We start from the raw sequence: 1,153,433 nt of genomic DNA on the forward strand, positions 1-1,153,433 counted from the left end.
AGTAATAAACAGGGCCACAGACCTTTATGTAAGGAGGGTAAATAAAAGCAAGAGAAAAAGGAAACCGATATGGTTTTCAAAGCAAGTGGCTGAGAAAATAAAGGCTAAAGAGTTAGCATTCCAGAAATACAAAAAATCTCAAGTAGAGGAACACGGGGAGGAATACCGGATGAAACTGAAAGAAGCCAAGAGAGAGGTACGTCTGGCGAAGGCGCAAGCGGAAGAACAAATGGCTAGAAATGTACGGAGGGGAGACAAAAACTTCTTCAGGCATATTAGTGAAAGGAGAAAGACAAAAAAGGGGATTGTGAGACTAAAAGATACAGCAAAACGCTATGTAGAAAATGATGAAGAAAAAGCCAATTTGCTAAATAGATACTTTTGTTCTGTTTTTACTGAAGAAAATCCTGGGGAAGGACCGAGAGGGACTGGCAAAAGTACACCTGAAAATGAAGTGGATAGAGCACCGTTCACAGAAGAGAGTGTGTATGAACAACTTGGAAAGCTAAAGGTGGACAAAGCCATGGGGCCGGACGGGATCCACCCCAGAATACTGAGGGAACTCAGAGAGGTTCTGGCGGGTCCTCTTAAAGATTTGTTTAATAAATCCTTGGAGACGGGAGAGGTTCCGAGGGATTGGAGAATGGCGGAGGTGGTCCCTCTTCACAAAAGTGGTGATAGGGAAGAAGCTGGAAACTACAGGCCGGTAAGCCTCACTTCGGTTATTGGAAAAGTAATGGAAGCCATGCTGAAGGAAAGGATAGTGAATTTCCTGGAAGCCAATAAGTTGCAAGATCCGAGACAACATGGTTTCACCAAAGGGAAGTCGTGCCAAACGAATCTCATTGAATTCTTTGACTGGGTGACAGGAGAATTAAATCAAGGACGTGCTATGGACGTCATCTACTTAGATTTCAGCAAGGCTTTTGACACGGTTCCCCACAGGAGGCTCTTGAATAAACTAGAAGGGCTGAAGATAGGACCCGAAGTGGTGAACTGGATTAGGAACTGGTTGACGGGCAGACGCCAGAGGGTGGTAGTGAATGGAGTTCGCTCGGAGGAGGGAAAGGTGAGTAGTGGAGTGCCTCAGGGATCGGTGCTGGGGCCCATTCTGTTCAATATATTTGTGAGTGACATTGCCGAAGGGTTACAAGGTAAAGTTTGCCTTTTTGCGGATGACACCAAGATTTGCAACAGAGTGGACACCCCGGAGGGAGTGGAAAACATGAAAAAAGATCTGAAGAAGCTGGAAAAATGGTCTAACGTTTGGCAATTAAAATTCAATGCGAAGAAATGCAAAGTGATGCATTCTACTTAGGGAGTAGAAATCCAAGGGAGGCGTATGTGTTAGGTGGGGAGAGCCTGATAGACACGGACGGGGAAAGAGATCTTGGGGTGATAGTATCTGAGGACCTGAAGGCGATGAAACAGTGCGACAAGGCGGTGGCCGTAGCGAGAAGGTTGCTAGGCTGTATAGAGAGAGATGTGACCAGCAGAAAAAAGGAGGTTTTAATGCCCCTGTATAAGACGTTGGTGAGGCCCCACCTGGAGTATTGTGTTCAGTTTTGGAGGCCGTACCTTGCGAAGGATGTTAAAAAAATGGAAGCGGTGCAAAGAAAAGCTACGAGGATGGTATGGGAGTTGCGTTCCAAGACGTATGAAGAGAGACTTGCTGACCTGAACATGTATACTCTGGAGGAAAGGAGGAACAGGGGTGATATGATACAGACGTTCAAATATTTGAAAGGTATTAATCCGCAAACAAATCTTTTCCGGAGATGGGAAGGCGGTAGAACGAGAGGACATGAAATGAGATTGAAGGGGGGCAGACTCAGGAAAGATGTCAGGAAGTATTTCTTCACGGAGAGGGTGGTGAACGCTTGGAATGCCCTCCCGCGGGAGGTGGTGGAGATGAAAACGGTAACGGAATTCAAACATGCGTGGGACAGGCATAAAGGAATCCTGTGCAGAAGGAATGGATCCACAGAAGCTTAGCTGAAATTGGGTGGTGGGGGGAAGAGGGGTTGGTGGTTGAGAGGCTAGGATGGGGGAGGGCAGACTTATACGGGGTCTGTGCCGGAGCCGGTGATGGGAGGCGGGACTGGTGGTTGGGAGGCGGGAAATACTGCTGGACAGACTTATACGGTCTGTGCCCTGAAAAAGACAGGTACAAATCAAGGTAAGGTATACACATATGAGTTTATCGTGGGCAGACTAGATGGACCGTGCAGGTCTTTTTCTGCCGTCATCTACTATGTTACTATGTATTGTTTGATTTGCATTAAAGAAGTTTTGGTTCAGGAGTTCTAAGTCTTCACAGTGAAGTTCTATACTCTGGTTAACTGCATGTTAATCTCCTGAGTAGACAGGGCCTATGAGGATACAGAGCAGGATGTCAGTGCTCCGCCCTCGACGCCATCACGTTTGATGCGAGGGTGGGGCAGACACTCATGGGGAAACTGGATATCTACACCACCACAAAGGGAGACGTTTCCGGATTGCAGGTGAGGCTTCAATAGAACGTAGACTGTTTGGACTTCTTTTCATTACATTTCATTACAGCATTAATTTTAATCTTGCTTGACAAGTTTTATTTCAGGTCTGCTTAAAGGAATCATGGACATATAATCACAACAGAAAGCATAATACTTTTTTTTATTGGTTTTAGTGAAATGTATATAGTACATAACAATAACCAAAAAATGACAACTTATGGAAATACAAATAGAGTAAGTTGTACCAAGGTATTATACAGGTTTAGTTATAATTATATTTTCAAAACATATATTTATTATCATTTATGTAGTTTCATAGGTATTGGATGCAAGATAGGAAGCATAATACTTTTTATCCTATCTTGCAACATATTTGCATTTAGTTGGTTTATGCTAGAAGCAAACAATAGTTTGATGCTTCTTACCCTATTTTTAAAAGAATTGCATTTATTCCATTCATTTTAGGAATATTTTAGGATAAGTTAGTTAAAGTATAGGTTCCACATACGCATTCAATATAACAACTTCCTCTTTTTCTGTCTAAGTACTTTACTTCTATTTATTTATTTATTTATTTATTGCACTTGTATCCCACATTTCCCACCTATTTGCAGGCTCAATATGGCTTACAGAGACCTGTTACAGCAACGCCATATCAGGTTTGAGAAAACAATTGGTGTTACAAAGAGGTAAAGGAACACAGGAGGATTTGGACAAGTCGTTATTGAAAAATACATTCTGCGCCATTTTGGTTAGGTGTTGTGTTGTAGTTGGTTAAGGGTTCTCGTACATAAGTACATAAGTAATGCCATACTGGGAAAAGACCAAGGGTCCATCGAGCCCAGCATCTTGTCCACGACAGCGGCCAATCCAGGCCAAGGGCACCTGGCAAGCTTCCCAAAAGTACAAACATTCTATACATGTTATTCCTGGGATTTTGGATTTTTCCAAGTCCGTTTAGTAGCGGTTTATGGACTTGTCCTTTAGGAAACCGTCCAACCCCTTCTTAAACTCTGCTAAGCTAACCACCTTCACCACATTTTCCGGCAATGAATTCCAGAGTTTAATTACACGTTGGGTGAAGAAAAATTTTCTCCGATTTGTTTTAAATTTACTACACTGTAGTTTAATCGTATGCCCCCTAGTCCTAGTATTTTTGGAAAGCGTGAACAGACGCTTCACATCCACCTGTTCCACTCCACTCATTATTTTATATACCTCTATCATGTCTCCCCTCAGCCGTCTCTTCTCCAAGCTGAATAGCCCTAGCCTCCTTAGTCTTTCTTCATAGGGAAGTCGTCCCATCCCCGCTATCATTTTAGTTGCCCTTCGCTGCACCTTTTCCAATTCTACTATATCTTTCTTGAGAAGCGGCGACCAGAATTGAACACAATACTCAAGGTGCGGTCGCACCATGGAGCGATACAACGGCATTATAACATCCTCACACCTGTTTTCCATACCTTTCCTAATAATACCCAACATTCTATTCGCTTTCCTAGCCGCAGTAGCACACTGAGCAGAAGGTTTCAGCGTGTTATCGACGACGACACCCAGATCCCTTTCTTGGTCCGTAACTCCTAACGTGGAACCTTGCATGACGTAGCTATAATTCGGGTTCTTTTTTCCCACATGCATCACCTTGCACTTGCTCACATTAAATGTCATCTGCCATTTAGCCGCCCAGTCTCCCAGTCTCGTAAGGTCCTCTTGTAATTTTTCACAATCCTGTCGCGGTAGGCTTTATTAAAGAGGTAGGTCTTCAGGGATTTGCGGAAGTCAGTCAATTCTTTGATCGTTCTTAGGTGATTTGGAGAGTTCCACATCTGCGTGCTTATATAAGAGAAGCTGGACGCGTGTGTTAGTTTGTATTTTAGTCCTTTGCAGCTGGGGAAGTGTAGGTTAAGAAAGGTGCGGGAAGATCTCTTAGCATTTCTGGGTGGGAGGTCTAGCATGTAGGTCGGGGCCTCTCCGTAAATGATTTTATGAACAATTGTGCAGATTTTGAATGTGACACGTTCTTTCAGTGGTAGCCAGTGCAGTTTCTTTCTTAGGGGTTTCACGCTTTCATATTTTGTTTTCCCAAATATGAGTCTGGCTGCAGTATTTTGGGCTGTTTGAAGTTTTTTGATGGTCTGTTCTTTACAGCCAGCGGAGAGTGCATTGCAATAGTCTAGGTGACTTAACACCAATGATTGCACCAGTTTCATGAAAATGGCCCTTGGGAAGAAAGGTTTCACTCTTTTGAGTTTCCACATGGCACTGAACATTTTTTTAGTTGTATTCTTCACATGGTTTTCAAGTGTGAGATTTCTATCAATGGTGACTCCCAGAATTTTCAAGTTGTCTGAGACGGGTAGGGTTTCGTTTGGGGTGGTTATGGTGTCGAATTTGTGTGTATTGTGTTGTGAGGTGATTATAAGGCATTGTGTTTTTTCTGCGTTGAGTTTCAGTTGAAATGCGTCCGCCCAGGAGTGCATGATTTGGAAGCTTTGGTTGATTTTGTTGGTAATTTCCTTTAGGTCGTGTTTGAATGGGATGTAGATCGTGACATCGTCTGCATACATGAACGGGTTGAGATGTTGGTTGTCTAATAGCTTGGAGCAAACAATTAAGCATTTAAACAATTCAACACACCCTTATCTTCTGCTAGAAAATATAGAATTCTGATTGTTATACATGAGCTTTTAGTTTTGATTTTATTTTGCATAAGTTGTTTTACATAAAAATAGAATACTTCAACCTATTACTATTTAACTTCCTCTTTTCTCCTTTCCACATAATCTCTATCTAAACAAGTTCAATTTTTTTGAGCATTAATTCTACATCTACCAATTACCCTTACACCTGCATAAATTTTTGATAAGCATTTAAACTTACCTTTTTATTTTAGAAGTAACATTGCATCTGCCAGGCATCCCAATGCTCACACCAGACACACCCAAAGGAGACTCAGACCAAGCACAGCAAACACAGGAAACTACCCTGTCAATTCCCCGCGTGTGGTTGACACCACAGAACTTAAAATTAACCCTTACCTAAGCCTTAAATTCAACATACTGTTGTTTAAGGTTTGATTTCCTTACATGACACAGGAATCAGTTACACGAACCAACAATTCCCTTCAGATTTTTGACTGGTCACTCATAGCTTTAGGACTTGTCTTCCTGCTTATGTTCCTTTTTTGTATTCTATTATTTGCTGTCTAGAATATTCTTTCTTTCCTACAGAATTAAAAGCAGATTACCGCTGTATGAACAGAGCCTACCGTGGCTCCGTTTCCCTTAGACTTTGACACTGATTACGATGGTACCATAGGCATGCTAAAGTTACTCCACAGTGATAACAATAATGACAAATCTTGAAATCCCTTGCTTTACTGTTTTCAAGTTTGCCCAAAGAAGCTAGCGTGCCTCCCGCCTCACAGTCAAAGTTTAAAACTTGTTTGGTAAGGACAGGTATTACCAAACCCCATTTTCTTCCTTTGGAGTTTTATAATTATAAAGGTACATGGGAATTACCCATATGTTGCTACCATTTTGCTCTGTGCCTTCAGCCTATTTTTAGTTACACCATTAGCAATCTTAAACACACAGACTCCCCTTACTAGTGTCTCTCATACTTACTATTCACCTCTTAGTACTCATGTGATTGTGTGGCCATGACGGGTAAAGTAAGGCCCAGAACTCTCAACCTGCTTAGGGATTCTAGGATGCCTGCAACCTAAGACAGCCTACCATCAGAGCACTAACCATGTCCTTTTTGAGCTTATGGTAATAAAGACCTAGCTCAAGATTTGATTTTGAGGTGAAAGCAAACACCTAGGTGCAGGACTAGGTCACTTGCAAGGAGCACTAGCCATTCCCATATTTAGTGAAGGTCTTACTTTCAAAGACCTTCAAGGGGGGAGATGTATATTAACATCATAGCTAAGAGCTTTGATTCAAGGCCTGACTTTGGTTTAGGATCTAAAATGAGAGAAAACCTTACAGGCCCATGACTCTAATCTGAACTCCAGTGTGACTGCAGAACTCATGATCTGTTGTGACACTCTCATGCAGCAGAATGAGGAACGGGCGTAGGTGGAAAAACAGAGAAACATGGTTTAGCAACATGGTGGTCACAGATGTTATGCAGTTGACAGAACAAGATAACTCCTCAGGAAAATGACCTAGCTTTCTAAGAAGAGCTAGTCCATTATTAGCTTTTCCAGTAAATACTAACCAACTCATTATAATAGCCAATCAGTGCTAACTATAATATTAGCATATATCCAATAAATGGGATTGTCAGATTACCTAAGTATGACCTGTTATGTTAATGAACGTATAGAAGTGATTGTATTTCCTATTTCTTGGGAGACAGTCACAGCCAGTACTTTTGTGCAAGCAGGGCTGCTCTCCCATGAGAAACTAATAAATTGTATCTGCATTGGCAAGAGTGGAGGAGTGGCCTAGTGGTTAGGGTGGTGGACTTTGGTCCTGGGGAACTGAGTTCAATTCCCGGCACAGGCAGCTCCTTGTGACTCTGGGCGAGTCACTTAACTCTCCATTGCCTGCCACATTGAGCCTGCCATGAGTGGGGAAAAAGTGCGGGGTACAAATGTAACAAAAAAAAAAGTAATGATAAAAGAATTGTCTTTCTTATAATGAATAAATCCTATTGCTTTATCATAAGTAGCCTTGGGTCTTTTATCTCTGCAAATTGGCTTTGGCTGGTAATTTGGGGTGGGGGCAAAAAAGACTCTAAATAAATCATTAGAGTCTCAGACCCAGAAGAACACCTATGTGTAGCTGTGTACTGTACTCTCATAAGCAATTAATTGTACATATGCTTGGAGAATAATAAAAGTATTTGATTGCTTATATATTCTTTGGAGTCTCAGATATAGCAGTAATTTTGTGTAGCAATGTTCCGTACTCCCAGTGGGATATCACTGATCTGCTAATTGTATTTCTACTTGGTAAGAAATAATTGCTTTCCTAACTGATGCAGCCTTGGGTGATTTATTTCTTCCTAGGTATTGTTGGGTGGACCACCATATTGAGAGGGATAAATTCACTCTAAAAAATACAACAGCCAGCTTCAAGATGACTAAACATTTCCCATTTCCTTCTTACCGAATCTACAGTTGTCCAGTACACACCAGATTTGTTTCTATGCTTGCAGTAAATTATCTTGTCTATAAATTGCTATCCTGAGCTGCAGCTATCAATCACTCATCTTTAGGTTTCAAATCACTTCTGTGTGGATTCTCTGGTGCACTGTGAGTCTCCCTTATGACTGAAGCCTTACCACACTCAGCACTTGTATACAGTTTCACTCCTGTATGGATTTTCTGGTGCTTTGTGAGGTACCCCTTCTCCCTGAAGCTTTTACCACACTCAGTACAAGGAAATGGTTTCACTCCAGTGTGGATTATCTGGTGTGTTGTAAGGTGACCCTTGTTCCTGAAGCTTTTACCACACTCAGCACATGCATATGGTTTCACCCCTGTGTGGATTTTCTGGTGTGTTGTGAGGTACCCTTTGTCTCTGAAGTTTTTACCACACTCACTACAAGTAAATGGTTTCACTCCTGTGTGAATTCTCTGGTGTGTTATGAGGTTTTTCTTATGTCTGAAGCTTTTACCACATTCAGTACATACAAACTGCTTCACTCCTGAGTGGATTCTCTGGTGTGTTGTGAGGTTTGCTTTATGATAAAAACTTTTACCACACTCAGTACATGTATATGATTTTACCCCTGTGTGAATTATCTGGTGCGTTGTGAGGTGCCCCTTGTTCCTGAAGCTTTTACCGCATGCAGCACATTTATATGGTTTCACCCCTGTGTGGATTTTCTGGTGTATTGTGAGGTACCCTTTGTCCCTAAAGCTTTTACCACACTCAGTACAAGTAAATGGTTTCACTCCTGTGTGGATTCTCTGGTGTGTTATAAGATTTTTCTTACGCCTAAAACTTTTGCCACACTCTGTACACATATAAGGTTTCACCCCTGTATGGATTTTTTGGTGTGTTGTGAGGTGCCCCTTGTCCCTGAAGCTTTTGCCACAGTCAGCACAAGTAAATGGTTTCTCTCCTGTGTGGATTCTCTGGTGCATTGTGAGGTATGCCTTAAGAATGAAGCTTTTACCACACTTCGTACATCTATACTGTTTCACTCCTATATGGATTCTCTGATGCACTGTGAGGTACACCTTATGACGGAAGGCTTTACCACATTTAGTACATATATACTGTTTTACGTCTGTCTTTTTTCTTTGGTGCTTTATAAGGTTTGCCTTATAACTGAAAGTTTTACCACACTCAGTGCACACATGCAGTTTCACTCCTGTGTGGATTTTCTGGTGCTTTGTCAGGTTTGCCTTTTGACTGAAACTTTTGCCACACTCTGTACATGCATATGGTTTTACTCCAGTATGGATTCGCTGGTGTTTTGTGAGGCTTTGCTTGTCCTTGAAGCTTTTACCACACTCAGTACAAGTAAATGGTTTCACTCCTGTGTGGAGTTGCTGGTGCTTTGTGAGGTACCCCTTTTGCCTGAAGCTTTTACCACAGTCAGCACATGTAAATAGTTTCACTTCTGTGTGGCTTCTCTGGTGCGTAGTGAGTCTTTGCTGCTCTCTGAAATTCTTAACACACTCAGTAATTGTAACTGGTTTCATACCTCTGTGGATTCCTTCCTGGCTGTCGTTCTCAGTGATTCTTTTACCGCACTCAGTTGATGCACCTAAAACAGGCCTCCCTACTGGATGGAATGCTGCAGTTTCTGTGAAATTTTCTTCCTGCTTGAAGTTTTTGTCAAAATTAGTACATGTTCTCTCATCAGTATTATTTTTCTGGTATTTTATCGTTCTTGCATTATTGATACAGCTTTTTCCATATTCAATACTTGTATACACTCTAGTTTCTCTATTATTTTTCTGGTGTTGTATTAGCTCTTTCTTCCTACTGAAACCGTTCCCACTCTCAGAGTATGTAAAATGTGTCTCTCTTAGACATGTTTTCATTTGTCCCTTCTTACTGAAGGTTTTCTCATTCTCTGTAGATGTAGCTGGTCTCCCTTCAGTGTCAGATTGATGCTGTGATTTCAGAATTACACAATCACGGTGAAATATCTCACCATCACATAAATGTGTTTGATCTTCCATCTGGTTTCTCTGCTCTTGCCCTGGGTAGGGGGTAGTACTGGTACTGTGCTCACGTAGAGCTGCGCCTCCAGTTGAATTTTTTTCTTTATTTTTTGAAATCCATTGATATTTTCTCTTTTCTTTCCAGTCAGAGCAGGAAAGTGTTCCTTCTTCTCGTTCTGATAAAAGCTTTTGGCCTTCAGGTTTCACACTGATCTTCCAGTGATGTGTCTCTGTATTATTGTTTCCAGGATCACCTTTTTCTAGATTAAAAAGAACGAGAACATTGGCCATTATTGGAGTTGAGCAGTTTAACAAGTTCAGCAATACAATAGCCCTTTGTAAATTAGCCACCCATGGAACAACTCCCCGGCATCAGTTCTAGAAGTCACTGGAAACGATACACTGTGCAAGTAGAAACAGAGAAAAACGTACACAGATAAAGACTTTCCGCCCGATACTCAGAGCTATTTAACCGGTTATTAGTTTGGCAGTGTCCTGTTATTTTTTTGTTTGAAAAGTTAAACAACTGTTATGTATTTAATAAGAAAAAGTAAACACTGGGCCTTCAGGAATGAGAAAAATGCAATCCTTTATTAATGATGAATACCCGACACGGGCCGTGTTTCGGCGTACAAACGCCTGCATCAGGGGTCTGAGGCTGCCCACCAACAAGCCCGCAGCTTTGCTTCTCCGCTCTCCCGTACCCCCGTCTCCCGTCTGTGACACACACAACTCGCTCGCTCTTTTCGAGGATGTATTTAATAAGAACATAAGAATAGCCATACTGGGTCAGACCATTGGCCCATTTAGCCCAGTATCCTGCTTCCAGCTGTGGCCAATCCAGGTCACAAGTACCTGGCAGAAACCCAATTAGTAGCAACATTCCATGCTACCGATCCCAGGGCAAGCTGTGGCTTCCCCCATTTGCACCTCAATAATAGGCTATGGACATTTCTTCCAGGAACTTGTCTAAACCTTTTTTAAGCCCAGATACACTAACTACCATTACCATATCCTCCAGCAACAAGTTCCAGAGCTTAAATTAATTTTATAAAATGTTATCACATCCCCTTCTCAGTCATCCTTTCCTAAAATTACCCCCTTAAATCACTAAGGGGGTGGTGGACTTTGGTCCTGAGGAACTGAGTTCAATTCCCGGCACAGGCAGCTCCTTGTGACTCTGGGCAAGTCACTTAACCCTCCATTGCCTGCCGCATTGAGCCTGCCATGAGTGGGAAAGCACGGGGTACAAATGTAACAAAAAAAAATAAAAATAAAATAATTATTTGTCTGGTGAGTAGTAAAGAGATACATCTTAACTCAATCTAGCCTCCCATTTCAGAGATTACTTTCATTCAGTGTTGTATGGATTTCTTTTCATTTCTTTATCTTATCTTTCAATCTGCCTTAAATCACACTGATCACACATTCATCAGACTACTACTACTACTTATCACTTCTATAGCGCTACAAGGCATACGCAGCGCTGTACACCATTCACAAAAAGAAAGTCCCTGCTCAAAGAGCTTACAATCTAAATAAGACAGGTAGACAGAACAACTAAGAGGCAAGGGAATAAAAAGGTGGGGATAAAACGACAGGGTTAGGAGTCAAAAGCAGTGGCAAAGAGGTGGGGTTTTAGTCTGGACTTGAAAACAGGGGCTAGACGTACAGGCTCGGGAAGTCAATTCCAGGCGTGAGGCGCAGCGAGATAAAAGGAACGGAGTCTGGAATTAGCAGTAGAGGAGAAGGGGACAGATAAGAGAGATTTATCAACAGAACGGAGTACCCGAGGGGGGGGCGTAGGGAGAGACAAGAGTGGAGAGGTACTGGGGAGCGGCAGAGTGAATGCACTTATAGGTCAATAAGAGAAGTTTGAATTGAATGCGGAAATGGATAGGGAGCCAGTGAAGTGACTTAAGAAGAGGGCTAATGTGAGCATAGCGACTTTGGCGGAAAATGAGTTGCGCAGCAGAGTTTTGAACTGATTGAAGAGGAGAGATATGGCTAAGTGGGAGGCTGGAGAGAAGCAGGTTGCAATAATCAAGGCGAGAGGTGATAAGAGTGTGGATAAGGGTTCTAGTTGAGTGTTCAGAGATGAAGGGACGGATTTTTGCTGATGTTATAGAGAAAGAAACGACAGGTTTTGGCAATCTGCTGAATGTGAGCAGAGAAGGAGAGAGAGGAGTCGAAGATGACCCCAAGGTTGCGAGCTGATGAGACAGGGAGAATGAGAGTGCCATCCACAGAAATACAGAAAGGAGGGAGAGGAGAGACAGGTTTAGGGGGAAAGATGAGAAGTTCGGTTTTGACCATGCTAAGTTTCAGATGACGTTGAGACATCCAGGCAGCGATATCAAATAGGCAGGCTGAAACATTGGTCTGGATGCTGGTTGAGATTTCGGGTGTACAGAGGTAGATCTGGGAGTCGTCAGCATAGAGATGGTATTGAAAGCCATGGGATGATATCAGAGAGCCAAGGGAAGGAAGTGTAGATGGAGAATAGGAGAGGACCGAGAACAGAACCCTGAGGTACACCGATTGGTAGAGGGATAGAAGTGGAAGAGGATCCACCAGAGTGTAAACCAAAGGTGCGAAGTGAGAGGTAGGAGGAGAACCAGGAAAGAACAGAGCCCTGGAAACCAAGTGAAGACAGTGTATCAAGGAGTAGGTTGTGATCAACAGTGTCAAAAGCGGCGGATAGATCGAGACAAATGCAACATGATTTCTTGAACATTTTAATGTGTATATAAGGCACAGGAAAAAAAAATCAAATTCTGTTGTCATCTCAGTAACAGTGAAAGAAACTCCTTCCATCACCAGATACTTTGTGAAGCAATACAACACTCTGCAAAAGGCCATTCAGAACCTGCCAAACCAAAACAGCACCAATACCCTGAACTCAAACAGCAGCCAATCCACCTCTCCTCCAGAATACAGATACTCCTAGTTCTCAGAGAACGAGTCTGTTCTCTTGAGGTCAGAGTAGCAGATGGAGGAGTTGAGGGAGACAGAGAGGTACATAGAGGAGGCCTACAGGGACCAGTCTGGAAGCTCCTGTGCTGCCTTGGAGGAGGGAGGTCTTCTAAAAGGACAGCATCACCCTGGTGCAGCTGGAAGTAATTCTGTAGTCAGGACAAGCACATCAAGTGATGCACCGAGGATGTGTCTCTAGGAGCTATTGCCCAAGAGGGAAGGGTTAGGATGGCTATTGTAGTTGGTGATTCGATTATTAGGTATGCAGATAGTTGGGTGGCTGGTGGACATGAGGATCGCATGGTCACTTGCCTGCCTGGTGCGATGGTGGCGGACCTCATGCATCACCTAGATAGGATTTTAGATAGTGCTCACCAAAGGAAACACCTCTGAGGACCTCTGTTGCAAAGCAAACTTGAGACCTACCCGGGTTGTTAAGGTAACCTACAAGGGAGGTCACTAAGTACGGGTACTGCTTGGTTCCAAAAAACTCCCAAAACACTCTGGAAGGCTGGAAGATCCGGACCGGACCAGCTTATCTTCTGGCATATGGGAACCGGTAAGCTATCAGTTCCCAGCACCCGCCAGGTTTTAACCACCGGGGGCCGAGGTGTCTGTAAGCAAGGAACCTGGGCACAACCGTGACAGTACCTCCCCCTTAAGGTCTCCCTGGACTTCTCGGGGGATCTGGATTTCCTTGGATCCTCTTGGTGGACTCGGCTGACCAGTTTAGGCGTGTCCCCAACATCCATAGCATTAGGTGCAGGACGTGAGATGGCCAGTTGAGGGCGAGGTGGGGCTTGGTCTATAGAGCTGGGTTGAATGTCCAGTGCTGGAGTAGAGCTACAGACCATGGTTTGCTGCGACCTAGTCCTCTGATTCTTAGATCTCTGGTTCTCTGGATTGTCCTGAAGCTTAGGGCCTGAGGTGGGCTTCTTACGTATGGTGCGGGACCACCGGCCCCAAGGCATCGTTTTAGAACGCCTGTTGGCTGAACCCTGGGGCCCGCGCATATTACCAAGTCCCGCTTGACACTGGCTGATTGGGGGTAATGCACATGCGCAGGTCATTCCCCTCGTAACAGTTGTAGAGTCCTGGGAGTCACTGATATCCGTCCATGCATCTGACTCCTGGTCCGGCTGTTCACCGACCACACTATCGGTGTCAGAGGATAAACAAAGTTTTTGGCACAACTCACCCCAGTCCACAATCTCACCCTTTCCCCAGTCCAGGACCGGATTGTGCCTCTGTAGCCAGGGAAGACCCAAAACAATGGGCTGTACTGCTGAGGGAAGGACATATAGAGAGATATCTTCCCTGTCATTGCCAATCTGTAAGCTCATGGGAACCGTTTGAGTGTTTACATATCCTTGAATGCTTCCATACACTGAAAAGAGCGGGACGGTCTTAGGTAGTTCTTGTGTGGGAATGTTAAGTTGTTGGACCAGAGACGCGGTTATAAAGCTTCCACCCGCCCCAGAGTCCAGAAAGACCTCAGTATGCTCCTGTCTGTGACCTAGGCCGAGTACCGCTGGCATTAAGAACTGGGTACGCAGAAGGTTAGAAGATTGGCTTATTACTGTGCCTGCAGTCAAACCTGGCCCTAAGGAACTGGGTGTCTGTGGACAGTAGACCGCGTAGTGTCCCGTCTCACCACAATACAATCAGAGATTGAAGGTCTGACGCCTGTTTTTCTTGAAACGTGAGAGGGGTATGACCTAATTACATGGGTTCTGCTGGTGGTTGCGGGGGAACCTCCCGCAGACGCGGAGTTGGTGGTAAAACTTGATGGCTCGGCGTCTTCATACCTATCTTGTCTATGGAACGCCGTTCTCGGCCACGCTCCTGGAATCGAATATCAATCATATTACAAATCTTGATTAGCTCATCCAACCTGGTGGGAAGTTCACGTCCAGCCAGCTCATCCTTAATTTGCGGTGCCAATCCCTGCCAAAAGGTCGCGATCAGACTTTCATTGTTCCAAGCTAATTCGGAAGCCAAGGTGCGGAACCTGATCGCATAGAGGCATATTTTCAAAGCACTTAGCCTCCCAAAGTTCCATAGAAACCTATGGAACTTAGCCTCCCAAAGTGCTTTGAAAATATGCCTCATAGTCACCCAGGGTCTGTGTTCCTTGCTTGAGTCTCAAGAGTGCACAAGTTGCAGAAGTAACCTTCCCAGGCTCTTCAAAAACTCGTTTAAATTGATCCAGGAACCCCTGGAGATCATGAAGCACCAGATCGTCCTTTTCCCAAAGAGAGAACACCCAAGTTAATGCTTGACTGGACAACAGAGACATAATGTAAGCTATCCGGGTTCTCTCAGTGGAGAAATCTTGGGCCTGGAGCTCAAAGATTATTTCACACTGGTTGAGAAAACCTCTACAGTCTTTGGGTTTGCCATCATATCTGGGTGCTGATTTCAGATGGACCCCTGGCGTGGCCAGAGCTCTGGTTGATGCGGGACCTGAACTTGAAGCATCCGCTGTAGCCTTTAGGGATGCCGACATAAGTCTCTCGAGCTGATCCATCCGTGCCCCCAGGGTGTGGAGGGCATTAGTATGCTCCTGCAGCGCCTGCATGATGACTGATCCCTCCGAGCTCATGGCCTTACAAACTGTCACGCTTCTTCCGGACTTCTAGGTAAGTGAGCCCTTGGGCCACTGCCAAGAGCGGCAGCAGCAGGAGGAATCACCCAAACACAGGCAAGGCAAAACGGAACTGGAACACAGTGGACCGGAGCAAGGCTTCACCTGCTCTTAGCTGCCCGTCACCAAGAGTTGAGCTCCAGGCTGCAAGCGGCCAGCAGGACTTACCGGATAGGACAAGAGAGAGGAACTGCAGGACACAGCAGCCGGCTGACAAACAGCAGGTCACACTAGAAACATGCTGGGGTCCCAAGTAGACAGCAGGCAGACGAATAGTCCAGAAACAAGCCGGGTCTGGGCAGGCAGCAGGCAGAAGAATAGTCCAGAAACAAGCCGGGTCTGGGCAGGCAGCAGGCAGAAGAATAGTCCAAAAACAAGCTGGGTCTGGGCAGGCAGCAGGCAGGAGAATAGTCCAGGAGACAAACAGTCAAAAGCACAAAAGGGAAAAAACAGCACAGACGCACTGCAACAACTCTCACCGAAGGAAACACCTGTGAGGACCTCTGTTGCAAGGCAAACTTGAGACCTACCCAGGTGGTTAATAAAAGGTAACCTACAAGGGAGGTCACTAAGTACGGGTACTGCTTGGTTCCAAAAAACTCCCAAAACACTCTGGAAGGCTGGAAGATCCGGACCGGACCAGCATATCTTCTGGCACATGGGAACCGGTAAGCCATCAGTTCCCAGCACCCGCCAGGTTTAACCACCGGGGGCCGAGGTATCTGTAAACAAGGAACCTGGGCACAACCGTGACAGCTCCGGAGTCTCAATGCGTGGATGAGGTGATGGTGAAGGGAGGAGGGTTTTAGATTTGTAAGGAACTGGGCAACATTTTGTGGAAGGGGGAGCCTATTCTGGAAGGATGGGCTCCACCTTAACCAGGGTGGGACCAGGCTGCTGGCATTGGCATTTAAAAAGGAGATAGAGCAGTTTTTAAACTAGAACTGGGGGAAAGCCGACAGTCGTTCACAAACGCACGGTACAGAATAAGGTATCTTTCAATGATATCACCTAAACAGGGAAGATAGGGTATCCCTACAGCGAGGTTGCAAAAGAGACCATAGTAGATCCGTGACCTAAAATAAAAATCAGACAAAAGATTGCAAATTAATACTGTCAAGTACTGAGCATAATGTAAATAGGAACAACAAACATAGTTTGAAATGTCTATATGCGAATGCCAGGAGCCTAAGAAATAAGATGGGAGAGTTAGAATATATTGCACTAAATGAAAAATTAGATATAATAGGCATCTCTGAGACCTGGTGGAAGGAGGATAGCCAGAGGGACACTGTCATACCAGGGTACAAATTATATCGCAGAGATAAGGTGGATCGAATTGGTGGAGGGGTAGCATTGTATGTTAAGGAGGGCCTTGAATCAAATAGATTGAAAATTCTGCAGGAAACAAAACACATCTTGGAATCCCTATGGATTGAAATTCCATGTGTAGGAGTCACGTGATGCTATGGACCGGAGTAGCTGCTGAGAGCTCTGCTCCATGCACCTCCAACAAATCCCGCTGATATATCAACTCCCAAACTGGCGAAATTGGATTTAAACGGAAGATAGCGACTCACCCTTGCCCCAGCGGTGAAAAATTGGTGCGGGGTAGCAAAATGGCAGCGAAATCCTTGCGAAAGGATAAAGAAAAAAGAAAAGCGCCAGAGGACAAGATGGCGGCGCCGCCCAGCCCGTCGACCTCGGCGGTTGGGTCAGCGTGGGCAGCGGAGATCGTGGGGGAGGTCACTGCGGCAATGGAGACTTATTTTGGACAGAAAGCTGCAGAGTCTGGACAGAAAACTGGAAGGGCTGCAAAGTAACATGCTGCGGCTGAGTCAGGACCTGACGGCGTTCCAACAACGAACCGGGGCCTTAGAAGATCAAGTTGCCGTAGTTGGGAAAACTACTCAAAGCTCCAGAAACTAGTGGCGGCGCAAGTGGAGAAGATAGAGGACCTTGAAAACCGGTCCCGTCGGAACAATCTCCGGTTTGTTGGCCTCCCAGAGGACTTGGCAGATAGAGACCTCCCCTCTTTCCTAGAGACATGGCTGACTAAGGAGCTAGGCCTGCCACAGGAAATGGGCCCCTTGATTACTAAAAGAGTATACTGTATAGGCGCGCAGAGGCCTGAAGCTACGCAACCAAGAGTAGTGATCTGTCGGCTACTTAACTTTGCCCAGAAAACTAGAATCATGCAGGATTTGAGAGGAGGAAAAGGAATAACCTATAGTAACCAAAAAATATTATGCTTCCAAGACTATTCCACGGTGGTGGTGGCGGGGCAGAGACGGAGCTTCTCACCGATCTGTTTTCAATTGGTGCAGCGGAAAATCAAATTCGCCCTGTTATACCCGGCGAAGCTGAAAGTCACCTATCAAGCAACCACTAAAACTTATTATATGGTTCAAGAAGCTCAGGATTTCATGAAACAACTTGTAAACAGATGAGATGAGTGACCTGTGGCAGACGACATCGGAGAGGGTGACAGACGGGTGGGGAACAGAATATACTAGAAGGAAGGAACCTAATTAACAGATCACGCGTGTCTGAGACAAAAGAAAATGCCAATGTGCACGGAATTTGAACTTGCCTTGCCACTGACCGGAGAGTTGCGTGGAAATAAGAACTCCTGACGCCGTAAGGGCTGAGTTGCAGACGCTGACCTGAGCTGACTTGGTTGACTTGAGACTTTAAGTTTAAATAAAGAGTTGGCAGAAGAGTAAACTTGAGCACGGTGATGTGGAGTCAGACATAAGTAAATTGATGCCCAGTTGATGGTCTGCTTAGAGGAAGCTGAAGAGATGTGGGTGTCGGACACTGCAACCATACAACTATGTTGACTGTCATTCTGGTTTGAAATTTTGTCTATAGGAATGTATATGAATGAAGCAGTGAGCAAATGATAGTGTGCATGGCAGAAGCACGAGTGGAAGATAGAACGTGCAGGGGGAGAGGTAAGCTTGACAAGGGAAAGGGGACTACAAAGACATAAATTTGGCGTAAAGAGTGTAAATGCACCGTGGGATAGACAGGTGAATGGGTTGGGTAGATGGAACTTTAATCCAAGAGCTTAACGTTAAAAAGAGGAGTGTGGTAGCCTTATTCGATAGTCAGGAGTTAGGCTCTTGGATGCACCACTGTTTGAATGTAAAGTTGGAACTCTAATATGTGCTATGACTGAGACATGGGTGACTGAGGAAGTGACCGGAATAGGCAATAGAACAAGTAAAGTGGAGTGGGGGTGGGCTGGTTATCAAAATAGGGCGGGAGTTAAAAAGAACCTGTACAAGATAGCGGGGATGTGGGAGGAGAGGCGTCAATTGTGACTTGTTCCTGGTGGTAGAGACACAAATAGAGGGATGATAAGAGGGACTAGGGGAGGGGAGGTAGAAGGTTGGGGAGGGTGGGCAGGGGGGACAGGGGAGGGACGAAAAGGAGGATATTGGATGGTACAATACAAATATCTAAAGATGCTTGTTGGGAGGGAGGGGGGAAGGAATTTTTCCGCTCATGTCAATGCTGGTAAGAATATACAGTGCTACAGGAGTCTGTAACTTTCCAGGTATTGGACCCCTGAATCCAAACTCCTGCACAGTAAAGTAAATTCTGACCTTTAAATTCCAAACTTCTCAACTTTCTGGCTAAAGGTGAGATACCTGATATTCTCTTTAATTTAATGCTTATTGCTTAATTAATTAATTTGCCCTGTGAAACCTTTTCTTTCTTTCTTTCTTTTCCTGCCAAGCTCTGATTGATAGAGAGAGAGGAGAGGCTGTTTAAACAGCATTGCATTCAATTGAGACTCAAAAGTTACATTTTACACTGCTGAAACTGCTATAATTATTGGGAATATTTAGATTTATATCACCAAGAGGAAAGTTATATTCTAAGACAATTTTAAAAGTTAAATCAATTGAAAATTCTTTGATCAGACTGTACCATTCTGGTCCCCATCTAGAGAATTGCCTTGATAACAACAGTAGTTAGCTGACACTTTGGGACTTATAATCCCACCCACCCTCCCCACATGCCACCCACCACAGGGTTTTCCACTCATATATAGACAAACCAAACCTCATAACCTTTACTCCTCAATCATACACAGGCAGTCTTGCAGACTGTTAACCCAACATAGTACACCTGTTCATACCCATTTCAACCAATCAGGATGACTTTTGTTCTCTGCAATAATTGTGGTGCTTTACTTTCAAGGCCAATCATCTGGAGACTTAAAGCTTGTCCTATCTGTCTTCAGCTATCTAGTTTACAACAAGAGCTCAGTAAAGTAATGCAAGAATTGTATGCAATTAAAGCAGCTTCTAGAACTACACAGAAAAATAACTTCTCACCACTGCCTCAAAGAATAAAACCACATAAGAACAGATGGTTCACAGTAGGCTCAGGCAGACTTCGTCAGGTGACACAGAAGCATCCACCCGCACAAGTGTTGCCACTAAAGAATTCTTTTGCTCCACTACAATACTTTGATGCTACTGAAAATAGAACTGAGGCAGAGGAAAAAGCAATAAAGTTGGAACAAAAAGACACGAAGGTACCCAAAGTAAAAACACACCCCCAAATCACTAATGTTGGCACACATACCAGGAAATATAGATGGAAAGCGATGGCCACAAATGCTCAAAGTCTAAGCAATAAAGTTCACGACCTTCAATACCTGATGTTGGAAGCAGACTTAGATGTAGTTGCAATCACAGAGACGTGGCTCAACGGTTCCCACGAATGGGATGCAAGCATACCAGGCTATAATCTATTTAGGAAGGATAGAGAGGGTCGTAAAGGTGGAGGAGTAGCTCTGTATGTGAGGAATGATATCACGGCGACTGAAATGACAGGGACCTGGGGAAAGGAAGAAGCGATATGGATCACCTTAAAAAGAGATGATAGAACCTCTGTCCACGTGGGTGTTGTCTATAGACCCCCGACACAATTAGAAGAACTAGATAAAGATCTGATCGCAGATATTCAAAAATTAGGAAAGAAAAAAGAGGTTCTGTTGATGGGAGATTTCAATCTGCCGGATGTAGATTGGAAGGTTCCATCTGCCAAATCGGAAAGAAGTAGAGAGATCGTGGATGCTTTCCAAAGTGCTCTGCTCAGACAAATAGTGACAGAACCCACGAGGGAGGGAGCAACGCTGGATCTGGTGCTCACAAATGGGGATAGTGTGTCAAATGTCCGAGTGGGTGCACACCTGGGAAGCAGTGACCATCAAACGGTTTGGTTTGATATGACGGCTGAAGTGAAGGGCAGCCACTCTAAACTCAAAGTCCTGGATTTCAAGCGTGCTGACTTTAGTAAAATGGGGGAATACCTGAGGAAGGAGCTGATGGGCTGGGAGGACGTACGAGAAGTGAAAGGACAGTGGTCCAGGATGAAAGAAGTAATAAATAGGGCCACAGACCTTTATGTAAGGAGAGTAAATAAAAGCAAGAGAAAAAGGAAACCGATATGGTTCTCCAAGCAAGTGGCTGACAAAATAAAGGCTAAAGAATTAGCGTTCCAGAAATATAGAAAATCTCAAGAACAAGAACACGGGGAGGAATACTGGATGAAACAGAAAAAAGCCAAGAGAGAGGTACGTCTGGCGAAGGCGCAAGCGGAAGAACAAATGGCTAGAAATGTAAGGAGGGGCGACAAAAATTTCTTCAGGTATATTAGTGAAAGGAGAATGACTAAAAAGGGAATTGTGAGACTAAAAGATACTGTGAACCGCTATGTAGATAATGATGAAGAAAAAGCCAATTTGCTAAATAGATACTTTTGTTCTGTTTTCACTGAAGAAAATCCTGGGGAAGGACCGCGAGGGACTGGCAAAAGTACACCTGAGAATGGAATGGATATAGCACCGTTCACGGAAGAGAGTGTGTATCAACAACTTGGAAAGCTAAAGGTGGACAAAGACATGGGACCGGACGCGATCCACCCCAGAATATTGAGGGAGCTCAGAGAGGTTCTGGCGGGTCCTCTTAAAGATTTATTTAATAAATCCTTGGAGACGGGAGAGGTTCCGAGGGATTGGAAAACGGCGGAGGTGGTCCCTCTTCACAAAAGTGGTGATAGGGAAGAAGCTGGAAACTACAGGCCGGTAAGCCTCACTTCGGTTATTGGAAAAGTAATGGAAGCGATGCTGAAGGAAAGAATAGTGAATTTCCTGGAAGCCAATAAGTTGCAAGATCCAAAACAACATGGTTTTACCAAAGGGAAATCGTGCCAAACTAATCTCATTGAATTCTTTGATTGGGTAACTGGAGAATTGAATCATCGACGTGCTATAGACGTAATCTACTTAGATTTTAGCAAAGCTTTTGACACGGTACCCCACAGGAGGCTCTTAAATAAACTCGATGGGCTAAAGATAGGTTCCGAAGTGGTGAACTGGATTAGGAACTGGTTGACGGACAGACGCCAGAGGGTGGTGGTAAATGGAGTTCGCTCGGAGGAGGGAAAGGTGAGTAGTGGAGTGCCTCAGGGATCGGTGCTGGGGCCGATTCTGTTCAATATATTTGTGAGTGAAATTGCCGAAGGGTTAGAAGGTAAAGTTTGCCTATTTACGGATGATACTAAGATTTGCAACAGAGTGGACACCCAGGAGGGAGTGGAAAGCATGAAAAAGGATCTGAGGAAGCTAGAAGAATGGTCTAAGGTTTGGCAATTAAAATTAAATGCGAAGAAATGCAAAGTGATGCATTTAGGGAGTAGAAACCCACGAGAGACTTATGTGTTAGGCGGTGAGAGTCTGATAGGTACTGAGGGGGAGAGGGATCTTGGGGTGATAGTATCCGAGGATCTGAAGGCGACAAAACAGTGTGACAAGGCGGTGGCCGTAGCGAGAAGGTTGCTAGGCTGTATAGAGAGAGGTGTGATCAGCAGAACAAAGGAAGTGTTGATGCCCCTGTACAAGTCGTTGGTGAGGCCCCACCTGGAGTACTGTGTTCAGTTTTGGAGGCCGTACCTTGCGAAGGATGTTAAAAAAATGGAAGCGGTGCAGAGAAAAGCTACGAGAATGGTATGGGATTTGCGTTCCAAGACATATGAAGAGAGACTTGCTGACCTGAACATGTATACCCTGGAGGAAAGGAGGAACAGGGGTGATATGATACAGACGTTCAAATATTTGAAAGGTATTAATCCGCAAACGAATCTTTTCCGGAGATGGTAAGGTGGTAGAACGAGAGGACATGAAATGAGATTGAAGGGGGGCAGACTCAGGAAAGATGTCAGGAAGTATTTTTTCACAGAGAGGGTGGTGGACACTTGGAATGCCCTCCCGCGGGAGGTGGTGGAGATGAAAACGGTAACGGAATTCAAACATGCGTGGGATATGCATAAAGGAATCCTGTGCAGTAGGATTGGATCCTCAGCAGCTTAGCCAAAATTGGGTGGTGGAGCAGGTGGGGGAAGAGGGGTTGGTGGTTGGGAGGTGAGGATAGTGGAGGGCAGACTTATACCGTCTGTGCCAGAGCCGGTCATGGGAGGCGGGAATGGTGGTTGGGAGGCGGGAAATACTGCTGGCCAGACTTGTACGGTCTATGCCCTGAAAAAGGCAGGTACAAATCAAGGTAAGGATACACATATGAGTTTATCTTGTTGGGCAGACTGGATGGACTGTGCAGATCTTTTTCTGCCGTCATCTACTATGTTACTAGTTACTATGTTACTATGTTAAGAGGGGGAGGCCATGGGCTGGGGTGGCACCCCCTTGAGAACAAAAGAATAGAACAGAAGATTAGATACCAAAACTCATCTTGCTATGCTTAAAATAATAACTTGGAATGTGGGAGGGATAGGCTCTCCTGTGAAGAGGTCTAAGATCTTACGGTATCTGCAGAGGATCCGGGCAGACGTGGCACTCCTACAGGAGACACATCTGAACTCGATTGAGCACGCTAAGCTTAAAAAATGGTGGGTGGGGTACTGCATTGAATCGCCTGCAAAGGGCAGGAACGGTGGAGTGGTGATTTTGATCCGGAAGGGGGTGGTTGGGCATATTAGCCACATTATCAAAGACCCGGAGGGACGATACATCTTCTGTAAGGTAGTAGTGGCCAGGAGACAAATCTTAGTGGGAAGTATCTAAGCATCGAACCAACTGGATAAACAGTTTTACCAACAACTGCTAGCACATCTAACGAAGGCAGAATCGGTCCCGATGATCCTGGGGGGAGATTTTAATATGGTATGGGACCCCCAGGTCGATAAATCACATGCTACTCCCACACCGCCTCGCTGGATGTCGAAGGGCCTCCCAAACCTTTGCTATCTTCTGGACCTCTTGGACGTTTGGAGGGTCCTTCACCCACAGGACAGAGACTACACACATATGTCTAGGGCTCATAACACACAATCTAGGATTGACTATCTGCTGGTGTCCCGCTTCCTAATGGGGGAAATGCAAGACACTCAGGCCCATATGCAATCTCGGACCATGCAGAGGTTTGGGTGACATGGAACCCGGGGGGGGGGGGGGGGAGTGGGCAGTGGACATTCCCTACCTACTTGGCTAATCACACTGGATTTCGGGAACACTTGCTGAAAAGTTGGGGGGAATGTAAACGCTTTAATGAGCACACCACATCGGACCCCACTGTGTTTTGGGAAGCAGCAAAAGCAGTGTTGAGGGGAGAGGTCATTAGTTATGTGAGTCAATTCAAAAAGACTAGAGACAGCGAAATACTGAGATTAGAGAAACAAGTTAGGATATTGAGGAAGGCACATGGGGAGAGGCCTACTGCACAACTGAAAACAGATCTGGTATCAGTCCAAGTGGCCTTAAACTCTCTCATACATGAGAGGGAGAAGAAATCACAGGATTATTAAGGGTTTCAACTGTATAGGCATGGCAGTAAGGGAGGGAAGATGTTAGCCAGACTGATAGCTCCGTAAGCAAGCCTCTAGAATTGTTATATCATTAAAAGATGAGACTGGTAAATTATGCCACACAGATAAGGAGATTCGAGACATATTTAAAACATTCTACCAGAGGTTGTACAAGGCAGAGGAAGACCCAGGCATCCCGAGTAGTGTGTACCTGGAGGGAGTGGGACATCCAGTCCTTTCAGATAAGGATTGGAAATATCTAAATTCCCCTATCACAGTAGACGAAGTTCATTGGGCAGTTGAAAATAGCCAATTGGGGAAAGCACCAGGACCAGATGGTATGAGAGTGGAATTTTACAAGCTGATGGGCGCAGAGATCGAAGCAGTACTGGTAGACGTTATCACTGGATGGGTGGAAAAAGGTCTGCTGCCTAGCTAGTTAAATAAGGCCCAGATCATTTTAATTCCCAAGCCCAAAAGGGATGCAACCTTACCAGAATCATATCGCCCAATATCGTTGTTGAATTGTGAAGTGAAACTATTTGCTAAATACTGGCTAAACGCTTGGGGAAGATACTACCAAAGTTAGTCCAAGAGGGACAAGTGGGGTTTGTTAAAGGCAGACCAATTTCAAAGAACTTAAGAAAAATCCTGGCAGCACTAGAGAAAATAGGAATGGAATTGGAGCCTGCACTCATGGTCAGCTTTGACGCAGAGAAGGCTTTCGATCGAGTGCACTGGGACTATCTGTTTGAGACACTGAAAGCCTACGGCTTTACAGGGTGGTTTGTAAGAGCGATTAAAACACTATATGCTAATCTGAAAGCAAGAATAGTAGTTAATGACAGTAGCTCAGAGGAGTTTGCAATAAGTAGGGGAACTAGGCAGGGGTGCCCACTCTCACCTTTATTATTTGCACTCTATTTGGACCCTCTGATTAGAGACATATGCTCAATGCCTGCAGTGAGGGGGGTACAGTTCAATAACCAAGAATTTAAGCTGGCAGCCTTTGCAGATGACCTTCTGGTTATGATTATGAACCTGGTAGTGTCCTTGCACGCCTTGCTGAAAATATTTCAAGAATTTGGAACCTACTCAGGGTTCAAATTAAACTTGGAAAAGTCTGAGGCTTTGGCCAGTAATGTCAATATAAACGAGGCATGGCAGGGGAGGTTCCCACTGAGATGGGCGATGGGCAAATTTCATTACCTTGGAATTCAGTTAACTCCCAGGACTGCAGATCTTTATTCTACTAACATACAATTATTGTTGGCCCAGACTAGGCAACAATTAGAGAGCTGGAATTTGCTGCAGTTGCCTTTAATAGGAAGAACAAGTTTAATCCGTATGGTGATCTTCCCCCGTTGGCTCTATGTCATACAGACTATTCCAGTATGTTTGCTACGCTAAGATCTTAATGCCTTTTATAAGTTAGTGGTGAAGTTCTGCTGGGCAAACAAAAAAGTGAAGATGAAATACCAGTGGATGCTGGGAGGTTGGGAGCATGGAGGACTGGGATTGCCGGACCTGCAGCGGTACAATATGGCTTGCTTGTTAAGGCACATTAGGGATTGGATTTTTGATACAAGCTACTATACACCACTTGACATAGAGAAGGCACTTTTTGAGCCTTTACGACCACAGACTTTACTGCAGCTAGAGAGCGTGCAGATCCCCGGGAAACATAGGCAAAATCTGTTGCTGCTTTCCCTGAGGAAGGCATGGCGATTTCTGTTGACTAGACTAGGTATAGGTAGGGGAGTAACAGAACTTATAACCATTAGGGGGAACCCTATGTTTGAGGCCGGGTTAGAAAACCCTATCTTCAGACGCTGGGAAGAGCGTGGAGTGAACTGCTTAGGAGACACTCTATGTGAGAATGGAAACCTTAAGACCCTGGAACAGATACTAGGGGCTGATACCATACAATGGGGAGACACATACGCATTTTGGCAGTTCAAACATTTTATTCAATCCCTGAATCGGGACCGCATTACTCAGCAGCTGGGTACTTCTTTGAGGAGATCTCAGAGACACAGCCATCTATCTCTGGTCTGCACAAGGCATTGTGGGCGAAAACAGATCACAAAAATTTTACACAGTTGAAGGAACATTGGGAAAAAGATTTAGGTATTAGCCTGGCAACATGGGATATTAACGGGCAACTGAAGGGGATATCAAAGACGATCAGCGGAACTCAGTACAGGGAGTGTGCCTTTCGCTTCATACATCGTGCTTACATGACCCAGGCTCAATTAGCAAAGTTTGGGGGGACACAGACCTCGGTATGTAGGCGATGTGGGAGAGCAGATAATTCCTTCTATCATGGTTTTTGGGGTTGTTGGAAAATTAAAGCATTCTGGGGGAAAGTAACTACTTACCTGTCAAAAATACTAGACCGTCAGATAGTGGGTACACCGAAGCAGTTGTTGCTGAATCTCCCGGGAGCGGATGGAGGGGTTGGGGGTTCCCTGCTACTTCGTAAATTTACTTTGTTAGGAAAAAAATGTAATTTGCAATATTGGACGACGGACACTGGGCCAGAATATTGGCACTGGAGGAATCTAATTCACCAGCTGATGATGTGGGAGGTGAAAGAAGCACAACGTGGGCCCAAGAGGAGAATTGCATTCTTAAAACTCTGGGGCACATATATAGACTCCCTGACCCCATAGGGGGAGAAGTTTAGTTCTGAACGCGCTGTAATGGTTGAACAAAGAACCTATAAATACCAGACATGAGTGGAGGAAGGGGGGGGGACGGGGGGTTTAAAGGTTAGAATAGGAATTATCGAGGAGGGAGAACTATTGAGGCAAGACTGTTGTCTGTGTGGGAAGGTAATGAATAATAATCAGTTCCATAAGTGTTGTTTCAACTGTCGGGTTGTTGGGTACCGTTGGGGGAGGACCTAAGAGTCCAGACCTTTTCCCTTTTTTTCGCTAAGGCATTCGACAGGTTGATATCCTAGTTTTGGGATTCTTACTAATTTTCTCCAGCACACATCAATAAATGTATGACTTATTGACTTTGACTTCATACAGGAGAGGTGAGTTTAGATGAATGAGAAAAAGAGAATAACTTGTCCAAGATTATGGATGGAATGTCATATTGCATGGTCAATACAATTGTTCAAACATATAATATACACCATGTACCACCAATATTAACAGCTAAAACATTTAATGAAAATGCAGGGATGGGAGGGAGGTGGAGAATTAAGGTAAGAAAGGAATTTGTTGAAAATAATTGAGCTACACACGTCTCGGTTTGAATTACTGTTTTGTTTATTCACTTGTTCAATAAAAATGTTTCAAACTGAAATTCCATGTGTAAAGGAGAAAAAGATAGTGATAGGAGTGTACTTCCGTCCACCTGGCCAAGATGAACACAAGGATGTAGAAATGTTATCGGAAATTTAGGGAGACTAACAAACTGAGCAACACGATAATAACGGGTGATTTCAATTAACCCGAGATTGACTGGGTAATTGTAACATCGGGGCACGCTAGGGAGGTAAAATTCCTTGACAAAATCAAGAATTGCTTTATGGAGCAGCTGGTGCAGGAGGTAATAGTGCTGGGGTCGCTTGATAGAACAAATATTGCCCTCGATATGAGGTGGTGACAGAGGCAAATCTTTAAAACGTAGTGAGAAGAGTTGGATACACAGACTCGGATCTCTGGAATCTAGGGGTCTTAATGTAGCAGTGGAATGGGCTGTTTTTCTTTAATAATTTGCTGTTAATTTTTTTCTTTTTCTTTCTTTTCTTCTCTTTGAAGTGCTAGTCAGTTGCGATATTTGGATGTTAGGTAGTTTTATTGTAGTCGTCAGTATGAGCAGCTTAGATTGGACTGGCCAGAAGCAGGACGTCATGCTGTTACTGATTGGTAATAGAGCATATATACACAGCATCATTGCTGACGTTTTGCAGTTAGCCTGGAAAGAAAATGGCTGACATCAGTTAAAGGTTTGTGCGAAGAGAGCCATGTTGGATACCAAACAGTGGACAAGTAAAAGAGTGTACTTGTTTTGTGGTTTGTTTTTGATTTGCAGCACTATATCCCTGATGAAGACTGAGGATGAAACGGGTCTTATTGGTACAGATCAGTGCGCTGCATGTCATATGAGATTTTATATAGAAAAGAAACATACAAATATTTTTTGGTTGAATAAGTGGTGTATAACTGATGTACTGATGTAAGAGTTTTTGCCAATGATAGACTGAGGTCTAGTGTGGACGGCCTCGAGAGAGCTTTAACTGAGCACTAAAGGAGCGTTCCACAGACTGGTCCACTAGGGTGCTGTATTACCACGGACCTCTGAGGCTTTTCCCTTTCTCTTCACACAAGTTGTTTGAGAATTCAGTTTGGTATCAGCTATATTATCCAGTTACTACTACTACTTATCATTTCTATAGCGCTACAAGACATACGCAGCGCTGTACATTTGAAAATGAAGAGACAGTCCCTTCTCGACAGAGCTTACAATCTAACTAGGCCAGACAAACAGGACAAATAAGAGATAAGGGAATTACTAAGGTGGGGATTATAAAATAAGGGTACTGAACAAGTGAGTAAGGGTTAGAAGTTAAAAGCAGCATCAAAAAGGTGGGCTTTTAGCCTAGAAAAATTCAGAAATGGAAAACAATAATATCAACCTCTCACAATATGCTGATATATCAACCTACGCGTTTATTGTACCTTCTGTATTATATACTAGACTTCTACAAATCTAAATTTTGTAACCGCCTTTTTAGCAATATGTAAGCCACATTGAACCTGCCATATGGTGGGAAAATGTGGGATACAAACGTAATAAATAAATAAATAAATAGATTTGAAGACGGCCAGAGATGGAGCTTGATGTGCCAGCTCAGGGAATCTATTCCAGGCATATGGTGCAGCAAGATAAAAGGAACGGAGTCTGGAGTTAGTGGTGGAGAAGAAGGGTGCAGATAAGAAAGATTTACCCAGTGAACGGAGTTCCCGGAGAGGAGTGTAGGGAGAGATGAGAGTGGAGAGGTACTGAGGAGCTGCAGAGTGAAGGCACTTGTAAGGCAATAAGAGGAGTTTGAACTGTATGCGAAAACAGATAGGGAGCCAATGAAGTGATTTGAGGAAAGGGCTAATATGAGCATAGCGACACTGGCGGTATATAAGTCATGTAGCAGAATTTTGAACAGATTGAAGAGGAGAGAGATGGCTAAATGGGAGACCGGTAAGAATCCAACTTACGGTTGGATATTTATTCTTGTACAATCTTTCACTTTCCTGTCCTTGTGGTCTGTAGCTTTTGATGTGGGCTGGTTCTGCTTGTTTTGCCCCTCTATTAATCTGGACTATACACTCACCCTAAACAAGTCTCAGCATGACAGCGTATTTAGCACATTTAAAAGAAATTGGAGGAAATTACTGTTCACTCGAAGCATAATTCAGCTTTGGAATTTGCCACCAGAGAATCCGATAAAATCAGTTAGCAGAGTTGGAGACACAGGAGCCAGCTCTGTGAGTGCCAGTGGGTGCTGAGCACTGCAAATATTGAGCAAGCTCCTTCACTGCGTTGTATTGTATCTGGCATCCCCAGTCATTTTGAAATGTTGGCAGCTATGCCTGGAGAAAATGTCCAAGGGTCATTCTTAATCAGACAGACCTGAGGAAAGCCACTGCATATCCCTGCCTGTAAACAGCACAGAATCTACCTATCTTTTGGGATCCTGCCAGGTACTTGTGACCTGGATTGGCCCCTGTTGGAAACAAGATACTGAGCTTGATGGACCTTTCAACCATAAGAGCCAACTTTTCAAAATTGTTGGGGGTGCTTAGTCCAATGGAAATAACCCCTCACTGGACACATACAAGGAATTTTCTCAATATTGGGAGTGCTCAAGCACCCACAGAACCCACAGAGTCGGCTCCTAATTCAACTGCTCCAGTTTGGTGGTTCTTAGGATTTTCTTTACACCATTTTTGTAATTCTTAGTTCAGGCCCTCTGTATGTTGTAATACCTCCCCTTTCTCTGTAGAATACCGATTATTACTCAGCTGTACAGTGTAATATCTGCTATTAGTACTAACCTGTGCATGAATGAGATACTTCTTTCCCTCCTGATTCCTTTGGATCCCAGCCATGTGGCTCTTCCTCTTGTTTAATCCACATTAATACTTCAGGATTGATGCTTTCATGGTCTGTGCCTAGGAATTACAAAGAAAATTGGAGTTTATTTTTCTGACATTCACAGAACAATACACAGCAGTAATTCTCAGGGTGCAGCATATACTGGAGGGAATTGAGGTTCTACTACAGTCATTTACCATAAAGAAGAGGTGGGATACAAATGCAACAAATAAATAAATATGGGGGTCGTTGTTACAAATGACCTTGAAGTGATCTAACCTTATAAAGGTGGGAGAGCAAATTTTGAAAGAGATATATAAATAACCAGCACAAAGAATAAGATGGTAGGAGTGGCCTAGTGGTTAGAGCACTGGTCTTGCAATCCAGAGGTGGCCGGTTCAACTCCCACTGCTGCTCCTTGTGATCTTCGGCAAGTCATTTAACCCTCCATTGCCTCAGGTACAAACTTAGATTGTGAGTCCTCCTAGGACAGAGAAATATCCAGAGTACCTGAATGTAACTCACCTTGAGCTACTACTGAAAAAGGTGTAAGCAAAATCTAAATAAATAAAATTAATTTCCCTACAAAGCATTGAGACCTCATCAGGAGTATTGAAATGTCAAGTAGTAGTATTGTGTTCCATCCAAACTACCCCTTCCAGCCTGGGGTGGCCAGTGGTGCTTAGGTGGTCAATATTCCATCCTCATTCTTCTTGATCTTTCCGCTGCTTTTGACACTGTCGATCACAGCATACTTCTCGATACCCTGTCCTCACTTGGATTCCAGGGCTCTGTCCTTTCCTGGTTCTCTTCCTACCTCTCCCTCCGCACCTTTAATGTTCACTCTGGTGGATCCTCTTCTACTTCTATCCCTCTGCCTGTCGGCGTACCTCAGGGTTCTGTTCTTGGTCCCCTCCTCTTTTCTATCTACGCTTCTTCCCTTGGTTCATTAATCTCATCCCATGGCTTTTCCTACCATCTCTATGCTGATGACTCCCAAATCTACCTTTGTACCCTGATATCTCACCTTGCATCCAAACCAAAGTTTCAGCGTGCTTGTCTGACATTGCTGTCTGGATGTCTCAACGCCACCTGAAATTAAATATGACCAAAACCGAGCTTCTCATTTTCCCCCCCAAACCCACCTCCCCGCTCCCCCCGTTTTCTATTTCTGTTGATGGCTCTCTCATTCTCCCTGTCTCCTCAGCTCGAAACCTTGGGGTCATCTTTGACTCTTCTCTCTCCTTCTCTGCTCATATCCAGCAGATTGCCAAGGCCTGTCGTTTCTTTCTTTACAACATCCGTAAAATCCGCTCCTTTCTTTCCGAGCACTCTACCAAAACCCTCATCCACACCCTTGTCACCTCTCGTTTAGACTACTGCAATCTGCTTCTTGCTGGCCTCCCACTTAGTCACCTCTCCCCTCTCCAGTCGGTTCAAAACTCTGCTGCCCGTCTCATCTTCCGCCAGGGTCGCTTTACTCATACTACCCCTCTCTTCAAGACCCTTCACTGGCTCCCTATCCGTTTTCGCATCCTGTTCAAACTTCTTCTACTAACCTACAAATGTACTCACTCTGCTGCTCCCCAGTATCTCTCCACACTCGTCCTTCCCTACACCCCTTCCCGTGCACTCCGCTCCATGGATAAATCCTTCTTATCTGCTCCCTTCTCCACTACTGCCAACTCCAGACTTCACGCCTTCTGTCTCGCTGCACCCTACGCCTGGAATAAACTTCCTGAGCCCCTACGTCTTGCCCCATCCTTGGCCACCTTTAAATCTAGACTGAAAGCCCACCTCTTTAACATTGCTTTTGACTCGTAACCACTTGTAACCACTCGCCTCCACCTACCCTCCTCTCTTCCTTCCCGTTCACATTAATTGATTTGATTTGCTTACTTTATTTATTTTTTGTCTATTAGATTGTAAGCTGTTTGAGCAGGGACTGTCTTTCTTCTATGTTTGTGCAGCGCTGCGTACGCCTTGTAGCGCTATAGAAATGCTAAATAGTAGTAGTAGTAGTAGGTGGGGGTAGTCACCCTCTGCTCCTACTTGGCCTTCAGTTGGGTCTCAAAATGGCGGTCTCACGGTACTACCACTAAGAGGCAAGGCATACTTCCATATAAGGAGATGGTTCTGGTTGTGGTTCTATACTGCTCCTTTGGACAGTTCATTGTGCAAAAGAATTTGCCTCTCTCTCCACATGACACTAAAATGTATAACAATCCAGGACGCAGATTCAGTAACAATTCTGAGGGAAAATGATGAGACAGCAACAAGAATAGTGAGTAGGACAGAAGGACTGGAAAAGAAACTGAACATACTCCAAAAGAGAATGGAGGAGACTGAGTCCCAAATCTAAGCCTTGGAGGAATTACACAGAATCAACCAAAAAGCGATCAAACGAATCAGAAGGGAAGTTTAGGCAGTCAAAGCAAATGACAGAGAGAACAGGGAAAGAAGATCCAGCAGATAAATCATTGGGGTCCTGGAGCTGCTGCATATGAAACTGAAAGAGCACAAAAGGAGCTCCAACCGAGACCCAGAACAATAACTTCAAAGCTACATCAGCAGTTTCAATACAGAAAATGGTCACTGAGCATATCACAAACATCAGCATTGAGAGAGTTAAAAAAGATGAGATCTTAAGCTCTGACTGAAGGTCTTTGCAGGAAATCATATTGTTGCTACTTTACCTATGGAGACTAATTTCAGTTTGTACTTGTCAAGATCTCATCTTGCAGTTATATAGTTGAAAAGAGGATATTTTGTTTTTCCAGCAAAGACTATCATTTTTAAGGAAAATAAGAAATTCTATAGCAGAGGCAGAAAAATATAGCGGAGTGAAGGAGTGGCCTAGTGGTTAGAACACCGAGCCTGTCATCCAGAGGTGGCCAGTTGAAATCCCGCTGCTGCTCCTTGTGATCTTGGGCAAGTCACTTAACCTTCCATTGCCTAAGTACAAACTTAGATTGTGAGCCCTCCGGGGACAGGGAAGTACCTGAATGTAACTCATCTTGAGTTACTACTGAAAAATGTGAGCAACTGAAGAGAAACTGAAAGACTGATCGGCATATGTTTTGCATAGGCTAATGAACTTGATACTATCTTTTCAACCCTGTTAAAGGCCGGAGGAGTCCAGGGGGAGTAGGGTGGGAATTTCCCAGGCTGGAAAGGACCCAGAAGGGGTGGAGAGGAGGATTCTGGGAATTCACCCTGACTCAGGAAGGGAGCCTTGACCTAACAGCCAGGGAGAGCTAGAGTAAGAGCCAGCTCTCTCCTTATTTGGAAGTGAGATGTCTCTTGGGGACATAAACAGATCTTTTGAAAATTACCGTGGACCCAACCTGGCTTGGCCTACATCTTCAGTAGGTGGCAGATCACTTTGGAAGTCTTGACCTTTGCTATCGCGTCTTCTGCTGCATTCTGACAGGCTTCTCACAGCAACACTGGTTTTGTGAGCCCTTGGACCACTGCCAAGGAGCGGCAGTGACAGGCAAAACCACACCCACACCAGTGGCAAGGCAGAGCAGGACTGCTAGACTTCACCTGCGCTTGACCACCGTTCCCCAGGAGTTGAGCCCCTGGGTGCAGGCGGCCGGCAGAACTTACAGGACAGGGCAGGAACTGGATACCAGCAGGGTACCCGCAGGGTCGAGAATACACAAGGGAGGCTAGGCAGAATACAAGACTAGGACCCTCAGACAAATACCACACTAGGCAGACAGGGTTGGAATCAACACAGAGGTGCCCGCAGGCACACAGACAAGACAAGGCTGAGGTGCAAGCAGCTGACCCACACAGCCAGGGAGCCGGACTAGGGCTGCAGCTCCCGTAGCTGAGAAACACAGAGAGTAAGACTATGGCTGAAACTCCAGTAGCTGAGAAACACAGAGAGTAGGGCTATGGCTGAAACTCCAGTAGCTGAGAAACATAGACAGAGAGCAGGACTTGGGCTGGAGCTCCAGTAGCTCAGAAACTCAGACAGAGAGGGAATACACTCAAGCTTGACAAGAGCAGGGTAATGGCTGGAAGCTCCAATGGCTGACAGACAGAGAGCAGAGCAATGGCTTGGAAGCTCCAGTGACTGACAAACACAGACAGAGAGCAGAGCAATGGCTGGAAGCTCCAGTGACTGACAAACACAGACAGAGAGCAGGGCTATGGCTGGAAGCTCCAGTGACTGACAAACACAGACAGAGAGCAGGGCTATGGCTGGAAGCTCCAGTGGCTAACAAACACAGACAGAGAGCAGGGCTATGGCTGGAGCTCCAGTAGATGAGAAATACAGGCAGGAATACAGACCAGAGGCAATACTAGGAGGTAAACAATAGAACCAAACCTAGCTACACACAGACTAACTAGAAACAAGCAAGAAACACAGACTAGAACTGGTCTAGTCAGAAGTGCACAGAGCACCCCAACATACCAGGGACCTTAGACGATGCAAAGGCAAGGCAGAGAGTTTCCAGAAAGCTAATAAGCCCATCAACAGCTGAGGCTCAAGCTGCAGCAATCACAAGGCAGCTACGGGTGCTGTGCAGGCTCAAACAAAACAAGCAAGTCTGGCAGCCCGGAAGATCTGGACCGGACGGAGCTGAAGTCTGGAACGGGTAGGGACAGCAAGACAGTCTGTGGCAGCCACCAGTTCTGGCCACCAGAGGGCGAGAGGAGCACAAACCAACGAAAAAATCACAAACGTGACAGAAAGTAATGCTGCCTGGGTTAAAAGAACCTAAAGACAGAGAAGGTAATGGACAGTGTGAAAGATGCCCCGACCTTTCTTCTTTTGTTCCTGAATCCTTTGTTATTGCTTTGAATTTGTTTAGCAATCATAGATGTTTATCTCTGTTTTCATTTATTTTTTAATCATTTTATATAGTATTATTTGGGTCAGTATTCAAAGCATTTAACCAGCCAGAAACGGCTCCTGGTTGGTTAAATCACCTGTTAGAAGCTTCCTGGCAGGAAACAGGAAGTATCTGCTATTGTGCCAGCAATGATTTTATCTGCTGTGTCCCCTGCCCCAATCACACTGTAATATGCCTTCTTTTACTGTCTATGGAAGTGGATGCAAGCAACTGGGTCCTAGATCTCTCAGGAGCATCAATAAACTTCACTGCTATGCTTCTACCTCCATTTCCATACCTACTCCTTTTAAACATTATGATTGGATCATAATAGTTCTTTTTTTTAATTTTATGACAAATGGCCAAGTGCAGAAAAAAATCAGCAGCAAAACAATACACAATAATATCACAGGGTAATCAGAACCAACAAATCCAAAAAGAACCAAAACAAGAATATCCCCTCCAAGCATTCCCAAAGGGGTACAGCACATATGTCTTACAACACGTTTCTGCCTCCTGCCATTGAACTTTTATTGCATTTGAAGCAAAACGAAACAAAACAAGCAACCCACATTCCTCTACACACAAACAGCCTTGTACACATTACAACATACAGACACTTGTCCGCCTTCCGCTCATACCCCCACTCAGTCCGCCAACCCCTCACCCTCCATCCCTGAGTGCCCAAATTGTAATCAACTAGGTACAGAATGTACTGTATATTCATCCAAGAATCTGTGCCAGAAAGCTACTTAACAGTGTTTATCAATATGAGACATATATTGGTATGTTTGAATTCAAAAAGAGCTAGTTCTTCCATATTGGCTAATATTGCTGCAACAGCGGTGATTCCTCAGAGACCCAGTAGGACAGGATCAGTTTTTTTACTCAGTAAAATCACATTAAAAATGAAGTGTCTGTGGGAAATAGAAAGACCCTGGACTGTCAAAGGATTCTGGGACTCCAAAAGCAAAGAACCATAGTCCTGCTCAAGTTTACGCTGAAGAATGGCGTCCAGTACTGGGAAGGCCTGATGCCAAAGAGGAAGGGAATCACATTCCAAAAATACGTGAACCAGGGCTCCTGAAGCATGTTTACACTTAATACATATCCCATCATCCCACAAGCTACTACTACTACTATTTAACATTTCTAAAGCGCTACCAGGGTTGCGCAGCGCTGTACAATTAACAACGAAGGACAGTCCCTGCTCAAAGGAGCTTACAATCTAAAGGACAAAACATGCAGTCAATCAAGATTGAGGCAGTCTAGATTTCCTGGATAGAGGTACAATGGTTAGGTGCCGAAAGCGACATTGAAGAGGTGGGCTTTGAGCAAGGATTTGAAGATGGGTAGGGAGGGGGCTTGGCGTACGGGCTCAGGGAGTTTATTCCAAGCATAGGGTGAGGCGAGGCAGAATGGGTGGAGTCTGGAGTTAGCGGTGGTGGAGAAGGGTACTGAGAGGAGGGATTTGTCCTGTGAGCGGAGGTTACGGGTAGGAGCGTAAGGGGAGATGAGGGTAGAGAGGTAGTGAGGGGCTGCAGATTGAGTGCATTTGTAGGTTAGTAGGAGAAGCTTGAACTGTATGCGGTACCTGATCGGAAGCCAGTGAAGTGACTTGAGGAGAGGGGTGATATGAGCATATCGGTCTAGGCGGAAGATAAGACGTGCAGCAGAGATCTGAACGGATTGAAGGGGGGATAGATGGTTACGTGGGAGGCCAGTGAGGAGTAGGTTGCAGTAGTCAAGGCGAGAGGTAATGAGAGAGTGGATGAGAGTTCGGGTGGTGTGCTCAGAGAGGAAAGGGCGAATTTTGCTGATGTTATAGAGAAAGAAGCGACAGGTCTTGGCAATCTGCTCGATATGCGCAGAGAAGGAGAGGGAGGAGTCGAAGATGCTCGCCCCCTTTTCCCTAGATAAATATGCTCTATGTAGAATTTTATATTGTATTTCCTGCAAGGGAACAGATTTAGTAAAGTCTTGCAGTATAACAAAAAGCTCCAAAAATTGTTGTTCAGTATACGTTTGTCCGAATTCCCTCTCCCAGCTTATATATCCCATTCAAGGGCAATTTAGCCTTTAAAGTTGTGTACCAAAAAGGCAGCCTATTAGAGGAAGCCGGCATCTGGTAGAGCAGATGATCTAGAGGTCCAGATTCCCACCTCGTGTTATACTGTCATGATAATGTCTTCCAGTAATGCCTAACTTGAAGATAGGTGAAAAAATGTTTATGAGGGAGATGACAGTGAGCCTGTAGTTGTGAAAAGGAGGGAAAAGAACCATCTCACAACTCCAGAACACTGGTCACTGACTTGCAACCCTCAGACACCCAATCCCTAAATACAGAATGCCCCCACCCCCACTGGAAAGTTCTCATTTCCCTCCAAAGTAAGAAAAGAAGAAACCTCCGGATTCCTACCCTGTTGTTTCCTCCACCATCGCCCCGCCCGGTGCAACAGATCTAAAAACCTAACCTTTTGCTGCAGTACTGGGTGCCCGCTGTCCTGTAAAAAATTAATAAGCCCAAAGGGCGCACTCCACCCAAGAACCCAACCAGGAGGGAAGACATTCTCCAACCCAGTAATAGCCTCATGCACCCACCTAAACAAGGTTGCCACATTATACAGTCGGATGTCAGGCTCGTTAAGCCCACCCTGGGACTTGTCCAGGGTCAATTTAGCCATTCCAATTCTGGAACACCCTCCATAAATAACCTAGAAATAACAGATCGAAATTTATGTTCAACCCTATGAGTCAGTCAAAGTGGCATGGTCTGCAAAGGGTAGAGAAGTTTGGGTACCATCACCATTTTTACGAACGCCATCCTTCCCATCAGTGAAAGAGGGAGATCATGCCATTTCTGACATAGATTATTAACCCTGTAGTGTCCAATGTTCCCGTAATAAGCCATATGGGAACAGATTGATGGGAACATTGGACAGTAAAGGGTTTTTAATGGTGTCCAAGTAACGTGTGACATTAGCATTATAGAGAACAGCAAACTTCCAAACAGGTCGAAAAAGTGACGGTCAAAGCCAGAAGGATGCTTGGGTGCACAATGAGAGGGATGACCAGCAGGAAAAAAGAGAGGTGATATTGCCATTGTATAAGTCTCTGATGAGGCCTCATTTAGAGTACTGTGTGCAGTTCTGGAGACCGCACCTACGAAAAGATATAAACAGGATGGAGTCGGTCCAGAGGGCGGCTACAAAATTAGTAAGTGGTCTTGAACACAAAAAATAGAGGGACAGGCTTATGAACTTCAACTTGTATATACTGGAAGACATGAGGGAGAGAGGAGACATGATAGAGACCTTTAAATATCTCAAAGGCATTAATGTACAAGAAGTGAGCCTTTTTCAACTGAAGGAGAGCTCTGGAATGAGGAGGCACATGATGAAGTTAAGAGGGAATAGGCTTAGGAGTAATCTAAGAAAGTATTTCACAGAAAGGGTGGTGGAAGTGTGGAATGGCCTCCCAGTGGAGGTTGTGGAGTCAAGGACTGTGTCAGAATTTAAAAAGGCATCTGATAAGCATGTGCAGCGCTGCATACGCCTTGTAGTGCTATAGAAATGCTAAATAGTAGTAGTAGTAGTAGTACTTAGGAAAAGGAAGAGTTAGGGGTTACAGAGGATGGGCAGACTGGATGGGCCATTTGGCCTTTATGTGCCGTCATGTTTCTATATTTCTAAATAAATTCCCAAGTACCTTACAGGTGCCAAGATAGGGGAGATGGCAAGAGCCCATTGCCAAGGGGCACTCGGGCCACCTGCAAGCACCAGTAATTCCGATTTAGCGCAGTTGACTTGCAGCCCAAAAAGTTGTCCATATTTTTGAACTATAGCTAGGGTGGTATCAAGGTACTTATTTGCTTGCTCTAAATATAATATCATCCGTGAATAAGCTGATTTTACATTCCAGCCCCCCAATCACTACTCCTCGAATAGCGACATCAGAACGAATCTTGATTGCCAAGGATTCTATCGCTAAAAGGAACAGAAAAGGGGACAGTGGGCATCCCTGGCGAGTTCCCCGATGTCAGGCAAAATTGGAGGAAAAGGCTCCCATTCACCGTCAATTGAGCAAGCGGATTACATAAGAACGTAAGAGTAGCCATACTGGGTAATGGTCCATCTAGCCCAGTATCCTGTTTTCCAAACAGGTGGCCAAGCCAGGTCACAAGTACCTGGAAGAAACCCAAATCATGGCAACATTCCATACTACCAATCCCAAGGCAAGCAGTTGCTTCCCATGTCTGTCTCAACAGCAGACTATGGACTTTTCCTCTAAGATTAGAATAGAGGGCCTGTATCCACCCCACTCAGACCAAACTGACTCAAAGCCCCAAATAATCCCACAATATGCTATCGAAAGCCTTCATATCAAGACCCATGACAGCAGCTGTTGCCCCCCCTCCCCCCATTCCCCCTGTGATCACGGAGTGCAGCCAAGACTTTCATTAAACTCATAGACGCATAACTTCCTGGCACAAAACCCACTTGTTGAGGATGCACCAGGGAAGGCAAATAAGCATTGAGACGCTGGGCCAATGTGGCAGCCGAGATCTTGACATCCTGATTCAGGAAGGATATAGGTCTATGGGGCCCACCTGCTCTGGGTCTTTCCCCAGCTTCGGCAGCAATACAACATTGGCCATATTCTCCTGAACCTGACTATCAAGAGCCAAGGCATTACACATAGATCCTAATGGGCCAGCCACTAGGTCCTGGAGAATATGATGGATCAAGCCCATCAGGTCCAGGTGCCTTGGTAAGCTGCAACTGTTTAATAGTCTCCAGGTGCTCCTCCTTATGAATTAGGGAGTTCAAGGCCCGGAGCTGCTCTTCCCCCAACTACGGCAGTGACAGGCCCTGAAAGAACCGAGTCATGGCATCCTGATCCAAATAGTGTAAGACATTGACCCAGACTCTATCTCCCACCTTACCCTCCTCTCTATCACCTGTCTCTACCTACCCATCCATCCTATTACTATGTTATACTTAATTTCCTACTTTACATAACAAAATTCTGTGTTACCTATTACTACGTAAGCCGCATTGAACCTGCTTTTAGTGGGAAAGTGCGGGATACAAATATAATAAATAAATAAATAATAAAAACAGCGAAGATGATTCAAAAAGTGGATGACGTTCCAGGTGAAAATAACTGTTTATTGAAGGATGAACAAGACGACACAGCTGTTTCGGCCTATGAGGCCTGCATCAGGAGTCTATTTACAAAACTTATGTGGTTTTGTAAATAGACTCCTGACGCAGGTCTCATAGGCCAAAACACAGCTGTGTCGAGTCTTGTTCATCCTTCAATAAACAGCTATTTTTATCTGGAGCGTCGGCCACTTTTTGAGTCATCTTCGCTGTTTTGTCTTATGCTATATACTGTTGCGGAGACTTGTTTCTTCTGTTTCACATCGATCCTGATCCAAATACCTCTTTCCTTACAAGGTCTTGTAAAACAGGACACGTTGCTCTACTATCTGATGCTCCTGAAAGTATGTATGTCCCTTAGAGTCTTTGATAGATGTGACCACTTGCTTCTTTTTGGGGGGTCTAACTAGATTAGCCAACAATTTCCCTGAACAGCCCCCCCCCCCTCATCTATTAAGCTTTTTAGCGCTAAAAATATAGTGTTTGCTCAGCCTTCTGGTGTAGAATGGTAACTATCTGCTTTCTAAGTTTCCCCAATTTTTCCCTGAGAAAAGTTCTGGATATGCCCTTTCCGTAACGAGAGAAGCACCTGGGTCAAAGCAAGCAGGGCTTTATCCCTCTCCCGCCTCTTATGCGCAGTATATGCCAATATATGTCCCCGTAGGACTGCTTTGGAGGCATTCCAAAAGACCACCACCCCAACATCTGGAGTATCATTACAGTGTAGGTAGTCTAACCATTTAGTTCTCAAGAAAACCTTAAAGTCAGGATCATGATACCAATGGGGCACCATTCTCCATGAGTAGGGGCCACTGCAGCATGATCAGAGACCTCCGGAGAAAGAATAGCAACATCCCGAAACTGGGAAAAAAGGTTGTGTGCCAGCAGGAAATAATTCAGCCGAGCATAAACATCATGCATGTGGGGATAAAACGTGAAGTCTGTATCAAAAGGATGAAGGATTCTCCATACATCCAAAAGATCTAAGTGGTGGCTCAAAAAATTTACCCCTTACACGGCAGCCAGAGGGCAGGGGAGGGGGAAGGACCTGACCACCTGGGTGTAGCACCCCAGGTGGGAAAACGGGGCCCCACTGGACCCACACCCCCAAAACATGATAAGGTACCAGCAATACAGGGCTACTCTTTTTTTTATTATTATTATTATTTATTTATTTTTTTAGTATCAAGCTTCCAAAGGATTAAAAAACAAAGCCCAAAGCACACAAAGCACCCCACGGAGCCTACCAGACTGGTCAGGCTGCACAGACTGCACTTCTCTACTGGAGACTGAGAAATACTGACTGGTTGGTGTTTTGCACAGGATAGATATTCAGTGTTCAAAGTCAGGTGTTCTTAGTCTCCCTCTGCTGGTAGGCATGCTTAACCCAAGCATCATGACCGGTCTGGAGGGTTGCTGAGAAAATCAGAATATACTTGAGGTGGATAGATGACTGTCAGCCTGCCTCTGCCTATCTGCCCATTCTCTACTGTTTGGGTTCCTTTTTGTCTCTGACTGGACTATGCATTGTGCATTGGCTCTAGAAGCACTGATCCTAAAAAAAAAACAGACACAGTAACTTTGTCTCTCTCTCAGAGCTCCGACTTTGTTCTTTCTTTCTTTCTCTCTGACTGTGCAATTTCTCTTGCTTATAGAGCCACCAAGCCTGGGAGTTTTTGAAAGCTCAGTTTTCTTTAACACTGAGACAACACAGCGCTGCACGTCTCTCCCTTAGATCCATGTTCTCTTTGAATGCTTTCTCTTTTGGTTTACCACTTTTTGACTTCAGTAAAGTAGCTTTCTGAAGTTAGCACATTTCCATCAGATTTTCTCTCTGAATCCCAGAAATAAAATAGTATTCGATTGCTCATGCAATTAGTATTCTACTGAGCTGCTGCTGCTGCTATCATCACACACGAAATTAGGCACACCGCCTTGGGTGAATTTCTTCAAAAAGTCAACAAACCAATCCTAATACATAAAGAAAGAAAGTGAGGCAGGGGTATGCTTATTTACCTTAGGGTTACCATATGGCTCCAGAAAAAGGAGGACGGATTGAGCCAGCCGGGTTTTACTTCCATTGCTTGGAAAGCAATGGAAGTAAAACTCGGCTGGCTCAATCCGTCCTCCTTTTTCTGGAGCCATATGGTAACCCTAATTTACCTGTTTGTCAAAAACTTTCAATATGTTTGGTAAATTGACTTATACTTCTTCCTTCTCCCCTCCCAAAGTGACTCTACCTTATCTAGCCCCACAGACCGTGCTGCTGCTGGAACTGAATGGTATGAATGAAGATTCAGCCTCGTTCTATCCCTCCATGGTCATGCTGTTCATATAAAGGAACATAAATTGAAAATTCCTTCATTTGTCATATTTTGCCATTAGTTTTAAATCAAAGTTATATCCCTAGTGCCAGTTTCACAAGTTGATTAAGAGGCTGATCAGCACGGTGCCATACTTTTGATTAAAGATGGTTTCAAAGCGATCTATTGCTGCCAGGTTCTGATTAAATAGTAACATAGTAGATGACGGCAGAAAAAGACCTGCATGGTCCATCCAGTCTGCCCAAGACAAACTCATATGTGTATACCTTACCTTGAATTGAATTTGTACCTGTCCTTTTCAGGGCACAGACCATATAAGTCTGCCCAGCAGTATTTCCCGCCTCCCAACCACCAGTCCCGCCTCCCATCACCGGCTCTGGTATAGACCATATAAGTCTGCCCTCCCCTATCCTCGCTTCCCAACCACCACCCCCCTCTTCCCCCCACCTGCTCCGCCACCTTCTCCCTATCCATAACTTCTTTCCTTCCAGATGACATGGTACCGCTAAGTGGGTCCCCCTCCCCCCCCCATCCCTTCAACCCCCCCCCCCCCAACCTTAGCGGGAGTTCTCCCCCCCCCCCCCCCCGGGATGATCACGTCAGATCTATTATAGCAACCTGGTAGAAGAGCTCCCTCAACAGCCGCTAGTACTACTGGAACATATAACATGGTAACACTTAAACAACATTTGTCTAAACAAGAATGATATAACCTTGTTTGTTCACACCATCGCCACTTTCTCGTGAGGTTGAAAGTGGTGTAAAGACCTTTACTCCAGCAAGAGTCTTGTGCTCCCCTTCCCCTTCCTTTTAACCCTGTTCAAGAACTGGACAAGGCTTTGTCTCTGATTTGAAAGGAAGAAAACTGGCAAGGCCCACAGGATGTTCTACTGTAAATGTTCCTCAATCCTGGGTCTGACACTGCCATCCTCAAATAGAAAAGCAGGGTTGAGACAGGTCATGATCATACTTGGAAGTTTCTGGACTGAAGGAGATACGGGAAAATGTCTCAAATTACTTTTATGAAATCAGCCCCTCTGTCTGCTAAAAATGCAGAGAATGCAATTCTTACCTAGTGAGATCAAGGTTTCATAATTCTCCTTCATCACCTCCCTGTAAAGCTCCTTCTGGCCTTCATCCAAATACCCCCACTGCTCCTTGGAGAAATAGACAGTGATATCCTCAAACGTCACTGGTACCTGAAACACAAACCAGAAACAAGCTCAGTGACATGTGGAGGAGCTCAGAATGCTTTAGAGTTCAACTTACGTTATTCTCTTAACAATATTTCATGGAAAAATTGACTCCAAGACCCTGGAAACTGAGGGGGTCCTTTTACTAAGCCGCGTAAGCGTCTACGTGCGCCAAAACGGAGTTACCGCCCGGCTACCGTGTGGCTCTTGCAGTAATTTCATTTTTTGGCGTTCATCTGGAAAATATTTTTTATTTTCAGCCGCATGTAGCGAACACGCGCCAAATGGCATCTAACGAGCATAGGTCATTACTGTCCAGTTACCACGTGAGTCTTTACCGCTAGGTCAATGACTGGCAGTAAGGTCTCAGGCCCAAAATGGATGCGCAGAAATTTTCATTTTGCCGCACATCCATTTTCAGCAAAAATTTTAAAAGGGCCTTTTTTACAGGCATGCTGAAAAATGGATCGGCCCAGCGCCTACACTACCGCAGGCCATTTTTCAGTGCGCCTTTGTAAAAGGACCCCTGAGAGATTTGTTTCCCTATGTGTGGCCCTAGATTGTTTCCTCTATGTACTCCAAGGTCTAGTCTAACTTTAGGTGAACACACTCATACCAGCTCTATGGGGTTAGCCTTACGTACTTACGCCTAAGCGAATATGCGCCTCTACCCTGTTAAAACTAGTATTCTGTTCCTCTACCTGACACTACCTCATCCACCACTATTCTCTCAGAATTCATAGCTCCATCTCCCTCACAACTGACAGAGATTTTTACAACTGTTCGTTCTACCATTGCGCCTCACGACCCAATGTCATCCATATTTATAAAGCGGTTTGGAGTCACTTTATTTCCTTTTCTTCATCTTCTGGTGGTGACCATGGCCAGAAGGATGCTAGGCTGCACAGAGAAGTATAACCAGAAGAAGAAAGGAGGTGCTGATGCCCCTGTACAAGTCGGTGAGGCCCCACTTGGAGTATTGTGTTCAGTTTTGGAGGTCTTATCTTGCTAAGGATATAAAAAGACAAAGAGGTTTAAAGAAAAGTGAAGAAAATGGTATGGGGTTTGAGTAGCAAGACGTATGAGGACAGACTTGATGACCTGAACATGTATACCCTAGAGAAACAGGGCTGATATGATACGCATGTTCAAATATTTGAAAGGTATTAATCTGCAAACAAACCTTTTCCAGAAACTGGAAGATGGTAGAACTAGAGGACTTGAATTGAGGGTGAAGGGGAGCTGACTCAGCGCTATAGAAATGCTAAGTAGTAGTAGTATAATGTAAGGAAGTATTTTTTCACTAAGAGGGTGGTAGATACCTGGAATGCCCTCCCACGGGAGGTAGTGGAGATGAAACCAGTAGTACAATTCAAAAATGTGTGGGATAAACACAAAGGAGTCCTATTTAGAAGGAATGGATTCAAAGAAGCTTAGCTGAGATTAGGTGGCAACAACGGTAACTGGGAAACAACGCCAGTGCTGGGCAGACGTCTACGGTCTGTGCCCTGATTGTGGCTGAATACATTTGGATGGGTTGGAGTCAAGCTTTTCAGGGGTTTCAATGACAACTTCAGATGTTTTAGAACAAGGATCGTGCCGGGGCAGACTTCTATGGTCTATGCCCTGAAAATGACAAGATCAGGTATACATACAAAAGTATCACATCATACCTTATGTAATGAGTTTACCTTGTTGGGCAAACTGGATGGACCATACAGGTCTTTATCTGCCGTCATCTACTATGTTACTAGTTACAACCTCAACCCTGGATAACGTGCCTCAGGTCTGGAAACAAGCCTTTATTACGCCAAAACAGAAAGCTAAAGCCTTGGGCTCTACAATAGTTACCAATTATCATCCTATTGACAAGCTTCCTTTTGTATCCAAATTGGCTGAACAAATTGTTCGCCTTCAACTCGAACAGCACCTAGACGAGCATCCAGTCTTCCATCCCCAAAAGACTGGGTTTAGGACATTTCAAAGTACAGAAACAGATCTTTTGGGTCTTATCATATGCATACCTGAATATTATGATAGGAATGAATCAATGGTCCTGATCTCATTGGACCTTACTATGGTTTTCAACACCATGGATGCCTATCTGAAATAGGTATTCAAGGCCCTGCTCTAACTCGGATGCAGTCGTTCCTACAGAACAGATCAAATCAAGAATCCACTTCTATGCCTCCCCTTGTGGAGTTCCGCAGGGCTCGGTTTTGGCTCCACTATCATTCAATATATTTCTTCTATGGCTGTTATTCTTTGTTGAGTCGCTTGGACTGAACATCTTCACTTATGTGGATGACATACAAATTCTTGCACAGATAGATCCTACCAATAACTCTTCTATTCAAGCCCTCAACACTAAATCAGATCAACTATGGGAAGTGCACCAGCACTATGTTCGCCCGTCCAAATTCCTCTTCACCCACTGGCTCTGTCACTATAGCAGGTCATTCCCTCTCCTTGGTATCAACGTTTAGGTGTCAGATAACGTCTTAACCTTTCGGCCCTGTATCTCCAAGATCACATGTACTTGCTTCTTCAAGTTGAAGATGCTTTACTCTGTTCATCAGTTATTCATCACCTCAGCGCTTCATGTTCTTATCCACTCGCTTGTACTTTGTGGACTTGACTATTGCACTTCAAATATTGTGTTCAAATCTGGTCGCCGCATCTCAAAAAGATATAGTGCAATTAGAAAAGGTGCAGAGAAGGGCGACGAAAATGATAATGGGGATGAGACGACTTCCCTATGAGGAAAGGCTAGGGCTCTTTAGCTTGGAGAAAAGGCGGCTGAGGGGAGATATGATAGAGGTTTACAAAATAATGAGTGGAGTGGAATGGGTAGGCGTGAATCGTTTGATAACTCTTTCCAAAAATACTAGGACTAGGGGGCATGTGATGAAGCTACAAAGTAGTAAATTTGAAAAGAATCAGAGAAACTTTCTTCACTCAATGTGTAATTAAACTCTGGAATTCGTTGCAGGAGAATGTGGTAAAGGTGGTTAGCTTAGCAGGGTTTAAAAAAGGTTTGGACAGCTTCCTAAAGGAAAAGTTCATAGACCATTATTAAAATGGACTTAGGGAAAATCCACTATTTCTGGGATAAGCAGTATAAAATGTTTAGTACTTTTTTGGGATCTTGCCAGGTATTTGTGACCTGGATTGGAAACAGGATGCTGGGCTTGATGGACCTTTGGTCTGTCCTAGAGAGTTGCACGGGGACAGAAATCCTACCCATCCCCGCCCGTCCCTGCTGGAATCTTACCCGTCCCCACCCATCCCCGCTGGAATCTTACCCATCCCCACCCATCCCCGCAAAAATTTAAACCATCCCAACCCGTCCCCACCCGTCCCCGCAAGAATTTAACCCATCCCCACCCATCCCCGTAAGAATTTAATAGTACATAAAAGAAAGTTCCAGTCAGCTCCCTTTCTGGATTTGAGCCACAGCACTGTAGGCAAGGAAGGAATGGAAGTTGGAACTTGGAACACTCTGGTGCGCACATGTAAGATTTGTCTCTGATTCACTGGCAGTGTGTGCTGAGAGGCCGCCACATGCACGCGCCAGTAGGTCAGGTGACATCTGATTCTCGTGCCTGTGTCAGAGGTGAGGTCTGTGCACCAGCCTGGGAGCAAAGAGGATTAATAGTAACATAGTAAGTGACAGCAAATAGACCTGAACGGTCCATCCACTCTGCCCAATAGTCACACTCATGATCAATTCATCATTAAATCAACGAGTGTGATATTATATACTTGATTATGGTCTTTCTTTCGTGTTTCTGGAACAAAGACCACAGGAGTCTATCTGGCCCCATCCTTATGTTCCAACTGCTGGAGTTTAGTACAGACAGAGAGGGTAATACAGTATACAATCAGAGAAACAAAAAAGAAAAAAGCAACACTGGGCCTTCAAGATTGGGACAACAGGAGTACTTTATTTAACCAAAAACCCGACACGGGCCGTGTTTCGGCGCCAAAAAGGCGCCTGCCTCAGGGGTCAAATTTGTAAATATAGCAATTGTTCGGAATAGAGGTTGTCAGTGCCTTTAAAAAAGCCTGAGTAACTTGCATTGATTTCGCTATGGCGCGAAGAAAGCGGGCTCCGACGAGGGAACCTTCTCCTGCTTAGTCCAAAGAGATAAATCTATTCCGAACAATTGCTATATTTACAAATTTGACCCCTGAGGCAGGCGCCTTTTTGGCGCCGAAACACGGCCCGTGTCGGGTTTTTGGTTAAATAAAGTACTCCTGTTGTCCCAATCTTGAAGGCCCAGTGTTGCTTTTTTCTTTTTTGTCCAACTGCTGGAGTTGCCATCAAAGCCCACTCCAGCCTATTCATGTTCTCATTTGTGGGACACAGACCGTAAAAGTCTGTCCAGCACTGTCCTCATGTTCCAGCCACTGAAGTTGCTGTCTAAGCCCTTTCCAGCCCATCCTACACCAGATTGCCATGTATGAGACACAGAACATACAAGTCTGCCAGGTATCAGCCCTAGTTCATCACAGCCAGAGTCGCCATCTAAGCGTCACTTGACACATCCACACACATGCAGCCATTTAAAGTTAGCTTTTATATAACTTCCATTTTCTAATTAGAGATCCTCTGTGTTTATCCCACGCCTTTTTGAATTCCGTCATCATTTGTGACTCTACCACCTCCTTAATGGAAGACTTTCCACATTTATGCTGTTAAAGCAAGGAAGAAGAGGAGGAGGAGACAGCACTCAAATAAATTGGTATTCGGTAGATGAGAGGCTGGTGCAGGTGCAGCTTACACTTCCACGGGAAGCCCACAGAACTGGTTCCATCCCCGCGGGAACCCCGCAGGAACTGCCTCCGTCCCCGCGGGAACCCTGCAGAACTGCTTCCATCCCCGTGGGAACCCCGCAGGAACTGCCTCCGTCCCCGCGGGAATCCCGCGGGTTCCGCGGGATTCCCGCGGGGACGGAAGCCGTGCAGCTCTCTAGTCTGTCCCAGTATGGCAATACTTATGTAGTGTTACAAGGTATTTGACAGAAAGATATTCAGCGCTTGCAACTGGTCCAGAATGCAACCATTCGCTTCTTGACTGGGGCAAAAAAATTTTGACCATGTTAAACCACTTCTCCATGATGAACACTGTCTACCCATCTCCTCTAGAACCTCATACAAGCTACTTCTCCTAGTTCGTAAGATTCTTCAATCTGGCCAACCCCACTACCTATCTGAACATTCAATCTCCTACTGCCATCCCAGGGTGCTCAACTCCTTGCAGAACCATCTACTGCATGTTCCCTCCCTCCCCCCCACACACACACCCCCGTCACGTTCTGTCCATCTTTCCTCCATATGTTCTCGAATATTTAGCATGATGGGTCCCCTCCTTTGGAACATGGTTCCCCTGGCCCTTCGTTTGGAATCCTCCCTGCCCACCTTTAAGGCCTGTCTTAAGGCCCATCTTTTTGCTATGGCCTTTGACTCCTGCCATGCTGGCAAATTGGACAACATTATAATAATGGGCGATTTCAATTATCCTAATATTGACTGGATAAATGTTACATAAGGGAGTGCTAGGGTGGTAAAATTTCTGGATGTAATAAATGACTGCTTTTTGGAGTAACTGGTCCAGGAACCAATGAGAGGGGGAGCTGCTACAGATCTCATCCTTAGTGGAATGCGGGGCATAGTATGAGAGGTAACTGTGTTGGATCTGCTGGGAATCAGTGATCATAACATGATCAAATTTGAACTGATATCTGGAGTTGAAGTCAGCAAGGAAATGTACTGTAGCAGCTTTTAATTTTCGAAAAGGCGACTGACATAATGAGGAAAATGGTTAAAAAGAAGCTGAAAGGATCGGCCGTAAAGATTAGGACTTTAAATCAGGCATGGATGTTGTTTAAAAATACCATTGTGGAAGCCCAGACTAGATGTATTCCAGGTATTAACAAAGGTGGAAAAAAGAGCAAACGACAGCCAGCGTGGTTAAAAAGTGAGGTGAAAGAGGCTATTAAAGCCAAAAGAACATACTTCAAAAAATGGAAAAAGGATCCAAATGAATAAGAAGCAACATAAGTACTCTCAAGCCAGATGCAAAGCATTGATTAAAAAGGGTAAATGTGAAGAAAACTTTGCCGCACAGACGAAAACTCATAGTAACACTTTTTCCAGGTATATCACAAACAGGAAGCTTGCGAGGGAATCTGTGAGACCGTTAGATCAGGAAGCAGCAAAAGGAGCACTCAGGGAGGACAAGGCCATATTTTTTGCTTCAGTCTTTATGGAAGAAGATGTGAGAGATCTATCTGTACCGGAAATGTTTTTCAGAGGTGACAATGCGGAGGAACTGAAAGAAATCTCGGTGAACTTGGAAGATGTAGTGAGCCAAACTGACAAGTTAACGAATGATAAATCACCTGGACCGGATGGTATACATGACAGGGTACTGAAAACTCAAATAAGAAATTGCTGATCTGCTGCTAGTGATCTGTAACCCGATGTTAAAATCGTCCATAGTACCTGAAGACTGGAGGGTGGCCAATGTGATGCTGATTTTTGTAAAGGATTCCAAGGGTGATCCAAGAAATGAGAGACTAGTAAGCCTGATTTCAGTGCCGGGCAAAATAGTGGAAACTATTATAAAGAATAAAATTACAGAACACATACACAAACATGGTTTAATGGCACAAAGTCAGCATGGATTCAGCCAAGGGAGGTCTTGCCTCACCTATTTGCTTCATTTTTTTAAAGTCATGAATAAACATGTGGATAAAGATGAATCAGTTGAAGTAGTGTATCTAGATTTTCAGAAAGCTTTTGACAAAGAACCTCACGAGAGACTACTGAGAAAATTAAGGAGTCATGGGATAGGAGGCAATGTCCTTTTGTGGATTAAGAATTAGTTACTGGACAGGAGTGGAGTGGAGTGGCCTAGTGGTTAGGGTGCTGGACTTTGGTCCTGGGTAACTGAGGAACTGAGTTCAATTCCCAGCACAGGCAGCTCCTTGTGACTCTGAGCAAGTCACTTAACCCTCCATAGCCTGCCATGAGTGGGAAAGTGCGGGGTACAAATGTAACAAAAAATAAAAAACCAGAGGGTAGGGTTAAATGGCCATTTTTCTAAATGGAGGAGGGTGAATAGTGAAGTGCCGCAGGGATCTGTACTGGGACCGATGACATTTAACATATTTATAAATTATCTGGAAATAGGAATGAGTGAGGTGATTAAATTTGCAGATGACACGAAACTATTCAAAGTTGTCAAAACAAATGCGGATTGTGAAAAATTTCAAAGAAGACCTTAGGAAACTAGAAGACTGGGCACCCAAATGGCAGATGAAATATAATGTAGGCAGATGCAAAGTGGTGCACATTGGGAAGAATAATCCGAATCATGGTTACCTGATGTTAGGGTCCACTTTAGGAGTCAGTACTCAAGAAAATGGTCTAGATGTCATTGTAGACAATACGCTGAAATCTTCTGCCCAGTGTGCAGCAGAGGTCAATAAAGCAAACAGGATGCTAGGAATTATTAGGAGAGGGATGCAAAATAGGACCAAAAATATTATAATGACTCTGTATTGCTCCATGGCGCAACCTCACCTTGAGCATCGTGTTCAATTTGGGTCACCGTATCTTAAAAAAGATATAGCAGAATTTAAAAAGGTTCAAACAAGAGCAACCAAAATGATAGAGGGGATGGAAATGCTCTCATACGAAGAAAGGCTAAAGAAGTTATGGATCTTTAGCCTGGAAAAGAGACGGATGAGGGGGGACAAGATTGAAGTCTACAAAATCCTGAGTGGTGTGGAGCGGGTAGAGGTGAATCGATTTTTCACTCATTCAAAAAGTACAAAGACCAGGGGATACTCAATGAAATTGCATGGAAATACTTTTAAAACGAATAGGAGGAAATATTTTTTCACTCAAAGAATAGTTAAGCTCTGGAACTCATTTCTGGAGAATGTGGTAACAGCGATTAACATATCTGGGTTTAAGAAAGATTTGGAAAAGTTCCCGGAGGAAAAGTCCATAGTCTTTTATTCAGATGGACATGGGGGAAGCCACTGCTTGCCCCAAGATTGGTAGCATAGGATATTATTACTAATTGGGTTTCTGCCAGGTACTTGTGCCCTGGATTGGCCACTGCTGGAAACAGGATACTGGGCTAGATGGACCATTGGCCTGACCCAGTATGGCTATTCTTATGCTCTTATGTAGAAGCAAGAGAGCTGGCGGATGCAGAAGGTACCGCATACAGTTCAAGCTTCTCCTACTAACCTACAAATACACTCGATATGCAGCCCCTCCTTACCTCTCTACCCTCATCTCCCCTTACGTTCCTACCCGTAACCTCCGCTCTCAAGACAAATCCCTCCTCAGTACCCTTCTCCACCACCGCCAACTCCAGGCTCCGCCCTTTCTGCCTCGCCTCTCCCTATGCTTGGAATAAACTTCCTGAGCCCATACGCCAAGCCCCCTCCCTGCCCATCTTCAAATCCTTGCTCAAAGCCCACCTCTTCAATGTCGCCTTCGGCACCTAACCACCTACCTCCTCTCTTCAGGAAATCTTGACTGCCCCAACTTGACATTTCGTCCTTTAGATTGTAAGCTCCTTCGAGCAGGGACTGTCCTTCTTTGTTAAACTGTATAGCGCTGCGTAACCCTAGTAGCGCTCTAGAAATGTTAAGTAGTAGTAGGATGCAGAAGGTGCAGGGAGAGGGGAAGCAGGAAGGAGGAAGGAAGTTAAATCTAAAGAGATCACAGGAAATAGAAACAGAGATTCATAAAATCAGAGAAGAATCAGGAAGAAGAGCCTGAGGAGCTACAGGGAATAAACAGCAGAACCTTCTTCTCTACAGCCCAAGGAATGGATTGAGCAATGCCAGACTAATTTCTTCTTCTGCTTGTGTATCAGAGGCTGCCTGGCATTGCCTGGCACTGCATCCCCTGCTGCCCACCTCCTGCCAGTCTCCTACCTGCTCAGCACAAAGCCCTGCAGCCATTCTCCTGCCCTGGCTCCCTCTTTGCTGGCTCAGGAGCAGCAGCCCTGTGAAGGGAGGGGAACCAGGAAGAAGAACTTTCTTTTATGTGTATCAGAGGTTGCATGACATTGCCTGGTGCTGCATCCCCTGCTGCCCACCTCCTGCCAGTCTCCTACCTGCTGAGCACAAAGCCCTGCAGCCATTCTCCTGCCCTGGCTCCCTCTTTGCTGGCTCAGGAGCAGCAGCCCTGTGAAGGGAGGGGAACCAGGAAGAAGAACTTTCTTTTTCGTCTGCTTGCTCCATGCACCATGTGTGTATCAGAGGTTGCATGACATTGCCTGGCACTGCATCCCCTGCTGCCCACCTCCTGCCAGTCTCCTACCTGCTCAGCACAAAGCCCTGCAGCCATTCTCCTGCCCTGGCTCCCTCTTTGCTGGCTCAGGAGCAGCAGCCCTGTGAAGGGAGGGGAACCAGGAAGAAGAACTTTCTTTTATGTGTATCAGAGGTTGCATGACATTGCCTGGTGCTGCATCCCCTGCTGCCCACCTCCTGCCAGTCTCCTACCTGCTGAGCACAAAGCCCTGCAGCCATTCTCCTGCCCTGGCTCCCTCTTTGCTGGCTCAGGAGCAGCAGCCCTGTGAAGGGAGGGGAACCAGGAAGAAGAACTTTCTTTTTCGTCTGCTTGCTCCATGCACCATGTGTGTATCAGAGGTTGCATGACATTGCCTGGCACTGCATCCCCTGCTGCCCACCTCCTGCCAGTCTCCTACCTGCTCAGCACAAAGCCCTGCAGCCATTCTCCTGCCCTGGCTCCCTCTTTGCTGGCTCAGGAGCAGCAGCCCTGTGAAGGGAGGGGAACCAGGAAGAAGAACTTTCTTTTATGTGTATCAGAGGTTGCATGACATTGCCTGGTGCTGCATCCCCTGCTGCCCACCTCCTGCCAGTCTCCTACCTGCTGAGCACAAAGCCCTGCAGCCATTCTCCTGCCCTGGCTCCCTCTTTGCTGGCTCAGGAGCAGCAGCCCTGTGAAGGGAGGGGAACCAGGAAGAAGAACTTTCTTTTTCGTCTGCTTGCTCCATGCACCATGTGTGTATCAGAGGTTGCATGACATTGCCTGGCACTGCATCCCCTGCTGCCCACCTCCTGCCAGTCTCCTACCTGCTGAGCACAAAGCCCTGCAGCCATTCTCCTGCCCTGGCTCCCTCTTTGCTGGCTCAGGAGCAGCAGCCCTGTGAAGGGAGGGGAACCAGGAAGAAGAACTTTCTTTTATGTGTATCAGAGGTTGCATGACATTGCCTGGTGCTGCATCCCCTGCTGCCCACCTCCTGCCAGTCTCCTACCTGCTGAGCACAAAGCCCTGCAGCCATTCTCCTGCCCTGGCTCCCTCTTTGCTGGCTCAGGAGCAGCAGCCCTGTGAAGGGAGGGGAACCAGGAAGAAGAACTTTCTTTTTCGTCTGCTTGCTCCATGCACCATGTGTGTATCAGAGGTTGCATGACATTGCCTGGCACTGCATCCCCTGCTGCCCACCTCCTGCCAGTCTCCTACCTGCTCAGCACAAAGCCCTGCAGCCATTCTCCTGCCCTGGCTCCCTCTTTGCTGGCTCAGGAGCAGCAGCCCTGTGAAGGGAGGGGAACCAGGAAGAAGAACTTTCTTTTATGTGTATCAGAGGTTGCATGACATTGCCTGGTGCTGCATCCCCTGCTGCCCACCTCCTGCCAGTCTCCTACCTGCTGAGCACAAAGCCCTGCAGCCATTCTCCTGCCCTGGCTCCCTCTTTGCTGGCTCAGGAGCAGCAGCCCTGTGAAGGGAGGGGAACCAGGAAGAAGAACTTTCTTTTTCGTCTGCTTGCTCCATGCACCATGTGTGTATCAGAGGTTGCATGACATTGCCTGGCACTGCATCCCCTGCTGCCCACCTCCTGCCAGTCTCCTACCTGCTGAGCACAAAGCCCTGCAGCCATTCTCCTGCCCTGGCTCCCTCTTTGCTGGCTCAGGAGCAGCAGCCCTGTGAAGGGAGGGGATCCAGGAAGAAGAACTTTCTTTTTCGTCTGCTTGCTCCATGCACCATGTGTGTATCAGAGGTTGCATGACATTGCCTGGCACTGCATCCCCTGCTGCCCACCTCCTGCCAGTCTCCTACCTGCTGAGCACAAAGCCCTGCAGCCATTCTCCTGCCCTGGCTCCCTCTTTGCTGGCTCAGGAGCAGCAGCCCTGTGAAGGAAGGGGAACCAGGAAGAAGAACTTTCCATGTCCCATGTGTGTATCAGAGGTTGCATGACATTGCCTGGCACTGCATCCCCTGCTGCCCACCTCCTGCCAGTCTCCTACCTGCTGAGCACAAAGCCCTGCAGCCATTCTCCTGCCCTGGCTCCCTCTTTGCTGGCTCAGGAGCAGCAGCCCTGTGAAGGGAGGGGAACCAGGAAGAAGAACTTTCTTTTTCGTCTGCTTGCTCCATGCACCATGTGTGTATCAGAGGTTGCATGACATTGCCTGGCACTGCATCCCCTGCTGCCCACCTCCTGCCAGTCTCCTACCTGCTGAGCACAAAGCCCTGCAGCCATTCTCCTGCCCTTCTCCACAGTGCAACTTCCAGCTCCAGCTCCCTCCCTCCTTCCCTTCCTGCACAGTTCTGCTGGGTCAATGCAAGGGCTCAGCTTCTTTATGACTTCAGACAGGGAGGGAGGGAGGGAGAGAGAGAGAGAAAGAGGAGGGATGGGAGGGCTGGGGAAGAAAGATCAGAAAGAAGAGAAGCAAAAGAGAGGGAAGAGGGAGGGAGGTCGGGGACAGCTGCCTCTGACTGCTGCCATCTACTGCACCCTCCCAACACTGACTGCAAAGGAGCTGATCCTCTACAGGTTATGACTATCCCAAACTCATTCCTGCTCTCAGAACTCTGTAGCTGCAGATCTCAGACGTTTAATTAAACCTCCTTGTCGCAAGCACTAATAAAGCCAACATCTTTTTATACATGAATAACCTTTGTTCTTCACTTTTAATCCCTGACATCATGTTACAAGGAGGTTCTTATGTGACTTATACAAAAATCCCAATTTTTACAGCAGGATTTCACATTCTGGATGACATTTTTCAACTCTTTGAACACAGAAACAGCACCAAAAAGGTCACAGTCCAACTCTACCACCTCTTCTCACCCTAGCACAGGCTTTAGGCATGTGTGGGTGTCTCACATTTGGGAGGATTCCCTCCTCCCAATTCAGTCTAACAGCTTTCTGTGACCTCATTGGATTTCAAAAAAAAGAACGTAAACTCACAATTCCCAAAAAGAACCTGGACTCACATGGGTCCTCAACCACTCAGCCCTCCCATCGGACCTAGGCTTGGTACTGATGGAGACTATTGACCATGCTAAACTTTCGTGCCTGGAACCTTGCTTCATACATGCAGCAGAGGGAAACTCCAGCGCCAGCACTGCCTCAGTGGGAGAGACCATTAACTCCAACATCTTTGAAAATGGACAGTGCTAACAGTGGCATAGTCTGGGGGGGCCTCAGGGGTCTGGGCCTCCTCACCTTCAGCTCAGGCCCCCATTGCCTTTGTGGCTGGCAGGGATGCCAAAGGTAGCTCATCCCAAAGTTGGAGATTTACCACCGCAATGCTGGAGACTTTAAACCAATAAGTGAGATTTCTTTCATGAGTCTTTGCCAAGTCTTAAACCAGCTCTAGCATATGTACATTCCAAAAACTGACATATTCTAATCAACAAACAGAAAATTAAAAAAAAATTCTACCTTTGTTGTCTAGTAATTTTACTTTTCTAATCATGAAATGAGATTGAAGGGGGGCAGACTCAAGAAAAATGTCAGTAAGTATTTTTTCACGGAGAGAATAGTGGATGCTTGGAATGCCCTCCCGCGGGAGGTGGTGGAAACGAAAACGGTAACGGAATTCAAACATGCGTGGGATAAACATAAAGGAATCCTGCTCAGAAGGAATGGATCCTAAGGAGCTTAGACGAGATTGGGTGGCAAAGCCGGTGGCGGGAGACGGAGATGGTGCTGGGCAGACTTATACGGTCTGTGCCAGAGCCGATGGTGGGAGGCGGGACTGGTGGTTTGGAGGCGGGGATAGTGCTGGGCAGACTTATACGGTCTGTGCCAGAACCGGTGGTGGGAGGCGGGGCTGGTGGTTGGGAGGCGGGGATAGTGCTGGGCAGACTTATATGGTCTGTGCCCGGAAAAGGACAGGTACAAATCAAGGTTAGGTATACACAAAAAGTAGCACATATGAGTTTATCTTGTTGGGCATACTGGATGGACCACGCGGGTCTTTTTCTGCCGTCATCTACTATGTTACTATGTTACTATGTTGGTCCCAGTCTCTGGTTTTTGCTTTCCTCTGCCTTCTCTTAACTGTCTTGCCAGGGTCTCTTAGTCCATTTGGCACGTCTTTTCTCTCTATGTTGTTATAAATAGCCCCCAGATAACCTGAGAACTTATACAAAAAGAACTTATGAAACAACAAGTCTTAATTAATGTATTCATTCAAAATACACCTTTGCAAAGATGGTTGCCTCTAGAAGCAAGAGGCACACCCCTCCTTAATGTTTACGGGCTTTATACCCTTTCTTTTTGGTTACATTAAGTATCTGCCCCTAAGTTTCTCATTGGATATTGATCACATTTACCAACCCCTAATACATCATCATTGTTGATTATCATATGACAGTCCTCTAAAAATTTTCCATCACCTTAGCAGCTGAGTCCCTATCCATTGTTAGTTCTGCTTGGTCTGCATTTTGGTATCTTTAAACCTTTATGTGAGAGCTTTGCATAGTTCAGCATGTCACATTCTACCTTCCCCTTTGTCCATAGTCTTACAGCTTCATGGTCTCATGCTTAGATACACTGTTGTTTCTACTCTTTGGGCTTCTTATAGAGACTGACACGGGGATGGGGAACCGCAGTAACCGCGAGGATGGAGACGGGGACAGAGCTTGCAGGGACGGGGATGGGGACAGAGCCCACAGGGACGGGGACAGGGGACAAACTTTGTCCCCATGTCATTTTCTACTTTGAAGCCTGTTAATGAACTGGACTGTTATTTATGTTTAAGTGATGCCTACAAAGATATTTTGATTTTTTGGAAAAACAAGCAAACATACTGGCCACAATTAGCAAAATTTGCACGGGGAGATCTTGTACATCCTGCTACCAGCAAATCTTCTAAGAAGACAACTTCTATTCTAGGAAGGACTGTGGAAGACAGGAGAGCTAGATTGAATCCTGAGATTGTTGATGATTTCTTATTTATCCACAGATTTAAAAAAACATAACAGTGCTTTATAGGGCATATTTCCCCCCTCTAGGGCATATAGAACGGGTTGTATTTTATACCCTTAGACATTTTAACAGTGTGAATTAGGATTCCTTGATGTAGTAGAAATCACCTATTGTTGGGGTTGGAAGGGTAGAGGGTGGTGGTGGGAAGGAGGGTTATTATAGCTGCTCATTGTTATTATTCTCTATTTGTAATTTATACACAACAGTTGCATAGCATATAGTTCCTTTTTATACTTTAATAAAAGGATTTAAATATAAAATCATAAGTGTTCGAGGCTTCTGCAGATGAGAACAGAACCTGCGGGGACGGGGCATGGATCTAGACAGGGCCTGCAGGGACGGAGACAGAACCTGCAGGGATGGGGTGGGGACGGAGACAGAACTCACGGGGTGGGGACGGAGACAAACTTTGTCCCCGTGTCATTCTCTAGCTTCTTACCCCTCCTCTCTTCTCTCTTCTCTTCTCTCTCTCTCTCTCTCTCCCTCTCTGTCTCAGCGCTTTTATCACTTTGCACACATTACTTTAAACTAACAGAGTCTTTTTTTGTTAATTATTTTAAAAAGCTATAATATGGTGGTTTCTGTTAGGAAGGGCCTAATTAAGTATAGTCCATCCCTAAAGAGTTCCTTTCTACCAGGGCATAAGCTATTTTTGTAATTATGTTAAATGAAAAAGCAATATATTTTGTGATAAACACAGTGACGGCCCTACCCTGAGGAGGCTGCTAGGGGGCGCTCTCCTACAAGGGATCTGGTAAATGCCATGATCTGGCCACTAGAGGGAGCCAAAGGGGATACACCAGTGTAGTGACCAGCTAGGGGGTGCTCATGTATAGGACCTGTCCTTCCCTAAAGAGGCCACCAGGGGAAACTCTCAGAGTAGAAGCTGGAAAGTTGGAGAGAGTTCTAGGTGTGGACCTTTCTGGAAGTAGGGGGAGAGGCCTAAAGAGGGGGGGGTGGATTATTGGTCACCCTATAAAAAGCACCCTCTAAGCTGAGAGAAGGGGGGGGGGGGGGGAAGAGAAGAGAGAGGGAGACCTGCAATGCCTGGAGCCTGAGGATTACAAGCAGGGAGAAAGTGAAGGAAGAAACCTGCTGAAGGCGAGCTCCTGGAAGGGTTAAGAGAAGGTTTCCTCAAAAACCTCAGAGGTACTTACCTGGCTGTGGACAGGATTTGGGACATTATGTATTGTGGGAAGTTAAAGTAACTAACAGCAGTGGGGTGGCGGATAGGTTGATAAAGTTGTGGAGAGTGAAGAAGGTTCTATCCAGGGGTGGAGGCTGTTAGACACTGAGACCCAGGTTCCCCACAGTCGATGGGCTCAGTGAGAGAACTTGTGATCAGGGTTGCCAAATAAAAAAAAAATTCCCACACAAAACCGCCCAAAACCCGCCCAAAAACCGCACACACCCCACCCCCGCCGTCATCAACCCCGCCCCTTCCGTTATCACCCCCACCCCCGCCGTCATCAACCCCGCCCCTTCTGTCATCACCCCCGTCCCTGCCGTCATCAGCCCCACCCCTTCTGTCATCACCCCCGCCGTAATCAGCCCCGCCCACACCACCATAGCCCCGCCCAATACGTCAGCAAACCCCGCCCAAAACGTCACAAACCCCCACCTCTGTCGCCATTAGCCCTACCCCCGCCGACCGAAAAACCGCCCCAAAACCCGCACAGAAAAAACAAAACGAGCCCAAAAAACCGCAACCACAATTGGGCGGGAAAACCGCCCATCTGGCAACCGTGCTTGTGATAGGTAACTAACGGCTGGAAAGAAGTGGGTTCCACAAGACTGCAGTATAGTCTAATAAATTGAATTTGCATTTTGATGACTGTCTCATTTGCATATATGTGAAGGCTGGAGAATCCTAGTTGAAGTTCCAGGAGAGTGTGAGGGGTCACGGCCCGTGGATCAGAGGGGTGACCGGGGCACACTGGACTGGACAGGGGAGGATTTCCAGTCGAAGGAAGGCATGCCCGAGCAGTCACCCTGAGTAAGGCAGGAGCCCCAGATATAGAGGTGGGTGCTTGCAAGTGACTGAGAGAAGGTCAGCCAAATATGGAGGAGTGTGTGTAAGGACATCCATCACGCATGGATATCCGTATTAGGCAGTGTACACTTTTCAAAGGTTATTCACTGACAAAACATGGTTCTCAGATAGGAACAACCGCAGAAACAAAAAAGGTCCAAAATTTCCACAAAAGTCCAACACAAAAAAAGAAACAGGTGGAAAAACAACTTCAAGAGATCAATCCAAGACAAGGGGTGAGATGCTCCAGAAAAACTTTATTAGGGACCCAACACGGTCCGTGTTTCGGTTTTTAAAAAAACCTTCATCAGGGGTCAATCAGTAGTTGCACAGAGGATATACTGACAGACAGAGGAGCTCATAAAATGTAGTCTCTTAAATAAAATAGAAAGTGTTGCCTCGTACCGACAGATTCAATATGAAATAGTATTGAATCTGTCGGTACGAGGCAACACTTTCTATTTTATTTAAGAGACTACATTTTATGAGCTCCTCTGTCTGTCAGTATATCCTCTGTGCAACTACTGATTGACCCCTGATGAAGGTTTTTTTAAAAACCGAAACACGGACCGTGTTGGGTCCCTAATAAAGTTTTTCTGGAGCATCTCACCCCTTGTCTTGGATTGATCTCTTGAAGTTGTTTTTCCACCTGTTTCTTTTTTTGTCTCAGATAGGAACCCAATTTTTGTGATGCAGAGAGCTTGTGCCTTGTGTGTCTGTGTTTAAAGCACAGGCACTTTCTTTCCCCCCCCCCCCTCCCCCCACCTGCCTCCCAGGACTCTCTAAGGGGCAGGCTGGAGAGATAAGTGTTTGTTTCCCCCCCACCACCTCCTGGGCTATCACAGGCTCCTGTAGCTACACATATAAGAGCTCCCTCAGCAGTGTAAGCATTCAAGGGTAATCAGTGATATGTGCACAGGCACGTTCATTAATAGAATCTATGTGCTAGAAAGGAAAAACATTCCCACATCCCTACAATACTGCACACAAATTGGAAGGACACACTTCCCCCCCAGCAAAAGGATCCCCCCCCCCCCCCCCGGATGCATTTTTACCTGTTGGGAGGGCCCGGATGCATTTTTACCTGCTGGGAGGGTGCCGCGCGCCTGTCTGCTTCGCTCGTTCCATGCTCCTTCTGCCCCGAAACAACCTGTTCCGGGGCAGAGGGAGCACGCAACGAGTGGAGCAGACAGGCGTGCACCCGGGGCGGACCGCCCCCCCCCCCCCCGGTATGCCACTGGACCTCGAGTCCCTCCGGCGGAGGTATCAGCACATCAAGAGGTACAGCCCTGACATCATTAGGGCAGAGAGACGGCGCCTCAGGGCTCGACGTAAGTATTATAAACAGGGTACCTGGACTCATTTGTAAATGTATGTATTTAATAATGCAAATGTCCTGTACAATATCAGTTTCCATGTGGCTAATAGGCAACTAGTAAGTCATAACACCTCTGTCCCAGATCAAGGCCTGAGGTTGCAGCTACCCTCCTGTGAGTGTAGCTGCAACTTCCAACTAACCTCCTCTGAGATGAATGAAATGACATGCCTCACTTCTGTAACCCCCTTTCTGGGGTGCATACTGTTTCATGGTCTTCCTGCCTGAGGTCCTACTCTTAGTGGATGTCATTGCCTCATATTAAAGTTATGTGCTCCCCCCCCCCCCCCCCCAAAAAAAAAAAAAAAAACACAAACCCAAAATGGTAAGCCAACCATAGTCACAAATCATAATGCAAACATACTGCTGAGCAATGAGTGTGGTCTGCCTGTGTACTCTGTGTCAGACCAGCATCCAGGGTTCCCTGTCATGTCATCTCATGCATCTCACACCCCATGGGTATAGCCCAGGGCTCACCATGCCTTTCCCCATCCCCCGCCTCAGAGCAGCCAGCTCCTGCACTATGCAAGCCATGTTGGATGTGCTGATCTCAAAGACAATCCTTTTTCATACACAGGGCACCAGCAGCAGCAGGAGGAGGCGGCCAAGGAGGCCCAGGAGGAGGAGGAGGGCGTGGTGGAGGAGGAAGTCATTCTGGAAGAGGAGAGGCCATGGAGGAGGAGGCCCCACCACCTCCAGCCCTCGCAGCACCATCCCCTTCCCCAGCCCCATCTCCCTCCCCTGCCCCTTCCCCAGCCCCACCCCCAGCCTCATCACCTGCCCCAGCACTGTGCCTCCTGCAGCAACTGGTTGATGGGCAAAACCGGTTGCTGAATACCCAAAATCAGTTGCTGCAGGGGGCAATGTGGCAGGCTAATGAGCAGCACCTTAGGGCAGTGAGCGTGCTGCTCATTAGCCTGCTGCACAGTGTTGCCAGGTGGGCGGTTTTACCGCCCAATTGGGCGGTTTTCCGCGCCCCGGGTTGCGGTTTTTTGGGCGGTTTTTTAGGCTTCCGGGCGGCTTTTTGGGCGGCTTTTTGATTTTTTTCGGCCGCGGGGGGCGGGGTTAGTGACGTTTTTGGGCGGGGTTAGTGATGTTTTGGGCGGGGCCGATGACGTGGGAGGCGGGGCCGATGACGTGGGAGGCGGGGCCGATGACGTGGGAGGCGGGGCCGATGACGTGGGAGGCGGGGCCGATGACGGGGAGGCGGGCCCGATGCCGTGGGAGGCGGGGCCGGTGACGGCGGGGGCGGGGCCGGTGACGCGGGGGTGGGGGTGTCAGGGGCGGGGTTTGTGTTTGGGCGGGTTTTGGGCTGGTTTCTGGCCCGGATTGGGCTGGAAAAAAAATTTCTACCTGGCAACCCTGCTGCTGCACATGGCCATTCAGAGAGGAGGACCACAGACTTCTGCTTTCTAGACCCCATTTCTTTTTGTCTAAATGGATTATCTCATGTCTGGCTTGGTGTTTTTAAGGCTACAAATGCAAGGATTTATGCTGCCCAACCTCAGAGCAATTTGGATAGCAAATGGTCTTCTATGCTTCTCGGTGGACCATTCCAGTAATACTATTGTAACTAAGGGGTTGAGAAAAGGAAGAAAGGAAATTAATATAGGTTATTTTACCTGGGGAGTCTGTCTGGGGGATTCCCAGTGGTTCTGGAGGCCAGTGAGGGATGAGGGCAATCCAGGGCGAGGAGCTGGGTCTCTGGAACAAGCCCGAACATTTCTGTTTGCTTCAGGCCCATTTTTTTTAAGAAGGAGGAGCGCCGTGAAGAGTGTCGGGGGAAAGAGACGCACGGTTGGCGTCAGGAGGAACAGCGCCGTTGTTTTCAATGTCTGGGGACGATTGGGGATGTCCCCGGACACGGAGAGATGGGGTCAGATCCGATCACGGGCGCCGAAGAGGAGAGCGGCGAGGAGAGAGGAGAGAAGAGGAGAATATGCGGGCACACTCCCGTAAGGTGCGTGCCACATGCACGAATCGGGGGCGTGTGCCGGACCGGAGCTCCGTTTAGGCCAAAGCCGGGGCCTAAACTGTCGGATGGAGCTCCGAGGGTTTTTTTGTTTTTTCGATTTTTGACTCCGTTTTCGGACTGGGACCAGCGGGACCGGAACCAACGGCAGGCGTTTGGTGAGGCGAAAATCCTGGACAAGGTAAGGGGTCTTTTGTCCCAGAATTTTAATTTATTTTATTAAAATTAAAAAATTTATTAAAAAGGCCTGTGCAGCCTTCTACATGGAATGTTGCTAGTGGAATTGCAACATTCCATGTAGAATCTCCAATACTAGCAACATTCCATGTAGAAGTCGGCCCTTGCAGATCACCAATGTGGCCGCGCAGGCTTCTGTTTCTGTGAGTCTGACGTCCTGCACATACGTGCAGGACGTCAGACTCACAGAAGCAGAAGCCTGCGCAGCCTTCTACATGGAATGTTGCTAGTGGAATTGCAACATTCCATGTAGAATCTCCAATACTAGCAACATTCCATGTAGAAGTCGGCCCTTGCAGATCACCAATGTGGCCGTGCAGGCTTCTGTTTCTGTGAATCTGACATCCTGCACGTACGTGCAGGACATCAGACTCACAGAAGCAGAAGCCTGCACAGACTTCTACATGGAACGTTGCTAGTGGAATAGCAACATTCCATGTAGAATCTCCAATAGTAGCAACATTCCATGTAGAAGTCGGCCCTTGCAGATCACCAATGTGGCCGCGCAGGCTTCTGTTTCTGTGAGTCTGACATCCTGCACGTACGTGCAGGACTTCAGACTCACAGAAGCAGAACCTGCGCAGCCTTCTACATGGAATGTTGCTAGTGGAATAGCAATGTTCCATGTAGAATCTCCAATAGTAGCAACATTCCTTGTAGAATCTCCAATAGTATCTATTTTATTACATTTGTAATACCCTGCACTTTCCCACTCATGGCAGGTTCAATGCGGCTTACATGGGGCAATGGAGGGTTAAGTGACTTGCCCAGAGTCACAAGGAGCTGCCTGTGCCTGAAGTGGGAATCAAACTCAGTTCCTCAGTTCCCCAGGACCAAAGTCCACCACCCTAACCACTAGGCCACTTCTCCACTGTTGCTACTATTTAAGATTCTACATGGAATGTTGCATTCCACTAGCAACATTCCTTGTAGAAGTCGGCCCTTGCAGATCACCAATGTGGCCGCGCAGGCTTCTGTTTCTGTGAGTCTGACGTCCTTCAGACTCACAGAAGCAGAAGCCTGCGCAGCCTTCTACATGGAATGTTGCTAGTGGAATTGCAACATTCCATGTAGAATCTCCAATAGTAGCAACATTCCATGTAGAAGTCGGCCCTTGCAGATCACCAATGTGGCCGTGCAGGCTTCTGTTTCTGTGAATCTGACATCCTGCACGTACGTGCAGGACATCAGACTCACAGAAGCAGAAGCCTGCACAGACTTCTACATGGAACGTTGCTAGTGGAATAGCAACATTCCATGTAGAATCTCCAATAGTAGCAACATTCCATGTAGAAGTCGGCCCTTGCAGATCACCAATGTGGCCGCGCAGGCTTCTGTTTCTGTGAGTCTGACATCCTGCACGTACGTGCAGGACTTCAGACTCACAGAAGCAGAACCTGCGCAGCCTTCTACATGGAATGTTGCTAGTGGAATAGCAATGTTCCATGTAGAATCTCCAATAGTAGCAACATTCCTTGTAGAATCTCCAATAGTATCTATTTTATTACATTTGTAATACCCTGCACTTTCCCACTCATGGCAGGTTCAATGCGGCTTACATGGGGCAATGGAGGGTTAAGTGACTTGCCCAGAGTCACAAGGAGCTGCCTGTGCCTGAAGTGGGAATCAAACTCAGTTCCTCAGTTCCCCAGGACCAAAGTCCACCACCCTAACCACTAGGCCACTTCTCCACTGTTGCTACTATTTAAGATTCTACATGGAATGTTGCATTCCACTAGCAACATTCCTTGTAGAAGTCGGCCCTTGCAGATCACCAATGTGGCCGCGCAGGCTTCTGTTTCTGTGAGTCTGACGTCCTTCAGACTCACAGAAGCAGAAGCCTGCGCAGCCTTCTACATGGAATGTTGCTAGTGGAATTGCAACATTCCATGTAGAATCTCCAATAGTAGCAACATTCCATGTAGAAGTCGGCCCTTGCAGATCACCAATGTGGCCGTGCAGGCTTCTGTTTCTGTGAATCTGACATCCTGCACGTACGTGCAGGACATCAGACTCACAGAAGCAGAAGCCTGCACAGACTTCTACATGGAACGTTGCTAGTGGAATAGCAACATTCCATGTAGAATCTCCAATAGTAGCAACATTCCATGTAGAAGTCGGCCCTTGCAGATCACCAATGTGGCCGCGCAGGCTTCTGTTTCTGTGAGTCTGACATCCTGCACGTACGTGCAGGACTTCAGACTCACAGAAGCAGAACCTGCGCAGCCTTCTACATGGAATGTTGCTAGTGGAATAGCAACATTCCATGTAGAATCTCCAATAGTATCTATTTTATTTTTGTTACATTTGTACCCTGCGCTTTCCCACTCATGGCAGGCTCAATGCGGCTTACATGGGGCAATGGAGGGTTAAGTGACTTGCCCAGAGTCACAAGGAGCTGCCTGAGCCTGAAGTGGGAATCAAACTCAGTTCCTCAGTTCCCCAGAACCAAAGTCCACCACCCTAACCACTAGGCCACTCACCAATAGAGGTCATTTGCCTCCTGAGACAGGCGCATATGGTGCCGAAACGTAGGACTGTTCAAAGTTGATTGATGGTTAACAAACATCCCTGTGTTGGAACTACATTGGTCTAGCCCCAATCTTTGTGTGTTCGTTGTCCTTTGTGTTCTTGGGGGGCTCTTTTGTTTTTTGTTCACATAAACCGCAATACACCATAAGGCGCCAAAGCAGTTTAGAATATAACAAATTACGATATCAAACATAAGATAAAACCTGACTAATTATAAAATTAACAGTACAGAATTTTTCCAATTATAACAATTAGCCAAAATCAGCCACATAAAACCAAGTATTCAGGGCTTTAGGAAACTACAAATAATTTTCCATTTTCCTCATATCCTCCAGCAACTCATTCCACAAACACAGACCAAAATAAGAAAAAGCCTGCTTTATGGTAGTTGTTAACCAACGACAAAGAAGGAAGTACTAATATAGTTCTCTGTGAAGATCGTGGAACATATCTGTTAATAAGAACAGCAAGATAACCAGGAACCTGGTTGGAGAGAGGATAGTAAGCTCAATGGATCTTGGTCGGACACAATATGGCAGCGGCGCCATGGGGACGAAGCATGAATTAAACAAATGCTGAGCCCACAATCACCTGGGATTTGATAGCTGGGGTGGGGGTACAAATATAAATATTTATTTATTGCACTTGCATCCCATATTTTCCCACCTATTTGCAGGCTCAGTGTGGCTTACAAAGGCCTGTTATACCAGGATGAAGAATACATTTGGTATTAAGGAAGTCAAGATCTCAGCGAAGTGAGATCTCAGCGAATTTAGAGATTCACGCTGTCCACAAAGCACCCGCTATTAAGATAAGTGTGGTGTTTATTTAACATGGATAATGGATAGTACTATTAGTAAAGTACAACTAATAAGTTAAACGTTTGAAAATAAAGTACAATTAATGAAATTTAAAACATTTCAAGTAATAGCGTTCTTTTTGTGCCAGTGATGAAAGTAGGGTCTTTTGGCCCGACACAGCTTCAACAGATCAATTCAAGACCTGGAAGCTTTTTGAGGCTTTTTCCGCTATTTTTGCATATTATTCAGGTGACTCAGGGGCGTATCTGGAATCCGGTGGTAGGGGGGGCCAGAGAGGGGGGGCACATTTTTGCCTCCCTCCCCCCGCCGCCGCCACATCTCTCCACCCCCCCCTCCGCCGTCAACCCTCCCCGCTGCTTACCTTTGCTGGCGGGGGGCCCCAACCCCCGCCAGCCGAGGTCCGACCCGAAGTCTTCATACTTCTTCTTCCTCCAACTCCTCCGTGGCCATGCTGCAAGTAACGCTGCTGATTTGTTGACGTTAGACTCCGAACTGGATTCAACAAATCAGCAGCGTTACTTGCAGCATGGCCACGGAGGAGTCAGAGGAAGACGAAATATGAAGACTTCGGGTCGGACCTCGGCTGGCGGGGGTTGGGGCCCCCCGCCAGCAAAGGTAAGCAGCGGGGGAGGGTTGACGGCGGGGAGGGGGGCCAGGGCGAAATCTGCGGGGGCCCAGGCCCCTGTGGCCCCACGCAGATACGCCCCTGGTGTCAGTAGTCATCTTGTGACAGCAGTTCTCTGTGTTTTTGTACATTGTTGAAGTCGATCTGCAACCGGACATATTTGGAGATTAGTTGATTCTATTAATTTGTATTTTAGTCCTTTACAGCTGGGGAAGTGTAGATTGAGGAATGTTTGGGAAGATTTTTTAGCATTTCTGGGTGGTAGATCCACTAGGTCTAGCATATAGCTCGGGGCTTCTCCACTAGTTGCTGATGCTGAAGACCATTGCTAGGCCTGCGTAGCATTTGGCAGGTGTTATTACTAAGGTGGGCTATTCATCGGACCAGTCAGGAGGTTTGTCTAATTCTGTGTGTACTTTATTGATAAGCATTCAATTCTGTAAGACTTTTATGTGAATTAAATGTACTTGAAAATTAGTTTTAATAGTGCCTAATGTGCTCTCTCTGTGTTAGTTTTTCTGCCACTTTGGTAGACACTTTTGGGGGTATCATATTCTATACAATGTTCTTGGGGTTTTTTGTTCCCCCCTCCCCCCATGTCCCTCTGAAGTCCAGGATCCATGCTACAACTTTTACTTCTGTCAGTGTGAGCAGAGTATTTTTATTTTATTTATTTATTTATTGCATTTGTATCCCACATTTTCCCACCTTTTTGCGGGTTCAGTGTGGCTTACAATATGAGATGAGTGATGGAAATACAGTTTGTTACAAATTGGTTATGGATTACATTGTGCAGAGTTATGCGAGACAATCGAGGTGTCGTTAAGGAATGTAACATTGGAACACAAACATTGAAACATTGGAAGGAGATAATGAGAGCTTAGAGGGCGATAATAAGGCATAAAGATATATGGTATGCATATTTCTGTGAGTAAGGGTATGAATGATGTGAGATTACGGGGGGTGGGAGTTCAGAAGTGGGTGTATGATGCATTAGTGAACAGTGAGTGCGGACTTTATGTGTTTTGGCTTTTTCCGTAAATTTTTTCAAAAAGATGGGTCTTCAATAATCTGCGGAAGGAAGCTTGCTCGTGGATCGTTCTTAAGTTGCGCAGCAGTGTATTCCAAAACTGCGTACTCATGTGAGAAAAGGTTGACGCGTGTAGCGTCTTGTATTTCAAGCCCTTGCAATTGGGGAAGTGGAGGTTGAGGAAGGTTCGGGATGATCTTTTGGCGTTTCTGGGTGGTAAGTCTATTAACTCAGACATGTAGGCTGGGGCTTCGCCGTGAATGATTTTGTGGACTAGTGTGCAAACTTTAAAAGTGACGCGTTCTTTGAGTGGAAGCCAGTGCAGTTTCTCTCGTAGTGGTTTTGCACTTTCATATTTTGGCTTTCCAAAGATGAGTCTGGCTGCCGTATTTTGGGCCGTTTGAAGTTTCCTCAGTGTTTGCTCTTTGCAGCCTGCATATAGTGAGTTGCAGTAATCCAGATGGCTGAGTACGAGGGATTGTACTAGGCTGCGAAAGACGGATCTTGGGAAGAATGGTCTTATCCTTTTCAGTTTCCACATGCAGTAGAACATCTTTTTAGTTGTGTTGTTTGCATGATTTTCGAGCGATAGATGGCGGTCGATAGTGACTCCTAGGATTTTTAGCGTTTCTGAGATTTGAAGGTTTAGGTTTGGTGTGTTTAAAGCGGTAAATTCCTTTGTGTTGTATTGGGAGGTGAGTATCAGGCATTGAGTTTTTTCTGCATTTAATTTCAGACGAAATGTATCTGCGCATGTGTTCATGATGTGTAGGCTTTGATTGATTTCGTTGGAGATTTCGTTGATGTCTTGTTTGAAAGGGATGTATATTGTCACATCATCAGCGTAGATATGCGGGTTGAGGTTATGGTTTGATAGGAGTTTTGCCAGAGGGATCATCATTAGGTTGAAAATGGTTGGTGAGAGAGGTGATCCTTGTGGTACTCCACATTCAGGTGTCCATGCCTTAGACGTGGTCGAATTTGATGTGACTTGGTACGAACGTTGGGTTAGGAACCCTTTGAACCAATTCAGGACATTTCCTCCAATGCCAAAGTATTCAAGTATGTGTAATAGGATTCCGTGGTCAACCATATCGAAGGCACTTGACATGTCAAACTGTAGGAGGAGTATGTTGTTGCCAGTCGCAATTATTTGTTTAAATTTAGTCATAAGGGTGACTAGTACTGTTTCTGTGCTATTATTCGATCGGAATCCTGATTGGGCATCATGCAGTATTGAGTGTTTGTTTAGATAGTTTGTGAGTTGTTTAGTTACCATTCCTTCGGTTATTTTGGTTATTAGTGGTATGGATGCTACTGGCCTGTAGTTGGTTAAGTCACTCGTGCTTTTCTTTGTATCTTTAGGAATTGGGGTGAGTAAGATTTTTCCTTTTTCTTTTGGGAAAAGTCCGTTTTGTAGCATGAAGTTCACATGGTTCGTTAGGTCTATTGTGAATTGTTGAGGAGCAAATTTCATGAGGTTATTTGGGCATGTGTCTAGTTTGCAGTGGGATTTGGCATATCTTTTGAGAGTTTCAGAGATGAGGTCTTCTGATAGTATTTCGAATTCGGTCCATGTTCTGTCTGCTGGGTGTGTTCCTTCTTCTGGATCCAGACAATCTAGAAGTGTGGCGTACTCAATAGGGCTCACGGGTATTTTGAGTCGTAGTTGTATAATTTTGTCCTTGAAGTATTTCGCAAGGTTGTCCACATCTGGTGTATTTTTGCCATTGTTTGTAACTGGTGTGGTGTCTAACAGTTTGTTCACAAAGTTGAAGAGTTTATGTGTGTCTTTGTAGTTTGGTCCTATTATTGTTTTGTAATGTAGTCTTTTGGTCTGTTTTATGGTGTATTTGTATTTTCTCCGAAGTAATTTCCAGGCGTTTAGTGTTTGTTCGTCTCTCTTTTTGTTCCATTCTCGTTCTAGTTTCCTGACTTGTGTTTTAATTTTTTTCAGCTCTTCGGTGAACCATGGGTTTGCTTTTTTCCTGCGTGATGTTCTGGTTTGGATTGGGGCGATTTTGTCTAATGTTGTTGTACATAGATCGTCCCATTCTTGGAGGAATTGGATGGTGTCAGCGTTTGTTGACCATTTGTCCTGGTAGATCTGTTGCCAGAATATTGTGGGGTCTATTTTTCCTCTCATTGTGTATGTTGTTCGCTCCTGTTTATTGATTGTGTTTATGTGTGTTTTTTGCCAGTAGAGGGAGACATTCGCTTTATGGTGGTCTGACCATAATGTAGGTGTCCATCTTGTGTCAGTGAGTATGATAGTTGAGTCTGGTTCGAGTTTGTTTGTTATGATATCAAGAGTGTGTCCTTTTTTTGTGTGTTGGTTGGGTGTTGGGTATTTGTAGATCCCATAGTTTTAGGAATTCTTTGCATTCTCGTGTGCTTGGTGAGGTGTCATCTTCTAGGTGTAGGTTGATGTCTCCTAGTATAAGGATGTTTGAGGCAGATACGCAGGAGTTCGAGATGAAATCCATGAGTTGTGCTTGGGAGTCTTGCCATTTTCCTGGTGGCCTGTAGAATAGGATTGTGTTAAGGTGTCCTATTAGGTTTGGATGATTAATTCTTGTCGATGCAATTTCAAGTTGTGGCGAGGTAGATTCACCCGTGATTGTGATGGTGAATTCGGGTTTGTAGATAATGGCTATTCCGCCTCCTCTTTTTTTTCCATTTCTTGTCCAATGGGTGATTTTGTATTCTGGTGGGCATGTTTCTAAGATGGATCCACCCCACAATCCAGAAACTGGTTTTCTTACTTCTCTTTTCTCCTTTATCAGGTGACGCAGCACTTTGTTGACACATATACAAATTATCCTGTAATGCAGATTCTTGGGTTGGTCTGGGACAGTGTGTACAGGATCAGCTCCTCTGGTGTCAGTGCTGGGAGGGTCCAGCAGATGGCAGCAGTCAGAGGTGGCTCTCCCTGACCTCCCTTCCTTCTCCCTCTCTCCTGCTTCTCTTCTCTCTGATCTGTCCCCAGACTTCTCCCCCTGAGTCCCTTCCCTTCCCTCTCTCTCTCTCAAGCCAGTAGGAGAGAAGCTGAGTGATTGCAGAGCCAGGACTAGAAATCGCACTGTGAAGAAGGGCAGGAGAATGGCTCTTGGGCTTTGTGCTCAGCAGGTAGGAGACTGGCAGGAGGTGGGCAGCAGGGGATGCAGTGCCAGGCAATGTCATGCAACCTCTGATACACACATGGTGCATGGAGCAAGCAGACGAAAAAGAAAGTTCTTCTTCCTGGTTCCCCTCCCTTCACAGGGCTGGAAATGGTGCTGTGGAGAAGGGCAGGAGAGTGGCTGCAGGGCTTTGTGCTCAGCAGGTAGGAGACTGGCAGGAGGTGGGCAGCAGGGGATGCAGTGCCAGGCAATGTCATGCAACCTCTGATACACACATGGTGCATGGAGCAAGCAGATGAAAAAGAAAGTTCTTCTTCCTGGTTCCCCTCCCTTCACAGGGCTGCTGCTCCTGAGCCAATGGTGCTGTGGAGAAGGGCAGGAGAATGGCTGCAGGGCTTTGTGCTCAGCAGGTAGGAGACTGGCAGGAGGTGGGCAGCAGGGGATGCAGTGCCAGGCAATGTCATGCAACCTCTGATACACACATGGTGCATGGAGCAAGCAGACAAAAAAGAAAGTTCTTCTTCCTGGTTCCCCTCCCCTCACGCAGCAGCTGCTCATCCTTTTCTCTGATCAGTCCCCAGACTTCCCTTTCTTTCCCAGTCTGTCTGAAGCTATTAGGGAGAAGCTGAGCAGCGCCCTGCAGTGAGCCAGCAAAGAGGGAGCAAGGGCTGGAAATGGTGCTGTGGAGAAGGGCAGGAGAATGGCTGCAGGGCTTTGTGCTGAGCAGGTAGGAGACTGGCAGGAGGTGGGCAGCAGGGGATGCAGTGCCAGGCAATGTCATGCAACCTCTGTTACACACATGGTGCATGGAAAGTTCTTCTTCCTGGTTCCTCTCCCTTCACAGGGGCTGGAAATGGTGCTGTGGAGAAGGGCAGGAGAATGGCTGCAGGGCTTTGTGCTGAGCAGGTAGGAGACTGGCAGGAGGTGGGCAGCAGGGGATGCAGTGCCAGGCAATGTCATGCAACCTCTGATACACACATGGTGCATGGAGCAAGCAGACGAAAAAGAAAGTTCTTCTTCCTGGTTCCCCTCCCTTCACAGGGCTGGAAATGGTGCTGTGGAGAAGGGCAGGAGAATGGCTGCAGGGCTTTGTGCTCAGCAGGTAGGAGACTGGCAGGAGGTGGGCAGCAGGGGATGCAGTGCCAGGCAATGTCATGCAACCTCTGATACACACATGGTGCATGGAGCAAGCAGACGAAAAAGAAAGTTCTTCTTCCTGGTTCCCCTCCCTTCACAGGGCTGGGAATGGTGCTGTGGAAAAGGGCAGGAGAATGGCTGCAGGGCTTTGTGCTGAGCAGGTAGGAGACTGGCAGGAGGTGGGCAGCAGGGGATGCAGTGCCAGGCAATGTCATGCAACCTCTGATACACACATGGTGCATGGAGCAAGCAGACGAAAAAGAAAGTTCTTCTTCCTGGTTCCCCTCCCTTCACAGGGGCAGGAAATGGTGCTGTGGAGAAGGGCAGGAGAATGGCTGCAGGGCTTTGTGCTCAGCAGGTAGGAGACTGGCAGGAGGTGGGCAGCAGGGGATGCAGTGCCAGGCAATGTCATGCAACCTCTGATACACACATGGTGCATGGAGCAAGCAGACGAAAAAGAAATGAGGTGGGCAGCAGGGGATGCAGTGCCAGGCAATGTCATGCAACCTCTGATACACACATGGTGCATAGAGCAAGCAGACGAAAAAGAAAGTTCTTCTTCCTGGTTCCCCTCCCTTCACAGAGCTGCTGCTCCTGAGCCAGCAAAGAGGGAGCCAGGGCAGGAGAATGGCTGCAGGGCTTTGTGCTCAGCAGGTAGGAGACTGGCAGGAGGTGGGCAGCAGTGGATGCAGTGCCAGGCAATGTCATGCAACCTCTGATACACACATGGTGCATGGAGCAAGCAGACGAAAAAGAAAGTTCTTCTTCCTGGTTCCCCTCCCTTCACAGGGGCTGGCAATGGTGCTGTGGAGAAGGGCAGGAGAATGGCTGCAGGGCTTTGTGCTCAGCAGGTAGGAGACTGGCAGGAGGTGGGCAGCAGGGGATGCAGTGCCAGGCAATGTCATGCAACCTCTGATACACACATGGTGCATGGAGCAAGCAGACGAAAAAGAAAGTTCTTCTTCCTGGTTCCCCTCCCTTCACAGGGCTGGAAATGGTGCTGTGGAGAAGGGCAGGAGAATGGCTGCAGGGCTTTGTGCTGAGCAGGTAGGAGACTGGCAGGAGGTGGGCAGCAGGGGATGCAGTGCCAGGCAATGTCATGCAACCTCTGATACACACATGGTGCATGGAGCAAGCAGACGAAAAAGAAAGTTCTTCCTGGTTCCCCTCCCTTCACAGGGCTGCTGCTCCTGAGCCGGGGCTGGAAATGGTGCTGTGGAGAAGGGCAGGAGAATGGCTGCAGGGCTTTGTGCTCAGCAGGTAGGAGACTGGAAGGAGGTGGGCAGCAGGGGATGCAGTGCCAGGCAATGCCAGGCAGCCTCTGATAAGCAAGCAGAAGAAAGGGAAATGGGACGTGATATACCGCCTTTCTGTGGTTTTTTTTTTTTTTGCAACTACATTCAAAGCGGTTTACATAGTATATTCAGGTACTTATTTGTACCAGGGGCAATGGAGGGTTAAGTGACTTGCCCCGAGTCATGAAGAAATGAGCCTGGCACTGCTCAATCCATTGCTGGGGATCCAGAAAACAAAGTTCTGCTCTTTATTCCCTGAGTTTCCTGGTTCTCTTTTGGCTTTATGACACTTTAAGTTTCTCTTTAGACTCACTTTCCATTCTCTCTTTCTTTAACTTCCCCTCTCCCTTGCCTAATATTTGGATTTCAGATCACAGCATAAATGTCTGAGAGGTTTTTGTCTTTCCATCAGGTTCTGCCTAAAGGTATCTGACACGACACCCTAGGCGCACCTTCTGATGTGAGCCCCCCACGCCCCCCCCCCCCAGAGCAGCTCTAGGCCCTCCCTCATCTAGCATACCCCCTTCCCTACGTTCCTGTCCCTTATGTTGTCCAAGATCTCTCTCCCTATTCCCCCCCCCCCCCATGGTGTCCAGCATCTCCCCATTCTCCTGCTAGGGGGAAGGGAAAGGGGGGAAAGGGAAATGGGACTTTCTGAGGATTTTGCAACTACATTTAAAGCGGTTTACATATATTCAGGTACTTATTTTGTACCAGGGGCAATGGAGGGTTAAGTGACTTGCCCACAGTCACAAGGAGCTGCAGTGGGAATTGAACTCAGTTCCCCAGGGTCAAAGTCCACTGCACTAACCACTAGGCTACTCCCCTGCCAGCGAAGGTATTTGCGAGGCGAGGGGGGGAGCGCGAAAAGGCGTGAGGCATTGGCGGGGGGGGGGGGGGGGGGGGGGAGGTGAGGCGAGGCCTGGTGAGGGTGGTGGCAGGACAGCACTCAAAATGTGCCCCCAGCCTCGGTCTCTGGCCCCCTCCCACCATAAGGTCTGGCTACGCCCCTGATAAAAACACTAAAGCACCACATTTTTCCTGTGCAGCATTCTTCCAGGGTTGTACTCACAAAGCCCTCTGAACACATACTCAAGGAGAAAAGGCTGGCTGGTATTTCAAGGCTTCCATGTGGTTCCTTTCCCAACCCAAGCAGAGCTGCCAAGTTGCCTAACTCCAGTAGGAAAACGTTTTGGCCAGTACCGGTTTTGAACTTGCTTCCCAAAAGCCGGTTCCATATTGCACCAGGACAGGGTTGCCTGAAATCCAGGACTAGCCAAAAGTTTCCCTCTCTGTCCAAATGTAGGCAGGAGAGTAAATTTTTACCCGCCATAAGTGAAAAGTTTTGTTGGCCCCAGAATTGAATATATCTAGCTTAAGGGCAGGGGTGGTTCCCATTCAAATGAACCTCTTAAAGGTAAAGATAGAGGGGTCAAGGCTGGTTGTGATTCTAATATTTGTGGCCCTCAAACTCCTGTACCTCTAAGGGCCTGGCAGGCATATTAAGAGAGAAATTGTATGCTGGGTGCCTGTTTCATAGAGAAACATAGGGACCTACTTCCTTTTATCAAATTCTAGCTTATTAACCAATGGATATGCACTTAGCCATGAGCAATTATACCAGCCATAGAGTTAGAATAAGTGTCTGCACCTAAGTTCATAGAAGAAATTAAATCTAGGGCCACATAATGGGGAAACAAAGCTGGCAGTTTCTGGGGAAGATGGGTGGGTCCTGGAGTCCTCTTTTCCATGATATGTTGGGAAAATAAAGTGGAGGAGCTCAAATGCATTCTGAGCTCCTCCACATGTTACAGACTTTGTTTCTGGTTTGTGTTTCAGGTGCCAGTGACGTTTGAGGATATCACCGTCTCTTTCTCCCAGGAGCAGTGGGGGTATTTGGATGACGGTCAGAAGGAACTTTACAGGGAAGTGATGAAGGAGAATTATGAGACCCTGATCTCACTAGGTAAGGATTGCATTATCTGTATTTTTTAGTAGACACAAGGGTTGATTTAATAGAAGTAACATAGTAACATAGTAGATGACGGCAGAAAAAGACCTGCACGATCCATCCAGTCTACCTAACAAGACAAACATATGTGTAAACCTTACCTTGATTTGTACCTGCCTTGTTCAGGGCACAGACCGTACAAGTCTGCGCAGCAGTACTTCCCGCCTCCCAACCACCAGTCCCACCTCCCACCACTGGCCCCGGCACAGACCGTACAAGTCTGCCCTCCACCATCCTCGCCTCCCAACCACCAACCCTCTTCCCCCCACCTGCTCCGCCACCCAATTTTGGCTAAGCTTCTGAGGATCGATTCCTTTATGCATATCCCACGCATGTTTGAATTCCGTTACCGTTTTCATCTCCACCACCTCCCGCGGGAGGGCATTCCAAGCATCCACCACCCTCTCCGTGAAAAATTTTCCTGTGCCTCCTTTAATCCAGAAACTTCCAATTATGACCCCAGCCTGTGTCAACCCTGTTCTCTGAGGATGGGCAGGGTTGAGGAACCTTTAGACTGTCCTGTGGGTCTTGCCGGTTTTCTTCCTTTTCTCTTTTAAGGGCCCTTTTACTAAAGGGTTGGCACAGGCAACAGGCACGCCATGCGCCAATCAAGAACTACCGCTGGGATACCACAGCAGCCTGGCAGTACTTCCCACCCTCAGCACGCGCCATTTCTGGTGTCACAAAAATATTTTCTATTTTTGTAGCACCGGTGTTACCCCGCGGCAATTGGTTCACTTACCGTACGGTAATTTCTTTTTGAGAAAAAAAAAGAAAGACTTTTACCCGCTACGGTAAATGGGGGCCTCAGCGCCTGTCAAGAACACGCACTGATGCTAGCACAGGCCCCCTTTTACTGAAGTTTAGTAAATGGACCACTTAGTTCTTGCAGCAGAGCTGAAAGCCAGAGGCAGAGAATCACAAATAGACAGGATCTGGAAGCAACAGATATGTTATGGTATTTATTTTCCGTCAACTTCCAGAAGGGTCAAAGCGGATTCCAAAATATTATAGTATAATACAACAGAAAAAAAAAATCTGAGATTTTTTAAACGTTAATTTTATTATATATTTTTTGATACAAATAGATGTTTCCTAAATAAATATGTTTTTAACTCCTTTAAAAGTTCAGATAAGAAAGTAACTTTTTCAATGCAGGTGGAAGAGCACATCGAATCAGAACTGTCTGATAGATGAAGGATTTCTCTAAAAATCCTGTACTGGGGGGAGGGGATTACAGCTCTGGGACATTGAAGAGTACCTGGGTCCCAGATGGCAAAAGGTGATAACCACAGATGTTTGAGGAGGGTTGGGAGGGGGTGACAGGGAATGGGACTTGATTAACCACCTTTCTGTGGTTTTTACAACTACATTCAAAGTGGTTTACATACTATATACAGGTACTTATTTGTACCTGGGGCAATGGAGGGTTAAGTGACTTGCTCAGAGTCACAGGGAGCTGCAATGGGAATTGAACCCAGTTCCCCAGGATCAAAGTCCACTGCACTAGCCATTAGGCTACTCCTAGGTGGGGTTGGAATATGGGAGGTTGGTTCTTGTTGGGGGGTTGTGGTTTAAAATGCTTTGTCAGATTTTAGTAACCTTTTGGGTTTTATTGATAGGTTTCCTAGTGTTTTCGTTGGTGTGATAATTCCTTACTGTATTCTTTTTGCAATAACAATCTATTGTTACAAAAAAAAAAAAAAAAGAATATAGGTGTTGCAATACTGGGACAGTCCGGAGGTCCATCAAGCCCGGTATACCGTTTACAACAATGGCCAATCCAGGTCACAAGTACCTGGCAAGATCCCAGAACAGTAAAACAGATGTTATGCTGCTTATTATAGAAATATGATACTGTTTAGATGTCAATGTATCTTGAATGGTTAACAATAAAAAGTTATTAAAAAAAAAAAAAAAAGAAATAGCAGTACATTTTCCTATGTTCATCTTAATAATGGCCTATGGACTTTTCTGTTAGAAAATTATCAAAACCCTGTTTTTTAAACCCTGCTAACTGCTTTTACCACATTCTCTGACAACAAATTCCAGAGTTTAATTTCACGTTGAGTGAAGAAATATTTTCTCTGGGTTGTTTTAAATTTACTACTCTGTAGCTTCTTGCATGCCCCTAGTCCTAATATTTTTGGAAAGCGTAAACAAGCGAATCTACCCATTTCACTCCACTCATTATTTTATAGACTTTGTGATTTATTTCCTCCCTTCCTTAGCCCTCACAGGGAGGGGAAAACACAAAAAATAATAAGAAAGAGGACTTAGGCTCAGTTAGGCGCAATCAGTTATTATCTTTATTGATATCTCACAGAGCCAAATACAAAAAATAGTTCTCTCCCTGGAGCAGGTTGTCAGTCAGCAGTGCACATCCTGAAAAACAAGGTCTGCTCAGCTCACACCTCTCCCTGTTATCACATAAATACTATCATAAGTTTCGCTTCTCCCAAATCGTGATTTCCCCTAAACTAGAATCAGAAAGTAGCCTATGCCATATATGGGTATATCAGTCTCTCCTGACGTTGTGGGCACATGCACCCTTAGTGGCTATTGGCTAATCAGTTATCTGTTCTGCGTGCACAGCGTGTAGTTAGTCACAGGTCAGAGAACAATACCTTTGTGTCCTCTCTCTGTCTCTCCCCACAAATGCAACATACTGGTAGGTTTCACTGTGTCCTCGGTCTCTTAGCAACTGCCAAGGTTACATCCATCTTATATGAAAAACATATTCATCTGCAAACAAATGTTATGAAGTGTCAGTTCTCAGCTCCTGAGAAAGCAATGATTGTTACACAAGATGCTGAGTTAGTATGCTAACATGTGAGCACCAAACTGAAAGTACAGGACTTAGGCCTAGCCCTTAGTAACAGGCCAAGCATAGGAAGGCATATACAACTTCTGTCATATCTGCCGTCTAGTGGAATTTCCAAAATATGCCATCAGCATAAGAGAAAAATTTTTGCTCCATATTCCTGGAAACCTTGATAGAAAAAAAGTTGTGTACATTAAATAACACCCCTGGTGAGTATGAGCCTAGCTTCTGAAACCAATGGTTACAGGTCTGAGTCAGTGCTACGAAAGTCTCTGAATCCAAATTGTAGTAGACTGAGACAATTATGTAATTACAAGAAGAACATAAGAATAACCATACTGGGTCAGACCAATGGCCCATCAAGCCCAGGATCCTGCTTCCAACAGTGGCCAATCCAGGTCACAAGTACCTGGCAGAAACACAATTAGTAGCAACAATTCATGCTACCAATCCCAGGGCAAGCAGTGGCTTCCCCCATGTCCATCTCATGCCCTCATTTCCTGTTTCCGCAAGGGCGGGACCAGAGGCAGAGCTGAGAGAGAAGGGAAGGCAGGCTGAAGCGCTGATCTGCTCGCCTTTCACTGCTGCCGCCGGACCATGAGGTAAGAACTTTTAAATTCTGGGCGGCATGCAGGAAGGTGAGGGGCAGGCAGAGGACTGGGAGAAGAGGGCGGGCAGCGCAGGTCGGGCTGCCACTTGGGGGAGAGAGAGGGCGGGAGGCGGGGGGCCTGGAACTCAGAGGGGAGGGGGGCCTGGAACTCGGAGGGAAGGGAGGGAGGGAGGGGGGCATGGAACTCAGAGCCTGTACGCGTTAATGATCGCCATGTCAAACTCAGAGTGGCCACGAGGCAGAAACCCGCGCCACAACTGGCCATTGACGTCCAGACTCCTGCGCCGCTCAAACTCCATTGTAACCAGCAGGGTGGCAGGAAGCGGGCGAGCGCAGAACTCGCACCACAACTCGCCTCCTAACGGTTCCCTTAAAAACATAATCGCCATTACATGATAACCTTGCTAGTGCCCGTTTCATTTGTGTGAGATACGGGCCTTTTTTACTAGTCTTCTTAATAAAGATCTAACCTGCTTTTCATCACAGGCAAACTTTAAATTTAATCAAAAGTGTAGCATTTTGTTCATCATTTGCTCATCTTTTGACACTGGCACTGGGGGTGTGCATTCGATTTAAAACTAATGACAAAATGCGACAAATGAGGGCATTTAAATAAATAGAATGAATGTGGGGCTGGAGCCACTTGGTTTCAGCAGCAGCACTGTATATGGGCTAGACATGATGAAGCCACTTTGATAGAGGAAGAAGAAAAAAACACAAGTCACTTCTGCAGTCATATTAAAAGTTCTTGACAAACAGCCAAACAAGCCTATCCCTGCCTCACTTGTACCAAATCCCATGACTAATGATGTCAGCAGCAGCTCAGTAGAAAACTGAATGCATGAATAATCCACCACTATTTCATCTCTGGGATTCAGAGAGAAAAATTGTTAGAAAAGAGATGGTCTCAGAAAGTTACTGAAGTCAAAAAGAGGTCATTTAAAAAGAGAAAGCATTCAAAGAGAACATAGGAATCTTAGGGAGACACAGGCAGCATTGTGCTGTCTACGTATCGCAGAGAAATGAGCTTTAAAACTTTCAGCCTTAGTGACTCTGTAAGCAAGAGACACTGCATAGTCATAGACAAATGGCAGAATTGGAGCTCTGAGACAGAGACAAAGCACTAGGTTAGTACTTTTAGAGCCAGAGGGACTGCATCATGTATAGTCAAGACAGCAAGAAAAGGAACTCAAACGTTTGGCTCCGTGGCATCAGGAGATGAGGCACCTAAGTCCCAACCACATTGAGGATTTAAAGACATGCAGGATAAATATAAAGGAATCCTGTGCAGAAGAAAGGGATCCTCAGGAGCTTAGCCTAGAATGGGTGGCAGAGCTGGTGGTTGGGAGGCGGGGCTAGTTTGGGCAGACATATACGGTCTGTGCTGGGGCTGGTGGTTGGGAGGCGGGACTAGTGCTGGGCAGACTTATACGGTCTGTGCCGGGGCTGGTGGTTGGGCGGCGGGGATAGTGCTGGGCAGACTTATACGGTCTGTGCCAGAGCTGGTGGTTGGGAGGCGGGGTTGGTGGTTGGGAGGCGGGGATAGGGCTGGCCAGACTTATATGGTCTGTGCACTGAAGAGGACAGTACAAATAAAAAAAAGTAGCACATATGAATTTATCTTCTTGGCCAGACTGGATGGACTGTGCAGGTCTTTTTCTGCCGTCATCTACTATGTTACTATGTAGGTAATTCTCTGAAAAAGGTGCCTACATTTAGATACCAGATATGCCAGATTTCCACCCCAGTGCCATTCAATAAATACGCACGTATCCTACATAGCAGGTAGTTTGAAGATGGACATACACATAGGCAGAGCGTGGGTGAGGTGCAAAGTTAAGTGTTCATAGTTATATGTGCATAAGTAAAGCTTTACTACATTAGGTGACTGACTATACGCCCATTCTGCACCTGGACTAGCTTGCAACACACTGTAACTTAGACCAGTTCCTTATATTTTTGATTTACTGTACAAAGAACTTGCCTTTTTTTATGATTTATCATTTTTATTGATTTTTCAAAACTTGAACAGGTTACATCTGTTAAGTAAAACACAGCCATAGGAAAAAAGAAAATAACAAAATTCTTTCAAATCAGGTAATAATCATAGCAAAATAAGTTAGGCTTTCTTAGACCCCAATTATGAGAGGGGGATAGGAATTAATGAAGATATATAAGCATATTTAATAAACATTGACAGAATTATGGCGCCGTACTTCTCATTATTTACTTTCTGTCTCTCTATCGCTGTTTCGAGTCAAGAAAAGATTTAAGCTGTTCAGGCATATAAAAAACATATTTTGTCTGACTTAACCTTACTATACATTTACAAGAATAGGATAAAAGAAAAGACCCTCCTAGCTCCAATGTCCTTGACCTCATAGAAAGAAACGTTTTTCGCCTTTGCTGAGTTGTCTTTGTTACGTCAGGATAAAGCCAAATTTTTTCTCCTCCAAAATTGTAATTAGCAGATTTAAAATAAAGTCTCATAATTGAATTCAAATCTTGCTCAAAAACAAAGGAAACGATCATTGTGGCTCTTTCGGTAACATTGTCAAGTGATTGTTCTAGAATTGCTGTAATATTGTCCACATCAATATCATTATTCACATTGTCTTTTCTTTCTCCATCTACTTTTTTCATTTTGTTCGGTATATAGTATATTTTATTTAGGGGGTGGTATAGCTTCTTGCGGATACTAATTTTCTTTTAGGAATCTAGTAAATAATTCTAGCGGAGTCACCCCCAAAAGTCTAGGAAAATTTAGTAGACAGAGATTTAATCTCCTATTGTAGTTCTCTATTTGTTCTATCTTTCTTCGAATATTCACATTATCCTTTGCCACAATTGCTTTAAACTCATGTGTTTGTTCCACCTTGTTTTGTAAATCAGATATCTTTAAGGAAAAATCTTGTTTAACCGATTTAACTGAGTCTTTCAATTCTTGAATTCTAGAGTTCAAAGCTTTTATCTCTCCTGAAGATTGTTGCAAGGTCTTGTCCATTTCTAGTAATTTCAGCCAAATCTTTTCAAGACTTGCCTCCGATTCTCTTCCCGCTGACGTGGATGCCATATGATCTTTAGGCCTCAGCGATATCTGTACCGAGCCGGGCACCCCGCAGGGTCCGCCAACAGACACACTTCTGGAGTCTGTTTGGTTTGCCTCTCGGCTCGCTATCGTCGCTGGACACGGAAGAATCGTAGAGATTGGCGGGGGGGGGGGGGGGGGGGGGAACAAAGATGTTTCACTTTCCAGTGGAGGAACCACTTCACCGGGTCCAACTGCTAAGGTATCCGCCCCGCTCACCGTTTCAGAAAGAACGGGAAAGAAGCAGTCCAGTCCTGGTCAAGTTGGCGTGGAAATCACGGTAGGCGGGGGTACTACCCGCAGCGTTCCTTTTCGCTTCGAATGTGGCATTTTTTAATAGAGGAAATCAAACTCCTGAACAAGACTTACTGGAGGAAACTTACAATGCGTCCGTTCTCGGCGCCATCTTGACTCGCCCCCCCCCCCCCTCAGAACTTGCCGTTAGTTTAGCCACGCATTTATTTATCCCAGCTGAGGTACCACGCATCTTGTCCCCATCTATATATCTGCACTTGGCCCCTCAGCTATATAGTAAGCTGTATTGTAGAAAAGCATTGTATCATAGCAGTGTTTTTTGAATATGCTAGTTGTGTGCTTATTAGATATTCCATCGCTATTATGCTTGCATCATATTGTTATTTGAATTTTGATGCAGTTCAATGTGTATATTGTTGGTCCTGTTTCATGGTAGTCCTATTATTAGGTCTCAATTTGCTGTGGTGAAGTTTTCCTCTTTCATTCTGTCTATATCTTTACGTGTTCGCTTTACTATTGTTATGCTGTTAACAAAATTGTAAGTTTGATGTTCAACTGTATCTACTGTACACCGCCTTGGATGAGTCTCTTCATAAAGGTGGTTAATAAATCTCAGTAAATAAAATAAAAATAAATATGTGCGTGTCTACCCTGTTACATTAGTTTTCTCTAGAGGACATAATTCAAGAATCCATGGGATAAGCACAGAGGATCCCTCTATAGAAAATCAAATTAAAACAAATGACCTGGTAGAGGATGTGAGCTTTGGTGGAAAACTACAGAGCAGATCAGTGGAAAATCAACATGAATTTTATTAATGAGATCATAAAAGAGCCCGACACAGGCCGTGTTTCGCCCAATAGGGCTGCATCAGGGGCTATAAAGAAATAAATAAAACATATAAATCATAAGACATAAATAGTTATAAATATGTACATTAAAGATTTAAAAAATTAATAAAATTAATAAAAAATATTTATAACCATTTATGTTTTATGATTTATATGTTTTATTTATTTCTTTATAGCCCCTGATGCAGCCCTATTGGGCGAAACACGGCCTGTGTTGGGCTCTTTTATGATCTCATTAATAAAATTCATGTTGATTTTCCACTGATCTGCTCTGTTGTTTTCCATCTTGGAGTTTGCAGATCGCCTGCCTTGTTGTTTTCGAGGGCATGAGCTTTGACAGCAGCTTCAGAGGTTGGGAAGTGACATCTGTGCTGGGCAGATTTCTATGGTCTGGGTCCCGTGAATGGAAAATCAGATCAGGATCAAGGCTGGAGTGGGCTTCTGTGGCCACTCCAGTAGTTGGGAAGTAGAATTGGCACTGGGAAAGAGGATGGGACTTGATCGAAATGGTTTACATATTATATACAAATACTTATTTTGTACCTGGGGCAATGGAGGGTTAAGTGACTTGCCCAGAGTCACAAGGAGCTGCAGTGGGAATGGAACCCGGTTCACCAGGATCAAAGCCCGCTGCACTATCCACACAACACTGGCAGGGAGACATTGTGATGTGATATGCATATACTCTCTAGTGTACCAAGGGCATGGCGGTGGGGGCGGTCCGCCTCGGGAACATGGAGCAGTCGCACGGCAGTCGACTCCGCCAGTTCCCTGACACCCTCTGACGTTACTTCCTGTTCCGGGGCAGGGGACCGGCGGAGCTGACAGCCACATGACTGCTCCATGCACCTCCAGGTGATGAGGCTGCTATGCTTTGAAGGAGGGGGAAGTGGGTGATGTGCTGAGAGGGGGGAGGGGATTGAATCACTGGGGGTGGCGTAGTGGCGACCCACCACTTAATCTCTGTCTAAGGATATGCTTATCTCTGTGTGAGGGGGAGGGGTAGAATCATAAAGTTGATAATAGCGAATAAATGATGCTAGTCAGCCATCGGGGAGGAAAAGTCGTTCTTAGGGTTGAAAGCAACAGTATGTTCCTAGATTTCCGACTTCCGTATTTAATTGTGAAGGAGTGAAACCTGTGCAGAGAGCCAGATGCAACTCTAAACACCTCATTGGGCAGACTGGATTGGCTGTGCAGGTCTTTATCCGCCAACACTTACAATGTTACTTTGTCGCAATGAGCCCCAGATCCCCCATCATGTGCTGCACCCTGAGAATTACTGCTGTGTATTGTTCTGTGAACGTAAAGGAAATAAACCTCCATTTTCTTTGTAATTCCTAGGCACAGACCACGGAAGCATCAATCCTGAAGTATTATCAAGGATTAAACAAGAGGAAGAGCCGCCTTTCTGGGATCCAGAGGATTCAGAAGATAGAGAAGTGACTCTCTTATACACAGGTGAGTGATAATAGAAAATACTGTGCAGAGGAATAAGAGATTTTAAACAGTACAGATGAGTGAGAATCATGCTCTACAGCGTAAGGGAACAAAATTGCAGAACGTATTCGGGGGATGGGGCCGGCATGGATTTAGTGAGGGGAAGTCTTGCCGCGCCAGTGTATTGCATTTCTTTGAAGGGGTGAGCAAACATGTGGATGGAGGGGAGCTGTCAGTGTTGTGTATCTGAATTTGGTGGTGGGGGGGGGGATTTGGCGGGGTGCCTTATGGGGGATGACAGGGAGGGTTAGGGAGTCGTGGGATGGGGGGTGGTGTGCTGTTGTGGATTGGAGGCTGGTTGGGGGATGGAGAACAGAGAGGGGGGTTGGATGGTCGGTATTCTCAGTGGAGAGGGGTGGATAGTGGGGTTCCCCAGGGGTCTGTGCTGGGACTGTTGCTTTTTGGCATGTTTGTGGATGATTGGAGATGGGAATGACTGGTGAGGTGATTAAATTTGTTGACAACATGAAGAAGTTGTTAAATCGTGAGAGGACTGAGAAAAATTACAAGAGGACCTTAAGAGACTGGGAGACTGGGCGTTCAAATGGCAGATGACGTTTAATGTGAGCAAGTGCAAAGTGATTATGCATGTGGGAAATAGGAACCCAAACTATAGCTACATAATGCAAGGTTCCACATTAGGAGTCACCGACCAGGAAAGGGATCTAGGTGTCATCGTTGATGATATGTTGAAAATCTCTGCTCAGTGTGCGGCGACGGCTAGGAAAGCAAATAGAATGTTAGGTGTTATTAAGAAAGGAATGGAAAACAAAAATGAGGACATTATAATGCCTTTGTATTGCTCCATGGTGTGCGACTGTACCTTGAATATTATGTTCAATTCTGGTCATCGCATCTCAAAAAAGATATAGTGGAATTAGAAAAGGTACAGAGAAGGGTGACAAAAATGATAGAGCGGATAAGATGAATTCCCTATGAGGAAAGGCTAAAGCGGCTAGGGCTTTTCAGCTTGAAGAAGAAATAACTGAGGGGAAATACGATAGAGGTCTATAAAATAATGAGTGGAATGGAACAGGTAGACGTGAATCAATTGTTTACTGTTTCCAAAAATACTAGGGCTAGGGGGCATGCAATGAAGCTACAAAGTAGTAAATTTAAAACGAATTGGAGAAAATATTTCTTCACTCAGCGTGTAATTAAACTCAGGAATTCGTTGCCAGAGAATGTGGTAAAAGCAATTAGCTTAGCGGGGTTTAATAAAGGTTTGGCTAGCTTCCTGAAAGAAAAGTTCATAAGCCATTATTAAGATGGGGAAAATCCACTGCTTATTTCTAGGATAAGCAGCATAAAGTGTATTGTACTGCTTTGGGATCTTGCCAGATACTTGTAACCTGGATTGGCCACTCTTGAAAACAGGATGCCAGGCTTGATGGATCTTCGGTCTGTCCCAGTATGGCAATACTTACGTACTTATGTAATTACAACATAGAGGTGAGTAATACTAACACTGTAAGAAATAGTAGGAGTTTTACAGAGCCTGGAATGATTTGGAGGCTAATCCCAGGAGTCTGTTCTGCCAGGTTACAGCTATTTATTGAGGTGAACACCAAACAGTGTCATGGAGGAGCAGCCCACTCCGATCACGTTTCACACTACAATTTCCCTTTCCATCTCCTTGAAATGTTTCACTTCATTCTCTTACACTGTCCAAGCTGCACTCACACTCTTCCTCTGATACTTCCCTGAGGAGATCTGCCAGGTACCTCCAAGTAACTTTGTGCACCTCAAGGAGAAGGACTTGGGGGCTGTATTGTCAGAGGAGGAGTTACAGGCAATATTTCTGGGAGCGAATAAGGCGTCTGTCTGCTAAGGTGCAGGAGAATAATTGGAAAGTCTTATGTAGATGGTCTACGACTCCTAAGCATTTAAATAGAATTGAGGTCTCACTTTCAAAGGCTTGTTGGGAGAGGAGGTGGCTAATTCACAAAGAGACACTGTATTACTTAACTTAAACTGTTCTCCTGCAATAATACCCAATGCTCATGTTCTTTTTTTAAATCTAGAAAAAGATGATCCCAGAAACAGTAATACACTGACCTATGACTGGAAGGTCAGTGAGAAGCCTGAAGAGGAAAAGAGGTTATCAGAAACAGAAGAAGAAGAAACCACTTCCTGTTGTGACTGGGGTGAAAAGGGAAAAGATCAGTCGACCTCAGAAAATAAACAAAATAATTCCACAGGTAGTTCAGCAGTGGACAAGCAGAGAAGCCAGATAAGTGAAAGCTCAGGTACTTTACACAAGAGGAAAGCATTCACAGAACACATAGAAGATCAGTCTGGTATGGAATCAGTCACTATTTCTACTAAATCTGAAAAAATCTGTTGTAGGAAGGCAGATCTCTCAAAATACCAGAAACTTCAGACACATCAGAGACAATCTAATTGTTACGACTGTAGTAAAAGCATCAGTAGGATGATGCACGTCACTGTGAGCCAGAGAATCCATACAGGAGTGCAAACATTTATGTGTCCTGACTGTGGGAAAAGTTTTAGGCAGAAATCACAGTTGACAAAGCACCAGCAAATCCACTCTGGATTGAAACCATTTACATGTATGGAATGTGGTAAAAACTTCAGTCGGAATGTACACCTCACTGTGCACCAAAGAATCCACACGGGAGTGAAACCATTTACATGTGCTGAGTGTGGTAAATGTTTCAGGCAGAAATCACAACTCACAAAGCATGTGCAAATCCACACTGGATTGAAACAGTTTGTATGTACAGAGTGTGATAAAGGATTTATTCACAAGTATAGCCTCATAGCACACCAGAGAACCCACACAGGCGTAAAACCATTTACATGCACTGAGTGTGGTAAAAGTTTTAGCATAAAAGGAAAACTCACTTCTCACTGGAAAATACACACAGGAGTGAAACCATTTACATGTACAGAGTGTGGTAAAAGTTTCAGTGAGAAGGCAAAAGCTGCCATGCACCAGAGACTCCATTCAGGATTGAAACCATATACATGTACAGAGTGTGGTAAATGCTTCAGTCAAAAATCGTATCTTACGATGCACCAAAGAATACACACAGGAGTGAAACCATTTACATGCTCTGAGTGCAGTAAAAGCTTTACTGAAAAGTCATCCCTCAACCGACACTGGAGAATCCATACAGGAGTGAAACCATTTACATGTCCTGAGTGCGGTAAAACCTTCAGTGTGAAGGGAAGACTCACTAAACACTGGAGAATACACATTGGATTAAAACCATTTACATGTAGTGAGTGTGGCAAAAGTTTCTCTCAGAGGTACAACCTTCTAGTCCATCAAAAAGTCCATTTGGAAATGAAACCATTTACACATATTGAGTCTGGTAAAAGTTTAAGTAATAAAGTATATACTTCCATATATAAAAACATGCAGTATGGGGCAAAACAATTTACATGTACAGAGTGTGATAAAAGTTTCAGTCTACAGTCACGCTTCAAAAGACACCAGAAAATCCACACTGGAGTGAAACCATTTACGTGTACTGAGTGTGGAAAAAGCTTCACTGGGAAAGGCAGCCTCACGGTCCATCAGAGAACACACACAGGAGAGAAACCATTTTTATGTGCTGAATGTGGTAAATGTTTTAGACAGAAGGCACACCTTACAATCCACATGAGAATCCACACAGGCCTAAAACCATTTATATGTACTGAATGTGGAAAGAGCTTTAGCCGTAACGCAGACCTCAGCATGCACCAGAGAATCCACACAGGAGTGAAACAATTCATATGTTCTGAATGCGGTAAAAGTTTCAGTCAGAAGTCAAGTCTTAGAGTACACAAGAGAATCCACTCTGGAGTGAAACCATTTACATGTACAGAATGTGATAAAAGCTTCCATCAGAAGATAAACCTCAGGAAACACCAAAGAGTGCACACAGAAGTGAAGCCAGTAATTAGCAGAACAGCTTTGTGTAATGATAGGCTTTTCAAACAACATCAAACTGGGTTTTCTCTGGACAAATGTGAAGACAACCTTTCTTATAGAAAAATTGAGCAAAGTTGAAAATATTCATCTGAGGATGATTGTGATAAAGTAACTTGAACAGGAAAGTATATATAGGTATCAAACATATAGATGGCGAGTGACCGAACTCACTCGCAAATGTGCAGTAAAGAACCTCTCTGTCCCGCCCCCGCATCAATACGTGATGACGGGGCGGGACAGAGAGGGTCTCTACTGCGCAAGGGGAGGGACGAAACCACTGTCGCTACCATTTTTCCCCCCCCCAAGGTCGCCGCCACCACTCCCCCCACCCAGAGTTGTCGCCGTCGCCGCCGCCACCCATCCTCCGCCCGGGCTGGGCCCTCACTCCGCTATAGAAACAGTGTCAAGGCAGCACACAGCTCAGCTGAGCTGCCGTCGACCTTCCTTCCCTGCCTGTGTCCTGCCCTCGCCCAAGAGGGTGGGACACAGGCAGAGAAGAAGGACGGCAGCTCATCTAAGCTGTGTGCTGCGTTCCCGCGCTGTTTCAATAGCGAAGCGAGGGCCCGGCCCGGGTGGAGGGGTGGCGGCGACTCCGGGGGGGCGGGGCCGGGGCCGTAGCGGTGACCTCGGAGGGGCAGCGGCGAGCTCGGCGGCAGGGGGGCCTTGCAGCGGCGAGGAGAAGGGGCCTTTCAACCCCCCCCCCCCCCCCGTCCTATACTAGCCTGTTTTTACGGGCTCAACGGCTAGTTTAGAAATGAAAGGAGGAGTGACAATCAAGCATAAGTCACTGAAAGAAAAGATCAGTGAAGATTAATTCAAGAGACTAAAATTGATGTTGAAGAGTGCATTAACACTGCAGAATCAGGTACAAACCATTAATCGATTGGCAATTTCCACAGTCTCAAACACTTTGGAACTGCACGCTGGCCTCGTAAATATTTTGAAAAACTGGATGTACAATCAAGAAAACTCCTTCATGTCTAGGAAGTAATTAATAAGAATCAAAGTATGTCAAAACTGTACATTCCCTAAACCAAAGGAGGAATGGGGCTAATAGGTATCATCTATTTCTATAAAGCTACTATCATAGACCTCTAGACTTACTTGACGGCATCAAAAGGTGTTGAAATATAAAAGTAAAGGTCTAGAATCCATCTCCATCATTAAACTTGGACAAACATTCTGGTGAATAGAGAGAATTCATAAGAATCTACCAGTATACACAGGGAAAGAACATAGTAACGTAGATGACGGCAGAAAAAGACCTGCACGGTCCATCCAGTCTGCCCAACAAGATAAACTTATATGTGCTACTTTTTGTGTATACCCAACCTTGATTTGTACCTGTCCTCTTCAGGGCACAGACCGTATAAGTCTGCCCAGCACTATCCAACAACAGATTTTGCAAAAGAAGAGGAAAAAATTATTCAAAGAATTAGATCAGTAAATGACAGAAAGGTTAAATTAGTGGTGAAAGCATAAGTACAGTGGCACATGAGTGGTTAAGGACCGGGGAACTGAAACCTAAGGATAAGCAATTAACAGCTGCAGCCTCGGACAGTGGATTACGGATGAGATGGTTCACAGCAAACATAGAACTGGTACCACAGACTTGCTGGCAATTTTTTGTTTTTTTCTATACAGACCCTCAGCCCAGCATCTCCCTGTTGCCATGGAAACAGTGATGTTCAGCATTACTGCAACAGAAATCCTGTAATTACTGGCAACCATAATATGATTTGCCTATCAGTGTTTTGCCAAATAACCACCAGACTTCAGATTTGCTGTTCTTTAGTTTATTGATGGGTTACTAAACATGTTTGGACTATATATTATCTGGTTTAACTTTACCTAATGGATAATGCGGTAGGCTGAAACCAGGCAAATCAAGATGCAAATCCCATTGCTGGTTCTTGAGATCTTGGACAAGTCACTTAGGGCTCCTTTTACCAAGCTGTGGCAAAAGGGGGCCTGCGCTGGCATCGGCACGTTTTTCACGTGCGCCGAGGCCCCCTTTTACTACTACTACTACTACTTAGCATTTCTATAGTGCTACTAGGGTTACGCAGCGCTGTACAAGTTAAAACATGGGGAAGGACAGTCCCTGCTCAAGAGAGCTTACAATCTAAAGGTAACAAACTATGTAGTCAGTGTAGTCAGTGTATCATGAATGGGGAAGGTGGTTAGGCGCCAAAAGCAAGGGAGAAGAGATGGGTTTTGAGTAAGGACTTCAAGATGGGCAGGGAGGGCGCATGGCGTATGGGCTCGGGGAGTCTGTTCCAGGCATAAGGTGATGCGAGGCAGAAGGGACGGAGTCTGGAGTTAGCGGTGGTGGAGAAGGGTACAGATAGGAGTGATTTGTCCTGAGAGCGGAGGTTACGGGTGGGGACATAGGGGGAGAGGAGGGTAGAGAGGTAATGGGGGGCTGCAGATTGAGTGCATTTGAAGGTCATTAGGAGAAGCTTGAACTGAATATGGTAGCGAATCGGGAGCCAGTGAAGCGACTTGAGGAGAGGGGTGATATGAGAGTATCGGTTCACGCGGTAGATAAGACGTGCAGCGGAATTTTGGACAGATTGAAGGGGGGATAGGTGGCTAAGCGGGAGACCAGCAAGGAGAAGGTTGCAATAGTCAAGACGAGAGGTAACGAGTGAGTGGACGAGGGTTCGGGTGGTCTGTTCAGAGAGGAATGGGCGGATTTTGCTAATATTATAGAGGAAGAAGCGACAGGTCTTAGCTGTCTGCTGGATATGGGCAGAGAAGGAGAGGGAGGAGTCGAAAATGGATATGGGCAGAGCGGGTAAAAGGGAAGTCTCTCCCTGCAGGAAATGGCCGTGCAGCAAGTAAAGCACTTGCCGTACGACCATTTTGGCGGGGGGAGCCCTTACCGCCACCCACTGAGGTAGCGGTAAGGGCTCCCATGCTAACCCGGCGGTAACTGGGCAGCACCCGGCACTGCCCGATTACCGCTGGATACACTCCTGCACGGCGCACTAGGGGTGGGAAGTACCGCCAGCCCTCTGCGGTATTTCCTGTTTAGTGAGCGGTAAGCCCGCGTTGGGCTTACTGCCGCTTAGTAAAAGGGGCCCTTAATCCTCCATTGTTTCAGGTACAAACTTACCCCCCTAAGCCGTGCGCTAATGCCAACACAGTCCATTCAAAGTGAACAGGCTGTGTCGGCACTAGCGTACCGGCAGCTGCTAGCGCGGTTTGCAGACAGGGAAGTTAGACTGTAAGCCCTCCAAGGGCAGGAAATGACTTACTCCACTTGACTGTAACTCACCTTGAGCTACTACTGAGAAAGGCATGAACTAAATCCAAAACCCAGTACTATACATATTGATAATACAAAGCTAAAGAAGTCACTCAGGATCTATAAAGCAATTCTACCATACCATAATAGTAGCAGTTTCCAGCAGTCACAACAAAAGGGCCTACCTTTGAAAAGCAGCACATAAACATTCTACATAGACTTTCAATGCTAACAGAATTTGGCCTCTGAAAGCTAATGAAAAAATGTATTGATACCCCTCTTTTTTTTGTTGTTTTAGTTTTGTTAATTTTTTATGTAGGGATTGTAGTATGTCGGGTTTTAAAATTAACATCTGCTATTTTATGTTTTGCACAGTACAGGGAGACATGCATTCCTATTTCTTCAATGCTGCGTTCGGCACCTAACCCTTACCGTTCAGTGAATCCAGACTGCCCCAATTTGACTGCCCCTATCGGACCGACCGTTCACTTGTCTGTTAGATTGTAAGCTCTTTGAGCAGGGACTGTCTCTCTTTGTTAAATTGTACAGCGCTGCGTAACCCTAGTAGTGCTCTAGAAATGTTAAGTAGTAGTAGTAGTATTTCTTTTTCTCTGGTGTTACACTGTTTGCAGAGTCTGGCTTCCTGGAGGTTCAGTTTAATTATGGGGCCCTTTTCCTAAGCTGTGGTAAAAAGTAGCCTGCGTTAGCTTAGGCGCGTGTGTTGGGCATGTGCTGGGCCAGTTTTTACCGCATCTACAAAAAAGAGCTTTCTTTTAATGGGACGGGAAAAGGACTTGCAGTAAAAATGAAATCAGCGCACGCCCAAAACCGGCCGGAGCCCTTAATGCCATCGATCTAGCGGTAAAGGCTCATGCGCTACACGCATGGTGACCGGTCAACGAGCGCCAAGTGCCGATTACTGCTGGAACTGGCTGTCATGTCCCCTACCTCAACGCAAGCGGTGTCCTCGGGATGCGCGGGGTCCCGTCGACCCACACACTTGATCGGCACAGCCCTGAGCTATGTGTGTGTAGTTCTTCTCTGGGTTTGTTTAGAGAGACGGTGGTTGCCAGCTCCTGCCCTTGATTGCTTTGCTTCCGTGCACCTGTGTCTGCTCTCTTTCTGCCTGGCTTCCCTTCCCTGTCAGCTGGGTGTGCTGGCTGAGTTCTAGTGGGAACATTCTTTGTTTTTCTTTTGCCTTCCCTTGCTTCTTTCCTATCGGTCTCCCGGTTTCCTCCTCCTTCTGCTCTTATCCTATGGCTGTGCTCCTTCTCCTTGCTGGTTCCTGCTGATGCCAGACCCCAGCACTTTATCAGCTGAGCTCTTCCTGGACTCCATGCTTCGGCTTCTACTCCAGTAGGTGATTTGTTTGCACTGTTGCTTTCTTTCTGCTGTTCCCTAGTTGCTGACCTCTGCCTGTATCGGGACTATTCTCTGTGCCTGCTGCCCACCTACTGACCCAGTGCTTCCCTGTCTACTTCTGGTGCCTATGCTCTTAAGTCCTGTCGGCCGCCTACACCTGGGGGCTCAACCTCCGGGGAACGGCAGTCATCGTTGGTGAAACTTCAGGTTTATCCAACCGCCGAGGCAGGACCTGGGTCCGCCTCTCTCCAGGAAACATCAGGGCTCTACTTGGCACAAGGACTCACAGCTCTGACACCGGCGCGTGTAGGAGGAAAGAAATAATTCATCTACGTGTTATGGGTGTGCGCCAAATCTGAAATTACTGCCAGGAGGGCGTTCTGGCATGGCAGTAGTCTCAGTTGGGTGCTCGCTGCACGCACGTGGAGCCTACCACAGCTTAGTAAAAGGGCCCCTGTGTCTACATGTTTCTATTTTTAGTTTGTGATTACTTAATCTATACTGGGTGAGGGTCTGCGTATGTGAAAGAGGCCAGATAATCTCTTTCTTCATGTCAGGACAATATACTGCCATTATAAGATTACACTTACAATTAGCACTTCCACCAAAGAGTTCTGTGCGGTTTACAAACAAGAATCTAGGCATTCCTAGGAAAATACATAATCAAACAAAATACTATCAATTACCTAAAGTAACAAATTTGCTAAAAAGATACATTTTAAATATTTTTCTAAATTGTTTATAAGTAGATGCTGGTAAAGAATTTCTCCAAAACGTAGGCTGATATGAGAACTGACCTGAGAGCGTCACTTTATTCATTACTTTCTTTGGATGCGGATAATGTGAAATCAGATATGATCTACCTGAAGCATCACAATTTCTAAGTGGTAAATCAGTAAAATTAAATTTTTAGGTTGGGGCTAACCCATGAAGAGTTAAGAAAGTTAACATACAGATTTTAAATATCGCACGTGCCTTAACTGGAAGCCAGTGACGTTTTAGAAGTAATCTGGTTACTCTTTTCAAATTTGGAAGACCTATAGATTAAACGTGCTGCTGTATTTGCAGTGTCTGGAGTGTTTTAAATATTGAATCCTTGTCTCCCATATAAACTGAGTTACAATAAGAACATAAGAAAAGTCATAATGGGTCAGACCAATCAATGGTCCATGTAGCCCAGTATCCTGTTTCCAGCCGTGGCCAATCCAGGTCACAACTATCTGGCAGAAAACCAAATTGCAGCAACATTCCATGCTACCAATCCCAGGTCAAGCAGTTGCTTCCCCATGTCTGTTTCAATAGCGGACTATGGACTTTTCCTCCAAGAACTTGTCCAAACCTTTTTTTAAACCCAGCTGCCGTTACCACATCCTCCAGCAGCGAGTTCCAGAGCTTAACTATTCTTTGCGTGAAAAAATATTTCCCCCTATTTGTTTTAAAAGTATTTCCCTGTATTCATGGAGTGTCTCCTAGTCTTTCTACTTTTTGAAAGAGTGAAAAACCGATTCACTTTTACCCATTCTACCTCACATGGGCAAGAACTATTGACTGAAATATAAGTTGAAAGCAGTGTTGGTCAAATTTAGATCTAATCCTTCACAATTTCCATAATAAACGAAACACTTTAGCCCGAAATTGTGTTCATCTGCGGTTCAAATGTGAGATAATTATCCAAGATAGCACCCAATATCTTGAGATTCTAAAGTAAAGGTAATACTTTGTCAAATTATTACAGGAAATCAGGTTCTTAGACCTACCTAGTATCAAAATTTCTGTATTTAGCTTCAATTTAAAATCCTTTGCCCACAGCTCAAGTAGATCTAGACCAGCTTTATTAACTGAATGGATTTCTAATAAAAATCTATTAAACGGAATGAAAATAGTGATATCAATTGCGTGAATGAAAGTACAAAATCCCATTTTAGATGGCTTTATCCCTAACGGCAACATCAGACCATAAAGCAATATGGGTGAATTATAGAACCCTATGTTGGGTGGTGGTGGTGGGGGGGGGGGGGGGGGGGGATTTCTGGGGTATTATGATTCAATTACTGGTCATTTAGGGGTTATCAGAACACAGGCCTCTGGCCTAATTTGGAAAAGGTTTTGCTTGAATTTGCTCTTTCCATGCTCTTTTTTATATGTTTATATTTGTAAACTTTAATAAAAATTATTGAAAGTAAACAATATGGGTGATATTGGTGAGTGGAAATCCGCCTAGGCGGAGGAGCGCTGAGATCCCCCCAACAGATACACAAAAACACACAAACAGTGGGAAATGGACCATGTAATCCAGGAACAGACAAGGAGACTTCAAAAACCTGAAGGAAGTTTATTATTTGGAGACTCAACACAGTACTGTGTTTCAGCCACAGGCCTGCCTCAGGAGTCTAAGTAACTATTCATAAAATACAGTTAAAACAAGGACAGAATAAATAGTCATAAAATATAATTAAAACAAAGTCAGGAACAAAAAAAAAACAAACAGTCTTGTGACGAAAATGAATGGTGAACCATACGTGATACAAAGTGTGCATTAAAACATATATAGGAATACGATAAGGGATGGATACAGCTGATCCAAGAGACCAAAGTATAAAGTGTACATACAAATATTGTGAAAAAAAGATAAAAGAAAAACATATATATAAAAATACATATATGAAACTATATATAAATCTATATATAACACAAAATAAACCTTTATAAAAAAAAAACTTCATGTGAGAATATCCAATGATAAGAGATCTATCTCATGAGCAGATTGAATAACACATTGGTCTAAAAAAGAGAAAATAGCAATGCTACATCCAATACATAGTATGGGAAACATCCAAAACAAGTGGACCCATTCGTTAGTTATGGATGAGTACACAGCGTATAGCAAACCTAATTACAGACAATGTAAAGTGCACATTTCACACAACACAGGCTAATGAAGAACTGAAGTTCTGAATGCAGAAGTGACAGCTAGACCCAAGTACATTTGCATTTCGCTTGTTAAAGTAAGCACGGAATATAAATGCTAGGCGACATATAATAGGTTCTCTTGAAAGAAGAATAATTATGAACTGAGAGGAGTAAAAGCTCCACATCAGGCACAATACATTTTAGGAAAAAGAAAGAAAGTAGGCCCATAAATCATTCAGGGGCCCTTTTCAGTGGCGTAGCTCCAGGTAGGCCTGGATGGGCACAGGCCCACCCAGCTGCAGCGCCACACTGCTCTCTTTCCCCCTTTCCTCTGTGGAGTCCCGGCATCTGCACTCCGTTTTTTGAACCCCTTCCCTCCCCGGCGTCGGTACAGGTGTCTTTGGTGCCTGCAGCGATTCATTCTTGCTGCTTGCGCTGGCCCCGCAGGCTTTCATCTGCCAAGTTCCGCCAGACAGAAAACAGGCCATAACGTCAGCGAGGGCGGGACATGGCAGATGGAAGCCTGTGGGGCCAGCGCAAGCAGCGAGAATGAATCTCTGCAGGCGCCGAGGACGCCTCTACTGACATCAGGGAGGGATGGAGTTCAGAGGCAAGAGCACAGATGTTGGGGTGCCGCACAGGAGAGGGAGAAGATATGGGGTAGGTGAAAAAAAAACCCTCTTATGTTCTTAAAAAATATCTTCGGGAAGATATTTGTGGTGTGTGGTTGGGGGGAGGGGGCACGTGCAAATGGAAGGACCCATCCAATTTACCTCTGGGCCCATCCAAAATACCGACTCTGGCTACGCCTCTGGTCCTTTTACTAAGCCGCAAAAGCTTCTATGCACTCCAAAATGGAGTTACTGCCCGGCAACCTCATAGCTCTTGCAATAATTTCATTTTTGGCGTGCGTCTGATATGCGTGGCCAAAAATTTTTTATTTCCAGACGTGCGTAGGTCATTACTGGCCGGTTACCATGTGAGACTTTACTACTAGGTCAATGGCTGGTGGTAAGGTCTCAGACCCAAAATGGACACACAGTAATTTTCATTTTGCCGCATGTCCATTTTGGGCAAAAAAATTAAACAGGCATTTTTTGCAGGTGCGCTGAAGATTCTGCATGCACCCAAAACACGTGTCTACGCTACTGCAGGCCATTTTTCAGCGCACCTTAGTAAAAGGACCCCTGAGGGCTTTACCACTCGCAATAACGGAAATACCCACCCCCACTGTTCCGTCATTTATTTAGTTTTGTAGCGCTGGACTGTACCCAGTAGTAATCAGTGCCTGGTTACTGCCAGGTTAGCTCGGGAGCCCTTGCCGCCACCTCAATGGGTAGCAGTAAGGGCTCCCCCCCCCAAAAAAAAATGGCTGCAAGGCAAGTGCTTTATTTGCCACCTGGCCATTTCCTGCAGGTGGTAAAAGGGGTCGTGAAACGGGACATGATCTGTACTGATAGTAAAGGATGCAGCTGTTATCCGAACCTGGGCACACGTCTACATTTACTGAACAAATTTGTGACAATTGAAGTCTATGTGGTGAGCACTCGACAAAAACCGGCACGGACTGCTACGGAGTAATTATGGAATGTGGGTGCACCTTGTTATTGATAAAGCAATACCGCCTAATAGCAGTGCTCCAGTCTACAAAAACTTAATGAAATACGCTGATCTTGTGGGATAGAAATTGAGGAAAAAAATGGAACTGTACCAGAAAAAACACTGTGACAAATTTAACAAGAGATAAATGAAAAATTCTGGTACTAAATAGTGAAGGAATTAAGTATTAAAGAAAACTGCCAACGTGAAACAATTAGACCAGAACTTGAGAACAGAAGAAAATGCAGCAAAGAAGAGTGTAGTGCATTACAAAACAGCCCTTTATCAGGGCCGCCGAGAGGGGGGGGGGGGGGCAAAATTCCCCGGGTTTTTCTGTCTCTCTCTCTCCTGCTCCTGACGGGACCCGGGTGTCACGGCCCGACAGGAGCAGGAAAGAGAAAACTCCAGTGCCAGGCCCCTTTGTAGGCTGGGCAGGACCCGGAGAAGCAGACGCAGCAGGCGGGCGGGGGGGCCCTGCCAGCAGAAGAGATATTCCTCCAGAGCTGCTCTTCTTCATAGTCTGCTGCATTGCCTTCAGTGGCTGATTTTCTCCTCAGGCTGCGACCTGAGAGAAAAAGCAGACCACAGGGGCAGGCCACACGGCAGAGAGAAGAGCAGCACTGGAGGAAGGTCTCTTCTGCTGGCAGGGCCTAGGGATCCCCACCAGCCAAGGTATTACAGTTGCGGCGGTGGCGATAGCGACAATCCTTGGGGAGGAGGAGGCGGCAGTGGCAGCGATGATCTTGTGGGGGGGCAGGCCCGGCGGCGATAGCCGTGCCTCGGGCCTGGCTCAGTCTCTTGGCAGACCTGCCCTTTATGCTCTAAAATGGAGGATCTGTTGTCAATGCAGCACAGGCATCCCTGACGAAGAATTTTGAAAAAGGGATTTCTGTTGGACATCTGGAACAGTTAGTGAAATAGCGATGGAATATGAATTAAGGTAAGTTTGCTCCTTTCTGCTCTTGAATATTCTAGTGCTTCTTGGTTTTTGTTTATGGACATTATTTATATACTAGGAAAAAATGCCCGTTTCTGAGCGCAATGAAACGGGCGCTAGCAAGGGGCTCCGTCCCTCCGAGCTACTTGCCTTGTTGGGGGCTGTGTGTGGGGAGGTTTTTTTTTTTTTTTGCTGCGCCTCCGTGGCCGTGCCTGTGGCGTTTCCGTTTCGGCCCTCGAGTGTCATAGCTCCGCCCTCGACGTCATGACGTTTTGACGCGAGGGCAGTGCAGACACTCCAGGGCACACCGGATATCTCGGGCGCCTCAACTTCCGTGGAGGCTTTAGAACGTTGGGGTTGCCTTTTATATAGAGAGATTTTTGATCACTGCGGATTTGGGGTTTTTTGTTTATACAGATTCCTATTGAATTTTTCATAATCCTGGTTCAATATAATGAAATATAATATGTAAAATAAGCATTTGATATAAAAAAGAAATAAATTAAGGGATACAAAATTGGGAGTATTAATGATTTATAGAGTTTTTAAGTGAACTGTTTTCGTCTAAACTCACTGAAATTAAGCTTGGCTGTGGTTACAGTGTATACTGAATTCTCCTTTGTTCCCTTTTTAACTAAAGTTTTACAGAATTGTGTAATTCTCTAGGTATCTGATATATCTTTCATGTTTTGGGATTGACTACTTTTGATTTTTGTTTGCATTTTTTGTCTCTCCCTTGGGGATTCTTTTTATTGTTGGTACTAAATAAAAAGTGACTTGCAAATCAGAAAATGGTATCGAAAGTGTTGTGGGGGGGGGGGGGGTGTGATAGATTAAGAAAAAAAGAAGTGCAATACAAGATGGGCAGCCATTTTGAAATTAAAAAAAAAATCTACCTGAAAACTTCTCTGCTATAGTGCCGTTATTTCGGTATATGGTGTAAAAATCAGTGAAAAGGTGTACTAGGAGAAAACCTTTAGTAGGTAAGATGTAAAAATAATACTATAAAAATATAATAATAATATAAAAGTTTTATGCTCCCGATAACTTACTCCCTGTTGCATCATATGAAAACTCAGACACCTAGCCAATTGAAGGAGAGTGTGTTGCTTGGACCTTTGCGAGAAGCATGGAGGGTGCTAGTGGGAAAACTGGGAGGCAACGCATTTACATCTGATCAGCTTTCCATTTGGGGTAATGGTGCTTTTAGACCGGGACTGGACAATCCTACCTTTCGGGTATGGGAGCAGAGGGGAATCTCCCTTCTGGAACATTTACTAACAGGGGGAGGATGAAATTTGAGATCATACATCGGGTGGGTCTCACTTGGAGTAACTGTTTGCGTACGCACAAATCAAACACTTTGTATCCACCCTGGATAGGTCTTTCTTGGGGAACCAGTTGGGATCCTGAGTTCGGGACTTCTTTCAGGGGGTGTCGGACCTGGGATTATCTGTATCAAAGCTCCACAAGGCCCTCATTGAGGGGGACTTTTCCTTCTTGAGAAATAGATGGGCAGAAGATTCAGGGTTCCCCTGGGGAGTTGGGATGTCGCTCCCACACTCCAGAGCATTCCCCTTTTGACTACAGATGTGAGACTAAGGGAATGTGGATATAGGGTGTTGCTTCGGGCATAGCTGGCCCATGTGGGAGAATCCAGGGAGCCAAATTGTTCCAAATGTGGGAATCCCCTTCACACCTTTCTTTCATGCTTTCTGGGAACGAGAAGATTTTTGTCTCGTTTGATGGACCGTGATCTATGTGGGACAATTTTTACTTGATACACCTAAAGCCTATAATCCCATGCCAAGACATGCTATCCTCTTAAGCCGTAAATTGAGCCTGGTGGCTCAGAAAGTTATCTTACAGTATTGGACATCACCAGACCCTCTGGCATATTGGCACTGGAGAAATCAGGTGCATCTGGCTACTTGGGAGGCTAGGGAAGGAAGAGGATGTAGGAAGTCCTTTTTGCTGATTTGGAATCTGTATCTCCAAATTTGAAGCCCTCGAGGGTGAAGCCTCATTGTTAATATCCTTTGACTGGCATACTTGGTATCATAACTTCTACTACTTCACTTAACTGGGGGGGGGGGGGGGGGGGGGGGAGATCACCGAGTCCGGGAGCTATCAGAACCCAGGCCCTGGGTTAGACACTATGTTTTGGGGGAAGTGTGGGTAAGGGAGGGGTTGGGTTGTTACTGGCACATAGTTCAGGCTAGTTGTTATGCTGTCCAGCTTATTTTCGAAAGAGAAAGACGCCCATGTTTCGACCCAAATCGGGAGATGGGCGTCTTTCTCCCCTGGGTGGCCAAATCGGTATAATCGAAAGTCGATTTTGGGCGTCTTCAACTGCACTCCGTCGTGGAAACGCCCAAAGTTGACGGGGGCGTGTCGGAGGCGTGGTGAAAGCGGGACTGGGGCGTGGTTATCGGCCGAACAGAAATGGGCGGCTTTCGCCAATAATGGAAAAAAAAATAGCCCTTTTTAGCGAGAATTTAGGGCCCTTTTTTTTTACCCTTTTTTTTTCACGAACAAGTCCCAAAAAAGTGCCCTAAATGACCAGATGACCACCGGAGGGAATCGGGGATGACCACCCCTGACTCCCCCAGTGGTCACTAACCCCCTCCCACCCAAAAAAAACAACTTTAAAAACTTTTTTTTCCAGCCTGTATGCCAGCCTCAAATGTCATACCCAGCTCCATCACAGCAGTATGCAAGTCCCTGGAGCAGTTGTTAGTGGGTGCAGTGGACTTCAACCAGGTGGACCCAGGCCCATCCCCCCCCTACATGTCAACACTTGTGGTGGTAAATGGGAGCGCTCCAAACCGCCCCCAAAACCCACTGTACCCACATCTAGGTGCCCCCCTTCAGCAATAAGTGCTATGGTAATGGTGTAGAGTTGTGGGCAGTGGGTTTTGGGGGGGATTTGGGGGGCTCAGCACCCAAGGGAAGGGAGCTATGGACTTCAAAGGTAGTTAACTTTTTTTTAATTGTTACAAGTGCCCCCTAGGGTGCTGGGTTGGTGTCCTGGCATGTGAGGGGGGACCAGTGCACTACGAAACCTGGCTCCTCCCAAGACCAAATGCCTTGGATTTGTTCGTTTTTGAGCTGGACGCCTTCGGTTTCCATTATCGCTGAAAAACGATACCGCCCAGCTCAAATCCGCACAAATCCGATGCATTTGGCTGGTACAAACCGTATTATCAGAAAAAAGATGGATGCCCATTTTTTTCAAAAATACGGTTTGTCCCGCCCCTTCACGTACCCGTTCTCGGAGATAGACACCCATGGAGATGGGCGTTCGCGTTCGATTATGCCCCTCTGTGTGTACTTTAGGGGTGGGGTAGTGGGGATGGGGGTATTGGTGGGGCTCAAAAACTGTACTTGATGACTTAGATTGTCTGTTGTATAAGCTTTTCTTGTTTATACTGCTTTGATTACCGTACTTCTGCTGTTTGTTTGTTTGTTTGTTTGTATCTATTCTTTACTTTGCGATTGCCATCAATAAAAAAATGTTGAAACATAAAATTTTTTTTTAAGTTGTGTATCCAAAAACAGGTACATAGTTCGGTGAGCCCTGTGGAACTCCACAGCTCGGTATCTAAGATGATGACATTCCATTCATCTTAACTTGGTAAGAATGGTTTATCAAAAAACCTTCAAACCACCTAAAGACCACTCCAGCTAGACCAATATGGGCTAATAGATCTAATAATATTGCATGGTTTCCAAACAACTCCCCCCCCCCCCCCCCCCCCACTCTAAAACCTGATTGACTTCTGTGCAAAATATCATGATTTTCCAAATAATTTGTCAGTTGTCTTGCCACAATTCCTTCCATTATTGTGGTCAACAATGATATAGAGGCTATAGGATGATCGTTAATTATAACATCCCATTTTAACACAGGGTTTTTTGGAATGGAGGTTAAAGTGATTTTACCCCCATCACTTGGGAATGAAGTCGGATGCCGATGCAGAGTAAGCAGGACCTTCCTGGGCTTTCCCCACTGCCTCCACACCAGTGCTGCCACTCCACTGTGGCCCAGATGCCGAAATCGCTGCTCAAACCCTGTACCATAAAAAAAAAACCACGGCCGCAGCAGCCAACAACGCCGGCTCCTCCTCTCACACAGCAGCACTCAGATGCCGCAGATGACGGCAAAGCTGTCACTGCCGCTGCCAGAACACCCTCCCCTCGCCCCAGATTACCACCCCAGCACCGCTGAGGTATATTTTTGTATTTAACCCCTTAGGGGTTACATTACCATTATTGACCAAAACAATGGAGGGACTAATAGCACAACTAATGGAGTATGTAACGCATTTCACAATCTTATATAACTCCCAATCAGGCTTCAGGCAAAACCTACAGTATTGAGACAGTGATAACTACCCTGATAACAAAATTCAGAATAATAATAAGCCAAGGTCAGCGCCTTCGATCTAGTAGACCACACAACACTAATGACATTACTCGACAACATAGGAATAGCAAAGGCAGTAGCGAACTGGTTCAACGTTTTTCTAAGATATAGATCCTATCTAGTAAATATGTTAAACCAGTTCTCAGCCTCCTGGACACCAGAATGTGGGGTACCTCGGGCCTCCCTGATATCACCTATGTTATTCAATATAATGATGGCCCCACTCGAGAAGGCACTGGAAAAACGGGATTCAACCCATTTATATATGCTGATGATGTTACCATATATATACCTTTCAACAATAATCTCACAGAGATATTGGACAAGAACAAAACTGGATTGGACCTCGTGGAAGATTGGACCATGGCCATCAAACTTAAACTAAACAGAGATAAAACCAAATTCTTGATTATATCCAGCCCACACAACCCCACCACCCATCAAAACTTCACAATCGAACAACAAACCTACCCAATTGAAACACAACTAAAAATCCTGGGTATTATTCTTGATAAATACCTGTCCCTTGAAGACCAGGTTCAGCAATCACATCAAAAAGTTTCAAAACTCTATAGAAACTGAGAAGGATAAGAAATTACTTCCCCAGACAATCATTCCATTTAATAGTACAAGTGTTGATACTGTCCCAACTAGATTATTGCAATGTAGCATATGTAGGGTGCAAAGAAAACATACTAAATTCACTGCAACCCGTCCAAAACATGGCAGCAAAACCAATATTCAAAAAGTCAAAATATGAAAGAGCAAAACTAGCACGATCATCTTCAAAATATTGTTTGGCATATCTCCTGATTACATGATAGACCTGATCACACTATCGCCAAGAAATGCAAACCCAGAAACAATGAGCTACCTAGTGCTCCAGCTGCCCATATACAAAAACATAATCTATAAATTCATCTACACAGCAGGATTTAACTAGGATCTAAATGGTGGTGGAACTCCATCCCCAAGGCCATAAGAAGAATCACTAACTACCTTCAGTTCAGAATGGACTTAAAGATCTACCTCTTCAAGAAATTCTATGGATAACCACGACTACTAGTGATGTTCCAAAACCATTTAGTAATGGAAACACAACCCACAACTTTGTAACATTGAAGCACCAATGTATTTGCTAACAACAGTCTGAATGTAAGCCACATTGAACAGAAACCTAGTTTTTGGATAATTGTGGGATACAAGATTGAATGAATGAATAAATAAAAGGAACCCTTAGTTCATCTCTAGAATTTGAAGACAGCACAGGCAATATGGCACAGAGATTTATTAAGAAAACATTTCTGCCAGAGGGCAAAACAGTCAGATGGAAATGCCCTGTTAAACAAAACTCAAAGAAATGACGTGATATGTCCTTTGAGCTTTACAAATCTGACCCACAATATCAAAAACATTTTGAAGAAAACCTGGTATATATTACAATCTTTACAGTGGTTTTCACATAAGAATGTCATTGTGGCATATAAGAGAGGGAGGAACCTCATGGAACTTATCAAATCATGGGCATTTTCTATTTAAGAAGAAATGGTTAACGTTGAGCATCACAGATGTGGTAATTCCACTATATTACTACAATAGAAACTGAGAAAATGATGGCAAATAAAGAAGCAAATTATTCCTTAGACTATTAGTTTTGATTATATGTAGTATAGCTTAAGGTTAGCTTAGCTTTTAGGGTGACCAAGTATTTTTTAAACTAAAGCCCATTGAGGGCTCTGATTTGCCATATCTTGTCATTGACTAAGTAGGAGAGGTGATATCAAACATTTATATACCCATGTTTCGTACCAATAAATATACAAAAGAGTTCCTCTTTGAATGACATAGCCTAATGGTTACTGAAGCAGACTTTGATCCTGGGGAACAGGGTTTGACTCCCACTGCAGCTCCTTATGACTCTGGCTAACGTCACTTAACCCTCCATTGCCCCAGGTACAAATAAGTACCTGTATATACTATGTAAACCGCTTTGAATGTAGTTGCAAAAACCACAGAAAGGAGGTATATCAAGTCCCAATTCCCTTTCCCTAATAAACAAAAGGACAACAAGTGCATAGGAAAATTATTTTATGAATATATTACATATAACACAGCAATTCAGCTAAGTTATAAAAATAGTTTTCTGTGCATATCAAGTTTATTAAAGTTTGATACCACCCATAAGACAGCTTTTGGAGCAGTTTACATTAGTACATAATTCCAAAGAGAGAAAAGAAATACATATCATATAACCTAGAAAGGAGAAAACTGGAGAAGGAATAGCAGCAATTTTCAAATCCAACTTCACTTTTGAACCCATCACAGAAAGCCTCACTCCGCAACTTGAAATTGCCTCTATAAAACTTCACAATCCATTACTTTGTGATCATATAACCTGCATTTTATTTTACAGACCCCCCTGTTACTGGACCCATAGCCACACCGCCTTCACGGACTTCATATCCAACTCGTGCATCAACAACCCTAATGTAATATTACCACGTGACTTAAACCTACATTTGGAGGACTCTAAATCAGTTCATACTCAAGATTGTCTTGACCTTTTTGACATGTCTGACCATATTTTACCTCCTCCACAACGTACTCATAAAAAGGGTCACTCGCTTGATGCAATTTCGTATAAAATTTCTGATGATCAAAATTTAATTATGTCTGATATTGTTTGGTCTCCTACTCCATGGGTCTCCTACTCCATGGTCCGACCATTACAAAGCTCTCTTAACCTTACAATGGCGAAAAAAGGATCAACCTAAATTACAAAACCTCAAAACGATTCTTACTAGAGGAAGGATTGATAATGATACTTTTTGGAAACATATCTATGCCAATAATTGGTCAACGTAACCCAATTCTGACCTCTTCCTTACAATCTGGGACAATAGGTGTAAAATGATCTTAGACGAAATTGCTCCACTATGTCCCAAAAAATTACGTACTCACAACCCATCACCCTGGTTCAATGATTTATTGAAAAAATTGAAGTCACAAGCCAGAAAACTTGAAAAGGCATGGTGTAAATCGAAAGATCATAGTAGCTTCAATGCCTGGAAGCAATCACAAAGAAATTACAAATATGCCATCAAACGTGCTAAAAGAGACTACTAAACCAAAATTTCAGTGTCTGGTGCAGATATAAAAAAACAATTTCAAACTATAAAAAACCTCCTAAATACTGATCCAGTAACTTCATCACCTACAAACCGTCCTTCCGCTGACCAATTAGCTAATTATTTCAACGACAAAATCATTAATCTTCGCAAGTTGATCTTCCAAGTCACTTTACTGTAGACAACTTTCTTGATGAACTGGACCCAAACCCAATTGAAGTACCAGAAGACCGATATTGGACCACTTTCACCCCTCTTACTAATGAAGAAGTCTCCAAGACCATCTCCAAACTCTCCAGGTCTTATTGCCAACTCGACCCTTGTCCTAACTACCTTCTGAAAAGTGCACCAGTAAGTTTCATCACTAACCTCACCACTCACTTAAATTTTCTACTCCAACGAGGCTCCTTCCCCAAAAGTCATGGAAATATATTACTAACACCAATACCTAAGAACTCCAAGAAACCTGCAAACGATATTACCAATTACCGGCCAATTGCCTCCATTCCCCTAATTACAAAACTGATGGAAAACAGAGTAACCTCCCAGCTTAATGAGTATATTGAAAAATTATCCATACTGCATGAATCACAGTCAGGCTTCCGTTCGGCCCACAGCATAGAAACAGTCCTCATTACCTTAATATCCAAATTTAAACAAGAAATAGCTATTGGGAACCATATCCTTCTTCTGCAATTCGACTTATCCAGTGCCTTTGACATGGTTGATCATACCATCCTGACCAAACTTTTGGACAAACTTGGAATAGGTGGCAACATCATTAATTGGATTAAGGGCTTCATCACTACAAGATCCTACCAAGTCATAGGACCTACAAACATGTCATCTCCATGGCTATCGGAATGTGGAATGCCACAAGGATCTCCACTTTCTCCAATACTTTTTAACCTAATGATGATTCCTCTGGCCAGAGCACTATCCAAATATGGCCTTAATCCCTTCATTTATGCTGACGACTTCACCATATTTATCCCTTTTAAAACTGACCTATCTGAAATCGCCGATAAAATAAACACAGGCATGACCACTTTAACCTCCTGGGCTGATGCTTTCAGGATGAAATTAAATAAAGAGAATACACAATGTTTAGTCTTATCTTCTCAACATTCTCCACTCATCCCAACTACCCTTAGCACCCCAGAGGTTAAACTTCCCATATCAGACAATTTGAAAATCCTTGGAGTAACGATTGATAGTCATTTATCATTTGAAAACCATGCTAAAGTCATCAACAAAAAGACATTTAACATAATGTGGATTTTAAAACGAGTGAAATCATATCTTCCCCTGGACACCTTCCGGAATCTAGTACAATCCACTGTACTCACACATGCAGATTACTGCAACAGTGTTTTTTTTAGGTTGTAAGTCCCTAATATTGAAAAAGCTCCAGACTTCCCAGAACACAGCAGCCAGACTAATTTTCGGCAAGTCAAGATTTGACAGCGCAACACCTCTTCGAGAGAAGCTTCACTGGCTCCCCATCAGAGAAAGAATTAACTTTAAAGTCCACACAATGATTTATAAGATATTACATGGAGAAGCCCCAACCTACATGAATCCCCTTATCGACCTCCCAACCAGGAACAGTTTGAAGTCTTCACGTACTTACCTTAATCTACACCTCCCCAACTGCAAAGGTGTTAAGTACAAATCCCTCTATGCATCCAATTTTTCCTTTTCAGGTAGCCAGCTTTGGAATGCTTTACCAAGACCTATCCATACTATTAACGGCCTTTTGCCCTTCAGGAAAGCACTGAAGACCCATCTCTTCAAGATAGCCTACCCTAACGATTCAACCTAACCAAAACTTGCTCACATGATTCTTATTGACATTTGTTTTTACATGGACCATGCTCCCATTATCCTTTTTACTACCCCATATCCATTCCTTTTTATCTTCCTACACCTACCTCCTATACGCTCAATTCCTTCTGCACCCAATCCCTCATGTATAATTTATTTATCCGTTAACCCCATTAATTTTGTGTTCATTACAAACTGTATATTCTTCTTACAAATTTGTAATTCTTTATATTGTTACTATGTAAGCCGCATTGAGCCTGCCATGTGTGGGAAAGCGCGGGGTACAAATTTAATAATAATAATAAGAAGAAGAACACAGTGATTCAACTAAGTTGTAGAACGTTTTCTATAAATATCCTTGGTAGTTCTCTAAAATAAGGTTAATCATAACCAATTTAGTTTATTTAATGCAAGTGGTATGGCGCTTTGTTAGCTAAGTAGCAATATCATGTTTTAATGCTTAAATCAATATATATTTCTGATATGATCATATGTGATATGTTTAAGTTACTATACATTTTATTGCCAGATTGCCTGATGCAGGCAATGCGTTGAAATGTTTCCGAGTCAGGTTCTTGACGATCTTTTGCAATAAAGTGGTTTGTTGATGCCATGCTGCTTTCTTGGCACTCCTATTGGTGTCCATTAGTAGACATTAGACTTGTCAGTATTGTGTCATAATCTAAGGAGATATTTCCTTACAAATAGGGTTGTGGATGTGTGGAATGACTTCCTAGCGGGAAGGTGGTGGAGAAAAAGACTGTATCTGAATTCAAGAAAGCATGAGACAAACATATGATGTCTAAGGGAGAGGAAGAGATAGCAGATAGTACAGATGGGCAGACGGGATAAGCCATATGGTCTTTTTCCATCATTTTCTGTGTAACCATGTACTTCCTCAATTGCTGATCTAATTCCTTGGAAGAGTTTTTTTCTCTTCCTTCACAAATTCTGCCCCTTTCTTCCCTTTTGGTACCAGTGGATTCTCCCACATTCCTTCCACTTGTTGGAATACTTGCTCAGGTTTAGTGATGGAGCCTGATTCTGAATGTTTGCTTCAAATACTCAGTCCCGCAATGTTGAAACAGAGACAAAACACAGCCACAATGAGGGGACATTTCAAATGTGGCAGCTGTAGTATTTGTAATATTACCAGGGAAGGAGCAGAATTCGTCAATCCAGTAGACCAAAAGACTTACTCTATAAGGTCTAGCACCAACTGCAGATCAGATTTTGTTCATATAATACAGTGCTCTTACAACAAGTTTTACGTGGGCAAAACCACACGAAGATTACACATCTGTATGACAGAACACAAGTCCTGCCTAAAAAGAAAGCAAATCGCGGGCACCCTTGACAGCACATTGTAATACAGTTAAACACTAATTTTCACAGTTTCACTGCTTTGCGATAGATCAAGTTAAGACCAGCAGCAGAGGGGGAGATAGAGGCAAACGTCTTTTACAATTAGAGCAATGCTGGATTTACAAGTTGCAGTCCCTTGAACCTCATGGGCTTAACACAATTATACAACGGGCAACCCTTTTTTGAGTAATTCAGCACCATGCCCCTTTAAAAACGTGGAAGGAAGATTACCCCTTTAAATTGCCAACCAATAGTGACCATCCTGAATTAAAGAGCATCCGCATAAAAGGACGCCATCTTTAAATGGGTTCTCGAAACCGCGGTGGAAAGAGACACTGTTCCAGAATGAGTAAGTCATTACAACAGACTGAGGCTTAATGATTATTTTGACGGTTTGAACAACATAGGGCGTTTTAACAATGTACTGCACAGCTTTACAGTATATTGAACAAATACGAGTTAGCCAATCTAATCTGATCTCATTTATCCTACAGATACTCAAATGATTTGAGAAGGCATAAGCATGAGGTTCGCCTTGATAAAGCTGACACAGCCAAGTTCCAGGAGAAAATTCCATAATCTGCTATTGAGACAGACATAGGGAAGGCCACTGCTCATCCCTGGGATCAGTAGCATGAATCTTGCTACTGTTTGGGATTCTGTTGGCCACTGTTGGAAACAGGATACTGGGCTAGATGGACCATGGACCATTGGTCTGACCCAGTATGGCTGCGCCCTATGCCTGGAATAGACTTCCTGAGCCCCTACGTCTTGCCCCATCCTTGACCATCTTTAAATCTAGATTGAAAGCTCACCTCTTTAACATTGCTTTTGACTCGTAACCACTTGTATCCACTCGCCTCCACCTACCCTCCTCTCCTCTTTCCTCTACACATTAATTGATTTGTTTGCTTTATTTTTTGTCTACTAGATTGTAAGCTCTTTGAGCAGGGACTGTCTTTCTTCTATGTTTCTGCAGCGCTGCATACGCTTTGTAGCGCTATAGAAATGCTAAATAGTAGTAGTAGTAGTATCATGTTATTTCACTCTTATGTTCTAATGTTATTTCTTATGGATTTTCTGGTGTCTTCTGAGATGTGACTTTTTACAGTAGCTTTTATCACACTCAATACATATAAATAGTTGTACTCCAGTGTGAATTCTGTAGTGGATTTTGAGGTGTACCTGTCGACTGAAACATTTACCACATTCATTACATGTAAATGGTTTAACTCCTGTATGCATTATCTGGTGTCTTGTGAGGTGTGCCTTCCGACTGTAGCTTTTCCTACATTCAGCACAGGCAAATGGTTTTTCTCCAGTGTGCACTGTTTGGTGTCTGTTGAGTTCTGCCTTTGAACTGAAGCTTTTACTACACTCAGAGCACTTAAATGGTTTTACTCCTGTGTGGATTCTTTGATGCACTGAGAGGTTTACTTTCTGACTGAAGCTTTTACCGCACTCAGTACATATAAATGGTTGTACTCCAGTATGGATTCTGTAGTGGATTGTGAGGTGTGCCTTCCGACTAAAGCATTTACCACATTCAACACATGTAAATGGTTTCACTCCTGTATGGATTCTTTCGTGTCTTTCGAGGTGTGCCTTCCGACTGTAGCTTTTACCACATTCAATACATGTAAATTGTTTCACTCCTATGTGAATTATCTGGTGCTTTGTGAGGTCTGACTTCTGGATGAAGCGTTTACTACACTCAGAACATGAAAATGGTTTCACCCCTGTGTGACTTCTCTGGTGCATTGTGAGGCTTGACTGCTGACTGTAGCTTTTACCACACTCCATACATGTGTGGGTTCTTTGGTGGGCTGTGAGACTGTCCTTCTCACTCACATTTTTGTGAGACTTACAAGATGTCAATGGTTTCACTGCTGCATGGGTTGTTCGGTGAATTGTGAGGTTTCTTTTATGATGGATGCTTTTACCACGATCGTAACAGCTTTTTAGTCTCTCCTTTTTCTGAATTTTCTGCTTTTCTGAAATGTTTGCCTTCCTATAAAAGATTTTTTCACATTTAGTGACAACAGACTGAGATTTTTTTTGTTCTATGAATGCTTTCCTGTGATTGAAGCTTTTCTTGCATTTTTTACCTGAAACTGGTCTTTGTCCTAAGTGGAAATTTGCATTTCTTGTGCAGTTTTCTTCTTGGTCGAAGTTTTTGTCACAATGAAGACCTGAAGGTATTCTTTCATCATTGTTGTTTTGCTGGTATTTTGTCATGTTTGCTTTATTGATAACGTTTTTTACATATTCTGTACCTGTACACATTCTAGTTTCTTTATCATTTTTCCGGAGTTCCATTAGCTCTTTCTTCCTACTGAACCCCTTTCCAAACTCAGACCGTGTAATATGTGTCTCTTTTATGCATGTTTTCTGTTCTCCCTTTTTATTGAAGGCTTTCCTACAATCTGTACATGCAGATGGTCTCTCTTCAGTATCACATCTCTGCTTTGAGTTAAGAGTTACACAATCACTGAAAAATATCTCACAAATATGACATAAACATCTTTGATCTCCCATTTGGTTTCTCTGCTCTTCCCTTGTATGTATGATAGTATTGGTACTGTGCTCACACAGAATTGAGTCTCCTATTAAAGTTTTTTGTTTATTTTCTGAAATCCATTCGTTTTCTCCCTTTTTCCCCCAGTCAAAACAGGAAGACGTTTCTTCTTTGTCTCTTTCTGATAATATATTTTCCCCTTCAGGCTTCCCACTGAGCTTCCAGTGATGTGCCTCTGTATTGCTGTTTCTAGGGTCATCCTTTTCTAGACAAAAAATAAAAAAGTGAACATTAGCCATTATTGTAGGAGAAAAACTGTTTAATGAGTTCAGTAATACAATATCCCTTTGTAAATGAGCCACCCCCTCCTTGCAGGGTATACAACATTCCCAAGCTATCACTACAAGCGTTGCAGACTGAATATACAATCACATTCATATCGATATATAAAAGAGGTTTGTTTTTTTTATTCTTTCCAGTTAGGCATAGGAAAAGCCTTGCTGAGCCAGGCCAATCTCCATCAAGTCCAGCATCTGATCTACTACTACTACTACTATTTAGCATTTCTATAGCGCTACAAGGCATACGCAGCGCTGCACAAACATAGACGAAAGACAGTCCCTGCTCAAAGAGCTTACAATCTAATAGACAAAAAATAAATAAAGTAAGCAAATCAAATCAATTAATGTGAACGGGAGGGAAGAGAGGAGGGTAAGTGGAGGCGAGTGGTTACAAGTGGTTACGAGTCAAAAGCAATGTTAAAGAGGTGGGCTTTCAGTCTAGATTTAAAGGTGGCCAAGGATGGGGCAAGACGCAGGGGCTCAGGAAGTTTATTCCAGGCGTAGGGTGCAGCGAGACATTGACCAGTCTGGGTCATAAGAGTTCAGCAGGTAACAAAAAGTAGATCTATTTCTCATGGCTCAGTTCCAGGGATGAGCAATGGCTCTTACAAGTGCTCCTGACTAAAACATTTTTATGGTTCTTTCCTCCAGAAACCTGTCCAAACCCCTTTTTAAATTGTATTTCTTATACTGTCTGCTACCTGTAAGCCATTGTTGTGTATTTAAGTACAGTAGGACTCACAGTCTCATTTGTTTATGCAGGTAGTCAGTCACCACTGGACCTGTCAAGCAATGGAAATTAGCCAGAGAGGCATGTATTACAGAATTAATGTGAACGATTAAAAGAGTCAAAGCACAGCACTGCTCCTGCAGACGCCGCGAGGTGATATGGCTGCCCTGTGAGTGCCGAAGGGAATTGGTTACAGGAGTGACAGCTTTGACGTGCCATTTTTTGAGTGTTAGATTTCTACTGGTTTAAAGTGCCGTTAACGTGGGTCATTAAGCAAGCTTACACAAGATCAAGCAAGCTCATATATTTTTATATGAAGACTAAGAAACATATTTTAAATTACAAAATAAAAATAAAGAATGAAAAGCTAATGATTTAGGGGTTCTTTTAGAAACACAGAAACATGACGGCAGATAACGGCCAAACGACCCATCCAGTCTGCCCATCTTCTGTAACCCCTAATTCTTCCTGTTCCTAAGCGATCCCACATGCTTATCCCATGCCTTTTTAAATTCTGGAACAGTCCTCGACTCTACCACCTCCACCGAGAGGCCATTCCATGTCTCCACCACCCTTTCTGTGAAATAATATTTCCTTAGGTTACTCCTAAGCCTATTCCCTCTTAACTTTGTCGTATGCCCCCTCATTCCAGAGCTCTCCTTCATTTGAAAAAGGCTCTCTTCCTGTACATAAATGCCCTTGAGATATTTAAACGTTTCTATCATGTCTCCTCTCTCCCTCCTCTCTTCCAGCATATACATATTGAGGTTCATAAGCCTGTCCCTATAATTTTTGCATTCAAGACTGCTTACTAATTTCGTAGCCGCCCTCTGGACCGAACTCCATCCTGTTTATATCTTTCTGTAGGTGCGGTCTCCAGAACTGCACGCAGTACTCCAAATGGGGCCTCACTAGAGACTTATACAACGGCACTATCACCTCCTTTTTCCTGCTGGTCATGCCTCTCTTTATGCTCCCAAGCATCCTTCTGGCTTTGACCATCGCTTTTTCTACCTGTTTGGAAGCTTTAAGGTCATCAGACACAAACACCCCCAAGTCCCGCTCTTCCTTCGTACACTGAAGCACTTCACCCCCTATACTTTACTGTGCCCTCGAATTTTTGCAACCCAAGTGCATGACCCTGCCTTTTATGGGATTAAACCTTAGTTGCCAAATATTGGTCCATTCCTCCAGCTTCGCTAGGTCCTTCCTCATGTCATTCACACCCTCCAGGGTGTCCACCCTGTTGCAGAGTTTAGTATCATCCGCAAAGAGACAAACCTTACCAGACAGCCCTTCCGCAATATCGCTCACAAAGACGTTAAAAAGAGCTGGCCCTGTGAGGAAGTGACGTCAGCGTTGAAAATGGTGGCTTGAAACGATAGCTCCCGAACCAGCAACCGCAAAGCTTTAATTATAGGCGCGATCTGCACCGCGCTGTAAGGCGAACCCCGAAGGAAAAGCGGTGTGAAAGCGGAGCGCAGGGGATGATGACATCTGGAAGCGCCAAAACAGCTGATTTGCAGGCATTTGCGTTTAAACGCAAAGACGCCAAGACGATGCAGCAGCAGGAAGAAAATGGCGCGAGTCAGAAGACCGACCACGAAGTCTCGGCTCTCCTAGAGGGCGGAGTGGCGGACGCACCACAACAAGAAGTCTGGGCAAAGCTCTGCAACTGGTTCCAGGAGATCCGCACAGATTTAAAAGACCTAAAAGAGGTACCCCAAGATATAGCTGCCTTAGGTGCGGAGCTTCGGGGAGAAATGGCCGAACTAGGCAGCCGCGTGGTGGAGTTGGAGGCGGGCCTAGAAGAAAATGTGGAGACGCTGCAGACACTAGAACAACGTGTGCAAGGCCAGAAGGCAGAGACTCAATACCTACTAGACAAAGTAGAAGATCTAGAGAATAGAAGCCGACGAGCTAACATTCGGGTGCGGGGCGTACCCGAATTACCGGATTATGTGAATTGCGAAGTGGTGGTACAACGCATAGCGGCCCAACTGCTCTTGGAGCCGGATAGCCCACTAGACACGGAATCCATACAGATTGAGAGAGCACATAGAGCGCTAGGCGGTCGCAAAAATAATGCGCCAAAAGACATAGTGGCCTGCTTTAAAGACTATAAAACAAAAGAAGCGGTGATGCGGAAAGCTAGGGCGGCTGAACCGATCGAGTGGGATAGCTATCCCATAGCAATTTATCATGATTTGTCATCCACTACCCTGAAGCGGCACAGCGAACTCAAACCCCTAACAAACCAACTGAGAGAAGCAGGGATTAAATATAAATGGCAGCATCCGTTCGCCTTGATGTTTTACAAAGAAGGCAAACAATGCAGAGTGGGGTCGATTGAGGAAGCACAAGACTATTTGGCGGCTCATGGATCAGATGAGGCTACTACAGCTCCGCAGAAAGCAGGTCAACCACGGAAAGAACGGCCGAAATGGCAGCGAGTGTCCCAAGGAAGGGGGAGACTGAGACGCCAACTATCAGATAAGCGGATGACCCCATCGGCGAGCATGGGATGACCATTTGACTATAGCCCTATGGGATGATTGCTGTTAACAAAAGACTGGAGTTGTTTCACACTGAGGTTAACTAGCCCTGTGGTGCAGAGTGATGGTATGCTGAAGGTTGCTGAGTTATTGACGTGATTTCCTCTTTAATGGACATGCCAATATTGGGTAAATTGGCATGTCAAACACAGATGTGGGGGACGGGAGGGGGGGGTTGGGAGGGGAAAGGAGGGGAGGGAGAGCAGCAAGCTGAAGAGTAGTAAATCACCGGGACCTGATGGTATTCATCCCAGAGTATTAATAGAACTAAAAAATGAACTTGCGGAGCTACTGTTAGAAATATGCAATCTGTCCCTAAAATCGAGTGTAGTACCGGAAGACTGGAGGGTAGCCAATGTTACTCCGATTTTTAAGAAGGGTTCCAGAGGAGATCCGGGAAATTATAGACCGGTGAGTCTGACGTCGGTGCCGGGCAAGATGGTGGAGGCTATTATTAAGAATAAAATTGCAGAGCATATACAAAAACATGGACTGATGAGACAAAGTCAGCACGGATTTAGTGAAGGGAAGTCTTGCCTCACCAATCTAATGCATTTTTTTGAGGGGGTAAGCAAACATGTGGACAATGGGGAGCCGGTTGATATTGTATATCTGGATTTTCAGAAGGCGTTTGACAAAGTGCCGCACGAAAGACTCCTGAAGAAATTGCAGAGTCATGGAATCGGAGGTAGGGTATTATTATGGATTAAGAACTGGTTGAAAGATAGGAAGCAGAGAGTAGGATTGCGTGGCCAGTATTCTCAGTGGAGGAGGGTAGTTAGTGGGGTCCCGCAGGGGTCTGTGCTGGGTCCGTTGCTTTTTAATGTATTTATAAATGACCTAGAGATGGGAATAACTAGTGAGGTAATTAAATTCGCCGATGACACAAAATTATTCAGGGTCGTCAAGTCGCAGGAGGAATGTGAACGATTACAGGAGGACCTTGCGAGACTGGGAGAATGGGCGTGCAAGTGGCAGATGAAGTTCAATGTTGACAAGTGCAAAGTGATGCATGTGGGTAAGAGGAACCCGAATTATAGCTACGTCTTGCAAGGTTCCGCGTTAGGAGTTACGGATCAAGAAAGGGATCTGGGTGTCGTCGTCGATAATACGCTGAAACCTTCTGCTCAGTGTGCTGCTGCGGCTAGGAAAGCGAATAGAATGTTGGGTGTTATTAGGAAGGGTATGGAGTCCAGGTGTGCGGATGTTATAATGCCGTTGTATCGCTCCATGGTGCGACCGCACCTGGAGTATTGTGTTCAGTACTGGTCTCCGTATCTCAAAAAAGATATAGTAGAATTGGAAAAGGTACAGCGAAGGGCGACGAAAATGATAGTGGGGATGGGATGACTTTCCTATGAAGAGAGGCTGAGAAGGCTAGGGCTTTTCAGCTTGGAGAAGAGACGGCTGAGGGGAGATATGATAGAAGTGTATAAAATAATGAGTGGAATGGATCGGGTGGATGTGAAGCGACTGTTCACGCTATCCAAAAATACTAGGACTAGAGGGCATGAGTTGAAGCTACAGTGTGGTAAATTTAAAACGAATCAGAGAAAATTTTTCTTCACCCAACGTGTAATTAGACTCTGGAATTCGTTGCCGGAGAACGTGGTACGGGCGGTTAGCTTGACGGAGTTTAAAAAGGGGTTAGATAGATTCCTAAAGGACAAGTCCATAGACCGCTATTAAATGGACTTGGAAAAATTCCGCATTTTTAGGTATAACTTGTCTGGAATGTTTTTACGTTTGGGGAGCGTGCCAGGTGCCCTTGACCTGGATTGGCCACTGTCGGTGACAGGATGCTGGGCTAGATGGACCTTTGGTCTTTCCCAGTATGGCACTACTTATGTACTTATGTACTTATGTACTAGGTGGTGGATATATAGGTGGGGAAAAAAATAGAATGCCATGTCGGTATGCACGTATGTGACGATGAATGTGCGAGGCCTAAACACCCCCCAGAAAAGAAGGCAGGTGTTCAGAGAGATGCTGCGTCTGAAAGCAGACGTGGTGTTTCTTCAAGAAACCCACTTAAAGCGAAGCCATGAACACTTGATGAAGCATAAAAGCTTTCCAATTATACAGTATGCGTCGAGTCTAGATGGCAAAAAGACGCGGGGGGTGATGGTGGCAATGTCTGGTGCTCACCCATGGTATATGCATAAAACAATAAGGGACAAATTAGGCAGATATGTATTGGTGGTGGCATCCCTATACAGTATGTTCTATACCTTGGTATGTGTATATGCTCCAAATGAGGGACAGGGAGAATTTTTGGAGGAATTGGAGGAACTCATGCAAAAACACATACAGGGACAGCTTATGGTGGGAGGTGACCTTAATCTCACGATGGACCCAGCAATAGATAATTTGGGGGGAAAGGTGACCTATGCCAAAAAGGATAGAGTGGCCCTTAAGGGGTGGATGATGAGATGGGGGCTAAAGGACCTTTGGAGAGAGAGACATGGGCCAGTAAAAGACTTTACATATTATTCACCAAAATATAATTCATATTCTAGGATAGACTACTGGCTAGGTGAGGAAGCAATAAGGGATAGAGTGCGTGATGTGGAAATTGAACCAAGAACTTGGTCGGATCACTCCCCGGTGGTTCTGACCATGAGGGTAGTAAACGCGCCTAAAAGACAGTGGCAATGGAGGATGAATGAAGCTCTCCTATTAGACCCGCAAAATATAAGTACCATAGAAAACGATATAACAGAATACCTTAAATTTAATGACACGGGGGAGGTACAGCCTATCAGCATATGGGAGGGGCTTAAAGCAGTACTTAGGGGACAGCTGATATCACTTCAGGCCCACTGTAATAAAATCAGGGCGGAGCGGGAAACCACTCTCAGGAGAGCAGTAGCAGATCTGGAAAAAGCCCATAAAACTGACCCGGCAGATAAGAAAAAGGCGGCAGAGCTGCACGAGCTTAGGGCGCAATTAAATGAACTACAGTTGTCAGAAATAGCAGCGCAAATGCAGCAAACACAGCAAGAATACTTTGAGTTTGGGAATAGGGCTAGCAGATTACTCGCTTTTAAGCTTAAAAAGAGTGCGCAACGGAATGTCATTACTGGCATAAAGGATTCTTTGGGAGAACACCACACTCAAACAGAAAAAATACAGGAAATATTTTGGGAATTTTACACCAGGTTGTATCAGTCAGAACAGACAGCATCTGAGAATGAGATAGCTCAGTATTTGAAGGAAGCTGACCTACCTAAAATGGCCTATGAGGAACTGGAAACACTGTCAGGTCCCATGACACTAGAAGATATAGAAAGGGCAATTGCAGATCTACCCAATAACAAAGCCCCGGGTCCAGATGGATTCCCTGTCAGGTTCTATAAAATGTATGCCAAATGGTTGGCCCCTGTGTTGCTGAGGGTGGTGACCTCCCTAGAAACGGCCAGAGAACTACCATACTCTTGGAGAATGGCAGAGATAGTACTGATCTTAAAACCTGGTAAGGACCCGCTTCATTGCGGATCGTACCGACCGATTTCGCTCCTAAATACTGATTATAAGATATTCACTAAAGTGCTGGCTAAGAGATTACAGGGGGTAATGCCACGCTTGGTGCATGAGGACCAAGCGGGCTTTATCGAGGGACGGCAGACATTTGATAATATTAGATGTCTGCTCCATATTATTCAACAAGCGAGGGAAGATGAAGCTCCAGTGATCGTGTTCTCGGTGGATGCAGAGAAAGCGTTTGACCGAGTAGAATGGCCATTTCTGTTTGCGGTCCTAAAACAGATAGGACTAGACGGAAGATTTCTGACTTGGCTTCGCCTGCTATAAGCTAACCCACTGGCAATGATTAAGATAAATGGTACACGTACCAAGCCGCTGTCTTTGAGCAGAGGTACACGACAGGGGTGTGCGGTCTCGCCACTGTTGTTTGCACTATCAATTGAGCCACTAGCCAGGATGGTTAGACGCCATCAACAGGTACGGGGAGTGGTCAGAGGTAGACGTGAGCACAAGATCATGCTGTTTGCAGATGATATCTTACTAACCCTTACACACCCAAGACAGTCACTGGAGCGGGCGATGGAGCTCATGGATCACTATGGGCGCATGGCAGGCTTTAAAATGAATGCAAACAAGTCAGAAATCTTAAACCTCACGACGCCTCCAGGCGAGATAGAACAAATACAGAGGGCTCACCCATTCGTTTGGGCAGAGAAATCCATCAGATATTTAGGAATCCAAATTACTAATCAGGTAGAGACAATGTTTCAAGCAAACTATCCCAGAAAGATAAAGGAGTTATTTGAAGAGTTAGATAGATGGGAAGGTCTAAACATATCATGGATGGGCAGAGTTCATGCAATAAAAATGATGATACTCCCCAAACTACTATACCTGTTCTTGGCCCTTCCAATACCAATTCCCCGCTCATTTTTCCAACAATTAAATAGGAAAATGTTTGCGTACATTTGGCGGAAGAGGCCGCCCAGGGTGCGCAGGTCGGTGATGTTCCAACTCCCGGCCATGGGAGGCATGGGTGTACCAAATTTCTATCTATATTATCAGGCTGCACAGTTGAGGATTTTAGCGGAATGGTACCCTGAAAATAATAAGAAATGGTTACACTGGGAGAGAGCATGGCTAGGAACCCGATACTTAGGAGCTATACTATGGGCCCCGGGGAAGGACCTCTGGGCAGCTATCAGACGGGCTCCGGTGGGGATAGGTCATCTCTTACACACCTGGTACCACATCCGAGCGCAGACATTCCCAGACAGGAAATATTTCCTACAAATGGCTATCTGTGGAGCTCCAGGATTCCCACTGGGAAAATCAGAGAGTGTGTATCAAAGGTGGGCTAAGCAGGGACTCCATAAAATAGATCAGATATGGGATAAGGGGACAATACGGGAATTTCAGGATCTGCAGGTGGAGTATGGATTGGAGGAGAAGGATTTGGTATACTATCATTGCTTGAGAAATTATATACACAGACGAGCGAGGGAAGAACTAGAGTTGGCTGAAACAGTGCTCGAGAGAGCAATCAGGGGGGGAGGAGGCAGGGGCGATGTGACTAGGCTTTATAGGGCCCTGCTGCTGCTCTCAACTCCGCAGGAATATTATGTGAGGAGATGGGAGTCGGTGCTCCAAACTAGCTTTACGGATGAGAACTGGCGGAGTGTGTATAGATATTTGTTAAAGCCATCTATAGCACAACCCCTAATTGAAAATGGATATAAGATACTGTACTGGTGGTACTACACGCCGGACAAACTCCAGAGAATTTACACACACATGTCTGCAGACTGTTGGAGAGGCTGTGGGATAAGAGGGACGTTTATGCATATTTGGTGGGAATGTCCAAAAGTCAAGGTGTATTGGGCACAGGTGCTGGAGATGGTTCATACAATGGTTAAGGTGATATACCCTAGTCAGGCAGGATATTGCTTATTACACCTTCGGCCCCCGAAAGTCAGGATACACTGGCATAAATTAGTGATCCAGTGTTTTGTAGCAGCTAAAATTATGCTAGCGAAGGCCTGGAAGCAGGTCGAACCACCAGGCATGCATATATACCAGATGTCCAAGTTGACAGCAATTAGAAAAGGCCATGTTAATTTGTTTCAGAAGATATGGCTCCCATACGAACAGAAGAGAGAAGTGCTTTTGTCACCACCATAGTGCGGGAGGGGGGGGGGGGGGGGAAGGTTGCTTTATCTGTAACTGTTTTGAATTGTATGAGAAAGCGTATGTCTGAGACTTGGCAAATGTTGTTGTTTTTTTTTCTGTTGAAATTGAAAAAGCAATAAAAATATTTGGAAAAAAAAAAAAAAAGAGCTGGCCCTAGGACCGATCCCTGCGGTACTCAACTGATAACATCCTTTTCTTCAGAGCACGCTCCATTTACTACTACCCTCTGTCTCCTACCATTCAACCAATTTTTAACCCAATCTGTTACTCTAGGCACTCAATTTATTTATCAGTCGCCTGTGCGGAACCGTGTCAAAGGCTTTGCTGAAATCCAAGTATACCACATCAAGCGCCCCTCCCACATCCAACTGTTTGGTCACCCAGTCGAAGAAGACAGCCAGATTCGTCTGACACGACCTGCCACTAGTGAAGCCATGCTGCCTCGGGTCCCGCATTCCATTTAGTTCAAGAAATCTCACAATCCTCCTCTTTAGAAGCGTTTCAATTAGCTTACTCACCACCGAGGATAACCCGAGCTAATCTTTTACTAAAGATTAGCTCGAGTTATCTGCAGCAGGGCCCATTGGATTAAAATTGTCACAACGACAATTTGATAATCACCCTAACTGGGTTACAATATTGTTCATACCACAGAATTGATCCAATGGAGGTTTTTTTCTGGACTGATGATCGATTCTGTGTACTGTGGTATGGACAATATTGTAACCCAGTTAGGGTGATTATCAAATTGTCATTGTAAGTAACAAACCACAGTCTACTGAGGTCCTTTTTCCTCCTTTGCTCCTTTTTCACGTTTTTAGCATGCGCTAAAATTGGGGGCGCGCTAAACGTTAGAGATGCCCATAGGAATGCCATCTTAGAAGCTGTCACAGGGAAAAAATCTGGAGACTACCTTGAAACAGCTATGAGCGAAACACGGATATTCGTGTTGGTGATATATAGTCGCCAATTTTGCTTGGGTGCTTAGATTGTAGCGGAAAAGCTGCACCAGTAAGCTGGAAAGCTAAGTACCCTCTTATTAAAACAGGTTCTTATTGTTAAACAAATCTTTAAAAATTCTTTAATGAAAAAAATTGAGAAATATATACAATATCGAGAATAAAGGCTGGACTAAAAGTGGAGGAGTGGCCTAGTGGTTAGGGTGGTGGACTTTGGTCCTGAGGAACTGAGTTCGATTCCCACTTCAGGCACAGGCAAGCTCCTTGTGACTCTGGGCAAGTCACTTAACCCTCCATTGCCCCATGTAAGCCGCATTGAGCCTGCCATGAGTGGGAAAGTGCAGGGTATTACAAATGTAATAAAATAGATACTATTGGAGATTCTACATGGAATGTTGCTACTATTGGAGATTCTACATGGAATGTTGCTATTCCTCTAGCAACATTCCATGTAGAAGGCTGCGCAGGCTTCTGCTTCTGTGAATCTGATGTCCTGCATGTATGTGCAGGACGTCAGACTCACAGAAACAGAAGCCTGCGCGGCCACATTGGTGATCTGCAAGGGCCGACTTCTACATGGAATGTTGCAAGTGGAATAGCAACATTCCATGTAGAATCGAATCTCAAATAGTAGCAACAGTGGAGGAGTGGCCTAGTGGTTAGGGTGGTGGACTTTGGTCCTGGGGAACTGAGTTTGATTCCCACTTCAGGCACAGGCAGCTCCTTGTGACTCTGGGCAAGTCACTTAACCCTCCATTGCCCCATGTAAGCTGCATTGAGCCTGCCATGAGTGGGAAAGCACAGGGTACAAATGTAACAAAAAAAAAAACATGGATTAATGACAAGTATGTGCCTCTCCTACTGAATGCCTGGCTCAAAGTTTTTAGCCAAATGGATGTGTGTACGTGTTTCTGATGAACCAATACATATACAGAAATCTGTTCATGATCTTACTGACGGTTAATGAATAAACCTGTAAAACTGTATTGAAAGAAGTTGAGCATATATGTGCGAGTGATTGATTGGCCCCCTTCATGCGACTGAATATGGAGTAGTGCATTAAGAATTATAGCAGACATTTAGCGCGCCTATAATTTTAGCGTACGCCAAAAACGTGAGCGAGCCTTAAGAAAAGACCCCCTGGGTAAACAAACTTGGGCTTCTGTGATTAGTATGATAATTATATTATATCTAATTTGCAAAATATTATTAAAAAATTATTTTTAAAAAGTTATACAAAAGTGCATATACGAGAGAGAATTTTGTCACACTGCTCTCTGGTTTTTAATTTATTTACTTCTGCCATGTCAGTGCTTAAGTCCAGTTGCACAGGACCATACCCTTTAGTCACCTTAGGGTTTTCAGTAGTATTATAAGTCTTCTTTCTTTTCCATAACCCACTTGGCTCCCCTTAGGCCTCGGGCACCCAGTCGAGGAATATTTTTGCTTGTATTACTTATGTTTAATCATTTTTATTATCAACAAATAAAAAGGCGTGAAATAAAACTTACAAACTAGATCAGCCATGTTGAATTTTACATTTAACAAGTAGCTTTACAATCCCAAACCCTAAACAGAGTAACTCCCCCCCTCTTGCTTGTATTACTTATAATTGGCAAGTTTGCAATCAGATGTCTAGTTTCATATTTAAAATAAGTAAGCTTCTACAATAAATTTATGATTGGCTAATGGGGTATCTCTTTCTGTGATCTTCAGTCCAAATTAGTTTATCTGGGGAACAACAACCAAGAGCATGGTGGTCTAGGTATATCAAACCTTAAGGCATATTATTTAGCTGCCCACATTAGACATATATGGGATTGGAAGTTGAATGTGGCTATCAAGCCATGTAGGCTAACTGAACAGTTTTGCTTAAAGAAAATACAAGATTATGGTTCTCCATGGGGCTCCTGGCAGACTTACTTCCACTTTAATAGATAAAGACTGGCATTCTTGGCATACACCTCTTGCATTGGTTTTAGGGGGAGCTAGACCAATATGGGATGCAAGTATAACAATTTGGGCAGCCAGAAGATTGCATACTGTAAATCATTTATTCTCTGCGGGTTATCTGAAGTCTTTTGAATTCTTACAGGAGTGCCAACTCAATAAGTCTGATTTCTATGCCTATTTACAGATTTGACACTCTCTATCCTCCAGCAAAATTTAGAGAGGTTACATCACGCAAGTTTTACACTCTAGAGGAACTATGGTCACAACCTGCATTGTCTAAAGGATTAAAATCTAATTTTTATAAGATGGTTAAACAGTATGGTTTTAAGAAATTGAAGTATATGTGCGTGGAGTTGCTGGAAACAGACTGGGAAGGTACTGTCAAATCTTCTAATTCCTTTTCTATTTCAGCTCATGTCAAAGAAAATAGTTTAAGGTTTCAACATTTTTTTTTACTGATGACAAAACATGGCAATGAAGGACAACAGGAGGCAGAAAACAACAACCAGAACTATACAAGAACTATATAACTGCTGCAAGACGAAGGATCACGTGATGTGTTGAGAGGAGCGGAAGCAGAGAAGCTCCTCTCTTAGGCCGAACCCTCCCCCGCATCGCTTATAAGTGCCGATTTGACCCCCAGTACCGAACGAGTGCGATAAGAAGGATCCGCGAGTGCATGGACCAATTTGTTACAAGATTGGAGCCTAAAATGCCACCGAAAACAGGGAAGAAAGAGGCGGACAAGCCCCGCATCTCAGATCCCAAGATGGCGGCGGGCGCTTCGCCGGATGGGCAGGCGGTGATGTTTTCCCCTCCGCAATTACAACAACTGGCGGAGGCTGTGAAGCTGGCCCTGCAACCAGATCTGCAGCAACTTTCAGGTCAGCTAGCGGCAGTGGAGAGCCTTTTGGCGGACACAACGAGGCGCACAGGGGAATTAGAGCAGCGAGTGTCAGCCGCCGAAGACGAACAGACCGGAAGGGCAGCAGAGCTCGAAGACTTGAAACGGACAGTGAGGAAGCAATCACAAATGCTGGATGACCTCGAGAATCGATCAAGAAGAGACAATCTCCGTATAATTGGCATTCCAGAAACAGTACCGGATCGCTTATTATCCAGTAGACTAGAAAAATGGCTGCAGACGGAATTTGCGCTGACGGACAGTATTGGAGCAGTATGCCTGGAGAGAGCCCATAGAGTCGGTAGGAGGAACAACACTGACCTGCGGCCTAGAGTGGTCATGGTGAAAGTTCATAACTTTGTTCATAAAGTGGAAATCTTGAGAGGAGCGAGAATGAAACGAGACTCGCTGACTTTTGAAGGAACGCCCGTTAAGATTTTCCAGGACTACTCCTTGGCCTTACAAGAGAGACGACGGGCCTATGGGAAAGTGTGCCAAAAACTAGCAGACTCCAGCCAAAAATTCATGCTAACATACCCGGCCACTCTGCGGATCAATCAACAGGGTAAATGGCATGCCTTTAATTCTCCAAAAGAAGCACAAGACTGGATGGCTGAGAACTTAAACCTTACTATGGATTCCAATAGCTATCAGAGCAAGCCCAAGTGAGGAGGAAGGAGGAAAAATAGAAAAGAAACTGGGGCCTGAGAGTTTGCCATTTTTCAATGAAGGTATGGGGGAATCAAAATATTGTAGAAGGGGGAGGGGGAGACCTCGCGTCATTGATCCCACTATTCTCTGATAGACATCTGAGGGGGATAGAATGGAGACTGGAGGGGAAATGAAGGGATTGGGAGGGGGGGAGAGGGATAGGGAAAGGGAAAGATTTGATAGTCAGAAGGGAAAGCAGATTAGAAGAATAAGGGAATCACTCCTGGTGTCCAGAGTAGGTCATGAAGATGAGATGAGCCCTTTGTTGCAAGGGGGGATCTGGGAAGGAATAGGCAATTATACACCCTTGGGCGAGGCTGGGCGCCCGAGGAGATCACAGATAAGAAGCGCTAGAGAGCACACAACAGCAAGAAAATCTTAATATTAGGTCTATAAGGTTCGCCTCCTGGAATGTAGGAGGTGTCTCCACCCCGATCAAGCGAACAAAAATTTTAGCAAGCCTTAGGCGACACAAGGTCGATATAGGTTGCATACAAGAGACCAGGCTCACGCTCGAGGAACACGATAAATTAAAGAGGCAGTGGGTAGGAGAGGTCCATGCTGTGTCGTCAGGGGATCGAAAAGCTGGAGTGGCAGTGTTAATTCGCAGGGGGCTAGCCACAAAGTCGCAGGTGATAGAAGCGGATCCAAATGGGCGTTACATTTTGATAAGGCTATGGGTACATCAAAGAGAATTGCTAGTATTGGGGGTGTATGGACCTAACACATTTGATCCGAAGTTTTACCCAAATTTGGTGCGGGTGTGCCTCTTACACGGGTCAGCTCACCTTTTAGTGCTGGGAGATTTTAATTTGGTTATGGATCCTGGTGAGGATTGCTCAAACCCAGGGGCAACTTCGAGAAGGGGACCCAAAGCGCACGCCCTTTCTTACTTTCAAAGAGCCCTTAACCTCATAGACACATGGCGATGTTTGCACCCAGGGGAACGCGATTACACCCATTTGTCACGGGCCCATGGAACATATTCTAGGCTAGATTATATCTTTATTACCCAACCGGCCTTCCCCTGGGTCCTGGCTTCCACGATTGGACCAGAGGAGATCACAGACCATTCGTTAGTCTGGATTGACATGGAGATGCCAAATTTTTACCAACAGGCCCGTAATTGGCGGTTCCCAGGCTATCTTTCACAAAATAAAGAATTCCGAGAATTTCTTAGACAAAAGTGGGAAGATTACCTTCAAAACAATAGAGAGCACATAGGACAACCTGAATTGTTATGGAGCGCTGCTAAGGCTGTTATAAGAGGTGAGATAATCGCTTATGTACACGCCAAAAATAAAAAACAGACAATCGCCATAGTAAGACTAGAACAAGATCTAAGAAAAGCAAAGGCCCAACATATTAGACAACCATCCGCAGAGACAAGAGAGCAGTTGAAAGCCATTCAAGTAACGCTTAACGCCTTAATACACGAGAGAGGGCAAAAATACCTAGCTTCCCAACAATATAAATTCCGTAGATATGGAAACAGATCAGGGAAAATGTTGGCACAATTATTCACGGCATGGGGCCCTCGCCGTCCAATATTGACACTTAAGGACGAGCGGGGACAAATCCAAAATAAGAGTGAAGAAATAGCCCAGATCCTCACCAGGTTCTTTGCTTCCTTATATACAGCAGGTAGAGATCCAGATGAAGAGCAGATTGAAAAATTCCTGGACGAGGTAGAGATGCCAAAATTGACTGAGGGGGAACAGGAGGAATTGGAAGCACCCTTAGAGGCCAAAGAAATACAGGAGGTAATAAAAACACTGCCCATGGGATCCGCACCTGGACCAGACGGGTTTCCTGCAGAATTTTATAGAGCACTACCCACCTCATTTATCCCGGTGATAAGTGCGTATTATGAACAGGCGATTGATAACGGCCGTCTACCAAAACATGAAAACACAGCATCCATTACACTGATTCAAAAACCCGGGAAACCAGCTGATCAGGCAGATTCTTACAGACCCATCTCCCTGATCAACGTAGACCTAAAGATGTTAGCGAAGATCCTCTCCAACCGACTAGCCAAGATACTACCAAGGGTAATAGGAGAGGAGCAAGTGGGGTTTGTTCGGTCTAGGCAGGCAGCTAGGAATGTTCGCAGACTTCTATTGGCTATGTCCACAGCTCAAATATCGGAAACACCAGCCTCTTTATATGCCTTGGACGCCGAGAAGGCATTTGATCAGGTGGGGTGGAGATATCTGTTCACAGTCCTGCGATATATGGGAGTCGGGGGTTGGTTTTATAACGCAATAACCACACTGTATACGGAGCCGAAAGCTTTAGTGTTAGTGAATGGAGTGAGCGCGCAGCTTTTTGAAATTGCCAGAGGCACTAGGCAGGGTTGCCCTATGTCCCCAGCCCTGTTCATATTATCCCTAGAACCCTTACTGAGGGCCTTAAAGAAAACAGACAGCATTCCTGGGGTTGGGGTGGGGAGCACAGTCATCAAGACACTAGCATTTGCGGACGACTTGCTGATTGCAACCACACGTCCAATAGACTCCCAAAAACATATGTTGCAGCTCATACAGGAATTTGGCGAACTCTCGGGATTCACCCTAAACATTAAGAAGTCCCTGGTCATGGAGGTCTACCCTGATAGGGCGCAGCCGGGAGTGGACGGACCTCTAACAAGGGCAGATGACAAGATAAGATACCTGGGCACCATCATTCCGAAGAACTTAGTGCGACTGTATCAGGAAAATGTGGAACCATTGTTTGAGATAACCCGCACCAGATTACGGCTCTGGGAGAACCTTCCATTATCTTTAATGGGCCGAATAGCAGCTTATAACATGCTGATTGCACCCAAATGGATGTACGCGTTTCAGACCCTACCACTTTTTCTCAAACAGTCAGATGAAAAACGTCTAAATAAACTTATACAAAGATTCCTGTGGAGAGGGCGCAAAGCCAGACTTTCAGTTGCAATATTGCAAATTCCACGAGAATTTGGTGGCCTGGGTCTACTAAGTATAAGATGCCTCACTGTGGCCAGTGGCATGCGCCATATCTCGGATTGGTATAGAGCAACCTCAGAATTTTCGGACACTCCGTTGGAGACGACCCTAACACAAGGAATACACTTCAGCTACCTGTTGCACGTGGGAGGAGGACCCGTTCCCCGGGTCTTGCAACAATCACATATATTACCAGTGGCGAGAGCAGTGTGGAGATGGGTGTGCAGATATCACCACTTCAAAAGTAGGGTCAGCCCTTTTCTGGCTATTTGTGATAATCCGGCATTTCCGCCAGGCACTATTCATGGAGCCTTTCACAGGTGGAAGGGTAAAGGCTTAGTGTACCTATATCAAGCTTTAACTGCAGACGGGCAACCGAGGTCATTTGAAGACTTGCAGGCACAATTTTCCCTCCAATCGATGGATCGTTTCCACTACTGGCAACTGAGACATTACATCAAAAGTCTACCATGGGAATGTCTTACGGAGGACGTGCAGGAGGAATTATCGTCAGCCTATTCCCTACAATCCCAGGAAAGAGTATCCCTGACAATGCACCATCGACACCTCAGAGATATGGTGGTGGAGCCTGATTATGAGACTTTATCAAAAAAATGGAACAAAGAATTGGACACAAACCTGACATCAAGAGCCATACAGGAATTTATATATAAGATACACAATTCATCCAAGATGGTCACTTACAGTGAAATGGAATACAGAATAGTAATGAGAACACACATCCCCCCAAGACGGGCGTTCCATATGGGAATCTCCCCAGATGGCGCTTGCCCCAAATGTGGAGCAGAGGGAGCGACACTCGGACACATGTTTTGGGTATGCCCTGATGTCCAAAGATTCTGGAACTCCCTCATACAATCGACATCAAAGATGTGGGGGGCAACCTGGAAGAGTGGACCCCAGACTTTGTTTGGGCGACAGAGATTGGTGTGTCCTGTCCCTAGGGGCTTCAAGAGTTTTACTCATAGGGCCACACTGGTGGGGAAAAAACTGATTCTCACTGAATGGATTACAAATAAAGAGCCAACATTACAGCAGTGGCGTTGCCTGATGATAGAATATATGAGATTTGAAAAGAAAATGGCAGACGGTGCAGGAGACCGGAAATTTACGGAGAAAGACTTCTATAGAATCTGGACACCATTCTGGCAGACTATTCCCTCAAAGGGCAGAGGACGCATCCTGAATATGTAAACTAGATGTTTGGACATGAGAGAGGAATTCCCTGAGAGTTTTCCCTGGGCGGGGGTGGGTAGGGAGGGAGATAGAAGAGGGAGGGGGGGAGGGATAGGGAGGGGGGATTTCTAGATTAGCAGAAAGGACAGCAACCTGCCAAGATGTATGTAACTTATGGCAAGATAAGGAATGGACTATAGTAATGTTAATAATGTTTTTATCTAGCTAATTTTCTCGTGTTCTAGGTAGTGGTAGGTGAGTTTCTCAACTAGATTAAGACGTTTAGGGGCAATGTATTTTTGTTCTGACTATTGAAACCTAATAAACAAATTGAAAAATAAAAAAAATAACTGCTGCAAGACTCATCCTGAGAGAGCAACGCTTTGCACATGCCGAACCCTTACGGTTCAAATTACACTGGCTGCCTGTTCAGGAGTGCATTGCCTTTAAACTCTGCTCCTTGACCCATAAAATTATCTATGGGTTTGCCCCGGAGTATATGCAGCCCTTGATCGACCTCCCGCCCAGGAATGCCAACCCTGCTGCTCGTTCCTTCCTCCACCTTCACTTCCCAAACTGTAAGGGTGTCAAGTACAAGAGGATCTTCGCCTCGTCTTTCCGCTATTGGAGTCCTAAGCACTGGAATGATCTCCCGCAACACCTTAAAACTCAAGCGGACCACGCCCTCTTCAAGAAGTTGTTGAAGACCTACTTCTTTGCCAAGACCTACTCCTCACTTTATACCGCTGCTTGATGCACCCTCCCTGGCTCCTATCCTGCTAGTTCACCCTGTTAGATGCTTCTCCCCCTGCATACTCCTTTTATATTCTTCTAAGTTTTCCTATTCTGTATTTTATTTAATGTTTGTAAGCCACATTGTGCCTGCATGAGTGGGAAAATGTGGGATATAAGTGAACAATAAATAAATAAATATAAGCAGCCATACAGAAAAACCTCAACAGCAAAAGCTAGTTATCATGTAAACGTACACTCCCTAATCCTCTCCCCCCAAACCGGATCTATGGTCTCGTGTTCTTATAGACCCAGACACCAGAAGAAACACAGCCTGAAATAAACACCGGGACACCTCTCTCACTGAACCCACCCTCCAGACTCATCCGCAAACCCAATTCCCTTTTTTTTGTTTTGTCAGACTCCCCCCAAATTTAATCCCCAAACAAAAGTACCGGTCTCATAGTTACAAATGCCTCAACAGTAAACTCCGACCTCTAGGGCTCAGTGTATAAGTAGTCCAGTAGAAAAGCTTGGTTCCGCCTACATAAGTACATAAGTAATGCCACACTGGGAAAAGACCATGGGTCCATCGAGCCCAGCATCCTGTCCACGACAGCGGCCAATCCAGGCCAAGGGCACCTGGCAAGCTTCCCAAACGTACAAACATTCTATACATGTTGTTCCCGGAATTGTGGATTTTTCCCAAGTCCATTTAGTAGCGGTTTATGGACTTGTCCTTTAGGAAACCGTCCAACCCCCTTTTAAACTCTGCCAAGCTAACTGCCTTCACCACGTTCTCCGGCAACGAATTCCAGAGTTTAATTACGCGTTGGGTGAAGAAAAATTTTCTCCAATTTGTTTTAAATTTACTACACTGTAGTTTCATCACATGCCCCCTAGTCCTAGTATTTTTGGAAAGCGTGAACAGACGCTTCACATCCACCTGTTCCACTCCACTCATTATTTTATATACCACTATCATGTCTCCCCTTAGCCGTCTCTTCTCCAAGCTGAAAAGCCCTAGCCTCCTTAGTCTTTCTTCATAGGGAAGTCGTCCCATCCCTGCTATCATTTTCGTCGCCATTCGCTGCACCTTTTCCAATTCTACTATATCTTTCTTGAGATGCGGCGACCAGAATGAACACAATACTCAAGGTGCGGTCGCACCATGGAACAATACAACGGCATTATAACATCCTCACACCTGTTTTCCATACCTTTCCTAATAATACCCAACATTCTATTCGCTTTCCGAGCCGCAGCAGCACACTGAGCAGAAGGCTTCAGCGTATTATCGACGATGACACCCAGATCCCTTTCTTGGTCCGTAACTCCTAATATGGAACCTTGCATGACGTAGCTACAATTCGGGTTCCTTTTTCCCACATGCATCACCCTGCACTCGCTCACATTAAACGTCATCTGCCATTTAGCCGCCCAGTCTCCCAAGATCCTTCTGCAGAGGGTGGCCAGATCCTTCACAGAGTCTCTGGCCACCTTCACCTCCCGCTGGGCCAGCTGATGTACTTCATTACGCCAATGCCACACCGATGGTGCTTCTGTGGAGGTCCAATATTGGAGAACACATTTACGAACCACAAGACCCAACATCCGAAACAATAAAACTTGACCCCTGGTGCCTGCCCAAAAAGCTCCTGGAATATCCAAAAGTAACTGTTCCACCTTGCCAACAGCAACCCCACCTAGATCAGAGGCCATGTATCACACAACAGAGGCCCAAAATTGTTGACTCTTAGGACAGTCACGAATGCCCCAAAGTACCAGCAGCCCCACCACATTTAATACAGAGCACCGACTGTGCTCTACCAGCATGGAAGAGTTGCACCTGTGAGAAATAAGCACGCTGAATCACCCTAAAATGATACTCTTGAAGCCAGGCCCCAGTCACCAGATGAGGAATAGCCCCAAATGGCACGCCCCTAAAACTGTCCCCAGCTCCTACACCCATCTGTCCAGAAGGCCCGACAAGTCCCTCTGTGGCCAATATGACCAAAGAGCTCTGTGCATGCTTCAAACGGACAGTTCCCCACAAGGAACAAGCTTGAAAGAACTCCTGTAATTTCGCTCCCATTCGGCGGCACAAGAAGCCAGCGCTAAGAGAAAGAATGTAGTGGCAATACCCAAAACGATTACCCCACCGAACACCAACCTTCCACTGGATGTCCTCAAACGACAGAAGTGTCCCTAAACGAAGGAGGCTCAAGACCGGAAAGCCATGTTATTTAACCCAAGTACATCCGCGTCACCCTCCTGTTGCTTCACCTGCGTAACAAATTAAGGTACATAATAGCATGCTGAAAACAACATCTTGTCAGGTTCAGTTAACATCAATATCTCCCTAAGATACTGTTTCAACAAAATTTCAGCTGACAACAGAGCACAAACTGGACAATTCCAAATCCAAATATTCCTATTCCTCATCTGATTTTCCATCAGCTATACCTGCCTGTGAAGACTCAACGAGTCTTTAATTCCAGAAGTACTAACAGACTGCAAAGTTGTTAATTGAGCTTCAGTGATGTTAAATGGGATACTGTCTTAGTGATCTTGACTTCAGTTTCCTCAAGATGTGAAACCACATTTTGTGAAAACTAACATAGCTGAGATACAGGTTTTTGGAGGAGTTCCTCTAAACCATACACTTTCTTCCAAATATCAACCAAAGTCACTTCTCCTTCAGGGCCTTTTAATATTTGGATGATAGCAGATAAAGACATATACGGTCCATCCAGTCTGCCCATCAAGATAAACTCATTACATATGAAATATCACATATCATATGTATACCTGATCTTGATTTGACCTTGCCATTTTCAGGACATAGAACGTAGAAGTCTGCCCGGCACTGTCCTTGTTCTAAAATTTCTGAAGTTGTTGTCTGTCACGAAACGCCTAGCCACCCACCTGGGGTTAATCGGCGGCCAATTAGGGGTCTATCTCCAGCACAGCTCAGGGCCACCTGTACCTGTTGCTTGTGCTCTACACTATCACCCTCCTCCCACCCTCCCCACAACCGCCTCTGGGCGAGTCTCCTGCTCTCAAATTATCCCCAGTGATTTCTAGGTTACTGGAGGCCACACTCCCAGTGGTCCCACAGTTCCCAGAAAGCACTCACAGACCCAACACACAAACCACTAGGACTCTTTATCAGTCCAGATGAAGAGGCAATAAACTGAAAATTGTTTATTGTCTTAAAAATGAACTAAAAATGTGCAATCAGCAAACAATAACAGGTAACTGAAATATGGATCAATTATAACACTAACTAAACATTTGTTTACTTTCTAGAAAGTACCTGGGAGATAAGGACATTATAGATGTTCACCAGTTATCAAAAATAACTCTTTTAGAGGGCTTCAGCAAACAGCTTTCTCTCTCTCTCTTCCAAATGAAAAGAGCTCCTAGGCCAATCAGAGCCCCCCAAAATAGCTGGTTACATCACTATAGGCATTTCCTTTACCTATGTGCTAACTAAAAAAAGGAACGATCATTCCTCTGTAATGGTTTTAAACAAACATGCAATACAATTTACAGGCTTAAAAACACGTTGTTCTGTCACATTGTCGAAGCCCTGTGTGGGTCACCACTTATTTCTAGACAAAGAAACACCAGACATGGAGTTGTAGCTAGGACAATGAAAGGATTAAGCTGCTATAAATTAAAAAGGCAGATATATATATTCTGTCTTTTCCAACATAAGGGCAGCAAGAAGGTCTTTTTCTGAAATGGGACTTTTTGCACCTGTTATCAGTTGGTGTGTTTTCTGACATGTTCCTGTTGGTAATAAGAAGCAGGTCACATCACAGACAAGCTACTGAAAGGTCATGGACCTGTGCAAAGTGTGTGCAAACAGAGACTGTGCAGTGATAGTGAAATGGAAACCAGCACAAACTGACACTGCTGTTAAGTGCAAATGTAATTATGAAGTAAAAGAAACTTAGGTAGGGAAATTTCAGTAACAGTTGTACACCTGTACCCCTTAGGTAGGGAAAGTCCAGTAACGGCTATACATCTGTGCCAGAAAAGTGTCATGTGATCATATATTTTAGCCAGCCCTTAACCTGTATAAATATGTATGATTTCTGCAGAAAGGTGGGTAGTTCCTTCTCTAGCCAAGGAATTGGTTAGCAGCAGGATACGTCACCTAACCTGAGTGCTTTGCTCTACCTCTTTTGTCTCTGTATTACTATCTATTTCTATTAAAGTAGAAAGATTTATTTTTCCTAGCAGCACATTACTGGCTTTGTTTCCCAATTACTGGTATTGCTACCTAATCTCCGCTAAGCTCCTTTGGATCCATTCCTTCTAAACAGGATTCCTTTGTGGTTATCCCACGCATTTTTTAATTCCCCAGCGGGATGGCATTCCAGTAGGGATCTTAACAGTCTGGTTTATTCTGTTTTAAGGATCCGTCCACGGCACGCTACTGATTTAACAAAATTAATCCTCCCATTAGGAGAGGATTTTTCACGAAGAGTAGGAGTACAATAACCTCCCCGCACAGGGACTGAACCATCATCATGGGAAGGAGTCAAGAGCACTGGACTTAGGGAGAGAATAGGTGGGGGCGGGGTGGGTCTATCCCCTGAGTTGAGTGAGACTCCCAAAACAGAACTCAACGATAATGCTGCAGGTGTCTTGTCTGGAAAGGAGGTGAGCCCTTAGGTCCTGCAAGGCCCCGAAGGACCTCAGAGGACAGCCGTGCAACCCCAAGTCTTCACCCGCGGCGACCGCCGTTCACCAGGGGTTGAGCCCCCAGCTGCAGGTGGCCAACGGGATTTCCGGAACCGCGGGGTTGACGAACTGACCCAGTACCGGGAGCGGGGAGGGCAGGTGGAAATCAGAGTAGTCCAATAACAGGCCAAGGGTCCAGACAGGCGGCTATCAGAGTCGTCCAAAAACAGGCAACAGGTCAGGGCAGGCAGCTCACAGCGTCGTCCAAAAACAGGCAACAGGTCAGGGCAGGCGGCTAGCAGAGTCGTCCAAAAACAGTCCAAAGATCAAACCAGGAGAGCAAGGGAACGTTCCGAAAACTAGAACACACAAAGACTGGCCTTGGGAAACAGAACCTGAAGCAACGTCCTGTTTCAGCCCCGCTCCTTAAATACCGTCAGCATTCAACCGCCCAGCCCCAGCCGACATGGCCGGCCAATTGGAACCCGGCTACTGAAGAAATCCCTCTGGTTGGTTCCGTCCGGCTTCCCAGGCGGGGCTACAGCACCAGCATCCCAATGGCATCCCAATCTGGTTCCTCTGAGCCGGAGCTTCGGGTTCCCGTGCCCGAATGTGGAGAAGACGCCGGCCATCGCATCTCGGCGCCATCCTCCCCGCTGGTGCAAGCACGGATACCATAGCCGGCGACTGAGAGCCCGGAAGCCGCGATCGCCAGCCCACGGGCTCGGCCCCGGACAGGGCGGCCATCGCCGCGGCGAGCCCCGGCTCTCGGCCGCAGCCTCAAGAAGGCCAGCCATCGCCGCACTGGACACCGGCTCGGCCCCGACTGCACCCGGAACAGGCGCCCATCCGGGAAACCGTCGGGTAAGCCCCTCTGGCTGCAGGTCCTTCCTCCCGGCTCCCCGCAGAGGAGCAGCTGGAGGGAGTGACGGATGTGACAGCAGGTGACTCTACAGAGACTGATTGTAAATGTCTGTCCATCGGACCAACAACCTGTTTCACTGTCAAAGAACTCACTCCTTTCCCCTTTTTTTTCTTCTTAACCATAGCTAAGAAGTTAGAGAATGAGGACCTGATAAAGATTAATCCTCAAAGTTAATAACTTCCAAGCTTCAAGCTTCTCAAGGCTTCGAAGGGGCTCCTTTGGGCTGCGCACCGCAGGAGTGGGTGCAGCTTGTACCTGAACACTGGCCCCTCCCGGTAACGCCACAGGGCCGACCGATGTCCTGGGGTAAGAGCAACAAACGAAGCTGGTCTTCCGGAGGCTTTCCCCGACAGTGCAGGCACCTTCCTATCTCCCCCACTGAACAGCATGTGCGGGTACAACTTGTACCCAAAGGCTGGCCCCTCCCGATGACATCACGGGTAGGGTTACCATATGGCTCCAGAAAAAGGAGGACAGATTGAGCCAGCCGGGTTTTACTTCCATTGCTTTCAATGGAAAGCAATTGCGCCAGCCAGGTTTTACTTCCATTGCTTTCAATGGAAAGCAATGGAAGTAAAACCCGGCTGGCTCAATCCGTCCTCCTTTTTCTGAAGCCATATGGTAACCCTAATCACGGGGCCGACCAGCAAACAAAGCTGGTCTTCTGGAGGCTCTCCCAGCAGTACAGGCGCCTTCTCTCTCTCTCTCTCTCCTACCTCCCCTGAATATGTTGTTTGACTAGAAAAGCTCAGAGCACTTAAGAAGAACAGACTAGATCCTTCTGAGCACACATGGGGGTTGTTACAGGGTTATACTGATCAGTAACCATGAGTATTTGATTGAAGTACGGGGGGAGGGGAGGAAGGGATGGGGGTGACTGTTGCTACTAGGGGTAATTACAGGGGGATTTATTAATGTTGCAACTTTACTTTTGGATGGGATGCTAATGCTGGATACATTTATTTATTTATTGCATTTGTATCCCACATTATCCCACCTCTTTGCAGGCTCAATGTGGCTTACAATGTGTCGTTGTTAGTAGATAGGAGATTAGGAGATAACAGTTAGTGTTACATAGAAAGTAGCATCATCGAAATTTAAACAAGTAAATATAAGTAGAAAACATTACTGATAATAGGTAAGGTGGAGACAGTGGCGTTCCTGGCCTGGATGGCACCCAGGGCGGAGCGCCGATGCGCCCCCCCCCCCCCCCCCCGGGTGAAGCGCGCCCCCCCTGCTAGATGACACCTCCCCCCCCTCCGGCGAAATGATACCCCCCCCGGGTGCACGCCGCTGGGGGGGGGGGGGTGCTGCGGCGCGTACCTGCTCCTCCAAGTTCGCTAAACTTCGTTCGTTCGCTGCAGCTCCCTCTGCCCCGGAACAGGAAGTAACCTGTTCCGGGGCAGAGGGAGCTGCAGCAGACGAACGAAGTTTAGCGAACTCGGAGGAGCAGGCGCGTGCCGCGGCACCCCCCAGCGGCGTGCACCCGGGGCGGACCGCCCCCACCTTGGTATGCCACTGGGTGGAGATGTCATAGAAAATAGCGTGATCGAAATTCAAACAAGTAGATATAAGCAAAAACATTGTTGATAATAGGTAAGGTTGCGATGTATTACATTTATAATATATTATTATTTAACAATTTCTTATATACATGGTATATCTCAATAAAAATTCAAGTTACAAAAAAGAATTACTCTCATGAATGTTGTAATACCTCCCCTTATTCTATAGAGTACAGATTATTCCTCACCTGTACTGTGTAATATTTGCTATTACTCTGCACAGTTTTTCCTACCTATGTATGAATGCTTAACTTCTATTTCTCCTGAATCCTTTGGATCCCGGTTATGCAGTTTTTCCTCTTGTTTAATCCTTGATAATACTTCAGGATTGATGCTTTCATGGTCTATACCTACGAATCACAAGAAAAAACCCCCAAAAAAACCAAAATCAGATTTATTTCCTTACATTCATAGAAAAATACACGGCAGTAATTCTCAGGGTGCAGCACATAATGGGGGAGGGGGAGGTTCTACTACTGTCATCCATCATAAAGCAGACGGAGCCAGGGGTCACTGTATCAAATGACCTTCAAATAATCAAACATTATTAAGAAAAGAAAGAGTTTTATAAATAATCACAAAGGAGGAGACCAAGAAAATGTGGCAGAAAGACACAGAAATATTTCCCATTGTTTTGGGTGCCACATTCTTATAGTTTATAGATAAGTACATAAGTAATGCCATACTGGGAAAAGACCAAGGGTCCATCAAGCCCAGCATCCTGTCCACAACTGCGGCCAATCCAGGCCAAGGGCACCTGGCAAGCTTCCCAAACGTACAAACATTCTATACATGTTATTCCCGGAATTGAGGATTTTTCCCAAGTCCATTTAGTAGCGGTTTATGGACTTGTCCTTTAGGAAACCGTCTAACCCCTTTTTAAACTCTGCCAAGCTAACCGCCTTCACCACGTTCTCCAGCAACAAATTCCAGAGTTTAATTACGCGTTGGGTGAAGAAAGATTTTCTCCAATTTGTTTTAAATTTACTACACTGTAGTTTCATCGCATGGCCCCTAGTCCTAGTATTTTTGGAAAGTGTGAACAGATGCTTCACATCCACCTGTTTCACTCCACTCATTATTTTATATACCTCTATCATGTCTCCCCTCAGCCATCTCTTCTCCAAGCTGAAAAGCCCTAGCCTCCTTAGTCTTTCTTCATAGGGAAGTCGTCCCATCCCCGCTATCATTTTAGTCGCTCTTCGCTGCACCTTTTCCAATTCTACTATATCTTTCTTGAGATTATTATTTATAATCTGCCCTTATCCAGGGGGGCGCACAATAGTACACACATTAAAAAAACACCAAAAAGAAACAAAAATACAACAACAGGGCAGTAAACAATAATATCACTGATACGATTAGCTGGAATAATACATCAACCTAAAAAAATAACAGAACAAAGTTAACTCAGACCCAACTCTCCAGGCACATGGTAAGCCAGACATAACAAGTGGCCCTTTAACTGACGTTTAAACACAGGCAATCGAGTTTGTTTCTTAAGTAACATATGTTTTAATTTCCCCTCTGCTAGACCTCTATCTGACTCCTTCACACGGGGGACTAATAGTACCTATTTCATATATCAGGTTCTGTATAGTTTCTCTAACCTCCATTGTCACCCAATCATAAGGGGGTCTGTTCTGGGGTGGCATTAGGAGCCGTAATTGAAAACTAATTCCCATAACTACTGCTTTCTGTTTTTCTAGATCTAGGTATATTCTGGACCATTTATGTTCCCACATAAATCTTATTAAACATCTGTCTAAGTTTCTGCAAAGACTGAGTGTCACTTGTATATGATCTACCTTGTAGGCTAAATGTTAGGTAAAGAGAAGACAGAATCTATAAAAATAAAGACAGAGATAGGTTTAGATAAATAGATACATTTATTTCTTACCCAAAGACAAGTCTTCAAATTGGTACAAATACAGACATCAGATTCTGGTTTCAACCGCACAGAGCTTCGCCGTCTGACAGAAGCGTTGGAGAGGAGTCCTCTACTAAGGCAAACGTCTCCCCTCTTTTATACACAAACCTCTCCATAGAAGTGAATGGTGAGGAACCTAGCTCCTAATATGTCTCAACTTCCTGAGATCATACTTTCCCATGCGATCTGCTATCTGATGTGCCCACCTCCTTCCGTTCTCAGCTACTGCTAATTATCAACATGTTTTGGGAAGCGTTGAGATAACAGTTTCACATCTTCCGGCTGCAATACTTTTCATACCTTTCTCATGAACTCTGTATTACCTCTGTATCATTGTATACCAAAACTAATAAGCTCCATTTTATTCATCTGATCTTTCATTACAGGTGCTATATTTGAATTAAAAATTGTACCAATTTGTGGCAGAACTCATTGTTCAGACCTGCTTTTTGCAGATTCTTCAAATATTACATCATTTACTTGTTGTTTGGCCTGGTCAGTACTTTTTCAGTTGTTTTTAGGCTGCATAGCTCTGGCCAGCAATATTCCAGTGGTAGCCTTAAAGCTAGGCCATATATTAACATTCCCCTCTTCACCCTATCCCATAGGGTGACACCAGGGTTAACGTACCTTGGTACCATCCATTCCAGAAGGTATTCTAGGAGGCCATCAAATTGTCTGCGTCTTAAGATCAACTGGTACAATTTTATTATTTTGCTTCAACCTTTAAGAATGCATGTTTTGTCTTAATCTTATCTATGTGATTATATATACATTACTATCAATCAAAAATTCTTTGGTTATATACTGATTATATCTTAATTATACATTTGCATAGATTTGCACACTTGATCATATCATCTTATATAGCTTTATATGGTTACATTCTATCCCCCCTGTGCTATTATCTGATTATACAGTTGCAGACATCTCTGTGTCTCTAACAGTTGCATAGCGATTGGTCCTTCTCAGAGAGAGATAGTCCAATGTGTTATCTCCTGTGGTGTTAGGAAGGAGATTTTCGTACAGGGCATATTGTCCTGCTGTGGTCCTTTTCATTATTGCGGTTTCAATTAAGCGTTCTACTAAGCCTCTAGCACAAGGGATTATGCAACATCCTACTAAAACAAAAATTGCCACCACTATGATTATTGTCGTGGCTGCTGAGATGATAAATGTTTTCCATTTACCAAAAGCTCTATCCATCCAACCTGTCCAGGATGTATCAACGCCAGAGTTCTCTGCCAATTCTTGCGACAGTGAGGTTAAGCCTTCTAAAGCTCTGGTAATTGATCCATCTGGAGCTGTATTGTTGGGGATAAAGGTGCAACACTGGGTACCTATCTTTTGGCACACCCCGCCATCCGCTGCTAGAAGCTGGTCAAGAACTAATCTATTTTCCAACGTCATCCGGCTAGTGGCGTCTAATTGTGTTGCAATTCCTTGAACTGCATCCCTAGTGTAGTTCACAATTCTCCAATTAAAACACATAGTAACATAGTAAATGACGGCAGAAAAAGACCTGCATGGTCCATCCAGTCTGCCCTACAAGATAAACTCATATGTGCTACTTTTTGGGTATACCTTACCTTGATTTGTACCTGTCCTTTTCAGGGCACAGACCGTATAAGTCTGCCCAGCACTATCCCCGCCTCTCAACCACCAGCCCCGCCTCCCACCACCGGCTCTGGCACTGACCGTATAAGTCTGCCCAGCACTATCCCCGCCTCCCGCCACCGGCTCTGCCACCCAATCTCGGCTAAGTCTCAAAGCCAACTTGTTCCATTCCAAGGGGCTTGCAATAGAAAAGGTCCCCTTTTTTGTCCGATCCAACCTCAGGCGGTACAAAGCTGGTACTGCCAAGTCAGATGCCCCAGCTGATCTGAAAGCAAGCAATGCCGTTTCACTTCTTGTTACAGATAAAAACAAGCAAGGCCGTCGAGAGGGGGGGCAGGGGGGACAAAATTCCCCGGGCCTCCAAGGGGGGTCTGGTGCTGGGGTCTCTCTCCTCCTGCTCCCAGGCCACCGGCGCTGCAGTCCCCGGTCTCACCTGCCTGCCCTCGGCTTCGTCAATAGCCCCCCTCCGTCTGCCACCAGGCCCCCTGCATTCAAATCGGGAGCGCCTCACCTCCGTGTGAAAGCAGCAGATCGCCTCCCTTCGGGCTTTCTCTCACTGGGTCCCGCCCTTGTCTGATGTAACTTCCTGTTTCCGCGAAGAGAGGCGATCTGCCGCTTTCACACGGAGGTGAGGCGCTGCCGATTTGAATGCAGGGGGCCCGGTGGTGGACGGACAGGGGCTGGGGGTGGGCGAGTGGAGACTGGGGACTCCGGCACCCTGAGAGCAGGAGAGGGAGGTGACAGTGGTAGCAATTGGGGGGGGCGACGGGGGCGGCCTTGCCCCGGGCCTAGCTCAGTCTCTCGGCAGCCCTGAAAAGAAGAGCACTGATATAACACACAATCAACAATAACCTGTATCTTATACAATGCACAGGTAACCAAGCACACCTGGATGAGTTTGCCTATACATGCTACTTCTTAAAAACTCCAGAAAGAACCTCATTTTGGCACAATGCAAGTACTATAGTGAGTGTTAGCAGTCAATCTGAGAGCCTAAAATCATACTCCGCATGCCCTGACTTGGGAGTGAAGGTCATTCCTGTCATGGTATGCGCAAAACCAGATATGCCAAGTCGCACGCATTTGGTGTGTGATACACACATCTGGGCTTCTTCTCCAGCTCACACACATAAATGGGGGAATCTCATGCATTGAAGATCTCTCTCTCTTCCTTTATAAGTACATAAGTACTGCCACACTGGGTCAGACCAAAGATCCATCAAGCCCAGCATCCTGTTTCCAACAGTGGCCAATCCAGGTCACAAATACCTGGCAAGATCCCAAAAAAGTTCAATACATTTTATGCTGCTTATCCCAGAAATAAGCAGTGGATTTTCCACAAGTCATTTTAATAATGGTCTATGGACTTTTCCTTTAGGAAGCCGTCCAAACCTTTCTTAAACCCTGCTAAGCTAACCACCTTTACCACATTATCTGGCAACGAATTCCAGAGATTAATTACGCGTTGAGTGAAGAAAAATTTTCTCCAATTTGTTTTAAATTTACTACTTTGTAGCTTCATCATATGCCCCCTAGTCCTAGTATTTTTTGAAAGCGTAAACAGACGCTTCACGTCTACCCATTCCACTCCACTCATTATTTTATAATCTCTATCATATCTCCCCTCAGCCGTCTTTTCTCCAAGCTGAAGAGCCCTAGACGCTTCAGCCTTTCCTCACAGGGAAGTCGTCCCATCCCCTTTATCATTTTCGTCGCCCTTCTCTGTACCTTTTCTAATTGAACTATATCTTTTTTGAGATGCGGCGACCAGAATTGAACACAATATTCAAGGTGAGGTTGCACCATGTACCGATACAAAGGCATTATAACGTCCTCATTTTTGTATTACATTCCTTTACTAATAATGCCTAACATTCTTTCTTAGCCGCCGCAGCACACTTTCCTGCCCATACTCCCACAGCTTGGCCAGGCATCTTACTCTCCTGGCTCCTGTAGTCTGCTGAACCTGCTTGACGCCACCAGAGGTAGTGCTGAACAGACGTGCTTCCGGCCAATGAGAGGCCTTTCTTCTGCCGCTCCTGCTTCCAGAGAGCGGAAATAGCGTCAGAGGAGGTGGGAGCGGCAGAAGACAGCCCCTCCATTGGCCAGAAGCAGCGTCTGTTCAGCGCTACCGGTGGTGGTGGCCTCAAGCAAGTTTAGCAGACAGCGGGAGCCAGGCAAGTGGGAGTTGCCAGCAGGGCTGATGGGGAGCAGGGGAAGGAAATGGAGAGAGTGTCAAGGAGAGTTGAGATGCCAGGATGGTGATTTTGGAGGGGGGGGGAGAAAGAGATACCAGGATGATGGTGGGAGGGAGAAAGAGATGTCAGGATATGAGGGGAGGAAGGAGAGAAAAAGAGAAAGAGATACAAGGGTGTGGAAGGGGAGGAGAGAGAGAACGAGATACTGGGATGGGGAGGGGGTGGAGAGAAAGAGATGCCAGGAAGGTGGGGGAAAAAGGAAGAGGGAGAAGTGCTGGACCTTCAAAGGGGAGACAGAACAGGAGCGGGAAGAGAAAGGAACACTTGCTGGACCCCTGGGAGGGGGGCAGAAGGAGGGAAGAGAAGGAGTGATGCTTGCCTGATGGGAGACAGGAGGGAGAGATACTAGTATGTTGGGGGAAGGGATGGGCATATGGACACAGAAGAGATATGCTGGATAGAGTAAAATAGGGACACAGAAGGGGGAGATGCTCAACATGGCAGCAAGATAGGGGCAAGGATACAGAGGTGATGCTGGGTAGGCTGGATAAAGTTACAGAGAGAAGATGGATGGCAGACATGGAGAGAACAGAAGTGCCAAACGGACAAGGAGACCCTGGCAAGACAGTTCAGAGAAGACAGAGGAAAGCAGAAACCAAAGACTGGGATCAACACCATTAAGTAAATTTACCAGACAACAAAGGTAGAAAAATAATTTTATTTTCTATTTATTGATTCGCATATGTCAGTTTTTCAAATCTACACTCTGGTTCACAAAATCATTTACGGAGAAGCCCCGATCTACATGTCAGACCTCATAGACCTACCACCCAGGAACACTAAAAGTTCAGCACGCACATTCCTGAATCTCCACTACTCTAGCTGCAAAGGACTAAAATACAAATTACCATATGCATCCAGCTTCTCCTACATAAGCACGCAGCTATGGAATGCATTATCACTCGTCGTGAAAAAAATGCACAACCTAACTAACTTTTGGAGATCACTGAAGACCAGCCTGTTCAACATGGCATACCACAACGATCCATCCTAATTACCAGACAACAAAATTCAAGCCTGAACTGGATAAAACCTAACTCTCTATACTCGATTACCAAGGTCTACTCTACCACGAATGAACTTTAACGTAGGAACAACCCCATCCCTGTGCACCTAAAGATCACTGCTTCTCTCTCTTTTCTGGCCACTGGGAGTTTCCAGTCTGTGCTAGCTGTGAACACGGGTCTCACCCAGCCTTCCATTTCTAACTGCCTCACCCAGTTCCTTAATGCCTTCCTTACCTACACCTCTCAGTACATCACCTTCCCCACCACCCCCCAGGCCCTGCAGAACAACATGGCTGACTTCTACGCCGTAGCTTGCTTCCCCTCGGTCATAGGTGCCATTGACTGCACACTTGTCGCACTCAGACCCCCCCACCCCCCCGGGCACAAGAGGCCACTTATAGAAACAGGAAAGCATTCCACTCACTCAATATGCAAGTTGTGTGTGACGCCCAGGGGGAGATTCTAGATGTGTGTGCCCGATACCCAGGTTCCACCCATGACGCCTATATATTGCAGCACTCAGGAATCTTCCGCAGGTTTGACTCCTAGGTAAGTGCAGCATGGATCTGCCCAAACTAGACCTCTTCCACAACCCACTATCCCCCCCCCCCCCCCACCTCCACAACCCACTATCCCCCCCCCCCCCCCCCCACCTCCACAAGGTACCCACTTCAAACAATACACACTCATCTTTCTCATCCTGCTTCTCTCCAAAGGTGACAGAGGCTACCCACAGCGGACTTGGCTCATGACCCCCATAGTGCACCCACGAAGAAGGTCAGAGGAGAACTACAACAGTAGACATCGGACCACCCGTGGCATCATCGAGCGCACCTTTGGACTACTTAAGAACAGGTTCCGATGTCTGGACCGTTCTGGAGGGGGAGCTTCTGTACAGCCCCCAAAAGGTGGCAAAGCTTTTCCTGGCCTGCTGCATGCTACATAATTTGGCAAAGCGCTGAAGACAGGCCCTCCCAGAACAGCCACCAGAGCAGCAGGCCCCAGATGAAGAGGATGAGGAGCCCCCTCCACCTCCCGCCCACAGAGCAGAGCAGGGTGCACACCAGCTGGGGGTCAGAGCCAGGCAAAGACTGATCGAGACAAGTTTTCTGTGAGAGTAAGTGCACATTTATTTATATCACACACAGTATTTAAACACCACCACCACCACCCCACCACCATCATCACCCTCTCTGTGCATATTCCCGTCCCTCCAACCCTCACCTCCCAGCATGTCCCATCACTTTCCCCGCCCCCTCCACTGGCCCCCGTCCCCTCCTACCCCTCCCACCGTGTTCCTTTGCAGCTAGTGCTGCAGGGCAACTCTGTTGAGAGTCCTCCTCTGATGAGCTCTCACTCTCCTCCTCTGTGTCCACAAGGCAGCCTGCTGCCTCGGCTGCCCTGTGGAAGTCCGGCCACTTTGTGCTCTGTGGCTTGCCCTGCAATCTGGGCACAGGACCCAGAAGGGGAGCTGGTGTGGTGCCTGCTGGACCAGTGGCTAGGGAGGCTGAGGATTCCAAACTCCACTTCTTAGCAGGTGGTTCATGTGCAGCGGTGGAAGTCGATGCCAGTTGGTGCTGCTGCAGGGCTGCATTAGGTGCTCTCAGGTCACAGCGTAGGCCCTCGATACTGTGCTCCAGCCGTCGGAGCTGCTGTATCACATCATGTTGGGCCTGTACCGCTTCCCGTTGCACCTGGAGCGCTTCCCGTTGGGCCTGGAGCACTTCCCGTTGCAGCTCCAATTTCTGGCACCGGTATTCTTCCATCTGCACATTCTGGCCCAGCAATTGTGTGGTGAGGCGCAGTAGCTGCCTCCTCTGGCTGGATGGCCTCTGCCGAGGAGGTGCCTCCCCTTCTGCATCTTCACTTTCTTGTTCAGTGCCACCATCAGCAAAGGCTGCGGGTGGTGGAGGGACAGCTGGCACTGCTGCTGCTGGGTCCTGTGGTTCCACCCCATGGTCCTGTGTGGTGTCTTGTGCAGGCCCACTGGTTTGCTGTTCTGTGTTCTGGGGCTGGTAGCCACTAGGGCCAGCTTCTTCCTCCGACTGGCTGTCATCACCTGCATAGCAAAAGGGGAGGCAGTGTGTTGGTCAAAATAATCCGCTTTTGTTTTTCAGCATTCATATACATAAGCCCCACAGGCAAAGACCCAGCAAAGAGATGGTGAGGAATGGGATTGTCAGGCAAGCCACAGATGTCATTGTACATGGTACAGAGCTGGAGACAAGGAGCGCCGTGTACTACAGAGACTGATGTGCAAGAGAGCCACACAGGCAGGTGGGTAGACATAGAACTGTGGAAGGAGTGCACAGGACACAGTGGCTACAGCACAGAGGTGTGGGAAGGAGAAATGCAGAGTTTGGTGATGGGGAAGGCCCCCAAAGCTGTGAAACAGTGCTAACCTACACACAGTTTATTTATTTTATTTAGTCTATTTTATATTTTACATAGATTATCTACATTGCTGGAAACCCTCCCCCTTCCCCCTCCCCCCTGCTACTCCTTGTGTCATGGTGTGTAATGAATAGTGATTTGCATTGCATGTGGTGTTCTCCCCCCTTTCCCTAGTGAGGAGCACCACACTGTCCCCCACTTGTGTAAAACAGACTGTAGTCCAGTACTACAGATACCCCAGCTTCCCCATTAGGTGAACCTACCTGAGCCCTCAGGCTGGGCTGATGTGTCAAGGGACCCAATGCCATGGATCCCCTCCTGGGGCAAGAGCCCATGGATGATGCGCTCAATGGGGGTGAGGTTAGTGGTGTCATCTGCTGGGGGGTTGGCACCAGCCTTCCTCCTCACATCTTGCCTCAGCCGGTGCCACTTTCGTTTGCAGTCTTCCACATCCCTGCCACAGTGGAAGACCGCATTGAGCCTGTCTCTAACTGCTTCCCATTCTCACTGCTTTGTTGTAGCAGCTAGCCTCTGGCCCGTGGGAGCAAGCAGCTGCATATGTCTCCTCTCTATTTCTTGAACCAGCCGTTCTATTTCTGGCGCGGTGAAATTACCCTTGCAGGTAGGGGCCTGCTTTGGTGCCATTCAGTGGCGTTCCTAGCGTGGATGGCACCCGGGGCGGATCGCCGATGCGCCCCCCCCCCCCCCCCCCGCCTGCAAAATTACACCTTCCCCCCTCCCCGGCGAAATGACACCCCCCCGGGTGCACGCCGCTGGGGGGGGGGTGGTGCTGCGGCACGCACCTGTGGGCTCCGACTTCGCGAACTTCGCTCGTTCGCTGCAGCTCCCTCTGCCCCAGAACAGGAAGTAACCTGTTCCGGGGCAGAGGGAGCTGCAGCGAACGAGCGAAGTTTGCAAAGTCGGAGCCCACAGGTGCGCCGCAGCACCCCCCAGCGGTGTGCACCAGGGGCGGACCACCCCCACCGCCCCCCCCCCCCTTGGTACGCCACTGGTGCCATTGGACCAATGCGATGCAAAGAATCGATAATACAGAGAAGAGTGGCTAAATACGCTCTCAGGGACGCCCATGTGAGAATGAGATGGGCGCTTCTCAGATGGGCAGCCTAATTTCGATTATTGACAAAATCCCTGGCCGGCCCCTGCTGCTTTGCCGAGTTGGCCGGCCTAATTTTGATTATGGGCAAACAAGATGGCCGGTAACCAAGATGGCCGGCCTAATTTCGATTATAGGTTGGGAACTATGGGCGGCCCCAGCTGCACTGTGTTTTGCCTGTCCTCATTTTGATTAAGGGTCATAATGATAAACGTCCGCAGCTGCTCTGCCCATTTGGAAGCTTGCATTTCCTTTACTGGCGCCTCTTTAAAATGGCTTTCTCTGTGCTTGCACTTTAGAGGTTTTTTTTTTTCCCCTGACATCACGCCTCAACCGGCCCACTTTCGTTTGCAGTCTTCCACATCACTGCCACAGTGGAAGAGCACTTGAGCCGGTCCCTTACTGCCTCCCATTCTCTCTGCTTCGTTGTAGCAGCCAGCCTCTGGCCCGTGGGAGCAAAGAGATGCCTGTGCCTCCTCTGCATTTCCTGAACCAGCAGGTCAATTTCAGGGTCGCTGAAATTACCCTTGCCGGTGGGTGTTTGCTTTGGTGCCATTGTACCAATCGATACAAAGATTCTTGTACCACAAGTTCAAGGTAAGCTCATACCTCTCAGCCACCTTTTCCCTTTCTGCTATGTAGGTGCTAAACAAACACTTCTTCCATCTTGCAGGACAGCTGGTCAAGAGGAATGCAAGAGACAGCAGTGGACTGTAATACACTGGACTCTTGAGAGCCATGATTGTTTCTACCCAATTCATTGTACACATGTCTTGTTCTCTATTGGATACATTCGGTTGTGGCTGCCTGTGGGGTGCGGGAGGGGAAGAGGCCCTGAGAATGGATGTGTGCATCCCTCATGGCCAAGGGCTCCCCATTCTGTCTCTGTTCTTTGCATTCATATCTTACCTCTACTTTCACCAGGTTCACGAGTATCCACAGCAGGTAGTTTTTCTCCCGCTTTCCACCTCATGTGTCTCCCCACTAGGTTCCATCCTTCTTTATGTGGTGAACCCCGGTCCCCTTTTATGAAGTGCCCACCCTTTCTCAAGGTTGTTGGGGGTGGGGGGGAGCATATATGCCCTGAATGTCTTTTCCACATTATTCAACACAGTCCTACAATCCTCCATAGTTATGGAACAACATTTGTAAATTCTATCCTGCAACCTATTTTCAAGGTGGCCACAGGTGCGTGCCTACCACGGCCTTGAGCCCTTAAGTCATGGTGAGGGAGAGGGATTCTGGTTACAGTTCCTGTTCTAAGCCTGGTGCCTTATATTATTATTATTATTTTATTTGTTGCATTTGTATCCCACATTTTCCCACTTTTTTGCAGGCTCAATGTGGCTTACAATACATCATGAATGGTGGGAAATATTAGAAAATAGACATTTAGTGTTACAGAAGAATCTTGGGTAGCATGATAATGAAAAAACATGTCATTAAAATAACAAGCAGATATTATAAGACAGTTCTAGCTATCTGTGGAGGAGCGGTATATGTTCATATTTGTTGATCTTTGTGGTATACTTTGTTAAAGAGGTGAATCTTCAGTAGTTTGCGGAAGTTGGTTATATCGTAGATCATTTTTAAATTGCGCGACAGCGCGTTCCATATCTGCGTGCTCAAGTAGATAAAGTTTGACGCATGCATTAGTTTGTATTTTAGACCTTTGCAGTTGGGGAAGTGCAGATTTAGGAATGTGCGGGATGATCTTTTAGCATTCCTGGGTGGTAGGTCTATCAGATCTGACATGTAGGCTGGTGCGTCTCCGTGAATGATTTTGTGAACTAGGGAGCATATTTTGAATGTTCTTTGAGTGGGAGCCAGTGTAGCTCTTCTCATAGGGGTTTAGCACTTTCGTATTTTGTTTTACCGAATATGAGTCTAGCTGCAGTGTTCGGGGCTGTCTGAAGTTTCCCCTAGCCTGTGCCCTTCTGTACCTGATGTATTATATTGCAATTGTGATGAAGTAAACGTCCATCTAATGCTTTTACCCTTGTTTTTCCTTCTCTCCTTACCATTGCTCATACCTTCATTGTGAAAAGATGACCCAGCTGTTTGTAGCTCCTTGCTGGCCCTCACCAATGTGGTTTGGGTGTAGGTAAGGATGTCTGGCGATCAGAGAGCAAACATCGTCTATGCGCTACCTATGGTTATCTGCAAGTTTGTACTTGGCAGATCACTAGTGCTAGACAACATACCTATTATTTACACAACTCTGTGCTGTGGGGCTGTAATGGTAAGGGGGGAGAGGCCGGATGGGCATTTGTGTTCCTCAACAGAAATGCCCACCCAGCCTCCTCCCCCTTACCATACAGCCATGCAGTTTGGAAGGAACAGGTGGCCTTCTGTATGGCCACAGTTATCACACATATATACCAAAGTTTCTCTGTGACAGGTCACCTGTCATGCAACCCAGATTGCTGCCTCCTCTCACATCAACCCCACCATTTGATAATAACACATGTAGTGCACAAACTACACACAGACCCTGGTCAGTGTCAAAAGTGTAACATTTGTATTGTAACAAATAAAAAAAACTATTTACAATCCCCCCCAAAACATTCCCCTCCCCTATCCCTCCCTCTCCAAATTGCTCCGCAGCACTTCAATGACCAGCAGCACGAGCCTGCTGTGGGTCTCCTGCCGCTCCCCCACAGAGTGCCGCAGTGCTGCCACCTCCTGCAGCAACTGGTTCACTACAGTCACCAGTTGCTGCCGGAGTTGCAGTACTGTGGCACTGTTGGCTGGAGCTGGTAGTAGATGCTCCTCCCTCTCCAGAGGAGGCATATCTTGCCATTCCTGGCCCTCCTCCTCCTCCTCCAGGGCTGCCTCCTGCTGCCGCCCTGTGTATGTAACAGGATTGTCTTTGAGATCAGCACATCCAATATGGCTTGCACAGTGCAGGAGCTGGCTGGCCTGAGGCGGGGGATGAGGAAAGGTGTGGTGAGCCCTGGGCTATACCCATGGGGTGTGAGATGCATGAGATGACATGACAGGGAACCCTGGATGCTGGTCTGACACAGAGTACACAGGCAGACCACACTCATTGCTCAGCAGTATGTTTGCATTATGATTTGTGACTATGGTTGGCTTACCATTTTGGGTTTGGGGTTTTTTTTTTTTTTTGGGGGGGGGGGGGGGGGGGAAGCACATAACTTTATGTAAGGCAATGACATCCACTAAGAGTAGGTCCTCAGGCAGGAATACCATGAAACAGTATCCACCCCAGAAAGGGGGATACAGAAGTGAGGCATGTCATCTCATTGATCTCAGAGGAGGTTAGTTGGAAGTTGCAGCCACACTCACGGGAGGGTAGCTGCAACCTCAGGCCTTGATCTGGGACAGAGGTGTTATGACTTACTAGTTGCCTATTAGCCACATGGAAACTGATATTGTACAGGACATTTGCATTATTAAATACATTTACAAATGAGTACAGGTGCCCTATTTATAATACTTATGCTGAGCCCTGAGGCGCCGTCTCACTGCCCTGATCATGTCAGGGTTGTGCCTCCTCACGCGGCGGAACCTCCGCCAGAGGGACTCGAGGTCCCTCCGAATGCCAAATCTTCTGCAAGATGTAAGTTTGTAAACCAGGAGTCAGGGGGTGGCCCTTCTTGCCTTCAGCACACAAATTCATTTGGAAATCAAATAGGAGAGACTCAGAACACTGATTGGGGGGGGGGGGGGGGGGGACATTTCATTAGTAGAGATGATGTCATTGAGGTGCACATGAGGACAGAGAGTATCATTTGTGTGCAGTATTGTAGGGATGTTTTTGCTTTCTAGTACATAGATTCTATTAATGAATGTGCCTGTGCACATATCACTGATTACCCTTGAATGGAGACTACAGGTTGTGCTTATACTGCTGAGGGAGCTCTTATATGTGTAGCTACAGGAGGGGGCCCTGATAGCCCAGGAGGGGGAGGAAACACTTACCTCTCCAACCTGTCCCTTATCTCACCCTAGGCTTGGATGCAGAGAGTCCTGGGGGGCAGGTGGTGGTGGTGGTGGTGGTGGGGGGAACAGAATACGCCTGTGCTTCAAGCACAGGTGTACCAACAGGAGATTCTCTCCGGCGGAGAAGTTCGGCTCTCTTCTCTTAGCCATGTTTCTCAGTAAATATCCGTTGGAAAGCGTGCAGCGCCTTATATGGACGCCCATGCATGATGGATGTCCTGACATGCACAGCGCCATATATGGATGGCCAATCCATATATGGACAGGTCAGTACGTGCACGTCTTGGCATCTATAATGGCTGCAAACATGGATGGTCGTGACGCATAGACATGCATGGACTGTCATCACACGTACAGGGCCTATGTGCGGAGTTTTCCTTATATGGATCATTATCAAGTGTGTGAACATCATATGTGTGTTCCTTATATTTCCCATAGCTGCATGTTCCACAAGTACAGTGCATGTAGTTGCGGACATCCAGGTACGGGGAAAATATACGGAACATTGAGAAGTATACAGTAACGCGTTTCTCACATAACTGCCGTATTTTTCCTATACTTTTTGCCGCCCCTGATTTGGCCGTGTTCAACCGTGATAATGGAATGTCTATGGCCGGCCATGTTATTTTCCGATTATGCCTGCCTGATTTTGGCCGGCTTCGTGAGGGCGCCCAACTTCAATTTTAGCTGACTGTCGATTATGCCCATCCATGTGAATCATTACCTTTATTGTAATACCACTTGTATCTCTCACTCCGGAAATGGCGATCGCCATGACGGAACAATGTAAGCCACATGGAGCCTGCAAATAGGTGGGAAAATGTGGGATACAAATGCAACAAATAAATAAATAAATAAATAAATAAATAAATAAATAAATAAATAAATAAATAAATATATATATATATATATATATATATATATATATATATATATATATATATATATATATGCTAGGCTGGTTTTAGACAAGGCAGGGGCCCGCAAGAAAAATCTCACTCATTGGCTTTAAATAATATCTCTCTAGAAATCACCGGTGAGATCTCATCAGGAGTGCTCTGTCCAGTTCTGGAGAAAAAGCTCCAGAAGGAGAAAGACAAATGACGTTCATACTGGAAACACTCGGAACGTGATGTGGAAATTTGATGATTCAGTATGACTTATGTACATCAGACTCAGTGCATAAACCCATCTTTCTGATAAACTGTCACCACAGACTGGTTTTAGAGTTACAGCCAGTCAAAAATGTAAATCAACCAAGCAGAAAACCATCTCGTGTCTAATTCCCCTCCTTCCCTAGACATCACCAGAACATCTGGACACAGGAAAAATAGAAACTGGCCTAAACAAACAAGAAAGGGTAAGAAGACCAGCAACAGCCAAAGCACAGAAAACTAAAGCAGGTCAGTAACATAAACCACAGGATAAAAGAATGAAACGTGACCTTTATTGGTTCCTCATTAGAAAGAAGATACTTGGCTTGATGGACCTTCGGTTATGTTCTTTTTGTCTGCTGGATTTTTTATTTCCTTTCTGTCTGCTGGATTTTGCTTCTCACATTCATTTGTCTTCTGGTGGGAAGATTTCTGAATTGAGTCACACATATGTCCTTTGATTCCAGTTCTGTTTGATCCACGCTCTACAATTTGGTGCCACAGTCCTAAGTCTGAGTGTGGTACTGGAAAGTCTTTTGTTGGAAACCATATTGCTGCTTCTAAACCCATGGAGGAGAGCTCCAGTTTGTACTTATAAAATGTAAAAGTCTCATCTTTTTTTCTCTTGTCTCAGCGCTGAGGTCTGTGATATGCTCAGTGACTAGATTCTGTAGGGAAATAGTTTGTTTTTATTCTAGTTGTATGATGTGTTCTTTCTCTGGAAAGTGAGGTAGCTTTGCACTTATGTCTCTGGGTCTTTTCTGAACTCTTTTGGTCTTGGTTAGAACTCCTTCTGTGCTCTTTTTCAGTTTCATATGCAGCAGCTCCAGAGTTTATGGGAAAGCATTCCAGTAGCTTCTCCCTGATGAAGAAACAAAGTTTGGAGTGGCCAACAACCCCTTTAGGATTCCATAGAGTTGTACATTGGATCATGTACTCTCTGTTTTCTCTGTCCTTTGCGCTTTTAGGGGCCCCTTTACTAAGTCGTGTAGGCGCCTACAACGCGTGTCAAAGTAGAACTACCACCTGGCTACCACATGCCCCAGGCAGTAATTCTAATTTTGACACATGTCCAAAACATGCAGCAGAAAATAATTTCCATTTTCTACCGCGTGGTGCTAACCAGGTGGTAATCGGCAGTGTACATGCGTTGATGACTACCACCTGGTTAATGCACGAGACCTTACCGCTAAGTTAATGGGTGGCAGTAACATAGTAGATGACGGCAGAGAAAGACCTGTACAGTCCATCCAGTCCGCCCACAAGACAAACTCATATGTGCTACTCTACGTGTATACCCGACCCCGACCTGTGCCATTTTCAGGGCACAGACCGTAGAAGTCTGCCCAGCACTAGCCCCGCCTCCCAACCATTAGCCCCGCCTCCCACCACCGGCTCTGCCACCCAATCTCCGCTAAGCTTCTGAGGATCCATTCCTTCTGAACAGGATTCCTTTATGTTTATCCCACGCATTTTTGAATTCCGTTACCGTTTTCATCTCCACCACCTCCCGCGGAAGGGCATTCCAAGTATCCACCACTCTCTCCGTGAAAAAATACTTCCTGACATTTTTCTTGAGTCTGCCCCCCTTCAATCTCATATCATGCCCTCTAGTTCTACCGCCTTCCCATTTATGGAAAAGGTTCGTTTGCGGATTAATACCTTTCTAATATTTGAACGTCTGTAGGCAGTAAGGTCTCAGGCCCAAAATGGACACGCGCTGATTTTTATTTTCCCATACGACCATTTTCAGCAAAAATTTTAAAAAGGTCTTTTTTGCAGGCACACTGAAAAATGGACCTGTGCGTGTCCAATACACATGCCCAACCCAGCGCAGGCCATTTTTCGGCACACCTTATGTTACGTTCCTCACCTGCAGTGCAGTCCGCCCGGGCGGTCTGTCTCCGGACATCATCCCGGTAGCGGTGGCCGGCCATGTCGGCGGTCAGGGTCGGCCATGGTCGCTTCGGTCTCATGGCCGGCCATTCTGAGTCTCGTGGCCGGCCATACCGACTCACCCCAGAAGGCCACGCAGACGTTTTCCCGGCTGTAGTGGCCGGCCATGTTTGCGGTTAGCTTCGGCTTTGTTTGCGGCAGCCTCGTGGACGGCCATCCCGATTCAGTCTGTAGGCCGGCCACACGGACGCTCAGTGTTTGTGGAGGTGGGGCTTCCTTCCGGCATGGTCCTTCGTCTCGTCTGTTGACGTGGGATTGGCCGCTTCTCGCTCTGCTCCTCCCCTCTCCAGCAGCCAGGATCGTTCTCCCAGCTGTTTGAGGTTACTGCCAATGAGGGGACTATTTAAGAACCACCGTCGCCTTCATACTTTGCTTCGGCTTCTATCGTTATAGAGGTTTGGTGCTTGGATTGAGCGTTTTGCTATCTACTTTGCTGTTTTGCCCTTGACTCTTGGATTGGACCTGACCACTCTCTGTTCTGCTGCCTGCCCTGACTCTTGGATTGGACCTGTCAACTCTCTGTTCTGCTGCCTGCCCTGACTCGTGGATTGGACCAGACTATTCTCTGTTCTGCTGCCTGCCTTGACTCTTGGATTAGACCTGACAACTCTCTGTTCTGCTGCCTGCCCTGACTCATGGATTGGACCTGACTATTCTCAGTTGTGCTGCCTGCCACGGCCGGCGGCTGTGCGACTCCGCTTGTATCCAGAACTCCTGGTGGCCACCTGCACCTGGGGGCTCAACTCCCGGGGAACGGTGGTCGCTTCCCAGGTGAAGCTAGGGGTTGTCCGGCTGCCTGACCGAGTACGGCGCTTCTCCTCAGTCCACCATGCTCTGTCAAGGCACAAGGGCTCACTACCGCAGTATAGCAGTCATCATAACAGTAAGCCGAAGCCATGAGCTCGCCGGACAAGACCGAGCTGTCCAATTTGGCTCAAGTTCTACAGCAGCAACAGGCTCAGCTGAATCGATTGTCCAGTGTGCTCCAGGATGTCTGCTCCCAGATGCCCGCTCTTCAGCAGCAGCATTCCGCCAGCGCTCCTGGCCCTAGGGCTGAGTCTCCTGCCCCGCGTCTGCAGCTCCCGGAACCACCCCATTTTGACGGGACCCCCTCCGGATGTCGGGGGTTCTTGAACCAGTGTCAAATGTTATTTGAACTATAACCTGGATCATTTCCTTCTGACAGAGTGAAAATCACCTACATCATCTCATTGCTCTCAGGACCTGCTCTAGCCTGGAATTCAGCAAAATCACTTTTTTATGCCAGCTTTTTTGTCACCATCTCTGTCTGAATCCCAGAGATAAAATGCTGCTGGATTGCTCATGCATTCAGTTTCCTGTTTAGCTGCTGCTGCTATCATCAGCCGTAGGATTTGATACAAGTGAGGCAGGGATAGGCTTGTTTAGCTGTTTATCAAAAAGGCTCAATATAACTGGGGAAGTGATTCACGCTTCTTTCTTCTCCCCCTTCCGAAGTGGTCCACTATGCCTAGCTCCTTGGACAGCACTGCTGATGAAAACGAATGGTACGAACAAGGATTCAGCTCATTTCAGACCTGTGATTATTTATTTATTTCAAAATTATACCTGCACTACCTACAGTTCCACAATTTAGTTAATTTAAAGGGACAAAAATTGAAAATGTCTTCATTTATCACACTTTGCTATTAACTTTAAATCCATTTCATATCCCTAGTACCAGGCAGCATCACAAGCTGAAAAGAGGTTGATGAACACAGTGCAACACACCTGACTGATTCAAAGGCTACTTAAAAATGATTTGTTGCCACCAGCCAGGTTCTGATTATTGCTTTCTTCTGTTCCTGACTTTCAGCCGTCCTCCAAGAAACAGAAGAGAATCTGTTTCTGATTTAAAGGGAGGAAATTCGTAAGGCACATAAAACTGTTCCTCAGTCCTGGCTCCAGGGTTCAGACAAGCACTGATAATACTTGAAAGTGTTTGGACTAGAGGAAATTCGGGAAAATGTCTTATATTACTTTTATCAAATTAGCTCTTAGATCTGCTAAAAATGCAGGTAATGCAATTCTTACCTAGGGAGATCAGGGTCTCATAATTCTCTTTCATCACCTCCTTGTAAAGCTCCTTCTGGCCTTCATCCAAATACTCCCACTGCTCCTGGGAGAAATAGACAGCGATGTCCTCAAACGTCACTGGCTCCTGAAACATAAACCAGGAACAGTAACATGTGGAGGAGCTCAGAACACATTTATTTGGTGATATCTATGTGTATTGGGAACCACAACATTTATGATTAATGGTATTACATTTTTAAATAGAGTTCAGCTGATTACACTTCTGCCATTGTATCATGGAAAAGAGGACGCCAAGACCCATGTCCTCCCCAAATTGCCAGACTTGTTCCTTAGAGGTGTGCATGACCAAAAACAAGTTTGATGTGTGCTCTCTCACCCTGACTTAGCTTGGACCCCTTTCTTTCCACTGCAGGTTCAACCTCCAGCTTTCTCTGCTTATTTTCCAGGGTGGGCATCTCCCAGCTTTTTCTCTTTGCCCCCTATTTCTTTCTTCCACCACCAACCCCTATCCCTACCTCTTTCTTCTGTCTATCCTTGTCCTTTGTGGATCTCTCTCTACCCTTTAGACTTCCCTCTGTGCCCAATGTCTTCCCCTGCCCGCCCCCCCCCCCCCCCCCCCATCCCCTGGATCACAGCCCTGACTTGTTCCGGCCTTTCTTGGCACACACCTTAAAGCTTGCTTTGATCCATCCTCCATGGCAGGTAGCCCTACTTGCTATAAGCACTGTATTCCAGGGTAGGGTATTCAGGGACTGTCTGTGCTGTCTCTCCTTCACCTCCCATGCACAATAGTACACAGTCTCTTTTTGAGTGGGGCGCAGGCTGAGCTGGACTAAATTATTACTACTACTACTACTATTTATCATTTCTAGAGCGCTATCAGGGTTACACAGCGCTGTACAAAAAAACAAAAACAAAGAAGGACAGTCCCTACTCAAAGGAGCTTACAATCTAAAGCACAAAAAAGGACAAAGAGTGCAGACAAACAAAAATTGGGACAGTCTAGATTTCTTGGGTAGAGGTACAATGGTTAGGTGCCAAAAGAAACATTGAAGAGGTGGGCTTTGAGTAGGGATTTGAAGATGGATAGGGAGGGGGCTTGGCGTATGGGCTCAGGGAGTTTATTCCAGGCATAGGGTGAGGCGAGGCAGAAGGGGTGAAGCCTGGAGTTGGCGGTGGTGGAGAAGGGTATTGAGAGGAGGGATTTGTCCTGTGATCGGAGGTTACGGGTAGGGGCGTAAGGGGAGATGAGGGTAGAGAGGTAGTGAGGGGCTGCAGATTGAGTGCATTTGTAGGTTAGTAGGAGAAGCTTGAATTGTATGCGGTACCTGATCGGAAGCCAGTGAAGTGACTTGAGGAGAGGGGTGATACGGTTTTGGCGGAAGATAAGGCATACAGCCGAGTTCTGAACGGATTGAAGGGGGGATAGATGGTTAAGTGGGAGGCCAGTGAGGAGTAGGTTGCAGTAGTCAAGGCGAGAGGTAATGAGAGAGTGGATGAGAGTGGATGACTAAATCCCGGTAGGTAGTGGGGTTTTAGGCCATTTCTTCTTTTTCTGTATTATAGTCCCAGGAAAAATGTGCTAACGCTCCAATGATGCTTTAAACTCAAATAACTTTACTGGTAAAACTCTAAACAGGCAAACACCAAAGAATCTTGTAGTAACACTCAAAAGAACTGCCATCCCCAAAAGTTGATATGCCATCAAAATCCTCATTTCTTCACTTATTTACAATGTCCAAGCAGTCCTTTCATCTCCTACACCCATCCCATCCGGCAGGACAATCAAAGGCTGTAGCTGGTCTGCTCACTGGCCAGGCAAGTGGCCCGCTGTGCTTTTTGCCAGCCGCCAGACCACACATCCCTGTCCATCCTTTCTTCACTCAGAAGTGTGGTACCACTCACCCACCTCTAACCCAGAACAGGTAACATAGTAGATGACAGCAGAAAAAGACCTGCATGGTCCATCCAGTCTGCCCAAGATAAACTCATATGTGTATACCTTACCTTGAATTTGTACCTTACCTTGAATTTGTACCTGTCTTTTTCAGGGCACAGACCGTATAAGTCTGCCCTCCCCTATCCTAGCCTCCCAACCACCAACCCCTCTTCCCCCCACCGCTCTTGGGTCCTCTTTCCCACTCCAGAACGCTCCTCTCAGTCTCTGCTCTTACAGCAAGAATTCCCATCATACATCAGCCCCTGGTTATTATACCGGACAGGATGTCCCCTCCCTGGGTTAGCCACCCCCACCAGACATCAAACATAGTAACATAGTAGATGACGGCAGAAACCACTCCTTCCCAATCCCATAGGGTTAGAGCCCCAGCCCACATAGATTTTAGTAATCCCCTGGAAGAACTTTACCAGTCTCTTCCCATTCACGTTCTCTGGGTGCAGTGACTCTGGGGAAACCACATGCAAATGTACCCAGTGCGAACAAGGGTAAGGAAACTCCTGCAGTGTCAATGTATATGCAGAGATTGGCCCGAATCTTTGAGCTGAAATATTTTTCGTATTAATGAAGCCGTTTGGAGACAGAAAGATTTAAACTTTCTTTTACTGAAATAGAAAATGTCAGACATTTATATAGTGATCTGAAATTCAAATATGAGACTGGGGATAGAAAAAGGAGAGGGGGAAGAGAGAGGAAGATGTGAAAGGTTTCAAGTTTATTGGAAGTTTGCTGTACCGCAAGACCGTCTATGCGATGTATACGACTAAAAGAAATATAGAACCAGAGGCTGAAGAGTGTACAAAGGACAGTAAGTACTAGAAATAGACGAGTGAAAAAGGTGGGGGGGGAACAGAGAAAGGAGGGACATGATATAATGATCTACAAAGGGAACCTAAAGAGATCACAAGAAACAGAAACTGAGGTCTCATAAAGCCAAAGGAGAACCAGGAAGTAGAGGCTGAGGAGGGGCTGCCTGGCACTGCATCCCCTGCTGCCCACCTCCTGCCAGTCTCCTACCTGCTGAGCACAAAGCCCTGCAGCCATTCTCCTGCCCTAGCTCCCTCTTTGCAGGCTCAGGAGCAGCAGCCCTGTGAAGGGAGGGGAACCAGGAAGAACTTTCTTTTTCCTCTGCTTGCTCCATGCACCATGTGTGTATCAGAGGTTGCATGACATTGCCTGGCACTGCATCCCCTGCTGCCCACCTCCTGCCAGTCTCCTACCTGCTGAGCACAAAGCCCTGCAGCCATTCTCCTGCCCTGGCTCCCTCTTTGCAGGCTCAGGAGCAGCAGCCCTGTGAAGGGAGGGGAACCAGGAAGAAGAACTTTCTTTTTTGTCTGCTTGCTCCATGCACCATGTGTGTATCAGAGGTTGCATGACATTGCCTGGCACTGCATCCCCTGCTGCCCACCTCCTGCCAGTCTCCTACCTGCTGAGCACAAAGCCCTGCAGCCATTCTCCTGCCCTTCTCCACAGCACCATTTCCAGCCCTGTGAAGGGAGGGGAACCAGGAAGAAGAACTTTCCATGCACCATGTGTGTATCAGAGGTTGCATGACATTGCCTGGCACTGCAACCCCTGCTGCCCACCTCCTGCCAGTCTCCTACCTGCTGAGCACAAAGCCCTGCAGCCATTCTCCTGCCCTTCTCCACAGCACCATTTCCAGCCCCTGTGAAGGGAGGGGAACCAGGAAGAAGAACTTTCCATGCACCATGTGTGTATCAGAGGTTGCATGACATTGCCTGGCACTGCATCCCCTGCTGCCCACCTCCTGCCAGTCTCCTACCTGCTGAGCACAAAGCCCTGCAGCCATTCTCCTGCCCTTCTCCACAGCACCATTTCCAGCCCCTGTGAAGGGAGGGGAACCAGGAAGAAGAACTTTCTTTTTCGTCTGCTTGCTCCATGCACCATGTGTGTATCAGAGGTTGCATGACATTGCCTGGCACTGCATCCCCTGCTGCCCACCTCCTGCCAGTCTCCTACCTGCTGAGCACAAAGCCCTGCAGCCATTCTCCTGCCCTGGCTCCCTCTTTGCAGGCTCAGGAGCAGCAGCCCTGTGAAGGGAGGGGAACCAGGAAGAAGAACTTTCTTTTTCGTCTGCTTGCTCCATGCACCATGTGTGTATCAGAGGTTGCATGACATTGCCTGGCACTGCATCCCCTGCTGCCCACCTCCTGCCAGTCTCCTACCTGCTGAGCACAAAGCCCTGCAGCCATTCTCCTGCCCTTCTCCACAGCACCATTTCCAGCCCTGTGAAGGGAGGGGAACCAGGAAGAAGAACTTTCCATGCACCATGTGTGTATCAGAGGTTGCATAACATTGCCTGGCACTGCAACCCCTGCTGCCCACCTCCTGCCAGTCTCCTACCTGCTGAGCACAAAGCCCTGCAGCCATTCTCCTGCCCTTCTCCACAGCACCATTTCCAGCCCCTGTGAAGGGAGGGGAACCAGGAAGAAGAACTTTCCATGCACCATGTGTGTATCAGAGGTTGCATGACATTGCCTGGCACTGCATCCCCTGCTGCCCACCTCCTGCCAGTCTCCTACCTGCTGAGCACAAAGCCCTGCAGCCATTCTCCTGCCCTTCTCCACAGCACCATTTCCAGCCCCTGTGAAGGGAGGGGAACCAGGAAGAAGAACTTTCCATGCACCATGTGTGTATCAGAGGTTGCATGACATTGCCTGGCACTGCATCCCCTGCTGCCCACCTCCTGCCAGTCTCCTACCTGCTGAGCATAAAGCCCTGCAGCCATTCTCCTGCCCTTCTCCATAGCAGGATTTCCAGCCCTTGCTTCCCAATCCTCCCTCATGCAGGTTTGCTTCTCTCCTAATGGCTTCTGACAGAGAGCAAGAGATAGGGGAAGTAAATAAGTCAGGGGACAGATCAGAGAGAAGCAGGAGGGAGGGAGGTTAGGGTAGAGTCGCTTCTGACTGCTGCCATCTACTGTACCCTCCAAGCATTGAAGCAGGGGAGCTGATCTCGTACACACTATCCCTGATGCTCAAAGCTTACCATACTAACAACGTCTGATTTAAACTGGTTCTAGCCAGTCTAGCGATCATGTTATTCAGCGTCTAATGCACAAAAGAGGTCTGCGTGGTTTTTACCGTTCGGGGTTGCATAATCCTATGCAAAGAGCTCATTAGTATTAAAATGAGCATTCCAAGCAATGCACAGATATTTCCGAACAGTGGCATAGCCAGAAGGCAAGTTTTGAATGAGCCACATGGGTGGGCACTTGAGAAACACCTGCCATCTGATGTACTCATGCCCTGTCCCTGCCCCTACCCCTACCGCACACCTACCCCCAACTTCAATGAGGGTAGCAGTGCTGACTTCAGTGGCTGCAGGCCATGTCAAGGGCTAGGGGAAGTACAAGAGCGTGCACTCTTGATGGTCCTCCAATACATATATGCTTCCCCCAAATATTCTGCATCCATAGAACCCCCTGGCCCTCTCCCAAGAGTGGATGCAGAGCAGAGCTGGGACACTTCCCTATAAAACTCACCATACAAAAATGTTTGTTTCTAGTGTTATCTCAGTAACAAGGCATATTGGATAGTTCAAAAATCTATCAAACAAAAAGTCACTCAGAACCTAGAGCAAATCTATCATGTCAGCACTAACATCCAAAACAGGGATCTAATTTATTTATTTATTGCACTTGTATCCCACATTTCCCCACCTATTTGCAGGCTCAATGTGGCTTACAAAGCCCTGTTATGGCATAGCCATGCCAGGGTAGAAATTACAGTTGGTGTTATAAATAAATCAAGAGAGCCAAAAAGAATTGGTCAAGCAGTAATAGAGAGATACATTCTGAGTAAAGGTGGATAGGTATAGTGTTATGATTGGTTATGTGTTCTTGTGGTAAGCTTTGTTAAAGAGATAGGTTTTCAGAGATTTGCGGAAGTTACTTAATTCATTGATCGCTTTCAAGTGGGTCGGAAGTGTGTTCCATATCTGCGTACTCAAATAGGAGAAGCTGGTCGCGTGAGTTAGTTTATATTTTAGTCCTTTACAGCTAGGGAAGTGTAGATTGAGGAAGGTGCGGGACGATCTTTTAGCATTTCTGAGTGGAAGATTCACTAGGTCTAGCAAGTATGTTGGGGCATCTCCGTAGATGATTTTATGGACAGTCGTGCAGATCTTGAACGCGATGCATTCTTTAAGTGGGAGCCAGTGCAGTTTCTTTCTTAAGGGTTTCGCACTTTCATATTTTGCTTTGCCAAATATGAGTCTGGCTGCGGTATTCTGGGCTGTTTGAAGTTTCTTGATGGTTTGTTCTTTGCAGCCAGCATAAAGTGTGTTGCAATAATCCAAGTGACTTAGCACCATTGACTGCACCAAGTTCCGAAAGATGGCTTTTGAGTTTCCACATGGAGTGGAACATTTTCTTGGTTGTATTCTTCACGTGAGTGTCAAGTGTGAGATTTCGGTCAATGGTAACTCCCAGAATTTTCAGGTTATTGGAAACGGGAAGGGAGAAGGTAGAGGTGGTTAAGGTGGTGAAGTTATTTGTATTGTGTTGTGAAGTGAGTATCAGACATTGTGTTTTTTCTCCGTTAAGTTTTAATTGAAATGCATCCGCCCAGGAGTGCGTGATTTGGAAGCTTTGGTTGATTTCTTTGGTGATTTCATTAAGATCATGTTTGAAAGGGAAGTAGATCGTAACATCGTCTGCATATATGTATGGGTTGAGACTTTGATTGTCTAGTAGCTTGGCTAGGGGTATCATCATTAGGTTAAAGAGTGTTGGTGAGAGGGGGGATCCCTGAGGAACTCCGCATTCAGGTGTCCATGGGTTTGATATCTCCGCGTTAGTTATTACTTGGTAAGCTCTTGTTGTCAGGAATCCTTTAAACCAGTTGAGAATGTTGCCTCCAATTCCAAAGTATTCTAGGATGTGTAGTAGTATTCCGTGGTTGACCACAGAATACATAGAAAAGTCATGCTACCAATACTTTGGTCACACAAACAGAATATAAAAGGCAAATACATAATAAGTGACCACAAACCATAAACAAATTAAATCGAAATCCCAAGACCTTGCATGTACAGCACCAGAGAACTAGAAAGAGATACATTTACTCCTACACTGTGCAAAATATAATAGCGCATGCCACAGATGGTGTTAGGGGTAACAACAGTGGTGTGCTGGAGCCGGCTCGTACCGGCTCGCAAGAGCCGGTTGTTAAATTTTTAAAGCTCTTGCGAGCCGGTTGTTGTTGCAGGCGAGCCGGCTCCCAAGGGCAGCGCAACCCGGCGGTAAGTGAGGTAAGCATGGCAGGAGGGTGCCACAAGCCATGCTTACCTCATCCCCCGCCACTCCGGGGGGTTTAAATTGTTGATTTACCAATTACCTCCGTCTCAGCAGATGCAGTCAAACCCCCTCTCTAGCCTTCACTTTGTTCCCGTCAGTGTCCCGCCTTCTTCTGATGTCATTTCCTCTTTCCGCGAGGGCGGGGCATTGACGGGAATGAAGTGAAGGCTAGAGACGGGCTTTCACTGCGGCTGCTGCGATGGAGGCAGGGGAGCAAGGAGAATCATTGTTGGGTTGGTATGGATGGCTGGAGGAGGGGCAGGGCAGCGGAGAGAATCGCTGGGTGGTATGGATGGCTGGAGGGGGGCAGGGGAGAGGAGAGAATCGCTGGGTGGGTATGGATGGCTGGAGGAGGGGCAGGGGAGCGGAGAGAATCGCTGGGTGGGTATGGATGGCTGGAGGAGGGGCAGGGCAGCGGAGAGAATCGCTGGGTGGGTATGGATGGCTGGAGGGGGGCAGGGGAGAGGAGAGAATCGCTGGGTTGGTATGGATGCCTGGAGGAGGGGCAGGGGAGCAGAGAGAATCGCTGGATGGGTATGGATGGCTGGAGGGGGGCAGGGAAGAGGAGAGTTGCTGGACATGGATGGAGGGGAGGGAAGAGTGAGGAATGAGATGAGGGAAAAGGAAGAGAGGAGAAAATCTGCACATGGATGAAGAAAATAGGCAAAAGCTGGATCCACTGGACAGTCAAGTCTCCGGAGGACCAGAAATTAAGAAGAAAGGAGGAATGGAAAGAAATAAATGGAAAGGAAGCCCTGGAAACGGAGTTAAGAGGACAGATAGCAGCAGAATCGGATACTGGGCCAGCACGATCAGAAAAACAAAGTCACCAGACAACAAAGGTAGAAAAAAAATCATTTTATTTTCATTATAGTGTTTGGAATATGTCCACTTTGAGAATTTACATCTGCTACATCTGCTGTCTTATTTTGCAATGTATAGCTTATCCCTTGTTCTATCCCCTTTCATCTCATCGACCCCTCCTCAAATGCTCACCTACCCTTACTCACACCTCTCCTACTCCCCTCACTCTTGCCCTTGCCCCTCCGACTCATCTACCCTTCCAATTGCTCACTTACCCTTGCTCATGCTTCTCCTACTCCCCTCATCCCTGCATTCCTATTTCTTTTATTACTCCGATAATACTCTACTTATTTCTCTCCACCAATACTTTGTAATCCCAATTACTATGTAAGCCGCATTGAACCTGCTTTGAGTGGGAAAGCGCAGGGTACAAATGTAATAAATAAATAAATAAATATGTCCACTTTGAGAATCAGGTGCTCAACATTAAAAGTTACTATTTATTTGCTTATTTATGGCATTTTATCCCACATTAAACATGAATTAGATTGGAACCTGGGATCATAAAATATTTTTTTTCCTGGAGCAATGCATTGCCCCCCCCCCCCAGGCTCTCTCCCAGGCTATAGCCAGCTCTGCAATTTGGGGGGGGGGTGCAGAGGTGGATATGGGGGCGCAGAGGTAGACCGGGGAGAGAGCCTGTTGTTAAACATTTACCAGCACACCACTGGGTAACAACTAGGGCAACTGCCCTTGGCCCCCTGGCCAGAGAGAACCACATGCCAATTGGAAGCTAAAGAAGGTGCAGCCTACTAGTAAGCTTTGGGGTCCACTTCCCAAATTACTGCCCTGGGCCCTGGCCATATCTAACACCAACTCTGGCAGGATATGCATTTCAAATCTGACATATTCTAATCACAAAATGGAAAAATAAAATTATTTTTTTTTGTATTTAAACAAGAATCTTTATTGAACAAGTAAGACAAAATGTACATACAGGCACAACAGTAAGCTCCCAAGCTCTAGTATATACTGTAAAACTTGGAACTTGTTTCTTCAATACTCATTCATTGAGTAATAAAACATTCAGTATTCTTGTTGTTTTACATATTTTTCTAACACTTCTTCCCCCTAAATAAACTGCAACAAAACATTTCCACGTTATTGGTCAAAATCCCCTCCAAATCCCCCTTCCCCTTACAGTGTCTAAGGTAACAACAGTGTCTAAGGTAACAACATATCAGATGTTTCTCTATAGCTCATTAAGTCTTCGGTATATCCAAAGGTTCCCAGATCTTAGTCCATTTCGACAACTGGTGTCTCTCTTTTGCCATCAGTCTTTCTCTCTCTGCAATGTTCCGCAATAAGGTCATCCATTGGACAACAGACGGGCTATTTTTTTGCTTCCATGAGTGAGCAATAAGCAATCTGCCCGCACATAAGCAATGTTTGATTAACACTTGACCAAAGTCATTCACCCCCAAGATAGTTTTATGAAACAGAAATACAGCAGGGTCATATGGTATCTCAACTCCCACCCAGTATCTAATCCGGGCTTGGACAGCTTTCCAGAAGGCTTTTACTTTGTAACATGTCCACCAAATATGGCCCAATGTACCACGCTGGCCACGTCTACGCCAACAAGTTGGGGAAGCTGTTCCAAACATATGATTTAACCTTATGGGGGTTAGATACCAACGGTATAGCACTTTTGTTAAATTTTCTTGAACATTGACAGCTGGAGATATGCGTACGGAACGCCTCTCCATTCTCTGCCATTCCTCTGCCGAGTAACTCACCCCTAATTCTTTCTCCCACAGCACCCTGTGCTTATGGCTAACATACAGGTTATCTTGCAAGTGCCCATAAATCAAAGTAATAAGGCCACGTGTCCCTTGTTCTCAAACACAGAGTTCTTCTAAAAAGGTCACGTCACCCATTAAATAGGCACGTCTGCCTTCTGATGACAAAAAATGAATCAATTGAGTGTAGGCATTTTGATCTGTTGAGGGTAACCTGTATGTATCTGCCAATTCCTGGAATGATATGAAGGTATCTTTATTAATCAACTGTCCCCAGAGATCTAACCCTTGCTTTTTCCATCTAGTGACAATTGAGCGTGTGCAGCCTAATGGGAATGCTAAATTACAAACAATAGGTGATAACCGAGAGCAATAGATTCGTTTTAAGCGTTCCATTTTATCCCAACATGACAAAGTGAACTCAATGATCGGGCTCACCTCCTCCCCCAAACAACGATGTTTAGGCGGCAACCAGAGTAAATGGCCTAATTTCAAAGGGCTATGTAGTATATATTGTTCCATCTTTACCCAAAGTTTGTGAGGGGCTTCTTGAAACCATTCCACTGCGGATTTAACCTGAGCCGCTCTATGATATAAGTCCACTCTAGGGATCCCTAAACCACCCTTGGTCTTACGGTCTGTATACATTATGGAGGGGTGGATTCTAGATTTGCCTCCTTTCCAGATGAACTTCTCCAATCGTTTCTGCAGGGAGTGAAGCACATGGTCACTAATAGGGAGTGGCAGGGCCTGGAAAAGATACAGTAATCGCGGTAATATATTCATTTTCACTGTGGCTATTCTCCCAAACCAAGATAAACCAAGGGGCTTCCATCTTTCCAAATCCTCCCTAATGTCTTTCAGTAACGGAGTATAGTTAGCCTCATTAATGTCCTGCAATTTAGCAGTAATGAAAACCCCCAAATATTTAAGACCCTTAGTTTATTTATTTTATTTTTATTTATTTGCATTTGTATCCCACATTTTCCCACCTATTTGCGGGCTCAGTGTGGCTTACAATACTTTGAGAATGATGGAAGTACAATTGGTTACAGTACGATTATGGATTACATTATGATGAGTTATAGAAGACAGAGTAAATACAGGATATAATTTGGGAATAGAACATCAGAAGATAACAGTGGTGAGTTGAGAGGGGGACAAACAATATCGAGGGAACATAAAAGTCTAACATTTTTATTTGTGGGTAGGGTTTTAAGAGTGGTGAGGATACGGGAGAAGAGACTTCAGGATAGAGTGTTTTGGTGCGTATCTATTAGTTTGTATGGACTTCATGTGTTTTGATCCTTGCCGTAGATTTTCTCAAAGAGATAAGTTTTCAGTAGTTTGCGGAAGTCGGTTAGTTTATAGATCGTTTTCAGATTGCGTGGTAGTGTATTCCAGAGTTGTGTGCTCATGTATGCAAAGGTCGATCCGTGCAATGCTTTGTATTTTATTCCTTTGAACTTAGGGAAATGGAGATTGAGGAAGGTTCGAGACGATCTTTAAGCGTTTCTGGGTGGTAGGTCTATTAAATCAGACATGTATGCAGGGGCTTCACCGTGAATGATTTTATGGACTAAGGTGCATACTTTGAAAGTGATGCGTTCCTTGAGTGGTAGCCAGTGTAGTTTCTCCCGTAAGGGTTTAGCACTTTCGTATTTTGGTTTTCCGAAGATGAGTCTGGCTGCTGTATTCTGGGCTGTTTGAAGTTTCCTCAGTATTTGTTCCTTGCATCCTGCTTATAATGAGTTGCAATAATCCAAGTGACTGAGTACGAGTGATTGCACTAGACTGCGGAAGACAGATCTTGGAAAGAATGGTCTAATTCTTTTCAGTTTCCACATGGAGTAGAACATTTTTTTTGTTGTGTTGTTCGCATGAGTCTCGAGTGTTAGGTGGCGGTCAATAGTGACTCCAAGGATTTTTACGGTTTCTGAGATTGGCAGATTTAGTTTAGGTGTGTTAATGGCGGTAAACTTATTCGTGTTGTATTGGGAGGTTAGTATGAGGCATTGAGTTTTTTCTGCATTCAGTTTCAGTCGGAATGCATCTGCCCAGGTGTTCATGATGTGTAGACTTTGGTTGATTTCGTTAGAGATTTCATTAATGTCTTTTTTGAATGGAATGTATATCGTTACATCATCAGCATATATGTATGGGTTAAGGTTCTGGTTTGATAGAAGTTTTGCCAGGGGGGGTCATCATTAGATTGAAAATAGTTGGAGAGAGGGGGGATCCTTGAGGTACTCCACAATCAGGTGTCCATGCAGCAGACGTAGTTGAGTTTGATGTGACTTGATATGAGCGTAAGGTTAAGAACCCCTTGAACCAGTTTAGGACATTGCCTCCGATGCCAAAATATTCGAGAATATGTAATAGGATTCCGTGATCTACCATATCAAAGGCACTTGACATGTCAAATTGTAAGAGGAGTATATTGGTGCCGGTTGCAATCATTTGTTTAAATTTGGTCATTAGGGTAATTAATACTGTTTCTGTGCTGTGATTTGACCGGAATCCTGATTGAGAGTCATGTAGTATGGAGAACTTGTTGAGGTAGTTTGTGAGTTGTTTGGTAACCATCCCTTCGGTTATTTTGGTTATTAGTGGTATAGATGCTACTGGTCTGTAGTTAGTTATTTCGCTTGTGTTTTTCTTTGAGTCCTTGGGTATTGGTGTGAGTAAAATGTTTCCTTTTTCTTTTGGGAAAAGTCCGTTTTGTAGCATGAAATTCATGTGGTTAGTTAGGTCTATTGTGAATTGTTGAGGAGAAGCCAATGTAGCACCTTCAACACTGGGGATGCACTTTCATATTTTCCCAGGCTGTAAATCAATCTTGCTGCTGTATTCTGCAGAAATTGAAGTTTTTGTAACAGTTTTTAGTAAGATCCCCAAATAGTTTGTTACAATAATCTAAGTATGGAATCAGGATTGCTTGTGCCACTGTTCTAAAGTTATCCTGGTGTAATTTAGATTGAATTGCTTTCAGCTCCCGTAATCACATTTTTCTTTTTTTTAAGATGAAGCCTTCATATGCAATTCAGAAGTTAAGCCTAACACCTTTGAGTGGTCCTCAATCATTAGTTTCTCACCTGTACCCAATTCCAATTTTATATCAATAATAATGTCCAGTATTATCAATGCAGTTTTTGTGTTTCTCGCGTTTTTCACTGTGTCCGATTTCCTTGCATCCAGCTTTTTATCTACTGAAAAGAAAAATGTTCCAGGTGATCGTAGCCTCTTCATTCTCCAGACTTCCCTTCAGCTCATGATCCATGTTCCTGTCTAGCACAACAGTTTTGTAAGGTTTATAAGCTGTACAACCTTTATTGTTCCTTTTTGTGTATAGAAATTTCTTAACATCAGAACTTTTTATCTAGCTACAAGATCTAGCACAGGCAGCTCCTTGTGACTCTGGGCAAGTCACTTAACCCTCCATCGCCTGCCACATTGAGCACTTAACCCTCCATCGCCTGCCGCATTGAGCCTGCCATGAGTGGGAAAGCGTGGGGTACAAATGTAACAAAAAAAAAAAAAGATAAGTAACAGTAGAATCTACACAGATGTCTGTTGTACCAGTTTTTTCTTTGCTTACTGTGAACCATCTCTTCCATAATCCTCTGTACTATGCTGCAATGTCAATCACCTGTTTTTGGGCTTCAGTTCACCTGTCCTTGACCATTAATTTGCTCAGTTTTGCTCAACTAATGGCTCCTGAAATAACATTTTCTATTTCCTGCTATAATTACATTTTCACTACTTGTATTTTTTTGTCATTCACTGGTCTAATTTTTAACAAGTTTTTCTCTTCTTCTGCAAATTCTGTTGGTTCCTTCCCTAGGGTTACAGATAGATTTCCACGCAGTCCTTCACACTCATCAAAACATAACAACATTTAATGATGGAGACAGATTCTGGACTTTTACTTTCATATTTCAACACCACCTTTTGTGGATTTGGATCAGATGATGTTGTTGCATAAGCCTGGAGACCTTTGAAAGTAGCTCTATAGATATAATCTATTTCTATCAGGCTCATTCCCCCTTCAGCTCAAGGAATGTAAATTCCTGGCATACACTTATTCTTATAAATGATCTTATGAGCACGGAGGAGTTTTCTTGTTTACACATCCAGTCTTTCAAGATCATTCAGATGCCCGACTACAATTCCAAAGCTGTAAGAGTGCAGAAAATGTCAGCTGATTAACGGCTTATATCTTATTGTGTGACATTAATGTACTCTCCTCAATCTAAATAATTGTATCCTTCTGTAATATTTTTTACTGATCTCTTATTTCAGGGATTTATGCTTAATTGTTGCTCCTTCTTCTATTTCTAAATATTTATAGACATTTCTTTTTGTCATCACTCAAAATAATGTTTTCAATTTTGCTCAATTTTCCTTTAAGGAAGGCTGTCTTGTCATGTTTCTGTAGACCAAAAGTCATCTTGATGTCATCTGAGAAGCTTGTTGTTTCACTAGTTTCCGGTTTCACTTGTGTGTATTCACTGGTGTTTTATGAGGTTTGTCATCTGATGGAAGCTTTTACCACACTTTGTATGTGCAAATAGTTTTAGTACTGTGTGGCTTCTCTGGAGCACTCAGAGGCTTTATGTCTCACTGAAAATTTCAATATACTCAGTACATACATTATTCATTCCTGTGTGGATTCTCTGGTGCAAGGTGAGGTTTGCCTTCCTACTGAAACTTTTACTACATTCCATACATGTATAGGGTTTCACTCCAGTGTGAGTTCTCTGGTGGGCTGTGAGGTTACCTTTCGTAGTGAAGCTCTTGCCACACTCAGCACATGTAAATGGTTTCACTCCTGTGTGGATTCTCTGGTGCATGTTAAGATATGCCTTCTGACTGAAACTTTTACTACACTCCATACACGTAAAGGGTTTCACTCCAGTATGGGTTCTCTGGTGGGCTGTGAGGTTGCCTCTTTTAGCAAAATTTTTGCCGCACTCAATACAGGTAAATGGTTTCTCTCCTGTGTGGATCCTCTGATGCACCGTAAGATATGCCTGCTGACTGAAACTTTTACTGCACTCCATACATGTATATGGTTTCACTCCTGTGTGGATTCTCTGGTGGGCTGTGAGGCTGCCTTTCTGTGTGAAGCTTTTGCCACAGGCAGTACAGAGAAATGGTTTCAGTCCTGTGTGAATTATCTGGTGCACTGTGAGGTGTGATTTTAGCTTAAAGTTTTTACCACATTCAATACATGTAAAAGGTTTTACTCCAATGTGGATTCTTTGGTGCATAGTGAGATAAGCTTGCTGACTGAAGCTTTTACCACACTTAGTACAGATAAATGGTTTCAATCCTTTGTGGGTTTTCTGGTGGACTAAAAGGATGTCCCTCTGAGTGAAGCTGCTACCACACTCAGTGCATGTATATAGTTTTACTCCAGTGTGGATTCTCTGGTGCATTGTAAAGTGTGATTTCTGACTAAAGCTTTTACCACAATCAGTACATGTAAGTGGTTTTATTCCAGTGTGAATGTTCTGATGATGCCTGGTGAGGCATGACTTTAGACTGAAACTTTTACCACACTCAATACATATAAAAGGCTTCACACCTGTGTGAGTTCTTTGGTGGATTGTGAGGCATGACTTCAGATTAAAGCCTTTACCACACTCTGTACACATAAATGGTTTTATTCCAATGTGGTTTTTCTGGTGCCTGATGAGGCACGACCTTCGACTGAGACTTTTACCACACTCAGTACATTTAAATTGTTGTACCTCAGGGTGGGTCTCAGTGAAGCTTTTGCCACACTCTCTATAACTGAATGGTTCCATTCCAGCATGGGTTGTTCTCTGGTGTACTGTGAGGCAAGACTTCTGATTAAAAGATTTACCACATTTTGTACATATAAAAGATTTTGCTTCAGAGTGAATTCTCTGGTGTAGTGTGAGGTATGATTTCTGAATGAAGCTTTTACCACATTTAGTACATACAAATGGTTTCACTCCCATGTGGATTTTCAGGTGCTTGGTAAGGTTTCCTTGCATAATGAATCTTTTACCACATTTATGACATACAAATGGTTTCTCTCCTGTATGGGTCCTCTGGTGCATGCTGAGGTATGCTTGGTGCCTAAAACTTTTATCACACTCAGTACATGTAAATGGTTTCATACCTTTATGGATTTTCTGATGGAGTAATAGGGCTCCCTTCAATGCAAAGCTTTTACCACACTGAATACAATTAAATGGTTTCACTTCTGTATGGATTCTCTGGTGCATGGTGAGGTATGCCTTCCTCCTGAAGCTTTTACCACATTCTATACATGTAAATGGTTTTACATCGGTGTGGATTTCCTTGTGCAATATAAGATTTCCCTTCCACGAAAAGCTTTTACCACAATCGGTACATATAAATGGTTTCTGTCCTGTATGGATTCTCTGGTGCATCGTAAGGTATGCCTTTTGCTTGAAGCTTCTACCACACTCAGTACAGGTAAATGGTTTCAATCTCATATGGGTTCTTTGGTGAACTGTGAGGCTGTCCTTTTGAGTGAAGCTTTTGCCACACTCAGTACATATAAATGGTTCTATGCCTGCATGGATTTTCTGGTGTAGTCTAAGCTTTACCTTCCGCCAAAAGCTTTTCCCACACTTAGTACAGGTAAATGGTTTCACTCCAGAATGCATTATTTTCTGCGGTTTGTGTATTCTCTTCTGACTGAGGCTTGTACGTGGGAATAATTTCACAGCTGAGCTTCCTGTTGCATTTTTTTGTTTATTGTGATTTTTTCCCTCTTCTGTGCCCCAGTCAGAACAGGAAAACATTTCCTCTTTGGATCTTTCTGATAACAACTTTTCACCTCTGGGCTTCTCTCTGACCTTCCACTGCTGTGTCGCTGTATTAGTGTTTCTGAGATCACCTTTTTGTAGATTAAAAAAAGAAGTTAATATTGAGCATTATTATAGAACAGTTTAACCAGTTCAGCAATACCACACCCCGTTGTAAAGTAGCCACTCCCTCGATACTGAGAATACAACATATTCAAGCTGATCAGTCCAAGGGATGCAACTATAATTTCTAATCATGTACAAGTTGATACTTTTAAAAAGTGTCTTTTTTGGTCTTTCCACCAAGCTAAGTCCAGCATCCTGGCTCCAACAGTAGCTAGTCTACATCACAAATGCCCACAAGATCCCAAAACATAACATTTATCATGGCTCAGTTCCAGGAATGAGTAATCACCCAAGTTTTCCTAACTGAAATGTTTTTACTGACTTTTCCTCCAGGGACTTGCCCAAACTGTTTTAGAACCCCCTTTATTAGCTACCTTGACCAACCTATTCTGGAACAGAACTGAGATACTTGTTTTTAGGAATGGCAAAAAGGTCTTTTGAAGGACTGCCCCTTTGAGCTACCTCTTTGTCCAAGAAGGACTTCGGTGGATGAAGGGCACGATTCAGCCTATCCACTAGGGAGATGTCTTTCTATGTAAGTCACTCTCAAGATTATTCCATAAGAAGCGGCCCAGTTCCAGATCCACATAAATAGCCAGGTTTTTAAATTTATTTATTTAGATTTTGCTCGCACCTTTTCAGTAGTGAGTTACATTCAGTTACACTGGGTATTTCCCTGTCCCTGGGTGGCTCACAATCTAAATTTTGTACCTAAGGCAATGGAGGGTTAAGTGACTTGCCCAAAATGACAAGCAGCAGCAGTGGGATTTGAACCTGGCACCTCTGAATGTCAAGGCTGGTGCTCTAACCACTAGGCTACTCCTCCATTTCTGTGCTACTCTTAAAAGAACCTTTCTAGAATTTGATTTCAATCTGCTGGTCATTAATTTCACAGAGCGTCCTCTTGTACAGCTTGAAAAGTTAAACAGCTGTTCTGTATATAATCATTCCACCCTACTCATGGTTTTATAAAATTCTATCAGATCAAGGCTCATTTTATTTGATTACCCACTTAGGGTCAGACCATCAAAGCGGTGTACAATTTAAAATACAGCATGAATGCAGCCTTAAAACAAACCACATTAAAACAACAAAGCAGAGCCAAGCATTACATAAAAACAGACAGTACTACTAGTGCCCAGCAGGCCTGGGGGAACTGACCACATGCTCCAAAAATGATCAAATCAGCTGGTGAATGTCTCCTGGAAAAAATAAGCCTTTAACAAAGTTTTAAACCTAGAGAGGCTGTCCACTGCTCACATAGTCAAAGGCAAAGTGTTCCACAAGGAGGGGCCTAAAACATTAAACACTGAGTTACGAAAAGTAAAGTACTCAAGGGCACCTCATGAGGTCCAGGAACCTCAACGCAACAATGATTTTGCTACTGAGAGAAAAACGTGATTTATACTAAATTGAATCCGCCAATCCCAAATACGAACTCCGAATTTGCCTGACACGTCTACATTATAAGTTATACATGCAAAGCCTATTCACTTATAATATTAATGCATTATATATTGGAAACATGGAGAGAGGTTCCATAAAGACAGTTCTACAATGGAGAACAGATATCAAGGCCGCTGGAATCCCAACATGATGGGGGACTACTGCTGGTTTTTGCAACGGGAAAATATGACCGGTCACAAACGCAAAAGCAGATGCCTGAAGCCCTTTTAACAGCACTGGGCCTTGCTGAAGTAAGACTTTTAAACTGGAATACGAGACTTTTTTGAAATTTTGTTATTCCATTACATTTTCATATACTGTTTACTACGAAAACTTTGATGTAGATCAGGTAATTGTTGGAGTAAAACTCGTTCTGTAAAAAATTATTCAATGCTTTCCTAGTGCTTAATTCATTTGGGTAAACTTATGCATAACAAAATTTCCTGACGTGTTACAACAATTCTGACTTCAGATTTGGAATACGCACACTGAATTTAGTATAGGACAAATGGGTTTTGCCCAGTAGCACACGAAAATTGTTTTTTTGTGGTGCTGTGATTGGTGCTGCTGACTAGACCGCAAAGACCTTGCCGGAACATAGGGAAGGAGCTGGGCGGACAGGTAAGATGGTGAACCACACTGCAATACTTTAAACATCAAAAGCAAAATGTTGGGGGTCACGTGATGTCATGCTAGGAGAGCAGACACAAGTGAGAGAGCTCCCGGGCCCAGATCGCATTAACCCACCCTCCAAGAGCAATATTCTGAGAGCCGAACCAATTTCTCAAAGGAAAAGGATTAGTGAGGCAGTGAAAAACAGCTTACTTTGAACCGAAGCCATGTCCGTGAAGTCACAACATCAATAAAAAGCGCCACATAACGATTCTAAAATGGCGGCAGGAGAAGACATCGGGAGTTCCTCTGTAAGCTCCGCATGGGTGGCTGAAGTGGTAGCAGAGGTCAAGAAGGCAATTGCAGACTCCTTGGATAAATGCTTGCAGGAGGTAGCGGACAAGCTGGATACAGTGGACGGGAAATTAGAATCTTTAAAAGGAGAATTTTCTACACATTGTCAGCGTGTCTCGGATCTTGACGACCAGGTGCTGCAGCCTTCGACCTTGACCAACACTTTACAAGGCAGGATGAAAGTATTGGAAGATAAGGTAGATGATATGGAGAATCCTTCTCGGAGGGGGAATCTGCGCTTGACCGGCCTCCCTGAAAGCATTGCAGAAGGGGAATTGAGGCAGTTCCTGGAATCTTGGCTGGTGTCTACTCTGGGCTTGCGGTTGGAGCTGGGCCCGCTCTGTATTGAGTAGGCACATCGGTTAGGCCCTAAGAGACAGGAGGAGACACGCCCACGGGTGTTAATATGTAAGATCTTAAACTTTGCTCACAAGACTGAAATCCTGCGGGCTATAAGATCTAAGGGCCCTGTTTCCTATGATAATAAAAAGGTGCTTTGCTTCCAAGACTTTTCAACTCGGGTAGCGGGCTTAAGACAGGCTTATGGCCTGGTTTGTGCTGAATTAAACCGCAGACACATACAATTTGCTTTGATATATCCAGCTCGACTGAAGATCTTTACGGAGGGATGACCCCAATTCTATGACTCGCCCGAAGCAGCTCAGGCCTTTGTGAAAGACTTGCCTACTTCTATGGATATGGCCTGATGGGAAATAATCACCATTTGCAAGCGGAATGCTGTATATGTACGTTTCTAGGATTGGACTTCGGTGATCTCGCCTTGCTACTTTAGGCCTCTCGCCATCAGAGGGGTTCAACAAGATCATCCTTTGGTTGCGAAATTCTGGTTCTTGGAGATAAATTACAGACGAAGAGACGGGCGGATTGGAGGACAAGGAATCTGGAATGGTCGCACAAAGAGCGCTGCCTATGTTGTTGTAATATGCTGCTTTTCTGTTCTGTGGACACACCTGCAATTTAACTAGCCGTGTTAAAGCCCCCAAATATTTACTGTTTTTTTTTTTTTCTGTAGCTGATGCTTTGATTTTGCTCTGCATGCCTAAAAACTTTCCGGAATTATTGAGTTGTTGGAACAAATTGATGTCTGGATTTGTTGACACAGCTGCTGCACTTGATGGTGCAATACGTTTTGTTCTTGTAATATGGTCTAGCATACTATGCAGATACTTGAACCACAACTCAAAGAGTACTGCCAGTTGCGGTTGCAGGAGGCATCAGGTGTGGGGTTTTTTTTTTTTTTTAATATAGTTCATGCTTTGACTTTGCTCTGTATGTAAAAATTTAACTGTACCCCGGTGTTGATGGGAAGAAATGCTGTTCGAATTGCGGATTCAGCTGTTGAACAAGATGGTGACGTGCACTTTTTTTTTTAAAGACGCTTCTGGGTTCAATGGAACTTTGCAGGAAAATGTAATGTTTCGTTATAAATGCTGGTTCAATTGTTGAAATATTATGGAGGGTGGGTTTGGGTATTCCGGGGGGTGGGGGGTTTCTCACGTGGGGCCTTGTCCAAGAGTTAATTGGACATTTTTTTATTTATGGGGTTTGAAGGGGTGGAAAAGGGGTATGGGAGAATGGTGTTTTGTGTGGGGGAGGGGGGGGGTTGTAAGGGGGGGGGGGGTTCTGTATGCGGATTTTATTTGTTTTTTGGGGGGGTGTCCTGGGAAGTCTTCTCTGCTCATATTCAACAGATTGCCAAAACCTGTCGTTTCTTTCTCTACAACATTAGCAAAATCCGTCCCTTCATCTCTGAGCACTCTGCCAGAACCCTTATCCACACTCTTATCACCTCTCGCCTTGATTATTGAAACCTTCTTCTCACCGGCCTCCCTCTTAGCCATCTCTCTCCTCTTCAATCAGTCCAAAACTCTGCTGCGCAACTCATTCGCCAAAGTCGCTATGCTCACATTAGCCCCCTCCTTAAGTCACTTCACTGGCTCCCTATCCGTTTCCGTATTCAGTTCAAGCTTCTCTTATTGACCTATAAGTGTATTCACTCTGCCACTCCCCAGTACCTCTCCACTCTCGTCTCTCCCTACGGCCCCCCTTGTGTACTCCGTTCTGTAGATAAATCTCTCTTATCCATCCCCTTCTCCTCTACTGCTAATTCTAGACTCCGTTCCTTTTATCTTGCTGCACCCCATGCCTGGAATAGACTTCCCGAGCCTGTGCGTCTGGCCCCGTCTTTGGCCGTTTTCAAGTCCAAACTTAAAGCCCACCTCTTTACCGCTGCTTTTTACTCCTAACCACTTCTCACCTGCCCTGTCCTTAACCTCACCTATTATTCCCTTGCCCTTAATTGTTCTGTTTACCTGTCTTATCTAGATTGTAAGCTCTTTGAGCAGGGACTGTCTTTTTGTGTTTGGTGTACAGTGCTGCGTATGCCTTGTAGCGCTATAGAAATGATAAATAGTAGTAGTAGTAGGACATGTGGAAGAGGCCCCATCAGTGGGCCGTAAGGCTGGTCTGCTGGTTCTCTTCCGGAAAGGCTTGGACCTGGTGACACATCAAACATGGAGAGACCCTCAAGGACGATTTTTGTTAGTGAAGGCTTCGGTAAACAAAAAACCCCTATTGCTTTGTAATGTATATGGACCAAATGTCTATGATCATAAGTGGGTGAAGTCCATAATACGTAAAGTTGCGGGAGTCGTAGACATACCCATCGTTATGGGGGGTGATTTCAATATGGTTCATGACACTGCTTTGGACAGATCTAAGGGATCTGGGGGGGCAGATGGGCTCGGCAACAAAGGGAATACCACAATTATGTTCTAGTCTTAACTTATTGAATGTTTGGAGAACCTTAAACCCGATGGACAGAGATTATACGCATTTATCGAGGGCGCACAGCTCACAATCCCGGATTGATTATTGGCTTTTGTCATCAGAGTTGTTTTCCTCTGTAGTCTCGGCTGGAATTGAAGTGTATAGTGTCTCCGATCATAGGCACCCAGTATAAGAGGCCACAGGATCAGGTCAGCTGTAGTTTCACGCGCCAACGCCGACGCCAGCCATCAGCCCATTTCCGCTCGCCTGGGGCTCACCGCTCAGGCCGGATCATGATAATTTGTTTCAGACCAACACGACCACGACGCCCGACAGACATGCCATCCCATTCAGCCAGCCCAGTTGAGTTCTGGCTGCCGGGGGCTCGCCGCTCGGGCTCCGCTCTCACACCGGCACGCCGCGCGGTCCTGCTGTACCTCTCTGCAATGCTTCTTCTTTCTTCGCCACCCTCGCCCTCAGGCAGCCAGTCAGCCTTCGCTACGAGCGCTCGCTCCCGTCCCGTCATTCATCATGTACTCCTGTTCTCCATAGGTGGGAGGGGCGGGGCCTTACGTAAGGAAGGCTGGTTATTGGTTAAGAAGAAGAAAAGAGAGTGTCTCATGTTCTCTCCCACTTCCTTCCAGAAATTGGCACATAGGGGCAGCGCACGTACGTTGGAGTTCAGGAGACACTGAGGTAGGTGCTGACTGACTCTGAAGCAGGTTTTAAAACAAGTAAACAAAGTAAAGTCAAAATAAAAATAAATATTTTGTTTCATGCAGATCTCTTTTGTTTAAAGCATAACTAAATGGGCTATAAGCCAAGCCCCTAATGCTTTTGGTTTTTCCTATATTGTTTGTGATGATGTCGATGACTTAGAATGTGATCTCAACTATTAGGCTTAGGCAGAAAGGTGCTGACTGACTTTGAAGGTTGTTGCAGCACCACCCTCCCCCCTCCGGAGCGCACCCCCCCCCCCCCCCACGGGAGTGCGTGTGTTGTCAGACAATTCTGGATGTAAGCCCCGATCCTGACCCCGCCTCTAACCCCTGGCCCCGCCCCTAGCCCCACCCCCTTTAGCCTTCCCAAACAGTTGGGCCACCGACCGCCTATGTCTCTGATCATGCTTGTGTTTGGTGTTTCGTTGATCTGAAGGGTCCCGATGATGCTCCGTATACTTGGCACTTTCCTCCTAAATTATACTGGGACACGGCCTTTCGAGAATTTTTGATGCAAAAATGGATAGATTATCAACTCCATAATGAGGTCTACAAAGATCAACCAATTATTTATTGGGAAGCGGCTAAGGCGGTGTTGCAAGGAGAGATAATGGCCTATTCTTCTTTCAAGCGTAAGGTGAGAGATAGAGAAATACTGCGCCTAGAAAAACAATTGGTGCAGGTGCGGCGTCAGTATGCAGGAACATCGACTGTGGGGTTAAAAAATTTGCTCATCGTGCTTCAATCCTCTCTCCAGGTGCTTCTTCATGAAAGGGCGGTGAAATCAATTCGGTATTATAAGTACTAAATATATCTTCATGGGAATAAAGCTGGGAAACTTATGTCGCATCTGATTAAGCAGTCTGGGGGTTCACGACCTATAGTTCAGATAGCTAGGGGAGATGGTACTAAATCGCAGAGGTACTATCAGAAGTTATATGCCCAACCGGAAGATACAGTGTTAGATGGGGAGATATATTTGAGTAGTTTGGATCTACCTCGATGGGGAGCACAGGCGTTAGCTCGGCTTAATGCTCCAATTGGGGAGGATGAAGTTGCCTTGGTGATCCACAGAGTGTCTTAGCGAAGACGCCAGGGCCTGATGGGTTCAGAGCTGAATTCTATAAACTATTATCCTCTTCGATTGTCCAACCTTACAGTCTTTTTTTTCTCAGTTTGTGTCTTCAGGGGAACTCCACAATCATTGCAGTTGGCTCAAATTATTTTGTTGCCGAAGCCGGTCGGGACCCTACGCAACCTTCCTCTTACAGACCGATATTCTCGTTGAACACGGAAACAAATTTTTTTGCAAAAATACTGTCAAATAGGCTAGCACAGGTATTTATTTATTTTTGTTACATTTTTCCCACTCATGGCAGTACTCAATGCAGCAGGCAATGGAGGGTTAAGTGACTTGCCCAGAGTCACAAGGAGCTGCCTGTGCCGGGAATCGAACTCAGTTCCCCAGGACCAAAGTCCACCACCCTAACCACTAGGCCACTCCTCCACTACCAGAAATAATTGCGGGGCCGCAAGTGGGATTTGTCCATGGCAGGGCTATAACTCAAAATATGCGAAAGCTTCTCCTCTCAATGGAACATGTAGAACGGATGGGCCAGCCTTCTCTGCTAGTTAGTTTCGATGCAGCGAAGGCATTTGATCGTATGATCTGGGATTTCTTTTTGCGGTACTGCAATGTTATGGGATATCAGGGTTTTTTGGAAGCGATTAAAGTTCTCTATAAGTCACCTAAGGCACGGCTCCAGGTTAATGCAGTGTTCTCCTCTGAATTTAAGATCTGTCGGGGTACGCGTCAAGGTTGCCATTGTCTCCCCTGCTCTTTGCTTTATCGTTGGATCTGTTGATTAGAGAAATCGGTATTAAAGGGGTTAGTATAGGCTCTCTGGAGTTTAAGCTCTCTGCATTCACAGATGATTTTGCTGGTACATATTGTTGATCCACAGACATCCCTGGAGGCGCTGGTGGAGACCTTCAGTGAATATGGTGATTTCGCGGGCTATAATTGATTTTAGACAAATTGTTGGCGATGCCCACTAAGTTGGAAACTAAGGATGAATGGGTGGGATCCTTTCCCTTGCAGTGGGAAGTTACTTCTTTCCGATACCTGGGCATTCACTTATCAAAAACTAAGGTGGCGCTCTATAAGATTAATATTTCCGTACTATTGGATTATACACGCGCGATGCTGACTAAATGGGCTCTTTTCCTTTGACAATTCATGGTAGGATCCAACTTTTTAACATGGTATTGTTTCCCAAGTGACTATATGTTCTCCAGCTCTTACCTCTTAAGTTACTGAAACGAGATTGGGGGTCTTACAGAGAATGCTGTCCTTACTTTTGCTGGGTGGGGAAAAAAACAAAGTTGTCTTTTAAATATTTAATTGGACCTTGGAGACCTGGCGGAATGGGCCTCCCAAATTTACATCTATATAATTATGTGTGTTTGCTCCGACACTTGGGAGATTGGATTTTAGAAGAGCAGAATTACACACTGCGTACTTATGAGGCAGCCTATTATTTTCCATGGCACGTTAATTCCCTTCTGCACTGTGCGACAAGCCTTCTACCACAAGAGGTTCGCTGCAGTGTAATACTTAGATCGTTGCGGCAGGTGTGGTGCTACTTCGTTCCAATTTTGGGTGGTCGTCCTGAAACTTTGGATCAGCTACCGATTATAGGTAATTTGCAATTCTCCCCAAGACAAGATAACGGGAGCTTTAAGCATTGGGCGAGGAAGGGTTATTCGTTGTTGCAACATGTGCTGGACGACCAAGGTAGAATGCTTTCCTTGAACACTATCAAGCTTATTTTCGAAAGAGAAGGGCGCCTATCTTTCGACACAAATCGGGAGATGGGCATTCTTCTCTCAGGGTCGCCCAAATCGGCATAATTGAAAGCCGATTTTGGGCGTCCCCAACTGCTTCCAACGACCAAAGTTCCCGTGGCGTGTTGGAGGCGTGTCGGAGGCGGGACTGGGGCGTGCCTAACAGATGGGTGTCCTCAAGCGATAATGGAAAAAAGAAGGGCGTCCCTGACAACACTTGGCCGACTTTACTTGGTCCTTTTTTATTTACGACCAAGCCACAAAATGTGCCTAATGACCAGATGACCACCGGAGGGAATCGGGGATGACCTTCCCTGACTCCCCCAGTGGTCACTAACCACCTCCCACCCTGAAAAAACAACTTCAAAAACTTTTGTCTTTTTTTAGAGTATGGGTGAAGGATGTCCTTCGCTATGCCTCCGTCCCTGTGATGGCAGTTGAGGATGTCCAAAATGTGGATATTTTCTGTGAGAAGGATGTCCATGCCTTTGCTATGCCTCTGACACCCCCTTTATTTATTTGGACTTTGAATCACAAGTAGCAGCAGTGGGATTTGAACCGGCCACCTCTGGATTGCAAGACCAGTGCTCTAACCACTAGGCCACTCCTCCACTCCACGCCCTTGAAATTTGGCCATCCCTGTTGGGGGGGGTGGCAGTGTGCAGGTCCCTGGGGAGAGGTATGTGTGTGTCAGCGGAGGCATAATGAAGGCGTGGACGTCCTTCTTTCAAACATTTTGGACGTCCTGAACTGCCCCCCCCCCCACAGGGACAGCCAAATTCAAGGGAGTGGAGTGGAGTGGAGGAGTTAACGCATGAGAACTTACTGCTAAGTGAATAGGTGGCGGTAAGGTCTCAGGCTCAAATGGACGAATGCCAATTTCATTTTGCCGCACGTTCATTTCGGCCAAAAAAAAGGCCTTTTTGCAGGCGAACTGAAAAATGGACATGTGAGCGTCCAATACATGCATCTACAACAGTGCAGGCCATTTTTCGGCGGACTTTAGTAGAAGGACCCCTATATGCAATACCCAAGTATAATAGTATAATTTAGTATATTAGATTTTATTTGCGTTCTTTTAGCAACTTTTTTAACAAACTGGATCATTGCTGAAAAACTCAATTTGCATTTAGTGTAATAGTAGTGGATTCTCTATATTTGTCTCAGTATATTGTTTTGATCCTTTAATTTGTATTGATTATTGTTGTATTTTCTTTTTATCTGTCATGCCTAGGTTTTTGCATATAACAGTGTTATTGTTCTGAACTCACATTTTTAAAAGGCGTTCGACAAGGTACCTCATGAAAGGCTACAGAGGAAATTGGAGGGTCATGGGATAGGAGGAAATGGCCTATTGTGGATTAAAAACTGGTTGAAGGATAGGAAACAGAGAGTGGGGTTAAATGGGCAGTATTCACATGGAGAAGGGTAGTTAGTGCGGTTACTCAGGGTCTGTGCTAGGACCGCTGCTTTTTATATATTTATAAATGATTTAGAGATGGGAGTAACCAGCGAGGTAATTAAATTTGCTGATGACACAAAGTTATTCAAAGTCATTAACTCGCGAGAGGATTGTGAAGAATTACAGAAGGACCTTACGAGACTGGGAGACTGGGCAGCTAAATGGCAGATGACGTTTAATGTGAGCAAGTGCAAGGTGATCCATGTGGGAAAAAAGAACCCGAATTATAGCTACGTCAAGCAAGGTTCCACGTTAGGAGTTACGGACCAAGAAAGGGATCTGGGTGTTGGCGTCTATAATACACTGAAACCTTCTGCTCAGTGTGCTGCTGCGGCTAGGAAAGCGAATAGAATGTTGGGTATTATTAGGAAAGGTATGGAAAACAGGTGTGAGGATGTTATAAGGCCGTTGTATCGCTCCATGGTACTACCGCACCTTGAGTATTGTGTTTCAATTCTGGTCGCCGCATCTCAAGAAGATATCGTAGAACTGGAAAAAGTGCAGCGAAGGGCGACTAAAATGATAGCGGGGATGGGACGACTTCCCTATGAAGAAAGACTAAGGAGGCTACGGCTTTTCAGCTTGGAGAAGAGACGGCTGAGGTTTGACATGATAGAGGTATATAAAATAATGAGTGGAATGGAACAGGTGGATGTGAAGCGTCTGTTCACGCTTTCCAAAAATACTAGGACTAGGGGGCATGCAATGAAACTGCAGTGTATAAATTTAAAACGAATCGGAAAAAAAGTTTCTTCACCCCAACGCATAATTAAACTCTGGAATTCGTTGCCGGAGAACGTGGTGAAGGGCAGTTAGCTTAGCAGAGTTTAAAAGGGTTAGACGGTTTCCTAAAGGACAAGGTCCATAAACCACTACTAAATGGACTTGGGAAAAATACACAATTCCAGGAATAACATGTATAGAATGTTTGTACGTTTGGAAAGCTTGCCAGGTGCCCTTGGCCTGGATTGGCCGCTGTCGTGGACAGGATGCTGGGCTCGATGGACCCTTGGTCTTTCCTTTTATTACTGTTTTTATAGCTTCCTTGGCTGCTTTATTGTATTTACTAGTAAAAAAGGCCCGTTTCTGACACAAATGAAACGGGCGCTAGCAAGGTTTTCCTCGAAATGTGTATGTTTGAGAGAGAGTGTGTTGAGAGATGGATGTGTGTCAGAGAGAGAGAGACAGAGACAGAGTGTGTGTGTGTGTTGTGTGAGAGAGAGAATGTGTGAGAGACAGAGTGTCTGTGTGTGTGTGAGACTGTGTGTGTGACAGAGAAATAGAGTGTGATAGACAGGGAGTGTGTCAGAGAGAGTGTATATGAGAGACAGTGAGTGAGTGAGTGTGAGCCCTCACCCCCCCTCCCCTCTCGCAGGGCCCCCCTCCCCACCCCCACCTCTCTGGTCTCAGGACCCCCTCCCCACCTCCCTCTCCCCTGCGTCCCCTCCGGCCATCCATGTCCAGCAACCCTCCTGTCCCCCTGCCCCCCTGCAGCCACCCATGTCCAGCAACTCTCCCCTCCCCCCCAGCTACCATCCCCTGCCCCCCCCGGCGCATCAAACCCCCTCGCCACCCGCAGCTGCTAGGAGCGGCTGCAGAGACTGCGTTTTAAGACTCGGGCATTTGCGAATGATTTGGGCTGGGTTAAAAAACATGTATGTTTTTTTTTCTTTTTGTAGCGTCCGCTGCTGCTCAACAGGAGAAGCAGCAGCAGCGGCCGGACAACGTTACCAGTGGCAGCTGTGAGTGGCGAGGGGGGGGGGGGGCATCAGAGGCTTCGGAGTAGGATTCAAATGATCTTTTTCTTTTCCTGTTCGGAGCTGCCTGTCAGGCGCCTGTGTCATGGCAGCAGGAGTTAAGTTGCTTCTGTCGCTTTCTTTCATGTTTTTTTTTTTTCCCTTCTCTTGTCTGTTGTGTCCAGGGGAGGTTCGGGAGGGCGGCAGTCTCGGTTGGGTTTTTGTCCTTTCTTTTTCTTAGCTTTTATTTTCCATTAACATTCGATGAAGCTGCCTGGGCCCGCACTGCTGTTGCTTGGGCTCTCTGGATGACGTCATCCGAGGCTTCAGTCCCAGGCACAGCCAATCAGAATGGAGGCACGGGCCCAAGCAGCTTCATGGAACGTTCATGGTGCAAATTATTATATAGGATTTTATTTGGATACCAGTAACTTTTAGTTTTATTTGTATAATATTAATCTTATTGTTATGACACTTCTATGTGTTTTTAATTATTTTAAATATCTGTACTTGTTTTTATGTCAGTGTATGACCCCTGAAGCAGACGGGCTAGTCCCATCAAAACCCGGCCTCATGTCGGGTCAAGTACACATTTGGTGCTGAATAAACCTTACTGCATTACATTTGGCTGTGCAGATTTCTTGGTCCACTCCTACTGAAGTTTCTGAAACACCTCACCAGAGCATCCCTGCTTATGCCGACTTTCCAGCCAAGCTATTTTACCCAACAGATCTCTCTCTCTCTCAAGTCAATTTGTTTCTATTTGGATTGTCCCCCCCCCCCCCCCATTTAATAAAACTCCTCTAATCACTGCCTCAGTCCCTCCCAACTGTCCCATCTCGGACAACCCCTATATCATTAAACTCTAAATATTCTAAGATATTTTTCTAATATCCTGCCCAACTTGGGCGTCTCGCAATAAGTTTTCAGTCATTCAAGTAGGTCCAAGATGGAACATGGTCCACACTGGAGTGTGATCAGACCAGGTCTGTGATTCTATTCCCGCATCTTGAATGTTGGACCAATAAGGGTCACCCAGAAGTAAATTGATATGAGAGTAGCTGTTATAGCTGGGGAATAAAAAGAATAATCTTACCTGCCAGATAACGCGAGGTCAAAGGCTTGCACAACCGTCAGCAACATTTGCATTAGGACTAGGAAGCCTATCCCAGGAGGGATCAAGAACCAAGTTACAATCTCCCCCCCCCCCCCTCCCAATGAGATGATGGCCCAAATCTTACCTGATAACTGTTCAACTGCTTCCAGAAGCCAACAGAAGTATCACGCGGGGCATATACATTAAGTACCATCAGCTTCTGATCCCCAAGGTCCCCCTTAAGCAATAGCATTCTCCCCTACTGATCTTTTTCCATGGTAGTGACCCTAAAAGGGAAGTCTTTATTAATTAAGATGGCAACACCAGCAATCTTCTTCACCCTGGAGCTAGAGCTGCAATAAATCCGAGAGAAGCATTTATCACAAAGTAAATGCTCAGCACTCTTAAGTAAATGAGTCTCCTGCATCAGGGCAATGTCACAATTCCGTCTCAATGTCACAGTTTATGAAAGGCAAGCACCTTGGGCTGCAGCGGAGTTGGTGCTACCCAGTCAACCCAAAGGTCACTGGGCCCCCACTGGCGGCAGGCAAGTCACCCAGGCTAACCGGGCAGTATCGACATTGTAAAGGGTCAGCCGCAAAGGTTAGGACTTTAAATCATGGACGTTGTTTAAAAATGCATCCATGGAAGCCCAGACCAGATTGTATTCCACGTATTAACAAAGGTGGAAAGAAAGCAAATGACAGCCAGCATTGTTACAGGTGAAGTGAAAGAGGCTATTAGAGCCAAACAGCATCCTTCAAAGAATGGAAAAAGGATCCAAATGAAGAAAATAAGAAGTAACATAAAGGAACCATTGAAATTAGATCCTTTCCAACCCTAGTAACACAGAACGAAGGATCCCGCCTTCATCCATACCCTTACTCTCTAGCCCTGATGGTTTGGTTCCTGACAACATAGATTTATGTTCCTTAAACCTTCCTGAAGCAGTCTCTAGGATACTGCTAGCCTCTAGGAAACGTTCTACACGAAAATGTTACCACTTAAAGTGGAAAAGATTTTCTCTTTGGTGTACAGCCAGAGCACTTGATCCTACAAAAGCTATCTACCTACCCTTATGGAGTACCTCCTCCACCTTTCAGATTCTGACCTCAAAATTAACTCAGTGAGAATATATTTGAGTGCTATCAATGCTTTTCGTTCTAAAGTTGATAATAATCCAGTGTCAGTACATCCTTTAAATAGCTATATAGTTTGTTTCACACCAAAACCTCCTATCAACAAACCGCCTCCAATGGCATGGGATCCGAATATCATCCTAACAGCTCTCATGAAACCTCCATTTGAACCACTTTGTTCCTGTCTCTGAAATTCCTTACATATAAAGGTAGTGTTATTAATAGCTCTTACTTCTGCTAGGAGAGTCAGAGAGCTCCAAGCCCTTGTGGCAGACCCACCTTACACCAGGTTCTACCACAACAGGGTTGTCCTCCAAACCTACCCCAAATTCCTTCCTAAAGTATTTCGGAATTCCATCTCAGTCCATTGTACTTCCTGTCTTCTTCCCTAAACTACACAATAATCCTGGAGAAGCAACACTGAATACCTTAGGCTGAAAGTGTGCTCTAGCATACTACCTAGATCGTACAAAACCTCATAGGAAGTTAATTTTGCCCGCTTGTCCTCAGAGAAAGCTAAGTTACTTACCTGTAGTAGGTGTTCTCCGAGGACAAGCAGGCATATATTGTCACATCCCTCCCGCCTCCCCTTGGAGTTATCTTCTTAACTTTAGCTGGTCCCTCGCTCGAGTGTCGGACAGGAAGGCACCCGCGCGTGCGTGGTGAGGGCACTGTTTCAAAGATTTAAAGTGACAGTGCATTTGACAGTGTCCGCACTGGAATCTGTGGATGACACCATTTGTAACAGAGAATATATGCCTGCTGTCCTCTGAGAACACCTGCTACAGGTTAGTAACTTAGCTTTAGCTTAGCAAGGTTTAAAAAAGTGTTGAATACTTTCCTAAGAGAAAAGTCCATAAGCCATTATTAAGAAGGACTTGGGGAAAATCCACTACTCATTTCTAGAATAAGCAGCATAAAATCTGTTTTACTCTTTTGAGATCCTGCCAGGTACTTGGACCTGGATTTGCTGCTGTTAGAAACAGGATACTGAACTCAATGGAACTTCAGTCTGTCCCAGTAAGGCAATGCTTATATTCTTATGCTCTTATATACTCTGTAAATATTACTCACCTATACTGTATAATGTCTGTTACTTTGTACGGAATTTGCTATTATTACTCACCCCTATATGACTGAGTAACTTCTCTCTCTCCCGACTCCTTTGGATCCCAGACACGAGGCTCTTCCTCTTGTTTAATCCTTGCTAATACTTCAGGATTGATGCTTTCATGGTCTGTGCCTAGGAATTACAAGGAAAATTGAGGTTTATTTCTATTACATTAACAGAATAATTCTCAGGGTACAGTACATGATGGCGGACGGGAAGGTTCTACTACTGTCATCCACCAAAAAGCAGAGGGATCTGGAGGTCATTGTATCAAATGACCTTGAAGTGCTCAAACATTATTAAGAAAGGAGGTCAGAAGTGAGTAAGAGAAATATAAACAACCATCATAAAAAAAATGGTAATATCGCTGTAGAAATCACAGGTGAGCCCTCACCAGGAGTACTGTGTCCAGTTTCTCCGGAAGGAGAAAGACAAATGGTGTTAATAGAACAAACACTTGGTGTAGAAATTTGTTGACTCAGGGGCTGATGCTCAAAAGTCCCCGATAAAAACAGTTTGCATTTAGATCCGTGGTAAACGTTACCGATTTTGAAATAGAGAGCAATGCTCAAAGAAAATTGAATGCAAATGAGATTCACCTAAATTTAGCAAGCAGCTCAGACGGGAAAGCGCCTAGCACAGAACAGTCTCTCAGTAAGTGTCCATATTTTTGCGAATGCCCAGGAATCCCACTGCAGGAGGAAGGTGGAGCCAGAATCAGGAGCACTGCAGGGGAAAGGAGACAGGGGGACAGTGGAACCAGCAGTACTTGCTGGTTCCACTGTCCCCCTGTCTCTTTCAGGGGCGTAGCCAGACAACAGATTTTGGTGGGCCTAGGCAAGAAGTGGGTGGGCACCAAGTGTTCTCCCCCCCCCCCCCCCCCCCCCCCCCCCCCCCCACAACCACCACCCAAAAAATATCTCAGCTGGTGAGAAAACACTTCTTTCCATCTTGGCAGTCTGCATCAGGCATGCCCTGAAAACTGAGCATGCACAGGTGACAGGATCAAGGAGAGTAGTGTTTTCATTACCATCAGGGGGTGGTCTTCAGCTGGTGGAGCCGGGGATCCCCACCAGCTACCACTAAACGTGTGCTACTGTTGGGTGGGCCTGAACCCTAAGTGGGTGGGCCCTGGCCCACCCAGGCCCACCTGTGGCAACACCACTGGTCTCTTTTCCCCTGCAGTGCTCTGATTCTGGCTCCACCTTCCTCCTGCAGCTTACTTACCTTCCCTCAGGCTGCCCCCAATGATTTCCTTGGGAATCTCCTCCTTGCTGAAAGCCCACCCCCCCAGCTGACATCATTGGGGCTTTTCCCCAGCTGATTGGTTATCTGCTTGTTTCTATATCAATCCTTCCCAGCTGACATCACAGGGGCTTCCTGCCCAAGCCATGCCTCTCTCCGCCTACCACGCCCTTTTGATGCCACCACAGGAAAGATCCACTTCAAAATACTTTTAACAAACTCTCAGCCGCTACCCCCAAAGGATAGGAAAGCCTATAATGCAAATATATTAAACAGAACTGGCTCCAGTACCGACTCCTGAGGCGCTCCACTACTCACCTTCCTTTCCTCTGAGCGGATTCCATTTACCACCACCCTCTGCTGAAGAGAAATTGATAAACACAGCGCCACACTTTGGTACTTCATTATGATCAATTGCTTTCAGGCCCTGATTACTTGTGCTCTGCGCCCCTGGCTTTCAGTCCTGCTCTAAAAATTGGAAGAGAATTTGCCTCACAGAAGAAAACTGATAAGACAAGATGGTCTAAAAGTTCCTTAATCCTGGCTCTAACACTGCCATCCTCAAACAGAGAGCAGGCTTGAGACAGACTGTGATCATACTTGGAAATTTCACGACTAGAATTACTTTTATAAAGTCAGCCCCTGTGTTGGCTAAAAATGCCGATAATGGTCCTTACCTAGTGAGATCAGGGTCTCATAATTCTCCTTCATCACCTCCCTGTAAAGCTCCTTCTGGCCTTCATCCAAATACTCCCACTGCTCCTGGGAGAAATAGACAGTGATATCCTCAAACGTCACTGGCTCCTGAAACACAAACCAGAAACAAACTTGGTGAAAGGAGGCGCTCAGAATGCATTATTATTCTCCTAACATTATATCATGGAAAAGAGGACTTCAGGATCCTTCTCCCCCAGAAATTGATCGCTTTTTCCCCCCCCATGTGTAGTCCTAGACCAGTGATTTTCAACCTTTTTTTTTTAATCTCGTGGCACATTTACAAGGTGCAAAAATCATCAAGGCACACCATCAGTTTTTTTTAAGGATATATATTTTATTTAACAAACGAGTATTAGGATTGTGTTTAAAGTTCAATAATTCAAACTTTAAACATTGTGTTATCTTTAAAGCCACAAATCACATGCATTCATAAACAACAATTTTAAAGGGAATGCCCCCCCCCCCCCTTATCTTGAAAACAATACGTCAGTGGGAACTAAATTCAGACCCTCACCATGTCGCGAAATAGAAATATGAAAGCAAAAACTGAACTGGTAACCCCCAAGAAGAAGCAAGTCAGAATGGTCAAAACTGCGGAGCACAACAAGGGTCCAGGCCCCCATCCAACATCCAGGCAACTCAGAAAAACCATTCTGCCATGAGGAACAGGGGCTAGAGCACTACTACTACTACTAACAAACATTTCTAAAGCGCTACTAGGGTTACGCAGCGCTGTACAATTCAAACATAGAAGGACAGTCCCTGCTCAAAGAGCTTACAATCTAAAAGACAAGAGAACAATCTAGAGGACGAGTGAACAGTTAATCTGATAGGGTGGATGGATTGGGGCATTTTATATTTCTCGAGCGGTTAGGTGCCGAAGGCAGCATTGAAGAGGTGAGTTTTAAGCAGAGATTTGAAGATGGGGAGGGAGGGGGCATGGCGTATGGGTAAAGGAAGATTATTCCAGGCATAGGGTGAGGCAAGGCAGAATGAGCGGAGCCTGGAGTTGGCAGTGGTGGAGCACCAAGAACATTTCAAGCCCCTGAATACTGTATAGCATAGAGGCCATGAAAAGGTGCAAACCATACATATTTCTAGTTTTGTTTGTTTTTTTTATATAAACTATTTTGCTTTTCTTGAGCTGGGAGCAGACTTAAGAGTTGCAAGAGAGTTATAAATGTGCTTTTTCTGGAAAATACCTTTCTAAGGCTGTGGTTTGACATTTTGGCCTGTGCTAACTTGTGATAAGTTGCTGGTCAGAAGCTAAGAGCCAGAGACTCCTATGACTAAGAACACCTGCTGTATCCAGATAAACAATCGGAAGGAGAAGTGAGTGGGTGTGGGCAAAACTATAGCCCTAGCACGAGGGTGGGGGTAGTAACTTGGTAACATACCCATTATCTAATGAAAACTTGTGCTTATATGCATGACAGGCCCTGACTGCCAATATAATAAGGGACTAAATAATAGAATTTGATTCATAACAGGAAACAGAATATTCTGGAAAGTTACATATTCATTAGGTGGGAAGGGTAATTATAATTAAGATAATGAAGAAAGGAAGAAAAAAGTATTTAAGAGGAAACAGAACTGAGGATGGAGAGCCTCAGTGTGGCCACTAGCAGGTGGACATATTGACAGCTCCCAGGGAAAACTACCGTATTTTTCGGACTATAAGACGCACTTTTTTCCCCCAAAATTTGGGAGGAAAATGGGGGGTGCGTCTTATAGTCCGAAGGTAGCGAGTTCGGGATCGCCCTCCCCTACTTACGTGACGCGATGTTCCCTGGTGGTCTAGTGACGTCGGGGCAGTAAAGAGCCCCCTCTTTCCTGCCCAGCGCGCTGCTCTCCGTCCTCCTGACTGGTTCCTGACGGTCTCGGCGAGATCCAAAATCTCGGTGGCCATTTTGAATCTCGCCGAGACCGTCAGGAACCAGTCAGGAGGACGGAGAGCAGCGCGCTGGGCAGGAAAGAGGGGGCTCTTTCCTGCCCCGACGTCACTAGACCACCAGGGAACATCGCGTCACGTAAGTAGGGGAGGGCGATCCCAAACTCGGACAAGACGCACAGGAGCACCTAGGTTTTAGAGGAGGGAAAAAGGAAAATTTTTTTTTTCCTATTTCCCTCCTCTAAAACCTAGGTGCGTCTTATGGTCCGGTGCGTCTTATGGTCCGAAAAATACGGTACATATTATACTGTATTGGGAGTTTATTTGTTACTATTTCAATAATTACTGATTGGCTTCTTTGACAATTTGAATAAACATTTATGATGTCTAATTCTTATTTAGTGCCCAGAGTTTTTCTTGCCTGGAATTCTGCCTGGGGGAGAAGGTTACTTTCTGTCTCACAGGCAAGACAGAAAGTGAACAATGTAATAATGTCAGCACCAGAACAGACTTTACTGAAATACTCCCGCTCTCAGACAGCATTTTGCATAATGAGGACTAGGGCATGCAGAGTGCTCTAGTCTAGGTCAATAATACTATTATTTCAGTATAGCACAGGGGTTCTCAATAGAGAATGACACGTGGACAAAGTTTGTCCCTGTCCCGTCCCCGTGGTTGTCTCCGTCCCCACCCCATCCCCGCAGGTTCTGTCTCTGTCCCCGTCCCATCCCCAAAGGCCCTGTCTCCATCCCATCCCCATGGGCTCTGTCCTCATCTGCAGAAGTCTCGAACACTTATGATTTTATATTTAAATCTTTTTATTAAAGTATAAAAAATACTTCCTCAGGAAAGATGTCAGGAAGTATTTCTTCACAGAGAGGGTGGTGAACGCTTGGAATGCCCTCCCGCGGGAGGTGGTGGAGATGAAAACGGTAACGGAATTCAAGCATGCGTGGGACAGGCATAAAGGAATCCTGTGCAGAAGGAATGGATCCACAGAAGCTTAGCTGAAATTGGGTGGCGGGGGGAAGAGGGGTTCGTGGTTGAGAGGCTAGGATGGGGGAGGGCAGACTTATACGGGGTCTGTGCCGGAGCCGGTGATGGGAGGCGGGACTGGTGGTTGGGAGGCGGGAAATACTGCTGCACAGACTTATACGGTCTGTGCCCTGAAAAAGACAGGTACAAATCAAGGTAAGGTATACACATATGAGTTTATCGTGGGCAGACTAGATGGACCGTGCAGGTCTTTTTCTGCCGTCATCTACTATGTATAAAAAAGGAACAATATGCTGGGCAACTGTTGTTTATAACTCACAAATAGAAAATAATAATAACAATGAGCAACTATAATAACCCCCACCACCACCACCACCACCCTCTACCCTTCCAACCCCATCAATAGCTGACTTCTACTATCCCAAGGAATCCTAATCCACTCTGTTAAAATATCCATTCTGTATGCCTTAGCAGGAGAGAAATATGCCCTATGAAGCACTGTTATGATTTTTTAATCTATGGATGACGTGGAGGGACATTTTCGATTTGGACGTCCTTGCAAAATGGCGAAATCTAGGGGTGGGGAAACCCGTATTTTGAAACAAGATGGACGTCCATCTTCCTTTCGAAAATACCGTCAGGGACGTTCAAATCCTTAAATTTCGCCGTCCCTAAATTTGAGCGTCCCTAGACATGGACGTTAACACCTGGAAACAAATACAAAGTAGCGAGGAGGGGCATAATCGAACGTCGCCGGCGATCTATTTTGGCGGTGGCGCTACAACTGGCCAGAACCATATTATTGAAAAAGATGGCCGGCCATCTTTTTTTTTTTTATAATACGGTTTAGCCCGGCCAAATGCCAGAGTTCGCCGGGTTTGAGATTGCCGGTTTAGTTCTTCAGCGATAATGGAAAAAAATGCCGGCGATCTCCAACCCGGCAACATCCAAGGCATTTGGTCATGGGAGGAGCCAGCATTTGTAGTGCACTGGTCCCCCTGACATACCAGGGCACCAACCAGGCACCCTAGGGGACACTGCAGTGGACTTCAAAAATTGGTCCCAGGTGCACAACTCCCTTACCTTGGGTGCTGAGCCCCCCAAATCCCCCCCAAAACCCACTCCCCACAACTCTACACCACTACCATAGTCCTTATGGGTGAAGGGGGGCACCTACATGTGGGTACAGTGGGTTTTGGGGGGGGTTTGAAGGGCTCAACACTTACCACCACAAGTGTAACAGGTAGGGGGGGATGGGCCTGGGTCCACCTGCCTGAAGTCCACTGCAACCAACATAAACTGTTCCAGGGACCTGCATACTGCTGTCAGGGTATGACATTTGAGGCTGGCATACAGGCTGGCAAAAAAAGTTTTTAGTTTTATTGTTTTAGTGTGGGAGGGGGTTGGTGACCACCGGGGTGTACGGGGAGATCATCCCCCATTCCCTCCGGTGGTCATCTGGTCAGTTCAGGCACCTTTTTGAGGCTTGGTCCTGAAAATAAAAGGACCAAGTAAAACCGGCGAAATACTGATTAATGCCGCTTTTTTTTCCATTATCCGCAAAAGCCGGCCATCTGGTAGCCACGCCCATGCCTGCCCATGTCCCGCCTTCACTTCGCCGCCGACACGCCCCCTTGAACTTTCGCCGGCTTGGCGACGGGAAAGCGGCGATGGTGTCAAAAAAGCAGCTTTCGATTATACTGATTTTGCTGCTTTTGCGAGATCACCGGCCATCTCCCGATTTATGTTGGTTAGATCGCCGGCAATCACTTTCGAAAATAAGCCTGATTGCCTTCAAAATCTGCACCCTGGTCCACAAGATTGTCTACAGTGAAGCCCCGGGATACATGACAGACTTGATCGACTTACCAGATAGAAACACACCAGAATCAACACGATCATATCTAAATCTGCACTACACAAGCTGCAAAGGGCTTCAATACAAATCAACTTACGCATCCAGCTTTTCCTACATAAGCACACAACTATGGAACACATTACCAAAAGCCTTGAAATCGACGTACGACCACCTAAACTTCCGGAAATCACTAAACACCAACCTGTTCAAAAAGGTATACCCCACCATTCCAACTTAAATGCCTGATCCCTGCAACACAACAAAACTAAAGTACGTAATGGACAAAACGCAACTCTTCCGATGTATGTTTCCCTAATGTGGCTGGGCCACAAGAACTTCATCTTACCACAACATCACTTTGTATTTGTTCTCACCGGAGTCTGCAAAGGCCTCTCCGGTACTATGTAAGCCACATTGAGCCTACAAATAGGTGGGGAAATGTGGGATACAAATGTAACAAATAAAAAATAAGTGTCTTGCCCAGGGTCACATGGAGCTGCAAATGGAATTGAACCTGGTTCTCCAGGATCTCAACCCACTGCTGAAAGGCAGCAGCAAGAATCAAATCCAGTTCCCCAGGTCCGCAATCTGCTGCACTAATCATTAGGCCACTTTCTTTACTGGAGCCCCAGGAACAGACTGAGCAGTGCAAGGCTCATTTCTTCTTCTGCTTGTGTATCAGAGGCAGCCTGGCGTTGCCTGGCACTGCATCCCCTGCTGCCCACCTCCTGCCAGTCTCCTACCTGCTGAGCACAAAGCCCTGCAGCCATTCTCCTGCCCTTCTCCACGTGAAGGGAGGGGAACCAGGAAGAAGAACTTTCCATGCACCATGTGTGTATCAGAGGTTGCATGACATTGCCTGGCACTGCATCCCCTGCTGCCCACCTCCTGCCAGTCTCCTACCTGCTCAGCACAAAGCCCTGCAGCCATTCTCCTGTCCTTCTCCACAGCACGATTCCCAGACCCTGCTCCCTCTTTGCTGGCTCAGGAGCAGCAGCCCTGTGAAGGGAGGGGAACCAGGAAGAAGAACTTTCTTTTACGTGTATCAGAGGTTGCATGACATTGCCTGGCACTGCATCCCCTGCTGCCCACCTCCTGCCAGTCTCCTACCTGCTGAGCACAAAGCCCTGCAGCCATTCTCCTGGCCTGGCTCCCTCTTTGCTGGCTCAGGAGCAGCAGCCCTGTGAAGGGAGGGGAACCAGGAAGAAGAACTTTCTTTTTCGTCTGCTGACTGCTTGCTCCATGCACCATGTGTGTATCAGAGGTTGCATGACATTGCCTGGCACAGCATCCCCTGCTGCCCACCTCCTGCCAGTCTCCTACCTGCTGAGCACAAAGCCCTGCAGCCATTCTCCTGCCCTTCTCCACGTGAAGGGAGGGGAACCAGGAAGAAGAACTTTCCATGCACCATGTGTGTATCAGAGGTTGCATGACATTGCCTGGCACTGCATCCCCTGCTGCCCGCCTCCTGCCAGTCTCCTACCTGCTGAGCACAAAGCCCTGCAGCCATTCTCCTGCCCTTCTCCACGTGAAGGGAGGGGAACCAGGAAGAAGAACTTTCCATGCACCATGTGTGTATCAGAGGTTGCATGACATTGCCTGGCACTGCATCCCCTGCTGCCCACCTCCTGCCAGTCTCCTACCTGCTGAGCACAAAGCCCTGCAGCCATTCTCCTGCCCTTCTGCACAGCACCATTTCCAGCCCTGGCTCCCTCTTTGCTGGCTCAGGAGCAGCAGCCCTGTGAAGGGAGGGGAACCAGGAAGAAGAACTTTCTTTTTCGTCTGCTTGCTCCATGCACCATGTGTGTATCAGAGGTTGCATGACATTGCCTGGCACTGCATCCCCTGCTGCCCAGCTCCTGTCAGTCTCCTACCTGCTGAGCACAAAGCTCTGCAGCCATTCTCCTGCCCTGGCTCCCTCCCTCTTTGCTGGCTCAGGAGCAGCAGCCCTGTGAAGGGAGGGGAACCAGGAAGAAGAACTTTCTTTTTTGTCTGCTTGCTCCATGCACCATGTGTGTATCAGAGGTTGCATGACATTGCCTGGCACTGCATCCCCTGCTGCCCACCTCCTGCCAGTCTCCTACCTGCTGAGCACAAAGCCCTGCAGCCATTCTCCTGCCCTTCTCCACGTGAAGGGAGGGGAACCAGGAAGAAGAACTTTCCATGCACCATGTGTGTATCAGAGGTTGCATGACATTGCCTGGCACTGCATCCCCTGCTGCCCACCTCCTGCCAGTCTCCTACCTGCTGAGCACAAAGCCCTGCAGCCATTCTCCTGCCCTGGCTTCCTCTTTGCTGGGTTAGTACAGGATTAGTTCACTCAGAGAAAGGGGAGGGAAGGGGGAAAGTCAGTAAGACATATCATCAGAGAGAAGAGAAGCGGGAGGGCCGGAGTTCTGGGAGAAACACTTCTGACTGCTGCCATCTACTGCACCCACCCAGTACTGATGGCAGAGGAGCTGATGCTGATCCTGTACACATTGTTGCAGATTCAAGCCTAGAGGCTCCACCTCTCCCGACAGCCGATTCAAGCAATGTTGCAGAATTTATTTATTTATTTATTTTACAGCACTTAGTTATATCCCACAATTTCCTGTTTGGAGTCTAGAATCCAACTCCACCCCTCCTAGGCCCGTTTTATTCTGTTCCAGGCTGCACTCTCATTCAGATTGCTTATAGTTTCAGGTTAATCTGCGTTATGCCCTCGCCATTGCAAAGCCCAATTGACCAATGTTTGTTGTTTTCATGAGCCTGGATGCTAGGAATTCCCTACTTGTGAGGTTAGGCCTGCTTGTCCTCAGAGAAAGCGAAGGTACTTACCTGTAGCAGGCTCCGAGGACAGCAGGCTTTATATTCTCACAAGCTCTCCCACCTCCCCTTTATTATTTTTCACGCAGGAAGGCACTTGCGCTTGAAAGCTCTTCTTACGCTTGTCATAAGATCCGGACCAGGCAACCTGGCCTGCGTTACCCACTTGTGAGAATATAAGGCCTGCTCTCGGAGAATACTTGCTACCAGGGGTGTAGCCAGACCTTGCCGGTAGGGGGGGGGTCCAGAGCCCGAGGTGGGGGGGCACAGTTTAGCCCGTCTCCCCCAGCCACCGATCCCCCCCCCCGCCGCTGCCAACCCCCCACCTCCGACCATCCCCTGGCACCTCCGCCTCCAGGTACCTTTGCTGGCGGGGGTCCCCAACCCCCGCCAGTCGAAGTCTTCTTCAGCGCCGGTCTCCGGCGTCTTTGCTGATGTTTCTGACTCCTGACATCCTGCATGCACGTCCTGCACAGGATGTGCATGCAGGACATCAGGACTGACAGAAACAGATCAGCGAAGGCGCCGGAGACCAGCGCTGAAGACTTCGGCTGATGGGGGTTGGGGACCCCTGCCAGCAAAGGTACCTGGTGGCGGCGGGAGGGGGTATCAAAAGTGGCGGGGGAGGGTCTGCGGCGGGGGTGTCGAAAGTAGAGGGGGCCAGGGTTAAATCTGTGGGAGCCCCACCTAGCTACACCCCTGCTTGCTACAGTAAGTACCTTCGCTTTCTCTGAGGACAGCAGGCCAAGTGTTCTCACATACCCTCCCACCTCCACTTGGAGTTGTATTCTTTAGCTATTTTACCTGAGGGACCCATACTCATGTATTGGGCGGGAATGCTCAATGGGAGGCTGCTAGAAATTTCTACAATCATCTTGCTAGTCAGTGTCCTTGGAGAACACCTGCTACAGATTTGTAACTTCACTATACCTCCTGTGGTGGCAGACTTGTTGGATTATTTGTAGTAAATAATTAGCAGATTTTTATACACACAGCTTCAGCTTTAGAAATGTTAATTTCTTTTCTTCATCTCTCTCATACACCCCAGAATAATTCACTGCTGAGTCACTTTAAAGTTGAAGTAACAAAACATCTGTTTACTCACAGTTTGTAGTTAGATTATATTCAGACAGGCTTATATATACATAATACTATACATTTGGATTATCAGCTCTTTCCATGTGCTTAGATGGTAATGGATGCTCACACCATAGATTCTCTCAGTTTAGGAGAGATCATGAGCTCCATGTGCTGTGCCTAACCCCCACAGGAAGTTGCATGGGTGTGACCTCTCTAAGTAATTCACATCAGAGGTCACAGAGTAATCACAGAGAAAAAATTGGTGACAGGCAATGCATGCAAAATACAATACATTATTCCAACAAACCCCTTCTCATGCATAACTGTCATGCAATTATTAATTCACACAAAGTCCAAGCTTTATACGCAGATTCTCAAAACGTTCTCTGGGTAACGGTTTGGTCATGATGTCAGCTGTCATTTCACTGGTGTGACAATAGTGTAGACTGATGACCCCTTCTTTCGCCAACTCTCGCACGTTGTGGTATTTCGTTGCGATGTGCTTGGTGCGTGACTGAACCTTGTCATTCTGTGACAGTCTGATGCAGCTCTGATTATCTTCCATTATCTGGATTGGTCTCTGTTCATCTATTCCAAAATCCAGCAAAAGTTTTTCAATCCACATCAGTTCTCTGCATGCTTCTGATACGGCCACATATTCAGCTTCTGTAGAAGACAGACTCACAATACTTTGTTTATGACTGGCCCAAGAAATTTGTACATTTCCATACATAAACACATATCCACTTGTGGATTTATAATCAGAATGATCCCCTGCCCAATCTGAATCACAGTAACATATTAGTTTTGGATTACTATTGGCTGAAATCTTTAATTTACAATCAATGGTACCTTTTAAATACCTTACCATCCTTTTAACTGCAGTCCAATCTGATTTGGTAGGTGAGCTGACCCTTCTGCTCAAAATTCCTACTGCATTTGCTATATCAGCCCTGTATGTGGTAGTCAGATATAAAAGCTTACCTATGGCTGATCTATATTGGATGTTATCTGGTAAAGGTTCTCTTACTGTTTCATCCTTCAGAAAATCAGTGATCATGGGAGTGCTTACAACTTGGGCATCTTGCATACCTAAACTTTCAATAAGCTCATTTATTTTCTGCTTCTGGCTTAGAAGATAAGAACCATCATTTTGTTTCTCAATTTCTATACCAAGATAGTATGACACATTACCAAGTTCTTTTATCTCAACATTCAGGTTTAAATATTTTACAATGTCCTTGTACTCTTGCTCACTTTCGCTTGCAATGAGCAGATCATCAACAAAAGCTAAAATGTATGCATATTGTCCATTTCTGCACCTAGTGTACAAGCATTTATCTGCTTCACCTTGCTTAAATCCTAAATTTGTCAATATTTCATGCAATTTGTCATTCCAACATTTTGCACTTTGCTTTAATCCATAAAGACCTTTGTTTAATTTACACACTAGCTGTCTTTGTTTTGTATTTATGAAACCTGTTGGCTGTTCCATGTACAAGTCTTCAGTTATATCTCCATGAAGAAATGCTGTTTTCACATCAATGTGGTTGACTTGCATGCCTTTTGAGACTGCAATGCTCAGAAGTGTTCTAATTGTCGTGTGTTTCACTACAGGTGCAAACACTTCATCAAAATCTTCTCCATATTTTTGAAGATATCCCTTTGCGACTAATCTGGCTTTATACCTTTCCACTTTTCCTTGTGCATTCCTTTTTAACTTGAATACCCATTTACATCCTATAGCTTTCTTGCCAGGAGGTAATTTTGTAAGAATCCAAGTCTTATTTTTATGCAATGCATCAATTTCTTCTTGTGCAGCTTTATGCCATTCAGCAGCTTCTTCTGCTGGCATTTTCTCAATCTCATCCCATGTTAAGGGCTCTTGAGCTTCTGCTGACTTTGTTAGGTAAGACAGTCTTGGGGGTGGAACACCTTTGTTTTCCCTGGATGAGCGTCTGACAACAGGTTGGTCTGACCTTTCCGCATCCTCTAAATCTGAGAGTCCTTCTCCAATTGATTCCCCTTCTCCAACTGTACTGTCTCCTGCGATGATCCTTTCTGTGTCTGCTTCCTCTGCCTGTTCCTCATTAGATACAGATGAGTTGCTTTCAGACATCTGCCTTGGTATGGCATTTATATACACTGGCATGTCTATTATGGTTCTAGTTTCATATTCTGGATGATAAGGCTCATCTGGGATAATCCAGCCTTTATCAACCCTTTTGTTTTCATCAAAATATGTAACATGTCTTATGCCAACAATGCCAGTTTTCAGATTCAAAATTCTATATCCTTTGTGTCCTGGAGCATAGCCAACTAAAATGCCCCTTTCTGTTGTGGAATCCAGCTTATGCCTTCTTTGCTTTGGTATATGAGCATATGCTGTACTTCCAAATGTTCTTATGTGTGACAGGTTTGGCATCCTACCATGCCATGTCTCATGTGGTGTGCGCTCAGCGCCTTTAGTTGGCATTCTGTTTTGTAGGTACACTGCTGTGAGAATGGCTTCCCCCCATAGTCTTTTAGGGAGATTGCTATCTGACAGCATACACCTGGTCATTTCCACAAGTGACCTAAATTTTCTCTCTGCAACAGAATTTTGCTCTGGTGTATAAGCTACTGTTGTGATATGCTGAATGCCTTCTTGTTCTAGAAATGTGCGCATGCTTTGTGAAGTGAACTCACCACCATTGTCGGTCTGAAGAACCTTTGGTTTTCTTTCAAATTTATTGCTCACCATGGCTACGTATTTCTTCAGCATGTCTGTGACTTGACTTTTTTTTTTCAGCAAATAGGCCACACAGTATCTAGAGAAATCATCCAAGAATATTAGCACAAATCTGTTATTTCCCAATGATGGGATATTAAACGGTCCACATAAGTCACTGTGTATTAAGTCCAGTACTTTATTACTCCTATTTCCTGTGTATGCAGGAAATGAGGGTCTCACACCTTTTTGTGTAACACAGTCTATGCATTTCTCCATTTTACCAGTATCTGCACGTATCTGAATGCCAGTGGCAAGTTGCTTACTGTAAAGATCCTGGATCACCTTAAAATCACGATGTCCCAGGCGGCGATGCCAGATTTCCAGACTACATTTACCATCATTCTTCCTTACTTGCGCCAGATGTGAGGCTTCACCTGAAATGCTCAGTTTATAAATATCATTATGCATAAAAGCTTCAGCATACACTTCATCATTTTTAGAGATTGTGCACTTACTGTTTTCAAAATGAATCACAAATCCCTTCTTATCTAATGTAGATACACTAAGCATATTGCAAACTGCTTGGGGAATATACAAGACATCACTTACAGGAATTTCTTTAACTTCATTAGACACTTTGCATTTTAAGAATCCAATGCCTTTTGCTTGGATCTTAGCAGTCCCTGCGTTTGCAGTATTAAGAATACCTTCTTCTGGACACATTTCCTGAAAGAAATCCTTACAATTGGTTAAATGGCATGTGCTCCCCGAATCCAAAATCCAAGTACTTTCATTTGAATTATTATTTACCATAGTCAAAGATTTTTCTGCCATTAGAAAGCTCTTATGTTTATTATTGTCCTTCATACATTTCCTGGTTGGAGAATTCTTTTGTTCCATTGGCTTAGGTGAGCTAGAGGGAGTGTTTTGTGTTTCCTTACACCATTTAGATACATGTCCCTCCTTTCCACATGAGTAGCAAATCAGCTTGCCCTTGGGTGGAGTTTTCCCATAGCTCCGCCTTCCTCTGTTCTTTGCCAAGAAATTTGTTTCATTTCTCTCTGACTGACTTTGAGAACACTTCTCCTCAGAATCATTAATTATGCATTCCTGCCTCAGTTTTGATGCTGCCTGTTCAAAAGATTGCCCTTCAATGGCTTCATTTACAGACCTAAAAACATCAAACTTCTTTGATAGTGAGGTAAAAAGAAATGCTCTTTTCAATGCATCACACATGGGAATTCCAGAAAGTTCTAACTTTTGAAATGAAGACATAAGATGCATAATGTGATCATTACACTTACTTTTATCCCTTAATTTGGTTTCATTCAACTCTGCCAACCAAATTGGTTGCTGTTTTGCATATGTAGTTGCATACATAGTTCTCAGTTTATATAAAATGTCCTTTGCTGCATCTTTTCCCTCCACTAATATGGCTTGTTTCTCTGAGAGAGCTTCCAAAAACATGCACTTCACATAATAGTTTGCATTGTCCCATTCAGCCATATTTTCAGCTGTTCTGTTTTGGTCTAAGCATATATTTAATTTCTTTGCTTGAAGGAGACATATGAATCTTAGTTCCCACTGCTGATAATTAAATTCAGTTAATTTAGGCACCTTGAGAGAGTAGAAAAATGGTGAATTTCCTCCCTCAGCCATTTTCTTAGCCTTCTGTCTGCTGTGTGGGGGGGAGAGAGAGACAGACTGAATCTTTCTTTTAAAACTTAAGAGAAAAAAGTGTGGCTTTTTTACTGCCTGGTAATATTTCTCCCTTTTTCAATTCCTGGCCTGGGCCCATAACCCTTTTTGTTGGATTATTTGTAGTAAATAATTAGCAGATTTTTATACACACAGCTTCAGCTTTAGAAATGTTAATTTCTTTTCTTCATCTCTCTCATACACCCCAGAATAATTCACTGCTGAGTCACTTTAAAGTTGAAGTAACAAAACATCTGTTTACTCACAGTTTGTAGTTAGATTATATTCAGACAGGCTTATATATACATAATACTATACATTTGGATTATCAGCTCTTTCCATGTGCTTAGATGGTAATGGATGCTCACACCATAGATTCTCTCAGCTTAGGAGAGATCATGAGCTCCATGTGCTGTGCCTAACCCCCACAGGAAGTTGCATGGGTGTGACCTCTCTAAGTAATTCACATCAGAGGTCACAGAGTAATCACAGAGAAAAAATTGGTGACAGGCAATGCATGCAAAATACAATACATTATTCCAACAAGACTTTCAGGATGTGTCGTATAATGCAGTGGTTCCCAAACCTGGTCCTGGAGGCACCCCAGCCAGTCAGGTTTTCAGGATATCCGCAATTAATATTCATGAGAGAGATTTGATGCACTAATGTAAAGTCTATGACTTTTCCCAGAGCAATTGAGGCTTAAAGGACTCTGTTTCATTTCAGCGTCAAGTCCCATGCAGTGGCGTAGCTGGGGGGGGGGGGGGGAATGCCAGGGGAGCGGCTGCTCCCCCAAATGGACTTCCAACAGCGCCTATTTTTTACACGACCTGCCACGTTTAAAACATGTGCTGGCACCGTCGGAAGTCCGCTCTCTACTCCCCCCCCCCCCCTGCCTTCAACCTAGTTACCCTTTGAACTTGCCTGACAGTGTATCACAAGTGTTACTGGCTTCAAAGAGAGAGTCCATTAGATCGTATTGCTTTAAGTGGAGATTTGCCATGTGATATGACAGAAGGGTCCCAGGCTCTTTTTCCTGTCGCACACAAAAACTTCTTTATTACCTTCTAATCTCCATTAGGGTTACCCTTGGTGCAACTGATGCTTATCATTAGCATATAGAAGTGAAACCCATCTCTATGTAGTCTTTTGTTTGACTTATGCAGGGCTTGATTCTTCTGAAGGATCCCATCAAGTTTCTCAACATGTCATAGGATCTTAAAGCGGTATTAACCCAGCTGATGCCCATTCACTTTGCTTATTAAACGGGGGGGGGGGGGGGGGGAGGTCCTAACTTCATCAGGCTGAATGAGTTTTCAGCTACCTTACACTAAATACTTCAAGACAGTGGCGTTGCTACATGGGGCCACGGGGGCCTGGGCCCCCGTAGATTTGGCCCTGGACCCCCTGCTGACGACCCTCTGGACCCCCCCTCCCGCCGCCAACCCTCCTCTGCTGCCATCGCTGTCGGCTACCTTTGCTGGCGGGGGACCCCAACCCCCGCCAGCCGAGGTCCTCTTCTTCCGGCGCAAGGCTTCGTTCTGTTTCTGTGAGTCTGACGTCCTGCACGTACAGAAACAGTCCTGTATGTACAGAAACTCACAGAAACAGAACGAAGCCTTGCAGATCAGTCAGGACGTGCAGGACATCAGACTCAGAAACAGAACGAAGCCTTACGCCGTAAGAAGAGGACCTCGGCTGGCGGGGGTTGGGGTCCCCCGCCAGCAAAGGTAGCTGACGGCGACGGGGGAGGGTTGGTGGCGGGAGTCAAAGTTGGTGGTTGTGGTGGTGGCGGCGGCGGGTCAAAAATGGCAGGGGGGGGTCGGCGGCGCCAGGGGGGATAAAATGTGCCCCCTCACCTCGGGCTCTGGACTCCCCTCCCGCCAAAGTCTGGTTACGCCCCTGCTTCAAGAACAGGGTGATTTTGCACAGTCATCCAAAGTTTATTCCTCAGGTGGTATCGGATTTCCAGTTCAACTAATATTTTTCCCAGGCATCACATCCACAAAAGTGAAAGCGCACTACACAAACAGACTAAATCCCTTAGAAAGTCCACTAAACTTTTTATTTCATTTATACTTCTAATATTTTTACACTAAATTCCAGAAAACACCTTTTCACAGGAAATGATCGAGTTGGCAGCACTTAGAAAACCAAAGAAAATCATTTTTTTTTTCCTCCACATTAGCTGGTTTGGGAGTATTCAAAGCAGAAGGAGACTGCAAATTTTGCACCTGTGTTTCTGAGTTACTTGTAGAAGATGTTCTCCATGGACAAGAAGATACAAGTTCTCACATACCAGTCCTCCTTCCCCAGAAGTTGTATCCTGCTCATGCTAAAGAGACTGAAATGGTTCCGCCTGATAGCAGCAGGTGGGAAGTAGTGTACATGCATGGTGAAGCAATTCTAAAGCTTCTGCTATATATAAAGCTGGAGAAGTGTCATAAGTGCATAAGTATTACCACACTGGGACAGACCAACGGTCCATCAAGCCCAGCATCCTGTTTCCAACAGTGGCCAATCCAGGTCACAAAAACCTGGCAAGATCCCAAAAAAGTTCAATATATTTTATGCTGCTTATCTCAGAAATAAGCAGTGGATTTTCCCGAAGTCAATTTAATAATGGTCTATGGACTTTTCCTTTAGGAAGCCGTCCAGACCTTTTTTAAACCCTGCTAAGCTAACCGCCTTTACCACATTCTCCGGCAACGAATTCCAGCATTTAATTACACCATACAGATTCCATCAATAGTGTCACACAAGCTGTGAAAGCTTGTATCCTTCTGTCAATGGAGAACACATGCTACAGATAAGTAACTTGGTGGTCCTTTTACAAAGGCGCGCTGAAAAATGGCTTGCGGTAGTGTAGGTGCGGGGTTTGGGTGCACACCGACCCATTTTTTAGCAGGCCTGTAAAAAAGGTCTCTTTTTTTTTGCTGAAAATGGAAGTGCAACAAAATCAAAATTGCCGCACGTCCATTTTGGGTCTTGGTGGTAATGACCTACATGCATCATAAAAACTATTTTTCAGACGCGTGTAGTGGAAGCGCCAAAATTTAAATTACCGCAAGGGCCACACAGTAACCGGGCGGTAACTCCAATTTGGCTTGTGTAGCGCCTATGTGGCTTAGTAAAAGGAGCCCTTGGTTTTATATACGTTTGGTAGGATACCTGCCCTTTTCAGAGCCCATGCATGTTTATGTTAATGTTTATTAAAATTTTTCTACACTACATATACCAAACCAGTGGATCTACGTGGTAAATAAAATCACAGAATAGAAGGAACGTCATCATAAAATAGGATAGAATAACAACCAATCAAATAAGGTCGCACAGAACACTCATCTAAAGATAGAGCTATCAACTGTCTACATCCAGATGTCCTCATTCACACACACCAAAATGCTGTCCACAACCACACATATAAAACAGTCAAATATCGAGCAGAGTGTTCCAGGTCAGACCCCCAGATAGGACTCCCAAGCAGAATTAGGATGTGCCATAATGAAATAGTGAGTTTTCAAACAAAGTGGAGGAGTGGCCTAGTGGTTAGGGTGGTGGACTTTGGTCCTGAGGAACTGAGTTCAATTCCCACTTCAAGCACAGGCAGTTCCTTGTGACTCTGGGCAAGTCACTTAACCCTCTATTGCCCCATGTAAGCCAAAAGCATGGGGTACAAATGTAACCACAACAACAAAAAAGCCCACCTTTTTGATGCAGCTTTTAACTCCTAACCCTTATTCACTTGTTCAGAACCCTTATTTTATCATCCTCACTTTAATATTCCCTTATCTCTTGTTTGTCCTGTTTGTCTGTCCTAATTAGATTGTAAACTCTGTCGATCAGGGACTGTCTCTTCATGTTCAAGTGTACAGCGCTGCGTACGTCTAGTAGCGCTTTAGAAATGATAAGTAGTAGTAGAAAAGACTACTCGGCCATTAAGTCACGATAAGTGACAGTAGCCTATTTTGTAGAACTGGCTGCAGCCACAGCAGCATTAGGAGGAAAATAAAATGGGCTACGCCACTACGGGCTATGCTAATTGGGGTAATTAGATTCTTCCCCCATCCTAAATCATCCTCCTTTATGTCCCAGTCTCTCTACCTCCTAGCTGGCAAGAGAGCAGCACTTCATGCTGTTGACTTCCTCCTCCATTGGTTTCTCTCTGCTGCCTGAATGTGACCTGCTGTCTAGGACCAGGAGACCACGCGTCCTCATGTGTTCAAATTTCAGGATGAAGCCAGAGGAGCAGGAGGCAGCAGCAGCAGCAGCAGATGGGGACATGAGGTGCTGCTTTCCTCCTGCTAGTGGGAAGGGAAATGGGACTTCATATACTGCCTTTCTGAGTTTTTTGCAACTACATTCAAAGCGGTTTACATATATTCAGGTACTTATTTTGTACCAGGAGCAATGGAGGGTTAAGTTGTAAAAAGGATGTAAAAAGAATTGAAGCGGTGCAAAGAAAAGCTACGAGAATGGTATGGGATTTGCGTTACAAGACGTATGAGGAGAGACTTGCTGAAGGAGGAAAGGAGAAACAGGGGTGATATGATACAGACGTTCAAATATTTGAAAGGTATTAATCCGCAAACGAACCTTTTCCGGAGATGGGAAGGTGGTAGAACGAGAGGACATGAAATGAGATTGAAGGGGGGCAAACTCAAGAAAAATGTCAGGAAGTATTTTTTCACGGAGAGAGTAGTGGATGCTTGGAATGCCCTCCCGCGGGAGGTGGTGGAAATGAAAACGGTAACGGAATTCAAACATGCGTGGGATAAGCATAAAGGAATCCTGTGCCGAAGGAATGGATCCTCAGGAGCTTAGTCAAGATCGGGAGGCGGGGCAGGTGGTTGGGAGGTGGGGATAGGGCTGGGCAGACTTATACGGTCTGTGCCAGAGCCGGTGGTGGGAAGCGGGACTGGTGGTTGGGAGGCGGGGATAGTGCTGGGCAGACTTATACGGTCTGTGCCAGAGCTGGTGGTGGGAGGCGGGGCTGGTGGTTGGGAGGCGAGGATAGTGCTGGGCAGACTTATACAGTCTGTGCCAGAGCCAGTGGTTGGGAGACGGGGCTGGTGGTTGGGAGGCGGGGATAGTGCTGGGCAGACTTATGCTCTGAAGAGCATAGGTACAAATCAAAGTAGGGTATACACAAAAAGTAGCACATATGAGTTATCTTGTTGGGCAGACTGGATGGACTGTGCAGGTCTTTTTCTGCCGTCATCTACTATGTTACTATGTAAGTGACTTGCCCAGAGTCACAAGGAGCTGCAGTGGGAATTGAACTGTGTTCCCCAGGATCAAAGTCTACTGCACTAACCACAAGGCCATTCCAGTTGCAGCTGCTGTATCACATTGAAAGCTTTCTAGTGGTAAACCAGTGAGAAGCGCTGTCCTCTTACTGTTACCTATAAGAGAAACTCTGTGAGTGATTTTTTTATTAGAATTTTTAAATGTTATGTACAAAGTAACTTAAGAAAATACAGCAAAAATCAAACAAGCAAACGAACCCCCCCTCCCCACACATATAATCAAATGTAGTCCACATCTAGGAGACACCTGGAGTTACCAACACTCCTTTTCTAAAGCAAACTCAACAGAAATTCCACAGGACTGAGAATTTACATCCAAACCCTAAATCACCTGAATGCACATCATTTAATACCAGATGAAGAAATTTTAGTTGAGAGAAAACTTTCTAAATGCACAAGATCCCAAAAAACATAACACTTGCTTTTATGTGTAACCAGCCACTTTCAGGGAAATGTATTTATTTTATTTTGCAGTATTTGTATCCCACATTTTCCCACCTCTTTGCAGGCTCAATGAGGCTTACATGATGCCGTAATGGCGATCGCCATTTCGGAATGAGAAGTACAGAATGTTATTACATTTGAAGTACAGAAAATAAAAATAAATTATAAGAAGTAGATATACAGTTCAATTCAGGCATTAAAGATCAAGGGTAAATGTAAAACATTCGACAGTTACGATGTGAATAAAGTAAGTAAATAAAAAGAGTTCAATGTTAACTTGTAGTAGTAAAGTTTTGATGTTTGGTCATTTATGAAGGATCCTTTTGGTAAGTCTCTTTGAACAAGTTAGTCTTTAGTAATTTACGAAAGTCTGTCAAAACGTGCATAGTTTCAAGTTTTATTTTAAAAAGAAAGTGCCTCTCACTGCCAAAACATTAGGCTTAAGCAGTAAGAAGGCCTTGAGGGGCATAATCGAACGCGAACGCCCATCTCCATGGGCGTCTATCTCCGAAACCGGGGACGTGGAGGGGCGGGACAGACCATATTTTCAGAAAAAATGGGCATCCATCTTTTTTTTCGATAATACGGTTTGTGCCGGGCAAATGCATCGGATTTGTGCGGATTTGAGCTGGGCGGTTTTGTTTTTCAGCGATAAAGGAAACCGAAGGTGCCCAGCTCAAAAACGAACAAATCCAAGGCATTGGGTCGTGGGAGGGGCCAGGATTCGTAGTGCACTGGTCCCCCTCACATGCCAGGGCACCCTAGGGGGCACTTGTAAAAAGTAAAAAAAAAAAAAATTAAATACCTCCCAAATCCATAGCTCCCTTCCTTTGGGTGCTGAGCCCCTCAAATCCCCCCCAAAACCCACTGCCCACAACTCTACACCATTACCATAGCCCTTATGGCTGAAGGAGGGCACCTACATGTGGGTACAGTGGGTTTTGGGGGCGGTTTGGAGGGCTCCCATTTACCACCACAAGTGTAACAGGTAGGGGGGGATGGGCCTGGGTCCACCTGGCTGACGTCCACTGCACCCACTAACAACTGCTCCAGGGACCTGCATACTGCTATGATGGAGCTGGGTATGGCATTTGAGGCTGGCATACAGGCTGGGAAAAAAAGTTGTTAAAGTTGTTTTTTTTTGTGGGAGGGGGTTAGTGACCACTGGTGGAGTCAGGGGTGGTCATCCCCGATTCCCTCCAGTGGTCATCTGGTCATTTAGGGCACTTTTTTGAGACTTGTTTGTGAAAAAAAAGGTTAAAAAAAAGTGACCCAAATTTGCGCTAAAAACGCCTTTCTTTTTTCGATTATCGGCTGAGGGCGCCCATCTCTCCTCGCCCGATAAACACGCCCCAGTCCCGCCTTCACCACGCCTCCAACACGTCCCCGTCAACTTTGGCTGTTTCCGCGACAGATTGCAGTTGAAGACGCCCAAAATTGGCTTTCCATTAAACTGATTTGGGCACCCACGGGAGAAAGACGCCCATCTCCCGATTTGGGTCGAAATATGGGCGTCTTTCTCTTTCGAAAATAAGGCGGCTTGTGTCTTAACTGAGTAGGCCTGGATACATCTGGAAACATAAGAACAGTTTGACCATAAAAAGGTAAATCTTTTGTTCAATATTACTGAAAGAAACCAACAAAGCGACCCTTTTTTCAATATTACCTTGAGAGAATTCCAAAAAATTTTGTGAGACCTAAACTATCAGGGGAATTTAAATTATCAAAATCTCCCTCCTGATTAATTGTCTTAGTCCCTCTAGGAATGTAGTACACATTTGTAACACTGGTCAGATCTGGTTTAAAGACATGTTTCTTTGAGAAAGGTTTTAATAATTAAAGATTTTATAGCAATAGGGCATAGTCGGGACTACATTTGAATAATTTTCTTATCTTTACAGGTTATCAATAGAAATCAAACAAAATAAAACATGGAAAAGAAAATAAGATGATACCTTTTTTATTGGACATAACTTAATACATTTCTTGATTAGCTTTCGAAGGTTGCCCTTCTTCCTCAGATCGGAAATAAGCAAATGTGCTAGCTGACAGTGTATATAAGTGAAAACATTCAAGCATTACTATGACAGTCTGACAGGGTGGGAGGATGGGGGTGGGCATGGGGACATCAAAGCATATCATTGATATTCTAACAGGATGGGTGTGGATAGGTGAGGGGTGGGGTGATCAACAGAGACATACAGCTTTATGGTTTATAATGGGCTAAGAACCCCAGATCCTTGTTAAGCCCTTTCTGTTGGGTGTTAAAATATTCAATCATTCTGACTTCAAAGGTCTTACGTTCTTGCAGTGGCGTACCTAGGGTAGTTGACACCCGGGGCCGGTCATTTTTTAACACCCCCCCTCTCCAAAATCTAGTACTAGGCATGCCGAGAATAGAAAACACTCAGGACCTATAGAGCAATTCTAGCATACCATAAGCAGTAATTTCTACGAGTCACACAAGGAAAAGGAAAGCATCTTAAACACTACAGTGAGCACTAGAACATCAATTCACCTACTGTAAAACAAAACCAGGCAGAATAAAACAGATCGTCCATCTTGCACAGTCAATGCCAACCGAAAGCCATGTCTTTTTCACAAACACAGATACACCCTAATCCACTATAGAATAAGCAATAATAAACTTTCTATTTAGACAAAAATTAAACTGAACCCCTAAGATGCCAGACTCTGCATACAATGCAACACCACAGAAACAGAAAATGTCCCCTAGTACTGTGCAAAACATAAAGACAGCAGATGTAAATTTGAAAAAAACTAACAAGTACCAATCACCACTTTACAAATTAACAAATAGAAATAAAACAAATCTAGAAAATAAAATAATACCATTTTATTGGACTAATACATTTAGCTTTCAGAGGCCAAAACATCCTTCCTCAGGTCAATACAGTATAGTGTTGTTACAATATCCTATCCGGACCTGAGGAAGGGGGTTTTGTTCTCCGAAAGTTAGCCAAAATGTATTAAAATTAGTCCAATAAAAAGATTACCTTATTTACATGTTCTATTATAAACATTAACACAGCTACAATACTACTTTATCCTAAAGCAAAAAAAATAAAAATATATATTTTATTTACAGTTTGTTGTCTCTGGTTTCTGCTTTCCTCATCTTCTTTTCACTGTCTTCCTTCCATCCAGCATCTGTCTTTCTTCTCTCTCTGCCATCCAGTGTCTGCCCTCTCTGCTGTCCCCTCCATCCAATGTCTGTCCTCTCTCCCATCTACATCTGCCCTCTATCTCTGCCCCTTCCATCCACCATCTGCCCCTGTCTGCCCTCTCTCTCTCCCCCTTCCATTCACTCTCTGCCCTTTCTATCGCTTCCATCCACTGTCTGCCCTTTCTCTCTGTCCGCTCAATCCACCATTTGCCCTCCCTCTCCCATCCATCTAGGGTCTGCCCTCCCTCTCACTCCCCCTTCCATCCAGGATCTGTCCCCTCTCTGCCCCTTTTTTTCCAGCCCCTAGTTCCAGCCCCACTATCCCACCAGTCCCCAGTTTCAGCCCCAGTCCTTGTCTCCCACCAGACCCGAGCTTTAGCCCCCAGCCACTTCTCCTTGTCCCCTTTTAGCCCCCAATTTCAACCCCAGCCCTTTTCTGTCACCAGTCCTGAGCTTCAGCCCCAGCTACTTCTCCCTGTCTCCTTTTCAGCCCCCAGTCCCCACAATTTCAGCCCCTGCTGCCTTTCAGCCCCCAGTCCCAGTACTAGCCCCCTTATCCCACCTACCCTCCTTCAGCCCCCAGTTTCAGCCACCTTCATCCACATGCCTTGCCCCCCTTTTCAGCCTGACCCATTCTCCCACCTGACCCAGGCATGCCCCATTTTCCATCATGACCCCTTCTCAGACCCCAGTTCCAGCCCCCTTCTCCCATTTGAGAGCCCCCTCCTCCCATCTGAGAACCCCTTCCCTCCTCCCATCTGAGAACCCCTCCCATCTCCCTTCTCCCATCTGAGAACCCCCAGAACACCCCTCTCCTCTCCCATTTGAGAACCTCCTCCCCACCCCAGTCCCCTTCTCCCATCTGGAAACCCCCTCCCCACTCCAGTCCCCTTCTCCCATCTGAAAACCCCCTCCCCATCTAAGAACCCCCAGAACACCCCTCTCCCATCTGAGAACCCCCTCCCCACCCCAGTCCCATTCTCCCATCTGGAAACCCCCTCCCCACTCCAGTCCCCTTCTCCCATCTGAAAACCCCCTCCCCATCTAAGAACCCCCAGAACACCCCTCTCCCATCTGAGAACCCCCTCCCCACCCCAGTCCCCTTCTCCCATATAAAACCCCCTCCCCTCCCCATGTGAGAACCCCTACAACACCCCTTCTTCCATCTGAGACCCCCCTCCCCCCCCCCACTCAGTCCCCTTCTCCCATATGAAAACCCCCTCCCCATGTGAGAACCCCCACAATATCCCTCTCCCATCTGAGGACCCCGACCCGACTCACCTGCTCCCACCCTACCTTTAAAAAAAATTATATTGAAGCGTCGTTGCAGGCAGCGCCTCACGTCTGCCCTGCAGAAGTAAATCTCTTCGCTTCGAAGTTCGTCGTCGTCGGGCCTCACTATGTCCCGCCCTCACGGAAATAGGAAGTTTCCTCAGAGGAGGGCGGGACATAGTGAGGCCCGATGACGACGAACTTCGAAGCGAAGAGATTTACTTCTGCAGGGCAGACGCGAGGCGTTGCCTGCAACGACGCTTAAAAATTTGTTTTTTAAAGGTAGGGTGGGAGCAGCGGGAGCAAAGCGGATCACCCCCCCCACCCACTGACACCCGGGGCGGACCGCCCCCACTGCCCCCCCCCCCGTTGGTACGCCACTGCGTTCTTGTATGGTTTTAAAGTTACCTTTCAGGATTCTCACTGTGAAGTCACTGGTACAGTGTCCTGGTCCTGTAAAATGTTGACCAACAGGTGTGGGAACCCTACTGGCACCAGCATTGTTCATGTGATGTCTATGTAAATTGAATCTTGTCTTAAGCATCTGGCCTGTTTCTCCAATATAGCATCCTTCGTTACATTGTTTACACTGAATGATGTATACCACATTGGAAGATGAGCAAGTGAAAGATCCCTTTATGTTGAATATCTTTCCTTTGTGGATGACTTTGGGGTCCTGTGAAATATTTTGGCCCATTATAAACCATAAAGCTGTATGTCTCTGTTGATCACCCCACCCCTCACCTATCCACACCCATCCTGTTAGAATATCAATGATATGCTTTGATGTCCCCATGCATACCTCCGACCCACCCCCATCCTCCCACCCTGTCAGACTGTCATAGTAATGCTTGAATGTTTTCACTTATATACACTGTCAGCTAACACATTTGCTTATTTCCGATCTGAGGAAGAAGGGCAACCTTCGAAAGCTAATCAAGAAATGTATTAAGTTATGTCCAATAAAAAAGGTATCATCTTATTTTCTTTTCCATGTTTTATTTTGTTTGATTTCTATTGATAACCTTAAGAGTGGACTAACACGGCTACCACACTCCTCTACTTATCTTTACAAAATGTAGTTCTTTATTTTTTATATATATATATTAAAATTGTGCATAATAAAATTGTAAACTGCATAGATGTATCACAATATGCAGTATATCAAATGTAAATAAAACTTGAAACGTTAGAGATGTCAATGTTGACTCTTCCCAAAGAGTAAGATTTACTACTACAATGAGTGAGATCAAAGGCCAAAGAGAGAGATTTTTAACTGTGGATTCTGAGTATAAATCTGGAAAGATCTGCACGTTGTTGTGCTTTCAGATAGCCATAAAATGATTTCTTAGCATTCTTTGGTTTTTATTTGTTCAATCCCATATTTAAAAACTCACTAAAAAGAAACCTGTAAGAAGGTAAGCAGACCCCCCCCCCCTTTTAATTTGTGTGCCCGTCCATACAGCAAATTCTTCTAAGGCTCTAGAGCAATACTCTGGGGACCCCCTGGCAGGAGTAGCAAGCTGAGAATCAGGGAAACCTTGTTCAAATCCCACTTCAGTTCCTTGTGATCCTGAGTAAGTCATTTAACCATCCATTGCCTTATGTACAAATGAAGGGCCCGGTTTACTAAGGTGCACTAGCGTTTTTAGCTCGTGTTAAAAATTAGCACGCGCTAACCATGTACTACTGCTACTACTACTTATCATTTCTATAGCGCTACTGTATAAGTCGTTGGTGAGGCCCCACCTGGAGTGTTCAGTTTTGGAGGCCGTATCTTGTTAAGGATGTAAAAAGAATTGAAGCGGTGTAAAGAAAAGCTATGAGAATGGTATGGGATTTGCGTTACAAGACGTATGAGGAGAGACTTGCTGAACTAAACATGTATACTCTGGAGGAAAGGAGAAACAGGGGTGATATGATACAGACGTTCAAATATTTGAAAGGTATTAATCCGCAAACGAATCTTTTCCGGAGATGGGAAGGTGGTAGAACAAGAGGACATGAAATGAGATTGAAGGGGGGCAGACTCAAGAAAAATGTCAGGAAGTATTTTTTCACGGAGAGAGTAATGGATGCTTGGAATGCCCTCCCGCGGGAGGTGGTGGAAATGAAAACGGTAACGGAATTCAAACATGCGTGGGATAAGCATAAAGGAATCCTGTGCCGAAGGAATGGATCCTCAGGAGCTTAGTCAAGATCGGGAGGCGGGGCTGGTGGTTGGGAGGCGGGGATAGTGCTGGGCAGACTTATACGGTCTGTGCCAGAGCAGGAGGTGGGAAGCAGGACTGGTGGTTGGGAGGCAGGGATAGTGCTGGGCAGACTTGTACAGTCTGTGCCAGAGCCGGTGGTTGGGAGGCGGGGATAGTGCTGGGCAGACTTATACGGTCTGTGCCCTGAAGAGCACAGGTACAAATCAAAGTAGGGTATACACAAAAAGTAGCAAATATGAGTTATCTTGTTGGGCAGACTGGATGGACCGTGCAGGTCTTTTTCTGCCGTCATCTACTATGTTACTATGTTACTACGAAGACGTATGCAGCGCTGTATACTTGAACATGAAGAGTCAGTCCCTGCTCGACAGAGCTTACAATCTAATTAGGCCAGACAAACAAGACAAATAAGAGATAAGGGAATTACTAAGGTGGGAATGATAAAACATGGGTACTGAACAAGTGAGTAAGGGTTAGGAGTTAAAAGCAGCATCAAAATGATTGGCTTTTAGGTTAGATTTGAAGACGGCCAGAGATGGAGCTTGACGTACCGGCTCGGTGGAGTCTATTCCAGCCATATGGTGCAGCAAGATAAAAGGAACGGAGTCTGGAGTTAGCGGTGGACTTCTAACTGTGTAAAAGCCCACAGGCAGGGCCGTGCCAATGCAGTAAGCGGGGTAAGCACCGCAGGGGGGCGCCCACCTCTGGAGGGCGACGCCGCGGTGCTTACCCTCGCCCCGCGCCGCCGAGGCCTTTAAATCTTTTACCTCGGTCGCAGCAGCGTCAGTGAAAGCGCTGCCGACCAGTGGTGTAGCAAGGGCGGGGCGGTGGGGGCGGCCCGCCCCGGGTGTCATCAGAATGGGGGGTGCCGCCGCTCCCGCTGCTCTTCTTCCTGGCACCCCCCCGCACCAGCCCTTTAAAAATAAATTGCCGACATGATAGCGAGCGCAGCACCTCGTGTGCAAGTAAAAGAAGCGGATCCGATCATCTCATTGGGCCTTCCCTCACTGTCCCGCCCTCCTCTGACGCAACTTCCTATTTCCTCTAGGGCAGGACAGTGAAGGAAGGCCCAATGAGATGATTGGACCGCTTCTTTTACTTGCACACGAGGTGCTGCGCTCGCTATCGCGTCGGCAATTTCTTTTTAAAGACCGGGTGGCAGGGAGAAGACGAGGCAGGGTGAGGGTGGGGGACAGATGGTGTGAAGGTGGGGGGGACTCGGATAGCAGAAGGGACTGGGTGGGAGACAGATGGGGTGAGGGGGACTCGGATGGGCAGAAGGGACTGGGTGGGAGACAGATGGGGTGAGGGGCACTTGGATAGCAGAAGGGACTGGGTGGGAGACAGATGGGGTGAGGGGGACTCGGATGGGCAGAAGGGACTGGGTGGGAGACAGATGGGGTGAGGGTGGGGGACGGTGTGAAGGTGGGGGGGACTCGGATAGCAGAAGGGACTGGGTGGGAGACAGATGGGGTGAGGGGGACTCGGATGGGCAGAAGGGACTGGGTGGGAGACAGATGGGGTGAGGGTGGGGGGCACTTGGATAACAGAAGGGACTGGGTGGGAGACAGATGGGGTGAGGGGGACTCGGATGGGCAGAAGGGACGGTGGGAGACAGATGGGGTGAGGGGCACTTGGATAGCAGAAGGGACTGGGTGGGAGACAGATGGGGTGAGGGGGACTCGGATGGGCAGAAGGGACTGGGTGGGAGACAGATGGGGTGAGGGTGGGGGGCACTTGGATAACAGAAGGGACTGGGTGGGAGACAGATGGGGTGAGGGGGACTCGGATGGGCAGAAGGGACTGGGTGGGAGACAGATGGGGTGAGGGTGGGGGGCACTTGGATAGCAGAAGGGACTGGGTGGGAGACAGATGGGGTGAGGGTGGGGGGCACTTGGATAGCAGAAGGGACTGGGTGGGAGACAGATGGGGTGAGGGGGACAGATGGGAGAAGGGGCATGGAGCTGGAACTGGGGTCTGAAAAGTGAGCAGGAGGGAGAATGGGGTCATGCCTGGGGCAGGGGTGGATGGGAGAATCAATGGATCTGGAACTAGGGGCAGCCGCAGGTGGGAACTGGGAGCCGAAAAGAGGGGGCAGTGAGAGAGGGGGGATAGATCCTGGATGGAATGGGGAGTGAGAGGGAGGGCAGACCCTGAATGGATGGGAGGGGGAAAGAGAGAGGGCAAATGGTGAATCGAAGGAGCAGAGAGAACGGGCAGACAGTGGATAGAAGGGAGTGAAAGAGCAGACAGTGGATGGAAGGGGGCAGAGATAGAGGGCAAATGCTAGAGGGAAAGGAGAGAGAGAGGGCAGATGGTGGATGGAAGGGGGAGAGAGAGATGGCAGACTGGGGCAGATGGTGGATGGAAGGGGCAGAAATAGAGGGCAGATGTGGATGGAAGGCACATTAGAGAGGGCAGACACTGGATGGCAGAGAGAGAGAGAGCGAAGACAGATGCCGGATGGAAGGAAGACAGTGAAAAGAAGATGAGGAAAGCAGAAACCAAAGACAACAAACTGTAAATATATATTTTTATTATTTTGCTTTAGGATATAGTATTTTAGCTGTGTTAATAAATGTTTATAAATAGAACATGTAAATAAGGTAATCTTTTTATTGGACTAATTTTAATACATTTTGACTTAACTTTCAGAGAACAAAACCCCCTTCCTCAGATCAGGATAGGATACTGTAACAGCACTATACTGTATTGACCTGAGGAAGGAGATTTTGGCCTCTGGAAGCTAAATGTATTAGTCCAATAAAATGGTATTATTTTATTTTCTGTATTTGTTTTATTTCTATTTGTTAATTTGTAAAGTGGTGATTGGTATTTGTTAGTTTTTTCAAATTTACATCTGCTGTCTTATATTTTGCACAGTACTAGGAGACATTTTCTGTTTCTGTGGTGTTGCATTGTATGCAGAGTCTGGCATTGGGGGTTCAGTTTAATTTTTGTCTAAATAGAAAGTTTATGATTACTTATTCTATAGTGGATTAGGGTGTATCTGTGTTTGTGAAAAAGACATGGCTTTCAGTTGGCATTGACTGTGCAGGATCGATGATCTGTACTATTCTGTCTGGTTTCGTTTTACAATAGGTGAATTGATGTTCTAGTGCTCACTGTAGTGCTTAAGATGCTTTCCTTTTCCTTGTGTGACTTGTAGAAACGACTGCTTATGGTATGGTAGAATTGCTCTATAGGTCGTGAGTGCTTTGTATTCTCGGTAAGCCTAGTACTGGATTGGGGGGGGGGGGAGTGTTAAAAAATGACCGGCCCCGGGTGTCAACTACCCTAGCTACGCCACTGCTGCCGACGTCTCCCTTCCCTTGCACTCGTTGGTTCCCTCAGTGTCCCGCCTTCTTCTGACGTCAGAAGAAGGCGGACACTGAGGGAAACAAGAGCGCGAAGGGAAGGGAGACGTCGGCAGCGCTCCGCTTTCACTGACGCTGCTGCGACCGGAAGTAAAAGATTTAAAGGCCCCAGGTCGCGGAGGGAAGGGCAGAGAGGCATCGATGGGAGGGCAGGGCCCAGGGAGAGGACAAATTGCTGGAAGGGGAGGGGAGGGGAGAGAGGATTGCTGGCTATGGATGGAGGAGGAAAGGGCAGAGAGGGACAAGGATGGACATGGGGGCCCAGGGAGAGGACAAATTGCTCGAAATGGAGGGGAGGGGAGAGAGGAGGATTGCTGGCTATGGATGGAGGAGGGAAGGGCAGAGAGGGACATGGATGGGAGGGCAGGGCCCAGGGACAGGACAAATTGCTGGAAATGGAGAGGAGGGGAGAGAAGAGGCGAGGATTGCTGGATATGGATGGAGGAGGGAAGGGCAGAGAGGGACAAGGATGGACATGGGGGCCCAGGGAGAGGACAAATTGCTGGAAATGGAGGGGAGGGGAGAGAGGAGGATTGCTGGCTATGGATGGAGGAGGGAAGGGCAGAGAGGGACAAGGATGGACATGGGGGCCCAGGGAGAGGACAAATTGCTGGAAATGGAGGGGAGGGGAGAGAGGAGGATTGCTGGCTATGGATGGAGGAGGGAAGGGCAGAGAGGGACAAGAATGGACATGGATGGGAGGGCAGGACCCAGGGAGAGAGGAGAAATTGCTGGAAATGGATATAGAGCAAGAAATGAAGAAGAAAGGAGAAAAGTAAAGAAATAAATGGAAAGGAAGCCCTGGAAATGGAGTTAAGAGGACAGATAGCAGCAGAATCAGATACTGGACCAGCATGATCGAAAAAAGAAAGTCACCAGACAACAAAGGTAAAAAAAAATCATTTTATTTTCATTTTAGCGTTTGGAATATGTCCACTTTGAGAATTTACATCTGCTATCTTATTTTGCAATGTATAGCAATTTGTTTCTAAGAATATTGCTGACAATTCTTTTCAGTGTGGCAAGTGGTGAGCGATCATTTTCATGGAGGGGGCGTGATCATTTTCACGGGGGGGGGGCACCAACTGATAGTCTGCAGGGGGGCGCCAGAGACCCTAGGCACGGCCCTTCCCACAGGAATATTATAGGCATCTACACAGTTAGCAAAACGCTAACACACCTCTAGCACGGCTTAGTAAATAGGGCCCTTAGATTTAAGCCCGTGGGGGATAGAAAATACCACCTATATCTGCATTCCTTGACCTAAAACTGAAAAAGGTGAGCTAAATCCATAAAAACCAGAGTAACAGTCCGAATCTCCTTCTCTCTCTTACCTCTCTCCTGGCAAGTCCAGCATCACTCCTCTCCCCCCTCTTCCCAACCCCCGAGTTTCTTTTTGCTGCAATCCACCCCTTCTGACTTAACCTCCTGTTTGCAGCGAAGTGGAATGCGACAGAGGGAAGGCTCCAGGGGCCAGTTACAGGCAGTGTATGTGAATCACTGGCACTGCTGGCAACAGCTGATGGTAAAGGGTGGTTTAAGGGTGGAACACAAGAAGAGACAGATGGGGAAATGCCAGAAGCGTAGCCAGGTTGAGGGCACAGGGGAAGCGAGAGCAGATTGCCAAGAGCACCGGCGCTTAAACACAACAGATCGTGTCAAAAATAGGCGGTCAGAAGTCCGTTTGGGGGATCGGCCACTTCCTTGGCGACCCGCCTAGCTACGCCTCTGGGACATGCTGGAACACGGGGGGGGGGGGGGGGGGGGGAGAGATGCTGGACTTATGAGAGAAGAAGAGAGAGGGCTTCTTCCTGGTTAGATTGCAGTGTGCCCAACCCGATATTCAGCAGCACTTAACCAGATAGTGCCATGAAGTATGCACTGGCTTAATCAGTTTTCAGGTTCTGCCCCACATGATGTAGTCGTGGGAGGAGGCATCTGGATGGATGGACATGACTGTTGTAGGATCATAATAACAAGAACAACTACAGATGGGATCAGAAAGGGAAAACATTAATCATACAAAATACCCAGGGGTGCTTTTACTAAGCTGTGGTAAAAAGCGGCCTGCAGTTGTGTGGATGCGTGTTTTTGGCGCACACTGGACCATGTTTTTTTTACTGCGGCTGGGAAAAAAAGGCTTTTTTTTAACGGGGCAGTAAATGGCCGTGCATTAAAACTAAATGTAACGTGTGGCTATTTACTGCCTGAGCCCTTACCACCACCCATTGACCTAGAAACAGAGAAACATGACGGCAGATAAAGGCCATATGACCCATCCAGTCTGCCCATCCTCTGTAACCCCTAACTCTACCTTTTCCTAAGTGATCCCACATGCTTATCCCAAGCCTTTTTAAATTCTGGAACAGTCCTCGACTCCACCACCTCCACCGGGAGGCCATTCCTCGCCTCCATCACCCTTTCTCTGACATAATACTTAGATTACTCCTAAGCCTATTCCCTCTTAACTTTGTCGTATGCCCCTCACTCCAGAGCTCTCCTTCATTTGGAAAAGGCTCTCTTCCTGTACATAAATGCCCTTGAGATATTTAAACGTTTCTATCATGTCTCCTCTCTCCCTCCTCTCTTCCAGCTTATACATGTTGAGGTTCATAAGCCTGTCCCTATAATTTTTGCATTCAAGACTGCTTACTAATTTCATAGCCGCCCTCTGGACCGACTCCATCCTGTTTATATCTTTCAGTAGGTGCGGTCTCCAGAACTGCACACAATACTCCAAATGTGGCCTCACCGGAGACTTATACAAGTGCACTATCACCTCCTTTTTCCTGCTGGTCATGCCTCTCTTTATGCACCCAAGCATCCTTCTGGCTTTGGCCGTCACTTTTTCTACCTGTTTGAAAGCTTTAAGGTCATCAGACACAATCACCCCCAAGTCCCGCTCTTCCTTCGCACACTGAAGCACTACACCCCCTATACTGTACCGTTCCCTCGGATTTTTGCGACCCAAGTGCATGACCCTGCATTTTTTGGGATTAAACCTTAGTTGCCAAATATTGGTGTAAGGGCTCATGTGCTACACACATGGTACTCATGCAGCGTGTGTGCCCCCACAGTACAAAATTATTTTCTACTGTAGGGAACGGCGCAAGCCAACTTCGAATTACCACCAGGTGGGTGTGCTAATCGGACGGTAGTGTCGACTTGGCACAAGCTACACATCTGATAGCCCTACCGCCGCTTCGTAACAGGGCCCCCCCCCCAAGCTGATCTATATATCATTCAAAAGGGAGTCAAGAGCTATCCAATATTAAATTCTATATAGTGCAACTAGAGTTGTGCTGCAAGTCTAGGCGTATTTTGATTTGTCAACTGGTTAACAAGCCAACCAGCGCCGATAAGTGAATGTTAACAAGCAATTATCAGCACTAACGGGCACTAATTAGAATTTATGCGCATTACTCACTAAGCGTATTCTATAAAGTAGCCTGCGTTTTCAAAAGTGGGCGTGGCCACGGAAGGAGAATGAGCGGGTCATGGGCGTTCCTAAAATTTATGAACAGCGTTATAGAATAACCCATTTCGCGCCTAAAATGAGGCATGAATATTTAGACCAGCTTTTCACTGGTGTAAATGGCTGCACCTAAATTTTAGTCACGTGGGCAGCATGCCATGCCTATTTAGGCGCGGTTTACAGAATAAACGTCGGCACATTTTCCCTCCGCGCTGATTTTTTTTCAGCGCCAAATATAGAATCAGGCCCTATATGGGGAAAAAGACCACAATGGAATTGTCCTTTCAAAAGATTACCTTTGACAAAATGCCAACATTACACATCAGAAAAAAACTCCATATACTGGTACTTCATAGTACTTCATGCACTTAATAAACATTCACTTAGCTTTAAAGGCGATAAACATTAAAGGACACTGTGGAGTGTACAAAACCATCAATAGATGCCTTCAAGAAAATTTGGGCATTTTCTTAGAAAGGACCAACACAACAAGTTTTGTACCCCATTGGGTACTGTTGATACTCCGTGACACAACCTGGTTAAGCAGTTGAATATCAGCGGTTGGGCTGCATTACAGGACCTGAAAGTTTCAAAGATTTGAAATGTAAGATTTCATATCCCTGAAATACTAAAGGGGCTCATTTTCAAAACAGAAAAATGTCCAAAAAAACGGCACAAAGTGTCAGATGGATTTTTTTTTGTTGTTGCAAAAACATTGAAATTGCTGCCTTCGAAACTCATTTTAAGATGCTTTTCTATGCAGTTCATCTAAATCTCAAGGGGGAGTGTTGGAGGTGCATTTTGGGCGGGACTGGAGCGGGCTTACGATTTACACATGTCTGCACAATAGTGGAACATTGTAAAAATGTCCAGGGTAAAAAGTAGGATATTTTTGGCTAGACCTGTTTCAATAATGACCAAGTGCCAAAACTGACCAGATGACCACTAGCGGGATAAAGGCATGACCCTTCCCCCCTTAATCCCCCCCAACCTCCTCTAAGAGGTGAAAGTGACAGTACATACTAGGCTCTATGACAGCTGCAGATATAATGGCCATTCCTCTTAAAAACAGCAAGCAGATCCCTAGAGTAGCCTAGTGGCCTATGCAGTGGACTGTAGAGAAGGGGACTCAGGCCTATATCCCACTCTAACTGGTACACGTGTGGTGGAAAGTGCGAGCACCCCAAAACCCACAAAATACCTACTGAACCTACAGACAGGCGACAACTGCAGGCATGTGGTCTACAGTTGGGTATAGTACAGTTTTTGCTATGCCTGGAGGACTCATCATAAAACATAAGGGTGTTATGATGTGATGTGTACCTGTGAAGTCCACTGCAGTGTCCCCTAGGCTGCTCCACTGCTCTGCTGGGATGTCTGTGTGGCCAGTCTAGTAATCAAAGAACACACAGGGAATACCTCTATGCCAGAAAGTCCACACAGGAAAAAGTAGAGACTGAACAGAGGCGAACCCCAACACTGGAGATGTTATGTAGAAATACTTTATTAATGCAGATATTGAGGGACCCGGCACGGCCCATGTTTCGGCGTATCACACCACCTACATCAGGGGTCAAATAAATAAATAATTTGTCCAAAAGAGCTTATATTCAACTCTGCATTTATCACATCGAGGAACTGTGATCCATTCGAAATGATCAAAAGACATTCGCAAATACACCACCGCTTGCAAACTCTATGCGAATGTCCTTTGATCGTTTCGATTGGATCAGAGTTCCTCGATTTGTTATATGTAGAGTTGAATAGAAGTTCTTTTGGACAAATTATTTATTTGACCCCTGATGTAGGCGGTGTGATACGCTGAAACATGGGCCATGCCGGGTCCCTCAATATCTGCATTAATGAAATATTTCTACATAACATCTCCAGTGTTGGATTCACCTTTGCTCAGCCTCTACTTTTCCCTGTTTGGCCAGTCTAGTAAGACATCTGGCCCCCAGCCATCTCAGTGACTTGTTTCTGAGCATTTTTCCCTTGGATTTTTTTGTTTGAAAAAGGCCCTTAAAGAAAGATGCACTGAACAAAAAAACATCTAAAACAGGGTGATTTTCAAACCAAAAAGGTAGGCATTTTTCTGGTTTGAAAATGACGTTTGGCACTGGATTTTTGGATATCATATTGAAAATGCCCCTCCATGTGTGCTTGTAGAGTGTTTTTGGATACATGATTTTCCACTTGTACATTATGTTATACTATTGTTGAACTGAGACTGGGTCATTTCTGGAGGTTTTTTATGCCTATGATTGAATGAAAAAACCACACTCCTAAAGTGCTGATTGAAATTCTGAGGCTTTTTCCTCCTTTAATGGATCCCATATCAGACGAACAGTAACCGATATGTTTTGACTGCTTGCCCTGCAATTGAATCTTAGTGGGGATTCCTGAATTTTGTTCCCCATTCCTCTTTTTGAAAATTCAGTACAAGTTTTGGTTGCATAGTATTGCATTTGGTTATTTCTATAATAGCAATAAATTGTCCCTTTATACAGGTTATCGCTTTCTTATCATACTCTTTATTCTAGGGGTTAATCTTAACTTCAATAATCTTTCTTTCTCCTATAACTGAGAATAGTCATCCGTTTCCAAACAGGCCAGCAGCTCAACTGTTAATTCCTCCATCTCTGGATCTTTCTCCTTTGCATCTTCTTCCTCTTCAATCGACTTATTAGACAGTCCTTCATTCATCTCACTCTCCTGCATTTCCAGATTTCATCTCTCCATCTCCACCTCACACATAAGAGATACCTCTCCTGTTGTCCCATGCTCTGGCACATCCTACTGCACTCCTTTCCAAAACCCTCTTCCCTCTTTACATGCTTCTTTCTGCAGCTATTATCAGCTGTTCTAAGCCATCCTTACTCAGGTATCTTTCTTGAAATTTCTTCTGTCAAAGACCTTTATATTTGAAAATCTAGACAGTAGGGAGATTTCAGAAATAAAGCACGCTAAGGTCTGAATTTAAACAGAGGAAAGGCCTCGAGAAGCCCCTGGCAACAAAACACAAAGCACAAGGGGCTGGACTTCTTCATCATTGGCCAGAAAACCTCTGTGGTGCTATTGTCAATTTCATAACTACACTTGAAATAGCAAGAATTTCACCAGATTTTACTTGACTTAATCAGGTGTCACATCGTGCGGGTTCCTCACACGCCTATTGAATGACTATCGTTGCGGAGCACACACGCGGACCACAGTACCCTGAGGCAGGTCCACGAAACGGCGGCCATCGTTGGTCGTGGTCAAGGCGTGTGAGGAACCCGCACGTTAAAATAGCTAAAGACCTTTATATTTGCATCCATTGCCCTTTGCAGCTTTTCCCTTTGGTCTTTTTCTCATTCTACTATTTTATGGCAACTTCTCTTTTGGGATCATTTTCAAAACAGAAAAATGTCTAAAAAGTGGCACAAAGCAGCATTTGGATGTTTTCCTCACGTCCAAATCAGTATTTTAGAGACCTATTTTTAGACGTTTTTCTTTGAAGTCCGTCAGAAGTGTGTCCAAATCTCAAGGGGGCGTATCAGAGACGTGTTCAGGGAGGGACTCGGGCGTTCCTGAGACTTAGATGTTTTTCAGCCATAATGGAACAACACAAAACCGTCTAGGTCTAAAACTAAGACGTTTTGAACTAGACCTGTTTTTATAACAAATAAGGCACAAAAAGGTGCCCTAAATAACCAGATGACCACTGGAGGGAATCAGGAATGACCTTCCCTTATTCCCCCAGTGGTCACTAACCCCCTCCCCCCCCCCAAAAAAAAAAAATGTGATGAAAAAGATTAATTGCCAGCCTCAGATGTTATACTCAGGTCCATTAGAACAGCATGTAGGTCCCTGAAGTAGTCTAGTGGTGGGTGCAGTGCACTGCAGACAGGAGGGTCCAGGCTCCTACCTGGTACATTTGTGGAGGAAACTGAGAGCCCTCCAAAACTCACCAGAAACCCACTGTACCCACATATAACATACAGGTGCCTCCTTCACCCATAAGGGCTATGGTAGTGGTGTAAAGTTGGGGGTAGTGGGTTTTGTGGGGCTCAGCAGACAAGGTAAGGGAGCAATGGTCAGATGTGTACCTGAGAGCATTTTATGAAGTCCACTGCAGTGCCCCCTAGGGTGCTCTATTGCTTTCCTGGGATGTCAGGGGGACCAGTGTACTAAACATGCTGGCTCCTCCTACATCCCAATGGCTTGATTTTGTGAATTTTGCATTTGGACTCTTTTTTTTTTTTTTTACAAAAATGGAGCAAGAAAATAAAACGTCCAATTCACAAAATCTTCTATTTTCGAAAACAAAAGATAGACATTTTTCTTTTTTGAAAATGACCTTTGCTATTCACAGATTTTGGACGACTTAGACGTCATATTGAAAACACCCCTCCACGTGTACCCTCTGTAATCAAATATACAGTTTTTGGCTTAATAGGAGCAGTACATTATTTCCTTTTTATCTTCAAGTGTCCACAGAACAGCTTTTGGTCTTAACTTTTTCATTGGTTTCTGTGGTTTATCTCCTGATGCTGTGAGCCCACATGGCCTACTACTGGACGAGGTTTTGCACTCTCTCTACCATGATTATTAGCCCCAGTAAATAAGCAATAGATGGATACCTTTTTCTCCTGATCAATGTGCAGCCAGTACGCATTTAGTTTTTTGCCTTCTTCTGTAGTGTCATCTTCCTGATATTTGGTATAGATCTTATAGAATAGGGTCACCATATGAAAGTACTCAGTAAGGCTTGGGAAGAAAAGTTTATTTTATCCCCCATGGTGAAACAGAAACATTCAATAACTTAATTAATTCAGTGTTTTATTCCTGTGTGTATTCCCTCATGTTTTTTAAGGCTTGCTTTGTGAGAGAAACTTTTACCACATTCAATGCACGTATGCAATTTACGTCCTGTGTGGATTCTCTTGTGCACTGAAAGGTTTGTCTTCTGACTGAAACTTTTCCCACACTCAGAACATGTAAATGGTTTCACTCCTGTGTGGATTCTCTGGTGTATAGTGAGTGTTCCCTTCTCACTAAAGCTTTTGCCACACTCACAACATGTAAATGGTTTCTGTCCTGAATGCATTCTCTGGTGCACCAAGAGTCTTGCCTTTAGTCGAAAGCTTTTCCCACACTCGGTACATGAAAATGGTTTTACTCCTGTGTGGATTCTCTGGTGAATGACTAGTGCTCCCTTCTCATTGAAGCTTTTCCCACACTCAGAACATGCAAATGGTTTCTGTCCGGAATGGATTCTCTGATGTACCGTGAGTATTGCCTTTTCTCGAAAGCTTTTACCGCACTCAGTACATGAAAATGGTTTCTGTCCTGTATGGATTCTCTGGTGCACTGTGAGTATTGCCTTTTGTTGAAAGTTTTTACCACACATAGTACAGGAAAATGGTTTCATTTCAGTATGGATTCTCTGGTGTCTGGTGAGCTTCCCCTTCTGCCTAAAGCTTTTACCACAATCACAGCATGTAAATGGTTTCACTGCTGTGTGGATTCTCTGGTGTGTGGTGAGTGTTCCCTTCTCACTGAAGGTTTTACCGCACTCAGGACATGTAAATGGTTTCACTCCAGTATGGGTTCTCAAGTGTATGGCAAGTTTTCCATTGGCACTGAAACCTTTCCCACACTCGGTACATATAAATGGTTTCACCCCTGTGTGTGTTCTCAGGTGTACCGTAAAGTTTGAATTTTGACTAAAACATTTACCGCACTCGGTGCACGTATATGGTTTCACTCCTGAGTGGATTCTCTGGTGCACTCTAAGGTCTGCTTTCCGACTGAAACTTCTATCACACTCGGTGCATTTAAATGGTTTCAATCCTGAGTGGATTCTCTGGTGCACTGTGAGGTCTGCTTTCCGAATGAAACTTTTACCACACTCAGTGCATATAATTGGTTTCACTTCTTTATGTATTCTCTGATGCATTGTGAGGTTTACCATTCGAATGAAGCTTCTACCGCAGTCATTACATATAAATGATTTCAATTCTGTGTGGATTCTCTGGTGTTTTCTAAAGTTTGATATATAATAGAAACTTCTATCACACTCATTGCAGGTAAATGGTTTTGATCCTGAATGAATTCTTTGATGCATAATAAGTGCTGCCTTTCGACCAAATCTTTTACCACATTCCATACAAGTAAATGGTTTCACTCCTGTGTGAATTTTCTGGTGTACAGTAAGTCTTCCCTTCTCACAGAAGTTTTTGCCACACTCAAAACACGTATATGGTTTCACTCCTGTGTGGATTCGCTGGTGTATTTTGAGGACAGCCTTGTCAGTGAAGCTTTTACCACATTCAGTACATGAAAATTGTTTTATTCCTGTATGTATTATCTTGTGCCTTGTGAGGTGTGCCTTCTGTCTGAAGCTTTTGCCACACTCAGTACATATAAATGGCTTCTGTCCTGTATGAATTACCTGGTGCTGTCTGAGATTTGCCTTATGACTGAAGGTTTTTCTACACTCAGTACATGTAAATGGTTTCTCTCCAGTGTGGGTTCCCTGGGGGGCAATGTGGTTATCAGTGAAGCTTTTACCACACTCAGTAGATGTAAATGGTTTCACTCCTCTTTGGTGCATAGTGGGATAGGTATACAGTCTTTCATCTTTCTGATTTTTTTGGTAGGTTGAGGGGTTTGTCTTTCTGCAAAAGATTTTATCAGATTTAGCAGAAATGACCAATTCCACGCCAGTTTGAGTGTTTTTATGTTCTGTGATTGCTTTCCTGCGACTTAAGCTTTTCTTAGGCTCATTATCTAAAACCGGTATCTCTTCTGCATGGAATTTTGCATTTCTTGTGACGTTTTCTTCCTGGATGAAGCTTTTTTCACAACCAGCATATGAAGATATTTTCGCATCAGTGTTGGTTTCCTGATCTTTTGTAATGTTTGGTTTATTAATAAAGCATTTCCTATATTCTGTACTTACACCCATTCTAGTTTCTTTATTATTTTTCTGGTGTTGCACTAACTCTTTCTGCCTACTGAAATCTTTCTCACATTCAGAACACATAAAACGTGTCTCACTTGTGCATGTTTGCAGTTGTCTCTGTAGTTCTACCTTTTGACTGAAGGTTTTCAAACAGTATGTACAGGCAGCTAGTTTCTCTTCAGTGTCAGATCGCTGATATGATGTCAGAGTTACAAGATTGCAGAGGAATATCTCACAAATATCACATAAACAACTTTGATCTTTTGTCTGGTTTCTCTGCTCTTCTCCTGTTTGCATATTACAGGCACTGTGTTCCCACAGAGTTGAGTCTCTTGTGTTTTGTTGTTTATTTTGATTTTTTCCCTTTTCTCCCCAGTCAGGACAGGAAGAAGTTTCCTCTTTGTTTCTTTCCAATAATATCTTTCCCCTGTCAAGCTTCTCATGCAGCTTCCAGTGATGTGTCTCTGTTTTACTGTTTCTAAGGACATTCTTTTCTAGATTAAAAAAACACACACACACAAAAAAGTGAACACTGGGAATCATTATAGGAGAAGAACAGTTTAACCAGTTCAGCAACACGAAACCCCTTTGTAAATCTGCCACCCCAGCAGATAGATTATATGATCATATTCAAGTCGATATTTTAAAGGTGAAATTAGGCCTTACCTGCTAATTTTCTTTCCTCTAGACCCTCCAGAACGGTCAAGATGCTTGGGTTATGCCCCTCTGCTGGTAGGCATGTCTTGACCAGTCTGGAGGGTTGCTGAGGAAGTAAGTGCCTGTTTGGTCTTTAGTGTTTAAACCGCTTAGGTCTGTGCATCAGTTGAAGCAGTACAGTAAATGAAAAATAAAGAATAAAATCACGCTGAGCTGGGCCAAGCTCCAAGTCCAGCAGCCTGTCTCCAACAGTTGCCAGACTAAGTCACAAGTGCTCTGCAGATCCCCAAAAATAGATCTAATTCCAATGGCTTATGAGCAGGGATGAGCAATGGTTTTCATCAGTCTATGTGAAAAGAACATTTTTATGGACTTCTCCTCCAGGAACTTATCCCAACCTCTTTTGAATCCCTCTATATTAGTTGCCTTAACTATATTCTCTTATCCATACAACTACAACCCAACACTGTTACATCAATTAAATGTTCATTCTCATTATATGATTTTTAACCTGAGCCTCAGCTGATGACTCGTTTCACACAGGAATCTCACTACCGTGATTCACCAGGACTCTTCATCAGCTTCTTTAATACTATCACTTAACTTCCCCATAATTTTATTCATAATGATAATTTCAATTTTAAATATCTATATAAATAAAATTCCCTCTCAGACGTTCTGAAGCTCACTCCATCTGTCCTGAACTCCTGTCCTCCTGGTAGGCTAGGCTATTCGGACTACTCACCCTCAGTCTCAGCCACGTCCATCTGGGCCGTAGGCCACGCCCCATCTGCAAATAAAAAGCACCCTCAACGTTCTAAAGCACACTCTGAGGTTTCAACAGTTCGTATGTTCAAAGCTCTGTAACCATTTTTAAGCACACTACATCTCTGCCCCGCCCTCACCTATCAGAGAAGGGAGGAGTGTCACAGCTGCACCGCTCTGACCTATCAAAGGGAACTGAAACAGGAAAAGGAAGGAGCGTCACACCGAATGACGGACCTATCAGAGGGAAGTCAAATAGAAGAAGGGAGGAGCGTCAGAGGCCAAGGGGACGGCCATATCTACGTCTCATAGGTTTCCTTGCTTTCTTTTCAGTGTATTGCAGCTGCAGCCACTTAGGTAAGTCTAGCAAGCCTGTCAGCTACTGAATACAGAAAGCAAAAGATAGCATGTGGGAACTTGCTCCATTTTGTTCTCTTGAATGCAGTGATTATTATACAAATGGTCTTGCTTTCATTATTTTGGTAGGGGCTGCCTTCATGACTGTCCACAGTCCCCCCAGTCCTGACACCTGACAGGGGGGACAGGGAAGGACACTCACTGTCTCACATACGCACTCGCACACACTCATTCTCACATACACACACGCTCTCTCACAGACACACTCACACCCACTCTCTGTCACACACACACACTTGCACATTCTCACTCTCACACAGTCACTCTCACAGACACTCTCTCAAACATACACACTCCGCGCAAAACCTTGCTAGCGCCCGTTTCATTTCAGCCAGAAACGGGCCTTTTTTACTAGTTTTATATAATTGTTTTTTTTTTACTTATCTTAGGACTCGTTGCCAATTCTGCCATATGCCAGCATAGTCCATGTTTCGCAATATACACTGCGTCAGAGCAGAGGACTAGGAGTTCTAGGGTCCACTCAGAGACAAAGATCTAGGTGTCGTTGTAGACAATACGCTGAAATCTTCAACCCAGTGTGTGGCGGCTGCCAAAAATGCAAACAGGATGCTAGGAAGTATTAGGAAAGGGATGGTAAATAAGACCAAGAATATTATAACGCTTCTGTATCGCTCCATGGCGCAACCTTACCTTGAGTATTACGTTCAGTTCTGGTCGCTGTATCTCAAAAAAAGATATAGCGGAATTAGAAAAGATTCAAAGGAGAGCGAACAAAATGGTAAAGGAGATGGAACTCCTCTCATATGAGGAAATGCTAACGAGGTTAGGGCTTTTCAGCCTGGAAAAAAGATGGCTGAGGGGCGATATGATTGAAAAACTTTCATATTTAGGAAATATGTACTGTAGTTAGTCCTCTGCCTATCTCCAAAACAATCGTAATTCTCAGAGGAACGTTCTGATCTCTTTTGTAAACCGCTTAGAACCGAAAAGGTATTAGTGGGATATAAGCCCTAATGTAATGTAATGTCTACAAAATCCTGAGTAGTGTAGAATGAGTAGAAAGCGAATCAATTTTTTAGTCTTTCAAAAAGTACAAAGACTAGGGGACACTCAAAAGTATTTCCGTGTAGCTTCATTAACACAATGAGGAGGGAATATTTTTTTTTCACAATGAATAGTTAAGCTCTGGAACTCCGCTGCTAGATGATGTGGTAACAGCGGTTAGCATAGCTGGGTTTAAAAAAAAGATGTGGACAAGTTCCTGGAAGAAGCATTTTCGGTGGGGGGGGGGGGGGGGGGCAGAAACTGACCAACTTTTGGTGAAGGTGGAGCAGGCATAGTGTATACTGATTGTACCTCCCCCCCCTAATGATAACCCCTGTGATATAGTGGGGTTCGCCAGATTTACAGATAAAGAGCGACTTCTGTAGCAGGCCAGGCACGTCTCACAAGTGAATTACAAAATGTGTAGGCGCTGACTTTGCTGAAACTTGAGACAGTGAAGCTTGCCTTGGATGTCAACAGGGGGGAAAAAATTCATTACAGGTGGGTTTTCCTGTTTTCATTGTGTTATTCCATGGAGGGGGAGGGGAAAAGCACAAAACTAGATCACTGGAAAAAAACTGGAAATTATAGCATAAGGCAGGTTTGACTGTCACTTTAACTGCCGGCTTCAGTGACTGTGGAGCAGCAGAGTAAGAAGCAGAAATGGCAGGCGGTGTTCAGTAAAGCAAAAAAAAAAAAAATCCTGCCTCTCTTCCGCAAAGGACTCACGGTGAATGTTCCGTCCCATTATTTCCTGGGCTGACTTTTGGGTTGATCTTCACCTTTGCGGAGTGTGTTTGATACGTGACAAACAAGAGACTCTTGTTTGGATGTTTCTTTCTTTATTTAACATTTCTATTCCACACAATCCCGCATTCTTGGCAGATTACAAAGTTACATATGCAGTAATAAAAGACATCACAAACCTCAGATGAAAAACAAAACAAAATCGCATGTTAAGAATCATGAATGTGTGTGGTTGAGTCCAAGGGGAATGTGTTGGGACCACAGTTTTGGGCTGATGGTTGGGGGAGTGTGAGCGAGGGGACAATGAGTACAAGTTTTAGATTGGGTTATGACCTATGTCTCACTGTATAACTGCATAACCTGACCCTCCTGTCTTTGATTAACCCTTTGTAACACCAATTGTAATTCTTCCCTGTTACGGTAATGCCATAACAGATTTCTGTAAGCCACATTGAGCCTGCAAATAGGTGGGAAAATGTGGGATACAAGTGCAATAAATAAAAAAATAAATATTTACTTCCAGTCTTTTTGGAGAAGGAAGACTGTGTTACTTGTAGCGGATAATGGATGGGGTTGAGTGAATGGGGGTGGGAGAGGAGTTTTGTTTTGATGCTCCTGAGTGCTGTATGACCTGTTTACATAAGAACATAAGCATTGCCATACTAAGACAGGCCAAAGACTCATCAAGCCCAGTATCCTGTTTCCAACAGTGGCCATCTAGATACACTACATCAACCGGATCACCTTTATCCACATGTTTATTCACGCCTTCAAAGAAATGAAGCAAACTGGTGAGGCGAGACTTTCCTTGGCTGAACCCATGCTGACTCTGTCCCATTAAACCATGTTTGTCTACATGTTCTGTAATTTTATTCTTTATAATATTTTCCATCATTTTGCCCAAATCAGATGACCACTGGAACCAGTGTTACATTGGCCATCCTCCAGTCTTCATAAGAAAATAAGAGTAGCCATATTGGGTCAGACCAATGGTCCATCTAGCCCAGTATTCTAACATAGTAACATAGTAGATGACGGCAGAAAAAGACCTGCATGGTCCTTCCAGTCTGCCCAACAAGATAAATTCATATGTGCTACTTTTTTATTTGTACTGTCCTCTTCAGGGCACAGACCGTATAAGTCTGGCCAACTCTATCCCCGCCTCCCAACCCCCAACCCCGCCTCCCACCACCAGCTCTGGCACAGACTGTATAAGTCTGCCCAGCACTATCCCCGCCTCCCAACTACCAGTCCCGCCTCCCACCACCAGCTCTGGCACAGACCGTATAAGTCTGCCCAGCACTATCCCCGCCTCCCAACTACCAGTCCCGCCTCCACCACCAGCTCTGGCACAGACCGTATAAGTCTGCCCAGCACTATCCCCGCCTCCCAACTACCAGTCCCGCCTCCCACCACCAGCTCTGGCACAGACCGTATAAGTCTGCCCTCCACTATCCTCGCCTCCCAACTACCAGTCCCGCCTCCCACCACCAGCTCTGGCACAGACCGTATAAGTCTGTCCAGCACTATCCCCGCCTCCCAACTACCAGTCCCGCCTCCCACCACCAGCTCTGGCACAGACCGTATAAGTCTGCCCAGCACTATCCCCGCCTCCCAACTACCAGTCCCGCCTCCCACCACCAGCTCTGGCACAGACCGTGTAAGTCTGCCCTCCACTATCCTCGCCTCCCAACTACCAGTCCCGCCTCCCACCACCAGCTCTGGCACAGACCGTATAAGTCTGCCCAGCAGTATCCCTGCCGCCCAACCACCAGCCCCAGCACAGACCGTATAAGTCTGCCCAACACTAGTCCCGCCTCCCAACCACCAGCCCCGGCACAGACCGTATAAGTCTGCCCAGCACTAGCCCCGCCTCCCAACCACCAGCTCTGCCACCCATTCTAGGCTAAGCTCCTGAGGATCCCTTCCTTCTGTTTCCAAACAGTGGCCAAGCCAGGTCACAAGTACCTGGCAGAAACCCAATTACCAGCAACATTCCATGCTACTAATCCCGGGGCAAGCAGCAGGGCCGTCGAGGGGGGGGGGGGGGAAGGGGGGACAAAATTCCCCGGGCCTCCAAGGGGTGCCCGGCGCCAGGGTCTGGCCGCTGGCGCTGCAGTCCCTGATCTTACCTGCCTGCCCTCGGCTCTGTCTGCCACTGGGTCCCCTGCATTAAAATCGGCAGCGCCTCAGCTCCGTTTGGAAAGGCAGATCAACTCCCTTCGGGCCCTCCCTGTGTCCCGCCCTCGCGGAAACCAGAAGTTACATCAGACGAGGACGGGACACAGTGAGGGAAGGCCCGAAGGGAGGTGATCTGCCTTTCCAAACAGAGCCGAGGCGTTGCCGATTTTAATGCAGGGGGCCCAGTGGTGGATGGAGCCGAGGGCAGGCAAGTGAGACCGGGGACTGCAGCGGCGGCCGGGCTCGGCTTAGTTTCTCGGCGGCCCTGGCAAGCAGTTCCTTCCTCATGTTTGTCTCAATAGCAGACTATGGCCTTTTCCTCCAGGAATTTGTCCAAGCCTATTTTAAACCCAGATACGCTAACCGCAGTTACCATATTCTCCGGCAAAGAGTTCCACAGCTTAACTATTTGGCAAAGGTACTACAGAAGAAAGTTTAATTTACTATGATCCACCCTTGAGCATAACTTTAGAGGGATGTGGAAAACTGATTAACTAAAGAAAGAAAACCAGTATCATACTCTGTCAGATTGAGTCTGTTAACCTTAGAAGCATCCTGTCTCGGATAGTGCTTAATCTGGGTTATTTAGAAGTACCTAGCAGATCCCAGAGAATCTCCTCAGGGGAGTATCATAGGAGAATGAGTGCGAGCGGAGCTTGGACAGTGTAAGAGAGAGTGAGGAAAAACATTTCCAGGAGGTGGAAGAGGAATCACGTGATGTGAAATGCGGTCAGGTGGGCTGCTTCTGCATGATATAATTTAGTGTGCAATTAAAATAAGCTATAAGCTCCTAGGATCAGCCTCAGAATCATTCCATGATCTGTAAAAACTCCTGCTACTTCTTACTCACCTGAATGTCATAATACCTCCCTTACTCTGTAAAGTACTGATTATTCCTCGCCTCTACTGTGTAATATCTGCTATTACTCTGCACAGTATTTTCTGTTATTACTCACCTGTGCATGACTGAGGAACTTCTTTCCGTCCTGGCTCCTTTGGATCCCAGACACGAGGCTCTTCCTCTTGTTTAATCCTTGATAATACTTCAGAATTGATGCTTTCATGGTCTACACCTAGGAATCACAAAGAAAATTGAGGTTTATTCTCCTTTATGCACAGAAAAATACACAGCAGTTATTCTCAGGGAGCAGCACACGATGAGACAGGGGAGGTTCTACGACCGTCATCCACCATAAAGCAGAGGGATGTGAGGGTCATTTTATCAAATGACCCTGAAGTGATCAAATATTAAGAAGAAGGGGGGGACAGAAGAAAGAGATATATAAATAAAGGAGGACATGATAATCTCTCTCTACAAATCACTGGTGAGACCTCATCCAGATGGAGAAAAACAAATGGCATTCACTTGAATGTGTTGTGGGAAGCTGAGGACTCAGAGGCTCTCGTGTACATTACACTCTGTGATAGAAATGTGTAGAAGACCATCCTTCTGATAAAAATGTCATAACACAGGGCTGCTGAGAGACTGAGCCGAGCACCCTCCAGGACCGCCGCTGCTGGACACCCCTCCTCTGGACCGCCATATAGCCAGACCACAAAAAAGGCATGTGTGGGTGGGGGGGGGGGGGCACATTTAACCCCACCTCCCTGCCCCCTGCCGCAACTCCACATACCTTGGCTGGTGGGGGTCCCCAAGCCCCGCCAGCAGAACCCCTCCTCCAGCGGCTGCTTGTCACCTCACATTGCGCACGTTCCCATCTTAGGAGGGAACACTGGCTGTGACCCCATAATTTATTTATTTACTAGCCGTTAAGCCCGTTAAAACGGGCGAGATTTCCAGCTACCCTCCTGGCCGGGCCCCCTGCACTGACCTGACAGCGCCTCTCATCTCCATGTGAAAGCTCTGCTGCTGCCTGCAGCGCTTCCACACGGAGGTAAGAGGCGCTGTCAGGTCAGTGAAGGGCCCGATACAGGGGGAGGGGTGGTGGAGGTTGGTGCGCGCGATGTTCGTTTGCAAGCGGCAGTGTTCGACAGTCCGACTCCGTTTCCCTCTCTGTTCCGCCCTCTGACGTCATCACATCTTGACGCGAGGGCGGGACAGAGAGGGAAGTCTCTACTGCGCATTTGCAGGTGAGTCGGTCACTTGCCATTTATATGTTTGATAGCATTTATATCCCACAATATTCCCACCCATGGGCAGGCTCAATGTGGCGTACAACAGTCTATAAAAACATACAACAATTCAGCAAACAAACAATCAATGTCATAAGAGCGAAAGAGACAAAGGGTAATAGCTAAGGAGGGAAAAGGGGAAAGAGTAGCGGTGATCAGTATGTCGCTACGACAGTTGGAATTAAGTAAGAGATGCCAGACGGGTTTGGAGCGTAAGCTTTTCCAAAAAGAAAGGTCTTGAGGCGCTTCTTGAAGGTTGGGTGATCAGGAGTAAGTTTGACCAATTGAGGCAGCCCATTCCACAATTGAGCGCTAATATAGGAGAAGGTGGTTGCGTAGGTGGTCTTATAACGTCAGGACCCCGCCGCACCTCCCTGCGCCACTACTCACTGACTCCCACTGCACACTAGGGGGCAGCGTCCTTCGGGGTCTCCTCCTGCTTCTGTTCCGGTGCTGCCCGTGGCGTCTCGGCTCCTCCCTCTAAGTGCGTGTGCCTTTTGACCCCCCTCCCCCCCCCTCGCTGGCAGCTTGCACCCCAGAAGTTCCGCAATGACATCAGATGCCCTGAGAAAAGGGTTACCATATAGATCCAGAAAAAGGAGGACACATTGATCCAGTCCAGGTTTTGCTTCCATTGAAAGCAATGGAAGGAAACCCCACACTGGCTCAATCTGTCCTCCGTTTTCTAGAGCCGTGTGGTAACCCTACCTGGGAACTACTTCAGGGCTGCAGTCATTTCCCTCCTTTGTCTTGCAACAGGTCATCTAGCGTCAGGTTCCTGCTTCAGCATCCTGTTCTGGTACCACCATCCAGTTCTAGCTTCTGCTCCAGCTTCAGCTTGAATCACTAGGAATGCACTAGAATCTTTATGCATTGTCAAGACTCTACAGGAGCAGTAAGGACTGTGATCCAGAATTTAGTGACATCAGTTGTGAACATGTTCTAGAGACCCCTAATGCAGCCATATCCTTATGCCATAACACAGCTCTGTCATGTCGTAGAATTGATGCTGGTAATAAAGGGAAATGGGACTTGATATACTGCTTTTCTGAGGTTTCTGCAACTACATTCAAAGCGGTTTACATATTGAGTGGAGGAGTGGCCTAGTGGTTAGAGCAGTGGACTTTGGTCCTGGGGAACTGGGTTCGATTCCCACTGCAGGCACAGGCAGCTCCTTGTGACTCTGGGCAAGTCACTTAACCCTCCATTGCCCCAGGTACAAATAAGTACCTAAGCTGCATTGAGCCTGCCATGAGTGGGAAAGCGTGGGGTACAAATAAAATAAATATTCAGGTACTTATTTTGTACCAGGGGCAATGGAGGGTTAAGTGACTTGCCCAGAGTCACAAGGAGCTGCAGTGGGAATAGAACCCAGTTCCCCAGAATCAGAGTCCACTGCACTAACCACTGGGCTACTCCTCCACTAGTAACATTCCATATAGAAGCCTGCCCTTGCAGACCACCAATGTGGCCGTGCAGGCTTCTGTTTCCCAGAAACAGAAGCCTGCGCGTCCACATTGCTAATCTGCAAGGGCAGGCTTCTACATCGAATGTTGCTAGTGGAATAGCAACATTCCATGTAGCATCTCAAATAGTAGCAACAGAATCTCAACATTCCAAGTTGAATCTCAAATAGGGAAATGGAAATGGGACTTGATAAGTTTTTGCAACTACATTCAAAGCGGTTTACATATATTCAGGTACTTACTTTGTACCAGGGGCAATGGAGAGTTAAGTGACTTGCCCAGAGTCACAAGGAGCTGCAGTGAGAATCGAACTCAGTTCCCTAGGATCAAAGTCCGCTGCGCTAACCACTAGGCTACTCCTCCGGGACTTCTGGCTCCCATTCTTCCTGTGGACTCCACTTTTTGTCTCTGACTTGGACCGATACCATTCGTGGAGGATGAATCCTTCTTTTGTTTTCTGTATGTCTACCAGTGCCTCCCAGCAAGACCATGGTACCCAAGCAACTCAGAGATACTAATCTTCGCTGGGGGCAGGATTCCAAATTGGCGGGACATTCAGGGATACGACGACTCTGGAACTCATTTCACAGACTTACTGGCAGCCCCAGATGAAAAAAAAAAGAGATGTTCGAGACTATGTGACTTCTTGCCTCATCTGCGCCCGACATAAGTCATCTCGATCTCGCCTCTCGGAGCTACTCCAGCCTCTTCCGTTTTTTTCCCCTATCCCATCATTATACTGTAAACTGCTTTGACTCCTGTCCTGAAAGGTGAATAAGTAATAAACTGGAAACAATTTGTCTGATTTAACGGGAAGAAAACTAGCAAGACACACAGGACGGTCTAAAAGGTTCCTCAATCCTGGCTCTAACACTGCCATCCTCAAACAGAGAGCAGGCTTGAGACAGACTGTGATCATACTTGGAAGTTTCACAACATACAGGAAAATGTCTCAAATTACTTATCTGCTAAAAATGCAGAAAACACAATCCTTACCTAGTGAGATCAGAATCTCGTAATTCTCTTTCATCACCTCCCTGTAAAGCTCCTTCTGGCTTTCATCCAAATAGTTCCACTGCTCCTGGGAGAAGTAGACAGTGACGTCCTCAAACATCACTGGCAGCTGAAACACAAACAGAAAGAGACTTAGTGACATGTGGAAGAGGTCTGAATATGGAGTGTATTTCAGAGTTCACTGTCACCTTTTCTACCTCTTTGGCCATCTTATCATATACGATCACAACAGAGTGCCGCTCCACTTACATGCGCAAATGTTCTTACATAGTAAATGGCGGCAGATAAAGACCTGTACGGTCCATCCAGTCTGCCCAACAAGATAAACTCATTTTACATGGTATGTGATACTTTATATGAATTACTAAAGACTAACCTGTTCAAAGAAACTTATCATAAAGATCTTAGCATTAAATCTAATCTGCCAGTAGGGAAGGAAGGCAGGGATAGAGGTAGGATGGAAATAAGCAGTTTTTTACACTTGACAAGTTATAAAGTAAGGTATGAGGAGTATATGTACCGGAAGATAGTTATCGATAGGGAGTTGATAATTATTGTTGGCAATGTTTCTGTAAATGTTGATATTAGTCGATGTTTAGAGAGATGTTCTGAGTATTAGGAGGAGGGAGTTTGCGGGATTGAGGGGAAGGGAGGGCATTGGGGGGGGGGGGGGTCAAAAATTCAAAAGTATATAAATAATGTTCAAGAAGACACGAAATATATATTACTTGAGTTGAATGGAAAATATGTGCTGTTAATTGTACTGGGATGGACAATACGCAGAAAGTTCAATAAAAAACGTTTAAACATAAATCTAACCTGCCAAATTCCTCTAGCTTCGCCTTCTCTGCTAGCCAGTTTTGACGCGGAGAAGGCATTCGACTGAATAGACGGGAGATTTTTGAGGGGTGTACTTGAACGATCTGGCATTACAGGTTATTTTAGGGATGCAATCAATGTTTTATATACAAATCCAGTAACTTACTGACCAATTCCATATCTAGCGAGGGACAAGACAAGAGGTGCCCTCTATCCCCCCCCCCCCCTTTTATTTGTCCGTGTTGTAGATCCACTGATATTGTGAAATCACAGGGAATCGGGAGATTAAGGGGGTGAAGGTTGGAAATCAAGAATTTTTTTAGGTCTTGGCATTTGCTGATATTTGCTCACTCGTCCTCACCAGTCTCTAGCGATCTTGTTGGAAACTATTATGGAGTATGGAGGTTTTTCAGGACTTTGGTTAAATAAGCAGACGTTGGAGGCACTGGCGATGGATGACTCACTTCGAAGGCAGTGGGGGAGGGATTTCCTACTACACTAGGCCACAGGCAGTTTTCTCTATTTGAGGATTCAGCCACTGTCAGATCCATGACAGCTTTACTTCTTGGATGTCCCACACCATACATACTAGGTAGAAGAGGGTTGGAAGTCCTTTTGTCTCTAGTGGGAAGATTAGGTTTCTTTCGCATAACTCTTTTCCAAAATGGTTGTTTACCCTTCAGACCCTTCCCATTTGGTTATTAAAGAGTGGAGGAGTGGCCTAGTGGTTAGGGTGGTGGACTTTGGTCCTGGGGAACTGAGTTCGATTCCCACTTCAGGCACAGGCAGCTCCTTGTGACTCTGGGCAAGTCACTTAACCCTCCATTGCCCCATGTAAGCCGCATTGAGCCTGCCATGAGTGGGAAAGTGCGGGGGACAAATGTAACAAAAATAAAATAGATACTATTGGAGATTCTACATGGAATGCTGCTATTCCACTAGCAACATTCCATGTAGAAGGCTGCGCAGGCTTCTGCTTCTGTGAGTCTGACCTCCTGCATGTACGTGCAGGACGTCAGACTCACAGAAGCCTGCGTGGCCACATTGGTGATCTGCATGGGCCGACTTCTACATGGAATGTTGCTAGTGGAATAGCAACATTCCATGTAGAATCTCAAATAGTAGCAACAGTGGAGGAGTGGCCTAGTGGTTAGGGTGGTGGACTTTGGTCCGAGGAACTGAGTTCGACTCCCACTTCAGGCACAGGCAGCTCCTTGTGACTCTGGGCAAGTCACTTAACCCTCCATTGCCCCATGTAAGCCGCATTGAGCCTGCCATGAGTGGGAAAGCACGGGGTACAAATGTAACAAAAAAAAAAAAAAGACATATGGAATTTGCAGAGAATGCTGGTCAAGTCTTGTTGAGGGAGGTAAGAAACTCAAACCAGTCATTGTGAGATTATATGAGGGCTGGAACCGAGGACTTCTAGGCCTTCCGAACCTTATCAGGCTCGCATTTTGAGACCTATTCGAGACTGGGTTTTGGAGCCAGATGGCTACATTCCTCTGGAGTTCGAACAAGAGTATTTTCCTGACTACACCTCAACTACCAGTATCTTTTGCACGCTAGCCCTACCAAGCTACCTCAGGGTTTGGGGGATAATGTTTTGTTAAGTTCCATGCAGAAGACCTGGAAGGGCTTTATTGCACTTATGGAAATGAGGCACTGTCTGGAGAGATCTACTCCCCTTGACAGGTAATCTGGATTTTTCACCAGGAATGGATATTATGGTTTTCCGAGGGTGGGCTCAGAGGGGTTTATGATTCTTGTATCAGGTGATTAAAGAAGATGGGAGAGTTTCACCCCGACTCTCTGCGACAACATTTTCAAACTACTAATAATGAAAGATTTGCCTACATTCAACTAGATCACTACATTCAGTCCTCTTAAAAAGGGAAGATTTCTTTGTGGCTGCAGCAAAGAAAAGTCCGTTTGCCACCTCCTCCCTGGATCCTATGTCTGTATCACACTTACATAAAGTTTTGAATGGGATCATGCCACTTCAGGACTTTGATACCAGAGCTAGGGTTTTGGCCTAGAGACTTGGGGATTCGAGCGACTTCAAAAGACGATGGCAGTACATTACAGCAGATTCCCCCCCCCCCCCCCCCCCCCACACACACTTTGGTACATTGTGCAATTCTGAGGGAGTGCCATTTTCATACGATCCAGAGACCGTACTTCTCACAGGTATGCCTTAAATGTGGAACGGTGAAGGGAATGCTCTCTCACACTTTGTGGTCTTGTCCTGTAACACAGCTCTTCTGAAGAATTATACACCGATACTTAGAATCTTTACTGCACAGAACTATAATGTTTTCCCCAAAGGGTTTCTTGTTTGGACTGGGGACATCCTTAGGGTTTCCTAAGGCAGGGGGGTGTCTGTTGGCGAGTAAGGCTTGCATAGTGGGGAAGAAATGCCTTTTTGAAGTACTGGTATTGGAGAAATGCTTTTCTTTTCACTCCCTCATGGTATTGGAGGCTAGAGATGTGAGGTTGACAGAGCACTTCTGGTCTACCTTGCTGTAGAGCAGGGGGTTCTCAACCCAGTCCCCTCAGGACACACAAAGCCAGCCAAGTTTTCAGGATACCCACAATGAGATCTGCTTCCAATGGAGGCAGTGCATGCAAATTTATCTCATGCATATTTATTGTGGATATCTTGAAAACCAGACTGGCTTGGTGTATCCCGAGGACCGGATTGAGGGTTGAGGAAAACTTCTGAATATATTAAGCTATAAACTGAGATCGGGGTTTCTTCGTTTCCATTTTAGATTGATTGGCCTGTGATCCTGAAGCAGACAGTGTAAATTCAAAACGCTGGCCACCGTTGATCACGGTCAAGGTTAACAGAAAGATACAGAGATCTACCAACTAAAGCTAAGTTTATTTATTAGGCTGAGTTTAAAGCTTCATAAAAATATTAGTGAGTCTCTACCCACATGGAGGTTTTTTTGGCCGATGATACATAGAGAGGCATAATCGAACGCGAACGCCCATCTCCATGGGCGTCTATGTCCGAGAATGGGTACGTGAAGGGGCGGGACAGACCGTATTTTCGGAAAAAATGGGTGTCCATCTTTTTTTTCGATAATACGGTTTGTGCCCGGCAAATGCATCGGATTTGTGCGGATTTGAGCTGGGCGGTTTCGTTTTCCAGCGAAAATGGAAACCGAAGGCGCCCAGCTCAAAAATGAACAAATCCAAGTCATTGGGTCGTGGGAGGGGCCAGGATTCGTAGTGCACTGGTCCCCCTCACATGCCAAGTCCATAGCTCCCTTCCTTTGGGTGCCGAGCCCCTCAAATCCCCCCCAAAACCCACTGCCCACAACTCTACACCATTACCATAGCCCTTATGGCTGAAGGGGGGCACCTACATGTGGGTACAGTGGTTTTTGGGGGCGGTTTGGAGGGCTCCCATTTACCAGCACATGTGTAACAGATAGGGGGGGATGGGCCTGGGTCCACCTGCCTGAAGTGCACTGCACCCCACTAACAACTGCTCCAGGGACCTGCATACTGCTGTGATGGAGCTGGGTATGGCATTTGAGGGTGGCATACAGGCTGGAAAAAAAAGTTCTTAAAGTTTGTTATTTTATGGTGGGAGGGAGTTAGTGACCACTGGGGGAGTCAGGGGTGATCATCCCCGATTCCCTCCGGTGGTCATGTGGTCATTTAAGGTACTTGTTCATGGAAAAAAAGGGTAAAAAAAAAAGACCCAAATTCATGGTAAAAACGCCTTTCTTTTTTTGATTGTCGGCCGAGGGTGCCCATCTCTCCTTGGCTGATAACTACACCCCAGTCCCGCCTTCACCACGCCTCCGACACGCCCCGTCAACTTTGCCTGTTTCCGCGACAGATTGCAGTTGAAGACGCCCAAAATCGGCTTTCAATTATACCGATTTGGGGGCCCATGGGAGAAAGGCGCCCATCTCCCGATTTGGGTCAAAATCTGGGCGCCCATCACTTTCGAAAATAAGGCGAATAGTAACATAGTAACGTTGAGGGGCATAATCGAACAGGGACGACCATCTCTAAGGGCACCCATCGCTAAGGACGTCCCGGTGAAGGGGCGGGGAAACCCGTATTATCGAAACAACATGGGCGTCCATCTTTCGTTTCGATAATACAGCTGGGGGCGCCCAAATCCCAACATTAAGGTCGACCTTAGAGATGGTTATCCCCGGTTTTCGGCGATAATGGAAACTGAGGACGCCCATCTCAAAAACGACCAAATCCAAGTCATTTGGTCATGGGAGTAGCCAGCATTCGTAGTGCACTGGTCCCCCTGACATGCCAGGACACCAACCGGGCACCCTAGGGGGCACTGCAGTGGACTAACTGATGCACTAACTGAATGGAAAAAGGCATGCAGTGGTCACTAACCACCTCCCACCCCGAAAAAAAACAACTTTAAAAATTTTTGTCTTTTTTTTTTAGCGTATGGGTGAAGGATGTCCTTTGCTATGCCTCCGCGACAGCAGTTGAGGACGTCCTTTGCTATTTAATTTAGATTTTGCTCACACCTTTTTCAGTAGTAGCTCAAGGTGAGTTATTCAGGTACACTGGATATTTCTATGCCTCCGTCCCTGCAACGGCAGTTGAGGATGTCCTTTGATATGCCTCTGTCCCTGCGACGGTTGAGGACATCCAAAATGTGGATGTTTGTGAGAAGGACGTCCATGCCTGGATGTTTCTGTGAGAAGGACGTCCATGCCTGCTATGCCTCTGACACCCCCTTTAATTATTTGGATCACAAGTAGCAACAGTGGGATTTGAACTGGCCACCTCTGGATTGCAAGACCAATGCTCTAACCACTAGGCCACTCCTCCACTCCACTCCTTTGAAATTTGGCCATCCCTGTGGGGGGGGGGGGGGGGGGCAGTTGAGGACGCCCAAAATGTTTGAAAGAAGGACGTCCACGCCCTCGTTATGCCTCCGCTGACACACACATTACGCCCCCCCCCAGGGCCCTGCATACTGCCCCCCCCACACACACACAGGAATGGCCAAATTTCAAGGGAGTGGAGTGGAGGAGTGGCCTAGTGTTTAGAGCACTGGTCTTGTAATCCAGAGGTGGCCAGTTCAAATACCACTGCTGCTACTTGTGATCCAAAATCCAAATAAAGAGGGTGTCAGAGGCATAGCAGGCATGGACGTCCTTCTCACAGAAACATCCACATTTTGGACGTCTTCAACTGCCGTCGCACAGACGGAGGCATTTCGAAGGACGTCCTCAACTGCCGTTGCAGGGACGGAGGCATAGCGAAGGAGGTCCTTCACCCATACTCTAAAAAAAAACAAAAAACAAAAGTTTTTAAAGTTGTATTTTCAGGGTGGGAGGTGGTTAGTGACCACTGGGGGAGTCAGGGGAGGTCATCCCCGATTCCCTCCGGTGGTCATCTGGTCATTTAGGGCACACTTTTGTGGCTTGGTCGTAAAAAAAAAAAGGACCAAGTAAAGTCGGCCAAGTGTTCATCACAGACGCCCTTCTTTTTTCCATTATTGCTTGAGGACGCCCCTCTGTTAGGCATGCCCCAGTCCCACCTTCGCTAGGCCTCCGACACGCCCCCGGGAACTTTGGTTGTCGCCGCGATGGGAAGCAGTTGGGTACGCCCAAAATCGGATTTCAATTATGCCGATTTGGGCGACCCTGAGAGAAGGATGCCCATCTCCCGATTTGTGTCGGAAGATGGGCGTCCTTCCCTTTCGAAAATAAGCTAGATAATAACATAGTAGATGACTGCAGAGAAAGACCTGTACGGTCCATCCAGTCTGAGAAAGTCCAGCTCCCTATAGACTTTTTCATGTGTCTGGGAGTTTTTCGAGGCTTTTTCCTCCACGCACTAATATTCATTGAGAACCCGTTTTATTGTGTAAACATTAACGTGTGGCCATTAATACAAAATTGAAAGTCAGCCATTTTACTGCTGTGCTAAAATGGCCTTAAGCATGCGGGAAAGCCCGCAGCTTAGTAAAAAGGCCCATTAGTAGGAACAGAACAGCCTGCTGCTTTTTGAACATTTGAAAATTGCACTCTTTTAAGAATAATCTTAGTTGCTGCACCTTAATCTTAATGAAGATGCATTTACTTATTTTTGGGCACTGATTTTGGATAATACGTTTACATTGTGAACCACATTTTTTTTTTCTACACAAAATGCATGCTGGACACACAGTTTAGGCATGGGGTCCATGACTGAGATTGGCTGTTAGGCCACTTAGGCAGCTGGTCAGAGAAAGTGAGTGATGCTTCATTTAAATTCAAATTCATTCCAAATTCTGCTGCCCGACTTCTATTCCGCCAGTGTCGCTATGCGTTTCCACATACAGTTCAAACTCCTCTTATTGACCTATAAGTGCATTCACTCTGCAGCTCCTCAGTACCTCGCTACTCTCATCTCTCCCTACATTCCTCCCCGGGAACTCCGTTCACTGGGTAAATCTCTTACCCGCACCCTTCTCCTCCACTGCTAACTCTTTTATCTTGCTGCACCATATGCCTGGAATAGACTTCCTCAGCTTGTACGTCAAGCTCCATCTCTGGCTGTCTTCAAATCTAGGCTAAAAGCCCACCTTTTTGATGTCGCTTTTAACTCCTAATCCTCTCTCACATTTTTATCGTTCCCACCTTTGTAACTCCCTTATCCCTTATTTGTCCTGTTTGTCTGTCCTAGTTAGTTTGTAAGCTCTTTCGAGCAGGGACTGTCTCTTTATGTCTAGTGTACAGCGCTGCGTATGTCTAGTAGCACTACAGAAATGATAAGTAGTAATAGTAAATAATGCCATGTCGGCAGCCTCTTTCTCTGAGCTTCTTTTCTACCTATTAGTTCATTACTGTTATCTTTATTATAGATGGCTCGATCAGGACATTATATTTCCATACGCTAGTGATTGATAGTATACTTTTGGATTTTTTCTTAGTCACCTTAATAGTAAGTCGTCTGGTGACTATGTCTATTCTGTGGCTCTAGAGAAGCCACCTGCAATGACATTGCCACATAATACATCCGATGCAAACATGGGTAGGAATAGTCTGACCTGAAATCCAAATGTGAAGCTGCGGTTAGAACGGTGAAAGGGAAGCGGGGTGAAGCTGTAGAAAAAGCTGGGAGAGTGGAAAAGAGAAAGGGGACAGAAAGGAAAACGAATCTAAAGAGATCACAGGAAACAGAAACTGAGAACCTCTTTAAAGACCTATCTGTTTTGCAAGGCCTACCCTTACTGATTCTACTTAACTGCCTTAACTTTACCATGCATCACCACATACATTGCAAGGGACATTTTTTATTTCTTATTTCCTTGTCCCTTATTGTACCCATTTACCCCTACCTTACCTGACCCTTTTTCTAACTGTATTTAACACCTACCGTACTTGGCGTTCACTATTACTGTATTCTGTAAGCCACATTGAGCCTGCTAACATGTGGGAAAATGTGGGATTCAAATGCTACAAATAAATAAATAAAGCCAGGCGAGTCAGGACGAAGAGCCTGAGGAGCTGCAGGGAATAAAGAGCAGAACTAGAGCCCAAGGAAGGGATTGAGCAGTGCCAGGCTCATTTCTTCTTCTGCTTGTGTGTCAGAGGCTGCCTGGCACTGCATCCCCTGCTGCCCACCTCCTGCCAGTCTCCTACCTGCTGAGCACAAAGCCCTGCAGCCATTCTCCTGCCCTTCTCCACAGCACCATTTCCAGCCCTGTGAAGGGAGGGGAACCAGGAAGAAGAACTTTCTTTTTCGTCTGCTTGCTCCATGCACCATGTGTGTATCAGAGGTTGCATGACATTGCCTGGCACTGCATCCCCTGCTGCCCACCTCCTGCCAGTCTCCTACCTGCTGAGCACAAAGCCCTGCAGCCATTCTCCTGCCCTTCTCCACAGCACCATTTCCAGCCCTGTGAAGGGAGGGGAACCAGGAAGAAGAACTTTCTTTTTCGTCTGCTTGCTCCATGCACCATGTGTGTATCAGAGGTTGCATGACATTGCCTGGCACTGCATCCCCTGCTGCCCACCTCCTGCCAGTCTCCTACCTGCAGCCATTCTCCTGCCCTTCTCCACAGCACCATTTCCAGCCCCTGTGAAGGGAGGGGAACCAGGAAGAAGAACTTTCCATGTCCCATGTGTGTATCAGAGGTTGCATGACATTGCCTGGCACTGCATCCCCTGCTGCCCACCTCCTGCCAGTCTCCTACCTGCTCAGCACAAAGCCCTGCAGCCATTCTCCTGCCCTTCTCCACAGCACCATTTCCAGCCCTGTGAAGGGAGGGGAACCAGGAAGAAGAACTTTCTTTTTCGTCTGCTTGCTCCATGCACCATGTGTGTATCAGAGGTTGCATGACATTGCCTGGCACTGCATCCCCTGCTGCCCACCTCCTGCCAGTCTCCTACCTGCAGCCATTCTCCTGCCCTTCTCCACAGCACCATTTCCAGCCCTGTGAAGGGAGGGGAACCAGGAAGAAGAACTTTCTTTTTCGTCTGCTTGCTCCATGCACCATGTGTGTATCAGAGGTTGCATGACATTGCCTGGCACTGCATCCCCTGCTGCCCACCTCCTGCCAGTCTCCTACCTGCAGCCATTCTCCTGCCCTTCTCCACAGCACCATTTCCAGCCCCTGTGAAGGGAGGGGAACCAGGAAGAAGAACTTTCCATGTCCCATGTGTGTATCAGAGGTTGCATGACATTGCCTGGCACTGCATCCCCTGCTGCCCACCTCCTGCCAGTCTCCTACCTGCTGAGCACAAAGCCCTGCAGCCATTCTCCTGCCCTTCTCCACAGCACCATTTCCAGCCCTGTGAAGGGAGGGGAACCAGGAAGAAGAACTTTCCATGCCCCATGTGTGTATCAGAGGTTGCATGACATTGCCTGGCACTGCATCCCCTGCTGCCCACCTCCTGCCAGTCTCCTACCTGCTGAGCACAAAGCCCTGCAGCCATTCTCCTGCCCTTCTCCACAGCACCATTTCCAGCCCTGTGAAGGGAGGGGAACCAGGAAGAAGAACTTTCCATGCACCATGTGTGTATCAGAGGTTGCATGACATTGCCTGGCACTGCATCCCCTGCTGCCCACCTCCTGCCAGTCTCCTACCTGCTCAGCACAAAGCCCTGCAGCCATTCTCCTGCCCTTCTCCACAGCACCATTTCCAGCCCCTGTGAAGGGAGGGGAACCAGGAAGAAGAACTTTCTTTTCGTCTGCTTGCTCCATGCACCATGTGTGTATCAGAGGTTGCATGACATTGCCTGGCACTGCATCCCCTGCTGCCCACCTCCTGCCAGTCTCCTACCTGCTGAGCACAAAGCCCTGCAGCCATTCTCCTGCCCTTCTCCACAGCACCATTTCCAGCCCTGTGAAGGGAGGGGAACCAGGAAGAAGAACTTTCCATGCACCATGTGTGTATCAGAGGTTGCATGACATTGCCTGGCACTGCATCCCCTGCTGCCCACCTCCTGCCAGTCTCCTACCTGCTGAGCACAAAGCCCTGCAGCCATTCTCCTGCCCTTCTCCACAGCACCATTTCCAGCCCCTGTGAAGGGAGGGGAACCAGGAAGAAGAACTTTCTTTTTCGTCTGCTTGCTCCATGCACCATGTGTGTATCAGAGGTTGCATGACATTGCCTGGCACTGCATCCCCTGCTGCCCACCTCCTGCCAGTCTCCCACCTGCTGAGCACAAAGCCCTGCAGCCATTCTCCTGCCCTGGCTCCCTCTTTGCTGGCTCAGGAGCAGCAGCCCTGTGAAGGGAGGGGAACCAGGAAGAAGAACTTTCTTTTTCGTCTGCTTGCTCCATGCACCAAGTGTGTATCAGAGGTTGCATGACATTGCCTGGCACTGCATCCCCTGCTGCCCACCTCCTGCCAGTCTCCTACCTGCTGAGCACAAAGCCCTGCAGCCATTCTCCTGCCCTTCTCCACAGCACCATTTCCAGCCCTGTGAAGGGAGGGGAACCAGGAAGAAGAACTTTCCATGCACCATGTGTGTATCAGAGGTTGCATGACATTGCCTGGCACTGCATCCCCTGCTGCCCACATCCTGCCAGTCTCCTACCTGCTCAGCACAAAGCCCTGCAGCCATTCTCCTGCCCTTCTCCACAGCACCATTTCCAGCCCCGGCTCCCTCTTTGCTGGCTCAGCAGCCCTATGAAGGGAGGGGAACCAGGAAGAAGAACTTTCTTTTTCGTCTGCTTGCTCCATGCACCATGTGTGTATCAGAGGTTGCATGACATTGCCTGGCACTGCATCCCCTGCTGCCCACCTCCTGCCAGTCTCCTACCTGCTGAGCACAAAGCCCTGCAGCCATTCTCCTGCCCTTCTCCACAGCACCATTTCCAGCCCTGGCTCCCTCTTTGCTGGCTCAGCAGCCCTATGAAGGGAGGGGAACCAGGAAGAAGAACTTTCTTTTTAGTCTGCTTGCTCCATGCACCATGTGTGTATCAGAGGTTGCATGACATTGCCTGGCACTGCATCCCCTGCTGCCCACCTCCTGCCAGTCTCCTACCTGCTGAGCACAAAGCCCTGCAGCCATTCTCCTGCCCTTCTCCACAGCACCATTTCCAGCCCTGTGAAGGGAGGGGAACCAGGAAGAAGAACTTTCCATGCACCATGTGTGTATCAGAGGTTGCATGACATTGCCTGGCACTGCATCCCCTGCTGCCCACCTCCTGCCAGTCTCCTACCTGCTAAGCACAAAGCCCTGCAGCCATTCTCCTGCCCTTCTCCACAGCACCATTTCCAGCCCCGGCTCCCTCTTTGCTGGCTCAGCAGCCCTATGAAGGGAGGGGAACCAGGAAGAAGAACTTTCTTTTTTGTCTGCTTGCTCCATGCACCATGTGTGTATCAGAGGTTGCATGACATTGCCTGGCACTGCATCCCCTGCTGCCCACCTCCTGCCAGTCTCCTACCCACTGAGCACAAAGCCCTGCAGCCATTCTCCTGCCCTTCTCCACAGCACCATTTCCAGCCCTGTGAAGGGAGGGGAACCAGGAAGAAGAACTTTCCATGCACCATGTATGTATCAGAGGTTGCATGACATTGCCTGGCACTGCATCCCCTGCTGCCCACCTCCTGCCAGTCTCCTACCTGCTGAGCACAAAGCCCTGCAGCCATTCTCCTGCCCTTCTCCACAGCACCATTTCCAGCCCTGTGAAGGGAGGGGAACCAGGAAGAAGAACTTTCCATGCACCATGTGTGTATCAGAGGTTGCATGACATGCCTGGCACTGCATCCCCTGCTGCCCACCTCCTGCCAGTCTCCTACCTGCTGAGCACAAAGCCCTGCAGCCATTCTCCTGCCCTTCTCCACTGCACCATTTCCAGCCCCTGTGAAGGGAGGGGAACCAGGAAGAACTTTCTTTTTCGCCTGCTTGCTCCATGCACCAAGTGTGTATCAGAGGTTGCATGACATTGCCTGGCACTGCATCCCCTGCTGCCCACCTCCTGCCAGTCTCCTACCTGCAGCCATTCTCCTGCCCTTCTCCACAGCACCATTTCCAGCCCCTGTGAAGGGAGGGGAACCAGGAAGAAGAACTTTCCATGTCCCATGTGTGTATCAGAGGTTGCATGACATTGCCTGGCACTGCATCCCCTGCTGCCCACCTCCTGCCAGTCTCCTACCTGCTGAGCACAAAGCCCTGAAGCCATTCTCCTGCCCTTCTCCACAGCACCATTTCCAGCCCCTGTGAAGGGAGGGGAACCAGGAAGAAGAACTTTCCATGTCCCATGTGTGTATCAGAGGTTGCATGACATTGCCTGGCACTGCATCCCCTGCTGCCCACCTCCTGCCAGTCTCCTACCTGCTGAGCACAAAGCCCTGCAGCCATTCTCCTGCCCTTCTCCACAGCACCATTTCCAGCCCCTGTGAAGGGAGGGGAACCAGGAAGAAGAACTTTCCATGCACCATGTGTGTATCAGAGGTTGCATGACATTGCCTGGCACTGCATCCCCTGCTGCCCACCTCCTGCCAGTCTCCCACCTGCTGAGCACAAAGCCCTGCAGCCATTCTCCACAGCACCATTTCCAGCCCCGGCTCAGGAGCAGTAGCCCTGTGGAGGGGAACCAGGAAGAAGAACTTTCCATGCACCATGTGTGTATCAGAGGTTGCATGACATTGCCTGGCACTGCATCCCCTGCTGCCCACCTCCTGCCAGTCTCCTACCTGCTGAGCACAAAGCCCTGCAGCCATTCTCCTGCCCTGGCTCCCTCTTTGCTGGCTCAGGAGCAGCAGCCCTGTGAAGGGAGAGGAACCAGGAAGAAGAACTTTCTTTTTCGTCTGCTTGCTCCATGCACCATGTGTGTATCAGAGGTTGCATGACATTGCCTGGCACTGCATCCCCTGCTGCCCACCTCCTGCCAGTCTCCTACCTGCTGAGCACAAAGCCCTGCAGCCATTCTCCTGCCCTGGCTCCCTCTTTGCTGGCTCAGGAGCAGCAGCCCTGTGAAGGGAGAGGAACCAGGAAGAAGAACTTTCTTTTTCGTCTGCTTGCTCCATGCACCATGTGTGTATCAGAGGTTGCATGACATTGCCTGGCACTGCATCCCCTGCTGCCCACCTCCTGCCAGTCTCCTACCTGCTGAGCACAAAGCCCTGCAGCCATTCTCCTGCCCTTCTGCACAGCACCATTTCCAGCCCTGGCTCCCTCTTTGCTGGCTCAGCAGCCCTATGAAGGGAGGGGAACCAGGAAGAAGAACTTTCTTTTTCGTCTGCTTGCTCCATGCACCATGTGTGTATCAGAGGTTGCATGACATTGCCTGGCACTGCATCCCCTGCTGCCCACCTCCTGCCAGTCTCCTACCTGCTGAGCACAAAGCCCTGCAGCCATTCTCCTGCCCTTCTCCACAGCACCATTTCCAGCCCCGGCTCCCTCTTTGCTGGCTCAGCAGCCCTATGAAGGGAGGGGAACCAGGAAGAAGAACTTTCTTTTTCGTCTGCTTGCTCCATGCACCATGTGTGTATCAGAGGTTGCATGACATTGCCTGGCACTGCATCCCCTGCTGCCCACCTCCTGCCAGTCTCCTACCTGCTGAGCACAAAGCCCTGCAGCCATTCTCCTGCCCTTCTCCACAGCACCATTTCCAGCCCCGGCTCCCTCTTTGCTGGCTCAGCAGCCCTATGAAGGGAGGGGAACCAGGAAGAAGAACTTTCTTTTTCGTCTGCTTGCTCCATGCACCATGTGTGTATCAGAGGTTGCATGACATTGCCTGGCACTGCATCCCCTGCTGCCCACCTCCTGCCAGTCTCCTACCTGCTGAGCACAAAGCCCTGCAGCCATTCTCCTGCCCTTCTCCACAGCACCATTTCCAGCCCTGTGAAGGGAGGGGAACCAGGAAGAAGAACTTTCCATGCACCATGTGTGTATCAGAGGTTGCATGACATTGCCTGGCACTGCATCCCCTGCTGCCCACCTCCTGCCAGTCTCCTACCTGCTAAGCACAAAGCCCTGCAGCCATTCTCCTGCCCTTCTCCACAGCACCATTTCCAGCCCCGGCTCCCTCTTTGCTGGCTCAGCAGCCCTATGAAGGGAGGGGAACCAGGAAGAAGAACTTTCTTTTTCGTCTGCTTGCTCCATGCACCATGTGTGTATCAGAGGTTGCATGACATTGCCTGGCACTGCATCCCCTGCTGCCCACCTCCTGCCAGTCTCCTACCCACTGAGCACAAAGCCCTGCAGCCATTCTCCTGCCCTTCTCCATAGCACCATTTCCAGCCCTGTGAAGGGAGGGGAACCAGGAAGAAGAACTTTCTTTTATGTGTATCAGAGGTTGCATGACATTGCCTGGCACTGCATCCCCTGCTGCCCACCTCCTGCCAGTCTCCTACCTGCCTGCTGAGCACAAAGCACAAAGCCATTCTCCTGCCCTTCTCCACAGCACCATTTCCAGCCCCTGTGAAGGGAGGGGAACCAGGAAGAAGAACTTTCTTTTTCGTCTGCTTGCTCCATGCACCATGTGTGTATCAGAGGTTGCATGACATTGCCTGGCACTGCATCCCCTGCTGCCCACCTCCTGCCAGTCTCCTACCTGCTGAGCACAAAGCCCTGCAGCCATTCTCCTGCCCTTCTGCACAGCACCATTTCCAGCCCTGGCTCCCTCTTTGCTGGCTCAGGAGCAGCAGCCCTTTGAAGTGAGGGGAACCAGGAAGAAGAACTTTCTTTTTCGTCTGCTTGCTCCATGCACCATGTGTGTATCAGAGGTTGCATGACATTGCCTGGCACTGCATCCCCTGCTGCCCACCTCCTGCCAGTCTCCTACCTGCTGAGCACAAAGCCCTGAAGCCATTCTCCTGCCCTTCTCCACAGCACCATTTCCAGCCCCTGTGAAGGGAGGGGAACCAGGAAGAAGAACTTTCCATGTCCCATGTGTGTATCAGAGGTTGCATGACATTGCCTGGCACTGCATCCCCTGCTGCCCACCTCCTGCCAGTCTCCTACCTGCTGAGCACAAAGCCCTGCAGCCATTCTCCTGCCCTTCTTAACAGCTGATTTACAGCCCTTGCTCCCTCTTTGCTGGATCAGTGTAGGTGCTGCTCAGCTTCTAATGGCTAAGTTCACATAGAGAGACTGAGAAAGGGAAGGGAAGTGGGAAATCTGGGGACAGATCAGAGAGAAGAGAAGCAGGAGAGAGGGAAGAGGGAGGGATGTTGAGGAGAGAGCCACCTCTGACTGCTGCCATCTCCTGGATTCTCCCAGCACTGACACCAGAGGAGCTGATCCTGTACACACTGTCCCAGACTGTATTACAACAGGAGAATTTGTATATGTGTCAGCAAACTTTAGCATGTAGTATTTGCAGCCCTTTTTGTTTTTTTCACTAGGTTGTGTACTGGTGTTTTACAGCCCGGTGTAATTACAGTGCTGCCTTTCCATACATAAAGTTGTAGCTCGTCCTGTCCTTGGAATTAGTGCTGTTATGGTTTGGTAAGGTTATGAGTGTGTTTTTGCACAAGTTTGTGTATAGTGTTTTGCAGTGGAGTGATTGTGTGTTGGCCTTACTGAGGTGGCACCAAAACATCAGAAAGGGTTTTAGAGCCTAAATCATGACACACTACCTCTTGAAAGATCTACATATGGTCGCTAATAAAAGGAGCTCATTGTGAACACTATCCACCCTAAAAGGGTGTTTTGTGGCTCTACATGAGAATTGTGATATTATGATCCCTTTTTTCATATTGTTGACGGTCTGCATTTTCCGTATGGGTGGTATATTGGTGTATTAGGGTCTGCCCAGTGTAATATTTATGTTACAGTAAGGTTCTGAATGTGTTTTTGCACAAATTTGTGCATAGTAACATAACATACATAGTAGGTGATGGCAGAAATAGACCTGTACGGTTCATCCAGTCTGCCCAACAAGATAAACTCATATGCACTACTTTATATGTATACCTGACCTTGATGTTTTGCAGTTGAGTGATTGTGGTTAGTATATGCTTTGAACAACCACTTTATTCTTTGACATATGATACATATCTAATATCTACATTTAATAAAAGGTATTAATTGTGACTTTTATTTTTACTTATTTTTTTTTCTGTGTGTTGTCAGACAATTATGGATGTAAGCTCCGCCCATGGCCCCACCCCTAACCCCACCCCCTTTAGCCTCCCTAAACAGTTGGGCCACCGACCGCCTATGCATGTAACAATAAAGAATATGATTGGAGTTAATGACTTATGTATGGCGGACATTGTTCTACAAATGGATACCCAGTTTGGCATGGATATCCATTCAGGAACTGAATACCAAGTGTACTGAGTATTATTGTAAATGTTCTTTTGCTGTATATACGGTAAGGCAAACATATTTGTTGTAATACCTCTGCTTCATGGTATCCAACTGTGGAAACCTGAAATCATAGGTGCTAATGTATCTTTGAACAATTATACCTATCTTTTGCGAGATTATATCCCTACTGACCAAGGGAAGATATGCCCTACCCAATCTCCTCAGTATGAACTTTGTTTTTTTCACAACACAGCATTAACATATGCATACGTGACAGCTCTGTGGGTGCTGTGGGTGCTGCACCCCAATATTGAACAAACTCCTTGACTGTGTCCAGGGAGGGATCATTTCCATTGAGTTTAGCACCTCCAATAATTTAGAAAAGTTGGCTCCCATGAACCTATGTCAATTGAACATTTTGCCAATTGTTAATTACTCTTCTTTTATTAAGATGGATAATCTTGTGGTATGTGTTGTTTCTACATTTTGTAAAAATCAAAGTAATAATTTGGAAAGCAAAACTCAATATTAAACTATCAGTATGTTGCTAAAAGGGTCAGAAGAGATTCAGTACATATTTTTTTAAACAATATGAAATCTCAACTGCTGGGGAGGGCTCAATATAACTGCCACTCCCCTTAAAGGTTTCTATCACTTTTTTTGACAATCACCCAGAAAAGAGGAACAATAGAAAACAACTCCTTACAGGAGAAAAGTAACTATTGTTGTTTCCCCCCCAAACTGGGTGTTATAACTTATATAGTCATGCTCAGTTTCATTAAAATGAGCGTACACAGTGCTGAAAACAGGACAAGAGCACCAGGCAATGTAAGACCACCGCCAGCCAAACCGGGGGGCCCCGGAGCCAATTTGGGGGTGTCCAGGCCCCTGTTGCTCCCCATAGCTATGCCACTATAATAATCTAATCAACTTCTCAAATGGCACCCATTAATGATAGGTCAACACTTTCAGTCTGTGTAATAGAGTTTAAACTCACTGTGCACAACCCAAAACAATTTCACTTATCTAGAGTGAGCCTTGCAGTCATCCGTAAGTCTTGAGTCCTCAGACCATATTACCACTTGTGTGGGGATGAGCTTGCAGCCGTCTCTGATGACTTCCAGCAACGCCGTTTTCAGGCAGGTTGCACTTTCATTGGTACCATTTACTACTTTACTGCCTCTTTCATGAGTTATTCTATGCTGCTGTTCTAATTTATATACTTGCATTTTTCCCATTATAAATGAAACTAATTTCTCTTAATGTGCAAGGATTAAACAATCCTATAAAACGTAAGAAGGTATTGCTGTACTTTGGGAGACTGCAGGCTGACATTGTTCTAGTTCAGGAGACTCATCTTTTGGCCTCTGATGTAGTTGGATTCCAGGATCAGTTCTATTCTCTTGTTGCTGCTTCCTCTGCTGCATTTAAAAAGAATGGGGTTGCAATTCTGGTGCGGAAATCACTTTCCTTTTCCATTATAAAACAATGTTCTGATAATGAGGGAAGATGGATATTGGTGCACTTACAACTACGGGATTTCCAGTTGTTAATAGGAAACTTGTATGCCCCTAACTCTGACTCCCCCTCGTTTTTTCACAGTGTAATCTCTGAGATTGTTTCCTTTGGAGCTGACCTTATTCTCCTTGGTGGTGATTTCAATCAGGTACAAGATCCTATTCTGGACAGAAAATCCAAGTGCCCCTCTAGGGGATCGAAGGCTCTCCATAAGATACAGGATCTCAAGACGATCCTAGGTCTTTTAGATCCTTGGCGTGTTTTCCATCCCACAGACCTGGGTTTCACTTTTTACTCACCTCCTCATGGAAGTTTTTCACGGATTGACTACTTTTTAATCTCCTCTAATTTACTACCTCATGTATGTAATTCTGAGATACTTAGTAGAGTTCTCTCTGATCACTCGCCAGTATCTCTTCAGTTAGCTGATATCTTACCAGTTCAGAATAAATCGTATTGGAGATTTCAATCCATGCTGTTGCAGGATGATGTTTTTATTCAATTTATACAGTCCAAAATGGAAGAGTTTTTTCAATTTAATCTCTTAGAGGAACATAAAGCTCTCTTGTGGTGGGATGCCTTTAAGGCTACTGTCAGAGGTCATATCATTAGTTATTCTGCCATGGCCAATCGTAGGCGCAGAATGGACCTGCTAGAGAAAACTGCCAAACTTAAGTTGTTGGAAAATCAGTTCATTGTAGATAATGAACCAGCTACCCTTTTGAGCTTGCAGAAATTAAAATATGATTTAAATACCACTCTCTCAAGGGAGGCGTTGAACATCATTCATGCCCACAAATCCACATTGTATGCTGAGAGTAATAAAGCAAGCCACCTTCTTGCGCAGTACTTGAAAACTAAAAAAAGTAGGAATAGGATTTCGCAAATTGTTGATTCCTCGGGGGTCATACATGTCAAAGATGATGCCATTGCCCAGCAATTCCAATTGTACTACAACAAATTATATGACTCTGAAGTTCAATTTTCTGAGGGGCCTTTTGAGGAATTTGGGAACCATCTTGATAGGCCTCTTATAGATGTCTCTCAAAATCAAGCTTTAGAACAATCAATCTCACATAAGGAGATCCTAGAGGCCATTCACTCTCTTTCGCCAGGTAAGTCACCAGGGAATGATGGTTTCACTGTAGAATTTTATCAGAGGTTTGCGGAGTTTCTGGCGCCCAAGCTGCAAGCCCTCTATAATTCTCTCTTATTACATGAGGGTCAAATTGGCTCCTTCCACCAGTCCACGATTGTTGTTATACCTAAACCAGACAGAGACCCGGCCAAAGTTGAGAATTATAGACCTATTTCTCTGATTAACATAGATAACAAAATTTATGCAAAAATCCTGGCACTCCGCCTTCAACATATTGTCCCAGACATAATCCATAGGGATCAGAATGGATTTACAGTAGATAGACTGGCTAGCGATAACTCTAGACTCTTCTGGAATATTCTGGCGCATGTTGAGGGCTCTCGGGAGCCTTTTCTAGCGGTTTCACTTGATGCTGAGAAAGCTTTTGATAGAATTGAATGGCAGTACTTGTTTCACATCTTGGCTTGGTTTAATTTTAGCCCATCCTTTATTAAAATGATTAAAATATTGTATACTAATCCAAAGGCCTCAATCTCAGTGAATGGTAATAATTCTCACTTTTTTCCTCTAAAAAGAGGCACAAAACAAGGCTGTCCACTGTCATCTCTCCTTTTCAACATTGCCTTGGAGCCATTAGCTATAGCTATTAGAGCTCATTCGCATATTTCTGGTGTCTCTGTTGGAGGGGAGATGTTTAAACTTTCCATCTATGCTGATGATATATTGCTATATACCACACCAAATTCTCTTCACAGTGTATTGGGAGTAATCAATTCTTTTTCCTCTCTGTCTGGTTATAAGATAAACTGGTCTAAGTCAGCCATAATGCCGCTCAATTCCTTCGTGCATAGAGCTCAGGTATCTCAATACCCATTTTCCTGGGAGCCTCACAAAATTAAGTATTTGGGAGTATGGTATTCCAAATCGGTTGATCAAAGTTTGTCCCTCATTAAGGACCAAATCTTATCTTTAACTGCTTCCACTCTAAATGTCTGGTCTCCGCTATATCTAACGTGGTGGGGGAGGGTAGAGGCTATCAGGATGGTTCTGGCTCCAAAACTAAATTACATTTTTAGTATGACTCCCCTCTCCTTTCCCAACTCATTCTACAACAAACTTGATTCCCTCCTAATCAAGTTTTTATGGAGGCAGAAGCCTCCCCGTATTGCGCTCAAGAAGCTTAAATTACCAAAGGATCTGGGAGGTCTTAATGTTCCTGATTTTAAGTACTACCACAAGGCTTTCCGGCTTGCCCAGTCTTTAAGGTGGTTCCAAAGGGAATTATCTCACCTCACGCCTCGATGGCAGAGATTTGAGGCAGCGTTGGTGCACCCGTGCCCTTTATCTCTACTCCCGTATACAGATTTGTACCCCTATACCAGACGCATTCGGCTGTTAAAGGCCTCTGCCTCTGATATCCGTACGTTTAGGGCTGGCCTTGGAATCCGTGCTATCTCTTTGGAAGATATATCTCTCTGGTATAACTCTGGTTTCTCAGCTGGTCTCCTGCAGTCTCAAACAGCGGAATGGCAAGAAAGGGGTGTATGGCAGCTGTCGCAACTGTATATTGCTGGTACCCTGTTATCGCCTGCTACTATGTCTGCATTGTATAATGTTTCTTTGCTAGATCCCGACACATGGAAGGAGATCTCTACATGTTTTGCAACCTTTCAGGTCTCCAATTTACTTAGCTCGAACCCTTCAGAGTTTATCTCCTTTTGTCACACCATTACATCAGGTCGTAAGAAGGCTTCTTTGCTATATAAAAAGCTTCAGAATCTACATGCTGATACAGTTGCTCCATTGAGGATATCTTGGGAAGCGGAGTTTGGTTTGGATGCGTCTGAATTTGATTGGTCTACTTTCTGGCTTAACTCCATACGTCCCACGAAGTCAGCAGCAATATCTCAATCCTCATATTTCATCTTTCATAAAGCTTATTGGACTCCTGCTCGAGTGGCCAGAATCACTAAGAGTATCAACTTCAACTGCTGGTCTTGTCAGGAAAGAGATGGCTCACTGGCACATATGGTTTTCTACTGTAAAAATGTCAGAGCTTACTGGCAATTAATTTGGGCAAAAATGTGTCGTATCTTTCATTTGCCTGAGACCACTGCGATCTCTTATGAGGTTGTGATCTTACGAGCTTCTTGTCCTACTATCCCTCTTTTGGAGGCTGATAAGAAATTGTATAACATACTGCTAGCTGTTGCCTTACATTTAATTGTCTCCAATTGGAAAAATAATGTGTATCTGAATTATAATGAATGGTGGAGTTATGTATGCGTGATCAGAAAATATGAAATAATTTTGGCTCATAGACGCCGAAATATTAGGTCTGTTTTGAAGACCTGGGCTCGTTTAGATCTTTTTTGTCAGGAGCCACATAGCACGCCTTGAACTTGAACTTGTGTAACTCTGCAATTTGTCTCCAGGTATTGCCTTTTAATAACGAATTTTTTTTTTTTTTTTTTTTTTAAGGGGGGTTTTGTTTGATTATGTGTTTACTTTTGCATTCTATGTAAGGCAAAATCTTTAATAAAAATATAATTCTAGAGTGAGCCTTGCAGTCATCCGTAAGTCTTGAGTCCTCAGACCATATTACCACATTTACTAATGCTATAAGGTGTTGTGGCTGTAACTGTAGTACAGTCAGGAAATCCCCGACAAGAGCCCCCTTGTTTGGCATTGTTTCTTCAGGAGGATACTCAAAAGTTATTTTCAGCCTATTCCAAGATGGCACCGACAGTTAAAGAATGCTCTTAACAAGCTCCACCCCTTTTCCCCCCAGTGTCATCATGTGATTTTGATTTTAAACAACATCCTATTGTTGAAAAAATAAGAACATAAGAGTAGCCATACCATAGCCAATGGTCCATCTAGCCCAGTATCCTGTTTTCCAAACAGTGGCCAAGCCAGGTCACAAGACCTGGCAGAAACCCAAATCATGGCAACACTCCATACTACAAATCCCAGGGCAAGCAGTTGCTTCCCATGTCTGTCTCAATAGCAGACTATGGACTTTTCCTCCAGGAACTTGTCCAAACCATTTTTAAACCCAGAAACGATAACCGCTCTTACCACATCCTCCGGCAAAGAGTTCCAGAGCTTAACTATTGGTTGGGTGCAGTGGCGTACCAAGGGGGGGGGCGGTCCGCCCCGGGTGCACGCTGCTGGGGGGTGCCGCGGCGCGCGCCTGCTCCTCTGAGTTCGCTAAACTTCATTCGTTCGCTGCAGCTCCCTCTACCCGGAACAGGTTACTTCCTGTTCCGGGGCAGAGGGAGCTGCAGCGAACAAACAAAGTTTAGCAAACTCGGAGGAGCAGGCACGCACCGCGGAACCCCCCCCCCAGCGGCGTGCACCCAGGGGGGTGTCATTTCACCGGAGGGGGGGGGAGGTGTCATCTAGCAGGGGGGGGCGCATCGGCGCTCCACCCCGGGTGCCATCGAGTCCAGGAACGCCACTGGTGGGGCGAAAAAATATTTCCTCCTATTTGTTTTAAGAGTATTTCCATGGAACTTCCTCGAGTATCCCCTAGTCTTTATACTTTTGGAATGAGTCAAAAATTGATTTACTTCTACTAATTCTACATCACTCAGGAATTTGTAGACCTCAATCAGTTAACTAATAAAATGCTTCTCATTCCATAGCTGCACTGAGACCATTTGGATTTACAGTTTGTAACTGAAAATTCCATCTCTACTCACGTTGATGAAGAACTTTTGAAATATCTCCTCTTCTTCCATTATCTCTCATTTCATTGATAGCCATACACTTCATTTCCTCAAAAGTGTGCTGAAATTCTTGACAACGTTTAACTAAAGGCGCTTCAAGTTTCCTTTCAATATACAATGTTTGTGTTTGATCAACCTGTTGTAAGAGGACCCATTTTCAGAAAAGGAAACCTTTCTTACCAATGTAAAGAGGTGTGGTAGCTGTGTTAGTCCACTCTTAAAGGTTATCAATAGAAATCAAACAAAATAAAACATGGAAAAGAACATAAGATGATACCTTTTTTATTGGACATAACTTAATACATTTCTTGATTAGCTTTCGAAGGTTGCCCTTCTTCCTCAGATCGGAAATAAGCAAATGAGGTAGCAGATAGTATATATGAGCAGTGCTTTTTTTGTGCCGGTACGCAACGGTACGGCGTACCGGCACCTTTTTTTTTTGCTCCCCCCCCGCCCCGTGAGTCCATGTCCCGCACGCAGTGCCAGCCCCCATTTCCGGCCGCTGCTGCTTCTCCTGTTGAGCAGCAGCGGCCGCTACACAAAGAAAAAGATTTTTAAAAAAACTTCAAACCTGGCTGAAACGCGGCACCCCGGCACTGTAGACAGCCATTAGGCATTGGCTGTTGCCCCGCAGCCGCTCCTCCTCTTGCCTCTACGTCACTGCCCCTGGAGGAAGACCCCGGAGGAGCGCAGTGACGTAGAGGCAAGAGGAGGAGCGGCTGCGGGGCAACAGCCAATGCCTAATGGCTGTCTACAGTGCCGGGGTGCCGCGTTTCAGCCAGGTTTGAAGTTTTTTTTTTTAATCTTCTTTTTCTTTGTGTAGCGGCCGCTGCTGCTCAACAGGAGAAGCAGCAGCGGCCGGAAATAGGGGCTGGTGCCGCGTGCGTCGCGACTTCGCGCCAAACTTGGCAGGGAGAGGGAATCCAACAGAGGGAAGGATTGGGGAGAGAGAGAAAGAGGGAAACCAACAGAGGGAAGGATGGGGAAAGAGAGAGGGAAAATGGAAGGATAGGGAGAGAAAGAGGGAAGACGCTGGATGGAAGAATGCAGAAAGAAATAGGGGAGACACTGGAAGGATGGGGAGAGAAAGCAGAGCTGCTGGATGGAAAAGGGGAATAGAGAAAGACTGGAGAATAAGAGGAAGGGGCATGGGGAGAACAAGGGTGAGGAAAAGATGAAAAGCCACAGGTAGATGAAGGAAATTAAAGAATGGATAGTAAGAATGAATTAAATCTGGACAGAGAGAGAGCCTGAAAAATATTGAAGAAAGCAAAGAAAAAGGAGACAAAAATGACAAATGGCACAGAAGAGTTAAGCGAAAACAAAGGAAAGCAGAATCACAGACTGGGACCAATATGGAAAGAAAAACAGTCACCAGACAACAAAGGTAGAAAAAAATCATTTTATTTTCATTTTAGTGTTTGTAATATGTCCAATTTGAGAATTTACATTGGCTGTCTTATTTTGAACTGGGTATACTGGAGCTGTAAGAGCTTACAGAGATTATTTATAATGAAAAAAAATCATGTTATTTTTTTCTCCTATAGTACTATAATATTTTCAATGATGTCTGTTTATATGCGCCATGGCTGGTATAGGGGGTGTGGTTAATGTGGGTGTGGCTATCATAAGGGTGGAGCCATATGTGGTGACCCCGCCCATAATGAGTACCGGCACCTTTTTTTCTACAAAAAAAGCACTGGAAAGTACCTGCATATAATGTAAATCGATTTGAATATACCACAGAAAAGCGGTATATCAAAAATCCCATTACCCTTACTCTTAGGTATATTACCTTCCTATCCTCCAGTGATGGTTCTCACCCTTCCCGGCTCACCATTGGTTGGGGGTGGGGGGAGCTTCCTCTATTCCCACAGCGCTGTAAACAGTCGGGATTATTGGAAAATTAAATACAGAACGGGAGACTGAAAGAGTTAAATGGGAACAACATGAAATGGCAGAGGAGTGATAGAACTAGAAAAGAAGGAGGTTCTGGAAGGCAGATAATGTGAACATGAAAGGGGGAGTAAGGGAAGAGGAAGCTAGACGAGAGGAGGCATTGTGAGGGAGAAAGAAGGGTGATAGACGGCTGAAGAGATGGAAAGAACAATTAGAGAGATAACCGAGAGAAGAAAAGATGTTACGGAAGTAGCCTCCCCCTCCCCCCGAATTTCTGCTAAAAATGGGCTGATCGATCAGGTGTTCTTCCCAAACGCCTTCCTTTGCTCCTGTTCAACACCACACTGGCAACAAACATTGCTGGTTTAATTTTAACGTATGCCTCAACTGGATTTACTTCATTTATCAGCTTGAACCATAAATTTATTTTAACATTTTGCTCTTCCCATTCCATTTTTCTCAGTGGTTCAGCAACACTATATTGTAGAGCAAGTCCCGATGTTAAGGTTCATCATAACAGTGCACTTTTCCCTTACTGATGCAGAACGTTCCTGAATTTAACCATCTCCTAGAAAGCAGGGCATACACAAGCCCAGAGGAGAAGACGAAGGTAAAGACCAATAGAAACAGAGCTTGTCAAGAGTGGTTGCATTACCATAAACTACACTACACACAATGCCTAGCTCACATGACCTAGCAGTGAAATAATAACAAACATTAACCCATTCCAGGGTTCCACTGTAACTTAGGCAAGGCTGTCAAAAGACAGAACAGCCAGTAGGAAAAAGGAGGTAAAGATGCCCCTGTATAAGACTCTGGTGAGACCTCATTTAGAATATTGTATGCAAGTCTGGAGACTGCACCTTCAAAAAGATATAAATAGGATGGAGCTGGTCCAGTGGTCTTCGTCGTAAAGCATATGGGACAGACTTAAAGATCTCAATATGTGTACTGTGGAAGAAAGGTGGGAGAGGGGAGATATGATCGAGACATTGAAATACCTATGTGGCATAAATGCACAGGAGGTGAGTCTCTGTCAACTGAAAAGAAGCTCTGGAAAGAGAGGGCATAGGATGAAGGTGAAAGGGGATAGACTCAGAAGTAACCTGAGGAAATATTTCTTCATGGAAGGAGTGGTATATTTGTGGAACAGCCTCCCAGAGAAAGTGGTGGAGAGGAACACAGTATCTGAATTCAAGAGAGCTTAGAAAAGTACATAGAATGTCTAAGGAAGTAATAGGGAGAATAGATGGCATGGATGGGCAGACTGGATATGCCATATGGTCTTTATCGGCATACACTTTTCTCTGTTTCTATTGTGATGCTGTTAGCTTTCAGTGTGGGGCAGGTAACTTCCATGGCTCTGTCCTCTTGGGCCTGAGCTTCTCTCTTTCACACATAAGCCTTTCAGCTATCCAAAAAAGAAAAATATAACTACAGTCCATTTTAGAGTCTCCTTGAGAAGGAAAAGGCTTTCAGTCCTTTTCTTTATCAACACAGTTCAAGTCTCTTTAAGCACAGTCTATCACAAGAAAAATCAAGCAAGAAAAAGAGAGAAAAAAAAAAACAGAATCACCTGCTCTCTCAATACTGTCTTTCTCAGAGTACTGCAGGCTGGGCAGCTCACCTCCCTCTTCACAGCAACTTCCCTCTGTGTCCGCCCTGCTGCCTCTCCTTTATACTTGCAAATGTCAGACATTTGTATTCTCATAGCCCATAGCAGTGGCGTAGCTACGTGGGGCCTGAGGGGGCCGGGGCCCCCGCAGATTCACCCCAGGACCCCCCTCCCGGCGAACCCGCCCCCGCCGCCGCCTACCTTTACTTTTGCTGGCGGGGGATCCCACTCCCCGCCAGCCGACGTCTTCTCAGTCCTTCCTGCTCTTCAATTTGTTTGCTGACGTCCTGCACGTAATTGTACGTGCAGGACGTCAGACTCAGAGAACAGTTCTGTTCTCTGAGTCTGACGTCCTGCACGTCAGCAAACAAATTGAAGAGCAGGAAGCGACTGAGAAGAAGACGTCGGCTGGTGGCGGGGAGGTGGGATCCCCCGCCAGCAAAAGTAAAGGTAGGCTGCAGCGGCGGCGGGTTCGCAGCGGGAGGGGGGCGGCAATGTCAGCGGTGGGGGGGGGGGGCGGCGCCGGGGGGAGGGCTAAAATGTGCCCCCTCCCCCCGGGCTCTGGACCCCTCCCCCACGGAAGGCTGGCTACGCCCCTGGCCCATAGGTACTTGCTCCTCCAAACTGTTCTCCACTACAGGTAAATCAGGTACCTCTTCAATGCCTTCCATCCAATCAGGTGCGTCTCCACCCTTCTCACCCAATTCCTCCCTCTCATCAGCTGGCCTGTACCTTCTCTCTCCTTCTCCCCAGGTGGGTGGAATCTTATATTGATTTCTTAACCATGGAAATGGAGTTTTAGCATTGCTGCTCCCCCTACTGGCCACGCTCTGGTATAACTGTTTTTTCCCCGGTGTCCTTCCCTTCCTTCCTAGGGAAGGATTCCATGTCGGGGTCTCTAGGTTGCCTTCCCTTCCTTCTCCCTCCTGGCATTGTGGGTAGGATAGTTCTATATCCCCTAGATCTGCAGTGTGCCTAAGTTGTCCTTCCTCACTACATACCCCCTCCCTCAAATAATTGCGGCTCTCCACTTTTTTTTGCTACCTTCTGGGGAGTCCGCAATTCGAGATAAGGCATCAGCATTGCTATGTAGTTTACCTGCCCTATGTTGTACCTCAAATGAAAAAGCTTGCAGGGCTAAGTACCATCGAGTAAGCCGTGCATTTTGGCCCTGCATCTGTTGCAACCACCGCAGTGGGGCATGGTCTGTGACGAGTGTAAAGGGATTCCCTAGTAGATAAAACTTTAGGGCGTCCATAGCCCACTTTATGGCCAAACACTCTTTCTCGATCACGGCATAATTGTGTTCGGCGGAATTTAACTTCCGACTCAGAAAGAGAACTGGGTGCTCCTCTCCCCTGAACTCCTGAGAGAAGACTGCCCCCAATCCTGTCTCCGAGGCATCCGTTTGTAATATGAAAGGTTTTTCAAAATCTATTCCCTTGAGGACTGGCTCCCTACACAGGAGATCTTTTAGAACCTGAAATTTGCATCTTCCCTTCTCAGACCAATCTAGGACATTGGGGTGCGTCTTCCTTAACATATCAGTCAAGGTGCTCGACTTCTCCGCAAAGTGGGGAATGAAACGATGATAATAACCTATGAGGCCCAGAAATCCCCTCAGCTGTTTCTTTGTATGGGGAGGGGGAAAATCTTTTATCCCTTGCACTTTATCGGTCATAGGTTTAATAACCCCACCCCCTACCATATATCCTAAATATCTTACCTCCTTACTGGCAAAAATACACTTTTTAGGATTAACAGTAAGGCCTGCCTGTCTCAGGGTGTCTAGGACTGCCCTAACCTTTTGCAAGTGTGACTCCCAATCTGAACTAAAAATGACAATGTCATCCATATATGCTGCCGCATAATCAGAATGCCAGCGGAGTAGCTGATCGGCCAACCTTTGACAGCAAGCAGCCGCCCCATTCAGCCCAAACAGCATTCTCCTGAATTGGAACAGACCAATTGGAGTGCTGAATGCAGATTTGGGTTTAGCTCCCGCCGTCAAAGGGATTAGCCAATACTCTATTGTGAGATCTAACGTAGTTAAGTACTCAGCCCGCCCCAGTTTATCTAGCAAGTCATCTATGCGGGGCATGGGGTAGGCATCAAATTGCGATATGGCATTAACCCATCTAAAATCTATACAAAATCTTTGTGATCCATCCGACTTTGGTACCAATACAACAGGACTGGAGCATGGACTATTCGATTCTTCTATGATCCCTAACTCTACCATCTCCTGCACCTGCCGAACAATCTCTTTTCTCCTCATTTCGGGCACTCTATATGGCCTCTGCCTCACAATCTTACCCTGCTCGGTGAGGATATTATGGGAGACTAAATGGATCTTCCCTGGTAGGGAATTAATGACATCTCAAAACTCCTGAATTAGACCTTCCACCTGTTCTCTCTGTCCTGGGGTTAGGGCCAGGCCTATTGTGGGTTTCCCCCCTTCTCGCACCTCACTGAGCTGAGGCTCCAAATCCTCCTCAATGGTAGTGACAAGGCCCTTCCGCTCAACCCACGGTTTCAAAAAGTTGATATGGTAGGTTTGAATTCGTCCCTTCTCACGTTGTACTCGGTACGTCCACGGTCCTGCAGATGTGCATTGTCATCTGCACTCATGTAGCTCCCTTCCAGATGTGCACACAATAGCAAGCAGGCAAAATTCCAATCAATTGATATTATTTCAAAGTGAGCTAATGGTCCTTGGACTTTTATTCACATGCTGCATTGGCCCTCATTCGTTTCCTTCAATTTACGTTTCTCTTCAAACCAAAAATGAAGTTGAGATACCTAATTGATACAGAAAAAATAGAAAGTATTTCAATAAGAGGCATAGCTAGGAAAGTAAGAAAGGTTCTTTCCTGCCAGAAGGATAGCTAAGCCTTACCCCTGGCCTGCTTGCTAATGCGCAAAGGTACTCAACTCACTGCTGTGCTTGTAAAGGGGCAGTAGGCCCTAGGTATGACCCCTTACACCCAAAAACATTTCCCCTACACTTAGGAAATGGTCTTGTGGTCCCCTCTCCATGATATAGCTCCTCCATCATAATACAGTTAAGCCTTGTGCAGGAGTTCAGCCTTACTGAGTGTTACTAATGAGGCCCATTGTCTCTGAATTACTGCTGCACTGAACTTTTTTTGAAATTTGTTTATTCACAAGCAGCAAATAGCCAACAATGCTCAAAAGGCACCAGAACAAGATAATGCAGAAGTTGAAACAAAACGCAAGCCCTGTCACAAAACAGTACATCATACGATACATGTCAAACTGTACTACTAAGCTAAAGACAAGATGCGTCAGTAGAAAAGAAAGCAATGAAAACAACAATCTTAGCAAATCACTTCTTACCAACACAGCAAGAAGTGAGACTAAACAAGAAACTACACAAAAGATAAAAATTCCACTGAAATGTACATGGAAAGCGATGACCACAAATGCTCACAGTCTAAGCAATAAAGTTCATGATCTTCAAGCCCTGATGTTGGAGGCAGACTTAGACATTGTTGCAATCACAGAGACGTGGCTCAATGGTTCCCATGAATGGAATGCAAACATACCAGGCTATAATCTGTTTAGGAAGGATAGAGAGAGTCGTAAAGGTGGAGGAGGAGTAGCTCTGTAAATGAGAAATGATATCGCAGTGACCGAAATGACAGGGACCTGGGGAAAGGAAGAAGCAATATGGATCACCTTAAAAAGAGATGATAGAATCTCTGTCCACGTAGGTGTTGTCTACAAACCTCCAACAAAATTGGAGGAACTAGATAAAGATCTGATCGCGGATATTCAAAAGTTGGGAAAGAAGAGAGAGGTGCTGTTGCTGGGAGATTTCAATCTGCCAGATGTACATTGGAAGGTTCCATCTGCGGAATCGGAAAGAAGTAGAAAGATCGAGGATGCTTTTCAAAGTGCTCTGCTCAGTCAAATGGTGACGGAATCCACGAAGGAGGGAGCGATGCTGGATCTGGTGCTTACAAATGGGGATGGTGTGTCAAATGTCCGAGTGGGTGCCCACCTGGGCAGCACTGGCCATCAAACAGTCTGGTTTGATATGACAGCTGAAGTGGAGGGCGGCACTCAAAACTCAGTCCTGGATTTCAAGCATGCTGACTTTAGGAAAATGGGGGAATACCTAAGGAAGGAGCTGATGGGCTGGGAGGACGTACGGGAAGTGGAAGGACAGTGGTCCAGGCTGAAAGAAGCTATAAATATGGCCACAAACCTTCATGTAAGGAGAGTAAATAAAAGCAAAAGAAAAAGGAAACCGATATGGTTCTCCAAACAAGTGACTGAGAAAATAAAGGCTAAAGAGTTGGCGTTCATGAAATACAGAAAAACTCAAGAAAAGGAACAAGGAGAGGAATACCGGATGAAACTGAAAAAAGCCAAGAGAGAGATACGTCTGGCGAAAGCGCAAGTGGAAGAACAAATGGCTAGAAATGTAAGGAGGGGTGACAAAAATTTCTTCATGTATATTAGTGAAAGGAGGAAGAATAAAAAGGGAATTATGAGACTGAAATATGCTGGGAACCGCTATGTAGATAATGATGAAGAAAAAGCAAATTTGCTAAATAGATACTTTTGTTCTGTTTTCACAGAAGAAAATCCTGGAGAAGGACCACGATTGACTGGCAAAAGCACATATGAGAATGGAGTGGATATAGCACCGTTCACGGAAGAGAGTGTGTATGAACAACTTGAAATTCTAAAGGTGGACAAAGCCATGGGATAGAACGGGATCCACCCCAGGATATTGAGGGAGCTCAGAGAGATTCTGGCTGGTCCTCTTAAAGATTTGTTTAATAAATCCTTGGAGACGGGAGAGGTTCCGTGGGATTGGAGAACAGCGGATGTGGTCCCTCTTCACAAAAGTGGTGATATGGAAGAAACTGGAAACTACAGGCCGGTAAGCCTCATTTCGGTTATTGGAAAAGTAATGAAAGCGATACTGAAGGAAAGGTTAGTGAATTTCCTGGAAGCCAATAAGTTGCAAGATCCGAGACAACATGGTTTTACCAAAGGTAAATCGTGCCAGACGAATCTCATTAAATTCTTTGACTGGGTGACCGGAGAATTGAATCATGGACATGCTATAGACGTAATCTACTTAGATTTCAGAAAAGCTTTTGACACGGTTCCCCACAGGAGGCTCTTAAATAAACTAGACAGACTGAAGATAGGAATCGGCGTGGTGAACTGGATTAGGAACTGGTTGACGGACAGACGCCAGAGGGTGGTGATAAATGGAATTCGATCGGATGAGGGAAAGGTGAGTAGTGGAGTGCCTCAGGGATCGGTGCTGAGGCTGATTCTGTTCAATATATTTGTGAGTGACATTGCCGAAGGGTTAGAAGGTAAAGTTTGCCTTTTTGCGGACGATACTAAGATTTATAACAGAGTTGACACACCCGGGTGGGAGTGGAAAACATGAAAAAGGATCTGCGGAAGCTAGAAGAATGGTCTAAGGTTTGGCACTTAAAATTCAATGCGAAGAAATGCAAAGTGATGCACTTAGGGAGCAGAAATCCACGGGAGACGTATGTGTTAAGTGGTGAGAGTCTGATATGTACGGACGGGGAGAGGGATCTTAGGGTGATAATATCTGAGGATATGAAGGTGACGAAACAGTGTGACAAGGTGGTGGCCGTAGCAAGAAGGTTGATGGGCTGTATAGAGAGAGGTGTGACCAGCAGAAGAAAGGGGGTGTTGATGCCCCTGTATAAGTCGTTGGTGAGGCCCCACCTGGAGTATTGTGTTCAGTTTTGGAGGCCGTATCTTGCGAAGGATGTAAAAAAAAATTGAAGCGGTGCAAAGGAAAGCAACAAAAATGGTATGGGATTTGCGTTACAAGATGTATGAGAGACTTGCTGACCTGAACATGTATACCCTGGAGGAAAGGAGAAACAGGGGTGATATGATACAGACGTTCAAATACTTGAAAGGTATTAATCCGCAAACGAACCTTTTCCGGAGATGGGAAAGCGGTAGAACTAGAGGGCATGAAATGAGATTGAAGGAGGGCAGACTCAAGAAAAATGTCAGGAAGTATTTTTTCACGGAGAGAGTGGTGGATACTTGGAATGCCCTCCCGCAGGAGGTGGTGGAGATGAAAACGGTAACGGAATTTAAAAATGTGTGGGATAAACATAAAGGAATCCTGTTCAGAAGCAATGGATCCACAGAAGCTTAGCGGAAATTGGGTTACAGAGCCGGTGGTGGGAGGCGGGGCTAGTGGTTGGGAGGCGGTGCTGGGCAGACTTCTACGGTCTGTGCCCTGAAAATGGCAGATACAAATCAAGGTCAGGTATACAATAAAGTAGCACATATGAGTTATCTTGTTGGGAAGACTGGATGGACCGTGCGGGTGTTTCTCTGCCGTCATCTACTATGTTACTATCCAGCTCATTTTCGAAAGAGATCGCCGGCCATCTTCCGACACAAATCGGGAGATGGCCGACGATCTCTCTAATCTGGCCAAATCGGTATAATCGAAACCGATTTTGGCCGGTTTCAAATGCACTTCGTCGCAGGGGACGTGTCGGCGGCGTAGCGAAGGCATGACATGGGCGGGCATGGGCGTGGCTTACAGATGGCCGGCTTCAGCGCATAATGGAAAAAAGAAAGCCAGCCCTAATGAACATTTTGCCGGCGAGACTTGGTCCTTTTATTTTCACGACCAAGCATCAAAAAGGTGCCCCAACTGACCAGATAAGGGAATCGGGGATCACCTCCCCATACTCCCCCAGTGGTCACCAACCCCCTCCCACACTAAAAATAAAAATTTAAAACATATTTTGCCAGCCTCTATGCCAGCCTCAAATGTCATACCCCGCTCCATGACAGTAGTATGCAAGTCCCTGGAGCAGTTTTAGTGGGTGCAGTGCACTTCAGCCAGGCGGACCCAGGCCCATCCCCCCCTACCTGTTACACTTGTGGTGGTAAATGGGAGCCCTCCAAAACCCACCCAAAACCCACTGTACCCACATGTAGGTGTCCCCTTTCACCCATAAGGGCTATGGTAGTGGTGTACTGTGGTGGGTAGTGGGTTTTGGGGAGGATTTGGGGGGCTCAGTACCCAAGGGAAAGGAGCTATGTACCTGGGAGCAATTATTGAAGTCCACTGCAGTGCCCCTAGGGGGCCCGGTTGGTGTCCTGGCATGTGAGGGGGGCCAGTGCACTACAAATGCTGGCTTCTCCCACGCCCAAACGCCTTACGTTTCGCCGGGTTTGAGATGGCCGGCCCCGGTTTCCATTATGGCTGAAAATCGGAGCTGGCCATCTCATGTAAGCCCGGCGATCCTGCTCTAAATCCGGCGAACGATTTGGCCGGTGCCAAGTGTATTTCAAAAATACGCTTGGCTCCACCCTCTCGCGGATCCGGCCCCGAAGATGGCCGGCCATCGATTTGGCTGGCGCTGTTCAATTATGTCCCTCTATGTTACTATCCACCTTATAATCGAAAGAGAAAAATGCCCAAATTCCGACCCAAATCAGGAGATGGGCGTTCTTCTCCCGATTGCGGCCAAATCGGTATAATCGAAAGCTGATTTTGGGCATTTTCAACTGCAGTTCATCGCGGGGACGAACACATTGCAAGGGGGTGTGTCAGCAGAGTAGTGAAGGCAGGATGGGGCGTGGTTACGAGATGGGCGTCTTTAGCTGATAATGGAAAAAAGAAGGGCGCTTTTATTTGGACCTTTTTTTTCCACGAACAAGTCCCAAAAAAGTGCCCCAACTGACCAGATGACCAGCGGAGGGAATTGGGAATGGCTTCCCCTGACTCCCCCAGTGGTCACTAACCCCCTCACACCAAAAAAAAAAAAACAATTTAAAAACTTTTTTTCCAGCCTGTATGCCATCCTCAAATGTCATACCCAGCTCTATGACAGCAGTATGCAAGTCCCTGGAGCAGTTTTGGTGGGTGCAGTGCACTTCAGTCAGGCAGACCCACTGTTACACTTGTGGTGGAAAATGGGAGCCCTCCAAAATCCACCCGAAACCCACTGTACCCACATGTAGGTGCCCCCCTTCACCCATAAGGGCTATGGTAGTGGTGGATAGGTGTGGGGTGTGGGTTTTGGGGGGGCTCAGCACCCAAGGGAAGGGAGCTATGTACCTGGGAGCAATTTAAGAAGTCCACTGCAGTGCCCCCTAGGGTGCCCTGGCATGTCAGGGGGACCAGTGCACTAGAATGCTGGCCCCTCCTACTACCAAATCCAAGGCATTTGGGTCGTTTTGGAGATGGGCGTTCTCAGTTTCCATTATCGCTGAAAAGCAAGTTCGTCCATCTGCATGATCGACCTACATGTTCGGATTTGGGCAGCCCAAACCGTATTATCGAAATGAAAGATGGACGCCCATCTTTTTCGAAAATACGGTTTGCTCCGCCTCTTCCCTAAAACGTCGCCGGAGATGGACGCCTTAGCAGATGGGCGTCCCTTTCGATTATGCCCCCTCTATGTGAATGATTTTCCACACCACCTTGAGACAGAATCATAAAGTGGGTTCCACTCCCTCGCTGGCTGTCCTTTCCCAGTTAGTTGAGCATTTTACCACCAGGCTGGGTGGGAAGGATTAGGAGAGGACAACAACAATAATCTCTTGTATTGCAAGTTGAGTCAATAAGGCTTTAAAGTGAAGAAAAAGAGCACTTTAAATTGGTGAATCAGCAAAAGTGTAATCTTTGGCTAAGACAGATCACAATACCTTGAAAAAATCTTTACATCCTTATACATTTTCCTGTCCAATAATACAATTCAAAATGTATTAAAAAGGATAAGTTTATTTCACCGATCTACACAAACTATACCCTTTCAATATGTAACAATTATTGAAATATCCAACATGTACTGACATATCATATTTCTGTTATATCGATTTCTTAATGTGCTGTTTTAATGTGTATGAGACTGATACTGCATTATTACTGTTACTACAAATCTAATTGGCTTATACCCAAGTTTATCTCACTGTTTTAATTGCACTTTATGCAGACATTTGGTCACTTTATTGGAATTATTGCTGTTACTACAGTGTAAGTTGCCTTTGTCCAGCTACATCTGCTGTACACTGCCTTGAGTCAATCTCTTCATAAAGACACTTAATAAGTCATAAGTAATTAAGAATCAGAAATCAACAAGTCATGGTTGCATAAGTTTTCACACTTTTTCTTATGGGGAAACCCAAATTAGTTCCATTTCCGAAAACTGCCTTAAGAAAGCCCTAATAAATTAAGTAGAGCCCAACTATATCCAATCACAGTAAGTGATTTGATTTAAATACTCCTGGATGAAAAATCAAGCTGTTTGTTTTGTAAAGTGAATTTGAAGTAAAGATCTAAGCATGATGACTAAGAAGCTGCCTAAACAACTCCCCAATAAAGTAATCCAAAGGTAGCGATTGGGAGAAAGCTATTACAAATGTCATTGTGTTGCGGAATTCAAGCATGCGTGGGATAAACATAAAGGAATCCAGTGCAGAAGGAATGGATCCTCAGAAGCTTAGCAGAGATTGGGAGGCGGGGCTGGTTTTTGGGTGGTGGGGCTAGTTCTGGGCAAGACTTCTATGGTCTGTGTCCTGAAAATGGGGCTAGTTCTGGGCAAGACTTCTACGGTCTGAGAGGCAGATGCACTAAACCTTAATGAGCATTTAACGACCCTCCAAGGAGGAAATTTTGATCCGTTGCATGCATCAAAGGGCTTTTACTGAGGAAGTTAGCAGCTAACAAAAACGGAATGCAGATGAGCAATTTGTGTACAAACCCCATTGAAACGAGATGCACTAACCTTTTCCGATTGCCTTTACACAGGAAAAAGGCAGGAAATCTAACGAGAGGTCTGTACCTCTCGTTAGGACAGCTCTGTGCCAGGAAAAATCGTAAAGTGAAAAAACAAACAAACTGTGAGCCAATCCCAGCGCATTAGCAGAGCTAAAAGCGCTGTGATTGGTCAAAAGGACGTAGCATTACATATGTCCAAAAGAGCTGTGTTTAAGCTTAAAGAAAACGTGTCATAAACCACTTCAATGTAGTGTTTGCGTATCCAGAGCATGTTTGAGCCTTACCCAACAAAAATCAAAAAAAATAATCGGGAGGGGGCAAAGGCGCTCGTGAGGAGCGTCCTGTATGGCCGTCCTTGCCCCCCCCCCCCCCGCCCGAAGTCGCCGTTCCCCGCCCCCCCCCCCCCCCCCGCTTCCCCCTGCGTTATAAATTAAAAAGCAAAACATACCTTTAGCAGCCCCGGCCCCCCTCCCTTCCTCACTATTCTGTCTCCCCTCAGCTCCGCCTCCCGACATCAGCCGCCCTGTGCCCCGCTACTGACATCAGACGGGGCGGGCCCAGGAGGAGAGAGACGCGCGACCGAAGCTGGGTGAAGACAGGCATCAGCTTTTCTTCTTGCCCGTGCAGCGCCTTCGGACAGAGGAGAGAGGTGCTGCACGGGCCCGGTAAGAGGGAGGGGGGCTCGGTGGAGGGGGGAATGGCGGCAACGACCCCAAGAGGGGGCGAGGCACAGGGCGGAGGATGTCAGGAGGCGGAGCTGAGGGGAGACAGAGTAGTGAGGAAGGGAGGGGGGCCGGGGCTGCTAAAGGTATGTTTTGCTTTTTAATTTATAATGCAGGGAGAAGCGGGGGGGGGGGGGGGACGGCGACCTCGGGCGGGGGGGGCAAGGACGGCCATGCAGGATGCTCCTCACGAGCGCCCTTGCCCCTTCCCTACCCTTTTTAAATTTTTGTTTTGATTTGGGAGCCACGTGCTTGTGTTTTGACTGTTTGTGGCATGCGCAGAGCACCTAACATAACGCTTGGCTGCTCTGCGCATGCTTTAGGGGCCGGTTACCGACGTGGATTACGATTCTTTGATACATTGTACTTTTCAATACCGATCCGAGCATGTGTGACTTGTTTTTTTGGTGCATTCTTCGTTTTTTAAAAATCGTTAGGGACTTTAACGATTTAGATTTTTTAACGTTTGCTTGATGCATCTGCCTCTGAGTCCTGAAAATGGCAGATACAAATCAAGGTAAGGTATACACAAGAAGTAGCACATATGAGTTTATCTTGTTGGGCAGACTAGATGGACCGTGCAGGTCTTTTTCTGCTGTCATCTACTATGTTACTATGTAAATGTCATTGTGTTAACATATTCCTTGGTGCATTGTCAGGTCAATTATTTTAAAGTAGAAACACTTTGGAACTACCAACACATTGCCTCAGTTGGGCTGTCCCTCCAAAACCAGTACCTGTACATTAAGGAAACTACTGAAGAAGATCACTGTAAAAACCTACAAATTACTTCAAAAGAACTACAGAGGTCCCTGGCTAAGTGAGACTGAGGAATATATTGACTATTCAACAGTTTCAAGATTATTTTACAACTGGCCTCAACAAATTGTGTTAAATCTAGGAGCCAGCAGAGGAAACCTCTCTCGCTTCTCCTCCACTCCTCCAAACCTGTCCACAGTGACATTTATTTTTTGTAGGGGAGGAGAGAGGGAGGCAGGGAAGGAAGGGGGGGGGGGGGCGAGAATCCCATCCTAGATCAGCAGTAGTTCTTCTAGAAACTGATTTACTAAGGTTGTTTTCCTATTCTGTGTCATGAGCAAAGAATCTTTAGTAAATCAGTTCCTTAAGGTACCTCTGAAAATTCTCTTTCCAAATCATGTTGTCAGCTGTGTGACATCACCAACTTGATAGGTGAAACTAAGAGGCCTCTTTGTTCACATATCACCATAGCTTAGATCCCCACCAGTCTCTCTCTCTCTCTCTCTCTCTCTCTCTCATGTACCCCCTCCTCCAGCCTTTTATCTAGTCTCTCTTATGCAGTGATATTTTAATTCAGCATAATATTTTAGTTTTAGCTCTTATTCAGTTACAAAATATATAAATTTATTCTATTTTATTCTAGTTCTGACAATCTTAATTCTAGTTTCAATTGTCTTCTTCTGAAAATGTTACTTTTTATTCCGTTCACAAACTCATGACAAATAATTTCAGTTCTTGCAAAATAGACACATTAATTCTAGTTGTTATTCAGTCCTCTTCTGAAACTTTTAGTGCTTATTCAGTTCTTCAGTTCATGCATACTGTATATATATATGTGTGTGTGTGTATGTAAAGTTTTCATTCCTCTTAAGCCATTTTCATTAAGAAAAATTATTATTTATAGTTTTAATTCTATTCAGAAAAGTATATTTTTTAATTCCTATTCAGCTTTTGTTTTGAAAAAAAAACATGGGGCTCCTTTCACAAAACACCCTCTCCCATGGACGCACCCTGTTTTTGGAGCCACTCATAAATATGCATGTTTAAATTTAAAAATAAGTGTGGTGTTTATCGATTTAAAATAAATGTAGTTAATTGCCTATGAAGTTATAGAGATTATTCCTCACCAGCAGGTTGATATAATAGTAGGTTTTTTTGGCCAATGATGAAAGCAGGGTCTATGGACCCGTTATAGCTTCAACAGATCGATTCAGGACCTGGAAGCTCTTTGAGGCTTTTTTTTCCTGCTGGTCATAATACAGCTTGAGCTGTAGGCAGTTTTATGTCATTTGCTGACAGCAGATCCTTTTTTTGTGTATTTGTATATTGTAGTCGATCTGCATCCGAACAATACTAGAGTGTAATAAATTTAAATTAATCCCAATTAGCACTAACAATTATTACGGTCCAATTATCATCACTACTTGGCTCATTATTCAATTTGCACACGCAATTCTGAGGGCCATATATAGAATTTGGGAGATTCTGTGCTACATAGTATTTGCAAAGCAACGCTTAGAAGACACTGCATGCACGTGGGAGGTTTTGTGGTAAAGAATGGTAGTGGCAGCGTTATATTGTGAGGATATTTTGCAGCGGTGAGGACAGTGGGGCTTGTGGATTTTAAGGGAAAGAATGTTGGTAGAAAGAATAGGTAGATCCTGGAGGAAAAGCTGTTTCAGTCTGTCACAGACCTAGAAATGGGGGATAAGATTCATTTTTCAGCAGAAGAATGATGGAAAGCACAAAGCAAAATCAACAAGGGAGTTGATCGAGAAGAAGAAAGTGAATGTCCCTGAGTGGACCAGTCAAAACCCAGTCTTGAATTCAATAGAAAATCTCTGGCAAGACTGGAAGAGTGCAGTGTACAAATGATTCCCAGTGAATCTGAAAGCGCGTCAGTTATTCTGCTAAGAATGGCCAAAAATGCGCCATCTCACTGTGGCAATTCAAAAAAGGTTGCTCTAAGTGCCAATTCAATAATAGAAATTATATGAATAACAGAAAAAGTCATCATTTTCACACCTAACTTTAGGCACAAGCACTAAATGCCAGCTGAATGGTTGGTGTAAATGCGCACGAATAGTGCATGTAAGTGATAGTATTATATAACATACATATGCAACTGCAAGACATGCCCCTGACCTGCTCATATGCACACCCCTGTTGCAATTGTGTGCTTTGGGGGTCGTTTACTAAAAGCCGAGATGGCCATTATATTCCTATGGGCATCTCTGTGTTTACTGCCAACTGATTTCTACCATGAGCAAATCAATAGAAATAAAACATGAAAAAGAAAATAAGGTGATACTTTTTTTATTGGACATAACTTAATACATTTCTTGATTAGCTTTTGAAGGTTGCCCTTCTTCATCAGATCGGAAATAAGCAAATCTTGGTAGATGACAGTATATACAAGTGAGACATCAAAGCATTACAGTGACAATCTGACAGGGTGGGGATGGAGGTGGATAGGTGAGACAGAGGGATATGCATGGAGACAGGACGGTGACAAACAAGCAGTGCAATTTACAATTTTATGGCCTGTATTGGGCTAGAAAACCCAGATCTTTGAAGTCCTGTCTGGTGGGTGTCAAAATGCTTAATCATTCTGACTCCAAAGGTCTTACGTTCCTGTATTGTTTTCAATAGAAATCAAACAAAATAAAACATGGAAAAGAAAATAAGATGATACCTTTTTTATTGGACATAACTTAAGACATTTCTTGATTAGCTTTCGAAGGTTGCCCTTCTTCATCAGATCGGAAATAAGCAAACGTGGTAGATGATAGTATATATAAGAGAAACATCAAAGCATTACTTTGACAGTCTGACAGAGTGGGAGGGTGGGGATATGCATGGGGACATCAAAGCATTTCATTGATATTCTAACAGGATGGATATGGATAGGTGAGAGGAGGGTGATATACAGAGAAATAAACAGAGAAATACAACTTTACGGTTTATAATGGGCTAGAAAACCCAGATCCTTATTAAGTCCTGTCTGTTGGGTGTCAAAATATTCAATCATTCTGACTGTATTGTTTTAAAATTACCTTTCAGGATTCTTACTATGAAGTCACTGGTACAGTGTCCTGGTTTTGTAAGGTGCTGCCCCACAGGCGTGGCATCTTGGCTGGCACTGGCATTTTTAATGTGATGTCTATGTAAGTTAAATCTTGTCTTTAGCATTTGGCTGGTTTCTCCAATATAGCATCCTTGGTCACATTTCTTACACTGGATGATGTATACCACATTGGAAGATGAGCATGTAAAGGATTCCTTTATGTTGAATATTTTTCCTTTGTGAATGACTGTGGGGTCCTGTGAGATGTGTGGGCATAGTTTGCAGCTGGATATATTGCAAGGATGTGTGCCCTTCTCTTCTTTTTGAGTCTGTGTTGGGAGCTTACTTCTAATTAGCTTGTGTTTTAAGTTGGGTGGCTGTCTGAAAGCTAGCACTGGTGGGGATGGGAATATCTCTTTCAGTAATTCATCTTCCTGGAGTAGAGGCTGTAGCTCTTTTATGATTTTTCTCAATTTTTCCAGCTCTGGATTGTATGTCACTATAAGGAGGATTCTGTCTGTGGCTTTTTTTTCTTTGTACTGTAGTAGATTTTCCCTGGGTATTTTGAGGGAGGAGGCAATATTCTTGGAGATTATTTTGGGGTTGTAGCCTTTATGTTTGAAGGATGCAGTCAGGAATTCAAGGTGTCTGTCTCTGTCCTCTGTGTCAGAGCAGATACGGTGATATCGTGTGGCTTGGCTGTAAATAATGGATTTTTTTTTGTATGTGAAGGGTGGAAGCTGGAGTGTATATAGATGTTTGTATATTGCCATCACTGACTGAGACTATGGTGTCCAAGAAATTGACTTTTTCTGGGGAGTAGTCAATTTTGAATCTGATTGTAGGATGGTATGTATTGAAGGAATTTGTCTTCCCCCTCAGTCCAAATCATAAAAATGTCATCAATGTACCACAGTATGCATTTTGAAAGGTGATTGAAGCCCAGCCCAGTAGCCCATCTGTGATGTAATAAATACTCATTCATTGACACGTGTATTATGAATGCACTGCTGGACCAATCAGATTACTTCACAGGGTATTTTCTGATGAACTTCATAAATCAGCTTCCATTCAGCTAGAGCTGTCTGGAGGAGACAGGTAAATATATTCCCTGTCCTTAGCTGTATCTGCCCATCGCTCTGGCCTGCTGCTATCCAGGTTCAGGATCCCTTATACAGCAGCCTCCTTCCTTCTCTTTTGCCTATTGAAAATTCATGATTTCCCCTCTTCATGCAGACTTTTCTTTCTCCTCCCTCCCAAATATCTACTTCCCTCCTAATCTTCTCTCAATTTCCCAATACCTTCTACACTGTGCTGTTCTGCCTTTTCAGAAAGAAGTGAGCAGTACTTCATGCTGTCTGCCTCTGCCCACTGGCTTCAGTCTGCAGTTTGAATGTATGGGGCCCCATATTCCTGCAGGACCTGCTGACACCAAGCATTCAAACTGGCAGAATGAAGCCAGCCAGAGGAGGAGAAGATGTGGGAAATAAACTCTGTGTGTGTGTGTGTGTGTGTGTGTGTGTGTGTGTGTGTGTGTGTGTGTGTGTGTGTGTGTGTGTGTGTGTGTGTGTGTGTGGAAGTGGGGGAGGGGCAAGGAATCAGGGGAGAGAAGGAATCGTGTATTGGGGAAAGAAAGTTGTACAGGTGTGCTGGGAATCAGAGTGGGGAGAGGATTATGGAAGCGGTGGGGGGGGGGGGCAGTGGATGGCACAGAGAGAGAGAGAAAAGATCATGTTGAGTGTGGAGGTGGGATAAGGATAGAGTGAAAATGAAATGTGCATTTGCTTCTAGCGAAGGATCTGGTTTCACTGTCTCCTTGAAGGGGAAGTTGGTGGTGCTTCCCTTAGATTTGCTTAGAGGTGTATGATATTAATTAATTTGTTTGTTTATTTATTTATTAGGTTTTATTTGCCGCCTTTTTGAAAAATAATCACCCAACCTTCCCTCTCTTTACTCTGTTGGTCATCAGGTTCCATTAGAAGAATGGATCATAGAAACTTCAGGGTTACTGTGGAAATAAAAATCAACAAACAAATTTTAAAAGATTTCAGGTATGTCATTATAGATTTTCTAACAGTTACCTCCAATAACCTTTCTCTAAATTCATCTGATATTCTGACTGTATTCTTCAGTGAATTTTAAGGTTAGGTTTGAACTGATGTTTGGATTCTGTGCTTGTGTTTTAAGGGAATAGGTGATCGGTGCTGAGGGTTGGCCTGAGGAACTCATCATTTTCAGGGGGGGTTTAGAGTTGTTCTTGAAGGGTTTATGGGTTTATTCTTTTAGGGTTTCTGTACTCTTTTGAAATGTTCTTGCTTTATTAATGGGGTTATAGAGCTTCTATTGATAAAATCCTGTTTAATTTTCTGTTTCACAGATCAGTTTTTACATATAGTTTTGTTCCTGAACTCAGCTTATCTGCATTGAACTCAGTTTCTTCTGAAATCCTTGTTGGATTAAGCTTTCAGAGCCATAGACCTCTGAAGATCTGAAAAGATGGCCTTTTCACGTGGCACATTTACAGACTCTGTGCAGGTGAATGAAATACCTTCTACTACTGACGGCTACCCTGAGTCTGATGAATGGGGGACTCAGGCAAGCACCTCCAACACTGCCACTAGAATGGCTCAAGAGTTTACAGAAAATGGACTGGTATCCCAGGAAGATTCAGCGCTCCAGTCTAGAGATGCAGTTACTGACAGCCCAGTGGAGAATGTACACAATCAAAACCAGCACCGGTGTTTACACCTTTGCTCCCTAATACATTTCCAGTTCCAGAATGTAACCGAAGAGGATGACTTCCATTGTCTAATATTGGAGCCATTGTTACCAAGAGACTCCACAGAGCATGAGATTGCTGTATCCAGTGTGTCTGATGTAGGCTGCACATGTGCTGAACCTGAGATCATAGAAATCGGAGAATCTCTGGTTCAGAAGAGCATCCAGCCATGCAGTGAGGATTCTACTGAATCTGCTGGAACCTCTTATCAACTGTCCTCTCAGGAAGAAGGAGACACAAAAAGCAGAAGCCCTAAAAAGAAAGTCACAGATGCCTAGTGAGTACAGAACAGGAGAGGGTTTGGATGAATTTAACAATTAGGATTTTTAGGTGTATGATTGGTGAGAAGGTAGAGCTGTAACTAAGCATGTTAACCTCCAAGGCAGGCAAGAATACTTGTGCCCCACGTTTCTCACTCTGCTCTCATCCCCTTTTTCTTTAACTCCCTCCACTCTGATGCTCTGTCCTTTTTGTTCTGTCCTCTTCCCCACAACCTGAATGTTAAGAAGAGAACTGTATTCATCCTAGCTTTTCATCTGCTGCCTGTCTACACTAGCATTTCAGTTTGTTTCCCATCCTCAATGGGCTTTGCACCCTGGATGGCTGCCCCTCTCTCTCATCCACCCCTAATTATGGCCCTGTGAAAAGAGGAAGCAATAGGGGAAGTCAGGTATAGAACACAGAAACCTGGAAGAAAGTTAGAAAGATAAAAATGTGTCTCAAGACCTTTTCCTTGAAAGAACCCATTATCCCATCAAGTTCAAACCTCCGCATTCTTTTTACTTTGTTTTTCAGAAATTATAGAACAAATAAGCTTGTGTGATTTTTTTTAATTCTGCACAACTGGAAATCAGATTTAACACTACAATTATGATGTGATAAAATAATGGGGAAAACTGTACTAACAAATAAACTGAAATAAGGAATCTGTTTTACACTGTATCTCCCTTTCCAATTTGCCCATTTATAAATTTTCAACACAGCTTAAAGAATTTGACAGCGGCCATTCCAGTACAATGGATACTGCAAAGTTGAGATCGTAAGACGCTAGCAGGAAGTATGGGGGGGGGGGGGGGGGGGATGAGAATTGTGTACATCAGAATGGAAATTTTTGCCAGTAAGTGTAGGACAACTAATATATTCCCATCAGGGGCGTAGCTACAGGTGGGCCTGGATGGGCCCAGGCCCGACCAATCTCGGATCAGGCCCACCCAGTCTCTAACCCGCCAATCGGTGCCTGTCTTCTCAGGTGCTGGTTAGGCTGCACACAGTGCACAGCAGCATTTCAGCCATGTGCAAATCTGAGTACAGCAGCAGCCGTCCTAACCTGCTTTATTGTTGCTGCACGCACAGTGCTTGGAAAAAGGGGCCGTGTTTAAACCCATTAGTCTTTCTACCAATACAAAGTTATCTAAACGGCACTCAAATTTCACTGTACTTTTTAAAGCTCATAAGAAAATGAGCTTTGGTACAGGAAACTACGGATTCACCCAGTCGCACAGTAGAAAACAAAGTGAGACCCTAGAGTTTAAAATAATCTGCCAAAAACCTTGATAAACAGAGTGAACGATCCATAGGAAAACCAATCTTTGTTATAACATCTACTTTTACGATCTTCTAATCCTATTACGTCCCCATGGGGCAATGTGCTTAGCAAATGAGGATGATTATCTATGTGTTATAGAAGCACATAGGTGACAGATCAGCCACCCCACATGGCAGGAAGTATAGCGTTAACATCCTACAAACGAGTAGTTCTGATTTCTTTTGTGTCCAAAATGCAGCCTGTGCACACTTGTCTGCTCAGGTCGCCCCTGCAGTGCATCAGACAGACACAGTGTGTGACTGTGCCCTGCCAGCACTGAAAGCATCTGGGACCCGGATTCCTTAAGCCTATGGCAAAGTTGGGATCATGAGTGGAGGATCCAGAATAATTTCCCCAGCAGGGCCAGCACTGATCAACAGGCACTGCAAGCTTGGGCCTCCAGCAGCACAGACTACACACCCATCAGGTGCTCAGGAGCAGTAGACCTTTACCTCAGTCTGTAAGAAGCTCAAGCCCAGGTTAAAAAAAGAGAGAGAGAGAGAAAAAAGAAAAAATGTTTAAAATTTATGTGATGGGGGTGGGCTCTGTACTACCCAGGCAAAATGCTGGTGGGTATTTCGGTGGGGATGCTTTTACGGTGCCCAGATAATAAAATGTTTTATGCTTAATGTTGGTGGATTTCTGGGTGAGGGCAGGCTCTGCCCAGGATGTAAAAAGAAAAAGGTTTATATTTAATGATGGTAAGCATTAGGGTGTGTGTGTGTGTGGTAGGGGGGGGGGGAGATTGGGAAGGGCAAGAGAGATGGGCAGACTGGATGGACCATGCAGGTCTTTTTCTGCCGTCATCTACTATGTTACTATATGTTACTATGTTACTATGACTATGGGGGGACATGTAAAGGGTAAGGCAGGACTGATGTCAGGCTACAGGTAGGGATGGGGGGGGGATAGGGAAGGTTATGGTTGATTCTGGGCTAATAGAGATGGATTGGGGGGGTAGGGAAGGGTAGGATAGGGCAGGGCTGATGCCGTGTACAGGACAATTTCAAATTTTTGGTCCTTTATTCTGTAATTGATGAGGGTTGCATGCGACTGAGGTGAGAGATTCTGCTGGTATGGCATGTAGTTTGTAAGGGGGATCTAGGAGTTTGACTTGTCTAGCTTTTCCAATGGGACACATATTGCTGTTGTGTATATTCACTGCTACCTTTTTAAAGGTACTGTTATTGGTATTCATGTTCAGAATTGGTGATAAGGTTTGTAATATAGGCTCTGAGAAGCTTCTTTGCAGGATTTAGTGTTGCTTCACAAAGTATCTGACAGTGAAGGAATTTTGTGTTGCTATTACTGAGGTGCTCCCAGAATTTGAATACATTTTTTTAATGGAAAGCTGTAAGAGGAAACATTCTAGTTATATTCTGTATGCTACAGTAGGTGGAAAAAAATCTTAATGTTGACAATATAATTTTGCATATGTTTATCATTAAGAATTCTTGAACTTTCCTTCATGTGGTTTTTGATATGTTAACATTTGTGAAAAAGTTTAATGTATTAATTTGTGTAAATGAATGATTATTGAATTGAGAGTTTTATATTTTCCTTGCAACCTTTTTTTTTTTTTAAACTAAATAATATTTGGGCTCTTATTTGGTTCTGTCACAGACTGCAGTGTTCAGTGTGTCGCCTAAATGAACATATCTGTTGGGTGTGTCCCAGCCAGCCACTGATCTAGATTGTGGGGTTTGGGGCTGCAAAGCTTTAGAAAGAAGGTTACTTTATTATACTTCTGCTACCCACATTTATGGAAGAGGTTTATGTTGATGCAGGACAGCTGTTTCCGTGGGCAATAGGTGCAATTTGCAGCTACCACCACTTAGTAAAAGAGCCCCCAAGTGCACGTTAATTTATTCTACTCATACCTATATACATAGTGACCACCCATATTAGCTCTGGGCCCACCCAAAATGTCAAGTCTGGCTACGCCACTGATTCCCATTGCTGTCAAGGCCTGACTCATAAATTGAGGCAGAGGGTGAGAAAGAAAGAGCAAAGCTTGAAGTCAAACTAGGATCAGCTGCATGACTAAGAGGGCCTGTGGTTGTCCAGTCCGCATGGACCGCCTCTCCGGTGCTGCATCTGCCAGAGCTGGGTCACACCCAGAGATGAATTTAAGAGGGGGGGGGGGTTATCTGATAGGTAGTTCTTTGGAAGAGAATTTAGTAGGATTTAGTGTTGTGATGTTGGAGTGTGGTTATAGCTGGTACAGTTGCTCAAATTTTGAGATAGTATTTTTTATTTATTGTGAGGGATTGGTATAGTCTTATGGTTAAGCACCCTCCTTTCTGCCTTAGAGGGAAATGTTTGTTATATAATTCAAATTTAGTGAAAGTTTAATAGTTGCAAAAAGTTTTATTGTAAATATCTTTATGTATTTTAAATTTTTATTAAATGTGGATATGCTCATTTTATTTATTTTGCTTTTTTTAATTAACTAATGCTATAAGTATTTTCTTTTGACATTATGGCCCTTATTTAGAAGCTTTATTCTTGTTTTGGACATCTGAAAATTGGCATTTAGACATTCATATTGCATGGACATCCAAATCTCGTTTTACAAAGCCTGGATATGGAAGTCTAGAATTGCAGTATGTGTTGTCATCCTATAATTTACATTTTATATTTTATGTAAGTGTTTCCTTTACATGCATTTAGTTTAATGTATGTTTTCTGCATTCAAAGTTATGCCTCTCAACATGTTTCGGTTTATCATCATTTTATCATTATTTTATTATTTTTTGACATACCATTTATATTAGCATGGTAATTATCTTTGGTTATTGTCTTACATCTGTTTTCTAGCGTTTTTATCATCATTTTATCATCTTTTGACATACCATTTCTATTAGTATTTATATCAACATGGTATAGTTTATGATATTCTATATTTTAAATGTCCTTTTTCATCGAACTTTATTTCAATGTACATCTTATTCATGTATTTATTTATTATTTTTTGTTGATAGACTCCTGATGTAGGCCATCTGGCCGAAACACAATGTTGTGTCGAGTCATTTTTAATGTGGAATTATTTTATTATTATTTGCTTGAAAATTAATAAATATTGTTTATTTTTTAAAACTTGACTTTGGGTCCAGTTATTGGATAGTCTGGCTCACATTCCCACCTTTTTGTTTACATTTTACATTTCGTGGGATCTATTGAGTTCTCCACGCACATGGATTCTCTTTAGACAAATCAAAACCATCCAGGACTAAAAACTAATGTGGTTTTGAGCTAGACCTGTTTTTATAACGAATAAAGCACAAAAAGGTGCCCTAAATGACCACTGGAGGGAATCAAGGATGACCTCCCTTTACTCCACCAGTGGTCACTGACCCCCTTCCACCCCCCAAAAATGTGATTACTTGCTAAGCCTCAGATGTTGTACTCAGGTTCATTAGAGTGGCCTATGCAGGTCCCTGGAGTAGTCTACTGGGTGGGTGCACTGCATTGACAGGTGGACCCAGGCCCATACCTCCCTCTACCTGTTACACTTGTGGTAGAAACTGTGAGCCCTCGAAAACTCACCAGCCCAATGGCTTGATTTTCTACATTTTTCACTTGGACGTTTTTTTTTTTCCTTTCAAAAATTAAAAAAACACGCACAAAGAACAAAACCTTGTTTGAAAGAGTATTTTTAAAAAAATGTTTTCCTTTTCTGAAAATGATCTTCTTTCCTATTTGCATATTTTGGACGTTTTGTGCGAAATGTCCAAAGTTAGACTAAGACGTCATATCGAAAATGCCCCTCCATGTCTTACCTTTTATACATTTGTGATGTCTTACAAACATTTCATGGAGTTACTGACTTTTCATATAAGACTGTGCAACCATTTAATCTCTGTTTTAACTCAAAAGGATTTGGGGAAGCAAGCAAATCTTTACAAGCCAATGGGCTCTTATTTCTTTCACTAGTTCTGCTCCTTCTGCAATTCAAATCGGTCTTTAAATTTCTCGTTCCCTCCATTGACCCCACTTCTCCAAAGAGTGTTCTTTAAATGTGCCTTTAATGAATTTTACACATTGATCACTAGGAGTAACTGTAATAGATTACTATGTTCTTAATTTGTGCATCTCTCTTTTTCTCACTCAGACTTTCTTGCTCTTTTCTAGGTTGCCTGATTTACTCCTTCGTGATTCTTTCTTTTTTTTTACTTCCCTGTTATGACGACCTCCTCTTGATTTCTTACAAAGTAGTAAATGATAGCAGATAAAGACAAGTACGATGTTTAGGATTATAATACCAATCTGTGCAGGTTACCCCCTTCCCTGCCTTTGTTTACAGTTTTAACTGCTACTCTATGCTGGATATCCTCCCATTCTTTCTGTTTGAGGTAACATAGTAAATGACAGCACATAAATATTTGAATGGTCTATCTAGTATGCCCAGGAAGGGAAGGGAATGGGACTTATATACTGCCTTTTTGTGGTTTTTCCAACTACATTCAAAGCGGTTTACATATTATATACAGGTACTTATTTGTACCTAAGACAATGGAGGATTAAGTGGCTTGCCCAGAGTCACAAGGAGCTGCAGTGGGAACTGAACCCTGTTCCCCAGGATCAGAGTCCGCTGCACTAACCACTAGGTTACTCCTCCACTCTTCCCTTAGAAATGGTTAGAGTTATACTTGTCACTCCTTGTAGGGCATTCTATCTGCCACTCCACACAGGTTACACACATCTCTATGCCTTTGTTTAGTGTTGTACCTGCTCAGGGCCGGTCTTAGGCAGAGGCGACCGAGGGGGCCCCGCGCCTCGCCTCTGCCTCTCCGACCACGCTCGCCTGCCCTCCACCCATGTCCCGCCACGTGAGTCTCCTCGTTCCCCTGCTGCTCCCCCTCCCTCCAGCCACCTGAGACCCCTCCCGTCTGAGCCCCCTCCCCGACCCGCCAATGACCCTCTTCTGCCACCCGACCCGCCCGCACCTCACCTGACCCAGCATTTTTTAAAAACCTCCAAGCGGCGGTGCCTCGCGTCTGAGAGAAGAAAACTCGCTTCGTCGTTGGCCGGCCTTCTCTCAAGTCCCACCCTTGCGAAAGTTACATCAGAGGGCGGGACTTAAGGGAAGCACAATCGGATACTGAGCCGTCATTGTGGGTTGGTCATTGATTTGCTCCGGATTGGCTTGATTCGTTGTCTAGTGGGAAACCGTTTGTCTTCCTCTGAGTCACGGACTCCTCCATTAGGGTCCCATTCGGATGGAGGATCCCTCCTGCTTTGGTCCATAGCCTGGCTCTTGAGAAGCCAAAATGGAGAAGGAAAGGATATGCTAGCAATATCACTGCAACTTTACTTATGAGGAAAAAACACTCAACTTTAGCTGTGAATGCTTGTGTCTGGTGAATTTTGAAGCATGATGCCCTGAATGGGTGCCTCTGTTTCGGGCCTCATTGCCACACATATTTTTTTTTTTGTTACATTTGTACCCCATACTTTCCCACTCATGGCAGGCTCAAAGCGACTTACAGGTACTTATTTGTACCTGGGGCAATGGAGGGTTAAGTGAATTGCCCAGAGTCACAAGGAGCTGCCTGTGCCTGAAGTGGGAATTGAACTCAGTTTGCCAGGACCAAAGTCCACTACCCTAACCACTAGGCCACTCCTCCACTCTGTCTTGAAGGATGATCTTTGCAAGGTCTCGCTTATAACTCTTTAAGGTTTAGGTGGTGGCTCATTCCTGTTACTGAGATTAGATTCTGGATTCCTCATTCTTTTCTCATAAAGATGGGGTTCATTTCTTGAAAGGGGCTCATTGTCTTAGGCCTTCTCTTCATTGTCCTTGTCCTGAGTGGAACCTTAGGATGGTCTTGCGGGCTCTTAAAAAAAAAAAAGGCTCCCTTTGAAGTAGGCTACTTCGAAAGATCTTCCGTTTAAATCTATCCATCTAGTAGCTGTTGCCTCAGTTCATAGAGTTTGAGCTACAGGCATGGTCAGACAGAGATCTGTTCCTTCCTTTTGTCGGATTCAAGAGTGACTATTTGTACCTTTCCTTCTTGTCTAGGGTGGTTTTTGGCTTTTCATCTTAGCCAGCCTCTTTTTATGCTCTCTTTTAAGGAAAGAGATTCCTGGTTTTCTTCTTATCTCTCCCAGCATACATTTAGTATATACTCTGGTGGATCCTCCTCTACTTCTATCCCACTGTCAGTTGGTGTACCTTAGGGATCTGTCCTGGGACCTCTTCTTTCTCCATCTATATCTCATCCCATGGTTTTTAGTATCATCTTTACGCTGATGACTCCCAGATCTACCTCTCCACACCAGAAATCTCAGCCGAAATCCAGGCCAAAGTATCAGCCTGCCTGTCTGACATTGCTGCCTGGATGTCTCAGCGCCATTTGAAACTAAACATGACCAAGACTGAGCTTCTTATCTTTCCCCCTAAACCAACCTCTCCTCCTCCCCCACTCTCTATTTCTATGGATAACACTCTCATCCTTCCTGTCTCATCAGCTTGTAAGCTTGGGGTCATCTTCGACTCCTCCCTCTCCTTCACTGCACATATTCAGCACACTGCTAAAACCTGTCGTTTCTTTCTCTATAATATCACCACAATTCGCCCTTTCCTTTCTGAGCACACTACCAGAACCCTCATCCACACTCTTATCACCTCTCACTTAGACTATTGCAACTTGCTTCTCACAGGTCTCCCACTTAGCCTTCTCTCTCCTCTTCAATCTGTTCAAAATTCTGCTGCACGACTAATATTCCGCCAGTGTCATTATGCTCATATTAGCCCTCTCCTCAAGTCACTTCACTGGCTTCCTATCTGTTTCCGCATACAGTTCAAACTCCTCTTATTGACCTATAAGTGCATTCACTCTGCAGCTCCTCAGTACCTCTCCACTCTCATCTCTCCCTACATTCCTCCCCGGGAACTCCGTTCACTGGGTAAATCTCTCTTATCTGCACCCTTCTTCTCCACTGCTAACTCCAGACTCCGTTCCTTTTATCTTGCTGCACCATATGCCTGGAATAGACTTCCTGAGCCGGTACATCAAGCTCCATCTCTGGCCGTCTTCAAATCTAAGCTAAAAGCCCACCTTTTGATGCTGCTTTTAACTCCTAACCCTTATTCACTTGTATTTAATCATCCTCACTTTAATATTCCCTTATCTCGTGTTTGTACTGTTTGCTTGTCCTAATTAGACTGTAAGCTCTATCGAGCAGGGACTGTCTCTTCATGTTCAAGTGTACAGCGCTGCGTACGTCTAGTAGCGCTGTAGAAATGATAAGTAGTAGTAGTAGTATTGCAGGTTGGATTTTCACTTGCTTTTTTGTCTTGATGTTCATCGATTGCGTCTCCAGTATTTGCAAGTTACCAATGTTTTCAGGTGATCTGATCATCTTTTTGTTCTGTTTTTAGGCTCGAATCTGGGTCATGCAGCATCTAAGGTGCCTATTTCTTGCTGGATTAAGGAGGCGATTGTCTCTGCATACCTTCTTTCAGCAAGCAGCTGCCGGCTTCTCTTTGAGCATATTCTGCTAGGCCCTAGCTACTTTTTGGTGGAATCATGATTTTTTTTCCCTTGAAGGGAGTGGAGGAGTGGCCTAGTGGTTAGGGTGGTGGACTTTGGTCCCAGGGAACTGAGGAACTGAGTTCAATTCCCCACTTCAGGCACAGGCAGCTCCTTGTGACTCTGGGCAAGTCACTTAACTCTCCATTGCCCCAGGTACAAATAAGTACCTGTAAACAATATGTAAGCCACATTGATCCTGTGTCACGTCTGTGCTCACCTCGCCCTCTGGTGGCCAGAACTGGTGGCTGCTGTGGACCGTCACCCGTTCCAGATTTCAGCCCTAGTCCCGGTCCAGATCTTCTGGGCTGCCAGACTTGCTTGCTTGGATTGAACCTACACAGCACCCGTAGTTTCCTGGTGATGGTTGCAGCTGAGCTCCAGGTGCTGCTGGGCTTATTAGCCATTCTGAAACCTTGCTGCTTTGCCTTTGCATTGCGTCTAAGGCCCTGGTATGTTGGTGCTTGTTGTACTTCTGCTAGTCCAGTTGTTTGCCTGAGATTCTTGCCTGTTTCTAGTTAGTCTGTGTTTAGTTTAGGTTTTACTTGCTTTCCTTGCCTGGTTTCTTGTTTGTAATTCTGTGTTTAGTTTCTGTTTGTCTGTGTTCTGGCTTTGGGGCTGCTTGCAGCTCTTAGTGCTGTGTCTTGTTAGTCAGTATTTGTTCCCTGTTTAGTGGCTGTTCTGCAGCTTTCTGTTCTGCCCTTTAGCTTTCCCTTCCTTGCCCAGTCTCCTGCCTTGCTGCCCATGTTCCTCCCTTTCCCCTCTGACCCTCAGTCCCTGTGCTGCCTTGCTGTTATCCAGTCCTGCCCTGTCCAGCAAGTCCTGCCGGCCACCTGAAGCCCAGAGCTCAACTCTGGGTGAAAAGTGGCCAGGTGCAGGTGAAGCCTAACTGCTTGCCTGAGATTTGCCCTGTTTCTGGCGTGGGGTGGTTTTGCCTGCCACTGCCGCTCCTCGGCAGTGGCCCAAGGGCTCACAACCTAGTTTCCAGTTTTGAGAACGTGACAGCCTGCCATGAGTGGGAAAGCACAGGGTACAAATGTAACAAAAAAATAAATAAATAAGGCATATGTAAAGAAACTGCTTGGTCTTCACTGCATCCTTTTTTCAAGCCTTATCATCTGGATATTGTGGCTTGAGCAGACTCTTCTTTCCCCTGTTTGGTGCTCTCCACAGGAATTTTGAATTCCCACCCTACATAAAGCCTGCTTTGCTAAATCCCACAAGTCTCTGGATTCATTTGCTGCAGGTGCTAAGGAAAGAGAAATTATGTCATACCTGATCCTTTTCTTTCCTTTAACCACAGTAGATTAATCCAGAACCCCACTCTTCTTCAGTGTTATGTTCTCATGGTTTGTTCATTTCTCAGTTTAGGGTAATGGCTCATTTTGGAGCTGAAAGATTTAGCTGTTTTCTACTGTTCATGCTGCTTCTCTGTGAGAAAGAGGAACTATTGTGACTCTTTATTCCTTCTGCTATGTTATGAGAAATAGTGTCTAACCAAGGAGCATACCATCCTGTAATTCGTCGCCTGCTGGTAAATGGTCACAACCCACAAGTCTCTGGATTTATTTGCTGCAGTTAAAGGAAAGAAAATTATCAGGCAAGACATAATTTTCCTTTTCTTTTTGTTAGAATTATTGCTTCTATTGGCCTTGCCTTTGCAAGTCCCCTATTGACTGAAGTTACTCACTTGTACTGAATGTTGCTTAAGGAAAGCAGGACATATGTTCTCATATACTCTCCCCCCCCCCCCCCCCATACACACACACACCCATGACTTATATTCTCTATGCTTTTTTTATAACTGTGTGTCCCGTGCAAGTTGAGCAGTCAAGAAGACATGTGCCTGTGCAGTAGACCTGCAATAAGCTTCCAGAAAAGGAACGCTGGGCAGCATCTGTACTGGGGCTCCGCAGATAACATTACCCAGATGTGAGAACATATGTCCTGCTGTCCTCAGAGAACACCTGCATCTTCACTTTTCCTCAAATCTTGCAACTTGCTGGATTCTACAAACTTCATTATACTGTTCTTCAGCAGTGCTTCCATAATTTTTCCAACCACCAAAGAGAGGCATAGTGGCCTGTAGTTTCCCATTTTTTCTCTGTCATCATTTTTATGAACAAGGACCACATCTGCTATTCTCCAGTCTTATGGAACCTCTCCCATCTCCAAGGATTTATGAAACAAATCTTTAAGAGGACCTACCAGAACTTTGAGCTCCCTTGATATCCTGAGATATATTTCTTCTGGCCAATGGCTTTGTCCACTTTCAGTTTTTCAAGTTGTTCCTTGCCCCATTTTAGGACTGAACATAAAATTTTTGTGTGGATTCCACACCAATTTACGCAAGTAAATAATGATTAAATCTAATTAGTGCCAATAATTGCTTGTTAAAAGGCCAATTATTGGTTATTCACTTAAATTATGCACACAAATTGAATATGTGCCCATAATTGTGTGCGCAATTTATGGCAACTTTTATAGAATTAAGAGGATAATAGCTAATAAGAACACATTTGTCATATGAAACATTGAATTTTGAAATCTTTTGTATTCTCTCATGTTTTACTGATTCCTTTTCTTTTTTTTTAACCCTGGAAGTTTCCTCCTGCTCCTTTATACATTCATCTTAGTTGCAGCCAGTGTTGGGATGTGGCACCATGAGCATTCATTTGAAACTGCCCAGAGATTTTCTCCTGTTTTCTATCCCCACCTCCTTAACATGCCTAGTTTGGTCATTCCAGTGATGATCCTTGACTGGGGCCCTTCTAGAACCCACAAACATCAGTCTGGCTAAAAGGCATTTCCCTCAACCAATGACCATGATGCCCTCTACTTAGCTGCTTATGAATACTAACCTGGGGCAGAAGATCGTACTAGGGGATTGACTGTGAGATCAGTATGGCAGTGAGGCTGGCTCTTCTCTCTCTATTTAATCATTTTCTCTTTTTGGTTGTCATTATTTTTCTTAAAATGATTTCACTTGAATTCCCTCTTTTTTCATAAAAGCCTGACCTAATATGACAGAATAGGAAATTGCCAATTTATGGTTTTCTAAATCCATTGATTATTATAAAATCACACAAAGATTTTAAAATGTCCTGATTTCTTTACTGTTTTCTCTTTTCCATTATTCATATTCTAGATTTTTGTATTTTTTTCTCAATGTTTCTGTCTCCTGTCCGGATTTTCTATTTTGACTACAATATGAATCCTTTCTTTTAGATTCTCTTTCCTTAATTCTTTTTCTTCTTCTTTTTCTTTTCATGCAGTATTAAAAACAGCCTTGAAAAAATACAGCAAGATCCACAATCCAGGGCCTGCATATTCAGCAGACTCAAAGTACAGATGACATCAGAGCCTACTCTGTTCCAAAGATGACATATCCCTTCCATACAGAGGAAACAAAGTTATACACTACACAACCAGAGGAGCAACTGAAGTGTCTTTCAGAGTCAGAGAAATCATCTCCCACACAGCCACGGAAGACCCTAAAATATCCCACAAAGTTTGAAGAGAATTTATGCCCCACAAGCCTGAAGAGAAAGTATACATCTTCCACAAGATTCAAGAGATCCTATTTCTGATAATAGCACTGTAAATATTACAGTGGACAGCAAGACTTCCAACATGAGTGGAGCTCCTCAGAAGGAATCCAACCCAGCATCCAGAGGAATCAAGAGAAAACAGGCAAACAATGACCACTATAGTAAGAAAACGAAGCAAGAGAATGAAAAACCTGAGTAAGTGCTAATGACCAAGAAGTGTAAATCCATAAACGTATGTACGACAGACAGACTGCTGGATGAGGAGGTACTTTTGATCTTTCTCATAATGATGTTTGCGAAAGAAGTGATGTCATCTTCCATTGACCACCAAAAGTACCCCTTTATAGTTGCTAACAGTAGTGATCAACTACTCCTGAACTGTTGCTTCTTTATGCTGTATGGTGTACAGAAAGCAAGTGCTGGATCTGCAGGAATCTGTGAAGCAAGGAAACAGCCAGCTATGCCGTGAGAGTGAAACACAGCGGTGGTGAAGAACCTGGGTATGGGAACTGCAGGAGACTTGGCTGATCAAGAAGATGTGTCACTTACTGGGTTGGATGAATTCCGGGAATGGTTTGAAGAATTGAAAGCAGATTTGGCGGCTGCCAGAGCTGATATCTTGACCTTATGGACAGACCTGCGTACCGATATGTAGATCGAGCATGCGCACAGACCTCTTGATGCCATGTCATTTACAGCTAATGAGATGAACCAAGCCATCTCATTACAGAAGCTTAGGAAAGTGGAGATAATAGGAGATATTATTGCAGAGATATTATTGGCAAGTTGAGAAAGGAGCAGATATGATATCAAAGGACATTTCCTTTCAGGCTGAGCTTGGAGTACAAGGAAAAAACTGTTGTGTGTCCACAAGGAAGTTTTGCAGATCCTGGGAAGCTGATCATCGGAGGAAATCATGGAGGAGGCCCCAAAAATGAAAGAGATAACGCACAATGGCAAAGGGTCAACACCAGGAAAGTTCACCTCCTGCAGACAACCTAAACAACCCATACGGGAGACGCGAGGGGTTAAATGAACTGCCAACAGGCATTCATTTACAGTTGATCATATGGCATATCATGTCCTTATAGGCTCCTTCAGATCATTTCCTATTAGAACATGTCGCAAAAGGGGGTATTGATGTTTTTTTTAATACTACTTCATAGTGATCACATTTTGCATAATTTATGCTGATTAGTTTGAGCCTGTATTGTTTAGGGTGCCTGGTTATGATTTGGATGAATGATATTACTAGGTGCCGGTGGGGGGGGGGGGGGGGGGGTGGAGTCCTCCTCTTATTTCCATTCATCAATTTAGCTGGACGAGAACTGAGCTAGGGGATGAGAGGGGTGGGGGAATGGGAAGGGTTGAAGGAAGTGGGTTTTACAGAGGGAAAGAGGAGATGTGCGGGAGAGTAGGAGGATGTTTCTCAGGATGATGTACATGATGCTAATATGTACTTATTTCAAATGTTATTGCATCACAGTTTATGGTTCTCTTAGCTTTTTCCTTACTTAATAGGAGAAAGTAAAGTGATGACAATGAATGTAAAAGGTCTTAATTCCCCATATAAGAAACAATGTCTGTTTAAAGAGATTTCCAAGTTGTCCATTTCCATATGCTTAATTCAGATAACCCACTTTAGAAAGAATGAGAAAATGCTATATCTTAAGAACTATCCATACCTATCCATTTTGTTTTTTTGATTCTCTTCCTAAGAAAAAGCCCAAGGGGTGGGGATATTGATATTTAAGGATTTTCAAGGTTAGATTTATGCAGTGTACCTGACCTGCAGGGTCAGTACTTGGCTCTAAATTGGATATTTAAGGGGGAGGTTTATAACATGGTCTTGTGTATGCACATATCATCATCAAAAAGATTTTTATTCTATGTTGGAGACTCAACTATTGCATTGGGGGCAGGCAATTGGATAATAGGAGGCAGTTTTAATTTAACCCTTCTCCCAAAGTTGGAAAATACATCTAAAATCCATTATAGCAGGAAGGTAAGGACTGGGCCGCAGCTGTACTAAATAAATTCTTACATAAATTATTTCAACACTTTAACTTCTCAAACTCTGTTCAGTCATTGATGTACCCAATGGTTAATTTTTAACTACTTGACTAAATGGTAACTCCTAGTCCAACGATTTAACCGACATTGGCCAAATGAGACCCCTACAGTGACACCAGGGGCCCTTATATGACTAGGCATCAGCTGATCCCACAGCATCCCACAAATCCCCAGCCAGTGAATTTGAATGCCTTGTTCTGTGAAGCCAAAGTTCGCTCCCCACTAGGACTCAACTGCCCCCTTCTGGGCCCAGATACATGTGAATGTACCAAGAGCCAAACGCAGAAAATCAGGAAGAAAAAACTCTGAAAAAGAAACTCAGAAAATAAATTAACAAGCATAGGTTCACCATCACTGGCGTAGTCTGAGGCGACGGCGCGTGTGCCAACAGCAAATCAGTGGATCCATCTGCACGCTTTGAAGGAGCTACCAACTCTCCAACATGAAAAACGCCCAAAGAAACAAACTGTAAATGCCAACTGAAAAGAACCATCTCAAAATATGAATGACAAACCTACCTCTCTATCTGGAATGAAACATCTGAAAGCCGGGTGTGAACCTCCACAGTGCCAAGCCTCCCCTAACACACACTGGCATAAATATGAAAAGCCAGCATCCAATTGAATATTGTTTTTGGCACCCTCGCTTTCCTTCCCTTACCCTCATCCTTAGAACTATCCCGCTTTTTATCAGACCCTCCTGCTCCCTAGACAAGGAAATATATCAACATATTTCCCCCTCACAATCTTCCGACACAATTTTTGAGACAGCTGAAAATCCAGGGTGCTATTGTACAGAGTGCATGACCCTGGCGTCATCTGGAGCCACTAGGAACAATGCCAATGCTACACATGAGGCAAATCCTGAGAGGATGATTTTGCATAATTAACAAAAATATTAATTTAAACTTTAAAAGATAAGTTACCAGAAAACACAAGTCCTAGAGATGCCTTTCTGTTCTTTTCAAAAATGAAGCCAGTCGGTGCCGAATTACCCTCAGCAAGCACTTAGCCTTACCCTCATCCAATCCCAAAAGTCCGCAGTAATTCAGGACTTGGCAAAATAATCATGGCGATGACACACATGATGTAGCAAATCCATTATTTTCGTTCATTTCCACACTTTACAAAAGGCCTTCCCGTCAATTTAATCAACCTCCAAAATTTTGCCACAAGCGGTGACAGCCTAGTCTGTCACTGCTCTCCCCCCCCCCCCCCCCCCCCAATAAGCTGCAGCCTCTTCAGCCACCCAAACAAGGCCTCAAAAATATCATGAATACTGCTAATGAAAATATCCTGCCCATTTTCAGAGAAGTGGATTCCATCTGACCGATCAGGACCATTAGCAGAAATCAATTTGTGGGTATGAACCAAACCCCCTAAACCCACAATAAGCGGTACCCACAGAAATTACATGATTTTGAAGGTGTTCAGTAGCTGCTACTTTCCTCGCCTCCTTCCACACACCAAATGAGGGAGGATACAAGACCACAACTAAACATGCAGAAGGAAAGGACTTTTCACCACAGCCAAATCCTGGTTCATATAATGAATTAAATCAATCCCTTTCACCCTGCATAAGTCATTCCCCCTAAATGAACTAGGCATCAGCTGATCCCACAGCATCCCACAAATCCCCAGCCAGTGAATTTGAATGCCTTGTTCTGTGAAGCCAAAGTTCGCTCCCCACTAGGACTCAACTGCCCCCTTCTGGGCCCAGAATACATGTGAATGTACCAAGAGCCAAACGCAGAAATCAGGAAGAAAAAACTCTGAAAAAGAAACTCAGAAAATAAATTAACAAGCATAGAATCAATAGAACATTGCATGTAACCCAAATAATGGTGGGAATGACAGCACCTCAAATGGTGAATAACATAAGGGCAAACCCGCCCCCCCCTCACTGTGCAGCAGATGAAGCCATCCCAATTCGAAATGAGTAAGTCCCAAAATGGAAAGGCTCAAACCCAAATAACGAAGATCCACCCGTAAAACAGCAGCAAACTGAAAATGAGTCAAAGGACTCCAGTTCTCATATACCAGCCAAAGTAAACCACCAGGCGGACGTATCTAGACATAAGCCACAGCACAACGTACTGTGCAAGCCACCAATCCAGCAGAAGTTCGCAGATGTACCCAGGTACCCCTAACCGCCTGGTCTGCCTTAGAACGTTGAAGCTTCAAACACAAACTCCAAGGCCAGTGATGGCGAACCTATGGCACGCATGCCAGAGAGGGAATGCAGAGCCCTCTCTGTTGGCACGTGCGCCCTCACCTCAGCCAGAGTCGTACTGCCGCTTATAGGCGCCGAGTCCGTGGGTACTGTGGGTGCTCGAGCACCCCCAATATTCCCTCATCGGGAGTTCGCTTCCTCCCTCCCTCCGAGTTCAAGGATCGTCGTCCATCCGTCCGTCCCAGTTTCAGGGTCCTCCCTCACAGTTCCAGGGTCGTCGTCCCTCCCTTCCAGTTCCAGGCCCCCTCCCTTCGAATTTTAAAAATCATCTTGACTTACCTCATCGGGCTTACAGCGGCGGCAGCAGCAGTAAGAGGCGTGCAGGCTCGGCCCTTCTCTCTCTCTCTCAGCTCTGGTCCAACCCTTGGGGAAACTGGAAATGAGGGCGGGACCAGAGCTAAGAGAGAGAGAGAACGGCCGAGCCTGCACGCCTCTTACCCCTGCTGCCGGCCGCCGTAACCCCGACGGGTAAGTCAAGATGATTTTTTAAAATTCGAAGGGAGGGGGCCTGGAACTGTAAGGGAGGGAGGAAGGGGGAGGGACCACAACCCTGGAAATCGGAGGGAGGGGAGGGAAAGGATATAGAGACGGAAGGGAGGGAGGGGGGCCTGGAACTCAAAGGGAGGGAGGGGACATGGAATTGGGAGGGACTGGAACTGGGAGGGAGGGAGGCCTGGAACTGGGAGGGAGGGAGGAAGGGAGGGACGACCACCTTGGAACTGGAAGGGAGGGCCCTGAAACTGGGAGACAGAGAGGGACGGACGACAACCCTGGAACTCGGAGGGAGGGAGGCAACTAACTTCCGGTGGGTGAATATTGGGGGTGCTCGAGCACCCACAGCACCCACGGAGTCGGCGCCTATGAGCAGCAGTACGACTCTGGCTGAGGCGACGGCGCACGTGCCATAGGTTCACCATCACTGGCGTAGTCTGAGGCGACGGCGCGTGTGCCAACAGCAAATCAGTGGATCCATCTGCACGCTTTGAAGGAGCTACCAACTCTCCAACATGAAAAACGCCAAAGAAACAAACTGTAAATGCCAACTGAAAAAGAACCATCTCAAAATATGAATGACAAACCTACCTCTCTATCTGAATGAAACATCTGAAAGCCGGGTGTGAACCTCCACAGTGGCTACAACCATGTCAGTAATGACATCCTGTTCAATCACAATGCCCTGCACTGAAATGGAAACAAAAATTGCCTCCTTCCCCACTCGCTCTGGAGGGTATTGGAAAGGAAGAACTTGATCCATGCAGTGATCTGGACATAGGACGTCCCAAGGAGAACCCAGAAAATCGCTCACTGAGCCCCTACCCCCAAATGTTCCAAAGGCAGATCCTGAATGAAAGGAGCCAACCTTCAAGGAGGTTATTTCCACGATCCATAGGTCAACATCACGAAAACCCAATGCTCAGCCTGGTCCTTGGTCAAACTACACTGAAAATGCTCATCATAATTGATCAAAGACCATCCACCATTTGTACGATATGCATGCAAAATTAAATCAGAATACTTCAACAACTGAGGATAAAGCACGGGCCAAGCCTCCCCTAACACACACTGGCATAAATATGAAAAGCCAGCATCCAATTGAATATTGTTTTTTGGCACCCTCGCTTTCCTTCCCTTACCCTCATCCTTAGAACTATCCCGCTTTTTATCAGACCCCTCCTGCTCCCTAGACAAGGAAAATATATCAACATATTTCCCCCTCACAATCTTCCGACACAATTTTTGAGACAGCTGAAAATCCAAGGGTGCTATTGTACAGAGTGCATGACCCTGGCGTCATACTGGAGCCACTAGGAACAATGCCACGCTACACATGAGGCAAATCCTGAGAGGATGATTTTGCATAATTAACAAAAATATTAATTTAAACTTTAAAAGATAAGTTACCAGAAAACACAAGTCCTAGAGATGCCTTTCTATTCTTTTCAAAAATGAAGCCAGTCGGTGCCGAATTACCCTCAGCAAGCACTTAGCCTTACCCTCATCCAATCCCAAAAGTCCGCAGTAATTCAGGACTTGGCAAAATAATCATGGCGATGACACACATGATGTAGCAAATCCATTACTTTCGTTCATTTCCACACTTTACAAAAGGCCTTCCCGTCAATTTTATCAACCTCCAAAATTTCGCCACAAGCGGTGACAGCCTAGTCTGTCACTGCTCTCCCCCCCCCCCCCCCCCCCCCAATAAGCTGCAGCCTCTTCAGCCACCCAAACAAGGCCTCAAAATATCATGAATACTGCTAATGAAAATATCCTGCCCATTTTCAGAGAAGTGGATTCCATCTGACCGATCAGCACCATTAGCAGAAATCAATTTGTGGGTATGAACCAAACCCCCTAAACCCACAATAAGCGGTACCTCAGAAATTACATGATTTTGAAGGTGTTCAGTAGCTGCTACTTTCCTCGCCTCCTTCCACACACCAAATGAGGGAGGATACAAGACCACACTAAACATGCAGAAGGAAAAGGACTTTTCACCACAGCCAAATCCTGGTTCATATAATGAATTAAATCAATCCCTTTCACCCTGCATAAGTCATTCCCCCTAAATGAACTAGGCATCAGCTGATCCCACAGCATCCCACAAATCCCCAGCCAGTGAATTTGAATGCCTTGTTCTGTGGAGCCAAAGTTCGCTCCCCACTAGGACTCAACTGCCCCCTTCTGGGCCCAGAATACATGTGAATGTACCAAGAGCCAAACGCAGAAATCAGGAAGAAAAAACTCTGAAAAAGAAACTCAGAAAATAAATTAACAAGCATAGAATCAATAGAACATTGCATGTAACCCAAATAATGGTGGGAATGACAGCACCTCAAATGGTGAATAACATAAGGGCAACCCGCCCCCCCTCACTGTGCAGCAGATGAAGCCATCCCAATACGAAATGAGTAAGTCCCAAAATGGAAAGGCTCAAAACCCAAATAACGAAGATCCACCCGTAAAACAGCAGCAAACTGAAAATGAGTCAAAGGACTCCAGTTCTCATATACCAGCCAAAGTAAACCACCAGGCGGACGTATCTAGACATAAGCCACAGCACAACGTACTGTGCAAGCCACCAATCCAGCAGAAGTTCGCAGATGTACCCAGGTACCCCTAACCGCCTGGTCTGCCTTAGAACGTTGAAGCTTCAAACACAAACTCCAAGGCCAGTGATGGCGAACCTATGGCACGCATGCCAGAGAGGGAATGCAGAGCCCTCTCTGTTGGTACGTGCGCCCTCACCTCAGCCAGAGTCGTACTGCCTCTCATGGGCGCCGAGTCCGTGGGTACTGTGGGTGCTCGAGCACCCCCAATATTCCCTCATCGGGAGTTCGCTTCCTCCCTCCCTCCGAGTTCAAGGATCGTCGTCCATCCGTCCGTCCCAGTTTCAGGGTCCTCCCTCACAGTTCCAGGGTCGTCGTCCCTCCCTTCCAGTTCCAGGCCCCCTCCCTTCGAATTTTAAAAATCATCTTGACTTACCTCATCGGCTTACAGCGGCCGGCAGCAGCAGTAAGAGGCGTGCAGGCTCGGCCCCTCTCTCTCTCTCTCAGCTCTGGTCCCACCCTTGGGGAAACTGGAAATGAGGGCGGGACCAGAGCTGAAAGAGAGAGAGAACGGCCGAGCCTGCACGCCTCTTACCGCTGCTGCCGGCCGCCGTAACCCCGACGAGGTAAGTCAAGATGATTTTTTAAATTCGAAGGGAGGGGGCCTGGAACTGTAAGGGAGGGAGGAAGGGGGAGGGACCACAACCCTGGAAATCGGAGGGAGGGGGAGGGAAAGGATATAGAGACGGAAGGGAGGGAGGGAGGGGGGCCTGGAACTCAAAGGGAGGGAGGGGGGACCTGGAATTGGGAGGGACTGGAACTGGGAGGGAGGGAGGCCTGGAACTGGGAGGGAGGGAGGAAGGAGGGACGACCACCTTGGAACTGGAAGGGAGGGCCCTGAAACTGGGAGACAGAGAGGGACGGACGACGACCCTGGAACTCGGAGGGAGGGAGGCAACTAACTTCCGGTGGGTGAATATTGGGGGTGCTCGAGCACCCACAGCACCCACGGAGTCGGCACCTATGAGCAGCAGTACGACTCTGGCTGAGGCGACGGCGCACGTGCCATAGGTTCACCATCACTGGCGTAGTCTGAGGCGACGGCGCGTGTGCCAACAGCAAATCAGTGGATCCATCTGCACGCTTTGAAGGAGCTACCAACTCTCCAACATGAAAAACGCCAAAGAAACAAACTGTAAATGCCAACTGAAAAAGAACCATCTCAAAATATGAATGACAAACCTACCTCTCTATCTGGAATGAAACATCTGAAAGCCGGGTGTGAACCTCCACAGTGGCTACAACCATGTCAGTAATGACATCCTGTTCAATCACAATGCCCTGCACTGAAATGGAAACAAAAATTGCCTCCTTCCCCACTCGCTCTGGAGGGTATTGGAAAGGAAGAACTTGATCCATGCAGTGATCTGGACATAGGACGTCCCAAGGAGAACCCAGAAATCGCTCACTGAGCCCCTACCCCCCAAATGTTCCAAAGGCAGATCCTGAATGAAAGGAGCCAACCTTCGAGGAGGTTATTTCCACGATCCATAGGTCAACATCACGAAAACCCCAATGCTCAGCCTGGTCCTTGGTCAAACTACACTGAAAATGCTCATCATAATTGATCAAAGACCATCCACCATTTGTACGATATGCATGCAAAATTAAATCAGAATACTTCAACAACTGAGGATAAAGCACGGGCCAAGCCTCCCCTAACACACACTGGCATAAATATGAAAAGCCAGCATCCAATTGAATATTGTTTTTGGCACCCTCGCTTTCCTTCCCTTACCCTCATCCTTAGAACTATCCCGCTTTTTATCAGACCCCTCCTGCTCCCTAGACAAGGAAAATATATCAACATATTTCCCCCTCACAATCTTCCGACACAATTTTTGAGACAGCTGAAAATCCAAGGGTGCTATTGTACAGAGTGCATGACCCTGGCGTCATACTGGAGCCACTAGGAACAATGCCACGCTACACATGAGGCAAATCCTGAGAGGATGATTTTGCATAATTAACAAAAATATTAATTTAAACTTTAAAAGATAAGTTACCAGAAAACACAAGTCCTAGAGATGCCTTTCTATTCTTTTCAAAAATGAAGCCAGTCGGTGCCGAATTACCCTCAGCAAGCACTTAGCCTTACCCTCATCCAATCCCAAAAGTCCGCAGTAATTCAGGACTTGGCAAAATAATCATGGCGATGACACACATGATGTAGCAAATCCATTATTTTCGTTCATTTCCACACTTTACAAAAGGCCTTCCCGTCAATTTAATCAACCTCCAAAATTTTGCCACAAGCGGTGACAGCCTAGTCTGTCACTGCTCTCCCCCCCCACCCACCCCCAATAAGCTGCAGCCTCTTCAGCCACCCAAACAAGGCCTCAAAAATATCATGAATACTGCTAATGAAAATATCCTGCCCATTTTCAGAGAAGTGGATTCCATCTGACCGATCAGGACCATTAGCAGAAATCAATTTGTGGGTATGAACCAAACCCCCTAAACCCACAATAAGCGGTACCTCAGAAATTACATGATTTTGAAGGTGTTCAGTAGCTGCTACTTTCCTCGCCTCCTTCCACACACCAAATGAGGGAGGATACAAGACCACACTAAACATGCAGAAGGAAAAGGACTTTTCACCACAGCCAAATCCTGGTTCATATAATGAATTAAATCAATCCCTTTCACCCTGCATAAGTCATTCCCCCTAAATGAACTAGGCATCAGCTGATCCCACAGCATCCCACAAATCCCCAGCCAGTGAATTTGAATGCCTTGTTCTGTGAAGCCAAAGTTTGCTCCCCACTAGGACTCAACTGCCCCCTTCTGGGCCCAGAATACATGTGAATGTACCAAGAGCCAAACGCAGAAATCAGGAAGAAAAAACTCTGAAAAAGAAACTCAGAAAATAAATTAACAAGCATAGAATCAATAGAACATTGCATGTAACCCAAATAATGGTGGGAATGACAGCACCTCAAATGGTGAATAACATAAGGGCAAACCCGCCCCCCCTCACTGTGCAGCAGATGAAGCCATCCCAATACGAAATGAGTAAGTCCCAAAATGGAAAGGCTCAAAACCCAAATAACGAAGATCCACCCGTAAAACAGCAGCAAACTGAAAATGAGTCAAAGGACTCCAGTTCTCATATACCAGCCAAAGTAAACCACCAGGCGGACGTATCTAGACATAAGCCACAGCACAACGTACTGTGCAAGCCACCAATCCAGCAGAAGTTCGCAGATGTACCCAGGTACCCCTAACCGCCTGGTCTGCCTTAGAACGTTGAAGCTTCAAACACAAACTCCAAGGCCAGTGATGGCGAACCTATGGCACGCATGCCAGAGAGGGAATGCAGAGCCCTCTCTGTTGGCACGTGCGCCCTCACCTCAGCCAGAGTCGTACTGCCGCTCATGGGCGCCGAGTCCGTGGGTACTGTGGGTGCTCGAGCACCCCCAATATTCCCTCATCGGGAGTTCGCTTCCTCCCTCCCTCCGAGTTCAAGGATCGTCGTCCATCCGTCCGTCCCAGTTTCAGGGTCCTCCCTCACAGTTCCAGGGTCGTCGTCCCTCCCTTCCAGTTCCAGGCCCCCTCCCTTCGAATTTTAAAAATCATCTTGACTTACCTCATCGGGCTTACAGCGGCCGGCAGCAGCAGTAAGAGGCGTGCAGGCTCGGCCCTTCTCTCTCTCTCTCAGCTCTGGTCCCACCCTTGGGGAAACTGGAAATGAGGGCAGGACCAGAGCTGAAAGAGAGAGAGAACGGCCGAGCCTGCACGCCTCTTACCCCTGCTGCCGGCCGCCGTAACCCCGACGAGGTAAGTCAAGATGATTTTTTAAATTCGAAGGGAGGGGGCCTGGAACTGTAAGGGAGGGAGGAAGGGGGAGGGACCACAACCCTGGAAATCGGAGGGAGGGGGAGGGAAAGGATATAGAGACGGAAGGGAGGGAGGGAGGGGGGCCTGGAACTCAAAGGGAGGGAGGGGGACCTGGAATTGGGAGGGACTGGAACTGGGAGGAAGGGAGGCCTGGAACTGGGAGGGAGGGAGGAAGGGAGGGACGACCACCTTGGAACTGGAAGGGAGGGCCCTGAAACTGGGAGACAGAGAGGGACGGACGACGACCCTGGAACTCGGAGGGAGGGAGGCAACTAACTTCCGGTGGGTGAATATTGGGGGTGCTCGAGCACCCACAGCACCCACGGAGTCGGCGCCTATGAGCAGCAGTACGACTCTGGCTGAGGCGACGGCGCACGTGCCATAGGTTCACCATCACTGGTGTAGTCTGAGGCGACGGCGCGTGTGCCAACAGCAAATCAGTGGATCCATCTGCACGCTTTGAAGGAGCTACCAACTCTCCAACATGAAAAACGCCAAAGAAACAAACTGTAAATGCCAACTGAAAAAGAACCATCTCAAAATATGAATGACAAACCTACCTCTCTATCTGGAATGAAACATCTGAAAGCCGGGTGTGAACCTCCACAGTGGCTACAACCATGTCAGTAATGACATCCTGTTCAATCACAATGCCCTGCACTGAAATGGAAACAAAAATTGCCTCCTTCCCCACTCGCTCTGGAGGGTATTGGAAAGGAAGAACTTGATCCATGCAGTGATCTGGACATAGGACGTCCCAAGGAGAACCCAGAAATCGCTCACTGAGGCCCTACCCCCCAAATGTTCCAAAGGCAGATCCTGAATGAAAGGAGCCAACCTTCGAGGAGGTTATTTCCACGATCCATAGGTCAACATCATGAAAACCCCAATGCTCAGCCTGGTCCTTGGTCAAACTACACTGAAAATGCTCATCATAATTGATCAAAGACCATCCACCATTTGTACGATATGCATGCAAAATTAAATCAGAATACTTCAACAACTGAGGATAAAGCACGGGCCAAGCCTCCCCTAACACACACTGGCATAAATATGAAAAGCCAGCATCCAATTGAATATTGTTTTTGGCACCCTCGCTTTCCTTCCCTTACCCTCATCCTTAGAACTATCCCGCTTTTTATCAGACCCCTCCTGCTCCCTAGACAACAAGGAAAATATATCAACATATTTCCCCCTCACAATCTTCCGACACAATTTTTGAGACAGCTGAAAATCCAAGGGTGCTATTGTACAGAGTGCATGACCCTGGCGTCATACTGGAGCCACTAGGAACAATGCCACGCTACACATGAGGCAAATCCTGAGAGGATGATTTTGCATAATTAACAAAAATATTAATTTAAACTTTAAAAGATAAGTTACCAGAAAACACAAGTCCTAGAGATGCCTTTCTATTCTTTTCAAAAATGAAGCCAGTCAGTGCCGAATTACCCTCAGCAAGCACTTAGCCTTACCCTCATCCAATCCCAAAAGTCCGCAGTAATTCAGGACTTGGCAAAATAATCATGGCGATGACACACATGATGTAGCAAATCCATTACTTTCGTTCATTTCCACACTTTACAAAAGGCCTTCCCGTCAATTTTATCAACCTCCAAAATTTCACCACAAGCGGTGACAGCCTAGTCTGTCACTGCTCTCCCCCCCCCCCCACCCACCCCCAATAAGCTGCAGCCTCTTCAGCCACCCAAACAAGGCCTCAAAAATATCATGAATACTGCTAATGAAAATATCCTGCCCATTTTCAGAGAAGTGGATTCCATCTGACCGATCAGGACCATTAGCAGAAATCAATTTGTGGGTATGAACCAAACCCCCTAAACCCACAATAAGCGGTACCTCAGAAATCACATGATTTTGAAGGTGTTCAGTAGCTGCAACTTTCCTCGCCTCCTTCCACACACCAAATGAGGGAGGATACAAGACCACATTAAACATGCAGAAGGAAAAGGACTTTTCACCACAGCCAAATCCTGGTTCATATAATGAATTAAATCAATCCCTTTCACCCTGCATAAGTCATTCCCCCTAAATGAACTAGGCATCAGCTGATCCCACAGCATCCCACAAATCCCCAGCCAGTGAATTTGAATGCCTTGTTCTGTGAAGCCAAAGTTCGCTCCCCACTAGGACTCAACTGCCCCCTTCTGGGCCCAGAATACATGTGAATGTACCAAGAGCCAAACGCAGAAATCAGGAAGAAAAAAACTCTGAAAAAAAAACTCAGAAAATAAATTAACAAGCATAGAATCAATAGAACATTGCATGTAACCCAAATAATGGTGGGAATGACAGCACCTCAAATGGTGAATAACATAAGGGCAAACCCGCCCCCCCTCACTGTGCAGCAGATGAAGCCATCCCAATACGAAATGAGTAAGTCCCAAAATGGAAAGGCTCAAAACCCAAATAACGAAGATCCACCCGTAAAACAGCAGCAAACTGAAAATGAGTCAAAGGACTCCAGTTCTCATATACCAGCCAAAGTAAACCACCAGGCGGACGTATCTAGACATAAGCCACAGCACAACGTACTGTGCAAGCCACCAATCCAGCAGAAGTTCGCAGATGTACCCAGGTACCCCTAACCGCCTGGTCTGCCTTAGAACGTTGAAGCTTCAAACACAAACTCCAAGGCCAGTGATGGCGAACCTATGGCACGCATGCCAGAGAGGGAATGCAGAGCCCTCTCTGTTGGCACGTGCGCCCTCGCCTCAGCCAGAGTCATACTGCCGCTCATAGGCGCCGAGTCCGTGGGTACTGTGGGTGCTCGAGCACCCCCAATATTCCCTCATCGGGAGTTCGCTTCCTCCCTCCCTCCGAGTTCAAGGATCGTCGTCCATCCGTCCGTCCCAGTTTCAGGGTCCTCCCTCACAGTTCCAGGGTCGTCGTCCCTCCCTTCCAGTTCCAGGCCCCCTCCCTTCGAATTTTAAAAATCATCTTGACTTACCTCATCGGGCTTACAGCGGCCGGCAGCAGCAGTAAGAGGCGTGCAGGCTCGGCCCTTCTCTCTCTCTCTCAGCTCTGGTCCCACCCTTGGGGAAACTGGAAATGAGGGCGGGACCAGAGCTAAGAGAGAGAGAGAACGGCCGAGCCTGCACGCCTCCTACCGCTGCTGCCGGCCGCCGTAACCCCGACGAGGTAAGTCAAGATGAGTTTTTAAATTCGAAGGGAGGGGGCCTGGAACTGTAAGGGAGGGAGGAAGGGGGAGGGACCACAACCCTGGAAATCGGAGGGATAGGATATAGAGACAGAAGGGAGGGAGGGAGGGGGGCCTGGAACTCAAAGGGAGGGAGGGGGACCTGGAACTGGGAGGGACTGGAACTGGGAGGGAGGGAGGCCTGGAACTGGGAGGGAGGGAGGAAGGGAGGGACAACCACCTTGGAACTGGAAGGGAGGGCCCTGAAACTGGGAGAGAGAGAGGGACGGACGAAGACCCTGGAACTCGGAGGGAGGGAGGCAACTAACTTCCGGTGGTTGAATTTTGGGGGTGCTCGAGCACCCACAGCACCCACGGAGTCGGCGCCTATGAGCAGCAGTATGACTCTGGCTGAGGCGACGGCGCGTGCCATAGGTTCACCATCACTGGCCTAGTCTGAGGCGACGGCGCGTGTGCCAACAGCAAATCAGTGGATCCATCTCCACGCTTTGAAGGAGCTACCAACTCTCCAACATGAAAAACGCCAAAGAAACAAACTGTAAATGCCAACTGAAAAAGAACCATCTCAAAATATGAATGACAAACCTACCTCTCTATCTGGAATGAAACATCTGAAAGCCGGGTGTGAACCTCCACAGTGGCTACAACCATGTCAGTAATGACATCCTGTTCAATCACAATGCCCTGCACTGAAATGGAAACAAAAATTGCCTCCTTCCCCACTCGCTCTGGAGGGTAATGGAAAGGAAGAACTTGATCCATGCGGTCATCTGGACATAGGACGTCCCAAGGAGAACCCAGAAATTGCTCACTGAGCCCCCACCCCCCAAGTGCTCCAAAGGCAGATCCTGAATGAAAAGAGCCAACCTTCGAGGAGGTTATTTCCACGATCCACAGGTCAACATCACGAAAACCCCAATGCTCAGCCTGGTCCTTGGTCAAACTACACCGAAAATGCTCATCATAATTGATCAAAGACCATCCACCATTTGTACGATATGCATGCAAAATTAAATCAGAATACTTCAACAACTGAGGATGAAGCACGGGCCAAGCCTCCCCTAACACACACTGGCATAAATATGAAAAGCCAGCATCCAATTGAATATTGTTTTTGGCACCCTCGCTTTCCTTCCCTTACCCTCATCCTTAGAACTATCCCGCTTTTTATCAGACCCCTCCTGCTCCCTAGACAACAAGGAAAATATATCAACATATTTCCCCCTCAAAACCTTCCGACACAATTTTTGAGACAGCTGTAAATCCAAGGGTGCTATTGTACAGAGTGTATGACCCTGGCGTCATCCTGGAGCCACTAGGAACAATTCCTCGCTACACATGAGGCAAATCCTGAGAGGATGATTTTGCATAATTAACAAATATATTAATTTAAACTTTAAAAGATAAATTACCAGAAAACACAAGTCCTAGAGATGTTTTTCTATACTTTTCAAAAATGAAGCCAGTCGAAAATATTCAATCCAATATCTGAAAGGTGGACCCCTTCAGACAAATATAGGCCAGGATAATCAACAGTTATCAAATCATGGTAACATAACATAGTAGATGACGGCAGAAAAAGACCTGCATGGTCCATCCAGTCTGCCCAACAAGCTAAACTCATATGTGCTACTTTTTGTGTATACCTTACCTTGATTTGTATCTATCATTTTCAGGGCACGGACCGTATATGTCTGCCCAACACTATCCCTGCCTACCAACTACCGGCTCTGGGACAGACCGTATAAGTCTGCCCAGCAATATCCTCGCCTCCCAACCACCAGCCCCGCCTCCCACCACCTGCATCACATAACCTCCCATTAGCAATACCAACCTACCCTTCTCAGAATTCACCCTTTTTCTCAAATGCTCTATAGCTTTCATCATACGCGCACCTATCCGAACTCCCCTCGGAATACTATTAGACCAAACAAGGATTATATTAAGAAACATATCATAAATCTCTAATATATCCATCTTCATCTGTCTAATATGGTTCACTCCCTTGACAATATATAAATCATTACCCCCTCCCCCCCCCCAACCAAGTGCAGCAACAAAACATTAGGCTCAGTTAAACATCTTCTAGCTTGCCACAAGGAAGGCAGCAACTGGTCCCAGAACATTCCTTGTAGTCCAAGCCAATAAATCCAGAATCTCATGAAAGCCAATCCCAAATACATTCCGTTTGATGAGTTCTTCAAAGACTTCTCATCCCAGAAAACTCAGCAATGGCCACAAATCCAAAGAACAGTCTCCTCACTCCGAAGCACTGTAATGGAGACTACAAAACATTAATGATATTAACAGCAAAGAATGCTAGCACAGATAACACTTATAGCTGGATGACCGCCATCTGCCAATCTTTTGAGTATCAACTGTAGACATCCCTTGCACGGCTGCAGATGAAGCTGCTCCAATCCTAAAATAATGCATTCTAAATCTTGATAGATTCAAACCAACCAATTTCAAAGATAATTTCACAACAGCGTTTAACTGATCAAAGGACTCAAATCATCATATATAGACCAATAAACTCCCCCATTTTTCCTTTCCTTCATAAAAACTTCACCTGCGTACACTGGACAAGTGACCAATCCTTTTACTCTCCTTAACATTACAAAAACAGCTTTTCCCAGCTGACCTGTCTTACATTTCCTAATTGACAAAACAACTTTGTCAGAAGGAATTTTTTTTTTTGTTCATGTGCACTTGAAAATTTCAATACTGTAAGGGAAACAAATGACAGTTTAACATCATCCACTCAAAGACCCCTCACGGACATGTCTGTCTTTGAATTTGCAACTTATTCACTAACTGTAAATGCACCACAAAATTCCCATGAAAATGGAGCTTGAAACAATTACCAACTCATACTCCAAAAAACAAATGTTCTGGAGCACAGCATGATATAGGCAAACATGCCTTAGCACCATTAACTTTCAAAACAGAGACACAAGCTCCTCGCACCAGAAATGAACGTGTAGGATCTTTAAACCCAGTACAATTACAGTAAAAGGTTACCCTGACTTTGACCAAAACACACCCACCACTTTCACAATGAATTGGGTTATCACATTTTTTTTCAACAGGAGCACCAGGAATAAACTTCTAATATCCTACTGCCACCCCAAATGTTTTCAAAGCAGCAGAGTAAGACTTCAAAATATTGGCAGATAAAGATTCAGATAATATCTTCTCCACTAATGCAGGAAAGCTACCCAAAATTCCTCTGGCATTCTTATTGCACTTCTTTCCGCATCCGGAGCAAGCAGCCAAAAACGAGACCACTGAAACTGAGACAATGAATTAGCCAATACATTATTATATCCAGGAATATGACAAGCTTTCAGCAAAACATTCAAATGCAAACATCTCAAAATAATCATATGCAACACAAAGTCAGCTCACAGTGTACAAACTGTCTATTAATAGCGAAAACAACAGCCATATTATCAGATCTAATCACCAATTTTCCGTTTCATAATCTATCACTCCACAACATTAAAGCCACCCAAATAGGAAATAATTCCAAAAAGGCTAAATTGCTAGTCCAACCTCATTGAAACCACAAGAAAACCATCCAAATAATAAATGATATTAACATCACCTGAAACCTTCTCTACCACCCAATGAATAAAAGTAGAGAATGCTTCAAAATAAGAACAGGAAATAGAACATCTCATTTGCATATTATCAAAGAAAAACAAAGACTGGAACTTAAAACCAAGCAGATGAAATGATTCTAGATGCACAGGTAATAATCTGAACACGGACTCAATATCTGCCTTCACCATTAGTGCCCCCTTATCCAAATTGCCTATTCGAGCTCTAGAATTACCAACTGACTTGCTAGTTCCTAAAACCTCACCCTCATCAGAATCACTCCCAAAAGATGATGAAGAAGATTCAAACAAGTCCAAAGATTCAGAAGACTCCCAAGCATGAGCTGCACTCTTCCCAATCTCCCTCCCCTTAGGCTTTTCACTATCCAACCTCTCTTCACCATGTTGCAAATTGTGCATACATTTTTTTCTCTCTCAAGCACTTGCACAAACCCTTCTTCCCAGTCTTTTTTCCAACCTCATTCCCCTTTTTCGACTTTTCCCAAAATAACTCAACATTCTCACCCTAAGAATGATCAGATTCTTCATTTTCTTGGGATTCACCACCATCATGCCTCAATTGCCTCCTCACCCTTTCTAGACTCAATCTTAGAACATCTCTTTTTTTTTTTAATTACTCTGCCCTTCAAGTAAACACACTCTTTTTCCAGTTAGTATTAATTTTAGAAAGCGGATTTCTACTCTGTAGTCCTTGCCAGAAGCCAGAGAAAGGGTGAATGGAGGTTACTCTGATGTGTTTCCATTCTCAAGGGGAATGCATCAAGGATGCCCTTTATTCCCATTACTGTTTGCCCTGGTAATGGAACTGTTGGCAGATAGGATTCGGTCATATGCAGGCATCAGGGGTTTTCAGGTAGGCCAAGAAGAATTTAAGTTATCCCTGTTTGTGGATGATATTTTGCGGACAGCAAGGGTCCCAAGTCCCTGTTTAGTACTTTGGGGAGTGTGCAGGGAATATGGTAAAATATCAGGATTTAAAATGAATGCATCAAAATATGAACTTCTGAATATAAATCTTCACCCTACAATGGTGCAGGAGCTCATAACTAAGCTTCCTTTTGGATGGATGAATGATTAAGCATAATATTTGGGAGTGAAATATCTGCAAACTCTCATCAGCTTTTTGCATTGAATTTTGTAAAACTATTTGCAGACATTTCAGGTGATCCGCATTGATGGCACTGCCTACATCAGGTTGGGAAGAATGATGGTCCTTTTTAGATTTTTATGTCTTTGTCAGACGTTGCTGATTGCTGTCCCCAATGCCACTTTTGTCTCCTACAGAGGAACGTTTTCTCCTTGATTTGGAAGAAACGCCCACCAAGGGTATCTAAGATGGTGATGATGCAGAGACAGGACTCCAATGGGTTGGGAGTCCCAGATTTTAATAAATATTATTGGACTGCTCACATCAGACCTTTATTTCAGTGGTACGAAGATAAACCCAATGTATGGGTTTGCATTAAGAGATGGGATATGTCAGATCCAGTCAGTGATCTAACTTACAATGGGCACCGCTTATTTATAAAATTCAACTGCAGCTTGGTAATCTTGATTAATGCATACAATGCTCTTATGTGCTAGAATATGACCACAGTAGCTGGGCCTGAAACAGTTATCTATGGTGGCCCCAATTCAAGCCTTTCTGGTGTCTGCCCCCACTGGGACAATGCATGTATAGCTCAGTGGGAGTTTTATGGATTGTTTAGAGTTGACCAATTTTGCTCAGACAAAGTGCTCCACTAGTTCTCACATCTGAGAGAAATGTTTGGAGTGCCGTCCTCTGACATTTATTTCTACTTAAAATTACGTCACCTACTTCAAGATGAATTGGTTGGGAAATGGGCTGGAGGAAATTAGACTTCTACAGAAGACCTTTTCTATCATGGTGCATCCCAAGAGAAATTGATTTCTAATATTTATACTTTGCTGTTAGGAGGGGAATCTCTCATATCCAGGCACCAGCAACAATGGGAATGTGATCTAGGTGTGGCCTTACTAGTACAGAGTGGCAAACTATTTGGCATATCTCTGCTAATTTGGATGAGCAGGTGATCAAGGTATTATATTGATGGTATCTCCCTCCCACATGTTCTGGCCTCTGTTGGAGGGATTATGGCACTCCAGGCACTTACTTTCACATCTGGTGGGGAGCGCCACAGCTTTAAAATTTTTTGAAGACCTGATAAAAGTTATATTGCTTCTAGACCCTAAAACCTTTCTGCTGCAGTGGCAGCCACCTGGGCTGGATATGTCATAGCCTCCGAGCTCCCCAGCCTCACCCCTCGCGTCTTCCATTTCCACGTTGGTTCCCTGCAGAAGGAGGGGGGGGGGGGTTCACATCTGTCACACAGCCACCAGCAGCTGACCCCGTCCAGAAACCTGCTTGATGGTGGGCCAAAGGTGCATGTTCATCGTTGCCTACCACACCTCATTGCCTTTACATCACTTCTCTCCTCTTCCCTGCCAAGCATCATCACATCCAAGTTCCATTTCCTACCAAGCTACAGCCAAGCCAGGTCCTGCCAAGCTCCAGTTCCTGCCAGGCTCCAGCCAAGCCACTTCCTGTCAAGCTTCAGGTCCTGCCAAGCTCCAGTTCCTGCCAATCTCCAGCCATGCCGGGTCTTGTCAAGCTCCAACCAAGCCAGATCCTGCCAAGCTCCAGCTAAACCAGGTCCTACCAAGCTCCAATTCCTGCCAAGCTTAAGTCAAGCCAGTTACTGCCAAGCTCCAATTTCTGCCAAGCTTCAGTCAAGCCAGTTCCTGCTAAGCTCTAGCCACATTTCAGTTCCTGTCAAGTTCAAGCCAAGCCAGTTCCTGCCAAACTCCAGATCCTGCAAATCTCCAGCCAAACCAGGTCCTGCCAAGCTCCAGTTCCTGCCAATCTCCAGCCCTGTCAGGTCTTGTCAAGCTCCAGCCAAGCCAGGTTCTGCCAAGCTCCAGCTCCAGCTCCAGCCAAGCCAGGTCCTGCAAAGCTCCAATTCCTGCCAAGCTTAAGTCAAGCCAGTTACTGCCAAGCTCCAGTTCATGCCAAGCTCCAGCCAAACTTCAGACCCTGTCAAGTTCAAGCCAGTTCCTGCCAAAATCCAGATTCTGCCAAGCTCCAGCCAATCCAGGTTCAGGGCTTGGCAAGATCTAGCAAAGCCAGGTCCTGCCAAGCTTCAGGTCTTGCCAAGCTCCAACCAAGCCAAGTCCTGCAAATCTCCAGCCAGGCCAGCTCCTGCCAAGCTCCAGCCAAGCCAGGTCATGCCAATCTCTAGCCCTACCAAGTTCTGTTTCCTGCCAAGCTCCAGCCAAACTTCAGTTCCTGTCAAGTTCAAGCCAAGCCAGTTCCTGCCAAACTCCACATTCTGCCAAGCTGCAGCCAAGCCAGGTCCTGCCAATCTCTAGTTCCTGCCAAGGTCCAGCCAAGTTCTGCCAAGCTTCAGGTCATGGCAAGCTCCAGCCAAGCTAGGTCCTGCCAAGCTCCTTCTACATCTTATATATTAAGGGGTAATTTTATAAAGAATTGTTCATGCTTACATCCCAGTATACATCAGTAAAATGCTTCTTATAAAATTAAGCCCTCCCTCCATGTACAACTATACTTGGTGGCACATAGGCATGTACCTAAATGTGATCCAGATCTGGATGTGTTCAGAGGATTAGTTTGGGTGGAATGATAAAGTACACTTGTAGGTTATAAAATGCACACCCAGTATAAAGGCTATTGTACATACTTATGGCTTTCCACTTACAGACCTTCTATACATCAATGGAGAGCACAAATGATATCCCTCTTGTGAATGGAAAGACACGGAATCAAAGATATTTCTTCTATTTTGGGACATGTTATCACCAATAGCACGCAGTCGACTGCTGAATTTTTAATATGTAGAAATTAGTATGTTTTGCTTAGATAAGCTATAACTCAGTAGACTGAAAAGGACAGGGGAGTGGGAGTGGGGAAGGTGGGGCACGGGTGTTGGGATGGATATTGGGAGATAGACCTTGGTTTGTTTAAAATGAGTGTTACCTATTAATGCATTGTTTCCTATGTTTCTGTTGAATAAAAATGAATTTAAAATTAAAATGCACGCCTATGACTGTACTTCATCCAGACCCAAGCTGCATTTTAACCATAATTTCATCTGTTTCTATGGGGAAAATTTTAAGAAGACACACAGAGGGGCATTTTCAAAAAAATGTCTGAATGGAGATGTCCTGCTCTTACAAAAACATCTCTCTCACAACCATTTTCAAACAACAGAAATGTCCAGATTTTCAGTTTGAAAATGGCTGTGAGATGGATGTTTTTGTGCTGAGAACGTACAAAATGAATAGCCATTTTCCAAAATGAAACGTCCAATTTTGGGCTGCAAAAGACCAGGGAAAGGGGATGGATGTCTGGCATCATTTTGAGAAAAATAGCCATATGGATGTCGGGCAGAGCAGAGGGGTAGCCAAGGGACCTGGGTTCAAGTCCATTTTGTTTTGCAATTGTGAGCCCTCCAGGAACATAAAAATACCTACTGAACATACAGCACTTCAATAGTCTTCAAACTTGCAGATAGCTTATATAGGGGCCCTTTTACAATGCCGAGGTAGAGGTACTGCAGCACTGGCATACGGCAATCCTGTTCAATAGCAACATAACAGGTAAACTGATTGTTTCAGTGGCTAGCTCAAACAGTAAGGTAACATGTTAGTAGTATACCTCACCAGCATTTCTCAACCGTTAAGTATGTTAGTAATATGGAAATGAAGCTCATATTGATAATTAGACTTCAAAGATTTTTGACGCTACACGGACCGTCATGACGTTATCACTTTTATTTATTTTATTATTTTATGTTTAAATAATTTTTATTGATGGTAACAGATTACACCATTCACCAAACAGCACAATAACACAACTGTTCAACATCTAAGCAGGTGTCTTCTTCCCATTTTCATTTTCTCCCCACCTCCCAACCCCCGGGTCACAAGCAAACCTTAAGCTCATCACATTAAGTTTCTATATTACATGCATAGGCGGTCAGTGGCCCAACTGTTTGGGGAGCCTAAAGGGGGTGGGGTTAGGGGTGGGGTTAGGGGTGGGGTTAGGGGTGGGGGCAGGGGTGGAGCTTAAATCCATAATTGTGTAACACAGAAAAAAAAATAAAAACAAGTTACAATACCTTTTATTAAATTTAGATATTAGATATGTATCATATGTCAAAGAATAAAGTGGCTGCTCAAAGCATATACTAACCACAATCGCTCAACTACAAAACACTATGCACAACTTTGTGCAAAAACACACTCAGAACCTTACTGTACCACAAATATTACACTGGGCAGAACCTAATACACCAATATACCACCCATACGGAAAATGCAGACCGTCAACAATATGAAACAAGGGATCATATCATCACAATTCTCATGTAGAGCCACAAAACACCCTAATTCATGTTTAATGTGGGATAAAATGCCATAAATAAGTAAATAAATATAAACTTTTAATGTTGAGCACCTGATTGTCAAAGTGGACATATTCCAAACGCTAAAATGAAAAAAAACATTACGTCAGAGGAGAGTGGGAGAGGAAAGGAAGGCTGGAGGCGAGCCGAGCCTGGCTGCTTTCACTGCCACCACCACCGCTGTTGCGACTTGAGATAAAATAAACTGAGAGCAGCTGTAAATCCTGAAGTTGATAAATTTAGGCATCCATGTGCATTTTCTGTCTGAATTGGAGAATGCATGTGTAGATTTTGGTTCTGCCTAAGACTTGCAATTCTAAATACCCAGAAGGATACAGCTTTCCAAATGTACCTGCTAAAAATGTGCCCCTACAAATGTACTGGTTAAAAGTAACCATTAAAAATGCTTGTACTCCAGTGTTTCCCAGCCAGAATCACACATTTCACCATTTTACATCCACAGATACATGACTGGACAGCTATCAGTGAAAGGTTTTCTGCTTATTCATAAAGTGAAGTTAAAGGTTTATAAGCTCACACCAAGCTGATAAGGAGAGAGCAAGCTGGAGGCTGACAGAGGCTTATACTTGATATGGGTGAAAATGCGGTGTTTCCACCTTCACATTCAATATTTCTGCTTTAAGATTTGGATTCTTGTTCCCTTATTATAGAACAATCACTACTGAACTTGAAACCCAATTGTTGCTTATATGTAATTCTCTTGATGCTCTGTGCCTGATTACAAGAGATGGCATATGTTTTACCATGTAGGCTCTGAGAGAAAGGGGGCAGCTCTAATCATTTTACAAGATCTATTATTCATCGAAATCCCCATGCCTTTATATCTACATTTATTTTCCTTAGAGACTGGAGTGGTCCTGGAGGACTGGAGAAGGGTGAATGTGGTTCCTTTGCACAAGAATGGAAGTAAGCTTGAGGTTGGGAATTACAGACCTGTCAGTCTGACCTTGGTGGGGAATAAGCTAGTGGAAACACTACTGCATGGAATGCAGAAGTCGAGGCAGCATGACTTCACTAGTGGCAGGTCACATCAGATGAATCTGACTGACTTCTTCGACTGGGTGACCAAACAATTGGACGTGGGAGGGGCGCTTGATGTGGTATACTTGGATTTCAGCAAAGCCTTTGACACGGTTCCACACAGGCAACTGATAAATAAGTTGAGTGCCCTCGGTATGGGACCTAGAGTAACTGATTGGGTTAAAAATTGGTTGAATACTACTACTACTACTACTTATCATTTCTATAGCGCTACTAGATGTACGCAGCGCTGTATGGTACTGGTAAATGGAGCTTGCTCTGAAGAAAAGGATTTTGTCAGTGGAGTACTGCAGGGATCGGTCCTTGGGCTGGCTCTTTTTAACGTCTTTGTAAGCGATATTGTGGAAGGGCTGTCTGTTAAGGTTTATCTCTTTGTGGATGATACCAAACTCTGCAATAAGGTGGACATCCTAGAGGGTGTGAATGACATGAGGAAGGACCTAGTGAAGCTGGAAGAATGGACCTATATTTGGCAACTAAGATTTAATCCCAAAAAATGCAGGGTCATGCATTTGGGTCACAAGAATCTGAGGAAATAGTACAGTATAGGGGGTGAAGTGCTTCAGTGTACGAAGGAAGAGCAGGACTTGGGGGTGATTGTATCTGATGACCTTAAAGCTTCCAAACAGGTAGAAAAAGCGACGGCCAAAGCTAGAAGGATGCTTGGGTGCATAAAAAGAGGGATGACCATCAGGAAAAAGGAGGTGATAGTGCCATTGTATAAGTCTCTGGTGAGGCCCCATTTAGGGTACCTTGTGCAGTTCTGGAGACCGCACCTATGAAAAGATATAAACAGGATGGAGTTGGTCCAGAGGGCGGCTACAAAATTAGTAAGCGGTCTTGAACACAAAAAATATAGAAACAGGCTTATGAACCTCAACAAGTATACGCTGGAAGAGAGGAGGGAGAGAGGAGACATGATAGAGACGTTTAAATATCTCAAGGGCATTTATGTACAGGAAGTGAGCCTTTTTCAACTGAAGGAGAACTCTGGAATGAGGGGGCCTACGATGAAGTTAAGAGGGAATAGGCTTAGGAGTAATCTAAGAAAGTATTATTTCACAGAAAGGGTGGTGGAGGCATGGAATGGCCTCCCGGTGGAGGTTGTGGTCGAGAACTGTGTCAGAATTTAAAAAGGCATGGGATAAGCATGTGGGGTCGCTTAGGAAAAGGAAGAGTTAGGGATTACAGAGGATGGGCAGACTGAATGGGCCATATGGCCTTTATCTGCCATCATGTTTCTATGGTCTAGGTATTGAATATCCGGGGTTTGGGTGAACCTTCAATCACACCCTTGTTCATTCAATACATTGGCTACCCATTTCATTCAGTATTTAATTGAAGATTCTCATCCTCACTTACAAATCCATCCACTCTACTGTCCCATCTTACCTTTCCTGTCTTATTCATACCTACTACCCCCTCAAGTTCTGCACTCTTTGAATGACTAGTGCCTCCAGATTAGTTTATCAAGCCCACTACGACTCTACAAGAAATAGAGGGGTCCCAAAGGCGCGCTGAAAAGTGGCCTGTGGTGTGGTAGTGTAGATGCGGGTTTTGGGCACGCACAGAATCATTTTTCAGCACACCTCTAAAAAAATACCTTTTTTTAATTTTTGCTGAAAATGGATGTGTGGCAAAAGCAAAATTGCTGTGCGTCCATTTAGGAGGAGGCCAAACCAATTAGGGAGGCCGGACACAACTGGGCTGTAGGCCAGCGGGAAGGAAAGGGTTAAGGAAAATAGGGAAAGGGGGGGCGGGACGGAGAGGGAAGACATAAAAGGGGTCAGCAGGTAAGGAAAGGTCCTTTCGAGCAGGAATCAGCAACCCAGAGGAGCTGTGTGTGGCAAAAGCAAAATTGCTGTGCGTCCATTTTGGGTCTGAAACCTTACCACCAGCCATTGACCTAGCGGTAAAGACTGATGCAGTAACCAGATGGTAATGACCTACATGTGCCAAATGTCACTTGGTGCGTGGCCAATATGCGCGGCCAAAAATATAAATTATTTTTTGGATGCACGTAGCAGATGCACGCCAAAAATTAAATTACCGCAAGAGCCATGTGGTAGACATGCAGTAACTCCAATTTTGGCGTGCTTAGAAGCTTACGCAGCTTAGTAAAAGGGCCCCAGAGCCTTTTTTTGGGGGGGGGGTTACCCTTCTCTTTGGAATTCCCTGCCACAAAATGTTAGACTCAAATCTGTTTATTCCAGATTCAGATCCCTATTGAAAACATACCTTTTTGAGAAATCTTTCAATGTGCAGTTGGCTGCAGATGATGCTATAAAGCTTTATTAGTGCTGCAATCTTCCTCCCTCCCTTTTTAAAGACCAATACTATCTTTTCCCTTTGGGGATCCCACCTTTACCTCACCCCTTAACCCCTCTTTGTCTGTCTATTCTCCTACTCTTTCCTTTCAACCTTGGCATTCCTTTCCCGTTTGCAGTATTTTTCTTATTGCGTTTGTTGTTAACCATTTTGCTATTGTTAAAGGAAAGACAGTATATCAAATAAAGTAAATCATAAACCGTAACCGTCAACCTGGAAGTTATGCGGGTGCCACATAACTTCTGGGCCCACCCTGACTCTGTCCCAGACCACCCCAGCACTACCCGGATTATGTCAGCAGCACTGCTTGGATAAGGGCCACTTAATATTGGGTGGCCAGCTAGTTCAATGTGATTTAAGCAGGTAGGACCCTATGAATATTGACCCCCCTTAGAGGAACTCTGCTTTCATATGTTTCTGCATCATAATCTTTTTCTCTCCAAAATATGTTTCCAATTCAGCTTCTGTATTAGTGTTTTCAATAATAAATAAAATCAGGTTATAAGTTCAAAAAGTTTACAATTACTGAAATAAATAAGAACATAAGAAAAGCCATACTGAGCCAAATCAAAGTCCTTTGAACTGGCATTCTGTCTTCACTTTGTAGCTTTTCACATTTATTTATTTAGATTTTGCTCACACCTTTTTCAGTAGTAGCTCAAGGTGAGTTACATTCAGCTACACTGGATATTTCTCTGTCCCAGGAGGGCTCACAATCTAACTTTGTACCTGAGGCAATGGAGGATTAAGTAACTTGCCCAAGATCACAAGGAGCAGCAGTGGGATTTGAACTGGCCACCTCTGGATTGCAAGACTGGTGCTCTAACCCAGTGGCGTTCCTAGGGGGGCTGGCACCCGGGGCGGATCGCCGATTCGCCCCGCCCCCCAGGAGCAGCGCCCCCCGCCCCGGTGAAAGGACACCCCCGCGAAGGAACCCCCCCCGGGTGCACGCCACCGGGGGGGGGGGGGTGCCGCGCGCGCCTGTCCTCCGTTGATCCATGCTTCTTCTCTGCCCCGGAACAGGAAGTAACCTGTTCCGGGGCAGAGAAGAAGCATGGAACAACAGAGGGCAGGCAAGCGAGCCCCCCCCCCCGCGGCGTGCACCCGGGGCGGACCGCCCCCCCCTAGGAACACCACTGCTCTAACCACTAGGCCACTCCTCCACATTACATTTCATCTGTAATTCAGATGCCCAGTCTCCTAGTCCTACAAGATCTTTCAGCATACTTCCAATCTTCTCCTGTTTTAACAACTATGAATAATTTTGTGTCACAGCTTTGCTACTACTATAGGATCCTTTTTTACTAAAGTCCATAGGCTAACGCATGGTTTAGCACACAGTAATAGTTAATTCACAAATGCAGTTTTGTGGTAGTTTTTGCCATTACTGGGGACTAACCTGAATGTTAATAGTATTTGTTTTGCTAAGGGGCATCACTAGGCAGGGTGTATGGAGAACAAATGTAGAAAGGTTGCAGCACCTGGGGGCCAGTGATCAGAAGCAAACGTGGGTGCTAGAGGCTATTAGTACCCGTGTTTACTCCCACCCCCATGATCAGAGCCGGCGAGCATGTGAAACAATGTGCTCACTGGCTCTGACTGCAACAAGCATGCAAATGCATGTTAAAAAGGGCATTAACTATTCCTCCCCAATGCTCAGTGGGCAGTGTGCCAAACAAGGGTGCTACTGCTGCTGCTGCAGCAAACCCTAATGCCGGCTCAGAGCTGGCATTAGGGTTTGTGGAGCATTGGAGAGGAATAGGGAGCTCTGTCCAGCATGCAATTGCATGTTTACAGGCCCCCACCCCCCTCCCCTGGGCACAAAGAGACTGGAGTTCCAGTGGACCTCTAGTCCCTCTAATCCCCGTGACACCAAAAAACTGTCCCTGGTGGCCCAGTGAGCAAACCTACCCCCACCCCCACTGGTGGCCTAGTGCCCCCCACACCTTTAGAAGGGAGGAGGGAGTAGCACTCCCTCCTCCCGGAGACCGCCTTCAAAATGGTGGTGCCCTGTGTGCTGCATCCTGGAATGCACTGGGCGACACTTCAATACCCTATAAGGGAACAACTCATCGGCCCCTCAATGCACTGCACTTACCATGCACTGAGTAACACACAATTAAGGCCGGATTCTATATAAGGCGTGATAAGTAGCACACATTAAATTATGTGTGCGGCTAATTTACGTACACTACTCAATTGAGTAATGAGCCAATTATCATAATAACGGGCTGACAACAAGCAATTATCATCACTAATTGGCAATAATTGGAATTTATGCACACTTCCTTTTAGGCATTTTCTAAAAAGAGGCACGCGTAAATTCCAATGCACATAACTGAAAAGAGAATGCGGCCATGGGAGAAGTAAAGGCATGTTGGGGGCATCAATCAAATGTATGTGTGTTATAGAATTTGGGGGAATGCACATACATTTAGGCTTTTTATACAAGGTTTTCAGTGCTGTACATGGCTGCACCTAAATGTGTATGTGTGTTCCCCCAGTTTATTCTCTCTTATATAAACTGCATCTTGATATAGACATGGTTTATAGAATAGTGCTATGTGAATTATTCCGATGCACCTACATTTTTAATGCCATTTACAGAATCCTGCCCTTAATGAACTGCATTTACTGTGCACTGACAACATGGAAACTTTTAATCAAGACCTGTATCAAAAATTGCAGGAAACATCCCCAATAGTAGCTGCTGTAATTTTGCAGTTACCAAGCATTAATTTCCAGTATGAATCTGTGGTAACTGCAAAATCTAATGGACTTTAGTAAAAGTGCCCCATCCCTTACACTGCACTGAAGATTCATGGTATTGATAATATGAAACTTGTGCTGAATATTTATGGTATTTATATGCAGGGGCGTATCTGAGGTTCGGCGGTAGGGGGGGCAGGGGCTAGAGTGAGGGGGCACATTATAGCCCCCCCCCCACCGCCGTCAACCCCCCCCTACCGCCGTTAACACTCCCTCCCTCCCCCGCCTACCGCCGTCACCTACCCCGAGGTCGGCTTCCTCCGGCTTTTTAAAATATTGCTTCAGCTGGCGGGGGACCCTAACCCCCCGCCAGCCCAGCCGCGATCTTTAACTATTTCATCCTCGTCGTGCAGCGCGCTGTGAAAGCTGCATGCATCTTTAGATCCAGTTGGATGCATGCAGCTGGCAGCCTGTTTTGTTGTATATTTAATGCAATGGTTATGTATGATGTATTGATCCATCAATAAAAACGTTGAAACATAAGCTATATTAATAAAACAAATACAGCTTAATAATAAAACAAATAAAATAAATTACCTTTGAAGTAGCAGTTTAAGAAATCTAAAATAAAAAATACTGACCCCTAACACTGCGCACTGCACTATCAACCTGTTAATTTAAACATTTTTTTTTTTGCATCCAAAGAACCCCCTCCCCCTCCATTGCTCCTCCTGTAAGAATGGATGCAAAGCAGAAAAAGGGCATTTCCCCAAGAAGTCACCATACAAAAAAAAGTTGATTTTGTGTAATCTCAGTGGAGGAGTGGCCTAGTGGTTAGGGTGATGGACTTTGGTCCTGGGGAACTGAGGAACTGAGTTCGATTCCCACTTCAGGCACAGGCAGCTCCTTGTGACCCTGGGCAAGTAACTTAACCCTCCATTGCCCCAGGTACAAATAAGTACCTGTATACAGTAAGCCGCATTGAGCCTGCCATGGGAAAGTGCGGGGTACAAAAGTAGTAGTAATAGTACAACAAAGGTATGGGAAGATTGCTCCTTTCTAGGAGTAGCCTAGTGGTTAGTGCAGTGGACTTCGATCCTGGGGAACTGAGTTCAATTCCCACTGCAGCTCCTTGTGACTCTGGGCAAGTCACTTAACCCTCCATTGCCCCAGGTACGAATAAGTACCTGTATATACTATGTAAACCGCTTTGAATGTAGTTGCAAAAACCTCAGAAAGGTGGTATATCAAGTCCCATTTCCCTTTCCATATAAGCAGTGCTTTTTTTGTGCCGGTACGCAACGGTACGGCGTACCGGCACCTTTTTTTTTTTGCTCCCCCCCCCCCGCCCCGTGAGTCCATGTCCCGAATGCAGTGCCAGCCCCCATTTCCGGCCGCTGCTGCTTCTCCTGTTGAGCAGCAGCGGCCGCTACACAAAGAAAAAGATGTTTTAAAAAACTTCAAACCTGGCTAAAACGCGGCACCCTGGCACCAGGGTTGCCAGGTGGAAAATTTTTTTCCAGCCCACTGGAGCCCAAAAAACAGCCCAAAAACCGCCCAAACACAAACCCCGCCCCTGACACCCCCACCCCCGCGTCATCACCCCCGCCCCCGCCGTCATAAACCCCGCCCCCGCCGTCACCGGCCCCGCCTCCCACGTCACCGGCCCCGCCTCCCCGTCATCGGCCCCGCCTCTTACGTCATCGGCCCCGCCCCCCCGTCATCGGCCCCGCCTCCCCGTCATCGGCCCCGCCTCCCACGTCATCGGCCCCGCCTCCCACGTCACTAACCCCGCCCAAAACGTCATTAACCCCACCCAAAAACGTCACTAACCCCGCCCCCCCCGCGGCCGAAAAAAACCGCCCGAAGCACAAAAACCAGCCCAAAAAAACCGCAACCCGCCGCGGGCAAAAATTTCCCGCGGCGGGTCGCGGAAAACCGCCCAATTGGGCGGTAAAACCGCCCACCTGGCAACACTGCCTGGCACTGTAGACAGCCATTAGGCATTGGCTGTTGCCTCGCAGCCGCTCCTCCTCTTGCCTCTACGTCACTGCGCTCCTCCGGGGTCTTCCTCCAGGGGCAGTGACGTAAGGCAAGAGGAGGAGCGGCTGCGAGGCAACAGCCAATGCCTAATGGCTGACTACAGTGCCGGGGTGCCGCGTTTCAGCCAGGTTTCAATTTTTTTTTAAATCTTCTTTTTCTTTGTGTAGCGGCCGCTGCTGCTCAACAGGAGAAGCAGCAGCGGCCGGAAATAGGGGCTGGTGCCGCGTGCGTCGCGACTTCGCGCCGTTCGCGGGAAACTTGGCAGGGAGAGGGAAACCAACAGAGGAAAGGATTGGGGAGAGAGAGAAAGAGGGAAAACAACAGAGGGAGGGATTGGGGGGAGAGAGGGAAAACAGAGGGAAGGATTGGGGGGAGAGAGGGAAAACAGAGGGAAGGATTGGGGAGAGAGAGAAAGGGAAACCAACAGAGGAAAGGATTGGGGAGAAAGAGAAAGAGGGAAAACAACAGAGGGAGGGATTGGGGAGAGAGAGGGAAAACAGAGGGAAGGATTGGGGGGAGAGAGGGAAAACAGAGGGAAGGATTGGGGAGAGAGAGAAAGGGAAAACAACAGAGGGAAGGATTGGGGAGAGAGGGGAAAAACAGATGGAAGGATTGGGGAGAGAGGGGAAAAACAGATGGAAGGATGGGGAGAGAGAGGGGGAAAAACAGATGGAAGGATGGGGAGAGAGAGAGGGAAAACGGAAGGATGGGGAGAGAGAGAGGGAAGACGCTGGATGGAAGAATGCAGAAAGAAATAGGGGAGACAATGGAAGGATGGGGAGAGAAAGCAGAGCTGCTGGATGGACAAGGGGAATAGAGAAAGACTGGAGAATAAGAGGAAGGGGCATGGGGAGAACAAGGGTGAGGAAAAGATGAAAAGCCACAGGTAGATGAAGGAAATTAAAGAATGGATAGTAAGAATGAATTAAATCTGGACAGAGAGAGAGCCTGAAAAATATTGAAGAAAGCAAAGAAAAAGGAGACAAAAATGATAAATGGCACAGAAGAGTTAAGCGAAAACAAAGGAAAGCAGAATCACAGACTGGGACCAATATGGAAAGAAAAACAGTCACCAGACAACAAAAATAGAAAAAAATCATTTTATTTTCATTTTAGTGTTTGTAATATGTCCAATTTGAAAATTTACATTGGCTGTCTTATTTTGCACTGGGTATACTGGAGCTGTAAGTGCTTACAGAGATTATTTATAATGAAAAAAAAAATCACGTTATTTTTTTCTCCTATAGTACTATAATATTTTCAATGATGTCTGTTTATATGCGCCATGGCTGGTATAGGGGGTGTGGTTAATGTGGGTGTGGCTATCATAGGGGTGGGGCCATATGTGTTGACCCCGCCCATAATGAGTACCGGCACCTTTTTTTCTACAAAAAAAGCACTGTATATGAGAGAAACATCAAAGCATTACTTTGACTGTCTGACAGAGTGGGAGGGTGGGGGTATGCATAGGGACATCAAAGCATTTCACTGATATTCTAACAGGATGGGTGTTGGTAGGTGAGAGGAGGGTAATAAACAGAGAAATACAGCTTTATGTTTTATAATGAGTTAGAAAACCCAGATCCTTATTAAGTCCTGTTTGTTGGGTGTCAACATATTCAATCATTCTTATTTCAAAGGTCTTATGTTCCTCAAACACATATGATTTTATATTTAAATCTTTTTATTAAAATAAAAAAAGGAACAATATGCAGTGCAACTGTTGTGTGTAAATTACAAATAGAAAACAATAATAACAATGAGCAGCTATAATAAACCTTCCCATCACCACCACCCAACCTTCCAACCCCAACGATAGCTGACTTCTACTACCCCAAGGAATCTTACTCCACCCTGTTAAAATGTCCAGGGGTACAAAATACAACCGGTTCTGTTTACCCTAGAGGGGAGAAATATGCCCTATGAAGTACTGTTATGATTTTTTAATCTGTGGATGAATAAGAAGTCATCAACAATCTCAGGATTTAGTCTAGAGTCCCTCCTGGAAGGTAAAATTATGCCTTACCTGCTGATAATTTTCTTTCTTAGTAGTAGCAGATGAATCCAGGAACTAGTGGGTTGTGTCCATCTACCAGCATGTGGAGATAGAGATTACAAAGCTGAAGGCAGTGATACCAGACGGTCAGCTCCTCCTTTTTTTTTTTTGTTACATTTGTATCCCGTGCTTTCCCACTCATGGCAGGCTCAATGTGGCTTACATGGGGCAATGGAGGGTTAAGTGACTTGCCCAGAGTCACAAGGAGCTGCCTTTGCCTGAAGTGGGAATCAAACTCAGTTCCTCAGGACCAAAGTCCACCACCCTAACCACTAGGCCACTCCTTCCCACAAACTGTCTTCAAACTTCCTTAAGTTAAATTCAGTGTTGGGACCGGTCCTTCTCCCGATAATGTTCTTCAAAAGATTTCTTCTTTACCTCAACTTATTCTTAAATAAAAAGGAGGAAAACAATCTCCCTGACTATGTGTTTGAATTAACTTTATGTTTTCTGACAGAGTCTGGATTCCTAATCTGTATTAAATCTCACCTTTGAGAATAAAATAAAGTTAATCCCTTAACTATTTTTCCTATAATTATCTTTTACTTCAATTAGGGTTACCATATGGCTCCAGAAAAAGGAGGACTTCAATGGAAAGCAATGGAAGTAAAACCCAGCTGGCTCAATCCGTCCTCCTTTTTCTGGAGCCATATGGTAACCCTAACTTCAATTCCCTATCGTAAACTTTCTGTCTTCTGTTGGACTGGAATGTTTCAGAGGATTTCTTCTTTTCAGTCAGCTTTCACCCTCACTTCACTCACTTCTCACTAAACTTATAAACTTTTTAATATCCAATTAAAAAAATTATATCTTTATTAGAATATGTTTTAGGGTTTTATGAGAGAGACTGACAAGAGAATATCAATTACATTTCTCTCTTACACCATCCATTTCCCCAGAAGTTCTTTACAATTTCTCAGAACTAATGAGTTTTCAATCACTTTTCAGTCTCTGAGTAAATTACAAGTTTCCTACATTAATTTCTCAATAATTACTTAAAAAATCTCCTCTCACTATCCATATCCAAAGATCATTACTCCATCCTCATCCTCCTTGACCTATCCGCCACTTTTGACACTGTCAATCATAATTTACTCCTTGCCACACTATCTTCATTTGGGTTCCAGGGCTCTGTCCTCTCCTGGTTCTCCTCTTATCTCTCCCACCGTACCTTCAGAGTACATTCTCATGGATCTTCCTCCACCCCCATCCCGCTCTCTGTTGGAGTTGCTCAGGGATCTGTCCTTGGACCCCTTCTTTTTTCAATCTACACCTCTTCCCTGGGCTCGCTGATCTTATCTCATGGCTTCCAATACCATCTCTATGCCGAAGACACCCAGCTTTATCTCTCCACACCAGACATCACTGCGGAAACCCAGGCCAAAGTATTGGCCTACTTATCGGACATTACTGCCTGGATGTCCAACCGCCACCTGAAACTGAACATGTCCAAGACAGAGCTTATTATCTTTCCACCCAAACCCATATCTCCTCTCCCCCCACTCTCTATCTCAATCGATGGCACTCTCATCCTCCCCATCTCATCTGCCCGCAACCTCGGAGTCATCTTCGACTCCTCCCTCTCCTTCTCTGTGCATATGCAGCAGATAGCCAAGACCTGTCGCTTCTTTCTCTACAACATCAGCAAAATTCGCCCTTTCCTCTCTGAGCACACCACCCGTACTATCATCCACTCTCTTATTACCTCTCGTCTTGACTATTGCAACCTACTCCTCACTGGCCTCCCACTTAGCTACCTATCCCCCCTTCAATCCATTCAGAACTCTGTTGCACGTCTTATCTTCCGCCTGGACCGATATGCTCATATCACCCCTCTCCTCAAGTCACTTCACTGGCTTCCAATCAGGTACCGCATACAGTTCAAACTTCTCCTACTAACCTACAAATGCACTCAATCTGCAGACCCCCACTACCTCTCTACCCTTATCTCCCTTTACGCTCCTACCCGAAACCTCCGCTCACAGGACAAATCCCTCCTCTCAGCTCCCTTCTCCACCATCGCCAACTCCAGGCTCCGCCCTTTCTGCCTTGCCTCTCCCTATGCTTGAAACAAACTCCCTGAACCCATACGCAGAGCCCCCTCCCTGCCCATCTTCAAATCCTTACTCATCACCAGGGGCTCTCCCAAATGCCCATGCTGTCTCTCTTCCACTCCAGAGCGGCCCAGAACGTGTGCACCCATGACGTGACCGTGACCGCGACCACCACAACCCCTACCTGCGGCCACTCAAACTTCCTGCCCCAACTCTCTGGAACTTCCCAGGTACAAAATTTATTATTTTAACCATGGGTTACACTGGTTTTCAACATCCAGTTAGTTTGTTCTACCTACTTTAAATTACACGGACAAATACTCATGTATAATCACAGCTTTTGAAATGCATGAAGTTGAGCATCATAATTTTATCATAAAATGATCATTCAGTCCAAAAGTTAAGAAGCTTCCATGGTCACTGCACAAATCACACATTTACCACACTTACGATGCCCGACTTTAATATCATTATACTTTGTCCAAATGTCCAAACAGCATAACATTATATCAGATAGATTAGTGCTATGGGAATATGCTACCATGCAATGTGTTTTTTTCAAATATATAATGAACTGAAAGCACTTGCCAATGTTTTCTAATTATTTCTACTGATTCAGAGATAGATTAGTATATTTTAATATACATGATACAGTAAACTCAGTGGGAACTGACCACAACTGCCTCAATCTGAAGCGATTCAAGTAGTTCATGTGGTTTTAAATGAGCATCTTTTATTCTCGTTAGCATTTTTATTTGATCTCACTTATATTTTGAAACTAGTAAAGGGCCACCAAAACAGTCATCATGTTACAAGAATCAGGTGCTTAACAATCAGAGTTACTGTTTATAAGTACAAAGATTTTTATAAACATTAATTAGGTTGAAACCTGGGAGCATTTAATATCTTCTTTCCCCTGTGCTTACATTTAAAATAAAAATATGGTATGTGGGAACATGCTCCTTTTATTTTGTGCAATGCAGTGGTAAATGTGAAATGCAATTGAATTTTATTTTTATTACTATTTCAAAGAGAGGTATTGAATAATGAGGGAAGAGCTTCCTTCATGAAGAAGTTCTGTCCACAGTTGTGCCAACATTTTCCAGTTCTGTTGTATTTCCTCTTCAAGTCTGATTGTAAATGGCGTTTTTGTTTTGGTTTCTTTTGGAATCTTTGTCTTCCACCTGTTTTTTTTTGTGTATAGATGAGTGTGATTTTATTAGGCAGACACCACCAATACATCACTATTAGCTGCCGAGTTCATACAAAGTTAATTATGTTCAGTAGGAAATAAATTTGTTGGCTGTCTGCTATATGAATATTCCATCACTGTTTCATTATTGCTACCAAGTATCACATATTCGGATCATTTGCTTTAAACTTTCATTGTTTTAATTTGCTTATCCAGACCTTACATGCACATGGCTTGTTAAACCCAAAGGCAAAACCTAACGGTGGTTAAACAATTTGGATTAAACTGTGTTATGCTGTAGAAATTGTTTACTTTTGCAAAATGTGTATGGATGCTTGTTCTGGTGTGTGCATGTGATAATGTTTGAACAACTGTCTATACTTACGGCTATGATTTCTGAACATGAAACATTAGACTTTTAAATGGCCGTTGGGTATATATGTTAATCTCAACTTTGTTAAATGTTTCAGACTTGTCCATCTACTTGCTCCCATGATGTTCCTGAATTATATTATTCTGTCTCGCTGTATTTCCAAATGTAAGCCTCACTGAACTCGAGTTTCCTTCAGATAATGGACCCAATTCTATATATGGTGCCTAGAATCTAGGTGCATCTGATAGAGACACCTAAGCTAATTCAGATGCAGTATATAAAATACGCCTGGGTGGTTGGACGCGCCTAAATTTAGGTGCATCAATTTACGCCAGTGAAAAGGTGGCGTAAATGCGTGCGCCTAAACCTATACACAGTGGCACAAATTCTGTAACCATGCATGTAGATGTGATTAATAGACCCGGCATGCCCACACTCTGCCCATGAGTGTGCTTCCTTTTTGGCTGCGCATGTTGAAATTTACACATGCCGCTTTACAGAATACACCTAGCACAGCACAGCAAATTAGTTTGGTTATTATTGGCCAATTATCAGGACTAAGTGGTTCGTTAAATAATTGAGGTGTGCTCATAGATTTAGGAGCATGTACGAATCTACATGCGCACCTCCTTGAACCATACATAGAATCCTGGGGAATGTGAGATATGTCACATATTTAAAAATCCTTTATCCTCCACCATTTAAGGCACTGACTATCTAGCAAGTTTGGTCCAGTGAAGACTAACTCAAAATAACCTGTCCCTTAGCTGGGCTCTAGTATTACCATATTGAAAACGTGGCCATAACATGCCTCTGTGGTTCTGTTCCACTAGGCTTTCTTTTTTTTTTTTTAATGTTTGAATATTTTTATTAACCATCATCGCAATACAAACAGTGTAGACATATCCATTTTCCACTAGGCTTTCTTGAAAGGATTATATAACCTTTGGGAACAAAAACACACACTTATATGTGCAATATCACAATTCCTCATGTACAGCCACAAAACAATCTTTTAGGGTGGATAGTGTTCGCAATGACCTCCTTTTAGTATTGACCAGATAGCAGAGATAAAGAGTTTTCAGTTTTGGCATAATATAAGTCATCACAAGAACAAAATATAAGAAAACCAATGGACTGCATTAGGAGCTTATAGCCTATTTAGTTATGTTTCAAAAAATGAGAGATCTGCATGAAACAAAATATTTATTTTTCTTATTTGGACTTGTCCCTGAAACATGCTCAAAACAGAATACTCCATTAGTGTATCTAAAATGCCAACTTCTACAAAAGAGATGAAGTGAAGATGTGATTTCATGTGCCCCAGTGAAAGGAGACTTTAATTTTACTTCCATCAGGAAACAGGACAGTGTATTCTATAGAACAATGTAGAAAAATGAAAACAATATACAGAGTTTATTTATTTATTTATTTATTTATTTATTGTATTTGTATCCCATATTTTCCCACGGTATGGCAGGTTCAATGTGGCTTACATATTGCTAAAAAGGCGGTTACAAAATGTAGATTTGTAGAAGTCTAGTACATAATACAGAAGTACAACTATTTTTATTATGTAAATAAAAATACGGTTCAATCCCTTGCCCCCAATCTACATCAAGTGGCGCACTGTGACGTTTCAGCACGCAGCTAACAAAGCATACCGCAAAACTATACAGACACCCCCTTCCTATCCCCTCCCAAACCCAAAGTGTACAGTTTATTACTGCTGTTTCTACTAACTACATTAATTTTTGTGCTGTTTTAGTGCTTTTCAATTTCATTCTATGATATATATCTACACTAGTAAAAAAGCCCCGTTTCTGATGCAAATGAAACGGGGGCAAGCAATGTTTTCTTTTGTGTGCATGTGGGAGTGTGTGTGTCCCTGCCCTCTGGCCTCTCTCCCCTCCCCCCTCTGAGTCCTTCACTGTTACAGAGCCAGCGATTTGATTTCGTGCTCTGCTGTTTTCCTTCACTGACTGTGTTACAGAGAGGGCGGGGCAGACACTCATAGGGAAACCGGATATCTCGCCCCCTTCACACTTCCGGCTGGAGGCTTCATAGAACGTTGGTGTTGCTTTTTATATAGAGAGATATGGGCAGCAACATATGGCTCCAGAAAAAGGAGGACGGATTGAGCCAGCCGGGTTTTACTTCCATTGTTTTCTATTGAAAGCAATGGAAGTAAAACCTGCTGGCTCAATTACTTCCATTGAAAGCAATGGAAGTAAAACCCGGCTGGCTCAATCCGTCCTCCTTTTTCTGGAACCATATGGTAACCCGCAGCATTCAAATAAAAAAAAACAAAGCTGTCAAATAATTAAAATAAAATCTTTTATCTCCCACTTTTAAGGCACTACCTAACCAACTGGAACAGGTTTAGATTTGTTACAGATGGACTAGGCATAGGCAGTCCGTTTCTAATAAGCTTCTGCTATTGGTTTGGGAGCACCAATATGGCGGCGATCTTCACTTCCAGAAATGAGGGGGCGGTGAATTGTGCAGAGGATGGAGCTGGAACTGCAAGTGCCAAAGTTGAAGCCCCTTCTCAAACTCCCTCCCCCCGCCAAGTAAGAACCCGCCCTCCTGATTCAATTGGCCTCCCTGGCGATCATTACAAAGAGCAGGAGGAAGGAGGAGCGAGCGAGCGGTTGGTTGCTGTACTGACGGCTGAATTTGAACCGTTGGGGACACCGTAGAGCCTCGTGGTTTCATTCAGTCAGTGCAGGCAGCAGAGTGGTAGGATCCGGCGTGTAGCATCGGGGAAGGAGGGAAAGGCGAGGTAATGAACGAGAGAGGGCGGGAGCATGCTCAGGGGTGGAGGGAGAGGGAGAGGGAGAGGGGGGGGATGATAAGGGCAGGCTGAGAAAGAGAGTAAACACTGAAAGTGTGGACGAGGGAAAGCTGGAGGTGGCATGGTTGGTTGGCAGAATTTTGGGGAATCCACAGGGTGGGGAGGAGGAGGCTGTATGTACCGAGGAGGGATGTATTGGCAGCATTCACAAAGAGCTGTGTGGAGGCTGTATGTGTGTTAGGGTGGGTTTGGGACAGCAATGATGCTGTGAGTGCTGGGTAGGTTGAGAGAACTGTGGAGTGGGGGGGCCCACTCCCCACCACGCACTCCATCACAGTTCTTTCAACCTTCCCAGCACTCGCAGCATTATAGCTGTCCCAATTAGTTGTCTTTCTTAAATCCATCTTACCCCAGCATATACTCTTCCATAGCTCTTACAAAATACCTATTTGAGAGAGCTATGAAAGGTATGTACTGGGGGCAATATGGATTTCAGAAAGAGAACTAATGTATGTAATGGGGTAGATATGAGAGAGAGCTCTGTATTTTTACTGGGGGGGGGGGGGGGGTCAGATTGTTAGGTATGGGATGGGTACTGGGAAGAATGGAGAAAGAACCAGCAAAGGAGGTGGGGTAGCTGGAATGAGGGAAAAGAGAAATAAAGCCTGAAGACAGAAAACTGATGGGGAGGGGGTCATACTGGAGGTTGAGAACGCAGAGCTGGGAGACAGTTTAGGTGGAGTCAGTCCTGGAGCATAGAAGAGCCAGGTGTTTGTTGGGGGAATTCTCCACAAAACATAGGTAAAACGTGCACAGTTATAACCTCAAAACAAAGACATGAGGGATGAAAAATGTCAGGAGCCTGAATTTAATGAATTCTGAGCACCTTGTGTCTGTTTCAGATGCGGGAAGTAATATGTCAACAGAATAAATCCAGCTGGAATTTAATGCATTCTGAGCACCTCTCTGTGTCCCTAAGTGTGTTTCTTACCTACTGCTCCTTCCCCCCGATTTAATGAGGGCGTCAGCCTGGTCCCGCAAAATGCCCATTGTCAGAAAGGGAAACAAGCCAAGCCCAGTGCTATAGCGCTGAAATGGCACAACAGTGACTCGGATAAATTAAAGAACTTGCTGTAACAGCCACTCGGAATTGCACAGATAATCCAACTACGTATAAAGGTGAAAAGGGGAAAAAAAAAAAAAAAACTGTGCTCAGTTTGATTATACAATAAATGCTGGACAAAGAATCAAATCAAAGAGTGGGTCACCCTGTTCGTAATATTCAAACTGTCCAGGAAGGCGGAGCAGCAGTGAAAGAAAAAGTGCTAGCTACATAGTACAGGTGCACAAAGTACACCATAGAGCGAAACACAGACTGCATGGAGCAATACCTGAAGCCTAAGTCTGCTGGCACAACCCGAAGCGGCACCAAATACGACAAAGGGAAGCATACGCCTTCACCCACAGGAGCACATATGGCTGAAGGTAAACTTGATAAACTTGGGGACTTTTCTGAAAAGCAACTGGCCCAAATCACTATGGCAGTGAGCGCTGCACTTAACCCCAGATTTGACCTGTTAGAGCGTCAAATGAGCAATATGGAAGCTAATATGTCAGATACAGTGAAGAGGCTGGGAGAAGCGGAAAACAGAATATCTGTTTTGGAAGATACCAGAGCACAGAGCACCCAAGATGTAGCCCGGATGATAGAACAACTTAAGGCGCAGCAAGACAAGATCGAAGATATGGAGAACAGAGCAAGAAGATGTAACCTGCGCATTGTGGGCCTGCCAGAGGCAATCCCAGAGAAAACATTGGGGCACGTTTTGGAGCAATGGCTCAAAAAAGAACTGGCTCTGTCTGATAGTTACGGCGAACTGTGTATTGAAAGGGCTCACAGGCTAGGACGGTGGCAGCAAGGACAGCAAAGACCCAGATTGGTGATAATCAAGGTCCACAACTACTTGCATAAAGAAGAAATCATGAGGGGCTTCCGCTTAAGAAGAGACACTCTGAACTATGATGGAAACCAGATAAGAATATTTCAAGATTACTCTGCTGGAGTGCAAGAACAAAGACGCAGATTTCACCCGATCTGCGCGACATTAGTCAACAGGAAAGCAAGATTTTTGCTTCTTTACCCAGCTGTTTTAAAGATCCAGCATGAAAACAAGTGGCGCTCCTTCCAGTCAGTGCAAGCAGCCCAACAGTTTATAGACACTGAATTGAAGGCGCCTGACGATGCGCCAACTTGACTGTGAGAGCAGGAAATTCCTGTTGGTGAACCGCGTAATCTTTGCAAGTATGAGGGAAACTATGATGATGTGATTCACTAAGGTTGTATGAGATACTTGTTGGTGTTACACAGTTCAATTGTTAATATGATATCTGTTTGCCCGATAAGCCTAATAATGGAGGAAGTTTACATACTCAAGGGCCATTTCAGAACTGATCTAATCTTGAAAAGGGGGGGAATTGATGCCAGTACGGAGGGGAGGGATTGAGGGGAGAGGGGAAACCTCAGAACGGCAATGTGACACCTGGAAGTAGAGAAATAATGGTAAGGGTTGGAAGGGAGGGGGGCCTAGGTAAGGGGGGGAGGGGGGGACAGAGACCCAGGAAGTCTCAGTGTTTCAAGAGGGGAGGGTGCTTCAGAGCTAAAAGAATTGGGTTTCACACACGGGCTAAGGGAAAAGAAGGAATATATAGGAATGGTGTGCTTGTGGGGTGCGGAACATATAGGAAGCCTCTGGGGAAGGGCTGGGACCCAGGGGCTAAATTATTAGAGGATAACTATTGGAAAATAGCAAACCCGCATAATTGCACACTGTAAAATAGTCACTTGGAATGTGGGTGGCATTACGTCCCCCATGAAAAGGAAAAAAATTTTGGCACATCTAAAACATCTCAATGCAGACATAGCATGCTTGCAGGAAACAAAGTTGACGGCAGCAGAACATGACAAACTTAAACAGGGGTGGATAGGACAGGTGATACATGCATCCTCAGATGGGCGGAGGGGAGGAGTGGCAATATGTATTCATCGCCGACTGGCCTGTAAGGCAGAGGAGATCTTTCATGATCCTAAAGGAAGATTCCTCTTGGTTAAGCTATGGTTACAAGGGAGGGAGTTATATCTCTTGAATGTTTATGCACCTACCCCACCAGACAGTTCCTTCTTCCCAGAGTTGTTGAGGAGGCTGATACCATTTGAAGATAAACACTTGATTGTAACAGGGGATATGAATATATCCCTAGACCCCAGGATGGATTACTCAGGCGAGGATGGTAAGGGAACGGAAGGCAGGAGGGGATCACTGATGTTAAGTGAGTTTGCTAACTCTCTCTCTGTAGTGGACACATGGCGTAATTTACACCCGGATCAAAGGGACTATACACACAGGTCCAGGGCCCATGGGACATGGGGTAGATTAGACTACATATTTATTTCAGCAACCGTGTTCCATTGTGTACGGGACACGAAAATAGAGGAGGTTTTGATATCTGATCATGCCCCTGTCTGGCTGGAGCTGGAAGCCCCAGGAGGCTATCAGCTGTCAAGACGGTGGAGGTTCCCTGGCCACTTGATAAAGGATAAATCTTTTCAAAAATTCTTAGTGAAAAAGTGGGAAGAGTATGAATTGTTCAATAAAGACCACAAATCGAACCCACAGTTGTTTTGGTGTACGGGAAAGGCGGTGCTGCGGGGGGATCTGATAGCATTTGTAGCAAGTAAACGGAAAAAGAATGCAGCTAGCCTTTTACAGTTGAATAGGCGACTGCGGAATGCCAGGCGGCAGTATATAGGCCGAAGGTCCATGGCCACTAAAGAGGCTTATCTGTCTCTGCAGGCCGCAGTAAACTCCCTATTGCAGGAAAAAGCATTACAGAACAGAACTTTCCAAAAATACAAGTTCCATCGTTTTGGAAACAGAGTAGGGGGTATGCTGGCCCGGTTAGTTCGGAAGCGGGAAGGAAATAGAACAATATCGGCCTTGAAAGAAAAGACAAGTGGCGTTACTAATAACCCAGATAGGATCCTCCAAATATTACAAGAACATTTTAGTGACCTTTATGGGGCCAATCGGCCAGCCATGGAGGGCCATATGAATGACTTTCTCAGTAGGGCAAAAATGCCAAAGCTGGGAGAGTCTGAAATAGCAGGTTTAGAGGCCCCTATTCAACTTAAAGAACTGTCTGACGCAATAAAAGGGCTAAAGTCTTTCTCGGCTCCCGGAATGGATGGGTATTCAGGAGAATTTTATAAAATGCTCATGCCCCAGTTGCTAGGACCATTATTTGAATATCATCAGGCGGTAATTCAAGAGGGCAGGTTCCCCATACATGAAAACACTGCTTCCATATCATTACTGTTGAAGCCGGGGAAATGTGGGGAGGAACCCGAGTCTTATAGGCCTATCTCATTGATTAATGTCGATATTAAACTGCTTGCAAAGATTTTGGCCACACGGCTCAATGTATACCTTCCAAATGTGATTGCACCTACACAAGTGGGATTCATCCCTAAACGGCACTCGGTCACACATATTCGAAGGGTCCTCCTAGCAATGGCAAAGTGCCGGCATGAGGAGACCCCAGGAATACTGGTGAGCCTCGATGCCTCAAAGGCTTTTGACAGGGTCGAATGGACCTTTTTATTTTATGTTTTAGACTGGATTGGAATCCCAGCAGAAATGAAGAGAACCATAAAGGCCCTATATTTCGGTATGAAAGCCCATGTCACAGCAAACGGGGGGATCTCAGAGGGATTTCCAATAAGCAGGGGAACACGTCAGGGCTGCCCTCTCTCCCCACTTTTGTTTGACCTTACACTAGAACCCCTACTACGACATCTAAATTCAGACCCGGGAATTATGGGGGTGAGATTAGGGGAGCAGGAAGTTCGAGCTTTAGCTTATGCTGACGACGTCCTGCTGGTATTAACTAACCCACAGGAATCCTTCCAGACTGCCTTGGCGTTGATTCAGGAATATGGGCAGTTATCAGGGTTTGGCCTTAACCTCTCAAAATCGTGCGCGATGTCCATGGATAGTGACATAAAATTTAATTGGCAAGGAGAGGCTTTACTGAGATGGGAGACAACCAAAATGAAATATTTAGGAGTGTATATAACCAGAGATGGGGCCTCTCTGTATAGGGAAAACATAGGTCCACTGATAGAGATGACTAAAAATAAGTTGCTTATGTGGAGGGAATTACCACTTACAATATGGGGAAGAATAGCGCTGTTTAATATGATGGTAGCTCCCAAGTGGCTATACGTCTTCCAACAATTACCACTGTTTCTGAAGCGAAAAGATGAAAAGTCCTTACAACGCTTATTGCAAAAGTACCTCTGGCAGGGGAAGAAGCCGAGAATTCCATACTACCTGATGACAAGCCCAAGGGAGGGGGGCGGCATGGGACTTATGAACATTAAGTTCTTGACAATCGCAAGTTCCATGAGGCACATAAATGACTGGTATCGAGGGACATCTGAGTTTTCCATTACACCAGTGGAGACGATGATGTTCCCAAACATACATTTTAGTCACCTGCTCCATACTGGAATGCCAATGCCTAGTGGAGCATTCAAGAGACATCCCCTACTGAGGCCCCTAAGGGAAACATGGAGATGGGTGTGCAGACGTTATCATTTCTCGGCCCGAACGTCCCCCTGGTTGTCCATATGTGATAACCCAGCGTTCCCTCCAGGTCAAGGGGTTAGCATCTTTAATAGGTGGGCAAAAAAGGGGATAGTATACCTGGCACACTTAGTTACGGATCAGGGACAAATTCTCTCATATCTAGAGCTTCAGAATCGATTTAAGATCCCACCGACGCACCACTTTGCATACCGTCAACTGAGTCACTATGTGGCTTCCCTGGAGTGGACTGATCTCACAGAGGATGTGGTTGAGGTTCTCTCCGAGGAGTTTACTTTAGGAGCGCAACTCTCAATACCATTGAGATTCCATCATCAACAATTGAAAGACACTACGGCAGAGCTAGATTTTAGACAGCTTGCACGAGATTGGTCAGGGGACTTGGGTTGTACTTTTACAGAGGAAGAATGTAGATTATATTTGAAAGCTATGTATAAGCAACGCCTTTCCATACCCCAGAGAGAGAGGTTATATAGATGGCTGTTGAGAACACACATATCTCCTTACAGAGCGCAAAGAGCAGGGTTTAATACTACGGGAACCTGCCCCAAATGTAATCAGGGAGCGGCCTCACTGGGGCATATGTTTTGGGGATGCCCATTGGTTGGAAAGTTCTGGAGGCAGATCATAGCGGGAATAGACCAATTATGGAATTGCACTTTCATACACGATCCCCTAATCTTATTTAACCGCTTTAAACTAACCACAGAGGCGCCAGAGGGCTTTAAGGCATTTGCCAAGATGGCCATATATTTTGGAATAACCACAATACTACAATTTTGGAGGGCAAAAGAAATACCTCCCTTACAGGCCTGGCGAGCACAAATGGTGCGACAAATGAGAATAGACAGATGTGGGGTATCTGATCTGGAAAGCCCCGCAGGTCTCAAGTTCAAGGCTCAGTGGGAAATGCTTTGGATTACTCTCCCGATTAAGGCACAAGGCCTATTGTTGAACTTCTAAAGCCTAGGCAAGGTCTTATAGGCTTGCCAATAAATAGAGGGGCATTGGATAATGGTAAAGATGGCTCAGTATTTACTGAAAGACGGGCAAGCAATACACAAGGAGAGATGCCAATTCCTCAAATGTTGACTTTCTGTGTGTATTAAACTATAAATGCAGTTGACTTAGTAATGGAGCACAAGGGGGGGGGGGGAGGGGGGGGTAGGACAGGGCAAGGGAGGGAGGGACAGGGCAGGGAGGTTGGGTAGGGTACTCCTCAAGATTAATATAGTCAAATAACTTGTATATGACAAAGCTGAACAAAAGAGTTTATTCTGGAATAATTTAGCCAGCTGTTTGTTTAATGCTGATTTTGTTCCATTTATAATGTTAGCATGCGATAAGATTTAGGGAGTATTAAGGGTCCTTAGGTGGGAAGGAAGGGGAGAAAATGTAAATACTACACAGTAATATGGAAACTTGTTTCAGCCTGTTGGTTGGCTAATTTATGTATAATTTTATTGTTGACGAAGAAAGGTCTTATTTGTTTGTTACAACCAATAAAAATGATTTAAACATATATTAGATTTATTATAGTATGTCAGGTAAGAAAATAGAGCTAAGGTATACAAAATAGAACTCTGCAAGCTTTGGCTGAATACAAAATCACTGGCTGATAACAAAAATTACACTCATACGTCACACTACTAAACACTAATTCTTATTGGTTACCAGATAAAATTACACCACTGATCAGTCACACTATGTTACCAGGTAGTACAGTTATTAGCAACTTCTCCTGATCACAAGAATGACGGCACCAGCCTTCTGCTCAGGTAAATACCACTAACTAGCCCCGACTAGTAGGAAATGAATCACCGTGTTTCTCACCAGGCTTAGACCTCAGGGTCGTCTCTCTCGGGAGCTGGCACGGGACACCTCACAGACTCAAGCTGGATTCACAGCAAGTCTCAGTCGCAGCTGGAAGGGAACTCTGCAGCAGATAAGGAGGTCACAGGTCACGCAGGGCAGGTACAGCTGAACCACGATACTTTCCTCCAGATACACAGTTCATCAGTTGGTGGACCTTATTAGGTCTCACTGGTCTTCTTTTTACCTCCACCTTCTTCCAAGGCTTCTTACTAACTCCTTTCTTTGTTCCCGCTCTCCCCGTACCTCCTGGTCCGGTGGCTGCAGGAACCAAACTCCATCTTTCTCAGCTCACTGCCTGGCAAGAACAGTTCGTTGTTCTTGACCTTCAAGTTGTTACATTTTGGTATGCATTTTTTGTTTCTCACCCGCCTTGCTGGAGCCAGCCTCTCAGGGAGATAAGGGGGCCTGCTTTGCCCACAGCATGTCCTTGGTGTTGAGCTTCTGCTGTAATTTTCCACAAGCTGCAAAGCTGTTACTTGCTGACACAGAGATGTGCGGGTCAGAGTTTACAGTCTCCATTTGCTGTCATAGGATTATACAGGCCAAGGCCCGCAAGGTGAGACACACAGGGAAATACTCCTACAGTCTCAAGCCAGATGCCAGCAGTAGCAGAGACTAGACGGCTCCAAAACGAAGTGACCAACAGCCACCTAAGGCTGATAGGCAAGAAATAATAGCCCTAGACTAAACAGACTGAGTTTGCAGCCTAAATGTAGCCAGCGAGAGACTTCCTCCAGCTCGGAACTGACATGAAAAGCTGTCCAAAACTCAAAGAGACAAGTAGCAGCAACGGGGCCGTCCTCTGAACTAGCCGCCGTCTAGGACCGTGCAGAGGGAAAAACCAACTGAGCTTGTGATACAGACACAAGCCGTGCCCCACAAAAGAATTCAAAACAACTGGCACTAGCCCAGGAGGGTCTAAGACCAGAATCAGACGGTTGCAAGCAGTCCCTTACAATACATTGCGTCCACCTGAACAAAACCAAACGGCCTGAACCGGAGCCAGGCCCGACTGCCTGTGCCGGAGGCGGGCTCGACGGCCTGGCGCATAGGAAGGCTCGACGGCCTGAGCCGGAAGAAGGCACGACAGCCTGAACCGTAGACAGGCTCGATGGCCTGAGCCGGAGCAAAGCCCGACGGCCTGGTCCAAAGCAAGTCCCGACTGCCTGATCCTAAGCCAGGCCAGAAGGCCTCAGCTGAAACAAGTCTCAGTCAGAGCAAGGGCCGACGTGCATTTTGGCTGTCATTCCCCCCCTGCAATAATAAAAATAAATAATAAAAACGTTGTTTTTGGCCGTGCTTCACTCAGCTGAGAGACCTGGAAGTAAAGGAGGGTCACCCAAGCAAGTAGAGTTGTGGCCTAGTGGTTAGAGCACCGGTCTTGTAATCCAGAGGTGGTGAGTTCAGATCCCACTGATACTTTTGTAAAAAAAAAAAAAAAGAACAAGCACTTGGATTTTTTTTCCACTTTTTTAAGTTGTATGAAGTCTTTATTGAATATTTATCAAAACAGCATAACAAAATACAGCACTCCAGAACAAGTAATAGCATAACTGATCAGCTCCAGGTCTCTCCCAGCCAATCACAGCGCGTTTAGCTGTTACCAGTATCAGCTAAATGCGCTGTGATTGGCTGAGCGTACCTGGAGGGCGGGATGTCCAAAAAGTTTTGATTTGGACCTCCTTCCCTGTCAGCACCGGACCGGTCACAGCTGTTCCAACCGTAAGACAGCTGAGGGAGCAGGGTCTGGGCTGGAGATTAAGGTAAAGCTGGTGCTGAAAGCTCGTCAGGAATGTCCTTTTTGGATGTCTTTGGCATGCGTAGAGCAGCCAGCATAACGCTTGGCTGCTCTGCTCATGCTCCACCGGCTGACTGTGGCCGTCTACCAAAGGTTTCTATTCTATCTTCATCCTTCTCGATCTATCTGCTGCTTTTGACACTTGATCACAGCCTGCTCCTTGATACACTGTCCTCACTTGGATTTCAGGGCTCTGTTCTTTCCTGGTTTTCTTCTTATCTCTCCCAGCGTACCTTTAGTGTATACTCTAGTGGATCCTCTTCTACTTCTATCTCACTGTCAGTTGGTGTACCTCAGGGATCTGTCCTGGGACCTCTGTACTTCTTCCCTTGGCACTCTGATCTCATCCCATGGTTTTCAGTATCATCTTTATGCTGATGACTCCCAGATCTACCTCTCCACACCAGAAATCTCAGCTGAAATCCAGGCCAAAGTATCAGCATGCCTGTCTGACATTGCTGCCTGGATGTCTTAGCGCCATCTGAAACTAAACATGACCAAGACTGAGCTTCTTATCTTTCCCCCTAAACCAACCTCTCCTCCTCCCCATTCTTTATTTCTGTGGATAACACTCTCATCCTTCCTGTCTCATCAGCTCGTAATCTTGTGGTCATCTTTGACTCCTCCCTCTCCTTCTCTGCACATATTCAACAGACTGCTAAAACCTGTCGTTTCTTTCTCTATAATATCGGCAAAATTCGCCCTTTCCTTTCTGAGCACACTACCAGAACCCTCATCCACACTCTTATCACCTCTTGCTTAGACTATTGCAACTTGCTTCTTACAGGTCTCCCACTTAGCCATCTCTCTGCTCTTCAATCTGTTCAAAATTCTGCTGCACGACTAATATTCCGCCAGTGTCGTTATGCTCATATTAGCCCTCTCCTCGAGTCACTTCACTGGCTTCCTATCCGTTTCTGCATACAGTTCAAACTCCTCTTATTGACCTATAAGTGCATTCACTCTGCAGCTCCTCAGTACCTCTCCGCTCTCATCTCTCCCTACATTCCTCCCCGGGAACTCCGTTCACTGGGTAAATCTCTTATCTGCACCCTTCTCCTCCACCTCTAACTCCAGACTCCGTTCCTTTTATCTTGCTGCACCATATGCCTAGAATAGACTTCCTGAGCCGGTACGTCAAGCTGCATCTCTGGCCGTCTTCAAATCTAAGCTAAAAACCCACCTTTTTGATGCTGCTTTTAACTCCTAACCCTTATTCACTTGTTCAGAACCCTTATTTTATCATCCTCACCTTAATATTCCTTTATTTCTTGTTTGTCCTGTTTGTCTGTCCTAATTAGATTGTAAGCTCTATCGAGCAGGGACTGTCTCTTCATGTTCAAGTGTACAGTGCTGCGTACGTCTAGTAGCGCTATAGAAATGATAAGTAGTAATAGTAGAATGCAAGTGAGCTACAACGAGCAGCTCATTTGCATTCCTATTCCTTGATGCATGCCCTTCCCTTACCGATTCGCTAAGGGAATCGGTACGGAAAGGGCTTTAACGAGTCTTTAGTGCATCTTGCCCTGAGTTGCTATATTCACAACTATGATAAGGAATACAGTAGAGTAATTGGCAAGACTATTAAGAGATAATATCAGCTAGACACAATAGGTTGCGTTAGGTACAATAGAACATTGACTAATGTGCTTAAAATACAGCGTCGAAAATACAGTCAACTGCAGAGAAATTCACAACAGTATTGGGAATACAAGGATTGATTAGTGAGACTGTTAGAAAATATTGTCAGCTAAATAGCTAAGTTCACAACAAAAAACAGTGATTAATTAACAGGACCTTGTGATTTTAAGTAGAAGAGGCAAATATTGTCAGCTGAATATCTGAGTTCATAACAACATAAAGGAATATAATAGATAATTAGCAGGATCTTGTGCTATAGGTAGGAAAGGCAAATTGTGACATTAGCTGGTTCAGTATGATAGAAATAGAGGGTCAAATTCAAACCATAAATAGGATTTGAAATTCCACGGATGTCGACGGCCTAGAGACCGCCACATGAAGCTGTTCACTCTCACCGGACCAGACGTTCTCCCCACAGTCCAATGTAGCTCGCCCCACAATCTAGTGTAGTAGTGTGTTCTGGGGAGCACGATCCAGCTTATTTTCGAAAGTAATCGCCGGCGAAAAAGCGACACAAAAGGAACATAGCCGGCTCTGTTAGAGAACGCCGACTAATCCGAATAATCAATCGCGGGCCGAGACGCTGGCGTAAACGTAAGCTGGCGAGCTATGGCCGGGAAAATATGGGGCGTGTTAGGGGCGGTGTAATGAGATGGCCGGCTGCAACGTATAACGGATTGCGAATGAGTTTCACATGGCCGGTAATAGGGGCAGCACTAGTTAGAGCACAAATAAAAGCGACCAGAGTAAGGGGGAAATTGTCTTTAGACCCATTAGCGATTGTGTGGAGTTGGAGAGTGGTGAAATCATTGTTGGGAGAGCTGAATTGGTGTTTGCAGAGAAAGCTGAGAGTTTGTTGAGTACCTGTTACCTGTGTCTGTGTCCCAACGTTTTCACCCTCACCTGCCTCATTTGTGGTTTACCTTTTCAGCTTTACCCCTTTTACCCCCCAAACCCAGACACCCCTACTCCTTCCTCTATCTCCCCCATCCCCTCTCCTGTCAGTGTCTCCACGTTCATAATTCATTCCCTTACCTGTTTGTAGTCTCTGTTTCTGTCTTTGTCCTGTGTACTGCTGCAGCTGTGTGTGAAGAGTGTCGTTTGCTGCTTGGAGAGTGAGTGGCTAGAGGGTGTGGCAGGAGAGATTGTAGTGGGTGTTTGTGGCTGGTGTGAGAGTGAGTGGCAGCTTCTGTTTGTTCCTGCTGTGTTTCACTGGTGTATTGCACCTGTAGTGTGGGGAAATGGAGGCACTAAATGCACAGGTGGCTTGCATGTTGGAGGAAGAGGGGAGGCACCGCAGGAGGTACGCACGCCCCAGAGTGTTCAGGCCCCGTAGCACTTTCCTAGCAGTGCCTCACTAGGTTCCGGTTTGATAGAGCTGCCATTCAGTACCTTTGTGACCAGCTCCAACCCCTCCTCCAGGCTGGGACCCGTAGGAACAACCCCATCCCTGTGCACCTAAAGATCACTGCTTCTCTCTCTCTTCTGGCCACTGGGAGTTTCCAGTCTGTCCTAGCTGTCAGCACGGGTCTCACCCAGTTCCTTGATGCCTTCCTTACCCACACCTCTGAGTACATCACCTTCCCCACCACCCCCCTGTTGGAATGTAATTGTATTTTACATGCATTGCCTGTCACCTATTATTTCTCTGTGATTACTCTGTGACCTCTGATGTGAATTACTTAGAGAGGTCACACTGCTATGCAACTTCCTGTGGGGGTCAGATGCAGCACATGGAGCACATGGAGCTCATGATCTCTCCTAACCTGAGAGGATCTATGGTGGTGTGAGCATCCATTACCATCTAAGCACATGGAAGGAGCTGATAATACAAATGTATAGTAATATGTATATAAGCCTGTCTGATTATAATCTAACTACAGACTGTGAGTAAACAGATGTTTTGTGACTTCAACTTTAAAGTGACTCAGCAGGGAATTATTCAGGGGTGAATGAGAGAGAGATGAAGAAGAAATTAACATTTCTAAAGCTGAAGCTGTGTGTACTAAAATCTGCTAATTATTTACTACAAATAATCCAACAAAAGGGTTATGGGCCAGGGTCCAGGAATTGAAAAAGAAGAGAAATATTACCAGGCAGAAAAAAAAGGCCACATTTTCTCTTAAGTTTTAAAGGAAAAGATTCAGTCTGTCTCTCATCTCCCCCCACACAGCAGACAGAAGGCTAAGAAAATGGCTGAGGGAAGAAATTCACCATTGTTCTATTCTCTCAAGGTGCCTAAATTAACTGAGTTTAATTATCAGCAGTGGGAACTAAGATGTCCTATGTCTCCTTCGAGCAAAAGGATTAAATATATGCTTAGACCAAGACCGAACAGCTGAACATATTGGCTGAATGGGACAATGCAAACTATGATGTGAAGTGCATGCTTTTGGAAGCTCTCTCAGAGAAACAAGCCATTTAGTGGAGGGAAAAGATACACCAAAGGGACATTTTATATATAAACTACTGAGAACTATGTATGCAACTACATATGCAAAGCAGCAACCAATTTGGTTGGCAGAGTTGAATGAAACCAAATTAAGGGATAAAGTAAATGTAATGATCACATTATGTATCTTATGTCTTCATTTCAAAAGTTAGAACTTTCTGGAATTCCCATGTGTGATGCATTGAAAAGAGCATTTCTTTTTACCTCACTATCAAAGAAGTTTGATGTTTTTAGGTCTGTAAATGAGGCCATTGAAGGGCAATCTTTTTGAACAGACAACATCAAAACTAAGGCAGGAATGCATAATAAATGATTCTGAGGAGATGTGTTCTCAAAGTCAGTCAGAGAGAAATGACACAATTTCTTGGCAAAGAACAGAGGAAGGCGGAGCTATGGGAAAACTCCACCCAAGGGCAAGCTGATTTGCTACTCATGTGGAAAGGAGGGACATGTATCTAAATGGTGTAAGGAAACACAAAACACTCCCTCTAGCTCACCTAAGCAATGGAACTAAAGAATTTTCAAACCAGGAAATGTATGAAGGACAAAGATAACACAAGGGCTTTCTAATGGCAGAAAAATCTTTGACTATGGTAAATAATAATTCAAATGAAAGTACTTGGATTTTGGATTCGGGGAGCACATGCCATTTAACCAATTGTAAGGATTTCTTTCAGGAAATGTGTCCAGAGGAAGGTATTCTTAAACTGCAACGCAGGGACTGCTAAGATCCAAGCAAAAGGTATTGGATTCTTAAAATGCAAAGTGTCTAATGAAGTTAAAGAAATTCTGTAAGTGATGTCTTGTATATTCCCCAAGCAGTTTGCAATATGCTTAGTGTATCTACATTAGATAAGAAGGGATTTGCGATTCATTTGAAAACAGTAAGTGCACAATCTCTAAAAATGATGAAGTGTATGCTGAGCTTTTATGCATAATGATATTATAAACTGAGCATTTCAGGTGAAGCCTCACATATGGCGCAAGTAAGGAAGAATGATGGTAAATGTAGTCTGGAAATCTGGCACCGCCGCCTGGGACATCGTGATTCTAAGGTGATCCAGGATCTTTACAGTAAGCAACTAGCCACCGGCATTCAGATAAGTGCAGATGCTGGTAAATGGAGAAATGCATAGACTGTGTTACTCAAAAAGGTGTGAGACCCTCATTCCTGCATACACAGGAAATAGGAGTAATAAAGTGCTGGACTTAATACACAGTGACTTATGTGGACCGTTTAATATCCCACTATTGGGAAATAACAGATTTGTGCTAATATTCTTGGATGATTTCTCTAGATACTGTGTGGCCTATTTGCTGAAAGAGAAAGTCAAGTCACAGACATGCTGAAGAAATACGTAGCCATGGTGAGCAATAATTTGAAAGAAAACCAAAGGTTCTTCAGACCGACAATGGTGGTGAGTTCACTTCACAAGCATGCGCACATTTCTAAAACAAGAAGGCATTCAGCATATCACAACAGTAGCTTACACACCAGAGCCAAAATTCTGTTGCAGAGAGAAAATTAGGTCACTTGTGAAATGACCAGATGTATGCTGTCAGATAGCAATCTCCCCTAAAAGACTATGGGGGGAAGCCATTCTCACAGCAGTGTACCTACCAAAACAGAATGCCAACTAAAGGCGCTGAGCGCACACCACATGAGACATGGCATGGTAGGAAGCCAAACCTGTCACACATAAGAACATTTGGGAGTACAGCATATGCTCATGAACCAAAGCAAAGAAGGCATAAGCTGGATTCCACAACAGAAAGGGGCATTTTAGTTGGCTATACTCCAGGACACAAAGGATATAGAATTTTGAATCTGAAAACTGGCATTGTTGGCATAAGACATGTTACATATTTTGATGAAAACAAAAGGGTTGATAAAGGCTGGATTATCCCAGATGAGCCTTATCATCCAGAATATGAAACTAGAACCATAATAGACATGCCAGTGTATATAAATGCCATACCAAGGCAGATGTCTGAAAGCAACTCACCTGTATCTAACGAGGAACAGGCAGAGGAAGCAGACACAGAAAGGATCATTGAAGAAGACAGTACAGTTGGAGAAGGGGAATCAATTGGAGAAGAACTCTCAGATTTAGAGGATGCGGAAAGGTCAGACCAACCTGTAGTCAGACGCTCATCCAGGGAAAACAAAGGTGTTCCACCCCCAAGACTGTCTTACCTAACAAAGTCAGCAGAAGCTCAAGAGCCCTTAACATGGGATGAGATTGAGGAAAATGCCAGCAGAAGAAGCTGCTGAATGGCATAAAGCTGCACAAGAAGAAATTGATGCATTGGATAAAAATAATACTTGGATTCTTACAAAATTACCTCCTGGCAAGAAAGCTATAGGATGCAAATGGGTATTCAAGTTAAAAAGGAATGCACAAGGAAAAGTGGAAAGGTATAAAGCCAGATTAGTCGCAAAGGGATATCTCAAAAATATGGAGAAGATTTTGATGAAGTGTTTGCACCTGTAGTGAAACACACGACAATCAGAACACTTCTGAGCATTGCAGTCTCAAAAGGCATGCAAGTCAACACCACATTGGATGTGAAAACAGCGTTTCTTCACGGAGATATAACTGAAGACTTGTACATGGACAAGCCAACAGGTTTCATAAATACAAAACAAAGACAGCTAGTGTGTAAATTAAACAAAGGTCTTTATGGATTAAAGCAAAGTGCAAAATGTTGGAATGAGAAATTGCATGAATATTGACAAATTTAGGATTTAAGCAAGGTGAAGCAGATAAATGCTTGTACACTAGGTGCAGAAATGGGACAATATGCATACATTTTAGAGCTTTTGTTGATGATCTGCCATTGCAAGCAAAGTGAGCAAGAGTACAAGGCCATTGTAAAGTGTTTAAAACCAAATGTTGAGATAAAAGAACTTGGTAATGTGTCATACTATCTTGGTATAGAAATTGGAGAAACAAAATGATGGTTCTTATCTTCTAAGCCAGAAGCAGAAAATAAATGAGCTTATTGAAAAGTTTAGGTATGCAAGATGCCCAAGTTGTAAGCACTCCCATGATCACTGCTTTTCTGAAGGATGAAACAGTAAGAGAACCTTTACCCAGATAACATCAATATAGATCAGCCATAGGTAAGCTTTATATCTAGCTACCACATACAGGGCTGATATAGCAAATGCAGTAGGAATTTTGAGCAGGAAGGGTTCAGCTCACCTACCAAATCAGATTGGACTGCAGTTAAAAGGATGGTAAGGTATTTAAAGGGTACCATTGATGTGTAATTAAAGATTTCAGCCAATAGTAATCCAAAACTATATGTTACTGTGATTCAGATTGGGCAGGGGATCATTCTGATTATAAATCCACAAGTGGTATGTGTTTATGTATGGAAATGTACACATTTCATGGGCCAGTCATAACAAAGTATTGTGAGTTTGTCTTCTACAGAAGCTGAATACGTGGCCGGTATCGGAAGCGTGCAGAGACACTGATGTGGATTGAAAAACTTTTGCTGGATTTCGGAATAGCTGAAAAGAGACCAATCCAGATAATGGAAGATAATCCAGAGCTGCATCCGACTGTCACAGAATGACAAGGTTCAGTCACGCACCAAGCACATCGCAACGAAATACCACAACGGCGAGAGTTGGCGAAAGAAGGGGTCATCAGTCTACACTATTGTCACACCAGTGAGATGACAAGCTGACATCATGACCAAACCGTTACCCGAGAACATTTTGGTGAATCTGCGTATAAAGCTTGGACTTTGTATGAATAAATAATTGCATGACAGTTATGCATGAGAAGGGGTTTGTTGGAATGTAATTGTATTTTACATGCATTGCCTGTCACCTATTATTTTCTCTGTGATTACTCTGTGACCTCTGATGTGAATTACTTAGAGAGGTCACACTGCTATGCAACTTCCTGTGGGGGTCAGATGCAGCACATGCAGCACATGGAGCACATGGAGCTCATGATCTCTCCTAACCTGAGAGGATCTATTGGTGGTGTGAGCATCCATTACCATCTAAGCACATGGAAGGAGCTGATAATACAAATGTATAGTAATATGTATATATAAGCCTGTCTGATTATAATCTAACTACAAACTGTGAGTAAACAGATGTTTTGTTACTTCAACTTTAAAGTGACTCAGCAGTGAATTATTCAGGGGTGAATGAGAGAGAGATGAAGAAAGAAATTAACATTTCTAAAGCTGAAGCTGTGTGTACTAAAATCTGCTAATTATTTACTACAAATAATCCAACAAAACCTTCCCCACCACCCCCCAGGCCTGCACAACAACATGGCTGCCTTCTACGCTGTAGCTCACTTCCCCTCAATCATAGGTGTGATAGACTGCACACATGTCGCACTGAGACCCCCCTGGGCACGAGAGGCCACCTACAGAAACCGCAAAGCATTTCACTCCATGAACATGCAAGTTGTGTGTGATGCCCAGGGGGAGATCATAGATGTGTGTGCCCGATACCCAGGGTCCACTCACGATGCGTATATCCTGCAGCACTCGGGCATCTTCCAGATGTTTGAGCGAGGGGAGTTCACTGGTGGATGGCTACTAAGTAAGTGCAGCATGGCTCTGGCCAAACTATACCTCCTGTTCAACCCACTATAACACCCCCCCCCCCCCACTACCACAAGGTACCTGCTCCAAACAACATGCACTCATCTTTCTCATTCTGCTTCTTCCCAAAGGTGACAGAGGCTACCCACAGAGGACGTGGCTCATGACCCCCATAGTGTACCCACAAAGAAGGTCAGAGGAGAATTACCACAGTAGGCATCGGACCACCCGTGGCATCATAGAGCGGACCTTTGGACTACTAGAGAACAGGTTCCGATGCCTGGACCGTTCTGGAGGGGAGCTCCTCTACAGTCCCCAAAAGGTGGCAAAGATATTCCTGGCCTGCTGCATGCTACATAATTTGGCAAAGCGCCGAGGACAGGCCCTCCCAGAAGAGGTACAGCCACCAGAGCAGCAGGCCCCAGAGGAACAGGATGAGGAGCCCCCTCCACCTCCCGCCCGCAGAGCAGAGTGCATACTAGCTGGGGTCAGAGCCAGGCAAAGACTCATTGACACAAGTTTTCAGTGAAGTAAGTGGACCTTTATTGATATCACATGGTATTTACACACCAACACCACCCCCCTCCCACCACCATCACCCGCTCAGTGCATATTCCCCTCCCTCCACCCCTCACCCCCCTCCAGCATGTCCAATCACTTTCCCCGCCCCTCCCCCGTCCCCTCCTACCCCTCCCACCGTGTTCCTTTGCAGCTGGTGCTGCATGGGAACTCTGTTGAGAGTCCTCTGATGAGCTCCCACTCTCCTCCTCTGTGTCCACAAGGCAGCCTGCTGCCTCAGCTGCCCTGTGGAAGTCCGGCCACTTTGTGCTGTGGGCCTTGTCCTGCGATCTGGGCACAGGACCCAGAAGGGGAGCTGGTGTGGTGGCTGCTGGACCAGTGACTGGGGAATGTGAGGATCGCAAGCTCCTCTTCTTAGCAGGTGGTTCATGTGCAGTGGAAGAGGTAGACGGCAGTTGTTGTGGTGGTGGCTGCTGTACAGCTGGAGTAGGTGCTCTGAAGTCACGGTGGAGGCCCTCAATGTGGAGCTGCTGGGTCACAGCACGTTGGGCCTCTACCGCTTCCCCTTGCACCTGGAGCGCTTCCCGATGCAGCTCCAATTTCTGCCACCGGTACTCTTCCATTTGCACATTGTGGGCCAGCAATTGTGTGGCGAGGCGCAGTAGCTGCCTCCTCTGGCTGCCTGGCCTCTGCTGAGCAGGTGCCCCCCCTTCTGCATCCTCTGTTTCATCTTCGCTGCCACCATCAGCACAGTCTGCGGGTGGTGGAGGGATAGCCGGTCCAGCGGGTGGTGGAGGGATAGCCGGTGCTGCTGCTGTTGGGTCGTGTGCTTCCAACCCATGGTCCTGTGAGGGTTGTTGTGCAGGCCCACTGGTTTGCAGCTGTGTGTGGTGGGGCTGGTAGCCACTAGGGCCAGCTTCTTCCTCCCACTGGCTGTCATCACCTGCATAGCAAAAGGGGAAGAAGTGTGTTGGTCAAAATAATCTGCATTTGTTTTTCAGCATTCATACACATAGCCCCACCGGCAAAGACCCAGCAAAGAGATGGTGAGGAATGGGATTGGCAGGCAAGCCACAGATGTCATTGTACAGAGCTGGAGACAAGGAGTGCAGTGTACTGCAGAGATTGATGTGCAAGACAGCCACACAGGCAGGTGGGTAGACATAGAACTGTGGAAGGAGTACAGAGAACACAGTGGCTATAGCACAGAGGTGTGGGAAGGAGATATGCAGAGTTTGGTGATGGGGAAGGCAGCCAAAGATGTGAAACAGTGCAAAGCTACACACAATGTATGTATTTTATTTACATTGTATATCATAGGAGACAACGTTTCTAAATTATTGGGGGTGCTAAGCCCAGTGGAAATAACCCCTCCCTGGACACAGTCAATGAATATTCTGTATATTGGGGGTGCTCAAGCACCCACAGAGTCAGCTCCTATGGTATATATGATATTGTAAATATATTTACATCTATTATATACATTGCTGGAACCCCTCCCCCTTGCCCCTCTCCCTCTGTCATGGCTTGTAATGAATAGTAATATGCATTACATGCTATTTTTCCCCCTTTCCCTACTGCTGAGGAGCACCACACTGTCCCCCACTTGTGTGAAACAGAGTTTAGTACAGCAGAACACATCCCCCAGCTCCCTAAGCTGAGCCCTCAGCCTGTGCTGATGTGTTCAGGGACCCAATGCCATGGATCCCCTCCTGGGGTAAGAGCCCATGGATGATACGTTCAATGGGAGTGAGGTTAGCAGTGTCTTGTGCTGGGGGGTTGGCACCAGCTTTCCTGCGGACATCTTGCCTCAGCCAGCGCCACTTTCTCTTACAGTCCTCCACATCTCGGCCACAGTGGAAGACCGTATTCAGCCTGTCCCTGACTGCTTCCCACTCCCGCTGCTTTGTGCTTGCAGCTAGCCTCTGGCCGGTGGGAGCGAACAGATGCATGTGCCTCCTGTCTATTTCTTCCACCAGCAGTTGCACTTCAGCATCTGAGAAATTACCCTTGCGGGTTGGTGGTAGCTTGGGTCCCATTGTACCACTGCAATGCAAAAGGTTCGAAAATACCAAGAACGCCGCTTAAATACGCTCTCATGGCCGGCCACGTGAGAATGATATGGGCGGGTCTCACATAGCCGGCGTAATTTCGATTATCGCGAAAAATGCTAACCGGCCTCAGCTGTTTGCGCAGATGGCCGGGCTAATTGGCAAATCAAATAGCCGGCGTAATTTTGATTATCGGTAGGGAGCTACGGTGTTTTCACCTGCACTGTGTTTTGGAAAAGGCCTTTCTCTGCGCTGCACTTTAGAGGTTTCCGTTTATAGTATGGGCTGGTATTTCAAAGTGTTTGTGCTTCTGTTATATTACACTTTCTTTTGGCAATGTCTAGTTTTATATACCTGTTTGTTGTTTTGGGTTCTTCTGGGGGGGGGGGGGGGTGAGTTCTTGGGCAGTGTTTGAAGTGGGGGTGGGGGTTGGGCACTTTTTGGAAGACAACTGATGTGTGGACTTTATTTCACACTGGGTGGTAGGTGGTAGCCTTGCATATACTCTGCATTTTCTACATGGGGCCAACTCTCCATTCTGTACCCTCCAGGAGCTCCTTGCTGTGTGTGATGTGCTCGCTCTCTCCTTTATTGAAGCTGCCAGCCTCTGTCCCTTGGAGTCAACAGATTCCTGCACCAGAAGTTCAAGGTAAGCTCATACCTCTCAGCCACCTCTTCCATATCATCAAGCTGATCAATCCATAGACTGGTGGGTTGTGTCCATCTACCAGCAGGTGGAGATAGAGAGCAAACTTTTGCCTCCCTATATGTGGTCATGTGCTGCCGGAAACTCCCCAGTATGTTCTCTATCTCAGCAGGTGGTGGTCACACACAGCAGCAGCTCTGGCTAGGCCTCCAAGCCTAATCCTTAGGTTTTGTTGAGGCCTGGGGTTGAGGGCTCTTTTGAGCAAGTGCAAACCTGGTGGTGCCAGGTCCCTCCTTTTCTCCCCCCCTCCCGCTGGCTCCGTTTAAAAAAAAAAAAAAAAAAAAAATTTTAAACGTCTTTAAAGGCGTTTAATTCGACGTTTCTTTAAACGTTCATTGCAGCTACTCACTGGGACACCAGTTCGTTACAGCTCGGAGCGGCAAGCAGGTAATTTTACCTTTTTATAGCGGGCAGGGGGTTCCCCGATTCTTCTCCTCGTGGCATATGGCGTCGGAGGGCGAGGGCGCAAAGGGTCGCTCCCCGGATCGCTGGAGCGCTTCTAGAGGGGATGCGGGGGTTTTACAACCTGATTCGCCCTTGATGGGTGACAGTTTAGTGACCGATGAATGTCCCGGTCGTTCCTCCGGCGTGGCGGTTTTTTCCCGCCATAAACGCCCATCCCCCGCTCCTCGCCTCCGCCATCTTGGCCGGCCACGCGGCTCGGACGGCTTCTTCGTGGGCCGCCCTTGAGGTTGGAGACATTAATGCCATGAACGCCCTTAATTTGGGCGACGGCACAAGCGGCTAAAGTTAAGCGCCGTTCTTCCCGCGCGGCTCCTTCGCGGAGTTTCGCGCCGGACGCCATTTTGGATGCGCAGCATGTCTCTCCCCCGCTATTGCGAGCGCCGGTTGAGAGTGCGTCTAGGGCTGTTGCCCAGGCTGCGGAAGTGCACAGTCTGGGGGGTTTCTCCCCCGAGTTTGTTTTGCTGCTGCATCAGGCTTTCCTCATGCAAAACGCTGCCCCTGCTCCCTCTTCTGATAAAGAGGTTGAGGTTCCCAGAGGTAAACGCCCTCGGGTTGATTTCCAGGCCTTGGAGGACTTTGTCTCCTCCGATGTAGATGAGGGCAGCGTGTCTGAGGTCTCCCAACGGTCCTTTGCGGATTCCTTGGAGGAGATAGATCCCCGCTCGGATGGAGCGGATGACCCCTCTGCAGCGCGGCTTTTTAGCCCAGAGGATTTGCCCAACCTGTTTTTACAGGCCATGGACACTTTGAAGATTTCCTCTCCGGAGGACGTCTCTCCCTCAGCCCCTGTTGGCTCTGCCATTATGCTGGGGACGAAGCGCCCGCCTAGATCCTTCCACGTGCATGATGCCATGCACACCTTAATTGCGGCTCAATGGGATGTCCCGGAAACGAGCCTTAAAGTGGCTAGGGCTATGTCCCGCCTCTATCCTTTGGCTGTGAGTGAACGTGAGGCCTATCTGTGGCCTACCGTGGATTCTTTAATCACTGCGGTGACTAAGAAAACGGCGTTGCCGGTGGAAGGTGGCACGGCCCTAAAGGACGCCCAAGACAGAAGATTGGAGGCGGCCTTAAGGTCGTCCTTTGAGGCGGCTGCTTTAAGTTTGCAGGCCTCAGTTTGCGGCTCCTATGTGGCCAGGGCGTGCCTGACTATGGTGCAGCGGGCTTCCCCCTCGGATCTTTCCTTGAGGGCTGATTGGCCGGCCCTGGAATCGGGCTTAGCCTATTTGGCAGACTTGCTGTATGATGTCTTGAGAGCCTCAGCTAAAGACATGGCTCAGACAGTCTCTGCGCGGCGGTGGCTTTGGCTGAAACATTGGTCTGCTGACCACGCCTCTAAATCCCGCCTGGCTAGATTGCCTTTTAAAGGCAAGCTGCTCTTTGGGGTCGAGCTGGACAAAATCGTGACCGATCTCGGCACGTCTAAGGGCAAGAAATTACCAGAGGTCAGGGCTCGGGCTAGTACTCGTCCCGGTACCTCCAGAGGACGGTTGCTGGAAGCCCGTCGGTACCGCCCGGGCAAGTCGGGTTCCTCTGCCCCCTCTTCCTTCAAGAGGATTTTCTCCCCCAAGCAGCATTCCTTTCGCAGAGACCGCCGTCCCGGAGGTGCTCCCTCCGGTCCTCCCCCAGGGTCTCGTACCCAATGACGGGGCCTTGGTCCACGCCCCAGTGCAGATTGGAGGACAGCTGTCCTCGTTTCTGGGCGAGTGGACCACTATAACTTCAGACGCGTGGGTGCTGGAAGTCATCAGAGACGGCTACAAGCTAGAGTTCTGCCAACCCTTAAGAGACGGGTTTGTACTCTCTCCCTGCAAGTCTCCGGTCAAGCTGTGGCAGTGCAGCAGACCTTGGACAACCTGATCCGCCTGGGTGCGGTCGTTCCGGTGCCAAAAAATCAGATTGGCAAGGGACGTTACTCCATTTACTTTGTGGTTCCAAAGAAAGGAGGTTCTGTCCGGCCTATCCTCGACCTCAAAGGGGTCAATCGGGCCTGGAAAGTGAGGCACTTTCGCATGGAGACTCTCCGCTCTGTTATAGCGGCAGTGAAGGCAGGAGAGTTCTTGGCTTCCTTGGACATCAAGGAAGCGTACCTGCATATTCCCATCTGGCCTCCTCTCCAACGCTTTCTGCGTTTTACAGTCCTGAGACGACACTTCCAGTTTAGAGCCCTCCCTTTCGGGTTGGCTACTGCTCCGCGGACCTTTTCCAAAGTAATGGGGGTCATAGCGGCCTTCCTGCTAAAGGAAGGAGTACAAGTCCATCCTTATCTGGACGTCTGGTTGATCCGAGCCCCCTCTTATGCAGAGTGCGGCAAGCTATGGACCGGGTAGTTGCTCTTGTGAGCTCCCTGGGATGGATCATCAACTGGAAGAAGAGCCAGCTGCGCCCGACTCAGTCCCTGGAGTATCTGGGAGTTCGATTCGACACCCAAGTGGGCAGAGTGTTCCTGCCAGACAATCGGATTGTCAAGCTTCAGGCTCAGGTGGACTAGTTCCTAGTAGCCTCTCCTATTCGGGCTTGGGACTACGTGCAGCTGTTGGGCTCTATGACGGCCACGATGGAAGTAGTGCCCTGGGCCAGGGCTCATATGAGACCACTACAGCTATCTCTGCTACTGCGCTGGACTCCGATGTCGGAGGATTATGCTGTGCGCCTTCCCGTGGACCCAGCAGTGCGCAAGGCGCTGAGCTGGTGGACGCAGACAGACAAGTTGTCTGCAGGATTGCCTCTGGTGACCCCGGAGTGGATTGTCGTCACGACAGACGCCTCTTTGATGGGCTGGGGAGCCCACTGCTTGGGAAGGACAGCGCAGGGGCTCTAGTCTCCTGCAGAGGCAAGTGGTCTATCAACCTCCTGGAACTCAGAGCCATTCGGTTGGTGTTATTGGAGTTCATCCCGGTACTAGTGTTGTAGCCTGTACGGGTCCTGTCGGACAATGCCACGGCTGTGGCCTATATCAACCGCCAGGGAGGTACCAAGAGCGCCCCTCTAGCCAAGGAGGCTATGAGTCTTTGCCAGTGGGCGGAAGCGAACCTGGAGCAGCTTTCAGCGGCCCACATTGCCGGAGTCATGAATGTCAAGGCGGACTTTCTCAGTCGCCATACCTTGGAGCCCGGAGAGTGGCAACTATCTGCTCAGGCGTTCTTGGACATCACGAAGCGCTGGGGCCAGCCGAGCCTAGATCTGATGGCGTCATCGGCCAATTGCCAAGTGCCGCGCTTTTTCAGCAGAGGACGGGACCCTCGATTCCTGGGAGTAGATGCTCTTCTCCAACAGTGGCCGACACAAGAGCTCCTCTATGTGTTCCCGCCCTGGCCCATGTTGGGCAGGGTGCTAGACCGGGTGGCAAAGCATCCCGGCAGGGTAATTCTGGTGGGTCCGGATTGGCCCAGACGTCCCTGGTATGCGGACTTGATCAGGCTCTCAGTCGACGATCCTCTGCGGCTGTCAGTGGAGCAGGGCCGGTTACATCAGGGTCCCGTGGTGATGGAGGATCCCTCTCCCTTTGGTCTTACGGCCTGGCTATTGAGCGGCAGCGTCTGAGGAAGAAGGGCTTCTCAGACAAGGTCATCGCCACTATGCTGAGAGCGAGGGAAACGCTCTACTTCTACTGCTTACGCCAGGGTTGGCGTATCTTTGCAGCATGGTGTGAAGCAGGCTCACTTTCTCCCCTTCACTGCTCCAATTTCTTCAGTGTTGGCGTTCCTGCAAGAAGGTCTGGAGAAAGGCCTGTCGCTCAGTTCCCTTAAAGTCCAGGTAGCGGCTCTGGCTTGCTTCAGGGGCCGCCTGAAGGGTGCTTCCCTGGCTTCGCAGCCAGATGTGGTGCGCTTTCTCAAGGGAGTTAATCACCTGCGCCCTCCTCTGCACTCAGTGGTGCCTGCGTGGAATCTCAACCTGGTGCTAAGAGCATTGCAGAAGCCGCCTTTTGAACCCTTGTCGAGGGCATCTCTGAAAGACCTGACGTTGAAAGCAGTCTTTTTGGTGGCTATCACTTCAGCCAGAAGAGTTTCCGAGCTCCAGGCGCTCTCATGTCGAGAGCCTTTTCTGCAGTTCACTGAGCAGGAGTGACTATTCGCACAGTGCCTTCCTTCCTGCCCAAGATTGTTTCTCGCTTCCATGTGAATCAGCAGTTCTGTCTCCCTTCCTTTCGTAGGGAGGACTACCCAGAGGAGTACTCTGCTCTTAAATATCTGGATGTGAGACGAGTCATCTTCAGATACTTGGAAGTGACCAATGATTTCCGGAAATCGGATCATCTGTTTGTCCTGTTTGCAGGTCCTCGTAAGGGTCTGCAGGCTGCTAAGCCTACAGTGGCAAGATGGGTCAAGGAAGCCATTGCAGCGGCTTATGTGGCCGCGGGGAAGGTGCCGCCTATCCAGCTGAAGGCTCACTCCACGAGAGCTCAGGCGGCCTCGATGGCAGAGGCCGGATCCGTCTCCTTGGAAGAGATATGCAAGGCGGCAACTTGGGCTTCGGCTCATACATTCTCCAAGCATTACCGTTTGACTGTGGCTGCACGGGCGGAGGCCCGGTTTGGAGCTTCAGTGTTGAGGTCAGGGATTTCAATGTCCCGCCCTGGGTGAGTACTGCTTCGGTACATCCCACCAGTCTATGGATTGATCAGCTTGATGATATGGAAGGTAAAATTATGTATAATCATACCTGATAATTTTCTTTCCATTAATCATAGCTGATCAATCCATAGCCCCTCCCAGATATCTGTTCTGTTTTTATTCTGGTTGCATTTCAGGTTCAAGTTTAGTCTTCAGTTATTTCAGAAAGACTTCGTGTTCAAGTTCTTTCACTTGGATTCTTCAAGAGTTGAGACGAGTTTGTGTTACAGTGAGCTGCTGCATTCCTCTCCCCTCCGTTTTACGGGGCTGGATTGAGACATAAATTCTGCCGGCACTCCCTCCCGCTTCGTGCGGCTGTAGGGCAGCTTTGTACCCCTCCCGCTTCGGCGGTGTTAGGGTCAGTCAGCTCCTCCCGCGGTTGCGGTTGCAGGATAAGCCAGATCCCCCCGCATCGGCGGGTGTGGTGTCCCTCCCCCGCTCCACGGGGATGAGCTGGACGGATTCCCCTCCCCCACTTGTGTGGGGATGAGCTGGGTTAATTCCCCTCCCCCGTTTCGGCGGTGGTGAGCTGGGCAGAGTGTCCCTTCGTGGGTGTAATTCTCTAAGTGCTGAGTCCTGCGGATGGAGCTTTGATATCGACATACTGAGGAGTTTCCGGCAGCACATGACCACATATAGGGAGGCAAAAGTTTGCTCTCTATCTCCACCTGCTGGTAGATGGACACAACCCACCAGTCTATGGATTGATCAGCTATGATTAATGGAAAGAAAATTATCAGGTATGATTATACATAATTTTACCTTCCCTTTCTGCTACCTAGTTGCTAAACAAACACTTTTTGCATCTTGCAGGACAGCTGGTCAAGAGGATTGCAAGAGACAGCAGTAGAGTGTAATACAGAACTCTGAGAGCCATGATTTGTTCAACCCAATTCATTGTACAGATGTCTTGTTCTCTATTGGACACACTGAGTTGTGGCTGGCTGTGGGGTGGGGGTGGGGGAGGGGAAGAGGCCCTGAGAATGGATGTGTGCATCCCTCATGGTCAAGGGTTCCCCATTCTCTCTCTCTGTCTTCACTGCACGCAAATCGTACCTCTATTTTCACCAGGTTCACGGGTATCCACAGCTGGTAGTTTGTGTCCCACTTTGCCCCTCATGTGTCTCCCCGCTAGGTTCCATCCTTCTTTATGTGGTGAACCCCAGTCCCCTGTTATGAAGTGCCCACCCATTCTCAGGGTTGTTGGGGGGAGGGGGGAAGCATACATAACATATATAACAAATCAGTTACCATATATGTTCTTTACTGTGCGACTGCTGTATATTATTGCAAAGTTAATTTACTGCTTGCATTGTTTTAGTATGTCAGTAATACAGTATTCTTGATGTAGCTCTTGTAAGCCACATTGAACCTGCATCCAGTGGGAACATGTGGGAAAAAAATGCTTTAATTAAATAAAAAATTCAATTAATATGCCCTGAATGTGTTTTCCACATTATTAAACACAGTCCTACAATCGTTCATAATTATGGAACCACAACATTTCTACATTCCAGCCTGCAAACTATTTTCAAGGTGGCCACAGGTACGTGGCTACTGAGCCCTTAAGTCATGCTGAGAGCAAGGGTTTTTACAATTCCTACTGCAAATTACGTGCAGGTGGCTGGAGTGGCCTAGTGGTTAGAGCACCGGTCTTGTAATAGAGGTTGCCAGTTCAAATCCCAGTGCTGCTCCTTGTGGTCTTGACCAAGTCACTTAACCCTCCATTGCCTCAGGTGCAAAGTTAAAACCCTCCCGGGACCCAAGAAGCTGTGAGCAACAATATACATTTATATCCCCTAGCCTAGGCCCTTCTGTACCTGTGGTATTATATTGCAATTGTGAAGAATCAAACATCCATCTAATGCTTTTAACATTGGTTTCCCTTTTCTGTTGAGCACTATATAGCATTGCTCAATGTCAAAAGATGGCCCAGCTGCTTGTAACATCTTTGTGGCCCCCACCAATGTGGTTTGATTGTGGGTGAGGGTGTCTGGTGAGCAAAGAGCAAACCTTGTCTAGGGGCTACCTATAGATATCTCCAAGTTTCTACTTGGCAGGTCACTAGTGCTATACAACTCTGTGCTGTGCAGCTCTATGGTAAAGGGGGGGGGGAGAAGAGCCTGGATGGGCATTTATGTTCCTCACCAGAAATACCCAGCCTCCCCCCTTACCATACAGCCATGCAGTTTGGATGGAACAGGTGGCCTTCTATATGGCCACACATCACACATATGTACCAAAGTTTCTCAGTCACAGTTCACCTGTCAAGCAATCCATATTGCTGGCTCCCCTCACATGAACCCCAGCATTTGATAATATGTAGTGCAGAACGAGAGACACACACCCTGGTATATGAACAAAATACAACTTATATTCAAATTTTGCTAACCAATAAATAACGTATTTACAAGTTCCCCCCCTCCCCCCCCCAATGTCCTTTAATGGTGGCCACGTCCTCCTGCCTGAATGGCCCTGTACAGCAGGCTAATGAGCAGCGTCACTGCCCTATGGTGCTGCTCATTAGCCTGCCACATTGCCCCCATCTGCTGCCTCATTGCTGTCACCTCCTGCAGCAACTGGTTTACCCCATCCACCAGTTGCTGCAGGAGGTGCAGTGCTGGGGCAGGAGGTGGGGGTGGGGGTGCTGATGGAGAAGGGGGTGCGGCTAGGGATGGGGTGGGGATGGTGATTGGGGTGCGGCTAGGGACGGGGGTGGGGATGGAGTGGAGAGGGCAGAGGGTGTGGGCCCTTCATCATCCCCCTCAAGGGGGAGGCATGTCTGCCCAGGCCTCATCCTGGGCCACCACCGCCTCCTCCTGGGCCGCTGGCTGCTCCTCCTCCTCCTGCCGGGCCGCCGCCTCCTGCCGCTGGTGCTCTGTGTATGTAACAGGATTGTGTTTGAGATCAGCACATCCAACATAGCTTACTTAGTGCAGGAGCTGGCTGGCCTGATGGGGTGTGAGATGCATGAGATGAGATGACAGGGAACCGTGAAAGCTGGTGTGACTCTGAGTACGCAGGCAGACCACAGTCATTGCTCAGCAGCATCTTTGCATGATGATTTGTGACTATGGTTGGCTGACTATTTAGAGTTTCTGTTTAATAATGGTTTGTTTTGGGAGGGGGGGACACAAGTTTAATATGAGGCAATGACATCCATTAAGAATAGGACCTCAGGCAGGGGGGATACAGAAATGAGGCATGCCATCTCATTCATCTCACAGGAGCTTAGTTGGAAGTTGCAGCCATACCTCAGGCCTTGATCTGGGATAGAGGTGTTATGACTTAACTAGTTGTTTAAGAATCACATGGAAACTGATATTGTACAGGACATTTGCAGTATGAAATACATTTACAAAGGAGTATAGGTGCCCTGTTTATAGTACTTACGTTGATCCCTGAGGCGCCGTCTCGCCGCCCTGACCATCTGAGGGCTCTCTAGCCGGACGCGGCGGTACCTCCGGCGGAGGGACTCCCTAAGTCCCTCCTGATGCCAAATCTTCTGCAAGATATAATTTTTTACACCAGAAGTCAGGGGATGGGCCGCCTTGCCTTCAGCACACAAATTCATTTGTAAATCAACTAGAAGAGATTCACAACACTGGGGGGGGGGGGGGGGGGGTGAGGACAGAGAGAACCGTTTGTGTGCAGTATTGTAGGGATGTGGCAAGGTTTGTATTTTCTACTACCTAGATTATATTAATGAATGTGCATGTAGCTACAGGAGGGTTGGGGCAGCTGAAACACTTACCTCTAACCTGTCCCTGATCTCAGTCCAGGTTCTGATACAGATAGCCCTGGGGGGCAGATGGTAGTGGTAGGGGAAGAGAGCATGCCTGTGCTTGACGCACAGGTATACAAGGAGGAGGTTCTCTGCCACAGAGAAGTTGGGCTCCCTTCTCATAGACATATTTGTAAATGAAAATAGAAAAATGTGCCTCGCCTTATATGGCCGGCCATGCGTGATGGCCGCCCTTAAATGCAAAGCTCCATATACGGTTCGCGATTCCATATATGGATACATCAGTACGTGCACGTCTTGCCATGTACAATGGCTCCACACAGGGCCGGCTACGATGCATGGCCGTCTTTGACGCATTGTTGTCATGTCTGCGGGGCCTACGTGCGGAGTTCCCCTTATATGGGAATTTTCATATATGGATCATTATCACATATGCGAACTTCATACACAATATATTTCCCGTAGCTGCATGTTAGTTGCGGACATCCAGATACAGGGAAAATTTAAGGCACAGTGAAAATGATCAAGTACAGTAATGTATTTTTCAAGTACCGTACTCTTAGTATACTTTAGCCGGCCCTGATTTGGCCGGGTTCGACCACGAAAATTGAATGTATAATGGGGGCGTTTTTACTATGCTTTCGCCGGATCACATTTTGCCGGATTCGATCGCGATAATGGTATATTTATGGCCGGCCATATTATTTTTTGATTATTCCTGCCCTTTTTCCCTCGCCTGTATGAAGCTGGCCAAATTCTGAGTTCGCCAGTGTTTCGATTATGCCCCTCCACGTTGTCGTTTGCCACTCCTGTGAGGTCGCTCAGGGCCACAATCAAATCAGATTTGGTGGGGGATGACCGTGACCATCCGGTCTCAAGATCCCATGTGAAGTCTTTTACTCTCGCCGGACCTGTCGATTACTCACTTTTACCAGCCGGTACTTTGTAGCCTTCAGTGCCGACAGTCCGGTGGGATATTGAGTTCGGGTTAGGCTAAAAAACAGCTATAAGAGATGATTTCGGCTGATATATGATAGATGGCAGATGGCCCAGCAAGGCTTAGCAATCGCTAGAAGCCGGCAGTACAAGAGGCAGACGTGACCCAGCGACCACTAGTGATCAGCTGTAACATAGATTGACGAGGTCCGCCGATTCAAGGTGAAATCGCAAGCATAGAATATGGCAGGTGATAGATGGCTCAACAGGCTCTGGAACTGCCAGCATCCGGCAGCACAGGAGGTAAGTGTGTCCCAGCAACCGCTAGTGATCAACTGTAGCAGAGGCAGACGTGGACCGTCGGTTTAAGATACAATCGCAGTCGAGATAAATGGCAGATGGCCCAGTATGGCTCAGCAACCACCAGCAGCCGGAAATACAGGAGGCAAACGTGTCTCAGCAACCATTAGATCAGTTGTAGCGGTGGTAAACGCGGTTCACCGGTTCAAGATGAATCACAGGCGTGGTAATGGCAGGTGAGTGATGACAATAAAGGGCTCGAGAAGTAGGTGAAATAGGTGGCATTCGAGGCATTTACGGCAATCCCAGTCAATGAGAGTGTTAGAGGTGTATATATGCAAATACAATATACTTTATATATATATATCCAAACCTGTGTGGATTGTGTATTCTTTGGGAACCCACTGCCTCGGTGAACTGGACTCGGGACCATCTCTAGACAATGATTGATGACAATCATGTCCTGTAGTTATACCATTTTCCCTTCTCTGGAACAGATTTGTTTCTATATTAATACCTTTCAAGTATTTAAACGTCTGTATCATATCTCCTCTGTCCTTCCTCTCCTCTAGGGTATACATATTCAGGTCTTCCAGTCTCTTCTCGTATGTCTTTTGGCGTAATCCCCATATCATTTTTGTCGCCTTCTTTGGAGCGCTTCAAGTCTTCTTACATTTTTATCAAGATACAGCCTCCAAAACTGAACACAATACTCCAGGTGGGGCCTCACCAATGACTTGTACAGGGACATCAGCACCCACTTCTCTTTATGCAGCCTAGCATCCTTCTGGCTATAGCCACCGCATTGTCACACTAATTTGTCACCTTCAGATCCTCAGATACTATCACCCCAAGGTGCTGTATATTTCTTCCTATACTAGGCCTGTAATATGGCTCTTCTGCCCCTCAGTATTCCTTGCTTTGCTGTTGTCAGCATATTTTTAGTTTCTTCCTGCAGCTGCATGTAAGCTACAGTGCTTTCTCAGGAAATGGAAAGTACAAGTTATATGTCAAGGTGACACTTAAGAGGAACTGAGGCTATGCGGGCCATATATGGCAGATACACATGGCTATAACCTTGGTGGTGATGAGAGACTGAGGACTCTGCAGACTCCAAGATGTTCCAACAGAAATATGTGTTCAGAGAGGAAGGACACCAGGTGTTTCATACTACTTATTTGTTAGCTGGTTTTCCACACTGTGATCACGCGTTACTGATAAGGAATTAGCCAATTGCCACAAAGTGTGCATGTGAACACAAGAGGAGAGGATGATACAATGTAGGAAATTGACATTTATGTATACATATAAAAAATAACAATATTACAGGAAAATCCATATATTGTCCCAAGTTAGTTTAGGAGAAATCACATTATTTTTACTGATTGTGCCTACACCTAAGTCTGATTGTCTCTCGTATTCCCCTAGAGCTGAAGTGTCCTCTCCTCCTAGGGGGAAGGGACCGAGAGTGACTGTACAGTGTATATCAGCCTCTCACTGCCTAACACGTACGCTTCCCTGATTAAAGTTGTGGCGCCATATCTTCATTTTCCTCTTTTAGTGCTGGGGGGCTTTAATATTGCAATGGATCCTTCTGTGGATAGGAAGAGTGGAGGGGCCTTGTTGATCTTAGAACCCGTGAGTGATCAGCTGCGGTTGCTCATGAAACACCTGAAGCGTCTTGCACATTCAGTTGTTCTCAAACTTTGTTTCCTTGGGTCTGAGATCAAGGCCTAATTGTCTGCTGCATAAGGCATTTTTTTTAGCTGGAAAGAATATTTTGATGTGTTGGAGAGAGGCTGCTTGGAGGAATGAACTTGTCAACCTAATGAAGATTGAGAGACTGGACACTAGTCAGCGGTCGCTTAGAGCCCGGAAGTCTTTTCAACAAATTTGTCCCCACTGTGGGATCGTTTGCCACATCGTTCTTGTAGCTACTTGCTGAACCTATAACTTGAAGTATGGACTTTAGGGAAGGGAAAGGTTTTGGTCTGTTATTATTGCGGATCAGACTGCCGTGAAGAAACAACATGTGCGGTCTGATCTCTTGCAATGAATGTGGGAGGGGGTGGGGGTGAAACTTGAAAAATTACCACGCTATACTGTAATATCTCTTCTTACAGATATTATTGTTCTTGCCATTGTGTGGTTCTAATAAAGATATTACAAAAAGAAATATCAACTTGAATATGATCATATATTCTACCTGCATCTCCGGTAATGATCAGCAGAGGGGGAGGGGTGGCAGATTTATGAAGAGTTATTGTATTACTGAACTGGTTAAATTGTTCTCCTACAATATTCTACAATGCTCTTTTATATATTTTTATTTTTTTAGAAAAAGATTATCCCAGAAACAGTAATACAAAGACACATGACTGGAAGCTCACTGAGAAGTCTAAAGGGGAAAAGATGTTATCAGAAAGAGATAAAGAGGAGACTCCTTCCTGTTCTGACTGGGGAGAAATGGGAAAATATAAAAATAAACAAAAACATTCAACAGGAGGTTCAGTTCTGTGTGAAAACAGTACCAGTAATATCACGCAGACAGGGGAAATGCAGACAAACCAGATGAGAGATCAAAGGTGTTTATGTGATATTTGTGAGATATTCCTCAGCAATCATTTAACTCCGAAATCACATCCTAGATCTGATACTGAAAATAGACCATCTACATGTATGAACTATGGGAAAAATGTCCGTCAAAAGAGAGAACTAAAAAGACAACAGAAAAAGTGCATAAAAGAGACACTTAATACATCTGAGTGTGGGAAAGAGTTCAGCAGGATGGAAGAACTGGTGTATACAAGTAAAGAATATGGGAATAGCTCTGCCAATGGAGAAAACATTACAAAACACCAGAAAAACAACACTGATGAGAGATTATCGTCATATCCTGATTGTGACAAAAGCTTCAATCAGAAAGAAAACTTCATAAGAAATGCAAAATTCTACCTAGGAGAGACACTAGTTTCCAGTACTGAATGTGATAAAAGCTTCACTGCCTCAGGGAAACTCACCATCCACCAGAGAATCCATTCAGGATTAAAACGATTTCTATGCAGTGACTGTGGCAAAAGCTTTAGGTTGAAGAATAGCATGTTGATGCACCAGAGGATCCACACAAGAGTGAAGCCATTTGCATGTTCTGAGTGTGATAAACGTTTCATTGAGAGGGGAACATTGCAAAGGCACTGTAGAATCCACACGGGATTGAAACCCGTTAACTGTACTGAGTGTAATAAAAGCTTCAGGTGGAAGAGAAACCTCACAAGACACCAGAGAATCCACACAGGAATGAAACCCTTTACTGAGTGTAATAAAAGCTACAGGTGGAAGGCAACCCTCACCATACACCAGAGAGTCCATACAGGACTGAAACCCTTTAACTGTACTGAGTGTAATAAAAGCTTCAGGTGGAAGGCATCCCTCACAAAACACCAGAGAATCCACACAGGAATGAAACCCTTTAACTGTACTGAGTGTAATAAAAGCTTCAATCAGAAGGCAACCCTCACAATACACCAGAGAATCCACACAGGAATCAAACCCTTTAACTGTAGTGAGTGTAATAAAAGCTTCAGTCAGAAGGCAACCCTCACAAGGCACCAGAGAATCCACACAGGAATAAAACCCTTTAACTGTACTGAGTGTAATAAAAGCTTCAGTGACAAGGCAACCCTCACAATACACCAGAGAATTCACACAGGAACCAATCCCTTTAACTGTACTGCGTGTAATAAAAGCTTCAGTCGGAAGACAAACCTCACAAGACACCAGAGAATCCACACAGGAATGAAACCCTTTAATTGTACTGAGTGTAATAAAAGCTTCAATCGGAAGACAAACCTCACAAGACACCAGAGAATACACATGGGAGAGAAGCCATTTACATGTTCTGAGTGTGGTAAATGTTTTCCTGACAAGAGAGAACTAACATGGCACCATAGACTTCACACGAGAGTGTAGCCATTTACAAGTCCGAGTGTGATAAAAGCTTCACTGAGAAGGGAACACTCAGAAGACATTGGAGAATCCAATTAGGAATGAAAACCATTTAGCTGTACTGAGTGTAATAAAAGTTGTCTGTGGCAAAAGTTTCAGGTTGAAGAAATACATGATAATGCACCAGAGAATCCAGACAAGCCATTTGCATAGCTAAAAGCTGCACTGAGAAGTGAACAGTCAAAAGACACTGGAGAATCCACACTGGTATGAAACCATTTACTTCCTCTGAGTGTAGTAAAAACTCCAGTCAGAAGGTACACTTCAAAAAACGCCAGAGAAGCCACATAGGCGTGAATCCATTTACATGTACTGAGTGCAATAAAAGCTTCATTTAGAAGGCAAACCTCAGAAAGCACCGAAGAATCCGCACAGGAAGGCATATATAAATATCTGTTGAGAAAGAAACAACTATAAAGCAGAAATTGTGGAGAGATAAAATCAGTAATGACTATTATAGGAGACTTCCTGTACTATCAAATAACTTTATTATTGTAGACTGGCCTCGTAAAGATCTTGAAAAAGTAGATGTTTGAATGCGAAAACTTCTCCATGCCTACGAGGTCTTGTATAAGAATTTCTGCATCTGAGATTGTAAATTCCTAGATCTAAAAGAGAGATTGGTATTATAGAACTCTGTTACACTGAGTTGGGTAGGTCACTCAGGTAAACTAATTCTTTATTTATTATGATCTTGCCGATTTCTGTTTGCAGAAATTTCTTTGTGAAATTAAGATCAAGCTTCGTATGTTATGTCTGCTATAAGAAAAGGCCCCTTGTCAAATCCCATCTACTTGTTACACCCAAGCAACTCGTCGATTTAGGCCTACCAAATCTGCCTTACATGGTCTGTAGCCCCGCCCAGCGCATCCCAGAATGCAATGGGTGGGGCTGGGTGCCGCCATTTTGCAGCGGCGTCGACTGGAAGAGGAGGTAGGCAGGCTGCGTCCCTCCTCCAACGAAATGTAGGGGGGCCTGGGGGGGGGTTGTCACCACTGACCACCAGGGATTGAAAGGAGAACGCTGGGGGGGGGAGGAGTTGGGGTGGGCTGGAGGTCCACCGGACCTCCAGCCCCCCCCCCCCCGTCGCTGGGTGGGAGAGCGTTTGGCCGGAGGCGGCCACTTCACAATTTCTGGGGGTTTGGGGGGGGGCTGGAGACCCACCGGACCTCCAGCACCCTCCTCCCCCCCCCCCCCCGTCGCTTGGTGGGAGGGTGGGAGATCGTTTGGCCGGAGGCGGCCACGTCACAATTTCTGGGGGTTTGGGGGGGGGGCTGGAGACCCACCGAATCTGGGTATATAGGTGCATGCAGGGCAGGGGAGAGGAGGGTCACCGGACATGGGTGGATGGAGGGCAGGGGAGAGGAGGGTCACTGGGTATGGGTGCATGGAGGGCAGGGGAGGGTCGCTGGGTGCATGCAGGGCAGGGGGAGAGAAGGGTCACTGGACATGGGTGGATGGGAGGGCAGGGTCGCTGGACATGGATGGATGGAGGGGAGGGGAGAGAGAAGAAATGCTGGACATGGATGGAGGGGAAGGAAGAGTGAGGGAAAGATGAGGGAAAAGGAAGAGAGGAGAAAAACTGCATATGGATGAAGAAAATAGGCAGAAGTTGAGGACCAGAAATGAAAGAAATAAATGGAAAGGAAGCCCTGGAAACGGAGTTAAGAGGACAGATAGCAGCAGAATCGGATACTGGGCCAGCATGATCAGAAAAACAGTCACCAGACAACAAAGGTAGAAAAAAATCATTTTATTTTCATTATAGTGTTTGGAATATGTTCACTATGAGAATCGGGTGCTCAGCATTAAATGTTTATATTTATTTACTTATTTATGGCATTTTATCCCACATTAAACATGAATTAGATTGGAACCTGGGATCATTTAATTTTTTTTTCCTGGAGAGAGTAATGCAATTACGCGTTGGGTGAAGAAAACTTTTCTCCGCTGTCCTAAACCACTAGTCTACTCCACTCAAAGCAGCAGAAACATCTGGCCAGAGGTGTCAGCAACAGTTTGTGTCTCAGGATAAAGAGGGTGTTGGTGCTTCTTCTCTGCTCTCATTTACTGTAATGTGACTGTGATTCTATTAAATACCGTAATGGAATATTTTAAAGATTGTTTTTCAACTTTGCTCTAACCAACAGTATACTTTAAAGTTCCTGTTTTTTGACCAAAACTTCTTCTTGCAAAACAAGATAAAGTCATGTCTCTGATTTATTTGGTGCAAAAGGGAAGTGGAGCATGTTTAAGGTTCAAGAGATAAGCCATCTGGCAAATGACTTGTTTCTTGAAATCAAGAGTATGTGACTACATTCTCTTGCTCATCTTTGTAATTTTCCATGGCTCTGAAAAAAACTAATAAAAAGGGGAGCCTTGAACAGTGAAGCCAGAACCTCATCTGTGGATAGATGTATCGCATAGAAGGACCTTTTCCTGGTCATGAGACTCCGGCTTTGCTGAAAAAGGGACTTCTCTCAGCTGATATAAAAAGCCTGGATGATGTAATGATCAGTGATGTATATATATATATTAGCTTTCTTTATTCTCCTGGTCAAGAGACTCCTAGCTTCACTGATAAGGAAGCCTGGATGTAGTAATTAATGACCAGTGATGTACTGATTGTTTCTGTTCAACTGTAGATAGGTATTATTGTTTCTTTTCAGTTCTCTTCATGTATATAGCTTAATCATTGTGTATATATCTTAATCATTGTGTATCTCAGACAATAATGACTTGTACACTCCATTTTGAAGTGAACCTACCTCTAATAAAAAGTCTCATTTACCCAATACGAATCATAGTAACATAGTAACTGACGGCAGATAAAGACCTGTACGGTCCATCCAGTCTGCCCAACAAGATAAACTCATTCACATGGTATGTGATACTTTATATGGATACTAGAGTTTGATTTGTCCTTGCCTCTCTCAGGGCACAGGCCGTAGAAGTCTACCCAGCACTGTTCTTGTACTAAGTTCTGGAGCTAACATCGAAGCCCCTTAAAATTTACACTCCACTTTGTGGTCGATAATTATATGAAACTTAAATAGTAATTTGCTTGTTTATATAATTTTTCATTTCCAAATTGTGTATTATTCATAAATGTGAAATTATGTTTGTTAAAAAGCTTAATAAAAAATAAAGTAAAAAAAAAATTTACACTCCAGCCCAGTAATTTATTCTCTGAGCAGTCTGTAGTGATAAAGTAAGTAGGCTGTACCTTTAGAGCAATACACATACAACCAAGGAGGTTTGATTGAGAAAACAAAAGACGGCATGATGTCAAAATGTTGAAGCCACTTAGGTTTGTCTCAGTTTCCCCTTCCCCATGCAGCTGTCATTCTGCACACACTCAAAACAAAGCAAGTAAACCCATGAGCTGCTGCTTCCACATTGTCGTTCTTTATTGTTGGTGGCATTTTTTATTTAATCTCACTTATATTTTCAAACGTGCCAGATTGTGCAGAAGAAAAAGATGGTTTGTGGGAACTTGCTCCTTTTGTTTTGTGGAATGCAGTGAAGGGTCAAGCACTGGTGGGGAAATGGTGTTTCAAAGCAGATGAAGAGTTTAAAGAGATAAAGAGTACACTTGAACCAATGTCTGTATATGGTATAATGGGGATGGAGGTGGGGAAATACAAGACCAGACATATCCAGGGGTATGTTAACTTGGGGAAAGAAAGAAAAAGAATGAGTGGATAAAAATAATGCCAAGAGCTCACCTTGAAGTGAGAGTATATGTGGGGGTGTTTTAACAATCTTGAATAGTTTTGTGTCATCTGTAAATTTAATCACCTCACTCATTCCAATTTCTATATCATTTATAAATATGTTAAATAGCACTGGTCCTAGTACTGATCACTGTTCACCCTCTTCCATTGAGAGAAATGACCATTTAACCCTACCCTCTGTTTTCTGTCCAATAACAAATTCTTAGTCCACAGCAGAACCTTGCCTCGCATCCCATGACTAATTTTCTCAGGAGTCTCTCATGAAGAACTTTATCAAAAGCTTTCTGAAAATCTAGATATACTACATCAACTGATTCACCTTTATCCACAGGTTTATTCATGCTTTCAAAGAAATGAAGCAAATTGGTGAGGCAAGACTTCCCTTGGCTGAACCCATGCTTACTCTGTCCCATTAAACCATGTTTGTCACGTGTTCTGTAATTTTATTCTTTATAACAGTTTCCACTATTTTGCCCGGCACTTATGTCAGGCTTACCAGTCTGTAATATTCTGGATCAACCCTAGAACCCTTTTTAAAAATCAGAGTCACATTGACCACCCTCCAATCTTCAGGTACTATGGACGATTTTAACGACAGGTTACATATTACTAACAGCAGATCAGCAATTTTATGCTTGAGTTCTTGAGTACCCTTGGATGTATACCTTCCGGTCCAGGTGATTTACTACTCTTTAATTTGTCAATTTGACTCAGTACGTATTCCAGGTTCAACGAGATTTCTTTCAGTTCCTCCACATCATCACCCTTGAAACAATAGATTTGCTTGCTTTGTTTTGAGTGTACTAGATGACGGCTGCACCAGGGAAGGGGAAATATAGACTAACCAAATTGGCTTCAACTCTTGACGTCATCCCATCTCCTGTTTTCGTCAACCTCTTTGGCTGTAGCAGACAAGGAGGTTTAATAGACAGGAGATGAAGTGACGTCAGAACGCTGAAACCAATTAGGTCAGTCTAAGTTTCCCCTTCCCAGCGCAGCTGTCATCCCCGTTCACTCAAAACAAAGCAAGCAAATCTATGAGCTGCTGCATCCACCTTGTCATTCTTTATTGTTGGTCGCATTTTTATTTAATCTCACCTATGTTTTCAAACATGCCAGCTTGTGCAGCATACGGATGTACACAGAAGAAGTATAATAATGGAATAGCTTTTTATAGGTAGAGTAGTAATTTGTTATAAATCTTATTCAGTGGTCAGTTGGAAGGGGCTGGTTACAGGGACACCTTAACATGTGTTATACTCGTGCAGAGATTTTTTTTCTCTTGGTAATGGGCTACTAAAACAGATTTCATGTTATGAGAATCAGATGCTCAACATTCAGAGTTTCTATCTATTTATTTATTTGACATTCATTTCCCACATTTAACATGTATTAGGTTGAAACCAGGGAGCATTTGAAAACTTTTTTTTTTCTGTACCTAGATCAAAAGAGAAAGATGGATTGTGGGAACTTGCTCCTTCTGTTTTGAAGAATGCAGTGGTATATTATAAAAATGCACTTAATATTGTTTATTACTATTATTTACTACTGGCTGATAAACTGCAGAAGTTAACCAAGTCAACTTCATGCTACGTTATATCATTTTTAATAGCATTTTCTCAGTTATTACCCAAATACAAATAAAATTATAATGTTAATTATACGACCGTGTCTGCCTCTTATGGTAGTTAGGATAAACTGGTCCTGGAATTATCCAAGGCAGTCAAGTTTGTCAGGATATTGACAATGAATATTCATGAGAGAGATTTGCATACAGTGCAATGGATGGAACTCCTTTTTATTTCATAAGGAAGAAGTTTGGTTGCCGCAAACAGTATTCAGTTCATATTAGATCGTACTTGACCCCCGTTGCAGGCGCTGTGTATTGGGTCCTTATTGGAAAATCAGTTTTTATGATTAAAGGCACTGTGTCCCGTTTCTGAAGGCTCTTGGTGCTTTTTGCTATATCTTAGCAAAAAGATAAGAACAAGGAACTTGGCTGTGTCTCCACTAACCCTTAATTATAGCTTCTTTATGATAATCATAGCATGTCAGCTGCTTGACCAGAAAACGTACCAAAAAGCTTAGACGTGTCACCCCGGTCAGGCGAAGTGAGCCCTGGGCCACTACCGATAACCGGCAGCGGCAGGAGAACCATCCAAACAGGAAGCAAGGCGGATCACAGTCAGACGGGCACAGGCCGGACTGGAACAGCTGGACTGGAACAGAAGCAATACGCAGCAAGCAGGAGAATAGTCCACAACCCCAGCAGAGTCTTACCGGCAGGCAGCAAAGCAGAAGGGAAACCAGGAACCAAACAGAGTCTATAGGCTGGCGGCGATCAGTAGAAAAACCAGGAATCAAGCAGGGACTTGGGCAGGCAGCAAACAGTAGAAAAAACCAGGAAACATGCAGGGTCTTGGCAGGCAGCAGACAGTAGAATAAACCAGGAAACGCACAGGGTCTTAGCAGACAGCAGATAGAAGTATAAACCAGGAAACATACAGGATCTAGGCAGGCAGCAAACAGTAGAATAAACCAGGAAACAAGCAGGGTCTAGCTGAAACTGAAAGTAGCACGGATAGCACTGCAACAAACTCTCACAGCTGAAAACTCCTCTGAGGACCTCTGTTGCAAGACAAACTAGAAAGCTTCCAGGTGGTTAATAAAGGAAAAATACAAGGGAGATCACCAGGTACGGGTACTGCGTAGGTCCAAAAACTCCCAAGACAGACTGGAAGGCTGGAAGATCCGGACCGGAATATCTTCTGAACATGGGAAACAGCAAGCAGTGAGTCCATAGCAGCCACCAGGTGGCGAGATGAATGAGAGCATGAAACATGAACAAAATCGTAACACTTGAACTGGAAGCCAGTGCAATTTAAATTAAATAAAGTGTGACGTGGTCAGTGACTCTGCCTCCACAAATCAACTTGGCTGCCGCATTTTGCATGTGCTGTAAGAGCTGAACAGAAGAATTAGGTAATCCCAGCAAGACTATATTACAGTAGTCTAATTGACTTGTTATTGTAACCTGCAATACCATTCTTCAATGCGATTGTTCCAGAAAAGTCTTAATTCTATGGAAAAGTTTGAGTTTTAAGTAAGCTTTCCAAACTCTTTCATTAAGAAGGGCTTCCATGTTCAAAGTAGAGTCCAGTGTTACCCCCAAGATTTTGATACTGGTCTAAAGTGAAATCTCAGCATCTGACAATTTTACTGTTGTGCCTGGTTATCACCACATCTTTGCTCCCAACCCCCAAAATATTAGTTTTAATAGGATTAATCTTTAAATCGTTCATCCATCGAGAGATATGATGAAAGATGTCATCAATGTGGCAGTCTCTTGAAGAGTATATTATCACAGGAAATACCAAAGTAACATCATCAGCTGAGGACAATAAATGATATAACTCACTCAAGTAGACATTAAATAAGAAAGGGGAACCCTGAGGGACACCCCGGTCCATATTCCATGAGTAAGAAAGAGATCCATTCCAAACAACCTGTAGATTACGGTGTTGCAAAAATCCTGCAAAACACTTATAGAAAGTATCTGATACTCCCATATAAGATAATCAAGTCAAATGAGCGTCGATTATTAAGTCAAAGGCTGCTGACAGATCTAATTGCATTACCAAAGGTGGCATGCCTTTGTCTAAATTACATCTCAGGTCTGTCAATAATGCTAATAGAACTGTTTCTGTGCTAAAGTCAAGGCGGAGACCTGACTATCTATTGTAATAGATGATGCTGATGTAAATAATCCTGTAATTGTATCCCAACTACTGCCTCAGGTCTATAATTTAAAAATTGTTTAGAATCTAATGTTGGTCCTTTCATTAAAGGGGTTAACATAATATAACTTAATTGAACAGGCATGTTCCTTTCCTTTAAATGTTGATTCACTTAGGCCCCCTTTTATCAAGCCGCAGTAATGCCAACAAAGCTCGTTCACTTTGAATGTGCTCTGTCAGCATTGCTGTGTGGCAGCCTCTAGCACGGCTTGATGAAAGGGCACCTAAATCAGTCAGAAAAGTCAAAGAAAATGACGGCATATGTTAAAAACACATGGTAAACTTAAGGGGTCTTTTACTAAGCTGCAGTAATGTTTTTATGCTAATGATTAGCACTCACTAAACCCTAGAGATGCCCATACTATGGGCGTCTCTAGAGTTTAGCACATTCTAATCATTAGCATGTGCTAAAAATGCTACCGTGGCTTAGTAAAACACCCCCTTAGAGAACAGCTTCTCAATAAGTTTGATCAACCACTGAGAAAGTGCTCCAATAGCGATCTACTGGAATACCATCTGATTGTGGTCTCCTTAAATTAATTGCCAAAGAGTTCCGTTCATTATCCCCCAAACTCAGTCTACCCTTACTCAATTACACTTGGATTTGAAAGGAGGCAAAATCATCCTAAGAAACACCCAAATTAAGATTCTGCTGCTCAGGTGGAGAAGAAAGACTTCGAACAACGTTAAAACGTTCTTTAGAGGAGTTACCTGATTCTAGTAAAGAAACTGACTCCTAAGCTACAGTGTATGGGCTTCAATCTTAGTCTCTTGAATTTACTCCTAACACCCACCTTACAACTTCCATTGTACCAGACACGTATAGGCAACTTACCAAGGTGTGTTTGAACATTTCTTTCAATCAAGCCTGTGGCACCCAAAGTGATGGGAAATACTTCCATGGCTTATTGCAGTTTATATAAAATACATTTAAAAATACAAATACAAAATAAGCAGAGAAAAGAAAACTCAAGAGTTTACAGAGTTCCCAGTGAATGAAATGTGCCACACACCATGACAGGAATGAACCTCACTCCTAGGCCAGGCTATGTGGAGAAGGATCTCAGTCCCTCAAATTTACTGCTAACGTTCGCCATCATACCACAGAGAGCTTCCTTTTAGGATTCATAAAATGTAACATGTACAGGCAGCCTATGCAAGTGTGTTTGGAAATTCTTTTCGATGAAGCCTGTAGCTCTCAACATGATGGAAAATAGGTCTGAATTCTTCTGCCACATTTTTTTGTTCTCGGGCTGCATTTGTTCCTGCCTTAGGATCTTCTGTCTCTCCATATGATTCACAGGTTAATTGGATTTTCTGATGTCTTATATGTCTTCCTTTCCCAGTGAAGCTTTTACTGCACTCAGTACCTGTAAATTGTTTCAGTCCTGTGTGGGTTTTCTGAAGTGTGTGGTCAGTGTTCCCTTCTCATTAAAACTTTTACCACACTCAGTGCATGAAAATGGTTTCACTCCTAAATGGTTGTTTTGATGTCTTCCAAGTTTTCCATTATGAATGAAACTTTTACCACACTCACTACATGTAAATGGTTTCTCTCCTGTGTGGAGTCTCTGGTGTTTGGTCAGTGCTCCCTTCTCAGTAAAGCTTTTACCACACTCACTACATGTAAATGGTTTCTCTCCTGTGTGGATTCTGTGGTGTATAGTCAATTTTCCCTTTGTACTAAAGCTTTTACCACACTCACTACATTTAAATGGCTTTTCTCCTGTGTGGATTCTGTGGTGTATGGTCAATTTTCCCTTTGTACTAAACATTTTACCACACTCGCTACATTTAAATGGCTTTTCTCCTGTGTGGATTCTCTGATGGGTGGCCAGTGTTTTCTTCTCAGTAAAGCTTTTTCCACACTCACTACATGTAAATGGCTTCTCACCTGTGTGTCTTCTCTGGTGTATGGTCAGTGTTCCCTTTATGCTAAAGCTTTTACCACACTCACTACATGTAAATGGCTTCTCACCTGTATGGATTTTATGGTGTGTGATCAGTGTTGCCTTTACACCAAAGCTTTTACCACACTCACTACATGTAAATGGCTTCTCACCTGTATGGATTTTCTGGTGTGTGATCAGTGTTACCTTTACACTAAAGCTTTTACCACACTCAGTACACATAAATGGCTTCTCTCCTGTGTGGATTCTCTGGTGTATGGTCAATTTTCCCTTTGTACTAAAAGTTTTACCACACTCACTACATTTAAATGGCTTCTCTCCTGTGTGGATTCTCTGATGGATGGTCAGTGTTTTCTTCTCAGTAAAGCTTTTACCACACTCATTACAAGTAAATGGCATCTCGCCTGTATGGATTTTCTGGTGTGTGATCAGTGTTGCCTTTAGAGTAAAGCTTTTACCACGCTCACAACACATAAATGGCTTCTCTCCTGTATGGATTCTCTTGTGTATGGTCAATTTTCCCTTTGTCCTAAAGATTTTACCACACTCACTACATGTAAATGGCTTCTCTCCTGTGTGGATTCTCTGGTGTATGGTCAATTTTCCCTTTGTACTAAACATTTTACCACACTCACTACATTTAAATTGTTTTTCTCCTGTGTGTTTTCTCTGGTGTGTGATCAGTGTTCCCATTTTACTAAAGCTTTTACCACACTCCCTACACATAAATGGCTTCTCTCCCGTGTGAATTCTCTGGTGTATGGTCAGTTTCCCCTCCTCATTAAAGCTTTTATCACACTCAGTACATGTAAATGTCTTCCCTCTTGTGTGTAGTCTCTGGTGTTCTGTGAAACCTACCTTCTGCCTGAAACTCTTATTACACTCAATACAAGTAAATAGTTTCATTCCTGTGCGGATTCTCCAATGTCTAGCGCATGCTCCCTTCTGACTGAAGCTTTTACCACAATCAGTAGATGTAAATGGTTTCGCTACTGAATGAAGACTCTTGCGCATTGTGAGGTTTCCTTCCCAACAAGCTTTAGCAGAAGTGTCTGATTCCTCACCAGTTTGAGCTTTTTGAAGATCTGTGACTGCTTCCTCTCGACTAAAGCTTTTCTGACGTTCAGCACTTGAAACTGATCTCTGTCCTTGGTGGAATTTTGCATTTTTTGTAAAATGTTCTTCCTTGTTGGAGCTTTTCTCACGTCCAGGACATGAAGGTGTTCTTTCATCAGTGATGTTTTTCTTATGTTTTAAAATGTCTGCTTTGCTTGTAAAGCTTTTCCCATGTTCTGTACTTGTACACAATCTAGTTTCTTTATTAGTTTTCTTGAGTTGCATTAGCTGTTTCTTCCTACTGAAACCTTTCCCACATTCAGAACCTGTAAAATGTTTCTCTTTTATGACTGTTTTCTGTTGCCCCTGTAGTTCTCTCTTTTGACTGACGTTTTCCCCACTGTCCGTACATGTAGACGATCTCTCTTCAGTATCAGATCTGTGATGTGATTTTAGATCGACATGATTGCTGAGGAATATCTCACAAATATCAAAGGAACAGCTTTGATCTCTCATCTGGTTTCTCTCCTCTTCCCCTGTCTCTATGATATTACTGGTACCGTTTTCACACAGAGCTGAGCCTCCTGTTGAATATTTTTGTTTATTTTGATTTTTTCCCTTTTCTCCCCTGTCAGAACAGGAATAAGTCTCCTCTTTCTCTCTTTCTGATAACACCTTTTCCCCTTCGGGCCTCTCACTGAGCTTCCAGTTATGTGTCTCTGTATTACTGTTTTTAGGATCCTCTTGTTCTAAATAAAAAGAAAGAGGGTTGAGTATTATTATATGACATAAAAAACAAGAGGCCGAAAATGCTGTCATCAAAACATATCACAAGCAAAAAGCAGCAATGACGAGCCAGTAATTATTAAATTGTAAAATGGACAAACAATCCACCTAAAGCCACCTAGATAAACATTTTCTTTATATATTTGAAAGGGAGGGGGGTCTGTGTTTTTGGTTTTATAAGAAGATTCTTATACCCCTTTATTTGTGTTTATCTTTAGGGGGATTGTTTGTCCATTTTACAATTTATAATTTTACCCCTGAATGCCGAAACATGTTGGGCTGACGAACTAATGGAAAATGTATTTTAGACTTATACTTTCCACCACTTAAAAGGCTGTTTTGATACCTTAAAGGATTTAAAGAAATAATTACTGGCTCCTCATTACTGCTTTGTTATTGTAGGAGAAGAACAATTTAACAAGTTTAAGGGCCGTAGGGATGCCATGCGAGAAATCAGCAGATACCAAAAAGAAGATCTATTTCTCATGGTTCATTTTCCGCAGACGAGCAATGGCTCTGCCAAGTCTACCTGACTAAAAATGTTTTTATGGATTTTCCTCTTTTGAAACCCTCTATCACTGTTTCTTTGACCACATCCTCTGGTACAGTCCAACACTTAATTATGCACTGCAGGTAAAACAACCTTTCTACGTTCTATTAGGCTTCCGTGGCGGGCGTCATGTTGCGGTTGTCCGAGTCTTGCGGTGGAGATAGCCAGCCGGACCCGAAGGAAGGGAGCTGCCTGACTGCGGGGACAGGGAGCACATGGAGCCTGAGGAAGCAAAAAAACACCTGGCTGGCTACTATTGTTGGCGGGGGGCCTGAGCCCCCCGAGGCCTCCCCGTAGCTACGCCACTGGAACAAGCCACAGGAGAGGAGGAGGACAACGATGCTGAGAAGGAACCTGAGCCCAAGGTTTGGAAGCTGGTTGTTAAAGTTTAACAACCGGCTCCTAAAATGCTTAAAACATGAACAAACGGCTCATGTGAGCAGGCTCCAGCACTCCACTGCCTGGCTGCAAAAGGTAGAGGGGTGAAGGGAGGGAGGAAGGCAGACACGGAAACACCGGAACGGGAACGGTTTTGCTCCCACATCTGTGGTAAATGGCCAGGTGTTCTTTCTTTTACTGTGGATTTACCGCATATTACTGTGGTTTACTGCAGATTCCCATCCCCGTGTCATTCTCTAACTCAAACATGAAATTGCTGATGTGCTGTTAGTGATTTGTAACCAGTTAAAATCGTCCGTAGTACCTGAAGATTGGAGGGTAGCCATTGTAATGCCAATTTTTAAAAGGGGATCCAGGGGTGATCCGGGAAGTTACAGACCGGTAAGCCTGACTTCAGTGCTGGGCAAAACAGTGGAAACTATTATAAAGAATAAAATTATGGACCATATAGATAACCATGGTTTAATGTGACAGAGTCAGCTTGGGTTCAGCCGAGTGAAATCTTGCCTCACCAATTTGCTTCATTTCTTTCAAGGCTTGAATAAACATGTGGATAAAGGTGAGCCGGTTGATGTAGTGTATCTAGATTTTCAGAAAGCTTTTGATAAAGTTCCTCATGAGAGACTCATGAGAAAATTAAAGAGTCATGGGATAGGAGGCAAGGTTCTGGTGTGGATTAGGAATTGGATATTGGACAGAAAAGAGAGAGTAGGGTTAAATGGTCAGGTCATTTCTCTCAATGGAGGAGGGTGAATAGTGGAGTGCCGCAGGGATCTGTACTGGGACAGGTGCTATTTAACATATTTATAAATAATCTGGAAATCGAAACGTGAGGTAATTGAATTTGCAGATGACACAAAACTAGTCAAAGTTGTCAAAGCACATGTGGATTGTGAAATCTGCAGGAAGGAAACTGGTTGGCAGATGAAAATTAATGTAGATAAATGCAAAATGATGCACATTGCAAAGAGAAATCCAAATCACAGTTACCTGATGCTGAACTCCACCTTAGGAGTCAACACTCAAGAAAAATAATATGCTGAAATCTTCTGCTTAGTGTGCGGTTGTAGCTAAAAAAAAAAAGATGCTAGGAATTATTAGGAAAGGGATGCAAATTAAGACCAAGAATATTATAATGTCTCCGTATCACTCCATAGTGCTACTTCGCCTTACGTACTGTGTTCAATTCCTGTCACTGTATCTCAAAAAAGATATAGTGGAATTAGAAAAGGTTCAAACAAGAGTGACCAAAATGATAAGGGGGATGGAACTTCTTTCATATGAAGAGAGGCTAAAGAGGTTAGGGCTCTTCAGCATGGAAAAGAGACGGATAAGGGGGGATACGATTGAGGTCCTTAAAATTCTGAGTGGTGTAGAATGGGTAAAAGTGAATCGATTTTTCAGTCTTTCAAAAAGTACAAAGACTACGGGGCACTCAATGAGGTTACAAGGAAATACTTTTAAAACAAATAGGAGGAAATATTTTTTCACTCAAAGAATAGTTAAGCTCTGCAACTCACAGCCAGGGGATGTGATTAACGGTGGTTAGCATATCTGGGTTTAAACAAAGGTTTGGACAAGTTCCTGGCGGAAAAGTCTATAGTCTGTAATTGAGATGTTATGTTCTTCACTGAACAGGTAATTAAACTCTGGAATGGATTGCCAGAAAAGCATTTAGCTTAGCCCCTCCCCAGATCGAAAATAAGTATAGCCATACTGGGTCAGATCAATGGTTCGTCTAGCCAAGTATCCTTCTTCCAGCAGTGGCCAATCCAGGTCACAAGTACCTGGCAGAATCCCAAATCCTACTTCCGCAAGGGTGGCCCTTGGCAGAGAGAAGGTCCCAGTCAATGGCACACAGCCTGTGCCAGGACCCTGTACGAAGAAAGGAACGTTTGAGATAAATGCGCTGGGGTTGGGGGGAGGGGTGTCAGAGAAGGAAAATGCCGGAGCGAGAGAAGGGCAAGGGAGAGGGAGTTCCAGACCTGGGGACAGAGAGATGTGGGGAGGAAGTATTGCCCCCCCCCCCCCCCCCCCAGTGCTCTGGGCCCTCAGGCACTGCCCAGTTTTCTTCATGGTCAATCCACCCCTGCTGCTATGCTGTGAGAACATCGTATGGTATCTGTGCACTTTTTTACAATTATGTTTTTATTTTTTACAATTAATATGTATGTTTTTACTATACGATTTATATTGTCTGTACTAATAGTTTTAATGCTTTATTTGTATGTATAGACCCCAGATGCAAGCAATTTGCTGAAACACAGACGGTGTCGGGTCCTTCAAGAAACTCCGCTTCCTTCAACCTCCCAGGTCCATCCATGGTTCACTAGAGTTCTTCTATTGTGTTGTTTGGTTTCTGTTGCTGATTCCCTCTTTCTTGCTTGCATTGTATATGGAATGGGTCATTTCGCCATCACTCGTTATCAGTCACATCGGCTTCCTCCACTGAGACTCACGCACTGCCAGTCACTCCTTAATGTGCCTGAGAAGAGATTTTAAGAATAACGGGGAAACCCTTACCTAGAGACATCACAATCTCATAGTTCTCCTTCATCACCTCCCTCCAAAGCTCCTTCTGCTCCTCATCTAAATACTCCCACTCCTCCTGAGAGAAAGAGACAGTGATGTCCTCAAATGTCACCTGCATCTGAAACACAAACCAGAAACACACTCAAGGACATGGGGAGGTGCTCAGAATGCATTAGATATCAGTTCCTGTCATGTTACCTCCCTCAGGCCTTTGTTTTGGGGTTGTCACTGCATACATTTAAAAAAAAAAACTGCTTTACCTATAATATGTTTTGTGTAGAATTCCTCCGGCATAAACACCCGGCTCTTCTGTGCTCCAGGACTGATTCCACCTAAGCTGTCTCCCCCCCCCCCCCCAGTATTCTCAGTCTCCGCTCACTGGGTAAATCTCTCTTATCTGCACCCTTCTCCTCCACCGCTAACTCCAGACTCCGTTCCTTCTATCTTGCTGCACCGTATGTCTGGAATAAACTTCCTGAGCCGGTACGCCAAGCCTAATCTCTGGCCATCTTCAAATCTAGGCTAAAAACCCACCTCTTTGATGTTGCTTTTAACTCCTAAACCTAAACCTTCAACTGTCCCCTACCCCTGATATATTCTGTCTGTCCTAACCCTTATCCCTTACTTGTCCTGTCTGTCTGTCATAATTAGATTGTAAGCTCTATTGAGCAGGGACTGTCTCTCCATGTTCTAGTGTGAAGCACTGCGTATGTCTGGTAGCGCTATAGAAATGATAAGTAGTAGTAGTATGAACCCGTCCCTAAGAAGGATAAGCCCCCCAGCTTTATTTCTCTTTTCCCTCATTCCAGCATCCCCACCTCCTCTGCCAGGTCTTTCGCCATTCCACCCAGTGCGCACACATCCCATGACTCTCTGTCAATCAGTGTCTCCCCCCCCCCACACACACACAGTAAAGATACCCAGAGCTCTCTCTCATATCTACCCCATTGCATACATACACTAGTTATCCTTCTGAAATCCCTGTTGCCCCCAGCAAACATAGTTCCACAGTTATCTCAGAATACCCCCCACCCCCCACAGCCCCCTGCTCACAACCCGCCACAGTTCTCTCAACCTCTCCAGCACTCACAGCATCCTAGCCGTCCCAAACCCACCCTAACGCACACAGACCCCCGCAGCTCTTTCTGAATGCTGCCAATACATCTGTGTTCTCTGTCTCCCTCCCTTGGTACATACACCCATCTACTCCCCCCACCTATGGAATTCAGCCATGGTACTGCACTCGCATATTTTACCCATGGCACCCCCCCCGGTTGCCCTCCTTCTCCCTATTCACACTTTCAGTGTTTACACCCCTCTTCAGCTTTCCCTTTTCATCCCCTCTCACACTCCCCAAGCTCTGCCTTCACCCTCCAGTAGTACTGCTTGACTTGACCCATTCATTACCTCTTATTTCCCTCCTTCCCTGATGCCCTACACAAGTGGAGCAGCAAGAGGACAGGTGCTGCATGCCAGATCCTGATTGTCAGCTGACTTTGACTACTGAATTTGAACCGTGAGTCTCTACGGTGGCCCCCATGGTTCAAATTTAGCTATCAGAGCCAGGGCGGCAGAGGAGTAGGACATAACCCAACATGCAGCCGTTCTCCTTCTCCTCTGTGGTAAGTATTGGGGAGTTAGAGGGCAAGAAATTAAGTGGAACAAGGAGGGCGGTGCCACAGGAGGGGGGGTGCATTACTTGGTGGTGGTGGGGAGTGAGAAGGATTCAGTTTGTGAGTTCTGGGGGAATCGATATTGACAGTTTCAGCACCTGTGCAGAATTTCCTCAGGAATAGGATGATTTTATTTATTTATTTATTTGTTACATTTGTACCCCACATTTTCCCACCTAATTGCAGGCTCAATGTGGCTTACATGGTATTGATAGACTAACTGGAGCGCTAGTCTCTCCAGGAGAGCCATGAAGAAAAGGGCAGCAGAATACCAGGGTACAACCGTAGAAAGAAAGTACTCCTCAACCAGCTCGCTCTGGACTTAGGGATGAAAGAACAGAGCCAAGAGAACAAAAGGAGACAAAAAGAGCCTCGAGAGCCACAATGCGGAGAAAAGACCCCCAAGGTGCCAAGAAGCCTCAAAAGGAGCAAAGAAGAATTCAAACTCCAGCAATGGAGAGGCTTCTTGCCAGCCACCAAGAGGCTACGGCAAGAAAAGGTGCCACAGGAATGGCAGCTAACAGGAGACAAGGCAGCCTTGTCTAGCAATCTGAACGGCGGTATGCCACAGCTGCCGAGAAGTTACTGTATCCAACCCGCAGAGAAGAGCTGGGGTTGACCGACAAGGTGAAACAGTGCCCAGCAGGCAAAGGTGAAAATACGCTCCACACTCAGAGACTGAACTGTGCTCAAGGGACAGAAATGAAGCTGCGCTCATCAGGCAGAGTAGGATCCGTGCTCAACGAGAACAAAAGGATTTGCACTCAAAGAACACAAACTGAGCCATGCACCATGGGCAGAGAAAGAGTTGCACACCTCTGGCAAAGATAGAAATGCACTGAACAAGCAGAGAAGAAGCTGAGAGTAACAGATGGAGGATGAGCAGTGCCCCACTGAAAGAGCTGGATGTTAGAGGAATCTGCAGAACTGAAGCTGCGGTAGCGATGGAACTGTGTATAAAACGCAGACAAGGAGCTGCTTTCCACATGCAAACAAGAAGCTGTGCTCTGGACGCCAGCAAGGAACTGCACTCCAGACGCCGACAAGGAGCTATGCTTCCTACGCGGACATGAAGCTGGTCAGCACCTGCAGTCACAGAGCTGTGCTCCACATACCGCCCTGGAACTGGGCCCAATCTGCAGAGAAGAGTTGTACTAAACACACAGATGGAGCTACACTCAACAGGCGGTGGAGCTGCGCTCCACGCGCAGGCAGGGAGCTGCATTCCAAACGCAGAGAGGGAGCTGCATGCCACACACAGACAAGGAGGTGCGTTCCACAGGCAGACACAGAGCCGTGTTCTACATGCAGACACCGGACTGCGCCCCACACTGAGACCTGCAGAGAAAGAACTACACTCAACATGCAATGGTGGAGCTGCTTTCAACATAGAGAGAGGAAAGGTTGCAGAAAATGCAGCGAAGGAACTTCACTCAACATGCCATGATAGAGCTATGCTCACATACAGCAATGGAGCTAAACCCAACCTGGAACTGTGGAACTGCGCCCAACATGTAGCGATGGAGCCGTGCCCAACATGGAACGGTGGAACTGCATGGAACAATGAAGCTGTGCTCAACATGTATCGATGGAGCAATGCTCAACATGCAGCGATGGAGCTGCGCTCAACATGCAGCGATGGAGCTGCACTCAGCATGCAGAAATGGAGCTGTGCTCAACATGCAGCGACGGAGCCGTGCCCAACATGGAACGGTGGAACTGCATGGAACAATGAAGCTGTGCTCAACATGTATCGATGGAGCAATGCTTAACATACAGCGATGGAGCTGCACTCAGCATGCAGAAATGGAGCTGTGCTCAACATGCAACGATGGAGCCGTGCCCAACATGGAACGGTGGAACTGCATGGAACAATGAAGCTGTGCTCAACATGTATCAATGGAGCAATGCTCAACATGCAACAATGGAGCTGCGCTCAACATGCAGCGATGGAGCTGCACTTAGCATGCAGAAATGGAGCTGTGCTCAACATGCAGCGATGGAGCCGTGCCCAACATGGAACGGTGGAACTGCATGGAACAATGAAGCTGTGCTCAACATGTATCGATGGAGCAATGCTCAACATGCAGCGATGGAGCTGCATTCAACATGCAGTGATGGAGCTTCACTCAGCATGCAGAAATGGAGCTGTGCTCAACATGCAGCGATGGAGCCATGCCCAACATGGAACAGTGGAACTGCATGGAGCAATGAAGATGTGCTCAATATGTATTGATGGAGCAATGCTCAACATGCAGCGATGGAGCTGCACTCAGCATGCAGAAATGGAGCTGTGCTCAACATGCAACGATGGAGCCGTGCCCAACATGGAACGGTGGAACTGCATGGAACAATGAAGCTGTGCTCAACATGTATCAATGGAGCAATGCTCAACATGCAACAATGGAGCTGCGCTCAACATGCAGTGATGGAGCTGCACTCAGCATGCAAAAATGGAGCTGTTCTCAACATGCAGTGATGGAGCTGTCCCCAACATGGAACAGTGGAACTGTATGGAACAATGAAGCTGTGGTCAACATGTATCGATGGAGCAATGCTCAACATGCAGCGATAGAGCTGCACTCAACATGCAGCGATGGAGCTTCACTCAGCATGCAGAAATGGAGCTGTGCTCAAAATGCAAAATGCATACATGGAGCCCTGGGGAACAGCCAGAGAAGAAGGTGCTGCCAGGAGGCTAACAGGAAAGGAGCACAACTTGTGGAAATGCAGACCTGGCGCTGCACTCCCCTGGCCCAGAGGGACTAAAACTACAAGAAGAGAAGGCCCCATGCCCCAAGAGACACTCTCAGCCCCCAAGTTGTCTCTGAGCCACAATGACCACCCTCCTAGCCAACCGAGACGAAGCAGCAGTCAACGTAAAGAAAGAACTCCCACCAAGCGGGAGGTAAGCACCACAGATCTGGAATCCTCAGACCACAGGGAGCAAAAGGCAGCCATAACCAGTGGTGTGCTGGAGCTGGCTCGCACCGGCTCACAAGAGCCGGTTGTTAAATTTTTTGGCATCTTGCGAGCCGGTTGTTGAGGGAGGGCGAGCCGGCTTGCCTTTCCTCCCCCCACCCCGTGAGCTTAAGGGTCACAGACTCCCAGCGCCAGCTCACCTGCCCGCCCTCAGCTCCCCGATAGCCCTCCTTTCCTTCCTGCTGCCGCCCTACCTTTAAATATTTTATTTTTCCTCCAGTTGCGGCGCCGGCACTGAAAGCAGCAGGCTCGGCTCGCCTCCAGCCTTCCCTTTCCTTCCCTCTCACTGTCCTGCCCTCTTCTGATGTATTTCCTGTTTCCGCAAGGGCGACTCAAGGAAAAATAAAATATTTAAAGGCAGTGGCAGCAAGGAAAGGAGGGCTATCGGGGAGCTGAGGGCGAGCAGGTGAGCCGGCGCTGGGGGGTTGGAACTGGAACTCGTTTCGGGGGCTGAAAAGGTGGGCAGGTGGAGGCTGGGACGAGTCACTGTGCATGGATGGGAGGGGAGGATAGAGGGCAAAGGAGAATTGCTGGACATGGAGGGGAGGGGAGAGAGGAGACATCGCTGGATATGGATGGTTAGGGAAGGGCAGAGGAGAATCGCTGGACATGGAAGGGAGGAGAGGATAGGGGCAGAGGAGAATCGCTGGACATGAATGGGAGGGGAGGGCAGAGGAGAATTGCTGCACATGGATGGGAGGGGAGGACAGGGGAGAGAGGAGAGTTGCTGGACATGGATGGATCATGGAGGGGAGGGCAGGAGAAATGATGAACCTGGATGGAGGAGAGAGCAGACAGGAAGGAGATGCACATGAATGGAGGGGAGGGAAGAGAGGAGAAATGCTGGACATGGAGTGGAAGGAAGGGAAGAGAGGAGAAATGTTGGAGGGGAGGAAAGACAGAGGAAGGAGATGCACACAGATGGAGGGGAAGGCAGAGAGGAGAAATGCTGGACATGGATGGAGGGGAGGGAAGAGAGAGGAAGTGAGATGAGCATGGATGGAGGGATGGAGAGAGGAGAAATGCTGGACATGGATCATGGAGGGGGGAGAGGAAAAAAGCTGGACATGGATGGATGAGAGTGAAGAGAGAGGAAGGAGATGCATATGGATGGAGGGGAGGGAAGAAAGAGGAAGGAGATGTATTTCGAGGCTGCCCTTGTAAGTCTTAGCAGCCATTTTAAAGAAGATGCAGCAGGAGGAGGGTCAGTGCCGGCAGTGGGCAGGAAAGACGGGGCATCTTTCCTGCCCCGAAGAATCCACTAGACCACCAGGGATGCTGCCTTCAGGTATGTGCTGTGAGGGGACCCTTTGGCTCTGGGGATCAGAGAGGAGGTCTGTAATTAGTAGGTGAGGTGGGGTGTGGAGGGGAGGATACTGTAAAAAAAAGTTAAATTCTTAAAAATGCTGCCGTCTTATGCATAGGGATGTACACAGAGGAAGTATAATAAGGGAATAACTTTTCATAGGTAGAGTAGTAATTTGTTGTAAATCGTAATCAGTGTGTCATTTGGAGGGGCTTGTTATAGGGACACCTAACCCTGTTATTGGTGCAGAGATTTTTTTTCTCCTGGTAAAGGGCTTCTAAAAAAAGACATCATGTTATGGGAATCAGGTACTCAACGTTCAGAGTTTCTATCTATTTATTTACTTATTTATGGCATTTAATCCCTCATGAATTAGATTGGAGCCTTGGAGCATCTAAAAAATAATAATTTTTTCCCAGAGAGAGTAATGCATTGCCCCCCCCAGGCTCTCTCCCCAGGTATAGCCAGCTCTGCAATTTTTTGTTGGGGGGGGGGGGGGTGCAGAGGTGGAGGGGGGGGCGCAGAGATGGACTGGGGAGAGAGAGCCTGTTGTTAAAAATTTACCAGCATACCACTGGCCGTAAGGCAGTGAGGAAGAAACAACTTTCGCCAGGCCAGGAACAAAGAGGAAGCTGGCCACTAACACCAAACTGAGGAAAACCCAGCTAAGAGAGAGTCGAACTCCAGACCCAGAACACCGCCACTTCCCTGCAGAAAAGTAGAGAAAAGTGCAGAGCTAAGAGGCAATAATCCAGATGCACAGCAATAGATCTGCTCAGCAGGAAAGAACTGCGCCCCTTACAGAAAAAGGAAGGAGTGCCAAATGTGCCAGGAGAGAGGAGCCTTAAAACTAGAAAAGGCAAAATCCGCCTGTGCCAGGCTAAAACTCCCGCACAAAAGCAAGGAAGAGCTGTGGCAAACTAGTCCTAAAAAGGCACATTCCTGTAAAGAGACACTGAACTCAGTCCAAGCAAAGGACTGGCAAGAATGGCGCTTCCGAGGGTACTCAGAAAAGGAATATGAGCTAGCAGTTGCACACCAAGGGCAACTTGGACCCCCGCCAGAAGGAAAGTACCCTGCAGATAAACTGGAGCAGACAGGAGGGATCCACAGGGAGGAGAGAACCAGAACCTCCCTAAGGAAGGGAGGAAAAACTGCTGCCAAAACAAGAATCAAATAGCAGGGGCGTCTCAAGCAAGATGCCTGAAGCAGCAGAGACCGGACGGTCTGAAAAAGAGCTGACAGGAAAGAAAAAATAGCCCTGGACTAAAAAGACGGAGCCTGCAGCCAAACGGAGCCAGCGAGAGACTTCCCCCGCTTTGAAAATTTTAGACCAAGACCTCCAAACCGCAAAGGTACAAGTTCCAGCAACGGGGCCGCCCTCTGAACCAGCCACCCTCTAGGACAGTGGTGTAGCCAGACCTGACATTTTGGGTGGGCCCAGAGCTAATATGGGTGGGCACTATGTATGAGTAGTGTTTCTTGGGATATTACAAAATAATGCCTTAGAATGCACTTGATGATGGATTTCTAAGGAGTCTGCCAAACAGCTGCCCTGAATCAACATAAACCACATACATACTTAATGGAGGGAAAAAACTATATTTTTAAATACAGTTACATTATGCCATTATCCATCAAAGCCATCATTTTGATTACAAGAGTAATCAAAATGCTGACTGGTAGTGGGCTTCTGGGTGGGGGTGGGGGTGGGATCGTCACTGCCTATGGCAAAAAAACTATATGGTGGATACTTGGAATGCCCTCCCGCAGGAGGTGGTGGAGATGAAAACGGTAACGGAATTCAAAAATGCGTGGAATAAACATAAAGGAATCCTGTTCAGAAGGAATGGATCCTCAGAAGCTTAGCCGAGATTGGGTGGCAGAGCCGGTGGGGGGAGACGGGGCTAGTGGTTGGGAGGCGGGGCTAGTGCTGGGCAGAGGTCCTGTGCCCTGAAAATGGCAGATACAAATCAAGGTCAGGTATACACATAAAGTAGCACAAATGAGTTTATCTTGTTGGGCAGACTGGATGGACCGTGCAGGTCTTTTTCTGCCGTCATCTACTATGTTTTATTTATTTATTTATTTGTTTGTTTGTTTGTTTGTTTGTTGCATTTGTATCCCACATTATCCCACCTCTTTGCAGGCTCAATGTGGCTTACAATATATCATGAATAGTGAGAATACATGAGAAAGTATACATTTAGTATAACAGAAGGGTTTTGGGTAACATGAATGGTAGAACATGACAGTACATTAGCAAGCAATCATAGTAAGAAATATTTAAGAATTGTATAAGAATTATATAGAAAATGTGCATTTAGTAATAGTGAAAAAAACATGATAGTAGTTTGGCCGTCAGATATTGTAAGGGCAGTTCTGGGTATGTGTACAGGAGTTCATATTTGTTGATCCTTTTTTGCCCTAGGCAGTGAAGTGCTTATGCCACCCAGAAGCCCACCATTAGCCTGCATTTTGATTACACTCTTGAGTATGAACACATTACATGACACGCTAACATTTTAAAAATATGTGTATTTTACCTGCTGGGCAGCTGCTTGCACGTGGTGAAGAAAAGCACCCTGGCTCCTGTTCCTGTTGTGTGAGGCCGTGGGGGAGTGCTGCTATGATCGATTCGAGAATCGAGAGGAGACTAATAATAAAATCATCTAGACCCAGCTGGCAGGCACAGGGTGGAGGAGCCACGCCCATGACACAGCCAACAGCCTTTCCCAAGCGGCACTGCGTGCGGCGCCATCGTGCCTTGTGCATTGCGGGGAGCAAGGCAGTGCAGCGTGCAGCTGAGCTTCCTTCCATACCAAAATAACCAAACCAGAGTGGCGCAGACACAGTGGCTGAGAAGGTAGTAGTTGAACAGATCGGAAACTGAGCACGAGAAGCGAGAGCAGTGCGGCGCAGGATGGCAATGCAGCGCAGGCCTATGAGGACCAGAAGAGCTGCCATTGCCGACTGCCAAAAAGTAGGCAGGAGGTGGCTGAGCCGCGACAGCAGAAAGGCTGTGGCTGTGTACTTTTTGTCGCTTAAACTGGGTGGGTCTGATGCGAGATTAAGCCCACCTGTAGCTATGCCCCTGGTCTAGGACCATGAAGAGGAGAAAAACAACTGAGTTTCATGATCCAGACACGAACTGTGCCCCACAAAAAACCTGAAGTAACTGGTACCAGCTCGGAAGGGTACAGGATCAGAATCAGACGCCGGCCAGCGAAATTCAAAGAAACTTTGCAAGCGGCATGGGCTTTGACTGTTTGACTGTTTCATTTTGAGGGGGGGAGGGATGGGGCGGAGCATATTAGCATATCATTTGTATATATGCAAATAAATATGCTAATATGGAGGAAGGAAGGATGAGAGCTGGCTTTTTTGCGAATAACCATAATGAATATGTATGAGATATCTCATACATATACATTATGGTTATTCCCAAAAAAGCCAGCTCTTTCTCCCTACCTTCTTTCCTCCTTACCCAGCACTCCCTCTTCCTCTCCAGTAGTATTTCCCCACCCCCTTTCCCATACCATGCCAGTGTAGACCTTAGAAATGCATAAGCTCTATATGTAGATCCTTCAAGAGGTAGTGTGTTGTGATTTAGGCTCTAAAACCCTTTCTGATGTTTTGGTGCCACCTCAGTAAGGCCAACACACAATCTCTCCACTGCAAAACACTATACACAAACTTGTGCAAAAACCCACTCATAATCTTACCAAACCATAACAGCACTAATTCCAAGGACAGGACGAGCTACAACCTTATGCGTGGAAAGGCAACACTGTAATTACACCGGGCTCTAAAACACCAGTACACCACCTAGTGAAAAAAAAAAAAGGGCTGCGAATACTACACGCTAGCAGAATACTGCACTTTGATCACACATGAAAAACACATGACACAACAGACATGACACAAGGTACTAGAAATAAAAAAATATGAAGGCGAAATACTGAACTGGAAAGTTACCTCAAGAAGTCAGACTCTGCATGCAGCAATACTAGAAAAATTGAAACTTACATGCAAAATATCACAGATGCACATTTCCAAAAGCTGACACATTCCAATTAATAAAATTTACAAAGTACCTCATGAAAGACTAGAGGAAATTGGAGAGTCATGGGACAGGAGGTAGTGTTCTATTGTGGATTAAAAACTGGTTAAATGATAGAAAACAGAGAGTAGGGTTAAATGGTCATTATTCTCAATGGTGAAGGGTAGTTAGTGGGGTTCCCCAGGGGTCTGTGCTGGGACCGCTGCTTTTTAATATATTTATAAATGACCTAGAGATGGGAGTAACTAGTGAGGTAATTAAATTTGCTGATGACACAAAGTTATTCAAAGTCATTAAATCGCGGGAGGATTGAGACCTTGGGAGACTGGGTGTCTAAAAGACAGATGACATTTAATGTGAGCAAGTACAAAGTGATGCATCTGGGAAAGAGGAACCCAAATTATAGCTACGTCATGCAAGGTTCCACGTTAGGAGTCACGGACCAAGAAAGGGATCTAGGTGTCGTCATTTTTGATACATTGAAACCTTCTGCTCAGTGTGCTGCTGCGGCTAAGAAAGCAAATAGAATGTTAGGTATTATTAGGAAAGGAATGGAAAACAAAAATGAGGATGTTATAATGCCTTTGTATCACTCCATGGTGCGACCGCACCTCGAATATTGTGTTCATTTCTGGTCGCTGCATCTCAAAAAAGATATAGTGGCATTAGAAAAGGTGCCGAGGAGGGCAGCGAAAATGATAAAGGGGATGGGACGACTTCCCTATGAGGAAAGGCTAAAGCGGTTAGGGCTGTTCAGCTTGGAGAAAAGGTGGCTGAGGGGAGATATGATAGAGGTCTATAAAATAATGAGTGGAGTTGAACGGGTAGATGTGAAGCGTCTGTTCACGCTTTCCAAAAATACTAGGACTAGGGGGCATGCGATGAAGCTACAATGTAGTAAATTTAAAACGAATCGGAGAAAATGTTTCTTCACGCAAAGTGTAATTAAACTCTGGAATTCGTTGCCAGAGAATTTGGTAAATGCGGTTAGCTTAGCGGAGTTTTAAAAAGGTTTGCATGGCTTCCTAAAGGAAAAGTCAATAGACCGTTATTAAATGGACTTGGGGAAAATCCACTGTTTCTGGGATAAGCAGTATAAAATGTTTTGTACTTTTTGGGATCTTGCCAGGTATTTGTAATCTGGATTGGCCACTGTTGGAAACAGGATGCTGGGCTTGATGGACCTTTGGTCTTTCCCAGTATGGCAATACTTATGTACTTATATGAATAAAATATTTTTTCTACCTTTGTTGTCTGATCATTTAGTTTTTCTATTCGCTTTGGTCCCAGTGTCTTCTGTTTTATGCAGTTTCTTCTTTCCATTTGATATTTTTTCTCTCACCATGTCCACCATCCTCCTGTGTCCTTATGCATCCTGTCTAACATCTGTAGCCCTGTTCCTATCCTCCTCCAGTTTCAGTATCTGCCCTCAAAGTGTTCCGATCCAGCCCTTAAATTCAGCAGTTTTCCCTCCATCCATATCCAGCATTTCTACTCACTCCCCTCCCCTCTATCCATATGCATCTACTTCCTCTGTCTTCCCTCCCCTCCATCCATGTCCAGCATTTCTCCTCTCTCCCTTCCCCTCCATGTGCATCTCCTTCCTTTGTCTTTCCTTCCCTCCATCCTTGTCCAACATTTCTCCTCTCTTTCCTGCCCTCCATCCATGTGCATCTCCTTCCTGACTTCCCTCCCCTCCATCCATCCATGTCCAGCAACTCCCAATTCTCCCCTGCTCTCTCCTCCATCCATATCCAGCAAATCTCCTCTCTCTCCTGCCTCCTGCACCCATCCATCCATGTCCAGCAATTCTCCTCTCTCCCCTGCCCTCCCTTCCATGTCTAGCGACTTCTCTTCTCCCCCTGTCCTCCCCTCCTTCCTGTCTTCCCTCCCCTCCATCCATGTCCAGCAACTCTCCTCTCTCCCCTGCCCTCCCCTCCATCCATGTCCAGCAACTCTCCATTCCCCCTGCCCTCTCCTCCATCCATCCATATCCAGCCATTCCCCCTTTTTCCCATTCTCCCTCCATCCATCCATGTCCAGCAATTCTCCTCTCTCCCCTGCCCACCCTCCTCTCCATGCCCAGCGATCTTTCCCCCTGCTCTCCCCTCCCATCCATGTTCAGCGAGTCTCCTCTTCCCTCCCCCTATCCACGTCCAATGATTCTCTTTTGACACCCCCACCCTCTCCTCCCATCGATGTCCAGTGACTTCCCCAGCTCTCTCTTTTCATTCTCCTTCTGTTCCAACCCAGCCCCACCTGCCCACCCTCAGCTCCCCGACAGCCCTCCTCTCCATTCCTTCCTGCCCCCCCCCCCCCCCCCCGCATTTAAACCTTTTATTTTCAGTCACAGCGATGGCAGTGAAGAAAACAGCACAGCAGGCTCGCTCCAGCCTTTCCCTTCCCTCATACAGTGTCCCGCCCTCACGGAAACAGGAAATACATCATCAGAGGAAGGTGAGACACTGTGTGAGGGAAGGGAAAGGCTGGAGGTGAGCCCGCTGTGCTGTTTTCTTCACTGCCGTTGCTGCGACTGAAAATAAAAGGTTTAAACGTGGGCAGCAGGAAGGAATGGAGAGGAGGGCTGTCAGGGAGCTGAGGGCGGGAAGGAGGGATGGAGAGCTGCCTGCAGTGGCGCGACGGCCCTGCGTTTGGGGGGGCAATGCTCCCCTCGCCTCCCCAAACTATGCCCATGGCAAGCGGCCCACTAGAATACGTTGCCAAAGGTGGGAAAGAGCGAAAACAGCGTGAGGGAACAAAATAGCCCGACAAAGCCCAAGAGAGCAGAGAAGCGAAGCCAAACGCAAGGACAGTGCCCGCCAAAAACAAAGGAGGCCCCGAGAAGAAGGAAGTAAGAATAAATCAGGTAACAGACAAGAGAAAGAAGGAAAATCAAAGTTTCTTCTTCTTTGTTTAAAAAAAATCTTCACTAGTGACAGGAATAAATAAAGGCTTACCTCGGAGGCAGAAATTCAGATATACCAACCACCACAGAAGAGAACCCCCACAGGGGAGACAAGTTACTCCATGCCACAATCAACCATCACCCTGCTAGAAAGACAGCCAGGGGTGGTAGGGGAGGGGAGGGAACCAGGGTCACTGGATATCACACTAGCTGGCAGATGAGGAACTCAGGACCACTGAGTATCATCTAAAATTAGCCCCAACACGGCTACCAGCACACCCCTGGGACAGGAGCTACCAGCCAGCAATCCAGAGCAGCTGCACGATCTGTCCACCATTCGCTAGGAGACAGAGAAAATACTGAATATTCCAGGCTGCATGATACCCTTAAGGGGCGGTTTACTATTTTCTCTGTTCCTTCCCCTGGTAGATGGACAAACCCATTAGTATGAACTGGTCTGGTATAGATGACAAGGAACTCTTATCTGCACTTTTCTCCTCCACTGCTAACTGAAGACTCTGTTCCTTTTATCTTGTTGCACCATATGCCTGGAATAGACTTCCTGAGCTGGTACGTCAAGCTCCATCTCTGGCCGTCTTCAATTCTAGGCTAAAAGACCACCTTTTGATGTCGCTTTTAACTCCTAACCCTCACTCACTTGTTCAGCACCCATTTTTATCATTCCCACGTTTGTAACTCCCTTATCCCTTATTTGTCCTGTTTGTCTGTCCTAATTAGATTGTAAGCTCTTTCGAGCAGGGACTGTCTCTTTATGTCCAGTGTACAGTGCTGCCTTATGTGTAGTAGAGCTATAGAAATGATAAGTAGTAGTAGTAGACTTTAATTACAAGTTAAGTGAACAAATATTTTCTCCAATTTGTTTTAAATTTAGTACTTAGCAGATTCATTGTGTGCCCCATAGTCCTAGTATTTTTGGTTAGAGGACATTTCACCTCTACCCGTTCCACAAGCAAACACATTTTACAAAGCAAGAGGACAGGAAGCAGAAAGTGACTGTCAGAGAGAGAGGGAGAATGTAAAAGAGAAAGTGAGAGTCTGGTAAAGCAGGAGGAGAATGAGGAAGAACAGCCTGAGGGGCTGCAGGGAATGGATTGAGCAGTGCCAGGCTCATTTCTTCTGTGTGTGTGGCATTGCCTGGCACTGCATCCCCTGCTGCCCACATCCTGCCAGTCTCTTACCTGCTCAGCACAAACCCCAAGAGCCATTCTCCTGCCCTTCTCCACACCTCCAGCTCCAGAAAGGAAGGAGAGAGGTAGAGAGGATGTAAAGAGATGTCAGGAAGCAGAAAGTGAGAGTCTGGTAAAGCAGGAGGAGAATGAGGAAGAAGAGCCAGAGGGGCTACAGCAGGGAATGGACTGAGCAGTGCCAGGCTCACTTCTTCTGTGTGTGGCATTGCCTGGCACTGCATCCCCTGCTGCCCACCTCCTGCCAGTCTCCTACCTGCTCAGCACAAACCCCAAGAGCCATTCTCCTGCCTTTCTCCAGATCTCGATCTCCAGTACTGGCCCCCTTGGTCCTCTCTACACTTCTGGGGCAGCTTTAGGCTTTGGTCAGTCAGAGCCAAGACTTGGCTTCTCTTTAATTGGTGGCAGATGGAGGAGTGAATTAGGGAAGGAGCAGAGAATGATTATCACTGAAAGCTATGGGTGGTTTTAGCAATAACTTCTTTGTGTCACTTCTTGGAATATTTTAGCAAATGTAAGAACAGAGAGAGGAAACTCCAGTCACATCCTGAAACCAGGGCCGTTGAGAGACTGAGCCGGGCCCGGGGCAAGAGCGCCCCTTCCTGAGGTCGCCACCGCCACTCCCCCCTCCCCGTCCACCGCCGCGGACGTTACGTCAGACGAGGGTGGGACACAGGGAGGGGAAGGAGGCCGAAGGGAGGTGATCTGCTGCTGCCTGCAGCGCTTTCACACAGAGGTGAGAGGCGCCATGATTTCAATGCAGGGGGTCCGGCCTGGTGGCAGACGGTCGACGACGGAGCCGCGGGTGGGTGGGGCTGCAGCGCCGGGCCCCCCTTGGAGGCCAGGGCCCGGGGAATTTTGTCCCCTTGTCCCCCCATCGGCGGCCCTGCCTGAAACAGGAACTACTACCTCTGGCCAGATGTTTTTATTTTGTGTCATATCATGCTCCTGTTTACAAATACTCTGATATTATGCAGGGAAAACAGCTTCTTCCTCTACTGGACATGAGAAGGATGTGTTTAGGTCTAACACAACCAAATTCTATAAAGTACAGGGAGAGGAAGGAAAATATAAGCGATGTCAGGAAGCTGAAAGTCAAAAAGCAAGGACGGAGTGGGAACTGGACTAGGCTCTTCAAAAATAGACTCAGGACTCCAAAGCAAAATTATTTATTTGTTACATTTGTACCCCACATTTTCCCACCTATTTTCCAGGCTCAATGTGGCTTACATAGTACCGTAAAGGCGTTTGCCAGTCAGTTGAAAACAAATACAGGTTATATTGTGGTCGAAATTAGGTAGGTGTGTATCAGGCAACATGAGATTGTTTATTTAAGCTGACGTGGAACCCTTAAACTGCAGGTAGAAAAACTAAATCTAACTTAACAGTGCTAAGAAAAAATGGATGGTAAAGGAATATAAAATGATGCCCCAGTTTACAAATACTCAGATATTGGCTTGAGTCTTGGTATAAAGAAGAAGGTTTTAGATACCTAGGAGAATGGGGTAATACGTGAAAAAATAACAGGCTGTACTGTAATGATAGGCTACATCTTCCTGTGATGGGAAAAAGGATCCTTAGGGAGAAATTCAGGCAGTATGTTTCTAGACATTTAAACTAGAGGGTGGGGGTGACAAAAGGAAACAGGGGATTTCGGAAAGTCACCCCCAGAATAAACATGATGGCAGAGGGGCTGCAAGGGTTTTGTGCTGAGCAGGTAGGAGACTGGCAGGAGGTGGGCAGCAGGGGATGTAGTGCCAGGCAATGCCACACACACAGAAGAAATGACCTTGGCACTGCTCAATCCATTCCCTGCTGTAGCCCCTCAGGCTCTTCTTCCTCATTCTCCTCCTGCTTTACCAGACTCTCACTTTCTGCTTTACCTTCTCCCTCAGACTGTCACTTTCTGCTTCCTGGGAATTCTTTACATTCTCCTTCCTCTCTCCCCTTCCTTTCTGGAGCTGGATGTGTGGAGAAGGGCAGGAGAATGGCTCTTGGGGTTTGTGCTGAGCAGGTAAGAGACTGGCAGGATGTGGGCAGCAGGGGATGCAGTGCCAGGCAATGCCACACACACAGAAGAAGAAATGAGCCTGGCACTGCTCAATCCATTCCCTGCTGTAGCCCCTCAGGCTCTGCTTCCTGATTCTCCTCCCCTCACACAGCAGCTGCTCCTCCTGCTTTACCAGACTCTCACTTTCTGCTTCCTGATATCTCTTTACATTAACATAGTAACATAGTAGATGACGGCTGTATACCTGACCTTGATTTATCCTTGCCATTTTCGAGGCATAGACCTTATGCCCCGCCTCCCAACCACCGGTGCTACCACCCAATCTCCGCTAAGCTTAGTATTACACACTGGCCAACCTCCCCACCTTGCCTCCCTAATCACCCCTTATCAACTTACCCGCACTCTGGGGTCTAGCTCCCAGCACCGCTTATCTGTTACTTCACTTATGTAAGCATTTATAGGATGAATAACTCTTCTGGGCAAAGCTACCCAATGAGTAATTCCCAGGTTCTGTTTACAGGAGTCTGGCTAAACCAACTTCCTAGCTCTGTCCAGGGGTTATATATTATAAAGGAACCTGGCTGTTCTGGGCCTACACCAGAACTTTTCTTCTGTTAGAGAGAACTGGAATAAAAGTAAAGTCACTGCTGTGAAATATATTAATTTATTATATAGGTAAGAAAATCGAATAATACACCCTACACTACAGCTCAGCTGTACAAATGTAGCTCCCTTATGCTGATAAGCAACTATAGAATGTATTGTCTAACTAAAACACTGATATCACTGATTACTAGGTTATTACACAATCCTGAATAGTAATACTGACTAGGTCATGAAGTAATACAGTTAGCAGCACATCTTCCTGATCACAAAGTTCTGACTAACCCGCCTTTATCGCACACAATTTTTCTAAATTCGCCATGGTGTTTTTTTCTATTTGGCCCTTATCTTTGGAACTCTCTTCCATGTCACCTATGAGAAGAACTCATATCTTATATTCAAGGCAGGACTGAAAACTCACCTTTACTCAAGCCTTTTCCAGCTAGGTGGAATTGTAGCGGCTTGGGATTGGCAGTGATGCTCCGTTTCTTGCTTTTCTTTTCTTTTCTCTGTCCTGTTAATGATTTGTAGTTACATAGTAAATGACAGCAGATAAAGACCTATATGGTCCGTCCAGTCTGCCTAACAAGATAAACTCATTTACATGGTATGTGATACTTTATATGAATACCCGAGTTTGATTCGTCCTTGCCTTTCTCAGGGCACAGACCATAGACGTCTGCCCAGTACTGTTCTTGTACTAAGTTCTGGAGCTAACATCGAAGCCCCTTAAAATTTACACTCCAGCCCATTGCTATCTATTCAGTCACAATCAGGGCGTACACTGTAGAAGGTCTGCCCAGCTCCCATTTTGTTTCCCAATTACCGGAAAGATTCCATGGATCCATTCCTTCTAAATAGGATTCCTTTGTGTTTATCCCACGGATGTTTGAATTCCATTACCGTTTTCATCTCCACCACCTCCCGCAGGAGGGCATTCCACATATCCACCACCCTCTCCGTGAAAAAATACTTCCTGACATTAGTCTCGAGTCTGCCCCCCCTTCAACCTCGATTCATGTCCTCTAGTTCTACCGCCTTCCCATCTCCGGAAAAGGTTCATTTGCGGATTAATACCTTTCAAATATTTGAACATCTGTATCATGTCACCCCTGTTTCTCCTATCCTCCAAGGTATACATGCTCAGGTCAGCAAGATCTTTTCATTGTTCTTATTATTAGTAATAAACAGGTTTGATTGTTTTTATTTTGAAAAGCGGTATAGCAAGTTCCAAACACAGTAATCCATGATGAACATTTGGTAAGAGTATGAAATAACTCATGAAGCCACCACTTGTTGTGATGACATTTTGGGGCACAAAAATGTAAGGATGATTTCTTTTCTCCAGAAACAGGGATTTCAAGGAAAACATTATTGGGCTACAGGCCTAACTCAATGTGGTGTGGTGAAGAGACCTGCTCAAATGAATAAAAACTTCAGAAACAGTAGTCAGAGGAAACTCTTACCCTATAAAAAGGCTCCTTTGTCCTAGATTACTGCAACATGCTCATAGGCTTTTCTGGCTAATCGAGTCTCCCCGATGCAACATACGACCATGTCATATAACTCACATTCCTCCAATTAAGACATTAAAGAACAGAAATGTTTTTTTAAATTTTATTTATAAGAATTTAATTTTACAAGCACTAAAATAACTTGCCAGAAATACAGACAAAATAATACAAGAATTATTTCAATCAGGTAATTATTAACTCTTCCTTAGACCACAAAATAGGGAGAGTGAAACAAGACAAGGAGATCAATTAAACAACAGTAATCAAAGAAAACATGGTATTAACCTGATTATCCCCAGTTATTTATTATCTGAATCATTATTCCACATTGATCGTCTCTGGTTGGCTTCTTCAAACCCAAAACGGTGTATAGTCAATTTATTTCGCTGGAAACATACTTATTGTCCAATATTAGTGGAAATAATACAACTGATTTAATTTTTTCTCTTTTAAAACCAGAAATTATTTAACAATACAAACAAAGAACAGAAAAGTTTTTAGACAGCTGCATTAATGGCATAGGGAACTAGCAGTCCATGTTTACATTCGCCTTCCTCTCTCTCCCTCTGACTGTCACTTTCTGCTTCCTGACATCTCTTTGCTTTCTGAATCTGCTGTCCATAAGATGGTGGACTATGGATTACTACTATGTAACTGCTAAGATGCCTGCTTGTCTCTCTGTAGGGCAGGGTCCCGCCAGCTCTGTCACCCAGCCTAAGTTCTTATCTTAACATTCCTCTTGTAAGCAGGGCAGTAGGGAGGAGGAAATAATCACCATGTGCAAAATTTGTGGCTGGAGGTCCTGAGGCTGGTTTTGGAGGAACAAGTAAAGCCAGATGTCGTTTTTAGATAAGGGGGGCCCCAATAGAGGTAGAGACAGAAGACCTAGTTAGATAAAGTATAAAAGAAATGTTTTGTTACCTCAGAAACTGGAACTTTTGCTAGCACTGAGATGAGTTTTGCTACAGGTTTGGACTAGTTCCTCTCACAAATTTATAATTGTCTAATTGTGAATCTCTACAAGTGATCTTCAGGAGCAGGTAAGATCCTAATTAAAGGTTTAGCCTTGCGTCTTTCAGCTTGTCTGATAAGAAAGGGCTAAACCTTACATTCTCTCTCTCTCTCTCTCTCTCTGTTTCCTGACATCTCTTTACATTCTCCTTCCTCTCTCCCTCTCCCTGACTGTCACTTTCTGCTTCCTGACTTCCCTTTACACTCTCCTTCCTCTCTCCCTCTGTCACTTTCTGTTTCCTGACATCTCTTTACACTCTCCTTCCTCTCTCCCTCTGTCACTTTCTGCTTCCTGACATCTCTTTACATTCTCCTTCCTCTCTCCCTCTCCCTCTCACTTTATGCTACCTGACATCTCTTTACATTCTCCTTCCTCTCTCTCTCCCTCTGACTCTCACTTTCTGCTTCCTGACATCTCTTTACATTCTCCTCCCTCTCTCCTTCTCCCTCTGACTGTCACTTTCTGCTTCCTGACATCTCTTGACATTCCTTCCTCTCTCCCTCTCCCTCTGACGCTCACTTTCTGCTTCCTGACATCTCTTTACATTCTCCTCCCTCTCTCCTTCTCCCTCTGACTGTCACTTTCTGCTTCCTGACATCTCTTGACATTCCTTCCTCTCTCCCTCTCCCTCTGACTCTCACTTTCTGCTTCCTGACATCTCTTTACATTCTCCTCCCTCTCTCCTTCTCCCTCTGACTGTCACTTTCTGCTTCCTGACATCTCTTGACATTCCTTCCTCTCTCCCTCTCCCTCTGACGCTCACTTTCTGCTTCCTGACATCTTACATTCTCCTCCCTCTCTCCTTCTCCCTCTGACTGTCACTTTCTGCTTCCTGACATCTCTTGACATTCCTTCCTCTCTCCCTCTCCCTCTGACTCTCACTTTCTGCTTCCTGACATCTCTTTACATTCTCCTCCCTCTCTCCTTCTCCCTCTGACTGTCACTTTCTGCTTCCTGACATCTCTTTACACTCTCCTTCCTCTCTCCCTCTGTCACTTTCTGCTTCCTGACATCTCTTTATATTCTCCTTCCTCTCTCCCTCTCCCTCTCCCTCTCACTTTATGCTACCTGACATCTCTTTACATTCTCCTTCCTCTCTCCCTCTGACTCTCACTTTCTGCTTCCTGACATCTCTTTACATTCTCCTCCCTCTCTCCTTCTCCCTCTGACTGTCACTTTCTGCTTCCTGACATCTCTTTACACTCTCCTTCCTCTCTCCCTCTGTCACTTTCTGCTTCCTGACATCTCTTTATATTCTCCTTCCTCTCTCCCTCTCCCTCTCACTTTATGCTACCTGACATCTCTTTACATTCTCCTTCCTCTCTCCCTCTGACTCTCACTTTCTGCTTCCTGACATCTCTTTACATTCTCCTCCCTCTCTCCTTCTCCCTCTGACTGTCACTTTCTGCTTCCTGACATCTCTTGACATTCCTTCCTCTCTCCCTCTCCCTCTCCCTCTCACTTTATGCTACCTGACATCTCTTTACATTCTCCTTCCTCTCTCCCTCTGACTCTCACTTTCTGCTTCCTGACATCTCTTTACATTCTCCTCCCTCTCTTCTTCTCCCTCTGACTGTCACTTTCTGCTTCCTGACATCTCTTTACACTCTCCTTCCTCTCTCCCTCTGTCACTTTCTGCTTCCTGACATCTCTTTATATTCTCCTTCCTCTCTCCCTCTCCCTCTCCCTCTCACTTTATGCTACCTGACATCTCTTTACATTCTCCTTCCTCTCTCCCTCTGACTCTCACTTTCTGCTTCCTGACATCTCTTTACATTCTCCTCCCTCTCTCCTTCTCCCTCTGACTGTCACTTTCTGCTTCCTGACATCTCTTGACATTCCTTCCTCTCTCCCTCTCCCTCTGACTCTCACTTTCTACTTCCTGACATGTCTTTACATTCTCCTTCCTCTCTCTCTCTCCCTCTGACTGTCACTTACTGGTTCCTGGGATTTCTTTACATTCTCCTTATTCCAAACTTATCTTTTTAGTAAGTGTTATTAGTACTTTAAAAATGCTTAATTGAATACTTTGTTTACTGATATTTAACTTGTAAATCACATTGAACCCTTAATTAGGGGATGTGGAGGGGCATAATCGAAAGGGACGTCTAAGTTTTGTTGAGGACGTCCTCGCAAAACATCCCGATGGAGGGGCGAGGAAACCCGTATTATCGAAACAAGGTTGACGTCTGTTTCGATAATACGGTCAGGGATGTCCAAATCTTGAAATTTAGGTCATCCCTAACTATCTTTTTGAAAAAAAACTTACGGAAAGAACCAAAACATATAAAGCCCACACTCACTGCTCAGTAATGCATCAATACAGCCACTTCTGAATTCTCATCCCCTGTAATCTCACCACACTCATACCTTTACTGACAGAAAATGTACAACAAAGATTTTCCTATTATTATATATTGCCCCTTTTTGTTTCCGTTATTTCCTTCCAATGTTTCAATGCTCTTTTCCACTACTATATTCCTTAACGATACTTTGACTATGTCTCGCATAACTCATCACAATGTAATCCATAACCGAGTTGTAACAATTTGTATTTCCATGATTCATAATATATTGTAAGCCACACTGAACCCGCAAAAAGGTGGGAAAATGTGGGACACAAATGCAATAAATAATAATAAAATAATAAAGATGGCCGTCCCTAGACTTGGTCGTTTCTGATTTTCGGCGATAATGGATACCAAGGACGTCCATCTCAGAAACAACCAAATGCAAGCCCTTTGGTCATGGGAGGAGCCAGCATTTGTAGTGCACTGGTCCCCCTGACATGCTAGGACACCAACCGGGTACCCTAGGGGGCACTGCAGTGGACTTCATAAATTGCTCCCAGGTACATAGCTCCCTTACCTTGTGTGCTGAGCCCCCCAACTCCCCCAAAAAACCCACTGCCCCCAACTGTACACCACTACCATAGCCCTTACAGGTGAAGTGGGGCACCTAGATGTGGGTACAGTGGGTTTGTGGTGGGTTTTGGAGGGCTCGCTGTTTCCTCCACAAATGTAACAGGTAGGGGGGGTATGGGACTGGGTTCGCCTGCCTGAAGTGCACTGCGCCCATTAAAACTGCTCCAGGGACCTGCATACTGCTGTGATGGAGCTGACTATGACATCTGAGGCTGGCATAGAGGCTGGCAAAAATTATTTTGAAAAATATTTTTTGAGGGTGGGTGGGGGTTAGTGACCACTGGGGAAGTAAAGGGAGGTCATCCCCGATTTTCTCCGGTGGTCATCTGGTCATTTCGGGCACCTTTTTGTGCCTTGGTCGTAAGAAAAACACGCCTCTTTTTCCATTATGGGTCGAGGACGTCCATGTGTTAGGCACGCCCAAGTTAGGCACGCCCAAGCCCCGCCTTCGCTACGCCTCCAACACGCCCCCTTGAACTTTGGCCGTCCCTGTGACAGAAAGTTGGGGACATCCAAAATCGGCTTCCGATTATTTCAATTTGGACGACCCTGTGAGAAGAACGTCCATCTTCCGATTTGTGTCGAAAGATGGGAGTCCTCTTTCGAAACTGAGCCAGATAGCGATTTAATAAGCTTAACATTGACATTGACATAGTAGCAGAAAATGAAACATTGGCTCAGTAGGGGTCACCAAGTGTATCAGTGCATTTTTTTGTGCCGGTACGTGCCAAGGCCATTTTGAATCGGCGCCAGGACCGGAGGCAGCAAGAGACAGTCTGCAGCCGCTCCGGCCAGGAAAGAGGGGGCTCTTTCCTGCACTGAAGAGGTCACTAGACCACCAGAGCAGTACAGTAAGGTAAGAGGAGGGGAGGATAGGACACCACTAGGCCCGCCAGAAGAGACGGGTGTTTATGTTGGGGGAATTCTACATAAAACAGAAAGAATGTGCAGTGACAACCCCAAAACAAAGGCATGAGGGAAATAGAATGCATTCTGAGCACTTCCTTGTGTCCCTGAGTGTGTTTCTGGTTTGTGTTTCAGATGCGGGTGACGTTTGAGGACATCACTGTCTCTTTCTCCCAGGAGGAGTGGGAGTATTTAGATGAAGGGCAGAAGGAGCTTTACAGGGAGGTGATGAAGGAGAATTATGAGACCCTGATGTCTCTAGGTAAGGATTTCCTCTTATTCCCCCTGTTAAAATCCCTTCTCAGGCAGATTAAGGAGTGACTGGCAGTGGGTGAGTCTCGGTGCAGGAAGCCTGGGTGACTGATAATGAGTGATGGCAAGGTGATCCACTCTATATACAACACTAGCTAGCAAGAGGGAATCAGCAACAGAAACCAAACAGCACAACAGAAGAAGTCTAGTGGACCATGGGATGGACCTGAGGCGAAGCCTTATGCTGAAGTACATAAGTACATAAGTAATGCCACACTGGGAAAAGACCAAGAGTCCATTGAGCCCAGCATCCTGTCCATGACAGCGGCCAATCCAGGCCAAGGGCACCTGGCAAACTTCCCAAAGGGCACCTGACGACACCCAGATCCCTTGGTCCGTAACTCCTAACGTGGAACCTTGCACGATGTAGCTATAATTTGGGTTCTTTTTTCCCACATCCATCACCTTGCACTTGCTCACATCAAATGTCATCTGCCATTTAGCCGCCCAGTCTCCCAGTCTCGTAAGGTCCTTCTGTAATTTAGACTTACAAAGCAGCGGTCCTAGCACAGACCCCTGAGGAACCCCACTAACTACCCTTCTCCATTGTGAATACTGCCCATTTAACCCCACTCTCTGTTTCCTATCCTTCAACCAGTTTTTAATCCACAAGGAAGTGAAGTTTATTGAAGGACCCGATCCAGCCTTAGCAAAGTGCCTGTGTCCGTGGTTTCTACATGCAAATAAAGCATTAAAATTATTAGTACAGAAAACATCAATGATATAGTGAAAACATACAAATCAATTGTAGCAAACAAACAGTACACAGATACCATACGATGTTCTCCTAAAAAGATTGCTTCCTGTATGATTCAACTACAGAGATATTCCAAAACAGATATGCTGAAAATGGGAAAAGCAAATGAGGTGATCAGACTTGTAGATGAACTGGAAGACTGGGGCATCCAAATGGCAGATGAAATTTAATATAGACAAGTGCAAAGTGATGTACATTAGGAAGAATGATCTAACTTATGTCTACATGATTCCAGGTTTCATATTAAGGAAACAAAAATCTATGTATCTTTGTGCCAGTACTTTGAAATCTTCTGCTCAGTGTGCAATGGTGGCCATAAAAGCAACCGTGATGCTAGGAATTATTAGGAAACAAATAGAAAATTGAAACAAAGAAATATTATAATGCTTCTGTCTAGCTCCATGCTGGGTGTTGTTCCTTCCAGTGTCTGCCCCCTTCTCTCCCTCCTTCCATTTAGCGTCTGCCCTCTCTCTTCCCTCTTCCAGTGGCTGTTCCCTTTCTCCCTCCTTTTTTCCAGCGTCTGCCCTCTCTCTCCCGTCTTCCTTCCAGTGGCTGCCCCTTTCTCTCCCTCCTTCCATCCAGCGTCTGGATGCCACATATCAAAAAAATATATAATGGAATTTGCAAAGGTACAGAGAAGGGCAACCAAAGTGATCAGGGATATGGAATTTTATTTATCTGTTTACTAAAATTTATAAGACCACGTGGAGGGGCATAATTGAACGGCAAGCAGCAGTCCCGAACCGTATTATCGAAAAAGATGGCCGGCCATCTTTCGTTTCGATAATACAGTTGGGGCTGGCCAAATGTCAGAGATGTCTAGGTTTGAGATGGCCGTCATCGGTTTTCGCTGACAATGGAAACCGAGGCCGGCCATCTCAAACCCGGCCAAATCCAAAGCATTTGGTCATGGGAGGGGCCAGCATTTGTAGTGCACTGGTCCCCCTCACATGTCATGACTACTTACTAGACTTACGCAGCGCTGTACAAATGAGCATGAAAAGACAGCAACCGGGCACCCTAGGAGGCGCTGCAGTGGACTTCAAAAATTGCTCACAGATGCATACCTCCCTTACCTTGGGTGCTGAGCCCCCAACCCCCCCCCCCCAAAACCCACTACCCAGAAACATACACCACTACCATAGCCCTTAGGGGTGAAGTGGGGCACCTACATGTGGGTGCAGTGGTTTTGGGGGGTTTTGGAGGGCTTAAAATTTACCACCACAAGTGTAACAGGTAGGGGGGGTGGGCCTGGCAGTGGCGTTCCTAGGGGGGCTGACACCCGGGGCGGATCGCCGATGCGCCCCGCCCTCCGGGTGCAGCACCCCCCCCCCCTGGATGCAGCGTGGACCCCCCCCCCCGGCGAAAGGATACCCCCCGCGAAGGAACCCCCCCCACGGGTGCACACCGCTGGGGGGGGGGGTGCCGTGCGCACCTGTCCTCCGTTGTTCCATGCTTCTTCTCTGCCCCGGAACAGGAAGTAACCTGTTCCGGGGCAGAGAAGAAGCATGGAACAATGGAGGACAGGCACGCGCTGCACCCCCCCAGCGGCGTGCACCCGGGGCGGACCGCACCTACCGGCCCCCCCCTAGGAACGCCACTGGGGCCTGGGTCCACCTGCCTGAAGTGCACTGCACCCACTAAAAACTGCTCCAGGGACCTGCATACTGCTGTCATGGAGCTGGGTATGACATTTGAGGCTGGCAAAAAAAATGTTTTTTTTTTAATTTTTATTTTTTAATGTGAAAAGAGTCTTTATTGAAACTGAAAAGATTCCTGTACAATGAATAGTACACATCAAGGATAACAGTATACCGTATTTTTCGGACTATAAGACGCACCGGACCATAAGACGCACCTAGGTTTTAGAGGAGGGAAATAGGAAAAAAAAATTTTCCTCTTTCCCTCCTCTAAAACCTAGGTGCTCCGGTGCGTCTTGTCCGGGTTTTGGACCTCCGTCCCGTACTTACAGGATTCCATGTTCCCTGGTGGTCTAGTGACGTCGGGGCAGGAAAGAGCCCCCTCTTTCCTGCCCATCGCGCTGCTCTCCGTGCTTCTCAATGCTTTCTGACGGTCTCGGAAAAGCATTGAGAAGCACGGAGAGCAGCGCGATGGGCAGGAAAGAGTGGGCTCTTTCCTGCCCCGACGTCACTAGACCACCAGGGAACATGGAATCCTGTAAGTACGGAACGGAGGTCCAAAAACGCTACCTTCGGACTATAAGACGCACCCCCCATTTTCCTCCCAAATTTTGGGGGAAAAAAGTGCGTCTTATAGTCCGAAAAATACGGTACATGTCGACCAGAATTAAATCACAAAAATTGAACATCAATACCCCTGTGCAACATCTCTAAACTAATACACATCCCACAGGAAATCCAAATCTGCCAACTGCTCAACAAGTGACTCCAAAGTTTTTGAAGTTTTTTTTTTTTTTTTTTTTTTTTAAATCATTTATTTATAATTTTTTCATTTTACAAGGATCACTTGCAAAACAGTAAAACAGAGATGATTGTACATTAAAACAATATTTGAAGAAAACAATCTCAACAAGATAAATGGATTTTGTACAATCTTTCTCTTTCTTAGACCACAAAATAAATAGGGAGAGTGAAACAAGACAAGGAGATCAATTTAAGCAACAGCAAACAAAGAAAACGTGGTATTAACCCGATTATCCCCAGTTATTATTTATCTAAATCATTTTTCCACATTGATCATCTGGTTGGTTTCTTCAAGACCATAACGGTGCATAGTCCATCAATTTCATTGGAAACATACTTATTGTCCAATATTAGTGAAAGTAATACACCTGATTTCATTTTTTTTCCCTTTTAAAACCAGAAATTGTTTAACAATACAAACCCTTGAATCTCCAATCCAATTCCCGCTGATTAAAGTAATCCCAGTTTCACAGGCTTCACTCCTTTTGAATTAATATATTAAGAGGAATCATTTCAGAGGAAAAAAAACATTAGGAGTCATACCTGGAACTCTGGGAAAACAACAATCTCGATATTAATCATCTACAACAATATTCATTTTGTTCAAATTTTTTCTGGTCTTATTATCATTTTCAAATCTTAACCGTTTCTACTTCAGTAGAACTTCATTTGCTGTATATTCTCAAATGATTCGATTAGATTATCCATGTGGCTCATTAACAAGACTATATCTGAAGCAAAGTCATTCTCTACCACCGTCAGGTCCTGGAGCACCCTCCAGATGACATTCAATGCAACCTCCACGGGAGCCAAAAACTCCAAGCTGATAACTCTTAAGGGTTTAGGAGTAGCACCGCCGACACGGGTTCAGCTGTAAACGACTTCCGTTTCAGCATACACTCCTGACTCACTCCTCCACCCCTTTGGACATGGTGGTTAAATGATTTTGAGCGATGAAGTTGTTTCCAGGTCCAAGAGCATCGACGCTCCTTCGTCGGTGCTAATCAAAGGACTCATCAACCCAGTCATCTATGGGCAGCTCGTCATACAGCGGTCCCACACTTGCTGCACAGGGGACAAAACGCTGGTCATCGGCGGCTGACCCCCCATTGTCCCCTTCCTCTGTTAAGGCAACTGCAATGCAGAGAGGAAATTTCAAGTGAACAAAAACTGAACTTCAGAGGACAGCTGGGCCGTTGAGTGTACGAGCTTCAGGTCACCATCTTTCCCCTCTCCCTAATTTGGGACACTCTTTGTCTGGTTTCTCCTCAGAGGCCTGTCTGATATGGGTAACCCTTCAGCATAGCCCTCTGAGTCATTGAAACACGGAAGCCCCTCCACCACTTACAAGGTGGTGTCCCTTCGGAGGGGAGTTTTTGAAGTTTTTAACAAAGTTTTCTAGTAACCTGTTCCGGGGCAGAGGGAGCAAGGAACCAGCGGAGCCAACAGGCACGTGGCTGCTCTCTGCACCCTCCAGCAGCGTGCACCCGGAGCGGACCGCCCCCACCGCCCCGCCCTTGCTACACCACTGAATAACGGGCAAAGCTAGGACTGCTATTTATGCAATCTGATTTGTCCGCCTTAGCCGGTCAGTGCTCAATATTGCTGGTTAACGTGCAATTTAGTCAGTTAACTTTTCAGTGCTGACTCAAAATATTCAGTGCAAAATAACCACTTAGGCACCAAAACGCGATTTAACTGGTCAGTGGCTTTATTCCCCCCTTCCATCCAGCATCTGCCCTCTCTCTTCCCTCTTCCAGTGGCTGCCCCCTTCTCTCCCGCCTTCCATCCAGCGTCTGCCACCTTCTCTCCCATCCAGTGTCTCCCTCTCTCTTCCATCTTCCTTCCATCCAGCGGCTGCCTTCTCTCTTCCATCTTCCAGCATCTGCCCCCCTTCTCTCCCTCCTTCCATCCAGTGTCTGCCCTTTCTTCCCTCTTCCAGTGGCTGCCCCCTCACCCTCCTTCCATCCAGTGTCTGCCCTCTCTCTTCATTCTTCCAGTGGCCTGCCCCTTCTCTTCCTCCTTCCATCCAGCGTCTGCCCTCTCTCTTCCCTCTTCCAGTGGCTGCCCCCTTCTCTCCCGCCGTCCATCCAGCATCTGCCGCCTTCTTTCCCATCCATGTCTCCCTCTCTCTTCTGTCTTTTCCATCCAGCGTCTGCCTTCTCTCTTCCCTTTTCAAGCATTTGCCCCCCTTCTCTCCCTCCTTCCATTCAGCATCTGCCCCTTCTCTCTCTCCTTCCATCTAGCGTCTGCCCTCTTTCTTCCCTCTTCCAGTGGCTGCCCCCTTCTCTCCCTCCTTCCATTCAGTGTCTGCCCTCTCTCTTCCCTCTTCCAGCGACTGCCCTCTCTCTCCTGTCTTCCTTCCAGCGTCTGCCCCCTTCTCTCTCTCCTTCTATCCAGCATCTGCCCTCTCTCTTCCCTCTTCCAGTGGCTGCCCCTTCACTCCCTCCTTCCATCCAGCATCTGCCCTCTCTCTTCCCTCTTCCAGCGACTGCCCTCTCTCTCCTGTCTTCCTTCCAGCGTCTGCCCCTTCTCTCTCTCCTTCTATCCAGCATCTGCCCTCTCTCTTCCCTCTTCCAGTGATTGCCCTCTCTCTCCTGTCTTCCTTCCAGCGTCTGCCCCCTTCTCTCCCTCCTTCCATCCAGCATCTGCCCTCTCTCTTCCCTCTTCCAGCGTCTGCTCTCTGTCTCTCTCATCTTCCTTCCAGTGTCTGCCCTCGTCTCTCCCTCCTTTCATCCAGTGACTGCCCTCTCCCTCCTGTCTTCCTTCCAGCGTCTACCCTCTTCTGTCCCTCCTTCCATCCAGTGTCTTCCCTCTTCATTTAACCCTCTGTTGCCCACTAGACAATATATATATGTTTATACTTGGTCATTTTACAATTGTTATGCTGTTAACAAAATTGTAGGTTTTATGTTAAACTGTACCTGCTGTACATTGCCTTGGGTGAATCTCTTCATAATGGCAGTTAATAAATCCCAATAAATAAATAGCTTTGAATATTGGGGGAATGTCTCTATGTTCCAGTCCTGGGGCCTGATCAGCTTCTCCAGAAAAAAATCTGTTGTGAACCGCACAACCACACCACGTAAGCTCACTGCTGAATCCCGTGTGATACTACGTTTCGACTGAGCAACTCCTTATGCAGCCAAGATCACCAAAACACAACTATTTTGAGTCCTGTTCCTTGTGCCGCACGTATCTGCGGCCAAGCAGGATTTTTTGCATGTTGAAATATTTGGACTTTTTAAGAAGGACACTTTTATTAAAGTGGAGGAGTGGCCTAGTGGTTAGGGTGGTGGACTTTGGTCCTGGGGAACTGAGGAAGTGAGTTCAATTCCCACTTCAGGCACAGGTAGCTCCTTGTGACTCTGGGCAAGTCACTTAACCCTCCATTGCCCCATGTAAGCTGCATTGAGCCTGCCATGAGTGGGAAAGCACAGGATATAAAATAAATTTACTTTTTGTTTTCCTCCTTCGTTTATATTGTGCTCACTGGTGTAGACATTGTACATTACATTGTACATCTACTGCGCTTATCCTCTGATATTGAAACATCCTTTGAGCCACTTGATACCTGTCATGTGAAGCACCTGCCATGGAAGGTCTTGTTTTTGGTGGCTGTTACTTTATCTCACAGGGCAAGTGAGCCTCAGGCTTTAGTCAATGATCCACCTTACAGAAACAAAAAAAGGCAAAGATCTGCCACAGAAATAGCAAATCAAAAGAAAAAAAATCAGATCAAAAAAGACAAAAAAATAGAACAGGAGGGTAACAGAAGAAGTGGTTTATTACAAGTTACCCGACGTGGCCACGTTTCGCCCTCAGGCTGCGTCAGGGGTAAAAACACTACAAAATAAAAATACATAATGAATAAAACATAAACATCACATTGTATATTTGATAATAAAACATATCTAAAAACACTATCACATCATATAAAATAAAAACAGATCAAATCTAAAACATAATATCAAATCAATATCAGTTAAAAACATTCAGATTAAATATGCACGCATAGGACAGATAGGTGGAGATATACAACACTACAATAACTGTTGATATACATTTAGTGTTCATATTATTTTTTGTTGATATCATGTCTTGTATTAAAATTATTATTTTATTGCATACAGTCATTCAGTTATTTTAGTGTTATATATCTCCACCTATCTGTCCTATGCAGTTCTGTTGATATACATTTAGTGTTGATATTATTATTTTTTGTTGATATCATGTCTTGTATTAAAATTATTATTTTATTGCATGCATATTTAATCTGAATGTTTTTAACTGATATTGATTTGATATTATGTTTTTAGATTTGATCTGTTTTTATTTTATATGATGTGATAGTATTTTAAGATATGTTTTATTATCAAATATACAATGTGATGTTTATGTTTTATTCATTATGTATTTTTATTTTGTAGTTTTTTTTACTTCTAATGATCCACCTTATACAAAGATTTCCATGTTCACATATCCTAAGTTTCTGCCTAAGATAATGTCAGTTCGGTCTTAACCAGTCAGTGGTTCTTCCAACACATCCTAAATGACTATGGAGGTGTGTTGGGGGAGTGTTAAGGGTGGGATTTGAGTGTTCCTAAGATTTAGACTTTTTTCAGCCATAATGGAACAAAACAAATCTAAAACTAAGATGTTTTGAGCTAGACCTGGTTTTTATAACAAATAAGGCACAGAAAGGTGCCCTAAATGGCCAGATGACCACTGGAAGGAGTTGGGGATGACCCCCCCTCCAATAACCTCCCAGTGGTCACTGACCCCTCCCACCCACCCCCAAAATGTGAAGAAATATATGATTACCAGCCTCTATGACAGCCTCAGATTTTAGAGCCACATGCAGGTCCCTGGAGTAGTGGACTATGGAGTGGGGAGCTTGGGTCCTTATCCCCCTCTACATGTCACACTTGTGGTGGAAACTGTGACCCTCCCAAAGTCACCAAAACCCTACTGTACCCACATATAGGTGCCCCCTCACCTATAAGGGCTATTGTATTGGTGTACAGTGGGGGGGGGAATAGGTTTTAGGTGGGTTTCAGAGAGCTCAGGGGACAAGATAAGGGAGGAAAGGTGAGATGGGCACCTGGGAGCATTTTTATGACGTGCAGAGCAGTGTCCTCTAAGGTGCCCCACTGCTCTTCTGGGATGTCTGGGGGACCAGTCTGCTCTCCGTACAATTAAAGATCAGCAGACTGAAATCAAATTGTAGAAAGGTTGATTGTTGCAGTTGTCCGGTTCTTGCCGCATCTGAGTAAGCAGAACTGACATTTCAGCAGTTGTGAAGAAAACCACAGCACAATGGCTAAAACGTCGGTTCGGCCTACTCAGACACAGCAACACCCAGAGAACTACAACATCATAACACAAGCTGCGGAAGCCTAAGAGAAAGTAGGAAGGTTGTTTTACCTGCAGTGCATAATTAAGCTCGGTGGCTGGAGAATATGTTCAAAGCAGCTAATATGGAAGGGTTCAAAAAAGATTAGAAAGTTTCTGGAGGAAAAGTCCATAAAAACATATTTAGACAGGTAGACTTGGGGTTCCATTGCTCTTCACTGGAAAATGGACCACGAGAAATAGGTCTAATTTTTGGGATCTGCCTGGCACTTCTGACCAGAATGGCCACTTGGAGACGGAATCAAGGGCTGATGGAGCTTGGTCCGGCTCAGCATGGATTTTCTTACGCCTATGAGAAAAGATCAAAATGTGCTTTTAAATATCGACTTGAATATGTTCATATATTCTATCTTCGTCTCTGAAGTGATCAGCTTGGAAAAGTATTCCCAACAGGGAGGGGGTGGAAAATTTACAAAGAGGTGTTGTATTACTGAACTTGTTCGATTGTTCTTGTTCCACAGTAATACACAATGCTCTCTTTTTTTTATTTTATTTAGAAAAAGAGAACCCTAAAAACAGTACTACAGAGAAACATAACTGGAAGCTCAGTGAGAAGCCTGAAGGGGAAAAGATGTTACCAGAAGGAGAGAAAGAGGAGACTTATTCCTGTTCTGACTGGGGAGAAAAGGGAAACAATCAAAATAAACAAAGAAGTTCAATCGAAGGCTCAGCTCTGTGTGAAAACAGTACCAGTAATATCATACAGACAGAGAAAGAGCAGACAAACCTGATGAGAAATCAAAGATGCTTATGTGACGAATGTATGAAACATTTCAGTAGAAAGAAAGAAGTAATGCAACATGAGAAAAATAATAAAGAAACTAGAATGTGTACAAGTACAGAATATAGGAAAAATTTCACCAATAAAGGAAACATTACAAAATACCAGAAAAACACCACTGATGAGAGATTACCTTCATGTCCTGATTGTGACAAAAGCGTCAATCAGGAAGAAAACGTAATAAGAAATGCAAAATTGTACCTAGGAGAGACACTAGTTTCCAGTACTGAATGTATGAAAAGCTTCAGTCATGGAGATGCTTTCACTGATAATAATAAAGATCAAACTGGTGAGAAATTGGTCGCTTCTACTAAAGCTGAAAAAGTCTTTTGCAGGAAGGAAAACTTCTTGAAAGACCAGAAAAATGAGGGATTGTATACTTGTGCTGACTGTGGTACAAGCTCTTGTTGGAAAAGAAACCTGACAATGCACCAGAGAATCCACACAGGACTGAAACCCTTTCACTGCACTGAGTGTAATAAAAGCTTCAATCAGAAGACTCACCTCACAATACACCAGAGAATCCACACAGGAATGAAACCATTTAACTGTACTGAGTGTAATAAAAGCTTCAGTCAGAAGACTCACCTCACAATACACCAGAGAATCCACACAGGGGTGAAACCATTTAACTGCGCTGAGTGTAATAAAAGCTTCACTCAGAAGTCAAGCCTCACAATACACCAGAGAATCCACACAGGACTGAAACCCTTTCACTGCACTAAGTGTAATAAAAGCTTCACTCAGAAGTCAAGCCTCACAGTACACCAGAGAATCCACACGGGAATGAAACCATTTAACTGTTCTGAGTGTAATAAAAGCTTCAGTCGGAAGGCACGCCTCACAATACACCAAAGAATCCACACAGGACTGAAACCCTTTCACTGCATTGACTGTAATAAAAGCTTCAGTCGGAAGTCAAACTTCACAATACACCAGAGAATTCATACAGGAATGAAACCATTTAACTGCACTGAGTGTAATAAAAGCTTCAGTCGGAAGACACGCCTCACAGTACACCAGAGAATCCACACAGGAGTGAAACCATTTAACTGCACTGAGTGTAATAAAAGCTTCAGTCAGAAGACACGCCTCACAAAACACCAGAGAATCCACACAGGAGTGAAACCATTTACATGTACTGAATGTGGTAAGATCTTCATTGACAAGGAAACACTCACCATGCACCAGAAACTCCATTCAGGAGTAAAACCATTTCTATGCACTGAGTGTGGCAAAAGCTTTAGGTTGAAAAAATACATGATAATGCACCAGATAATCCACACAGAACTGAAACCCTTTCACTGCACTGAGTGTAATAAAAGTTTCAATCAGAAGTCAAACCTAACAGTACACCAGAGAATCCATACAGGAATGAAACCCTTTCACTGTACTGAGTGTAATAAAAGCTTCACTCAGAAGTCAAGCCTCACAATACACCAGAGAATCCACACAGGAGTGAAACCATTTAACTGCACTGAGTGTAATAAAAGCTTCAGTCGGAAGGCACGCCTCACGAAACACCAGAGAATCCACACAGGAGTGAAACAATTTAACTGTACTGAGTGTAAGAAAAGTTTCACTCAGAAGGGAAACCTTACAAAACACCAGCGAATCCACACAAGACAGAAGCCATTTACTTGTTCTGAGTGTGGTAAAAGCTTCATTGACAGGGGAAAACTCACAAGGCACTGGGGAGTCCACACTGCAATGAAACCTTTCATCTGCACTGTGTAATAAAAGCTTCAGTCAGAAGACAACCCTCAGAAAACACCAAAGAATATACACAGGACTGAAGCCATTTATATGTACCGATGTGGTAAGAGCTTCATTGACAATGAAACATTTAGCATGCATCAGACTATCTATTCAGGAGTAAAACCATTTCCATGCAATGACTGTGACAAAAGTTTTAGGTTATAGAAATACATGATAATGCACCAAAGAATCCACATGAACCATTTGCATGTACTGAGCATGGTAAAAGCTTCATTGAGAAGGGAACACCTATAAGACAATGGAGAATCTACACTGGAATGAAACCATTTACCTGTACTGAATGTAGTAAAAAAATTTCAATCAGAAGGTGCACCTCACAAAACACCAGAAAAGTCACACAGGAGTGGAGCCATTTATGTGTACCGAGTGTAATAAAAGCTTCAGTTAGACTGCAAACCTCAGAAAGCACTGAAGAATTCAGGCTTAGTTAATGGCTGCATCAGATCACAATGCACAAAAGGTATTGAAATATGAAGAAAAACTTCCAGAATCCTTCCGATGAGTAGAAGGAATGGGTGAAAATCTATCGGTACCAAAAGGGAAGGACGCAACAGAATTTGTGAAAAAAGAGAAAAACATTTTGAAGGAATTGTTTCAGCAGGGGAGAAACAAGTGGCAGGTGCATAAGTACAGCAAGAACTACAAGGTGTTACTCCAGTAACAATTTGTGGATCAAAATCAGACACGTGAATGGTTAAAGACAGATGAATTGAAAGCTAAAGATTAACGATTGATAGTTACAGCCCAGGACAGTGGATTACAGACAAGATAGTTTCCAGCAACCACTGTTAAAACTGGTACAGCAGATATCTGTAGATTATGTAAGAAAGAGTTGGAAAGAGTTACTCATCTTGTGACTAGCTGCGAAGTACTGATGGCAGAAAAATATTTATACAGAAAAGCTCAACAAGGTGGCGCATCTCATTCATTGGAAATTCTAAGCATTACAACATCGGTGTACCGGAAAAGCATTGGGATCATGACCCTAAGAGCATTGTGGAAAACAAAGAGGTTATGATCACCTGAGATATCCTTATTCCGACTGACAAAAAGCTGGGTGCAAGAAAAACAGATATAGTACTAAAAGAGAAAAACACCAAAACAGCATTGATTATAGAACTTTCTAGATCAATCAATTACTTGGTGAACTGTGTAGAAAGAGGGAAGATCCTCAAGTTCCAAGAAATACAGCCTGAGACCAAGAAAATGTGGCAGAAAGATACAGAAATATTTCCCATCTTTTTGAGCGCCACAGGGCGCTCCAAACACGCCTGCATAAGTTGTCTATACATCTTATGAACTACAGAAAGAAGCTCTCTTTGGCACAAGGCAAGTACTGTGGCAAGTGTTAGCAGTAAATTTGGCAGAATGAGATCATACTCCACATGCCCTGGCAGAAAACAAAGCCATTTGGAAAAATTGCTCCCAAGTAAACTCATTTACATGTACTGAATGTGGTAAAAGCTTCACTGAGAAAGGAACACTCACCATACAACAGAGAACCTACTCAGGAGTAAATGCATTTACATGCCCTGAGTCTGATAAAACTTCTGTCAGAAAGAAATGTTCTGAAAACACCAGAAATTCTGCACAGGAATGAAGCCATTTACATGTACTGAGTGTGGCCAAACCTTCAGTGAGAAGAAAAAACTGACCACACACCAAGGAATCCACACTGGAGTGAAGTCATAGTAACATAGTAACATAGTAGATGACGGCAGAAAAAGACCTGCAAGGTCCATCCAGTCTGCCCAACAAGATAACTCATATGTGCTACTTTTTGTGTATACCCTACTTTGATTTGTACCTGTGCTCTTCAGGGCACAGACCGTATAAGTCTGCCCAGCACTATCCCTGCCTCCCAACCACCAGCCCCTCCTCCTAACCACCGGCTCTGACACAGACCATATAAGTCTGCCCACCACTATCCTCGCCTCCCAACCACCAACCCCTCTTCCCCCCACCGGCTCCGCCACGTCAGCTACTTGTACTAAGTGTAGGTACAAATTTCAGTCCGAAAACAAGCCTTACAATATATCAAAGAATCCATACAAGAAGGCATTAAATTAAATGGTTCTCATTAAGCATTGAAAAAAGATACAACTGACATTTGTAGATTTTGTAAGAAAGAGCAGGAGACAGTTACTCATCTTGTGGCTGACTGCGAAGTGATGATGGCTGAAAATTTGTATACTGAAAGGCACAACAAGGTCGGACATCTCTGTAAACATTACAACACAGATATAAAACAATTCATATGTACTAAGTGTGGTAAAAGCTTGAGCCATAAGGAAGGAGGAAGTGACATCACGAACGCTGATGGCTACCTAAATCCGAAGCTCCGTCTCGTCCCTGCTTATAAATAGCGATAAAAAGCATAAACACATCCTTAAATTCTTCCCTGCTGCAGTGGAAAACCGTAGGAACCAGGTGGGGTGACTTTAGTTCGGCTGGAAAAAATGTCTTCGGTGCGAAAGGAGGGCGAGCGCCAGTAGGCGCATCAGGCCGGTAAGGCAGCGAGCCAACAAGCAGAGCACCTGAATGGGGCTGACGCAAAAATTTCAAAACTCCTTGAATACCTAGACGATCTACAATACAAGGTTGACGACCAGGAAAATCGAGGGCGGAGGAACAACCTCCACTTCCGTGGAGTTCCAGAGGTTGGGGACAAAGAGGATGTAGTCGCTGTGGTCAAGTTGCTTTGTGGTAAGCTGCTTGAATTGGAAGATATTATAGTGGAGCGAGCTCATAGAGCTGTAGGGAAGAGACAGGATAATAAGCCTCGGGACATTGTCGTCTGTTTTTCTTCTTATGCTATAAAAGAGCGTCTGATGCTGCGGGCTCGTCAGGTCCAATATATTGACTACAATGAGGCTCAGGTGAAGGTGTTTCAGGACCTGTCCCAACTGACTCTGGCCAAGTGACGCACCATGAAACCTGTTTTGGATATCCTAATCGCAAATAAGATCCCGAATAGATGGTCCTTTCCTTTTGCTATCTGCTCTACAGTGGGGGGAAAGTTGCATCGTCTCAGACTCTTATCTGAAGTATGGAAGGTTTTGAGCGAGGAAGGTTTGACTGACGCTGACCACCCGCCGGTGGACATCGCCCCCACATCTCGGGCCAAGCTTCAGCAATGGAAGCATGTCTCCCCGAAGGCTACCTGAGGAGACTTTCTGATTTTATTATAAGTCTGTTATATGTAGTTATGACTTCTGAGAGGAACACTTTGATAGGAGTTTAAAGGAAAATCTCTGGAATTTGCAGATCTTAGTTAGAACTTGTTTGAGTGTTGTCAGAGGGAGGAAGGAGCGGGGGGGGGGGGGGGGGGGGGAGAATACGGGGAGTTAATGTGGTCTATTTTGTACGATGCTACAAGGGGATAGGAATGTGTTTTGAGCAGTGGGGAAGGGGGGGGTTTGGGTGGTTTTTCGGGTTGATGGATTACTTTCTCCGATGTGCCTAGTTAGGGGGACTTGTTGGTCTCTGTCTAGGGGTTTTTTGATGATTTGGAGGGAGGGGGTGGGAAGGGAAGGGGCGACTATGTTTAGGGGGACAATAGGGTTGGGGGGTGAAGAAATGGGAATGATAGAATTTGGTTGCAGTACTGGAGGGAGGGGCTATTGGGTTGGGATTCCTAAGGGTAAAGCTTGCTGGGGAGCGGGGCTATGGGTTTTCTTTTTCTCTTGTTCTTTCTTGCCTTCTTCTTTTCTTTCTCCATTGCTGGTGCAGAGTTTGGCCCTTTCTTCACAGGATATATGCCATAAATGAGTATTGATCTCAAATTTTTGTCTTACAATGTTAAGGGTCTCAACTCTCCCCAGAAGTGCCAAAAGTTATTTCGGGAACTGATGACAAGTACTCCCCATGTGGTATTTTTGCAGGAGACTCACTTCAGGAGGGAACATGAAAAATTCCTATGTCATTGTCAGTATCAAAATATTTTCTTTGCCTCTGATGCCGGCTCCAAGAAGAAACGGGGGGTTGTGATCCTGTTGCACTCTTCGCTGCAGGTACATAAGTACATAAGTACATAAGTAGTGCCATACTGGGAAAGACCAAAGGTCCATCTAGCCCAGCATCCTGTCACCGACAGTGGCCAATCCAGGTCAAGGGCACCTGGCACGCTCCCTAAACGTAAAAACATTCCAGACAAGTTATACCTAAAAATGCGGAATTTTTCCAAGTCCATTTAATAGCGGTCTATGGACTTGTCCTTTAGGAATCTATCTAACCCCTTTTTAAACTCCGTCAAGCTAACCGCCCGTACCACGTTCTCCGGCAACGAATTCCAGAGTCTAATTACACGTTGGGTGAAGAAAAATTTTCTCCGATTCGTTTTAAATTTACCACACTGTAGCTTCAACTCATGCCCTCTAGTCCTAGTATTTTTGGATAGCGTGAACAGTCGCTTCACATCCACCCGATCCATTCCACTCATTATTTTATACACTTCTATCATATCTCCCCTCAGCCGTCTCTTCTCCAAGCTGAAAAGCCCTAGCCTTCTCAGCCTCTCTTCATAGGAAAGTCGTCCCATCCCCACTATCATTTTCGTCGCCCTTCGCTGTACCTTTTCCAATTCTACTATATCTTTTTTGAGATACGGAGACCAGTACTGAACACAATACTCCAGGTGCGGTCGCACCATGGAGCGATACAACGGCATTATAACATCCGCACACCTGGACTCCATACCCTTCCTAATAACACTCAACATTCTATTCGCTTTCCTAGCCGCAGCAGCACACTGAGCAGAAGGTTTCAGCGTATCATCGACGACGACACCCAGATCCCTTTCTTGATCCGTAACTCCTAACGTGGAACCTTGCAAGACGTAGCTATAATTCGGGTTCCTCTTACCCACATGCATCACTTTGCACTTGTCAACATTGAACTTCATCTGCCACTTGCACGCCCATTCTCCCAGTCTCGCAAGGTCCTCCTGTAATCGTTCACATTCCTCCTGTGACTTGACGACCCTGAATAATTTTGTGTCATCGGCGAATTTAATTACCTCACTAGTTATTCCCATCTCTAGGTCATTTATAAATACATTAAAAAGCAACGGACCCAGCACAGACCCCTGCGGGACCCCACTAACTACCCTCCTCCACTGAGAATACTGGCCACGCAATCCTACTCTCTGCTTCCTATCTTTCAACCAGTTCTTAATCCATAATAGTACCCTACCTCCGATTCCATGACTCTGCAATTTCTTCAGGAGTCTTTCGTGCGGCACTTTGTCAAACGCCTTCTGAAAATCCAGATATACAATATCAACCGGCTCCCCATTGTCCACATGTTTGCTTACCCCCTCAAAAAAATGCATTAGATTGGTGAGGCAAGACTTCCCTTCACTAAATCCGTGCTGACTTTGTCTCATCAGTCCATGTTTTTGTATATGCTCTGCAATTTTATTCTTAATAATAGCCTCCACCATCTTGCCCGGCACCGACGTCAGACTCACCGGTCTATAATTTCCCGGATCTCCTCTGGAACCCTTCTTAAAAATCGGAGTAACATTGGCTACCCTCCAGTCTTCCGGTATTACACTCGATTTTAGGGACAGATTGCATATTTCTAACAGTAGCTCCGCAAGTTCATTTTTTAGTTCTATTAATACTCTGGGATGAATACCATCAGGTCCCGGTGATTTACTACTCTTCAGCTTGCTGAACTGACCCATTACATCCTCCAAGGTTACAGAGAATTTGTTTAGTTTCTCCGACTCCCCCGCTTCAAATATTCTTTCCGGCACCGGTGTCCCCCCCAAATCCTCCTCGGTGAAGACCGAAGCAAAGAATTCATTTAATTTCTCCGCTACGGCTTTGTCCTCCTTGATCGCCCCTTTAACACCATTTTCGTCCAGCGGCCCAACCGACTCTTTGGCCGGTTTCCTGCTTTTAATGTATCTAAAAAAATTTTTACTATGTATTTTTGCTTCCAACGCTAATTTCTTCTCAAAGTCCTTTTTTGCCCTCCTTATCTCCGCTTTGCATTTGGCTTGGCATTCCTTATGATCTATCCTGTTACTTTCAGTTGGTTCTCTTCTCCACTTTCTGAAGGATTGTTTTTTGGCTCTAATGATTTCCTTTATCTTACTGTTTAGCCACGCCGGCTGACGTTTAGTCTTTTTTCCCTTTTTTCTAATACGTGGAATATATTTGTCCTGAACCTCCAGGATGGTGTTTTTAAACAGCATCCACGCCTGATGCAAGTTTTTTACTCTGCGAGCTGCTCCTTTCAGTCTTTTTTTCACCATTTTTCTCATTTTGTCGTAATCACCTTTTCTATAGTTAAACGCTAGCGTACTTGATTTCCTAGTTTCACTTCCTTCAATGCCAATATCAAAACCGATCATATTATGATCACTGTTATCAAGCGGCCCTCGTATCGTTACCCCCTGCACTAGATCATGAGCACCACTAAGGACTAAGTCTAGTATTTTTCCTTCTCTTGTCGGCTCCTGAACTAGCTGTTCCATGAAGCTGTCCTTGATTTCATCAAGAAATCTTATGTCCCTTGCGTGTACAGATGTTACATTAACCCAGTCTATATGCGGGTAATTGAAATCCCCCATTATTATTGTGTTGCCCAGTTTGTTTGCGTCCCTGATTTCCTTTAACATTTCCGCATCCGTCTGTTCGTCCTGGCCAGGTGGACGGTAGTACACTCCTATCACTATCCTTTTCCCCTTTGCACATGGAATTTCAATCCACAGTGATTCCAAGGAGTGTTTTGTTTCCTGCAGAATTTTCAATCTATTTGATTCAAGGCTCTCGTTAATATACAATGCTACCCCTCCACCAATCCGATTCACCCTATCACTACGATATAATTTGTACCCCGGTATGACAGTGTCCCACTGGTTATCCTCCTTCCACCAGGTACAGGTACAGGTACAGAAAGTTAAGCGTGATCCTGCGGGTAGTTTTTTTGCTTTTACAGGTGTTACTGAATAATTCACCTTTCTCCCTAGTAGCTGTGTATGTGCCTAATGAATCTCAGGGAGCATTTTTTGTCTGGATTGGAAAAGTGGTGCAAGTGGACCCGTTTGTTAAGTTGGTACTGGGGGGGGGGGGGGATTTGAATGCAACGTTCGACCCGAGCATTGATAAGACTGGTGTAACTTCGAGGGCTGACATTCAAAACTCTAAGGCCTTGGAGGCTTTGACCCGAACATTGGCAGTTTGTGATACGTGGCGCTTACATCATTTAAGGGAAAAGGATTATTCTTTTTATTCTCATTCTCACGACTCTTATTCTCGCATTGACCATATTCTCCTCGATATATCTCTTTCACAGGGTAGTAGCACTACTGGTATAGGTTCTATTACTATTTCGGATCATGCCCCAACATGGTTGTCTTTCTTCTTTTTGTGAGGTGGATAAAGATACTCGGTGGACCCTAAATGTTTCCCTACTAAGGGACAAGAGGTTGTTGGCTGCTTATCGTAAGGTTCTGAAGGAATATCTTGATAATAACTTGGAATCGGGTCCTCCTATGGGGATTGTATGGGATGCTTTGAAAGTCGTAATGAGGGTTTTTTTCTTAAAACATGCTAGTATTCGGGCTAGGGCCCAGAGACAGGAGGTTGCAGCATGTATGTCACAATTATCCTGTCTCGAGGCCAGGCATAAGTCGTTGCAATCGATTGCTCACTTGCGGGAGATTCAGGCCCTTCGCCTTAGGTTCGACAACATCTACTCAGAACAACTCCAGTTTGTACGAGGTCAGCAACAGTTACATCATTACTCCACTCAGAATAAACCTGGTCGAGCTTTAGCTCTTAGCTTGCGGCAGGGGCAGCTTGACCGAACAATCCTGCATATTGGTGAAGGTAAGAACACGATATTGACCCAATCCTCCTTGATTCGTCAAAGGTTCCACTCTTTTTATAAATCCCTTTATTCTGCAGATGGGTTGCCGAATGACTTTTACAGGGTGTTTAGGGGGGAGTTGGCTCCTCTCTTAGCGGAGATTTGTAATGGGGATCAGGAAGGAGAGGCTCTTCCTCCTTCCATGATGGAAGCTTGGATAGCTGTGATTCAAAACCGGGTAAAGATAAGGTTGATTGTTCATCTTACCGCCCTTTATCCATTCTTAATTCTGATGTTAAAATCATAGCTAAGGTTTTGGCGAATCGGCTGGCTAGGGTTCTTCCAGACTTGGTTCATCCTGATCAAGTTGGATTTGTTCCTCATAGGCAAGCTAAAGACAATGTGCGGCGTATGGTGAATTTGTTACGTGTAGCTAACAAGTCTCAGACTTCGTTATGCCTTTTGGGTCTGGATGCCGAAAAGGCTTTTGACCGCGTACACCGGCCTTTTATGATGAGTGTTATGGAGAGACTGGGGATAGGTCTGAACTTTAGAAATTGGACTCAGGCTCTTTATCATTTTCCCAAAGCCTGTGTACGTATTAATGGAGATAACTCTCATATGTTTCCTTTATCTAGGTGGACGAGACAGGGTTGCCCTCTCTCGCCTATGCTATTTGCGCTGGTTATGGAACCATTAGCCATTGCTATTCTTGCTAACCCTAACATCTCGGGGCTTCAGGTGGCTGGTCAGGATTATAAATTGGCACTATTTGCTGATGATATCTTGCTCTCCTTAACTAAACCCTTAATTTCCTTGCCTAATTTAATTCAGCTTTTAGATGAATACTCTTCGGTTTCAGGTTTTAAGCCAAATATGTCTAAATCAGAGGCGCTGGCTGTGGGCATCCCGGGCCCAACGTTGGTGTCTTTACAAAAATCCTTTCCATTTCGCTGGGTTTCCTGGGAAATTAAATATCTGGGGGTTATCCTCACTAGAAAAGTTTCTGATTTATTTGCAGCTAATTACCCTTCTCTTTTAAAGGATATATATAACGACTTAGAAGCTTGGGGTCTATTGAATTATTGTGGTTTGGAAGGATTGCTACCGTGAAAATAAACGTACTACCCCGCTTGATGTATCTTTTTCCAGTTCTTCCTTTGCGCTTACCCCGTTCCTTCCTCTTAGGCATACAGAACTGCCTCCTTCGTTTTATATGGTCCAACAAACGACCGCGTCTTTCTCGAGTGTTGCTATGTAGAGACCAAAAACAGGGAGGGCTGGACGTTCCAAATATATACTGGTATTATAAAGCTGCACAAGCGCTTGTTGCAATAGAATGGTATCATGCTAGCGCTCATAAGAGGTGGATAAGCCTGGAGCAGGATTCGGCTGGTAGGTGTTTGTTGCGATCTTTAATGTGGCTTCCCCGGAGGTATAGGAAATTGGATAAGGGGATTTGTCCCTCAGTCTCAACAACTTTTCATTACTGGGACAGTCTATTTGGTAAACAGGATCTTATACTCTCTAGGTTTACTCCAGTAATTCACAATCCACTTTTCCCCCCGGGCCTTGAATCTGGAACATTTACAAATTGGTTTTCAGCTGGTCTAGAAACATGGGGTCAATTTTTTGACGAAGGAGCTTTTATTCAGTTTCAAAGATTGACTGAAAAATATGTACTTTCATCTAAAGACATCTTTGCCTACCAGCAGGTGAAACACTTTCTTTCAGCTGGAGAGATACAGGCAAAAGTCCTGTGTGAGGCATCATTTTTAGAAGACTTGTGTGAGGATTCCAAAGAGACGAGAGGTTTGATTACTTGTTTGTACTCTTTTCAGCATAGGAGGATTCAGGCCCCCATTGAGTATCAAAAGAGCTGGCATCGAGAGTTGGGGGTGACATTGACTGACGATGGCTGGACAATTATGGATCTCTATCTCTACTTCATTCAAGGAAAATGCATTAAAGGTTTTGTATAGATGGTATTTGACCCCTGTCCGCCTTCATTATATGTTCCAACAGGTGTCTTCACTGTGCTGGAGAGGATGTGGGCAAGAGGGCACTTTGGGGCATCTCTAGTGGACTTGTATTAAAGTTCGTGCTTTTTGGAAATCGGTGCAGTATAGACTCCAGAGGTGGCTCTCCAAACCAATCAAGTGGTCTCCTGAGTTTTTTCTTTTTCCAAAGAAACCACCTGACCTGACCACCTCTCAATCTTTACTGGTCCAACAAGCTATGATGGCGGCCAGGGTTACTTTGGCAGCTTCATGGAAATCCTCGCAGGTTCCTTCTATTATTAGAAGAGGGGTTGGTGGGGTTGGTGGTTGAGAGGCTAGGATAGGGGAGGGCAGACCTATACGGGGTCTGTGCCAGAGCCCGTGATGAGAGGCGGGACTGGTGGTTGGGAGGCGGGAAATACTGCTGGACAGACTTATACGATCTGTGCCCTGAAAAAGACAGGTACAAATCAAGGTAAGGTATACACATATGAGTTTATTGTGGGCAGACTAGATGGACCGTGCAGGTCTTTTTCTGCCGTCATCTACTATGTTACTATGTTACTATAAATGGCTGAATAAGCTTTGGTACATATGCGAAAAGGAGAGACTCTGGGCCCAGCGCTGTAAAACTTTATCTAAATGGGAAGCAATTTGGCTCCCTTTTTTGACCAACTGTGCCAGAGATGTAAATTAAAATTTCCCCCTTTTTTTCCTTCTCTCTCTTACTTAAGGATGGGTTGGGAGGGACTTTGGGGAATAATGCCGCTAAAAGATACATAAAACTTGAAGTTAATTAGGGTTATGTTCTTTATTACCTGGACATTATTTTAGCTCTATTGGAATCATTTTCTTTTGAAATTGTGCCATTGTCTGACTGTCACTTGTTATTTGCTAACTCTCTAAACTTTGAATAAAGACTTCTTTCAATAAAAAAAAAAAAGCTTGAGCCATAATGCATACTTCACAGTGCATCAGAGATCAATACAGGAGTGAAACCAGTTAGGAGCACTGAGTGTGCTTGTTACAAGAAATTATTTATTTTGGGGAAAGAGCTCGAGAGCACTCGCTACTGTTTATAATTTAAGAGCAGATGCTGTATTTATAAGTTTTAGGATATTAATTTCTCCACCAATCACCAAAGGTGATAATTGCAATAAATTAAATAGATTAAGTATATATAAAAGATACCATATACTCAGAACACAAAGAGACCGTATTTTTAGCTTCAAAAAGATTGATTTAATATACAATTGCACACGAGAGGTAGGTTTTAAGAGATCTTTACAGGTAATCTGTGCATAAAATAGAACAAAGTAGCAGGTAGGTTAACTTACAAGTCCTTGTTACAAGCATGCTGTGGTCCAGCTGATTGATGAGCACATGTTGAGGGGCAAGGCGTCAGCAGACCCCAAAGAGAGCAGCAGGTCCCAAGAGGAGGCAGGTTCCAAGAGGAGGCAGGTCCCAAGAGAGCGAGCTGGGCTGTTTCCAGGCCTTTTATAATGTTAGCAGAGAAGCATGGTGTGTGCATGTCCTGGATATTTTGCAAGGCATTATGGTTAATGTAGTCTGTTCACATGACCACATTATAAGTCCTTCCTTTCTGCACATGTCTGAAAGCTGATGGGAGGGGCAGGTATACCTTTGACAAGCAAATGTCCTGTTTATGGTTTCCCCTCTGAAGTCTTTGTCTTCAATGGGGTATTCCAGACTTTCGGTCTCTTGGGTCTTTGGTTTTCAGAGATGTCCTGATGAGCGTCCAGGTACCCACCTTAGTCATGCTTTTGTTCAGTTCTTTTAGGTGGGGGGGCAGAGAGAGTTATATATCTCTCTTTTGTCTTTGTTAAGTGTTTGTAATTAACTATCCCTGCTATCAGAAGTTCCCAGAAAAAGGAATGGGGAGAGAGGGGCTTGAAATGAAACTATTTTCTCTGCTGCAGTGTCAAATATATAAAAGCTGCACAAATATATTGGTGTATATATAATCCAGCAAAATATAATAAACTGATACCATTACATGCTGAGAAAGTATATCTCAAAAACCACCAGAGAATACACAAAATTCAGCAGAAAACCTGGTGAATTCCTGTGTATCTCTGAGGGTGAAGGAATAACTTTTCTCCCCCAATATTGTTGAGTACTTTCACATGGTGACCCTATTATATCTAATACACAAAGACTCCAGTATTTTTTTCATATCACAAAAACATTTTATTGTATTGCAATGCCCACTAACCTCACCAGCACTGCTACCTAATGCTAAAACCTCACACATTCATTCCTCCACTCACCTTGCACCACCTGTATTTAAATACAAAACAACTGGTTTTACATTTTAAACTGCATACTTATGCTGTTTCTTATTTTACATATGTTTTACCATACTTATACATTATATCATGCACAAATGATCAAAACTCAGTCCTGCCAGCTAGATAGTCCTTTTCCTACAGACGCCACGCCTTCCGCTTGGATGCTGTAAAAGTGTTTCCACGTAAACGCTGGATGACTGCTCTTCATGGAAAAACACTGTATGTCTGTTGACCCTCCGTTGGCTGATTAAATACGCCACCTCCAATCATCTGTATGCATCACAATACAAGTGCTGTGTGCTCGGTGACTAACTCAACAGTCCACCATATCTGTTTCATATTGTGCCGGTTCCCCAATGCAGGACCGCATTTCACAAATCTTCCTCAGGAGGAACCACCATCAAATCTATAACATTTTAAATAATACCATTACTACCATCTTCAATGCTTCTCTTACAATCTTATAACACTATAACATTCCAACTAACACTTACTTCTTCTACACATCAAATGGCTGCATGCCGGATTGAAACTCCCTCAGGGCTGAGCCACAGACTCCGCACAGGAAATCACTGCAGGTAGCAAATCTACTCTGCATTTATATAACATCTTTACCAAATCTCAGTAAGGCAACAGTACTGTAAAAGTATAGTAGAAAGGCAAAGAGAGAGGGAGAGAGAAATACGGAGCATGTTGTGGAGGACGTGAAAGTGAAATCAATGCACCTAGAAAAACTAGAAAGCTGGGAATCTGAGAGTTAGGGTCCAGCAGGGACTAAGGGAGAAATGGAAAATTCTGTGTCAGAAATATAATAATAAAGTTTCTCCGTAGCTGAAACCAGGGGCGTAGCTAGACCAGCGGGAGGGGGGTCCAGAGCCCGAGGTGAGGGGGCACATTTTAGCCCCCTTGCCATTTTTTACCCCCGCTGCCGCGGCCACCACCATCAACTTTGACCCCCCTCGGCGCCAACCCTTTCGATCCCCCCCTTCCCGCCGCCACCAACCCTCCCCTGCCGCCGCCTCCACCGTCACCGTCGGCACTGAAAGCAGCAGGCTAGGCTCAGCTTGCCTCCAGCCTTCCCTTCCCTCTCAGTGTACTGTCCTGCCTTCTTCTGATGTATTTCCTGTTTCCACGAGGGTGGGACACTGAGAGGGAAGGGAAGGCTGGAGGCAAGCTGAGCCTGCTGCTTTCAGTGCCACCGCCACAACTTGAGGTAAAATAAAAGATTTAAATGCAGGAATGAAAGGAGGGCTATCGGGGAGCTGAGGGCAGACAGGTGAACCGGTGCTGGGGTTGGAACTGGAACTCGAGGGCTGAAAAGGGGGGTAGGTGGAGGCTGGGGTGAGTCACTGCACATGGATGGGAGGGGAGGATAGGGGGCAAAGGAGAATTGCTGGACATGGAGGGGAGAGAGGAGACATCGCTGGATATGGATGGTTAGGAAAGGGCAGAGGAGAATCGCTGGACATGGATGGGAGGGGAGGATAGGGGCAGAGGAGAATCGCTGGACATGGATGGGAGGAAAGACGGGGCATCTTTCCTGCCCTGAACAATCCACTAGACCACCAGGGATGCTGCCTTCAGGTATGTGCTGTGAGTGGGACCCTTTGGCTCTGGGGATCGGGGAGGAGGTCTGTAATTGGTAGGTGAGGTGGGGTGTGGAGGGGAGGATACTGTAAAAAAAAAAGTTACATTCTTAAAAATGCTTCCGTCTTATGCATAGGGATGTACACAGAGGAAGTATAATAAGGGAATAACTTTTCATAGGTAGAGTAGTAATTTGTTATAAATCGTAATCAGTGTGTCATTTGGAGGGGCTGGTTATAGGGACACCTAACCCTGTTATTGGTGCAGAGATTTTTTTTTCTCCTGGTAAAGGGCTTCTAAAACAGACATCATGTTATGAGAATCAGGTGCTCAACGTTAAAAGTTTCTATTTATTTACTTATTTATGGCATTTTATCCCACATTAAACATGAATTAGATTGGAACCTGGTAGCATTTAAAAAAGTTTCCCGGAGAGAGTAATGCATTGCCCCCCCACCCCAGGCTCTCTCCCAGTGTATAGCCAACTCTGCAATTTGGGGGGGGGAGGTTCACAGGTGGACCGGGGAGAGAGCCTGTTGTTAAACATTTACCAGCACACCACTGGCTCAGGCCCACCCAAAATTGGCTGTCTGGCTATGCCACTGGTTGCAGCTCTTGCTTCTGCTGTTCCTGCGCCTGCTTCAGATTGGTCATTGAAGGGCATTAGGGTTCAAAAGGATTCATCAGGGGTTGGGAACTAATTCTTGCAGTATAAAATTACTAATCTAACCCCTCAAACTTCAAATTTCTAACCCAGTTGGTGGGCTCAAGCTCTTTCATTACCGGCCTCTTACCAAAGTCTTCATAGATCTAGGTTTTCTAATAATTTAAGTAGAGAGGTGTGGTAGCCGTGTTAGTCCACTCTTAAAGGTTATCAATAGAAATCAAACAAAATAAAACATGGAAAAGAAAATAAGATGATACCTTTTTTATTGGACATAACTTAATACATTTCTTGATTAGCTTTTGAAGGTTGCCCTTCTTCCTCAGATCGGAAATAAGCAAATGAGGTAGCAGATAGTATATATGAGAGAAACATCAAAGCATTACTTTGACTGTCTGACAGAATGGGAGGGTGGGGGTATGCATGGGGACATCAAAGTATTTCATTCATATTCTAACAGAATGGGTGTTGGTAGGTGAGAGAAGGGTAATAAACAGAGAAAATAAACAGAGAAATACAGCTTTATGTTTTATAATGAGTTAGAAAACCCAGATCCTTATTAAGTCCTGTTTGTTGGGTGTCAAAATATTCAATCATTCTTATTTCAAAGGTCTTATGTTCCTGTATTGTTTTAAAATTACCTTACAGGAACGTAAGAGCCCTGGGAGGTCCACAGGTGTAGGAGGTTATGGGCTGGGTCCTGTGTAGCTAATTAACCACTTCATACCCCAACTGAGAGGTGAAAGAAAAAAGAAGTGAGCTGGCAGCAGAAGAGAGATCCCCCTGGAAGATACTGGCTAACCCTATGGACTTGTGGTGGACTGTGTGTCCAAAGGAGAGAAGCAGGCTGAAATTCCTGGGGTAAGAAGTCCCTAAAGCATTAGTGTTGGACTGTGTGTCAGTACTTATAGGAACTGTGTGTTCAAAGAAGGAAGGACTGTGTGTCCAAAGAAGGAAGGACTGTGTGTCCCAGTACTGAGAGAAGCAGGCTGCAAAGCCTGGGGTTAAAAGTCCCCAAAGTACTGAAGTTAGTACTGAGCCCATGTATCTGTGTGGGGAGGCTCAGTGTGAAGACCTATGAAGGCATAAAGTATTAAGCTAGAAGAAGTGTGCCCAGGGGCTGGAATAAAGAGTTGCCTGAGAAATATGCTGTTGGTGAAACCTGTTTACTTTTCTTAGTGGGAACCAGGTCACCCTGAGCGAGAAGGGGTTGCACACTAATTTGCATATAACCTGCATATTGAGAACCAGGTCACCCAGTGTGAGAAGGGGGATATCACAAATGGGACTTGACTGTTGAACAACCACTGGATGATAAGGATGTCAGAGGATCCTTGCTACCCTTGGCAGTGGAATACTACTGGTAGAAAGGTGAAGCCATGGGAAGAGCTGAGGATGGGTGTAGACCCAGGCAGTCGGTATATCCCCAATGAAGAGAGATGGAGGTGTCCTTGGAGGTTCCAGAGGCTGTGTTCCAAAAGCTCGTCGAGGGGGCCAACACTAGCAAAAGCACTTTGCTCACCTATCCCAGGTAAAGGGTACCTAGGGGGGAGGTGAGGGTGGATTTGTAAGATCTGGAGGCTTGGGAGTGGCTGTAGGGGATGGAGGAGGCCACAAACACACACACCTACAAGGAGGTGCAGTGCAAGTGTGGGGGCCATGAGAGTAAACAGGCCACACTTGGATGTGTTTTTTTGTGATTACAGGCTGCACCCCATTGGACGGCCAGGAAGGCTGGAGGCCTGAGAAGCTGGAGGAGCCGGAGAGGAGAAGGCCAGAGCACTTGCCTGGGTCAGTGGCCAATGGAGAAGATCTAAAAAGATGGACATTGAGAACCAGGTGTTGGGGCTTGCAGGGGATGAGGGTCAGAAGGGACCTGCTCCAGAGCGCATTTCTCGGTGGGAGCATGGTATCGTCGGGTGCCCTAGTGAGAGGGAAGGGCCCGGGCCATGTGAAGTGCTAAGAGAGGAGTCGTCAGGTTTCCTCTTTCTCGGAGGGATCATGGTATCGTCGGGCGCCCAGTGAAAGGGAAGGGCCCGGGCCATATGAGGTGCTAAGAGGAAGATAAGGGACCTAGGCGAGCTAGGTGACCCCTCCCTCAGACGGTACATGGTATCGTCGGGCGCCCAGGAGGTAGGAGGGGGCTGCAGGGGATAAGGGTCAGATAGGGCCCGCTGTGGTGAGAGCCCCTCAACGCCTAGTGAATGGGAAGGGCCCGGGCCATGTGATGTGCTAAGAGGGGGATGAGGAGCCTAGATGGGGGTGGTGAGGCCCAGAGATAGAACAGGGATGAGCCTGAAAAAGAGTATAACCCCCTGTGTAAAATTGCTGCTCCTCAGTGGAGAAGACTTAAAGGGTTACTGAGGGTGAGCAGCAATTAGCTTAAGGGTGGGGGTATGTGATAAGTAAGAGGCCGACCTATCCTGGGCAGGCCCCTAGATGGCACTGTTCCCCTACAAATGTCCAGGATGTCCGGGGTAGGCGCTAGGAGAATAGGTGGAGGTCGCTAGGACCGGGGAGAGCCCTAGGAGGTCCACAGGTGTATGAGGTTATGGGCTGGGTCCTGGGTAGCTAATTAACCACTTTATACCCCAACTGAGAGGTGAAAGAAAAAAGAAGTGAGCTGGCAGCAGAAGAGAGATCCCCCTGGAAGATACTGGCTAACCCTATGGACTTGTGGTGGACTGTGTGTCCAAAGGAGAGAAGCAGGCTGAAAATCCTGGGGTAAGAAGTCCTTAAAGCATTAGTGTTGGACTGTGTGTCAGTACTTATAGGAACTGTGTGTTCAAAGAAGGAAGGACTGTGTGTCCAAAGAAGGAAGGACTGTGTGTCCCAGTACTGAGAGAAGCAGGCTGCAAAGCCTGGGATTAAAAGTCCCCAAAGTACTGAAGTTAGTACTGAGCCCATGTATCTGTGTGGGGAGGCTCAGTGTGAAGACCTATGAAGGCATAAAGTATTAAGCTAGAAGAAGTGTGCCCGGGGGCTGGAATAAAGAGTTGCCTGAGAAATATGCTGTTGGTGAGACCTGTTTACGTTTCTTAGTGGGAACCAGGTCACCCTGAGCAAGAAGGGGTTGCACACTAATTTGCATATAATCTGCATGTTGAGAACCAGGTCACCCTGAGTGAGAAGGGGGATATCACAACCTATAGAAATGATAAGTAGTAGTGGCAGTATCGGTGGTTGGGAGGTGGGGCTAGTGGTTGGGAGGCAGGGCTGGTGATGGCAGACTTCTACGGTCTGTGCCCTGAAAATGACAGATACAAATCAAGGTCCGGTAAACATATAAAGTAGCGAATATGAGTTTATCTTGTTGGGCAGACTGGATGGACCGTACAGGTTCCTTTCTGCCATCACTTACTATGTTACTAGATGGATACAGCGCTGTACATTTGAACATGAAGAGACAGTCTCTGCTCAACAGGGAGGTGGTGATGAAAACAGTAACAGAATTCAAAAATGCGTGGAATAAACATAAAGGAATCCTGTTCTGAAGGAATGGTTCCTCAGAAGCTTAGCGGAGATTGGGTGGCAGCACCAGTGATTAGAAGGCGGGGCTAGTGCTGGGCAAGACTTCTATGGTCTGTGCCTTGAAAATGACAGATACAAATCAAGGTCAGGTATACACATAAAGTAGCACATATGAGTTTATCTTGTTGGGCAGACTGGATGGACAGTGCGGGTCTTTCTCTGTCATCATCTACTATGTTACTATGAATGGATTCCCAGAAGCTTAGCGGAGATTGGGTGGCAGCACCGGTGGTGGGAGGCGGGGCTAGTGTTTGGGAGGCGGGGCCAGTGCTGGGCAGACTTCTACGGTCTATGCCCTGAAAATGACAGATACAAATCAGGGTCAGGTATACACATAAAGTAGCACATATGAGTTTACCTTGTTGGGCAGACTGGATGGACCGTACAGGCCTTTCTCTGCTGTCACCTACTATGTTACTATGTGAGAAGAGGAGAGATGTTGGATTTGGGGGTGGGTGGGAGGATTATCAGTCCTTTAGGGAAGGGATTTGATATATTGCCTTTCTGTGGTTATAATCAAAGCGATTTAGATATTATATACACAGGTACTTATTTTGTACCTGAGGCAATTAAGGGTTAAGTGATTTGTCCAGAGTCACAAAGAGCTGCAGTGAGAATTAATAATACTTCTGCAATTAATAGTGATAAGTTTAATCAAAATGCAGTCATCGTTAATCTGAATCCTTTCAGTCACTTTTCTCATTCAAATTTCCAAGAGGCAACCTCCTGCCAGGGGTGTGCTGGTAAATTGTTAACAGGGGGCTCTCTCTCGCCAGCAAAGTAAAAGAGAATTCAGGAGGGGCCCAAGCCCACATTTTGGGATCCATTTGTTAAAGTAGCCATGGAGAACCGGCTCCCAACATTCTTAAAAACTTAACAAACGGCTCTCGAGAGCCTGTGAGAGCCTGCTCCAGCACACCACTGCCTCCTGCCATGATATCATGTTTCACATCACTGCCTCAGGGTCAATGTTCCTTGTCTACACTCCAAGCCTGAGTGCTTAAGCCTACAAAGCTTTATTTATTTATTTGTATCCCACATATTTGTAGGCTCAATGTGGCTTACATAGTACCGGAAGGCGTTTGCCGGCTCCGGTGACAGCAGATACAAAGTGATATTGTGGTAACTCCATATTCTCTTGGAAATTTTAATAAGTGACTGAAAGGATTCAAAATTAATATTTCATTAGATTTCATTAAATGAATTTCCGATCTGACGAAGAAGGGCAACCTTCGAAAGCTAATCAAGAAATGTATTAAGTTATGTCCAATAAAAAAGGTATCATCTTATTTTCTTTTCCATGTTTTATTTTGTTTGATTTCTATTGATAACATTAAATGATTAGAAAACCTGGATCTATGAAGATTTTGGTGAGCAGGATATAATCCTGAGGGAAAGAAGAGAGACAGAAACAGAAATGCATTTCCTCCTGTACTGTACAATATACAAAAAGATCAGTGATGCAGGTTTCGCAAAACCGAGAGAGAAAATCCAAGAATGAGCAGGAAAAACTCATCCCAGGGACAGAGGAGAAATAGAAACAGAAATGCATTTCCTTCTGTACTCTGTAAAATACAAAGAAATCAGAGATGCACATTTCCCAAACCTGAGAGCAGGAAAAACTCAGTAGAATCCCAGTTAAAGAAGAGAAATAGAAACAGAAATGCATTTCTCCTGTACACTGTAAAATGCAAAGAGATCAGTGATGCACAGTTCCCAAAACAGAAAATGAAAGAATGCGCAGGAAAAATGCAGTAGAATCCCAGCAGTGAATGAGGAGAAACAGCAGCAGCAGCAGGAGCAGGAAAATCTATTCTATTTGGCCACCAGGCAAGAAATGTGACCTGAGCAGAGACAGTGCAGTCCAGCTCCAGAGTCAGGAAATCAGATACAAATACTGTAACTTTATTGAGACGACATTTTTGTGTTGCCAAAGTAGTACATTTACTGATAGGTACTAATACATTTTCTGTTCCAGTTGTGTTACTGTTACTGGGTTTTGGTTTATTTGTTTACTACTTTTTCTTTTTATATCCCGCCTTTATCCAAGGCGGGTAACAATATTCACATGCATAGTGTTGAACACGTAACAATCGCTAAGCTTGTTAAGCTAAAACATGATCACTAGACTGGTCCTAACCAAGAAAAAAAGAAAGAAAAAACAAAACTACAGAGAAAGAGAAAGATGCGTCGATCAACTAAGTCTTCATGTAGCCAAAAATGTTTTGACAAACAGATCTGAAGAGGACAGGTACAGATCAAGGTAGGGTATACACAAAAAGTAGCACATATGAGTTTATCTTGTTGGGCAGACTGGATGGACCGTGCAGGTCTTTTTCTGCCGTCATCTACTATGTATGTTGCTATGTGTTTTGTTTCCCTTTTTCTTATAATCACTTTAATGCATTACTTTGGCAACACAGCTCCTGTTGTCGGTGCTGGACTGCAGCAGGAGATACTGACTGACAATCAGAGACAGCTCTAGTTTCGCTTTCAACCAACCTCCTTCCTCCCTCCTCCCCTTCCAAAATAGGACTACATTTCCCAGCATGCCATCCAGACCTGCATGGATCCATCTCCGGACTACATTTCCCAGCATACCAATCAGACCGGCATGGATCCACCTCAGGACTACATTTCCCAGCATGCCAATCAGACCGGCATGGATCCATCTCAGGACTACATTTCCCAGCATGTCATCCAGAGCTGCATGGATCCTATGCCTATGTGGCATCGTGCTTTCCTGTTAGGGGCAGGGCTTGTTGACTTGAACTACTATTGCTGAGGTCTGGGGACTCTGGAGAGAGGCTGAGCACTGGTACTACTCACCCTGCAAAGCTTGAAGGTGCATCTCGGGGAGCCAGGGCTGGAGCAGTGATGCTGTGGAAAAGGGCAGGAGAATGGCTGCAGGACTTTCTGCTCAGCAGGTGAGAGGAAGGAGAATGTAAAGAAATGTCAGGAAGCGGAAAGTGAGAGTCTGGTAAAGCAGGAGGAGCAGCTGCTGTGTGAGGGGAGAAGAATTAGGAAGAAGAGCCTCAGGGGGCTGCACGGATGGATTGAGCAGTGCCAGGCTCATTTTTTCTTCTGTTTGCCCCATGCATTGTGTATATGTCACACATTTTACTGCCTAAGATACAAAACATTTCCTCCCTGCCTGGTAAATTCTGTCAGAGTAATTTAATCAGGCGGAAAAGGTTCCCCTTAACTGCTCTGCCCGATTGCTAATATTCAGCAGCATTGAACTAGATAGCACTGCGGAGCATGAGCCCTGACCACTGCGGTGCTTTGGTGTCTGGATAATTAACCAGGCTAGTTATTTATTTTTTAGGCAATTTCATTTTTCAGTATTTATATACTGGTTAGACCAGTTTCATTGTACAGGTACTGGGTCTGTCCCTAGTGGGCTCACAATCTAAGTAGTACACTGTCGTACATGGGGCAACAGAGGGTTAAGTGACTTGCCCAGGGTCACATGGAGCTGCAGAGGGAATTGAACCAGGTTCCCCAAGATCCCAATCCATTGCTGACCATTAGGTAGCAGTGGGAATCGAACCCAGTTCCCCAGCAATCTGCTGCACTAACCATTAGGCCACTCCTGGCTCTAAATATTGGCCGGACGTGGATAACTTTTGGCAGTCCACTAAGACCCGGATATTCAGTACCAGTAGCCGGATTAGGCCCAATTCTGAATGTCTGGGTCTAATTCAGCTCGAGGTGGTTAGAGCTTTACTAATTGCTAACCACCATGCAGGGAATATCGACCCCTTTAGCTTTACATTTTCAGCCATTTTTTTTCAGGCTGTCCTTTGCATCCTGAGTTACTTCTTTGTCTCTTTCAGGTTTTTTTCTGGCAATCTTTTCTGTGTTTTTCTTCATGTGAGTCCGGGCTGTGGAATCAGCACACCAAGCGTTCGACTCCGACTCTTCTATTTTTCCACTGTCCAATCTCGACCCCAACTCTTAATATGGGTAGTAGATATAACAGAAATTCAATTAATTACAGACACATAGGATATTTCTTTATATACAAAGTTAGGACTTTGGTCTCTCCCAGTATGGCAATACTTATGTACTTATGTGGGGGGTGCCCAAGCAGCAAAAGTCTTATCTGAGGTGGCAGAGCTTATTGTACAGCAGCATCAGCAAAAAATCGGCACTGTGTAACAAAGAAACTGCAGTCAGAAAAGAGCTGAAAGTTCCAGAAAAGTCCTAAACAATGGAAATGGTTCATACTTTTATTTCATCTTCATGCCGTGTAGGGAATCTCTGTGCTGATCCCACGTCTTCTTGAATTCCATCACTCTTTTCAACCCCACCATTTATCAAGAAAGAACATTTCAGGCATCCACCACCCTTCTCCGACGTTGCTGTCAAGTTTCCGTCCTCGCAACTTCATTTCATGGCCTCCGCTTCAATTGCCCATCCGTTTTTTGGGAAAGTCTTTCAAGAATTTCAACGTCTGTATCGGGGAAAATTTGAAGAAATTCTAATATTTTGGAAAATCTGGGGAATTCCTAAATTCCAGAGGTCTAGAATAATCTCCACAGTTCTTCATCCCCTCTATCCCCTAAGGCTCAAAGGTTGGTCATTGTGACCCGTATCTAGAATTCTAGGGTCGCACCAGGGAGGGTGTGGGGAGGGGACAAGTCTGGCAGTTACTGGAGAAAAGAGGTCTTGGCATTCCGTATTCTGTGATAAAATGTCAGGAGAATAAATCCAGCTGGAATCTAATGCATTCTGAGCATCGCCCCTTGTCCCTGAGTGTGTTTGTTGTTTTTGTTTTCAGATGCGGGTGACGTTTGAGGACATCGCTGTCTCTTTCTCCCAGGAGGAGTGGAGATATTTAGATGAAGGACAGAAGGAGCTTTACAGGGAGGTGATGGAGGAGAATTACGAGACCCTGCTATTTCTAGGTAAGATTTGCATTATCTGCTTTTTCAGCAGGGACTCATTTACTGAAGATCATTTGTGAAATTTCCTCAGACTTCATCTCCTGTGTTGCTTTATGTATTGGCCAGTACCCGAGATTGTAGTTTGGGTCTTTTTGCTTGACACCTGTCTCTTTCATAGCATTTATTGAATGTTTATGCTGCAATCAGGAGCTCAGAACAGATTTCTTGTTATTCCCCCAGTTTAGACTGCACACACTCTTGTCTTGTCCAGTCCCTCCAGCCCTCCTGTCTGCAAACACAATCAGATTACTGCTGTAAGGGTGTCACGTTTTCAAAACAGGAACTAGGTTTGTGAGCCCTTGGGCCACTGCCGAGAAGCGGCAATGGCAGGCAAAACCACCCCACACCAGAGACAGGGCAGAACAGAACTGGAACCCCGGACTGGAGTAGCAGCAGAGGCAAACAAGCTGGAACAGGCAGAGCAGGAACCCTAGTCTTCACCTGCGCTTAGCCGCTTTTCCCCAGGAGTTGAGCCCCTGGGTGCAGGCGGCCAGTAGGGCTTTGCAGGACAGGGCAGGGGCAGGATACCAACAGGCAACACACAACAGAGAAGGACTAAAAGCTGCCAGCGCAGCCACTAAACAAGAAACACAAACAGATAAGAAATATGACTGAAAGCTGCCAAGCAGCCACCAAACAAGACACATAAAGAACCAAGAACTAGACACAGAAATACAAACGAGAATCAAGACTAGGACAGTACAAGCTAAACTATACAAAGACTAAATTAGAATCAGGCAGGGAACTTGAACCAGAAACTAAACTAGGCAGAAGTGCCACAAGCACCAACATACCAGGGCCTTAGGCGATGCAAAAGCAAAGACAGAAAGTTCCAAGTGGCTAATAAGCCCAGCAGCAGCTGAGGCTCAGCTGCAGCAATCACCAGGCAACTACGGGTGCTGTGAAGGTCCAAACAAAACAAGCAAGTCTGGCAGCCCGGAAGATCCGGACCGGGCTGAAATCTGGAACGGGGCAACAGTAACCAGACAGTCCATTGCAGCCACAAGGTCTGGTCACCAGGTGGCGAGAAGAAGGAGAGCACGAAACATGGGCACAACAGTGACAGGGGTGGATGTCCTGGTGTGTATACCAAAACAAAAATCCCCAAATCACTGGTTCTTTCTCAAATAGTGCTCTCAAAAGAACCAGGATAATATGCTACAAAATAATCAATTTAAACGTGAAGAAGAGTGCCCTCAGAGGTATCCATTCTCGTTTAGTGGTTAATAATAACCTCTCACAGATGGTGTTCAAAATTCTTCTAAAACATTGATGACGACCCGACACGACTCATGTTTCGGCCTAATCGGCCTGCATCAGGGGTCTAGGGATATGTAATTCAATACGTATTTCCAAGACTAATCATCAAAGGGTTAAAATCCGCTTATGATTGGATGACACTTGCGAAACAGCATTCAGTTATGCCCAGCCCAAAACTCTGGAATATCCTTCTACTTGAATTAAAATAAGAATCCTGACGAATTCCAAGATGGCGCTTTGACCGGACGCACCTGTGTTTGCTGCTGAGGTGACTCCGTTTTTTCCTGCCGTTCTCGCTGCCTCTGTAACCTCTACGATGGGGAAACGGAGGGGGAAAGTCAAGGAGCATTCCTCGGCTCCTGAGGCACCTTTGGCGTGGCGGCAGACGACTCTGCAGTTCCCGAGGCAGCTACCGGGACCTCGGGGAACTTCGACCCCTTCTGCAGCTCTCGACGCGTCGGCGTCGATTGAGAGCGCTAACGGGGCTTCCCTGAGCCCTGTGGAACGCATTGCTCCGCCTCAACCCGGAAGGGAATTGCTGGCAGCCCAAGCAGGGACGGAGAACGAAGGAGTTCAACCCAAACTGCTCGAGGGAAGGACTGCAGCGTTAGAGAATGAACCCCAGCCAAGAGAAGCACTAATTCAATCAGCACTACAGGTATTTCCTCAGGACATTGTTACTAAACTGTCTCAAGTTGGTGCTCAAACTCAACCCTCTCCTGGAGCTTGTGGCGTGGTTAGACCAGCAACTGTGACACTAGAGTCACTATGGGACATGGTACATAACATTCAAATCTCTATGCAAACCACATTAAAAGAAAATACTGACAATATAAAAACTCTTTCTGAAGCTGCGCTACTCCAAGCACAGGTGTCTGCGCAGCAGTCCTCGAAATTGGAAAATATGAGTACTAAATTGCAAGAAATGGGAACTTTAGAGACTGCTTTGGTTAAGGACAATATCTTTCTTCATAAACGAACGGAATACTTGGAGAATCAGGCTAGGAGACTTAACCTTAGGTTCCTAAATTTCCCTAAGTCTCCTTTAATTCCACCGGTTGAAATGGTCAAGAAATATATGGTGGACATTCTTGGAATGGATAAGGATTCATTGCCCCCCATAACATGGGCCTATTACATCTGGAACCCAAAGGGAGGTGATGGAAACCCCCCAGTGGTGGGGGATGGAATGAATCTAACCTCATTCCTCGAGAGTTCACTGGAAATTATTACTCAGAGGTCTACTATGCTTGTCACTTTTGTTCTGGAGCCTGATCGCAATGCTATATTAAGACTTTCCTTAAGACATTTAGAAAACTTGTTTATGGGCTCAAAGGTCCGTATTTTTCCAGATCTCTCAAAGCCTACACAAACTAGACGCAGGGCCTTTTTGGAACAGCCTCCTAGAGCGTTGGCATTGGGAATAAATTTTGTATTACGATTTCCTTGTATATGTAATTTACTGCTGGAGGGCAAACAGTTTCAATTTGTTGACCCTAAACAGTTAAAAGACTTTCTTGATGCTAGAGTAGATATGAATGTTGTATGCCCTCCATAAATAGCAGGCTAGGGCCGTTAACCCGAGGTAGCAACTGGTAGTTTTTTTTTTTTAATTACCTTTTGTTGTTCACATTTCTTGATTCTTGGAACCAAATGTTTCTTAATTTGTGGACGAATAGGCCTTGAGATTTATTCTTATATGTATTTCCTGTTTGTAATGCCGATTGCATATTCACAATTTGTAGTGAAATAATGAAATATACCAATAAATAAATAAATAAAATAAGAATCCTGTTACACAACTTTCAAAAAGCTTGTCGAAATCTGGCTCTTTGATCAAGCTTTCAGCACTGATATGAACACCTAGAGGGTTTTATTTTTCCAGTCTCTACCTTTGAACACCATCTGTGAAAAGTTTTGTTGCTCTACTCCTTCCACTTGGTGCCCCTTTTCCAGTAGAGCATTTTGCCTTCTGTTTGCGACTATTAATAACCTCTGCCAGGTGGTTGGAAGTGGCACGTAATCTCACGACTGTCCTGGACTCTGAGTTTCCCTGCGATCCCAAGTGGTGTCTTTTGGGATGGGGGAACCGAAGAGGACTAAAATGGCAGAGGCGTATAAAACGTCTTTGTCTGGCAGCGGCGAAGACAGTCATAGCTCTTTGTTGGAAATCGAGTTCTGGACCCACTAAACAGCAGTGGTTAACAAAAGTCAGACTGGTGGCTGATTTGGAGAAACTGACAGACCGTAGATTGGGGTGCTTTGACCAAGAAGCGACAGAATGGGTACATTTGGATCGTATATTGGTTGCAGTGTGAAAGTTGTAATTTTTAGGGTAAATACGATGGTGGGGAGGGGGCAATTGGGGGGGGGCGGGAAAGGGGGAGGGGAGGGAGTACATTGGGGAGGGAGGAGGGAGCTGCTGTAACGGAGGTTGGTGGGTTGGGGGAGGGGTATTATCTAGAGAGCGTTTGTATTAGAATAAAGTGAGTTACCTGGGGTTTTTTTTTTCGTTTTTTTTTTTTTATGTATTGAAACATTACTTTAATGGTTCAGAGTTGTTAAACCATTTCAAGCTCTCAATAAAATTCAAAGTTTCAAAAAAAAAAAAAAAGAAGAAAACTGGAAATGAGTTTCTTGTGACGTCACTGCAAGAAAAAACTTTATTTAACGCGCAATTCCATAGCTGAACATGGGAATGCATCTGTAAATATATAAATGCTGATAAATGGCTAGAAATCCAAATAGACTCTCTTAGACATTTTCAAGATATTTTCTGCCCCCTGGACCCCACAGGACAACTTCATATCATAGAATTTCATTCAATGCTTTCGTTTAAGCCCGAAGGACTAACTGTCTGTAATTTAAAAACCCAAAACTGTTCAGAGCGGGTCAGTATTGCTGCCCAGTCTCCACCTTGTGCTGGCTCAGGAACATGGTTGATAATGAACCATTTAAGTGCTGTAAAAATATGCTGGAATTGTAAGCAATGAGCTACTAAGGTAACTGTCATAGTCCTTGTTGACAATCGACTTGTTATGTTCTGTCAAACGGACTTTTGCCTTACGTATGGTACGTCCTACATAATATAAATGACACGGACCTCTGATACTATATACTACAAAAGAAAATTGACATGTGGTTCTGTACTTTAGTTTGTACATCTGTTGAGCTGACGAATGAGTCCATTCCTGCATAACTGATGTTTGTGAGCAATCCTAATTACTGACAATTATACCTTGTCCTGATATCATTATATTATGTTGTTATCCACTTACCCACTTCTTAATCATCATAATTTTCGTATGAACCTTAATAGCAATAATTCTGAAATTCTTCTCCGTTAATATGATTGCCATAATATTCCTATGCACCTTATCTGTTATATATACTCTGATTCTCTATTCCATCGATGTGATTGTAGTTGTATTATATTGTAAGCCACATTGAGCCTGCAAATAGGTGGGAAAATGTGGGTTATAAATGCAGCAAAATAAATAAATAAATAAAAATTGACATTCTCCACAAGTTAGTCGTTTGGTTTTCATAATTCCAGACCTGCTAAGTCTCCCGCTTTGGTGGGTCATCTCCCGCCAAAGCGGGACAGTCTCCCGCTGAGATCGAATCGTTGTTTTCCTCATCGCCACCACTGCTGCTTCTCCCGGCAATTAACAACAAAATTTAAAAAGCGCGGGGCGGCAGCAGCCTTCAGGCATGCGCCGTCAGCTCTGCTGGTCCTCTGCCCCCGGATCTTGAAGTTGACGTCAGCGGGGGCGCAGGACCAGCAGAGCCGACAGCGCATGCCTGAAGGCTGCTGCCGCCCCGCGCTTTTTTATTTTTGTCGCGGCTGCTGTAGAGATTGCGTGGAAACAGGAGGGAAACGGATGAAATGAAAGAAGTTGAAGCCAATAGGTTAGTTTTTATCTGTTTCCTTTTTATTTATCTCACTTATATTTTCAAAAAGTGCTGGCTTGTGCAGTATATGGATGTACACAGAGGAAGTATAATAAGGGAATAACCTTTCATAGGTAGAGTAGAAATTTGTTAGAAATTGTAATCAGTGTGTCATTTGGAGGGGCTGGTTATGGGGACATTGTTATATTTGTGCAAAGATTTTTTTTTTTCTAAAGCTTAAAGGGCTTCTAAAACAGACCATGTTATGAGAATCAGGAGGTGCTCAACATTCAGAGTTTCTATCCGGTTATTTATTTACTTATTTATATATATATTTTTTTTTAATTTTGTAAAGTTTATTGAACAAACCTTATAAGAGTTACATTGCAATGTCTCATCCTAAATTCTGGTGACAACAATCATTCCCTTCTCTGAACCTCGGAATACAAACATATATACAATAAAGAATGTCCCCTCCTATGTCTCCTCCATTTCCCCCCCCCCCTATTCCCCCCCTCCCCCCCTTCCCACTTCCTTAGTCCCTTCCAGTCCCAAGTTCCCCTCCTTATATCCCCCCCCCTTACAATTCTTTCCCCAATAGTCGATCAAATTGTTTCCATTCTTCAGCCTGGGCATTGAACCTCTCCCTCCTTTTATCTGTCAACTCCTCCATCACCATTAAGCCCCTGACCTTCCCAATCCAGTTATGTAGTGTGGGTCCCTTGTCTTGTTTCCAGAACGCCGCTACTATAGATTTTGCAGCCGCGAGGCCTAACCTCTTGATCCTTTGTCCCCATTTCACTCCTTTCTGGTTCCCCCACCCCAATAAACACCATTTTGGATCACATGGGAAAGGAGTGTCCAGGGCCTCTGTCAATAGTCCCGTAACTCCCTCCCAAAATTTATTTATATTATTTATGTCTCACATTAAACACGAATTGGGTTGAAACCTGGGAACATTTAAAATCTTTTTTCCCCTTGTGTCTATATCAAAAGAAAAAGATGACAAGAGGTAGAGTGGGCGGAGCCAATGCAGAGTGGGTGGGGCCAATGCAGAGTGTTGGAAACAGGATACTGGGCTTGATGGACCTTTGGTCTGTCCCACTGTGGCAGCGCTTATGTTCTTATTTCTTTCCACAGAAACAAATCATCAGTTTATCGATCCTGACGTTTTATCAAAGATTAAACAACATTCCCGGAAGCCAGGAAAGAGAGAAGTCGGTGGCTCATACTCAGGTGAGTAATAATAAATACTGTATGGAGTAAGGGAAGGAATGCCAGAGTAGAGCTGAGTAATACTAAAAGATATTACACAGAATGGACAGGTGATGAATAACAAGCGGGGCTTCTAAAATCCACCTAACGTGAGATAAATATTCAGCCGGTAGCGTTGAGTGCTTTGTTGCGGGCCACGTCCAGGTTTATGCATTTAAGTGTGATATTCAGTATTTAAATACCTAAGGGTCCTTTTACAAAGGCGGGTAAGAGCCTACATGCATTCAGCGCACTCCAGACCGGCATTACTGCCCGGCTACCACGGTCCCCGGGCGGTAATTCTGAATTTGGCGAGCACCAAAAACACGCGGTCAAAAATATTCTCTACCGCGGGGCACCTACCTAGTGGTGAACGGCAGTTGCTGTGCACTGCATGCTGACTGGCTAGCGCATGAGACCTTACCGCTAAGTCAGTGGGTGCCATTAAGGTCTCAGACCGAAAATGGACACTCACTGGTTTTCATTTTGCCACACGTCCATTTTCTGGCCCCTTTAAAAAATCCCTCTTTTTCCAGACGCAGTATAATAAGGGTCCTGCACGTGCCAAAAGCACACGCCCACACTGCCGCAGATCAGTTTTGGGCGCCCCTAAGTGACATTGCATAGATAGGACTGTGTTTTATGAGGTCCAATTTGTCCAGTTAATTGAGACTACTAGACGCTATGTGGTGATATTTTGCAAGAAATTGCCAGCTATCCCCTGCTGAATATCGCCGGATTGCCGGTTAGGAGGCATAGAACCGGCCAGGTGCCCATCCTGGCCGGTTAAATGCTTTTGATCGTGGCGGTGGTGGGGGTAAGTGTTTATGTTTGTGTATTAATGATTTGCGAATCGCCGAATCCTGGGAAATCCCATATCTAAACGATGTACAAAATTTCACAGATATATAAAAAGAAAAGAATGCGGATATTATTTACCTACTAAATCAATAGTTAATCAGCAAGATCAAGATAATCAAGAGTTGGATGTTTCTGCATTATTGGAGTCTTCAGATACTGATTTAGTTGTGGCATCAACTTTGATTGCTGACACCTGATAAGAGCCTGGTTGTTGAAAAAAATGTTCTTTAAAAATAAACATAGTAAACATAGTAAATGACGGCAGAAAAAGACCTGCATGGTCCATCCAGTCTGCCCAACAAGATAAACTCATATGTGCTACTTTTTGTGTATACCCTACTTTGATTTGTACCTGTCCTCTTCAGGGCACAGACCGTATAAGTCTGCCCAGCACTATCCCCGCCTTCCAACCACCAGCCCCGCCTCCCACCACTGGCTCTGGCACACACCGTATAAGTCTGCCCAGCACTATCCCCGCCTCCCAACCACCGGCTCTGGCACAGACCGTATAAGTCTGCCCAGCACTATCCCCGCCTCCCAACCACCGGCTCTGGCACACACCGTATAAGTCTGCCCAGCACTATCCCCTGCCTCCCAACCACCGGCTCTGGCACAGACCGTATAAGTCTGCCCAGCACTATCCCCGCCTCCCAACCACCGGCTCTGGCACACACCGTATAAGTCTGCCCAGCACTATCCCCGCCTTCCAACCACCAGCCCCGCCTCCCACCACCGGCTCTGGCACAGACCGTATAAGTCTGCCCAGCACTATCCCCGCCTCCCGCCACCGGCTCTGCCACCCAATCTTAGCTAAGCTCCTTAGGATCCATTCTTATCTTTAAAAATAAAGATAAGACTTTCCTGGGATTGAAAATTCAAATTATTCCGGACGTCTCCAAAGACACCCAGAAGAGACGTCAGCAATTTTTGTTAATGAAACCAGGTGTTGTTCAGATAGGAGCTACCTTTTTTTTTCTGCGATATCCTTGCAAATGTGTCATCAAGTACCAATCGGTTAAATACGTTTTCTATGATCCTTCCCAACTTATAGCTTTTTTGTCAACTAGAAGAATTATTGGGGGATCCCAATAATAGCTCTCTTTGTAACTTAATTTAACAGGAATCTAGTGGTTTGTCAGATGAAGAAAATTCCTTTACTTTTTCCTAAAATAGAATTTCCATTGTTTAACATCATGGATCCAAAATGTGGACTTGAGTTTTGACTGACAGAAAATGTTTTTCCTTTTTTTTTTTTCTTATATAATTGCATATTGTTGTAGTCATGTCATACTTTTCTGTACAAGTATTCTTTTTGTGTTTGATTAATTTTTGAAATTTTGATAAAAGAAAAAAAAAAAGAATGCGGAATGTCATTGAGTGACAGGAGAGATCCCAGGCACACCAGAAAACAGACACAGCCCAAATTAACTTTAGAAAGCTACAGAGGAAAACAGAGGCGACTAAAGCTTAACAAATAAACTCTGTAACTAACTGTCCTTGCTGAAAAAGTTCACCAGAACTAACACGTATTAAAAGTTGCAGCGAAAAGACGGGCCTTGAGTTTTTGCTTAAAGGGTGGCTCGGCTCGCAAGTCTAGACGTAAATTATTCCAGCGGCAAGGGGACAGGAGGAAAAAGACAGAGGTGAAGGTAGGAAAACCTTGGTGCTGCAGGTCGATCTATCTAGCGCTTTTGACTTGGTGGATCTTGAGATCTTATTAAGAATATTGAATGATCTGTATGAATGGTTCTCTGTTTTTTTTTTTTTTTGAAATATCATCCAAACATAGAATCATGACGGCAGATAAGGGCCAAATAGCCCATCCAGTCTGCCCTTCAGTAACCCCTAGCTCCTCCTTTTCCTAAGGGATCCCATGTGCTTGTCCCATGCTTTCTTAAATTCCGACATAGTCCTTGTCTCCACGACTTCCACCAGGAGGTCATTCCACGCATCCACCAGCCTTTCCGGGAAACAGTATTTTTCTTAGCCTATTTCCTCTTAACTTCATCGTATGCCCCCTCATTCCAGAGTTTTCCTTCATTTGGAAAAGGTTCACCTCATGTACATTAACGCCAGCCGCCCTCTGGACCGACTCCATCCTGTTTATATCTTTCCTTAGGTGCGGTCTCCAGAACTGCACACAGTACTCTAAATGGGACCTTTTTTTTATTTCACTCAAAAAATAGTTAAGTTCTGGAACTCGTTGCCGGTGGATGTCGTAATGGTAGTTAGCGTATCTGGGTTTAAAAAAGGTTTGGATAAGTTCCTGGAGGAAAGGTCCATAGTCTGCTATTGAGACAGACATGGGGAAGCCACTGCTTGCCCAGGGATTGGTAGCATGGAATGTTGGTACTCTTTGGGGTTCCGCATGGAATGTTGGTACTCTTTGGGGCTCTGCATGGAATGTTGCTACTCTTTGGGGTTCCGCATGGAATGTTGCTACTCTTTGGGGTTCCGCATGGAATGTTGCTGCTAATTGGGTTTCTGTCAGATACTTGTGACCTGGATTGGCTACTGCTGGAAGCAGGATCCTGGGCTAGATGGACCATTGGACTAACCCAGTATGTCTATTCTTATATTCAAGCTTACCAGAGACTTGTACAAGGACACTATCACCTCCTTTTTTCTGCTGGTCATCCCTCTCTTTATGTACCCAAGCATGCTTCTGGCTTTGTACGTCAGCTTTTCTACTTGTTTGGCCACCTTGAGGTCATCAGACACCGAAAGCTTTTTTTCTTTTACCATATGTAATCTTAGGCGGGTACGTAAGTATTTTGGCCAAGATCATTACTGCTTAATAGTACAGTCTTTGATTTTGAGTATGTTGGATTACTGCAATATTGTTTATTTGGGCGTTTCAAAACAATTAATGAAGCGTTTACTGACTATTCAGAATTCGGCACTTCGCCTGATTTATTCTCCGGAAAAATTAGATAGAATATCACTGGGGCCCTTTTACAAAGGTGCGCTGAAAAATGGCCTGCGGTAGTGTAGGCGCGGGTTTTGGGTGCACACAGTGAGGCATATTTTCAAAGCACTTAGCCTTCCAAAGCTCCATAGGTTTCTATGGAACTTTGGAAGGCTAAGTGCTTTGAAAATATGCCTGAGTGCGTTTTTTTCTAGCAAAAAAGGTGCCGGTACTCAAATGCCAGGCCACCCTTCAGGGGTGGGGTGATCACTTAGGCACCCACACCACAATAGCCAGGCCCCCTGCAACTAGTCACAGAATCTATGACAAGGCAGTTTTGGCGTGTAGAGCCTGAGATGCTTCATTAAAACTTGGAGACCATGGGTCAGTTTTAGTAGACAATGGAAAAGGTGCCGGTACTCAGTACCCCCTCAAAAAGAGCCATGGGTACGCGCAGAATCATTTTTCAGCGCACTTGTAAAAAATGTCTTTTTAAAAATATTTGCCAAAAATGGACTTGCGGCAAAATTAAAATTGCCGTGCGTCCATTTTGGGTCTGAGACCTTACCGCCAGCCATTGACCTAGCGGTAAGGTCTCACATGGTAACTGGGCAGTAATGGTCTGTGCGCGTAAAATGCCGATTACCACCTTATTACCACCTGCGCACCAGAAAAAAATATTTGCCAATGCGCATAGAAAAATGAAATTACTGCAAGGGCCATGTAGCTGAGCGGTAACTCAAAATTGACGCGCATTGGGCATGCATAGGTGCCTACGTAGCTTAGTCAAAGGGCCCCTTACTTTCATTTCAAGCAGCCCGTCTTCATAATGTTCAAACCTTATTTCTCTCCGCTACAAGTTATTTTCAATTAAAAAAAAACTATAAAAACTTCACTTGTTTCAGAAATGTGTCTTTCCATCTAATACTTAGGTAGGATTAATTTTATGTAAATTCCTAGATATGTACAGCTTCTTTCATTGTGATCTGCTTTGACCCGTGAGGTGTAAATGGGAATATATGCGTTGTAAGGGGAGGAAAAAAGAGAGGACAAGGAGAGAAGAAAGCGCATGGTCCGGAACGAGGTATCTTTAAAAGATGCCGCCAAACAGGGAAGTTAGGGCATCCTGAGAGTGACGTTGCAGTAGAGAGCATTGTAGACCAGGTGCCTTTAAATTGGCAGCAGACAGATTGCAAATTAACACTGTCAACAGCTGAGCAAGTTGTAAATAGGAGCAACAAACATAGTTTGAAATGTCTATATGCGAATGCCAGAAGCCTAAGAAATAAGATGGGAGAGAGAGAATATTTATTTATTGTGAACACTTATATCCCACAAAATCCCACTGAGGCAGGCTCCATGTGGCTTACAACATTCAAGGAAAAGAGTAACGAATATATTGCACTAAATGAAAAATTAGATATGATAGGCATCTCTGAGACCTGGTGGAAGGAGGATAACCAGTGGGACACTGTCATACCGGGGTACAAATTATATCGTAGTGATAGGGTGGATCAAATTGGTGGAGGGGTAGCGTTGTATGTTAAGGAGGGCCTTGAATCAAGTAGATTGAAAATTCTGCAGGAAACAAAACACTTCTTGGAATCACTGTGAATTGAAATTCCATGTGTAAAGGGGAAAGGGTAATGGTAGGAGTGTACTACCGTCCGCCTAGCCAGGATGAACAGACGGATGTGGAAATGTCAAAGTAGGGAGGCTAACAACCTGGGGAATACAATTATGGGTGATTTTAATTATCACTAATATATGTTGAAAGGCTAGTAGAATATATATCAAAATATCGCAACAACCAATTCTACTACATAGAACCCTGTATTGCAGGTGTAAATTCACGTATATTCATGAAAATATGTGGAGAAAAAAAGACTTCAGAAACCACGGAGAAATCTCTTTAAAGGAACACCTTTCAAAGTTAAGAGAAGTCCTCTTCAATCACTAGTCTTCACAAAAAAAAACTCCACTCTTCTTCTTCATGAAATACTTGTGCACACACCTTTAACAATACAATAAGGTAGAGGCTGATGAATACGCCACAAATGCAGTGAAATACACTTTCAATTATTACTTAGCTTGAATCATCTTAATGTCGATAGTCCATGGTCTCGTCCCACATGTCCAATAATCATAAGCCCAACAGGAGAACCCTGTTTCGCCGCAACCGGGCTGTTTCAAGGGCCGAAAATACTTCCAATTGCCAATTGATTTTAATTACCCCAATATTGACTGGATAAATGTAACATTGGTCATGCTAGGGAGGTAAAATTCCTTGATGAAATCAAGGACTGCTTTCTGGAGCAGCTAGTACTTGAGCCAACAAGAGAAGGATAAATTCTAGACCTAGTCTTTAGTGGAGCACATGATCTGGTGCGGGAGGTAATGGTGTTAAGTGCTGCTTGATAACTGTGATCATAATATGATCAGATTTGATATCGGCTCTGGAGTAAGGACACACAGGGAATCCAATACGTTGGCATTTAACTTTCAAAAAGGGGACAATGATAACATGAGAAGGATAGTGAAAAAAAAACAACTTAGAGGAGCAGCTGCAAAGGTCAAAAATTTACACCAGGCATGGATGCTGTTCAAAAATACCATCCTTTGCATTGGTCTTCACCGAGGAAGATGTGGAAGAGATACCGGTGCCAGATTCAATGCTGACAAGTCAAAGAAACTGAAACAAATCTCTCTAAACCTAGAAGATGTAATGGGACAATTTGACAAATTGAAGAGTAGCAAATCACCTGGACTAGATGGTATCCATCCCAGAGCACTGATAGAATTGAAAAATGAACTTTGTTCAGCCTCCATACTCATGGAGGCAGAGTATAGTATTATGTGTATTTAGTATGAGTATTATTTGTATTCAATTGCATTGTTTGTGTATAGATAGCACTGTGTATTGAGGCTGCTTTACCTAGAAGCCATCTCCCCCTACTATTACCCTTACTACTGTTCCAAGCTGAACGGGACTCCTCCAATTGCAGTGCTGCCAGTAGGGGGCGATGCTTCAATATTGTGTTTTCAATGGCTAGAGACAGGCAGGTTCCCTGGAGTCCTGCATAGCTTGCCTGTCCCTCACTATTGAAAATGTGATAGTGAAACAGCACCACCCACTGGCAGGACTGTAAGTGGAACAGTGACCCTGAGGGTGATAGTGTTAAAGAATTGTGGCTTTAAACAGGACACCTATTCATCTCATCAGTAATGAGCCTGCAGCAGGGCATTCTGCCTACTTGTTGGTGATTGGGGGGGGGGGGGGGGGCGGATCTTATGAGCCACAAGGCAGTGGCAGTGTTCTGTGTACATAGATCCCACATGGTTACTGTTTGACTTATTAAATTCTGATTCCTAGTCACTAATATTTGATTACTGTCTTATTTCATATTAAGCAGATAATGAGGCGAAAGAAGAAAAAACCTTTTCATGCCCAGAATGTGGGAAAACTTTCACACACAAACGATACCTGGTAAAACATGAGATAGTGCACAAGGGAGAGAGACCTTTCGCGTGTGCTGAATGTGGGAAGACCTTCAGTCGGAAGGACAGCTTAATCGAACACCAGAAATTCCACACGGGGGAGAAGCCGTTTCACTGTACTGAATGTGGACAATGTTACATTTTGAAAAAACATCTCAGAGCGCATCATAAAATTCACACAGGAGAAAGGCCCTTTCCGTGTTCTGAATGTGGAAGAAGTTTTAGGGTCCGGAGAGAGCTAAGGAGGCATCAAAAAACCCACACTGGGGAGAGAGACTTTCCATGTACAGAATGCCATAAAGCTTTCTCACGAAAGGAAGGCCTGGATAAACACCTGAGAGTCCACACGGGAGAGAAACCATTTCCATGTTCAGTATGTGGGCAAAGGTTCAGTCGCAAAGATCTTATCAAATATCACCAAAGGCGCTATCACCAGCCGCTAACTTCAAGCGTGGAAACATCTTCTGAGGCTGACTAGAGTCGGTAGAAAAATCACAGGCTGGAACACCAAAGGACCAACATGAAGAGCAGTGAATTTTGAGACTGAAATCATATCACGTACCCTGGCATGGCAGTGAAGATCATTACTGTCATTTGTAAAGCTAACTCATTTGGAGACATTCCAGCACTCTACCAAAACCCTCATCCACACCCTTGTCTCCTCTCATTTAGACTACCGCAATCTGCTTCTTGCTGGCCTCCCACTTAGTCACCTCTTCCCTCTCCAGTCGGTTCAAAACTCTGCTGCCCCTCTCGTCTTCCGCCAGGGTCGCTTTACTCATACTACCCCTCTCCTCAAGACCCTTCACTGGCTCCCTATCCGTTTTCGCATCCTGTTCAAACTTCTTCTACTAACCTATAAATGTACTCACTCTGCTGCTCCCCAGTATCTCTCCACACTCGTCCTTCCCTACACCCCTTCCCGTGCACTCCGCTCCATGGATAAATCCTTCTTATCTGTTCCCTTCTCCACTACTGCCAACTCCAGACTTCACGCCTTCTGTCTCGCTGCACCCTACGCCTGGAATAAACTTCCTGAGCCCCTACGTCTTGCCCCATCCTTGGCCACCTTTAAATCTAGACTGAAAGGCCACCTCTTTAACATTGCTTTTGACTCGTAACCACTTGTAACCACTCGCCTCCACCTACCCTCCTCTCTTCCTTCCCATTCACATTAATTGATTTGATTTGCTTACTTTATTTATTTTTTTGTCTATTAGATTGTAAGCTCTTTGAGCAGGGACTGTCTTTCTTCTATGTTTGTGCAGCGCTGCGTACGCCTTGTAGCGCTATAGAAATGCTAAATAGTAGTAGTAGTAATATTCAAAACGATTTAACCGGTCGGAAAGGGACGCCAGCTGGTTAAATTGCTTGGTTGCGGCTATCCGCTGAAAATGACCGGTTGGCGCTGAATTCAAAAGCGGTTAACTTGTGGGCATCCCAGTGGCTGAGTTGGGTTAAGTGCTGCTATTCTGCCCCTCACTGCAAACATAAGCTGATTAAATCGGGCTACATAAATAGCAGGTCCTATCTTTAAGCAGTTTGGCTTATGCGGAGAGGGGCTGAATATTGATGTTTCCAGCTATGTGCTAGCCAGCTCAAAAAAAAAAAAAACCCTGGAAATTCAAAGCCGAAGCCCGGACAGGGCCTGGAATTGAAAATCTGGGAGTAACGCCAGTGACTGAATATCGGCCGGATTGCCTCCAAGAGAAACCGTTTAAATGTACTTAGTTTGACAAAAACTTCATTAGCGAACATATCTGAAAAGTTACTTGAGGAACCACAGGGGAAAAGATAATCACTACGAGAAATGGTTAAAGAGAGGGGGGGGGGGTGAGAAATTGATAGATTATGGATGAGATGGTTCACAGCACGTATTGTAAAACTGATGAAAAAATATATTTAGATTGTAGAGAGAGGCTGTCGTTTGCGACGAAATGTCATTTTGTGATAACAGTGTGCGTGCTTCTTACAGAATACACTCTATTCCCCTCACCCTGAGTGAAAGTTGTTCACACACCAAAGCCATAAATAGCTGCTGGTTGTACTCTTTGAAGCAGCTTTAGCAGAGCAGCGTGTCTGTCTCAGCACTGCTGGGCTACCTTCACTGTAACTCGGGGGCCGATGATCAACACTGAACCGCTCAGAAGAACAGAGCCCTAATGCTCAGAGCTAATGAGATGCAAATATAGGCGCGCTCATAGCTTTGAGCATTTGGGAGTTCAGGTTTTTAGCGCAGAAGGATTGTGCTTGGCGCGTGCGCAGAAGAGTTCAGCGTTAAGTTCAGCTCCTCTGCGCCTGGTAAAAACCCAAACGTGAAGCACGCATTGGTGTCTGTTTTGTGAAGCTAAATATAAGCGTTTTATGTTTCAACATTTTTTTTATTGAAGACAGTACAAAAGAAACACATCCACAAGATAAATACACAAAGAGTCGAATATGAACATGTACTCAGTAAAGACAAAATAACATTTTATCCCCACCCTTCTGTTTTATGTTCAACATTTTAAACACATTTCCTGTAATAGCTTTCCAACTGTAATTACCTGACTGAATAAACTGCAATCCTTTCTTAATCTCCTGCTGCCTGATGCTTCCTTCTTTATATGAAGTTTTCAACATTTTTATTGCTGCCATGTCATAACATAGCCCCTCGTCCAACAAGTGCAATAAAACATCAACACGACCTGTGTTCAACAAGTTCAGCATCCCTTTTCCTTTAACCCCAGTAACTGCCACCCCATCCCATCCCCTAAATTCCTCTTCCCACCAAAAGGCATCCCAATTACCATTAATACCTCTCCACTCCCTTCCATCCCCCTACAGAACCTTCCCCCCACCGCACCCACCCCCCATTATCCCCCAGCGTCTCATGGCTGAAGCTTTCAAACCAGTGGCATAGCCACAGGTGGGCCTGGGTGGGCCGGGCCCCACCCACTTAGGGGTCAGGCCAATCCAACAGTAGCACATGGTAATGAAAATGCTGCTCTCCACAATACTGGCACCTTCGCATGCTCAGTTTTCAGAGCATGCCTGCTGCAGACTACCAAGGTGGACACTGGAGAGAAGCATTTTCCCCATCAGCTGAGATATTTTTTTGGTGTGGGAGTGGGGGAGAGAACATTTGGTGCCCACCCACTTCTTGCCTAGGCCCACCCAAAATCTGCTGTCTGGCTACGCCCCTGTTTCAAACTGAGCAGGCCAGCGACATTTGCTCATAAGAGCTAACCTCTACAGTATGTTCACTATTAGGCTGCGACTCCGAGGACCAAGAGACTGCAAATAAGGGTTCCAAAGCTGAAAGAATGTCTTCTTACGTCCCGGGGATCCCCTCGCCATCCTGTCCTCCCATGTGACCAAGAGGTGTATCTGATTTCTCCAATGACAGAAAGCTGGAGATTCCTGTGAGGTCCAGTACGGCAATACAATTTTCCGGGCTACTAGACTTAATTTACGACACAAAATACTAGAATGTTTGGTCAAGGGGTGAAAAGCTTTTGGTTTATCAGTTTTTGCAGCAGGAAAGAGCCCCCGCTTTCCTGCCTGGAGCGCTGCTCTACATCCTGTAATGCTGCCTGTGATGGCGAGATTCAAAATGGCCGCCGAGAATTGAAGCGGCCTTGCAAGACTTCAACTCTCGGTGGCCATTTTGAATCTCGCTGAGACCGTCACAGGCAGCATTACAGGATGCAGAGCAGCGCTCCGGGCAGGAAATAGGGGGCTCTTTCCTGCCCCAAAGAGGTCACTAGACCACCAGGGAAGATAAGTAAGTTAGGGGAGGGGAGGCCCGCCGCCCACCTGTTTGTCCAGAAATCCGGACAAACGGCAAGGCTGGCCAAAACCCGTCTGGACGCGTGGACATGTCCTCAAAAAGAGGACATGTCTGGGTAAATTCAGATGTATGGTAACCCTAGCCACAGGAAGTTCCAGCAGCCATTTTGAAATTGGAACCAGCACAGGCAGGGGAGACTGCCACGGGAGGTCCTGTGTGAGAAATATATATATATATAGTGAGGAGTCTGAAAGGAGTCTAGTTCCGGTAGTGCCGAAACAGGGACGGGGGAGAAATTTTCCCTTTAAATGTAATGACTCTTCTTCACTAATCCCTTCTAGACAAAAAGTTTGCCCTCTAGTGTCTAAAGCGCCAGTGAAACCACTAGTTAGGGGAAGAAACTACCACCCCCAGAAACCACGGGGACACCAGCAGGACTCTCAGGAAATGGAGGGAGGAGTGAATGATTGGGTAATGAGTTCTGATCAAGGGAATGAGCAGCAGCTGGGGGAACTCGGGGTGGAGGAAGACATGGAATTAGGGTTACCATATAATCCGGACATGCCCTCTTTTTGAGGGCATGTCCGGGCAACCGGGCGGGTTTTGCCAATCTGCCCGTTTGTCTGGATTTCTGGACAAACGGGCAGACTGCTAGCCTCCCCTCCCCTTACCTACTAGTGCCCTGGTGGTCTAGTGAAATCTTCCGCCTTCGGGGCATGAAAGAGCCCCCTCTTTCCTGCCTGGAGCACTGCCCTGCACGCATCCTTCCTGTAGCTAGCTGATTGCGTAGCCGATTCAAAATGGCCGCTGAGAGTTGAAGTCTCGCAAGGTTATTCAACTCTCGGTGGACATTTTCAATTGGCGCCGTGATCAGCTAGCTACAGGAAGAATGCGTGCAGGGCAGCTCTCCGGGCAGGAAAGAGGGGGCTCTCTCCTGCCCCGAAGAGGTCACTAGACCACCAGGGCAGTAGTAAGGGGAGGGGGGGGGCGACGGGGTATTGACAGAGGGGAGGGGAAAACGTGATAGGGGTGGAGCGAGGGTGTGACGGGGCAGGGTGGGGTTTGAAAGGGGGTGGGGCATGTGTCCTCCTTTTGAGGGGACAAAAAATGGTAACCCTACATGGAATGGGATAAAGAGGAAGTAGGGGAAGAGGGGGAGGAAGAGTGCATGGAGGTCTCAGGACTTGCTCAGTGTCACGTCTGTGATCGTGACCACTCTCAGACTTACCCTATTTCTAGGAATCAGTGTCTATGCTGGTTTCTATCTACTTCTGAGTTGGCTCTGTTTCTGTCTCTGGGTGCTGGCCACTTCCAGCATGCAGGGCCGTGCCATGGGTCTCTGGTGCCCCCCTGCAGACTATTAGTTGGTGCCCCCCTCCCCCCCCCCCCCCCCGTCTCGCTTCTTCATTAGATGTTTCTCCATTGCTACCTGTCTTTCCTTTAGACTGAAAACTACAGGCCCAGCCAGACCTGACAAAAGGGTCTACCACACCCTTCAATGTCAAGCATATACTAGAAAACTGTAAATTAGCTTACACAGGAAAGCAGTTTAAAAAAATAAACACAATTCCTGCTGTTTCTTAACACTGCTCTCCAGAGAAAGCACTGCCTTTATAAAGAGGCTTTTCAGTGGGACTTAGCCTATTAAAAACTATTAGCATAATTAGGAATGGCCAGCTCTTGTAACTGCAGAGATCTAAGCTTTGATTATGCATGTTCCTGTCTTTGTTACAGTGTGTGGGGAGGGCTCTCTTCATCTCATTTACACAGTCTGACCTCCCTGACTCACTGGGAGCCCAGTCTCTTGGAGACTGCTATACATTGCAAAATAAGATAGCAGATGTAAATTCTCAAAGTGGACATATTCCAAACACTAAAATGAAAATAAAACGATTTTTTTCTGATCATGCTGGCCCAGTATCTGATTCTGTTGCTGGTATCTGTCCTCTTAACTCTGTTTCCAGGGCTTCCTTTCCACTGTATGTATCCCTCATTGATAAGTCTCTGACTCTAAAGTTTAGCAATTTCATTAAAGCAAAATGTATTTTCAAATATCACAAACTCTCCCTATCCAAGCAGAATGTTTTATATAAAAACAAACACACAAAAAAGCAATCAGATTTTTACTTACCAGCTATTCTACACTATACGTCAGCTAAACTTCCTCTTTGAACCTCAGCCAATTAAATGGATTTTAGCTGTAGCTATGATAATTATGTACACATCATTGCAGTCATGCCCTCCTCTCAGTACATGCTCAAAAAACAAAAACTTTGAACCACTTAAAGATAACAATTACACTATTTTTTTATTTCTCCCCAGTCTCACTTGCACACCTGCCTCCAAACCTGTTCTCTTTAATTTGAATGTTGTTCCAGCTCACCCTGAATGAAAGTTGTTCACACACCAAAGCCATAAATAGCTGCTGGTTGTACTCTTTGAAGCAGCTTTAGCAGAGCAGCGTGTCTGTCTCAGCACTGCTGAGCTACCTTCACTTCCTGATGTGGGAAGGGCAGGGGAGAGAGGAGAATCACAACTTCAGGTAAAAGATTTTGCAAGTGAGTGGCGCCCTCTAGAGGTCGGCACCCCCTGCGTTGCTTACCTCGCTTACCGTGTCGGCACGGCCCTGGCTTCACTTCTCTACACTTGTGTGTATTGGGCCTCTCTGTACTTCAGTGGGCTGTTCCTGAGGTAGCTCTGTCTCAGGCTGGGTGGGCTGGCTGCTTCCAGCCTGACACTAATTACCTCACTAGACTACACCTGTGTGGGTTAGGTCTCTCTGGGCTTCTGTATGCTCCATGCCTGTGGCCTGAAGGGGTGACCTCATCTGTCAGGGCCTTCTTAAGGAACTGGTGTTCTAGTCTTCAGTGCCTTTGCATTGCCAATGCCTCCGCAGTGCCTTAGGTCCCAAGGTTAGTGTGCTGTTTGCACAATTAGCTTTCCTGGTCTTTTCTTGTGGGCTTTCAGCCCTTCTGCTTTGCTAGTTACTATCACCTGCGGGCCTTGCTTTCTGGCTCAGGGTATTATTGCTCGTAGGCTTTCTGCCTAGTCTACTACTTACCTGTGGGCTTCTTGCTTTCCTGCTCAGGGTATTTGCTCTGTGGGCTTTCATCCTACTACTACTACTACTAACTAGCATTTCTAAAGCGCTACTAGGGTTACGCAGCGCAGTCCCTGCTCAAAGAGCTTACAATCTAAAAGACAAGAGAACAATCTAAAGACAAGTGAACAATCTAGAGGACGAGTGAACAGTTAGTCTGATAGGATGGATAGATTGGGGCATTCTATATATCTCGAGCGGTTAGGCGCCGAAGGCAGCATTGAAGAGGTGAGTTTTAAGCAGAGATTTGAAGATGGGTAGGGAGGGGGCATGGCGTATGGGTAAAGGAAGATTGTTCCAGGCATAGGGTGAGGCAAGGCAGAATGAGCGGAGCCTGGAGTTGGCAGTGGTGGAGAAGGGTACTGAGAGAAGGGCTTTGTCCTGTGAGCGGAGGTTACGGGCGGGAACATAGGGGGAGATGAGGGTGGAGAGGTAGTGAGGAGCCGCAGACTGAGTGCATTTGTAGGTAAGGAGGAGGAGCTTGAATTGTATGCGATATCTGATCGGAAGCCAATGAAGTGATTTGAGGAGAGGGGTGATATGAGTATATCGGTTTTGGTGGAATATAAGACGGGCAGCAGCATTCTGAACTGATTGAAGGGGGGATAGATGGCTGAGTGGGAGGCCGGTGAGGAGTAAGTTGCAGTAATCAAGGTGAGCGGTAATGAGAGCGTGGACGAGAGTTCTGGTGGTTTGCTCAGAGAGGAAAGGGCGAATTTTGCTGATGTTGAAGAGGAAGAAGCGACATGTCTTGGCAGTCTGTTGGATATGCGCAGAGAAGGAGAGGGAGGAGTCGAAGATGACTCCGAGGTTGCGGGCAGATGGGACGGGGAGGATGAGGGTGTTATCAACAGAGATAGAGAGTGGAGGAAGAGGAGAAGTGGGTTTAGGAGGAAAGACGAGGAGCTCGGTCTTGGACATGTTCAGCTTCAGGTGGCGGTTGGACATCCATGCCGCAATGTTGGATAAACAGGCCGATACCTTGGCCTGGGTCTCCGCGGTGATGTCAGGTGTGGAGAGGTATAGCTGGGTGTCATCAGCATAAAGATGATACTGAAAACCATGAGACGAGATCAGCGAGCCCAGGGAAGAGGTGTAGATTGAGAAGAGAAGGGGTCCAAGGACAGATCCCTGGGAACTCCAACAGATAGTGGGATGGGAGTGGAGGAAGATCCATGGGAGTGTACCCTGAAGGTGCGGTGGGAGAGATAAGAGGAGAACCAGGAGAGGACAGGGCCTTGGAACCCAAAAGAGGACAGCGTGGCAAGGAGTAAATCATGGTTGACAGTGTCAAACGCGGCGGAAAGATCGAGGAGGATGAGGATGGAGTAGTGACCTCTGGATTTGGCCAGGAGCAGGTCATTGCAAACTTAGAGAGTGCTGTTTCTGTCGAGTGCAGAGGGCGAAAACCAGATTGAAGTGGATCGAGGATGGCATGAGAGGAGAGAAAATCAAGGCAGCGGCTGTGAACGGCGCGCTCAAGTATTTTGGAAAGGAAGGGTAAAAGAGAGATGGGACGGTAGTTGGAGGGGCAGGTAGGGTCAAGTGAAGGTTTTTTGAGGAGAGGTGTGACAACGGCGTGCTTGAAGGTGTCAGGGACAGTTGCAGTAGAGAGAGAGAGGTTGAGGATGCGACAGATGGTGGGGGTTACAGTATGGGAGATGGTGTTGAGTAGGTTGGTGGGGATCAGAGGAACAGGTGGTGCATTTCGAGGAGGAAAGAAGGCGGGAAGTTTCATCCTCAGTGATCTCAGGAAAAGAGGAGAAAGAGACCTGGGTAGGTTGGTTGAGGGAGAGGGTTAAGGGGTGAAGAGGAGGTGGTGGCTTGGTCGTGAACTCAAGGTTGATCTTTTGCACTTTGTCGCGGAAATAGTCGGCCAGTGATTGAGGAGAGAGAGAAGGGGGAGTAGGAGCGGGGGGCACTTTTAGGAGGGAGTTAAGGGTGGTGAAGAGACAACGAGGGTTGGAGCTGAGAGAATTGGTCAATTGGGTGTAATAGTCCTGTTTTGCACGGAATAGGGAGGAGTGGAGGGAGGATAGCATGAATTTGTAGTGGAGGAAGTCTGAAAGGGTACGAGATTTCCTCCAGAGGCGCTCAGCGGATCGGGTGCAGGAGCGAAGGTGACAGATGCAAGGAGTCAGCCAGGGCTGGGGATTGATGCGCTTTGTGGGACGGGAGATGGATGGCGCGAGGGTGTCCAAAGCAGAGGAGAGAGCGGTACTGTAAGCGGAGACCGCTTTGTCGACAGTTTCGGAGGACGTGATGGAGGGGAGGAGATTAGAGATAGTAGATGATAAGGTGGAGGGGTCAATAGCCTGGAGGTTCCTGGAGGTGGTGGTTAAAGTTGGACGGGGTGGGGGGGGGGGGGTGAAGAAGTGTGAATGCGATCAGGTGATGGTCGGAGAGAGGAAGAGCTGAGACGTGGAAATTGGAGGGTGAGCCGGAGGAGGAGAGGACGAGGTCAAGACAATGGCCGTTACGGTGAGTAGGGGTGGTGGAGCACAGCTGGAGGTTGAAGGAGGATGTTAGGGTGAGGAACTTAGAAGCATGGGGGTCGGATAGGTCATCAGCATGTACGTTAAAGTCTCCGAGAATGAGGGACAGAGATGAGGGGTCAAGAAAGACAGAGAGCCAAGCATCAAAGTCGGTAAGGAAGGAAGGGAAGGATTTATCAGGGGGGCGGTAAATGACTGCCACTCTGAGTGGTAGCGGGTAGAATAGCCGGATGGAATGGGCTTCAAAGGATGAGAAGCAGTGAGACTGCGGTAGGAGGAGGGGTTGGAAACTACAGGAGGGTGAGAGTAGTAGCCCAACGCCTCCGCCGCGGCCAATTGGGCGGGGCGTGTGGGAGAAGAGAGAGCCTCCATGGCACAGGGCTGCAACTGAGGCAGAGTCTTCCGGGGAGATCCAGGTTTCGGTTAGGGCGAGCAGTTGAAGGGAGCGAGAGATAAAGAGATCATGGGTGAGAGACAGTTTGTTGCAGACTGAGTGGGCATTCCACAAGGCGCATGAGAAGGGGAGGGAGGAGGGGGGAAGGAGGGGAATAGAGACAAGATTGGAGACATCCCGGGATTGTTCGCAAGGATAGGACGGGGACAGGTGAGGGGGACCTGGATTAGGGTTAATGTCTCCCGCGGATAGCAGGAGGAGGAGCAAGAGAGTGCAGAGGAGGGTGGGGGAGGTCGGGCGACGAAGGCGATGAAGACCGGGTGTACTTAGGAGGAAAGGGGATGGGTTAATGGCAGGAAGGAAGTGCCTAAGGTTGAGAGCCAGGAAGGAGGAGGGGGACAAGAGGGATGGTGAGGTGAGGGATGGGGGTGAATAGGGTATTGCGGTGGCGGGCAGGGTGGGAGGGCAGCGGGTAGTTCTAATGGTATACAGTGGGAGTGGGGGGGAAAGAAGATTAGGAAGGGACAGGGCAAGGAAGAGAACATGGACAGGGGCCATAGGTGGTGACTGAGGTGTAACAGGTGACTATATAGTGACTGAGGTGTTAAGCAGTTAACAGGTGTTAATGGGTGACTATGTGATGACTGAGGTGTTAAGCAGATAGATAGGGCATGAAGCTAGGTTTTGGGTTGGCGATTAGGTAAGTCAATGGCTGATAAGCTAGCAGGCAGGTAGGTAAGTCAATGGCTGAGAGGCTCGCAAGCAGGCAGGCAGGTTACTCGATGTGTTAACAGGCAGATGGATTGGAGCAAGCCGGAACAAGCTGAAACAAGCAGGAACAAGCAGGAACAGATGGACAAGCTGGAACAAGCAGGAACAGATGAACTGTGTCAGGATGAGCAGACGGACAAGCTGGGATCAGGAAGACTGGAACGAGCTGGGATCAGGAAGACTGGAACGAGCTGGAACACGCTGGAGCAGAAGAATTGGAGTAAGCAAGGTGAGGCTGGGTCAGGCAGGCTGGAACTAGCTGGACACGCTGGATCCGGTGGACTGGGGCAAGCCGGAAGAAGCTGAAACAGGCTGGAACACACTGGAGCCGATGGACAGCAGGGGGAAGGCTGGATAGGCGGCTGGAACTAGCTGGACACTCTGGATCCGGTGGACTGGGGCAAGCCGGAAGAAGCTGAATCAGGCGGACTGGAACACACTGGAGCCGATAGACTGGAAGGATCAGGCGAACTGGAAGGAGCTGGAACACGCTGGCTGGATCAGGCGGGCTGGAACACGCTGGAGCCCTTCTGTGTCTATTGTTCTGTGGGCTTCCATCCCTTCTGTGTCCTTTGCTCTAAGGGCCTCCAGTCTATCTGTGTATATCACTCTTATCTGTGGGCTTCTAGGCCTTCTGGGTGTATTACTGCGGTCTGGGGGTTTCCAGCCCTTCTGTGGGCTTCCAGCCTTTCTGGGTGTATCTCTCTGACCTGTAGGCTTTCAGCCCTTCTGTGTATATTATTCTCGGTGGGCTTCTAGTCTTTCTGTTATCCCTGTTCAGTGGCTCTGCTCCCTGTCTGAGGTTGGTTAGCAGCTGATGCTGCAGCCATTTCTCTCCTTTCTATCTGTTAGCTACTGTAGCTCCAGTCTTACCCTTCCTCTGGCAAGCGTATCTGTCATTCCCATTCCCTTGAGCTTAGCTTGTATGTTGCTCCTGTGTCCTCTTTCCTGCCAAGCTAAGCTTCCAAGGACACCCTGCCTGCCTAGTGTTTGGGTGAACCCGGATCCAGTCAAGCTGTGTCAGTTTCCCGAATCCTGTGGGAGAAGCCTGTATTGAGTATCATCCTGCTTCTCAAGCCTGAACCCTGCTGTAGGACGTTGTTCTTGGATTCCTTTGTTGCTTTCCTCTTCAGCTCCAGCCCAGCCACTCCAGTCCTGTCTACTTCAGCCCGAATTAGGGTTGCCTGTCTCCTGTTGGGTGGTTTTGCCTGCTGCTGCCACCTCCGTGACAGCGGCCCAAGGGCTCACATTTCCCCGAGAGACCTGACACTCAGACCCCAGCAGGAAAGGTAAAGGGTTTTGTGGCGTCAGTATGGCCTAAACTGTGGACAGTTGGAGAAGAGAAAATAATACAGCGGGGAAGGAACTGGTGGAAAAAGCTAACCCATTAACTATCTGAGGATAGAAGGTAGTGCTGGTGAGGGTTATGCTATAATTGGGAACAAGACAAGGATTTACTGCTTGGTGATATTCTCAATTAAGATTGAACTGTGTTGAGAAGATGAATGTGAAATCCTGAACTGAACCTTTCGTTGTTGGCGATGAAACTAAGTGAAGACTAAGGCTGTATTAAAAGGTTCTGAGAAAGACCTGTGTTTTCAAGAACTATGAGAATGCTGAGATTTTGTGTGACCTTGCCGTGAGCAGACAAAAAGGCTCAGGCCAGCCGGAGAGCAGCCAGACTGGGACGAGGAGTACCGGACCGAGGAGAAGTGGTTTGGATCACATACCTTGGAGAGAGACAGCTAAGCTAAGCAGGGTTAGCCCTGGCCCCCACGTGGAAGGAGGACCCAGGTTACAATCTACTATAATAAAAAGCACCTCCAACGTTCTGAAGCTGACTCCGTGGCTTCAGTGAAGGGTTCGTAACATTCGTAAGTCTGTCACATCTCTCTGCCTCGCCCTCGCATCAAAACGTGATGACGTTGAGGGCGGAGCAGTGAGAGTGAAGGGTTACGCCATGTCACATGCATGACGGGCAGAGACAAGACCAGGAGGCAAAGTTTATCTTGGTGAGTGCCCGTGGCTGCGTAAGCCCCCCGCCGTTGCCTGTCAGCTGGTGGGCGGGAGAAGCAGTGTGTTGTTAGGTTGATGGTATCAGTGGCGTAGCCACAGGTGGGCCCACCCACTTCTTGCCTAGGCCCACCCAAAATCTGTTGTCTGGCTACACCCCTGGATGGTATGCTTACAGAGTAGTTAACCTGAGTATGCTTTCAGAGTACTTAAAGCACTCTGAAATGAAGGCAGACTACTATGATCTGAACAGGCTCCATAGGCCTCTGGAGATCCCAATTGTGAAGCCACATCAAGTTGAGAAGAAGCCCCCCCCCCCCCCCCCGGGAAAGCCCGCCAACAGGAGCAATCCTTCCTCCTCAGACCACAAGTTTAAAAACACAGTCTGAGGCAAAAATGATGATGGTTTTCGCTGATACAACCTCAGCCACAGCAGGAACAGAAGTTTCTTCCAATTGAATATCGAACCCCACCCTGGTGGTGTGGACTTACAAGGTCTCCGGAGCCTCCCTTGGGGCAAAAGGAGCCACCGAGCCACCGCAGTACTGCACAAGCCCCAGATTAGTGGTTGACTGACATTAAGGAAAAGTAGCCTGCTGCTCTCCAAGGTTGCAGCATCAGTGAGAACCCCCACAAGAGCAGGAATGGTTGCCTCAGGGCATGAACTCAACTGACTTGCCACCAGCCTAAGCATGATTGGGCAGGTTTGCCTTGCCTTAGCCTGCTCACCCATCCCCACAAGTCACTTCTGCCCAGGAAACAAAGCTTTACTGTTATTTCTTTTTTTAAGCTATAGTCCCCAGCAGGGGAAAGCATAGATTCCCCATGTTAAATCCACATCTTTTTTTTTTTTAAGGAGACCTTCCAGGGGGGAGGAGCACTAGGAACTTATCACCTCCCCCCCCCCCCCCCCCAGCACCTCAGCAGAGACCTGTCTGAATTTTAAAATTCGTAAGGAGGGGATGTGGAACAGGGAGGGAGGGGGGATCCTGGATCTGGAAGGGAGGACCCTGGAATTGGGTGGGAGGGAGAGAGGGAGGAGGGGGGGGACCCTGGAACTGGGAAGGAGGGAGGGGGGATCCTGCAACTCGATGGGAGGGGGAGGGAGGGAGGGGGGACCCTGGAACTGCGTGGGAGGGGGGAACTGAAACTCGGAGGGAGGAAGAATGACCTTGGAACTCGGATGGAGGGAGAGAAGGAGGACCCTGGAAGGAGGGAGGACTCTGGAACTTGGAGGGAGGGAGGGAGGACCCTGGATCTCGGAGGGAGGGAGAGAAGGAGAACCCTGGAACTCGGAGGGAGGAAAGGGGATGACCCTGGCACTCGGATGGAGGGGAACGACCCTGGCACTTGGACGGAGGGGGGGAACCCTGGCACACACTCTCATTCTCACACACACACTCTCTCTTTCACAGACACAGTCGCAGCCAGTCTCACTCTCTCTCTCTGTCACACACACACACACACACATTCACTCTCTCACACAGTCACTCTCACACACACTCTTTCAAACATACACACTCCGAGGAAAACCTTGCTATCGCCCGTTTCATTTCTTCAAGAAACGGGCCTTTTTTACTAATATATATATATATATCAAACATATAAATTGCGAGTGACCGTACTCACCCGCAAATGCGCAGTAGAGACCGAACATTCAAGGAGCAACACTCCAAACCCCGCCTCCACCAGCAGCTCCTGTACCGAATGTAATGCAGCCAATAGGGAGGGAAGGAGGGGGCGTGGAAATTGGAGGAGGACGTAATGCAGCCAATAGGGAGGGGAGGGGCGTGGAAATCGGAGGAGGACATAATGCAGCCAATAGGGAGGGGTGGGGGCGTGGAAAATGAAGGAGGATGTAATGCAGCCAATAGGGAGGGAAGGAGGGGGCGTGGAAATTGGAGGAGGACGTAATGCAGCCAATAGGGAGGGGAGGAGGGGGCGTGGAAATCGGAGGAGGACATAATGCAGCCAATAGGGAGGGGAGGGGGCGTGGAAAACGGAAGAGGACGTAATGCAGCCAATAGGGAGGGGAGGGGGCGTGGAAAACGAAGGAGGACGTAATGCAGCCAATAGGGAGGGAAGGAGGGGGCGTGGAAATTGGAGGAGGACGTAATGCAGCCAATAGGGAGGGGAGGGGGCGTGGAAAACGGAGGAAGATGTAATGCAGCCAATAGGGAGGGGGCGTGGAAATCGGAGGAGGACGTAATGCAGCCAATAGGGAGGGGAGGGGGCGTGGAAATCGGAGGAGGACGTAATGCAGCCAATATGGAGGGGAGGGGGCGTGGAAATTGAAGGAGGACGTAATGCAGCCAATAGGGAGGGAAGGAGGGGGCGTGGACATCAATGGGGGAGGGAGGGAGGGAGGGAGGATGGAGAAGAGAACCACCATCAGTGTTGCCAGGTGGGCGGTTTTATCGCCCAATTGGGCGGTTTTCCGCGACCCGCCGCAGGAAATTTTTGCCCGCGGCGGGTTGCGGTTTTTTGGGCTGTTTTTTGGGCTTCAGGGCGGTTTTTTGTGCGGCTTTTTCGGCCGCGGGGGGCGGGGTTAGTGACGTTTTTGGGCGGGGTTAGTGACGTAGGAGGCGGGGGCCGATGACGTAGGAGGCGGGGCCGATGATGTAGGAGGCGGGGCCGATGACGGGGGAGGCGGGGCCGGTGACGGCGGGGGCGGGGTTGATGACGGCGGGGGCGGGGTGATGACGCGGGGGTGGGGGTGTCAGGGGCGGGGTTTGAGTTTGGGCGGGTTTTGGGCTGTTTTTGTGCTGGATTGGGTGGGAAAAAAATTTTCCACCTGGCAACACTGACCACCATGTACAAGGGCACAGCAGGAACGACGAAGTGGCCGAGGCAACTAAAAAAACCCACAGCAGAAACCAAGCAGGGATCAAAAAACGTTCTGGGGCCAACAGAAAAAGGTAAACAGGTGTATTCACTCACAGCACACACACACAAGTCCTGCTTTGCAGCATGAAGCAAAGACATAGCTGTCCCGCCCCTTTGGCTCACTGAACAGCAGGAGTCAGCAGAAGGGGCGGAACAACAACATGTATGCGGGGAGGGGGGAAGGGGGGAGGGAGACCGGCACACGACTGAAAAATGAGCCTGCATTTCAAACTGCTCTAACAACTGCCTAAAAGGAGACACTGAACCTCCACTGCCACACAGCTCCAACAACTGACTACAAGGAGACACTGAACCTCCACTGCCACACAGCTCCAACAACTGACTACAAGGAGACACTGAACCTCCACTGCCACACAGCTCTAACAACTGACTACAAGGAGACACTGAACCTCCACTGACACACAGCTCCAACAACTGACTACAAGGAGACACTGAACCTCCACTGCCACACAGCTCTAACAACTGACTACAAGGAGACACTGAACCTCCACTGACACACAGCTCCAACAACTGACTACAAGGAGACACTGAACCTCCACTGCCACAAAGCTCCAACAACTGACTACAAGGAGACACTGAACCTCCACTGCCACACAGCTCCAACAACTGACTACAAGGAGACACTGAACCTCCACTGACACACAGCTCCAACAACTGAGTACAAGGAGACACTGAACCTCCACTGCCACACAGCTCTAACAACTGACTACAAGGAGACACTGAACCTCCACTGCCACACAGCTCCAACAACTGACTACAAGGAGACACTGAACCTCCACTTTCACACAGCTGCAACAACTGACTACAAGGAGACACTGAACCTCCACTGACACACAGCTCCAACAACTGACTACAGGGAGACACTGAACCTCCACTGCCACACAGCTCCAACAACTGACTACAAGGAGACACTGAACCTCCACTTTCACACAGCTGCAACAACTGACTACAAAGAGACACTGAACCTCCACTGACACACAGCTCCAACAACTGACTACAGGGAGACACTGAACCTCCACTGCCACACAGCTCCAACAACTGACTACAAGGAGACACTGAACCTCCACTTTCACACAGCTGCAACAACTGACTACAAGGAGACACTGAACCTCCACTGACACACAGCTCCAACAACTGACTACAGGGAGACACTGAACCTCCACTGCCACACAGCTCCAACAACTGACTACAAGGAGACACTGAACCTCCACTGCCACACAGCTCCAACAACTGACTACAGGGAGACACTGAACCTCCACTGCCACACAGCTCCAACAACTGACTACAGGGAGACACTGAACCTCCACTGCCACACAGCTCCAACAACTGACTACAGGGAGACACTGAACCTCCACTGCCACACAGCTCCAACAACTGACTACAAGGAGACACTGAACCTCCACTGAGACAGGGAGTACTAACAGCTCACAAGCACTCTCTCTCACTCACTCACACACTCTCTCTCATTCATTCACTCACTCACACACACACACAGAGACACCCAAGCACACACACACTAGCTGCTCACTCTCACACTCACTGTCTCTTTGGGAGGGCAGGGAACAGAGGACTGTGGCTTGACCTGGGGTGAGGGAAGAGGACAGAGGAGGGTTGCTGGACATGGGGGGAGGACAGGGGACAGAGCAGACTTGCTACACATGGAGGTGAAATTTAAAAAACTCGCTCGTTTTAACGGGCTTAACGGCTAGTATATATATATATATATATATCTTTTTCATGTAACAAAAGTGAAATACATAGCTTATGTCCTCTTTAGAAGGGAAATCTTTGGGGATAAATGGTGTGACTATACTTGTGTGAGTGTGTGTGTGTGCTAATATTGCAGGCCCTTTCTAACAAGGACCACAACATTAATACATAGAAATAAAGAATTAATATCACATTTTTTTAATAAATATTTTAGGTTGCTTAAAAGAAGGAACTGGAAAATATTGGCAGTTTGGAAGACAGTGAGTTGCTAGCTAACAAACACTGTGAAAAGCAAGATAAGCTATAACCAGTAGGTGGGGGGTGGGGAACGAAGCCTATCATGTCTGAAACTACTGATGCAGAAACTTATGTAAGTCCTCAGGACACGAAGGTCTGAAGGCTACGATAAGAGAATGTAAATCAAGCATAAAAACTACCAACGAGTGGACACATGCAACATAACATCAGAAATAGAGATTCTGTAACTATGGAAAATTTTCAGTTTTCAAAAGAAAAAAAAAGGGAACATACTAAAGGGGGGGGGGTGACATACGATGATTAGAACTAATGTAATAGGTTATAGAGATTAAATCAATATCCAATAAAGAATTTAGGGGCAGAAACCTATGTTACAAGCGAAAGGAATATAAGTTGTAAGAACTAAGGGATGTGTGTGTCTGCTTACTTCCTCTCTCCTTCCGCACTTGGTAGCTTATCCAGCATTGTCAAGGAGCTCTTGTTTCTATTCTGCTTTGTTGTTGGGGTTTCCATCTGTTAGGAAAACTCGTTATAAAATAGTCCACGATGATTCTTTTTCTTTTCTGGCTAGTACATTTTGGAATTCTAGTAAATTGTGGAATTAATTTCCATACCTGAACAAGTTGGTGTGATTTCTATTTATTTACAATTCCACAAAGGACAGAAAACTTCTCTTTTTGATAAATGTTCGAATGACTAATTCTTGTGATCTTTCCAAACTTTCCAATTTATGTTTTATATTTACGTAACCCGCTTAGACTCTTTATTGATTTTAGCAGGATATAAATACCCTGAATTGAATTGAATGAAATGTGTTCTGATTTCAAGAGAACTTGGGACAAGTACATAGGATCTGTAAGGGAGTGTTAGGGAGAGCAGATGGCATAGATGGGCAAACTGGATGGGCCATATACTATAATGCCTTTGTATCGCTCCATGGTGTGTTTGCATCTTGAGTATTGCATTCAGGTCTGGTCGCTGTATCTCAAAAAAGATATAGTGGAATTAGAAAAGGCTCAAAGAAGAGCGACCAAAATGATAAAGGGGGTGGAACTCCTCTCGTATGAGGAAAGGCTAACGAGAATGAGGGGAAATATGATTGAGTTCTACAAAATCCTGAGTGGTGTAGAACGAATAGAAGTAAATCGATTTTTTACTTGTTCCAAAAGTACAAAGAAATAAGCAGTGGATTTTCCCCACGTCCATTTTAATAATGTCTAATGGACTTTTGTTTTAGGAAGCTATCCAAACCTTTTTGAAACCCTGCTAAGCTAATTACTTTTACCACATTCTCTGGCAACAAATTCCAGAGTTTAATTAGATGTTGAGTGAAGAAAAATTTTCTCCGATTCGTATTAAATTTACTACTCTGTAGCTTCATTGCATGCCCCCTAGGCCTAGTATTTTTGGAAAGCATAAACAGATGCTTCACATCTACCCGTTCAACTCCACTCATTATGTCTGTTTTGGTGGCCCTTTACTAGGTGAAAACATCTCTGCTCAAATACAGGGAGTCCCTATATCCAGCCCCTCAAAATGACACAATGATTTACAATTTAGAACTAATTACTGCTGTAACTGATGAAACCAATACTTCCTCTGTGTGCATCCATATGCTGCACAAGCTGGCATGTTTAAAAATATAAGTGAGATCAAATAAAAATAGTACCAACAATAAGGACAATATGGATAGTGCAGCTCATAGGTTTGCTTGCTTTGTTTTGGGTGAATAGGGATGGCGGCTGTGAGGAGAGGGAAAGGGAGAATAACCTTATTGGCCTCGGGTTTTTGACCTCATGCCGTCTTCTGTTCTCAATCTAACCTACTTGCAGTTCAAGTTCCCCCACAGCTCTTGCAGCTCAGCCCCTCCTTCCTGTGACTGTAAGCCTTCCCCTTAGCTGGATTCTACCACAGCCACTGGAAGGGGGGAAGGGTGGAGAGCTGTAGTGGGCTAAATTCTGAAAGATATCCACACACTTAGCCGTCCTTGTGACTGTGAGATAGGTAAAGGATCCATTTTTACAATCCTGAAAAAAATTCAGACAGTTGGCAACCCTAGCCTCCTGAATCCTAAGCACATGTGACAGGTTCCCCCTAAACTTTTGGGCCTAAGGTACATGCCTTGTTTGCCAATGCTTCCCTTAATCCTGTCTGAGAGGCAGGATCATGAGACTGAACAACCCGTGAATTCAATGAATGAGTATGTTCTGATTCCACTGGACTGAAATTATGAAATGAAAATAACAGTTATTGGAAAACAGTTGAAGCAGTTCTGAAAAGTGGCCTGTGTAAGCTTGGGATGCCACATACTGGACCCAGCAGCCCGGAAACCTTTGTGATGCAGACTATTTATTTATTTATTTGTATCCCACATTTTCCCACAGGCTCAATGTGGCTTACATAGTACCGTTAACAGCGTTAGCCGATTCCGGTCTGAACAAATACAAGGTATGAATGAATACAAGGTGATATTGTGGTAGATAAGGTACATGTATGGCATGGGCGTCGCTGCTATGGGGCCATGGGGGCCAGGGCCCCTGTAGATTTGGCCTTGGACTCCCCTACCATCGACCCCCCCGCCCGCTCGCCTGCCCGCTCGCTCGCCGTCGCCAACGTGCAGGACGTCAGACTCAGAAACCTGAAAGGAAGGAAGAAGACTTCGGCTGGCGGGGGATGGGGTCCCCGCCAGCCCAGGTAGGCGACGGTCGAGAGGGTCGGCTGCGGCGGGGGGGGGGGGGGTGTTGGCGATGATGGCTGTGGTGGGGGGGGTGTTGGCGATGATGGCAGCGGCGTGGGGGGGCTAAAATGTGCCCCCTCGGCTCTGGCCCCCCCTACCGCTGAAGGTCAGATACACGCCCCTGATGTATGGTGGGTAAAATTGGGAGGAACTTAGAGAGGGAGAAGGGGAGGAAGAGTCAGGTAATGTCCAATATGGTCTTTGATTACATTGTGTCGCAGGTGGGAAAACCACTTTTCCATGAACTGATTGAATTTCATCATACCTCTATTCAGGAAACCTGGACTGCCCCTACATGACATTTCGCCCTTTAGATTGTAAGCTCCTTGGAGCAGGGACTGTCCTTTATGTCGATTTATGTTAATCTGTACAGCGCTGCGTAACCCTAGTAGTGCTCTAGAAATGTTAAGTAGTAGTATTTCTCCCTGTACAGACTGGTGACCGACTACTAGCTGCTGCCTTTTTGGTAAGCTGTACCACTGTTGCAAACTTAGAGGCTCTTTTAAAAGGTGCGGCAAGTTGGCAGGCTGGGTGAGCTTTGCATCCATTAAAATGCTGGAAAATCCGTACTGACCATCTGGTGCTTCCAGATGTCTCGCTTTCTCGATGATGCCTTTGGGTGTTGTGGCCAAACATGCAGAGGTACAAAGGGGGACTTGCTAAAATCTCCTGAGATTGATAAGACTCTAAGGGCACTGTTTACAAAGGCGCACTAGCGGTTTTAGTGCGTTCTAAAAATTAGCATGCGCTAACCGTGTACAGGGTTAGCACACCTTTGTAAACAGGGTTTATAGAAGAATTCTGTTACTTTCCTTTGTCTGGTCTGTAAGCAAACAAATGTTGCTAGATATGTGAAGGCCAGCCAGAGACAAAAGAGCACATGATTATAAGCTTTCTTGAATTTGCGAATACATTTGAGCTATTGCTGGGAATAAAAACTGTGTATCTCTATTCCAGGAGGGAATGAAGTTTATTTTGCTATTGGAAGCGAAAGAAGGTTTGAGAAAGTGAAAGAGATATCTGTGGAGATGACAGGTAAAAATCATATAAGAACATAAGAGTAGCCATACTGGATCAGACCAATGGTCCATCTAGCCCAGTATATTGTTTTCCAAACAGTGGCCAATCCAGGTCACAAGTACCTGGCAGAAACCCAATTAGCAGCAATGTTTCATGCTACCAATCCCGGGGCAAGCAGTTGCTTCCCCATGTCTGTCTTCAATAACAAACTATGGACTTTTCTTCCAGGAATTTGTCCAAACCTTTTTTAAACCCAGATTTGCTAACTGCCGATACTACATCGTCAAGGAGTTCCAGAGCTTAACTATTTGTTGAGTGAAAAAATATTTCCTCCTATTTGTTTTAAAAGTATTTCCATGTAACTTCCTCAAGTGTCCCCTAGTCTTTGTGCTGTTGGAATGAGTAAAAAATCGATTTACTTCTACTCGTTCTACACCACTCAGGATTTTGTAGACCTCAATCATATCCGTCTCTTTTCCAAGCTGAAGAGACCTAACCTCTTTAGCCTTTCCTCATACGAGAGGAGTTCCATCCCCTTTATCATTTTGGTCGCTCTTCTTTGAAACTTTTCTAATTCCGCTATATCTTTTTTGAGATACGGCGACCAGAACTGAACACAATACTCAAGGTGTGGTCATACCATGGAGCGATACAAAGGCATTATAGTATTTTCGGTCTTACTCACCATTCCTTTCTTAATAATTCCTATCATCCTTTTTGCATTTTTGACTGCTGCCGCACACTGACCAGAAGATTTCAGCGTATTATCTATAATGACACCCAGATTGTTTTCTTTAGCGCCGACCCTCAAAGTGGACCCTACCATCAGGTAACTACGATTTGGATTATACTTTCCAATGTGCATCACCTTTCATTTGTCCACATTAATTAAGTTTCATCTTCCATTTGGCTGCCCAGTCTTTTAATTTCCTAAAGTCTTCCTGCAATATTTTACAGTCCACACATGTTTTAATAACCTTGACTAGTTTTGTATCATCTGCAAATGTAATCACTTCACTCGTCATTCCGATTTCCATATAATTTATAAATATGTTAAATAGCACCGGTCCCAATACAGATCTCTGTGGCACTCCATTGTTCACCCTCCTCCATTGAGACAAATTAACTCCACGCTCTGTTTTCTGTCCACTAACCAATTTCTAATCCACACCAGAACCTTGCCTCCTATCCCGTGCTCTTTAATTTTCTCAGGAGTCTCTCATGAGGAATTTTATCAAAAGCTTTCAGAAAATCTAGATACACTACTGGCTCAACTTTATCCACATGTTTATTCGCTCCTTCAAAGAAATGAAGCAGATTGGTGAGGCTAAACCCATGCTGACAAACACATGTTTATCTATGTATATGTTCTGTAATTTTATTCTTTATAATAGTTTCCATTATTTTGCCCAGCATCGACGTCAGGCTTACCGGCTTTAAGTTAGAAAAATAATATTCTTTGAAAAGAAGCTTGATATAACTATAGTGCTGGTAATTACAGAGAAGCAAGGCTTGTTTCAAGGACACCGATGTTCCTCCAAGAATAACCCCAGAGCATTGGAGCCGACTCTGTGGGTGCTGTGGGTGCTTGAGCACCCCCAGTATTGAGAAAATTCCTTGTATGTGTCCAGGGAGGGGTAATTTCCATTGGGCTTAGCACCCCCAATAATTTTGAAAAGTTGGCTCCTATGCCCCAGAGTCCCCACCTGTTGTAATATCTCATATGGACAGCTATATCTTGTCTCTTTTAGGACTTGCTATTTCTCAAGGTTATTCATCTTTGTAACTTGATAGTGTTTCAAAGGCGCTATAGCTCTAAATATGATAATTAGCAATGGCCAGATGTTGTTTTGCCTAGCTTAAATTTTTGAACTTCAAATCTATATGAAGAATCTGCTCATGTGTGTATTTTTTGTGACTTATAATGTCAATCACTGTACATCATGAACCATTGTCTTTACTTTGGTTCAGGGCTCAAGTCCTCCTAAAAGCCGACAGGCCCTAAGTTTGTGGAATACTGGCCTGAGCTTCAGATCCGTACCAAGCCACATGATCAGTTGAGAAACCTAAGTGCAAGCTAGAATGAGGAATGGGCGTAGGTGGACAGACAGATTAACATAGCGCAACATCATAGTGGTCACAGATGTTCTGCAGTTGCAGAACCTGATAACTCCAAAGGAAGGTGGCTTTGTATTCCTAGAAGAACCAATATTATTAGCATTTCTAGGAAAAATTATTATTAGTCTTTCTGAGTTACTTCCTGTTCCGGGGCAGAGGGAGCTGCTGCGAACGAACAAAGTTTAGTGAACTTGGAGGAGCAAGCACGCGCCGCGGCACCCCCCCCCCCAGCGGCGTGCACCCGGGGGGGGGGTGTCATTTCACCGGAGGGGGGGGCGCATCGGCGCTGCGCCCCGGGTGCCATCCAGGCCAGGAACGCCACTGTGTATTACCTATGAATAATTTGTTGCCACCATGAAGGTATAAGAGTGATTGTATTTCCTACTTCTAGGGAGATCTAGATTGCGAATACCTTTGTATAACAACCGTTCTCCCCAAAGCAATTGCCAATTGTATCTGTATTTGGTAAATTACTAATAAAAGATTTGAATTGCTTTCTCAACTGCACGTAGCCTCGGGTGATTTATTTCCCACTAACAAATTAAAAGTGGCTGGCCCATTGGTATTTGGGAGGAGGGATAAATTCACCCTAAAATTCATCATGTATTCTTAAGTTTTTAGATATCTTGATATCAGCAGAATGTCTGCATCCTCTTTTTCTATTCTTTGTCTTTTTCTTAAAGCCATTTGTCATCTTAAGTAGCCAGTTAGAGTCTCTCTCTCTCTCTCTCTCTCTCTCTGTTCAGAATCTGTTCCTTGCCTAGGCAAATATATTGTACTCAACAGTGAATAAATCGATTGCATTGCTGACTCATCAGACTTGTTCCTTGTCTCCCCAGCATGATCACTGAGGAATTTTCTTCTGGGTTCCACAATATCCTGCATTGTCACAGCTGAGAATGCAGAATATAGAAATGAGGATGTGAAGAAGGAGGAAGGAACTGAGAAAGAGGATCCAGCTTCACTTCCTGAGCTTTGCCGAGAGGCGCCAATACCAGACAAGCAAATACACAGCTCTCCCCTAGTCACAGAAGGAGCCCTTCCCTGTTTATTTATAATCTTGCAAAACAGCAAAAGCAGAGAGGAAAATGCTTGCAGGAGCTTCTGCTCAGGTAGGAGATTGCCCCAAACTTTCTGCCCTCTCTATACAAACACGTTGCATCTTTCTAACCTGAGACACTGCAGAGTCAGCCTGACGTTAGTAAGACCCAGAGCAGAATTGAGGCTGAGAAGAGGCACTTTTAGCGCCTCCTGAAGAGAAGAAATTAGAGAAAGGGACTCTATGTACCAGATGTTTTGTGTAACTAGTTTCTAGTTGATATAATCCTGTTCTGGGACTATGTGTTATGTGACTTTAGATATTTTCAAAGCACTTAGCCTTCCAAAGTTCCATAGAAACCTATGGAACTTTGGAAGGCTAAGTGCTTTGAAAATTTGCCTGTTTGTGGCTGGGATGTGTCTGATGAACGTGATTCAGAAGGTGCTGAGTATTTCTGTGGTCTGTGTTTCAGGACCCAGTCACCTTTGAGGACATTGCTGTCTATTTCTCCCAGGCGGAGTGGGAGCATTTACAAGAACAACAGAAGCAACTTTACATGGATGTGATGAAGGAGAATTATGAGACCTTCAGCTCACTGGGTAAGTGGTGGGGTAACCAGGGCTTTTTTTCCCAGCCAGTACAATGTATTCAACTATGTAACCCAGCATAGCTCTACCTGGAAGGTGGCTGCGTCTGAGTCTGAGGGTCACAAGTTTGGGGAAGGCTGGTGCACTGAGGGGAAAAACCCCACAAGCTGGGAGATTTTGAGTGAGAGGTGTAATGGGGTAGATAGGACATTTTTTGGAAGCAGGAAAAAAAGGTGCCGGTATTCCAGTGCATACTTGCTGAAATAAAAACCCCTGCTCAGCAGGGTTGCCAGGTGGAAAATTTTTTCCCCACCCAAACCAGCCCAAAACCAGCCCAAAACCTGCCCAAAGTCAAACCCTGCCCCTGACACCCCCGCCCCTGACACCCCCGCCCCCGCCGTCATCGGCCCCACCTCCCCATCATTAGCCCCGCCCAAAACATCACTAACCCCGCCCAAAACGTCATTAACCCCGCCCCCGCGGCCGAAAAAAAACGCTTAAAAAACCGCCCAAAAGACCCAAAACAAGCCCAAAAAACCGCAACCCGCGGCGGGCAAAAATTTCCCGCCGTGGGTCGCGGAAAACCGCCCACCTGGCAACACTGCTGCTCAGTGGTATGATGGCTGTGGAAGCAGAAGCCAACGATAAATAACTCGGACAAGGCTGGAGGTTTGTACCAATCACGTTTCCCTCCAAAGAGGTTCTCCTCCCACCATTACTTCATTTGTCAGGAGATCCCTCCCCTTGTTCTAGAACTGTGGAGCATTTAGTCAAAGTGCAGTGTTGAAAACAGCCACTAGAGGTCTCTACAGCTGCAGAAAACATAGGACTACTACTATTTAACATTTCTAAAGCACTACCAGGGTTACGCAGAAGAAAGAAAAGACTTCAGTTGGGAGGCAAAAGGTTTGCCTAGGATCCCCTAATAGCTTTGTACTACTACTACTACTAATAGCATTTATATAGCGCTACCAGTCGCACGCAGCGCTGAACACTTGACATAGACTGGCCCCTTTTATTAATATAGATTAATAAGCCATGCGTCATTGTTGAAGCCTAAATTAGTAGGCCCAGAAAAATCGATTTAGTAACACGGAAAAGAAATATCTATAGCTAAAGGCACTAGGTATTGCTGGGAACTGCTGCTTGTGACTTTAGAAGCGACAGTCTGCCTGCAAATGTCTCCATGTCCTGTCCTTGAACAGATAAGACGGCTGGGCCTGTAAAACAGCTGACGGGGACTGTATCTTTCCTACTCCCAGCCACTGAGTGAAATTTGTACAGGTTATCTCTGGTTAGTGGTGGAGATTTCTTTTCCTTTGGAAGTCCCTCTGTGTCTCTTCTGGCTTTCAGGCCGGGTGTGATTCTGTACTAGACCAAGAGGAGCCTTAGTCTGCAAATGCAGGCAGATCCCTCTTCTTCATTTTGAAGCTCTGTGGTGGTTCAACTCCTCTTTCTCCTGGGACAAGCAGGATGTGTCAGCTACATATAGGTGACGTCACCGGCGGCTCCCATTGGACGGAAATGCTGTCTAATAGCACATCATAAGAACATAAGCGTTGCCGTGCTGGGACAGACCGAAGGTCCTTCAAGCCCAGTATCCTGTTTCCAACAATGGCCAATCCAGGTCATAAGTACCTGGCAAGATCCCAGAACAGTAAAACAGATTGTATGCTGCTTATCCTAGAAATAAGCAGTGGGTTTTCCCAAGTCCATCTTAATAATGGCTTATGGACTTTTCTTTTAGGAGATTATCCAAACCTTTTTTAACCCCTGCTAAGCTGACTGCTTTTACCACATTCTCTGGCAAAAAATTCCAGAGTTTAATTACTCATTGAGTGAAGAAATATTTTCCCAGGTTCATTTTAAATGTACTATTTAGTAGCTTCATTGCGTGCCCCCTATTCATGTTTGTATGTTCTTCCTTCTACTCCCAGGGCCAACATCTCTCCCTCCTCTGTACCCCCAGGTCCAGCATCTTTCTCACCCTTCCCTTCACCCCCTCGTCCATCTCTCTTCCTTCCCTGCCTCCCTTCCTGAATATAATGTTTCTCTCTCTCTCTTCTCTCCTTCCCCATACATAAATAATCTGGGTTTGAAAACTGCCCACCCTCCCTACTGTATACCCTACTATTTCTTTGAGTTTGTATAGTTGTCAGAAACTATTGTTTTGCTCTGACTACAGCCGCTCTTTTGCACCCCCCAGAAGCTGCAGCCCTAGGCAGTTGCCTAGTGGCTGGACTGGCCCTGGCTCCTGCAGGGCTCGGAAAAGGTTCTACTCGGCATAGCCTCAGAGACCATGTGGTTGAGAGGTTTCTCACCCCAAGTAAAGATTTTATTCTCCATTAGAGCATTTAAGGAACTGCAGAAGAGAAGCTAACATCTCACTTTGGCCACCAGCTGAACTATGTGTACATCTTGCAGTGTGTATCCTTAAATACCCTTTGCCTTGTAACAACTATTGTGAATTCTTTATGTTAATGTTTAACCTAATTGATTAATTTTTTTTGTAAATACCACTTCATGTTCCCATGTACAGTACATGGCAAGTAAAGCTGATGGTTTTTGAACACAGTCTGTCCTTTCATCAGTTCTGGGGTGCAAGAGGTTACCACAGGACTCGGGGAAAACCGACTCTTTTGATACCAGCCATCCACTCTTAGAAGTCTTAGAATCCTGATTCCAGGTACTGGACGACTCATCCAAAGCACAAACGCTAGAAACCTTTAGCATATGGGGCCTGTCTCCTGCAGGCCATAGGCAGCCACAGGGCAGATAGAGTGGGGCATGGGTTTACATGACTTTCCTGACACATGTAGGGGCCAAAACTTTTCTTCTTTACCTGAGGTTTGAATTTTTTGTTTTTTAATTCAAGTTTTAATGTTAGAAAACTTCCAGAAGAAAGAATTCACCAAGTCCTGAATTTGAGGAAATCGCCCCCAAAAGGATTATGGGAAATCTAATATGTTGTTCTTGCCCTAGAAACAGGCACTTCAATTGTCACCCCTGATGTTATATCCCGCATGGACCGAGGGGAAGAGCCATACATCAAAGATGAGCTGGAATCAGTGAAAAAAGAAACTGAGAAAAGCAGCTGCTCAGGTGAGTACAGTACATAAGTATTGCCAGACTGGGACAGACCAAAGGTCCGTCAAGCCCAGTATCCTGTTTCCAACAGTGGCCAATCCAGCTCAATATATTTTATGATGCTTATCCCAGAATAAGCAGTGGATTTTCCCAAGTCAATTTAATAATGGTCTGTGGACTTTTCCTTTAGGAAGCCGTCCAGACCCTTTTTAAACACCGCTAAGCTAACCGCCTTTACCATATTCTCTGATAATGAATTCGAGAGTTTAATTGCACGTTGAATGAAGAAATACTTTCTCCGATTTGTATTAAATTTATTACTTTGTAGCATCATCGCATGCCCCCTAGTCCTAGTATTTTTGGAAAGAGTAAACAAACGATTCATGTCTACCAGTTCCACTCCACTCATTATTTTATAGACCTCTATCATGTCTCCCCTCAGCCATCTCTTCTCCAAGCTGAAGAGCACTAGATGCTTCAGCCTTTCCTCATAGGGAAGTTGTCCCATCCCCTTTATCATTTTCATTGCCCTTCTCTGTACCTTTTCTAATTCCACTATGTACAGTTATTTTTTTTCATTTTTTGGGATGGGTCAGTTTAGAAGAACTCATTGTGAAAGAGTGCTTAGATAATTAACTACTTAATGATGTACCGAACAGGTTTTTATTGGTAGAGATACTTTTCTCCAATTAATACATAAGATTTTGGCGGTTTTTTTTCTCTGTACCATTTTTCTCCATGGGTTCAGAAACCGATGATATAATTCATGTCTCCTTACATAAGGCTGTTAAACACAGAACAGTTATTTAACATTTCAAACAACACAAAAACAAAATGACACTCTATGAAACCAATGACCAGCAGCTTGAAAACAAATCGTAGAAAGTTTGTTTTACCTGTCATACATAATTAAGTTGTGGAATCAGGTGCTGAAGAACGTGGTTAAGCCACATATAGAGGGCTTCAAGAGAGGCTTAGCAAGTCCATAAAAATGTTATGATCAGGCAGACTTGGAAGAGCCATTGCTCATCCTTGAAAATGAGCCAACAGAAGTAAATCTACTTTTTGGGATCTGCTGGGCATTTGTGACCCAGACAGACCATTGTGAAAGAAAGGCTTCTGGATGTGACAGAGCTTGGCCCAGCTCAGCATGGCTTTTCTTATACTTTATGTGGGAAAACCAAAAAAGTGCTTTTAAATATTGACTTGAATGCGATCATATATGCTATCTGCATCTCTTGCAGTGATCAGCTTGGAAATGTATTTCCAGAAAAGAAGGGTGGCAAATTTATAAAGGGGTATTGTATTACTGAAATGTTCTTCTCCTACAATAATGCCCAATATTCTTTTTTTTTTTAATCTAGAAAATGATGATCTTAGAAACAGTAATCTAGAGATGCATCACTGGAAGCTCAGCGCGAAGCCTGAAGGGGAAAATATGTTCTCAGAAAGAGATGATGAAGAAACATCTTTCTGCTCTAATTGGGGAGAAAAGGGAAACCATCAGTGCATCCCAGAAAACAAACCAAAAAATTCAACAGGAAGCTCAGCTCTATGTGTACACGGGACCGGAACTATCACACATACAGGCAAAGAGCAGAGAAATCAGATGAAAGACCAAAGATGTTTATGCGATGTTTGTGAGAGATCCCTCAATAATTGTGTAGCTCTAATACGGCAAAAATCTGATGCTGAAGAAAGACCATCTACATGTACAGACTGTGGAGAAACTTACAATCAAAAGGGAGAACTACAGGGACAACATAAAACATGCATAAAAGAGACAAATATTTTGTGTTATGAGAATGGTTTCAGTAGGACGAAAGAGCTAATGCAACACCAGAAAAATGATAAAGAAACTAGAATGTGTACAGTTACACAATATGGGAAAAGCTTTATTAATAAGTCAGATATTACAAAACACCAGAAAAACAACGTTGATAAAAGAATATATTCATTTCGTGGTTGTGACAAAAAGTCCAAACAGGAAGAAAACTTTACAAGAAATGCTAAATTCCACCCAGGAGAGAAACAAGTTTCAGGTACAGAATGTAAGAAAATCTCCAGTCGCATGAATACATTCACAGAACATAAAATAACTCCAACTGGTGTGGAATCGATCACTTGTACTAAATCTGAAAAAATCTTTTGTAAGACAACAAACGTCTCAAAATACCAGAAAGTTAAAAGAGATGAGAGTGTATATACATCTTCTGACAGTGATAATAGTGTCCAATGTGGAAAACGCACAATGCACCATAGAATCCATTCAGGAGTGAAACCATCTCTATCTACTGAGTGTGGTGAAAGCATCACTGAGGACAGCGTTAAAGTACATCAGAAACCATTTATATGCACTCAGTGTGGTAAAAGTTTCAGTCAGAAGATTCATCTTACTGGACACCAGAGAATTCACACAGGAATTAAACCATTTACATGCTCTGAGTGTGGTAAAAGCTTCAGCCACAAGCACCATCTCACTATGCACCAGAGAACCCACACTGGTTCGAAGCCATTTTTATGTACAGAATGTGATAAAAGCTTCAGGTTCAAAGAAGGCCTCACAAAGCACCAGAGAATCCACACAGGAATAAAACCATTTACATGTTCTGAGTGTGGTAAAAGCTTCAGTCAGAAGGCACATCTTATTGTGCATGAGAGTATCCACACAGGGCTGAAACCATTTATGTGTTCTGAGTGTGCTAAAAGTTTCAATAACAAGGCGCACCTCACTGTTCACAAGAGAATTCACACAGGAGAGAAACCATTTCAGTGTACTGAATGTGGTAAAGGGTTCAGTCAGAACACACATCTCACTATGCATCAGAGAATGCATACAGGTGTGAAACCATTTGTATGTACAGAGTGTGATAACAGCTACAGACAGAAGGCAGATCTCATAAAGCACCTGAGAATCCACACAGGAGTGAAACCATTCATATGCTCTGAGTGTGGTAAAAACTTTAGTCGGAAAGCAAGCCTCACTCTTCACCAGAGAATCCACACTGGATTTAAACCATTTTTATGTACTGAATGTGGTAAAAATTTCAGTCGGAACATTCAGCTCACCTTGCACCAGAGAATACATACAGGTGTGAAACCATTTGCTTGTACAGAGTGTGGTAAAAGCTATAGTCAAAGGGCAATTCTTACAAAGCATCTGAGAATCCATGATGGAGTGAAACCATTTATATGATCTGAATGTGGCAAACGCCTGTCAGAGAATACACCTCACCAAGCTGCATGCTACATACTCAGGCTCTGTATCTGGTTACAAAAGGGAATAAAAATTCAACTTCATCGTTGACCTCTTTGGGTGCAAGTCCATCAGAGGGCAGCAGAACTTTACTTTTCTGTGTCGTTTTACAAAGAAGGGGCGATAATAATTAACAAAAAAAAAGTCTTGTAGGGTAGAGTGGCTAGAACCTGTGTAGGTCATTTGTTTGTTTTCCTTTTCCTTGTGTAGCCTTTATACCAGAGAAGATCAGATAATAAACTGGTTGGGAGCTATAAATCATTCTTAAGCTCATACAGCATACGGTCAGATTAGAGGATTAACATCTGGAATGATGCTTCTTGTTATGCACTGTAATATCCTTTGATAAGTCTGTACCCCTTCTTATAAATTCAAAGGATACTAGGAATGCAACTAATTTTTGTAGCCCACATATTAAACCTTCCAAATCCAGCAGGATTCTTTACTGTTAGAGATGTGACCAGAGCTGAGACTCCATGTCATTTTTGCATGTGTTTTGGAGTTATGGAAGTGGTTCGTTATGTCTTGGGTAAATCACTCCTGAATTAGAAGGCTTCGCCATAATTGTTTTATGACTTAATTGTGCGTCAGATAGCGGGTGAACCCTGTCTGTTCTGTTCCTTTTCCTTAGGCTGACAAATGGTCAGATGTGTTTAGTAAAAGAGGTGTTTGCTTTATTAAATGTAACCAAACCTTTATGTGACATCACCTGTGAAGGTATCTCTTTGTGTAGTTTTTATACCAAAGGTTAAACTTCAAAGAAATGTTCTGCAATCTCATTAGTGCTGCCTTTTACAGGAGTACAGAGAAGAAATACCTTCCTTTGGACAGCAAATGTGTAATCCATAATAATAAAATTTAACCTTTGTCTCCTAAGTAAGCTTTACAAAATAAGTGTAGCACGATATGAGTTTAATTGTCAAAGTTATTGATTTTGGGGACCAGATACAAATGTATATATAAAAAAAATACAGCTGCAAAGACTTATTGGGAGAGAATCAGATAAACTGGTCTGGCTTTCATCTTCCCCTTCCCCCCTGGAAACTACTGATAACAAAAACTAGCTGGGTGGATACCTAAGCCCATCAACACTACTACTACTACTACTACTACTTATCATTTCTATAGCGCTACAAGGCATACGCAGCACTGTACACCATACACAAAAAAAGACAGTCCCTGCTCAAAGAGCTTACAATCTAGATACATCTCCAAAGAACAAAACTCTGAAGATGGACAGCAATCACAAAGACTGGAGTTAACCAAAGACAGTGAAACTCCACTCAGACTGAAAAGCCCATCTAGCTATCTAATCTGACAAAAGAAGCCCACTTACTCTCAGACAAAGACTCTTGTAATCCTGTAAGATTGCCTTATGGATGTGTATCTACCAGCAGATGTCAAGACAGAAAGTCTTATGATGTCATTAAACATGTGACCAGTTACCATGCTCCATGTCAAAACTAGATGAAACCAGTTTTCAGCTATACCTGAGTTTTCATTGGATCGAGTACACCCCACCGGACTTCAACCTAGGGTCCAGCAAGAAAATATAAAAAGCCTGGAAAATGCCCAGCTCTCTCTCTTGGGATCTGCCTCCTGCCTCTCTGCTGGACTTCACACACACCCTGAAGACTTTCTCCAGGCTTCAACTACAATTCTGCAACAAAAGACTCCTGTTTCAGCAAGGATCTCCATCACTCCACCCAGCAGCCTCTGTTGAAGTGAGTTACCATTATCCAGCATAATTATAATTCAGACTTGATATCTTGAAAAGCACATTTCTCTTGTGAAAGATTCTTAAAAAACTGCCCCTCTCTTGTAACATTGTTATAGTACCTGTATTGTAAATAAACCTTTTAAAGTTAATGTAACCCTAAGGGGTTAAAATAATCTTTCCTGAGCTCCTCCAGAGAAAAACAATAAGAGTTCTATAGTGACATCAGGGTTCTATAGTGACATCACCCTGGGACAACAGCTGAGCAAGCTGAGTCCTGGTCGCCTTGGCAACGGCTTGCTGGTCAGTTGGGAGTTGAGAGAGTGAGTTTGGGTCTCAGAGAGAGAAGAAGCGCTGCACTGTGTGTGTGTGTGTGTGTGTGTGAGTGAGAGAGGAGTAATTTGAGTGGAAAAAGGAAGGAAAAATAATTTTAAAGGTAGTTCGTATAATTGAAGGTGGGGAGAGAACTAGGAGTAGTATCTGTTCAAGGAGATAAGTGTTTTTGCTATAATTTATATGTTTGGAGGGGTTTGTGTAAGAGCTTAGTTAAAATTTAATGAATGTGAGAGGGAGGTTAAGTAGGGGGGGTTGAGTAGGTTTAATACAATTTTGGGGAAAATTATACATTGTAAGGGAAAAAGAATTTTAAAAGGCTGTGTATGTAAGGTGGGAACAGTGAGTGGAATGTTCAGAGCTGTGCTGCTGGTGGAATGTTGAAGCTGTGCTGCACCACTGAGAGAGACCAAACGCTCTGATTGAGATTAGGAAAGAGAAAATCCTAGAATAGGCGCTGGAAAGTAAGGGATTTTTATTTAATTTGATTTTATTTAGTTAGAGATCCCAGTTAAGCTGTTAAAAGCACTCCCTGTTTTAGATCCCTTAAGAGAAAAATAGGAAGATTAGGGTTTTGCATCCAATTACTTTCATTAAGTGTGAGGTGTAGGGAGAAGACTGCAGAAAGAAGGAAGAAAACCAGACAACCCATGAGCTCCAACACAAGCAAGCCTACATCCCGGGAAAAGAAAAGAGAAAACTACTACAGCTAAGTAACTGATGACACTGAAAAGGAAAACTAGTAGGAAAGAAACATACACAGCTATACATGAGAGAAAACATAAAGATTTACTTACCCAAAGTCCATGGTAAAGAACAACTAGCCGGAAACCTGTGAAAAGAGAACAGAACACACAAAGAATCAAATTTTGGTGAAATATTTACGTGGTTTAAATACACAGTAGCTTTTACACTTCTGAAAGAAAGGTTAAAGAAAATTGATACTTATGTGATAGATATACGATGTTGTGTGAAGTCCTGTGAAAAGAAAGCATATAAACCATATGAGTATTTCTTTATAGAAACTGCGAATCATTAGAATCAGAAAGTGGAAAGTTGAAGGTTAAAAACACTGTTATACAATTATCTTATGTTCCTTGTTAAACTGTTGTTGTGAATGTTATTTTATTATTGGGTAAAGATAAGACAATAAATATTCTTAAATAAATTGAAGACTAGTTCATTGTGCGACACCAAGATCTAAGCAAAATCCCTACATTTAGTTTACATTTCCTCACCTATCCTTCGAGGGTAAGTGACGTGGTTAGTTTCTGTTGCTTGCCCCTCATTCCGGTGTGCTGATTCCTGAGAAGTTGCCACGACTGCTAACATCTGGCTTCTCGGAATCCTGCTCCTATTTTACATCACCCGCAGGTGTGAGTGGGGCAAACCAACATTAAATATATGGTCTTTATGTTCTGAGCACATGTTCTTAAACCTTGCAGTGCAGGTTAATGTAATTCAACAAATATAGTATTTGATTCCCCCTTTTCTTACATATTCTTTATTCTTATCATATTACCTTATATGTAATTGGTGGAGAATAGAATATATATATATATAAGTACCTGTATATATGTAAACCGCTTTGAATGTAGTTGCAAAATACCACAGAAAGGCAGTATATCAAGTCCCATTCCCCTCCCCCCCCTTTTCTAGAGTGTCTGGACATCTCCTGGAACCATCATTACCGAGCTCGGGAAGTGAGCTGGAGGGGTGGGGGTCAGAAAGGAATTCTCCCATGAAGTTTTGTTAAAAGTATTCCTGTTAGTTCTGTATCTTGCATCCATATGTTTCAACTCAGTTAGTTGGAGGGGAGCCGATATTTGGGGGACGCAACTTTAGCCATTCTGGACGCAGAGAAAGCTTTCGATAAAGTGGTGTGGGAGTATTTGTTCTGGGTTTTGAAACAATTCGGTATACAGGGGGATTTTTTAGACTGGATTAGTGTACTCTATAGCAATACCTCTGCTCAGATCTTCATTAATGACACTCTAACTGAAAAGTTTTCGCTGCATGGGGGAACTCGACAGGGGTGCCCGTTGTCCCCTCGTTTATTTGTTCTTACCCTAGAGCCTTTCACTGCGCGGATTTGTCAGGACCCGGCTTTGAAGGGGGTTTCTGTGGGGGGAAAGGAGTATCAAATTAATCTATTTGCGGACGACATGCTCCTGGTGCTTGATAATGTGTCTTCTAGTCTACCGCAGGTCATGACCATTGTCCGTGACTTTGGTGCATTTTCAGGTCTTAGCATAAACTTTGGGAAATCGGAAGCTTTACCCATTAGCTGCTCATGTGTTAGTACCTCATTACCTAACTTTTCTATGTCATTGGCTCGGGTGGGCATCAAATACCTCGGGGTGCACCTGGGAGCAGATCAGGCCTGGGTCTATAAGAAAAGCATCACGGAAAAGTTAGATGCGATCAAACAACTCTGTTGTCGTTGGAAAGATCTCCCGGTGAATTTCATGGGTCGTACGTCAGAAGGCGGGATTAAGGGCACAACGAATGAACTAATCGAAGCAAGCAGGGAGGGAAGACTGGAGACGCAGCAGGGCTTAAATAAGGCGGCACTTCAACGGAGAGGTACTAAACAAGATGGATGGGAGCGGGAGGGGACAGTGGGGGGCGAAGGAAAATTGCTGCACGTTTGGGAGCGGGAGGGGAGGGCAGGGAAGGGAGGAGAATTGCTGGGCAGGGATGGGTAGAGGGGGGCAGGGGAGAGAAGCCAATTGCTGGGCAGGGATGAGTAGAGGGGGCAGGGGAGAGAAGCCAATTGCTGGGCAGGGATGGGTAGAGGGGGGCAAGGGAGAGAAGCCAATTGCTGGGCAGGGATGGGTAGAGGGGGGCAGGGGAGAGAAGCCAATTGCTGGGCAGGGATGGGTAGAGGGGGGCAGCGGAGAGAAGCCAATTGCTGGGCAGGGATGGGTAGAGGGGGGCAGGGGAGAGAAGCCAATTGCTGGGCAGGGATGGGTAGAGGGGGCAGGGGAGAGAAGCCAATTGCTGGGCATGGAGGGTAGGGGATAGAAGACAATTGCTGGGTATGAATGGATAGAGGGGGGCAGGGGAGAGAAAATTGCTGGGCATGGATGGGTAGGGGGGCAGAGGAGAGAAGACAATTGCTGGGTATGGATGGATAGAGGGGGGCAGGGGAGAGAGGAGAGTTTCAGGACATGGATGGAGGGGAGGGCAAGAGAAATTCTGGATATGGATGGAGGGGTGGGAAGGGACAAGGGAGAGAGAAGAAATGCTGGACACGGAGGGAAGATAGAGGAAGGAGATTAGATGAGGGAAAAAGAAGTGAGGAGAGAAACTGCACATGGATGGAGAAAATAGGCAGAAGCTGGATCCACTGTACAGTCAAGTCTGCGGAGGACCAGAAATGAAGAAGAAAGGAGGAAAGAAAAGAAATAAATGGAAAGGAAGCCCTGGAAACGGAGTCAAGGGAACAGATAGAGATCAGCAGAATCAGACACTGGGCCAGCATGATCAGAGAAACAAAGTCACCAGACAACAAAGGTAGAAATTCTTTTTTTATTTTCATTATAGTGTTTGGAATATATCCACTTTGAGAATCAGGTGCTGAATGTTAAAAGTTTATATTTATTTACTTATTTATGGCATTTTATCCCATATTAAACATGAATTAGATTGGAACCTGGGATCATTTAATTTTTTTTCCCTGGAGAGAGTAATGCGTTGCCCCCCCCCCCCCAGCTATAGCCAGCTGTGCAATTTTGGGGGGACAGAGTGGTGGACGGGGGGCGCCGAGGTGGACCGGGGAGAGAGCCTGTTGTTAAAAATTTACCAGCACACCACTGGTTGGGACTCTTATAAGTATCCTATGTGGATCCTGGCTGAATTGGCCAAGACCCACTAAGTTCTGGCAGCTAGCTTCAGTCCGGTTAGGTCCAAATACTGAATGCTGGTGCCGATACAAGGCCCAGCATTGAATATCCAGGGCTAATTTAGACAGTGAAGGTTTAAAAAAATACTGACTGCTGCCGACTGATTATTGCGGGTTTTTCAAGACCTGAAGCAACTGACTGATCGTTATTAGGCCATTTTAGCCTGAACCAGGAAGAATGGACTGTCCACCATGCATCTGAGAGTGCTCTGGTTTTGAGTTTGGGAGGGGGGGGGGGGGGTAGAGGGAATTCACTTTTATTCCCTCGTTTGTGGGATTGGTACTTGCTAGAGTGCCTTCATCACTTTTGTATATTTTTTTATTATGAGGGGAGGGTTGGGGTGTAGTGGTGAAAGAAGATTTCTTGCTTTATATTTTGAGCTTATGCTGGTTTCATTGTTTATAATGTTATTTTTGGATGAAAACTGATAATAAAAATCCAGAGTTCAAAAAAAGATAAAGATGTAAGATTTTGGAGGGCAGTATAAACTCTCAGTTAAGGGAGAAGCCTTGTCTTTTCTCCCAAGAGATGGTCCAGTAAGGAGAAATGGTTCTCCGAGGACAAGCAGGCTGCTTGTTCTCACGACTGGGTGACGTCCGCGGCAGCCCCCACCAACCGGAAAAAAGCTTCGCGGGACGGTCGGGACGCAGGGCACGCCCACCGCGCATGCGCGGCCGTCTTCCCGCCCGTGCGCGACCGCTCCCGCCAGTTCCTTTTTTTCCGCGACTGGAGAGAGTTGTGCTTTTGCCACTCTCTGTTTTCAGCCGCCGGATTTTCTCGATCGCGTTTACGCGGATCGTCGCTTTGCTTCTGGTTACCGTACGGTTCCCCTTTTTGTTTCAAAAAAAAAAAAAAAAACCTGCGCGTGTGGAGCACGCGCTCCCCTTTTTCCCTCGCTTCTAGCGGGGACGCCACGTTGCGGCCTAGTGGTCGCTCGGTCGTTTCTTTTTCCGTGGTGTGATTCCAGCCACCATTGACGACTTTGACTTCGCCGACGCGATTTTTCCGTCGATGTCCGCGAAGGTCCCGAGTGGATTTAAGAAGTGTGGTCGCTGCGGCCGGCCGATCTCGCAGACCGACACCCACGCTTGGTGCCTCCAGTGCCTCGGGCCGGAGCACAATCTCAAGTCGTGTTCTTTGTGTCTAGGTCTCCGGAAACGGACTCAGGTTGCGAGGCAAGTTCTGCGGGACCGTCTTTTTGGAACTTGCGCCGGCCCCTCGACGTCGAACTCGACGGCATCGGTATCGACGGCCGGTCCTTCGGTACCGGTATCGATGCCCGAGACATCGGCACCGATGGCAGCGACCCCAGGAGAACAGGTCCCGTCGGCCCGCCGGTCCGCCGGTGAGAGGCCGCGTGGGCAATCGGCCCCGGTCACTCCCTCAGCTCGTGGGCCACGGGACCGAACCCTGTCTGACCCGGTACCTCGAGACCGAGGGGGATCGACCTCCTCCTCCTCCATGCCTTCCGGCACCGGTGACGGGCATCGGAAGAAAGATAAGAAGCGCCGTCACCGGTCGCCCTCGGTGCATCCGGATGTCGGAGAGGAGGCGACGCCGAAGCGTCATCGTCGAGAGGAGAGGTCTCCGTCGGTTGTGGAGGTACCGACGCGTCGGGGTTCCGGCACCTCGGTGCCGTCTCCTGGCCCCCAGCAGCTTCCGGCACCGACACCCTTACCGGCCCCACCGCCTTTCCCGGCAGCGGGCCTAGACGAGTGCCTCAGAGCCATCCTTCCGGGGATCCTGGAAGGACTGATGCGCCAGGCTGTGCCGGCGCCAGGGGTGCTTGCGCCCTCGGCGCCGATGACTGTGGCGCCGGTGAGCTCTAGCCCGGCGCCGGGGCCGTCGACACCGCCGCCGCTTGCGGCGCCGGTCTCGACCGCCACGCAGGTGGAGTCCCCGTCGACGTCGATGGAGGGAGCTCCGTCCCCGCCGGCGCGGGAGTCCACCGCTCGACGACACCGAGACCTCGGTGCCTCGACGTCGAGCCGGGCCCGGTTCAGGACTCAGCTACATGAGCTAATGTCCGATACCGAGGATGAGGACTCGTGGGGGGAAGAGGAGGACCCTAGATATTTCTCCTCAGAGGAGTCTACGGGCCTTCCCTCGGACCCCACGCCTTCACCGGAGAGGAAGCTCTCACCTCCTGAGAGTCTCTCTTTTGCCTCCTTTGTGCGGGATATGTCTATCAGCATTCCCTTCCCCGTGGTCTCTGTGGAAGAGCCGAGGGCCGAGATGCTCGAGGTCCTCGACTATCCATCACCACCTAGAGAGTCCTCCACGGTGCCGCTGCACAATGTCCTAAAGGAGACGCTGCTTCGGAACTGGGTGCGACCATTAACTAACCCCACCATTCCCAAGAAAGCAGAGTCCCAGTACAGGATCCACTCTGACCCAGAGCTCATGCGGCCCCAATTGCCCCATGACTCAGCGGTCGTGGATTCTGCTCTCAAGAGGGCACGGAGTTCGAGGGATACCGCCTCGGCGCCCCCGGGGCGGGAGTCTCGCACTCTGGACTCGTTTGGGAGGAAGGCCTACCAATCCTCCATGCTCGTGACCCGCATCCAATCATACCTGCTCTATATGAGCATTCACATGCGGACCTATGTGCAACAACTGGCGGACCTGGTCGAGAAGCTCCCGCCGGAGCAGTCCAGGCCTTATCAGGAGGTGGTCAGGCAGCTGAAGGCGTGCAGAAAGTTCCTGTCCAGGGGTATTTATGACACCTGTGACGTGGCATCTCGTGCTGCTGCCCAAGGTATAGTGATGCGCAGGCTCTCATGGCTGCTCGCCTCTGACCTGGACAACCGCACCCAGCAGAGACTGGCCGACGTCCCTTGCCGGGGGGATAACATTTTTGGTGAGAAGGTCGAGCAGATGGTGGACCAACTGCATCAGCGGGAAACCGCTCTCGACAAGCTCTCCCACCGGGCGCCTTCAGCATCCACCTCCACAGGTGGACGTTTTTCCCGGGCCCGGCAGGCTGCACCCTATTCTTTTGCGAAGCGTAGGTACAACCAGCTGGCCCGAAGGCCTCGTCAGGCACAGGGACAGCCCCAGCGCGCTCGTTCTCGTCAACAGCGTGCGCCTAAGCAGCCCCCTGCGCCTCCACAGCAAATGCCCGGGACGGGCTTTTGACTGGATCCATGGGAACATAGCCGCCCTACAAGTGTCCGTACCGGACGATCTGCCGGTCGGAGGGAGGTTAAAAGTTTTTCACCAAAGGTGGCCTCTCATAACCTCCGACCAGTGGGTTCTCCAAATAGTGCGGTGCGGATACGCCCTGAATTTGACCTCCCTGCCTCCAAATTGTCCTCCGGGAGCTCAATCCTTCAGCTCCCATCACAAGCAGGTACTTGCAGAGGAACTCTCCGCCCTTCTCAGCGCCAATGCGGTCGAGCCCGTACCACCCGGGCAGGAAGGGCAGGGATTCTATTCCAGGTACTTCCTTGTGGAAAAGAAAACAGGGGGGATGCGTCCCATCCTAGACCTGAGAGGCCTGAACAAATTCCTGGTCAAAGAAAAGTTCAGGATGCTTTCCTTGGGCACCCTTCTGCCAATGATTCAGAAAAAACGATTGGCTATGTTCCCTGGATTTAAAGGACGCATACACTCACATCCCGATACTGCCAGCTCACAGACAGTATCTCAGATTCCGCCTGGGCGCACGGCACTTTCAGTATTGTGTGCTGCCCTTTGGGCTCGCCTCTGCCCCACGAGTGTTTACAAAGTGCCTCGTGGTGGTGGCGGCGTATCTACGCAAGCTGGGAGTGCACGTGTTCCCATATCTCGACGATTGGCTGGTCAAGAGCACCTCGGAGGCAGGAGCCCTCCGGTCCATGCAGTGCACTATTCAACTTCTGGAGCTGCTGGGGTTTGTGATCAATTACCCAAAGTCCCATCTCCAGCCTACTCAGTCTCTGGAATTCATAGGAGCGCTGCTGAATACCCAGACGGCTCAGGCCTACCTTCCCGAAGCGAGGGCTACCAATCTCTTGGCCCTGGCTTCGCAGACCAGAGCGTCTCAGCAGATCACAGCTCGGCAGATGTTGAGACTTCTGGGTCATATGGCCTCCACAGTTCATGTGACTCCCATGGCTCGTCTTCACATGAGATCTGCTCAATGGACCCTAGCTTCCCAGTGGTTTCAAGCCACCGGGAATCTAGAAGATGTCATCCGCCTCTCCACCAGTTGCCGCACTTCACTGCTCTGGTGGACCATCCGGACCAATTTGACCCTGGGACGGCCATTCCAAATTCCGCAGCCCACGAAAGTGCTGACGACGGATGCATCTCGCCTGGGGTGGGGAGCCCATGTCGATGGGCTTCACACCCAGGGTCTGTGGTCCCTCCAGGAAAAGGATCTGCAGATCAACCTCCTGGAGCTCCGAGCGATCTGGAACGCACTGAAGGCTTTCAGAGATCGGCTGTCCTGCCAAATTATCCAAATTCGGACAGACAATCAGGTTGCAATGTATTACGTCAACAAGCAGGGGGGCACCGGATCTCGCCCCCTGTGTCAGGAGGCCGTTGGGATGTGGCGTTGGGCGTGTCAGTTCGGCATGCTCCTCCAAGCCACGTACCTGGCAGGCGTAAACAACAGTCTGGCCGACAGACTGAGCAGAGTCTTGCAACCGCACGAGTGGTCTCTCCATGCCAGAGTGGTACGCAAGATCTTCCGAGCGTGGGGCACCCCCTCGGTGGACCTTTTCGCCTCTCAGACCAACCACAAGCTGCCTCTGTTCTGTTCCAGACTTCAGGCACACGGCAGGCTAGCGTCGGACGCCTTTCTCCTTCATTGGGGGACCGGCCTCCTGTATGCTTATCCTCCCATACCTTTGGTGGGGAAGACCTTACTGAAGCTCAAGCAAGACCGCGGCACCATGATTCTGATAGCGCCCTTTTGGCCCCGTCAGATCTGGTTCCCTCTTCTTCTGGAGTTGTCCTCAGAAGAACCGTGGAGATTGGAGTGTTTTCCGACTCTCATTTCGCAGAACGGCGGAGCGTTGCTGCACCCCAACCTTCAATCCCTGGCTCTCACGGCCTGGATGTTGAGGGCGTAGACTTCGCTGCGTTGGGTCTGTCTGAGGGTGTCTCCCGGGTCTTGCTTGCCTCTAGGAAGGATTCCACTAAAAAGAGTTACTTTTTCAAGTGGAGGAGGTTTGTCGTTTGGTGTGAGAGCAAGGCCCTAGAACCTCGTTCTTGCCCTGCACAGAACCTGCTTGAATACCTTCTGCACTTATCAGAGTCTGGCCTCAAGACCAACTCAGTAAGGAATCACCTTAGTACGATTAGTGCTTACCATTATCGTGTGGAAGGTAAAGCCATCTCTGGAGAGCCTTTAGTCGTTCGATTCATGCGAGGCTTGCTTTTGTCAAAGCCCCCTATCAAGCCTCCTACAGTGTCATGGGATCTCAACGTCGTCCTCACCCAGCTGATGAAACCTCCTTTTGAGCCACTGAATTCCTGCCATCTGAAGTACTTGACCTGGAAGGTCATTTTCTTGGTGGCAGTTACTTCAGCTCGTAGGGTCAGTGAGCTTCAAGCCCTGGTAGCTCATGCTCCGTATACCAAATTTCATCACAACAGAGTAGTGCTCCGCACCCACCCAAAGTTCCTGCCGAAGGTGGTGTCGGAGTTCCATCTTAACCAGTCAATTGTCTTGCCAACATTCTTCCCCAGGCCGCATACCCGCCCTGCTGAACGTCAGTTGCACACATTGGACTGCAAGAGAGCATTGGCCTTCTACTTGGAGCGGACACAGCCCCACAGACAGTCCGCCCAATTGTTTGTTTCTTTCGACCCTAACAGGCTAGGGGTCGCTGTCGGGAAACGCACCATCTCCAATTGGCTAGCAGATTGCATTTCCTTCACTTACGCCCAGGCTGGGCTGACTCTTGAGGGTCATGTCACGGCTCATAGTGTCAGAGCCATGGCAGCGTCGGTGGCCCACTTGAAGTCAGCCACTATTGAAGAGATTTGCAAAGCTGCGACGTGGTCATCTGTCCACACATTCACATCTCATTACTGCCTCCAGCAGGATACCCGACGCGACAGTCGGTTCGGGCAGTCGGTGCTGCAGAATCTGTTTGGGGTGTAAATCCAACTCCACCCTCCAGGACCCGAATTTATTCTGGTCAGGCTGCACTCTCAGTTAGTTGTTCTTCGTAGGTCAATTTCTGTTGTTCCCTCACCGTTGCGAGGTTCAATTGACCTGTGTTCTTGTTTTGAGTGAGCCTGAGAGCTAGGGATACCCCAGTCGTGAGAACAAGCAGCCTGCTTGTCCTCGGAGAAAGGGTATGATACATACCTGTAGCAGGTGTTCTCCGAGGACAGCAGGCTGATTGTTCTCACCTACCCTCCCTCCTCCCCTTTGGAGTTGTGTGTTTCATCTTTTGCTAGTTATTCAACTGGCGGGAGCGGTCACGCACGGGCGGGAAGACGGCCGCGCATGCGCGGTGGGCGTGCCCTGCGTCCCGACCGTCCCGCGAAGCTTTTTTCCGGTTGGTGGGGGCTGCCGCGGACGTCACCCAGTCGTGAGAACAATCAGCCTGCTGTCCTCGGAGAACACCTGCTACAGGTATGTATCATACCCTATAACCCTGGGGCCCACAGGAGCCTTGGCTTCCTGCTATAGGGGCTAAGGAGAAAAGCATGAGGATTGCCAGTCTGCTCTGCAGCTGTCCCCTGAGATACACAGAGGGGCATAATCAAACGGGGCATCCATCTTTCATTTCGATAATATGGTCGGAGACGCCCAAATCTCAACATTTAGGTCAACCTTATAGATGGTCATCCTTAGAGATAGTCGTCCTTGGTTTTCGGCGATAATGGAAACCGAGGATGCCCATCTCAGAAATGACCAAATCCAAGCCCTTTGGTCATGGGAGGAGCCAGCATTCATAGTGCACTGGACCCCTTGACATGCCAGGACACCAACTGGGCACCCTAGGGGGCACTGCAGTGGACTTCTGAAATTGCTCCCAGGTGCATAGCTCCCTTTGGTGCTGAGCTCCCCAAAACCCACTCCCCACAACTGTACAACACTAGCATAGTCCTAAGGGGTGAAGGGGGGCACCTACATGTGGCTACAGTGGGTTTCTGGTGGGTTTTGAAGGGCTCACATTTACCACCACAAGTGTAACAGGTAGGGGGGGATGGGCCTGGGTCCGCCTGCCTGAAGTGCACTGCACCCACTAAAACTGCTCCAGGGACCTGCATACTGCTGTCATGGAGCTGGGTATGACATTTGAGGCTGGCAGAAACAAATTTTTAAGTTTTGTTTTAGGGTGGGAGGGGGGTTGGTGACCACTGGGGGAGTAAGGGGAGGTCATCCCTGATTCCCTCTGGTGGTCATCTGGTCAGTTCAGGCACCTTTTTGAGACTTGGTCGCAAGAAAAAATGGACCAAGTAAAGTCAGCCAAGTGCTCATCAGGGACGCCCTTCTTTTTTCCATTATCGGCCGAGGACGCCCATCTCTTAAGCACGCCCCAGTCCCACCTTCGCTACGCTGCTGACACGCCCCTGTGAACTTTGGTCGTCCCCATGATAGAAAGAAATTGAGGGCGCCAAAAATCGGCTTTCGATTATGCCAATTTGGGCGACCCTGAGAGAAGGACGCCCATCTCCTGATTTTTGAAAATAAGCCTGACAGTGACCTAAAGTATGAGGGATTGGCCATCAAGGAGAGGCTTCAATGCCCACTGGCCACAGGCCCCATTGAAGACTTGTAATTAAACTGTGGAATTTGTTGCCAGAGAATGTGGTAAAAACAGTTAGCTTAGCGGGGTTTAAAAAAGGGTTGGATGGCTTCCTAAAGGAAAGGTTCATAGACCATTATTAAAATGGATTTGTGGAAAATCCACTGCTTATTTCTAGGATAAGCAGCATAAAATGTATTGTATGTTTTTGGGATCTTGCCAGGTACTTGTGACCTGGATTGGCCACTGTTGGAAACAGGATGCTGGGCTTGATGGACCTTCAGTCTATCCCAGTATGGCAATACTTATGTACTTTATGCAGGAAGCACAAGAGGTTGCATTCCTTGGTCCCCATTGAGCCACAGTCCCTAACACACATATGTTTCCCTCATATGATATTAAAACCAAACAAATTCTGCTTCCACAGAACCCCCTGGCCCGCTCTCAACAATAGGTGCAGAGCAGAGCTAGGACATTTCCCCACAAAACTCACCATAATCTCAGAAATAGCAACATAATCCTTCTCAGTACAAGGCAGATTGTGAAGTAATAAAAAAACTCTATGATCACATCATGCAGTGAGAGAGCGGAGCCACATTTTCTGCTCACTCCGTGGACCCTGGACTTCCCTGGCCTCTGAACGCATAACTTCATAGGGTCTCCTGAATAAAAGGACAATTTTTTGTGGTGATCTGCGACCCCAATGACAAGCAAAAATATCAAGCCTGAGAAGGATCGCCAGCGGGGTGCCAGAGGGCAAGATGGTGGACAGCCCTGGTGTGGCGGTAAGCCAATTTACCTCCTCAGCCTTGGTGGAGCTTACTTCTACATGACATCTGCTTTAGAGCCATGATTTGTCCAGCTGGCATTTCAAATGCCCCATTTGGAGACACTCTTTGTGGACATAGCCAGCCAGGTTCCAGCTTTGGAGACATGTGTTGCTGATATGGAAGAAGATCATCAGACACTCCAGATGGAGCTTGACCCGTTGCACAAAGAGGTTCGTACGCATCAAGAGAAACTGGTAGACTAGAGAACAGGTCGCGACATGACAACTTATGGTTCCTGGGGTTTCCAGAATTTCTCCCGGACTCCCAACTTGTTTCCATTTTGGAGTATTGGATCATGGAGGAATTCTTCAGTCAGGAAGGTCAAGGCTCAATGCGTTTAGACTGGGCCCATCACCTAGGGCGTCATCAGCCAGGTGACCTGCGACCGAGAATCATCATCGCAAACTTTCAGAATTTTCCGCAATGACAAGAAGTGCTGCGTCAATACCGGACCAAGCAAGCTACTACCACCTGGGATGGACAAACCATCCAAATTTTCCAGGACTTCTCTGCAGCCCTAATGGAAAAGCGTGGGTGCTTTGGTCCAACTTGTGATACCCTAGCGGACAGAGGTCAATGTTTTATGCTCATTTACCTTGCCATGAAGATTTTTCATCAAGGCAGGTGGGAGGTGGTGAAGACCCCAGAGAAGGCGTCAGATTTCTTCAGCGATTGTCTCCCCTGACAGACCCCCCCCCCCCCCCAAAGCATAGCTGCTTTACTGTTTGTAGGTTTCAGAGTGACAATTCGCTTCTCCTGTATTTAACTCTTCAAGTTTCTCCTAGCAGTATGCATCTTTTAGACCTGACTATTTTCTATGTTGTTTAATCATTTGGATCACTCAGTTTATTTCTTGCATGCTACTGAATGCCCATTATGTGGTTTGTCTGGGGCCCGGGGGGGGGGGGGGCAGGCAGAGGTTGCTCTGTTGACCTGGATGTTAGTTTGTGGCTTTGTAGGTGATTTGGAAAGGGCAGGCAAGGGAGGGGAGGGAAAGGATTTGGGTGTTTTATTTTGGGGGGGGGGGGGGGTCTGCACCAGGGTTTTTAAAATGGGACTTTGAGCACTTATTTCCTTTCCTAGGTTTTTCAGATGCTGGGCTATGGTGCGAGGTTTGTGACCTGGGGTGGAGGCTGGGCGCTTCAGGTCTTTTCATTTGTCCACCGGACATCACGACCCTTTACATTTATGACCGCTGTCCTCACTGGTTTCCTATAGATTAGCTACTTGGAATATGGGGGGTATTACCTCTCCTGTTAAATGCACTAAAATTCTGACCACCCTGAAACGTCAGGATATTGATATTGCTTGCCTGCAGGAGACCCGCCTGACAGACACTGAACATCAAAAACTACAAAGGCAGGGTGGGAGAGGTATTTTTTTGCCTCTTCAAATGGTTGGAGGGGAGGAGTTTCAGTTCTCTTTCGTAAATCTCTGAGTTACCAGGCTAAACTTTCGTTCAAAGATGACTGAGGCCACTATATATTTTTGAAGGTATGGGTGCAAGACTGAGAGCTTTATCTATTAGTTTTATAGGACCCTACCCTTTTTGATTAACAGTTTTATCCTTCTCTGCTGCGTAAATTGCTTCCCTATCAGCAACAAAACTTAGTCATAGTAGGAAATACCAACTTGGTCATTGATAGCACACAGGTGTCTCTTTTAGAGGGGGGTTCTTGCTCTCCAGGTGAGGGGGTACTTCAGTTCTTTGCCAATGAATTAGCCTTGGTTGACCCCTGGCAGCTTCTACATCCCAGGGAGTGGGACTATACGCACATCTCCAGGGCCCATGGCACGATGTCCCACTTTTACATCACACCCTCTTTCAGCATGTATTGGTGGTGGTTGTGGGCCCTGGGGGGTGTCTGACCACTCCATAGTGTGGATTGATTTAGATCTCCCCCCCCCCATTTCGTACACCCCACCCTGTCATTGTCACTTTCCCTCCTATCTGTATGCTAATCCAGACTTTAAGTATCAACAGGAAAAGTGGGAAAGTTTTCTTGAATGTAATTGCCAACATGTAGATCAACCTTGTCTGTTTTGGGACAGCAAAAGTTGTACTGAGAGGGGAAGTGATAGCATTCACTAGTGACAGTAATGCTCAAATAGCAACTAGTATCATACAGTTGGAATGCCAGTTATCATAAGCTAAAATGAGCTCATACGAACTCTCACATCCACCACAAGACACGTATCACTGTACCCAAATAGTGCACAACACGCCCATACCTGAGCATACCACCTGTTCTCTTTTTTTATAACAAGTTTCAGTTTTACAAGTAAGGTAACAAATCAGGCAAGATGTTGACCCATATAGTAAAAACTTGGGGGGTGGGGAGTCTTGTGCGGTCTCTGCCCTTAAAGATCCTATGGGGAATGTTGCTAACAATCACGAGAGCATTGTTCAGATATTCTCTGATCATTTTGCATCTTTGTACAGGGAGGGGCAACATGCCTGTTCCGATGCTCTAATCACCTGATGAAGGTTTCTCTCTCCTCCTTGACTGAGGAGGCTCAGCAGGCGCTTAACTGACCTATCCAGCACAAGGAACCAAGGAACTTCAATATGCCATAAAATCCCTCAAACATTATTCAGCTCTGGGACCAGTCGGATTCTCAGGTGAATTTTACAAGAGTCTTCCAACAGGGAAAGGACACAGTCATTTTGAGTGCTGGAGGCAGCGGGGCATTCATTTTTTGCCAAAACTCATTGATCTTGAGGGCCACTTGAAGTCCTTCACAATGCTTCAACAGGAATTTGGTCTTCTTGCCACTGATCTTTATGTTCGCTCCATGATCTGGACAAATCTCACAGAGGACATACAAGACTCCTTATCGGAGTCCCAACTCTGTCCCATGACGATTTCATCACAGATAGTTGCTGGACACTACTCCTGATATTGTCTCTTTCCCAAACCGGAGACCAACTGCAGGCTTTTGTGTTCAATTTTAATGCTTTTTCTGCCTGTGTGTTACATAGAGAGATGCTTTACAAGTTTCACTGCGTCTATTCATCTCCCCTCACCGTATGAGCCAGGCTGGTCTGGACTTAACTGGTCATTGCCCCAAGTGCCAGAGATCTAGGGCTCACCTTGGACATACCTTTTGGTCAAGTTTTCTGGCGTCGACTGCTTCAAATTTTTGAAAAGATTTGGTCCTCTTCTGTTTATTTATTCATTAGGATTTATTTACCGCCTTTTTGAAGGAACTCACTCAAGGCGGTGTATGGCAAGAATAAGTCAAACATAAGCAACAGACAATTACAACAGTAAAAATATTCAAACAACACTACAAAGCATGGCATAGTGTACTACTCACAACGTCAACACAACACGTAATAAAACATTTTCATAGACAGCCTAGGGTATAATCAAAGATGGAACATACAGATAGATAAGCTGGAGTAACAGGAGTAAGAAAATAAGGGTATTAATTTAAAGAAAGTTGCAAATGAGGGTGTTTGGTGCCTTTACCTTGGACCTACCTGCTCAGTGTGGGTGTAATCATTTTCTTCGAGGTTGGTGTTGCTTGCACACAAATCTATCCTCCAGAATAGGCTTTTACCTACTGGACAGACCATCCAGTAATGGCATGTTTTGATGATCAGAGATTTCTGGCTGGAATGTCTTCAAGTGCATGACATCTCTCAGGGAATGGGGCCTCTTTTCCAAGCTACTTGGGTGCTTTTTGGGGACATACTGCCCCCACGAGCTCATAGTCGGTTACTTAATTTATGAAAGACTTTGTGTTATGCTATATCATGCTTTACTCTTGGGTGTTTCCATGGTGCAGAACCCGGAGGGGGGAGGACAGGGGAGGTGGGCAGTGGGCAGTATACAGTTAAAGGGGACATAAAGGGAAGAGCAAAGGGGGGAAAGGTGTGGGGGGAGGAGGGTTCTGAACAATGTTTGCTGAGTTTCCTAAGTTTTCTTGAACAGAGCTGTTGTTATTATAGTTTTGTTTGCTGTGAGACTCAAATTAAGATGATTTAAACATTTTTTTTTAAACTCTATAAAAAGTCACTAAGGACATAAAGCAAATTTACCATGCTAGCACTAACTTCCAGAAAAAGGACCCTACCTACAAAAAGGCAGTGCCTTAAATATTCCAGTGGGCCCTAGAACATCAATACATCCATTGGGAAAACTGGACAAGCCAAATTACTACAGGTTGCTACACAGAAAATTCAAGTTAACAGAATATTTATTTATACTTTCTTATATACCATCTGCAAGCCTAAAGACTATCAAAGTGGTATAAATTCAGGTACTCTAGGTCATTTTCTATCCCTTAAGGGCTTACAATCTAACCCCCCTATTTACTAAACCATGTGGCAATGCCGACACAGCCCATTCAAAATGCATGGAAGCTGCTAGAACAGCTTAGTAAACGGGGGGTTAAGTTTGGACTCAAGGCAATGGAGGATTAAATGAATTTCCAAAGAACTACAGTGGGATTTGAACCAGGTTTCCTTGGTTCCCAGGTTGCTACTCTAACCATTAGGCTACTCCTCCACTCCTGAATACCTGGCCTTGGTCACACACACAGAACACAGACACTAAATACAAAATAAATTATCACAAACAGGAAATAGAGATATGTAGACAAAAATTAAAATGAAATCCCCCTTGTATGTAATAAAACATTAGAGAAATAGAAAGAGGCATTTCCCCTTGTACTGTGCAAAATATAAAACATAGCAGCCAATAGGCATAGTGTTGGGGGTGACGGAAGGGGAACAAGTCAAGTGCCCTTGGCCCCCTAGGCAAAGAGGGCCCAAAGCCTGCCTGAAGCTGAAGGCATCACAGCCTGGTAGTGGATTTGAAGTTCCCTTCTACATTTCTGCCCTGGGCCTTAACCATGTCTAACACTAGCTCAGGCAGATGTAGATTCTGAAAGCTGACATATTCTAATCACAAAATAGAAAATAGAATTATTTTTTCTACCTTTGTTGTCTGCTCATTGTATTTTTCTAATTGTGTTGGTCCCAATGTCTGATTTATGCTCTCCTCTATCTTCTCTCAGGGTCTCTTGTCCACTTGACATTTCTTTTCTCTCCGTGTCCAGCAACCATCTTCCCTCTCAGTCCCCACCCCCTCCCCATGTTAATCATCTCCCCTCTCTGCATCCCTATCCATCTCCCATGTTCAGCATACCTCCTCTGTGTCCCTATGTGCCCTCCTATGTTTAGCATTTCCCCTCTCTGCATCCCTATGCACCTCCCCATGTTCAGCATCTCCCCCTCTGTGTTTCTGTCCTTCCTCATATTCAGCATCTTCCCTCTCTGCATCCCTATGCACCTCCCTGTGTTCAGCATCTCTCCTCCGTGGCCCTGTACACCATCCATGTTCAGCATCTCTCCTCTGTGTCCCTATCCCCTCTTGTCCAGCATTGCCCCTCTTGTGTCCTTATCTCCTTATCCAGCATTAGTCCTCTGTGTCCCTATCCCCCCCCCATCCGGCACTGCTCCTCTCTATCCCAACCCCCTTATCCAGCATTGCTTCTCTGTGCCCCCATTCCCTCCCTAGATTTTGTATGCCAAGTTACCATGGTATAATAAGACTGTTTTTAGATGTCTTATTCTAGCAGAGCATTACAACTTGATTTTGGTAAACGATTAGCTTTGGACCTAGTTACAACTATGCATTATGCTGCGACAAGAGTTTCAGCGTTCTCTATTGCAGGACCACTGATGTGGAATGTGCCACTTGGCCAGTTATGCACTTTGCAATTTAAGAAATTGTTTAAAACACAGCTTTTTGTTCAAGCCTTTCTTTCTTGACTGATTATTGATGATGAACTACATTGATGGAGAATGTATTTTATGTTTAGTGCTTTTTGTATTTGTTTTTAAGGTATCCGCTTCGGTTGTAAGCAGAGTAGAAATTCTTAAAATAAATAAAATCTTCTCCTTGCTCAGTATCAACCCTTGTGTTCCCATCCTCCTGTTTTCAGCATCACCACTGTCTATATGACCGACAGGTGGCAGAGGGTGGTGGTAAATGGAATCCGCTCGGAGGAAAGAAAGGTGAGCAGAGGAGTTCCTCAGGGGTCGGTGCTGGGGCTGATTCCGTTTAATATATTTGTGAGAGATATTGCTGAAGGGTTGGAAGGAAAGGCTTGTCTTTTTGCGGACGACATGAAGATAGTCAATAGAGTGGATACCCTGGAGGGAGTAGAAACAATGAGAAAGGGTCTCCAAACGTTAGAAGACTGGTCGAGGGTCTGGCAGTTAATGTCAAGAAGTGCAGAGTGTTGCACTTGGGGTGCAGAAACCCAAAAGAGAGATACCGGATAGGAGGGGAGAGATTAGTAAGCTCGACTCAGGAAAGCTTTGTCTTGGGAGCACGGACACACAAAACACATTATTTTAACAAGCTGCACGTTGGGTTCTGATTGTGTTTAGTATAACTTGGCAAAAACAGGGGAAACGTCATTTGCTTCTCCTGTCACAAGGACCACCTCACAGAAGATTCCATGATACTAACCAAGTGGGAACCCCCTTCTCCCCCACAATCACATACATGAAAAACCTGTTGCAGATAGAGCATAGACAACCAAACAGCAGCAGCGATCCAAGGAAGGAAAAAAAAGTACCTTTAACTGTGCTTTTTGAATTTGGGCTGGAGACTTGATGGTTACTGACTTTTGGAATTGGAACAGAGGTTTTTCTGTGCAGGTATTGCAGTACATGACCTGAATTTATGAATGTATTGTGGAAACCTATGTGACCCCTGACAAAGGTTTTTCCGAAACTTGATCAGGTTGAGTCCTGTTTCCATTAAAGCTGACATTTGGATAAATTGTGTTGGAGGGGTTGTGGGGAAAGGGGGACGATGGGTCATTTATGGTGGTCTTGTGATAAAGCTAAAGCCTACTGGAAGGCACTACAGTGTAGGCTACAAAGATGGCTAGCTCGGCCAATTCAGTGGTCTCCTCTTTTCGTTTTGCAAGAAGCCACCTGGTTTGACCAAGTCACAATCCTTGTTAGTGCGTCACGCAATGTCTGCTGCGCGTGTGACTTTAGCAGCACACTGGAAGCAATCTACTGTTCCCCCTCTGACTAAATGGTTAAATAAGCTTTGGTACATCTGTGAAATGGAAAAACTCTGGGCAATCAAATGTCATACTCTCGCTATATGGGAGGTTATTTGGGAGTCTTTCTTGAAGAAGTGGCGGTGGGTGCGGTCCGCCCTGGGTGCACGCCACTGGGGGGGGGGGGGGGGTGCCGCGCGCACCTGTCCTTCCTTCGTTCCATGCTCCCTCTGCCCCGGAACAGGTTCTGGGGCAGAGCATGGAACGAAGGAAGTACAGGCGCACGCGGCACCCCCCCAGCGGCGTGCACCCAGGGGGGTTCTTTCACGGGGGGGTGTGCTTTCGCCGGAGGGGGGCCGCGCTGCATCCAGGGGGGGCCTGCACCCAGGGGGCGGGGCGCATCGGCGATCCGCCCCGGGTGTCAGCCCCCCTAGGAACGCCACTGTCTTGAAGTATTGTTCTTATTGACTTGGCATGGTGTGTATTCACAATTTGGTTATCAGTCAAAGGGGTGGGTGATATCGCGGGGAGGGAGGTGCTGTTTAAGGGGAAGATTTAAGGGGTGGGGAGGGGTTTTATATATGAAAATGCCTTAAATACTTGAAGTTATTGTTGCTTCTTTGTTTACCAGGAAATATTGTGATCTAATCTTGTTGCCTTACTATACAGTGGGTTGTTCTGGCACTGTTTGTCAGCAACCTTGTTTACAGAAAATGCTTTTTCTGTTCTGATGTATTTTGAGCTGTTGCTTCAATATTTCAATAAAGACTTCATGAAAATTAAAAAAAGAAACTCTTGCAGTGTTTGTCCTTCCTTGGATCGCTGCTGCTGTTTGGTTGTCTGTTCTGCTTCCGCAGTAGACTGTTTCTGCAGACAGAGCACAGACAGATGTAGCAAAAGTGACCTGGACAAGCAGAAAACCACCGGCAGCCTACAATTTAAACAAAATCAGAGAAACTTCAAAATCATTTTGCATTGCTAGTTTAATTTGCAAAGCAACACATTACTCATCTCTTTACTAGAGGCAGGTCTTGACTGGGTGACCAGAGAGTTGGATCGAGAGCGATAGATGTATTTAGATTTTAGTAAAGCCTTTGGCACAGCTCCGCATAGAGAAAATAAACTGAGTACTCTCTGTAAGGGCCCTAAAGTGACTGACTGAGTTAGGAACTGGTTAAGGGGAAGGTGACAGATGGTTAGGGTTACCATATTTTGTCCTCTTAAAAAGAGGACACATGTCCCACCCCGTCCCTTTTGCATCATCGCCCCACCTTGTCACATATTCCCCTCCCCTCCCCTCCCCTTACTTACTATCTACTGCCATGGTGGTCTAGTGACCTCTTCAGGGCAGGAAAGAGACCCCTCTTTCCTGCCCGGAGCACTGCCTTGCCCTGCATCCTTCTCAGTCTCGGCTCGGGATTCAAAATGGCCGCCGCGAGTTGAAGTCTTACGAGGCCACTTCAACTCTCGGCGGCCATTTTGAATCCCAAGCCGAGATTGAGAAGGATGCAGGGCAAGGGCAGGCAGCGCTCCAGGTAGGAAAGAGGGGGCTCTTTCCTGCCCTGAAGAGGTCACTAGATCACCAGGGCAGATAGTAAGGGGAGGGGAGAACCACGGCACCGCTCGCCTGCCCACCCACCCGTTTGTCCAGAAATCCGGACAAACAGGTGGGTGGGCAAAACCCGCCGGATGCCCCGGACATGTCCTCAAAAAGAGGATATGTCTGGGGAAATCCAGACATATGGACGGATGGTAGTGGTAAACGGAGCTCACTCTGAGGAAAAGGACGTTACCAGTGGTGTGCCACAAGGTTCAGTTCTTGGGCCGGTTCTTTTTAACATTTTTGTAAGTGATATTGCTGAAGGGCTGTCTGGTAAGGTTTACCTCTTTGCGGATGATACCAAAATCTGCAATAGGGTAGATACCCCTGATGGTGTGGATAACGCGAGGAAGGACCTAGTGATGCTTGAGGAATGGGCCAGAATTTAGCAGCTAAGATTTAATGTTAAAAAGATGCTGGGTCATGCATTTGGGAGCAAAACTCTAGTACAGTTTAGGGGGTGGAGAACATTTGTGCATGAAGGAGGAGCGAGACTTGGGTGTGATCATGATGATCTTAAGGTGGCCAACCAGGTAGAAAAGGTGACAGTGAAAGCTAGAAGAATGCTTAGATACATAGGGAGAGGAATGACCAGTAGGAAAAAGGAGGTTATGATGCCCCTGTATTAGACCTTAATATTGTATATACAATTCTGGAGACTGAACCTTCAAAAGATATAAACAGGATATGGTTGGTCCAGAGCGGGGCTACTAAAATGGTCCGTGGGTCTTCGACATACGGCATATGGGGTCAGACATCTGAATATGTATTTTTTGGAAGAAAGACGAGAGAGGGGAGATATGAAGAGACATTTAAATACCTATGTGGCATAAATGCACAGGAGATGAAAGGAAGCTGTGGAACGAGGAGACACAGGATGAAGGTGAAAGGGGATAGACTCAGACGTAACCCGAGGAAATACTTCTTCATGGAAAGGGTGGTAAATTCATGGAACGACCTTCTGGTGGAGGTGGTGAAGACAAGAACTGTATTTGAATTTAACAAAGCTTAGGACAAGTACATATGATCTCTTAGACGTGAAAGGGAGAGTAGATGACGTGGATGGGCAGACTGGATAGCCTTATCTGCCTTTATTTTTCTCTGTTTCTGTTTCCAGATTTACCATATTTTCATGTGTATAATGCACACACACATAAATTGAACATGTAAAAATAACCACATGTAACATGCTCAAGCGTATAACACAAGAAATTTGGTAGGTTTTTACCAGCATCAGGGCCTTCCCCCATCTCTGCAGGAGTCCTGCATTATGCCCTGGGTTTCAGTCTCTTTTTAATTCCAACTCCCCTCTGTGTGAGTCCTGTATCTTTCCCTGTCCTCCCTAGCAGTCCTCCTTACCATAGCCACTGAGAGGGGGGGACAGGGAGGGCAAAATTCCCCGGGCCTGACGCCGGGGTCTCTCTCTCTCTTCTGCTCCTGACGGGACCTGAGTGATCACGTCCCGACAGGAGCAGGAGAGAGAAAACTCCGGCGCCGCAGCCAGGCCCCCCTTAGAGGATGGGGAGGACCCGGAGGAGCACCTCCAGCGCTGCTCCTCTGCCCAGCTGAGTGGCTGCTTTTCCTTTCAGGCGCACATGCGCCTGAGAGGAAAAGCAGCCACAGGGGCAGGCAATCGGCAGAAGAGCAGCGTTGGAGGAACACGTTTTCCGCTGGCAGGGCCTCGGGATCCCCGCCAGCGAAGGTAATTGGATTGTGGGGGGGGGGGGGGGGAGGGCCACAGCGATCCGGGGGGGGGGGGGGGGGGCACAGAAGCAACAGGCCCGGTTCAGTCTCTCGGCGGCCCTGCTTCTTACATTCTCTAGCTGCATTGCTGTACTAGCAGCGGTCCGTACAGGCAGTCTTCTGTTAGCATTGGAGCCTTTGCTTTGACACAACTTCCTGTTTCTGCATCAGAGAAAATGCTCCGATGCTGGTGGAAGACTGCCTGTGTAGATTGCTGCTAGTACGGCAGTAGAGCTAGAGAACATAAACATAAGAAAAGCCATACTAGGTCAGACCAAAGATCCATGAGGCCCAGAATCCTGTTTTCAACAGAGGCCAATTCAGGTCACAAGTACCTGGCAGAAACCCAATTAGTAGCAACATCCCATGCTGCCAATCCCAGGGCAAGCAGTGGCTTCCCCATGTCTGTCTCAATAGCAGACAATGGACTTTTCCTCTAGCAACTTGTCCAAACCTTTGTTTACACCCAGATATGCTAATCGCTGTTACCACATCCTCTGGCAGTGAGTTCCAGAGCTTAACTATTCTTTGAGTGAAAAAATATTTCCTCCTATTTGTTTTAAAAGTATTTCCTTGTAGCTTCATTGCGCATCTCCTAGTCTTTGTACTTTTGGAAAGAATAAAAATAAAAAAAATAATAAATCGATTCACTTCTACCCGTTCTACACCATTCAGGATTTTGAAGACCTCAATCATATCTCCCCTCAGCTGCCTCTTTTCTAAGTGGAAGAGCCCTGACCTCTTTAACCTTTCCTCATATGAGAGTTGTTCCATCCCCTCTATAATTTCCATCACTCTTCTTTTTCCCCCAAGGTAATGCAATCTTTAACCTTTTTTCTGACCTTTTATACTCAATTCCGGGCTCTCTCAGTAATGTTTTTGCTGCACAATAATGAATCAAATTTATTACCGTGATATCAATAAATAGTCTCTCTATGCTGGTTATGGCCCTATTCATCTTATTAATCTTGCCCTTAGCTCTATGTGTCCAGTTCATCTTAGGAAGTCTTTCCCTCTCCTGGAACCAGCGTGCACATCCACCTCCACAAAGGCTCTGTTTCCAAATCCTACATCTCTGAGGCTCTCTTGCCTTTTTCCTTCCTCTTCACTTGGCTTCATAGCCTGCCATAAGTATTGCCATACTGGGACAGACCGAAGGTCCATCAAGTCCAGCATCCTTGTTCCAACAGTGGCCAATCCAGGTCACAAGTACCTGGCAAGATCCCCAAACAGTACAATACATTTTATGCTGCTTATTCTAGAAATAAGCAGTGGATTTTCCCTGTCCATTTAATAATGGTCTATGGACCTTTCCTTTAGGAAGCCATCCAAACCTTTTTTTTAAACCCCACTAAGCTAACCGCTTTTACTACATTCTCTGGCAACGAATTCCAGAGTTTAATTACACACTGAGTGAAGAAATATTTTCTCTGTTTCATTTTAAATTTACTACTTTCTAGCTTCATTGCGTGCCCCCTACTTTAATCTTGTCCTGCTGTGTCATACCCTGTTCTCTCATTGCTATCTCCTCGCCGAATCTTCTACCTCTTCTCCATCCTTTTCTCTGGCACTCCTTTCCTTGTCCTAGCTTTCCTGCAAACCACCCTTTCTTCTGGTGCTCCTTCCCCCCCCCCCCCCCCAAATTTCTGAATCCCTTCTTTTCTCTCTCTGTAACAGCCAACCTGTCTGTGCTCCTTTCTGCATCTCCTCCTTCTCCCCATGCAATAGCCTTTTTTCTGGTTCTCCGTTTCAGACCCCTCTTTCTCTCTCTGCACTGGCTTTTTATTCTGAGACACCTTTCTGCTGGCGCTCCTACCTACATTTCCTCTGTCTCCCTCTATCTCTTTTTCTACAGAAGCCCTCAAGATTGTTAGACATTATCCCTCAAATGCTTCTTCATCTGATCTTTAAAATGAGGGATCTTAAATTTGCAGCCGTTGCCTTTTGCAAATTTTCCTGTGGAAATATCCCTTTTTCCTCCAGTTTTTGGCAGACTCTCTTTCTATACTTCTCAATTTAAATATAGGGTGTGTAGCATAAAGGTAGCAGTACATTATCTCCTCTTTACCTGGAGTCCACTTAATTGTAGCTAAACCTCTTAAACCACAGACATTAATGAAAATGTTATCTCCTGCTGCAGGGCTCCCAAGAAGAAGCTCACCAAAGCCTTTATCTATAGCAGAAATGTTCTTGTATCTGTGCATTTCCTTCTCCATCATTTCTAGCCTTAATGCTTAAGCAAGAATTTTGGGTGACAGGTTGTCAGTATGCATTGTACTTTCTCTTCCTGGTATACTTATAGTGGTTGCATTACTGAGATTTCATACAGATTTCATACAATGGAATCATCATGTGAAGGTATCTGGCAAGACGTGGCATGAACAATTTATTCTCTCCTCTTCAGAGATGTACAGCAATTGACCAGGTTTACTGCTGAATTTTAAGGGGTGTTAAGTCCATTCCAGTGTGCATTCTGCAATGGTTTGTGAGGCTTATTTTCTGACTGAAGCTTTTTCCACATTCAGCACATGCAAATGGTTTGATTCCTGTGTGAATTCTCTGGTGAACGGTGATGTTTGATTTCTGACTGAAGCTTTTACCGCACTCAGTACACGTAAAAGGTTTGATTCCTGTGTGGACTATTTGGTGGCTTGCGAGATGCGTCTTTTGGCTGAAGCTTCTACCACACTCAGTACACGTAAATGGCTTAACTTCTGTGTGGATTCTCTGGTGCATAGTGAGATGTGCCATCTGACTGAAGCTTTTACCACACTCAGAACAGCTATATGGTTTCACTCCTGTGTGGATTCTCTGGTGCATGGTGAGGTTGCCCTTTATAGTGAAACTTTTACCACATTCAGAACATGAATATGGTTTCATGCCCGTGTGGTTTTGAACGTGCATTGTGAGGCTTGCTTTTTTTGTGAAGCTTTTACCACACACTATACATGTAAAAGATTTCACTCCTGTGTGGCTTTGCTCATGTATTACGAGGCTTGATTTATTTGTGAAGCTTTTACCACACCGTGTACATAAAAATCGTTTTACACCATTGTGGATTTCATGGTGTATTCTGAGGTTTCCTTTCTGACTGAAGCTTTTACCACACACTAAACATGGAAATGGCTTTACACCTGTATGGATTCTCAGGTGGATTATGAGGCTATGCTTCTGACTGAAGCTTTTGCCACAATCTGTACATATGAATGGTTTTACTCCTGTGTGTTTTTTCTGATGGATTATAAGACCTCCCTTCTGATTGAAGCGTTTACCACACTCTGTACAGTGAAATGGTTTCACTCCCGAGTGGCTTCTCTGGTGCACTGCTAACTGTCCCTTCACACTGAAGCTTTTACCACACTCTGAACATGTATATGGTTTCACTCCCGTGTGGATTCTCTGTTTTGTGTAAGTTTTTTTGTCATGGAAGGTTTTACCACGTTCCATACTTGCAACTGCTTTCATCTTATTGTGTTTTCTCTGGTGAACTCCAAGGCTTTTCTTGTTTAAGAAGCTTTTACCACACTCAATACATGCATATTGTTTCACCCCTTTGTGGATTTCCTGGTGTATTTTCAGGTTTCCTTTCTGAAAGAAGCTTTTACCACACTCTGTACAAGTAAATGGTTTCACTCCTGAATGGATTTTCTCATGCCTTGTCAGGTGTGTCTTATGATTGAAACTTTTACCGCACTGAAAACACAAATATGGTTTCAACCCTGTATGGATTCGTTGGTGTGTTGTGAGGTTATCTTTCCGAATAAAGCTTTTGCCACAATCCAAACAAGTATACTGCCTTTCTTCCTTCTGAACTTTCTGGTGTTTTGGGAGGTTTTCCTTCATAAAAAAGATATCTTCAAATTTAGTAGTAGTGACTGATTCCACAACAGTTTTTGTGTGCTCTGGAAATGTTTTCTTATGACTAAAATGTTTCATACATTCAATACCTGAATCTGGTCTCTCTCCAAGATGCAATTTTGTAGATTTTATGCACATTTCCTGTTGCTCTTTTCCTGTTTGTATGATAGTGCTGGTACTGTGGTCACTCAGAGCCGAGGCTCCAGTTGAATATTTTTGTTTATTTTCTGAGAGGCATTGTTTTCCCCCCTTTTTTTCCAGGTCAACATAGGAAGAAGTTTCCTCATTGTCTCTTTCTGATGATGCCTTTTCCCCGAGCTCCCATTGATATGTTTCTACATCACTGTTTCTGAGATCCTGTTTTTCTAGATTGGAAAAAAAAATAAGTGAACATTGAGCATTATTGCTGAAGAAGAACAGTTCTTTTTTAATTTATTCATTTATATAGTTTACACAAGCATAACTCTTGTTACATATAATTCAGGCAACAAAGAAATACAACATAATATACCAACATTTTAGTATATATCCAAAAAAAAAGGAAAAAATTATTAAATTCTTTGTCCCTTCCTTAGACCACAAATCCAGTTGAAGGGGAGTTAAAAGTAAAGATCAGGAATATCTAATTTAGCTGGAAAAAATAAACTCACAAACAAGGCTACCACTCCACCAAATCAGACTTAAACTTAAAGCCTTCTGATGTTATGTCTTAGTTACTCCTTTCAGGTCTATGAAAGATTTCAATTGTTCTGGCATGAAGAAAACATATTTAAGTCCAAGATATTTGACTACACATTTACATGGATATGCTAATAGAAATGTAGCACCCAAGGACCGTGTCTCCTCTCTTAAATCCAAGAATTTCTTTCTTAGTGGGAGGCGGGGCTGGTGGTTGGGAGGCGGGGATAGTGCTGGGCAGACTTGAACGGTCTGTGCCCTGAAAAAGACAGGTACAAATCAAGGTAAGGTATACACAAAAGAGTGGCACATTTCTTGGGCAGACTGGATGGCCCGTGCAGGTCTTTTTCTGCCGTCATCTACTATGTTACTACGTGTGACTTTGGTGACATCTGGAAATATCCATAGCTTCTGACCACAACATTTTTGGTGCATATTCTTAAAGTAAAGTTTCATTACTGCGTTAAAATCCTGTTCAAACACATATGAAACCAAAAGTGGGGCCCTATTAGTTACTTCGGTTAAAGAGTCCTCCAAGATTAAAGAAATATCATTCAGTTCGTCAGGTTTCTCGTGTTCCAAAACCGCATGGGTCTCTTCCTGGTATTTTTTAGGACGGTAATATATCTTATTTATGAAGAAGAACAGTTTAACGAGTTCAGTAATACAATATTCCTTTGTAAATTAGCCACCCCTTCTATGCTGGGAACACATTTTCGAGCTGATCACTGCTAGAGATGCAGATATAATCTATGATCACATTCAAGTCAATATTTAAGAGCACCTGTTCTATCTTTCCATATAGGTATAAGAAAATCCATGCTGAGCTATACCAAGCTTCATGAAGTCCAGCAGCCTGTCTCCAACAGTAGCTAGTCCAGGTCACAAGTGCCCAGCAGGTCCCAAAAAGTAGATTTATTCCTTATAGTTCATTTCCAGGGATCAGCAACGGCTCTCCCAAACATAGCTAGCTAAAAAGGTTTTAGGGACTTTTCCTCCAGGAACTTCTCAAACATCTTTGGAACCCCAATCTGTTAGTCACCTTGATCATATCCTCCAGCAACAGACACCACAGCTTAAATATGTGCTACGTGAAACAGAAAAAAAAATTCCTACAATTTGTTGTCAAGCTGCCGGTCTTCAGTTTCATGGAGTGTCCACTTGTTTTTGTGTCGTTTGAAAGGTTAAGCAAGTATTCCTTATTTAACCATTCCAGCCCAATCAAGGTTGTATAAACTTTTATCATATACCTTGACTTGGTCATCTTGTTATAAAAGGACCCCCTTAAAGCACTAAGTTTTTGCATGGTGAAGAGTAACTCAGTAGGAAAGGGTAGGCTCTTCTAAAAACCTGAGCAGACATCTATAAAGAAGTTGTCACTTCGCTTGCAATAAAGAATTGTTTCTTTAAAGACGTCTCCTCCGGTTTTTAGAAGAGCCTACCTTTCCTACTTCTTGCTTCTACAACCTTTTACGTAGGAACCGGTGTACCTCCACCCCTTTGGGGTGGTTTTCTTTGCTCGAAGAGTAACTCAGCCCAGCCTCCATCTCAGAGGCACCGGCTCAAGCTGTAAAAGCCAGAGTGTGTGTTACTTTGCTCTTGCCACTTGCTCTAATGTCTGAACTGCCTGCACAATTACAGATTTGAATAAAATAAATAGAAATAAAACAAAGAAAATAAGATATTTGTTTTTATCGGACAACCCTAATGCATTTTGTAGGCAATTAATAAGCAAGCCTTGGGGCTATGCGATAGGAATTCACTCTGTGTTCTGTTATAGTATTCTACTGCAACCGGTATGGGCCTGCCAAACATTTAGGTGCCCACAGTCAGGGCTGGCTCAAGGAATAGTGGCGCCCTGGGCCAACTTCTTTGGTGCCCCTCCCCTCAATTGCATTGCTTCTGGCGCTCCCCCTCCCTCCTCCAGGTTCGGCATCTTCCCCTCTCCCCCAGTCCAGTCTGTTTCCCCCTCCTCTGTCCCACTCCCCATGGGTCTGGTACTACTCCCTCACCTCTCTCACTCCTCTGTGATCGTGTAAAGTTTACATCAGTCGCCGGTGACAACAGTATGACAGGCTGCTACTTCAGCCAGCCCCTGGGTCTTCCCTGTGCTGTGTCCTGACCACAGGAAATTGCATCAGAGGAGGACGCAGCAGAGGGAAGACCCAGGGGCTGGCCGAAGGCAGCCTGTCATGCTGCTGCCACCGCCTGTGACCGACACACTTTACAGGACCGTGGGGGACTGAGGGAGGTGAGGGAGCATAAATGTGACCACCTGGTTTACAGAACTTTGACTCCTTCTTGGGTCACGGATGAGCTAATAGTGGCAATATCAGAATGTATAAGTGAAACAGAAAAGTATTCCAATGACAGGCTCACAGGGAAGGGGAGGGGCTAAAAAAAACTGGGTGTAATGGACGGATGATCAGAAACTAACAAAGCGGTGTAATGTTCACATTTATGCTTCAGAATGTGATAGAAAGCCCTGATCTCTGTTAAGACATGTTTTGCTGGTGTCAAAATATTTCATCATCTTAACCGCAAAGATTTCTAGGTTGTGTTAAAGTTTCCTCTTAGTGCTCTGGTCCTGAAGTTCCTTCACCGAGCTCTGGTGGATGTCAACCATCTGGGAGAATACGCTATCCTGCTTGTCTTTGGAGAATATGAATATTTTTTTACAATGGATAATGAGAGATATATAATATGAATTTTTGGTTAAATTGTTACCTCATTAAAAAAAAGGATAGGAACATGAGTAACCATACTGGGTCAGACCAATGGTCCAGCTAGACCAGTATCCTGTTTTCCAAACAGTGGCCAAGCCAGGTCACAAGTACCTGGCAGAAACCCAAATCGTGGCAACGCTCCATACTACAAATCCCAGGACAAGCAGTTGTAACCACGTCTGTCTCCATAGCAGACTATGGACTTTTCCTCCAGGAATTTGTCCAAACCTTTTTTTAAACCCAGCTACGCTAACTGCTCTTACCACATACTACATCAGTAAAAAAAAAAAACACCACTGATACCAAAATTATGGATAAACACCAAATTAAATAGTGGACTCGGCCTCCCTCCCCCCCCCCCCAAAAAAAAACTTTCAACGATATTAATGAATTATTTATTTTCATTTATAGATATTTTAATTCTTAAGTTTTACTTATGGGGCCCTTTTACAAAAGGTGGTAGCGGTAGTGCTGGCTCGGCACGCAGCAACTCAGCCCTAGCGCCGCGGTAATTCCAACTCTTGTCGCGCACCAATTCCGGAGCTAGAAAATAGTTTACAATTTTCTAGCGCCGAAGGCGTGCCTGGTGGGCAGCTACCGCCAGAGCCCCTACCGTCTCCTAAATAGGAGACGGTAAGGGCTCCCCCAGGAAGTGGCCGCGTGGCAAGTATTTAACTTGCCATTTCCTTATTTGAAAGGAAAAAAAAATCTTTTACCAGCGGCAGTAAACATGGGCCTTGGCACATGGCAAACCTGCACACCGACACCAACGAAGGGGCCCTTTTACCCTATAGGAGGGTCTAGTGAACTCATTTCAGCCTATAATGACTCCGTTACAATCATGGGTCAAAAACCTCCCATAATCTCTAAGTCAAAATATCTTTAATATGTGCAATCATTTTATATCCAATTCCAATTATAAATATTACTAGCTGTTGAGCCCATTAAAACGGGCTACTATTGCCTGGTCTTCCTTCTCTGCCTGTGTCCTGCCCTCGTGTGACGTACCGTCGGCGAGGGCGGGACACAGGCAGGGAAGGAAGGCTGACCGGAGCTCAGCTGATCTGCGTGCTGCAGCGATGTAAGTTGAATTAATAGCGAACAGAGGGCCCGGGCGGGGTGGAGGGGTGGTGGCGGCGGCGACTCCGGGGGGGACGGGGGGGTACCGGTGGCGGCGACCTCGGGGGGGGGGGGGGGGGGAAGCGCAGTTTCCCTTTCTGTCCCGCCCCCGTCATCACGTATTGACGCGGGGGCGGGACAGAGAGGGAAGTCTGTACTGCGCATTTGCGAGTGAGTTCGGTCACTCACCGTTTATATGTTTGATTGCTGAAGTAACACCAATGGTTTCTTCAGGAGATAAACGAACGCTGTCTCCCAACATCACATGGAGTACACGTTCACAATGCAGAACTTTTAAACACTGCCTCTTTGTTATTATTATTATTAATAAACTCGTTTTATTGGGAGGGGAGGGCAATAAAAATTGGCATAAAAATATGAAGTATATATTGTGGTTATGGTGGGACCAATGACGTTATAGGTACCCTCTGATTACTATTCATACTGGTGTTTGGCTCACTTGGAATATGATGTAACGAGCTGTGTTAACTATGTTCTGTGTTATGTTCTTAACGCTCAATAAAGACTTCTATAAATTAAAAAAAAATAAACTCTTTTTATTAATGTTTAAGCATATACAACCACCACCTGTAACAAACGTAAGAAAATCCCTCCCCGCCCCATCCCAAGGGTATCCCACAGCTGGCAAACACAATAATCCACAGAAAGAAAAAATACATAACAATCAGAGGCCATAACTCTTAGACCTCCGATCGAAAGCAACTGCTCTTCCCTTCTATGTGTGATATTACTGGCTTTGTGCTCACACAGAGCCTTCTGTTGCATTTCTTTTCACATTTTTTCCCCTTCTCTCCCCAGTCGGAACATGAAGAAGTATCCTCTTTGAATCTTTCTGATAACACCTTCTCTCCTTCAGGCTTCTCACTGAGCTTCCAGTGTTGTATCTCTGTACTACTGCATTTTAATTTCTTTGAGATTCTGCAATAAAGGATTTCTCGAATCTGCTGTTGTCTTTTCCATTATTGTTTCTAAGGTCATTCTTTTCTAGACAAAAAAAGTGAACAGCGGCCATTACTGTTGAGACAGGAAGTTTAACGAGTTCAGTAATACAATACGCCTTTGTAAATCTGCCAACCTCGCTCTGCTGGGAAAGCGATATAACCGAGCTGATCGCCACAAGAGATGCTGATAGAACATATGATCGTATTCGCGTCGCTATTTCAAAGCACCTTTTTAGTCTTTCCACATAGGGATAGGAAAAATCCTGCAGAGCCGAGAGCCAAGCTCCATCGAGTCCAGCGTCCTGTCTCCGTTACTGGTCAGTCCACGTCACAAGTGCCTGGCTGATCTCAAAAACCTCATGGCTCAGGGAGAAGTAATGGCTCTCCCTAGTCTATCTGACTCAGTGGCGTAGCCAAGGGTGGGCCCGGGTGGGCACAGGCCCACCCAATTTGAGCTCAGGCCCACCCGGTAGCAGCACACCTATGATGTGGCTGGCAGGGATCCCCAAGCCCTATCAGCCAAAAACTCCCAACAACTGTCCCTCCTGAATACCTTGTAAATAGAAGATCTTGACCTGCAGCGAGCAGCGACTGACACATACTGTTCACACCAGCCCCACAGCCTCCCCTTTGATGTATTCCTGCCTATGTGGAAGCAGGAAGTTGCATCAGAGAAAAGGCTGTGGAGCCAACATGAGCCGTGCGTATTAGTTGCTGTTCGCTGCCGGTGAAAATCTGCTATGCAGGGAAGTGGGGGGGATGTTTGAGAGACCATATCACATGCAGGCGAGAGAGGGAGAGACCAAATCACTCGTGGGGCAGGGTGGAGTTCTGCCCACCTATCTTGGGCCCAGGCCCACCCAAAATTGGGTATCTGCCTACGCCCCTGATCTGACTACACAATTTTAATGGACTTTTCCTCCATTAACTTGTCCAAACCTCTTCTGAAGCCCTCTATATTAGATGCCTTGACCACATCCTCCAGCAACAGACTCTAAGCTTAGTTATACGCTGCAGGTACATGACTTGTTTTCAGTCTACTGGTCATTAGTTTCACGGAGAATCCTCACTTGTTTGAATAGTTAATGAACTGTTCCTGTATTTTAACCATTCCACCCCACTCATGATTTTATAAAATTCTATCACCTGCCCTTATGAAGTTACCCCCTTACAGTGTTAATTATTAGTGTGGTGAATAGAAAGGGGACACATCTTAACTCAATACAGTTGGTTTCAGAGGATAATTGAAACCTATGATAAGGGCCATAGTCACCCCTGGCTGTTGAGGTTTCCTTCCTTTAAGATTTATATTATAGATAATCTCTTGGGTTAAAGTCAAGAATTAGAGCAAATTATTTAATAATTGATTTCATGTTATTTTTGCCCTCCAGTATATGGGTTGGTTTTTTTTGAGTATTCAAAACATCTCAACACAAATACAGCTAACCAGGCAACGCATTCCGCAACACGGGTCCTGCTATCGAAAACGCTGAAGTTGTTACCAAATCCAGAACAAACCGCATTGCAGAGTCAGACCTCAAACCCCTACCCGAAGAGAAGATCTTAATAACACATAGGACATACCACGGTAACCCAGGGGCGTAGCCACACGGGCCCTGAGGGGGCCCGGGCCCCTGTAGATGTGGCCCTGGCCCCCCCTGCCGACGATCCCCTTGAACCCCCCTCTCGCCACCAACCCTCCCCCGCCGTCGCATCAGATACCTCGTTTGCTGCAGCCGAAGAGGGTCTTCTTCAGTTCAGCGTCAGAGTAGCGCCTTCGTTCGATGAAGTTCCAGCTGTGATCAGCTGATTCTGACGCCTTATGTCCTGCATCGTGCAGGACGTAAGGCGTCAGAACCAGCTGATCAGAGCAGGAACTTCGTTGAACGAAAGCGCTACTCCGGCGCTGAACTGAAGAAGACCCTCTTCGGCTGCAGCAAACGTATCTGAGGTATCTATTGCGGCGGCGGGGCAGGCGGTGACGGCGGGGGAGGGTTGGTGGCGAGAGGGGGGTTCAAGGGGCTCATCGGCAGGCGGGTCCAAAGCGGCGGCGGCAGCAGCGGCTGGGGGGGGCGGGGGCGGCTAAACAGTGCCCCCCCCACCTCGGGTTCTGGCCCCCCCTCCCAGCGAGATCTGGCTACGGCCCTGCGGTAACCTACCACACACAGATCCATTTAGGTTAGATTTATTGTTTGAGCATAATTCTAAGGCAGGGGTGGGCAACCTCGGTCCTCGAGAGCTGCAACCCGGTCGGGTTTTCGGGATTTTCCCCAATGAATATGCGTGAGATCTACTGACACGCACTGCCTTCATTGTATGCAAACGGATCTCATGAATATTCAGTGGGGAAATCCTGAAAACCTGAGTGGGTTGCAGCCTTCAAGGACCAAGGTTACCCACCCCTGTTCTAAAGGAGAGGTGAAAAACTGGTTAATTAAAGTAATAAACAAGTGATGCCATACTGGATCAGACCAGAAGTCCATCATCCCCAGTAGCATCCAGTTGTTAACCCGGAAGAACCTAGCAGATCCCAGAGGATCTCTTCAGGGGAGCATCAGAGGAAGAGTGGAGCTTGGACAGAGTTAAGAAAGAGCAGAAACATTTCAAAGAGGCAGTAGGGGGAATCCATGCTGTGAAATGAGGTTGGGGTGGGCTGAGAGAGTTTGGTGTGCACTTCAACAAACAGCTGTAACCCGTATTCTCCAGGGATCAACCTCTAAATCATTCCATCATCAGTTAAAATTACTACTACTTTTTTTTTTTGCTATGTACAGTGCTCATTATTACTCAGCTCTACTGCGTAATCTCTGCACAGTTTTTGCCGTTATTACTCACCTGTATATGAGCGAGTAACTTCTTTCTGTCCTGGCTCCTTTGGATCCCAGACACGTGATTCTTCCTCTAGTTTAATCCTTGATAACACTTCAGGATTGAAGCCTTCAGGGCCTGTGCCTAAGGATTACGAAATAATTGAGGTTTATTTCCCTTAGATTCACAGAAAAATACACAGCAGTAATTCTCAGGGTGCAGCACACGATAGAGGAGGGGGAAGTTCTACTACTGTTATCCAACCTAAAGCAGAGGGACCTGGGGGTCACTGATTCAAATGATCCTGAAGTGATCAAATACTATTAAGAAGACAAAGCAGATGTAAGAAAGAAATATACACATAACAGGCACAATGAAGGAAATGATCACTGCCCTTATTTTAGGAGCACCCGATATCTAAATGGCATCATTTAAATGTCTAGAGAGACCCAGACGTTTAAATGCCATTATAGAACGGGGGCCTTTCAGATGTCAGGAAGCCAAGTGTGTTCAGATAGGAATGGGGCGTGGGCAGGGTGATATAATAATAATCATAATAAATCCAGACCCCACCCCACCCCCAATATTCAGCCGGCAGCAGGATGTGCGGTTTAGCTGCTGTTGCCGGCACCGACCCTGGACATTCAATGCCAAGTCGTTTTTGGTGACCGGCATTGAATATTCAGGGTTTTTTTTTGGCCGGCTGTGGCTTAACTGGCTATGTTAGTAGCAGGTGAAGATAGGATTGCTATTTATGTGGTTCAATTTGCCCACTAAACTTAGCCGGCCAGCACTTGAATATGACCGATATAGCCGGCTTACAACCATGCGCTAATATTCAGCGGAGATAACCAGCTATCTCGCACTGCGCCGGTCGACGGACACAAAATTCTACATCTATGCTGATAATGTTCCCATTGAACAAGATCTATCTACAGCCTTGAGTAAAATGACGGCGTGTCCAACCGCAACTCGGGATGAATCCAAGCAAAAGAGAGATTCTTTGTGTACCTAACACAAGTGGACAAATTAAAAAGTCATGGGATAGGAGGCAATGTCCTTATGTGGATTAGGAATTGGTTAGTGGACAGAAAACAGAGGATAGGGTTAAATGGCCTTTTTTCTCAGTGGAGGAGGGTGAATAGTGGAGTGCCACAGGGATCTGTAGTGGGACCGGTGCTATTTAACATATTTATAAAATGATTGGGAAATTGGAACGATGAGTGAGGTGATTAAGGACACAAAACTATTCAAAGCTGTAAAAAAAAAAACATGCGGATTGTGAAAAATTGCAGGAAGACCTTAGGAAACTGGAAGACTGGGCATCCAAATGGCAGAAGAAATTTAATGCAAAGTGATGCACATTGGGAAGAATAATCTGAATCATAGTTACCTGATGCTAGGGTCAAGCTTAGGGGTCTGGACTCAAGAAACAGATCTAGGTGTCATTATAGATAATACACTGAAATCTTCTGCCCAGTGTGCGGTGGCAGCCAAAAAAGCAAACAGGAAGCTAGGAATTATTAGGAAAGGGATGTAAAATAAGACCAAGAATATTATAATGCCTTTGTATCGCTCCATGGTGCGACCTCACCTTGAGTATTGTGTTCAATTCTGGTCACCACATCTCAAAGCTTCAAAGAAGAGCGACCAAAATGATAAAGGGGATGGAACTCCTCCCATACGAGGAAAGGCTCAGGAGCTCTTCAGTTTGGAAAAGAGACGGCTAAGGGGGTCTCTACCAAAACAGGTAGAAGTGAATCAATTTTTTAAAGTACAAAGACCAGGGGACACACAGTGAAATTAGACGGAAATACTTTAAAAATATTTTTTCACTGAAAGAATAGTTAAGATCTGGAACTCGATCCCACAAATTTCTCTCTCTCTTCTGCATCAGCCCCGGTGTTTACTAAAAACGCTGATAGCGCAATCCTTACCTAGTGAGATCAGGGTCTCATAATTCTCCTTCATCACCTCCCTGTAAAGCTCCTTCTGACCTTCATCCAAATACTCCCACTGCTCCCGGGAGAAATAGACAGTGATATCCTCAAACGTCACTGGCACCTGAAACACAAACCAGAAACAAACATAGGGCCCTGTTTACTAAGCCTCGCTGTAGGTGTGCTAACTTTTTAGCGCGCACTAATGACAGAGACACCAATTTTATGTGGTATGTGATACTTTATACCCGAGTTTGATTTGTCCTTGCCATTCTCAGGGCACAGACCGTAAAAGTCTGCTCAGCACTGTTCTTGTACTAAAAGTTTTGAAGCTAACATCGAAGCCCCTTAAAATTTACACTCCAGCCCATTCATATCTATTCAGTCACAATCAGGGTGTAGACCGTAGAAGTCTGCCCAGCTCCCATTTTGCTTCCCAATTACCAGTGTTGCCACCGATTCCACGGAACCATTCCTTCGAAACAGGATTCCTTTGTGTTTATCCCACGCATGTTTGAATACAAAGGAATCCTGTTTAGAAAGAATGGATCCAAGGAATCTTAGCGGAGATTGGGTGGCGACGCCGGTAATTGGAAACAAAACGGAAGCTGGGCAGACTTCTACGGTCTACGCCCTGATCGTGACTGAATAGATAGGGATGGGCTGGAGTGTAAATTTTAAGGGGCTTCGACGTTAACTTCCGAACTTAGTACAAGAACAGGCTCTAGACTCAGTTTCCTCTATTTTCTCTAAAAGCAAAGACAGAGAATGTCAAATGTCACTACCTGGAGAAATCAGTCTCTAATAAAACCAGGACAGGACATTTCACATCCAGTTGCAGTCACCAAAATAAATTTAAACTTGCTACATTTGTCCAGCCTGGGCTTAATGAAGGGAGGAATTCAATCGGTATTTTCAGCTGCGTATAATCGTGTCATAACTCACCAGGCAGACACTGATGCAAATTGTAGACAGGTAGATGCCACTGGCAGGATAAGATGAAGGAAGCAGGAACAGACTTTATCCTGTTGGTGACACCTAACTGTGTATAAGGAGATATCTGGATCTCTCATGCACAAAGTCCCCCTTCCTTCCCAGTTGTAAAGGCAGAGGAGTTCGAGTCACACATATAGAACTAGATTACGTATATGGAACCGAAAGAAACTGGCGCCGAACAGCATTCTATCATGACAGTGTACTCTCAATTGCAATATAGAGGAAAACTACCTACTTATTTTTCTATTATCAATACCCGGATATACTGTGGCCATAAAATATACAATTATTCAGGAGTATAGACTCAAAACAATCTAAAAGTACTGTAAATATGTGATAAGTACATAAGTATTGCCATACTGGGACAGACCGAAGGTCCGTCAAGCCCAGTATCCTGTTTTCAACAGTGGCCAATCCAGGTCACAAGTACCTGGCAAGATCCCCAAAAAGTACAATACATTTTATGCTGCTTATTCTAGAAATAATCAGTGGATTTCCCCCAAGTCCATTTTAATAATGGTCTATGAACTTTTCCTTTAGGAAGCCATCCAAACCTTTTTTAAACCCCACTAAGCTAACCAATTTTACTACATTTTATTTAATACTAGTAAAAAGGCCCGTTTCTGACACAAATGAAACGGGCGCTAGCAAGGTTTTCCTCGGAGTGTGTATGTTTGAGAGAGTGTATGTGAGAGTGACTGTGTGTGAGAGAGAGAGTGAATGTGCGAGTGTGTGTGTGTGAGAGACAGAGTGAGTCTGGGTGTGAGTGTGTCTGTGAGAGAGAGTGTGTGTGTGAGAATGAGACTGTGTGCAAGTGCGTATGTCAGACACAGTGCGAGAGAGAGAGTGTGTGTGAGACACAGACTCTCTGTGAGACTGAGTGTATGAGACCAAGAGAGTGTGCGAGTGACTGTGTGACACATAGAGAGTGAATGTGATAGAGTGTGAGAGACAGTGTGTGAGAGTGAGAGAGAGAAAGACATTGACTGTGAGAGAGAGAGTGTGTGAGAGAGAGAGAGAGAGAGAGAGAGTGTGTGTGACAGAGATACCTCCCCCCCTCTCTGGTGTCAGGCCCCCCTCCCTCTCTCTCTGGTGTCTGAGCGTTACTGTGCAGGACGCTGAGCTCTGGCTGTGCTTCAAGGAACTGACCAATCCTATTTAATAGAATGCACCTCCAACATTCTGAAGCCGAGAAACCTCGTGTGGTTGGTCACTTCTGCTTGTGACGAACCCGGAAGTACGTGATGTCAATTCAGGATTATCCGACCTTCGCTAATCCGACCATCCGGCATATCCAGCAGAAGCACCCCCCCTCCCCTGGTGATGTCCTCGCACTGCCGTTAAGAAGTGCACAGGTTCTCTTCCTATTTTCTGGCTTCACACGCTGCTGGTTAGTGTTAACAAACAGTATTGTATTTGTTCAGACCGTAATCGGCTAACGCCGTTAACAGCTACATGTAAGCCACATTGAGCCTGCAAAAGGTGAGAAAATGTGGGATACAAATGTAACAAATAATAATAATCTATAGTCACCTACGAATCTCACTGACTTTTTGAGTGTTAGTCTCCTGTGAGGATTAAGGGCCCAGATACAAATTCAGCCTGACCGAAGTTCGGATCATATATATTTGCTAAGGTTAATTCAATGTCCTCCAGAAGAATTTGCTCAAATATACATCTACCAGCAGGATCTCTTTTAACCCTTTGCACCTGAAAAAACACAGCCACTTCTTAGAATTCTGTGCGTGTGAGGCAAAAATCCTGGTGGGGTAGGCTCCATGGTGTACCAAATACTCAAAACATTTCAACAAAAACAGTTTGTGCTTTATTTCTCAACAGTTCCTATAACAATAAACGTCTTTTCCTAGGTGAATTAAAGCCATGGACCTTCAATGTGTAATTGGACTCTGGAATTCGTTGCCGGAGGATGTGGTAGAGCCGGTTGGCTTGGTGGGGTTTGGATAGCTTCCTGGGGGAGAAGTCCATGGGCCATTATTAAAATGGACTTGGGAAAATCCACTGCTTATTTCTAGGATAAGCAGCATAAAATGTATTATACTGGTCTGTGCCCTGAAAAGGACAGGTACAAATCAAGGTAAGGTATACACAAAAAGTAGCACATATGAGTTTATCTTGTTGGGCAGACTGGATGGACCGTGCAGGTCTTTTTCTGCCGTCATCTACTATGTAAAGGTACAAAACAATGTTGGCTTTTTTTTAAGCAACTGATGATGTCTCAGGCTCCTAATATCTGGAACTCACTTGCTTTAAAATTGAAGGATTTGAATGGCTACAATGATTTTTGGAAATATCCGAAGACAATTCTTTTTAAAAGATTAGTTAATTCATTTTTTCCTTTCTAATTTCATGGTATAACTGTCATTCCCCAGGTTCTGTCCCGGCTTCTATTCACTGTAAACCGCCTAGAAACCCAATGTAATGTAATTTATAGACTGCAATATTACAGCTCAAAGTAAACTCCAAATGCTGCAGAACACGGCAGCCAGACCGATTTTTTCAAAAACAAAATATGAGACAGTAACACCGCTATTTGCCGAACTGCACTGGCTTCCTGTGGAAGCAAGGCCTAGCTTTAAATTGTGCACTTTTATTTTTCTTCTAATATACAGTGACACTCCAGCTTATATGGAGAATCTGATTTATTACCTGAATGCACCAGATTGAAAACAGCAAGATATTTCTTTACTCATATCCTAGTCCGAAAGGTGTTTGCATAATAAATCTGTGCTCTCAGCTACCTACCAATACCAAACTGTTAAGTGGTGGAATCAATTACCAGTCAAACATTAGGGCAAAGGTTAATTATGGCATGTTCATTCTCAAAATACATATTAAATAAAATATGATCATTCTAAATGTAATTAAATTTGTAGCTCCTGGGAAAGCCCAGTTTATAAACCACATAGAACTCTATTTGGGGAAATTGAAGTGGTAGAAGAAATTGAATTGAAATTTGCACTTCATCTGTTGATGTGCCTGTCTGGAAACGGAAAGATTTAAACTTTCTTTTCCAATTACAGAAAGAGAAAACCTCTCACACGTTTATGTTAGGATATGAAATTTGAGACTGGGGATAGAGAGGGAAGAGGACAGAAAAAAGGCTCACAGAAAACAGAAACTGAAGGAACCATAAAGCTAAAGGAGAACCAGGAAGAAAGAGCCTGAGGAGCTGCAGGAAATAACGAGCAGAACTTTCTTTTCTGGAGCCCCAGGAACGGATTGAGCAGTGCCAGGCTCATTTCTTCTTCTGCTTGTGTATCAGAGGTTGCATGACATTGCCTGGCACTGCATCCCCTGCTGCCCACCTCCTGCCAGTCTCCTACCTGCTCAGCACAAAGCCCTGCAGCCATTCTCCTGCCCTTCCTCTTTGCTGGCTCAGGAGCAGCAGCCCTTTGAAGGGAGGGGAACCAGGAAGAAGAACTTTCTTTTTCGTCTGCTTGCTCCATGCACCATGTGTGTATCAGAGGTTGCATGACATTGCCTGGCACTGCATCCCCTGCTGCCCACCTCCTGCCAGTCTCCTACCTGCTGAGCACAAAGCCCTGCAGCCATTCTCCTGCCCTTCTCCACAGCACCATTTCCAGCCCTGTGAAGGGAGGGGAACCAGGAAGAACTTTCTTTTTCATCTGCTTGCTCCATGCACCATGTGTGTATCAGAGGTTGCATGACATTGCCTGGCACTGCATCCCCTGCTGCCCACCTCCTGCCAGTCTCCTACCTGCTGAGCACAAAGCCCTGCAGCCATTCTCCTGCCCTTCTCCACAACACCATTTCCAGCCCCTGTGAAGGGAGGGGAACCAGGAAGAAGAACTTTCCATGCACCATGTGTGTATCAAAGGTTGCATGAAATTGCCTGGCACTCCATCCCCTGCTGCCCACCTCCTGCCAGTCTCCTACCTGCTGAGCACAAAGCCCTGCAGCCATTCTCCTGCCCTTCTGCACAGCACCATTTCCAGCCCTGGCTCCCTCTTTGCTGGCTCAGGAGCAGCAGCCCTGTGAAGGGAGGGGAACCAGGAAGAAGAACTTTCTTTTACGTGTATCAGAGGTTGCATGACATTGCCTGGCACTGCATCCCCTGCTGCCCACCTCCTGCCAGTCTCCTACCTGCTCAGCACAAAGCCCTGCAGCCATTCTCCTGCCCTTCTCCACAGCACCATTGGCTCAGGAGCAGCAGCCCTGTGAAGGGAGGGGAACCAGGAAGAAGAACTTTCTTTTTCGTCTGCTTGCTCCATGCACCATGTGTGTATCAGAGGTTGCATGACATTGCCTGGCACTGCATCCCCTGCTGCCCACCTCCTGCCAGTCTCCTACCTGCTGAGCACAAAGCCCTGCAGCCATTCTCCTGCCCTTCTCCACAGCACCATTTCCAGCCCTGGCTCCCTCACTCCCTGCACCTTTGCTTCTCTCCTAATGGCTTGAGAGAAAGAGAGAGAAGGGAAGGAAGAAGTTTAGGGATAGATCAGAGGAGCAGGAGAGAGGGAGGAAGGAACATGGATCTAAGAGATCAGAGGAAGCAGAAACAGAGAGCTTTATAAAAACAGATGAGAACCACAAAGAACAGCCTCAGCAGTTGCAAGGAATAAAGAGCACAACTGTCTTTTGCGGAGCCCCAGGAACAGATTGAGCAGTGCCAGGCTCATTTCTTCTTCTGCCTGTGTATCAGAGGTTGCATGACATTGCCTGGCACTGCATCCCCTGCTGCCCATTTCCTACCTGCTGAGCAGAAAGCTCTGCAGCCATTCTCTTGCCCTTCTCCACAGCACGATTTCCAGCCCCCTGGCTCCCTCTTTGCAGGATCTCAGCTTCTCTCCTAAATCCAATGGCTTCAGACAGAGAAAGGAAAGTCTGGACTGGAGACAGATCAGAGAGAAGCAGGAGAGAGGGAGGTCGGTCGGAGCCGTTTGTGACTGCTGCCATCTACTGCACCCTCCCAGCACTGACACTAGAGAAGCTGATCTTGTACACACTGTCCCGTACTCAGTCAAAGAATCTTTACTACCCGAGGAGGTTTAATAATAAATGGAGCCTGAGGTCAGAGTGAGAAAGTGAAGGAAGAGACCTGCTGGAGGTTCCCTCAAAAATCCAGGAGGCACTTACCTGACTGGGAACATGTGTATTATGTGAAGTTGACTAACAGCCGTGGGGTGGAGGATAGGACTGTAGAGTTAGAGTGAAGAAAGTCCTATCCAGGGTAGGGTTACCATTTTGTGTCCTTTGAAAAAGAGGACACGTCACGCCCCCTACCCCGTCCCCGCCACGCTTCGTGCCCCGCCCCCACCACGCCCCCTTTGGGTCCTCCTCCGCCCCTATTCCCCGCCCCCATCACATAGTCCCCTCCCCCCGTCACATACCCCCCCTCACTTACTATCTAGCCCTGGTGGTCTAGTAGCGTCTTCTCTTCGGGGCAGGAAAGAGCCCCCTCTTTCCTGCCCGGAGCGCTGCCTGCCCTTGCCTGCTGCATCCTCCTCGGTCTGGCTGGGGATTCAAAATGGCCACCGAGAGTTGAAGCGGCCTCGCGAGAGTTCAACTCTTGGCGGCCATTTTGAATCCCCAGCCAGACCGAGAAGGATGATGGACAGGGGAGGCAGCGCTCCAGGCAGGAAAGAGGGGGCTCTTTCCTGCCCCGAAGACATCACTAGACCACCAGGGAACATGGTAAGGAAGGGGAGGGGATGGGAGACCAGACCCACGGCGCCGATCGCCCGCCCACACGCCCACCGCACGCACGCGCCCGCGTTTGTCCAGAAATCCGGACAAACGTGGGCGCGGGCAAAATCCGCCGGATGCCCCGGACATGCCCTCAAAAAGAGGACATGTCCGGGGAAATCCGGACGAATGGTAACCCTAATCCAGGGGTGGTGGCTGTTTTATACTGAGACCCAGGTCTCCCAAATAAGTGGGCTCAGTGGAGCAGAAACAAGTTGGAGGATAAGCTTGAAAGAACTTGTTCCCCACAAGACTGGAACTAATAAAGTGGATTGGCATTCAATGTAGAGTGAATTTGCATATTTGTGAAAGCAGAGGAACCAGGGCTATATTCCCCAAAGAAGGTGGCAAGAGGCCCTGCCGGAGTACCAGAAATGTGACCGGTTACCAGAGGGTATAGCAGGGAAGGATTCACAGAAGTGGTGATAACTGGGGCAACAGTCACCCTGCATGAAGGAGCCCCAGTCCTTGAGGCTAGGTGTACAAGCAGCCATAGAGAAGGCCTGTTGGAGTCCTTCTCTGAAAGCCAAGTGCTGGTAAGCCCTGGCAGAGAGCATGTGAGTATAGACAGTAGCCACTAGAGGGCTTCAGCACACATGAGCGACTCCTGGGGGTTTACAAAATCTATTACTTACTGCTCTAAGGCTCTAACTTCAGACAGTTCAAAATACTGCAGCAAGATTGATTTACAGAGTGTTGAAATATGAACCACTGCATTGGTTACCAGGCACAATCAGGATTTGAGCTATGTACCTTAGCTCATCAAATAATATATGGTGCGGTTCTGTCCTATAGGCAAGATATCTTATTACGTATGTTGCTATGTCCACTACCTAGAACCATTGGTAATGCAGTTAATAAATATTTTAAATAAGTAAATAAATTGAGATGCTTAAATTCTAACCCCCCTGTTTACAAAGCCGCGTGGCAATAAGTATCGCCATACTGGGAAAGACCAGGGGTCCATCGGGCCCAGCGTCCTGTTTCCAACAGTGGCCAATCAGGGTCACAAATACCCGGCAAGATCCCAAAAAAGTACAAAACATTTTATACTGCTTATCCCAGAAATAGTGGATTTTCCCCAAGTCCATTTAATAACGGTCTATGGACGTTTCCTTTAGGAAGCCGTCCAAACCTTTTTTGAGATCCGCTAGGCTAGCCGCCGTTACCGCATTCTCTGGTGATGAGTTCCAGAGTTTAATTACACGTTGAGTGAAGAAAAGTTTTCTCAGATTCGTATTAAATTTACTACATTGTAGCTTCATTGCATGCCCCCTAGTCCTAGTATTTTTGGAAAGCATGAACAGATGCTTCACATCTACCCGTTCACTCAAAGTGAATGGGCTGAGTCGGAATTAGCGCACTGGCAGCTGCTTTTGCGGCTTTGTAAACAGGGGGATGTTAACACCGTGCTCTCCAATTGTTAACAGCGGAGGAGAGATTTTAGTGTGTCTATGATTATATCTATATCTATCTATATAGATACAGTGGTGGAAATAAATATTTGATCCCTTGCTGATTTTGTAAGTTTGCCCACTGACAAAGACATGAGCAGCCCATAATTGAAGGGTAGGTTATTGGTAACAGTGAGAGATAGCACATCACAAATTAAATCCGGAAAATCACATTGTGGAAAGTATATGAATTTATTTGCATTCTGCAGAGGGAAATAAGTATTTAATCCCTCTGGCAAACAAGACCTAATACTTGGTGGCAAAACCCTTGTTGGCAAGCACAGCGGTCAGACGTCTTCTGTAGTTGATGATGAGGTTTGCACACATGTCAGGAGGAATTTTGGTCCACTCCTCTTTGCAGATCATCTCTAAATCATTAAGAGTTCTGGGCTGTCGCTTGGCAACTCGCAGCTTCAGCTCCCTCCATAAGTTTTCAATGGGATTAAGGTCTGGTGACTGGCTAGGCCACTCCATGACCCTAATGTGCTTCTTCCTGAGCCACTCCTTTGTTGCCTTGGCTGTATGTTTTGGGTCATTGTCGTGCTGGAAGACCCAGCCACGACCCATTTTTAAGGCCCTGGCGGAGGGAAGGAGGTTGTCACTCAGAATTGTACGGTACATGGCCCCATCCATTCTCCCATTGATGCGGTGAAGTAGTCCTGTGCCCTTAGCAGAGAAACACCCCCAAAACATAACATTTCCACCTCCATGCTTGACAGTGGGGACGGTGTTCTTTGGGTCATAGGCAGCATTTCTCTTCCTCCAAACACGGCGAGTTGAGTTCATGCCAAAGAGCTCAATTTTTGTCTCATCTGACCACAGCACCTTCTCCCAATCACTCTCGGCATCATCCAGGTGTTCACTGGCAAACTTCAGACGGGCCGTCACATGTGCCTTCCGGAGCAGGGGGACCTTGCGGGCACTGCAGGATTGCAATCCGTTATGTCGTAATGTGTTACCAATGGTTTTCGTGGTGACAGTGGTCCCAGCTGCCTTGAGATCATTGACAAGTTCGCCCCTTGTAGTTGTAGGCTGATTTCTAACCTTCCTCGTGATCAAGGATACCCCACGAGGTGAGATTTTGCGTGGAGCCCCAGATCTTTGTCGATTGACAGTCATTTTGTACTTCTTCCATTTTCTTACTATGGCACCAACAGTTGTCTCCTTCTCGCCCAGCGTCTTACTGATGGTTTTGTAGCCCATTCCAGCCTTGTGCAGGTGTATGATCTTGTCCCTGACATCCTTAGACAGCTCCTTGCTCTTGGCCATTTTGTAGAGGTTAGAGTCTGACTGATTCACTGAGTCTGTGGACAGGTGTCTTTCATACAGGTGACCATTGCCGACAGCTGTCTGTCATGCAGGTAACGAGTTGATTTGGAGCATCTACCTGGTCTGTAGGGGCCAGATCTCTTACTGGTTGGTGGGGGATCAAATACTTATTTCCCTCTGCAGAATGCAAATAAATTCATATACTTTCCACAATGTGATTTTCCGGATTTAATTTGTGATGTGCTATCTCTCACTGTTACCAATAACCTACCCTTCAATTATGGGCTGCTCATGTCTTTGTCAGTGGGCAAACTTACAAAATCAGCAAGGGATCAAATACTTATTTCCACCACTGTATAGTTAGACAAACATTGGGCCCGATTCTATATAGGACACTGGAGGCGGGACTGGAGGTTGGGAGGCAGGGATAGTGCTGGGCAGACTTATACGGTCTGTGCCAGAGCCGGTGGTTGGGAGGCGGGGCTGGTGGTTGGGAGGTGGGGATAGTGCTGGGCAGACTTATACGGTCTGTGCCAGAGCCGGTGGTGGGAGGCAGGGATAGTGCTGGGCAGACTTATATGGACTGTGCCAGAGCCGGTGGTTGGGAGGTGGGGCTGGTGGTTGGGAGGTGGGGATAGTGCTGGGCAGACTTATACGGTCTGTTCCCTGAAGAGCATAGGTACAAATCAAACTAGGGTATACACAAAAAGTAGCACACATGAGTTGTCTTGTTGGGCAGACTGGATGGATCGTGCAGGTCTTTTTCTGCCGTCATCTACTATGTTACTATGTTATTAACTTACCAAAAAGAAATGCCACAGCCAGGGGCGTAGCCAGACAGCAGATTTTGGGTGGGCCTAGGCAAGAGGTGGGTGGGCACCAAGTGTCCTCCCCCTCCCCACACACCCAAAAAATATCTCAGCTGGCGGGAAAATGCTTCTCCCCACCTTGGCAGTCTGCAGCAGGCATGCACTGAAAACTGAGCATGTGCAGGTACCAGAATCGTGGAGAGCAGCATTTTTGTTACCATCAGGGGGAAGTCTTCAGCTGGTGGAGCTTGGGATCCACAACAGCTACTGCTAAACGTGTGCTACTGTTGGGTGGGCCTGAGCCCTAACTGGGTGGGCCTCGGCCCAACCTGGCCCACCTGTGGCTACGCCACTGGCTACAGCAGATTCAAGGGAGTTTTCAATTCTCCATTATCCAAAATGTAGTAAGTTAGTTTATAAAACCTCACATTCCACTGGGTTTTCATTTCAAGCAACTAAATGGTGCAATTCACTACCGCGGGAAATAAGGTGTCCGAATGGGTTTTCAGAAGCTAAGCTGTGGCTAGCAGCTGCAGTTGTGACTTTTCAAGGAAATTGCCTTGTTACAGAGAGTGAGATGATAAAAAATACAAGGCAACACTGGGTCTTTGTGAATTAGAGAATGACACGGGAACAAAGTTTGTCCGCATCCCTGTGGGTTCTGTCTCCATCCCCACCCTATCCTTGCAGGTTCTGTCTCTGTTCCTATAGGTTCTGTCCCCACTCCATCCCCATGGGCTCTGTCCTCATCTGCAAAAGCCTCGAACACTTATGATAAAAACTGTCTTTATTTCGTAGATTCCTGTTAGAATCAAATTAGGAAGTGATGTAAATGAAAGGTATATTAATAGTTTTATTTAATTGAAACTTATTATACTGGAGGGGTATTTTCGATATTACGTCTAAGTCTGACTTTGAACGTTTTGCTCAAAATGTCCAGAATCCGAATAGCGAATATAGTCATTTTCGAAACAGCAAAACATCTTTTTTTTTTAATGGCCACATGCAAGATATTTTCGTGCTCTGTGTTTTCATCTTTTTTAGTCCATTTTTTTAAAAAATGTACAAAATTAAGCCATTGGTATGTAGGAGGAGCCAGCATTCTTAACAGACTGGCCACAGAGACATCCAAGTAGAGGAATGGAGCACCCTAGTGGGCACTGAAGCGAACTTCACATAAAAACTCCCAGGTACACATCTGACCATTACCAGTGGCGTAGGAAGGGGGGGCGGGAGGGGCGGTCTGCCCCGGGTGCACGCGCTCAGGGGGTGCCGGCCCCCCTGGTTCCCTGCTCTCTCTGCCCCGGAACAGGTTACTTCCTGTTCCAGGGCAGAAAGAGCAGGGAACCAGCGGGGCCGACGCAGCTCCGAGTGACGTGCACTCGGGACGGATCGGCCCTCCCGCAGGTAAGAATGCGCTCCGGGGGGGGGGGTGCGCCACAGAGGGGGGGGGGGTCACGCCATGCTGCACCCAGGGGGGTGCGCAGCGGCGACCCGCCCCGGGTGCCATTAGCCCTCGCTACGGCACTGACCGTTACCCCCTTATATTGCATAATGAGCCCTCCAAAACCCACCCAAAGCCTACTGTCCCCAACTGTACACCACTGCAATAGTCTTCATTGCTGAAGAAGTCACGTATATGTGGGTGCAGTAGGTTTTTGGTGAGTGTGAGAAGGCTCACACGTTCCACCACAAGTGTAACAGGTAAGAGTGGAATATGGGCCTACAATGCACTACACCAACCAGGGATCGGCTTGCTGTTTTAATAAGATTGGCCATAACATCTGAAGCTCTCACAGAGGCTGGGATTTGGACACGCTGGAGATGAATTGGGTAGATACTACTACTACTACTACTATTAAACATTTCTATAGCGCTACTAGACTTACGCAGCGCTGTACAAATTAACATGAAAAGACAGTCCCTGCTCAATAGCACACTTTTCATAATTTTTTGTAAGAACAGGTACAGTGGTGGAAATAAGTATTTGATCCCTTGCTGATTTTGTAAGTTTGCCCACTGACAAAGACATGAGCAGCCCATAATTGAAGGGTAGGTTATTGGTAACAGTGAGAGATAGCACATCACAAATTAAATCCGGAAAATCACATTGTGGAAAGTATATGAATTTATTTGCATTCTGCAGAGGGAAATAAGTATTTAATCCCTCTGGCAAACAAGACCTAATACTTGGTGGCAAAACCCTTGTTGGCAAGCACAGCGGTCAGACGTCTTCTGTAGTTGATGATGAGGTTTGCACACATGTCAGGAGGAATTTTGGTCCACTCCTCTTTGCAGATCATCTCTAAATCATTAAGAGTTCTGGGCTGTCGCTTGGCAACTCGCAGCTTCAGCTCCCTCCATAAGTTTTCAATGGGATTAAGGTCTGGTGACTGGCTAGGCCACTCCATGACCCTAATGTGCTTCTTCCTGAGCCACTCCTTTGTTGCCTTGGCTGTATGTTTTGGGTCATTGTCGTGCTGGAAGACCCAGCCACGACCCATTTTTAAGGCCCTGGCGGAGGGAAGGAGGATGTCACTCAGAATTGTACGGTACATGGCCCCATCCATTCTCCCATTGATGCGGTGAAGTAGTCCTGTGCCCTTAGCAGAGAAACACACCCAAAACATAACATTTCCACCTCCATGCTTGACAGTGGGAACGGTGTTCTTTGGGTCATAGGCAGCATTTCTCTTCCTCCAAACACGGCGAGTTGAGTTCATGCCAAAGAGCTCAATTTTTGTCTCATCTGACCACAGCACCTTCTCCCAATCACTCTCGGCATCATCCAGGTGTTCACTGGCAAACTTCAGACGGGCCGTCACATGTGCCTTCCGGAGCAGGGGGACCTTGCGGGCACTGCAGGATTGCAATCCGTTATGTCGTAATGTGTTACCAATGGTTTTCGTGGTGACAGTGGTCCCAGCTGCCTTGAGATCATTGACAAGTTCCCCCCTTGTAGTTGTAGGCTGATTTCTAACCTTCCTCATGATCAAGGATACCCCACGAGGTGAGATTTTGCGTGGAGCCCCAGATCTTTGTCGATTGACAGTCATTTTGTACTTCTTCCATTTTCTTACTATGGCACCAACAGTTGTCTCCTTCTCGCCCAGCGTCTTACTGATGGTTTTGTAGCCCATTCCAGCCTTGTGCAGGTGTATGATCTTGTCCCTGACATCCTTAGACAGCTCCTTGCTCTTGGCCATTTTGTAGAGGTTAGAGTCTGACTGATTCACTGAGTCTGTGGACAGGTGTCTTTCATACAGGTGACCATTGCCGACAGCTGTCTGTCATGCAGGTAACGAGTTGATTTGGAGCATCTACCTGGTCTGTAGGGGCCAGATCTCTTACTGGTTGGTGGGGGATCAAATACTTATTTCCCTCTGCAGAATGCAAATAAATTCATATACTTTCCACAATGTGATTTTCCGGATTTAATTTGTGATGTGCTATCTCTCACTGTTACCAATAACCTACCCTTCAATTATGGGCTGCTCATGTCTTTGTCAGTGGGCAAACTTACAAAATCAGCAAGGGATCAAATACTTATTTCCACCACTGTAAGTGTTTTTTCTGTTTAAGGCAGCTAATCAAAAGAATTATAAACCTTATAAGCTATTACCTACATTTTACTGCTCTAGGGCTCTCACAGTTATATTCTTAACTAAGGTAAAAGAATTTTAAAACTTATAAGCTAACACCTACCTTATACTGATCTAGGGTTAACAAATACATTTAGACATTATATAATACCTACCTTTTACAGTTCTGGGGGTCTTTCAGAACTAAACAAGCTAAAAATTTAGCCCTGCTAAGCTAATGCCTACCTTTTACTACTCTAGGAGGTGCATTTTCGATATAACTTCTAGTCCGACTTTGGACGTTTTGCTCAAGTGGAGAATATAGCCATTTTCGAAACATCAAAACGTCTATTTTTTCTTTTTTGAAAAAGGCTATTTGCTAGATGTTTTTGTGCCCTGTGCGTTTATAATTTTGGTCCATTTTCGGAAAAAAAATATCCAAGTGAAAAACGCACAAAGTCAAGCCATTGGGATGTAGGAGGAGCCAGCATTCTTAGTAGACTGGCCACCCAGACATCCCAGCAGAGTAGTGGGACACTGCAGTGGACTTCACATAAAAAGGTCCCAGGTACGCATCTCACCATTACCCCCTTATATTGTACTAGCCGTTAAGTCCGTTAAAACGGGCAAGATTTCCAGCAACCCTCCTCGCCGCCGCTCCCTCCCCCCTCTGTGCCGGGCCCCCTGCACTGACCTGACAGCGCCTCTCACCTCCGTGTGAAAGCGCTGCAGGCAGCAGCAGATGCGAGACCGGCAGCGGGGATGGGGGGGGAGGGTGGAGGTTGGTGTGCGTGATGTTTATTTGCAGGCTCCAGCGGCAGCGTCCGACAGTCCGACCGACTCCGTTTCCCTCTTTGTTCCGCCCTCTGACATCATCACGTCTTGACACAATGGCAGGACAGAGAGGGAAGTCTCTACTGCGCATTTGCAGGTGAGTCGGTCACTTGCCATTTATATGTTTGATGGTGAGCCCTCCAAAACCCACCAAAAACTTATTGTACCCAACTATACACCACTACAATAGCCCTTATGTCTGCAAGTATCACCTATATGTGGATACAGGTTTTTGTTTGGGGGGGGGTGTTGGAAGGGGCTGCCACATTCTACCACAAGTGTAACAGTTAGATTATGGGCCTGGGTCCCCTTCTCCACAGTGCACTGCACCGACCATGGATCTACTTGCTGCCCTAATAGGACTGGCCATAACAGGTGCGTAGCTAGGTGGGGCCACAGATTTAGTCTGGGTCCCCTCCACTTTCGACCCGCCACCACCGCAAGGTACCTTTGCTGGTGGGGGTCTCCAACCCCCGCCAGCCTTAGTCTTCTTCGGCGCCAGTCTCCTGCACGTTCGCTCACTTTGCTGATCTGTGCTGTGAGTCCTGACGTCCTGGGGGGGGGGGGGTGGTGTCGAAAGTGGGGGGGGGAGGGTCGGCAGTGGCGACGGTCGAAAGTGGCGGGGGAGGGTCAGCAGTGGTGATGGGGTCGAAAGTGGCAGGGGGGGTCGGCGGCTGGGGAAGGTCGGCTAAAATGTGCCCCCCCCACCGAGGTCTGGCTACGCCCCTGGGCCACAACATCTGAAGCTGTCATAGAGGCTGGTATGTACTGTTTCCTTCACATCTTTTTTGGGGGGGGAAGGGGATCAGTGACCACTGGGGGAGTAAGGGGAGTCATTCCTTTATTCCTCCAGTGGTCTTCTGGTCATTTGGGGCACTTTTTTGTGGCTTAAAACAGGTCTAGACCAAAACGTCTTAGTTTTAGTCCTGGACAGTTTTGTTTTGTTCCATTATGGCTGAAAAACATCCTAGGAATGGCCAAATCCCGCCCTTAACATGCCCCCTTGAGATTTGTAAGCATTACAGTTGATAAACATCTGCAAAATGGGTTTCAAAAATGCCAATTTGGATGTTCTGGTGAGAAAAACATCCAAATACTGCTTTATGCCACTTTGTAGACATTTTTCTCTTTCGAAAATGAGCCCCTAGGGCTCTAACAATTAAATCGAAACGAAGGCAAAAGAATGTAATAAGCCTATAGCCAATGTTTGTTTTTTTAATGAAATTAAAACAGATTTTATCAATCAACCTACAAATTCTCTTCTATCAGAAGGTTTAAGTCACTAAGGGGTCCTTTTACTAAGCTGCATTAGCACTAACGTGTGCTTACAGCAGCTGAGACGCTAAAAACAAATTCTAGTTTTTGGCTGAGGGGACCTGTCTGGGGGGTGGAAACGAAATCAACCAAAGTCTACACATCATGCACTCCTCAGCAGATGCATTTTATTTTGCTGCATTTATAACCCACATTTTCCCACCTATTTGCAGGCTCAATGTGGCTTACAATATAATACAACTACAATCACATCGATGGAATAGAGAATCAGATAAGGTGCATAGGAATATTATGGCAATCATATTAACGGAGAAGAATTTCAGAATTATTGCTATTAAGGTTCATACGAAAATTATATTGATTAAGAAGTGGGTAAGTGGATAACAACATAATATAATGATATCAGGACAGGGTATGATTATCAGTAATTAGGGTGTAAATAAAATAGGCAAAATAAGAGTTCCAATATAAAATTGTGTCTGGTGTAGTTTAGGAGTCAGATCGTTATGGCATCTATCTACGTTTCTCATCTAATTTTTTGAGTCACAATTTCCCCATTCGTTTTGGTGGTTTTATTACATGGTGCCAGCTTTAAGGAAATCTACTTCTACCCATCTGAGGAGAATTGTCTTTCAGCAAGCATACTGCACCGGATTTGACTGGTTTTGGCTCATCTGGGCGCTTACCCTGAAATAAACATGTTTATCTTATGTTGGTATGATTGTGTGCTTTACTATTTTATCAATTGTATTTTTTCTCATGTTTTACTTTTAGCCTGTAAACCACTTTGCCCTGAAAACAGTGGTAGAGTAAGTTGACAATAAATATAAACCTAGAGTCCAAATGTAGTTTCATTCATGTGTGGATTGTCTGATGTATTTTGAGGTATCTCTCCTCAGTAAAGCTTTTGCCACACTCAGAACATATAAATGGTTTCACTCCAGTGTGGCTTGCTTGGTGAACTATGAGTTGTCTTTTCTGAAGGAAGCTTTTACCACACTCTGCCCAGGAATATGGTTTCATTCCTGTGTGGATTGTCTGATGTATTTTTAGGTATCCCTTCCGAGTGAAGCCTTTACCACACTCAGAACATGTAACTAGTTTCACTCCAGTGTGGCTTGCTTGGTGTGCTATGAGTTGTCTTTTCTGACAGAAGCTTTTATCACACTCTGCACAGGAATATGGTTTCATTCCTGTGTGGATTGTCTGATGTATTTTGAGGTATCCCTTCCGAGTGAAGCCTTTACCACACTCAGTACATATAAATGATATTTATTTTTTGTCTATTAGATTGTAAGCTCTTTGAGCAGGGACTGTCTTTCTTCTATGTTTGTGCAGCGCTGCGTACGCCTTCTAGCGCTATAGAAATGCTAAATAGTAGTAGTAGTAGTACATGTGAATGGTTTAACTCCAGTATGGATTCCTTGGTGAGTTGTGAGGGTTCCTTTATGATGAAAGCTTTTACCACACTCAGAACATGAATAAGGTTTCACTCCTGTATGGATTCTCTGGTGCATTGCGAGGCTTTCTTTCTGAGTGACGTTTTTACCACACTCAGAACATGAATGTGGTTTCATTCCTGTGTGGATTGTCTGATGTATTGACAAGTATCTTTTCATAGTGAAGCCTCTATCACATTCAGAACATGTAAATGGTTTCTTTGCAGCATGGATTGCTTGGTGGGTTGCGAGGGTTCCTTTACGACAGAACCTTTCACCACACTCCAAACATGAATATGGATTCATAACTGTGTGGACTGTCTCGTGAATGGCGAGATATCTCTTCTGAGTGAAGCCTTTACCGCACTCAGTACATATAAATGATTTCACTGCACTGTGAATGCCTTGGTGGGCTGTGAAATTTGATTTGTGACAAAAGCTTTTGCCACACTGAGAACATAAATAGGATTTCAGCCCTGTATGGGTTTTCTGGTGCACGATGAGGCTTTCTTTCAAAGCTTTTACTGCATTTAGAACATGAATAGGGTTTTACTCCTGTATGGATTATCTGGTGCAGGAAGTCTTCTATAATAGTCATTACTGATGTTTTCTCTTGGCCATTTCAGTTTTCTAGTTGTTTCTTCCTCCACTCCTAGATATTTACATGTACCTTCCTGTGTGGATCATTCAGTGGTTTCTACTACTACTACTTATCATTTCTATAGATTCTTGAGGTTTACCTTCTAACAGAAGCTTTTATTACACTCAGTTCATGTAAATGGCTTAACTCCTGTGTGAATTCTCTGGTGCATTATCATGTATTTCTTCAACCTCTGTGCAGATAAATTGTTTCATTCCTGTATGGATTCTCCAGTGTCTGTTGAGTGTTCCTTTTTTTAGTAAAGGTTTTACCACACTCAGTACATGCAAAAGGCTTCACTCCTCTGTGGATTCTCTGGTGCTGTATCATGTATTTCTTCAACCTGAACCATTTGCCACAGTCAGTACATGGAAATGGTTTTACTCATCAATGGCTATTCTGGTGCATAGTGAGTGTTTCCTTGTCAATGAAGGTCTTGCCACACTCAGAACATCAAAATGGCTTCACTCCTGCATGTATTCTCTGGTGTTTTGTGAGGTTTACCTTCTGACTGAAGCTTTTATTACACTCACTGCAAATGAACGGTTTGATTCCTGTGTGGATTCTCCAGTGTATTCTAAGTTTTCCTCTCTCAATGAAGCTTTTACCACACTCAGAACACATAAATGGCTTCACTCCTGTGTGAATTCTCAGGTGTTTTGTGAGATTTGTTTTTTGACTAAAGCTTTTATTACACTCACTGCAGATGAATGGTTTCACTCCTGTGTGAATTCTCTGGTGTTTTGTGAGGCTTCCCTTCTGACTGAAGCTTTTATTACACTCACTGCAGATGAATGGTTTCATTCCTGTGTGGATTCTCTGGTGTTTTGTGAGACTTGTTTTATGAGTGAAGCTTTTATTACACTCACTGCAGATGAATGGTTTCATTCCTGTGTGGATTCTCTGGTGTTCTGTAAGGCTTGTTTTATGAGTGAAGCTTTTATTACACTCAGTGCACATAAATGGTTTGATGCCTTTGTGGATTCTCCAGTGTCGTCTGAGTGCTTCTTTCACGGTAAAGCTTCTACCACACTCAGTACATGCAAAAGGCTTTACTCCAGTATGGATTCTCTGGTGTATTGTGAGGTTTACCTTCTGATTGAAGCTTTTATTACACTCACTGCAGATGAATGGTTTCACTCCTGTGTGGATTCTCTGGTGTTGTGTAAGGTTTACCTTCTGACTGAACCTTTTATTACACTCACTGCATAAAAATGGTTTAATTCCTGTGTGGATTCTCTGGTGGTTTGTGAGGTTTACCTTCTGACTGAAGCTTTTATTACACTCACTGCAGATGAATGGTTTCATTCCTGTGTGGATTCTCTGGTGTATTGTGAGATATTGCTTCTGACTGAAGTTTTTATTACACTCACTGCAAATGAATGGTTTCATTCCTGTGTGATTTCTCTGGTGTTTTGTGAGGCTTGTTTTATGAGTGAAGCTTTTATTACACTCAGTGCAAATAAATGGTTTGATGCCTGTGTGGATTCTCCAGTGTGTTCTGAGTTCTTCTTTCACAGTAAAGCTTCTACCACACTCAGTACATGCAAAAGGCTTCACTCCAGTGTGGATTCTCTGGTGTATTATCATGTATTTCTTTGTGAAGCTTTTTCCACAGTCAGTGCATAGAAATTGTTTTACTCCTGAATGAATACTCTGGAGCATGGTGAGTGTTTCTTTGTCACTACATGTAAATGGCTTCACTCTCATGTGAATTCTATGGTGCCTTGTGAGATTTCCCTTATCAATGAAGCTTTTCCCACAATCAGAACATGTATATGGCTTCACTCCTGTGTGAATTATCTGGTGTTTTGTGAGGTTTGTTTTATCACTGAAGCTTTTATTAGAGTCAGTGCAGATAAATGGTTTCATTCCTGTATGAATTCTCCAGTGTCTTCTGAGTGTTCCTTTCATACTAAACCTTATACCACACTCAGTACATGTAAATGGCTTCAATCCAGTGTGGATTTTCTGGTGCTTTATCATGTATCTCTTCAACCTAAAGCATTTGCCACACTCAGTGCATGGAAATGGTTTTACTCCTGAGTGGATATTCTGGTGAATGGTGAGTTTTCCCTTCTCAGTGAAGGTTTTACCACACTCAGAACATCTAAACGGTTTTACTCCTGTGTGGATTCTCTGGTGTCTGGTGAGGTGTCCCTTCCGCCTGAAGCTTTTATTACACTCAGTACAGTTAAGTGGTTTCATTCCTTTATGGATTCTATTGTGCATTGGGAGGTTTCTTTTCCAGCAAGCACTTGTACCACTGTCAGCAGAAGTACACAAGCTTTCATTTTTCTGAATTTTCTGGTACTTTGAGAGGTCTGTCTTTCTGCAAAAGACTTTTTCAGGTTTAGTAGTAGTCATTGATTCTTCACCAGTCTGAGGTGTTTTATGATCTGTGAATGCTTCTCTATGGCTGAATTTTTTCTTACATTCAGCACTTGAAACTAGTATCTCTTCTGGGTGGAATTTTGCATTTCTTAAGACATTTTCTTCCTGACTGAAGCTTTTGTCAGGACTAGGACATGCAGATAATCTCTCATCAGTGTTGTTTTTCTGGTATTTTGTAACGCTTCCTTTATTGATAAAGGTTTTCTCATCTACTGTAGTTGTACACACTCTAGTTTCTTTACTATTGTTCTCATGTTTCTCTTTCTTCCTACTGAAATCTTTCCTACACTCAGAACCTATACAGAGTGTCTCTCTTATGCATGTTTTCTGCTGTTGCTGTAGTTCTCTCTTTTGACTGAAGGTTTTCCCACAGTCCGTACCTGTATATGGTCTCTCTTCAGGATCGGATCTCTGATGTGATTTCAGCGTTGAATGATCATTAAGGAATATCTCACATCCATCACACAAACATTTCTGAACTCTCATCTGGTTTGTCTGTTCTTCCACTGTTTGTGTGATATTACTGGTACAATGTTCACGAACAGCTGAGCCTCCTGTTGAAGGTTTTTGTTTATTTTGATTTTTTCCCTTTTCTCTCCAGTCAGAACAGGACGAAGTCTCTTCTTTCTGTCTTTCTGATAACATCTTTTCCTCTTCAGGCTTCTCAATGAGCTTCCATTTATGTGTCTCTGCATAACTGTTCTTAGGGTCATCTTTTTCTAAATAAATTAAAAAAAATCTGTATAAATAAATTGTAAATTTTCCACCCCCTCCCAGTTGGGAATACATTTCCAAGCTAATCACTACCAGGGATGAATAGAGAATATATGACTATATTCAAGTTGATATTTAAAAGCACCTTTTGGTCTTTGTACATAGATATTGTTTAGCCCTATAACTGCTCTTTATCAGAGAGGCTGCAAGATGCAAGGCTAAACCTCCAGGGTGCTTGTTCCCCAGATAAACTAATTTGGGCGTTACCTGATCCTGAAGTTCACAGGAAGAGATTCACCATTAGCCAATCATACATTTGTTACAGAAGCTTAGTTATTGTAAATATGAGAATAGGCATCTGATTTCAAACTTGCCAATAATAAGTTATATTTTACTTAAAGCAAGTTCCAGGCTAATTTAGTAAGTATATTTTTATGTTTATTTTTTATTATGTATTTTTTCTCTCACTAGGAGGAAAAGGCTTCTTCGGTATGCTTAAAGCTTTTGCTTATCGCTATGTCAGCTGCCGAACCAAGTTCTTCATTAAACTAAAAACCTAATGAAGAAGTTGGTTCGGCAGCTGACATAGCAATAAGCGAAAGTCATTAAGCATACCGAACATCAGGAGCCTTTTCCTCCTAGCGAGAGAAAAAGTACATAATAAAAAATTTAAAAATAAACATAAAAATATACTTACTAAATTAGCCTGAACGTAGAAGGTAAAGAATAGAACTTGCTTTAAGTAAAATAGAACTGTTTCATGGTCAACTTCTACTACTACTAATACCTAACACTTCTAAAGCGCTACTAGGGTTACGCAGCGCTGTACAATTTAACATAGAGGGACAGTCCCTGCTCAAAGAGCTTACAATCTAATAGACAAGTGAACGGTCAGTCCGATAGGGGCAGTCTGGATTTACTGAACGGTAAGTGTTAGGTGCCGAACGCAGCATTGAAGAGGTGGGTTTTAAGTAAAGACTTGAAGATAGGCAGGGAGGGGGCTTGGCGTAAGGGCTCAGGAAGGTTGTTCCAAGCATAGGGTGAGGCGAGGCAGAATGAGCGGAGCCTGGAGTTGGCGGTGGTGGAGAAGGGTACTGAGAGGAGGGATTTGTCCTGTGAACGGAGGTTACAGGCGGGAACGTAAGGGGAGATGAGGGTAGAAAGGTAGTGAGGGGCAGCAGACTGGGTGCATTTGTAGGTAAGAAGGAGAAGCTTGAATTGAATGCGGTATCTGATCGGAAGCCAGTGAAGTGACCTGAGGAGAGGGGTGATATGAGTATATCGGTTCTGGCGGAATATGAGACATGCAGCAGAGTTCTGAACAGATTGAAGGGGGGATAGATGGCTAAGTGAGAATCCGGTGAGGAGTAAGTTGCAGTCTAGTCTATAAACAGTAAGTTCTCAGCCTAGTCTATAAACAATAATAAGTTATACAAGCAAAAAGAGTCTCTTTCTTCCTGTGAGAAGAACTAGACCAGCCTGGAAGCAAATCACTTCTCAGTGCCAACAAAGTTCCTGTTTCTGAGGTAACAAAACATTCCTTTTATTCTTTCATCTAACTGTGTGTACGTGACAATTCTCACATCTCTGCGGTGCCCCCCTTATCTAAAAACAACATCTGGCTATATTTGTTCCTTCAAAACCAATCTCATGACCCACAGCCACAAATCTGCACGATAGCCCTAGGGCTTGTTTCACCTCTCCCTGTTGCTGTGCTTGCAAGTGGAATGTTAGATAAGAACTTCTGCTGGAATTCTGCCTATGAACTCCTAATGACCTTACCTTGATGTATTACAGAGTTGGGGAAACTCTGCTTCACAGAGAGAAGGGCAGGAATCTTCGGAGTTACACAGTAGTCCACCATTTTATGGATTGCAAATTTATACAATATGCTGAGCTGGGCTAAGCTCCATCAAGTCCCCAACAGTGGCCGATATGGTCACAAGTGCCAGGCAGAACCCAAAAAGCAGATCTATTTCTCATGATTCATTTTCCAGTGATGAGCAATGGAACCCCCAAGTCTATTTATGGGCTTTTCCTCCAGAAACTTTCAAACCTCTTTTGAATCCCTCTATATTAGCTGCTTTGACCACATGCTCCAGTAACTGAGTCCACAGTTTAATTATGCATTGCAGGTAAATGGTAGATGATGTTTAATGTGAGCAAGTGCAAAATGATGCATGTGGGAAAGAGGAACCCGAACTATAGCTATGTAATGCAAGGTTCTGCATTAGGAGTCACCGACCAAGAAAGGGATCTCGGCATCGTTGTTGATGATACATTGAAATGCTCTGCTCAGTGTGCTGCGGCGGCTAAGAAAGCAAATAGAATGTTAGGTATTATTAGGAAAGGAATGTAAAACAAAAATGAGGATGTTATAATGCCTTTGTATCGATCCATGGTGCGACCGCACCTCGAATATTTTGTTCAATTCTGGTCACATCTCAAAAAAGATATAGTGGAATTTGAAAAGATACAGAGAAGGGCAATGAAAATGATAAAGGGGATGGGACAACTTCCCTATGAGGAAAGGCTGAAGCGGCTAAGGCTCATCAGCTTGGAGAAGAGACAGCTGAGGGGAGATATGATAGAGATTTATAAAATAATGAGTGGAGTGAAACGGGTAGACGTGAATCGTTTTGTTTACTCTTTCCAAAAATACTAGGACTAGGGGGCATGCAATGAAACTACAAAGTAGTAAATTTAATACGAATCTGAGAAAAGTTTTCTTCACTCAACGTGTAATTAAACTCTGGAATTCGTTGCCAGAGAATGTGGTAAAGGCGGTTAGCTTAGCGGGGTTTAAAAAGGGTCTGGCCGGCTTCCTAAAGGAAGTCCATAGACCATTATTAAATTGGCTTGGGAAAATCCACTGCTTATTTCTGGGATAAGCATCATACAATGTATTAAGCTTTGCTGGGATCTTGCCAGGTATTTGTGACCTGGATTGGCCACTGTTGGAAACAGGATGCTGGGCTTGATGGACCTTTGGTCTGTCCCAGTGTGGCAATACTTATGTACGTTCTCTTAGGCTGCTGCAGCTGGCATTATGATGTTGTGGTTGTCTGTCTGAGTAAGTGGAACAGACGTTTCAGCCAACATGCTGTGGCTTTCTTCATGGTGGCTGAAATGTCGGTTCTTCTTACTCAAACGCGGCAATAACCAGATAACTACAATAATAAACCTTTCAATGATTTCGTGCCTGTCCCATGCTTTCTTAAATTGACAGTCTTCGTTGCCACAACCTCCACCACCCTTTCCATGAACAAATACTTTCGTAGATTCCTCCTAAGCCTATTTCTTTTAAGTTCATTGTATGCCCCCTCATTCCAGAGTTTTCCTTCATTTGAAAAAAGCTCACCGCCTCCTGTATATCGACGACACTGAGGTATTTAAACATCTCTATCATATCCCCTCTCCTGACTCTCTTCCAGCGTATACATGTTGAGGTTCATGAGCCTGTCTCTCTATGTTTTATGACGGAGACCGCTTACCAATTTTGTATCCGCCCTCTGAACAGACTCCATCCTGTTTATATCCTTCTGCAAGTGTGGTCTCCAGAATTGCATCCCTCTCCTTATGCACCCAAGCATCCATCTGGCTTTGACCGTCACCTTTTCTACCTGTTTGGCTACCTTAAGGTCATCAGACACAATCACCCCCAAGTCCCGCCGAGTGAGTAATTGTGAAAAACAAAGTATAGGATACCCTAAGAATGCCAGAGCCATAGTTATTGAAGGTTTTACAGACATGAATCTAAACAATACTCCAGTTAAAACAGAAGAATCTTAGAAACAGGCCCACCCCAGGTACTAATGTCATCTCGCCATCACTCATTATCAGTCACACCGGCTTCCTGTAGTGAGACTCACCCACTGCCAGTCACTCCTTAATGTGCCTGAGAAGAGATTTTAAAAATAACGGGAAACTCTTACCTAGAGACATCATGATCTCATAGTTCTCCTTCATCACCTCCCTCCAAAGCTCCTTCTGCTCCTCATCTAAATACTCCCACTCCTCCTGGGAGAAAGAGACAGAGACGTCCTCAAATGTCACTCGCATCTGAAACACAAACCAGAAACACAGTCAGGGACACAGGGAGGTGCTCAGAATGCATTAGATTTCAGCTCCTGCCTTTGTTTTTGGGGTTGTAACTGTGCAGATTTTTTTTTAATTCAGCTTTATCTATCTTTTTGTGTAGAATTCCCCTGGCATTAACACCCATCTCTTCTGTTCTCCAGGACTGACTCCGCCTAAGCTGTCTCCCAGCTCAGGCTTGATTACCCCATCACCTCAGTAATCTCAGTCTCCAACTAGTATGAATCACTCCCTAAGAAGGCTGACCCCCCCTCCCACCCAGCAGTTTTCTCTGCCCCAACCTTTATTTCCTTTTTTACTCATTCCAAGAATCCCACCTCTCCATTCCTCCCAGAGCACACAAATCCCATACCTCTGTCAATCTGCAGCCTCCCCCCCCCCCCCCCCCCGCTGTAAAAACGCCCAGAGCTCTCTCTCATACTGCATACACTGGTTCTCTTTCTGAAATCCCTGTTGCCCCCCAGCACATATACTTCCACAGCTCTCTCAGAATACCCCCCAACCCACATAGCCCCCAGCTCACACCCTCCAGTGTTCTCTCAACATCCTCAGCACTCACAGCATCATAGCCATCCCAACCCCCCCCCCCCCCCCCCCTCACTGCATATACACTCTCCCCACAGCTCTTTTGGGCCGATGATCAGAAGCAAACACAGGTGCTAGAGGCTGTTAGTGCCATACTAGCACCTGTGTTTGCTACAACCCTATGATCAGAGCAACCGAGCGCGTGAAACAACGCGCTTGCAGGCTCTGAACACAACTAGCATGCAAATGCATGCAAAACAGGGCTCTTACCATAAGTAGCATGCAAATGCATGCTAAACCTATTCATCCCCAATGATCAGCAACCAGCACGCTAAAGATTGGCTTGCTGGCTGCGGCAAACCCTACGCCATTGGGGAGCAATGGTGAACCCTGTCCAGAATGCATTTGCACGCTAGCAGGTCCTCATTTCTCCCAATGCAACAGCCCCCCGCAGGAACCCTGACCCGACCCCCCCCCCCCACCAAGCAACAGGGGGCTGGAGATCCAGCGGGTCTCCAGCGCCCCCCCCCCAACATCCCTCAGATGTCCCTGGTGGCCCAGTGGGTCGCGGATCAATACCCCCCCCCCACCTGGTGGTCTAGCAGCCCTTCCCTACCCTCTTACCTTCAGTTGGAGGAGGCCTCCTCTGGGATGCACTAGGCTTCACACCGCGCCAATGGAAGAGGAGGATTGTCTACCCTATGATCAGAGAGAATTGCGTGCTTAAATTTGCATGTAATTATCTCTGATCATAGGTCCAGTAAAGCCCCGTGCTCTTCCAGCCCTATTTTTAGAGCGCTGTTTGGAACAGCACGGGGCTTTTGATCATCTGCCCTTTTGTGAATATTGCCAATACATATCACCAGTTGTCTCCCTCCCTCCCATACGGAACCCCTAAAATTCACCCACATTTCACCCCTGACACCCCCAGCTTTTCCTCTTTGTCCCTCCTGCAGTATCCCCTCCTCCGCTTGCCCTTTTCATCTCCTCTCTCCCTCCACCCCTAGTATGCACCTGCCCTCTCGCTGCACCACCTGACTTGTCCTGTTCATTACCGTTCATTTCTCTTCTTCCCCAATGCTTTGCACAGATGAAGAAGCAAGAAGATTGATGCCGGCTAGATCCTGCGCCTCTGCCACAATGACTTTGACTGCTGAATTTGAACCGTGAGGGTCTACGGTGTCCCCCAAGGCTCAAATTCAGCAGTCAGATACAGTGCGGCAAAGGAACAGGACACAGACCAACATGCAGATGCTCTCCTCCTTCTGTTTGTGATGAGGATTCTTGGTCAGTTCCGCCTGGACAGTTCCCACTGGACCGTTCCCACCCACCATTTTCCATGTGGACAATTCCCACCACACCGGAGAGGACAATTCCCACCCATAACTCAAAAAATACAAAACACATAATCTCCCTCTCTTTTATCTTCCAGATCGTACCCCCTCACACCCCCCCCCTCCACAACATTATCTTTTACACATCCTTTTCCCCTTCCAGACATGCAGTTCATGAGGGGGGGGACAAATGCCCCCCCACACCCCCCCAAACTAGATTTCAACCTAATTCATGTTTAATCTGGGATCTAAATGCCATAAATAAGTAAATAAATAGTTAAATTCAAACTGTAGTTCATGAGGGGGGGGGCAAATGCCCCCCATGCCCCCCCAAACTAGGTTTCAACCCAATTCATGTTTAATCCAGGATCTAAAATAGAACCAGATTACAAAAACACGAAGAAACTATATCAACTCGTAAAGAACTACTAGATACTGAATTTACTAATCTATGGTCGTATAGGGAAGGCTGTTATCAGTTTCATCTGACTCCTATCATTCAACTCTTGTTTTCTGTTTAGTATTCATCAGTTATGGACCAGCCATGTAACATAGTAACATAGTAGATGACGGCAGAAAAAGACCTGCACGGTCCATCCAGTCTGCCCAAGACAAACTCATATGTGTATACCTTACCTTGAATTTGTACCTGTCCTTCTCCGAGGACAAGCAGGCTGCTTGTTCTCACTGATGGGTGACGTCCACGGCAGCCCCTCCAATCGGAAACTTCACTAGCAAAGTCCTTTGCTAGCCCTCGCGCGCCCGCGCGCACCGCGCATGCGCGGCCGTCTTCCCGCCCGAAACCGGCTCGAGCCGGCCAGTCTTCTTTTGTCCGCACTCGGTACGGTCGTGTTTTCGCCGTGTCGAGCCCCGGAAAGTCGACCTCGCGCGTCCAATTTGTTTTGAACGTGTTTTTTTCCTTCGGGAAAGCTTTGTCCTAGTCGGGAAGTGCTCCGGAAACCCCTCGCCGGGTTTCGTGTAAATCCTCCCCGTACTTCTAGCTTTTTCGCCCCGGTAAGTTTTCTTTCGTCGTCGGGGTAGGCCTCTTTTCGGCCTCGGTCGAGATTTTTTCTCCCTCTAAATTTTGGTGCTCCAAATTTCGCCATTTCGGCTTTTGATTTCGCCGGCGTGATTTTTCCGCCCATGACATCGAAGCCTTCCAGCGGCTTCAAGAAGTGCACCCAGTGCGCCCGGGTTATCTCGCTCACTGATCGACACTCGTCGTGTCTTCAGTGTCTGGGGGCCGAGCACCGCCCTCAGAACTGTAGTCTGTGTTCCCTGCTTCAAAGGCGGACTCAGGTAGCGAGACTAGCCCAGTGGAACGTGTTGTTCTCGGGCTCTTCGTCGGCATCGGCACCGGGATCTTCGAGTGCATCGACGTCGTCAGCGTCCAGACCATCTTCCTCGGCCGCCCCTGCATCGAGTGCATCGAGGCATCGGGCCTCTGCATCGGCGCCGAGACATCGGATAGCTGCATCGACGTCGGTGGTACCAGGACCTCGTCTGCTGATGTCGTCGGACGGTGGTGCATCGGGTGGAGTGCAGGTGAGGGCTGTCCATTCCCCTGCTGGTGGCGGTGAGCCCTCGGGTGGGTCTCCTCCTGCCCTGAGGGCTCCTGCGGTACAGCCCCCCCGAGATCGACCTTCTTCAGTCTCGGCCCCGAGGAAGCGACGGATGGATTCGACGTCCTCCTCGTCGGTGCCGGGGAGCTCCGGTGACATGCTTCGGAAGAAATCGAAGAAGCATCGACACCGGTCTCCTCCCCGTGTCGGCACCGAGAGCTCTGGGTCGCCGAGGGATTCGGCACCCAGCAGGCATCGGCACCGAGAGGACCGCTCACCCTCTGTTCAGGAGGTGTCGATGCGCTCCGCTCTGGACAGCCCGGAACAGCCTCCACGCCCGGAACAGGTTCTGACGTCGACGCCTGCATCGACCTCTCAGCCTTTCTCCGCAGCCACTCTAAACGAGAGCCTCCGGGCCGTTCTCCCAGAGATTCTGGGAGAGCTGTTGCGCCCTACCCCTCCGGTACCGGCGGTGCTTGCGCCTCCGGTACCGTCGAGCGTGGCGCCGGCTGGCCCATCGCCCAGGTTGAGGTCCCCGACGTCGGTACCGCGTGCGGTGCCGACCGCGGCCACCTCCCAGGAAGGCTCCCCGACTACGTCGGCGGAGGGAGCTTCGCCGATGCGGGCCAGGGAGTCTACCTCTCGACGCCCCCATCGTGGACGTGGCTCCACAGAGTCGAGCAGGGCGAGGTTGCAGACACAGGTCCGTGAACTTGTGTCTGACACCGAGGGTGAGGCCTCGTGGGAGGAAGAGGAAGATCCCAGATATTTCTCTGATGAGGAGTCTGAGGGTCTTCCGTCTGATCCCACTCCCTCTCCTGAGAGACAGCTTTCTCCTCCCGAGAGTCTGTCTTTTGCCTCCTTTGTCCGGGAGATGTCTACGGCCATCCCCTTCCCGGTGGTTGTGGAGGACGAGCCCAGGGCTGAGATGTTTGAGCTCCTGGACTATCCTTCTCCACCTAAGGAAGCGTCCACTGTTCCCTTGCACCATGTCCTGAAAAAGACATTGCTTGCGAACTGGACCAAGCCATTAAGTAATCCCCACATCCCCAAGAAGATCGAGTCCCAGTACCGGATCCATGGGGACCCAGAGCTGATGCGCACGCAGTTGCCTCATGATTCTGGAGTTGTGGATCTGGCCCTAAAGAAGGCTAAGAGTTCTAGGGAACATGCTTCGGCGCCCCCGGGCAAAGACGCTAGAACCTTAGACTCCTTTGGGAGGAAGGCCTACCATTCCTCTATGCTCGTGTCCAAGATCCAGTCTTACCAGCTCTACACGAGCATCCACATGCGGAACAATGTGCGGCAGTTGGCGGGCCTGGTTGATGCTCTTCCCCCCGAGCAAGCCAAGCCTTTTCAGGAGGTGGTCAGGCAGCTGAAGGCGTGCAGAAAATTCCTGGCCAGAGGAGTTTATGACACTTTTGATGTTGCGTCCAGGGCCGCTGCTCAAGGTGTGGTGATGCGCAGGCTCTCATGGCTGCGTGCCGCCGACATGGAGAATAGACTCCAGCAGCGGATTGCGGACTCGCCTTGCCGTGCGGACAATATTTTTGGCGAAAAAGTCGAACAGGTGGTAGAGTCTCTCCACCAGCGGGACACCGCATTCGACAAGTTCGCCCGCCGGCAGCCTTCAGCTTCTACCTCTACAGGTAGACGATTTTTCGGGGGAAGGAAGACTGTTCCCTATACTTCTGGCAAGCGTAGGTACAATCCTCCTTCCCGACAGCCTGTGGCCCAGGCTAAGCCCCAGCGCGCTCGCTCTCGTCAGCAGCGTGCGCCTCAGCAAGGCCCCGCGGCTCCCCAGCAAAAGCAAGGGGCGAGCTTTTGACTGGCTCCAGCAGAGCATAGCCGACATCCAAGTGTCCGTGCCGGGCGACCTGCCAGTCGGGGGGAGGTTGGAAGCTTTTCACCAAAGGTGGCCTCTCATAACCTCCGATCAGTGGGTTCTGCAAATAGTCCGGCAGGGATACACCCTCAATTTGGCCTCAAAACCTCCAAATTGTCCACCGGGAGCTCAGTCTTACAGCTTCCAGCACAAGAAGGTACTTGCAGAGGAACTCTCCGCCCTTCTCAGCGCCAATGCGGTCGAGCCCGTGCCATCCGGGCAAGAAGGGCTGGGATTCTATTCCAGGTACTTCCTTGTGGAAAAGAAAACAGGGGGGATGCGTCCCATCCTAGACCTAAGGGCCCTGAACAAATATCTCGTAAAAGAAAAGTTCAGGATGCTTTCCCTGGGCACCCTTCTCCCCATGATTCAGCAAAACGATTGGCTATGCTCTCTGGACTTGAAGGATGCCTACACACACATCCCGATACTGCCAGCTCACAGACAGTATCTGCGATTTCAGCTGGGCACACGCCACTTCCAGTACTGTGTGCTACCCTTTGGGCTCGCCTCTGCGCCCAGGGTGTTCACAAAGTGCCTAGCTGTGGTAGCAGCGGCGCTTCGCAGGCTGGGGGTGCACGTGTTCCCATATCTCGACGATTGGCTGGTGAAGAACACATCCGAGGCAGGAGCCCTGCTGTCCATGCAGATGACTATTCGCCTCCTGGAGCTACTGGGGTTTGTGATAAATTACCCAAAGTCCCATCTTCTCCCAGTGCAGAAACTCGAATTCATCGGAGCCCTGCTGGATTCTCGGACGGCTCGCGCCTATCTCCCAGAGGCGAGAGCCAACAACTTGTTGTCCCTCGTCTCGCGGGTGCGAGCGTCCCAGCAGATCACAGCTCGGCAGATGTTGAGATTGCTGGGCCACATGGCCTCCACAGTTCATGTGACTCCCATGGCCCGCCTTCACATGAGATCTGCTCAATGGACCCTAGCCTCCCAGTGGTATCAGGCCGCTGGGGGTCTAGAGGACGTGATCCACCTGTCCACGAGTTTTCTCGAATCCCTGTATTGGTGGACGATTTGCTCCAATTTGACTCTGGGACGCCCCTTCCAAATTCCTCAGCCACAAAAAGTGCTGACCACGGATGCGTCTCTCCTGGGATGGGGAGCTCATGTCGATGGGCTTCACACCCAAGGAAGGTGGTCCCTCCAAGAAAGCGATCTACAGATCAATCTTCTGGAGTTGCGAGCGATCTGGAACGCTCTGAAGGCTTTCAGAGATCGGCTGTCCCACCAAATTATACAAATTCAGACAGACAATCAGGTTGCCATGTACTATGTCAACAAGCAGGGGGGCACCGGATCTCGCCCCCTGTGTCAGGAAGCCGTCAGCATGTGGCTCTGGGCTCGCCGTCAAGGCATGGTGCTCCAAGCCACATATCTGGCAGGCGTAAACAACAGTCTGGCCGACAGGTTGAGCAGGATTATGCAACCTCACGAGTGGTCGCTCAATTCCCGTGTGGTGCGACAGATCTTCCAGGCGTGGGGCACCCCCCTGGTGGATCTCTTCGCATCTCAAGTGAACCACAAGATCCCTCAGTTCTGTTCCAGGCTTCAGGCCCACGGCAGACTGGCGTCGGATGCCTTCCTCCTGGATTGGGGGGAAGGTCTGCTGTATGCTTATCCTCCCATACCTCTGGTGGGGAAGACTTTGTTGAAACTCAAGCAAGACCGAGGCACCATGATTCTGATTGCTCCCTTTTGGCCGCGTCAGATCTGGTTCCCTCTTCTTCTGGAATTATCCTCCGAAGAACCGTGGAGATTGGAGTGTTTTCCGACCCTCATCACGCAGGACGAAGGGGCTCTTCTGCATCCCAACCTCCAGTCCCTGGCTCTCACGGCCTGGATGTTGAGGGCGTAGACTTTGCCTCTTTGGGTCTGCCAGAGGGTGTCTCCCGCATCTTGCTTGCTTCCAGGAAAGACTCCACTAAGAGAAGTTACTTCTTTCATTGGAGGAGGTTTGCCGTCTGGTGTGACAGCAAGGCCCTAGATCCTCGCTCTTGTCCTACACAGACCCTGCTTGAATACCTTCTGCACTTGTCTGAGTCTGGTCTGAAGACCAACTCCGTAAGGGTTCACCTTAGTGCAATCAGTGCATACCATTACCAAGTGGAAGGTAAGCCGATCTCAGGACAGCCTTTAGTTGTTCGCTTCATGAGAGGTTTGCTTTTGTCAAAGCCCCCTGTCAAGCCTCCTACAGTGTCATGGGATCTCAATGTCGTTCTCACCCAGCTGATGAAACCTCCTTTCGAGCCACTGAATTCCTGCCATCCGAAGTACTTGACCTGGAAGGTCATTTTCTTGGTGGCAGTTACCTCGGCTCGTAGAGTCAGTGAGCTTCAGGCCCTGGTAGCCCAGGCCCCTTACACCAAATTTCATCACAACAGAGTAGTCCTCCGCACTCACCCTAAGTTTCTGCCAAAGGTTGTGTCGGAGTTCCATCTGAACCAGTCGATTGTCTTGCCAACTTTCTTTCCCCGTCCTCATTCCTGCCCTGCTGAACGTCAGCTGCACACATTGGACTGCAAGAGAGCATTGGCCTTCTACCTGGAGCGGACACAGCCCCACAGACAGTCCGCCCAATTGTTTGTTTCTTTTGACCCCAATAGGAGGGGAGTGGCTGTAGGGAAACGCACCATATCCAATTGGCTAGCAGATTGCATTTCCTTCACTTACGCCCAGGCGGGGCTGGCTCTTGAGGGTCATGTCACGGCTCATAATGTTAGAGCCATGGCTGCGTCGGTAGCCCACTTGAAGTCAGCCTCCATTGAAGAAATTTGCAAAGCTGCGACGTGGGCTTCTGTCCACACATTCACATCCCATTACTGCCTGCAGCAGGATACCCGACGCGACAGTCGGTTCGGGCAGTCAGTTCTTCAGAACCTGTTTGGGCTTTAGGATCCAACTCCACCCCCCGAGGGCTCTGTTTGTTCTGTTCCAGGCTACACTCTCAGTTAGTTGGTAAATTTTTTAGGTCAATCTCAGTTATGTCCTCGCCGTTGCGAGGCCCAATTGACCTTGGTTGTTGTTTTGAGTGAGCCTGGGGGCTAGGGATACCCCATCAGTGAGAACAAGCAGCCTGCTTGTCCTCGGAGAAAGCGAATGCTACATACCTGTAGAAGGTATTCTCCGAGGACAGCAGGCTGATTGTTCTCACCAACCCGCCCGCCTCCCCTTTGGAGTTGTGTCTTCCCTTGAAGTCTATTGTCTTGCTACATATTGGACTGGCCGGCTCGAGCCGGTTTCGGGCGGGAAGACGGCCGCGCATGCGCGGTGCGCGCGGGCGCGCGAGGGCTAGCAAAGGACTTTGCTAGTGAAGTTTCCGATTGGAGGGGCTGCCGTGGACGTCACCCATCAGTGAGAACAATCAGCCTGCTGTCCTCGGAGAATACCTTCTACAGGTATGTAGCATTCGCTTTTTCAGGGCACAGACCATATAAGTCTGCCCAGCAGTATTTCCCGCCTCCCAACCACCAGTCCCGCCTCCCATCACCGGCTCTGGTACAGACCATATAAGTCTGCCCTCCCCTATCCTAGCCTCCCAACCACCAACCCCTCTTCCCCCACCTGCTCCGCCACCCAATTTCAGCTAAGCTTCTGAGGATCCATTCCTTCTGCACAGGATTCCTCTATGCATATCCCACGCATGTTTGAACTCCGTTACTGTTTTCATCTCCACCACCTCCCGTGGGAGGGCATTCCAAGCATTCACCACCCTCTCCGTGAAGAAATACTTCCTGACATCTTTCCTGAGTCTGCCCCCCTTCAATCTCATTTCGTGTCCTCTCGTTCTACCGCCTTCCCATCTCCGGAAAAGATTCGTTTGCGGATTAATACCTTTCAAATATTTGAACGTCTGTATCATATCACCCCTGTTCCTCCTTTCCTCCAGGGTATACATGTTCAGGTCAGCAAGTCTCTCTTCATACGTCTTGGAACGCAAACCCCATACCATCCTCGTAGCTTTTCTTTGCACCGCTTCCATTTTTTTAACATCCTTCGCAAGATACGGCCTCCAAAAGTATGACAGAATACTATAAGGCAGATTGTTATGATCTCTTAAGTCTGCTGGAGATGTGCACTTCTCGCACCAGACCCCGAAAGACCACCAAGAGGCAATATGTTCTATTTAACCTTTTGCCATATTTATACCAAATTTCAGGCATTGTTGGAAATTCCCTATAAATAAGAAATAAAGAGAATGAGAGACAGGTTCAGTTGTAGGATTTATTACTTGCCAAAGCCAGGTTACATATGAAGCCTGGATTATCAAACATATAAACGGCGAGTGACCGTACTCACTCGCAAATGCGCAGTAGAGACTTCCCTGTCTGTCCCGCCCCCGCGTCAATACGTGATGACGGGGGGGTGGGACAGAGAGGGAAACTGCGCCGAGGTCGCCACCGCAACCCCCCCCCCCCCCCCCCCGAGGTCGCCGCCACTGGTACCCCCCCCGGAGTCGCCGCTGCCGCCGCCCCTCCACCCGGCCTGTCTCTTCGTTATTCAACTTACATCTCCGCAGCAGGCAGATCAGCTGAGGTGCCGTTGGCCTTCCTTCCCTGCCTGTGTCCCGCCCTCGCTGACGTTACGTCACACGAGGGCGGGACACAGGCAGAGAAGGAAGGCCGACGGGAGTTCAGCTGATCTCTGCCTGCTGCGGAGATGTAAGTTGAATAGCAAAGAGACGGGCCGGGTGGAGGGGCGGCGACCCACCAGCCCGTTTTAACGGGCTCAACTGCTAGTAAGAATATAAGTACACATTCTTACAGGGAGATCTTTGACAGGGTGACACTCAGGTCTACCTCTAGTCTCTGACTCTCCCCCTATGCCTGGAATAGACTCCCTGAGCCGGTACGTTAGGCTCAGTCTCTGGCTGTCTTCAAGTCTAGGCTTAAAGCCCACCTCTTTGCTACTGCTTTCGACTCCTAACCATGACTCTCTTACTCAACACCCTCACTTATCACCCCTACCACTGCAATTTCATAGTAACATATAGTAGATGACGGCAGAAAAAGACCTGCACGGTCCATCCAGTCTGCCCAACAAGATAACTCATATTTTCTGCTTTTTGTGTATATCCTACTTTGATTTGTACCTGTGCTCTTCAGGGCACAGACCGTATAAGTCTGCCCAGCACTATCCCCGCCTCCCAACCACCAGCCCCGCCTCCCAACCACCGGCTCTGGCACAGACCGTATAAGTCTGCCCAGCACTATCCTCACCTCCCAACCACCAGCCCCGCCTCCCAACCACCGGCTCTGGCACAGACCGTATAAGTCTGCCCAGCACTATCCCCGCCTCCCAACCACCAGCCCCGCCTCCCAACCACCGGCTCTGGCACAGACCATATAAGTCTGCCCAGCACTATCCTCACCTCCCAACCACCGGCTCTGGCACAGACCGTATAAGTCTGCCCAGCACTATCCTCACCTCCCAACCACCAGCCCCTCCTCCCAACCACCGGCTCTGGCACAGACCGTATAAGTCTGCCCAGCACTATCCTCACCTCCCAACCACCACCCCTAGCTGTCTGTTCGTCTGTCCAATTTAGATTGTAAGCTCTGTTGAGCAGGGACTGTCTCTTCGTGCTCATTTGTACAGCGCTGCGTAAGTCTAGTAGCGCTATAGAAATGTTTAATAGTAGTAGTAGTAGTAGTACATATCAGCCGTCAGTCACATTTATACTCTTGATTTACATTGATCCCTATTACTCCCCCTAAAAAAGATTGTTTTACCCAAGTGGCCCAAGACTAACCGCAGATTTTGATATTTTTACTCTGGAAAACTCCCCCCACCTTTTCCCGGCAGATGGCCAGTTTTCTTTGACCACAAATGTTCTTTCTCACTTCTGCTTTTTTCATGCACCTGCTATAAGGCTCTTTCCTGCTATCTCTGTGGTCAGAGTCTATTTTCATCATTCCAAACTATCAAATTAATGTCACAATTAGAAAATGCTCTTTTAATTTCAATCAATTCTTCCTTGACCTATCTTCCTTTCCCAGTAGCCTTTGAGGCTGGGCCAGGCGCTTCCAGCAGGTTCCAAGCTGAGTAGTAGGCTGCAGGCTTGTACTATATTTATACAATACCACCATGGTCACCACAACTAAAACAGATATCCCATCTGCAGACAAACTTGCTAAACATTTCAAGGAAAAAACTGTAAATCTACGCAACACACTTCCTCATGACAATACTGATGCCGAACACTTCATCAACGGTCTGGACCCAACCTCTGGAGAATACCCAGCGGACCAGACCTGGTCAAACTTCGCTCTCCTCACCGCCGAAACAGTGACCCATGCGATTTATACGTTTTCTGACATTCACTGCAAATTGGATACTTGCCCCAGCTACCTAATAAAATCCACCCCCAACCGCTTCATAGCAGACCTCACATCCCACCTAAATTACTTGCTCCAACAAGGTCTCTTCCCTAAGGAAAATAGCAACATCCTACTCACCCCAATTCAAAAATATACCAAGAAAAAGACAAGTGATCTCACCAATTACCGCCCATTAGCATTTATCCCACTAGCAGTCAAACTGATGGAAAGAATGGTAACCAAACAACTTGCTGATTACATAAACAAATTCTCCATATTATATGTATCACAATCAGGATTTCACCGTCTCCACAGCACTGAAACAGTATTAACTACTCTCCTGGCCAAATTCAAGCAGGAAATAGCAACAGGTAAAAGCATACTTCTCCTTCAATTCAACATGTCCAACACATTCGACATGGTAAACCATAATATACTACTAAGACTCCTAGATTACTTCGGTATTGGTGGAAACATACTTAGCTGGATCAAGGGTTTCCTAACCACTAGGACATACCAAGTGAAATCAAATTCAAACATATCACCGTGGAAAGCAAACTGCGGAGTACCTCAAGGATCACCACTCTCACCGATCCTATTCAACCTAATGATGACCCCACTAACCAAGTCCTTATCCAACCAAGGCCTCAACCCATTCATCTATGCAGACGACGTCACAATATACATACCTTACAAACATGATCTGACAGAAATTACCAATGAAATCAAGCTCAGCCTGAACATCATGGACTCATGGACAAATGCATTTCAACTAAAACTTAATACAGAAAAAACACACTGTCTCATCCTCTCATCCCAACACAATACGAACAAACCCACAAACATAATTACCCCAGACTACACCCTTTCTATCTCAGAAAGCCTGAAAATCCTCGGCGTTACTATCGATCGTAACCTTACACTTGAGAGCCAAGTCAACTCCACAACTAAGAAAATGTTCCACTCAATGTGGAAACTTAAACGCGTGAAACCATTCTTCCCGAGGGAAACATTTTGCAATCTGATACAATCAATGGTACTAAGCCATGCAGACTACTGCAATGGAATTTCTGTGGGATGCAAAGAACAACTCATAAAGAAACTTCAGACCGCTCAAAACACAGCAGCCAGTTTTATATTTGGAAAAACGCGATTCGAAAGCGCCACACCCCTCCGAGAAAAACTACACTGGCTCCCAATCAAAGAACGCATTGCCTTCAAGATCTGCACCCTGGTTCATAAAATTATCTATGGCGAAGCCCTGGGATACATGACAAACCTCATAGACTTGCCAATAAGAAACACAATCGGATCAACACGAACATACTTAAATCTCCACTACCCAAGCTGCAAAGGACTCAAATACAAATCAACTTATGCATCCAGCTTCTCCTACATAAGCACACAACTGTGGAACACACTACCAAAAGCCGTGAAAACAACCTACAACCATCTAAACTTCCGGAAATCACTAAAAACCAACCTGTTCAAAAAGGCATACTCTACCGACTCAACTTAAGTGCCTAAACCCTGCAACACAACTAAAGCAAAGCTTGTAATAGACATTGCATAACTCTTCCTCTATACGATTCCCCAATGTGTCTATAACACATGAATCTTATTCGACCATAACTTCACTTTGTATTTGTTTCACTACCGGAGATGGCGAACGCCTTTACAGTACTATGTAAGCCACATTGAGACTGCAAATAGGTGGGAAAATGTGGGATACAAATGTAACAAATAAAAAATATATATATAATCAATAAGTAAATAAATAAATAAATAGATAAATACAAATTGAAGTTCATGGGGGGGGGGGGAGAGAATGACCCCAACCCCCCCCCCCCAAAAAAAAAAAAACTAGGTTTGAACCTAATTCAGTCCCTCAAAATGACGCACTGATTATGATGTGACCCCACCTCTTCGCACAATTGCTCACCCTACAGTTACCCTTGGAATACCTCGGGTGAACGCTTGTGAAACGGACAGAGGTGAGGTGCACTTATTTTCACTAACCTCGCTCTCCTGTTTCAAAAACAAGAGGGGAAATTAAACTAAAATAATCAGTTGGACAAAGTTTATATTCCAAATTAATTAAATTTATTTACTTATTAATGTTTAAAAATAATTCAATTTTTCTTTTTCTCTTTATAGATATATCGCAGCTAATACCACCAACTTGCAGAGACAAATGTCAGCTAAGTATAATTTCAAAAACTTAGCAAAATCCCCTTTTCCCCTCTGACATGTACAGCACAACAGTAAAGTTGTGGAATACATTACCTACAGCCCTGAAAACTATTGCCGAAATAACTAACTTTCGCAAAGACACACCTCTTCAACCAGGCCTACAAAGAGAACCTATAGCCTTACTAAACTACCACGCCAAAACGAAAGGTCACCTTCTATACCCACCCGCCTAACACTATCCTTTTTCTCTTCCCATACTTAATCTCTGTGCATTACTAATTGTATCTGTTATCCTGGAATGACAATGACATAACAATACTCTGTAAGCCACATTGAGCCTGCAAATAGGTGGGAAAATGTGGGATACAAATGCAATAAATAATAATAATAATACTAATGTATTCCCCAAATTCTCTTAAACTGTAAGAGCTGATCCTTTGTTTTGTTTTTTTTTCAGCTACTACTTCAGGTAAACTTTAAGGTAAGTATAAGTCAATGCTTTTATTTTACTCTCTTTAACAAGTCTCTGTTGAATCCTTTCTCGATGTGCTTCCAATGTTGGTTTAAAGGATACTCTTTTCCAGCTTTCTTGTATTTTCTTCTCCTTTCTTTTTTCGTTGGGTACCATGTAATGTAGCGATGATCTCAGGTACCAGCAACCACGAATCAGTTGGGAAACCTACTACAGTATTCTCAAAGAAACTCAAACCCCCTAAAAAAAATTCTAACTAATTTTGTGTCATTAATAATCCCCAAAGTTAGGTACGTAATTATTTTCCTATCTAACTATCCCAAGTAAAGAAATGGATAATTTTTAATCCCTATACTTTCCCTCCCTTACCCTTTGGCACTTACGCAAGCAAAAAGGGTAGGTTAGAGGTAGTTTTCTTTCAAAACTACAGGGAATGTAACTAAAATAACTCTCAGCTGTTTCATATGCACTGCAACTTAAGTTCAGTGTAATATTTTTTCCCTTTAAATAATCATTTATTTAAAGCTTCAGTGAGGCTTTCCACTTTTAAACTCCTACTAAAACCAATACGGTTTGATATGATTTAAGGTGCACTTCAGCCAGCACTTTTGTCATAAATATTAAATATGACACCCTAATCAGATAAATCAGCCTTATTAACTCGTCAAATCATCAATATCCTGCTAGGATTTATTAAGTTATTTCATTTCTTTTTTTTTTAATTTATAAGAATCTTTATTGAGCATTGAACATCAATTCAACAAACATAACATTCAATGACAATCCTGAATGATAATAAAAAGTACAAACTCAAAAATACAGCAGGTAATATGTCAGAAAAATGCATAAGTACACATTCAATGCAGCTATGCAGAAAAACTATACTCTTATTTTGTTTTCAATTTTTCTATATAAGTTATTTCATACCAGGGCTTTCCAAGCAGCTGTCAGCCACCACTCTAAAAAGCCTCTAAAAACTGCGGAAGGCTTCTCAAATAAAGTAATTAATCTCATTCACATTTCTCACACTCAAACAACCTTAAAAGCTACTCAAAATCCGTTTTCTCTCTTTTAAAACAGATTTTTCTAGTCCAGCTGTTCACAGACCACTAACATACGTCTGTGCAGCTTCTCTCTTGCCTCCCAACTGCCAGCCAGGGTTGCCAGGTGGAAAAATTTTTTCCCACCCAATCGAGCCCAAATCCAGCCCAAAACCCGCCCAAAGTCAAACCCCGCCCCTGACACCCCCGCCCCCGCCGTCATCAACCCCGCCCCCGCCGTCATCGGCCCTGCCTCCCCCGTCTCCGCCGTGGTTGTGCTACCTTCCCTTCCCTTCCCGTAGGTTCTTCAATCATCTTCTTAGAAAGTTTAACTCCGTGCGTCTAACGTCAGACTTTCTAAGAAGATGATTGAAGAACCTACGGGAAGGGAAGGTAGCACAACAACGGCGGCGGGGCAGTTTTCGGCGTTCCGGGGGGGGGATCGAGAGGTTCGCGGGAGTGGGGTGGGTTTCGAGGGGGCCATAGCGCGGGGGGGGGGGGGGGTGACAGCTGATTCCGAGGCAGTAGGAGGAGTAGGGAACCTACTCCTCCCCTTGCCTTGGAATCAGCTGTGTTGACGTCAGTGACGTCCGTGCGTGTCTGCCTCGCAGGCCACTTGCAGCCAGGGAGCCACGGTCCCAAGCATAGAACGTTGGAGGTGAGAATTATTATATAGGATTACTACTCTACCTATTAAAAGTTATTCTGTCCTCTGTGCACATCTGTTTGCTGCTCTAACTTCCTCATTCCAGACCTGATCTAAGAAAGAAGCGATGATCAGTTAAAAAAAAAAAGGCTAGAGAGGGTGGGAAATGACAGAGGAAGGTGGGAGGAGGGGGAGTCCTTGGTGGGAACTGTCCAGGTGGGAACTTGTCTGATACCATGATGAGCCCCAGGGAGGTAGGGGGTAAGAAATGAAATGGAACAATGAGAGCGGTGCCACAGGAGGGCAGGTGCACACTGGGGGTGGGGGTCGGGAAGAGAAGGGTTCATTGTACGAGTTCTGCTGAGTCACCATTGGTATCTGTTTTAAATGGCTATGGCTATTCTTCAACACTGTTAGGTGTGTTTTTTGCATGGAGTTGATGGAGACCTTTACATGCCTGTTTTTTGGCTGAGCTCTGTGGTTTATAATTGCCAGGTTTTTTTTTTGGCACATATTTTTTAATGATTTGCATCACCATTTGTAGCTGTGTTAGTACAATTTATATATTTACTAGTAAAAGAAGCCCGTTTCTGGAGCAAATGAAACGGGCACTAGCAAGGTTTTCCTCCCCAACACCCCCCCCCCTTCTCCCTCCCTCCCTATCTACCTACCGACCCCTTCGTCGTTCTGACGCCATTGCTCCACACCTCCTGAATGCACCGTATGCCACTGCTCCGCCCTCAACGTCATCACGTTTGACGCGAGGGCGGGGCCCCGAGACTTGGCGATTTCGGTGGCTTCATCACCATGAACCCTTCGAACCCTGAAGGAAGTGACGGAAGTGACGTCAGTGTCTTCAGAACGTTGAGGGTGAGTTTTATTATATAAGATGATTTATATTAAACATTTTTCTGTATTCATTGACATTCTTTTGTAGCCCTTGATGAAGACCCTGGTAGGGTGAAACATGTCCCTGTCAAGCTTTAACTATTTATGTATTTATTATTTTATGGGTAGTGAATACATTTTGGATAGTTTTATTTTTAACCTCTACAATCTGCAGTCTTGTCTTTTACTGTAAGATAAGCATTGCCATGCTGCGATAGATCAGAGGTCCATCAAGCCCAGCATCCTGTTTCCAACAGTGGCCAATCCAGGGCATAGGTACCTGGCAAGACTCTAAAACAGTAAAACAGAATGATGCCCCATAGTCCTTGCATTTTTGGAAAGAATAAACAAGCGATTCATTTCTGCTCCACAAGAAAACAAATTGCATAAAAGATTTCATATACGACCTTTCTGTGGTTACAATCAAAGCAGTTTACATATTAAATAAAGGAGGAGCAGCTGCTGTATGAGAAGGGAATCAGGAAGAAAAGCTGAAGAATAAAGAGCCCCAGGAATGGATTGTGCAGTGCCAGGCTCATTTCTTCTTCCGTGTGTGGCATTGCCTGGCACTGCATCCCCTGCTGCCCATCTCCTCCCAGTCTCCTACCTGCTCAGCACAAACCCCAAGAACCATTCTCCTGCCCTTCTCCACACCTCCAGCTCCAGAAAGGAAGGAGAGAGGTAGAGAGGATGTAAAGAGATGTCAGGAAGCAGAAAGTGAGAGTCTGGTAAAGCAGGAGGAGAATGAGGAAGAAGTGCCTGAGGGGCTACAGCAGGGAATGGACTGAGCAGTGCCAGGCTCATTTCTTCTTCCGTGTGTGGCATTGCCTGGCACTGCATCCCCTGCTGCCCACCTCCTCCCAGTCTCCTACCTGTTCAGCACAAACCCCAAGAGCCATTCTCCTGCCCTTCTCCAGAGCTCCAGCCCCAGCTCCCTCCTTGCAGGCTGCAGCCACTCCTGGGACAGGTCTGGACTATGCTGCACTGCTGGCGGTGGTGGTGGGTCAATGAAGTGCTTGGAGAAAGAAAGAGAAGAGGGAAGTGAAACTCCGCCCCTTCACTCCACCCCAGGAACATTCTGACCAATCCCTAGGTGGTAGGTGAGGATTAGTTTGAAAGGGGCGGGATCTTGTTGCTTTTCCCTCCCTATTGTTTTGGGTGAACTAAATTCACGTCAAGCTCCGCCCACTGGCTTCAGCTCATATCATGGACTTGATAGGTTCTCTTCGTCTCCTTCCAGCCTCCTTGTCTCATGTCATAGAGTCACTAACTGGCACCTTGCAGACAGTCCATGAGAGCAGAGAGAGGAAGCACCGACTTCCTCTTTATACTAAGACAAAAACAGGTGCTGCCACCTCTGGCCGGATGTTTCTGCAGCTTTCAGTTCTGAGTGGTTGTGGGCTTAAATGCTACAAAATCTGAAACAAAATACATAAACCCACACGTATCAATAATAAGGAAAGAATCGTGACTATATAAACAATTCAATTATAAAGCACAATGGGGGAAATGGAAGGGAGGGGGGAGAGTAAGTACCAGGCACACTGACAGAAATTTTTTGGAAAGGAAAGATTTCAAAAACTTACAAAAACCAACTAATCATGTTGGGATCTTATATTTTTCAGCAAGGAATTCTACCATTTAGTACCTTGGTATGAAAAAGTAGGTGAATATATAGACATGATATTAAATAACATTGGAGACATTGAGTTCTTGCACAAAAATATGTAATAATATAAACCAAATTGTAAACATCAATGAAATAGCAAAGGTATAATGTGCTTCAAAGGTATAACACAATGAACAGAACATGAGCCCGCCAAGGACAGGGAAAGACCCAGAGTACCTGAATGCAACATAGTAAATGACCACAGTCCATCCAGTCTGCCCAACAAGATAAACTCATTTTACATGGTACGTGATCAGTGGCGATCTTTGGTCGGCTGCCACCCGGGGTGGATCGCCGCTGTGCAAACCCCCACCGGGTGCAGCGGCGTCCCCACCGGGTGCATTCTTACCTGCTGGCAGCATCTGCACGGCTGTCGGTTCTGCTGGCTCTCTGATCACTCTGCCCCGGAACAGGATGTAACCTGTTCCAAGGCAGAGGGAGCAGGGAACCAGCGGAGCCGACAGCTGCATGGCTGCTTTCTGCACCCTCCAGTGGCATGCATCTGGGGCGGACCGCCCCACCCTTGGTAGTACCACTGTATGTGATACTTTATATGTATACCTGAGTTTGATTTCGCCTTGCATTTCTTAGGGAACAGACCGTAAAAGTCTGCCTCGCACTGTTCTTGTACTAAAAGTTCTGAAGCTAACATCGAAGCCCCTTAAAATTTCCACTCCAGCCCATCCATTTCTATTCAGTTACAATCAGGGCATAGACCGTCGTCTGCCCAGCACCGGTTTTGCTTCCCAATTACCGCCTTCACCTTGACCTACCTACTGAAAAAGGTGTGAGCAAAATCAAAATAAACACAATGAAACATCTGTGCATCAATTACAAAGATTCATTAATGGATAAAGAAACAGATAAATATTGATCCAATTTACCGCACTTGCATTTACGTGTAGCAGGAAATTTTAATGAAATATCCTCATATCTGTTAAATAATAAAACTGTGTTCCACCACATGAAAATGGATAAACTGGAATTATCCTTCCAATGTTGAATGGTCAATTTAAGAGCAATGGAAATTAAAAAATCAAATAAAGAAGCATCTTCATCAGAAAGAAAGAGAGTTTGTAAGGGCAATACATTTCCAAACTAAGGGGTCCTTTTACTAAGCTGCGGGACAAGGGGCCCAACGGTAGCCATTTTTCCTGCAGATAGTAAAAGCCCCCTCTCAAAAAAAAAGGCCACACAGTGAGAGAACTCTTACCATGTGGCCATGCGGTGGGGAGCCCTTACCAAGGGCTCCCGTGCTAAGCTGGCGGTAACCAGTGCATGTCAATGCCCAATTACCACCACGCAAGCCATTTCTGAGGGTTTTCTCCCCCCCCCCCCCCCCCCCCCAGAAACAGTGTGCCCTCAGGGTAGAGCTACTGTTGGGCTGGCGGTAGTCCCCGAAGAACGAGCAGTAAGCCCGCACTGGGCTTATCCCGCTCTGAAAAAGGACCCCTAACGCAATACCACTTTATCTCTCATTCCAAATATGAACTCTTTATACTTGACTGCTTAATCTACTATGTCAATCATGATCTTTAATGTAATATCACTTGTATCCCTCACTCCGGAAATGGTGATCGCCATGACGGAACAATGTAAGCCACATTGAGCCTGCGAAAAGGTGGGAAATGTGGGATACAAATGCAACAAATAAAATAAATGCTTAAAAGATAAAGGAAACAAGTTAGAAAGTTGTACGATATCTAATATTTTAGGCCAAATATCCAGCTAAAATGTATAGACATTATTGTACCTTTCTGATAGAGCAAGAGATAATTTACTTTTAAAGGATTTAGTAGGAGTCCAATGAGCTCTATGCTGTAAAAAATAGGAGAGGGAGGATCTCGGGCCATTTAACCAGGAGAGAGACCATTCTTTGTTTGACAAATGTTCACCAGTATCTTTTTCCCATGTTTTTTTTTTTTTAGAAGAAATACTACATTGTTTTGACAGAGTTTGAAAACATTCACGAAATGAAGAGGCCGAAGGTGCGGGAGTAGAAAACAGATTAAAAAATGGTTGTAATGGAAGGGACTTTGAAACAATTTTAATGTTAAGGTGTAGGAGAGGAAAGGGAATGGGATTTGATATACTGCCATTCTGTGGTTACTCTGTGCACCACTGGGTAACACTAACATCTTCATAACCTCTTTTATAACTGCGCATGCAGGTTAGAACTGTACAGGGTTCTTGACGCTTTACAACAGCGCTGTCTTTATCATAATACAGACCCTGTGATTTTTTTTTCTGAGCAAAGAGGGTGAGTGGAATCCTCCTTTGGGTGACTATTTAAGTAAATTAAAGAGTGAGATCTCTAGGGGTGAGCATATCGCAGACTTCGTCTCGGCCGATCCTAAAACATATGGGTACAGGTTATCCAGCGGGGAGACCCGCCTGAAGGTAAAAGGAATCACACAAGCCAAAGGTGCCAGTAGGTGAACAAACCAAAATATCCATCCAGCAAAAAGGGATAGTCAGAAACAAGGCCTGGTGGTTTGACCCAGGAGAATCCCCCACAGCGGCTGCTGAAGATGTCGCATCTTTCTTCGGAGTCCTCATAGCCTCCTCCATGGTGTTGTCAAAGTGGTGGAGCCACCTGGTCTGAGGGGTCAAAGATGTCGCTCCCGAAAGCTGGGACTCTCCCTTTGTCCAACGCCGAGTTGGGATCCCTCATTTCCTGCCCACTATGGAAGCACAAACAAATCCAACTTCTGTTGACCAAGAGGAGTAGAGGTGGCTTCAGGGGGATAAAAGCTCACCTAACCCTTTCGCTTAGAAGGCATGATAGAGAGAGGAACAAGGTAAGCACAGAGCAGATTCTCATGTGTCCTCTCAATCAGCCATTATGCTGTCTACCCCCCCCCCCCCCCCTCCAACTCTTCCCCGGATGTAATTTTTTAACCTTTGCAGCTGCTCCTCTAAGTTTTTTTTTTCACTGTTCTTCTCATTTTATCACAGTCTCCTTTTTGAAAATTAAATACTAATGAACTGGATTTCCTATGTGTACTTATTCCAGAGCTTATATCAAATCTGATCATATTATGATCACTGTTATTAAGTGGCCGCAGCACCATTCCCTCCTGCACCAGATCACGCGCTCCACTGAGGACTAGGTCTAGAATTGTTCCCCCTCTTGTTGGTTCCTGAACCAGTACTACATAAAACAGTCCTTGATTTCATCAAGGCATTTTACCTCCCTAGCATTCCCTGATGTTACATTTACACAGTCGATATCAGGATAATTGAAATCACCCATTATTACTGTGTTCCCCAGTTTGTTAGCCTCCCTAATTTCTCATAACATTTCTAAATCTGACTATTCAATTTTGCCAGGAGGACAGTAGTACACTCCTATCACTATCCTTTTCCCCTTTATGAATGGAATTTCTATCCATAGATATGTTTTATGTCCTGCAGAAATTTTAGTCTATTCAATTCAAGGGCCTCCTTAACATATAATGCTAAGGGGCGTAGCCACGGGTGGGCCTGGGTGGGCCCAGGCCCACCCATTTCCACCCCAAAATAATGGATCACAACCGTAACCATGATCGCGATCACGATCACGATCACAACCGCAGCTTCACGTGAGTCTTCTTTTCTCTCCCTCACCCCCACCGCAAAGCATCTGGGCGCAGCGTTTCAGACCCACTCCGGAGCCTTCCCTCTGTGGCCTGTTGCTGAGATGAATCTCTTTCCCCTCCCTCACCCCTGCTGTAAGCATCCGGTTTAAATTAAGGCGGGGCCAGGCAGCCAGCAGTGATTCGCTGAGCACTCCGGAGCCTTCCCTCTGCCACGATCTGCCCTCTGGGAAACAGGAAGTTGCGCTGAAGAGAGCTGATCGTGGCGGAGGGAAGGCTCTGGAGCAGGTCTCTTCATCTGTGATCAACGATAGTGAGGGAGGAAAACGGAGTGAGTGGCTGTACCTGTAGGGTGGGAGAGGGACAGGCTAGGAGACAATGGTTTCACCTGCGTGGGGGTGGGGGTGGGGCTTGAGGCCATAGGGAAGGGATTGGAGAGAGGTTCTGGACCTTCAAAAGGGGGGGGGGGTTGGCTGGAGAAAAGGGAGAGAGATTCTGGACCTGCAAAAGGGGGGAGATGGCTGGCTGGAGGGAAGGGAGAGAGGTTTGGGACCTGCAAGGGGGGGGGGGGCTGGCTGGCTAGAGGGAAGGGAGCCAAGTTTGAGACCTGCAAGGGGAGAGGTTGCTGCTTGGAGGGAAGGGAGAGAGTTTTGGATCTGGAAAGGGGGGTGGTGGCTAGCTGGAAGGAAGGGAAGTTCTGGACCTGCAATGGGGGGTGGCTGGCTGGCTGGAGGCAAGGGTAAAAGGCAAGGGAGAGAGATGCTGGACCTGAAAGGGGGGGGGAGGAAGATGGAGGGAAGGATGAGAGGTGCTGGACCTACAAGGGAGAGAGGCTGGGGGCTGGAGGAAAGGAAGAGAGTTGTTAGACCTGCAAGGGGGGCAGGATGGAAGGAAGGGAGAGAGGTGCTGGACCTGTGGGGAGGGGGGGCTAGAGGCTGGAGGGAAGGCCTGCAGGGGAGGCTTGAGGGAAGGGAGAGAGGTGCTGTACCAGGAGGAGAGATTAGAGGGAAGGGAGAGAGATGGCGGATCAAGGGGACAAAGGAAGAGGGAGACAAATTGTTTAACCCACAGTGGGAGAAAGAGCCAAAAGCTGGAAGAGAGAAACAGAGTAGCTGGATAGGTGGGATCCGGAGAGCAGAGAGAGACATTGGTGTGAGTGAGGAAGAAAGGGGAGATACAGAAACAGACATGAGATGCTGTATTGGAAATGACATATGAACATAGAGGGGTAATGCCTGACAGAGAGGGGGAATTTGAGAATAGAGAGGCTATGCTGGACACTTGGCGGGAGGCGTATATGGTCACAGGGGAGAGATACTAGACATAGGGGACAATAGGAACTCAAAAGGGAGATACTGGGCATGTGAGGGCATAAGGACACAAGGGGTGATGCTGGACACAGGGGTAGGGGATAGAAGGGTGGTGATGGATGCAGGAATTTGAACATAGTGGAGATACTGGACAAGGAACTATAGGGACACAGAGATGGGAGATGGATGGTGGACATGGAGAGAGAAGAAATTACAAATAGACAGGAGACCCTGGTAAGTGAATTAAGACAGAAGAAAGCGGAAACCAGAGACTAGAACCAAGCTGATTTGTAAAATAAAATAACCAGACATCAAAAGGTAGAAAAAAAATCATTTTTTTTTTAATTTTGTGATTAAAATATGTCACATTTGGAAAGTACATCTTGCCAGAACTGGAGCCCAGGCCATAAATTTGGGAGGCAACCCCAAAGCCCATCACCAGACTGCACTGCCTTCAGCTTCCATCATGCTTGTGGCTCTCTCTGGCCAGGCCGCCAGGGGACCAAGAGCAATTGCTCTAGTTGCACTCCAACACCATCCCTGGCACGTACTATGTTTATATTTTGCACAGGAGGAAATGCATTTCTTTCTGTATCTCTGGTATTGTATTACATGCAAGTTTTGGCTTTTTGGGGTTTTGGTTATATTTATGTTTATACATTTTAGTCAATTATTCTATATTTGGCATTTTTATTCCGTGTGTGTGATCAAGGTATTCTGTTAGCATGAATTTTCTATGTAGCCTTCTGTAGTAAGTTTGGTTTGTTTAGTTTTCCCAATAGATGTATTGATATTTTACGGCCCCACTGTAATATGTAGGGCAATGCCTTTTTCATAGGTAGGATCCTTCTTTTGGAAGTTAGTGCTGTCATTGTAGATTTGCATTAGGTTACGAGTGACATTTTGTTTTAAAGATTGTTTAATTTACTATATGGCGGCTGTTGAGATTACGGTGAGTTTTATGGGGAAATGTCCTAACTCTGCTCTGTACCCATTGGGGGAGGGACAGGGGGTTCTGTGGATGCAGAATTTATTTGCCTTTCATACTAGACTATACTTTCTGGGATCATTTCTATAGTGTGTAACTGGAAAGATATGTTGAAAAGTGTTTGGTCTTGCTATACAGGCTAAGTATGTGTGTTAGGGACCCAAGGCTCAATGGAGGTGGAAGAGTGCAATCTCTTGTACTTCCCCCTGAAGCCTGCACTGCTACCCTTATTGAAGTTATTCAGAGTGGGGTAGAGCTGGAGCATGGGGTGGGGTATCAGGTGGCAAGTTTTTCAATTTCAAAAAAGTTGGCAACCCTGGTGCCCACCCATCTGACTTGTTGGCCCACCCCAAAATTGCTTTCTGGCTACGCCACTGCGTGGCAGCGCATTGCAGAGCTGCGTGCTCGTAAAGGAAAAGGTAGATGCATGCATTGATTTGTATTTCAAACCCTTACACTTGGGAGGATGAAGAATGAGGGGTGTACGGGAAGATTCTTTTGCGTTCCTGGGTGGTAGTTCTATTAGATCTGACATGTAGGCTGGGGCGTTACCATGGATGATTTTATGGACTAAAGTGCAAAGTTTGAATGTGATGCGTTCTTTTAGTGGGAGCCAGTGTAGTTTTTCTCGTAAGGGTTTTGCGCTTTCGTATTTTGGTGTGCTGAATATTAGTCTGGCTGCCATATTCTGAGCTGTCTGGAGTTTTTTTGAGTATTTGCTCTTTACAGCCAGCGTAGAGTGAGTTATAATAGTCCAGATGACTGAGTACCAGTGATTGTACCAGATTGCGGAAGACAATCCTTGGAAAAAAACAGTCTAACTCTTTTTAGTTTCCACATTGAATGAAACATCTTTTTGGTTATGTTATTTGCATGGTTCTCAAGTGTTAGATGTCGATCAATGGTGACTCCGAGGATTTTCAGGGTGTCTGAAACTGGTAGATTTAGTTTAGGTGTGTTGATGGTGGTAAATTTATTCTTATTGTATTGCGAGGTGAGTACCAGGCATTGGGTTTTCTCAGCATTGAGTTTCAGCTGAAATGTATCTGCCCAGGAATTCATAATATGTAGGCTTTGCTTGATTTCATTGGAGATTTCCCTTAAATCTTCATGGAATGGGATGAAGATCGTTACATCGTCAGCGTATATATATGGGTTTAGGTTCTGATTCGATAGTAATTTGGCCAAGGGTGTCATCATTAGATTGAATATGGTCGGTGAGAGGGGGGATCCCTGTGGAACTCCGCATTCAGGTTTCCATGTCACTGATGTAATCGAGTTTGAAGTCACTTGATAAAAGCGTGTAGTGAAGAACCCTTTAAACCAATTGAGAACGTTGCCTCCAATTCCAAAATATTCGAGGATGTGTAATAAAATTCCATGGTCAACCATGTCGAATGCACTTGACATGTCGAATTGTAGCAGTAGAATGTTGTTGCCGTTTGCTATCAATTGATTGAATTTGTTCATGAGCGTGACTAGTACGGTTTCAGTACTGTGATTAGAGCGAAATCCTGATTGAGAATCGTGTAATATCGAGAACTTGTTTATATAGTCTGTGAGTTGTTTGGTCACTATGCCTTCTGTTATTTTGGTAATTAAGGGGATGGATGCTACTGGTCTATAGTTCGTTAGTTCATTTGCATTTTTCTTTGCATCCTTGGGTATAGGGGTGAGTAAAATGTTACCTTTTTCCATTGGGAAGAGTCCATTTTGTAGCATATAGTTTATGTGGTTTGTTAGGTCTTTTATAAATTGTTGAGGGGCTGATTTCATGAGGTTGTTTGGGCATATATCTAGTTTGCAGTGAGATTTGGCGAATCTTTTAAGTGTTTGTGAGATAAGATCTTCCGGTAGTATTGTAAATTCTGTCTAGATTCTGTCTGCTGGATATATTCCAGGGTCTGGGTCTAGGCAGTCCAGGAGTGTGCTGTATTCGGTGTGGCTGACAGGTATTTTAAGTCGCAGTTGTATGATTTTCTCCTTGAAGTACTTCGCCAAGTCGTCAGCTCCCGGTATGTCTTTGCTGTTGTTGGTGACGGGAGTGGTGTCTAATAATTTATTTACAAGTTGGAAGAGTTTGTGTGTGTCTTTGTAATTTGGTCCAATTTCAGTTTTGTAGTATTGTCTTTTGGTTTGTCTTATGGTATATTTGTATTTCCTTCGGAGTTGCTTCCAGTCGTTAAGTGTGGGATCGTCTTTCTTTTTGTTCCAAGCTCATTCTAGTTTCCTAACTTGTGTTTTGAGTTTTTTCAGTTCTTCGTTGAACCATGGTATTGAGTTCTTTCTGTGCGATGTTCTGGTCTGGATTGGGGCAATGATGTCTAGTGTTAATTTACATCTGTTGTCCCAATTTGAGAGGAATTGAGTTGTGTCTGTTTTTGTTGTCCATCCGTCGTTGTAGATCTGTTGCCAGAATTTAACCGGATCTATTTTTCCTCTTGTGGTGTAGGTTTTTCGTATTTGTTTGTTAGGTAAGTCTTTCGTTCTCCTTTGGAGGGTTATATGTGCTTTGTAATGGTCTGACCACGGTGTAGGTGACCATTTTGTTTGTGTTAGAATAATGTTTGCGTCATGGTCAAATTTGTATGTTATGAGGTCTAATGTGTGTCCTTTTTCGTGTGTTGGTTGCGTATTTTGTCCTTGTAGATCCCATAGTTGTAAGAACTCTCTACAGTTTGGGTATTAGTTGTGGTGAGATCTTCCAGGTGTAGGTTAATATCTCCTATTATGATGAGGTTGGAGGAAGAGATGCAGGTATTCGAGATAAAGTCCATGAAGTGCGTTTGGCAGTCTCGCCAGTTGCCTGGTGGTCTGTAAAATATAACTGCATTAAGGTGTTCCTGCAGTTTTGGGTGATTGATTCTTAAGGAAGCGATTTCAAGTTGTGGCAGTATGGATTCAGCTATGTTTGTGATATTGAACTCAGATCTGTATATTATGGCTATTCCTCCTCCCCTTTTTCCATTTCTTGTCCAGTGTGTAACTTTATATCCTGGTGGGCATAGTTCTAGGATTATAGGATCTTGGAGGTTGTGGATCCAGGTTTCAGTGATGAAGAGGAAGTCCAGGTTGTCTGCAGTGATCCAGTCTGTTATATCCTCTGTCTTGGTCACTACTGATCTGGCGTTCACATATCCAATTTGAATTGAATGGTAGGATTCGGTTAGGGGTGTTGAAGTCTTAATTTTATAATAGTCATTACTGATTTATTTTCTCTCAGCCATTTCAGCTTTCTAGTTGTTTCTTCCTCTACTCCTAGATATTTATATGTACCTTCCTGTGTGGATCATTCGGTGGTTTCTGAGGTTTACCTTCTAACAGAAGCTTTTATTACACTCAGTGCATGTAAATGGCTTAACTCCTATGTGAATTCTCTGGTGCATTATCGTGTATTTCTTCAACCTTGGTGCAGATAAATGGTTTAATTCCTGTGTGGATTCTCCAGTGTCTGTTGAGTGTTCCTTTTTTAGTAAAGTTTTTACCACACTCAGTACATGCAAAAGGCTTCACTCCTCTGTGGATTCTCTGGTGTATTGTCATGCATTTCTTTGTGAAGCTTTTGCCACAGTCAGTGCATTTTCTGGTGTGTGGCAAGTGTTTCACTGTCATTGAAGCTCTTACCACACTCACTACATGTAAATGACTTCACTCTCATGTGAAAGCTATGGTGCCATGTCAGGTTTCCCTTCTCAGTGAAGCTTTTACCACACTCAGAACATTTAAATGGATTCACTCCTGTGTGGATTCTCTGGTGCTGTATCATGTATTTCTTCAACCTGAAGCATTTGCCACACTCACTACATGGAAATGGTTTTACTCCTCAATGGCTATTCTGGTGCATAGTGAGTGTTTCCTTGTCAATGAAGGTCTTACCACACTCAGTACATGTAAATGGCTTCACTCCTGTGTGAACTCTGTGGTGCCTTGTGAGATGTCCCTTCTCAGTGAAAGTTTTACCACACTCAGAACATCTAAATGGCTTCACTCCTGCGTGAATTCTCTGGTGTTTTGTGAGGTTTACCTTCTGACTGAAGCTTGTATTACACTCACTGCAGATGAATGGTTTCATTCCTGTGTGGATTCTCTGGTGTTGTGTGAGGCCTGCTTTATGAGTGAAGCTTTTATTACACTCAGTGCAAATAAATGGTTTGATGCCTTTGTGGATTCTCTAGTGTGTTCTGAGTGCTTCTTTCACAGTAAAGCTTCTACCACACTCAGTACATGCAAAAGGCTTTACTCCAGTGTGGGTTCTCTGGTGTATTGTGAGGTTTACCTTCTGATTGAAGCTTTTATTACACTCAGTGCAGATAAACGGTTTCACTCCTGTGTGGATTCTCTGGTGTTTTGTGAGCTGTCCCTTCTGACTGAAGCTTTTATTAAACTCAGTGCAAATAAATGGTTTGATGCCTGTGTGGATTCTCCAGTGTGTTCTGAGTGCTTCTTTCACATTAAAGCTTCTACCACACTCAGTACATGCAAAAGGCTTCACTCCAGTGTGGATTCTCTGGTGTATTATCATGTATTTCTTTGTGAAGCTTTTTCCACATTCAGTGAATAGAAATTGTTTTACTCTTGAAGGAATACTCTGATGCATGGTGAGTGTTTGTCACTGAAGCTTTTACCACACTCACTACATGTAAATGGCTTCACTTCTGTGTGAACTCTGTGGTGCCTTATGAGATTTCCCTTATCACACTCAGAACATCTAAATGGCTTCACTCCTGCGTGGATTCTCTGGTGTTTTGTGAGGTGTCCCTTCTGACTGAAGCTTTTATTACACTCACTGCAGATGAATGGTTTCATTCCTGTGTGGATTCTCTGGTGTATTGTGAGGTATTGCTTCTGCCTGAAGCTTTATAACACTCCCTGCAGATGAATGGTTTAATTCCTGTGTAGATTCTCATTTTCTGACTGAAGCTTTTATTACACTCACTGCAGATGAACGGTGTCATTCCTATGTGGATTCTCTGGTGTTGTGTGAGGTGTCCCTTCTGATTGAAGCTCTTCAGTGGCGTAGCAAGGGCGGGGCAGTAGGGGTGGTCCGCCCTGGGTGCCAGCGGGTGGGGGGTGCTCTGTCGAGAGCCGACAGCTCTTGTCTGCTGCCACCACCCTGCCTTTTTTTTTTTAATCCATGCAGCGACACAGGCAGCGCCTCACGTCTGCCCTGCGTGTGCTGTGAAAGGGAAAATCGCCTAGCTGGCGTCGGGCCTTCCCTCTCTGTGTCCCGCTCTCTTCTGAGGTAACTTCCTATTTCCTCGAGGGCGGGACACAGCGAGGGAAGGCCCGACACAGCGATTTTCCCTTTCACAACACATGCAGGGCAGACGCGAGGCGCTGCCTGCGTCACTGGATTAAAAAAAAAAAGGCAGGGTGGTGGCAGGAGAAGAGGGCTCTGTCGGCTCTTGTCGGGGGGCTCAGATGGGAGAGGGGGAGCTCAGAGAGGAGAAGGAGATTGGGGAGGGGTGGGGGAGCTCAGAGGGGTGTTCAGAGGGGAGAAGGGGATTGGGGAGGGGAGAAGGGGTCTGAAGCTGGAACTGGGGTCTGACAAGGGGGCAGGAAGGAAACGGGTCCATGCCTGGGGCAGGTGAGAGAATGGGTCTGGGGCTGAAAAGGGGGGATGCAAGGCATGTGGTGGACGAAGGGGGCTGGAATTGGGGGCTGAAAAGGAGGGTAGTTGGGATAAGGGGGCTAGTACTGGAACTGGGGGCTGAAAAGAGGGGGCAGAGAGAGAGGGGACAGACCCTGGATGGAAGGGAGGAGCGTGAGGGAGGGCAGACCTTGGATGGATGGGAGAGGGAGGGCAGACGGATTGAAGGGGCAGAGAGAAAGGGCAGATGGTGGGTGGAAGGGGGAGAGAGAAAGAGGGCAGGCTGGGGCAATGGTGGATGGAAGGGGCAGAGATAGAGGGCAGATGTGGATGGAAGGGAGAGAGAGAGGGCAGATATTGATGGAAGGGGGAGAGAGAGATGGCAGACCGGGACAGATGGTGGATGGAAGGGGCAGAAATAGAGGGCAGATGTGGATGGAAGGGAGAGAGAGGGCAGACACTGGATGGCAGAGAGAGAGCGAAGACAGATGCTGGATGGAAGGAAGACAGTGAAAAGAAGATGAGGAAAGCAGAAACCAGAGACAACAAACTGTAAATAAAATATATATTTTTTTGCTTTAGGATATAGTATTGTAGCTGTGTTAATAAATATTTATAAATAGAACATATAAATAAGGTAATCTTTTTATTGGACTAATTTTAATACACTTTGACTTAACTTTCAGAGAACAAACCCCCCCTTCCTCAAGTCAGGATAGGATACTGTAACAGCACTATACTGTATTGACCTGAGGAAGGAGATTTTGGCCTCTGGAAGCTAAATGTATTAGTCCAATAAAATGGTATTATTTTATTTTCTGTATTTGTTTTATTTATTTGTTAATTTGTAAAGTGGTGATTGGTATTTGTTAGTTTTTTCAAATTTACATCTGCGGTCTTTATATTTTGCACAGTGCTAGGGGACATTTTCTGTTTCTGTGGTGTTGCATTATATGCAGAGACTGGCATCGGGGGTTGTTTAATTTTTGTCTCAATAGAAAGTTTATGATTACTTATTCTATAGTGGATTAGGGTGTATCTGTGTTTGTGAAAAAGACATGGCTTTTGGTTGGCATTGACTGTGCAGGATCGACGATCTGTACTAATCTGTCTGTTTTGTTTTATAATAGATGAATTGATGTTCTAGTGCTCACTGTAGTGTTTAAGATGCTTTCCTTTTCCTTGTGTGACTCATACAAATTACTGCTTATGGTATGGTAGAATTGCTCTATAGGTCCTGAGTGTTTTGTATTCTCGGTATGCCTAGTACTGGATTTTGGTGGTGGGGGGGTGGGGGTGTTAAAAAATGACCGGCCCCGGGTGTCAACTACCCTAGCTACGCCACTGAAGCTCTTATTACACTCAGTGCAGATGAATGGTTTCACTTCTGTGTGGATTGTCTGGTGAGGTGTCCCTTCTGACTGAAGCTTTTATTACACTCAGTACAGTTAAGTGGTTTCATTCCTTTATGGATTCTATTGTGCATTGGGAGGTTTCTTTTCCAGCAAGCACTTGTACCACTGTCAGCAGAAGTACACAAGCTTTCATTTTTCTGAAATTTCTGGTACTTTGAGAGGTCTGTCTTTCTGCAAAAGACTTTTTCAGATTTAGTAGTAGTCATTGATTCTTCACCAGTCTGAGGTGTTTTATGATCTGTGAATGCTTCTCTATGACTGAATTTTTTCTTACATTCAGCACTTGAAACTAGTATCTGTTCTGGGTGGAATTTTGCATTTCTTATGACATTTTCTTCCTGACTGAAGCTTTTGTCACGACTAGAACATGCAGATAATCTCTCATCAGTGTCATTTTTCTGGTATTTTGTAACGCTTCCTTTATTGATAAAGGTTTTCTCATCTACTGTCGTTGTACACACTCTAGTTTCTTTATTATTGTTCTCATGTTTCTCTTTCTTCCTACTGAAAACTTTCCTACACTCAGAACCTATACAGAGTGTCTCTCTTATGCATGTTTTCTGCTGTTGCTGTAGTTCTCTCTTTTGACTAAAGGTTTTCCCACAGTCCGTACCTGTATATGGTCTCTCTTCAGTATCGGATCTCTGATGTGATTTCAGCGTTAAATGATCATTAAGGAATATCTCACATCCATCACACAAACATTTCTGAACTCTCATCTGGTTTGTCTGTTCTTCCACTGTTTGTGTGATATTACTGGTACAATGTTCACACACAGCTGAGCTTTTGTTGAAGGTTTTTATTTTGATTTTTTTTCCCTTTTCTCCCCAGTCAGAACAGGACGAAGTCTCTTCTTTCTCTCTTTCTGATAACATCTTTTCCTCTTCAGGCTTCTCACTGAGCTTCCATGTATGTGTCTCTGCATTACTGTTCTTAGGGTCATCTTTTTCTAAATAAATAAAAAAAAGTGCATTGTATAGTATGGTAGGAGAACAGCAGTTTAACAAGTTCAATAAAAAATCTGTATAAATAAATTGTAAATGTTCCACCCCCTCCCTGTTGGGAATACATTTCCAAGCTAATCTATCAGGGATGAATACAGAATATCTCATTATATTCAAGTTGATATTCAGAGAAAAACGTCTAAAAAGAGGTTTTGAAAATACTGATTTGAATGTTTTTGTGAGATAAACGTCCAAATGCAGACTTATGTCACTTTTCGGATGTTTTTCTCTTTTGAAAATGAGCCTGTGACTTTGCCTCCAAGAATTTTCATCATTAATACATTCACTGTTTGCCTTTCATGTCATTAACAGCATCTCCAGTGAACATTATCTAATGCCATTTAATTTGCTTGCATTACATCATGATATATTAATTTATTCATTGTTTGTATTAAGCATGCCTCCATTATTGAATGTTATTGCATTGCTTTTCATCGCCACAGTACCTGCATATCTTGTATTACTAAGAATATTCCATTATGTACATTTATTACTAGACTAGCCGTTAAGCCCATAACAATGGACTAGTTTTTTGCTTTCCTATGGCCTCCCCCCGTCCACTAACCCTGCTCTCTTCCCTGCCCTCCCCCCATGTCCAGCAACCCTCCTCTCCCCCCTCCCATCCACCCGTGTCCATCAACTGTTCTCTCCCCTACCCTCCATCCTCGGGCTCCCATCCACCGCGATTGTGACCTCCTGTGCCCTGCCATCCCCGCCATTTTGCCGTTCCCCCCCCCCCGGCGTCGCCCCCCCTTTTTCTACCGTGTTGTCAGTTCTCCATCGCTGTGTCTGTTTCCCTCAGTTCCGCCCCCTCCTTCCCTCCCTGCTCCTTCCTCCTCCGATTTCCACACCCATGTCCAAGCCCTCCTCCCTATTGGGCTGTACTGCTGGTGGAGGCAGCGTTCCGACTCTACTGTGCATTTGCAGGTGAATCGGTCACTTGCCGTTTATATGTTTGATTGCCTATCATGTTGAGTTGTGAGTGAACACACCCTCAATTGTTTTTTTTTCTAGCTAGTATTTCAAGCTGTTCAGTGTGATTGAGAGCTGACATCCTTGAAAAGGGGGGGAATATAGGGGTGAAACCCCATATATAGCACTACAATACACAGCCTGACAAGGTAAAACTCTCCGGCAAGAGCCTACTATGCTACTTACTATAGACTTTGTCTCAGTGCAGCACAGCCTTTGACTTGATGTGCCAAGGCCACTGAGCAGGCCAGGAAGATGCCTACTTGAGTGATGTAACTTTCAGGCTTTATTGCCCCAAGAAATTATGTATACCTGAGACAAGGACAGTATCCCAGACACTTCCTATATAATAATTCTCACCTCCAACGTTCTAAAGTAGCTGCCTGTGTCCGTGGCTCCTGGAGTTGCTGAGCTAGGCTCCGTAGCCAGGCTGACATCACTCACAGCTGATTCCCAGGCAGAGGGAGGAGTAGGGAAACACGCGGAGTGGAGCAACTTGCGCCGCGTGTTTCCCTACTCCTGCCCCTGCCTGGGAATCAGCTGAGTGATGTCAGCCTGGCAACAGAGTCCAGCTCAGCAACTCCAGAAGCCACAGACACAGGCAGCTACTTTAGAACATTGGAGGTGAGAATTATTATATAGTTATTATATTATTATTATTACTTATAAGAGGACATTCTTGGGGTTTGAAGAGCCAAAACGTCTGGAACAAAGAGCACTGTTATGATAAACTTTGGGGTCATGTTTTCTTCCAAAAACTGAATATAAGGAGCCTCTTGGGAAGTGAGAGGTTATCTGGTGACAACTGGATCCGAGTTGCTAGTGCCTCAGAGTTCATGAGCTCATAAAACCTCCAGGGCATCCCTGCAGTACCCTAGAAATGGACCTTTCACACAGCATGCCAGCCAGCCTGCACCTGCTGCACATCCAGGTTCTGTGAAACTTGCATTGCTCAGATCTCCTACCAGCATCTTCTGCCATCTCCTCCGAGGGACTTGCTTTACTGGCCAGAGTGTAACTGTTTCAATTCTTGTTGTGCTGGGGATAGTCGGTCCAACAGTTGTGAGCCTAGGGTACTAGGTGTGCATTTTTCTAACTTGCCTGCCAGGTATTCACTGCTTTCCCCTAGGTAATCCTGTTCAGAAGGAAGGGATCCTCAGGAGCTTAGCCTTGAATGGGTGGCAGAGACGGTTGGGAGGCGGGGCTAGTGCTGGGCAGACTTATACGGTCTGTGCCAGGGCTGGTGGTTGGGAGGCGGGGATAGTGCTGGGTAGACTTATACAGTCTGTGCCAGAGCCGGTGGTGGAAGGCGGGGCTGTTGGTTGGGAGGCGGGGATAGTACTGGGCGGACTTATACGGTCTGTGCCCTGAAAAAGTACAAATCAAGGTAAGGTATACACAAAAAACTAGCATATATGAGTTTATCTTGTTGGGCAGACTGGATGGACCATGCAGATCTTTTTCTGCCATCATCTACTATGTTACTATGTAATCAAGCATCTGTGCATTGTTCTTATATTCCTATTACGTCATTTTATTTTTATAATACTTGGGCCTTGTGACTGTTACTTGTCAGTATAGCCGGGACTGTGGCCTCGGATCTATAAATCAGGAATCCTAAGTGTGGTTTCCAGATTGCTAACTATAACCAGTTATGTGTTCCTATCTGCACCGTCCTTGAGGAGGCAGTGTAAATCTGTTTTACCTTCACACCTTGCTCATTTTTCTTTTATTGTAAATTAGGTGTGTATTCTTATCTAGTTATGAATGTTACTATAAACCACTTTATATTATTTGTGAAATGTTAAATAAAGCTAAAATGTTAAAAGTTCAATTGTTAACTCCTGTGAAGATTATCGGATGAACTTTGTTTCCTTCAGAGCAAAGGGTTTTACCACAATCAGAACATGTAAATTGTTTCACTCAGGGCAGTATCTCTAAATAAGTTAGATGTGTAGATACTCTGACAATAATAAACCTCATTCCTAAGCTAAGGTATGTGGAGTATGATCTCAGTCTCTCAAATTTACTGCTAACGTTCACTAAAGAACCTGCATTGAACCAAAGACAGCTTCCTTCTGAGGTTCATAACATGTAACACATAATTATAGACAACATATCCAGGTATGCTTGAAAGTTCCTTTTAATTAGCACTGTGCCATCCAAAACAATGGGACATATTTTATCTTTCTGCCACATTGTCTTGGTCTCTGTATGTCTTGATATTTGAGGATCTCTCTTCCCACAATGTGGGATAGATCTGACTGTGTGGCTCCCAAGATATCCAGGGGTACACTCATACCTATCCCCAGCCCCAGGTCCAACCGCCCTCCCTGATACACTGGCAAGAAAGACTGACACCCAGCATCTGGAAAAATGTAATTTATTTATTCTGACCAGTATTAAGACTCAGTCTCATAGCTGTCTGCATGGCCACCGTGATTGGTGGCAATTGAGTCCATCACCCTGATGCAGCCAATCCAAATAAGTTCTTCTCACGTCAGGAAAAATCCTCTTGCTCGAGGAACAAAATAAGGAACTTCTATGTCTAAAATACAGGTTTAGCAATGAACCTTGGGTCAGGGCCCAAACCCATAATCACCAAAAGCATGGAATGAACCTCACTTCATAGCCAGGGTTATATCTCAGTCTCTCAAATTTACTGCTAATGCTCACCATAGTATTTGCATCAAGTCCTTCTGGATTCATAAGATGTATTGTGTATAGGCAACTTATCAAGGTGTGCTTGAAAATGCCTTTTAATCAGGCCTGTGGAACCCAAAATGATGACAAATATTTCTGTTATCTTTCATAGTAGTACCATAGTTTCTTGGTTTCCAACTTCATTTAATCACATTTAAGGATCTTGTCTCTCGTCATCTGAGTCATAGAATAATCGCTTGAAACTGATACCTCTATGATCAGTGCTGTTCTGGAGTATTCCTCTTTCATCACTATGTCTAGTTTTGTTCCTATATGGATTCTTTAGTGTTTTGTAAGATGTATTTATTTTACTAAATCTTATACCACACTCAGTACAAGTGTATGGTTTCACTCATGACAATGTCTCCAACTGGGTTCATTCTGCAAATACCAGGACAATAATGAACCTCACTCGTAAGCCAGGGTATGTGATCTATGATCTTAGTCTCTCAATGTTACTGCTGATGCTTGCTGTAGTATATGCATTGTGACAAAGAGAGCTTCTGGCACACTTTCTTAGTGTACCTTCCTGATTTAAATATCGGGTTTGTAGCAATAAAGATAGAAGTACATTCTATCCTATTCATCTGAAGTGTCCACTTAATTGAAATTAATCATCTTAACTCTTTCATTAACTTTTGTGGTTTATATCTTGCTGCAGCAAGTCCATGCACAAATCCACCATGTCCTGGTATCTGCAAAAGGATGTTACCTTCATCTGCAGTGTCTGCGTTATCATTAACACTATCGCAAGCCCTAGTGTGTAACTGCAGGGCAGCTTTTTATCCTGGGTGATGTACAGCCAGCATGTATTTTTCCTTTCTTTTCCTACCATACCTCAATTGTCATGTCACCTTGCTGATCTGGTATCCTATATAATAAAACGCACCTCCAACATTCTAAAGCCGAGAAAGTGAAGCCTTCAAGCCTTGAAGCATTCCTGCAACGTTCCGGAACTACGTGTCATCAATTGAGGAGATGGAGCCTTACAAAGAATGCTTCACTCTCTCTCTCTTTCACTCTCACACACACACACTCTCTCTCTCTCTCTCTCTCTCTCACACACACACACTCTCTCTCTCTCTGACACAAACACACACTCACTCTGTCTCTCACTCTCACTCTCTCTCTCTGACACAAACACACACACACACACTCACTCTGTCTCTCACTCTCACTCATTCTCTCTCACATACACACCCCATCTCCCACCCACACACTCTCTCTCAAACATACACACTCCGAGGAAAGGAGGGCATGGAACATGCTGGGGAGGAGAGGGAGGGGGGCATGGAACGGAGGGAAGGGGGGGCAATAACTCGGAGGGGAGGAGGGAGGGGGCCTGCACCTCAGACGGAAGGGGAGCCTGGAACTTGGAGGGGAGGAAAGGGAGGTAGGGGAGGGGGTCATGGAACTTGGAGCCCCCCATACACACACTCACTCTCTGTCTCTCACATACACTCTCTCTCTCACACACACACACTCTCTCTGACACATACACTCTCTCTCTCTCTGACACAAACACACACACACACTCTCTCTCTCACTCATTCTCTCTCTCTCTCACTCACAGACACACTCTATTTCTCACACACACTTTCTCTCTCACCCACACACTCTCAAACATACACACTCCAAGGAAAGGGGGGCATGGAACACGCTGGGGAAGAGAGGGAGGGGGCACGGAACTCGGAGGGAAGGGGAGGCCAAGAACTCGGAGGAGAGGAGAGAGGGAGGGGGCCTGCACCTCGGACGGAAGGGGGGCCTGGACCTCGGAAGGGAGGAGAATAAGGGAGGGGAGGGGGTCATGGAACTTGGAGCCCCCCACACACACACTCTCTCACATACACTCTCACACACACAGTGGCGTTCCTAGGGGGGGGGAGCGGTAGGTGCGGTCCGCCCCGGGTGCACGCCACTGGGGGGGGGGGGTGCCGCGCGCGCCTGTCCTCCGTTGTTCCATGCTTCTTCTCTGCCCCGGAACAGGTTACTTCCTGTTCCGGGGCAGAAAAGAAGCATGGAACGGAGGACAGGCGCGTGCGGCACCCCACCCCCCCAGCGGCGTGCACCTGGGGGGGGGGTCCGCGCTGCACCCGGGGGGCGGGGCGGGTGTCAGCCCCCCTAGGAACGCCACTGCACACACACATACACTCTGTCTCTCACACACTCTCTCTCTGACACAAACACACACACACACACTCTCTCTCACTCACTCACACACACACACTCCATCTCTCACACACACTTTCTCTCTCTCTCTCTCTCTCTCTCTCTCAAACATACACACTCCGAGGAAAACCTTGCTAGCGCCCATTTCATTTGTGTCAGAAACGGGCCTGTTTTTACTAGTAGATCTATAAGGGACACCAACTGAAGGTATTTAGCAAGACTTGAGGAAAAAAATGTATTGACTCCCCCTCAAAGATAAGAAAAAAATTCACCAGCGGCTGCTGCTGAATTTTATGTTTTACTTCCTTTGATTGCTGTATGGATTCTCTGTGGACTGTTTTGTTTTTCCCTCTAGAGCTTTTATCACACTTTGTGCACGTAAAGAGTTCCATACTTGTGGATTTTTTGGGTGGTTTCTGAGACATGGATTGATTGCTGAATGGATTCTCTGTTGGTCAGTGAAGTTTGCTTATTAACTGAAGCTTTTACCACACGGAGTATTTGTAAACAGTTTCACACCTGTGTGGATTTTCTGGTGTTTTCTGAGGTGTATTTTTTGATTGAAGCTCTTACCACACTCAGCGCATGTATATGGTTTGATTCCTGTATGTATTCTCTGGTGGATTGTGAGTTTAGTTTTCTCAGCGAAGCTTTTACCACACTCAGCACATGTATACGGCTTGAGTCCTGTGTGGATTCTCTGGTGGGTTCTGAGACTCATTTTCACACTGAAACTTTTACCACACTCAGTACATGAATATGGTTTGATTCCTGTGTGAACTCGCAGATGGATTCTGAGGTTTTCTTTTCTGCTGAAGCTTTTACCACACTCAATACATTTATATGGTTTGATTCCTGTGTGGATTCTCTGGTGGATTCTGAGATGAGTTTGCTCACTAAAGCTTTTACCACACTCAGTACATATATATGGTTTGATTCCTGTGTGGATTTTCTGGTGGATTCTGAGACTAATTTTCACGCTGAAGCTTTTACCACATTCAGGACACGTATACGGTTTGACTCCTGTATGGATTCGCTGGTGGTTTTTAAGACTAGTTTTTACAGTGAAGCTTTTACCACATTCAATACATGTATATGGTTTGATTCCGGTGTGGATTCTCTGGTGGATTATGAGGGATACGTTTTCTCTAAAGCCTTTACCACATTCACTACACGTAAATGGTTTCACAGCTGCATGGATTTTTTGGTGGTCTGTGAGATACCTTTTTTGACTGAAGCTTTTACCACACTCAGTACATGAATACGGTTTGAATCCTGTATGGATTCGCTGGTGCATTCTGAGACTAGTGTTCCTACTGAAGCCTTTACCACACTCGGCACATGTATATGGTTTGATTCCAGTATAGATTCCCTGATGGACTGTGAGTTTATTTTTGTCACTCAAGGTTTCACAACTTTCAATATGTGTAATTTTTTGTCCTTGTTTCTTGATTTCCAGGTATTCTACATGGTCTTTCTTCATACTGAAGTATTGGTCAGATTTAGTAGACAGGAATGATCTTTCGAGCGCTTGAAGGTTTTGGTATTTTGTGAACGCTTTCCTGTAGAGGAAGCTTTTTCTACAGTTACTGTCTGAAAGTGGCCTCTCTTCCGAGTGGAAGTTTGCTTCTTGGATGAAACGTTTGTCAAAACCAGGACATGAATACTTTCGCTCTTTTTGGCGTATCTGGGATTTTGTGAGGTTTGCTTTATTAGGAAAGCTTTTCTCATATTCCGTACTTGGACACATTCTTCTTTCTTTACTAACTTTCTGGTGATACATTAGTTCTTCCTTCCTACTGACACCTTTCCCACACCCTGAACACGTAAAAGGTCTCCCTTCTGTGCTTCTGTTGTGTGGTTCCTGTACCTCTCCTGTTTGACTGAATCTTTTCCCACAGTTTATACACGTAGATGGTTTATCTTCAGTGTCAGATTCCTGCTGTGGTTTTAATGTTACAGGATCCCCGAAGAATATCTCACACATGTCACATACACATCTTTGTCCTGTTGTCCTGTTTCTCTGCTCTTCCACTGTTTGTGTGACATTACTGTCACTTTGCTCACACAGAGCTGTTGAATTTCTTTGCTTTTCCTCCAAGACACATTGATTTTTCCACTTTGTTACCCAGTCAGGACAGGAAGGTACATCCTCGTTGTCTCCTTCCAATAACATCTTGTTTCTTTTTAGATTCTCACTCAGCATCCAGTGATGTGTCGCTGCAGTACTGTTCCTGGGATTATTGTTTTCTTAATTTAAGAAAAAAAAAGTAAACATTAGAAGGAAGACAATTAAATGAGTTTGGTAATCCCACTGCAGGCACAGGCAGCTCCTTGTGACTCTGGGCAAGTCACTTAACCCTCCATTGCCCCAGGTACAAATAAGTACCTGTATATAATATGTAAGCCGCATTGAGCCTGCTATCAGTGGGAAAGCACAGGGTACAAATGTAAATAAAATAAAAAATAAAATAATACAATATTTATTTGTGTTTTCTTGTTTTGTTTCTGCAGTTCTCTTGAAGAGGGTGAAATGCGTTCACAAACAGCCTGCCATAAGATTATCTAGCCACACAGTGAATGATACATACCTGTAGCAGGTGTTCTCCGAGGACAGCAGGCTGATTGTTCTCACGACTGGGTGACGTCCGCGGCAGCCCCCACCAACCGGAAAAAAGCTTCGCGGGACGGTCGGCACGCAGGACACGCCCACCGCGCATGCGCGGCCGTCTTCCCGCCCGTGCGCGACCGCTCCCGCCAGTTGAATGACTAGCAAAAGATGAAACACACAACTCCAAAGGGGAGGAGGGAGGGTAGGTGAGAACAATCAGCCTGCTGTCCTCGGAGAACACCTGCTACAGGTATGTATCATTCACTTTCTCCGAGGACAAGCAGGCTGCTTGTTCTCACAACTGGGGTATCCCTAGCTCTCAGGCTCACTCAAAACAAGAACCCAGGTCAATTGAACCTCGCAACGGCGAGGGTACAACAGAAATTGACCTACGAAGAACAACTAACTGAGAGTGCAGCCTGACCAGAATAAATTCGGGTCCTGGAGGGTGGAGTTGGATTTACACCCCAAACAGATTCTGCAGCACCGACTGCCCGAACCGACTGTCGCGTCGGGTATCCTGCTGGAGGCAGTAATGTGATGTGAATGTGTGGACAGATGACCACGTCGCAGCCTTGCAAATCTCTTCAATAGTGGCTGACTTCAAGTGGGCCACTGACGCTGCCATGGCTCTAACACTATGAGCCGTGACATGACCCTCAAGAGCCAGCCCAGCCTGGGCGTAAGTGAAGGAAATGCAATCTGCTAGCCAATTGGAGATGGTGCGTTTCCCGACAGCGACCCCTAGCCTGTTAGGGTCGAAAGAAACAAACAATTGGGCGGACTGTCTGTGGGGCTGTGTCCGCTCCAAGTAGAAGGCCAATGCTCTCTTGCAGTCCAATGTGTGCAACTGACGTTCAGCAGGGCGGGTATGCGGCCTGGGGAAGAATGTTGGCAAGACAATTGACTGGTTAAGATGGAACTCCGACACCACCTTTGGCAGGAACTTTGGGTGGGTGCGGAGCACTACTCTGTTGTGATGAAATTTGGTATATGGAGCATGAGCTACTAGGGCTTGAAGCTCACTGACCCTACGCGCTGAAGTAACTGCCACCAAGAAAATGACCTTCCAGGTCAAGTACTTCAGATGGCAGGTATTCAGTGGCTCAAAAGGAGGTTTCATCAGCTGGGTGAGGATGACGTTGAGATCCCATGACACAGTAGGAGGCTTGATAGGGGGCTTTGACAAAAGCAAGCCTCTCATGAATCGAACGACTAAAGGCTCTCCAGAGATGGCTTTACCTTCCACACGATAATGGTAAGCACTAATCGCACTAAGGTGATTCCTTACTGAGTTGGTCTTGAGGCCAGACTCTGATAAGTGCAGAAGGAATTCAAGCAGGTTCTGTGCAGGGCAAGAACGAGGTTCTAGGGCCTTGCTCTCACACCACACGACAAACCTCCTCCACTTGAAAAAGTAACTCTTTTTAGTGGAATCCTTCCTAGAGGCAAGCAAGACCCGGGAGACACCCTCAGACAGACCCAACGCAGTGAAGTCTACGCCCTCAACATCCAGGCCGTGAGAGCCAGGGACTGAAGGTTGGGGTGCAGCAACGCTCCGTCGTTCTGCGAGATGAGAGTCGGAAAACACTCCAATCTCCACGGTTCCTCGGAGGACAACTCCAGAAGAAGAGGGAACCAGATCTGACGGGGCCAAAAGGGCGCTATCAGAATCATGGTGCCGCGGTCTTGCTTGAGCTTCAGTAAGGTCTTCCCCACCAAAGGTAGGGGAGGATAAGCATACAGGAGGCCGGTCCCCCAATGGAGGAGAAAGGCGTCCGACGCTAGCCTGCCGTGTGCCTGAAGTCTGGAACAGAACAGAGGCAGCTTGTGGTTGGTCTGAGAGGCGAAAAGGTCCACCGAGGGGGTGCTCCACTCTCGGAAGATCTTGCGTACCACTCTGGCATGGAGCGACCACTCGTGCGGTTGCATGACTCTGCTCAGTCTGTCGGCCAGACTGTTGTTTACGCCTGCCAGGTACGTGGCTTGGAGGAGCATGCCGAACTGACACGCCCAACGCCACATCCCGACGGCCTCCTGACACAGGGGGCAAGATCCGGTGCCCCCCTGCTTGTTGACGTAATACATTGCAACCTGATTGTCTGTCCGAATTTGGATAATTTGGCAGGACAGCCGATCTCTGAAAGCCTTCAGTGCGTTCCAGATCGCTCGGAGCTCCAGGAGGTTGATCTGCAGATCCTTTTCCTGGAGGGACCACAGACCCTGGGTGTGAAGCCCATCGACATGAGCTCCCCACCCCAGGCGAGAGGCATCCGTCGTCAGCACTTTCGTGGGCTGCGGAATTTGAAATGGACGTCCCAGTGTCAAATTGGTCCGGATGGTCCACCAGAGCAGTGAAGTGCGGCAACTGGTGGAGAGGCGGATGACATCTTCTAGATTCCCGGTGGCTTGGAACCACTGGGAAGCTAGGGTCCATTGAGCAGATCTCATGTGAAGACGAGCCATGGGAGTCACATGAACTGTGGAGGCCATATGACCCAGAAGTCTCAACATCTGCCGAGCTGTGATCTGCTGAGACGCTCTGGTCTGCGAAGCCAGGGCCAGGAGATTGGTGGCCCTCGCTTCGGGAAGGTAGGCCTGAGCCGTCTGGGTATTCAGCAGAGCTCCTATGAATTCCAGAGACTGGGCTGGCTGGAGATGGGACTTTGGGTAATTTATCACAAACCCCAGCAGCTCCAGAAGTTGAATAGTGCACTGCATGGACCGGAGGGCTCCTGCCTCCGAGGTGTTCTTGACCAGCCAATCGTCGAGATATGGGAACACGTGCACTCCCAGCTTGCGTAGGTAGGCCGCTACCACCACGAGGCACTTGGTAAACACTCGTGGGGCAGAGGCGAGCCCAAAGGGCAGCACACAATACTGAAAGTGCCGTGCGCCCAGGCGGAATCGGAGATACTGTCTGTGAGCTGGAAGTATCGGGATGTGAGTATATGCGTCCTTTAAATCCAGGGAACATAGCCAATCGTTTTTCTGAATCATTGGCAGAAGGGTGCCCAAGGAAAGCATCCTGAACTTTTCTTTGACCAGGAATTTGTTCAGGCCTCTCAGGTCTAGGATGGGACGCATCCCCCCTGTTTTCTTTTCCACAAGGAAGTACCTGGAATAGAATCCCTGCCCTTCCTGCCCGGGTGGTACGGGCTCGACCACATTGGCGCTGAGAAGGGCGGAGAGTTCCTCTGCAAGTACCTGCTTGTGATGGGAGCTGAAAGACTGAGCTCCCGGAGGACAATTTGGAGGCAGGGAGGCCAAATTCAGGGCATATCCGCACCGCACTATTTGGAGAACCCACTGGTCGGAGGTTATGAGAGGCCACCTTTGGTGAAAAAATTTTAACCTCCCTCCGACCGGCAGATCGTCCGGTACGGACACTTGTAGGGCGGCTATGTTCCCGTGGATCCAGTCAAAAGCCCGTCCCCGGCTTTTGCTGTGGAGGCGCAGGGGGCTGCTTAGGCGCACGCTGTTGACGAGAACGAGCGCGCTGGGGCTGTCCCTGTGCCTGACGAGGCCTTCGGGCCGGCTGGTTGTACCTACGCTTCGCAAAAGAATAGGGTGCAGCCTGCCGGGCCCGGGAAAAACGTCCACCTGTGGAGGTGGATGCTGAAGGCGCCCGGTGGGAGAGCTTGTCGAGAGCGGTTTCCCGCTGATGCAGTTGGTCCACCATCTGCTCGACCTTCTCACCAAAAATGTTATCCCCCCGGCAAGGGACGTCGGCCAGTCTCTGCTGGGTGCGGTTGTCCAGGTCAGAGGCACGCAGCCATGAGAGCCTGCGCATCACTATACCTTGGGCCGCAGCACGAGATGCCACGTCACAGGTGTCATAGATACCCCTGGACAGGAACTTTCTGCACGCCTTCAGCTGCCTGACCACCTCCTGATAAGGCCTGGACTGCTCCGGCGGGAGCTTCTCGACCAGGTCCGCCAGTTGTTGCACATAGGTCCGCATGTGAATGCTCATATAGAGCAGGTATGATTGGATGCGGGTCACGAGCATGGAGGATTGGTAGGCCTTCCTCCCAAACGAGTCCAGAGTGCGAGACTCCCGCCCCGGGGGCGCCGAGGCGGTATCCCTCGAACTCCGTGCCCTCTTGAGAGCAGAATCCACGACCGCCGAGTCATGGGGCAATTGTGGCCGCATTAGATCTGGGTCAGAGTGGATCCTGTACTGGGACTCTGCTTTCTTGGGAATGGTGGGGTTAGTTAAAGGTCGCATCCAGTTCCGAAGCAGCGTCTCCTTAAGGACATTGTGCAGCGGCACCGTGGAGGACTCTCTAGGTGGTGATGGATAGTCGAGGACCTCGAGCATCTCGGCCCTCGGCTCTTCCACAGAGACCACGGGAAAGGGAATGCTAATAGACATATCCCGCACAAAGGAGGCAAAGGAGAGACTCTCGGGGGGCGAGAGTTTCCTCTCCGGTGAGGTCCGAGGGAAGGCCCGTAGACTCCTCTGAGGAGAAATATCTAGGGTCCTCCTCTTCCCCCCACGAGTCCTCATCCTCGGTGTCGGACATAAGCTCATGTAGCTGAGTCCTGAACCGGGCCCGGCTCGACGTCGAGGCACCAGGGTCTCGGTGTCGTCGAGCGGCGGACTCCCGCGCCGGCGGGGACGGAGCTCCCTCCATCGACGTCGACGGGGACTCCACCTGCGTGGCGGTCGAGACCGGCACCGCAAGCGGCGACGGTGTCGACGGCCCCGGCGCCGGGCTAGAGCTCGCCGGCGCCACAGTCATCGGCGCCGGGGGCGCAAGCACCCCCGGCGCCGGCACAGCCTGGCGCATCAGCCCTTCCAGGATCCCCGGAAGGATGGCTCTGAGGCACTCGTCCAGGCCCGCTGCCGGGAAAGGCGATGGGGCCGGTAGGGGTGTCGGTGCCCGAATCTGGTGGGAGCCAGGAGACGGCACCGAGGTGCCGGGACCCTGTTGCGTCGGCACCTCTATCACCGACGGGGACCTCTCCTCTCGATGGAGACGCTTCGGCGTCGACTCCTCTCCGATGTGCATCGAGGGCGACCGGTGACGGCGCTTCTTATCCTTTTTCCGATGCCCGTCACCGGCGCCGGGAGGCATGGAGGAGGAGGATGAGGATCCCCCTCGGTCTCGAGGAACCGGGTCAGACAGGGTTCGGTCCCGTGGGCCATGGGCTGAGGGAGTGACCGGGGCCGACTGCCCACGCGGCCTCTCACCTCTACCCTCACCGGAGGACCGGCGGGCCGACGGGACCTGTTCTCCTGGGGTCGATGCCATCGGTGCCGATGTCTCGGGCATCGATACCGGTACCGAAGGACCGGGCGTCGATACCGATGCCGTCGAGGTCGACGTCGAGGGGCCGGCGCAAGTTCCAAAAATACGGTCCCGTTGAACTTGCCTCGCAACCTGAGTCCGTTTCCGGAGACCGAGACACAGGGGACACGACTTGAAATTGTGCTCCGGCCCGAGGCACTGGAGGCACCAAGCGTGGGTGTCGGTCTGCGAGATGGGCCGGCCGCACCGACCACACTTTTTAAATCCACTCGGGACCTTCGAGGACATCGACGGAAAAATCGCGTCGGCGAAATTAAAGTCGTCGATGGTGGCGGAAATCACACCTCGAAAAAGGAAAACGACCGTGCGGCCACCAGGCCGCAATGCAACGTCCCCGCTGGAAGCGAGGGAAAATGGGAGCGCGTGCTCCTTTTTTTTTTTTTTTTTTAAAAAGAAAAGTGGAGCGCGCGGCAATTAAATAAATATAAAAGAAAAAAGAGAAGATCGCGTAAACGCGACGGTTTTTCCGGGGCTGAAACAGAGAGAGCGGCACAGGCACGACTCTCTCCAGGCGCGGAAAAAAAGGAACTGGCGGGAGCGGTCGCGCACGGGCGGGAAGACGGCCGCGCATGCGCGGTGGGCGTGTCCTGCGTGCCGACCGTCCCGCGAAGCTTTTTTCCGGTTGGTGGGGGCTGCCGCGGACGTCACCCAGTCGTGAGAACAAGCAGCCTGCTTGTCCTCGGAGAATGACTGTGATTTTGAAACAAAGCCGAGCTCTTCAATTTCGGCACCTAAGTTAGATTCGTAAATTTATCCACTATTTTCAGCCAAAATAGAAGCCTAAGGAAGTTACGTGTTTGAAAGCCATGGGATGGTCAGAAATGTACGTGTCTATTTTCAATTTTACAATGGAAATACAAGGTAATTTAAAAAGATCTAGATGTTTGCATTTACACCTGCTACAAGGCATACGAAAGTTTCAAGATCAAGTTTCAGTATCTAAGCAGTTCGGGAAGTTAGTCCTGTGCCAGGCAGACTTCTACAATCTGTGACCCCAAAATAGCAAGGACAGACCAAGAACAAGCAGGCTTATTTCATATCACAGTCACATCATATGCAATACATGGGGGGAGAGGAAGACACCTTAAAGTTGACAGTGAGTAAAATATTTTCAGTTTTCATCATTGCTGGATTGTTGTTTTTATCAAAGTACATGCACACTCCCCCTCTCTTTGGATGAACACACTTGCACAGCCCCTTTCTCTTTAGACATATGCACGTGACCACCCCCTCTCTCACTCTTTAGACGCACACACGTGCCCATCCCCCTCACTCTTCAGACGCACGCGCGTGCACGCCCCGTCTCGCACTCTTCAGACGCAGGCGCGTGCACGCCCCGTCTCGCACTCTTCAGACGCATGCGCGTGCACGCCGTCTCGCACTCTTCAGACGCACGGGCGTGCACGCCCCGTCTCTCACTCTTCAGACGCATGCGCGTGCCCATCCCCCTCACTCTTCAGACGCACGCACGTGCATGCCCCGTCTCTCACTCTTCAGACGCACGCGTGTGCACACCCCGTCTCTCACTCTTCAGACGCACGCGCGTGACCACCCTCTCTCACTCTTTAGACGCACACACGTGCAAACCCTGTCTCCCGCTCTTTAGATGCACACACGTGCCCATCCCCCTCACTCTTCAGACGCATTCGCGTGCACACCCCGTCTCTCTTCAGACGCACGCGCGTGCCCATCCCCCTCACTCTTCAGACGCATGCGCTTGCACGCCCCGTCTTTCACTCTTCAGACGTACGCGCGTGCACACCCCGTCTCTCACTCTTCAGACGCACGCGCATGCACACCCCGTCTCTCACTCTTCAGATGCACGCGTGTGCACACCCCGTCTCTCACTCTTCAGACGCATGCGCGTGACCACCCCCTCTCTCACTCTTTAGACGCATGCGCGTGACCACCCCCTCTCTCACTCTTTAGACGCACACACGTGCAAACCCTGTCTCCCGCTCTTTAGATGCACACACGTGCCCATCCCCCTCACTCTTCAGACGCATGCGCGTGCACACCCCGTCTCTCTTCAGACGCACGCGCGTGCCCATCCCCCTCACTCTTCAGACGCATGCGCGTGCACGCCCCGTCTCTCACTCTTCAGACGTACGCGCATGCACACCCCGTCTCTCACTCTTCAGACGCACGCGCGTGCACACCCCGTCTCTCACTCTTCAGACGCACGCGCGTGACCACCCGTATCTCACTCTTTAGACGCACACACGTGCAAACCCTGTCTCCCGCTCTTTAGACGCACACACGTGCAAACCCTGTCTCCCGCTCTTTAGATGCACACACGTGCCCATCCCCCTCACTCTTCAGACGCATGCGTGTGCACACTCCGTCTCTCACTCTTCAGACGTACGCGCGTGCACACCCCGTCTCTCACTCTTCAGACGCACGCGCATGCACACCCCGTCTCTCACTCTTCAGACGCACGCGCGTGCACACCCCCTTGCTCTTTAGACATATGCACATGCACACCCCCTCAACCTGTAGACATATGCACGTGCACACACACACACAAATGACGGCAGATAAAGACCTGCATGGTCCATTCAGTCCGTCGAACAAGGTGAAGTTGCACCTGCCAGTGGGTTATACTCATTCATGCTTAAACACTGGTTGGCAATTTGCCATCCTACTAATCACAAATAGTTATCTAAATATTATGTAGTCTTGGGACAATCTTTTATAACCAAAAGTATTGCTAACAGTATTTAATTTGCTAATGTCAACCTTAAATGTGCTTTCCCCTCACTCATAGCATATTATAATAAAGTGATATACAATACACAGATTTGATCCACACCTTTCTTTTGCCATTTGCAGGACACAGACTGTAGAAGTTCATCCAGCACTGGCCTTAGTTCCCAACTACTCTTGTCAAACATAATATCTCAACATCCATGTTTTGTTTCCCTCCTCCTATTTAGGCAACCCTGGCACACTCTCACTCTTTACTACTACTACAAAGCATTTCTGTAGCGCTACCAGTCGTACGCAGCGCTTCACAATTGAACATGAAGAAAAGACAGTCCCTGCTCAAAAGAGCTTACAATCTAAATCAGGACAGACAGGACCAATAAGGGATAAGGGTAGGACAGACAGATAGGACACATAGGAATGATTCTAAATGGAATGTTGCTACTATTGGAGATTCTGTTGCTACTATTTGAGATTCTACATGGAATGTTAATGTTGCTATTCCGCTAGCAGCATTCCATGTAGAAGCCTGCCCTTGCAGATCAGCAATGCGGCCGCGCAGGCTTCTGTTTCTGTGAGTCTGACGTCCTGCACTCACAGAAACAGAAACCTGCGCGGCCGCATTGCTAATCTAAAAGGGCAGGCTTCTACTACTACTACTATAAATCATTTCTATAGTGCTACCAGTCGTACGCAGCGCTTCACAATTGAACATGAAGAAAAGACAGTCCCTGCTCAAAAGAGCTTACAATCTAAATCAGGACAGACAGACAGGACAAATGATGCACATACTTTTTCATGTTTCAAATGTGCGCACACACACACAAAACATACACACTTCTCACTCTCTCCCCCTCTTGTGGTGCTCTGCAGCGTCTGCTGTTCATGTGCACATTCATTCACTGTTCCCCCCTCCAATGAGCTCTGCCCACCATCATACAACGTTCTTGCATTTACTGTCAGCTTTTCCTCAGCCTGCAACAGCAGACACCTCACACTTCACCCCACTGTGCTTAAATCTCTACTCCTGGTTGAATGGAAGGTGACAGAAGGTAGTAGTAAATGGAGCTCACACTGAGGAAAGGGATGTTACCAATGGTGTTCAGTTCTTGGTCAGGCTCTTTTTAACATTTTTGTAAGCGATACTGGGAAAGGGCTCTCTGGTAAGCTTTGTTTCTTTGCAGATAACACCAAAATCTGCAATAGGTGTGGATAAAATGAGGCGGGACCTAGCAAAGCTTGAAAAACGGTCCAGAATTTGGCAGCCATGATTTAATGCGAAAAAATGCAGGGTCACGCAATTGGGTTACAAAAAAAAAATACAATGGAATGGTACAGTTTAGGGGAGGGATGATTTATTTTTGTGAGACTTGAGGGTGATATGTGATGATCTTAAAGTGGCCAAACATGTACAAAGGTGACAGCGAAAACTAGAAGGATGCTTCGGTGTACAGGGGGAGGAAGTCAGGAAAAAGGAAATAATGGATGGCCCTGTAAAAGACTCTGGTGAGGCCTCATTTAGAATACTCTGCACAGTCCTGGAGGCTGTATCTTTAAAAAGACATAAATAGGATGGAATCGGTCCAGACAGCGGCTACTAAAATGGTCAGTGGTCTCTGTCATAAAACAGATGGGGACAGATTTAATGATCTCAATATGGCAGCAAAGGGTGACAGCGCCACAAAGGGAATCCCAGGTCTTCTGGTCAGTTTAGATGCTCACAAAGCATTCGATTGCGTAAACTTGGATTTCCTGTTTAAAGTGATGGAAAAATATGGACTTGGGGGAGATTTTTTGGATTCGATAAAGATATTATATACAAATCCTACATCAGTAGTAATGGTAAATGGTTTAACTCCAGATTTTCCTTTACGAAGGTGGAACCACCATGGGGGCCCCCTTTCCCCACTCCTATTTATACTCTCTTTGGACCTCCTCAATAGATTAAAGGGCAGAGGAAGGTATTTAGGGTTTTAAGAAAGGCAAGGAAGAGTTACATTTGCAGACGATTTACTAGTGGTTATGACTCAGCCTAGAGTTATCTTTGAACAGGGTACTGTATCTGGTACAACATGGTGCAATATCAGGATTGGCACTTAGGCCAAGATGCACTAAAGACTCGTTAAAGCCCTTTCCTTACCGATTCCCTTAGCAAATTGGTAAGGAACGGGCATGCATCAAGGAACAGGAATGCAAATGAGATGCTCGTTGTAGCTCACTTGCATTCTCTATTCCATCGGTAAACAGTTGGCCAGTTGGCAGGTACAGCATGCGCAGAGCAGCCAAGCGTTATGCTGGCTGCTCTGCGCATGCCAAATACGTCCAAAAAGGACGTCAAGTGCTCGTGAGGGACTTTATAAAAAAAATATATTTTTTAAGTTATGGCACCTTCGCTGAGGACATACTTGCTCATACCGTCTATTTGTGCTCCAGCTACAATCCTTCAGAGAAGAGAGAATCAGGCTAAGCTTCAGAACTTCACAGGTACACGAGCAGACATAAGGCAGGAATATATGCAGCATCAACAAGGTTCTGCTCAGAAAGAGCGTGGACGATGGGCGATCTCAACTGCAAGAAAAGTGCAGGAGAGTGCAGTTGAGGGCGTCCATTGTCCACATCTTGGATACCCGTCCATCTTCCGCCCCTAGGTCTTTCTCAGCCAGCCAATCACAGCACGATTAGCTCAGCTAAACGCGCTGTGATTGGCTAAGAGACCTCCAGGTCTCTCTCAGCTGAGCTAAACGCGCTGTGAATGGCTGAGAGAGACCTGGGGTGGAAGATGGACGGGTATCGAAGTCGTGGACGATGGCCGGCCTCAACTGCAAGAAAAGTTCAGGAGAGTGCAGTTGAGGCTGTCCATCGACCACGACTTCGATACCCGTCCATCTTCCGCCCCTAGGTCTCTCTCAGCCAATCACAGCGCGTTTAGCTCAGCTAAACACGCTGTAATCGGCTGAGAGACCTTCAGGTCTCTCTCAGCTGAGCTACACGTGCTGTGATTGGCTGAGAGAGACCTAGGGGCGGAAGATGGACGGGTATCGAAGTCGTGGTCGATGGACAGCCTCAACTGCACTCTCCTGAACTTTTCTTGCAGTTGAGGCCGGCCATCGTCCACATCTTGGATACCCGTCCATCTTCCGCCCCTAGGTCTTTCTCAGCCAGCCAATCACAGCACGTTTAGCTCAGCTAAACGCGCTGTGATTGGCTGAGAGACCTCCAGGTCTCTCTCAGCTGAGCTAAACGCGCTGTGATTGGCTGAGAGAGACCTAGGGGTGGAAGATGGACGGGTATCGAAGTCGTGGTCGATGGACAGCCTCAACTGCACTCTTCTGAATTTTTCTTGCAGTTGAGGCCGGACATCGTCCACGCTCTTCCTGAGCAGAACCTTGTTGATGCTGCATATATTCCTGCCTTATGTCTGCTCGTGTACCTGTGAAGTTCTGAAGCTTAACCTGATTCTCTCTTCTCTGGAGGATTGTAGCTGGAGCGCAAATAGCCTGTTGGCAAGTACGGTATGAGCAAGTACGTCCTCAGCGAAGGTGCCATAACTTTAAAAAAAAAATGTTTTAAAGTTGGAGGGCGGGCCAGGGAGGAAAGGAGGGAAGTCCGAAGGGAAGCGATCAGCTGTTGCTTGCTGCAGCGCCTTCACACGGAGGTGAGAGGCGCTGTGAGGACCCGGCCTGGTGGCAGACGGAGGGGGAGGCGGGTGGAGGGGGGGAGCGGCGGCGGCAACCTCAGGGGGGGGCGGCAGGGGCGAGGCCACAGGGGTGCGGAGGATTGCGAGGAGGCTGGGGCTACGGGAAGCTGTCACTTCAATGCAGGGGGAAGCGGCGGCGGCGACCTCAGGGGGGGGGGGGCTGAGCTAAACGCGCTGTGAGAGACTTCCAGGTCTCTCAGCTGAGTGAAGCACGTCCATAAAGGACGTCCCTGACAAGCACTTTTTTTCCCCGATTTTTTTTTTTGTAACATTTATATAAGTTTTTCAATCCCGCGCAGCCCCAACGGCAGGTACAGACCTCTCATTAGATTTTCCAGCGTTAAGGTAATCGGAAAAGGTTAGTGCATCTCATTACAATAGGGTTTCTACACAATTTGCTCATCTGCATTCTGTTTTCGTTAGCTGCTACCGTCGTCGGAAAATGGCTCGGAGAAGTCTTTAGTGCATGCCAGGGTTTACTACTTGCTCGTTAATGGCTCGTTAAGTTTAGTGCATCTGGCCCTTAATTTGGACAAGTCGGAAGCTCTGCCCCTGGATGGCATTCCTATAAAGACTGGATTGATACTTTCCCTGTCGAAAAAGTTGATCACCAGCTTAAATACCTAGGGGTTTGCTTAACTAAAAATGTGGCTGATACATATTTTGAGAATATTATCATCTTATTGAGAAAATCTGTTGATGTGCTGAACTTCTGGACTAAATTACCATTAAGCCTCTTGGGACACAGAACACTTTACAAAATGGTATTATTTCCAAGGTGGCTATGGCACTCATTTTCATGAAAAAAAAAAAAAAAACCATCTCAAAAGCGGAACATGGACGTTTTTCATAGGAAACTATCCAAGCTGTGCTTTTCAGAACTGAGATTTGAGACGATGCAGTTCAAGGGGGCATGTTTCAGGCAGGATTTGGGCAGGCCCAGATCTGGATGAAAATGCCTAGAGCAAAAATGGGGCTGCGTGGAATTGAGAATTACACAGGTTTTTATCTAGACCTGCTCCAATCATGACTAAGTGACCAGATGGTCACTGGAGGGGGTTAAGGCATGACCCCCCCTTAATCCTGTAGTGGCCACTGACCTCCTTCAACACACATCCCAAAAGATGTGACAGTGGCAGTTTATACCAGGCTCTGTGACAGCATCAGATGTTATGGCCATAAGGCATACCCTTCCAACCCAACTTAAATGCCTGTACCCTGCAACACAACGAAACCAAAAGTCGTAATGGACATGTAATAACTCTTCCTCTCTACGATTCTCTTCCTCTCTATGATTCCCTAATGTGTCTGTATACTCGAACCTTATTCTAACACAACATTACTGTATTTGTTCATAACAGAATTGGCGAATGCCTTTATGGTACCATGTAAGCCACATTGAGCCTGCAAATAGGTGGGAAAATGTGGGATACAAATGTAACAAATAAAATAAATAAAAATTAAAGTAGCAAGCTGGTTCCTGTCATTTAGGACAAAACCAGAGACACAATGGCATGGGAAATAACATTTCAAACAAATGCACGTCCCTCTTATTGTTGGACTCACCTGAGCAGCTGCTTTTCTCAGTGACTTTTTCCTCTGCTCTTGGATCATCCCTGATGTACGGCTCTTCCCCTCGTTCAATGTGGGCTATAATATCAGGGGTGACAGTCGGAGAGTCTACTCCTGAGGTAAGAACACTGCATTAGGTTTGCCATAATCACTATGGAGTTGATTTGCACAAATTCAAGACTTAGACAACTTCCAGCAGAAACAATTCCAACAACGTTAATGAACACAAGCACTCAAAACCTTCAGTTAAAGAAAAAAAAAGTTTTATGGCCCTACAAGTCTGAGAAAAATCAAATAAACTCTCTACAACACAGTCTTTTAGTCTAGTTCTCAATATGAAAGTGCAGTCCAGAACCGGCTTAAGACATGAGCCCAGGTGAAGCACTAGCTCAAGGCGCCAAAATCCTGGAGATACTCTCTTCTTTGGGTCCCTCTCTTTCAGGCTCCTACACTTAGCCCATTGATAGAATCAACTGATAGGATCTGCATATACATTTTTCTTTTACTACACTTTGTATGTTTTATGTTTCAACAATTTTTATTGATGATTCAAAGGAATAAACAATCACCGCCTTCAAAATACAGTGCAAGAATACATGGAAACCAAGTCAACTAAGTGTAAACAAATTTGTGGTTACATCATCAAATATTTTTACCCCCATAATCCCCCTCCCTCCCCCCCCCAACTCCCCTCCCGCCCTTTCTTATTATAGGTCAGAAATTATTGAAGGAATCACCAGTATAGCAATCCAACAAAAGTACACACCCCATATATATCCAAACAGTCATACTTTGTCATGTCTCCTCAAGTCCCACCAAGACTTTTGTTCCAGTTCTCCCCCCCTTTATACCCCCTCCTATTCCTCCTTCCAAAACTATTACAAGCTCACTTTATATGTTTTATAACATATACCTGCACTGTTTTGTGGATTATGCTTCCCTTCCTGACCTCCTAGTTCTCTTACCTGGAGTATATTTCTTCTGTACGGTCTGTGTCAGAGCCGGTGGTTGGGAGGCAGGGCTGGTGGTTGGGAGGCGAGGATAGTGCTGGGCAGACTTATACGGTCTGTGCCAGAGCCGGTGGTTGGGAGGCGGGGCTGGTGGTTGGGAGGCGGGGATAGTGCTGGGCAGACTTATACGGTCTGTGCCAGAGCCGGTGGTTGGGAGGCGGGGCTGGTGGTTGGGAGGCGGGGATAGTGCTGGGCAGACTTATACGGTCTGTGCCAGAGCCGGTGGTTGGGAGGCGGGGCTGGTGGTTGGGAGGCGGGGATAGTGCTGGGCAGACTTATACGGTCTGTGCCCTGAAGAGCACAGGTACAAATCAAAGTAGGGTATACACAAAAAGCAGCAAATATGAGTTATCTTGTTGGGCAGACTGGATGGACCGTGCAGGTCTTTTTTTGCCGTCATCTACTATGTTACTATGTATCTGTTCTTTCTTTTCTGTTACTATTGGTTCCTATATATACAGAATTGGTTATTGATTATATTTTGCAGCCTTCCTGAAAATGCTTGTACAATTTATAATGTTTGTTATTTGATGTATTTTTCATCTGCTGCATTGTTATTATTCTGGTTATTATGATAATAAATACAATTATTTGAAATAAAAAGCCTGCCCCAGCCAGGAACGATCCCATCGTTAGGCAGGGTGACGTGGTTGCCTCAAGCAGCAAATTTTGGGGAGTGGCAACAATTGCCTCCAAAAAGCTCCTGCAGTGGTCGCCTCACCTGGCTTGCCGCAGAGTCTCTCCTCCCCCCCCCCCCCTCTGTTTTGCTGCCCACCTCCACATCTCTCAAAGTCTGCAGCTGTGAATTAAAAAAAACAATAAGCACAAGGCATTTGAGACTCCTGACACATCTTTATATATCAGAGGTTCACGTCAGAGGTAACAGGACCAGCTGGGCCTTGCAAGCGCACCAGAGTCTGAAAGGCCCCATATTTATTGCTCCTTTCTTTGCTGGTCATAGCTGCAGACTTGAGGAGTTGCAGGGGGTGGCCAGTTGCCCCGGAAGCGGTAGTGGAATGGACAGGATTGGAGAAAAAATGCTTCAGGATTACTCAATAGGAGGAGACAGGAGATGCTGGGTGGGGTGGGGGGGGGGGGGGGTTACAGGACAATAGAAGGCAGGTAATAGATTCAGGGAGATGTATAGAGAGAGAGGGAGAAGATGCTGGACACAGGGAGGGGGGAGAGAGTGAGAGGTTGTTTCTAAACACAGAGAGGGAATAAGGAGAAACAGAGATATAGATGCTGGGCATTAGGCAGTGAGAGCAAGGGCGGGGGGAGGGTGAAAACACTGCACAGAGAGCAGCAAAGCAAAAGTTAGATCAGGGCACCACAACACCTTGGCCACATTTCCATATGCATGCACCTCACTATTCTTCTTCCAACACTCTTCGTGGCATCCAGAACATTTGAATGGGGCAGAGGAAACACACTGAGCATGCTCACACTGATGACAGCTCAGCAGGAAGCAAAGGCATCTTTCCTCATATCCCTCTCAATATGAAAACACTTTCCAATCCTCTCTCGTACCCCCAATTGCAGAGGAATCATTGGAAAATGGAAAAGATTATCTTTTTTTTTTTTTTTTTTTTAACATTTGTACCCCGCGCTTTCCCACTCATGGCAGGCTCAATGCGGCAGGCAATGGAGGGTTAAGTGACTTGCCCAGAGTCACAAGGAGCTGCCTGTGCCGGGAATTGAACTCAGTTCCTCAGTTCCTCAAGTCCACCACCCTAACCACTAGGCCACTCCTCCACTGTTGCTACTATTTGAGATTCTACATGGAATGTTGCTAGTGGAATAGCAACATTCCATGTAGAAGTTGGCCCTTGCAGATCACCAATGTGGCCGCGCAGGCTTCTGTTTCTGTGAGTCTGACGTCCTGCACATACGTGCAGGACGTCAGACTCACAGAAGCAGAAGCCTGCGCAGCCTTCTGCATGGAATGTTGCTAGTGGAATAGCAACATTCCATGTAGAATCTCCAATAGTAGCAACATTCCATGTAGAATCTCCAATAGTATCTATTTTATTACATTTGTACCCCGCGATTTCCCACTCATGGCAGGCTCAATGCGGCTTACATATTGTATACAGGTACTTATTTGTACCTGGGGCAATGGAGGGTTAAGTGACTTGCCCAGAGTCACAAGGAGCTGCCTGTGCCTGAAGTGGGAATCGAACTCAGTTCCTCAGTTCCCCAGGACCAAAGTCCACCACCCTAACCACTAGGCCACTCCTCCACTCCATTTATGAATATTTATGAATACTTCTGTGTTAAATTGTAACAATAAAATGAAAAACAAGCAGGAAGGATCTTATAAAATCACTGACATTCCATTCCCGATAAGTAGGCAGTACCAAAGCAGTACTCACCGAGGCTGGGAAGTCCCCAGATTAACACAGAAGCACCAAAAGAAGCGACCTGCCTTGACTGAACATTCAACCTACAATGTCAAGACAAAAGAATGCAGCGAAGACCAAGCAGTGGCCCTGCAAATATCCTGCAGAGGAAAAAGTGAATGCTCCACCCATGAGGTGGCCTGTGCCCTTGTAGAATGCGCCTGCAAAACCGCCAGCGCCGTCCTACCAAACAGCAGGTAAGCAGATGAAACCGCCTCCTTAATCCATTGAGCGATCAAGGTCTTAGATGCAGTCTGTCCCCTTGCGGTCCCACAAAAAACACATGTTCCAGATATGAATGCCTAATTGCCTGTACTGCCTTGGGTGAGATGCTTAATAAAACTATACTATTATATCCACTGAATCCTGGGTGTCCTTCTGATTATGGAGCTTGTTATTGCCCAGTCTGTGTAAAACAGTCTGAGCAGATTTGAGGTCAGAGTAGTTAAATATTTAATGGAAACACGCAATTATTTACAGTAGCGAAGTACCAGAATGCCCTCCTGCCGAAGATGGGCTGCCACCACCACCATTACCTTGGAAAAGGTTCTCGGTGCCATGGCCAGACCGAAAGGCATTGACCGAAACTGGTAATGATCCCCCAAAACTGCAATGCAAAAATATTTCTAATGTTCCAGAAGCATCAGAATATGCAGGTACACCTCAGACAGATCTAGAGATGTGAGAAATTCCCCTGGCTGAACCACTACTATGACTGACCAGAGGGTTTCCATGTGAAAGGGAGAAACGCGCAAAGCCCGATTCACCCGTTTGAGAACCAAAATCGGATGCCAGGAATCTTCCTTATTGGGCACCACAAAATAAATTGAATACCTCCCAGAACCTCTCTTGCCCGGAGAAACTGGAACTACCACCCGAAGAGCCAGCAGACGCTGTAAGGTTCGATGGACGGTCCGTGCCTTGACCAGTGACTTGTAAGGAGACACAAGGAAGGCATCTGGAAGAGGGTGACGAGCATAACTGTTCTGAATAATATCGAGGACCTACTGGTTCGAAGTTAAGCGGATCCATCTCTGGTAAAACAGCTGCAATCTGCTTCCTATGGACACCACTGGAGGCTGGGTCCCCAGAATATCACTGGGAGGCTCAGGCAACCCCCCTCAGCACCACTGGAAGCCCCTTCACAGCCCCCTCTTTTACCTCCTGAAAAGGAAGGAAAGGACTGGCCCTTATTCCAGAAACAAGCAAGCTGCGAGCCAGCTCCTCTACCCGGCTGATACCGCCGAAATTCCCAAAGGCGCCCCCGACCTGCTGACCAGGCAGTTAACCATGACACCTTGGAAGCCATGGCACCTTGGACTCCCTCAAGCTCTTCACCAGCTTCTCTAATTCTTCCCCAAAGATCAACTTGCCCTTAAAGAGGAGCTGACTCAAACGGAACTTAGAGACCACATCAGCGGCCCAATTCCTGAGCCACAGAAACTGCCACTCAGCTACCACTAGAGCCAGGTTCTTTGTGGAAGCACGGACCAAGTCATACAAGGCATCTGCCAGAAAAGCAGTACCCAACTCCAAATTTACCACATCCGAAGACAACTACGAGGAAGAAGATGCTGGAGAGTCCGGCAATTGCTCGGCCTACCGAAAACAGGCTTGAGTCACATAACCTCCACAAAGAGCCGCCTGAAAGGCCAAGGCTGAAACCTCAAAGGAACGCTTCAGGAGCACCTCCATACAATAATCTTGAAGATCTTTAAGAGCCACCCCCCCCCCTTCCACGGGAATAGCCGTCTTCTTGGTAGCAGCCATCACCAGAGAATCTATCTTAGGAACCCGAAAGGATTCCAAATCTACCAAAGGGAGCTGGTAAAGCCAAGCCATTGCCAGACCTATGCGTAAAGGGGAATCAGAAGCCTGCCACTCTCCTTCCACCAGCTTCTTTAGGTCTTCATGGTAGAGAAATGTCTGAGGCAGACGGTGAACCCCATTCAAAAGAGGGTCACCCTTCCTGGTCACCTGAGGGGGATCCTCCGAAATCTTCAAAACCTGCAGAACCTCTGCTAACAAGTCAGGCAACTCCAGATGCCTAAAAATTCATACCACCGAAGGATCCTCCACAAAGGAAGCACAGTAGGGTCCTCCAGGGTCTCCTCGTCCCAGGATTCTCCCTGGACTGGCTCCTCATCCAGCGGAGGCTCTGATCTCAGGGAAAGCACCTCATCCAAATCCTCCTCATGGGACAAACGGGCTTTCTTAGCCCCAAGTGCCACCACAGACACCGCCGAAGGCAATATGCCTGATGCAGCAGGAGGACAAATTCAGAAGTAAACGCAGAAGAAACTGCAAAGGCATCCTGTCTAGCAACCACTGGAGGCGCTTCTCCCAATTCCAGTACATGTGCACCTGGAGACAAGATGGCGGAAATTCTCACCACCGCCATGTCTGTGACCAAGCGTGTTGCCAAAGCAGCCTCCCCCAAAGCGGCATCCTTAACTAGACAGGGGGCCTTCCCCAGAACCCCTCCCTATTTAGTGGTCTAAGGAAGAGAATAGAATTACCTGATTGAAATAATTCCTATATATTACTTTCTCTGTATTTCCGGCAAGTTGTTTTATCGCTTGTAAAAATTTAAATGGTTATAAATAAAAATTTTTAAAAAGAAATACCCCCACCAAAACCAACAGCTATTCAACCTTTATTAATGTATTATAAATCTAAATGGGGCCAAACCCGGTGCACCCAAAAACAAAGAAGCACGGGGTTGCATAAACTCACCTACCTCTGTTGGAAGACTGAGAAATACTGATCAGATCAAGGTTGCACAGTCCCTTATACAGGTGTCACTTAGTCAGTAGTTCTCAGTCTCCCTCTGCTGGTAGGAGAGCATATAACCCACTCGTCAGGAATGGTCTGGAACAGACGATAAGGGAAGATAAAAAGCCAAGTTCTGGATTTCTTAAGGAAAGTCAACCATTTCCTGCCTTAAACCAAGTGGGGCAGCTTTCCACTGATAATATCTATAATACTTAAAAGTATCCAGTTGAGTGCATTCTTATCTAAACTGATTGGGTCTTGTCAACAACCAGTGCTAAGATGAACACACAACTCTTGAAGTAACCAGCATGTCATGTTAGCACAATGTAGGGCCATTGTGCTAATATAACAAGAGAATTAAGCACAGAATCTTGAAATGGGAATGGGACTTGACAGACTGCCTGTCTGTGGTTTTTGCAACTACATTCAAAGCGGTTTACATAGTATATACAGGTACTTCTTTGTACCTGGGACAATGGAGGGTTAAGTGACTTGCCCAGAGTCACAAGGAGCTGCAGTGGGAATCGAACCCACTTCCCCAGGATCCAAGTCCACTGCACTAACCACTAGGCTACTCCTCCACTAGCAACATTCCATGTAGAAGCCTGCCCCTGCAGATCAGCAGTGCGGCCGCGCAGGCTTCTGTTTCTGTGAGTTCAGACTCACAGAAACAGAAGCCTGCGCGGCTGATCTGCAAGGGCAGGCTTCTACATGGAATGTTGCTAGTGGAATAGCAACATTCCATGTAGAATCTCAAATAGTAGCAACATTCCATGTAGAATCTCAAATAGGGAAAGGGAAATGGGACTTGATATACTGTCTTTCTGTGGTTTTTGCAACTACATTCAAAGTGGTTTACATAGTATATACAGGTACTTATTTGTACCTGGGGCAACAGAGGATTAAGTGACTTGCCCAGAGTCACAAGGAGCTGCAGTGGGAATCGAACCCACTTCCCCAGGATCCAAGTCCATTGCACTAACCACTAGGCTACTCCTCCACTAGCAACATTCCATGTAGAAGCCTGCCCCTGCAGATCAGCAGTGCGGCCGCGCAGGCTTCTGTTTCTGTGAGTCCAGACTCACAGAAACAGAAGCCTGCGCGGCTGATCTGCAAGGGCAGGCTTCTACATGGAATGTTGCTAGTGGAATAGCAACATTCCATGTAGAATCTCAAATAGTAGCAACATTCCATGTAGAATCTCAAATAGGGAAAGGGAAATGGGACTTGATATACTGTCTTTCTGTGGTTTTTGCAACTACATTCAAAGCGGTTTACATAGTATATACAGGTACTTATTTGTACCTGGGGCAAAAGAGGATTAAGTGACTTGCCCAGAGTCACAAGGAGCTGCAGTGGGAATCAAACCCACTTCCCCAGGATCAAAGTCCACTGCACAATTCTTCTGAGAGCCAATGAACAGCATGCAAAAAGGCAATGACCTGATTTCCAAACTGTGAAAAGAGCATCCTATGGCAGGGCTGCAGAAATTTATTGGCAGATTTGGCAAACATTTCTTCTGTGTTTAGATACTTCATGGTATTCATTACTGGAACAAGAACTGCTGTATTTGGCTGGACACGTTAATTTATAAACATAAATTATAAATTAAGAAATAAATATAAAAAGGAGGGGAGGATGGGAAGTGTGGGAGAGGAAGGGAAGGTAAGAGAGGAGGATAAGAAGAAGGGGATCTGGGATATGATGGTGATCCAGGTCTCTCTCACACACACAGATGCTGTATTTCTATCTCCCCTTCTGTCCAGCATTCCTTTTCTCTCCCCCTCCACTCCTCCTCCTGCGTTACCCTCTTTGCCTCCTTACTCTACCCCACAATTCTAGTATGATTACATATTCAGGGCCACTAAGATAATGTCAAATTCTCCCCCTACCCAAAGAAATAAAGATTTCATAATTCTCCTTCATCACATCCCTGTAGAGTTCCCTCTGTTGGTCTTGTAAAAACTCCCACTCGGCCTGGGAGAAATAGAGGGCGATGTCCTCAAAGGTTACTGGGACCTGAAACAGAAACCAGAAACTTACTCAGCACTTCCCTCATCAGGTCAATCTAAGGATAAATAGGAGAGGGGGAGTTTCTCTGTATACATAATGTACAATCATATAACACAAAGTCCGACATCAAAATTATTTTAATAGGAAAATCAGCTACACACACAATCTGGGACACAAAACACCATTTTGTGGGACTCCTCCTGTTCTATCTCCTTATGGTCAGGAGACTTCCAAAGTGCCCTTTCCAGCCTCATTTCTGCTCTGGGTCCTAGTAAAGCCAGGGCTGAATCTGCAGCGTCCCAGGTTAGAAACCTGCAGCAGTGTTCGTACACGGAGGGCAGAAAATCAGGGAGAAATCTCATACCTGAGCAGAAGCTCCTGCAGGCATTTTCCTCTCTGTTTTTTTTGCTGCTTCCAGGGCTCCATTCACAGGATTAGGAATGAATTAAGGGCTCTGACATCCTCAGCCTTTGGAGATAAAAGCAGAGACCCCGATTTCACCAATAGTGCAATAAACAATGACATGTCATATTACAGGGAACTGTGACCTGACATACAGGCTTCAAGGAGAAATGAGATCTTACCTGCTAAGTTTCTTTCCTTTAGTCTCTCTAGACTGGTCCAGACTGCTGAGTTATGCACTCCTACCAGCAGATGCAGATCGAGAAGTTTAAACTCCTGAGTGATCCTATATCTAGTACAGTGGGGGAAATAAGTATTTGATCCCTTGCTGATTTTGTAAGTTTGCCCACTGACAAAGACATGAGCAGCCCATAATTGAAGGGTAGGTTATTGGTAACAGTGAGAGATAGCACATCACAAATTAAATCCGTAAAATCACATTGTGGAAAGTATATGAATTTATTTGCATTCTGCAGAGGGAAATAAGTATTTGATCCCTCTGGCAAACAAGACCTAATACTTGGTGGCAAAACCCTTGTTGGCAAGCACAGCGGTCAGACGTCTTCTGTAGTTGATGATGAGGTTTGCACACATGTCAGGAGGAATTTTGGTCCACTCCTCTTTGCAGATCATCTCTAAATCATTAAGAGTTCTGGGCTGTCGCTTGGCAACTCGCAGCTTCAGCTCCCTCCATAAGTTTTCAATGGGATTAAGGTCTGGTGACTGGCTAGGCCACTCCATGACCCTAATGTGCTTCTTCCTGAGCCACTCCTTTGTTGCCTTGGCTGTATGTTTTGGGTCATTGTCGTGCTGGAAGACCCAGCCACGACCCATTTTTAAGGCCCTGGCGGAGGGAAGGAGGTTGTCACTCAGAATTGTACGGTACATGGCCCCATCCATTCTCCCATTGATGCGGTGAAGTAGTCCTGTGCCCTTAGCAGAGAAACACCCCCAAAACATAACATTTCCACCTCCATGCTTGACAGTGGGGACGGTGTTCTTTGGGTCATAGGCAGCATTTCTCTTCCTCCAAACACGGCGAGTTGAGTTCATGCCAAAGAGCTCAATTTTTGTCTCATCTGACCACAGCACCTTCTCCCAATCACTCTCGGCATCATCCAGGTGTTCACTGGCAAACTTCAGACGGGCCGTCACATGTGCCTTCCGGAGCAGGGGGACCTTGCGGGCACTGCAGGATTGCAATCCGTTATGTCGTAATGTGTTACCAATGGTTTTCGTGGTGACAGTGGTCCCAGCTGCCTTGAGATCATTGACAAGTTCCCCCCTTGTAGTTGTAGGCTGATTTCTAACCTTCCTCATGATCAAGGATACCCCACGAGGTGAGATTTTGCGTGGAGCCCCAGATCTTTGTCGATTGACAGTCATTTTGTACTTCTTCCATTTTCTTACTATGGCACCAACAGTTGTCTCCTTCTCGCCCAGCGTCTTACTGATGGTTTTGTAGCCCATTCCAGCCTTGTGCAGGTGTATGATCTTGTCCCTGACATCCTTAGACAGCTCCTTGCTCTTGGCCATTTTGTAGAGGTTAGAGTCTGACTGATTCACTGAGTCTGTGGACAGGTGTCTTTCATACAGGTGACCATTGCCGACAGCTGTCTGTCATGCAGGTAACGAGTTGATTTGGAGCATCTACCTGGTCTGTAGGGGCCAGATCTCTTACTGGTTGGTGGGGGATCAAATACTTATTTCCCTCTGCAGAATGCAAATAAACTCATATACTTTCCACAATGTGATTTTCCGGATTTAATTTGTGATGTGCTATCTCTCACTGTTACCAATAACCTACCCTTCAATTATGGGCTGCTCATGTCTTTGTCAGTGGGCAAACTTACAAAATCAGCAAGGGATCAAATACTTATTTCCCCCACTGTATATGCAGTCCTTATTTATTTATTTTTTTTGTTACATTTGTACCCCGCGCTTTCCCACTCATGGCAGGCTCAATGCGGCTTACATGGGGCAATGGAGGGTTAAGTGACTTGCCCAGAGTCACAAGGAGCTGCCTGTGCCTGAAGTGAGAATTGAACTTAGTTCCCCAGGACCAAAGTCCACCACCCTAACCACTAGGCCACTCCTCCATTACCACTAGGCCACTCCTCCACTGTTGCTACTATTGGAGATTCTACATGGAATGTTGCTATTCCACAGAAGTCGGCCCTTGCAGATCACCAATGTGGCCGCGCAGGCTTCTGTTTCTGTGAGTCTGACGTCCTGCACGTAGTCAGACTCACAGAAGCAGAAGCCTGCGCAGCCTTCTACATGGAATGTTGGAATGTTGCTAGTGGAATAGCAACATTCCATGTAGAATCTCCAATAGTATCTATTTTATTATATTTGTACCCTGCGCTTTCCCACTCATGGCAGGCTCAATGTGGCTTACATGGGGCAATGGAGGGTTAAGTGACTTGCCCAGAGTCACACGGAGCTGCCTGTGCCTGAAGTAGGAATCGAACTCAGTTCCTCAGTTCCCCAGGACCAAAGTCCACCACCCTAACCACTAGGCCACTCCTCCACTGGTGTCAGTACTTTGTAACAAAGCAGATAACTAAATTCCAGTACATCTACCTGTCAAAGTGAGTGTTCATACAGAAATGGCTGGAAGCACTCAACTTTTTTTTTTTTTTGTGAAGTACATAGAAGGAGGGTAACCCCAAGACTCCCCCCCACACTGTTATGACTGTCCCAATTTGCACAACAGATAAGAGCTCTAGCATCGTGAGAACGGATATGTACCTACACCAAAGAAGGACGGAAGCCATCTCCAAACCAGAATGGGCTCTGGACTGATCTGAAGTGACAAAAGGAAAGACCTAATTTCTCCTTCCTTATAATCCCTCCAGACCAGTCCAGACTTCTGAGAAGTACCAATGCAGTGACCTTGAAGAATGGGTCCCCACGAGCCCTGCTAACCAAACTAGACGTTTCTAGACATTTAAACTAGAGGGTGGGGGTGACAAAAGAAAACAAGGGCATTCAGAAAGTCACTCCTAGAATAAACATGATGGCAGAGGGAAAGGTCATCTAAATACAGAAAACCACCTAAACTCACTAAGCACATGGAAAGCAATGAGCTCAAATGTTCGTAGTCTAAGTAAAAAGGTTCAAGACTTGCAAGCCCTGATGTTTGAAGAAAACGTGGATATTGTTGCTATTACAAAGAAGTGGTTCAATGATTCCCATGAATGGGATGTGACCATACCGGGCTATAATCTTTTTAGGAAGGACAGAGAGTGGCGCTGTATGTGAGAGACAATATCAGAGCAGCTGAAGTATGGGGAACCTGGGGGAAAGGAACAAGCTTTATGGATCGTCCTGGAAAGAGAAGATGGAACCTGTATCCACACGGGGGTTATCTACAGACCTCCAACACAAACGGAGAAGCTAGACAAGAATCTGATAGAACTCTCTATACCTGACTGCTTAATTTACTCTGTCACTTATGAACTTTAATTCAATACCACTTTGTATTTCTCATTCCGGAAATGGCGATCGCCATTACGGCATAATGTAAGCCACATTGAGCCTGCAAATAGGTGGGAAAATGTAGGATACAAATGCAACAAATAAATAAAATATTCAAAGATTGGTATGAAAGGGGAGTTGCTACTGTTGGGAGATTTCAACTTGTCTGATGTGGACTGGAACGTCCCGTCTGCAGAACTGGAAAGAAGTAGGGAGGTTGTGGACACCTGTCAAAGTGCCTTGCTCAAACAAATGGTAACAGAACCCATGAGGGAAGGGTCGATGCTGGATCTTGTGCTCACAAATGGAGGAAGTGTTTCCAATATCCGGGTGGGTGCCCACCTATGTAATAGTGATATAAGGGCAAAGGCGGAGTGCAGATGCACAAAATTCAAAGTACTGGATTTTAGACATACTGATTTTGATAAAATGGGGGAATACCTGAAGGAGCTGTTGGCATGGGAAGGCGTAAGAGAAGTGGAAAATCAGTGGTCAGGTTAAAGGCTGCTATAAATATGGCAACTGATCTTTACGCAAGGAAAGTAAACAAAAAGAAAAGAAACTGGAAACCTATATGGTTCTCCAAACAAGTAGCTGAAAAAATAAGAGCAAAAGAGGCTTTGGTCAAGAAATACAAAAGAACGCAATGAGAGGCATGTCTCTGCATCCCCTTTAAGTGAAGATCCATCAATAGGAACCTCAAAATTTAAAACCTGAAAATGAGCTATTGGAAGCTCATTCCTGTGAAAGATGCGGACAACTGAGGAATCTTCCCTAGGGGTAAATCCTCCATCCAGAAGGTTGTCCGGGACGGGTATCTTTATTTTGGATATGTCTCCTGGAGCCAGTCAAGAACTCATCCCGTTTAGACTAGGGAGCTGGTTGGGACTTATGGGGCCACTGCTGCTGAGGACGGGACGAAAGAATGAACCTACACCTTTGAGAGTAGTAGGCATTCTTCCACCCGAAAACCTCTGAGAAGTGGTTGTCGCGGAAGGAGAGGGCCGAGAAAGGGACTTGATGGTATCAGTTCTCTTCTTTATCAAGTCTGCCACCTCTTCGACCTTGTCCTCAAGAAGACTGTCTTCTCCTCCTCAAGGGATGTTTGCCAACTTTTCCTGAACTTCTAAGCTCCAAGTCTGAGACACACAGCCATGAAAGTCTGTGCAAACCCATACCTATGGCAAAAAGTATGGACACCACATCAAAAGTATCAAAAGCGGCCCGATCAATGTGCTTTCAACACTTCCTCTGCTTCCTCTGCGGAGCAGGTGGGGAGAAGAGGGGTTGGTGGTTGGGAGGCTAGGATAGGGGAGGGCAGACTTATACGGTCTGTACCAGAGCCGGTGATGGGAGACGGGACTGGTGGTTGGGAGGCGGGAAATACTGCTGGGCAGACTTATACGGTCTGTGCCCTGAAAAAGACAGGTACAAATTCAAGTTATGAGTTTATCTTGGGCAGACTAGATGGACCATGCAGGTCTTTTTCTGCCGTCATCTACTATGTTACTATGTATGTTTTTTATGTCTATCTGGCAAAGTTCTGTGGCCCACTCCGATGGGAGAGTGTCCGTAAACTCAAGTGAACAGCCTACCAAGTTCTTCAGGTAAATGCTCATGTAAGACAGGATGCCGGAAATGAGCATCAAGTCTTGAAAAATTCCCTCCGAAAAGAATCCAGAGAGTGAGCATCCCTGGCTAGGGGAGCCAAGGCATAGGTCCTCAATCTTTTGAGAGTGAATTTGACCAGCATGGAATGGTGTGGAAGCTGGTTTCTCGAATCTGGGAGCCTTCTGGACTCTACTATCTACATTCTTTGAAATAACCTGCACATAGAGTGGGGTCTCCCAACTTTTCATGTCTGCATTCTTAAGGAAGTTGTAAACGGGCAATGTCACAGCTTCCTTAGGAGGGGTGTCATAGTCAAGGACGTCCGACATCTTGGCCCTGGGCTCATCCTTGACTTCCAACTTAAAAGAAATGGCTTCTGCCATTTCCCTCAAAAAGCTGACAAAATAGAGCTCCTCTAGGGGAGATTTTCTCCTTTCCTATAGTGGGTCTGAAGGTAGGCCAAGGGATCTCTCCTCGGTGAGGTCCTCTGGCTCTTTCTCAGATCCTCAGGAATGTTCTGAGTCCAACTCAGCAAAATACTCTGCATCAGATGCCTGAGTCTGCACTTACCTCAGCCTACTGGATGCTTGGCTAGGCTACGGGCAAGAGTGCTGAGGTATGGATCCTTCCTGGACTTGAGTGTTGCTTCCTCCCTCAATGAGCTGGAAAGGAGCACCGCATCAGTCGGTGCCGACTCCGATGCCTGTTGAGGCACCAGCATCGATGAACGGCCGACAGGCAAAGCATGGGTCTCTAGGATGGGCTGAAGTGGCATCACAGTCGGCGTTGGCACCCTTGATGCCTTGGCATCACACCAAGCTAGGATGCACCCCAGCATTCTGGGATACTGGTGCATCAACACCGTCTCCACATAAGTGAAGCAGTCCTCATGGTGCCGACACTTCTTGGGTACCGGTGAGGCTACTGTCCTGGAGCTTCTGGCACCATGCTCCGAAGAGGACCGACGATGATGCTTCTTTGCATTTGCTCAATGTCCAGCATCGGAGTCCTTTAGCGCCAACAAGGATAATGCAGAATCCACACAAGTCCTCAGTGTCAGGTCTAATGATGCTCGGCCTGTGCGAGTGCTACCGGCACCCAATGTCAAGAGTGAAGGAGACCTCCTCAATGTCGATGCGTCTCCTCTGATCGCTGAAGCTCCAGAAGCCATGGGGGACCGATGCCTTTGATGCCAGCGGACAGGACTTTGATGTGCAAAAAAGTCTCTTACACAGAGCCTCCTAACTTTTTTGAGTTCTCTTCTGCATTTCAGCACAAAGAGATCAATGAAAGGACATATGATCAGGGCTCAGACAACTTAGGCACATCATGTGGGTCAGTCAAAGACATGGTTCTAGCACAATTCATGCACTACTTGAACCAACATGACAGGGAAAAAAACTAAAGAAATAACAAGAAGGGAAAATACAAGAAAAAAATAAAAGAAATGGTCTCATGCTACTCACAAGAAAGCGAGCAGGAAGGCAAACAGCAAAAAAATCTTTCTCAAGAAAAATCAGGGTAACATGTCTGTATTTGTCCTAGGACAATGAGAAACTGCGGGTCCTGCACAAGTCAGGTGTGTGGTCAGGCTGCTAAAGCCTTCTGGAATTATCAGTACACACTGGACAGCATTCGCACCAGGGCTCCAAAGATGACAGCTTTTCACACGTGAGTGAAAAGTTCCATTGTCCTCAGAAAAATGGATATACACCATTTTTCAAAAAAAAAAAAAAAAAAATATCAATAGATACCAGATCCCCGGGGCCTTCCATACTAACCAGGACTCCTCCACAAGCTTACCATAAGTCCACCAACTGCTGAAGACTAAGAAATACTGTTGCCCTGAGGACTCACAGGTTAGATATAGGTCTCTCAGGAGTTTAAAGTTTGTAGGGGTATTTCCCTGTGATCTAGCCTAAGCTGGTCTTGGCCTATACAAGCCTATGACATCTTGGTTTAATAAGATGGCTGCTGCAACTCTCTGACCTGCACATCTCTGTGTCAGCAAGATCCAGCTTCAGCATGTGGAAAATCACTGACAGGCTTGCTGAAGCCAAGGACATTCTCAGGCTTATTTTCAAAGCACTTTGGGAGGCTAAGTTCCATAGGTTTCTATGGAACTTTGGGAGGCTAAGTGCTTTGAAAATATGCCTCTCTGTGTTCCAACCATCCCCCTTCTATCTCGGAGAAGCTGAGAAGGGAGGCAGAGCCATGGCACCAGAAGTTACCATCTCCAAGGTCACAAAACAAAGAACTCTTCTGATCCATGCACTGGACTGTACGCGAGAGGATAATTGGTCCAGGCTATCACCCAACAGAGAGGTCTGGAAGAACACGGGAAGAGTGGGAGAAAGAAAGTTAGTTGGAGACCCTCGGAGGAGGAGTACCTGGGAAGGACCTGAGAAATCCAGCAAGGCTCGGAGTGAGCTAGAGACTGTATGATACCAACCTTGTGACCTGCATAACTGGTGCAAATACCTGTGGCAGAGATACTGGCTCTGATAACCAAAGGAGAGACGGGAACCTGCTTGTTTGCTGAGAAAGACCTGCACTACATAAGACACAGACAGCTGAGATAGCGTCTGGGGAGATTCTGCTCCGGTCTTACCTGAAGCCGTCATCAGGACAGCGTGGTAAGATCACAGTGATATATTTCCTGGTCTGGGGTTAGGCAGTGGTTTTATCTAAGTACGACTGGTTTATGTCAGCTCTTGGTCAGGGACAGCTGCTAATGTGTATTTTGCATAAGATGTGATAAGTTTTCATAAGGATCATTAGGATATCATTTGTACTGTTCTAATCATTACTGTACGTAGTCTCAGGATAATCAGAGTGTAGTTAGACAATATATTTTGTTAGTGTGCATATCAGTAAGAGATATTATATTGCATATAAGCTATTGCAGAATGTTTCTATTTTTCTACATGTAATAAATAATAATAATTATCATCTGTGACGTGGCTTTGGTTCTTTGGCGAAGAACAAAACACTGGCAGGGTGCCAGCAACAAGGTTCCTTTATAATATCCCCTAGACTGAGCGGGAACCCTGTAATAAGTATTATCAGGGAATAATTATTGCCCTAATTACTTATTTTCATCCTACAAGTTCTCAATCTGCATCTGCTGGTAGAAGTGCATAACCCACCAGTCTGGACCAGTCTGAAGAGATGATAAGAAAATAGCTGTTAACGCCTGATAAAAGAAAGAAAAAAAAGCAGGAAAGGAATTCTAAAGATCATAAAGCAGGGGTATTCCATTGTATGCAAATAAATCTCGTCCATATTCATTGGGGAAAACCTGAAAAACCAACTGGGTTGCAGACCTTAAGGACTGGCAACACAAAAAGTAGGGTAGGTAGGCTCATCCAAAAAAAACACGAGGGAGACACTGAGATTGTGTGTGAAGATTATTTAAAAATTACACCAATATGACTCGACACAGTGGCCGTGTTTCGGTGCTAAGGCGCCTGCTTCAGGAGTCTTGAAGTTTGCTGTAAGCTTTAGGTCTACTATCTATCCAATTCAGCGTATAAGAAATGGAACTAGTTGCTGAGCAACCATGTACTATAGAGAAGCAAAACACGATGTCGGTTGGCTTCCTTTGCAAGTTACTTGAAAAATTGTGATTGTTCTTTCACTTGGACATCGTGTTTTGCTTCTGTACAGCACATGGTTGCTTACAACTAGTTCCACTTCTTTTTTTTTTAAGCATTTATTTATAATTTTAACATTTTAAAACACAGTACATATCCATATATTGATTCTGTAGATACATGTCTTCACATAGTAGCATAAGAGTTTCAAACATTATCTAATAATTTCAGCTAAACAGTTATACACCTCTATGTAGGTTACCTATATTCCCCTCCTCTTAAGCCTTCCCACCCCCTATATAAGTATGTGCGCCACAAGTTTTATGGTGCAGAGGTTGCTTTCCATTTAATATACGGGTCCCAGATTTTGTGGTAATGTATAATCCGACCATTTCTCATAGCTGTAAGTTTTGACATCAATTGTATTCTATCCAATTTTTCCCGGACTACGTGTATTCCCGGAATCATAGGCTTCTTCCAGGCTGAAGCAATGATGAGTTTGCCTGCCACAAATAACTGGGTGGCAAAGCTGTGTGTGATTTTTTTAATCCCTGTGGGTTTAAAGTGAAGCAGACAGCTCTCTGCCTTCATGGGATACGTCTGGCTCGTCACTTTACATAGGAAGCCTATCACCTCCATCCAAAACTTCTGGGCATGGCTACAGGCCCACCACATGTGAAACATATCCCCTTTTATCTCACATTGCCTCCAACAGTTGCCCGTGCCCTTTTTATACATTGTGGCTAATCGGTGGGGAGTGTAGTACCACCAATACAGCATCTTGTGCCCGTTTTCTATCAGGGTACTAGAGACTGATACCCTTAGTAGTGACCGAAAGGCTTGTGCCCATTGAGAGGGGTCATAGGTGGAACCCATTACTGTCTCCCATTTTGTAATGTAGTGTTCTATTGGGTTCTCCCTAGATAAGAGGGCCCCATAAAGTTTAGTTATCCCCCCTTTACTACCCCCTTTCGTCAGACTTTTCTCCAGTATTGTCTCTGTCAGACTAAGCTCTTCTACCACTCTCCTCTTTATAAAGTCACGAACCTGGTAAAATTGAAAAGCTTGCAGGGGGGAAAGTCCATGTTCTCGGCATAATTCTGTGTATGAGGTCATTACCCCTTGTTCCCACATTTGTCCCAGTTCACACAAGCCTCGCTCTTCCCATTCTAGGTACGCCCCGTCTAATTGACCCGGCCCAAACTGCGGAGCAAATCTGAGAAACATGTGCGTAAAGTATGTCCTTTCTGGGAAATGCTGCTTCCTTATTTGTCTCCAGGTCATAAGAGGCCACCGCAGCACGGGAGGGCTTCTCTTAATTACTTCATCTAATTGTTGTGTCGGTAGCCATGGCACCGCTCTCAAGGGAATGGGATCTACCCATCTTTGCTCCATTTTAATGCCTATCTTTACCGGGTTCTGCTGCCACGCAGCTATTATTTTTAAATGCGCCGCCTGATAATAGGTCTTAAAAGATGGGACCCCCATCCCGCCCCGCTTACGCGATTGATATAGCACCTCTCTCCGCACTCTCGGGGGTTTTTTCTTCCAAATGAACGCAAATGCCTTTCTCTGCAAATTCCTCAGAAAGCCCTTTGGGAGATTGATTGGTAATGCCATAAAAAGATATAAAAGTTTGGGGAGAACTATCATTTTTAATGCACTGATTCTTCCCATCCATGACAAAGTCAAGCCCTCCCATCGCTCCATTTCCAAAAAGAGTTCTCGCACTTTGTCTGGGAAGTTGTATTTGAAAATGTCTTCTATTTTACATGGAATATTGACCCCTAAGTATCGAATGTATTTGGTCGCCCACCTGTATTGAAATTGCTGTTGGAGCCGTGTCATCTGTACATCAGGTATCCCCACGTCTAATGCTTCAGACTTGTCAAAGTTAATTTTAAACCCTGACACTTCCCCATATTTTTGTATAACTTCATTTATTTTTGGGAAGGAGACCAGGGGCTCCACCAACGTGAGCAATATATCGTCCGCGAACATAAGAACTTTAGTCTCTATTCCTCCCCATCTTGGGCCCCTGATCTCTCTCTGGGTTCTAATTTGAATAGCCAGCGGTTCCATTACTAGGGCAAATAAAAGCGGGGATAGCGCACAGCCCTGTCTGGTGCCCCTGTTCAGCTGGAACGCTTGAGAGAGATGGCCATTAACCCGCACAGCCGCTTTTGGGGATTTGTATATTGTGTGTAACCAGGACCCAAATCGCCCTCCAATGCCTATTTGCCTTAACACCTCAAATAAAAAAGCCCAGCTCACCCTGTCAAACGCTTTTTCGGCATCCAGAGATAAGATGCACAAGGTGGTATTATGAATTTGTGCGTTCTGGACCATAAAAATGGCTCTCCTGACATTGTCAAAAGTTTGCCGACCTTCCACAAACCCTGCCTGATCTTCATGGACTAAATTCGGGAGATATCTTTGTAATCTAGTTGCCAGAATTTTAGTAAATATTTTGTAGTCCACCCCCAGTAGGGAGATGGGCCTGTATGACCCACATTTCTGCGGGTCCTTGCCTACTTTGGGGATCACAGTTATAGTAGCAAGATCCCAAGTTGGCGGCAACCCCGTGGCCATATCTATGGAGTTGAAGACTCTCACCAAAATGGGGGCCAGCAACTCTCCAAAGATTTTGTAAAATCGGTTTGTATATCCATCGGGGCCCGGCGCCTTGTGGGGAGCCAGATTTTTAATGGTGGACTTGACCTCCTCTAACGTGATGGGCTTCGATAATATTTGCTGGGCCTCCTCAGATAATTGAGGGAGCTCAATTCCCGCCAGAAACTCCTCTATATTTTCTAGATTTGGGGCCGTCTCTGGGGTATATAGTTGTTGATAAAAGGATCTAAATATGGACTTTATTGACTCCTGATCTGTATGGAGCTCACCTTGTTCATCTTTTAAGCTTCCTACTCCATTCCTAGCAGCTCTTTGTTTTAATTTATATGCTAATAACCGACTGGGCTTATTGCCAAATTCAAAATGTGTTTGACCTACTCTTTGCAATTGTACAGTCAAGTCTGCCAATTCCAAGTCCAGAATCTGGTGTCTTATCTCCTGTGCCCGTCTCAGCAATGTTGGACTGGGCTGTGCATCCCCTTGTTGCAACTCCCCCTCCATTCGCAACAACTCTTCCCGCAATTTCTGTTCCTCTGCAATTCTCTTTTTCCAACAGTGTGAGCGCAGCGCAATCAATTGGCCCCGAAGCACTGCCTTAAGTCCCTCCCAGAGTGTGGCCGGGGATACCTCCCCATTGTCATTATAAGTGAGATATTCTTTAATATATTGTTCAATGGAGATTAGGTTATCTGGGCTCACTAATAGTGTGTCATCTAGATTCCATATGCGCTCTTTTCTTGGCATTCCCATGTTTGCGAGTCGTAGCAGCACTGGGGAGTGATCTGACCATGTACGTGGTAGTATTTGGGATGTGGCCCCCATACTCGATATCATTACGTCTCCCAGCCACATGTCTATCCGGGAAAAGCTATGATGCACTAAAGAGTAAAATGTATAGCTACGTGTGGAGGGGTTATCCCTGCGCCACAAGTCTATTAATTGCCACCTTGTGAGTAGTTCTTTAAGCTGGCGTCTACCCTGTTGGCCATATGTGACTCCTACTGCGGAGTTGTCTAAATGTGGATGCAGAGTAATGTTAAAGTCTCCTCCTACTAATAGGGATCCCTCAATGTGTTGTGTGATTTTTCAGGCTAGTTCTAGGAAAAATTGCTCCTGATTGGCATTGGGACCATAAATGTTTAATATCGTGTAAGCTTTTCCCGCTAGTTGCAGATTCACAATCAAATATCGCCCATCTTTGTCCCGTATTACCTTCCGTACCACCCAGGGCTTGGAATTGCTTAGTGCTATCAGAACCCCCTTACTTTTTGTGTTTGCATGGGAAGAGGCGAAATATATATGAGGGTATTGTCTATGTGAACAGAGTCTCTCGTATCTGGGTTTAAGGTGGGTTTCCTGGATCAAAGCCACATCCACTTGTAGGCGGCAAAGTTCCCTAAATAATAATTGTCGCTTTCTGGGTATGTTTAGCCCCTTTACGTTTAATGATAGCCCTATTATATCAGCCATAATTATCTCGAGATGTCATTCTTCGCCTCTGCAGTGTATCTCTACCCTGATAAGCCTGATATGCCTCATGTACTGTGTCATCTTTGTTCCCCTCCCTACTCCCCTCCCCCTCCCAATTCCCACCCTTCCCCCCACCTTTGTAAGTTGGGTGTCTCTCAATATTGACAGGCACCCAAGCAAAGAGAAAGTGACTCACCAAACATTTACCGCATACCCCTTGAATATCAGTTAACGTAACATAAGCAAACTAACATTACTTAAACATGTCTTTCGTCTTGGTCCCGAATCGCTACTTTGGTGTCTAGCAGCTTTTCACCTTCTATTAATTCTGGATCTTCTCGTCCCGTGGCTTCATGTAACTTTAGCCGCAGATTGTTGTCGCTGAAGTCTCCGTGGACCTTTTCCCGCTCTTTTCCATTTTGTTGGTGCAGACTGCGTGGTACTTCTCTTATCCCCGTTAGGAGCAACCAAGTCCGTTTCCACTTCTAGTTCTGGGCAAATTGTTCTGGCCTCTTCAAGTGATCTTATTTGGTGCAACTTGCCGTCTTTATAAAATGCCAAGGCAAAGGGATATCGCCATCTGTACTGTATGTTGAGGTCACGCAGTCTTTTTGTAAGAGGCTTCAATTCACTTCTTCTTTTCAACGTCGCTGCTGCCACGTCTTGGTAGATTTCAATTCTATATGAGTCCCATTTAAATTCTGAGACTTGGCGTGCTGCTGTTAAGATTTGTTCTTTGAGCTTAAAACTCGTAAAGCAGGCTATTATATCCTTTGATATGTTGTTGCGGCTCGGGCCCAGCACTCTATGGGCCCTTTCAATCTGAACTGCTTCTGCCTCAATAGCCGTATTGTTCGCTGCCATCAATTCGACCACCATTTTTTGAACCACCGTTGTGCTATCTTGATATGTGGGCGTCTCCGGTAGCCCACGAAAGCGCAGGTTGTTCCGTCGGCCTCTATTTTCTAGGTCTTCGACCTTGGCCCATAGTTGCTGTTGCTCTTTATGCAATCCTGTCATATGTTGTTCCATCTGCCCCAGAGCTTCACTGTGGCCTTCCACCTGGTTTTCTGTTTCCTCCAAGCGCGTCCCAAGCTCCCGAATTTCACCTCTAAGGTCAGCTCCAAGCGTGGCTACTTCTGTACGTAGCGCTTTCAGGTTTGAGCTGATTTCCTGTAGCCAGTTTTTTAGCGCTGGAGCGATCTCTCCATCTGCCGCTTCCAGAGCGGGGCGCTCAGGCGATCCTTCGCCTCGGCGTTGACTCCTCTCCTCTTGTTTTTCTTGCTCTTCGCGGGCCGCCGCCATCTTGGAGCTTGGCGCACCGTCTCCGTTCGGGTAAGCAAATCGCGCTAGGTCCAACCCCGCCGCTTTCTGAGTCATCTTAACTCGATTGCTGACTGAAGGAGGGGGTATTCAGACCCGCTGGGCTTCGTTTGCTGCTGTTCGCTCGAGTTTATTAGCAGATTTCTTGCGGGGCAGCGGGAGCTCCGCTCTCAAACGTCCATTCTATCTGGTGACGTCACTTCCTCCCTAGTTCCACTTCTTAATACACTGAATTGGATAGATAAGTAGAACCAGTAAGCCTTTTCTAGCAAAAAAGGTGCCGGTACTCAAATGCCAGGCCATCCTTCAGGGATGGGATGATCCCTAAGAGACCCACCCCACAATAGCCAGGCCCCCTGCAACCAGTCGCAGAATCTCTGACAAGGCAGAATTGATGTGTAGAGCCTAAGCTCTTTCATTAAAACTTCGGGACCATGGGTCAATTTTAGAAGACTATGGAAAAGGTGCTGGTACTCGGTACCCCCAAGTACCCCCTCAAAAAAAGCCCCGAGTAGAACTAAAGTTTACACCAAACTTCAAGACTCCTGAGGCAGGCCATTGTGTCGAGTTACATTGGTGACATTTTTTAATAAACTTCACACATAAGAATCTCGGTGTCTCCCTCGTGTTTTTTGGATGAGCCTACCTACTTTACTCTTTGTGTTGCCTGTATGCCGTCCGTAGGGATTGAGTGTTCCTGCACTCTCCGTGGTTGATGTCTCTTGACCTTGAGGACCAACACTGAATACCCCTGTCATAAAGTAATAGATAGGGGTCAGCACAATGCATTACACCTATTAAAGTATACAAAACAGAACAGAGAGGGTCCAAAGTACAGAACAAAGTAGAAATAGCAAAAAAAAGCACCACGGGCCATGTTTCGGCACACAGCACCTGTGTCACGGGTCACTAAATCCCAATTATTCTGTTCAAGCAACGTAATCGTTTCATCGATATTTTTGATTCCAGTGCAAGCCTGCTGGAAATGTAGCTCGCAAAACAGGTAAATAATGTACTGAGAGCTTGGTTACTTGCACGGCAACCTTGTTTCAGTAAAGGCTTGTACTGGTATCGAAAATATTGACGAAGCGATTATGTTGCTTGAACAGAATAATTGGAATTTAGTGACCTCTGACGCAGGTGCTGTGCGCCGAAACACTGCCCGTGTCGGGTCACTAAGGAGAGATTGATGTTCAAGTTATACAATTAAAGGAGCTGTGTCCCGAATTTGAAGGCTGTTTGGACCTATTAAAGTGCAAACATATTTGTGGATTAAAATATCACAGGAGATAACATAGTAACATAGTAGATGACGGCAGAAAAAGACCTGCACAGTCCATCCAGTCTGCCCAACAAGACAACTCATGTGTGCTACTTTTTGTGTATACCCTACTTTGATTTGTACCTATGTTCTTCAGGGCACAGACCGTATAAGTCTGCCCAGCACTATCCCCGCCTCCCAACCACCAGCCTCGCCTCCCAACCACCGGCTCTGGCACAGATTGTATAAGTCCGCCCAGCACTATCCCTGCCTCCCACCACCGGCTCTGGCACAGACCGTATAAGTCTGCCCAGCACTATCCCCGCCTCCCACCACCGGCTCTGGCACAGACCGTATAAGTCTGCCCAGCACTATTCCTGCCTCCCAACCTCCAGTCCCGCCTCCCACCACTGGCTCTGGCACAGACCGTATAAGTCTGCCCAGCACTATCCCCACCTCCAGCCCCGCCTCCCACTACCGGCTCTGCTATCCAATCTCGGTTAAGCTCCTGAGGATCCATTCCTTCTGAACAGGATTCCTTTATGTTTATCCCACGCATGTTTGAATTCCATTACCGTTTTCATCTCCACCACCTCCCGCGGGAGGGCATTCCAAGCACCCACCACTCTCTCCGTGAAGAAATACTTCCTGACATTTTTCTTGAGTCTGCCCCCCTTCAATCTCATTTCATGTCCTCTCGTTCTACCGCCTTCGTATCTCTGGAAAAGGTTCGTTTGCGGATTAATACCTTTCAAATATTTGAACGTCTGTATCATATCATCCCTGTTTCTCCTTTCCTCCAGGGTATACATGTTCAGGTCAGCAAGTCTCTCCTCATACGTCTTGTTACGCAAATCCCATACCATTCTCATAGCTTTTCTTTGCACCGCTTCGATTCTTTTTACATCCTTAGCAAGATACGGCCTCCAAAACTGAACACAATACTCCAGGTGGGGCCTCACCAACGACTTATATAGGGGCATCAACACTCCCTTTCTTCTGCTGGTCACACCTCTCTCTATACAGCCCAACAACCTTCTAGATACAGCCACCACCTTGTCACACTGTTTCGTCACCTTCAAATCCTCAGATTCTATCACCCCAAGATCCCTCTCCCCGCCCGTACCTATCAGACTCTTGCCACTTAACACATACGTCTCCCGTGGATTTCTATTCCCTAAGTGCATCACTTTGCATTTCTTGGCATTGAATTTTAATTGCCAGACCTTAGACCATTGTTCTAGCTTCTTCAGATCCTTTTTCATGTTTTCCACTCCCTCCAGGGTGTCCACTCTGTTACAGATCTTAGTATCATCCGCAAATAGGCAAACTTTACCTTCTAACCCTTCGGCAATGTCACTCACAAATATATTGAACAGAATCGGCCCCAGCACCGATCCTTGAGGAACTCCACTACTCACCTTTCCCTCCTCCGAGCTAACTCCATACTAGAGAGTCACTAGATGATATGGCTGCCCAATCCTTTTTCTGTACTGCGCTTTCTTTTAGCCACTGTTCACATAAGCAACAGCACCTATTGAGAAGCGTTTGTTTACCAGTCTGTATCTCCACCTGTCCATGTGCAAACAGACAAATGAATATAAGTAAGAATGAACAAACAGCAGAACACGGAGTGATGGAGAAGACTATTGGGAAGACCAGAGACCTCTATCTGAAAAGAAGCAGCAGAGACCCTGAAAAGTCTGCATTGCGCCAAAAAGACCCAACTCTGACCAGCACAGGGAGAGGAGTTAGGCTGCAGCAGGAGTGAAGATGATAGGAAGGGAGAGGAGGGAAGAGCATAGAAAGATGGAAGAGAGCAAAGAGGTCACAGAGAGAAATGGGGTGGGCAGAAAGGAAATGGAGGGGAGAGAGAGTGCAAGGATGTGAGGAAAGAGGTGAGGGCATGCTTCAGCAGGAAAAGAGGGGTGTTGGGAGCTAGGGGTGAGAACGCAAAGGGAGGAATGGCAGTGCAGATGGGCAAATGAAGGAATCCCACATGCTCACAGAAATGCTGACTCCAACACACACAAACACATATAGGTACAGATATCCCACAAGATAAACAGCTAACGTACACACATATACAAATATAACATGTCACTTCTGGGGGTTGGGGTAAATAGTGGGGTTGGTTTGTGAGGTACAGCTTTGGGGACTGGGCCAGTTTGGAGAGGTAGTTTTGAGGGCTCTGGCAGTTTGACAGGTAAGAAGGCAGTTGCAAGGGGAAGTTTTATGGATGGTGGAAACAGGTGTGCCGGGTGGTGGGGCAGTTGCAGCAGAGTAGTTTTTGGGGATACGAGTATTGTGACAGTTTTGTGCTGTGAGAACAGGGGGTATTTCTGGGAGGGTGAGGGCAGTTTGGAGGTTTGGTAGAGTAGGGAATTCCATCTTTTAAACTGCCTAGCCCTCTTCTCTACCTGCTGTTTTTACTGTATTGTAGAAACTTTGATAAATTAAGAGTTTGCTGATGATTAATGCATCATTAAATCATGCTCTGCTGTACATATTTTTCTTTGATTATTTGCAAAGTGGGCTCACTCCTTTCTGTTTAGAATTAACTTATGACTAGGGCTTCTGCTCCTAGCAGGTTTGTGGCTTGGAAGTTTAGGGGTTTATTTTTAAGCAATTTGATGCTTTCCCAGTTGCTGAAAAAATAGGGGGTTCATCTGCGTATTCACACTGTGAAAACAAATTCGTGGGTTTTGAAGTGGATTCCACTCAATGACCCAAAACACAACTTTTTTTTTTTTTACAATTTTTCACTTAACTTTATTGGATCTTCACCTGCACACTTCCTTTTCCGACATAAAATATTAGCTCTCACATTCCCCCCCCCAGTTATTGTCCACACAAAAAGAAATATGAGCCTCTGCTTTCACAAGGCCTTTTAAACATTAAGCCCTGGTAGAGCTGCCCTTAAATTCAGCCTCCTTTCTCTCACAGGGAAATTAGAGATGTTCCCTTAAACCATTACAACTTACATTTGTTCAAGCGCAGGAAACGCAGAACGGGACTCAGCCATGCAGATCCCCGACGACTTCAAAAATTAATCCCTAATTCCCTCGGGTGAGCAAGGAGGAGGGACGGGGAGCTGAAAGGAGGTGGGATTCACCTGGGATTTGTAGTCAGTCAGGCACAGATTTCTCTTGTTACAGTCAATCGGTGAACTACAACTCCCGCCCTCCCCCACTCTGTCCGGAGCTGGAAGAGGAGAGTCAAGAGCAGTACAAATTGCACAAGGCAAAGCAGTTTGATAGGAGGACCTCAGCTCAAGGATGTTTAATAAGCAGGAGTGGAAGTGAGCCTATCTAGTCCATTGTAAACAAGGAAGCCAATTAGGACAATCTGAGTTTCCCCTTCCCAGCGCAGCCGTCATCCCCGTTTACCCAAAACAAAGCAAGCAAACCTATGAGCTGCTGCATCCACATTGTCGGTTTGTGGGTTTGTTTGTTTTTTAATTGTTGGTCCATCTGTAACAAGTCTAAAGCTGTTTCAATTGGATAGGCAGTGCCTTAAAAGGTGGAGGACAAACGTTATTGTTTCTTTTTATTTACTTATTGGACAGCTTTTTAATTTATTTGAAAGCGTCCCATATGTAGATATAAATATCACGAAATAACAATAATTGAATATCACTAAAACAGCTTTAAAATTATTATAGCTGCTAGAAACAGCAATTTTAAACTCTGTATTTTGTGCTCATTTTTCTACACCAAAAACGAAATAAATACACTGTATACAATACAGATGGCCAAACTTCAGTAAGGATATCCTGTTTCCTGATGGGCTCATCTTAAATGTTGTTGTAGTCTGCCTTGGGAAGCCTTGTGTTATAAAGATGATGGAATATATTGAAATTAAAATGGAAGTAGAATTAAACTCTTCTTTCACTGGGGACATGGAATCACATCTTCATCTGTTTTGTAGAACTTTACCTTTTAGATACACAAATGGATTATTCTGTTTGAGCATGTTTCAGGGACAAGTGGTTTATAAGTCAAAATAATAAAAATATTTTCTGTCAAACAGATCTCTCATTTGTGGAAACATAACTAAATGGGCTAAAAGCCCCTAATGCAGCCCATTGGTTTTCTTATATTTTGTTCTTGTGATGGCTCATACTGTGCCAAAACTGGAAATACAGTGAGACAGAATAATAGAATTCAGTAACATCCTAAAGTTATTTTTTTATGTTTTTTTTAATCATTATGTTATTTTTTTAATCATTTTTATTAAAAGCATAACATAACATGTTGATAAACTTCATACAGAACAAGAAAAAAAACTCTGCTGCCCGTCTCGTCTTCCGCCAGGGTCGCTTTACTCATACTATCCCTCTCCTCAAGTCGCTTCACTGACTCCCTATCCGTTTTCGTATCCTGTTCAAACTTCTTCTACTAACCTAGAAATGTACTCACTCTGCTGCTCCCCAGTATCTCTCCACACTCATCCTTCCCTACACCCCTTCCCGTGCACTCTGCTCCATGGATAAATCCTTCCTATCTGTTCCCTTCTCCACTACTGCCAACTCCAGACTTCACGCCTTCTGTCTCGCTGCACCCTACGCCTGGAATAAACTTCCTGAGCCCCTACATCTTGCCCCATCCTTGGCCACCTTTAAATCTAGACTGAAAGCCCATCTCTTTAACATTGCTTTTGACTTGTAACCACTCGCCTCCACCTACCCTCCTCTCCGCCTTCCTGTACACATTATTGATTTGATTTGCTTACTTTATTTTTTTGTGTATTAGATTGTAAGCTCTTTGAGCAGGGACTGTCTTTCTTCTATGTTTGTGCAGCGCTGCATACGCCTTATAGCGCTATAGAAATGTTAAATAGTAGTAGTAGTAAACCATTCAACATGGCACAATAAAAACTTTTACTTTTACCCCAAGAACTCTTCCCCTCCCGTACTCCCCTCCCTCCCTCCCTCCCTATAAGCCCACCTGACTGTTTCCACCCACCAAAATAACACAACAGATGTACAGATCAGTAGGACTCAAAGCATTTCATAACAAGTAAAGTCATAAACAACACAGTTTATACCAAACTGTTTAACCACACTTTGGTTTTGCCTTCAGGTTTAATAAGCAATACTATGTGCATGTAAGGTCTAGATAAATAAATGTAAACAATGTTTAAGGCATATGCCCTAAATATGTAATACTTGGTAGCAATAATTAAACAGTGATGGAATATTCACATAGCAGGCAGCCAACAGATTTATTTGCCACTGAAAATAATTAACTTTGTATAAACTTGGCGACTAATACTGTGATGCTTGAAAATTTGTATTTTGGTGGTGTATTGTTTGCGTGCATAATAAAATCGCATTTGCAAATATTTTTATGGCACGGCTTTAATTAACAAAAGCATATGATTTTCTACTGCATCGAATTCATACATGTGACCTGACAAAACAGAGAAGATAGTTCTGTTTGAGACGCTTGTTAACACAGACTGCACTATTTCAAAACAAGAAACTCGAGAAAGGGAGCCTGCAGGGCTAGCTGGATTAAAGACATAGCATCTAAAAAAAATTTCACACTTCATACAAATTTCAATAACATCTGTTGAGGGAAAAATAAGGTAAAATTATGTATAATCATACCTGATAATTTTCTTTCCATATCATCATGCTGATCAATCCATAGACTGGTGGGTTGTGTCCATCTACCAGCAGGTGGAGATAGAGAGCAAACTTTTGCCTCCCTATATGTGGTCATGTGCTGCCGGAAACTCCTCAGTATGTCGATATCAAAGCTCCATCCGCAGGACTCAGCACTTAGAGAATTACACCCACGAAGGGACACTCTGCCCAGCTCACCACCGCCGAAACGGGGGAGGGGAATTAACCCAGCTCATCCCCACACAAGTGGGGGAGGGGAATCCGTCCAGCTCATCCCCGCGGAGCGGGGGAGGGACACCACACCCGCCGATGCGGGGGGATCTGGCTTATCCTGCAACCGCAACCGCGGGAGGAGCTGACTGACCCTAACACCGCCGAAGCGGGAGGGGTACAAAGCTGCCCTACAGCCGCACGAAGCGGGAGGGAGTGCCGGCAGAATTCTAAGTCTCAATCCAGCCCCGTAAAACGGAGGGGAGAGGAATGCAGCAGCTCACTGTAACACAAACTCGTCTTAACTCTTGAAGAATCCAAGTGAAAAAACTTGAACACGAAGTCTTTCTGAAGTAACTGAAGACTAAACTTGAACCTGAAATGCAACCAGAATAAAAACAGTACAGACATCTGGGAGGAGCTATGGATTGATCAGCTATGATTAATGGAAAGAAAATTATCAGGTATGATTATACATAATTTTACCTTCCATATCATCAAGCTGATCAATCCATAGACTGGTGGGATGTACCGAAGCAGTACTCACCCAGGGCGGGACATTGAAATCCCTGACCTCAACACTGAAGCTCCAAACCGGGCCTCCGCCCGTGCAGCCACAGTCAAACGGTAATGCTTGGAGAATGTATGAGCCGAAGCCCAAGTTGCCGCCTTGCATATCTCTTCCAAGGAGACGGATCCGGCCTCTGCCATCGAGGCCGCCTGAGCTCTCGTGGAGTGAGCCTTCAGCTGGATAGGCGGCACCTTCCCCGCGGCCACATAAGCCGCTGCAATGGCTTCCTTGACCCATCTTGCCACTGTAGGCTTAGCAGCCTGCAGACCCTTACGAGGACCTGCAAACAGGACAAACAGATGATCCGATTTCCGGAAATCATTGGTCACTTCCAAGTATCTGATGATGACTCGTCTCACATCCAGATATTTAAGAGCAGAGTACTCCTCTGGGTAGTCCTCCCTACGAAAGGAAGGGAGACAGAGCTGCTGATTCACATGGAAGCGAGAAACAATCTTGGGCAGGAAGGAAGGCACTGTGCGAATAGTCACTCCTGCCTCAGTGAACTGCAGAAAAGGCTCTCGACATGAGAGCGCCTGGAGCTCGGAAACTCTTCTGGCTGAAGTGATAGCCACCAAAAAGACTGCTTTCACCGTCAGGTCTTTCAGAGATGCCCTCGACAAGGGTTCAAAAGGCGGCTTCTGCAATGCTCTTAGTACCAGGTTGAGATTCCACGCAGGCACCACTGAGTGCAGAGGAGGGCGCAGGTGATTAACTCCCTTGAGAAAGTGCACCACATCTGGCTGCGAAGCCAGGGAAGCACCCTTCAGGTGGCCCCTGAAGCAAGCCAGAGCCGCTACCTGGACTTTAAGGGAACTGAGCGACAGGCCTTTCTCCAGACCTTCTTGCAGGAACGCCAACACTGAAGAAATTGGAGCAGTGAAGGGAGAAAGTGAGCCTGCTTCACACCACGCTGCAAAGATACGCCAAACCCTGGCGTAAGCAGTAGAAGTAGAGCGCTTCCTCGCTCTCAGCATAGTGGCGATGACCTTGTCTGAGAAGCCCTTCTTCCTCAGACGCTGCCGCTCAATAGCCAAGCCGTAAGACCAAAGGGGGAGGGATCCTCCATCACCACGGGACCCTGATGTAACAGGCCCTGCTCCAGTGGCAGCCGCAGAGGATCGTCGACTGAGAGCCTGATCAAGTCCGCATACCAGGGACGCCTGGGCCAATCCGGACCCACCAGGATTACCCTGCCGGGATGCTTTGCCACCCGGTCTAGCACCCTGCCCAACATGGGCCAGGGCGGGAACACATAGAGAAGCTCTTGTGTCGGCCACTGTTGGAGAAGAGCATCTACTCCCAGGGATCGAGGGTCCCGTCCTCTGCTGAAAAAGCGCGGCACTTGGCAATTGGCCGATGACGCCATCAGATCTAGGCTCGGCTGGCCCCAGCGCTTCGTGATGTCCAAGAACGCCTGAGCAGATAGCTGCCACTCTCCGGGCTCCAAGGTATGGCGACTGAGAAAGTCCGCCTTGACATTCATGACTCCGGCAATGTGGGCCGCTGAAAGCTGCTCCAGGTTCGCTTCCGCCCACTGGCAAAGATTCATAGCCTCCTTGGCTAGAGGGGCGCTCTTGGTACCTCCCTGGCGGTTGACATAGGCCACAGCCGTGGCATTGTCCGACAGGACCCGTACAGGCTTCAACACCAGTACCGGGATGAACTCCAAAAGCGCCAACTGAATGGCTCTGAGTTCCAGGAGGTTGATAGACCACTTTGCCTCTGCAGGAGACCAGAGCCCCTGCGCTGTCCTTCCCAAGCAGTGGGCTCCCCAGCCCGACAACGAGGCGTCCGTCGTGACGACAATCCACTCTGGGGTCACCAGAGGCATTCCCGCAGACAACTTGTCTGTCTGCATCCACCAGCTCAGCGCCTTGCGCACTGCTGGGTCCAAGGGAAGGCGCACAGCATAATCCTCCGACATCGGAGTCCAGCGCTGCAGCAAAGAGTGTTGAAGTGGTCTCATATGAGCCCTGGCCCAGGGCACAACTTCCATCGTGGCCGTCATAGAGCCCAACAGCTGCACATAGTCCCAAGCCCGAAGGGGAGAGGCTACTAGGAACTGGTCCACCTGAGCCTGAAGTTTGACAATCCGATTATCTGGCAGGAACACTCTGCCCACTTGGGTGTCGAATCGAACTCCCAGGTACTCCAGGGACTGAGTCGGGCGCAGCTGGCTCTTCTCCCAGTTGATGATCCATCCCAGGGAGCTCAAAAGAGCAACTACCCGGTCCACAGCTTTGCCGCACTCTGCATAAGAGGGGGCTCGGATCAACCAGTCGTCCAGATAAGGATGAACTTGTACCCCTTCCTTTCGTAGGAAGGCCGCGATGACCACCATTACTTTGGAAAAGGTCCGCGGAGCAGTAGCCAACCCGAAAGGGAGGGCTCTGAACTGGAAGTGTCGTCCCAGGACTGCAAAACGCAGAAAGCGTTGATGAGGAGGCCAGATGGGAATATGCAGGTACGCTTCCTTGATGTCCAAGGATGCCAGGAACTCTCCTGCCTTCACTGCCGCTATAACAGAGCGGAGAGTCTCCATGCGAAAGTGCCGCACTTTCAAGGCCCGATTGACCCCTTTGAGGTTGAGGATAGGCCGGACAGAACCTCCTTTCTTTGGTACCACAAAGTAAATGGAGTAACGTCCCTTGCCAAGCTGACTTTCTGGCACCGGAACGACCGCGCCCAGGCGGATCAGATTGTCCAAGGTCTGCTGCACTGCCACAGCTTTGACCGGAGACTTGCAGGGAGAGAGTACAAACCCGTCTTTTAAGGGTCGGCAGAACTCTAGCTTGTAGCCGTCTCTGATGACTTCCAGCACCCACGCGTCTGAAGTTATTGTGGTCCACTCGCCCAGAAACGAGGACAGCCGTCCTCCAATCTGCACTGGGGCGTGGACCAAGACCCCGTCATTGGGTACGAGACCCTGGGGGAGGACCGGAGGGAGCACCTCCGGGACGGCGGTCTCTGCGAAAGGAATGCTGCTTGGGGGAGAAATTCCTCTTGAAGGAAGAGAGGGCAGAGGAACCCGACTTGCCCGGGCGGTACCGACGGGCTTCCTGCAACCGTCCTCTGGAGGTACCGGGACGAGTACTAGCCCGAGCCCTGACCTCTGGTAATTTCTTGCCCTTAGACGTGCCAAGATCGGTCACGATTTTGTCCAGCTCGACCCCAAAGAGCAGCTTGCCTTTAAAAGGCAACCTAGCCAGGCGGGATTTAGAGGCGTGGTCAGCAGACCAATGTTTCAGCCAAAGCCACCGCCGCGCAGAGATTGTCTGAGCCATGCCTTTCGCTGAGGCCCTCAAGACATCATACAGCAAGTCTGCCAAATAGGCTAAGCCCGATTCCAGGGCCGGCCAATCAGCCCTCAAGGAATGATCCGAGGGGGAAGCCCGCTGCACCATAGTCAGGCACGCCCTGGCCACATAGGAGCCGCAAACTGAGGCCTGCAAACTTAAAGCAGCCGCCTCAAAGGACGACCTTAAGGCCGCCTCCAATCTTCTGTCTTGGGCGTCCTTTAGGGCCGTGCCACCTTCCACCGGCAACGCCGTTTTCTTAGTCACCGCAGTGATTAAAGAATCCACGGTAGGCCACAGATAGGCCTCACGTTCACTCACAGCCAAAGGATAGAGGCGGGACATAGCCCTAGCCACTTTAAGGCTCGCTTCTGGGACATCCCATTGAGCCGAAATTAAGGTGTGCATGGCATCATGCACGTGGAAGGTTCTAGGCGGGCGCTTCGTCCCCTAGCATAATGGCAGAGCCAACAGGGGCTGAGGGAGAGACGTCCTCCGGAGAGGAAATCTTCAAAGTGTCCATGGCCTGTAACAACAGGTTGGGCAAATCCTCTGGGCTAAAAAGCCGCGCTGCAGAGGGATCATCCGCTCCATCCGAGCGGGGATCCGTCTCCTCCAAGGAATCCGCAAAGGACCGTTGGGAGACCTCAGACACGCTGCCCTCATCTATATCGGAGGAGACAAATTCCTCCAAGGCCTGGGAATCAACCCGAGGGCGTTTACCTCTGGGAACCTCAACCTCTTTACCAGACGAGGGAGCAGGGGCAGCGTTGTGCATGAGGAAGGCCTGATGCAGCAGCAAAACAAACTCGGGGGAGAAACCCCCCAGACTGTGCACTTCCGCAGCCTGGGCAACAGCCCTAGACGCACCCTCAACCGGCGCTCGCAATAGCGGGGGAGAGACATGCTGCGCATCCAAAATGGCGTCCGGCGCGAAACTCCGCGAAGGAGCCGCGCGGGAAGAACGGCTCTTAACTTTAGCCGCTTCTGTGCCGTCGCCCAAATTAAGGGCGTTCATGGCATTAATGTCTCCAACCTCAAGGGCGGCCCAAGAAGAAGCCGTCCGAGCCGCGTGGCCGGCCAAGATGGCGGAGGCGAGGAGCGGGGGATGGGCGTTTATGGCGGGAAAAACCGTCACGCCGGAGGAAGGACCGGGACATTCATCGGCCACGAAACTGTCACCCAACAAGGGCGAATCAGGCTTTAAGACCCCCGCATCCCCTCTAGAAGCGCTCAAGCGACCCGGGGAGCGACCCTTTGCGCCCTCGCCCTCCGACGCCATATGCCACGAGGAGAAGAATCGGGGAACCCCCTGCCCGCTATAAAAAAGGTAAAAATTACCTGCTGTCCGCTCCGAGTTGTAACGACCTGGTGTCCCAGTGAGTAGCTGCAATAGACGCTTAAATAAACGTCTAAATAAACGCCTTTAAGGACGTTCAAAATTTTTTTTTTTTTTTTTTTTAACGGAGCCAGCGGGAGGGGGGAGAAAAGGAGGGACCTGACACCACCAGGTTTGCACTTGCTCAAAAGAGCCCTCAACCCCAGGCACTCAACAAAACCTCAAAATTAGGCTTGGAGGCCTAGCCAGAGCTGCTGCTGTGTGTGACCACCACCTGCTGAGATAGAGAACATACTGAGGAGTTTCCGGCAGCACATGACCACATATAGGGAGGCAAAAGTTTGCTCTCTATCTCCACCTGCTGGTAGATGGACACAACCCACCAGTCTATGGATTGATCAGCTTGATGATATGGAAGGTGGCCTTTACTCTTCTGTGTCATCAATGAATACAGTGCATTGCCACTTTCATCACTCAAAGCATTTATGCAGGGCTCACAATGTAGAGATGATTGCAACTTAAAAACAACAAATCCAGCAATACATACAATAACTTTTTCTGAACACATGAACAGAGATGGTCAGGTCTTGGGATATAGGTGTAATCACGATCTATTCCACTTTCAACAGGATCAATGAGCCTGTCTGTGATAGAATTGGTAAGGACTGATGCTGAGGGTGTTACTTTGGCTATGTAATTGTTTGATTCAGTTAAAATGGAAACAGCTTCCAGTGGCAGACAGTTACCTCAGAGAATATCTTGTAGATCGTTATGCACAAGCATTTTTCTATAAGCAGCAATGAACTGCCTAGCTGATGGATTGTTGTTAGAGCCCCCAAGACACCGAATTTTGCCAAAAAATAACTCCAAATGATCTTGGCTTACTTTAAAGGCACACAGGAATCTCATTTGATATGCAAGTTTACCAATCAGGAAGTCATAGAGCATCAGCAAACTGTCATTGCAAACTATAAACCCCTGGAAACTAGTTTTCCGAACGGAATCTAACATAGACATGCTGTGTCTGGATTCCTTCAAAGATGTTATATATGACCGTGCAGTGTGTAAAATGGACTTACTTTCAGCTATGTTTGCTGATTTCAATGGAGCCGTGGAACCTCGACAGTTCATATTTCGAGACGTCAGCAATCAAAAAGGCAATTAAACATATGAATACATTATTTAACAGTCACTTCTCAGCCAACAAAATCCAATAGCTTCTCATTATTGCAAAACTCAAGAGAAGAAACAACAGATTCACTGAGAAGTTGTGCTGCTAATCTGACATTCATTTTATTTTTTGACCACAACACACGCCGAGCTCTCAATTTATTACCAAAGTGTAACCCCTCATGTTCTTGCACTTTTTGAAGCTTTTCAATGCATTCCCACTGTACTAATCCCCCCTCCCCATCAACCAATGACTTCTTCTCTCCTAGTGTATTCTTAATAAGCTTGAGCATATGACAAGGATCCAAAAATATAAAAACCCGCATGTGTTACAGGATGCTTAAAATATGGCTACCAGACAACGAAATTTATACCAGAACTGAACAAAACCGAACTCTCTATACTTGACTGCTTATATATTTTGTCACTAATGAACTTTAATGCAATACCACTTTATTTCTCATTCCGGTAATGAACTCTCTATACCTGACTGCTTATGCATTCCGGAAATGGCTGTAATGCTTTCCACAAGGACAGGTGAGCCCTTGTACTCGATGAGGGAAACCCCTCACCAGGCTGTCAGTCAAAACCCCCGAGTTCCCCCTGTGTCACCCACCGTTCCCCAGGGGTTGAGCCCCTGAGTGCGGGTAGCCAACAACAGAGAGAAAAAAGTCCAGCACAAAGTCCACAGGGTTAGACCAGGTAGCAGGAGTAGCAGATCCAGGGACAGGCAGAGGTCAATACCAGGCAGCGGTCAGTAACAGATCCAGGAACAGGCAGAAGTCAGTACCAGGCAGTGGTCAGTAGCAGATCCAGGGACAGGCAAAGGTCAGTACCAGGCAGCGGTCAGTAGCAGATCCAGGGACAGGCAAAGGTCAGAACCAGTCAGCAGACAACCGGAGATCCACAAGCACTGCAACTATCCAGCAAACTGAGTAGAAGCCGAAGCACAGAATGACTGAGGGCAGAGTCTTAAATAGTGTAGAAATTAGGCCCAAACAAGCACAGCTGAAATCAAGATGGCTGCCCCCATCGGTGACACCCTACGCCCAAATATGGGCTTCCTTCCTGAAGTTGCCCCACTCCAAGATGGCTGCCATAACCTAAGCTGCCCCCTACTAGGATGGCCGCCCAAACCTGGAACAAGCCCACATCCAAGATGGCCGTCCGATCCTCCGGTGTCAATACTCTGCACAGCCAGGGAACAAGACAATGGCGATCGCCATTACGGCATAATGTAAGCCACATTGAGCCTGCAAATAGGTGGGAAAATGTAGGATACAAATGCAACAAATAAATAAACAAGCTCCTAGGCATTTCGCCATAGCAAAGTTTGAAGCAGCCCCATCAAAGATTAAAGACACAACATATACACCTGTGGTCAGTGGTGTGCTGGTAAATTTTTAACAACAGGCTCTCTCCCCGGTCCACCTCGGCGCCCCCCCCCCGTCCACCTCGGCGCCCCCCCGTCCAACTCTGCGCCCCCCAAAATTGCAGAGCTGGCTATAGCCAGTGGGTGGGGGGGGGGGGGGGCAATGCATTACTCTCTCCAGGAAAAAAAAAATTAAATGATCCCAGGTTCCAATCTAATTCATGTTTAATGTGGGATAAAATGCCATAAATAAATAAGTAAATAAATATAAACTTTTAATGTTGAGCACCTGATTCTCAAAGTGAACATATTCCAAACACTATAATGAAAATAAAATGATTTTTTCTACCTTTGTTGTCTGGTGACTGTTTTTCTGATCATGCTGGCCCAGTATCCAATTCTGCTGCTATCTGTCCTCCTAACTCCGTTTCCAGGGCTTCCTTTCCATTTATTTCTTTTACTTTCCTCCTTTCTTCTCCATTTCTGGTCCTCAGCTTCTGCCTATTTTCTTCATCCATGTGCAGTTTTTCTCCTTTCTTCCTTTTCCCTTATCTTATCTCCTTCCTCACTCTTCCCTCCCCTCCATCTATGTCCAGCATTTATTCTCTCTCCCCTCCTCTCCCCCTGCCCTCCATTCACCCATGGCCAGCGACCCTTCTCTCCAGTGGTGTGCTGGAGCCGGCTCGCTCCGGCTTGCAAGATCCGGTTGTTAAATTTTGGCCAGACTTGCGAGCCGGCTCTCCCTCCCTCCGCCCTCCAGATCCGGTCCCTCACCGATCCTACCTTGACTATCGAATTCTTCGGGGCAGGCAGTGTTGCCTGCCCGCTGCTATCGCTGACTTTCCTCCGCCACCTGTTTGCGCTTTAAAAATGGCCGCCGAGACTTCCAGAGGCAGCCTCGCGAGACTTCTGTAAGTCTCGGCGGCCATTTTGAAGCGCGATCGGGCGGAGGAAAGTTTGATGTTGCAAAAAAACCCAAACATTTTCTCTGACTCTAGGTTGTTGACAGAGGACAGAAACTAAGTTTGTCTGTCGTTTTTTTCTCTCGCTTGCTTACTAAAGATAATTTTCCTTCCCATCGTTGTCTCTGAAATTATGGTACACAATACACTTCTAAATTATTCAGACCTCATTGGGACTTTCATGAAGCTGCAAGGGAGGCAGCAGGAGAATTTGCGGAACAAGTCGGGAGGGGGTGGCAGGGGAGAGAAGGGAGCTGCTGGCCATGGGTGGATGGAGGGCAGGGGAGAGAAGGGAGCTGCTGGCCATGGGTGGATGGAGGGCAGGGGAGAGAAGCAGTGGTGTGCTGGTAAATTTTTAACAACAGGCTCTCTCCCTGGTCCACCTCTGCTCCCCCCCCCCCCCGTCCACCTCTGTGCCCCCACCAAAAAAAAAAAAATTTGCAGAGCTGGCTATACTCAGGGAGAGAGCGTGCTTTCAAACAATCCTTACATCCAAATTTACCTTCTTTTAATGTAAAAAAAAAATCCTCTATCCTCCATCTTTTAAGACGCTGCCTACCTGCTGGATAGTGGTGGCACAAGGAAAGCAAGTGAAGACTAACTCAAAATAACCTGGCTGTTCCTTAGATGGGCACTAGTATTACGATATTGAAGATGCGACCATAGAATGACTCTGCGGTTATGCTCCACTAATAAGTTAAAAGATTAACTGGATTTCTTGAAAGGATTATATAAACTTAGGATGCAGGACTAGGGACACACACATACACGTATTTAGCCAATATCATAATTCTTCATGTACAGCCACAAAACAACCTTTTAGGGTGGATAGTGTTCACAATGAGCTCCTTTTATTATCGACCAGATAGAGACAAGAGTTTTCAGTTTTGACACAGTATAATTTATCACAAGAACAAAATATAAGAAAACCAATGGGCTGCATTAGGGGCTTATGGCCCATTTATGTTTAAACAAAAGAAATCTGCAAGAAACAAAATATTTTTATTTTGACTAATAAAACCACTTGCCCATGACACATGTTCAAAACAGAATAATCCATTTGTGTATCTAAAAGGTAAACTTGTACAAAACAGATTAAGATCTGATTCTATGTGCCCCAATGAAAGGAGAGTTTAATTATACTTCCATTTAATTTCAATATATTCCATCATCATCTTTATAACACAAGGCTTCCCAAGGTAGACTACAACAACAGTTAAGGTGAACCCATCAGGAAACAGGATATCCTCACTGAAATTTGGCCATCTGTATTGTATACAGACAGTGTATTTATTATTTTTTTTTTTAGTGTAGAAAAATGAGCACAAAATACAAAGTTTAAGATTGCTATTTCTACCAGCTATAATAATTTTTAAAGATGTTTTAGTGATATTCAATTGTTATTTCATGATATTAATATTATATGGAAAGCTTTCAAATAAATAAAAAATCTGTCCAATAAGTTAAAAAAAAAACAACGAAACAAAAACTTTTGTCCTCCACCTTTTAAGGCACTGCCTATCCAATTGAAACAGCTTTAGACTTGTTACAGATGGACCAAGAATTAAAAAAAAAAAAAAAGAGAATGTGGATGCAGCAGATGTAGGTTTGATTGCTTTGTTTGGTTTGAGAGTTCACTAGAGGACAGCTGTGGGGGGGGGGGGGGGGGGGGGGGAGTGAAAACAAAGATTAAACAAATTGGTTTCCTTTCTTACATGGAGTAGATCGGCTGCCTGCAGCTCATCATCACATCAAACCTCCTTGGTCCCGACAGTGTCCTTTGCCTGCCTGCAAGTAAGTAACGATCCGGTCGAACTGCGGGGGGGGGGGGGGGGGGGAGAGGTTGAAGGAGGGAGGCAGGGAGAGGGAGCGGATACGGAGGGAAGAAACAAAGTTCAATGCATGGGGCAGTGGGAAGGGCAGCAGCAGGGAAGAGAGAATCAGGAACTCCGACGAACGAGGAGGCAGGGTTGCCACACACCACGCATGCACCAATATCAGGTGACAGCTGGTGTGTTTGGGCATGCATGTCTCCAGCCTCCTGCTGCAATTTGTGAAAAAATAAACCCCATTCAAGTCCTAGCTGAGAGCAGCACAACCGGCTCTCTAAATTGTTCAAAAATTAACAACCGGCTCTGTAGAGCTGGTGAGAGCCGGCTCCAGCACACCACTGACTTAATCAGATATAGTGTAGCCGGCTCCATAAACCCAGAAATTCAGTACAGGAGCTCAGACGTGACCCGGCACTGAACTTATGAGAATAATGCCAGGGGCGGTCAGAAAACCACTGAGTGCCACTGGCTGAATACCAACCCCATGGTTTGTAGAAATAAAGGTAGGAATAGGTTCTATCCTCTTCATCTGAGGCATCCACTTAATTGAAATTAATCCTCTTTAACTCTTTCATTAACTTTTGTGGTTTATATCTTGCTGCAGTGGGTCCATGCACAAATCCACCACACCCTGGTATCTGCAAAAGGGTGTTACCTTCATCTGAGGAAAAAAAATGTATTGTCTCCCCCTCTGCTGCTGAATTTTATGTTTCACTTCCTTTGATTCCAGTGTGGATTCTCTGGTGGACTGTTTTATTTTTCCCTTTGAAGCCATTATCACACTCAGTACATGTAAAGAGTTTCACAAGCGTGGATTATTATTTGTAGCTTGTGAGGAATATTTTTTGACTAAAGCTTTAGAACACTCAGTGTGTGGATTCTCTTTTGTCAGTGAAGACTGCTAATTAACTGAAGCTTCTACCACACTGAGTACCTGAAACAGTTTCCCACCTGTGGGGATTTTTTTTTATGTCTTCTGATTGAAGCTTTTAACACACTCAGTACACGTATGTTTTACTGCTACTAGACATATGTAGTGCTGTTACACATTACATGCAGACATTTTCTCTGTGCCTAGTGGGCTCACAATCTAAGCTTTTTTTTTTGTGTGCTTGGGGCAATGGAGGGTTAAGTGGCATGCCCAGGGTCACAAGGAGTTACAGTAGTAATTGAACCCAGTTCTCCAAGATATCGACCCACTGCACTAACCATTATGCTATTCCTCCACCTGTTTTCTGACAGAAGCTTTCACCACACTTAGTACATTTATATAGTTTGATTTCTGTGTGCATTTTCTGATGGATTCTCAGACTAGTTTTCAAACTGAAGCTTTTACTACACTAAGCACATGTATATGGCTTGATTCCTGAGTGAATTCTCTGGTGCATTATGAGGGCTTGTTTTATTTGGAAGCTTTTATCACACTTGGTACATATTTATGGTTTGATTCTTGTGTGGATTCCCTGGTGGACTGTGAGTTTATTTTTTTCAATGAAGCTTTTATCACACTCAGTACATATATATGGTTTGATTCCTGAGTGGACTCTCTGGTGGATTGTGAGACTAATTTTCACAATGAAGCTTTTACCACACTGAGTACATATATATGGTTTGATTCCTGTGTGAAGTCTCTGGTGGACTGTGAGGGTTGCTTTTCTTCTGAAGCATTTACCACACTCAGTACATGTATATGGTTTGACTCCTGTGTGTATTCTCTGGTGGAATGTGAGGCTTCTTTTAATTTTGAAATTTTTACCACATTCAGTACATGTATATGGTTTGATTCCAGTGTGGACTCTCTGGTGAACTCCGAGATCACTTTTTTGAATGAAGCTTTTACCACACTCAGTACACGTATATGGTGTGATTCCTGTGTGGATTCTCTGGTGGACTATGAGGCTTTTTTTAACTGTGAAACTTTTACCACACTCAGTACATGTATATGGTGTGATTCCTGTGTGGATTCTCTGGTGGACTGTGAGGCTTTTTTTAACTGTGAAACTTTTACCACACTCAGTACATGTATATGGTTTGATTCCTGTGTGGATTCTCTGGTGAACTCCGAGATCACTTTTTTGAATGAAGCTTTTATCACACTCAGTACATGTATATGGTTTGATTCCTGTGTGGATTCTCTGATGCATTATGAGTTTATTTTTCTCAGTGAAGCTTTTACTACACTCGGTACATGGATATGGTTTAATTCCTGAGTGGATTCTCTGGTGGTTTGTAAGATAACGTACTTGATTGAAGCTTTTACCACACTCAGTACATATATATGGTTTGAGTCCTGAGTGGATTCTCTGGTGGATTGTGAGATAACGTTTTTGACTGAAGCTTTTACCACACTCAGTACATGTATATGGTGTGATTCCTGTGTGGATTATCTGATGGATTGTGAGGTTTCTCTTAATGTTGAAACTTTTACCACAGTCAGTACATGTGTATGGTTTGATTCCTGTGTGGATTCTCTGGTGGACTATGAGGCTTTTTTTAACTGTGAAACTTTTACCACACTCAGTACATGTATATGGTGTGATTCCTGTGTGGATTCTCTGGTGGACTGTGAGGCTTTTTTTAACTGTGAAACTTTTACCACACTCAGTACATGTATATGGTTTGATTCCTGTGTGGATTCTCTGGTGAACTCCGAGATCACTTTTTTGAATGAAGCTTTTATCACACTCAGTACATGTATATGGTTTGATTCCTGTGTGGATTCTCTGATGCATTATGAGTTTATTTTTCTCAGTGAAGCTTTTACTACACTCAGTACATGGATATGGTTTAATTCCTGAGTGGATTCTCTGGTGGTTTGTAAGATAACGTACTTGATTGAAGCTTTTACCACACTCAGTACATATATATGGTTTGAGTCCTGAGTGGATTCTCTGGTGGATTGTGAGATAACGTTTTTGACTGAAGCTTTTACCACACTCAGTACATGTATATGGTGTGATTCCTGTGTGGATTATCTGATGGATTGTGAGGTTTCTCTTAATGTTGAAACTTTTACCACAGTCAGTACATGTGTATGGTTTGATTCCTGTGTGGATTCTCTGGTGAACTCCGAGATCACTTTTTTGAATGAAGCTTTTATCACACTCAGTACATGTATATGGCTTGAGTCCTGTGTGGATTCTCTGGTGCATTATGAGTTTATTTTTCTCAGTGAAGCTTTTACTACACTCAGTACATGGATATGGTTTAATTCCTGAGTGGATTCTCTGGTGGCTTGTAAGATAACGTACTTGATTGAAGCTTTTACCACACTCAGTACATGTATATGGTTTCAGTCCTGTGTGGATTCTCTGGTGGATTGTGAGGCTTCTTTTAATTGTGAAACTTTTATCACACTCAGTACATGTGTATGGTTTGATTCCTGCGTGGATTCTCTGGTGGTTTGTGAGATAACGTTTTTGACTGAAGCTTTTACCACACTCAGTACATGTATATGGTTTGATTCCTGTGTGGATTCTCTGGTGAACTCCGAGATCACTTTTTTGAATGAAGCTTTTATCACACTCAGTACAGGTATATGGTTTGATTCCTGTGTGGATTCTCTGGTGCATTATGAGTTTATTTTTCTCAGTGAAGCTTTTACTACACTCAGTACATGGAAATGGTTTAATTTCTGAGTGGATTCTCTGGTGGTTTTTAAGATAAAGTACTTGATTGAAGCTTTTACCACACTCAGTACATGTATATGGTTTGAGTCCTGAGTGGATTCTCTGGTGGATTGTGAGGCTTCTTTTAATTGTGAAACTTTTATCACACTCAGTACATGTGTATGGTTTGATTCCTGAGTGGATTCTCTGGTGGTTTTTAAGATAAAGTACTTGATTGAAGCTTTTACCACACTCAGTACATGTATATGGTTTGAGTCCTGAGTGGATTCTCTGGTGGATTGTGAGGCTTCTTTTAATTGTGAAACTTTTACCACACTCAGTACATGTATATGGCTTGATTCCTGAGTGGATTCTCTGGTGCATTATGAGTTTCCTTTTCTCAATGAAGTTTTTACCACACTCAGTACATGTATGTGTTTTTATTCCGCTATGGATTTTCTGGTGATTTATGAGGTGAAGTTTTTGACTGAAGCTTTTACAACACTCACTACATACATATGGTTTGACTCCTATGTGGATTCTCTGGTAGACTGAGAGTTTATTTTTCTTACTGAAGTTTTTACCACATTCAATATGTGTAATTTTTTGTCCTCGTTTCTGGATTTTCAGGTATTCTAAATGATCTTTGTTCATACTGAAGTATTTTTCAGATTTAGTAGATAGGAATGATCTTTCAACCGCTTGAAGTTTTTGGTATTTTGCGAATGCTGTCCTGTAGAGGAAGCTTTTTCTACACTTATTAGTTGAAAACGGTCTTTTTTCCGAGTCAAATTTTGCTTCCTGGTTGAAACTTATATCAAAACCAGGATGTGAGTATGATGTCTCATTATAGGTTTTGTTGTGTTTTATGAGGTTTGCTTTATTAAGAAAGCATTTCCTGTTTTCTGTACTTGTACACAGCCTTCTTTCTTTACCAATTTTCTGATTGTGCATTAGTACTTTGGTCCTACTGACACCTTTCCCACACTCAGAACACATAAAAGGTCTCCCTCCTCTGCATCTCTTTTGTGGATGCTGTAGTTCTCTATTCTCACAGTTTGTACATGTAGATGGTCTTTCTGCAGTGTCAGATCCCTGCTGTAGTTTCAGTGTTACAGGATTCCTGAAGAATATCTCACACGTGTCACATACACATCTATGTTCTGTGGTCCTGTTTCTCTCCTCTTCCCCTGTATGTGTGATATTACTGGTACTTTGCTCACACAGAGCTGAGTCTCCTGTTGAATTTCTTTGCTTTTTTTCTGAGATACATTGATTCTTCCACTTTGCTCCCCAGTCAGGACAGGAAGATGTATTCTCATTGTCTCTTTTCAATAACATTATTTTCCTCTTGATATTCTCACTCAGCACCCAGTGATGTGTCTCTGCAGTATTGTTCCTGGGATTATTGTTTTCTTTAAAAAAAAAAAAAAAAAGTAAATATTGGGCATTAATATAGGAAGAAGACAATTAAATGAGTTTGGTAATACAATAATTATTTATTTTCTTGTATTTTTACTGTTTTCCTGAAGATGGCGGTATGTGAAGTCTTCACAAACATACTGACATGATTATTTAGCAACTTAGAGGATGATATTAAACAAAGCTATGATCTTAAAAGTTAGGTTGTTATATTTATTCACTATTTTCAGCCAACCTAAAAGCCTAAGGAGGTTATTTCCAAAGGACTGTGTGGCGTTTTATATGTAGAAACAGCAGCATTTTCACATGTAAATGACAAAAGCACACGCTAAAAAAGCTAGTGCGCTTCTAGCGCAGCTTAGTAAACAGGGCCCTAGATGTTGGCATTTACACTTGCTCCAAGGCATGCGAAAGTTTCAAGTTCAAGTTTCAGTATCTAGGCAGTTTGGGAAGTTAGTCCTGTGCCTGGCAGACTTCTACAGTCTGTGACCCAAAAATAGCAAGGACACTCCAAGAACAAGCAGGCTTATTTTATATCAAATTTATATAAATGAAACGGGCCCTAGGAAGGCTGTCATGTAAGCTTTTTTTTTCCTCTCTCCCCTGTCCTCCCCTCCATGTCCAGCAATTCTCCTCTTCTCTGTCCTCCCATCCATGTCCGCGATTCTCTCCTCTACTGTTCTCCCATCCCATCCACTCTCCTCTGCCCTTCCTCCCTCCCTCCCCTCGATTTGTACCTGAACGTTCTCTGGCTGGCTGGCACTGGCTTCCGTTCCGTTCGTAACATCCCTCCTGACGTCAGCTCGTCTCCAGCGTTCCCTTCCCTCTCACTGTTCCGCCCTCTGATGTCATTACATCTTGACGCGAGAGCGGGACAGTGAGCGGGAATGGAACGCTGGAGGCTGGCTGACGTCAGGAGATGCTACGAACCCAGGCAGCCAGACATGGAACGTTGGAGGTGCAAATTATTATATAGGAATCTATGCATGTATCTCAGAGGGGGAGAGGAAGACACCCTTAAAGGTGACAGTGAGTAAAATATTTTCAGTTTGCAACATTGCTGGATTGTTGGTTTAAATCAAGTACTGAGTAGCCTAATGGTTAGCATAGCCGGCTTTGATCCTGGCAACCTGAGTTCAATTCCCACTGCAGCTCCTAGTGAACTTGGGCAAGTCACTTAACCCTCCATTGCCCCAGGTACAAAAAATGTAGATTGTGAGCCCTCTAGGGACAGAGAAAGTACCTGTATATAATGTGTACAACGCTGCACACGACTAGTAGCACTATAGAAATGATTAGTAGTAGTAGCAACCAAAATTATAAACCTACTCTTCCAAGACTGCATCAAATGTAACTGTCTATTTATGGCTGGTATTGTGGTAAACTGCCGACTGCCTTATCAGTGATGCCAGTATTTGATCATGAAGGAGTGTAACTTCTACCACGTGGAAGGTGGGGCTCTGGATGCCTTGTTGGAAAGACTGAATGGATCGTGCCGGGTCTCTATCTGCCATCAGTTACTGTGTTACTATGTAAAATCAAATATGACATGGGGGAAACCACAGCCAATGAATACAGAAAACAGGGAGGAAAGAGAAAGGAGAGGACACGAAATCAACTTGTTAATCTATGTGACCCTGAGGTTCTCCACAGTGTGCTGATCTCAAAGACGGAGAGCACCAGGGCAGTCTGTAATAACGCAGCTGAAAATTCCTGGGTGGCCCCAGTCAGCATAAATCTTTTGAATTTCACGCCCATAATCTTTAAAGAGCTCATCCAGATGGAACTCAGTCTCAGAATGTCAAAAAGTCAAGAGCAAAACCCAGTCCGAGGTGATACGTGGAGGGGCATTTTCAAAAGGGACGTCCAAGTTTTGATGAGGATGTCCTCGCAAAACATCCCCATCCAGGGGCGGGGAAATCCGTATTTTCGAAACAAGATGGACGTCCATCATTTGTTTCGATAATTCGGTCAGGGACGCCTAAATCCTGAAATTTGGTTCAAATCGAGTGGCTTAATGTTTAGAACTGGAGAGCCCTTAGACTACCCCAGCACTCGCCACCATCAGGACCAGAAGAATCTTTTTTTAGACAAATGACAACGGAAAAAATTTCAAACACCACAGATCACGAAACAGAAATCAACAAGGATGACCCAATACTTGCTCCCAGAAAGAACAAGATCAAAAGAAGTAGATTCTCTACTGCTCAATTTGTCGAGTTATAATCTGACTGAAGTAGAATTGAAATTGTCAAGCAAGGGTCTTTCCTTTGTGCCAATAAGACCAATAGAGTCTTTTCAAACTAGAATAGATCTAGAGCGATTTTTTCTCAAATTGCATTTCAAGGAGCTTTTTTCACAACATCCATTTGAAACAGATTAATACCTCTAGGGTACGTAACCGTTCCACATGGTCACTTCAAGTTGCCCCAAGCACCTATTTGTCAGTATTTAAGGAATAGATCACACAGGAAACAGACATCTTTATGAGGAGAAAGATTCACCAGCATTTCAATTTAACACTGGAAGAGTCACGAGCTTTGAAAAAGTTACTTAGTAATTCTGGCATTAGAATTTGTAAGGCCAGCAACAGGAGAGCAATAGTAATGCTCAACTCGACAGACTACGACACACAGGTATACAATCAACTAAGTGTACAGACTGTACCAAGAATTTAGGATCTGATCCAACAGATGATCTAAAAGTATTGATCAATGATATCGCAAAACAAGGATTTGACTAGGGGTGGTTACAACACAGGAGTTGCAATATTTGAATGCAAGAACACCAAAAATACTGGTATTTTATATCTTACTGAAGATTCATGAAACTGTACAGAAAGCACCTGGTCAACCAATAACTTCTAGCAGAGGATCATTTCTTGAACCCATTTCTGTATATATCGACACTTTTTTGAGACCATTGATGTTTTCCTATATAAGAAATTCGTCTGGTTTTATGAACAGACTTGATGAAATGACAGATGTAACTTCTATATCTTTTTCTTAACATTTGATGTTAAATCTTTGTATACATAACTACTACTACTACTATTTAGCATTTATATAGCTGCACAAACATAGAAGAAAGACAGTCCCTGCTCAAAGAGCTTACAATCTAGTAGACAAAAAATAAAGTAAACAAATCAATTAATGTGTAGAGGAAAGAGGAGAGGAGGGTAGGTAGAAGCGAGAGGCTACAAGTGGTTATAAGTCAAAAGCAATGTTAAAGAGGTGGGCTTTCAATCTAGATTTAAAGATGGTTAAGAACATAAGAATAGCCATACTGGGTCAGACCTATGGTCCACCTAGCCCAGTATCCTGTTTCCAACAGTGGCCAAGCAAGATCACAAGTACCTGGCAGAAACCCAAATCTATCTATATAAAACACACCTCCAACGTTCTATTGAAGCCTCACCTGCAAGCCGGAAACGTCTCCCTTTGTGGTGGTGTAGATATCCGGTTTGCTCATGAGTGTCTGCCCCGCCCTCGCGTCAAACGTGATGTCGTCGGGGGCGGAGCACTGACACTCAACGAATCAAGGAAGCCCATTGGTTAATCTCTGTTTCCACTGCACAACGCAGCTGCACCCCGTCCCCCCGCCCACAGTCCCCCTCACCCACCCTCCCGCAGCCGCTCGCTCACTGTTCCGCCACACCCCCTCTCCTCTCAGACTCTGGCCATGCAGCAGGATGATTACTACACACGAGTGGAAGTGACCCAATCAACTACAATGTAAGCAAGGAAGCCCATTGGGTAATCTCTGTTTCCACTGCCCAACACAGCCGTCATTCCCATACACTCAAAACCAAGCACACCTAGGAGCTACTGATCCACATTGTTGTTGTTTTTTTCTTCTTCCATCTGAAACACGTCTAAAGCTGTTTCTACTGGATAAACTGTGCCTTAACAGGTAAAAGACAAAAGGTTTTTGTTTTTGGTTTCTTACTGCACACCTTTTTAATTTATTTGAAAGCTACCCATCTGTACATATGAATATCATGAAATCTAAATTAAATATCACTAAAACAGCTTTAAAAATTATTCTACTTGGTAGAAACAGCAGTTTTAAACTCTGTATTTTCAGATCATTTGTCAACAATACAAACTTTATCCAGGTAAGTGCCTATGGCTGTGTCAGCCCCGCTGTTGCCTGTCAATGTGTGTCACTGAAAGAGTATGAGGAAGCTCCAGCTGCCTGTGGGTCAGGACAGGACTTAGCTGCTGGACGCCAGAAGCTGTGTCTCCTTAGGTTGACAGCAAATAGCAACTCCCCCCCCACCATGCAGGGAGGGGACAGGACCTTGGAACTGGAAGGGAGGGGGAGGGACCCTTGAACAGGTAGGGGGACCCTGGAAATGGGAGGGAGGGAAGGTGACCCTGGAACTGGGAGGGTGGGGACCCTGAAACTGGAAGGGACCCTGGCACTCAGAGGCAGGGGGGGATGACCCTGGAACTCGGAGGGGAGGATGACCCAGGAACTCGGAGGGAGGGATGGAGGGGGGACCCTGGAACTGGGAGGGAGGAGGGAGGAGGGAGGGGCCCCTGGCACACACTCTGATTCTCACACACACGCTCTCTCTCTCACGGACACACTCGCACCCAGTCTCACTCTCTCTCTCACACACACACACATTTGCATATTCACTCTCTCTCACACAGTCAATCTCACAAACACTCTCTCAAACATACACACTCCGAGGAAACCCTTGCTAGCGTCCGTTTCATTTCTGTCAGAAACGGGCCTTTTTCACTAGTATAGATATATTAGGGGACAGGATCCCAAACCATTTAGCTTCCAAGGGGCTTGGGAGACAAACTTAAACTGAAGATTTTCGAGGTCACGTGACGCTATGGTGGAGAGAGGACGTGAGTGATCTTCTCTCCGCTGCCTGCCTGCTCTGTCTAGCGTCTGCAAAAGAATCAATCTCCCCCATATCGCAAAAAAAATAAAGAGGAAGACTGCGTGAGAGTACCTGGGGAGCTGGAATAGCGGAAACCCCGATCATGGCAGCGAAATCAGCCCAGAAAGAACGACAACGGGGAAAGACGCCGGAATACAAGATGGCGGCGTCCCCTCCCGAAACAACTTCCTTGGTTTCGTCGGCTTGGGTAGCGGAGATTACATCCGAACTGACAGTGGTGATGGAAGAACTGTTAGACCGACGCCTTGCCCCGCTAGATCAAAAGCTTGATCAAAAGCTGGAACAGTTAAACGCTAAATTGGAAGATTTAACTAAAGAATGTGTAGCGTTCCAGAATAAAACTAGCGAGGTGGAAGAAAGAATGGCGGGGGTAGAAAACAATCAACAGGACTTAAAGAAAAAATTGTCTGACCTGGAATCAAAGCTGGAAGACTTGGAAAATCGCTCCAGATGGAATAATATCCGTCTGGTGGGCCTGCCTGAAGCCCTGGGGGGGAAAGCAGCTAGAGAGAGTCCTTGAAAAATGGCTGACAGACAACACTGAGTTCCCTGCAACACTCGGCCCTCTAAGAATAGAGCGAGCCCATCGACTGGGGGTCAGACAGATGGAAACTGCTAAACCCCGGGTGATAATATGCCGGGTGTTAAACTTCATGCACAAGCAGCATATTCTGCAAGTAGCTCGATCCACTAATTCTTTGACTTATGAGAATAAAAAAGTTCTCTGTTTTCAAGATTATTCTGCGGGAATAGCAGCAAAGAGGAGGGCATTTTCACCAATATGCTCAAAACTTTTTGATCTGAAAGTTCGTTTTACCCTACAATACCCTGCTACCTTGAGAATAACGCATCAGGGCAAAATGAGATCCTTTACGTCTGAAAAGGAAGCAAAAAACTTTGTGGACGGACTGGAACAGCTAGAGCCCTCCACATCAGCGGATACGGTGCCTGCATGAACCAGCAAGGACTTAAAAAAGATCTGATAAAATTCATCTTAATACTCCTTAATGGGATTACACTTCAAGCAACACAACGTGTGGATTGGGGAAGAACAAGTTAAGGATAACTTGATCAGTTACAAGATCAAGGAAGAAATCTTTAAAGTTACTGATGGACGTTCACTTATGTTATGGACACTGTTAAGAGTTCTGTTTTGGGAGCACCGTGGGTGAGTTATTAATGGGGATCCCAGACATATAAAATAAAATATGTTAAAGTGGAGATCCTGTATAATGAAAGGAGACAAGGAATATGAAGAGTTCAGTGGGGGGATAAAGGGAATTAGGAGAATGTAGAACTATATGAAAGAAGAGCAGAAGGGTAAGCGTTAAAAAGTGACGGTTTCCTAAAAGGAAGCACATGCCGGGAGGGTATAGAAGGGGAAGCAAAGGGGGGAGGGGGGAGAGGAAGGGGGGAGGGATTAGGGGAAGGTTTAGAGGAAAAGAAAGAAAGCAAAGTAAAACAGCGAGGTCAAATGGAATGTGTGTGGATAAGGGTGCTGAATATGACTGGTATTTCAGACTGCATTATTTATTTTTGCCACTAAAACAGGTGTTTGGTAAGAAAGGGGGGTGCCAAAGGCTGGGATGGCGCCTCTCAATTAATAAGGTTCATTATTGGTTGATCATGACTGCTTCTCTTAACCTAGATGATTAAGCTAGTAACATGGAATGTGGGAGGCATACACTCACCTATTAAAAGATCTAAAATCCTGCAGTACCTCCAAAGAATAGGAGCTGACGTGGCCCTTTTGCAAGAGACACATCTCAGTGATCAGGAACACACAAAGTTAGCTAAATGGTGGGTGGGAGAATGTATTGCTTCATCGGCGATAGGCAATAAAGGAGGAGTAGCTATTCTTTTCAGGAAAGGGGTGGCATCCCAGATTCAAAATGTGCACAAAGACTCAGAAGGGCGCTTTATTCTCTGTAACGTTACCATTGCTAGGCGGCAGATAACTTTAGGCAGCATATACGCCCCAAACACGTTAGATCTTAAATTTTATAAACGACTTCTCCAAACCCTCACTAGGATGCCACAATCCCCCATGATGTTGGGGGGGGGGGAATTTTAATATGACGTGGGACCCGCAGATTGATAGATCCCATCCACATCCGAAAAAGGGGACAATCAGTACTAGAGGGCTACCCGATATGTGTGATACATTAGATCTTATAGATGTTTGGCGTACATTACACCCGACAGAAAGGGAATATACCCACCTGTCTAGGGCCCACCAAACCCAGTCAAGGATTGATTATTTGCTGATATCACGACAGAATTTTACAGACATCACTGACGCTACTATTGGACCTTGCGTGATCTCAGATCATGCCACAGTTTGGATGACGTGGCAAGTGGGAGATAATACTGCGCAAAAAAATAGGGGTTGGGCGTTTCCCAGTTATCTTTATAAAGACTCTAAATTTCAGGAATTTCTTATTGCCAAATGGGAAGAATACAGACATCTTAATGAGGGATCAGTGGAAGACTCGGCGATATTTTGGGAAGCAGCAAAAGCAGTCCTAAGAGGAGAGGTTATTAGCTATGTCAGTCACTACAAAAAAGCTCGGGATCGAGAACTACTGCGCTTGGAAAAGCAATTACTAGGACTGAGGAAACAATATGGTAAGACTCCGTCCCCTGGGGTGCGAAAAGAATGGATGTCAGTTCAGGCAGCGGTGAACTCCCTGATACACGAGAGGGCGGTAAAGTCACAGGTATATTATCGGTTCCAGTTGTATAAACATGGCAGTAAGGGGGGGAAACTGCTAGCTAGAGTGATAGCCTCACAGTATGCTTCTAGGCATATAGTGGCTATTAAAGATAAAGATGGGAAGGTACTACATACAGATGGGGAGATAAGGGAGGCCTTTCATAGTTATTATAAACAACTTTATAGAGCAGGAGACAGCCAAGACCTGCAAAGCGATATGTACTTACAAAATATAGAAACCCCCTTGTTAACACAAGCAGATAATCAATATTTAAATGATCCTATAAATTGTGACGAAGTGGCTTGGGCAATCAGTCAAAGTAGACTAGGAAAGACACCTGGGGCAGATGGCTTCAAACCCGAATTCTATAAAATGATGGGTGATCAAATTGTCCCCACACTGACCAAGGTCTTTAATGAATGGGTGGCAAAGGGAAAACTGCCGGATGGCCTCAACTTAGCCCAGATAGTGGTATTACCTAAACCGAACAGAGATGGAATGTTGTTATCTTCCTACCGACCTATATCACTGTTAAATTTCGAGGTTAAATTATGTGCAAAAATACTGGCTAATAGGTTGGGAAGAGTATTACCAAATCTCGTTCATGAAGCACAGGTGGGCTTTGTTCAAGGCCGTTCGGTTACAAAAAATTTGCGTAGTATCTTGACGACATTGGAAAAGTTAAGGAACTCTGCAGAGCATGCATTATTGATCAGTTTCGACGCTGAAAAGGCGTTTGATCGTGTAGAATGGCCTTTTTTGTTTTCTGTCCTCACTAAATATGGATTTTCTGGTTGGTTTGTGCACGCAATTCAAGCCTTGTATGCCTCTCCTCGAGCACGGGTCCTGATAAATGGAACATGGTCAGAGAATTTTGAGATAAATCGAGGAACTAGACAAGGGTGCCCACTGTCACCATTGCTTTTCGCTCTTTATCTAGATCCTTTAATCCGGGATGTAATTTCGAATAGAACTATTAGAGGAGTAATGATTGGACAGGCGGAATTTAAGATCGCGGCATTCGCCGATGATTTATTAATGACTCTTACTAGTCCTCGTAAGTCTCTTGCGGATCTTTTAGAAGTTTTTGCAGAATTTGGAGATTACTCCGGTTTTAAGTTTAATCTAGAGAAATCGGAAGCTCTGGCTATCCCTATGACTACCCGACTTTTTTGGAGAGACAATTTTCCTTTGAGATGGGCAGAGGGCTCATTTCGGTACCTGGGAGTTCTTCTGACAGAACAGATGGAGGATATATACAAGCTGAATGTCACTCGGTTGCTTAATCATACTAAACAGCAGCTGGACACCTGGAGGGCCCTACCTTTGCCATTGATAGGTCGGATTAGCCTTATTCGAATGGTAATTCTACCCAGGTGGTTATATGTCCTGCAGGTTTTGCCGCTGAAATTATTTCAAAAAGATATTAAACAATTCTATCAACTAGTGGGGCGGTTCTGTTGGGCAAGGAAGAAAGCTAAGCTCAAGATGCATTTTTTGCTGGGAGCCTGGCGGCACGGAGGATTGGGCCTCCCTAATTTGCAATATTACAACCTTGCTAGTTTGATGCAGGTGGTGAGAGACTGGGTTTTCTCTTCACACACACATACACCTCTGGAGTTGGAGAAAGCTTATTTTAGCCCTTACGACCTGATCACCCTATTACACATAGAAAACACTTCACTGCCACAAAGGTTGAAACACTGTATACTTTTAGTGCCTCTACAAGCAGCGTGGAGAGGCTTGGCAAAAAAGCTGGGGGGTAACCCGAGTACATCTGAATTGTTGTCTATAAGGGGAAACCCGATGTTCCCACCAGGGCTGGAAAATCCGGTATTTATACAATGGGAGGAAAGGGGCCTTAAACGTTTGGAAACAATATTAGATGGAGAAGGAAGATTGAAATCCCCAAGACAACTCACACTAGAGGGAAATTGGAGGTACATTTTTAGCTATAGTCAGATGACGCATTATATTCAATCCTTGGATAAAGAGGCGATAAAATTTCATTTAGGGGAGAAAATCCAAAAATTTTTTGATGATATCTCTGATGAAGCCCCATCAATATCGCAACTTCAGAGGACATTGTGGACCCTGACACCGCGGGTGGGGTTGACTCAGCTCCGTCAGCGGTGGGAGGCAGATATAGGAGAGGATTTGTCTAACTGGGATGTTGAAGCCTACATAAAAAGTATTCCCCGGCTAGTCAGTGGAGCTAATTATAGGGAATGTGCATTCAGGGTGTTACACAGAGCCTATATCACACAAGCTCAATTGTCCCGAATGGGAGGAATCCTTACACCACAATGCTTGAAATGTAACCTTGTAGAGAACACTTTTTACCACGCATTTTGGGAATGTTTAAAGATTCAGGGCTATTGGCGGAAGATAGTACATTTTATGACTTCACTGATATCACGTAGAATAGTGGGTACTCCTCAGCAATTGCTATTGGACTGCCCAGGAGCATTCCGGGGTTTCACAGCAGATGAAACACTTCTATGTCGAAAGTTATGACTGGTGGCAAAAAAATGCATATTACAATCTTGGACTTCAGATAAACCTCCAGACTATTGGCATTGGAGAAACCAGACACATCAACTGATGACATGGGAAGCAAGGGAGGCTAAAGGTTCATGCCGCCGTAAGGCGCGTTTTCTAAAGCTTTGGGGGCCAATGTTAGACATATTAACTCAAAAAGGACGGAGTCTTATACTTAACACATTATAACCGAGAAGCAGTCGAGAATACATAAGTATGACCTTATTCTTAGAAACTCACATTCGATGAGATTCCAGGAGGGAGGGGGTAAGGGGGGGGATAAAGGGATGGGGGGGGGGGTAAGAACGTTACAAGGAGTGTTCATCTGCTAATTTGTTAGTAAAGTTCCTTCGAGTGTTGGTTTAACTGGATGATGAGAACATTAGGCTGCTGGCAGCATGCCAAGTTCATTAAGGTTGACATTCATTGCTGCCACAACCAAAAAGGCCAAAGGTTGATGTATACTCAAACAGCATGTAATTTGATGGCAACAGGTAGAAACAACACAATGCACAGACTGAGGAACAACTGGCTATTAGAACACCTGTTTGTTTAATTATAGATTCGCAATAGACTTACTAAATAAAAGTTTAAAGACTATATAAGACACAGCCTCGTAGTTATCAGGGTATATGGATTATATACTGTCCACCCAACAGCGAGCAGATAAAGACAATAGCCACACAATTGTTGATTGTATGGAGCCTCTTGTATTGGATGCATGAAAATTTCAAATATTTACCTGAGGTTCAGAGTCATCATCTATATGAGAATTCTATATACAGTTAATACTAAAGCAAAATGTACATGACATGGGGACATCCTTCCTATCAAAGAAGGGGTAGGGGATAAAATGTGATAATTGTTTGGCACTCTGTATTAGCTTAACAACAAAATTTCTTTATGAACATCTGTACCAGTGAGGCTGTATACATATGGTCAAGTATGTCTTTTATTGAAGTGTCACCAATAAAAAATGTTGTAACATAAAACTGAAGATTTTCTGGCCAAGAATGGGAAATAATTTACGGAGAGGTTCAGAAAGCTTCAGTGTGTGTGTTGGTATAGGAAAATGCTTATAAGGTCCTTACCCGATGGTATTATACACCTGAGCGGCTGAAGCAGATGTATCCTAGTACATCTGATATTTGTTGGAGGTGTAAGTCTCAAACGGGTACATTTCTACATATATGGTGGTCCTGCCCTCAGATAATTCCGTTCTGGCAGGAAGTTATGAAAGCATCAGTAGTTATGTTGGGAACATCTTTAGTGTGTAGTCACTCAGTTTGCCTATTGGGTTTGCATAAAGAGAGGGACTCTTGGGGAAAGGGCAAACTGATGCGTTGGGGGTTGGCAGCGGCTAAGTGTCTTAAAGCGCTACATTGGAAGAAAATGGATCCCCCGATTCTGGGAGATTGGAAGTGCAAGCTGGGACAGATGATACAGATGGGACGCCTTACAGCATATCGCAGGGAAGGGCTTTTACAACACAAACGGGAATGGGATAGATTTCAACAATGTTTAGCTTGTATTTGATATGGAGGGGAAGTAAAGAGGGGAGACATGAGCTCTGATGGGGTGAGGAGGGGGAGGTTGCAAGGGGGGAGGGGGAGATTGTCCTGAAGAGACCACGGGGCACTCTCACAACATTGTGGAGTATGGAGCGGATGGGGGGTGGGCGAGGGGGATAATAATTAATAAAAATATAACATTTTGTTTGGCTGTACATGGGTATGTTTTCAGGAGCAATGATAGGAAGACTAAGGCTGGGGCAAATGTATAGGTGGTATGTACCTCATGGTTTTGTATCTCAGATAACATTTGCCCCTGCGACTTTAGCAGTGAGAAACTTGTGTTTATTTTTTGTGTATGCTGGAAGTTAAAAGTACAATAAAATATTTAAAGAGAAAAAAAAATAATGATTTTTCACATTTGAAAGTTTGGCTACCCGAAGATTCAGTTTAGCATGACTATCACCATGAGCAAATATCTTTTTTTGGTGTCAAGAGTTAGGAAACAACAAGATATACTTGTCACTACGGTTTTCAAAAACGATACAAACAGAAATACTTTTCTGCATTTCACCAACAATCATTCTCCTGCATTAAGACACAGCTTACTGATTTTGTAATTTTTATGGTTTAACGAATCTGTGCAGATCTCAAGTTGTGATTGGTTGATAAAGGTTATCCAAATAAGGTGGTTAACCAGGCATATAAAAGAGAGAGATTTGCCAAGAAGGAGTTATTACTGGTTGTGCATGCCATGATAACATCAAGACTGGATTACTGCAATGCACTATACAATGGTCCGACTACAAAGGGCCTGCACCTGCTCCAGTTGATTCACAATGCAGCAGCACGACTCATAGAAGGTTGTAAGCGATGAGACCACACCACACCATTTTTGCAAAAACTTCATTGGCTACCAGTACAATACAGGGCTAAATTTAAAATGTCTGTGTGAGTGGAGGAGTGGCCTAGTGGTTAGGGTGGTGGACTTTGGTCCTGGGGAACTGAGGAACTGAGTTTGATTCCCATTTCAGGCACAGGCAGCTCCTTGTGACTCTGGGCAAGTCACTTAACCCTCCACTGCCCCATGTAAGCTGCATTGAGCCTGCCATGAGTGGGAAAGCGCGGGGTACAAATGTAACAAAAAAAAAAAAAAAGGCCCTCAAAGGACATGGCCCAGAGTACCTGAAGAATAGGATGATCCTCTACACACCACGAAGGACACTAAGGTTCTCTCAAGGACTATCACTAACCAACCCGTTCCAAACGACATTACACGATGTGATACCCGAAAGCAAGCCTTCTCTGGAGTAGCCCCAACACTCTGCAATGCACTGCTTGAAAGGCTCCGCTTAACACAAGACTATGTCTACTTCAGGAAGCAGGTGAAAGCTTGGCTCTTCAACCAGGCCTTTAACGGAAGAAGTAACTAACTTGTTAGTCTTGCTCACAAACACAAGGAGTGACAAGGGCTGCATGTACCGCAGCAGGACATATTTATCCACTCCTACCCTAGCTGAGATAATATTTAACCACCTCTCTGACCTCATTTGCAACTTTCTTTAAATTAGTCACCTTACTTTCTAACCCTTTATACTCTCTTACCTATCTATATGTTCCATCTTTGCTTTACCCTTCACTATCAATTAAAATGTTCTATTATGTATTGTGTTGACAACAGAATCCAGGAGCTGTTAAGATCCGTCCAACACCTGCTGGAGATAGAGATAAACTAAAGAGGGAAGGACCTGGGCTCTCTGGGTCACTGCCTTCTTTCAGTGTTCTCTATCTCCACCTGCTGAAGCTAAGGAAGTAGTATACTATCAGGCTTATTTTCGAAAGAGAAGGACGCCCATCTTTCGACACAAATTGGAAGACGGGCATCCTTCTCATAGGGTCGTCCAAATCGGTATAATCGAAAGCCGATTTTGGACGTCCCCCAACTGCTTTCCGTTGCAGGAAAGGCCAAAGTTCACAGGGGTGTGTCAGAGGCGTAGAGAAGGCGGGATGTGAGTGTGCCTAACACAAGAACGTCCTCGACCCATAATGGAAAAAAAAAGGGCATCCCTGATGAGCACTTGGACGACTTTACCTGGTCCTGTTTTTCTTATGGCCAAGGCACAAAAAGGTGCCTGAACTGACCAGATGACCACCGGAGAGAATCGGGGATAACCTCCCCTTACTCCCTTAGTGGTCACTAACCCCCTTCCACCCTCAAAAAAAATCTTTAAAAATATTTTGTGCCAGCCTCAAATGTCATACTCAGGTCCATCACAGCAATATGCAGGTCCCTGGAGCAGTTTTAGTGGTTGCAATGCACTTCAGGCAGGCGGACCCAGGCCCATCCCCCCTCCCCCCTGTTACACTTGTGGTGGTAAATGTGAGCCCTCCACAACCCAACACAAACCCACTGTACCCACATCACCCATAACGGCTATGGTAGTGGTGTACAGTTCTGGGGAGTGGGTTTTTTTTTTTTTGGTGTGGGGTGGGGGGGGGGGTTGGGGGGCTCAGTACACAAGGTAAGGCTGCTATGTACCTGGGAGCAATTTATGAAGTCCACTGCAGTGCCCCCTAGGGTGCCCGGCTGGTGTCCTGGCATGTCAGGGGGACCAGTGCACTACGAATGCTGGCTCCTCCCACGACCAACAAAGGGCTTGCATTTGGTCATTTCTGAGATGGGTGTCCTTGGTTTCCATTAGCGCCGAAAATCAGAAACGACCAACTCTAAGGACAACCTAAATTTCAAGATTTGGGCGTCCCCGACCATATTACCGAAACGAAAGATGGACGTCCATCTTGTTTCGATAATACGGGTTTCCCCGCCCCTCCATCGGGACATTTTGCAAGGACGTCCTCAGCAAAACTTGGGCATCCCTTTCGATTACCGTATTTTTCGGATTATAAGACGCACCGGACCCTAAGACGCACCTAGGTTTTAGAGGAGGGAAATAGGAAAAAAATTTTTTCCTTTTTCCCTCCTCTAAAACCTAGGTGCTCCGGTGCGTCTTGTCCGAGTTTTGGATCGCTGTCCCCTACTTACGCGATGCCATGTTCCCTGGTGGTCTAGTGACGTCGGGGCAGGAAAGAGCCCCCTCTTTCCTGCCCATCGCGCTGCTCTCCGTGCTCCTGACTGCTTCCTGACGGTCTCGGCGATATTCAAAATATTTTGAATATCGCCGAGACCGTCAGGAAGCAGTCAGGAGCACGGAGAGCAGCGCGATGGGCAGGAAAGAGGGGGCTCTTTCCTGCCCCGACGTCACTAGACCACCAGGGAACATGGCATCACGTTAAGTAGGGGACGGCGATCCAAAACTCGCTACCTTCGGACTATAAGACGCACCCCCCATTTTCCTCCCAACTTTTGGGGGAAAAAGTGCGTCTTATAGTCCGAAAAATACGGTATGCCCCCCACATCATACTTTGCATTCTTATTTGAATATTTTTACTGCTGTAATTACCTACTGCTCATGTTTGATCTGTTCTTTCTGTACACCGCTTTGAGTGAATTCCTTCAAAAAGGCGGTAAATAAATCCAAATAAATAAATAAATTTTAAAAACGGCATAAAATGGCACAAGACAATTAATTTCAAATAAATGCACATCCCTTCTCTTCATCTCTGCACATCCCTCTTATTACTGGACTCACCTGAGCGGTTGCTTTTCCCAATGTCTCTTTCCTCTGATACTGGCTCATTCCTTATGTATGGCTCTTCCCCTCGTTCAATGTGGGATATAATATCAGGGGTGACAGTCAGAGAGCCTGCTCCTGGGGTAAGAACACTGAATTAGGTTTGCAATAATCACTCTGGAATTGATTTCCACAAATCCAAAACTTCAAAATAAACTTCCACAGAAAGAATTCCAACAACTTTAATGAACAAAAATACTTAAACCCTCAGCCGAAGAAGAAAACTTTGTGGCCCTGTAAGTCTGAGAAAAATCTTATACACTTTCTATACTTTTAGTCTAGTTCTCAATATAAACAATGCAGTACAGGGCTGACTTAAAACGTGAGCTAGATGAGGAAATGGCCAAATGCCTGCCCCACCAGTTCACCCTTGTCAACAGTGAAAGCCAGGGGTGGTTGTATCATTAGGAAGGGTGAAGTGGTCCTCTCAGATGGTAAATTGTTTTTAGTGGCAACTATTGCATTCAAAATGCTCCTGGAGTGGTCACCTCACATCCGCTCCTGGCTACCTGCAGCTTCTCCTGCACCCCCCTGATCCGTTTCTATGGTTCCTGTCCATCCCCACATCTCCTCAAGTCTGTGGCTATGAATACAAGAAAAACAATATGAACAGGGCATTTCATACTCCTGCACATTTCCAAGACCCCACAGTTCCCACACTCTCCGACACATCCATTTTTGTCAGAGATTCACATCAGAGGGGGGCAGGACCAGCTGAGCCTTGCAAGTGCACCAGAGTCTGAAAGATCCCATATGTATAGTTCCTTTCTTTGCTGGTCATAGATGCAGACTTGAGGTGGGCAGCAACCTCGGAAGTGATAGTGGAGTGGGCAGGATTGGAGAGAAAATGCATTTGGATAACTCCTGAGAGGAGGGAGGCGACAGGAGATGCTGGATGGGGGGGTTCCCATAGGAGATGAACAGCAGATGCTAGATTCAGGAAGATATATAGAGAGAGGGAGAGGGAGATGCAGGAGGGGAGAGAGAGTGAAAGAGAGGTTATTTCTACACTCAGGGAGGGGACAAGGACAGAGACCGATGTAGGAAACTACAGACCGGTAGGTCTCACTTCGGTTATTGGAAAAATAATGGCAGCGTTGCTGAAGGGATAGTGAATGTCCTAGAATCCAATGAGTTACAAGATCCAAGGCAACATGGGTTTACCAAAGGTAAATCATGCCAAACAAATCTGATTGAATTCTCTGACTGGGTGACCAGAGAATTGGATTGAGGACGTGCGCTAGATGTAATCTATTTGGATTTCAGCAAAGTCTTTGATATAGTCCCTCATAGGAGGCTTTTAAATAACCTTGAAAGGCTGGTGTTAGGACTTAAAGTAGTGAATTGTATCTGTACTCTGAAATGGCATAAGTCATGAGGGAAATTTGTAAGCCACATTAAGCCTGCAAATAGGTGGGAAAATGTGGGATACAAATGCAACAAATAAATAAATAAACTGGATTAGAAACTGGTTGATGGACAGATGCCAGAGGGTGGAGGTCAATGGAATTAACTCGGAGGAAGGAAAGGTGAGTGGAGGAGTGCCTCAGGGATCGGTGCTGGGGCTGATTCTGTTCAATATATTTATAAGTGACATTGCCAAAGGATTAAAAGGTAAAGTTTGCCTTTTTGTGGATGATACCAAGATTGGTAACAGAGTGGACCCCCCCAGAGGGAGTGGAAAACATGAAAAGGGATCTGCAAAAGTTAGAAGAATGGTCTAACATTTGGCAATTAAAATTTAATGAAAAGGCAGACTGGGGGGGGGGGGGGGGGGGTAAGTGGTTATCATGGTGGGGCCAGATTGCATCTATAGAGATGAACATCTTACCCAGGTAATTATTTTGGTTCCAGACCTTACCAATTCTGGTTCCTAGAGTTGAGTTAGTGCGATTGCAGTGAGACCTCTCAAGATTTCTCTGAGGTGGACAAGCATCGCGGTTGAACAAAAAAATTATGTGGCGGTTGGTTGAACTGGGGGGACGAGGAGTGCCTAATCTACTTTGGTACTATTGGGCAGCTCAGCTGAAATTTCTTTCAGCTTGGAGTTATGAAAGCTTACCGGCTGCGGCAGCTATGGAGCAGACATGTGCGAGATTATACTTTGGGGGCAGCTCTGTGGGCCTCTCTCTCCAGGGCCCATAGCAGGCTTTCAGACAATCCATTTGTTCAACATCTACTAACACTATGGAGTTTTGTCTAAATTAAGAAGGTCTCAGAGGTTTTCCTCATACGCTCATATTAGTTTAGAACCAGGGTTCTCAGCGGGATTTCGGCACCCCGTGTTTCTCCGATGGGCAGGCCAGGGATTGGTCCGTTTTCGGGATCTCTTAGAGGTGGGTAAGATGTGATCTTTCAGTGAACTCAAGGATAAATACACGATACCTGATTTGGATGTCTTTTATTACCTGAAGGTTAAACACTATATTGCCCAACAGGAGTGGTTGAGGGATGATCCAGATGACTTTGAACATTTTGAAAACATTTAGGGGTCGCTGGGGAAAATGAGAGGCACCATTTCCATTCTCTATAAATTTATTAGAGGAACAGATTTTCAGAGGTATACCTACAATGAGTCAGTGGGAAAAAGATCTTAATGCTGAATTTACTATGAATGAGTGAAAAGCTATTTTTTTTTTTTTTGTTAAGTACAAGGAGAAAAAATCCACAGACAGAATCCCCCTTGTAGTGACATACAATCCAGAGCTGGAAAAACTGAGGAAAATCATAAGAGATCTATAACCTATACTCCAGGAGGATGAATTACTGAAAGAGATATTCCCATCCCCACCAGTACTGGCCTTCTGATAGCCACCCAACTTAAAACACAAGCTAATCAGAAGTAAACTTCCATCACAGACTGAAAAGGAACAGAAGGGCACACTTCCCTGTAATTTATCCAGTTGCAAACTATGCCAAAATATTTCACAGGACCCCACAGTCATCCACAAAGGAAAGATATTCAACATAAAAGGATCTTTCACTGGCTCATCTTCCAATGTGGTATATATCATTCAGTGTAAAAAATGTAACGAAGGATGCTATATTGGAGAAACAGGCCAGATGCTTAAGACAAGATTCAATTTACATAGACATCACATGAACAATACTGGTGCCAGTAGGGCTCCCACGCCTGTTGGTCAGCATTTTACAGGACCAGGACACTGTACCAGTGACTTCACAGTGAGAATCCTGAAAGGTAACTTTAAAACCACACAAGAACGTAAGACCTTTGAAGTCAGAATGATTGAATATTTTAACACCCAACAGAAAGGACTTAACAAGGATCTGGGGTTCCTAGCCCATTATAAACCATAAAGCTGTATGTCTCTGTTGATCACCCCACCCCTCACCTATCCACACCCATCCTGTTAGAATATCAATGATATGCTTTGATGTCCCCATGCATACCTCCTACCCACCCCCATCCTCCCACCCTGTCAGACTGTCATAGTAATGCTTGAATGTTTTCACTTATATACACTGTCAGCTAGCACATTTGCTTATTTCCGATCTGACGAAGAAGGGCAACCTTCGAAAGCTAATCAAGAAATGTATTAAGTTATGTCCAATAAAAAGGTATCATCTTATTTTCCTTTTCCATGTTTTATTTTGTTTGATTTCTATTCATAACCTTTTTTTGTTAAGAAAGCTTCAATATGTGTGCTTTTGAAGGAGATTGGCTTATAAGGTCCTGACGAGATGGTATTACACACCTATGAAATTACATGTGATGTTTCCCACGGTTTCCCGCAACTGTTGGCGTTGCAGCACCGAGGTTGGAACATTCCTACATAATTGGTGGTCTTGTGATCAGAAAAAATCTTTTTGGGAAAGTGTTTTTCAAATTGTTGATCATACAGGTGCCCCTTTTCCCTTAGATCCGAGATGGTGTTTACTGGGGCTGGGTAGTAGGCATGGTAAGAGGTGGCAATGCCGCTTTAAAAGAATGTGTCTGACGGCAGCCAAAAGTGTCATTGCGGGCCATTGGAAAAAATCAGAAGGACCTACAGAAATTGACTAGATTTTGAAACTATCTTTAGTTGGAGAACTGGAACAATTAACAGACAAGAGACTGGGTAGATATGACCCTGCTTCCAATCTATGTACACATTTTGCCAGTTTAACCCAACATTCTTAAGAGTTTTGTAGGGAAGGAGCTAGGGAGGGGGAGGGGGGATATTATGGGGTATGTTGGGGGAATAAATTAAGGTGATGGGTAGCTTGGGATAACTCAATGTTAAGAATCTAGATACAAATGGTAAGTTGGATGTTTATCCTGTGAAATTTGTTTTGGCTAATTTGTTCTTAAATGCCTATTTCAATAAAAAAGCAATGTTTAAAAAAACATTAATGAAAAGAAGTACAAAGTGATGAATTTGGGATTAGAAACCCAAGGTAGCCGTATGTCCTAGGAGGCTGATATGCACAGTCGGGACCTTAGGGTGATGGAATCTGAGGACCTTAAAGCGAAAATACAGTGTGACAAAGCGGTGGCCGTAGCCAGAAGGATGCTAGGCTACATCGAGAGAGGAGTAACCAGCAGAAGAAAGGAGGTGTTGATGCCCCTGTGCAAGTCGCTGGTGAGGCCCCACCTGGAGTATTGTGTTCAGTTTGCTAAGGATATAAAAAGACTAAAAGAGGTCCAGAGAAAGGTGACAAAAATTAAATGGGGCTAGCGCCAAAAGACATATGAGAAGAGACTGGAAGACCTGAATATGTATAGCCTAGAGGAAACAAGGGACAGGAGAGATATGATACAGATATTTAAATACTTGAAAGGTATTAATATAGAAACAAATTTCTTCCAGAGAAAGGGAAATGTTAAACTAGAGGACATGGGCTAACGTTGTGGGGTTGTAGACTTAGGAGTAATGTCAGGAAATTCTTTTTCACGGAGAGGGTGGTCAATGTCTGAAATGCCCTCCCAAAGGAGGTGGTAGAGACAAAAACAGTGACAAATTCAAAAATGGTGTGGGGTGAACACAGAGGAACTCTTATAACAAAAATTAAAAAAAAAACTTTAATGGCTGCAGGTGGATGGATGTGAAAGCACAGTGAAACACAGAGAGGCTTCCCACACCCAGGTGCAGTGTAGAGAAGCAATTAGAGTCATGCTGGAAGCAGCCAACACAGAGAGAGAGAGAGAGAGAGAGCTAACCCAGGCAACACCCACAGGTGCAGTGTAGTGAAGCAATTAGAGTCATGCTGGAAGCAGCCAACACAGAGAGAGAGAGAGAGAGAGAGCTAACCCAGGCAACACCCACAGGTGCAGTGTAGTGAAGCAATTAGAGTCATGCTGCTGGATGCAGCCAGCACAGGGAGCCAGAGTTAGCTCAGAAAGGACAGACAGAAGAAACAGGAGCCAGCTAGGAAGCTGACCCCCAGGAATAAGGCAAGTCTGAGGGTGGTCACGGCCACAGACGTGACAATAATATCACATTCATTGTTGATTTAATCATGAATTGATAATGAGTGTGACTGTTCGGCAGACAGGATGTACCATTCAGGTCTTTATAGAAACATATATAGAAACAGAGAAACATGAAGACAGATAAAGGCCATATGACCCATCCAGTCTGCCCATCCTCTGTAACCCCTAATTCTTCCTATTCCTAAGCGATCCCACATGCTTATCCCATGACTTTTTCAATTCTGGAACAGTCCTCGACTCCACCACCTCCACCGGAAGGCCATTCCACGCCTTCACCACCCTTTCTGTGAAATAATACTTCCTTAGGTTACTCCTAAGCCTATTCCCTCTCAACTTTGTTGTATGCCCCCTCATTCCAGAGCTCTCCTTCATTTGAAAAAGGCTCTCTTCCTGTACATAAATGCCCTTGAGATATTTAAATGTTTCTATCATGTCTCCTCTCTCCCTCCTCTCTGCCATTACTTACTATGTTACTATATATGATGCTGGGTATTGGAGAGGTAGGAAGTGAAAACATTGGCCAGAGTGTGCCAAAGCAAACTTAGCTCAGGGCACCACAAAACCTTGAACCGTTCCTGGTGCAACAAGCCACATTTCAATATGCGTGCACCTCGTGGTTGTCCCCAGAACTACAGATCCTTAACCGTCAAGGACGTCAACTTGAAAGAAAATGGCGAAAACGTCACCTAGATGAAGACAGACTCAATTGTGAGAAACACGTGGCAATGTACCGCCAGGCTACAACAGTCGAAAAACAATATTTTTCTCAACACATAGAACAAGCTGCTAATTCAACCAAGCAGCTATTTAAAATAGTAAACAGCCTACTGCAAACCCCACAACAGAACCAGCCTTCCCAGTCACAACTAACCAGCAATGATTTTGCCACTTACTTTACCAACAAAATTAAAAGTCTCCATCAGGACCTATAGACATTCCCATCAAAGCTCCTACCAGCTAATGAAGCGAACACTCCCTCTTTCCCACTATGCACAGCCATCTGGGACTCATTCAACCAGGTCACAGAAGAAGCCCTGAAAATATCCTGGAAAGGTCTACAGCCTGCCCTCTTGATCCCTGCCCAGCAAAGATTGTACAATGAATGAGCACAGGCCTCATTGAAGGGGCCACTAAAATTATTAACTCCTCTCTTATGGAAGTGCAGCTGCCAATAAAACTCAAAAAAAGCTGTGGTGCACCCCCTACTGAAAAACAGCTCACTGGACCAGGAGAATCTCGGAAACTTACCAAGCAGTCTCAACGACTGGTTAATTGAAAATAATTGCCTGGACCTATGTCAATCTGGCTTCAGACCTGGGTATGGAACAGAGACAGTACTTGTGTCCCTTCTTGATGATCTATACAGAAACCGTAACAGGGGATCTGCCTCCATACTAGTGTTGCTTGATTTCTCAGCAGCCTTTGACAATGTGGATCATATCATCATGCGTATAAGACTGGCTGGCAGAAATAGGTATCAATGGCACAGTATTTACTTGGTTCAAATCCTATCTGGCAGATAGACAACAATCAGTTCAGCAATAGCATATCATTACCTTGGGATCTGGACTGTGGGGTGCCACAGGGATCCATACTGTGTCCCATTTTATTTAATAGCTACCTCAAGCCTCTGGCTGAGCTGCTTTGGTCAATGGACACAAAGTTCTACATTGATGCTAAGGATGTGCAACTACTTACATTCATTGAATCAGCTCTACCCACAACTCTGACTGCCTGCCTAAATGCAACTCAAAAATGGGCAAACAACAACAAACTTTGCCTGAACCCAAATAAAACAGAGATTCTTTAGGTATCAAACACAAGTGGACAAATACCCAATTTCAAAATACCTTTTGGGAAGTATGAACTCCCCCTAAAATCACAGGTCAGGAATCTTGGGATACTGCTAGACTCATCACTCACTCTGATCCCACAAATTCAAACAACCTTCAAAAACTCTACCACCTATGGTAGCTACGAAATCTCTCTCCATATATTGAAAAGAAGAGTCTGATCACAGAGGTCCATGCCATGATAACATCATGACTAGACTACTGTAATGCCCTGTACACTGGCCAAACCAAAAAGAGTTTGTATCAGCTCCAAATAATTCAGAATGTTGCAAGTGATGTGATCACATCACACCCTTCCTGCAAAAGCTACACTGGCTACCAGTACTTTGCTGGGATAAATTTAAAATTCTATGTTTGATTTTCAAGGTCCTCAGACAAAATGGGCCAGAGTACTTAAAGAATAAGTTAGCCCATTATACACCTTTAAGGCCTCTAAGGCCCTCTCAAAGATCATCACTATCTGTACCCTCATCAAAAGAAATAGTATGATGTGATACCCGCCAGCGAGCCTTCTCAGGAGTAGCCCCCACGCTCTGCAATTCACTCCCAGAGGGGCTACGTATAACTCGAGACTACCTCTACTTCAGGAAGCAGGAGGGGAGAGATCAGTAAGCTCAACCCAGGAGAGAGACCTTGGGGTGTTGGTGTCCGAGCATCTAAAGGTGAAGAAACAATGTGGCAAGGCAACGGCAGTGGCCAGAAAGATGTTAGGCTGCATAGAGAGGGGCATAACCAGCAGAAGAAAGGAGGTGTTGATGCCCCTCTACAAATCGTTAGTGAGGCCCCACTTGGAGTATTATGTTCAGTTTTGGAGGCCGTATCTTGCTAAAGATAAAAAGACTGGAAGCAGTGCAAAGAAAAGCTACAAAAATAGTATGGAACTTGCATTGCAAACTGTACGAAGAGAGACTTGCCGACCTAAACATGTATACCTTGGAGGAAAGGAGAAACGGGGGTGACATGATACAGATGTTCAAATATTTGAAATGTATTAATCTGCAAACAAACCTTTTCCGGAGACGGGAAGGCGGTAGAACTAGAGGACATGAATTGAGGTTGAAGGGGGGCAGACTCAGGAATAATGTCAGGAAGTATTTTTTCACGGAGAGGGTGGTGCATACGTGGAATGCCCTCCCACGGGAGGTGGTGGAGATGAAAACAATAATGGAATTCAAACTTGCATTGGATAAACACAAAGGAATCATGTTTAGAAGGAATGGATCCGTGGAATCTTAGCGGAGATTGGGTGGTGACACCTGTAATTGGTAAGCAAAAACCGGTGCTGGGCAGACTTCTACAGTCTATGCCCTGAGAATGGCAAGGACAAATCAAAGTCGTGTATATAAGTTATCACATACTGTGTAAAATAAGTTCATCTTGTTGGGCAGACCGAATGCACCGTACAGGTCTTTATCTTCCGTCATTTACTAGGTTATTATGTTAAGCAGGTGAAAGCCTGGCTCTTCTCCTAAGCCTTTAATACATAGGGTGACTGACCATACACTCATTCTTCACCTGGACTAGCTTGCTATACATACTATAACTTAGATCAGTTCCTTATCTCTTACTTAACTATACAAAGAACTTGCCTTGATTTTAGCTAACCATCAAATTATACCAAATGACTCCGTACACGCATCTTGTTCCCATCATATATCTTCTCTTGGTCCCTCAGCTATATGGTAAGCCGTATTGTAGAAAATCTTTAGCATCATATCTATATTAGTTGAATGTTCTAATGCGCGTTTATTAGGTATATCATTAGTATTATGCTGACACAGTATTATATCTCTGATATTTGAATTCCAGTGATGTTAAATGTATATATTTTTTATACTGTTTCACAGTAGTTCTATTATTAGGTTTCAATTTACTGTTTTCAAGTTTACCTCGCTTATTGTATATATGTTTATTCTTGGTTATTTTACTATTGTTATGTGTTAACAAAATTGTAAGTTTTATGTTAAACTGTACCTGCTGTACACCGGCCTTAAGGTGAATCTCTTCATAAAGGCAGTTAATAAATCCCAATAAATAAATAAATCCCAAAGACACAGCTTCCTGTGTCATCTATTTTACCCTTACTGTAACCCCACTGACCCAGCACCATGTGACTTCCATTCTGCCCCATTATAACCACAATCCCCACTTAATGTATTTATTGTATTTGAGCACAGGCTTCGGCAAACCACCCAAAGCAAATTAAAAATGAAAATATAATCAGCTCTTCCACAGAATACAAAAACATACAAATAATAATTACATAAACTGTTTGCACTTCAGTATGATAAATCTAAAAAGCCAAGTACTCCATTTCCTGCAGCTGAGTTCATTTTTATCTAACCTGATCAGGGTTTTGCAACAGCCAATGCCAAGATGAACACAAAACATTTCAAGGCACCTAAACAACCAGTAGATCTCTCAGATATGCACAGCCAGTGTGCTGACACAAGAAAATGAAACACAGAATCTTGAAAACAATGCGCAATTCTATAGGAAGCCAATGAAGAGCACGCAAAATGGCATCCTATGGCAGATGGGCAAACATTTCTCCTGTGTTTGGATAGTTTATTGTATTCATTTCTGAAGAAAGAACTGGTGTATCTGGCTCAAAAACTTAATTCATAAACCTAAATTATAAATAAGACAGGAAGGAGGGGAGGATGAGAAGTGTGGGAGAGGAAATGAAGGTAGGAGAGTCAGAAGAGGGGGCTCCAGGACTGGGGAGAATGAGAAGATGATCCAGGCCCCTCTCGCACAGCCAAACCAGTGGCAGCACTTCTGTCTCCCCTTTTGTACAGCGTCTCTTTTTCTCTCTTCCTCCATTTCTTTGTCCTGCATTTCTCTCTTTGCCCCCTTCCTCTACCTCCCAGTCCTGATACTGATTATATGTTCCAGGGCTGTGAAGAAAATGTAAAATTCTCCCCCTACCCAATGAGATCAGCATTTCATAATTCTCCTTCATCACATCCTTGTACAGTTCCCTCTGCTCTTCTTGCAAATTCTTCCACTCCTCCTGGGACAAATAGATGACGATGTCCTCAAAGGTTACTGGCACCTGAAACACAAACAGAAACACACAACACCATCCGCATTACCTCTGCTGGGAAACCTCCCAGCGCTGAGAATCAAAAGGGCAGGAGGAAAGGTTTCTCCGTATATCAATGGAAATGTGTCACACATAGAACCAGGGACACAAAATACCACTCTGTGGGACTTCTGCTCTATCTGCTTATGGTCAGAAGACTTCCAAAGTGCATTTTCCAGCCTCAGTTCTGCTCTGGGTCCTAGTAAAGTCAGGGCTGACTCTTCAGGGTCCCGGGTTAGAAATCTGCAGCAATGTTTGTACACAGAGGGCAGAAAATCAGGGAGAAATCTCCTACCTGAGCAGAAGCTCCTGCAGGCATTTTCCTCTCTGCTTGTTCTGCTTTCAGGGCTTCCTTCACAAGATTATGAATGAATTGGGGGCTCTGACATCCACAGCCTTTGGAGATAAAAGTAGAGACCCCGGTTTCACCAACAGCACGATAAATAACGACATGTCATATTACAGAAAATTGTGCTCTGACCTACAGGATTCAAGGAGAAATAAGGTCTTACCTGCTATTTGTCTTTCCTTTAGTCTCTCCGGACTGGTCTGGACTGCTGAGTTATGCACATGGGTGTGCTGGTCAATTTTTAACAATGGACTTTTTCTCTGGGCGTAGCCAGCCCTGCAATTTGGGGGGGGGGGGTGGACTGGCGGGAGCTATGCATCCCTCTCTCTCGCCCCCCCTCCCTTCGTGTGGACACACTTGGCATACTTTTGCTTGTATGGATGCCAAGCCTCACCAGCCAATAAACAGACTACCACCACTCCCTGCTGCTTGTTTCTGGCTGAGCAGCATGCTTGGACTTCTCTTGCATGCATCAGAAGTCCAAGCCTGCTGCTCAGAGCTAGAAACAAGGAGCAGGGAGCAGCAGTAACACAGTAGATGACTGCAGATAAAAACCTGTACGGTAGTCTATTTAATTGTCTGGTAGGATCAACATCCCCGCCAGCAAAGTAAAAGAGAATTCAGGAGGGGACCAAGCCCACCGTTTGGGAGCCAGTTGTTCAAGTACCCATTGGGGGGAGGGGGGTCTACTTTAACAACCGGCTCCCGAAATTCTTAAAAACTTAACAAACGGCTCCAGCACACCACTGGTTATGCACTTCTACCAGCAGATGCAGACTGAGAACTTTACAGAACTTTATCTAGCCTGTACAGTCCTCAGGGTTTTGTAACAAAGCAGATAACTAAATCCCTGTACATTTCTTCATCAGAGTACTGCTCTCCCACTCTTCCACAAGTGAGAGTTCACACTAGAATGGTGGTTGAAAGCACTCTCAAATGTCATTTCTTGTGCTTTTCTGTTGTTGTTGTTGTGGTACATGGAACAAGAGCAACCCAAGAGCCCTCCACAATGCTGTCTGTCCGGAATCGCACAACACATCCCAACTGCAACACCATGAGAACAAACTGAAACACACCTACTCCAAAGAAGGACAAAAGTCAACTCCCAACCAGGGTGGGCCCTGGACTGGTCTGGAAGGACTAAAAGATAGAAAACTAGCAGGTAAGACCTAATTTCTCCTTCTTTATCATCCCTCCACAACGGTTCAAACAAGTGACCTTCAAGGATGGGTTCCTACGAGCCTACAGGCAAAACATTGTGCTCCAAAAGTCTTGCCCTGATGAGCCCGAACATCAACTCTGTAGTGCCTGACAAATGTCCTACAGCAATACAAAGCTACTTTCTACAGGAGGCTGCCTCTCCCTTGGTCAAATGAGCCTTCAGGACCTGTGGCACTGGCGGCTGTCCCTTCAGAGTATATGCTAATGCAATCACTTTCTTCTTCTATTGAGCGATAGATGTCTTAGAAGGCAACTCATTTCTGAAGGCCCAATACAAACAATGCGAATGGCGAAGCTCATCTGTCCCACGTATACACTCAAGCAACCAGCTAATGGAACAGCCACTGCGCTCTTCATGCCCCTTGGCCTCCCCCAGTACAGGTAACACAACAGTCTGGTTGATATGAAAGCACTTTACAAAACCAGAACACTGTACCAGTGATTTTATGGTAAGGATCCTGAAAGGGAACTTTAAAACAATACAGGAACGTAAGACTTTTGAAGTCAGAATGATTAAATGTTTTGACACCCACCAGACAGGACTTAACAAAGATCTGGGTTTTCTAGCCCATTATAAAGCATAAAATTGTATTGCTTTGTAAATTGTATTGCTCTGTCACTTTCCTGTCTCCCTGACTCTCACCTATCCACCCCCATCCTGTTAGACTGTCACTGAAATGCTTTGACATTTCACTCAGACATACTGTCATTGCCTTGAAAATTGTCCCCCTCCTGTCTCCATGCATATAGACTGTCACTGAAATGCTTTGATGCTTCACTCATATATACTGTCATCTACCAACATTTGCTTATTTCCGATCTGACGAAGAAGGGCAACCTTCGAAAGCTAATCAAGAAATGTATTATGTCCAATAAAAAAAGGTATCATCTTATATTCTTTTCCATGTTTTATTTTGTTTTATTTCTATTGATTATCTTTAAGTCCAATAGGAACTGAATTTGACTCTGCAACTTCTGAATTCATGCTGTCGGAAGGAACACATGACCTTAAAGTGTGTCAAAACACACACACACAGAGATTCTAGCACCTGTGAAGGCCTCAGGGTGGATGTGAAGCGACTGTTCACGCTATCCAAAAATACTAGGACTAGAGGGCATGAGTTGAAGCTACAGTGTGGTAAATTTAAAACGAATCAGAGAAAATTTTTCTTCACCTCAACGTGTAATTAGACTCTGGAATTCGTTGCCGGAGAACGTGGTACGGGCGGTTAGCTTGACGGAGTTTAAAAAGGGGTTAGATAGATTCCTAAAGGACAAGTCCATAGACCGCTATTAAATGGACTTGGAAAAATTCCGCATTTTTAGGTATAACTTGTCTGGAATGTTTTTACGTTTGGGGAGCGTGCCAGGTGCCCTTGACCTGGATTGGCCACTGTCGGTGACAGGATGCTGGGCTAGATGGACCTTTGGTCTTTCCCAGTATGGCACTACTTATGTACTTATGTACTTATGACCACCCTGGCCAGCTCCAGAAAAGCGAATGCTACATACCTGTAGAAGGTATTCTCCGAGGACAGCAGGCTGATTGTTCCCACTGATGGGTGACGTCCACGGCAGCCCCTCCAATCGGAACACTTTTCTAGCAAAGTCCTTTGCTAGTCCTCGCGCGCCGATGCGCACCGCGCATGCACGGCCGTCTTCCCGCCCGAACCGGCTCATGTTCGTCAGTCCCATATGTAGCAAACAAGCAAGGGAAGACACAACTCCAAAGGGGAGGCGGGCGGGTTTGTGAGAACAATCAGCCTGCTGTCCTCTGAGAATACCTTCTACAGGTATGTAGCATTCGCTTTCTCCGAGGACAAGCAGGCTGCTTGTTCCCACTGATGGGGTATCCCTAGCCCCCAGGCTCACTCAAAACAACAAATATGGTCAACTGGGCCTCGCAACGGTGAGGACATAACTGAGATTGACCTAACAACTTATCCAACTAACTGAGAGTGCAGCCTGGAACAGAATAAACATGGGCCTAGGGGGGTGGAGTTGGATTCTAAACCCCGAACAGATTCTGAAGCACTGACTGCCCGAACCGACTGTCGCGTCGGGTATCCTGCTGCAGGCAGTAATGAGATGTGAATGTGTGGACAGATGACCACGTCGCAGCTTTGCAAATCTCTTCAATAGTGGCTGACTTCAAGTGGGCTACCGACGCTGCCATGGCTCTAACATTATGAGCCGTGACATGACCCTCAAGAGCCAGCCCAGCCTGGGCGTAAGTGAAGGAAATGCAATCTGCTAGCCAATTGGATATGGTGCGTTTCCCTACAGCCACTCCCCTCCTGTTGGGATCAAAAGAAACAAACAATTGGGCGGACTGTCTGTTGGGCTGTGTCCGCTCCAGATAGAAGGCCAATGCTCTCTTGCAGTCCAATGTGTGCAGCTGACGTTCAGCAGGGCAGGAATGAGGACGGGGAAAGAATGTTGGCAAGACAATTGACTGGTTCAGATGGAACTCCGACACAACCTTTGGCAAGAACTTAGGGTGAGTGCGGAGGACTACTCTGTTATGATGAAATTTGTTGTAAGGGGCCTGGGCTACCAGGGCCTGAAGCTCACTGACTCTACGAGCTGAAGTAACTGCCACCAAGAAAATGACCTTCCAGGTCAAGTACTTCAGATGGCAGGAGTTCAGTGGCTCAAAAGGAGGTTTCATCAGCTGGGTGAGAACGACATTGAGATCCCATGACACTGTAGGAGGCTTGACGGGGGGCTTTGACAAAAGCAAACCTCTCATGAAGCGAACAACTAAAGGCTGTCCCGAGATCGGCTTACCTTCCACACGGTAATGGTACGCACTAATCGCGCTAAGGTGAACCCTTACAGAGTTGGTCTTGAGACCAGACTCAGACAAGTGCAGAAGGTATTCAAGCAGGGTCTGTGTAGGACAAGAGCGAGGATCTAGGGCCTTGCTGTCACACCAGACGGCAAACCTCCTCCATAGAAAGAAGTAACTCCTCTTAGTGGAATCTTTCCTGGAAGCAAGCAAGATGCGGGAGACACCCTCTGACAGACCCAAAGAGGCAAAGTTTACGCTCTCAACATCCAGGCCGTGAGAGCCAGAGACTGGAGGCTGGGATGCAGAAGCGCCCCTTCGTCCTGTGTGATGAGGGTCGGAAAACACTCCAATCTCCACGGTTCTTCGGAGGATAACTCCAGAAGAAGAGGGAACCAGATCTGACGCGGCCAAAAGGGAGCAATCAGAATCATGGTGCCCTGGTCTTGCTTGAGTTTCAACAAAGTCTTCCCCACCAGAGGTATGGGAGGATAAGCATACAGCAGACCTTCCCCCCAGTCCAGGAGGAAGGCATCCGATGCCAGTCTGCCGTGGGCCTGAAGCCTGGAACAGAACTGAGGGACTTTGTGGTTGGCTCGAGATGCGAAGAGATCCACCAAGGGGGTGCCCCACACCTGGAAGATCTGTCGCACTACCCTGGAATTGAGCGACCACTCGTGAGGTTGCATAATCCTGCTCAACCTGTCGGCCAGACTGTTGTTTACGCCTGCCATATATGTGGCTTGGAGCACCATGCCGTGACGGCGAGCCCAGAGCCACATGCTGACGGCTTCCTGACACAGGGGGAGAGATCCAGTGCCCCCCTGCTTGTTGATGTAATACATGGCAACCTGGTTGTCTGTCTGAATTTGGATAATTTGGTGGGACAGCCGATCTCTGAAAGCCTTCAGAGCGTTCCAGACCGCTCGCAACTCCAGGAGATTGATCTGCAGATCGCGTTCCTGGAGGGACCAGCTTCCTTGGGTGTGAAGCCCATCAACATGAGCTCCCCACCCCAGGAGGAACGCATCCGTAGTCAGCACTTTTTGCGGCTGAGGAATTTGGAAAGGATGTCCCAGAGTCAAATTGGACCAAATCGTCCACCAATACAGGGATTTGAGAAAACTCGTGGACAGGTGGATCACGTCTTCTAGATCCCCAGCAGCCTGAAACCACTGGGAAGCTAGGGTCCATTGAGCAGATCTCATGTAAAGGCGGGCCATGGGAGTCACATGAACTGTGGAGACCATGTGGCCCAACAATCTCAACATCTGCCAAGCTGTGATCTGTTCGGACGCTCGCACCCGCGAGACGAGGGACAACAAGTTGTTGGCTCTCGCCTCCGGGAGATAGGCACGAGCCGTCTGAGAATCCAGCAGAGCTCCTATGAATTCGAGTTTCTGCACTGGGAGAAGGTGGGACTTTGGATAATTTATCACAAACCCCAGTAGCTCCAGGAGGCGAATAGTCATCTGCATGGACTGTAGAGCTCCTGCCTCGGATGTGTTCTTCACCAGCCAATCGTCGAGATATGGGAACACGTGTACCCCCAGCCTGCGAAGTGCTGCTGCTACTACAGCCAAGCACTTCGTGAATACTCTGGGCGCAGAGGCGAGCCCAAAGGGTAGCACACAGTACTGGAAGTGACGTGTGCCCAGCTGAAATCGCAGATACTGTCTGTGAGCTGGCAGTATCGGGATGTGAGTGTAGGTGTCCTTCAAGTCCAGAGAGCATAGCCAATCGTTTTCCTGAATCATGGGAAGAAGGGTGCCCAGGGAAAGCATCCTGAACTTTTCCTTGACCAGATATTTGTTCAGGGCCCTTAGGTCTAGGATGGGACGCATCCCCCCTGTTTTCTTTTCCACAAGGAAGTACCTGGAATAGAATCCCAGCCCTTCCTGCCCGGATGGCACGGGCTCGACCGCATTGGCGCTGAGAAGGGCGGAGAGTTCCTCTGCAAGTACCTGCTTGTGCTGGAAGATGTAAGACTGAGCTCCCGGTGGACAATTTGGAGGTTTTGAGGCCAAATTGAGGGTGTATCCTTGCCGGACTATTTGGAGAACCCACTGATCGGAGGTTATGAGAGGCCACCTTTGGTGAAAAACTTTCAACCTCCCTCCGACCGGCAGGTCGCCCGGCACTGACACTTGGATGTCGGCTATGGTCTGCTGGAGCCAGTCAAAAGCTCGTCCCTTGCTTTTGCTGGGGAGCCGAGGGGCCTTGCTGAGGCGCACGCTGCTGACGAGAGCGAGCGCGCTGGGGCTTAGCCTGGGCCGCAGGCTGTCGAGAAGGAGGATTGTACCTACGCTTACCAGAAGAGTAGGGAACAGTCTTCCTTCCCCCAAAAAATCGTCTACCTGAAGAGGTAGAAGCTGAAGGCTGCCGGCGGGAGAACTTGTCGAAAGCGGTATCCCGCTGGTGAAGCTGCTCTACCACCTGCTCGACTTTCTCTCCAAAAATGTTATCCGCATGGCAAGGCGAGTCCGCAATCCGCTGCTGAATCCTATTCTCCAGGTCGGAGGCACGCAGCCATGAGAGTCTGCGCATCACCACACCTTGAGCAGCGGCCCTGGACGCAACATCAAAGGTGTCATACACCCCTCTGGCCAGGAATTTTCTGCACGCCTTCAGCTGCCTGACCACCTCCTGAAATGGCTTGGCTTGCTCAGGAGGGAGCTTGTCCACCAAGCCCGCCAACTGCCGCACATTGTTCCGCATGTGTATGCTCGTGTAGAGCTGGTAAGACTGGATTTTGGCCACGAGCATAGAAGAATGGTAGGCCTTCCTCCCAAAGGAATCTAAGGTTCTAGAGTCCTTGCCCAGGGACGCCGAAGCATGCTCCCTAGAACTCTTAGCCTTCTTTAGGGCCAAATCCACAACTCCAGAGTCGTGAGGCAACTGAGTGCGCATCAGCTCTGGGTCCCTATGGATCCGGTACTGGGACTCGATCTTCTTGGGAATGTGGGGATTACTTAATGGCTTGGTCCAGTTCGCCAGCAATGTCTTTTTCAGGACATGATGCATGGGTACTGTGGACGCTTCCTTAGGTGGAGAAGGATAGTCCAGGAGCTCAAACATTTCAGCCCTGGGCTCATCCTCCACAACCACTGGGAAGGGGATGGCCGTAGACATCTCCCGGACAAAGGCCGCAAAAGACAGACTCTCGAGAGGAGAAAGCTGCCTTTCAGGGGAGGGAGTGGGATCAGAAGGCGGCCATCAGACTCCTCGTCAGAGAAATATCTGATGTCCTCCTCCTCCTCCCACGAGGCCTCACCATCGGTATCGGACACAAGTTCACGGACCTGTGTCTGAAGCCGTGCCCGGCTCGACTCCGTGGAACCACGGCCACGGTGTGAACGTCGAGAGGTAGACTCCCTTGCCCGCACCGGCGAAGCTCCTTCCGCCGACGTCGTCAGGGAGCCTTCCTGGGAGGCGACCGCAGTCGGTACCGCAAGCGGCACCAATGTCGGAGACCTCACCCCGGGCAAGGGGCCAGCCAGCGCCTCACTTGACGGTACCGGTGGCGCAAGCACCCCCGGTACCGGAGGGGAAGGGCGCAACAGCTCTCCCAGGATCTCTGGGAGGACGGCCCGGAGACTCTCGTGCAGAGCGGCTGTAGAGAAAGACATGGAAGCCAATGCAGGTGTCGATGTCAGAGTCTGTTCCGGGCGTGGAGGCTGTTCCGGGCTGTCCAAAGTGGAGCGCATCGACACCTCCTGAACAGAGGGTGAGCGGTCCTCTCGGTGCCGATGCCTACTGGGTGCCGACTCCATCGGCGACCCAGAGCTCTCGGTACCGACACGGGAAGGAGACCGGTGTCGATGCTTCTTTGACTTCTTCAAACGAAGCATGTCACCGGAACTTCCCGGCACCGACGAGGAGGACGTAGAATCCAGCCGTCGCTTCCTCGGGGCCAAGGCCAAAGAAGGTCAGTCTTGGGGGGGCTGTACCGCAGGAGCCCTCAGGGTAGGGGGAGACCCACCCGAAGGCTCACCGCCACCAGCAGGGGAATGGACAGCCCTCACCTGCACTCCAGTCGAAGCACCACCGTCCGACGACATCAGCAGAAGTGGAGGTCCCAGTACCACCGACGCCGATGCAGCCTTCCGATGTCTCGGCCCCGATGCAGAGGGTCGATGCCTCGATGCAGTCGCGGCCAAGGACGGAGGTCTTGATGCTGCCGACGTCGATGCACTCGATACTCCCGGTGCCGATGCCGACGAAGAGCCCGAGAACAAAACGTTCCACTGGGCCAATCTCGTTACCTGAGTCCTTTTCTGTAAAAGGGCGCAAAGACTACAGGCCTACGGCGGTGCCCAGCCCCCAGACACTGAAGACAAGACGCGTGCCTGTCAGTGAGCGAGATTACCCGGGCGCACTGGGTGCACTTCTTGAAGCCGCTGGGAGACTTCGATGACATGGGCGGAAAAATCACGCCAGCGAAATCAAAACTCGTAATTGCGGTAAGGCACCAAAAAAGAGGGGAAGAAAAAAATTCGACCCGAGGCCTCAAAAGGGCCTACCCCGAAAACGAAAAGAAACTTAACGGGGCAAAAACTGGAATTAACGGAAGGGGGAAAAGACCGAAAAGGCCTTCTTCCGAAATCCTTTTCCTTTCTTTTTTTTTTTTAGCGAAAGAGTCAAAAAGACGCGCGAGGTCGACTTAAGGGGCACGAACGGCGTAACACGACCGTACCGAGCGCGGACAAAAGAAGACTGACAAACACGAGCCGGTTCGGGCGGGAAGACGGCCGCGCATGCGCAGTGCGCATCGGCGCGCGAGGACTAGCAAAGGACTTTGCTAGAAAAGTGTTCCGATTGGAGGGGCTGCCGTGGACGTCACCCATCAGTGGGAACAAGCAGCCTGCTTGTCCTCGGAGAATTGAACACAAACCATGACCCATTCACTCTCCTGAAAAGACTTTCCTTGAACCAACCACTCCTCTAGGTAATGGTGCAACTAGACACCCTCCTTCCAGAGAGCCTTTGCCACTAAGACCATCACCTTGGAAAATGTACGGGGAGGTATTGCCAGGCCAAAAGGGAACAGCAGAGAACTGATACAGCTGACCTCAAACTGTGAAACAAAGGAATCTTTCAAGCCCTGGATGGATTGTGATATGGAGATAAGCCTCAGGCAACTCCAGAGAAAGTAAGAAACTCCCCCTGTCATACCACCACAATGACCAGGTGAAAAGTTTCCATGTGGAAACTGGGAACTCTGAGGGCCAGATTCAGAATAGGCTGCAAAGGACTCTTCTTCTTTGCCACCATGAAATAAATTAAGTCCAGTACCTAGCTCATCTCACGGAACAGGGCATACAGCCCTAATTTCCAACAGCCTTTGCAAAGTCTCCCAGATGACCCCTGCCTTCCACCTGGGCTGGCAAAGAAATTCCAAAAAGGCATCCAGCAGGGACCACGAAAAATCCAGGGCGTACCCTTCAGGAATGACTTTGCGGACTCACTGTTGGAGGAAGACGCAAAATGTCCCAATCTTGCTCTGATAGGGTAATGGCACACCATGGAAAGGGCCACCTTAAACGGAGCATCTTTTCTTTTAGAAGTTTTTGTATTTCCTTTATATATTTCACTATGCTTTTTACCCATATTTTCACTGATGTAAATTAGGCTTCTTTTTCCATCATTTACTTTGGCATTTTCCAAACAGTTTTTTACTTTTTTTCTGTTTCAGCCCTCATCTACATTTCACTAGTGGTTTCTGTGCTTTTTTGTTATTGTCCTCCAGTACTCATCTACATTTCAACAGTTGTTTCTGTTATTACTAGCCATTAAGCTCGTTAAAACGGGCGAGATTTCCAGCTACCCTCCTCGCCGCCGCTCCCTCCCCCCTCCGTGCCAGGCCCCCTGCACTGACCCGACAGCGCCTCTCACCTCCGTGTGAAAGCGCTGCAGGCAGCAGATCCCTCTGCTGCTGCCTGCAGCGCTTCCACACGGAGGTGAGAGGCGCTGTCAGGTCAGTGCAGGGGACCCGATACGGAGGGGGGCGGGAGCGGCGGCAGGGATGGGGGGGAGGGTAGAGATAGGTGCGCGCAATGTTCGTTTCCAGGCTCCAGCAGCAGCGTCCGACAGTCCGACTCCGTTTCCCTCTCTGTTCCGCCCTCTGACGTCATCACGTCTTGACGCGAGGGCGGGACAGAGAGGGAAGTCTCTACTGCGCATTTGCAGGTGAGTCGGTCACTTGCCATTTATATGTTTGATTATTCTCCAGCCCTCATCTACATTTCACTAGTGGCTTCTGCTCTTTATCAGCATCTGCACTTTCCCTGATGTCTGTTAGGGTTTCTTTTTTCGTCATTTACTTTGGCGTTTTTCGCACGTTTCTATTTTTACTTTTATTTTCATTACACACCGCAGGCACATGCATCCATAGGAGCCAACGTTTCAAAATGATTGGGGGCGCTGAATGAACGCAACCCAATATTCTCCACCACCAAAAAAAGAAATAGTTTTAGACTACATTCATCTGTCTTTTGTGTTGGTTTTTTTTAAATATATTTTATTGCAACAGTCAGATAAAACAATAACAACAGAGCAATACCAAATCGAAAATGAATGGTGTGCAAAATGAGTCTATTGTCTAAGTAGTTGAAGGGTACAAACTTGCACCACAGCATTTCTTATCATCAGCTGTGGGACTGTTGTGCTGAGAGGTCCTACGTTCAAAACAGGCCATTTCCCTCATATTGACAAACCATAGCTGCAGATATTTGTGGTGAATCTTCTGCCTCCCAACAGGACAGAATCAATTTCTTGATGAGCAAAAGAGCATTATAAAAGAAGTGGCACTGCAAGGCCAAGATGCCCTGCTCCACCAAGTGTTCCTGAATACCCAAAAGTAAAGAGCCGTAGTCCCACTCGGGGAAGCACTGGACAACTCATGCCAACACCGACAGGCTTGCCAAACCTGAAACAATATGGTATCAAAATCTCAGAACCTAACAAACAGATCCCTATTCAGACACTTGGCCTTGTAGTCACACATGCAGAACAGAGATAGCCCCTCTTCAAATTCTTCAAAAATTAACCTGAAATCCTAAGAAGCTAGACTCTGCATGCAGCACAATACCAGAAAAACAGAAAAAAAACCCACATTGCTATACATTGCAAAATAAGACAGCAGATGTAAATTCTCAAATTGGACATATTCCAAACACTTTGTTGTCCGGTGACTTTGTTTTTCTGATCATGCTGGTCCCAGTCTCTGATTCTGCTGCTATCTGTTCTCTTAACTCCGTTTCCAGGGTTTCCTTTCCATTTATTTCTTTACTTTTCTCCTTTCTTCTTAATTTCTTGCCCTACATCCATAGGTAAAAGCTAGGTCCTCAGTGGACTTGACTAGAGGAGGTATAGAGTGGATCCAGCTTTTGCCTAGTTTCTCCATCCATGTGCAGTTTTTCTCCTCATTTCCCTTTCCCTCATCTCTGTCAGTATGCATGTCCTTCCTCTTTCTTCCCTCCTCTCCATTCATATGCATCTCTTTCCTCTCTCTTCTCTCTCCCTTCTTCCCTCCTCTCCATTCATATGCATCTCTTTCCTCTCTCTTCTCTCTCCTCCATCCATGTCCAGCATTTTTCCTCTCTCCCTCCATCCATGTCCAGCATTTCTTCTTCCCTCCATCCATGTTCATCTCACTTTCTCTCTCTTCCCTTCCCTCCATCCATGTTCAGAATTTCTCCTCTCTCCCCCCTCCACCCTTGTGCATCTCCTTCCTCTGTCTTCCCTCCCATCCATCCATGTCCAGAATTTCTCCTCTCCCCTCCATCCATGTGCATCTCCTTCCTCTGTCTTCCCTCCCCTCCATCCATGTCCAGCATTTCTCCTCTCTTCCCTACCCTCCACTCCATCCATGTCCAGCATTTCTCCTCTCTCCCCTCTCCTCCATCCATGTGCATCTTCTTCCTGTTTTCCCTCTCCTCCATCCATGTCCAGCATTTCTCCTGCCTTCCCTTCCATCCATGTTCAGCAACTCTCCTCTCTCTCCTGCCCTCTCCTCCACCCATATCCAGTAATCATCCTCTCTCCCCTGCCCTCTCCTCCATCCATATCCAGCAATTCTCCTCTCTCCCCTCCCCTCCATGTCCAGCGATTCTCCTATACCAGTGATGGGCAACCTTTTGAGCTTGGTGTGTCAAAATTCGCCAAAAAACCGAGCATAACTCGGGTGGTGTGTCACTTCGAGAAAAAAACCATAATTTCGCGATATTTATAGTTTAAATAACAAAAATGTATAATTGTAATATAAAACTGTATTTAATAAACCAAAAACTAATTATTTAACTTACCTACTTAGTGACTTCTTTGTTCATCTGTCAGTCGGTTTCTTTTGTTGGTCTTGATATTATTTAACTTGTGTGGGGTGCCATGAACTAAGATAAGTGAGGGGGAGGGGGAATTCTTTAACTAATCTGCCTATTAGTGACTTTTTTGTTGCTGAATTTCATTGGCTAAATCTTCAATTGAAGGTTGGTATTTTGTACACTTCAAGCCCAAGCAAGCGCTACTAACTTCATCTGTCAATCTGTTTCTTTTGTTGGTTTTGATATTATTTAACGCTGAGAATAAGGTTTCACAAAAGTACGTAGAGGGAAAAATTGTGAGTAAAGCCATTGCTATATTTTTCAGGGTGCTAAAAGTGTCTGGTAATCAGATCCAGGCACTCCAAATTTCCTGGTAACTCAGATATTCTCTTAATAATTGCATCTTTATTCTGCATATCGTGAAATAGAACTGGTGCACATCTTAGGAGAGTTTCTTTAATAAATTCTCCCTCACTGAGTGCTTTTCCATGCTGAGCTATGGAGTGAGCAATGCTCAAACTTGCAGATGTTAAATTTGTAGAACCTTTTACAAATTTAAGGATGGACTTAGATTGGCTCTTATAAAAGTGTAGCTGCCTGGAAATGTATTCCTTCCGTTCATCCTCACTTTTTTTCAAGAGCTGGGAATGATTAGTTTCAAAATGTCTATTTATATTCCACGTTCTGCTTACTACAGTTTCAGTACATAGAACGCAAAATGATCTGCCATTTTTTTCTATAATGCCATACATCTCGGTCCATGTCTCTTGAAAGGGTTGGCTACTGCTACTACCACTTCCTTTACTTAACTTTGGTTTTTTATTTTTTGGGTTCTCCATCAGGGGGGCAGTGACAGAAGATAGAATTATAGATAGCCTGTTAGCCCTGCAGGCAATTAGGGGTTAACTAGCCTAACTGACCACCTTATGTAAATGAAGATGGCTGCCGCTATTTCTAATGGCGGGAAACGGCACCCATAGCACATGCCCTCGCCTCTCCCAGCCTCCCCCTCACCTATCTCAGTAATGGTGGTCAATTACAAATCCACGACACCCCAGAACAGTAGATTGGATGATGGTTGCTGGTAATGGTGATCACAGGGCCCTCAGAGATGCGTCCCCCACGGCATTCCGCTGCTCTCTGCTCCGCCGGCCGGAAGTGAGGAGCCGGGGCAGAGGGAGCAGCAGGGAGGGAGCCAATAGGAGCGCACACGGCACACCCCCAGCGGGTAAACATGCACCGGGTGATTTCGCCGGGGGGGGGAGGTCGCGCTGCACCGGGGGGGAGGGGGGGCGCATCGGCGATCCGCCCCGGGTGTCAGCAAGGAACTCCGCTGCTTCTCTGTATGCGGCCACATGCGGCCGCGTGTCACTGAAAATGGCTACGCGTGTCAGTACTGACACGCGTGTCATAGGTTCGCCATCAGGGTCCTATACCCTCCCCCTCCATGTCCAGCGATTCTCCTCTGCCCTCCCCTCCATGTCCAGCAATTCTCCTCTACCTTCCCCTCCCATCCATGTCCAGCGATTCTCCTCTGCCCTCCTTGCCCAAGCCCCCCCTTTTCAGCCCCCGAGTTCCAGCTCCAACCCCAGCCCTCACCTGCCTGCCCTCTTCTCCCACAATAGCCCTCTCATTTCCTTCCTGCCGCCCTGAATTTAAAACATTTATTTTACCTCAAGTCGCAGTGGTGGCGGCAGTGAAAGCTGCAGGCTTGCCGCCTCCAGCCTTCCCTTCCCTCTCAGTGACCCGCCCTCCTCTGATGTAATTTCCTGTTTCCATGAGGGCAGGACACTGAGAGGGAAGGGAAGGCTGGAGGCGGAAAGCCTGCAGCTTTCATTGCTGCCGCCACTTACCGGGTTGCGCCTGCACTTCGGCAGCCGTAGTTCCACTTGTTCTGGTTGAGTCCCAAAATATTTGGGGTGCTTGAACACCCACAGCACCCACAGAGTCAGCGCCTATGCATGCATCCCTCTATTTTGTTTTGTGTTTCGCTTCTTTTTTAATATATATATTTTTTTTCAAAAGGTTTTCTGGCGCAAATCATGACGTCACTGTGCTTTAAGACATCAGCACTATCTTGCTGGTCTCTTTCTGCTTGACGATTTAGCTGTTTTGCAGCACTTTTCAGAGATATGTGATGTTCTTTTTCCTTTTTCTTAAAGCAGCCTGTTTTCTATTTAATTGGCTGTTCTTTAGAAAATTTGTCCCCTTATTTTCCTTGAATGTTACAGCTTTTCTTCTCAGATGGGCTGAAGTTCCAGCCATCTCCCTGCCTCTGAGGTGGCTAAATACAGACTCTATGGGCAGAAGGCCACAATTCTTTTGCAAGCAACTGAACTGTAAGTTGGATTTTTTTTGTTTATTCTAAGTACTACAATAAAGAAGATTTGCTTAAGAACTGAGAGTCTACTGGTGAACCTTCTGCCTGGGGATGGTTTATGCTGCCTGTTTCAGCTACACTATACTTTTCCTAGAACAGTACAGGTGATATATCCGTCTACAGTTTCATATTTTCCGTTTATGGGTTACCTTTTTGGCGCATTTGCTCATACGTTTTTTTATATACCGTTTGTGTTAGGATCAACACGGGCTTACTGCTTGCTCTACAGTACTTCCCACCCCTAGTGCGCCGTCATTTCCAGCACTACAGAAAATTTAGATTAGTAGCGCCGGAGTGTACCCGGCACTGCTCAGTTACCACCGGGTTAATGTGGGAGCCCTTACCGCCACCTCAATGGGTGGCGGTAAGGACTCCCCCTCAAAGTGGCCACGCGGCAAGTGCTTTACTTGCCACCCGGCCATTTCCTGTAGGAAAGCGAGACTTCCCTTTTACCAGCTGCAGAAAAAGGGGGCCTTGGCACGCACGTGTAAAACATGCGCTAATATCAGCACCAGCCCCCCTTTGCCGCAGCTTGGTAAAAGGGGCCCTTAGACTTAAATAACAGGATATATTTTTTTTATTTATTTGGATTTTACTCACACCTTTTTCAGTAGCAGCTCGAGGTGAGTTACATTCAGGTACACTGGGTATTTCCCTATCCCTGGAGGGCTCACAGGCTAAGGGCCGTTTACTAAGGTGAGCTAGCGCTTTTAGCGCGTGCTAAATTCTAGTCACCCATAGGTTCCTATGGGTGACTTTAGCTGATTAGCACACGCTAAAAACGCTAGACTGCTCTTAGCGCGGCTTAGTAAACAGGGCCCTTAGTTTGTATCTGAGGCAATACCTGACCCTGAGACCTTCAGGAAGGGAAAACATTGTAAGTCATTCGTATTTGAGTACTGACCAGTTTATAACTCCAATAAATAATGGGTAACCAAATAGTCAAGGGGAGAAGAATAGTATTACGAAAGGTATAAACATATGTATGATGTCATTAGTAAACTAACCTATGCACTTGTTATCATTTGATCCTTTGTATTCAAGATGCCAAGTTCCCTATCTAAGGGGCTGACCAGTGACCAGAATTAGAACATATTTTGTTTATCCTTAATCTTGGTGTGTCCTCCTCATATACTGATATATTAATAAACAGTTGTTAAACTGAGCACAGGCTAGTTTGTTTACCTCTTTTCTTGTTTTTGTGTACCTCAAGGATCTTGTCAGTCATCACTCAGGTGTATCTCAACAGGAGTCTCACAGGGCTCAGCACTATCAGAGATGCTTTTTAATATTTACCTATTACCTAAAACCTATCTGTCATCTTCTGTCCTGTCTGGATGTACACTTCAAATTTTATGCTGATGATATTTAGGTTTTTTTCCCCTGTGAAAAAGTCAATTGCTGATGGTATTCAACACCTAAATTTGGGGCCCTTTTACCAAACGGCGGTGTGCAAGCCCAATCAAAGTCTGCACTCTGTCTGCTGATAAACTACTGCTTGATGTGCCCTCTTTTAAAGTTATTAGGTTATGCCTTTATCACTCCTCCATCTTTCATTTTGGAGGTGCGACATTATGGAATGCTCTACCTGTCTAAAGTAGGCCAATTAGTTCAACTGTCCAGTTCACGAAACATTTCAAAGCATTTCTGTTTGTTAAAGCTTTGAGTAATTTGGCTTGAAAATTTAATACTCTGTCCGTTTTAAATTTGTTTTTCACTTTTATCGAAGTGAGTGCTCTTTGTTGAGGTAGGAGATACAAAAATATGTATGCAATAGCCGTAACCTGCCTAGAACTGTGGGATAGTGATGGAAAGAAATTTTTGAATAAAATAAATAAGTAATTCTGCTCTTTTCCAGTATTAGAAAACTGTTTACTTGTGCATTCACAATGTTAAATACCAAATCTTTGGTTTTATTTATTTTATTACATTTGTACCCCACGCCTTCCCATTCATGGCAGGCTCAATGTGGCTTACATGGGGCAATGGAGGGTTAAGTGACTTGCCCAGAGTCACAAGGAGCTGCCTGTGCCTGAAGTGGGAATCGAACTCAGTTCCCCAGGACCAAAGTCCACCACCCTAACCACTAGGCTACTCCTCCACTCAATGACCCAAAATACTTTTAAAAACAATTTTTGCATAACTTTACTGGATCTTCACATGCATACTTCCTTCTCTCACACAAAAAATATGAACCTCCTCTGACCTCTCACAAATGGTTACAGAGCAGCACCGATTCTCTGGATATTGATTCAGGCTTCTTTCTCTCACAGATACTCCCTCAATCCATGCAACTTACATTTGTTCAACAGCAGGAAATGCAGGACACGACTCAGTCAGCTAACCAGGAATGGAGATCCATTCCCTGTCTTCAAAAAGTTGTAAACCCTCCTTGCAAAAAGCAGAGAAGAGAATTACCTGGGATTTGTAGTCAGTCAGGCAAATATTGATTTTGTTACAGAGCAGACTGAGTCAGTCAGTGAACTACAACTCCTGTCCTCCCTGCACTGTGACCATGTGACAAGGCTGGAGGAGGAGAATCAAGGAGGTTGGATGAAAACAGAAGACAGGGTGAGTTGTCTAGTCCATATAGGCTGAAGCCAGTAGGAGGAGCTTATTGCCGTTTTAGTACACCCAAAACTGTAGCAAATGCTACTGAAAATAGCAAAAGATTATTAGAAACTAGTAAAAAAGGCCCGTTTCTCACACAAATGAAACGAGCGCTAGCAAGGTTATCATGTAATGGCGATTATGTTTTTAAGGGAACCGTTAGGAGAAATGTTCTGTCATGATAAGCAATAATTGGGAAGGGTGTATAATGAGTAATATGCTCCAGGGGTATGAGATACGGATTGTTTTATCTATGTTTTTTTTTGTTTTAATCTTTCTTTTTTTGTGATTTTTATTTATAGTATTTTTTTTTTTTTAGATAAAGAGTAAGCAGACTCCATCCATGCCCAGCATTTCTCCTCTCTTCCCTCCCCTCAATCCATACCCAGCATTGCTCCTCTCTTCTCTCCCCTCCATCCATATGCATCTCCTTCCTGACTTCCCTCCCTTCCATCAATCCATGTCCAGCAACTCTCCATTCTCCCCTGCCTTATTCTCCATCCACCCACATCCAGCAAATTTCCTCTCTCCCCTGCCCCCTCCATTCATCCATCCACGTTCAGCAATTCTCCTCTCGCCCCTGCCCTCCCCTCCATCCATCCATGTCCGGGAACTCTCCATTCTCCCCTGCCCTCTCCTCCATCCACCCATATCCAGCAAATTTCCTCTCTCCCCTACCCCCTCCATCCATCCATGTCCAGCAATTCTCCTCTCTCCCCTGCCCTCCCTTCCTGTGATCTCTTCTCTCCTTCTATCCTCCCCTCCTGTCCAGCGATCTCCCCATGCCCTCCTCTCTAATTCCAACCATCTCTACTCTCCCCCTGCCCTCCCATCCATGTCCAGCGATTCTCCCTGCCCTCCCTCAGCTCCCTGACAGTCCTCCTCTCCATTCCTGCCCCGCACATTTAACCCTTTTACTTTCAGGCACAGCGACGGCAGTGAAGAGGACAACACAGCTTCTCCCTTCCCTCACACAGTGTCCTGCCTCTTGGAAACAGGAAATGCATCATCACAGAAGGCGGGACATTGTGTGAGGGAAGGAAGAAGATGGAGGCGAGCCGCTGTGTTGTCCTCTTCACTGGCGTTGCTGCGCCTGAAAGTAAACATGCGCAAGGGTGGGAGTAACGGATAAGAGGGCTGTCGATCGGGGAGCTGAGGGCAGGAAAGAGCGGAGGGACCGTCTGAGAGCTGCCTAGCTGCAGCGCTGCTGCACCAGGCAGCCTTGCGTTTGGGGGGGCAGCAGCCAGGGGAAGGTCACGGTTGAGCTGGGGAGGCGGGACTGGAGGTTGGGAGGCAGGGATAGTGCTGAGCAGACTTATTGGTCTGTGCCAGAGCCGGTGGTTGGGAGGCGGGGATAGTGCTGGGTAGACTTATACAGTCTGTGCCCTGAAGAGCATAGGTACAAAGTAGGGTATACACAAAAAGTAGCACACATGAGTTGTCTTGTTGGGCAGACTAGATGGATCGTGCAGGTCTTTTTCTGCCGTCATCTACTATGTTACTATGTTATCTATCCAGAGGCATGCTGCTGGATGCTCCTCAGTGGACAGTGGTTACGTCAAATGCCAGTCTGAAGGGCTGGGGAGCTCATTGTCTGAGCCGATATGCACAGGGTCTCTGGACACCAGAGGAGGCAGCCAGTTCCATCAACCTCTTGGAGCTGCGGGCAATCCGCTTAGCGCTCCAAGCCTTTTGCCCACTTCTGGAAAGCCAGGCAGGGCGCATCATGTGCGACAACGCCACGGCGGTGGCTTATGACAATCGTCAAGGAGGAATGAAAAGTCTGCCCTTACAGCAGGAAGCTGTTCAGCTCCTGGACTCGGCCGAGATTCATCTCCTGGCACTATCGGCAGCTCACATGGCAGGAGTGGAAAATGTGTAGGTGGATTTTCTCAGTCGCACTACTTTGGATCCTGGAGAGTGGGCTCTGGGCGCAGACAAGTTCCAATTACTCGTGCATTCATGGGGTCTTCCAGTCCTGGATTGTTTTGCCTCAGCAGCCAACGCGAAGGTCCCCAAGTTCACCGGGCGGACCCCAAGTCTCAAGGACTCGATGAGCTCCTTCAGCCATGGCTGGAGGGTCTTATCTATGCCTTCCCTCTGTGGCCACTGTTGGGTCGCCTGATCCAGAAGGTAGAGGCTTACAGGGGTAAAGTGATTTTGGTAGCCCCGGACTGGCCACGCAGGCCTTGGTACATCGATCTTCGCAGTCTGATGGTCGGGCCTCCTCTACAGTTTCCAGTTTTCCCGGGGTTATTGATGCAGGGTCCTGTTTGTCATCCAGACCCTGGTCAATTTTGATGTACGGCTTGGCTATTGAGCGGGCGAAGTTGACTAAGAGAGGTTACTCGGCAGGAGTGATTTCTACCATGCTGAAGTCTCAACATCATTCCGCTTCTCTCAATTATATCAGAACATGCAGAAATTTTGAGGAGAGTGCAGGGGTTTCTCCATTTTGCGCTTCTGTATCGCAGATTCTGGATTTTTTGCAGCGGGGGCTCAATAAGGGGTTAGCTCTGTCCTCGCTTAAGGTCCAGGTTGCAGCTTTACCTTGCTTCAGGGGTCGGATTCTAGGAAAGTCCCTGACCTCACATCCAGATGTTCTCCGTTTTTTGTGGGAGGCAGGTGTCATGCGCCCTCCCGCACAGAGTATTTTTCCTTTGTGGGATCTCAATTTGGTTCTTTCGACCTTGTCTCGTACCCCCTTTGAGGCTCTCGTTTCCTGCACATTGAAGGATCTCACTCTCAAGGTAGTATTTCTGGTGGCGATTGCTTCAGCTAGGAGAGTTTCAGAGTTGCAGGCCCTTTTGTGTTGGTCGCCGTTCTTGGAGTTTGTGAAGGATAGGGTGGTGTTGTGACCAGTTCCGTCCATGCTTCCCAAGGTCTTGTCATGTTTCCATGTTTCACAATCAGTGATTTTGCCAGTCCTGGGGTCTTCCTCAGGTTCTGAAAAGCAGCGTCACCTCAAGTGTCTAGACGTTAAAAGGGCACTCAAGTCCTACTTGAGGCTTACAGAGGAATTTTAGCAAACAGATTGTTTGTTTGTCCTTATCAGGGAGCCCCGAAAGGGTTGGCGGGTTCCAAGCCCACCATTGATCGTTGGCTCAAGGAGATGATTGCCTCTGCTTATCTTTTGGCTGGGAAACCAGATCCTGTGGGAGTTAAGGCTCACTCTACCAGAGGTCAGGCTGCTTCTTGGGCTGAGCACTGTTTTATTATTATTTATTATTAGGATTTATTTACCGCCTTTTTGAAGGAGTTCACTCAAGGCGGTGTATAGTAAGAATAGATCAAACATGAGCAATAGGCAATTACTGCAGTAAAAATATTTGAAAACAATACAAAGTATGGCATGGTATACTACCAATGTCAACACAATACGTAATAGAACATTATAATTGGTAGTGAAGGGTAAGACAAAGTTGTAACATATAGATGGGTAAAAAAGTAGGAAGAATCAGAAAGTAAGGTGACTGACTGACTGATTGATTGATTTGCATTCCAGAGTGTTTGGTTCCTCCGCTTGAGATATGCAAAGCGGCGACTTGGTCCTCCTTGCATTCTTTTGCCAAGCATTACAGATTAGATGTGCAGTGTCGGCAGGACTCTGCGTTTGGGACACAGGTGCTTACAGCGGGGCTGCTGGGGTCCTGCCCATGATTTCACTGATCTGTTACTTCCCATCAGTCAATCACTGGGCCGTTCCGGAGGAACGCTAAGGAAGGAGAAATTAGGCCTTACCTGCTAATTTGCTTTCCTTTAGTCCCTCCTGACTGGCCTAGATCCCTCCCATTTCACAGTGTGTTTCTATAGTTGTATTTAGCCTGTTGATCCTTTCAGGAGAGCTGCGCTGTCATTCTATGCTTCCTTATTGTTAAAAAAAATTAAAAAAAAAAAACACAAGTTTGTTCCTTTGTTATACTTTGGTGCCTGTGGAGAGTGCAGTACCTTCGGTATATTACACAGGCCTTTCATTAGCCTGATGTCTCTGGCTGCTCAGGTTCCCGGGTGCACAGAATGTATAAGGTTGTTTTCTTTTCTTCTGCTTTGCTACTGTACATAAGTAATGCCACACTGGGAAAAGACCAAGGGTCCATCGAGCCCAGCATCCTGTCCACGACAGCGGCCAATCCAGGCCAAGGGCACCTGGCAAGCTTCCCAAACGTACAAACATTCTATACAAAGTGATGCATGTGGGTAAGAGGAACCCGAATTATAGCTACGTCTTGCAAGGTTCCGCGTTAGGAGTTACGGATCAAGAAAGGGATCTGGGTGTCATCGTCGATGATACGCTGAAACCTTCTGCTCAGTGTGCTGCTGCGGCTAGGAAAGCGAATAGAATGTTGGGTGTTATTAGGAAGGGTATGGAGTCCAGGTGTGCGGATGTTATAATGCCGTTGTATCGCTCCATGGTGCGACCGCACCTGGAGTATTGTGTTCAGTACTGGTCTCCGTATCTCAAAAAAGATATAGTAGAATTGGAAAAGGTACAGCGAAGGGCGACGAAAATGATAGTGGGGATGGGACGATTTTCCTATGAAGAGAGGCTGAGAAGGCTAGGGCTTTTCAGCTTGGAGAAGAGACGGCTGAGGGGAGATATGATAGAAGTGTATAAAATAATGAGTGGAATGGATCGGGTGGATGTGAAGCGACTGTTCACGCTATCCAAAAATACTAGGACTAGAGGGCATGAGTTGAAGCTACAGTGTGGTAAATTTAAAACGAATCGGAGAAAATTTTTCTTCACCCAACGTGTAATTAGACTCTGGAATTCATTGCCGGAGAACGTGGTACGGGCGGTTAGCTTGACGGAGTTTAAAAAGGGGTTAGATAGATTCCTAAAGGACAAGTCCATAGACCGCTATTAAATGGACTGGAAAAATTCCTCATTTTTAGGTATAACTTGTCTGGAATGTTTTTACGTTTGGGGAGCGTGCCAGGTGCCCTTGACCTGGATTGGCCACTGTCGGTGACAGGATGCTGGGCTAGATGGACCTTTGGTCTTTCCCAGTATGGCACTACTTATGTACTTATATGTACTTATGTACATGTTATTCCTGGAATTGTGGATTTTTCCTAAGTCCATTTAGTAGTGGTTTATAGACTTGTCCTTTAGGAAACCATCTAACCCCCTTTTTAAACTCTGCCAAGCTAACTGCCTTCACCACGTTCTCCGGCAATGAATTCCAGAGTTTAATTACGTGTTGGGTGAAGAAAAATTTTCTCCGATTCGTTTTAAATTTACTACACTGTAGTTTCATCGCATGCCCCCTAGTCCTAGTATTTTTGGAAAACGTGGACACTTCACATCCACCTGTTCCACTCCACTCATTATTTTATATACCTCTATCATGTCTCCCCTCAGCCGTCTTTTCTCCAAGCTGAAAAGCCGTAGCCTCCTTAGTCTTTCTTCATAGGGAAATCGTCCCATACCTGCTATCATTTTAGTTGCCCTTCGCTGCACCTTTTCCAATTCTACTATCTTTCTTGAGATGCGGCGACCAGAATTGAACACAATACTCAAGGTGCGGTCGCACCATGAAGCGATACAACGGCATTATAACATCCTCACACCTGTTTTCCATACCTTTCCTAATAATACCCAACATTCTATTCACTTTCCTAGCCGCAGCAGCACACTGAGCAGAAGGTTTCAGTGTATTATTGACGATGACACCCAGATCCCTTTCTTGGTCCGTAACTCCTAACATGGAACCTCGCATGACGTAGCTATAATTTGGGTTCTTTTTTCCCACATGCATCACCTTGCACTTGCTCACATTAAACGTCATCTGCCATTTAGCCGGACTCTACTATCTGGCAGTGGCTCTTATTGGCTATCTCTGATGAGTCAGAAGTGTAATTAGTTGGGTTTGTCGTGAGCCCTTGGGCCCTGGCCAAGGCCAGCGGGGCGTCGACCCAGGCCAAGGGGAGACCCACCCACCCACCACCACACACCCCAGCTACACAATACCCCTAAGCTATCCCTCCCCGCAGTCCTTCAGGAAGAAGGGAAATAGGCAAACAGGCGGGCCCCGCGGCCGAACTGGAACCCACGCACACAGAGCCACTCATGCGGGCCTCACGGCCGAACAGCAACCCAGACACACACGGGGGGGGGGGGGTGAAAGAACCCAGAGGGCCCCCCGGGACCCCAAAATGTCAGATACGCGCTGAACACCAGCGATAGGGCAGAGGGAGAAACCAAAGAACCAGAGCGGGCCATGCCCACCCCGGGGACTAGCGCAGGGCAGGGAAACTAACACAGCAACCCCCAAAAGGGTTAGGAATCCCCAGGCAGAAGCCAGAGGAACCAGACACAAAAGGAAGGCAGAAAGCCTTTGCCCCAAACCCACAGCAGACAGAGGCAACCAGAACACAAAGGGTTAAGCTTGTAGAGCCAGCAGACCCGGACACTGGGAAGAGAAATCCTTAGAGTAAACAAACAACCAGAGAGGAGGCTCTCAGACAAGCAGCCTAGCTGAAACGAAAGCTGAACAAAGCCCAGCCCCCACTGAGGAACAAGCAGCTGGCTTCCCACAGAGAGTAGCAGCCAGCGAAGGGAAGCCCAGCTGGAGGCAAGGGAACTAATTAAACACACACACGCTGCCCTCAGCTAACACAAACAAATGGAAAGGAAAGAAATCCCTGAACAGGGAACTCAGATCAAAGTCAGAGCACAGAGCACGTTCTGACCAAGAGCTGCGGCTTTCAAGTCACCACAAGAGTGTGAGTAATGCCAAAGCAAGGCAGGGAGTAACACGCAGGCTTAAGTAGACTCACAGACGTCAGCACAAACCCTGGCAGCCAATCAGAAGAGACGTCCCCCCTCTCTCCCTGCCAAGCCAGCAGAATCATAACAAGAAGTCTCAGTCTCCACCTGCTGGAAGTCGTGCACATCCCATCAGTCAGTCACTGGGCCGGTCCGGAGGGACTAAAGGAAAGCAGGTAAGGCCTAATTTCTCATTTGGTTTCATGCAGATCTATTTTGTTTAAACATAACTAAATGGGCTATAAGTCCCTAATGCAGTCCATTGGTTTTTTAGGAACTGTAAGGGCAGCTATGGGCCAGTGCACCTATCCTACACTTGCCCACAGCTCACCCTTGTGAGGGATTACACAATTTCCAGACCACACTGCACAGTTAGCCACAACTCAGTTCTTTATTGTCTCTTTGAAGGATATCAGTAATCAAACATATAAATTGCGAGTGACCGTACTCACCTACAAATGCGCAGTAGACACAGAACCAAGGAGCAACACTCCAAGCCCCGCCTCCACCAGCAGCTCCTGTTCTGGACGTAATGCAGCCAATAGGGAGGGAAGAAGGGGGCGTGGAAATCGGAGGGGGAGGAGCTATGTACATCAGAGGTGCACAACAAATCTGCAACTACGGAGGAGGGCATGGAACTCGGCAACGGGAGGGACGGTGGAGGAGGGAAAGGGTCATGCAGTACACACACACAGAACAAGTCAGGAACACAGGACAGAGGACAGTTGGTGGAAATCGGACAGAGAGGTGCGAAGGAGGGGGCGTGGACATCCGTGGGGGAGGGAGGGAGGATGGACAAGCACAAGGATAGGAGCAGAGGGAGGAGCCGTGGAAATCGCTCTCAAATGGCAGGCTGTCTGTTGTTCGACATGGCATGGAGGGGGCGTGCAAATCTGAGGGGGAGGAGCCATGTACATCGGAGGTGCACAACAAATCTGCAACTACGGAGGAGGGCATGGAACTCGGCAACGGGAGGGACGGTGGAGGAGGGAGGGAGACAAGGGTGATGCAGTACACACACACAGAACAAGTCAGGAACAGAGGACAGTTGGTGAAAATCGGAGGGAGAGGGGCGAAGGAGGGGGCGTGGACATCCCTGGGGGAGGGAGGGAGGATGGACAAGCACAAGGATAGGAGCAGAGGGAGGAGCCCTGGAAATCGCATGGGGAGCAGCAGTGTAAATCGCTGGGAAATGGCAGGCTCTAGGGAGGGACAGCAGGACCACTACTATTTTCACTCAGACAACAGGAAGGAGGTCTGTTGTTGGACATGGGCATGGAAATCGGAGCAGGGGGCAGGACAGGAGGGGGCGTGGACATCAGAGGGGGTAGGGAGGGGGAGACTGGACAAGAACTAGGATAGCAGCAGAGGGAGGAACTGTGGAACAAAGATAACCAATGGCCAGAACCGCTACCATCTGGGGAGGAGCCAATGCGGAGACCTGGCGGACGAGAAACTAATGCAGGAGAGAAGAGAACCACCAGAAACCAAGCAGGGATCCAAAACTGTTCAGGAGGCCAACAGCAAAAAGTAAGCACGTGCATTCACTCGCTGCACACACACACACACACACACACGCGCGCATCCTGTTTTGCTGCAAGCAAAGGCATACCTGTCACGCCCCTTTGGCTCACTGAACAGCACCAGTCAGCAGAAGGGGCGGAACAACAACAACATGTATGGGGGGGGGGGGGGGGAAGAGACCAGCAGGAGACTGCAAAACGAGCCTGCCTTTCAAACTGCTCCAACAACTGCCTACAAGGAGACACTGAACCTCCAATGACACACAGCAACAACAACTGACTACAAGGTGACACTGAACATCCACTGAGACAGGGAGTACTAACAGCTCACTAGCACTCTCTCACTCACTCACACACACACACACACTAGCAGCTCACTCTCACACTCACTGTCAATTTCCCACATAAAACACTTTCTCTTTCATTCTCACACACTGGCACACACACAATATTAAACGAAGGGGTGGGGGAAGGCAAATAAAAACAAAACCCTGATTTGCACCTTGCAACAAATGGATATAAGGAGCCACTAACCACCACCACTGTGACAGCTCACTCTCATTATTATTTATTACATTTATACCCCGCACTTTCCCACAAAAGCAGGTACAATGCGGCTTACATAGATGGATGGAAAATGGTAGATTGAACTAATATTCTAAAATGTTGTTGAAAAAAATTAGAAGGAATTAAATGTAATTGTTACAGTTTATAGAAAGATCTTTTGAAAATAGCCATTAACCTGAGGATCCATACTTAAAGGAATCTAATATGCTCCAAGTATTTTATAAATTTTATTGCCCAATATTTTAACTACAGGAATACACTCCTGATTCAGACTAAACCTCATGCTCTGTCTCTTTCCCAGAAAGACACACTTTCTCTCTCACTCACTCTCTCACCCAAGCACACACACACACACACAATGTTAGAAGAAGGGGTGGGGGCAGGCGAAACAACAACGAGCACTGATTTTAACCTAAACAAAAAAAACCCATAAGGACCAACTGACCCACTCCACTCTGACACCTCACTCTCATGCTCTCTGTCTGTTTCCCAGAGAGACACACTTTATCACTCGCTGACTCACACACACACAATATTACAAAAAGGGGTGGGGGCAGGCAAGTGAAAAAAAAGCACTAATTTGTACCCTAAAATAACTCGCTATAACGAGCCAGTGACCCCCTCCACTGTGACAGGGAGTCCTAGCAGCTCACTGACACACACAAACTCACTTTTCAAAGCCCACAAACACCGGCTACAAGGAGCAACTAACACTCACTCTCTAATACACATACACACTCTGTCTCTCACTCACACAGACACACACACACTTTCACACTGCACACTTTGTCTACCACACACACACACACAAAATATTACAAGGAGGGGTGCCAGACAACAGAAAAAAAACATCAAACCATTGACCCTCCACTGTGACAAGGAATACTACCACCTCACTCTCACACAGACACACACTTTCTCTAACACTCTCTCTCTCACACACACTCAGCTACAACAACATTACAACTGATTTGAACTACTGTGACAAATCAGAACAAGAAAAGGACTGTAACAAAACAGAAACACTACTATTAAAAAAGCAACCTAAAACAACTAATATGCCACGACGAAAAATAGACACCACAGGAACTGAGCAGGCAGCTCATGATTTAGAATTGAAGAGGAGGAAAGCTCAAAGAGATAGAATTAGACATGAAAATAAAACAGAAACACAAAAACATGCAGAAAAGGAAAGAGTACGCAATTACAGAAAACATCGCAGTGAACTACAAAAACATGAAGAAAGACACGTCAACAATCAAGAATCAACAAACACTTAATGGACCTTCAAATGACAAGACACAAAGCTTTAAGAACATTACAAGAGTTTCAGGAAAAAAATATAAACAGTAGCAGCCTTGGCAACTTTTGCGAAATCTGTGAACATTGTCATGCAAAACACTTTAAAAATGAGAGACCAACAGATAAGAAGTTTAATGTTTGCTGCAATAAAGGGTCTATACATTTACCGCCTATAACTACAAATGAATACATTAAGAACTTGATGACTGCACAAGATCCAGATTCATGCTGAGGATATTATTACGGATATATTTGGAACAACATTGTCATCAAAAAATATTGAAACATACTCAAGAAGAGCTATTTTATCCCCCAAAAATGAACATGTCAATTAAATCAATCTACAAGTTCTGAGTAAGCTGAAAGAGGAAGAAAATGTTTACCTCAGTTCAGACAAACTCATCAGTGAGCATGGTGATGATGTCAGCAAATACCCAATTGAATTCCTTCACACATTACATCCTTCAGGCACTGCCCCTCATACATTGAAAATCAAAAAGGGAGCAATTATTATGCTATTGAGGAATCTAAATACTAAAAGAGGTCTTTGCAATGGAACAAGACTGATTGTTACCGACTTAAAACCAAACTTAATACTGGCTAAAGTCATAACTGGCAGTGCACAAGGTGAAACAGTATTCCTTCCACGAACAGATCTTATTACTGATTCTGGACTGCCATTCCAACTACAAAGGCGTCAATTCCCGTTTAAACCTTGCATTTGCAATAACTATTAATAAATCACAAGGGCAGACATTAGACAAGGTAGGAATATACCTACCCAACCCTGTATTTAGCCATGGACAACTATATGTTGCCTTTTCAAGAGTCAGAAAGGCTTCAGACGTTAAAGTGTTAGTTAATCAGACATCAGAACAAGGAAAATTGATCCAAGGATCAAATTCTGTGTACACAAAAAACATTGTATATAAAAGTGTACTGTAAAAATCATTTATTAAATGTTTCCCCCCGTTATTTAATTTCTTTTTTTTCATTAATCGATGGAGGGGAGGGCAGGGGACAGAGGACGGTTGCTGGACATGGGGGAAGAGCAGAGGACAGAGCACAGTTGCTGCACATGGAGGTGAAATTAAAAAAAAAAACGCCCGTTTTAACGGGCTTAACGGCTAGTATATATAAAGCAGCCTATAATACAAAGCACAGGTTGGAAAGAGTCCAAGTCCTGATTAACATCTTACTCAGGCTAGGAGGTCTCCCACCCATCAGGTCTTTTGTCTCTTTATATGACATACAGAGAGGCATAAACAGCCATCATGTGACACACAGCTGCAACACATAACATACAACTCTCATATAATACACAGCTGCAATACCCAATGCCTTTGGCATATTTGCCTATACATAATGATGGCTTACAGGATATTGTTATTACAAATATTGAATTTGTCCAATATGGAATACATGTCCTGTGACTTTGGACAGGCTTTGTGCTTCTGTTGTTGGAGGTGCAATTATGAAGGCTTAGACCGTGCAGATCCAGTGCTGGTGATGTTTAATATAAAGAATATCAATCAAAAATAAAGAGTGAATAGCCAACTTACTATAATTAAATGCCACAATGGAATGGTGGGGGAAAAGACCTAGATGACTGTGGTGTCAATAGAATGTCTCCACCGTGAAATATCATAACATTCAAACCACAGTTCACAGCTTCTATCATCGGTCAGAACCCCCCCCCCCCCCCAACCAAAACAGTTTATTCATTTTATGATAAAATTTTTGATGAAAATAGTTCTTGTCATTAAATAACATTATGACATGTTCAATTTCTGCTTCCGTATAGAGCATAAAATATGTTGCTAAACAGCTTTAAGGCAATTTGAGGCAATCGGATAGTCCTGAGTAATCCCAACGGGGATCCATTTCACCGCTCAACTTCCTCGGGGGATTTCATATGATACCCCGACTTCCACAGAGTGTGGTTACATGCTGTCATTCTCTGGAGTGTGATTTTATCTCTGATGAAGTCTGTATACTGTTGTTGTTTTTTTGCCTGCTATTGTGCCTTAGTTCTTTGTCCATTTACTAGATTTAGTGGCAACTAGGGCATGTACTTTTTAACATTTGCTGTGAATGAAGACCTTATTTTAGAGCCCCTGATGCAGCCCTTTGGGTGAAACACAACCTGTGTCAGGCATTTTTCATTGGGGTGTTTACTAGTGCTGTCCGATTCAGCTGAAAAATTTTCGATTGGGTACGATTCAATTCTTTAAAAAAAATTTGGTTTTTCCATTTAACTAGATTGAAATAGTGAGGCCCACATGCAAATATTGTATCACAAAGGGTTAAAAAAAAGGCAGCAGCAATTGAAGAACTGTTTCTACTAGCTACAATCATTTGTGAAGCTGTTTTAGTGATATTCAATTGTTATTTCTTTTCTCCTCCTCCTTTTAAGGCACTGCCTATCCAACTGAAACAGCTTTAGACTTGTTACATTCATGTTCATCTCACTTCCTTTCTCTTTCCTTCCCTCCATGTCCAGCATTTCTCCTCTCTCCCCCCCCCCCCACTCCATCCATGTGCATCTCCTTCCTGTCTTTCCTCCCCTCTATCCGTCTAACATTTCTCCTCTCTTCTCTGTCCTCCACTCCATGTCCAGCGATTGCCCCTATCATCCCCTCCCATCCATGTCCAGCGACTCACCTCTGCCCTCCCCCTCCCATCCATGTCCAGAGATTTCTCCTCTCTCACCTTCCCTCCCTTCCCATCCATGTCCAGTGAGTCTCCTCTGCCCTCCCTCCCATCCATCCATGTCTACCGATTCTCCTTTGCCCCTATCCTCACTTCCCATCCATGTCCAGCATTTCTCCTCTCTCCCCTCCCCTCCATGTGCATCTCCTTCCTGTCTTCCCTCCCCTCCATCCATGTCCAGAATTTCTCCTGCCCTCCCTCCATCCATCCATGTCCAGCAACTCTCCTCTCTCTCCTGCCCTCCTCCCTCCATCCATGTCCAGCAACTCTCCTCTCTCCCCTTCCCTCTCCTCCCCTCCATCCATGTCCAGCAACTCTCCTCTCTCTCCTGCCCTCCCCTCCCTCCATCCATGTCCAGCAACTCTCCTCTCTCCCCTGCCCTGCTCTACATCCATCCATGTCCGGCAACTCTCCTCTCCCCTCCATCCATCTAGCCATCAAAACCCAGCAACTCTCCTCTCTCCCCTGCCCTCTCCTCCATCCATCCATATCAAGCAATTCTCCTCTCTCCCCTGCCCCCTCCATCAATCCATGTCCAGCGATGTCTCCTCTGCCCTTCCCTCCACATCCAGCGATTTCTCCTCTCTCCCCTGCTCTCCCCTCCCATCCATGTACAGTGACTCGCCCCAGCCCCCACCTGCCCCCCTTTTCAGCCCTCAAGTTCCAGTTCCAACCCTAGCCCCACCTGCCCACCCTCTTCTCCCCCGACAATCCTCCTTGTTCCTGCTGTCCTGGGGGTTTAAATCTTTTATTTTACCTCAAGTCACAGTGGTGGCTGCAGTGAAACCAGCAGGCTCATCTCTAGCCTTCCCTTCCCTCTCAGTGTCCCGCCTTCCTCTGATGTAATTTCCCCTTTTCCCGAGGGTGGGACACTGAGGGACACTCAGAGGGACAGGAAGGCTAGAGACGAGCCTGTTAGTTTCACTGCCGCCGCCACGACTTGAAGTAAAAGATTTACCCCCCCCCCCCCCCCCAGGACGGCAGGAACGAAAGAGCAGCTGAGATATGATAGAGGTCTATAAAATAATGAGTGGAGTGGAACGGGGAGACGTGAAGCGTCCGTTTATGCTTTCCAAAAATACTAGGACTAGGGGGCATGCAATGACGCTACAAAGTAGTAAATTTAAAACGAATCTGAGAAACTTTTTCTTCACTCAGCGTGTAATTAAACTCTGGAATTCATTGCCAGAGAATGTTGTAAAGGTGGTTAGCTTAACAGAGTTTAAAAAAGGTTTGGACAGCTTCCTAAAGGAAAAGTCCATAGACCATTATTAAATTGGGAAAATCCACTATTTCTGGGATAAGCAGCATAAAATGTTTTGAACTTTTTTGGGATCTTGCCAGGTATTTGTGACCTGGATTGGCCACTGTTGGAAACAGGATGCTGGACTTCATTGACCTTTGGTCTGTCCCAGTATGGCAATACTTATGTACTTATGTACTCAGGGAGCTGAGGGCGAACAGGTGGGATCCGGGAGTTGCCTACAGGTGAGCCGCCTGAGCGGCTGTAAGCATGGCTTGTGGCATCCTTCAGAGCTCGGCGCCCCCCCCCCCCCCCCCCACATGCCAGCCCTAGAGGGAAGCAGTGACAGCAGCTTGGGTGACAGTGGGAGGGAGGAAAACAGTGGCTTGGGTGACAGCAGGTGAGAGGGAGGGAGGTGGGGAAATCCCGAATCAGGACTCCTGATTTTTTTCCAAAACGAATCGATTCAAATTGAGTCATCCAAAATGAATCGAAGAATCAATTTGAATCGTGAATTGGACAGCACTAGTGTTTACCCTATAATAAAGATTGATTTGTATTACTGACTGATCTGCTTTGTCTCCTCGATCAGCAAAAAGGCAGAAGAGTACTGCCAGTTTTTAGATGAGACAAATACAGATCAGAGTCTTTTGAAAAGGGAATTTCAAAGAGCCATAGACAGGAAGCATACAGCTGAAGTAATAAAGGCTGTAAAGAAAGCAGTGAATGCAACTGTAGATCCACAAGACAGCATCTCCCTGTGCTCTCACTCTTCTAAGCATACGTCCAAAACCTCAAGATCCTCCAGGTCACATGCAACAAACCACTCCAACCAATCGACAGCTAGCTCAGCTGCCATTCAGGCATGGGCGATGGCAGAGGCTGCCAAATCTCGCCGTCACCACATTGAACAAAAAACAACCCTGAAGCTAAAATGGGCTGAGATGGAGGTGGAGGCTGCACGCAAAAAGGCTGAGCTGGACATTATGATAGAGGCATTCCAGCAAGAGAAAGAAGTAGCTGCACTTGCGGAAAAGGCCAAGGTCTTCGAAGCTGCTGAGGGTCAGAATGATAGAAAGAATCAACTTAGATACTTCACCTCTGAAGACTCCGAACCAAAACTTATGTGACAGCACATACTCCACCACCTACTAGCAAACTGAAGCAGTTTGAATCAGAAGAGCTCTCAGATCCTGAGGAACCAAATCTATTTTCATCAGAGTCTAATTTACCTGAAAGAAGCAAGCCCAAGGCAAAGCGCGCCATGGAGACAGGTTGCCATCACAGTGATCCACATGCATGTACACATTGATGCACTTCAGCTGGCACTTGTTCCAGAAAAATGCGCTAATGGAGATGCTTCATTTCAACCACAGATTCTGGGCCTTAACACAGGGTGAGGGCAAGACAGACCTGAGCAGTCGCTCTCAAGGAGGATATCGGCGGAACTCCCTTGGCCTAAACAAGAGGAAGCTGGTCAGCCACACTTCTCATCGGGCTCCAGAAGCCAGCCAACCAGCAGTGGTGTCAACTGCTCAATCTGAAACCACAGCAAGAGATGAGCTAGCAGAGTATGCAGCCCACAAAGATCTGGGGAGTGCAGAGCTCACCCAGTTCAATGACCACCCTGAGCGTTATACAAATGGAAATCCAATTTCAAGGATGCCATAGTGAATATGAGGCTTACTCCTAAGCAAGAGATGAATATGATGCTACACAAGCTGGGAAAGGAAATAGCCACATGTGTAGAAGAGTTGAACTCAGACTATCTCGCCGCGTCAAATATAAATAAAGCAAAAGTTTTAGAACCTTTGTATCAGCCTTTCCCTTCGCCATCGCGGTAGGGCACATTAATTCCTGGGTGCGGAGGACAATACGCGGCCTGTGCGAGACTCCCAGCTCCCCTCTAGGGCCAGGCACCACGATATGCATGCAATTCCCTCATTGGTTATGGGATTGTAAAAGGGACGGTGGCCATCTTGGTAGGGCATGGGGTGGCCATCTTGGTCAGTCTGAAGGGCATAGGAGGCATTTTAAAAGGGCCGGCAGCCATCTTGGTTGGGTATAGGGGGCGGCCATCTTTGTCAGCCCATAAGGGCATAGGCACCTCAGGCACAGGCAGCTCCTTGTGACTCTTGGCAAGTCACTTAACCCTTCATTGCCCCATTGAGCCTGCCATGAATGGGAAAGCACGGGATACAAATGTAATAAAAATAAACCCCTATTTGGGAAGCCTTCAGGTAAGAAGTGTGGTCGACCATCCTTGTAAGTCCATAATATTGTGAAGATACCAATATCAGCCCCCTGTACAGGGTGGCCATCTTGGTCAGCCATAAGGGGGATAGATGTATAGCAACCATTTTAGTCTTCCATACTGGAGGGTATATGTGTGGCAGCCACATTGGCCAATAAATGGCAGATTTAAGAAGCTTCTCTAGCAGAGGAGACAAGTTCTACTATAAATGCAAAATAAATAAATAAATAAAATTTTGAGGAAGGCATCACTACATACTATCTTTTAAGTTGTTTAGGTCATTCTCGCGCCTCCCTGATACTTCACCGTCCTGGGCAGGATGGAAGCCGAAAAGAGCTCTGAGAATGGCAGAGGATCCGAACACGAAATGGAGCAGGGAACCGACGCACCTCCTGTTCAGCAAGAGGTAGCCACGACACATGCCGGGAATGAAGACAGTACTTCAGCAACTACTACACGATCAAAGACCCCGGTATGCAAAGGAAAAGGGCAAAAGAAAGGAGCGGTAACAGCGAAGAAGGCTACAACGAAAAACAAAGGATGCCGGAAGAATACCCAGCAATCCTCCCTGAAAGCAACCGAGGCACCAAGCAACGCGAACTACACTTCGGGGCCTACTTCGCCTGGTGTTTGGCCGGACCCTCCACAGTACCAGAGCTGGACGGCAACATCATCGACATGCGCCCAAGGTTGGGGTTACCCGCAACAACATCATTGCTGCGGAGCATGGCCACGGTATGGTCCGACCCCTGGCCTGCCAAGACGCCCTACATCAATGCCAACAAAGCCACCTACTCTCAAAGGCAATCAGCCCGCAGGCAATCCCAATCCAGACTCCAAACGCAACAGCGCAGGAGAGCCGCGAGGCATGCCAGGAAACAACCACTGGAACTATCCGCTGAACTCTGAACCCGCAGGTACGTCCAGCAGCACACTTACACAATGCGATGATAATGTATATATGAACGAGGGGGAGGGGGTGGATTGGATAGAGGATTATAGCGCAGGGAACATGGGGTGGCAAGGCCCTCGAACCGAAAGGGAAGATGACAGTGGGAGTAGGAGCACACCTACAAGTAATATAAAACCCAGAGCAGGAAAGAAAGATAAGAAGAAGAAAAGGAAGGGAAAGAAAAAGAGTAGAAGGAGAGACTCCAGCAGTGAGAGTAGCACCGAGTCCTCTACCTCTTCTTCCTCATCCTCCTCAGAGGAAGAAGAACTGCAGAGGCAAAAGCGTCCGGAGGCAGGCCTCAGAGTCACCCGCCGGTGGCTACCATACCGCGCCTGTGGAGACTAGTGCCCAAATCCACCCGGAAAAAGATAAAGAATAAAAAATTTTTTGACATGTTTCAAATACTAGAAGGTAGGAAGAGGAGTAAGAAAAGAAGCAAGGACAGGAAAGAAAATGCATTTCCTAGGGCAAAGGGGACACCTAGATCCTTATTCAACTGGGTTTGGGCCTTCCTCCGAGTTATAGACGCCGCTGGGCACGCGGACCCCTCACAATATAGCCCTATGCTGGCTTACGCCCATACCATCATGCAGGCATATAGGGACTATGAGGGATACAGATGGTTAAAGTATGATGAGGAATATAGGGACAGAATGGAGGAGGACGACACATTGGGGTGGGGAACAAAAGATGTCGACCTGTGGTTATGCACCATGACCAATAAAGGAATGGTCTTGAACGCGCAGAGCAGGCCCTTTTGGCCGGGGGGGGTTTCAGTAGTGCAGGGAGAGCAGCGAATTCACACGAGCCGATTTGCTGGCGCTACAATAGATCAGCTTGCTCCACGCCAAATTGCAGATTCCGACACGCTTGTGCCACGTGCGGAGCCCCGCATCCCGCCAATAAGTGTGCAAAGAAAGCCCCAGACAGGCCTACTGCCCAGCAACAAACAACCAAGTGTACATAAAGCCACCTCACCCATCAACCTAGACCGCATGCGTCCATGGCTAGTAAAATACCCTCGTAGACAGGACGCCCGTATCATAGAGGAAGGATTTACCTTTGGTTTTAGAATCCCCTATACAGGAGCGCGACACGATCGAACAGTGCGCAACTCCCCCTCAGTGACGCGACTGCACCACGAAGCTAGGGTGCGCATCATTAAGGAAGTAGACCTGGGGAGGGTGGCAGGCCCATTTTCCCATCGTCCATTTGAAAAGTTCATCCTATCCCCGTTAGCAATCATACCCAAGAAGGACCCAGGCAAATACAGGCTAATACATAACCTATCCTACCCGGCAGGCGGTTCCGTGAATGATTTTCTTCCCCCGGAGGCCAGCTCATTGAAATATGCTGTCTCTGACAAAACAAGGGTTCAGGCTCTGCTGTGCTGTCTCTGAGCCCTCTCTGGGCTGGATTCCAGCTCCTGGTTTCACTCTCAGTCCCAATGTGTTGAAGGGGTGGCTGCAGAGAATACTATGCTGCTGCTTAGCTCCTGAGCTCATAGTGATGAGTGCCTGTGCTGGAGCCTCCTCAGGATTTCTTTCTTGTCACCAGGTGAGGGGCAGGGGGCAGAGGTTAGCTGAGCTCCCACAAGTTATTTCGGAGCCAGATTCAATTGGAGCCCTGAGGTCCTCTGACAAACACAAGGAGGATATTTCTCTGCTTGGGAGGGGAGGGGACAGAGAGCCGACAGCTCCCGCTTTGGAGCCAGACTGAGATGAGCAGCAGAGATTAGATACTGAAAAACAAAAGCCTCAGCAGTGCTTACCCTGCTTACCGGGTTGGACCGGCCCTGATGATTCCACTGGCACAGTCCTTATCCAATCGAGGCCTCAACCCGTTCATTTACGCAGATGATGTTACAATCTACATCCCCTTCAGACATGACTTCACAGAAATAACCAATAAAATTAATGATGGCCTGATCATGGACTCCTGGGCAAACTCATTCCAACTGAAACTGAACAAACATACTGCCTCATCCTCTCTTCTCAACATAACAAGTACAAACCCACAACGATAAATACCCCAGGACCAGTGCTTTGTTTGTGCCGGTACGGCATACCAGCACTTTTTTTCTGGGTCCGGGGGCTCACCTGCCCGCTCCCTGCTGTAAAACGTTTCTTTTTTACCCACATACACCCCCAGCCCCACTTGCCCACACCCCCCCCCAGCATGCTCCCTTCCGTTTGCTCCTGGCTGTGTTCCCTGCCTTACAAAACTTTTCTTTTTTACCGAAGTCGCGAACCGGCAGCCTGAAGACTGAAGAAAGCAAATAGCAAGCAGACTCACCTCCTTGCATCGCGTTGCTTCATTTCCCTGCATTCTCAGCACGTCCCACCCTCCTCTGATGTCATTTCCTTTCCTCGAGGGCGGGACGCGCTGAGAATGCAGGGAAACGAAGTTTTGTAAGGCAGGGAACACAGCCAGGAGCAAACGGAAGGGAGCAGGCTGGGGGTGTGTGGGAAAGTGGGGCTGGGTGTGTGTGTGGGGGGGGGGGCAAGTGGGCTGAATGATCTCGGGGGCAGGTGGAGGCTGGGGCGAGTCACTGGACATGGAAGGGAGGGGGAGGATAGGGGCAAAAGAGAATCGCTGGACATGGAGGGGAGGGGAGGGAGGAGAATCATTCTGGACATGGATTGGCTTGGATGGCAGGGCAGGGGAGAGAGGAGAATGGAGAATTGCTGGACATGGATGGGAGGAGAAGGCAGGGAAGAGAGAATTGCTAGACTTGGATAGCAGGGGATAGGAGAGGAGGGCAGGGGAGAGAGGAGAATCGTTGGGCATGGAGGGGATGGGATGGCAGGGGAGAATGGAGAATTGCTGGGCAGGGGAGAGAGGAGAATGGAGAATTGCTGGACATGGATGGAAGGAGAAGGCAGGAAAGAGAGAATTGCTGGACTTGGATAGAAGAGGACAGGAGGGCAGGGCAGGGGAGAGAGGAGACATGCTGGACATGGATGGAGGGGAGGGAAGGTAGGAAGGAGATGCACATGGATGGGATGGCAAGGGAGGAAGGAGAAATGCTGGAAATGGATGGAGAGCAGAGCAGAGCAGGAGATAGGGGAGAATTGCTGGACATGGAAGAAGAAAGGAGGAAAGTAAAGAAATAAATGGAAAGGAAGCCCTGGAAATGGAGTTAAGAGAACAGATAGAGTGCAGCAGAATCACTTGGACCAGTTTGGATAGAAAACAGTCACCAGACAACAAAGGTAGAAAAAAATCATTTTATTTTAATTTTAGTGTTTGGAATTTGTCCAATTTGAGAATTTACATCTGCTGTCTTATTTTGCAATGGGTATACTGGAGCTGTAACATCTTACAGAAATGATTTATAATGAAAAAAAATCACGTTATTGTTTTTCTCCTATACTAGTATATTTTCAATGATGTCTGTTTATATGCGCCATGGCTGGTATAAGGGGTGTGTCTAATGTGGGTGTGGTTATCATAGGGGTGGGGCCATGTGGTGACCCCGCCCATAATGAGTACCGGCACCTTTTTTTCTACAAAAAAAGCACTGCCCAGGACACACTCTCCCTATCTCAGACAGCTTGAAAATACTTGGCGTCACACTTGACCGTAACCTTACTCTCGAGAGCCAAGTAAACTCTGTAATAAAGAAAATGTTCTATTCAATGTGGAAGCTCAAACGATTAAAACCTTTCTTCCCAAGGGAAACCTTTTGAAACGTAATTCAATCAATGGTCCTAAGTCATGCAGATTATTGCAATGGAATCTACGCGGGATGCAAATAACAACTAACAAAAAAACTCCAGACCACCCAAAATACAGCAGCCAGGTTGATATTCAGCAAAACACGCTTTGAAAGTGCCAAACCCCTTCAAGAAAAGCTGCATTGGCTCCCAATCAAAGAACGGATCATCTTCAAAATCTGCACTTTACTCCACAAAATTATAGACCTTATAGATCTACCAATAAGAAACAGAGTCGGATCGTCAAGATCATACCTAAACCTACACTACCCAAATTGCAAAGGACTGAAATACAAAACAACTTACGCATCCAGCTTCAACTACATAAGCGCACAACTATGGAATGGCCTCCCAAAAGCTGCAAAAACAATCCATGACCACCTGAACTTCAGGAAATCACTAAAAACCAACCTCTTCAAAAAGGCCTACCCCAACGATCCTACATAAACCTCTTCACCCAGAAACAGAGCATGCCTAATGATCGTACTGGACAACACACAATCTTCATCCCTTCCGACCCTCCACATATATCTCATTCGATCACTATACAGCCTTGTATTTGCTATCAACTGACTGGGCAAACACCTTGACGGTACTATGTAAGCCACATTGAGCCTGCAAATAGGTGGGAACATGTGGGATACAAATGCAACAAACAAATAAATAAATGTATATGGTTTGATTCCTGCGTGGATTCTCTGGTGGATTGTGAGATAACGTTCTTGATTGAAGCTTTTACCACACTCAGTACATGTATATGATTTGATTCCTGTGTGGATTCTCTGGTGCATTGTAAGGGCTTGTTTTATTTGGAAGCTTTTATCACACTCGGTACATGCATATGGTTTGATTCCTGAGTGGATTCTCTGGTGGATTGTGAGACTAATTTTCACAATGAAGCTTTTACCACACTCATTACATGTCTATGCTGTGATTCCTGTGTGGATTCTCTGGTGGATTGTGAAGCTTCTTTTAAAGTTGAAACTTTTACCACACTCAGTACATGTGTATGGTTTGATTCTTGTGTGGATTCTCTGGTGGATTGTGAGGCTTCTTTTAATTGTAAAACTTTTACCACATTCAGTACATGAATACGGTTTGATTCCTGTGTGAATTCTCTGGTGAACTCCGAGATCACTTTTTTGAATGAAGCTTTTACCACACTCGGTACATGTATATGGTTTGATTCCTGTGTGGATTCTCTGGTGCATTATGAGTTTATTTTTCTCAGTGAAGCTTTTACTACATTCAGTACATGGATATGGTTTGATTCTTGAGTGGATTCGCTGGTGGTTTGTGAGATAACGTTCTTGATTGAAGCTTTTACCACACTCAGTACATATATACAGTTTGGTTCCTGTGTGGTTTCTCTGGTGGTTTCTGAGATAACGTTTTTGACTGAAACTTTTATCACACTCAGTACATTTATATGGTGTGATTCCTGAGTGGATTATCTGGTGGATTGTGAGGTTTCTTTTAATGTTGAAACTTTTACCACACTCAGTACATGTATATGGTGCGATTCCTGTGTGGATTATCTGGTGGATTGTGAGGCTTCTTTTAATTATGAAACTTTTACCACACTCAGTACATGTGTATGGTTTGATTCCTGTGTGGATTCTCTGATGCATTATGAGTTTGTTTTTCTCAGTGAAGCTTTTACTACACTCAGTACATGTATATGGTTTGATTCCTGAGTGGATTTTCTGGTGGTTTGTGAGATAACGTTTTTGACTGAAGCTTTTACTACACTCAGTACATGTCCATGGTTTGATTCCTGTGTGGATTGTCTGGTGAACTCTGAGATCACTTTTTTGAATGAAGCTTTTACCACACTCAGTACAGGTATATGGTTTGATTCCCGTGTGGATTCTCTGGTGCATTATGAGTTTATTTTTCTCAGTGAAGCTTTTACCACACTCAGTACATATATACGGTTTGATTCCCGAGTGGATTCTCTGGTGCATTATGAGTTTATTTTTCTCAGTGAAGCTTTTACCACACTCAGTACATATATACGGTTTGATTCCCGAGTGGATTCTCTGGTGGTTTGTGAGATGATGTTTTTGACTAAAACTTTTACCACACTCAGTACATATATATGGTTTGATTCCCGTGTGATTTTTCTGGTGGTTTCTGAGATAACGTTTTTGCCTGAAGCTTTTATCACACTCAGTGCATGTATATGGTGTGATTCCTGTGTGGATTATCTGGTGGATGGTGAGGTTTCTTTTAATTTTGAAACTTTTACCACACTCAGTACATGTCCATGGTTTGATTCTTGTGTGGATTGTCTGGTGAACTCTGAGATCACTTTTTTGAATGAAGCTTTTACCACACTCAGTACAGGTATATGGTTTGATTCCTGAGTGGATTCTCTGGTGGTTTGTGAGATGATGTTTTTGACTGAAGCTTTTATCACACTCAGTACATTTGTATGGTTTGACTCCTGTGTGGATTATCTGGTGGATTGTGAGGCTTCTTTTAATTGTGAAACTTTTACCACACTCAGTACATGTATATGGTTTGATTCCTGAGTGGATTCTCTGGTGGTTTGCGAGATAATGTTTTTGACTGAAGCTTTTATCACACTCAGTACATTTATGTGCTTTTATTTCGCTATGGATTTTCTGGTGATTGATGGAGTGAATTTTTTGGCTGAAGCTTTTACAACACTTACTACATGGTTTGACTCCTGCGTGGATTCTTTGGTAGACTGTGGGTTTATTTTTCTTACTGAAGTTTTTACCACATTCAATATGTGGAATATTTTGTCCTTGTGTCTGGATTTTCATGTATTCTAAATGGTCTTTGTTCATACTGAAGTATTTTTCACATTCAGTAGATAGGAATGATCTTTCAAGCGCTTGAAGATTTTGGTATTTTGCGAATGCTGTCCTTTGGAGGAAGCTTTTTCTACAGTTATTAGTTGAAAACTGTCTTTTTTCCGAGTCAAATTTTGCTTCCTGGTTGAAACTTATATCAAAACCAGGACGTGAATATGATCTCTCATTATAGCTTCTGTTGTATTTTGTGAGGTTTGCTTTATTAGGAACATTTTTCACATATTCTGTACTTGTAAACATTCTTCTTTCTTTACTAATTTTCTGGAGGTGCGTTAGTTTTTCCTTCCTACTGAAACCTTTCCCACACTCTGAACACCTAAAAGGTCTCTGTCCTGTTTGTCTGTTTTGTGGTTCCTGTAGTTCTTGACTGAAGCCTTTCCCACAGTTTGTACATGTAGATGGTCTCCCTTCAGTGTCAGATCCCTGCTGTGGTTTTAATGTTACAAAATCCCTGAAGAATAGCTCACACATGTCACAAATACATCTTTGTTCTGTTGTCCTGTTTTTCTGCTCTTCCCATGTATGTGTGACATGACTGCCACTTTGCTCACACAGAGTTGTGTCGCCTGTTGAATTTCTTTGCTTTTTCTCTGAGATACATTGGTTCTTCCACTTTGTTCCCCAGTCAGGACAGGAAGATGTATTCTCATTGTCTCTTTTCAATAACATTATTTTCCTCTTGAGATTCTCACTCAGCACCCAGTGATGTGGCTCTGCAGTATTGTTCCTGGGATTATTGTTTTCTTAAATAATAAAAAAAGTAAATATTGGGCATTAATGTAGGAAGAAGACAATTAAATGAGCTTGGTAATACAATAATTATTTTTCTTGTATTTTTACTGTTTTCCTGAATGGTATGTGAAGTATTCATAAACATCCTGACATGAGATTATTTAGCAACATAGAGGATGATATTAAACAAAGCTATGCTCTTAAAAGTTAGGTTGTTATATTTATCCACTATTTTCTGCCACACTAAAAGCCTAAGGAGGTTATTTTAGAAGGACTGTGTGGCTTTTTACATGTAGAACTAGCATTTTTTACACATGTAAACGACAACGGCTCACAGTGATTTAGGAAGCTACATGTTTGAAAGCCGCGGCATACATTTTCAAGGAGGTAGGATGGGGTTGTATTTTGGGTGGGCCAGAAATGTATGTGTCTATTTTCAATTTTACAATGGAGATATACAAGGCTATTTTTTAAAAAATCTAGAGGCTCTGCTTACCAAGGTGCACTAGCGTTTTTAGCGTGCGCTAACCGTGTAGACGCCCTTAGGAATATTATGGACGTCTACACGGTTAGCGCAGCTTAGTAAACAGGGCCCTAGATGTTGGCATTTACACCTGCTCCAAGGTATGTAAAATCTGTGACCCAAAAACAGCAAAAGGACACACCAAGCTGGCATATTTTATATCAAATTACTAGCTGTTCAGCCCGTAAAAACGGGCTAGTATAGGAAGGGGGGGGGGTTGAAAGGCCCCACACCCCGCCGCCGAGTTCGCCACTGCCACTCCCCCTCCGAGTTGCCCATCCCCGGAGCCGTCGCCACCCACCTTCCACCTGGTCGGGGCCTTGCTCCGCTATTGAAACAGCGAGGGCACGCAGCACACAGCTCTGCTGAGCTGCCGTGGCGGCCTTCTTCTTCTCTGCCTGTGTCCCGCCCTCATGTGACGTAACGTCGTCGAGGGCGGGACACAGGCAGAGAAGAAGAAGGAAGGCTGACAACGGCAGCTCAGCAGAGCTGTGTGCTGCGTGCCCTCGCTGTTTCAATAGCGGAGCGAGGGCCTGACCGGGTGGAAGGTGGGTGGCGGCGGCGACTCCAGGTGGGGGGAGCGTTAGCGACGGCGGTGTCCCTCGCAAATGTGCAGTAGAGACCCTCTCTGTTCCGCCCCCATCATCACGTATTGACGCGGGGGCGGGGCAGAGAGGGTCTCTACTGCGCATTTGCGAGTGAGTACGACACTCGCCATTTATATATATTGATATCATATGCTCTACATGTATCTCAGAGGGGGAGAGGAAGACACCTTAACGTTGACAGTGAGTAAAATATTTTCACTTTGCACCATTGTTGGATTGTTGTTTTAATCAAGTACTGACAATGAATGTAACTACGCTGCAACCAAGACTGCATCAGATGTAACTGCCTATTTATGGCTGGTATTGTGGTAAACTGCCAACTGCCTGATTTGATCATGAAGGAGTATAACTTCTACAGCGTGGAAAGTGCGGGTCTTTATTTTTTTTTATACTTTCTTTATTAATTTTGACAATATAACAAAAACATCAGAGACCACAAGGTCTAAATAACCTCAGTTGCTATAACAATGCTCAACTTAACAGTGCTTTAAAGTCAATAGCTTTATCTTTTCTTAAACCCCCATACAACTCAACCCATCCTCCCTCCCTACCCGTCCCTGCTGATAGCCAAATTACCTCCCTTTTCTGTTCATATGGCTCCCAGATTTTCTGAAATACTGTGAGTAAGCCCTTCCTCATAGCTGTCAATTTAGACGTCTGATAGATGTGTTTGACCTTGTACCCCACTCTTTGCATAGAGGGCATCTCCACTGCTTTCCACGCTCTAGCCAGTTGCATTTTGGCCACAGCAAAAATATGAATTGCTAATTTATGTTCCTGAACCCAGTTTTGTTTGGGCCGTGCGTGAAGTAAGCAGTATTCTACCTTCCACGTATATCCTGCAAGTGCGGGTCTTTATCTGTCATCAATATTTCAACTCCGCAATCAGCGTTTAAAGTTATACCCAGGGATGCCCACTATCTCCACTTTTATTTGCTATAGCAATTGAACCATTTGCACGAGCAATTAGGGAAGCGCACAACAAACCCCACATGTGAGAATATCAGCCTGCTTGTCCTCGGAGAAAGAGTAGTTACTTACCTGTAGCAGGTGTTCTCCGAGGACAGCAGGCTGCATATTCTCACAAACCCTCCCACCTCCCCTTTTTTTTTTAATATATATTTTATTAAAGATTTCTCAAATACAAAATAACCAACATTCGGCTGCTCAGTAACATATTTCTTTTACATCAAGCTTATTTAACTCCAACTTTAACCTTCCCTCCCTACCCCGGTGGTGTGTTTGGCTGCTCTTTATACTGTTCATAAAGTGTCCATATTTTGTTGAAAACCTGCATGGACCCTCTTCGCATAGCTGTCAACTTTGACATTTGGTATAGGTGTTCAACTTTCCCAGTTGCTATTTGTAGTGTTGGTGGTTGCACCTGCTTCCATGCCCGAGCCAGTCCAAGTCTTGCCGCCACAAAATATTGAGTCGCCAGTCTATGTTGCCAGCCGGATATCGCAGCTGGCTTAAAATGCAGTAGGCAATGTTCTGCCTTCCATGGGTATTTTCTTTGTAGAACTTTATCAACCAGCTGCAATATCTCTTTCCAGTATTCTTTTATTTTCCCACAGGACCACCAAATGTGGAAGAATGTGCCTCTTTGGCCACACTCCCGCCAACATTGTCCTGATATTTCGGGGAACATCTTTTGTAGTCGGTCTGGTGTATAATACCACCCATAAAACATCTTAAAACCATTTTCATTCACCATTTGTGCTATGGATGGCTTAAGTAAATATTTATAATTACTCTTCCAAACTATTGTGGGATAAGTAGTCTGTAGTATCTCTTCCCATCTCTTTTGATATAGTACCTGAGGATCTGTCCGTCCCAGCAAAGCCAAGTATATACGGGTTATCCCTCCTTTGCCTCCTCCTTTAGTGATCGCAAGTTCTAAATCTGTTTCAGCTAGGTCTAATTCATCCTGCGCTTTCTTCTTAAGGAAGCTACGCAGGTTGCAATACTCCCACCTCCCCTTTGGAGTTGTATTTCTTCATCTTTTGGATTCAACTGAGGAGCGTGTCCGCGCGGCGAGCGGGAAGACGTGCGCGCGCATGCCATGTTTGCTGATGACATTTTATTTTATGTTAGGAGCCCCAAAGACACACTGCCCAGTTTGTGTAAAGAACTTCAGGGTTTGGGGGCGATATCTGGCTTTAAGGTAAACTACGATAAGTCAGAAATTATGGGGATAACGATATCTGATCAGGAAACAGATTGTCTGCTCCATCCCTTCTTATTTAAAAAAAAGCGAGTGGAGAGGGAGTCACGTGACGCTATGTACCGGAGCGGTCGATGCTAGACTAGCTCCAGGTACCTCCTTGTAATTCCCATCGAATTAACTCCAGAAACAAGGCGGTGTGAACCACAATTGCTAGCGGAAAGCTGACGCATTAAGATTCTGCGGCCGAAAGAGAAATTGATAGCAGGTATGACGGCTAAATCGCTAAAAAAAGACAGAGACAAGAGTAAAGCGCTGGAAGACAAAATGGCGGCCCCAGCGAGCCCGCCAACCTCTGCAGTCGGGTCGGTGTGGGCAGCAGAGATTGTGGGAGAGGTGACGACCGCGATGGAGGCGATCCTAGATAAAAAATTGGAAGGCTTGAATCAAAACTGGAGGGATTACAAAATCATATGGCGCAATTGAGCCAAGACCTGGTAGCGCACCAACAACGCACGGGGGCCCTGGAAGATCGTACGGGAGTTGTAGAAGAAAAATATGCTAAACTTCAAAAGCTGGTAGAAGACCAAGCTGAGAAACTCGAGGATCTAGAAAACAGATCCCGACGTAATAACTTGCGTTTCGTGGGGCTCCCCGAAGAAATCAGCGACAAAGAACTACGTACTTTTCTTGAAACATGGCTGATGAAAGAACTAAAATTGAGCACAGAGCTGGGCCCGTTGCAAATTGAAAGAGCACATCGCATGGGGATGCAGAGAGCGGGTGACGCCAGACCCAGAATAGTTATCTGCCGTTTCCTGAATTTTGTTCAAAAAACAGCGATATTGCAAGCTATGAGAGGAGGTACGGCTCTTAAATATAACAACCAAAAAATCCTTTGCTTCCAGGATTACTCGGCGGCAGTTGCGGCGAAGAGAAGGAGCTTTTCACCAATTTGCTCCCAATTAATTCAACATAAGGTTAAATTTACCTTGCTGTACCCGGCGAAACTACGGGTAACCCATCAGTCTGCAACGAAAACCTATGAAACAACACAAGCAGCACAAGACTTTGTAAAACAACTGCTGCAGACGAGAGATGAATAAGGTAACGAAAAGCACATGTTGTAACTGAAAGTTATTCAAGTAAAGAATTGCTTCTTTTGGCGGCAAGTGGCGGACAATTACAATGCGCAGAATAACTTAAGTAAGTTTAGAAGTATGGTCTGCTGATGACTCCTGGACAAAAGAGGAGCATTGGGATACGAATTAAAAGACAATGGAGAAACTAATTGGAGCTTCATAGAAGTAATGTTTGTAACTATATTGGGAGGTTGGCAAGTCTGAAATATAGAAGTTGACATATTAGTGAGAATGATCAGCAGGCTTCGGAGAAATAGATTGGAGAGAAGCAGGAGAGAAAAGAACTGCTATAAGAGGACTAAAGAGATCAGGAATTAAATTCTCCAGCTTTGCAGAGTTTTTACAGAACAAATGGTTTAATTATCAGATCGGTTGATTGACCCAACACCAGGGAGGTGAAATACAGTCTGTTAAAATTGGGAGCCAAGCCTATGGATGAAGACATGATGATATGCGGAAGAGAGTTGAGATAAATGTTTTTGTTCTATAGACTTCTGCTATTCATTGAAGGTTAACAGAACTGAGAGCATAATCTAAGAATGTTTGAAATAGTAAAATTGTTGGACAGTTATAGGAAGTTGTAGAAGGTTCACACGATTTGAGCATCATTGCGGGATAATATATGGGAAAGCTGTAAACTTTAAATCTGGGGAACAGGGAGTTAAAGGGAATATAGAGGCTCTTACATGTAAAATGAGAGTACAAATTAAACCGGTTTACGGAGCGGGGAATAGCAAGGGGGGGGGGGGGTCAAACGTGACTAAATTCCTTGGGGGGAATTAGCAGGGATAATAAAAGGGGATGGGGAGGGGGATCTGGGAGGAGAAGGGGAGTTTTAAGGGAAGGGGATTCAGATTTTCATAGGAAGGAAAACTCAAAGAGTAAATATGAACACTACAGAGGTAAAGAGGAATTGGAACACACTAACCTACAGCACACAGAGGTAACTGAGAGGGGTCATGGGCTGGGGTGGCCTCTTTCAGAAGATAAAAGGTTTCAATGGCAAATAGGATGCTTTTATGTTCCTTAAATGATAAAAATTGTAACATGGAATGTGGGTGGTATTAATTCACCCATCAAAAGATCAAAAATTTTGAAATATCTGCAAAGAATTCAAGCTGACATAGCTCTTTTACAAGAAACACATCTCTCGGATAAAGAACATGAAAAGCTGGCTAGGTGGTGGGTAGGAAAGTGTGTAGCCGCACCAGCTAAAGGGAAAAAGGGAGGAGTGGCTATTCTAATCAGGAAAGGGCTGGTGACAGAATTGAGTGATGTGACTAAAGATCAAGAGGGGCGATATGTTTTTGGCAAGGCGATAATAGCAAGACAGCAGGTACTACTAGGCAGCATATATGCTCCCAACCACTTTGAGGCTCAATTTTACAGAAGTTTGATGGACATACTTACTGCAGTAGACTCCATCCCATTAATCCTAGGAGGGGACTTTAACATGGTGTGTGACCCAGAACTGGATAAATCTCAACCCCCACCCACGCTAAAACACTGGCCCTCGAGAGGGCTGCCCAATCTTTGCACTGTATTGGACCTGTTAGATGTATGGAGAGTGTTACATCCGCAAGATAGGGACTATACTCATTTATCAAGGGCGCATAATACCCAATCGAGGATAGATTACATACTGATGTCTCGATCACTGTTGGGAGGGGTTAGAGAGTCGAGAATAGGACCCTACGCTATTTCAGACCACGCAGAAGTATGGGTGAAGTGGCAACCAATGGGGATGGAAGAGAAAATGAGATGGTGGTCCTTTCCGAGCTATTTAGTCAAAGATATAGGCTTTAAGGAGGGATTGTTGGCTAAATGGGATGAATATAAAGCTACTAATGAAAACTCAGTTGAGAGTGCCTCCTCTTATTGGGAAGCAGCCAAGGCTGTCATGAGAGGAGAAATGATCAGCTATGTCAGCCATTTTAAAAAAGCGAGGGACAAAGAAATTTTGAGATTAGAGGCCCAGATTCGTACGTTAAGGAAAAGATTTGGTGAAACTCCAAACGTTCATACTAGAAAGGAGCTCCTAGGGGCACAGGTGATGCTGAATACGCTGATCCATGAGCGTGAGGTGAAATCACAAACCTACTATAAATTTCAATTATACAAATTTGGGGGTAAAGGTGGGAAGATGATGGCGCGACTTATAGCTCAGAAACAGGCTACCCGTATAGTAGCAGCTTTGAAAGATCAGACAGGTAAACTGTGCCATTCGGACGTGGAAATCCGAGATATTTTCCAAAACTTCTATCAGCAATTATATGCGGAAGGGGATAGTTCAGGCCTTGACAGTACTTTATATTTGGACAATCTGGATTCTCCAAGTCTGACGGATGGGGAGAAAGACCAGCTCAATGCACCTATATCTAGTGATGAGGTGGGATGGGCCATTGGAAGTAGTCAATCAGGGAAAACTCCTGGACCGGATGGTTTGAAGATAGAGTTTTATAAATTGATGGGAGAGACCATTCTGCCACCAATGGTGGAAGCATATAATGAATGGGTGGAGAAGGGGTCATTGCCAGACCAACTGAATATAGCTCGTATCATATTAATCCCGAAACCCAAGAGGGATGTGACTTTACCTGAATCTTATAGACCCATATCATTATTAAACTGTGAAGTTAAAATTTTTGCAAAGATACTGGCAAACAGAATGGGTCGGGTGTTGCCAAGACTGGTGCACGAAGCACAGGTGGGTTTTGTTAAAGGCCGAGCGGTATCTAAGAATCTCAGGCGGATTCTAATCTCTTTGGAACAGATTGGTAAGGCAAATAGATCAGCACTCATAGTAAGCTTTGATGCGGAAAAGGCCTTTGATCGTGTGAAATGGGAGTTTTTGTTCACAGTAATGGGAAAATATGGATTTGACGGATGGTTTTTGGGAGCGGTTAAATCTCTTTACACCTCACCAAAAGCGAGAGTGATGGTGAATGGTAATTGTTCAGAAAATGTGAGGATACAGAGAGGAACTCGTCAAGGTTGCCCCTTGTCACCGTTATTGTTTGCATTGTATTTGGACCCATTGATAAGAGAGGTATATTCTAATGCAGAAATTCATGGTGTAACCTTGGGTACTGTAAAATTCAAATTGGCGGCCTTTGCTGATGACTTGTTAGTTGTGATCATGAGACCGGAGACATCGTTACCAGCTCTATTAGAAGCATTTCAAGAATTTGGGGACTTCTCCGGTCTTAAGTTAAATCTGGAAAAGTCAGAGGCACTGGCTGCTGATGAAGAGATGAATAGAAACTGGCCAGGGATATTCCCGTTGCGGTGGGCAAGGGGGCACTTCCGCTATTTAGGAATCTTGCTATCAACGAAGACTAGGGACCTTTATAAACTTAATATAAAACAACTTTTGGCTCAAACTAAACAACAGCTGGAAAAATGGGAAACCTTGCCACTTTCTTTGATAGGTCGTTTGGGGCTTATACGTATGGTAATTCTTCCTCGCTGGCTATACGTCATGCAAACCCTTCCCCTTAGGCTGTTGAACAAAGATCTGAAGACGTTCTACAGACTGGTAATGAGATTTTGCTGGGCGAATAAAAAGGCGAAAATGAAATTCCAGCTGCTATGGGGGGGCTGGTCACAGGGGGGACTAGGCTTGCCTAACATGAAACTATATAATATGGCATGTTTATTGAGACATATTAGAGATTGGCTTTTTGAATCGAATAGTTACACCCCCCTAGAGATGGAAGAGGCATACTATGCTCCATATCGTTTGGTGTCATTGTTGCAAGTGGAGAGATCTTTGATCCCTAAATATCTAAGTCGAAGTTTGTTGTTGATGCCGCTACGTGAGGCGTGGCAGTTTCTGGGAAAATGTCTGGAAGTGGATACTGAACTCACGGAATTAATGACCATTCGGGGGAACCCTAAATTTGTGTCAGGCTTGGAGAATCCAGCATTTAAAAGATGGGAGGAAAGAGGAATAATGTATTTGGAAGACATAATGGGAGCGGAGGGGCAGATAAAATCGCGAGAACAAATACTGGGTAATGAGCCGATGCAATGGGGGGACACTTTTGCTTATTGCCAGCTGAAACATTTTATACATTCTTTAGATGGGGAGAAATTGAGACAAAAATCAGGGTCCAAGTTGAAAGAATTCTTTGAGGAAATTTCGGACACTGAACCATCAGTCTCTGAAGTGTATAAGGCATTAGGATCGGTGGGGATGAATAAAAACTTGAAAATAGTTAAAGAAAGGTGGGAGAAAGATTTGGGAATAGCCCTCCCCAACTGGGACATTAACAGACAAGTGAAGGGTATTGCAAACTTAGTAAGTGGAGCCCAATATCGGGAATGTGCATTTCGGGTACTTCATAGAGCCTACTTCACACAAGTCCAACTAGCAAAATGTGGGGGAACACAAAATGCAATATGCTTAAGATGTAAAATCACAGAAAACTCATTCTATCATGCATTTTGGAGCTGTGAAGTCATACAGAGCTTCTGGTCTAGAGTGGCCAACTATCTGTCAAACCTGCTGTCTTGTGAAATAATAGGAACCCCCTCACAAATGTTGCTGGATATCTATGGGTCATTTAGAGGGAATACCTCAGAGGAAACGCTATTTTTTCGTAAGGGATGTCTTCTGGCAAAGAAATGCATACTCCAAAATTGGACCTCGGAGGCTGTACCAGAATTTTGGCACTGGCGGAATATGGTGCATCAGCTTCTGATGTGGGAGGCAAGAGAAGCCAGGGGATCCCCAAAACGAAAGAATCAGTTTTTGAAGATCTGGGGAAAATATATAGATACCCTATCAGCTAAGGGTAAGAGTTTTGTGCTTAATGTGCTGTAGACACTATATTGAAGTTGTGAGTGGGAAAGTTCCTCTTTAAGATGATTGTGAGTTTTCCGGGGGGAGGGAGAATAATAGGAGGGTTAACAGAAAGGGGGGGGAGGTTAGGGAGTAGGGGGAAACAGGGAAAGGGAGGGGGGATTGGGGAAAAGGAATACAAAGTGAAAACAGTAGGACCAATTTGTTTGCTGGTTGTTTAGAAGGGAATTATATGACTGATTGTACATATTGAATATTTGATGTTGACACAATGTACACTGTTTTCAATAAAAACCGTTGAAATATAAAAAAAGCGAGTGGAAGTTTTAAGTATTTAGGCATTCAGCTACCTAGAGACCTTTCTCAATTGTATATAATGAACTATGTACCTTTGATGAGAGAGGTAAGGGCGGATATGAGCAGGTGGAAGAATGGGTGGTTGTCCTGGTGGGGGAAAATAGCAGTGATTAAAATGAATATTATGGCAGTGGTGCGCATACCCCTGTTGGTATCGGATGCTCGATTGAGAGAATGTGCATACCGATGTATCCATAGGGGGTATGTGACAGCGACTCAATTAGCACACATGGGAGGGAACCGTAGCCCAAATTGTCTCAAGTGTGGAAAGAGTCCAGGTACGTTGCTACATATGTTTTGGAGCTGTCCTGCATTGCAAAGATTTTGGACTCAGGTTCGAGGCTTTTGGGAAGGGCAACTTGGAATTAAGATTCTGGGAACTGTTGAACAATTAATCTTCGATCTTCCGGGGTCATTTAGAGGTCAGAATCGTTTTGCAGTATTGATGCTTCGCAAGATGTGTTTATTAGCTAGGAAGTGTATTTTACAGTATTGGACGGTTAAAGACCCTCCCGCATACTGGCACTGGAGGAATCAGTTGCATCAGCTGGTTTCTTGGGAGGCTGGCGAGATTAGATCCTCGCAGAGAGAGAGAGTTACGTTTTTGGCCCTCTGGGGTCCCTACTTACGCATCCTAAGCCCTAGAGGTCGGAGTTTACTTCTTAATGCAGGGTGAGCTTTAAATGTGGATTGGGTTCAGATCCTTCAGGTCTCTGGATGGGAGGGGGGGGGGAGAAGATTAGGACGGGGGGGGAGGGAGAGGGTGGGGGGATGGGTAGGGGGGGTTCTAGAAGGGCGGAAAGGTTCATTTTTGTAAATCACTGGAAATTTGATTTTCCATTTTGGTATAGTTGATAATTGGTGATATTTTGTTACTCCCTCCATAAAAGTGTTGGGAATTATAATTTGATGACATCATGTAATTATAGGAACACTCCAGACGTATTTTGGGGATGTACTTTTGATACTGCCAGATGGTTGTATAATGTTACTGTATTGTTTTGTCATCAATAAAAATCGTTGAAATATATAAAATGAATATTATACCTAGAATGCTCTTCCTCTTTCAGACTCTCCCAGTGGGGATCCCCAAGAGTGAATTAAACAGATTGCAATTGGATATAATAAAGTTTACTTGGGGTGGGAAGCGGGCAAGGATAGCCAAAAGGATTTTGTGGGGAGGGATCGAACAAGGGGGGGGAGGGGAATGCCAAATTTAATACGGTATTATCAAGCAGCGCAATTAAAACAAATAGCGGAATGTGCTAAGGGGGACAAGTCACCAGTGACAATGTTGGAACAGGAATCTACAGTAGGGAGAAACCTAGGAGGGAGCTTATGGGCGTCCAGATTAAAGGGCAACTCTAAGCAAAAGGGGGACAACCCATTTGTGGCTCATTGAATCAATCTATGGGATGCAATGAAAGAAAAACTCAGGAGAGGTAGGGCGATATCAACTCTTGCCCAGATTACACAAGAGCCGGAGTTTCCAGCAGGGGTCGAAGGGGGAGTATTTAGTTTAAAACAATTTTTATTGAACAACCAATAAATCATTACAACCATAGGTCTGTGTGAAATTTTCATATTTTCTTCCCCCCTTTTAACCCCTCCCTCCCCCCAATACCTCGTCTTCTTCTTCTTTGTTACAGCATCCTTTCTTCTTGTATATTAACAATTTCAATATAACTCCTTTCGCTATAGAATTTACATAATAACTTTATGATTAAAGAAGGTCTTACATACAGAACTAATCCCTCTTTATGTTAAATATGTACATATATGTCAATTATTTATTAGCTATTCTTCCCTTCTCCCTCCCCTGTTTCCTTCCCTCCCCTTTCCCTTACCCGTACTTCCACTCCCTTCCCCTCCCCCCCCCCCCCCCAGAAAAGGGGTCAAAAATTCTTTATACTGAGATTGACTGTCACCAGCTTGTAGCAGATATCACTCCCTCTTTCATTAAACGGTCCCTAATCGGTTTAGAACAAAACTGCGTGCTCGTGGAGAAGGGGGAGTATTTAAAGAATGGAAACGAAAAGGGTTGCAGAAGTTTCGGGATCTATTAGATGAAGGGAAAATGAGGGAGTCTGGGGAACTTCAGAGGACATTTGGGCTACCGGAAACCGATCAGTTTGCATATTTACAGATTAGGGCATTCATAAGAGGGCAAGGATGGCTTAAGGCCGACCCTCTTGAAAGAGAAAAGATGGAAAATCTATGGGAAACTCTTGAAACAGGAAGAAGGGGCATTTCAAGGATATATCAACATATTAGAGGGCAATTCACAAATAAACTAACATTTATGAGGGCGTGGGAAAGATTTACATCAAGAGCTGAGTATGAAAGAATAGGAAAAGTTATGTATAGAAGTGAAAAAGGCGTCAGTATGTGTGCTTATCAAAGAAAATGCCTATAAGGTATTAAGTAGGTGGTGGTATACGTCTGACAAAGTGAAAAAAAAAATGTTTCCTACTGCCTCTGATCAATGTTGGAGATGTGGATCCGAAAAAGGCAGCTATTTCCATATATGGTGGACATGTGGACTTCTCACGACCTTCTGGGAAGAAATATCCAGTAAGTTGACGTCAATGCTGGGTACAACATTCCCCAAAGACCCGAAGTGGTGCTTATTGGGCTGGGGAAATAAGAGCGGCCAGAAGTGGCAGCGTAGACTTAAAAGACTGGGACTGGCAGCAGCCAAAACTAATTGCTGCTCATTGGAAACAAAGAGTAGGTCCATTAGTGCAGATATGGTTAAAGAAGCTTAAAACATTGGCAGAACTTGAAAAGTTGACGGATAGAAAACATGGACATTATAATTCAAGTGCGAAAGAATGGACAGTAGTGAACAAATTATTGAGTACAGGAAATGCAGAAGGAATACAAGGGGAAAAGCCATAAAGAAAAGGACTGGGGAGGGGGGAAATACGGATTAACGATGTAACGGTATGATACAAGTGGTTAAAGAACGCACAGAGATTGTACAACAGTAGCTTTATCGACTGTATATGAGAAAAGAAATGTTATTGTTGAATCTGTTGACTAACTTGTACTGTTATTAGAAAACTGAATAAAACATTTAAATTTAAAAAATTAAATAAAGTTATACCCAAACATTCAATGCTGGCTCCATCCAGATACTGACACTGAATTTTGCTGCTATTTGGATAATGTGCCACTCCATCCAGACCAGCCTGGCACTATCCAGAGAGCACCGGGGCAGTCTGTAATAACGCAGCTTAAAATTGCTGGCTGGCCCCAGTCAGCATCAGTCTTTTGAATTTTGGGCCCATGATCTTTAAAGAGTTTATCCAGATGGATCTCAGTCCCAGCATGTCAATCACGCACAGACCTAACCAGCCAAAACGTCAAGAGGTAAAACCCAGTCTGAGGTGATACGTTTTCGGGGCAGCCATAAATCCTTTGTGATGGGATTCCTGGCAGAGGTGAAGGGAGAGCTCATTCTGCAGGTGGGGGGGCCGTGACACCAAAAGTGGTCCATCTCACTGCTTTTAATCTTACTCTGGTGTAAGATAGGGTAAGGTGGCATATCAAGCAATGCAACTAAGTTAATTCAACTAAAAAGATTTTGATTCAAAGAGCAAATGATCATGTGGAACTGTCAGGTAATCTTCTTATTAGCTCCTAAGAACTGCACCTGTAATTAAGGGGCAATTGTGGTACCTTTTTGCAGGGCCGGATTAACAGTATATTGGGCCCTATACATTTGTGGGCCTCTCTACCAAGGACCTCATTTCTTCTTTCTTCACACCTGTCCCTCGGAGTCACATTCACTGTCTTTTCACTGCTAAATGTAGACATTAAGTTGGAATCCTGTGCAGTAGGAATGGATCCTCAGAAGCCTAGCCAAAATTGGGTGGCGGAGCAGGTGGGGGAAGAAAGGTTGGTGGTTGGGAGGCGAGGATAGTGGAGGGCAGACTTATACGGTCTGTGCCAGAGCCAGTGATGGGAGGCGGGACTGGTGGTTGGGAGGCGGGAAATACTGCTGGGCAGACTTGTACGGTCTGTGCCCTGAAAAAGGCAGGTACAAATCAAGGTAAGGTATACACATATGAGTTTATCTTGTTGGGCAGACTGGATGGACCATGCAGGTCTTTTTCTGCCGTCATCTACTATGTTACTATGTTCACTGTCTTTTCCTCCTCATCCAAAGATCATCATTCATAGCTTTCCCCCTACATTTCACCTCTCCACAAGTAGCAGGGAAAAGTGAAGACCTACTGTGGCTGTGGGGGTGGTAATAGTTTGTGAACAAGCATGGGGACTAGGCTTGCAAATGCGTCAAATCGAGTGGCTTAATGTTTGGAACTGGAGAGCCCTTAGACTACCCCAGCACTCGCCACCATCAGGACCAGAAGACCCTTTTTTAGACAAACGACAACGGGAAAAAATTTCAAACACCACAGATCACGAAACAGAAATCAACAAGGATGACCCAATACTTGCTCCCAGAAAGAACAAGATCAAAAGAAGTAGATTCTCTAATGATCAATTTGTCGAGTTATAATCTGACTGAAGTAGAATTGAAATTGTCAAGCAAGGGTCTTCCTTTTGTGCCAGTAAGACCAATAGAGTCTTTTCAAACTAGAATAGATCTAGAACGATTTTTCCTCAAATTGCATTTCAAGGAGTTTTTTTTCACAACATCCATTTGAAATAGATTAATACCTCTAGGGTACGTAACTGTTCCACATGGTCACTTCAAGTTGCCCCAAGCACCTATTTGTCAGTATTTAAGGAATAGATCACACAGGAAACAGACATCTATATAAGGAGAAAGATTCACCAGCATTTCAATTTAACACTGGAAGAGTCACAAGCTTTGAAAAAGTTACTTAGTAATTCTGGCATTAGAATTTGTAAGGCCAACAACAGGAGAGCAATAGTAATGCTCAACTCGACAGACTACGACACACAGGTATACAATCAACTAAGTGTACAGACTGTATCAAGAATTTAGGATCTGATCCAACAGATCTAAAAGTATTGATCAATGATATCGCAAAATAAGGATTTGACTAGGGGTGGTTACAACACAGGAGTTGCAATATTTGAATGCAAGAGCACCAAAAATATTGGTATTTTATATCTTACTGAAGATTCATAAACTGTACAGAAAATGCCTGGTCAACCAATAACTTCTAGCAGAGGATAGCTTCTTGAACCCATTTCTGTATATATGGACACTTTTTTTTTAGACCAATGGCGTGTCAAGGCTTTTCCTATATAAGAGATTTGTTTGGTTTTATGAACAGACTTGATGAAATGACAGATGTAACTTCTATATCTTTTTCTTAACGTTTTATGTTAAATCTTTGTATACATAAGAACAGCCACACTGGGTCAGACCTATGGTCCATCTAGCCCAGTATCCTGTTTCCAACAGTGGCCAATCCAGGTCACAAGTACTTGGCAGAAACCCAAACAGTAGCAATAGTCCATGCTACCAAACTCAGGTTAAGTAGTAGCTTCCCCCATAACTATCTGAATAGCAGACTATGGACTTTTCCTCCAAGAACTTGTCCAAATGTTTTTTAAACCCAGATATGCTAACTGCTTTTACTACATCCTCTGGCAAAAAGTTCCACACCTTAACTATTCATTGAGTGAAAAAATATTTTCTCCTATTTGTTTTAAAAGTATTTCTACTACTACTACTACTTAACATTTCTAGAGCGCTACTAGGGTTACGCAGCGCTGTACAATTTAACAAAGAGAGACAGTCCCTGCTCAAAGAGCTTACAATCTAATAGACAAGTGAACGGTCGGTCCGATAGGGGCAGTCAAATTGGGGCAGTCTGGATTCACTGAACGGTAAGGGTTAGGTGCCGAACGCAGCATTGAAGAGGTGGGCTTTAAGCAAAGACTTGAAGACGGGCAGGGAGGGGGCTTGGTGTAAGGGTTCAGGAAGGTTGTTCCAAGCATAGGGTGAGGCAAGGCAGAATGAGCGGAGCCTGGAGTTGGCGGTGGTGGAGAAGGGTACTGAGAGGAGGGATTTATCCTGTGAACGGAGGTTACGGGCGGGAACGTAAGGGGAGATGAGGGTAGAGAGGTAGTGAGGGGCAGCAGACTGAGTGCATTTGTAGGTAAGAAGGAGAAGCTTGAATTGAATGCGGTATCTGATCGGAAGCCAGTGAAGTGACCTGAGGAGAGGGGTGATATGAGTATATCGGTTCTGGCGGAATATGAGACGTGCAGCAGAGTTCTGAACAGACTGAAGGGGGGATAGATGGCTAAGTGGGAGGCCGGTGAGGAGTAAGTTGCAGTAGTCCAGGCGAGAGGTAATGAGAGCGTGGACGAGAGTTCGGGTGGTGTGTTCCATGTACTTCCCTGAGTGTCCCCTAGTCTTTGTACTTTTCGAATGAGTAAAAAAAAAAAAATAAAATAAAAAAAATCGATTCACCTCTACTCGTTCTACACCACTCAGGATTTTGTAGACCTCAATCATATCTCCTCTCATCCGTCTCTTTTCTAAGCTGAACAGCCCTAACCTCTTTAGCCTTTCTTCATGTAATAGGAGTTCCAACCCCTTTATCATTTCTAATTCTGCTATATCTTTTTTTGAGATACGGCAACCAGAACTGAACACAGTACTGAAAGTGAGGTAGCACCACGGAGTGATACAGAGGCACTATAGTATTTTCGGTCTTATTTACCTATCCCTTTCCTAATAATTCCTAGTATCCTGTTTGCTTTTTTGGCTGCCACCACAGTGGGCAGACGGTTTCAGTGTATTATCTATAGATAGGTGTCGTTTATAACCTAGATCTTTTTCCTGGGTACTGACCCCCAAGGTGGACCTAGTATCAGGTAACTATGATTCAGACTATTCTTCCCAAATAAATCCCAATAAATAAATAAATGTGCATCGCTTTGCATTTGTCTACATTAAATTTCATTTGCCATTTTGATGCCCAGTCTTCCAGTTTCCTAAGGTCTTCCTGCAATTTTTCACAGTTCGCATGTATTTTAACAACCTTTAACAGTTTTGTGTCATTGTTGTTTTGATTTCCAGATCCTTTATAAATATGTTAAACAGCACCGGTCCCAGTACTGATCCCTGCAGCACTCCACTATTCACTCTCCTCCACTGGCCACTTAACTCTACCCTCTGTTTTCTGTCCAATAACCAGTTCCTAATCCACAAAAGAACATTGCCTCCTATCCCATGACTCTTTAATTTTCTCAGAAGTTTCTCATGAGGAACTTTGTCAAAAGCTTTCTGAAAATACTACTACTACTTAACATTTCTAGAGCGCTACTAGGGTTACGCAGCGCTGTACAATTTAACAAAGAGAGACAGTCCCTGCTCAAAGAGCTTACAATCTAATAGATAAGAGTGAGACAAATATAGGACAATCAAGCCATTGTGACATCACTGATGAGGTTGGCTCTTAGGCATTGGTGGAATGAGGCATTATGACATCACAATCTCAGCTCTGGTTAAATCACTGCTATATGTAATACTACTACTACTACTTAACATTTCTAGAGCGCTACTAGGGTTACGCAGCGCTGTACAAATTAACAAAGAAGGACGGTCCCTGCTCAAAGGAGCTTACAATCTAAAGGACGAAAATCTAGCCACTACATCAATTAGCTCACTTTTATCCACATATTTATTCACGCCTTCAAAGAAATTAAGCAAATTTGTGAGGTACAACTTCCCTTGGCAAAACCCATGCTGACTCTGTCCCATTAAACCACGCTTATTGATATGTTCTATAATTTTATTCTTTATAATGGTTTCCACTGTTTTAGCCGGCACTGACATCAGGCTTACCAGTCTGTAATTTCCTGGATCACCCCGGAACCCTTTTTAAAAATCAGTGTTACATTGGCCACCCTACAATCTTCAGGTATTATACAATTTTAATGACAGGTTACATATCACTAACAGTAGATCAGCAATTTCATGCTTGAGTTCTTTCAGTTCCCTTGGATGTATGCCATCCAGTCCATGTGATTTACTACTCTTTAATTGGTCCATTTGGCTCAGTATGTCTTCCAAGTTCACGAGATTTCTTTAAGTTTCTCTTCATCATCACCCTCGAAAACCATTTCCAGAATAGGTAGATCTCTTACATCGTCTTCCTTGAAGCAAAGAATTCATTCAGTGTCTCTGCTATGGCCTTGTCCTCCCTGACTGCCCCTTTTGCTCCTCCATGATCTAACGGTCCCATGGATTCCCTCGCAGGGTTTCTGCTTCTGACATACCAGAAAAAGTTGTTACTGTGAGTTTTAGCCTCTGTGGCAAATTTCTCTTCACATTCTCTTTTAGTCTTCTTTATTAATGCTTTGCATCTGACTTGCCAGTGCTTATGGTGCTTCTTATTTTCTTCATATGGGTCCTTTTTCCATTCTTTGAAGGACATTCTTTTGGCTCTAATAACCTCTTTCACTTCACCTTTTAACCATACTGGCTGTCGTTTTCTCTTCTTTCCACCTTTGTAAATACGTGGATTGCATCTGACCTGGGCTTCCAAGATGGTATTTATAAACATCCATGCCCTATTGAGTCCTAACCTTTGCAGCCAATCCTTTTAGCTTCTTTTTAACCATTTTCCTTATTTTATTATAGTTGCCCTTTCGAAAATTAAATGCAGCTACAGTAGATTTCCTTTGTGGCTTCACCCAGATACTAGCTCAAAATTGATCAAGTTATGATCACTGTTTCCCAGGGGACCCAACACAGTTACCTCTCGTACTATGCCCTGCACGCCACCAAGGACTTGATCTAAATGGCTCACCCAAGTGGAAGCGTTACAGGTCATTAAGGATTTTCTTGACTGGACAGCAGTTGAAAATAAAGTTCCTGCTGCATTTATTCTGGAGTTGGCTACTTTGGCAATGCAAAAGAATTATTTAATGTATAGTCAGCGATAATTCTAACAAATTTCAGGGGTGGCCATGGGGGCCACTACAGTCCCCTCAGTGGCAAATCTGTTCATACAGCACTTTGAAACTTGATGGATCAAAGGTAATAATGATTTTTCACAACATTTGAAATTTTGGCCACTCGAAGATTCAGTTTAGAATGACTATCATGAGCAAATATCTTTTTTAGATGTCAAGAGTTAGGAAACAACAAGATATTCTTGTCACTACGATTTTCAGAAATGATACAGACAGAAATACTTTTCTGCATTTCACCAGCAATCATCCTCCTGCATTATGACAGAGCTTACTGATTTTGCAATTTTTAAGGTTTAACGAACCTGTGCAGATTTTGGGGATTATAACATCAAGTAAAAGATCTCAAGTTGTGATTGGTCGATAAAGGTTATCCAAATAAGGTGGTTAACCAGGCATATAAGAGAGCGAGATTTGCCAATAAGGAGTTATTACTGGTTGTGCATGCCATGATAACATCAAGACTGGATTACTGCAATGCACTATACAACGGTCTGACTACAAAGGGCCTGCACCTGCTCCAGCTGATTCAGAATGCAGCATCAAGACTCATAGAAGGTTGTAAGTGACGTGACTACATCACACCATTTTTGCAAAAACTTCATTGGCTACCAGTACAATACAGGGCTAAATTTAAAACTCTATGTCTGACCTTCAAGGCCCTGAGTACCTGAAGAATAGGATGATCCTCTACACACCGCCAAGGACACTAAGGTCCTCTCAAGGACTATCACTAACCACACCCTCTCCAAAAGACATTACACGATGTGATACCCACAAGTGAGCCTTCTCCCAAGTAGCCCCCACACTCTGGAATGCACTGCCTGAAAGGCTCCGCTTAACTCAAGACTATCTCTACTTCAGGAAGCAGGTGAAAGCTTGGCTGTTCAATCAGGCCTTTAACGGAAGTAACTAACTTGTTAGTCTCGCTCACACACACAAGAAGTTACACGGGCTACACATACTGCAGCAGGACATGTTTATCCACTCCTACCCTAACTGAGATAATATTTAACCATCTCTCTGACCTCATGTGCAACTTTCTTTAAATCAGTCACCTTACTTTCTAACTCTTCTTACTCTCTTCCCTATCTATATGTTCCATCTTTGCTTTACCCTTCACTATAAATTAAAATGTTCTATTACATATTGTGTTGACATTGTAACTAGTATACTATGCCATACTTTGCATTCACTACTACGTATCATTTCTATAGCGTTACTGGATGTACGCAGCGCTGTACACTTGAACATGAAGAGACAGTCCCTGCTCGACAGAGCTTACAATCTAATTAGGACAGACAAACAGGACAAATAAGAGATAAGGGAATTACTAAGGTGGGGATGATAAAATAATGGTACTGAAGTAAAAAGGTGGGCTTTTACTACTACTACTACTTATCATTGCTATAGCGCTACTAGACATACACAGCGCTGTACACTTAGCCTAGAATTGAAGACAGCCAGAGATGGAGCTTGACGTACCGGCTCAGGAAATTTATTCCAGGCATATGGTGCAGCAAGATAAAAGGAACGGAGTCTGGATTTAGCAGTGGAGGAGAAGGGTGCAGATAAGAGAGTTTTACCCAGTGAATGAAGTTCCCAGGGAGCAGTGTAGGGAGAGATGAGAGTGGAGAGGTACTGAGGAGCTGCAGAGTGAATGCACTTATAAGTCAATAAGAGGAGTTTGAACTGTATGCGGAAATGGATAGGGAGCCAGTGAAGTGACTTGAGGAGAGGGCTAATATGAGCATAACGACACTGGCAAAATATAAGTCGTGCGGCAGAATTTTGAACAGATTGAAGAGGAGAGAGATGGCTAAGTGGGAGACCTGTGAGAAGCAAGTTGCAATAGTCTAAGCAAGAGGTGATAAGAGTGTGGATGAGGGTTCTGGTAGTGTGCTCAGAAAGGAAAGGGCGAATTTTGGTGATATTATAAAGAAACAACAGGTTTTAGCAGTCTGCTGAATATGTGCAGAGAAGGAGAAAGAGGAGTCAAAAATGACCCCAAGGTTATGAGCTGATGAGACAGGGAGGATGAGAGAGTTATCCACAGAAATAACACTCTCATCCTCCCTGTCTCATCAGCTCGTAACCTTGGGGTCATCTTCGACTCCTCTCTCCCCTTCATATTTGAATATTTTTACTGCTGTAATTACCTACTGCTCATGTTTGATCTGTTCTTTCTGTACACCACTTTGAGTGAATTCCTTCAAAAAGGCAGTAAATAAATCCAAATAAATAAATACAATTTTTAAATGACATAAAATGGCACAAGACATTTCATTTCAAACAAATACACATCCCTACTCTTCATCTCTGCACATCCCTCTTATTACTGGACTCACCTGAGCGGCTGCTTTTCCCAATTTCTCCTTCCTCTGATCCTGGCTCATTCCTGATGTATGGCTCTTCCCCTTGTTCAATGAGGGATATGATATCAGGGGTAACAGTCGGACAGCATGCTCCTGGGGTAAGAACACTACATTAGGTATGCCATAATCACTCTGGAGTTGATTTCCACAAATCCAAGACAAAAATACTTCCAACAGAAAGAATTCCAACCACTTTACTGAACAAAAACACTTCAACCCTCAGCTGAAGAAGAAAATTTTGTGGCCCTGTAAGTCTAAGAAAAGTCTTATACACTTTCTATACTTTTAGTTTAGTTCTCAATATAAATAATGCAGTACAGGGCTGGCTTAAAACATGAGCTAGGAGAGGAAATGACCAAATGCCTGCCTCACCAGTTCACTCTTGTCGGCAGTGAAAGCCAGGGGTGGTTGTATCAATAGGCACGGTGAAGTGGTCCTCTCAGGCGGTAAATTGTTTTTAGTGTCAACTATTGCTTTCAAAACGCTCCTCGAGTTGTCACCTCACATCCGCTCCTGGCTACCTGCAGCTTCTCCTGCACCTCCCTGATACGTTTCTATGGTTCCTGTCCATCCTCACATCTCCCCAAGTCTGTGACTATGAATAAAATAAAAACAATATGAACAGAGCATTTCATACTCCTGCACATTTCCAAGACCCCACTGTTCCCACACTCTCCGACACATCCATTTTTGTCAGAGATTCACATCAGAGGGGGAAGGACCAGCTGAGCCTTGCAAGTGCACCAGAGTCTGAAAGGTCCCACATATATAGTTCCTTTCTTTGCTGGTCATAGCCGCAGACTTGAGGAGCTGCAGGAGGTGGGCAGCAACCTCGGAAGTGGTAGTGGAGTGGGCAGGATTGGAGAGAAAATGCATTGGGATAACTCCTGAGAGGAGGGAGGCGACAGGAGATGCTGGATGGGGGGTTCCCATAGGAGATGAACAGCAGATGCTAGATCCAGGAAGATGTATAGAGAGAGGGAGAGGGAGATGGAGATGCAGGAGGGGAGCGAGAGTGAAAGAGAGGTTATTTCTACACACAGGGAGGGGACAAGGAGCGAGACCGATGTAGGAAACTACAGACCGGTAAGTCTCACTTTGGTTATTGGAAAAATAATGGCAGCATTGCTGAAGGGATAGTGAATGTCCTAGAATCCAATGAGTTACAAGATCCAAGGCAACATGGGTTTACCAAAGGTAAATCATGCCAAACAAATCTGATTGAATTCTCTGACTGGGTGACCAGAGAATTGGATTGAGGACGTGCGCTAGATGTAATCTATTTGGATTTCAGCAAAGTCTTTGATATAGTCCCTCATAGGAGGCTTTTAAATAACCTTGAAAGGCTGGTGTTAGGACTTAAAGTAGTGAATTGTATCTGTACTCTGAAATGGCATAAGTCATGAGGGAAATTTGTAAGCCACATTAAGCCTGCAAATAGGTGGGAAAATGTGGGATTCAAATGCAACAAATAAATAAACTGGATTAGAAACTGGTTGACGGACAGATGCCAGAGGGTGGAGGTCAATGGAATTAACTCGGAGGAAGGAAAGGTGAGTGGAGGAGTACCTCAGGGATTGGTGCTGGGGCTGATTCTGTTCAATATATTTGTGAGTGACATTGCCAAAGGATTAAAAGGTGAAGTTTGCCTTTTTGCAGATGATACCAAGATTGGTAATAGCGTGGACATCTCAGAAGGAGTGGAAAACAAGAAAAGGGATCTGCAAAAGTTAGAAGAATGGTCTAACACTTGGCAATTAAAATTTAATGAAAAGAAATGCAAACCCCTGGCACAAAGAATAAGAATGCTAAGGGATGCTAAAGGGATCCGAATGGGGGGAAGAGACCACAAAATGGCATTATTTGCCGACGACATACTGTTTTATGTAGGCTCCCCGCTCCTGACGTTACCTATAATAATGAGGGAATTGAAATTTTTTGGAACCTTATCGGGCTTTAAGGTTAATTTAGATAAGTCCGAACTAATGGGCATCACGATATTAGATTCAGAGATGGCACAGTTGGGGAATAACTTTGATTTCAGGGTGACAACTACTAGCTTCAAATATTTGGGTATTAACATCTCGAGAGACCTTAATAGTTTATACATGATGAATTATCTACCTCTTTTTAGAGAAATCAGAAAGGACTTACGTAGATGGAAGCTGGGTTGGCTGTCTTGGTGGGGTAGGATAGCAGCCATAAAAATGAATATCCTTCCCCGGTTGCTATTCCTGTTTCAGACATTGCCTATTTTAGTCCCCAAAGGGGAGATTTACAAACTACAAATGGAGTTGGGATGCTTTGTATGGGGTGGGAAACAGGCCCGTTTATCAAGGAAGATTATGTGGCGGACTGTGGAACAGGGTGGAAGGGGCATGCCGAATATCCTTTGGTATTATTGGGCGTCCCAATTGCAGCAGATAGGACTATGGAGTAAAGTAGACCTCTCACCAATAACTAATTTGGAGCAGATCTTTGTACAGGGGGGAAATTTGGATGCGTTACTGTGGGGCTCAATCCCGGATGTGGAGTATAGGAGGATGGCCTTGAATCCCTTTGTATCCCATTTGCTGAGATTATGGGGAACTCTTAAGAAAAGACTGAGGAAAACCCGGAATAGATCCACATATGCTTGGATAACACAAGAACCAGGGTTTATAGGGGGGAAAGAAAATCGGGTTCTCCACACATGGTTTCAAAAGGGATTGATTCGGTTTCGGGAACTCCTGGAGAATGGGGCGATCAAAAGCTTTGAGGTACTTAGGCGGGAATATGAACTCCCTGTGTCAGACATATTTGCATACATGCAGGTGAAGGACTATATGTGGAGGGAGATAGGGATGAAGGAGGACCCAACCATAACAGAAAAATTTGAAAATCTGTGGGGTACCATAGATCTACAGGGGAGAGGGATATCTAAACTTTATGATTATATTAGGGGAGTGGAATTTGTAAAATTGCCATACATGAAGGCGTGGGAGAAGGATCTGGAAACAGAATTGACTGAAATAGAATGGAGGCGAATTTGTTTAGAGGCCAAGAAAGCATCTATTTGTGTCCTTATAAAAGAGAATGCGTACAAGATACTAAGCAGATGGTATTACACACCTGATAAAATAAAGGCAATGTTTCCAGATGCCCTTGACACATGCTGGAGATGTAAGATTGGGAGGGGGACATATTTTCATATTTGGTGGGAGTGTCCGGTACTACAGGTATTCTGGGGGGAAGTAACAGGGTTGCTAACTACAATATTGGGTAATTTGGTCCCATGTGATCCTAAGTGGTGCTTGCTGGGCTGGGGCAATAGGAGGGGGAAGAGATGGCAATGCAGAATAAAAAGAATGGGTTTTGCGGCGGCGAAAACCATTGTGGCCTTAAATTGGAAACAAACAAAGGGCCCTACGGGAAAGGATTGGGTGGAGAGGCTTAGGATAATAGTGGCTATGGAAAAGATGACGGACAGACGTAGAGGGAGATATTGTCACACTGCAGAAGAATGGATGCATTTGGAGACACTTTTTACTGGAAACATAGTGAACAGGGCTGGTTAAGTTACAGCGTTGAAGGGTGGGAAGGGTAGGGGGGGAGGGGGAGGGGGGGGAAAGAAAAAAGCTTTGTGGAAATGGTTTGACTTTTGACTTGTTGGAAAGTTGTGGGAGTCCTGGGCTCCAGATTATTGTTATATTGCTTGATGTTCAATAAAAATTTATAAATCAAAAAAAAGAAAAGAAATGCAAAGTGATGCATTTGGGGATTAGAAACCCAAGGGAGCCATGTCCTAGGTAGGAGCTGAGAGGCTGATATGCACAGACAGGGAGAGGGACATTGGGGTGATAGTGTCCGAGAACCTTAAAGCAAAAAAACAGTATGGCAAAGCGGTGGCTGTAGCCAGAAGGATGCTAGGCTGCATTGACAGAGGAGTAACCAGCAGAAGAAAGGAGGTGTTGATGCCCCTGTACAAGTCAGTGTTCAGTTTTGGAGGCTGTATCTTGCTAAGGATGTAAAAAGACTAGAAGCGGTCCCGAAAAAAGTGACAAAAATGACGAAGTTTGTGCCAAAAGACGTGCGAAGAGACTGGAAGACCTGAATATGTATAGCCTACAGAAAAGAAGGGACAGGAGAGATATGATACAGACATTTAAATACTTGAAAGGTATTAATATAGAAACAAATTTCTTACAGAGAAGGGGAAATAGTAAAACTAGAGGACATGGGCTGAGGTTGTGGGGTAGTAGACTTAGGAGTAATGTCAGGAATTCTTTTTTTTTGTTGTTGTTACATTTGTACCCCGCGCTTTCCCACTCATGGCAGGCTCAATGCGGCTTACATGGGGCAATGGAGGGTTAAGTGACTTGCCCAGAGTCACAAGGAGCTGCCTGTGCCTGAAGTGGGAATCAAACTCAGTTCCTCAGGACCAAAGTCCACCACCCTAACCACTGGGCCACTCCTCTACTGTTGTAGAAGTCGGCCCTTGCAGATCACCAATGTGGCCGTGCAGGCTTCTGCTTCTGTGAGTCTGACGTCCTGCACGTATGTGCAGGACGTCAGACTCACAGAAACAGAAGCCTGCGCAGCCTTCTACATGGAATGTTGCTAGTGGAATAGCAACATTCCATGTAGAATCTCCAATAGTAGCAACATTCCATGTAGAATCTCCAATAGTATCTATTTTATTTTTGTTACATTTGTACCCCGCGCTTTCCCACTCATGGCAGGCTCAATGCGGCTTACATGGGGCAATGGAGGGTTAAGTGACTTGCCCAGAGTCACAAGGAGCTACCTGTGCCGGGAATCGAACTCAGTTCCTCAGTTCCCCAGGACCAAAGTCCACCACCCTAACCACTAGGCCACTCCTCCACTGTTGCTACTATTTGAGATTCTACATGGAATGTTGCTATTCCACTAGAAGTCGGCCCTTGCAGATCACCAATGTGGCCGCGCAGGCTTCTACGAGTCTGACGTCCTACACATGCAGGACGTCAGACTCACAGAAACAGAAGCCTGCGCAGCCCTCTACATGGAATGTTGCTAGTGGAATAGCAACATTCCATGTAGAATCTCCAATAGTAGCAACATTCCATGTAGAATCTCCAATAGTATCTATTTTATTTTTGTTACATTTGTACCCTGCGCTTTCCCACTCATGGCAGGCTCAATGTGGCTTACATGGGGCAATGGAGGGTTAAGTGACTTGCCCAGAGTCACAAGGAGCTGCCTGTGCCTGAAGTGGGAATCGAACTCAGTTCCTCAGTTCCCCAGGACCAAAGTCCACCACCCTAACCACTAGGCCACTCCTCCACTTTTTCACAGAGAGGGTGGACAATGTCTGAAATGCCCTCCCAAAGACGGTGGTAGAGACAAGAACAGCGACGGAATTAAAAAACAGATGTGGGATGAACACAGAGGAACTCTTATAAAACAAAAAATTTAAAAAACTTTAATGGCTGCAGGTGGATGGATGTGCGAGTGATGTATGGACGACAACTCTGGCTGTGAAGAACTAAGGCCGGTGCCGGGCAGACTTTGTAGGTCTGTGTCTGTACATGGCAATCCAGTTTAGGATAGGCTGGAAAGAGCTTCAATGGCAACTTCAGTAGCTGGAACCAAAGACAGTGCTGGGCAGACTTTTCGGTCTGGGACCCGCAAATGAGAAGATGGATTCAGATAAGTTGGAGTGGGCTCTGACGGCAACTCCAGTAGGTGAAACATAAGGACAGAGTTGGTCAGACTTCTACGGTCTATATTTATTTATAGCATTTATATCCCACAATGTCCCACCCATGGGCAGGCTCAATGTGGCTTGCAACAGTCTGTAAAAACATACATCAAGTCAGCAAACAATGATCACCTGAATGAATCCTAGAGCTGCCATCGTTATCAAGGAAGGCAGCAGTAGTGGTGTCTGGAGTTTCGATGTGTAGGTTAAAGTCTCCCATGATCAGTAACTTAGCATAGCTTAGGGTTACCTCAGTCACCACATGTGGTGTTGCGAGGTGCTCTGTAGACCACAAGCAGTCACAATGGATCCTTGTCTTCCAGCTGGATTAGCAGGCATTCCGACTTAGACAGGTGGGGGATGGAAACTCTGCCCAGTTTTATTGTCTCTCGGATCAGGACTGCTACCCCTCCACCCTGCTTCCCTTGTCAAAGTTGGTGCAGGATAGTGAATCCAGTGGTACTCCTCCGCTTTCATCCAGCCAGGTCTCAGTTATTCCCACGATGTCTAAGTGGTATTGATTGATGACATCATGGATCATAGGAAATTTTTTGTTGGCTGATCTGGCACTTACTAGGCCCAGGTTTCCAAGTGCTGGTCTGTTTGTGGTTGTAGTTTTAAGGGTTACGTGATGTGGTAGGTAGGTATTCGTGTGGGTATAGCTAGATAAGAGTTTTGCCTCTTGAGTTTGTGGATTATAATAAGGGTAGAATGGATGATACAGGGGGCTGGGTCAGTGGGGTTATAGTGAGGGTAGAAAGGATGTCACAGGGCTGTGTCTTTGGAGTTATAGTAAGTGTGCAGGTGCAAGAAAATTTAACACAGAATCTTGAAGAGAATGCGCAGAGCTAATAAAGAGCGCACAGAGTGGCAGTCACATGATTACATGACTTCCAAACTGTCCAAGGAGCATCCTATGGCAGATTGGCAAACATTTCTTCTGTGTTTGGATAGTTTATTGTATTCATTTCTGGAGAAAGAATTGGTGTATCTGGCTGGAAAAGTTAACTTATTAACCTAAATTATAAATAAAAAAGGCAAATCTAACTGAGACAGGAAGGAGGGTAGGATGGGAAGTGCGGGAGAGGGAGTGAAGGTAGGAGAGGAAAATCAGAAGAGGGGGCTCCGGGCCTGGGGAGGATGAGATACCCCTCTCACACATACAGACCAGTGGCTGCACTTGTATCTCCCCTTCTGTCCAGCATCCCTTTTGCTCTCTCCCTCCACTCCTTTTTCTTACATTTCTCTCTTTGCCCTCTTACTCTGCCTCCCTGTCCCGATACTGATTAAAAGTTCCAGGGTTGCTAAGAAAATGCAAAATTCTCCTCCTACCCAATGAGATCAGGATTTCATAATTCTCCTTCATCACATCCTTGTACAGTTCCCTCTGCTCTTCTTGTAAATTCTCCCACTCCTCCTGGGAAAAATAGATGACGATGTCCTCAAAGGATATTGGCACCTGAAACACAAACCAGAAACACACTCAACACCATCTGCACCACCTCTCTATCAGGAGACCTCCAAGCACTGGGAATCAAAAGGACAGGGGGAAAGGTTTCTGTATATGTATATGTAATATATATATATATATATATATATATATATATATATATATATATAAATTTACAGACAACTCTCTGTCCCAGACCAGGATTATTACATCAATAGGAAATGTGTCACACACAGAACCTGGGACACAAAATACCACTTTGTGGGACTCCTCTATCTCCTTATGATCAGGAGGCTTCTAAAGAGACTATTCCTCACTACCTCTCTACCCTCATCTCCCCTTACGCCCCTACCCGTAACCTCCGATTACAGGGCAAATCCCTCCTCTCAGTACCCTTCTCCACCACCGCCAACTCCAGGCTCCGCCCTTTCTGCCTCGCCTCACCCTATGCCTGGAATAAACTCCCCAAGCCCATACGCCAAGCACCCTCCCTATCCATCTTCAAATCCTTACTCAAAGCCCACCTCTTCAATGTCGCTTTTGGAACCTAACCATTGTACCTCTACCCAGGTAATCTAGACTGTTCCAGTTTTTGATTGTCTGCACTCCTTATCCTTCAGATTGTAAGCTCCTTTGAGCAGGGACTGTCCTTCTTTGTTTTTTTGTACAGCGCTGCGTAACCCTGGTAGCGCTCTAGAAATGTTAAATAGTAGTAGTAGTTGCCGGAGAACGTGGTACGGGCGGTTAGCTTGATGGAGTTTAAAAAGGGGTTAGATAGACTCCTAAAGGACAAGTCCATAGACCGCTATTAAATGGACTTGGAAAAATTCCACATTTTTAGGTATAACTTGTCTGGAATGTTTTTACGTTTGGGGAGCGTGCCAGGTGCCCTTGACCTGGATTGGCCACTGTCGGTGACAGGATGCTGGGCTAGATGGACCTTTGGTCTTTCCCAGTATGGCACTACTTATGTACTTATGTATATTCCAGTTTCAGTTCTGCTCTGGGTCCTAGTAAAGTCAGAGCTGATTCTGCAGTGTCCCAGGTTAGAAACCTGCAGTAATGTTTATACACAAAAGGCACGAAATCAGGGAGAAATCTCCTACCTCATCAGACGCTCCTGCAGGCATTTTCCTCTCTGCAGTTCCAGGATTAGGAATGAATTGGGGGCTCCGACATCTTTAGCCTTTGGAGATAAAAGCAGAGGCCCCAATTTCACCGACAGTGCGACAAAAAAATGACATGTTGTATTATAGGAAACTGCACTGTCCTATAGGCTTCAAGAAAAATTAGGTTTTACCTGTTCATTTTCTTTCCTTTAGACCCTCCAAACTGGTCCAGACTGCTGGGTTATGCATTCCTACCCGCAGATGCACACTGAGAACTTTACAGGCTCACTTGGGAGTTTATCTAGCCTGTGCAGCCCTTAGGGTGTCAAGTACGTTCTAACAAAGCAGATAACTAAATCTCAGTACATCTCTCCATCAGAGTACTGCTCTCCCACTCTTCCACATGTGAGTATTACATAAGAACATAATAGCCATTCTGGGTCAGACCAATGGTTCATCTAGCCCAGTATCCTGTTTCTAACAGTGGCCAATCCAGGTCACAAGTACCTGGCAGAAACCCAATTAGTAGCAACATTCCATGCTACCAATCCCAGGGCAAGTAGTGGCTTCCCCCCTGTCCATATCAATAACAGTCTATGGACGTTTCCTCCAGGAACTTGTCCAAACCTTTTTTTAAATCCACACTAACCACTGTTACCACATCCTCTGGAAGCGAGTTCCAGAGCTTAACTATTCTTTGAGTTAAAAAATATTTCTACCTATTTGTTTTAAAAGTATTTTCATCGAGTGTCCCCTTGTCTTTGTACTTTTGGAAAGAGTGAAGGATTTTATAGATATCATACACCCCCTCCACCATCTCTTTTCCAAGAAGAAGATCCCTAACCTCTTCGGCCTTTCCTAATCCACAACAGAACACTGCCTCCTATCCCATGGCTCTTTAAGTTTTCTGAAGACTTTCTCATGAGGAACTTTGAGAAAAGCTTTCTGAAAATCTAGATATTTTACATCAACCGGCTCAATCTAGATATTTTACATCAACCGGCTCACCTTTATCGACATATTTATTCACGTCTTCAGAGAAATGAAGTGTACTCAATTTGATTTCTTGTTTGTTTTCTTTGAAGTACATGGAACAAGAGACACCTGCAGTACTGTCTGTCTCAAATCGCACAACACATTCCAGCTCCAGCACCAGGAGAACAAACTTGAAACACACCTACACCAAAGAAGGATGGCGGTCATCTCCCAACCAGGGTGGGTACTGGACTTGTCTGGAGGGACTAAAGGTTAGAAAATAAGCAGGTAAGACCAAATGTATTCTTCCTTATCCCTCCAAACTTCTGGGAAATAGCAGAACAGTAACCTTCAAGGCTGGGTCCCTAGGAGTCTTACAGACAAAACTCGTGCTCCAAGTCACGTCCTCACAAGCCCGAGCATCAAGTCTGTAATGTCTGACAAAAGAATCTAAGGAAGACAACTCTACCACCTTACAAATGTCCAGCAGCAGGACCAAACTACTTTCCACAGAAGGCTGCCTGTCCCTTGGTTAAATGAGCCTTCAGGGCCTTCGGCACCAGCAATGCCTTCAGAATATACGCTAATGCAATCACTTCCTTTTTTCATTGAGCGATAGATGTCTTAGAAGATGACTCATCTCACTTCTGACTGCCCAATAATACAATCTGAATGGTGATATTCATCTGGACTACATACATACTCAATCTACATTCTCCTAACATCCAGCTGATGCAACAGCTGCTACTCCTCAGTCCCTCTGGCCTCCCCCAGTACTGGTAATACAGCAGTCTGGTTGATATGAATGTCTGACAACACTTTGGGAAGGAAAGAGGGAATTGGCTGAAGGGCTACATTCTCGTTGGAAAACACAAGACAAGGTTCCCTACACAACACGGCCTGCAATTCTGATATTCTTCTGGCTGACAAAATAGTGAAAAGCACTTCAAAACGGGTTCAAATGGGGCCTTCACGAGGGCAGATAACACCAGATTAAGATTCTATGACTGGACCAATGAATAACAAAGAGATCAAAACAACAAACTCCTCTAAGAAAATGAACCACATCCAGATTGATACCAATGCATGACTTTTTCCTAACGCCCGAAAACACGCCAACGCCACTACCTGTACCTTGAGAGAAGCCCAGGCCAGACCTCTGCCCAAACCATCCAGCGAAAACTCTAAAACATTTACCATAGTAGAATGCAAAGGAACCTAGCACTTCTCATACCAGTCCTCAAATATATGCCATACATGAACATATACAAAGGTCGATCATTACCTGGCTTTCAACGAAAATTACCATGTCCAAAAACCTTTCTTCCCGAACTTTGCCCTATCAAGAGCCAAGCCATAAGACAAAACTGAGACAGATCTACCAAACTTACCAGATCCTGCATCAACAGATGTTGTGATACCGGAAGCCTCAATAAACGCTTGGCCACCAACTGAGCTAAGTCTCCGTACTAAGGTCTTCTCGGCCAGTCCAGAGCTCTCAAGACCACTATATCCCCGTGGAGCTTGATCCTTTGAATGACCCATCCCAAGAGGAGCCACAAAGAAAATACACAGAAGAGACCTGTGGTTGCCCACAGCTGTACCAGGGCATTTATACCTTCCAATTTCAAGTCCTATCTAGGCACTTTGGCATTCTCCGCTGACACCATTATGTCCATTACCAGCTGACCCTATTTCCGCACTATAAGGTCAAAGGCATCCTGATCAAGGGTCCATTTTCCCGGATCCAGAACATTTCTGCTCAGAAAGTCTGCCTGAACGTTTTCCACACTGGATACATGTGCTGCCGATAGATCCGCCAGGTGTACCTCTGCTGAAGACATGAGCAGGGCTCCTTCATCCACTGACTCTTCCTGCCCCTCCTCCCCCTGGTGGTTGACAGACTACTGCTGTCCAGTTGTAAGACCCTGCAGCTACCTAGAGGATCTGTTCCCAGCACTGGCTCGCTCTCACCCGTGCTGAGAAAAAGGTAGAACAGTGAACGCTGAAAAGGTGTAAATAGCAATCAATAATAGGAATCAACAATAAAACTAACTAAACACTGTCTTACTACCTGAGTAGTACCTGGGGAGTTCAGGAAAAATAACTGCTCAGGATTTGAACAAGGTCTCAGAGCAGAGGTCATCACTCTGCACACTCCCACTCTTGAGACTGGGGAATTCCAGTATATTCTGGCTGGATCTTGCACTTCAGGGACAATCAGGGCTCAGAGCATTAACACTGAGGGTAACTGGCCAATAGCATTGTAGGTTTGTTTCCCTCAGTGGTTTTTCTCTCTTCCTGTGAACGATAAGCTGAAAGGAAAACAGCTGCAGCTTTAACGCAGAGGACAGATACTACCTGCCAGCCAATTAAGGGAAATGCACTAAGGGGGAAAAAGATGTCATGCAGCAACATAATAAATAACAGACATAAGTCTCCTGTTTTGCCACAGCAGCCCATTTGTGGTCAGAATCATCCACTCAGAGGGTCTAACGACATCCCTTTCTCCAAGTTGGGAATCTGGAGATACCAATGCAGACTAGGTCATACTCTGCCCCTGAGCAGCACTCACTCATCCAAGTCTTGCCACTGGGGCAACCACTGACTCAAAGAGCCTCCTGAAAGATCCTCATATGAGCCATGGCCCACTGAAAAACTTCCAGTATCACTGCCATGGATCCCAACACCTGAAGGTAATCGGTGGCCCGCTGTATCCTCGAGACCAGTAGGAATTGAGTTTGACTCTGCATCTTCTGGATCCATGCTATTGGAAGGAACACAAAACCCTGAGGTGTGGCAGAACAGACACCTGGATATTCTATCACCTGTAAAGGCCTCAGGCTGCTTTTGGCCAAACTGACCACCCTTCCCAACTTCAGAAACTGAACAACACAAGCCGTGATCCTTTCACTATCCTGAAAAGACTTTTCCCAAACCAACCAATCATCTAGGAAAGAGTGCACCCGGCTGCCCTCTCTCCAGACAGCCACTGTCATTAAGACCATCACCTTGGAAAATGTGTGGGGAGTCATTGCAAGGCCAAAAGGGAGCACACAGAACTGATAACACTGACCTAAAACTGCAAAATAAAGGAATCTTCCATGCCCCGGATGGTTCAGGATATGGAGATAAGCCTCAGTCAACTCCAGAGAAAGAAAATCATTCCCCTGTCATACCACCACAATGACCGAGTGAAGAGTTTCCATGTGGAAACTGGGAACTCTGAGGGCCAGAGTCAGAATAGACCAAAGTGCCCTCCTCCTTCAGGACCACAAAATAAATTGAATAAAGTCCAGTAGCTAGCTCATCTCATGGAACAAACCCACAGCTCTAATTTGCAATAGCTTTTGCAATCTCCAGATGATCCCTGCCTTCCATTAAGATTGGCAGAGACTCCAAAAAGGGGTCTGGCATGGAACACAAAAACTCCAGGGTGTACCCTTCATGAATAATGTTGAGGACCCACTGTTGTGGAACGCAAAGAGTCCAAATCTTGCTCTGGGATAGGGTAAAGGCACACCATAAAATGGGCCATCTTAAACGGAGCATCCAATGAATTCCACTTAGTCTGGATGATATCTCTGATATCCTGATGCATGAGAAAGATTGCTATGTCTCTGGATTCCCTCCAAGAGAGGATCTGCCTTGTGGGGTTCCGCATCACTAGAACATCCTCAAAATTTAAAACTGAAATAACCTGAGAAATGAACTCTTGAGGCTCATTCCTGTCAAAAATGCAGAAAACCAAGGAATCTTCCCCTGAGGGGTTAAACTCTCCATCCAGCCCTCTTCCTTCGGACCATCAGACTGATATGGAGGGACCTCCTCAAGAGGCAATTCAGCCTGGGACTGGAGAGATCCTTTATCCAAGTCCTCCACTCAATCCAGCTCAGGTCATGTTGAAGCACTGGGTCCCTGTTGGGACCCCCAGCCCTTTTCAAACAAAAGGCCTTATACTTGGCCAAAATGAAGTCTGGGGGAAACTCCACCCCAGAGGTATCCCCCTGCAGATCTGAAGCTCCCTGGCCTGAGAGGAAGACATGGTCTCCAATCTCGGCAGCTGGTCAGGAAGTGAAGCCAGCGCTAAGATGGCAGTAGTTCTCACTGAAATCAGCACCATCATTTCCAACACAATCCCCATCTCCCAACTCAACGGTACCAAGGATGTGGCTGGTAGGGGCAGTTCTGCTTCTATCAGCAATCTGCAAATCTGGCACACCCCAGAGGAATACACCCCCCAGCGCCGACAGGCCTTACAACATGTGAGCTGTTCAGCGCTCATGATGCGCCATTTGGGGGCCAAGCCAGCAACTCTCCCTCCTGCTTTCTGCACTGCCTAATAGCATGACTGCCGGTGAACACGGTGAGCACACTAAAGGCACAAATAGCACTGCAAAGAGACTAGAGCTGTTTCCTTTTTCTTTTTTAACGAATGTTATTCCACACAGCTGTCAAGGTTCTCTGCTCTGCACCAGGGTAGAAGAACTGAGGCACACTTCACCCCCTCAGCTCACCCAAAATATGAGGGTAACAAAGAGCATGAGGGAAGGGGGTGGCAGAAGGACCCAGTCATCTGGGAGTGACATCCCCTGGGCAAAAGAATCCTCTGTGGGTCTCAGACCTTGCCAGCCAAAAATCACTTGAAACGGAGGGTATTTCGAGGGAAAGACAAGATAAAGGGATATACACTGTTCCACAAAAAAAAAAAAATTAAATCAATAGAGACCAGACCCCATGGGCCTACCAAAATAATCAGACTGCACAAGTTTATCATCTGCTGGAGACTGAGAAATATGGCACTCTGGGGAATACACAGGCTAGATATAGGCTCACTCAGGTGTTTAAAGTTCTCAGTCTGCATTTGCTGGTAGGAGTGCACAAGCCAGCAATCTGGACTGGTCTGGAGAGATATGGAACAGCTGTTAACTCCTGATAAAAGAACAAACAGGAAAAGAAGTCTAAAGATCAAGTAATTTAGACAGGGGTCAGCAGAATGCATTACACCTATTAAAGTCAAAAAATATTTATGGGTTAAAACAACGCAGCAGATGCTAGACAGCCACCAGAAGAAATGACTGCCCAATCCTTTTTCTGCTCTGGCCTTGTTTAAACAGGGTTCGTAAAAGCAACAGTACCTATTGAGGAGCGTTTGTCAATCTGTCTCAAAGTAGGGTATACACAAAAAGTAGCACACATGAGTTGTCTTGTTGGGCAGACTGGATGGACCGTGCAGGTCTTTTTCTGCTGTCATCTACTATGTTACTATGTATGTCTCTCCACCTGTTCATGTGCAAACAGACAGATGAATATACTGTGAGGAAAAGGTGGAGAAGATGCAGATGATGGGGGAGGTCAGAGCCCTCAACCTGAGAAAAATCAGTAAAGACCCTGAAAAGTCAGCAGTGCGCAGATACGACCCACGTTCCACCAGCACAGAAAGAGGAGTCAGGCTTCTGCTAGTAAGGGAGAGAAGGGAAGAGTGGAAAGAGGTAAGAGGGAGAGAGAGGCATGCAAGGGGGGAGGAAGGAAATAGAAGGGAAAGAGAGAGCGCGAGGATGTGTGGATGGCAAGGAAGAGGAAGGGTTCAAAGAGCAAGAAGGGGAGGGAGTGTATCAGCAGGTAAAAAGGAGTGTGGAGAGCTGGGAGGAGACTGCAAAGGGGTGGATGGCAGTGAAAAGGAAGGAATCCTGTATGCTCACAGAAATGCTGACCTCAATACACACACAGATATCCCTCAAAATAAATAGCTAAAGCTTTTCAATAAATGTACACATACATACATAATATATACAAATAACACAAGTTACTACTAGAGGTTGGGGCAGGTAGTGGGGTGATGGGTAAATAGTGTGGGGGGCAGTTTGTGAGGTTGCATTGCAGTAGTAGAGATATTGGGACTAGGGCAGTTTGGGGGGGCAGTTTTGGGGGGGCCTGGCAGGTAGTTTGATTGTGACAATCATTTGGTGGGATGGAGTACTTTGTGAGGTGTTCTAGCAGTTAAGGCAGTGTTTTGGGCTGCAGGGGGGATTGTAGGCACATTTGTCAGAGGAGTATTTCTGGGAGGGTAAGGGCTGTTTAGGGGTTTGGTAAAATAGGGAATTCCACCTTTTAAACTGCCTTGCTCTCTTCTCTTACTTGCTACCTTTCACTTCATCATAGAAACTTAGATAAATTAAGAGTCTGTTGATTAACCTCATTCAGATGGGCTGTGCTGTACCTATTTTTCTCGTCTGGATTATCTGTAAAGTGTGGGCTCATCATGCTCTCTTTCTGTTTAAGATTAACTTGGGCTTCTTCTCCTAGAGGGTTTGTTGTTTGGAATTCTGGGGGGTTGTTTTTTTAAGCAATTTGGTGCTTTCCCAGGGTCTGAAAAATAGGAGTTTTTCTGTGTATTCACACTGTGAAAACAAATTTGTGGTTTTTGAGGTGGATTCACTCAGTGACCCAAAGCACAACTTCTTAGAACAATGTTTGCATAATTTTACTGGATTTTCTCATGCACACTTCATTTTCCCCCTTCTCTCACATTCACACTGCTCTTGTCCACACATAAAAAGTATGAACCTACTCTTTCACAAAGCCCTTTAAATGTTAAACCAGTTACTGAACAGCATTGATTCTCAGGACATGGAGTCAGGCTCCTTGCTCCCTCAATCTATACAACTTACATTTGTTCAAGAACAGGACTCGATACTCTTCTAAGCAGCAGTGCAGATCTCTTAAAAAAAAAAATGAAACCCTCCTTCGGTGCTGGGTGAGCAAGGGTTGCTGGGAGGAAGGAGAGTCACCTGGGATTTGTAGTCAGTCAGGCCCAGATTCCTCTTCTTACACAGCAAATTGAGTTAGTCACTGAACTACAACTTCCGCCCTCTACTGTGACTCTGGGGCCAGAGCTGGAGGAGGAGAATTATGACTAAAAGCAGCTTGGAGGGAGGAGGAGGACTTGGAGTCCAGCTCAGCTGGTGAATCAGTTCAGATTGAATCATACAGGTCTTGGTTGAAAGGTATATTGACAGAGATCTTTGACACAGAATGACTGGTAGAAAACAAAATATTTCTTCACATATTTGCTATTGTAACCCCTGCCTTTCTAGAATCAGGATTGTTCTTACTGTTACCTAAAATGTAAGTAATGCAGTAACTGATATACCTCAGACCAAATCCTGTTTCTCAGGATGCTTATCCTCAAATGTGGTCTATAACATTCAATGCAAAAAGTGTGAAGAAGAGTGCTATATTGGAGAAACAAGCCAGATGCTAAAGACGAGGCTCGATTTACATACATACAGTATTAAACATTCCAATGCCTGCAGGGGCGTAGCTGCTATGGGGCCACGGGGCCTGGGCCCCTGCCGATGCCCCTCTCAACCCCCCCCCCCCCCCGCCAACCCGCCATCGCCGTCTGTACCTTTGCTGGCGGGGGACCCCAGCCCCGCCAGCCAAAGTCTTCTTCCTGCGTTTTGGTTTCTTCTGAGTCTGACGTCCTGCTGCACTTACAACGTGCAGGACGTCAGACTCACAGAAACAGAACGAAGCCCTGCAAATTGCAAGGCTTCATTCTGTTTCTGTGAGTCTGACGTCCTGCATGTTGTACGTGCAGCAGAAAGCACGGGGTACAAATGTAACAAAAATAAAAATACTCAGAAGAAACCAAACGCAGGAAGAAGACCGGCTGGCGGGGTTTGGGTCCCCCCGCCAGCAAAGGTACAGACGGTGACGGGATGGCGTGCGGGTTGAGAGGGGGGGGTCAAACTTGTTGGAGGTGGTACTGGTGGCGGCAGGGGATGGCGGCGATGGTGGCGGGGGGGGGGGGGGCGGCGGCCCCAGGGGGGGGCTAAAATGTGCCCCCTCGGCTTTAGCTCCCCCTACCGCTGAAGTCCAGATACGCCCCTGCCAACCAGGATGCTACCTCTGTGGGACTGCATTTCACAAAACCAGAACACTGTATCAATGATCTTATGGTAAGAATACTACAAGAAAATGTTAAGACAATCCAGGAAAGTAAGGCCTGTGAAGTCAAAATGATGAAATATTTTGACACCCACCAGACAGGACTCGACAAAGATCTGGATTTCTTAGCCCATTATAAACCTTAAAATTCGACTGCTTTGTCACCCATCCTGACTCTCATCCACACAGCTCCCCCTGTTTCTCACCTAACCTACCCCTCCTCCCTCTTCCTGTGAGACTGTCATTGGAATGCTTTTGTACTTCACTTATATATTCTGATATTTGTCAACATTTGCTTATTTCCGATCTGAAGCTAATCAAAAGATGTATTGTTAGTCTCATAAAAAAAAGATCTCTTATTTTCTTTTTCTATGGTTTTATTTCTATTTATTACCGTCAGGAAAGAGGGAAATACACTAAAGAAATGGACTTCGTTCAGATGGGCTAACTCCAATCTGAAGGAATTTTAGATTAATTTAGATTCAAGAATCAGAGAGATGTTACACGATTCTTAGTTGAGTGTTACAGAGGTAGGTGTTAAATACAGTAACACTGAGTTGAATGTGTGCAAAAAGTTGTTTTTATTGCACCTTTATATTTAAAAAAGTATAAAACCAGATTAAAAGCAGATTAAACTGTTAAAAAAGTTAAAACATTAAAAAATAGGTTAACGTGTTTAAAATATGTTAACACTTTAAAATTCCAATACACTGTTCACCTTCCTATACTTATACTGGATCAAGTTTACATAAACTAATTTTAAAAATCAGGTATCTGTTTTTGCTTATTATCAACACCAGAATGTGATTATTAACTTCAGTGGTATATATTAGTTCTCAGGTTTGAATAGAAACCTATTAGGTAAGTATGCTTTCTGTGTTAGTCTGTGTATGCACTGAGCAGCTCAATTTGTTTTTCTGTGTGAAAAATCAAATGTCCATGTGTATTCTGTGTTCTTCCACTTATCTGTTTCCTACTTTGTTGTATTACTTCTTTCTCTTTATCTGTCTTGGCATTCTTTCTTCCGGCTTTCTTCTTCTTCTTTTACCTGTTTCTAGCTTTAAATACAAATCAATAAAAGAGGCTATGCTCCCTCAATGTGTGTGTGGGTTACTGGTGTTCCTGCCCTAAATAAAAACTATTGCACTGCAAAGCTCTATCTAATGTGTTTCAGTGTGCCTGCATCAAGCTGGGTCTATGAAAACGATATAAAATGGCCTTCATATTTCTAAAAAACAGATCTAAAAATAGATTGTAAAGCAATGATTTGTGAAAAGGACAAATAAAAGTACATCAAGCACAAAAATGTGAAATAAGGTAAAATAAAGCACTGAATCAAAATAAAGGAAACACGATATTTCATATAATTGTTCATATAACCTTCTAGCCATCTAAAGATAGGCAAGTTACAATTAACACACATAAAATACAATGACTATAAAGTAACATGATCATCAAAACCACAAACATATACAAAGCCCAACACTACCTGTTCACCCCCAATATCGCTGCACATTCACTATGTCCATATATGCCTGTGTAAAACAAAACAAATTTCACTCATTTTTTTTAACTAACACTAATACAGCATGAAGATATAATTTGTGAATATTTGAGAGGGCACAGCGACCTACCTTTCTGATTTCTTCCCCAGGGACTGTGGCTAATGAGGACCAACACCCATAGTCCTCTCAAGAACTCTCACTATCCACACCCTCTCCAAAAGACATTCCAAGATGTGATACCTGCCAAGCAAGCCTTTTCCAGAGTAGCCCCCACACTCGGGAATGCACTCCCTGAAAGGCTCCACTTAACACAAGACTATTTGTACTTCAGGAAGCAGGTGAAAGCTTGGCTGTTTAAACGGGCCTTGAATGGAAGAAGTAACTAACTTGTTAGTCTCACTCACACACACAAAGAGTGACTCGGGCTGCACATGCTGCAGCCAAGACAAGACATGTTTACCCACTCCTACCCTAGCTGAGATCATATTTAACCATCTCTCTGACCTCATGTGCAACTTTCTTTAAATGTCACCTTACTTTCTAACTCTTCTTCCTCTCATACTTATCTATATGTTCCATCTTTGCTTATATCCTACACTGTCAATTAAAATGTTCTATTACAGATTGTGTTGGCATTGTAAATAGTATACTATGCCATACTTTGTATTGTATTTTAATATTTTTACTGCTGTAATTGCCTATTGCTCATATTTGATCTATACTTACTGTACACTGCCTTGAGTGAATTCCTTCAAAAAAGCAAGTAAATAAATCCTAATAAAGAATAAATATAATCTTGCAAATGGACAGAGCCGGGTCAGGAAGTGATAACATTGCAATCCTGACGCTTGTATTTGTGACTGGATTCTATGCATCTCCTTAATCTCTCACAGAGTGCATTAGCAAGCAGCCCAGACTCAAAAAATGCTGCCTTCAGGTGTTTTATTTTAACCTCCAGGTGGAAGAAAGCAGGGCCTCCTCTTCAGCATGTAGGATAGACCTGTCATTATGCCATTTGATGGGTGTGGTTCAGTAAAAGCAGCTGTTTCTGTCTGCATTTTCTGCTGTCATGACTGGAAAAAGATGCAGCATGTTTCAGGCCAGGGGGTGGCATTTGATAGGCCTTGCAAGCAGAACAGGGCCCTGGGTGGAACCCTTACATTTTAGGACTGTCCCATCCCCAGCAGTTCCTTCTTTCTCCTTTTCTCTTTCAGCTCAGTTGGAGTCCGTGTCAGGTACTGTCGTAAAAACATATAGGGACAGGCTTAGGAACCTCAACATGTATACGCTGGAAGAGAGGTGAGAGAGAGGGATGTGATAGAGGACATTTAAATACCTCATTGGTTGTCAATATACAGGAGGTGAGCCTTTTCAAATGAAGGAAAACTTTGAAATGAGGGGGCATAGGAAATAGGCTTAGAAGGAATCTCAGAAAATACTCTTTCACTGAAATAGTGGTGGATGTGTGGAATGGCCTCCCGGTGGAGGTCGTGGAGACAAGGACTGTGTCAGAGTGTAAGAAAGTGTGGGGCAGGCATTGGGATCCCTTGGAAAGGAAGAGGTTACTGAGGATGTGGGCAGACTGGCTGGACCATTTAGCCCTTATCTACCGTCATGATCTATGTTTAATGAAAAAAATAAAAGATGATTTTAAAAACCCTCACTGTTTGAGCCTGGCTGTGCGCCAAAATAGAGTTATCGCCCAGCTACCGCATGGCTCTTGTGGTAATTTCATTTTTGGCGCGCGTCCAAACATTTTTTTTTATTTTCGGATGCACATATTGGATATGCAACAAGTGGCATTTGACACTCGTAGGTCATTACTGCCCGGTTATTCCGTGAGACTTTACCGCTGGGTCAATGGCTGGCAGTAAGGTCTCAGACCCAAAATGGACGCGTGGCAATTTTCATTTTGCCGCATATTCATTTTTGGCAAAAATGTTTAAAGGCATTTTTTACAAGTACGCTGAAAAATGGATCTGTGCGTGCCCAAAACCTGTGCCTACAGTATCGCAGGCCATTTTTCAGTGCACCTTAGTAAAAGGACCTCTTAGTCCCTAACTAACGAACAGGGATTATTTTGCAGGAGACTCAGCCGGAACATTCAAACATCCACTTTCAATACAAATTCTCAGTTACTGTCTTGCTCCGCCAAAGGATGAGCAGCTTCGCTGGTGTGAGCCCTTGGATCCGGCCGGAGACGGCGGAGTGAACCCCTCCTTCTCCAGAGGGCAGCCGACCCACCCCCACTCTTCGCCTGGGAAGGCCGCCGTTCCCTGGAAGTTGAGCCTCCAGGTGCAGGCAGCCTACAGGGCTTCTGGAACAGGGGGCGGACAGGCCAAGCGGACAGCAGCAGCAAAGGTAGAGGCAGGCAGTAGTCAGGGCGAGTCAGGAGGCAGCGGTCAAGACGACGTCAGTAGCAGGCAATAGCAGATAGCAAGGTACAGAGTTCATCCAACGATGCGGAGCTCTCAGGAACGAGAAGCCGAAGCACTGACTAGGAGGAGTGGTGCTTCTTAAGTAGGCCTTCTCATTAGCGCGGAACCCCAGCTGGTGTTTCTGTGATTGAGCCTTCACGTAACCAATCCGAGGTGACGCTAGTCACCGCTTCCCCTGCTTGATCCCGCAACCGGAAGAGACGCCGGCTATCCTCACCGGCGCCATGTTGCAGGGGTTCCATACCGGAAGTGGAAAGCCGGCCATCGGCGGGAACAACCGGCGATCCTCTGTGGCCGGACTGAAGGCAATATCCGTCCCCCCTCACTGACCGACGATAGCCGGCCACCGGAGGACCTGCGGCGAAGACCGGCCATCCATGGCGGCCCGGGCCCCACGGCCCACTGGTACCGGCGGCGAGCAGGTGAGTGTGGTCCCGGCGGAAGACGGGACAGTTACAGAGTATTTTTGTTTTTTTAACTGGATTTTCAGTAGAGAAATGTGCTATTCACCCCCCCCCCCTTTCAAAGCCACGCAGCAATGCCAACACAGCCCACTCACTTTGAATGGACTGTGTCTGCATTACCACACCAGCAGCCGCTAGCATGGCTTTGTAAAAGGGGGGAGGGGGGGTTGGAAAATTCTCCCAGCATAAATTCCTTTTCTCTTTAAAGAATAACTACCAGTATTTATTTTAAACCGGAGCACTGCAGAAAAGAACTCCTGTTTAAAAATATTTTCTCACTCTCAAAATTATCTCATCAGTCTAATTTTCAATGTTCATTTTCCTTTACATTTTTAATCTTCTTGAATAAAATAAAAAGACTTGCTTATCTTTTAAAATACTCACAAAATGAGATTAAATCTCACTTTTCTTGTACCTGTCTGAAAGTCTTTCTCAAACAAGTTTTATTATAAATTCTTGTTTTCCTGATTTTATACCTAAACAATTCTTCTCAGTTTAAAATGAGCTGTTCTCTCGTTTTAGGGGGTCTTTTTTCAAAGGCATTCTAGCGTTTTTAGCACGTACTGAAAATGAATGTGCACTAAACGCTAAGACGCCCATAGGAATTATAGAAATGTACTGTAGTTTATGCCCTGCAAGGTCCAGCAAGACCAGATCTGAAGTAAAATGTCAGGAAGTATTTCTTCACAGAGAGAGTGGTGGATGCTTGGAATGCCCTCCCGCGGGAGGTGGTGGAGATGAAACGGTAACGGAATTCAAACACGCGTGGGATAAGCATAAGGAATCCTGTGCAGAAGGAATGGATCCTCAGGAGCCTTAACGAGATTGGATAGCAGAGCTGGTAGTGGGAGCGGGGCTGGAGGTTGGGAGGCGGGGACAGTGCAGGGCAGACTTATACGGTCTGTGCCAGAGCCGGTGGTGGGAGGCGGGGCAGACTTATACGGTCTGTGCCAGAGCCGGTGGTTGAGAGGAGGGGCTGGTGGTTGGGAGGCGGGGATAGTGCTGGCAGACTTATACGGTCTGTGCCAGAGCCAGTGGTGGGAGGCGGGGATAGTGCTGGGCAGACTTATACAGATCTTTGCCCTGAAGAGCATAGGTACAAATCAAAGTAGGGTATACACAAAAAGTAGCACACATGAGTTGTCTTGTTGGGCAGACTGGATGGACCGTGCAGGTCTTTTTCTGCCGTCATCTACTATGTTACTCATGTATTGAATAAAATAGATGGGTTAAAGTTCCCATAGTGTCAACAGTCTGGCCAGCCATGGGCAATCAGGTGCTGGATAGATAAGTGGTTAATTGCAAACAAGACAGAGGGAGGGTCTGAAGAAATCTCTAGGGTATTGTGTGTAAGGAGATGGAGCAATCTAGGTGGTTAGAGCCTATGTGAAATGACAGGTACACATGTTTATGCAAGTGGGGGAAGCAGAGGTGGAGCAGATGAGTGAAAAGCCAGGTTCATGCAGTAACATAGTAAATGATGGCAGATAAGACCTGTACGGTCCATCCAGTCAGGGCCGGTCTTAGCAAGTGCGGGGCCCTATGCAGACCAATTTGGTGGGGCCCCATCCTAGCCCCGCCCCCACCCCTGCTCCACCCCATTGATGATAATATTCAATTTTTAGAAAAATTTTTATTTATGAAATTTCAAATAAAGACAAATTAAGCTAAACTTGTACAGAAAAACTGATTGAAATAATAAGCACAATGCCATCATGAACCTCCCCTCCCCAGAAATTATTCAGTTCAAGTCCACTACAATTAGTAGTTCCAATTCTCATAACCCCGGGGGGGGGGGGGGGGTCAGAGGTGCGGACACACAATCTCTCCACTGCAAAACACTATACACAAACTTGTGCAAAAACACACTCATAACCTTACCAAACCATAACAGCACTAATTCCAAGGACAGGATGAGCACAATCTTATACGTGGAAAGGCAGAACTGTAATTACACCAGGCTTCTAAACACCAATACACTACCTCGTGAAAAAAACAAACAAAAGGGCTGCAAATACTACATGCTAGCAGAATACTGCACCTTGATCACACATGAAAAACACATGACACAACAGATATGAAGGCAAAATACTGAACTGGAAAGTACCTCAAGAAGTCAGACTCAGCATGCAGCAATACTAGAAAAATTGAAACTTACATGCAAAATATCACAGATGCACATTTCCAAAAGCTGACATATTCCAATTAATAAATTCTTAATAAAATACTGTAAACCCCCTGGTGGCAGAGCACGGTATTAAAGATGGTACCAAATATGTCAGTGTTTCCCCGAAATGAGTCAACCCCAACCAGGGAGTTTAACAATAAAAGAAGATATTTTTTTTTATTAGTGAATATATTTAAATGCTAATGAAATTTTATCAACTTGCAAATTTAACATATGTATCCAATTACAGGTTAGCAACACAATCAGTTTAGTCTCTAGAAACATAGAGAGCATCCTCAGATAAGTATAAATATTAGTTGCATAAATCATTTAAGCACATTCAATTTTACAAAATACTAGATCTTTAGTTTCTTTTCTCCTGTGTTTCAGATTTCCGGAGACCACGTTTTCCTCTACTCTTTTTTTTTTTTTTTAGTTATCTCTCACTTATTGTTCAGGTTTCCTTTACTATTTTCTCTTATGTGCATTTTTTAAATAGTTTCAGTCACTTAGCTGTTCTCTTTGTTTTCTCTCTGGCTCTCTTGAACGGTGGGCGCCTTTTCTTTCAGGTGATGATCTCCAGCATCAACTTTCTTCCAGTCTTATCCTAGTAACCTGTTCTCACCAATCAGCTCCCTCCCAACTGCCAGCCTGAGCTCTTTGTCACTCTCCTGAGAGTTCCATCAGCATGCGGAACACTCAGACACTCAGCCCATGCACACAGACTACTCAGTTTCACTGCACTGCTCACTATCGTACAACAGATCTAGAAGGAGCCAGGTGATCTTTTAAAATTTAAACCCATAGGGTTACAATACTATTTTCTACCTTCGTTGTTTGATCATTTGTTTTTTTCTATTCGCTTTGGTCCCAGTGTCTTCTGTTTTATGCAGTGTCTTCTTTCCATTTGATATTTTTTCTCTCACCATGTCCACCATCCTCCTGTGTCCTTATGTGTCCTGTCTACCATCGGTAGCCCTGTCCCTATCCTTTCTCCAGTTTCAGCATCTGTGTTCTGATCTAGCCCTTAAATTCAGCAATTTCCCCTCCATGCATATCCAGCATTTCTCCTCACTCCCTCCTTCCATGTGCATCTACTTTCCTCACGTCCCCTCCATGTCCAGCATTTCTCTCTATCCCTTCCCCTCCAGCCATGTGCATCTCCTTCGTCTTTCCTTCCCTCCATTCCTGCACATTTCTCCTCTCTCCCCTGCCCTCCATGTCCAGCAATTTCTCCTCTCTCCCTGTGCCCTGCCCTGCCCTCCCATCCATGCTCCTCTGTCCCCTGCCCCCTCCATTCATCCCTATAAAGCAATTCCCCTCTCTCCCTGAGCCCTGCCCTCCCAATCCATGCTCCTCTCCTGTCCCCTGCCCCCTCCATTCATCATCCCTATCCAGCAATTCCCCTCTCTCCCTGAGCCCTGTCCTCCCATCCATGCTCCTCTGTCCCCTGCCCCCTCCATTCATCATCCCTATCCAGCAATTCCCCTCTCTCCCTGAGCCCTGCCCTCCCCATCCATACTCCTCTCCCCTGCCCCCTCCATTCATCCCTATCCAGCAATTCCCCTCTCTCGCTGAGCCCTGCCCTCCCATCCATACTCCTCTCCCCTGCCCCCTCCATTCATCCCTATCCAGCAATTCCCCTCTCTCGCTGAGCCCTGCCATCCATGTCCAGGTCCTCTCTCCCGTGCCCTCCCGCTCCCATGTTCAACTGCCTGCCCACCCTGGCACCCTCTTCTCCCCACAACCAAGGATCATTTTTTCTTTTAAATTTACCCTCCGTCACTGGAATCCGACTGGACAGCAGCACAGCAGCGTCACTGAAAGCGCTCTTCCCCTCCCGAGTCCTCCCGACATCTAGCAGAACGCAGAAGCTCTTCCTGATTCGTTCATTCTGTGTCCCGCCCAGAATGAACGAATCAGGAAGAGCTTCTGCATTCTACTAGAGACGTCGGGGGGACTCGGGAGGGGAGGAGCGCTTTCAGTGACGCTGCTGTCCAGTCGGATTCCGGCGACGGAGGGTAAATTTAAAAGAAAAATGATCCTTGGTTGGGGGGAGAAGAGGGACGATAAGTGGCGGTAAGCATGGCGCAGCGGTGCCCTCCAGGTGGCGGCCCCCTGCCATGCTTACCTTGCTTGTTGGTTACCGTCCATGTCGGACCGGGCCCTGGAAGAGGCTGACTGAGGTGCGCCGCGCGGGGCCCTATGCAGCCGCCTCGGCCTAAGACCGGCCCTGACTGAGGTGGCCATGGGGACAGAGAATGGCATGGTAGCTTTGCTGTGGAGCATGTGCAAAGTTGCTGGGAGGTGGGGATGGGCAGTGGGGTAAAGCTGATGTACCTTTGCGTGGCTCAGTGTAAGCTGCTGCCAACATTCCCATCAGTATGTAGGCATGGAGCAGGATGCTAGCGGGGGTAGGAAGGGGGTCCATATATGTGTAGCTCATTTCAGTATTGAATGGTTAGTAGAGGAGGCCCCATGTTTACTTGTCATTGGATATTTTGGACATTCTGATTTCACCAATGCTTTGTCATTCCTTATGAAAAATCAATAACATGTATTGCAAAAACAAAGGGTCCTCACTGTATCTGACCCTGCCTATGTATGGTGCTGGCACATGAGTGGTGCTGTGATCCTAGGGGGGCACTGCTTCACACTTACCTTGGCAGGCTACCTCTAAATTGATCTCCATGCCCTCATGGAGACATTGTGGGGTGGCAGATGGTGGTGGTGCTTGAAAATTTCTTTCCTGTGCCTGAAGCACAGGAAACGTAGGAAATGTACACAGAAAAAGACCATATGGTCTATCCAGTCTCCCCTGCCCTCTCTTAAAGATCTTATGTACTCATCCCAAGTTCTCTTGAATTTAGATACTGTTTTTGTCTCGACCGCTTCTACCGGGAGGCCATTCCACGAACTCACCACCCTTTCCGTGAAGCAGTATTTTCTTAGGTTACTTCCGAGTCTATACCCTTTCACCTTCATCCTATGCCCCCTCATTCCTTCCAATTGAGCCTCCTTTGCATTTAATGCCGCATAGGTATTTAAATGTCTCCGCTCTCTCACCTTTCTTACAAAGAATACATATTGAGATCTTTAAGTCTGTCCCTATATGCTTTATGACAAAGACTACCGCCTATTTTAGCAGTCACCCTCTGGATTCACTCCATCCTATTTAAATCTTTTTGAAGCTAGTCTCCAGAACTGTACAGAATACTCTAATTGAGGTCTCACCAGTGTCTTATACAATGACATCATCAACTCCATTTTCCTACTGGCCATTACTCTCCCTATACACCCAAGCGTCCTTCTAAGCTTTAGCAGTCGAATTTCTACCAGTCTAACCACCTTAACATCATCACATACGATCACACCCAAGTTCCTCTCCTCTTTCATGCACAAAAGTTCTTCACCCCCTAAATCAGGGGTGAGGCCAACTGAGGCGGGGGCTTTGGGTAGCACTCTTCAGTGAGTGGCATTTCCTCCTTCCTTCACCCCATTTGCGGCATTTACCTGTTTCGTCACGTTCCAAACCCAGCAGTGATTCCCATACGCTGCCAGCACCGGCTCTTCTCTTTACTACGGCCGCCTCTTTGATGTAACTTCCTGTTTTGTCAGAGGTTCAGGCAGCTGCAGTAAAGGGAAGAGCCGGGTGCCAGCAGCAGGGCAGCATATGGGATTCACTGCCAGGTTTGGAACGTGATGAAACAGGTAAATGCCGCTAACAGGCTGGAGGTAGGAAGGGGGCAGTATCTCCGCTCAGGAGGGGAAGGCATCTCGGCATGGGGTGGGGAGCGGCATCTCAGCCTGGGGGGGGGGGGCAGCATCTTAGCTCTGCCTCAGGCGGCATCTTGCCTTGGGCCGGCACTGCCCTAAACTATACCATTCCCTCGGGTTTTTGCAGCCCAAATGCATGACCCTGCATTTTTTTAGCACTAAATCTTAAGCTACCAATTCTGGACCATTCTTCAAGTTTTGCTAGGTCCTTCCTCATGTTATCCACACCATCAGGAGTGTCTACCCAACTGCAGATTTTGTTATCATCTACAAGGAGGCAAACCTTACCAGACAGCCCTTCAGCCCTTAAGAACTGGCCCAAGAACCAAAACTTGCAGTACACCACTGGTAAACACACAGTGAGCTCCATTTACCACTACCCTTTGATGTCTACCACTCAAGCATTTTCTAACCCGGGCAGCCGCTTTAGGGCCCATACTGATGGCACTCAGTTTATTTATTAGTAATCTACATGAAACCGTGTTAAAGGCTTTGCTAAATACAAGACTGACAACAATAGGTGGAGTTCTGCTTTATATTAATAAATTGATGTGACTTTTATATTTTGGACTCTTCCTTTTGTTGAACCTCACTCCATCTTGCTGCTGCATTCGCCATGAGGCATTTGGTCAACCAACAAAGAAAATCAGATTTATCTGATAAGAACCTACCTCTAGTGAAAGCATGATGCCTCGGGTCCTGTAATCCATTGGGTTCCAAGTATTCTCCGGTTTAAAAGCATTTCCATTAATTTACTTGTCATAGATGTCAGACTTACTCGCCTGAAGTTGCCAACCTCCTCCTTATTTCCGCTTTTGTGGAGTGGGACCACATCCGCCCTTCTCCAGTCCTCTGGGCCCCCTTCCGACTCTAGAGAAGCACTGTAAAAGGTCAGTCAGCAGAGCTGCCAGAACTTCCCTATGTTTATTCAGAACCCTTGGATATATGCCATCTGGCCCCGGCGCTTTCTCCACTTTTAGTTTAGCCAGCTCCTCATGAACACAGCCCTCTGAAAATTGTTCAGAGTCTACCACACTTCCATTCCTATTTGTGGTTGTCTTCGGTGATCTTGCTCCCCAGCCCTTCAGCTGTGAACACGGAACAGAAATATTTAAGCAATCCTGCTATATCTTTATCAGCTTCTATATATTTCTCCCCTTCACTTTTTGAGTCTCACAACGCCACTTTTGCACTTTCACCTATCACTAATATATCTCAAAAGATGTATTGTTCCCCAATTGTACAGTATTGGCTATTTCTCCCCCCCCCCCCCCCCCCCCCCCCCCATTTGCATCTTCGCTGTCCTGAGTACTTTACCAACTTCTCTTAGCGAAATCATCTTTAAGGATCTTTTCTCTCTTCACCTGATTCATAGAATAATCAATTGAAACTGACACCTCTATGATTAGTGCTGTTCTGGAGTATTTCTCGTTCACCACTATGTCTAGCTTTATTTCAATATGGGTTCTTTAGTGGTATATTTATTTACTAATCTTATATAAAACTCAGAACAAGTACATGGCTTCAGTCAGGACAGTGTCTCCAAATGGGTTCGTTTCTGCATATGGCAATAATGAATCTCGCTTCTAATCCAGGAAACTACAATCTTAGTTTCTCACGTTTACTGCTAATGTTTGCCATAGTACTCGCACTGTGCCAAACAGCGCTTCCTTCTGGCACACCCTCTTCATTTAAATGTATGCAAGACGATATTCAAAGTGAATTAACCGGCCAGAAATGGCTCTTGGCCAGTTAAATTGTTTGTTCAGAGCTAACTAGTTTTCAGTAGCACTTTACCGGTTAGTACCGATGAAAATGTCTAGTTAGCACTTATCTGAAAACCTGCTATTTTGGGGGGACTCTGGGGATGGAATCAGCACATGGCTGGTTAAGTGCTGATTCCATCCCTGGCCAAGGTCACCAATGAAACAGAACCACATAAAAGTCAGTTCTATCATTATGTGGTTAAGAGCTGAATACTGCACTTAATCAGCTACAATGTAGCCGCTCCATAAACCCAAAAATTAAATGCCAGAGCCCTGACATTGCTCAGCCCTGAAATTTTGGGCGTAATGCCAGGGGTGGTCAGAAAAACACTGAGCACCACTGGTTCAATAGTGACCCCATGATTTGTAGCAGTAAAGGTGGGAATGCATTCTGCCATTTTCATCCAAGTCCACTTAATTGACATTAATACTCTTAAATCTTTCACTAAATTTAGTGGTTTACATCTTGCTGCAGTGGGCCCATGTATAAATTTAACACCACTTGGTATTTGCAAACGGCTGTTTATCTTCATCTGCAGCTTCTTATCCTGGGTGATTACAGCCAGCATGAATTTTTCCTTTTCTTTCCTACCATACTTAAATGCTCACGTCACCTTGCTGAGACTTGCTATAGATTTAGAAAACAGGGTCACCAGTGAATGTACTCAGCAAGAATTGAGGGGGAAAATGTACTGTTTTCCCCACAAAGACACACAAAAATTCACCAGCAGCAGCTGCTCCTCCTGAATTTTATGTTTTGCTTTCTTGGATTCCTATATGGATTCTCTGGTAAACTGATAAAGCTTCGGAGGGGAAAAATAATACAGACTCGGTACATGTCAACAGTTGTGGATGTTTTTGGTGGTTTAAAATGCAAATTTTAAATGAAAGCTTTAAGCACACTCAGTGCGTGGATTCTGTTGGTCAGTGAAGTTTGCTTAATAACTGAAACTTTTACCACACTGAGTACTTGTAAACAGTTTCACACCAGTGTACATTTTTGGGTAGTGTAAGATATGTTTTACTAGTACTAATTATTTCCACAGTGCTATTAGACGTATGCAGCGCTGCACAAATTACATGTAGGCATTTGCTCTGTCCCTAGTAGGCTCACAATCTTAGTTTGTTTTTTTGTTTTAGTACCTGGGGTAATGGAGGGTTAAGTGACTTGCCCAAGGTCACAAGGAGCTGAAGTAGGAATCAAACCCAGTTCCCCAGGATCTCGGCCCACTGCGATACCCATTAGGCTACTCCTCCACACGTTTTCTGACTGAAGCTTTCACCACACTCAGTACATTTATAGGGTGTGATTTCTGTGTGAATTTTCTGATAGATTCTATGACTAGTTTTCAAACTGAAGCTTTTACTACCCTAAGTACATAGATATGGTGTGATTGCTGAGTGGATTATCTGGTGGACTCGGAGGGTTTCTTTTCTACAAAAGCTTTTACCACACTCAGTACATGTATATGGTTTGATTCCTGTGTGGATTCGCTGGTGGCTTGTGAGGTTGCTGTTTTGGCTGAAGCTCTTACCACACTCACCACAAGTATATGGTTTGATTCCCGAGTGAATTCTCTGGTGTGCTGAGAGAACATGTTTTCTCGTGAAGCTTTTACCACACTCACTACATATATATGGTTTGATTCCTGTGTGGATTCTCTGGTGGATTATGAGTTTATATTTCCGATCAAAGCTTTTACCACACTCAGAACATGTACATGGTTCGATTCCTGTGTGGATTCTCTGGTGGATTAAGAGTTTACCTTTCTGACTGAAGCTTTTATCACATATAGTACATGTATATGGTTTGATTCCTGTGTGCATTCTCTGGTGGATTCTGAGATTATGTTTCACACTGAAGCTCTTACCACACTCTGTACACGAATATGGCTTAATTCCTGTGTGGATTCTCTGGTGGCATGTGAGGTTTGTTTTTTGACTGAAGCTTTTACCACACTCAGTACACGTATATGGCTTGATTCCCGAGTGGATTCTCTGGTGGATTGTGAGTTTATTTTTCACAATGAAGCCTTTACCACACTCAGTACACGTATATGGCTTGATTCCCGAGTGGATTCTCTGGTGGACTGTGAGTTTATATTTCTCAAGGAAGCTTTTACCACACTCAGTACATGTATATGGTTTGACTCCTGTGTGGATTCTCTGGTGGACTATGAGAATATCTTTCTTACCGAAGCTTTTACCACACTCAGTACATGTATATGGTTTGACTCCTGTGTGGATTCTCTGGTGGATTATGAGTTTATCTTTATGACCAAAGCTTTTACCACATTCACTACATGTAAACGGTTTGACTCCTGAGTGGATTATCTGGTGGACTCTGAGGGTTTCTTTTCTACCGAAGCTTTTACCACACTCACTACATGCAAACGGTTTGACTCCGGTGTGACTTGGCTGGTGGACTGTGAGTTTATTTTTCTCACTGAAGTTTTTAACACATTCAGTATGTGTAATTTTTTGTCCTCGTTTCTGAATTTTCAGGTGTTCTAAATGGTCTTTCTTCTTACTAAAGTAGATTTCAGATTTAGTAGACAGACGTGATTTTTCAAGCGCTTGAACATCTTGGTATTTTGTGAATGCTTTTCTGTACAGAAGGTTTTTCCTACAATTATTATTTGAAAGTGGCCTCTTTTCCGAGTGGAATTTTGCTTCTTGGTTGAAACTTTTGTCAAAACCAGGACATGAATATGTTCTTTCATTATAGCTTTGCTGGTATTTTGTGAGGTTTGTTTTATTAAGAAAGCTTCTCTCATATTCCGTACTTGTACACATTCTTCCTTCTTTACTAATTTTCTGGGGGTGCATTAGTTCTTCCTTCCTACCGACACCTTTCCCACACTCAGAACACGTAAAAGGTCTCTCTCCTGTGCGTCTGTTTTGTGGATCCTGTAGTGCACCTGTTTGACTGAGGCTTTTCCCACACTTTGTACATCTAGATACTCTCTCTTCACTGTCCAGTTCCTGCTTTGCTTTCAATGTGACAGAATCCCTGAAGACTATCTCACACACGTCACAAACGCATCTTTGTCCTGTTGTCCTGTTTCTCTGCTCTTCCCCTGTATGTGTGACATTACTGCCATTTGGGGCACACAGAGCTGTTGAATTTCTTTGCTTCTCGTCTGAGAAACATTGATTTTTCCACTTTGTTCCCAAGTCAGGACAGGAAGATGTATCCTCATTGTCCCTTTCCAATAACATCATTTTCCTCTTGCGATTCTCACTCAGCACCCAGTGATGTGTCTCTGCAGCATTGTTCATGGGATTATTGTTTTCTTAAAACAGAAAAAGAAAGTAAACATTGGGTATTTATATAGGAGGAATACAATTAAACAAGTTGGGTAATACAATAATCATTTGTATTCTTGTATTTCTGCTGTTTTCCTGAAGAGGGCGAAACATAAAGGGCCCTGTTTACTAAGCCGCATTATAAGTGCGTTAGTGTTTTTAACGCCCATTAACTACATACACGCGTTAATCGTGTACATGCCTACAATATCCCTATAGGCACCTACACGGTTAGCGCATGTGCTAATTGTAGGTGAGTTAGCATTTTTAACACACCTTAGTAAACAGGGCCCAAAGTGTTCACAAGCATCCTGTCATAAGATTATCTAGCAACATTGAAGATGATATTAAACAAAGCTGCGATCTTAAATGTAGGCTCCTAAGTTAGGTTCCTAAATGTATCCACTAATTTCAGCCAAACTGAAAAGCCTAAGGAAGTTATTTTAGGACTGTGTGGCATTTTACACATATAAATTGCAGTCTATACACATGTAAATGACCAAGGCACATGAACAGTGATTTTAGGAAGTTACTATTTATATGTTTGAAAGCCGCGGCATAAACAGCTTTCAAGGCAGTACACTGACGCTATATTTTGGGTGGGACAAGAATGTGTGTGTCTATTTTCAATTTTACAATGGAAATACTACTACTACTACTACTACTATTTGACATTTATAGAGCGCTACTAGGGTTACGCAGCGCTGTACAATAAACAAAGAATGACGGTCCCTGCTCGAAGGAGCTTACAATCTAGAGGACAAGACGGACAAGGAGAGCAGACAAGCAATAATTGGAGTAGACAATCAATAGTTGGAGCAGTCTAGGTTACTAGGTACAATGTTAGGTTCCGAAAGCAACATTGAAGAGGTGGGTTTTGAGTAGAGATTTGAAGATGGACAGTGAGGGTGCTTGGCGTATGGGCACAGGGATTCTATTCCAGGCAGAGGGTGAGGCGAGGCAGAAGGGGCGGAGCCTGGAATTGGCGGTGGTGGAGAAGGGTACCCGAGAGGAGGGATTTGCCTTGTGATCGGAGGTTACGGGTAGGGGCATACGGGGAGATGAGGGTGGAGAGGTAGTGAGGGGCTGTAGATTGAGAGCATTTGTAGGTTAGTAGGAGGAGCTTGTATTGTATGCGGTGTCTGATCAGAAGCCAGTGAAGAGACTTGAGGAGGGGGGTGATGTGCGCGTAACGGTTTTGGCGGAAGATAAGACGCGCAGCCGAATTCTGAACGGATTGAAGGGGGATAGATGGTTAAGTGGGAGGCCAGTGAGGAGCAGATTGCAGTAGTCAAGGCGAGAGGAAATGAGAGCGTGGATAAGAGTATGGGTGGTGTGTTCAGAGAGGAAGGGGCGAATTTTGTTGATGTTGTAGAGAAAGAAGTGACAGGTCTTGGCTGTCTGCTGGATATGGGCAGAGAAGGAGAGGGAGGAGTCGAAGATGACTCCAAGGTTGCGGGCAGATGAGACGGGAAGGATGAGGGTGCCGTCGACTGAGATAGAGAGTGGAGGGAGAGGAGAAGTGGGTTTAGGTGGGAAGACAATGAGCTCAGTCTTGGCCATGTTCAGTTTCAGGTGGCGGTTGGACATCCAGGCAGCGATGTCAGATAAGCAGGCCGATACCTTGGCCTGGGTTTCCGCGGTAATGTCTGGTGTGGAGAGATAAAGCTGAGTGTCATCGGCATAAAGATGATATTGGAAACCATGGGAGGAGATCAGTGAGCCCAGGGAAGAGGTGTAGATTGAAAAAAGAAGGGGCCCAAGGACAGATCCTTGAGGAACCCCAACAGAGAGCGGGATGGGAGTGGAGGAAGAGCCATGAGAGTGTACTCTGAAGGTGCGGTTGGAGAGATAAGAGGAGAACCAGGAGAGGACAGAGCCCTGGAACCCAAGTGAAGATAGTGTGTCAAGAAGTAGATTATGATTAACAGTATCAAAGGCGGCGGATAGGTCAAGGAGGATGAGGATCGAGTAGTGACCTTTGGATTTTGCAAGGAAGAGGTCATTACAGACTTTAGTAAGAGCCGTTTCCATCGAGTGTAAAGGGCGAAAGCCGGACTGAAGCGGATCAAGGTTGGCATGAGAGGAGAGAAAATCGAGGCAGCGGCTGTGAACGGCGCGTTCAAGTATCTTGGAGAGGAAGGGTAGGAGGGAAATGGGGCGATAGTTGGAAGGACAGGTAGGGTCAAGTGAAGGTTTCTTGAGGAGCGGTGTCACAACAGCATGCTTGAATGAGTCAGGGACAGTTGCAGTGGAGAGAGAGAGGTTGAGGATATGACAGATGGGTGGGGTGGCAGTGGGAGAGATGGTGTTAAGTAATTTGGTGGGGATGGGATCAGAGGAACAGGTGGTGCATTTCGAGGAGGCGAGAAGTTGGGCTGTTTCCTCTTCGGTGATATCAGTAAAAGAGGAGAAGGAGGCTTGGGTTGGATAGTTGAGGGAGTGGGTTAAAGGGTGAAGAGGAGAAGGCGGCTTGGTAGCAAATTCAAGGTTGATCTTTTGCACCTTGTCGCGGAAGTAATCGGCTAGACATTGAGGAGAGAGTGGGGGGGGGGGGGGGGGGAGTGGAGGGCACTTTGAGGAGGGCATTAAGGGTGGCAAAGAGGCGACGAGGGTTGGAGCTGAGAGAATTAGTCAGGTGGGTGTAGTATTCCTGTTTGGCAAGGAATAGGGAGGACTGGAAGGAGGATAGCATGAATTTGTAATGACAGAAGTCACTTTGGGTGCGAGATTTCCTCCAGAGGCGTTCGGCCGATCGTGCGCAGGAGCGAAGGTATCGGATGCAAGGGGTCAGCCAGGGCTGAGGATTAGTATGTCGTGTGGGACGGGAGATGGATGGTGCAAGGGTATCCAGTGCAGAGGAGAGGGAGGCGTTGTAAGTAGAGACAGCGTTGTCAACAGATTCGGAGGACATGATGGACGGGAGGAAATTGGAGATTTGAGCAGAAAGGGTTGGAGGGTCGACAGCCTGGAGATTTCTGGAAGTGGTGGTGAGTAGTGGACGGGACTGCGGGGGAGGGTGATGAAGTGTGAAGGTGATCAGGTGATGATCTGAGAGAGGAAGAGCAGAGGTGCAGAAATCAGAGGATGAGCAGGAAGAGGAGAGGACGAGGTCGAGACAATGGCCAGAGTGGTGAGTAGGGGTGGTGGAGCTCAGTTGGAGGTTGAAGGAGGATATCAGAGTGAGGAATTGGGAAGCATAAGAGTCGGAAGGGTCGTCAGCGTGTATATTAAAGTCACCAAGAATGAGGGACCAAGAAAAACTGAGAGCCAGGCATCGAAGTCAGTGAGGAAGGAGGGGAGGGACTTGTTGAGGGGGGGCGGTAAATGACCGCAACTCTGAGTGGCAGTGGGTGGAAAAGACGGAGGAGGAGGAGAAGCAGTAAGACTGCGGTAGGAGGAGGGGTTGAAAGCTACAAGAGGGCGAGAGTAGAACCCTGATGCCTTCACCACGGCCATCAGGGCGGGGAGTGTTGGAGAAGAGATAACCTCCGTGGCAAAGGGCAGCGACTGATGCAGAGTCGTCAGGAGTGAGCCAGGTTTCAGTTAGGGCGAGTAGCTGAAGGGAACGAGAGATGAAGAGATCATGGGTGAAGGGAAGTTTGTTGCAAACGGAGTGAGCATTCCACAGGGCACATGAGAAGGGGAGGGAAGAGGGGGGGAGGAGGGGAATAGGGATGAGATTGGAGACATCTCGTTTGCGTGAATAGGACGAGGACAGATGTGGGGGACCTGGATTGGGATTGATGTCACCCGCGGATAGTAGGAGAAGGAGCAAGAGAGTGCGGAGGAGGGTGGGGGAGGTAGGGCGGCGAAAGCATGGTGCGCTTAAGAGGAATGGGGTTGGGTTAATGGCAGGAAGGAGGTGTTGAAGGTTGAGAGCTAGGAAGAGAGAGGGGGATAGGAGAGATGGTGAGGGGGGTGGGTAGGGTAATGAGATAGTGTGCAGGATGGGAGAGGACATGGGTGGGCAGTGAGTTCCTGAGGAAGGCAGTGGTAGGGGAACAGGGTGACGGAAGAGATTAGGAAGGGACAGGGCAAGGAGCAGAATGTGTATCGGGGCCATGAGTAGTGGTAGGGGTGTTTGCAGGTGCCAAAGTAGTGACTAGATCAGGCGGACTGGGACAATCTGGAGCGGAGGGGCTGGATCGTATGAGCTGTTAGGCCCCTCCAAATAGGCAAGGGTCCTGCCAGTCAAATAGCCAGTGGGGATAGAGTGGGGCTGTGGGGCTGGAGCAGGTTGGATCGTATGAGCTGTTAGGTCCCTCCAAATAGGCAAGGGTCCTGCCACTCAAATAGCCAGGACTGGCTCTACAGTGTAGTATCCTATCGTGAATTGTGGTGTAATAGAACGGAAAGCGTGCGATAGGATAGATAAAAGCATGCGAAGAGCACTTAGTGATTGGCAAAGTGTTACAGAGTATGTGTACAGGTTAAAATATAGCAATTCTGAATTGAGAGTGGCTTTAGGTAATATTAGTAGCCAGTAGCACAGTTCAGTATGTTCTCAGTTGAGGCAGTGAGTCCTCAGGGAGTTATTTTAGTACAGCAATAGGTCAAAGGGACATTTTCTGCAGTAGGATAAACAGACTCATATAAGTAGTAAGATCTCAGGGACTTGCAAGCAATAAGTCTCTACAGTAGGATAAATAGAAGCATATGAGCAGTGAGTCCTCAGGGACAGTTTAACTGGCTGCAATAGGTAAAAAGCAAGTGAGGCGCAATGAGCATATGAGGAGCAACACGAACAATAAGTCTATAGCAAATGAGCAAATCAGCAGATGAGGAGCAATGAGCATATGAGGGATAATACAAGCAATAAGTCGTCGGGGACAGATTTGGCTGGCTGCAATAGGTAAAAGCATATGAGGAGCGAAAGCATGTGAGGAGTAGTACAGGCAAGAAGTCCTCGGGACAGTTTTAAGTTTTAACTGGTTGCAATAGGTAAAAGCATTTGAGGAGCACTTACTGGTTTAGTGTTTCAGCGAGATGTTACAGAGAGTTAGTTCGAAGTTCTGTCAGTGGATCGGGCTCCAGCGCGGGTTTCACGACGGATGGGTGCGCTCGGTGTGAATCGGGGTTCACGAGGCCACGTGGATGATGTTGTCCTCGTGGTGAGGCCTAGACGCCACTGGCGGTGTGTTCAGAGCCAGGTATCGGGTCGGGCGGTGCAGCTGCGACTTACCCCTACTAGCACTATGAGTTTGGATAGTGAGTTTGGGTCGCTTCTGTGTTCTCTGCGAGTGAGGCCGTTCCAGGTAGGGAGGGGCGGCGATCTCGGGTCTATCGGGTCTGGCTGAATCTGACCAAGACTGCAGGCGGGAATCCAGTACCTCTCGCTCGCGTTGGAGCTTAGTGAGGTCTTCGCAGTCGCGGTCCGCTAGTATTCCACCAGTCAGTCCTATTCGGTCTGGTGCAGCCCACGTTGGAGCGATGTCTTGGTCGTGTATGTTTGAGTCACTTTCCGTGTCCTCTGTGAGCGATCGTCTCCATGGATCCGTCGGTCCGCACCCAGGCTGTTCCAGCCAGGGAGGGTGGCGGTGATCACGGGTCCTTCTGGCTTGGCTGCGTCTGACCGAGACTAGAGGCTATTTTTAAGAATCTAGATGTTGGCATTTACACCTGCTTCAAGGCAAGGGAAAATTTCAAGTTCAAGTCTCACTATCTAGGTAGTCCAGTACTGGGCAGACTTCTACAGTCTCTGACCCAAAAATAGCAAGGACAGATCAAGAACAAGCAGGTGTATTTTATATCCCATTCTCATCATATGCTATGCGTGTATCTCAGAGGGGGAGAGGAAAACACCCTTAAAGTTGACGGTGAGTAAAATATTTTCAGTTTATAATGTTGAATTGTTGGTTTAATCAAATACTGACAATGAATGTGACTACGCTGCAACCAAAATGATAAAAAAAAACTCTTCCAATGGGGGAGGAGTCAAGATGGCGCTGACACGCCGAGAATAGCGAGACAGTCGAAGAGTTCTTCTGCTGCTGTTCTTTTTTTTCCTTTTCAAACTGAAATGCTGCATTCAAAAAGAAAGGGGACCGTTAAAGCCTTGCCCTTCCAGGCTCATACGTCGTCCCCTGGGCAGCGAACAATCGATAGTTTTGCAACTCGGCGCCTACCTGAAGAAACCGGAGGAGGAGTTCCGCTAGACGCTGGTGCAGGTCAGATTGCTATCTAAATCCTTCGTTCGGTGGTTCACATCGGGTTCGTGCGCTCGGTTGCTGTCCCCGTGTGCATCCAGCGGATGTCAGCTCGGGCCGGCGGGGTCGCTTTCTTCAAGGGTCGCGGCTCGGCCACAAGGGAGGGTCAGGGCTGTGGACGGGCCCTAGCTCCAACTCACTTGTTCCGGGTGGTGCGCTGTACTCTGTGGGGATGTTTCGCATTCAGCGGTTCCCCTGTGTTGAAGATCTCTAGGGTATGGGCTTTAGCGATTCAGGGTCGTGTACCGGTCCTCTGATCTCCACTGTTTCATGGCCTCGTAGTGGTCAGTTGGCTCGTTGCACCGACCTGACCCGGGTGAGATGGCAGCCCAGGCAATCAGATCGTCTATCGGATGGCTCGGCGGTTCGGATCAGTCAGTGCCCAATTATTGGGTTGCTGTCCTCCCTGAGTCTTTGCGCTCGTCAGATCGGTCCGATTTTTGTCGTTTTTGGCTTGGGTCAGCGGAGCATTTCGCTCCCGTGACCTTCTAGTCGGCCATCTTAAGTACCATCTGTGAAAAAAGGTGGCCTCCAGCCCTGCAGAGGGCTTGAAAGATGTGCCACGGAGAAAGATGTCTCACCAAAGAGTAGAGCAAGGATCTCTCCCTGAGCAGAGGTAAGAAAGCTTTATTCAAATTGAGCTAACATCAGAAAAGCTGCTACAGTGAAATTCTGTTTTGAAATCAGACTCTTTTTGGAACAGTACTGGCCCGATAGCTGATACCACAGTCTAAGTCCATTTGAGCAAACAGGGGGTAAGCTACAGTAAATATGTGTAAAACATTAAAAGATAACATCTTATTGAAACACAGATTATATGTTTCTACATGTTTTAAGCAGAAAATCATTTAAATTGTTAATTCATCTGTATACCTATTCATTTTTTTTTTTTAATTTATATGAAGTCCTTATTAAACAGTAATAAAATACAATGAACTCTGAAACCAGATCAACAGTGGTGTACCTATTCATTTGAGTTAAATAAAAACTATACTTTTAATTCCCAAGCACCTCTCGCTTATTTATTTATTGGGCTTTATTAACCGCCTTTATGAAGAGATTCACCAAAGGCAGGGTACGGCAGGCGCAATTTAACATAAAACTTACAATTTTGTTAACAGTATAACAACAGTAAAATAACCAAGAATAAACAAATACAATAAATGAGGTAAACTTAAAAACAGTAAACTGAAACCTAATAATAGAACCAACATGAAATTATCAAAAATATACACATTTAACAGCACTAGAATTCAACTACCAGAGATATAATACAATGTTAGCATAATAGTAATGATACACCTAATAAGCATGTATTATATAAGGAATAGCATTCAGAAGGTATTCAGGGTAATGCCTAATCAAACATATAAATTGCGAGTGACCGTACTCACCCGCAAATGCGCAGTAGAGACCGAACGTTCAAGGAGCAACAATCCAAACCCCGCCTCCACCAGCAGCTCCTGTTCCTGTACCGAACGTAATGCAGCCAATAGGGAGGGGAGGGGCGTGGAAATCGGAGGAGGACGTAATGCAGCCAATAGGGAGGGGAGGGGGCATGGAAATCGGAGGACGTAATGCAGCCAATAGGGAGGGAAGGAGGGGGCGTGGAAATCGAAGGAGGACATAATGCAGCCAATAGGGAGGGAAGGAGGGGGGGTGGAAATCGGAGGAGGACGTAATGCAGCCAATAGGGAAGGAGGGGGCGTGGAAATCGGAGGAGGACATAATGCAGCCAATAGGGAGGGGAGGGGGCGTGGAAAACGGAGGAGGGCGTAATGCAGCCAATAGGGAGGGAAGGAGGGGGCGTGGAAATCGGAGGAGGACATAATGCAGCCAATAGGGAGGGGAGGGGGCATGGAAAACGGAGGAGGACGTAATGCAGCCAATAGGGAGGGAAGGAGGGGGCATGGAAAACGGAGGAGGACGTAATGCAGCCAATAGGGAGGGGAGGGGGCGTGGAAAACGAAGGAGGACGTAATGCAGCCAATAGGGAGAGGAGGGGAGGGAGCGTGGAAATTGAAGGAGGACGTAATGCAGCCAAAAGGGAGGGAAGGAGGGGGCATGGACATCGGTGGGAGAGGGAGGGAGGATGGAGAAGAGAACCACCATGTACAAGGGCACAGCAGGAATGACGAAGTGGCCGAGGCAACAAAAAAATCCGCAGCAGAAACCAAGCAGGGATCAAAAAACGTTCTGGGGCCAACAGAAAAAGGTAAACAGGTGCATTCACTCGCAGCACACACACACACACAAGTCCTGCTTTGCAGCATGAAGCAAAGACATGGCTGTCCCGCCCCTTTGGCTCACTGAACAGCAGGAGTCAGCAGAAGGGGCGGAACAACAACAACAACATGTATGGGGGGAGGGAGACCGGCACAAGACTGAAAAAACGAGCCTGCCTTTCAAACTGCTCTAACAACTGACTACAAGGAGACACTGAACCTCCACCGCCACACAGCTCCAACAACTGACTACAAGGAGACACTGAACCTCCACCGCCACACAGCTCCAACAACTGACTACAAGGAGACACTGAACCTCCACCGCCACACAGCTCCAACAACTGACTACAAGGAGACACTGAACCTCCACCGCCACACAGCTCCAACAACTGACTACAAGGAGACACTGAACCTCCACCGCCACACAGCTCCAACAACTGACTACAAGGAGACACTGAACCTCCACCGCCACACAGCCCCAACAACTGACTACAAGGAGACACTGAACCTCCACCGCCACACAGCTCCAACAACTGACTACAAGGAGACACTGAACCTCCACCGCCACACAGCTCCAACAACTGACTACAAGGAGACACTGAACCTCCAATGAGACAGGGAGTACTAACAGCTCACAAGCACTCTCTCTCACTCACTCACTCACACACAGAGACACACAAGCACACACACTAGCTGCTCACTCTCACACTCACTGTCCACCATCCCTATTTCTCTCTCCCTCCTCTCCTTTGTCCTGCATTTCCCTCTTTTCCCCCTTAGTCTACCTCCCAGTCCTGGTACTGATTATATGTTCCAGGGCTGCTAAGAAAATGTAAAATTCTCCCCCTACCCAATGAGATCAGCATTTCATAATTCTCCTTCATCACATCCTTGTGCTGCCTAATCCATCTTCATTAGGGCTGCGTTTGTTTTGCTTAGTTTCCACATCGTTTAAGGAAATTTTATTTTGCTCTGGGTTAAAAAAAAAATGTTTTCCTTTTATAAGTAATATTATTAACAGTGTGCATTCTTTTGGAAGAGCGTATTCTCTTTGCCAATAGTGCACACTATTTATGAAAAAAAAAAAAAGAACCTCAAATTTGGAGGTTCTTTCCAGTCCATTCAGACAAAAACCAACACAAAATGGCATGAGACATACCATTTCAAATGAATGCATATCCCTACTCTTCATCTCTGCACATCCCTCTTATTACTGGACTCACCTGAGCGGCTGCTTTTCCCAATTTCTCCTTCCTCTGATCCTGGCTCATCCCTGATGTACGGCTCTTCCCCTCGTTCAATTAAGGATATAATATCAAGGGTGACAGTCAGAAAGCCTGCTCCTGGGGTAAGAATACTGCATTAGGTTTTGCCATAATCACTCTAGAGTTGATTTCCACAAACCCAAGATTTAAAAAAAGCTTCCAGCAGAAAGAATTCCAACAACTTTAATGAACAAAAGCACTTAAACCCTCAGTTGAAGAAGAAATATTTTTGGCCCTGCAAGTCTGAGAAAAATGTTATACACTCTCAGATATGATAGAGGTCTATAAAATAGTGAGTGGAGTGAAACGGGTAGACATGAACCGCTTGTTTTCTCTTTCAAAAATACTAGGACTAGGGGACACACAATTGAAGCTACAAAGCAGTAGATTTAAAACAAATCAGAAAATATTTCTTCACTCAATGTGTAATTAAACTCTGGAATTCATTGCCAGAGAATGTGGTAAAGGCAGTTAGCTTAGCAGGGTTTAAAAAAGCTTTGGATAACTTCTTAAAAGAAGTCCATAAGCCATTATTAAGATGGACTTGGAGAAAATCCACTGCTTATTTCTAGGATAAGAAGCATAAAATATATTGTAGTGTTTTGGGATCTTGCCAAGTACTTGTGACCAGATTGGCCACTGTTGGAAACAGGATGCTGGTCTTGATGGACCTTCGGTCTGTCACAGTATGGCAACACTTATGTTCTTATGGGAAGGGTGGGAAAGGGAGGATCAGAAGAGGGGGCTCCAGATCTGGGAAGGAAGAGATGATGATCCAGGCCCCTCTCACACACATAGGAAGATAGAAGTGCAGCCACCAGTCTATCTGTCCACCATCCCTATTTCTCTCTCCCTCCTCTCCTTTGTCCTGCATTTCCCTCTTTTCCCCCTTAGTCTACCTCCCAGTCCTGGTACTGATTATATGTTCCAGGGCTGCTAAGAAAATGTAAAATTCTCCCCCTACCCAATGAGATCAGCATTTCATAATTCTCCTTCATCACATCCTTGTACAGTTCCCTCTGCTCTTCTTGTAAATTCTCCCACTCCTCCTGGGAGAAATAGATGAAGATGTCCTCAAAGGATATTGGCACCTGAAACACAAACCAGAAACACACTCAACACCATCTGCATCACCACTATCAGGAGACCTCCAAGCACTGGGAATCAAAAGGACAGGGGGAAAGGTTTCTGTGTATATATATAATTCACAGATACAACTCAGTCCCAGAGCAGGATTATATCAATAGGAAACGTGTCACACACAGAACCTGGGGCATAAAATGCCACTTTTGGGGACTCCTGCTCTATCTCCTTATAAATCAGGAGACTTCCAAACTGCTTTTTCCATCCTCAGTTATGCTCTAGGTAATACACAAAGGGCAGGAAATCGGGGAGAAATCTCCTACCTCAGCAGAAGTTCCTGCAGGCATTTTCCTTTTTGCTTCTGATGCTTCCAGGGTTCATTCACAGGATTATGAATGAACTGGGGGCACTGACATCCTCAGCCTTTGGAGATAAAAACCGAAAGTACGATAAACACAGGAAACTCTGCACTGGACCTACAGGCTCCCAAGGAGAAATAGGTCTTTCCTGCTCATTTTCTTTCCTTTAATCCCTCCAGACCGGTCCAGACTGCTGGGTTATGCACTCCTACCAACAGATGCAGACTGAGAACTTTACAGGCTCACTCGGGAGTTTATCAAGCCTGTGCAGACCTCAGGGTGTCATGATTTTGTAACAAAGCAGATAACTAAATCCCAGTACATCTCTCTGTCAGAATACTGTTCTCCCACATATGAGCGTTCACACAGAAATTGTTGAAAGCACTCTCAAACTAAAACACACCTACACCAAAGAAGGACAGAAGTCATCCCCCAACCAGGGTGGCTCTGGACTGGTCTGGATGGACTAAAGGTTAGAAAATTAGCGGTAAGACCTAATTTGTCCTTCCTTATTACCCCTCCAGACCAGTCCAGAGTGCTGGGAAGCACCAGACATTTGACCTTCAAGGGAGGGTCCCTAAGAGCCCTGCCCTACTCCACCCTGCAGCATGACCAAACTACTTTCCACAAGAGGCTGCCTGTCCCTTGGTCAAATGAGCCTTCAGGACCTATGACACTGGCCATCCCTTCAGAACATAAGCTAATGCAATCCTTTCTTTTTTTCCATTGAGCAACAGACGTCTTAGAAGGTGACTCACCTCATTTCTGACCGCCCAACAATACAAATAATCCAAATGGCAAAACTTATCTGTCCTACATATATACTCAAGCAACACTTTCCTATGCTGCTTCTCGGTCCCCCTGGCCTCCCCCAGTACTGGTAATTCAACAGTCTAGTCTGGGATCAAAGAACAGAAATGCTGTGACAGTAAGAGATTTCCTTTGAGCAAGACATTTCTGTTCTTCCATCCCAGAAGTGGGTTTTCTCTTTGGAACAATTACGCTGAGTCGTGTTTGGAGGACTCTCACACAAGCTTGAATTTTTATGCAAATATCTGACTTGGAATACAAGCACTGTATAAGAACGGACAGACATTTTTACAGATTTGAAGCTTGCTCTCCTGTTGCTGGATATGAACAATGGGTGTAGGCAGTGAGGAGTTGTTGGTATGTTGATTCAGTGTGATTTAGTGTAGTGTGTATTCCAGAGGGTCAACAAATGGTTTGGGAGTTTATATAGAAGTGATGATATATGTAGTTTAAAATATTGAGGAATAAAGATTTCATATTTATACATTTAATATTGCTAAGTGGTAAAAATTAGTAATGTATGAGTCACACTACTATTTTGTAGATTTTGAACCCAGTTTCCTTGCTTCCACAACTTACAACTGAGATAACCTGAGAAATTAGCTCTTGAGGCTCATTCCTGTGAAAAATGCAGACTACGAAAGAATCCCCTTGGAAGATAAATCCTCCGTCCAGTCCTTCTCCTTCGGAAACTCAGACTGATCTTGAGGTCCTCCTCAAGAGGCAATTCGTCCTGGGACTGGAGAGATCCTTCATCCAGGTCCTTCACTCAATCCAGCTCAGGTCATGTTGTGCACTGGGTCCCTCTCAGGACCCCTCTGAAGATTCAGTCAAGCGAACACCAGCCCTTTTTAAACAAAAGGCCTTATATTTGGCCAGAATGGTCTGGGGAAAACTCCACCCCAAAAGGTCTCCCCCTGCAGATCAGAAGCTCCCTGGCCTGAGGAGAAAGCATGGCCTTCAATCTCGGCGGCTGGTCATGAACCAAAGCTGGCCCCAAGAAAGCAGCAATTCTTGCTGAAATCAGCACCCCTCTCCAGTCGGTTCAAAACTCTGCTGCCCGTCTCGTCTTCCGCCAGGGTCACTTTACTCATACTACCCCTCTCCTCAAGTCACTTCACTGGCTCCCTATCCGTTTTCACATCCTGTTCAAACTTCTTCTAATAACCTATAAATGTACTCACTCTGCTGCTCCTCAGTATCTCTCCACACTCGTCCTTCCCTACACCCCTTCCCGTGCACTCCGTTCCCTGGATAAATCCTTCTTATCTGTTCCCTTCTCCGCTGAGTGCCAACTCCAGACTTCGCTCCTTCTGTCTTGCTGCGCCCTACGCCTGGAATAGTCTTCCTGAGCCCCTACATCTTGCCCCATCCTTGACCATCTTTAAATCTAGATTGAAAGCCCACCTCTTTAACATTGCTTTTGACTCGTAACCACTTGTATCCACTCACCTCCACCTACCTTCCTCTCCTTTTTCCTCTACACTTTAATTGATGTTTGCTTTATTTTTTGTCTACTAGATTGTAAGCTCTTTGAGCAGGGACTGTCTTTCTTCTATGTTTGTGCAGCGCTGAGTACGCTTTGTAGCGCTATAGAAATGCTAAATAGTAGTAGTAATGTCCAACACAATCCCCACAGGTATCTCAACTGAGTGGTTCCAAGGATGTGGCTGGCAGAGGCAGTCCTGCTTCTTTCAGCAATCTGTAAAGCCGGCACACCCCAAAGGAATCCATCCCCCAGCACCAACAGGACTTACAGCATTTCAGGGCCAAGCCCCGCAATGCTCCCTCCTACTTTCTGCGTTGCCTAATAGCACGACTGACACTGACTGCTGGTGAACATGGTGAACCTACTAGAAGCACAAACAGCACTGCGAGCAGACTAAAGCTGTTTCCTTTTTCTTTTTTAATTAATGTTGTTCCACACAGCTCTCAAAGTTCTCTGCCCTGCACCGGGATAGAAGAATTAAGGCACACTTCACCTCTTCAGCTCACCCAAAATATGGGGGTAACCAAAAGCAGGATGGATGGGGGGGTGGGGAAAGGACCCGGTCATCCGGGTTTGACATCCCCAGGGCAGAAGAAACCTCTATGGGCCTCAGACCTTGCTAGCCCAAAAATACTCCAGACAGTACTTTGAGGGAAAGGAAAACAAAAAATAAAGGGATATACACCGTTCCACAAATTATTTTAAATAAACAGAGACCAGACCAAGCGGTTCCATCAAACTAATCCAGACTGCACAGGCTTACCATGTTCACCATCTGCTGGAGTCTGAAAAATACGGCACACTGAGGAATGCACAGGCTACATATAGGCTCACTCAGTTCTCAAGTCTGCATCTGCTGGTAGGAGTGCAGTCTGGACCAATCTGAAGGGATGATAAGGAAACAGCTGTTAACGCCTGATGAAAGAAAGAAAGAAAGAACAGGGACGGAATTCTGAAGATCATGAAGTAATACTGATAGGGGTCAGCAGAATGCATTACGCCTATTAAAGTCCAAACTTATGTGTGGGTTAAAACTTGGGTGAATCTCTTCATAAAGGCAGTTAATAAATTCCAATAAATAAATACATAAATCACAAGAGATGCTGAGAGCCACCAGAAGAAATGATTGCCCAACACTTTTTCTGCACTGGCCTTTTTTTTTTTTTACACAGGGTTCACATAAGTAACAGCACCTATTGAGGAGCATTTGTCTGTCTGCATCTCCACCTGTCCATGTGGAAATAGACAGATGAATTTATGTAAGTTAGAATGAGGAAAGAGCAGGACAGGGAGTGATGGAGAAGATGCAGGTGGTGGGGAGGCCAAAGTCCTCTATCTGAAAAGGAGCAGTAAAGACCCTGAAAAGTCTGCAGTACATAGACAAGACCCAACTCCCACCAGCACAGAAAGAGGAGTTAGGCAGGTGATAGTAAGGGACAGGAGGAAAGAGCATGAAAAGATAGAAGAATGCAAATAGGTCAGAGGGAAAGAGAGGCATGCAAGAGGGAAAGCCAGAAATGGAAGGGAGAGAAAGTGCAAGGATATATGGGTGGGAAGGAATAGGGAGAATGCAAAGAGGAAGGAGGGGGATCATATCAGCAGTTAAAAATAAATGTGGCGAGCTGGGGGGGGGGGTATGTAAAGGGGTGAGTAGCAGTGCAAAAGGGCAAGGGAAGGAAACCACCACTCTCAAAGAAATAATGACCCCCAACATATACAAACATCCTCTGAAATAAATACCTAAGTTCTTCAATAAATATACACATATAACATGAGTCACTAGTGGGGGTTGGGGCAGAAAGTGGGGTAGTGGGTAAATAATGTGAGCAGTTTGTGAGATGGTGTTGCAATTGAAGAGGTATTGCTTTGGAGACCAGGGAAGTTTGGATGGGTAGTTTTGTGGGTGCTGACAGGTGAGAAGGTAGTTTGAGGGTAGGGGGTAGTTGTAACAGAGTTGTTTTGAAGGATGGAGTACTTTGGTGGGGAGTTCTGGCAGTTGGGGTAGTTTTTGAGCTGCAGGGAATTCCACCTTTTAAACTGCCTTGTCCTCTTCTATAACTACTACCTTTCACTCCATCATAGAAACTTCGATAAATTAAGAGTTAGTTGATGATTAATGCACTACAAAATCATGCTTTGCTGTACCTTATTCTTCTCTTCTGGATCATTTGCAAAGCGATTGGGTTCATTCCCTCTTTCTGCTTAACCTTAACTTAACTAGAGCTGCTGCTCCTGGGGATGAGAAGGGGGTTAGACGTTTATTTTTAAGCAACTTGGTGCTTTTCAAGGATCAAAAAAATAGGGATTTATCTGTGTATTCACATTGTTTATTGTGAAAAGAAATTCGTGGTTTCTAAGGTGAATTTCATTCTACCACCCAAACACAACCTGCTAAAACACTTTTTGTATAATTTTACTGGACCTTCACATGCACACTTCAGTTTCCCCTTCTCTCACATTCACACAGCTCTTGTACACACAAAAACTATGACCCTACTCTTTCACAACAGGGCCTTTTATGTTAAACTGGTTACAGAGCAGCACTAATTCTCCTTTCACTCATGGGCAGTAGTCACAGCTGTTCTCCCAATCCATGCAACTTACATTTCTTCAAGAGCTGGAAATGCATGAGAGTATTCACTTAGCAGCAACACAAATCCCCAGCATCTTTCTCTCTAAAATACATAACTACATAATCAACCTCGAGTCATCATCATCGGTTGGACGAGCGAGGGGATCTGGGGGAAGGAAGAGTCAGCTGGGATTTGTAGTCAGTCAGGCACAAATTCCTTTTTTTTACAGAGCGCATCAAGCCAGTAACTGAACTACAACTCCCGCCATCCCGCGCACTGTGACCATGTGACCAAAGCTAGATGCGGGGAGAATCAAGACTCAAGAGTACCTTTAACAAGGAAACCTCCTTGAGCGTTTATGACAGAGACTGCCAAGGAAGTTTAATAGACAGGAATGGAAGTGAGCCTATCGAGTCCACTGTAAGCAAGGAAGCCAATGTGGTTAATCTCTGTTTCCACTCCCCCGCGCAGCCGTCATTGCCATTCACTCAAAACAAAGCAAGCAAACATATGATGAGCTGCTGCGTCCACGTTGTCGTTCTTTATCGTTGCTCCATCTGTAACAAGCCTAAAGGCAGTGCCTTAAAAGGTGGAGGAGAAAAGAAATAACAATTGAACAGTGTCACTAAAACAGCTTCAAAAATTATTCTAGCTGGTAGAAACTGCAATTATAAACTCTGTAGTTTGTGCTCATTTTTCTTCGCTGTTCTTCGAAACAATACAGATGGCCAGATTTCAGTGAGGATATTCCATTTCCTGATGGGTTCATGATAACAGTTGCAGTCTGCCTTGGGAAGCCTGGTGTTATAAAGATGATGGAATATATTGAAATTAAATGGAAGTAGAATTACACTCTCCTTTCGTTGGGGCACATGGAATCACATCTTCATCTGTTTTGTAGAAGTTTACAATTCAGATACACAAATGGATTATTCTGTTTGAACATGTTTCAGGGGCAAATGGTTTTATAAGTCAAAATAAAAATAAATATTTAGTTTCTTGCAGATCTCTTTTCTTTAAACATAAATGGGCTATAAACCTCTAATGCAGTCCATTGGTTTTCTTATATTTTGTTCTTGTGATGATTTATACTGTATGATACACTCAAGCTTGCAATTAATTTGAAACTCCAAAGTCACGGTTTCACACTACCTGTGTATATTGTTACAGGATACAAGAATCAATTGTCACCCACAATTCTATGCAAATCTTTCAGCATAAGTAGAGGAAAAAAAGGGGTTTCAGTAACACCACCCAGCCCAAGATAAACGGACTATAAGGCATGGGCCCAGCGCAGCACCATCCAGCCCCCCCCCCCCCCCCCCACACACACACACACACAAAAAAACTCCACACTATCAAATGTCCAAAAATATAAAAAATGGACTTGATCGAAAGGGTAGACAATGGATATATGCCTGTATCCAAAAAACAGAGATCCCAGAGTATATCTGTCTCTAAAAAAAATATCTTAATGTTTTCTGCTTTACAATATGCTACTGTATGAAACTACTGATTACTTATCTTGACTCCCAATGTAATGGTGTTGCACATACAATCTGTAGCTGAATCTTAACCCAACAGGGAGGTCCCCGTTTATACTGTGCCATAACTGAAAACTCTTTCCTCTATCTGGTCGATAATAAAAGGAACACTATCCACCCTAAAAGGTTGCTTTGTGGCTTACAATAAACAGTACAGGATACATAACAAAGAATAATGAATAAGAAAGTAATTTGTTGTAAGAATCAATTTTTACAATACAGTATCTGGGATACTGGGATAGCTATAGATGTTTAACATTTAGAAAATCTATTATGAATTAGAAATTCAGAACATATAACTAGAGGCTTCTGCTCCTAGAGAAGTTGTTGTTTTGAATTTTAGTGGTTTATTTTATTTTTAAGAAATCTGGTGCTTTCCAAGGGTCAGAAAAATAGGGGTTTATCTGTGTATTCACACTGAAAACACATTTGTAGGTTTTGAGGTGGATTCCACTTTATGTGGACAAAGGGGAGCCGGTTGATATTGTGTATCTGGATTTTCAAAAGGTATTTGACAAGGTACCTCATGAAAGGCTACAGAGGAAATTGGAGGGTCATGGGATAGAAGGAAATGTCCTATTGTGGATTAAAAACTGGTTGAAGGATAGGAAACAGAGAGTGGGGTTAAATGGGCAGTATTCACAATGGAGAAGGGTAGTTAGTGGGGTTCCTCAGGGATCTGTGCTAGGACCACTGCTTTTTAATCAATATATATAAATGGCGAGTGTCGTACTCACTCGCAAATGCGCAGTAGAGACCCTCTGCCCCACCCCCACGTCAATACGTGATGACGAGGGTGGAACAGAGAGGGTCTCTACTGCGCATTTGCGAGGGACACCGCCATCGTTAACGCTCCCCCCACCCGGAGTCGCCGCCGCCACCCACCTTCCACCCGGTCGGGCCCTCGCTCCGCTATTGAAACAGCGAGGGCACGCAGCACACAGCTCTGCTGAGCTGCCTTCGGCCTTCCTTCTTCTTCTCTGCCTGTGTCCCGCCCTCGACGACGTTATGTCACATGAGGGCGGGACACAGGCAGAGAAGAAGGAAGGCCACGGCAGCTCAGCAGTAGAGCTGTGTGCTGCGTGCCCTCACTGTTTCAATAGCGGAGCGAGGGCCCAACCAGGTGGAAGATGGGTGGCGACGGCTCCTGGGGGGGGGACGAACTCGGAGGGGGAGTGGCAGCGGCGAACTCGGCGGTGGGGTGGGGGGCCTTTCAACTCCCCCACCTATACTAGCCCATTTTTACGGGCTGAACGGCTAGTATATTTATAAATGATTTAGAGATGGGAATAACTAGCGAGGTAATTAAATTTGCTGATGACACAAAGTTATTCAAAGTCGTTAACTCGCGACAGGATTGTGAAAAATTACAGAAGGACCTTACGAGACTGGGAGACTGGGCGGCTAAATGGCAGATGGCATTTAATGTGAGCAAGTACAAGGTGATGCATGTGCGAAAAAAGAACCCGAATTATAGCTACGTCATGCAAGGTTCCACGTTAGGAGTTACGGATCAGAAAAGGATCTGGGTGTTGTCATCGATAATACACTGAAACCTTCTGCTCAGTGTGCTGCTGCGGCTAGGAAAGCGAATAGAATGTTGGGTATTATTAGGAAAGGTATGGAAAACAGGTGTGAGGATGTTATAATGCCGTTGTATCGCTCCATGGTGCGACTGCATCTTGAGTACTGTGTTTAATTCTGGTCACCGCATCTCAAGAAAGATATAGTAGAATTGGAAAAAATGCAGCGAAGGGTGACTAAAATGATAGCGGGGATGGGCGGCTTCCCTATGAAGAAAGACTAAGGAGGCTAGGGCTTTTCAGCTTGGAGAAGAGACGGCTGAGGGGAGACATGATAGAGGTATATAAAATATTGAGTGGAGTGGAACAGGTGGATGTGAAGCGTCTGTTCAAGCTTTCCAAAAATACTAGGACTAGGGGGCATGCGATGAAACTACAGTGTAGTAAATTTAAAACAAATCGGAGAAACACATAATTAAACTCTGGAATTCGTTGCCGGAGAACGTGATGGTGGTTAGCTTAGCAGAGTTTAAAAAGGGGTTAGACGGTTTCCTAAAGGACAAGTCCATAAACCACTCCTAAATGGACTTGGGAAAAATCCACAATTCCAGGAATAACATGTATAGAATGTTTGTACGTTTGGGAAGTTTGCCAGGTGCCCTTGGCCTGGATTGGCCGCTGTCGTGGACAGGATGCTGGGCTCGATGGACCTTTGATTTTTTTCCCAGTGTGGCATAACGTATGTATTTATGTACTTATGACTCAAAACAACTTTTTTTTTAAGACACACACACACAAAAGCATAAGCCTCCACTTTCACAAGACCTTTTAAATGTTAAACTGGCTATACAGCAGCACTGATTCTTTGGACAGGGATTCAAGCTCCCTTACTGCAAGCAGTTACAGGTGTTCTCTCAATCCATGCAACTTACATTTGTTCAAGAACAGAAAATGCAGCTAAGCAGTAGTGTAGACCCCCCCCCCCCTCTTCAAAAAGCAATGGTTGCCAAGTTGGGTAAAAAAACTTTCCAGCCTAAAAATAGCGGGAGGGAATCAGTCAGTAAGTGTCTCATCAGATTCTGGTTGAGGGGAAAAAGCTTTGTCTTCTGCTGAATGAGTCATTTCTGTGTACAGAGATAGAAGTGTCAGCTGTTATGTTCCCAGCTGGAAACCTTACTTTGCGTAGACCTCAGATTTATCCTCTGGTTTTTCTTTTAGCATTTATCAACTAGTGCTGCAGATTGTGGGGGAAAGTAGTTGCTTTTCATTTTCATAGTGTGGGGGGGGGGGGGCAGCTTGACTGTTTTGCTGAAACTGGAGTCAGTTTATACTAGAGTTAGATTTTGCTGTAAAGGACAATCTATTGTGCTTAGCTAAAAGAAGCTGTAACTTGTAACATGGCAGCCATTAACTTTGCTTTTTCTGTGAAATACATTTTCAATAAATTTTCTCTCCTTCTGTGCCTTTTCTGAAATGTAAGGCTTGCTAAACTTAGATGAAACACTGTAGCTTGCAAGCTGACAGTTAGCTCAGAGGAAGCAGCTGTAACCAGATAGCAGAAACCAGCTGGAACTTGTGCTGCTTATCAGTATGTTGCCTTATATGGTATATGCAATGCCAAATAACTGTGAATAGACTAGAAACCAGTGTTGGAAATAGAGGGTTGTGTGCAAAACCAAAGATAAGTTTCATTTCCTGGGTTTTGTGTAAGACCCTCTGTCTGTAACTGCGCATGACTACTGATAAGAGTGTATAAGAACGAGTGTCAGGTGATGCTCGGGGCACAGTATCCTGAGTCTGAACTTAGTACTGTGTCAGCTAGCTAATAAAAGCTGTCATGCCTCTGGAACCATTTGCCTCTTGTCTCCTGATTTACTAGCTGAGAATCCTCTTACAATAGTAATTAAAAAAAAAATCCTAGGCTATGGATGAAGTGGATATGAAAACTGTTTTTCTGTAGCATCCTGTCAGACCAGTCCAGACCAATGGATTGTGTCTCTCTACCACCAGATGGAGACGAGGAAGAAAATGGTTCTGGTGACTCGCTCTTTAAGGGTATTATGCAGCAATGAATGTTGAGTATTTTCTCTGTCTCCCGAATAGATGACTGGCTAATAGCCCTGCTCCTAACCAGGTTTATAGCTAGTTTCAGTTGAGATTTAACTAACTTTTAGGGGGGGGGGGTTCTGCTCATGAACCAGTTTTATACTGAGACTTGGTTGAGTTTAGGGGTGCCTATTTGGGTTTTTTCACCATGAACCAGTTGCTCAGTTGTGTTCCAGTACAGTTGGGGATGCCCTCCTGGGCTTGTTCTCCTGACCCAGTTTAATGCCTGGGATTTAGTTAGGGTATCTTCTTTGGCATAAGCTCCTGTTTAAAAAAAAAAAGGCAGCTGTTCTGAAAGATACCTGAGCTCAATAGAGGGCTCTGAGATCCCTACCACTCCCCACCGGACCACCAACATCTCTTGTGGAAGTCAGCCTGCATTGGGTGAGCCTATTTTGATTTATTTCAGTTATTTCAGCACTCTGGGGCTTGTGCCTCTGTTCCTTATTCAGTTCTCATTGGTATCTGGCTTGACTTTTTCTCACAGCAGGGATCACTGACAGGAACCTTTGTTCTTCCAGTTTCTATAAGCAGTGAAATGTTCTGTGTGATTGACTATAAGCAGCAAGTATTTCTTTGACTCTCCTATTAGGAGGATTAACTACTGTTTTTGTGTGACATTAAATTTTCCTCAGTGTTCCAGACTATTACAGTTTTTCCCACCAAAATCCTTTTTCCATTTGTCAGCTGGTGTTTGTTTTTTTCAAGTGTTTCCTGGCTGTTTGATTCACAGTAAGGGAGTGAAACGTTTATTAGCACTCCTAAAGTTTAAAAACAAAAAAAAATTTACCCATACTAGGACATGTGCTCCTATTCTTTGGTTCATTGGTGTATGCTGCAGTTTGATTTCATTTTGTAATTTCTGGTACATTCACCTTGATGCTCATAGTAGCTGCCTGAATAATAGGTACAGATTCTACAGCTTTTCTCTCTATTTAAATTGAATATCAATTAGGCGAAGTCTGTTCTTATGTGCAGCAGTCAGTCAGTCAGTCAATCGCAGTTAACTGTATTTAGTTTTTCCTAAGAACTAACTGTTCTTATCTTCTTTAGCCAGTCGGCTATTTTTTTTGGCATAAATAGCCAAACTTGCTTTTTTTTTCTCATCACCAGTATTATTCTTAAAAAAAAAATTCTATCTGATAAAAAATGTGCAATGCATCTCTTGGCTGTGTTCTACCAAATTGTATGGGTGTACTCTGCTTCAATGACTCATCTGGCTTGTTAGATTCAGGATAGTTGCATTAGTTCTTTTCAGTTACAGAAATAGTGCAGCAGCAGAAGTTTGATAGCCACTGATGATTTAGAGCTGGCCCAATTTAACATTTTTTCCCATTCTATATCTTCCTGGGCTTCTCAACCCCTGTGTGTGTTGCAAATTGCACCAAGCACCTGGGTTGTACATGTGCACCCCGTGGCATGGTTGCTCAGTGGCACTGGTATTACACAGTGGTGACATCTGCCTGGGTTGTTCGACAGCAGAGACAGCCTGGGTTGCTCTCCTAAAGCAGTTGCCGGTCTAGCTATCCTGCAACATCTACCTGTGTTGTGTAGTTGCAACAGTCCCTGTTTGCTTACCATTTTATGTGCATCAACTGCTTATATGGCATCAGATCTTTCAGATGTCTATGGTACATTGGCTGGACATTTATGTGGCAACTCGGTCAGCAGCTGACTTCATGTCATTGGCTGTGATAACTATAAGTAGGGCATTATAGTCTGCTTCCACGCATATGTCAGCTATGGCAAGTGAATGTTATATCATATTGTGTGCAGCATTGGTAGATGTGGCTTCAGTTAAAGCCTGCAAGCATATGGCTTCAGAGGCAGTGGCCACCTGTGTGTTTCCAGTTACCACAGGTACCTCTATCCTTCTGCTGCCTGTATGGCACCAGGTACTGCAGAAATCTATATGGATAATGCTGCACAACCACCTCTAGCTTTCTTGATGCATTTACTTATGGTCCATGGATGTTTCAGTAGACTGTCTTCACTGGTTTTGATGGATGACTGGGTGCCTCAACTACTCTGCACAACTATTTAGTACAGATTCGCCAGTCACTCAAATGGCTCAGGCTACACAAGCCACCTACTTTGTGTGATTCTACAATCTAGCTGTTTTGCGCAGCTAACTTGATAGCACTGGCATTAGCCCCCAGTGAGGCATATTTTCAAAGCACTTTGGGAGGCTAAGTTCCATAGGTTTCTATGGAACTTTGGGAGGCTAAGTGCTTTGAAAATGAGCCTGAGTGTCATACAACTGCAGGAAGTCCCTAATATTGTGTTATTTCTCAGACTGATAGGCCCCCATCTTATGTTGTCCTGTCTGAGTGTCTCATGTCTCAGAGATCTAATGCCCTCTTCCTCTTATAATGACGTTTAGGTTTTTGTGTCTGAATAGAACACTCTTCTTTACTCTCGGCAAAGGGTGTTTTTTTTTTTTTATTTTCCTTGGTTGTCATAGATGTATTTAAGGTTGCACAGTTGTTTTTCAGCCCCTGATAGCCACCTTCCTGTATTTCCTTCTGTGGATATTCAACTTCCCCAGGATTTCCATTGTAGTTGGCAATATTACCTTCATAGATCTACCTTAGTCTTAGGTTGTTACCTTCAAAAACTCTTTCAAGGAATAAAACAGTTGGGTTTGTTTCTTGGTCTGTGCATCTCTTCCATGGTCTGTGTCAATGCTGTTTTCTATTATTCCTTCTTATCATGGGGTTCACATCCTCCTCCTCTTCCATAACTTTTGTCTTTCCATCTGGGTTCTCTCTACTAGGTACCGCTGGAAAGGATCTCTAAGGCTATTTGTTAAAAAAAATCTTAATTAACATACTCACGAATATCATTAAACCAAGTCAGGCTTTATTTACTTGCAAGGAGACAGATCCAACTGCAGTCAGAAGGTTGTCTGACTAAAAATCCTCCCTGTGTCTCTTATACATTTTCTATGTGCAGGAATACAAAGGAAACTTGTTGCTTGTATGTCTGTCAGCACTTTCATATTTTCTAACATGTTACATTTCTAGACTACTGGGAGTCATCTTGTCTGGTTCTCAAGCAAGTTATCTAGGCACATCCCATTCTATAACTCATGTACACAAGGTCACAGAATCTACAGTTCAGAGAGGCCTAAGAATCTACATTTAATTTAGAAATAGTAAGAATGATTAACCCTATGTTAGCAAAACATTTTTTTTTACACTATTCCAGTTTACCTGTATCTCTTTGTCAGTTTATTAGTTCAGAATCTCTCCCTGGTTAATTAAATTTGTTTTGCTTACAAGATATATTTTAAAGATATCATGGATTCTGCTTGAACGTTTTTCCTAACCTATATTATGTCACGGGTCTCCTGACTTGAAATGAGAAATGAGATTGAAGGGGGGCAGACTAAAAAAAAATGTCAGGAAGTATTTTTTCTCGGAGATAGTAGTGGATGGTTGGAATGCCCTCCCGCGGGAGGTGGTGGAAACGAAAACGGTAACGGAATTCAAACATGCGTGGGATAAACATAAAGGAATCCTGTTCAGAAGGAATGGATCGTAAGGAGCTTAGCTGAGATTGGGTGGCAGAGCCGGTGGTGGGAGGCGGGGCTGGTGGTTGGAAGGCGGGGATAGTGCTGGGCAGACTTATACGGTCTGTGCCAGAACCGGTGGTGGGAGGAGGGGATTGTGCTGGGCAGACTTATACGGTCTGTGCCCTGAAAAGGACAGGTACAAATCAAGGTAAGTTATACACAAAAAGTAGCACATATGAGTTTATCTTGTTGGGCAGACTGGATGGACCGTGGTCTTTTTCTGCCGTCATCTACTATGTTACTATAGTCAGTCCGTCCGTTCATCCTTCCATTTCCACCCCATCCCACAGTCTGCTCATCAATGTGCTCTGTCTCCGTCCACCTCTCAGTTGTAGCTGTGCACACACAGATTGGGTTCAGTGTTGCCAGGTGGAAAATTTTTTTCCCACCCAATCCAGCGTAAAAACCGCCCAAAACCCGCTCAAACCCCGCCCCTGACACCCCCACCCCCGCATCATCACCCCGCCCCCGCCGTCACTGGCCCCGCCTCCCCCGTCATCGGCCCCGCCCAAAACGTCACTAACCCCGCCCCCCGCGGCCGAAAAACCCGCCCGAAAAACCGCGGAAAAAAAAAAAAGCCCAAAAAACCGCGACCCGCCGCGGGCAAAAATTTCCCACGGCGGGTCGCGGAAAACCGCCCAATTGGGCGGGAAAAACGCCCACCTGGCTACACTGATTGGGTTGCCAGATTTAAATAATTTTCCCAGGCCAAAACCACACCCCGCCCCCGCCGTCATCAACCCCGCCCCCGCCGTGACCAGCCCCGCCTCCGCCACCACCGCACCACCCCCAACGCGCCAGCCCCGCCTCCGACATCATTAACCACCCCGACATCATTAACCACACACCCCGACGGCACTAACCACGCCCCCGCGGGGCGAAAAACCGCAGCCGACCGAAAAAAAAACCGCCCGGCAAAATTTAAACCAGCCCAAAAAACCGCAACCCGCAGGGTCGTTCCACATCCCTCCTTTCTGTGCCAGCCTGCACTGAGTGATCATCATGTCACTGGCCAATTTCAAGTTGCCGCGCTATTGGAGGGCTCACCATATTGGGCCAGTACGGTGAGCTGAGCCCTCCAATAGCGAGGTGACTTGACTAGTGACATCATTCAGTGCAGGTTCACGCTTGTCTCCTCCGACAAGCCAATCAGCGCTTAAACCTCCTTGAGTCAACCCCCACCTGTAACTCTTGGGCGAGCGAGGGAGGAAGAAGGAAGTGTCTGGGATTTGTAGTCATTCAGGCCACAGATTCCTCTTGCAGCTGAGCAAATTCAGGTAGTTACTGAACTACAACTCCCGCCCTCCCACGCACTGTGACCAAAGCTGGAGAAGGAGAATCAAGGGCTGTGTAAAAAAAAAAAAAAAAAGGTGCTGCAGTGCAAACAAAGGAAAGCACTTTGGGTTTGGGTCGAGGAGGACGAACTTCAGGGAGAGTTTATGCGGATCATCTAACAGAACATTTCTTTTACGTTTTATTGTATGCAAGCACCAGCCCTCTCTCCCAGAGAGAAGCAGCGGCCGAAGCTTCATCCCCGGAAAGAAAGAGAATCCCCCCCAGAAAAGCAGGAGAGAGAATGGCTGACGTAGACACTACACAGGTAGGGCAGCTGCAGGGCATCTTTTAATCCTACCCGGAACCTCCGCTCACTGGACAAATCCCTCCTTTCTGCTCCACCTCCCTTTCTGCCTCGCTTCACCCTTTGCCTGGAATAGACTTCCTGATCTGATAGGCCCAGGCCCCATCCCTACCCATCTTCAGATCCTTGCTCAAAGCCCATCTTTTCGACTCTGCTTTTGGCACTTAACCTAACCATTACTCCTGTATTCAATACCACTGTCAATCTGTCTGTATTAAGCATTTGCATACCTTAATTGTCTTTAGCGGTTTAGATCTATTAGTCTGCCCCTATGAGCTATTGTGTAATCAGATGTACTATGCTTGCCTAATTTGATTGTCTCTGTTGTTATGTCCTTTAGATTGTAAGCTCTTTTGAGCAGGGACTGTCTCTCTTCATGTTTGACTGTACAGCGCTGCGTAAGTCTGGTAGCGCTTTAGAAATGTTGAGTAGTAGTAAGCAGTAGTGTACTCATGGGTTTGTTGCTCTGATTGTCCTACAGAGTTCCTTTAGATATTCAGAACTACAATCTTAAAACGGGGTCAGGCTGGAGTGAGTTGGCAACCTGTTGTTTAGATGCGGTGACTTGTAATTGGAATCTCAGTAGCTACTACTACTACTAATCATTTCTATAGCACTACTAGACATACGCAGCGCTGTACACATTATATGCAGGTACTTTCTCTGTCCCTAGACGACTCACAATCAAAATTTTGGTACCTGAGGCATTGGAGGGTTAAGTGACTTGCCCAGAGTCACAAGGAGCTGTAGTGGGAATCGAACCCAGTTCCCCAGGGTCAAAGTCCGCTGCGCAAACCGCTAGGCTGCTCCTCCAATCAGAAGGTGGTAGTCTCTCAGTTTCTGTACTGCCCCCCCACCCCCAAACATTTCTTGTAGCTTAATGCAAGCGCTAGCCCAGTGGTTCCCAAACCTGGACGCCCCCCAGCCTTCAGGTTTTCAGGATATTCACAATGAATATTAATGAGAGAGATTTGCATACACTGCCTCCTCTGCTTGGTAGTCTGTTTCATTAATATTCATTGTGGATATCCTGAAAACCTGACTGGCTGGGGTGCCTCCAGGATCAGATTTGAGGAACAACTGCACTAGCCACCGAAAGAGAAGAAGGGGCTGAAGCTTCATTCTAGAAAAGGGAGAGTGAATCTTCCCCAGAAAATAGAGAGCATGTCTGAGGCAGAGTTTGCACGTAGGGCAGCTTTCACTCCAGGACTGGGGCTTTTTATTAGCAACTTCCTCTCTCCTTCCTGTCCCCCACCAAGGCTCTAGGTATGGTGTTGTAACATAGGGTTAAGGGTTAGGGGAAAGAAAAATCACTTACCTGGGGTCCGTTTTGGGGTTTCGGGGCTGTTTTGAGGCATGTCCGAGGTTGAGGTGGATGGTGGCGAGACCTGTTGGGCGCTTCGGGGGGGGGGGGGGGGGGGGTGGTGGTGGTGGTGGTGGTGGTGTGATCGCGTGAGGAGCGCTGCAAGGGTGGAGGAGTGGCCTAGTGGTTAGGGTGGTGGACTTTGGTCCTGGGGAACTCAGGAACTGAGTTCAATTCCCACTTCAGGCACAGGCAGCTCCTTGTGACTGGGCAAGTCACTTAACCCTCCATTGACCCATGTAAGCTGCATTGAGCCTGCCATGAGTGGGAAAGCGCGGGGTACAAATGTAACAAAAATAAAATAAGGGGCAGCGGTACTGGAGCTGCAGCGCTATGAGGGGGGGGGTTCAATGCTGTGCTGGGCTGGGCTGATTTTGGGCCTGGGAGAGCAGCAGCCGTCGGTTTTGGGCCAGGTCGGGGCTGCTGGGGCCGGCTTTGGGCCGTTCACGTGTGTGGGAGGCGGCGCCAAGTTTCCTGACTCCCAGGTACGATGAGGCACGTCCCCGGGAGGGACGACGGGTTCAGACGGTGATGGCGTTTTGGGGCTTGTGAGGCGCTGCAAGCTGCAGCACCGCGAGGGTCTGGTGCTGCAGAGGCAGTGATGTGATTTTCTGGCTTCAGGGACGTTGGAGCAAGTCCCCGAGCTGGCAGCATGGATCGGCGAGAGACTGGGAAGAAAAAGAAGATGGCCGGCGTGAAAGAAGTTGTGCGGGCGCTTGCATGAGGCGGCGAGCCTCATGCACGAATCGGGAACGTGTATTTTCCTGTGTAGGCCGAAGCCGGGGCCTAAATTTTGGGCTGGGCTTCGGATGTTTTTTATTTTTAGCTCTGTTTTTGTTTACAGACGTCCGGGACCGGAACCAGCGGTGGTCTACACATGAGGAGAAAATCAGGAAAGCAGGTAAGGGGTTTTGACCCAAGATTTTAATTGGTTAATTTTTAAATTATACAAATAGGGTTTTTTATTTTTTAAAAATCAAGTATTGGTCGGATTCAAATTCTGTTTGCTGTTTTGGGTTCGGGGGATTTTTCTTTATTTTTCTGATGGTTTAGTTTTTAAATTTTAATATGTTTAGAGGGGAGTCTTGTGGAGGGGGTCCATTTTAAAGGGGTTAGGAAAGAGTTAAATGTTTAAATTCGACGTAGTGTGTCCGGAGGGTGGTATTGGAATATTTGAGAGAGGTTTTAAATTTTTTTGGGAATTTTTACAGGGATTTTTGGAAGGTTGTTGTGAGGCGGGGGTTAAATAGTGGGATTTTTAAATTTTAAAAACACAGTTTAATAGGGGATGGGAAGTTTAATTGGCATGGGAAATTTGGGGTAATTTATTGACAGTTTAAAGGTGTTTTTAGTTAATTGAGGAATTTCCCATTGATTTCTATGGGAATTTTCCAATTAAAATGGAGTTTCAGCAGTGCTGCTCAACATTTCGCTTGTCAGCAGGAAGGTTCGGAATGTTGAGCAGGACTCGGGATTGGCTGGCTGGGTTTGGAACCCCAAGCCAAGTGTCCATTTCCTAGGGGATGGTCAGTGAGCACGGTTGCCAGATAGGCGGTTTTCCACAACCCGCCGCGGGAAACTTTTGCCTGCGGCGGGTTGCGGTTTTTTGGGCTCGTTTTGTGTTTTTTGTGCAGATTTTGGGGCGGTTTTTCGGCCGGCGGGGGGTGGGGCTAATGGCGACAGAGGCGGGGTGTGGTGACGTATTGGGCGGGGTTTGGTGACGTATTGGGTGGGGCGATGACGGTGGGGGCGGGGGTGATGACGGCGGGGGTGGGGTGATGACGGAAGGGGCGGGGTTGATGACGGCGGGGGTGGGGTGTGTGCGGGTTTTGGGTGGGTTTTGGGCTGTTTTGTGTGGGAATTTTTTTTTTATTTGGCAACCCTGTCAGTGAGGCAGTTGGCAGAGCGCTGGTGACTGTGGAGGTGAGAGGAGGTGTTTTTGGTTGTGTGGCTGAGGTGGTGGATTTGGAGTGGTCTTGTGGGGGTTGAAAGTGGCTGAGTAGTTGAGTCTGGTGAAAGGAGGGTATTGTATGAAGGCTGGAAGCGGATGAAAGGTGATTTATAAGTATTTTGTGATTTTTGGATGAAATCTTATGTGAATGGAAATAGGTGGGTGTTAATGGTGAGTTTGGTGAGATAAGTATTGTATATATGGTAGAGCTCATTAGCTTAGGGATTATATAAGTAAGACTAGGGGGTGTTAGCGAGGGTATAGTTATTTTAATTTTGCTAGTTAGTTGTTGCCCAGTGTTTTGAATTCAATTTTAATTAATGACATTTAGTTCTAAGGGGGGGGGGGGGGGACATTGATAGGGAGTCAGGGTTTTCCTTCCTTTTGATTTGATTAAGTGTGAGGTGTAAGGTACAGAGGCGACGGTCGCAAGGGAGTTCCTGAAAACATCTTGGGCCCCAACGCAAGACAGATCTCGAACAACATCAGCCTGAGGTGGTGGCTGCAGCTGAGTGGTGACTATATTGCACAAACATAAAGTCTAATACTTACCTGTGGTGATCGCTGTTCAGAGGCTCATGCAAGACACAAAAAGTGTGCACAAAGAATCATTTTCTTGTGGTTATAGGTTGAAATTTAAAGTTAGATAAAATACATTTGATGTTTAGAGAGTTGGGAGGGGAAGAATACTTATCTGAAATGTTTTATTAGTTGTGTTCCGGAGCAGTATCTGTAATAGAAGGAGACAAACGGAAAATTATTCACTTTTAAAAGAGATATTGATTAAGTTTCCATCTGCTGTTTATAAAATAAATGTTAATTTTACTGCTACTGAATTTAATTTGTGACTTCCTAACACAAACAGAATCCAATCTTAGTTTTCTTTCCCTGTTCACCCTTTGAGAGCGAACAGCGAGGTTAGTGTACCTGTGTCACCCCCTGTGTTTTGTGGTGCTAAACCCTTACCCGGCGTGACTACAATCATCAGGGTTCTGGGTTATACGCACCTTCCCAACGGAACACAGAGGGGTGATTACAGTGTGTAAAACAGGGGATTCAGGCAGAACAGTGGGAAGCAGAATATATGACTCCAGATACATTTACTGAACACTAAAGTTAACAGTAGAGCCCAATATTCAGAAAAACAGAGCGGAATTTATGTCCTATTTTCAGCCAAACTTATTAGCACAAATTTTTAGCTGAAATTCTTAATTTAAGAGCTTAAAAGTTATCTTTATAAATATAGACCTGTCATTCATTTACTTAGATCAAGGGTTTTCAACCCAGTCCTCATGACACACCCAACCAGTCAGGTTTTTAGGATATCCACAGTGAATGAGCATGAGATAAATTTGCTTATGATGGAGGCAGTGCGTGCAGATTTTTCTCTTGCACGTTCATTGTGGGTATCTTGAAAATCTGACTGGCAGGCTGCGTCACTGCTGAGCTCCTAACGTCTCTTCCCCACCCTAAATTCACCTTTGTTGCAATCTACTTTTTATGTTCCCAAATTAAGGAGTTCAGGGAAATTTGGGGCCTGATTTTCAGCCAGCAGCGCTAAGCCTGGAAATTCATTCTCAGGCCGTGTCTGGGTATCGGCATTGAATTTCTGGGGTTGTGGAGCAAGCTAACACATAGTAGCTGGTTAAGTGCAATATTTAGCATTCAACCAGCTATGGGTTATTGCATAAAGATAGGATTGACTTTTACACAGTCCTATTTCTGCAGTTAACCTGGCCACTTAAGTTCTGAATATCGGCACTTAACCAGTGGTGACTCTGCCTCTGGGACGCCCCCAAAATAGTTTTGAGTTTGACGCCAAGCGATAATTTTCAATGGCACTAACTGGCTAAGCATAGCTGAAAATGATGAGTAACAGAGAAAAATGTGGACAGGTAAAGACCATATTGGCCTATCCAGCCAGCCTGCCCCTCCATGCCATCTACTATCCCCCCCCACCCTTCTCCCTTTCACATTTTATGTACTCGTCCCAAGCTCTTTTGAACTTGGTTACTGTTTTCGTCTCCACCACTTCCACAGGATGGCTGTTCCACAAATTCACACCCTTTCCGTGAAGAAGTATTTCCTTGGGTTACTTCTGAATCTGTCCATTTTACAGCCACGCTAAGGGGCCCTTTTACAAAGCAGCGGTAAGCCCACTGTGGACTTTACCACGCTCCAATCTGGAGCTACTGTTGGCCAAAGGTAACTTGGCATCTCTGACAAATGGACTAAGGCTGGGGGTCTTCAAGACCTCCCATCCAGATAACATGGATTTAGTGAAGGGAAATCTTGCCTTACCAATCTACTACATTATGTACGTATATGTACTTATTTCTTTGAAGGGGTGAACAAACATGTGGATAAAGGTGAGCTGGTTGATATTGTGTATCTGGATTTTCAGAAGGCATTTGACAAAGTACCTCATGAAAGACTCCAGAGGAAATTGGAGAGTAATGGGATAGGAGGTAGTGTTCTGTTGTGGATTAAAAACTGGTTAAAAGATAGAAAACAGAGAGTAGGGTTAAATGGTTAGTATTCTCAATGGAGAAGGGTAGTTAGTGGGGTTCCCCAGGGGTCTCTGCTGGGACCACTGCTTTTTAACATATTTATAAATGACCTAAAGATGGGAGTAACTAGTGAGGTAATTAAATTTGCTGATGACACAAAGTTAGTCAAAGTCGTTAATTTGCAAGAGGATTGTGAAAAATTACAAGAGGGCCTTACGAGACTGGGTGTCTAAATGGCAGATGATGTTTAATGTGAGTAAGTGCAAAGTGATGCATGTGGGAAAGAGGAACCTGAATTATAGCTACGTCATGCAAGGTTCCACGTTAGGAGTCACGGACCAAGAAAGGGATCTAGGTGTCGTCGTTGATGATACGTTGAAACCTTCTGCTCAGTGTGTTGCAGCGGCTAAGAAAGCAAATAGAATGGTAGGTATTATTAGGAAAGGAATGGAAAACAAAAATGAGGATGTTATAATGCCTTTGTATCGCTCCACGGTGCGACCGCACCTCAAATATTGTGTTAATTTCTGGTCGCCGCATCTCAAAAAAGATATAGTGGAATTAGAAAAGGGTGACGAAAATGATAAAGGGGATGGGACGACTTAACTATGAGGAAAGGCTAAAGCGGCTAGGGCTTTTCAGCTTGGAGAAAAGGCAGCTGAGGGGAGATATGATAGAGGTCCATAAAATAATGAGTGGAGTTGAACAGGTAGAAGTAAAGCGTCTATTTACGCTTTCTAAAAATACTAGGACTAGGGGGCATGCGATGAAGTTACAATGTAGTAAATTTAAAACGAATCAGAGAAAATCTTTCTTCACTCAACTTGTAATTAAACTCTGGAATTCGTTGCCAGAGAATGTGGTAAAGGCGGTTAGCTTAGCAGAGTTTAAACAAAGGTTGGGATGGCTTCTTAAAGGAAAAGTCCATAGACCATTATTACATGGACTTGGGGAAAATCCACTATTTCTGGGATAAGCAGTATAAAATGTTTTGTACTTTTTTGGGATCTTGCCAGGTATTTGTGACCTGGATTGGCCACTGTTGGAAACAGGATGCTGGGCTTGATTGACCTTTGGTCTTTCCCAGTATGGCAATACTTATGTAACCAAATACACAGGAGTGTGTCTCCCCGTTCTTCAAAATGAAAATCTAGACAATAGGGAGATCTCAAAACTTAAGCACGCTAAAGTCTGTATCTATACAGAGGAAAGGCCTCAAGAAGCCCCCGGCAAACAGACCAAGCTCAAGGGGCTGGACTTCTTCATCATTGGCGAAAAAACCTCTGCGCTGCTGTAGTATTAATGTCAGTTCAGTTAGTTTTACTTATTTTTAAATTTTTTATTTATTTAACTATGCCTGGTACAGCAGAAAAGATAACACTTATCTTGATCAGATGTTATCGTGCGGATTCTTCAAAAGCCTCTGACCATGACCAACGATGGCCGTTGTTTCGTGGCCCTGCCTCAGGGTACTGTGGTCAGCGTATGTAACCCTATTCAATAACTACCCCAACTACTTAATAGCACCTTGGTCTTCACTGCCAGTTCACTGCAAACTGGTTAAGATTTCAGGATATCCCTAATGACTATGTATGTGGTGGTAGCAGGTATGCAGAAATCTCTCATGTATATTCATTAAGGATATCCTGAAAACGTGACCTGTTGGTGGCTTTCCAGGACTGGAAGTGAAGACCTAAACATTGGCAGGTTTAATGAGTGGGTGGGGACAAGTGGTTAGGACAGTGGCGTTCCATGGTTGCCTGACACCCAGGGCGGATCGCCACTGCTCCCCCCCCCTCCCCCGGGTGAAGGGTAACACGGCACGGCACCCCCCACCCCACACAGTCCCCACTTGCCGTCCAAGTTCCAGCTCCATCCACCCCAGCGTGGCGCCGCCTCCCCCCCCCCCCCCACTGACGCAGTTCCCCACCTGCCAACCAGGTTCCAGCTCCATCCACCCCAGCGTGGCGCCTCGCATCTGCAGCGCTGCTGTAAAAAGAAGAAAATCTCCTCGTCAGCCCTTCCCTTACTGTGTCCCGCCCTTGAGGAAATGGGAAGTTATGTCAGAGGGCGGGACACAGTTAGGGAAGGGGCGACGATGAGGCGATTGTCTTCTTTTTACAGCAGCGCTGCAGATGCGAGGCGCCATGCTGGGGTGGACGGAGCTGGAACCTGGTTGGCAGGTGGGGACTGCGTGGGGGGGGGGGAGGCGGCGCCATGCTGGGGGTGGACGGAGCTGGAACCTGGTTGGCAGGTGGGGACTGCGTGAGGGGGGGAGGCGGCGCCACGCTGGGGGTGGACGGAGCTTGAACCTGGTTGGCAGGTGGGGACTGCGTGGGGGGGAGGCGGCGCCACGCTGGGGGTGGACGGAGCTGGAACCTGGTTGGCAGATGGGGATTGCGTCAGGGGGGAGGCGGTTCCATGCCGGGGGGTGTGTGGCTGGACAGAGCGGAGCACTCCCCCACTCGTTGACACCCGGGGCAGATCGCCCCCACCGCCCCGCCCTTGCTACGCCACTGGGTTAGGGAGTGGGTTAGTACAGTGGTTCTCGAGGGCATGTAGGTAGAGTAGCTACAGTATAGTGCTTTTTGTATGCACTGTAAGAGTGGGAAGGGCAAATTGTGTAATGGTAGCTGTTATCAGGATTTTCTAAAACTCCATCCCGCAAATTATATGAATTCAATTGAAGTTCTATTGCTCCGGGAACTGACAAGCAAGGAAGCTAGTCAATTATTATAAAAATAAAGGCTATTTATTTGCAACCAAATAAAACAACCAAAATTGAAAACTGGAATAACTAAGAATTAAATGCAAATGTGAAGTACTCCAGAAAGTAATAAAGACAGATAGTCTTATCGGAAAATTAGTCAGAGTGAATGCACACAGGCCCTGAAATCAGGCCTCCTATTATTATCCTTTATTTATTTGGACTCTGCTTTTATAACCAGCAGCGCAAAGTGGTGTGCAATAGTTGTAATAAAAAGGATTTTAGAGATTGCTTTTCAGTTCTATCTGCCTTGACCAACAAGTGCACTCGGGGTCTGTATTTGTGATTAGAAGTAATTCTGTTTAAAAATGATTGTTTAACTTTGATTGTGTGAAAATAAGTTGGAATGTAGAAGGTAAGACACAGCTCTAATTAATTTGTTATGTGAAGGGAAAGACGGAACTTGTTTTCGAGTTCAGATTGGTCACCTGGACTAGGAAACATGTGACCACATTCCCACAGTATGGCTTGTTTACCTATTCTCAAGCATTCTGTAATTTTCCTTGGCTCTGAAAATAAGCTTTAGCTTAATAAAAAGGGGGGGGGGGGGGGGGGGGGGCTTGTTGCAGCAGAGCTCCGAGGCTCATCTGTGGGTGGGCGCATCGCACAGAAAAGACTGTTCCTGGTCATAAAGAGACTTCGGGCTTTCGCTGCAACAGGCCTCCCGGCTGATGAGATAAGGGCCTGAAATTCCTGACCAGTGATGTTGTATATATCTGTCTTAGATTTTAGAACCTCTAATAAAGGTCTCATTTACCTAATACAAATCCAAAAGAATCCACAGTAATTATTGAGTAGTCTGTGTCAGTTGTAAATCCAGCGTGTTTTTTCTAGCAAAAAAGGTGCCGGTACTCAAATGCCAGGCCACCCTTCAGGGATGGGGTGATTACTGAGGGACCCACCCCACAATAGCCAGGTCTCCTGCAATCAGTCACAGAATCTATGGCAAGGCAGAATTGGTGTGTAGAGCCTGAGCTCTTTCATTAAAACTTGGGGTCCTTGGGTCAATTTTAGCAATGGAAAAGGTGCCGGTACTCAGTACCCCCTCAAAAAAAAACCCCTGTGTAAATCCATAGCAGTATGATAGTAAAAACAAAATAAGTAAGCATAATACCTTTTCCATGTTCAATTCACATATTCTTAAAACCTTACTATTACCATGTTTATTACAGTTTGTAATATTACAATACTTTGTAATTCTATTTACTACGTAAGCCACATTGAACCTGCTGTGTGTGGGAAAGCATAGAGTAACTGAACTTTCAAACAAAAAGAGAGCAGGACAACAACAGTTGAGTGGGAGAAAAGGAAGGGTGGGGGGATGGAAAACTATAGTAAAAACAGGCCTAATCAGTGAAAGAACCAAATGCACTCAATTTAAGGAAGAGGGAAAGGCTTGTTGAAATAGCTAAGCCTTGAGGGATGATTTAATTTTTTTTTTCAACAATGTTTCACTTCAAAGAAGGAGGGGCAGGGAGTTCAAAAGAGCTGGGGCAGCATGCAACCTGGATGTAGATGAGGGTCGCAGACAATGTCAGTGCAGCCGGATGCAAGAGAGCCCCGGGCAGGTCCCAGCAGAGCAGCAGCAGAGAGGATAGGCTGGTAGAAACCTAAAATGATGATGATTCAGGTTGAATGGAAAAACCAGCTAGTACTCCTTGGTTTCCGGCACTTCTTTATACAGTTCTGGTGGAGGCATTTATCCTTGGAGATAAGCAGGCTCTTCCCTATGTTCTGAACATTCGGTCCTTAGAAATCACACTTTACATCACTGAAGATCCAGTTCTTGAAATTCAGAAGGAAGGTCCCCAAACCCAGGCACTGGAGTGGTGAGGTCAGGCTGGACTCTGCACGAGAATGACATCAGCTAAGTAGTCCAGTTCCAACTGATGAGTGAATTCAGGCTAAAGTTCACCCTGCATTGGCCTGTGCTCTTACAGGAGGTTGTCAGGCCATTCTCTGTATTTCAGCTATATAGACAAAGGGGCCTAGACACCTGGAGGAGTGGTTAGGGTGGTGGACTTTGGTCCTGGGGAGCTGAGGAACTGAGTTCGACTCCCACTTCAGGCACAGGCAGCTCCTTGTGACTCTGGGCAAGTCACTTAACCCTCCATTGCCCCATGTAAGCTGCATTGAGCCTGCCATGAGTGGAAAAGTGTGGGGTACAAATGTAACAAAAAAAAAAATACAGATAGCCAGTCAGGATTTCAGGATTCCCACAATCCTGAATTATGCATATGAGAGAGCTGCATGTGCTCTTTGGGCTGCAAAGTATTGGATGTGTGATTGTCACTGTAGCACTGACACCAGGCATCTGCTTATTTGACCTTGTGAATATATGTAATCTTATCTTCTTAAGCTTGGTGATGGGAGGGAGCTCCTTGTGCCTGCTGCCATAACGCATGCATCTTGATTAATTTCAAAAGTCATTGAAGCTGTTTCATTGCGAAGGGGCTCTGTGTGTTTCTGTCCTTTGCTTTCTAAGTTGGAAGAGGCACAGCTGAGGTGTTCAGCGTTTCCCTACCTCTTCCTTTGGCCATCTAAGTCACTTCTGTGCCTGCACCATGAAGGCTGAACAGAATACAAAAGTTGTGTTACTGTGGGCGTGCCTGGGGCTTGAAAAGATTGAGAAACTACCTAAGAGACTAACTTGCTTGAGACTGTTCCTTGAACTCTATAGACTACTCACTCGCTGCTGGCAGCATGACGACAAGTGGCCAACTTAGAAAATTATTGCGAATGGCTCAATTTTCAGCAGTAAAATAGATACATACTCGTACAGATGCACTCAGACAGATACGGACAGACACACAAACGTGCAGAGGGGCTGGAAATTATAGACGCTCTTATTCCTGCTCAGTTGGCTTATTGATTCAAATGAGTGGAAGAGTAGCCTACTGTTTAGAGCGCGAGGCTTGACATCCAGAGGTGCCCAGTTCAAATCCCACCGTTGCTCCTTGTGATCTTGGGCAAGTCACTTAACCCTCCCTTGCCTCAGGTACAAAATTAGATTATGAGCCCTCTAGGGACAGGTAAATACTCAATGTAATCACCTTGACCTACTATTGAAAAAGGTGTGAGCAAAATCCAAATTTTCTTAGTTTTACATTCTGTTGTTCACTATATAGCTTTCTTAAAGATTATTCTTTAGCATCCAGGCACACCATCCTGTACGATTGGGTTGTATCCGCTCCCTACCAGCACCTGGAAGAGGAGAAACTTTTTTTTTTTTTTTAATTTGTGGAAGTTTTAGTGAAACTCAAACGCAGCCCAAAAGGCCAACAATATTTTACACCATTACGGGGTAAGAGGCCAAAGATACTTCTATTCATTAAAAAAAAAAAAAAGGAAGAAAGCATTTTTTGTTTCATGTACCCCAAAAGCAAACCACCCCCAGATTCCACCCACACCCTAGCAAAAGTCATTGTGAGCTAGGCACACAGAATAACAGCGCACACCAATAACAAACATTTAATAGGTAACATTTCATTCAAGTAAAATGTCGGGAAAAGGGCTCCAAACACCCTCCCACTTTGACGAAGTATGTGTCTGATGTGCAATAAGATGCTCCATGTCACAAATGTACCATAACTTGGTAATCCATTTTATCAAAGAAGGCACAGTTCGCTGCTTCCATTGACTTGCCAAGTTTAGCCTTGTGGCCTGAAGCACATGGCGGACCATTATCGATTGCTGGCAGGTAGAGAAACTCTTTTTCCCGTTGACATCGCAGATTAAGGTTGCTCCGCTTGGTAGAGCCTAAGAGCCATGCTTGAAGGGTTTTTGGTTCATGAGCAGACCTGGTAGAACACGGAGCTCAACTCCGTAGTCCTCAGCTATCGTTCATGGGAGATAACTTGGTGATGTGCTCAGCTGTCCCCACAGGTCCCTTGCCACATGGGAAGTAGGTCCCCATCCTTCCTCCCTCCCCCCCCCCCCCCCCCCCCCGGGGCTACCTGCAGCTACAGGTAATCCATAGAAAATTTGTAATTTGGTTGGGCTGCCTGTCATAGCATTATTCTTATTAGTGTGGAGGAGTGGCCTAGTGGTTAGGGTGGTGGACTTTGGTCCTGGGGAACTGAGGAACTGGGTTCGATTCCCACCTCAGGTACAGGCAGCTCCTTGTGACTCTGGGCAAGTCACTTAACCCTCCATTGCCCCATGTAAGCCGCATTGAGCCTGCCATGAGTGGGAAAGTGCGGGGTACAAATGTAACAAAAAATAAAAAATAAAGCTAATTAAAAAAAAATCAACTTGCACCCGCGAGCCAGGAGGGGGGGGGGGGGGGGGGGCAGTGGAAGACCCAGTGTGTCCCAGGCCACAGTTGGCTCTGAGTGCACAGTGCAGTCCTATGCACACTGGTCACATGGCCAGGCAGGCTGCACTGCCTTTGGTACCCAGCGGCTGAGCACAGCTGCTGATTCCCTCTGTGCACAGTGTGACAGGCTGTTTCTGATTTTGAAAATGGGATTGGGTGGGGGGTACCCCCTCCAGTGTCCGTTGTGGTTCTGATGTCTTTGGTAGAAACAGCAGCATTCTTAGGTCCTGCTACAGTTTCAGCCCCCATCAAGCTCAGAGCAGGAAGGAAGCGGCGCAAGGAAGAGGGGAGCGGTGGCAGCACTGTATTTGGATGGTGAGGCCTCAGCATCCCTGTCAAGAAAGGTATAGGGGTGCTGAAGTTCTGGAGAGGGCCTGAGCCTCCAAGGCTCCCCCCCCACCCCCCAGCTATGCCACCGGGCTAGGGGTGGGTGGGAAGGAGTTAAACTCTAAACTGAGGTTTTCTGTGACTATCAGCGCTACACTGATGTCATGGTAAATTCTAAAATGGTCCCTCAACAGCTTAGAGACTTAAAATGCTAAACAAACAATCACAAAAAACCCCTATTCCTTAACCTGCCTTTGCTAAATAAGCTGAGTAACTTAAAATAAAGACACTGAGATTACCTATTTAACTATGTCTACCTTTCCCCCAAGTTTAAAAGCAATTTCCTAGCAAGTAACATACCAGTGAAGTTCTGTCCTTCTCTGGAAATCCTCTCACGGGCGTAGCCACGGGTGGGCCTGGATTGGCCTAGGCCCACCCAGTTTGGGTTCAGGCCCACCCAGCAGCGGAGCGGAGGGAGCAGGCAGTGCTGATCCTGCATCTGCCTCCTTCTCTCTGACGGCAGCGCTTCCCAGACGCTGCCTACCGCTGCCACGATCTACCTCCTCCCTCTGTCTCACTCTCAACAGCAGCGGTAGTGTCGCGATTCAAACACGCTGCCTCCTGCTTCTAACCCGGGGATTGAATTACCCAGCTAGTGACGAAACTGTTCAGTTTGCTACTGGTTGCTATGTGTTCAGCCTTCTAGTGGTGGCAAAGTACTTCAATACCTGTTGCCTTGGGACAGTGGCACTTTGTGGTTAAACTGGAAAGTCCGCTGTTCAAAATGTGACAGTGACAACTAATATTTTATTTTTCTGTCCAAACAAAAGGAATGTTAGCTGTCCATTTCACTCTAACCATCCCTCCTCTCTTAAGTTAGACACACAAGCACACACACACGGATGCATACACACACATACCAAGAGAGAGCGGAGAGAATTCCATGAGCCTGTGCATATTCCCTACTGGTTAATGTCTGCAGAAGCTAATGTCAGGTTTTTACGCTGAGCTGCCTGAGGTAGCGGATGCTGACTGGCTCCCTCTTCCTGTTCCAGGTCCCTGTAACGTTTGAGGACGTCGCTGTCTATTTCTGCGAGGGCGAGTGGGAGACGTTAGCAGAATGGCAGAAGGAGCTTTACCGGGAGACCATGAAGGAGAATTACGAAACTCTGACATCGCTGGGTAAAGATTTATTTTCTGTTTCATTATTTGAAGTTGCACTCTGAAATGTTTTGAATGCCTTTTCAGTGTGGGATAAGTAGAAATTTAGCTAGAGTGTTCTCATAAAAATCCAGTGGGTATTTAAGAAAGAACTAGGAATGTGTCACAGAGAATTGTGCTAGCTTTGTGATTGCAGGCTTGCACCTCTGATCATTTTTTGTTCAATAGCTTTGTTGTCTATTGGATTTACAGACTGATACTTCTTTTTAGAATTTCCGTTTGCCACTTGAGAGTCCCTCGTACCCCATTTTCTGCTTTTTATCATACAGTAATGTTTTTCCTTGGAATTCATGTGTAGCTTGGATTTAGGAACAAATTTTAGATGTACTTGCCTTACCAAATTAATAGCTCAAGGAGAGCAAATTCAGGTTGATATTCAAAATTATTTAATGTGATTAACTTTACAGTCGAGCATCTGAGGTCTTTTTTTTCCTCCCAACTTTTAACGTTAATGTTCAAAAAAACTATATAAAAGTAGTAAAAATTCAGAGCCAGAGACTACATAATTTTGGCCAGAAAAATTTATGTCCAGCCAACATTTATCCATTTCTTGGAGACCTTCCCGGAGTAGGGTTAAAAATAAGTTGGATAGTCCTCTTTTAATTCCTCAAGCATTTTATCAAGCTATTTCTGCTGAATGGGTTGACATAGTAATACTTCTGTGTCCAGTCAGAATGAGCGTCACACTGTTACCACTATTTAGTGTAAAAATAATTTAGGAGAAAACTGATGCAATCTTTTGGACTTTGAACAGGTTTTTCATCCAAGAAACCTTCTCTTATATCAAAGATTGAGCGAGAGGAAGATCCATGTGTCAGAGACAAGCAGGACTCAAGAGACAGAAGGAGACTGAGAAGCTGCTGGAGAGGTGAAGGACAGCTCGGGGACAGGAGAGGACTCCTGTGATGCTAAGGCTGCCCAACTCTGAGCACTGTGTTCCAACACTCCCTATCCTGAGAATCCCCCCTTAACCCCACACATTGTGATACTCCCACATACTGCATCGTACAGCGATGGCGCCAGGAATTTGTCCAAACCTTTTTTTAAACCCAGATATACTAACCAATGTTACCACATCCTCTGGCAAAGAGTTCCAGAGCTTAACTATTCGTTGAGTGCCAAAATATTTCCTCCTATTTGTTTTAAAAATTATTGCCATGTAACTTCCATGCAAGTCAGAGGTTCCCAACTTTTTTAGTTGTCTAGATCTCTTATTAGCCTCCAAAAGGTTCAGGGAGCCCCAGTTAACCCTACCACTCTTCCCAGATCCTGTCCCTACTAGCCCTCTTTATCTTCTGTTCGCTTTCCGTCTCCACAGCCGTTCTTCAATGCGATCATTCCATGTCAAGTGGTCTGGTGGTTCCTGCACGACCATCACGGATTTCGATGAAATTTTCTGTGAACATTCATACATGTCCCCAATGAACATTGGTAAAGTTTAACGTTCGCCGATGCAATACTTGCTGATATATAGTAATCTGTTTGACCCCATACTGCAGCCTTCGCGCAGGGACCACCAGACCACTTGACATGGAATGACACAATTTTAGTCTCTTTTCCACATAGAGCCACGTCTGATCCCTCCCCCACCACTGCTGCTTTTTCTACCTTATGCGCCTACTGTTGCTGCTTCTACAACCATCTCCACAACTAGTACAGATTCTGCTCACACGACTTACGGCAACATGAAGACTTTTTTTTTCTCTCCTCTTTTTGTGTTCTGTGGGAACCTATAATGGTCTCTCATGCCCCTTGGGATCTGCAGACTACAATTTGGGATCCACTGCCCTAAATTCTTTGTGTCCTTGCATGTATCCCATCCAGCCCCAGCATGTTGTTTGCTTTTAATTAGATAGCTCTTCACAAACAGTCTTCTGAAAATCATTTGAAGTCTACCTCCTTTCCAGCTCTGAAGGTCTGAATATAGAGCCTTTTTCCTGTACCACCAACCTATGAAATAATGTCTGCGCTTCTCTCTTATCCAGCAGGTTATGGGATCAAGCCTGAAGATAACCATCGTAAGGGAAGTGCTGAGAATTGGGAAACCCACAAGGTGCTCTCGGAGAAAGACCAAGCAAAGCTAATCTGTGCGTCGGAGAGAAGAGTCTGGAAAGAATCTAACTCAAGTGAGGAAAGGGAAATACCTGCAGGACCCAGTGAAATGGCAGACAACAATTGTGGAAACTTGACAATCCCCACTGGACCCCAGACAAATTTAGAACAAAAGTTATCCACTTATTTAGAGAGGGAAAAAAACATCACAAGGAAAGACCAACTGCTAGCTCAAAAAATAAGAAACACTAAAAAGAAAGATTTTCAGTACGTAAAGTGTAGTAAAATCTTTGGCTCAAAGTCAGGTCAAAGGATTCACAGCACTTATGCCAAAAAATCAAATTTGTCGATAAAGCCCTGGGGTGGAAAACCATTTCCATGTCCACAGTGTGGTAAACGTTTCCATACAAAATCAAATTTAAAAATCCATCAGAAGATCCATTTAGGAGAGAGACCATTTTTTTGTTCAGAATGTGGGAAAAGCTTTATGCAGAAATGGTATTTAAAAAAACACCTTTGTAGCCATATGAAAGAGAAACTATGTATATGTAAGGACTGTGGTAAAAGCTTTAACAAAACACATTTAAAAGTCCACCAGTGTATACATTCCAGAGAGAAACCATATGCATGTACAGACTGTGGTGAAAGGTTTACTTGGAAATCAACTTTAAAATCCCACCAGTACAGCCATATGGGTGAGAAACAATTTGCATGTATAGACTGTGGTAAGAGGTTTAATAAGAAATCATTTTTAATAATCCATCAGAAGATCCATGTGGAAGGCAAAAAATTTATGTGTTCAAAATGTGGTAAACGCTTTAAACTGAAAGGAAACTTTGAACGTCACCAGTACATCCATACAAGAATCAAGCCATTTCTATGTACAGTGTGTGGTCAAAAATTTATTAGGAAATCAAAATTTGAAGCCCACCAGAAGATCCATATAGAAAAGAAAAACAAGCCATTTACTTGTACAGAATGTAATAAAAGGTATACACGTAAATCAAAGTTAAAATACCACCAGAAGATCCATATGGGAGACAAACCATTTACAAATTTAGACTTTGGTAAAAGGCATATGGAGAAATTACATTTAGAAACGCACCAGGACATGGGAATCCAACCATTTTCATGTACAGAATGTGGTAAAAAGTTTAATTGGAAATCACGTTTAAAAATCCACCTGATGACTCATACAGGAGACAAATCGTTTACATCTTGAGAGTGTTGTAAAAGCTTTAAAGAGAAACCCACAGACGCCAGTGCATCCACATTTAGGAACAGAGAAAGAAGCAATGATCCAGCACAACTTACTGAGAGAAAATTGGCCAAAAAATATTACAGGAGATTAAAATTGATATTGAGAATCGTTTAAATAGCATGGAATAATATACAAGCCAGCAATCGACTTAAAATTCATATACTTGTTTATATAACGTTTTGAAATTGAAAACTGGATTTAAAGATCTTGAAAAATTAAATGTATAAATAATAAAACTCCACCTTTCATTACATCATCAAAGGATCAGTCCTGACTAATGGGTTTTTGCCCATCTGTCAGCAAGTGGAGACATAGCACAAATCAGTAGTGCTCTGTCTGGTCCTGTGCAGCCAGTGTTAGCCAGTATTCTCTATCTCCAGCAGGCAGATTGCAGTGCTGTGACTGATCTTGTGGTGAGCTTGTTTCCTTCCAAAAAGGTTTACAGTAGGGGTGTCCAACCTTGGCCCTGGCCAGATCGGGTTTTCAGGATTTCTCCAATGAATATGCATAATCTTCCAACTGTCAACAACCTATATTTATCATAAATTACTACTTGTTGACTGTCACAATTTCTATCTTACAATCATTTATTGCATATTTTATCCAGATAATAGACTAATAATATATATCCCCCCACAAAATACAAAAATCATTCATTCAAACATCATTCCTACAATAAAACATCTTAATTGTGCTTAAGTCCTCCAGAAACAGTCGCCAAGTCAAGAAAACAGGACTGCATTCAATATTTGTCCTCCCACTCGATGGTTGTAGTAGACAACCACTTTGTTTAAAAAACCAGAACCTCTGTGTATTATAATATCTAACTGCAAATTATAGTGATCCAGTAGTGCAAAAAGTATTATTGCATCTGCTCTAATGCCATCTCAAAATGTCAACCAAACCTGGTGAACTCGAGCATTTCCGGTCACTGTTGCATTGAGAGCTCGGTGTGGGTCTTAAGCAGTAAGGTCTCCTGGTGAAGCACTTGGTGAAACATGGCATGTTGAGACCATACATAGCGCATGAACACTAGGCATCGAAACAAGCACTCAGCCAACGGTGAAGCTGGTATGAAAATGCAAGAAGCTTGAGTTCACCAGGTTTGGTCGACGTTTTGAGATGGCATTGGAGGCTTTTAAAATACCTATTAGTAGTATCATGTTGTGAAATTGCTGTGTGCTGGAAAGTGGGGGGGGGGGGGGGGGGGGGGGAATCAATGGCCTCTATACTGGAATTTTCGTGATAGAATGAGACATTAACCTTTAAAGCGTTGGACAGCCATCTCAAAAGGCAGGCTGAAAGCGATGGAACTCTGTAGGTCTAAATTCTGGTCATGGAATCAGAAAAGCTAACTTTACAGGGGTAATGCTGCAGTGCTTCTATCAATGGACATAGATGGTTGCACATGACAATGTACATAATGGTATAGGGGAGTATATGCACTCATTAACAAAATATATGTAATGTAATTGGGTTTTTTTTTCTTTTTCTATGATATATTGTTTGATTTATGTAAACTCTTACTTAAGGACCATTAGTTGGCATTAGCATTTGGACGGGATATGGGTCTTATGTTGAAAATGTAACCTAGTTTGAGGAATGTTTAACATTTGTTTATTGCATGATATTCAATAAAAAGTCAATTGAAGAAAACAAGCAGCACTACTGTTTTTATAGTAAATGGGAATACTTCCTGAAAATCAAGTTAGCCAGCCAAAAAAAACCCTCTGATATTCAATACCAGTCACCAGAAATGGCCTGGCACTGAATATCCAGGGTCAGCACCTAAAGTGACACTTAGTTGGGCTTCCTCCCGCAAGGAAGGCTGAATATCGGCCTCACTGACATCAATTTCCTTATTTAGGCCAGATGGATATATAGTGTTTTGTTTTCTAAAATATTTGAGTGTTCTATTAAGATCACCGTAGAAATGAAAGGTCCAAAAATTTCCACAAAAGTCCAACACAAGAGAAAAACGAGTGGAAATACAATTTCAAGAGATCAAACCAAGAAAAGAGGTGAAATGCTCCGAAAAACTTTATTGAGGACCCAACACGGTCTGTGTTTTGGTTTTTTAAAAAAACCTTCATCAGGGGTCTAAAAGATAACAATCAAACATATATATGGTTAAATAGCATGAAAGCAAATACATTACAACAATTATAGAAATCTAAAAACACACCATATATACCAAACATGTAATAATTAAAAATTAAAAATTTTTGTAATTAAGAATCTGAAATGTATTATTACCTTTTCTTAAATAAATGATATTAGTGTTTTCTATTAAATTCATGACATTTATATGTAGACTTCTGTTCTTCTATTTATAGACATCCGTTTTGTCATATATCATACAAAATTATTCTCATACAGATTCTTTTTCATATTTATGTTTAATATAATTATTTTAATACATAATATTTGTAGAAACAAGTTTTATTATATATATCAATTCAAATTTATATAATCGGTTTACCTTTTGCTTCTTATGATGGTCATCTGATGATATAATAACAATATGTGCATCGATTCAGTTGACATTTCAGATTCTTAATTACAAAAATTTTTAATTTTTAATTATTACATGTTTGGTATATATGGTGTGTTTTTAGATTTCTATAATTGTTGTAATGTATTTGCTTTCATGCTATTTAACCATATATATGTTTGATTGTTATCTTTTAGACCCCTGATGAAGGTTTTTTTAAAAAACCGAAACACGGACCGTGTTGGGTCCTCAATAAAGTTTTTCGGAGCATTTCACCTCTTTTCTTGGTTTGATCTCTTGAAATTGTATTTCCACTCGTTTTTCTCTTCTATTAAGATCACCACCTCACCAGCAAGGTAAAAATACTTATAGGAGAAACATTAAGGACCGAAAGGCCCATCCTCAGTAGCCACCAACTCTTTCTTCCCTAAGGGGTCCCACGTTCCATACTGTATGTTTCTAGCTTTAATCAGATGAGATACATTTGTTAATTGTCATCCATGTGTTAGTCCTTTAGCCTTTTGGTGATTTATGGCTGAGTATTTTAGCTCTTTGTAGAAAAATTGCCCTTGATGCTTTGACATATTAGGACAAGTAACTTTTTTTGTTGTTTTTTTTACCAGCTTTATTATCATTTTAACATCACTGGTATTCTTATTTCTAATTCTCTATTCCCCTTTTCTCCCCTATTTTCCTGTAGGTTTCATCACCTTGTATAATTTTCCACTATTACAGTTTCATGTGGTTGTCTGTGACATCATCAACTGTTAAAATGAAGAAGGGAGGGGGTGGTTTCCAAGATTTATTTATCTATTTACTGATGGCATTTGTACCCCGCATTATCCCAAACGAGTTCAGGTTCAGGCTTACATCAAACTTTTAAAGCAAATTACAAAAAGAGAACTATAACAAAAATGCAAAACAATAATAGGTAAAAAAACAAAACAACATCCAAGCAGTAAGATGACTCACTTTGAAATAAATTTAACAAATAACAAACAGTGGCGAGAAAGAATGCTTTCAACAATTAAAAAACTTTCAAGTAGTCAGTAACATATCTGAGTGACTGTGGTAGGGAATTCCATTTCCTAGTAGCTTGTTCTGTGAAGCTTGCATCATGACTAGATCTATAACGAATGGCAAATTAGTAAAGTTGGCTTTTTACCATATCTTAGTGTACTATAGGTTAGTGACTCCCATAGTATATGAATAACGCAACTTACTATCAACCTCACAAGTTGCATTATTTATCCTCCCCAAGGATCATCTGGTTGCCAAGCTATACTCTGAATCTCCTAGGGAGAGTTTTTTTTAAAGGAATTGTAGTTGAATTGTTCCTCCCCCTCCCATGAAATCTGCACAGCAGGGCCCCCCTTCCCAAACAGTCTTATTCAAATGGTAGCTTAAGCCCTGGTGATAGTACTGTGAGATTACCACTAAGGGTTGCCAGCACCATTTTGAGCCCTGCAAGGGCAGGCGTAACTAGGGATTGTCCCTGTCCTAGTACCACCTGGATCACCAGGGACTGGGAGAGGTAGACCCAGGGTGCTGTTCACAAAGGAGGTCTTTACAGGAGGAGTATATCTGGAAGGCTTTTCAGGAAGAGAATTCTCTACGGGTTGTATGTTTGGGAGGGCATTCTTCAGGGGGAGGAGTCTCCTGTTAGGGACGTATTTTGGACCTTTGGGAGGTGTCTATTTGGGGGCAGGGCCCCATGGAGGAAGGACTTTGGGGAGGGGGGGGGAATCTACAGCTCTATCTCTTTTAAGATGCCACATAGGGGCATTAGGCCATGGGTTAGCAACCCAGTGCTCATGGTTGGAAAATGTCAGCTTTGTTCACCGCAAGTCGAGTTATTCAATTTCCATAATAATGGAGTGCTCCGCTTGCTTTGCATCTCATTAATGTGTTTCGGCATCAAAGCCTGCCTCAAGGCCTTGGGTTGGGGGGCAGTTAGAGATTTTAATATGCGTTATTACCTTATTTATCCCTTAACATGCAAGCACTAGTAGTGGCTCGAGCCGAGTATCCTTGGTCCTGACACCAAGGAAAAGCATGGGTTCTGCATTGCCATCTTCACAGAGGGATGCCCATGCTGGGCACCAAACGAAGACGAAGAAGCACTAGCATCAGTCCTCAAAGCATGGTGCCAGGAACTCAGGGTCACCAGTGTCGCTGGTACCTGAGAAACGGTGCTGATAGGACCACCACTCCCCCTCCATGGTACAGGTACCAACATGCCAGTCTCCTTAAAGCTGGGACCCCACTTCCAATTCAGCATCAACAACTTCTCAGGCTGTCCCTGCACTGGCACTGACCCTGTCTTTACTGATGTCCACCCTCGAGGATCAGATCCAGGTCGTGCTCCAAGAGGAATTGGGGTGCATCCTTGGGCGACATGACATCAAGGCATTGAGGGTGCTTACACCAGTTGTGGACACATTTCAGCTCATCCTGAAGACCCACGTGCTGTCGGGTGGTCGTCAATCCTGGTGCCTTGCCAGATGGCAGAGCTGAAGTTGCTCCAGAGGCCCAGAAGCTTGGTGCCTTTATTCTGGGCCTGAACATGCCAGTAGGCACAGGCAGGCGCAGACTCAAACTTCACACTATGAATATTTTGCTGCATCTGAAGAGGAGCCCAAGGATTTCTTGGAGAAGTCCTTGGGGCTTCCCTCTGATCCCTCCCCGCCGCAGAAGAGGAAGACATCTCCTTTGTTGGATTTTTGAGGGAAATGACGGAGGACAAGTCCAGGACAGAATTGATGACCATCCTCAATTATGATTCTCCTAAGGAAGCTGTGACTGTGCTTGCTCACAACGTCCTGAAAGATGCACATATGAAGAATTATGAGACCCCCACCCCTTCTGTGCAGGTTCTACCTAAGAGGGTGGACTTCATGTATAGAGTCCAGAAGCTCCTAGACTTGAGAAAGGAGCAGTTGCCACTCCTGTGGCCCAATCCACTCTCAACCGGGCCAGAAGTCTGAAGACCCATGCTTCGGCTCCCCTGGGTAGGGATGCTTGTACACCTGAGTCATTTGGGAGGAAAGATTTTTCAGGCTGCAATACTCATTTCCTGCATCCAGACCTACCAACTGTACCCAAAGCCTTTACATGAAGTCCTTGGTATCCAGTGTGCTTGAGTTTGCAGACACACTTCCACTGGAGCAGGCCACATACCTTTGTCAGATAGCCAACAAGCAGAAGCAGAGCAAGAAACATTTGGCTAAGGGCACCTTTGATTCTTTTAATATGACATCTAGACGTTCCGTCTTAAGTGTCAAGATGCGCAGACTTCCATGGCTGTGTGTGAGCAGCCTTACATCTAGAGGACTGTGAGATACGTCTGGCATAGTTTAGCATTTTTTTGTTTCATTTTGCTGCTTATGCTGTACCTTTTTGACAGCCTAATTTTTATTGTCGCTATCACTGGCTGAGAGTATTTGATTCCTGAAACAGGTGCTGTAGCTGCCAAAACACAGAACTCCGTCAAGTCTGTTTTTAGTTTTTGACATTTCTCAATAAACCCAGTGTTTGGATATACAATTGTTCTAACCCCCTACTTTTATTTTTCTTGTTTTACACTCCTTGTGTTTTTTTGCTCAAAAGGCAATTCTGGCACGTGATTTAGCCACAGTCTGAAAAAAAATAAGAGTTGTATTCTACAAAATGGATCAACCTAGGAGCTGATAGTCTTACCCATAAGTCTGCTTTGATGCTCAAGTGGATTTTGACTGGTCTTTTACTTCTTCCAGTATAAGTCAGCGAACATAGACAACAAACAACATATATGACATCAGTAGTATCATAATGGGTTTTGAAAACCCATCCATCTGTAGTGCGGTACTGACTTGAATAATTCCTATCACAACTAGGACAGTTGGCACAGGATCCATGCACATAAGTGGTTTGATTCTCTGTTGTCAAATATAGCAATAGTTTGATGATATTTTTATTATTATTATTTATTGCATTTGTACCCCACATTATCCCACCTTTTTGCAGGCTCAATGTGGCTTACAGAGTGTTATTATGATGTAGTCATTGCAGGATCTTAAGTACAATCGCTGATAGGCTGAAGGATCTTAAGTACAATCGATAATAGGCTGAAGGTAAATGGATCTTAAGTACAATCAATGATAGGCTGAATGATCTTAAGTTCAATCGATTATAGGCTGAAGGTAAATGGGGGTTTTAGATGGAAAGGTGGAAGGTAAGGTAGTGTGAGAGGGTTTTTTTTTTAATGCACATGAGTGTTGCAAGGAATGATTTGTTTCATTGAGGATTGTTTTTGTAAGCTTTGTTGAAGAGATGTGTCTTCAACGATTTGCGAAAGTTGGTTAGATTGTCCATGGTTTTTTTTACCCAAGTATATGCCACAATCAGGGATTCTATAGACACTTAATGCAATTCAAGAATATGTAATGGTGAAAAATGAGAGATGTCAAAACGGATGATCCCACATAACATAAAATAGAGCTTATTCTTTCAATATCTTCTCAATGTGTCAACCACCAGAGTGGCAGCATTCACACTCCATAATAACACCAGTTACTGGCAATGTTCTCACTGAGTTGTGCTTCAACTCATTCTCAAGACTGTTTCATCTCAGCAACCTGTTGTCATTGACACCATTTGCCACTCTTGCATTTTCTGTAGCACATTAAGACTCCCGAGGCAGGTATTTTTTGCCAAAACATGGTGCTGTGTCAAGTCTTTATACGAATAAACAGTGTTTGACCGTCTTCATCTCCCTCGTGTTTTTTTTTTTTTTTTGCAGTGTCTTGTTAGCTACACTACTCTCTTGGCTTTCCCCAATATCTTCTCTATGTTCATCATAGCTAGCACATAAGTATGTCTTTTGCATACAGGAAGATGGATAGCCTCGTTCTTGAGATCTAAGCTTCAATTCTTTTGCCTTGCTTTTGAAGTCTGAGCTGTTCTTACCCCTTTTTCTCAGGATTTGAAGAGTCATGCTGACCGAAGACCACATCTGAGGTTTTCCAGTGTTGTGTCTTTGGGGTCCAGAAGCCAGGGGTGGCCCTATAATAAGGCAAACTGAGGCGGCACTCTTAAGGAAGCAGCATCTTGCTGCTTGTTAGCTATCTATGCCGCACCCTCCCTCCCTTCATTGCTTTATGTACCACTGACCGTGGATAGCCCATTAAAAAACAGTATCCCGGTAGACCAATTTTTGCGCATAAGGTGGTTATGTTCTCAGAAGCAAGACTTTTGTAGTCAAGCTCAAGAGATGCAAAGGGAGTGGCCAAGGTCAGTGGTTCATAAAGCAATGAAGAGGGTATACAATACTCATAGATCTTGGTTGATTCAATCCCAAGAAAAATTGGACTCTGAAGATAGAATGACGTGTGTTTTACCATTTGTACCTCTTACTAATCATTACTAATCTGAATTTGGGAGAAACATTGAGGGAAAATTATAATAAAGGGATGGGTTATCCTTCTAAATGTGAAGGATGCATATATTGTCAATACGCTTTAGTGACAACTAGCATTCAAATACCAAACCAAACAAAAGGTAAGATTTTTTATTTAAGATCTATAACAAATCGTGAGTCTTCATTTGTTATTTATGCCATCAAGTGTCCTTGTGACCTTTGGTATATTGGTCAGACCATAGAGAAAGATCAAACACCGTTTGGCTCAGCATTTGAGCAAGATAAGATTATAAAAAATGGAAGCGCCATTAGTCACTCATTGGATGGAGGCTCAACGTTTGTTAAGTGATTTGAAGTTTGTGGTTCTGGTTCAATATAATGCAAATGCAGGTGGTAACACCCTGGCCAGTTCCCTCCAAAACTGCTTCCCTCACCTGATTATAATACTGGTCTCTGTGGAAACTCCTCCTTTCTGGAAGCTCTCAGTAGTCGTCAACTTTCAGAATTCTTGTACAGCCACTAGAGGTCGCTGCAGGATCCCAATATAGCAGGACTCTAGAATGAATATATCCATATTCATGAAATCTTACTGGCACATTCATTCCAAAGCTTACTCCTGCCTCGGAGGTTTAACTTTGTGCAGGAGTTTATGAACAGGCGCATGTGTTGCCTATATAAAATAACACAAAAATTGACTTGGACTTCTGGTTGTGCTATGGAGGAGTGAGGAGGTAGCGAATCGCTGCTCCGGAGCGCCCGCCATAATCGGCTATCAGAATCGGCATTTTTTCTCTTGAAAGAAAAATCCTATTTAATTTTTCATGGTTTGAGTACGAAACGACCTTTGTGATGCTAATTACCAGAGCGGATGGCCGCCAAATCTTCGCGGAAAGAGAGTCGAGAGAAGGGGCGACTAACAGATTCCAAGATGGTGGACAAAAGCATACCGCTGATGCCTCCCAAGTGCAAAGGCTTGAAATACAAATCAATGCATGCATCAACCTTTTCGTATACAAGCACACAGCTCTGGAATGCGCTGCCACGCAACCTGAAAACGGCCTATGAATTGACCAACTTCCGCAAACTACTGAAAACTTATCTCTTTGACAAAATATATCACAAAGATCAACACGTGTAACTGCACTATCTTTAATATATCCAGAAATGTTCTTTTATCATGTATTTCACGTATCTCTAATATATCCAGAAATGCTCTTTAATGTCTTTTGCTCTAAAATCATCATGTATTTCACCACCATGTAACCCAAAACCCTCTGTTAAACCAATTGTATGTTCTCTTCTACCTCCATCACCCTTGAAGAATTGTAAGCCACATTGAGCCTGCAAAGAGGTGGAATAAATGTGGGATACAAATGCAATAAATAAATAAATAAATAAATAAGTGTTCAGCGCTGCGTGCGTCTGGTAGCGCTATACAAATGTTAGTAGTAGTAGTTCCTTTTTCTAGGTACGTTTGGCTGACCTACCAGTCTTAATGGGCCAACTGGTTGTGGTTGACTGGTAGGTTTTGCTGGCAGGTGGCCTGGCAGAAGACCAGTGAAATCTTTTTTTCCTTTGAACATAAACTCGCCAGCTCTACAGCTTACTATCAGCAAGCAACAAGGACACTGTTCTGGGAAATATGCCAGCCGAACCACACTGAAGCACCGTAAAGAAAACAAGAATTAAACACTTGTGTTTCAAATTAAAAAGTAATTATAATGGCACAACACTATAGGCTTGTCAGTATATTATTAATGTAACTGTAATTAATTATAACTAGGTCGGTGGATGTACCTCCAACCTGTAGGCAGAGCTAGCTACAGTAGTGCTTTGCTTGCATTATAAGAGTGGGAAGGTGACAGTTTGTAACAGTAGTTATCAGTAACTCTAAAATCCCTCCCCATACATTATACAAATCCAAGTTCTATTCTCTGGGAACTGACAAGCAAGGAAACAAGCCAATTAGTATAAAACTAGTGAAAGAGGCCCGTTTCAGAGCAAATGAAATGGGCGCTAGCAAGGTGTTTGTCGCCAACACCTCTCCCTCCCTCCCTCCCTGGCCAACCCCTTCGTTATTATTCCATTGCTCCGCCCCCAATGTCATGTTTGACGCGAGGGCGGGGCCCAGAGCGATTTCCCACCCCTCCCTGCCTCCCTCCCTGCCAACCCCTTCGTTGTTCTGCCATAGCTCCGCCCTCGAGGGCGGGGCCCGGAGCAATTTTGGTGGCTTCACCACCACGAACCTTCGAACCTTTTTGAAGGAAGTCAGGGCTTGGCTTCACTGACGTCAGTGTCCTCAGAACGTTGAGGGTGAGTTTTATTATAGTAGATAAAGGCTATTTATTTACAATCAAGTGAAACTGACAACGTGAAAACACAACTGAAAATTATATGTAATTATGTGCAAAGGGAAGATAGCTCGGAAAATGAAAGACAAATGTTCTTATCAGAGAATAGGTCAGAGTGAATGCACATTAAACCCTGGGTCAGGCCTGGCATCAGGCCTCCTACTGTTACACTTTAGCAATAACAGAGCTGGTATACAACCTGGATGTAGATGAGGGTAGCAGATAAACAGCTGGATGCAGAAGATCTCCTGGAAACAAAGAAGAAAAAAAAGGGGGAGGTCCACTCCTTCCACAGTAACACAAGCAAACCAAACAAAGGGTGGAAGAAAACCAAGTCCAAGTGACCAGCCAAAACACAGGAGTAAGCGCTCCAAACAAAGTTTTATTGGGACCCTACACGGTCCGTGTTTCGGCAGAAATGTCTAAAAACATAAAGTTTAAAATCAATACCCAAATAAATAAGCATACAGCAATGAAAACTGCAAAGATTATACAGAAAATAAAATAGAATAAAAACTACAAAAATATATAGAAATAAAACACACACAATTAGAATAAAAAAAACCCTTATATAAGGATCAACTGTTACGAATGTTCATACTGTATTGATGCATGGCTTGAAGTATCTGGTGCTCAGGTTGTTATTAAGCTCTCATTGTAATTATATAGGCAGGGGTTTTGCCCCCACAGCTTCTTTAGGGCTTTGAGCTCCTTGGAAGCTCTTAAAAAAAGTCTTTAGCTGCAGTTCCCTTATCTATGGAGGTTGTTCCCCAGATGGGAGCTTATCTGTAATTCTCTTTATCTTGGTAGCCCTCAGGAACTTCTCCTTGTTCTCTCCTGCTCTTCCAGGTTGGATTTTCTGTACCTTCTTTAGTTTCTCCTACTACTTTCCCTTTAACTCAGGATGTCGTAGATGGGCGAGATCCTCATTCCATCTTGTACCTAAGGATCAGTGCAGCAGTCTCAACAGTTCTGTCATGCCTTCCATGTACAGACTTGTAAGGGGACAGAAACTGCACCCGTCCCCACCGGAATCTCCTCCATCCCCGCCCGTCATGTTGATAACTTCCCCTCTCAGTGCTTACGGTGATTTCACTGCTATCAACCATATCCATTAATTGTTTTTAGTGCTATTATAATTGCCATGGCATAAGGAAAAGATAGGTAGGCTGGCATGGTACTACACTTCTACGGGAACCTCGCAGGAACTGCGTCCATCCTTGCCCTGCGGGATCCCCGTGGACCCGGAGATTCCTTGGGTGAGTCCCACAGAAACTACAGGATTCCCGCTAACCCTGTTCCCATGCAGCTCTCTACTTCCATGCTGTGCTTCTCCAGGTGAACGGCTGGGCTAACCAAGGACCCTCATCTCATTGCAGTAAGGTACAATGGATGGGGAAACAGGAGCCACAGATATAAAAATCCCAGCCCAAATTGAATTTCATATCAGCCATAGTTTCCCTCCAAAAGGTGGCTTCTTCCTTCATTACTATACTGGTAAGGAGAGACCTCCCTTTTTACTAGAAGTTATAGGGGCATTTACAGTACTTTGAGTGACTATCAGGCTTATTTTCAAAAGAGAAGGGCGCCCATCTTCTGACACAAATCGGGAGATGGGCGTCCTTCTCTCAGGGTCTCCCAAATCGGCATAATCGAAAGCCGATGTTGGACGCCCTCAACTGCTTTCCGTTGTGAGGACGACCAAAGTTCACGGGGGCATGTCGGCACCGTAGCGAAGGCAGGACTGGGGCATGATTAAGAGATAGGTGTCCTCGGCCGATAATGGAAAAAAGAAGGGCGTCCCTGACAAGCACTTGGCTGACTTTACTTGGTCCATTTTTTTCTTGCAACCAAGCATCGAAAAGGTGCCCGAACTGACCAGATGACCACCAGAGGGAATCGGGGATGACCTCCCCTTATTCCCCCAGTGGTCACCAACCCCCTCCCACCCTAAAAAAAAACTAATTTTTTTTTTTTTGCCAGCCTCTAATGTCATACCCAGCTCCAAGACAGCAGTATGCAAGTCCCTGGAGCAGTTTTAGTGGGTGCAGTGCACTTCAGGCAGGCGGACCCAGGCCCATCCCCCCCCACCTGTTACACTTGTGGTGGTAAATGTGAGCCCTTCAAAACCCACTGTACCCACATGTAGGTGCCCCCCTTCATCCCTTACGGCTATGGTAGTGGTGTACAGTTGTGGGGAGTGGGTTTTGGGGGGCTCAGCACACAAGGTAAGGGAGCAATTTGTGAAGTTCACTGCAGTACCCCCTAGGGTGCCCGGTTGGTGTCCTGGCATGTCAGGGGGACCAGTGCACTACGAATCCTGGCTCCTCCCACTACCAAATGGCTTGGATTTGGTCGTTTCTGAGACGGGTGTCCTCAGTTTTCATTATCGCCGAAAACCAGGGACGACCATCTCTAAGGTCGACCTAAATGTTGAGATTTGGGCATCCCCGACCGTATTATCGAAACAAAACATGGACGCCCATCTTGTTTCGATAATACGGGTTTCCCCACCCCTTCACGGAGCCGTCCTGCGAGGGCGGCCCCAGGAAAACTTAGGCACTCCATTCGATTATGCCCCTCCATACGTCTCTGTGATCCTGTTACAGCAGAACCATAAAGATCTACACAAAAAGAATGCCAATCACCAGGAAAATACTTCAGCTTAATCACCCTAATAATTAATACATGGGTGTGCTCATCTACTCTGAGATGAATGCACCAGTCTGCTATTAAGTGATGTTTAAGTACATGAAGAAAAAGAGAAGTGAGGACAAAAAAGGGGCCAAAGAGTCCAATGATGTAAAATATCATTCCAATTTATTTATCAAACCACATAAAATATAGGACAGTCCATATAGCTGTCAATCATTTGGACAGCTGAATAGACAGTTTTTAATGTCAACAGCAGAAAAAACACAGTGGTTTTTTACATTGATGCTCAAATGTACATAAGAACAAAAGCGTTGCCATACTGGGACAGACCGAAGGTCAATCAAGCCCAGTATCCTGTTTCCAACAGTGGTTAATCCAGGTCACAAGTACCTGGAAAGATCCCAGAACAGTAAAACAGATTTTATGCTGCTTATTTTAGAAATAAGCAGTGGAGGAGTGGCCTAGTGGTTAGAGTGGTGGGCCTTGGTCCTGGGGAACTGGGTTCAATTCCCACTGCAGGCACAGGCAGCTCCTTGTGACTCTGGGCAAGTCACTTAACTCTCCATTGCCCCAGGTACAAATAAGTACCTGTATATAATATGCAAGCCACATTGAGCCTGCTATGAGTGGGAAAGCGTGGGGTACAAATGTAATAAAAATAAAAAAAATCTTAATAATGTGTTATGAACTTTTCTTTTAGGAAAGTATTCAAACCTTTTTTAAACCCTGCTAAGCTAACTGCTTTCATTACATTCTCTGGCAATTTTTTTTATTTACATTTGTACCCCACGCTTTCCCACTCATGGCAGGCTCAATGCGGCAGGCAATGGAGGGTTAAGTGCCTTGCCCAGAGTCACAAGGAGCTGCCTGTGCCGGGAATCGAACTCAGTTCCCCAGGACCAAAGTCCACCACCCTAACCACTAGGCCACTCCTCCACTGGCAATGAATTCCAGAGTTTAATTACATGATGAGTGAAAAAATTATTTTCTCCAGTTTGTTTTAAAATTTACTACTTAGTAGCTTCAGTGCGTGCCCCCTAGTCTTAGTATTTTTGGAAAGAGTAAACAAACGATTCATGTCTACCCATTCCACTCCATTCAGTATTTTATAGACCTCTATCATATCTCCGCCAAGCTGAAAAGTCCATTGCAACTCTTAATTGGAATAACCGACTCCTGATGCAGGCACTCTCTCTGAAACAAGGCTGTGTCAAGTAGAAATTCTCCAGTTGTTGAGGTTTGTCTCTTCAGCTGTCCCTATCATGCTCAGCAGTATGGACTGTCCTTCATTTTATATGGTTTGATAAATACATTGACGTGATATTTTGTACCATTGGACTCTTTGACCCCTTTTTTTGTACTCACTTTCACTTTTTCTTCGTAGGTTTTTCCATGTGGATTTTCTTCTCCTCTTCCCTTAGCATTCAAGTGCATGAAATTTCAGACAGACTTCATCACTGTACACCAGAACCAGGTAGGGCCCCTGAATATCTCTGCTAACTGGCCATTCCCTAACTGGCTAGGACAGGGCAGTCCGGGGGCGGAGCCAGCACTTAGGATATTCAAGGCCCCTTTTATAAAGTGTTGGTAACCTCAACACGGACTTACTGCTCGCCAAAAAGGACCTACCACTAGGCTATCGCAGCAGCCCAGCGGTAGTTCCCACCCCCAGCGTGCTGTCATATCCGGCGCTACAAAAATATATTTATTTTTAGAAATATATTTATTTTTGTAGCACCGGTATGTATCCGGCGGTTATCGGGCAGTGCGGCATGCTGCCCGGTTACCGCCAGGTTAGCGCAGGAGCCCCTACCGCCACCTCAATGGGTGGCGGTAAAGGCTTCCCCTGAAATGGCTGCGCGGCATTCTTTAAAAAAACAAAGACCTACCTTTTACCCACTGCGGTAAAAGTCTGAGCCCTCAGTCTGCTAACTGGCTAAGCAAGCACATACATATGAGTCGCATAAAAAGGCCATCACAACTTTGTGCTCTGAGTTAACAGGGCATCAGTCTGAATATCAGCCAGTGCCTGGTTAACTTTCAGATTTTCAAAGCAGGAAGCCACATATGCCCCAGCATTGAATATCCAAGGTCAGGTCTGCCAGAAGCTGGGAGAAAGCTTACAAGCTGCTTGCCGCTGTAGGCTTTTATCCCCCACCCCTATATTTTAGGCAGGGCCACCGAGAGACTAGGCCAGGCCCGGGGCAAGGCCACCCGCCTCTGCCCCCCCTGCTGCTGCTGTCCCCTGTCGCTCCCCCCGCCGCTGCAGTCCGCGGTCTCACCTGCCTGCCTCCACGGCTCCAGGCCCCCTGCATTCAAGGCGGCAGTTGCAGATCGCCTCTCTTCTGGCCTTCCCTCTCTGTGTCCTGCCCTCGTCTGATGCAACTTCCGGTTTCCACGAGGGTGGGACACAGGGAGGGAAGGCCCAAAAGGAGGCAATCTGTGATTGCCGCTTCGAATGCAGGGGGCCCGGAGCCGAGGAGGCAGGCAGGTGAGACCGGGAACTGCAGACCTGGCGGCCCGGGGAATTTTGTCCCCCCCTGCCCCCCCCCTCTCGGCGGCCCTGATTTTAGGTGCGATCACTTATTCCAGTCATAGAGATGTCATGAATGCTTATGCCTAGATTTTTTTTTTTAACAACAGGCGTAATTGTACTGTTTTATAATTTACACATAGAAATGCATGACCTGATTACACTCTGTCCATGCTCCACCCAACAACAAAAATTGCACCATGGCCTCTAGGTGTGATTTTACAGAATAGCATATAGGCAGAAAATGGTCATTTATGCACGTCCATCCATGACCAGAATACCTGCATTTACGCACATCCTTGCTGCCTAAACCTTGGCAGGTCTTACAGAATTACCTCCCAAATGGGTTCGTTTTGCACACAGAAATAATTTATGACAATGTGGGGACCACAATGCTATGAAGCTGAATTAAAGAATGGTGCCCAGTTACACTAACTCAAATACACTGCAGCAAAAATTTCTAATTTCTGTAGAAAAACATTTTAAATACCAGGTGACTACATAAACACATTAATATCAAACATATAAATGGCAAGTGACCGACTCACCTGCAAATGCGCAGTAGAGACTTCCCTCTCTGTCCCGCCCTTGCGTCAAGACGTGATGACGTCAGAGGGCGGAACAGAGAGGGAAACGGCATCAGACTGTCGGACGCTGCCGCTGGAGCCTGGAAACGAAATCGCACGCACCAACCTCTACCCTTCCCCCATCCACGCCACTGCTCCCGCCCCCCTCCGTATCGGGCCCCCTGCACTGACCTGACAGTGCCTCTCACCTCCGTGTGGAAGCACTGCAGGCAGCAGCAGAGCGATCTGCTGCTGCCTGCAGCGCTTTCACACGGAGGTGAGAAGCGCTGTCAGGTCAGTGCAGGGGGCCCAGCACGGAGGGGGGAGGGAGCAGCAGCGAGGAGGGTAGCTGGACATGGGGGAGGGCAGGGGGGAGAGGGCATGGTTGCTGGACATGGGGTGAGAGCAGGGCAGAGAGGAGGGTTGCTGGACATGGGGGGGAGGATCGGTGGACAGGGTGAGGCCAGGGAAGAAAGGAGGGCTGCTGGACATGGGGGGGAGGGCAGGGGCGAGAGCAGGGTTGCTGGACATGGATCGGGGGAGGGGAGGGCAGGGGAAAGAGGAGGTTTGCTGCACATGGATGGATGGAGGTGAGAATTATTACATTTTGCAAAACACAAATCTCGCCCGTTTTAACAGGCTTAACGGCTAGTATATACATAAACAATACATTACACAGACATATCAAAATGCCCCATGTTAACAATTGGACCACTGTTTCCTCTAAGCTGAGCCGGAGTCCTCCAACTGCATTTCTGTCAGCAGGGGGTGATGCTTCAATATTGTGTTTTCAATTGCAAGAGACAGGCAGGTTCCTTGGAGTCCTGCAGACCTTGCCTATCTCTCACTATTGAAAATGTGGTAGTGAAACAGTGCCCCCCGCTGGCAGGATTATAGGTGGAGGACTCCTACTCAGCTTAGAGGGAACAGCGAATCTGACCCCAACATGTGATGTACTTCACTCGATGTGAGCGGCTTTAGGGAATTTAGCAGCTGAGCAAAAATAATCATAGTGACCCTCTAATATATGAACATACATGGTACATTTATAATTAAAAGTACATCTAACTAAAAACAAAACAAAACCAAAAAGTCAAATGCATTTATAAATTTGAGACTTTATATCAGCTTTTTAAAATCAAATGAGTTTCACAAACTCCCCTCTTTACCACGTTAGCAGGATATTTTCAAACCAAATCCACTGACATGCTACCAATCCCAGGGCAAGCGGTGGCTTCCCCATGTCTGTCTCAATGGCAGACTATGGACTTTTCCTTCAGGAAATTGTTCAAACCTTTTTTTAAACCCAGATATGCTAACCGCTGAAAACCACATCTCTGGCAACGAGTTCCAGAGTTTAACTATTCATTGAGTGAAAAAATATTTCCTAGTATTTGTTTTAACAGTATTTCCCTGTAATTTCATCGAGTGTCCCCAAGTCTTTGTACTTTTTGAAAGAGTGAAAAATCGATTCACTTTAACCCATTCTTCACCCTTCAGGACTTTATAGACCTCAATCATATCCCCCCCTCAACCGTCTCTTTTCCAAGCTGAAGAGTCCTAACCTCTTTAGCCTTTCCTCATACGAGAGGAGTTCCATCCCCTTTATCATTTTGATCGCTCTTCTTTGAACCTTTTCTAATTCCGCTATATTTTTTTTGAGATACGGCGGCCAGAACTTCAGACAATACTGAAGTTGAGGTCACACCATGGAGCGATACAGAGGCATTATAGAATTCTTGGTCTTATTTACAATTCCTTTCCTAATAATTCCTAGCATCCTGTTTGCTTTTTTGGCTGCCGCCGCACACTGGTCAGGAAATTTCAGCGCATTGTCTACAATGACACCTAGAAATTTTTCTTGAGTGCTGACCCCCAAGGTGGACCCTAGCATCAGGTAACTATGATTCGGATTATTCTTTCCAATGCGCATCACTTCGCATTTGTCAACATTAAATTTGATCTGCATTTGGATGCCCAGTTTTCCAGTTTCCTAAGGTCTTCCTGCAATTTCTCACAGTCCACATGTGTTTTGAGAGCTTTCAATATTCACGTTTAGCCCTGGACAAGTAATTTAAATGGCCAGGAGCCTCTCCTGGCCCTTTAAATATTGGGCGGAGTAAGGAGCTTTCTCTATTGAAAAAGTGCATAGTTTGGTTTGAAAAAATATAGGCAATGCATAAAGTGTAGACTCTGTAAAATGATTTTGAATTTTAAAAGTTGGTATAATTCCCACCAGGGCCCTTCAAGGTGGGACTGGGGGGCTGTAGTGTGCCGGGGGAGGGAGCCTCTGAGCCCTCGGGCACTGCCCGGTTGCCCATATGGTCAGTCCTCCCCAGCATACAGTTAAGGAGCTTGCTCAATACTGGCAGTGCCCAAGCACCAACACAGCTGGCTCCTATGCAAGGAGCTAGGCTACTTTTCCACTCTGAGTTGGCTATTCCATAATGTATTTGAATTGTCCGGCCCACCATTTTTTCATTACACTTAGTTCTGTGCGTATCATGACCAGTGGCGTAGCTACGTGGGGCCACAGGGGCCTGGGCCCCCGTAGATTTGGCCCTGGACGCCCCCCTGCCGATCACCCTCTCGATCCCCCCTCCTGCTGCCAAACCTCCCCCGCCGCCGCCGTCACCATCGGCTACCTTTGCTGGCGGGGGACCCCAACCCCTGCCAGCCGAGGTCCTCTTCTTCCGGGGCAAGGCTTCGTTCTGTTTCTGTGAGTCTGATGTCTTGCAGGGAGAGGGTTGGCGGCGGGAGGGGGGGGTCAAGAGGGTCGTTGGCGGGGGGGGGGGGGGGGGGGTCAAAGTTGGTGGTGGCGGCGGCGGCGGCCACCACCAACTTTCCGCCTAAACCAACCTCTCCTCCTCCCCCATTCTCTATTTCTATGGACAACACTCTCATCCTTCCTGTCTCATCAGCTCGTAACCTTGGGGTCATCTTCGACTCCTCCCTCTCCTTCTCTGCACATATTCAACAGACTGCTAAAACCTGTCGTTTCTTTCTCTATAATATCAGCAAAATTCGCCCTTTCCTTTCTGAGCACACTACCAGAACCCTCATCCACACTCTTATCACCTCTCGCTTAGACTATTGCAACTTGCTTCTCACAGGTCTCCCACTTAGCCATCTCTCTCCTCTTCAATCTGTTCAAAATTCTGCTGCACGACTAATATTCCGCCAGCGTTGTTATGCTCATATTAGCCCTCTCCTCAAGTCACTTCACTGGCTTCCTATCCGTTTCCGCATACAGTTCAAACTCCTCTTATTGACCTATAAGTGCATTCACTCTGCAGCTCCTCAGTACCTCTCCACTCTCATCTCTCCCTACATTCCTCCCTGGGAACTCCGTTCAGTGGGTAAATCTCTCTTATCTGCACCCTTCTCCTCCACCGCTAACTCCAGACTCCGTTCCTTTTATCTTGCTGCACCATATGCCTGGAATAGACTTCCTGAGCCGGTACATCAAGCTCCATCTCTGACCGTCTTCAAATCTAAGCTAAAAGCCCACCTTTTTGATGCTGCTTTTAACTCCTAACCCTTATTCACTTGTTCAGAACCCTTATTTTATCATCCTCACTTCCCTTATCTCTTGTTTGTCCTGTTTGTCTGGCCTAATTAGATTGTAAGCTGTGTCGAGTAGGGACTGTCTCTTCATGTTCAAGTGTACAGCGCTGCGTACATCTAGTAGCACTTTAGAAATAAGTAGTAGTAGTAGTAGTGACGGCAGGTCGGCAGTGCCAGGGAGGGGGCTAAAATGTGCCCCCTCACCTCGGGCTCTGGATCCCCCCCTCCCGCCAAAGTCTGGCTACGCCCCTGATCATGACAAGCATGAACCGTACCCCTATGCTAGGGTATGCTAGATATTATCTCAGTCGCTCAGATTCCCTGCTAAAGCTCATGTCATCACTTGCATTTTTCCAAAGAGCAACACATTAAGACGTGCTTGGATATTCTTTGTAATCAGGCCAGTGGTACCCATGTCTGTATCTTTATGCCACATTTTCTTGGGGTCTGATTGCATTTCTCGCTCTCTCTTTTTTTTTTGTTGCCATATGCTGTACAAAATAGTTTCTTGGTACTGACCCTTCTATTAATAATGCTGATCTTTTGTTTTCTCTTCTATCACTATGTCTGGGTTTCTTGCCTCAAGCTTTTTATCAGCTGGGATAGGAATGTCCCAAGGGAACACAACTTCCTCATTCTCCACAGTTCTTCTAAGCTCCTGATCCCAGTGTCCTTCTCGTACAGTTTCCAGTGGATGACATGTGCCACCTTACTGTGCCTTTCTGTAATTACAGGAGTTCTGTCCTTAGCACGTCACATCAGGGGCAATGTCTCCAAATAGGTTAGTTTTGTGCATACCATGACAGGAATGAATCTCACTCCTAAGCCAGGGCATCTGGAGTATGATCTGTCCATCAAATGTACTGCTAACGCTCTCCGTAGTACTTCCATTGTGCCAGACAGCTTCATTCTAACGTTCATAAGATGTAACATAGGCAATTTATCCAGGTGCTCTTTGGAATTTTTTTTTTAACCAGCCTGTGGCACCCAAAATGACGATGGGCAATATTTATGTATCTTTCTGCCACATTTTCTTGGTCTTGGACTGCATTTCTTGATACTTGAGGATCCTGTGATGAGATGCCTCTGTCTATTTTACCAGATTTTTCCGTACGGGCTATGAACCATCTTCTCCATAGTCCACTGTCATGTGCTATCATGTTCACTGTCTCACGGGACTCTGCCACCTATTTGTGACCTGCACTGGCCACTGTTGGAAACAGGATACTGGGCTAGTGGACCCTTGGTCTGACCCAGTAGGGCAACTCTTATGCTCTTATAGAAATACAGAAAATGATGGCAGATAAAGACCATACAGCCTATCTAGTCTGCTCATCTGTTCCTGTTAGGTTTTGATCTACATGAGGTTGTTAAAGTAACTCTTTGTATTCCTCGCTATGTTCGTGCATTTGCCCCTGTTTTTCTCTTGTTCTGCAAATTCTGCTGCTTATCCCTCCCACCCCCCTTGAGCTGGTGGATTTTCTATTCTTTGGAGCACTTTAAGGATAGAGATCATTTGTGGCCACCAACAGTATTTCTATTGCTGAGGGTTCCTGCAGGGACCCAGTGTTCACACTTTATTCTGTAATATCTAAGCTGGCATCTACTTCTGGACCGCACACTTGCGAAGGGTGTAGCTGCTGTGGTCAGCTGATATACCTGGGATGTGTGCTGCTTCCAGTGTCTCTTCTAGGCCAGAGTCGTCTTCGGCTGAATTTGTCTTCTTTTTGCTGTTGAGCGACTTTGATTTCTTTGTACTTTTCTCTCTCTGTGGCAGTTCTGGTAGCATCCTGTAAACCCGTATCGCACTGGAGCCTCTATTTACGCTTTTGCCCTTCACTTCTTCAATGTCTGGCAAGGAGTTCAGGGCACAACGAAAAGTTGCCTTCCAGTTTGCAGGTTTTTGCTCACCCAGCTGATATCGCCCAGTGTGAACGGCCCAGTTCCGGAAGAGACAAGCATCTGTTTCCATGACCCAGCTGTTTAAAGATGCATGCTTCCACGGGATCTGGAAAATCTTCAGGTCCCTGTTGATCCATATCAGTCCTGGAATGGAATTGGAGTTTATCTGCTGTTCCAACCAGGGCCTCATTCGCAGCCTTCTTCCCCCTGAGGTGATGGGTACAGGGGCTGTACCAACTTGCTCAGGGCAGAGAAGGAAATGTTGCTCTCGAGGCCTGTGTTCAGCTGCTTGTACCATTACTGTATTTTCACTCATATGAATTTTCTGGTGTGTTTTTAGATTTGATTTCTGATTAAAACTTTTAGTACATTCAGAACATTTAAATGTTTTTTCACCTGTGTGGGACATCTCATGTGATCGTAAATCTGATTTATGCGGAAAGCTTTTACCACACTCCGTACATAAATGTGGATTCAGTTCCATAAGGACCCTTAAGTTAGACATGTTTCTCCAGTCTGTTCCCTCCTCTGACTTCAGAATAAGCATTGCTTTGTCTTTATCTGGACCCGTCTTGTGGGCTTCCTGATTTTCAGCACATTCCTTATGATACTTCTCATTTTCGTAACCTGCTGGATTAGAGAGAAAGTGCAGACATTATTTCATAGGTCAGCAGTACAAGAACATCTCTCAGGTTTTGAATTCAGGCCCTCAAAGCTGATGTGCTATGGAGAGCTCATGGCTTGTATTTTACTCAAACACTTTTCTGAAGGTAAAAGAGTTTTGGACACACCTACTATTTCATCCAGCGTACTCACTGTCATATAACCAGGAGCGTATCTGCGTGGGGTCTCAGGGGCCTGGGCCCCCGCAGATTTCGCCCTGGACTCCCTACCGCTGTCAATCCTCCCCCGCCGTCCCCGTCACCTACCCCCGCCGAGGTCCGCTTCCTCCTGCCTGCTGGTGCCTTTTACTTCAGCTGGCGGGGGACCCCAACCCCCGCCAGCCCAGCCGAGGTTTTGTTTAAGTTTTCTTCCTCGTGCTGTGCTGTGCTGTTAAAAGCTGCATCCCTTCCCTTCCAGTTTCGGACAGAGTCTGACGTCGCAGTACGTTGACGTCCTGCACGTACAACGTGCTGCGACGTCAGACTCCGTCCGAAACTTAAACAAAACCTCAGCTGGGCTGGCGGGGGTTGGGGTCCCCCGCTAGCTGAAGTAAAAGGCACCGGCAGGCAGGAGGAAGCGGACCTCGGCGGGGGTAGGTGACGTGGACGGCAGGGGAGGATTGACGGCGGGGGGGGGGGGGGGGGGGGGGGGGGGGTGTCGGCGGCGGCAGCCGGGGGGAGGGCTATAATGTGCCCCCTCACTCTAGCCCCTGTCCCCCCTACTGCTGAACCTCAGATACGCCCCTGCATATAACTAATAGGAATGATATAAAAGTTCTCTCAAAAAAAACCAAATAGTGGAGATAACCAAAATGTCAAATGACCAGTCAGTGTGCGAAGTGGAGTCCTTAAATCAAAATCTTTTATTCAAAGAGATACAATGAACAATTCCTTAATAAGACTCAACACGGGCCGTGTTTGGCAATCTTGCCTGCATCAGGAGTCCAAAAGTAATCTGGGGCCTTCACGAGATAGGCAAAATAATTTGATCCCAAACAGCAGTGAAAAAAAAAAAAAGATGAACCTTCAAAAGGGATCAATAGTAAAACCAAAGCTATATGTAAGCCCTTTTGATGGTTCATCCTTTTTGTTTTACACTGCTATTTGGTATCAAATTGTTTTGCCTATCTTATGAAGGCCTCAGATTACTTTTGGACTCCTGATACAGGCAAGATTGCCAAAACACGGCCTATGTCGAATCGAAAGCAGAGTCAGGGAAGAAGTGGGAAACTACAGGCTGGTAAGTCTCAGGTCAGTGGTAGGAAAAATAGTGGATTCGCTGCTGAAAGAAAGGATAGTTAACTTTCTAGAAGCCAACAGGTTACAGGATCCGAGGCAACATGGCTTTACCAAAGGAAAATCCTGTCAAACAAATTTTATTGACTTCTTTGACTGGGTGGCTGAAGATTTACTTGGAGCTGCAATAAATGAATACTTATAATAAATTTCTGATGCTGATGAAGATGATGCCTGCAGTTGGAATCCCTTTGGAGTACATCTGGGATTAGCATCCCAAAGGCACCATATCTTGAAATTTAAAATATTTATAATTTGATGGTTATGGGTACCTTTTCCTGAAATTATATGTTTATTTGATCCCTATAACTACATTTGATATATTTGCCTTTTGCTGCCAATTATAGACACTGTTAAATATTAACACACATAATTACAAAGAAAGTTTAGCAATGTAAGACTATTCTTCTCCTTCAAGATCACGTGGGGCTTTACTGCTGAAAAACCTTTCAATGGTGAGAGGGGATTCTGGGTAAATGTTACACAGCAGCCATGACAGCTTTACGCCTCTAACAGCATCTGGTATACCAAAATATATAGGGCAGTGGCGTAGCTATGTGGGGCCTGGGCCCCCGTAGATTTCGTCCTGGACCCCCCTCCCGACGACCCTCTCGACCCCCCCCTGCAAACCCTCCTCCACCGCCTACCTTCGCTTTTGCTGGCGGGGGACCCCAATCCCCGCCAGCCGACGTCCTCTTCGTCCTGCAGTCAAAAAAGTCTTCATTCTGTTGCATGCTGACGTCCTGCACATACAACGTGCAGGGCATCAGCATGCAACAGAACAAAGACTTTTTTGACTGCAGGATGAAGAGTCAGCTGGCGGGAATTGAGGTTCCCCCGCAGGCAAAACCGAAGGTAGGCAACGGCGGGGGAGGGTTCGCAGCGGGAGGGGGTCGAGAGGGCGAGAGGACGTGAAAAGTGGCATCGGGTCGGCAATAGCAGGGGGGTCGGCAATGGTGGGGGGGTCAGCTGCGCCGGGAGGGGGGGCTAAAATGTGCCCCCTCACCTCGGGCTCTGGACCCTACTCCAACTGAAGTCTGGCTACGCCCCTGATATAGGGCCCCATTTACAAAGGCGCACCAAAAGGTGGCCTGCGGTAGAGTTGGGCGCATGTTTTGGACACGTGCTAGACCATTTCTCCACTGCGTCTGGGGAAAAAAAGGGATTATTTTAATGGACTGGAAAATGGACGTGCGTCAAAATAAAAACCAGCGCATGTCCATTTTCATCCTGAGACCTTACCACCCCACAACTGACTTAGCGCTAAGGTCTCACACTCTCCCTAGGTGCCCCACGGCAGAAAATATTTTCTACCGTGTGTTTTCGGTGCATGCCAAATCCAGAATTACCGTCCGGAGCACGCAGTAGCCAGGTGGTAATGCCGATTTGGCACATGCTGGACACGCGTAGGTCCTTTATGTACCTTTGTAAAATGGCCCCATAATTTACTAAGGGTAAAGATAAGTAATCATCAGAAATCTTATTACAGACCAACCCCCCATTCCCCTATACAGACATATACCTTCATATTGTATAAAATTAGGCACCCAACCTTATGGTTATTATGCAAAGTTGCACATATGTAACTTAATAATCGGTGCTAACTGGCATTTATTAATAGATACACTCTTCTGTAAGCTTTGCACACAAAATCTAGTGTGCCCACCTTCAAGGGGTAGGACAAGACAGGGGCATAAGCAGTTCAGGGGCATGTCAGGCAGTTAGAACCAGGGGCGTATCTGCGTGGGGCCACAGGGGCCTGGGCCCCCGCAGATTTCGCCCTGGACCCCCCTACCACAGACCCTCTCCACCTCCCCCTCCCTCCCGCCCGCCACCAACCCGTCGCCGATCTTTGCTGGCGGGGGACCCCAAGCCCCCGCCAGCCGAAGTCCTTTCTTCCGTGCAGGATGCAAGTTGCAACGCTTCCTGTTCTTCTGAGTCTGATGTCCTGCACGTACAACGTGCAGAACGTCAGACTCAGAATTTGGAATTCAGTCTGACGTCCTGCGCGTTGTATGTGCAGGACGTCAGACTCAGAAGAACAGGAAGCGTTGCAACTTGCAGCGGCGCAGCCTGCATGGAAGAGAGGACCTCGGCTGGTGGGGGGTTGGGGTCCCCCGCCAGTAAAGGTGACAGCAGCGGGGGAGGGTGTCATTGGTGGCGAGGGGGGGGGTCCGGAAATGGCGGGGGGGGGGGGGGATCGGTGGCGCCGGGGGGGGCTAAAATGTGCCCCCTCCCTCTGGCTCTGGCCCCCCCTACCGCCCGAGTCCAGATACGCCCCTGGTTAGAACATAAGAATAGTCATACTGGGTCAGACCAATGGTCCATCTAGCCCAGTATCCTGCTTCCAGCAGTGGCTAATCCAGGTCACAAGTACCTGGCAGAAACCCAATTAGTAGCAACATTCCATGCGACCAATCCCAGGGCAACCAGTGGCTTCTCCCATGTCCATCTCAATAACAGACTATGGACTTTTCCTCCAGATACACTGACCACGGTTACCATAATTATTTATTTACTAGTAAAAAAGGCCCGTTTCTGGAACGAATGAAACGGGTGCTAGCAAGGTTTTCCTGGGAGTGTGTATGTTTGAGAGAGAGAGCCAGAGTGAATGTGCGGGTGTGTGACAGAGTGAGACTGTCTGTGTGACAGTGTGTGTGTGAGAATGAGAGTGTGTGACAGGGCCCCCTCACCCTGTTCCCTCCCCTCCTTTTCCTCCTCCTTCCCACACTTTGGGTTCCTTAAGGCTTTCAAAAGTCTATGTACCCCCGTAGCCCTAACGCCCAGTATCCTGATACCCCACCGCTTTCCTCCTCACCCCTCCCCCAAGATGTAATACTTTCACGTCCTTCATTTTTAAAAAAAAAGTGTCCTATCTACCCTATGTACAAATGCCCGGCATTCAGATTGTGTTCCTCTCGTAAATTTTCATTTCTTTCATTCATTCAGAACTTGCCCCCCCCCCTGAACACTTTTGGTTCCTTCAGTCTTTTAAAACTCTCCTATGTACCCTGTGTGCTAATGGCCAGCATTGAGATTGTTTTCCTGTCCCAAATTTGCATGTCTTTCAGTCATTCACAACTCCCCCCCCCCTCTCCAGTTTAACACTTTCGTTTCCTTCAGTCTTTTAAAACTCTCCTATCTACCCTGTGTCCTAATGGCCAGCATTCAGATTGTTTTCCTTTCCCAAATGTTCATGTCTTTCAGTCGTTCAGAACTCCCCCCTCCCCCCATTTAACACTTTCGGTTCCTTCAGTCTTTTAAAACTCTCCTATCAACCCTGTGTCCTAATGGTCAGCACTCAGATTGTTTTGCTTTGCCAAATTGTCTGTCACTGATGTCACTGAGGTCAGTGCGTGCCTGCCTAGCAGACCACTTCCGGCAGGCACGGTCCCAGGCACATCCTGTTGGAGGTGAGAATTATTATATAGGTTGACATCTGTAGCCCCCATTTTCCTGTAATTTTGAGTTCAATGAGGCTAACAACTAAAAGAGATCGATATAAATATAACATAGAATTCATAATCAGTGCAATCCAGAAAAGAATGAAAACGAGTAATGATTCACAAGTTCTAGAGCTTAACCACTCATTGAGGGCTCCTTTTACCAAGCTGCGGCAAAAGGGGGCCTAAATTGGTGTCAGCGCGATTTTGACGTGCGCCGAGGCCCCCTTTTACCGCAGTGGGTAAAAGGTAGGTCTTTCTTTTTTTTTCAGAAAATGGCTGTGTGGCAAGTGAAGCACTTGCTACGCGGCCATTTCGGGGGGGGGGGGGAGCCCTTACAGTCACCCATTGAGGAGGTGGTAAGGGCTCCCACGCTAACTTGGTGGTAACTGGGCAGTGCGCGGCACTGCCCGATTACCGCCGGGTACACACTGGCGCTACAAAAATAAATATATATTTTTGTAGCGCCAGATATGATAGCATGCTGAGGTGGAAACCACCGCTAGGCAGCTGCGGTAGCCGTGGTAGCCCAGCGGAACTGCCTTTTTAGAAAGCGGTAAGCCCTCATTGGGTTTACCGCCGCTTTATAAAAGGGGCCCTTGTCGAAGAAGTAAATTAGTCTCCCTCCCACCGGATGTTGAAATGAAAGGTCGCAGTCAAAAAGAGGGACCTGACTTGTTTTGCTTTTGAGGATTGGATTTCCGATTCCATTTGTTTCTGGCCCTGATTTTGGTTTGATCTTGGATATGTGGCCAAGCCCACGACAACAAGAAGACTCACTACGACCCCAGTTTCCCCTGAAGAAGCCAGTGTTGGTGAAACGGGAACTCGCTGGGAGCGGGTTCAAGATGGAACATTCCTTAAATTAAGTGCTGTTAAATTATATGACCAGATATTGACAAGCATATATGGATGAACATGCATATTTTGGTGATTTGACTGCAAGAAGAAGGTTATTACAAGGGAAGATTTTGAAGAATTTTGAAAATGTTTTGTCACGTGTTAAATTTAAAAAGTTTTCAGGAGGTTTTTGCCTATGATTGGTCCAAGTCAAGAGGCTGCTATGGTCCTCTCCTTTGGGTGTGGATGTGACGAGGTTAATATTCCACAGCAAATAGCCCGTGACTGCTGAGGCTTTTTCCCTCCTGTAAGTTCATACATGAACGTTTATAAGAAATTGGTTTTGTTATTACTATATTGAAAGAGTTTATGCTTAGATTGTCATTTTGCAAAGATGTATTTTGCTCCACAGTTTTTTGATATTTATTCACTGGAAGTGAAATTACTGCCTTCGGGGTTTCCAGGTATTTAAGAGCTCCCAGGAGTTTGGATCTGGGATCTGGTTTCTCACTAGTGCTTTTAGCTAATTTGCAGATAAAACGAGGGTAATTGTCTTCAGGCTGATCTTCATTCTCAGGTGGCAAAGAGGACAGGTCTGAGGAAAGCCCTGGCGATGGTCTGCATTTAGGAAGAGTGTATTGTGAGTATTCTAAATAAGATGACAGCGAGTCAGACAATATGGAAAAATTGTCACCTGACTAATAGCTTAAAGGATGCACCAATAGAAGAATGTTTCCATTTGGAATGTGTACGTTTATTTTTTTTAGTGATATCTGCTAGAGGATAGCCCTATATTTTTTCTGTAAAATGTCCCTCCATAATTCAGTAAATAACAGATGTGGTTGCGGGGGAGTTAATGATTTAACAGTGTCCTCAGCTGTTGAATGAGAAGGTCTAATGGACAGAGGAGGTAGTGATAAGCTTGATGTTTTTCCGTGTTTCGGTGCCCAAAGCACCTGCTTCAGGAGTTTTATGGTGTAGGTTGTGTAATGGTAAGTAATAATTCCAAGATCAAATTCAAACAAAAGCACACAAAGCTTGTCCAAAATGTAAAGCAAATGTGTACAACATCTGTTGGCAGCTGTATCAAGTCGTTTGATTTTCAATAAAGATCACACATTTTTGAATAAGCATCTCCCTTGTTTTTTTTTTTTTTTTTGGACGAGCCAGATTATCCTACTCTTTTGGACTTTCTTTGACGATGCTTGTAGGGATTGAGTGTTCCTTCACTTTTGAGTGGCTGTTTCCAATAGCCAGTTGAATAAACTAGGAGTGGCCTAGTGGTTAGGGTGGTGGACTTTGGTCCTGGGGAACTGAGGAACTGAATTCGATTCCCGGCACAGGCAGCTCCTTGTGACTCTGGGCAAGTCACTTAACCCTCCATTGCTCGCCACATAGAGCCTGCCATGAGTGGGAAAGCGTGGGATACAAATGTAACAAAAAAAAAAAAAAATAACGCAATTAGGAAATGTACAAAGAAAGATAACCAAAACGACCAGTCACTCACCCGTGCGGAACCTCTCAAACCACCTGCTGTCTTTTGGGTCCTGCTGATCCCAGTCGCAAAACTCTTCCTCCTGCTTAATCCTTACTGTCAGCTCAGCTTTCTCAGCTGGAGAGCCTGTTCCCAGGGAAAGAGAATCACATCATGTCTCTCCTCAATTAAGAAAACTGTTCTAACGATTTATATTTTGTAAAGCAGAGTGGTTACCATATTAGTCTACTTAAATGCCAAGAAACAAACGTTAATAAAAACAAGAAACAAAATATGTTGATATGTTTTTATAGAACTAATGTTTTTTTTTTTTTTCAAAAAATGTATTTGGTTCAATAAAAAGGGGTATTACCTTATATTTTATAACAAAACACTGCATATTCTAGGATAAGCAGCACAAAATCTGTTTTACTGTTCTGGGATCTTGCCAGGTACTTGTGACTTGGATTGGCCACTGTTGGAAACAGGATGCTGGGCTTGATGGACCTTCGGTCTGTCCCAGTATGGCAATGCTTATGTGCTTATGTTAAACTAGTAAAAAAAGGTCCGTTTCTGGAGCAAATGAAACGGGCGCTAGCAAGGTTTTCCTCCCCAACCCCCCCCCACCCCTTTGTCGTTGTGAAGCCACTGACGCCATTGTTCCGCACCTCGTCAACGCACCTTCATCACCTTCTTCGTTGTGAAGCCACTGATGCCATTGCTCCACCCTCGATGTGTGACGCCATTGCTCCGCCCTCGACGTCATCGCGTTTGACGCGAGGGCGGGGCCCAGAGACTTGGTGATTTCGGTGGCTTCACCACCACGAACCCTTCATGAAGGAAGTGACGTCAGTGGCCTGGCTTCAGTGACGTCAGTGTCTTCAGAACGTTGAGGGTGAGTTTTATTATATAGATAATAACCTACGCTAGGATTCTATAATGGCTTCAGGGCCCAACTTTGCCGATTTAGCATACTTGCTTAGCACTCAATTTGTTTAGTGCCTAAATGTTGAATCTACCCTGAAATCTATTAACTTCTTAGGCCTATAGAAAGAGATCACCTTATATTATCTAATCAGTGGACTTGGAGGTAACCAGAGGAAAAACATCTTCACAGAAAGGGTGGTAAATTTGTGGAATGGCCTCCCGGTGGAAGTGGTGGAGACGAAAACAGTATCTGACTTCAAGAGAGCTTGGGACAAGTACATAGGATCTCTAAGGGTGTGATAGAGAGAGTAGATGGCAAGGATGGGTAGACTGTATAGGCCATATGGTCTTTATCTGCCTACATTTTTCTCTGTTTCTACGTTTCTTTACTTCTATCTGTTCCTTTTCATTCTACTATAAAAGGTTTAGGTCTCGTTTAATGGCAAATCTTTCTGGTATAAATGTCTTCAGAGTCAGTTGACATTTCAGTCTGTTTTGCCCAATAAATCTGCTGAGAAGAAAAGCTACTAACACATTCAGATTACTAATGCTGTCTTGTAAACAAATATGTTTTAAGAACTTTACAAAAAATATATATGAAGATATTTTTTGAATCAGCCATGCAACTCAAGTCTTCCTATTCCCGTAGTTCCACACCTTGGTTTTCTACTGATCTAAAATCTCTGAAAACCAAAACACAGAGGCTTGAGCGTGCATGGCACAAAAAAAAGACAGGTCTAGCGCTAGAAGCCTGGAAAGTTTGCCACCGCAAATATAAGTATGCCATCAAGAAAGCCAAGTGCTTGTACTTTTCCGTGAAACTAAAAACTGCAGGTAAAGATTACAAAAAGCTAAACCAGCTCTTGAACTCGTTTCTCACCACAAATAAGCTGGAGACCTCTGGGGACGACCCACCTTCGGCGGACCTGCTTGCTACTTATTTCAAGGACAAAATAGAAGTTCTCAGGTCAACGCTAACTAGTTCCCCAGCAGATGTGGATGACTTCTTAGATTCACTGGATCCGTGCTCTGCTTACTGTCCAGCTGATCGCACTTGGACTGCCTTTGAAAGCGTTCCTGTAGACCACGTTTCTAAAGTTCTCCGGAAGTTCTCAAACAAGTATTGTGGTTTGGATGCTTGCCCCAGTCACCTTCTAAAAGCGGGCCCGAAGCGCTTCACCGTCAACCTGACTTCCTATCTTAATTACATGTTGAACCATGGCATCTTCCCCCCTGAGCATGGCAGTATTCTTCTCACACCCATCCCAAAGAATCCAAAGATAAGAGCCAACGTCACATCAAATTATCGGCCAGTGGCGTCCATACCACTGATTGTCAAAGTTATGGACAGCTTGGTGAATACTGAGTTAAATGAATTCCTTGAAACCTTTGACATTCTGCACTACTCTCAGTCAGGTTTCCATGCTCAGTTTAGCACTGAAACGGTTCTGGTCACAGCCCTGTCGGATTTTAAACGGGACATTTCTGTTGATATGAAAATTTTACTGTTGCAGTTCGACATGTCCAGCGCGTTTGATATGGTGGACCACGCCATCTTACTACATCTACTAGACACACTAGGCATCGGAGGGTGCGTGTTACACTGGTTTAAGGGTTTTCTGTCAACAAGAACTTACCAAGTCAAAGGCACTCCAGATCATTCTGCACCTTGGAAAGCTTCTTGTGGGGTTCCCCAAGGTTCGCCCCTTTCTCCAACGCTATTCAATATCATGCTGTTTCCCCTTGCCACCGCACTAGCAAACCTAGGCCTGAAACCATTTATCTACGCAGATGACATAACCATCTCCATCCCCTTCCATACCTCATTAGATGAAATCAGAAATCTGATCGAAGTGAGTTTTTCTGTCTTGGAACGTTGGGCCGAGGTATTCCGGTTTAAGATCAACAAAGACAAAACTCAGTGTCTTGTGCTTTCGTCCGTCCATGGCAGATTTTCCACCAACTCCCTTGTCATTAAAGACCAGCCCCTCCCTATTTCACAGAGCCTTAAACTTCTGGGTGTTAAGCTGGACCCTCACTTGCACCTGGATCCGCAAGTGCGAGTGGTCACCAAACGGATCTTCTATGCTATGTGGAGGCTGCGGCGTGTTAGGTTTTGTCTCACCAGAGAGCTCTTCCGCACTCTCGTTCACTGGCTAGTTCTGTCTCACCTGGACTACTGCAGTGGGATTTATGCAGGCTGCCAGGAGCATCTACTGAGGAAATTCCAGACTGCCCAGAATACTGCTGCAAGACTCATCTTGGGCAAGCCGCGCTGGGTTTCTGCGCAGCCCCTACATTTCAACCTACACTGGCTACCTGTGAGAGAACGAATTGCATTCAAGATCTGTACTTTGACACATAAAATAATCTATGGCTTAGCTCCGGAATATATGATTCCTCTAATAGATCTCCCACCTAGAAATGCCATCACTACAGCACGCACCTTTTTACAACTCCATTATCCATCTTGCCGGGGTGTTAAGTACAAGCTTCTTTTTGCTTCCACTTTCCACTACTCCAGCCCGAAGACCTGGAACACTCTTCCCCTGTACCTAAAGTCGCAAGCTGACCACCCTCTTTTCAAGAAGCTGCTGAAAACGTACCTTTTTGAACAAGTGTATTCCATTAGTGACTCTGCTGTTTAGTCATCCTAATTGCTGTTAACATTTTATCCTTATTCTACTGCTAAATTCATGTGCTGTATCTCTTAACTTTTGTAATTCATGGAAGCCACATTGTGTCTGCATTTGTGGGAAAATGTGGGGTAGAAATGAACCGTAAATAAATAAATAAAATAAAATATCATTCCGTATTTTAGCACTTTGATAAGTAAATGTACGTTCCCAAATAGAACTGTATTTTACATTTTTCAATTAAGGAAAATCAAGAACTAAACTTCTAAGCGCTTCTCAAATGTAACCAGTTAATAGGGAATGGTTATGCAGAACATTTATACCCCGCTTTATACCACTGAAAGTGGTCTCAAAGTGGCCTAGTGGTTAGGGTAGTGGACTTTGGTCCTGGGGAACTGATTTCAAGTCCCGGCACAGGCAGCTCCTTGTGACTCTGGACAAGTCACTTAACCCTCCATTGCCTGCCACATTGAGCCTGCCATGAGTGGGTAAGTGCGGGGTACAAATGTAACAAAAATAAAATAGATACTATTGGAGATTCTACATGGAATGTTGCTATTCCATGTAGAAGGCTGCGCAGGCTTCTGCTTCTGTGAGTCTGACGTCCTGCACATACGTGCAGGACGTCAGACTCACAGAAGCAGAAGCCTGCGCGGCCACATAGGTGATCTGCAAGGGCCGACTTCTAGTGGAATAGCAACATTCCATGTAGAATCTCAAATAGTAGCAACAGTGGAGGAGTGGCCTAGTGGTAATGGAGGAGTGGCCTAGTGGTTAGGGTGGTGGACTTTGGTCCTGGGGAACTGAGTTCAATTCCCACTTCAGGCACAGGCAGCTCCTTGTGACTCTGGGCAAGTCACTTAACCCTCCATTGCCTGCCACATTGAGCCTGCCATGAGTGGGTAAGTGCGGGGTACAAATGTAACAAACAAAAAAAAAGTGATGAAACAATATGTTTTTTCAGTCTTTGAAGATTAAGGGCTGTTAGATTGTTACTGAGTCCTATAAGTTTTAGAACCATAGCTCAGGCAATTATTGTAATTCCTTATGTTGTTCTCTTACTCTAAGTAAAAAAAAAAAAAAAAAAAAGAAGAAATTGCAGCTCTTGCATAATACTTCTTCACAAGTTCACTAACCTGAGGCTCAAAGGTCAGATTTGAATCTAGAATTACTCCCAAAACTCTTTACTCTAGAATTTGAGAGATTCCCCAGAAGACAAGGTGATATTAAGAGGGAAACTTTGATCACTGACACCCAGGGCCGTTGAGAGACTGGGCCGGGCCCGGGACAAGGCTGCCCCCGGGCCCCGCCCCCACTGCCCCCCCAGGTTGTCGCCGACCCCCTGAGGGGGGCTCGGTGCCACAGTCCCACCCGCCTCCGCCACCGGGCCGGGCCCCTTCCACCCGAACCCCCGCCAGCAGAAGTGCTGTCTTCTGACTCCAGCGTGTGCGGCCCACACAGACGCGCTCCTCTCAGCTGATCTTCGCTGTACTCTGCAGGGCTTCTGCACGTGCAGGACGTCAGACGCACAGAAGCCCTGCAGAGTACAGCGAAGATCAGCTGAGAGGAGCGCGTCTGTGTGGATCCTGCACGCTGGAGTCAGAAGACAGCACTTCTGCTGGAGGGGGTTCGGGTGGAAGGGGCCCGGTGGCAGGTGGGAATGCGGAGCCAGGCCCCCCTTGGAAGCCCAGGCCCCGGGAATTTTGTCCCCCCTGTCCCCCCCTCTCGGCGGCCCTGCTGACACCTAACCAAACCAGCAACTTCCCGGACAGCACTAGTTAAGTAAGGCAAAGGGGCCTTTCTGTTCTATCCTGTTCCTGTGAGCAATGCTAGTATTTTTTTTAATGAGAATATTTCTTTGATCTGTTCCCACACATATTCGAGGTTTGATTTACCTAACAGTGTGGCATCTGAATCTTGCTTACTCTTGTTTCTCTGCAGTAACTGTTAGTTGAGTTGTGTCTAAGCCTTCAGCTATTTTTCTCTGACCCACTGAAATTTGTCAAGGAGACCAAAGGCAAGTTGTTGCTTCGATTGATCAACATTTTTCAATTCATCTCTGACCCAGAAGTATTTAGTCTGAAACAAGAACTAATCAGACCATTTGAAAAAAAAAAAAAAAAAAAAACTAACTGGGATCCTAAGGTACTGGCCCAGTATCCAATTTCCCCTTTCTTGAAAAGCTACATGAGATGAAATTATTTTCCGTAAAGGACATGTGACCACAAGGGTCCTTTTTTCTCTGCCAGTGGTGTTCGACTGTGGACAAGGGTAAGCCATAAATATCTAAGTATATATGAAACACAGCTTAATAGTTAACAGTGTCAAAATTCTGGGAGGATGCTACTAGGGTAAACATGACTGTAGGTGTTGGAGCTAAATTCTTGGGGAGGGGTCTTAATCTTTTGATCCGTCTGCAGCTTTCAGCATCACTGATCATGCCACATTACTGTAGCATCTACAGGACATGGGGATTTCAGATACTGCATGGGCTTGGCATCACTCATTTCTGACTGGTAGATTCCACTGGTCACCTGGAGGAACATGAATTCAAGGGCTTTGAGGACTGGACGTGGGTCCCACAAGGATCAGTTCTCTCTCCTCTCTTGTTTAAAGTGTACCTTAGTCATCTTGTCAGTTTTATTCTGTTTCAGCATCCCTGACCATCCATTTGCTGATAATCTTCAGCTCTGTGTTACAATAGAACCTGATAACTGCTACTGGCAATGTGCAAGGATGAAGCTTCCAGTTTGAGGGGGGTGTGACAGGGAGTGCTGGTTGGCAGTGTGGAGAGTGGGAGATGTTAGTGTGGGGGTGTCACAGGAAGTGCTAGATGGTAGTGTGTGGGGGGTGGGAGGTGTCTGTGTCGGGGTGCCACTGTGCGTGCTGGATGGTGGTCTAGGCATAGGCGCCCGGTATAAGAGGCTTGGAGAGGCTAAGCCTCCCCTGCTGTGCTCTGAGGGGTTTAAATTGTTGATTTACCTCCATCCTCACAGCAGGAGCTGCAGTGAAAGAAAAAGTCACCAGACAACAAAGGTAGAAAAGATCATTTTATTTTCATTATAGTGTTTGGAATATGTCCACTTTGAGAATCAGGTGCTCAACATTAAAAGTTTATATTTATTTACTTATTTATGGCATTTTATCCCACATTAAACATGAATTAGGGTGTTTTGTGGCTCTACATAAGAACTGTGATGATATGATCCCTTGTTTCATATTGTTGACGGCCTGCATTTTCCGTATAGGTGGTATATGGTAAAATTATGTATCATACCTGATAATTTTCTTTCCATTAATCATAGCTGATCAATCCATAGACTGGTGGGTTGTGTCCATCTACCAGCAGGTGGAGATAGAGAGCAAACTTTGCCTCCCTATATGTGGTCATGTGCTGCCGGAAACTCCTCAGTATGTCGATATCAAAGCTCCATCCGCAGGACTCAGCACTTAGAGAATTATACCCACAAAGGGACACTCTGCCCAGCTCACCACCGCTGAAACGGGGGAGGGGAATTAACCCAGCTCATCCCCACACAAGTGGGGGAGGGGAATCCGTCCAGCTCATCCCCGCGGAGCGGGGGAGGGACACCACCCCGCCGATGCGGGGGGATCTGGCTTATCCTGCAACCGCAACCGCGGGAGGAGCTGACTGACCCTAACACCGCCGAAGCGGGAGGGGTACAAAGCTGCCCTACAGCCGCACGAAGCGGGAGGGAGTGCCGGCAGAATTTAAGTCTCAATCCAGCCCCGTAAAACGGAGGGGAGAGGAATGCAGCAGCTCACTGTAACACAAACTCGTCTCAACTCTTGAAGAATCCAAGTGAAAAAACTTGAACACGAAGTCCTCCTGAAGTAACTGAAGACTAAACTTGAACCTAAAATTCAACCAGAATATAAACAGTACAGATATCTGGGAGGGGCTATGGATTGATCAGCTATGATTAATGGAAAGAAAATTATCAGGTATGATACATAATTTTACCTTCCATATCATCATGCTGATCAATCCATAGACTGGTGGGATGTACCGAAGCAGTACTCACCCAGGGCGGGACATTGAAATCCCTGAACTCAACACTGAAGCTCCAAACCGGGCCTCCGCCCGAGCAGCCACAGTCAAGCGGTAATGTCTGGAGAAGGTATGGGCCGACGCCCAAGTTGCCGCCTTGCAAATCCCTTCCAAGGAGACGGACCCGGCCTCTGCCATCGAGGCCGCCTGAGCTCTAGTGGAGTGGGCCTTCAACTGAATAGGCGGCACCTTCCCCGCGGCCACATAAGCCGCTGCATTGGCTTCCTTGACCCATCTTGCCACTGTAGGCTTAGCAGCCTGCAGACCCTTACGAGGACCTGCAAACAGGACAAACAGATAATCCGACTTCCGGAAATCATTGGTCACTTCCAAGTATCTGATGATGACCCGTCTCACATCCAGATATTTGAGAGCAGAATACTCTTCTGGGTAGTCCTCCCTACGAAAGGAAGGGAGACAGAGCTGCTGACTCACATGGAAGCGAGAAACAATCTTGGGTAGGAAGGAAGACACTGTGCGAATAGTCACTCCTGCCTCAGTGAACTGCAGAAAAAGCTCTCGACAAGAGAGTGCCTGGAGCTCGGAAACTCTTCTGGCTGAAGTGATAGCCACCAAAAAAGACTGCTTTCAACGTCAGGTCTTTCAGAGATGCCCTCGACAAGGGTTCAAAAGGCGGCTTTGTAAGGCTCTTAGCACCAGGTTGAGATTCCACGCAGGCACCACTGAGTGCAGAGGAGGGCGCAGGTAATTAACTCCCTTGAGGAAACGCACCACATCTGGCTGCAAAGCCAGGGAAGCACCCTTCAGGCGGCCCCTGAAGCAAGCCAGGGCCGCTACCTGGACTTTCAGGGAACTGAGCGACAGGCCTTTCTCCAGACCTTCTTGCAGGAACGCCAGCACTGAAGACATTGGAGCAGTAAATGGAGAAAGTGAACCTGCTTCACACCACGCTGCAAAGGTACGCCAAACCCTGGCGTAAGCAGTAGAAGTAGAGCGCTTCCTCGCTCTCAGCAGAGTGGCGATGACCTTGTCTGTGAAGCCCTTCTTCCTCAGACTCTGCCGCTCAATAGCCAGGCCGTAAGACCAAAGGGGGAGGGATCCTCCATCACCACGGGACCCTGATGTAACAGGCCCTGCTCCACTGGCAGTCGCAGAGGTTCGTCCACTGAGAGCCTGATCAAGTCCACATACCAGGGACGTCTGGGCCAATCCGGACCCACCAGGATTATCCGGCCCGGATGCTTTGCCACCCGGTCTAGCACCCTGCCCAACATGGGCCAGGGCGGGAACACATAGAGAAGCTCTTGTGTCGGCCACTGTTGGAGAAGAGCATCTACTCCCAGGGATCAAGGGTCCCGTCCTCTGCTGAAAAAGCGCGGCACTTGGCAATTGGCCGATGACGCCATCAGATCTAGGCTCGGCTGGCCCCAGCGCTTCGTGATGTCCAAGAACGCCTGAACAGATAGCTGCCACTCTCCGGGCTCCAAGGTATGGCGACTGAGAAAGTCCGCCTTGACATTCATGACTCCGACAATGTGGGCCGCTGACAGCTGTTCCAGGTTCGCTTCCGCCCACTGGCATAGATTCATGGCCTCCTTGGCTAGCGGGGCGCTCTTGGTACCTCCCTGGCAGTTGACATAGGCCACAGCCGTGGCATTGTCCGACAGGACCCGTACAGTCTTCAACGCCAGTACCGGGATGAACTCCAAAAGCGCCAACCGAATGGCTCTGAGTTCCAGGAGGTTGATAGACCACATTACCTCTGCAGGAGACCAGAGCCCCTGCGCTGTCCTTCCCAAGCAGCGGGCTCCCCAGCCCGACAAAGAGGCGTCCGTCGTGACGACAATCCACTCCGGGGTCACCAGAGGCATTCCTGCAGACAACTTGTCTGTCTGCGTCCACCAGCTCAGCGCCTTGCGCACTGCTGGGTCCAAGGGAAGGCGCACAGCATAATCCTCCGACATCGGAGTCCAGCGCTGCAGCAGAGAGTGTTGTAGTGGTCTCATATGAGCCCTGGCCCAGGGCACTACTTCCATCGTGGCCGTCATAGAGCCCAACAGCTGCACATAGTCCCAAGCCCGAAGAGGAGAGGCTACTAGGAACTGGTCCATCTGAGCCTGAAGCTTGACAATCCGATTGTCTGGCAGGAACACTCTGCCCACTTGGGTGTCGAATCGAACTCCCAGATACTCCAGGGACTGAGTTGGGCGCAGCTGGCTTTCCTCCCAGTTGATGATCCACCCCAGGGAGCTCAAAAGAGCAACCACCCGGTTCACAGCTTTGCCGCACTCTGCATAAGAGGGGGCTCGGATCAATCAGTCGTCCAGATAAGGATGGACTTGTACTCCTTCCTTCCTCAGGAAGGCCGCGATGACCACCATTACTTTGGAGAAGGTCCGCGGAGCAGTAGCCAACCCGAACGGGAGGGCTCTGAACTGGAAGTGTCGGCCCAGTACTGCAAAACGCAGAAAGCGTTGATGAGGAGGCCAGATGGGAATATGCAAGTACGCTTCCTTGAAGTCCAAGGATGCCAGGAACTCTCCTGCCTTCACTGCCGCTATAACAGAGCGGAGGGTCTCCATGCGAAAGTGCCTGATTGACCCCTTGAGGTCGAGGATAGGCCGTACAGAACCTCCTTTCTTTGGTACCACAAAGTAAATGGAGTAACGTCCCTTGCCAAGCTGATTTTCTGGCACCGGAACGACCGCACCCAGGCGGATCAGATTGTCCAAGGTCTGCTGCACTGCCACAGTTTGACCGGAGACTTGCAGGGAGAGAGTACAAACCCGTCTCTTAAGGGTCGGCAGAACTCTAGCTTGTAGCCGTCTCTGATGACTTCCAGCACTCAAGCGTCTGAAGTTATTATGATCCACTCGCCCAGAAACGAGGACAGCCGTCCTCCAATCTGCACTGGGGCGTGGACCAAGGCCCCGTCATTGGGTACGAGACCCTAGGGGAGGACCGGAGGGAGCACCTCCGGGACGGCGGTATCTGCGAAAGGAATGCTGCTTGGGGGAGAAGTTCCTCTTGAAGGAAGAGGGGGCAGAGGAGCCCGACCTGCCCGGGCGGTACCGACGAGCTTCCTGAAACCGTCCTCTGGAGGTACCGGGGCGAGCACTAGCCCGAGCCCTGACCTCTGGTAACCTCTTGCCCTTAGACGTGCCAAGATCGGTCACGATTTTGTCCAGCTCGACCCCAAAGAGCAGCTTGCCTTTAAAAGGCAATCTAGCCAGGCGGGATTTAGAGGCGTGGTCCGCAGACCTATGCTTCAGCCAAAGCCACCGCCGCGCAGAGATTGTCTGAGCCATGCCTTTAGCTGAGGCCCTCAAGACATCATACAGCAAGTCTGCCAAATAGGCTAAGCCCGATTCCAGGGCCGGTCGATCAGCCCTCAAGGAATGATCCGAGGGGGAAGCCCGCTGCACCATAGTCAGGCACGCCCTGGCCACATAGGAACCGCAAACTGAGGCCTGCAAACTTAAAGCAGCCGCCTCAAAGGACGATCTTAAGGCCGCCTCCAATCTTCTGTCTTGGGCGTCCTATAGGGCCGTGCCACCGTCCACCGGCAATGCCGTTTTCTTAGTCACCGCAGTGATTAAAGAAACCACGGTAGGCCACAGATAGGCCTCACGTTCACTTTCAGGCAAAGGATAGAGGCGGGACATAGCCCTAACCACTTTAAGGCTCGCTTCCGGGACATCCCACTGAGCCGAAATTAAGGTGTGCATGGCATCATGCACGTGGAAGGTTCTATGCGGGCACTTCGTCCCCAGCATAATGGCAGAGCCAACAGGGGCTGAGGGAGAGACGTCCTCCGGAGAGGAAATCTTCAAAATGCCCATGGCCTGCATTAACAGGTTGGGCAAATCCTCTGAGCTAAAGAGCCACGCTGCAGAGGGGTCATCCGCTCCATCCGAGCGGGGATCCGTCTCCTCCAAGGAATCCGCAAAGGACCGTTGGGAGAACTCAGATACGCTGCCCTCATCTACATCGGAGGAGACAAAGTCCTCCAAGGCCTGGGAATCAACCCGAGGGCGTTTACCTCCGGGGGCCTCAACCTCTTTACCAGACGAGGGAGCAGGGGCAGCGTTTTGCATAAGGAAGGCCTGATGCAGCAGCAAAACAAACTCGGGGGAGAAACCCCGCATACTGTGCACTTCCGCAGCCTGGGCTACAGCCCTAGACGCACCCTCAACCGGCGCTCGTAAGAGCGGGGGAGAGACATGCTGCGCATCCAAGATGGCGTCCGGCGCGACACTCCGCGAAGGAGCCGCGCGGGAAGAACGGCGCTTAACTTTAGCCGCTTGTGCCGTCGCCCAAATTAAGGGCGTTCATGGCATCAATGTCTCCCACCTCAAGGGCGGCCCAAGAAGAAGCCGTCCGAGCCGCGTGGCCGGCCAATATGGCGGAGGCGAGCCGCGGGGGATGGGCGTTTATGGCGGGAAAAACCGCCACACCGGAGGAAGGACCGGGACACTCATCGGTCACGAAACTGTCACCCAACAAGGGCGAATCAGACTTTAAGACCCCCGCATCCCCTCTAGAAGCGCACACGCGATCCGGGGAGCGACTCTTTGCGCCCTCGCCCTCCGACGCCATGGGCCACATGGAGACCAATCGGGGAACCCCCTGCCCGCTATAAAAGGTAAAAATTACCTGCTGTCCGCTCCGAGCTGTAACGACCTGGTGTCCCAGTGAGTAGCTGCAATAAACGTTTAAATAAACGCCTTTAAGGACGTTCAAAATTTTTTTTTTTTTTTTAAACGGAGCCAGCGGGAGGGGGGAGAAAAGGAGGGACCTGGCGCCACCAGGTTTGCACTTGCTCAAGAAGAGCCCTCAACCCCAGGCACTCAACAAAACCTAAAAATTAGGCTTGGAGGCCTAGCCAGAGCTGCTGCTGTGTGTGACCACCACCTGCTGAGATAGAGAACATACTGAGGAGTTTCCGGCAGCACATGACCACATATAGGGAGGCAAAGTTTGCTCTCTATCTCCACCTGCTGGTAGATGGACACAACCCACCAGTCTATGGATTGATCAGCATGATGATATGGAATGGTGTATTAGGGTCTGCCCAGTGTAATATTTATGGTACAGTAAGGTTCTGAGCGTGTTTTTGCACAAAGTTGTGCATAGTGAGTTGAGCGATTGTGTTTAGAATATGCTTTGAGCAACCGCTTTATTCTCTGACATATGATACATATCTAATATCTAAATTTAATAAAAGGTATTGTGACTTTTATTTTTATTTTTTTTTTCTGTGTGTTATCATACAATTATGAATTTAAGTTCCACCCCTGGCCCCACCCCTAACCCCGCCCCTTTAGCCTCCCCAAACATTTGGGCCACCGACCGCCTATGGCCGTAGGGTTAGGAAGACTCAATGTGCTGGTGTCACTAGGACTCCTGGAAACAAAGCTGCCATGTTACCCAGTTCCAGAAGGAGAACTTTTTGGCCAGTTCTGGTTTTGAGTATACATCTTAAGGCAGTGTGGAGTTTGTAGTTCTTGATTTTACTCACCAAATTCATTGTGGCAGATCTCATAATCCACTGAGAAATCCAGGACTGAATTAAAATCTCCCTCCTGGAGCTGAGTAACTTGGCAACCCTGAGAATTTGAATGTGAAGGTGTCAGTAGAGACTTTGTTACATTCATAAAAGTAAATATTTTGTTTTCTGCATTTTATGGCAAAGATGAATCTCACTTTAAGATAGAGTATACTGGTTATAACTTCAGTCTTTTCAATTCACTGATCCGCCAGGTTACTTTTGGATTAATTCTGAGAATATTACTTTTACTGTACTCTCCACACAAATGGTTTCCCTCACCTAAGTCACCTGATGTGTTTTTAGAATTAATTTATGAGTAAGGATTTTACCACAGTCCAGACATATGAATTGTTTCTCTCTCATATGGATCTTCTGGTATAATTTTTATCTGTCCTCTCAGGCTGAAACTTTTATCACAGACTGTACATGAATTGTTTTTCACTTTTGCATGTTTCACTTGATGTATTCTTAGATTTGCTTTTCGGGTGAAGTTTTTACCACAGTCTGGACATAAAAATGACTTTTCTCGCGTATAGAATCTTTGGTGCATTTTTAAATTTGTTTTCTTCTCAAAGCCTTTACCACATATCATACATAAGTGTAGATACTCTCCTGTATGGATTCTTTGGTGAGACTTTAAATGTGTTTTCTCTATAAACATTCTACCACAATCAGAACATACAAATAGTTTCACTCCTAAATGGATCATGTGGTGTCCTCCTAAAAGTGATTTCCGTAGGGCATATAAATGGTTTCACTCCTGTATGAATTCTCTGGTGTCCTTTCTAAATGTGATTTCCATGTAAAACATTTACCACAAACTGGACTTATGAATGGTTTCTTCCCAGCATGAATCCTCTGGTGCGCTTTTAAATTTGTTTTCACATTAAAGCTTCTACCACAATCAAGACATTTAAATAGTTTCTCTCCCGTATGCATTCTCTGGTGTGTTTGTAAATTTGATTTCGGTTTTAAACTTTTACCACGCTCCACACATGGATATGGAATCTCTCCCCTGTGGACCCTTGAATTAGACTCTCTCCTCCCGTCTCTTCCATCTGATCTCAGGATAAACATTCCTTTGTCTTTCTCTGGAAGCATCTTGTGGGTTTCCTGATTTTCAGTACCTCCCTTATAATGGTTTTCATATTGGATGCCATTACCTGCTGGATAAGAGAGAAACGTGCTGACGTTATTTCATAGGTTGGTGGTAGAGGAAATACTCTTCACTTTCCATACTTAGAATATCGGAGTTGAATATGCAATGGAGAGCTAAGGACAGGTGTTTTACTCAAAAGCTTTCAGAAGGAAATTGAATTTTAGACAGACTTTCCACTGCATCCAAAGTACTCCCCGTCATATATAATTACTAGGAACGATGTAAAAGTTCTGATCTCAGTTATTAAGAGTTATCAAACTCATGACTTCCTTCTTCTGTGATGATATATTTATGTATTATTACCATTGGGGGCTCAGTGTATCTAGGAATGACCAGATGCTCTACAGCCCGTGACATATAGCAGTCTTCCTGTGCAAAAGTCCTTGAGACTAACCCTCCTTTAAAGGAGATCCTGCTTACCTGGACAGCTATTTATAACCATCTCATCTAGAGCAATACAAGGGTGTTACATGCTGCAGGTGAACCTTCAGATTTGTGTCCTCTTCAGTTCACTTTCAGACTCCAACCTCCACTCCCCCCCCAAGAATTTGTTAATTAAAATGAAAAATCATGTTCAACCCAACAGCATCCTCCCAGAATGAATGTGTAGAAATGCATAATTGCACGTGAATGCTGGCTTTTAACTGTTTCCCTATGTTTCACAGATACTATACAGTGTATACATGAGGACAATTAGCAAAAACCATTGACCCAGATAAATGGGTTAGCTGAAAAGTGCCTACCCTCCCTACAGGTAAGAGTACGCATCAATAGTTTTTTGACTTAGAGCCCTATTTACTAAGGTGTGCTAGCGTTTTTAGCGCGTGCCAAATGCTAGAGACACCCATAGGAAATTTTATTTATTTATTTGTTGCATTTGTACCCCACATTTTCCCACCTATTTGCAGGCTCAATGTGGCTTACATAGTACCGTCAAAGGCATTTGCCCAGTCGGTGGATAACAAATACAAAGTTGTATAGTGATCGTATGAGGTATAAGTGGAGGGTCGGAATGGATGAAGATTGCGTGTTGTCCTCTTCGATCAGTCATGCTATGTTGGTAGGTGAAGAGGGTTACGTGGTCGTTGAGGTAGGCCTTTTTGAAGAGGTTGGTTTTTAGTGATTTCCTGAAGTTCAAGTGGTCATGGATTGTTTTCACAGCTTTTGGGAGCCCATTCCATAGTTGTGCGCTTATGTAGGAGAAGCTGGATGCGTAAGTTGTTTTGTATTTCAGTCCTTTGCAATTTGGGTAGTGTAGGTTTAGGTAGGATCTTGATGATCTGACTTTGTTTCTTATTGGTAAGTCTATGAGGTTTGTCATGTATTCTGGGACTACGCCGTATATGATTTTGTGGACTAAGGTGCAGATTTTGAAGATGATCCATTCTTTGATTGGGAGCCAATGCAACTTTTCTCGCAGGGATTTGGCACTTTCGAAGCGTGTTTTGCTGAATATCAGCCTGGCTGCTGTATTTTGGGTGGTCTGGAGTTTTTTTATGAGTTGTTCTTTGCAGCCCGCGTAGATTCTGTTGCAATAATCTGCATAGCTTAGGACCATTGATTGTATTAGATATCGAAAAGTTGCTCTTGGGAAGAAAGGTTTTAATCGTTTGAGCTTCCACATTGAATAGAACATTTTCTTTGTTACAGAGTTTACTTGGCTCTCGAGGGTAAGGTTGCGATCAAGTGTGACACCGAGTATTTTCAAACTGTCCGAGGTAGGAAGGGTATGTCCTGGAGTATCTATGGTTGTGGGTTTGTATTTGTTATATGGAGAGGAGAGGATGAGGCAATGTGTTTTTTTCGGTGTTCAGTTTCAGTTGGAATGAGTTTGCCCAGGAGTCCATGATGTTCAGACTATCGTTGATTTTGCTGGTTATTTCTGTCAGATCATGTCTGAAGGGGATGTATATTGTAACATCATCTGCGTAAATGAATGGGTTAAGGCCTCAGTTGGATAAGGACTGTGCCAGTGGAATCATCATCATGTTGAAGAATATTGGTGATAATGATGATCCTTGAGGTACTCCGCAGACTGCTTTCCATGGTGGTGATATGTTTGACTTTATTTATTTATTGCATTTGTATCCCACATTTTCCCACCTCTTTGCAGGCTCAATGTGGCTTACAATACATCATGGATAGTGGAAATATATTAGAAAATAGACAATTAGTGTTATAGAAGGATCTTAAGCAACATGATAGTGATGAAACATGATAGTAGTATAACAAGCTGATATTGTAAGACAGTTCTTAATATATGTGGAGGAATTGTGTGTGTTCACGTTGGTTGATCTTTTTGGTATGCTTTGTTAAAGAGATGGGTCTTCAACAGTTTGCGGAAGCTTGTTAGTTCGTAAATCGTTTTTAAGTTGCGTGGCAGTGTGTTCCATAACTGTGTGCTCAAGTAGGTAAAGTCTGACGCGTGCATTAGTTTGTATTTTAGACCTTTGCAGTTGGGGAAATGCAGATTAAGGAATGTGCGAGATGATTTTTTGGCATTCCTGGGTGGTAAGTCTATTAGGTCTGACATGTAGGCTGGTGCATCTCCATGAATGATTTTGTGGACTAGGGAGCATATTTTGAACGTGATGTGTTCTTTGAGTGGGAGCCAATGTAGTTTTTCATGTAGAGGTTTAGCACTTTCATATTTTGTAGAGACCATTTTCGTCAGCATTGAAAATGTCACAAGGTGCAAACTCGTTCAAGAAGGTAGGAAGAACTGAAACAACCCAATTTTCAGCACCAAAGTAATCAGCGTCTTGTTTTTCACCATGCTGTTTCTTGAATTTTATGTTGTTCCTCTCCTTCCACCTTTTCAACCATCCAACAGTGGCTTTGAATTAAGTTAGTCCAAGACTTTCAGCTAGCTGATTAGCTTTCTCCATATGCAGTGGACCATTGACAGGAAACTGTCTGCTCCTGACTTGAGAAAACCACCGAAGAAGAGCATCTTCTACCTCCTCAGCTTTTTCCGCCCGTTTTCGTTTCCAGTGTGGATTTGTATTGTTTTGCCAGTATTCCAGAAGCTGGTCTTTCTGCTTCAAGATACGTGAAATTTGACTAGGATTGACAGTATATTCTTTAGCAATAGATGCTTGACTTTGTTTGTTTTCTAATTTTTTAAGAACTTCTATTCATTCAGCCAGTGTTAAAGTCTTACAGTTGCACGACGATGACAACGACTCCAGTGTACACTCTAACAACATTCTTTCGCTTCTTCTGCCTGTGGCAGTTAGCCAAAGAGATTTCAAATTTACCGCCCCTTTGTCACGTGCCAATCGGCTTCTATATTCCATGCGTGCGCTTATGCGGAGTCTTTCCTGCAGAGGAGCAGTCTTAATCCATGCATACAAGCGAATCTTGCACTTATTAGTGGTGCGCTAAACCGAAGTTTGTCCCCATAGAAATTGATGGCGCCAAAAATGGGACCGAAGTACGGCATGCAGTTAAACAGAGCATGCGCTTATCCGACGTGCACTTAAATGGAGTGCACTGTATTTACAATTTGAGTGCAGGCACTTACACCAGCCATAGATCTGCTGTATCTGTGGGCGTCTAAATGCTTTATACTTTCATATTCTACATACTACGGGCATAAATGTATGCCTCACTCATGCCCTGCCCAGGCTCTGCCTTGCAAATACGCACTACGCAAGATAGGAGCATATTTTCAGAACCGTGCTTTTCAGAACAGTGGCCAACCTCAGGAATCCAGCAAACATTAAGCACAGAAAATGCCAGCACAAACAAAAATTATTTAGGAAACAGAAGTCCCCCAATCCCAATACAGATAGAGAGATGGCCCCTCCCCAAGGCTGCCCAGGATTCCTCTCCTGTCCCCGAGCTGTCCCTCACCTCTCCAACAGCTTCTCAGTCTCCTTCTGTCTCTTGGGTCTTGCTGGTCTCTGACACACGGATCTTCCTCCCGCTCAATCTTTGATATAAGAGAAGGTTTCTCAGATGAAGAATCTGTTCAAAGTCCAAAAGATTACATCAGTTTTCTCCTAAATTAAGGAAAATGATTTTTTACACTAAATATTCATACAGAGTGAAATCTGAATAGTGGGAAGCTGCTTCTGAATGGATGGAGAAATGTTATTGATGCCAATAAATACAGTATAGGCGATGTCATTTGATGAAACATTAAAGCTTGAGGAATAAAATGGGGAGAGGAGAATAACCAGCTTAGATTCCCAGAGTCTCAAAATCTAAGAACTTGATTCTCATTACAACTGCAGATCTATGGTTAAAAAGGGAGCTGTGCAACACACTGTGAGGTGTAAGAAGTACAAGAGAAGTCTCTTTCTCTTGAATTGTGTCACATGAGCCAAAGAAAATGGATGTTTAGAAGGAGAGGATTCTGGGATATGTTATCTAATGTTATTGTATAATTAATTTGTTCTCTGTAATCCGCCTTGAGCCATTGGTATTGGTTAAGCAGAATAGAAATTTACAAATTAAATTAAGTTACAGTGAAAGCAACCAGCATGGTGCTAGGAAAGAACCAATCTGAAGCCTATTCTATCAAGAAAAGTAGGTGCCTAGGAAAGGAATGGAAAACAACAGTGAGGATGTTATAATGCCTTTGTATCATTCCACGGTGTGACCGCACCTCGAATATTGTGTTCAATTCTGGTCGCCACATCTCAAAAAAGATATAGTGGAATTAGAAAAGGTACAGAGAAGGGCGACAAAAATAATAAAGAGGATGGGACGACTTCCATATAAGGAAAGGCTGAAGCGTCTAGGGCTCTTCAGCTTGGAGAAAAGGGGAGATATGATAGAGGTCTATAAAATAATGAGTTGAGTGGAACGGGTAGACATAAATCATTTGTTTACTCTTTCCAAAAATACTAGGACTAGGGGGCATGCAATGAAGCTACAAAGCAGTATTTTGCTTGTGTCCCTTTACTCCCTTGCGCCCAGTCATTCACTCATACTTCCCTAGCCCTCAATCCTCTACCGACTACCTCCTTGACTCACTCTCCCTTGTCCTTATACTCCTTCCTCACCCTCCTATCCCAGCTTACTGATAGCAGAAAACCATCAGAAAAACAAAGGTTGTAAGCATCTTCCTCCCCCTCTGCTTCCAGGCCCAGAGTATCTGTCACACTTTAAACCACATACAAAGCGAGACAGTCCTGTACTAGAAACCAAGAGAGGGGGGATAACAGCAGAGAAACAGGGAGATACAGGGGTACTGCCCATTACCAGCACGCTAGCCTTCCATCAACCATGATGATTCCATAAAGAATGAAGAATTCTGTGGCAAGGACCAGTTTTGTGGCCCTTTCTTCTGTTCCAGAACTGCGGGAGACTGGGGGCTTTTACAAGAGGCTGGAAACATGTCTTCTAGATTACTTCTTACCCCAAACTAAAGACATTCACAACATTTTGGTATAAATCTTCAAATAATAGAACAAAACTAATCTTTACCCAGTGACGTCAGAGTTTCATAATTCTCCTTCATGGTCTCCTTGTAAAGCTCCTTCTGCCATTCTGCTAACGTCTCCCACTCACCCTCGCAGAAATAGACAGCGATGTCCTCAAACGTTACAGGGACCTGGAACAGGAAGAAGGACCCGCACAACAGCTTAAAAACCTGACATGTTGACCTCTGAGTTTCAGACATTAACAAGGATCTTCTCTGGCCACATTTGGTGAAAGCTTGTGCAGCAGCTGGAAATGTTAATCCCAAGGAATGACTCTTACACAAATGACAAGTTTCAGTAAGTCGAGACAGGGGAAGGGATGGATAAAGTCAGTCTTTCCAGAATACTAACAAACACAGTAACAAAGTAAATGAAGGCAGGGCAGTTAAGGACCAAACCTCCAGATCTCCTTGGTTGTTCCCATATATACTGCTCTAGTTAAGGTTCTAACCCTATCACAGGAAGGTGGGGGACAACCTGTAGTCCACCATTGAATTTTATGCAGCCTGCGAGGCAATGAAAAGTATAAACAGAAAATGGCCCACACAAGATGCCATTATCAGAGTTTTATTGTCAGTAGAACTGTTGAAGGATACAACAGCGGGACAAGACTCATTTGGGCTGCCATCTCCGTCGGTGACGTCACTTCCTCTCGGACAAGACTCGTTTGACAGTGTTTGGAAAGACAGAAGTATATGGTAACTGATCATCCTGGTGACAATTTATGTCCATTCAATCATCACAATGAGTTTTGTTGGCAGTGAATTATATGGCGCATTTCTTAATTTTCTATGTGCAGCCCATTCATGCGACCCTCGGTGTATAAAGCTTGCCCACCCCACCGTCAGCTGTACATGACTGATCTCCTGTGGGATAATGCTTCTTCTCCAACTCAGTTTTGGTATTTCTGCTGTTTAGGGTAAGATGAGCTCTCATACTTAAACCTAGCTGTGAGGCTTCTACTTTCATACTGATCATTTCTATAGCACTACTAGGCGTACGGAGTGCTATACACATTATATACAGGGTTAGGTGACTTGCCCAGGGTCGCAAGGAGAGCTGCAGTGGGAATCAAGCCCAATTCCCCAGGTTCTCAGCCCAATGCACTAACCATTAGGCTACTCCTCCCCTCCCCTCCACCCCACTCCCCTTCCCCTACATTTCTGTTACCCAGCACAGTTCACATTACTGCCCTCTGTATCTACTGCAAGTATTCTTACATTGTGATACAGCTGGGACGCCCTATTTTGCACAGAATACTGAAGTAGGAATTCAGACGTAGTGTTTTGTATGTAGGACTAAGTTCAAGGTTAATTAAAGGGCTGCAATCAGTGGTGTGCTGGAGCGGGCTCGCGAGAGCCGTTTGTTAAGTTTTTAAGAATTTTGGGAGCCGGTTGTTAAAATAGGCCTCCCCATGGCTACTTTAACAACTGACTTCCAAAATGTGGGCTTGGGCCCCCTCCTGAATTCTCTTTTACTTTGCTGGCAGTGATGCTGGCCCCACCAGCCAAGTAAATAGACAGCTGCTGCCCCCTGCTCCTTGTTTCTGACTCTGAGCATCAGGCTGGGACTTTTCATGCAAGCACAAGAAGGTTCCATCATGCTGCTCAGTGCCAGAAACAAGCAGCAGAGAATGGTGGCAGTCCATTTATTGGCTGGTAGGGCTCGGCAAAGGAATGCCAAGCGTGCCCACACAAGGGAGGGGAGAGAGAGGCATTTATTCTCCCCCCCCCCCCCCCCAAATTTCAGGGCCAGCTATGCCCGGAGAGAGAGCCCGTTGTTAAAAATTTACCAGCACTATTCAAATGTCTACTTTGAATTAAGGAAGTAATGTTTATTCTGTTGTTTATCAATAAAAATTATTGAAAGGAAAAAAAATTTACCAGCACACCCCTGGCTGCAATTATTACAAAATACCTGCAGCCAAAATGATCTATGGCTGCTCTTGTTATAATCATGTGACACCTTTGTTAAGAAGCTTACATTGGCTGCCAATTTCTGCACATACATATTTTTTAAGATGGCTTGCATTGTACATTACAGGGGAACTGTTCCTCTTTTCTCCCACAGCTGACAGCTTATCCAGATTTCAGAGTGAATTCCCGCGCAGGCTTCTGTTTCTGTGAGTCGTGCAGGACGTCAGACTCACAGAAACAGAAGCCTGCCCTTGCAGATCAGCAACGCGGATGCGCCAGAGAAGAGGACTTCGGCAGGAGGGGGTTGGGGTACCCGATGGCGGCGGCGGGTTGGCAGCGGGAGGGGGGGTTGAAGGGGTTGGAGGCGGGGGGCCAGAGCCAAATCTATGGGAGCCCATGCCCCCACATACCTATGCCCCTGATATGTGTGTACAAGAGAAACCAGTTAATAATACTTCCATCAGCATTTTGGAAATGGTGGCTGACACCAGAGAACTTGTCACAATTGCCCCTGAATAACAGGTGAAGACAGCAGGTCCCAAAGGTCAGGCAGCTGGCACTTGTGTGCCTAAGGGCAGGTGCAAAAGCTGAGCACAAAATTCTAAAAGTATACAGGTCTTCCCATTATAAAAGGAGAAATATATGGATACTTTTTCAGCCCACGCAAAACACACACCCTTAAACTGTCTATATCCCAAGACTCTACAGGTGTACATAGCAGCTTCCTGAAATTGCCAATCTAAACGTGAAAAAGGCTACTAGGTATATCTGTACGTGCTTCTAAAATGAGCTCCTTGGTTTCATCACGCCCTGGGGTCGGTGAGCCCTTGGACCATAGTTGGATTAGTACCGCCCAACTAACCTGGAAGTCAGGTAGGCTCCAACTGACAGTAGGCGAATCACAAAGGCTTGAGCAGGCAGGAACAAAGAGGTGAAGGTGTACTGGAGCTGAAAGCTGAAGCTGGATGATGAAAGCTGAAGCTGGATGATGGAAGCTGAAGCACTACGAGAGTAGCACAGAGACCTGTTGCAAGGCAAAGAAGCTATGGCAGCCCTCCCCTCAAACGGAGCTCCGGGCATCTGATGTCATCACAGAAACTGCCCGCAGAAGTACATAAGTATTGCCATACTGGGAAAGACCAAAGGTCCATCAAGCCCAGCATCCTGTTTCCAACAGTGGCCAATCCACATCACAAATACCTGGCAAGATCCCAAAAAAGTACAAAACATTTTATGCTGCTTAGCCCAGAAATAAGCAGTGGATTTTCCCCAAGTCCAATTTAATAATGGTCTATAGACGTTTCCTTTAGGAAGCCGTCTAAACCTTTTTAAAATTCTGCTAAACTAACCGCCTTTACCACATTCTCTGGCAACAAATTCCAGAGTTTAATTACACGTTGAGTGAAGAAACATTTTCTCCTATTTGTTTTAAGTTTACTACTTTGTAGCTTCATTGCATGTCATCTAGTCCTAGTATTTTTGGAAAGTGTAAACAGACCCTTCAAGTCTACCCGTTCCACTCCACTCATTATTTTATAGACCTCTATCTTAGCCATCTTTTCTCCAAGATGAAGAGCCCTAGCCGCTTTAGCCTTTTCTCATAGGGAAGTCATCCCATCCCCTTTATTATTTTCGTCGCCCTTCTCTGCACCTTTTCTAATTCCACTATATCTTTTTTGAGATACGGCGACCAGAACTGAACACAATATTTGAGGTGCAGTCGCACCTTGGAGCGATACAAAGGCATTATAACATCCTCATTTTTGTTTTTCATTCCTTTCCTAATAATGCCTAACATTATATTTGCTTTCTTAGCCACAGCAGCACACTAAGCAGAAGCTTTCAACATGTCATCAACGACAACACCTAGATCCATTTCTTGGTCTGTGACTCCTAACGTGGAACCTTGCATGACATAGCTATAATTTGGGTTCCTCTTTCCCACATGCATCGCTTTGCACTTGCTCACATTAAACGTCATCTGCAAATTTAGACGCCCAATCTTGTAAGGTCCTCTTGTAATTTTTCACAATGATCCTGTGATTTAACGACTTTGAATAACTTTGTGTCATCAGCAAATTTAATTACCTCACTAGTTACTCCCATCTCTAGCTCATTTATAAATATGTTAAAAAGCAGCGGTCCCAGCACAGACCCCGGGGAACCCCACTAACTACCCTTCTCCATTGAGAATACTAACCATTTAACCCTACACTCTGTTTTCTATCTTTTAACCAGTTTTTAATCCACAATAGAACACTACCTCCTATCCCATGACTCTCCAATTTCCTCTGGAGTCTTTCATGAGGTACTTTGTCAAATGCCTTCTGAAAATCCAGATACACAATATCAACCAGTTCACCTTTATCCACATGTTTGTTCATCCCTTCAAAGAAATGTAATAGATTGGTGAGGGAAGATTTCCCTTCACTAAATCCATGTTGGGTTTGTCTCATTAATCCATGCTTTTGAATATGCTCTGTAATTTTGTTCTTTATAATAGTCTCTACCATTTTGCCCGGCACTGATGTCAGACTTATTGGTCTATAATTTCCCAGATCTCCCCTGGAACCTTTTTAACAATCGGCGTTACATTGGTCATCCTCCAATGTTCCGGTACCATGCTCGATTTTAAGGATAAATTACATATTACTAACAGTAGTTCTGCAAGTTCATTTTTCAGTTCTATCAGTACTCTGGGATGAATACAATCCAGTCCAGGAGATTTGCTACTCTTCAGTTTGTAGAACTGCCCAATTACATCCTCTAGGTTTATAGAGATTTCATTCAGTTTCTCCGACTCGTCAGCTTTAAATACCATTTCTGGAACTGGTATCTCTCCCAAATCTTCCTCGGTGAAGACCGAAGCAAAGAATTCATTTAATCTCTTCACTATGGCTTTGGCTTCCACGATCGCCCCTTTTACCCCTCGGTCATCTAGCAGTCCAACCGATTCTTTTGCCAGCTTCCTGCTTTTAATATACCTAAAAAAAAATTGAAACCGAGCATGCCCCGAGAGGAAAAGCAGCTGCAGGAGCAGGCAGTTAGCGCTGGAGGAAGAAGGCGTCTTCTGCTGGCAGGGCCTGGGATCCCCGCCAGCCGAGGGATTTCAGCAGAGGTAGCAATCGTGGGGGGGGGGGCACCAGCAGCGATCGTGGGGCAGCTGAAGCGATGGGGAGCAGCAGCGGACTATTTGGGGGGGGCAGCGGCCCTGCCCTGGGACCGGCAGTGGCAGCCCTGCCCCGGTTTAGTCTCTCAGCGGCCCTGTTTTGGGTTATATAGCACGAAGAATGAATAAAAGTATAGAGCATTTCCACTCACAGGCAAAATTAACTTTCGCCCTTAAAAGAACAATAAAAAAAGGGGGGGGGCAGATTGCAGTGGGCATCAGTTACAACCCTAAAGACAAAGGTACGTCCCTGGCCGCCTTTCTGGACAAACTGGATGGGCCATGCTAGTTTTTATCGGCCCTCAAACCTTATTCAGCTTGCCCTCTAACATGAGTCTTAGGAAGAAATGTGATTATCAATATTATTATTATTATTGAGAAGGAAACATTCTCAGTTTTATGCGCCGGAATCCCTGGTTCAAAAAGCTGTCATTGATGAAAATGCTTTATTTTGGTCATTCATTCAAGCTTGGTGAACTGGGGACTGCAGCTGGTGGTACACTGAGTTTGAATGAATGGCCAAAATAAGGCATTTTCATTAATGACAGCTTTTTGAACCAGGAGTTCAGGCACATAAAACTGAGAGTTTCTCCTTCCCGCTTAATAATCTCTCTATATAAAACGCACCTCCAACGTTCTAATGAAGCCGGAAGCTTCAAAGTTCTAAGTTTGTAGTGTTGTAGATTGCTGTTTGCCCATGAGTGTCTACCCCGCCCTCGCGTCACAACGTGATGATGTCGAGGGCGGAGCACTGACACTCACTGAATCGCATCGCTCACCCGTTGCTACACCACGAAACGTGACGTCAGACGCATCACGGACCTATGAGAACGACCTGCATGAAAAAAGGAAGCACTATCAGCAGCTGACAATGAAGGAATCGCCGAACCGCTGCCAGGGAACGGAAGGAGACGTCAGACGCATGACGGACCAATCACGAGCAACTGCATGGGAACAAGGGAGGAGAATGAGCAGCACAACCGGTCACTTTCTCTGCAGCACGGAGACAAGGAACATCGCTGGAAGGAGAATACTATTTGGATGCCCATGCTCCTGTCTCAGTATGTGACGGCGCAAAGAGACACCCAGAAACACAGTTGCAGCCTCCCTAACAAACGCCCTCCCAGACAAAACTACCCACTGTCCCAATGTCCCCGGCACCTCAACCAACCTCCCTCCAAGTTACACACACCCACAAAAGTACTGGATCATAATGGCGCTGCAAACACAAACCCAGAAATCAACTTGCAGCCTCCCTAACAAACGTCCTCCAACACACAACTAGGGAAGGAGGGAGGGGGGAGGACCCTGGAACTCAGAGGGAGGGGGGGAGGAACCTGGAACTCGGAGGGAGGTCCCTGGAACTCGGAGGGAGGTCCCTGGAACTCGGAGGGAGGGGAGACCCTGGAACAGGGAGGGAGGGAGGGAGGGAGGGAGGACCCTGGAACTTGGAGGGGGGACTCTGGAACTTGGAGGGAGGGGAACCCTGGAACTGGGAGGGAGGGGACGACCCTGGAAGTCAGAGGGAGGGAGGGGGAGACGGCCCTGGAGCTCGGAGGGACGGAGGGAGGGAACGGCCCTGGAACTCGGAGGGAGGAAGGGAGGGTGAGAACACATTTATCCTAACAATCCCTTTCAAAACATTAATTGCTGAAAGGCAATACCTTGCTAGCGCCCGTTTTATTGGTTTCAGAAACGGGCCTTTTTTACTAGTAGTTATAATAATATTGATAAATCACATATCCTCCTAAGATTCATATCAGAGGGTAAGCTATATAAATTTTAAAGAACAAGGTTTGTTGGTCAGGAATTGGTCTTTGTCTGCTGTCATTTACTATGTTACTGATATTCAGTACTACCCTGGGGCAGGGCCGTCGAGGGGGGGACAGGGGGGACAAAACTCCCCGGGCCCAGGCCTTTGAGGGCGGGACACAGGGAGGGAATGCCCGAAGGGAGGCGATCTGCAGACTGCCGCTGCTGCGCTTCTTTCACACTGAGCGAGGTCTAGGTGCTACTTTGTGCTACTTTATAGCAGGGGCGTATCTGAACTGCGGCGGTAGGGGGGGCCAGGGCCAGAGAGGGGGGGCACATTATAGCCCCCCCCCCCCCGCCGCCGCCGCCGCCACCGCCGCCATTGCCGATCCCCCTCCCCCCAGCCGCTGCCATTGCTAACCCTCCCCCTCCGCTGCTCGCCTACCTTCGCTGGCGGGGGACCCCAACCCCCGCCAGCCGAGGTCCGCGTCCTCCTGCCGCTGCCGGCTGCCTTTGGTCCTTTCATTCTTCCATTGAAGCTGGCGCCGACGAAAAAGTTTCTTTTGAATCTGACGTCGCTGCACGTTGCACGTTGTACGTGCAGGACGTCAGACTCAGAAACAATTTCTGAGTCTGACGTCCTGCACGTACAACGTGCAGCGACGTCAGACTCAAAAGAAACTTTCGTCGGCGCCAGCTTCAATGGAAGAATTAAAGGACCAAAGGCAGCCGGCAGCGGCAGGAGGACGCGGACCTCGGCTGGCGGGGGTTGGGGTCCCCCGCCAGCGAAGGTAGGCGAGCAACGGAGGGGGAGGGTTGGCAGCGGTAGGGGGGTCCAGGGCGAAATCTGCGGGGGCCCAGGCCCCTGAGGCCCCACGCAGATACGCCCCTGCTTTATATGTATACCTGACTTTGATTTGTCCCTGCCATTTTCAGGGCACAGACCGTAGAAGTATGCCCAGCACTAGCCCCACCTCTGAACCACTAGCCCCTCCTCCCAACCACCGGTGCTGCCACCCAATCAGGCTCATTTTCAAAAGAGATGGACATCCATCTTTCAACATAAATCGGAACATGGACGTCCATCTCCCACGGATGTCCAAATCAGTATAATCGAAACCCGATTTTGGATGTCTCCAACTGCAGTCCATCGTAAGGATGTCCAAATTTCAAGGGGACATATCGGAGGCACGGTGAAGGCGGGGCTTTGGCGTGCCTAAAACTTGGACGTCTTTGAGCCATAATCGAAAAAAGCAAGGGTGTCCTAAAGTAAAATTTGGACGTTTTCACCTGGACGTGTTTTTTTTTACGAATAAGGCACAAAAAGGTGCCTGACATGACCAGATGACCACCAGAGGGAATTGGGGATGACCTCCCATTACTCCTGCAGTGGTCTCTAACCCTCTCCCACCCTCAAAAAGCATCTTGATTTGAATTCAGGGGGACCCGGCCTGGTGGTGGACGGAGGGGGGCAGCGACGACCTTGGTGGGGGGGCGGCTATTACGATAACGACCTCGGGGGGGGGGGGGCAACGGCGGGGCCCCGGGGGCGGCCTTGCCCCAGGCCCGGCCCAGTCTCTTAGCGGCCCTGCTCTGGGGTTTCTTCCCTTTGTGACACAGCGATCAGATAGTCTCACATCTACCTTATTCAGGATTATTTGAAAGTCTGTAGCATCAAAAGAAAAATCAAACCGGTATATCTTCTGAGCAGAGATACCAAGTTGCCCAGTTTCAGGCTGGAAAGTTTCGGGACAGTCCTGATTTTAAACTTACATCCCAAAGCAGTGTGGGATTTGTAGTGCTCAATCCTGCCCATTAAAATCAATGCTGGAAGTCCCATAATGCACTAGGATAGGGTGGTCAGAGAAATCCAGGACTGTTCCAAAATCTCCAGCCTGGAACTTGGTAACTTAGCATCTCTGCCTGAGATCAGACCAGATCCATCTGGGAATTTACACAACAGCTGCTAAACACTGCAGAAACATTTCCTGAGCTATGCACAAATGCACAGAAGTGTCTTTGTCTAATTCCCCTCCTGTGAGATGCTGGTGAAAAGCCCCAGCTCTGGAGTGAAGGCTGTCCTACCTGTGCAGACTCTGCCTCGGCCATTTTCTCTTCTGCTTTTCTGGAAGGATTCTCTCTCTCTCTCTCTCTCTCTTTCTTTCCTGGGATGAAGCTTCAGGCTTTGCTTCTGCTTCTCTCTCTCAATGGCTGATGCTTGCACAGATGCTGCAGGCACTAGGCAGGGAGGGCAGGAAATGTGCAGAGCTTAGAGGGAGGAAGATCTCATGCAGGCAGCCATGCTCTGACTGGCAGAAAGCAACTGAAATGTACAGTAGCAGTCACAGCTGCCAACCAACTCCATGCCATAGAGGCAGTGATCCAGGCCTAGCTTTGCAAAGTCCCCTTCTCTAAGCAGTCTGGGATGACAATCTTATATATGTTGTTGCCTAAGTAAAACATTTACAATTACTGGTAGTAAGTCCCACTGTTGGATCACTTGAGTTGGGCGCAGGCCGGGGCCGGAATAAATCCGGTAGCCTGAGGGTACTTTTTTTTCTGGTCATTCTTCTGTTCACTCTCAGTCTCACTCCCAATAACTAGTCAACAGTCTCAGTTGCAAAAACTTCAACTTGCTTTACTAACAGTAACTTGGAAAAACAGTTCATAAACTTGTCAGTTTGGCCTGTACAATTCAGGGTGTTTTTCTTCAGATGCTCAGCACAGCAAAGTCTCCATGTGATATCAGGGCATTCAAAGTGACAGTTCAGTTCTAGCCTAAATCTCTATTTGCAATCAGAACAAATACTTATCAGTCTCCTCTATTTGCAACCAGGGAATCAGTACCTGGCAACAGTGGCATAGCCAGACCCAGTATTTTGGATGGGCCCAGAGTTAACTTAGATGGGCCTTTCCACACCATGCCATGCCCCACCTCCCCCCACCGGAGATATATATTTAAAAAAGTTTTCATCTACCCCCATATTAACACTTCTCTTCCTCCGCAGCTTTCCGCCATCTGCCCACCCGTCACTGAACTCCATCCCTAACCCCAGCCAGCCGAAGTCCTCTTCAGCGCCAGTCTCCGTTGCTGATCTGGATTCTGTTTCTGTTTGTCCTGACATCCTGCACGTAGGAACGTGCAGGACATCAGGACTCACAGAAACAGAATCCAGATCAGTGAATGCAAGAATTGGGGGGGGGGGGGGCTTGGAGATGATGCGCCGGGGAGGTGAACGACGCTGCACCCGGGGAGGGTGTCATGCTGCACCCAGAGGGGATGGAGGATGCTTAACCTGGGGGGGGGGGGGTCCAGCGGCAATCCGGCCTGGGTGGCAGTTGACCAAGGAACACCACTGGGGAACAGTATGAGCTGAGCCGGTGGATCCTCGGGAAACCTTAAAGGAGACGGAGAACCCCGAGATCTGGCCCAGGGCGTGACTGGAAGTGAGGTGGCTGTGCAGCTGATGTCCTTGCCTCCCTGTGTGCATGGGGGGGGCCACATGAATGGCAAATGAGCTGGTCAGAGTGGACCCGGGTGACCTATCCTATTTATGATATTGTATTTATTTTCTGTTTTCAGTTCTATAATATATTGTAAACCACTATGATGGTCTTCCAATAGCAGTATATCAAATTCTAAATAAACTGTAAACTGTTTTATTTTCCCCTTTAGGAGGGTCATAATTTAAAGGAAAAGTAATGATAAATTTTTGTGAATAGTAACATAGTAGTTCATTTCCGGTAACAGTAGAAAACGGCAGATAAAACTTGTATGGTCCATCCAGTCTGCCCAACAAGATAAACTCACAGCATACGGTATGATGTGATACTACATGTGTGTACTTGATCTTAATCTGTCCTTGCCATTTTCAGGGCAGAGTCCGTAGAAGTCTGCCTGGCACTGTCCTTGTTCTCCAGCTTCTGAAGTTGTAATTGAAACCCCACTCCAGCCCATCCAAATCTGTCCATCCACAATCATGGAACAGGCTGTACAAATGAATCGCTTGTTTACTCTTTCCAAAAATACTAGGCCTAGGGGGCACGTGATGAAGCTACAAAGTCGTAAATTTAAAACAAATCGGATAAAATATTTCTTCACTCAATGTGTAATTAAACTCTGGAATTCGTTGCCAGAGAATGTAGTAAAAGCAGTTAGCTTAGCGGGGTTTCAAAAAGGTTTGGATAGGTTCCTAAAAGAAAAGTCCATAAGCCACCATTAAAATGGACATGGGGAAAATCCACTGCTTATTTCTAGAATAAGAAGTATAAAATGTACTGTTTTGGGATCTTGCCAGGTATTTGTGACCTGGATTGGCCACTGTTGGAAACAGGATGCTGGGCTTGATGGACCTTTAGTCTGTCCCAGTGTATGCTGGATAGAAATTATACATGAGGGATTGAGAATGTTTGTTTAGGGGTAGTATAACGCTGCAAAACTTTAATAAAATAAGATCAACTTTGGCACAAGGGGAAAATAAAAATGCAATGACCAACTGAGTTTGAAAATGGGCCAGATTGGACTGAAGGTTCCAGAGAAATAAAGTCCCCATACATGACCCAATGCATTTGTATGGGAGAAACAGTTCCTACCTCTGCAGCATAGAAACTTTAATATAGTGAAACATCATTAGGAAATTTCTCCTTTCAAACTCTCTTCTCATACACACTGAGCAAACAGATACATGCAGATATCCCCCCAACACAGACACGCATACATATATAGTAACATACAGGCACACATACATGGACTGGAAATCATTCAAGGCTTGATCTGCATACTTTGCCATCAAGCGCACCCTCTCCCTCTCTGCTGCCATACCCTTATCTTGTTGGTCTGGTTGTTAATGATTCAGATGTTTATTGCAAATTTTCTCTTGTAAATTTTACTGTGAAAATAGTGACTGCACTGTATAAGCTTTCTTAATGGTCAATATGTACAGTGACACCTACTGACGGGAACAGACTCTGTGCTGTGTAACTAGCTGCTATATGTATGGCCTTCTAGTGATGGAGAGCCACAACATTACCAGGTACCTTGGGACAGCAGGACTCTGTGGTTAGGCTGTAAAATCCATCCATTGAAATCTGTTGTCAGTAACATCAAGGGGTGAATTCTATAAATTGCACCAAAAAAACTTCACGTAACTTCTATTCTATAAGCCATGCCTAAAATTATGTGAAGTTTATAGAATAGTGCTTAACTGCAGGGGTCGCATGTAAACTTAGGCGCATCCATTTGCATCAGTGAAAACGTGGTGCAAATGCCCGTGCCTAGATTTTCACATGGAACGCCCTTATTCTATGATTACGCACGTAATTGGAATCCACGCCAATGCTCTGCCCCGAAATGCCTGTGACCCTTCCATTTCCATGTCCCCTTTTCCTGGACGCGTCTAAATTTACGCGTATACATGTTAATTGATTTCAGTTAGTGCCAATAACTATTAAAAAGCCAATTATTTCTGCTAATTAGATTGTTATTCAATTAAATTGCACATGCAAATTGGGCACTTGCCCAAATTTCTGTGCACAGTTTTTGGTGACTTTTGTAGAATTAGGGGACTAATGCCTAGATATATTTTTGCACTTGGGGGCTCTGTCATAAAGCACCATTTGGACGGATTTCTTCTCAAATTGGTATTTTCAAAATCTGTTTAGCAGACGTCCGTCTATGCAGTTTATCTGCAGTGTATCCAGATCACAGAAGGACGTTTCGAAGGTGGGATTAGGGCATGCCTAACACTTGAATGTTTTGTAGCCATAATGGAACAAAACCGAAATGTCTAGGGGGGGCAGTGGCGTAGCCAGACAGCCAGTTTTGGGTGGGCCTGAGCCCAAAGTGGGTGGGCACAAAATTTTCTCTGCTCCGCCCTCCCTCCACCACTATACCCACCATTTCTCCCTCCTCTCCACCCCTATGCCTACCATTTCTCCCCCTCCCCACCCATCCCCTCTGTATCCCCTCCCCTCCACCTCATACACAGCCAAGACTTCGCCCTTCCTCACCCCTTTGCCGCATCTCTCCCTTTTTCCCCGTGCATCTCCCTCACCCACCAACCAGGGGCGTAGCCACGGGTGGGCCTGGATGGGCCCAGGCCCAGCCATTTTTGTTCCAGGCCCGCCCACCCTAACTAGCCCCAACCTAACAACATCGCTGCTTTTGGGTCTGGTCCGGGAGTGTTGCCTGCCTGAAATTGTTCTCCCCACTGCTGCCTCGGTCCCTGCCGCATTCTTTATTTTTGCCCGTCGGCATTGCTGGCAGCGCTACGATTCACAGAGGCCCCCCCTGCCGCGTCCATCCGGCCCTACGAAAACAGGAAGTGCATCAGAGAGGGCCGGATGGACGCGGCAAGGGGGAGCGGAGCAGCCTGTGTGAATCGCAGCGCTGCCGGCGACGGGCGGAAAAAAGAATGCTGCAGGGACCGAGGCAGCAGCGGGGAGAAGAATTTCAGGCAGCAGGCACCGAGCAGTGGAAGACGCTGAAGTTCCTTGAGGTAGGAGCAGGACAGGAGGACAAGCTGATGTGATAAATGTTTGGGGAGGGGAGATTCAAATAAAGGATCACAACAAAGGTAAAGAACTGCAGGGAGGGGAGGGGCTGAAAGAGGTGCTGCACATGGGGAGGGAAGAGAGGATTAATTTTTTGAGGTGAGGGAGGAAGAGATGCTGCATGGGGTGTAGGTAAGAAAAAATAATTATTTGGGATAAGAGGGAAAGAGAGGTGGGGTGGGAGGGAGAGTTGCTGCACAGGGGGGTAAGGAGTGAGGGAGAAAGTTGGACATGGGATGGGAGGGAGAGATGCTACATGGGTTGGGGGAGACAACTGTTGGAGGTGGGGTGGGAGGAAGAGCTGCTGCATGGGATGGAGAGAGGAAGAGATGCTGCACAGGGGGGGTAGAGGTGAGAGAGGGAGAAATGGACATGAGGATGGAGGGGGAGGGAGAGATGCATGGGGAGAGAGAGGAAGAAATGCTGGATGTGGAGTGGGAGGGAGGGAGAGATGCAGAAGAGAGAGGGAGAGAGAGAGAGAAATGTTGGACATAGAATGAAGTAGGAGAGAGGGAGAGATGCTGTATGGGGAAGAAGAAGGATGAATGAGAGAGATGTTGGACCAAGGGCACAAGGAAGGGAGACAATGAGAGTGATGTGGACAGAAGGAGAGAGGGAGGAGGAAAGAGAGGTTGAACATGGGGGTGGATGAGAGGGTGAAATGTGGGGGTAACGTGGGAGTAGGACAGGGGCAGAAAAAATGTTGTGCCCATCCAATTTGGGTTCAGGCCCACCCAAAATTGGCTGTCTGGCTACGCCACTGGTCCCTAGTGGGCTCACAATCTAAGATTTTGTACCGGGGCAACAGAGGATTAAGTGACTTGCCCAAAATCACAAGGAGCTGAAGTGGGAACTCTTACGCTGTGTTAACTTGTCAGGTAAAGACCAGCAAGGTGGCTAGAGTCATACCTGCCACTCTGTGCAAAATAATATACAACCAATAATGATCAAAGGATTAAAACTGTGGTTTATCGGGGTAGATCAGAAAACTTACATTTGAAAAGCAGGTAATTTGATCCCAGAAACCAAATCGACGTATGAGCAAGCAAACCTAGGAGCTGCTGCAAAAGCTCTTTTAAGTAGATAGACAGTACCAAAAAAAGGGGTCAGTGAAAATAGAACGTTGAGGGTGAGTTTTATATATATAGATACAAAAAATCATATTTAATTTGTCCTATATCAAAATTGAAATATGAATTTGCATTTTATGTGTGTATATTACTGTACATGTGTGAAAATGCCTTAATAAAACTGCAGCCAAAGGGGCCATTTTGCACCTATTTTTACCAAGGAGCGTAGCCAGACCTGTTATTTCAGGTGGGCCCCAAGTTAACTTGGACGGGCCTTTCCCACCCCACACCTACATGCAGTTTTTTAAAAACCTTTCCCTCTTCTCCCATCATCATCTCCCCCCTCCACCTGGTTTCTGCCCGTCTCTCTCTCTGAAGCCCCGTCCTCCCCAGTCTACTTCCAAGCTGTTGCCAGCAGCGATTCCATCTACTGCGTCCCTACAGCTAAGGTAACTACCAAAGTAGCCCAAAAAGGGAAAGGGAACTTGATATACCGCCTTTCTGAGGTTTTTGCAATTACATTCAAAGCGGTTTACATATATTCAGGTACTTATTTTGTACCAGGAGCAATGGAGGGTTAAGCGACTTGCCCAGAGTCACAAGGAGCTGCAGTGGGAATTGAACTCAGTTCCCCAAGATCAAAGTCTGCTGCACTAACCACTAGGCTACTCCTCCACTAGCAACATTCCGTGTAGAAGCCTGCCCTTGCAGATCAGCAATGCAGCCGCGCAGGCTTCTGTTTCTGTGAGTCTGACGTCCTGCACATACGTGCAGGACGTCAGACTCACAGAAACAAGCCTGCGCGGCTGTGTTGCTGATCTGCAAGGGCAGGCTTCTACATGGAATGTTGCTATTGGAATAGCAACATTCCATGTAGAATCTCAAATAGTTGCAACATTCCATCTAGAATCTCAAATAGGGAAAGGGAACTGGGACTTGATATACCGGCTTTCTGAGGTTTTTTGCAACTACATTCAAAGCGATTTACATATATTCAGGTACTTATTTTGTACCAGGGGCAATGGAGGGTTAAGTGACTTGCCCAGAGTCACAAGGAGCTGCAGTGGGAATTGAACTCAGTTCCCCAGGATCAAAGTCCGCTGCACTAACCACTAGGCTACTCCTCCACCGAGCATTCTAGGAAGATGATTAAATGCAAACTCTCCAGAAACTTCTCAGTCAATGAACAAATAAATGCATCATCGGCTCTAAGAAAGAGATCTAGAGGAAACATAACATATATTAGAAATAACCACAGAATCTGCAAAACAACAAAATTTCTTTAATAAGATGATGGGGGACAATAGGCGAGTCTTAGGAAAATTAAAAAACCATAAATTCTTTGGGTGAGGTGAAAAGCACCAATTTATTGTAACAGACATCAAAAGATGCCACTCTCCACTTCGCCTCTGCTGAAAGGCAGAATTTTTCATGTGAATACAGAGCCTCATAATTCCCTTTTGCAAGAAAAATCCAACACAAGCAGGATGGAACCCAAGCTTCTTATAAGTAGCAAACAAAATTGCCATCCTATACAAATGCTTCGGGGGGGGGGGGGGGGGGGGGGGTAATTTAATAACGATGCTTTTATCTGTGCAGGATGTATTACGTTTATATAATTCCTGGCAGTACACGGGCAGATAAGTACATGCAGTGACAAAACAGTGTGTACTTATACGCATGCCCCTGTAGGTGTTCCTAGAAGTGGGTAGAGCAGGGATGGAGTTGTGATGAACCCATGTTTTTTGCTTTCAAACTATGAGCCTTCATTCAGAATTTAGCAGCTCGTGTAAGTTGGAATTTGCCTCAACACACGGAGCATTTTGCTAGTTTTTTTCAGTGACCTTTGATTGGTTTGGCGCACAGAGCACACTACTTGTGGTTTTACTACACTGACCACAGTAAACATTTCAAGTGGATGATTTTATTAAATCCAAGAGACTCCTGCTGCAGGTCTTGTCGGCCGAAACACAGCTGTTTTGAGTCTCGTTTGTCCTACAATAAACTGTTAAACCACCTGAAACATCGTCCACTTATTCCTGAGTCATTTTCGCTGTTCTGCTACTTACTGTATATTTTTGCGAAGATTTGTTTCTTCTGTGTACACATCCACACAAATTTTTTCTCTATAACATCAGCAAAATTCGCCCTTTCCTCTCTGAGCACACCACCCGAACTCTCATCCACTCTCTCATTACCTCTCGCCTTGACTACTGCAACCTACTCCTCCCTGGCCTCCCACTTAACCATCTATTCCCCCTTCAATCCGTTCAGAACTCTGCTGCGCGTCTTATCTTCCACCTAGACCGATATGCTCATAGTAACCTCTCCTCAAGTAACTTCACTGGCTTCTGATCAGGTACCGCATACAGTTCAAGCTTCTCCTACTAACCTACAAATGCACTCAATCTGCAGCCCCTCACTACCTCTCTACCCTCATCTCCCCTTACGCTCCTACCCGTAACCTCCGCTCACAGGACAAATCCCTCCTCTCAGTACCCTTCTCCACCACCACCAACTCCAGACTCTGCCCTTTCTGCCTCGCCTCACCCTATGCTTGGAATAAACTCCCTGAGCCCATACGCCAAGCCCCCTCCCTACCCATCTTCAAATCCTTGCTCAAAGCCCACCTCTTCAATGTCGCTTTCGGCACCTAACCATTGTACCTCTATCCAGGAAATCTAGACTGCCTCAATCTTGATTGTCTGCACTTTTTGTCCTTTAGATTGTAAGCTCCTTAGAGCAGGGACTGTCCTTCTTTGTTAGTTGTACAGTGCTACGCAACCCTGGTAGCGCTTTAGAAATGTTAAATAGTAGTAGTAGTAATATACGCATACAGCACTGTTTCTCAAGTCAGTCCTGAAGCACCCTGTTGTCAGTCAGGGTTTCAAGATATCCACAATGAATATGCACGAGATTGATTTGCATGCACTGCCTCCATTGTATGCAAATCTCTTTCACACATATTCGTTGTGGATACTCCAAAGAAACAGAAGGGCAACCGATCTGCAAACTCCAAAGTGGAAAACAAAACAAGCAAGTCAATCGAGATAGAAACAAATGTTTATTTATAAAACTAAAATCAGAACGATGCCCCAACACAGGCCGTGTTTCGCCCACACAGGAGCTGCCTCAGGGGCTACATGGTGTATTTAAAACTCTTCACCACAGAAAATAACAGCATGCTCTATAACAAACAGCAATGTCATGAAAAAAAGCAGCATTGTGGATATCCTGAAAACTTGACTGGCAAGGGGGTACTCCAGGACCGAGTTGGGAAACACTGGCATAGAATGCTCAAGACACTTATACCAACTTCCGATCAGCTTTTAATATGTGCATCACTTGCCCAAGATCATAAGGAGGCAAAGTGGTCCTCAGCTCACTGCTCTAACTAATAGGCTCTTCCTCCACTTGAATCTTACTGCAGTCAATTATTCTCAGACCCTCAGATCACCAATGCGTTTTGAGGTGATCTAAGATATCCTTCTTCAGACGGAAGCTTTTTCCACATTCTCTGCACAGAAAGGGCCTCTCTCCTTTATGGCTGTCCTGGTGTCTCAAAAAATGAGTCTTCTGAAAAAAGCCTTTCCCACAGTCAGGGCATGAAAAGAGTCTCTCTCCTGTGTGAAATTTCAGGTGTTCTGCGAGATACCTTTCCTGCTTGAATCCTTTCCCGCATTCACGGCACAGAAAGGGTTTCTCATCTATATGTGCTCTGAATTGTTGTTGGAGATACGATTTTTTTTTTAAGTATTTTTATTACTTTTTTAACATACATAGAACATATGCTAATAACAACAATTGAACCATTTTCCTGAATGTTCAATCCTCTACCCCCCCCCCCCCCAACACATAATATTGATAATGACCGTTATGTCTACATGGTGCTGCTTTGTCCTAGTACCATATTAAGGAGTTACTATATGTTTGGGTGCATCCAAATCCACGCCAGCTGCCAGTCTCCATGCTGTATACTTGTCCCATTGTTTATAGAATTGTGTAATCCGTCCTGCCTTTATTGCAGTTATTTTAGACATTTGATAGAGATAATCCATCTTATGTACCACCTGTATCACTGGCGGCATCGTGGGTTGTTTCCACGCCAAGGCCAATGCAATCTTCCCTGCGACCAGCCACATCAAGGCCAGTCGATGTGTTGTCAAAGGAATGGCTGCCGGTTGAAAATGCAATAGGCACGTCTCAGCCTTAAAGTCATATGGTTTCCCTATGATTTTTTCTAGCGTCTGAATTAGCTCCAACCAATACCCCTGCACCTTGGGGCATGTCCACCATATATGGGTCATATCACCTATTTCCCTGCACCCCCTCCAGCACCAACCATTGCCTTTCCTATACATTTTGGAGATACGATTTCTGACTGAACCTGTTTCCACATTTTTTTTTTGTTACATTTGTACCCCGCTCTTTTGCACTCATGGGAGGCTCAATGCGGCTTACATGGGGCAATGGAGGGTTAAGTGACTTGCCCAGAGTCACAAGGAGCTGCCTGTGCCTGAAGTGGGAATCAAACTCAGTTCCTCAGTTCCCCAGGACCAGAGTCCACCACCCTAACCACTAGGCCACTCCTCCACTCCATTCATTGCACACAAAGGGTTTGTCACCTGTATGCGTACTCAAGTGTAGGGTAAGATGCAGTTTACGAGTGAATCCTTTCCCACATTCTCTGCACGGAAAGGGTTTCTCACCTGTATGCACTCTCAGGTGTTGTTGAAGGTACGTTTTCTGACTGAAGCTGTTCCCACATTCACTGCAAATGAAGGGTTTTTCACCTGTATGCACTCGGAAGTGTTGTTGAAGATACGATTTCTGACTGAAGCTGTTCCCACATTCACTGCACACAAAGGGTTTCTCACCCGTATGCACTCTCAGGTGTCGTGTCAGATGCGGTTTATGACTGAACCTGTAACCGCATTCAGTACATGAAAAGGGTCTCTCACCTGTATGAACTCTCAGGTGTTGCTGTAGATATCCTTTCCGACTGAAGCTGTTCCCACATTCGCTGCAAACAAAGGGTTTCTTTTCTATATGGATACTCTTAGGAACGACCGGGTCTGGTTTGCGAAGAAAGCATTTCCCATTTTCAGTAAAGGGGAATGGTCTATTGCAAACAGTGCGGACTTTTGGGCTTAGCGAGAGAAGCTCTTTCTGTTTGAAGTTCTCGCCACAATCTGTACACGTACTTGGTCTCTCTCCTTCATATAATCGCTGGTGTGACAGTGGAGGACTCTGATTCACGTAGCAGTTTCTAAGTTCGTTACACACAAATTGTTTTCTTTCTATTTGGTTTCTCTGCTGCTCTGCAGTGTGTGGGATATCATTGGTAATTTGCTCACAGGGAGGTGCATTCACAGTGGAGTCTCTGTGAGGGTTTCTTGGCCCCTCTTTTGGTTTACATTGAGTCTGGCAGTTGTTTCTCCAGTCACAACATGGACAGATATCCCTTCTCTCTCTCTCCGATTCAGTTTTAGTCACATCCAGATGTCCAGTGGGTTCCTCAGGAGGTAGTTTTTCGTGTCTTCTCTTACACGCATCGATTTCTGGATAAGAAAAGAAAGGACATACATTACCTATTGAGAGGGAGACTCTCAATGAGAGTAGTGAGGACTTTCACTGAATGGACATCTCAGAAAACCAGTTCTCAATGGACAGATCTGGTTTTTCCACAGGTACAGCTTGACATAAATCTTACAATTTGGTTAACCGCATGACAAATATAAGCATAGATACAATCAATGAGTTAAAATCTGGAGACAAGCAGATTGAATCCTAATAATAGGAACAACATGACACGGTGTCAGAAATAGTCATAAGAACATAAGAGTAGCCATACTGGGTCAGAGCAATGGTCCATCTAGCCCAGTATCCTGTTTTCCAAACAGTGGCCAAGCCAGGTCACAAGTACCTGGCAGAAACCCAAATCGTGGCAACATTCCAGAACCCCAAAGAGAAACGAGATTCCGGAATCATAATGAATAGCAGGATTCCATGCAGAATCTTAAAGAGTAGCAACATTCCATACTACTAATCCCCAGGGCAAGCAGTTGCTTCCCATGTCTGTCTCAACAGCAGACTACGGACTTTTCCTCCAGGAATTTGTCCAAATCTTTTTTTAAACCCAGATATGCTAACCGCTGTTCCCACAGTCAATCCAAAATCTAGAGCTCAGAAAAGAAGAATTACACTAGAACATATACTTGTCTGTAAAACAAATGACCGACAAATCAATCATTTATTTTACAGAAAAGTAAGCGTCAGTGGTTCCCAAACCAGGTGCTGGAGGCACCCCAACCAATCAGGTTTTTAGGCTATCCACAATGAATATTTATGAGAGGGATTTGAATGCAGTAGAGGACGTGCTCTGAGAGAAACTGCACTGGCTTCCTGTCGAGGACCGTATCACTTTTAAACTCTGTACTCTGGTGCATAAAATCATCTATGGTGAAGCTCCAGCATATATGGACACCCTCATCAACTTGCCACCAAGGAACTCTCACAGATCCGCGCGATTGTACTTAAAACCTTCATTATCCAGTATATATTGGACTTAAATACAAAAGCATCTATGCATCAACTTTCTCCTACACTAGCGCTCGTCTGTGGAATGATCTGCCTAAACTGGTGAAACTCCTGATCACCCCACCTACAAACAGCGCCTCAAGACCTTTCTATTTGGCAAAGCTTATGCGCCACTCCTGCCTGACACCTCTAACGTCTGAACTCTCATTATCCCGGTGTCATATTACTCACCACTGCTCTTTTTCTTTACCTCGTTTTTCCCTTTCACCTTTTTACTTTTAAGACATTGATTGTTTGAACTCTGCCTTGTTGTGTGTTTTATGTAGATTGTTGTAAGCCACATTGGGCCTACCCCTGGGTGGGAAACTGTGGGATATAAATGCTGTAAATAAATAAATATGTCGTATGAATATTCATTGTGGATATCTTGAAAGCCTGACTGGCTGGGGTGCCTCCAGGACCAGGTTTGGGAACCACTGATATAATTGCTACAGTGTCAGAAATATATATCTTGAGGAGAGAGAAGAGATACCTCGGGTTGGAGCTCTGGGCTGGACTGCAGGTGAAAGTCAAGGGCTTATCCCAATGCTCAGGAGAAGTATCCATCAAACTGAGGTGGAAAACTCCACCCCTAATGGTGGCATCACACACTGCTATTTCCTGTATAAAATCAAGCCCTACCGAAGCATGGCCACGGGCACGTGGGTGCAAAATCAAAAGGAAATGCCCCTCTGCTGCTTCCTTGGAACTGATGGCTGGTTACTCTGCTCCTTTCATGACGGGGAAAAGGAAGAACAAAGCAAAGGTAACTGTTGCTGGTTTTGGTTCCACTGTTTCTAAAAGCGGTCCTACAGACAAATTTTGTGTTCGTATCTCTATGTAGCTGCGATGACTTGTCTTCTACATTTAGGGCATCCCTGGGCCTGATTATTTACTCCCCCTCCCCCCCATCCCGTTTTAAGTCATTCTAGAATGGGAGTTATGGATCTCTTCAAGGACAAAGGAATCTGGGGTTGAGTTGCTCTCCCCAATCTCTTCTTCTTCTTCAATATTGGTAACAATTTGCTCCTATGCTTGTGCCTATTTCATTTTCAATGTCTACTGCTGGAAATCCTTAGGAGAAACAACTTCTTCAGCAATATCCCTGAATGACATTTGGAGCGTAGTCCTTGCAAATGTATTGTTTGTTATCAGTCGGTTAAGTATGCCTTTTTTGATTCTGTGCAGCTCTCTGAATTTATATCAGCCAGAAGTTCTCATCGGTAATAGCCTTGAATGTAAATAAGAACCATGAAAACCGGTTTATATTTCCTTTGAGGAATTTCTTAGTTAATTCTCCATAAATGTTAATCTTGGATCTTAAATGTGGACTGGAAGTACTAGTCAAATAACATTAATATGTTTATATTTCCTTATTAGTAATTTCTGATGAACGTACTTTTTCTGTTTCAATTGTAATACTTGTTGATATTTGAAACAAATAAATATATGTTTAAATCATTTTTATTGGTAACAGACTGAACAATTCTTACAAGCAATTCTGTAGGTTCTGATACCAACATTTTAACACTTAAACTCCCTGTCCCCTCCCCTCCCCCCTACCCCTTCCCCACCCCACCCTAATATGAGACAGATACAATGTATATCATTCTCTTCCTATTACATGTTCAATAACTGACTTCTAGATTCAGAGGACAACGTTGCTAGAAACGGGCTCCATCTGTCCATAAAATGGTCAAACTCCGGACGCGGCTGCTCCTTTGTCTGTAACCTTTCCATTCTCATGAGATTTATCATTTGGGTTCACCATGTCTGAATCGAGGGTCCTGTGATCTCTAGCCAGTCTATTAGGATAGTTTTCTTTGCCATCATAGTAGCTCTCTTCACGAAGGCCACATAGCCCTTATGCCCAGGCCCACTAAGTTCTGGTTTGCCAAACAGTAATAGTGGCGTACACCTCCACTTTGTCTTCCATAAGTTCTCAATTTGACTGAGTAAGTTGGACCAGAAGCAAGTGACTCTCGGACAATTCCAGAACATGTGTCCTAATGTCGCTCCGTTCCCCTTACATTTGGGGCAAGCCCCGTCTGTAGACAGCCCCATGTGAAATGCCCGACGGGGGGGAACATAGAGTCGTAATGCAAATCGATATTGGAGTTCCCAATGTGCAGCCCATGCTGACACTTGCCGTAACGAGAGAACATGTTCCATGAACACATTAGTTGGTATCTGTATTGATAAGTCCCTTCCCCAGTCTCTGGCATACTTTGCATAATCTAATTCGGATTTAGTGTCTTTAATATGTCTATGATGATAATGCAATGGTACTCTCTGTTGCGAGTTCAAGGACAACGCTGCAGCCAGCTCCTCTTGTACGTCCTCTGTAAGGTCTTCCCAAGGCAGGCTTGACATATAATGGCGTATTTGCCAATAGTGAAAATAGTCATTTGGTCCCAGTATTTGTAATCCTTGTAGTGTAGCACGGGATTGCAATTTCCCCTCGTCAGTGATGATTTGCTGTAGATAGGTAACTTTTCGCTCTGTCCATTTTCTGAATATTCCATATATAAGGCCTGGTGGGAATGCTGGGTTACCACATATGGGAAGCAAAGGTGTCACTTTGTAGGAGCAGTGGTGCAGCTTGCATATCCACCGCCACACTTTTTGTGCTGTAGGCAAGATGTGTGAGACCTCTAGTGCTGGAGATATGGAGCATTTTAAGCCATGAAGGAGACTACTGAAGTGGTAGGGTCTGAAAAGTTCCAGCTCTATCTTTGTTGCAGTGAAATCCGTAGTACCTCTAAACCAGTCATTCAAATGTCTTATAGAACTTGCCACAGTTAATGATCTGATGTCTAAGAGGCCTAGGCCTCCATATTCCTTTGGGGTACGGACCATAGCAAGAGGCAATCTCGGTCTCCTCCCTTTCCACAGGAATTTTGTCAAAGCTGAGTTCAGTTTTTGTTCATCTGGTCTTTTTATATACAATGGTAACATTTGAAACATATAAAGCCAGCAGGGCACTATCATCATATTATGCAATGCCACCCGTCCTAGTAGCGATATAGGTAGCTCCTGCCATTGTGTCATTTTCCTTATAGTTCTCAATAGCAAGGGTTGAACATTTAAGTCATAGAGTTTAGACAGATCCTGAGGAATCTGGACACCTAAATATTTGATCTCCTTCCCCTGTTTTAATTGGGCATCTGTCTCTAGTGTTGTAGTTACTCCCTGTGGGTACATTTGCATTATATAAGATTTCTGTAAATTTATTTTAAATCCTGAGAGTTCCCCAAAGCTTGAAGTTCTTTGTAGCAGCTTTCGTACTGAACTCTCTGGACAAGCTGTCACTATCAGTAGGTCATCAGCAAATGCCATCACTTTAACATTCTCTCCTCCCACCTCTACACCCACTATTCCCTGTTCTTTAACTAGCGTCCTCAGGAATGGCTCCAGGGCTAGTAGGAACAATACCGGGGAGAGAGGGCATCCCTGTCTAGTACCCCGCGAGACCGGGAACTGCGGGGTGCGCACTCCATTGACTAGTACTGCAGCTGTTGGGTTCGTGTATAACGACTGTATCGCTTGGTAAGCCCATCCCTGTATTCCTATATGCTGGAGCACCTCAAATAAATATTCCCACTTTACGCTATCAAACGCTTTCTCAGCGTCTAAGCTGATTAGCGCAGACTTAATCTTTGCTTGTTGACAGTGTCCCAAAGCTAGTAATAGCCGTCTGACATTCACTACTGAATGGCGATTACGCACGAACCCCACCTGTTCTGGTCCTATAAGACGAGGAATGTATTGTTGTAACCTACTAGATAGCACTTTGGCCAAGATTTTTACGTCCACATTTATTAGAGAGATTGGACGATATGAATCTGCTTTGGACTCTAACTTTCCTGGTTTGAGAATTAGGGTTATCAGAGCTTCATTTGCATATGGGGGAAATTTCTGTTGCTCTACCACTTCTTCAAAATAATCATGCAGCGCTCCTACAATCGAGGGTCCTAATATTTTATAAAATTCACTGGTGTATCCATCGGGACCTGGGGCTGAATGTGTGGGTAAGGATTTGATAATATCTTGCAACTCTTTCCCCGATATCGGGTCCCCCAAGGCTCGTGCCTCTTCTTTAGTTAATTGAGGCATGCCTGCTTTATGCAAGTATTCTCGCACTTTTGTCAGGTTTGGAGCTTGTCCTCGCTTGTACATCGTACTAAAAAGGTCTTGGAAAACCTGCGCCACCTGTTCCCTCTTGTATTGAAGTACACCCTCTTTATCTTTTATTGCTGTAATCACCCGGGGTCCTCCCCTTTGTTTAACTAGTCTTGCCAGTAATGCCCCCGTTCTATTACCCAACCTCTGCAGCTTATATTTCCTGAGGACTAATGCCTTAGAGGCTCTCTCTTGAAGCAGTGAATTTAGCGCCACCCGTGTCACTTGCATTTGTTCTTTGTGTTGACTTGTGGGCGCCTGTATGAACCTACGCTTCGATTTTTGGAGCTTTTTCTCTAAGTACACAATGGCCCTCGTCATTTTGCGTTCACGGCTAGCTGTGTATGCTATGATCTCTCCCCTAATGACTGCTTTCGCCGCCGGCCAAAATATATCCGGGCGATTCTTATATTCTGAATTTAGATCCGTGTACTCCGCCCATCTGCCTTGTATATATTCCTGGAAGTCTGGGTTCGCTGCTAGGTAGGATGGGAAGCGCCATCCTGAGGGATTGTATGTACTATTTGGCACCTTCAGGTCTGCCCAGACCATCGCGTGGTCCGAGATTTCTTCCGGCCCAATCTCCACCGCCTCTATTTGTGAAAATATCTTCCTATCTATTAGTATGTAGTCAATCCTAGAGAACGTACCATGCGCCCTAGAGAGATGAGTGAAATCTCGAGTGTCTGGGTGTAATGTACGCCAAGCATCCACTACACTGAGTTCTTGCATAAATTGGTGTAAAGCCCTTTTGTTAGACCCCCCTCTCTCTGCACGTCTAGGCGTGGAACAATCCATTAGGGGGTCTGCCACTAAATTGAAATCTCCCATGATTAATATTGGTAACGATTTGTAGAGCAGGCATGAGTGTACAAGCTGATCATAGAATATCTTATCATATTGGTTCGGGCCATATACAGCAACTACCAAGTACTCTTTATGATGTAACCAGAGATGAATAATGATAAACCTCCCTAGGGGGTCACTCTCTACTAGTTGTGACCTGGCTACTAGGCCCTTTCTGATCAAAATAGCTACTCCACGTTTTCTCCCTGCTGCCGAAGCTGCATGTACTTCTCCTACCCATCCTTGTTTCAATTTTTGGTGTTCCTCTGGGGATAAGCGAGTTTCTTGTAAGCAGACCACATCTGCTTTGTGCCTCTTTAAAGCAGCTAGTATCTTAGTTCTCTTTACTGGTGAGGTGACTCCACCCACGTTCCAGGTTAGGAACCGCGTTACTGTACCAGTAGTCATGGAAGGTACTCAAAAGTTCAATTAAGCTGTCTCTTATGACTTGTGGGGTCTCTAGTGCCCAGCTCACCAGAGCGCCCCTACCTTTGTCGTCTTTAAAGAACTCTAAATCTTGCTCCTCATCAGAAGTAATAACAGCCCTTTTCTGATTATGTAAACAGAATCTATCAATTTCCAAGACTTCTATTCCCTTGAATGCAGCCCTTCAAACCCATTGTTGCAGAAGTGTCTGCCTCAACCCTCCCCCTCTTCCCTCCCCTCCCCTCTTCCCTCCCAAACCCCCGTTTACCTCCCCTATTAACCCTCCACTCTCCATCCCGAACATCGGTTGGGGGAGTGTAGATCTAAAGATGGTGGCATCCCCCCCCCCCCATTTCCTTACTGGCTCCACACCCCTATAAGCATTATTCCAACTTCATAGCTTAATGAAAAATTAACATCATATCTGAACAGTTGGTGATATCCATTCAACAAAGACTTATACTAACTTTCAATCCAATGTTCAAACATTTTTGTCAAACTTTACCAAACATTTGTGTTGTCTATATTTCCCTGTGAGTTCCTTGTGAGTTCTTTCTTTGCCGGCCGATCACTTCGTACTTGTATCCATTGTAGGGTCATATTTTAGGCCTTGTTGTGCCTCCTGTAGCGTTGTAAAGGTTTTCCATGACCCCTCTATTTGCACCTTTAATAATGCCGGGTACAACAGCATGAAGCGCTGCTTATTGTCTGCTAAGTGTTTGCAAATGGGCCCAAAAGCTCTTCTCTTCTCTTGCACTGCCAAAGAATAATCTTGAAACACCCTTATAGGTGACCCCTCAAATAGCAGCGTGTCCCATTTTTGTCGGGCCCCTCGCAAGATTTCCTCCTTGTGGATGAAATTGTGCACTTTGATGATTACTGCTCGCAGCCTGTTGTTCATATTGCTTCGCTTCCCTATTCGATGTGCCCTCTCCAGGCAAAGTGGCCCCGCGCTGTCCGAAAGAGCGAATTCCGATTTTAACCAGCGCTATAGTTGGAAGGAGAGGGAGCGATCTGGGATCGATTCCGATATGCCAATTAGGCGGAGATTCGACCTTCGGGATCTATTTTCTAGGTCATCAATGTGGTGAGTTAAGGCACTGAGTTCGCTTTGCAAGTCTTTTATCACTAGCGTTCTGGCGGCCTCAGCGTCTTCGATGTCGGACACTCGTATCTCTAGCTCCCCAGTTCTTCGAGTTGTCTCGTCCAGTCTCGTTTCCATCCCAGCTAATTGGGCGGCTAGTTTGTCGAACTGGGGAGCTATAGCGGACTGCACCACTTCCGTGAGTTGCGAAAGCTGAGCGGCATTGAATATCGAGGCGGCCTCCTGTTTTGGGCTCGCCGCCATCTTGCCTTCACCGTGTCCGCGCTGTTTTTCTGGTTCTTTCTTTACCGTCCTGCCCGGCATCACCCTGCTTTCACGAACAACAAAGGAGTCCATAGACAACGTGTCCACTCTGTGTTCGGTATTTGTTTCAGCTGTTTTCGGGTGGGATAAGCGTTGGGTGGGGGCGGGTTAGCCCAGGAGAGAGCAGAAACACGTCTTCTTCTCTCTCAGTCCATCACGTGATCCCCACAAATAAATATATAAATGATAAAAAAAAGATAAGTTCTGGTGGTTAGAAAGCCTTTGATCCAGTTAAGTACGTTTCCTTCAATCCCGAAGTGGCCTAGTATTCTTAGTAGTATGTTGTGGTTTACCATGTTGAATGCGCTCGACATGTCGAACTGGAGGAGGAGTATGCTTTTGCCTGTGGCAATCTCCTGTTTGAATTTGGCCAGGAGGGTAACTAGGACAGTTTCGGTGCTATGGTGGGATCAGAATCCTGATTGTGAATTATGTAGTATTGAGAACTTGTCCAGGTATTTCGTAAGCTGTTTAGTCACGAGCTCTCCATCATTTTTACTACTAATGGGATAGACGCAACTGGGCGGTAATTGGTGATATCGTTTGTGCTTTTCTTGGCGTCTTTTGGTATTGGGGTGAGTAGGATGTTGACATGTTCCTCAGGGAAGAGACCTTGTTGTAACATGAAGTTTAGATTGGATGTAAGGTCTGCTATGAAGCAGTCTGGGATAGACTTGAGTAGATGCCTGGGACATGTATCCAGTTTGCAGTGGGTCTTGGCGAACCTGTGAGTCGCTTATGTAACTGAGTCGGTGCTGAGGAGATTAAATGTTGTCCAAATGCGGTCAGCTGGGTATCCTTCGGAGGATGGGTCCAGATCGCTGAAGAAGATTTCGATGTCGGTATTGTGATGAGGAAGTGTGCTGCGTAGTTTTATTATTTTTTCATTAAAGTAGTTAGCAAGTTTGTCTGCGGGTGGGATGTCTGTGTTGGTTGTGGTGATAGGGGTGGTGTCTAGTAACTTATTTACAAGTTGGAATAGTTTCTTCATATATTTGTACTCCAGTCCTAATTTGGTTTTGTAGTAGGACCTTTTGGTTTGTTTTATTGCGTATTTGTATTTTCTATGTATTTGTTTCCATGCGTTGAGTGTGTGTTCATCTTTTGTCTTTCTCCATACTCGTTCAAGTTTTCTAGATTGTGTTTTGAGTTTTTTTAGTTCGTCATTGGACCAAGGTATAGTGTTTTGTCTTTTTGATATTTTTGTTTTTAAGGGTACTATTTTGTTTAGAACGCTGTTGCATCTGCCATCCCAGTGGTTGAGATAAAGTATGGAATCAATGCGTGTTGTCCATGGGTGTCTTTAGCGTTTAGCATGCACTAAAAACGCTAGCATGCCCTTAGCACAGCTTAGTAAACAAGGCCCTTATGTGCCCTTTTAGAAAGGCGTGGGAGGGCCTACGCGTGTACAGCGCATGCCAAATCGGCACTACCGCCCAGCTAGCACGTGAGCTGGGGTGGTAGTTCTGAATTTGGCACGCACTGAATCCCGCACCCAGCGATAAACAGCAGTTGGAGCGCACTGAATGCTTTCCGCACTGGTAGTGAGCAAGACCTTAGCGCTAGGTCAATGGGTGGCGGTAAGGTCTCAGGCCAAAAATGGATAAGCACTGGTTTCAATTTTAGCGCATGTCCATTTTCTGGCCCCTTAAAAAAAGGTCCTTTTTCCTAGATGAAGTAAAAAATGGTCCAGTGCATGCCAAAGACACGCTCGTACTACCTGCATGCCACTTTTTACTGCGGCTTAGTAAAAGGACCCCTTAGTGTGGCATAAACACCTATTCTTCTGCTTTGATGATGGCTGCCCCCTAATGGTTTAACTGGTCCTGTTCTCAGATGGCTCTAAAATCTTACACTGAGTTTCAAAACAGTAGGAAAACCACCAGTAAACACCAGCCTGGAAACAAGCGATGACCTGTATCTCAATGGAAGGGTGTCACAAGGAGTGCTGGACAACAGTGTGTGGAGTTTTGAGGTCTCAGTATACAGATGTCAAGAGAGTGTTGGACTGCAGTTCTGGGTCTCAGTACTTTGTATTTTTGCTGAAATAAAAGTGTTTCCAGAAGCACAAAATAAAGACTATGATCAAGTATATAATATCACATTCATTGTTGATTTAATCTAGAATTGAGAATGAATGTGACTGTTGGGCTGACTGGACGGACCATTCAGGTCTTTCTCTGCCGTCACTTACTATGGGAAGAGGATCTGGGGTTGGAGTTGACTTAGAAGGGAAAGGAAAAGTGTTTTATGACGTTAAAAAGGCCTCTATCTATACACTGATTAGGGAAAATGCTTCTAAGGTTGTTAGTCGTTGGTACTACACCCCAGTAAAGTCGAAAGCTATGTTTCCCCACAGTGCTATGGATGTCTATTGATGATGTTTAGACCTGTGGGAAAGTGTGAATATTCTGGTAGCATGTGATTCGACTGATGGAGAGAGGTCTGGGGACTAGCTTTCCTCTCAAACCCAAAACGTGCCTGTTGGGCTTGAGTAACAAGAGAGGACCTAAATGGCAATGGAGATTTAAACGACTTTGTTCGGCAGCTGCCAACTGTGAGATAGCCACTAAGTGGAAGCGCTCCATTGGACCCAAATTGCATGATTGGATAACGCGCTTAAAGGGAATGCGACATATGAAGCAATTGACATCGACGGCAAGGGAGATATGACCCATCATAAGAAGAATGGGCCTATCTGGCAAATATTATTACTGTTGGGGAGGGGAGGGGTTAATGGTGGATCTTGAACAGGGGTGTTCGCTGAAAAAACAACAGTGAGCACTTTTTTGATGTTGTGGTGGGAGAGCTGGGGGTTTCCTTGTAGGGGAGAATTTATTTGGACTTGGGATAGTTTGTGATGATGTTAAATTGTTATTGCTAATACCTTAATGGTCACATTATGTTTTTTTTTTTTGTGTTTGAAGTTTTTTTATATAACGAAAAAGTTTTGAATAAAAATTGATTGAAATAAAAAATATATATAAAAACTCTTCTTACTGACTTATGAGTGCATTCATTCTGCAGCTCCTCAATATCTCTCCTCTCTTATCTCATCCTACATCCCTCCCCAGAAGCCCCTTTCACCAGGTAAGACTCTGTTGTCTGTATTCTTCTCCTCCACTTCCAACTCTGCTGTTTGGTGTTTTTGTAGTGCTGTATTTCCCTAGACGCATGGGTCCAGAGGATTGTTATGCTGGGTGAATTTCTGTCTTTGTCGTGTAGGAGCAAAATAAGCGCTATATAAAACACTATATACAGCACTGTATCTTCCTATAGAACCAAGATATATGAGATTATAATACATGGCACTATCCAGAATTAACAACCTGACTTTAAAATACAAACTGTTGCTTAATGAGCCTTGGCCTTGCATACAGATAGTTGAATGCTGCCAAGGGTGCCCATGAACCAGAATAACTATGCTTTTATCAGCACCAACATCATGGCCAGACCAGCCAAGGGCTCTTGGAATTTCCCTTGCAGCCGGAGATGCACCGTGGCTGGCAAAACTGCACATTGTTTATGAAACCCCAGCTCGATGTCAAGGTGACCCGTTCAGCGTGGCACCAGTGAGCCCAGATTATGTCATAACATTTGGGATAAGCAAAGTTATTTGTGCATCGACAAGGCCAGAATGCACCGTCTTTAGCTCAGCTGCAGCTCGTGATTTCTGTATAAAAGAGGCTCAAATCTGAGGCAAAAATGCTGCTGTTTTGCATTCCATCCAAATTGCAGCCCCTGCCTTGTGTCCGACTGACCATCTCAGGAATATTGCCATCTACTGGATGTCTGAACCAGGATGTATAGTTGCTATGTATAGTTGTTTTCTAAGTGCTGTGGGTTTACAGTAACTGGCTTACTTAGGAGTCTATTTGGAGATTTATGGGTATTTACTCTGAGCTGTTTCTATGATAAGACTGTCAGGGTCATTCTTCCTGCACCTCTTTCACTGTTTTTTGCTGCTATTGTAAATAAGTAAGCAATGTATTTTTATAATAACCCTGGGTGTGGAGTTAGTTCTGTTATTATTGAGCCTGCAAATAAGTGGGAAAATGTGGGGTACAAATGAAACAAATAAATAAATAAATTATTTGGACATTATGAACTCGGGCCTATAGATAAAAGGGAACACAACTGCTTCCAGATACTAAATTGTCTAATGCCAGAATGTGGCAGTGTCATGTTCTTCTGTAATCTATAGTAAGCATCACGTTCCCAATAACACCCCAAAAGAGTGTTATTTGTGTACATCTACAGTCAGAGTATTACTAGGTTCAGCTCTTTCCTAAGCACTTTTTACTACAGGGCTTGAAGAGGGATCCAGGCGACAAGTAAAGCACTGAATAGGCAATTCTATATCAGGCACCTATTTTTCTTTATAGAATACTAGCTTAACTAGGCTTATATATGCATGTAGATAACTGGATGGCTGGTGGACATGAGGATCGCCTGGTCACTTCCTTCCTGGTGCAAAGGTGACGGACCTCATGCGTCACCTGGATAGGATTTTAGATAGTGCTGGGGAGAAGCCAGCTGTCTTGGTACATGTGGGTGCCAATGACATAGGAAAATGTGGGAGGAAGGTTCTGGAAGCCAAATTTAGACTCCGAGGTAGAAAGTTCAAATCCAGATCCTCTAGGGTAGCATTTTCACAAATGCTCCCCATTCCACACACAGGACCCAAAAGGCAGACAGAACTCTGAAGTCTCAATATATGGTTGAGACGATGATGCAGGGATGAAGGATTTAGCTTTGTTAGGAACTGGGCAACATTCTGGGAAAGAGGAAGCCTGTTCTGAAAGGATGGACTCCACCTAAACAGGGATGGAACCAGCTGCTGGCGCTAACATTTAAAAAGGAGATAGAGCAGCTTTTAAACTAAAATGGGGAGGAAAGCTGACAGTCACCCAGGAGAACCTGGTTCGGTGTGGAGTATCCTTGAAGGATACTATTGAAACAGGATCTTTAGGGAATCCCGATATAGAGGCTTCAATAATGTGAAAGAATGCCAGGAGTGTTTAATGGAAGAACAGAGTAAAGGATGCAAATTATCCCCATCAACATCAAAGCAGCTTGTAAATGCAAGGAAAGAAAACAATTTGAAGAGTTTATATACAAATGCTAAGATGGGAGAGTTGGAGGGTTAAATTCCCAATACAGCTCCTTGTAAACTTGGGCAAGTCACTTAACCCTCCATTGCCACAGGTACAAACAAAACAAAAAAAGCTTAGACTGTGGGCCTTCTGGGGACAGAGAAAGTACCTGCGTATGACGTGTACAGCGCTGCGTACGTCTAGTAGCGATATAAAAATGATTAGTAGTAGTAGTACTGAAAGAAGAGGTAGATATAATAAGCATCTCAGAGACCTGGTGAAAGGGGGACAATCAAGGGGACACTGTATTATCAGGGTACAAATTGTATCGCAATGATAGACTAGATTGAATTGGAGGAGAGTTGTGCTATATGCTAATGAGGGAATTGAGTCAAATAAAATAAACATTCTACATAAAACAGATAGCAATATGGAATCTTTGTGGATAGAAATACTAGGTATGAAGGGAAGAAGTATACTAGTAGGACTGTACTGCCATCCACCAGGACAGAATGAACAGACAGATGAACACATGTTTACAGAAATGAGTAAAGCTGGCAAATTGGGCAACATTATAATAATGGGTGATTTCAATTACCCTAATATTGACAGGATAAATGTTATATCAGGGAGCACTGGGGAGGTAAAATTTCTAGATGCAATAAATCACTGCATCTTGGAGCAACTGGTCCAAGAACTGACAAGAGGGGAAGCTATTTTAGATCTAGTCCTTAGTGGAATGCAGGGCATGGTATGAGAGGTAACAGTGTTGGGTCCGCTGGGAAACAGTGGTCATAATATGATCACATTTGAGCTGATATCTGGAGTGAAGTCACTAAGGAAATCTACTGTAGCAGCATTTAATTTTCAAAAGGATGACTACGACAAAATGAGGAAAATGGTTAAAAAGAAGCTAAAAGGATCAGCAGCAAAGATTAGGACTTTAAATCAGGCATGGACGCTGTTTAAAAATACCACTGTGGAAGCCCAGACGAGATGTATTCCACGTATTAACAAAGGTGGAAAGAAGAGCAAACGACAGCCAGCGTGGTTAAAAGGTGAAGTAAAAAAGGCTGTTGGAGCCAAAAGAACACCCTTCAAAGAATGGAAAAAGGATCCAAATGAAGAAAATAAGAAGCAACATAAGCACTTTCAAGGTAGATGCAAAACATTGATAAAGAAGGCTAAAAGAGAAAAAGAAGAAAAACTTGCCACAGAGGTAAAAACTCATAGAAACAACTTTTTCAGGTGCATCAGAAGCAGAAAGCCTGTGAGGGAGTCTGTGGGCCCATTAGATCATGAAGGAGCAAAAGGGACACTCGGGGACAACAAGGCCATAGCAGAGAGATTGAATGAATTCTTTGCTTCGGTCTTTACGGAAGAAGATGTAAGAGATCTACCTGTTGTGATGGAAAATATTAAGGATTGCTTTTCAGTCTTGCTTTGATCGATAATATATTTTTTAAATCTTCTGTCTTTGACCAAAAGTGACTTTCCTTGTATATCTCAAAGAACAGGCTGGAATGTAAGGCACATCTCAAGAACAATGTATGAGATAAGGCACATCTCAAGAACAGGTTGGAATGTCTCTGAAGCCAGCTTGTGCAGGAGGGAGGTGGGGTATGCTTGAGGTTCGGGAGATAATCCACCTAGCCAGTGGTTTATTTACCTGAACTGAGAGCATATGACTGAATCCTCATGTACATTCTTGGATACGTTTTAGCTTAATAAAAAGGGGCCCTTTTTACAGTGGAGGTCTGAGGTTCATCTGTGGGTAGACGTACTGCGCAGAGGACTTGTGCCTGGTCATAAGGAGACTTCGGGCTTTGCTGCAACGGGCCTCCCGGCTGATGAGATAAGGGCCTGAGATTCCTGACCACTGATGTTGTATGTATATGTATGTATGTATGTGTGTATATATATATATATATATATATATATATATATGTTTTATAGCTTTCTTTTAGTTAGATGGTTTGAACAGTGTGCATATCTCCCAATCTGACTTAGTCAGTGTGTATATTTCTTAATCATTGTGTAGTTGAAACAATAATGACTTATCCACTCTCCATTTAAAGTACTAATAAAGAGTTTCATTTACCCAATACGAATCTAAAAGAATGTGTAGTATTTTAGTCTTTGAGCAGTCTGTGGTGATCAAGTGAGCAGGCTGCAATACCAAAGCAATACACCTGTACCAAAAATAGTTTTCAAGGGTTATGATGCGGAGGAACTGAAAGAAATCTCAGTGAACCTAGAAGATGTACTGAGCCAAATTGACAAGTTAAAGTGTAATAAATCAACTAGACCAGATGGCATACACCCCAGGGTACTAAAAGAAGTCAAACATGAAATTTCTGGTCTGCTGTTAGTGATCTGTAACCTGTTGTTGAAATCAACCACAGTACCTGAAGATTAGAGGGTGGTCAATGTAAAGCTGATTTTTAAAAAGGGTTCCAGGGGTGATCCGGGAAATTACAGACCAGTGAGCCTGACGTGGGTGCGGACAATGGTACAGACTATATTCAAACGCATGGATTAATGAGACAAAGCCAACATGGATTTAGTGAAGGAAAATCTTGCCTCACCAATCTATTACATTTGAAAGGGTGAACAAACATGTCGATAAAAGTGAGCCGGTCAATATTGTGTATCTGGATTTTCAAAAGGCATTTGACAAAGTATCTCATGAAAGACTCCAGAGGAAATTGGAGAGTCATGGGATAGGAGGTAGTGTTCTATTGTGGATTAAAAACTGGTTAAAAGATAGAAAACAGAGAGTAGGGTTAAATGGTCAGTATTCTCAATGGAGAACGGTAGATAGTGGGATTCCCCAGAGGTCTGTGCTGGGAGCACTGCTTTTTAACATATTTATAAATGATCTAGGGATGGGAGTAACCAGTGAGGTAATTAAATTTGCTGATGACACCAAGTAATTCAAAGTTGTTAAATCTCAAGAGGATTGTCAAAAATTAAAGAGAACCTTATGAGACTGGGCATCTAAATTTATTTATTTATTTGTTACATTTATACCCCGCTCTTTCCTGCTCAGTAGCAGGCTCAGTGCAGCTTACATACTATGGAATTACATATGAGGTTTAATGTGAGCAACTGCAAAGTGATGCATGTGTGAAAGAGGAACCCGAGTTATAGCTACATGATTCAAGGTTCCACATTAGGAGTCACCGACCAGGAAAGGATCTAGGCGTCGGCAGCACCTAAGAAAGCAAATACAATGATAATGGAAAGGAATGGAAAACCAAAATGAGGACATTCTAATGCCTTTGTATCACTCCATGGTGTGACCGCACCTCAAATATCGTGTTCAATGCTGGTCACGGCATCTCAAAAAAGATATAGTGGAATTAGAAAAGGTACAGAGAAGGGCAACGAAAATGATAAAGGGGATGGGATGACTTCCCTATGAGGAAAGGCTAACGCGGCTAGGGCTCTTCATCTTGGAGAAAATATGGCTGAGGGGAGATATGATAGAGGTCTATAAAATAATGAGTGGAGTGGAACGGGTAGACGTGAATCGATTGTTTACTCTTTCGAAAAATACTAGGACTAGGGGGCACACAATGAAGCTACAAAGTAGCAAATTTCAAACAAATCGGAGAAACATTTTCTTCACTCAATGTGTAATTAAACTCTGGAATTTGTCACCAGAGAATGTAGTAAAAGTAATTAGCTTAGCGGGGTTTATAAAAGGTTTGATGACTTCTTAAAGGAAAAGTCCATAGACCATTATTAAAATGGACTTGGGAAAAAATTCACTGCTTATAAGCAGCATAAAATGTATTGTACTTTTTTAGGATCTTTACAGGTACTTGTGACCTGGATTGCCCACTGTTAGAAACAGGATGCTGGGCTTGATGGCAATACTTGTGTACTTATGATACTGGATTAAATGGACCATTGGTTTGACCCAGTATGGCTATTCTTATGTTCTTATGCCTACAATTTGAGTGCAAAGCACAAAGATGGCAGACACCAATGCAATGAGAGAAAACTATTTTGCACTTTAGTTGAATATCGGACCACACCCTGAAGCAGCAAATTGCGAAGCATGCCGCATGTAGGTGGAGGGGTCCGTGTATTGCATTTTATGTAATCTTGTATGGAAGATATGCAAGTGACACAAATTGAAGCTGTATTATATTGTTATGTTATTTAATTGAACTGTAGTTTGCCCTACGGTCTTGTAAGCCACATTGAGCCTACTATTGGTGGGAAAATGTGGGGTATAAATGTGTTAAATAAATAAATAAATAAATAATAAATAAATAAATAAATAAATAAATAAAGTATTAAGATACAAGCTGAAAAATATTTTCTAAGAATAAAGTTTCAAGATGGTTGGAATACAAAAAGAAGTTTGGATCTAAGTGTTATTACAAACAGATTTAATGATTAAACAGCTGGGTTTAAGATTACAGTGCAATCCGTTTAAGTGCAAGGGTTTGGGACCAAAGATATACATGCAGTTAACCGGAGCGTGCACTTAACCTTTGTGACCCAAAGAAGATTGACATTTGATAAACATATGTACAGTACTGTTTATTATATGAACAGTATACAGTCTCCGTTAACTGACGTTATACAGTCTCTGATAACTGTTATACAGTCTCCATTACTGACGTTAGGCTTACTTGAAGTAATCAGTCATAGTCCTCTGTACACTCTTGTGTCTGTGAGTTCCATAGACTACATCTGCCAGACGGTAAAAACTGTCATAGCACTGACATCCAGTGGCCTCCAGATAGGCCCGCATGGTGTTGAGACTCTCCAGCGCTCTTGCAAAAGTGACAGGAGGATGTTGAATTTCGTCAGCATGTGCCTCGCTGCTCATTTCATCATCTGTTTCATCATCAGCCAATGCCTGCGTGTAGGCGCATATCTCAACATCAGTGCTGTCGTCAGCTGTTTGTAGATCGTAATCAACAGCTACGTAGTGATGAAACTCCTCTTCAGTAACACCGGCTGGGATGTCAATAGCCTGTTCATCTGACACGTTTGCAGCAGCTGCATCTGTTTCATCCCTCTCCACATCCCTAACAAAGCTTACCCACTTGTAGCAGTTCACAATGGTTGCCTGTGTAACATGATTCCAGGCTTCTTTCTGCATATGTAGGGAATCCAACAGTGATAGATTACGAGCCAGTTCAACAGCACCTTTATCCTTGCCAGCCTGGTCATCCATAATGTTTATCAGACGACGTAGCACGAGCCCGATAATGTTGTTTGAAATTGGCTATTATGCCCTGATCCATAGGTTGGACCAGAGAGGTAGTGTTTGGTGGCAGGAAGACTACCTTGACGTTAGACAGCCTGACGTCATCACTGTGTGCAGCACAATTATCACAAAGCAACAAAATCTGATGCTTTTGTGCCCGCATTCTAGTGTCTAACTTCTTTAGCCACTGCTTCCAAATTTCCCCAGTCATCCATGAATTTGCATTAGCCTCGTATGACACAGGAAGTCGCTTAACATTCTTGAAGCAACGAGGTTGTTTGCTCTTTCCAATGACGAGTTGTTCCAACTTCTCACTCCCAACGTCACAAGGTGCAAACTCGTTCAAGATGGTAGGAAGAACTGAAACAACCCAATTTTCAGCACCAAAGTCATCAGCGTCTTGTTTTTCACCATGCTGTTTCTTGCATTTTATGTTGTTCCTCTCCTTCCATCTTTTCAACCATCCAACAGTGGCTTTGAATTAAGTTAGTCCAAGACTTTCAGCTAGCTGATTAGCTTTCTCCATATGCAGTGGACCACTGACAGGAAACTGTCTGCTCCTGACTTGAGAAAACCACCGAAGAAGAGTATCTTCTACCTCCTCAGCTTTTCCCGCCCGTTTTCATTTCCGGTGTGGATTTGTATTGTTTTGCCAGTATTCCAGAAGCTGGTCTTTCTGCTTCAAGATATGTGAAATTTGACTGGGATTGACACTATATTCTTTAGCAATAGATGCTTGACTTTGTTTGTTTTCTAATTTTTTAAGAACTTCTATTCATTCAGCCAGTATTAAAGTCTTACAGTTGCACGACGATGACAACAACCCCAGTGTACACTCTAACAACATTCTTTCGCTTCTTCTGCCTGTGGCAGTTAACCAAACAGATTTCAAATTTACCGCCCCTTTGTCACGCACCAATCGGCTTCTATATTCCATGCGTGCGCTTATGCGGAGTCTTTCCTGCAGAGGAGCGGTCTTAAACCATGCATATAAGTGAATCTTGCACTTATCAGTGGTGCGCTAAACCGAAGTTTGTCCCCATAGAAATTGATGGTGCCAAAAACGGGACCGAAGTACGGCATGCAGTTAAACAGAGCATGCGCTTATCCGACGTGCACTTAAATGGAGTGCACTGTATTTACAATTTGAGTGCAGGCACTTACACAGCCATAGATCTGCTGTATCTGTGGGCGTCTAAATGCTTTATACTTTAATATTCTACATGCTATGGGCATAAATGTATGCCCCACTCATGCCCTGCCCAGGCTCCGCCTTGTAAATACGCACTACGCAAGATAGGAGCATATTTTCAGAACCGCGCTTTTCAGAACAGTGTTTAGGTGCTATGTGCACAAATGCATGTATATTCTAATGGTCTGAACAATTCACACATTTACATATATGGCCAACCTCAGGAATCCAGCAAACATTAAGCACAGAAAATGCCAGCACAAACAAAAATTATTAAGGAAACACCCCCCCCCCCCCCCCCAATACAGATAGAGAGATGGCCCCTCCCCAAGGCTGCCCAGGATTCCTCTCCTGTCCCCGAGCTGTCCCACCTCTCCAGCAGCTTCTCAGTCTCCTTCTGTCTCTTGGGTCTTGCTGGTCTCTGACACACGGATCTTCCTCCCGCTCAATCTTTGATATAAGAGAAGGTTTCTCAGATGAAGAATCTGTTCAAAGTCCAAAAGATTACATCAGTTTTCTCCTAAATTAAGGAAAATGATTTTTTACACTAAATATTTATACAGAGTAAAATCTGAATAATGTGAAGCTGCTTCTGAATGGATGGAGAAATGTTAACTGATGCCAATAAATACAGTATAGGCGATGTCATTTGATGAAACATTAAAGCTTGAGTGGAGGAGTGGTTTAGTGGTTAGGGTGGTGGACTTTGGTCCTGGGGAACTGAGGAACTGAGTTTGATTCCCACTTCAGGCACAGGCAGCTGCTTGTGACTCTGGACAAGTCACTTAACCCTCCATTGCCCCATGTAAGCCGCATTGAGCCTGCCATGAGTGGGGTACAAATGTAACAAAAATAAAATAAAATGGGGAGAGGAGAATAACCAGCTTAGGTTGCCAGAGTCTCAAAATCTAAGAACTTGATTCTCATTACAACTGCAGATCTATGGTTAAAAAGGGAGCTGTGCAAAACTGTGAGGTATAAGAAGTACAAGAGAAGTCTCTTTCTCTTGAATTGTGACACATGAACCAAAGAAAATGGACGTTTAGAAGGAGAGGATTCTGGGATATGTTATCTAATGTTATTGTATAATTTGTTCTCTGTAATCCGCCTTGAGCCATTGGTATTGGTTAAGCAGAATAGAAATTTACAAATTAAATTAAGTTACAGTGGGGGAGTGACCTAGTGGTTAGGGTGGTGGACTCTGGTCCTGGGGAACTGAAGAATTGAGTTTGATTCCCACTTCAGGCACAGGCAGCAAATTGTGACTCTGGGCAAGTCACTTAACCCTCCATTGCCCCAGGTACAAATAAGTACCTGTATATAATATGTAAGCCGCATTGAGCCTGCCATGAGTGGGAAAGCGTCGGGTAAAAAAATAAAATAAAATAAAGCAACCAGTATGGTGCTAGGAAAGCACCAATCTGAAGCCTATTCTATCAAGAAAAGTAAGTGCCTAGGAAAGGAATGGAAAACAAAAGTGAGGATGTTATAATGCCTTTGTATCACCTCGAATATTGTGTTCAATTCTGGTCGCCACATCTCAAAAAGATATAATGGAATTAGAAAAGATACAGAGAAGGGCGACAAAAATAATAAAGAGGATGGGACAACTTCCCTATGAGGAAAGGCTGAAGCATCTAGGGCTCTTCAGCTTGGAGAAAAGGGGAGATATGATAGAGGTCTATAAAATAATGAGTGGAGTGGAACGGGTAGACATAATTCATTTGTTTACTCTTTCCAAAAATAGTAGGACTAGGGGGCATGCGATGAAGCTACAAAGCAGTATCTTGCTTGCGTCCCTTTACTCCCTTGCGCCCAGTCATTCACTCATACTTCCCTAGCCCTCAATCCTCTACCGACTACCTCCTTGACTCACTCTCCCTTGTCCCTATACTCCTTCCTCACCCTCCCATCCCAGCTTATTGATAGTAGAAGACCATCAGAAAAACAAAGGTTGTAAGCATCCTCCTCCCCCTCTGCTTCCAGGCCCAGAGTATCTGTCACACTTGAAACCACATACAAAGCGAGACAGTCCTGGCCTAGAAACCAAGAGAGGGGGGATAACAGCAGAGAAACAGGGAGATACAGGGGAACTGCCCATTACCAGCAAGCTAGCCTTCCATGAACCATGATGATTCCACAAAGAATGATGAATTCTGTGGGAAGGACCAGTTTTGTGGCCCTTTCTTCTGTTCCAGAACTGCGGGAGACTGGGGGCTTTTACAAGAGACTGGAAACAAGTCTTCTAGATTACTTCTTACCCCAAACTGAAGACATTCACAACATTTTGGTATAAATCTTCAAATAATAGAACAAAACTAATCTTTACCCAGTGACGTCAGAGTTTCATAATTCTCCTTCATGGTCTCCTTGTAAAGCTCCTTCTGCCATTCTGCTAACGTCTCCCACTCACCCTCGCAGAAATAGACAGCGATGTCCTCAAACGTTACAGGGACCTGGAACAGGAAGAAGGACCCGCACAACAGCTTAAAAACCTGACATGTTGACCTCTGAGTTTCAGACACTAACAAGGATCTTCTCTGGCCACATTTGGTGAAAGCTTGTGCAGCAGCAGCTGGAAATGTTAATCCCAAGGAATGACTCTTACACAAATGACAAGTTTCAGTAAGTCGAGACAGGGGAAGGGATGGATAAAGTCAGTCTTTCCAGAATACTAACAAACACAGTAACAAAGTAAATGAAGGCAGGGGAGTTAAGGACCAAACCTCCAGATCTCCTTGGTTGTTCCCATATATACTGCTCTAGTTAAGGTTCTAACCCTATCACAGGAAGGTGGGGGACAACCTGTAGTCCACCATTGAATTTTATGCAGCCTGCGAGGCCATGAAAAGTATAAACAGAAAATGGCCCACACAAGATGCCATTATCAGAGTTTTATTGTCAGTAGAACTGTTGAAGGATACAACAGCGGGACAAGACTCATTTGGGCTGCCATCTCCGTCGGTGACGTCACTTCCTCTCGGACAAGACTCGTTTGACAGTGTTTGGAAAGACAGAAGTATATGGTAACTGATCATCCTGGTGACAATTTATGTCCATTCAATCATCACAATGAGTTTTGTTGGCAGTGAATTATATGGCGCATTTCTTAATTTTCTATGTGCAGCCCATTCATGCGACCCTCGGTGTATAAAGCTTGCCCACCCCACCGTCAGCTGTACATGACTGATCTCCTGTGGGATAATGCTTCTTCTCCAACTCAGTTTTGGTATTTCTGCTGTTTAGGGTAAGATGAGCTCTCATACTTAAACCTAGCTGTGAGGCTTCTACTTTCATACTGATCATTTCTATAGCACTACTAGGCGTACGGAGTGCTATACACATTATATACAGGGTTAGGTGACTTGCCCAGGGTCGCAAGGAGAGCTGCAGTGGGAATCAAGCCCAATTCCCCAGGTTCTCAGCCCAATGCACTAACCATTAGGCTACTCCTCCCCTCCCCTCCACCCCACTCCCCTTCCCCTACATTTCTGTTACCCAGCACAGTTCACATTACTGCCCTCTGTATCTACTGCAAGTATTCTTACGTTGTGATACAGCTGGGACGCCCTATTTTGCACAGAATATTGTAGTGTTTTGTGGACTAAGTTCAAGATTAATTAAAGGGCTGCTGCAATTATTACAAAACTAGTAAGAAATGCCCGTTTCGGAAAAAAATGAAACGGGCGCTAGCAAGGTAACCCCCCCCCCATCCTCCCTCCCGAGTTCCAGACCCCCCCTCCGTCCCTCCCTTCTGAGTTCCACACCCCCCCCTCTCCCTCCCTTGGTTGCGAGTTTGTGATGAAAGTTCACAGCGCTCTCCCCGCTGCTGAATCTCTGGAACTCGTGCGTTGTGCCTTTGCTGCCCTCGACGTCATCGCGTTTTGACGCGAGGGCGGAGCTACAGTAACTGCAGGCCAAACCGGATATCTCGGGCGCCTCATCCGGCTTGAGGCTTCATTGGAATGTTGGAGGTGCCTTTTATATATATAGATACTGCAGCCAAAATGACCAATGGCTGCTCTTGTTATGATCATGTGACACCTTTGTTAAGAAGCTTACATTGGCTGCCAATTTCTGCACATACATATTTTTTAAGATGGCTTGCATTGTACATTACAGGGGAACCGTTCCTCTTTTCTCCCACAGCTGACAGCTTATCCAGATTTCAGAGTGAATTCCCGTTTCTTCAGCCTTACAATTGTGATTTCCATCTGTTAAAAAAAGTCCGGTATAAGTTATTTCATGATGGATCTTTTATTTTCCGAGCTAGTAAACTGTGGAATTCTTTACCAGTACAAATTCGGACAAGTTTTGGTTATCTGCGGTTCCGTAATGGATTGAAAACTTATCTTTTTAATAAGTACTCGAATGAATAATTCTGTAGGACTTTCTTGATTTTAAAGGAATGTCCTTGAATTTATGTAACCTGTTCAGATTCAGTATTGATCCTAGCGGGACATAAATACCTTGAATAGATGTCCAGGTTGGGATGTTCACAATTCTCTTAGTATCTTACAAAGCTTCTGCCAACTACAGATCCTCTTCTAAAATGCTTATAAGGACGTGCTGGAGTGTATTGTATCTGCTGTCACATACAGCCAGAGCACCCATTTTATCAATGTAAACACACAGAAAAAGAAAAAGAGAGCCATCATCTGAGGCCTTTATGTGTGCCTCATCTACATATGTAGGCTCCCCTTTCACAACACACACATATTTGTCGGTGTTTATACACATGTGCCACATTTTTAATATATGCGTCAGGGGCGTAGCCAGAATTTGGTGGGAGAGGGGTCCAGAGCCCGAGGTGAGGGGGCACATTTTAGCCCCCCCCCCAGCCATTTTTAACCCTCCCCCCCCCATATTTGACCTCCCTGCCGCCACCACCACCACCTTTGATCCCCCCCAGCGCCAACCCTTTCGACCCCCTCTTCCCCCCGCCACTGTCGGGTACCTTTGCTGGCGGGGGTCCCCAACCCCCGCCAGCCGAAGTCTTCTTCTCCGGCGCATCCGCATTGCTGATCTGCAAGGGCAGGCTTCTGTTTCTGTGAGTACGTGCAGGACGTCAGACTCACAGAAACAGAAGCCTGCCCTTGCAGATCAGCAACGCGGATGCGTCAGAGAAGAGGACTTCGGCTGGGGGGGGTGGTGGGGACCCCCGCCAGCAAAGGTACCCGACAGCGGCGGCGGGTTGGCGGCGGGAGGGGGGGGTCGAGGGGGTTGGAGGTGGGGGGCCAGAGCCAAATCTACGGGGCCCATGCCCCTGTGGCCCCACATACCTAAGCCCCTGATATGCATGTACAAGAGAAACCAGTTAATAATACTTCCATCAGCATTTTGGAAATGGTGGCTGACACCAGAGAACTTGTCACAATTGCCCCTGAATAACAGGTGAAGACAGCAGGTCCCAAAGGTCAGGCAGCTGGCACTTGTGTGCCTAAGGGCAGGTGCAAAAGCTGAGCACAAAATTCTAGAAGTATACAGGTATTCCCATTATAAAAGGAGAAATATATGGATACTTTTTCAGCCCACCCAAAACACACACCCTTAAACTGTCTATATCCCAAGACTCTACAGGTGTGCATAGCAGCTTCCTGAAATTGCCAATCTAAACGTGAAAAAGGCTACTAGGTATATCTGTACGTGCTTCTAAAATGAGCTCCTTGGTTTCATCACGCCCTGGGGTCGGTGAGCCCTTGGACCATAGTTGGATTAGTACCGCCCAACTAACCTGGAGGTCAGGTAGGCTCCAACTGACGGTAGGCGAATCACAAAGGCTTGAGCAAGCAGGAACAAAGAGGTGAAGGTGTACTGGAGTTGAAAGCTGAAGCTGGATGATGAAAGCTGAAGCTGGACGATGGAAGCTGAAGCACTACGAGAGTAGCACAGAGACCTGTTGCAAGGCAAAGAAGCTATGGCAGCCCTCCCCTCAAACGGAGCTCCGGGCATCTGATGTCATCACAGAAACTGCCCGCAGAAGTACATAAGTATTGCCATACTGGGAAACACCAAAGGTCCATCAAGCCCAGCATCCTGTTTCCAACAGTGGCCAATCCACGTCACAAATACCTGGCAAGATCCCAAAAAAGTACAAAACATTTTATGCTGCTTAGCCCAGAAATAAGCAGTGGATTTTCCCCAAGTCCAATTTAATTAATGGTCTATGGACTTTTCCTTTAGGAAGCCGTCTAAACCTTTTTAAAATTCTGCTAAACTAACCGCCTTTACCACTTCTCTGGCAACAAATTCCAGAGTTTAATTACACGTTGAGTGAAGAAACATCTCCGATTTGTTTTAAATTTACTACTTTGTAGCTTCATTGCATGTCCCCTAGTCCTAGTATTTTTGGAAAGCGTAAACAGACCCTTCAAGTCTACCCGTTCCACTCCACTCATTATTTTATAGACCTCTATCATAGCCATCTTTTCTCCAAGATAAAGAGCCCTAGCCGCTTTAGCCTTTTCTCATAGGGAAGTCATCCCATCCCCTTTATTATTTTCGTCGCCCTTCTCTGCACCTTTTCTAATTCCACTATATCTTTTTTGAGATACAGCGACCAGAACTGAACACAATATTTGAGGTGCGGTCGCACCATGGAGCGATACAAAGACATTATAACATCCTCATTTTTGATTTCCACTCCTTTCCTAATAATGCCTAACATTATATTTGCTTTCTTAGCCGCAGCAGCACACTGAGCAGAAGGTTTCAACATATCAAGTCAATGATGACACCTAGATCCATTTCTTGGTCTGTGATTCCTAACGTGGAACCTTGCATGACATAGCTATAATTTGGGTTCCTCTTTCCCACATGCATCGCTTTGCACTTGCTCACATTAAACGTCATCTGCAAATTTAGACGCCCAATCTTGTAAGGTCCTCTTGTAATTTTTCACAATCATCCTGTGATTTAACGACTTTGAATAACTTTGTGTCATCAGCAAATTTAATTACCTCACTAGTTACTCCCATCTCATTTATAAATATGTTAAAAAGCAGCGGTCCCAGCACAGACCCCTGGGGAACCCCACTAACTACCCTTCTCCATTGAGAATACTAACCATTTAACCCTGCAAAGGCATAAAATACAAAGCACTGCATGCCTCAACCTTCTCTTACACAAGCACGAAATTCTGGAATACACTACCACGCAACCTGAAAATGATTTATGAACTAACCCACTTCCGCAAACTATTGAAAACTCACCTCTTCGAGAAAAGCTATGGCAAGAATCAAAACATATGAAGTCCTTACGCACTAACAGAGATAGGGCAATACACTCTCTTCTGATCTCTCTTCCCCTTAATCTCACCACACTTAAAACCCTACCCACAGATGGAACTGTTATACCCTAATGTTCTCTCGCCATTGTTCTATCGCCGATCACTTCCCCATTGTTACATTCTACTGTTCCATTCCCAAACTATGTTTGACTTTGACTTGTTTTCCCAAAACATGTATGACTTCGACTGTCTTCCCATAACTCTTCTCAATATAACCCATAACCATATTGTAACCAATGTAATTCCATGACTCACAATGTATTGTAAGCCACACTGAACCCGCAAATAGGTGGGAAAATGTGGGATACAAATGCAATAAATAAATAAATAAATACTCTCTGTTTTCTATCTTTTAACCAGTTTTTAATCCACAATAGGACACTACCTCCTATCCCATGACTCTCCAATTTCCTCTGGAGTCTTTCATGAGGTACTTTGTCAAATGCCTTCTGAAAATCCAGATACACCGATCAACCGGTTCACCTTTATCCATGTTTGTTCACCCCTTCAAGGAAATGTAATAGATTGGTGAGGCAAGATTTCCCTTCACTAAATCCATGTTGGGTTTGTCTCATTAATCCATGCTTTTGAATATGCTCTGTAATTTTGTTCTTTATAATAGTCTCTACCATTTTGCCCGGCCCTGACGTCAGACTTATTGGTCTATAATTTCCCGGATCTCCCCTGGAACTTTTTAAAAATCGGCGTTACATTGGTCATCCTCCAATGTTCCGGTACCATGCTCGATTTTAAGGATAAATTACATATTACTAACAGTAGTTCCGCAAGTTCATTTTTCAGTTCTATCAGTACTCTGGGATGAATACCATCCAGTCCAGGAGATTTGCTACTCTTCAATTTGTAGAACTGCCCAATTACATCCTCTAGGTTTATAGAGATTTCATTCAGTTTCTCCGACTCGTCAGCTTTAAATACCATTTCTGGAACTGGTATCTCTCCCAAATCTTCCTCGGTGAAGACCGAAGCAAAGAATTCATTTAATCTCTTCACTATGGCTTTGGCTTCCCCGATCGCCCCTTTTACCCCTCGGTCATCTAGCAGTCCAACCGATTCTTTTGCCAGCTTCCTGCTTTTAATATACCTAAAAAAAATTTGAAACCAAGCATGCCCCGAGAGGAAAAGCAGCCGCAGGAGCAGGCAGTCAGCGCTGGAGGAAGAAGGCGTCTTCTGCTGGCAGGGCCTGGGATCCTCGCCAGCCGAGGGATTTCAGCAGAGGTAGCAATCGGGGGGGGGGGGGGGGGGGAAGCAGCGGCAGCAATCGGGGGGGCACCAGCAGCGATCATGGGGCAGCTCAAGCGATGGGGGGCAGCAGCGGACTATTTTGGGGGGGGGGGTGGCAGCGGCCCTGCCCTGGGACTGGCAGCGGCAGCCCTGCCCCGGTTTAGTCTCTCAGCGGCCCTGTTTTGGGTTATAAACCCAGAGGCTCCCTATATAGCACGAAGAATGAATAAAAGTATAGAGCATTTCCACTCACAGGCAAAATTAACTTTTGCCCTTAAAACAATAAAAAAAGGGGGGGCACATTGCAGTTGGCATCAGTTACAACCCTAAAGACAAAGGTACGTCCCTGGCCGCCTTTCTGGACAAACTGGATGGGCCATGCTAGTTTTTATCGGCCCTCAAACCTTATTCAGCTTGCCCTCTAACATGAGTCTTAGGAATAAATGTGATTATCAATATTATTATTATTATTGAGACGGAAACAGTTTTATGCGCCGGAATCCCTGGTTCAAAAAGCTGTCATTAATGAAAATGCTTTATTTTGGTCATTCATTCAAGCTTGGTGTACTGGGGACTGCTGCTGGTGGTACACTGAGTTTGAATGAATGGCCAAAATAAGGCATTTTCATTAATGACAGCTTTTTGAATCAGGAGTTCAGGCACATAAAACTGAGAGTTTCTCCTTCCCGCTTAATAATCTCTCTATATAAAACGCACCTCCAATGTTCTAATGAAGCCAGAAGCTTCAAAGTTCTAAGTCTGTAGTTGTGTAGATCGCTGTTTGCCCATGAGTGTCTGCCCCGCCCTCGCGTCACAACGTGATGACGTCGAGGGCGGAGCACTGACACTCACCGAATCGCATCGCTCACCCGTTGCTACACCACGAAACGTGACGTCAGACGCATCACGGACCTATGAGAACGACCTGCATGAAAAAAGGAAGCACTATCAGCAGCTGACAATGAAGGAATCGCCGAACCGCTGCCAGGGAACGGAAGGAGACGTCAGACGCATGACGGACCAATCACTAGCAACTGCATGGGAACAAGGGAGGAGAATGACCAGCATAACCGGTCACTTTCTCTGCAGCACGGAGATGAGGAACATCGCTAGAAGGAGAATACTATTTGGATGCCCATGCTCTTGTCTCGGTATGTGACGGCGCAAACAGACACCCAGAAACACAGTTACAGCCTCCCTAACAAACGCCCTCCCAGACAAAACTACCCACTGTCCCAATGTCCCCGGCACCTCAACCAACCTCCCTCCAAGTTACACACACCCACAAAAGTACTGGATCATAATAGCGCTGCAAACACACACCCAAAAAATCAACTTGCAGCCTCCCTAACAAACGTCCTCCAACACACAACTAGGGAGGGAGGGAGGGGGGAGGACCCTGGAACTTGGAGGGAGGGGGGACCCTGGAACTCGGAGGGAGGGGGGACCCTGGAACAGGGAGGGAGGGAGGGGGGACCCTGGAACTTGGAGGGGGGACCCTGGAACTTGGAGAGAGGGGAACCCTGGAACTGGGAGGGAGGGGACGACCCTGGAAGTCAGAGGGAGGGGGGGGGGGAGACGGCCCTGGAACTCGGAGGGACGGAGGGAGGGTGAGAACACATTTATCCTAACAATCCCTTTCAAAACATTAATTGCTGAAAGGCAATACCTTGCTAGCGCCCGTTTTATTGGTTTCAGAAACGGGCCTTTTTTACTAGTAGTTATAATAATATTGATAAATCACATATCCTCCTAAGATTCATATCAGAGGGTAAGCTATATAAATTTTAAAGAACAAGGTTTGTTGGTCAGGAATTGGTCTTTGTCTGCTGTCATTTACTATGTTACTGATATTCAGTACTACTCTGGGGCAGGGCCGTCGAGGGGGGGGACAGGGGGGACAAAATTCCCCAGTCCCTCGAGGGCGGGAGGGAAGGCCCGAAGGGAGGAGATCTGCAGACTGCCGCTGCTGCGCTTCTTTCACACTGAGCGAGGTCGAGGTGAGGCGCTATGATTTGAATTCAGGGGTGCCAAGCCTGGTGGTGGACGGAGGGGGGCAGCGACGACGACGACCTTGGGGGGAGGCAGCGATGACGATGACGACCTGGGGGGGGGGGCAGCGGCGGAGCCCCAGGGGCGGCCTTGCCCCAGGCCCGGCCCAGTCTCTCGGTGGCCCTGCTCTGGGGTTCCTAACCTTTGTGACACAGCGATCAGATACTCTCAACATCTACCTCATTCAGGATTATTTGAGAGGTGTGGTAGCCGTGTTAGTCCACTCTTAAAGGTTATCAATAGAAATCAAACAAAATAAAACATGGAAAAGAAAATAAGATGATACCTTTTTTATTGGACATAACTTAATACATTTCTTGATTAGCTTTCGAAGATTGCCCTTCTTCCTCAGATCGGAAAGGTAATTTTAAAACAATACAGGAACGTAAGATCTTTGAAATAAGAATGATTGAATATTTTGACACCCAACAAACAGGACTTAATAAGGATCTGGGTTTTCTAACTCATTATAAAACATAAAGCTGTATTTCTCTGTTTATTACCCTCCTCTCACCTACCAACACCCATTCTGTTAGAATATCAATGAAATGCTTTGATGTCCCCATGCATACCCCCACCCTCCCACTCTGTCAGACTGTCAAAGTAATGCTTTGATGTTTCTCTTATATATACTATCTGCTACCTCATTTGCTTATTTCCGATCTGAGGAAGAAGAAGGGCAACCTTCGAAAGCTAATCAAGAAATGTATTAAGTTATGTCCAATAAAAAAGGTATCATCTTATTTTCTTTTCCATGTTTTATTTTGTTTGATTTCTATTGATAAGGATTATTTGAAAGTCTGTAGCATCAAAAGAAAAATCAAACCGGTATGTCTTCTGAGCAGAGATACCAAGTTGCCCAGTTTCAGGCTGGAGATTTCTGGGACAGTCCTGGTTTTAAACTTTCATCCCAAAGCAGTGTGGGATTTGTAGTGCTCAATCCTGCTCATTAAAATCAATGCTGCAAGTCCCATAATGCACTAGGATAGGGTGGTCAGAGAAATCCAGGACTGTTCCAAAATCTCCAGCCTGGAACTTGGTAACTTAGCATCTCTGCCTGAGATCAGCAGATCCATCTGGGAATTTACACAACAGCTGCTAAACCCTGCAGAAACATTTCCTGAGCTGTGCACAAATGCACAGAAGTGTCTTTGTCTAATTCCCCTCCTGTGAGAGGCTGGTGAAAAACCCCAGCTCTGGAGTGAAGGCTGTCCTACCTGTGCAGACTCTGCCTCGGCCATTTTTCTCTTCTGCTTTTCTGGAAGGATTCTCTCTCTCTCTCTCTCTCTCTCTCTCTCTCTCTCTTTCTTTCCTGGGATGAAGCTTCAGGCTCTGCTTCTGCTTCTCTCTCTCAATGGCTGATGCTTGCACAGATGCTGCAGGCACTAGGCAGGGAGGGCAGGAAATGTGCAGGGCTTAGAGGGAGGAAGATCTCATGCAGGCAGCCATGCTCTGACTGGCAGAAAGCAACTGAAATGTACAGTAGCAGTCACAGCTGCCAACCAACTCCATGCCACAGAGGCAGTGATCCAGGCCTAGCTTTGCAAAGTCCCCTTCTCTAAGCAGTCTGGGATGCCTAATGTTGGTGTTACTCAGATCAAATAACTTTAACAGCATGATGACAATCTTATATATGTTGTTGAAGTAAAACATTTACAATTACTGGTAGTAAGTCCCACTGTTGGATCACTTGAGTTGGGCGCAGGCCGGGGCCGGAATAAATCCGGTAGCCTGAGGGTACTTTTTTTCTGGTCATTCTTCTGTTCACTCACACTCCCAATAACTAGTCAGCAGTGTCAGTTGCAAAAACTTCAACTTGCTTTACTAACAGTAACTTGGAAAAACAGTTCATAAACTTGTCAATTTGGCCTGTACAATTCAGGGTGTTTTTCTTCAGATGCTCAGCACAGCAAAGTCTCCATGTGATATCAGGGCATTCAAAGTGACAGTTCAGTTCTAGCCTAAATCTCTATTTGCAATCAGAACAAATACTTATCAGTCTCCTCTATTTGCAACCAGGGAATCAGTACCTGGCAACAGTGGCATAGCCAGACCCAGTATTTTGGATGGGCCCAGAGTTAACTTAGATGGGCCTTTCCACACCATGCCATGCCCCCCTCCCCCCACCGGAGATATATATTTTAAAAAGTTTTCATCTACCCCCATATTAACACTTCTCTTCCTCCGCAGCTTTCCGCCATCTGCCCACCCATCACTGAACTCCATCCCTAACCCCAGCCAGCCGAAGTCCTCTTCAGCGCCAGTCTCCGTTGCTGATCTGGATTCTGTTTCTGTTTGTCCTGACATCCTGCACGTAGGAACGTGCAGGACATCAGGACTCACAGAAACAGAATCCAGATCAGTGAATGCAAGAATTGGGGGGGGGGGGGCTTGGAGATGATGCGCCGGGGAGGTGAACGACGCTGCACCCGGGGAGGGTGTCATGCTGCACCCAGAGGGGATGGAGGATGCTTAACCTGGGGGGGGGGGGGGGTCCAGCGGCAATCCGGCCTGGGTGGCAGTTGACCAAGGAACACCACTGGGGAACAGTATGAGCTGAGCCGGTGGATCCTCGGGAAACCTTAAAGGAGACGGAGAACCCCGAGATCTGGCCCAGGGCGTGACTGGAAGTGAGGTGGCTGTGCAGCTGATGTCCTTGCCTCCCTGTGTGCATGGGGGGGGCCACATGAATGGCAAATGAGCTGGTCAGAGTGGACCCGGGTGACCTATCCTATTTATGATATTGTATTTATTTTCTGTTTTCAGTTCTATAATATATTGTAAACCACTATGATGGTCTTCCAATAGCAGTATATCAAATTCTAAATAAACTGTAAACTGTGGGGGTCACGTGACACTATGGTGGAGAGAGGACGTGAGTGATCTTCTCTCCGCTGCCTGCCTGCTCTTTTTACTGCCTGCAAAAGAATCAATCACCCCCATATTGCAAAAAAAACTATAGAGGAAGACTGCGCAAGTGTACCCGGTGAGTTGGAACAGCAGGGACCCCGATCTTGGCAACGAAATCGGCCCAGAAAGAACGACAACAGGGAAAGATGCCGGAGTACAAGATGGCGGCGTCTCCTCACGATACAGCTTCCTCTGTATCGTCTGCTTGGGTAGCGGAGATTACATCCGAGCTGACAGTGGTAATGGAAGCACTTTTAGATCGGCGCCTTGCCCCGCTGGATCAGAAGCTTGATCAAAAGCTGGAACAGCTAAACGCTAAATTAGAAGATTTAACTAAAGAATGTGTAGCGTTCCAGAATAAAACTAGCGAGGTGGAAGAAAGAATGGCGGGAGTAGAAAACACTCCGCAGGACTCGCACAAAAAACTGTCTGACCTGGAGTGCAAGCTTGAAGATTTGGAGAATCGCTCCAGACGGAATAATATCCGTCTGGTGGGACTGCCTGAAGCCCTGGGGGGAAGGCAGTTGGAGAGATTCCTTGAACAATGGCTGACGGAAAGCATTGAGTTCCCTGCAGCTCTCGGCCCTCTAAGAATAGAGTGAGCTCACCGGCTGGAAAATGCTAAACCATGGGTGATAATATGCCGGGTGTTAAATTTCATGCACAAGCAGCACGGTCCACTACTTCCTTGACTTATGAGAATAAAAAGGTTCTCTGTTGTATTGATACTTAAAGAGAAGAAATATGTGTTTTTCGAGCCAGACCAATTGAGGTCATTCCTTGATATGAAGCGACACTAGGTCTAAATCCAGATAAATGTGTCCTATATAATTATGGATAACCACTGCTTGCTTTCTTTTAATTTAATAGTGTTCTAGCACCAACTTCCTTTGGTATTACTATATCTTGAATCCCTCAATTTCTGGACTATAATAACCAACTGAATATATATTTTTGTTTGTAAAATTTATCTATTAAGTTAGAACATCTTTCCTAGATTGGTGTATCTTATCAAAGAGTTATTCTTTGTATATTTCATAGTAAAACGATAAATAAAAGAAAAAAAAAAGGTTCTCTGTTTTCAAGATTATTCTGCGGGAATAGCAGCAAAAAGGAGGGCATTTTCACCAGTAGCCTCAAAGCTCTTTGATCTGAAAGTTCGTTTTACCTTACAATATCCTGCTAGCTACCTTGAGAATAACACATCAGGGTAAAATGAGATCCTTTGCGTCTGAAAAGGAAGCGAAAGATTTTGTGGACAGACTGGAACAGCTAGAGCCATCCACATCAGCAGATACAGTGCCTGCATGAGCCAGCGAGGAACTATAAAAGAACTGACAGAGTTAATCTCAATACTCCTTAAAAGGGTTCCACTTCAGGCAGCACAGCTTGTGAGCTGGGGAAGAACAAGTTAAGGATAACTTGAACAGTTACCGGAACAAGGAAGAAATCTTTAAAGTTACTGATGGACGTTCACTTATGTTATGGACACTGTTAACAATTCTGTTTTGGGAGCACTGTGGGTGAGTTATTGATGGGGATTCCAGACGTATAGAATAAAGTATGTTATGGTGGAGATCCTGCAGAATGAAAGGAGACAAGGAATCTAGAGAGTTTAATTGTAGATATGGGGAGATAAAGGGACACTGGGGAATGTAGAGCTGTATGATAGAGGAGTAGATGGGTAAGCGTTAAAAAGTGACGGTTTCCTAAGGGGACGCACATGTTGGGCGGGTATAGAAGGGAAAGCAAAGGGGGGAGGGGGGACATAGGAGCCAACTTTTCAAAATTATTGGGGGTGCTAAGCCCAATGGAAATAACCCCTCCCTGGACACATACAAGGAATTTTCTCAATATTGGGGGTGCTCAAGCACCCACAGCACCCACAGAGTCGGCTCCAATGAGGGGGGAGAGGAAGGGGGAGGGGATAAGGGAAAGGAAGGAAAACAAAGGAAAACTGTGAGGACAAATGGAATGTGTGTGGATGATGGGGCTGAATGTGACTGATATTTCATACTGCATTCTTTATTTTTGCCAATAAAACAGATGCTTGGTAAGAAAGGGGGGGGGGGGGTGCCAAAGGCTGGGATGGCACCTCTCAATTAGTATGACTCACTATTGGTTGATCTTGACTGCTTCTCTTAAGAAAGATGATTAAGCTAGTAACATGGAACGTGGGAGGTATACATTCACCTATTAAAAGATCTAAAATCCTGCAGTACCTCCAAAGAATAGGAGCTGATGGGGCCCTTTTGCAGGAGACACATCTCAGTGATCAGGAACACGACTGTATAGCTTCATCTGCGGTGGGCAATAAAGGAGTAGCAGCTATTCTTCTTAGGAAAGGGGTGGCGTCAGATCCAGAAGGGCGCTTTATTTTCTGTAATGTTACCATTGCTAGACAGCAGATAATTTTAGGTAGCATATATGCCCCAAACACACTAGACCTTACATTTTATAAACGAGTACTCCAGACCCTCACTAAGATGGCACCACTCCCTATGATGCTGGGGGGCGATTTTAATATGACGTGGGACCCGCAGATTGATAGATCCCATCCTCATCTGAAAAAGGGGGCAATCAGCACTAGAGGACTGCCCGATATGTGTGATACATTAGACCTTATAGATGTTTGGCGTACATTACATCCGACAGAAAGGGAATATACTCACCTGTCTAGGGCCCATCAAACCCAATCAAGGATTGATTATTTGCTGATATCACGACAAACTTTTACAGACATTACTGACTCTGTTATTGGCCCCTGTGTGATCTCAGATCACGCCGCAGTTTGGATGACTTGGCAAGTGGAAGCTAATACTACACAAAAAAAATAAGGGTTGGGCGTTTCCCAGTTATCTTTAGAAAGATTCTAAATTTCGGGAATTCCTTATTGCTAAATGGGAAGAATACAGACATCTCAATGAAGGGTCAGTGGGAGACTCGTCGATATTCTAGGAAGCAGCGAAGGCGGTCCTAAGAGGGGAGATTATTAGCTATGTCAGTCACTATAAAAAAGCTCGAGATCGAGAACTACTGCGCTTGGAAAAGCAATTAATAGGTTTAAGAAAACAATATGGTAAGACTCCGTCCCCTGGGGTGCGAAAAGAGTTGATGTCGGTTCAAGCAGCGGTGAACTCCCTGATACACGAGAGGGTGGTAAAATCACAGGTGTATTATCGGTTCCAGCTGTATAAACATGGCAGTAAAGGGGGGTAAACTGCTAGCTAAAGTAATAGCCTCACAGTATGTTTCTAGGCATATAGTGGCTGTTAAAGATAAGGATGGGAAGTTACTACATACAGATGGGGAGATAAGGGAAGCCTTTCATAGTTATTTTAAACAACTTTATAGAGCAGGAGGCAGCCAGGGCCTGCAAAGTGATATGTATTTACAAAATATAGAAGCCCCCCTGTTAACACAAGCAGAGATTCAATATTTGAATGACCTTATAAATTGTGACGAAGTGACTTGGGCAATCAGCCAAAGTAGATTAGGAAAGACACCCGGGGCAGATGGCTTCAAACCTGAATTCTATAAATTGATGGGCGATCAAATTGTCCCCACACTGACCAAGGTATTTAATGAATGGATGGCAAAGGGAGGGCTACCGGACGGCCTCAATTTAGCCCAGATAGTGGTATTACCTAAACTGAACAGAGATGGAATGTTGTTATCTTCCTACCGACCTATATCCCTGTTAAACTTCGAGGTAAAATTGATTGCAAAAATATTGGCTAACAGGTTAGGAAGGGTATTACCAAACCTTGTTCATGAAGCACAGTTGGGCTTTGTTCACGGCCGTTCGGTTACTAAAAATTTGCGTAGTATCTTGATGGCATTGGAAACGTTAAGGAATTCTGCTGAACACGCATTATTGATCGCTTCGATGCTGAAAAGGCGTTCGATCGTGTAGAATGGCCCTTTTTATTTTCTGTCCTCACTAAATACAGATTTACTGGTTGGTTTGTGCAAGCAATTCAAGCCTTGTATACCTCTCCTCGAGCACGGGTCTTGGTAAATGGAGCGTGGTCAGAGATTTTTGAGATTAGTCGAGGAACCAGACAAGGATGCCCACTGTCACCGTTACTCTTTGCTCTTTATCTAGATCCTTTAATCCGGGATGTAATTTTGAGTAGGACTATTAGAGGAATATCGATTGGACAAGCGGAGTTTAAAATCGCGGCATTCGCCGATGATTTATTAATGACTCTTACTAGTCCTCGTAAGTCTCTTGCGGATCTCTTAGAAGTTTTTGCAGAATTTGGAGATTACGCCGGTTTTAAGCTTAATCTAGAAAAGTCGGAGGCTTTGGCTATTCCTTTGACTACCCGATTTCTTTGGAAAGAAGATTTTCCTTTGAGATGGGCAGAGGGCTCGTTTCGGTATTTGGGAGTCTTTCTGACGGCTCAGATGGAGGACATATCTCGGTTGCTTAATCACACTGTGCAACAGCTGGAAACCTGGAGGGCCTTACCTTTGCCGTTGATAGGTCGGGTTAGCCTTATTCGAATGGTAATTCTACCCAGGTGGTTATATGTCCTGCAGGTTTTGCCATTGAACTTACTTCAAAAAGACATTAAACAATTATATCAATTAGTGGGGCGGTTCTGTTGGGCAAGAAAGAAAGCTAAGCTCAAGACGCACTTTTTGCTGGGGGCCTGGCAACAAGGAGGATTGGGTCTCCCTAATTTGCAATATTACAACCTTGCTAGTTTAATGCGGGTGGTGACAGATTGGGTTTTCTCTTCACACACACATACACCTCTGGAGTTGGAGAAAGCTTAGTTTAGCCCCTATGACTTAATCACCCTACTGCATATAGAAAACATTTCACTGCCACAGAGGTTGAAACATTGTATACTTTTATTGCCTTTACAAGCAGCTTGGAGAGGTTTGGCAAAGAAGCTGGGGGGTAACCCGAGTGTATCAGAACTGTTGTCTATAAGGGGAAATCCGATGTTCCCACCAGGGTTGGAAAATCCGGTCTTTATACAATGGGAGGAAAAAGGCATTGTATGTTAGAAAACAATCTTAGATGGAGAAGGGAGATTAAAACCCCTAGAACAACTCACACTAGAGGGAGACTGGAGGCACATTTTTAGCTATGGTCAGATGAAGCATTATATTCAATCCTTGGATGGGGAGGCGCTAAAACTTCATTTAGGTGAGAAAATTCGGAAATTTTTTGATGATATCTCCGATGAAGCCCCATCAATCTCACAGCTTCAGAGGACGTTGTGGACCCTGATGCCGCGAGTGGGGTTGACTCAGCTCCGTCGGCGGTGGGAGGCAGGGACAGAGACCGTGGGAAACAATCCATCAGCCACACCTCGTCCCTGACCAGTCTGTAGGCCCAGCTTCCCTGCCTGCCTGCTCTGCCTCATCTGCTCCATGCCTCCATCTGCCTCATCTGCTCCATCTGCCTGCATGCGCACAATCCAGCTTCTTCCTGCTTCCATGCCTGTTGTTCCAGTCCACCTGCCTGCTTATCACAGCCATCTGCTCCAGCTTGACCCAGCTCGTCCAGCCTGTACCACTCCAGCTTCTCCCTGCTCGCTCCAGCCCATCTCCACCACCCTGTACCAGTCCATCGATTCCAGCTTCTTCCTGCATGCTACAGCTTGATCCAGCCCGCCTAAACCAGCTCCATCGATTCCAGCTTCTTCCCGCATGCTACAGCTTGATCCAGCCCGCCTAATCCAGCTCGCCCACCTTGTTCCACTCCGCTGATCCAGCCCTGCTCGTCCCAGTCCATCGGATCCAGCCTCTTCCTCCTTGTTCCAGCCACCTGCTCCAGCTGTTCCAGCCCGCCTAACCCAGCTTGCTCCAGCCTGATCCAGCTTCCCCCTGCGCGTTCCAGCCCGCCTAATCCAGCTTGCTCCAGCCCGCCTGATCCAGCTCCCCCTGCTCGTCCCTGCTCCGTCGGATCCAGCTCTTCCTACTCATCCCAGTCCATCTACTCCAGCCTCCGTCGGATCCAGCGCTTCCTGCTTGCTCCTGCCTCCTGCTCCGGCTGTTCCAGCCCGCCTAATCCAGCCTAATCCAGCTTGCTCCAGTCAGCCTGATCCAGCTCTCCAGCCTTCTGCTCCTGCTGTTCCAGCCCGCCTAATCCAGGCCCTCTGCTCCAGCCAGCTTACTCCAGTCTGCCTGATACAGCCTGTTCCAGTCCGTCTGCTTCAGCCTGTCCCAGCCTACTCCAGTCTGTCTGCATCAGCTTGTCCTAGTCCGCCAGATCCTGCTTCAAACCACTCCAGCCTGACTACTAGCCAATCATTGACTTTCCACCAATCACCTGACTGTCTACCACCCCCCTGCCTCCCAGCCCATCTTCCTACCAGCTCATCACTCTCCTGCCCGACTGCTTACCCTCACCTGCCTGTTTCCCAGCCCACCTACCTTCCCTTTGAACACCTCAGTCACTACCCATGGCTCCCATTCACATCCTATTCCTTGCCCTGTCCCTCCCTAATCTTTTCCTCCTCTCACCGCTGTCTTCCACACGATCTCACTACCCATCCCTATCCTCTTCCGCCCTCCCCTACCTACCCCTGTCCCCCACCTCCTCACCATCCCTACTGTCTTCCTCCTCCTTCCTAGCTCTCAACCTTCAACACCTCCTTCCTGCCATGAACCCTTCCCCTTTCCTCCTAAGCGCATCCCGTCTTCGCCGCCTTCGTCACCCTTCATCACCCACCCTTCTCCGCACTCTCTTGCTCCTTCTCCTGCTATCCGCGGGTGACATCAATCCCAACCCAGGTCCCCCACACCTGTCCTCATCCTCATCTCATTTATGCAAACGATCCCGCGATATCTCCAATCTCATCCCTATTCCCCTCCTCCCCCCCTCCTCCCTCCCTTTCTCGTGTGCCCTATGGAACGCCCACTCAATCTGCAACAAACTTCCCTTCACCCACGATCTCTTCATCTCCCATTCCCTTCACCTGCTCGCCCTAACTGAAACCTGGCTCACCCCGGACAACTCTGCCTCAATCGCAGCCCTATGCCACGGAGGTTATCTTTTCTCCCATTCGCCCCGCCCAGTCGGCCGCGGTGGCGGCGTCGGACTACTACTTTCGCCCGCCTGCAGCTTCCAACCTCTCCACCTACCTCAGTCTCACAGCTTCTCATCCTTTGAAGTTCACTCCATCCGTCTATTCCACCCACTGCCACTCAGAGTTGCAGTCATTTACCGCCCCCCTGAGAAATCCCTTCCTTCCTTCCTTACCGACTTCGATGCCTGGCTCTCCGTCTTTCTTGAGCCCTCATCCCCATCCCTCATTCTCGGTGACTTCAACATCCACACTGACAACCCTTCCGATTCGTATGTTTCTCAGTTCCTCGCTCTTACCTCCTCCTTCAACCTCCAACTGAGCCCCACCACCCCTACTCACAAATCTGGCCACTGTCTTGATCTCGTCCTCTCTTCTACTTGCTCACCCTCCACTTTCTGCGTTTCACCTCTTCCCCTCTCCGACCACCACCTTATCACATTCACACTTCAGCACCCTCCCCCTCAATCTCGCCCAACACTAACTACTACGTCCAGAAATCTCCAGGCTGTCGACCCCCCCCACCTTATCCTCTACTATCTCTGATCTCCTCCCTTCCATCTTGTCCTCCACATCCGTTGACAAAGCTGTCTCCACTTACAATGCCACTCTTTCCTCTGCTCTTGACACCCTTGCACCGTCCACCTCCCGGCCCACAAGACGTACCAATCCCCAGCCCTGGTTGACCCCTTGCACCCGATACCTCCGCTCCTGCGCCCGTTCGGCTGAACGCCTCTGGAGGAAATCTCGCACCCTTACTGACTTCATTCACTTCAAATTCATGCTATCCTCCTTCCAATCCTCCCTATTCCTCGCTAAGCAGGACTACTATATCCAATTGACCAATTCCCTCAGCTCTAACCCTCGTCGTCTATTCGCCACCCTCAACTCCCTCCTCAAAGTGCCCTCTGCTCCCACCCCCTCTTCACTCTCTCCTCAATCTCTAGCCCACTACTTCCGTGACAAGGTCCAGAAGATCAACCTCAAATTCTCCACTACTCCCTCTCCTCCTCTTCAGCCTATATCTCACTCTGTCATCCAACCTACCCAGGCCTCCTTCTCCTCCTTTCCTGCTATCACCGAAGTGGAAATCACCCATCTCCTCTCCTCCTCGAAAGCCACCACTTGTTCCTCTGACCCCATCCCCACCAACCTACTCAACACCATCACTCCTACCATCACCCCCACCATCTGTCATATCCTTAACCTCTCTCTCTTCACTGCATCGGTCCCGGACACCTTCAAGCATACTGTGGTCACTCCACTCCTCAAAAAACCATCACTTGACCCTACCTGTCCCTCCAACTACCGCCCCATTTCCCTCCTACCCTTCCTCTCCAAGATACTTGAACGCGCCGTTCACAGCCGCTGTATTGATTTTCTCTCCTCTCATGCCATCCTTGATCCGCTTCAATCCGGCTTTCGCCCCCTACACTCAACAGAAACAGCACTATCTAAAGTCTGCAATGACCTATTCCTCGCCAAATCCAAAGGTCACTACTCCATCCTCATCCTCCTCGACCTCTCCGCCGCCTTTGACACTGTCAATCACAACCTACTTCTTGACACACTGTCCTCCCTTGGGTTCCAGGGCTCTGTCCTCTCCTGGTTCTCCTCTTATCTCTCCCATCGTAGCTTCAGAGTACACTCTCATGGTGCGTCCTCCTCCCCTATCCCGCTCTCTGTTGGAGTTCCTCAGGGATCTGTCCTTGGGCCCCTTCTTTTCTCAATCTACACCTCTTCCCTAGGCTCCCTGATTTCTTCTCATGGTTTCCACTATCATCTTTATGCCGACGACACCCAGCTTTATCTCTCCACACCACAAATCACTGCGGATACCCAGGCCAAAGTCTCGGCCTGCTTATCCGACATTGCTGCCTGGATGTCCAACCGCCACCTGAAACTGAATATGTCTAAGACTGAACTTATTGTTTTCCCACCCAAACCCACTTCCCCTCTCCCTTCACTCTCTATCTCAGTTGATAACACCGTCATCGTCCCCGTCTCATCTGCCCGCAACCTCGGTGTCATCTTCGACTCCTCCCTCTCCTTTTCTGCGCACATCCAGCAGATAGCCAAGACCTGTCGCTTCTTCCTCTACAACATTAGCAAAATTCGCCCCTTTCTCTCCGAGCACACCACCCGAACTCTCATCCACTCTCTCATTACCTCTCGCCTTGACTACTGCAACCTACTCCTGACCGGCCTCCCACATAGCCATCTATCTCCCCTTCAGTCCATCCAGAACTCTGCCGCACGTCTTATCTTCCGCCTTAACCGATATACTCATGTCACCCCTCTCCTCAAGTCACTTCACTGGCTCCCAATCGGATACCGCATACAGTTCAAGCTTCTCTTACTCACCTACAAATGCACTCGATCTGCGGCCCCTCCGTACCTCTCTACCCTCATCTCCCCTTACGTCCCTACCCGTAACCTCCGCTCTCAAGACAAATCCCTCCTTTCAGTACCCTTCTCCACCACCTCCAACTCCAGGCTCCGCCCCTTCTGTCTCGCCTCACCCTATGCCTGGAACAAACTCCCTGAGCCCATACGCCGTGCCCCCTCCCTACCCATCTTCAAATCAATGCTCAAAGCCCACCTCTTCAATATCGCCTTCGGCACCTAACCACTTCACCTCTTCTCAGGAAAACTTATCTACCCCAACTTGACATTTCGTCCTTTAGATTGTAAGCTCTTCCGAGCAGGGACCGTCCTTAATTGTTAATTTGTACAGCGCTGCGTAACCCTAGTAGCGCTCTAGAAATGTTTAGTAGTAGTAGTAGTAGTAGGCAGATACGGGAGCGGATTTATCTAACTGGGATGTTGAAGCCTACATTAAAAGTATTCCCCGACTAATCAGTGGAGCCAATTACAGGGAATGTGCAATCAGGGTGTTACACAGAGCCTATATCACACAAGCTCAATTGTCTCGAATGGGAGGAATCCTTACACCAAAATGCTTGAAATGTGGTCTTGTGGAGAACACTTTTTACCATGCATTTTGGGAATGTTTAATGATTCAGAGCTACTGGCGGAAGGTAGTAAATTTTATGACTTCACTGATATCACTTAGAATAGTGGGTACTCCCCTGCAATTGATATTGGACTGCCCAGGTGCATTTCGGGGCTTAACAGCAGATGAGACACTTCTATGTCATAAGTTGTGTCTGGTGGCAAGAAAATGCAGATTACAATCTTGGACTTCAGATAAACCTCCTATTGGCATTGGCGAAACCAGACACACCAACTGATGACATAGGAAGCAAGGGAGGCTAAAGGTTCATGCGGCCGTAAGGCGCGTTTTCTAAAGCTTTGGGGGACAGTGTTAGACACATTAACTCAAAGAGGATGGAGTCTTGTACTTAACACGTTATAACCGAGAAGCAGTCAAAGATACACGTTTATAACCTTATTTTTATAAACACACATTCGATGGGAATCAAGGAGGGAGAGGGTAGTGGGGGAGATAAAGGGATAGGGAGGGGGAGGGAAGGAGCATTATAAGGAGTGTTCACTTGCTAAATTGTTATAAAAAGTTCCTTTGAGCGTTGGTTTAATTGGAAGGTGAAAACACTAAGATGCGGGTTGTGTACCATGTTCAATACGGCCGACAATCTTTGTTTGTCACACTTAATAAGACCAAAGGTTAATGTATACTCATAAATTGCGTGTAATCTGCTGGAACACAGGTAGATACAATACAGTGCACAGACTGATGAAAAACTGGCTGTTAGTATACCTGTTTGCTTAGTCATAAGTTCGCAATAGTTTTACTATATAAAGGTCTAAAGACTATATAGGACACAGTTTAATAGTTATTAGGGAATATGGTTTACATACTGTCCATGTAACAGCGAGCAGATGAGGATAGTAGCCACACAATTGATGGTTGTATGGAGCTTCTTGTATTGACTGCCTGAAATTTCAAATATTTACCTGAGGTTAAGATCCATAATGCGTATGAGAATTCCATGTACAGTCACTACTAAAGCAATGCGTAAATGACATGGGGGCATCCCTCATATCAAAGAGGGGGATGGGGATAAAATGTGAAAAGTGGTTGGCACTCTGTAATAGGTTAACAAAACCTTTCTCTGTGAACATTTATATCTGTGAGGCTGTATATAAATGGACAATAGAGTGTATTTTATTGAAGTGTCATTAATAAAAATGTTGTATAAATAAACTGTAAACTGTTTTATTTTCCCCTTTTGGAGGGTCATAATTTAAAGGAAAACTAATGATACATTTTTGTGAATAGTAACACAGTAGAAAACGGCAGATAAAACTTGTATGGTCCATCCAGTCTGCCCAACAAAATAAACTCACAGCATACGATATGATGTGATACTACATGTGTGTACTTGATCTTAATCTGTCCTTGCCATTTTCAGGTCACAGTCTGTAGAAGTCTGCCCGGCACGGTCCTTGTTCTCCAGCTTCTGAAGTTGTCATTGAAACCCCACTCCAGCCCATCCAAATCATGGCACAGGCTGTACAAATGAATCGCTTGTTTACTCTTTCCAAAAATACTAGGCCTAGGGGGCACGTGATGAAGCTACAAAGTCGTAAATTTAAAACAAATCGGATAAAATATTTCTTCACTCAATGTGTAATTAAACTCTGGAATTCGTTGCCAGAGAATGTAGTAAAAGCAGTTAGCGTAGCGGGGTTTCAAAAAGGTTTGGATAGGTTCCTAAAAGAAAAGTCCATAAGCCACTATTAAAATGGACAAGGGGAAAATCCACTGCTTATCTCTACTATAATAAAAGGCACCTTCAACGTTCTGAAGCTGACTCCGTAGCTTCACTGACGTGAAGGGTTCATAAGGATCGTTAGGTTCGTCACTCTGTAACCATCTCTCTCGGCCCCGCCCTCATGCCTCTGATAGGTCCACCGCCCTTGACGTCATCATGTTTTGACATCCTCGACGTCATCACGTTTTGACGTCAAGGGCGACGGACCTATCAGAGGTGCGAGGGCGGGGCTGAGAGAGATGGTTACAGAGCGACGAACCTGATGAAACTTAGGAACCCTTCACTTCAGTGAAGCCACGGAGTCAGCTTCACAATGTTGCAGATGGGTGGCTGGAGGGGAGGGGAGGGAAAGAGAGGGGGCAACTACCCTGGAACTGGGAGGGGGGGGCAACGATCCTCGAACTTGGAGGGGGGCCAGGTGGACCCAGAAACTGGGAGGGAGAAAGGGGGGGGAGACCCTGAAACTGGGAGGGAGGGGGAGAGGGGGGGTAACATCCCTGGAACTGGGTGGGAGGGCGGACCCTGGAACTTGGAGGGGGGGCGGGCGGACCGTGAAACTGAGAGGGAGGGAGGAAGGGGCCCCTGGCACACACTCTCATTCTCAGACACACACACACTCTCGCACACAGTCTCACTGTCACACACACTCACACATTCACTCTCTCTTATCACACACTCAATCTCACACACACTCTGTAAAACACACACACTCCAAGGAAAACCTTGCTAGCACCCTTCATTTGTGTCAGAAACGGGCCTTTTTTCCTAGTTTCTAGAATAAGAAGTATAAAATGTATTGTACTGTTTTGGGATCTTGCCAGGTATTTGTGACCTGGATTGGCCACTGTTGGAAACAGGATGCTGGGCTTGATGGACCTTCAGTCTGTCTCAGTGTAGGCTGGATAGAAATTATACATGAGGGATTGAGAATGTTTGTTTAGGTAGTATAACGCTGCAAAAATTTAATAGAACAAGATCAACTTTGGCACAAGGGGAAAATAAAAATGTAGAAGACCAACTGAGTTTGAAAATGGGCCAGATTGGACTGAAGGTTCCAGAAAAATTAAGTCCCCATACATGACCCAATGCATTTGTATGGGAGAAACAGTTCCTACCTCTGCAGCACAGAAACTTTATAGTGAAACATCATTAGGAAATTTCTCCTTTCAAACTCTCTTCTCATACACACTGAGCAAACAGATATATGCAGATATCCCCCCAACACAGACACACATACATATATAGTAACATACAGGCACACATACATGGACTGGAAATCATGCAAGGCTTGATCTGCATACTTTGCCATCAAGCGCACCCTCTTCCTCGCTGCTGCCACACCCTTATCTTGTTGGTCTGGCTGTTAATGATTCGGATGTTTATTTCAAATTTTCTCTTGTAAATTTTATTGTGAAAATAGTGATTGCACTGTATAGCTTTGTAACAGAGTGGACACCTGGGAGAGAGTGGAAAACATGAAAAAGGATCTGCAGAAGCTAGAAGAATGGTCTAAGGTTTGGCAATTAAAATTCAATGCAAACAAATGCAAAGTGATGCACTTAGGGAGTAGAAATCCACGGGAGACGTATGTGTGAGTCCATTCCAGTCAGTAGGTGTCACTGTACATATTGACCATTAACATAAAAACATAGTAGATGACGGCAGAAAAAGACCTGCACGGTCCATCCAGTCTGCCCAACAAGATAAACTCACATGTGCTACTTTTTGTGTATACCTTACCTTGATTTGTACCTGTCTTTTTCAGGGCACAGACCGTATAAGTCTGCCCAGCATTATCCCCACCCCCCAACCACCCGCCCCGCCTCCCACCACCAGCTCTGGCACAGACCGTATAAGTCTGTCCAGCACTATCCCCGCCTCCCAACCACCAGCCCTGCTTCTCACCACCAGCTCTGGCACAGACCGTATAAGTCTGCCCAGCACTATCCCCGCCTCCCAACACCTGTTACACTCTGTGCTGTGTACTAGCTGCTATATGTATGGCCTCCTAGTGATGGAGCCACAACATTACCAGGTACCTTGGGACAGCAGGACTCTGTGGTTAGGCTGTAAAATCCATCCATTGAAATCTCGTCAGTAACATCTAGGGGTGAATTCTATAAATTGCACCAAAAAACTTCACGCAAGTTCTGTTCTATAAGCCGTGCCTAAAATTACGTGCAGTTTATAGAATAGTGCTTAACTGCAGGGGTGGCATGTAAAAACCTAGGCGCATCCATCTGCATCAGTAAAAACGTGGCGCAAATGGCCGTGCCTAGATTTTCGCATGGAATGCCCTTATTCTATAACTGCGCACGTAATTGGAATCCACGCCAATGCTGTGCCCCGAAATGCCTGTGAAACTTCCATTTCCATGTCCCCTTTTCCTGGACGCGTCTAAATTTACGCGTATACATGTTAATTGATTTCAGTTAGTGCCAATAACTATTAAAAAGCCAATTATTGGTGCTAATTAGATTGTTATTCAATTAAATTGCACATGCAAATTGGGCACTTGCCCAAATTTCTGTGCACAATTTTTGGTGACTTTTGTAGAATTAGGGGACTAATGCTTAGATATATTATTGCACTTGGGGGCTCTGTCATAAAGCACCATTGGGACGGATTTCTTCTCAAAAAGTCCAAATTGGCATTTTCAAAATCTGTTTTGCAGATGCCTGTCTATGCATTTTGTCTGCAGTATATCCAAATCACAAAAGGCCGTTTCGAAGGTGGGATTAGGGCATGCCTAACACTTGAATGTTTTGTAGCCATAATGGAACAAAAACCGAAATGTCTAGGGGGGAAAACTTCAACGTTTTTGTCTAGACTTGTTTTTCTAATGAATAAGACAGAAAAGGGTGCCCTAAATCACCAGATAACCACTGGAGGGATTCAGGGATGAACCCCCTTACTCCCCCAGTGGCCACTGACCCCCTCCCAGCCCCCCAAAATGTGAATAAGCCTCCAGCTCAGATAGCCAGGACTATTAGAGCAGCACGCAAGTCCCCAGAGTAGTGTAATGGTGGGTACAGTGCACAATAGACATGTGGACTCAGGCCCATACCTCCCCCTACCTGTTACACTTGTGGTGCAAACTGTGAGCCTTCCAAAACTCACCAGAAACCAACTGTACCCACATATAGGAGCCCCCTCACCCATAAGGGCTATTGTAGTGGTGTACAGTTGGGGGTAGTGGGTTTTGGAGGGCTCAGCAGACAAGAGCAATGGTGAGATGTGTACCTGGAAGCATTTACATGAAGTCCATTGCAGCGCCCCCTAGGGTGCCCCAGTGCTCTCCTGGGATGTCTGGGGGACCAGTCTGCTAAAATGCCGGCCCTTCTACATCCCAATGGCTTGATTTGGGGCATTTTTTTTTTTTTTTTTTACTGTTTAAATATTTTATTAGGTAACATCACAATACAAACATTGTAGACATGAACAGTTTTATCCCATACATTTCTCCCTTCCCTCCCTCCCCAACCACCCCCCCTCCCCATCCCACCTTCTCCCCCTTATTCCAACTGTCCTACTTGGGTTAAATGATGAAATCGAGACCACAGTTCAGAAGCTGGGTTGTACATGCCCACTCTTTTGTCCGTAAGCTGCTCAAATTCTCCAACTATGGAGAGTTTCAAAATCCAGTCCAGTTGTGATGGGGCCCTTGATTTGGGGCATTTTTAACTTCTGCTGGTTTTTTTTTTTTTTTTTAATGGCTTAAAAAGATAAAGCACAAAACCTTGTTTGAAATGGTATTTTTGAAGAAAAAAAAAAAGAGATGTTTTTCTTTGTTCAAAAATGGGTATATTTCCTATTCGGATTTGGTACATTTAGCGCAAAAGGTCCAAAGTTCGACTTAGACGCACGATTGAAAATGCCCCTCTTGGTTCATTTCATTATTTTTTTCAAAACCAACACTATTGTTGGCACCTGTTCCAATCGGACAGTTCATCCCCATTGCCTTCTACGTCAGAAACACACTTTCTGATGGAACTTTAGAACAGGTTGCCTGGGTGGGGAGGCTAAGTAAGCATTTATTTGTAGCCTGTTTATAAAGACAACTGGCATTTATTTTTCCTAAAAAAAATTACTCCAGCGGAGCTGCATAAATTGTGACTAATGAAGCTACAGGTATTTACATAGTAACACAACAGTACTATAGCGGGGGGTTTCAACCCAATGCTCAGGACACACCTAGCCAGCCAGGTTTTCAGTTTACCTACAATGAGTATTACTACTACTAGAAATCACTTCTATAGCGCTACCAGTCGTACGCAGCGCTTTACAATTGAACATGAAGAAGACAGTCCCTGCTCAAAAGAGCTTACAATCTAAATCAGGACGAACAGACAGGACCAAAAAGGAGAAGGGAAGGACACATAAGGATAAGATAAAAGTTACAAGTCAGGAGTCGAAAGCAGCATCAAACAGGTAGGCCTTTAGCCCGGATTTGAAGGCAGCCAGGGATGGAGCTAGACGTAATGGCTCGGGAAGCCTATTCCAGGCATAAGGTGCAGCGAGATAGAAGAAGCGGAGTCTGGAGTTAGCGATGGAGGAGAAGGGTGCAATTAGGAGAGATCTGCCTAGTGAACGGAGTTCTAGGGAAGGAGTGTAGGGAGAGATGAGGATTTACCACCATTTTTGGAGGAATTCACTCAAGGCAGTGTACAGTAAGAACAGATCAAACATGAGCAGTAGGCAATTACAACAGTAAAAAATATTAATGTACTTTTCCTAAAGATAGGCATCAAAAAGCACCTACAAACATGAGATAAATTTGCCTGCATGGTATGTAAATCTATCTCATGCTAGGTGTGTCCCAAGAGCTCGGTTGAGAAAGGGAAAGGGTCATGTATTTGATACACCACCTTTCTGTGGTACATTCACAGTACAGTCTTAATTATCCAGCGTAAACGGGACCAACCTGTTATCAGATAAGTGAAAAGTTGGATAATATGGAAAAAACATTGGTAACCCCTTCAAAAATGAACAGGCATAGGGTATCTGTATTTAAAATATTGTTTATTAGCACTAATCATCAATGAAAACATATTGCACACATAGGCAGTCGGTGGCCCAACTGTTTGGGGAGGCTAAAGGGGGCAGGGTTTAAATCCATAATTGTCAGATAACACACAGAAAAAAAAAATAAAAAGTCACAATACCTTTTATTAAATTTAGATATTAGATATGTATCATATGTCAAAGAATAAAGTGGTTGCTCAAAGCATATACTAACCACAATCGCTCAACTGCAAAACACTATGCACAACTTTGTGCAAAAACACACTCGGAACCTTACTGTACCATAAATATTACACTGGGCAGAACCTAATACACCAATATACCACCCATACGGAAAATGCAGACCGTCAACAATATGAAACAAGGGATCATAATATCATGATACGTGTAGAGCCACAAAACACCCTAATTCATGTTTAATGTGGGATAAAATGCCATAAATACGTAAATAAATATAAACTTTTAATGTTGAGCACCTAATTCTCAAAGTGGACATATTCCAAACACTATAATGAAAATAAAATGATCTTTTCTACCTTTGTTGTCTGGTGACTTTGTTTTTCTGATCATGCAGGCCCAGTATCCAATTCTGCTGCTATCTGTCCTCTTAACTCCGTTTCCAGGGCTTCCTTTCCATTTATTTCTTTACATTCCACCTTTCTTCTTCAATTTTTGTCCTACATCCGTAAGTAAAAGCTGGGTCCTCCACAGACTTGACTGTCCAGTGGATCCAGCTTCTGCCTATTTTCTTCCTCCATGTGCAGTTTTTCTCTCTTCCTTTTCCCTCATCTCATCTCCTTCCTCACTCTTCCCTCCCCTCCATCCATGTCCAGCAACCCTCCTCTCCCCTCCATCCACCCATGTCCAGCAACCCTCCTCTCCCCCCCTGCCCTCCCCTCCATCCACCATGTCCAGCAACCCTCCTCTCCCTTCCATCCACCCATATCCAGCAACCCTCCTCTCCCCTGCCCTCCCCTCTCCCATGTCCAGCAACCCTCCTCTCCCCTCCATCCACCCATGTCCAGCAACTCTCCTCTCCCCTGCCCTCCCCTCTCCCATGTCCAGGAACCCTCCTCTCCCCTCCATCCACCATGTCCAGCAACCCTCCTCCCCTCTCCATCCACCCACCCATGTCCAGGTCGTCCATCATCTCTCCCATCTGCCCTCAGCTCCCCGATGGCCCTTTCCTTCCTGCCCACACCCTACCTTTAAATATTGTATTTCTCCTCGAGTCGCAGGCGGCGCCAGCATTGAAAGCAGCATCAGGCTGATCTCGGCTGCAGCCTTCCTTCGCATGGTTCCGCCAGGAAATACGTCAGAAGAGGACTGAACCTGTTTCCACATTTTTTTTTTTTGTTACATTTGTACCCCACGCTTTCCCACTCATGGCAGGCTCAATGCGGCTTACATGGGGCAATGCAAGGTTAAGTGACTTGCCCAGAGTCACAAGGAGTTGCCTGTGCCTGAAGTGGGAATCGAACTCAGTTCCTCAGGACCAAAGTCCACCACCCTAACCACTAGGCCACTCCTCCATTGTTGCTACTATTTGAGATTCTACATGGAATGTTGCTATTCCACTAGAAGTTGGCCCTTGCAGATCATCAATGTGGCTGCGCAGGCTTCTACATGGAACGTTGCTAGTGGAATAGCAACATTCCATGTAGAATCTCCAATAGTAGCAACATTCCATGTAGAAGTCGGCCCTTGCAGATCACCATGTGGACGCGCAGGCTTCTGTTTCTGCGAGTCTGACGTCCTGCACATACGTGTAGGACGTCAGACTCACAGAAGCAGAATCCTGCGCAGCCTTCTACATGGAATGTTGCTAGTGGAATAGCAACATTCCATGTAGAATCTCCAACAGTAGCAACATTCCATGTAGAATCTCCAATAGTATCTATTTTATTACATTTGTACCCCGCCCTTTCCCACTCATGGCAGGCTCAAGTGGCTCACATGGGGCAATGGAGGGTTAAGTGACTTGCCCAGAGTCACAAGGAGTTGCCTGTGCCTGAAGTGGGAATCAAACTCAGTTCCTCAGGACCAGAGTCCACCACCCTAACCACTAGGCCACTCCTCCACTCCATTCATTGCACACAAAGACTTTGTCACCTGTATGCGTACTCAAGTGTAGGGTAAGATGCAGTTTACGAGTGAATCCTTTCCCACATTCTCTGCACGGAAAGGGTTTCTCACCTGTATGCACTCTCAGGTGTTGTTGAAGGTACGTTTTCTGACTGAAGCTGTTCCCACATTCACTACAAATGAAGGGTTTTTCACCTGTATGCATTCGGAAGTGTAGTTGAAGATATGATTTCTGACTGAAGCTGTTCCCACATTCACTGCACACAAAGGGTTTCTCACCCGTGTGCACTCTCAGGTGTCGTGTCAGATTCGGTTTATGACTGAACCTGTAACCGCATTCAGTACACGGAAAGGGTTTCTCACCTGTATGAACTCTCAGGTGTTGCTGTAGATATCCTTTCCGACTGAAGCTGTTCCCACATTCACTGCAAACAAAGGGTTTCTTTTCTATACAGGTACTCTTAGGAACGTCCGGGTCTGGTTTGCGAAGAAAGCATTTCCCATTTTCAGTAAAGGGGAATGGTCTATTGCAAACAGTGTGGGTTTTTGGGCTTAGCGAGAGAAACTCTTTCTGTTTGAAGATCTCGCCACAATCTGTACACGTACTTGGTCTCTCTCCTTCATATAATCGCTGGTGTGACAGTGGAGGACTCTGATTCATGTAGCAGTTTCTAAGTTCGTTACACACAAATTGTTTTCTTTCTACTGGGTTTCTCTGCTGCTCTGCAGTGTGTGGGATATCATTGGTAATTTGCTCACAGGGAGGTGCATTCACAGTGGAGTCTCTGTGAGGGTTTCTTGGCCCCTCTTTTGGTTTACATTGAGTCTGGCAGTTGTTTCTCCAGTCACAACATGGACAGACATCCCTTCTCTCTCTCTCCGATTCAGTTTTAGTCACATCCAGATGTCCAGTGGGTTCCTCAGGAGGTATTTTTTCGTGTCTTCTCTTACACGCATCGATTTCTGGATAAGAAAAGAAAGGACATACATTACCTATTGAGAGGGAGACTCTCAATGAGAGTAGTGAGGACTTTCCCTGAATGGACATCTCAGAAAACCAGTTCTCAATGGACAGATCTGGCTTTTCCACAGGTACAGCTTGACATAAATCTTACAATTTGGTTAACTGCATAACAAATATAAGCATAGATACAATCAATGAGTTAAAATCTGGAGACAAGCAGATTGAATCCTAATAATAGGAACAACATGACACGGTGTCAGAAATAGTCATAAGAACATAAGAGTAGCCATACTGGGTCAGAGCAATGGTCCATCTAGCCCAGTATCCTGTTTTCCAAACAGTGGCCAAGCCAGGTCACAAGTACCTGGCAGAAACCCAAATCGTGGCAACATTCCAGAACCCCAAAGAGAAACGAGATTCCAGAATCATAATGAATAGCAGGATTCCATGCAGAATCTTAAAGAGTAGCAACATTCCATACTATTAATCCCCAGGGCAAGCAGTTGCTTCCCATGTCTGTTTCAACAGCAGACTAAGGACTTTTCCTCCAGGAATTTGTCCAAACCTTTTTTTAAACCCAGATATGCTGACCACTGTTACCACATAAGATGTGGTAACTGCTGTTCCCACAGTCAATCCAAAATCTAGAGCTCAGAAAAGAAGAATTACACTAGAACATATACTTTTCTGTAAAACAAATGACCGACAAGTCAATCATTTATTTTACAGAAAAGTAAGCGTCAGTGGTTCCCAAACCAGGTGCTGGAGGCACCCCAACCAGTCAGGTTTTTAGGCTATCCACAATGAATATTTATGAGAGGGATTTGAATGCAGTAGAGGAAGTGCTCCGAGAGAAACTGCACTGGCTTCCTGTCGAGGACCGTATCACTTTTAAACTCTGTACTCTGGTGCAGCCCCAGCATATATGGACACCCTCATCAACTTGCCACCAAGGAACTCTCACAGATCCACGCGATCGTACTTAAAACCTTCATTATCCAGTATATATTGGACTTAAATACAAAAGCATCTATGCATCAACTTTCTCCTACACTAGCGCTCGTCTGTGGAATGATCTGCCTAAACTGGTGAAACTCCTGATCACCCCACCTACAAACAGCGCCTCAAGACCTTTCTATTTGGCAAAGCTTATGCGCCACTCCCGCCTGGCACCTCTAAGGTCTGAACTCTCATTATCCCGGTGTCATATTACTCACCACTGCTCTTTTTCTTTACCTTGTTTTTACCCTTTCACCTTTTTACTTTTAAGACATTGATTGTTTGAACTCTGCCTTGTTGTGTGTTTTATGTAGATTGTTGTAAGCCACATTGGGCCTACCCCTGGGTGGGAAACTGTGGAATAAAAATGCTAGAAATAAATAAATAAATATGTCGTATGAATATTTATTGTGGATACCTTGAAAGCCTGACTGGCTGGGGTGCCTCCAGGACCAGGTTTGGGAACCACTGGTATAATTGCTACAGTGTCAGAAATATATATCTTGAGGAGAGAGAAGAGATACCTCGTGCTGGAGCTCTGGGCTGGACTGCAGGTGAAAGTCAAGGGCTTACCCCAATGCTCAGGAGAAGTATCCATCAAACTGAGGTGGAAAACTCCACCCCTAATGGTGGCATCACACACTGCTATTTCCTGTATAAAACCAAGCCCTACCGAAGCATGGCCACGGGCACGTGGGTGCAAAATCAAAAGGAAATGCCCCTTTGCTGCCTCCTTGGAACTGATGGCTGGTTACTCTGCTCCTTTCATGACGGGGAAAAGGAAGAACGAAGCAAAGGTAACTGTTGCTGGTTTTGGTTCCACTGTTTCTAAAAGTGGTCCTACAGACAAATTTTGTGTTCGTATCTCTATGTACCTGCGATGACTTGTTCAGAAGGAAATTTTCCTTGTCTTCTACATTTAGGGCATCCCTGGGCCTGATTATTTACTCCCCCTCCCCCCATCCCGTTTTAAGTCATTCTAGAATGGGAGTTATGGATCTCTTCAAGGACAAAGGAATCTGGGGTTGAGTAGCTCTCCCCAATCTCTTCTTCTTCTTCAATATTGGTAACAATTTGCTCCTATGCTTGTGCCTATTTCATTTTCAACATCTACTACGGGAAATTCTTAGGAGAAACAACTTCTTCAGCAATATCCCTGAATGACATTTGGAGCGTAGTCTCTCTTGTATGAACTCTTCTTTGCAAGATATTTTGGAGCAAACATCTCAGTTTTCATCTGCTACAATTGTTAAACTTTCAGGAACAGGATTCCAGACCCACTAGCTGTTGAGATTGCACAGTAACCTTTTCTCAAGAGGCTGCTGTTCAATCTGCCACTGCATCTTTTCTTCAGGATAGCTTCTTATGGCATACACAAAATAAGATCAAGGAAAATACTCTTCGGGCAAAGAATTTATGATTTTTGAACTTTCCTAAGATTCACCTACTGTCTATCGACTTATTAAGGAAATATCTTAAGGACGTTTTGTTGTTTTGCAGGTTCTATGGTTATTTCTAATAAACGTTATGTTTCCAAATATTTGATGATGCAAATATTTGTCCATTGAGAGGTCTCTGGAGAGTTTGCATTTAATCATCTTCCTAGAATTCTCGGTGGATTAAATTCCTTTTAGGGCTACTTCGGTAGTTACCTTAGCCGCTGAGGTTGATAACATTTCTATTTTGGACTCTTATTTTGTGGCTAGAAAGTCAAACTATTGCAACTTTGGCTAATCGAAATGCTATTCCTTCAGTTGAGACCGCGTGGAAATCTCCACTGGGACTGTCCCAGAGTTATGGGAGTCTAATGTGATCCATATTAAGACAGGATCTGAAATGCTGTATGGCCCAATTTCTTCTGTTTTTGCTTTGGAAAATATAGTACTAGACACCAGGAGATAATCAATGTGGGCTTGCGAACCATAAACTTGCAATATACGGGTATAATCCTGGGCTCCTGGATGCAGAACTCGCCACACATCAACAAGATCAAGCATAACATGTACCAGTGATATCGCATGTCCTTCATCCAGTTCTTTGGTCGGTCATCCAGTCAAAGAAGTCAATAAGATTCTTTTAGTAGGATTTTCCTTTGGTAAAGCCATGTTGCCTCGGGTCCTGTAACCCGCTGGCTTCTAGAAAGTTAACTATCCTTGAGTGAAGGAGTAGCCTAGTGGTTAGTGCAGTGGACTTTGATCCTGGGGAACTGAGTTCAATTCCCATTGCAGCTCCTTGTGACTCTGGGCAACTCACTTAACCCTCCATTGTCCCTGGTACAAAATAAGTACCTGAATAAGTAAACTGCTTTGAATGTAGTTGCAAAATACCACAGAAAGGCGGTATATCAAGTCCCATTTTCCTTTCCCTATTTGAGATTCTACATGGAATGTTGCTACTATTGAGATTCTGTTGCTACTATTTGAGATTCTACATGGAATGCTGCTATTGCACTAGCAACATTCCATGTGGAAGCCTGCTCTTGCAGATCAGCAACGCGGCCGCGCAGGCTTCTGTTTCTGTGAGTCTGACGTATGTGCAGGACGTCAGACTCACAGAAGCCTGCGCAGCCACATTGCTGATCTGCAAGAGCAGGCTTCTACATGGAATGTTGCTAGTGGTTAGCGCAGTGGACTTTGATTCTGGGGAACAGAGTTCGATTCCCACTGCAGCTCCTTGTGACTGTGGGCAAGTCACTTAACCCTCCATTGCCCCTGGTACAAAATAAGAACCTGAACATACTATGTAAACCGCTTTGAAGGTAGTTGATATACCGCCTTTCTGTGGTTTTTGCAAGTCCCATTTCCCTTTCAGCAGTGACTCCATTATTTTTCCCACCACTGACGTGAGACTTACCGGTCTGTAGTTTCCCACTTCTTCCCTGTCTCCATCTTTGTGAAGAAGGACCACATCCGCTTGTCTCCAATCTCGCGGAACCTCTCCCGTCTCTAAAGATCTATTAAATAAATCTTTAAGAGGTCCCACCAGAACCTCCCTGAGCTCCCTCAGTATCCTGGGATGTATCCCATCCGGCCCCATAGCTTTGTTCACCTTCAGATTCTCAAGCTGTTTATAAACTCTTCCTTCCGTAAACAGTGTAGTATCCACTCCATTCCCAGATATTCCCTCAGCAGCCAACAGTGGTCCTTCTCCAGGATTTCCCCCCCGTGAACACTGAAGAGAATTAATTGTTTAGCGTGTTCGTTTTATCCTCATCACTCTCCACATAGCCACTCATTATCTTTCAGTCTTGCAATTCCATTCCTATCTTTTCTCCTTTCTCCAATATATCTGAAAAAAGTCGTCACCTCTCTTTACATGTTTAACCATTTTTTCTGCCACTTGCGCTTTCGCTAGCCAGATTTCCCTCTTCGCTTCTTTGAGTTTAATCCGATAATCTTTTCCATGATCCTCTCGTTGCGTTCTTTTGTATTTCTTGAACAAAGCCTCTTTTGCTCTTATTTTTTCAGCTACTTGTTTGGAGAACCACATGGGCTTCCTGTTTCTCTTGTTTTTGTTTACTTTCCTTGCATAAAGATCAGTCGCCATATTTATAGCAGCTTTTAGCTTTGACCGCCAATTTTCCACTTCTCCTACGCCTTCCCACGCCAATAGCTCCTTCTTCAGGTACTCCCCCATTTTATCAAAATCAGTACGTCTGAAATCGAGTACTTTGAGCGCCTGCACTCCACCTTTGTCCTTATATCAAACCATATCGTGTGATGATCACTATTACCTAGGTGGGCACCCACCCGGATATTGGAAACACTTCCTCCATTTGTGAGCACTAGATCCAGCATCGACCCTTCCCTCGTGGGTTCCGTCACCATTTGTCTGAGAAAGGCACTTTAACAGGCATCCAAGATCTCTCTACTTCTTTCCGAGTCTGCTGACGGGATGTTCCAATCGACATCAAACAAGTTGAAATCTCCCAACAGTAGCACCTCCCTTTTCAAACCAATCTTTTGAATATCTTCTATCAGATTCTTGTCTAGCTTCTCCGTTTGTGCCGGAGGTCTGTAGATAACCCCCGTGTGGATACAGGTTCCATCTTCTCTTTCCAGGACAATCCATAAAACGTCTTCCGTTCCCCAGGTTCCCCGCATTTCAACTGCTCTGATATTGTCTCTCAAGTACAGCGCCACTCCTCCACCTCTTCGGCCCTCTCTACCCTTCCTAAAAAGATTATAGCCCGGTACGGTCACATCCCATTCATGGGAATCATTAAACCACATCTCTGTAATAGCAATAATATCCAAGTTTTCTTCAAACATCAGGGCTTGCAAGTCTTGAACCTTTTTACTTAGACTACGAGCATTTGTGCTCATTGCTTTCCATGTGCTTAGTGAGTTTAGGTGGTTTTCTATATTTACATGACCTTTCCCTCTGCCATCATGTTTATTCTGGGGGTGACTTTCTGAATTCCCTTGTTTCCTTTTGTCACCCTCATCCTCTAGTTTAAATATCTAGACACATACTATCTGAATTTCTCCCTAAGGATCCTTTTTCCCATCACAGAAAGATGTAGCCCATCATATTTCCATGTATTACCCCATGCTCCTATGCATCTAAAACCTTTTTCTTTACACCAAGACTCAAGCCACTTATTGAATTCCACCGTTTTGCGTAGTCTTTCCTCTCCCTTCCCCCAAGTAGGAATTACTTCAGAAAAAGCTACAGTCCAAACCAAAGCTTCTGTGATGCTCTTTGTGCTGCAAACTTGATATTGTTGGCCAGCTCATTTGTCCCCAGGTGAATTACATCAGTATTTGAAGCCTTGCTCTCTTCTCGGATCACTTTCAGTATTTGGTCGGTATTGTTGTAATGGCATCTAGTCAAGGAAATTGGGCAAAACATGTATAATTGTTTGACCCTCCCAAACACCAAAATGCCCCCTTAGATTATGTGCATCCTAGCCGCATCCATGTGTAAATAATGGCTTTCTGGTATTGCCATTTACATGTGTATACAAACTATACAAGCAAATGCCACTATTTGTATGTGGAGATGCTGCACAAATCTTCCCAAATGGCCTCCGTAATGTGGTATTTTATAAGGTAACTTCATTCAGGGCTTTATTGATTGGGTGTGCAATCAGGGTTTAGCAACTAAAAAAAATCATTTGTTTCAGGTTCTAGTTTGCAATGTTCTGAGAGAAAATGTGGTACTGTGGGGTCCAATGGTTTTTGAGGGCCAGTGGCGGTCAGGGCCCAGGGTTTAAACACCTGTTTGTAAGGGGGGAAAATTAATTGGTTATTGCTTCCAACAGAAATATTGGAAAGCAGGAAGCTGCAACGGACACTCTGTAGGGTGATGTCAGTGCTCTAGTTAGTTTCTTCTCCATCTGCTGGTGGGGGGGCAGGGGGCAAAAGCTTGTCTGCTAGGATTCCAGGAAAGTAGCATGTAAGACTATATTTTTCCTTACTTCTCAGAAAGTCATTTGATCTAGTCACATCAAGCAAACTTGATGAACTGGATTGTGGGTAGGCTAGTCTAGTCAGCCTGGACAGACAGTGCTGTGTAATCCTGACAGCCACTTAAAACAGGAACCCTGACAGAAGTTTCCAGAAGGGTCTCCACCCTAGTTTTACACCAGTTTCTCTTATTACCGGACTCACCTGAGTTGCTGCTTTTCCCAGTCTCTCTCTCCTCTGATTTCAGTCCAACCCTGATGTACGGCTCTTCCCCTCGTTCAATATGGGAGATAATATCAGGGGTGACAGTCTGAAATCCTGTTTCTGAGATAAGAACAAGGCATTAGGTTCCCCCCAGTCAAACAATATTACTGGTAATTTTCTGCAGGAGACATAATACGGAAAGGCAGATAACACAAATATATCCTTGCTGAGCCTCAGCCTCACTGAGCCAAATCTATAAAAGCCACAAAGGAAGGCTTTTTCCGTAGTCTGAATCTATATCACACATTTATATAGAGTAGGACAAGAGGAAGAGGTGTGAGAGGAGGGATTGAGGTAAGGGTAGTGTTAGTGGTGTGGATTAGGTTCGTGAAATTAAGTTACATATCAAATGCTATTTACTTATTTCTTAGGATTTATTTACCGCCTTTTCGAAGGAATTCACTCAAGGCGGTGTACAGTAAGAATAGATCAAACATGAGCAATAGGCAATTACAGCAGTAAAAATATTCAAATAACAAAGTATGGCATAATCTACTACTTACAAAGCAAAGATAGAACATACACATAGGTAAAAAAAAAAAGAAGAATTAGAAAGTAAGGTGACTAATTTAAAGAAAGTTGCATATGAGGTCAGAGAGATGGTTAAGGTTAAAGAAGTGTACAAACAGAGTTGCCCATTGAATATCCTTATGTTCTAGACACCCTTCCTATCTTAGACAGCATGAAAATTCTCGGCGTTACGATCGACCGTAATCTCTCACTAGAGAACCAAGTGAAATCTACAACAAAGAAAATGTTCCACTCAATGTGGAAACTCAAAAGAATGAAACCATTCTTCCCAAGGGAAACATTTCGCAACCTAATACAATCTATGGTATTAAGCCATGCAGATTATTGCAACGGAATTTATGGGGGATGCAAAGAACAAATCATAAAGAAACTTCAAACCACTCAAAACACGGCAGCCAGGCTTATATTTGGAAAAACGCGATTTGAAAGCGCCAGACCCCTCCGAGAAAAACTACAGTGGCTCCCTATTAAAGGACGCATTGCTTTCAAAATCTGCACCCTGGTCCATAAAATTATATACGGCGAAGTACCGGGATATATGACAGACCTTATAGATCTACCAACCAGAAATACAACAAGACTAGCATGAACATACTTGAATCTCCACTACCCGAATTGCAAAGGACTCAAATACAAATCAATCTACGCAGCCAGCTTTTCCAACGTAAGCACACAACTATGGAACGCATTACCAAAAGCCGTGAAAACAACGTACGACCACCTAAAATTCCGGAAATCACTAAAAACTAACCTGTTCAAAAAGGCATACCCTACCGACCCAACTTAAATGCCTGAACCCTGCATCACAACGAAACTAAAGATCGTAATGGACATAAAATAACTCTTCCTCTCCACGATTCCCTGTCTATTACACCTGAACCTTTATCCTATCACTACATCACTCTGTATCTGTTCATACCGGTATCGGCGATCGCCTTTACGGTACTCTGTAAGCCACATTGAGCCTGCAAATAGGTGGGAAAATGTGGGATACAAATGTAACAAATAAAATAAAAATATCATACGTTGCTCTGCTTGGACATTCTTTTTGGGGATTCAGTGGACCAAATTTGACACCTTAGTCCAATTCGCCACAGTACCTTGTTTCCCCAGGGAGAGATTCGGTGGTCTTTTAGCAGTGGGAGCCAGGTCTTAGATGATGGCCAAATTAAAATTTTTGAGACCCTTCAGCTGTTACTCACATTTATAGTTAAGATCCCGGTTGCGGAAGAGAAGACTCGTGTGCACATTTGGTGGACCTGTGAGTGGTAAAGGAATATTGGGATAGGGTGGGGGTTGAAATCAGATCTTGAGTGGAGAAATTACTAGAATCGAGCCCAAGGTATGAGTTTGCCTTGTTGCCTAGAAGATTAAACAAAGAGAGGAAGCGTTTGGTGAAGATGGGAATTACAGCAGTGAGGGGCAAGATAGCTTGACCCTGGAAGCAGAGGAAAGCCCCCACAGTGGGGAACTGGAGGGATCAGTTAGGGCTGACAGCTAAAATGGAAAAGCTAATGGATAAGTTAAACAACTGGTTTGACAAAGAGGGGGTTAAGGTTAGAACAATACTGGCAGGGTCTAGGTGAGGAGGGCGGTAGTGTTAGGTGGTCCCAGGTAGAAGGGGGTAAGGGCTGAGGAGCTATGAGTAAGGGGAGGGGAAAGGATCTGAGGGAAGAGAAGAAAGGGGTATGAATGGGAAACAAATGGGTAAAGGTTAACGAAGTTGAATGTTGCACTGTTGGTAAAGAAAAAAAAGAAAAGAAAAGAAATACAGTTACAAATAGAAACAAGCGTTATTATGGGACAGGATGGAAGCTAAACGTTCCAGAAGAGGGGGTATAATGGGGCCTGAAGAAGTGTGTGAAAGAGAGATCATACAACATTGTCAAGCATTTTTGATATAAACATATTCTGTTCATAGGAGGGTTATACATGTACCGATGGGTTATATAATACAGTATAGATTGCCAATAAAAACTCTTTAAAAATCCTGGTTGCAGAAGCCTACGATAAAGGATAGAATGCCTCAGAAAGAAATACATTTGGAGTGTTTGTGTACGATTATGAACTTCAAGAAAGAGCCGATTAAGCTTCTTTATAAGTACTCGAGGAACAGTGGTCCAGATGACAGTGGGAGCAGGACTTAAATTGCAGTTACACAGAGAGGCAAAGGGAGCAGAGGAGGCTGCTCTTCCCAGGTCTTCAGGAGAACAACTTTAAAGCTTTACATCAGTGGTAAATGACTCCAGGGAGACTTTCGAGGTGCTGCTCTGGAGGAATGCTGGAGAGGATGCAGTGGGGTGGGAATCAATATAGAATAAAGTTCATTCTAAGCCGTGATATTCCCTGGGATCCAGAACTTTTCTATCTACCAGTTCCCCCTTTCATGACAGAAACACTCAAACACTGTCTCAATGCTGCAAAGCTAAAAACGTGGTGGCAGCATCAAAACAGGTGGTTCCTCCTCCTCCTTTCTTGTTAAGGCTTTGGTGGATGTCGGAAGTTCATAATATGGAAAAGCTTCCAGAATGGCACAAGAATAAGACAGGTCACCTTAAGGAGATTTTGGTGCCCTTTTATAGAATTTACATCTGTACTGAGAGGCAAGATAGGAAGGGGTACTGGAGAAAGGCTATGAGGGGGCCTTTGGGGTGTGTTTGAGTGAATATGGCTGAGGCTTGTTACAGCCACACCTGACCTTTTAATTTGGTTCATATTTTCCTTTTCTTGGTATATTTAATGCACTTAGAGAATGAGTTTCCTTTCTTTTCTACTGTAAAACATCTCCCTATGGATCTGACAGTATACAGGTTGTTAATGTGATGAAGCTGGCAATAGGTCTTTAATGTTTATTTACTATTTGTCTGTATTTTGTTATTGTTTTTATTTTGTACTTCCCTTACAAACTTGTGACAGAGTGGACTAACATTTTTTAAATAAAATAAGCTTTTGGACTTCAGTTGTAGTTGAGACAGTGGGCATCATCTGTTAAGCAAGCTGTCTGCTGCTGATGGTGTTGGTAACTTACTATATTCGAGTCTCTGTCCCTTATTAAGCCTTCATAAAGTTTTACAAAATACCATAATCTAAATTTTAGATAGATGAGAAGTCAATGCTGTGATCGGAGAAGAAGGGTTGCAAGGTTGTAATGGCACTGGAGGATAAGTCACACAGCTGCATTTTGGGACGACTGAAGAGGAGACAGGTGTTTCAATGGAAAACCTGAGGAGTAAGTTGTGTTGTAGTAGTCTAAGTACAACGTGTCGAGAGTGAGTAAGAATTTTGTCCAAATAAGAAAAAAAGTTGTTGAAAGAAAAAGGAATAGTTTTTGGTAACATTATATAGAGTTAAATGATATATTTTATAAATGTGCAGACGAAGAGAAAGAAGACAAAGATGATCCCATGGTTTCAGGATGGGATGATCTGTGGACCAAGATGACAATAATATTCTTCACAGAAATATAAAGAGGGAAACAGAGGGAGTGGGTTTGGGAGGAAAGGTAAGGAGTGCTCTCCTTGCCATGTTTAAGGTGACTGTGGGACATCCAGGTAGCAATGTCACACAAGCAGACAGATCTCTAGGACTGGATTGGGGCTGAGAGTTTTGTTGCTGAGAGGCAAATATGGACACCATTAACAAAGATGGCACTGAAACCCATGGAAATCAAAGTTGGAGCATCAATGAGTATATTTCCTCTACTCTCCAAGTCTTTCTCCCATCTAATTATTCACTCTTTTCCTTTACAACAGTTCCCTCCCTCATCCTTCTTTCTCTATCTCATGTTTTCCGCCTCCATCCTGCCAGCCCCTGCCCTCCCAGATGTCTCCTAGACCACCTTCCTTCTATATTTTTCAGCCTTGGAATGGTATTATCCCCAGTTTTATCACCCTCTCTCTTTCTGCCCCCCCCCCCCCTTCTTGCTTTCTCTTTTTCTTGCCATGCTGTCATTCATTCATTTCTTTCTCTCTCAAGCTTATGCTGGAATTATCAAGCCACATTTCTTGTGTATAGTTTGCAATTACTGAGTCTATTACTTGGTTTACAAAAAAAAACAAACAAACAACATTCTCTGGGAGAAGAAGTTTCCCTCTCACCTCCATCAACGCTGACTCCCCCGTGCCCGGCGTCGGTGGCGTGCCTGGGTGGATCGCACCAGTCTACCGGAAGTGTTTTGACTGCTGCTCCCGGTGAGGGTCAGGTAGCGCCACGGAAGACGCCTGGAGTAGAGACAGAGATCTCTACGAAAGAACCGGGAATCAACCTCGAGATGATTTGGGAGAAGCTGAATGAAATGGATAATACTCTACAGCAGACATCGGGAGAGGTCAGAGCCTTTAATATTAAATTCCAAGAACTAAATGCTAAAGTAGATGTAATTAATGAAGAAATTTCTGAAAAAATTCAAAAGATTCAGATGAATGCTGACTCTTTTCAAGAATTTAAAACATCTGTGGTTAAAGACAATCTTGACATTCGAAAGAGGGTCGAGCAGATAGAAAACTACAACCGAAGATTAAATTTACGACTGTTAAATTTCCCTAACCTCCCAGGGATTAATTCCTATGACATGTTTAAACGTTATTTACATGAAGTTTTGAAGATACCACTCGACGCAATTCCGCCTATAAATAAGATATTCTATATTCCTAATCCCAAAGGAGAGGGGGGGGAAAGACAAGGCCCCCGAGATGCCAATTTGGATTTAAAAAATATTTCAGCAATTCTGGAACAAACATTAGATGAAAACTCTGAAAGATCTACTTTGGTTGTATCACTTATATTTGAACAAGACTTAAATAATATAATGAGACTATACTTTAAAAATTTAAAAGCTTGTTTTGGCGGAGTGAAGGTTCAGATTTTCCCAGATGTAACGAAATCAACCCAACATAGAAGGAAAGCCTTCCTGGCATTGAAATCACAAACATTAGATATAGGAGGAACTTTCTTCTTAGCTTTTCCATGTAAATGTATTGTTAAATTGGGTCAGGTTAAATATACCTTTTATTTACCAGAACATTTAAAATCATTTCTTGAGTTGAAGCAGCTGAAATGAATATAAGATATTTGTGGAAATAATACACCCCATGTCATTTACTATTTTTACTATTTAAGTTTAACTTCTCTACTCTTACCGCCTCCTCATTTAATGTGGTCTAAGAAAGCATTAATGTTATTTGTTGGATTAAGCTGATGTAATTAATGCAATTGTATTTCTTTATTTTTGTTTTCAGTGTAAACGCCTATTATGCTGTATTTCAATAACAAGTGAATTCTTGTTATAAAGTTAAAAACTTAATAAATAAATAAATTTAAAAAAAAAACAACAACATTCTACTCATCTCCCTCTCAAAAATAATTTTCAGAAAAATATAAAAGTGATTTATCCTTACCTAGGCATCTGAGCATCTGATAATTCTCCTTCATCACCTCTTTGTAAAGTTTCTTTTGCCATTCTTCTAAATCCTCCCATTCCTCCTGAGTGAAATAGACAGCGATGTCTTCAAAGGTTACTGGGCCCTGAAACACAAACCCTTCTACACTCAGCACCTTCTGCATCACATCCATCAGCTCTCACAAAGCTGGGGTTCAGAGAGTTGGGAAACAGTTTTCAATCACAATGCAAAATTACAGCACCTGAAAACCAGCTTGGCACAGAAGTTTTGGGACACAGGACCCTGATCTCTCTCCTTATACTCAAGAGACTTCCAAAGTGTCTTTTCTCAGTCCCAGGACTGAGCTAGATCTTTAAAAGTTTGGCCTGACTCTGCAGTGTCACACATTATAAAGCTGCAACAGGGTCTGTATAGATAGAGAGAGCAGAAAATTGGGAGCAATCTCCTACCTGAGCAGAAACTCCTGCAGACATTTTCCCTCTCTGCTTTTGCTGCTTTGTAGGATTAAGAAATGAATCGGAGGATCTGGCTGCTGGAGAAGAATTAAGTGTTTGCCCCTTGTATCGATAGGAGCAAGACAACAAAGACAAACGGATAAAAAGCTGAAGTCTGAAGCGGGGGTTTCTGATTTCAGCTGTAGCTGTTCATCTGCAAAGAGGTGGGATACAAATGCAATAAATAAATAAATCTGCAAATTAAAGAAAAAGAAAACTCTGTTCCTAGTTGTTGTTGGTCGCCAACATTGGCAGCTTTCCTGCTGGGCGCAGACTGATGACATCACATAAAGGGCGGTGCTTCACACTAAAGTGTGAATGTTTGTGTGAGTTGGAAGGGAAAGGCGAGAGGATAAACTACAGCTGAAAAAAATAATTTTGATCAAGGTGTAGCAAACTAATAGCAGGCGCAGAAGTGGTATAAAAAGCACAAAACAGTGTAACAGTGTTTCCAGAGTTGTTGCTTTAGGCTCTCGTTTATTGCTGCCGATTTACCACTGGTGAAAAAAACTAGTCCAAAGGGCAGCATTCACTGTTGTGAAATAACACTATCTCCCCCGCCCAGACAGGATGTGCCCATGGTACCTTTCCTAGTGACGGAAGATCGTGCTGGTGGGTAACCACGCTATTGCACATGGTCTGTATGTGGTCAGGCGGGATGGATCAGTAAGATGCTCACCCCCCCCCCCCCCCCCCTAATGCTGGACCAGCACTCAGCAATAAGCCTCCTGATCTGGGTCTGTACACTCAGGAGAACCTGCAAACCAAAGAGGTGTCCTTTCCTAAGGTCAGGTCTGCTCTGGATGATCCTTTTAAAAAGTCAAGGCTGACTCTGCAGTTTAGAAAGCTGAAGCTGTCGCAATCTCATACCTGAGTGGAAGTTCCTGGTGACATTTTCCTCTCTGCTCTGACTGCTTGGCAGGATTAGAGATGAATTGGAAGCTCCTTCTCAGACTGCTGGGCAACAGCTGACTGTGTGCTTCTTGGAAGCAAGAGAAGGAGAGAAACTGGCATCATAGCTTACAGAGCTCAAGAATAGAAAATGAGCCTCTTCATCCCTGCAATACATCTCACTTTGACAGCTGCCTATCTGCAGAGCAGCTCCACCCTCTGCTGGGCGCAGACTGATGACATCACACAGGAGGTTTGCTTGAGAAACGCCGACGGAATGACGTAATAAAATTGAAGCTACTCAGGTAAGTCCCCCCTTCCCCCACGCAGTGGTTGTTCAGGTACACTCAAAACAAAACAAACAAACCTGTGTGCTGCTGCATCCACGTTGTCGTTTTTTATTGGTAGCATTTTTTATTTAAACTCACATTTTCAATTCAAACATGTCAGCTTGTGCAGCATATGGATGTACGCAGGGGAAGTATAATAACGGAATAAGTAGTAATTTATTATAAATCGTAATCAGTGTGTCATTTGGAGGGGCTGGTTATAGGGACACCCTAGCATGTGTTATATTCATGCAGAGATTTTATTCTCCTGCTAAAGGACCACCAAAACAGACATCATTGAGAATCAGGTGTTCAACATTCAGTCTATCTTTATTTATTTACTGATTTATAGCAGTTATATCCCACATTAGGTTGAAACCTGGGAGCATTTAAAATCTTTTTTTTTACTCTGCCTAGATCAAAAGAGAAAGATGGCTTGTAGGAACTTGCTCCTTTTGTTCTGTGGAATGCAGTGGTATATTATAAAAATCCACTTGATATTGTTTATTACAACAATTTAAAAGAAAGATATTAAATAATGAGGGCAGAGCTACCTTCAATCAGAAGTTCAGAGTCAGTCTAAATGTGCCAACATTTTCTAGTTCTGTGATAAATATTTATTTCTTCTTCAAGTCAGTTTTCAACAGCATTTACTCGGTTATTACCCAAATGCAAATACAATTATAATGTTAATAAGTTTTTGATCATGTTACTGAATTCTATTATTCTGTCTCACTGTATTTTCAGTTTTGGCACAGTGTAAGTCATCACAAGGACAAAATGTAAGAAAACCAAGTGACTGCTTTAGGGGCCTATAGCCCATTTAGTTATGTTTAAACAAATGAGAAGTCTGCATGAAAGAAAATATTTATTTTTATTATTTTTACTTATGAAAAACCACTTGCCCCTGAAACATGCTCCAAAACAGAATAATAAATGTGTACAAAAGAGATGAGGTGAAGATGTGCCCCAATGAAAGGAGAGTTTAATTTACTTCCAATCTTTTATAACACCAGGCTTCCCAAGGCAGATTACAACAACAGTTAAGATGAACCCATCAGTAAACAGGATATCCTCACTGACATTTGGCCATGTATTACTGTATTGTATAGAACAATGTAGAAAAATTAGCACAAAATACAGCCTTTATTAGTGCTGTTCCACCACCTATAGTAATTTTTGAAGCTGTTTTAGTGATATTCAGTTTCTCTGTCAAGTAAAACAATATCTATATATTTTATCCTCCGCCTTTTAAGGCACTGCCTATCCAACTGTCACAGCTTGTGACTTTTTACAGATGGACCATGCATAGACAGTCCCTTATTTCTAATAATATTTTGCTATCGTTTTCAAGTTTGCTATTGTTTTGGGTGAACCAGTGTGGCAGCAATCTCCGCCTACTGGCTTCAGACCATATAATGGGCTAGATAGGCTCACCCCAACTCCTGTTTTATCCAACCTCCTTGGAGAGCAGCTCTGGCTTTACACCAGGTGTGTTCAATGCAGGGTCTGCAGTGACAGATGAGTTAAGCCTGATTGAGCCTGCAAAGAGGTGGGAAAATGTGGGATACAAATCAGTGGTGTAGCCACTTTGGGCTCAGGCCCACCCAGTACCAGCATAGCCATAATGTGGCTGGCAGGGATCCCCAAGCCCCACCAGCCGAAAACTCACAACAACTGTCCCTCCTGCATACCTTGTAAATAGCAGATCTTCGCCTACAGTGAGCAGTGACTGATGCATACTGCTCGCACCGGCCCCACAGCCTTCACTCTGATGTATTCTTGCCTAGGTGGAAACAGGAAGTTGCATCAGGAGCCAACATCAGCAGTGTGTATTAGTTGCTGCCCGTTGCCGGTGAAAATCTGCTATTTTAAAAGTATGCAGGAAAGGGAGGATATTTGAGAGACCATATGGCATGCAGGTGAGAGGAGAGACCACATCATCTATGGGATGAGGCGTGGTTCTTCTGCCCACCCATCTTGGGCCCAGGCCCACCCAAAATTGGGTGTCTGGCTACGCCCCTGATACAAATGCAATAAATAAATAAATTTATAGAGCTCCTCCAGCCTTTTAGCTTCTTAGGACTACAGCAAACATTTTCATATATTGGTTCAGGCTATTGTGCTACCTCAGTTGGATTATTGTAGTGTTTTATATGTAGGACTACGTTCAAGATTAGTCAGCAGATTACAACTATTACAGAGTACTGCAGCCAAAATTATCTTTGGCTGTTCTCGTTATGATCATTAGACACCTTTGTTAAGAAATTTACATTGGTTACCAGTTTCTGTACGGATAGGTTTTAAAACTGTTTAAATTGTATTTAACATATTACAGGGGAATTGTTTCCCCCCCCTTTCCACAGTTGATAGCTTATCCAGCATTTCAAGTGAATTCCTGCTTTTATTCTACTTCACAGCTGGGATTTCCTTCTGTCAAACAAGTCCGTTACAAGAGATTTCACAATGGTTCTTGAACTGTAAAATTCTATACCTGAACAAATCCAGGTGATTTTTAGATATCTATAGTTTTTTTTTATTTTTATATAGAAATATCTTTATTGTCATCATAAGCAAAAATAAAGGCACATAGCACAGCACAGAAATCCACAATATAGCACTGCAAATAACAAAGCGAGCTTTGGAGCACTGACAAATACATTTTGAATATAACCCTCCCCACTTTCACAGACCCCTCAAAAACTCCCCAAACCCTTCCAACTCCCCTTACATCCCCTTCTCCTGATCCCCTCCTATCAAAAAAATGCAAAACCTAGAAGGTTTAATAATAAAACAATATAAACGTCACAGGTTTCCTATTGTTTTCAATAGCGAGAGAAATTGTTTTGTTCTGGCCAATACGGTGGCAATCTCTGCCCTAGAGACCTGCAGGGGAACGGGGTTTGTGGGAATCTCTCAGAATCTGTTGGTCAACATTTTACAGGACTAGGACACTGTACCAGTGACTTCACAGTGAGAATCCTGAAAGGTAACTTTAAAACCATACAAGAACGTAAGACCTTTGAAGTCAGAATGATTGAATATTTTAACACCCAACAGAAAGGACTTAACAAGGATCTGGGGTTCCTAGTCCATTATAAACCATAAAGCTGTATGTCTCTGTTGATCACCCCACCCCTCACCTATCCACACCCATCCTGTTAGAATATCAATGATATGCTTTGATGTCCCCATGCATACCTCCGACCCACCCCCATCCTCCCACCCTGTCAGACTGTCATAGTAATGCTTGAATGTTTTCACTTATATACACTGTCAGCTAGCACATTTGCTTATTTCCGATCTGACGAAGAAGGGCAACCTTCGAAAGCTAATCAAGAAATGTATTAAGTTATGTCCAATAAAAAAGGTATCTTATTTTCTTTTCCATGTTTTATTTTGTTTGATTTCTATTGATAACCTTAAGAGTGGACTAACACGGCTACCACACTCCTCAGAATCTGTGGAAATCCCTTCTGGGGCTGTGGGGTTCCCGTGGGAATGGAAGCAGTTCTGTGACGTTCTCTTGGGGACGGAAGCAGTTTCTGTGGGATTCCTGTGGAAGTGTAAGCTACATAAGTGTTGCCATACTGGGACAGACCAAAGGTCTATCAAGCCCAGCATCCTGTTTCTAACAGTGGCCAATCCAGGTCCCAAATACCTGGCAAGATCCCAAAAAAAGCACAAACATTTTTATACTGCTTATCCCAGAAATAGTGGATTGAATATTTTGACACCCAACAGACAGGACTTAACAAAGATCTGGGTTTTCTAGCCCATTATAAACCATAAAGTTGTATTTCTCTGTTTATCTCCCTCTTCCCTCACCTACCCACACCCATCCTGTTAGACTATCAATGAAATGCTTTGATGTTCCCATGCATACCTCCTACCCACCCCCACCCTGTTAGACTGTCAGTGAAATGCTTGGATGTTTCACTTATATATTCTGTCATCTTCCACATTTGCTTATTTCCAATCTGACGAAGAAGGGCAACCTTTGAAAGCTAATCAAGAAATGTATTAAATTATATCCAATAAAAAAGGTATCATCTTATTTTCTTTTCCATGTTTTATTTTGTTTGATTTCTATTGATTACCTCTAAAAGTGGACTAACATGGCTACCACACCTCTCTACTTTATACTGATAAAAAATTGACCAGTGACGACGATGCGTAATGCACGTCAGAAAAGTTTAAGACTGATGAGTTGCATTGCTGAGAGCATCTTAAAAACAATTCAAAAATGTAAGATTCTTTTGAGCTAATATTTGTTTGTGGGTATTTACTTTGCATGTGCGACTAGCACCCACTATTCTATCAATATTTATTGTTCTAGAGTGGTTTCGTTGAATATTAAAAAATATTAGCATGTGAGCCCTTAACTGCTACCTATTTTGTAGGCGGTAAGACCTCACACACTAACCTGTGTGGCACTGATTAGCACAGGCGCCCCCTTCATGAGAATATTTTAAAAATATTTTAGCACGCGGTTTGCGCACACACATTCAAAAATGACTGCGGGATACCTCAGTGTGCCCTGCGATATGCCATTTTAAGGTGCGGAAAGAAAGCACTAGTGTTTACCACAGCTCAGTAAAAGGACCACTAAATAATGTTAAAATATGCACAAAGTCAACCTAACATGCTAATAAACATATTAGAATAATTTACTTAGTCTAGACATAGGTCAACACCAACAAAAATCTCACTGGGAGTAGCCAAAAAGTGTTTGCTTTGGGCAGCTGACGGTTTAATGGGCTGAAGCTGTGACATGGCTGCTATGTGGAGGACTTGGGTTGGATTATTATTTACAATACTTGATATTCTGCTTTAGACAAACAAATGCATCAAAACGGATTACAATAAAATAAAATATTTGATTAATACATTATTAAGCGATAAGCAAACGGTATTGTACATCAAGGCTTATCCACACCTACCCTAGCTAATATTTAACCATCTCTCGGACCTCACATGCAACTTTCTTCAAATCAATCACCTTACTTTCTAATTCTTCCTACTTTCTTACTCATCTATATGTTAAAACTTTGCCTTACCCTTCACTACCAATTATAATGTTCTAGTACATATTGTGTTGTCATTGCAAGTAGTATACCATGCCATACTTTGTATTGTTGTCCGAATATTTTTACTGCTGTAATTGCCTCCTGCTCACACCACCTCGAGTGAATTCCTTCAAAAAGGCGGTAAATAAATCCTAATAAATAAATAAGCCTGAAACAGCCCATGGCACATTACCAGGACATTACACTGCCATTTGGAGGACCTGAGCTTGATTCCCAGGTTCTCGTAAGGCTAGGGATTAGAGAATGACATGGGGACAGTGAACCGCGGTAACAGATTCTGCAGGGTCGGGGACAGATCTCACAGGGATGGGGACAGAGCCCGTGGGGATGAACACAAACTTGATTTTTTGAAAAAACAAGCAAACCTGCTGGCCACAACTAGCAAAATATGCACAGGAGATCCTGTATTTTCCTGCTACCAGCACATCTTCTATTGCAGGAAGGAGTGGAAGACAGGAGAGCTAGACTGAATCCTGAGATTGTTGATGACTTATTCATCCAGATTAAAAAATTATAACAGTGCTTCACAGGGCATATTTCTCCCCCCACTAAAGCATACAGAACGGGTTGTAGTTTGTGCCCCTGGACCTTTGTTCTGTCCCAGTCTGGCAATACTTATGTACTTAAAAATAAATACCTGTATATAATACATAACCCACTTTGATTGTAACCACAGAAAGGCAATATAATCCCCTTCCCCTATAATAAGGTAATCCATCCACACTGTTTTCTAGAAGATTCTCCCCTAAAGCTACAGCAGACATTTAAGAGTCTGGGCTACACAAGATCTTCCTGATCTGGAGTCAGTAATGTCCTTGGGCATCATGGGACAAAACAGGGCTCTACGTACCTCCCTCCCCAGTCAAGTCCACCTATGTCGCTGGACCTATATTACAAAACACCCATGGGTCTTCTCGGGTACTCTATGGGCATTTGTGTTAAATCCCCTCTTTTCTTCAGTACATGGAACAGATCTTCTCAGGGCCAGTGTCTCCACATAGGTTAGATTCATGCATATGATGACAGTAGTGAACCTCACTCCTAACCCAGGGTCTGATCTCAACTCTCAAATATACTGTGCCATAGTATTTGCATTGAACCAAAGAGAGCTTCCTTCTGGAATTTCATAAGATGTACTATGTATAGGCAACCTGTCAAGTTGAGCTTGGAAATGTCTTTTAAATCAAGTCTGGGGCACCCAAATCAGACCTGTGGCTGCCTCTCTCACATGGGTTCTCTGGTGTATTTTTAAGTCTCCCTTCTGAATGAAACCCTTTCCACATTCACCACACGCGAATGGTCTCTCTCCTGTGTGGGTTCTCTGATGAATTACTAAGCAGCCCTTCTGACTGAAGCTGTTTCCACATTCGGTACATAAATAGGGTTTCTCCCCTGTATGCGTTCTTAGGTGTTTTGTAAGGTCTCCTATCCTATTGAAACTTTTCCCACATTCGTTACAGAGGAAAGGTCTTTCCCCAGTATGGGTTCTCTGGTGGGCAGTTAGGTTGTTCTTGTGAATGTAGCTTTTCCCACATTCAGTGCATACATATGGTCTTTCACCTGTATGAGTGACCTGGTGCACTGTTAAGTGTGCCTGTTTAATAAAACACTTTCCACATTCATTACACTGAAAGGGTCTCTCTCCAGTGTGGGTTCTATGATGAATTATCAGGTCTGTCTTTTGGGTGAAGCTTTTCCCACAGTCAATACATGGATATGGTTTCTCCCCAGTATGGGTTCTAAGGTGTTTTTTAAGCCCTCCCAGTTTATTGAAGCCTTTACCACACCCGCCACATAGAAAAGGTCTCTCCCCTGTATGGGTTCTCTGATGTACTATTAAATTTGCCTTATTGATAAAACTTTTGCTACATTCAGCACAAGTGTAGGGTGTCTCTCCTGTGTGGGTCCTCAGGTGATTTGCAAGAATTTCCTTACGACTAAAGTTTTTCCCACATTCCCCGCATGGATAGGGTCTCTCTCCTGTATGGGTTTGGAGATGGACTGTTAAGTGTACCTTATACGTAAAGTTTTTCCCACATTCCCCACAGAAAAAGGGTCTCTCTCTCTTGATGGTTTCTTTTTTGTGGATCCTCTGATGCTCCGTGAGATGCATCTTCGTGCCAAAGGTCTTCCCACACTCTATACAAATATATATGTGTTGCTTTAGTGCCTCGTTTCTCCGCCGTCTCGTAGCGTTTGCAACGTTAGTGCTACGTCTCTCGTACAGAGCAGAATTCCCAGCCAAGTCCCTGGGACAGCCGTTCTCCTCCTTCACCGGTCTGCACTGGATCCAGCAGCTTTCCCCCCAGTAAGGACACGGGTAAATATCCTTCCTCGTTCCTTCTGGAAATAGCATCTTGTTCCAGTCCAGACCCTCGGTGAGATTCCCATCATGTGTCTCCTCATATCTGATCCGGAATTTGCCATCTGTTGAAAAAGGAAATAAAGCCCAGATGTTATTGCATGTGGAAAGACATATTGGTCCTTTTACCAAACGGCACATGGTGGCATCGGTGCCGTGGGTAAAAGGTAATTTTCTATACGGAAACACGTACACACACATAAGGGAATAGTGCCTTGAGGTGGGGAGGGGGGTTAGGGAAAGGAAGGGGGGAAGGGGATATGGGCGGGGGGGGGGAATACGAAATTCAACAAATGGACATATAATGGTGTGGGATATTACTGTTATATGGTTGTATTATGTTACTGGTACCATGTGAGACATGTTAATCTTCAGACACCTTGTTTGAATGTGTTTATTTGTTAATAAAAAACCTTTAAACATAAAAAGGTAATTTTCTTTAAAGGGCCAGTAAATGGCCATGCACTAACGAAACACATTGGCACGTGGCCATTTGCTGGGGGAACCCTTACTGCTTCCTATTTAGGAGGCGGTGAGGGATCCAGCACTTACCAGGCAGCGCCGCACGCTGCCCGATTACTACCGGGCACGCCCCCAGCGTAGAAACAATTTTTAAAATTTCCTAGCGCCGGAAGCTGAAACTACTACCAGGCTCCTGAGTGAGCCAGCGGTAGGGCTGATTTTCTGCACGCAAACCCGGCAGTAGCCCCACCGCCCAGGTTGTAAAAGGGCCCCACAGAGAGGTGAGAAGCTCTGATGTAACTGCAAGTCAGACTCGGCATGGACTAATACACTGACATTTTCTGATGGCAAGGATTCCCCACGGATAACATCACCCCCATATTTTCAGGGATCATGGCTGAGCATATCACTCCACCATCTGAGGATTTTTGCCACTATGTGGATAAGTTTGGGCCACAAATTACTCTAACTTTCGTATTTGATAAAGCATCAATTCTTGCCTATACTGGCTTTTGAAGTGCCCACCAGTGGCAGGGTTCTGCCTAGAGAGAGCACCTCCAGAGGGGAAAAAGGAGAGCAGTGACTGAACCCCCATCCTGTCTGAACTGAGGCAGAAATTCAACCCACCAGTGATTCTAAGGAGGCCTGGATGCCTCCCATCAGATGCTGCTGCATTTTTGATCACTCTCATCCCAAAGAATTCTGGGACTGGTAAGCTTACATATTTATTTATTTTTTTATTTATTTGTAGCATTTGTATCCCACATTTTCTCACCTATTTGCAGGTTCAATGTGGCTTACATTGTTCCGTAATGGCGATCGCCAATTCCGGAATGAGAAATACATAGTTATATTGCAGGTGACAGAGTGGATTAGACATTCAAGTAAAGAGAATTCATTTTCGTAATGAGAATAAAAAGGTAATTCATTAAAGTTCGATCATGATAGAGTAACTTAAGCAGTCAAGAGAATTTGTCCTCCAAAGCAAAAAACATTGACAAAATTTACACTAGAATGCTTTGAAAATTAAGGCAACACAGGATAAGCCCAAAATGCTTCCAATCTCATACAATGTGTTGTACTTGAGGTGCATCAGCTTATTTCTTGCATGGAACGGAATAGGCCTCAGCCAGTCTTAGGCCACAGGCTAACTAAGTCTAGAAAAAGTCAATCTATGGCGCTTGGGAATAGACAGTTGAATGGGGACCGAAATGTCACCTGTTCCCGCCCATCCCGCTGGAATCTAACCTGTTTCCACCCATCCCTGCAAGTAATCTTCTCCATCCTCACCTGTTCCCGCAAATAATCTCCTCCATCCCCTATACTAAAATAACCCGACTTATGGTAAAATAACTCAACCTATGCCATCATTCTGGAAGAATTTATAAGCTCAGAATTGGTCTCTGCAGATACCTTTGGAGGGGAGGAGTAGCCTAACGGTTAGCTCAGCAGCCTTAGAACCAGGTTTGAATCCCACTGCAGCTCCTTGTGATTCTGGGAAGTCACTTAATCCTCCCTTGCCCCAAAATATTATATGTAGGTACAAAATAAGTACGTACATATAAATGTAAATTGCTTTGATTGTAACCACAGATAGGCAGTATATCAAATCTCATCCCCCTTTGCCAGCTCCATCACCAACACCACATGCTCCCCTCTTGCCCACGCTTTAGTTCCAGTACTTGGTGTCCTCCTCCCGTCAGAGTCTCACCTGTCCTCCAACTACAACACTTCATGCATGCTGCTGATGTAGAGACAGACCTTGCCTAGGTACATATACTGAATCACAGCCTTCAGTACATATACTGAATCTCCAGGTTCAGGCCAGACTCCAAGATGTACCTGGCCAGAGTGCGACTCTTCAAAGTGACCAACGTTCAAGCAGCATTGTGTGTAATTAAACTCTGGAATTCGTTGCCAGAGAATGTGGTAAAGGCAGTTAGCTTAGTGGGGTTTAAAAAACGTCTGGATGGCTTCCTAAAGGAAAAGTCCATAGACCATTATTAAATTGACTTGGGGAAAATCCACTGCTTATTTCTGGGATAAGCAGCATAAAATGTATTGAACATTTTCAGGATCTTGCCACATATTTGTGACCTGGATTGGCCACTGTTGGAAACAGGATGCTGGGCTTGATGGGCCTTTGGTCTGTCCCAGTGTGGCAATACTTATGTACTTAAGTAGTCAGTAGTGGCGGTAAGCATAGAATGGTGAGCTCGAAACTCTCAGCCACCACCGAAAGCCAGAATAATATCACAGAAGAAGCCCAGCTTATGTTGTTCATTCTGCCGCCAAGACAGCTCCCAGCAATAGCTATCTGATACAAAGTCGGCTTCCACTAAGGTGCAGTCTCCTACGCTGAATCCTTGGCTATGGTGTCTAGGTTGGAAAGAGGCAGCTGAGGAGAAGCACTAACATCTTAAGTGCAGCCCATGTTGATGATAACTGTCATGTCTGTGGCCGTGACCACCCTCAGCCTTACCTTCTTTCTGGGGGTCAGCAGCTCTGCTGGCTTCTGTCTGTGTTTGTCTTGTCTCTAGTCTCTGTGCTGATTGCTTCACTAGACCTCACCTGTGTGGGCTATGCCTCTCTAGGAAGCCAGCATCTAAGATGGCTGCCACCGGCTCTATGCCAGCTTCCAAGATGGCTCCTGCTTGTCTTTCCTGTGGGCTCACTTCCTATGTATGTCAAGCCTCTCTTTGGGGTCAAGGTACTTCCTGCTTCTGTCCTGCTGCTGGTGACCTCATCTGTGAGAGCCTTCATAAGGAAGTGCTGTGCTGGCATTCTGGGCCTTTGCATGAAGTGTTATGCTCTTAGGCCAGGTCAGGTTAGTAAGTGTCTGCTGCACTACTGCTTAGCCTCTCTCTGGGTTCCAGCCCAGCTTCTTTCTGTGTCTGTGTCTCTGTTGTCCTTCCGTGGGGGGGGGGGGGGGGGGGGGGGGGTCTTCCCAGCCACTGTCTGTCTGTGGACTGCGGGTCCTTCCTGGCTTACCCTGGGTTTGGGGTGAAGCCTCTGTTCCTGGCTTACCCTGGGTTTGGGGGTGAAGCCTCTGTTCCTGGCTTACCCTGTGTTGGGGTGAAGCCTCTGTCCCTGGCTTACCCTGGGTTGGGGTGAAGCCTTTGTCCTGGTTTACTCCGTCTGTTCTCCTGTCTGCCCCAAAGACCCTTGACCGGTTATTCCTGGTTACTCTGTTTGCTCTGCTGCCAGCCCAAGACCCCTGGCCTGCTGCCAGCCCAAGACCCCTGGCCTGTTCTTCCTGGTTTGCTCTCTTTACCCTAAGTCCTGCCTTGCCTAGCCTGTGTGCCTACCCTGCTTGTATATCCTGAGTGTATATCCTGAATCCTGTATCTGTCTAGCTAGTGTGTATTTCCTTGATGGTTATTCCTGTATCCTGTCTCCACCTAGCTAGAGGGTTTACCCTGGGGGTACTCCCGGATCCCCGTTCTGCCTAGTGTGTATGCTGCCCTAGTACTTGCTCCTGCACGCCTTGTGTTCCTTGGTCTGTCTTCTGGGTCTTGCTAGTGGCTGTGCAGCAGCACACTATCTGTGTTTAGTTCCTAGTCTGGTCTCCCTCGTGTATCCCAGACCCAGGGTGGGTCCTCTGGATCTTCAGTTCCTGCCTTATCCTGCAAGTCCTGCCGGCCACCTGCACTTCGGAGCTCAACTCCAGAGGAACGGTGGCTAAGTGCAGGTGAAGCTGTTCCTGTTTCGTCTGTTCTAGTTGCCTGCCTTGTACTACTCCAGTCCAGAGTTCCAGTACTTCTCTTCTGTGTTTCCAGTCCCGAGGTGGTCTTGCCTGCCGCTGCCGCTCCTCGGCAGTGGCCCAAGGGCTCACGAACTCCAGTCCTGCCTCGAGGACCTGACAGAATGCCAAGGCCCTCGAGAACGCAACAATAACTTTTGGCGCAGGAAAATCATTTGTATGCAATACCACAATGTATTCCTCTTTACCATGTATGTATACAACTAAATGTATTACCATCTGAAACTCTGTACCCGGAAATGGCGATTGCCATCATGGCATAATGTAAGCCACATTGAGCCTGCAAATAGGTGGGAAAATGTGGGATACAAATGCTACAAATAAATAAATTAATTAAAATGAAGATGGTGCTGCATCAGGGGGCAGGGCTGGAAGGTCGCACTCGCTAGTCACCACACGCACGCTCTTGGAGACTGCGACCTCCCAGTCTCGCCCCCTGATCAACGAGAAGACGGCGGGCATGGCACAAGGGAAGAACAGGTAGGCTGACCTGGCACTTAATACACTTCCAAGGGAACCCTGCAGGACCTGCATCTGTTCCTGCAGGATTCCAGCTAACCCCGTTCCCGTGCAGCTCTCTGCCCCTGAGTGATGAGAGTTCTCCAGATGAGCTTATGAAGGGTTCTCTGCAGTTCCCAACTGCCATTCCACTCTTCAGCTTTGCAGTTTTAAACCAGTCGCTCTTATTACTGGACTCACCTGAGCAGCTGCTTTTCCCAGACTCTCTTTCCTCTGATCGCGGCTCATCCCTGATGTATGGCTCTTCCCCTCGTTCAATGTGGGATATAACATCAGGGGTGAGAATCGGAGAGCTTGCTCCTGGGATAAGAACAAAGTATTAGGTTCCCCACAGTCACTCAGAACCTAGCACACAATATTACTGGAACATTGTAGAAAAATTGTATACCCAGGAAGGTGCTTATATTGTAAAAGGGAAAACGTCACAGGAGATGACAGGGAGCGGAAAGAAAACGTGAGCAGTGATGTGCTGTCTATACCAGTGGTTTTCAACCCAGTCCTTCCGGACCATCTGGCGAGTTGGATTTTCAGGATATCCACAATGAATATGAATGAGAGATATTTGCATGCACAACCTTCTTGGTATGCAAATCTCATGCATATTTATCGTAGATATTCTGAAAACCCGACTGGCCAGGTGGTCCCCGAGGAATGGATTGAAAAACCACTGGTCTATACAACATGCAGAGAGTACCCCCCCCCCCCCACCCCTTTAAGGGAACAGCCCCCAGCTCTCCTCTAGCAATTCAGAGGTAAATTCTGCAGCATTATTCAGCAAATTTGCACAAACATAAAATTGACTTTATTCAAGCCAGAGTTACTAAGGAGAAATTAGGCCTTACCTGATAATTTTCTTTCTGTTAGTGCTTTCCACTATTCCAGAACCTGTGGGATACTTGTGTCTATCAACCAGCAGGTGGAGATAGAGAACTGAAAACTGAGCCAAGACATCTCTCTCTTAGCATCCAGTTCAGCTCGTAAGTATTTACGTAGGCAAGCTAACCTAACATTAACCAGATGAGCAAACATGTGTGGACCTCTCTTATCTCTGGACAACTTGTAGAGAACAAGAAATATGCAGGAAACACCATGCAAGGTGACAGTCATTATTTGACTCATTACTTTGCACTGACTAAACATCTCAGAAACTTCAGGCAGGCCTCTGGCATACTGGGAAGGTCTAATGGAAAGAACATTTATCAGGTAATACCAAATTTCTCCTTCCATTACATAGCCTCTCACTATTCCAGAACCTATGAGATGTTCAAAAGCACTCTCTAGAGTGGGTGGGATCCTGGTGCTGCTGCACCAAGGGCCAAAGTCTCAAAACAGGCTTCCAATCAGGCTAAAATATCCACCCTGTAGTGCTTGACAAAGATATGCAGCGTCGACCACATCGCCACCTTGCAAATATCCACTGGACACAATAAGGTAGTCTCCGCCTAGGATGCTGCTGTACACCTCAGAGTGCAGCGGCAGCTAAGAAAGCAAATAGAATGTTAAGAATGAAAAACAAAAATAAGAACATTACAATGCTTTTGTATCGCTCCGTGGTGCAACCACACCTTAAATACTGTGTGCAATTCTGGTCACCACATCTCAAAAAAGCTATAGCAGAATTAGAAAAGAGATACAGAAAAGGGCAAAGAAAATGATAAAGGGGATGGGATGACTTCACTTTGAGGAAAGGTTTATTTATTTATCTATTTATTTGCTGCATTTGTATCCCACATTTTCCCACCTTTTTGCAGGCTCAATGTGGTTAAAGCGGCTAGGGCTCTTCAGCTTGGAGAAGAGATGGCTGAGGGGAGACGATATCAAATACTAGGATTGGGGGTAGGGGGCATGCAATTAAGCTACTCAATATTAAATTTTAAACAAATGAGAGAAAATATTTCTTCACTCAACATGTAATTAAACTCTGGAATTCGTTGCCAGAAAATGTGGTAAAAACAGTTAGCTTAGCTAGGTTTAAAAAAGGTTTGGATAATTTCCTAAAAGAAAAGTCCATAAGCCATTATTAAGATGTACTTTGGAAAATCCACTACTTATTTCTAGGATAAGCAGCATAAAGTCTGTTTTACTGTTTTGGGATCTTGCCAGGTACTTGTGACCTGGATTGGCCACTGTTGGAAACAGGATTCTGGGCTTGATGGACCTTCAGTCTGTCCCAGTATGGCAACGCTTATGTTCTTATGTAGAATAACCCCGCAAGGTCTGAGAAGCCTCCTTCCCTACAAGCAAATAAGCTGATGCAATAGTCTCCTTCAGCCATCTAGCAACTGTAGGCTTGGAAGCCATGAGGCCAAGCTTCTGTTTACCAAAAAGAACAAATAGTCTGTCCGATTTGCAAAACTCATTCATGACTTCCAGATATCTAATGAGGACTCTACGCACATTAAGAAGCTTCATGGAAGAATACTTAGCATCTTCGTCCTCTCTTCAAAAGGATGGAAGTGCACAGATTGGTTGAGATGAAATGCTGATACCACTTTCGGAAGAAAAGAGGGAACTGTGTGCAAGGAGACCCCCGCCTCTGAAAAGCAAAGAACGGGATCCCGACAAAAGATCCTGAAGCTCTGAAACCCTACGTGCTGATGCAACAGCTACCAAGAACAATGTCTTTAGTGTAAGATTTTTCAATAAGGCCTTCCAGAGTGGCTCAAAGGAGGTTTCTGAAGAGCTTGAAGGACTAAATTAAAGTTCCACTCTGGACACGGAGAATTCATTCAGTTTCTGCAACTCATCAGCTTCGAATACCATTTCTGGCACCAGTATCTCACCCAAATCTTCCTCGGTGAAGACTGAAGCAAAGAATTTATTTATTTATTTATTGCATTTGTACCCCACATTTTCCCACCTATTTGCAGGCTCAATGTGGCGTTTGCCCAGTCGGCTGATAACAAATACAAGGTTGTATAGTGATCGTATGAGGTATAAGTGGAGGGTCGGAATGGATGAAGATTGCGTGTTGTCCAGTACGATTATAGTCTTGCTGTGGCTTACCTACCGTAGAGGCGATCGCCAATATCGGTTTGAACAAATACAAAGTGAGGTTGTGGTAAAGTTAGTTCTTATGCAAGTAATAAGGAGGAAGAGTTACGTTACGTCCAATATGAGCTTTGGTTTTGTTGTGTTGCTGGGTTAAGGCATTTATGTTGGATCGTTAGGGTACGACTTTTTGAACAAGGCAGTTTTTAGTAGTTTCCGGAAGTTCAGGTGGTCAAATGTTGTTCTCACGGTGTTTGGTATTGTGTTCCATAGCTGTGTACTTGTATAAAGAGAAGCTGGATGCATAGGTTGATTTGTATTTGAGACCTTTGCAGCTTGGGTGATGGAGATTTAGGTATGATCATGTTGGTCTTGATGTGTTTCTGGTTGGTAGGTCTACAAGGTCTGTCATGTACCCTGGGGCTTCTCCGTAGATGATTTTATGAACCAGGGTGCAGATTTTGAACGCAATACGTTCTTTGAATGGAATGGATCCTCAGAAGCTTAGCTGAAATTGGGTGGCGGAGCAGGTGGGGGGAAGAGGGGTTGGTGGTTGGGAGGCTAGGATAGGGGAGGGCAGACTTATACGGTCTGTACCAGAGCCGGTGATGGGAGGCAGGACTGGTGGTTGGGAGGTGGGAAATACTGCTGGGCAGACTTATACGGTCTGTGCCCTGAAAAGGACAGGTACAAATTCAAGGTAAGGTATACACATATGAGTTTGTCTTGGGCAGACTGGATGGAACATGCAGGTCTTTTTCTGCCGTCATCTACTATGTTACTATGTTAATACGTTCTTTTTTTTGTAGGGGTTTGGCGCTTTCAAATCTCGTTTTTCCAAATATAAGCCTGGCTGCTGTGTTTTGAGCAGTTTGAAGTTTCTTTATGATTTGTTCTTTGCATCCCGCATAGATTCCATTGCAGCTATCCAGGTGGCTTAGTACCATAGATTGTACCAAGTTGCAAAATATTTCCCTCAGGGAAAAAAGGTTTCACTCGCTTGAGTTTCCACATTGAGTAGAGCATTTTCTTCATTGTAGTCTTCACTTGGTTCTCTAGTGTGAGGTTTCGGTCGATTATAACTCCAAGAATTTTCAGGCTGTTTGAGATAGGGAGGGTGTAGTCTGGGGTGGTTATGTTAGTGGGTTTGTATGTGTTATATTGGGATGTGAGGATGAGACTGTGTGTTTTTTCTGTGTTTAGTTTTAGTTGAAATGCGTTTGCCCATGAGTTCATGATGTTCAGGCTGAGTTCGATTTCTCTGGTGATTTCTGTTAGGTCATGTTTGTAAGGGATGTATATGGTGACATCGTCTGCATAAATGAAAGGATTAAGGCCATGATTGGATAGGGACTTGGCTAGCGGGGTCATCAGGTTGAAAAGGAGTGGTGATAGTGGTGAGCCTTGAGGTACTCACACAGTACCTCACCACTATCCAACGCAATCTTTTTTCAAAGTCCCTCTTAGCCTTCCTTATCAGCGCTTTGCATTTGACCTGACATTCCTTATGCTGTTTCTTATTATTTTCAGTCAGTTCCTTCTTCCATTTTCTGAAGGATTTTCTTTTAGCTCTAATAGCTTCACCTCACTTTTTAACCATGCTGGCTGTAGTTTGGTCTTCTGTCCTCCTTTTTTAATATGTGGAATATATTTGATCTGGGTTTCCAGGATGGTGGTTTTGAACAGCATCCACGCCTGATGTAAATTTGTGAGCCTTGCAGCCGCTCCTCTAAGTTTTTTTTTCACCGTTCTTCTAATTTTATCATAGTCTCCTTTTTAAAGTTAAACGCTAACGTGTTTGATTTCCTATGTATACTTACTTCAAAGCTAATATCAAATCCAATCATATTATGATCACTTATCAAGCAGCCCCAGCTTGTTGATATAAGCCACCGCCGTCATACTGTCTGAGAAAACTCAGACTGGGGCCCCCGCCAGAAAGGGAGCAACATCAGGTAAGGCATTCCACACTGCCCTGAGCACCAAGTGATTTATCGACCACTGAGACTCCTGTTCTGTCCTGTGTCAAATGGAACTTGTGATAAGCTCCCCAACCTGACTTCCTGGAGACCGTTGTCAACACCTCCCATTGTGTTATCGGAAAGGGAGCTCCGACGGTCAAATTCCTGGACAACAACCACCACTACATACTCTGGCAACCAGAATTCAAGAAAGATGAAGGTCATACTTCTGTGACACCAGAGACCGCGGCTGAAAAGAGATTCCTGTAACAGCCGAATATGAGCCCTTGACAATGGCACCACTTCCATCGCCACCATCATTTACCACAGAACCTGAACATAGTTTCAGACCATGGGCCTGCCCTGACTGAAGAGAAGACAAATCTGTTGAATCAACTTCAACCTTCTGTGCTCCATGAGGAAGATCCTCTCCCATGCTGTTTCAAATAAAACACCCAGATACTCCAGTGTCTGCGATGGAGTTAGTCTGCTCTTCTCAAAATTGATCACCAACCTAACAACTGCAGAAGACAGTCAACTCTGTCCATTGCAGCCACGCTGACCAAATTGTCCGACGCACAAATGAGCCAGTCGTTCAGGTATGGGTGAATTCCAATTCCCTGACACTGAAGGAAGTATGCTACCACCACCATAATCTTGGTATGTGTTCTAAGAGCTGTGGCAAGACTGAAGGGCAAAGCCCTGAAGTGGTAGTGATGGCCTAACACCGTAAAACGTAGAAACCTCTGATGTGGCAGCCATATGGGTATATGCAAGTAGCCTCCTTGAAATCAAGCGTGGTGAGAAATTTTTCCATTTGAACCGAGGCTATGACTGTTCTTAGTGTCTCCATGTGAAAGCGGGACACTTGGAAGCAGCAGTTTATACCTATGAGATCTAAGACCGGACTAAAGGTGCCTTCCTTCTTTGGGACAATGAAGTAGACAGAGTATCTGTATTGTCCCTGTTTGGCCTAGGGAACTGGAACAATGGCCTGGAACTCCAGCAAGAAATCTACGGTGGTCTGAACCTTGACCGCCTTCGTTTCCTTTCGACAAGGAGGCTGCAAGAAGAGAGGAGCAACTGGGCAGGAGAACTCCAACTAGTAATTTTCTGAAAGAATATCCAGAATCCATTAGTCTGACATGATTTTGGCCCACTCCTCCTGAAACTCCTGAAGACTTTCTCCCACCAGAGGAAGAGAAAAGAGTGGACCAGCTTTGCATCACTGCAAAGCTCTGGAGGCATTGGGTGCTCTAGCTGAGTGAGAGGAGGACTTCCTGTCCGCATGAAAGGAAGATTGGCGAGCCTGAAAGCAGGACTTTTGACCACACTGCTGATGACCAAGCTGGTACCGTCTGCTGTCTTGAAATCAAGATTGAGAGCCTCCTGGACGACCAGAGGCTTTCGGCTTATCCTCTGGTAACTACTGTGGCTTAGTTTCCCCCAGTTCTTTCACCAATGAGATCTTTTCCAAATAGCCACTTTCCTCGAAAGGGCAGTTTAATTAGACGTGCTTTTGGATGCTAAATCCAGGATTGCCGACATGCTGTGACAGCCACAGACATACTGTGGGCCATAACCTGTAATGTCATAAATAGCATCCACCAAAGTCCCTTACCCAGTGAGATCAGGATCTCATAATTCTCCTTCATCACATCCTTGTAAAGCTCCTTCTGCCATTCTTGTAAACCTTCCCACTCCTCCTGGGAGAAATAGATGGTGATGTCCTCAAAGGTTACTGGCACCTGAAACACAAACCAGAAACACACTTGACATCTCCTGCACGTGTCCATCTGGAGACCTCACAGTGCTGGGGTTCAACAGGACAGAGGAACAGTTTCCAAACTCAGCACCTTATACAGTAACACTCTTAGCATGCATAAGGTGTGATGGGTAACTCTTACAATTAATTTGCAACTAGAGAATTTGGATTCTTACTGTATTTTCATCTTCCTTTGGATATCATTTACTAATACTGGATCCTCCAGTTCTTCTCTCACCTCTTCCCCTCTATCAACTCCTTTCACACCACCATCTTTCCCTTTCTCAAGCCCTCCCTCTCCATTTTCCCCATCATGCATCCTACTCCAATGCTTCCTCCAACTATTTCCAGCATTACCCTCCAATAGCCTCTCATTTTTTCCCCTCTTCACAATATCCTCCCATTCTCCCCATCCACCATGTGAAGCAACTCACCAGGAGCAGCTCTGAGAAAGAAGGCACAGGGACAGATGGCAACAGGGCCGCAGAGAGGGCGGGGCAGGGGGGCAAAATTCCCCAGGCCCTGCCTCCAAGCTTCTTCTCGCTGCCTGCTTCCGGGTCTGTCCTCCCCTGCTCCTGAGTGCCATCCAGGACCCAGATTTTTGCATTAGCACAATATTGCGTTAATACAATCATCTGGATCTTGACTCCCGGCACAGACTGGAACAGGAGAAGACAGACCATGGGAACAGGCACGCAAGAAATGGCTTGCTGGCGCCGGGCCTGGCCTCCGCCTTTGGAGGCAAAGACAGAAAGGTAAGGGGGCAGGCAGTGTGAATGGGGGGCGGTGGTGCGAGTGGGGGATGGCATGAGTGGGTGGGGTGGCCAAGCTATGTCTCTCGGCAGCCCTGGTTGGCAATGCATACTTACCCCCCCCCCCCCCATACTCCTCACCAGCTGGCCTCCCTCCTCCTCTGGTCATGCACTTCTGGTTTCTTAGGGGAGTGCATGTCTTGGGTGATAGGTTGCAATGGGGACTGTCCGAGAAACCCACAGAGGAGGGAAGAGAGATACCTAAGCTGAGAAGGATTGCAGCTGTATGTTTGCAGCTTGGAGATTTTGCACTAGGGGACAGGATGGATGGCATAAAATCCAGGAGACTCCTTGAAAGTCAAGGGTCCTTCGATGCAGGGAAGTGAGGGTAGAGGCAGTGGTTAGTGCAGCGGACGTTGATCCTGGGGAACTGGGTTCGATTCCCACTGCAGCTCCTTGTGACGGTGGGCATGTCACTTAACCCTCCATTGCTCCAGGTACAAAATAAGTACCTGTATATATGTAAACCACTTTGAATGTAGTTGCAAAACACCACAGAAAGGGGGTATATCAAGTCCCATTTCCCTTTAAGGGGTCTTTTACTATGCTGTGGTAGCGTTTTTAGCTCGCAGTAGAAATCAGCTGGTGGTAAACACCGAGACACCCATTATATTCCTATGGGCGTCTCGGCGTTTACCACCATCTGATTTCTACCGCAAGCTAAAAACGCAACTATGGCTTAGTAAAAGACCCCCTTCGTAACACAATGTACACGTGCCCTAATCTCACAAGACAATCTATCCGAAACAGGTGATCAGCACCAAAAATAAAGCATGGAAGAAACATGAAGTCCTCATTCTTCTTAACTGCGAAACAAGAATCACTTCACCATCTAGTAATACAAAGAGATCATGTTAACTGGGATGGTCTCATTCCACCTTATCAAATCCGAGAACAATCAGAATATTTTCTGAAAGAAAACCCCCTAAAAACCTGGGGTGTTCTGCACAATGAGGTAATCGAGCGATTATATTAATTATGATTGACGGACAGCTGTACTCTCGTACGAGTCAGAATGCCAAACTTTGTATTAATTAGGCATTTTATTTATATAGTGGATGTTGTATTTTATTTGTGTGTTTGTAACCCACCTCAAACCTGATTTCAGGATCAAATTGGGATATAAATGCCTTTTTAAATTAAATTAAAACTAATCTCGTCACTAAAAATAATCGTGGAAGAAAATAGCTCTGAGCCTGGTCACTTTTCCTCAAGTCCTTCCCTACCACTCCCTGCCATGGAAAGAGAAACAGAGCAGTGCTATCATGTGTCTGTGCACTAACAGATTTCAATTCATTAATCTCACGCCATCACCCAGCTGCTGGAACTACACCACAAACATTTACAACATATGACCCTTGGATTCAGTGCCCCCTCTGTTGTCAACTTCCTGTTCCGGGGCAGGGAACGGCACAGCCAACATCTGTGCACATGCAGAATCCATCCCTTTACTGGTGTGTGTGTGTGTGTGTGTGTGTGTGGGGGGGGGTGATCCACCCCAGGTAGCAACCAAGCTAGGTATGCCACTGGTTGGATTCATTCTTCTCGTTTCTTACCATTTTGATAAAAAAAAAAAATATCATAGTGACATAGGGAACATAGGAAAGCAAAAGCCAGGCCATGAAGATGGGACATGGAGCAGGAAGTCAAGACAGACAAGGCCAGCCCAAGGGTATCTGATGCTCTAGGGAAATCTTTAGCTGTGAGTACCCCCTCCCCTCCAATCCAAGAGTGGCTCAAGGCCGAACAGCACTCCCATTCCCATCCCCGCCTCCCCCCCCCCCCGCCACCAGATGGTCAGCATTCCCTCTTGCCCATTCCCATCTTCCTCCCCTAGGTGTCATGCATTCCCCCTTCCCCATCCCTCTCCCCCAGGTGTCCAACATCCTTCTTTCCAATTCTTCACCCACCCACCCCCAGATGTCCAGCATCCATCTTTCTACTGCCTATCTCACTATTCAGCATCTCCTCTCCCCTTCCCCATCCCTGTCCAGCATCTCTCTCCTCTTTCCTGCTGCTGGCGCCCTACCTCTTCCTGCACCCAGGCAAACTTTGCATGCAGGTTCAACACTGGTACAAGACCTTTAACACAGGCCGCAGTCAAGCACTGCTGTGTCCCACCCTCCCTCCAACCCAGAGTTCCTGCTGGGTCCCCTGCCAGCACTGAAACTGCTTGCAACATTGGTCCAGGAAGAGGTAGGGCAGATGTGACGGGGGTAGGATAGAGGGGGGGAGGGATGCTGGAAACAGGATGTGGATGGTAGGGAAGGGGAGAAGAGATGCTGCTCTCCAGCCGCCCCCAAATGCTGCTGCCCTAGGCAGACTAGATATCTGCCTAGTGGTTGGCAGGGCTGTACCTGCTACTAGGTGGCAGAATTTGGGGGGCAGCAGGGGAGCAGCATGTCCTCTCTCCTTTTCTAACCTCCCATCCCATACTCAACATTTTCCCCTCCTGCCTGCCCCATAAATACCCTACCTCTTCCCAGACCAGGCCGAACTTTCAGGCAGATTCAAGTGTTCAAGTGCTACTGAATCCTGCCTTCACGCTCATGAGGAGGGGGAGGGATGTGGAAGACCTCAAATACAGGCCTATGTTAGAGGTCTGCCAAGTCTGCTTAAAAATTTGGCCTGGTCGTGGGGGGGGGGGGGGGGGGGGATACTGAACATAGGATGGAGATAGAAATGGTGACAGGAGCTGCTGAACATAGGATGGGGGGAGAAGAGGGTATGGTGGCCACCTGGGAGGGTAGGGAGGGGAAAGGAAGATGCTGAACTAGGTGGGAGGATTAGGGCCATAAACCACCTCAGGGGTGGGGGTGCATGGCAGAAAGGGATGGGATGAATGTTAAGTGAGCCTTTAGTAATTCTCTGGGGTATAAAAGGGCAAGGAGTCAGAAATGACCAAGTAGGAATAGACAGCGGATGGACAGTATGTCCAAATAAAGTTCTTAAGATAGCAGAGACTGAAAAGGAAATCATCTTGAGGTAGGAGGCAAGCATGCCATACTGAGCAAACACTCCATCCAGAAGTGGAAAATGGAGCAGAGTTAACAGGGGCAGGCATACCAAGATCCAGAAGTGAGACTCAGGCTGGGTTAACGGGGGAAGGCATGCCAGGATCCAGAAGTGAGAAGCAGGCAGGGTTAACGGGGGCAGGCATGTCTGAATCCAGAAGTGAGAAGCAGGTGGGATTAACGGGGGGGGGGGGGGGGGGGGGGGGCAGGAATGTCAGCATCCAGAATGGAAGGGCCAGTGTTGGAAATGCTGGGGCCTGCGGCAGCATTGGGAAGGAGTCCCAAAGCCAGCTGGCAAGCTTCACTTTCCTCTCCTTTGGGCAGGTTTGAGGACCCTGGGCAATTGCTCTGTTTACAACCCCCCCCCCCCTAATGCTGGACCTGAGAAGTGGAGGCAGACGGGGTGATGGAAGCAGGCATACCATCCTGAAGTCAGAGGCAGGTGTGGCAATGGGGCAGGCACATCAACCTGAGGTTACAAATAGGTGGCATGATGGGGACAGGCATGCTGTCCAAATGTCAGACAGAAGTAAAGTAAATGAACCAGAGAAAAAGGAGAGAAGTGTGTTCAGGAACTTTCCAGCTCTACAAAGGCAGAGAAGCAAATTCAGATTGTGCATGTTATATGTGGAGGAGTGGCCTAGTGGTTAGGGTGGTGGACTTTGGTCATGAGAAACTGAGTTCAATTCCCACTTCAGGCACAGAGACTCTGGGCCAGTCACTTAACCCTCCATTGCCCCATGTAAGCCGCATTGAGCCTGCCATGAGTGGGAAAACGCGGGGTACAAATGTAACAAAAATAAAATATGTGGAGCACCAGCCTTAGGACATTACCGTTTAACCCATCCATGCATAGCAATATTAAAATCCAACAGATGTGAAACTGAACCAGGGTGCTCAATCCCACAGAAAACATGCAGTCCCAATAAATAACTCCCAATAATAAAAACAGGGGCAGGAAGAGTTTATGCTCTTCACCATCACTTTCTCTTTAGCGAAGGTCTAAGTTGGTGCATTCATTCATTAAAACCTGTGCACCAAACACTGCTGATTATTCCCCTGATGATAGATCTGCAGCTAATCCTTTGATGCATTCCATTCTTCTTTGAGGGTCTCCAGATCCTGATCTCTTTCCTGACACTCGTCCCATTTAAAGTCAAGGCTGACTCTGCAGTGCCCCAGGTTAGAAAGCTGCAGGAAGCTGAGGGCAATCTCCTACCTTAGCAGAAGCTCCTGCAGGCATCTTCTCTGCTTTTGCTGCTTCGCAGGATTAGAAAGTAATTAGACGCGCTTTCACTAAGGGTTTGTTTCTTGCAGTGCTGGGGAGAGAAGAACTCGGGAGCTGTCACAGGACTGAGGAGGGAGGGGAAGGGACGTGCGAAGCCGAATTGCAGAGCTGACATAAAGGAAACGTCTTTTCCTTCTGGCCCAGTGGCCGTCTAGTGGGAACTGGGAAATGCAAATTACTGGACCTGCTCCGCCTCCTGTTAGGTGCAGAGTGATGACGTCAAACAAAAAGTCAAGGAAGTTTAATGATAGGAGACGGCATGAGCCTATCTGGACCATTGGGTGGACTGAAGTCAGTGGGCGGAGCTTGCTGCCATATTGAGGGGGGGACGACGCAAAACATGCGCAGACGCGATTGACAACAATAACAAGCTTATGCGGTTTCTAGTTTATTAAACCTCCTAGGTTTTGAATTCTTTATGTTAGGAGGGGGGTCGGGAATGGAGGTTTGGGGAGTTTTCGAGGGGTCGGTGAAGGGGATGAGGGTCATATTCAACATGTATTTGTCGGTGCTCGACAACTTGCTTTGTTATTTGCAATGGTGTATTGTGGATTTCAGTGCTGCGCTACTTTATGCTGACAATAAAGGTAAAGATTTTTGTTTTTAATTTTTATTTATTGCAATTCAAACTATATCCAGGTACAGCCATCTCAGAATAAAACATTAAGCAATTACAGTGTTTGAGCTGCGTGACTTTTTAAAACATTTTCCCCCAACTAAACCCTCCCCTCCCAACCTTATTTTAACAATTCAATATCTTACTTCTTGCTACTGGAGTGAGAGAGTCCCAAAATGGAGACCAGGTGTCACAAAACTGTTCACCTCGCTTGGAGGCCAGGTCCCTTATTCCTTTTTTCTCTAGCGCACAGGCTTGAATCATTGCTGACCTCCAGTGGGATATGGTTGGGCGATCCGCGACCAACCACAATTGCAAGATGACGCGCTTTGCCATCAGGACTGCTCTCTTCAAAAATGCTTTAAATCCCACCGGGGCCGGCTGTTGTATCCCAAAGAGATCAGTTGTCGTGGAGATGGCCTCCACAAATTGTTCCAAATCTGAGATACATGTGTGCTCAACTCAATCCAAAAAGATTTTATTAATGTGCAACTCCAATGCATATGTCCTAAATGCGCATTAGCACCATTGCACTTTGGGCAGGTATCAGTGTCTCAAAGAGTAACTCTATATGCTCTGTGGGGAGATATGTGCAGACGGAGCAAAAATTTATACTGCATCTCCCACCAAGCTACGTTCTCCGTCGTTTTGTACAAGGATTTGAGACACACCCCAATTTGTTCTGCTTGGAGGTTAAGCTGCAGTTCCGTGTTCCAGGCGAGTGCCACCACCCGATAGTCAATTGGCTTTAATGAGTCTCTCAAATTGCGATGGAAATAGCTCAATGGAACTCGCAACTGTGCATCCAGTCCCAGTTGTTCATTGAGCTTCTCCCTGGGGGCGGCATTCAGAGAGGCTGTGGGTAAGGAGTTTACATAGCGTCGCAGTTGTGTGTATGCTAGCCAATCGTTCATACCCAACCCCCACTCCTCCCTTAACTCCTCGAATTATTTTATTGCCCCCCGTTCCGTGACCACGTGGAATATATACTTGACCCCTGCTGCGGCCCACCTTTGAAAGGAAACTGAAGAACTTCCCACAGGGAATGCCAAATTCCCCCTGAGTGGCAATAATACTGAAACTTTGGTGTCTATCTGGAGAAGCCTACCTAGCCCTTTCCACGTGGCACGCAACGGAGAAAAGATATATTTATAGGGTCCTAATTGTGGTAATTCCCTTGAGGGCGCATGGAGCCAGTAGGAAAAATGCAATTTGCCCAGAACTGCTACTTCTGCCTCTGCAAGAAAAAAATTTAGTAGAACGAAACCAGTCTGACAGGTGTCTCATGTTACTAGCCTTAGAGAACAATTTTAGATCTAATAGGCCCAATCCCCCCCCCCCCCTGAACGCGGCAGCATTACCCTTGATAGTGGCATCCGAGCTCTCCTTCCCTGCCACAGAAAATTTAATTTTTTTCGTAACCAACTTCCCTCACTGGGCCGCAGTAATAAGGGAAGCATCTGGAATACATAGGTCCACTTTGGGAATAGGACCATATTGTACAATGCAATGCGACCCAGTAAGGTGATTGGGAGTGCTTGCCATCTTTGAAATGCTTCTATTGCCCGCTGCTTCAGGGGGGTCATGTTCAATGCATAGAGCTCTGATAGGTCTATGGGAATATAAACCCCAAGATATTTAATTTTAGAATGTGCCCATTGAAAGGGAAAGTCACCTGCCCATTGCACCCGAATTTCTGGCTGTATTGGGAGGGCTATTGATTTGTGATAATTTAAAGTAGAGGAGTGTGGTAGCTGTGTTAGTCCACTCTTAAGGTTATCAATAGAAATCAAACAAAATAAAACATGGAAAAGAAAATAAGATGATACCTTTTTTATTGGACATAACTTAATACATTTCTTGTATTAAGTTATGTCCAATAAAAAAGGTATCATCTTATTTTCTTTTCCATGTTTTATTTTGTTTGATTTCTATTGATAATTTAAAGAAAATCCCATGAGAAAACTGAATTCATCCAGGGCTGCCACCAGATGCCGCACTGACAACCCGGGGCTTGTCAGGGTCAAGAGTATGTCATCGGCGAATGCCAACACCTTAACCGTCAGTGATGGCATGGCGATCCCCACAATATCTGGGTCCCTAATGATCGTGCGGAGAAGCGGTTCTATAAATAGTAAAAACAGTAAGGGGGATAACGGGCAACCTTGCCGTGTGCCCCTTTGTAACTGAAAAACTGCGGACTGTGTTCCATTCGTGACTATGCGCGCTGAGGGACTCGAGTATAATACTGCAACTGCCTCCATGTACCAACCCTCCAATCTGATATAATTTAGCACTTTAAACAGATAAGCCCACTGTACTTTGTCAAATGCTTTTTCAGCATCGAGGCTCAACAGTATCAGTTGTTCTTTTGTGGATTGGCTATGCGCTATAGACATAAGGACCTTGCGCACATTTACAGTGGCCTGACGGCCTCTAACAAAACCTACTTGGTGGTCGCCTATTAAAGTCGGTAAGTGTTGCGCCAATCTATCTGCCAATACTCTTGCCAGGATTTTTATATCCACGTTCAACAAGGATATTGGTCTGTAGGATTCTACTTGGTCTTGGGATTTACCTGGTTTTGGGATCAAGGTAATTAGGGCCTCGTTCTCTCCCAGGGAAAAGAAGCCTCGCCCTACCACTGCATCATAGTACGAAATGAGGGGCCCCACTAAATCTTGGCCCAAGATTTTATAGTATTCACTAGAAAACCCATCAGGGCCTGGAGCTGATCTTAATGGGAGGGACTTCAGGGCCATTTGGAGTTCCTGCGCTCTTATAGAGAGAGATAGTTGTTCCCGCACCCTCTGCTCCAGGCGTGGCATACCCGCATCCTCCAGGTAGTCTTCTATCAGAGAATCCTGGTATCCTTCTCCCTGGGCATATACCCCCTTAAAGTATTGTTTGAATGCGTTTGCGATCTCTTCCTTTTGGAAGAGCCGAGACCCGGTTTGTGGGGTGATATAGGGAATACATTTTTTTTTGCTGTTTGGGCTCTGGCTACATGTGCTAACAATCTGCCGGACTTACTCCCGAATCGTTGGAAATTTAACCGTCTAGCATACAGGAGTCTCTGATATTTTTCATGGATCATCGTGTTCAAGGTCAACAAGGCAGCTGCCATTTTTTCTTGGTTTTCTTTATTTGGCTTAGCTATGTGTAATCTCTTTGCAGCCCTGTATGCCGATTCCAATTTAAGTATGCCTGCCGCTAGGCGCTTGGCACGTGCGCTCATTAATGCAATTATCTCTCTGCGTAGGACTGCTTTAGAGGCTTCCCACAACAAAATTGGCGATGTACAGGACTGTGCATTTGTGTCTACATAAAATTGCCAGCGGGATTTCACATGATCTATGAGTTGTTTATCCTGATAAAGATAAGAGGGGAAGCGCCAATGGGTATTAATTGTTCCTCTGACACTTAAATCCAAATCTATCCCAATTATGGCATGGTCAGAGATCTCTGTGGGTCCTATGAATGCCTTCCCAACTCTGAAAAACCATGAGTGTGTCAATAATATGTAATCAATACGTGACCAAGATTGGTGCGCCTTAGACTGGTGAGTATAATCCCGGGTCTTGGGGTGGAGCAGGCGCCATGGGTCTACCAACTGGAGTGATTTACACAACGCGGGGAGACCCCTCCCTCCTCCCAGCGCTGCTATTGCCCTTGGGGAGGACCTGTCCAAAGCGGGGTCCATTACTTGATTAAAAGATAAAGATATTTGTATATAAAAGCGATAGCAAACGCTTATGAGTGCCTATGTGTGGATTGTTTTACAACTTTTTTTATTTGAAAACTGCCTATATGTACATATATATCATGAAATAAAATTAAAAATCACTAAAACAGCATAAAAATATTGTAGCTGGTAAAAACAGCAGTAATAAACTCTCTGGGTCCTGTTTACTAAGCTGTGCTGTAGGCAAGCTAGCATTTTTAGACCATTCTAATGCTAGAGACTCCCGTATATGGGTGTCAATAGTATTAGCATGCGCTAAAAACATTAGCGCACCTTATTAAACAGGGCTCTTTGTATTTTGTGCTTATTTTTATACACTGTCCTATAGAATGCAGTTCTATAGAATGCAGGTGGGAAAATGTGGGATACAAATGCAATGCATGGCCAAATTTCAGGAAGGATATCCTGATGGATTCAATTCTTAACTGTTGCAATTTGCCTTGGGAAGTTTGGTGTTTATTTATTTCTTTGTTGCATTTGTATCCCACATTTTCCCACCTATTTGCAGACTCAATGTGGCTTACTTAGTGCCGTAGTGGCAGACGCCAATACCAGCATGGACAGATACAAAGTGAGGTTATGACAGACTAATGATAAGAATTGATAGATGTATTGGGGGTCAAGGGGAAGAGTAGGTTATGTCCAATATGAACATTTATATTGTTATGTTGTGGGGCTAGGCTTTTAGGCTGAGTCGTTTGAGTGCCTTTAGGAGTTTTCGGAAGATTAGGTGGTTGTATGTTGTTTTCACAGTGGTCGGAAGCGCGTTCCAAAGTTGTGTGCTTATCTAAGAGAAGCTGGATGCATAGGTTGATTTGTATTTAAGTCCTTTGCAGCTTGGGTAGTGGAGATTTAGGTATGTTCGTGTTGATTTTGTTCCATTATAAAGATGGAATATATTAAAATTAAGTGGAAGTATATCCTTACAGAAATTTGGTCATGTATTACTGTATTCTATAGAACACAAAATACAGAGTTTATTTCTACTGTTTCTACCACCTACAATAATTTTGAAATTGTTTTATTAATATTCAATTTTATTTCATGATATGTCTCCAGAGGTGGGAAGCTTTCAGATAAATAACAAAAAACTGTCAAATAAGTAAAAAAAAAAAAAGCGTTTATCCTCTACTTTTTAAGGTACTGCCTATCCAACTGGAACAGCTTTAGACTTTTTACAGACGCATAGGCAGTCCCTTATTTCTGAAATAGCGGCAAGATCCACCTACTGCCAGCAAGCTCCGCCGACTGGTATCAGACCTCATAATGGGCTAGATTGGCTCATGTCATCTCCTGTTCTCAATCTAACCTCCTAGGGATTCAATAAGACAGGAGACGGCCTGATGCAAGGAGCTTTTATGACAGGAGACGACATGAGCCTATCTGGCCCATTCTGTGGGCTGAAGCCAGTGGACGGAGCTTGCCACCATCTTGTGTGACCCCCAAACATTCACAGATGCTATTGAAAACAATAGCAAACTTGTGATGTTTATGACTGCCTGTGTGTGTGTGTTTTATATATATAATTTATTTATTGATTTTAAATTACAAGTACATTAACTTGCACAAGAAAAACAGAAAGCAACAATCTCATGTAACATTATATTGCATATATCTACCCAAAATGATAGAAATACATTCTTCCTTAGACCTCTAATGGTGAGAGACGTTAAGAAACATGAGGAGACATTAAATCAAAAAGAAAAATTTTTGTATAATTCAGCTTGCCTTTAAACCCACATATACTTTTAGTTGATAAATGATGTTATTACAAAACAGGTGCCTGGATTTTTTTCATTTCTAGGAAAGATCGTAGCTGTAAAGGATCGGAGAAAACATATTTATTCCCCTGAAAGTTAATCCTGCACTTACAGGGGTAAGCTAGCAAAAACGATGCACCCAAAGCTCTAATATCATTTCTTAAATCCAAAAATTGTTTCCTTCTATCCTGAGTTGCCTTCGCAACATCTGGGTAGATCCATATTTTCTGTCCATAAAACATTTTAGTAGAGTTTTTGAAATATAATTTGAAGACATGGTTTAAATCTTGCTCAAACACAAATTGGACCAATAATGTTCCTCTATCAATTATATCCATATTAGAGTCTTCCAAAAAAGCAGTCAAATCATGTAATTCCTGATGTTCTCCTTGTAAATTCTTTGCAGGACCTATATTCAAACCTTTTTTCAGTGGTAAATAATAAATCTTATTGTATGGGGGTAAATTTGAAGCTGGTAACTGCAGAATTTCCTTCAAATACATTTTAAATAACTCATCTGCTTTTATCAATGAAGAAATAGGAAAATTCAAAAGTCTCAAGTTCAAACGTCTATTATTATTCTCCATTAATTCAATTTTCCGATGGATTATTTGTTTATCCTTAATTAAAGCTTCTACTGAAGATTTTAACCCATTAATTTCAATTTGTGTCTGTTGAGTTTGGGTGTTAGTATCGTTTTTTATTTTTTCCAATGAAGCATCGAATTTTTCTAGTTTACTCACGATTGTAGCAAATTCATTAGTGGATTTAGTCACTGCTACCGTCAAAGCTTGAACTGCTTTCCAGACTTCCGTTAGTGTAACCACTCCTGGATTTTCCTGGGACTTTAAGTCCTCCCCTTCAAAACTCCGTGATAGTTTGCCGAACGAAGTCCCCCTAGCAGCGCCTTCCGCATCCAGCGGGGCTTCCCCATCTCGGGTCGAAGCAGGGCAGGGAGGCGGAATCAACTCCGGCGGCGTGAGAGAAACCTCATAGCCCAGAAGCGCCGACGCTCCTCCGTCGGGGCTTAACATCGGGCTCGCCAATCTTGTAACGCCCCTGTGTGTGTGTGTTTTAAATTTGACAGTTTTTTTATTTATTTGAAAATTTCCTCTCTATAACCCGATGTTTTTTTTTTACTGCTGGGTGTGGGGGGGGGGGGGGGTCCTGAGGGGTGAGCCATGGTGTGGGTGCTCCGGAGCAGCAGACTTGTTTTTGGAACAGTGGGAGTTCCCACAACTTGGCCCCATGGCTCAGTGGAGTCCCTGGTTCTACCCATTGAAATCAGTGCTCCAGGCTCCCTAATTACTGCTGCCAGAGATCTGTGTGACTGCAGAGCATAGGATTTGTGCAGAATTTCATGCAGAATGTTACCATGGTTCCCATTCCCGCAGTGCAGTACAGTATCGCGGTGCTGGCTGGCCGCCCCATCCCCCCAGCCTTGGTAGGCCCCCTCTGGGCCTACCTTAATGCACCCTGTTGGTCTAGTGGCCGGGGGAAGGAAAGAACCCCACTCTTTCCTACTTGCTGCTGCCTCTCTTGCCGGTACCACCGCTTATTTAAAATGGCTGCCGAGACTTCAAGTGGTAATCTCTTGAGGCTAGACAGGATTTTAGATAGTGCTGGGAAGGAGCCAGCTGTCTTGGTACATGTGGATAACAATGACATAGGAAAATGTAGGAGGGAGGTTCTGGAAGCCAAATTTAGGCTCTTAGGTAGAAAGCTGAAGTCCAGATTAGAGAGTTGCACGGGGACAGAAATCCAACCCATCCCCGCCCGTCTCTGCTGGAATCTTACCCGTCCCCACCCATCCCCACTGGAATCTTACCCATCCCCACCCATCCCCGCAAAAATTTAAACCATCCCAACCCGTCCCCACCCGTCCCCGCAAGAATTTAACCCATCCCCACAAGAATTTAATAGTACATAAAAGAAAGTTCCAGTCAGCTCCCTCAGTCTCTTTCTGGATTTGAGCCACAGCACTGTAGGCAAGGAAGGAACAGAAGTTGGAACTTGGAACACTCTGGTGCGCACATGTAAGATTTGTCTCTGATTCACTGGCAGTGTGTGCTGATAGGCCGCCACATGCACGCGCCAGTAGGTCAGGTGACATCTGATTCTCGTGCCTGTGTCAGAGCTGAGGTCTGTGCACCAGCCTGGGAGCAAAGAGGATTAATAGTAACATAGTAAGTGACAGCAAATAGACCTGAACGGTCCATCCACTCTGCCCAATAGTCACGCTCATGATCAATTCATCATTAAATCAACGAGTGTGATATTATATACTTGATTATGGTCTTTCTTTCGTGTTTCTGGAACAAAGACCACAGGAGTCTATCTGGCCCCATCCTTATGTTCCAACTGCTGGAGTTGCCATCGAAGCCCACTCCAGCCTATTCATGTTCTCATTTGTCGGACACAGACCGTAAAAGTCTGTCCAGCACTGTCCTCATGTTCCAGCCACTGAAGTTGCTGTCTAAGCCCTTTCCAGCCCATCCTACACCAGATTGCCATGTATGAGACACAGACCATACAAGTCTGCCCGGTATCAGCTCTAGTTCATCACAGCCAGAGTCACCATCTAAGTGTCACTTGACATATCCACACACATGCAGCCATTTAAGGTTAGCTTTTATATAACTTCCATTTTCTAACTAGAGATCCTCTGTGTTCATCCCACGCCTTTTTGAATTCCGTCATCATTTGTGACTCTACCACCTCCTTAATGGAAGACTTTCCACATTTATGCTGTTAAAGCAAGGAAGAAGAGGAGGAGGAGGAGGAGACAGCACTCAAATAAATTGGTATTCGGTAGATGAGAGGCTGGTGCAGGTGCAGGTGCAGGTGCAGCTTACACTTCCACGGGAAGCCCACAGAACTGGTTCCATCCCCGCGGGAACCCCGCAGGAACTGCCTCCGTCCCCGTGGGAACCCCGCAGAACTGCTTCCATCCCCGTGGGAATCCCGCAGGAACTGCCTCCGTCCCCGCGGGAATCCTGCGGGTTCCGCGGGATTCCCGCGGGGACGGAAGCCGTGCAGCTCTCTAGTCCAGATCCTCCAGGATCACATTTTCAGAGATGTTCCCCGTTCCACGCACAGGACCCAAAAGGCAGGCAGAGCTCTGAAGTCTCAATGTATGGTTGAGGTGATGGTAGAGGGATGAGGGATTTAGATTTGTTAGGAAGTGGGCGACATTCTGGGAAAGGGGGAGACTTCCGAAAGGATGGGTTAAACCTTAACTGGGATGGAACCAGGCTGCTGGCGCTAACTTTTAAAAAGGAGATACAGCAGCTATTAAACTAGAATGGGGGGGGGGGGGAGCCATGGTTCGGTGTGGAATATCCTTGAAGAATACTATTGAAACAGGACATTTAGGGAATCCCAGTAGAGAGGTTTCAACAATGCTGAAACTAAGCCAGGTATTCAGGATAAAGGATGCACATTATCCCCTGCAACTTCTAAGCAGCTTGTAGATCAAAGGAAAAAACACAAATATGAAGTGCCTGTATACAAATGCTAGAAGCCTATAAATTAATATGGGAGAGTTAGAATATCTCTCTATATAAAACGCACCGCCAACGTTCTATGAGGCAAACTTACCCAGCATTCCAAGTTAAGTTGTCATGGTCCAGATCAGTTTTCCACTATGAGTGCTTGCCCTGCCCTCGCGTCACAACATGATGACGTTCGGGGCGGGCCAATGACACTCAACAAATCCCCAGTTCCACCGCCCTCCGATGCTCCACACCCCCCCTGACGCACACAGAAAAACAGCGACCTACGCAGATCCTCCACCCCCCCCCCCACAGAGTGCCGTATGAACAGCTGATCTGCCGCCAACAACACGGAGGGTAAGTCCAGCAACAAGGGGAGGGGATGGTAAGGAAAGCGCCTTGCTTGCGCCCGTTTCATTGGCCTCTGAAACGGGCCTTTCTTACTAGTATAGCACTAAATGATGAGGTAGATATAATAGGCATCTCAGAGACTTGGTGGAACGAGGAGAATTAATTATATTGCAATGATAGGATCAAATTGGAGGGGGGGATTGGGCTATATGTTAAAGAGGGAATTGAGTCAAATAAAATAAACATTCCACATGACACAGATAGCAGCGTGGAATCATTATGGACAGAAATTCCATGTGTGAAGGGAAGGAGTATTCTTGTAGGGCTGTACTACCGTTCGCCGGGACAGAACGAACAGACGGATGAAGAAATGTTTAAAGAGATTAGGAAAGCTGGCAAATTGGGCAACACTATAACAATGGGTGATTTCAATTACCCCCGATATTGACTAGATTAATGTTACATCAGGGAGATGAAATTCCTAAGCAATCCCACATGCTTATCCCTTGCCTTTTAAAATTCTGACACAGTCTGACGTGATGCACTAGAGGGCTCAGGACGTGTTTTCTGTGCTCTCTGAGGCTCCTCCGTTAATCTTCACCAACTACCTGATTAAAACTCAGAATTTCGGTCTTAAATTGAAAGCGGACCAACAAGAACTCCTAATGGATAAATTTGTGGAACCGCAAACCAAAAGCCTACCCGCTAGAGGCGCGAAGAGGGAAAAAGAAAAAACCAAAGCGCTGAACGGCGATGACGAACACGCCAAGAGCGATAATGCTACTTTTACCCCGAAGCAATTAAAACAACTTACGGAGGCGGTGGGGTTAGCACTGGCTCCAAAGTTTGAACAATTGGCGTCTCAGATCGCTACGCTGACGGCCTCGCAGGCGGATACCACGGGCCGCACCGGAGAACTCGAGCGCCGGGTCTCGGAGTTGGAGGACACGTGCATATCTAATGCGGCGCAGGTGAAAAAACAAAATGGCACGATCGAACAACTACTAGTGAAAATTGATGATCTAGAGAATAGATCGCGCCGAGCAAACCTACGAATCGTAGGGCTCCCAGAATCAATTGGAGACAGATTCCTAGCCACGGAGTTAGAGCAGTGGCTGAAGAGAGAGTTTGCGCTCTCAGACAGCATGGGCCCACTATGCCTCGAACGGGCTCATCGTGTGGGGCGCCTTCAAGATGGCCGCCAGGCCCCACGAGTAGTCCTTGTTAAAATCCATAACTACATACATAAGGAGGAAATCCTGCGTGGATATCGGCAGAGGAGGGACTCAACTAAATATGATGGAAAGCTGATCCGCATATTCCAGGATTACTCCATGGCATTGCAGGAACGAAGGAAGCTATTTAACCCTATATGCCAGAAGTTACATGGGCAGAAAATCAAATTTATGCTTCTTTACCCCGCAGTGTTGAAAATCAAACAAGGTAATGGGTGGAAAGCATTTAATAATGCGGATGAAGCGCACACCTTTGTCCAAAACCTAGACACTGCATCAGATAATGGTTTGGAGGCCGCGACTGAGACCTGAAAGCCATCTCATGAATGCAATTGGAGTAAAGCGAAGGTACTGGCAGAGGGTGAGAGCTGAGACTTTATAAAGACTGAGACATTGTGATTGTTGGTGTGGAGGGACGGGGGGGCCTCTAGCATGGAAGTGACCCTTATTCAACTGCTAGACAGGAGAATATGATTCTTGGATGGATAAAAGAGAAGGGGGAGAAGGGAAGAAAGAGGGAGGGGGGTGGGGAACATGGGAGGGAGGGAGGGGCGGGATTCTTGTCAGGAAGTACACAAAGGATAATAAAAGGGCAGGCTGTAGTCAACATTTCTAACTATTGGAGTACAATATTCCCCGGGGGGAGGGGCTGGGCCTCCTGGGGTTCCCTTACGGTGAAACGCCAACAAAATTCACAGACTAACTTAACCCCATAGGGTCCCAGTGAGGCTGATGTCTTGGAATGTATCTGGGATTTCTTCCCCGATTAAACGGACCAAGATATTAGCCCAGTTGAAGCGTCACAAGGTCTCAATTGCATGTCTCCAGGAGACGAAGTTGAGTGACAAAGAACATGAGAAGCTAAAACAGCAATGGGTGGGAGAGTGCTTTTACTCATCATCGGGAGCAAAAAGAAGTGGTGTAGCGATCTTGATTAGAAGGGGAGTCCTGTGCCAGCCCAAACTGATATATAAAGATCGGGAGGGTAGAGTGGTCCTGATCCGCTTGACAATGTTCGGACAACAGTTGTATTTGTGTGCGGTGTATGGACCAAATGTATATTCACCCCTGTTTTTTCAATCTCTGGTTTCCCTGGGCCTGCGATACTCTGATGCACCCTGGGTGTGGGCGGGAGATTTCAATCAGGTATTGGACCCAGAGGTGGATAGATCCAGGGGAACCCTGCGAAGTGAGAGAAGGGGAGAGAGGGGGCTTTCGGCTCTGTGCCAGTCCCTAAATTTAGTAGATCCATGGAGACTGTTTCATCCCTCCACAATAGATTTTACTCACCAGTCTAGGGTTCACCATTCGTGGTCTAGGCTGGATTACATTCTGGTGCAACGCTCCTTGTTCTCTCAAATTACTCAGGCTGAGATAGGCCCTATGGAAATCACTGACCACTCCCTGATATGGACAGAATTGCAGTTTAATGCTCCCGGGGAACAATCATACTATTGGAGATATCCCGCTTATTTACATAAAGATAAAACATTCAATGAATATATAAAGGCTCAGTGGGAACAATACATTCTAAACAATCAAGACTCCTGTGACTCCCCAATAATTCTATGGGAAGCCTCGAAAGCAGTTTTGCGGGGGGCCATCATTGCCTATATGAGTGCTAGAGCAAAAAGATTAGCTGCGGGAATAATTAGACTAGAACGCACCCTACGTTCAGTAAAGGCACAATACTTGCAGAACCCCTCTTCGGAAGCGAGTGATCTACTGTCCTCCACTAGAGTTGCTCTGAATTCCTTAATCCATGAGCAAACTCAAAGGAGACTAACAGTAAGGGGATTTAATTACCGTAGATATGGGAATAGACCCGGAAAACTGTTAGCACAAATGGCGAGGGCACGTAGTCAGAGAAAATTGGTAGCATCAATATTGACCCCCCAGGGAGACAAGATCTATTCTACAGAAGGGATTGCTCAGGTGTTCCATGACTATTTTTCTAGATTATACTCAGGCGAGGGAGACTTTACAGATATGGCAGTGGAGGACTACCTAGTAGATGCAGGGTTACCCCGCCTTTCCCCTTTGGCCCAGAGAGCCCTCATGGAACCGTTGCGGGCACAGGAGGTCCAGAAGGTGCTGAAGTCTCTCCCCCTGGGCTCTGCCCCGGGCCCAGATGGGTTTTCAGCTGAATACTATAAAACTTTGCCCCCTCAGTTTATAAGCACTTTCATTGACTACTTGGAAGAAGTGATAGAACGAGGAGAGCTACCCTTGGGGAGCAACGAAGCTTTAATTACTTTAATTCCAAAACCGGGCAAACCGAGTGATAGAGTGGAATCATACAGACCCATCTCCCTTATTAATGTGGACCTTAAAATCTTGGCCCGGATCCTAGCTGATCGGTTAGCCCCCTGTATGAATGCACTGATTGGGGAACATCAAGTGGGATTTATGAGGGATAGAAACTCAGTGCTCAATGTACGTAAAGTACTTTTGACAATTGCGCATTGCCATGCCGAAGACATTGACCTGTTGCTAGTCAGCTTGGATGCCGAGAAGGCGTTCGACAGAGTGCGGTGGGACTATTTATTCCAGGTACTAGCATACGTGGGAATAGGAGGCTGGTTTCTAGAAGCAATTAAAGTACTGTATAGAGAGCCTGTAGCCAGACTTCTAATTAACGAAACAAGGTCCCCTCCACTGCAGATCAAAGCTGGTACCAGACAGGGATGCCCCCTCTCTCCTCTATTATTTTTACTATATGTAGAGCCATTGCTACGTACTTTAGAGAAAGACCCAGATATATGTGGGGTGCCTCTACCGGGTCAACGGGTAAAGGTCTTATCCTTGCGGACGATATTCTGTTAACTTTGACCCATCCCCAGCGGTCTCTCCCCAGAGTCCTGGCTGCCATTGACGAGTTTGGATTATATTCAGGTCTTAGTTTGAATTTGCAGAAATCCACAGCACTCCCATCCAAAGCAGAGATTCAGTTGAATTGGGAGGGCCCTTTCCCCTTACAGTGGGCACAGGAAGAGGTGACTTACTTGGGGGTAAGGATCCCCATGGACTTGCACTCACTATACTCACGAAATATGGTACACCTGAAGAGGCGGGTGGCCCGGTCCCTCCAGGGCTGGCAGGACCTCCCAGTTTCATTGATGGGTAGAGTAGCACTCTATAACATGGTCCTTTTCCCTGTGTGGCTATATGCTTTCCAAACCCTACCTATGTTTTTGTCCGTTAGGGATGAAAAATGGTTGAAGGCAAAGTTAAACTTATTTTTGTGGCAAGGGAAACGGGCGCGCATGACCATAAACAGAGCCATCCTTCCAAGAATTAAAGGGGGACTGGGATTGTTGGATCTTCGCTTGTTCTCTGTGGCAAGTAACATGCGCCACATATCGGACTGGTTTAGGTCCACTAACCACTTCTCCCTCGCAGCGACAGAGACTAGCTGGTTGGGTTCTCTACACTTTTCAAATTGGCTACACCAGGGTCAGAGACCACCCTCGAGTTTGGGAATGGCGGGCCCTGTGCTCTGTCCACTACGCCAGGCTTGGAGATGGTTATGTAAGTTCTTTAGTCAACAAATCGATCTCTCCTTTACTATCATTACGGGGTAATCCGGAATTCCCAGTGGGAGACACCTCTAGAACATTCCGTGAATGGGAGGCCAAGGGAATCTCCTTTCTGCATCAGGTGATAACAGATAAGGGCGAGATAAAAAGGCTTCCTGAAATCACCAGAGAGTTTCATTTACACAGAACTGATACATTTGCATTTTTACAACTTCAACACTACGTGCACTCTCTGCCCAAGAAAGACTTATCCATGGAAGTGTATGAATGTTTTAATTCAATGTTTGGTCTTGATGCACGACTACGGATCCCCTTAAAGTACTTTCATGCACATTTGAGAGACCATCTGCACTCTTCAGATTTCGACCGGGTGGCACAGCAATGGACAGTGGAATTGTCTACACAAATAACCCCGGAGACCATTAAGACTATCTTGGCTGGAACCTATAAATTGACTGAAAATGTTAGCTGGTGGGAAATTCAGTACAAGTTTGTTTTTCGCCTACACATCTCTCCCAGGAGAGCATTCCGGGCCACATTGTGTGAATCAGACCGCTGTCGCAGATGTGGGAAGGAAAATGCCCATTTGAGTCACATGTTCTGGTCTTGCCCCGCTATTCAACAATTCTGGATAGCCTTGGCGTCACACATCTCGGCTATGTGGCAGGTGAGATGGCGACATACTCCTCCTCAATTATTTGGAGTCTATACTATACACGGACAATCTAAGCCAGGCTTACGTGCCTTCTTACATAGATCTGTATTGATGGGGAAAAAAACAATCTTACAACAATGGATGACATCGGACACCCCCACCATAGCCCAATGGCGTTCATTCATGATCTATATGTGCTCATTTGAACGCAGCGGGATTGCAGACTTGGCAGGGACTAAGGGAAACCTATTTTGTACAGCCTGGGCACCCTTTTGGGACACATTGACTTCAGTAGCCCGCAGCAGAATCTTAAATTCCTGACGAGGGAGAGGGGGGAGGGTGGGGTAGAAATGGGAGGGGGGGGGGAGGGGAGAAAATGTTGAAAATGTTGAAATCTTGGTACTTGTATAAGATAAGACGGGCCAATTTTGTACTTGTTATATTTCTTTTTCCATGATCTGTGCCCGGCTTTTGTACTTTATGTTAATAAAGATGAGTTTAAAAAAATAAAAAAAAATAAAAAATTCTGACACAGTCCTTGACTCCACAACCTCCACCGGGAAGCCATTCCATGCCTCCACCACCCTTTCCGTGAAATAATACTTTCTTAGATTACTCCTAAGCCTATTCCCTCTTAACTTAATTGAGGGGGCATACGATGAAGTTAAGAGGGAATAGGCTTAGGAGTAATCTAAGAAAGTATTATTTCACGGAAAGGGTGGGGTGGTGGCGGCATGGAATGGCTTCCCGGTGGAGGTTGTGGAGTCGAGGACTGTGTCAGAATTTAAAAAGGCAAGGGATAAGCATGTGGGATCGCTTGGAAAAAGGAAGAGTTAGGGGTTACAGAGGATGGCCAGACTGGATGGGCCATATGGCCTTTATCTGCCGTCATGTTTCTGTTAGTAGATGTAATAAACGACTGCTTCTTAAAGCATCTGGCCCAGGAACCAACAAAAGGGGGAGCAATTTTGGATCTGGTCCTTGGTGGCGTGCAGGGCATAGTGTGAGAGGTGGCAGTGTTGAGTCCCCTGGGAAATAGTAATCATAACATGATCAATTTTGAGCTACTATCTGGGATGAACCTGCAAAAGAATCCTACTGTAGCTGCATTTAATTTTCGAAAGGGCGGCTATAATAAAATGAGGAAAATGGTTAAAAAGAAACTAAAAGGATTGGCTGCAAAGGTTAGGACACTAAATCAGGCATGGGCTTTATTCAAAAATACCATCTTGGAAGCCCAGTCCAGATGCATTCCATGTTTTTATAGATGTGGAAAGAAGAGAAAACGTCAGCCAGCATGGTTAAAAGGTGAAGTAAAAGAGGCCATTACAGCCAAAAGATTGTCCATCAAAGAATGGAAAAAGGACCCAAACAAAGAAAATAAGAAACAACATAAGCACTGCAAATCAGATGCAAAGCATTAATAAAGAAGGCTAAAAGAGACTATGAAGAGAAACTTGCCACAAAGGTTAAAACTCACAGTAACAACTTTTTCAGGTACATCAGAAGCAGAAAGCCTGCAAGGGAATCTGTGGGACACACGAAGGAGCAAAAGGGGCGCTCAGGACCAGTGGCGTAGCCAGACTGGCAATTTTGGGTGGGCCTGAACCCAAAGTGGGTGGGCACAAACTTTTCTCTCTACCCCCCCCCCCCCCCCCCCCCCCAGCAAAATGTAGTCACACTCAGATGCATTTGTCACACAGGGTAAAGTGCTGCTTTTCAGTGCATCAGATTTCAGACAATTTATTTAATAGCCTTAACACCCTTTTCAGTGAGCTTTCAGAGGCCAAAACCTCCTGCCTCAGGTCAGTATAATGCTGTTACGGTATCCTCTCCTGACCTAAGGAAGGAAGTATTGGTCTCTGAAACTTTATTAACACAAGTACCATATTACTTTATCCTAAATTAAAAATAAAATTATTTTCTTTACCTTTGTTGTATGGCCATTTACTTTTTCTCATTGTGTTGCACCAGGGGCGTATCTGCGTGGGGCCTCAGGGGCCTGGGCCCCCGCAGATTTCGCCCTGGACCCCCCTACCGCTGCCAACCCTCCCCCTCCGTTGCTCGCCTACCTTCGCTGGCGGGGGACCCCAACCCCCGCCAGCCGAGGTCCGCGTCCTCCTGCCGCTGCCGGCTGCCTTTGGTCCTTTAATTCTTCCATTGAAGCTGGCGCCGACGAAAGTTTCTTTTGAGTCTGACGTCCTGCACGTACAACGTGCAACGTGCAGCGACGTCAGATTCAAAAGAAACTTTTTCGTCGGCGCCAGCTTCAATGGAAGAATGAAAGGACCAAAGGCAGCCGGCAGCGGCAGGAGGACGCGGACCTCGGCTGGCGGGGGTTGGGGTCCCCCGCCAGCGAAGGTAGGCGAGCAACGGAGGGGGAGGGTTAGCAATGGCAGCGGCTGGGGGAGGGGGATCGGCAATGGCGGCGGCGGCGGCGGCGGGGGGGGGGCTATAATGTGCCCCCCCTCTCTGGCCCTGGCCCCCCCTACCGCCGCAGTTCAGATACGCCCCTGTGTTGCACCCAGTCTCTAGATTCTGCTTTCCTTCGTTTTCGCTTGACTCTTCTGCCAGGGTTTCCTGGCCATTTGTCATTTTTCTCTCCTTTTTCTTTACTTTCTTCAATATTTTTCTGCCTCTCTCGGTGTCCAGATTTAATTCATTCTTACTATCCATTCTTTAATTTCCTTCATCTACTTATGGCTTTTCATCTTTTTCTCACCCTTGTTCTTCCCATGCCCCTTCCTCTTATTCTCCAATCTTTCACTACTCCCCCTTTCCATGCAGCAGCTCTCCTCTTTCTCTCCCCATCCTTCCAGTGTCTCCCCTCTCTCTCCCCATCCTTCCAATAGTCTCCCCTCTTTCTTTCTGCATCCTTCCATCCAGTGTCACCTCTTTCTCCCTACCCTTCCATCCAGCATCTTCCCTCTTTCTCTCCCCATCCTTCTACCCATCTACCCTCTCTCCTGATCCTTCCATCTATTGTCTCTCTCCCTCCTTCTAACCAGCGTCTATCTCTCTACCCTTTTCTGTTCAGTGTCCCTTCTCTCTCCACATCCTTCCACTCTCCCCTTTTTCTCTGCATCCTTTCATCCATCTCCCCTCTTTCTCTGCCATCCTCCCATCTGTTTTCCCTCTTTCTCTCCCCATCCTTCCATTTTCCCTCTTTCTCTGCCATCCTCCCATCTGTTTTCCCTCTTTCTCTCCCCATCCTTCCATTTTCCCTCATCCTCCCATCTGTTTTCCCTTTCTCTCCCCATCCTTCCATTTTCCCTCTGCCATCCTCCCATCTGTTTTCCCTCTTTCTCTCCCCATCCTTCCATTTTCCCTCTTTCTCTGCCATCCTCCCATCTGTTTTCCCTTTCTCTCCCCATCCTTCCATTTTCCCTCTTTCTCTCCCCATCCTTCCATTTTCCCTATTTCTCTGCCATCCTCCCATCTGTTTTCCCTCTTTCTCTCCCCATCCTTCCATTTTCCCTCTTTCTCTCCCCATTCTTCCATTTTCCCTCTTTCTCCCCATCCTGACATCTGTTTTCCCTCTTTCTCTCCCCATCCTTCCATTTTCCCTCTTTCTCTACCATCCTCCCATCTGTTTTCCCTCTTTCTCTCCCCATCCTTCCATTTTCCCTCTTTCTCTGCCATCCTCCCATCTGTTTTCCCTTTCTCTCCCCATCCTTCCATTTTCCCTCTGCCATCCTCCCATCTGTTTTCCCTCTTTCTCTCCCCATCCTTCCATTTTCCCTCTTTCTCTGCCATCCTCCCATCTGTTTTCCCTTTCTCTCCCCATCCTTCCATTTACCCTCTTTCTCTGCCATCCTCCCATCTGTTTTCCCTCTTTCTCTCCCCATCCTTCCATTTTCCCTCTTTCTCTCCCCATTCTTCCATTTTCCCTCTTTCTCCCCATCCTGACATCTGTTTTCCCTCTTTCTCTCCCCATCCTTCCATTTTCCCTCTTTCTCTGCCATCCTCCCATCTGTTTTCCCTCTTTCTCTCCCCATCCTTCCATTTTTCCTCTTTCTCCCCATCCTGCCATCCATTTTCCCTCTCCCATTCAGGCCCACCAGCCCCAGCTCCCATTGCCGGCCACTGCTGCTTTTCCTGATGAGCAGCAGGGCCGGCGCTACAAAAAGAAGAAGCGCTCAGCTGACTGAGCTGAGCGCCAACGCGTTGCTAACCCGATGAGAAAAAATGTTTTAAAAAAAATGCGGCACTGCAGGCAGCCTCGAAGCATTGGCTGCTGGCTCTGCAGGCTCCTTCCGTCTCTTACGTCACTGCCCCTGCTTCACTACAGGGGCAGTGATGTAAGAGACAGGAGGAGCCTGCACAGAGCCAGCAGCCAATGCTTCGAGGCTGCCTGCAGTGCCGCATTTTTTTTTAAACATTTTTTCTTGTCGGGTTAGCGACACGTTGGTGCTCAGCTCAGTCAGCTGAGCGCTTCTTCTTTTTGTAGCGCCGGGCGCCGGCCCTGCTGCTCATCAGGAAAAGCAGCAGTGGCCGGCAATGGGAGCTGGCGCTGGGCAGGCCTGGGCTGGAATTGGGTGGGCCTGGGCCCACCCAGGCCCACCCGTAGCTACACCCCTGGGGAGGACAAGGCCAAAGCGGAGAAGCTGAATTAATTCTTTGCTTCTGTCTTTACGGAAGAGGATGTAAGAGATCTGCCTGTACCAGAAATGGTTTTCAATGGTGATGATGCGGAGGAATTGAAAGAAATATCAGTGGACCTGGAAGATGTAATGAGCCAAATCGACAAATTAAAGAGTAGTAAATCAACTGGACTGGATGGCATACATCCAAGCGTACTCAAAGAATTCACATATAAATCCACATATGCGACCAGTTTCTCATACATCTGCATGCAGCTATGGAACACACTGCCGAAGGCCATAAAAACAACGCAAGACCTAACCACCTTCTGAAGGCTACTGAAAACAGATCTGTTCAAGAAGGCATACCATAAAAACCCATCTTAAATCACTAAAAAATAGACTTTATAAGACCTAGACATAGTTGAAATCTTATCATTTCACTGATTAACCTCTCTGATAATAATGAATCAAACACTACCTCTCTAATCCTTATGTCGAATATGATCTTTCCATATTTGATGACCTAATGTATGTTACAATCCAATTATTACTCAGGAACCTTAATGCATTACCATCATGTATTTTTGCCCCATTTGACGATCTAATGTATGTTACAATCCAATTTACTACTCCGAAATCCTCATGCATTACTATAATGTACTCTTCCTTATCATGTATATACGCACATGATACATATTTATACCATGATCTGTTCCATGTATGTTACCATATATGTATGCACCTTAATGCAATACCACCTGTAATTCCATCACCCGGAAATGGCAACCGCCATTACGGCAAATGTAAGCCACATTGAGCCTGCAAATAGGTGGGAAAATGTGGGATACAAATGCTACAAATAAATAAATAAATAAATAGTATGAAATTGCTGATCTGCTGTCAGTAATATGTAAGCTGTCGTTAAAATTGTCCATAGTACCTGAAGATTGGAGGGTGGCCAATGTGACGCCAATTTTTTTAAAGGGTTCTATGGGTGATCTGGGAAATTTTAGACCGGTAAGCCTGACGTTGGTGCCGGGCAAAATAGTGGAAACTATTAGAAAGAATAAAATGATAGAACACGTAGACAAACATGGTTTAATGGGACAGAGTCAGCATGGGTTCAAGTGAGGGAAGTCTTGCCTCACCAATTTGCATCATTTATTTGAAGGCGTGAATAAACATGTGGATAAAGGTGAGCTGGTTGATGTAGTGTATCTAGATTTTCAGAAAGCTTTTGATAAAGTTCCTCATGAGAGACTCCTGAGAAAAATAAAGAGTCATGGGATAGGAGGCCAGGCTCTGGTGTGGATTAGGAATTAGTTATTGGACAGAAAACAGAGGGTAGGGTTAAATGATCATTTCTCTCAATGGAGGAAAGTGAACAGTGGAGTGCCGCAGGGATCTGTACTAGGACCAATACTATTTAACATATTTATAAATGATATAGAAATTGGAATGACGAGTGAGGTGATCAAATTTGCAGATGATACAAAACTATTCAAGGTTGTTAAAACATGTGCGGACTGTGAAATATTGCAGGAAGACCTTAGGAAATTGGAAGACTGGGCATCCAAATGGCAGATGAAATTTAATGTGGACAAATGCAAGGTGATGCACATTGGAAAGAATAATCTGAATCACAGTTACCTAATGGTAGGGTCCACTTTGGGGGTCAGCACTCAAGAAAAAGATCTGGGCATCGTCGTAAATAATACGCTGAAATCTTCTGCTCAGTGTGTGGCAGTGGCCAAAAAAGCAAACAAGATGCTAGGAATTATTAGGAAAAGGATGGTGAATAAGACCGAAAATACTATAATGCTTTCGTATCGCTCCATGGTGCGTCCGCACCTTGAGTATTGCAGTCAGTTCTGGTCACTGTATCTAAAAAAAGATATAGCAGAATTAGAAAAGGTTAAAAGAAGAGCGATTAAAATGATAAAGGGGATGGAACTCCTTTCATATGAGGTTAGGACTCTTCAGCTTGGAAAAGAGACAGATGAGGGGAGATATGATTGAGGTCTACAAAATCCTGAGTGGTGTAGAACGAGTAGAAGTAAATCCATTTTTTACTCGTTCCAAAAGTAGAAAGACTAGGGGACACTTGAGAAAGTTACATGGAAATACTTTTAAAACAAATAGGAGGAAATATTTTTTTCACTCAACAAATAGTTAAGCTCTGGAACTCTTTGCTGGAGGAGATGGTAACAGCGGTTAGTGTATCTGAGTTTAAAAAAGGTTTGGACAAGACTACACTATCCAGGGGCGGGCAAAGCCCGGTTTGCACTCATTCCAGCACAGAGCCATGCTGATGGGAGGAACAAGCGATTTTACAACATTGGCTGAGTACAGAATTCCCCACAGTGGCGCTCGTCAATGGTCTACATGTGTTCACTAGAACGTAGTGGCATTGATGACCTGGCAGGGACTAAGGGGGACCAATTTTGCACTTCTTGGGCGCCATTCTGGGACACATTGACTCCAGTAGCCCGCAGTAGAATTTTGAATTCCTGAAGAGGGGGTGGGACGGGGAGGGATTGGGTGGGGAGGGAGGGAGAAAATGTTGTAAAAAAATGTTACCTGAAAGTGAGAGATGACCTGTTCTGTTATACATTTAAATCTTATCAATATTGATTCTGTCCTGTTATTTTGAATCCATGCTAATAAACATGAGTTAAAAAAAAAAGGTTTGGACAAATTCCTGGAGGAAAAGTCCATAATCTACTATTGAGACAGACATGGGAAGTGACTGCTTGCCCTGGGATTTGTAGTATGGAATGTTGCTACTCTTTAAGATTCTGCATGGAATCCTGCTATTCATTTTGATTCCGGAATCTCGTTTCTCTTTGGGGTTCTGGAATGTTGCCACGATTTGGGTTTCTGCCAAGTACTTGTGACCTGGCTTGGCCACTGTTTGGAAAACAAGATACTGGGCTAGATGGACCATTGGTCTGATCTGTCCTCCTTTTTCTGGAGCCATATGGTAACCCTAGAGTCTGACCCAGTGTGGTTACTCTTACGTTCTTATGTTCTTACGCTGCAGGAAGTCTCGGCGGCCATTTTGAAGAAGTGGTGGTACTGTTAAGAGCGGTGGTAGCGGGCAGGAAAGAGTGGGGTTCTTTCCTCTCCTATCAGGTACTCCCGATCTGCACTTCTGCAACTCCTCCCGCGCAGGACCGATGAGTGCGGGGGTGGGGGGTTGGAAAAAGATGATTGATGTCCCTGTACGGGGCAGGGGCGTAGCTAGGTGGGGCCACGGGGGCATGGGCCCCCCACAGAATTAAGCCCTGACCCCCTCTACATTTGACCCCTCAGCCGCTGCCCTCCCCGCCGCCGCCACCCCTCCCCCGCCACCACCAGGTACCTTTGCTGGCAGGAGTCCCCAACCCCCGCCAGCCGAAGAGTCTTCTTCAGCGCCAGTCAACTCCGGCGCCTTCGCTGATGATCTCTTTCTGACTCCTTAGGTTTTGCATGCACACCCTGCATGGGGCTACATACAGGACGTGCACGCAGGACGTAAGGAGTCAGAAAGAGATCATCAGCGAAGGCGCCGGAGTCGACCGGCGCTGAAGAAGACTCTTCGGCTGGGGACCCCCGCCAGCCAAGGTACTTGGCGGCAGCGGCGGCGACGTGGGAGGGGTGGCGGCGGCGGTCCAAAGTGGCGGGGGGGGGGGTTGGCGGCTGGGGGAGGTGGGCTAAATAGTACCCCCCCACCTCAGGCTCTGGACCCCCCTCCCGCCAAGGTCTGGCTACAGCCCTGGTACAGGGAGAGAGAGGGAGGGAGGGAGGGAGGAGGGGGACTGTAAGGTGGGTGTAGTGTGGTTGTGGAAGGGAGGGCTGGAAAAAATTAAATATGGATGGTATCAGTGGCATAGCCAGGGGGGGTGCCAGGGGAGCAGCCACTCCCCCAAACGAAGTTCTGCCAGCTCGGGCGCCTATTTTTTTCTCAATGTGTTGCATTGAAAATGTGTGCCAGCGCCGGCAGAAGTCCGCTCTCACGCCACTCTCGCTCCCCCCGCGCCGGCAACCTGGCTCTGCTTCTGGATGGTATCTGTACAGGGGGGCTGTAAGATGGCTGAAGTGTGGGTGCAGGGAGAGGGGTCTGGAACAAAGGTACATGGCTGTGGGTGCAAAAATCTTGTCTAAAGAAACTTGCACAATTAAAAAATGTTTTTCACAAAATGATGCATTGTTTTTGGCGCATAATTCCGGCAGCAGTATAGGGCATCCTGATGTGGTTGTCAGGAATCAAGGGCTGGCCTGAAATCCCTCTCCTTCTGCAACTAGATGAACTGCCAGCCCAGCGATCAAGGGAGGATGTGTTATCTTTCTCTGTACCCCAGTCTGACCACTGCAGGGCAGCAGAGCTCAAACAGAGGAAGAAGCAGGAGCAGTCACAGTGATCACTGTCAGTACCCAGCATCCCTCTGGATCAGCCACAGGCAGAGCTGGGAGCCTGTGGTGGACTGAGGGTCCCTCGGACGGTAGCAGCACAGAGCCGGGAGATGCCCGGGGGAGGGTTCTCTAAGCTCAGGTAAGGCTGGCATGTCCCCAGGCAAGCACGTGAGAAGCAGATCTGCAGACAATGGGTGGCTGGGGGTCTCGATCTTTGCATGCATTTCTCTCCAGCGATCCAGACCGAAGGGCCACTTTCCCCATGCCTGTGACTATCGGGGGAAGTGCTTAGTCCCGGGGTGGGGGTAGGTCAGATCCCTACGGTGTTTAAAAAGAGCTTTGGCTGTGTTGTGGATCGTTGTCTCCTGGTTTGTTTTGATTTTTTGTGGAAAAGTCTGCTTTGTGCTGCTCTGGAGAGAATGGAGAAAGCATTCAGTTTGGGGGAGGCTTGCAGAAGGAAATTCTCAGTCAAAGAAAACGATTTTGAAAGGAGAATACACACAGTTATTTACAGCGATGCTATAGAAAGTGAAGTGGAGTGCAGATACCTATTTCCAAAGTTACCTCTAGCTGTTGTCTGTGGGCTGAAATGCCCCTACTTTGTACTGACCCTCCCCCAAAGAATATTTTGTGCTGAAGGGGTCAGGGGTTGTGAGTGAGGGAAGAGTATTTTGCAAGGGTTTTTTTTTTTTTTAATGTTGTGGAGGAACAGTGCGTTTTGCAAGGTGCCTCTAGCGGGGGTAGGGGACAAGATATGGGTATATGGGGTCCCAAGAGAGAATTGGGTGCATGTGTAAGGGTGTGTTTTATTTTGGGTGGGTTGCACATTGGGTATATAAGTACATAAGTAATGCCACACAGGGAAAAGACCAAGGGTCCATCGAGCCCAGCATCCTGTCCACGACAGCGGCCAATCCAGGCCAAGGGCACCTGGCAAGCTTCCCAAACGTACAAACATTCTATACATGTTATTCCTAGAATTATGGAATTTTCCCAAGTCCATTTAGTAGCGGTTTATGGACTTATCCTTTAGGAAACCGTCTAACCCCCTTTTAAACTCTGCCAAGCTAACCGCCTCCACCACGTTCTCCGGCAACAAATTCAAGAGTTTAATTACGCGTTGGGTGAAGAAAAAGTTTCTCCGATTTGTTTTAAATTTACTACATTGTAGTTTCATTGCATGCCCCCTAGTCCTAGTATTTTTGGAAAGCGTGAACAGACGCTTCACATCCACCTGTTCCACTCCATTCATTATTTTATATACCTCTATCATGTCTCCCCTCAGCCATCTCTTCTCCAAGCTGAAAAGCCCTAGCCTCCTTAGTCTTTCTTCATAGGGAAGTCGTCCCATCCCCGCTATCATTTTAGTCGCCCTTCGCTGCACCTTTTCCAATTCCACTATATCTTTCTTGAGATGCGGCAACCAGAATTGGACACAATACTCAAGGTGCGGTCGCACCATGGAGCGATATAACGGCATTATAACATCCTCACACCTGTTTTCCATACCTTTCCTAATAATACCCAAACATTCTATTCGCTTTCCGAGCCACAGCAGCACACTGAGCAGAAGGTTTCAGTGTATTATCGATGGCGACACGCAGATCCCTTTCTTGGTCTGTAACTCCTAACGTGGAACCTTGCATGACGTAGCTATAATTCGGGTTCTTTTTTTCCCACATGCATCACCTTGCACTTGCTCACATTAAACGTCATCTGCCATCTAGCCGCCCAGTCTCCCAGTCTCGTAAGGTCCTTCTGTAATTGAGGATATTTTGTATTTGGAAGGGATCATCTGTTTGGTGAGGTGGCTGTTATTATTATCATTACTGGGATTTATTGCCTGCCTTTTTGAGTAAGGAATTCATTCAGGCTGGGATACAGCAGTGTAAATAAACTGTAGCTGTGGGGATACGTGTGGTTGGGCTGTATATGTTTGTAGGATGGTATTTGGTGTATGTAAGGTGATATTAGGGTGGTAGGGTGGGTTTAGACCAGTTCCTGAAGGAAAAGTCCATAAAGCATTATTAGTCACACAGACCTGGTGAAAGCCACAGCTGATCCCAGGGAGTGAGCAAAAAGGAATGGATGTATTCTTTGCGGCCTGCCAGGTGACCAAGATCAGGTGGAGATGGGGTGCTGAGCTTCAAGTCTGGCCCAGCATAGTACATCTTTGGTTCTTATTGGCCGCTGGATTGGCTGCTGTCGTGGATGCTGGGCTCGATGGACCCTTGGTCTTTTCCCAGTGTAGCATTACTTATGTGCTTATGTACTTATTGGGTTTGTGTGTGGAAGTAAGGTGTATGATAGTTGTATGTATATGATGGGGATATGGGGGCGACAAGGGCGTAGCCAGACACCCAATTTTGGATGGGCCTGGGCCCAAGATGGGTGGGCAGAAGAACCCCACCCCATCCCACTGGTGATTTGGTCTCTCCTTCTCTCGCCTGCATGCCATATGGTCTCTCAAATATCCCCTCTCTCCTGCACACCTTTTAAATAGTAGATTTTCACTGGCAGTAAGCAGCAACTAATACACAGTATTCATGTTGGCCCCACAGCCGTCCCACTGATGCAGCTTCCTGTTTCTGAATAGGCAGGAATACATCAGAGGGGAAGTCCTTGGGGCCAGTGTGAGCCGTATGTATGAGTCGCTGCTTCCTGCAGGCGAAGATCTGCTATTTATAAGGTATGCAGGAGGGACAGTAGTTGGGAGTTTTCAGCTGGCCACATCATAGGTGTGCTGCTACTGGTGGGCCTGAGCTCAAAGTGGGTGGGCCTGGGCCCACCCAACCCCACCATTGGCTACGCCACTGGTGGGCGGGGATAATGGTATGAAGGCATATGTGGGTCCTTGGGATGTGTTTATGAGAAGGGCGGAAGTTAACATGGGGTGTGCAGCATGTGATTTTTGTATGGTGTGTGTTGGGGTTACAGGAAGGGGCTGGCTTGGAATAAATTGAAAGCCCAGAGAAGTAGAAGAGGCTGATGGGCCAAAACAACGTTTTGTAGTTTTCACAACAGCATAAATGAATTTGTAGCAGACAGAAGTGCGTCTCCCTTCAAAACTACAGGAATACAGCCACGCCTGAGATGGCAGAGCACAAGCTGGGTAACTGCCTCAAGCCCGTAAGTCACAGAAGGCCTCTTAGCTCCTCCAGAGCTGATGGGAGCGCAGTCCAAGTGGTGGCAGACTGAAGACCCCTCAGAGAAACACAGTGCAGAGCCTGTGACCAACTCACATGTTTATAGGCTCCGCAGTGGCCTTCCTCCTTCCACAGGTATCCCAAATAACAGGACCTTGTACAGGAGAAAGGGGAGGACGACCATGGGGCCTTTGAGTGCACTGGCTTATAGGCCCCATGCTGATTCTCTCTGGTGATGTGTCAACTCGGCATCCTGAAGATCACTGTGGCTGCCAAACACAACGAGAGATGAAGAGCAGGGGAAGAAAACACAGACGGGGTCAAAGGTGGGGAGGGGGGAGAAAGGAGAAGATCTTAGAGAAGGGAAGGAGGAAGGGGCCATGGGGAAAGGACTGCAAAGAAGCTGTGGAAAGAGGACAGGAGGGAGAGCAACTAAGGAGTCATCAATGGGTGGGAAAAAGGCTTCACTATGTCTAAAACATAGCACAGCTAAACTAACTTGGCTGAAGTTAACTGTGACATGCTGATCCAGCCCTGCTTTTGCCCCATTGCATGTAGGGATTTATAGTTCCAGTTTCTTAGAAGGCGAGGGGAAGGCAGGAAACTACAAGTTCCAAGATGTAATGGGACTATGGGAGCAACATCAGGCCTCAGTGAGCCTGTTCATTGTGGATATCCCGAAAACCTGGCTGGCTTGGTGTGTCCTGAGGACTGGGTTAACCCTTGCTTTACACTTTGTCATCCCCTTCCTATTCTACTCTCGACTCGGTCACCTGCCTATGGTTTGTTGCCTCCTGGCTCAAGGATAATCTACTCTTTCTCAACATTGCCAAACATGAGGCTATCCAATTTCACAACATCAAGGGGCCCGTTTACTAAACCGTGTTAAGTGCCTATGCGCGCCCAACCTGCGCCAATTTCGAGTTACTGCCCGGCTACTGTGTGGCTTGGGCGGTAATTTCATTTTTGATGAACGTCCACTACATGCACCAGAAAATAATATTTATTTTCTGGTGCATGGCGCTACCGGGCAGTAAAAGGCATTTGAAGCACATAGACCATTACCCCCCTGTTAACGTGTGAGACCTTATCGCTAAGTCAATGGGTGGCGGTAAGGTCTCAGATCCAAAATGGACGCACGCCAATTTTCATTTTGCTACACGTCCATTTTCGGTCAAAATATTTAAAAAGGCATTTTTACAGGTGCGCTGAAAAATGGAACTGTGTGCATCCAAAACACGCGCCTACACTACCACAGGCCATTTTTCAGCGCACCTTAGTAAAAGGACCCCCAAATCGCCTATGCAGACTCCATGAAAATTCTTGGTGTGCACCAGTGGTGTTCTGTGGTTCACTGCCACCCGGGGCAGATCGCTGCTGTGTGCACCCCACCCCGGCCGCAGGGCAACACGGCACCCCCCCCCCCCCCCGGCGTGACACGGCACCTCCCCCACTCCCCGACCCAGTCCCCACCTACCAGCTCCGTCCACCCGGCACCTGTGCGGCGCAGCGCCTCGTGTCTGCGCTGCTGTAAAAGAAGAAAATCGCCTCATCGGCCCTTCCCTCACTGTGTCCCGCCCTCTGATGTAGCGTCCTATTTCCTCGAGGGCGGGACACAGTGAGGGAAGGGCCAACAAGGCGATTTTCTAACAGCAGCGCAGACACGAGGCGCCGCACCACACAGCTGCCGGGTGGATGGAGCTGGTAGGGACTTGCCAGTAGAGCAGCCCCCCCCCCCACCCGTTGACACCCAGGGTGGACCGCCCCCACCACCCCGCCCTTGCTACGCCACTGGTGTGCACTTTGACACTAAATTGATTATCAAATATATTGATGCAGTCATATGTACATCTTTCTTTGCCATACATAAAATCTGTTCGGTCAAGCCCATCTTATCCTGCCCACTTCTTCGCACACTCATTGCACTATTGTTCTCTCATGTGGGCTACTGTAATGCCCTATACGGTGGGCCTCCAGTCACCTCGCTCAAACATCTTCAGCTAATTCAAGCTCCTTTATAATGCGAGGTGCTCCGATCACATCTCTCCTCTTTTGGTCTCTGAACACTGGCTCCCAATCGCATAAGAACATAAGAGTAGCCATACCGGGTCAAACCAATGGTCCGTCTAGCCCAGTATCCAAACAGTGGCTAAGCCAAGTCACAAGTACCGGCAGAAACCCAAATCATGTCAACCCCCTCCAACTGCCCAAAAAATGTGAATAAAAATATGACTTCCCAGCCTCTATGACAGCCTCAGATATTTGAGCCAGGTCTATTAGAGCAGCATGCAGGTCCCTGGAGTAGTGTCGTGGTCAGTGCAGTGCACCATGGCTTGGGGGACTCAGATCCCTATCTCTCTCTACCTGTCACATTTGTGGTGGAAACTGAGCCCTCGCAGAACTCACTAGAAACCCACTGTACCCACATATAGGTATCCCCTTCACTCATAAGGGCCTCTGTATTGGTGTACAGTTGGGGGTAGTGGGTTTTGGGGGGCTCTGCAGACAAAATAAGGGAGCAACGGAGAGAAGTGTATCTGGGAGCATGTTTTTGAAGTCCACTGCAGTGCCCCATTTATCTCCTGGGATGTCTGGGGGACCACTCTACTAAAAATGCTGGCTCCTCCTACATCCCAGTGGCTTGATTTTGTGCGTTTTGCACTTGGACATTTTTTTTTATATTTAAACAATTTTTATTGATACTGCAGCAACATAAACATTGTCATACAGGGCTCTGCATATAACATCCATCAAACCTCGATGTAACTATACAGCAGTTTGCTAACTAACATACAGCATTTTTGATTTTTATATATTTCAACATTTTTATTCTTTCCATCAGGGTGTATCTATCCTACCCCCACCCTCCCCCTTACCCCTCCTCTACCTCCCCCCCTTCCCAGACCTGGACATTTTTTTTTAATGGACAAAAAAAAAAACAAAAAACGTCCAAATCATCCAAAGCCTTGTTCAAAACAGTATTTTTGAAAAAAAAAAAAAAGGAAGTTTTTCTTTTTTGAAAATTACCTTTTCTATTCAGATTTTATACGTTTTATTGCAAAATGTCCAAAGTCGGACTTATAAGTCATATCGAAAATGCCCCTCTTGGTATCCTGAAATCCACATTCACAGGATGCCTTCGGTTGACGGAAGTAGTTTAAAGGTAGTTTGAAAAGTATACAGTCTTGATTTTCACTTGGTTTGTATTTTCCTATTTTTTAAACACATTTGTAAAGACAGCACTGAAATAAAAAGATTACGTTGAATATTTAAAAATCTCTTTCATGTATTTGATGGCAGTTATCCAAACAATTGGGTATTTTGTCTTTTTTTATTTTCTATCCTTATCTAGTGAGCAAAGAGTCTTGGATTACAAGTGAGTCCAGTGTGGATGACAAACATCGTGAGGGCTGTACCAAGAGCCCGGCACCACCCCAGATGACTTCTGTGGGAAGGTGCGACGATGCGTCTGATGCAGCGGACGAAGCCGATCCACCCTCTCCATCTGAAGGGAGCCCTGGCAGACTTTCAGGTATTGGTAAACCTCATGATGTCCTGGTGGAAGAGGGACCACTTCTATGCGTCGAAGGGGAGAAAGTCTCACAAGATGATGATGAGTTAACGGAGATTTCCTTCTCGTGTATTGAATGTGGGAAGGCGTTCCCCAAGATCAACAATCTCATAAGGCACAAGAAGATGCACCAGAGTGAAGGCACGTTTCTGTGCATTGAGTGTGGGAAGAGTTTCAGCCAGAAGTGTTATCTGACGAAGCACCAGATTATTCACATGGGGGAGAGACCCTTCCCTTGTGCTGAATGTGGTAAAAGCTTCAGTCAAAAGACGGATCTCACTGCCCATCAGAGGATTCACACAGGTGAGAGACCATTTCCCTGCGCTGATTGTGGGAAAAGCTTCAGTCAGAGAAAACAGCTCATCAAGCATCAGCGAATCCACACAGGAGAAAAACCCTTTTCTTGTAACGACTGTGAGAAAAGCTTTAGTCAAAAGGCCCATCTCATAATCCACCAGAGAAGTCACACTGGGGAAAGACCATTTTCCTGTGCGGAGTGCGGGAAACGGTTTAGTCAGACGTCACATCTTAAGCTGCATCAGAAGATTCACACTGGGGAGGGGCTGTTCATTTGCACAGAGTGCGGGAAAAGTTTTGCCCAGAAGACCGATCTCACGATCCACCAACGCATACATAGTGGCAAAAGGCCCTTTGCGTGCATTGAATGTGGAAAAAGTTTCATCCAGAACAAACAGCTGGTGAAACACCAGCGCGTGCACACAGGAGAGAGACCGTACTCGTGTGCTGACTGTGGGAAGACCTTTAGTCAGAAGTCCCATCTCACTATACACCACCGGAGCCACACAGGAGAGAAACCATTCACCTGTGCTGAGTGTGGGAAAAGCTTCAGTCAGACATCACATCTGAAAAGTCACCAGAAAACTCACACTGTGGAGGGGCTGTTCATCTGTACAGAGTGTGGCAAGAGCTTCAACCACTCGTCACACCTAAAGGGCTTCCAGGGCAACTGTGGGGGAGATAGACTGCTAATGTGTAACGAATGTGCAAATAGCTTTGGCCAGGTGTGGCGTTTGGAGGAAGCAGGTGGTAGCCCACAGGGTCCCAGTATAGATGAAAAGAAACACAATTCTGAGCCATTAGCCAAGATGGAGGAATCCTCTTGATGTATAGAATTTTAGATCTACAGAAGGCCAGAGATTCTCTGTGTTATTCGGAGGGGAACTGTGACAGCATACACTCTGGGGAGACTGCATAAAACGTGGGCCATGTGAGAGACAGCTTATAGCTCACTTAATTGTGTAGACAGGAGTAGCAGCAAATCTTAAAGACTGAAGTCATCTCCAGCATATCCTGGCAGGAGTGAGGTTCATTCCTGTCATGAAATGCACAAAACTTGACCTATTTAGAGACATTACCCCGAGTAATGTGTTGAGGCATGTTCAAAGAACTGGCAGGCAACCCCTGAAATTTCTGCTGACAGTTGTAGTACTACTACTAATCATTTCTATAGTGCTACTAGACGTACACAGTGCTGTACACATTGTCACCCAGATTCTATATATGGTAGCTAAAGTTACACGTGCAATTTTGGCCAAATTGCGCTCAGAACTTAATTGATTAGCAAGTAAATCACTGCCGATAATTGGCCACTAACAAAGCAATTATGGGCACTAATTAGAATTTACGTGTACAAGTTGCTAAGTGTACTTTATAAAGTGGTACGTGTAAATTCTACCGCGCAGATCTCAAAAGGGAGTGTGGCAGTAGGAGGGGCATGGGCAGATCATGAGCATTCCTAAAATATACGCACACTGTTATAAAATACACCCGATCTGCATCTGTTAGGCACGAACAGTTACACCATTTTTTGGTTGGTGCAAATGGTCGCGCCTAAATTTTAGTTACGGGGTTGGGCGCTAGGCATATTCTATAAACCACGCCTAACTTTAGGTGAGGTTTATAGAATAGCGCTAAGCATGTTTTTTTTCTGCACCATATGTAGAGTTTGATCCACCATGCAGGTACTTTCTCTGTCCCTGTTGGCTCACAATCTAAGTTTTATACCTGAGGCAATGGAGGGGTTAAGAGACTTTCCCGAGGTCACAAGGAGATGCAGTTTGAATTGAACCCAGTTCGTCAGGATCAGAGCCCGCTGCAGTAGCCATTAGGTTGTGACATGGCATCACCTCTGGAATGAAGCCGTTATGTCTTCTGAAATGCTGCACATCACAAAGAGAGCTCTTGTTATGAATCAGAGACAGTCACTTATCTCTCTCTGCCTCTCTTGATTTAATTTATTCTAAAGATGCCCAGTACCAACAGCGCTGTAACTTGCTAAAGACCTTAGATTCTGTCCATCTTGTGGTTAGCGCCTGTAGACATAGTTTTGAGCTGTGAGAAGATTCTCGGATGACATGATTACATTACAGCTTGGACAAAGATTCAAAAGGTGCTTTAACAAGAGATTAAGGAGCCTGTCTGAGAAACATCCCCCTCACAAGATCCGATTAAACCTACAGGGTGAGGCAATAAAATAAACACCTAGAGGTTTTTGCCATTTTCTCAGCATCAACTTTGAATTTTAACGAGAAATTTGATGTACCTATTTATTCATCAGAAAATAATAAAAAGGTGGAGGATTGACCACGGATACCAGAGACTGGAGACATTCGTTTATTGATGGAAGGACTCGACACAACGTTGTGTTTCGATCGCTAGGCCTGCATCAGGAGTTTGTGTTAAACAGAGAAACAGCTAATATCTTGAAATGGTGAAATACAGAATGTTCTCAGCCAGGTTACAGCGGTATTTCACAAGATATTAGCTGTTTCTCTGCTTAACACAGACTCCTGATGCAGGCGTAGCGACCGAAACACCACTTTGTGTCGAGTCCTTTCATCAACAAACGTTTTTACATAAGAACGAGTGTCTCCAGTCTCTGGTACCCATGGTCAATCCTCCACCTTTTTATCATCTTCTGTACTCTCGTGGGACATTTGAGTTCTCCGCTTCTGCAGATTCTCCTGCCTATTTATTCATCATACATACATATTTCTGTTAAACAACATTTAATTATTTTAAACTACGTGGCATTTTAGCACGCCTACCTAGCGATATTTGCATGTTAAAAATGTTCGAACTACAACACAGTAAAATAACATCATTCAAATGATACTTATCGTTTATTGAACTTACTATACCGCTTTTGTTGCAAACAAATTAAAGCGGTTTACAATTAAAAAACCCCCCAAAATAATAAGAAACAGAAAAGAATGCCAATTTTGGACAGGAAAGAATTAGCTATCTAATCCAATCAACCCGATCTCAGTCATACATAGGAAGGAATTAAATTATCTAAACCCACCAGCCCTAGAACATAAGGAACATCATTCAAATCTAAGTATATGCATAATCAACAATTCATATTACTAAAAACCAACCCCGACTGCTCGTTGCAGAATTGATTCAGACCTATAGATTAAAAGCCTGCTGAGAGAGGTGAGTTTTTAACCAATGTACAAAAGGTAATATATGTTTCATTTACAATATGTATGTATACATTCTATATACAATTATTCATATACAATGTGTGTATACACACATTGTATACACACATGCCAAAGCAGAGGACCACTGAAATCCCACAGAAATGGACAGACAGTAATGGAGAGTGGGAAGTAGACCAGGCTGACCAGGAGCAAACACGGAGGCTTTCAGCAGAGAGAGCTCGCTGACGCTACCCGTTTCCACACAAAGGTCTTTTTCAAGACCAGATTTTCTCATCTACTTTTATCAACCATTATTCATCTGTTGCCGTTTTTTTACACACATTATATGAAGACTCCTGAAGCAGGCTAACTGCCGAAACACAGTTCTGCGTTGAGTTTTCACCAATAAATGTTTTACCACCCTTAGAAGTCTCCGGATTTGTTCCTGGTCAGCCTGGTCTACTTCCCACTCTCCGTTACTGTGTGTCTGAACTTTGCAGTCACTGTGAATGCTAAAAGTGTCCACCCCCAGCTTTAACACAGGCCTTTAGTCACTTTGGGAAGTCCTTAATAGCCTTGTCAATCGGTCCCTGTTGCAGGCTGTCCCTTATTATTTGCAGCACTTCCTTGAATTTGGCGACTGTTTGCCGCTTTTGGGTGGAGCTTGTGATAGGCCTCCAACATTGTTCCCCAGACAAAATTCTATGTCACTGTGACATCATTAACAGTAAACTGGTACCTGCGTTTTTTTTTTTAATTGTTGTTTTTTTCAGATAATGGTAGTTTTACAGTGCAAATATTTTTAAACACGCAAAAATCACTGGGTGGTCACACTAAAACGTTTGTAACTTCGCCATGTTTAAACATAACGACATTCCACTTGGCACATAAATGTAGACAATAACAACAAATAAAGCTGTAAAATTCCATGTTGAAATTCTAAGAGGTTGCTGAGAAAACAGCAAAAACCTCTAGGGGGTTACTTTTTATTTTTTTGCCTCACCCTGTATATTGTGGGCTCCTACAATGCACTCCTATTTACTTGTCACCCCCCCTCCCCCACCTTGAGTCACAGTCACTCTTTCCCTGCCCTGCTGCTCTCTCCCTTCCACCCCCAGGATCTTCATTCATGGCCTTTCCTCCACACTTCACCTCTCCAGAAGTTGTGACTGGAATACTGCAGGTTCTGGTTCTAGGTGCAACAGTAGTTGTGAGTGAGCATGGTGATTGTGCAAGAACATGCCTTGAGTGGAGTGTCTCAGTGATTAGAACAGTGAACTGGGAGCCAGGGAAGCTGAGCAAGTCATTTTCACCCTCCGTTGCCTTTGGTACAAGTCAGAGATGCCAAACGTAGCCTGCCCCAAAAAGGGACATTTACAGTGATATGTCTGAGGTATAAATTTACAAAGTTGTGTGTATGAAAAAAAGCTTCACAAATGCAAGAAGGAAAAGAAAGTGGTATTTTAGCTTTCTTTGGTGCTTCTGAAAGGATATAGACAGCATAGAGGCAGTATTAGGACAGTTTTCAAAAGAATCTGCCCAGGTAACTTTAATAGTTACCTGGAGATCGTTCTGGGGCTGAAAACTCCCCTTCACTTAGTATATGCACAGGTACATTTGTTCCAGTGGACTTCTGTAGTCCAAATTTCCTTACCAAAAATTCAGAAACACACATGCACTCTCACTGTTCAGACACATGCGTACATAGAAGAATCCATATTTTCGCTTCTCAGTTGTGCACATGTAGGCAATCCCACTTTTATTCTTTAGACCCACCAAATTGGCTCTGGGGCCCCTCGTTTGCTTGGTGAGGATCCACAACCCCCACCAGCTAAAGCATTTGTCCTGCGCTGGTCTCACATTTCCTGGCGCCCTGCCCTGTTTTCAGTCGCTGTGCATGCTCATTTTATCAGTTTCATTAAAACGAGTGTGTGTAGAGACTGAAAACAGAACACGGCACCAGGCAATGTGAGACCAGTGCGGAACAAACGCATTAGCTGGTGGGGGTGGGAGGGGGAAGCTGTGGCGGCGGGGGAGTGGAAGCGGCAGCGGCCGCAGGGGGAGCGGAAGTGGTGGCGGAGAGGCAGGCCAAAATGTGCCCATCCACCTTGGGTTCTGCCCCCCCCCCCCCCCTGTCGAGGTCTGGCTATGCCCCTGCTTTACACATCCACACATGCCCACATTATGCTCTCATTCTTCAGACCTGCACTCGCATTCATCCTCTCAATCCTGTTGAAACACATGCATGCATCTTCTCATTTTTCACATACACATGCATTCTTTTCAGAAATACACATGTACATACCTCTTCAGACACACACACGTAAACCGCTTTGATTGTAATCACAGAAAGCAGTATATCAAACAGTGGCATAGCTACGTGGGGCCACAGGGGCCTGCCCCCCCCCCCAAATTTCCTCTGGCCCCTAGTTTTGCTGGTGGGGGGTCCCCAAGCCCCGCCAGCTGAAGCCTTTTCCAGCCCCGGTCTCCAGCGCCACCGCGTTGCCTGCCCTGCTCTCTCTTCCCCTACGTCCTGCACGCTCCTTTTAGTGAATTGAGCATGCTCAGTTTCACTAAAAGGAGCGTGCCGGACGTGAGGGCAAGACAGAGCAGGGCAGGCAACACGGTGGTGCCGGAGACTGGCGCTGGATAAGGCTTCAGCTGGCGGGGGATGGGAATCTCCGCCATCAAGGTATTTGCTGTGGCAGTGGGTGGGGGGGGGGGCAGCAGGGCGATGAGGGATAGGGTGGCGGCAGACCAAAATGTGCCCCTCTCACCTCGGGCTCTGGCCCCCTCCCACCGCGAGGTCTGGCTACGCCCCAGATATCAAATCCATTCCCCTTTCCATTCTTGTCTGGTGCTATGCTGCTGTTCATGTGCTTATTCAGTCAGTGCCTCCCCACCAGCACTGCCCACCATCATGTAAAGTTCTTGCATTTGCTGCCAGCTCTTTTTCTTAACCTGCAGCAGTAAATAGATCACACTTTCCCCAGTTCCTCTTACATTCTCCCCCACCCTACTCGCCCTGGTTCCACTGGCTCTCTCCAAGGCCCCATACAGAGTTCAGGTTCCCCTATAGCATTTGCAGTTCAGCCCCTCCTCTCTGTGAGCAGGATCCTACCACAGTCTCGGTACTGGAAAGAGGGAGGATTGCAGAGCTATAGAGAGTAAAGCTATGAAAGTTATTGAGACACTTTAGCCAACCTCCTGGCTTTGAAACAGTTAATTTACAAAACTGTTGAATCCTGAAAATTTCAGGTAGTCAACAATCCTAGCCTCCTAAGCACATCTGACAACCCCCCCCCCCCTAAACCTTGGGGCCACAGGTATATAGCTTGCTTATGCCTTAATCTTGCCCTGCCCCCTACGCCTTCCCACTTCTCTGATTAAGGAGCAAGGTAGCAATTTGAGCAGAGAAGTGAGCCTAAATATTTGAGGCTAGGAGAGGGGGTAAGAAGACAACACTAAACAGTTAAAGAAGGAGTGAGGAGTTTGCTGAGGACGCGGAAGATAAAACTAATTCACCAGCTTGCCGTTCGTGTGAGAGCCTGGCCTCCAAGTCCCAGGCTAAGCACAGAAAGCCTGAAGAAGGGGATATAAGAATCAGAAAACTCCTCCATGCCCACCTGCTTATCTATAAGAATTAGTGTGTGCTGAGACTGTACATCTCAAAAGCTGAAGGAGGTCTAGGCCTTATAGAAATGCACTACACAGACAGAGCTATACCATAGACCTCCAGGCATACTTAACAGCATCAACAGTTGCACTGTTAAACAAGGAATTGCATACATTCAAATAAGTGCCATATATGAAGGAACCTAGAGGACACATTTTCATCAGAGGGAGAGGATGCACCATACAGGATGCAAGGAAAAGGTTCTCATGGAAAGGACAGCATACACTACGTATTGTTGGACTTCTCATCAAGGGAGAGGGAAGGGAATGCATGTATCTTGTGGAGCAATCCAACACTCTCCATTTTCTAACTCCTTCTAGCTTGGGGGGGGGGGGGGGGAACACAGGGTTCACAAGAATGTTGCTCTTCTCCTCCACCTTGGGGTAGGGGAGAAGGGCAACACAGATCTATGTATCAGAGAGAAGGCCCTTCCCATGTTTTGGTATACTGTTCTACATTTTAAAGTTAGATCATTTTTAATGTACTGTACCTTTAAATAAATGTATTTACCACAAGTCTGGGATCATTTTTGGAAAAACTGGAATGGAAAGTAGATCATGAAGGTGAACGAGGCCAGACAGGATGTCTCCTGGGCAAGGGAGAGTCTAGAGATTGTTCCCAGCTTCTTGCTGTTTAAACCATCTTTAAAGAGCTGGGCATTTCCAGAAGGAGACAGATGAGGAGATACAACCCCACCCCCCACACCAATAGGAAGACTGCAACTTGGCTCATTAGTCTGACATATGTGGGGGAGGAGGGTGATTTAAGTGAGGCTCTACTAAAGGAAAGGATTATGAGTTGTCAGATCTGTGAGTTCTTGTACCAAGTAGAAACAGCAATAATAAACTCTGCATTTGGGCCTCATTTTTCTACACAGTTCTATAGACTACAGTGATACATGATGTGAAGAGTACGAGGACATGGAGTGGGAAATGGCACAGGAAGGGGAGAGAAGGGCACCTTTGGGGTGGCCTGAGTCCTCCCGTAGGGGTGGTTGCCGTAGATTCCGGTCCCCAAGGATCCAGCATGTTAGGGAAAGCAGCTGGTCACCTTCCTCAGAGGAAATAGAGTCAAAGACTACAATTCCCAGCAGCCCCTGAAGGAGACAGAGGAGAGCCAGGGATTACAATTCCCAGCAGCTCCTGAGGGAAATACCAAGTAGAGCCAGGGACTACAATGCCTAGCAGAACCTGAGGGAGACACCGAGTAGAGCAAGTAAGAATTATTCACACTACCAGTCCCAGAAGGCTAGGGGGAAGGAGGACACTCTGAGTAAGTTCAATCAGGGGAATGAAGAGTAGCTGGGAGGGGGCAGGGTAGAAGAACCCATGGATTGGCACTCATAGTAACATAGTAGATGACGGCAGAAAAAGACCTGCACGGTCCATCCAGTCTGCCCAACAAGATAACTCATATTTGCTGTTTTTTGTGTATACCCTACTTTGATTTGTACCTGTGCTCTTCAGGGCACAGACCGTATAAGTCTGCCCAGCACTATCCCCGCCTCCCAACCACCTGCCCCTCCTTCCAACCACCGGCTCTGGCACAGACCGTATAAGTCTGCCCAGCACTATCCTCACCTCCCAACCATCAGCCCTGCCTCCCAACCACCGGCTCTGGTACAGACCGTACAAGTCTGTCCAGCACTATCCCTGCCTCCCAACCACCAGCCCTGCCTCCCGATCCTGACTAAGCTCCTGAGGATCCATTCCTTCGGCACAGGATTCCTTTATGCTTATCCCACGCATGTTTGAATTCCGTTACCGTTTTCATTTCCACCACCTCCCGCGGGAGGGCATTCCAAGCATCCACTACTCTCCGTGAAAAAATACTTCCTGACATTTTTCTTGAGTCTGCCCCCCTTCAATCTCATTTCATGTCCTCTCGTTCTACCACCTTCCCATCTCCGGAAAAGGTTCGTTTGCGGATTAATACCTTTCAAATATTTGAACGCCTGTATCATATCACCCCGTTTCTCCTTTCCTCCAGAGTATACATGTTTAGTTCAGCAAGTCTCTCCTCATACGTCTTGTAATGCAAATCCCATACCATTCTCGTAGCTTTTCTTTGCACCGCTTCAATTCTTTTTACATCCTTAACAAGATACGGCCTCCAAAACTGAACACAATACTCCAGGTGGGGCCTCACCAACGACTTATACAGGGGCATCAACACCCCCTTTCTTTTGCTGGTCACACCTCTCTCTATACAGCCTAACAACCTTCTAGCTATGGCCACCGCCTTGTCACACTGTTTCGTCGCCTTCAAATCCTCAGATACTATCACCCCAAGATCCCTTTCTCCGCCCGTACCTATCAGACTCTCCCCGCCTAACACATACATCTCCCGTGGATTTCTATTCCCTAAGTGCATCACTTTGCATTTCTTCGCATTGAATTTTAATTGCCAAACCTTAGACCATTCTTCTAGCTTCCTCAGATCTTTTTTCATGGGCTCCTCAGGGGACAGTGGGGAGAAAGAGAGAGAGGAGAGCCTGGAAGAAGGAGCCCATGGATATCTCAGCTCTTGCCAAAGTAAAAGGTAGAGAGTTAAGAGGGCAGATCGCAGCCTGGTTCTCTGGCTTGATGCAGGGGGGCAAAAGGTGTCTGCATCAGAGGAGGAATTAAGAAACCAATGTTTCAACCCGGGTCAGGTGGGAGGTTGTCAGGAGCTGGTGCTGACAATGAAAGGGTGGGACCCTTACATTTCCCGGGCCCGGTAATAGGTAGATAGGGGAAGAAAAGGTTGAAGCGGAAAAATTAACTGTTTAAATTGAGGTTTGTGCTGTGATAAAGGGTGAACTGTTTAAATTGGGGTTTGTGCTGCAACACTGACTCCCTAATCAGGAAAGTTGAAGGAACTTGAGAGAACAGGGAGGGAGAAGGGAGCGCACAGAGACTCTCCTTCCCTTCCATAGGAAAGGGGAAGGGAGCGAGAGGGATTGTTTCAGAGGGAGTTTGGAGCTGAGTGGAGGAAGTGGTGGTGGAATCTGGGAAGGGGAAGGGAGAGAGAGGGATTGTTTCAGAGGGAGTTTGGAGCTCAGTGGAGGAAGTGGTGGTGGAATCTGGGAAGCACTGAGAGCCACACCCACCTAGGAGCCTTAGTCCCAAGCAGGGGCCAACTAAGGGGAAAACCTCCAGACTGTAAAAGCGAAGAGGTTGAGCGAGATAGCACTGATTGGTGGATTACAATGTAGCTCTCCCTGTGGTCCGGTGGATTACTACTACTACTTAGCATTTCTATAGCGCTGCCAGGGTTACGCAGCGCTGTACAATTTTAACATGGGGAAGGACCGTCCCTGCTCAAAAGAGCTTACAATCTAAAGGTTACAAACTATGTAGTCAGTGTAGGTATCATGAGTGGGGAAGGTGGTTATGCGCCAAAAGCAAGGGAGAAGAGATGGGCTTTGAGTAAGGACTTGAAGATGGGCAGGGAGGGCTGTTCCAGGCATATGATGATGCGAGGTAGAAGGGGCGGAGTCTGGAGTTAGCGATGGTGGAGAAGGGTACAGATAGGAGTGATTTGTCTTGAGAGCGGAGGTTACGGGTGGGAACATACGGGGAGAGGAGTGTAGAGAGGTACTGGGGGGCTGCAGATTGAGTGCATTTGAAGGTTAAAAGAAGAAGCTTGAACTGTATACGGTAGCGGATCGGGAGGGGTGATATGATTGCAAAGGACCTTGTGGAATTCCAAACCCCAGAACGCGGAGGGGAAAAAGAAAACTTCCAGACTGTAAAAGTGAGGATCGAGCAGGGCAGGACACAGGCTGTGGGGGCCTGGCCCTATCATGCTCCTCCGTGGCTGGGAGCTTTACAATGGACAAATTTCAGTGAGGATATTTTGTTTCCTGATGGGTTGTAATTTGCCTTAGAAAGCCTGGTGTTATAAAGATGGAGTATATTGTAACTAAATTGAATTAAAATTAAACTCTTCTTTCATTTGGGGCACATAGAATCACATCTTCACCTCATCTGTTTTGTAGAATTTACATTTTAGATACACAAATGGATTACTCTGTTTTAAGCATGTTTCAGGGACAAGTGGTTTTATAAGTCAAAATAATAAAAATAAATATATTGTTTCATGCAGATCTCTCATTTGTTGAAACATAACCAAATGAGTTATAAGTCCCAATTGCAGTTCATTGTTTTCATTATATTTTGTTCCCGTGATAACTTATACTGTGCCAAAACTGAGTTATCTCTTCTATCTGGTCGATAATAAAAGGAGCTCATTCTGAACACTATCCACCCTAAAAGGTTGTTTTGTGGCTGTGTGTTTTTGTTCCTAGACATGCATCCAAAGGTTATATAATCTTTTCAAGAAAGCCAGTTAATCATTTATTATTGGACCATAACCACAAAGGCATGGTATGGTTGCATTTTTCAATATGGTTATTTTGAGTTTTCACTGGACCAAACTTGCCATCACCGTCCAGTTGGATAGGCAGAGTCTTAAAAGTTGGAGGACAAAGGATTTTTTAAAATATCCCACATTCTGCCATGCAAAGTTGGTTTCAATGTAGCTTACATTTGAAAGTACAGTGAGACAGAATAATAGAATTCAGTTATATAATGGGAGCAAGTACATGGATATGTCTGAAACATTTAGCAAAGATGAGATTAGCATATATACCCAACTGGGCATTTAAGTCTGTGCTTTTATGATGCCGCATGTTCAGAAATCAGAGCCATAAGTATAGACAGTGTTGGCGAACCTATGGCACGTGTGCCAGAGAGGGCATGCGCGCCGCTGGTCGCCTCAGCCCGTTCCAGCCCTCCCACCCACCCCGTGTCAAGCATTCCTTTGTCCCTCCCTCCCTCCCTCCCTCTGAGCAGAAAATTTAAAAGTCTTCCCTAGTCACTGTTAAAGCCGCGTCAGCAGCAGTGAAAGCGTGCTGCTGGTTTGGCGCGCCTTCAGCCTTCTGTCTCTCAAACTATGGTCCCGCCCTCATTTCCTGTTAGGGCGGGACCAGAGTTTGAGAGACGGAAGGCTGAAGGCGCACCGAACCAGCAGCACGCTTTCACTGCTACTGCTGACGCGGCTTTAACAGCGACAAGGGAAGACTTACATTTTCTGCTTGGAGGGAGGGAGGGAGGGAGGCCGGGTGGGCTGGTGCCGGGTGGGAGGGAGGGACGAAGGAATGCTTGACGCCGGGTGGGTGGGAGGGAGGGTGGTCTGGTGCCTGCTGCCAGGTGCGTGGGTGGGAGGTCGGCCTGGTGCTGGGTGGGAGGTCTGGTGGGTGGCTGGGAGGCCTGGTGCCGGGTGGCCTGGTGTTTGGGTGGGAGTGGTGGGTGGATGGCCTGGTGCTGGGTGGGAGGCCTGGTGGGTGGCCTGGGTGGCAGGCCTAATTTAGTATGCCCTATCAGATTGACTCTACACTTGTCTTTTAGATTGTGCACTTGTCTCTAGATTGTACACCTGTCTTTTAGATTGTAAGCTCCTTGAGCAGGGACTGTCCTTCCATGAAATTGTACAGCGCTGCGTAACCCTAGTAGCGCTTTAGAAATGTTAAGTAGTAGTAGTAGTAGAGTGCTGGGTGGGTGGGTGGATGGCCTGGTGCTGGGTCGGAGTGCAGCAGGCCTGGTGCTTGGGTGGGAGTACTGGGTGGGTGGCCTGGTGCTGGGTGGGAGTGCAGCAGGCCTGGTGCTGGCCTGGTGCTGGGTGGGAGGTCTGGTGGGTGGCCTGGGTGGCAGGTTTGGTGCTAGGTGGCCTGGGTGGGAGGTAGGGAGGCTTGGTGCTGGGTGGGTGGCAGGGAGGCCTGGTGCTGAGTGGGTGGCCTGGTGCTGGGTGGGAGGTAGGGAAGCTTGGTGCTGGGTGGGAGGCCTGGTGCTGGGTGGGTGGCCTAGTGGCCTAGTGCTGGGTGGGAGGGAGGCCTGCCTGCCTGGTGCTGGGTGGGAGGGAAGCCTGCCGCTGGAAGGGCAGGGGGGAGAGGAGGGTGGCTGGACATGGGTGCCTGGAGGGGAGGGCAGGGGAGAGAGGAGGGTGGCTGGACATGGGCAGCTGGAGGGGAGAGGAGGGTGGCTGGACATGGGTGGCTGGAGGGGAGAGGAGGGTTGCTGGACATGGATGGAGGGTAAGAAATGAAGAAGAAAGGAGGAAAGTAAAGAAATAAATGGAAAGGAAGGCCTGGAAACGGAGTTAAGAGAACAGATAGAGAGCAGCAGAATCAGTGACTACGACCAATATGGATAGAAAAACAAAATCACCAGACAACAAAGGTAGAAAAAAATCATTTTATTTTCATTTTAGTGTTTGGAATATGTCCAATTTGAGAATTTACATCTGCTGTCTTATTTTGCACTGGGTATACTGGAGCTGTAACAACTTACAGAAATTATTTATAATGAAAGAAAATCATGTTATTTTTTTCTCCTATACTAGTATAATATTTTCAATGATGTCTGTTTATATGCGCCATGGCTGGTGTAAGGGGGTGTGGCTATCATAGGGGTGGAGTCATATGTGGTGACCCCGCCCATAATGAGTACCGGCACTTCGCAATAAATAATTAGATTTTGGGTTGCTGTTGGGCACTCGGTCTCTGAAAGGTTCGCCATCACTGGTATAGACAGTTATTCAAACATTATCACATGCATACATCAGAACAGGCATCCATACACACATTGCAAAAGTAAACAAATTCTTCACAGTACATCCAAAATTTAATTGTTATTTTCTCATTTCCATCTTCCAAAATTTCAGTCAACAGATGAACAGATCAGCAGGACCCAAAGCACTCCAAAACTACAAGTAGAGTCAGAAACAACAATTTATTCCTTATTGTTCAACCACCCTTAGGATTTACTTTGATAAACAAATTAATACAAAGTTTAAACCAAATGCCCTTAATATGTAATACTGAGTAGCAATAATGAAACAATGATGGAATATTCACATAGCAGGCAATCTGAGCCAACAGGTTTATTTTCCACTTAACATAATTAACTTTGTATGTACATGGCAGCTAATAGTGTGCTGAACTGGACAATGCTGGCACGTTCCCTTCTCCACTACTGCCAACTCCAGACTTCTGCACCCTACGCCTGGAATGAACTTCCTGAGCCCCTACGTCTTGCCCCATCCTTGGCCACCTTTAAATCTAGACTGAAAGCCGACCTCTTTAACATTGCTTTTGACTTGTAACCACTTGCCTCCACCTACCCTCCTCTCCTCCTTCCTGTACACATTAATTGATTTGATTACTTTATTTTTTGTCTATTAGATTGTAAGCTCTTTGAGCAGGGACTGTCTTCTATGTTTGTGCAGCGCTGCGTACGCCTTGTAGCGCTATAGAAATGCTAAATAGTAGTAGTAGTAATTTAGATTGACTCTGGACTTCTGTTCTGCATGAAGGTAGCTCTATCCTCATTATTCAATATCTTTCTTTTAAATAGTAGTAATAAAAACATCAAGTGCATTTTTATACCATTGGAATTCAGAAAACAAAAGGAGCAAGTTCCCACAAGCCATATTTTTCTTTTGGTCTAGGCAAAGGAAAAAAAAAAAAGATTTAAAATGCTCCCAGGTTTCAAGTTAATTCATTTCATGTGGGATATAAGTGTCATAAAATACGTAAATAAATAGAAACTCTAAGGGAGTCTTTTACTAAAGCTTAGCTCAAGTTATCTGCAGCAGGGCCCATAGGAATAAAATGGGCCCTGCTGCAGATAACGCGAGCTAAGCTTTAGTAAAAGACCTCCTAAATGTTGAGAACCTGATTCTCATACCATGATGTCTGTTTTAGTGGCCATTTACCAGGAGATAAAAAAATCTCTGCAAGAATATAACACATACTAGGGTGTCTCTATAACCAGCCCCTCCAAATGACAGACTGATTATGATTTATATCAAATTACTACTCTACCTATGAACAGTTATTCTGTTATTATAGTTCATAAGTACATAAGTACATAAGTAGTGCCATACTGGGAAAGACCAAAGGTCCATCTAGCCCAGCATCCTGTCACCGACAGTGGCCAATCCAGGTCAAGGGCACCTGGCACGCTCCCCAAACGTAAAAACATTCCAGACAAGTTATACCTAAAAATGCGGAATTTTTCCAAGTCCATTTAATAGCGGTCTATGGACTTGTCCTTTAGGAATCTATCTAACCCCTTTTTAAACTCCGTCAAGCTAACCGCCCGTACCACGTTCTCCGGCAACGAATTCCAGAGTCTAATTACACGTTGGGTGAAGAAAAATTTTCTCCGATTCGTTTTAAATTTACCACACTGTAGCTTCAACTCATGCCCTCTAGTCCTAGTATTTTTGGATAGCGTGAACAGTCGCTTCACATCCACCCGATCCATTCCACTCATTATTTTATACACTTCTATCATATCTCCCCTCAGCCGTCTCTTCTCCAAGCTGAAAAGCCCTAGCCTTCTCAGCCTCTCTTCATAGGAAAGTCGTCCCATCCCCACTATCATTTTCGTCGCCCTTCGCTGTACCTTTTCCAATTCTACTATATCTTTTTTGAGATACGGAGACCAGTACTGAACACAATACTCCAGGTGCGGTCGCACCATGGAGCGATACAACGGCATTATAACATCTGCACACCTGGACTCCATACCCTTCCTAATAACACCCAACATTCTATTCGCTTTCCTAGCCGCAGCAGCACACTGAGCAGAAGGTTTCAGCGTATCATCGACGACGACACCCAGATCCCTTTCTTGATCCGTAACTCCTAACGCGGAACCTTGCAAGACGTAGCTATAATTCGGGTTCCTCTTACCCACATGCATCACTTTGCACTTGTCAACATTGAACTTCATCTGCCACTTGCACGCCCATTCTCCCAGTCTCGCAAGGTCCTCCTGTAATCGTTCACATTCCTCCTGCAACTTGACGACCCTGAATAATTTTGTGTCATCGGCGAATTTAATTACCTCACTAGTTATTCCCATCTCTAGGTCATTTATAAATACATTAAAAAGCAACGGACCCAGCACAGACCCCTGCGGGACCCCACTAACTACCCTCCTCCACTGAGAATACTGGCCACGCAATCCTACTCTCTGCTTCCTATCTTTCAACCAGTTCTTAATCCATAATAATACCCTACCTCCGATTCCATGACTCTGCAATTTCTTCAGGAGTCTTTCGTGCGGCACTTTGTCAAACGCCTTCTGAAAATCCAGATATACAATATCAACCGGCTCCCCATTGTCCACATGTTTGCTTACCCCCTCAAAAAAATGCATTAGATTGGTGAGGCAAGACTTCCCTTCACTAAATCCGTGCTGACTTTGTCTCATCAGTCCATGTTTTTGTATATGCTCTGCAATTTTATTCTTGCCCGGCACCGACGTCAGACTCACCGGTCTATAATTTCCCGGATCTCCTCTGGAACCCTTCTTAAAAATCGGAGTAACATTGGCTACCCTCCAGTCTTCCGGTACTACACTCGATTTTAGGGACAGATTGCATATTTCTAACAGTAGCTCCACTGTGTACATCTGTATGCTGCACAAGCTGGCATGTTTTTTTTTTGTTACATTTGTACCGCTGTATTTTCCCACTCATAGCAGGTTCAATGCAGCTTACATATTATATACAGGCACTGATTTGTACCTGGGGCAACGGAGGGTTAAGTGACTTGCCCAGAGTCACAAGGAGCTGCAGTGGGAATTGAACTCAGTTCCCCAGGACCAAAGTCCACCACGCTAACCGCTAGGCCACTCCTAGTGGGTTGAAAGTATAAGTGAGATTAAATAAAAATGCTACCAACAATAAAGAACGACAGAGGACAAGTACAAATCAAGGTATACACAAAGGGTAGCACATATGAGTTTAGATTGTAAGCTCCTTGAGCAGGGACCGTCCTCCTTTGTTACAGCGCTGCGTAACCCTAGTAGCGCTCTAGAAATGTTAAGCAGACTGGATGGACCGTGCAGGTCTTTTTCTGCCGTCATCTACTGTGTAAGTGGCTGCAGCAACTCATAAGTTTGTTTGTTTTGTGTGTACTGGGACGACGACGGCCGACTAGTGGAAACAGAGGCTGGGCTGACCTAATTGGCTTCAACGTGTTGACGTCATTCTGGTTCCTCTTTTCATCCACCCTCTTTGTTGGGTCGCTTAGTGTTTGATGTCATCAGCCTTGGCCCGAGTCCCCAGGCAGGAGTGGGAGGGGCAGAGCTTTGCAAGTCTGATTTTCAGTGGTTCTCCGCCTCCTTCTGCGAGTTCCTTTTCTTCCCCATCCTGCAGCCAGAGAAAGAATCCCCAATTCATCCTGCAAAGCAGCAAAAATCAGAGAGGAAAATGCCTGCAGAAGCTTCTGCTCAGGTAAGAGATTGGCCCCAGCTTTCTGCATTTTCGATACAAACACTGCTGCAGCTTTCTAACTTGGGACACTGCAGTCAGCCCTAAAAACACACTTTTTGGACTTTCTTGAGTGGAAGGGGAGGGATCTGGCTTCACAAAAGCATAACTTAAATCCGGGATTAGTTATGGATCTAGTGCTGTGCTTCATGCACAGGTTTTCCTAAATGCAGTAACGTTAGTCTCTGCTATAAAGTGATAGCGAAGTGTACAGACTCTTTTTACCTTCCTTGCACATTCTTTGTGGGATGCAGCACATGATTTTTCCACAAGTAACGCTGGCACAGTACCACATGTAAAACTTTAATATTGCTGTACATGGACAGATGAAGGGGTCCTTTTACTTAGGCAAACTAGGCCCGTTGAAGGGGCATGACTCGCACCCTAGATGTTTAAAGGAGGTATATTTGGGTTTCATACACAATCTTTTTATCAAAAGATGAGCATGGGCATGGTTAATACTAAAATCAGTAAAAGAATAAGGTAGCGCTGATATTTGACTATGTAAGATATGTTGATCCTGATATAATGTGTATTATTGAAACCAGGTTATTGCAGGAAGATATATTATTGTTGAAATTAATTGTGTCCTCCATCATATATAGCTTTTTCTCTGTCTAGACAGCGTGGAAGAGAATTAGGGATGTTCCCAATATGAACACATTTCACCAGTGTTGAAACAGCTGCATTGGCTGTCCATTGCACAGAAGATCAAGTTTAAGATTTTACTCTGGTATTTAAAGTTTTGAATAATTGTGTATCGGTTATTATCACTTAAAGTTTGAAGATTTATCAGCCATCTAGAAGATTAAGATCTGCAATGTTCCTTATTAGACTGGAGGGGTACTAATTGTCCATTTTCTGTGTAATTGGTCCAGAGCTATGGAATGCATTGCATTTTCAAATCGGAAAAAGGCAGAATATAGAAGTGTTTAAAAAGAGAGCAAAAACACTTATTTCAGCAAGTGTACGGAGAGGCTTGAAATGATAGCAGATATTGTTGATTTTTAATGTTTTTTTCCTTTAGGAGAGAAGAATTTTATTGCTGGATTGATATTAATAATTATGTTGTAACAATACTTGTTTTATAATGTTTTATGTTCTTTACGATTGTACTGATTATTTATTTATTGGGATTTATGTATGTCTTGGATGTTATCTGCCAAGAATATTAGATTGAACGGATTATAAATATTGAAATAAATATGCCCCTTAAAGGGCATATGCTGCAGACCTTGCCATTTTCCCAGTCCTTCATTTTTTTGTCTGGCATCCTGGAGGCATGAAATACAGCACTCTACTGAATTAGAAACACTTGAACAAAAGATGCTTTCAGGCAGTGCCAGCATTTTTATTTCACTCGTCCAGTTTTTGCAAGTGAATCTGTAGTAAACTCCAACATAAAAAGGGAATACAGATTCTGTAGTTGTGGATTACTTGAAGCCATTCCCTAATGAAACTGAACCATTTTGCTAATGATGCTATTGCCAGTAAATGTTTCACCTGTTGAATATGTTACCTGGGAAGATGCTGAGTGTGGTTTTGGTTTGTGTCTCAGGTGCCAGTAACCTTTGAGGACATCGCTGTCTATTTCTCCCAAGAGGAATGGGAGGATTTACAAGAACAACAGAGGGAACTTTACAAGGATGTGATGAAGGAGAATTATGAGACTCTCAGTTCACTGGGTAAGGGGGCATTTTTCCTGTTCTGATAGGAGGGTAATAAAGTGAGTGAGGAACTCATTGATTACAAGATGAGGCAGATCTTGAGTAAATTTACTGGGAGTTTGCCAGCTTCCGTGTTTTTTTTTTCTGTGTGCGAGAGAATAAGATGTAGAAACAGAGGTTTTTTAAAAAAAATTTTATGATTCTGTAAATTCAGGAGGTGGTGGGGTGTAGGGTGGAAGGTGGAGCGAGGAACGGTGAAGGAGTGGAGGATTAGCCTAAAGCAGTGTGAGCTGAGAACAAGGGAAGCCAGGGAAAGTCGCTTAAACCTCCATTACCTCAGGTACAAACTTAGGGCCCTGTTCACTAAACCACATTATAGGCGGGTTTTTAACGTGCTTTAACCATGTATGTGTGTTAACCGTGTATGTGCCTACACTATCCCTATAGGTGCCTACACAGCGCGCGTTCTAATTGTAGGCGCGTTAAAAACACTAACGTGCCTTAGTAAACAGGGCCCTTAGATTGTAAGATCTCCAGGGACAGGGAAATACCTAGTGTGCCTGAATGTATCTCACCTTGAGCTACATCTTAAAAAAAAAGATGTGAGCAAAATCCAGACGTGAAGGCTGGGGGATTAGTAGGAAGAGTGAAAAGGTAAAGGTGTATAGGGAGGAAGGAGCATGTGTGGTAGTGGCTAGGAGAAATATGAGGAACTTGGACAGGGGACATTAGACAGTGGAATGGGGTGAGTAGAAGACAGTACAGTGGGTAACACTAAGAAGAGTGCTAAGGGAGGGGTGAAAAGATATGGGAATGGGGTGCAGACAGCAAGAGCACAGAAGCGGGAAGAGATAAAAGGAGGAAGTAAGGAAGGCTACAGTTGGACAGTAAACAGCGTGGAGGTACACAGTTCCCTGTCTGCAAGATTGGGGGCAGGGCTTAGCTCCTAGTGTGTGCGGAAATTAAGGAGAGCCATATTTACAAATCCTAATAGAAAAATAGTACTGAGCATATGCAAAACCAATAGTCCTGAGAAATATAAACAGCCATCAGTGTTGTAAGGAGGTTGGAGGGTCTAAGCAGATCAGGAGGAGGTATGGGGCAAGACTACATTCCCCACAAGGCCCTGAGAGAAGGGATCGGGGGGGGGGGGGGGGGGGGGGGGGGGGGGGGTAGGTCCCAAAACCCGGTATGGCCCCCACGTGGAAGGGAGGGGGAAAAGGACTGGAAAGAGCAGCTGCTATGGCAGACGAGGGCCAGAAGGGGGAGCAGGGATGACAAAGCTCAGTTCCCTTGGGTTAGAAATCAGTACAAGATTCCTTCCACCTGGGAGGGGGAGGAGGTCTCCAACCCACAGCCTAGCAGAGAAGCAGAGTTAATGGAGTGCTTGGAGGAAGGAGAGGCTGGAGGGACCAGCACACCAGGTTTGGAGGAGCTGGTGGACTTGGACTGTAATTGTACTTTGAGGCAGAGTTGCAGGGACTGAAGGCAGTGGGTGGTCACAGGAGTCAATTAGCTGTGTTGTGGGCGGTGTACTGCCATTCTGCAACCACCCAAGCGGAAAGACTTTTAAAACTAAAACCCAGGCTGTTGAACTGGGGAGAACTTGGATTTAAAGGGAAGTTTTTTCTTGTTGCTTTGTTTTGGAAACTGAATGGGACTTTAACCCCCTTGAACCGAGATTTGTGGAGGAGGGGAAATAAACTGTTTGGAACTAAAAGCTGTGTTGTCTGGAAGGACGACGGTTGTGGACTGCTGAAGGGAGCCTACCACCCCCTGAAGGTTTGCTACCGGGATTACAGTGTACACAGCTTAGTCTCGGGTAATTTTATAAGTCTTTTTTTTGCATCTAAAACAGTGTTTTATGCACCGAAAGTGATGTTGCTTATCTGCAGTGGCACATTTAGGATGGGTGCATTGTGGCGTATGCACCCCCTGTCAGACCCGACCTCCCCCTCCTTAAACTCCTCTTGGCTTCAACCGGGCAGGAACAGCGGTTTCAGTCATAGACTGCCTGCTGCTTACTCTGGGACTTCCTCCCTGAACAGTCTCTCCCCTTCTGATGCAACTTCTTGTTTTGTGAAGGGCGGGATGGTTCAGGGAGGAAGTCCTGGAGCAGGCCACAGGCAGATTATGAGGGCCACTAACCCTGCCCAGGTAAAGACTGAGCTCAGAGGATTTTAAGGTGAAGGTGGGGGTGGGCTGTGGCAATGATAGCACAGGGGGGTGGGGAGACACAATTCCTGGATACTCTACTGCTTATCTGTAACAGATGTTTCCATTACGTAGCTTTCCACTCTTTCAGAACCTGTGGGATAGTTGTGTCCATCAATTAGAAGGTGGAGATAGAGAACTGAAAACTGAGCTGAGACATATCTTTCTTGGCTTCCAGTTCAGCTCCTCAGTATTTTCTGCCTCCAGCAGGTGGATGGACACACTTTTCAGCTTCTGGTTCTGAGTGATTAGCTCCTGGTTCAGTTGGTGAACTGGTCCCCAGTTGAGCTTTGCGGCTGGCTTAAGTCTGCAGAGTCATATCTAGAGGTCTTCAAATCCCTGTCTCTGGTGCCCCACAAATTTAATTCTTCCCTTCCTTCACCTATTTCCTGTGGAGTTCTCCTTTTCCAGCAGAACCTTAAATGAAAAAAAAAAAAAAAAGGAGACGTTAAAAGCTTTGCTGAAGGGCATTGGGTCAGTCCTGAGCCTTTCTTTTCTGTGGTAAGACTTGTGGAGACTGTGAGCTTGGGAGGAGCAGCTGGCAGTGGTAAGTCCAACTAAAGTTTGACTCTGAACCACTTGAACAGCCGCAAGTTCTGCTTGGTGCAGGGGAGGATCCTGACTTACTGTTTGGGACATGTGCTGTGCTGTTGACAGTCTGGGTGAATGGCGACTCCCATGGAGGCAGTTAAGCGGTTCCCTTTGGGGACCTGCTGGCCTGCGTCGGGGCATTGCAGTGCGTGCAAGACATGATTCCCGCAGGACAAGGAGGAAACGGTCAGTAGCAGTATCCAAATATGCGGGGGTCCTTGGACTCTCTGGCAGGGCCGATATACAGTTTGATGCAGGAGAGCGTAGGAACAGGCACCATTTTGTTGGGCCTGACTGGGAGTGCAGAACACAGCCACCATTTTACAATCTCGGGACCCAACAGAGCATTCAGGTGCCTTGGGATCTTTGTTTTCTCCAGAGTTTATATTGTTCTTACACCAGGCCTATATACTGAAGCAGGGACAATCTGAGTTGTTGCAAGGTGCTTCAGTTTCTCTCTCCGCAGCCCCTCTTTCTCCTAAGAGATTGTGTTTAGACCTCCAGGAGTGGGCAGAGGAGGCTGTCTCTGCTTCTCCTTTCTTATCTAATATGGTCTCAAGTCTATTCAGAGGAGCCATCAATGAAGGAGCCATTAGAGGAGGGAGATGATCCGAAATAACTGAGATTGTTTCATAAATAGGAGCTGAGTACTCTTATTTCTGAAGCATTGGCAGTGCTTTCCATTGAGCCTTCTGCTTCGGCGTCAGGAGTTCTTTCTTTGTCGATCGTGAGAAGGCGTAGAGGTCCTTCTAAGGCCTTCCTGATGCATCCAGACATTCAGGACTTGATTACCACAGAAGGGTCTCACCAGACGTGGGGCTGAGCGTGGGAAGTGCCATGGCTCACCTCTGCTTGTTAGTTCCAAAGGAGAAAGATAAATTGCAGCTTCCCAAGGTGGGCTTCCTGGTTACGGCAGTGACTAAGAAGACCACCTTGCTGGTGGAACGGGGCATTGTCCTAAATGACCTACAGGATAAGATGCTAGAAGGCTCACTGAAACAAGCCTTTGAAGTGGCCTCTTTGAGCCTTCAAGTGACAGTGTGCAGCTTGTTCATGGCAAGATCATGCCTGAAGTGACATCGGCATTCGGCAACATAAAATGGGCACCATAACGTCCAGCTGGAACTGGGGTTGGCCTACTTGACGGATGCAATATGTGACATATTATGGGTTATGGCCTGCAGTATGTCTATGTCACGTCGGCAACTCTGGTTGCAGCATTAGGCAGCTGACGCAGTGTCAAAGTCACATCCAGTTGAACTGCCTTTTTGAGGCAAGTGCCTATTTGGAGAAGATCTCAGTAATTTGGTGAAACAACTGGGGGAAGCTACGCCACGGCGGATGCCGGAGGATAAGCTGATAGCCTCTGGTGGTCTGTTTTCAGGGGCCTCTTGATTTCGAGACAGCAGATGGTACCAGCCTGGTTGTCCCGCTCTCAGGCACTCCAGTCTTCCTCCAGTCCTCCTCTCAGTCAGCTAGAGGCCCATTGCCTTCAGAACTTTGCAATGATGCAAAGCTGGTCCACTTTTCTCTTCCTCCAGTGTTAGGACGTCTTCAGGAGTTTTGGGAGGAGTGGACCAAAATCACGTCAGACCAGTAGGTTCTAGATATTCTTACAGAAGGTTACAAGTTGGAGTTCTCCTGCCCATTCGCTCCTCTCTTCTTGTAGTCTCCTTGCCAAAAAGGAACCAAGGAGGTCAAGGTTCAGGCCACCATTAATTCTTTGCTGGCGCTTATGGCCATTGTTTCAGTTTCCCAGGATGAAAAAGGGACAAGGCAGGTACTCCATCTACTACATTGTCCCAAAGAAGGAATGCACCTTTTGTTCAGCCTTAGATTTCAAAGTTTAAATCACTGCCTTCGAGTGTCCCACTTTCACATGGAGACACTAAGAGCAGTCATAGCCACAGTTTCAAGTGGGAGAATTTTTCACTGCCCTTGATCTCAAGGAGGCATACTTGCATATACCCATATGGCCGCCATATAGGAGGTTTCAACGTTTTGCAGTGCTGGGCCATCACTTCCAGTTCATGGCTTTGCCCTTCGGTCTCACCACAGCTCCAAGAATGTTTACCAAACTTTTGGTGGTGATGGCGGCCTTCCTTCAGCGCCAGGCAATAAGAGTTCACCCGTATCTCAACGACTGGTTCATTCATGTGTCGTCCTATTCAGACAACATGACGGCAACGGACAAAGTTGTCAGTCCTCTGCAGTTGTTGGGTTGGGTGATCAATTTTGAGAAGAGCAGACTAACTCCATTGCAGACACTGGAGTATCTGGGAGTGCAGGAGGTCAAAGCTGGTTCAACAGATTTCATCTTCTCAGGTAAGGCAGGCCCAGGATCTGGGATTACATCCAGGTTCTAGGGACATTGACGGCAACAGTGGAAGTGGTGCCATGGGCAAAGGGCTCGTATGCAGCTGTTACAGGAATCTCTTCTCAGTCACTGGACTCTGGTGTCACAGAAGTACAACCTTTATCTTCCTGGATGCTGGCTGCCAATGGAGTATGCAGTGATGGTTGTCACCCAGGAATTTAATTGTCGGAGGTCCTTTTCCAATAATACAATGGGAGGTGGTGTCAGCAAGTCTGATTAGGGAGCTCTTCACAAGTTCCATGTGGCACAGGGCACCTGGACAGAACAGGAGTTGCAGTGGTCGATAAATTGCTTGGAGCTCAGGACTGTGCATAATGCCTTATGCGACTTTGCTCCCTCTTTCGCGGGGGCCCCGGTCCGAGGTTTCTCTCACAATATGACAGTGGTGGCTTATATCAACAAGCAAAGCAGAACCTGCAGCCATCCAATGCGGTGCAGGTAGCCTCCCTCATGAGGTGGGCAGAGAAAAATCTTCTCTGCTTGTCGGCAGCTCACATCGCTGGGCCCTTGATTGTGGAGTCAGACTTTCTCAGCAGGCACTCCTTTTACCCAGGAGAATGGGTGCTACTAGCCAGAATTTTCAGCTGATAGTGGACAGATGGAGTTCTCTGCTTCTGGACTTGGTGGCAATGAAAAGGAATCCCAAAGTGTCCAAGTTTTTCAGCCATTGGAAAGAACCAAGCTCAGGGGGGATCAGTGCCCTACCGCAGCCCTAGCCAGAGACACATCTACTATATGTCTTCCCTCCTTGGCCCATGATAGGCCACATGTTTAAAATGATTGCATTGCACCAATTTCAAATAATTCTTGTAGCCCTGGATTGGCCGTGGTACGCGGACCTGATTCGACTGCTGGACAGGGGTCGTCTCTGTCTTCCCCAGGTACATGGCCTACTGAAGCAAAGTCCTGTGCTCATGGAGGATTCTAACCCCTTTGGTTTTACAGCTTGGCCATTGAAAGGGCTCAGTTGAGATGAAAAGTTATTCTGATTCGGTCATTGCTACCTTGCTTCAGGCTTGGAAGCACTACATCCATGGCATATGCAAGGGTGTGGAGGATGTTTGAGGACTTTTCTGCCTTTTCTGCTTGGATCACACACATCTAGTGTTTCTCTAGGCAGGTCTTCAGAAAGGATTGGCATTGAGTTCTTTAAAAGTTCAGGTTGTGGATTTGGCCTGTTTCCGGGGCTGACTACAGAAGACATCTCTTGCGGCTCATCCAGATATTGTTCGATTCTTGCAGGGAGTGGGCTACATCCTGTGACACTTCCAGCCTGCCTTTCATCTGCCATGTCCAGAGTGGAGCCTTAATTTAGTCCTTTGGGCTTTTTAGAAGCCTCCTTTTGAGCCACTCTGGAGGGCCTCCTTGAAAGATCTTACACTAAAGGTCAGTATTCTTGGTGGCTGTTGCATCAACACGTAGGGTTTTGAAGCTTCAGTCTCTCTCTTGTTGGGATCCCTTTATTCTCTTTTCAGAGGCGGGGGTCTCCCTGCACACAGTTCTTCCTTTCTTCTGAAAGTGTTATCAGCCTCTGTGGAGTTTCTGGCCATTCAAAGAGAGGACAAAGAGGCTCAGTATTCTTCCTTGAAGCTTCTCCATCTGTGTAGAGTCCTCATTAGGTATCTCAAAGTTGCGAATGAGTTTTGCAAATTGAACAGACTGTTTGTGCTTTTCGATAAACAGAGGCTTGGCTTCATGGCTTCCAAGCCCACATTTGCTAGATGTCTGAAGGAGACTATCATATCGGCTTATTTGCTTGCAGGGAAATAGGCACCTCAGGCCTTGCAGGCTCATTCTACTAGGTGTACAGCGATATCCTAGGCAAAGACTACTTTACTGTTTCTGGCGGATATTTGCAAGGCGGTGACATAGTCAATGCTGCATACCTTTGCCAAGCACTACAGGGTGGATGTTACGGCGTGCTTGGAAGCAATTTTGTGGTTTCAGCCCTTAGGGCAGCGGCGCCAGGATCCCTCTCTAAAGATTGCTTTTGAACATCCCACAGGTTCTGGAACACTGGGAAGCTATGTAATGGAAGGAGAAATTAGGTCTTATCTGATCATTTTCTTTCCATTAGATCTTCCTACTATTCTAGATGCAGACCTGAGGTTTCTGAGATGTTACTTGACCCATTACTTTGTACCGACTAAACAACTGTCTCCTTGCATGGTGCTTCCTGCATATCTCTTGTTCTGTACAAGTTATGCAGAGATGAGAGAGGTTGACACACGTTTTCTCATCTGGTTAGTGTTAGGTTAGTGAGTTGTTTGGTTGTTTGTTTATTGAGATTTATTAACCACTGTTATGAAGAGATTCACCCAAGGTGGTGTACAGTAGGTGCAGTTTAACATAAAGCTTACAATTTTGTTAACAGCCTAAGTATTTAAAAATGACCAAGTATAAACATAAATACAGTAAATGAGGTAAACTTGAAAACAACAAATTGAAACTAATAATAGGACCACCATGAAACAGGATCAAAATTATATACATTTAACAGCACTGAAATTCAAATAACAGAGATATAATACAATGTCAGCATAATACTAATGAAACACCTAACAAACACACGTTAGAACATTCAGATAACATAGTTAAGGTTGTTTAGTCTGAGTTTCTTCTTACTGCTTATCTACGTAAGTATTGAGGAGCTGGACTGGATGCTAAGAGAGAGATGTCTCAGTTCAGTTTTCAGTTCTCTACCTCCACCTGCTGGTTGATGGACACAACTGTCCCACAGGTTCTGGAATAGTGGGAAGGACTAATGGAAAGGGACATGGGACTTGATATACCGCCTTTCTGTGGTATTTTGCAACTACTTTCAAAGTGGTTTATGTATATACAAGTACTTATTTTGTACCTGGGGCAATGGAGGGTTAAGTGACTTGCCCACATGAAAGAAAATTATCAGGTAAGACCTAATTTCTCCTTTCTGGAGACGACAGGATTGATGTGGTGTACATCATTCCACAGCTCAAGGACGGAACTGTTCTCCCAGAGCTCCATGAATTTCCTATAGCCACATCCTCTCTCTGTCTTCTCCTGTAACATTCCCCCCTCCTGTTAAAATACACAGCAATGTACATCTTCATAATATGTCTTCTCCAGAAAATAGCCAGTAATATTGTGCCCTGATTGTGTTCTTATGCCAGGAACAGGCCCTCCAGATGTCACCCCTGATATTATATCCCACATTGAACGAGGAGAAGAGCCATACATCAGGGGTGAAACTGGATCAGAGGAAAGAGAAACTGGGAAAAGCATCTGCTCAGGTGAGTACAGTATAATAAGAGGAACTGGAGTAAAGCTGCAGAGATGAAGAGTGGAGTAAGCAGCATGGACTAGGATATACACTTTGTAGGAGCAATGTAGCCAAACTGCTACCCAGTTCTCCTGGGGATTTGGGAACATTTTGCCTGGAGATCTGTTGAGCGCATTCAGAGTTGTGTTGAAGATTGTGGCACCCAGAGGCAGGACCAGGGTATAAGGATTAGGGAGTGGGATCAACTTCCACCCTCCCCCCAAACACACACACACGGGAGATCAGAAAATGAGGCAATGTGGTGTAAGGCAGTGACACAGCATCAAAATCCCAATCCCCAAAAGTAGAGCCACTACTTGGCTATCATTCCACTGGGAGCAGACACTACGTCAGCATAGTATTTGGTGCCCCAGGCAATTGCCTCTGCCTCGGGGTTCTGCTTTTAGGCTTTAGCCGATAGATAATCACTTCCTGATGAAAGAATTAAAATAGATGTTTCTTCGATAAACAGTGGAAAAATGCCACTTCCCAAGTACTCTCACATCCCAATCCTAGCTTGTTTTGTATCCTGCACTCAGTTTTTGTATTTGTTCACGTCCGTAATAGCACCTGTGACATGAAAACACCAATAAACACTGATATTTTGCATGCTCAGCCCCTAATTAGCAGAAAAATAAATATCTAACTGTATCATTTAGAAACACCTAAGAATAGAAACACTAGCTATAACTAAATATATTCAAGTTAATATGCCACCTGCAAGCAAATCAAAACAACACTCGTTTCTCCCCCCCCCTAATCTAACTCATTAAAATGCCCTTGTTCAATTAGATTTACTGTTTGTTAACTGCAGGTGATCAATGCAGTTCAAAGCTCTCAGACATGGCATCCTCATTTCCACTATCCATGATGTATTGTAAGCCACTTTGAGCCTGCAAAGAGGTGGGAAAATGTGGGATACAAATGCAATAAAGAAATAAATCCCAAACCCTTTAGTCAATGGTGGAGGAGTGGCCTAGTGGTTAGGGTGGTGGACTTTGGTCCTGGGGAACTGAGGAACTGAGTTTGATTCCCACTTCAGGCACAGGCAGCTCCTTGTGACTCTGGGCAAGTCACTTAACCCTCCATTGCCCCATGTAAGCCGCATTGAGCCTGCCATGAGTGGGAAAGTGCGGGGTACAAATGTAACAAAAATAAAATAGATACTATTGGAGATTCTACATGGAACGTTGCTACTATTGGAGATTCTACATGGAATGTTGCTATTCCACTAGCAACATTCCATGTAGAAGGCTGCGCAGGCTTCTGCTTCTGTGAGTCTGACGTACGTGCAGGACGTCAGACTCACAGAAACAGAAGCCTGCGCGGCCACATTGGTGATCTGCAAGGGCCGACTTCTACATGGAATGTTGCTACTATTGGAGGTTTTACATGGAATGTTGCTATTCCACTAGCAACATTCCATGTAGAAGGCTGCGCAGGCTTCTGCTTCTGTGAGTCTGACGTACGTGCAGGACGTCAGACTCACAGAAACAGAAGCCTGTGCGGCCACATTGGTGATCTGCAAGGGCCGACTTCTACATGGAATGTTGCTATTCCACTAGCAACATTCCATGTAGAATCTCAAATAGTAGCAACAGTGGAGGAGTGGCCTACTGGTTAGGGTCTTGGACTTTGGTCCTGGGGAATTGAGGAACTGAGTTTGATTCCCACTTCAGGCACAGGCAGCTCCTTGTGACTCTGGGCAAGTCACTTAACCCTCCATTGCCCCATGTAAGCCGCATTGAGCCTGCCATGAGTGGGAAAGCGCGGGGTACAAATGTAATAAAATAGATACTATTGGAGGTTTTACATGGAATGTTGCTATTCCACTAGCAACATTCCATGTAGAAGGGTGCGCAGGCTTCTGTTTCTGTGAGTCTGACTCACAGAAGCAGAAGCCTGCGCGGCCAAATTGGTGATCTGCAAGGGCCGACTTCTACATGGAATGTTGCTAGTGGAATAGCAACATTCCATGTAGAATCTCAAATAGTAGCAACAGTGGAGGAGTGGCCTAGTGGTTAGGGTGGTGGACTTTGGTCCTGAGGAACTGAGTTCGATTCCCACTTCAGGCACAGGCAGCTCCTTGTGACTCTGGCCAAGTCACTTAACCCTCCATTGCCCCATGTAAGCCGCATTGAGCCTGCCATGAGTGGGAAAGCGCGGGGTACAAATGTAATAAAATAGATACTATTGGAGGTTTTACATGGAATGTTGCTATTCCACTAGCAACATTCCATGTAGAAGGGTGCGCAGGCTTCTGTTTCTGTGAGTCTGACTCACAGAAGCAGAAGCCTGCGCGGCCAAATTGGTGATCTGCAAGGGCCGACTTCTACATGGAATGTTGCTAGTGGAATAGCAACATTCCATGTAGAATCTCAAATAGTAGCAACAGTGGAGGAGTGGCCCACTGGTTAGGGTGGTGGACTTTGGTCCTGAGGAACTGAGTTCAGTTCCCACTTCAGGCACAGGCAGCTCCTTGTGACTCTGGGCAAGTCACTTAACCCTCTATTGCCCCATGTAAGCCGCAGTGAGCCTGCCATGAGTGGGAAAGCGCGGGGTACAAATGTAACAAAAAGAAAAAAATAAAATAAATATGATCAATAGAATGAAGAAAGCAAAACAGTAAACTTCCTTTTCTCTTCTCCCCCCCCCCCCCCCCTCCCCGTAGCAACAGTTAGCATTTGTACTAATGAACCCCAGTACTTTATTATTTATCTATTAGGATTTATTTACTGCCTTTTTGAAGGAATTCACTCAAGGCTGTGTACAGCAAGAATAAGTGAAATATAAGCAATAGACAATTACAGTAGTAAAAATATTCAAACAACAATACGACAAAGTATGGTATAGTATGCTACATTACAATGTCAACACAGTACACAATAAGACATTTTAGTAGACAGCATAGGGTGGATGGAACATATGGAGCATCCCACATTATCCCCAAAATAGTCTTGAGTTCTTTCTTTCTACAATCAAAGTGGTTTACATACAGGTACTTATTTGTACCTGGGGTAATGGAGGGTTAAGTGACTTCCCCAGAGTCATGAGGAGCTGCAGTGGGAATTGAACCCAGTTCCCCAGGATCAAAGTCCACTGCGTTAACCACTAGGCTACTCTCTGCCCTCCTCCTCTTCCATCCACAACCTTCTCCAGCCCTTGACCCCCAGTGATTCCTGAGGCTAAGGAGGAAGAATGTGTGTGTGAGAGAGAATATTTATCTATTGAGATTTATTAACCGTCTTTATGAAGAGATTCATCCAAGGCGGTGTACAGCAGATACAGTTTAACATAAAACTTACAATTTTGTTAACATAGTAACATGGTAAATGACGGCAGAAAAAGACCTGCACGGTCCATCCAGTCTGCCCAACAAGATAAACTCATATGTGCTACTTTTTGTGTATACCTTACCTTGATTTGTACCTGTCGTGTACGTCTGCCCAGCACTATCCCCGCCTCCCAACCACCAGCCCCTCCTCCCACCACCGGCTCTGGCACAGACCGTATAAGTCTGCCCAGCACTAACCCCGCCTCCCAACCACCAGTCCCGCCTCCCAACCACCAGCCCCTCTTCCCACCACCGGCTCTGGCACAGACCGTATAAGTCTGCCCAGCACTATCCCCGCCTCCCAACCACCAGTCCCACCTCCCACCACCGGCTCTGGCACAGACCGTATAAGTCTGCCCAGCACTATCCCTGCCTCCCAACCACCAGTCCCGCCTCCCAACCACCAGCCCCTCCTCCCACCACCGGCTCTGGCACAGACCGTATAAGTCTGCACAACACTGTCCCAGCCTCCCAACCACCAGCCCCTCCTCCCACCACCGGCTCTCGCACAGACCGTATAAGTCTGCCCAGCTCTATCCCCGCCTCCCAACCACCAGCCCCTCCTCCCACCACCGGCTTTGGCACAGACCGTATAAGTCTGCCCAGCTGTATCCCCGCCTCCCAACCACCAGTCCCGCCTCCCAACCATCAGCCCCTCCTCCCACCACCGGCTCTGGCACAGACCGTATAAGTCTGCCCAGCACTATCCCCGCCTCCCAACCACCAGCCCCTCCTCCCACCACCGGCTCTGGCACAGACCGTATAAGTCTGCCCAGCACTATCCCCACCTCCCAACCACCAGTCCCGCCTCCAACCACCAGCCCCTTTTCTCATCACCGGCTCTGGCACAGACCGTATAAGTCTGCCCAGCACTATCCCCACCTCCCAACCACCAGCCCCTCCTCCCACCACCGGCTCTGGCACAGACCGTATAAGTCTGCCCAGCACTATCCCCACCTCCCAACCACCAGTCCCGCCTCCAACCACCAGCCCCTCTTCCCACCACCGGCTCTGGCACAGACCGTATAAGTCTGCCCAGCACTATCCCCGCCTTCCAACCACCAGCCCCTCCTCCCACCACCGGCTCTGCACAGACCGTATAAGTCTGCCCAGCACTTTCCCCGCCTCCCAACCACCAGTCCCACCTCCCACCACCGGCTCTGGCACAGACTGTATAAGTCTGCCCAGCACTATCCCCGCCTCCCAACCACCAGCCCCTCCTCCCACCACTGGCTCTGCACAGACCGTATAAGTCTGCCCAGCACTATCCCCGCCTCCCAACCATCAGCCCCTCCTCCCACCACCGGCTGTGGCACAGACCGTATAAGTCTGCCCAGCACTATCCCCACCTCCCAACCACCAGTCCCGCCTCCAACCACCAGCCCCTTTTCTCATCACCGGCTCTGGCACAGACCGTATAAGTCTGCCCAGCACTATCCCCGCCTCCCAACCACCAGCCCCTCCTCCCACCACCGGCTCTGGCACAGACCGTATAAGTCTGCCCAGCACTATCCCCACCTCCAAACCACCAGTCCCGCCTCCAACCACCAGCCCCTCTTCCCACCACCGGCTCTGGCACAGACCGTATAAGTCTGCCCAGCACTATATCCGCCTTCCAACCACCAGCCCCTCCTCCCACCACCGGCTCTGGCACAGACCGTATAAGTCTGCCCAGCACTATCCCCGCCTTCCAACCACCAGCCCCTCCTCCCACCACCGGCTCTGCACAGACCGTATAAGTCTGCCCAGCACTATCCCCGCCTCCCAACCACCAGTCCCACCTCCCACCACCGGCTCTGGCACAGACCGTATAAGTCTGCACAACACTGTCCCAGCCTCCCAACCACCAGCCCCTCCTCCCACCACCGGCTCTCGCACAGACCGTATAAGTCTGCCCAGCTCTATCCCCGCCTCCCAACCACCAGCCCCTCCTCCCACCACCGGCTTTGGCACAGACCGTATAAGTCTGCCCAGCTGTATCCCCGCCTCCCAACCACCAGTCCCGCCTCCCAACCATCAGCCCCTCCTCCCACCACCGGCTCTGGCACAGACCGTATAAGTCTGCCCAGCACTATCCCCACCTCCAAACCACCAGTCCCGCCTCCAACCACCAGCCCCTCTTCCCACCACCGGCTCTGGCACAGACCGTATAAGTCTGCCCAGCACTATCCCCGCCTTCCAACCACCAGCCCCTCCTCCCACCACCGGCTCTGCACAGACCGTATAAGTCTGCCCAGCACTATCCCCGCCTCCCAACCACCAGTCCCACCTCCCACCACCGGCTCTGGCACAGACCGTATAAGTCTGCACAACACTGTCCCAGCCTCCCAACCACCAGCCCCTCCTCCCACCACCGGCTCTCGCACAGACCGTATAAGTCTGCCCAGCTCTATCCCCGCCTCCCAACCACCAGCCCCTCCTCCCACCACCGGCTTTGGCACAGACCGTATAAGTCTGCCCAGCTGTATCCCCGCCTCCCAACCACCAGTCCCGCCTCCCAACCATCAGCCCCTCCTCCCACCACCGGCTCTGGCACAGACCGTATAAGTCTGCCCAGCACTATCCCCGCCTCCCAACCACCAGTCCCACCTCCCACCACCGGCTCTGGCACAGACTGTATAAGTCTGCCCAGCACTATCCCCGCCTCCCAACCACCAGCCCCTCCTCCCACCACTGGCTCTGCACAGACCGTATAAGTCTGCCCAGCACTATCCCCGCCTCCCAACCATCAGCCCCTCCTCCCACCACCGGCTCTGGCACAGACCGTATAAGTCTGCCCAGCACTATCCCCACCTCCCAACCACCAGTCCCGCCTCCAACCACCAGCCCCTTTTCTCATCACCGGCTCTGGCACAGACCGTATAAGTCTGCCCAGCACTATCCCCGCCTCCCAACCACCAGCCCCTCCTCCCACCACCGGCTCTGGCACAGACCGTATAAGTCTGCCCAGCACTATCCCCACCTCCCAACCACCAGTCCCGCCTCCAACCACCAGCCCCTCTTCCCACCACCGGCTCTGGCACAGACCGTATAAGTCTGCCCAGCACTATCCCCGCCTTCCAACCACCAGCCCCTCCTCCCACCACCGGCTCTGCACAGACCGTATAAGTCTGCCCAGCACTATCCCCGCCTCCCAACCACCAGTCCCACCTCCCACCACCGGCTCTGGCACAGACTGTATAAGTCTGCCCAGCACTATCCCCGCCTCCCAACCACCAGCCCCTCCTCCCACCACTGGCTCTGCACAGACCGTATAAGTCTGCCCAGCACTATCCCCGCCTCCCAACCACCAGTCCCGCCTCCCACCACCGGCTCTGCACAGACCGTTTAAGTCTGCCCAGCACTATCCCCGCCTCCCAACCACCAGCCCCTCCTCCCACCACCGGCTCTGCACAGACCGTATAAGTCTGCCCAGCACTATTCCCGCCTCCCACCACCGGCTCTGCACAGACTGTATAAGTCTGCCCAGCACTATCCCCGCCTCCCAACCACCAGCTCCTCCTCCCACCACCGGCTCTGCACAGACCGTATAAGTCTGCCCAGCACTATCCCCGCCTCCCGCCACCGGCTCTGCCACCCAATCTCGGCTAAGCTCCTTAGGATCCATTCCTTCTGAACAGGATTCCTTTATGTTTGTCCCACGCGTGTTTGAATTCTGTTACCGTTTTCATTTCCACCACCTCCTGCGGGAGGGCATTCCAAGCATCCACTTCTCTCTCTGTGTTAACAGCGTAACAATAGTAAAATAACCAAGAATAAACATAAATACAATAATGAGGTAAACTTGAAAAAAGTAGATTGAAACCTAATAATAGAACAACCGTGAAACAGTATCAAAAATATACACATTTAACAGTAATGGAATTCAAATACCAGAGGTATAATACAATGTTAGTATAATACTGATGATACACCTACTAAATATGCATTAGAACAGTGATGGCGAACCTATGGCACGCTCTGTTGGCACGCGCGCCCAGTCGCCAGGGCCGCCGAGAGGGGGGACAGTCGCAGTTAGCCTCGCGATTTGCTCTCCTCCTATGCGTGCGTGCGGCACGTGCCGCATGGGTGGGCGGTGTGGCTAGTGGCGCCAGCCTATGCTGTGCTGCAGGGGGCGGGGCTAGTGCCTGCTGCTCCTCCTCCGGCCAGGTTGCGTCATGGGTCAGGAAGGATGTGGAGTAGAGTCCGTTCGCCAGGAGGCTCTGAATCATTCGTCAGATCTGGGAACGTCGATTGTTCCGGATCCCCAAGCAACAGTAGAGGGTTCATCTCTACCTGCGGGAGAGCCGAGTACCGCGGAAAGTGAGCAGGAGGTGGTTTCTTCAGCTCAGGAGCAGGTATCTTCTCCACAATGTCTTTCTTTTCTTTTTGCTAAGCCATCTGAAGTGACCAAAACAGCACTTACATAGCCATAACACTCTGAGGGAGGGAGAGGGGACCCTGTGGAACTCGGATGGAGGGGGGGATCCTGTGGAACTGGGAGGGAGGGGGGACCCTGGAACTTGGAGGGGGGACGAGGGGGCGGGGGAATGGCACTTTGCGATAAATAATTAGATTTTGGGAGGATCGCCATCACTGCATTAGAACATTCAACTAACATAGATGTGATGCTAAAGATTTTCTACAATACGGCTTACTATACAGCTGAGGGACCAAGAGCAGATATATGGTGGGAACAAGATGGGTGGTACAGAGTCAGTTGGGATAATTTGATGGTTGGCTACACTCAAGGCAATTTCTTTGTATAGTTAAGCAAGAGATAAGGAACTGATCTAAGTGTGTGTAGCAAGCTAGTCCAGGTGCAGAATGAGTGTATTAAAGGCTTGGGAGAAGAGCCAGGCTTTCACCTGCTTCCTGAAGTACAGGTAGCCTCAAGTTATATGTAGCCCCTCTGGGAGTAAATTCCAGATCGTGGGGGCTACTCCTGAGAAGGCTCGCTGGCAGGTATCACATTGTACAAATTCTTTTGACATGGGTACAGATAGTGATGATACCTTAGAGGTCTTAAAGGTGAGTAAAAGGCTAACTTATTCTTTAAGTACTCAGGCCCATTTTGTCCGAGGACCTTGAAAATCAAACATAGGGCCCTGTTTACTAAGCCGAGCTGTAGGCGTGCTAACTTTTTAGTGCACTGTAATGATAGAGACACCCATTATATTTCTACGGGTGTTTCTAGGGTTAGCACGCACTAAAAGTTTGCACACCTACAGTGTGGCTTAGTAAACAGGGCCTATAGTTTTAAATGTAACCCTGTAAGGTACTGGTAGCCAGTGTAGCTTTTGCAGGAAGGGTGTAACGTGGTCACGCCACTTGCAGCCTTCTTTCAGTCGTGCTACAGTATTCTGAATTATTTGGAGCTGATACCAACTCTTTTTGGTTTGGCCAGTGTACAAGGCATTACAGTAGTCTAGTCGTGATGTTATCATGGCATGGACCACTGGGGTCAGACTCGTCTTTTCAGTATGTGGCGAGAGATTTCTTAGCTGCCGTAGGTGATGGAGACAATTTTTAAAGGTTGAGTGAGTGAGTGATGAGTCTAGCAGTATCCCAAGGTTCCTGACCTTTGATTTTTAGGGGAAGTTCATACTTCCCAAAAGGTATTTTGAAGTCAAGTATTTGTCCACTTGTGTTTGGTACCCAAAGAATCTCTGTTGTATTTGGGTTGAGGCAAAATTTGTTGTTGTTTGCCGATTCCTGAGTTGCAGTTAGGCAGGCAGTCAGTCTACTCAGAGCTCTGGGTAGATCTGGTTCAATGAGTAGGAGTAATTGCACATCATCAGCATAGGTGTAGAATTTGTGGGGGTTACTTGAAGAGTGACTGTGCACACCCAGCCCTGCTCTTGTCCATTTGCATAGTTCACATCTGTCCCTAAATTGCTCCCAGCACTTACGCCATGGTTCCATTTCCTTTTTGCCTTCAAATTAAGCCTTGCATAACATGAAGAGGAAAGGTTGAGGAAAAAGAAGAAAGGAAAACCCAGAGCTTTGGTGCTCCTAGCTAGCTAAAGAAATGAGGATGCCTCAGGAGGGGATGGGTGGTAACCCGCATGGGGTGACAGCTACAATCCTAAACACCCTGTTGGACAGAGGGGCTGGGCCATTTTGGTCTTTATCTGCCCTCAGTTACTATGTTACTAGGTCAGAGCTTCCAAGTTAACCCAGTTCCAGGAGGGAGATTTGAGGCCAGTCCTGGATATCTGACAGTCCCCTAACACATCTGGATGGAACTTGCGACACCGATTTCAATAGGTAGAATCAGGGGCTAGAAATACCACAGTATTTTGGAATGCAAGTTCAGTCCTCCCAGAACTGAATAACTTGGCAACTCTGCTATGTTAGAAGCAGCCAGAAAGAGAACGGAAGAAACACAGTGATTAGACTCTAATCATTAGAGTGCACCATGGGAGGAAAAGGGAGATCAAGAAAAGCCTGCATGCTTAGCTGGAAGGAAATGAGGGATCATGACTGTAAGTGAGCTTTAAAATAATGACAAGGATTTTGTATCTCTGAAGCAGAGGTTTTCTTTATTAGGAAGGTGGCTAACAGAAGACAGACACAGAGAACACAGAACTTAGGCGTCTTTTACTAAGGTGCGCCGAAAAATGGCCTGTGCTGTTGTAGGTGTGTGTATTGGACGCGTTCAGGTCCATCTTTCACAAGCAGATGATCAAAAGCCCCGCGCTGTTCCAAACAGCACACTACAATAGCACTGGAACAGCGCGGGGCTTTACCGTACCGATGATCGGAGATAATTGCATGCAAATTTAAGCACACAATTATCTCTGATCATGGGGTAGAACTGCGGGAGAATTATGCCTGAGCATGTGCTCAGCACAATCCTCCCGCACTTGTTTGACAGGTCTGGGCTGTCAAAAGCCCAAACCTGTCAAACATAGGGGCTGGAGGTCCATGGGACCACCAGGCCCCAACTACCCCTGCCCCGAGCAACGGGGACTGAAGGTCCGGCGGACCTCCAGTCCCCCCCGACAATTCCCCCAGGCCCCCATTCCCCCCAACAGCAAACCTGCTAGCGACGGGGCTGGAGGTCCGGCGGACCTCCGGTCCCCCCGAAGATCCCACCCCCCAGGTTCAGGGAGGGCCCAGCGACAGGGGGGCTGGAGATCCGCTGGACCTCCGGTTCCCCCCCCCCCCCAACTCCCAGCAAAAGGTCCCTGGTGGCCTAGTGGCGACCAACCAAATTCCCCCCCCCCCCCCCCCCAGGTTCAGGGAGGTCTGGAGATCCGGTGGGTCTCCAGCCCCCCTAGTCCCCCAGCAAGGAGTCCACCAGTCCCCCCTACCTTGTGTGTTGGATGAGTTTCTCCCTTATATGGTGTATAGCCCCAGGATATGCTGGGCAGGGCTGGGCGCCACCATTTTGCAGCATCGCCGGAAGAGGAGGGAGGCAGGCTACCCTCTCTCCTCCAACTCAGTGTAGGGGGGGACTGGTGGACCCCTTGCTGGGGGACTAGGGGGAGGCTGGAGACTCACCGGATCTCCAGCCCTCCCTGAACCTGGGGGGGGGGGGGAATCGGTTGGTTGCCACTAGGCCACCAGGGACCTTTTGCTGGTGGAGTTAGGGGGGGCTGGAGACCCACCGGATCTCCAGCCTTCCCTGAACCTGGGGGGGGACCGGAGGTCCGCCGCACTTACAGCCCCCTGTCGCTGGCAGGTTTGCTGTTGGGGGGAATGGGGGCCTGCCAGCATGCAAATGCAAGCTGGACAGGGCTCACCATTCCTCCCCAATGATCTGCAAACCCTAACACCAGCTCGGAGCGTGGCCAGCGACCCAATCTTTGGCGCACTGGCCGCTGATCATTGGGGATGAATATGTTTAGCATGCATTTGCATGCTAGTTGCGTTCAGGGCCCTCGATCGCGTTGTTTCACGCACTCGAGGGCTCTGATCATGGGGCATTAGCAAACGTCGGCGCTAGTATGGCGCTAACAGCCTCTGATCATCCTCTTTGTCAGTGCACCTGCAAAAAAAGGCCTTTTTTGGCCGAAAATGGACGTGCAGGAAAATAAAAATTGGCGCACGTCCATTTTGGACCTGAGACCTTACCGCCACCCATTGACTTAGCGATAAGGTCTCAAGCGGTGGATAATAAAAAATATTTTCTGCCGCACGTATCGTACCCACGTAAAAAATGGAATTACCGCCCGGGGCACGCGGTAGCTGGGCAGTAGTTCCAAATTGACACACGTAGGCGCCTAACAAGGGCCCCTTAGAGCACTGAGTGGCACTACAATTCCTTCTTCTGCTTTATTTTCTTTGACCCTAAAGCAGGAGAGAAAACAAATTCCTTCTGTCATACTTATCACTTCTCTCAGGTACACTGACTACTCCTTGCTGCTACCCAACAAGCCTATTTCCAATTATATTTCCTTGGAATGCTTTCTCACTGAACCTTTGAGTTCCTTGGGAGCTCATTTTCGATAGAGAACAACATCTAAAAAGTGGCATAAAGCAGCATTTGGACATCTTTCAATATTTTCAAAACCAATTTTTAGACTGTTTTCTGACTTATAAAATTGTTATTAAGCAACGAGATAACACAACTGTGCTTTACCATGAATTTCCAATATCATACAACTTATAACATAGTATGTCTCCAAGTGATTTCAGATCATTTTCTCCCCTCCTCCCCTATCCCGTCCCCATTTCCCTCAGGATGACGTGTTGTTCTCTTCCCCTCTACTTCCCTCCAAAACTGCCTTTAACCGCACCCATTATTGTCCCTCCGGGTTATATCTACCCTTCCTTTTATCTGTTAATTTTTCAAGCTCCATGACACTTCTGAGCTTCACCTTCCAGTCACACATGTTGGGTCCCACGCTACTTTTCCAATGCTGAGCTATAACTGTTTTCGCTGCAGCAAGGCCTATGCGTTTAACTCTTTGATGCCATTTCTTCCCCCTTTGATTCCCCCATCCCAGCAGGCACAACTTAGGCTCGTGTGGGAAGGAGGTCTCCAGAGCTAGAGTTAATGCAGCCACAATCTCTCTCCAATACCCCTGCAACATTGTACACTCCCACCATATATGATAAAAAGTGCCTGGTTCTTGGCCACATCTCTGAGGCCTCTGGGTAAATTTTCTTGACTCTATCTGGGGTATAGTACCATCTACTCAATATTTTATATGCATTCTCTTTTATTAGCACACATATTTAAGCTTTTTTTTACCTCCATGCACACTCTCCTCCATTCAGCCGGACTCACTATCTGTGTTTTAGACTGTTTTCTATGAAGTCCGTCAGTGCGTTCAAAACACAAGGGGGCAAGTTGGGGGTGTGTTAAGGGCAGGATTTGGCCGTTCCTAAGACTTGGATGTTTTACAGCCATAATGGAAAAAAACCCCCAAACCATCCAGGACTAAAACTAAGACGTTTTGAGCTACACCTGTTTTTATCATGAATAAGGCCCAAAGGGGTGCCCTAAATGACCAGATTTCCACTGGAGGGAATCAGGGGTGACCCCCTCCCCCAATACGTCACCAGTAGTCACTGACCCCCTCCAACTGCCCAAAATTGTGAATAAAAACATGACTTCCCAGCCTCTAGGACAGCCTCAGATGTTTGAGCCAGGTCTATTAGAGCAGCATGCAGGTCCCTGGAGTAGTGTCGTGGTCAGTGCAGTGCACCATGGCTTGGGGGGACTCAGATCCCTATCTCTCTCTACCTGTCACATTTGTGGTGGAAAATGTGAGCCCTCGCAGAACTCACTAGAAACCCACTGTACCCACATATAGGTGTCCCCTTCACTCATAAGGGCCTCTGTATTGGTGTACAGTTGGGGGTAGTGGGTTTTGGGGGGCTCTGCAGACAAAATAAGGGAGCAACGGAGAGAAGTGTATCTGGGAGCATGTTTTTGAAGTCCACTGCAGTGCCCCCTAGGGTGCCCCATTTATCTCCTGGGATGTCTGGGGGACCACTCTACTAAAAATGCTGGCTCCTCCTACATCCCAGTGGCTTGATTTTGTGCGTTTTGCACTTGGACATTTTTTTTTTACTGGACCAAAAAAACAAAACGTCCAAAACAGTATTTTTGAAAAAAAAAATGGACGTTTTTCTTCTTTGAATATGACCTTCTTTTCTATTCAGATTTTAGACTTTTTTTTGCAAAACATCCAAGGTCAGACTTGGACATCATATCGAAAATGCCCCTCTTGGTATCCTGAAATCCACATTCATAGGATGCCTTCTGTTGAAGGAAGTAGTTTAAAGGTAGTTTGAAAAGTATACAGTCTTGATTTTCACTTGGTTTGTATTTTCCTATTTTTTAAACACATTTGTAAAGATAGCAGTGAAATAAAAAGATTATGTTGAATATTTACAAATCTCTTTCATGTATTTGATGGCAGTTATCCAAACAAATGTCCATTTGGGTATTTTGTCCTTTTTTATTTTCTATCGTTATCTAGTGAGCAAAGAGTCTTGGATTACGAGTGAGTCCAATGTGGATGACAAACATCGTGAGGCCTGTACCAAGAGCCCGGCACCACCCCAGATGACTTTGGTGGGGAGGTGTGACGATGCGTCTGATGCAGCGGACGAAGCCGATCCACCCTCTCCATCTAAAGGGAGCCCTGGCAGACTTTCAGACATTGGTAAACCTCATGATGTCCTGGTGGAAGAGGGACCACTTCTATGCGTCGAAGGGGAGAAAGTCTCCCAAGATGATGATGAGTTAACAGAGATTTCCTTCTCGTGTATTGAATGTGGGAAGGCGTTCCCCAAGATCAACAGTCTCATAAGGCACAAGAAGATGCACCAGAGCGAAGGCACGTTTCTGTGCATTGAGTGTGGGAAGAGTTTCAGCCAGAAGTGTTATCTGACGAAGCACCAGATCATTCACAGGGGGGAGAGACCCTTCCCTTGTGCTGAATGTGGTAAAAGCTTCAGTCAAAAGACGGATCTCACTATCCATCAGAGGTTTCACACAGGTGAGAGACCATTTCCCTGCGCCGATTGTGGGAAAAGCTTCAGTCAGAGGAAACAGCTCATCAAGCATCAGCGAATCCACACGGGAGAAAAACCCTTTTCTTGTAACAAGTGTGAGAAAAGCTTTAGTCAAGGGGTCCATCTCGTAATTCACCAGAGAAGTCACACTGGGGAAAGACCATTTTCCTGTGCGGAGTGTGGGAAATGGTTTAGTCAGACAACACATCTTAAGCTGCATCAGAAGATTCACACTGGGGAGGGGCTGTTCTTTTGCACCGAGTGCGGTAAAAGCTTTGCCCAGAAGACCAATCTCACGATCCACCAGCGCGTACATAGCGGCAATAGGCCCTTCGTGTGTACTGAATGTGGAAAAAGTTTCATCCACAACAAACATCTGGTGAAACACCAGCGAGTGCACACACGGGAGAGACTGTACTAATGTGCTGACTGTGGGAAGACCTTTAGCGAGAAGTCCCATCTCACTATACACCACCGGAGCCACACAGGAGAGAAACCATTCACCTGTGCTGAATGTGGGAAAAGCTTCAGTCAGACATCGCATCTGAAAAGTTACCAGAAAACTCACACTGTGGAGGGGCTGTTCATCTCTACAGAATGTGGCAAGAGCTTCAACCACACGTCACACCTAAAGGGCTTCCAGGGCAGCTGTGCAGGAGATAGACTGCTAATGTGTAACGAATATGCAGATAGCTTTGGCCAGGTGTGGCGTTTGGAGGAAGCAGGTGGTAGCCCACAGGGTCCCAGTATAGATGAAAAGAAACACAGTTCTGAACCATTAGCCAAGACGGAGGAATCTTCTTGATGTATAGAGTTTTAGATCTACAGAAGGCCAGTGTTTCTCGGTGTTATTTGGAGGGGAACCATGACAGCACACACTCTGGGTAGACTGCATAAAACGTGGGCCAGGTGAGAGACAGCTTATAGCTGAGAGTGTAGACAGGAGTAGCAGCAAATCTTAAAGACTGAAATCATCTCCAGCATATCCTGGCAGGAGTGAGGTTCATTCCTGTCATGGAATGCACAAACTTGACCTATTTAGAGACATTACCCCGAGTAATGTGTCGAGGCATGTTCAAAGAACTGGCAGGCAACCTCTGAAATTTCTGCTGACAGTTGTAGTACTACTACTAATCATTTCTATAGTGCTACTAGACGTACACAGCGCTGTACACATTATTACCCAAATTCTATATATGGCAACTAAAGTTACACATGCAATTTTGGCCAAATTGCGCTCAGAACTTAATTGATTAGCAAGTAAATCGCTGCCGATAATTGGCCACTAACAAAGCAATTATAGGCACTAATTAGAATTTACGTGCACAAGTTGCAAAGTGTACTCTATAAAGTGGTGCATGTAAATTGTACCGCGCAGATCTCAAAAGGGGGTGTGGCAGTAGGAGGGGCATGGGCAGATCGTGAGCATTTCTAAAATTTACACACACTGTTATAAAATACGCCCGATCTGCATCTGTTATGCACGGACATTTACACCAGGTTTTCGTTGATGCAAATGGTCGCGCCTAAATTTTAGTTACGGGGTTGGCGCTACGCGTATTATATAAACTGCGCCTAACTTTAGGTGAGGTTTATAGAATAGCGCTAAGCATGTTTTTTTTTTCTGTGCCATATGTAGAATTTGATCCACTATGCAGGTACTTTCTCTGTCCCTGTTGGCTCACTGTCTAAGTTTTATACCTGAGGCAATGGAGGGGTTAAGAGACTTGCCCAAGGTCACAAGGAGATGCAGTGGGAATTGAACCCAGTTCGTCAGGATCAAAGCCCGCTGCAGTAGCCATTAGGTTGTGACATGGCATCACCTCTGGGATGAAGCCGTTGTGTCTTCTGAAATGCTGCACATCACAAAGAGAGCTCTTGTTATGAATCAGAGACAGTCACTTATCTCTCTGTGTCTCTCGATTTTATTCTTTTTTTTTTCCATTATTTTTAAATCACATCAATAAACAAGAACAGCTAGGAATCAAAATGATACAGATTGCAATGGTATTGGTAATAGTATAACCCATCATCTCCCTCATTCCCAAAACATTACTCCACTAGATGGTTAGTCCTCTGTAGTTAGAAAATCATCCAATGTCCTCAAAAGTCTCAACTAGGTGGCACCATCAATCTTGGTGCATCAAGGTCTATCGCAGAGCGGGATCTCCATGTGGCATATTTGTCCCATTGCTTATGAAACTGTATGATTTGTCCAGACCTGAGCGCTGTCAGTTTAGACATCTGATAGAGATAATCCATTTTGTAGGTTACTTTCAGCACTGGAGGCGGTAGCGGGCTTCTCCAAGCTGCTACCAATACAATTTTTCCTGCGGCCAGCAGGATCAATGCCAAACGATGTATCTCCGGCTGAACCCCTGGTGGGCGAAAGTGCAGAAGACAAGATTCCACTGTCAGCGGATACCGCACTCCTGTAATTTGAGTTAGCAGGAGGATCACCTCGGACCAATAGGTCTTTATCTTTGAATAAGTCCACCAGATGTGGAGCATATCGCCCTTCTCAAAACATCCCCTCCAGCAATAACCCATTCCTTGTTTATACATTTTTGCTATTCTGTACGGGGTGAAATACCAGCGATACAGCATTTTGTATCTATTTTCTATCAATGAGCTAGAGACAGAAGCTTTCAGCATATATCCAAAGACCTGCTCCCATTTTTGTAAATCATATTTATTTCCCATGTCCTGTTCCCATCTCTGTATGTATCTCAATATAGGGGTATGGAGCACTGCATATAACTGTGATGTACAGCCCTTGGCGTTCCCACCTTGGAGTGCAGTCTTCATCATTGTGTCATCTAAAGTCAGTTCATCTTTAGCTCTACAAAGTGTATAGTCTCGTATCTGCCTATAGTTAAACATATGGTGGGATGGTAAGCCATACTTTTCCTGGAGATCCAAAAATGGCAGCACTCTCCCCTCCCCCCAAATCTGCCCCAATTGTGTTAGGCCCTTTTGTTCCCAGCTTTTATAGCCTGCCTCCTCTGTCCCGAGGGGAAAACCTGGGGTGGCTCGAATGGCCGTCTGTCTAAAATATGTCCTGTTGGGAAAGAGCTTTCGTTGTATATCATACCAGGTTTGCAGAGGAACGCGTATAGCAGGAGGGGCCGTCTTAATATGATGTAGTAGCTATTTGTGGTAACCACAATATAGATCCCAACTGATGTATGCCTAACCAGTGTCTCTCAATTTGGACCCAAGACTTGGTGGTTCCCGCGACCCACTTCGCCAATAGGCGTAGCTGTGCCGCTTGGAAATACAAGAGAAAATTGGGGACCCCCATACCTCCCTGTTTCTTTGGCTGATATAAAATCTCCGCTCACACCCGCGGCGGCTTATGTCTCCAGATGTATGCAAAACCCTTACGGCTGAGCTGTCGAAAAAAGTGCTTGGGCAGTGGTAGTGGCAGACCTAAAAATAAATATAACAACTTTGGCAAGACCATCATTTTTATAGCTGATATTCTACCCAGCCATGAGAGTTCCAAGCCTTCCCATTTATCTAAATCCTGGAATATTTCCTTTATCTTTGGGGGGGAAATTAGCCTCATAGAGGGTGTGAAGCGGTGTTGCAAGATTGATACCCAAGTGGTGTAACGCCTTAGTTCGCCATCGAAAGGGGTATATTTGACGAATGGTGTTTTGTATCGCCGGTGGCACATGGAGGTCCAAGGCCTCGGATGTATCCATATTAATCCGGAAACCTGAAACTCTTCCGTAATTCTGTATGGCCTCCATTGCCACCTGCAGTGATCGCACCAGCTATGTCAGGGTCAATAAAATGTCATCAGCAAATAACATAACTTTGTGTGTCTCTGTACCCACTGTCTGGCCCTGTATGTCTGGGTGTGCTCGAATAGCCTGAGCTAGGGGCTCAATAGTCAGTGCAAATAGCAGAGGAGAGAGCGCACAGCCTGCCGCGTTCCTCGTCCCAGAGAGAATGGGGTGGAGGAGGAGCCGTTAGTTTGTAAGGAGGCCACGCGTGAGGTAGAGAGTAGACTGAGCCACGATACAAAGCACCCTGTGAAGCCCATATGTTCCAATACAGAGAACATGAAAGGCCATTGCACTCTATTGAATGCCTTCTCGGCATCTAGTGGGAGAATGAGTGTGGGTTGTTTTGCGCCATTTGCCACATGGATCAAATGGAGTGCCTTCCTAGTATTATCGAACGCTTGGTGTCCCACAATGAAACCCGCCTGGTCGGCATGAACTAAGTGTGGCATCACTCTCTGAAGTCTTTTGGCCAGGATTTTTGTAAACAATTTATAGTCCGAACTCAACAATGAGATTGGGCGGTATGAGCCACAATGCTGCGGATCTTTTCCCGGTTTCAGCAAGATGGTGACGTATGCCAGGCGCCAAAAGTATGGCAGCTCTGGCAGACATTCCAGCTCGCCGAAAGCCCAAACCATCAGCGGGGCAAGAAGTTTGCAATAACATTTATAAAACTTATTAGTGAACCTGTCTGGCCCCGGTGCTTTCCCTGTGGGCATGTCCTGTATGGCCGCCAGGGCCTCATCTAGAGTTATTGGCGCTGACAATGCCTCTTCTAATTGCATGCATCTCTTCCCTGTATCGTCTAGTATTGTGTAAATAAATCTGCTGATGTATTGTTTTTTTAGTTGATGTGCCAGGAGTCGGGATGGTTTATTTCCAAATTCGAAATGAGTTTGCCTAACTCTCTGTAGGTGTTCTGCTATCTCTGTCAGCTGGAGCTCAAGGAGCTCCAACTGGACGGCATGGATGCGTTCCTCGATCTGGGGAGTAGTTGAGCCCCGTTGGCTTTGACTGGTCAAAGTGGCCAACTCTGTATGTAGTTCTTGGGATTGGGGCTTCACCTGCCGGCGTATATATGTCCGCAGTGCTATAACCCTCCCACGTATCATTGCTTTTAGGCCTTCCCATAGTATCACAGAATTAACCTCTCTGTTATCATTGAATTCCACATAGTCTTTAAGCTCTTTCTCTAAGCATGAGATAACCAGGGGATCAGCCAGGAGACCATCTTCAAACCGCCACTGGGGTCGCGGGGGGATAGCACATTGAACTCCATCTCTAGGGTAAGGGGAGTGTGGTCAGACCATGTTTTAGGGTGGATCTGTATATCCTTTGTGCTTAGCAATAGGTTAGGGGGGCCCAACCACAGGTCGATTCGAGAGTGACAGTGATGAACCGCAGAATAGTATGTGTAATCGCACGTGTGGGGGTGCAGCCGACGCCAAATATCTAGTAGGTGCCATTTCCCCATAAAGCTATGAAGCTTATGACGATCCTGTCAGGAATATATTATACCCCTTGAGGAGTTATCCAGCTGTGGTTGTAAGGTAAGATTGAAATCCCCTCCCACCAGCAAAGTGCCCTCCACATGCCTGGAAAGGAGCCCTGTCAATTCCTCAAAGAAGGCTCCTGACACTCATTGGGGGCATATATATTTAGAAGGGACAATATCTCTATTCCCACCTGTAAGACCACAAGAATATAGTGTCCCCTTTTTCGCGGACTATATGTTTCACCTGCCAAGGGTATTTTCTGGAGAGAGCTATCAGGGCCCCCTTTTTTTTGTCTTTCCATGTGACTAGAGGCAAAATAAAGGTGGTAGTATCTACTAGGCCCACACAGGTGCTCATGAGTTGGGAGTAGATGCGTTTCTTGTGCAAAAGTCACATCTACATGGAGGCGTCAGATCTCTTTAAAGAGAAGTTGACACTTTACTGGTGAATTTAATCCCTTAACATTAAGTGTTAGAAAAGTAATATCACTCATGATATATCTTTTACATTAACCCGGTTAGTGTACATTATTAAAATGTGCAACATGAGGCTGATTCAAGATGGCGCCGAGGTAGGACGCAGAAATCAGACTCGGAGAGAATTTTTCCTCAGTTCTAATTTTCTTTTTATATACTATGCCAAAGAGGAAAGGAAAAGTGAGAGGAGGCATCTCCTTACCCTCTACCGATCTGAATTGTCAGCAACCTCCGATTACAGATTTCGCAACGCCGGTTACATCGCATTATCCTTATCCTCTATGTAAGGTTTAAATATATCAGCCTCCTCATATTTGAGGACTAAGACAAATATATATATATATATATATATTTCATGGGAATTTCTCATAATATGCTTATTTCCTTTTAAATCTCTGTATATTTCTTGACAAAGCTTTGCTTTGGAATTGTAAATTAAAAATTGCATAAATAAAAAAAACTTGCAACATTACGCTAAACATCTGAGGAGTTGCCACCTTTCCAGTGGAGCAATATAACCCCCCTCCCTTAGCCCTTCCCATAACCAGCCCCCCTCCCTTCACTCCTTCATTAATCTGGCACCTCTCCTTCCCAAACATGAGGGTGCCCTAGAAGGAAGTGACTCCCACCTTTCTGTCAATCAAAGCTTCAAACTTTTAATCCACCAGCGGTAATTAAGGCTCCCAGTCCATAACTCACCAGGACCAATACTAATTCGACTTCCAAACTTCACCAGGAGGCCTATGCCTCTAGCAGATCTCAGTCTAATTGAATCATGTCCAATACGGTCATAGTTATTTTCATGTTTTCGCCTTAGGGCTTACAGATTTTAGAGCAGAGTCTGACTGCTGGCACTGTAAGTGGCCCTTTTCTGCGTGACCCTCTGCCAGCACAGGCGAGCCTCCTCTGGTAAGGTTGGGGAACAGTTTGTGCCATTCTCTTTACTGGCAGCTGCTTCTGGGAATATTCCTGCCGCCTCTGCAATCGTCTGGATCTGGTGTTGCTTGCCTTCTTTATAGAATCTCAAGGCAAATGGGTAACCCTACCTGTATCGAATTCCCTGAGAGCGCAGGAACTGTGTGAAGTATTTGAGTTCTGCCCGTCGTTTCAGCGTAGATGCCGCTAAGTCTTGGTATATTTCAATTTGATAACTGTCCCATTTGAAGTCTGCTATCTTGCGGGAGGCTTGCATGATTTTTTTCTTTTATCTTGAAGTCTGAAAAACAGGCTATCAGGTCGCGGGGCTTATTGGATCTTGGGGCACCCAGGGACCGATGCGCTTGCTCTATGCGGATTTCTGCGGGGTCTAGTGTTATCTGCACCTCTGCCAGCAATGCACTTGCCATTTTTTGTATTACAGCCTCACAATCAGAATATAATTGCGAGTCGGGCAGGCTCCCGAAAGCATATATTACAGCGTCAGCTTCGGTTCTCCAAGTCCTCGATCTTGTCCCATATTTGACGTGTCTCAGCCTGTGCCTCCTTGCTCTGCCGTGCTAACGTGGTGAGAGATTCCTCATGCTCTTCAAGTCGCTCTTTTGCCTCCTCCACTCCGTGTCCCAGCACCCCGATCTCAACTGTTGGCTCATTAGTCTGACATAAGTGTTGGAGGAGGGTGATTTAAGTGAGGCTCTATTAAAGAAGAGGATTATGAGTATCTTGAATCCAACAGATCACAAGATTGGAGTCAACGTGGTTTTGCCAGAACATGATCTTGTTTTGATTGTGTGGCCAAAGGTTAGATTAGGGGCAAACATAGCATATGGTGTGCTTGGGTTTTGGCTAAAATTGTGCCACTGTCCCATGAAGGAGATTCATATACATGGCTGGTAGTACAGAGATGAATTGTTAATCAGAGTACTGCTCTGTTCGCTCCTCCTAATAAAATGTTGAATAATTGCCTTTCAATAAAGGCATAACAAATATAGTTTGTACCATATATTTAAAAGGAAAATGGGGGAATAAAGTACATCTTAATGTAACCAATGGTTTAATAATATATATACATAGTAACATAGTAGATGATGGCAGAAAAAGACCTGCACGGTCCATCCAGTCTGCCCAACAAGATAAACTCATATGTGCTACTTTTTGTGTATACCCTACTTCGACTTGTACCTGTGCTCTTCAGGGCACAGACTGTATAAGTCTGCCCAGCACTATCCCCGTCTCCCAACCACCAGCCCCGCCTCCCGATCTTGACTAAGCTCCTGAGGATCCATTCCTTCGGCACAGGATTCCTTTATGCTTATCCCACACATGTTTGAATTCTGTTACCGTTTTCATTTCCACCACCTCCCGCGGGAGGACACTCCAAGCATCCACTACTCTCTCTGTGAAAAAATACTTCCTGACATTTTTCTTGAATCTGCCCCCCTTCAATCTCATTTCATGTCCTCTCGTTCTACCACCTTCCCATCTCCGGAAAAGGTTCGTTTGCGGATTAATACCTTTCAAATATTTGAACGTCTGTGCGGGGTGGGGGGTGGGGGGTGGGGGGTGGGGTCCCAGGAAGCAGAGAGAAGACATCTGGGGATACTCATGCGTGGTTTGTGGTTCTGCCGTGGGTGTCGATGCTGAAGAGGTGGAGAAGGCTCATTTTGCTCTGGGGAGAAGGGGCAGGAAAGGTCCTGGCTCTGCCTGAACCTTGGGCTGAGTTTGAGAGCCTGCTGTGCATGCGTATGTGATGTCATTGCACATGCTTGATAGGCCTGAGCATGCGGCTGGGAACTGGTAGGCTTTGTTTTGGGGGGTTCAGGAACTCCAAAAGGTTTATATTTGAAGTGGCCATGGGGGCAGGAGAGGCCAGAGAAAGGGAGGCTTCAGAGTGTCGCAGTTGGCACAATTGTATAATCACTCATGCACGATTGCTTTGGAAACAACTAAAAGAATGCTGGGAGGACGAGGTGGGCTCAGGATAGCCCAGTCCAGTGCAAAAATTCATACATGCTCAGTAGTATTCAAGGAGACTGGCAGTGATGCCTATTTAAAATTAAAGTATTTTCAAAGCTTGGGAATGGTTAAAAATGCAAGAATGGAGATGTGTAGAAGTGACCAAGATGTGCTGTGACCTTCTTTTGTGTAGTGTTATATGAGAAACGTTAAAAAAACATTACACACCCTCCCGCCTAGAGGGAGAAGCCTGCTGCTAAACTTTTAGTGCCTTTTAGAGATAGCATAATTTGACTCAACATTGATGGAGAGGGGGGGGGGGGGGAGGAAAACCCAAAGTCTGGCATAATTTCTGATAGCCATTGGTCAGAATCCTACAACCCCCCCCCCCCCCTAGGTTGGGTGATCAACCAAAGTCAATCCAGAACACGAGGGGGGCACCAGTACTAGCATGCTGAGCCGAACTGCAGTCTCGGTTCCTGATGACACCAGATAAAGGACGGGTGAGAGAACCAAGCCGGGGTGAAGTGACAGACAACAGTAAGAGGAAAGATACTAATTTCATTAATGGGTCTATGTTGATATGCAGTAGTATTCTACTGGGGGCCTTTGAGTTCTCGAGGGAGATTGACGATATTACAGGTTGTTGTTCTTTCACGACCCAATGAAATAAGGTACTGCCTATGTGTGGTCCATCTGTAAAAAGACTAAAGTGTTCCACTTGGACAGTGCTTTAAAAGGTGGAGGATAAAGGATTTTATTTTTTTATTTGAAAGCTTCCCATATCTATATATGTTTAAACGATTTTATTGAGAATACAGCCAAATAAACATTGTCATACAAGCTCTACATTTCACACATTTCGAGTCTTGATATAATTATACAGTGAGTTATTAAACAGCCTTCAATATTTGAACTTTATACTCCAACCTGGTATTATTTTATTTGCTATTAATGATCCACGTTTTTAACAATAATTGAACCACCTTACAGCGTGGATCTAAATATGTCCCCTCTAACTCACCCATACCAGAAATGACCCTATATCCTACTCAATGATCTTCATATATAATACTCTCCTTACAAAGAAGGGCTCGCAAAGTATCAGCTATTATAACTATATTGAATAAAGAACAATATTACAATATAAGCGGTCTAGAAGAGCCCGAAGATACAAGATCTCTCTCCTCACTCAACCCTTTATCCATCCTGTACCTACCCCCCTCCCCCCCCCCTCAGCTTAACTTCCCTCCCCCCCTCCCTCCTTATTCCCCCCCCCCCCTGAAGGAACGTTACCCAATCAACCTAGGAAGTTCATCTTGCGTTTAGAAGTAAGCTCCGACCTCTGGGATTTAAGGTGCCTAGATAGGGGCCCCAGATGGCTAAAAACGTAACTCTCCTTCTTTGTGAGTGTCTAATCTCTTCAGCCTCCCAAGAAGCCAGCTGATGTAGCTGGTTTCTCCAGTGCCAATATGCTGGTGGGTCTTTAACCGTCCAATATTGTAATATACATTTTCTTGCCAGTAAGCACATCTTACGAATCAGTAATACTTCAAAACGATTCTGTCCTCGAAAAGCATCGGGGAGGTCTAAGATTACTTGTTCAACTGTCTTTCTGGTTTTAATACCCAATCTTCCTTCCCAAAAGCCCCAAACCTGAGTCCAGAACCTTTTCACTCGAGTGCAACTCCAAAACATATGTAGGAATGTGCCTGGACTCTTTCCACATTTAATACAATTTGGGCTGCGCCCGCCTCCCATGTGAGCAAGTTGTGAAGTTGTCACATACCCTCTGTGGATACATCGGTATGCACATTCTCTTAAACGAGCATCTGTTACCAACAGGGGTATGCGCGCCACTACCCTCGGCACTTCCCAAGACACTAATTCAAAATTCAATTCTCTTTCCCATGCTTGTTTCAACGGCCCATAATCTCTCGGGGGTTGCCATCTAGTTAGTGCTTTACAAAGCAGGGAGACAGAAATTTCTCCCTCGCCCAGTGATTGAAAAAAATCTCTTAGTTTATCTCCCACTCGCCCGGTCAAAGCAGTCTCTGGCAGTGACGCCACATAATGTTGTATCTGTTTTATCGCAAATCTGTTACCCCAAGAGTCTCCCACCTTGCTCAACAAGTCCCTGGTTGAACGGGGCTGCCCATCTCCATCTAGCAGATCAGCTAAGCATATTAGTCCCCGTCTCGCCCAGTCTACGAAGTGCCGGCTTGACATCCCAGGTAAAAACTCACAGTTCCCACATATTGTAAGCTGGTCTGATGCTGCCGGGTCTCCCCCAAGTTGGCGTACGAGCTTTTTCCACGCCTCTCTCAGCGGACGCACCAACACGCTTCTGCGCACTCCCTCTGGTATACTACTTATTTTATGGTGTAGCAATGAGAAAAGTTGACAAGGAGCTAGGTATGCTGTCTCTAGTGTAGTAGGGGTGTATCGCTGCAGTTTTAAAAACCAATCCCCTAAGTGACGCAATTGGCATGCCTGATTGTATAATGCTAAGTCCGGCATTCCCACCCCCCCCTGTCTCCAGTTACCGATTAAGTAGGGAAATCGGACTCGTGGCTTCTTACCCTTCCAACAAAACTTAGATGCTAGTGCATAAAAGCTTTGCAAGTCTTTCCGACGTATCCAAATTGGTATCGCTTGTAGAACATAAAGCCACCTAGGGAAAAGAACCATCTTTATTAAATTAATTCTACCCATCAGCGATAGTGGCAAATCCATCCAGCCCTGTAACACATTCCTGGTCTCCCTCAGCAACCAGGAGACATTTAGATCATATAAACGTGAAGTGTCCATAGGTAATAAGAATCCCAAGTATGTAAAAGCATTCTGCGCCTTTCTCAGCGGAAATTCACCCCTCCAATCTCTCCATATCTCCCCCGAGGAGGCCAGGGCTTCCGATTTTTCACGGTTCAATCGAAACCCCGCATAATCTCCATATTCTGAAAAGATTTCCAGCAGCGCTTCCAACGAGTCCTGCGGATTCGTCAGATGAACCAAAATATCGTCGGCGAAGGCGGCCACCTTAAACATCTCCCTCCCTATCTTTATGCCTTCTATTTCCGGTTGCTCCATTATATCTCTCAATAGAGGATCTAACGTTAGTACGAACAAAAGAGGCGATAGAGGACAGCCCTGCCGCGTTCCCCTTCCCATGGCGAAGTCTGATGTTACAAGCCCATTAACCGAGACTCGGGCTCTCGGGTGCGAGTAAAGTGCTGTTATCCCTGAAAGAAATCTGCCCGAAAATCCGTATTTCCGAAGAACCGCATATAGAAAGTCCCAGCGAACCCGATCAAAAGCTTTTTCCGCGTCAAAGCTTATTAATAGGGACTTTTTATTCCCTCTGCTGCTAGTCTCTAAAGAGGCCAGAACTTTGCGGACATTTTTAGCAATTGTACGACCCTTCACGAATCCTGCTTGAGATTCATGTATCAATTTAGGTAGAATTTTTGCTAATCTGTTTGCCATGATTTTAGCTAGTAACTTAATCTCAAAATTTAAGAGCGAAATCGGCCGATACGATGCTGCCAGTTCTGGGTCCTTCCCTTTCTTAGAAATTACAATGATACATGGGGTATTTAAGTTGGGGGGCACTTGCTCTTGTTCTATTAAAGTATTAAACATCGATGTTAGGGGCTCTGCTATCTCTTCCCCCATAAGTTTGTAAAATTCCGCTCTATAGCCGTCCACTCCAGGTGCTTTGAGCAATTGGCTTTGATTAATGGCCAAGAACACCTCCTCTGTTGTGATTAGATCACTAAGTTTCTGCTCATCTTGCATAGTTAGCCGTGGTAAGTTTAACTGCTCCAAATATGAGTCTCCCGACAGACCTTCATCCTGTGGGCTCTCATACAACTTACTATAGTAATTGTAAAAAATGTCACTAATTCCCTGATCTGTGGTAATTCGTCTATTCTGCTCATTTTTCATGGTTATTATCCTAGTTTTCCCTTGCTTCGCCGCAATTAGTCGCGCCATCATCCGCCCCCCTTTATTGCCGTGCTTATAGAGTTGGTATTTATAATAATTCTGTGCCTTCACAGCTTTTTGGTGAAGGAGTTCGTTCAACGCTGTTTGCAAGGAGAGTAATTGTTGTTTACTCTCTAAAGAGGGTTGTCGGCCATATCTCCTCCTCGCCTTACACACTAATTGACTCAATCGTAAGCTTTCCTGGAGTCTCGCTTTACGTTTATGGGCCGTATAACTTATTATTTCCCCCCTAAACACTGCCTTAGCCGTTTCCCAGTAAAGAATTGGGCGTTCCACGTACGGCTCATTATGTCTCTTGTAATCGTTCCAGCTGCGAAGCATAGAGGCCTTAAAAACTGGGTCTCGGTATAGCTCTACAGGGAATGTCCATCTATTGCTTCCTCCCTGTCTCTGCTTTGGCAACCATCTCATTTCCACCCATGCATGGTCTGAGATTACAGTGGCCCCTATTATTGCATTGGACACTGAGCCAAACAACTGTTCCGAAATCAACAAGTAGTCGATGCGCGCCTGTGTACCATGCACTCTAGATAAATGAGTGTAGTCTCTCCCTTGCGGATCGAGAGTCCGCCAAACGTCCACCAGCCCCATCTGTCGACAGAGATTAGGCAGCCCCCGATTCTCCTGCCCAGGAGTATAACCTCTAGGCCCAGTACTATCCATCAGAGGGTCCATTACTGTATTAAAATCCCCCCCTAGTATTATGGGTAGAGGGCTTTGTTGTAACAGCGTCTCCATAATCATTTTGTAAAATTTCCTACTGTATTGATTTGGGGCATATATATTCCCAAACAACACTGTTTGGCGGTCTATGGTAGCCTCAACAATCAAAAACCTCCCCCCTGGGTCAGTGTATCTAACATCCAATTTATCTACTATCCCTTTTCTAAACAAGATGGCAACCCCTCCTTTCTTCCCTTGTGCCGCCGCAGAAGTGCACTCCCCCACCCACCAAGTGCGCAATTTCTTGTGTTCTTCATTTGACAAGTGTGTTTCTTGTAATAATGCTATATCTACTTTATGTCGTTGTAAATGCTGTAGAATTTTGGAACGTTTAACCGGGGATGAAATCCCTCCTACATTCCATGTAACAACCTTCAAAGGACCTTGCTTCTATTTGATATCATTCCTTGCAGATTATACCATTCTTGCTTTAAAGGGGAGCGTCCCAGCCTCCGCCCCCCTTCTGTTTCCGTGTTGTCACGTATACTTCCCTTCCTTATATCTACATTGCACGTCCTCCAGGTCTCAGTTCCTCCCCCCCCCCCAACCCCCCCAACCCCCCCAACCTCATATTCTCCCCCCCCCCTAACTAACCCCAATCCCCTTTGGTAATTCCCCCAACCCCAAAATGGGGTCATCACGTATAACGTCCCTTACCCCCCACCCTCTTGTAAACTCCTTCCCCCCCTCTCTATTACAACAACAGAAAATGAATTATAGGTGCTTCAAACTCTCTGCATATTAACATTTTATATTCAAATTCAACAACAGTTTCACCCTTCAAACCTTCTCTTTTCTTCAACAAGATGCTGGGTTGAACCTTCTTCATTAGAGTTTTTAGAAAACCAGCAGCTCAACCCAGTATGTGGTCTCTGACGATCTCAAACAGCTTGCACAAAATAAATCCCCACTGCACCTCAGCAAGGCTTCTCGCCTATTCAGCTGTTTTGTCTCCAATTAGTTTCTCGCAGCTAGCCAATAAATCCAGCACTGAACATGTTAATAATCTTCAGAGTTTAAGCTTAATGATTTGTAATCCATGCTTACTAAGACTTCAGCATTGACTTTGACTTTTTTGTCTGATTCAACCTCCCATGTTCGTTTTACAGTCAACGCTCTTCAATGGATCTCAGGAAGGCCTGCGCCTTTTCCACTGAGGTATAAATTGTTGTCTCCGTTTGGTAGGTGACCCGCAGCTTCGCCGGGTATTGCAGGGCAAAACGGATCTTCTTTTCATATAACTTCGTGCAGACCGGGGAAAACTTCCTCCGCTGCATCGCAACTGCTGCTGAATAATCCTGAAAACATAAAATTTTCTTATTTTCGTAGCGCAGTTCTTGATCTTTTCTTAGTGCCTGCAATATAGCCTCTTTGTGTGCAAAGTTTAATAGTCGACAGATCACCACTCGGGATTTCACAGTATCTGGATGTCTGGGACCCACCCGATGTGCTCTCTCCACACGGAGGGTTCCCAAGTCTGTTGGTAATTGCAGCTGTTTTAAAAGCCAGGTTTCCAGAAAAGCTCTCAGATTAGTAGATTCCAACGCTTCTGGTAGCCCCACGAATCTCAGGTTGTTTCTACGGGATCTATTTTCAAGATCCTCTAGCTTCTCTTCATAAGTCTCTAGTTGGTTTTTAAGCTTCACATTTTCCACCTCCATTCGTGAGACTTTTTCCTCCAAGGCCCCCTGGCGCTGTTGGAACTCCGCCAAATCTTTATTTAGTTGCTCCAGGTTTCCCTGGACTAGATCTAATTTGTTGTCAATCGGTCCCAGTCGCCTATCTAACAGCGGCTCCATGGCGCTGGTCACCTCCGCTACCACCTCTGCCACCCATGCTGAGCTCACCGTGTGCACGGGCGGACTTGGCGGGGCCGCCATTTTGTCTTCGCTGCCTCGTGTTTTGTCTTTGGCGCTACGGACGTTTTTCGCTGCCATAATTAAAGTTTGAATCGTTCTGCTGTTGCGTCTTGATTTCCGATTTCGGAATTGCAAAATTGGGGGGTTCGCTGTCAAATTATTCACCTGATTTTGAGGGTTGAACGGGCAAGCCGGCAGGAGCGGGAAGGCTCAGCAACCGCTCCTGTTCATGACGTCACGTGACCTCCCCCATATCTATATATATATAATGAAATAAAATTGAATATTTGAATATCCCTAAAACAGCATAAAATATTATTGTAGCTGGTAGAAACAGCAATAATAAACTTTGCATTTTGGCCTAATTTTTCTACACAGTTCTACAGACTACAGTGATCCATGGCCACATTTCAGTGAGGATATTTTGTTTCCTGATGGGTTGTAATTTGCCTTAGGAAGTCTGGTGTTATAAAGATGGAATATATTGTAATTAAATGGAAGTAAAATTAAACACTTCTTTCATTGGGGCACATGGAATCACATCTTCACCTCATCTGTTTTGTAGAATTTACATTTTAGATACACAAATGGATTATTCTGTTTGAAGCATGTTTCAGGGACAAGTGGTTTTATAAGTCAAAATAATAAAAATAAATATTTTGTTTCATGCAGATCTCTCATTTGTTGAAACATAACCGAATGGGCTATAAGTCCCTAATGCAGTCCATTGGGTTCCTTATATTTTGTTCCTGTGATGACTTATACTGTGCCGAAACTGAAAACTCTTATCTCTTCTATCTGGTCGATAATAAAAGGAGCTCATTGTGAACAGTATCCACTCTAAAAAGCTGTTTTGTGGCTATGTGTTTTTGTTCCTAGTCATGCATCCAAAGGTTATATAATCCTTTCAAGATGGCCAGTTAACCGTTTAACTTATTAGTGGAGCATAACCACAGAGGCATGGTATGGTCGCATTTTCAATATGGTAATACTAGGGCCCAGCCCAGCTAAGGAACAGGTTATTTTGAGTTAGTCTTCACTGGACCAAACTTGCTTTCCTTGTGCCACCACCTTCCAGTTGGATAGGCAGTGTCTTAAAAGGTGGAGGATAAAGGATTTTTTAAAAATTGACATTTGTATCCCACATTCTCCCAAGCAAAGTCGGGTTCAATGTGGCTTACATTTGAAAATACAGTGAGACAGAATAATAGAATTCAGTTATATCATGGGAGCAAGTACATGGGTACGTCTGAAATTTTTAACAAAGTTGAGATTAGCATATATACCCAACTGGGCATTTAAAAGTCTGTCCTTTAACAATGCTGCATGTTCAGAAATCATAACCATAAGTATAGACGGTTATTCAAATATTATCACATGCACACACCAGAACAGGCATCCATATACACATTGCAAAAGAAAATAACTTCTTCAGAGTGCATCCAAAATTTAATTTTTATTTTCTCATTTCCATCGTCCAAAATTTCAGTCAGCAGATGCACAGATCAGCAGGACCTAAAGCAGTCCAAAACAAGTAAAGTCCGAAACAACACAGTTTATATCTAATTGTTCAAAGACCCTTAGGATTTACTTTTGGGTTTAAAAAGCAAAACCATGTGCATGTAAGGACTGTATAAACAAATTAAAACAAAGTTTAAAGCAAATACCGTTAATATGTAATACTTGGTAACAATAATGAAACAGTGGTGGAATATTAACATAGCAAGCAGTCTCAGCCAACAGGTGTATTTTCCACTGGACATAATTAACTTTATATGAACTTGGCAGCGAAAAGTGTGCTGAACTGGACAATGCTGGCACATTTAGACTGACTCTGGACTTCTGCATGAAGGTAGTGCTACCCTCATTATTCAATATATTTATTTTAAACAGTAATAATAAAAAATATCAAGTTCATTTTTATAATTTACCATTGGAATCCACAAAAGAAAAGGAGAAAGATCCCAAAAGCCATCTTTTTCTATTGATCTAGGCAAAGGAAAAAAAGACTTAAAATGTTTCCAGGTTTCAATTTTATTCATTTTTTTTGTTTGTTGCATTTGTACCCCGCACTTTCCCACTCGTGGCAGGCTCAATGCGGCTTACATGGGGCAATGGAGGGTTAAGTGACTTGCCCAGAGTCACAAGGAGCTGCCTGTGCCTGAAGTGGGAATCATTTGATGTTCCCACATCAAATAAGTCAAGAAATAGAAACGTTATAAATGTTGAGCACCTGATTCTCATAACATGATGTCTGTTTTAGTGGTCCTTTACCAAGAGAAAAAAAAAATCTCTGCAAGAATATAACACATACTAGGGTGTCTCTATAACCAGCCCCTCCAAATGACACACTGATTTCCAGGGCCGTGCCTAGGGTCTCTGGCGCCCCCCTGCAGACTATCAGTTGGCGCCCCCCCCCTGGTGAAAATGATCAGCCCCCCCCCCCCCCCCCCCCCCCCGGTGAAAATGATCGCTCACCACTTGCTACACTGACAGGAATTGTCAGCAATATTCTTAGAAACAAATTGCTATACATTGCAAAATAAGATACCAGATGTAAATTCTCAAAGTAGACATATTCCAAATGCTAAAATGAAAATAAAATGATTTTTTTCTACCTTTGTTGTCTGGTGACTTTCTTTTTCCGATCATGCTGGCCAGTATCTGAGTCTGCTGCTATCTGTCCTCTTAACTCCATTTCCAGGGCTTCCTTTCCATTTATTTCTTTACTTTTCTCCTTTCTTCTTCATTTCTTGCTCTATATCCATTTCTCCTCTCTCCCTGGGTCCTGCCCTCCCATCCATGTCCATTCTTGTCCCTCTCTGCCCTTCCCTCCTCCATCCATAGCCAGCAATCCTCCTCTCTCCCCTCCATTTCCAGCAAATTGTCCTCTTCCTGGGCCCCCATGTCCATCCTTGTCCCTCTCTGCCCTTCCCTCCTCCATCCATAGCCAGCAATCCTCCTCTCTCTCCCCTCCCCTCCATTTCCAGCAAATTGTCCTCTCCCTGGGCCCCCATGTCCATCCTTGTCCCTCTCTGCCCTTCCCTCCTCCATCCATAGCCAGCAATCCTCCTCTCTCTCCCCTCCCTTCCATTTCCAGCAAATTGTCTTCTCCCTTCACGCGATTCGCGAACCGCTTCTTAGCACTGCTTAAAAAAAAAAAAATTACACGTCAGCAGGAACAGGCTGCTTCAGCCCATCCCAGGGGCCTTCCTTCAGCGTGTTCCGCCCCTGAGGGCTGAAGGAAGGCTCCTGGGATTGGCTGAAGCAGCCTGTTCCTGCTGGCGTGTAAATTTTTTTTTAAGCAGTGCTAAGCGGCAGCGCGGTTCGCAAATCGCGTCAAGTGGGGGGTGGGACGACGCAACGGCAACGAAGAGGTCGCAGCAGCGTCAGCATAGGCGGTCGGTGGCCCAACTGTTTGGGGAGGCTAAAGGGGGCGGGGTTATGGGTGGTACCAGGGGGCGGGGCTTACATCCATAATTGTCCGACAACACACAGGAAAAATAAATAAAAGTAAAATAGTCACAATTAATACCTTTAACAATTCAACATCAGATCCTCCAAAATATTATAAAACTATGTCTGATGTTATGACAAACTAAAATGAATTTAAAGTGTTGATGTCACCTTAGTACGGCCAACACACAATCTTTCCACTGCAAAACACTATACACAAACTTGTGCAAAAACACACTCAGAAACTTACCAAATCATAACAGCACTAATTCCAAGGACAGGACGAGCTACAATCTTATGCGTGGAAAAGCAGCACTGTAATTACACCAGGCTCTAAAACACCAATACACTACCTAGTGAAAAAAACAAAACCAAAAGGGCTGCAAATAGTACACGCTAGCAGAATACTGCACCTTGATCACACATGAAAAACACATGACAACAGATATGACAAAAGGAACTAGAAATCAAAAGATATGAAGGCAAAATTATGAACTGGAAAATTACCTCAAGAAGTCAGACTTGGCATGCAGCAATACTAGAGAAATTGAAACTTACGTGCAAAATATCACAGATGCACATTTCCAAAAGCTGACATATTCCAATTAATACATTCTGAATAAAATACTTTTTTCTACCTTTGTTTTCTGAGCATTTAGTTTTTCTATTCGCTTTGGTCCCAGTGTCGTCTGTTTTATGGTGTCTTCTTTCCATTTGATATTCTTTCACTCACCATCCTCCTGTGTCCTTATGCGTTCTGTCTACCATCTGTGGCACCCTGTCCCTATCCTTCCTCCAGTTGCAGCATCTGCCCTCAAAGCGTTTCAATCCAGTCCTTAAATTCAGCAGTTTCCCCTCCATCCATATTCAGCATTTCTCCTCACTCCCCTCCCCTCCATTCATCCATCCATCCGTGTCCAGCAACTCTCCTCCCTCCCCTGTCCTCCATCCATATCTAGCAAATCTCCTTTCTCCCCGGTTCTTCCATCCATCCATCTAGCAAATCTCCTCTCTCCCCTGACCCCTCCATCCTTCCATATCTAGCAATTCTCCTCTCTCCCCTGCCCTCCCCTACATGTCCAGTCCAATGATTTCTCTTCTCTCCCGTCCCGTCTATCCCCCCTCTCCTCATCCTTCCATCCGTTTTCCCTCTTTATCTCCCCATCCTTCTGTCTTCCTCTTCCCTCTTTCTCTCCATGTCCTTCCATTCGTCTACCCCCTCTCCCGATCCTGCCATCCAACATCTACCCCCCTCTCTCCCAATCCTTCCATCCAGTGTCTCTCTCTCTCTCTATCCCCTTTTCCATCCAGTGTCTCTCTCTCTACCCTTTTCCATTCATCATGCCCCCCCTCTCTCTCCCCATCCTTCAATGTTTCTCCTCCTGTTAGTTTCTCTCTCCCTTCCAGTGTCTTCCCTCTTTCACCCCCCCCCTCCCATTTTCTCCTCATTTTAAGCAGCTTCTCCCTTTCTCCAGGACTCCAGCCCTTCTCCATGTCCCCTCCTTCTCTCCCCATCTTCCCACTCTCTCCATTATACCTGCCTAGTGCCTCTCGCTCCCCCTTCCACCCGGTATTAATTTGTTGGCCACTGCTGCTGCTTCTCCTCTTCAGCAGCAGCAGCGCCCCGAGTCCAGACAAAAAAAAAAAAAAGGTAGCACGCGTTACACGAATCAGCTGGGAGGACCTACACCACACGCAGCTTCAACCGCTTTGGAGCCCCCAGGAGCAACAGTTGGCTGCTGGAACAAGCGCGGGGCTGTACCGTAGCAGCTTTCAGCATGGGCTATCGGCACTGCAGCCGCTCCTCTCTGTCCCCGGAGCAGAGCAGGAAGTCGATGTCAACTTCCTTCCTGCTCCTCCAGGGGCAGAGAGAGGAGCGGCTGCAGCGCAGACAGCCCATGCTTGAAGGCTGCCACGGCCCCGCTCTTGCTTCTTTTTTTTTGTTTTATCGCGCGACTCGCGCTGAAGAGGAGACTTTCTTCCCACTTTGCCGGCCCAGACTCGGGAGTGCGGGAGACTCCGGACTTGGCAGGTCTGGATGAGCGGGCCTCGGGCCTGGAGGGAAAGTGGCTACGTTTGGGGGGGGGAGGCAATGCAGCATGGGCGGGAAAGGTCACAGCTGGGCTGGGGAGGCTTAGCCTCCCCAAGCCTCTTATACGGGGCGCCTATGCAGCATCAGTGAAAGCGGAGCGCTGCCGACGTTTACCTTCCCTTGCACTCATTGGTTCCCTCAGTGTCCGCCTTCTTCTGACGTCAGAAGAACGCGGGACACTGAGAGAACCAATGAGTGCAAGGGAAGGGAGACGTCGGCAGCGCTTTCACTGACGCTGCTGCGACCAGGTAAAAAGATTTAAAGGCCTCGCGGGGCGAGAGTAAGCACCGCGGCGGCGCCCTCCAGAGGTGGGCGCCCCCCTGCGGCGCTTACCCCGCTTACCGCATCGGCACGGCCCTGCTGATTTCGATTTATAACATTACTACTATGAACAGTTATTCCGTTATTATACTTCCTCTGTGTACATCCGTATGCTGCACAAGCTGGCACGTTTGAAAATATAAGTGAGATTAAATAAAAATGCTACCAACAATAAAGAACGACAAAGTGGATGCAGCAGCTCATAAGTTTGTTTGCTTTGTTTTCTGTGTACTGTGATGACGAGCGACTGCGCGAGGAAGAGAAAACAGAGGCTACCCTAACTGGCTTCAACGTTTTGACGTCATTGCGGTTCCTGTTTGCATCCGACCTCCTTGCTTGGGTCCCTCAGTGGTGATGTCATCAGCCTGGGCCTGAGTCCCCAGACAGGAGTAAGAGAAACAGAGCTGGTCTCTGTACATCTGATGAACCCGAAACACTTCTTCTCTGTTCGAGCTTTGCAAGTTCGATTTTCAGTGGTTCTCCGCCTCCTTCTGCCCCTGTAAGTGCTACGAGTTCCTTTTCTTCCCCATCCTGCAGCCAGAGAAAGAATCCCCAATTCATCCTGCAAAGCAACAAAAACAGAGAGGAAAATGCCTGCAGAAGCTTCTGCTCAGGTAAGAGATTGGCCCCAGCTTTCTGCATTTTTGATACAAACACTGCTGCAGCTTTCTAACCTGGGACACTGCAGTCAGCCCTAAAAACACACTTTTTGGACTTTCTTGAGTGGAAGGGGAGGGATCTGGCTTCACAAAAGCATAACTTAAATCCGGGATTAGTTATGGATCTAGTGCTGTGCTTCATGCACAGGTTTTCCTAAATGCAGTAACGTTAGTCTCTGCTATAAAGTGATAGCGAAGTGTACAGACTCTTTTTACCTTCCTTGCACATTCTTTGTGGGATGCAGCACATGATTTTTCCACAAGTAACGCTGGCACAGTACCACATGTAAAACTTTAATATTGCTGTACATGGACAGATGAAGGGGTCCTTTTACTTAGGCAAACTAGGCCCGTTGAAGGGGCATGACTCGCACCCTAGATGTTTAAAGGAGGTATATTTGGGTTTCATACACAATCTTTTTATCAAAAGATGAGCATGGGCATGGTTAATACTAAAATCAGTAAAAGAATAAGCTAGCGCTGATATTTGACTATGTAAGATATGTTGATCCTGATATAATGTGTATTATTGAAACCAGGTTATCGCAGGAAGATATATTATTGTTGAAATTAATTGTGTCCTCCATCATATATAGCTTTTTCTCTGTCTAGACAGCGTGGAAGAGAATTAGGGATGTTCCCAATATGAACACATTTCACCAGTGTTGAAACAGCTGCATTGGCTGTCCATTGCACAGAAGATCAAGTTTAAGATTTTACTCTGGTATTTAAAGTTTTGAATAATTGTGTATCGGTTATTATCACTTAAAGTTTGAAGATTTATCAGCCATCTAGAAGATTAAGATCTGCAAATATGGCATTGTTAGATGTTCCTTATTTCCATATTAGACTGGAGGGGTACCGATTGTCCATTTTCTGTGTAATTGGTCCAGAGCTATGGAATGCATTGCAGTTTCAAATCGGAAAAGGGCAGAATATAGAAGTGTTTAAAAAGAGAGCAAAAACACTTATTTCAGCAAGTGATAGCAGATGTTGATTTGTAATTTTTTTTCCTTTGGCAGAGAAGAATTTATTGCTGGATTGATATAAATAATTATGTTTTAACAATACTTGTTTTATAATGTTTTATGTTCTTTATGATTGTACTGATTATTTATTGGGATTTATGTATGTATTGGATGTTATCTGCCAAGAATATTAGAGTGAACGGATTAAAATAAATATGCCCCTCAAAGGGCGTATGCTGCAGACTCTGCCATTTTTGCAGTCTTTTAGTTCTGTGTCTGGCATCCTGGAGGCATGAAATACAACACTCCACTGAATTAGAAATACGTGGAGAGGAGATGCTTTGAGGCAGTGCCAGCATTTTTATTTCACAGGTCCAGTCTTTGCAAGTGAATCCGTAGTAAACTCCAAAATGGACTTGGGGTGGAGTGGAGTGTTGTATTTCATTCCTCCAGGATGCCAGACACAGAACTAAAAGACTGCAAAAATGGCAGGGTCTGCAGCATACGCCCTTTGAGGGGCATATTTATTTTAATCCGTTCACTCTAATATTCTTGGCAGATAACATCCAATACATACATAAATCCCAATAAATAATCAGTACAATCATAAAGAACATAAAACATTATAAAACAAGTATTGTTAAAACATAATTATTTATATCAATCCAGCAATAAATTCTTCTCTGCTAAAGGAAAAAAAATTACAAATCAACATCTGCTATCACAGCTGAGGAAAGAGGATTCCCTGAAGGTACTGTCTGGGCTCTAGAGAGACTGTTGTGCTAATCTGTTGTATATAGAACTGTGTAAGAAGACCAAGGAACTAGCAGCCAGGGGCTGGAGGACAGAAGGCTGTTAGCACTGAGCCCAGGTGTCTATGGGTGTGAGGCTCAGTGGGAAGATCTGTGAAAGTGTTTGAAGCTTGTGATAATGTTTTAAGCTGGAAGAAGGAAAGTGTTTTAAGCTGGAAGAAGTGTGCCCCAGGGGGCTGGAATAAAGAGCTGCTTGGTGAATATGCTGTGTTGAACTTGAGTGATTGGCATCTAATCTGCATATTTCCTGCAAGCTCACCCTGAGTGAAAAACGGGCCCAGGATCTTGAGGTTGGAGTGTTCAGGATGCTGGGAAGAGACCGGCTGGAGTCCTGCTCGGGAGCCAGAGGCCAGTGAGGCCTGCTGGAGAGCGGGAGGAGAAGCCTCGTCTTCACAATATACTTAAACACCAAGGTAATCACATGATACTGGGATTTCACTAATCCCCTACATATACAGATTGGCTGCCACCTATCGCTTGTGTAATAATCCTTTTTAAGTCTATTGAGGTGTTTTGAGTAGTCCTTGCTATTCGTTGGTTCGAGTAAATCTCACTTCTCAGTGTTTCTTAGTCATGTCTGTAGCAAAGAGTGTTCTCCCGACTTTGCAAATGGCGAATTGTTCTTGCTGTTCACGTTTCCACCAAAGTTCGTTGTCTCTAGTATCACGTTGCTTATTCTTTGTCAGATGTTTTCCTAGAATCTGGTTGCCGTTTCCGCATCACATGCCGGGGCTGTCAGAGCTGCTCTTTGCAGATTTCTGGTCCTTCAAGCAATTTTCTCCTGTCCCTCAGGCGGATCAGTGGCAATTGATCATTACTCCATTTACTTTCTGGTTTTCAAGAAACAGTTTTTTTCCATCCAATTGTAGATTTCAAGGCACTCAGTCAAGTCCTTTAAGTGCTCTCCTTTCGGGTGGAGTCTTTATTGCACTGCTGTCACGGGAGTTTCTGACTTCTCTCCATTGTACAGAAGCCTATTTTCACATTCCTATTCGTTCTGCACATCAACTTTTCCTTTGTTTTCTTTTGCATTGCTAGTCCACCATTTTCAGTTTCAGCCTCGTCTCTTTCGGGTTGGCATCTACTCTTCGTACATTTACCACAGTCAGGGTAGTTGTGGTAGAGGCGCTCACAATGGAGGGCATTTTAGGTCATCCTTATTTGGACAATTTGTTGATCCGGGCAAGGTCTTCCCACAAGTATCTTCAGGTGGCAGCTCGGATGGTACCATTCTTGCAGGTCCTGGATTGGGTAGTTAATGTGCAGAAGAGCAGTCTTCTGCTTTCTCTGTCGATTGCGTATCTGGGGGTCAGGTTCGACACAAGCCACGGTCGCATGTTTTTCCGTTGACTTGGGTCCTCTAGTTGCAGACCCAGATTTCGTCGCTTCGGGCAGTTTTCACTCCTTCGGCAGGATGTTCTCTACAGCCTTGAGAACCAGTCCGGCAGTGATCCAGGTGGTGGCTTGGTCAGGACTCACAAGAGATCTCTTCAGACCTAGTGGTTGTCGAGATGGTCATTTCAGAAGGCTTCACTTAATCAAACTTTGCCTCTTTCACTCTAAGTGCAGACCAGTTTATATTGGTGGTTTTGGGAGTCCAATTTGTTCGAAGGTATGCTTCTACTTCAGGCCAGATGGTCTGTAGTGACGACAGATGCTAGTGTCCTTGGCTGGGGAGCTTGCTGTCAGGGGCAGTTTCCTCAGGGTCTCTGGTCTCTTCAGAAGGCATTGTTTACAATCATCCTGTTAGGGGCCAGAGCGATTTCTTCTGGGGCTCCAGAGGTGTTTTTTTCTTCTTTTGAGAAGCCGAGTGGTTCCACTAAGGTCAGACAATGCCACAGTGGTCGCAATTTTCAATAGATATGAGGTACGGGGAGTCTGCCGGTGCTGACGGCGCTCCTGCTTCAATGGGCGGAGGTCCATCTGATGGTTCTTTCAGCGGCTTAAGTAGCAGGGGTCCTAAATGTTCATGCAAACTGTCTCAGTCTTCTGCTCCATTCGAGAGAGTGGTCGCTAAGCGAAGTGGCGTTTCAGCCGTTACCGGAATGCTTTGGTTTGCTTCCGCCAGCAATGCACAACTTCCTCTGTTCTTCAGTCGTCAAAAGGCTCCCTTAGTGCAGGGAATGGACGATCTTCTACAATCCTGCTCATCCGGTCTAAGGTATGCTTCTGATATGGCGTTTTCTTCAGAAGGTAGAGACGTGCAGGGGAAGTCTGATTTTCGTGGCACTGGATTGGCCTCAAAGGACGTGGTGCGCCGATCTTCGACGTCGTTGGGATGGCTTTCTCTTTAGACTTCCAGTCCAGCGAGTTCTCTGGTCGCAGAGTCCTGTCGTGCATCTGGAGTCGGCTCGGTTCTGTCTTACGGCCTGCATCTTGTTAGTGCTAACCTGGTTAAGTAAGGTTATTCTGCTCAGGTCCTTGTGTTTTTGCTTTGCTCTTGTCAACGTTCTGCGTCATTGATAGAGATGCGCACTTGGAGGATATTGGAGTACAGGGCTAAAGGCTTTGGGCCTATCTCTTTTCAGTGCTTCGGTTCCGCATCTTTTGTTTTTTTTTTCGCAGCAGGGCTGTGATATAGGCCTTCTTTTGGTCTCTCTTAAGGTGCCGTTTCCGGTTTTGTTGTAGTGCCGTGGTCGCATCCGAAGGAGGTCTCTAGTTAGTCTTCCGGATGGGGTCCATTTTGTTAGGACGATTATTGTCCTTCGCCCTTCTTCGCAAATTTCTTTTCCTCGTTGGGATCTGATTTTTTTGTGCTTAAGGTTCTTACTAAGACGCCCTTGGATCTTTTGTTATCCTCTGTTTTGACAGACTTGTCTCTGCAGACATTATTTTTGGTGGCTGTTGTTTCGGCTAGGCGAGTTTTGCAGTTGCAGGTGCTGTCGTGTAGTTCTCCATTTTTAGGGTTCTGGTCCAATCGGGTAGTGTTCCGGACCGTCCCTTCCTTTCTTCCTAAGGTAGTGTCTTGGTGTTTTATTTTTTCTCAGTCGGTGCTATTGCCTGTCTTCGGTTCTCTTTCTGGTTCAGAAGAGCAGTGGTTTCTGAAGTATTCAGATGTCAAACGGGTATTGTAGCATAATATTAGGTCTACTGATGACATCAGGTGATCTGATTGTTCTTGGTTCTGGTTGCAGTGGCAGCCTCTAACCTCTCTATTTCTCGTTGGCTCTAAGTAATGATTGTTTCAGCTTATTCTTTTTCTGGAACGTATGTTCCAGAGCATGTTGAGGCTCGCTCTGCAAGAGATCAGTCAGTCTCGTGGGCAGACAGTTGTCTGGTGACTTCAGAAGATTTTTGTAAGGCGGCGTCATGGTTGTCTCTGCATTCTTTTTTTCTAGCCATTACCATTTAGACGTTCTCAGTTGTCGTCAAGTTGTTTTAGGGCGCGCGTTTTGTCGGCGGGGCTTATAGGGTTCCTCCCATATTTTCACTGCTTTGTTACTTCCCATCAGTCACATTCTGGGCTGGTCCGGAGGGACGCTAAGGAAGGGTAAATTAGACCTTACCTGCTAATTTGCTTTCCTTTAGTCCCTCCGGACCGGGCCAGGTCCCTCCCTTCAGTTATCGGTGTTTGTTCGGAGCTGTGTTGTTAGGTTCTTGATCTATATAGTTAAAAAAAAAAAAAGAACAGAAAATTTACTGAAAGGTCCAGTATGAAGGACCATGATATATTTGAAGGCACGCACCCGTTGTTGGCAATGTGTCGGTGGCTGCTGAGGTTTTTTGGATGCACAGTTTCTGTATTTCTTTTATCACTTTCCTTCTGCTTTGGTACTTTATTACTGGATCTTTCTCTAGCTGGCAAGGGCTCTTATTGGCTGGCTAGAGTCACAGTTTTTCTCAGTCTCCACCTGCTGGAAGGCTTGCACAACCCATCAGTCACATTCTGGGCTGGTCTGGAGGGACTAAAGGAAAGCAAATTAGCAGGTAAGGTCTAATTTACCCTTACACAAGCGATAGGTGGCAGCCAATCTTTATACGTAGGGGATTAGTGAAATCCCAGTATCGTGTGATTACCTTGGTATTTAAGTATATTCATGCGATTTGTAAAGTGTGAGGCAATAAGAGATGTGTGAAAGTGAGTGAATGAAGATACAAGAATACCACAAATATTAATATTTAAATCTGTTATATTTGTAAGAAAAATAAAATGCAGTAAAATTGAAATGTGGTCACCAGATTGAAGTTTATGCATTGCTTATTTCTGGGATAAGCAGCACGAAATGTTTTGTACTTTTTGGGGGGGATCTTGCCAGGTATTTGTGACCTGGATTGGCCACTGTTGGAAACAGGATGCTGAGCTTGATGGACCTTTGGTCTGTCCCAGTATGGAAATACTTATTTACTTATGTAACATAAAAGGGGGAATACAGATTCTGCAGTTGTGGATTACTTGAAGCCATTCCCTAATGAAACTGAACCATTTTGCTAATGATGCTATTGGCAGTAAACTTTTCACATGTTGAATGTGTTACCTGGGAGGATGCTGAGTGTGGTTTCGGTTTGTGTCTCAGGTGCCAGTAACCTTTGAGGACATCGCTGTCTATTTCTCCCAAGAGGAATGGGAGGATTTACAAGAACAACAGAGGGAACTTTACAAGGATGTGATGAAGGAGAATTATGAGACTCTCAGTTCACTGGGTAAGGGGGCATTTTTCCTGTTCTGATAGGAGGGTAATAAAGTGAGTGAGGAACTCATTGAGTAAATTTACTGGGAGTTTGCCAGCTTCCGTGATTTTCTTTTTCTGTGTGTGAGAGAATAAGATGTAGAAATGAAGGTTTTTTTTAAAATTTTTTATGATTCTGTAAATTCAGGAGGTGGTGGGGTGTAGGGTGGAAGGTGGAGCGAGGAACGGTGAAGGAGTGGAGGATTAGCCTAAAGCAGTGTGAGCTGAGAACAAGGGAAGCCAGGGAAAGTTGCTTAAACCTCCATTACCTCAGGTACAAACTTAGGGCCCTGTTCACTAAACCACGTTATAGGCGGGTTAGCGTTTTTAACGTGCTTTAACCATGTACGTGTGTTAACCGTGTATGTGCCTATACTATCCCTATAGGTGCCTACACAGTTAGCGCGCTTTCTAATTGTAGGTGCGTTAAAAACACTAATGTACCTTAGTAAACAGGGCCCTTAGATTTTAAGTTCTCCAGGGACAGGGAAATACCTAGTGTGCCTGAATGTATCTCACCTTGAGCTACATCTTTAAAAAAAAGATGTGAGCAAAATCCAGACATGAAGGCTGGGGGATTAGTAGGAAGGGTGAAAAGGTAAAGGTGTATAGGGAGGAAGGAGCATGTGTGGTAGTGGATAGGAGAAATATGAGGAAGTTGGACAGGGGAGATGTAGGGAGAGAAAATGGGACATTTGACAGTGGAATGGAGTGAGTAGAAGACAGTACAGTGGGTAACACTAAGAAGAGTGCTAAAGGAGGGGTGAAGAGATATGGGAGTGGGATGCAGACAGCAAGAGCACAGAAGCGGGAAGAGATAAAAGGAGGAAGTAAGGAAGGAAGGCTACAGTTGGACAGTAAACAGCGTGGGGGTAGACGGTTCCCTGTCTGCAAGATTGGGGGCAGGGATTAGCCCCTAATGTGGTCGGAAATGAAGGAGAGCCATATTTACAAAACCTAATAGAAAAATAGTCCTGAGCATATGCAGAACCAATAGTCCTGAGAAATATAAACAGCCATCAGTGTACAAAGCTTAGTCTCGGGTAATTTTTTTTGCATCTAAAACAGTGTTTTATGCACAGAAAGTGATGTTGCTTATCTGCAGTGGCACATTTAGGATGGGTGCATTGTGGCGTATGCACCCCCTGTCAAACCCGACCTCCCCCTCCTTAAACTCCTCTTGGCTTCAACCAGGCAGGAACAGCGGTCGTTACAGTCATAGACTGCCTGCTGCTTACTCCGGGACTTCCTCCCTGAACAGTCTCTCCCCTTCTGATGCAACTTCTTGTTTTGTGAAGGGTGGGATGGTTCAGGGAGGAAGTCCTGGAGCAGGCCACAGGCAGATTATGAGGGCCACTAACCCTGCCCAGGTAAAGACTGAGCTCAGAGGATTTTAAGGTGAAGGTGGGGGTGGGCTGTGGCAATGATAGCACAGGGGGGTGGGGAGACACAATTCCTGGATACACTACTGCTTATCTGTAACAGATGTTTCCATTACGTAGCTTTTCACTCTTCCAGAACCTGTGGGATAGTTGTGTCCATCAATTAGCAGGTGGAGATAGAGAACTGAAAACTGAGCTGAGACATATCTCTCTTGGCTTCCAGTTCAGCTCCTCAGTATTTTCTGCCTCCAGCAGGTGGATGGACACACTTTTCAGCTTCTGGTTCTGAGTGATTAGCTCCTGGTCCAGTTGGTGAACTGGTCCCCAGTTGAGCTTTGCGGCTGGCTTAAGTCTGCAGAGTCATATCTAGAGGTCTTCAAATTCCTGCCTCTGGTGCCCCACGAATTTAATTTTTCCCTTACTTCACCTCTCACCTGTTTCCTGTGGAGCTCTCCTTTTCTAGCACAACCTTAAACGAAAAAAAAAAAAAGGAGACATTAAAAGCTTTGCTGAAGGGCATGGGACTATCCTGAGCCTTTCTTATCTGTGGTAAGACTTGTGGAGACTGTGAGCTTGGGAGGAGCAGCTGGCAGTGGTAAATCCAACTAAAGTTTGACTCGGAACCACTTGAACAGCCGCAAGTTCTGCTTGGTGCAGGGGAGGATCCTGACTTACTGTTTGGGACATGTGCTGTGCTGTTGACAGTCTGGGTGAATGGCGACTCCCATGGAGGCAGTTAAACGGTTCCCTCTGGGGACCTGCAGGCCTGCGTCGGGGCATTGCAGTGCGTGCAAGCCGTGATTCCCGCAGGACAAGGAGGAAACGGTCGGTGGCAGTATCCAAATATGCGGGGGTCCTTGGGCTCTCTGGCAGGGCCGATATACAGGAGAGCGCAGGAACAGGCACCATTTTGTTTGGCCTGACTGGGAGTGCAGAACACAGCCACCATTTTACAGTCTCGGGACCCAACAGAGCATTCAGGTGCTTTGGGATCTTTGTTTTCTCCAGAGTTTATATTGTTCTTACACCAGGCCTATATACTGAAGCAGGGACAATCTGAGTTGTTGCAAGGTGGTTCAGTTTCTCTCCCCGCAGCCCCTCTTTCTCCTAAGAGGTCGTGTTTAGACCTCCAGGAGTGGGCAGAGGAGGCTGTCTGTGCTTCTCCTTTCTTATCTAATATGGTCTCAAGTCTATTCAGAGGAGCCATTAGAGGAGGGAGATGATCCGAAAGAACTGAGATTGTTTCATAAATAGGAACTGAGTACTCTTATTTCTAACGCATTGGCAGTGCTTTCTGTTGAGGAGCCTTCTGCTTCAGCGTCAGGAGTTCTATCTTTGTCGATCATGAGAAGGCGTAGAGGTCCTTCTAAGGCCTTCCTGATGCATCCAGACATTCAGGACTTGATTACCACAGAAGGGAGTGTCACCAGACGTGGGGCTGAGCGTGGGAAGAGCCATGGCTCACCTCTGCTTGTTAGTTCCAAAGGAGAAAGATAAATTGCAGCTTCCCAAGGTGGGCTTCCTGGTTACGGCAGTGACTAAGAAGACCACCTTGCTGGTGGAAGGGGGGCATTGTCCTAAAAGACCTACAGAATAAGATGCTAGAAGGCTCACTGAAACAAGCCTTTGAAGTGGCCTCTTTGAGCCTTCAAGCGACAGTGTGGAGCTTGTTTGTTTTTAAGAGCATGCCTGAAGTGACATCAGCAGTTGGCAACATAAAATGGGCACCATAACGCCCAGCTGGAACTGGGGTTGGCCTACTTGACGGATGCAGTGTCTGTCATGTTACGGGTTATGGCCTGCAGTATGTCTTTGTCACGTCGGCAACTCTGGTTGCAGCATTAGGCAGCTGATGCATTGTCAAAGTCACATCCAGTTAAACTGCCCTTTTGAGGAAAGTGCCTATTTGGAGAAGATCTCAGTAGCTTTGTTAAACAACTTGGGGAAACTAAGCCACGGTGGTTGCCGGAGGATAAGCTGATAGCCTCTGGTGGTCCATCTTCAGGGGGCTCTTGATTTCGAGACAACAGATGGTACCAGCCTGGTTGTCTGTCCCACTGTCAGGCACTCTAGTCTTCCTTTCATGTAGACAGGAAGTCCTCCTCTCAGTCAGCTAGAGGCCCATTGCCTCCAGAGCTTTGCGATGACGCAAATCTGGTCCATTTTTCTCTTCCTCTGGTGGGAGGACGTCTTCAGGAGTTTTGGGAGGAGTGGACCAAAATTATGTCAGACCAGTGGGTTCTAGATATTCTTACAGAAGGTTACAAGTTGGAGTTCTCCTGCCCGGTCTCTCCTCTCTTCTTGCAGTCTCTTTGTCAAAAAAGAAACAAGGAGGTCGAGGTTCAGGTCACCATTAATTCTTTGCTGGCGCTCGGGGCCATTGTTCCAGTTTCCCAGGCCGAAAAGGGACAAGGCAGATACTCCCATCTACTACATTGTCCCAAAGAAGGAATGCATCTTTTGTCCAACCTTAGATCTCAAGGTTTAATCCACTGCTTTTGAGTGACCCACTTTCACATGGAGACACTAAGAGCAATCATAGCATCAGTTCAAGTGGGAGAATTTTTCACCGCCCTTGATCTCAAGGAGGCATACTTGCATATACCCGCCACATCAGAGGTTTCTAAGTTTTGCAGTGCTGGGCCATCACTTCCAGTTCAGGGCTTTGCCTTTTGGTCTCGCTACAGCTCCGAGAATGTTTACAAAAGTTATGGTGCTGGTGGCGATGGCGACCTACCTCCTTTTTTTTGTTTGTTTTTTTATTTAGACCTTCCTTCAACACCAGGCAATCAGAGTTCACCCGTATCTCAATGACTGGTTCATTCATGAGTAGTCCTATTCAGACAACGTGATGGCAGCAGACAAAGTTGTCAATCCTCTGCAGTTTGGTGATCAATATTGAGAAGAGCAGACTAACTCCTTCGCAGATACTGGAGTATCAGGGAGTGCAGGAGGTCAAAGCTGGTTCAACAGATTCATCTTCTCGGATAAGGCAGGCCCAGGATCTGGGATTACATCCAGGTTCTGGGGACATTGACGGCAGCGGTGGAAGCGATGCCATGGGCAAAGGCTCATATGTGGCTGATACAGGAATCTCTTCTCAGTCACTGGACTCCGGTGTCACAGAAGTATGACCTTTATCTTCTTGGATGCTGGTTGCCAGATGGAGTTTGCATTGATGGTTGTCGCCCAGGAATTTGATTGTTGGAGCTCCTTTTCTGATAATACAATGGGAGGTGGTGACAACAGATGCCAGCAAGTCGGATTGGGGAGCTCTTCACAAGTTCCATGTGGCACAGGGCACCTGGACAGAACTGGAGTTACAGTGGTCGATAAATCACTTGGAGCTCAGGGCAGTGCATAATGCCTTAGGTGACTTTGTTCCCTTTTTTGTGGGGGCCCCGGTCCGAGGTTTCTCTGGCAATATGACAGTGTTGGCTTATATCAACAAGCAAAGCAAGACCCACAGCCATGTGATGCGGTGCAGGTAGCTTCCCTCATGAGTTGGGCAGAGAAAAATCTTCTCTGCTTGTTGGCAGCTCACATCGCTGGGTCCTTGATTGTGAAGGCAGACTTTCTCAGCAGGCACTCCTTGGACCCAGGAGAATGGGTGCTACCAGCCAGAGTTTTCAGTTGATAGTGGACAGATGGGGTTCTCCGCTTCTGGACTTGGTGATGATGAAAAGTATGCCAAAGTGCCCAAATTCGTCAGCCATCAGAAAGAACCGGGCTCGGGGGGGGGGGGGGGGATTAGAGCCCTACTGCAGCCCTAGCCAGAGACACATCTACTATATGTCTTCCCTCCTTGGCCCATGATAGGCCATATGTTTAAAATGATCGCATTGCACCAATTTCAAATAATTCTTGTAGCCCTGGATTGGCCGTGGTAAGTGGACCTGATTCGACTGCTGGACATGGGTCGTCTCTGTCTTCCCCAGGTACACAGCCTACTGAAGCAAAGTCCTGTGCTCATGGAGGATCCTAGCTCTTTTGGCTTTACAGCTTGGCCATTAAAAGGGCTCGGCTGAGATGAAAAGTTATTCTGATTCGGTCATTGCTACCTTGCTTCAGGCTTGGAAGCACTCTACATCCATGGCATATGCAAGGGTGTGGAGGATGTTTGAGGACTTTTCTGCCTTTTCTGCTTGGATCACACACATCTAGTGTTTCTCCAGGCAGGTCTTCAGAAAGGATTCGGTCATTGCTACCTTGCTTCAGGCCTGGAAACACTCTACATCCATGGCATATGCAAAGGTGTGGAGTATAGGGCTTATCTGCTCGGATCACACACATCTAGCGTTTCTCCAGGCAGGTCTTCAGAAAGGATTGACGTTGGGTTCTCTAAAAGTTCAGGTTGTGGATTTGGCCTGTTCCAGGGGCCCACTACAGAAGACGTCTCTTGCGGCTCAACCAGATATTATTCAATTTTTGCAGGGAGTAGGCCACTTCCGGCCTTCCTTTCATCTGCCGTGTCCAGAGTGGAGCCTTAATTTAGTCCTTTGGGCTTTTTAGAAGCCTCCTTTTGAGCCATTCTGGAAGGCCTCCTTGAAAGATCTTACACTAAAGGACAGTATTCTTGGTGGCTGTTGCATCAACACATAGGGTTTTGAAGCTTCAGTCTCTCTCTTGTTGGGATCCCTTTATTCTCTTTTTCGGAGACGGGGTGGGAGGGGGTCTCCCTTTACACAGTTCCTGCCTTTCTTCTGAAAGTGATATCAGAATCTGTGGAGTTTCTGTCCAATCACAGAAAGGACAAGGAGGCTCGGTATTCTTCCTTGAAGCTTCTCCATCTGTGTAGAGTCCTCATTAGGTATCTCGAAGTTACGAATAAGTTTTGCAAATTGAACAGACTATTTGTACTTTTTGATAAACAGAGGCTTGGCCTCATGGCTTCCAAGCCCACATTTGCTAGATGTCTGAAGGAGACTATCATATTAGCTTATTTGCTTGCAGGGAAGTAGGCACCTCAGGCCTTGGAGGCTCATCATACTAGATGTACAGCGATATCCTAGGCAGAGACTACTTTACTGTTTCTGGTGGATATTTGCAAGGCGGTGACATGGTCAATGCTGTATACCTTTGCCAAGCACTACAGGGTGGATGCTGTAGCATGCTTGGAAGTAATTTTGTGGTTTCAGTCCTTAGGGCAGTGGCGCCAGGATCCCACCCACTGTAGGGATTGCTTGTGAACATCCCACAGGTTCTGGAACACTGGGAAGCTATGTAGTGGAAGGAGAAATGAGGTCTTATCTGATCATTTTCTTTCCATTAGATCTTCCTACTATTCTAGATGCCCACCTGAGGTTTCTGAGATGTTTAGTCGGTACAAAGTAATGGGTCAAATAACTGTCTCCTTGCATGGTGCTTCCTGCATATCTCTTGTTCTGTACAAGTTATGCAGAGATGAGAGAGGTTGACACACGTTTTCTCATCTGGTTAGTGTTAGGTTAGGTAGTTGTTTGGTTGTTTGTTTATTGAGATTTATTAACCACTGTTATGAAGAGATTCACCCAAGGCGGTGTACAGTAGGTGCAGTTTAACATAAAGCTTACAATTTTGTTAACAGCCTAAGTATTTAAAAATGACCAAGTATAAACATAAATACAGTAAATGAGGTAAACTTGAAAACAACAAATTGAAACTAATAATAGGACCACCATGAAACAGGATCAAAATTATATACATTTAACAGCACTGAAATTCAAATAACAGAGATATAATACAATGTCAGCATAATACTATGTTTGAACAATTTTATTGTTGTGAATGACAAACAATAGAACAATTGAGCAATTAAACAGGTGTTCCACATTATCTCTCCCTCTCCCATCACAGATATCGACATGTTCTTATTACAGGTTCAATGACTTCCTGTCTTAGTATTCCCCTTGTAGAGGGACCGCATAATGTCTACAAACACAATCTATATTCAGTAGAAACACAATTCCGTAGATAAACAACAATAAGATACCTACTACATAATCCTCCTTTCCTCCCCAAACCCCCTCTCCGGCTGTAACTTCCCCCCTCCCTCCCCACCCTAGCCCTCCCTTTCCCCCCTCCCCCTCATCTTCCCAACCACCCCCCCTCCCCTCTTCCCCTACTCAACCCGGAAGATCTGTATCGCAACTCTAAGGGAAAGTTCACTTTGCATTAAGAAGCAGACTCCGGCCTCTTGGGCTTAGAATACGTAAGTAAGGGCCCCAAAGAGCCAAAAATGCAATCCTCTTTTTCTGTGAGAATCTAATCTCATTAGCCTCCCAGGAAATCAGCTGATGCAACTGATTCCTCCAGTGCCAGTAGGCCGGAGGGTCTTTGACCGTCCAGTATTGTAGTATGCATTTCCTTGCCAACAAACACATCTTGCGAATTAACAATACTTCAAAGCGATTCTGTCCTCTAAAGGAGTCTGGCAGATCTAAAATTAATTGTTCAACTGTTCCCCGGGTCCTGACTCCCAGTCTCCTTTCCCAAAAGCCCCTAACCTGAGTCCAGAATCTTTTCACTCTAGAGCAACTCCAAAACATATGTAAAAACGTACCTGGGCTCGTTCCACATTTAGTACAATTTGAGCCGTTACCTCCTCCCATGTGTGTTAGTTGTGTCATTGCTACATACCCTCTATGGATGCATCGATATGCACATTCTCTCAAGCGAGCATCCGTGACTAAAGCAGGTATGCGCGCCACTATTCTCGGCACGTCCCATGCCCCCAGTTCAAAGCCCAATTCTTTTTCCCATGCTTTTTTCAGTGATCCATACTCCCTAGGGGGTTGCCATCTTTGTAATGCTTTACAGAGTAAAGAGACCGTAACTTCTCCCTCGCCCATTGAATGAAAAAACTCTCGTAATTTACCCCCCACCTGTCTGGTCAAGGAAGACTCCGGTAATGATGCCATATAGTGTTGTATTTGTCTTATGGCAAACCTGTTACCCCAGGAATCTCCCACTCTACGTAATATTTCTGCAGTTAGCTGGGGCCGCCCATCTCCATCCAACAGATCTCCCAAACATGTAATTCCTTGTCTCTCCCAATCTACAAAATATCGACTTGACATCCCTGGTAGAAATTCGCAATTCCCACAGATTGTAAGTTGATCTGACACTGTTGGATCTCCCCCAAACTGTCGCACCAGTTTCCTCCATGCCTCCCTTAGCGGGCGCACCAACACACTTCTACGCAATTCCTCCGGCAGTGTACTTATTTTATGGTGTAGCAGTGAAAACAATTTGTAAGATCCCAAATATGCCTTCTCCATCGCTATAGGAGTATAGCGTTGTGTTCCTAAAAACCAATCTCTTAAATGGCGTAGCTGACATGCTTGATTATATAATGTCAAATTCGGCATTCCCACTCCACCCAACCTCCAGTTACCGACTAAGTAAGAAAATCGGACTCTTGGTTTCTTTCCCTTCCAGCAAAACTTAGAAGCCAGTGAATAAAATTTTTGCAAATCCTTCTTGCACAACCAAATTGGCAGCGTCTGCAACACATAAAGCCACCTAGGGAACAATACCATTTTAATCAGATTGATTCTTCCCAACAGCGATAACGGTAAATCCATCCAGCCTTGTAAAACGTTTCGTGTCTCCTGCAGCAACCAAGTAGTATTAAGAGCATATAAACGAGAGGTGTCCATGGGCAGCAGAATTCCCAAATATTTAAAAGAATCGTGCGCTTGCCTCAAAGGGAACTCTCCTCTCCATGCTCTCCATATCTCCTCCGAAGAGGCCAAGGCTTCTGATTTCTCACAGTTCAACCGAAAACCCGCATAGTCTCCATACTCTGAGAAGACCTCCAACAATGCATCCAAAGATTCCTGCGGGTTCGTCAAATGAACTAAAATATCATCAGCAAATGCTGCCACTTTAAACACCTCTCCTCCTATCTGCATGCCAGCTATATCCGGCTGCTCCATTATGTCTCTCAGTAGAGGATCTAACGTGAGTACAAACAAAAGAGGTGATAGGGGGCAACCCTGCCGTGTTCCTCTGGCTATGTCAAAATCTGATGTTACAAGCCCATTCACCGAGATTCGGGCTCTCGGATTCGAATACAAAGCTTTTATTCCTGACACAAATCTTCCTGAAAATCCATATTTCCGAAGGACCGCATACAAGAATTCCCAATGGACCCTATCAAAAGCTTTTTCCGCGTCAAAGCTTATTAAGAGTGATTTTTTGTTCTCTCTATTGCTGGCTTCCAAAGATGCCAGGATTTTACGGACATTTTTAGCAATTGTTCTGTCCTTTACAAATCCTACTTGGGTATCCTGAATTAAGTTGGGTAATATGTTTGCTAGTCTATTTGCCATGATCTTGGCTAGTAATTTAATCTCAAAATTTAAGAGTGAGATCGGCCGGTATGATGTCGCCAATTCCGGATCTTTCCCTTTCTTAGGAATTACAACAATACATGCGGTGTTCAGTTCTGGGGGCACCTGTTCTCGCTCCACCAATACATTAAACATTAAGGTTAAAGGCTCTATTATCTCCTCTCCCATTAGTTTGTAAAATTCCGCCCTATAACCATCTATTCCAGGGGTTTTCATCAACTGACTTTGTTTAATGGCCCATGCTACCTCGTCTGTCGTAATTAGGCTATTAAGCCTCTGTTCATCTTGCGCGGTGAGACTCGGCAACTCCATCTGTTCTAAGTAAGAGTCCCCCGATAGGCCTTTATCTATTGGGCTCTCATACAGCTTCCTATAATAGTCATAAAAAACCTCGCTAATGCCTTGGTCCGTGGAGATTCGCTTATTTAGCTCATTTTTCATAGTCAGTATCCTAGTTTTCCCCTGTTTATTCGCAATTAAACGCGCCATTAATCTCCCTCCTTTATTGCCATATTTGTATAACTGATATTTATAATAATTTTGCGTTTTCACGGTTTTTTGATGAAGAAGTTCATTTAATGCCGTCTGTACAGATAATAAATGTTGTTTATTCTCCAGAGAGGGTTGTCGACCATAACTTCTCCTCGCCTTACTTACTAATTGGCTCAATCTCAATATTTCTTGTATCCTGGCCTTACGCTTATGGGCCATATAGCTGATGATTTCCCCTCTAAACACCGCTTTAGCCGCTTCCCAATAGAGGATCGGGCGATTCGCATATGGCTCATTATGTAGCTTATATTCGTTCCAACAACGAGTCATAGATGCTTTAAACACTGGGTCTCGATAAAGTTCCACAGGGAATGTCCATCTATTGCTTTTTGCCCTCTCCTCTTTGGGTAACCAGCACATTTCCACCCATGCATGGTCTGAAATTACTGTGGCTCCTATAACTGCACTTGGCACTGAACCAAAAAGCTGTTCCGAAACTAATAGATAGTCGATTCGTGCTTGTGTATCGTGTGCTCTTGAAAGATGCGTATAGTCCCTCCCTTGTGGTTCGAGAGTTCGCCAAACGTCTACCAGGCCTATCTGTCGACATAGATTGGGCAGCCCCCGATTTTCCTGTCTAGGCATCTGTCTCCGTGGCCCAGTACAGTCTATCTGTGGGTCCATTACTGTGTTAAAATCTCCACCAAGTATTATGGGTAGAGGGCTCTGCTGTAGTAATTTCAGTGTTATCATCTTATAAAACCTCCTATCGTAGTGGTTCGGGGCATATATATTCCCAAACAGCACTGTCTGTCGATTTATAGTAGCTGCACAGATCAGAAATCTCCCCCCCGGGTCTATATATCGGGTCTCCAATTTATCTACAATCCCTTTTCTGAACAAGATGGCAACCCCTCCTTTCTTTCCCTTGGCTGCTGCTGAGATGCAATCTCCCACCCACCAAGTGCGCAACTTCGCATGTTCCACATCTGATAAGTGGGTTTCCTGCAATAAAGCTATATCTATTTTGTGTCGCTGTAAATGCTGCAAGATTTTAGAGCGTTTAATGGGGGAGGAGATTCCTCCTACATTCCATGTAACAACTTTCAGTGGACCCTCTTCCTATTGGACTCTTTTCTTTGTGATCTATATCTTCTTTGTTTGAAAGAGGGGTGTCCCAGCCACCACCCCCCTCCCAGTTCCAAAGTGTGCCATTGAATTCCCTTCCAGATTTTCATACTTTGTGTCCTCCAGACCTTTACAATTCCCCCCCCCTGAATCCCCCCTCCCTCCACCCTACTACCCCTACCCCTCTTAACTAACCCTAATCCCTCTTGTGTCTTCCCCCAGCCCCAATACAGGACCATGACGTATAACGTCCCTTACCCCCTCCCTCATTTAAGTCAAACCCCCTCGTCCTTATAGCAACAACATAAAATAAAATTATTAGCAATGGTATCGAAAATCAAAACTCTGCATTTGTTCAGTTTTTATACATCAACATCTCTATTTTGCAACCTTTCACTTGTCTCGTCTGCTTGTTAGGCTGTGTCTATTTCTTCAGAATCCTTAAGGACCTGGCATCTCTAATAAGTGTGTCTTGTCTCTCAGCTTCTGGTCCAGCCTATATGTCCCCAGACTTTCTGTTACTTTGCAGGTTCTTATCAACGGCAGCCCATAATAGTTTGTATTTTAATGGTTCAGTTGCTTCACCGCTGCTTGCCTGTTTCCTCTTAATGTCGAAATCAGTGGTCAATAGGCAAAGTGCTGTCATTGCAATAAACAGTAATAACCCATACTCAACTTAACATGTTGTAATCCATATTCATTCCAACCTTATAACTGTCCGCTCTGTATCCATCTTATGCTCAAGCCTTTTGGCTCTCTTATAATCAACGATTCTCAATAGCACTCAAACAGGCCTGTACTTTATCCACTGAAGTAAAGATTTTTGTCTCCGCCTGGTAGGTGACTCGTAATTTTGCTGGGTATTGCAGGACGAAACAAATTTTCTTTTCAAATGGCTGTGTACAAATCGGGGAAAACTTCCTCCTTTGCAACGCCACAGCCGCCGAATAATCCTGGAAGCACAAAATTTTCCAGTCTGTATATCCCCAGACTTCCTGTTACTTTGCAGATTCTTATCAACGGCAGCCCATAGTAGTTTGTATTTTAATGGTTCAGTTGCTTCACCGCTGCTTGTCTGTTTCCTCTTAATATCGAAATCAGTGGTTAATAGGCAGAGTGCTGTCATTGCAATAAACAGTAATAACCCATACTTAACGTAACATGTTGTAATCCATTTTCATTCCAACCTTATAACTATCCGCTCTGTATCCATCTTATTCTCAAGCCTTTTGGCTCTCTTATAATCAACGATTCTCAATAGCACTCAAAAAGGCCTGAGCTTTATCCACTGAAGTGAAGATTTTTGTCTCCGCTTGGTAGGTGACTCGTAATTTTGCTGGGTATTGCAGGGCGAAACGAATTTTCTTTTCAAATAGTTGTGTACAAATCGGGGAAAACTTCCTCCTTTGCAACGCCACAGCCGCCGAATAATCCTGGAAGCACAAGATTTTTTTATTTTCATAGTGCAGTTCTTGATCTTTCCGCAGAGCCTGCAGTATAGCTTCCTTATGTGCAGAATTTAACAGTCGGCAGATCACCACACGCGATCCCCCGCTTTCTGAGCGTCTGGGTCCCACCCGGTGCGCCCTCTCCACTCGAAGGGCTCCCATATCTGCAGGTATTTGTATTTGTTCAATTAGCCAGTTTTCTATAAAAGCTCTCAGATTAGTTGTTCCTAGTTCCTCGGGCAGCCCAACAAATCTCAAATTGTTTCTGCGCGATCTGTTTTCAAGATCTTCCAGCTTTTCTTCATATGCTTCTAATTGGGTTCTGAGTTTTACATTTTCTGCCTCCATTTTCAGTACTGTATCTTCCAAGACCCCCTGGCGTTGTTGAAACTCTGCTAGGTCTTTATTTAATTGTCCTAAATTCTCTTGGACTAAATCTAGTTTGCTGTCAATAGGAGCTAATCGCCGGTCTAGCAGCGGCTCCATGGCATTCGTTACCTCCGCCACCACCTCCGCTACCCAAGCCGAACTCACTGTGTGCGCCGGCGGGCTTGGCGGGGCCGCCATTTTGTCCTCTCCAACACGTGTTTTATCTTTAGCGTTTCGAGCGCTTTTCGCTGCCATATCACGCTTGATCAGGCAGTGGTGTACCTCTTGATTTCCGATTCCAGATTTATAAGGTTGGGGGGGTCGCTGCTGCTTAAATCGCCAGGTTTTGAGGGTTTATCGGGCAAGCTGACAGGAGCGGGAGATTCAGCAACCGCTCCTGTTCATGACGTCACGTCCTCTCCCGTCAGCATAATACTAATGAAACACCTAACAAACACACGTTAGAACATTCAGATAACATAGTTAAGGTTGTTTAGTCTGAGTTTCTTCTTACTGCTTATCTACGTAAGTATTGAGGAGCTGGACTGGATGCTAAGAGAGAGATGTCTCAGTTCAGTTTTCAGTTCTCTACCTCCACCTGCTGGTTGATGGACACAACTATCCCACAGGTTCTGGAATAGTGGGAAGGACTAAGGGAAATGGGACTTGATATACCGCTTTTCTGTGATATTTTGCAAATACATTCAAAGTGGTTTATATATATATATACAAGTACTTATTTTGTACCTGTGGCAATGGAGGGTTAAGTGACTTGCCCACATGAAAGAAAATTATCAGGTAATACCTAATTTCTCCTTTCTGGAGACGACAGGATTGATGTGGTGTACATCATTCCACAGCTCAAGGACGGAACTGTTCTCCCAGAGCTCCATGAATTTCCTATAGCCACATCCTCTTTCTGTCTTCTCCTGTAACATTCCCCCCTCCTGTTAAAATACACAGCAATGTACATCTTCATAATATGTCTTCTCCAGAAAATAGCCGGTAATATTGTGCCCTGATTGTGTTCTTATGCCAGGAACAGGCCCTCCAGCTGTCACCCCTGATATTATATCCCACATTGAACGAGGAGAAGAGCCATACATCAGGGGTGAAACTGGATCAGAGGAAAGAGAAACTGGGAAAAGCATCTGCTCAGGTGAGTACAGTATAATAAGAGGAACTGGAGTAAAGCTGCAGGTTTGGAGTAAGCAACTGGGAACTGCAGAGACTTCTTCCCAGTCTTCTCTGGCAAGCTCTTTTAATCACTTCCAGGGTTTTTGGTATGTAGAAGGCTACATGTTGATGGGGTTTGGAAAAGGCTGGAGATCAGCAGAGGGCCATTCCGTGTGCTGCATTTTTTAAGCTGATACTCTCACCCTGTCAATGACATCATTTCAGGGCCAAGAGGCTCCTTGTGTTAGGGGCATTTCGGACTTCTGTGTTGCCTTAACTCTCCCTTCTCCTTATCCCAGTATTAGATCACTGTCCTTCCTCCATCTCTTATCCTCTTATACCCTTTACTTATGTGTTCCCTTCCCTGATCCCTCCCCTCCCTATGACATCCCTTTTTTCTCTTGTAGAGAAACATTATTACCTCCTGTTTTTATGTTGGTTGTGCCCCTCTCTGTGCAAGTTAGACTTTATCTGGTTTTGTTTCATGATTTCATGTCATCAGGTACTATCATCCTAGGGCCTTGGCCTTCACTTTCAGACCTCAAGAGCTGCCAGTGGGTCACATTTGCAGGATACCCCTAATGAATATGCATGAAAGAAAGAGAGATGCATATGATTTTCTCCACTGTATTCAAATCTCTTCTGTGCATATTATTTATGGATATTCTAAAAGTCTGGCCCATTGGCAGCCCTCAGGGAATTGTTAATTTTATTCATGAGCCTCTGACAAGGAACAGAATTGAAGACTTCCCTGAACTTTATAAAGACCACATAAGGTTTGAGACAGGGATTTTTAGTGCCATGTGTGAGCCCTGGCCTGATTTTTCTGTGTGATATTTCAGTGTAGTACAGGCCTTATTTCCCCAGATAATGCATTGGGATGGGACATAGAAATCAAGAAACTAGACTGATACGGTACTGCAGAGGCAGATTGGTAAGTCTGTAATAGAGGAAGGAGAGGTTTTTAGTGGGTAAACTCCTGATCTCTCTGATCTCCAGGAGCTGTAACAGAGTTTACCACAGGGAAGTAGGACATGGTAGCTAGTTATCCTGATTACGATCTCAGGTGCTGTACCATGGTCATGGGTTTAAAAATCTCTGTTTTCCTGCTGAGACTGACTCCAGTTATATTAAAGACCCTCATCTCTCAGCAATCTTATTTTGTGTCTCTTCAGCATACGTAATAACATCTGGGTTTTATTTCTGTTTTCAACAGCTGGTGAATTCAGGATCAAATATGAGGAGACGCACCATGGGAATCTTGCTGAGAATCTGGAATGGAACAAGATGATATTTCCTGACGGAAAGAACGAGGATATTTACCCATGTCCTTACTGGGGTGAAAACTACTGGATTCAGTGTAGACCAGTGAAGGAGGAGAATGACTGTCCCAGGGACTCGGCTGGGAATTCTGCTCTGTACGAGAGACGGAACGCTGACATCGCAGATGCTATGAGACAGCGGAGAAACCAGACGGTAAAACAATATATATGTATAGAGTGCGGGAAAACTTTTGGCACGAAGATGCATCTCACGGAGCATCAGAGGGACCACAAAAGGGAAACCGCCAAGAGAGGGAGAACCTTTATATGTATGGAATGTGGAACAAGCTTCAGTACGAAGATGCATCTTACGCAGCACCAGAGAGACCACAAACGAGAGGTCGCCAAGAGAGGGAGGTTCTTTTTATGTAGTGAATGCGGGAAGACCTTTGGTACTAAGATGCATCTCACAGAGCACCAGAGAGACCACAAAAAAGAAATGACCAAGAGAGGGAAACCCTTTTTATGCACAAAATGTGGGCACAGCTTCAGTACTAAGATGCATGTTACAGAGCATCAGAGAGACCACAAAGAAGACTTGACCAAAAGATGGAGACTCTTTTTATGTGTAGAATGTGGAAAGACTTTTGCTACGAAGATGCATTTGACACTGCACCAGATAAACCAGAAAAAACAACTAGCTGGACAGATCCTTTATGCGCAATAAACGTGGGGGGTGGGGGGGAAAGACTATTTATGCAGTATACTTATTAACAATAGGGCATCTCTGAACACACACACAGGAGAGATACTTCATGGAAATGGAGAAAGTTTCGAACACGATATTTATAATAGAGGTGTCAGTGTGTTATGTGAAGAGAGAGGAGATTCTCAACTATCAAGAAATGCAAACAGAGACCAAGAAAATGTGATTGAAAGATGCAAAAATGTTTCCCGTTGTATTTAGAGCCACAGGCTTGATTAAAAGGAATTTTCAAGCAAAACTTCTTCTATACATGTTACATCCTGTGAACTCCAGAAGAAAGCTCTGTTTGGCACAATACAAGAACCATGGTGAGCATTGGCAGTAAATTTGAGAGACTGAAATCGTTCTTCACATACCCTGCCTTAGGAGTGAGGTTCATTATTGTCACGGTATGTGCAAAACTAATCCATTAGGAAGTAGGGCTGTACCGAATGTTCAAATTCGATTCGGCCCCAAATAGTGCTCTGAATACATTATTCGTATTCGGCTGAATAGTGATTTAACTAAACATTTGATCTCCGATTTTCACGTTGCTTCTTTTATTATTATGTTAAAATCTTCATGGCCATTATTCGTATTCAAACGAAGAATAAATTTCATTATTTGTATGTGGGTCAATAGTAAAATATGCTATTCGGTACAGCTCTGTTCGGAAGCATTGCCGCTCCTCTCCCTCCCCCACCCGAGAGAGATCCTATCTGGGCAGCTAATGTGGAAAAAAATTTCAGTTGTATGGAAATTCTTGCAAAACACCTGAAAAATATACAGATAGGGGAGATACTCTGCATTTGTATAGAATGTAAAAGAAAAAAAGCTTGCAATGATGTTTGACCCTACTACTGTTCCGAGGCAACATTTGAATTACAAAATGTCTTTTCTACAAGGGAGGAAATGATATAAGCAGCAGCAGATATCGAGTGATTACTCTTTGCTACAGACTGGAGCAAGACTACAACAAGAAGCTGAATGCAAACAGACAAGCAGAGCAGCGATAACATTTGGTAGAGGCAGGGTGTGAGCACTGACTCCCCGTATGATCAAAGAGGTTATGGTAACACCTTGACCTTCAACCACCACCCAAGAGAGACTGTGATAATACCCTAACCTCCCAAGAAATAGAGGCATGCTGTGATAATACCAACATCTCCCGCACAAACAGAGAGAAAGAGGCAGTAATAACACCTTGACGTACTACAGGGGTAATTAATTGCTTGACCTTCTCCAAGCGCAAAGAGGGAGGCTGTGAAAATATCTTGACCACCTGAGAGAAAGAGAAAAAGAGGCTGTGATAACATCCTGACTTCCCATGAGAACCGAAACCAGAGAGGCTTGTACAGGCTTCTGTGTGACTAAGGGCTACAACAAGATTGCTGAAATCTGTGAAAATGCTCAAGGCCTGTGCCAGAACATTTGAGAAACATCAACGCAAGAATTACCCCACTTCTCCCCATCTTACTAATTCTTCCGCATGAATCAGATGGAGGCCATGTGACCCAATAACCTCAACATCTGCCGAGCTGTGACCTGCTGAGCTGCTTGGACCTAGGCGGCAACGGTGAGAAGCATCTGCCGTGCCGCAGGGAGGAAAGCCTGAGCCTGCTGAGTGTCTAGCAGGGCTCCAATGACTTTGGTTTGCAGTGGGGGGACAGGACTCTAGTGAAATAGTATCTAACTTGTCATATTTCTGTTATACTTAGTGTTTTTGTGTTGAATTTTCTTTCCTTTAGCTCCTGTTATATTGAATAGTGTTCCCAATGTAAATAACTGCAACGCAGTGATGGATGCGGAGTGGTCACAGTGAACCGTCACACTGCCAGAGTGCAGGATATGCTGGTTGGAGGTCAGTGCAGGCTGGAGATTTACTGTAAAACAAGGAATCAGCATATTAAGATGGGAGGCCTTACTACAATATCCCCTACCACGGTAAAAGATGTCGGCCAATGGTGGCCATTTTCACCTTGGCCTTTATGAGCATCTCTTGTTAAATAAATTCAGCAAGCACTAGTATATTCTTTTAGAGGTTAGTCAAAGATTAAATGTGATAAGCGAATATGCAAAAGGTTTCAACGTGTTGTATTTTAACAAGAACACTTCTGCAACTCTGTGTATCTAATGTCGATGCACACCATGTAATCTTCACAGGACTTTTCCAGAAAAAGCATGTGTTATTTCTGAAAAGTTTTACAGTCACTTGTACGCTGTTTGTATTTCCTGTATTTCAAAGCTTTGGAAATTAAAAACAAAACTGAAGCTCTGGAGGGGGGAGATTGTCAGGTTGAACTATTGTATACAGAACCTAAGCTCTCAACCCATTCACTGTAGATTTCTCTTGTTGTTACGCCCAGTGGGAGAAGAAGAGCAAAAAACAAATGGGGTTAAAGGTGTATATCGGCATGTTTACATTGAATCTCCCTTGACAAAGCCGGTAGGTGAAATGGGGCCCCTGTATCAGTCTTTCAGTAATTTCTGCTTGTTGCTGGTAGAACTTAATTTCCCATTCAAATCCGCATCCTCATTTAGCCCTGAAAAATCTAGTTACAGGGCTATAAAAAGGCAGGTAAGAGAAATGGAGAAAAAAAAGGTAAAACAGAAGGATCAATGTCACAATTAGATGTAAGGGAGGAAGGGAAAATGACAGGAGGAATGGGGAAAAAAACAAAACATCCTGGAAAAGAACTTAAGAGGAAAACCAACAAGCAAAACTGATAGGCCAGGTCTATACATACATTTGCAGCCTTGCAAATTTCTTCAGACTGACCTCAAGTAGGCTAACATTGTGAGCCTTGATATGCTCCTCAAGGGCCAGCCCAGCCTGGGCGTAAGTGAAAGAAATGCAATCTTCTAGCCAATTGGAGATGGTGCATTTCCGGATGATGACCCTCATTCTATGATCAAAAGAAACAAAAAGCTGGGTGGCCTGTCTGTAGGGCCTAGTCCGCTCCAAGTAAAAGGCCAGTGCTCACTTGCAGTCCAAGGTGTGCAGTGCGCTATCGCCAGGATGGGGCATGAGGTTAAGAAAAGAATGTTGGCAAAATAATTGACTAGTTCAGATGGAACTCCAGCACAATTTTAGGAAGGAACTTAGGGTGCAGGCGGAGGACTACTCTGTTGTGATGAAACTTAGTGTAAGGTGCCTCTACTAAGGCCTGAAGCTCACTGACCCTGCGAGCTGAAGCAACAACCACCAAAAATATGACCGTCCAGGTCAAGTACTTCAGATTACAGGTATCAAGTAGCTCAAAAGGAGCTTTCATCTTCTGGGTGAGAATGACGTTGAGGTCCCATGACACAGGTGGAGGTTTGAGAGGGGCCTTTGTCAATACCAAACCTCTCATGAAGTGAACAACTAGAGACTGTTCAGAGATGGGCTTAACCTCTACATGGTGATGGTATGCACTAATTGCACTGAGGTGAACCCTTACAGAGTTAGTTTTAAGAACAAACTCGGAGAGGTGTAGAAGGTACTCCAGCAGGGCCTGTGTAGGGCAGGAAACAGGATCTAGGACCCTGCCCACACATCAGATGGCAAATCTCCATTTGAAAGAGTAACACCTCTTAGTGGAATCTTTCCTCACCAAATCTGACTATTGCAATTCTATCTATGTTGGACTTAAAGGTGGTCTTCTCAAAAAATTACAGACAGCTCAAAATACTGCTGCTCGTGTAGATCTCATCGCTTCACCAAAGCCACTCCTCTTTTATATGAGCTACATTGGTTACCAATAAGAGAGAGAATATCTTTCAAATTATGTGTTTTCACGCACCTGTTTGGTCAAGCCTCATCATATATGAATCTTATTGAATTACCCCCTCATAATGCTGTTTCATCATCTAGAGAATATCTTGTTTTACATTTCCCTATCTGTAAGAATGTGATATATAAAACAATTCACTCCGCTAATTTCTCCTATCAAGGCACCAAAATTTGGAATTCTCTTCCTAAATCAATCAATCAAATTTACAGATGATTACCTAACTTTTAGAAGTCTAAAAAAACATTTTTTTCAGTCTGGCCTTTCTGAATACAAAGAACTGTATTTGAATTTTACCCACACCCTTTGCTTAATCTAGTTTCCCATCTAGGCCTGCCTAATTATGCTCTCATCTATCCACCCTTAATTATTTTTGTTTGTCCTTGAGATAGTCTAAATCCTTGGTTACTTACCGCATATGTATTAATTTGCTTCTGAACTTCTTGTAATTTGCGTTATATTCTGTACATTATTATGTTTTATTTACTTTATTGTTTGTAAGCCACATTGACCTTGAATCTATTTTGGGCTAATGTGGGATATAAACATCACGAATAGATAAATAAATAAATCCAGCAAGACCCGGGAGAGACACTCAGAACGATGCAAGGAAGCAGATTCTAAGCTCTCAACATCCAGTCCGTGAGGGCCAGAGACTGGAGGTTGGGATGCAGAAGAGATCCCTCGTTCTGCTTGATCAGGGTCAGAAAACAGTCCAATTTCCACGGTTCTTTGGAGGATAATTCCAGAAGAAGGGGGAACCAGATCTGTTGGGGCCAGTAAAGAGCTTGAGTTTCAGCGAAGTCATCCCTATGAGAGGTATGGGAGGATACGAATACAGAAAACCTGACCCCAGTGAAGGAGGAAGGCATCTGACACTAGTTTGTTATGGGCCTGGAGCAGAACTGAGGGACTTTGTGATTGGATTGAGTGGCAAAGAGGTCTACCAAGGGAGTGCCCCACACTCGGAAGATCTTGCAGGCAGTGACCAGTTGTGCAGTTGCATGGCTCTGCTCAGTCTGTCAGTCAGGCTGTTGGATTTGCCCGCCAGGTAAATGGCCTTTAGGAGCATTCCCTGTTAGACTGTCCAATGCCAACATCCCGATGGCCTTCTGACACAGAGGGAATGATCCGGTGCTCCCCTGCTTCTTAGTGTAATACATGGCAACCTGATTGTCGGTTTGAATGAGAACAATTTGGTTGATCAGCCGACCTCTGAAAGCCTTTAGAGTGTTTCAGTTTGCCTGGAGCTCCAGAAGGTTAATGTGAAGATCTATCCCCTGGGTTGACCAAGAACCTTGACGGTGAAGTCTGGCTATTTTGAGCACCCCACCCCAGCTGGGATGCATCCATAATCAGTACCTTCATGGGCTGTGGAATGGGAGTCTCAGAGTCAAACTGGATCAAATAGTCCACCAAAGCAGAGACTGAACCAGCTCTGGTGATGCTCGGATGACATCCTCCAGCTTCTCTGTGGCCTGACATTACTGGGAAGCTAGGTTCCACTGGGCAGTTCTCATGTTAAGACAGAATAATAGAATTCAGTTATATCATGGGAACAAATACATGGCTATGTCTGAAACATTTAACAGAGTTGAAATTAGCATATATACTCAACTGGATATTTAAAAGTTTGTCCTTTAATGATACCACATGTTCAGAAATCATAGCCATAAGTATTGGCAGTTATTGAAAGATTATCACATGCACACACTAGAACAGGCATCCATCACATTACAAAAGTAAACAACTTCTACAGAGTACATCCAAAATTTAATTTTTATTTCCTTATTTCCAAAATTCCAGACAGCAGATGTACATATCATCAGGACCCAAAGCACTCCAAACCAAGTAAAGTCAGAAACAACACAGTTTATACCTAAATGTTCAACCACCCTTAAGATTCACCTTTGGGTTTAAAAAGCAAACCATTTGTATATAAGGTCTGGATAAACAAAACAAAGTTTAAAGCAAATGCCCATATGTAATGTGTAGTAGCAATAATGACATAATGCTGCCAGTCAACATAGCATTGTGAAGTTTGCTGAGTAAGCTTGGGAAGCAGTTATGTAAGGTAGTTGTATGACTACTTTTAGGGGTTCACTTTGCTTTTTACCCCATTAGACTCCTGATGTAGGCCTTTTGGCCGAAACACAACGTTGTGTCGAGTCAATATACTGATTAATAAAGTTTGGTTCATCTTCACTCTGGATCTCCTGGTTTTTTACCCACTGCTTTGTTGTATTGTGACAATCCGTGGGATTTCGTTGAGTTCTCCACGTTTGTGGATTCTCTACTGGTAGCAATAATGAAACAATGATGGAATATTCACATCGCAGACAGCCTGAGCTAACAGATGTATTTTCCACTGCTGAATATAATTAACTGTATGAACTTGGCTGCTAATAGTGTGCTGAACTGGACAATGTTGGCACATTCAGACTGACTCTGGATTTCTGCATGAAGGTAGGTAGCTCTGCCCTCATTATTTGATATGTCTTTTAAATAATATCAAAATATCAAGTGCATTTTTATAATATACCTCTGCAATCCACAAAACAAACGGAGCAAGTTCCCACATGCCATTTTTTTTCTTTTGATCTAGGCACAGGAAATAAAATAGATTTTAAATGCTCCCAGGTTTCAACCTAATTCATGTTTAATGTGGGGTATAAATATATAGAAACTCTGAATGTTGAGAACCTGATTTTCATAGCATGATGTCTGTTTTAGTGGCCCTTTACCAGAAAGAAAAAAAATCTCTGCATGAATATAACACGTTCTAGGGTGTCCCCTATAGCCAGCCCCTCAAATGACACACTGATTATGATTTATAATAAATTACAACTCTACCTATTAAAAGTTATTCCTTTATTATACTTTCTCTGTGTACATCCATATGCTGCACAAGATGGCATGTTTGAAAATATAAGTGAGATTAAATACAAGTGCTACTAACAATAAAGAGCGACAACATGGATGCAGCAGCTCATAGGTTTGCTTGCTTTGTTTTGAGAGTACAGCGATGATGGCTGTATGGGGGAGGGGAAACAGACAGACCTAATTAGTTTCAACATTTTGACGTCACTTGGTCTCCCGTCTATTAAACCTCCTTGGCCCAAAGACATAACTTACAAAAGGATCCACCTGGCAGAGACAGGGCAGGCTCAATGTAAAGCAAGGAGGTTTCATAGGAGACCATGTGAAGTCAAAATGTTGAAACCATGTGGTATCATTAAAGGACAAACTTAAATGCCCAGTTGGGTAAATGCTAATCTCAACTTTGTTAAATGTTTCAGACATATCCATCTATTTGTTCCCATGATATAACTAAATTCTATTATTCTGTCTCACTGAATTTTCAAATGTAAGCCACATTGAACCTGACTTTGCTTGGGATAATGTGTGATATAAATGTAAAAAAAAAAAAATCCTTTATCCTCTACCTTTTTAAAACACTGCCTACCTGCTGGATAGTGATAGCACAAGGAAGGGAAGTTTTGTTCAGTGAAGACTAACTCAAAATAACCTGTTCCTTACCTGGGCTCCAGTCTAACCATATTGTAAATGCAACCATGCCATGGGTTTGTGGTTATGTCTCTTTAATAAATGGAAAAACTAACTGGCTTTCTTGAAAGGATTATATAGCCTTTGAATGCATAACTAGGAACAAAAAGAAAACCCTACTTATTTATGCAAGAGCACAGTTCCTTTTAGGACGGATAGAGATAGCAATGTGCTCTTATTTTAAAATGACTATCAGGCGTATTTTCAAAGCACTTAGCCTCCCAAAGTTCCATAGAAACCTATGGAACTTAGCCTCCCAAAGTGCTTTGAAAATATGCCTATATATATATTTAAAAAAAAAAAGAAATGAGAGTTTTCAGTTTTTTTGCACAGAACAAGTCATCCCAAAAGAGATATTATAAGATGACCAGTTTAATACATTAGCAGCTTATAGACCACTGAGTGCTGTTTACTAAGGTGCGCTAGCATTTTTAGCGTGTGCTAAAAATTAGCACACACTGTTAGGTGCCCTAAGTTAACAGCTCTGAGTTTTGTTTAAACAAATAAGAAGAGATCAGCATGAAACAAAATATTTCTAAAACTACTTAGTCCAGAAACATGCTCATAACAGAATAATCCATTTGTGTATCCAAAATGTATGCTTCTACAAATGAGATGATGTGAAGATGTGATTCCATGTGACAATTGAAAGAGTTTAATTTTAATTCCATTTCATTTCAGTATATTCCATCTTTATAACACCTGGCTTCTCAAAGAAAGATTAAAACAACAGTTAAGAGAACAGGATATCCTCACTGAGATTTGGACATTTATTACTATATGCTATAGAACAGTGTAGAAAAAGGAGTACAAAATACAGAAACTTTATTACTGCAGTTTCTAACAGCTATAATATTTCTTCTGCCGTTTCACCCCAAAGTTTACGAAGCTGCGCCAATAACAACAAAGCTCATCTGAGTAGGCATTAGTGATTATCAATTCTACTTCATTATATACTTGTAGCTATGGGAAGCTTTCAAATAAAAAAATATAATGCACACAGAGGAAGATGAGTTTGCTAGTTGTTTTTTAATATAGAAAGGTAATAAATAGAAATAAATCAAAACATAGAAAAGAAGATGATACCTTTTTTATTGGACTAACAACACATATTTTGAAGGTAACCCTTCTTCAGATCGGAAGACAGGTTACCTTCGAAAGCTAATGAAAGGTCCAATAAAAAGGGATCTTATTTCTATGTTTTGATTTATTTCTATTTATTACCTTTAAAAGTGGACTAACATGGCTACCACACTACTTTTCTAAATATAGAAACAAGCTGTCAAATAAAAAAATCTAATGCACACATAAGAAGTCAGACGCATTTGCTATGTTTTTAATATAGAAAAGAGCTGTCAAAAAACATACAATGCACACACAGGAAATCAGATGAGTTTGGGACTGTCTTCATGTTTAATTGGGAAGCGCTGCATACGACTGGTAGCGCTATAGAAATGATTTATAGTAGTAGTAGTAGTAGAGTTGTAGCCACAGGTGGGCCAGGGCCCACCCAAAATTGTGACGTTCTTGCTGTGGCTGGTGGGGATCCCCAAATCTTGCCAACTGAAGATTTTCTCTCCTTGGGCAGCCAGTGCTATTCCAAATGTCAGCCAGCAGCACTTGCCTTGAGCTGACGCTGAGACCGACACTTCTGCACATGCTCAGTTTTCGTACATGCAAAAGCACTGAGCATGCATGGCCTGCCGGCAACAGCATCAGTTTGAGGCAAGTTCTGCCAGCTGTTCGAGGAGGAGGAGGGAATCTTCAGCTGGCAGGGCTCGGGGATCCCCATCAGCTCAAGTATTTAATATTTGGGGTTTGTGGGTAGGGAGGGGTGGCAAGAGGAGCAAACTGGAGGGGTACCGGGAGAGGGGGAGCGAATTCCATGCCCACCCACCTTGGGCTCAGGCCCACCCAAAATTGGCCATCTGGCTACGCCTGTGGAGTTTGCTATTTTTTTTGTAAATATAGAATGATCTTAACTGTCACAATATGGAAAAATGAAGGCATAAAGGGCAGCTCTGAAAACCAGATCTCAAAGCACGATCTGAAATACTGACAATAGCATTTTAAATAAATCCACCCCCCCCCCCCCCCCCCCCCCCCCCGCACAGATGAATATAACCCTCTTCCAGTTTCAAAGATCATACCTCAAACCCTCCCCCCCTGGAAGAAAGAATGAATGACAAACCAATAGCGTCTGCAACAAGCTCCATCTACTGGTTACAGCCCACACAGTGAGCACTTACCAAACCTCCTTGTTTGGGTGCCTGGACTGTTCTGTTTGTCATTATTTGCGCGCGCAGTCGGCGCACCCTAAGACGCGAAGTAACATCATTGTGGCGAGCGGGTTCGGCAGCCAACATAAACGGGATCCATAGGATCCACGTTTTACAGCACTACTCATGAGGCCCTTAAGCAAATAAGCACCACATGCCTGTCTCCAGGTGGCTTTCTGCATAATATGCAAATCAGGACATTGTAGGAGGCTGGTTTTCTGACATCCTGTATCTTATGCATTAATGGGACCTGCAGCACTTTCAATGGGTAGATTCAGGGACTGCTTTGGGATAGAAAATATTATTTTCTTTCCTATGTTTTGATTTATTTCTAGTTCTTACCGGATGTACGATCAAAACCAGAACTGACCAAAAAGTCCCCTCCTGGAATGGAGGAGCTTGGCTGCTCTGATTTCCTCGACTACTACTGTATTATTTCAGAGGCACTAAAAATCATTTTGTGCTTTTTCATTTGCATAGAAAAAGAACCCCCAAATGTTCTAAACGCTCCGTCTTGGGGATTGAGGGGCAGCAGCCTGGCCAGCCAGAAGAAATTGGACCCTGCTGAGTGTAAAGCTCCGCCTCCTGAGTGACATCATCAGTCTGCACTCTGTACCATCACACCATAGCAGAGCTGCTTTGTATGGGGGGAAGGGTAAGAGGCATCTTTTTTTGCTTTTATTCCTTTCCTTACGGCTTAAAAACTGTAGCTGGCAATTAAAAACCTTCTCTGCTTTTCTCCTTTAACCCTGTAGCAGACCCTAAAATACCACCTTCCCCAATATTGCAAGAGACACTCAGCTGTTCCCCAGCAGCCAGAGAAAGAATCCTCAATTCATCCAGCAAATCTGCAAAAGCGGAGAGGAAAATGCCTGCTGGAGCTTCTGCACAGGTAAGTGATTGCTCCCATTTTCCTGCCTTCTCTGCAGGGTTCTAACCTGGGACATTGCAGAAGGACCCAGTAGGATCTGCCTGAGACCTACTTTGACTGTATCCCGGGTGAAATGAGAGAGCGAGCAGAAGAGACCACAGAATGGTGTTTTATGTCTTGGATTCAGTGTGTAGCTGGTACCAGTTTCTGTAGTACTGCTCTACAGATCTCCTCATACAAATACTACCCACTGAGTGAAACGATACCAAAAATAGGGTATGTGATTTATTTATACCACAAGATAGATATCAAATGAATAATCCTGCTTCAAAAATGGCAAATTTAAAACGTATATCTGTGCAATCGATAGGGAAAAAAAATTGCATAGCCCCTTTCTACTGACCCCTATAGTAGAAGGAATTTTCAAATTTAAATTTGCCCAAATTTAGCCCATCACTTGTACAACCTTTATCTCTGTTATTTGCAACCCCACTCTTGTTACCTTATTGCTCAGTGGGTCACATATAATCCTTCTCTGGGACTGTGTAAGTAAACTCTGTATATAATTCGTTGCCAGAGAATGTGGTAAAGGCAGTTAGTGGGATTTTAAAAAGGTTTGGCCGGCTTCCTAAAGGAAAAGTCCATACACCATGATTAAAATGGACTTGGGAAAATTCCACTGCTTATTTCTGGAATACTGTCAAACCAAAAATGGCTATCTTCTACTTATATTGTTGAAAAATAACAAATTACTTGAAAGTAGAGCTACTGCAAGAGTACTGTTACAACTGCTGACAACCGTGATCGAATAGCTACTGCTGATAATGGTGGAGCCTCAAACTTACACAGCTAATTTCATTTCACTCTCCGGTGAATCTAAGCTTGTGTGCGTGTTTATAATCATTGGCTCCCTTCCTCCTCCCTCCTATGCAGTATCTGCTATCCCCAGATCAGTTGGCGCACAGAAGGCACAAGTGAGACAAACCGGTCCGGCGTAGAGACCTCCCCTTGACAAGCGTTTTTGCAAAACAGGCACCTGTCGGGGAAAGGGGCATGCCGGTTGTCTCAGATAAGTAATCAATAAGCATTCTAAGATATGAATTTGAGAGTGATCAGGGGATAGCAGATACTGCATAGGAGGGAGGAGGAAGGGAACCAATGATTATAAACACGCACACAAGCTTAGATTCACCGGAGATTGAAATGAAATTAGCTGTGTAAGTTTGAGGCTCTTCCATTACCAGCAGTAGCTATTCGATCATGGTTGTCAGCAGTGGTAACAGTACTCTTGCAGTAGCTCTACTTTCAAGTAATTTGTTATTTCTGGGATAAGCAACATAAAATGTTTGTACATTTTGGGGATCTTACCAGGTATTTGTGACCTGCGTTGGCCACTGTTGGAAACAGGATGCTGGGCTTGATGGATCTTTGGTCTGTCCCAGTATGGCAACACTTATGTACTTATCACTAGGAATTATGTACACACAGAAAATTCTCCCCTGCCCTGATGAGCAACAGTGTTGGGAGGTCTCCTGGTGGACATGATGCAGAAGGTACTGAGTGTGGGAGGGTTTGTGTTTCAGGTCCCAGTAACCTTTGAGGACATCGTCATCTATTTCTCCAGAGGCGAGTGGGAGGAGTTAGAAGATTGGCAGAAGGAGCTTTACAAGGATGTGATGAAGGAGAATTATCAGACCCTGATCTCGCTGGGTAAGGGAGAATTTTACCTTTTTTTATGAGTAAGCCTGAGACAAGGTGAAGGTAGAGCTGAGCGTGAGGTTGTCCAGGTGCAATACAGGTAAAATGAAGTTAATGGGTGCTGCCAGTCTACTAAACTGCAGTAAAACAGGGCAGTCCTGCTCCCTTATATAGGTGGGTACCACAGTTTAATAAATGGTGTAGACTGCATAGTCGCGTCAGGGATTAATCCCACTTAGCCATCTATCCCCCCTTCAATCTGTTCAGAACTCTGCTGCACGTCTCATATTCCGCCAGAACCGATATACTCGTATCACCCCTCTCCTCAGGTCACTTCACTGGCTTCCAATCAGATACCGCATTCAATTCAAGCTTCTCCTTCTTACCTACAAATGCACTCAGTCTGCTGCCCCTCACTATCTTTCTACCCTCATCTCCCCTTACGTTCCCGCCCGTAACCTCCGTTCACAGGATAAATCCCTCCTCTCAGTACCCTTCTCCACCACCGCCAACTCCAGCCTCCGCTCATTCTGCCTCGCCTCACCCTATGCTTGGAACAACCTTCCTGAACCCTTACGCCAAGCCCCCCTCCCTGCCCGTCTTCAAGTCTTTGCTTAAAGCCCACCTCTTCAATGCTGCGTTCGGCACCTAACCCTTACCGTTCAGTGAATCCAGACTGCCCCAATTTGACTGCCCCTATCGGACCGACCGTTCACTTGTCTATTAGATTGTAAGCTCTTTGAGCAGGGACTGTCTCTCTTTGTTAAATTGTACAACACTGCGTAACCCTAGTAGCGCTCTAGAAATGTTAAGTAGTAGTAGTAGTATTACATATAGCAGTGATTTAACCAGAGCTGAGATTGTGATATCATAATGCCTCATTCCTCCAATGCCTAAGAGCCAACCTCATCAGTGATGTCACAATGGCTTGATTGTCCTTATTTGTCTCACTCTTGTCTATTAGATTGTAAGCTCTTTGAGCAGGGACTGTCTCTCTTTGTTAAATTGTACAGCGCTGCGTAACCCTAGTAGCGCTCTAGAAATGTTTAGTAGTAGTATATCAAGTGCCGAAAATCAATAAATCAGTCTAGGTTTACGGTGTTCGGCTGAGTACACAATTACAGCCAAGGGCAATGCCTGATCACTGCCCTGGACCACAAACTTCTTTTGCGCCTTCCTTTTGTCTCCATGTAGAAGGAAGACCCGATGACCCTTGCTAGCGTACATCTCCTCCCCCCACAACATAGCTAACGCATGAATATTTAATAGCTGGAGCACCGATCATTGTTGTCACTTCTCTAGCCATTAACCTTCTCTTGCCCCAGCTTTCAAATCCAGACTCTCAGTTTTTTTTTTTCCAATTACCTCTCTTACTCTCAATTTTCCAGGATGTCCTGAAACTACAAGGGCAGGAGTGATTCTCACTCACTCTGCCACTGCTGGCACTGCTCCAAAAGGGTGCAGGCTGGACTAAAGGTTCTTCTTTGCCCCGCAGTTTTGGAGGTTAGAAGTGAGGGTTAACAGTAAAAACCCTTGCTACAGAATATGCATGTGCTGGCTGAGTTGGGGGAAGGGAAGGTTTGAGGATGTTATAATGCCGTTGTATCGCTCCATGGTGCGACCGCACCTTGAGTATTTTGTTCAATTCTGGTCGCCGCAACTCAAGAAAGATATAGTGGAATTGGAAAAGGTGCAGCAAAGGGCGACGAAAATGATAGCGGGGATGGGACGACTTCCTTATGAAGAAAGATTAAGGAGGTTAGGGCTATTCAGCTTGGAGAAGAGATGGCTGAGGGGAGTCATGATAGAGGTATATAAAATATTGAGTGGAGTGGAACAGGTGGATGTGAAGCGTCTGTTCAAGCTTTCTAAAAATACTAGGACTAGGGGGCATGCGATGAAACTACAGTGTAGTAAATTTAAAACAAATCAGAGAAAATGTTTCTTCACCCATAATTAAACTCTGGAATTCGTTGCCGGAGAACATGGTGAAGGTGGTTAGCTTAGCAGAGTTTAAAAAGGGGCTAGACAGTTTCCTGAAGGACAAGTCCATAAACCGCTACTAAATGGATTTGGGAAAAATCCACAATTCCAGGAATAACATGTATAGAATGTTTGTACGTTTGGGAAGCTTGCCAGGTGCCCTTGGCCTGGATTGGCCGCTGTTGTGGTCAGGATGCTGGGCTCGATGGACCTTTGGTCTTTTCCCAGTGTGGCATTACTTATGCAGGAAAGGTATTTCACAACAGACCAAAAGGGCTTTGGACATACTGAAGGGGAGTTAAATAGAAGGTTGTGGCCCTTTTAACTTGCTGGTTCTGGGAGCCTCCCAGGCATTGCTCTTGATGCCTGGCTAACTCTCCCAGTTACTTGCAGTGCTATTTTGTAGGAAAAAAAAGGTACTGGTACTCATTATGGGCGGAGTCACCATCTATGTCTCTGCCCCTATGGTGGCCACACCCATGATAGCCACACCCCTTATACCAGCCATGGCACATATAAGCAGAATCATTGAAAATACTATACCAGTATAGGAGAAAAAAATAACTTGTGAATTTTTTTTTCATTATAAATAATTTCTATAAGCTGTTACAGCTCTAGTATACCCAGTGCAAAATAAGACAGCAGATATAAATTCTCAAATTGGACATATTTTAAACACTAAAATGAAATGATTTTTTTCTACCTTTGTTGTCTGGTGACTTTGTTTTTGTGATCATGTTGGACCCAGTCTCTGATTCTGCTGCTCTCTATCTGTTCCCTTAACTGTTTCCAGGGCTTCCTTTCCATTTATTTCTTTACTTTCCTCTTCATTTCTTGCCCTACATCCATAGGTAAAAGCTGGGTCCTCTGTGGACTTGACTGGAGGGAGGTATAGAGTGGATCCAGCTTTTGCCTATTTTATTCATCTATGTGCAGTTTTTTTCTCCTCTTTTCCCTTTCCCTCATCTTGTCAGTATGCATCTCCTTCTTTCCATCCACATCCAGCATTTTTCCTCTCTCCCCTCTATCCATGTCCAGCATTTCTCCTCTCTCCCCTCCAACCATGTCCAGCATTTCTCCTCTCTCCCCTCCAACCATGTGCATCTACTTTCTCTGTCTTCCCTATCCTCTATCCATGTCCAGTATTTCTCTTATCTCCCTTTCAACTGTGTGCATCTCCTTCCTGTCTTTCCTTCCCTCCAGCATTTTTCCTCTCTCCCCTCCTTCCTATCTTCCCTCTCCTCCATCCATGTGCATCGCCTTCCTGTCTTCCCTCCATCTATCCATGTCCAGCAACTCTGCTCTGTCCCCTGCCCTCCCTTTCCATCCATGTCCAGCGATTCTCCTCTGCCCTACCCTGCCCTCCATGTCCAGCGATTCTCCTTTGCCCCCTATCCTCCACTCCATGTTCAGTAGCTCGCCCCACCTGTCCGCCCTTAGCTTCCCGACAGCTCTGCTTTCTGTTGTTGCCACCCTGCAACGCGTTTAAATCTTTTATTTATTTATTTTTTACCTGAAGTCGCAGCGTCATTAGTGAAAGGACCAGGTTCGCCTCCTCCAGCCTTCCCTTTGTTCCCTCTGTGTCCTGCCCTCGTGGAAACAGGAAACTACGTCAGAGGAAGGCGGGGCACTGAGAGGGAACGAAGGGAAGGCTGGAGGAGGCAAGCCTGGTCCTTTCACTAACGGCACTGTGACTTCAGGTAAAAAAAAAAAAAATTTAAACGTGTCACGAGGTGGCAGGAACAGAGAGCAGGGCTGCGGAGCTAAGGGCAGGCAGGTGAGCTGGCCCTAGGAAAAAAAGGTGCCGGTTCAAAAAAGGCACTGGTTACTTGACACACACAGGTTATCTTTGCAAGTCACGGTACTGCAACTGTCTGCTGGCAGGACTGCCCCGATGTGCTTTGTGGCTTTTGCAAGTGTTAGAAGTCGATTAATAACACAAAACATTTTGATCATGTTATTCCTTGTTAGTAGAACAGCACTGGTTACTGGTATCAAGCAGAATTCACTTTGAAAGTCTGTTATGTACACTTAAAACTTATTACTGTGGTTCACCCCTTTATCTTTCAAAAATGCTTATTCCCTGTCGTGCTTCTAGAACATTGCTCATCAGGGACTCATCTTTTTAACCTGTCCTTCTTTCAGGATGCTCATGCTTGATGCATCTCGATTTACAGCATTTACTTGTTTGGTTCCTACTTTATGGATTGATTGCCCTACCCAAAATCTGGCCCTGAATGAGCTAGGTATACAGCTGCTTTCCTAGTAGAGGTAGGCTCTTAAGTAGAGTGTTTTTTGTTGTTGTTGTTGGTTAGCTCATATGGAAGAGGATAATATAGCAAATGAGTTTAAAACAAAAATGAAAGCAGTGTTGCTGAGTAACATGGAAGTGTGTTGATTTTTGTCAACCAATTTAAAGTTGTGAAAGTGAGTGGAGCAGAAATAGAAGAGAATCTAGGAGACTGGAGATCAGTATTTTGATGAGGGAAGAATAGTGGAAGACTGAGCTGAAGGCTCACCAGGTTCCTCTTGGGAGGTAATCTCTCTAAAATTGGTTGCTCTTGGTAGCATTTTCTCCAGATGGGCTCATTTTGCGCATACCATGATGAGAATGAACTTCACTCCCAAGTCAGCATGTGTGGAGTATGATCTCGGAGCACGAAGCTTACCATGTTTGCAACTTTTGCTTTTAACCGGTTGTACCCGGTCTAAAGCAAACATTATTTAGTGTCTAATGCACAAAGGGGTTTTGCATGGCTTTAACAGTATGCCATAGTAGCTACTGAGAATCCCACGCAAATCTACTATAATAAAACTCACCCTCAACGTTCTGAGGACACTGACGTCAGTGAAGCCAAGCCCTGACTTCCTTCAAAAAGGTTTGAAGGTTCGTGGTGGTGAAGCTACCAAAATCCCTCGAGGGTAGAGCAATGGCAGAACAACGAAGGGGTTGGCAGGGAGGCGTGGGGGTGGGAAATCGCTCCGGGCCCCGCCCTCACGTCAAACGTCATGACATTGGGGGCGGAGCAATGGCAGAACAATGAAGGGGTTGGCCAGGGAGGAAGGGAGGGAGGGGGGGTGTTGGCGACGAAAACCTTGCTAGCGCCCGTTTCATTTGCTCTGAAACGGGCCTCTTTTACTAGTGTATTATAATGAGCTTGGTAGTATTATAAGGAGCGTTCCGTCTGGTGCACAGAAAGGAGCACCTACCTTTTAACGTGCAAACTTTTCTGACAGGTCTGGAGTAGTCCTTCTGTGAGGGCGATTTTACCCTTTTCCCACCAGCTGCAGCATGAACAGGCTGCTCTCCATTGAGTTGTCCAGTCCGGGGATCCTAGAGTCACAAGTTTTCTGCAAAAAACTTCCCTCTGTTTAATCTTTGGTCTGTTAAAAGCCCTTCTTTTCAAACGCTTCTTAGAAACGAGTCCTTTCTTTTCTTTGAACCCTAAGGATGTAAAAAAAATGGAAGCGGTGCAAAGAAAAGCTACGAGAATGGTAAGGGACTTGCGTTACAAGACGTATGAGCAGAGACTTGCTGACCTGAACATGTATACCCTGGAAGAAAGGAGAAACAGGGGTGATATGATATAGACATTCAAATATTTGAAAAGTATAAATCCGCAAACGAACCTTTTCCGGAGGTGCGAAGGCGGTAGAACGAGAGGACATGAAATGAGATTGAAGGGGGGCAGACTCAAGAAAAATGTCAGGAAGTATTTTTTTCACGGAGAGAGTAGTGGATGCTTGGAATGCCCTCCTGCGGGAGTTGGTGGAAATGAAAACGGTAACAGAATTCAAGCACGTGTGGGATAAACATAAAGGAATCCTGTTCAGAAGGAATGGATCCTAAGGAGCTTAGCCGAGATTGGGAGCCAGAGCCAGTGGTGGGAGGCGGGTACAGTGCTGGGCAGACTTACACGGTCTGTGCCCTGAAAAGGACAGGTACAAATCAAGGTAAGGTATACACAAAAAGTAACACGTATGAGTTTATCTTATAGGGCAGACTGGATGGACCATGCAGGTCTTTTTCTGCCGTCATTTACTATGTATTTATTTATGCATTCTTGTATCCCACTATTATCCAAAAACAAATTTCTGTTCAAAGTGGCTTACAATTTACATTTTGGTGGCGTTACAATAGTGTTGTGCAATGTGGAGAGGGCATCTATAGTTCGTGTGGTTATTCGTAGAGTTTTTGAAGAAATAGATTTGAAGTGGAAAAGATGGTGGTAGCTTTTGTGTTTAATTTACCGATAACCAATGCTCTTCTGTTAACAGTGGGGTGATATGATGAGACTGACGTGTGGAGGAGTGTCCTAGTGCAGGACGTCAGACTCACAGAAGCAGAAGCCTGTTCGGCCACATTGGTGATCTGCAAGGGCCGACTTCTAGTGGAATAGCAACATTCCATGTAGAATCTGAAATAGTAGCAACAGTGGAGGAGTGGCCTAGTGGTTAGGGTGGTGGACTTTAGTCCTGGGGAACTGAGGAACTGAGTTTGATTCCCACTTGTGACTCTGGGCAAGTCACTTAACCCTCCATTGCCCCATGTAAGCCGCATTGAGCCTGCCATGAGTGGGAAAGCGTGGGGTACAAATGTAATAAAAATAAATATGAAGGGATAATAAGGCCGATTATACTGTTTGTAAGGGGACCCAGCCCACAATGATAAGTAAAGAAGGTTTACATGAGTTTTCTGATATATGCAGAGTCCCAAAGTCTTTCCTCTTTAAGGGCCCTGTTTACAAAGATGCGCTAGCGTTTATAACTTGCGATAACTGTGTAGACATCCATTATGGGCATCTATATGGTTAGTGCATGCTAAGTTTTAGCACCTGCTAAAAACTCGAGCGGGCCTTTGTAAACAGGGCCCTAAATGAGGATTGAATATTTTAAATAATTCTAAACTGTAATTATCTTTATGCTAGAAATGTTTCTAAAGCTTTAAATGATGATGGGAAACATTAATTCAGTGTTCTTATTCCAGGAAGAGGCTCTCGGACTGAAACCCCTGATATTATATCCCACATTGAACGAGGGGAAGAGCCGTACATCAGGGATGAACTGGGATCAGAGGAAAGAATTACTGGGAAAGGCGGCCACTCAGGTGAGTCCAGTCATGAGCAGGACCTGGTGTAAAACTGCTGAAACCAGTGCGATGTGATTCTCTCACTCATAATTTTCAGATATAAAATTTATGGGTTAAAGTATGCATAGGGTTTTCCAAGTGGGATCCCATACACAAAGGAGGCCTCCCTAACTTTTTTTTTTTTTTTTTTTTAAGAGAAACATCCTTTGAAAGCCCTTGAAAATTGTGTCAGTTGTCTTTTCTGGCATAAGTAGTCCCCCGAAGCAGGCATCTAGCTGAAATGGAGCACTTTTCAAACTTGGCAAAAAAGCGCAGACGGCAAGGGACCTAATAAGTAGAGCGTGAGAGGCTCCAGTCACATCGTTATATTGTTCACCTGACACGGCCATGTTTTGGCAAGTGCGTACATCGGGGGCCCATGTTTTTCTGTGCAAGTAAACGCAATCCAGCTGATATTTAAAACTGTTTAATGGGCCAGGAACAGCTTCTGGCCGGTTAAATAGTCTCAAGCCGGCTGAGCACCAATATTCATTCCTAATCATCTACTGTCTCACCCTACTCCCACACGGAAACACAACCCATGACCCAGATAACAACAAACCCATAACTCACAAATCATACATCACTTACATATACAAAATGTCCACCCTAAAGAACATACATAACAACTCAACCACAATACACCAACTTTGTGCACAACCTATCAATAACTCACCAGACCAAAGACACAACAACCAACTAAAAGGAAAAAACTCCACATACGAAAACCACCAACAAAAAGAGAGAAAAAACAACAACAAATTCAACCAACGAGAAAACAGACAACTAATAAAAATAAACACATCGGAACCCCCCCACGGAACACACCAAAACTAAATCTTCCAATTTCAGAAACTTTAAAAATCCTTGGAGTTACTATTGACCGCCACCTAACACTTGAAACCCAAGCAAACAACACAACCAAAAAGATGTTCTACTCCATGTGGAAACTGAAAAGAATAAGACCATTCTTCCCAAGATCCGTCTTCCGCAGCCTAGTGCAATCAGTCGTACTCAGCCACCCGGACTACTGCAACTCACTATACGCAGGTTGTAAAGAGCAATTACTGAGGAAACTTCAAACAGCCCAGAACACAGCAGCCAGACTCATCTTCGGGAAACCAAAATACGAAAGTGCGAAACCCTTACGAGAGAAGCTACACTGGCTCCCACTCAAGGAACGCATCACTTTTAAAGTATGCACACTAGTCCACAAAATCATTCACGGTGAAGCCCCAGCCTACATGTCTGACTTAATAGACCTACCACCCAGAAACGCTAAAAGATCATCCCGAACTTTCCTCAACCTCCACTTCCCTAATTGCAAAGGCATAAAATACAAAGTGCTGCATGCGTCCACCTTTTCTTACATGAGTACACAATTCTGGAACAAACTACCATGAAACCTGAAAATGATCTACAAACTGGCCAACTTCCGCAAACTATTAAAGACCCATCTCTTTGAAAAAATCTATCGAAAGGATCAAAACACATGAAGTCCACACACACTGTTAGCAATGCATCAATACATTCTCTTCTATACTCTTATCCCCCGCAATTTTAACACATTAAAACCTTAATTTACAGGTAAAAAAATAGAAAATATTATACCCGAACGTTCTCTTGCTATAGCTGTAGGGTGAGATAAATAATACCTAGAGCAACAGGTACCCACAGATTACTTATACCAAGATTCCCTGATGCATAAGTCTGCCTAACAGACTCACTAGCTCTGTCTAGGGTGAGATACAGGAATCTTGCTTCTGGCCCCTCTCCAGGTGTTTTGGTGTGTAGAGTGAAAAAGAAAGACACAGCTGATAGATAGATATATATATTAGCTTTATTATGGATAAGAAAATAGAAATACTCTGCGCTAGCTTATGCAATAAAAATATCCCTTACTGATATGAGCACTACCGAAAATATATTGTCTAAACTACACTCTGATTATCCTGAGACTAAGTACGTTAATGATTAGAACAGTACAAATGATATCCTAATGATCCTTATGAAAACTTATCACATCTTATGCAAAATACACATTAGCAGCTGTCCCTGACCAAGAGCTGACATAAACCAGTCGTACTTAGATAAACCACTGCCTAACCCCAGACTAGGAAATATATCACTGTGATCTTACCACGCTGTCCTGATGACGGCTTCAGATAAGACCGGAGCAGAATCTCCCCAGACGCTATTTTAGCTGTCTGTGTCTTATGTAGTGCAGGTCTTTATCAGCCCACGTAGGTTCCCGTCACTCCTTTGGTTATCAGAGCCAATATCTCTGCCACAGGTATTTGCACCAGGATGCAGGTCACTAGGTTGGTATCATACAAAGTCTCTGGCTCCCCCCGAGCCTTGCTGGATTTCTCAGGTCCTCTTACCAGTTGCCCCTCTTCCAAGGGTCTCCGACTCACTAAGTTACTTCTGTTCCCGCTTTCCCCGTACCTCTCGGTCAGGTGACGGTAGGAACCAATCATGATCTTGTCCAGTTCAGTACATGGGCAAGAAGAGTTCTTTGTTTTGTGACCTTGGAGAATGGTAACTTCTGGAGCCATGTCTGCCTCCCTACTCCGTTCTCAGGGTGATAGAAGGGGGTGTTTAGAACACAGACTGTCCTTGGCTTTAGCAAGCCTGTCAGTGATTTTCCACAAGCTGAAGCTGGATCTTGCTGACACAGAGATGTTGCAGCAGCCATCTTATTATACCAAGATGTCATAGGCTTGTATACAGTGGGGGAAATAAGTATTTGATCCCTTGCTGATTTTGTAAGTTTGCCCACTGACAAAGACATGAGCAGCCCATAATTGAAGGGTAGGTTATTGGTAACAGTGAGAGATAGCACATCACAAATTAAATCCGGAAAATCACATTGTGGAAAGTATATGAATTTATTTGCATTCTGCAGAGGGAAATAAGTATTTAATCCCTCTGGCAAACAAGACCTAATACTTGGTGGCAAAACCCTTGTTGGCAAGCACAGCGGTCAGATGTCTTCTGTAGTTGATGATGAGGTTTGCACACATGTCAGGAGGAATTTTGGTCCACTCCTCTTTGCAGATCATCTCTAAATCATTAAGAGTTCTGGGCTGTCGCTTGGCAACTCGCATCTTCAGCTCCCTCCATAAGTTTTCAATGGGATTAAGGTCTGGTGACTGGCTAGGCCACTCCATGACCCTAATGTGCTTCTTCCTGAGCCACTCCTTTGTTGCCTTGGCTGTATGTTTTGGGTCATTGTCGTGCTGGAAGACCCAGCCACGACCCATTTTTAAGGCCCTGGCGGAGGGAAGGAGGTTGTCACTCAGAATTGTACGGTACATGGCCCCATCCATTCTCCCATTGATGCGGTGAAGTAGTCCTGTGCCCTTAGCAGAGAAACACCCCCAAAACATAACATTTCCACCTCCATGCTTGACAGTGGGGACGGTGTTCTTTGGGTCATAGGCAGCATTTCTCTTCCTCCAAACACGGCGAGTTGAGTTCATGCCAAAGAGCTCAATTTTTGTCTCATCTGACCACAGCACCTTCTCCCAATCACTCTCGGCATCATCCAGGTGTTCACTGGCAAACTTCAGACGGGCCGTCACATGTGCCTTCCGGAGCAGGGGGACCTTGCGGGCACTGCAGGATTGCAATCCGTTATGTCGTAATGTGTTACCAATGGTTTTCGTGGTGACAGTGGTCCCAGCTGCCTTGAGATCATTGACAAGTTCCCCCCTTGTAGTTGTAGGCTGATTTCTAACCTTCCTCATGATCAAGGATACCCCACGAGGTGAGATTTTGCGTGGAGCCCCAGATCTTTGTCGATTGACAGTCATTTTGTACTTCTTCCATTTTCTTACTATGGCACCAACAGTTGTCTCCTTCTCGCCCAGCGTCTTACTGATGGTTTTGTAGCCCATTCCAGCCTTGTGCAGGTGTATGATCTTGTCCCTGACATCCTTAGACAGCTCCTTGCTCTTGGCCATTTTGTAGAGGTTAGAGTCTGACTGATTCACTGAGTCTGTGGACAGGTGTCTTTCATACAGGTGACCATTGCCGACAGCTGTCTGTCATGCAGGTAACGAGTTGATTTGGAGCATCTACCTGGTCTGTAGGGGCCAGATCTCTTACTGGTTGGTGGGAGATCAAATACTTATTTCCCTCTGCAGAATGCAAATAAATTCATATACTTTCCACAATGTGATTTTCCGGATTTAATTTGTGATGTGCTATCTCTCACTGTTACCAATAACCTACCCTTCAATTATGGGCTGCTCATGTCTTTGTCAGTGGGCAAACTTACAAAATCAGCAAGGGATCAAATACTTATTTCCCCCACTGTAGGCCAAGACCAGCTTAGGCTAGATCACAGGGAAATACCCCTACATAGCTCTGTTGCCCTATCAGTATCCGTTGTTCTCCTATTGTTCAGCTGTTCTTTTCCATTGTTTTATTCCCCTTAACTATACTTGGACTTTGTTTTAACTTAACTCCTCACATTGTAACCATAATCATGTTGTAACAGATTGTACTTCCATCTTTACAGTGTATTGTAAGCCACACTGAGCCCGCAAATAGGTGGGAAATTGTGGGATACAAATGCAATAAAATAAAAATATTTAGCGCGAGATATTATCTGAGCTGAATATTACCGCTCAGCGGCTAGCCTGGTCACCATCACGATAGTATTCAGTGGCTGACTGGTTTAAGTTTAGTAGCCAGATATACCCACATAAATAGCAGATCTATCGTTGGCTGCTAAACTTAGCCGGTCAGCCAATGAATATGGGCTTAACTGGCTATGTTTTTAGTGGCCAAGAAAACCCCAGATCCCGGCACTGAATTTCCGGGTTCACCGACTGCCACACTATTCAGAAAGTCTTCACAAACTTGCTCATTCATGGTCTTTCACAATTTCTAGACTCTCCACATTGGGACAAAGTTCTTTGCTATGTTTTTATTTATTTATTAATAAAAATACCACCTTCCCATTCAGTTGTTCAAAGCAGTTTCCTAATAATATCTGAAGATTTGTGATGCAGTCTAAATGTGCACTTTTTTCCTTTTCCAACCTAGATCCTATGTACTTGTCTCAAGCTCACTTGAATTTGAATACTCTACATGTTCAGCATTTGTTAACTTATAGCGTTGAAGTCTCCACCTACCAGCAGAGGGGAGGATACTCTTTTAAAATTAAGAAATTAATTAGGATCTGGTAAAATTTCTTGTCATATTGATTGGGCGCATACAGATTACAAATATATACTGTACGGTGATTAATAACAGCTTGAACCAATATATAACGACCCTCTGGGCCTGCTTTTATTATCTGGGCTTTGTCCACCAAACCCTTTTTAAAACAAAATTGCCACCCCTCCCTTCCTCCCCTGGGATGTCGCTGCAAAGCATTCTCCTACTCACCAAGTTTTCAACTTTGCATGTTCTAATGCATTAAGATGTGTCTCCTGTAATAGTGCTATGTCAATTCTGTGTCTGTGTGATTGTTGCAGGATTTAGATCTTTTAATGGGCAAGTTTATCCCACCCACATTCCATGTCACCATTTGCAGCATGCCTAACCTACTGACAGTACTAGTGATTTAACATAAAGTACTCTGCATAGTGGGGGAGGATGTCCCAGCCGCCATCCTCTACCCCCCCCCCCCAACGCTCCCACACATACATCTCTCGCTTAACTCCACCTTCAACACTCAATAGCTTCTGAATCCCCACCTCCCTTCCCAACCCCTCTCTCCTTCTTCCCTTCCCAAAACTCCCTGCCCCCTTCTTACAGCTCCTCCCAGTGGAGCGGTCACATTTAAGGCCCCCCCCCCCCCCCAACTACCCCTTTCCCATTTTCACTTCCCCATGCAGCTGTGTAACAAAGTTCACACCCCACGTCCCTCCCCCGTCCAGCCATTTGTCCCTCCTCTCCCCTTCCCTCCCTCCTCTCCTCCTTCCCTACACCTAACCCCCCAGTCCACAGATCAAATCCACATCCAACCCAGCACTCAGCCTGTCCCTATACACGGTCCATTGAGTTTAAAAGAAACAAATAGAACACCAAAATAGACCAGTGATATCTCTCTCAGTGCTGCTATGTTACCACAGGTCTCTGTCACCTTGCTTCTCTGGGTGATCACAGAAAATCCAGTAAAATTAGTAGTCCATAAGGGGAGAGGAGGGTGTGGAGGAAAGGCGAGGTGTTAACGGCTTCACTCCCATCACCCTCCTCTGTAAGGCATGAGATTTTCCTCCTTATTGTGGCAAAGCATCAGTTTCTATTAACTCGTGTCCCCCATCTGTGCTAACAGAGTCTCCAAGCGCTGCAGGAAAGCACGGGCTCCTTCTACTGCGGTATATGACTGGACTGTTCCATTATGAGTGATCTTGAGGGTCGCCGAATACAATAGGGCAAACTTTATTTTAAGAGAGACTAACTTAGAGCAAATAGGTGAAAACGCTTTATGTTGAGTCGCCACGCCCGCTGAATAATCTTGAAAACACATAATCTTCTGGTTATCATATTGTAGCGTTTTTCCTCCTCGCATTGCTTGTACTATGGCTTGCTTATGAGCATAAGATCCGCAATATGACCACTCTCGGTTTAGACTGTGTCGCTTGCCTCTGCCCCGGGGTGTGCACCTGCTCCACTCTCAGCGGGCCGCCGGCAACTGCACCTCCTCAGCCAGCCACCAATCCAGAAAGCTCACCAAGTTTTTATCAGGTAAGGACTCCGGAAGGCCCACCAGATGCAGATTATTCCTGCGGGATCTATTTTCAAGATCCTCCACCTTGTCCTCCAGCATAGCTATCTTCTTTTGCAGCGTGCTCTGTGTTTCCTCCACCACTGTGACTCTATCCTCTACCTCGGCTGTTCTCAACTGAAACACCCCACATTCCTTGCAAGTTCCTCCAGCTGAGCCTGCATATGTCCCAATTTTGAATCGATCGGGGACAAACGGCTTTCTAATAGATCCTCCAATACCGCCGTCATTTTGGAGGTAATCTCCGTTACCCACGCCGAGGAGACCGAGGGTCCGGCTGGGCTCGAAGGCGCCGCCATATTATCTTCCACGGTCTTCCCTCGCATCTTCTCTTTGTGAGCTGCTCTCACCACCATACTCAAAACTTTCACCACCCGAACCACGGCAGGTATGTTCTGACACTCAGGGGGGGATCTAATAGTCCAAGTGATGTTTGCCATTATTAAAACTACGGGGAATAAAGAGGACCCACCAGTAAATATTGTTGGGATAATACACTGAGTAAAACACGAGTTATAAATATTGGAGTTTCATATAAAAGTTTATTGTTAATAGTCATGCAACTACACAGTAATTATACATGTACACATTATAAATATAGGAGAAGACAAGAAGGAAGGGATAGGGGGAAAAAAGTTTGGAAAACATTGATGATGGACATTTCAGGTTTAGTAATGTGTACTAGACTTCGCTGTTATACGATTTATATTGACTGAGATGGAATTGTATACCATGTGACCTCATCAATAAAAAATTGTTGAAACATAAAACTACGGGGAATAGCCAGGGGGCTCAGAGGAACTCAGCTCGGCATCGTCTCTCGAGCATCGTGTCCTAAAGGATACTATAATTATACATGTATCTTTACCCTTTAGGTGTGAGCGTTTACATCCGCTCTGTAGCTGCCTACTTTCCTTTGTGTTTGGTTATTGAATCCTTACAATTGAAAAGTTAACATCTGAAAACAAAAGAACTAGAAATGCAAAATAGGGGGGAGAGAGAGAATAGCAAATTAAAGATAGTGCATGAAATCAGAAGGGAGAATAAAAGCTGCAGCTTATCCAAACATCACACAGGACACAGCAAAGATGACACAAAGATATGGTTTGTAGATGATGCAAATGTCCAAATTTATTGTGTAGCTTTAAAAGACTCGACACGGCCGTGTTTCGGCCAACTGGCCTGCCTCAGGGGTCTTTGCAGTCTTTCAAGAATGTCTCTGGAAAGACCCTGTGTCTGTCGATACACTATCAAATTAAAAATCTTGTATAATGAAACCCTCTCCTTTGGCGGGAAAATAAACAGCCGCCAAACTGTAAAGCGCGATACTCAGAAAACAAAACTGTTCTTCAGTTTAGAGAAGGCGACTCTTGACTGTCGATCCGGCACAACTTTGTTTTCTGAGTATTATGCTTTACAGTTTGGTCTCTCTAGCATTAGCGCGTGCTTAAAATCGATAGCACGCCTACAGCGCGGCTTAGTAAACAGGGTCCTTGGTTTTTATCCCCAATGCTTGATCTCGTACCCAAACAATATTAACAGTGTTGTCTCCTGCATTAGTCTCCTTCTCTATTTCCTACCTCAAGAAGTGCCTTCACTGTAAGAATCCATAAAAATCAGTAAGGGGGGGGGGAGTCCAATTCCTGCTGCAATTGTGCACAGGATCTGATATTTCTGCCCTTTTACCGCATTGTTCCACTTTTATTAACCCTTTCAGTGCCCATCTCCCTTAACATTTCCCGATATTCTGTAAGTTATGCATTTAAGTTTGAGCCCCGTTCACACTCTGCCCACATGAACGCACATCTGCAACATACACACTATTGAAGATATGCATGTGTTTAGCAAAATAGCTTGTAGCCTGATCTTGCATTATTTAGGGACCCTTTTTACAAAGCTACGGGAAGCACTAACGTGTGCTTAGGGCAGTAAAAAAAAAAAAAGGCGTACCGTGGAGGCGTGCTGAGGTATCCCATGGTAATTTTAGGATATGTGCACACTACCCACGTACTAAATAAAAAATATATATTTATTTTCACAGTGTCGGTTAGCGCAGCTACGTTGCTGCATGCTAACCGATTAGCACGTGTTTAGTACATGAGCTCTTACCACCTACATAATGGGTGGCGGTGAGGGCTCATGTACTAATCTGTTTTGATGGTCACATACTAATGGCAAAATTAATTTGTGACCATTAATACAAAAAAAAAAAAAAGGAACTTCGGCCATTTTACCTCACTGGTAAAAATGGCCTTACCGTGCAGGACAGACCTGCATAAGAGCACAATTGGTAAAAGGGCCCCTTAATGTTTTTATGATTAATTGTGTATGTTTTTTGTTTGTAACCCATCTACCTAGAATTGTAAGATAGAGTAGGATATAAATATTGTTCATATACACTCATAAATGATTAGAATTACTGACATTTACGTACATTCTATTTATCTTTGGATGGCTCGTTATAGAATTAACATCCTTTAGAGGTAAATTTTAAAGACATTTTCCAGGTGTACAGGCTACAGAGATAATTTACTTCACATGCAACAGGACATGACAGTGCTTCTGGGTAATGTTATGACAGGATAATAGTGAACATTTCATACTATGCTGTCCTTCAGAAGAACAGCAGGAACACAACATGGAGAAACAATGTTATTGTAATATTGAATTTTTAGAACTGTTTTCCTTCAGTAATGTCAAATTTTTTTTTCCATCTAGAAAGTGATGATCCCATAAACGGTAATTTAGAGACACATCGCTGGGAGCTGAGTGAGAATCCAAAAAGGTACACGATCTTATCAGAAAGAGATGGAAAAGATCATTCATCTTGTTCTTACTGGGGAACAAAGTACAAGAATCAGTGCATCTCGGAAAATAAGCAAAGAAGAGACTGTGGACCCTGTCGGCAAAGTACCGGTTATAACACACATACAGGGGAAGAGCAGAGAAACCAGACATGGGAACAAAGGTGTTTATGTGATATATGCGAGATACTTATCAGGGATCCTGTAACTCTGAACTCACAGCAGAGATGTGACACTGAAGAGAGACCCTCTACAGGTGCAGACTGTGGGAAAAATTTCATTCATAGAAAACTGCAGGGGCAACAGGAAATGTGCATGGAACCTGTTACCAGTTATGAGGATGAGAGAGGTTTCAATAGCACAGAAAAACTAATGCAGTACCAGCAAACGAACAAAAGAGAAAAACTGCTGACAAGCATGGAATACAGGAGAATCTTTTTTAATAACCCAGCCCTGCAAAAATATGAAAATATCTATCCAAATGAGAGAATATTTTCCTGTACTGATCATAATAGAAACTTCAGTGTGAAAGAAGAGTTCTCAAAACACTCCAAATTTCACCAGGGACAGAGAGAGACTTCAAGGAATAAATGTCGGAGAAAAGACTTTTCAGGACATGAAAAAACACATACAGATGAATGTTCATTTGCTTGTAGTAAAAATGAAAAATGCTTTAGTAGGAACGCAGACTTGCCACAGATACAGAAAATCCATCCAGGAGTGGAACAATTTCCATGTGCTGAATATGGAAAAATCTTCAGGTGGAAGGCAGAGCTCGAACTCGACCAGAGAAAATGCACAGAAGGAAAACCATATACGTGTAATGAGTGTGGTAAAAACTTTACTTGGGAGAAATCTCTCATAAGCCACCAGATGGTCCACACTGGAGTAAAACCCTTTACATGTTTTGAGTGTGGTAAAGGCTTCAGTCAGAAGGTTTATCTCACAAGACACCAGATAATTCACACTGGAGTGAAACCATTTTCATGTACGGAGTGTGGTAAATGCTTCAGATGGCAGAACAATTTCATATGCCATCAGAGAATTCACACAGGATTGAAACCATTTGAATGTCCTGAATGTGGTAAAAGGTTCCATCAAAAGATATCACTCACAGTTCACGAGAGACTACATACAGGAGTGAAACCATTTAATTGTACAGAATGTGGTAAAACGTTCAATCAGAGAACATTTCTTACAATACACCAGAGAATTCACACAGGAATAAAACCATTTACATGTACTCAATGTGGTAAAAGCTTCACTCAAAAGGGAAATCTCAAAAGTCACCAAAACGTCCACAAACGAGAGAGGTACTTTACCTGTATTGAATGTGAAAAAAGCTTCAGTTTAAAATCAAGCTTTATGAGCCACCTGAAAATACATGGAGAAAAACCTTTTGCATGTTCTGAGTGTGGAAAGAGCTTCACACAGTTCACTTATTTAAGGAAGCACCAGAAAACTCATGCCAGAGTAAAAGCAGAACATGATAAATTGTTGGGTGAGCAGTGCTCTCTCAGAATGTACCAGAAAATCCATACTTGTACCGAGTGTGGTAAAAGCTTCAATCGAAAGACAAACCTTGCAACCCACCAGACAATCCACAAAGGAGAAAAACCATTTGTATGTATAGAATGTGGTAAAAGCTTTAGGCTAAAATCTAGCCTCACAAAACACCTGTCGATCCACAAAGAAGAAAAACCATTTACCTGTGTTGAGTGCAATAAGAGCTTTAGTATAAAATCAAGTCTCATAAGCCACCAGAAAATTCATGGAGAAAAATTATTTCTGTGCTCTGATTGTGGTAAAAGCTTCACGCATAGTAAAGGTCTCGCACAGCACCAAAGAATTCATACAGGTGAGAAGCCATTTATATGTACAGAATGTGGCAAATCGTTCCGGCTAAAATCAAGCCTAACAAAGCACCAAACAAGCCACAAAGGAGAGAGACCATTTATATGTACAGAATGTGGGAAAAGCTTCAGTCTAAAATCAAGCCTTACAAGCCACCAGAAAATCCATGGAGAAAGACTATTTACATGTTCTGAGTGTGGTAAAAGCTTCACACGTGAAAAAGATCTCATACAGCATCAGCGAATCCATACTGGGGAGAGACCATTTATATGTACAGAATGTGGTAAAAGTTTTAATCAGAAAATAGCTCTCACAATGCACCAGAGAATCCATACTGGAGTGAAACCATTTACATGTGTAGAATGTGGTAAAAGTTTCAGTCAAAAAACAAATCTCACGATCCACCAGACAACCCATAGAAGAGAGAAACCATTTACATGTGTTGAATGTGGTAAAAACTTTAGTCATAAGACATACCTTACAAAGCATCAGAGAATCCATATAGGAGTGAAACCATTTACATGTTCTGAGTGTGGTAAATGCTTCACTTATAAGACCTATCTGAACAAACACCAAAGAATACATACAGGATTTCAAATAAAAAGTTGAAAACGTGTCTCTGATGCCTGTGTCATAAGGGAATAGAGAGGTGTATATAGATATCTAGGAGTAGAGGAAAGAGCTACAATCCAACACAAATCACTGAGAGAGATGATCATCAAATAATATTACAGAAAAATAAAACTGATTCAGACACATGCTTTAACTGCATGGAATAAGATACCAGCCATTATCTACATGCATTTCCCATACATTCGTACAGCTTGGAAATAGAGACTGGCCTCAAAAAAGTACTTGAGAAACTGGATGTATGAACAGCAAACTCTTCATTCCCATGATGCAATTTATAAGAACCAATGTACATTTCTGAAACCACCAAAGGAGAAGTGGGCTTTATAGGAATAGGTTCTCTGTGCAGAGCTAAACAGACACAAATACACCAGTTGTTGAATTATGAAATTAAATGTTAAAATTCCAGCTCTATCATATTTGGATGAGCATTCTAACAAGTAGAAGAAATGAATAAGAATCTGCCAGTACAGATAGGTAATGAAGCAACAGAATTAGTAAAACAAGAGAAAACAAAATTTGTGACATGATTAGATCAACAAACAAAAAATAAAAACACCCATGGGAAGTGGACAAATGCAGTGGGAATTTGAAGTGAATTCCCCCACCCCCCCCCCCCCCCCCCCACTCTAGGAAACACATCCGACAGTAGATGAGCATCGGAATTTGTGTGGCAGTTTTGTACTCACAAATATATCTCCAGAAATCTGATTAATAAGAGAGTTCCCTTTCTATTATATGAGATGAGAAAAAAAAACAAAACCAGGAGGGTAATTTCAATCATGGGTCCAGTGGACCATGAGGAAACATCCATAATGAATATGTATGAACCTAGTGCTCCCAATGAGTTGTTGTCTTTGAAGTGGCTGGTACATTTTGCTGCTGTAACTAAGGCCACCCAGGTCGTGGGTGGAGATATATCAATACCGAGTCTAAGCAGGTTACATAAATTCAATAACAGAGAATCAAGAAAGTTCTACTGAAATAATTCATTCAAGTACTTATTGAAAAGATGATCCTTTGCGGAACTGCAAGTAGCCAAAAAAAAATCACCCGAATTTGTACAGGTATAGAATTCCACAATTTACTAAGCTGGAAATATAAAAGAACCATTGTGAAGACTCTTGTAGCAAACCTTTTTGACAGATGGAGATCCCAACTGTAAAGTGGAGTGAAAACGGAAATTCACTCGAGAAGCTGGATAAGCTGTCAACTGTGGGAAGAAGGGAGGAACCATTCCCCTGTAGTGTACTAAATGCGATGCGAGCAGTCTTAAAAACTCTCCGTGCAGAAACTGGTAACCAATGTATACGTCTTAACAAAGGTGTTACGTGATCATAACAAGCACAGTAATAGTTTTGGCTACAGTATTTTGTGCGTTAAGTAATTTTGATAGATCTATGATTCAAAAGGCAGGGATTTATGGAAGGTCGAGCAATAAGGAAGTGTGTGTTGGAATATGAATGGGTGGACAGATGGTGGGCTTAGTAATTACTTTATTCCTCATTTGTCCTGTTTGTCCTAATTAGATTGTAAGCTTGTCGAGCAGGAACTGTTAAGTATTATTGGGAAAGGAACAGAAAACAAAAATGAGGACGTTATAATGCCTTTGTATCGCTCCATGGTGCAACCGAATATTGTGTTCAATTCTGGTCACCACATCTCAAAAAAGATATTGTGGAATTAGGAAAGGTGCAGAGAAGGGCGACAAAAATGATGGGACGACTTCCCTATGAGGAAAGGCTAAAGCGGCTAGGGCTCTTCAGCTTGGAGAAAAGACAGCTGAGGGGAGATATGATGGAGGTCTATAAAACAATGAGTAGAGTGGAATGGGTAGATGTGAAACATATCTATTTACTCGTTCCAAAAATCCTAGGACTAGGGGGCATGCGAAGAAGCTACAAAGTAGTACATTTAAAACGAATCTGAGAAAATGTTTCTTCACTCAACGTGTAATTATCTGGAATTCATTGCCAGAGAATGTGGTAAAGGCGGTTAGCTTAGCGGGGTTTAAAAAAGGTTTGGACGGCTTTCTAAAGGAAAAGTCCATAGACCATTATTAAAATGGACTTGGGGAAAATCCACTGCTTATTTCTGGAATAAGCAGCATAAAATGTTTTGTACTGTTTTTGGATCTTGCCAGGTATTTGTGACCTGGATTGGCCACTGTTGGAAACAGGATCCTGGGCTTGATGGTCCTTTGGTCTGTCCCAGTATAGCAATACTTATGTCCAGTGTATATCTAGTAACGCTATAGAAATAAGTAGTAGTAGTAGAGCTCAGAACTCCCTGGAATAGGGATTGGCCCTGCTGGAAGAAATAGGTATAATCTTATTCTCGGATAGATTACTTTTTGCTGAAAAAAAGGTCAGGAATCTTTTCTTAATTATGAGGCAAATTACCAATAAATTATCTCAGACCATGTTGTGTTTACAGGGGTACTTAACCCTGCAGTCTGAAGGTGATGAGGGCACAGCAAGCACTGCAGAGTAAAGGCTTAGTAGGCATTTTTTTAGACCTTTTCCTGCAAGGCAGCAAAGTGGTTTACACTAAAAATATAATAAAAACCAAAATCTAAAAAATCCCAAAAGATTAAAAATAGAGAGAGAGAGGAAAAAATAAAAACCCGAAAGGAAGAGGCAAAAGTGGAACAGACTGTTAAACGGTAGCCTCATGCAAAAGAAGGAAGTCAAAACACAAATGCAGCATGTCTAGAGAGAACACCTAAAGTTACATAGGAAAGAAAGGTGACCCAACTAGTGGGGTATTGTGGTTTGTGGGCAATGCCTATATGAGAAGGAAGTTAATCCAAGTAGTGGTGGGGGAAAGAAAGAGTGAGGGTGAGAATTAAAGGCTCTGTATGAGGAATAAGAAATTCTGGGGTCCTTTTACTAAGGTGCGCCGAAAAATGGCCTGTTTTGTTGTAGGCGCATGTACTGGACGTGCAGAGGTCCATTTTTCAGTGTGCCTGCCAAAAAGCCTCTTTTTTTTTGGGGGGGGGGGGAGCGTAAATAGACATGCGGCAAATTTAAAAAATTGGCACACGTCCATTTTGGGCCCGAGACCTTACCGCCACCCATTGACTTAACGGTAAGGTCTGACGCGTTAACCGGGTGGTAATCATCAGCACGCGTACACTGCCGATTACTGCCTGGTTAGTGCCACGTGGTAGAAAATTTTAAAATATTTTCAGACGTGCGTAAAAAAGGAATTACCACCTGGGGCTCGTGGTAGTTCCAAATTGATGCACGTTGGACGTGCATAGGTGCCTACGCGCCTTAGTAAAAGGTCCCCACTGTAAAATGTCTTAAGGAGATAGTAACAGACTATAAAGGCTACTCATGGTCCAGTATAGACTTAAGATATGACAGACTATCTTAGCACATGTTCTAATCTAACTAAGTGGCATTTCATGGAGTGTGGTGGTAAGGTCTGTGAGTTTCTAGCCTAGCTTTGGAAGAAGGGAAGGGAAACTGGCTTGGTCTAATCGAGACATCTCTTGGGAGTTTAGAAAACTCTGTGAAATGCTATATAGCTTGGAAACCACACAGATCCAGGAAGCAATAACACACCTCACCAAGGCTGACTTAACTAAACTTCATAACCAGGAAAGGAAGCAGTTGAATAGGTGATTTAATGAGAATGAAGAAATAGAAGCCATCAAAATCCTGGCACAGGACAAGGCAATGGGGTAAGGGTGGATTCTCTGCTGTACGACAGAAGAGATCTCCCCCCTTGTACCCGAGTATTTTAATGATGCCCATGGGGAAGCTTCCTTGCCAAATTCTACATATAAAGCAAACATTTTGTTGCTACATAAAGGAATGAGGCCTGGTAATCTGTGTAACATCCAATTGCCTGACTAAAATTGTGTTGCAAAGTTTAACTCTAGGTTTATTTACTTGAGCTACAAACCGTACATTTGCAAACAGATAGATGTAATAAATTCTGGGGCCCTTTTACTAAGGTGTGTCCTACTGGAACTACCGCTCGGCTACCACGTGTCCCGGGCGGTAATTTCATTTTTGGCGTGCGCCCAAAACATGCGGTAGAAAATATTTTCTACCATGTGGCGCTTACCCAGCGGTAATCGGCAGTTTATGCGCATTGAACACTTAGCTCCCAGTTAGCGTGTGAGACCTTACTGCTAAGTCGATGGGTGGCGGTAAGGTCTCAGTCTGAAAATGGGCACGCGCTGGTTTTAATTTTGCCACACGTCCATTTTCTGGCACCAAAAAAAAAAAGCCTTTTTTTTTTCCAGGCGCACTAAGGAAATGGACCATTACGCGTCCAAATTATGCGCCTACAGCAGCGCAGGCCACTTGTAGGTGTGCCTTAGTAAAAAAAAAAAAAAAAAAAGCCCCTTTGTTTTGTATTTTTCTAGTACCATTCAAAAGAACAGCAGAGGTTACAGATATTCAGTAAAATTTTAGCCAAAAGGTTATAAAACTTAGGGGTCCTTTTACTAAGGCGCACTAACAATTAACGCGCGTTAAATAGGACCCATAGGAATATGATGGGCGTCTTAGCATTTAGCGAGTACTAATTGTTAATAAAAGAACTCCTTAGTGCCAGTTCTCCTGCATCCAGATCAAACAGGTGTAACTCTGGCGCCCAACCCGTTCAGCCTGCAGCTGCTTGTACCCTGCAGGAAACCAACCCCATATACCTTCAGGTTTCTGGATTTTGTTTTGGGGCTCAGTACTCCAGTACCTGGAATCGGGTTTCTGGAGCTTGTGCCTGTTAATGTGTGGATGGCTGGTTTCAAAAGAGGCAGTTGCTCCCTGAGCTCTTTGACAAACCTCCCTTTTATTTCAGCCTTTCATTTATGTATTGATTGATTTGATTGGGATTTATTAACTGTCTTTATGAAGAGATTCACCCAAGGGTGGCTGGTGTACAGCAGGTAGAGTTTAACATAAAACTTAAAATGTTGTTAACAGCATAATAATAGTAAAATGAGCAAATATAAATATAATTCAAAAGTAAGAGTGAGGAATGAATTCTCTGTAAATAGGCAGTAAACAGGAATAGGTGGGGGGGGGGGGGGGGGGGAGACCCTGGATGCCTGTGACAACTTCTATTCTGTCATAGAAACAGAGAAACATGATGGCAGATAAAGGCCATATGATCCATCCAGTCTGCCCATCCTCTGTAACCCCCAATTCTTCCTGTTCCTAAGCGATCCCACATGCTTATCCCATGCCTTTTTAAATTCTGGAACAGTCCTCAACTCCACCACCTCCACCGGGAGGCCATTCCACGCCTCCACCACCCTTTCTGTGAAATAATATTTCCTTAGGTTACTCCTAAGCCTATTCCCTCTTTGTCATATGCCCCCTCATTTCAGAGCTCTCCTTCATTTGAAAAAGGCTTTCTTCCTGTACATAAATGCCCTTTAGATATTTAAATGTTTCTATCATGTCTCTTCTCTTCCAGGGTATACATGTTGAGGTTCTTAAGCCTGTCCCTATAATTTTTGCATTCAAGACCGCTTACTAATTTCGTAGCCGCCTCTGGACCGACTCCATCCTGTTTATATCTTTCCATAGGTATGGTCTCCAGAACTGCATGCAGTACTCCAAATGAGGCCTCACCAGAGCCTTATACAACGGCACTATCACCTCCTTTTTCCTGCTGGTCATGCCTGTCTTTATGCACCCAAGCATCCTTCTGGCTTTGGCCGTCGCTTTTTCTACCTGTTTGAAAGCTTTAAGGTCGTCAGACACAATCACCCCCAAGTCCCGCTCTTCCTTCACACACTGAAGCACTACACCCCCTATACTGTACCGTTCCCTCGGATTTTTGCGACCCAACTGCATTAAACCTTAGTTGCCAAATATTGGTCCTTCCTCATGTCATTCACACCCTGTTGCAGAGTTTAGTATCATCCGCAAAGAGACAAACCTTACCAGACAGCCCTTCCGCAATATCGCTCACAAAGACGTTAAAAAGAGCCGGCCCTAGGACCGATCCCTGCGGTACTCCACTGATGACATCCTTTTCTTCAGAGCAAGCTCCATTTACCACCACCCGCTGTCTTAGTAGTTCACATACTCGTGGCTAAATATTACTGTTTTTCTATACAGATTGAGAAATCTTATACAGATTCAGCTAGGGGATCAAATAAGAATGAAAGATCAGGACATGTTTGCTAAGTCTTCATGAGTAGAAACAAACTTTTTGAACATATTATTGCTTCTTTAAGCATTTAGATTGGATATAATCATTATGACCCTTGTTTCTGTTTTTTTCCACCACAGACTTTTTCTTCTGTGATTAAAAAGGTTTTTTGGAAGTATATTTCTAGAGTATGCAGTAACCAATGATTTGTTTTTAAAACACTCAAGACCTTCTAGAATATGCCAATGTCTTCGGATAGAATGTGAAATGTGTTTTGCCAAAAAAGAATACTTCAGTGTACAAACTGTCAGGAGCCTCCTGAGTAGGATTAGATAGGTTTTCACGCTCTTGTGCCAAAAGCTTTAGTGTATCCGTTGGTGATGTGCCTCTGAGGATATCCTCTTGCTGCAAATCTGTCGCCCATGAATTGCGCCTGCTGATTGAATTCTTCAAAGTCTTTACAAATCCGTCGTAGACAAAGAAACTGGCGCAATGGCAGGTTGCTTTTGAGTTTGGGATTATGGTAGCTAGAATAGTGCAAAAAGGTGTTACTGTCCGTCGGCTTCTTATAAATCGTGGTCCTAAAAAAATATTCGTGCTTGGTGATGGTTAAGTCCAGAAAATGAATCTCATTCCTGTCATACTCCATCTTGAATCTGAGATTTGGGTCTCTGATATTGAGCCATTGGAAGAAGGAATTTAAAGTTTCTTCAGTCCCTTGCCACAAGATGAAAATATCATCTATGTAACGTCGGTAAATTTTAACATGTTGAATGACAGGATGAGCCGTAAGATGTTGGTCTTCAAAGTCGCTGACATATATGTTTGCCAATTTGGGAGCCATGCTAGAACCCATAGCTGTCCCCCTTGATTTGTTGATAGTATGTCTTATCAAATCCAAAATAGTTTTTTGTAAGTGAATGGTGGCACATGTTAAGATAAGTTGATTGGGTATCTTCTGTGTAGACCTGCCTTGTAGGGTTTTCTAGATAATCTGTATGGCCTCTAATTGTGGAATATTGGTATACAATGATTCAGTGTCCATAGTGACCTTGATGGTATCTGACAAAGGTCCATCATACTCCTGCAGAATATTAATCATGTGTGTGGTGTCTTGTATGTATGAAGGTATTAATGGAATGAATGGTCTTAGAAAGAAATAGACTAATTTGGATAAGGGTTCCAGAGTGGAACTGTTGCCAGAGATGATTGGTCTCCCTGGTGGGTTAATGACTTACGTATTTTTGGTAGGATATAGATGGTTGGGGTAGTTGGATGTGTAACTTGTAAAAAGTCTTTCTGTTTCTGTGTGAGAAAACCCATTTTGGAAGCGATATCTACTAATTCTGTGATATCCTTTTGGATTTCTTCTGTGGGATCCTTGTCCAAAGGAATATAAAATTCAGGGTCATCTAATTATCTCTTAATTTCATTAATATAATTAGTGCAGTCCATAACAACAATGCCTCCGCCTTTGTCTGCGGGTTTGATGATATCACGATTATTGGCCAAATCTTTAATAGCATTGCGTTCAGAAGTGAAGATGTAGTATCGGGGTTTCTTATTTCTTTCAAGTTTCTTGATGTCTCTTTCGACGCAGGAATTTAATGCTGTTATCAAAGGATGCGCCTGGCACGGAGGGATCCACGTGGAAGGTTTCCTGACGATGGATACGTCTTGGTACGGAGTTTCTGATTTTGAAAAGGTATGTATAATTTGGAGTTTTCGATGAAACTTGAAGAAATAAACTCGGGTGTGGAAGGCATTGTATCCTGTTGTGGGAACGAAGGATAAGCCCTTCTTGAGAGTGCCTAATTTGATAGGATTCAAGTCATGTTGTGATAGATTGAAGATAGGAATCGAATCAACTAGTACTGGTTGTGAAATGGGCCTCTGCTGTAGAAGTACTGTGCTGGTCTCGTCCTTCCTCTCCCTCTTCCTCTGCCTCTGGTGAGAGATCTGTCATGGGTATATAGTTGTCGTCGTGAGGGACCATCTCTGGTATCCTTCCTCTATAGTTCCTCTAAAAAAAGGTCTGTATGAAGGACTGGTTGTACACCAGGGGAGGTGTCACATTCTGTGGAATGTCTGGAAGTGCTTGGAAAGTTGAGACGTGTGAATGGACTTGCTAAAGGTGATGTGTAAAAATCTCTTTAATCGCTCCTAATGCGCTTATGCCTGTGTTCGGTGGGAAGATGTTCATTGACTTCTCTGGGAGGAAAAGGTCTAGTATGGGTATTTGAGTGTGAATTGGGTTTTCTTGGGGTTATTTGTAAAATATGGCCTTGCCTTGGAAAATGGATAAATCGATCCCTTACGATAGTCAGCCTCGTCTCTTCTAAATTTACCATTTTTGATTTCCTTTGTGTCCCTATTGAATTTAGCTATTTTTTCATCGATGTCTTTGAGTACAGTGTCATAGTGGGGGTCTTGATTATGCAAAGGTGTAAGTTTTGAGACTAACGTCTCCTGTAATTCTTTGCTTTTGGACTGGGATGTTTCAGCAATCAGAATCATCAGGTCAAGGCTACATTTGTTAAGGATGGCACACCATTTATCTAAAAATGTCTGGTTATCCATGAACATGGTAGGTGCCTTGGAGATCCTAAGGCCCCTAGGAATGCGCTTGGATCTACAATAATTTAACATTGTAAAAAAATGCAAATCATTCCTGGTGATGTTCTTTTTGATGTTGATGATGTCCAACCATTGTTGCATGACGGACATCTCGGGTGGTGGCTGATGTTCTTCTTCTTGATGTAGATGTTGCAAAAGTTGATTCAGATGTTCATTACTAAAGCTAAGAACGTTGGTCCAGCTTTGGAAAGCCATGGTAGAGTTCCGAGAAGAGAACCAAAAGAGAATCCACGAGCGTGGAGGACTCAAGAAGTCCCACGGAGCAACTCAAAAGCAGAGGGAATGGGAATATAAACCAGGATTCCCAAAGACTGGACCACAGCAGTAGTAAAAATGAAGCAAAGTTTATTAAACAGTAAAATGACTCGACACAACGTTGTGTTTCGGCCAAAAGGCCTACATCAGGAGTCTATGGATTGAAAACAATATATAGAGAAATGAAATTTAAAACATAAAAACACAGGAGTCACGTGATGCTAGGCAGCGGGTAGGACGCCGCAGGATAGAGCTCCGAGGCCCCTGTAGTAAAATCTACCCCTGACAGCACGAGAAGCGATTTTTGAAACCCAAATACAGCATAAACAGGTTTGGAACAGTGGAGCGGTCCAAACAGAGACAATCAATTATAAGCACGATGGCCTCCAAAGCGCAGAGGAAAGAAGGCACACGAGGGCGAGCAGGGGACAGCAAGATGGTGGACACCGGCCCGGCAGAAACTGTGAGCTCTGTGGGCAGCGGAAATTGCAGCGGAGGTCTCGCAGTTGCTGGAGAGCTCTGTAGATTTAAAGTTACAAAAAATTGCGGAGAAACTGGACACAATGGATGGCAAACTGGAGGGGTTACGCACCGATATGGTGGGATTTCAGCAAAGACTGTCTGAGGTTGAAGATCGTTGCACACAGCAGGCAGGCCAGAACGAGGAATGGCGGAAGAAGTTTGTGCAGATGGAACAGAAATTAGAGGATTTAGAGAACAGGGCGAGGAGGAATAATCTTCGGCTGGTTGGACTCCCTGAGTCCCTGAGAGAGGTCGATCTAAGAGAATTCCTAGAATCCTGGCTGCCTAAAATATTGCAGCTGAAATCCCTGGAACAAACTTTGAAAATAGAGCGGGCACATCGCCTAGGTCAGCAGCGGCAAGAAGCTGAGCGCCCGAGGGTTGTAATATGCAAAATTCTTAATTACACCCATAAGCAGGAAATACTGCGTGCCTGGAGACAGATTGGCAAAGTGATATATGAAACGCATAATATTTTATGTTTCCAGGACTTCTCTGCAGCAGTGGCGCTGCAGCGAAAACAGTATGGGGAAGCATGCTCGGAGTTATTCAAGAAGAGAGCTCGATTTGCTTTACTATATCCAGCAAGGCTACGGGTGCAGCAGGATGGTAAGCCCAGGTTTTTCAACTCACCGACCGAAGCTCTGCAGTATGCTAAACAGCTGACTGGCAGTTCAGAGGCTGAAGCGGGAGAGAGGGCACACAGACCGAGCTGAAGCTGCGAAGATTGAGAGCAACTAGTTTGGAGCGGATCGAGAAGCACAGGAATGCAAGAGGAATTCATTTGAATGTTAAAAGGACAGGGCAAGAAGCTGGCCCCTCGCTATAAGAGTATGTAGCATGGGAACATTCATCTTACTGAGGGGAGGGGGCCTGATGTTGAAACTGTAAGCACATGCATATTGTTGACTGTTGGGGCAGGCATGTGTAAGTTTATGGTTGGTTTATAGAGATAGCATAGCAACGATGTTTTGTAGTAGTTCTGAGGAGATGGGGTTTCTACTAAGTTCAGCCCATAGTTGTGCTGTGAGGGAGGGGGTGGGGCAGAGCCGTGACTAGTTCTCTAGAGAGAACACAGAGAGGAGGTTTAGGGGGAGGGGTCAGAGAGGGAGGAGGGGAGGGGATGGAAGAACTGGGAAGGGGGAGGGGGGAGGGGTTGAGAGGAGGGGGGATGTTGGGTTTGGTTTGTTGTTTTGTTTTTTCTTGGTTGTTGCTCTTCTTCCTAATCTTCAGGAAAATCATTTGGTGGCAGAAACAAGTACGGTGGGGATCGGGGAGGGCACCCAAGGGCTGGGGGGTGCATTCTCAAGAGTGTATAGATAGAAGTTGGATTTGCAGTGTAATAGATGGGATTGGTGGGGCTCTTTAAATTAATATCTTGGAATGTGGGGGGGGGTCTCATCGCCCATAAAGCGGAAAAAAATTTTGCAGGCATTGAACCGGCATAAAGCGGACATTGCATTCTTGCAGGAGACGCACTTGACTGCCATGGAGCATGATAAATTTCACCAAGGTTGGGTGGGAGGAGTGGTAGGTTCCCCAGCTTTTAACAAAAAGGCAGGGGTAGTAATACTTTTTCGTAAGGGATTGCAGCCGTCCATTAAATTGATCAAGAGGAGTACAGAGGGCAGATACGTATTAGTCGAGGTGGAGTTGGGGGGACTTACCTATATTCTCTGCAATGTCTACGCGCCTAATGTATATGATAAAAAATTTTACAGGGAGCTTTTCGCATTGTTGTCCTCATACCAAGGGGGTAATATTATTTTAGGAGGTGACTTCAATACAGTGTTTGATCCATTGGTGGATAAGAGCAGTGGGTTGGGACAGGGGCAACGACACTATGAGAGAGGTCTGCCTTTTTTGTGTTCCACCTTGGACTTGGTGGATGTTTGGAGAGTCTTGCATCCTACAAGTAGGGATTATACCCATCTATCAAGGGCACATTCTTCCATGTCCCGTATTGATTACCTCTTTCTCTCTAAGGCTTTATTCTCAAAGGTGGTAGAGGCAGAAATCGGACCTTGTGAGATCTCAGATCACTCTCTCCTATGGGTGATGTTGGAAAGAGTAGGGGGGGGTAGGAAAGGGAGGAGGTTGGCGATTTCCACTGGAGCTCTATAGAGATACGAAGTTTCAGGAATTCTTGGGAGGAAAATGGAGAGAATTTGCGGATCATAATAAGGCACATGAGGAACAGGCTAGTTTATACTGGGAGACTGCAAAGACAGTGATGAGAGGAGAGATCATTGCCTACAAGGCGTGGGTCAAGAAAAGACGGGATGCAGAGATCATCCGTTTGGAGCGGGAGGTAAGGACTCAGAGGATAAAGTTTGGAGGGGACCCGACAGGAGAGCAGAAGCTAGCTTATCTGGCATCCCAGAGAGAATTAAATGAATTGCTGCATGAGAGAGTACAGAAATCACAACAATACTACAAACATCAGCTTTTCATGTATGGAAATAAGGCAGGGACTTTGCTGGGGCGTTTAATCCGAGGAAAGAAAGGGCCATCTGGAATTCTGCAGGTGAAAGGGCAGGGGGGCACCATGCTGAGGTCTCCGCAGGAAATAGTGGCGGGATTCCAGAGGTTCTACGCAGAGTTATATCAGGAACAGACGGAGTTGATGTCGGATAGCATGTTATATCTGGACAATATGGAAATCCCGAGGATCTCCCCGACTCAGGCAAAGTTTCTGAATGCGCCCATTGTAGAAGGTGAATTAATGTTGGCGTTGCAGCAGAGTGACATGCACAAGGCGCCAGGCCCTGATGGATATGGAACAGCGTTTTATAAGATGTTACGGGAGCAGGTGACACCTCCTTTGTTGAAACTGTTTAACTCCTTGGCCAGGTCAGAACCGGCGCTTGATGCCTTTAATACAGCGAAAATAATTGTACTAGCAAAGCCAGGGAAAAACCCAGAGGAGATGGGGTCTTATAGACCAATCTCGCTGTTGAACTGCGACACCAAATTGTATGCGAAAATTCTGGCAAATAGACTGGCAAGGGTGCTCCCAGATATCATAGCATCGCCACAGGTTGGTTTCGTGAGGGGGCGTTCAGTGGTAAGTAATGTGAGGGCTCTCATAGCTTCGTTGGAAAGGGTGGGGGAGCAGAAAACGCCTTCTCTGCTGGTCAGTTTTGACGCAGAGAAGGCGTTTGATCGAGTTGCATGGCGGTTTATGTTTGCGGTTTTGCAGAAGATAGGTGTTGAGGGGTTTTTCAGAGATGCAGTGGGGGCCCTTTATTTGAATCCGCAGGCCTACATGTGGATCAATGGAGAAAGGTCCCAAGTATTTCCGATAAGGCGGGGCACGCGACAGGGGTGTCCTTTATCCCCGTTGTTGTTCGTCCTTACGTTGGACCCCTTGATTAGAGAGATAGAGTCTCACCCTGAAGTGAAGGGAGTGGGTTGGGGATCCTCTACGTTCAAGGTTTCGGCTTTTGCGGACGACATATTGGTACACCTTACTGATCCCAAGAGATCCCTGGAGGCTCTGATGGAATTATTCCAAGAATATGGGGACTACACTGGTTTTAAAATAAATGTCTCTAAATCCCTGGCTCTTACGGCCTCAGATACAGTGAAACGTGAATGGGGGGAATTCTTTCCCTTAAAATGGGCACAGCAACATTTTACCTATTTGGGGGTGCAGGTGACTCTGCAGACTGCAGATTTTTATCATTTAAATCTTACCAGGTTGTTGGAAAACATGCGAGAGCGGTTGAGAAAGTGGGCAGTATTGCCGCTTACGCTTCATGGGCGGGTACAACTGTTCCGAATGGTGGAGTTCCCCAGATGGCTGTATACGCTTCAGGTGTTGCCATTACGTTTACGTAGTGCAGACATGCGGCAATTTTATAAACATCTGCGAATTTTCATTTGGGGGGGAAAGAAGCCTAAGCTCCCCATGGGCTTATTGTTAGGATCTTGGAGAGTGGGAGGTATGGGGGTCCCGGATATTAAGCGCTATAATCAAGCGTGTCTATTGCGGCACTTAGGGGATTGGTTATTAGATCGGCAGGACTACACGAACAGGAAATTAGAAAAGGATTTTTTCCATCCGTATCATCTGTATTTTTTGTTACATGGTCCAAAGCGAATGGTGCCAGCTACATTTAAAGACAGTTTATTGTTAGGGCCCTTGAGGGCGGTCTGGAGTGATCTCACTGGATATTGGGGCTTGTCGTCGGAGGTTACGGATCTTTTGCCATTGCAGGGGAACCCATTATTTTCACCTGGCTCAGAGAATCCAGTATTTCGTAGCTGGGCCTCATTGGGAATCACACGGTTGGAACACGTGTTGGGGTTGAGGGGAGGATTACTGAGTTTAGGTGCTTTGGGAGTGGGGATAGATCTCAGACACGAATTTGCTTACCAACAATTGGCACATTATGTTAGGACCCTCAATCAAGATCAGTTGAATAGTGGACATGGGAGGAAGTTTAGAGAGTTCTTTAAGGCAGTGCCAGGGGACCGACTCACTATTTCGGGTATATATAGGATTCTATGGGAGGTAGGGCCTGACAAAGATGTGAGGGCAGTCGAGGCGCATTGGGCGCGAGATCTGCAGAGATCCAACTTGGAATTAGATTACAGGAAATTAGTGTCCCGTATTCCGGCGGTATCAGTCAATGCTAATCTTAGAGAATGCCAATATAGAATTTTGTACAGAGCTTATATGTCTAAAGTGCAGGTATTTAAGATGGGGGGGGTGTCAGACCCTCTTTGCTCCAAGTGCAAGCGGAAGGAGGGGACATTCTTTCATTGTCTCTGGGACTGTCCTTTAATACAAGCCTACTGGAAGAAGATTTTTAAGTATTTAGAAGGGTTGTTGAAATCTAGGATTCCTCTTTCTTCATCAGGGATCTTATTGGACAAATTTGAACTATTTGGTTTCCAAAAGAGAGGCAATAGCCAATTCATACGTAAAGCTTGCACTTTGGGGAAGAAGTTGATCATGAATAGGTGGTTGAGTGCGGATCCCCCTGATTTTTGGTACTGGAGAAATCAGCTACATGATCTTTTGCTGCATGAGCGGCGGGCGGTGGGACCCTCTCCGAAGACAAGAGTGGGATTTTTGAGAATCTGGCGACCTTATATACAATCTTTGTCTGTTCGGGCGCGTAGTTTAGTATTAAATGGTATGTGAGGGCGGGGAGAGGGAGCGGATTAGGAGGAAGAGTGGGGTTTTTTTTTTTTTTTTCTTTTCTTTTCCCTTTTCTTTTCTCCTTTGGGAAGGGGGGGGGGGGTTGGATAGAAGTAAGGAGAGGGGGGGGAGAGGGAGTTTAGATGGTGGGATAGGATACCTGGTTAGGAAATTCAGTTCTTGGTTCCCAGACTTATATGGGTGGGCTCGATATTCTAAGAAGCAATAGTAATATCAACATTGTATAATATGAGATTCTAATTGAAATTAATATTTTAGGTAATCATTTTACAAAATATGCATCCATGTGGGCTCTGGAGATACTGATTTGAGAGAGGGGGAGGAGTGAATCCTACAAGGCATTGATGAAACACGCTCTTGATTACTCACATGAGAAGGCTAAGTTGTTAAACTAATTGCTTGTAGAATTTCAGAAGCTATGTTAGTCGAGTCATGTTGTTAATAGGATTTCTTTTTCTCCTCATTTAATAATACAAATGTAAGTCTATTGGTTATGGCACAATGTCGGGAGGGGAGGGAGGGAGAAAATGATAAAATATTGATGATACAGTTCTGGATATGTATATAAGTATGCTGTCTTATTTCAAATGTCATATTTCATGGTTAAATTATATAATCTTGAATCATCAATAAAAACTGTTAAAAACAAAAAAAAACAAAACACAATGAAAACAGAAAACATGAACTTATGGAAGTAAACAAATTTATAAAACAAGAGAAATATAATGTATATAACATATACATATGTATATTATACTCCATCTGTTTCTGGTATAAATGCAACATATATATTTATAGGTTTTCCATGAAGGACCTGATGGAACATTGATATATCATAACAGAATTGATTAATTAAACTTAAATGTGACACAAAGGTATTGATTAAGCATGAGTACACGTTGATCCATATTTAGCAAACTTATAAACAGCAAAAAATATATATAATAAATGTAATAAACATCTATAGAGGAAAAAATGCTCACATGGATAAACGTTTTATTTATTTGCTGCATTTGTATCCCGCATTTTCCCACCTTTTTGCAGGCTCAACGTGGCTTACGATATGTTACAACAACAATCACATTAATGGGATAAGAATTTCAGAATATAGATACAGATAAGGTGCATAAGAATATCATGGCAATCATATTAACGGAATAAGAATTTCAAAATTGTTACAAATAAGGTTTATAAGAATATCATGTAGGATTAGAAGTGGATAAATAGATAAAACATATCATAATGATATCAGGACAAGATATAATATTCAGTAATGAGGATGTAATTAAAATAAACAAATTAGAAGAGTTCCATAATAGTTGTATCTGGTGTAGTTTAGGAGTAAGTTCGTTATGGGGGATCCTTTTTGTACGTCTTTTTGAACAAGTAAGTCTTCAGTAATTTCTGGAAGGTTGTCAAGTCGTGTGTTGTTTTTATGGTGATCAGTAATTCATTCCATAGTTGTGTGCAGATGTATGAGAAGCTAGATGTATGTATAGATTTGTATTTAAGTTCTCTGCAGTTGGGATAATGGAGGTTTAAGAAAGTACGTGATGAACTTTTGTTGTTTCTCTCTGGTAAGTCTGTTAGGTCTGACATGTAAGATGGGGCATCTCCATAAATAATTTTATGAACTAAGGTGCAAATTTTGAATACAATTCGATCTTTTAGTGGGAGCCAATGCAATTTTTCTCTAAGGGGTCTGGCACTTCCATATTTCGCCTTTCCGAATATCAGTCTGGCTGTGGTGTTCTGGGCAGTCTGGAGTTTCTTAATGGTTTGTGCCTTGCATCCCACATATAAGGAATTACAATAGTCCAAATGACTCAATACCAATGATTGCACTAGTTTGCGGAATGTCTCCCTTGGGAAGAAAGGTTTCACTCTTCTAAGCCTCCACATTTCATAGAACATTTTCTTTATAATGTTTTTCACATGGCTATCTAGGTTAAGATTTCGATCAATTGTTACGCTTAGGAGTTTCAGGGTGTCCACAACAGGAAGAGTGTGGTTTGGTGTATTTATGTTGGTATAGTTGATTTTATTATACTGTGATGATAGTTTAAGGCATTGTGTCTTTTCTGCGTTGAGCTTTAGTTGGAATGCATCCGCCCATGAGTTCATTATTTGGAAGCTGAGATTAATTTTATCTGCAGTTTGATAAGTTGTTTTTTGAACGAAATATATATTGTCACATCATCAGCATAAATATATGAGTTTAGGTCTTGGTTGGATAGTGATCTGGCCAGTGGTAACATCATTAAGTTATAGAGAATCGGTAAAAGCGGAGATCCTTGAGGCACACCACATTCAGGTCTCCATGGCGATGATATGATCGATTTAGATATTACCCGGTATGTTCTTGCCGTTAAGGAAACTATGAAACCAATTCAGTACATTTCCTCAAATTCCAAAATATTCTAGAATGTTTAATAGAGTACCATGGCTAACCATGTCAAACGTGCTGGACATGTCGAATTGTAAAAGAAGAACATTATTACCAGTTGCAATAATTTGTTTGAATTTGGTCATGAGTGTTATAAGAACTGTTTCGGAGCTGTGATTAGCACGGAATCCAGATTGGGATGTGTGTAATACTGAGAAATTGCTCAAGTAGTTGGTAAGTTGTTTAGGTACCAGACTTTCCATTAACTTGACTACCAGAGGGATGGATGCCACTGGACGATAATTAGTTATTTAGTTTTTTCTTCTGGTCTTTGGGAATTGGTGTGAGTAGGATATTGCCTTTATCCGTAGGAAAGGATCCATGTTGAAGCATGTGATTTAGGTAGAAGGTGAGATCTGCTATGAAACGCTTCCTCAGTTTTATAGCCAAGACGCTCATGTGAGTGATCCAGCCAACATTTTAGTACAAAGATCTTTTTCAAGACCATTGCAAAACAGTCTTCAATTTCCAGCATTGCTTTAATCTGGATCATCGCTATCATTCTCCATTCCGGCACGTAGACTCCTGATGTAGGCCTTTTGGCCGAAACACAACGTTGTGTCGAGTCGATATATTGAGTAATAAAGTTTCGTTCATCTCCACTCTGGGACTCCTGGTTTTTTACCCACTGCCTTGTTGTATTCTGATTATCCGTGGGACTTCGTTGAGTTCTCCACATTTGTGGATTCTCTAATGAAACGCTGAGGGGCAGATTTTATTAAGTAGCTGGGGCATGCATCCAGTTTACAGTGGGATTTGGTGAATTTGTTGATCACTTGGGCGACAGTATCTTCCGTTAATAAATAAAAATTTGTCCATATTCGGTCTGCTGGATATTCATTGATTGTTGGGTCTAAGCAGTCGATGAATTTTACATAGTCGGAGCAGTTAGTTGGTAAGGTGGATCTTAATTTGATGATTTTCTCATTAAAGTAAGTAGCTAGTTCATCTGCTGATGGGGTATCCATATTAGTTAAGGTGACTGGTGTGGTGTCTAGAAGATTATGTACAAATTGGAATAACTTGTGTAAGTCTCTATAACTTTGCCCTATTTTGGAATTGTAATATGACCTTTTAGATTGTCTGATGGTATATTTATATTTTCTTAACATTAGTTTCCATGCAGTGAATGTTTGTTCATCATTCTTTTTGTTCCGTGCACGTTCAAGTCTCCTTGTTTGGGTTTTTAGTTTTTACAGGTCGTCGTTAAACCAAGGGAGTGAGTTATTTCTTTGCGATGTTCTTGTTTGTATTGGCGCTATTGTATCAAGTATGCTCTTGCACCTCATGTCCCAATTTAAAAGGTATTGATTGGAATCTATTTGCACTGACCATTCATTCATGTAAAACTGTTGCCAGAATAATACCGGATCAATATGACCTCTTGTGGTGAAAGTTTTTCGTTCTTGTTTCTGGATCAGATTTTTTATCCTCCATTGCATGGATATCTTTAGCTTGAAATGGTCTGACCAAGGTACTTGTGTCCAATTTATATCTGTTATTGTAAGGATTTGATCAGGAGAGAATTTGTGTGTGATGAGGTCAAGCGCATAACCTTTGATATGGGTTGTTTGAGTATTTATCCAATTGAAATCCCAGAGTTGGAAAAAGTCTTTGCATTCTTGTGTGTTCTTTGCATTGTAGTCTTCTAGATGCAAGTTTATGTCTCCTAGTATGAGCAGATTAGAATTAGAAAAGCAAGCATTCAAGATGAAGTTCATAAGATGTTGTTGACATTCTTGCTAGTTTCCTAGAGGTCTATAAAACAGAATAATGTTTAAATGGTGGAGTAATTTAGGATGGTTGATATTAAGTGAGGCAATTTCAAATTGTGGAGTCATTGTTACTATGAAGTGGGATTTATATATTAGTGCAATGCCTCCTCCTCTCTTTCCATTTCTAGGCCAGTGGGTTATTCTAGGGCAAAGATCTATTAATACTGGGTCATTTTGGAAATGAATCCAGGTTTCATTAATGATTAAAAAATCCAGGTTATCATCAATGATCCAGTTTGTTAATATTGTTGTCTTGTTAACAGCTGATCTAGCGTTTGTGTATCCAATTTGGGGTTTTTTTTGAAAGGGATCAGATATGTTAAGGATTATGTTGATTTTTCTTAGTTGTCTGTTGACTTGTTGTAGAGGTTTATTATCATTATTTCCTTTGTTTTGATGTTGTTCAGGTGAGGTGATGACTCCATTGTTTTGGTTGTTGTTGTTGTTATGGCGATGAGTATTGTATTTGGATGGTTGATAAGGCATGTAAATTACATAGTAACATAGTAGATGACGGCAGAAAAAGACCTGCACGGTCCATCCAGTCTGCCCAACAAGACAACTCATATGTGCTACTTTTTGTGTATACCCTACTTTGATTTGTACCTGTGCTCTTCAGGGTACAGACTGTATAAGTCTGCCCCGCCTCCCACCACCGGCTCTGGCACAGACCGTATAAGTCTGCCCAGCACTATCCCCGCCTCCCAACCACCAGCCCCGCCTCCCACCACCGGCTCTGGCACAGACCATATAAGTCTGCCCAGCACTATCCCCGCCTCCCAACCACCAGCCCCGCCTCCTGATCTTGACTAAGCTCCTTAGGATCCATTCCTTCTGCACAGGATTCCTTTATGCTTATCCCACGCATGTTTGAATTCCATTACTGTTTTCATTTCCACCACCTCCCGCGGGAGGGCATTCCAAGCATCCACTACTCTCTCCGTGAAAAAATACTTCCTGACATTTTTCTTGAGTCTGCCCCCCTTCAATCTCATTTCATGTCCTCTCGTTCTACCGCCTTCGCATCTCTGGAAAAGGTTCATTTGCGGATTAATACCTTTCAAATATTTGAACGTCTGTATCATATCACCCCTGTTTCTCCTTTCCTCCAGAGTATAAATTGTAGGAATGCTGTTAGTTTCTGGTAGGGGGGTGGAAAGCATATGGTGAATTAGGGTGAGTGAGTAGATGATGAAGAATAGATTTGTAATATTCATCTTGATGATATTTCTTGTGAATATTGGGTTCACTAGGATTCAATAGTGATGGTGTGCAAAGATGGGCTATTGAGAAACTTTTCAAAGCGTAGAGATTAATATTTGTTGAACTTTAATGTTGATGAAGACAAATTAGTAACAAAGAATGATTTAACGTGGAGGATTATTTCATAAGCTAATCTTCAGGATACTGACTCACTCGTGTTCACTTAATACTGCAGTACCATTAAATAGATGCAGTGGGGTGTCGTATTCGACACAGTCGTATAAATAGTTGTTCAGATGTGTCCTGTGTCTGTCATCAATTCCTTGGTTCTTTACGTGCTGTCATTTTTGATGACTCATTAGTCATTTTTCTCCTTACTGGTCGTCTTTTCCCTTAAGTTGCGATTCGGCAAGTGATCAGCTGAACAGTGTGATTAGTTCTACAGTTGATTAGTTGATCAAGAAATGGTAGTCGATTCAGATGTGGTGATCAGCGAGATATCTTCACAATGGGGTAAAAGTAGAACAATGGTGTGAGTATCAAATGTGACTGGTCACAATATCAGATGTAGGGAGATAAAGGGCTGATTGTGCAGGGCCGTTGTTAACGTGATCACAAGTGCTCACGCACTGTAGAATTTATCATGGAGCTCCAGTCAGTGATAATCTGCAGAGGCAGTGTAGGTTTTTCACGGTACTCCTATAAGCAATAGTCGACTAAAGACAGTCTGGGCTTAATGATGTGAAAGGCGATCGTGGCTAGTCATCAATGCCAGATGCAGGGAAATTGAGAGGCTAATTAGGCTGGGTCATTATAAGCGTGATCGTAGTCACTCTCGCACTGCAACTTTTTCACGATGTTCCCTAAGCGATTATCAGCTAAGAGCAGTGTAAGGTTTCCCCCTCCCCCCCCCCCCCCCCCCCCCCCACAGTGTTCCAGTAAGCAGTAGTCAGCTAAGGTCAGTGTAGATTTATCACAATGCTCCGTTTTTCAGAGTGTTCCAGTGGGGCAGTGGTCGGCTAAGGTCAGTGTAGATTTATCACAGTGCTCTGTTTTTCAGAGTGTTCCAGTGGGCAGTGGTCGGCTACGGTCAGTGTAGATTTATCACAGTGCCCCGTTTTGCAATAGTCGGCTAAAAGCAATGTAGATTTATCACAGTGCCCTGTTTTGCACTAGTCGGCTAAAAGCAATGTAGATTTATCAGTGTCCTGTTTTGCAATAGTCGGTTTAGCAATAGTCGGCTTAGCAATAGTCGGCTAAAAGCAATGTAGAGGAGTGGCCTAGTGGTTAGGGTGGTGGACTTTGGTCCTGTGGAACTGAGGAACTGAGTTCGATTCCCGGCCCAGGCAGCTCCTTGTGACTCTGGGCAAGTCACTTAACCCTCCATTGCCTGCCGCATTGAGCCTGCCATGAGTGGGAAAAAGTGCGGGGTACAAATGTAACAAAAAAAAAAAAAGAATTATCACAGTGCCCCGTTTTGCAATAGTCGGCTAAAAGCAGTGTAGATTTATCACAGTGCCCCGTTTTGCAATAGTCGGCTAAAAGCAGTGTAGATTTATCACAGTGCCCCGTTTTGCAATAGTTGGCTAAAAGCAGTGTAGACTGTACATGGTGCTCCAATAAGCGATGGTCGACTGAGAATAGTGAAGATTTCTCACGTGTTCCGGTTAGCTAGTCAACGAAAAGCAGTGTAGATTATCAGTGCTCCGTTAAGCAATGGTCGGTTAAAATTAGTGTAGATTATACACTGTGCTCCACTAAGCAAAGGTCAGCTAAAAGTAGTATAGATTATACACAGTGCACCAATAAGCGATGGTCGGTTAAGAATTGTAAAGATTTTTCACAGTGTGGAATTAACAACGTCCCACGGTGATCTTCCCAGCAGGAGTACAACGAACACAATGTTATAGGAGGTAGACGGGTTGGTCGTCGGTGTCGAAGGCAGGAGAGGTTAAGTAAGCCGGGTCCTTACCTGCTCCGGATTTTTACGTGGTTCACCTCTAGTAATAGTCATTTGAGAACAGTAACGCTAGGCGGTAACCACAGCAATCTTTACAGCTTGGAATCGAGCCCGGCAGGAATCTGTTATAATCAAGTAATCAAATCTAACGAGGTCTCTCAAGGGCAGTTTTCTGCAGGCATCTTATACGGCGGCCATGTAAATCGGTTGGGCCGTTAACAGCGTGATCATGGGCACTCACCCGCTCCGAATGATTCTCAGTACTCTTGTTAGTAGTAGTCGGCTGAAAGCAGTATATGCTCGACGACGTCCACGGCATTCACGGCAATCTTCTCAGTGTTAAATCGAGTCGGGCAAGAGTTAGTTATCAAATCTAACAAGGTCTCTCGGAGCAGTTCTTTACACGTGTCTTATGCGGCGGCCATGTTGTCTATGAAACATGAAGTATGACCTTGGTGATTTAACAGTAGGAAATTGAACACCCACTTGTATGTGTTTGACCCCAAAGGAGTGAAATCCACACAGACTTGTGAAAGTATAAAGAAAATGTTCCATCAGGTCCTTCATGGAAAACCTATAAATATATGTTGCATTTATACCAGAAACAGATGGAGTATAATATGCACATGTATATTTTATATATTACTAGCCGTTAAGCCCGTTAAAACGGGCGAGTTTTTTTAATTTCACCTCCATGTGTAGCAAGTCTGCTCTGTCCCCTGTCCTCCCCCCATGTCCAGCAACCCTCCTCTGTCCTCTTCCCTCACCCCATGTCAAGCCACAGTCCTCTGTTCCCTGCCCTCCCAAAGAGACAGTGAGTGTGAGAGTGAGCAGCTAGTGTGTGTGTGCTTGGGTGTCTCTGTGTGTGTGTGTGAGTGAGTGAATGAGAGAGAGTGTGTGAGTGAGTGAGAGAGAGTGCTTGTGAGCTGTTAGTACTCCCTGTCTCAGTGGAGGTTCAGTGTCTCCTTGTAGTCAGCTGTTGGAGCTGTGTGGCAGTGGAGGTTCAGCGTCTCCTTGTAGTCAGTTGTTGGAGCTGTGTGGCAGTGGAGGTTCAGTGTCTCCTTGTAGTCAGTTGTTGGAGCTGTGTGGCAGTGGAGGTTCAGTGTCTCCTTGTAGTCAGTTGTTGGAGCTTTGTGGCAGTGGAGGTTCAGTGTCTCCTTGTAGTCAGTTGTTGGAGCTGTGTGGCAGTGGAGGTTCAGTGTCTCCTTGTAGTCAGTTGTTGGAACTGTGTGGCAGTGGAGGTTCAGTGTCTCCTTGTAGGCAGTTGTTGGAGCTGTGTGGCAGTGGAGGTTCAGTGTCTCCTTGTAGGCAGTTGTTAGAGCAGTTTGAAACGCAGGCTCATTTTTCAGTCGTGTGCCGGTCTCCCTCCCCCCTTCCCCCCTCCCCGCATACATGTTGTTGTTCCGCCCCTTCTGCTGACTCCTGCTGTTCAGTGAGCCAAAGGGGCGGGACAGCTATGTCTTTGCTTCATGCTGCAAAGCAGGACTTGTGTGTGTGTGTGTGTGCTGTGAGTGAATACACCTGTTTACCTTTTTCTGTTGGCCCCAGAACGTTTTTTGATCCCTGCTTGGTTTCTGCTGTGGGTTTTTTTAGTTGCCTCGGCCACTTCGTCATTCCTGCTGTGCCCTTGTACATGGTGGTTCTCTTCTCCATCCTCCCTCCCTCCCCCATTGATGTCCACGCCCCCTCCTTCCCTCCCTATTGGCTGCATTACGTCCGCCTTCAATTTCCATGCCCCCTCCCCTCCCTATTGGCTGCATTACGTCCTCCTCCGATTTCCACGCCCCCTCCCTATTGGCTGCATTACATCTTCCTCCGTTTTCCACGCCCCCTCCCCTCCTTATGGCTGCATTACGTCCTCCTCCAATTTCCACGCCCCCTCCTTCCCTCCCTATTGGCTGCATTACGTCCTCCTTCGTTTTCCACGCCCCCTCCCCTCCCTATTGGCTGCATTACGTCCTTTTCCGTTTTCCACGCCCCCTCCCCTCCCCTATTGGCTGCATTACGTCCTCTTCCGTTTTCCACGCCCCTCCCCTCCCTATTGGCTGCATTACGTCCTCCTCCAATTTCCACGCCCCCTCCTTCCCTCCCTATTGGCTGCATTACGTTCGGTACAGGAGCTGCTGGTGGAGGCGGGGTTTGGAGTGTTGCTCCTTGAATGTTCGGTCTCTACTGCGCATTTGCGGGTGAGTACGGTCACTCGCAATTTATATGTTTGACTAGCCGTTAAGCCCGTTAAAACGGGCGTTTTTTTTTAAATTTCACTTTCATGTGCAGCAACT

At 45.5% G+C, this 1,153,433-nt stretch overlaps 22 protein-coding genes and 3 pseudogenes across 38 annotated transcripts; 11 read left to right on the forward strand and 14 right to left on the reverse strand.

Moving 5' to 3' along the window:
- Nucleotides 1-7,095: 7,095 nt before the first annotated feature.
- LOC115464682 (gastrula zinc finger protein XlCGF58.1-like) lies at nucleotides 7,096-55,368 on the reverse strand. The gene is made up of 4 exons (XM_030195075.1): nucleotides 55,250-55,368; nucleotides 43,620-43,746; nucleotides 30,169-30,285; nucleotides 7,096-9,890 (listed from the first exon to the last, which is right to left on the reverse strand). Exons 1-4 carry the CDS (start codon nucleotides 55,274-55,276, stop codon nucleotides 7,711-7,713), a joined length of 2,451 nt encoding a protein of 816 aa, XP_030050935.1. The 5' UTR covers nucleotides 55,277-55,368; the 3' UTR covers nucleotides 7,096-7,710.
- A 16,342-nt stretch (nucleotides 55,369-71,710) lies between these two features.
- LOC115464701 (zinc finger protein 260-like) lies at nucleotides 71,711-89,439 on the forward strand. Its single transcript, XM_030195066.1, has 4 exons — nucleotides 71,711-71,768; nucleotides 76,033-76,159; nucleotides 85,177-85,293; nucleotides 87,357-89,439. Exons 1-4 carry the CDS (start codon nucleotides 71,742-71,744, stop codon nucleotides 89,354-89,356), a joined length of 2,271 nt encoding a protein of 756 aa, XP_030050926.1. The 5' UTR covers nucleotides 71,711-71,741; the 3' UTR covers nucleotides 89,357-89,439.
- A 21,691-nt stretch (nucleotides 89,440-111,130) lies between these two features.
- Nucleotides 111,131-635,700, reverse strand: LOC115464772 (oocyte zinc finger protein XlCOF6-like). 5 transcript variants are annotated; one of them, XM_030195150.1, is made up of 6 exons: nucleotides 635,696-635,700; nucleotides 617,493-617,524; nucleotides 590,514-590,520; nucleotides 157,982-158,101; nucleotides 138,764-138,880; nucleotides 111,131-112,871 (listed from the first exon to the last, which is right to left on the reverse strand). In XM_030195150.1, exons 2-6 carry the CDS (start codon nucleotides 617,514-617,516, stop codon nucleotides 111,151-111,153), a joined length of 1,989 nt encoding a protein of 662 aa, XP_030051010.1. In that variant the 5' UTR covers nucleotides 617,517-617,524; nucleotides 635,696-635,700; the 3' UTR covers nucleotides 111,131-111,150. The 5 variants fall into 5 exon arrangements, with proteins under 5 accessions (XP_030051010.1, XP_030050992.1, XP_030051004.1 ...); XM_030195132.1 differs by lacking the exons at nucleotides 157,982-158,101; nucleotides 590,514-590,520; nucleotides 617,493-617,524; nucleotides 635,696-635,700 and adding exons at nucleotides 192,037-192,163; nucleotides 199,066-199,135; XM_030195144.1 differs by lacking the exons at nucleotides 157,982-158,101; nucleotides 590,514-590,520; nucleotides 617,493-617,524; nucleotides 635,696-635,700 and adding exons at nucleotides 192,037-192,163; nucleotides 198,696-198,726.
- LOC115464643 (oocyte zinc finger protein XlCOF6-like) lies at nucleotides 228,770-257,079 on the reverse strand. Of its 4 annotated transcripts, none has more exons than XM_030195013.1 (4): nucleotides 256,970-257,079; nucleotides 241,717-241,843; nucleotides 238,078-238,194; nucleotides 228,770-231,843 (listed from the first exon to the last, which is right to left on the reverse strand). In XM_030195013.1, the coding sequence occupies exons 1-4, from the start codon at nucleotides 256,994-256,996 to the stop codon at nucleotides 229,214-229,216; spliced, it is 2,901 nt and encodes a 966-aa protein (XP_030050873.1). In that variant the 5' UTR covers nucleotides 256,997-257,079; the 3' UTR covers nucleotides 228,770-229,213. The 4 variants fall into 4 exon arrangements, with proteins under 4 accessions (XP_030050873.1, XP_030050881.1, XP_030050867.1 ...); XM_030195021.1 differs by lacking the exon at nucleotides 256,970-257,079 and adding an exon at nucleotides 252,818-252,851; XM_030195007.1 differs by lacking the exon at nucleotides 256,970-257,079 and adding an exon at nucleotides 252,593-252,627.
- Nucleotides 381,533-388,189, reverse strand: LOC115464687 (oocyte zinc finger protein XlCOF6-like). 2 transcript variants are annotated; one of them, XM_030195053.1, is made up of 4 exons: nucleotides 388,153-388,189; nucleotides 383,025-384,643; nucleotides 382,469-382,688; nucleotides 381,533-382,298 (listed from the first exon to the last, which is right to left on the reverse strand). In XM_030195053.1, the coding sequence occupies exons 1-4, from the start codon at nucleotides 388,184-388,186 to the stop codon at nucleotides 382,081-382,083; spliced, it is 2,091 nt and encodes a 696-aa protein (XP_030050913.1). In that variant the 5' UTR covers nucleotides 388,187-388,189; the 3' UTR covers nucleotides 381,533-382,080. The 2 variants fall into 2 exon arrangements, with proteins under 2 accessions (XP_030050913.1, XP_030050908.1); XM_030195048.1 differs by having other exon boundaries at nucleotides 382,469-384,643.
- LOC115464839 (gastrula zinc finger protein XlCGF26.1-like) lies at nucleotides 420,844-422,862 on the forward strand. The gene is made up of 2 exons (XM_030195201.1): nucleotides 420,844-422,180; nucleotides 422,250-422,862. The coding sequence occupies exons 1-2, from the start codon at nucleotides 420,924-420,926 to the stop codon at nucleotides 422,709-422,711; spliced, it is 1,719 nt and encodes a 572-aa protein (XP_030051061.1). The 5' UTR covers nucleotides 420,844-420,923; the 3' UTR covers nucleotides 422,712-422,862.
- Nucleotides 443,432-459,972, forward strand: LOC115465066 (gastrula zinc finger protein XlCGF49.1-like). 2 transcript variants are annotated; one of them, XM_030195469.1, is made up of 4 exons: nucleotides 443,432-443,598; nucleotides 445,458-445,584; nucleotides 451,918-452,013; nucleotides 459,211-459,972. In XM_030195469.1, the coding sequence occupies exons 1-4, from the start codon at nucleotides 443,572-443,574 to the stop codon at nucleotides 459,774-459,776; spliced, it is 816 nt and encodes a 271-aa protein (XP_030051329.1). In that variant the 5' UTR covers nucleotides 443,432-443,571; the 3' UTR covers nucleotides 459,777-459,972. The 2 variants fall into 2 exon arrangements, with proteins under 2 accessions (XP_030051329.1, XP_030051338.1); XM_030195478.1 differs by having other exon boundaries at nucleotides 459,214-459,972.
- Nucleotides 484,189-490,727, forward strand: LOC115460008 (zinc finger protein 260-like). Its single transcript, XM_030189870.1, has 3 exons — nucleotides 484,189-484,231; nucleotides 487,202-487,321; nucleotides 488,671-490,727. Exons 1-3 carry the CDS (start codon nucleotides 484,189-484,191, stop codon nucleotides 490,500-490,502), a joined length of 1,995 nt encoding a protein of 664 aa, XP_030045730.1. The 3' UTR covers nucleotides 490,503-490,727.
- On the reverse strand, nucleotides 517,836-535,456 carry LOC115460012 (oocyte zinc finger protein XlCOF6-like). Its single transcript, XM_030189873.1, has 4 exons — nucleotides 535,253-535,456; nucleotides 529,520-529,646; nucleotides 527,610-527,726; nucleotides 517,836-519,654 (listed from the first exon to the last, which is right to left on the reverse strand). Exons 1-4 carry the CDS (start codon nucleotides 535,454-535,456, stop codon nucleotides 517,859-517,861), a joined length of 2,244 nt encoding a protein of 747 aa, XP_030045733.1. The 3' UTR covers nucleotides 517,836-517,858.
- Nucleotides 546,323-554,623, reverse strand: LOC115460019 (gastrula zinc finger protein XlCGF52.1-like). The gene is made up of 3 exons (XM_030189877.1): nucleotides 554,590-554,623; nucleotides 548,080-549,057; nucleotides 546,323-546,636 (listed from the first exon to the last, which is right to left on the reverse strand). Exons 1-3 carry the CDS (start codon nucleotides 554,621-554,623, stop codon nucleotides 546,323-546,325), a joined length of 1,326 nt encoding a protein of 441 aa, XP_030045737.1.
- Nucleotides 579,231-579,323, forward strand: LOC115460803 (annotated as a pseudogene).
- On the reverse strand, nucleotides 582,926-583,768 carry LOC115460029 (annotated as a pseudogene).
- Nucleotides 593,246-636,102, reverse strand: LOC115464751 (oocyte zinc finger protein XlCOF6-like). Of its 3 annotated transcripts, XM_030195113.1 has the most exons (6): nucleotides 635,893-636,102; nucleotides 634,330-634,480; nucleotides 617,493-617,596; nucleotides 617,008-617,134; nucleotides 608,923-609,042; nucleotides 593,246-595,274 (listed from the first exon to the last, which is right to left on the reverse strand). In XM_030195113.1, exons 3-6 carry the CDS (start codon nucleotides 617,514-617,516, stop codon nucleotides 593,497-593,499), a joined length of 2,049 nt encoding a protein of 682 aa, XP_030050973.1. In that variant the 5' UTR covers nucleotides 617,517-617,596; nucleotides 634,330-634,480; nucleotides 635,893-636,102; the 3' UTR covers nucleotides 593,246-593,496. The 3 variants fall into 3 exon arrangements, with proteins under 3 accessions (XP_030050973.1, XP_030050969.1, XP_030050980.1); XM_030195109.1 differs by lacking the exon at nucleotides 634,330-634,480; XM_030195120.1 differs by lacking the exons at nucleotides 634,330-634,480; nucleotides 635,893-636,102 and adding an exon at nucleotides 617,713-617,768.
- Nucleotides 636,103-650,438: 14,336 nt separating this feature from the next.
- On the reverse strand, nucleotides 650,439-697,545 carry LOC115464621 (zinc finger protein 585A-like). Of its 2 annotated transcripts, XM_030194984.1 has the most exons (5): nucleotides 697,447-697,545; nucleotides 680,381-680,481; nucleotides 679,929-680,055; nucleotides 669,669-669,788; nucleotides 650,439-654,318 (listed from the first exon to the last, which is right to left on the reverse strand). In XM_030194984.1, the coding sequence occupies exons 2-5, from the start codon at nucleotides 680,402-680,404 to the stop codon at nucleotides 650,732-650,734; spliced, it is 3,858 nt and encodes a 1,285-aa protein (XP_030050844.1). In that variant the 5' UTR covers nucleotides 680,405-680,481; nucleotides 697,447-697,545; the 3' UTR covers nucleotides 650,439-650,731. The 2 variants fall into 2 exon arrangements, with proteins under 2 accessions (XP_030050844.1, XP_030050847.1); XM_030194987.1 differs by lacking the exons at nucleotides 669,669-669,788; nucleotides 679,929-680,055; nucleotides 680,381-680,481; nucleotides 697,447-697,545 and adding an exon at nucleotides 666,302-666,314.
- A 22,013-nt stretch (nucleotides 697,546-719,558) lies between these two features.
- Nucleotides 719,559-792,087, reverse strand: LOC115464629 (zinc finger protein 271-like). 2 transcript variants are annotated; one of them, XM_030194993.1, is made up of 6 exons: nucleotides 791,972-792,087; nucleotides 791,513-791,599; nucleotides 787,033-787,132; nucleotides 786,591-786,717; nucleotides 785,585-785,704; nucleotides 719,559-722,390 (listed from the first exon to the last, which is right to left on the reverse strand). In XM_030194993.1, exons 3-6 carry the CDS (start codon nucleotides 787,054-787,056, stop codon nucleotides 719,725-719,727), a joined length of 2,937 nt encoding a protein of 978 aa, XP_030050853.1. In that variant the 5' UTR covers nucleotides 787,057-787,132; nucleotides 791,513-791,599; nucleotides 791,972-792,087; the 3' UTR covers nucleotides 719,559-719,724. The 2 variants fall into 2 exon arrangements, with proteins under 2 accessions (XP_030050853.1, XP_030050861.1); XM_030195001.1 differs by lacking the exon at nucleotides 719,559-722,390 and adding an exon at nucleotides 773,841-775,914.
- A 9,816-nt stretch (nucleotides 792,088-801,903) lies between these two features.
- LOC115464888 (zinc finger protein OZF-like) lies at nucleotides 801,904-820,121 on the forward strand. 2 transcript variants are annotated; one of them, XM_030195260.1, is made up of 6 exons: nucleotides 801,904-801,967; nucleotides 802,179-802,290; nucleotides 804,537-804,593; nucleotides 816,621-816,747; nucleotides 817,541-817,654; nucleotides 818,772-820,121. In XM_030195260.1, exons 2-6 carry the CDS (start codon nucleotides 802,267-802,269, stop codon nucleotides 820,058-820,060), a joined length of 1,611 nt encoding a protein of 536 aa, XP_030051120.1. In that variant the 5' UTR covers nucleotides 801,904-801,967; nucleotides 802,179-802,266; the 3' UTR covers nucleotides 820,061-820,121. The 2 variants fall into 2 exon arrangements, with proteins under 2 accessions (XP_030051120.1, XP_030051128.1); XM_030195268.1 differs by lacking the exons at nucleotides 801,904-801,967; nucleotides 804,537-804,593 and having other exon boundaries at nucleotides 802,071-802,290.
- Nucleotides 820,122-841,005: 20,884 nt separating this feature from the next.
- Nucleotides 841,006-877,994, reverse strand: LOC115464959 (zinc finger protein 221-like). Of its 2 annotated transcripts, XM_030195354.1 has the most exons (6): nucleotides 877,944-877,994; nucleotides 869,026-869,152; nucleotides 867,445-867,558; nucleotides 863,411-863,593; nucleotides 849,314-849,427; nucleotides 841,006-842,195 (listed from the first exon to the last, which is right to left on the reverse strand). In XM_030195354.1, the coding sequence occupies exons 1-6, from the start codon at nucleotides 877,965-877,967 to the stop codon at nucleotides 841,267-841,269; spliced, it is 1,491 nt and encodes a 496-aa protein (XP_030051214.1). In that variant the 5' UTR covers nucleotides 877,968-877,994; the 3' UTR covers nucleotides 841,006-841,266. The 2 variants fall into 2 exon arrangements, with proteins under 2 accessions (XP_030051214.1, XP_030051219.1); XM_030195359.1 differs by lacking the exon at nucleotides 863,411-863,593.
- A 10,041-nt stretch (nucleotides 877,995-888,035) lies between these two features.
- Nucleotides 888,036-920,295, reverse strand: LOC115464983 (oocyte zinc finger protein XlCOF20-like). Its single transcript, XM_030195381.1, has 4 exons — nucleotides 920,245-920,295; nucleotides 910,775-910,901; nucleotides 908,817-908,930; nucleotides 888,036-889,041 (listed from the first exon to the last, which is right to left on the reverse strand). Exons 1-4 carry the CDS (start codon nucleotides 920,266-920,268, stop codon nucleotides 888,059-888,061), a joined length of 1,248 nt encoding a protein of 415 aa, XP_030051241.1. The 5' UTR covers nucleotides 920,269-920,295; the 3' UTR covers nucleotides 888,036-888,058.
- A 14,762-nt stretch (nucleotides 920,296-935,057) lies between these two features.
- On the reverse strand, nucleotides 935,058-955,176 carry LOC115464860 (gastrula zinc finger protein XlCGF57.1-like). Its single transcript, XM_030195256.1, has 5 exons — nucleotides 954,877-955,176; nucleotides 954,425-954,551; nucleotides 948,438-948,557; nucleotides 940,844-941,822; nucleotides 935,058-935,205 (listed from the first exon to the last, which is right to left on the reverse strand). The coding sequence occupies exons 1-5, from the start codon at nucleotides 954,898-954,900 to the stop codon at nucleotides 935,058-935,060; spliced, it is 1,398 nt and encodes a 465-aa protein (XP_030051116.1). The 5' UTR covers nucleotides 954,901-955,176.
- Nucleotides 955,177-961,873: 6,697 nt separating this feature from the next.
- Nucleotides 961,874-980,301, reverse strand: LOC115464933 (zinc finger protein OZF-like). Of its 2 annotated transcripts, XM_030195331.1 has the most exons (4): nucleotides 980,100-980,301; nucleotides 974,911-975,037; nucleotides 968,518-968,637; nucleotides 961,874-963,658 (listed from the first exon to the last, which is right to left on the reverse strand). In XM_030195331.1, exons 1-4 carry the CDS (start codon nucleotides 980,121-980,123, stop codon nucleotides 962,415-962,417), a joined length of 1,515 nt encoding a protein of 504 aa, XP_030051191.1. In that variant the 5' UTR covers nucleotides 980,124-980,301; the 3' UTR covers nucleotides 961,874-962,414. The 2 variants fall into 2 exon arrangements, with proteins under 2 accessions (XP_030051191.1, XP_030051183.1); XM_030195323.1 differs by lacking the exon at nucleotides 980,100-980,301 and having other exon boundaries at nucleotides 974,911-975,313.
- A 30,773-nt stretch (nucleotides 980,302-1,011,074) lies between these two features.
- On the forward strand, nucleotides 1,011,075-1,012,831 carry LOC115464974 (oocyte zinc finger protein XlCOF6.1-like). Its single transcript, XM_030195371.1, has one exon. The coding sequence runs from the start codon at nucleotides 1,011,129-1,011,131 to the stop codon at nucleotides 1,012,383-1,012,385; it is 1,257 nt and encodes a 418-aa protein (XP_030051231.1). The 5' UTR covers nucleotides 1,011,075-1,011,128; the 3' UTR covers nucleotides 1,012,386-1,012,831.
- Nucleotides 1,012,832-1,028,557: 15,726 nt separating this feature from the next.
- LOC115464878 lies at nucleotides 1,028,558-1,054,116 on the forward strand (annotated as a pseudogene).
- A 20,668-nt stretch (nucleotides 1,054,117-1,074,784) lies between these two features.
- LOC115465018 (zinc finger protein 157-like) lies at nucleotides 1,074,785-1,100,542 on the forward strand. The gene is made up of 4 exons (XM_030195417.1): nucleotides 1,074,785-1,074,892; nucleotides 1,081,232-1,081,358; nucleotides 1,095,579-1,095,698; nucleotides 1,096,932-1,100,542. The coding sequence occupies exons 1-4, from the start codon at nucleotides 1,074,869-1,074,871 to the stop codon at nucleotides 1,097,702-1,097,704; spliced, it is 1,044 nt and encodes a 347-aa protein (XP_030051277.1). The 5' UTR covers nucleotides 1,074,785-1,074,868; the 3' UTR covers nucleotides 1,097,705-1,100,542.
- Nucleotides 1,100,543-1,108,089: 7,547 nt separating this feature from the next.
- LOC115465033 (protein ZNF783-like) lies at nucleotides 1,108,090-1,124,724 on the forward strand. Its single transcript, XM_030195464.1, has 4 exons — nucleotides 1,108,090-1,108,233; nucleotides 1,109,796-1,109,922; nucleotides 1,116,881-1,117,000; nucleotides 1,124,645-1,124,724. The coding sequence occupies exons 1-4, from the start codon at nucleotides 1,108,210-1,108,212 to the stop codon at nucleotides 1,124,722-1,124,724; spliced, it is 351 nt and encodes a 116-aa protein (XP_030051324.1). The 5' UTR covers nucleotides 1,108,090-1,108,209.
- Nucleotides 1,124,725-1,126,319: 1,595 nt separating this feature from the next.
- LOC115465126 (oocyte zinc finger protein XlCOF6-like) lies at nucleotides 1,126,320-1,129,036 on the forward strand. Its single transcript, XM_030195564.1, has 3 exons — nucleotides 1,126,320-1,126,335; nucleotides 1,126,488-1,127,976; nucleotides 1,128,115-1,129,036. Exons 1-3 carry the CDS (start codon nucleotides 1,126,320-1,126,322, stop codon nucleotides 1,129,034-1,129,036), a joined length of 2,427 nt encoding a protein of 808 aa, XP_030051424.1.
- Nucleotides 1,129,037-1,153,433: the final 24,397 nt, after the last annotated feature.

Source organism: Microcaecilia unicolor, chromosome 1 (assembly GCF_901765095.1).
Source record: "Microcaecilia unicolor chromosome 1, aMicUni1.1, whole genome shotgun sequence".
NCBI classification, from domain to species: domain Eukaryota; kingdom Metazoa; phylum Chordata; class Amphibia; order Gymnophiona; family Siphonopidae; genus Microcaecilia; species Microcaecilia unicolor.

Bases quoted from the DNA above. Each gene is read 5' to 3' on its own strand.
- LOC115464682 (XM_030195075.1), bottom strand. From the start codon at position 55,276: ATGGCTGCAGGGCTTTGTGCTCAGCAG. The intron at 43,747-55,249 runs GTAGGAGACTGG...TTTGTGTTTCAG, and splicing joins CAGGGCTTTGTGCTCAGCAG to GTACCAGTGACGTTTGAGGA. The intron at 30,286-43,619 runs GTAAGAATTGCA...TGTAATTCCTAG, and splicing joins TGAAACCTTGATCTCACTAG to GCACAGACCATGAAAGCATC.
- LOC115464701 (XM_030195066.1), top strand. From the start codon at position 71,742: ATGGCTCTTGGGCTTTGTGCTCAGCAG. The intron at 76,160-85,176 runs GTAAGGATTGCA...TGTAATTCCTAG, and splicing joins TGAGACCCTGATCTCACTAG to GCACAGACCACGGAAGCATC. The intron at 85,294-87,356 runs GTGAGTGATAAT...TTTTAAATCTAG, and splicing joins AGTGACTCTCTTATACACAG to AAAAAGATGATCCCAGAAAC.
- LOC115464772 (XM_030195128.1), bottom strand. From the start codon at position 162,747: ATGAGGGAGGATTGGGAAGCAAGGGCTGGAAATCCTGCTATGGAGAAG. The intron at 158,109-162,663 runs GTAGGAGACTGG...TTTATGTTTCAG, and splicing joins CAGGGCTTTATGCTCAGCAG to GAGCCAGTGACGTTTGAGGA. The intron at 138,881-157,981 runs GTAAGAATTGCA...TGTGATTCGTAG, and splicing joins TGAGACCCTGATCTCCCTAG to GTATAGACCATGAAAGCATC.
- LOC115464643 (XM_030195013.1), bottom strand. From the start codon at position 256,996: ATGGCTGCAGGGCTTTGTGCTCAGCAG. The intron at 238,195-241,716 runs GTAAGGATTGTG...TGTGATTCCTAG, and splicing joins CGAGATTCTGATCTCACTAG to GTGTAGACCATGAAAGCATC. The intron at 231,844-238,077 runs GTGAGTAATAAC...TTTTTAATCTAG, and splicing joins AGTTCCTCAGTCATGCACAG to AAAAGAATGTCCTTAGAAAC.
- LOC115464687 (XM_030195048.1), bottom strand. From the start codon at position 388,186: ATGAAGGAGAACTATGAGATTGTGATGTCTCTAG. The intron at 384,644-388,152 runs GTAAGGGTTTCC...CTTTTTATTTAG, and splicing joins TGAGATTGTGATGTCTCTAG to AACAAGAGGATCCTAAAAAC. The intron at 382,299-382,468 runs GTAGTGAGTGTG...AACAATTTACAG, and splicing joins AGGAGAGAAACCATTTACAT to GTACTGAGTGCAGTAAAAGC.
- LOC115464839 (XM_030195201.1), top strand. From the start codon at position 420,924: ATGAGAAATCAAAGATGCTTATGTGACGAATGTATGAAACATTTCAGT. The intron at 422,181-422,249 runs GTAAAACCATTT...ATAATGCACCAG, and splicing joins ACCAGAAACTCCATTCAGGA to ATAATCCACACAGAACTGAA.
- LOC115465066 (XM_030195469.1), top strand. From the start codon at position 443,572: ATGGCTGCAGGACTTTCTGCTCAGCAG. The intron at 443,599-445,457 runs GTGAGAGGAAGG...TTTTGTTTTCAG, and splicing joins CAGGACTTTCTGCTCAGCAG to ATGCGGGTGACGTTTGAGGA. The intron at 445,585-451,917 runs GTAAGATTTGCA...TTCTTTCCACAG, and splicing joins CGAGACCCTGCTATTTCTAG to AAACAAATCATCAGTTTATC.
- LOC115460008 (XM_030189870.1), top strand. From the start codon at position 484,189: ATGGATGTGATGAAGGAGAATTATGAGACCTTCAGCTCACTGG. The intron at 484,232-487,201 runs GTAAGTGGTGGG...TTCTTGCCCTAG, and splicing joins TGAGACCTTCAGCTCACTGG to AAACAGGCACTTCAATTGTC. The intron at 487,322-488,670 runs GTGAGTACAGTA...TTTTTAATCTAG, and splicing joins TGAGAAAAGCAGCTGCTCAG to AAAATGATGATCTTAGAAAC.
- LOC115460012 (XM_030189873.1), bottom strand. From the start codon at position 535,456: ATGGCAGCAGTCACAAACGGCTCCGACCGACCTCCCTCTCTCCTGCTT. The intron at 529,647-535,252 runs GTAGGAAATGGG...TTTGTGTTTCAG, and splicing joins CAGAGCTTTCTGCTCAGCAG to GTGCCAGTGACGTTTGAGGA. The intron at 527,727-529,519 runs GTAAGGATTGCG...CGTAATCCTTAG, and splicing joins TGAGACCCTGATCTCACTAG to GCACAGGCCCTGAAGGCTTC.
- LOC115460019 (XM_030189877.1), bottom strand. From the start codon at position 554,623: ATGAAGGAGAACTATGAGATCATGATGTCTCTAG. The intron at 549,058-554,589 runs GTAAGAGTTTCC...TTACTGTGAAAG, and splicing joins TGAGATCATGATGTCTCTAG to AAGAACTCAGAACACACTGG. The intron at 546,637-548,079 runs GTGAGTGTAATA...ATTCCTGTGCAG, and splicing joins AATCAAACCGTTCATTTGCA to AGTGTGATAAAAGCTTCTGT.
- LOC115464751 (XM_030195109.1), bottom strand. From the start codon at position 617,516: ATGCCTGCAGGAGCTTCTGCTCAG. The intron at 617,135-617,492 runs GTATGAGATTTC...TTTCTGTTTCAG, and splicing joins CTGCAGGAGCTTCTGCTCAG to GTCCCAGTAACCTTTGAGGA. The intron at 609,043-617,007 runs GTAGGGGGAGAA...TTCTTACCTCAG, and splicing joins TGAAATCTTTATTTCTTTGG to GAGTAGACTCTCCGACTGTC.
- LOC115464621 (XM_030194984.1), bottom strand. From the start codon at position 680,404: ATGCCTGCAGGAGCTTCTGCTCAG. The intron at 669,789-679,928 runs GTAGGGGGAGAA...TTCTTACCCCAG, and splicing joins TGAAATGCTGATCTCATTGG to GAGCAGGCTCTCTGACTGTC. The intron at 654,319-669,668 runs GTGAGTCCAGTA...TTTTTTTTAAAG, and splicing joins TGGGAAAAGCAACCGCTCAG to AAAACAATAATCCCAGGAAC.
- LOC115464629 (XM_030194993.1), bottom strand. From the start codon at position 787,056: ATGCCTGCAGGAACTTCTGCTGAG. The intron at 786,718-787,032 runs GTAGGAGATTTC...TTTGTGTTTCAG, and splicing joins CTGCAGGAACTTCTGCTGAG to GTGCCAATATCCTTTGAGGA. The intron at 785,705-786,590 runs GTAGGGGGAGAA...TTCTTACCCCAG, and splicing joins TGAAATGCTGATCTCATTGG to GAGCAGGCTTTCTGACTGTC.
- LOC115464888 (XM_030195260.1), top strand. From the start codon at position 802,267: ATGGCTGACGTAGACACTACACAG. The intron at 804,594-816,620 runs GTAAGGGGTTTT...TTCCTGTTCCAG, and splicing joins GGAGAAAATCAGGAAAGCAG to GTCCCTGTAACGTTTGAGGA. The intron at 817,655-818,771 runs GTGAAGGACAGC...TCTCTTATCCAG, and splicing joins ACTGAGAAGCTGCTGGAGAG to CAGGTTATGGGATCAAGCCT.
- LOC115464959 (XM_030195354.1), bottom strand. From the start codon at position 877,967: ATGGCCGAGGCAGAGTCTGCACAG. The intron at 867,559-869,025 runs GTAAAGATTAGT...GACTTTGAACAG, and splicing joins TGAAACTCTGACGTCACTGG to ATTCTTCATCTGAGAAACCT. The intron at 842,196-849,313 runs GTGAGTGACTGG...TCTCTAATCCAG, and splicing joins GTTTGAGAGGTTCCGCACGG to CAGGTTACGAAAATGAGAAG.
- LOC115464983 (XM_030195381.1), bottom strand. From the start codon at position 920,268: ATGGCCGAGGCAGAGTCTGCACAG. The intron at 910,902-920,244 runs GTAGGACAGCCT...TTCCTGTTCCAG, and splicing joins CCGAGGCAGAGTCTGCACAG to GTCCCTGTAACGTTTGAGGA. The intron at 908,931-910,774 runs GTAAAGATTAGT...GACTTTGAACAG, and splicing joins TGAAACTCTGACGTCACTGG to ATTCTTCATCTGAGAAACCT.
- LOC115464860 (XM_030195256.1), bottom strand. From the start codon at position 954,900: ATGTCTGCAGGAGTTTCTGCTCAG. The intron at 954,552-954,876 runs GTAGGAGATTGC...TTTGTGTTTCAG, and splicing joins CTGCAGGAGTTTCTGCTCAG to GGCCCAGTAACCTTTGAAGA. The intron at 948,558-954,424 runs GTAAGGATAAAT...TTCTTATCTCAG, and splicing joins TCAGATGCTCAGATGCCTAG to AAACAGGATTTCAGACTGTC.
- LOC115464933 (XM_030195323.1), bottom strand. From the start codon at position 975,085: ATGGACACGTGCAGGAGATGTCAAGTGTGTTTCTGGTTTGTGTTTCAG. The intron at 968,638-974,910 runs GTAAGGGACTTT...TTCTTATCCCAG, and splicing joins TGAGATCCTGATCTCACTGG to GAGCAAGCTCTCCGATTCTC. The intron at 963,659-968,517 runs GTGAGTCCAGTA...CTTTTTCAACAG, and splicing joins TGGGAAAAGCAGCTGCTCAG to ATGGCAAATTCCGGATCAGA.
- LOC115464974 (XM_030195371.1), top strand. From the start codon at position 1,011,129: ATGACTTCTGTGGGAAGGTGCGACGATGCGTCTGATGCAGCGGACGAA.
- LOC115465018 (XM_030195417.1), top strand. From the start codon at position 1,074,869: ATGCCTGCAGAAGCTTCTGCTCAG. The intron at 1,081,359-1,095,578 runs GTAAGGGGGCAT...TTCTTATGCCAG, and splicing joins TGAGACTCTCAGTTCACTGG to GAACAGGCCCTCCAGCTGTC. The intron at 1,095,699-1,096,931 runs GTGAGTACAGTA...TGTTTTCAACAG, and splicing joins TGGGAAAAGCATCTGCTCAG to CTGGTGAATTCAGGATCAAA.
- LOC115465033 (XM_030195464.1), top strand. From the start codon at position 1,108,210: ATGCCTGCTGGAGCTTCTGCACAG. The intron at 1,108,234-1,109,795 runs GTAAGTGATTGC...TTTGTGTTTCAG, and splicing joins CTGCTGGAGCTTCTGCACAG to GTCCCAGTAACCTTTGAGGA. The intron at 1,117,001-1,124,644 runs GTGAGTCCAGTC...TTTACCCTTTAG, and splicing joins TGGGAAAGGCGGCCACTCAG to GTGTGAGCGTTTACATCCGC.
- LOC115465126 (XM_030195564.1), top strand. The intron at 1,127,977-1,128,114 runs ATGTTCTGAGTG...GAAAATCCATAC, and splicing joins CATGGAGAAAAACCTTTTGC to TTGTACCGAGTGTGGTAAAA.